This window comes from Larus michahellis, chromosome 2 (assembly GCF_964199755.1).
Source record: "Larus michahellis chromosome 2, bLarMic1.1, whole genome shotgun sequence".
NCBI classification, from domain to species: domain Eukaryota; kingdom Metazoa; phylum Chordata; class Aves; order Charadriiformes; family Laridae; genus Larus; species Larus michahellis.
The window spans coordinates 145,342,831-146,496,263 of NC_133897.1; the positions used below are offsets into that span (position 1 = coordinate 145,342,831).

Below are 1,153,433 nucleotides of genomic sequence, written 5' to 3' on the forward strand. Positions count from 1 at the left end.
CTGTCTTGGTTCCATGCTTTTTACATAAGGCTGACAAAATCACCAGTAACCGTTATTCACAAAAGCAGTATCTTCAGATTGTAGCCTTTATAATTTGAAGCATCCTTACAGAAAGCATGTGGCTCTACAATGAGACTTCTGTTAAGGCCAAGAGATCCAGATCTCATTCATAACAATCAGTATCTCCAGCATTACAGTGATACCCGTGAACAAAGCAACGAGAGGTCCATGATCTTTCTGCTTCCCCACTCAAGTGACAAGAACCAAACCACCCATGCATTCAATGGTACAAGGCAAGGTAAGAAAATTCTCTTTTTATTCATCTCCATGTATGGCATCCTTGCTAACATTCACAAAAACTGCTTCACAAAGTGACGAGTCCACCGTCTGTCCTCCTCACATGGCTACAGAGGAAGAGGCATAAAATCTGATGTACTAGACCTGTTCGCTGCTGACCTGACTGCCTAGCCACAGAGCAATGACAGAGGGTGAGAGTGCCAATGTCTGCTTCTCTCTTTTAAAATTATACCCTGGTCCCAACAATCCAGACATAAGGAAATTGTGTTGTTGGTTGTGGGTTAAGTAAGCCGAACACACCATGCTGGAGTTGAGACAGGCACTTCTGGTTTCACCCAGAAGCACTCAGTCAGTTGCTGATGCAGAGATGACTTCTAAATCACAACCTGTCTTGCCAACATGACTGCTAAACACCAAGCTTTCGGGGAGAGTCCAACGGACGACCTTTAATACCTCTTGGAAACCATCCTTCTGTCTTGGTCAGTACAGATCACCAGTAACTAGGCTTTGACTTTTTTGTAGGTTTTTGCATCCATATACTCCTTCACATTGTCCTGCTACTTTTTCAGTATTTTATTTCTAAAATGTGAGCTTTATCAGGGAATTCTGATGCTGCTTTATGCCTGTTAGGATTTGTTATCAGATAAACAGAGCCCCTGACCCAAACCTTCCAGGAGCTGTCACCAAGGCACGATCAGCTCCATGGGCCAGCGATGACACCTAGCAAGGTGAGTCAATGGAAAGACTCTCCAGAGCACATCCAAGCTGAAGAGGAGATACAGGACTTGTTATGGAATGATTAGAAGGACCACAGATGAGAAAGCGGATAGATTAAGATTGTTTTGGGGAACAAGCATGAGAAAAGAGAGAGATAAGGAAACAAAAGTGGCTGTATATAAACACGTGGCTGGTCAGTATGTTTGCTGAGCCATGTCCTGCACCTGACCAGTGCAGTCTGTCCCCTCTTCTCATTAAACTCCATCTCTATTTTCCTGGGGACTCTTTTCTGCATGCATGAGTGTGTATAGAGCCAGCAACTGGATTTGGACCACAAGTTATAAGGGCCCATGTTCCTGGGGTGCAACCCAAGAGAGTAAGGTTTCGTACATCAGTGTGTCATTGGTAGCAAATATCAAGACAGGCTAGCTGGTGGGTAGAAGTAGCCTTGGTGCCGAGTATCAAAGTGGCCATAAGCCTAGGCTGGGTATGTGCATGTCTGTGAGTGAGACCAGTGGAGGAACTGGCTACTGGAGGCACCAGGAGATCTAGGCCAACTCCTGGAGAGACCATGGGGAGACCCGTCTGTGTGTGTGTGTGTGTGTGTACAAGTGCACATGTGTGTGCATGTCTCCGTGCATGAGGCAGCTGGAGACAAGAGGATGCAAGGGCTAGTTGCTGGGTAGGCTCGGTTTCTGACCTTACTGGGGATCCATAGTGTGCCACAGGGGACAGGAGGGCACGTGTGTGTGTCCATGTGATGGAGTCCATAATAACCACAGGCTGCCCTTTCCTCCAAACCCTGGCCTACACTTTGTTTTGTCCCTTGCTGTGTATAAAGCATCATCTGAGCAAGCAAATTGAAAAGTACCAGAGACTGTTCCTGGACACTGAACTCAATCACAGTAACTGTAAGGTTGTAAGAACAACCCTTGTCGTGCCTTGGGTCTGTGCCAACAAACACTCCTAAACAGTTTGAAGGCATGATTTGAGATGTAGCTCAAGTTAGGGTTTGCATGCAGTCATCCTTTTTGGGAAACTAAGAGAATTTAAGGCCCCTCCTGTGCCAGTTATATTCAGCGCTAGAGATTCAGCCTGCACACATTTAATTTACTGACTGAGCTTTAGGCACAGAACCCTTCCTTAACTCCTGCACCTTCCACATGGTCACTGAACATGGTCTCCCTGCACCAAAAAATTCCAGATATCACCCTGCTTGGATTACTGTCACTGGCTTCCTACCCAGCTTTCGGCTGGATCAAACATTAGGTCATACCACCCACCTCCATGCTCAGCATTGGCCCATACCTTTGCTCACAGTGCTTTTTCTGAATCCCTCCATTGATTGCCCTGGTCTGGAAGTTCACGCTTTTGTCTGTACTACCTATCAGTTTTTCTTACTCAAGATCCATAACTGTCCATGTACCCTGCTCACTTTGAGAGCCCTCTTTGCAAATCCTCTCTCCCTAAGCCCACCCCGCAAATACTAATGGGCTGAGACTACCATGAAGCAGGTTAACCAGGACTGTTTTATTGTTTCTTTGTGATGAAAGGCTTGAACTCTGCCCCTAAGATAAGGGAGCAAGAAGAGAGTGGCAAGACAGTGAGATATATTTCTTATGGAAAGAAAAGATTTTTCCTCTCGATGCCTTCTCTGCACCAACCTGTATGGCTGAGCCATGGCAGCAGCATGCGGTGGCATGCCTACAATAGGTGGTGGGGTGTAAGAACTCCTGTTACCTGATCCTGCCTTCAGCGAGCAGGTTGCTGCGGTCATATTACAGGTCCTACTGCAATGTGGGAGGGATGCTGGCTCTGCTGAAGGTGATATTTTAACCACGTGAATCTCCCTCCTGCCTCCACCCTCCTAGATCAGTCACAATTTGTTTCTCAGAATTTGTCAATGGCAATCTCTTTCCTCTTGCTACAAATGTGAGACGTTCCTAAGCAGATGGATAAAGTATTTGCTGGTAGGAGGTAGATGAGAGCCAGCATGAAAGGAAAACCAGCTGGCCATCACGACCCATATCTTACATTGTTAAGGGACTGGATTAATAAATACAATGGGATTAATAAATTCAATAAGCAGTGAAACGCACAGGGAAATTTCATTGCTGGCGCAAAAGGGAGCACATCCCCCATCACCAATGATGGGTGCATTGAAAGTCTTCCCAGAGAGTCAATAAAGACTAAATCTTGCCAAAAAAACGTGATCACTCCTTCTTATTGATTTACAAAACCAGCAGATAAAGGGAATGAAGCAGCAGCCTACAGCCAGTCCTGAGAAAAGCCTCAGCTACAAAACATGACTTGAAAAATGAATGTAAGTTGGCTGGGAAATGAGCAGTGTCACAGAGATTGAACACAGGCTGAGAGTCCATAAACAAAGAGGAACAAAAGATAAACATGAACATAAAGAGCCGATGGGAGAATATCTGGGGCATGGATTGGGTGTGGGGAGGGGAGGAAAGGAGAGGTAGAAATCTGCTCTAAGTCTGGTTTTATTTAATGTCTATTAATGATCTGGAAGGAAGCAGTAAACACGACATTCATTCAATTTATATTTGATGTAACGACTCACATGAATTAGAGAGGTGGTGTGTAAACTAGTGGGGACAGACACAAAACATAAAGAAACCTAGACAGGCTGGAAATAACAAAACGACAGCCAAGTGGATGGGCACAAGGCAACAGCCTGCAGGAGGAAACACAACCTCAAATGCAGACATAAAGCGCAGAAATGTGCTAAAAGAAGGGAGACAGAAGGTCCTAATAACGACAGAGACCAACAAACTGGCTGTGAGCTTGTGGAGCAGACTCATCCCAAAGGAAGCAAGAGGGTAAGTATCTGGACCTATTGATTTATGAGGAATTAAGTCAATGAGATGAGTTTGGCTGCATGACAGCTGAGCAAAGAGAGAAGAGTGTGCTCAGGCGTTAATGTTGAGACAATCTGCTGGAGGTGAGGAACCACCCTGGGGACTTCTATCTATTTGGACAGCGTAAACACCACAAAGGAGGAGGAGGACTGATTTATGGAGTGGGGAGGAACAAGGGTCAGAAACAAGCTAAAAGAAATATAGGCTGGCTCAGTGTCAGGGTCAGCCGTATTGCCCTGTGGAACAGCTACCTGCAGAAGGGTCTGACATTTCTTTCTCTGAATCCCTTGAAACTAGATAAAAACACATGAGAGAATGGGCTCTAGGAAACAGGTTTTTGTCTTTGAGAGGATGCACTGAATGGATATAGAGGGTAACGCCAGCCAGGGTGACTGCAGTCCAGATAAAAGGGTTTGTCTGCCAATGCATCTCATTTATTGTAAAATCCTCAGAAGAGGTGAGGTTCTCTTTCCACTAAACTGACCTCACAGCACAGTTGTCTGGGAAAGAAGAAAAATCACAAAACCAGGGGACAGCTAATGAAAACACAATGATAAGAGAGAGGCCAAGGAACTAAAGGACCTGCCAGCAGGTACCACATAGGAAAAAGACAGATTCAGATCAGGGACCTTGGCACTTCACAGGTCAGGGGCTGCAGTATTCAGCAGAGACAAGGAAGACCTGAGCTCGCTGCCCCTTTCACCAGGCTGAATTTGTGCCCGTGTCTCCCAGCTCCCCAAAGACTGCCCTAACCACACAGCCTAGCAGAGGGAGCAGTGGTTACCAACCCTCCTGTTCATGCTTTTACTCCCCTCAAGGGTTTACTGGGTTACAGGATGAAGAATGTAGCGACAGGATGAGGGCTAATGGCTTTAAACTGAAAGAGGGGAAATTTAGATTAGTTATTAGGAATAAATTCTTTACTGTGAGGGTGGTGAGACACTGGAACAGGTTGCCCAGGGAAGCTGTGGATGCCCCATCCCTGGAAGTGTTCAAGGCCAGGCTGGATGGGGCTTTGAGCAGCCTGGTCTGGTGGGAGGTGTCTCTGCCCATGGCAGGGGGGTTGGAACAAATCATTCTATGATTGTATGAGGTCACAAGTCTGGCTTACAGTCCCGAGAGAAAAAGCTTCAGCGGTCAGAAGTGACTGCTCTAGCAGAAGAGTTACTGAGCAAGAGGAAGGCATCCACTCAGTGTCCAAGAGAAGGGAGGGGGCGCAAGAAATCTGAGAAACATTCATCAGAAAGGCAGGGTGGCAGAGTGGATTGTGAACTTCAAAACTGACTGCTGAGCACAATGCATATTCGAATGGCTCTGGACACAGGACCAGAAGTGATGATTAAGAGCAACTTGGCTGACAGATGTGCAGATGGCTCAGTTATTTAGGCAATCTGAGGGTGAAAAGAAAGGGCAAGGGAATTTTAAGGTCTAGTTTTGGTTATGGGGTAAGTTAATCTAGCACTAATATCTTACAGGATCATTGTTTCAAGGTGTTAAACCTCTTTTGTGCACCATGAGAATGTCCAGAATGTACTGGAAAATTACCCTTCATTTAGATAACTCCATTCCCCAGACAAGCAGCTATAATGCATTATAAAATGAGATCTCATGCTCTGGGCTGAAGGGAAGGAGAAAAGAAATCTATTGAAAATCATGTTTTCAAGCACAAGACACTGGGAACTGGCTTCCCAGCTGTCTGGAGAAGATAAGGACTAAAGTGAAAGTGAGGAGCATTTTAATATATCACTGGTGAGGGAAGCATTAGACTTGGCAACAAGCTGTATTTATTTACTTAGGCAATAGTCAATGCTTTTGAAAAATTACCCAAGGATGGAAACAAATTTCTAAAAAAACAATTATGCCTTACTGCAGAGAGTTGTGAAGGCACCCAAACTCCAGATCCTCATGAGCAAGGGAGAACTCTCACCAGATAGAACCATAAAAGGTGTTCAAACATTAAGTATTTCTACTTTGATTCCCCTTACTATACAGACAGCCCATGAACGAAACAGCCATCTCCAATTTCAGGGCAAAGAACAGTTGCACAATATCTTCAATATGCAGAAGGTAAATGCCAGGCTCACGCTTTCTACATACAGCTCCTAGAGGCTCCAAATCACAGAATAGCTGAGGCTGGCAGGCACCACTGGAGATCGTCTAGTCAATCCCCTGTCCAAAAGAGGGTCACGTTGCTCATGATTTTGTCCAGTAGAGTTTTGAATATCTCCAGGGACTGAGACTCCACAACCTCTCTGGACAGCCTGTTCTGGTGTTTGACCACCCTTACATTGAAGAAGTTGTTTTCTTCTGTTTTAAAGGAATTCCCTGTGTTTCAGTTTGTGCCCATTGCCTCTAGTCCTGTCAGTGGGCATCATGGAGGAGAGAGAGCCTGGCCTGGTCTTCTTTACACTCCCCTCCCTCAGGTATTTATACACATGATGAGACTCCTTCTCCAGGTTGTACAGCCCCAGCTCCCACAGTTCTCATCTGACAGATGCTTGGGTCTCTTAGACATCTTAATGGCCCTTCACTGGGCCAGCTCCATTATATCCATATCTCTCTTGTGCTGGGGGGTCCAAGACTGGACCCAGCACTCCAGACATGTCTCACCAGTGCTGAGCAGAGGGGATGGATCATCTCCCTCAACCTGCTGGCAATGCTCTACCTAATGCATCCCTGGAGGCTGCTGGCCTTCTCTGCTGCAGGGGCACACTGCTGGCTTATGGCCAGCCTACTGTCCACCATGACTAACAGGTCCTCTTCTGCCAAGCTGCTCTCCAGGCAGCCAATGCCCAGCCTGAGCTGTTGCAGACCATTGGTCTGGGGTAATTTTTAAATCTTTTCAGAAATAAAGGGATATTCTCGGTTCTGCACCCTTTACGTGTGGACTACGAGGCAGTCCCACAGATGAACCTTTCTCCCTCCCCCCCAAGGACTGTGCAAAGAGTGCAGCAAAGACGAGATTTCAGCTAGCTACTAGGAAAGACTTTTTAATGGTAAGGAAAGTAAAGCAATGGAAAATCATGCAATCATGAAGCTTCTGTCACTGGAGTTTGGACAAGTGCCTAACAGGAATATATTAGACCTAGCTGATCCTGCTTTCAGGCAGGGGAGTGGATTAAATGAACTTTCAAAGCCTTTGCTATGGTTCTCTGCTAATTCACTACACAAAAATAGTGGCATCAATATTTGAAAAATCACTCTGTCATTCTACGTATGGCACCTATCATCTGGCACAACACTGAAACACAGCTACTTTTTCCAAAAAAAGGCATTTTATGGTTTTGTCCTCTGCAGTATTCTGGTGTTCTACAAACATTGACAATTTATCTTCCCAGGGCCACTGAAGATGAGAAGGAAGTATTACCTTCTACGTTTACTCATGGTCATTGAGCCAAAATTGCCAAAAGAAACCTTAGACTTTGGTTTCTCATTTGAGATGCTTAAGAAAAGCTTTTTCAGCTTCTAAAACATATCTTCAAAGCACAGTTCCCATAATAGTGAGAATTCAGCATATCCCATATCAGATTCCAGTTTTCAAGGTTTCCAGAAAATCAGTTACCGTCTGTGAAAAGTTTTGAGTTAAGTGACTAGCCCAGTGTTTCATAGAAATGTTGTTCAGGAGAATAACAACAAAATCCATAACAGCAACGAAATCCAACACCGGGACAAACTCAGTTTCTCAAACCACAGTACAATCCTTTCCTATCTTGAAATCCTCTTCCACCACCCTCCAAATTCCACAGTTTCTGCAATGAGGTAACCATGATTCATCCCACAGCAGGTCCATCCTCTGCAGTGAGGAAAAATAAAAGCAAAAAAACCACCAGTCTGTGGTCACGCAATTAGAAATTGGAAGATAACGCACATAACAGACCTGAATTATGGCAACTTCAGTTCTGGCATTCCTTATCCTAGCTTGGCAGTTATTATGCTCTTTTATTATGGGTTTATTTTTTTTACTGTTTCAAGTAATTTCTTAGGTTTTTACAAAAGCAAGCTGGAAATACAAATTCCTCACATGGAACCAGCTGATCCACAGCTGTGTAAACATCAGAACTGGAACTTTTGTATCCTCAGCACGGTTCAGCGGGTGCGTGGAGAGACACTGGCAGAGCCACTAATACTGATACGCTGTTATCGTCAGATGGTTTTTGCATTTGCATATCTTCAGACATGACACGTGCATCCCACAGGAAAACAGTGGTACATCTTTTCTTGAAAAAGATACTCTTCAAACAAATTTGCATCTCTTTCTGTCACTCCAGCTTCCTTCCTTCAAGTTTGGTTAATTTTATAGGTATACCAGCATACTGGCTATCCTCCACATATAAAAAAACAAAGCCATACTGATAAAAGTGGCTCAGTTGGCTACATTTGTCTCCATAGATTTTAGGGACAAATAACACACCGTGGATCTCTAACTGGATAGGAAAGATAAGTACCTCTTCTTGTGTATAGTCCCTGTGCTGATTTCTGAATCTAAAATAAGACTGAAAGCATAAATGCCCATTCTGATCTTCCACAGGTTTTATATACTTCCAATTACACTGACTCCTGTAGAATCATTTTCAGACAAGTAACACCAGCAAGTAACAGTAGTGTTATACAAATACTTTTTATCATTTAAATATGGCTGTTTCCCCATGTTAAATATTCACAAATGATCTAATACATATGTCTATACATAAAGGCCCAATTCATTTCTTCTTCTTGGCAATGTAAACCTCTTGCCTTAATCAAAGTCAACACAGAGGCACTAATCAAGCAATTAGATCTGAAATACCTCTGGTTGTTTAATAACTTTAGACCTCTATAAAATTGGGTCTTGGCCCTCCAGCTCTAAATATCTAGAATAACTGAAGATGTCTACTGCATTTCCCTGCAGAAGAAAAAAAGCCAAGGCTGGAAGTATTGCATTTGGGATGTAGAAGCAGGAATCACAGAATAAATCATCCAAAATAAATGATATTATTATTAACATCACTCAGAAGCTGCGTGAAAGAAGACAAGCTGAAAGGATGTGTTTAAACATGCCAAACATGTTTGGGATATCTCAGATGCATTTCACTGTCCTCAGATACGAACTGATTGTTTTTCTGTTTAGGGCTAGATAACCTACAAAGCAAGTCTGAGAACCCAGAAGAAAGTATGAGAGGAAAAAAAGACACGTTTTTTCCCTGATCGTTGCTATTTACAACTCCAGTGACTTATGGCATAAATCCACGTAACATCAGATTTTTACGATTTCTTTGTTTCTAATGACTAGGCAAAATCCCTAAACAAGATAACTCTTAAGGCTTTGATCCAACTTCAGGGCTGATGTAGCCCGTGAAACAGCAACAATAAGCAAAGGGACCAAAATCTGACGCCACCGATCAAGCTCAGTGGTATGGCAGGAATGCCAGTCCTTGAATAGCAGCAAATAAAGCACATCAAATTGGTATTTGAATCACATCCCTACTTCTTCTTACACCCTCAACTGATATTCACACTACATACGGGCACATGTTTACTGCAACACATGCCCTAGTACTGTTGCTCCATTAATGGTGCTTGATCTCTAATTTATATCCATTGTTTGGCTGCTCACCAAAAGAACATCGTGTGCCTAAGAGTCAAGAGGGTTGACATCTATGTGATACACCGAAATGCTCTGCTCTGCTATCAATTGTCAGGAAGATCTGCACCAACAAATACTTGAGATTCTTTAATTTAATCTCATGGTATGGTAGAATGGCTGCAGCTGGCAGGCACCTCTGGGGAGGTCAATCCCCTGCCCAAAAGCAGGGTCAGTTACAGGTGGTTGCCCATAATCTTGTCCAGTCGGGTTTTGAATATCTGCAAGGATGAAGACTCTGCAATCTCTCTGGGCAGCCTGTGCCAGTGATCAATCACCCTTGTGTTGAAGACGTTTTTTTCTTGTTTTAGTGGAATTTCCTGTGTTTCAGTTTGTGCGCATTGCCTCTAATCCTGTCACTGGGCACCACTGAGAAGAGTCTGGCTCCATCTTCTTTGCACCCCTTTACACAATCAGGTATTTTATACCCTTATATAAGATCCCCTGGAGCCTTCTCTTCTCCAGGCTGAACAGACACAGCTCTTGCCGCCTCTCCTTACATGTCAGATGCTCTGGTTCCTTAAACATCTCAATGGCCCTCCGCTGGGCTCGCTTTAGTTATGTCCATACCTCTTATACTGGGAAGGCCAGACCTAGCAGACTGCACCCCTTTGGAAGAGAGGGGATTCTTTTTCTGCACCTGTGTGTATGGAAAATCAGCACCTTCCACGGTGGGAAATAGTTTGCCTCTTCCACACGTTTATTCTTTAATTCCTCCATGGGTAGAGAGTTGGAAGTCTTTCTGAAAATCACCTGATGAGATATATTCCCTTGGAAAAGAGAAGGCCAAAGCAAAGTACCTGCATTGAAGGTAGGCATACCAGCCTCTTGTAGCTGTTCTGAAGTTAGCTTTAGCAAGTAGCCACAGCAGTGTGATCATAGTGATACGGATCTCAGTAGAGAACAGCAACTCAAGTACAATTCTGGGAATGTACATAAATTGCCAACATATGCTGAGGTCCAGCCTGGCCTGGCTCATACTGTCATTATCCATAAAAGCCAGAGGACGGCTAGTGTGAGAATGCCTCTCTGCACAGTACTTGCATGTTAATTTGGCTGTGTAAGCAACCCCCTCGTCTTATTTCTTCTTGGGATGACCTATACTCTTGGGCCAGCCTCCAGGAAAGCCCCATGTCCTGCACAGAGAAACCTCACCACTGTTGTCCCTCCATCTTTGCCAGGTTTTGTCTCTGATAAAAATCTACCCAGGTTAATGCAGGAATTTAGTTGGGTAATTGGATCTGTAGATAAGAGACGTTTTCCTGGCTTGATTGTTTGGCTACATTGCAACAAGAATACCTATCTAGAGAGTGTTTCCTGTTACTAAAGGCATCATTGAGGAATGTTTAATTCTTAGCAGAACTGCAGTTCTTGTTCTACACAATCCAGATGATATAAATAAATAAACCATGAAATGTTCAGAGAAGACAAATCACCAGTCCATCAAAATGCCTGATAAATTAGTTCAACAGAGTGGACTACAGACATATTCAATGAATCATCATCACCAAGAGTAAATAAATTCAGATTAAGCAAAACTTGATTGGATCATGCTGAAGTTTGGCACCTAACAAAATAGATCAATCTGAAGTCTCACATTAGGAACACATAATCTCTTAAGATTTATGAGGGGTTTTGCTCACCACATATGTTTCTAGGTTACTGTTTGCTGTGTTGAGAACTAGATGCTCTGAGTGTACAAAGGTTTGCCGGCTAGTACACATTTTAATCTCTGAGAAACTCTTCTCCTTGCTCCCCGCTTTGGGGAACGGGACAAACTTTTACAGTAGTACACTTCCTGATTGCTTCCCCTCCCCCAAGAAAATTCCTGATTTCTCCCAGATTGTTTTCGATTCCATGGGATCATTCAATGCTGTTTGCTAAGATGTCTGCAGCATGTTGTGATATAGCCAAAATGCAGATGGACCGAAAGCTGAACTCAATCACTTTGGTTCAGCCATTGGAAAGAATCCTTGACTTTTTAAATTCAGTGACGCTATCCTCACAGACTGGGCATTGTATTAATCTAGTGGTAGTTGCATATTAGGAATAACACATGTCCATGGAAATCTTTTAAACCACAAATCAAGACAAGAAATAACCTTCCCACTTTTTATCAATAATTACATTTGTTTAATGTTTATGTTATGGCAACATCCAGAGGCCACAATCAGGGTGAAGATCCAGATGTGCTGACTGCTATGGAGATGGGAAGGTAAAGTTCTTTACAAAGCAAATTTTAAAATTATAACCACTGGAAAATCTGATGTCAAGTTCTCCTCTGGTGTAATAGCATAAAACCCTCAAATATCTTTGCATTTAAGGATTTCTTTGTGCTGTAAATATTGGCTGGGGATAGAGTTGGTATTATTAACCTTATTATACTAAGAGGTATAATATGCAGTACAAGTTCCAGGCTAATGCTGGCGGGGACTCTCCTTTCAGCCTTGGATGGCAATCATACTTCACAGAATGTTTAAAACAACAAACCCGCATTTACCAGCCAGCACCACAGATTGCGGGTCAACATTGTCAAAAGTTGATATTTATAACCTGAGTGTTATTACACAGGCAATAAGGCCTCATGCCTTTATCCAAGCAACTGGGTGTATTTTCTTCCAGAAATACTGATCTTCCCCCATCCCCCCCATTCCACATTTTCTGAAGGTAGTGCATAATCTTTGCAGGGCCTGAACAGCTATGTCCCAAATGGTTGCAATTAAGAGTTATGGCAGAATTTTAAGTACATTCGGTGCAAGTCAAGGTGTGCTTGATACAAATAGCCTCTACAGCTATAGAAACAGACAAACGAAAAAACTCATAAAAGATTAATTTTGTACCAAAGTCCTGTCCTAGAGGCTAAGAAGTGATGGTGGTTACCATATAAGCAGTGCCTACACACAAATATGTGGATGCACACCCACAAATAATATTTATCATGTTATGACACAGCTCTGAAATAAGCTTGTTCGGGGTCTCTTGTGATATACAAAAGTAATATTCACTGGAGCAAACATGCCCTTGGTGAACATGATGCTCCGTCCCATCTGTAGGGCAGACAGGACTGCTTTACAAGGCAGCTTCTTCTGCTGGCTGCAGGACATTGCTCAGTCGGATGTTCTCTGTCTATGGACGTGGTCCCTGTGATGCTAAGTTAACCCTTGAAACTGAACCCAACAATACTGAGAGCAGAGCTGCACAGCTGTTTTCCCCTGCTACACCTGGGAGAAAGCTGGCTGAGGTACATCTTAGCACATATTTTGTCCTAGGAACTGCAGAGAAACAATCCGCAAAGCGTGCATCTATGTCAAGCTCTCACCGGAAAATATGGCACAAGGTGGAACGTCCACAGGAAAGCAAGGCTAGTGTGTGCATTTGGCGGGGGGGACTGGGAAACAAGAATGGGAGAACAAGGGGCAGTGGAGCAGATCAGAAGGGATGAAGAACCCACGTACCAGTGGCACAAGCACCGCTGCATCTCAAACAGCTCTCAGTTCCAGACACAGCAGCAATACATCTGCTCTTTTTGTGGCAGATTGTGTGAGTCACAAATAGGATTTCACAGCCAACGGCAAACTTGTGAGCTATAAAACCCACTCCCTTCAATTACAAAGTGATCACCTCACAGGGATATTGTAAGGCTTGATCAACTGATATTTATAGAGCACTTTGAGATCCTGAGATGAAAGTCACTATAAAAGGCTACAGATTTTTCATAATGTTCATAGACCACCTGCTCAGACCAGAAGCATTCACTTTTAACATCCCTTGAGCCAGCTACCAATCTGATATCTCCACGGGAATTTCCTAAAACAGATGTGGCTGTCACATTTAATCTCTCTTTTACTGGGAACTCTGAGAAAAAGGAACTCCTGGAAAAGGAAATAAAACAAAATGCATTAAAACTGATGGTGAGAAGAAGCCCCACAATTCTGTTCCCACAGCTCATGGATTCCCCATCTGTACCTTTCAGAAAGCTGCCATAGTGACTAACTCTGCGAGCTTCACAAATTAGACCTGACCTAGATTCAGTGAAGTCTTTGTTCAGCAGCTGGTTAGTGTAATATTCTGACTGCGGCGAAGTTTAGAATTGCTCCACAAAGCGGCAGTTTGAAAAGAAAAGCAAATACAACGGAACTCAGGTTTTCCTGTGCTCACAACATGCTGGCCCTCACTCGACTTTATACCAAATGAATCAGTCAGCGAGCTGAACGGTGAAGTTTAAATTACAGCTGTATTCTCATAATTCCATGTATATGCTCTTGAAAAAAAAAATTCATTATTTCCTCTTACTCTTTATTATAGGAATAACAAACTCCAGGAGAGCAAAGACAAGTATGTTTCTGAAAACCAGAGGTGGTTATAATTAAGCGTATCGTTAAGTGCTTTGTTGAATTGAGGTTAAAAATTTTAAGTTTAAAATCATGTTAGCTAAGGATAAAACAGTTCAGAGGCTTTTTTTATAAACTGATCTGAACCATATGAAACTCTTCAGAGCATGGATCTGGACTGGCATCCCTTCAGAATAAGGTTTCCCATGATGTTTTGGACTTTCTGCATTGTGTATAGAAACTGAGCACAGATGTCCCAACATGTTTCAGAAACTTTAAAACCTTTTGTTCCACGATAGCAGTGGGAAACGTTAATTAGAATCTTATTCAGTGATCCTTTTTTTTTTTTAATTGGCTTGTTCTTCTTTTAAACATCATCCAAAAATATCAAAAGTGAATCAAATCCAAAGGAAATAGTTTCTTGATCCTTCATCCACTAATGAGAGATCTCTTAACAACCAGAATATATTTGGAGGCTTAGAAGAACGTGCATACTCTTGATCAGATCCTCAAATAGGCAAGTCTGACCGTTAGGATAAATTACAGACTAAACTGCCTTTGGACATTTCAGGAAAGGCATTACTATTGCAAAGTTACAGTGCATGACTCAGAGAGGGACTGTTGCTGCCAACAGTTCGTATTTTTGAAGGGGTGGGGGATGGTCTCCCATTCAAAAAATGGGACATAAGCATTACACAGGCTATGAAAAAGTTTTTAATTCTTTTTGCTGTGTGGACAGCTATTAAAGAATAAATGGTAGAAGTTGATTGTCTGTTTTCCACTAAGTGAATTTTTTAAAAAAAAAAAAACCTATAGTAATCACAACAAGGCTCTGTATGGCACAAAATCTTTCTCTTTGTGCTTTAGTTTGCTACAAAAAAAAAAAAAAACGGAGAAATTGCTGGAGACAATAACATTACAGAAACATACTTTGTTGGCTGTATGTAATGGTCGTGTATCTTACAGATAGTGCCCTTCCAGACAATTTGCTACAAGCATCTCAAAGAGAGATAGATTTACCTTAAATCCCCAGCTGGCAAGTTCTGCACATGGTGGTTTATGAGGCAATGGTGAATGATACACCCAAACTGGGAGACAGTATTCATAGAATCACAGAATCATAGAATAGTTTGCATTGGAAGGAACCTTTAAAGGTCATCTAGTCCAACCCCCTGCAATGAGCAGGGACATCTTCAACTAGATCAGGTTGCTCAGAGCCCCGTCCAACCTGACCTTGAATGTTTCCAGAGATGGGGCATCTACCACCTCTCTGGGCAACCTGTTCCAGTGTTTCAGCACCCTTATTGTAAAAAATTTCTTCCTTATATCTAGTCTAAATCTTTCCTCTTTAAAGCCATTACCCTTTGTCTTATTGCAACAGGCCCTGCTAAAAAGTTCATCCCCATCTTTTCTCTAGGGCTCCTTTAAGTACTGAAAGGTCGCAATAATAAGGTCTCCCTGGAGCCTTCTCTTCTCCAGACTGAACAACCTCAGCTCTCTCAGCCTTTCTTCATAGCAGAGGCACTCCAGCCCTCTGATCATTTTCGTTGCCCTCCTCTGGACCCGCTCCAACAGGTCCATGTCTTTCCTGTGCTGAGGATTCCACAGCTGGACGCAGCGCTCCAGGTGGGGTCTCACCAGAGCAGAGCAGAGGGGCAGAATCACCTCCTTTGACCTGATGGCCACACTTCTTTTGATGCAGCCCAGGATGCAGTTGGCCTCCTGGGCTGCAAGCGTATATTGCCAGCTCATGTCCAGCTTTTCATCTACCAGTACTCCTCAGTTCTTCTCATGCTTTCAATCCATTCATCCCCCAGCCTGTATTAATATCTGGGATTGCCCTGATACAGATGCAGGGCCCTGCACTTGTTGAGGCTTTTTTGAGGCCTCATGAGGTTCGCACGGGCCCACTTCTTGAGCCTGCCTGGGTCCCTCTAGATAGCATCCCACCCCTCAGGCGTGTCAACCACACCACTCAGCTTGCTGTCATCCACAAACCTGCTGAGGGTACACTCGATCCCACTGTCTATGTCATTGATGAAGATATTGAACAGTACTGGTCCCAATATGGACCTCTGAGGGACACCAGTTGTCATTGATCTCCATCTGGACATTGCTGCACCATTCACAGCACTTGTCTTGGGAAGCTTCAGGAAACTGGCCAGGTGTGATGTGCCTTTCACTTCCTCCCTTTTGGTGATGCTGGGCAGTGAGGATGTACCTGGGCTGCTAGCTTGGGACCATGCCTTTTCAGGTCCTATTCAATTCTGTGCTGCTGTTGCGTTAGCCATCAGGACCCTTAATCTTCTTCATATTCAGGCTGACTTCAGAGGCAAACTTTGCTTGTCTCTTGGTGGAGCAACTGGTGCAAATAAAGTGGAGACTGAAGAACTGTGAACATTGCAGCACCCAATGCAACAGCTAAATCCTTCACAAGCAATATGAGTATAAACCAAAGGACGTGATGTTGGATGGCTTCATAAAAAACAGACAAAGCTGGTATTTCATACTTAGGAAGCTGGGACCTATGTTTAGGAGGCAGGAACCATTAGCTTCTGAATCTGTGCCGTGCACAAATATTGGGAGGCAGAAAGGGCTGGAGCCCCTTATGGTCCTCTATGGTCAGAACTGGTTCTTAATATTTGTGTTAGCTCCCTGAAATCTTTCCACTCAAATCTCTGTGACCTCAGTCAAAGACCCGGTAGAGCTTTCTCTCATGCTACAATATGGCTGCAGGCACCAGATATTGCAGCATCAAGCTATTTGGGCAGCCAGCGAGGGGTGGCAATGGCAACTCAGGCCCTGGCAGCTCTTCTGCTCCCTCCATGAAGAAACACCTTTGGTAGGTGCAGGGAGCCTGCTGGTATGCCTGCCTTCCATTTCCTTTGCTTATTTTTTTATCTCAGTCACTGATCTAGTTGGCGTTAAGGTTTTCAGCTGTAAAATAAACACATTTGGACAGATGAAGTGTAACATTCTCTTACGGTCCCCTAATTTTTTTTAAGGCTAAGCAAAGATGCTTATGATTCCAAGCTCTACCTGTCCCACTGCAGACTAGCCTCACACTGTGCGGATGCTGGCCATGAAATGATCGGTCTGTCCTTGCCACTATCCCTAGTGACAAGGCTGGGCAACAAAAGGCAAGGGCAGGCTGCCTGGCTGGACCCTTCTGCAGAGCACTCTTAGGTTGCACCTGAGGCAGGCCAGGCAGAGCAGAGAGCGTGCTGGTGAGGTCTGTGCTAACAGGGTGTGAAGGGCAGTGGGGCAGGTCTCATGGCAGGGAATATGCTGTGTGGTGTGACTATATGGATGAGAAGAATTGGACACCCATCAGAAACTCATCCAAAGAGTTGGAAGGGTGAGTCACTGGATTAAGAAATTGTGTTTGGCAGCTGAGGCAGTCTCTTCTGGCTGCTTCCAGCACAATTTTAATGTTGTTACTAATTCCAAACTCCCCCAAAAAAGTCAGGAAGTGCCAATAAAGAAGAAGATAATACTGATCCACATGGCAGGCAATGGTGGCAACGCTGGAGCTGGCCCATCATCACCACACTGAACAGCCCTGACCTGAAGTTTGCTAATCTATGTAAAGAACTGTATGGCCCTTTGCTTCTCCAGGAAGTTAGGACACTCTGTGAGCTTGGGTCACCTAGCTGGAGAGGTTTCTCCCGGCCTTCTGCATGCTGGTTTCATAATCAAAAAACAGTTTTCCTCTCAGACTAAAACAGATGTAACTTAGGAGGGGGATTCTCATATTCCTGCTTTTTGAGTAAAATGTTTTCCAAGTAGGGACTGCTCTTCCTGCTTGTGTTCAACTTGTTTTCTTTATTTAAGATGGAAATTCCTGTGTCACAGAGATATATATCTCTCTCTCTATAGAAACAAGAAATTATCTCAATTATTCTTTTTAGAATAAAGGGCCCGGATAAGCTTTAGGTGAGCTTTTTCTCACTTGCTGAGAGCAAGCAGCATTTTCCCCATCTTCTTTAAAAGTGCACAGAAGAAAAATGGAGAGAAAACATGCTGCACATGCATGAGGCATGTTCTCAGCGAGAGCAAATCAGCTGAGAAAATATCAGCTCTGGGGATCTGCCCAGAGGAGCTATGCTGTAGCTGGATTTCCCATGGCTTTGTTTTCTAGATACACAGAAGCATGAGAAGTGTAAGGGAAGAAACACATGGGTAGGTTCCAAATGCAAGTGAAATAGCCTTCAAATGCTCCAAGTCAGATGACTGAGAGCCCAGAAATAGGCTTTTTAGTCACAATTTAAAACTAATAGCTATAATCTGGATCCAAGCAAGATCCTCCTTCTCCCCATCTCCGCTCAGGTAAATATCAAAGAAATCTTGTCCACTGCTGACTGCACCAGTGCCACTGGGAAAGTGACAACTGAACTTTATCAGGTCATCATCTTACATCCAAAATTGCACTCCTGAAAATCCTTCTTATTGCTACTGGCAATGCTTACTTGTGTGGCTCAGCTTTTGGGTTGTTTTTGTCCAAAAGGAATATAGTTCTCAGACTCCATGTAAATGAAACCAAGGTAGTGGAGCTGATCACGATGATCACTTCAAAAGCAAAATCCCAATCCCAAGTAACATGCTCATGTAAACATTCCCACTGCAGGCTCCTCTAATAGTCAGTGGGGTCAATAGGTGTGGTTCATTTAACCCATCTCAGACCTCAGTTTTCAGTAGGGTTGAAATTCTAGAATATGTACTAAAAGAAAGTCACAATTATCTAATGATCCTTTTTTGCTTTGCACTCCATGATTCTGGGATTTGATGATTTAATTAAGGAAAACAGCTCCCCACAGAGCTTGCAAAAACAAATATTATCACGTGTCCCTCATGGTCAAGAGTTCAGTGGAGTAGGCACACCGGTGACTAAGCAGGTCAACTCACAACAAAAGGCACGATACTTCAGAGTCATTGCAGTAAAACTTGCTCATGCAATCAGTGCACCACAAAAGATCAGTATTTGTCACTCTGTTGAGGCACTGGCAGCCGCAATGAAATGTTCAGTTCATGCTCAGTACATGGTTCAGTTTCTTTGGCTGCCACACGGCCTTTCTGTGGTCCCCTGGAGTTCCGCACCGTCACAGTGCAGGTCTGTTTTCAGGCATCACTGTCACTGCCTTGTAAACTTCTAGCTTAATAAAGCATTTTGACTCGCTCCCCTCCCCAGTTTTATGCTGCAAATGCCACAAGAGCTTGTGCAAAGCATTTGCCTCCTAAGAAAAGCGGGCACGTCAGTAAAGGCACTTGTGGGATGAGCAGATTCATAAACAAATGGTACTCCTTTTCTGCCTGTGGCTATGGAAAGGTTGACAGAGGTCTTTCTAAAACAGCCAAAAGACCATGCAGCGGGGCTCGTCTCAGCTCTCTTTAAACTTCCAGTTAGAAAAAGATGGCCGTAGATGGCCAGCAACCAAACGTCATGAGAACAGCTACCTTACAGATGTGAGGGGGTAAGAAAAAAGCATGTTTAGACAGGTCTCTCATCTGCAACATTTTCTGTGAATCAGGGGTTTTCTCAAATTCAGGCAGTACTCTCATCATTTGTATAACTATCCAGAGAGGGGTGTAGCTGTTATGAATTTGTTTAAATCCATTTTCAACTTATTCATTCTTTGAGACTTGGCAATATTCTGCAACAGTCCTTTTCCAGTATTCAAATGAGCATTATGTGCAAAACTATTTTGATTTCTTTTAAACATTCAAATTGGCTACAGTCAATAGTTGTGGCAGTAGGAATGCTGTCACAAAAGCATCTCAGCTTTGCTCCCAGCTGCCTGTGAGTCTTTGCAAAGAAAAACAGATTGTATCTATTGATCTTAAACTAATACATTAAGACTCCAGGATTTCCCAATCCATCTGGAGCAAAAGGAAATGGCCAACAAGAATGTACATTTGAATCTGGCTCTGGGGCCAAAGGGGGACCTTCCAGTAAGTATTAAGTTCAGACTGACCTTCCACCTTCAGCCTAATAGATGGCGTGTCCTCAAGTCCAAAGTGAATCTACGTTCCACTCAGTGGAAGTGCTGATAAAACCACTGACTTAGGTCCCATATCTTCACTTAGACCCTACTGAGCATTTAATTAACACTGTAGAAGCAGCAGTAGTCGTAGCAGTTTCACTTCTTCCAAAGCTGACAACGTATCTAAGATAGCAGTGTATTGAGCCTGCAGAACAGAGTGCCACATGTCCTCATCAGCATTAAACTCACGGCGGGGTAGCGCAGCTGCTGTAGTGGTGGGACAGCCAACAGGGGCCAGACAGGAGATGTTGTCCCGGGATGTGGCTTCTTAGGTGGCAGCTTCCTACACCCAGTCAGTCGCTAGCACAGCAACAATTCCACATGCCGTCACAGTTCAGGTCACCACAAGTCCAAAGCAGGGTGTGTAGTCAAACATATCGCAGTTAGCATGTCTCCAGACCCAGACCAGCCCTGGTGGGCACCGGTACATACCCCATGTCTTTGCAGAGCGCTGGCACCTTCTCATGTTCCTTAAATAACATGGTAGCATGTGTACTATTAAAACAAACCCTGTCTCTCTCACACAGTCTCAGTGTCAACAACTATAACCAGCAGAACCAAAGTTAGCTGAGATTTTGTAATATTGCCCTAGGGTGATATGAGTCACTCATTTATCTCCCCATTCCAACAGGCAATTTTTTCGCACTTCCTTCCCTTCCCAATACCAGCACTATCTTGGCACTCCTTTTTCATCCTCCCCAATCCAAGAAGCGTCCACAGGGCAGTGGAGACAAAGTGTTGTTTTATATTTACTTATTGTCAGTGCATCCCAAAATTTGCTCTTATCTGACACATCACAAGCTCATTTTGGGCAAACCCCTGACATCTCACATCCCTTTTGACATAATAAAGTGGATCTTTTGCCTTGGATTCCACCAGTGATAGTGCATCCGCAGCAACTTATCCTTACCCCTGGGAAAGGCAAAAGCACTAGGTCAGAAAGAGACCTGCTTGTGTGTCTGCGGAGCAGAGCGCACACCTTGCAGAATATTCAGATGAATTTTGGATTACTACCTTGGGTGCTGGAAGCACTTTAGCCTTATTAGCAAAATGCTCCGGCTGAGCCAATTAGCCCTAATTACAGCAGTAGTTATATCAGACTAGGGGGAGTTGTATGCTTACACAGTTATATTACTTTGCTGTTTATCTCCAGCATATCTGCATAAATTTCACTGTGCTTTTTAATGAGAAAATACTCATAAATACATTTCCCAAAATAAGTATGAGGTTGCCTATAATCCTTTTTCTTAGCCAAGTGGCTTAGAAGGTGAGAACAATGTATAAATGCTTGAAAATCCTCTAAACATATCTCCACTTAGTTTCTTCCAAAGCAGGGTTAGGCAAAAAATACCTAAGAATAAGAAAGAAGAGTAATGAAAAATACTTTTTTTACAAATTTGCTGGAGATGTTTCAATATGTTTAAAGCCCCCACTAGATATCTAGGGTAGCGCAGAGCTGGTGAAAATACACAGACAGCACTTGAATGCACTACCAGCAACAGCTCACTATTCCTTGCAACGTCACTAAGGAATAGGAGTTATTTTTGTTCTCCTAACAGTGAGTGGGAAATTACAGCAGATAAGTTTTGTGATCTATCCAAGCTCTGGGGAAGGCGGGGAACACACATCCAACTCAGAAGTCTCAGCGTGGTGGTTCACAGTCCTATGTCCTACTAACCCTTGCCCCAGGCATTAAAAGCCAGTATAAATAGAGCTCCCCAGTGAGCGGTTCACCAGCAGAGCCCGGCGAGGAGGCGGCTGTCACAAACTAACCCAACAACTGTGCTGCCACTGGGAAGCAGGAGAGCTGCCTCTCTGGAGATGAAAAGCCATTGTTATAGGGAAACATGCAGGTTGCCACTGCATTTGTGAAGCCTTCTCCCTGCTGTGTGCAGCCTGTGTCCCCTGTGTGCCCCTTCCCAGGAGGGGAAGAGCTGGGGGGACTGAACAGAGAGGCAGCAGCTCTTTCCCTGGCCAGGAGGGCAGCCTGGTGTGCATAATTCAGTGTGGATTGAACCTCCCATGAGATGCCACTGGAGTGGGACCCAGACCCCCGACCCTGGGCAAATGTAGCAAAGGGAGGGACATGCTGGAGGACAGTAGGGGGAAAGGGAGGCAGGAGGTTCTCACCATCAGGAGAGCATAGCAAGAGCAAGCAGCACCCAAGAAAAAGTGAGCAGCATCTGTAGCTCACCTGAAGCATGGATCTTCTGAAGCATCCCTGGGGGGCTGAGGGTGCTGTGGGTCCATGCACACCGCTGTGGGAGTGTCCACAGAGGTGTGAGGGCTCTGGCCACACAATGGACAAGCATTGGTGGGACATGGTGGAGTGATCACAACACCACACCTGTAGGAAAGCTGAGCAGGCTCTTGGAGACGCTGCCATTGGCATGCAGCACGACTTATGTGCCTCGCTCCATGTCTGCGCTCAGTTACCTGGGCTCTTATAGAGCTGCTCTTTAATACTGGGGGGTTCCTTGTAAATAGGGTTCACGTGCTGCTGGGAGCTGGGGCGTACAACCTCTCCACACCTCCAAGGGTTTGAGGACCAAGCAAAGGGCGATGCACAGGGCTGGAGTCCCTGGGGCTCTGCCAGGGCTGGGGAGAGCAAGCGAAGAGGGTTCTTCCCCCTGCACACCCTAATCCGGCAAAGCATTGACAGCAATCCATTTCCAGGAGACGGACTCCAGATATGTGGGGTCATGAGTGAGAGGGGGTCATGAGGCGGGTGGCAGGAGACGATGCAGGTTAGCCCAGTACAAAGCACCCGTCTCAGAGCATCTGTGCTCTGCACAGCCGATTACCCGGGCTCAGGGTGGGTCAGCTGCACAGCCGTCTCCCGCGCGCAGGAACTGCCACCGCTTCCCATGGCAGCCAGGACCAGCCTTCTCCCCGGGGAAAATCGGCCTCATGCCGGGCTCAGCAAGAGGAGGGAGATTTCTTCTGCATGGGCAGAGACGCTGCCACCGCTGACCAAGTAATGAGCCATTATTCCACATGCCAGCACTAAATCTCTGCCCCGCCAAGAGCAGCAGCGCAGCGAGGTCAGGCCCCTCCGCGGGAGGCGCAGACTTCCAGGATCGCTCCTCCCGAAATGGCTGGGCCGAGTTGTGCGGAGAGCTGGGGGCCTCCCAGCCGGCGCCTGGAGGGGGGGGGAGGCGGGCAGCCTCAACGGCCCCCCCCCCGATTTCCTCACATCAAAGTGCCCTGACGAGTGTCCCCATCTCTCGTCTTTCTCGCCCAGGCGCCACGTGGCTGCAGCGTGGGGGGGCGGCGGCAGGACCCGCTCGTGCCGTTGGCGGCGGGGGCGGGAGCACAGAGGCACCCCCTTCCCGGTCCCCTCCCGGGGCCTGCCGGGGGTCCCGCGGCGCCGGCCGGTGGGCTGAGGTGGCCGCGGGGAGCGGGGGGACGAGTGGCTCTGGGTGGACGTCCCGTCCCCCCCACCCGCGGGGAAGTTGTGCCGCTGGGAGCCGGCGTGAGGCAGGATCGTGGGGAGGGGAGGAACCCCGAGTTTGCGGCGCCGCTGCCGTCCCCGCGCAGCGCCGGTGCGCGGGGGCAGGAGCCACAGCGAGCGAGCGAGCGGCGGCACCGCCGCCACACCGGCTCCGCCGGGCCGCCCCTCCGCAGCCGACCAGCGCGGCCGCCCGCCCCCTGCCCGCCCACGGGGCGGCAGCCCCCGATCGCCCGGCGGGGCCGGGTCGGGTCGGGTCGGTCCCGGGGGGAGGAAAGGTGGGAGCGGGGCGGGGGCGCGCGGCAGCCGCGGGGGTCGTCGCCATGACGAGCGCGCGTGCCGCCGCCTCCCGCCGCTGAGCCGGGCGGCGCGCGGCCGCTGTCCCTTCAGCACCGCGCGCCCGGCGGGGCCCCCTCAGCGCCAACGGCTCCGCCAACGGCAGCGCCAACGGCAGCGCCAACGGCCCCGCCAACGGCAGCGCCAACGGCACCGGCATCCCCAGCGCCACCGGCAGCGGGGCGGCCCCGGCATCGGCAGCGAGGCGAGCCCTGGCGGCCCCCGAGGGCGGCGGCGATGGCGGGCCGGGGCCGGGGGCAGCAGGGCGCGGCGGCGGGGGGCCGCGGCCGCTGAGAGACCAGGTAGGGCGGGCGCGGCTCGGCGGGGCGCGGAGCGGGGCGGCTCCTCCGCGGCGGGGGCCCGAGCGGGGCGAGCGGGGGGGGGCGGCAGCGCCCCCGGGGCAGAGCGGGGCCCCGGGCGGGGGCGGCGGCGCGGGGCTCCGGAGGAGGCGCGGCTGGGCGAGAGGGGCCGCGGGAGCGGGGCCCCGGGCGGCGGCGGCCGGGGAGGGGTGTCCTCGTCTGGCGGGGCCGAGGCACGGCGGGAGGGAGGGGAAGGTCCGCGCGGAGCCGGTGGCACAAAGGCCGTGAGTAATGGGGGGTTCGTAGGAGCGACAGCCGCAGGGCAGGTGAAGGGTACGGGGAGGGACAGGAGGCTGCGGCGGGAACAAAGGAGCCACCACTGAAGGTGTCTTCGGTGGGAGAAAGGGAGGGGAAAGGGGGAAAAGGGGAAAGAAGACAAAAGCGGGGGAAAGGGGGAAGAGGGAAAAGAAAGAGAGAGAAAAAAGAGAGAAAGAAAGAAAGAGAGAAAGAGACAGAGAAAGAGAGAAAGAATGAAAGAAAGAGAGAGAAAGAAAGAAGGAAGGAAGGAAGGAAGGAAGGAAAGGAGCAAGTGTCGATAGATGAACATGCTGTAGACTTGGTCATTCTGGCAATTTTCTCTGCAATTGCATCCTAGGTTTTCAATCCCTTATACACATTTGGAAGAAGCTCACTATGACAGGGCAGAGCCTGAAGGCTTTATCTGAAGCAAATTTTGAAGACAATGAGATCAGCATCAACGTTGGAGGCTTTAAGAAAAAGATGAGATCCAACACATTATTAAGGTTCCCTGAGACCAGGCTGGGCAAACTGCTGAGCTGCCACTCAAAGGAGTCAATACTGGAGCTCTGTGACGACTATGATGACACCAAGAATGAGTTTTATTTTGACAGGAACCCTGAGCTCTTTCCTTATGTGCTACATTTTTATAACACTGGCAAGCTCCATGTAATGGGTGAACTCTGCGTGTTTTCTTTCAGCCAGGAGATTGAATACTGGGGAATCAATGAATTCTTTATAGACTCTTGCTGCAGTTACAGCTACCATGGGAGGAAAATGGAACCAGATCAAGAGAAATGGGAGGAACAAAGTGACCAGGAGAGTACGACATCTTCCTTTGATGAGATTTTGGCATTCTACAATGATGCCTCTAAATTTGACAAGCAACCCTTTGGAAACATCAGGAGGCAGCTCTGGCTCGCTTTGGATAATCCTGGGTACTCAGTCCTAAGCCGAATCTTCAGTGTCCTTTCAATAGTGGTGGTGCTAGGCTCCATCGTGACTATGTGCCTGAACAGCCTCCCAGACTTTCAGATTGTTGATAGCAACGGGAACCCCGAGGAAGACCCTCGCTTTGAAATCGTGGAACATTTTGGTATTGCATGGTTCACGTTTGAACTGGTGGCAAGATTTGCAGTAGCTCCTGACTTTTTAAAATTTTTCAAGCATGCCCTGAATTTGATTGACCTAATGTCTATCCTTCCATTTTATATTACCTTAATTGTCAACTTGGTAGTGGAAAGTAGTCCAACTTTAGCAAATTTAGGAAGGGTTGCACAAGTCCTGAGACTCATGAGGATCTTTCGCATCTTAAAGCTTGCTAGACACTCCACTGGTCTCAGGTCTCTTGGAGCCACCCTGAAGTATAGCTACAGAGAGGTGGGGCTTCTTTTACTCTACCTCTCTGTTGGCATTTCCATTTTCTCAGTAGTGGCATATACCATTGAGAAAGAAGAGAATGAGGGGTTAGCCACCATCCCTGCTTGTTGGTGGTGGGCTACCGTTAGCATGACCACAGTTGGCTACGGGGATGTTGTGCCAGGGAGCACTGCTGGCAAGTTGACAGCATCTGCATGCATCCTAGCTGGTATCCTAGTGGTAGTGCTTCCCATTACACTGATCTTCAATAAATTCTCCCACTTTTATAGGCGTCAGAAGCAGTTAGAGAGCGCCATGAGAAGCTGTGATTTTGGTGATGGCATGAAAGAAGTTCCATCAGTCAACTTAAGGGACTACTATGCTTATAAAGTTAAATCCCTTATGGCCAGTCTTACCAATATGAGCAGGAGTACCCCCAGTGAGCTGAGCCTGAATGATTCACTGCATTAGTGTACAAGTGTGACAGCAGTTTGCATGAGAGCTATCAAGAGCTATGTTTATAAATGTTTTCCTATTTGTCTTTTTCCTAAAGGATAGTGTTGCTGACACTGCACTAACTTTGCACTTGAGAAACTGAAGACATTTCTATTAGAAGTTGACAGTTTGCACATTTTCATCCTTGTTGCATAGGTACTAAATGCGGACTTTTCCATACAAATGTTACCACTTCCATGACATTAGTGCTAGCGGTATAGTGATGATCTGTTAATTTGTGCATTTCCTCTTCTGAGCAGAGAAATGAACGTAGCCAAGTGGAATAAAAATTCTCAGCTGTGACACGAGTAATGAAGAAATCACCTATCACCTACACCAGTATCTATACTAGTGTAGGACTTCCCACGTATTTTACAACAGTTTAAAACAATCACCTGTAAATCACTGACACGGGAACACTTTTCCCCATCTCCCCATCTTTCTGACTAGGAATTCTGATTGTCACATGTCTGAAAACACCTCTGAGCTTCACATTTCAGTGGAAATTTGCTTACTCTTGAGCACGTGTGTTAAAAACTGGGTGTTCTTGTTCTGAAATGTTATGTATGGTAATATATTTCAGAAGCTCCTAAGCATAGACCTACCTCTGTTTCCAAGATTAGATCAAATACTGAGCTCTCTGAAGAAGCCCACCCCTCATTTCCAGATAGCTACAGAATCACAGAGTCATGGGATGTTAGGGGTTGGAAGCGACCTCTGGAGATCATCTAGTCCAACCCCCCTGCCAGAGCAGGGTCACCCAGAGTAGGTTGTACAGGAACACGTCCAGGCGGGTTTTGAATGTCTCCAGAGACGGAGACTCCACCACCTCTCTGGGCAGCCTGTGCCAGTGCTCCGTCACCCTCAAAGTAAAGAAGATCCTTCTCATGTTTAGATGGAACTTCCTATTTTCAGGTTTGTGCCCATTACCTCTTGTCCTGTCATTGGGCACCACTGAAAAGAGCCTGGCCCCATCCTCCTGACACCCACCCTTTAAGTATTTATAAGCATTGATAAGATTCAAAGGCTACGTTTCCACAAGTGATTCTAGGTATGGAGGCCCATGAAGACATCTCTGGATCCCATTTCCAGAAGTGATTTGCATACAGCTCAGTTCCAGTGAAACTGAAGATATGCTGCTGTATTTCAGTCCATCAAAATGGTTCTGAGATAAGACACACAAAATCGTGGGTTTTCAGTAATTAGAAGCTCCAATGAAAAACTTGGATTTGTTTAATGAAGCGACATGAACAGTACAGGCAGCATTTTAGGAACTGACATTCATATACTGCAAAAAGACTAATTATAAAGATGCCATATGTGATGCTGAGATATAAAATCTAATTTTATCAGGAAAGCTTGAAAGCAGGTGTTGATGGCAGACAATTCCATTAAGCTTTCTGCCAAGGAAGCTCTAAGGAAAAAAAAACCCTGTAAGTCACATTTTCCCTCAGAAAGAAACTCACCACTTACAGCTAAGGAAGAGTGTAAGGGCCTAAGAAAGGAACAGATAAAGAAAAGAGCTTAATACTGCACACACTGTGGGCAGATCCTCCTACCTGCTTCTGTGACGTAATTGATTTAAATCTTTTTTAAAAAAAAAAAAAGACGTGAGAGAGCAGATCATCCCTTATCAACCCTTATGCACTTGTACGGAGATCAAACACTTGTAGTCACAGGCAGAAGCCACTGCTTCCCTTTCTTTATACTTCTAGGGATCTGTGCTATAAAACAAACTACTGGCACTCCGTGGGCAGAACAGCATTTCTTTTCAGATCCTGCTGCTTTTCCATCCCATTCATTACGTATAATGTTCCAATTAATTGCTTTTTAATTTTTTGTTTGTTTGTTTTACTTATGAAGACTAGAGAGGTTCAGAAAATAAATTCAAACTAGTTAGAAGAGAAATTAAAATACTAAAGACAAAATTGTCATGTTTGGAAGGCTGCGTTTGTATACGCTAACAAGGAGCGGCCCAACTGGCAAAATAAAGCAAATAAGTTACAAATAGGTAATTCCCTTTTTTAGGCTATTAAAGGCTGCTGTCTGGTCTGGATCTTTTGATGTTCTTGCTGTATCAGCTTCACCTAAAACCACAAAGCTGAACACCCAGGATCATATTCCTATATTTCCCATGATCTATCACAGAATATAGTGCGAAATAACTTACCTACCCACACCATTTCCTTTGAACACCCTCCCCTCACATCAGTCAGTAGTTGATTTAGGCCACGAAGTGTGAGGGAAACGGTTCTTTTCTAACCTTACCAAATAAAACTCTTGGAGATTTCAACATAGCCTGCACAAGTTATAAAGTCAATAGGCAAGATGTTGCTTCCTGTCCCTGAAAAAACAGAGTGCCATATACATGTCCCTGAAGGCAGACCTAGATAACCCAAATGAGCTGCCCAAACTTGAAACATTTTGCTAAGGTTTTCACTTCTGGAGGGCTGGTTCACGTTCTCTGCTGGTCAAGGGCATAAATTCAATAGTCCTGTCCCCGATTCATATTGCATGTGTGTAAACTATCATACACCTACAAATACCTACCCAAAACATGGCACAGCACTAGATTGCCTGTTGGATTGAAATATCATGAAAGAAATAAGGGAAGGAAGAGATGGGCTTGCGCAGCACGTAGACTCCTGTTGGGTTACATACTGCAAGGGTGGCAAAGTCCCCCACTGATGTCAAGGACACTGCAAGTTCTCACTACATCTGTTGGCTGGGGGACTTCAGAGAATCCAGCTCCAAGCAGTGGTTTTATCTCAATTTCACAAGCAGTAGATTCATGCAGTTGAAAACCAATGACTTTCGGGGCAGTTATTTGAAGAGACCTGTAAACTTGCCAAGGAGTCCCAAATTCCCTCAGCTGTTGCTAGTTTAGCATTGCAAAGGTTGGATCCCAACTTTGCAGCACATCATTTCAATAACCTCTAGCTTATCTTATGTTCTAGATTTATTATTCTTCATAGGGCTGATGCTCTGTCATTTCTGCAAATACCGAATGGAATGTGTCCAAATTGCGTTTTACTAAAGAAAATGAAATACCCCAAGGAATTATGACTTTTATTGTACTGGTTGAAAGGAATTTTCATTATTGCTTTTTTATATAAGTGCTTTGGATCAAAGACACTAAATAAATAAAGTACTGAAATTTAATATGTTCTTATTATCATGACAATGACTTTACACAGTACACAGGAATTCCCTTCATAAACTTAACTAACTCCACATTAAAAGTAGTCAGATTTTTGCTCCCCTCTCCTCTGGAAGAGCGTTCCAGAGCTGCACTGCTCTCCAGGGCTTGTGCAACGTTTAGCATAGTTTTATTAATGGCTGCTTTATATCTTTTTTTTTTTCCTCATGCCACCACTGTTCTTTAGCTTAAATATTTCATTTTCCTCTTACTGTTTGCATGCATGGTGCATTTATAGACAGCAACCATATGCCTTTACATGCTTATTTTCCCAGGATTATACCTGCTAAGCTTCCTTTTAGTTTTCTTCTTGCAAGTCATGTTCTCCTGATCATCCTAGGGGATGTAGCCTTTTTATTTGCATTACTTCTGCTTAGATTTAATCTGTTTGAGCTGGCATTGTGCAGTATTGTATCGCTTTGTACAGCAGTTTTAATATTTGCTCATGACTAACAGAATTTTTCACTGAAAAGGATAACAATTGTTCTGATTTCAGTAATGATGTTGTCTTGGCTCCCCCAAAATAAGGAAGAATGAGGCAAACCCTTCCTCCCATTTTATGAAGTAACGTCTATTCTAGGGCTCAGTCTAGTAAGTGCTGAGAATCCTCATCTCTCATGAAATAAAAATTAGAGAAAAATGTTTACACTTTGAAGGAAAAATACCATCTCTCCAAAGCCTCAATGAGGAGAAGAGGTGGTGGACTTTCTGAGTAGTCAGTACTTTTGCCACACGTCTTCAATCACTGTTTTGTAAGAGCGGGGCATCTTCACTTCTAGAAAACAGCAGATCAGAAATGACGGATGAGCGACCTAATTGGCCATTTTCTTCAGTGTTTGAAACTTGAAAATTATTGTGGTCAGAAATCTGCTTACTATGGATGTGCCGTTTAATGAAGAACACTGCACTTGGCATGTGCTCCTTCTGCCTTGTGATGGTCACCTTCCCAGCACCGGTGAAAACGCTGCTCCTACTCTCTTTCGGCTGAGAGCTTTGAATTGCTTAAATGAGGATTATGGTAATATTTCAAATGAGGCAGCTTACTTTATTGCCAGGAATAAACTGTTAGAGAATGTTGATTTCTAGTACAAATCTAGGCTATTGTGAGAGTTGGAGATGTCCTTGGGAAGCAATATGTTACATTATTTTCCTGAGATGTAAAATCTATATATAGACTGTGATTAAGCTTTTTATGTATGTTCAGATTTTGTATTATTGCCTGGTTTATTATTCACTTACTTTCATCAGTTGCTAATTCTCTCTTTCCCTGCAGACTACTTTATCTGTTTTGAAAGCAGTCTGGTTTTTTCCTCACATATTATATACAGCACGAGCTACTTCACATTGCAAACTTACAAACAAAGAACTTTGCATTTAATTTTCCAACTTTAATACCTCCAGTATTTCTACAGTTTTGTACAGAGCTTTATGCGACTGCAGGGAACTACTGTATCTGGTGCTCTTTGTACTGCATTTCTTGTCCTGGTAGTGTATAATACACTCAAGAACTCAGCTTTCTCCCACAAAATGGAAATTAAATGCATAAAAAAGTATATTTCACCAGGGATTACGAACTGATTTAAGTTTCAGGATATTCTCAGTATAAATTATAATCAAAGAGAAGCCTGGATCTCATTGTGAAGATAGGTTTCTCTTAAACATATACATCAGGCTAGATTTCTATTTTTAGAAATGCTCTTAATTGGTGGTTGTGGTGGGGAAACCACATTTTTCAGTTGCGCAAATAGTGAAAGCATCTTGTTCTCTACCTCACAGATTAGGGACTAAGCAACATACCAATAGCACTCGTAGGCACTAAATCAACTTGACGTGACCTTTCATCTCTTCCAAAACAACCCCCATCCTCAGAGGGCCCCAGCTGTGCACATATAAGCAGCAGAAAGCCCCTGGAGTAACTGCTCTTGCCGTGCTAGTTATCCATTTCCTCTCGCAATACTCCTGACTTTAATCTACCTTTGATGGTACTTTCAAACAACATTCAGCCCACAGTCACCACTCATATCCCTCGGTACTTTTCTCATCATGTTATTCTTTTTGCTTTTTTTTTTCCAATTTATGCACCTGGCTTCCCATGAAGTTACACCAGAAATTAATTCGATCTCCTGTATCTTATTTTCAAGTTGCCCGCTATTTAGGCAGGGCTAGAAGAATATTCCCAACCAGTTTCTGATACATCTTTTACTGATTCTGCCTTTTTCCTTAAAAAAAAATAAAAAAGAAAGAAAAAGAAAAAAAAAATTATGCTTCTCACCTGAGAATAATTTACTGGGTTAACAATGCAACCACAGGCAATACATTATTCAAAGCAACAGTTCTCTGTTTAGTTGATTCAGAGACAGCCATAATGTGTGCCTTCAGAGCAATTGTTGAAATTGTTAAGAAACATCACCCTCATTAAGGATTGTGGATCTCTTCACCTCTCATATATAAAATTATGGGTTGTCAACTGGAGGAGGCAACCTCCAAACAGTCTAGAAAGCGTTTCCCAAGATAGCATGACACTGCTGGCAAAGGTCTGGCTCTGGTATTTATTTCTCCTGCTAGTCCAGAGGCTGGAGAATCATCTCACAGGTGTTGAGACTCAAACTGACCTCCCACTGGACACTGTAGAAATTTGTTTGCCTGACATCACCTCACCCTTTATACACAACCCTAAATCATGTAAGTCCTCACTTGGATAAGTGCATGCATCTGGCTACAGGAGACAGTGGCACAAATCCAACACTTCGGCTTCACAGAAGTATAGAAGAAACATCAGCACTTCCCACTCTTTTTTTTTTCTCTCTTCCACAGTACCAATGAGGTTTGGCTTCTCACTGAACCCTATTCAGAAATGAACAGGGCTAAGTTTTTGGGGGATTGGACAAAGTCTGCTATAAATCAGCCAGTTTCTTCTATATATCTAAAGCAGCCTAAGAGAGCTGCCTGCTTTCAGACAGACAGTCCAACATCTGCTCGTGGTCATCACATGCACAGGCACCCTGCGTGGTGCACAAGTCTGTGCAGTTCTGAGCAGACTATTCCACCGATTACACTGTTGACCTTCAAAGAAAACTTTAATCACGTTTGGAAGATGAGGGGTACTCAGACATCACCGTTTGCTTACCAGCAGCCACTGCTCTGCCCATCGTAAGTCCTACACCTCTTGCTTCACCCTCTCGATCTGTTTGCCATCTCCGGATGTGACTATTCCTGCAGCCCCCACGACAAATGATGTGGTGGGGTCATAACACGGCAAAATGAGTGTCTGGAGTTCCTGCCTTAGGAATGTCAGTCCCACCAACTGTAGTGGAAATTGTCCTTTTAAATTACTATGCAATTTTTGAAATTCCTGTTCTGTCCCATTCTAGGAAATGTTCTGAACATTGACACCCTAGCATAACCCCTTTAATGACCAGCTGTTTAATTACCAAGTAAATTTTAATATATTTGTATTGTACCAGTGCCTAGGCACTCCAGATCATGGGCTAGCACCTCCGTATGCTAGGTTTTCCAAGCACGGCAAAAGATAACACATCAAAAACATGGTTGCTTTTGGGAAAAATCCGTTCTCTGTGTTGTTTCTTTATTTCTTCTTTCCATACCGAGGCACAGCTTCCTACTGTCACTGTCGGTATGATCTTTTTTTAACATTTTGATCCCTACCCTGAAAACCCGAAGGAAGAAGCCCTGGATGTATTTCTCTCTGGTGAAGCATCTCTCAGTATTCCCTGTGGGATCACGTTTTCAAGAAGACAGCTGAAACCTGGAAAGGGGCTGGTGCTGCTTGCAAGCGCCTGCAGGAGGAGTGGGTCATCCCCATCCAATTCTCCCCTGTGCACCTCCCCGCTCTTGCACGGCCAGTGGAGAGGCAAGGCAGGTCCCTATGACAGGAACATCTGGAAATGCCCAAGGCAGGACGCAGCTCCTTCACCCATCCTTTTGTGCTCAGCCGGGCAGGCCAGCTGTCACGTTTGATAGTTGGTTTTGTTCGGGATTTCTCAGCTGCGGTACTGGAAATGCTTTATAAATATAAGGCAATTTAGTGGCAAAAATGCACCAAGCCTTCCTTATACTTGTGTAAGCGAGGGCAGCCCCACTCCTGGCTCTCCCCAAGCGCAGTAAACTGGAACCATACTGGAGCTCTGACTGGTGCTACCAGGGCAGTGCTGGAGAACACAAAGGACATCTCTTTGTGTGAGTTGTTACACAGTACCGGCCCATCTACCAGCACAAAATAAGCGCAAATGTGCTTCCTCACACTTGGCAGGAGCCTCAAAGCACTGAAACCACTTAACATGCCGGGAGATGGGAGTCATGCTGGGAACAGGAGGTGGCAGGTGTTTCTAGGTGCATTTGATTTTCTTAAGAATCCCTTTAGATTCAGAGAGAGGTCAGTCTAGACATGCCAAGAATATAGAAGAAAAAGGCTACATGTTTTGACAGACGGTTAATGTTTCCTGAAACAAGATATCTGGTATATCTGAGTTTTCCTTCCTGAGAAAGCAAAATTAAAAAAGGAAAATGCATCTCTCCATCCTGCTAGAGAAGGTGAGAAAAAAGCCATGGTGAATAACAGATTCGTCTACTTGGGTTCTGGGCTTTTTAAATAAAACATTAATCCTATACAGTCCAGAAAAGAAGAATAAACCTGAATGGAAAGCAAAGCTGCAGCTGGAAGAGCATTCAGATTCTTTGCTTACAAAGCGCACAGGACAGCCGCGTCTTGCATGGTTTCAGTTAGAGACCCAGACCAAACAATGGAGGCCAGCTTCCCAAAATTCAGATTCCCAAATGTTTAAGCAGAGCCAGGGGCATTAGGCATACCCTCCCCTCTTGGGTCAGCAACATGGAGCTCTAAACATAAGGTTGGCAGCCTGATGGTATTTTGGGGCAGTGAGGCCATGCAGCTTCTGTCCCTTGCTGTGATGAGGGGACACAGCAGCTGTTTGGGTCTGTAGCACAGTGCCCATTCAGCCCTGAGCAGCCGCATTTCCATGGATCGGGACAGAAGCTGGAAGATGGCTCAGAAACGCAGCAGTATCTCTTCTTAAATATGACTGAAGTGTCGAGCAAAGACCTGAACTAAACATTTCAGTTCAGTATCTGTCTACAAAATAAAATATTAGTCAAACACTTTGCTAATAAGACTTCCTCCTACTTCATCTGCAAGATAGGACCCAACTGTCATGCTTTTTGTGGAGGCAGTAACTGAAGGTAAGAGCTATGAGATGTATAAAAATTATGTCAGTTGATGGGCTGAATAAATCAATGTTAACTACATTAAAAAGGCTTCAAACTTATACCCACTCTTGGAATAAATTTGCATAAATTGTTGGGATGTGGGGCTACTGTATTGCTGGTTCTATGATCCTAGAAATCCTCAATTCCTTATTTATCCCAATAATTACATATTTGGGGGCTGTTTAAACATCTGGGTGTCAACCAAAGAGTTACAATTACACTACCTAGGAGACATAGGTTTATCGAATCTAATACAACACTATTGCCATCAACTTCAGCCACATTATGTTGTGGATTAAAAACAGCCTGAAAAGCTAATGCATTTCCAGAAAAGCTGAGCAATCAGTGGTGGATGTGCTTCCTCAGCAGGAGAGGTTGCTGAAAAAATACAACAGGTATATAATCCATCAACATTTTGTAGCGCATACCCATAGTGAGTTATCAAATTACTTTTGGTTGTTTTAGAGTTCCTAACGGGGTAAGAGAGACTCTTGGAATGAGTCAGAACAGTATTTTCAGCTGTATTTACTGAAATACCGAACCAGTACTTTCTGCATTAGAGACTTCTGTTCACTTTTCAGAGGTAAATCAGATTTGGATTAAGCAATTATACATGTACATAAATCAGTGCAGTGATGAATATTAGTACAGTCACACCATTATTTTCTGGATGGTCTCAAGAACTTTATTCTGTAAAGATCAACTAACAGGAAAAACAAAACTTTTCCCAGATTTTAGGAGACTCAGAGAAGGTTATTTTATTAATTGTATTTATAAGTACAGAGTCTGATTTGCTTCTGCATTTTTTAATACAAAACACTTAGAAAAATTCTAGCCTTCTTCCATAGTTTCAGCAGGGAAAATGAGTGTATGACAAATAAATATGACTTAACTGCAGACTGAAATAAGGCCTGCATTTTAAAAAAGAATCTCATGCTCTTGGATATGGTTGCTAAGAAAAATGGTAACTCTACTTAATCCTTCTTCAAATAATCTCTGACCTCCATAATCTCTGGACTACGACACCTGTTTTCACGTGCGATGAGAGATCAAAAGGACACCCCTTGCTGTTAAGCCTGTATACCCCGTCGTACTGTAATAAAAATGAAATATCAATTGATGCATCACACTAAAGGCTTAGTGTCAGATAAATCAAATCAAATGCTTTTGGTCTCCCTCTTTGATGTATTGGCTGCGAGCTTCTCCTTAACAGTAACCATGCAGGCTTTGGAAGCCCAGGAGGAGTGCAAAGCAGCAGAAAGATCTGGAGAGGGTAAAAAGTAGCATTAGAAACACCTGAGGGCCACAGCCATCTTCTCAGTGACAGCCAGGGAATGAAAGGATGAATAGGAGGTAGAGGGGGGGTGTTTGTGTGTGTGTCTGCCCACACCTGTGTACAGAGAAAGAACAATTATACTGGTCAGCTCCAAATACTGTCCCTGAGGGGAGAAACAGGACTGGGAGGGCTGTTTCTCTCTGGGACTTGGCTAGGGAGAGACACCGTAATATAAAATACCCGTCTTCAGAAAAAATATCCACAGGGAGAAGAGCCCAGGTGTTTAGTAACAAACATACAGTTTAATTAATCTGACAGAGAAAAATATATTCAGATACAATAGTATGTGGCTGTGTATAGTACAAATTTGATTTCTGAAGTTGTGACACCTAAAGAGAAAAAATTTGAAGGTCACTGGGGTTTGCAGTGCACGAGTAAATATCATTAGCGTTTTCCCCCATTATGACAGACAGAAAACCAGCATTTGAGCCCAGAATCAGGTTTGTTTAATTCGTTCCACTTCTTTCCTCCTGGCTGGCTCCAGGCAGCTCCCTGCTCACTCTCCAGTTTATCCCCTCTGAATTTTCTGTGGCCTTTAGAAAGGCCTGTTTGCACTGAACACGTACCAGCACCCGGCAAGAACTCTTGCTGTTTGCCTACAGCACGCGCAACCCCCTGCTCCCGCCAACACTTCCACCAAAGCTACACCCAGTGCCTGCGGGAAGAACTTGGGAGGCTGAGGGATAGCGCTACTGGACTAAGAAGTGTCCTGACGTAGGGCACAATCTTTAGCTGATGTCATTACACAAACTCTTCCACTGCACTGCAATAATTTCCTAAGAGCCACTAAACATTTTTCGTATGTCATTATAAAAATGGATACAAGGAACTTCTTCCTTTCCAAGAGTTAAACATGATTTTCAGATACCTTGGTGTGGGCATGCCTCTATCTGCATCAGGGGCTCCGGCCATGCTGCACTCCTACCAACAAAGTAAAATTGCATCAAAAACCATTTGCCACCATGGTGTGGCCTTGTCCCTGAGGTAAGGGGCCGGCTCCTGCAAGCCTTCCTAGACCGCAGTCATTGGTTTGAGCATAGTGCCACCCTGATGCTGATCAACGGCTTCCAGATTCACGCTAAGTGGTGGCAAAGTGGTACCCACTGCTTCACATAGCTTCCTCACACTCCACAGGAGCCTCAGTGCCTCCACTACAGGAGAGGGACAGTGGCTCCCAGCAAGGCACAACACTGATGCGACATCCTGAGCAGCCGTACAGCTCTTTCAGAGCTCTTGATAAAACCACCTCCACCCACACGCGCCCAGGGTTAGAGCATGGAAAGTCTCTCCATGCAGAGACAAACATCATCTGCAGTCAAACCCCTCCATGAGCCCAGAAAGGAGTGGGGGAGGAAAGAACACCAACCTTTCAGTGATTTTGACTGTTGGGGTTTTTTTCCATTATTTACTTGGTGCTGTTATGGTATGTTTCCATCTATAAAATTTTAAAAAATTAAAATTTTAATTAAAATTAAAATAAAAATCTTTAAAAGTGGCAACTGAATAAATAAAGCACAAATATAAAAGACAATAAACATGAATGGAAGAAAATCAGATGTGGAACAGTGACGTAGAACAGTAAGTAGATGACTACCTGATTTGCTTCTGTCAGCCAACACTTTTTCCCCCCTCACATCCCTAGTTAGCCTTATAAGTAAGTGATCTGGCCAGGTGCAAACGCCATATGCTTTTTCTTTTCTCCCTGAGGAATTTTTTTTTAATGATCTCTTTCTTCCCATTTCTGTGACAAATACAGCTCTTCTCTAATCTGGAAGACTCTCTAAGGCCTAGTGAAACAGAATGAATCTATCCCGAGGAATTTGTGAGGAAAACAATGGAAGCAAGTACCTAGTATCTAGTCTGTCTGGGAGTAACAAATACTCTGAAAGAGAAAGATTTAGTTAGAATCTGAACATCCCATGTTTTCAGATGAAGGGAACACAGGACAGTCGAGGCTTTACTTCAGTGATCTCTGAACAGAAGAAAAGAATAAAAGCTGTTGCTGACATTTGCATTTGTGCACAGTATCCCAAGAACACTTGGCTCAGGGGGTGCTCTTAAAAGTAATGCCCACACTCATCTTCCTGAGCAGGGGGAAGAGAAGCAGCAAAATATGAGGAATTTTCAAGTATTCTTCAAAAACCATAACAAATTAAAACAGAACAAGAATGAGAGCACACCACGTAAATGGTAGCCCATTCCATAATGAATACACTAAAGAGACAGGAGAAAAGCAAACTTCACAGGGCAAGTCCCCAAGTGCAACTTAATGACTTCACACTGAACCATCAATGTAATTTTGCCAGATGTAATTTCCCCATAAAGATTAAGCCATTACTTCACCTGGCACAACACAATGGTGAGAAACACCACACGCTACCCAGGACTTGCCTTCTCCAAGGCTTTCATTGCCAATAGTGGGTGTAACGTTGCACCACAGCCTGGTACACAAATATCCCAAAGCCAATTTCCCAGCCAGCTGTACGACATTATAGAACATCCGTCATCGCCTTCGGAAGTACAGAAAGAAATGCCACAGTAAGCTGTAGCCCTTAATATTTATGAATGCAAAGAAATAAAGAGTTCCTCACATCATAAGGTCTTTTTAATTAGTTTTATAACCACGTATACACTTAACATGTAACCCTCATCACATCACATTGAGAAAACAGCGCGCGCACAAAGTGCTTTACAGAAGTCATACAGGATACATTCTGCTTGGAAGCACCAGTGCCTATTAATGGTGACTAAGGCTATCTCATGTACTTGTGCATGGATTCGCTTCTCCTGAGCCGTACTTATATAAGGAAGTTGAACACACTGGATGGAGAAGCAGCCTGAACCACTGCATGTTCTCACCTGAATATACCTGGGCAAACACAGGCAAGCTATTATTTACTGTAAATAAACAGTAAATAATTATATCATCCAATAATTGTCAGATTAATTCAGATTAGCACTAGAATTCTGTCATTTCAAACATACCATGGGTCGCTAAAGGAGTTTTGTTGATGAGTTCCTTTTACTAAAGTGTCTTTGTGGTCAAATTCTTAGAGAATAAGCTAAAAAACAGAAAAGAAATGGGCTATGGAATCAAATTTGAGACATTAAATACATTCGCTTTTCCTAGTTAAGTCTATTCCATTACCTGTTGTTGTTCTTATTACACTAGAAAATCAAAGGACCGCCTAAAGCTGCTAAGGTACCTCCACGTAAAGGACGTCTATAAAGACTTCCAAAATATTGGGGTGGCGGCTCAGCTCTCCCAGGATTAGGCTGTTAGCAACCTTACATTGCAGAAAGAGGGACTTCCACAAACTATTGAAGATGGCTGTCCTTAGACTGTCCTCATACTCAGACTTCTAGAGCTTGCAGAAATCTCTTGAGCTGGCAAAATCCAGAGCTGACTTTGAGATGTGGTTTTCTGCATTCACAGCTGGGCTCACAGCATTACAGAAAGGAAATAAAAGCATGAGAGATGACTATGGAAATGAACATTAATGGTTACTATTAACATAATTTAGCTTCAGTTAGAATGAACAACAAGACGACAATTATACATGAAAAATTAGCTTTTATTACAAACGTTTAGTAATAAGTAATGATTTTTCAAAATTTTTTTTTTTACTTACTAAACCTAAACATACAAAGTCAGAAGCAAACAAGAAACTGCTTGGTTAAAATCTTACTGGAGGTTAACTTGTCAGTAGTTCTATCAGATTTCCTGCAAGGCTTTCTTTTAAAATGTCTTATTTATTGTACTATCAGCTTTCCTTTACAGAGATGCTCATCCTCCAGTAGAGATACGTAGTCATCGACATGGATGATTTGATTCATTTATATAAACAGAAGAAAGAAAAAAAAAAGTTGTATCCATCTCTCAGTATAAAACCTATTTCTATGTGTTATGCTTGCACATAATTCCGAGCCTGATACAGTGGCTTCTGAAGCCAAAGACAGCTCTTACACTGACTGCGGCGTGCACCGTATCAAAAGGGCAACATCACTAATTTCATATTAATTGGTGAAAGTATTCTTTGGTCACAAATGTCCTGTATCTACACAGTTTACAGTATCTCAGAAACTATTTCTCACCCATTTTAAGTAGCTTGTTTACATTTTTATTTTATTCCATGGCTTTCAGATTTTCCCCCTGCATGCATAATCCATACCTGGATGCATGTCTGTGCACAAAATTTATTCAAGTCGTTTCTATGCAGACAGATCAGGAGTGAAGAAAGGATGTCCTTTATCTTCTCATACCTTTCAGATGTCAGACTGCAACAGCTCTAGTCTAAAATGGCCTTTTACTGGAGTCCCTCTGGATAGGCAATTCATATTTAGTGTGCTGCATTACTAAATGTCTTCAAATACATGAAATATGAAAATTGAAATATGAAAATGTAATAAAATATTACATTATCTATTACACTGTAAAGCCACATTTTTCAAAATCGAAGTCTTACTTTTGTTGGGAAGAGTTTCAGAGACTAAGGGAAAAGAAAGCTGCTGCTGATGCAAGCAAGAGTGTCTGGACAATGACACTTTGCTTGAAAGGCACACCAAGAAAAGGCAAGCTAGGTTCCTCTCCTGATGGTTTAAATCTGTTTTATATTTTTTCTTATATATATAGATATGCATATATACGTGCGTATACCTACACAAATATATGTACATACACACACCTTTGAATTTTTGAGAACAGAAAGTTCAAGAATTAGAAATTCAATTTAAATAAATTAGAACCATACTAATAGGGGGAGGTTGGTGCTGTTATTTTTTTGTTGCATTATGATTATAATCGAATGACATGGTGATATGATTATACCATTTTTTACTTTACATCATTTCATTGTATAAACGTGAGGCATACGACTACCAGGTGCATTTATCTTGCCTAAAGTAATTTTCATGGATCTTCTGTGTTCTTGCTTTTTCCATAAGGGTTGGTCATTACTTTAAGAAATATGAAGAGAGTTGAGGGTAAGGATGTTCTAACAATCACAATTAAAATTTATTTGACTCTAGGGTTTACATGGTAGAACGTGGCGTGCACGCAAACACACACACAGAATGACAATGACAACAATGGCTGTATACAGCTCAAACCCAAGCCTGGTCCCAGCACGGCTGTAGTGTGCTGATCTTGTAAAAACATTTGTTTTCCTTTTGCATAAGCTTTGTGATACAATGCACCGTTTTGCAAATCTGCACTGTTCCATCTAAATGGTCCACGCGTGAAGACAGTAAATGTTAAGAGGTATGAGATGATTACTAACTTCCAGAAAACATTTAACAGAAGATGCCCATACAGTAGTCACCATTAAAAGTTTAACAGCTGAAGGTTGAATGTAAAGATCTTTTCAGCTGTATAGTTTAAAGAAGTATGACTATCACAGTAAAGTTATTTACACAAAAGGCAACCATAGTAAAGATACCAATAGAGAACACAGTAGATTGTTCAGAAAGCGGATCACATTTTCTACTAAGTCTGAAACATTTCTTGCAAGGTTGTAAATTTTACCTACTAGATATCCCACAATATAAACCAGACAGAAGAACTTGTAAAAAGATATTAAGAGCTTGGTCCTGCATTTCTGATTCCCCAAAACCCACCACAGAAGACCACAGGAATTTTGAATGTTTAGTGATTGCAGGACAAAACCCTCAGAGGACTGCAAAACATACCTTCTTTTCAGTACTTATTATATATAAGTATTCAATTGATTTTCTTTGGCTTTTAAATTACTATCCCTTCGTATCTATAATGTGAAACCAAATCAAACCAAACCCAAACCACTAATAACTCCCCTCTCCCCTCAAAGCAGTGATAAAAAATTAAATGAACCAAAAAACGTATCTAGAAATTGTAGCTGTTACTTCATTATAAAACTACGGTGCAAAATAGAGGTTTATACTGGTCAGAATTGCAACAGCAATTGGAAATTTACACTGAAGGAGTGACTGCAAGTATTGCTTCTCCTGAATAACACAAAAATCAAAACTGATTAGGCACTTGTTTTCTTGTTTAATGAAAGATCATTCAGTGTGCGTAAAAGTGATAGAAATACTCTCTAAAAGAATGCTCTGTAGCTTAACAACTGTATTGCTCAACTGCAGCCACAGTCCCTGGTTCAGGAGAGCAGAAAAACACGTGCTTATTACTTATTTTATTCTTAAATCCTACTGCTATGAATGGGCTGGATACATGTTCAAATGCTGTCCTGAACTGGGATGCTTGCTGAAATTGGAGTTTTACAAGATAATATAGTGGTGAGCTTCTTTTCCTTATGCTACACAACAAATTTTATCTAATCTGGCTCTGCTCTCCACAATATTATCCTAGTACTTACTAATAAAAAAGAAAATCGGCATAAAATAAATAGGATAACCAAAGATTACATAATAAATATGCTACTAAGTGGGAGGCAAATATATTGCAACATAAGGCTCTGTAGTGTTGCACAATCAAGAAATCGTTCCAGGTGCTCCAAAACACAACTCCTAATGTACAACACCAAGTTACCACTCTACACCTGAAAAAGATTGGGAATTAATAGATTAAACTTCTATTACATTAAACATTTGAAAATATAAACAAGTGGTAATGTGTTTTGCTGCCTTTGCAGAACACTATATGCATGTTCTTTCACTGCTCCAATTGTCATTGCTTGTGAAGGAAAATTCGAAAGATTGGGGTTTTGAAAACTCTCATAATGGAATTCCTTCAGACTTACAAAGTTACCAGCGTCCACACTGACTCATAGTATTATCTCGGAAAGGAAAACAAACTCAGAAATTTTGTTGCCTCCGTTTCTTTGCATCCATCGCATCTAGGATAGGTTGCCTCTTTGCAGTGTACCTCTGACGAAGTTCCTCAATTTCTCTTTCCATCATAGGGTCCAAAGCTTTTAATCGCATCTGTAATTCTTCTAAACTCAGATTCTTTAACTGTAAAACAACCAAAGAAACAAACAATAAAAAAAGAAAACACAAAAGAGATTAAAAAATATTTACAACAAAAATGAAAACCACCACCTTTCATAATCCTTTAATTTACAATTGCAGTGTCAGGGTTTTTTTCCTACACACTTTGAGTGTATGTATGCATACACTCACTGTTTATAGAATTGAAAGCCTTAGTATGCTCCACAGTAAATAATTTAACTGTATATGAAAACACAAAGGCACATAGTACATTTAATTTAAAAAAAAAATAATTTCGCAAATGTTGCAGATAAATTGAAAATAAATATAGGGCTGGAGTTTAACTCATTAGGCTGGAAAAAAGCATGCCACAGGATACACAATTATATTCATGTATATAAATTATATTGCTTAATCAAATACTTCTTACTGAACTTCAGGCTCTTACAGAAGCCTGAAAAATATACAACTTCTGTAAGTAATAATCTGACAGACATTCAGAAGTACTTTCTGGTAAGAATCACAGGATGTTAGGGGTTGGAAGGGACCTCTGGAGATCATGTAGTCCAACCCCCCTGCCAGAGCAGGGTCACCCAGAGCAGGTGGCACAGGAACGCGTCCAGGCTGGTTTTGAATGTCTCCAGGGACGGAGACTCCACCACCTCTCTGGGCAGCCTCTTTCAGGGCTCTGCCACACTCAAAGTAAAGAAGTTCCTCCTCATGTTTAGGTGGAACTTCCTATGCTCAGATTTGTGCCCATTACCTCTTGTCCTGTCCCCGGGCACCGCTGAAAAGAGCTTGGCCCCATCCTCCCGACACCCACCCTTTAAGTATTTATAAGTGTTGATAAGATCCCCCCTCAGTCATCTTTTTTCCAGACTGAAGAGACCAAAATCCCTCAGTCTTTCTTCATGAGAGAGGTGTTCCAGTCCCCTAATCATCTTGGTAGCCCTTTGCTGCACCCTCTCCAGCAGTTCCCTGTCCCTCTTGAACCGGGGAGCCCAGAACTGGACACAGTACTCCAGGTGCAGCCTCACCAAGGCAGAGTAGAGGAGGAGGATGACCTCCCTCGACCTGCTGGCCACACTCTTCTTGATGCACCCCAGGATGCCATTGGCCTTCTTGGCCACAAGGGCACATTGCTGGCTCATGGTCACCCTGTTGCCCACCAGGACTCCCAGGTCTCTCTCTGCAGAGCTGCTCTCCAGCAGGTCAGCCCCCAACCTGTACTGGTGCATGGGGTTATTCCTCCCTAGGTTCAGGACCCTATGCTCGCCCTTGCTGAACTTCATTAGGTTCCTCTCTGCCTATGACAAAGCACCTGTCTTCCTCAACAGATTGCTGCCAGAACTAGTCAAAGCAAATTGCCAACAGGGTGTTTAAATAATACGTGAAATAATTTCCTGAATTCATGGGAGGGAGTTACCTTTGACCAAACTCTTTTCTTTCTAAAAATATTTTCTCACAAATGTTAAATAATTCATTACATTGCATTCATTAAGAGCAATGGGTCATATAACAAGTAAATCACTGGTTTGCTGGCTGCTGCAAATAAAGGTTAGAGTCTCCTGAGGTACTGGGGCACATCGGGCAGTACTGCCCCACCTGCTCTTGCAGAGAAGGATCTACATTGGAAATATGTTCATTTGGGTGGCCTATGTATTTTTTTTTCCTTGATGAAGTCTAGTGGCTCTCTGCATTCTCTCTCTTGTCAGAATTGCCTATGTGCCAATTACTCTTCACTGAGTGTGAAAAATATCAACAAATTTCAAATAGCACAAATAATTTCATCCTAGGAAAGCGATAATCTATATTTTGTTTGCAAATATTCTGACATTGCAAACAAGCACACCACCTAACTCAGAGGAAAAAAAAAGAAAACATTATCTGAATCAACCTAATGAGTCAATACTTCGTTCATGAATCTAGGGCAGTCTTCCATCAACGCAGTCTGATCTGTTTTCCCTGAGGAATGAAATACTACTTTTGATCTTTATTTTTATCAGCATCTGAGGCACATAAATTAGTAACACATATTGCTACATACAGTCCAAACCCCAGCATTATGACTTCTACTAATAGACTACATTGTACACAGTAAACAAATAACTTAAAGTCATAATAAAGAGGGAGTGCAGATCAGTAATTCATAGAACAGCATATGGAAAAAGGTGCACATTTTCATGCAACATCATTTTACCAATAAGATTCCTAATGAAGATGAGAATTAAAACCCAGATATCAAAGTACCTTCCAGGACCAAAGATCCTTAGACCTGTATGAGTTTCAAACACCTCAGATGTGCTCAGTAGCTCATCAGTAACATCTGTCTCTCCCAAGGACAAATGACACCTTTTGTTTCTTAGGAAGGAAAGAGTTGCCTCTCGCAAGGAATTAAATATCATCTAGTTTACTGTATTTGTCCCATTTGATATATGCAAGAAAGGATGGGGGAAAGGAGTCATAATTCCTCAGTCACCAAGACTTTTGCAGAAAAACACATTTCCATTTTCAGAGAAACAAAAGATTAAAAAAGAAAATTCTCTTCCATTTTTAGCCCATTGGTAAATGTAACTGGCACACGACAAAACACTGTTCAGTGAAGATACTCTTTTAGAGGACTGAGTGTCAGAGAGATTTGCAGTATAACGAGAAGAGATGACAGCGCTGATACCCCTGTTTAGCTGATCCCACTGCAGTACAGATGAGAGGAGCAATAAAACCACTTTTTTTAGCATGTGTGAGAGGAGAAACATATTTGGGGCTCCATGGACCAGCAAACGGACTACGGAAGGCACTATGAATAATCTCATGCGTGAGTGTTTTGTGAGAACTGCCACTGACGAAGTCTCCTACCCGCTCTGGGCCAGCCTAGGCGGCCATTTATTCCCTCTCAGTCGCCACTGTAGACACCAGGCTTGCACTGCACAGAATAGACTCCAACTCATGCAATCACATAATTATTCTGCACTGAAAAACATTTTTTTATAAATTGTCAGAGAAGAATGTGATAAGTGAGTTTTTATTTAAATTTCAATCAAGAAACAGAGCTAGCAAACAGAATTAAATATTCTTTAAAGATCACAGACAGCTGGGCTGGAAATTAAAATATTAAGAGAATGAATTTTTAAATCCAGAGAATAAGAATCGTTCAGAATGATCTCAGCCACATCACCCAGGGGGCCCAGGGAGCTGCAGTGCTCATCTGTATGAATGGTTGACGTTCTTGACATTCAAAGGAAGAAAATGACAGAAAACAGGGACATTAAGAAACTGAAAATGGAGTTATGAATGTCTCATCTATCTGACATCAAATGCTGCATTAGGCAGGAATAGTCAGAGTGCTCTATGTATTATAAAAAAAGACACTTAAGCACATCTAATAGCCACAGCTGATCTACGATGCGTGTGTGTGTGCGTGCGCGTGCACACAGTGTCCATGGAGATATATGTCTCCTTGGTAAATTTCAAAATATTTTTTCTTGACTTCTGTCCGTGCTATAGGTATTACCTTGTGAAGCCCGAAGCCTGCAGAAGCCTAAATGCTGAATGCAACAGGAAATATATCGTGAGATGCACAGAAATAACTCAAACAAGACATTTAATTATTCCTATACAATTCATTCCCCTGCGTGGTAAATATTTCGACTCAAATTCTTAAAGCAATACAGCTCAGCACTCTCACTTTCACTTGCAAACAGTTTGCAATTTAAACTGCCATAATTTCCCATGTAGTTTGTTGTTGTAACTAGTAGGGCTACCGGAGTTAATGGGAAAAGAGAGGAGAGAATTCACCACGTGCAAGCTACAGCAATTCCGAAGGGCTTTAAATTATATTTTGATAGTTTTTTATAAGCTGTAAGCTGTAGCAGTTCAGTAATCAGGATAGTATTTGTCTGACAATGATAGACAGTTCAATTTCTGCCACTTTAAATAAGAGAGTCAATCGTGTCCTTTCAGAGATCAAGCATGCACAAACACACAACAGACAGCAATCAGCGTCAAGATGGGCCACCTCCAAGACAGAGGTCTTCAGTGACTGGAGTTTCTGGTAAAAGCATTTGCCTTCACTGGGACCCTTCATATCACCAGGTAATCATGTGGGTTTGGGAAAGCACCAGTCCAAACACCAATTTATAATGCCATGAACCTACCAATTCCATACAATAATATATAATATTCAGAGTGCGTGCATCTGTTTTACACACACATATAGTCTTTTAGAATGGGTACGTATACTTAGTTTTCCCGCAGAAAAATTAGGTGTTTACAGGAAAAAAAAAAACCTTTTCTCCTGAAAGGTGTATTTCTTGACCTAATCACTGAAGAAAGTTACAATGTATAAGGGAAGCAAGGAAAGAAACAAGGCAAAACTGTATCCAGAGGCATATAACATTGAATAATTTCTTCTACAAGCTGATGGATTCTCAAGACACAGTGGCACCCAAAGAAGCTACACTGAAATTCTCTACTCTGCTTTGCTAGAGCAAAGGACGTTGACTTTGCCTACGAAGAGACCAGCTAAGAGTCATCCTTGTGGGGCGAGCTCCCAGTGCTGCAAGCTGAGTGCCAGCCGCTCTTGCTTCTGCCTCCTCCTCTCCCTGATGTGGGGGAAACACTGGCAGAAGAAAGCACCCATGCAGCTCCATCAACCCAAGCTTCCAGTGGCAGAAGGTCCTTTCAGCAGCACTACCTTGAGCTGGGACAATCAGCAGAGAATCAAAGCAGAACTAACATGTTAACTGAACTTACTCTGGTCAATACTAGTTTCAGGCCAATTGCATTTTTTACATGTTGTCCAAAAGTGGCACACAAGGAGTTCTTTCCTCACATACTGATGCGATTGTCTCTCAGAACCAAACTTCAGTATAGGAAGTGCAACAGTTTTTACTTTTTTGATCTTTCAGTCTAACTTCTTGCAACCCAGATGGACCAGCTTCATTTGGATCAGTATTTTCAGCAAACCAAAGAATGATTACTTGCAGCCAGTACTACTGCCTGCAGGAGGACCCACATTGTACCTTACGTATTTTGTTCACAACCCTGATCAAATTATACTGATGAAAATTCAGACCAGAATGGGCACTTGGAAAATATATATGTGTTCCTGTCTACAGACCTGAGTTCTGTAGCAATAAGCTGAGAAAGAAGGAGATAAAGTACAACCAAAAATGGACTCTCAAAAGTCATCAAGTCAAAGGGTGCAATGCAAATCCTGACTAATGACTTCCACCTGCATCCAGCACAGGAGTCAGGAGGAAGGACATGCATCTGAGATACTTAGTGGTGCTTGCAGTTCATGGATTTAGGCAAAGGGTTCTGGTAAGGAGTCTGCAACTCATTAGCCACACTTGGCCAGCACATATCCGTAGCCATCCAAACTTTTCAGGGGGCGAAAGCCAAAGTTTTGGTGGATATAGCACACTATAATCTTAATCCACCCTTGACAGCTAACAGAGGTAAATAAAATCTCTAGGCCTGTGATGTTTTCAATATGATAAAATTAGGTTTCATTAGTAATTCCATAATGCGTGAGTTACCATTGCAAACCTCCAGCCTATCAAACTAAATTATAGAATACTGCCATTAAGCTGGTGCAACAAAAACAAGCAAATGTATTTTTAGGGTTTAAATTGTTAAGAAAATAGATATTCAATCAAAAAATAATCTGTATCAAGTTTGTTGTGTTTACCTGAAAAAACAAAGTCTTCCTAGCAACTGCTTAAATGAATCTTACAGATGCAACATGCCTTATTAGGGGCCTTTGATTAAAAAAATATGGATTGTTAATACTGTATTCTGAGTCATCTATTTTCCCATCTGCTAGTAATTCATACAATATGAACTATCAACAGAATGGCTAACAACAATAATTTTCTATGGCAATTGCAAAAATGGGTTGCCTATAGCACTTTCTAAGATTTAACCAGTGCATGCCTTGGATTGTTTTGCGTTGTTAGTGGCCTCAGGTAAGAGAAACGCTTTCTCTCCAGCTGTTCCCTTCCCTCCACTGAGCGGAGTTTTCTTTTTCTCTTATAGAATGAGCTCCACTGATGATTTCAAACTCCTTTTTACTAGTATAAAAGTTACACCTGAGTCAGGATACAAAAGGTTCAAGGTGGGCTTTTCTGACCAATTTTTCTGGTCTATGAATTCATACCCAAAATCTGTGAATCTCACTTACATAGTAGTTGTCTCAGGCTTGTGTGCACGGAAATACTCCATGGTTACTTTTGTCTGTACAGCTGCTCCTGTGCAGCAATGCGGGGAGGACTGCTCTGTGTTTGCTTATACAGCAAATGACGCTGACCTCGTATAAGCAGTGTCAGGCAACGAGCTGTCCGAGACACACACTGGCCACACATCAGAGCTCTGACATGCTGTCATCCCCACCCCTGCTGTCACTACACTGGGCAAATCCGTCACAAGAAAACAAACTTGGATGGGGGATGGAGTGAGAGCATTTATTTCAGGATGTCTGAAGAGCAAATCTCCTTGTCGCAAAACACAAAACATTGAGTTATACAAATATGAAAAAGACTTCATTTACTATCATTATTTTTGAGAAGTTATGAGAGAGAAGGACTGACAGCCTAACTTTCAAAAGCTAAAGTTCATTCCACAGGACTGCAGTTATCTTAAATATTTTGGAGGGTAAAATAAGCACATAGCACTCAGAGAAAATTAAAGACGGACAACTTCATGTAATTTTAAGAAGTATTTTTAGGGATAAAATTGTATATAAATGTCCTGTGATTAATTCCTGTTTTCACTAGTAGAATTCTTTTTCTCAAACATTAAAACTGTACATCATTTTAACAACACAAAGCTAAATCTCAAGTCACTACCATCAAAACTTTTGCGCTCTAGAAGGCTTTTCTTAGCTTCGTACAAAGTAACATTGCAAAAGCAAACCACCAAGGGGAAAGAAAGTTTTCTATAGCATTAGTGCATACTATCATTTGCATACCTTTGTTGAATACTGCCCAGGGCTCTCCTTTGAGCACTTTAAGTACTGCCAATCGTAAAATTCAAAAATCATGAGCTGGGTCCTTCACATTCATTAAATTACCCTTAAAAATTAGATACCTAAAATAAGAATTTTTAGGAGGAGGGAAGTGTCTTTTTATTTTCCCCTTTCATTTCTGAGTCATGAGGAGGCAGCTAGAATCTAAGCATTTCTTTAATTAAAAGGGCTAAAAAGTTCAGAGAAAAAAAAATCTAGGAGCTTGTAACTTTAACAAGCAATCTTGACTACAAGAATTGAAACCTAGGGAAAAGCACAGACCATCATGAAATACAGTGTAAAATTAATGACATTGCTAACTCTTGCATGTTGCAATTTTTCATAGGTCCTGACAAAACCAGTCATGTTGTGTGTATAATGCTTTATCATATCCTAAGAAGTTCAAATATCATTTATACTGTTTTCACCTACCATAGCAGCTGATGTTCATGTAGTTGGGAGATTTATAATTTTCACTGAAAGGTATAAAACAACATAGAAGAATCCGAACGTGGGAAAATAAACTGCAAGCAACGTATCTCAAAAACCTGGTAGCTAGTAAACATCCATTACTAAGTGCTTCTGAGATAAATCTTCAGCATCTGCTAGGTAAGAAATTTAATAAATAAATTTAATTTTAAAAGCATACAGAAGGAAAAAATCTACCGTTCCCTCTTTCCTCTGTCATTTACAGAGAGTGTATTGTTACATTACATGCTTAGAATTGAGTCTACTGAAGCACGACACTTTAATTTGCTATCAACCTTTCCTTAGACTTGCATCATCCATCACAGACATTTTAAAAAATGACTTTTAAAGTACTGCAGGCAAAAATTCATGGTTTGAAACAGCTTAGAGAAGATCTTGATGTTTTTTAAATATTGTGATTTTCTATACCAGGCATCTCAAGCTTAATGGTACAGTTAGCCCTGAAGACTACCATAAATGTTTACTGGAGCCCCCAACAGAGTAAATAATCTAAAGCTTAGGAAAAACACTCCATCTGGATACTCACTATGCTATTTAAACTTGATTGCAAATATGCCCACGCAGTGCTGATAGCAAAGCAGCTATCACACCTGATCTAAAAATATGCAGGATTTTCCCCCAGTCCTTTCTGTTTTCGGAGAAAAAAAAGCATGGGAAGAAAAAAACAAACAAAGCCCCACCTTTTCAAATATTGTCCAGCAAAGATATAAAGCTTTAAAACTAAGAGGATTCATTAGCTAGAGTTCTTAGTGTATTAAGTAAGTAGTATCAAAAAGTCAGCATTTTATCTCTAGTAATCTGTAGCTCTCCGGGGCAAATGCTTTTTGTTGTGTTTTCAAAATGAGCTCAGCTATCAGCAGGTATGTTACCGTGCCCTTGAGTTCAAGGGATCACATTTCAGCAAACTGCAGTTATCATTCAACTGTATGAACCCAAATTGTTACTTTCATATTCAAAATTTTTCTCAAGTTAAGGCACTGCCTCCTTGACAACTGATTCTTCCTTGAGAGGATAATTTTTAAAATGTTCACAAAATAACAGTTTTACATATTTTTAAAGTTCTGCTAATCTACATGTAGATGTAAGCTATATTAAGTACTGAGATATTCAGGATCAGAACCGTTTTTAAAAATAAAACCATTCAGTTAAGACTCCCAAACATAAAATAATATAAAAAAGAAACACGCTCCCAGTTTTGCTAAAATACATTGTAAATGCAAATCCATACTGAGAACATGAAATAGAAGTCCTGAGGTTAAAAAGAAAACTGTATTAAAAGCTACAAATTCACTAAAATACATAATGATATCATTTAAAGCTATTTTTCTTCAATTGTTCAATTTAAGATTATTTTAAAAATAAAAACGGAAACTCATTGAATGAGTTATAACACAAGATACACGCATGCAGAGAGATAACCTTGAAGTTAAAACCAGACCCAGAAAAGTGTTTAATCTGAAGAGCAATGGAAGAGCTAGAAGAATTTTAAACCTTAAACCTCAAACCTCAGTACCCTAGTGAGGGGCAATACAAGTGAATCTCCAGTTTCTTAGAAGTACAAAATGTTAATATTCAAAACTAAAACAAAAATGGATACAGCAAAACTAAATTTTCCTAATAGGAAAAGTCTGTTGGCGGACAGCCGCACCCCCCCAACACAAAACACACACGCAAATTTATATCTTATTCGCTGGGCAACCTTGACTTAGTTACATGCTTTATAAGGAAGAAAATTCAGTTCAGTTTAAAACAGCCAATTTCGAAAGGATTTAGGAAAATAACACATCATCTTTAATAAATGCAAAAATGATAGACACACTGTTTGCTGGGTTTTATTTCATGCAGAAAGCATTCTGGTAGTCACGTACAACAGAGGATGGGTTTCAGCCACTTTTGGTACAAGATGGACAGGAAAAATCCTATAGTCCAGAAATTTAGGGCAACTTACAGACAACAAATGCCAGGTTTCTTAATCCCTGGGGAAAGGAAGAAAATACAGCAAAGGCAGCAAAAAGATAGTAAAACTGAGACTCTATCAACTCTATCAGTTGATAGGGGCCTGCCAAAACATCAGAATGAGCAGAATCTGAACGCGGCAACTGAACAAAGCCAGGGCTAAGCAGAGACATTTAGCCGAGCTGTTAGTCGCAGCGGGGAGCAGAGGAGATCCCTGCCTCAGGAAAGGCAGGCAGGTTATCCTCTTGGGAGAGGGACCAGGGAGAGAACGACAGCCAGGCTGACCTGAGCTTAAGCACCAGCACTGAGCATGTGGCCGCTGCACATAGAGACCTGCAGCCATCTGGGAGAGAAGAAGCAATTCCCCAAGCCCAGGGGTACCAGCATCTCTGCTAGACAGCACCAAGTTTCATTTTCTGTACAACATTAAGGATTTAACACAAGCACCGCTGACTTTTAAAGAATACGTCTCAGTCCACAGTTCCTCAAATTTTCTTTATTCCTTCCTCAATCATTTTTTGGAAATCTTTTTTTCCCCCACAAAACTGCTCAACTACCTATTCAGTTTGATGTGGCTCTCAGTTCTCCAAAGCACTGAAAGAACTCATCTTGATAAAACCTTTGGGCTCCCAATAGCAGCGGCACAGCCCACAGTCCCTGGATGAGAGGAGGGTACTGTTCCACTCCTGCACTGCATCCAGCAGCTTCCCAGACACAGGGGCTGGATATTTCATTTGCTTATGACAGCTTTGATGCTATGAAAACTGATTTAAATCATTTAGGAAACTTTCTTGTCATGCTCAAGAACGGAGCAGATTTTTTGAAAAATCTCTTTACACCTTAAGGAACAGTTTATTAACTCTTTTAATGCTGCCTTCTATTGAAGTCTTACCCACAAATCATACCGATACTGCAGAGTTTCAGAAGATTCATTAAAGCAGATTTAGTTTTTCTCTTGACAAAATGCACCAGCTCCACATTTGTGAAACACAGCTAAAATAAACACCATCAAATAATCTTTAATGAACCTGATAAAATCTACCGTATGATGGTCTAAATCTAGTGGACGTCTGATGTCTTGCTTCAATGAAATTAGATTTAAAATAGGTGAACAAATACAGAAATGGATAATCTATCAAACAGCACCACTTAGCTAGCAGGTTTTAAATAATATGTCCTTTACAGACATGCAATAGGCTACTCTCACGACATATAATATACTTAGAAATATCCCAAAAGTAGGAAAATACAGAAGATAATAATTGATAATCATTCATGTCAAAACACATTAATCAAGAAGCATACAACTAAAAGCAATAATAAATTAAAAAATTAGACCACTCTCATGTTAATGAGCAAGAAATACAGGCTATCTCAACACTGAACAGTACACTTAACCATAATCTAATTCTTTTCTTTCAAATCCATCCCGTGAAAAGTGTGATTTTCACTCTGTATTAGTCTAGAAACTCAATTTATTCATTGAACAAGATTCAATGAATCAGTGGCACATTCACTTACTGAGTCCAGAACTGCCAAAATCATTTGCCAAAGAAATATTTTATTACCAAATATTTTGTCTATGACTCAAACATTAATGTGATGAAGCCGAAAATTAGCATAGTTCTTTCCTACCTTCACAGTATTATCTCCTAGGAAGGTCTACAGCATTTGATCTATTTGTTTTGTCACAGAGTACAGAGAAACACTATTTTGTTTAATTAAGTTTTTCAGATTATAACATGCAGATACAGTTGTGATCATGTGAACAGGTACTGTGCAAGCTTTTCATAGACTCACAGAATCGTTTATGTTGGAAAAGACCTTTAAGATCATCAAGTCCAACTGTTAACCTAACACTGCCAAGACCACCATTAAACCATGTCCCCAGGCACCACATCTACCCGTCTTTTAAATACCTCCAGGGATGGTGACTCCACCGCTTCCCTGGGCAGCCTGTTCCAATGCTTGACAACCCTTTCCGTGAAGATTTTTTTCTTAATATCCAATGTAAATCTCCCCTGGTGCAACTTGAGGGCATTTCCTCTTGCCCTATCACTTATTACTTGAGAGAAGAGACTGACCCCAACGTGGCTACAACCTCCTTTGAGGTAGTTGTAGAGAGCGATAAGGTCTCCCCTCAGCCTCCTTTTCTCCAGACTAAACAACCCCAGTTCCCTCAGCCGCTCCTCATAAGGCTTGTGCTCCAGACCCCTCACCAGCTTCATTGCCCTTCCCTGGATACACTCCAGTTTTGTGCCAGCACTGTTCATTAATTCCAGTCCCAATTTAGAGTGTGTGCTATTCCACTGCTGCATCTCTGGAGTAAATTATGTCAATTGTACAGCCCACAACTAGGGAATGGTAAACCTTTGCTCTGCAAACCCTTATGATGTGACCCAAGTCTCAGTAGAACCTTTCTGGCCTCTCTGGTAGTTTTCCAATTCGTCTCTTGAGTGATTACCTAGGTTTCAGTTATGTTTCAGTTTTCTAGATTAAATTCCATAAAGAAAAGGAAATAATTAAAAAATCTTAGTCATTGCATAGTATATCAACAATTAAAATGCTACACATACTGCACTTGAACATCTGTAATGTTCAATGTCTGTAATTTCAAGTCTAAATCTTTCTCCAGAAAAACACTGTTGGGAATTTAATCTAGGTTTTAAAATTGATTTAGTATACATCATTTGGAAACTGAAGTAGAACCAAGGGCCTCATCTATATTACTTCCAACCCTAACTACCAGGGCAGGAAATCGTGAGAGCTCCCATCAAGCTCCAACTCATGCCAGACAATCCATCCAGCACATTCCTAGACCATATAAAAAGGATAAGGAAAATGTGAGACAGACAAACGCATTCCTCAAATGCAAGGTGTCAGTACTCAAAGAAAATCTGTGCTCAATGCAGTCAATGCTATACAGCTCACAGGCCCATCTTTAAATAGAATTATGTGTTTCACAACTGCACTTTCATAAGTAATTAAAAGCCAAAGAAAATTTGATTTCCATTTACAGTGCCTTGTAAAAGCAGTTTAATTGTTAAGACCATCTTCAGAGTGGTGCTTTTCCAAAGTAAAGACAAAAATATAAACGCAGAGGTTATTAAATGCTCTTGCAATTTATTTAAAATACATCACTGGGGTTTCTGCTTACAGAACATCTATTCCTCAGTTTGAATGGTATCCTGCATTCAAAGACATAACACTGAACAGAGATAAAGTACAAATTAATGGGACTGGTCACATATTAAGTGTCAGTGTTCAGGGTGTGAACAACTCCCTCATCACCAACGGATCTGATGCATACGCATGAGCACCAACAAATGCAGGGAAACATAGGCTTACTGTCAAAAAGGTTGCATATCTGTCCTGGACTTTCTGTATTAAATATGACTTTAGCAATGCACACATATTACTTCTTGATCCAGTTACTGCACATGTCTGGATGGGGGGACATTAGGACTTACGGTTGAAGAAAAACTACACTCAGAAAGGATTTACTGATAAAGAAAAACTACACTTACGCAAAAACATAGCATACATTCTTGCATTAATGCTAATGAAATTCACCTTGTGACAGAAGGATACAAGAAAAAAAAATGTGAGTATATTTATAATGTTTACATCCTGCCACAAGTAGAAAATAGCACGATAGCAAGTAGTTTTAAAACTGGTATTAACATACAGCAACAAATCCTGAAAACCACAGAAATGTAATAACTTAAAGTGTCCCCAATGCTGATCTCCTCTCCTCTTTCCACCCCAAAAAAAGAGATGTATTCTCATTTGGAAACTCAAATGATTTTCCGAGTAGATTCTACTGGTGACAGAGAAGTGGATCTTAGCTTTAAGCCACCATCTTCAGAAAATATTATGGTTCTGAATACAAAATGCCGTGTTGAACTACCACACATATTGAACAGCAGACCGACTAGCCAATTCTTTTCTCCCAGAAGAAAGAAGCTGCCAGCTCAGGTTTGGATGGGGGAAAAACTATACGTCTTTTTCTGCTTACTGTCTCTGAGACTTGCACCACTGCTGACACAGCTGGAGGGAGACCTTGCATTCTTATGGTCTGAAATCACAGTGTAATCAAAGACTAGATGTCCCAGCATCCTATCATAAGAAGAGTTACACTAACAATTTAAGAATGCTATAGTCATGAAGGTGGCAATGTTTTGTTGGGGGTTTTGATAGCACTGAAAAAGTAAGGTTTTCATTATAATATTCCTACTTAATCTCTCACACACACATATGCGCACACAGTCGAAATTTCAAATGCTGTGTATGTTATGAGACTTCACAATGCTGTAAAATCAAACATATTAGAGAAAATTATTTATTTTATCAATTTATTCTGTTACAGTGAATGTTAAATCCACCAAAGGCTCTATTAAAAGGCACAGTGAGTTCAAGTAATGACTTCAAAATATTTAAAAATCCCAAACATATGACAAGGCATTTTAAAGTAGTAACATAATCATGTTGTATACAAAAAAAAGAAAAGCGGACCTGGTCCATCAGTTCATTTTTTAACGTAAGTAATTTTGATTGCTTCGATTTTCTTTAGTGATTCTGACTTTAAACATTCAGAGCTATTGGCTTCTCACTGTCCTCACCCATTTCAATCTCAAACCACATTCCTCCTTCCTCCATCAGTATCTCCTCTTACTTTAAACACAATCCTAGATAAATATCTGAAATATCAGAATCTCAGTCTGTTGTTTTTGACACTAGTATCTCCAGACATCTTCCATTCTGGGAGCTTATACATATGCCATCTGATGGTCTGAATTGCACAGGGAACCCTAGTAACTATGAACTAAATGCCTACTAACCTGGTTGATGATGCCGCCGCTAGAATGCCAGTCATGTTTACCAGATCCTGGCCACTAGAATAACTATTGCAAAGGAGTAGTTGCAGTAATTTAACAATTTCTCCTACTTCCACAAATATATTCTATTTATACTTTCCCAAGTAGCATCACAGTACATAACAGTTTGCTTAGAAGCAGCAACCTTGCAAAAATACAAGGTAATTTAATTTAGTCACATTAATTAGCTTAACTATGCTGAAAATATTTACCTCTTGCTCAGAAATTTAATATCATGCAAAGTTTTGAAAGCAATATTGCTTGAAAATTGACAAATTTGCTACTTATTGTTGCCATAACAACCATAGAAAGTTGTGTAAGAAAATACCGAGCAATAAAGGATGAAACGCCATAGAAACAGATAAGAATAGAACAAGTTGTGTCAGCACTAGCCCTAAGGAAAATTTTAGGCACAAACAAGTTCATGGATAGAATTATAAAAAGGTGGGGAAATAGAAAAGGGCAGTTAAGGTGGGGAAATCAAAAAGATAGTTATGTGGCACACTGCCAATGTTCTCCAACAGAAATTACATGCAGATTAGTTGAAACCTCTAAGAAAACTAAAACATATTAGATAAAAATTAAGCACAGATTATGACAGAAACTTGTTTCGGGGTGTTTTTTTTTTTTTAAGTCTCTTGCTTGTAACAATACTGCTGCAGTGTTGCATGATATAAATAGTTAAAAGCCCTCAAAACCAGAATACAGTAATAGCTAAATTGCTGCCAGTTCTACATGGTTTTCTAAAATTCCCTCCAGCAGAAGGAACTAACAATTGACTTAGGAAGTTACGAAGGAATTCAAATTTAGGGATCTATTTTCCTGTAGGTCAACCCACTACTGCACTGTATAATAAATGTAAACATGAAATGATATCATTTCATCTCTGCTCCTCACCTTTCCAACGACCTTTCGGAGAAAACATCCTGGAGCCTGAATTTTGTTTGACATGGAAGTCATACAGGCTGGATAATATAACATTCCTACCTACGAGCAAAACACCTTTAATGCATTTATTTCTCCTAAAATAAAAATAAATGTTATACAGCTATCTCTATATCAAAGCTAAAATCAACATACAGACCAGTCAAAATGAAAGTTTTGTGTACGGTAGAAGAAATAATACATTCACAGCTCTTTGTTTAAAGAATTAACAAAGCCAAAAATTGAACCTCTCTCTAGTAAAACTCCTTTTTGGATGTTATCCACTGACTTGTATTGAGAGTATAATCAAGAAAAACCACTTTGGTTTCACTTCTCTCTTGTTTCAAAGAAGGATAAAAAAAGCAGATGAGATTAAAATGGAGCTCAAACCAAAGATGGTAAATTTAGATTTGATTAAGCAGACATATGGAAATCATTATATAAAGAAGGGAATTCTTGCATTAAAAAGTTAGTTCAGGTGAGATGCAACTAAACCAAAGACAAGAATCTTAACAGAAAGGACAGCCTTGATTTGTTGCTAATAAAACAGCAGTAGAACTTGGGAGTAGTCTAAAAAAAAGGACAGAGATTAGGGAAGCAACTTCCTTCTACACTTAATCTGATCTAATGACAAAGGTAGCCAAAAGGGTCAGTCCTGCCATGTGAAACCCCCGGGCTCCTGACCACTTCCTTGCACGAGATCTACCAATTCTGCAACTGCAGGGTGGGCTGGGAGGGCAGGGAAGACAAGGGGGTGCCAGATGTTTTTGAGCAGGTTGAATAGATTCAGCTCTTGGCTACCTGACTGCTACAATCAATACAAAGAGAGTAACAGAAATGAGAAGGTGCCCGCTTCTGCCATGCCTCTTTCTTTCCCCAACCCCCACTTCCTGAATAAGTCTGGGGTAAGATGCCACCCACCTGTCCCTGGTTCCAAGGTCAACCCACCAGAAGGCCAAAGACAACAGCTGACTACTGACCTCAGCCCACAACCCATACTTCAGCATAGGTATTGATATGGGTCCCTCTTCTCAGAGGCACGTTGTTGTTGTTATTATCAGTGGTAGTGGTAGTAGTATTGAAACTTGCATCAAATGAACTTCCTTTGAAACCTCCACTTTTGCCGAATTTGGACAACATGACTCGAAAGTTAATATGATAAACAGCACAATCAAGTTTCTTTTCCTCACAAAACAGGCCAAAAATAATATACAGCTAGAACGCACAAATCTTCTCTGTACAGGGTATTTAAAAATTGGAAACACCAATATGATTAAATGTTAACAGAAAACACAGTAAAACTGAGTATCCGTTTTGGATAAGGATGGGGGGAGGTGTCATAAAAAACTATGAAAGATAGCCATGCATCTATGACAAAGTGAATAAAATTGATTTTATACAGTACAACTACTAAAGAATTAATCATATAAAATATTTCCCCCAAAGCTCTGGCAACAGAATTAGTAGTTTCCTCAAATTCAGTCTGCAAGCAGAACCATAAACAAGTAATTCAAATACAACAGTAGCGGGTGGGTACAACAGCAGGGCTGGGGGTAAACCAACAGAGGCTTTTCTCTTTCTGGCATTCATAGCGCTTTAGAAGAAACACAGAGATGGTACATTTTAGGATTAATGTTGTATTTGACTGGAATAACAAGACTGCCCTACCTATAACAAAAATGGCAGGGGATCTCAAAATTCAATAAGCTGCAAGTGAAAACTTAATACCAGGAAGGAAAGCTTTTTTACCAGTTTTTTCTTGTGGGTTTGGGAATAGTAGGACTTAGAAAATTCAATTGTATTCAATTTTTTCTTACTTCACAAAGTGTTTTTTTCAATGCAAAATACACATAGTAAATGCTACGGTATGATCATCAGACATTATCAGTGGGCTACAGAAAACACGCTTTTGAAAACTTTTTTGTAACACTACCTTACAAAATAAAATATTTCAATAATTTCTTAAGTTTTTATATCTCTTCCTAATATCAACTAAAAATATCATGAGAAAAATGAAAAGGGAATAAATGCAACAGAATAAGAAGGTAACACCACAGATTTTTTTACTCTCTACCTAAATCTTCTCACATTACATAAAGAATGTGAATTATAATCCAATAGTGCATGCAGGTGAGAATCTACTCAAACGCTGCAGTCATACAACAATGAATTTTAAAACACAATCTAGCTTATCAGATGTATTTCCAAAAAGCCTTCACACCCTCGATGAGGAAGAAATACTGCCTTTGGAGAAAAAACTGAAGGTGTCACTGACAGTCCACCCTTCAGGTCGTTTCAGGGCTATGCTGAGGTGCTGCCCTGTGCCCAATTAACTGCTTAGGCAGCCCCTGGCTGAATTTGGAAGTGTTCAGTTCTCAGAAAAGCCTTCAGTGCCTTAGCATCACATCTTCTCACCACTGCGCCAAAAGCATCACTTTATTAAAACCATGACAAATTTAAAAGCAGTATATAAACAGCAGAGTCCACAATTGTTGTGATAGCTCTGATGAAAATGCAAAGACAATCTTTACACTTCAACAAAAGTGTTTTAATTAAAATATTTCAGTGAGGAAATTCCTATTTCCCTTTTTAACATATATTTTTATTACCATTAAAAACAACACAACTAATTATGATAGAAGTTTAAGCCACAGTCACAGTTTCATTAGGAACCATTTCATCAGGAAGTGAATGTTTATTAGGCAATTCTCTGTCCTACGAATTAAAAGGTGTCTGTGGACCTACTGAATATAAAAAACAGGGAAAAAAATTCTGCAAGTATTACAAAATAAGCTACCACACAGGCTACTAAAACTCTCCAAATGGTGAGATTCTACAACACTGCAAGAAAAATGTATCTTACTCCTGAAGTAATGACACCTTTTACTGATAAGGACCACAACAACTCATTCATTTTTACTTCATGCTATGCAACACGTAACACTGAGGTGAAAAGGTGTTACTAAAGCAATAGAATCATAGTATCATAAGGTTGGAAGGGACCTCTGGAGATCATCTAGTCCAACCCCCCTGCCAGAGCAGGGTCACCTGGAGCAGGTCGCACAGGAACACGTCCAGGAGGCTCTTGAATGTCTCCAGAGATGGACACTCCACCACCTCTCTGGGCAGCCTCTTTCAGGGCTCTGCCACACTCAAAGTAAAGAAGATCCTCCTCATGTTTAGGTGGAACTTCCTATGCTCAGATTTGTGCCCATTGCCTCTTGTCCTGTCCCAAGGCACCACTGAAAAGAACCTGGCCCCATCCTCCTGACACCCACCCTTTAAGTATTTATAAGCGTTGATAAGGTCCCCCCTCAGTCATCTTTTTTCCAGACTGAAGAGACCAAAATCCCTCAGTCTTTCTTCATAAGAGAGGGGTTCCAGTCCCCTAATCATCTTGGTAGCCCTTTGCTGCACCCTCTCCAGCAGTTCCCTGTCCCTCTTGAACCGGGGAGCCCAGAACTGGACACAGTACTCCAGGCCTCACCAAGGCAGAGTAGAGGAGGAGGATGACCTCCCTCAACCTGCTGGCCACACTCTTCTTGATGCACCCCAGGATGCCATTGGCCTTCTTGGCCACAAGGGCACATTGCTGGCTCATGGTCAACTTGTTGTCCACCAGGACTCCCAGGTCTCTCTCTGCAGAGCTGCTCTCCAGCAGGTCAGCCCCCAACCTGTACTGGTGCATGGGGTTATTCCTCCCCAGGGGCAGCACCCTACACTTGCCCTTGTTGATTTTCATAAGGTTCCTCTCTGCCCAACTCTCCAACCTGTCCAGGTCTCTGTGTATGGTGGCACAGCCTTCTGGTGTGTCAGCCACTCCCCCCCCCCCAGCTTTGTGTCATTGGCAAACTTGCTGAGGGTGCACTCCATCCCCTCATCCAGGTCATTGATGAATATATTGAAGAGTTCTGGACCCAGTACTGACCCCTGGGGAACACCACTCATCACTGACCTCCAACTAGACTCTGTGCCCCTAATCACTACCCTCTGAGCTCCGTCTTTCAACCAGTTATCTATCAACCTTACTGCCCATTTATCTAGCCCGCTCTTCCTAAGCTTCCCTATGAAGATGCTGTGGGAGACCATGTTAAATGCCTTGCTTAAGTCAAGGTAGACTACATCTACCGCCCTCCCCTCATCTATCCATCCAGTCATGCCATCATAGAAGGCTATCAGATTAGTCAGACATGATTTCCCCTTAGTGAATCCATGTTGAGTACTTCTGATAGCTTTCTTTTCCTCCACATGCCTTGAGATGACACCCAGAACGAGCTGTTCCATCATCTTTCCAGGGATGAGGTGAGGCTGACCAGCCTGTAATTCCCCGGCTCCTCCTTCTTGCCTTTTTTGAAGACAGGAGTGACATTGGCTTTCCTCCAGTCCTCAGGCACCTCGCCTGTTCTCCAGGACCTTTCAAAGATGATGGAGAGTGGCCCAGCAATGACTTCTGCCAGCTCCCTCAGCACTCTCGAGTGCATCCCATCAGGGCCCCTGGACTTGTGAATATATAAATGATCTAATTGATCCCTCACTCAATCCTCCTCAACCCAAGGGAATTCTTCTTTCCCTGTTACTTTCCCCAATGCCTGGGACTCCTGAGGGCTGGGACGAGCAGTAAAGACTGAAGCAAAGAAGGCATTCAGTAACCCCGCCTTCTCCGCATCCTCCGTCACCATGGCTCCTGTCTCATTCAACAGTGGGCCCACAACTTCTCTGGTCTTCCTTTTGCTTCCAATATACTTGTAGAAGCCCTTCCTGCTGAGCTTGACATCCCTAGCCAGGTTTAATTCCAATCTGATAGACTCAGATTATTCCAGCCTAAACAGGCAAACCAAAGGCAGTGGGGAAAGGGAGGTTTTCACTCACTGCCTTCCAGGGCAGGTCATGTTCCAGGACCATGTGATGAGCTATCGCAGTACCTAACCCGTAAGGCAGATAGATGGCTTTTCATGAAGCAAAGTTTGAAGTGCAGTCAAATTGTACTTAGATTCCCTGTATCACATCATCATGACATATGTGCTCATTTAAAGGATTCAACTAATTTCAGGTGATTGTTTTGAAAATTTCAAAATCAGAACAAGTCTGATATGGCCACCGTCAACAACAAAGCTCTGACTAAGCATGGTTCAGTCTAACCTTTAAATATGTATACCATAAAATATCACTTCTTAACATAAGCCTTACACAGACAAAAAGTAAAAGCCCTTCTGTACTCAAAATGTGAAGTCACCGAGTATATCCCACTCAAGAAGGAAGCAATAGAAAGGAATTCTGGCAAGCAACAGAGAAAGGAAACTCTCCATTAATGATTCCTATGATTGTCCAGATAGAGATGAACTTCTAAAGCACCAGTGTCAGCATGAGCCTGACATTTACCAAAACCAATCATAAGACATTTACCAACCTACAGAGATGTGTCCCGTAGATATCCCTGCATTGACACAGTCCTGCTGTATTTACAGCAAAATTCTCGCTCTTGCCTGCTTCACAAGTAGAAATGGCTGCTATTAACATAAGTAATAAAAAGCAGCATTTTTACTCTGTACTTTTTTCCCCATAAATCAACATATGCTTCTTTTTTATGTGCAACTATAGCAAGGATTCAACAGCAACCACCACAGCAAGCAGAAAAACTCCCTTAAAGAGTGTATCAAGTATGCAAGACATTACTTGTACATAAAAATATATATTCCATGTTCATGAATGCATCGAACACAGCAATTCTAGCTGAATTTCAGAAGAGGTTAGTTGTGATCCTGGACTGCCGGGCACTAAGTACCATGTATTTAGATGAGTAAGGTGAAACAAAGCATGAAGTTTGCTGGCACAATCGGCTAAAAACTAAAAATGATAATAAAAACCCCATATGGATAAGCCAGCCAGCTTTTACTTAATACCTGACACTTACTCAATTGATAACCACCTGCATATCCTTGGCAGCTTTAATATACCTTTTTTCTTTATTTTCTTTTTTTTAAGGAATAAAATATTCTTCAAGCTATTTCCTATCATATCAAGCACAAACATGCTTTCATTTAACTTCAGGAATGGAATGTGTCTTATTTTAATCTTTCACCTTTGTTCAGTTGAAGAAAGTTGTATTGCTGATAATGAGGCAAACCAGATCTTACTTAAAATGTGATTTATGCTCTGTGTTTATGTATTCTCAGGGACATTGCATTCCAAATTGATAACTACTTGGTTTTGTGGGTTTTTTTGTTTGGTTCTGGGGTTTTTTTTTGTTTTTATGTTTTGAATGTAGTTACTCCCGCAAAAGCAGCTGGCAGGATCTCCAGGCTCCTGAGTCAATAGTTTCATACATTAGGCACTCGTTTCAATTTTTAGCCAAAAAACTCCAGTATGCATTCCATAAATCACGGTCTGGTAATAGACAGGGGCATTCCCATGGCTCTGGCACCAACACCCGCTTTTGCGAAGCAGACTGCATATTCCCAAACAGGGACTGCTGTAGGAGCTGCACAGTCACAGACCCTGCATGTATAGCTGTAGGTATATGCATGTAGAACCTCGTGTATGTACGTGTCAAGATGGACACGTACAGGGCAGGTGCCAGCTTCACTGTCCAGTGCTATATAGCCGCTGGGCTACAGAGGAGTGTCGGCAGCTGGAGTATGTTGCTGTCAATTACGACAGCTCCAGTTTATGCTGCAGACTGCGCCAGCGCCACACAACCCAGGTACATTCCACCATCTTTGCTTGCTTTTTGAGATGGGCTTTACAATGCACAGCTCAGAGCAGTCGCTTTATTTTCCAAATTAAAAGTAGGATTATCATGTAATAAGAAACCAGTGCAATTGTCTGGCAGCAGGTTCCAAGAAACGAATACTTTTGTGGATCCAAGACTGTCAGGACAAACTGCAAAAATAATGAACTCATTTTACAGTAGAAAATAAGATTAAGGAAAAAAACCACAGACAATAGGAAACAGGATTAGTTATGCAGCAGTAAACATGGGGAAGACAAAACCATGAAAAGAAATAAGGATATCTTTAGAAAAATAAGAAGTAATCTGACATGAAAGTAATTCTCATAATTCCCACATAACCACAACTAAACCAGCTCAGCAACACCATGGTACTCCTTCCTGATCTGGGAATTTAACAAGCCTAAGTTCTAAAATAGATAATGAGATATAAACAGAAGATTAAGAATTATCCCCCCATACCCCATGACGAACCACTCATCACAGTTTCTGGGCTTGCTGAAAGCCCAGAGGTCCTACCTCTACAGAATACAAATGGCAAAAGGAATTGTCCAGCTATTCTGCGTAAGCATTCTGAAATTTCTCCCTCAGGAAACATGGCAGAAGCATGACTTGTTTCTGACGACTGCATTTGTACATGACTGGAGACTCCTCTCTTCAATTCCTGTCACTTTTAGACAGAGTGAAGATGTTGATACAAACTGTGAAGAACAGGGGCCCCTCACTGAAAAACATTTCCAAGTACATTGTAGTTCTAAAGAAAATGTGCAACTCTAAACAATCTAGTTCTTATAATTTCAACTGCACAGAAATATTCAAAATACCAAAGCCCATGAAAACAATGTATAGACTTTCCTTGTTTCACTTGAATTCAGTGAGGCCAATTTATGGTATTCCAAAGGAACTGATTGTAGAGCGTGGACTTAATATTCTTTTAAAAAAATAAAAATAAAAACAACAAAACAAAACACCACCACCAACAGCAACCCCCCCCCCAAATAAACTACCCAAGAAACCAAACTCCACGCAAACCCCCACAAAATCCCCAAGAGGTTGTAAGTACTAGCTTAAACTTTATGTACCCTTGCAGCTTTGGACTACTTCAATTCTTTAAGACAAATCTAAGGGATTTCACTTGCATATATGTAATCAAAACAGCACACTTTACTGTATTTGTCTTCAACTTAACTCCTCCCAAAGTACACATGGTACAAAAAAAAGGATGCTAACCCTGGGAGATGGAAGACTATGAAAGTCTTCCTGATTAAACCAACTTCCAGTGGCTGTGCCCTGGACCAGTCAGATCCGTAGTTTACACCCCACTCCAGCCCCACACTTTGGGAACCACAGGGCCCTCAGTTCATGTGGGTGAGGGGTGCAGAAGCAATGAGTATCATCACTGATAGACTAATTCTGCCTCCGTTAGGGTTTGATTACTGCGCAGTACAGTGGTGGAAATTTGCCACCACTGTACTACACAGAGTATTTACAGAGGAAGAAATTCAATGCACTAGTATAAAAGTAGTCCATTCCCTTTCAGGTATGATTTGTGATGTTTTGAACCAGTTGCTCGGTACCATGGCTGTCAGTGGAAGTTCACCTTAATAACATTTTGCAGAGTGCCTCAAAGGCTCTCTGACTACCCTTTTTTTCTTTTTTCCTTTTCTTTTTTAAATCTATGCCATAAAATTGTACATCATATATATTTTATTTCCATTCAAATTCAACACTAGGCATGGGAACATATTTATACGCTACAGGTACTTTTGTAAAAATCTGTGAGTAGTTTAATTTAAAAGGCATGGACAGCAACCTAAAGCAATTTTTGACCATGCATAAATAGTTCCATGTGCGCTGTTCATCTGGAGTCTCACTAGAGACGAATAATGACCTTGTATTTCATTCTCATTTACTCTGAATTAGCCAAACCTTGTGTTTTTAATTACATACTTAATACACCTGGCATGGTCTAATTACAGAAAACAAAACATCATTTAAACAAAAGGTGACCTTGAACTTAGTCTATCAAAATACTGGTTAACTTTAAGTTTTCAGTTTTTAACGAACTGCCAAGACATGCAATAGCAATTTTCCAAATGTGATCATATGCCTTTAGAGCAACAGACTTACTGCATTAGGAAACATCTGTAGACGCTCTTTATGGCTTTCCTCATTATTAATGCAAATCCCTCTTAGATTTCAATAGTGCTATAAACAGTTCTATAGGTAAACACTAAGTTCACACTACTGATACTTTTAATGTGTTAGACTATACTAAAACTAGATTTGACAAGCAGCAGCCTGTTGAAGGTGAAGCAACTTTTTTCAGAAACTAGTGATTTTGTATGAGTATCACTACTATGAACAAAAGGAACATGAAGCTATAGCAATGCCAATATGCTCCAAAAGAGGCAACAAAAGGGCTTTGGCACAAAAAACTTAAATAAATACATTCGTTACCCTACTGCTGGAATGTGGTTACTTACCTACTTGAAATTGAGTATGTACTTAAATTCCTTCTTCAGTTGTGTTGAAGGGTTTCACTGACAAATTGTTTTTACAAGAATGCTTCAATATATTAGTGAACGGTCTTCACATATTTGATAGAGGTTTTTTACTCCCATTTGTAACTAAATAATGCTAAAAAATTAGGCACAGCATATTTAATAAAGCATCTGAGATGTAAAGTCAACAGAATGTAATGGCTACACAAAATTCAATAAAGCCTAAAATTTCTGTAATATAAGCAGATCACATATCATTTTACATTATGTATTTTTTTGACATTGCAAATTCATTTTAGTACAGGAATAATTTAAGAACACATCCTCCTCAAAAGATTTCTAGTCATTTCCTTGTTCTTGTGATTTCGGTCATCATTACAGCCCTAGAGATTCCTGCCTCAACATGCCAGAACAGCAAACGTACAGTGCATTTGAGGTAAATTATGTCAGTAACAGTATTAAGGAAAGACAGGAATTAAAATTTGAGCATGCTCAGCAAAGACCTACCAAAGGACTGGCTAATTCATAAACAGCTGGCTTTCAAAGATGTATTCTCAGAATATTTGTCTATGGTCTGTATTGCTGACCAGTGCGTATTTCTAAAACGGAATACTCCAACGACAAGGGGCAGAGAAGGTGGCTATCGGAAATTCTGACAATGTTTCAGCATGAGAACAGATTACTATCACTGCTGGCACAGCCGTTTTGAACATAGATGACAAGAAAGTTAGAGTGGTTTGCATATATAGTAGGTCTGAATGGGTAGATACTAATTGAGAAAAATAATTCTTCTCCCATCATTAGGTTACACAAATTCATATGAAAGTCTCCTATATACATAAGCAAATATATTCAGGGTTATCATGACTGCTGACAAACATCCATCACTTAATTTACTTGGCTGGCAAAATAAGGATGACAGTGACGGTCCAAAGGAGAAAAGAATCCCAAACTTTTAATACCCAACAGATGGAATTCAATAAATACATAAAAAGAAATTAAATAGTAAGAAAAGTTTTACAACATAAGCCATATATGTAATAGATGTTGATTAAATAACGATATACATCACTTGTTATTTAACTGAACTACAATAGCATCCAAACCAAGACTCCATAGCCTGGCACGTTCCAAACTGCCCAGAAGGGGACACAATCTAAATGAGATAAGCTTGTCACAAAGTAGTAGATCATTTGAAAGTGAAGATGAGATATGGAAGTAAGCAGAATTTACACTTCACATGAGACCTGCTGGCAGGACTCCCGCATCTTATTCCAGCTCCGCTATGAACTCATTGTGGAATCACCCACTTTCTGTTTCTCTGCCACCATTCTCCTGATAACAGCATTTATTCATTTTTCTGTTACAAGGCTACAATTAAGAAAGTCTTTGAATAAATACTCAGATCTGAATCTTTCTCACTGTCGTCTCTCAACCCAAAGGTCTGTGCCAGTGCAATTACATTGCTTTAGCTATACCAGAAAATCCTGTTCTTACAACATAGGCTACGCCAAACACACAAATATGGCACCCTGTGAAAATCGCCTGTCATAGGTTCAAACAGTGTTTCGTTCCCTTCCGATCTGGCATGGCTATGCTAGTTTGAAATGAAAATAATCCTGTCTGTCAAACAATGCTAGTGACATAAACATAACCTGGAGCAAAATAGTCGTGTTACATTAGCACAGAGGAATAAAGTCAGCACTAGCAGTTAAAAAGGTAATCTGGAGAAAAAGTCCTTGAGACGATGCAGGGCAAAATGCTCTAATATAGCTGAGTTTTCATGAACTCTGAAATGAACAGGCAGAAAGACTTAAAATGCAGCTTATCTGCAAATCAAAAACAGTAATTGTTTTTTCCTGAAGAGTATTTCCCTAAATGGAGGGGGAAATACAATCCACCATTTCATGAGTACAACACAGGCAAACTAAGATAATCTTTTTGTTCAATTAAATCTGATCCAAACAAACTGTCATTATTTAGTCTCTGAAGTATTCAAAGCACACGGTTAATCACTTCTATAGTTAGAATTACAGCACAATAAATTTGTCAAAAACACTGCAAGAAGGCAAATCCATGGTGGAAATAAGAAAACAATCCTAAAAAAAAACAGTATAAGATCTTTTTTTTTTTTCTTTTGTTTTGGAATCAAGAGACAATCCTAAAAGTTTCAAGGTTTCTTTAAGTTGGCGTTCATATTTCTAGTAATGAACTTAATTAACCTATCTTAATATATGTACAGTGTAAGACACTTTCTTCTTTCGAGCCCTTAATACCAGCCATAAAACATCACAATATAGTCCAAGCAGAAAATAATTCACTCTAAAAAAGCATTCCTACAAACTGCTGGTTAACATGAAGGAAACACTGAGACTGAAGATAATGGCTCCATCTACGCTTCCTACACTACACAACTATTTTAATAACCCTGGCAGCATCCTTGAAGATAAATTCCTCGCTGTCTGCTAGTGGCTAGCCTCTTCCTTCTGTGAAACCAATAATTTATTTACATGGTATCTTAAAACAGTTCTCTCATGAAAAAACAGAGTGTTTTTATTTGTTTGTTTTTTAACTTGACAGTGTTTTGTCTTTGTGTCCAAAAGGAAAGACTCTGAGCTCAAAAACCATTTCTCCGAGTCTGTCTAGCATCCGTTCATTGTATAGGGAGAGAAAGTAGCTCCTTAGGGAAGATGGCACATGGACCGACTAATCTCCCCTGGCAGTTGTCAAGGGGTTGCAAGGCAGTTACTGTGTTTTTGTTCCTGTGCTGCGGTTCCAGAACCAAGGATGGCTTGTCGCAACTTAAAATTAGTGGCCTGATGACATATGTCCTATTCCTGGAGAACCAGCTATTCCCACCTGCGGATGCTCACGACACCAGTACAGAATTGGCACATGAGGGAACCGATCATATTCCTGGCAGCTACTGACAACTTGGTTAGGCTCCAGGGACTGTCAAACTAGAGATGAACTCCAAATCTTTATAACAATCTCTGATGTATATACACTCATGCATATATTGTTTTATTTGTGCAATATTCTCCCTAAGATAGACATGCAAGGGAAGATTTAATAACCTATATAACTTGAGTAGGTTAGTCCTCCTTGGAGGAATAAGAATTGTTGAAGATTGTTCAAAGAGCTATAACTAGACATAACATCATAAAATTTTAAACTGAAAATAAAAAAAATATTGTTTAGCTGTCAGATCTATAAAATTGTGACACAGGCCCCCAAGGAAAGTGATGGGAGTACTTTCAATTCAAACGTGTTAAGCTAGTCTGGAAAAAGCATTCGGTAGCAACTCTGCTTTAGTAGGGATAGAGAAAAGATCACAGAATGGTTCACTTAGTAAGTAATTTTAATCTCTAATTTTTCAGATTAATAGTAGTTTGGACAAGAACTACCTTACTGAATAAAAATAATAGGGTTGTACACAAGAAAAGAAAATGTTGGAATCATTATTTACTTGCTAATTTACTTTAAGATGACATCTACATGTACTCATACTCAAATTACCATGTCGACACATCACAAGTATAAGAAGCTCAGAAACCACTGAAAGAGTAAATCTTTGCTCTGATCATTTTGAGTTGTAATGGATATCACCAGTGGACTTGTGTGGTTTTGTGATTTAATGTTTTCTTTAAGTTAGGTGCTCACTTAAACACAAAGGGAATGTGAAACTCAAGTTTATCTGAAATAAAAATTTTGAAAGGCCACAAAAAAATCATGACAGTCTACACCTTTTTTACTCTTTGCAAGAAAACCATCTATTTACAATATTTTTGGGGCTATCTGCTTTTGATTTGAAGGAGAAAAATAACTTGTACAATTCTTTCCCAAGAAATTTAAGAGTCAATATTTCTCGATTGTTTAGGAAAACCTCAAAGAGCTAAGCTCAGAAATCTATGATCCTCAAAGTAGTAGTGTATTCAGGTACAACATGTCTTTGGAGAAATTTTGCCTGCCCACAAATTAATAGCAGAAGTAAGCTTTCCTCAAATATAACATGTCTTCAAGGTAACCCTGTCTACCCACAATTCAGTGGCAGATACAGACTAAAATAGAGACCCTGCAGATTTTTTACTGTAATTGAAGATAAACTCCTGACTGAAGAAGCGGTATTATAAACACAAGTTCTAAACTACAACTTAAATAACACAGGTAAGCCAAGCTAATGCCAGGGTGAATTAGAGGTAGAAACCTGATATTTGCAAAGAGGGATGAGGGGGTCAAAGAGGGTCAGCGTGAATTCTCAGAGGGGCAAACCAGAGATAGGCAGATATCTTACAGTGATAAGAAAGCTTAAGTACAAATTACTGGCCAGAAAATCTAACTAAATCAGAATGAAGTTTACACATCTTCAGAGTTCATACCAGAAGAGGTGGTAAATCACAGCTGAAAGAATCTATTGGCAATGTATAGCTAACATAAAGGGTGCTTCCAGTGCAACTTGTGATATGTCACATTTGAGATTAAAAATTATTTGATCTGGCCATTCATTCACTAACTGTTATCGCACAGTGTTGTGCTCAACATTCATAGGAAAGGGAAAGGTAGAAGGAAGAGACAGAATAAGGTGAATCTGTTTGTATACAAGCAAGTGGAAGCAATTTAAAAATGAGAAAAAGCATTTAAAACGAGGGTTGCAGATGCTATCATTAGTATTACACAGGAAAACATAAAACAGTTTTTGACTCAGTTTTTTACTTCTGTAGTTATCAGATGAGTGGGATTTTACACTTATTACAACAGAAACAAAGAGCAGCTCAAAAAAAACCTTCTAGACAATTTCAAGAGACATCTTCTTTCTATTCTCTCTTTCTTTTTGCATATTGTACGGATATCCAAAGAATTTCAGTTTTAACTGAAATACCAACAGCTGCTGGAATAAGAGAATGTGAATGTCTTTTATAGTCATATTCGCGTATAAAAGTATAACTCAATATCAACTATTTACCTCTACAACTCTGCTTCTCTAATACAGATACAATTAGACTGTATTGCCATGGAGAATAACCACAGTCCAAGCTTTCCTCTAATTTTGATTGCTGCTAAAGTTTTTCCCTTCGTCTTTGTCCCAGAATGCCTTACTACTGAAAAAAAATCCCAGTTCTTCTTAATGCCCAGATAGGAAATCAAAACCATAAACCTGGCAGTGAAAGAGAACAAGCATTACAGTTTCCAATGTTACCAGAAGACTTGCAGCCTCGTGGTGGTTTCATTATTTTCATTTCCTTGCAATAGTGTGTGAAGTTAACAACTCCAAAACTTAAATGAGTGGTTGTTATGTAAAGAACCACACATTCAGACATAGGATTCTTCAAGGAGAAAATTAAGTGAGCACAGTCCAAACTGCCATTATCTCATCTTAAAGTTATTTATCCTTTCTCCTCATAAACATACATAACTACAACCTTGCCTATTTATTAAATCATCCTCCAATTGTGTCCCAGTCTATATGCTCCGCATCAGAACTGCCATATTCAAAACCTGTTTGGCTCCTTTTTTCCCCCCAATTCTTTCCCACTTCCACTATTTTTTACCACTGTTTTCTGTACAATTTCTAACTAGTTTTGTATTTTAAAAAAGTTGTCTCAAGGAGCATCCAACAAAAAAGCAAAACAACTTCTAAACTTATGTTTTGTTCTCCCTTAACTCCACTTATTTCATAGAATCATAGCATGGTTAGAGTTGGAAGGGACCTTAAAGACGATCTAGTTCCAAGCCCCCTTGACGTGGACAGGGACACCTCCCAGTAGACCAGGCTGCTCAAAGCTCCATCCAGCCTGGGGAGGGACACTTCCAGGGATGGGGCATCCACAACTTCTCTGGGTTTAATTTTATTAAATTAGTGGATATTAAAGTATACTTCCTGAAATTCTCTGTTTAATTCCCAAAGGGCCTTTTTTTTGTTGTTTTATAAATAAGAATTCACACCACCACCTAAAATAAGTTATTGAGCAACAACTAGAACATCTTTGAAATGTGCTGCTCTATGCACAATCCTAGAAAAATTAAAAATTTTTTTGCGTTTGTAATATTCATAGGCATACATACTCAAGGCTCACATGTGAGGTACCAACTGGTAAATGTGCATCCTTGGTTCCTCACACCCATAATTCCGAGCAAGTTTTAATGGGAATTCACATAGAGCTAGGAATGTACACATGAATATAAGTTCTTGAAGAAGTTCCATTACAAGCTGAACCTACAGGTTGACTGATGAAGAAAAGTAAAGCCTTGAGGGAAACAATGACTGAAGAACCACTCTCAAGAGCTGCATGATGCCCAGAAGCCCTCCACGATGGCATCGTGTTTACAAAAATCACATATGGAATTCATTGGTGCAAATCTGCAAGTCTCAGGAATGGAGACATTTCTCAGATCTCAAAGCACACTTGTGCTCAAGTGGATGCACACGAATCCCACCCCTTGCCCTCTCACAGTAGATCCCGGCCCAGTATGCTGTTCTCACTACTCTACTTCCTTGTGGGGACATCATTACGCGTACAGGTGTGTTTGCCATCCATTTGAAAAGCTGAACAACCTTCCTAAACCTTCTTGTCCAAAGTTTAAAAAACAAAATACTAAAAATATCTGATGTCTCAGTCCTGGGGGTGTGTGACTTCAGTAAGAACAAAGCCAGGTTGATTTCCTGGCTTGAATCAAACTATGCAGGAACCACACGAAGTGCAACCTCATACAGATTTTTCCAACATAAAGAAAGCCAGTATGACTCAAGATATATTTTTCCAACTATGTAGTAATCACTAGAAAAAACTATTTTCACTAAAACAATTAGAAAAATGAAGAAGTGAACATGTTAGCCATAAACTCATAGAGATGATCCACAAGGGGAGGTAAAGACAACATTAAAGTCTCAATAACAAACTGGTTCAGTAGATCAACCAGAAAACTCCTATTAAGCTCTCGGGAAATTTCACTGAAGAAAATAATGAAAGCATTTCCAGGAGAGAGGTGCACTCCTAAAGAGTGCCTAAAGAACAACTGCTATTTTTGTTTTCAAAAAATGACCCAGATCAAGGATCAAGGGGAAGGAGACCTCTGCCTCAAAACATAGAGAATGAGTACAAAGCTGGCCACCACCCACATAAACTGGTCCGCTTGGTTGTGTATGTACATATAGCAAACTTACTAACACTTTTTGATAAAGATGTTCTCAGAGGATTGTGAGACTTCCAACAATCTGGCCTAAGATTTAAGGGGTCAGGCAATGCGAGTCCTGTGATAGTAAGCCTGACATCCCAAAACTAATTGTTATCATGGAGAGGTGGAAGAGATTCTAGAATAAAAACTGCCTTCATGAAGCTAGGGAAAACGTACGTCTTTCAACTATCATAATTTTCTGAGGGTCATCAGTAAAGATAAGTTGCAAGAAAACGACTAGTAAAATGACTGTGACTAGTAGATTAAAGAGGTATTCAAATGGGACCCTGAGGATAAACCAGACCAAGACCAAAAACATCTATTCACTTAGTCAAAAATATTTCTTCTTCATTATCAGGAAAAACAGGCCCATTGAAACATCTCAGATGCCAGAAAATTGGCTTGAGTATCTTTCTGAAGCCTACTCACTCACAATTCTCCAGTCTCCATTACCCAGTATTATCAGGGATCTCAAGAAATAGATAGCAAATATGAGCCAGCTACTAGATATATCAATTCCAAATACCACCATCTTTTCTGTAGACCATCAAAATCTCATGCCTCCTTGTTTGTTCACACAAATTATCGTCCTGCTATGTTCTTGGTGTTCTTGACATACAGAGGCTTAGATTGTTCCTAATACTCTATTGCCACAGTGGAGCACAAGATGGGACAGGCCAGGTAGGATCAATTTCTTCAACCACAACTGCCTTTTGGGGTGTATCTGAATAAAGCATGTGTCTGCCTGATGAAATTCACCAGCTGTAGGACTTAAACATTCACTAGTATACCTACTCGCCAACCATCTAGCTATTGCAAAATACCAAGAAGGCTCCAAGCCAGCTCTGACTTGATCGTGATTCTGAGGACAGCTAGTCACTCCAGTGAAAAGCCAAGAAATGCATTCAGGCCACCCTGAAACCCTTGTACTGCAGACAAGGCCTTCTTCTGAGAAGTCCCAGAGAAAGCTGCCGACTTTAATGAGTAGGAATTTGGAAGCAGTACGTCTGTACATGTGATATGGGGCAATTTGAGGACAGTTCTGTAAAAAGAAATGAAAAAGCAGCGAGACTGATTCTCTGTCTCTGGCAAGTGTGAGCAGTAATGTAGAAACTCACTGAAGTGATCTTAACTGTAGGACAGATGGTATTTGCGCTTTAGATCACTGAGGGGGAACCAGACCTGGCGCTCTTTCCAGTAAAGCAAGCATCTGCAATGGTGCTTCTTAGTTACTGAGCTATGGATGCATGGCAGAAGTGCTGTATCAGAAAAAGATAAAAGAAGAGCTGGTGCAGACCAAGAAAACCTATCTGTATGTCAAAGATGCAGATGAACTTCTAGCTATAGAAGACTGCTGAAATGAGTCTTACCAGGTGTGGTGCGTTAACCTTAGCTAACAGCCAAATACCCACCCAGCTGCTCACTCACTGCCCCTCATTAGCAGGACAGGGAGTGAAAACTGGATGAGAAAGCTCTTGTCTCAAGATAAAGACAGGAGGATTGCTCACCAATTAGCATCATGGGCAAAAGATATTCGACATAGGGAAAATTTAATTTATTTGCAATAAAAATTAAAGCAACACCTTGCCTACTTTTTTTCCCAGTCTCAACTTCACTCCTTTATTACATACTCTTCTAACAACCTCTACTGCCCCTCCCCTCAAGCAACACAGAGGGATGGAGGGTGAGCAGTTATGGTCAGTCCATAACAGTTCCTTGATGCCATTCCTTCCTCCTCATAGTTTTCATAGAATCATAGAATGGTTTGAGTTGGAAGGGACCTTTAAAGACCATCTAGTCCAACCCCCTTGTCATGGGCAGGGACATCTTTCACTAGATCAGATTACTCAAAGCCCTGTCCAACCTGGCCTTGAACACTTCCAGGGATGGGGCATCCACAACTTCTCTGGGCAACCTGTTCCAGTGTCTCACCAACCTTATCATAAAAAATTTCTTCTTATGTCCAATCTAAATCTACCCTCTTTCAGTTTAAAATTGTTGCCCCTTGTCCTATCACTACAGGACCTCATAAAAAGTCTCTCTCCATCTTTCTTAGAAGCCCCCTGTATATATTGAAAGGCCACAGCAAGGTCTCCCTGAAGCCTTCTCTTCTCCAGGATGAACAACCCTAACTCTCTCAGCCTCTCCTCACAGGAAAGGTGCTTCAGCCCTCTGATCATTTCTGTGGCCTTCCTCTGGAATCCTCTAACAGGTCCACATCTTTCTTGTACTGAGGACTCCAGAGCTAGACGCAGCGCTCCAGGTGGGGTCCCACAAGAGCAGAGTAGAGGGGAAGAATCACCTCCCTTGATCTGCTGACTGAGGGAGGTGCTTTTTTAAGCAGACAAGGATATGACTGGCTTTCTGAGCTGCAAGTGCACATTCATAGAATCATAGAATGGTTTGAGCTGGAAGGGATCTTTAAAGATCATCTAGTTCAACTCCCTTTTTAACAGCATTGTAAGGCTAATTCTACTTCTCATGGAAGCAGAAGTAATTGATACTTGAACTCTCAAGTCTTACTCACCTAATCAGTCCCCATTCTCATCTCCAATACAACACATCTACTGGGCAATTCTGTTACACATGCATTATTATATGAAGGCTGGGTTGGACTAACTCTGCCACAATGACTGGTGCTCAAAGCCAGAAAGAGTGTTCTTTCTTCTCATAGCTCCCACTCAGTAAGGCAGAGGCTTCGGGATTACTATAACTAAGGTGCTTCTCTGGGCTTCCAACTATTCCTGTGAATCCAAGGTGCAGTTACGACAAGGACTTCTCTTGACACTTGTGCTTGGCAAGAACATACTTTCCTTTCAGACATGGATCACATTATGACCACTCTTCTCACTCTGTAATAAAAAAGTTGCATGAAACTGAAAATTGGATTACACCTCTGCTAACCAAACATTTCTGCTACCATTCTATACTGTTGTCCACTTACTAAGTGACAGTTTTCACAATAAGCACAGTACACTCCAGATGCCAGGTGAAGTTCACTGCACTGATATTCAGTTTAAAGATGTAAAACAGTTTCTTGAATTGGCCATCTGCAAAATCCTCTCTCCCCCATATGTTATAATGGCAACTGCCAGCAGCAGAGGCATTTCAGACAGTAATTCGCCGATTAAAACTGTCAGGCTATTTTTCAATGAAAGCACCTCAGCTCTGGAATTAATTTCTCCCTAACCCATGGTCAAACATTTTATGTTTGCCTACTTCCATAACGTGGGATATGGAACTGCAGAACAAAATGATCATGGTGTTTGGTGACAGGACAGTTTGAGGACCAAAGGATATGGCAACTATTGTTCTTTGGAGGTGGTCTATTTTGGGAAGCTATAATAAGATGCAGAAGATGAATAAAGGAAGAACTCAGTTGAAGTCAAGCTAGATTAGTAAAATGCTCCATTAGGATTTAGGTAATATTTTTAGGTAATTTTTTTCTAAAGTATCTGTGCTAATTCTAGGGTAGCATAGATATCTGCAAAAAAAGGTGGGTGCAGGGAACACAGCTTGGTGTTGGAAGTGATACACCCCCTCCACACGCACATGACTGCTGAACCTCTGAAACTTAGCAGCACTCGGTCCTCAGCGAGCTGCTGTTGCCATAGCAACAGCTCTTTAAAACACCGAAAACAGGTCAGGTAGTTTCAAACTAACCACCGTTCTCAATGTTGCTGTTTTCACTTGTAGTTTTGAATTTGCCCACCTCTGAGATGATCAGTGGGCTGTTGCCATAGAGTCAACAGCTAGCATCGATGAGAAAACGAGACTCTTGAGTTTCCCAGGCCATGGGGATGCTGAAGTAACACCGAGTTTGGCCTCCCTCCCCCTATCGCTTTTTCCCCCAAATCCTTCAGAAATCCTCTTCAGAGGTATCGGTTCTTTTCCATCCCTTTTTCTCTGCAAATATCCTTTACTCTGAAAACTGTTTGGGGATTACACTTCTTGGGTTTTTGGTTTTGTTTTTTAAATAAAAGGGCACTGAGCAATTTGTGAGTTGAATCCTGCTAACTGCTAAGCGTAAGTGAAAGCTGCATTATTTGGCCATAACATAATTCCTTCAAAAGACTCTATGTTACAGTACCATTCAAAACATGCTAGCAGTTGTCGGACAACTTAATGTAGGGAAAAAACAGGTAAACCAGGTCTCTTTGAAATCCATGGCAAGGAAGTTAACCAGCTTAAGAGATAGCAAAAGAAACAGCCAAGCATGTACACACCAAGCTGCACTAGGATTAACACACTCCTACCAAGTCCTCCTCTGTTCCTCTGAAGTAGCACTGGAGGTGGGCTGCACGCAGGTGCTCATGTCTCAGTGAATCATTGGTCACAGTCAAAATCCCAAAGGACAGGCATCAGTTTCATTTTTTAATTTAATATCTTCGTTACTTTAATTGAATCTGTCTGAATGTAGGCTTACTTACAGCAGTCTCTTTATCTTGAGTCACAGTGGTATTCTGTTAGTTAATGGAAACTCTTTAGAAAGACAGAAATAGCAATAAAATTTCTAACTCTGCAAAAACAAAATAAAAAGCCCCTTCCACCCTATTCACACATCACAAGCACTGTGGAAATATCACATTTCTATCTCTATGAACATTATTGGGATAATAGTTCTCATCTTGAGGTGATTATCCATCTCTGTAGAGTGTGCCGCCTTCTGTGTGGATGGCATTTACAATATGTAACTATAATTAATGGCAATCTTAAAGTAACAATTAACTTCAACAAAAAATAAATGATCGTTCTGTGAAAGTGATAATCCAACTGACACTGCAGGCAGGGAAACAAAACAAAACAAACCCCAAATGTTTGCACTAGAAGCACACGAAGAACTACCTTCAAAAAATACAAGCACCTCCTCCAGATTCCAGTGGGACCAATGGCCAAGGAGCTCCCAGTAAGAAAGCCGCCTCTTCCATTCACACACTTTTTAAAGTAACTCCCTATGCCAAAAACTCAACCTTCAAAGAAGGCACAACAAAATAAAAGATTTTTGAGACAGCTCAGTTTAATTAAGAGAACTTTTTGGATCTAGAGAACTTTTTGAGGTGGGGAAGTTTGGTCGGCAAGTGTCTTTGAAGAATATTTTTTCCTCCACTCTTAATTGAAAGAAGAATATTCAAATATAAAAAAACCAACTAAATATATTGGGCTGTAGTGACACCATGAGGGAACAAAAATTCAAACATGTTTTTAGGAAGTTCCACCTAATTCACATCTACAAGCATGCTCATACAGTATCGTGCAGTCAAGGTTGCCTGGTTTGCAAAGTTCCTGCTTCTCAGCTGAAGACCTAACCTTGCCCATGACCTCTAGTCTGCTGCAATGCCAAGTGAAATAAGTTAAATTCTTCAAAATAGTTTAAGCTAACTTGTTTTAGTTCTCATTGTGGCACACTAAAAATTGTCAGGGAAATGCAGTCAGTGTTTTCAGCTAAGCATCAAGCAGCTTTTTGAAACAGCTATAACTATGCTACTGTACCTTTAGAGCTTTCCTACAGATCAGTTTTGTCCTGGTACGTCTTATTTAGGTTAAGAGAATAATTCTATTACTAGTATTCTTATATCTGTACAACTCTTACCGTTAACACAAACGTAAATGTAAGCAATACCAAGATCTTTAAGTACATGCTAAATAAGCATTAATTCTTCAGATATTTCTTTCCTAGGAGCTAGGCATACTTGCCCTAAACTGAGGAATAATGAAACAGTCTAAGATGTGAAATTTCTAATCCCAAACCTAAGTGCAGTTTCACATTTACGTACACAAATGAAAGTGGTTTCTTTATTAATCTAAGCAGCTAAACTTAACATTGCCATCAGCAGGCGCTTTGCCACTGAATTTAGCAAGTATGAGATTAACCCTTCTATAAGAGAGTTTGTCAATAGCTGCAGCTTTATATATTGGGCTTGCGTAACTTTATTTTTAAATTGTTACTCATATAACACTATAAAATACGTATAAAAACTTGCCAAATTAATTTTGTGGTTTTGTTGGGTTCATGCCCCCCCACCACCACCACCTCCCTGTGTGATTTTACATAGGGTTTTTTACCTTTTTAGGTACTGGTACTGTTCACGAGGCACACTTGTATTCAACACAACCATAAAAACAATGACTGAAAAAAAATCAAGTCTCCAGACAGTTAGCTTACAGCTTTGCACTGCACACATCTCTATAAAAAGCCTTTTTCACCAAAAATAAAATGGCTAGTGCATAGTAATGCTACAACGCCCAATGAACAAAAGTAAACGTGGGCTATAAGGCATCTATAGGCAGAGATCTAATGTAAAAAAATGACATTTAGATCATTTTAAAGTATACATTTCTGGTATTACTTAAATACAAGTAAATGACTCATAAGTGTATTCTTATAGAAATAAAGATTTTGCTTTCAAGTTTCATAGGAGTTCCCTTTTATCTCTGAGTTATGCAAGTTATAGGAAAAGGAAATAAAATTTACATGTAAACCAAAATATTCAGGGTAATCCCTGGCTTTGGTAAATGTGTACTAAGTCCAATCTAATCAGTTATCTGAAGATAGCGATTCCAAATAACAAAGAACTCCAAGTATTATGAACCTTCTGTTTGAAGTCAGTGCCTTAATGAAAAAGTCTCTTTCTTCAAATTCTACAAGCTATTTGCAAACAAAAACGGCACAGAATTTTTTCCGTCCTTCATAAAGCTCGGTAATATTAAATGTCAGCCATTTAACTTCCAGTATTTTGTTTATGAAATATGGTTAACATCTATGCTTAATATATATAACATATATATATATATGGTACTTGTTGGCTGCCGATCAAAACACAAGGCACAGAAATCTAATACAAGCTTTTTGATTACTAAGAGTTAGCCACATGGACACTGAAATCCAATAATTTTTTTCTGTTAAATTGCTAGAATCCTACCTGACAAGTTCTCATGCTCCTATTTGAGTTCAGTAAAAATAAAATAAAATTTAAAAAAAAATTTTTAAACGCAAAAAAAGCTAAACTGACAAAAAAATCCCATGTTCTTTACCAAACCACATAATGAGGAAATCCTCTTCAAAACTAAGGAGTTGCAAAAATTAACTTAAAACAGTCTTGCAAAATTCCAGTCGCCCACTCCCCTGAGGCAAGTTTTATTTTTACTTCTTTTCATTATCATTAATCATCATAGCAAAGTGTAGGAGAACAGATTTTGTTTCATGGTGGTAAATTTGCATGATACTATCATAGAGATGATTTCAAAGAATTCTGCTGAAACCCTGAAGTAGAACACGCACCCCCCAGTGTCAGCACTCAGTTTGGGGATCAGACATTACACACAAAGGTGTGGTACCCTGCCTTGACATTAACAGTGAATCATGCAATACGGAAACTATTTGGATTAAATATCTCCTCCCCCCCCCTTTTTTTTTTTTTCGGTAAGGGAAAACAGAGTAGAGACCTGAAACTGAATTGGTTTGATGAACAAAAAAGGATCGTCTAAAACTTGTCCAGCCACAACAGTTTTTTTCAAGTATTTCAAAGCTCTTTCTAGGCTATACACATTACTTAGCTATTACACAATGATCGCAAAGAGGTGTATTAGTACAGACAACTGGTTACTAAGGTAACAAGATGTTACTTTAAACGCACAGCACAGCCCCAGCTCATCAGCTTCACTCACTTCTTTCTTTTGTTCTCCTTAAACTATGCACAAATTACAGACCTGCTGTACAACTGAATACATACACTAGAGCTACACTTCAGCCTCTCCACTAGAACTAATGAGAAGAAAAAAAAAGGGGGGAGTTACATGATGCAAGCATTTCAAACTCTTTGTAGCGAAGTAGTTTCATTCTTAACACTAAGAATGTGAAAGTTGTCTGAAAAATGTTTTAAAATGTCTTCTCACTAGAAACTACTTTGTAATTAAAAAACACATTGCATGTTGAAACTATTTGACATGATAAAATAAGACGGCAGGGATGCTTTAAACTTTCGGGAGAGAAACATGGTTAAGTTTTATTGACCAAATCTTGGCTGAAATTTTCCAGAGGCAGACTCAGTTTGGAAATAATAGCTGACTGCTAATTGCAAAAATTGTGAAGGTTACCCAAGGTCTCGCTCCTCCAAAATACTGGCCCTCCTAATAAACAAATTAAGTATGTCGCTATTTTTGAGAGCTTGAGCTTGTAAGACCTATGTGTTCTCAACATCTTTTATGATTACAAACATCAGCCGTCAGCTGTAGCTTAAAAAGCCATAGGAAATCGGGCCTTCGGAAACATTTACAGGAGGAGGTCACCTACAACAATCCTCTGCTCCAAGCGGGATCAACCCCACCAAAACTATTCCTGACATGTTTATCTAACCAGGTCTTCAACACTCACAATAATGGCAACTTCTGCAACCCTCTGAGGCAATTTACTGTTGTACATTATTATCCTATTAGACATTCTTCTTCTTACTATCTAACTTCAAATAAACTGCTGCAATTCAAGGCTGAGTTCTTGTCTTATCTTCAGAGTACCATGTCAATGATAAGTAAAAATCTTTAATTCTGTTTTTTACATGTAAGAATGCAAAAAGCTTTTTTGGCCTAGAAGGGTGTTTTCTGTGCTCTTTTAGGATACAAAATTCATATAATCTTTGCCAGATGGCATGATCCACCTTCTAAAACTGCAAAAGTACAGCACTGGCACTTTGAAATGACTGACTTGGTGATCAGAGTATCAGTTTTAATATAATCCTACAATTTAAGATAAACAAACAGGATAGATTCTGTTTACAGCCTAAAAAATTTAGTTATATATGAAGACCAAATTACTGGGCTTGATTTTCAATTATTTACTTCTTTACTAATAGGGGAAGGGAGATATTCAAAGAGAAACGATCTTATGTTCAAAACCAGTTGGAGAAACACTCTGCTCAGGTAGCGTATTCCCCTACTCTGCAAGAAAAATAATTCTCCTTTTGTGGTCAGAATATACAAAAGGACTAAGTTAAATCAGTCAGTATTTGACTTACAGAGTTGAAAAAAAAAAAACAAAAAAGTGTAATAGGTTGGTCCGTTCTCTTTGCCTAATGGAAAAAAAAAAACAAACAACCAATTCTACCTTTTCAGTTTACATGTCAGGCTGGCACAACTTCCCCTACTGCCTGTCTCAACAGCTGCATGGTCAGTCTAACAAACCACGGCCGTGACCTGCAAACGATCCACGGTGGACACTTAATATGAGTATCTCTCCCACTGAATTACCACCACACTTTTCATTTTTTTAAATAACCACTCAACACACAAGAAGCTTCTGTACCAGCCGCCTATTATAAGAGGTACAGAAAGCTTCCACTGCTGAGGTTCACACTGTCCTCAAAAAATGAGCTAGATAAAGCATATTATATTCATTATATTCATTTTATAGTCTCCTCTGTTAGCTGTCTGAAGTCAATGAAATTCTGCATGCAGACTGCTGACACCAATAATACTTTTGTTTATCTCGTATGCATACGGCCCATGCAACCCAGAAACCTAAGTTTTATATTTGCTTAGTTAAGAAAACATTCTTCCTGTCAGCATCTGGAAATGCTTCATCATATTCAAGCAACTAATTAAAAACAAAGCAAAATGAATATATGCTAATACTTCATTTAAAATTTTCAAATTAATTAGAGGATAATCGGAAATGATTGAAAATAGATGAAATACATTCATTCCCATCAAATTGAAAGAAGACTGTAACAAACAAACTCATCTGCTGCTTGAATAAAATCAGAGGAAACCCTGCCAACATTTTGGACAAAGAAGTATTTCCAGTGAAACTAACTCAGCCTAGCCTTATTACTGAAGTTTTAATTAAATTCTATTTTGTCTTCAGCTATTTTATGGTATTTACTTTTTTAACAAAACAAGTGTTGCATTATACATTTATAAATGTTAACTAAAGCGCTCCGTATCTGTAATAATAATATTTCACAATCATTATACTCTAATGTATTTGTTCGGTTTGAAACCCAGGGAAATATTCTGCCTAGGGTAACAGATGGCTTTTTAAATTTTTGTTGCTATTCCAGAATCTTTAAGTCACCCAAAATGCATCTACTTAAACATGATACTGCAGTTATTGCAAAACATGATCTACATGTTCACTGTTTAATATTTAACAATCTGGATACCATTCCTGTTTGGAAATAATTCTACTGAAGACAGAAATCATTACCCGAGCATTGCTATAATAAATAGATTTGCCTTTTTACATTTTATCGTCTCGTAATAAAAAGCAAATGACTCATTTAAAATGGAATAATATATTCAGTCAGTACAAATGAAGTTTAGCAACTCATTCTGAGTAACGTTAATTAACAGGCTATCATCAATTAGATATCACTTCACTGCAGTTCATGTAATTCCTTTGTTAACGTTGTATCCCACACTAACACACATTACTAAGGGGCAGAAGGATGTACAGGGCAATTTTGCATCTTAATGAAATGTAAAATTTCATGATACAGTAAAATTCTAAGTAGCAGGTTATTTAACAACATGCACACATAGCACATCAGTCTAGCAAGCTAAGATTTACCTGTCTTCCCCCACATGATAAAAATGTTGAGCACTTTTGCTTATTAGAAGTTCACCTTCTTTGGTGAAAACTATCTTCTATAACGCCCATAAAAATGTGATAAATGCTACACAAAATACCACGAAATCTTCAACTGTAAAAGACAAAAGAAATTTGAGGAAGCTGCTTCAACACCACCTTGCAGTTATACCACTCATTTAATACACAGCTCCCTGCAGCATGTACATATCTCATGGAAAACATTCCCCATGGAAAGAACAAAGCTATCATAATAGCAACACGGTCAATACGAATATATATCTATAAAAAACAACTGTTCTTAAAAAGACTGGTCACTTAGATCGTCAAAACAAACACATCAGTTACTCTAATTTGGCACTCTGATCCAAAGTGCTGACTTGCGAGCTAAGACTAAAAGTTTAACATTAAACAGTTAAGCTTCGTTATGAAAAGCTGCTTATACCATGCATCATTAACATTTCTATGAATATCACACCCATACACCACACAGCTTTACTGCATCTTTACTTATTCAAAGACATTATGCCACTTTTCCCCACAATGAGTAGTATCTTGCTGATTACTTACCGGCATCAAGGTTTGCTGTGAATAAAACATCACTTAACCCCAAGTACAACTGACAGAATTAGCGTTAAAAATATTGCTTTCATTTTGCTATCTGCTGCATGCCGTTTAGAAATAATGAAAACGTGTAAAAGAATTGCCTATAGTCTGATAGTATTAATTGAAAACAACAAATCCACAATGATCCTTGAGTGTAAAATAGATACTAAAAGTTTAATATAAAGGCTGAAGTTTGAATAAACACTAGTTTGGTTTTTGAAAGATTTATATGCAATCAGAACTTCAGCACTTCCATTTCAAAGGCTGAAGTGGAAAACACCAAATGAAACCATTTACAAGTACTTCTCCAGAAATACATTTCCCTAAGATTCACTGATATAAAGGAGCCATACTTTTGCTTTTCAGAATTTATCATGAGACAACAAAAAGAGACAACAAAATAACTGAAAACAAAGATCAAAAAAAAGCAACCTTATACAAATTCCTAGTCAGTAAAAAGACAAGGTTCAAAAATGTTTAGGGTTGTTTAGTTTTGGTTTGTTGTTTTTTTTGGTTTTTTTTTTTAGAACAAGAACAAATGTACTATAAAAACCTCAAACACCTCTTATGCATAAAAAACAGCACCTTAGTTCTGAAGCATATGCAACAGGCTAAATTTGGAATAACATAATATTCAAGGTACCACAATTAAGTCTAGTTAAAAGACATTTGCAATATACCTAATTCAATACAATGTAAAACTTGAAGGTCTGCAGTGGCTATTTTTTCTCATCAATTCATGGAATATTACGTCAATAACCACCACAGACTGATCCCGGAGCTGAAGGCCCGCAGGACCAACAGTCATAGATAGATCTCAAATTCCCATATGGTATTAGTGAAAAAGAAATAAGATCAGCTTTTGAATTTCAAAACAGATGTACTTTAACAGTGAAAAAACAAAGCTTAAATATGTACTTATAGAAGAAAAAACGCTGCTAAAATTACTTTCTTTAAAGCTTAGATTGATGACCAAAGCATCTTATTTTCTTGGAAAAGTCCTCTATTTTCATTGGCAAGGAGTTTTTAAAACATTTACGTCAGGACAGAAAACTATGCCCACAAAAAAGCTTTCAAACCAGACCCAGCGCTAAGTTCATTTTGCATTTTTTTATACATTCACGTACCTATCTTACGAGAAAAATTTCCTGTATCATTTATTTACATCATCTAAAAACATCAGCAAGTGTGTAAGACTAACTGCTATATCTGCATTACATGTTTTTGTACATTTAAACAAATAAAACAACTATGTATTGTCTTATCAAACAGTAAAATATACTAGAAATATGATATCACCGTGACCTAAAGCAAATATACCATTTGGCCACAAGAATTAGCTTCCAGTTCTGCAGGTCTCACCTTATACACAGAAATAAGCAAATCGATCAGCTGCAGGGATTTATAAGATTTATTTTTCCTCCCTTTTCCCTTCTCCCTCCCACCTCAATGACATTTCTGTTCTCTAGTTTATACTGTAACAGACACATACACTAATAAACTTCTAAGTCTTTCCGTTCAGTACTCTTTGAGTATCAGTTCTTAGTATGGCACTGTCATTCTGCCCTGGCTCACAAGTAAAGCGTTCTCTGGCAGCCAGCACAGGTATGCCATGCACGGCTTACAGGGTATAGGGGTAAGTAAGAATAATGGTATCATTCAGCCTCCAACGACCTCCAACTTACAAAGCATCCCTCCTCTTCTACATAGAAAGCTGGAGTACTATTAGAATATACTAGCATTAAGTTAGATTTTGATCATTTATATTTTAGTTCTAGCTTATCAATCCCTTCTTTAAATAAAATTATGACTGTCAGCATTTATTGTTAGGATCCCTTTCTAGATCCCATTAAGAATAACTCCAAACAAAATAGAATGGAATTATTTAGTACAAAAAGTTTCCATTATTTATCCCTTTCATGAATCATTTAAAGACCTCATGTCAGCAACTGAAAACATTCATGTTGATCTCACAAAGAGTAGACAATATATTATGCATGCTGCCCACCAATTTATCCTTTCAGAAAGTCGCTTGCAGGCCACTTACCAATACTGCCACTCACTGTCTAAAATATAAATAGAAGTGCTTCTAGAATATATAAATAAATAATAATTGCCTATGATTAAAACCAGCAGGCTGTTAAAACCAATATCCTGTGTGACATGAGCCCGTACCAGATGCTTCAGAGAAAGGTATTCCTGAGAGGACTACTCTGAAGCAGTGCATCCATTATTGAAGAGTCTTCCTAAACTCTTTCTTAGGCTGGCTTATCTATGGAAGTATTTGGCTTTCATCATGCTTAAAACAAAATTCCACCCCCTCAAATACACACACTGCCCATGCAAAGAGCTATTCACTTTTTCTTTAAATCCTATTTGGTCTTCACTCAGAATCACTGTGTAGCAATAAGCCTTACAACACCGCCTTTTTAGGAAGTCAAGGACAAACTGCACATCATGTAACTTCCATGAGACACTGGAACAGGTTGCCCAGACAAGCTGTGGAAGTCCCATCCCTGAAAGCATTCAAGGTCAGGTTGGACAGGCCTTTGAGCAACTAGTGAAAGATGTCCCTGCCCATGGCAGGGAAGCTGGACTAGATGGATGACCTTTAGAGGTCCCTTCCAACCCAAAACATTCTATGATTCTGAAGTCCTTGACTTGCCAGTCTAACACCACTAGCAAGGTTTGGCTACAACACAGAGTAGTTAGTTTCTGAAGATCAGAACTCCTCAGGTTGGATTCTAGGAGAAATTCCTATTTCAAGAAGGCAACGTCATATGTATGAGCAATGTCAACAAGTTCCATAGCATTATCCATGTGCCAATTATTCATGAAGAAGCACTTACAGAATCAAGATCTTAGCATTTACAAGAATAATAATTTTTGCTTGCATTTCTTAACAACGTAAAACATAGGATGAGTTTTAAATTGTTCTAAGGGTAATTTTATTGCCACTATAATAGCCCCACTTAAATACGGGCCAGTTATTTTCCAATGAATAGTGCAAATAATTATTTTGTTAGTCAGTTATCAGGATGATGACTACTGCATTTTATGGTCAAAAAAAAAATCCAAAAAGCCTAAAAAAACCCCACCCAACCAAAAACCAACTTAAATCAAACCTCTCCAGCAGCAACAGCTTGTACTGTGCTATTTAACTGGCTTTACTCCAGTAGCTTAAATTTAAGAGTCAGCTTTATGTAGAAATGCAATAAGTGAAAACTAGGGAAAAAATCCCACACCTACAGCTGTCACCTAAAATTAAACACAACATTTTTCTTAAAATCCCAAGTGTTCTTTCAAAAGGTGCCATGTGATCATATTTAGCTACTGCACTGCAGTTAAGAACATGTTTAATCTACAACAGACAAACTGAATTCTTTCATTCAAACACGTTAAAAAAAATTAACAAAGGTGAAACCTAGGTATAATTATCTACAAGTCTCAAAACAGTAATTATTTATTTCACTTTAAGATTAACATATAACTTCGGAACATTTTGGTTTTGCTCCTGTTTTAATTTGCAACATAGGCCAAAAGAAATAAACTACACATATTTTGGAGGGGGAAAAACCCCACCCTAAAACAGACAGACTAGTGTTAGATAGAAGAATTCTATGTAGAGAGATGTGGGCTATTGGAATAGTACCAACAAACTGGCTTGTGCAAAACAGTAGGTGATCTTAACCATCTCCAAAGAGATTGATTAAATGGCTCTAATCCAGTTTAAAATGCTTATCATTTTACTGAGATACTCAGCAAACATGACAACAACATTCCATGCCTGTAACAATTTATTTATTTTTTTTTAAAATAGAACTGGGTCAAATTTTAAAGTTCTTATAACACATACATTATAAAAAACCAAAAATACTAAAAAATAAAAAAAAATTAAAAATCATTATTGCAAATAAGTATATTCATAGTGTCACATACCACTCCTCATAAAAAAGGTCCTGTGTTAAGCAAATGTACTTATTTCAACGACCAGGATAAGGCATTAAGGTAGATAATTGGATGGTATTCTTGAAAGTTTACTTATTTTACTTGTATTAACATCGTTACAGAAAGGGATTAACTATTTTTGGCACATATAAAATAAACAGCATGCAAGAAAATAAACAACAAAAATGCACTTACGAAATCAAAGTCTCCATCTTGAGGGACTTTCCAGTTATCAGGGAAAACATTTTTGGATATGTGGTAAGGTTCATGCATGTTCTGATTACAGTTTTCAGGGCTTTTATTCTTCGAATCTTGTTTATCAAAGTAGTCCATGAAAGAAGGTCTTTGAACTTGTGGTGATGTAGCATTTCCTTAGTTAAAAGAAAAAGAGAAAAAAAAGAAAGTTAAAACTATTTAAAAAAATCAAAGATTTACTGCACTATAAAATAAACTCTATTTATTAATTTTCTTGGATTTTACAGAAACTAATATAGTCATCTGTATCTGTGTGAAGGCTGTGCAAGCCTCCATTTGTCCCCTGAGGATCTTTGGCATAAAAGCTCATAGCCGAAGAATGATATTTTTGAAGCAAGATACAATGTGGAGAAATGTTCACGACATTTCAGAGTTGCACATACAAATAATATTAGAAGTTACTTCATGCAATATCTATTTGTTGTTATAGAGACTGAATAACACAAGGTGCTACGCATCCCTTTGGGTGCTGAATGCCCCTAATTTCAAGGCCTGGTCCACAGGCACTTGTAGGAAAGCAGCAGAATTCCATCAGTTTCACCAAAGGTGAGATTTAAAAATTATGTAGAAAAAGAACTTGCAAAAAACAACTGCACAAACTGTGTCTAGACACTCTTTAACTAAATTCATTGCCAATGAGGATTCTCAACAAATTATGGGATCAGACTCTGCAGATGGCTGCAAAGCACCCTATCTCCATGGTGTGGAAACCCTGGGGGATTTTCGTCATCATCTACGTGGCTGCGAAAGCTTTATGAAGCAGATTGAAATCAGCGTGAACTCCCGTTCTATCATGCTCTTCATGAAACTAAATGTAAAAAAAAAATTATCTACAACCCTAAATGACTGAAATTTGTATTCATTTGTGGGATTTCAAAGCAAGTTCATTACTAAATAGAAAAATAAATAAAACATAAGAAATGCTTTAGTAGTTCTACATAACTGTCACCTCAGAGACTATATCCTGTATAGCACTGACTCATGAAACGTGTACTTGCTTGCAGTATAACACATTCTACATAGCGAAACATGAAATACATTTCCACAAGTAAAATGTGAGTTGAGATGAGATATATAACCAAGCTAAAACAAAAACAAAACAAAACAACCCACCGATAGAACTACGCTTTTTTAATTGTAAGCATATAAAATAATTAAGAATTTTTATTTGAACTACTTGTTTTAACAAATGAAAAGGAAAACAACTGGAAAGATCTTTTGAGCTTGTGTTTATTACGACCACTAGGAGTTGCTGATTTTCATATCAAGCTTTACATTTGTTTCTATTAATTCACAACATGGTTTTTTTGTTCCCCTCCTCTTTCACCTCTTATTTCATCATCTCTTCCTGTGGTAACCTATTGACTCTGACTCAAGATTTTTTTAATTAATCCTAATTTTGCTGCGTGGTTAATAGCGGCCTATTTTTTTCATTAATGCTTATTTTTGTACCGCCATCTTTTATAGCATATTGACTTGTTCTTTTCTTTCTGCTTTTTCTACATCATTCTGTTCTAGTATGATTTCTTCTTCTGGATTTTTGTACGTGGTGTTCTACTGTCTTACTTATGGTCTAGGCTTCACTGCACTTGACTCCAGTTGCTTCACTTCAGCTCCACAATGACTCCTCCATTCAGTCTGCCTTGTTTCCAGACACACCTTCTCCTCCCCACATTTTTTTAGCCTGTTTTTCTCTCACTTGTTGCCATATCATTTTCTAATATTCTTTTCTAATACCAGATCATAGTCGTCTCTACTCACCACGTTTTAATTAATGACAACTACAACCATACAAAAACATTCAGTGAACTAAACTCCAGGTTGAATTTAACAGACCACATAGCAGACACCTCTTCTCCAGAATCTCCCAAGTTTGCCCCCACTGAACTCAAGATCACTTGAACGAGGTTTCTGGATCTCTTGAGCCTGGGGCTGAGGAAGGGATGAGAAGTAAACAGCAGGGATGCCAAATAACTACAGAAATAAGCACTAAAGGGCAAAAATAGAAGAATCTAAACTTTAGCAAAACATAAATTTAGAAAACAGATCCAAAAGAAGGTAGTAGTATGATGGGGCTGGAATTAAAAACAGAAATACAATGCATTTTCTTAATACCAACCTTTTATTACTTGCTGATTGCTGCCCAAAACCCCTGAAACTATTTGTACCAAAAAGATAGGACACCACATTGCCAGCCTTTCATAACCAATATTTCTCTTCTGCTGAGATGGTTGTACTTATGTTTCATCCTTGAGACATACTTACAAACAAGAAGACTACCCGTGTCTCTGTTAGAAACTCTGAGGTACCAAAATGTTGGCCCATTACAGGTAAGATAGTCTCCTTCATCTCACGTAACAGAAAATACTAAAAATTTTCCAAGCACTGCTCTTAAGTTTTAGACCTATTTATAAATATCTTCCTTACATATGTAATAGAAGATTGCTGACATACACAAAAGAAATCAACCCCTCCAAATTCGTTGCTCTCAGATGCATATTAAGGAAAGTGGGTCAACAGGCCTGAAGTGACACTGAAATGAGCAAAACACATATAGTTTATACTTTGAGGACTTATTCTATTTGTTTTGATAAATAAGAATTCAGAAACTCATTTCTGATTCCAATTTAGTATAGTTAGTTAACCCATTTAAAAGAACAAGAGCTCCTTTCCTTCACTGTAAAAGAAAAAAAAAAAAAAACACACATGAAACCAGAAATATTATGCCTGCAAAACAATGGGACCAGAGATGTTGCAAGGTTTGTTTTTCCACAATGTAAAAATGCAAGATTTATGTAAAGATTTATTTTTAAGGTTTTATTTTATTTTTACAGATAATTAAATGAAAAAAGATACTCTTTTTTAGATCTCTAGCTAACCTAACACAAACAAGTTTAGTTAATATTTCACGGAAAATGGGATAGGTTGACACATACTAGTTTAAAGGCCCTGTGAAGGCTCTTACCTATTTTGTGTTGACTTTACAAAACGCTTAGGCTCTTTATGCCAGAGTAAACTGATTAGGTTGCACTTTTTTGCAAAACGTAAGGTTATTAGAAGATCATTTTGGTCTGAAAGCACTTTTTCTAACTTTCATGAACAATAGAGGAACGGTATCTTGTCAACTGTCTTTCAAGAACCAAGAAATTTTAAAGTACTGTATATAAAGATTCCTTTAAGGACAATTAATTCACTCAAGTATCCAGTAAGTTACTTTTTATACAAACTATATATTTGCCACAAAAAATCAGCAGCACAATCAGTATCGCTCCACAATTACCCTGAAAATCTATTGTGCAATAGACTGTTCCATTCTAGGATTTGGATTTTCCAGTTCTTCTCATTTTAGTTTGCTCTTCAACAAGAGATGGTCATGTTTAAAAATGTTTGCCACAGTTTCAGCATTTAAGAATATCAGTCTCTTATCATCCCTATACTTGCCCACTCCAGGACTTCAAGATGGCTTTGGGAAGAAATTCACAATAAAAACAGCAGTCTGAGAAGCGAAGCTGTCAAGCTGCTGTCAAGCCATGAAACACAGAGACCACCACGGACACTGAAAACACAATTTCCACCTCAGCAATACCCCTGACCAGAATACGGCCAGGGGGAATGTCCCCCAAATACTTATGTAAGAGAACTTCTTTCCCAAAAGTGTGCTGAATAAAAAGAATAAGGCAGTGACATAACACCAACTCTATCACGCTGTTTCAAAAACATATCATAGCTAAAATAATTCTAAACACACATTTCAAAATAAGAAGGAACGCACATTCCATTCTAATGCATGTTTTGATCAAATTCAATTGATGTCATCTATAAAGAAAAATGCTTTTGTAGCGATGTATTTCCAACAGAAGAGTATTATATTAACATCAATTTGATTTTAAGTCAGTTTAAAAGTTCTGTTGACAGTTGCTAAGTTTCTATACTCTATGTTGGACTGAGCCACATATACATTCCCCCACAGTGGTCTGGCTAACTCAGGGCCAGCTTGTTGGCAATAAACATGCTTGTCTTACTTTGTCAGGTGGAACCCATCTCTCCACAGCAGTCCCTGATCCTCAGAGAGGCCCCATAGTCACAAAAGTCAAACCTCTACCAACAACACTAGAGGCACAACTAAGCATTGACCCATAGGACCCATCCACTCCTCCAAGGCTTTCCCTTCACCATCATGATCAAGAACATCCTCATGACCCTCATGTTACTCTTCAGGTCATTCTCAAGGTCTCCTCTAGCAGTGTCATTGGCACATATCCACACGGATGGACAGCAGGAGACAATCAAAGCAACAGACAAGCCTTGGCAATCTTTCAAGTTTGTGGAGCTGGGCCCTGGGCAAGAAATAATTTCTCCTAGATAGCAAGTAAGGTCAGCAGATAAAGGCGTCCAACTCTTACAGAAGGAAGCCTCCCACTGCAGTTTCCTGGGAGCAGGTGGGTGGTGCTGGTGGTATTTTATTTGTTGGTTTGCAATTTTTTTACAATTTCTTATAGGAAGCCTCTAATTCTTTCTCTCACTCCGTTACTACCAGGACACTGGACCTCCTCCACAGCTGCAAATCTGCAGAGGAAATCTGCAGGTCCCCCCCATCCTGGGGACCTCCATCTGCCACTCGACTGAGCAATATTTCCAGCTGCTGCCTCTTCAGTAAAGTTAGGGGATCAGGCTCTCCTGTCTGCAGTGCTTCTGTGAAGATCCTGTCAGTATCTTTACTCCTTCAAAATATATTGCTTTGTCACTATTAGAGTGAGAAGCCGTACTGCAATCAGCTTTAGCCTTCTTTGGACTATCACATCTACTACAAAGGCTAGAACAGCTTATACAACAACATATTCTACTTAGGCTTCATCTGTTTCCACTAACTTCTCACCACACAAGGTGGCCTACAACACAGTGGCAGTAATTCTCCTGGGAAATGGGAGACAGGAGCTTTGAATACAGTAAGGCTGAAGAGAGCCTGGCATTTTGACCTCAATCTCTGGGCAAGCACACTTAGTGAACTACCATGTAGAAAGCTGCCACAGCCACCTCCTTCAGCCGTATTTTAATCAGAAATTGTGATTGTATTTTATGAGTGGACGAGTTCTGCTACTAATACATGCCTATTAGACAACCACCTCAGTCTTACTTAATTTAGGAATTGCAAGGAAGCATCAGAAGAAACCAGATGACCAGTTCTCCTTCGGCCAGAGCAGCTGGGAGTATACCAAAGGATTCATCTAAGAAATGTTTGACTACAGAGAGCTGTGCAACAAAGTGGTTACTGAGTTTGCAGTTTTCACATCACAGTGACTTATGCACCCATGTCTTTATTCAAATTCAGGCTCATTCAGTATTTTGTTTGTTTTATAATATACCTATTTATCAGAAATAATTGCATCTGGCATTTAAATGGAAATTCCACATATTTTTTAACCAGCTGAAGCCTTCACAGGTTTTTTGAAGGACTACAAACTCAAGTTTAAAGGCCTTTTAATGTGGAAGAGTTTCCTGTACAAAACATTGCTTTGCTTCCTGAGAACGGGACTTGTAAAATGAGTTTAATAACTTCTGTTCTATTTTTCCACCTTCTGCGGAAGAAGGAAAAATACTCAATGCCACTACTATTATAAAGCCATTAGTATAACGCTGAGTTATATTTTATTTCAGCTTTCAACAAAACAAAGAAAATCCATGTTAAGTTAGCATTTTGCAACAGCTCTTGAAGCAAAATTGCCAATCTGATGTTTTCCTTCGAAAAAAATTCCCATTTGTAAAAGATACTACTACTAGTGGCATAAATGAACAACCTTATTACCAACCACAGGAGAGGGCTCGAGGACTGGAATAGGCTTGGAAATACCTATCATCTCTTTCTATAGATACAGGAGTAAAGTACTAGTACATATACATATGTTTGATGCATATGGCATCAAATAAAGTGTCTTAACGTGGGCACAGTAAAATGCTTGATGAAAACTACAGCCATGAAATATTAATGCCCATGTTACAGCACCACTGAAACCAGCCCATAATTAAGCTTCCTTGCTGAATTTATATAGGACCTAGGTCATAGGTTGTTATAAAACACATATCAATAGCTTTCGCTTTTCAATTGGAAAACCAGGTGTAGGAATTAGGCCTTCCTAAGAGTTATGAAGCATCACTCCAGAGCTACCCAAGCGTCCAACTCCTATTACAGAGGAGACTGACTAACAGTATGGCACAATCTCTTACACTGGATGGACTGAAATCACTGAAAAATAGTAAGTAAATAAAACCAACTCATGAATTTTCCTTTCAAAAATGTAGGTTCTACAGCGTGGTGCATGTCTTGCTGTTATCAAGGATCCCATAACACAATAATACAAAAAAGTTCATCGAGTACATGCTGGAACCAAACCTGTCACTTGCCAGCTGAATGATGAAACCATCATTTGCCTGCCATCAGGCTACCTCCAGGCTTTCCTTCGCTGGCATTACAGGTCTCAAGACAGCCACCTATGGAGGAGGAGGGAGGGGAAGGAAACCCGCTGTCCCAAAGATTATATTCTGTTTGATAAGAAGGAAGAATGTTTAAGAATTACGCAGACTAAATCTAAGATATTTCATGTCTTATAGGGCAAAAAGTAATAAAACAAAAACCTGAACTATCTAGAAGCTTCACTGAAGTCTGAAGCAACAGTTAGAAACCCAGAATAAGTCCAAATCGCAAGAAGAGGCAGCTTGTTTGCCAGCCCAAAGCAGATGGCAAATATAAATTTAACATAAGAAAAAAAAAGGAGGGTAGTGGCGTTAATGAAAAGGAGAAAGGAGAACAATCAGAAGGGCTCTTGGTGAACCAGAAAGCTCTAACACTAAGCCTTGCTGAAAAGCCACAACGGGCATATAGGGAAGCTGGTCTGAATACCAGTCTCAAAATTGAGATATGAAAAGCTTCTATGTGAAAATACGTACAATCCAAGCAGCTGAACAAAAGTAGTACTACCTTCCATCAATCCCACTCTTTCTTCCACTCCATGTTACACCTCCTAAAGTTAAGGTCTATCCTCCCATCTCTCTGTATTCTACATTTTCTTCCCTCCATCTAAGTACATACTGCATAGTCTCTGCTCAGAGCATGCACAGGCATACTAAGCAAGAAGGCATAAATGTTGTTTATTGCTAGGCTGTATATTGTATGTTGGGGTAGGATGACAGGCCTCTTTTTGTTCCAAATCCCAATTTTATCCGGGCACAATTCCCTATTTGTGAAAAAAATATGGTTTTAGTTATTTTCTGTCATGGCTCCCAGAGGCCTCTAAGCATGGGTACTTATAAATAAAAACCTATTATTGTTTCTTATTTTGTTCTTGAGCAGGGAAACAAAAGGCAGAAGGAAACAAAATGTGAAACTAAACACAAGAGCAATTAAAAAAAAAAAGAAGTTTGTCATAAATGTTTTGCATCTCTAGGAAGGAAATGACATCCCTCTTCCCTAGCTAACTAAGTTTATTTCTCCAAGCTTCTTGCTTGCAACGTTCTATTATTCAGAAGTATCGAAAAGTACTTTTAAGCCACTTGTTCTGATTTATTATAATCCAACCACACAAACACCTAGAAAGCGTCCACCTTCCCTGTAAAGGTACATTGGTAAAAGCAACCAGTCTCCAAAATGTTGTGTCTTTGTCAAGCACGAAGCAGCACAAAATCTATGTCTGCCCCTCAGGGAGAGCACGCATTTGTATGTCCCTTTCTGGTGACATTTACTTAGGACACTTGCTCTTGCTCTTGTTTCAGCCAATAGCACACGTATCACAGAATCACTCGCAGGAGGACCAGCTACAGTGGACATGATTTATATTTATTTTCAGCTGAGAGATGTTAGGTCCCATTCTTGAATTACTTCTAGTTTTTAATCAATGTGTGTAATGCAAAATACAAGAAAGTTCAGCAAGTAAGTGCTGGAACCAAACCTGTCGCTTGCCAGCTGAAAGATGAAACCATCACTTGCCATGAGGCTACCTCCAGTTTGCTGGCTTTGCTTCGCTGGTGTTACAGGTCTCAAGACAGTCCCCTGTCGGAGGGAGGGAGGGGAAGGAAACCTGCTGTCCCGAAGATTATATATTCTTGTTTGACAAGAGGGAAGAACGGGTTTAAGAGTTATACTGACTAAATGCCAAGGTGTAAAAAGGTAATTCCCTTTCCAACTACAGATTGTTATTGGAATCACTTAAAAATGGAAAATAACAGTACCTTTTAAAAACAGTGTCTCCAGGAACACAGCAGACAAATAGGACATGGGTAAGAGATTGCAGTGTAAACCTAATGACACTTTTTTGATCTATTTGGCATACTAACAGGTTTTTCCTCTCAGCACGTATAAAAACCACATGGACAGTTATTAAGCCTGAAGTGATCTGAAAGGCCACACAAAACCCTACTTCATAATACTTCCACCCTAAGAATTACTTTATTAACCTTTACTCCAAATTTGCTTGTAATACCTTTCTCTTTTTTCTCTTTTTTTTTTTTGCATCACTTATTTTTTCCTTAACTTGTTGAAATTGATGAGTTTGAGATCGCTTGTGCTAACTCTGTTAGCCTCACAATTTAATAGGCAAACACTCTGTTTCAGCATGAAAACACTTAGTACATGCTTTAATTTGTTTCCATGAAGTGAATCATCCTACTTAAACTAATCACTAATCAACAGGTATGTTTGCTATCTTATTGCTGAGAATACTACAAAAAAAAAAAAACCAAACCAACAAAACAAACAACAAAATAGCACCAAAGAAAAATCAACAAAACCCTTCCTTCCTTACAATTTGCTGTACATTAAACTGCAAAGAAAACATATTCCTGCTTTGCACTTCCAACTAATCTTGCACAAATTACGACAGGTGTATATGTGCAAACACAAATGCAACTTTATGTTTGCTATAAAGCATTCAACAAAGCTATTTATTTGGCACTGATTTCCACTCTTGAGACATTAGCTTTATTTATTACCTGTCTCCTCCACCCCCACCCCACCCCAAGCGATTGCCTGAAGTTAAACATTACATTGTACCTCATGAAATCAGGCACCTACAGCCTGAGCAAGATTCATCTATTGATGCTGCCCAGTCAAGCAGATAATTCTATTAAATTCAGCGGGCCTCATTCTGCAGTAGTCTTCAGCCAAATAATGAGCACATCAGTGTGTAGGTATGTAAGTTAACTACTTAACAAACACCTATTTCTGCATATTTTGGTATAACTTATAATTTTATACTTTAAAACATTTGCAAATTTTTCTTCCTCTTTGTTACATACTCCTTCACATGCTCCTGAAGTCAACATGTGTTCAAATAATAATATTCAGTTATAAAATAAAAATCTGCTAATTAATCATGAGTTACAAGACAATTTTGCAGCAAGATGTGTACCGACTGCTAAACCCATGGAGAGTCATGACAAGTTCCCAGGACCACTGACATTGAAGCAGCAGCTTCTCACATCATCACATCACTTTAGTTTAGCTCCAAGAAACTGGTCCAAATGTATGTAAGACAAGAGGCAAAAAAACAAGAGACAAGCAGCAGAAGGGAGAATTCACAGAAGGCTAATTTTAGAGTCCTCCAGAGAGACTTAGCAAAGCACCAAAACCAGGCTTCTGCTTTGAATCTCCCACCACAGCCACCACTTTATCCACAAAGTATATAAAGAGCATTTAGAGATATAAATACTCCTCTCCTCCTGTTTTAACCACAGAACTTGACACTAAAAAGCCACTGATGATATAACGTTCTCATGCAGTATGAGAAAACATATTACATCATTAAAAGAAAAGCAAATTAACAACATACTTTTCATGGTCCCATCTTCCTCTTCATCATCATCGCTATTTATTACCATGGTCCCCAAGTCCGATTCTAACATAGTACTGTTGTGTTCAATCATTGTCTGAGCACCTTCACTCATAGTGCTTGTGGCCCTCATGGTACTGGCACTCTCCGAACTGGTCTTCACCATGGTGTGAGAGTCCAGCTCATCTTCATCCTACGAAGAAACATTTGTGAGAATGCAGCACATCATTTAAAAAAAACAAAGCTAAGAAGCAATCGTTTAGATGCTTATTCATTAGTTTTATATCTTCATGTGACCTAGGTGTACTGCTAGACTTCCCAGTTTAAAACTTAAAAAAAATTACAAAATAAAAAATGTTCCATATTAAGGAAGAACAAAAACTTTCTTCCTTCTCACAGATGTACAGATGTTTCTGGATATACCAGAAACGTGGCACACTCACCCACTTTGCATCAGCAGCCAGTTTTGAGTAGCTCAGTGATTTTCGTGACCCATTATATTTTTATTCCAGTGTTTGGTTACCCATTTTTATTCCAGTGTTTGGTGAAACACTGGCCCAGGTTGCCCAGAGAGGTGGTAGATGCCTCATCCCTGGAAATATTCAGAGTCAGGTTGGATGGGGCTCTGATTATACGCACAACATCACAGCATTTCAGGAATAATGTGATGGACTATACACATTTTCTATAGGAGTAAAATCTATTACCCAAGGAGAAAAAAAACAAACAAACAAACAAACATTAACAAACAAAAAACAAACCACCACCAACAAAAAACCTAACCAAACCCCCCCAAAAGAATAAAATCTAAAAAATTCACCCATGCCCCAAAACCCTTTAAGGTCTTGCATTTTCTATTTCTTACTGAACTTTTTTTTCCTTTCCTGTTATTCCCTGACACAGCAGCAGACAATTTGCCTCTAGTACAGACGTAAGTGCAGGAGCCAGCTACATTGCCGGAGTGCCTGTTTCTCTAACTGTTGGTCTAAGTAGATACTGAGAATTGTAGTTAGTAGCAACACCAATACACCAGCTCCCAAAAATTATTCTATTACGTCTCAACTAAGAGACACAAAACCAGATCTAATTTTGATTCAGAGAGTCTGGCTAACAGCAAAACATACTGAAACCAGGCTACAGATCTAAATCTGTGATTAAAATTTTGAATGTCAAAAGAATCATTCTTTCCCAGATTATAATTTGTAAGAATATAAAAGTTCTTCACTTGTATTCCTTCTGGGTTTTCTAGTTGCATTCTAAAACACTACGTTTAGTACCCTACCCTTAAAAAAATTATATTTCCAAAGATACAGATAGTTTACAGCCACAGCACTAGAAGTCTGCGCCAGTAAATAAATGAGAATATTTTAGTACTGCTCCTCCTGGTGGCAACTTTAATTTTCTTTCCTTCCCCCCTTCCCCTCCAACATTCTTGCTAACCCTAGTGATTTTTACAAGTTATATTTTTCCCTTTCTAACATGGGCGATCAGAAAGTAAAGTCCCGAAGTGTCTTTTTGCATTGCATTTTAAAAGTGGCAGAACAATTAAGTTATTTCCAAGTGCTTCTCTCAGTACTGCAATACAACGCAAAACTGACTCACAACATACTGCTATTTCTCCTATTAAGCGCTACAAATGTGGTGTGCCTAACATACAGGCAGGCAAATCTCTGAGCTTAAGGCACAGTTACATTTTATTTACAGGTTTCCTTGACTAATTAATATCCACTTGCAGTGCCGATGGTCCTAAACTTACTAAAACTGAAATAAAAAATAAAACAAATATTTTCCTGAGGCTTAGAAGTTTTATTTTAGAAGTTAGTGAAAACAAGTGATGGCTAACAATAAGAGCAAATATGAAATGGAGTCCTAAGTGACCATTTTCATATCTTCTGCTTCATTAAAAACATTGATATTTTATTTATTCAGTCCAATCAAGCATTTGGATTTGTACCAAAGAATAGCACTTCATTTTCCAGTCTAGGAGCATCAAAAGTACTCTTGTCGTCCAGGAAAGAGAACGGTCATCTTCTATTACCTAGAAGACTAAGGATCGGAAAAGTCCACCTCTGTACTAATAGATTAGTTGTCCCAAAAAGGGAAGTACACGACAATTTTCATCAATAGTGTTCTCCCTCGATCAGGAATGATGCACTGAGAGAGACAGCAACACAAATTTTTTTTAGGGGCCTGTGCACACCCCAAAATAATTAATTTTGTGGGTTGAGCCAGATTGTTTCCAGAACTATCATTCCAGTATTTCTCACAAATATGTGATTTAGCTAATACAGCAGTAGACTATACTGGATCTGAAAAAGTAACTTTATAAAAATATGCAGTGGATCCACGTTATGTGCACATTTATACGAGAGATGAAAGCAATTCCTTCGTACAAACTCCGATTCATGCTTTACGGTTTGTAAATACTGATATAGAACCTTCTGATCTGTTGTTAACAAAGGTAAACTCACTGATCTCACTGATTAAATAAAAACAAACACAATCTCAATTTTAACCAGGAAAAAAATATAAGGTATTAAAGCTGAAGTGTCATGTTCTCATACTGTTTATGAAGACAGATCCAAGAATCAAGCAATAAAACCAGCTAACTCTGGAATTAAATTGTCTCCCATTCTCTTGTGTACAAAGTAGTAAGCACCAAACTTGTATTTGACAGGGTTTTCTGACACACCAGTAGACACCAACAGAAAGAGCGCACGAGCGAGAGCACTATTCTCTCTTGAAATGCTACAGAAAATACAATAAACTACAGGAACTCTGAACAACATTACAGCATGAGGTAAGCATAAGTAAAACACTGCCAGTACCCTGCAACTCTATGGAACAAACTGTTTGAATCTCCTTATTTACTAAAATAAGTTAGAAGATCAGCAAAATCAACCCTTAAAGCATGAAAATGCAATCATAGACACTTGATTATCAGGACAGCCAATTCAAAAAGACTTCAGCGTAAACAACATGCAAGACTTCACAATATGCTTCTAACATAAAAGATCTCATCACCGCATGAGAAGGTTTCTCAGAAAAGATGGCCTCGTACATCAAACCTTAGTCTACATCATTACAGAAGCGAATGAGCTGAGGTGGCAAAGATTAATGGATTTTTCTGTTGCATTTTTAACACCCATAGGAGAAAAAGGGATGAAGACTGACTGATAAAGAAAAAACTAAACAAGACATGCAAATACTGCAGCTTGTCTTCAGAAGTTCTGTAACTATGGTTTGTGCCTGTAAAAAGAACACTAGAGGGCACCAGAGACAGCTAACTAGGCTACTATACATTAAAGGAAGATTTACACGCTGGCAAAATTTAGTATCCTGTAAAATAATTTCATTTACTATTAACACCTCATCATCACCTTTGAAAAACGTGGCTGTAGTCACAGCTATCTTTTTGTAAAAGCACTGTAGTAGCTACATAAACACATAATATAGTTTGGTCGAGAACAAAGATTTTGTAAAAGTTCCTAACATGTACAAAGCCCAACTACAACCCAAGTATGGGCTTAATACTGAGCACACACTTAAGCTTAGACCCATCGGCAAAACAGGTAAAGGCTTAACTCAAATCCCATCAAATTCACCAGACATATGTCACGAAACAGTGTTTAAGCTTCTTCTCTACTTCCTTCTAATTGATATACCTAGTAACAACAACTTGCTGTTCACAATCACCTTCCTGTGTTTACTCTTCCTATAATCAGCTTCTGGCTCTAAACTGCTGTGGATTTTAACAATGTGCTCTTAAAAAGCTGTTTATGCCCCTTGGGTAGCTATATTTCACTCGACAAAGTCATCTTTACATATTTCTAACTTAAGGACACTTAAAAGGACTTCAATCAAATTTAATAAACACATATGTTAAGTGTTCTTTGGCTTAAAGGAAAAATGCTATGAAAACAAAGTTTTAACACTCTCATGCAAAGTTACATATATATACATACAGATACACAGATATATACATAAACACATGAAAGTAAATATAAAAACCTTCAGAAAAATACCGCCTCACGTATCAGATTTAAAATACAGAATAACTCAATGACCACTAGTTCTTTAAAGTAACTGCATAAATACTGTAAAAATATAAAGGAATACTTATAGCAGTTATTTCTTAAGGTCTCAAAAGACAGACACCAACTTCTCATAATTAATATACGATTAACCAAAGAAACTTTGGTATGAATGAATACATACACCGACATCTAGGAATAATTGATTATTGATGGTTGGCTAAGTTGTTGATAGTTGTCAACCACTAAGTGTCTAAGAAAAGCAAAAATGGAGCACTGAGGCAGTAACTCCTTGCTTGACTATTCTAAAATAATTAAGGATTCTTCACGTAATAGAGACATTAAAATGTAAAAGAAAACATACAGGAAGAGCTGCTTGTTAGCTCATTCCTGTAAAGATCCACAGAAATAAATATTTAGACATGTTTCCTGTAAGCTGCCAGGCAACGAGTTACTTTACGTTCCCATAATACAGCTGCCCAGCCTCAGCATCCAATTCACATCACACTTCAAAAAATGCACGAGAGAAGAGATTGGTCATGTTTAGTAATGCCTAAACCAACATTTAAACTTTGATATTGGGATTAACCTTCTGTAGAATACACCACTTGCAATTTTTGCTTAATTAAAGAAATCTGTACAATTACCTCAGCACCTATCAAAACCTGTCAGTTTGTCAGAAGGCATTCTCATCACACCAGCAGCTTTCATAACAGGGACAAAACCAGTTCAGAATGCACTATTTGTAATGATATTATGTCTCTCTGGAAGGATACAGACATGAAGACTGTATTCAACCTGAACTGATCCTGAAAATTAAGCACATAATTGTGAAATCTTTGCATCTGATTAATTCTCCAAATTCACCCACTCTTCTCCATTTTACTTGCAGTTGTGTAAGTCACTTACAACCTGAGTGCCCATCACAATACATATATGGCTTTCAGAGGGAACTGAGGCTATGAAAAACTTATTCAAATGTAATTGTTAGGGTTAAATCTGGTTTCCTTACAAAAGGAACAACACAGTTAGAACATTTTATACCTTTCTTCTTGATGGGTCCCAAAACATATACCAGTGAGTAACGAGCACAACTGCTCACACTTTACATAGGAAATTCTTGGGGGTTTACATGAATAAAATCCATGCCCCCAAAAAGGTTAACTGAAACCATTCTTTTTCAGTAGTATATGGATCTCAATTCACTGCCCATGAGAGACCTTTAACATTGATAGATTCTACTTAACACTAACACCAATATTTGCTCTTGCTTTTAGGTGTTATTAAACGTTCATTTTTCCAGGTACGACTGTGCCTTTGCACTTCTCTGGTGAAAACTTCACAGCAATGTCATTGGGAAAAATCCACTTCTAAGGTATTATTTTCTAAAATTTATGTGCTAGGTGGCTACTGCTTTCCAACTGAATAGTGACTCCAATTCCATATACAATCTGAAAACATTTATAGATACTAAAATGTGAAGAAATATATGCATGACACTGTCGCTGCTACTACACAAGGTATCATAGGGACTGTCGTTATCTCTTTACAGAACTTCTGCCATCATTGCACGTTATCAAAACCTGTATTATCATTTGAACTGCATGTTCACGGGGTCATGCAAACTACACACAAGCGGCCCTGTATTTCTTCAGGGTTCTGTGGAGATTGGTACATAAGAAAGAGGAATGTGCAATGGTTATTTATCTTTACACTTGAATTCTGGACTGCTGACTTCATCCACTACAGTATACCAAACTGGTACTCATATTATCTGTTTCCCTTTCCAGAAAGGAAAGAATAAATACTCAGTTCTAAGCGTAAAAAAGAATTGGTTAATTGTTTTCCTGTCAGTTCCCCAAACAAGTTCTAAATTAAATGAAAGACATAACCTTTGATCTTATTTTGAAATTAAGCATTATTTTATATATGGGGGTGGGGAGGTGGATGTTATTTGTTTGGGATGTTTTTAAATGACTAACACAATGCTTTAATTTTATTCTTCTGGTTTTTATCCTGCGTTCCTTTAAAAACTTGTGGGTCCATTGATCAATCTCTGCCTAGTACACTTTAAAAACTAAAATCTGTGCTGTCCATAATTTCACTTAATTCAGGCCTCAACCGCACCTACAGGTTGCTCAGGAGTCTTCTAGCACACAGTACATTAATAATACAAATTCAGGAAACACGGTACAGAAAACTTCTCTGATTAAATAAAAAGTAACAGTTTATCCTGCCGTTTCCTAGTTTGGCTGGCTTTGTGCTTTTAACTGATCAGAATCTTTAGTGACTACAACAGTACAAGATGCTGGTGTCATCCTTCAAATGAATCTGGAATTTCTTACAATGATGTACTGCATTGAAATTCAGTTGCAAAACATGGGAAGTCTGTATTATAACCAAACTATTATATTAAAACCAGTTCAGAACAAGATTAGTTCTGCATTGTGACAACACGAAAGCTATTCATAGGTCACTACCAAACATGGAGTTTTGACAAACTGCATTTGTCAGCAAGGAAATTCCTCCTCCTCACCTCACCATCAGTATTCTTCATTTCACTCACTTGTACCCTCACTCTTTCTATTGAAGCTATGTATTTCCATACTTTTTTCACTCAAGGCTTACCAAGCAATACAAAATTATTAAAGGCATGTATTTACCAGTAGCAAAAGTCATACTTACTACCAAATATCACATTAACAGCTTTAACAAAAGTAAAAATTTCAACCTAACTACAAACCTTATCACAGACTATTATTAGAATCATAAAACCATATGAAAATTTAGGGAATTGAAACATCTCAGCAGCATAAAAGAACATTAACAAAAATATTTTTTAAAATAGGAACAAAAATCCCTTTTTACTTAATCTTTTTATAACAGCAAACTTTTTCAAAAGTTTAACTATTCAATATAGTCCAAAATACCTGGACATCCTCTTGTCCATTACAAGATATTTTTGTAGTAGTAAATACATGGTAGCGTACAGTCTTCCTTCAATAAAGCTGAAAGAGCTAAAGGGAAAAAAGGCACAAAAGCTCTCCAGAATAATCTCCAGGAGTAATGAAATTTATCTATCCATGATCAGGATAAAAAATATGAAATTATCACACAGACAAGCACCACTTTCCACTTTGCCAGACGCACCAGCTAGTATTTCCCTTTTGTTTGCTCCACTTACAAGTGGCATATCTTCTTCTTATCTTTGGTCTTTCTCTACATTTGGAACTTTCCCCAAGCTCAAAGAGATCTATTCCTTCCTCCTACTGAAGTTTACAAGAATGACACAAACTATTTTTAAAAAATATCCATTTTCTCTGCCACAAGCAAAGCTGGCGTTTGCTGGAGAAGTACAGTTAAACTCTCTATCACCTTTCCACGGTATTACAAACACATCCTCTGAATTATTGTCACTTCAAGCACACACGTAGGTCAGTAGCAAATATAAGACAGTCTGACTTACCTTAGCTCGCAATGAATTTGACTACAGACTATTTGTGTAGCCTAGTCTGTTACTGGACCTCTCTCACAGCAAACAAAACAGACATAAGATTGTAAGGATTAACCTTTCTGTGTTTTCCCAAAGTAAAACAGTTATAATAATCTGTTAAGCAGAATTAGAATGTGTAGTTCAAGCAGGTACCACCCCTTAACAACATGCAGTAACTACCCAGTTGAACTCTTAAACTTGTCTTCTTATGCTCTAAAATATTAAGGGATAGTTTGCATTAATCTCTTTTGTGCTTTGTATTCAGCCTACCTTCAGTGTTACTTTAAGTCCATCCTTCAAAAAGTTTACTTTGTATTAAAATAGACCCAAAGAGGCAGCCAGGTTATCTTGTTGAGGAAGCACCTACTTAGCTCAAAAATGCAACTGCAAGGGCTTATCTAATTATATCCAAATGCAATATTTTATGCATTCTATGCTCAGGATCCATCTCTCTTAACATCTCCTGCAAACTTAATTTGGTATTATTTATTAATTTTAGTTGATCAATTATAGCCTGTAAGTCAGCATCACCATAGAAAACTAAAAAGGAGTATAAGACATCAAATTACTAAGGACGATAACACTATTTCTAAAAGCACTTCAATCATAAAATCATAGAGTTGTTAGGGCTGGAAGGGACCTTAAAGATCATCTAGTTCCAACCCCCCTGCCATGGGCAGGGACACCTCCCACTAGATCAGGTTGCTCAGAGCCCCATCCAGAGTGGCCTTAAAAACTTCCAGGGATGGGGCTTCCACCACCTCCCTGGGCAACCTGTTCCAGTGTCTCACCACCCTCATGGTGAAGAACTTCTTCCTAACGTCCAGTCTGAATCGTCCCATCTCTAGTTTTAATCCATTCCCTCTAGTCCTACCATTACCCGACATCCTAAAAAGTCCCTCACCAGCTTTCTTGTAGGCCCCCTTAAGATACTGGTAGGCCACTATAAGGTCTCCTCAGAGCCGCCTTTTCTCCAGGCTGAACAACCCCAACTCTCTCAGTCTGTCCTCACAGGAGAGGTGTTCCAGCCCTCTGATCATCCTCGCAGCCCTTCTCTGGACACATTCCAGCACGTCCATATCTTTCTTGTAGTAGGGGCTCCAGAATTGGACGTAGTACTCCAGGTGGGGTCTCTTGAGAGCAGAGTAGAGGGGGAGAATCACCTCCCTTGACCTGCTGGCCATGCTTCTCCTGATGCAGCCCAGGATACGATTGGCTTTCTGGGCTGCTAGTGCACACTGACAGCTCATGTTGAGCCTCTCTAGGATACTGTACAGTATAATGTGCATGTTCAATGTATTATTTTTTTTTTAAAATAATTCTGAAGTCTTTTACAAGTACAGCAGTACAAAGGGCTTGCCCTAACAAACACAGCCGCCTTTTCAAAATGTCCATATTGCTAAAGTTTTCATGCAGACTCTGTCATCCTTCTTGCCTATTTGTCATCTTAAGTCTCATCTAGTGGTCTCTCCACTCTAAGTAATACAACTACAAACGTTCATTTTCCAACTTCTCCCCTTCTGTCTTTCATTATGCTGAAGTCATACTCTAGTTTTCATTTTTCTACCTTTCCTTTCTGATCTGACTAATCTCATTGACAAGCTATCTGTCTATCTCTATCTGTCATTTCATTCTGTACTGAGAAGTCAGCTCCACCTCAAACTGGCCTCTTCTGTTACTCACCTGTTAAGTTTTCCAGCCCCTTTATTCTTTTGTCAGGTCCCCTGCTACTACCAGCAGGGCTGCTTCTAGCCATCTGCAAGACTGCCATTACTGTCCTTTAAAACTCCTCAGCATCATGATCCTGACAAAAAATTGAGCAAGGTATGCTAATGCCAGAGCTTCCCGTACTGACTAATCTTACGTCTCCTCTGACATCCACCCTGACCTTCTGCCTTATATTTAAGAGCAAAGTCTCACTGTCTTTTTAACTCATAACCTATTCCCCAACTGCACCACAGAAGTACACAGCAAAATTCCCCATCTACTGCAACGGTAACACAAATAACGGATTCGTGTCCCAGTCCTGGATTTGAGGTTCCCTTATATTAAACACTGAGTGATTTGGTGGGGAAGTGCAGCAGTACATTCTGACTTTTGTACCCATTCAAGAAGCATGAGGAGTTGCTAAATGCTTCTGCAGTTGAGGTGGATCAAACTTGTGTTGTACCCTTCCATGCAGCAGTGGGACAGGAAAGCTGTACAGCACATTCTGAGCTGGCATGGATTGTTTCATCCCTGCCTGGCAATTTGATTCCTCATCTGAATCTCAGACTAAGTAATTAGATGTCATACCCAATTTTGGGTTAATGCAAAAGACATCAACAACGCCCAACTGTTTGAGGTCTACAGTTCTGAAGGCAATAGTAGGGAGGAAAGCATGCTAGTAAAGACATTAGTTTTTTACGTAGGTAATAAATCAGTCTCTTCAGAGATCAACTATTCAATATATCAAGTCACAAACATCAACTCTGCATGTCAAGTCACACATCTCCACATAGGAAACGTTTCCTAAAATAATAAAAAAATAATCCCAACCTTCCCTGTCTGTTTTATTACTGACTAAGCAAATACAATCCAGAGTAAACCATCTATAAAGTAAACACAAGCTATCAATACTCTTAAAACATACTCCTAGAACAGAAAAACATCCAGCAAATGAAAGCCATACTGTCTGTTGGGATACAAAACACAGAATCTGCTTGAAAAGTATTCCTATATATAGATCATCACCTAAACACTCCGTAACTTATAACAACGGTTCTACAATTTGGGATAGGGCAGACTGCATTACTGCACTGCTCTTCTCTGTTTGCTCAAAGCTGTTAAGATTTCTACTAACATTCCAGTCTCCATCTTCTCTGTGTGTTATTCCTGAATGACCTTGGCTCCCATTGTAATGTGTGGCAACACACTTCTTTGAAGCACATACTGCTGTGTTGCACAAGACTGCCCTAAAACAAATCATGTAGGGAGAGTAATAACGCCAGGAACACTGACTTATTCCTAACATTGCCAAACAATTCTAAATACAACCTACTTAATCACACGACCTGCCTCTCTCCTCAAACACGCTGACAACATCATCTGAAGAATGAAATGCTGTCACCTTTTTCACTTCATAGGGATAACTTGATTCAAACCATACTGTAATCACTACTTACTGTGTTTTCTAACTATAAAAAAAAGGCTAAGTGCCCTGAACTGAAAATTAAACCACTTGTCTAGAGCCCATATGTGAAAGTGGAACCTTAACAGTTTTGAGTTGTTGGGCTTTTTTTATGTTCGTCTGAACAGCTGAAGTTGACATAGCTTCTTTTCCCACCTCCTAGAAAAACTTTTCACTAGGACACCTCATGGAATAGCGCTGAAAGCTGGCTCATACAGCACTACTCACAGCAGCGTTACTCATCATAAATAAGGGTGGAATACTCAGCCCTCATGGGCTAAAAACCAGGTAGAAACCTGTTAAAGAAAAGTATTTGAACACAAGTACAGGATATAGGGGAAAAAATGCAACTTACTTATAAAGTACAGATAGTTATAGGGAAAAAAAGGTACACACCGAATTTTCTTCCTCCTCCTCTAGTTCTCTCTGCTGTTCCTCATGTCGCTTTGCCTTTATCTCCATAGCTTCAGTGATCAGGTCCCTTAAAATTGAAACTGGCTTGGCGTTCTTAATAAATGTATGCTAGGAAAAAAAAAATAATTAAATTATATACCATCATTACAATAGTTATCCTTCAGATGAAATTAGAAGTATTATTCAAAACCACAATTTCAGTGATAAATAGTATTTTACATTACACAATAATGAAAATCTACACTAAAACAACATACAATATCTTTTAGCTGCTTCATAACTAAGATTTTACCAAGATTTTTTATTTCTAATAACAACAAGCCTTCAGAAATGTAATCATGTAACAACTGTTTTATAGTTAGAGACATAATTGTCCAAAGGAAGCATGCAGTAAGTAGTAAATAAATAGTGTGTTGATTGTCTGACATAGAAAAACAAACTTTTTCAGATATTCAGTTACAGAATTTAATTAATCTTAACAAACTGACAGCATAAATTAGTGGCTGTAAGCAGAGCAACTATGTCAGCCTGTACTTTATATACCATAAAACATTTCTTGATCTATGATGATGAAATGTGGAACAAGGAAAGAAATGTTACTTTTAGCAGGAAGACTAATTTTTAATTCAAGGCCATTTAAAATATCACTTCTTCCTTTAAGACAACATGTGCACGATACCATTTACGTTCATTTCGCTGTCTAGTAAACACCTGCTGTTAGAAAAATTCTGATTTTTGCATCATTGTATGCAAATATAATTTAGACAAAACATAACTCTAAGCACCTCAGAAATGTATCATTAGATATTAAACAATTGTTCCACAAAGAACAGAACTGATGAAGCCTACTGTCCTACACCTATTACCTTTCTTCTCCCTTGATATATTAATTCAATCACTGTCCTTTTTCCTCCATGATCTTTCCCCACAAGCAGTACTTTCATTCCCACTCAGACATACCAACAGCACCTCCAGCTCCATTACACATGCTCCCAAATCCAGCTAGGGGAAAAGGCAACATGTACTTGTGCTGGACACAGTTTTCTGGCCAGTAAGCATGTGGAAAGAAGAACACTGAAGCTTCTTTTTTTTTTCCCCCCTTCTTACTTGCATACATTAATGCAAGTCTTTTCTATCCAGCTGCTGGTCTTCAGCTAACCATACGAACTTCAATTCTTTAAGGTCTCAAGTACCGATTCATACATCATATGAAAATGTAAAACTTTCAATTTTACTCTTTTTGCGGCCTACATTTTGGTGTTTTCACACAAGTTGTGAATTTGATGATCTATTACTGGAAACTACATTGCAAAATTTTCATGTTCTCCTTGTAGTGGAGTTCACTGGAATTTAAATTTTAAAAGATGCTATTGCTAGCTTAGAGACTAGGATGAGTGTCTTACAGGTAAAATTTCAGAAGATCAGATTCTTACGTAGACTTAAGAACAAAGAAACTTAAGAATAGTATTTACCGATAGTAGTGAAAAGCATTAAAACAACAATAAATTATCCAAAAGTTTAATGAATTAGGAATCAGGAAAGTAAAAGGAGCAAAGGATCTAGCAAAATTGTTCACTTCTGTCTCATTATCAAGCAAGCTTATTTACAGGAAATGCTAGATTCCATTTCAATCATCATGGAACCTATTATAATTCTTCTAGAAATCATTTTTCCCCTCCTCTTTCACTACCTTTGTTCTTATTTTTTTTCCTTAGTTACTTGTAGGCTTATTATGACAACTCTGAAGGCAGTGGATAACACAAATACAAACTAAAATGTGCATCCCCTGTAAAATTATGTCCATTTCACAAAGATTAAATCTTTCTTGATGGATTAGCCCCTCCTGTTTCACTTTTTTTAGTTCTTTGAAATCTCCCTGCTTTATTTCTATCTCAGTACCAAAATGATGCAACTGTTAAATTTCTGCAACTACTAGAAGTTCAGGTCAGCGAGCCGGCAAGAGCCTGGCACACCCTGCCCTGGCTCAGGTTGCAGAGGGCATACCGTCAACTGCAGCTCAATTTAAAAGTGCCACTTGGTATAACTCGGCCCAAGAACAAACTCCTTATACTGTCCCTCTGCATCAGATCCTTCTAGGACAGTGAGCAACCTGTCTGCTTAATTTGACATAACCAGAAGGGCAGATCAAATATACCCCATGGGTGGTCCACACTGAGGGGTAACCTGGGCTCAGTTCCTTTATTTAATACTTGCCTAAACCCAGAGATCTATTGAGGGCTTCTAATCACAAAGCAAGGATCCTATTTTAACAGCAAGAACCAGCCCTGAACTACATAAAGAGCAATTAATTTTTAGAAGCGGCACAGGAGAAAAAAAATGGGGGTAGAGATACAGGAGCTGACAGAGAAAAGACCACAAAACGGAAAAGAAATAAGGCATGATAATAGTTAAAATGAACTTTGCCCTTAGAAATTTTCACAACAGTTCTGGTTTGAGACTAGAGGAAAAAAGCCGTAAAACTTGCATTTCCTCAGTAACTTAAAGACTGACCTGTAGCAGCTGTGTTGCTGTAGCTCTTTGTTCAGGATTTTTCACTAAGCATTTCTTCACAAAATCTGTGAATTCATCGGACCAGAGCTCTGGCTTCCGGAAGGTTGGAGGGGGATTTGTAGGAATCATAAAAATAGCCTAGATAAAAATCAAACAACAATAGCAAGTTTAAAACAAAACACATCATCATAGCACTGAAGCCAAGTAAATAAATCGCTTTATCCACCTTTCTTATCAGGCTAAGAATCTGGAAGACAAATCTTAAGTAAGCTAGGATTTCCACTCGGATCGAGATTCAGGAAGTAAATCCATCTGCTACTAATGTAGCTACTTCCCATTAGATTTTCTCTATTTAAACTGTACCCCATTGAGCACATCACTCTTTATTTTATCTATTGCTGTTTATCAGTCTCAAGAGAGGACTTTGTTCTTTTGGAAATTCTTAGTAGAAATGGCAGCACTACTTGTTTAAACAGACACATACAAAGTTGCTGTGAAAAGCTACATTCACCTTCTTTCTTAACTGCATTTAGTTTTATAGCAAAATTGCTTAGGAAATTTGGTAGGATTACTGTTTCCTTTTGCATTCATAATTCTTCAGATGTAGTTTTTAAAACTTGCTTTTCCTAATAAGACTCAGAAACATATGCTAAAAGACCGAAGACAACACTAAAAGATGACAAAAATAAAATAATCACATAACTTGCTTACTAGCAGCAAGAATTTGAAATTGAAGAGACAGCATTTTACCTATGCTATACCTACATTTCACACTGTCAAGAACCATATGCAGATATATTTTTCAATTAGGAAAAAAGATTCATACTATATTTAAAAAAAAACAACGTTTGTCCCACTTAAGATTATATATATATTGTGCCATTTTCTTTATGGTTTTTTACCAGGTTTTCCTCTAATTATATATTTACAGCTGTAGGGGGAAAAATAGCAGTATAATTCTGAGAGACTACTGTAAAATAATTGGGAATTTTGAACTTCTGTATGTCATATCATTGCTTAAGATTTACACATGACAGCAACACACTATTCAGAACTAGGTCTATTGACAGAAATAATAAGCTATTATTTTCTTCTAGAACCAGGTTCAATCAACCATATTTTCCAAAGTGAAAGGGAGTAAAAGCTCTTTGTCTGTTTTTCTACAAGGACAGGCAGAAATATGTACTCAGAAAAGAGGAAAATATTTAAATGAGAGCTTATGCACACTGTTAACGTAGTAGAGGCACCAGGAGCCTGTGTCTGAAACGTGGGGAGAAGGGAGAGGGAGGTTCCTGAGATTTTATCCGTAGCTTCTTAAGAAGTCTGACTGGCCTTGAAAATTGGGTTAACTTGTTCAAACCCTATTTCTAAAATTCTTGTCATACACTGAAGAAAAGCAGAATCCATTCAAAATGATGCAAAAAAACTGCAAAATTAAAGTTTGCTTTAATTCCAATACTTAACATTTACAAAACTCATTTCATTATTTGTCTAATACAAAAATTACAAGAAGAAACCTGGGCATTTTGTTTAATAAAGACATACACTATAATAGCTTTATATTTTCAGTGCGCAGCCATGCCGAACTAGTATATGAAGTCCGATAGGAAACATGGCACTCTATTACCCTGTAATTGGCCTTCCATACCTCACTTGTGAAACAAGATTAATTGCCAGTACAAGTGAAGTACTTCTACTATAAAGCAGTGGCTAACAAATTCAGCTGTTTCTGTCCTTGAAAGTAACGATCTCTTCCGAACTTTGAACTGATGACTTTTAATCTTATCTTTAGCTACTCTTAACAGCTAGTTCTGCAGTAGCTATTGAAAATACGCAGCTGTAACAGGAGACTAGTAACTTCTGTTTCTGTGGTACCAAAATGTATACCTCCTGCTTGATAATAAACATTGACCTGTCTCTCCGCAGGTAAGCAGAGCTTAGTTTCAGAGTCTTACTCAGCTCCAGTGTTCTAGGAAAACCATTTGCCTTTGACAATTATTTTCATCAACTACACAGCAGTTAAGAACCACAGCAAAGAAGTGACTTCTTTATAATTCACGAAGGACAATCAGAAGAAAAAGGGAATTCATGAATCATTCTTTTATGGCAGGCAATAAAAGTCACGAAAGGAGATATTCGAGCGCTAGAGTTAGGGCCCTAAATCCACATTTATGCTTTGTACGTTTGTTGAAAATACCTACTTCAAAGAACACGTGTATTTATTTAATGCTTAAACTGTAGGCTTTTCTAAATCTTGATATGTGTCATGAGCTATGTTAGCTGAAAAAAAGGAGAAACAAGATGTGGTTTTGTACTCCAAGAAAACATATAGAAACTACTTATTCCAAATGTCTAGTCCAACTTGTTAACTACGCCATGCACTTGTTAACGTGTACATCTCCCCCCAGCTCTCAGCACTCCCTTTCATTAACTAGCCTGAAATGCTGGTTTTCAATTCCATCTTGCCCCTCTACTTCCTCATTTTGACTTGCATAAAAGTTAAGCTCTTTCTCTCTTTCAAATCACTCTATGATTTAGCTTGCAACTACTTCTGTTTCCTTCCAAGAAGCTTGCAAAGCAATCACTGGAGAATTATAAAATTGGTCCCAAATCTCCAGGAATAAAAACAAAATGCTTATCGACAGGAACTTATTCCTCATTTTTGCTTCCATTTCTTGTCAAATACATCTTTTCTACCCTAAAAGAACTCTGTCCCATTTTAAAGCAAAACTGAGCTATTTCAGTCACTCTGTTCCATGAGTGTCAAGGGAAGCAGGAGACCTAAGAGACTTGGTTTTTTCATGCTTCTTTCATCTTACCCTATATTTCTCCAGTCCCTGTAGTAATTTTTTGCCTCCACTCCACTTGAAATTTTCTCTAGAAGTTTCCCACAGCTATTGCTATTAGTTCAGCTCTCGCAGTAGGACTGATGGCAATGCTCATACAGCCAGTGTTGGGCAACTGTTGCTTAAAAGAAAAACCAAATATCAGCTACCATCCACCCAATTACATCGGCTGAATTGGCAGTAACGTCTGCGGGAAACATTAGGAGGAAACTGTTCAGCAGAGCGGGCAGGCTCTGACATACTACTAAAGAGCTGGGGCTAACACCTCTCTCTCTCCCACCTTCAACATCACCTTCCATATTTCCCTACATACCTGAGAGAGACTGGCAAGTCTTACTCAAGTAACACATCAAACATACAGCCACGGTGTTAGATCATATGACTCAGTCTTCAGTTTTAACCAGTCATCCTTTACCAAAAAAAATAAATTAATCTCTTAAGCTGCAAGATGGCTCAACCAGTGTTTGTCTTCACCTGCCTGTAATAGAGAGCCCATTCCAAATTTGTTCTGAACTGGCCCTTCCACTCTGAAGCTTGAGCCCATCTCTACTTTGAATCATCTTTCATACAATGCTCTGAGGCAAGTCCTACACCCTGAAGTGAAACCAGGATCCAAGGCAGATTACAGTATATACGTGACAAAAGATGGAGTGGAAGATATCTCACCCAAGGCAGCTTTCAGCAGGCAGTTCTAAATTGGGCACTAGACAATCTAACACAGTTTCTAACATAACTGTTGCCTGGAAGCACTTACCTGCCCGATAACCAGGAGTTACGGTTAAGCTGAATACTGGACTAAGGACCAGGTCTTAAAGGAGAGCAGAACTGCACGAGTCAGCACATTACTTTCTTTTTATTATTCTTAAAGGGCCGAGCATTTAAAATGAAGTCCAGGCTGAAAACATATTTTTTGTGAAGGTTCCTTTATGGACAATTTTATTGGCGTGAAAATGTAATCAGATGAATTATGAAATGCCAAAAGAAAAATGAGACCCTCACATACTGCATTTGGGATTTCCTAATCAGAAAATCCTTGTAGCTCATTCTTTTTGTCAGTCAAGGTAATACATCTGTATTTCACACAGCCCACGAACACATTAAATGATCAACAGTAATATGGTACTATGTCTTTTGGGTTTTAACTCCTTGAATATCTTGCTTCTATTGCTTAGCTTAAATAAATGACTTTTAATAAATAGCAGGAAATCAAAAGAATAACTTTTACTGTTATTATTTGCCCAGTATCATGAATGCAACTGAGGGTGACAGCAAAGATTTTTATATTGTGGCAATTTTATAATTTTCATGCTGTGAAGCTCCATTGCTAGAATCTACAGAGCGAAACTTTTTTTAGAAAGAGAGTATGGATACAAGACACCCGCAGGCCCTTTGTGACTCCATAATTATGCTACGTAGTTTATCAACCTACTGCAGAAAACAAACTCCAAAATACATTTAAACTCAGTAACAGACTTTAGAATACAAAATCCTATGTAAGGTTGAGGGGGTTTAAGTACTGAATACTGTAACATTTTATTAGTTTTAGAGACAAAGAATCAGCTAAAAGACATATTTTCCTCTTTGTGACAGATGCCATAGAACTTCCCTCCCTTCTTGAATAGCCTTCAAAAAGGCTACTGAAACACCACTAATTATTCAATTACACAATTCAACAGCTGTCTAGAAATGAAACACCAGCATGGACAAGAAGGATGAGTATGAGATATTAACAGGTTCTACATTGATTTTGCTTTGTTGAGTTTGTTTTGTTTTGTTTTTTAAATTCAGAACTACAATATTGTTACAGCAAAGTTTTTTGCAAAACTTTGCAACAGTGAAAAAAAAAGTTACTGAACAACGCCTTATGTGTTTAAAGACAAGGAAGTCAATTTATGATCTGCTTTAGGGTAGATAATAAAATTAATTGTTAGAAGTACCCTAAAAATCACAAGCGTCCTCCTCCCATCTGCAAACACAGTAGTTCATGAAGATCTAGTACGCTCACACTTTTTGTGCAGAATTACAAACAAGTCTGGTTCTATCAGACATCTATCAGATACCTGATCCAAGGAGATTCTCAATACCCCCCAAGTTTGATAAAACCCCTAACTGGAATCTGGATGTGTGATTAAAAATACTTGAAAAGCTTCATTATCTTTCTGTTTGATATATTACTTCTGTTGAAGCAGCTAGTACCAATTTTTAGTCTTTTCAGAAAGAAAGATGTGGCTTCCCAGTCACACACCAATTCTTATTCATCCAATTTTATCTTTCTTTTCTTGGTGGTAAGTGCTGTTCTTTATTAATCTCAGTGACAAGAGCCATGTGAACTACAGCGACCAAGACTCACTCAAATCAAAACTCTGCATCCAATGGCCCATGCAGTGATATTTTCTTCTTTTTCAATGCCTGTCTCATACCTTATATATTTCTAACAGAAGTGACTTGAAGAAACGCACTAAAAGAGCACCTTCATTTCAGTTTCGCACAGGAAAAGCTGAACACTTTACTCTGAATTACAGATTAGAAAAATACAAAAGTTGTCAAATAAGTTTCATCCTCTTAATTTATCACTAACCCTTTTTTGAACCTGTGTGTCATAAGAAGCATTTACTGAAGATACGTTCAGTGAATAAACTCTCCAGACTGATCTAGCCACGCAATGGATAACTGCTTCTCCCATATCTTTGCTTGTCGTGGTTTAGCCTCAGATGGCAACAAAGAACCACGTGCCGCTCGCACGTGCCTTCCTAATACAGGAAGGATCGTAAGAAAAGGCAAGACTCTTGGGTTGGGACAAAGGCAGTTTAACAGAACAGCAAAGGGAACAGGCAAACAACAACAACACGGATAGGGGAATATACAAACGCGATTACGGAACCGCCGCTCCCCGCCGCTCGCCGACCGGCCGGACCCGGGACGCCCCAGCCCGCTTTTAAGCAGCAACTTCCTGCCCCCTCCCCCGGCAGCTCAGGGTGGGCGTGGCTCACATGGCATGGAATACCAGGAAAAGTTAACCCTATCCCCACCGGAACCAGGACATTGCTAAAACACATTTTTGGTTTAAGCTAAAATATTGAGGAAGCTGTTACCAATTTAGGGGGAAAATTGTCCATTGAAGTTACTTATTTTTCAGTCGACTTTAATAAGGAATTATCAAAAAAAAAATTTGGAAATGACATCTGAAGAAAAAAACAAAACAAAACAAAACAAAAACCCAAAGAAACAAAAAAAAACCCCACAAAACAACAACAACAAAAAAACCCCACACACAAAAAAACCCCAAAGCAGCAATTATATTATTTTGAAAGCTACATCATCAAAACAGGAAGGAAACACTTTTACCCTTTCAGTCCCTTACTGAAAAACACCTACTCCTAGCAATAAAATTACATTTCCAACATTAAGCAAAAACTTTAAGATTCCCATCCCTGTTCAACCAAAAAGGCACTTTCTTCACTGGGAGTCAGCAATGACTGTTCATCCAACTGAGTAACAGGATGGGAATGCCTTGCTGTTAACATCCATCTGCCTCACAAGCTCCCAGCGAAGCACAGCTAGATTTACCAACACAGGCCCAAGCGCAGGAAGGCAAAAGTGGAGATTTAGTCCAGAGAACTTCTGGACATACAATAATCGATACAGAATTTTTAATGCTAATGAAGGGAAATATACATAACATTTAACATGTAATTCTTTTGTGCTCACCTTGATAGTTCTTTAGTAGTGACCACTGATTAAATCACATATGCAATACTGCATACAGTAAAAATGACATTAAAATTATCTTAGGATAAAAGGACAGACACCTCACATATTAACACTAGGAGCACTTAAAAAAAAATACAAAAAAAACAAAACTCCAGAACAGGAAAAAAAAAACCCACCACAGAAATGTTACCAGTGGTTTAACAGCCATTCACTGTCACAAGCTTCCCTCTGGAATGACGACCTTTGCTGTTCAAAGCAAAGTATGATGCACTTAAGATGTAAAGTAATAAAGTAATAAACACAGAGAAAAGATACATAATGGAAAGAATAATCACATGATTAACAGCAAAGATGGGTTACTGAAAGATAAGCCATTTATATTGACCTGTATATTTATTATTCCTAGTAAGTTCATAACATTTTGACAGCGTTACAATAGGTCAAGAATGTAAAGATACCAATCTCAAACATTTTGCAATAGTAATGTGATTGTAAATCTGCTGAAAAGAATCAACCCTTGCCTTGTTAGCACCGTCACACAAGAGAACTGTGCCTCAAGATTCACCTCTGAACTTACTCTTCCTACTAAAGGTGGGAGTTGAACTTGATGATACTTATGGGTCCCTTCCAACTTGAGATATTCTATGATTTTATGATACTTCCTTTAAAAAAATTGCTTAAAGTTTCAAAAGAATATTACAGATCATGTGTTCTGTGACAACAGTTTGAAGAAATCGGCATTCTAAGGTCGTAATTTCCTTCAGTTTGGGTGGTTTTCTACTGGTTTTAAATAAGCCCACTTATACAACTGTTTTTTAAAACTCATCACTTACAATAACTTTAAAGCTCTACCATATCCTGAGACAAATCTGCACTGGTATATTTAAAAGGCAGAATTTATTGCACTGGCTGTTATCCAATTAACAAGACAAAGAGCAAGCTCCCCATGCTAACTCATCTAAAAGGCTCTTGTCATCTGCATATGTCTGTTCATTATCAAACCCTTTTTTTTGATGAGTAACAAAAATATTTATTACCACTATTTTTTTTTCCAGAAATATCACCTCAGCCTGCTGTCCTATGCCAGTTAGTTTACCAATTTATCCAGGGGGTTTTGTTTTGTTTTTGAAAGTTTCTTGATCTCTCATAAGTGATCACTTGTACTACCCAAAGAGATCTGGAAGCAACTCAACAAATGACTTGATGGAGTTGTATGAAAACAAACAACTCTGTTTATCTGCAGTGGCCTTCTTTTGTTTGCTTATTTCTTCTTCCTCTCCGTTCAAGTCCAGCAGACCTATCAATATTTCTCCAGGCTTTCTTCCAACATATTTAAATAATTCCCTATGATTTGGAGAACTTTTGATGGCTTTTGCCTGTAGGTTTTTTTTTCACCTTGTCCCAACTTTCCATCTTCTATTTTAAAATTTAATGATTTGAGATTTTCTATCCAATTCAGTAGGGCTATTTCAATTTCCTGAACCAAACTCTTCACCACAAATTATTATTGAATTCTGCCATTCAACTGAACGTTGTTCTCCTGCTTCCTTTTTGTTTAGAGACATAACATTCAAGTTCCCATTTCATCTGCAAGGTTACAAACTTATTTATGTCACTGAAGTTACAATAGAAGAGACAGCCAGCACTCTGATCCTCAAAATTCTCCCCTCCCTCAACTTAGATAGCAAGCCTTTAAAGAATGGCAACAAATGCCTTTCAAAAGTCCATAGAAATGAAAAATAAAGCATGGAAATACCTGCAATCTCATGAAGTTTTTTTAATTGTTCTTTGGCTTTGTTGGTTTTTTTTGTTGTTTCTTTGAGGGTTTTTTTGGGGACGGGAGAGTGTTTTTGATAAGTGAAATTACACAATTTTCAAAGCAAAGACATTCACTGAAAACAAAAATAATTTCAGGCTACTCAAGATTTTGTGCTTGAACTACCCCAGGCAGCTAAAAGTTCTGAGGACCTGTTGGGGCGAGTCCAGAGGAGGGCTACAAAGATGATCAGAGGGCTGGAGCACCTCTCCTATGAGGACAGGCTGAGAGAGCTGGGGTTGTTCAGCCTGGAGACGAGAAGGCTCCAGGGACACCTTACAATGGCCTTCCACTACCTAAAGGGGGTCTGCAGGAAATTTATCAGGGAGCATAGCAATAGGATGCGGGATACTGGTTTTAAACTGAAATGAGGGGAAATTTAGATTAGATATTAGGGAGAAATTCTTTACTGTGAGGGTGGTGAGCCACTAGAACAGGTTGCCCAGAGGAGCTGTGGATGTCCCACCCCTGGAAGTGTTCAAAGCCAGGTTGGATGGAGCTTTGAGCAACCTGTTCTAGTGGAGGGTGTCCCTGCACATGGCAGGGGGCTGAAACTCTATGACCACTAAGGTCCCTTCCAACTCCAACCATTCTATGATTATGATATTTTTTTTAATTGACATATACAGGAATTTTCAGAAAAAAAAACATAACTTGCAAATAATCCCATATAGGTACAAACCAAAATAATTACTTAACATTTTATTGACCGGTTATATTGAAAGTTACATCTGCAATAATTATAAGTCTCCAAATTTTTTACAGTGTCCAGGGACATACACCAAAAAAAAAAAAAAAAAAAAATGACTAAAACAGAAAACAAGACAATGAAAGTCAGCAAGTCTTACAAACACACACAAGAGTTTCAAACACCTGAAAGGAACTGCAGCACCATCTGGGACAGTATTTCCAACAATTTCATTCACCAAAAGGAAAACCTAAACGAGCCACAAATTAATTCATGATTGTTGTTCTGAGAAGTACCCTCAATCTCAGCATTGGGTGAGCAAGACACATTTAATGAGGAGGAGAAACAAGCATGCACGTATGTATGCACATGGTTTTTAAGATTTTTTTTTTCAGGGAGTAAGAGTTTTGTAGAGTTGTTGGTTTTTTACAGTAGAAAAAAAAATAGATATTAAGCTGTCTTTAGGCTGAAAGAAGTATCCGATGTAGTGGTTTAACATTCTAATTCAATTTTTACTTGACATAGACTTGGAAAAGAAGATATTGTTAAACATAGTTGTATAGGAGACCTTTTTTTTTTTTTTATAGCCATGGGCAACACCTCCTCTTTCCAACACCATAACACAGCGATGGGGCCATTCTGGACCACTAGCCAATTCGAGGTTCTACCATAGTCCTTAGGAAACTTCACCAATATTTAAGAGCCTCTCAGACCAAATTATATACTATGGCAGATCTTTGCTTAAGAGCCAGGCAACTCACTGCCTAAAGGGTATTTCCCGGCCACAGAGGTGTCCAGGAATCAAAAGAGGAAGAAGATGTCTTCATGAATGCTGTTACCTCTCTCAGATAGAAGCATCCTGCTATCACTTAAATCCACACTTTCACAGAATCCAAGAGATCTAGAACATAAGAGAAGAGTCCTGAACCTGAACAGCTTTTTCTTTTTTTCATTATTGAACTTGAACAACTAGTTCCTTAACAGTTACAAAACACGGAAATGGTTTTGATAGTGCACATTACGTGACTGAATCCAGGGAATAGTATTTTGATTAACTTAGTCTTTTTTCACCATAGTTACTTTTATTTCTGATTCAGTATTACCATGAAAATTCACAGACATAACGCCTTCAAGGTTCCAACTCTGTTGGCCAGACTAAGAAATTTACTTTCCCTCCAAGAAAACTACAACAATATAGCTTACTTTAATAATAAAATCTTTTCTCTTCTTCCCACAGTATTTTCTGCAGTTTATGAGAAAATGAGGCAGTGATTACATCCAGAAATATACTAAACATTTACTGAGACACGAAGTGGAAAAATTGCATTTGCAATTATACTTACTAATAAAAGAGTCAAGGAGTGAGTAACTTATATTTGTGAGAAAAAGCTGTAGTAAACTTGCTGGACATTAAATGTGAAACCTCTGCCATAACCACACACAGTAGTAAAGACAGAAGGCATTCAAGAAATATGCGGTACTTTGTCTTTATTCAGGATACGTTAGACCTCCAGCAGCAGTATTGAGTTCAGTTTTAGGTATCACACTTCAGAGACACGTGAACCAACCAAAGACGGTTCAAAAGAGAGCAACTATAATGCTTAGGTATTTAAAAAAGACAATCTGCAAGGAAAGATTGAATGAATCAAGATTGCTTAGTCTAAAGAGGAGGTGACTATAGTGAGAACATGGTAACAGTTTCCAACGTGTTAAATACCACTTCAAAGGGAGAGAAAATATTTTTTTCAAGTCTATGAAGTTTATAAATGAGTTAAAATTTCAACAAATATTCAGGTTACAGAGTAGGAAAGTTACCAAACTACCTGAGAAGTTCCAGACTTTGTCATTGTATTCTACCAGAAATTATAGACAAACACAGTTTCAGAATTGTATGATCAAAATGTGGGCATGTGTTTCAAAGATCTTTTCCACTATCACCACCTCCCCATTTGCCCTGTGTTCACGCAAAATCATGCGGTCTCAGAAGACACAGTATTTTCCCCATGTCTAACCTGAAAATTCAGTAGATGAGTACATTACAGAAAGACTAAATAAAATGAAACTCCATGTGTATCCTTCACAGGTTGCTCTCTCTCCCTGCAGCACCTCTTCTGCCTCTGATTTTACGTGGGTTATGTAAGGACTTACAATTAAGAGTCAATACTTCAAGAGATTACAGGTAGCACACAAGACAGCAGAAATTTAACCTAGTCATGTCACAACTAGAATAGCCTTGCTATAATAATCTCCACATTGTGAATTTAAAAACCTACGGGGGCTGACAGCCCACTGGGATGTCCAAAGGTGACTTTGGTAATAAAATAAAATAAATAAAATAAAATAAATAAAATAAAATAAGAGGATTATCATGTCTGGTCACCCCAGGTACAGAAACAGAATGAGCATGTTTAACGGAAGAAACAGGAAACACAATGGAAAAATGCTCACCACAATGTTTGCTGCTTCCTACTTCACCACTTAACAATAGCAACAGATGAATAGGTGATAGCAAAAGCCAACCGCCAGCACAAAGAAATATGACCCATTCACTTGCAGTGTTCAGACTAAGAACTAAAATTAAACTGATAGATTACAATATTCAAGATATTAAATGCCTACATCCCACTGAAATAATGGAAATTTCCAATTAATTACAGATTTTCTAGTCTATGAAAGAGTAACTATTAAGTTCTTACATCTTAAAGGTCCGTCTACTTTCAAGCAAGGAAGGAAAACAACTTCTCTTGTCTCTACTCCACTGACTGAGAATGTATTCTCCACTGAGAGAATACAAGACTCAACAGCGCTGCTTTCCCAGCTACCAGGTACATACAGAGAACAGTGTTACTGTCCTTGCCTAGCTAGTATTTCCAATATTCTCCCTAATAGCTTCATAAAAATATAATTTACACTGTAGCCCCTTACCCCTTAATTTCATTGCTAGATTAGTGTAAACATCTACATCCTTTCCTGTAAGGAAATGTAGTTGCTAGAACAAGTCCAACTTTTTTCACCTTGATAGGCCAAAGTAACAAGAGGCATCACAAAGTAAAATCTGGACATTTTAATGCTGAAATAAAAAGAGAAGTATAACCAATGCACAGTACTACTTACACAATGACACTAGTCTTACATTTTAAACAAGTAACACCCCTTTTAAACCAAAGTGAATAATACAACTACAACATCGAAGTCTGAGTTAAAATTAAAATATAACACTGGAACTGATACTTCAGTTCCTCGTGGCACTTTGTTACCTTGGTAGGTGAAACAATTGCTCCCTGAAACAGAAAGCAAAAAATATGAACTACGTAATGGTATTCAAAAGTAATCCTACCAAATGACAAAAGTAAAATAATATACCAAATTCTGGACAGGCTAGGTAGATTAAAAAGAAATTATCTTTCTGAATAACTGGCACAACATACATCCCAAGAAAGATCCTTCCAGAAGGGAAAAAGTTCCAAAGAGAAAACATACAGACAAAATTCAAATGCCAATTATTATTATTTTTTGAAAGAAGACAGTAAAAAGGTAAAATGAACTGTGAGCCAAAGTTGGCTCCCTGCATCTTCAGTTTTATTTATCAAACTGAAAAATCTCTCCAACTTTCTCTTTTCCTGTATAAGACCAAAACTATGAGATGTTCTGTTTGTATTACAATTACACTAATTCAATGCAGGTCACTTGCTTTTTACTGAGTCCAGATGACATTTAGTAAGCTAAACATGGGCCAATTACCTTTAAAAAAAAAAAAAAAAAAAAAGAAGGGGGGGAGGCCGACCGCCGCTGGGTAGGTCATACAGTGGCTACAGAATACAATTGCTTGAATTACATTTTGACTAACATCAAACACAGAACCAAAGCTAAAAACTACCTTTTTTTTTCTGCATGCCTTCTGGATTTCTCACATTGAAATATACTAATTTAAAAGCCACCTCTTTCCCACTCTGAGGTGATAGACAGGAACAGACTCACCAGAAGTTTTTGTTGTTTCCTCTTTCTCCATTCAAGTTTAAAAAAAAGCATTTTTAATATTCTAAGAAGTATAAACAATGTAGTTTCCACTTTATTTTTAATATCCCCAGTGGCTAACTAACCTTTTCAAGCTTGCTCATTTGAACTTGACACAGTAAAAAAGAAAAACATAGCGCTGGAGATTTAGTGAACACTAAAAATAATAATGGTCTAAGCCTCTTCTATTTCTGCAATAACATTTGTATTCCTAAATCAACCTGAACTGCCATGTAATTAGCCATACAATAACCTTTACTGATAATACAGAGAAACTAGTTCCAGAGGGGCAGGAAAATCCTCAAGCTTATCTCCAAGAAGCAAATAAACAATATGTCTTTGTTAATGTATTAGTCATGATCAAGGACTGAATCTTTTCTGACAAAAACACTAACTATAAAATGATAACTAGAATGTATGCTACTAAATGAAACACCAATCTAGTCTTAGTGTAACTGACTGCAAAGCTGCTAATGGTATTCTTTCTAACCACAGCTGTATTTAGCACCTTTTTTTTCTCAGAAGTTTTCCACTTCTCAAACAGTAGTAACAACTGCTAAAGTAAAATTTGATATGTATTATAAAACAGTAGCCCAGTTAGTCACTTATTCTATAAACACACTGAACTATGCAAGTTAGTTATTATTTGTATCATCTCAAGTTTTGTACCCATCTCTACTTCCTCACAACATGATCAGCTCAGCTTTTAACAAAGTTCACCCAATACAGGAAACAGGAGCATAACACAACACACACTAATTAGATCCCGTTATGCTAATGGCATCTAATGCTAATTAGGTGTCTTCCAGACTTAGTCATCATCTTCAAAATATTGCACACCCTAGAGGAAATAAACAGAAGTCATGCAGATAAACTACTTAGTTGAACGTACATGGTATCACTCTACAGGATCAAGGACAAATAAAAAAAAGAATTCTCCATGTAATGAAAAAAATCTCATAGTGTAAGATGTCACATTTTGAGGCCAGAAGATATACAGACACTGAGACAAAAGAATCCACAATAGTATGAATGGTCCTTACATCTAAATTACTTTGCTTAAACCAAGTTTTAAATAAACTTAAGGGACAATATAAATTAAAAAAAAAACCCAAACACAAAACAACAAATGAAAAAATAGCACGCATCTATCATGATTCCCAAATTATTTAGCCTGGAATATTTTATTGCAATGCTGACAAAATTTTATGGGTTTTGGTCTGATCTGTGGTCTCTGTTGTACTGCCCTGTCCAAACACTTACTTATTAATCACATTCTCTAAATTTTTGTTAGGGTCTCATTTAACCTATTGCATTTTGTTCCATTCAGACATATAACATAGCTTCCCTACAATGACTGACACCGCAGAGAAAAAAAAAAAAAAAATTGAAAGCAAAGCCCTGTTACTGTAGCTACACACAGGATTCCTTCACAAACAGTTTAGGGAACAAAAATTTACAGCCTATACTACTGGAAAAATTTAGCAGTTTAGCAATGTGGCTGCTGCAATCACTCAAGTATGCAAACAATATAGCAATGGTTGAAGCACTGAATAGAAATGTTCCTATCGTATAAATGGGCCATATCATACCCTTAACTCCTAGCAACTTGTCCCCAGTTTATACAAAAAGACCTCAAGGCAGACAGGGGGAAGGAATTTTGAATGCAAAGGTTCTTCAAGACATGGCAGCCATATACAGTTACGTGTAAACGGCCTTTCTCCTTCAACAGATATGTTAGCGTTCGTGCTCCTGGCTCTTCTAGCAATATGATACCAAATAAACTACATAGTTCACATGAAAAGCATCTCAAAGAGCATCTTACCAAGACTCACCTTGCTTGAACAGCTGCTGAATGGCAAAGTACTTTATAGTACATGTATGAAACTACCAAGTGAAGGCTTTACAGATCTCAGAAAGGTACACTGAAAATGCTGAAGATCTCACCTCTCTCTCTTGCTCTAATTGTTCATTCCACTCAAGCAGCTTCACAGAAATTCCTCTATCCAATACGGTGATCCCCAGCTTGAGATAACAGTATCTAAAGAGCTCCCTATAGCAGAGACAATAGAGGCAAGATACTCATAAGCAAATAGAAAAATAAAGCATGCCTGACGTCTATAATGTTAGAGAAGGGATACATGCAATTTTGAAAAAAGTATCATCTGGTTAGCTTCCAAACATAAGAAAATAATAACCTAATCCCAATAAAAATCTGCACAAAGACTGACAAAATTAATCAAACTGCTCCATTCCTCTGCAGATCCAAGGTCAACAAAAAGGAAGACTATTAAAAGGCGCAGATGGAAGCAAATGACTACAGACTTGAAAGAATTTCTGATGGATATCACAGAATCACAGAATGGTTGAGACTGGAAGGGACCTCTGGAGGTCATCTTGTCCAACATAGCCACTCAAACAGGGCCACCTAGAGGCAGTTACTCAGGACCATGTCCAAACAGCTTTTGATTACCTCAGGTATTCTCCAGGACACTTCCTAGCTGAACAGGGCTCCCAGCACTCAAATACAGTATGACTGAAGAAAAACAGTCCCTCGTGGAAACCAATAAATGGAGAAGTAACACAAGTGATAAAAATCCTAAAGAAAAAGCTTGATATGGAATAGGGAGAATTGTTACTTCCTGTAAATTTCCAAAGCAAAAAGACCTCCTTTGGAAGTCCCCATCTCAAAGGGTAAGTCTTGAAAGATTGCCCCAGATCCAAATTTTTCTGAAAACTGTCAGAAGCTGTTCCTGAGAAATATTATACTACTGTATATACCTGGAGTGAAAAGATAAAAATTGAGCATAATGAACAAACAGCTTCATAGGGACTTGAACTTCTCTTGCGTTCTTGCATCCTTCCTTTGCCAGTGTTCCTCAGGAGACCTACCCTAATCTGGGAGAAAGCAATCTCTCTTAGAAGATTGCTCCTTTTGGTCACATGTACATATAATGTCTTCAGGCCACAAAGGAGCTCTTATGTCCAGAGTTTCTGATGTGAATGATGAGAGGTGGATGATAGTGTCATCATCTTGTTAGAACAGGATGAAGACTGAAGCTATACCAGGCAACCTCAGTCTCAGAGACGCTGTCAAAGTTAGTTATGAGCTAGCACAGTGTGGATGCGAATTCCAGACGTACAGTCCAGTCATCAAGACCAAAGCAATACACTAATATAAAACAGAGCCACCATAAGTTTTTGCATTAAGAGTGCCATGACTGTACTTACAAAATCTACACCTCTACTAGTCCTTCAATTTCTCTGCAACGTTATTTCCTCTATCACTGTATTTAGAGCTGATATCTTCCCTCTGCAACCCTACACATTTAGCCCAACACCAGGCTGCAAAGTGCACCCGAACCCATTTCAAATCAGAAATGGGTGCAACTGAATTGGAAGACAGCAAGAGCTGGAAAGCTGTTGAAGACTACTGGCTCAAAATTCAGGCAGACAAAGGCTGGGCACTCTGCCTGAAGACACAGCGCTCCGCCTGAAAGCACTGAGTACAAGTGATAAAGCAAGGGCTTCTCTAGAACAGGCAGCAAGACCAGAAAGCACAGAGGGTGATATGCTGATTGTTCCTCCTGCTGTTTCTCTTGGCTCCTTACAAGGAATTATGTGGGGTGATGTTCTGAAACAATGACTCAAAAACAGCATAGCACACTCCAGAGGGCTTTTCCTGTAGCAAAGCCGAAGGCACTGCATAATCAAGGCCCCCAACAAGTACAGTATTCAATGAATTATCTTCTTTGTCCATAAATGGATATGCCCACTGAAGAAGGGAATAACCCTTCATAACTTAAAGGGAACATAAAAACATAGCTAGGAATGCCATAAAGATGATTAAACAAGCTATTCAAGCAGGATAAAGAGCATTCACTTGAAGAAAATTTCACTTATTTTAAGTGGGCCTTGATCTGGATGAGGGGATCGAGTGCACCCTCAGTAAGTTTGCAGCTGACACTAAGTTGGTTGGCAGTGTTGATCTGCTTGAGGGTAGGAAGGCTCTACAGAGGAATCTGGACAGGCTGAATTGATGGCCTGAGGCCAAAGGTATGAGGTTCAACAGGCCAAGTGCCAAGTCCTGCACTTGGGTCACAACAATCCCATGCAGCACTACGGGCTTGGGGAAGATTGGCTGGAAAGCTGTCTGGTGGAAAAGGACCTGGGGGCGTTGGTCGACAGCCAGCTGAATATGAGCCAGCAGTGTGCCCAGGTGGCCAAGAAGGCCAATAGCAGCCTGGTGTCTATCAAAAATAGTGTGGCCAGCAGGACTAGGGAAGTGATTGTCCCCTACACTCGGCACTGGTGAGGCCCCACCTCAAGTACTGTGTCCAGTTTTGGGCCCTGCACCACAAAAAAAAGACACTGAGGTGCTGGAGTGGGTCCAGAGAAGGACAACGAAGCTGGTGAGGGGTCTGGAGCACAAGTCTTCTGAGGAGCGGCTGAAGGAGCTGGGGTTGTTCAGCCTGGAGAAAAGGAGGCTGAGGGAGACCTTATCGCTCTCTACAACTACCTGAAAGGAGGCTGTAGCCAGGTGGGCGTTTGTCTCTCCTCCCAAGTAACAAGTGACAGGACAAGAGGAAATGGCCTCAAGTTGCACCAGGGGAGGCTTAGTTTGTGTATTAGGAAAAAATTCTTCACAGAAAGGGTTGTCAGGCATTGGAACAGGCTGCCCAGGGAAGTGGTGGAGTCACCATCCCTGGAGGTATTTAAAAGGCGAGTAGATGTGGCGCTGAGGGAAATGAAATGGTTTAGTGGTAACTTGGCAGTGTTAGGTTAACGGTTGGACTCGATGATCTTACATGTCTCTTCCAACCAAAATGACTCTACGATTTTAAGCAGCAGCAAACTCCATAGACAATCCTAAGTCAGCTGACTTAGAAAAGGAAAGGGAGATGCGTGATTTCTCAGCCCTTCCTTTATACGCGTGAAATGAAAAAGAGGGAGTGTGAGCATGCCTGCTACAGATTGCTGGGCTGTAGCATCTTGCTATGTTAGATACAAGCAATGATTTAGAAAGGAACCACGTAAAGAGAAAAGACAAACAAACAATTCAGTTGCTTGAGCTGAAATTCAAGCATAGACTAAACTAAAAAGTTGATCTTAAAGACAGCAGCAGAAGTGTTAGATAGAATAAGTTCAGGATAAATTCATTCAGATTCAATGCCTGTAATTATATTTTTCATACGATAATATCCAATGACTGGAAGTCAAAGTTAAAATGTTTTCATGTGAATCTGCCTACCAGTACAGACAAATACAGAAAGATTTACCAGGATCTCTGATGAACTCTGCTCCAAAGGATATATTTGACATCCACTTAATGGTGGGAATGTAAAACAAGACCCATGTAAGCAACAAACATTTTCTACACAGTAGTTTAGCATTCCCAAGGCATCCATTCTTAGCAATAAAACTGACAGAGCCTCAGTTTCATAACAGATGGAGATTTAAGTTCATGATAGCTCTTAGGCATAAACATTTCTTAAAGAGCTATATAGACACCAACAGTTCATGCTGGTGTGCTCAGCAAGAAGACATCATGCAAGTCACTGAACAAACAATGCCTTCTGAGTGTTGGTAAGCATAGAGATTAAAAAAAATAATTAAACAACAACAAATTAAATGCCCACCTTTTTGCCTGCCTGAAAATATGCAGCTGTAACAGGGTATTATTTGCAAATATTTATATAATCAACTCACACGTGTGCATGTGAATATATATGGAGTTCTTTGACATCTACCCATACGTATATATCCCTGTATACAAAAAACTAACTCCATAGATACACACACATGTGAGTTCTTTGATTATAGATATTGAGAGTTATATAGAGATTTGATATATACGCATATATCTCTCTCAAAGACCTAACTCCATACAGATATATATATAAAATATCAGTAAAAATAAAAATTCATTGTTTTCTTCACCTTCACTCAATGGAGGCAGGTTTCCAACATGTTTGGAAGTAGCCTGTAACCATGGGAAAGAAATTACGAAGAATACAATGCTCATTTTTGTCTGAAAATCCTGAGGCTCCTGACCATCTATTTCTCTTCTGAAGCAAGTTTTTTAAATTCATTGCTCTGCCTCTGAACAAGATTTGCATGTATTTCCCTATCAAGGCTGTCTCTACCGGAGATGAAGCGTAACTCTAAAGTACATGAGCACAAGGTACAGTAGTAAAGGAAGGGTGAGTTCTTACTATGTATCCATTACACCCCATTAGCTACTCACACGCACACTCTGACCTCACAGCCACCAGTTTTTTTTCCTTAGGAAGCTGGCACGCAGAGACAACGAAATACAACAGAAACAAGTACTACTAGAAACTCTGAAAGCAGAGGTTCCCACAGTGAGGAGATGACCATAGCTGGGTTCTCATCTTCACTAACGTTCCTAACACACTGCAGCTCAGTCAGTCATAAAAAATACCAAATTAGAGTCAGGTGCAGTATGTCTTCTTCCTCCAATATGCAAACTTCACACATATGAAGGCCAAAAATGTAATTCAAACAAAACCCCACACACAATTTTCACAGATGTGGAGAAAGAGCAGCTGTGTGAAACAGAACTGCAAACTCTCAAGAAGGAGACTTTGCCAAGCTTCACCCCTCTGGCTTTACTTGTCTTTTCTCTCCCGCCTGCTGGAGAGCTCACCTTTGCCAAGACAAAGCACGAGGCATAAGAGAGGAGGTGGAAGAGAGGAAAATTCATGTGGAAATCGGTGAAAACGACAACAGTTCTGAGCAGATCTTGCTTGACCTTAGCAACACAGACTGAGCATCAAAGTCTGGCCTCAAATTACGGTGGGAGACCAGCCAACCATTACTCTAGCTCAAAACAAGGCCATCTAACACCCTCCTCTTCCAGAACGCATCCCACACCTGCCAAAGAACAAAAAATCTTTTTTTGAGAACCACTGGTCTATGAATTAAAAGTACTGGTTAGAAACAAAAAAGCTAAGCATACATATTTTAATTGTCTATAACAAGTCACCTTCATTTTAGTAGTGAATACTCAACCAATTTCTTTAATTAAATTATAAATACACTTAAGGATAAATTGAAGAAATGAAAACATAGACCTTATCTCATAAATTTGCCAGAATTTCCGTGAAGAACAGCATTTAAAAACAACACACCTTACCTTTGCATGCCACCCAGCATTGGATTTCTCTGACATTTGGACTCAATAACACCTCATACATATAAATGACTCTCTCAAGGAAGGAAAAGCCACCTTTGGTAGACTATCATTGGAATGGTTATTTAAACCCAGTAATCAACAATTCTTTCAAATTCTTATCATATTACCGATTTTTTATCAGAAACAGATGTTAGCAGCACAACTTAGTCAGAATTATTGAACAACTTTTCTTTCAATTTCATAACAAATTAGGCAATGCTTAGTTGATGCATCTGAAAAAAGTTACAGAATCGCAAGCCCTAAGGCACTGCACTGGGTGTCATAATTTAAACCACCACAAGCTGAAATGCAAAGGTATTAGAAACATAACATTTTACTCTGTGGAACAAATTTCTATTGCAGATGATAATCTTTATTTGTTAATAAATTCTGCAGTCTCAGCAGCAACCAAAAGCTACCATTTCAATGTCAAAAGCCTAGCAGAATTCTTACAAACTTAATCCTAAAATTTCCTGAATGTTTACAAATAAGTACTGAAACATAAAAAAATAATTAATTTTATTTATTAAAAGCAATCTCGGGCATAGCGACCATGAAATGACAAAGCTTTCAATTTGTTACACGAAAGCAAAAGAACAGCCAGTGAAGGGAATAATGCAGAAGTCACCTCACCTTTTGAGTCTACTACAGCAGTTAAGCCTAGGTAACAATTCTCCAATTTAAATAGAATAGAAGATATTTTCAGTGGTTGTCTTTAGCTCCAGATTTTGTGTCTTGGTCCCCAATAATCCAGTTTACTGCCTTTAAATTCACTCTGCAAGGCTATTTATAAAAACGTAATTGTCAAAGGATACCAAAAGAAGTGGAGATTTTTGTCATTTTGTCAATGCTGAAATTCTGGAGTGTGAAATTGCTTATTTTAGTAACATGCACTGAGAGCATTTTGATCAAAGTAATGTTATAAAAGGAAAAAAAAGTTACTGTGTAATTGCCAGGGTTGCCAGTCTCCATGTGTCTTCTGAAAACTGTTATGAGTTAACTGTGCTACAAATATAATTACAACATTCACTGTAGACCGGTTTCTTCTGTTAACAGTAAAGGTTAATTTTATGGAAAACAAGTTCCCTTGAGGTCTGAAAGAAAGCCGAGCCAACCATGTTTTTATTTTCTGAATATAGGCAAGTAATCAAGGTAACATCCTAACTAGACTATTAAGCAGCAGTGGGAAAAGAATGTATTCAGTGTGTGAAACAATACCTGGAGGACACATCTGGCCCTTAATGGTTTATGAAAATGAACATTATACCCACTGACTTCATCCATAAGAAAAAGATAAAGTACTAAAGAGTTAAGAACAAACTCTACAAAAAGCCAGCCAATGAGCTCAAGTTGTCTCAGGAAGCCCAAATGTGCTACATCAAGATCTATACCTGTAAGGATTGTCAGAGATATGAAGTCCAAAATATAGAGTCCTAATGATTTTGTTGGTTTGTTTTTAAATCTGAAGTTAACACCACAGTTCAAGCACTATTATTTGGAAACATAATTTTACCCTCGCTCTGCAGTTATGTTAAAATATTTACAAAGCAAGAGGTGATAAAGAAAAGGAAACAAAAATGAAGGGGAAGACTGTTTTCATTAAAACTTTCTTTCCTGCCTATTCTGTTAGTATTAATAACCCCCAGGGGCACCAAATACTGATTTCCTTTTTTTCAAATATGTGGAAATTGACTTGTATGATACTGTTTGCTGAAAGCAAAGCATGCCTAAATACAGGCAAGTCTTTTTTAAATCACCTGTCAACCACAGATGTAAAAAAATAATTGCCACAGGGATCACTTAATCTACCAACAAAACACTTTTAAGAGGCAGAAGAATCAGAAACAGATATAGTTTTGATGCGAAAGAGATGCTTGTAACTGTATCATTTTTTCAAGAACACCACACATATACAATATAGAACAAATCTAATGTGAAAGGGCCTGCTTTGAGCCCTCCTGCATAAATCAAAGTCCACAAGCAAATGCGCAAAAGCAGGTCTAATGAGAATAGTTTTTGTGAACAGTGAAAAATGTGTTGTGAAGTAATTTACATGTTCTGCATGATTCAGAAATAAAGGTTGGGATTAAATCTAGACTACAAGAATGTCGTTAATCTCCTCCTAGTTTCTTTGGTGGGGCAAGGAACACCAGAGGCTTTTGATCAAAATGACTGATCTGTCTCGAAAGGAACTGAACTCATCATTTTGAGAGAAAATTACCCCCATCTCAAAAAAAAAAAAAAAAAAAAAGCTTTCTATCAAATCAGAAATTTGAATCAGCTCAGTGATAATACCAGACAACTTTGTCAGGTACGACAAGCCCAAGATATCATAAAACACTAGGTGCAAAAATCCTCACATACCTTAGGGGTGTTCCCTTCCATGGCAGCAAGATGAGTTGATTAAATTTTACACTTTTGTTAAGTTGGGAGAAAAACATAGCAAAGTTGTTTAAGTTTTGTGATTATTTTCTCAATTATTTTTCTGAAAGCTGCTTTTTTTTTTTACTTTAGGAAGTATTTTAAATTTCTCTTTACACAGTTCAAACTTGGAGAATTTTTGTCTTATGTTACAGCCATTTTGTCAAAGTTTTCAGAATAACCCTGCATAACAAAGGTTGCAATTGAAGGTGTGATTGTGCCATTCTGGTATAGCTGGAATGAATGGAGTCAAGTCATGGTAATACCAATAAGTACTGCGTTCATTAAGTTTGCCCAGGTCCCTTGGCCAGTTGTCCCACGCTGCTGTTGCACCACCTAATCATTGTTATTGAGACACATGCTAGATAAAACACATCCAGCATCGACGTGTTTGTTAGTACTACAGTCATGCTTGTGCTGTGTAGCCATATTATGGACGTGTTAATCCAACTGATTTTTATCAAGGCTCCTTTCAGACAACGCTAAATCAGCTTTAAGAATCTTAATGCCAAATCAGAAACACTGCAACAGAACACACTCTCGCCTCCAGTAAATTAATTGAAAAAAGAAATTTAATAGGTTAAACTTCGTATCAGCTAACTTTATGTTGAACCAAATCCTAATCTACCCTCAACTGGCATAAAGTCAACAAGCCAGCAGCAGAAATACCGCAGCGTATGCTTTAGCCACTTAGAGAAACACACTTCCGTGTCTACCTCAGTCCAGGCACTATGAATGAATCCAGTGTCAAAGATTATGAACTACAGCCTGAAACAGCAGGTATTTTTTACATAGAGAGAGGTAAACACGTAAACGAGCTCAGAGGCCGGGTGTGTTACTTTGGCTACAGACGCAGCTAGCACAGTGTAGGGCTTCTGAGCTGGAGCCAAGCCACACGTTGCCCTCTGAGGGCACTGCTGTCTGAGCACCCAGCAACTTTTCAACACCTAGACAGACAGACATGACCTTTGGCTTTGAGCCTATCCTACTGTTCATCCAGGGCTACGGCAGTAAGACCTTTCTCCAGTACCATCAGCTTGCTGTAGTATTTCCAGGCTAGCAAGAACCTTCTAGCTACTGCATACTCCACATATTTTCACACCAAGAAAGTGGCATTACATCCAGTTGCTCCAGAGTCACCATTTATACATAACAATTCACATGAATGCAAGAAGGATCAACTTTTAAAGAAACTTTGTACTGATTTCTCTACACAATTCAATCTGACTAACAACACTGCTGCATTCATTAAAGCTCCTCTTTTAGTTTGTTTTAAAAATTAGGAACTTACACATGCTAATTTTCACCCCCAAAAATCAAATGCTTACTGCATCTCAATATCAAAAAAATACAGTTTGCATAAATTAGTTGTATTGTTCAGAGAAATATACAAAAGGCAAGACAGAGTAACGTTCCTCTCTCATCTGACAAAAAAATCAAAAGTATTTAACGTGCACACACAGTTGCTCTGGAGAAATGTAAAAGGAGAAGAGAATGGGCAAAGCTCACTCATATCTGTGTGTACCTGCCCAATATAGACATTGTCCTCTGTCCCAAGGTCAGACTTCAGGATTACTACATTTCTTAAGGAACATCCCGGTTGAAACAGATGACTGGTTTTCAACACACACATGTCAGTTTGCCCATAAATCTTGTGCTACCTGTTTTACATTTACCTGTGTAAACATTCATAGCATGAAAAAAGGAACAGCAGCAGATAGAATACTGGGCTGCCACCTCTACTGCCAAGACTACAGTCATGGCACCAGGATGCTGGTAAGTACCACAGCGGCCATCATAAGTTCTCTTGAATTCCATCAGAGGTCCTCCCCACCAAAACAGTCTTTTCTGAGAACAGATCACTTCATTACCTCCCAAAACTATTCTAAATTTCTGGGGGAGAATGGAAAATATAACACACCTGAAACTTCCCAGACCCTTCAGTGTTTCTGTAATTCTCACTATAAATCAGAAGTTCTCATTAGCTCTGATTTGCTCCACCACACCAGAACACCAGCATTATTTTTTTGGTAGTCATCTGCTACATATCCATGTATAGCATGGAGTTCAGGAATATACTCCGCAGAAGAGGCTTTTGTTGGCAGAGTTTTTCCAAGTAGGCAGGTAACAATAAGCAGTATTTCCAAGAATCATGTCCATGCTTGCTTTTCTGAAACACAAACTAGAAACTAATAATGCGTTAAGATTTGAGATGACTGGAAAGCCAAACGTATAATCTTCATAATCAATGTGAATTCTCAGACATGGTAAAGAAGCACAGAAGAAAGTAGAAACCTGGAGGTGACATTTGTCTTGGCTTTATTTCTTTCCCATGGCAACGCCAATAATGAGAACTTACATCTGGAATAAAAATTTGGATCCAAGACCAGGTTATCTAAAAACTATGATCTTTTACTCTACTTCTCTGCAGGTAGACAGTACAGCTTTCAAACACAGCCTTTTCTGCCATGGGACATCAAAAGTACGTCCTATATAGTTTCTCAATACATTTTTTAAATAATGTAACAACACAAACTGGCATTAATACAGAAAATTCTAATACAAAAATCACCTACTGCGTTACCTCAATTATTCGAGTTAGTTCATAAACTACCGACTGTGTGTTAGAGCTTTGTTTAAGTATTTAGTCAGTAAAATAAAAGGCTGAAATGAAAAAAAGCCAGGCGGGTTTCATTCTTCTCTAAAACCAGGGTGGTCTATGGGCAATTTTTGATACCACTGGTGTTGCCAGGGAAACAAAATGAAAACAGGTGCCATCAAATACAAATTAAAGATTTAGTTTTCTTTTAAACCACCTTAAAACAAAGTTTCCATAAACTTTTTAACTGATACTACTACAAATTTGACAATACTTTATAACAAGAAAAGGATTATAAGTTGTCTTTAGACCATCAAATTTTAACTGAAACAAATTTAGACCGGTTGGCAACCCTTCCTTTAAATAAATTTCTTCCATTAAATACGCATCATCCTCTTTAAAAATGACCTAGTGTACATTTTAAGGCAATATAATACTAAGACAGACACAGGGTACATACAGCTTTAATAAGCTTTCTCCATTCCAAATTTTACCTTCCTTTTCAATCTAAGCAATCTTTTAAGATTTTTTTTTTTTTTTAAACGAAGTAAACAACCGGTACAGACTTAAAGCATTTAAAAATCTTACAGTAAGTACCAACAGAAGCTTAATATTTTCCTCCTAATCTGATCGCGATTTTCTCCCACGTGATTAAGAATCAAATAAATATCCCTTTAACTAAAATGCAAGTAAATATACTTTTGCCTTTAAAAAGTGTAATAACATGTTAAGAATTTGGCGATATAGTAGTCAAGTCCCTTTAAAGCACTTCATCCAAGTTAACTAGCTAAACTGACAGAAAACTTTGACATGTCAAAGTTTAAGAAAAAATGAACATATAATTCACTTCAATAAATAAGCGTTGATTCAAGCTTCCAAGAAACTCTTAAAATTATTTACTAAGTTCTTTTTTGGCTTAACAAGACACTAGTCACATACAAAAATCCAAACAGACCTACTTCGATTAAAAGCAATACACAAATTCCCTCCTCTTCAATAAAGCTAGCTGCCAGACCTCTGAATAAAAATTAACATTGTATATTTTGTGTTAATCCTGGAAATTGAAAGATTATAAAAATAAAAATAAATAGAAGCATCTATAGTAAATATATATAGCTCTTCACTTAAAAGTTTTGAAATCTGTGTTACGTTTTGCAATCTCCTGCAGGGTATTGTAGAATTTTTAGTAAAAGGATTTCTCCTACGTCTATGCATAAACACGTTGCTGAGTAATTTTCCAAGTCGATAGTGCAAGTTAAAAAGAAATGGAATACATTCAGTATACAATGATGTGTACAAATGATGGAAAAGCTTTTTCGAATAAGAATGTGTGTAAAGATAATTAGTAAAAAAGTTTTGTAACATTAAAATTGTGATTCTAGTTTTAACGCATCTTGATGATTTACTACCGATTGCCCATTTCAAATAAAATTTTCTTGAGATCTTCAAGTTGCAAAATAGCTTTGCTTTGCACTTTGAGCTATGTTTACAGTTTTGCTAAGGTCACAAATGAGCAGATCTACAGTGATTTAAAACTTCTGAATGAGCTTTTTGCTGGGCTTTTGTTTGCTTGTTTGTTTTTAACATTTGTCCAGGGCAAAAGCAGCCAGCTCAGCAGCAGAGAACAATGTTAACCTATGCTGCGCTAGGTTTTTTGAATACGTGCCTGGCTTGTCCCACATGAACAGTTCTATCAAATAATCTTTAACAATGCTTACAGATGTAGGGCTTGATGCAATGCTCACTAGGAGTCATCAAGAATCCTTCCATCAATTTCGTGGCTTCATTCAGCCTCCACTTACTGTTCCAGTGTCTTTGAAAAATAATATCCCCAGGTCAAACATTTCCCTATTAAAGTATCTTGCAAATAAATGGGTAGTATCTTGGTATGGTCCTTTTTTCAGATTAGCACTTCTAAAAATCTGAATCATACACAGAAGATACGCAGCGTTACATGAAACTAACCAACATCAAACTTCCTTTACAGTTATTTTAGTTAAAGTTTCAAGTTAACTCACTTGTGTGCAATTATGAAATTACTGTACTGATCCTCCACTTACTTTGAAAGTGATTAATCAAAGTCAGAGAAAACCAACCATCAACTGAAGTATGTTTCAAATTTCCTATTCAAGGGTAAGTCTAAGAAGATGAACTAATTTAATTTTAATTAAATCCTCATTTAGAAGCATGAAATAAATGTTTTCCATTTAATTCAAATTAAACTCCAGTTCCAGTCCAAATTTCAAATATTCTCCACTTCTGCTACTTTATTACACATGACAGATTAACATTTCCTTTTTGCACACATATGCAACCAACAAACCCAGTATCATTAAAAAAATTAAAGAAATTATAAATTATACTTTTAACAGTAATAAACATATTATTTATTTCACCCAAAAAAATTCTAGTGATACGAAGGACTGAAGATGCATTCTCGGAACCACAGTGAAACATTTATGCTAGATTCTGTAACCACGAGTACTTTCAACTGCACTTTATTTATATTGCAACAGTTTTACTACGTGAACTTTCAAGCCATCTCTTCACTGAAGGGAAAAACAAGTTAGAGAGATGCAAGAAAGAAGAGCAGATAAGAAAAGCAATACGTACAGGAAGAGAACAACTACATACATCAGACTGTAGACTTTTCAAAAGCTTTAATGTGGACAGGAATAGGGCCTTGTCATCTTCCGATTTAATCATCGTACACATCTCAACTAATCTAGTGTTTTCGTATTATGTGTATCGATGCTAGTATCATATCATTCTGCGCTGATTAGACAAACAAATGTGAATGAATGTGAACCTTTATAAGGCACTGATTTCCTCTCATTAGTGAACTCTTCTTCCAGACTTCACATAGCTTCCCCTGTCTTACCACAGTAGCATCTTCTGGATTTCTAAAGCTGGACTCAATCCAACTCTGCTTGCTGTTATCCCTATCTTTTACTTTCTTCTGTTCCTTACATCCTGCTCTATGTCATTTTTCCTCTCTATGAATAATCAGATACTACCTTGTCAGTATCTTGATTAAAAGAAAGTAGATTATCAAGCCAGTCCTGCACCCCTTTGTGAATCTCTAGGGAGAGAGAACTGAACTACTGTTTGTATCCAGCCTTTCATGTGGTTTGTACTCTCAAGAATACGATAAACCAGAAAGATCTGTCAGTCTTTTCTGTGGGAAGAAGAGAGTACAGGCTCTCGATAAAGCAATGTGGCAAAACCTCTTCAAAAAGTTCCTTGGAGTATCAAGGAGAAAATTTTTATCATCTGCAAGTTTTGCCAAAGGACAAATGGAATTCTTCCTGTCTTGCTTTCACCACAGTATTACAAAAACTCTCCTTTCCACATGAAATGGGCTGATGTTGAGTCCTGGAAACTGGATGCTGCCGTGCTAGCACATCACTCTCTAGGAGGCTCGATGCATGTAACTGAAACTGGTAAAGTCACACAATGAATTATCGATTGCAATTTAAGAAAATAAGTAAAATATCACAGGCTTTATTTCATATATTTTGCAACTGGACACCTCTAAACTTGTCTTCAGGGTCCGAGGACCACTCACATACTATTTCTTTTACTCTGTTTATCTCATTTGGGTAAACCATGCTTGGTACATAAAAGCCGTGCTTTCATTAAAAGTCTACGCTAGGCATGCTGAAAAACGGGAAGAAGTTATATTTCTATATCACAAGAAACTAGACTATACCCTGGGGGTGCTTGCCTGGGTTGACCTCCTCACTCATCAGAATATTCCCTGCTGCCTCCTCTACAGTGAGTCCATAGAAGGGCTGGTCACGAGCAAATAAGCAAATTAAATCCTTTTGAAATTTGCTTCCTCCATGAATCCTGCAGGCATTAAATACTTAAACAGAAGTTATGTTCAAAGGGTACTATGTCTGTATCTATGCCTAGCATTTCCACAAAGAATAGGAGCCTAAAGAGGAATGCACTTGAACCCTCCCTAGATTACCCTATATATAAGTGAACACCGAGCACATTTTAACTAAAATCATAACTTTAAGTTCGGAGATACATAAATATCTTGGGAGGAGGGGGTGCGAATCTATAGAACAGGATCTCTGCAGCTCTATGGGCAGTTTGCCCATGAGCCACAAATGCAGCTTTGACAAACAATGATTTTTCTGCAGGATCAGTTTGCACTTCATTTCATTTCAATCCACTGCTAAAAATAACTCAACCACAGTAAAAACTAATGTCAAATTGACAAAACTACCAAATACCTAAAAACTGGCTCCTTTCACTTAGTTAAAATGACGTTGCCACAATAGTTAACAGGTACCTTAATTGTATTCCAGAAAATTTATAAATTTATTTCCTCAAGTTAAGTTACATATAACAACACATAGAAAACTTGCTTTTGTGTACTTATTAAAGAATGCTGACAGAATAAGCAACCAAGTCCAAATCTCATTACAATTACAGCAAGCACTAACTGCCATCTTAACTTACAGAAAGAGCAACCTTCCTGGTGATATTAAGGTTCTATGCAAAGTCTACAAAAATATCTTATTTAGGTATGCACATCAGGTATTTTCTCACAAAAAAATGGAATATACACAGATGTGGAATTTCAAATGTACACAATTACTTATTTTAATTTGCCCAACATTTCTAAACCCTCAATTCCAGAAGCCTCATTGAAAGGAGTCAAATCATGAACAGGGTGTTAGGAACTGGCCTGCACCTCAACAATAACATAGCACACCAGAAGCAGTTCAGGTAAAGAGGTCTGTTCACTATAAACATTGATCATTCATCAAGGTTAAAAAAAAAAATAAATTTTAAATCTCTGTTTATTTTGACAAGTGAAATAAATCTTGAATGAAAAAGCATTTGGCACCTTATTTTTTAAATGTACTGCTGAAAGAAATGTCTCATCTGTTTTTTTTATTCATACAAAAATCACCATACAACGATTATTCATGTTTTGATCAGAGCAGGTGGACAGGTTGCTTACTGATTTGAAGTAGTAGCATTTTTAAATGAAAATGTAAAGCTTTCTTCTTTAAAATCCCTTAAGTAAAGCAAGTCACAGTTCCTTAGAGTTCAACCCTGAAAAGAAAGTTGTTGAACAAAAAAAGAAAACTACCAAAGATACAATACCCAGCACTGGTATTAGTATAGGTGCAACTAGTTTGAAGCACATAATACTATTACTATCTCAAAGAAAAAATGCTACATATCCTATTACTGTATGGAGTTGCATTTCTCGTGGTGATGTATGCAAGAAGCAACTCCTTTGACACTGGTTTATTTTTCTTTTTTTCCCAATCTATATAGAGAACATATTTTATTTTCTGCTAGACAAATACTGTCTGGTATTAACTGTGCTCATTTTTTTTCTTGAATTAAGTTATAACATCTCTTTGAAGTTCCAGCTATAAATAGTACCACAGAGGTAAATATAAAACAACACCTGCATCTGCATGCAAACAGAAGGCCACGGGAAGTTTAGCCCATGAAGTTCAGCTGTATCATGGCAACAGCATTTAAAGATGGAAGAACAAATGAGGTGCAGAAGGAGAGAGGCTTTTTGGGGGGACACTTACCCATGAAAGGTCTAGAACCCTGTCTCATTTTATTGATATGCTGAACTAGAAAAAGTCCAAAAGGACAGGCTACAAAAAAGTCAGTTTGTCCCTTACAACAGGCATTTGTAAGCGCCATCTCCAGAAAAGCTTTGCAGTCTGCAGACACTTACTAGTCTATCAGAAAAAGGAAGAGCAATCTCTCTCCTTCCCCTCGACTGCCTCTGAATTCAAAAGGTAAATTAAATCCACAGCAGCAAAACCAGCATGGCAGCACTGCATCTACAGCTATAGCTCCCAAGCACAACAGTACCTGGAAACATTAGTTTTAATCGTAATAAATTTACAAATGGACAACTGAGATTCTGGTTTTGCAATTACTTTAAGTCAGCCTCAGCACCAACTTTGCTGATAGCCAAAAAGGGATGACCCGATTCTCCTAACGATTCCAGCCACTTATGTTTGTCCCCACCTAGTCCAAGCACGATGTTAACAATATGAGTGAAAGCTACTTCTTGTTACTTGGTTAATTGTCAGATGGATCAATTTTCTGATCCAGCTTATCATGTGCCCACCTAAATGCTTGTTCCAACAGAAACAGGTGGTGAAAATGCATGGAAACAGGTAGGAATACCACCCCTTTGCAGCCATTGCCTGCATGTAGGTAAGTTTAAAGCAAACATAAAAATTCCATCTAAAGCCTAGAGAGATCCAAAGGTCTTCCAACAGCTCTTTGGGAAGCCTGCAGCAAGACACATATGCTTCTCCAGTTCTAGTCTACTGCCTCAACCATATCACATCAGTGTCTTAGGTCCTCACTATAAACATACATTTTACATTGTATATTCATTTATTACTTACAAATTTAGAATGAATATGACATTGTGCAAGACAACACACACTAAAATCCTGTCCTGAGAAATCAGATTTTTTAAGAAAGACCAGACAAGGTTAGACACAATGGAAGATCCAGAGGAAGGGGAAGTCACATTTTTTTGTTCCTTGAACTATCTGCATTGCTACCATTCAAAGAACTGGATGTGTTAGGGTCTCACATGCTTTTTCAAGACTTACTATTTTAAAATAACCTTAGTACATTAAGTTGCTTAAAAGCACATAGGATATTTAATTGTAAGGGACCTATCATAACACAGAATGCACAACAGAAATACTGAATTATGACCTCCCCGAGGAATCACATTCAGTGAGTCCTGCCATAGCTCACTGTCACTCTTCCACGAGATTTTGAAAAGGTAGTAAAATAAACAGTAATATACAATCAAAAATCCATATTTTAAATCTCTCTAAATAGTAGCTCACTCTATCTAGAAACAGCAGGCAAGATCTCAAGTTACAAATTAACAAAAAGTGTCTCACAGAAAGTTCTTAAAAGGAAGAAGACTTTTAGAATTAAACTCTTCTAAAGATAAGCAAAAACACTAAAATAAGAAAAGCATATAATACACTTTTACAAACCTTATCTAAATCAATAACAGTAATGCTGAGATAAGGTAGGTGAACTCTCAAAGAAAATAATAGAAACGAAGGGGACAATTCCATCTGTTGGAGAGATGAAATGCAAGAGTAACTATACAGAAAGACACCTGATATCACCAGAAGTAGATTTTCTTTTTCCCTCTCTTCAACTTCTGGCACAAAAGGCATAGAGGAAACCACTTGCTCAATGATTGAAAAACTGGTCGCAATCAGACAGTGATGCTCAACATGACACCCTCCTTAGTTGTTGCAGCTTTACACAGCAATAATTCTCACTTCAATCTCCAGTTTTAATGCAATATGTTGAGAATAAAAAACTGGGAAATGGTAGATTGTTATAAGATACATCAGAAATAAAAGGTTATTACAAACAGATTAGTCCAGGGTGGAAATTACACAGGCTAAGCAGGAGGCATGGATAATCTGGGTAAGTGCCATGGAAAAATAAATATCATGATTGGACTTAAGGCAAATGGAAGCAGTTCAAATTGGCTTCCTCCAATTCACTGCAGAACATGTGATGCCCACATGTCCATTTCCACCAAACCTCACTATAAAGAAACAAAGGCCAATACTGTAAAGTGTTGAAAAACACATCTACCACCAGCTTCTTCCATACCACAGCAACGTGAATTATTGCAGCTGCCTGATAAGCATGAAAGAAAAGAGTTTGGGGAGGGGGTGGGCTCTTCTGCTCTTTTTTTTTTTTTTTGAAAGAGAGTAACCAGGACTTATCTGAAGCACACCACCCGTCAGTAAGCACTGACCTTGCAAAGAGCAGTTGTAGCAGATTTCTGTAAGGTTAACTTTTCAGAACATCAGTTCCTTTATCTAACGCCATGTAAGGCCACAGAAATGCTAGTGTTCACTTAACAGAAAGATCAGGAACACTTGGCTAGGGATTGGTTGTCTCTATAATCAGCAGCCCACACTTAAATTGGCTTAAATTGATCATGAAAATCACAGCCTTGCAGAATAAGTGATCATGTCATTACGTGAATATAATGAAAATTTGTGGTAAGGGTGGCCCTAGAGAAAGGACCCCAAAAAAACAGCCATTCTTAAGTTTTAAAATTAGCTTTATGGCAAAGTGTTGTTAATCTACTTGTTAACAAAGCTAAATATCAGACGTAGTTGGGTTATGATCAAGTAAAAACTTTGCAGCTTAAAGGATCTTCCACCAGAAACAGTTCTTTTACAACACAAATTTGAGATCATGGCTTGATTAGCAAAAGCAGAAGGTATTTCAAAAGCACGTTACCAATTTTTACCAAAAAGCAAGATCACAACCACTATCGCAAAACAGTGCCATCTTTACACTTCCATTATAGATTAAAAAAAAAAAAAAGAGGAATTTAGAAACAAACAGAAATAATACAGACAGATACTGCACGAAGAGGAGAGACTGAACAAAGCAGTTAATGGTTTGAATTAAATTCAGACAGTGGTAGGACATAAATACTTCATCAGAACAGGACAGCATACATGCTGCAGTCAATGGGGGACACAGGAACGCAGCTGTTAAAACATATCACTGCAGCTTCAGAGCAGGAGCTTAAGTCTTGCTCTAGAACCACACTGAAGCCCCCTTTAATTAGCTCCACTATAAATCCATGACTGCTCATCCCTGCAGAGCAATCAAAGGCAGATGCAAACACTGTTAGCCACATTAACCCTGGCTGCTGCACTGACTACTGCAATCGACATGCTTTTAGCCCTGCTAGATGGGTTAAGTTATCTAGGTTTGAGTTTTTGACTTATCAGCAAATTCCTTGCTATTTCCAGTGGCTGTATCACCATGTTTTAGGCCAACCTTGAGGACGTCTGTATTTCTTCCTCCTTTAAAACTACTTGAAAACACTTCTTCTTTGATGAAAACTCAAGAGAAAATACAGAAGTTTCACTTCTCATCATTAGCGAAAGCACAAAGGACTCTGACATGGAATATGTGAGGCGTTCCATAATTCTTACATGAATAAAGCATTAGACTTACTGGGCTGGCAAATGGTCTTGACCTTTGAGCCTCAAATCAAGTATGACAACTGCAGGTTCTGCTGAACTCAGATTTGCAGCAGAAACAAGTGAAATAGCATTGATGACACAGAGTCAAATATACTAAAACTGGAATACTTAAACAGAAAAAAACTGCTGTTTTGTCCCCCTACATGGAATTCCATTTTGCCCTCCCCCCACTTCTCATTTTTTCCCAGCTGAAACTAGTACAATTCTTTGGAGTAGCTAGAGTGTGGTTAAGCAGAGGAAGCTATGCTTGTTTGCATGGAATCTGCTATTTCCTCTCTGCCAAAACACTTGTTTAACAAAGTCATGTAATATTTCTATTAAGCTGTAAATGCAGTTGACAAGGAAATGGCCTACTGGCAGTGCATTACCTTTGTGGCAGTGCCAACCAGCCTACAGCAAAATAGTGCACATGGTAATTTCAACATGCATTCCCAAGTAACAAAATTGTGCCTTACATAAATACCACAGAACTCCAGCAACATCTAGAAAAAGTAATGAAAATTTGCCCAAGCTTTCATGCTTGCCTGTATCAATTCTATGTCATAACTAAAACAAAGTAGGAAAGCATCTACATATGTCCAAAAGTCCTGTGAAGCTGTATCATATGACACTGGGAAAACTATTGCAACTTAAATCTGTGTATTTCTTGTTAACCACTGTAACAACTCACTAATAAAAATTAAGAAAAACTATAGGTATCAAATATACAAAAGAGTACTAACAGCACACAAGCCCTTAAAAACCATAATGTAATTTATTAACAAGAACACATGTTCTACGTAATCCAGAATTGTTGTGTTAAATTACTTTGGCCTTTGATAGCATTGATTACGAGAATTAAGCAGATTCACAAGCTTTCAAACTCAGAGACCTTTGATTTATAAGCTACTATTGTCAAGCATATAAAAATCCTCTCTGATAATGTAGTCATCACCTTTCAACAGCTACTGCAACTACATATAATACTGTTAAAATGAACTTAGATGTAATTAAGACATTTTCTTTAAAAGTACAACCAAAACCCGCAGCATGATCAAACGTATTTAATCTGAAATTAACAGTTCTTTGAAATATTTTTAAATATTATTTCATCTTAAATTAAATTTCCATTAAAAACAAGCTTCAGAGCTTATTTTGTTCTCAGCTTGCAGCTGAGTATTTTCAGTTTGAACAGGAAAATTACTAAGCTTTATTTCCAAAATTATGTAATGTTTACAATTGCAAAACACTCACTAGCTTTAACTGAGCTCCACGTTGCCATAAAACTTCAGGGAACATCTCTGTTCCAAAGCACACACAAACAAAAATCAAGAACCCAACAGCACTAAACACACTTGAACTCATATATGCGTCACCTTACAGTAATTATATATGAAAAGTAGCTTCTCTTTCAACTGTGGTGGCTCCCTTATATTTAGATCCTGATATATGAGACACCAGCAAAAGAAAACTGAATAAAACAATCTAGTATGCATGCCGTTTTTGCAGCAAAACACAAAGATTAAAAAAATATGCTTCTAGCAATATAAAGTGCCTTGTTAATACCAACGGGGCTTAGATATAAACAATTCAAGAACAGAGTATTTATTGATTCTCAGTGCTATCACTGTAGCGATTCTATAGCTCATTTCAAAAAAATAAAAGCATGACTAACAGTAGCAACAGTTATTCCTAGATAAATATTGTTCCCCATGAACTTCTCCAAACAATTTCTTCATAACTGCTACAACTCATAAAGCAACTAATTCTATTTACATTTAATTTTGCAAAAAGTAAACTAATTCAGTAACAGACTTTAAGAGCCAGTAATAAATAAAAACTGTCAGGGGTCACTAATATTAGCAATGCTCACATAGGCCAATTCTGAATCCTTCTTTACGTCGTCTTTACTCCAAAACTCCCTTTCAAAGGAGGATGGTCTCTTGGTTATGGAGCTCTCCAAGAGCAGGTACAGTACGCAATAGACTCTATATGTTGCCCTCAAGTCAATTAAGCACTTACTCCTTTAGTTCTCTCTCAAGTGGAGACAAAGACATTCTGAAACCTTGCAGAGTCGTGTTAAAACATAGGCAAACTGCAGTAAATAGGAAGCAAGACAGCGAGTAAAAATCCTTAGTCTTAAAATCTCTGTCCATAAACATAGTTTTATGATTCCAGTATATGGGTTTTTTCACTTTTTTGTTTTTTTTAATACAACAAAGAAAACACCACCACACAGTCTTACCCTCATTGGATGAATATCAGCATAGGGAGGCTTTCCTTCAGCCATTTCTATTGAAGTGATACCAAGGGACCAGATGTCTGCCACGCAGTTATAGCCAATCTCTTGTATTACTTCAGGAGCCATCCAAAACGGAGTTCCTATAACAGTATTACGTTTTGCCATTGTATCCTGTAATTATATTATTTATGCAATTAAAACAGAGATGCTTATTTTCAGATTCTTTTGATATGAAGTCTATATTTAAAAGTTAAATTAGCCACCCAAAGGTCAAATGGTAGTGACTTCCAATTAAGACCAAACAGATTCAGCCCATCCGCCCAGAGAGGCCAAACAGGTGCCAATGATCATAAACCTCAAAGAAAAGTTTAAGCAGAATCATCAGGCACTTGAAGTACACTGGGTTATAAAAATAAACAACTAAAAACCAAATAGCCCAGCAATAAATTAAATAGTCATCATGATAAAGAATGTTAGCTCTACCACTAGTCACTCCTCAGACACAAAATTCAAGCTATAAGGAAAAGACAAAAATAAAAGAACACGGTTAGGAGCACTAGAGCATTTTCAAAAGATCTTTCCACAGGTACTCACTGTTAACTGGCCAGCCACGCCAAAATCAGCTAATTTTGCGTGTCCCTCAGTGTTAAGAAGAATGTTTCCAGCCTTTATATCTCTATGTATTTTTCTCATAAAGTGCAAGTATTCAAGTCCTTTAAGAGTAGATTTCAGAATAGTTGCAATTTCATCTTCTGTTAGCTGTAAGAAACATAAAACCACTTTCAGGTATACACATAGAGTCTATATGTCTAGAACTATTTAAAACATGATCATTTCATAACTATTATTATAAATTATAGAGAGAATGCATATTAATGTATTTTATTTTAACACAGGAATATGCCCAATAGCATTTACAATTCAAAACGCTGATCTACTAACTTGATCCATATAGCTAGATTCTTACATGTCTAGAGTCCAGTTAGAGCAAACGAGCTGCAAAACTAGAGAAGGGCTGACTGATGCAGATCAGATGGCAGAATATGCAATATTCTCTTGCCTGTCAATCAAAAGTTACTATTCTTTACATGTTGACATCCTTCATAAAAACTGCTGCACAGTTTCTACAATATGCAACTAATAAATTTATCACTAGGATCATACATATTAATTGTCAAGTTATGCATTACCTTTGTCAAAACAAAGGTAATGGTGGTCACCACTGGACTAGATGGCACATACCAGAATACATCCCTGGAAAAAGAGAGTCCCTTTCACTACTGTGGAAAGCTAGAACTATTCCTCAAACATCCATGCCCTTAGGTTCTGCACACAGTTTGCCCAACAAACTAGCACAGTCCTACATTTGGAAAGAGATGAACAAAATGCCATGTTTTCTTTATTGCTCAAATTCCTACATATGAAATGCCTGCTAAGTCTACAATTAGTAGTACAAACTTTTGTCCCCTAGCTATTCCTAATTGCACTACTATTAGTTTCTCATTGCCAGCAAAATTTACATATTAGAGAGGATGAATTAAGAGCTTCTTTGCAAGAGCAAAAAACCACAAAACAAAAAGCAAGGGATAAACGTCTACAGAAAACAGCCAAATGATTATTTACCACAAAGCTTGTGAAAAATATATTCATCAGAGATAGCTTACTACATATTATCTGTAGGGAGAAATACAGAAATACAAACACCCCAGCAGTTCCCAACTAGTTTACCAGTTTACAGAGTTTTACCGAAGTCTGTCAAGTTAGCCATTCCTTCTAAGGCTAGTGCCTTCATTTGATATGGAATGTAAGTAAATGTTAACTTTTGTAAACAAATATTTCACCCTGCGTGTACTCCATACTGACACAAAGCTGCAGAACTACACCTATACACATGTGCCCCAACAGCCCTCCCAAAATCCTACTCAGCCCCGAAAAAGGACAACTAAGATGTCAGGGTACTCTTATGCTGGAAGTTGCCAGTATCTATTACCACTGGTTTCTTTAAACCGTAGACAATTACAGAAATGGTTGAGAACAGATGCCAATCAGATGCTATGGGCTTTTTCTTGCACCATTCTTTTCTTGTTGCCAACTGATGCAGAGAATGAACACTCACTGAACTTGTGGGTTCTTTTTAAATTACCTGCATCACTTGTCCATTGCAAGACGATATCCTCATAGGAAAATATAATCAGATTGAATATGGCTCTTCAATTTCAGCCACCAATACTGTATTTTTTAAAAGGTCTACCAAAAATTTTAATTTGCTGTCTATGCAAAGGTTTCCTGTTACTTCTTAATATTAAGTATAGATAATCCGCATGAGCTATGCTGTAATATATCATGTTATTATCACACTATAAAGTTGTACAACTGAACTAACAGAAATCTTAACGTAGCTGGCCCTGAATATATTTTGTAAGACAAACCACATTTTAGTAAGCAGAACTACCACTATGTGAAGATGATGCAACATGTCAGCCCATGACTTTCAAAGTAGTTGCAGCCTGTTGATATCTTCTGGTCTCTAAAAAACATACTCTTTTACACATTTACCAGTGCATAATACTATCTTCTACAGCCATGCTGAATTTTTAACAGGTTCCTTTACGTTCTTTAATAATAGCATGGCCTTCAGTTACTTCTAAGAATTAAGGTAGAGGAGTTGAGGCTCCTTAGAACTTCAGAGTTCCTCAAGTCAACAATACATTTTGCACAGTTATACCCAGCTCTCTTTCATAACATGTTTGCTGTTTATTTTTAAGTCAGGATGAATAGAAAGGTACTCTCAAATTAGTCAAGTAACTGAATACAAACTGAGAAACAAAATTGAAAATTTGAAGAGTAAGAAAAAAAAATTGCAACAGGGATATTTACTGAAATCTGTAAAAGCATCACAAAGAAAACACTAAGAACCCTTTTGCTTGATTTTTAAGCAGACCAGACAAACTTCAGTTTTACAGCCAAAAAAAAAATTATTATCCGTTATTAAATACCTATTATAAGTAAAGAGGTGGTGTAGTCTGGGCAGTCCAAAACACTTCTTTTATTTACTACTTTAATATGTTGCAGAATTCATGTACTATCACAAATATACAATAACCTGCAAGTATGAACTGGCAACAAGCTGACAGACATTTCATTACCAAAGAAAATACAATACAGTAAAAAAAAAAAAAAAGAGAGAGAGAGATTTTCATTTATCTGCTTCATAAACTACATGGACTACTAAATTATCAGCTAGCACAGTTGTTTATCTTCATTGCTTTAGTTCAACGTAAAGGAACACACAAGCTCCTGAACAAGTGTTATCAGAGAAACAGTAAGAGTGAACCTTTGGCAGGTACCAGACACCCCAAGAACACTTCTCAGATTTTGATCAACATATATTCTACAAAAAAAGCAAAAAACACATGCACAATTCATCCCATGTGATACAGCTTCTCAAGGTTATACAAAGAAACTATTCATGCAACTGAAATGCTGTTCAACTACAGTACTTTGATGCTTTAATATAAGAACTAAACAAATGAACTTGACACATTCTTAGAAATGCAAGAAACTACAAAACTGAAGATGAATACTCTAATTTGGCTGCAACACCGAATTGCATTTTTCCCTTTCTCTGCTTTTCCAATCCCATACAGAAATTAAATTAAGCAATAGCAATTCCTTCCAGTTTCAGTTTTGAAAGTGTTGGTACACATCCGCACCTCCCTCCAAAAAAAAACATGACCAAAAGCCCACAAGAAACAAAAAACACACTCATAATCACTCAAAGCCACCAGAATGACTCAACAGAAATGAAAAAATGATTAGTCAGCAAGATTACCTGCATTTGAGTTGCTCATAACAAGTTTTAATTATTTAACAAACAGAACCACTTCCCTATTCCAGCTTCTATCCAGTCTCATAAAACCTGGGCGCGGAGCCCAAGGGCACAGTTACACATATATTTATTTGAACAGCAGTGCCAAGCTCCAGTCCCTCCTTCCACAGCAACCTACAGCAGTCATTCCCACTGGGTGTCAGCCCTTCCACTCAACAACTGTAACTGACCCTAGTTAAAAATAAACCTGTCTGCCAAATTATTTGTCCAACAATTCAGTTCCCTGAGTCAATTCATGGCATAGTCAACAGGGATGTAGCAGAGCAGGAGCTGCACAAACTGGCATTGCTTTCCAAATAAGTACTTGTGTTGCCATACCCAAAGAGTCCTGGTAACTTTTTATAAACCTTTCCCTGTGCAAGTAGAGGATGAAATTGATGGTGGCGTTAGCTCCATGCTCCACAGCAAGCAGTTACCGCCTCTGCTCCACATTATGCATTCCCTGCCTGCCATTTATCTCTGAGATCTTTCAGTGCTTCTATTCAGTGGCACACTGCTCAAAGTCTTTATTTGTGCTGCTTCTTTATGGTGACTACTATGCTGCTTCAAAGGAGTGTATGCCAGGAGAACTGAAAACCCTGTTATACACAGCTCAAACAAGACAGCTTTCCTGGCATTGCACCAAAGGAGTGAAACCACCTGCCTGCTCTGGAGTCAGGAAAGAAGGGACTTTCAATCAACTGTAAGATAAACTAAACAATGGTCAGAAGAATATCTGGAGAAAGAGACAACTCTCATTATCTGAAGACTCACACTACGGGCAATTTAAGCTCTGGCTACTAACGTGTATCATGAATTGTTTATGACATGCTGAGTGTAACACTTTCTGCCAGAGCTTTGCCAAATCCACCCCACTTCAGAAACAATACAACGTCCTGAATCTCCAAAGACTACCATGCAGTTAATCCTGAACATGCACGAAAAAATGATGCTGAGCACTGACAAATGTACAGCATGATAGGCATACAACTTACTGCCCGCTTTCATCCAGAAGCAAGTATTACGAGAAACTCTGCTTAGAAGGCTCTGCAGAGAAGGTCTCTCTTCAATATGTGGCGTTTCTAAGAAGCTAAATCCCTAGCTTTAGTTCTTCAAAAATTAGTTGTTAAGCCACATGGAGATCTTTGGATCAACTCTAGATGAAGAAGTGCTTTTGCAGCTGCATGGCAAAATCCAGCTCTCAAAAGGAGAGGGTAACAGAACACCTGTACCAAAAGGCTGACAAAGAAGCTAAGGACTGAGAATCCGGCAAACCAGAAGAGAGTGAGTTTGAGAGTACTCCAGCCTGATACACCATCTGGGGACCATCTGTAAAGGAAAGCTCTAGCATAACTATGTGTTTCAAAAGTAAGAAGTCTTTAAGTAACATCAAAATACATACAGTGGTCAGAAAGGCCCACAGAAATGAATGGCACCTATAAGAAGTAAGCAGAGAGAATGAGTCGTGTTTATCGGGAACATCAGTAGCAGCAGTGAAGCACAGGTAAAAGGGAGAACAGGTTTACTCTGCCCTAAGTGATAAGACACATCAATCACAACGCCAGATGCCCTAGGTGCATCCACTTGTGCTTCATAAAGTGTGTGTGTATATATATACACACACACGCGTATATATTATCATCATCTATATAATGTGATGCAGTCACTAAAGTCATTCCTGCTTATATTATTGCTAAACATGGCCAAGTGTATGCATAACAATACTCAAGACAGAATGTTTAACTTTAATATCTTATAATATTTAGAAGGATGCAATGAATTTCCAGCCTTACTCAAAGTACACTCACCTTCCCTACGCAAAATTACCTTTTCAGAAAATAATGTACTGCCATATTAAACGTTACATGAAATCACAACCAAAAAAACCCTCTAAAAAGATCTTTTTAAATTATTAATTTCTTGATTTTTGTGCAATTTAAACTTTTTGCAGAACATACATTACCCATGCATACCACTGAAAATAATTACATAAATACAAAAATCTCCAAAAAAATATTTCTAAAACCACAATTGTTATTAATCAGCAGCATAGCAGCTGAGCCATACATACACCATTTCTTCCCTTACTGGACTTATAAAGCATTATACGAAAAGTTCTAGTTACGTTATTTCTGTAGACCAAAACTGTCTATTGCAGATGTTTTTGCACAACATTAATGGTATTTAAGTATTTTGTATGCAGCAAAGAAGGCAAATGGTATGCTGGGCTGCATTAGACAAAGCGTTGCCAGCAGGTGGAGGGAGGTGGTCCCTCCCCTCTGCTCAGCACTGTTGAGGCCACACCTGCAGTACTGGGTCCATTTCTGGGCTCCCCAGTACGAGAGAGACATGGACATACTGGAGACAGTCCACCAAAGGGCCATAAAGATGATTAAGGGAATGGAGCATCTTCCACATGAGGAAAGGCTGACAGAGCTGGGAGAAGAAAAAGCTCAAGGGGGACCTCGTCAATGTGTACAAATATCTGAAGGGAAGATGCAAAGAGGTCGGAGCCAGGCCCTTTTCAGTGGTGCCCTGTGACAGGACCAGAGGCAATGGGCACACGCTGAAACACAGGAGGTTCCCTCCAAATGTCAGGAAACACTTTTTTACTGTGAGGGCAATCAAGCACTGGAATAAGTTGCCAAGGAAGGTTGTGGCGTCTCCCTCCTTGAAGGCATTCAAAAGCCATGTGGACATGCTCCTGGGCAACCACCTCTAGATGTCCCTGCTTGAACAGGATAGTTGGATCAGGTGACCTCCAGAGGTCCTTTCCAACCTCAACCATTTTATAACTCCATATTAGTATCATTTACAACTAAATTATTCCATACAGCAGAATTAGATGTATTTATACCAATATGAATAAATCAGGGGTGCATGGTTGGTTGGTTTGTTTGAGTTGACTGGTCTACATTTAAAGCTTGCATATCACCCCAAAATAAAGGAAGTCCAAAATATTTAGCTACTAAGGAATATCCAGCAAGTTAGTTGACTGAACAAACGTAAGTTATGTAGAATCATAGAACCATTTTTGTTGGAAAAGACCTTTAAGATCATCAAGTCCAACTGTTAACCTAGCACTGCCAAGTCCACCACTAAACCACAATCCTAAACATCACATCTACACGTCTTTTAAATACCTTCAAGGATGGTGACACCACCACTTCCCTGGGCAGCCTGTTCCAATGCTTGACAACCCTTTCAGTAAAGAAATTTTCCTTAATATCCAATCTAAACTTCCCCTGGTGCAACTTCAGGCCACTTCCGCTCATCCTATCGCTTGTTACTTAGAATCATAGAATAGTTTGCATTAGAAGGGACCTTTAAAGATCATCTAGTCCAACCCCCTGCAATGAGCAGGGACATCTTCAACCTGCTTTTGAATGTTTACAGGGATGGCGCATCTATTACCTCTCTGGGCAACCTGTTCCAGTGTTTCACCACCACTGTTGCAAAAAAATTCATACTTTTATCTGGTCTAAATCCACCCTCTTTCAGTTTAAAACCATTACCCCTTGTCCTGTCACGACAGGCCCTGCTAAAACGTTTGTCCCCATCTTTCCTGTAGGCCTTCTTAAGTACTGAAAGGCCACAATAAAGTCCCCCCGGAGCCTGCTCTTCTCCAGGCTGAACAACTCCAACTCTTTCAGCCTGTCCTCATAGGAGAGGTGTTCCAGCCCTCTGATCATTTTTGTGGCCCTCCTCTGGACCCGCTCCAACAGGTCTATGTCTTTTCTGTGCTGAGGGCTCTACCTGGGAGAAGTGTGCTCCTAAGGAAGTAAATCCCTAGCTTTAGTTCTTGAAAAATTAGTCGTTGAGGTCCCTGCTGACAGGAAGATAGCCCATGTCATTCTAATTTACAAGAAGGGCATGAGGGAAGACCCAGAAAACCACAGACCTGTTAGTCTAACCTCAGTTCCTAGAAAAATTATGGAGATCATGCTGGATACTACTGAAGTACATTTGAAGAACAATGCAATCATCAGGCACAGTCAACATGGGTTCACAAAGGGAAAATGCTGTTTAAACTAAAGGGATATCCTTCTGTTGATAAGGTCACCCACCTAGTGGATGAAGGGAAGGCAGCAGATGTAGTCTTTTTGGGGTTTAGCAAGGCTTTTGATACTGTCCCTCACAGTATCCTTCTAGACAAGTTGTCCAGCTGTGGGATGAGTAGGTACATGGTGTGCTGGGTGAAGAACTGGCTAAAGGGCAGAGCTCAAAGGGTTGTCATGAATGGGGCTATATCTGGTTAGTGAATTGTCATCAGCAGTGTTCCTCAGAGCTCAATTCTAGGGCCAGCCCTGTTCAATGTATTTATCAATGATCTGGATGCAGAAGTTGAATGCTCCATTAGCAAGTTTGCTGATGATACCAAACTGGGGAGTGCTGTTGACTGTCGAGGGACAGATGGCCTTGCAAAGGGATCTAGATACATTGGAGCATTGAGCAATGGTCAATTGCAGGAAATTCAATAAGTCCAAATGCCAGAATCTTCTCCTGAGACAGAGTAACGTCAGACACAGGTATAATTTAGGAGACAAGTGGCTGGAGAGCAGCCCTGCAGAAAGGGATCTGGGGGTGCTGGTCAACAGCAGGCTCAATAGGAGTCAGCAGTGTGCCCTGGCAGCCAAGAGGGCAAACCTCATCCTGGGATGCATCAAACACTGTGTAACCAGCTGGTCAAAAGAGGTGATGATCCTGATGCGTTGAGCATTGGTGCAGTCTCAGCTTGAGCACTGCGTGCAGTTCTGGGCCCCACCATTTAAGAAGGATGTGAAGGTCCTTGAATGCCTCCAGAGGAGGGCAACAAAACCGGAGAAAGGGCTGGAAGAAATGCCCTATGAGGAGCAGCTGAGGACTTTGGGCTTGCCTAGTTTGGAGACAAGGAGGCTGAGGGGTGACTGTTATTACTCTCTACAGCTCCCTGAGGGGGCAAAGTGGAGAGGGACGTGCTGACTCCCTCTCCCTGGGATCCAGTGATAGGACAGGTGGGAAACATTCAAAGCTGTGCCAGGGAAGGTTTAGACCCGACATTAGGAAGCATTTATTTACCGAGAGGGTGGTCAATCACTGGAACAGGCTTCCTAGAGAGGTGGTCGATGCCCCAAGCTCAAGATGTTTTAAGAGGCATTTAGACAATGCCCTTAACAACATGCTTTAACTTTTGGTCATCCCTGAATTGGATTAGGTCAGCGTTATTGGTCCCTTCCAACAGAAATAGTCTATTCTATTTCTTCCACAGCCATGAGCGTAGCAGTTAACCCCACTTATATTTTACAATGCATTTCATCATTCTAAACTTGTTTTAAAAGGACACATCCTGAAGACACATTACCTAAATGCATTTAACGGCTTATATCTTCATATACACAAGATATGAAAAAAAATATCTAGTACTCTCTAGTTCTAACAGTAATTTGATGTTGACATACAAGCAATTACATTGATAACTACCACACAATACAATTAAAAGAAACAAAATATTTAATATTTTAATATAAGGCATATCACAGAATGGTAGGGAGTGGAAGGGACCTTCAGAGATCATCTAGTCCAACCCCTCTGCCAAAGCAGGTTCACCTAGAGTAGGTCGGATAGGAATGCATCCAGGCGGGTTTTGATTATCTCCAGAGAAGGACTGAAGTACAGAAGCTTTTCCTCATGTTCAGACGGAATTTCCTGTGTTCCAGTTTGTGCCCGTTGCTCCTTGTCCTGTTGCCGGGCACCACTGAAGAGAGTCTGGCCCCATCCTCTTGACACCCGCCCTTTAGATATTGATAAGCATTGATAAGATCCCCTCTCAGTCTTCTCTTCCCCAGGCTAAACAGACCCAGGTCCCTCAGCCTTCCCTCATAAGAGAAGTGCTCCATTCCCTTGATCATCTTTATAGCCCCCCACTGGACTCTCTCCAGTAGTTCCTTGTCTTTCTTGACCTGGGGAGCCCAGAACTGAACACAGTACTCCAGGTGCGGCCTCACCAGGGCAAAGTAGAGGGGGAGGATGACCTCCCTCGACCTGCTGGCCGTGCTCTTTTTAATGCGCCCCAGGATACCATTGGCCTTCTTGGCCACGAGGGCATGTTGCTGGCTCATGGTCAACTTGTTGTCCACCAGGACTCCCAAGTCCCCCTCTGCAGAGCCGCTCTCCAGCGGGTCAATCCCTAACCAGTACACAGGGTTATTCCTCCTTAGGTGCAGGACCCTAAAATTGCCCTTGTTGAACTTCATTAGGTTCCTCTCCGCCCAATTCTCTAGCCTTCTAGTGGTTCAGTCATCCCTCCCAGTTTTGTATTATCAGTAAAACTTGCTGAGGGTACACTCTGTCCCTTCATCCAGGTTGTTGATGAATATGTTGAACGTGACTGAGCCCAGTACTGACCCCTGGGAAACACTGCTAGTTACAGGCCTCCAACTGGACTCCGCGCTGCAGATCACAACCCTGAGCTCTGCCATTCAGCCAGTTCTCAATCCACCTCACTGTCCACTCACCTAACCCACACATCGGAAGCTTACCTATGAGGATGTTATCAGATACTGTGTCAGAAGCCTTGCTGAAGTCAAGGTAGACAACATCCATTGCCCTCCCTTCATCCACCCAGCCAGTCATTCCGTCACAGAAGGCTATAAGATTGGTCAAGCATGGTCTTTGAAGAGGCCAAAGTTAGCTGTCCTGAAGTCCAGGGTTGTAATTCTACTTTTTGCCCTGCTTCTTCCACACAGGATCCTGAACTCCACCATTTCATGGTCACCGCATGGCTACCCCAACCTTTACATGCCCAACTAGTCCTTCTTTGGTTGTCAGCATGAGGTCCAGCAGTGCACCTCACCTTCTTGGCTTCTCCACCACCTGTGTCAAAAAGTTATCATCAATGCTGTGCAGGAACCTCCTGGACCGTGCGTGTCTGTCCGTCTTTGCCTTTCCAGCAGACATCAGGGTGGTTGAAGTCCCCCATGAGAACCAGGGCCTGTGAGCGTGAGGCTATTTCCAGCTGTCTGCAGACTTCTTTCTAATCCAGTGGTCTGTAGTAAACACCCAAGACAGTGTCTCCCATATTAGCCTGCCCCTTAATTCTTATACATAAGCTCTCAACATGTTCTTCATCCACCCCTAGGCAGAGCTCAATACATTCCAGTTGCGCTCTCACGTACAGAACAACTCCACCACCTTGCCCTACTGGTCTGTCTTTCCTAAAAACTACATAGCCATATGTTACAGTCAGTGTTGCTATCCTGGTCTGGATGTATGGTTCTTATACCATACTATTCCTGATCAAGCCATATGGGTATTATATTTCCTGTTAAAGCAGTTAATGTATTTTATTCTGAGCTTTTAAACATACAGCACCCTTCTTCCATTAGCATAGCATGCTCTATACCTTGCACCTTAGCGTAATTTCACAGTCATTATCTTTCTACTTCATTTCTGATTTCTAATTGTGTCAAGATCCTCATTTAAAATCCTGTGGAACATTTATCTGCTTGGTATCTTTGGCTAGTTATAATTCTGTATGCTGTGTCCCTTTGATGGGTGGGTGCTACCCCCTAAATATGAATCAGCCATGAAGCAGTTTCAAATCCTTCACCATCAAAACCACATGCAAGTTATATATTAAAATGAATGTGAATGATAAAGGTGAACAACTTTACAGCCTACACAAAAACATTAACCATTAAGCCAATCTTTAAAATGGAAATTTGGAGCAAAGCAGATCGCAGAAAATTCAGGTGTTCCATATCTATTAGGAGACCAGCTAATCCACATATTTACATCTATGGATGCCACGCACAAGGGAGGCTTCAGGGTGCATTTATACAGTCTATCACACACTACCCAATCCATGCAGCTGTTGGGACAACTCATCTACAGGTTCTCTGCTCACAGTCAATCATTCTCCTTCCTGAGGGCCCCTCTGAAGGGGTCTGGGTCAGCTGAATTGCTTTAACTGCCTAAGTCCATTCCCAGCTGCTCTTTTTACACTAAGTAATACATGCACATTAAGCCTGATGCTTCCAGGAAGTATCAAATCACTGCATCTGAACAGTCTGATTAGGTCAAACACACTGGCTAAGTGCACTCTCATGGCAAATAAAGGCGCCATGGTATAATCGTTCTTCCACCAGAAGCTACGAAGCTTGAACATCACTGATCTTATCATAATCACATACCTCTCCTATTCTTCATTTATGTGAAGACAAGGCTGGGCTAACAAAGAGGCTGAGATGCAGCAGAGGTGAGCAAATGAGCAGGGGAGATGGCAGTTACTATGATACACTTCAAACATTACAAGTGGAAAGGGTAACATGAATTAAGGCAGAAAGCTTCAGAGAGAAAAAGTTGTTACGGTTGCAGCTCTAGCCTGAAGTCAACATTAGATTCTGGTTCCCATTGTCTGCTACAAAATTCAGTGAGACTACACTGTCCTTAAGTCACTTCCCTTGAGCTTCACTTTCAGAGCAATTACTTTTCAGACTTCTTGTTTTAAGCAGACCTGCATGCTCTGTGTGCTCCTCAAAACAAAAATCACAGCCTGTATTTTGAGTGAGATACCAAGTCATGACATCTAAATTACTTATGATGACACGGTTTGGCCTAAAACTTTCAGTAATTGTGCCATTCTTCTTACTGAGCCCAAGTCATGCTACATGTAAAATCATATGGAAAATATGCTGCAATAAACATAACAATGGCCATTCACTGCACAGGTGATGATCAGTGTTGGAATTTTTTCAGATGTGTGTTTTTGACTATGTAATCCCAGTAACGTAACTTTTTGTGACGTTTCTTGAATACAATATGCAACAGACCCCACCTTCTCCTTAAATTAGCATTTTTATACTGGATAATTCAAGATAGTGCTAAGAAATCAGAGTCTTCTACCTGTAGTTCAAAAAAATTAATATAGCCTAGCAGCAACAAAAAGTTATCTAAAACATATCATATGGAAAACTATTTCAGGATATCTCGGGTATCTCCCACAGTCACATGCTCAACATCAGCTAGCACTAATAAGTACACATAGGGAGATGAAGAACTGATTAGAATATGAAAGTCAGACTCCTTAGTCCTTATTCTTCACTACCAAGTGGCAGCTTGCTGTGACACCAATGAAGTATTTGCCAGACAAGGCCAAGGCTTCAATCAGAAGCAGATGCACCTGCAGATCACCACCTTCCAACAGGCCTGCTAACAGCAGCAAAGCATTAGCATTTCTATGAACACAGGATCCTCAGAGGAATGAAGGCTACTGGAGAGAAACAGGATCTACCTGACAAAGGCAGTCAAGAGTATCTTTGTTTGCTAACCTACAAGAGAGCTTTAAACTAGGTTCACCGGGGAACATAAACCAAAGCCTTCAGCTAAGTGGAGGAACACAGAATGGAGAAGCACATATAGGACAGAGTTTCCAGTGGAAGTTTTCTAACTCCCTTTCAGAGAAAGTAGGGCAAAACAGTACATCTGAAACCCTGCACACAGACGTATACAGCCTATGATCCAAAGAGGAAGAACTGCAAGCCTGTGCACAACTGCAGAGCTATGACGTCACTGGAATTAAAGACACAACAGACAGTTCACATAACTAGCATGCTGTCAGAGATGGATGCGGGCTCCTCACAAGCAACAAGCAGGAAGGATGGGCAGGGTTGAACTCTTCACAAACATGCAGCTCTGCTATGGAACACAAACTTGTTGAGAGTTTATAGGTCAAAAATCAGATGGGTAGCCCAAAAGATGCATGCCATCATGGCATCTACTATAAACCATACAATCAAAAAGATGAGGTAGATGAAGTCATCCTCAGCACTGGAAGAAGCCTCTGATCACAGGCCATTGATGGGGGGAGGCGAGGAAGGGGAGGGGAGGATGCAACCAGCTCAATACCTGTTGGGAGGGCAACACGTCAGGATACAAAAAAAAATACAGGTGTAAGCAGTAATAATTTTTACTGCAGGTGCTGTACAGGCCCACTACAGAAGACATTCCACTAGACCAGCTACTCATGAGTAGAACTTGTCAGTGATGGCAGAGGCAGCCTTGGGAGTGACTATGAGATGCTGGAGGTTAAGTTATGAGAGAAGTGACAAAAGCAAGTAGCAGAACCAGATTTCCAGACAGCAAACCTCAGCTGGTTAAAGGAAGTAGTGGGTGGGATCCCAGAGCATGCTGCCCTAAAGGGCAATGGAACCTTGAAGAGCTGGTTGAGCATCAAGGGCAACCTCCTTCAAGTACGAAAACAGTTGCTCCTGACATGCAAGATAACAAACAAGTACAGCAGGAGGCCATCTTGAATGAACTAGGAACTCCTGGCTGAGATAAAGTTCAAAAACTGAAGCATGAAAGAGACAGAAACAGAAATAGACTACTAAAGACAAATAAAGAAGCATTGCCTGAATACTAAGGAGCAGAATTAGGAAGGCCAAGACTAGGGTGGGTTTGAAATTGGACAGCAATACAGAGAATAGCAAGAAGAGATCATATTGGTCTATATGTAGAAGAAAAGAAAGAAAAGAAAAAAAATAAACACACACAAGAAAAATGTTGGCCTGATGCTAAATTGGGTGGTCAGTCTCTTCACAAATGATGCAGAAGTCTCCTAAACATCTTCTTTGTATCAGTCTTTAGTAGGGGCTTCTCTGTCTCTCAGTTGTCTCTGCCTAGTAGCAAAAGTGGAATAAGTTAGGAATGACTCATATTAAGTTGGATAAATACAAGTCCATGGGAGCAGAGGAGATGCATCCAAAGACGCCAAGGAGGTGGCTTGTGCCAGTTCAAGGCTGGTTCTTATCAGCTTTAAAAAGTTACAATCAGGGGATGTCCCTTATGATACCATGTTCAAAAAGGGAAAGAAGAATGATTCAAGGAATTACAAACTGGCCAGCTTATTCTCAATCCCTAGGATATTATGAGGCAAATCCTCACAGAAGCTAATTTCTAGACACACAAAGGGTAAAAAGGTGGTTGGAAACAGCCAGCACAAGTTTACTAGTATGAAATCATGCCAAATTTGGCCACTTTCTTATGGCGACGAAGAGAGCGCTGAGAATGTCACTTAGTTTGACTTTACAAAGGCTGTTGACAATCTACAATGGATTTTTTTAGCTAATCTGGGGAATCATGGAGAAAATATGGAAGAACAACTGGCTGGACTGCTGGGCTCAATGGTGGTTCAAAACATTACCAATAGCCAGCTGTAAACAATATTCCTCAGAGGTTAACACCAGGGTGAATACTCCAACATGTTCATCAACAACCTAGACAGGGAGCTAGAACACACACCCATCACATTTGTGGATAACATGAAACAGGTGGAAGCTGTCAGTACACTAAAAGGTAGGGCTGCCACTCAGAGGGACCTCAACAAGCTGGACGAATTAGGTTGACAACAAAATTGAAGTTCAACAAAAGCAAAAGTCCCACACCTAGGACAGAAGAACCCCATGCCATGAACAGCTAAGGATCAGTGGGGCAGGTAGCATTGCTGCAGGAAAGGTTCTGGAGTGGCTCCAGTAGACAAGCTGAACGTGAGTCAGCAATATACCCTCAAAACAGGGAAGGCTCACCATAATTTGGTCTTCATTAGGAAAGTACAGTCAGCAAGTCAGGTTAAGTAAATATTCCTCTTTATTTAGCACTTGTAAAGCCAAATCTGGAAGACTGTGCCCAGTTCCCGCCTACCGTAAAAGAAATGCTGACAAACTGGAGAGTCCAGCAGTGGCGGCTAGAGCACATAATGTACCAAGTTGACACAGCAAGGTTTGTCTTGTCTGAAGAAGAGTGGATATTTCAATGCAATTTTCAACAATTTAAATGGGGCACTAAAAAAAAAAAATCCTCATAGAGGCAGACACTTCTCAGAGTGGCAGAGAAAAAAGAGAATGGGCAAGTCACAAGTTGTCACAGAGGAAGTTCAGTTAGAAACAAGAAGAAAGAAGTTCACAGGGCTGCAGAGAGAGACTGTTGAAATCCTCCCCTCTTTAGATTTTCAAAACTCAGCTGAACACGGTCCTGATCAACCTAATTCAACTTCAAAGTTCACCTTCCTTGGAACAGGAGATTCCATTAGATGCCTTTCAGAGGTCCCTTATAAAATAAAATTATCACTTATTTCAAATCAGTGGCACACTGTTCACCTCCTTCCTCGACACCTCTAAAATAAACATCCAATTTCAACAAAGTAACATTTCTTTTACCTGCCTTTTCCTACATTTCTTCCACTTCCTCACCACAAGAATATACAACAATAAATCCATCCCAACTTTAAACACAGATTCTTTCACTATAGAAAAAAATGTATATGGAAGAAGGATGTGTTTTTCTGACCTTTACGAAACTTGGCTTAATTCCTTAGATTGAGACAAATTTTATTGCCTGGATTAGAATTTTATATGCAGAGAGATTGACTCAAACTGGAAAGACATTAACAATTCAGATGGTATTTCTAGCTCTCCAAGGCAAACAATGATGGGGTTCTTTGAGGGGAAAGAGCATTGTGGGGAGGCAGTAAGGTTAAACTTCCACCCTTTAGTGTAACAGGAATAAGACTTTGTAGCGTTTTGCTATGCGAGGTGTATGTGGGGTACCACTAGAGGACTGACCTGATTAAACATTCATTTAAACACCTACTTCTAATTGGAACACATTAGTATAAGTTTCTTTATATTCTGTGTTTACATGGTCATTTTATTGTTTCAGCAACTTAAAACTGACATTACCAAAAATTATATGGAAGAGGGGAAAAAAAGCTGTTGCTTACATCATGCAAGTCTAACAATCTTCTCTTCGAAAAATCTTGAGCAGCTCAAATTGAAAAATGAGTAACTGACTTCAAACCATGAATGCAACTTCTGCCATTCTCCGAAAATCTCCCCAAATTTGCCTTCTGATACTTGGGGGAAGGTGATGAGGAAACGGAGATCTGTTGAATATCCAACTAGACAAACTGTACAGATCAGAAAAACACATGAAAATTCTATCCCCCTTGAACATATTATAGCCTCTCTCAGATTTTAGCAGTGACCTGACAACAGAAAGAGATCAGTAGCAAACATGAGCACTGTGAAACCCAGCAAATACAGCCATTAGAACTGAAGTAGTACTTTATAAGCTTTCTTCCAAGCAGCACATTTTAAAAACAGAAGGTCAGTGAATTATATGACGCTAAGCATTTTAAGATTACATGGCTACCAACAGTTTTAAGACTGCCCACAAAATGGTCTCCAACATCTTATGCACCTGCCTTGGGTAATCTATGTGGGGAAACTACAGAAATCATCCAGGAAGCTAGTTCTCCTTAGAACTGACCTGTAGATGTTCATAGCAGTATCTGACTAATTAATAACAGTATTTATTTCAATGGAAATATGAAGATCAGACAAAGCTTGGGGAAAGATTATTCTGTCTTCAGAGAAACTCTTTTAGTATTTTGCAAATAAACACCAGACTTCAGATTATATGCTAATTTAATAACATATACAGCAATTCCTCACTGGGTGAGTAATATGCTAACATTGAGTCCTGTAGAAAAGGGGGAAGAGAGAACAATCTGTGTTTCACACTGCACATGTACCAGAGGATGCTGCATTGCCAGTCTTAGTTCTGAAGCTTCCTAACTTCTAAGTGCTTTTTTGGCAGCCTTATTTGCATTTAATATATACATAGTTATTTTGGAAACAGATTAATAACAGTGTATCTCTAACTTGCTCTTCTTTCATAAGAATTAACCAACGTATAACATGCATATTATTTCTGGCACACAAATAATAAATACTTTTTTCCTGAAATGAAACCTAATTTTCTCCTATGAGCTAGTTTCCAAGCCGATGGATAAGTTTTATTGCAAGGTTGCAAGAAAGGTCTATCATTTTGAGATCCAGACACCACAATCCATTTTTGAGGAACCTACGTGCTACTTTAAAGAACTACGGAAAAATAATTCCTAAAAATTGAGATAATGCCCCCCAACATTTATGTAACAGTCAACCATTCGTTGCCCTAATAAGGCTTTTTTTTTTTTTTTTTTTTTTTTTTTTTTTTTTTAAGACAAGCACTGAATAATCTCTGTGCTCCATTGCAGAAGCTAGTATAGACTACCTTGGTATGTAAGGCTAGACATGGAATAAGGCAACCAGGAATTTGGGATCAACTTCTTTCCTCTTCCTCAATCTGGCTGCATAGAAAAGTACTTGAAGAGTCTTGGCCTAAAGATCAGTTTCTGATCTGTAACATGACTGTCCAGCCCATGGATTCAATTCACCTCCCAGAAGACGGTCCATTCACCAACAGAACATGGTCAGCAGCATATCCAGGAAGGACTTGTCCACTGCCATAACTTCAGGCCACTGATATCAGTTAAACAAGTTAGCCAGCACAGAAGGAATTTCAGTCTTCATGTATGGACTGGCTGGCTACTAATTAATCCATGTGGGCTCAACTGAGGAAGTTATACTATGATAGATGCTAATATATACTGTGATAGAGGCCTTAAGATAACCAATTTACAGATGCAAATCACATGTACTTTAGTGCAAAGGCCTACAAATTAAAACTATTTTAACTGCAAAATTACTGAGAAACATGACTGCTTAAAACTGCAAAATAACATTCTTATGAGCAAAGTGCCTTTAGCCCAGAGAGGCTACAGCCAACTGAATTTGATCGCCAAAAGAGACAGGATTAGAATGACTCAGTTAACCGTGATCAGTGGATGAGCAAGTGCATCCTAAATTATCAGTAGAGGCAGGGTTGCTGGTGTGTCAATACTCCCCAATATATTAACAGCAGCCAGCAGGACTTAAAGTATTGCTTCACACTGTAATTACCTCACTCTATTGCAAGCTGCCACTGAAAAAGTCAGTCCCATTCCTTCATTTCCTTCCCTTTCCCCACTGCTCATTCTAACCCCTCTGTTGCATCAGATCAAGCCACTGCACTGCCACATAAGTCCTGATTTAGCTCACGAGGGGGTAGGGAGGACAGACTACAGAAGAAGTACCCCTATGAGGTCATCAAGCTTAGCCAAGATCACCCTGCAGCCACACAATCACAGCATCTGAGGCACAGAAAAGGTAGGAACACATCAGCCAGGTTGGATAATAACAACAGAACTGCCTTTTCTGGCAGCAACCTGCAGTTTGACTGTATAAGACACATGTACTTCCCAAATCAGTCTCTGAGAAAAGCAGACAAAACTAGATATACAGCTTTGCTGCCTTGAACTGACGAACACCACATCTCAGATGAGCTAACAGGCATCATAACCTCGCTCTAGTGCTGCTGATCTGCCTGGAACACTAGAAGACTCCAGGGCAGAATTCCAGGGGTCGATTTAACTTCAAAGTAGTATCCTGGGGCTCTTGGACAAGAAACCGCTCCTGTCAAGCTGTAAGCCTCTCTATATGAACAGGTTCCCAACAGTCACTAGAAGTTTCCTTAACCTTGAATTCTGCTTCCCTCATTTTCAGTCCATTAGAGCAAAGCCCAGTGTTGTTTTACTGCCTAGACAAATAACAAAACTTTTGAAAAAGTAGGGGAAACACAGACACAGAAAAAGAAGATCAGTAAATTCTTAGTTTTAGAGATGAACAACAAGGGCAAACGTACAGCAATGTTTCCTCCCCAAATATGAGGTGACATCCACCTTTTCCTATGACTTATTTTGATTTGATCATAGAAGCATTTAGGTTGGAAAAGACCTTTAATATCATCGAGTCCAAGTGGTGATCCTGATGACCATTCCATTAAAGCAAGGGTTCTTACTTCAACTCTCTCTTCCTCAGTTCATTTTCCATATGTATATGGAGAAGCAGGAAATAAACTTTTCCTTGGCCCAGCCACAGTCTTCATTTTACAACTTAGGGAAACTACAGTGTGTCCGGGCCTATTCAATAAACATTCTGACAAAATAAGAATCAATAGCCTCCTCACTTCCAAGTGAAGACATTTCTTTTTTTTCCCCCCTTGTGGAAAGAACAGTGAAACCACTTCTTGTTTCCATTTTAAAAATAAATACATAAATAAATAAATTCGTTAATTAATTCATGTCACCAACAGAATGCTGAAGTACTTTAAGCAGCCTCATTCCAGTAACACAGTCACAAGCTTTCCATCACACAGTAGTCTGGGTGATCAGGTCACTGTTCCACAAAGAGTAAGAGAATTCAAACAAGTCCAGAGCCTCTGCCTAAATATTTCAGAACTTGGAACATGTAGGCACAGCAAGTGAGAAAGGGAGAGGTTTGCTTTGCTTTTTTTGTTACATACACCAGAACACCCCCATCCTAACCCAGAATAAAAGCTCTATCGAGCCTGGTAGCCTGTCTGAAGGTGAGCACATGTCAACTAAAAGTGATAGTTGTCTGCTTCACCTTCCTGGAGATCTGAAGCACAAAGACTTCCTGCACCAGACATTAAATATTTGCATTCAGCCACAGTGATTTTTTCCTGGTCTTTTTCAAATGCTTTTTGAAAACAAACTCTTGGCATCTATAAGATCTTCTATAACTATAGAGTGGACCTTTATCATCACATGTAGAAAAAAAAAAAACATTTCGCTTTGGATCTACTAATATAAGTGATCTCTTGTTTTGTAATAAACACTAAGATATAGTCATATCTTAATCACTTTCTTCATGCTACTCATGGTTTTCAAAACCTTTACCATGTCTCTCCCTCCATGTACCTTTTCTCAACACAGCAGTATCCTAATCCATTTTGTATCTCCTTCTAGAGAAGTGTTCTTTACTTCTGATCACCCCTGTCACCTTCCTTTAACTGCCATAGTTCTGTTATGTCCTTGGTACTACTGTCATCTTTGGTAACTACTTTACTTGTTCAATTATTTCTAAACATTAAGTTGAAGTGCTCATGAATCTGTATATTAAAGACAATGCCTTCCCCATGAAGCCAAATGTATCTTTTCACATTTACTTCAGTTTATTTTTTCAGTCAGACACTCAGTACCACAAAGCCTTTCAAGTCTTTCCCTGTTTTTACTACTAAGAATACAACCTCTGTCATAAGTATTTCATAGAATGTGTTGGGTTGGAAGGGACCTTTAAAGGTCACCTAGTCCAACCCCCCTGCAGTAAGCAGGGACATCTTCAACTAGATCAGGTTGCTCAGAGCCTCATCCAGCCTGGCCTCGAATGTCTCCAGGGACGGGGCCTCCACTACCTCTCTGGGCAACCTGTTCCAGTGTCTCACCACCCTTCTTGTAAAGAACTTCACCCTAATGTCTAATCTAAACCTACCTTGCTCTAGTTTAAAACCATTGCCCCTCATCCTATCACTATTTCTTCCCTCTTTCCCAAAGGGGATAGAACAGACACACACAGTATTCCCAAAGTGACCATTTACTCACACCATCTTTTTTATGTTTAAGCCAACTACCCATCTATGACAGAACTCCCCGTTTACTCCACTACGGGTACATTTCTTGAAGAGCCTCTGATGTGGAAGTCTGTCCATAAGCCTTTCAGTATGAAGCAGATCTGGACCAACTTTATACCAACCAGCATTATTTGTGTGCCCAACAACTCCTTTATAGAACTCTACTAGCCACATGCTGCATGACTTGCCTTCAAAAAAGTTGTGTTAACTTTACCCTCAATACATATATCCTTGTATTTCTTGATTATTCTATTTCTTAGAACGTATGCTATTTAATCATATGAACTTTAACCACAGTTTGTCTGATCATTGGAGCAAATGCATACCGAGACTCAAACTTCTCTTTCCCTCAAATCTCTAATATCTCTGCTACGTCAATATCCTAAAATAGATATAAGAGAAACTAGATTGTCTGATTTATTTAATACACATGCACACTTTTTTTTAATAAAAAATTCTAGCATTTTCTATCTAAATACGCATAAGTTTGCTCCTTATTTTAATAAATCCTGGTTTAAATGGGACTTTTTTTTTTTTTAAATTCTGGACTAGTGTGCAGATAGTGGAGCTACTGACCCTTGGATAACACAACTGTAAGGACACCAGTTTTAAAGGTTGCAGGAACTCCAGCAACCTCCCGTTGGTTTTGGCTTTTCCCCAGTCCAGTCATCAGTTCAACACTACAGCAGCCCCGATACAAGCCACCTTCTCTAAAGGGGCTCTCTCTAGTCTGGACATCAACACCACTTCCTAATAAATGTAATTCCGTTTTCCATTTTGTCTTATTTTCTAAGCCTAAACACTGTTTTTCTCTCCTCCTCTTTCCCTCTGCTCCCAGGTATGCTACAAGGACCATTTCAGGGTGCACTTACAAAATGTGAAGAGCTAGCAAGTAGAGGGTCATCTCACAGTACTTGTTGGTAAAATGAATACCTTATGTTACAGCCCACTACTGAAGACAACAGACTCAAAGGAACTAAACATTATTTGACATCTACAACAAAACATTTTTCAGAGTATCTGTTTCTTAAGTAGAACTAACAAAGTCTGTTTCCTACAGGTTTGCATCCTCTTCTATATTACTGCTGTTATAAGCCCATTAGGACTCTTCCATACAACCCTCCCTTTGGTTCCCTCTCACATTCCTTAATTGGCATCTGTCCCCTTCTCATTCCTTGAGTAGTGCCAATTACTTCTCATGCTCCCTAATTACTGAGTGGGAGCAAGACAATTCTATGCCTGTTTCCAAACCATTCACATACTAAGCGGCCTGCTGACAAGACTGTGAGGTGGAAGGCGTAGGGGGAAGAAGCTGCACAGTTTTGCCTTGTACAAAGCAGTAATTTTCAAGAAACTTACAGGTCGTCCATATCTCAAAATGCATTTGCTTCTGCTGATGACTCCACAGAGGAATGGATAAACAGATAGTCAGAGCAACTGCACGAGCTTGTTTCCTGAGAAACTAAGGCACAGATATGCCCCTTGGCATCAGTCAAGATCTTTTCTCATAACTCTGATTTTCATTACAGCCTCTAGTCTTAATTTACATTTTAGTTTTAGTAAGTGTTACACGTTTTGAAAAAACTCACCGTTTTATTGCGGAGTCTAATTATGTCCGAAACAGAGCCAGCTCCACAATATTCCATAACAATCCATAGATCTGTGTTCTTAAAATAGCTGCCATAATACTTGACAACATAGGGACTAGATGGGGAAAAAAAAAGTTAGATAAATAGATGAATTCTTAGCAGGGAAAAAAAAAAATCATCATTACAAGTGTTGATAAAAATACAGTTTGACACACACTAACACAGCTAAAGAGCAAGTGTAATCAAATGCATTTTAAAATTGTATTTAGCTTAACCAATGCCTTGTTAGAATAAAGTCTAAGTGCTTAATAAAATTATAAAGGCAATACTACATGTATCACAGGCTTTCAGTAATCTTCAAGTACAGACATAGTTTTTACCAAACATTAGTCTTCTGATATAAAGCTTTGGTTTTCCCTCCTCTAAGGTCTCTCAATTTTTAACACTCCTCACAATGTCATTGGATGTTTCCCTTAAAAACATTGCCTTGTTTTCTTCTCTCCTGAGCAAAAAACCCATGGAAACTCATTCATGTTTTCCTGGTTTTGCAAGCATGAACTTATTTTAAGTACAGATCTAAACTTTCATATTTAACAGAATCTAGTGCTGGTTTGAACAAGAATTCTGGATTTGCAAATGCATTTTCATATTGAAGTGCCTCATGTGAAAAGATAGTACTGTCATAAACAGAACATACTGCTTTGCTACTCGTCAGTTTGTCACTTGACATTCCTTGCTTCCTCAGAGGCACTTGAAAAACAAAGACAGAAACAGATGTGGTAAACATAGCAAGGATTTTCCTTCAGAAAAGTGATTAGATGGTGTATTTATGGAAATAAAAGGTTTAAGGGTTTCTTTTGCAGGAACTTAAGCACAGGAGGTTACAGTTAGATTGCCGTCCATCTCCCACAAAGTCAGGAAGTAAGATACCAAGATCTCAGACAGGAGCTTCTGGTCAGAACATCTGCATTGCAGGATGGAATCAGGCATTATTTTGTTTTGGAGCAAGGAACTGTATTTTAGGATCAGGATGTTTGGCAGCAACATTTTTTGTTAGAAAACTGATGTAAGAAAGAGTTGCCTCCTGCAACATGGTGCTATCTTTATAAGAGATTGGTCAAAACTATCAGCAAACCACTTCATTAAAGAGCAACTGTTATTACTATAGGAACTTGTCTTTACAGAAGGCAAGGTGGGTCAATTCCCTCCTAACTAGTCAAAATGTCTACCAAACAAGTATGACACACTGATCTTGCCCCTTTTAAATTCCTGAAGTGAGAAAGGTCACCATTACTTCTCAAGAAAACCCACTGATTTCCATGACCATCTCTCGCCAGATTTACATTATGCTAATAATCTCATCAAAATTTGTGTGTATTATTAGAAGTGAGGACAAGATAATCTTTTCAAAACATCAAGTGCTGTTGAATCTCAAAACCCTGTTCACATTTGCTTAAAGCCCTTTCCGTATCAACTGTTTGTCTTAGAATCTACATTTTTTTCCCCTTGAAAGAGCTTCAGCACATACAGTGCAGCCAGTTCTAGAAAAAGGCATTGAGAAGAAAGAAAGGGTAAAGTGTTAAGCTTTAATCTTTTCTTTGAGGTGCTGCAAGAGCCCAGTGCTTTTCTGTAATGTCTGTGGAATCATCACATGTGATAATAAAGTACTAAAAAGTGCATCATCCCTCCCACCAGTACTGTACAGCGCGGCTATTCGCACAAAGGCACGTGACATATATACAAACACATAGTGCAGAGCTGCAGACCAACCCTTCTTTTCAGCCAGAGAACGGCTGCATCTCGTCCAGTGAAAGAAGAATTTGTATTCTAAAATTCTGAACTCTTACTCTTATAAAAAAAAAAAAAGAAATCATACAATAGTATATGTCCAGTAGATACTAAACACAACATGTTGTTCAAAGAAAAACAGGGAACAAAGAACACGGGCAGAGGGGACACAGGAATATGGTAGCGAGAAGACCCACCTAGAACAAGAATGAAAATGGCACGAGAAGCATAGTACAGAAGGAAAGGATTCTCAAGTATCACCACTTCTTTTTTCTGTCAGTATATTTCACAGACATTTGTTTTAAGTATCTATGTCAATCCCTGTACTAGCAGACATACACACACTACAATCTACACCACTGCTTCCATTCAGCTTACATGGCTCAAGCCTGTGCCACGACTAAGGGCTGTTATCCTATCATTGACCCCAGGAAGAACTCTCTGAGAATTCATAAGGTGCTAGTTTCCAACTTACTCAATGTCTTCCTTTATGTAAGAAGAAAGAAATGAAGCAGGGCAAATAAAAAGAATTAAGAACACAGCAACAAGAAGAATCGAAGTAAACATATTCTAACTCCTCTTCCAGTACACAAGAAGAGCTGAGGACCTACTCTGGGGATCAAATCTAGTTCCACAGTTAGTCAGACAAACAAGATGGCTGCTTCCTTTTTAATCTGTACTGTTACAAAACTCCAATTGGCCAGACAGACAAAAAATAGTCTTATAGGGACAATAAGGATCAAGAGGAACGCGCCCCCCCCCCCCCCCCCAAAAAAAAAAAAAAAAAATCAAGCGTCCCAAATCCTTTTAGTATCACTTGAAATAGCCTTATCACACATCTTCATGGAATGTGGGAAAAGAATATAAATCCTTCCTTTTCCTCCCATTCCCCTGTCTACACATTTAACAAGCTTCTAACATTCAGAGCAGTCAATTCCAGAAGAGAATAGATTACCAGGTCCAGTGTGTTCATAAACCAGATCAAGGCTTGCAGGCAGGGGTTCTAAGAAGTTTGAAGAACAGTTGCATTCTCATGTGCCAGATACAATGTACCCTAAAATCTCTATCCCTATATTTAAAGATAAATATTTGAACCTTCTCTCCTCCTTCATGACCTCATAGACAAGATGCTGTGGAGCAGTATGATCAAGCTCCATCTAACACCTGAGCAAAACATTCAGCAACAAACCTGAATGAATTCAGACTGCATTAAAAGGATTATCTTCAAATCTGGGATGAGTGCTGCTCATGCCAAACAAGAAGAGATTTTACGTTTAAAGACAGAACTCCAACACTGACAAACCACAAAAGCACAAACAAAACTGCCACAAAACAGACCACTTGCTACAATACAATTCATCAAGTTAATGACTACAGCAATCAGTATTTTAAAGAAAGTTTCACCTAACTAGAGTGCACAGCTTTCCTGTTTGCACTTCGAGTCACAAACAATAGATTCTTGTAATACTGATCAGACATGAATACTCACTCTAGCAAATCTGATTTTGAAGTTACAGCCAAAAACCCAAAAGATTATTCCCAAAAAAAAATACAAATAAAAAATTGATAACTCCATAGAAGAGAGGAAATTCAAAGTAATTTCTGCATCCTTGCAGACACTTGATGTTGAGGCTTCCATTCCTACAATGCTAGCAATCACAAGATACATCGTTTGTGAATAAGTGTAAGGTAACAGTCCTTCTTCAGAACTATTACAAGATCATTCACTTTTTAAAAGGTATGTTCCTGCATGAAAGAGGCAACAGATAGAATACTATTTTGGACGTTAACTGCTAGCCCTTAATCTTGAGCTAGAAACATCTTTATCAATTTTCTGAAACAGGTAACTCAGAATTCACAAGGCCTCAAGACATCTACAGGAAACATTAACTTCAGGATTGCCAGTGCAAGTAAAGTGAAGCAAGCATAGAGATTTCCAAGCAGAGGCAAGTACTTTTATTTTTCAACAGTTTCTGTGACATATACTATTTGTACTTCCTTCAATCCAAGCTAAGGCTAGGAAGGGGTCTACAAAGTGCTTCCTTTAAGTAAATCATCCAATACAGACTGCTTTAATTTTCCATATAAATAAAAGTTTGCAGCTGCATATATTTCAGCTATATTCACAAATACATTTTCACACAGACTTTTAGAAAGAGAGCAAAATTGTCATACTCACCTGTCACATTGTTGCATTATAGAGATTTCTTTAATTATTTCTTGAAGATCTGACTCCACAGGGACCTGTTTAATCGCTACAACTTGTCCAGACTCTTTGTGTATCGCTTTAAACACACTACCATAAGACCTAAAAATAAAAGAGGGATTTATTTTTTTTAAAACAAGATAAACTGCTTCTCATTTCCATTATGCAGAAACTTTAAAGTCACAAAAGCCATATGTTCACACAGAAGTGTGAAAGTTTTTTTCAGGCTAAAAAAAAAAAAAAAAAAAAATCAGCTCTATCGGGACCTCAGGAAAGATGTGCCTCTCAAGAATTAATCTTCGTCAAGATGTAGTGTATCGAACTCCAGTACAGGCACAAGCACTTTTTCTGCCTCAACAAGCAAGAGACATCAAAAATGCATAAATATATTTGGGGAAGCACGGAAGTCTACTGATGCACGCATTTGCTTTATTAGAACTTGTCTAGAGAAACGTTCCTGAGGACATTTGCAGTCACTCTCTCTGTATTTAATATTCAACACATGCTTGATATACAGTTTCCCCTCTGATCCAATCCCCTCGTAAATAGCTGCACTTACCCCTCACCAAGTTTCTCCAGAACATCAAAGACTTCTTCAGGCTGCTTAGTTAAACTATCTTCACTCAGCTTTTTCAGCTTGCTAGAAGACAGACAGAAGTTATTGTTTGGTTGGGGGGGGTGGGGAAAAGATACAGAACTTAAGCAAATTTTCACACAAGTGAGCAGACAGAAAAAATATTATAGAGAAAGATATATTCCAATGAAAATAAAATGCCTCATTAAAGTACAGTAATAAAATTTTAATCAACCATCACATAAGATGGAGAAATTCATGACAATTATTGTCATTATCACTTTCCCACTAACGTTTGCTCAATTCAAAGCAGCATGGGACCAATTCACTGTCCAAACCACTTGCTTTGCTAAAGTGGAAACAGCCAAAGAATAAAATAAAGCTTACCTTTCGTCAAAAAGCAGCCAGCATGCAAACACATGCTCATTACTGCCTAGAGTACGCCACATTGTTATCTAAGAAAGTATAAACCAATCCTTTACCCACATCAAGTATCCACTTTCTAAACTATACCACTCATAAGCCAGAGAATTACATCAAGTTAAAAGCAGAATCCAGAGTCAAGATGACTCTGGGAGAATACGGTAGCGCTTCACCTTCACAGGTGGTAGCACAACACTGGAATTCCAAGAGCTGAGTACTCAAAGAGTTGTTGGGGCAGCCCCTTTTACATCTTTGTGAAGGTACACAGGGACAGGTGCAACAAAATCTCTCACTACATATCACCACCGTATTTTGCTCTCCAGCTCTCTGTCACACAGTCTCAAATCAGTCAGTATCACCCTACTATTTCTCCCAGCACCTTCAACCCACTCTTACTGCTATCCTTTGTCATTTACAAGCAGTTCTAGCCTTTCCCTGGTCTCCAGCATTCCAATCCATCAAGGGCCCCAGACTCCTGTCAGATCTCAGGACACAACTTGGCTGCAAGCTTGTGATGGAGCTGACACTGAACATAGCCCAGGAAAATATAACCACACACATATTGCAGTGAGACCGGGTGGCTGCAACATGTAAATCCTTCAGTCTAAAAGTTACAGGAAATTTTGCTGCAAGACAAACAACAAGTTAACTCTATATGATAGCCAAGGGTACTATTAAAGTAGAAGATGAGCTGAAGAATAGCTGGTGCTGTCGTGTTAGATATAGACAATGTAATCCATATGCAGGAGGTGGAAAAAGGAAAAAAGAAAAATAAAGAAACCTGGAAGCACAGCAGATCATTCAGAACTTATGGAAAACATGTTACCCTGTGACGCTTCCCTAGAAATTAATATAAAATAGGAGAAGGGAGGGCATGAACAGAAAAGATTGTCAGATCTAACACTGGAAGAACAGTGTTCAAAAGAAACTCCTTCATATTAAGAGATGCAATTCTGTGATATACAGAACTAATAAAAAAAATAAAGTGAACTGACTGACAACAGAGTTCCCGAGTCGGAAGAAACTTGTTACTGCCAACCATTTGGGCAAAGACAAAAATTTATAGTAATTGTATAAGCACACAAGTCATACAGATTAGTGTTAAACAAGGAAAGCAAGTGGCAGGGCAGGTGGGTGTACACATTTATATATCAAAGATCTATTGACATAGATGTAGCTACAGATATAGCAGTTACTTGAATACAAAAAGCATCCACAATCAGTAAGGAAAGACACATGAACTGCTGTGAGCAACCATGCAGTTGCTACACTGAATAGGCAGGAAGCTGGAAAACGTGTGTTTAAGGCAGAATAAAAATCTCCACGGCAAAGGAAAGGCAGAACTCCTGAACACGAAGAAAAACAGCAGAAAACTCAAATGAGAGCAGCTAAGTAAAGTCTGCAAAAGTGGCCTACAAGTCAAACACGCATAACAACTCTATTTTCTTTTTCACCCTCTCTCTGCTTGTTAGAGACTAGAAAGCAGAAAGAATTTAAATTTTGCAGGGATGCACATGTTTCATTACTGAACAAGTGTAAGTTGAGACAAATAAAAAGAGGAGGGGAAAAAAGTATTTTGCAGGTAGGTATTAAAGAAACAAATCATTCATTTTGCTTCTTTTGTTTCAGATTCTTTTTTCCCCTCCTCTGATCAGGTTATCTGCAGCCTTAAAGGAGTGTCCAAAGAATAAGTTACTGCAATTATCCTCTGCTTGCCACCAACAAAAAGCATGCACAGCATGCATACAATACCAACAGAACCTCAGGGAAAAAAAAAAAAAAAAAAAAGCATGACCATTAGCCAAGTCTCTTACTTGACTGAAGAGCTGCATAACAGAAGACATACACAACTGAACAGTGGAGGAACTGAACTTTTTAATAACTGCAAGAAAAGGGAAAACATACAGTAACCTTAACCAAAGATGTCCAGGAAGTGAACACTTCCACCTGCTCATCAAAAGAGCAATACCTGGGGGGGGGGGGGGGGGAAACAACAACATATATCCATACCAAAAGGGTTCCAGCAGCACCATTAATGCCAAGGTATTGGGCTTGCTTGGGAAGAGGTAGGGAAACAGTCATAAACAGCCATAAACTGATCAAAAACAATGTCACTGTCAAATAACAGATTATCTGGAGTACTTAAAGACAACCTGGAGGCCAAAGAAATAAGCATTCTGTAGTTTTTAAACTATTTTCACATTATCCAACTCTGACAGACAGGTTACAAGACCAAATACTACTTAACATTTAGGCAGCTAAATACTAAACCTATTTACAGGAAGAAAAATATGTCAACCTCAGGAATTTCATCACCAAACACACTGCCCAAAGTGCTTCACACTCTTTCACAAATATATTGTAAGAGTCCAGTGTTCAAGTGACTAACACCACAGTTCTTTGAACCACAGAAAGATCCTAATGACTCCAACCGTTTAATGATTTCTATAGATTTAACAGAATTCCCAGCTCTTTAACTATAGAGCAGCATGTGATATACCCTGAAGGGGTTGCAATAAGGAAAGAGTTTTTTGAAAATGTCATGAAAAGCAACAAGGAGGAAGATGACTGTTGTAATTGGCTGTAAAGCACTAAGTAGAATACAAGAAGAAAAGACTAGAAATATTATCTTACTATATTGGTTAAAAACAAGCAACTGAAACTTGGGACAGAGAAACACATCTAAGACTTCAGAGTCAGCTTCTTAATCAGGAGTTTGTGTGCGTGTGTGTCCTACTACCCACACTTTGAAACGTGCAAGATAAGACATATAGAGCCAAACATTTCAAAAGGATCACTGCTTTTTTAAAAGCATTAAAGTGTTCTACATGGGAAGGGAATACTATGAGTACCCAGCAAAATACCTATCTGCAAAGGCATGACTAGAAATATGAAGGGCGTCGGGGAGGAGGCACAACTGAAGAGACAAAGCACTCAAAAACAATCATAGAGAAAGAAGGGGTCTCATTCCTCTCCCTCACGGGTTCTCTACTTTCACAAAACAAGCATATAAAAGAGAACAAAGAAATCAGTAAATGCAGGCACTGTTTTATTCTTGCCACAGAATGTAAGTGCCATATATACATATATAATCTGTGAGAAAGTCTAAGAGAGATGTGTAGAAGACAAGTATAAAACATGGGGAGAAAGTCATTCTGCTTTTGTTTCCTCTAGAACTATCATCTAAACTGATCATCATCAGTAGTGACTATGGGCTATTTCAGTAGTTTTCCACTAGAACTGTTCCTGAAAACAGGAGAAGTAACTAAACTACAATTCTGGGACAACAAGAGTCGTCAAAAGGATTTTCTTGTTCCAAGCAGGTTTGACTTTCTGCATAACACCTAGTCTTTTAAACAAGAAAAATACATCCTAGCAAAAATTGTACTTTTATAAATCCAGTTGATGTGAAAACATTCATACTTAGCATAACCATAATCTTACACATCACTGAGTAGGTCAGCAAAACTCCACATAACCAAGTGCAGAAAAATCTAGAAACAGTGAGAGGCACCCAAGACTATTACTATCATAAAGATTAGAAAAATCGGAATTGTGACCTGAAAGAGGAAGAGATACAGGGTTTTTTTCCCCCCACATTAAAAAACAAAGTACGAGTTTAGTGTCCTATGGTCAATATGTGCAGACTTTACAAAATAAATTGGTGATGTACTACAGTGGCAGGCATTAAAAAAAACCCTGAAAGCTAACAAAGAAAAATAAAGCAGGACTAGAGAATAGAACTCCATCAATTACTGTCATGAGTTATGGAAAACTGGACAGCTGCTCCATGAAACATGAATATATGAGGTTTATTTTGCAGAAGAACTGGCACATTGAAACATTTAAAAAGAATGGCTGGGATCAATTATACTGATACATTAAAAGAGAAGCTAGTAAGAGAAATCACTGCAGTCATCAGAAAAAGAGGTGGCATATAAAAGCCTTGAGACATTTATACTACTTTACACTGTTCATACAGGTAGAAACAAGTTTAAGACAGTTTACATTATTGTATACTTAAATTTAGCTTTCTACCAATAAAACACAAGAAAACTTACGCTTTTGTCCCATCATTTTCAGGAAGAACTTGACAATTGACATCCATGTGATCTTATATTCCCATTGACACAAAAATTAAAACCAGCATATATGTACAAGCTGCAAACATTTACACCTTATGAAAAATTGAGTTCAAATCTTCCCTCCAACTAAAGAATTAAATCCATTAAGTTCTCATCACCTTGAAATTTCCAGAAATAAGCTTCAAAAAACATGGAAAGTATAAAAACATGGCAGAGAGTTTGGAAGTTCTCTCATCAGCTTTCTAGTTCTTCTTAAATGAATCTAAGGATTTAAACACTCTCAATTAGGCCAGACACATACCTCCAGCTAAGCAATAGTTAGAGCAAATCCCAGATCTTCCAAAAACTCCTGAAGGTTACGTTAGCTTCAAGTTTCATTTTCAATCCTTTGATATCACCACATTCCAGGCTTTGCACTGGTGCTGGTAACAGTGATTAGTCCTCACACATTCCCATTTCTTCCCCTAAACCCTTGCTGGTGCCTCTCCTACTTCCTTTATTTGAGACACTAGTACTGTCAGTCTGAAACTACAGTGAAGGCCTGTCCCTCCTCCTACCATTGCCTGCTAAAAACACTCCATATAACAATTACTAATCAGTTCTTGGTCAAAGTTTTCAGTAGTAGATACTACTCCATTGCCTGCTAAAAACACCACGCATAACAACTACTAATCAATTCTTGGTCAAAGTTTTCAGTAGTAGATACTTTTAATTGATGTATTACTGGAGGGGAAAAGAAAAAACACACCAAAACAACAAAACAGTAGAAGATCAACCTCACGTTCTTCTCAAGTCCTGTCATCCCACAGGAAGCTGTTTTAAAGAATTTTAAAGGTTTCAAATGTTTTAAAGTAGAATGCAAAAGTTGATTTATCATCTTCTGCCACAAATTTATTTTGTGCAGTTCCTAGATTTTTCATTAAATTAACAGGAAGCAAGAGTAAACTACTTGGAGCTCTAAGACAATAAGCATGTAGGTAAATTATGTCAACTACGTTCCGTATACCACATTCTATGGTACACATTCTATACCACAACTACATTCTATGTAGTTTATAACTACATCCCCGAAATTATTGTTCCAATTTAAATATATACATACAATTAAAGAAAAATTGTTTTGTGCATTAAAATGACAGTGTCACATTTAAAGCAAAAGCTCATGGTTTCACATTACACATGCGCAAAAAAAAGAAGTCAAACCATAAATGCTCAAAAAACAACAACCCCGCCTAGTAATTAATATAACCAGATAGCATATATAATTCAGAAAATAAGTATACTGTGGGAATACTCCTGATTTTTGCCTCTTCCCACTCCCTGATTTGCAATGGCAACTATGCAACGCCTACCCCCACAAGCATCCCTCCGCCAGCAGGACACAAGGGCGCTTTAGAACGCGGAAAGATAAGAACAACTACTTAATGTCGCTTTCTTCCACAGACCTGAACTATAAAGTGCACAGACACACCCCCAGGCCACAAAGGACTCATCTCGGCGATAAAGTTTCCCTCATTTCGCATTAAAACGTTCCTCTTGTGACTCAAGCAGCCCCTAAGGGTTTACCGCCAGCTGGACGCTTACCCAGGACGGATATTTCGGGGACACCGCACAGAATATCCGCCCCCCCCCCCCCCCCCGCAACGCCACATAACCCCTCAGCCCGCTCAGTTGTCCCGCCGCCCCCCCTCACAGTGCCCAGCACCGGAGTCTCCCGAGGCCGGCGGGGAGCCGGGGGAGGAGCGGGCAGTCCCTCCCCCTCCGGCTCCCCGCCGGCCCAAGGCCTCATCCCGGCCCTGCCGCCCCCGGGGGATGGTTGTTACCTCTTGGGCGCTGCCTGCTCCATGCCGCTGCCGGCCCCGCCGTCCAGAGCGGGAGGGGGGGAGGGGCTCCCGGGCCGGGGCAGCACCGGGCCGGTAGCCGCTAAACTCCCTCACAACTTTTTGGTGCGAGCTCGCTGGCCCTTTAAACGAGGCTCGCGCCCTCCCTCGGCCGCCGCCGCTCCCGGCCTCTCTCAGGCAACCGCCACTACCGCTACCTATCCGGCTGCTGGCCGAGGCCCGCCCCCCCGCGCCTCTCAGTGGCTACCACCCGTGCCACCGCGGGCGCTGATTGGACGGCGTGGGAGTCGCTCAGCGGGAACGAGGCCCCACCCCTCCACGGGAAGAGCGGGCGGCGGCGGGAGGGGAAGAACATGGAGGCAGCGGTGCCGCCGGAGGGGAGCAAGGCGCCGCGCTCCCGGCATGCTCCGCGCGCACGTAGTCCGCGGGGCACGCCGGGAGTTGTAGTCCTCCTGAGGAACCAGCCCTACCCGTTGCCGGAGGAGGGGCCCGGCCCGGCGAGGCAAACCGGGCGGCGAAGAAACGGGAGACCCGGGGCCCTGAGACGCCGCCGGGGCGAAGGGCAGCCGTCCCGCCCCCACACGCTCACCTCAACCCCCGACTCTTGGAGCTTGGCCTTGGGGCAAGGGCAGGCCCGGGGCAGAGCCGCCGCCTGAGGCGGGGGCTGAGGGCGGCCCTTCCCCCCGCGATGCACCCCCGGGCCCCGTCGCCTCGGGGCGATGCCCGGCGCCTTTCATCCCCCTGTCTGCTCCAGCCAAAGGGCAGCCGCGCTGAGCTGCATCCAGCCCCGCCTGGAAACGCCAAGTCTTTTCATGGACAGCTGGCTCTGGGCACAGCAGAGAGGAAGGCTGAAGTTAGTCATGGCAGGACTGTGGGGCTGCGCGCCAACGCTGGCCCCGGTGACACAGTACAGCTTTGAGGTGAAGAACGCTGGCACTTGGCACTTGGCTTTTTAATGCCAAAGCATACAAGTTGCCCTGCGAACCCATAGGAAGCTGTCACGTAATTAGTCACACAGCAGATTTTAGGCCATCGAGTACTGTGGGACAGTTACCTGCAATTTCTCGTTACAACTTCTGACTTCCTGCCGTTTATGTAGCAATTTAAGATACTAACTGACAAAGCGTCCAAGTAGATCCAGCCAGGTCAACATAAGCTTAAATGTTCAAGCCAATTTCTGTATCCTTTCCTGAAAGTAGGTTTGTTTGCCTAACTAATGGAAGTTCAAGGTAGTAAAACACATAGGCAAGATCCATACAAATACTGAGATGCCAAAGTTCCACTTTAAACTGATTTTAGATGTAGAAGTATAACCACACTCCCCCTTAAAAAAATCCACATTCCATACCTAATTTCATCTCTTTGATGTGCATTAGCAAGGGAATTTTGAATGAATGAAGTTGTGCAAGTCCTCTACTTTGGCTGAGTCAATCCAATCCAGTTGACTCACTGTGGTCAGGCTAAATGCACAATGGCAATATCAAATGAACCCATAAAACAAATCACACACCACCATGTGACCTTTTGGGTTTCTTTGTTTTTCTGAGTCATGGAAAAACTGCAACAGAACATCTTCCTTTGCACAACAGATTAACGCAGAGTTATTCAAGTATCATCCCACAAGCCAGAGTGGCTCACCAGCAGAACTGCCAGATGTGTCCATACCGTAGACAACCATTTGTAAGAGATGCCAAAAAAAAAAAAACAACTCAGGAGAAGGAGCCAGCAGATACCTCAGATGCAGTGTGGTACCAGTGCATTAACAAAGTGGTGGGGAGGAACCCCACGAGACTTCCCATATCCCTGTTCTAGGACAAGTGAGGTCAGGCAGGCAGAAGACGCCACGTGGCTAGTGTCCAATTTTGCTTTACAGGGAATTTGGCTATACTCACTGACCAATTTTTATTTACATTTCACCAATTCCATCCAATGAAGGGAAGCCTGACATCCCAATTTGGCTGTGATACTCCTGGAATGTAGAAATTGTCTCCACATCCTTTAACACAAATCTTCAAGGAAATATTTTGTCCAGGTTATTTCAGAGAAGGCAGGTTTTTTCCAGCTCCCTCTCTCAAGTCAAAGCTGCGATAAACTATACATTCAAGCAAGGAAAAGCAGTCTTAGAAAAAATACAGGTACTATATTAGAGTTGTGACAGCAAGACAGAGAGCCAAGAAATGCTCCCTCTCCCCATTCAAATATATGTTTCTTTCTCTGGAAAATGTTAGGCTAAACAGCCTAATCTGCCACTCTTCCCTCCCCCTTTAACAACAATTGACAAGAACAAGTCTAAAGAAAATTTGTCCAAGAATAGCAGATTTAGATATTAGCTCTCTTCATTCAAAAAAATTTAATACCACAATCCCCACTCCCAGAAAGTACCCTGACCACCCAATAATTGAGGAAGGGGACAAGAATGCCCTTCATCTTTGCCACTGAAGAAAGAAGAGTGTGGAAAAACCCACGATGCCTGAAACAGAAAAAGTTAGGTTACCCGGCTTTATAACCTAGTGAGGCAGATGGTGCCAAAAAATATGGACTAATTCCATGCCTTTCTCACAGAAGTTTCAGTTGTGCCTTATTCAACTGCCAGAATGCTTTCTAAGTACATTTATGCTGAAAATAAAATATCAATAAGAAGACAACATATATACCGTAGTATTTTTCAAGATTACTTTATTAATCCCTTATCATTGCAAATGGTATTTTTAGTTGATGACATTGGAATAAATAACACCATCTCACCTTTCCCCTGCCCCAGGAATTTGGGATCCACGCTGTGAAATGCAACACTGATATGGTATTCATTGCAATGCTGTACATAGCCACCAGCAAAGAAGGAACTTTGAAAGGGAAAACAGACTCCTCTGTTCTACTGCCTCATTCAGGCTTTCCAATCAAGGGAAGTCTAGATTTTCTGGAGGCACGAATATACTATTGCTGGTGTCTAGACAACATGGAGATGAGGAAGTTGCAGACAACCTACATGGGTATTCCCATGATTTCTTCCAACAGTGGAACTATGTAACACTGCTATGAAGGCAGGTGAGTAAGAAAGGGCTTAATGTGGCCCAATCTTAAAAATATAGGAGAAAACTAACTGAATTACTATTTTTCTTCTGAAGTATTTCATCCAGTTCACCAATTTATGAGCCTGCATTAGGACTCCCTTCTCTGCAGTACTGGCATCAACATCAAATACAATTCCTTAGACCAAAGGATGGATGAAGACCATACTTAGTTTTTGAGTACTATAATTATTTTATATTATAATGTAGTTTTGTAAACAGATAAAATAATGTATATTGTAATTACTTATACTGCAATGGAATCAGGAATCTCGATGGCATGCACAAGTATTAGGTGCTGTATGACCACGAACTAAGACAGTCCCCAAGCCCCTAAATATATGAACCAAAAAGTTCCAAGATGTCAATCCTGCCTCAGTTGCATATAATTCATAATAAACCTGAGAAGGATAAAAATTACTTGAGAAGCTCATGTCTGAGTTTCTAACAGGTATTACTAATGGTAATATTTAAATTCCAAATATGTACTTCAAAGTCATTCATAAACATCATGCAAATAAATTATATATGTTATAGTAGGGACCTTATCTAGTTCCTTTGGTAGCAAATAAAAGCAGCATTTACTTCAGAAGGTATTCGATCAGGCTTACTTAAACAACTTGCATTTTAACTAATACGTGGCACTACTAGAAAACAGCAGAAGTAATAGTACATGTTTTCCATATGTCACAAACACCTTACGCTCTCCAGACAAAATACCCCTAGTCCTTCATCACGTCTGTGGTGCTTTTCACTGGCTGGCTCTTTTCCCCATGTGCTTTCTACCCTTTCACCACAGCAGCCCCCGAGTTCTTTCGCAGGGTCATCTGTGCTCTCTCCCTCAGTGTCCCCAGTATCATTCCACAGTACCTCCATTCACCCCTTCGACATGCCAAAACCCACAATGTCCTTATTGCTTGCATAGACCCTCAAGAACACCCCCAGCTCTGCGCTCCATACAAGCCCTCCACATGCCTGATATCTCACCGTGCCTTGACCCACCCCAGTGTTACCCCATGGAGTTACGAGTACCCTATTTAGCTCGCAGGAGAAGATGTTTAGGTAGGAGGAGAAGGGTGCAGGTCAGTCCACAGCGTGGTCCCAAACCCATCACCTAGGGACAGAGTTTCCTTTATGTTTCCCTTGCTGTGGGGTGGAGAGCCCCACAAACAGGGCATTCCCTCCTCTACCCATCACCTATGAGTTTTAGTAAAAATAGAAACTTACTATAATTACAGACATCCAGCTTTTCTTCAAATATGATTAGTATTGGCCAGCTAAGTCACAAATGATTGTGAAGGGGAGAAAGGCAAGGAATGGCAGCCAAGCACAAAGACAGAATGAATGCAGGAGCCTGATTTCCTTAGAAACCGATTCATAAATTCTGTAGACAAATAGTCAACAACAACATGTTTGCATGTCTCTCCCTGTGACTGCCTGATAGCAATCTGGTATGCTGAAAGTTAAGGAAAGGGCCTTGAATGAAATACCAGCTTGTTTATACAGAAGATAAGAAAAACTGACTTCTGCCTGTATTTTTTCCTACCTACCATGTCTAATGTGAAGTAACCTTGAAGGCTTATCTAAGAATTTGTTATACACTTTCCTAACCCTGTCAGTCATAAAATAGTCGTAAATAAAATATAAAAGAACAGCATATTCTCAAGTTTGGTCTAAAATTTAGATTTTTTTTACAGCGAGTTTTTAATCAAGCTTAGGAATAAAGAACATTTTTTAAATTTCTTTTACTATTCACAACTTAATGTTTAATTAATGGCACATAAAAGGAAATTGACTTTTTGCTAGCCCAGCAAAAGAAAGATGCAGAAAATAAATAGTCAGGAAATATAGGTGTGGATTCTGCCATCCATAGCCACTCTATTAAAATCAGTGCGATTCACAAAATTCCTACTTTACATTAAAAAGAGCAGTAAAAACCTGCAATAGTAAAATATTAGCTGCACTGCTGCAATTCTTCTCACTACCTAGTATACATCATTTTGGTATCCAAAATATTATTACTAGACCTAAAGACATTTGTTGATTAGGATAGAATTTTTCTGTTGACTAACCATTTAGCTCATAGTCTTAGTAACAGGCTATATATAGACCTACCATTTGCTATTTTTCCTATTTTAGCACACTATGGTAAAAATAAACCATGGATACAGAGTTGCTATTTACAATGAACCACAGAAGATATTCCAGCCTGTACTACAGCTGCATTGATTGTGCTCGTGGGATCTACAGATTACCATCAACCAGAAAAAAAAATCTCATTTTGGTTTGTAAAACAATTACTGTTGTTGTGGTAATACTCAGGGTTACTCTGGATTCCCTTCTACACAAAAATATTCCCCCGCTTTCTGGGGGCAACCATCTGTTCTTCAGTCTGCAAAGAAGTGTGCTCACACCCTGGAGAATAAATAAATAACATTTAACTAGCAAGGCTTGGTGCCTGCATTAGGAATGGAAACTAGTATCAATAACTAAAGGACGACTGGATCATCATTACTTTATGAAGCCAGTACTCCATGAAGCTGCCTAAATACATACAGCTTGATGCTCAAGGCTTACACCATCGTGGAGGCTGCATTTTTCTCCCATCTTCCCTTAGCTCCTGAGCTGAGATTTTGAGGAATACACAACAGAAATGCTTAGGGAAGATTAGGATTTTTTTTTTTATCTTTAGGGACAACGCTTTCAAGGGGCTAAAAAGACCCATTCTTTCAGCTCTAAGGAAGGGAAGCTTCCTTGCCCTTGTGGGCCCTTCAAAGAAGTGCTCAAAGAGAAGTATAAAAAGGTGGGATGCACAAGTAAAGTATTACAGATGACAAATAAGGAGAACCCATTGTAACAGGAAAGCACATCGTGAATACTGAGCACTACAAAAGCAATGCCATGAAATGCTTACAGCTTATTCAATTATAGGGCTTTTTTTTTTTTTTAAATCCTTCCTATTTATTTCTGAAATGCGTCTCCAGCTTGCTTCATAGACATTACAAGCAAGTGTTTTGTATGAGGAAGAATCACTCATTCTAAGTGCTTTAACATCCAGAAACCACAAAATTTCAGTTTCCTATTTTTTTCCAACCTTTCCCAATCAAAACATGCCAGAAGATCATAATTCAAGTCCAAATAAGCTACTCATATAACATGTACAGTCACACTTAAAAAAAAAAAAAAAGACCTGAGTACAATTCTAGTCTTAAAACTTCAAAACGTCACAAAAAAAGTTCAGTGGCGTAACAGCCATTTCATGACTGACTGTGAAGTAATGGTTCTGATTACAAGATAAGATCCCGTGGAAAGTAAAAATATATCCAAAACAAGGAGAAGATTAAGATTTGCACTTACATTCCCATTCTGCTCTTAAAAGCAGCAGGAAGCCTTCCCTACAGCAGCTTGTGTAGTAAAGAAACAGCGAAGCAGCAAATAATAAAGTTTCACGGAACTGGCTTTATATGATGCACTGATTTGAGCCTCCTCTAATCTAGTTCAGTTTGGTTCAATAAGGGACAGTTTTATGGTATCCTCGCTGCTCGCCAGAATGAGTACTTAAACTACTGTCACCACCGAGCAAGGGAACTTTCTGCTGAAAACAAAACTTTGAAGTGACTGAGTTTACATAGGTCAGGCTATAAAAACACAGCAAAACATAAAGCACATTACTATCTAGAGAGCTTATGAACCCCATTAAATTTGAGACCTAAGCTTTTTCCACTATTCCTTCACTGAAAATGAATTTTCTTAGTTGCAAACAGAAAACCAGTGGAAGAGTAATGGATTCCTTTCATAGAAAAAAAAAAAAAGTTTATCAACAGCCATTAACACTGCCCATTTTTACCTGGGCTGGGTTTAGCAAAAAAAAAATGTTCTTGTGGTATAATTTTCTCCGCAGAGCAGAGGAAAATAGAGCAATTCCATATGCTAGGAGCTTTCTTAATGGAAACAGTTAATTTACCACATGAGGAATATCACATGCATACCACTTCCACCTAAAATGAATCACTCCTTCCAGTTGAGAAAACTGAGGTCTTTTATCTTCCTCAGGGTGGAGTCCATCTCCTCCCATAGATCCCTACAGAGTAAAACTGCTAATCGTTTTAAGATTTAAAGACATTCCTTCTTTTGTGTTCATATATCACATTTCAATGTCTTCTAAACAAGAGAGAGCTTAATGTTTTTGTGTAACCTTGAACTGGCCGGTACACAACTTTTATTGCTTCATCCTTGAGCTCTTCTGTAGTTCCATGATCTAATTTGTTACACTGGTGGCATTAAGCTGCTCTTACTGGATTAACGATACACAGTTTAAATTCCCTAAAGTTAATTTTAAAATGAATGTGCTAATTTGAATACTAGGTAAAACAATGAAAAACCGAAACAGAAGAAGAAAGCCAAACAGCGTCTCTCCTTCAGTAAGATTAATAGATAGCAAATCCCCGCTCTATGCAGTTCAAACTAGGCAGAATGTCTCTAGGACCTGATCCAAAACCTGTTAACATCAACAGGGTCTTTCTTTCAAACATACTACTTTGGGGATCAGTTCTCAAAGGAGAGCCCTGTCTAATTTGCTCATGGGAATGTGAATATAAATGCAGATTTTTGCTTGACTGGTGTTTCCATCCTTGGCCCGATTCATCTCCCAGGAGGATGGAGGAAAGGTCAAAATTGGAGGCAAATCACATTAGATACTAGCATTTATTTGACATAACCTCTTAAGAATATGTCATAGGTTCATTTGATTAGAAACAACGCAGTCAGAAATGATAAACAGTGTAGAAGTGGTCCCCTTATCATGGGATAGATACTAAGCATCTGAAATTTCAGACAGTGGGAAAATTTGTGGTTCAGAGTCCTGGCAACACTTATGCAATGCTGTATAATATGCCTTGCATATTAATGTATAATGCATTACAATATCAACTTAAAACATGCATTGCATATTTTACAATATGCAATGGCATAGCAATTTTAAGTGAGAAAATGTGCAGGAAGATTAAAGTCACACAATTGTGGTAGAATATCCTCAAATATATACAGCAACAGATATACATAAAGTAACGGGAACAACACATTATATACACAAAAGCTTGATTCTATGCTGTATTATTGGCATTTATCTTGACCCTTCAAAATGGTCTTTCAAAAACAAGTACCTTATTTTGATGGGTGTGGGATACTCAACAGCTCTTAATTAAATGCCTCAAAAGCAAACTTTAAAACTGTGTTCTAAAGTATATCGAATTAGGCTCCACAAGACCAGTTTTTGGCACCTGTTCTTGAAATGAGAGGGAAAAAAAAAAGACACACTGAACCAAGATTATGCATTATTTTCCAGGAATTCAGCAATTTCTTGGAGAGATTAAATTTACCGCAGCTTTGAAATAACAGGGTTACTGCCCATTCTGAATGGTTGAGTGTCTCTGCAGGACTGGCTAACAGCTAGCACAGGGGTCTCAGGGGATTTTATTGCAGTTAACCCATCCTCCTGTTCTGTTCCTACTTTTCCACACAAAAGAAAATGTTTGTGCTTAATACAATATTTATAGCTATCAGTAACAGTCAGTTCCTTTCTGGTTTTACTGTACCAGCAAGTACAAGAAATACATAAAACTATATATATTATTGCTACTGCTTTGCAAGATGTTGTCTATATTGTAAAGCTGGCTCTCTAATAGAAGGCAGCTAAAGACCTCTGCACTTAAATCTGCCAAAGCTGATGCAGCAATCACAAACATGTGTTGTTACACTTCTCGTGGCTCATCTCCACATGGTGCAGCTGTTGTGTTGGCTAAAGAAAATGCAGGCCCAAGGGAAAGAAATTTAATTCAGCTGGGGTGACTTCCACTAAAAAAAAAAGTGTTTTAAGGAGAACAGGTGTCTTACAGTAAGGGGGATTGTTTGAGAGGTTTTCCCCAAACTTGCTTTGCTTCTAGGAAGTCTGTTCTAAAGTGGTGTGCTTGTGGTAATGATCTCTTGCAGTCTAATTTTTAAATAATACCCCTCAGAAATGCAATGGATTCCAGAAATTCTAGTTTTGTTTGTTTGTCTTAGTTCTAGGACAGGAAGGCTAGCACAGGACCTTATCGCACCAGTTAGAAGCTGGAGGGACCCTCATTGCTGTTAGTTGGATTCCTCAGCCTTAGGAAAGTTTATTTCATCAACAAATGACTGTGCAGAGGCAGAGCTGCAGCCGGTGTGAGTTACCAGTGGTCTCCTGTAGAGCTGTGCCACTTTATACCTATATATCTATTGTTTTAAGCTTAATTTTTTGACGAAAGTCACTTAAATATTGCTTCCTCCTCAATACGTTCTTACTTACTCAAAATAAATAAGCTAAGTTTTAATATAAAGTCCAATAAAACAGTATTAAGTGTATGACTTTTTTCTTTTCCGGAAAAGCATTTACCTTGCTACCTTCTCTGGTTTTGTCATGCGTTCCCACCTCTCTGCTTCCTGCGGCCTCTGGTCTATCAGAGTGGAAAGTGACTGATGCTCAGCGGCTGACTCAGCAGCCTTCCCACTGTGGTCAGTAGCAGATCCCACAACGCTGAGGCAGCGGGATCCCGGGAAGCTGGGAACTGCTGTTTTCCCAGCAGGCTCTCAGGAGGTCTCTCTCTTGGCGCTTGAACGAGCCCTTTGGACAGATGAAGCAGTGGCCAGCAGATCTTTCTCTTCCTGTTGTCAACCCTCTTTCAAAATAAGGTTACTCCAGAGGGTAGTGTCTTCTTGTGTAGGTGTATTCATACTGCAGTTTCCTGCTTTGGGCCTGTTTTTTCTATCTGCCACAAGGTCAGAATTCCTGCTCTTTGAGGAAAATAGAAGTCCAAACGACGGATGATTTTTTTTCCACACAAACCCCATTCCTACGGAGTTTGTTCTTTTATAGGACGTATAGGAGCTGCTCTCGGCTCTTCCTTCTCAGGTCTTAACTAAATAAATGTTATGATGACAATCTCATGTTTTTCTTTTTACAGGGTTAAGCTTGTCAGCTCTTAACATCAATCTTTATTGCTACGTGTTGTGTCGTCAGAGTGCAGACCTTGGGCAGTTTTTTAGTCTTCTTCTCGAGTTTCTAAATTGGAAACCCAGTACTCCTACTGAATTCCTCCTTTTGAATAAAATCCAGAATTCACTGAGGTCAATAGCAAAATCTATGAAATTTTTGTCCTCAATGTATGTCTGCACATAAAGACCTGCAACAAATCTTGCATTTTTGCGGACTTCCCCTTACCAAGAAAAAGAAAATTATTCTGCCCTTCCCACTTTTCTCAGCAGGAATTGTGACAAAGCCCCTAAGTCTCACTGATGATAAAAACTGCCATGGACATGCCTGATATCAAAAGCCAGGAGTAGGTCGACCTGGACTACACCCTGCCAGTGAGGGAGAAAAGGATCCCAATTAAGAAAATAAGGAGAAGCCAATTGTAGAATGAAACCTACATTCACAGTGAAGCCTTTAATTGTAGAACGAAACCTACGTTCACAGTGAAGCCTTTATGGGGACACTCACTCTCTATTGTCCGTATGTACAACCAATACCTTTTCCAAACACTGAAAAAAAGAATGTATTATTTGTAGAGTGAGATTTATTCAGCGGAGTGTCTGAGTGTCACCCAAGGAAGCTGGTTAAAGTGACAGCTGAATTTAAGAGTAACCTCTCACTTTCCACGGCATTGGAGTATGTGCTTATCAGGGAAGTTTTATGTTTGAGGTTCAGGGAGAAGGTGATGGCCATCTCCTCTGAATGCTTTCAGATGACTGATTTTGAGAATGCTGCTGGCATTCTTCCAGCCAGAGGCCTGGTCATTAGATAAGCTTAACATTATGGTGGCCATTTGCAAAACAGATGAGAGCAGAAATAGCAAAAGGAAATGAGAAACCGAAGAAACCTGCTGGAACTCCCCGCAAATAAAGACCCAACCTTGGAAGGAAAAGTCTTAGATCCTTCCACTGAAAGAAAAACTGGTGAGCATAAGTTTTCAGCTGCTAAAACTATAACTGCTATCCCAAGGGAGATAAAAGCACCAGCCGAAGAAAGACCACCACAAGTGCCAGCCTCAAGAAATCTAGGAAACATTACACTTGCTTCCTTTGTGAGAGTCTGCACAGAAGTTTGTAGGTAATACCAGATAGGATCCATTTGCTTCTTCTTTCAGGTTGCTTTTTTAATGAAGAAGCCCATGGCCATACTGGGCTAAGAATCCTGTTTAATAACCCTTCCTTTGCCAGTATTTAGATAGTGTCACATGGCATTGAGGCATTACGCTACCAGAAGATTTGACAGATAACATTTGGCAGAACCTGTGGTGGTGGCTGTTCACATCACCCTTCCAGCTGCCTCTTCCCCCTTTCTGCCAGAAATGGCTGTTTCTGCGAGTGACTTGGCAAAAGGGACCGTACCTATAGTTCAGCAATTCTAGTTCAGTCAGATGCTGCGATTCAAACTTGCAAGCAAATATAGGTGAGGGCCACTCGGTTTTGTTCTCCTTTTAGGACCTGAAGTCTCCTTTGCCCTGGCATTTGGAAATGTTGTAAGCAGTGATCCTTGGTGACCACGTTTTCACTATCAGGGTTTCACATGGAAATGGAACTGATGTGGTGGAAACGGGAATGGGGAGCTCTGATAATTTCCTGGCAGAGGGAAAATATTAAGTCATCTTTTTAAAATCAAATAGTCTCACCTGAGTAAATATTCTAGCAATTCCAATTTTTAATTTTATTATCATAGTCTATTGCTCAAGCTGTGTTTTCTGACTGTGCAGCAATAATAGTGCTACAAGCACAAGGAGATTTTTCAAACTGGCATTGTATTAGGTTCCTTTTACATTTCCACACATAATCTGCATAACATTATTAAATCTTTCCTGTACATTATTTAGCCTCTGGGATCAAATGAAATCATACATAACTGGAACTCTTTGGGCTTTGACAGATGTCCTCTGCCAGATTTTTTGCAGCGGTTTAAGTTGTTACTGCTCTCAGCTATTTTCTTGGCCTTTTCTTGGAATGGGACATGTCTCAGCTGCTCTGGTGGAACACACAAACCTCTAAGCTTTTAAAGAGGATAAAAGCGGGTTTGAGTTACTGCCCCAGACTTTGAACTGAAATGGCTGAAGCAAAGGTATGGTCCTTTTCACCAGCTCACCTACAGGAAGAGTAATCCTGCACAGCCAGGTGTCAGCGGGGCTGGGAGGGTAACGTGGACAACTCACTTGCAGGCTCCTGGAGGAGTATTTACAGCATCTTGCCTCTGGTCCGTTTTCCATGGGAGAGAACAGGGAAGCTGGGTATTCTCTTAAACAGGGAAGGTCATGATAAAAATACTTAACTTTTGCTTTTTGTAAGCATACAGATTGTTCTAAAATACATCTGCTTTGTGGGCTGTCTCCTACTGTGAGTCATGAAGTCGTCTGAAGTAATATGGTACCTCGACGGTGCAGGGTTTGTTTCCTTTCATCTGTACACCTGCAGAAGCCTTTTTATATGCAGGGGGGCTTTTTCTGCCTTGTGTATTTTGGAAACAAGCTCTTTGCTAAAGAGAACCCTGGGCTTATGATCTCTGCCTAAGTTACCACACTTTCGACAGACTTGGGCTGAATAAAAATAGTCATCCCGACATCCCTCATTTGTTTTTTAAAGTCTCTGTATCAGCCATTTAGTATGGCAAAAACCCCACACCATCGCATTTTAATGAGTTCGGGTGTTTTTGAACAACTGAGCATTTAAATCTGTGAATAAACTTAAGAATGTGTCACTGCCTTCAAGACGCGTACTTTAGTTTTAAGAAACCACAGCTGCAACAATAAGATGGAAATTTGACACACACTAGGTTGAAGGTGGCAAGGATTAAAGGTATGGAATTATTAAAAAAAAAAGCCCTTGTGCCGTTGAACAGAATACGGGACATAAATCAGTGACTAACTTTGGCTAAGCTTTGCGTTATGGAAGTATGCAGCGTTGCAGCTTCACAGTTATCAGTATTTGTCATCTTGAGTATCAGTACACATGCCAGATGCAAAAGAGGGGCCCAGAGAGAACATGGGGGATGAGGAAAAGAAAATTAATAATTTCAGTGACAATGTACACTATTTTGATGTGAAACAGAACTTCTGTAATATTTCAAGGGACTTACACACACACATATATATATGTATGGACAAAAGCTGTTGGAAATAAGCCTTGGACTTCAAAATGTGCCTGATTAAAAAGAATACTGATAAGAATTAAGACGAGAACAGCTGGAACTTTGATTGCAGTTATGTTTTCTTCTGGATGTTTATTTCTAGATCACTTTTGCAGCTGCTTTTATCTACTCCTTAGAAGTTCTTGTAGATTTGAGGAACCATTAGCTGTAAAAGTAAACATCAGCTCTGGTCTGGTTTTATATATCTTCTTGAAACCATTGAGGGGGGAAAAGATAACATTAGACTAATGCTGAGCTAGATCAGACTTAAGTGATGCTTTGAACAGCCTTTTAGCATTTCAGGCTCCACCTGTAACTCTAACAGAAAGTCGGGTATTTCTAATATTCTTCTTTACCAAGCACACAGGAATTACCAAGCTCTAGGACTGAAAATATTCTTTCTGAAAAAATTAAATTCATGTCTCACTGTGGTTCAAAAGACAGAATGCTTTCAAGTGTGCCTCCGCTATCTAGGTACAGGGACGGTCCTTAAAACCAGTTCTGCTGCTTTTCAGTATCTATCATCTATAAATATTATGCTTTGAATAAAACAGATCTGCAGTTTTGGCTCCACTCTATTTTGTTATTGTAGTTGTTTAAGAGTTCTTTAATAACTGTGGTTTTGTATTTGCTCAAGAGCTGTCTGCTTGGAGACTGGAGAAAGGTCAGGGTTAACCCCGCTTAACCTTAGCTAATGACCTTTATCGGTGGTCTCCTTTTCAGATCTCAGCAGTGTCAGCGATGCTGCTGTGGCCACAGACTGACTTTCATACCAGCTCCCCCTGAAATAAACACCCTGTATTTTATTTACTTGATGCTTCTTCCCAATAGAAATTCTTACCACACCACACTGGGCAAAGCCCTCTGGCCAAAGTCATGAAGACTTCTCTGTTTTCAGGTTTCACAAAGAGCTCAAGCACAAGATACGTTGTGCTCATGGATCCTTTCAGGTGGCTTCATGAGTCTTCTCATGGGGCCTTTCTTGGATTCAGAAAATATTTTTCACCTTCGCCAGCTTTCATTTCTCTGTCCTGAGCATTTCTGTTAATCATAGAATCACAGAATGGTTCGGGTTGGAAGGGACCTTAATGATCACCTAGTTCCAACCCCCTGCCATGGGCAGGGACGCCTCCCACTAGACCAGGCTGCTCAAAGCCCCATCCAGCCTGGCCTTGAACTCTCCATAGGCACTGTCCTAAGCTCCCTGAAAGCCCCTCGTCTTGCAGGCATCACTGATCCTTGCTTCCATCGTAGCTGGGAAGGCTGTAATTCCAAAGCGTGCCTTGTCCCAAGGTCTCTGCTGCTCCCCTCCATGCACACCCAGCCTCCTGAAACAGCAGTGCGCGGCACCCACACGGCACCCATGGTGGGTTCCATCCAGCAGTTCAGAGACAGGCAGACTCGCAACAACAGTGAAATTCAAAAGCTCCCAGTTGCATTTGAACAACCAGTAATCGTCAGGACAAATGAAGTGGAAAAAGGGAATACATATTACACTTGAAAGTTTGTAGTGTGGCTGACAGTACCTCTTTCCCCTCTCCACTGATCTGAAAAGCTGAAAACAAGAGGCCTCGAGGCAGCTCTGTTTGTGCTGCAGTGTAACGTCTTCGGCTTTCAGCACTTCTCGGGTGCTAAAATGAGTTTTGTTGTTGAAATGAACGGTGTTTGTATTTTTCTTAGAAGCAGTTCCCAAAGGGTCATTTGAAAGAATAGCATAACCAACTAATAATTTTCACCAGCCTATCATGGGTGAGCAGGTCAAATAAATGAAATAGTTGATGCAAACAAGGCAGATCTGCAATAGTCATTGATAGTCTTTGTGAGATGGAACGTGCCATCCAGTATGGATGAAAGAGGGGAAATAGCCATTCCCTGGTTTTCATCCTACCATTTTCCAGCCTGTGCAGTCCCTCAAATACTTCTGAAGGGTCTGTAAAAGGGAACTAAGGAGAGCAAGCGGAATTCCAGTCCTCTGAGCAGGGACCTGCATCACCACAGGAACAGAAAACAGGGATCTATAAGCAAAGAAGGTGGAAATCCACTGCTGGGTCTCAACTCCGAGTCATCCTGATCTTATGTGCTTTCTGTCTGCTGCTGGCTCATGATACCCAGAGACTGTCTGTCATGACACACTGGGTGTGCATGTTGTCATCTGAAGGGCTCAGCAGGAAAGGGAAAGGGGAAGGGGAGAGGAGGCAAGATAGAGTAATATTCTTTACCAGAAAGTCTTCTGACTGGCCTGTGCTCAGCTCAGATACATTATTGAACTGATCCATTCCCATTCTTACCCGTTGCTTTTACTGTGCAACCTTTCTGTACTCCACAGTGATCTTCTCCTGATCTGTCTCACAGTGGCTGTGGGGAGTTCATGGAGAAAAAGGGCTCTTTTTTCATGCCACAAGCTTGATCCAAACTGTTCTGCTCTGAAAAGTCTCCAAGGTGTATCAGCATCACATCCACAAGTTTCATGTTGGAGCAACCCAACAGGAGGTGCACACAGTTGTGCTGCTGTAGCAGCAGGAGAAGCTGAGGGGAACACCAGCATTTAAGGCAGAAACAAGGGGGTGGTAACAGACGAGCAAGTGGCAACAATTTAACTCATGGAACAGGACATGAAAGCAGGCGTGATGCAAAATCTTGCCTGGAATGGTAACTGCTCTTGGATTTTTAATAAGCTTTTATTCATTTGTTTATTTTTATAAGGCAATCTGAAAATAATGGCCCTGATTGAGGAGACCTTTTAAACCAGTGATAGAACACCCACTCAGCAGGTGACTTTGGCATATAGAGAAATTGAAGCACCTGTGTAGGTACTGCCCTGGGTAGTGAGGAACTTAAGCATGCGCTTAAGTTCTTTGTTGGATCGTTCCAAATAGAGACACAGCGTAATGTTCAGCCTTGGCAGTGTCTTTAAGAGATTTCAAATACCTTACTGTGGTAAGTTTCCCCTCTATTTCCTCATATTTCGGGAATCTTCAATATCTTAACTTTAAAAGACCCTGATTTTATTAAGAAGTGCAGGGTTTCATCAGTAAGGTTTGTCTGGACATCCTAGGGGTGAGTCTGCCTGGGAACAACTGGTACTTTTTCGTAATATTCATTGTTGTCCTCTTCTTTGAATTAGATGCCACAAACAACTGAAAAAACACGCAGAGATTAATACAGACATTGTGCACATCTGTAAGTGATGATTTGCATGTGCTTGCACCGTGCTTGTAATGCTCTGAAAATATCTGAAATGCTCTGTAGTATCCTGGTTTATAACATATCCTTCACCACAGTTTACACATCGAGAATGCATGCTGAAAACAGGAAACACACATGCGGAGGGTAGGTAAAAGGGGATTACAGTGTACATATATTCAACAGAATAGTCCCAGTTTAAGAGTATCATAAGCATCAGGCTTGCATAAACAAATCAGGGCTTAACCCACAGATGTATCTAATGACCATATGGATTCTGCATGTTTACAACTGGAAAAAACCCTCTGAGCTTTTCTATTGTTTGCTGACTTTCACCCTATAGTATTAATTTTATTTGTGAAAATCAAGTTATTCACTGGGATATAAAAAGTTCTTAAAAGGAAATGGAGTTATTTAGTATACGCCACAGGACAAGATGTATGGGCCCTGTTCTCTGCTGCCTTGGAGTTCTCATGTCCTAGGTGAGTTACGAGGCATGCAACCAAATGTACAACTGCATTTCTTAAACCAATTTATTGCTTTTATACAATATTTCTCTTAGATTTCCCCCCCTAACAGTTGGCTCGGAGATTGCAAACTTCAGGATCCTTCCAGCCTGAGGCAGCTGCAGAACTTCATCGCTGCCTGAAATCCCCCGTTCCCCAGGAGCGAAGCATATGATCCCACGTCTGTGCAGCAAGCATGTGGCCCTGAAGCCCCGCCGACCTCCACCTTGCGGGCTGTTACTTGGTACATCTGCCAAGCGAGGTAAAATGCCACCACCAGAGAGTAAGCCAAGCCTGACGGCCCTGGGGGCGACCTTCTGCGGTGCCCAGGCTCAGCTCAGAGGGGGGTGGCGAGGTATGGAGCGACAAGGAAGGGGCCCACTTTGTGTGCGGTGGGTGTCTGTGCTTCCAGCCGTGGCTGTAGGCAACAGCCCTGCTCAGTGTTTCAATGCTGACGGCAGGAAAGACTTTAGCCAAATGGTTGCTTAAAGCAAACTATACTAAGGTACGGCACCTTGTATTTCTTTATGTCTTGACAACTGCTCATTTCAGCCACTACAAAAACATCTCATTGCTGATGGCTGGGGAAGGAATGCTTTAGGCTGGAAAAGTCCATTTATCGAGGGCTTTTTCGCCCCTGTCCCCTGAGGAAATCAGCAGGCGGCAGGCTGGGATGAGCGGGAGAGAGCCGCCGGCTTTGGGCTGTGCTGGGTGGGCTCGCCTCCGGGCAGGACATCTGCAAGGAGAGCGGTTCTCCCGGCAGCAGAGGGGACACCCCCGTCCTCGGGGCCTGGGGCAGAGCATCCCCTCCTGTGCCAGCCTGTGCCCCCGCCACGGAGCCTTTGCTCCACGGAGACCCGCGGGGCCGCCCCGGCTGTGCGGGGCTCGGGGCCCGCCGCCGGGACAAGGCGGCAGCAGCGCAGCGGGCGGCGTCCTCGCCCCGGCCCCCGCGGTGCCGGCGGCCGCCTCCGCATCCTCCCTCGCCCCGTCCGCAGCGTGCAATTGCACCGCGGCACAGCGCTCAAGTTCCGCGGGGCGAGGGGTCTCCACCGCCGTGCACACACGGCAAAGCTGGCCTCGGCCAAGGGCGGTTTGGCACGTCTCTCGGTGTGCCGGGGAGCCCCGCGGTATCCCGAAGTGGGGCCGGGAGCCTCCGGGAGGGGGGAGTCGGGGCACGGCGGCGGCTGAAGAGCAGAAGTCCCCCCGGGGCTCGGAGCTCCCTAGCGAGGGGAAGGCGAGGAGAAGGCACCCGTCGGACTGGCTGCGGTGGCGATGCCCGTCGGGGAGGCGTCGGGGCGGGCAGCCGGCGGTGCCGCGGGCAAGGCGGCTGGCCCCGCTGCCTGCGGCCCGGGGGGAGCCCCGCGGCCGGGGACGGCGGGCAGGGGCCGCGGACGAGGGGGTGGCGGGGATTGCGCGCCCGTGGGAGAAACGGGCGAGATCCAGCCCGCTGAGGTCGTTGTGTGCTTAATTGCTTTCTTCTTTTATGGAAATTAATCGCGGCGGCGATGTTTCATGGGGATCCGAGTCTGAAGGGGGAAAAGGGAGATGCTGAGCGGGAGCTGCATCGGGGGTGTCCCCCGGAGCCTGCCCAGCTCTTCGCCGCCGGCCGCCTCCGCCTGTTTGTCAAGCCTTGGCATTTCCTGACGGGTACATTAAAAACAAAACAAAAAATCTCACCCCAATAAGTCGGAGTGAAGTAGGCGATGATTTAGTCACCAAGAAACACCAGCGGAATCAGATGCCAGATCGACGGGCAGACACTGTTTTCCTTAAGAATAAATAAAATTAAGTAAGCCCTCGGTGTGTAGCCCGACTCGTTCGCAGCACCGGCCTGTCTGTCGGCGGGCGGCTGCCCGGGGACAGGACCCGGCCCGCGGGTGCGGTCGCTGCCGAACGGCGCCTCTGCCCTGCGCGCACCGGCCGCGCTCCCCGAGCCTGCGGCGTCGGGAGCCATCGGGGCGCCTCCCGGGCCCGGGTGCGGGGGTGCCCTGCACCGGGAACCGTGCTCCCGGCCCCTTCTCTCGGCAGAGCCCCTGCCAGGAGCCGGAGCCGGCCCGGGTACCCCCGTGGGTCCGTGCTGGAGCAACACCGGCCGCGCCGACTCCGCTCCCGACCGTACCTTCTCCCTCAGGCCGGGGATCTGGGCGCAGCCTCGGCTACCACTGAAATTTCCCCCTCACCCCCCATTAATTTTAAGGGAGGGTTAGTCCCCCAGCGACCGCAGCCGTCCACCACTGACAGCTCCGGCTTGCAAAGGTCTGAGCCCCTTCGTGTGTGCGTCCCGCACCGCAGCCGCGCACGGAGTTCCGCGGGAGAGTCGGCAAACCCCGCAGCGCGGCCCGGCTGCCGCCGAGCCGACGGCCCGTGTCCCGTCCGTCCCCCCCGCCCCCCCGCCTCCCCGGGTGCATTTCTGTGCTCAGGACGGGGCGGGTGGTCAAGGCTTGCCCCGGGCTGCACTGCCAGCGGAGGAGCTGCTTTAATCTGTTCCTCGCAGCGAGAACAAACAGTGCCTATCTCCCTGCTCCCCTGGACGGAGTCCAGCGCTCCGGATGGATTTTGGGGGGGCGGGGGACAGAGCGGGGGGAGGCTGAGAAGACCGCGATGGTGTCGGCACCGGCGGGACGCGTGGATGGAAGCCGGCGGCGCGGGGTGCGCGTCCGGGCGCCCGCGGAGAGCGCCGCTGCCTCACACCCCCCCCCGCCCCCGTCGGGGCACCGCGGCCGCTGTCTCCTGCGCGGTGCGGGGAGAGCTCCGCACCGGCTGCCGCCCCAACGCGCCCCGCGGGTGCGGAGCGGGGCCGGAGCCGGCGGCGGGCGCAGCGGGCAGGGCGCCGCGCTGGCCTCCAGGGGGCGCTGCAGCACCGCGGGCCGCCGCCGCCGCCCGGCGCGGAGCTCCGCGCCCCCCCCGCCCCGCCGCACTCCCGGCCGGGCCCCGCGGCCGCCCAGGGCACAGCGGGGCGGCGGGCTCTGCCGAGGCGGAGCAGGGCACCTGCACCTGTGCCTCGCAGGCCGCAGGGTGACCGTCGGTGGCGGCCCCCGTGCACCGGGAAGGCCAGTGGGGGCAGGAGGGGCCCTCCCGAGGTGGACGCGAAAAGGTGACGCGGAAGCGCAGGGCTCTGGCGGGACCCCGCGGCCTGTGGCCCCGGGGGCGTCACCCCTGCTGGACGGGTGTCCGCTGCCGTGGAGCTCCCCCCGACGTCCGGGCGACCGCGGGCTGCGGCGGGAGCGGAGGCGCCGGGCGGCGCGGCGGTACCGGCCGGGTCTCGCCGCGCACCTGCTGGCCGGGCCGGGCGGCGGAGCGCCGGGGTCACCGGGCTTTGCCCGCCAGCACAGACGTGCGGGGCTGCCGCCGCGCAGCCGGTAGCGGGAGAGCGCGGTTTTCCTCGCTCACGGCGTAGCCGAAACGTACCACGAACGGCCGGGGAGCAAACAGCTCGGGCAGCGACCCTGCACCGCTCCGTTCCCCTCCCCGGTTCCCTCCGCTTTGAGGCTTTTTCGTTGCCTGGTCCATTTGGGTTTTGGGGAGGTTGTTGTTGTTTCGGGTTGGGTATTTTTTTTTGGTTTTGGGTTTGATTGTGGGTTTTCTTTTCTTTTCTTTTCTTTTCTTTTCTTTTCTTTTCTTTTCTTTTCTTTTCTTTTCTTTTCTTTTCTTTTCTTTTCTTTTCTTTTCTTATTCCCTAACAAGTGCGGGTTATTTTTTCTTGCTGCAAAGAGCAAAAAATGATGGTTCTCCCGAAACAGCCCCCTCCGATCCTTGTGTCCGGGAGAGAACTTCCTTGGCATCCGCAAGCCAGCAGTGCGGGGCGGAAAATGCGGCTGTAAAGCCCCCTTTCCACTTCGTTCCTGAAGCAACCGGCCTCGCTCGAGAAAGCACAACAACGAGGGCATGCGGGTGCCCCCCAGCGCAGTGCCGCAGCCCCCCAGCCCGCCCGCGGCCGGCGAGCCCTCGCCCCGCGCAGGCTCCCGCGGCCGCCCGCACCCACCTTGCACCCGGCCCGGGGGATCGCTCCTTCTCCCGGAACGGTGAACTTCGGTGTCCTCACTGCCCGGGAGACGAAATACTATTTATTTAGGGTGGCTGAGATGTAAAATAGGGCATTTTCGAAGCAGAGCTTTATGAAAAGAAACGAAAAACAGCCCGAGAGCCCGGCGGCCGGCAGCAGCCGCGGGCTGTAACGAGCGCCAGCCTCGGCTGCGCTGCCCTGCGAGGGGACACCTCAAACCTTCCTCTGCCGTCTCCTGTTCCCTCTCTTTGATTAATTTTTTTCCTACTGTGTACTAAAAAAACAAAAAAAAAATAATCCCGATGCAGGCGTCACTTGTGTCCTCTTTTCTTTCGCGGGCTTGAATTAAACGGCACAGAGTGTACCTCGAAAAATTTTCAAAGCTGTTTTTAGATGCCATTTCTTCCGACATCTTTTCATACTTCTCAAAGCCTACCTCCAATCTCCAGTCCAGATTATACAATAAATTCCCCATACATGTGATTTAAATAATGCACAAAACAAGGTAACGTTACAAATAAAAATTCAACCCAAAATCTCTATATGCAACCGACCATATTGCAGCTAACGACGAAAATCAATACAGTGCTTTAATCGAGAAATTTGAAAAGGGTCACAGAGGCCCCATTTAGCAGTAAATTCCCCGGTAATAAATCGAAACTGCTCTCGAAACTATTTGTCTGTTCCAGGCAGGGATTGTGTGCTTAGTCACCGCGCTTGGGGGTACCGCCGCTTCTCTTCTCCTTTTGAATCTGCCTTTAGGCGCCTAAACAGCAGTTAAAGGGCAGAGCCGAACCGCTGCAGTGTCGGGGCACGGGGCCACCCGGCCCGACGGCCGCCGAGCGTTACCTGCACCTACAGGTCCCCTCGGAGAAGTGGGCGCCCACAAAAAGCCCACGCTTTGGGTTTGGGGAGGGGGGTTATTTTAGGTGTTTAAGCAGTGTGTCACGCTGGCCGGCGCTCGACGGGCGGGCGAGGCGGGCGGTGCGGCGCAGGGAGCGCGCAAATTCCCGCGGCTGGCAGCGGGGCGGGGGGCGGCGGGCCGTTCTCGAAGGAAAAAGTCACCTTAGGTGACGCGGGGCGGGGGGGGGACAGGAGGGGGGGCGTCCTGCCCCTTTAAAACCCAGTTGCTACCCAAACACAAGTAAACAGTGGGGCCGGCGCGGCGGGGCGGGCCGGGGCCGGGGGCGGTCCCGTCCCGTCCCGTCGGGGCGGAGCAGAGCGGCGCGGCCCCGAGCACGGGGCTGTGCGCGCCGCGGGGTGGGCCGGCGGCGGCGGGCGGGCGGGGACAGCGCTCCACGCCACTCACCGCTGAAATGTGATGGACCGGGCAGGGGGCGGCTCAGACTCTCGCCGAGCCTCGCCGGGGTCGAAGGCGGGAGGCTGCGGGTGGGGTGGCGGCGGTCTATGCCGGGGCCCCGGGACCAGAGCTCCCAGCCGCCGCCTAGCCCTCCGCAACATGCCGGCCGCCGCCGGGCCCCGGCCCCGCTGAGCGCCCCCGCTGTGGATCTAATGTCTCCGTGAAGGTGCCGCGGCCGCCGCCTCGGCTTTTCCCCCGGAGGAGCAGCCGGCTGCGGTAGGTAAGCGGCTCCCCCGACCGCCCTGCCCGCTGCCGTCGGCGGTAGCGGGGCGGCGGCGTCCCGGGGAGGCGTGTGGGGGGGAGGATCGCGGGGTCGCCGGGTTTACTTTCAGTTTGCAGCTCCGCGGCGGTTCAGATGCGGGTCCCCCCCGCACGCCGCGGGCGCGTTGGTGCGGGGCCAGGCGGCGGGGGCCTCCCGGGGTGCGCGGTCGATGTCCTCCACGTGAAATTCCTGGCGGGGAGGAGCCGGTCCCTGCGTGGAGTGACCCGCGGGTCGCGCCGGACAAGTCCTCGGTCCGTGGAAATATACCTGGCTGCGCGGGCAGCGGCGGAGGCGAGTGAGGCGGGCGGGGAGCGGAGGCGGCCCGGAGCCCCCCATCAGCTCACCGGGAACGACCGCAGAGACCTCGGGGCACGGCTCCGGCCCCGGCCCCGCCGCGGGAGGCAGGGGAGCGCCGGCCGGGCCGGCGGCAGGGCAGGCAGGCAGGTAGAGAGGGGCGTACTGCCGAGGCACCGGGCTTAATTTAATTAAGCGCTCTGAATGGCAAGGGAAAAGGAAGTGCCAAGGTTTAAGTAACATCCGTTTTTGGTTGACTTTTCCCCCCGCACCTTATTATAACTGGCCTTAAAATCATGCAGGAAGACACTTCTTGGTCTTTTTTTTTTTTTGTATGCTTTAATGAAGTTACCGCCGAGTACAGATAGGAATAAATATACCGCGGTTCAGGCAACGGTTTTAAAACTTTCTGCGTTGAAATACCGATTTCGTGTTCCGCATAGTTTTTTCGGACTTGGTTCTTTGGCATGAAAACGAGCGCCCTGCAATGACACCACCACACACAGCCGCAAAACGCGGCTGGGAAGGACGAGGCTCTGCCCTACCGAAATCCTGTGTCCACCTCGGTCATAGCTCAGAGACGGTGGCTCCCAAATCCCTCCGCAACGAGCCGGGATGGAGGCAGGAGCCGCGGTAACAGCCAGGGAAAAGCGATTTTATTGCCGCTGTGTCTGTTCCTGGCGGAAAGCGAATAGGAACTCACACTACGACATCTTTAAAAATAAGTCTCTATATATAGCCAACCCCCACACCCCTCAAAAAAAAAAAAAAAGGGGGTCGCCATATATAATAGGTGGTATCGATAACACTGTCCCTGGTCTCGATAAAATCACAAACGAGAAAAACTGGGCAGCAACGGAGGAAATCCGGGAGAGCCACGATTCAAGGAAAACGAAAACAGGGGTGGGTAGCGCTGCTGTTCACACCCGACCTCGTTGCCGCATTTTTTTCCCGGAGGGGCAATTCAGTGCAGTGCCACAAACGGGGAGGAAAAGTATTTTAGGAAAAATATCCCAAAGCCTCTTCCCACCGTGAGGCTGCACGGTGCCCCCGGAGCGGCCCGAGCCGTGCGGCCGCTGTGAGGGCTTCGGGGCGGCGGCGGCCCGGAGGGGCAGGGCTCTTGCTTGGGGCGCGGGCTCCGCGCTCGGAGAGTTTCCTTTAGTTTTGAGGTCGTTTGGGGTTTTTTTGTTTAGTTGTTGTTTTTTTTCTGGGGGGTGTGGGAGTGTCTTTTTTATTTGAGGAATTACGCCCCACCAGTCCCGCCACCCAAATCCCAGGAGGTGCTGGGGCACCTTTGGCCCTACCTCTTGTTTACAGGCCCGGAGAGACCCCGGCGCTTGCTTTCGCTCCGTTGGGGAACAGCCGCCGCTTTTCTGGGTCGTAGCAGCCGCTTGGCTGCTGGAAGTGAACCCCCACCGAAAACAAAAAAAGGAGAGGGCAGGGGCTTGCCCCCCGCGCCGATATCCCCCGGCCCCGCGGGAGGGGAGCGTCTCCCCGGGGGCGCCGAGGGGTCCCCCCGGGAGGTGGGAGCAGCGGGCCCGGCGGTTTCGGTTGAATGGGCTGAGTGAAACCCTCTGACAGTCACACACCGCTCATTAGCTCACGGCCCCGCCGCTCCGGCGGATCTCCCGGCCGGGGGACGGCGGAGGGGGTGCGGGAGGCTCCGTCTCGCCGGGGCTGCCCTCGTCCTTCCCGGCCCTGCGTGACGGAGGGAGCCGGCTGCGGGGCAGCGCCGTGCCGGGCGCGCCGGGGAGGCCTCCGGGCCGGCCGCTTTCCTGGCCGCCGATGGGATCACCCGGGCCCGGGCGGGCTACGTGGGGCGGCCCCGGCCATCTGGAAGGGATCTCAGCGCAAAGTGGATTTATTTAGGACCTGCGGCGCGGGGGGCTGGGTAGGAGGTGTGCGTGCGGGGCAGGAGCTCCTTTTCTCTCCCTCGGTTATCTTGATAAATGAGTTGTTGTTGAAGGAAGAAAAATAAGCATCCGAGCTGGGATAAACGCGGGGTTTACCCCCCACTTCGTCCCCACCCGGGCCTGCCTCGGCTCTCCGTGAGCACCCTGCTCCCTCCCGGGGAGGCCCCAGCCAGGACGGGGTCGGGGTCGGGGCCTCCGCGCCCGCGGTGGCCGGGCGGAGGGTGGGAGCGACGCGGGGGGCAGGAGGGAGGGGGCCCCCGGGGGTCCCCGCGGCGGCCGCGGCCCGGGCTGGGCGCTGCGGGGGGACGGCGGCCCCGGGGAGCGGAGCGGAGCGTCCCCGGCTCCGGTCCCGGCTCTGTTCCGGGTGTATTTTTCCACGATTCGTTTAATTTGAATCTTCGGCGCCTTCGGTTGGCTCGGCGCTGGGTTTTCTCCTTTTTACTTTAATTTGGGGTGGGTGTTTCTGGGAGTGATATTTAAAAAAATTTTTTTTTACGCTGTAGCTTCACCGGTCGAAGCGATCGCGCCGGTGAGTCGGTGGCGGCCGCCGGCCCCGGCGGAGGACGGGAGCCGGGGCTGCGGCGGGGCGCTGGGGCCGCAAGAAGGCAGCGCACCGGGGCCGTGCCTAGCCCCTCCTGGCTCCGCCGCCGCGCTCTCTTCGGTAAGGGGGACCACGCTGCTCTCGGTAAAGCTCTCTTTCCCCTCCTTTCTCTCTCTTCCTAGGATCTTCTCCCCGTCTCGAAAGCCCAGCAGAGGCACCAGCCGCACCGCCGGCCTGCGCCCGCCCCGGGAAAATGGGAAGCAAGGCTCTGCCAGCCCCCATCCCGCTGCACCCGTCGCTCCAACTCACCAACTACTCCTTCCTCCAGGCTGTGAACACCTTCCCCGCAGCTGTGGACCAGTTGCAAGGTCTGTATGGACTCAGCGCCGTGCAAACCATGCACATGAATCACTGGACATTGGGCTACCCCAATGTGCATGAAATCACCCGCTCCACCATCACGGAGATGGCGGCTGCCCAGGGCTTGGTGGACTCTCGCTTCCCTTTCCCTGCGCTCCCCTTCGCCACACACCTCTTCCACCCCAAGCAAGGGGCCATCGCCCACGTCCTCCCCGCCTTGCACAAGGACAGGCCCCGCTTTGACTTTGCCAACCTGGCCGTGGCCGCCACGCAGGAGGACCCCCCCAAGGTGGGAGAGCTCGCCAAGCTGAGCCCCGGACTGGCCTCGCCCCTGTCGGGCATCAGCAAGCTGTCCCCGGACAGGAAGCCCTCCCGCGGCCGCCTGCCTTCCAAGACGAAAAAGGAGTTCATCTGCAAGTTCTGCGGCAGGCACTTCACCAAGTCCTACAACCTTCTCATCCACGAGCGGACCCACACGGACGAGCGGCCCTACACCTGCGACATCTGCCACAAGGCTTTCCGGAGGCAGGACCACCTGAGGGACCACCGGTGAGGGACCACCGCGACCGGGGCCGGGCGGAGCTGGGGTGGGGGGAACCACTCGGGGGTGGTGTGAAGCTGAGCCGCCCCGGGAGCTCTGGGCTGAGCCAGCAGGAGAAACCCCCGGCTCCAACTCCGCGGCCGCGGAACGGCCAGGAGAGCCAAAACCTGCGCTCTGCGTGGGGCGGGCACCAGCGCTGGGGGGGCTGGGGTGAAGCCCCCGGGGCTGTTGTGCTTCTGAAGCGCGGCCCTGGGGGGTGCAGGGAGGAGGACGGGGTGCAGGTGGGCGCTCCCCGGCTCGCCCCCCTCCACCTCCGCACCCCGCGGCCGGTGCCGAGCGACGCCCGCGGAGGATCTGCGTTGCCTCCAGTGGAGAACGGGCTCGGGTCCCGCTGGCGCAGCAGATGCTGTCCCGATCTGTCACCAGAGAGGGCAATCACTCCTCGATACGAATTATTGCAAATGTTTTGAACAGAGGCGTTTTACCATGATCAGAATTATACGGGAGAGGGAAAATGAAACGGGGAAGGGGAGGGGGAGCCGGGTTTGGGGGAGCGGGGCGCAGGGGCGGGTGGGCCCCGCGCTGCCGGCACCACCGCTCACCCCTCGGGTTGCTTTCCAGGTACATCCATTCCAAAGAGAAACCCTTCAAGTGCCAGGAGTGCGGGAAGGGCTTCTGCCAGTCCAGGACCCTGGCGGTCCACAAAACCCTACACATGCAGGTGAGCCCGGCGCTCCCCGGCCTCCTCTACGCGTGTGCCGCCGCCGCGGACCCGGTCCGGCCCGCCGCGGGGCGAGGGGCGACGGCTGCCAGGGGGACGGGGCTCCGGTGCGGAGGGGAGCGAGGGGGCTCCGGCACTTGACGGCTCCGTGCTTCCCCGGGAGAGGGAAGCGGCCGGCGGTTACCGCCGCGGCCGCGGGAGACCCGCGTAAAAACGGCGGCCGCGGGATAGGAGCTGAAAGCCGGCGGGGAGGCGGTTGGCGGCGGGCAGCGAGCCCCGGCTTTGGTTTTGTCCGCGCCGCCGCTTCGAGGCGTTTTTCGTTGAGGGCTCCAGTCCTGTTTGGGCGGCGGCAGGCGTAGGGCGGCGGGGGAGCCCGGCGGCGCGGTGCGGAGCGGTGCGGAGCGGTGCAGAGCGTCCTGCCCGCCCGCCGGGACCGCCGCGGCCGTCGGCGGGCAGCGGGAGCTCCGGAGCGGGAGGACGGCGCGGCGGCCGCTTTCCCTGCGCCCCAGGAGCGCGAAATGCCGCCAAATCGAGAACTAAAAAAATAACCCTTCTGGGGCAGGACGGGGCGAGTAGAGGCGGTCTGCCGTTCGCCCGGGGCTGCCCTCGCTTCGTGTCCAACCCCGATATTTCAAGTTGTGCGTTGCGATAAGAAAAAAAAAGTGCAGTAATACGTTAAACCAGGTAGTTTGTGAAGGATTAATCCTTTGCTTGCTTCAAATCTGAACAGGAATCTCCACACAAATGCCCCACATGTGGAAGAACCTTTAATCAAAGAAGTAATCTGAAAACTCACCTTCTTACCCATACAGACATCAAGCCCTACAACTGTGAGCAGTGCGGCAAAGTGTTCAGGCGAAACTGTGATCTACGGCGGCACAGTCTAACTCACACCCCGCGGCAGGACTTCTAGAGCAGCCAGGGACCTGCGCCCGCTCCGGCAGCTCCAACTTGCCCATTTTACTCAAGGACTGTGTTGTAGGAACTCACAGACACGCGCGCACACACACACACACACACACGGAGACCCACACGCAGACTCGGGGCCAAGCTTTCCTACCACACGTCTGCGAAACTCGTTTAGAGAGTGCGGACTGCAGGATCGGCCCCCTCTCCAACCCACACCCAGGCGTAAAGCTCATCTTGTAGATACTCGCGGCTCATTTTAGAGCTCTGTACAGAATGTGGTTTTCTTCGTTTGTTTGTTTCGTATCGTCGTGTCAGATGCACATCGATAACAAATCGGGGAGGGAAAGTGTATTTCAAAATAAATCCTTTTTTTTTTCCAAATACCTCCTGCCTTGTTGTATTATTCCCTGAACATTTGGCCTTTTTTTTTCCTGCTGTGTCAATGCAATGGTAAAGCATATTGAATAAATTTCCTAGCCGGGTAATTGTACTGTCACAACAATTTTGGTGATCGCTTTTGTTTGGCCTGTTTCACTGTCGCTGTTGTGTTATCTATTGTTAAGTAAAATGAAAGTGCCGTATTGGAGAGTTTATAGCTCTATTACTTAATAGTATGAATGTCTAAATATTAACTTCTGTACTTTTTTTTTATTTTCCCGAACGATTTTTTTTTTTTAAAGAAGAGAAAGAAAGAAATACTTGCAAATAAACAGATCTTAGGAAATAATGCATAGAGCCGTTCTTACGCCAAAGCGGCTTATTAGTAACTTATTTGCAATCAGCCCATATATTGTAAAAGTCATCCCTCTCGCGGAGATTGCCGTAGACAGCCTCCTGCCAGTAGACTTTGGACACGGGCAATTCACCCGCGTAGACAGGGACTTTATCCCGCAGAAGACGATTCCTTCCCGTCAGCTCTGGGAGCAAACAGCGAAGCGCAAATACCGCCCCCCCCCGCCCCGGGGCTCATCCGCGGGACCCTCGCAGGGCGGTGACGCTGGCGGCGGGGACCCCTCCCCATCTCCCCACCCTTCCCCTCCTCCAAGCCACCCCCCCCCGCCATCCGCGCCGCTCCCGCGGGAGCCACCCGCTGCAGAGCACAGGTCACGGCCGGGGGGGCGGATGGAGGGGCGCCGAGGAGAGGGGCTGTTCCCCCCTCCCGGGACACCCTCGCCCCGCCGTGAGGGCCCCCCCTTCTCCCTCCTTCCCTTGCCGTTCCTGTAAGCCCCCAGCCACCCCCCCTCGGCGGCCTGGCATGCCCATCCCACGGGCTGTGCACTCAGCACCTGTGCCCAGTAGGCAGGTAGCAGGGTGGTAGCATGGACACACAGCCTCCCCTCTCTTTTCACCCTTGCGAGCCCCTCACCAGTGCCTCACGTCCCCTCTGGGAAGGCCTGGTGACAATGCTGAGGCATTTTCCCTGAGGTGCTGTAGGGTGGCTTGGATGTGCATCCCCTCCTCTGCCACCCCACTGCTCTTGTCATTGCTGGCACCCTCCCTGCGGTGTCTTGGGTAATTTGGGGCCCCAAAAGTTCTTTTCCAGGGTGGGGACACCTGTCCTGCCCTACTACTGACAGGGTTAGAATGGCAGGGAGAAACCTTCCTCCTGGCTCAGGGAGCCCTGTCCAGGGAGGGGACAGTGGGGGGAACGATCCCCCTGCACCCAGCTCAGCAGGGAGGGCCTGCTTGGGTCCCACCTAGCAGGGTGCCAGGGCTCCAGGATGGTCCATCTGTGGGTGAGTCACAGGTCCCAGGAGGGCCATGGGAGCAGATACTGACAGGGTTTGGATGGCTGCAGCGTCCTCATCCCTGACCCTTGTTGGTCCTGCAGCAGGGAATCAAACTGCCTGAAACCTGTTAATGAGTAGCAAGTCAAAACCAGAAGCGCCTGAGCTGTGGTCAGGCCATCAGTGCAGAAAGGGCTGCATTGCTGCCTGTGGCTGCTTGTTTATCGCTGTCTGCTGCCTCCATAGAGGGCCACCATGTCCACCCCAGGGCCAGGGGCAGGGAGCCCCAAGCCAACCCTGCTCTGCCCCAGGCTGAGATAGCCAGGGGAGTTTCCATTGATGTGGCTGACATGGCAGTCTCAAATGTGGCCAAAATTTTTTAGGTGGTCAGGGCCTATCTCTCCATCTGCTCCTGTCCAGCAAGATGCAGAAGGAAAGAAAAGTTTCTGCAGCCAGAAATATTGGTCTGCTGGCTGAAGAACAGCCTCCCTAGTGAAAGTTTATTTAAGGACCATCTGCTCTCTTCCTCCTCACCCCCTGGGACTTGCACCCTCTCCCTTGCTGGGTGCTGCACCCCTGGGACTGCCTCCTCCCCAGCTGTGTTGGCAGCTCCTGTCCTCCCTTCGCAGCACACTGCTCCTTTCCAAACCTCTCTCCATGGGCATCTTTTGCTCCCTCTTCATGGGCATCTTCCCAGTATCTGATTTCTTCCTGTCTGACTGATTTTTCTATTCCCAGTGCATTCCCGTTCTCCCAGTAGGTTATTTCCTCTAAGTTTCTCTCCCCTTATTGTTCTCCGAGTTCCTGTCCCCAGGCCCTTTTGCATCCCTGGTTTCTTGTTCTCAGACCCAAGTACGCGCAGCAAGGCTGGGATAACTCCATTCGAGTAAACACCCCTGTCAGGATGCATATGGGCTTATTCCACTCCTCCTAGGCCAAGCACGATGTGCAGTTTGTTTAGAAGGAACTTAATCTGATGAACGATATCAAAGGACAAAATTAAAGCGATTGCATGTAGCTAAGGTTTTATTTAATTGTTTGGGTTTGCTTGTTTAATAACCTTCCCTGAGTCTGAGCAGCCACAGACTGTAAATTTATCTTCTGAGGATTTCAAAAGTTCAGCGGCCAGAACAAAGCCCAAAGAGCTGAAAAGGAGCAGGGAGAAGTATTTCTAATAGTTGGTCCCTGGACTGGTTTTTAAATTTAAACCAGTAGCTATCATCTTAAAATGTCAGAGGATGATTTAGTATTTCTCCTTAATATCAATACACTTGCCTATGGCACTGACACGCTCCATTCACTTTTTAAAAGATCATCTCTCCCTGGGAAACTTCAGAGACAGCTATAAAGAACATGTTACAATACACATACGGTTCATCTGTATTAGACCTGTTGGAAAATGAAACAGGTTCTGTAAAGCTATCTGTGGGGCAGGGCTAGGGTTTTTATAGCCATAAAGTGCCATCCTGACTTTCACAATGCAAACACTAAATACACCGATATCCCTGTGACTGCCATTTGTGTCTGCGCGAAGTATCCTCCTTCCCTCTGGAGCTCAGTCCCAGGACACGGCTCGCAGCTCTGCACTTCTGAAGTTTCCTGGAGCTTCCCAAACCATCGGCATCCCATTTCCCCACGTTCCTCTCTCTCCCATTGCCCCCATTTTTTTTTTGTCACTGCTTTTTTTCTTCTGCGCTGGCACCATTCGTTCTACAGCTTTTGCTGTGTTAGAGGCGGCAGCTGCAGTGGGGTAGCAGGGGGAAGGATAAGACATGCTATATACTGGGGAGAAAAAACAGCAGATAATAAGACATAATGTGGCCATAATCTCAATTTTGGGGGTGCAAATCAGATTAAAAAATTATAGTCCTTTAGGTTGCATCTGAAAACTGAGCTCTCAGTACATTAGCTGCTGAAATGGATGCTGTCCGCAGCCGATGGCGGAGCAGCTCAGCCCAGCTATGTGTGCATAATGCTTTTCTATGAGGTCATCTATTACATAGCAACAGCACGCCATGCCATTCCAGACCAGTGCAGACTATTCCCGATGCCAGTGCAGCTTTTCTGGCAAAGACCAACTTTGTACTGGTCCCACTTCAGGAGCAGGGACAGCCTGGATCTAAATGGGAAACAGCCCAGCAGCAATCCAGGAACATGCCACAGCCATGTCTGGCTGGGGATAAGGGCTGGTGCTGAGGGTCCCACTGTTTGAATAAATCCAAGCCTTTTGAGTAAAAGGCGAAAATCCATTATTTATTGAACTTCTCCCCCACCCCCCCTTCCTTTTTCCTCTTCCTTTCTTCTCACTGCTCTGCTTCTAGATGTTTGCTTCAGGAGCTGTTTCTCTCACCCCAGACTCATCCTGCATGACGCCCTGCCTCCTGCCCAGTCTCCCCTCCATCTCCTTCCATACTTTTTCCTCCTGATCCTTTTTTTCCTTCCCATGTCTCACCCTGTGTTTCAAACTCTTTTCCCAAATTAATTCCCTCACTCAGACCTCTTGGTTCCATCTTTTTGACCCATCCCAGCTGCCGCTCGTTGCCTTGATCTGTCCTGCACCCATCAGCTCATACAAGCTGTCCTCTCGTCGCCGACTCAGAGCTCTGCATTTTGCTTCTCACCCGCTGCTGCTCCTTCCTTGCCCTCTCTGCTACTCAATGCCACATCCATGCAGCACTCAGGAGGTGTCAGTGCAGGTGCACTAGACATCCTTAGATCATTTTAAGCACAGCTGGGGCTGGCACAAAGCCAGTAGCATGGTCCCAGGAGGACCTGGGTTGTTGGCACAGGCGGCCGGCAGCAGCCCCGGCTGCTCAGGGTGTGAGCTCCCTTGTCAGCAGTGCTGCAGCCTCCAGCCTCTGTGGCCCTTACAGGCATCAAGAGGAGCCAATGGTTTGAGGTGAATGAAAAAAGCAATGTTCCGGCCCCAAAATTTCAAGACGGAGTTTGCAGTTAGTCAGCTAAGCCGCACTGGTGGCTCAGAGCTTCTAATCGCTCCGTGCTCCTAATATTGTAACCGCAGATAGTCCTTTACGTGTGGAAGAATGACTTCATTTACTAAGCTACATTACACAAAGATTTAGGCATATAGTGCCTTTCTATCAATATTGTACTGTTTCCAGCATATCTTTGCCTCCTCACAGCATCTCTTTTCCTCCCTAATTATGGAAGCTTTTATTAGTTCTTTTTCCTACTTATAATGGTGTAATTATGGCAAAAATAGTGTAGCCGCTAGCCAAAATGTTATTTTTGTTGAAGTTATTAGAGAGGAATATTTAGATTTAAAAATGTTTATTTACATTCAAAATAAAGACATCTGTATAAAACATTAATTTTAATCACTATTTTCAAAAATCCAGATACAGCTGTTTGTGAAACTTTTTCTAGAAACTTCTAGTCTATAAAATGAGATGTAAAAATACTTATGCTGAGAACACTAAACATCTTCTCTAATCTGCAGAATTAAGGCAATGCGAAGTGTAGGCTGCTCCCCCTCCTCCGAGCCTCCCTTGTAAGCCTGAGCACCATTTCCCAGCCACGACTTTCAAATATGGCCTGGGAATTCATGCTAAGTGGGACCCCAAAAGCATTTACTCCCCGGTGTAGTGGCCTCACACCTTCGTCCCCACGTGGCCGACCCGGAGCTGTGCATGGCCACCTTCCCTGGGAAGGCTTCTTCCTCTGTCAGCACCAGGGCAAAACTTGGCCTTGCTGTTTGCCTTTAAAAAGTTATTTTAAAATTTACTGATATGGATAACATCGACCTCAGTCTGAAGCGAGTGGTCTATGCAGCAGGGCCCTGTCAACATGGCTGTACCAGCAGAGATTGCAAACAGGTTGTGCCCCCAGCCGACACACAAGCATGAGTACAGATGGGCACACAGGTGGCATTCCTCGGTGAAGACCCGGTGTGTTGTGCTGGGAGATGCGGTGGCCCCAGGGGATGGACAGACTCAGATCTGGCTGTGCTGGTTGAAGGGGGTGTCCCTCCTGGCTGTGGGCTACTGCCAGCCCCAGCAGCTGAGTCTGGTGGCTGTCATGGGGCTGGTTTGGATTTTGGGAGCTGGGGGAGCGCTCCCAGAAGCTGTCCTGCTGGCAGCTCCATTGGGACCACAGAGGAAAGGGGTCAAGGAGGGCACTGGGCAGTCCCTGGGCTGCTTGGGAGCGACCAAGTGAATCTCCAGGCCTTTGGGGTCCATCTGCCACCAGCCTCCTCTCAATCGGAGAAGGGGAGCAGCAGGACTTTTGCTTCCCTGAAATTCTCATAGGATCCAGAGAGTGGCTCCATCGCCTCACAGGGCTGAGGGCCGCGGCTGGGAGAAGCTTACAAACCACCGCTCTTTTCCGTCTCTGCAGAAATCCCCCAGACTTCTGGCTTTGCAAGGAGCAAACTTCACCTTCCCTGTGCAGATCGGCAGGAAACCTGCGGGCGTGGGCGGCACCGGTGGTGCCTTGCCGTAGGCAGCGCTGCCAGACTCCTGCGCCTCCTCTGGCAGCGCCTTGACCTGGGGCTCCCTTGCTGCACCATGGTGAGGCCTCTCCTATGAGCCGGGGCATTTTGGAGACCCGCTCATTTGTCTGGGGGAAGGTGATTGATTGATTGATTGCTCTTCTTTTTTTTTTTTTCAAGCGTAAGAGGAAGTAAAACCTTTTTTTCTTTTTTTTTCCTTGGAGATTGTTTACGAGGCATTGTCTCTGATACTGCCAGCTGACATCCTTTGGCGTCACTACCACTCAGTGCACTGAAGATGCCTCAAGGTGTGTCAGTTGTGCTTCACGTCAGTGTGCCTTGATGTATCTCTTTGGCTGGGATTGAAAGGTACAGTTTCTAAATCTCTCAGTGACCCATTTTGCATGGATCACTGGTGCGCTAGAATGTGGCTGCTCCTTCCCATCGTGTTAATGCAAGTTTGCCCGCGTTCAAAGCAGCCTGCACTCCATGTGCCATGCTGAGTACATGGGGAGAGCTCGCCCTTGAGCCTCTGCTCGAAACCAGCACGGCTGCTCCAGGCTCGATATCTTCCACGCAACTTACGTGCTTTTGGTGCTTTCCTTTTCACGGTCCTTTTATTTAAACCTTGTAAATTCTTTGGCTTGATAAACACAGGCAGACAGCTGGATTATGTTAATCTGGGGCTCGCCGTCAGCAAGCACAGTGAATGCTCCCCGGTGGCGGAGGCACCCTCTGCCCCCCGGCTCCCCTGGGCCCCACCAGGCCAAGCCGGCTGGTGATGCTCAGCAGTCGGTGCCCAGCGGGAAAAAGACCGAAGTGCCTGCGAGGTAGCAGCTCAGCACCACCTCTGGTCACAGGCTGGAGCACCCTTGAAGCCAGTCCTGGGGACGGCCCTAATTAATACTTAATTAATACTTCCAGCGCATCCCTGTGCCTCCCCATGCTGTGCTGGCTGCACGCTGCCCCCTCTGCCTGCGCGCTGGGCCAGCGAGGAGGCTGGCGGGGAGGCAAACCCTCAGGGGCCCTTCTAGAAGGCCCTGAGGCCTGGCTGCCATGGCAGATGGGATTGGTGGGCAGCTCCAGCTCCAGGCGAGCTCAGGCTGCCTGTGAGGGCAATACAAAGGCGGTGCACCTGCCTGCAGGGTGCCCTGGCCCTCAGAGCCCTTTCATGGCCGCCTGGCTGGGATACAACGGAAACCCAGCCCTGATTTAGTCCAGGAGCTGGTTCTGCTGGGATGAATCATTCAATCACACAGGCACCCCATGACTTTGCCTTTCATTTCCATGCTGTGGCCTCCTTTTCCCACTCCACAGTGGAAACGATGGCCTGATCCTGTCCTGGAGATGCATGGGCATGGACCGCAACAGAGAAATGCTAGGAAAACAAGGAAGCCTTCAAGGGGATTTCAGTTACATAGATGACAGAACAAATCTCTGTGAATGGGTCAAACCCTCCCTTGTCTTATTTTTTCATACGCCCATTATCCTCTAAGTTTCTTTCACAGAAAAGTGGGTCTTGAAATTAATGCTGCATTAAGAGGCATGTGGTAGCTCATACCATCACATGTCATGTTCTTGCCAAGCTACAGCCACATCTTTGTCATGATTCATGTTTTCAAACTCCCATTAAAAAAATGAAAAATTACGTAACAGTTTTTCAGTAGCTCAGCTGTGGGCAACTCACATGCTTCTGAGTCTTGTTTGCCTAGTTAAAACAAAAACCAAACTCTAAACACACAAAGTTTTTAATGAAAAATCAGACTGTGATGCAGTCGCATGGTCCTGTCCTTTCCTGGGGGCACAACAGGCCCCGTTCCCTAAAATGACCCAATACGTCCAAACGAGCTGGGATGATGGCGCAGGAGTGAGTGCTGTAGGCGGGGACCTCACTGCCTTCGCCCAGGTCTAGCCCTACAGAGGCAGCGTTTGTTTGTTTGCTTCGACAGGGTTTTCCAACTGGGAAGTGAGGATACAGGCAGATAGATGAACAAGTTACTGCAGGGAAAACAGGGGGTGTGAAAGTTCAGTGTCTCAGCTACTGCCAAGAAACTGCTCTTATGTATTCTTTAACCCCCTCATAAACACAAATTCATGTCGTCTCTCCCACAAGGGATGAGATACCTGGCTTTTGCTACAAGGTACCGCCGGGTAAGAGGGTGCGTGTGGACACTTGCCACCAAAGAGCAGCCAAACCGTAGGCCGACACTACCTCGTCCCGCAGTTAGCTGGTTGTCTCCCTAAACTCTGAGGCACAACAGGTTAATTTCCCTAAAAGCCCCATGGCAAAGTCCCAATTCAGGCGATGGAATGGCATGGGAGCTTCCCTGCTCGCAGGCCGTTGCCCCACAGCCACTTGCAGGCCGCAACCTGGTTTGAGTGAAATTCTTCAGGCTTCAGCAACAGGAAATTGCAGATGAGAGAACGCACTGTAAAGTGCACTTACGCAGTTTCAGGCGCAAGCTGTGAAAAGTAGCAGCTCCCCAAGCTCTCAACTTTAGCACTGCTATTAATACTGTTTTTTCTAATAGCATGGAGATCAATGGAGGATCAGGGCCTCGTTGTAGTAGACGATCTCCCAACGATGCTCAAGAAACCCTCCTCCTACCATCACACTGTTTGCTGTCTAAGGGCCCCAGAAACCCCTCAGCCACAATAAAGAGGGTTAGGAAGGTGACTTGATTTTAAAATCTAGTTTTCAGGGGTTTCCTATGCCAGGCAGCAGCAGAGACACCCTGAAATGCTTCTTATAGCAATGACAGATGCTGTTCGGGAGCCATGAGAAGAGAAATCGGGGTTTTGGCCAGTGCGTTATTCCTTCTCCTCGGGGAGTCCCAGGCACTTTTCCCATACAGGTGTGAGTTGGAGTGCTGGTGGGGAGAAGACCCTTGCCCCAGAATCGGGTGGGCTTTGTAAACTGCCCCTGAGGACTTAACACCGCTCTGGTTTTCACACTGCACTTGCCAGTAATTTAGATAGACTGTGTCAGCACAAGGGCTGGTCAAGATGATCAAATGAATTCCCAGGACTCCCTGCAGCACTGGAGCTCCCCCCAGAGCAGCCAGGAGAGGGGTGGGCGCATGGCTGGTACAAGCAAGGCTGGCTGGTTTCTGCCCTGTGGCGAGGCAGGGGCCCTTCCCGCTCCCCGGGGGCAATAGGCCCCATCCTGGGAGCAGACTGGTTTCAATATGGGGCTCTCCATCTTGATCCAGTTTGGATGGGTCAAGACATGTTGAGCCATGCCCTTTCAATATGCTGCATTTTATTAAAAACAAAGTAGCTGTGGGCCAGATTGTAAAACTAGGTGGGCCTCATTTGTCTGTCCCTACTGTAAGCCAATGAAACCTTCAACATATCCAAACTCTCACCTTTTTACCCATTTGAATGAAAAAGCATCACTAATAAAAGAAAATGACTCACCTAATGCTAAACCTGAGCTCTGTAGATCAGCTTTGATCAAATTCACTGACATTTGGATAACTGCATTATTATAACTAAAACATCTTTTAAAGTTTTTTTTTCCAGACGCTCATTCTTTAAACTTTGCTTTGATCACTGCACATATCCTTTTCAGCAGAAATTTGTCCACAGAGGGTGAATTTTTTTCATTTGTTTTTCATATGGATTCTCTTTCCTTTGTTCATATTTTAAATCAGTGAAGCTACCCTTCGAGCTAACCCTTATAATAAAAATGCAGCTACTGTGTGGCTTTTAACAACTCATTTAACCCATCTGTGTCTCAGTATTCTTGTTAGCAACCCAAGGAAACTAACACTTATTTATGCAATGAGGCTGATCATGAGGCTTAATTTGATATTTTTTTTCTAGGATAAAGTAAACATTTCAGAAGGGCAGAGCAGGGAAGTGGTAGTCTCTGTTACGGTGGTCTAACACCACCAATTTGTAATATGTTACAACAGTAGTGTTACAAAATGCTGCGTAAAAGATTTTTTCTTTCAGAAAGTACTTTTGAATTAGTCCAAGTGCTCCAGTTTCCAAATAAGAATCACAATCTGAAACGATTAAAATAAATGGAAGCAGGAATGTGTCAGGACAATTACAAAGGAAAAGATTGAAATCACTGGAGGTGGAAGGGCAAAAATCCGCTCGTGTATAAATATGTGTCTGTGTGTGAAGCTCAGCTTTAAATGCTGAGGAGGGTAAAGTCTGACTTTTCTTTTTCTATGGAAAAAAAGAATCACACATCTATGATGCAATAAAATTTAGTTTAGCATTAGAAAAATGCATTTATAACCAATTTTCCCCTTTCAAGCAAGCAGGAAGACTATTTAAGTTTTAATTTGTTAATTATCGTTTATTTTAATTTGACCATCCAGCTGGGGAAGGTGGACACCGATCGTTCATTCCCAAAGTGGGTGGCTATCAGCATCTAGAGTCAAGATAGATCTTATTAGTGTTTTTTTACAGCATGGGCAGAGTTCTTGTTATAGCTTGTAACAGCGGTGGATTAACCGCAAATAATCTTCAAAACTTTGAAGTCTAAAGCTGTAGCACCTTTTACTGTATTCTAGAAAAAAGTGAATGTGTTCAAATAACCTTTGCTGGCGAGATTCTTCCCCTGTCTCGTACCAAAGTGCAGTCTTTAAGACTCGTATGACTGCCTGCGCGGCCATTTTGCAAACATGTATGCGTGTCATCTGACAGAACGAGCCCTTAAACTCCGTACGGCTTCTGTCACGAATAAAACTATTTATGAGCGCACACGTTTGCAAAGATCAGGCCCCACGAATATTAGCTCCACATCAAGCTTCTTAGGCATGGCTTGTTTTCCCAAAACACTTTAGGCTGAGGATCCCTATTAATATAAATCTGCTTTAAACAGGAGATAGTCATTTTTTAACGCAGACATTCCCTAATATTTTCATGATGTGGCTCATACCTTAATAGATAGCAGTTGCGATGCAGATCTAGCTGTGCAGCCCACAGTTGCCTAACATATTTGCGGTAATGAGAATCCTTGCCGACATGGAAAATTAATATTAAGAAAATTAATGTAAGGAAAATCTTTAATGGGTTTTTGTCTGTGTCTAATGCAATTTAGCAGTTAGCAGAAGGAAGGAATTTAGTACCAGGTGAGTAGCCAGCTCTTCAGAAATCATGCTTCGTTGACCACATTTTAAGACCTGCTGTTTTGACTTAGCGCATCAGGAGGAATATCTGCTTCGTAAACAACAGCATGAAACATCTCACTCAGGATCCTGCCTGGCAATCTCAGCTGTCAGAACCTTGCCCACAAGAAAAAGTCCCTTGGCACAAATGCTTTTCATGTTGGTGCCCTTTCTGCCCGGGGAAGTATTTTGAAAGCTCAGAAACTTCAGCAGGGCAGGAGAGCAGATCTCAAACCCACCTACCAGTGACAGGCTGAAAAGAAATGTTATCTTTTCATTAGCGGCATCTGTCAAGTCCTCTGGCAAAACAGAAGTTGCAGTTATCCCAATAAGAAAGGCTGCTCTGCTTATTTATTGCATTTTCAAGAAGCGTAGTGTCACAGCAGCAGTGCAGCGTGCAGACACTGCTCAACACAGCAGGGGAAGAAATCCCGAACAGGGACCAACCTTCTCTACCTCCCACCCCAGCCTCTCGCGTCTGCTGTCCCCACAGCACACAACTGCCACCCCGCCAGAGAGCACCGATGTTGGTATTGGCTTTTGTTCAAGGTGATGTGTAAAAGGCAGAGTGGTTTACATGTTAGGGTCTTTTCGTCTGTTGCCTGGATTTCTCTTGAAACACGTATAGAGCAAGTCTGGCATATTTTCCCCTTTTTGCTGCTAGGAAGGTAGCTACTAACCCCCTTTATTTCCTGGGGACTGTGGATATTAGAGATGATGGAAGCACAAGATACCTGAGATGACATGACAGAAATAGAGGGAGAAAAGAATTCTTGGAAGAAAAGCTTTTTTTCAATTTGGACAGCTTGAAATTGTTTTGTTTTGTTTAGCCTCCTACCTAAATTCCTTGAAAACAATACTTGGCGTGAGGGAGGGATTTCTTGGTAAACATTGTGTATTGTCTGCTGTTTTTCCAGGACTGAGCAGACTCCTAACGGCCTTCTGAGTCCCCCCCAAGAGACACCAATTGCGAAGCGAAGGGTTGTATTTGATCAATAAGAAAAGCGTGTATGTGCGTGTGCACAAATAAAAGGAGCAGCAAATCCAGCTCCCTTATCCCCCTTCCTTCTTGCACGCAAGATCACCTTTAGCATCAGGTCCAGTCCTGCAGCTGCTGTTTTCCAGCAGGTCTCATTGACACCAGCCGTGGCTGCTGACCTGCTCTGGGTACAGAATCAGGCCCCATCTTTCCAAATCCCTTCCCTTCACCCTTTCATTCCCACAGCCCAAAGGAAGTGGAAAATGAAAGTCAATTGTTTTCTGCACTTGTTCAAAATAAAACTGAAACAGATGCCAGAAGTCCTCTGAAAGTGAAAGATAACAATTATTTTATAAAACACTGACATCTTTTTTTTGGAGAAAACCTCTGCTGCTCATCCTTTTGTTACTGAGAGTCCCGGTAGGCACAGAGGACAAGGCTTGTTTTATCACAGAACTGCCTATCTTCCTGGAAATCCCAATGGACACATCAAGAAATGTTGTTAAGATGAAGGATCTTTCAGGATTTGGATAGCTAGTTTTACCCAGATCAGAAATAATTTATTCTCCATAGCTAATTCAGAGAATCTTTAAACCAGATTGACTAGCAATGTGTTAATATACATAGTCATCCCAAATATTGGCAGTAGCTTGCTCATGTTGTTCAGAAACAATATATTTATAAAACATGCTTATAAAACAAATATTGGAGTCCATTCTGTGCTGTGCATGCCTATCTCATTTATTTACATCCCCAAATATTTAAGCAAACTTCATTTTGCAGCATGTGGATGATTAATTTATAATTACTTCGTATATGAAAAGAAAGAGTAATGCAAAATACTGTAATTTTTTTTCCCCTGGAAAACTGATATAATTTAAATCAACTTTTGTTAGTTGCTTATGGTTTTTTATATAGAGTAAATAACACATAACTATTTGGACACATATACATTATCCCCCCCCTCAAACATATATATTGTTTTGTGACAAAAACGGTTGCATTTGTCACCAACAACAGCAAAACCTAGACTCGATCCAATCGTTTTGCAGTTTTCTGTCACATAAATGCAGTAAAGAAATATTACAATCATATATGATTATACTCACCATGCTACAGTAGAAAGTTTTCCGTCTAGATTTTGAACTCTCTACTCATCTCCACTAGAAACCACTATTTTATCTTGCATTACCATGTTCTTTTCTCATCAGAAAAGTACTGCTTATATTCTCATAAAACATTCGGTAGACCCATGAAGATAAAAACGTGCACAAAGAATAGATAACAAAAGTTTATATCAAACAATGCATATCAAAGAGAAGAAACTTCAATTCCCTTTTGCTACCTCCACCCATATATTTTAACATTAATCAAATCATTACTACCTTATTGCTAGTAGCCACAAATGGCTCATATTAACTCATTTCTTCTCATTCAAACTGATTTTTATTAAATCCTTAACCATCATTATATCAAAATAATACGTTAATAAACATTTTAAAAAGTTGATAAAGTAGAACATTTGAAATTTTAGCTCTTGTTAGGTGGACCCAAAACCAAAAACATATCAGAAGAGAGGAAAATCTGAAATTTCAATCAATCTTAACCAGAAGTTCAAGCAACAAGAATATCGAAGAGACTTTGTAATATATAATATTCCCTGAAAATATTTAAAATCCAAATGTGAATATAAAATAACTTCTCGCTTGACTTCGTTGATCCAGAATTGTTGGTGGAATATAAAGCTCAGTAATTCCTAAAGGTAGCAAAGTGTGATTTGCTCTGATTTCAGTTTAAATTATGTATTTATCTATATCTGCCTTTTCTCTCTTTCAGAAAGCAGAGAGGATTTGTTCGTTCATGGTCTTTAAAAACACTGTCTTATTTTCATTAAGCTAAGCCCACTGCTGATGTAATTCTTGCATTACAAAGGTCTTAATTTAAACCATGACATAAATGCTTTTCATCAGTTGATTTTTTGTTCTTTGTGCCAAATTTCTTGCATTTTTAAAATAAAGAATATGGTGTATAATAACTGCTGCGGGACAGGCTGCTTTATTCTTCAATATGAAAGACAAATGGGGTGTGACATGCATACGTTTCAACATGCAGCACTTACTTCTTCAGGACCTTTACTTTTTCCACTGTTTTCTCAGTAGACTATTTCACTTCCTTTGAATCGGGCCTAACGATAACACTGGATTTGAAGTACGGTTCTCGGCGTTGAGCACACTGACGGGACCAAGAGGTGAAAAGTGCTTCTAATCTCTCTCCTCTCTCTCTGTCTCCCCCCTCTCCCGCTCCTGCTCCCTGCCTCCCTCTCCTTCCTTCCCCCCTCCACTAAAGGATTTGGGGTCTGCAGATGATAATTTACAGAGCGTTTTGGAAGAAGGGTGGGGATGCATTCCTAACACCCCAAATCCTGGTTTGCATTACACATTAGGGATTTCAAAGCACACCAAGATTTAATCATAATCAGAAAGTAGAGAAATCGTTTCTACAACATTCTGCTGCGTCGAGTTCTTCTTTTTTTTTTTTTTTTTTTTTGCTTTGGTATCACTGTAACTAATACAGCAAAATTGTATCATCATCGTGTTATACTATCACTGCAATGATCAATGAGCTATGCTAATGCATCTGGGAAAACAGCATAACTTGTTTAGTTTGGGTATTATTTCGAGTTTAAGAGCTTGGTTAATTTTCAGATGGAGTCAAAAGACACCAGCTGTTTCTCTACTTAAATGTGAAAGTACAGAAGAAATTTTTCTTGATTAACATTAGTAGAAATGAAGCAAGATTACAATGGGAAGGATGCAAGTATTTTATTTAAGCAGAAGTTTCACTGTGATCTATGCTGACGCCAAACTGCAGTGTTAGTTCATTGATGTCCACGAGACAGTGTTGTCAGATACAGACTAGATTTAGAAAATCTCAAGTGAATTTGCAGAAAGAATAAAATCTTTTCACAAACTCTACATCTGCTGCATTTTAGATGTTGACCTGATACTCCTATACTTGCCCTGACTTTATACTTTGTGCTTAAACAAATGCTCCTAAAAATTGCTGTAGATGGGATACAATGCTAGACTGACCTTTAGTCTGCCAACTTTCTTGTATTATGCGAGACATTAAATAAAATGGAAAAGGTATCTTTTTTAAAAAAATCAGATTAAGTATCTGTAATTAATTAATTTATCTTGATACAAAGTAATTTAAATAGATTAATTTTATTTCCTGAATATTGGACATCTCAATAAAATTGAAGCTGGGGAAATAAATATTTTTGCTATTAAATACTTAGGAATACAATTTTTTGCCTATTTCTGAATTGCAGGCTATATCCATAAGGTTGGATATTATTTGACTTGTTATTTTATCTTCTCTCCTTTATCCACATTATTGTCTGTGCAAAATTCTTTTGTATGGACCTGAGCAGAAGAGGAGAGCAGGGCTATTCTTTAAGGGTGTGTTCATCTTTACATTTTTTAAACCTTTTTTGATAGATTTATATCAAGGCTGAAGTAATTCAGTCTGGGACAAAACTTGGCATCAAAACTTTTAAATACAAGCACATTTGTCTTTTGATTTTTTTTTTTAAAGAAAATTTAAAAATCAGTCAGCATGTTCTTAAAGGCAAAGGTTTAAGTCCTGATCCATTTGAAATCAATGGGAGTTTTGCCATTGACTTCAGTGGAGCCAGGACTTCCTTCAAATGATGGAAAACAATTACATTTAGTATTTTCAGATGGAAAATTTGTGCTTATGTAAATTAAGATTGTCTCTTTTGAGGAGGGGGTGTTACATGTTGTATAATCCATAGCGTGAACTCATCTCTGGATATCTTTCTGTTAAGTGACTATCTTTTTTTCATTAAGATAAGTAACAGTTCAACATATGTGGTTACTTAAGAAATTCCTCAGGATCTTTAGCAGAGTCTTTTGGGATAAGATGTGAAATCAGCCGTTGTCATTCATGACAAAGATCCCACATAATTTTTCCAAAGAGTTCGGCATGCCAACGGGAGTGGATAAGCATGGGTGATTGTATTTTGCCCATGCACTTTCCATCTGAGGTTTGGGTCTGAGGTGGGACTTTTGCCTTTCCTGCCCTCAGCTGCTATCAGGTACCTCTTTGCATTTAGTAATTTACAGCTCCAGCCAGGCCAGGAGAGATGTGAACTTAATTAACTTGCTTTGCTTCACAGAAAAGTGAAGTGATCGTTGGTGAAATCCTGCTCGCCTTAACCAGAGGAGAAAGCCCGACCCTGGAGAAGTTAAAGACTGCTTGTGTGAGGTACCTGCTTGAGGTAGAGACTTGAAATCAAACATCTCTCTCTCTCTGAGGTAAAGCTTTTAAAAAGAGATTTATCACACCCCAGACATTTTCCTCCCCTTTTCACCTGGCAGTACGGCTCCAGTTGTGTTCAAATATCAGTTATACTAAAGCTATCTGAGGTAAACGATACAGTTTCTGTACGAGATGAGTAGTTCAACTAAGCCTACCCCAAGCTCCCTGCCACAAACCCTCTCACCCCCGATGCTCCCTTCCCTGGGGGTTTAACCCCACACTGGGGCCTCCGGGCCGAGCCAGGCTGCTGTAGAAATGGCAGCTCCTTCCTCATGCCGGCAGGGCAGGACGGTGTCCAGCTCTGCCAGTTAGTATTGGTATTCCTGCAAGTGTTTCAGGACATTAGAAACTGGACCAGCTGTATTGTCATAGTCTGGTCCGAGAGGTGAGCCAGCATTTAAGGCCTTTTTGGGTGTTTCCTTTGGAAGTGAGATTGATGATAATTCTCTGGTGCAATCCCGTTTATTTACAAAGAATAAACAGAGTCTGCTTTCCTGAACGCAAGGAGAGACCGGCAGCAGCACGCAACGCCTTTGCCCAGAATGCCTGGCCAGCCCTTCCAGAGAGTTTTCTGCTGAAAGGCAGCTCTGCTCTCTGCTTTCCTCCTGGCTCCACAGTCAGCACTCACGCAGCTTCGCCCCGGCTGCTGTCTCTCCTAACACACAGATTTTGTGGACCTTTCTCTCCATCGTCTGTACACCACACATCAGCTGCACCGAGGTAGGCAGGGCTCCCATGCGCCGCAGGTGCACGGGCCATGCAACCCAGGGACACCAGAGCTTCCACTTGTCTCTCTCCTCCACAAAAATGCTATGAACCTGAACAAATTGGGCCAGCGGCACTAAGGTATGGCCATGCCCTCCCATCCTGGGCACAGGTACGACACAGCTGCCCTTGGCGTGTGTACCCTGGCAGCCTGCCCTTCCCAAATGCTCAGCAGAAAGCTGAGTGACAAGTGTCACCTAATTGTCCAAATAAATATCTCCTTCTGCTAGATACACATGTACCATGGCCTTTTGAGCTCATGATGAACAGACAATATTGCAAAGGCTTCAGAATGCTGACAGTAAGCACCGAGGCGAGGCTGAACAGTAAGTTAGACTCGGCTGAAGTCAGCAATCGCTCTGTGAGCAAACATGGAACCAGAGCCAAGAGAGTGAAACGCTTGGCTTTTATTTCTTCCTCCACATATAATGTTCTCTCTCACCAAACGCTTTCTGCAAATGGAGTCCCTGTATGTCTTGGTCATTCTCTGTACATAAATGTACTATTGCAGTGTGTAGCTGTCTCCGCAAATACACTTCTGTCATTATATTCCCTTCATCCTTTTTTGGGGAATAACTGTATTACGTGTTACTATTGTCAATAGTTTTCACTTTCATAATTATATTCCTTTCACCCTTATTGGGGAATAACTACGTTATATGTTAACGCTACCAATAGTTTTCACTGTTAACATTCTATTATACCTCCCTGAAATCTAGTAATAATTTCATATTTATAATATACAGATCACCCCTGATCTGAATTTATGTATGTATGATCAAACACCATTTTTTTGCTGTCTAGATGAAGCATTTTCTAAGATTTTAGAAGGCCATTTTTGTTCTCTTATATCAGTATGCTGTACAAAGCCTAACAGGTCCTACAGCAGCTCGGTGTCACAGGGACTGCCAGGCAGCCCTATGGCAAGAGGATGTTGCCTAGTGCTGCTGTCTGTTGTGATCTAGCATTAATATTACCCAGTTCTTCATTGGCATAGTCCTTCCACGCCTGCCTTGGCAGAGGGCTATCTTCCCACCTTCTGTCTCCACATTTATGTTCTCTTGTGTCAGGGCTATGACTAAATGCATCTGGTTGATGTGTTTGCAGTTTCAGTTAAATAAGTAAGGTGTTTCAGAGTATGATGAAAACTTGTCATTTCAATTTGTGTAACTTTTAGCGTGTGCAGAAATAACAGGCTTCTGCATTGATCTCCTATTTTTTAAACATTGTAGCCTTTTTAGCTTGTTGCTCAGAGTAAACACTGGTCTCTGTATATCCATCCTGCTCTCCATCTGGTATTCTGAGACTGCAAGCAGTAGTAAAGGTGGGGCTACAGACATCAAAGATAGTCATACGTCTTGAAACTAAGCACTGTGCTAAACTCCCTTTAATGCTTCTGTGGGAAAGTGTCTCCATATGTCATCCCATGTATTTTCTTTGCTATTTAAAGTATTGCTTAATAGTACACTAAGCTGGTGGAAAACTATTTGCTTTGTTGGGTTAGTTCTACTCTGGCTTAATGCAGGGCTGGGTAAGCACCAGAGCCGGCACACGGGAGCAAGCGGGACCAGGAGCAGCTGGGGTGGGAGGAAGTGGGACTGGAGCACCCCTCAGGCAATGGGGCTTCCTTTGCTGGGAAGCAGTTATCAGCCCAGCTGAGGGGAGAAATCCTTGGCTGGCTGGGAGGTGTTGAGGTGGGGATGTAGCCAGACTTGCACTTCATCAATTGCATGAACTCTCCATGAGTAAGTGGGGTCTGTATCTGGGAAGTATTTTCAGATCTCTCCCACCCCCATCTCCTTAGCCTGAGTCCTACTCCTTTTGGACTGCTCTTCCCAACTTCAGGCTTTCTCTTTCTTCTCATCAGCAATTAGAGCATTTTCCTGCAATCCTGTCCTCTGGTTTCTTGTCTTCTCTCTGTCTTCTTGTGATTCTCCCAGCCCTGTAATCGCTCTTTCAACAAATCCCCTGGAAGCTCCTTCTTATGCTCCCCTATTGATTATCAAAGGGCTTTTTCAGGTTTTGACTTTGGTGTCCTTCCTCTGTTTCTCTACACTTCACCTCTGGACCACCTCCTCCAGAAACAGAAATGTAGAAGTCATTATTGTGCTAACAATTCACAGACTCACTGTGCATCTCCTGCCTCTTCCTCTTGCCTTTCATTTTCTTTGCCTACTTTCAAACAAAAAAAAGCCCATCCTTTCCCGTTTCTTAAATCTAGGCCACCACACAGCCAAGAAGGCGGAATTCACAAGACCAGAAGGACACTCACTCCTTTAGACTAGTTGTTTCTCTGGACTTTTAAGTCAACTTCGTTTAGAACCTTGATTTTTTTTAATTTTGGGTTAATCCCCCCCCCCGCCCATTTACAACTACAGATCAAATGTCTTGTAAGACTTTGTCCTTCTTAGAGCTCTTCTTTCTTTTCCACCGCAGCACATGGTGACATCTGTCGTGTTTTTCCAGCTTTGGCAGCTTTGGAGAGGCAGTGTCGGATAGATTCCCTACTGGCCATTCTTTGACACCATTTGGACTACTGTGCTTTCTTGGCTGCTGCCCTACACCTGCAAGACACCCCAAGCCAGAAACCTGGTTGACAGGTGGGTCCCTCAAAAAGAGTGTGATAAGACTGACAAGACTGCCTTTCAACTCACAGTCTAGCTGGCACCAGATTAGCTATTTCATCCGAGTTATTGCAGTGGACAGGAGCCCTACTTTTGCACTAGGACTTCTTTTGTACAAAGAGGGTTATATTAGTGAAAGTCTTTGTGGGCAAACTATTCAGCTCAGCCCTAAGTCTCTCCTCTGTGCTCTCCTCTCTGTCTTCCTGCAAGATGTGATCAGAGTACAGAAGCCTGTTTGCATGAATGCACTTGGTACCACCCTGCCTGTGTGTTGCAGTTATGCCCTTTACATCAGGGACTGCACTCAAACCCGGGTGCACTTTTTTATGACGGTATCCCAGGAGGAAAAGCTGGAAGCCTTCAAATAATTTTTTTTTATGGGAATAAAAGTGATTTTTTAAAGATGACTTTTAAAAAGAAGGTAGAAAATTTCAAGGGTTCTGCTAGTGTTTAACTGTAACATGGCATTGATAATGGAGGCTAAACTATCAAATAATAATGAACTCCAATTCCAAAGGATGTGTGGGGCCAGCAGTTACAGTAATTCTGAGGGGTTTTTCTAAATCTTCCTCTGCATGAACTGCACATGGCTCATGCTTGCCATATAGAAAAACTGTTTTTTCTCTGCCCCCAGTTATATTATTTATAATATAAAATATATATTATTCAATATTTTTAATATGGAAATATATAATTATCTTTTCCAAAGATCAGCACTTATGGCAAAATACTTTTGATCATACAGAAACCGAGTGCCCACTACTTGTATCCAAAGGATCTCATAGCAATTGAGTCCGAAAAAATCATGTCTCACACCTAGTAGTGTGCAGCCTGGTACTGCGGTAACAAGAACTGCTTTGCATTTGGGAAGGTTGAAGAAGAAGGAATCTAAGCAAGCTAACTCTGTACGTTCAGGGCTAGAAAAATGCTAGTCCATAAATTAAAACTTTTCAGAAAAATCAAGTTCTACTCACTTTGTTGGAAGTGCAACTTACCTTCTAGCCAAAGGAATGAGCATGGTCAATTCCTCTACATTTAGTTTTCTGGGTTTGAAAATTCAAATACAAAAGAAAGTATCTCTCTGACTCTTCTATTGAGGGACCTGCTTTCCTGCACTGATTTGAGTGGGGCTGTACCAGTATAAGTGAGTACAGCCCTTGACTTGACCCTGTATTCGTACTTACCTTATTGCCCCTGTTCACAGAGTGGAAACTTACCGGATTTTTTCCATTAGGAGGAGAAATCGATGATAGGAGTCAGGAATGTCTTTGGTTTATTTAGAAAGCATGTACTCAGAATCTTGTTTCTCTGAATGCAGTAGAAACAAACAACAGGCACTTTTCTTACTCAAAGTTTCCAAGCTTGCGTCTGTAGCGTGGCGTCTTCCCTGTAGAGCCGTGCCACTCCTGCTTGGGGCCCTCGCAGGACTGCTTCTCTGCCTGCTGTTTCTTATGGCCAGTGAGACACACACTCACACGCGCACCCCCCCATCTAACCAGCCAACTTCACCTCCACATTCTGGTCGAGCTCAGCCTACTTCTGATTGGGCTGTGGCACGATTCAGGTGGCATCTTCTGCTGTCTCCAGCCTCCTACTCCTGAAGGGACCAAATTACTCTTTTCATTTAGCTCGAAGAACAGACACCTGCATTAACTTTTCCGAGGTATGTGACCGCAAATTAAAAAAATCCACTGCAATGAAAATTTCATATAGATACAACCCACACATGCACACATATGCACGCACACACACGGCTTCTGAGCCTTTACAACTTGTATAACAGAATTACAAAATTGTTTCATAGTTGTCTAAATAATTTACATTTCTCAGTTCCTTTATTGTAGGCAAGCTTTCACACTAGTTTTACAACAGCACAGCTTATCTCAGATCTGTGGCACGAACTTTTGTCAAAGGAAAATAAATAAATGATGGGAAAAAAATCGTGACAGTTAAGTATCATTTCTGAATGCCTGCAACAAGACAACGTTCTCACATTTCAAACAAGTGCTAATTTTTACAGTATTGAGCCAGTCACTCTTTAGCTCTGCTAATCACATTTTGATGGGAAGGTGCAGTGTTTAATGTCAGAAGGGGATTTTTTCCTCCCATGAAAAAGATTCCTCAAGCATTTCAAACTAAAAAGGTGGAGGCTACGGGCAGGCAGTTACGCAGTTACACAGAAATGCAGTTACGCTGCACTGTATCTCTCAGCTCACAGTCTTAAAGCTCTTTTCCATCTCAAGTAGTATTTACTTGTGGCAAAGAATATTAGAATAGTTCTAACTGCAAGTGAAGCTAAAAGCAGTCTCTCATCAGAATCTGCTGTGTGAAAAGTGCAGAGCTGATGCAAGTAAAATTTTCTCATGGAGCTGTAGCTTTGCAGTGTTTCTACACTTTTCTCCCAGGCAAACTGCTTATAACATGAAGTGCACTTTTTCTCTGATCTCTACAATTCCCCGATCACTGTAATTTATGTACTTTAATACAGAAAATTGATCTGATTAATTCCATTTTAGGTGCATATACACTATTCTAAAACAATTCAAAAACTATTAGTAGGGTGTGATAAGCATTACATTTATCACATTTACATCAAATAAGAGAATAACTAATAGCTTACGAAATAGTTTCTTTGAACCTGATGTTGGGCCAATGAGAAAGAGATGTTTACAGTGATGCTTTTCATATGTTTATTGGATGCACATATTGCTTGTATTCGTCAATAGCATTGAAAGCTATGACTAGATAGGACAAAATAAACATTTTTAAACATGAACAGACTGCATTAGTAGCAGTGGAATGCATCTAGTTAACTAAAGACATTGTCCTCGGGCACTAAAGAGATCATAATTACAGTTGCAACTCCACCTTCTGGCTTATTTTGCTCTGAGGAGTCCAAGAGTTTGGATTCTTTATTTTGAATAAATGTGGATACTTCCTTCAGGGTCTGAAAAGGAAAAATTGACAGCTACATTCCAAAGAAAGCTTAGCTGGATGGAAAATGACTGCTTGCAATACTAATGTGCTCTTTGTTTAGTGGGGCAAATCAGTATCATCTCTTTAAAAGTGTGTAACTACGATAAATATTGGATATGACACCAAAGAGTTATCTTCATTTCACGAGTTAAAGATTTCCATATGAAAATAAGCATGTATGTGTGAAATCATTTTTTTGAACAACCTTCAACAAATTTGTGGGAAAAATACAGTGGAAAGCTCTTCTAGCCAGTGGCGTTTGGGCTACTTCAAAGAAACACTGTGGGAACACTAAGATAAATGAATCAGATGGAGATGAAGAATGAAAAAAAAAAAGCTACATCCTTGACTAATTTTGTTCTGTGATATCAAAGAGTCTCAAGTTTTCCATAGTTCTCTCCATATTTGTAAAGCTGGGGTACTGCCACAGACACTCTTTTATACTAAAGACCGTATTTTTAACGTTTAGTATTCCTCTTCGCCACACCTATCTGCAGCAATTAATTTTCCATTTGCTCTCAGTGGATTCAGAACAACATCCAAACTCTTGTGTTCTTGGTTAGAAGGATTTTAAGCATGTAGCTCTCTTTTTAAAAAGGAATCACACACAGATTTGGTTATAAACATCTTTCTGCATCCTTAGAAATCAATAGGGACTGAGAGTCAGACATGGGATTTAAACGGAAAAAGTTATAAAGACAAGCACCAGCAGTAGAACAGTGATAAATGAAGCTGTTCAGGCTCCCTGGCATGTTGATTCTGTGGAGTACATTTTACTGAAACAGTTTCCATATCATGTTTGGCCTCATGAATGTTCAGTGGTAGAGGCCAAATCCTGTCCTCAATCCAATCTCCGCAATTCCCTTCAACCACGTTGCAGCTTTCATCTGTTTTCTTGCATCAGACTCTTTCACGGGAGTTCAGCCGTGCCAAGCATCTTGAAGTTGTATTACCAAGAATGTTTCAAGCTCAAATCTCTTAGCCTCATCACCAAAGACAAGCGCCTTTGCCCAAATGCAGAAAGAGTTGCTTTGCCCTAAATCCAAGGAAGAAACCTGGCAGTTTTGCACCACTTTGTGCTGAGATCTTGGCCTTTAAAGCTATGGCATAAACGTAGGTGTTGAACCAAAGTAGGGTTTGGACTTTGGGAGAGGAATCAGTGTCAGTAGGAATCTGTGAAACATTTCCAGGTGAAGAGAACTTTCTCCAATGTGTCCCTAGACTGGCCTGTCTGCAGAGCTTGGGAAAAAAACCAGGATCTTAATTTTCTCCATTACAACCCACATTCACAGACTGAAATTACAGCTTTGCCTTGGTCTGATCGCTGTTTCCACCCCCTCCCTCCCTGGGGTGTCAACCCTTTCTCCCTTCCTTCTGAGCAGAAATGAATGGGAGAGCAGGGAAGCTTTTGTCGGTCTCGGCTCAGGGCTGGCTGGGGCCAACCAGAGTGTCAAGACCTCCCCAGAGGAGAAAGGACTAACCAAAAAAAACCCTGTGAGGAGCAAAGGCAAAAAAGGGGGAGCGAGGGTTGAGGGCTCACAGGAAGGTATCAGGGGACCATATCAAAGAGAGGACCACCAAAAATGCCCACCGAGCTGCAAGTATCTGGGTCACCACTCAGTCCTTCACATTTCCTTAGCTAGACTGCTGACAAAAAGCCTTTCCTGCCATCATCTCCCATGCTCCCCTACCTCACTGCGCCAGTCAGAACGTGTGTGCCCAAGGGACACCCCCTCTGCTCCTGTCCTGCTCCCCTGGCAAAGTGTCTGGATTGGCTCCGGGGAGGGCTGCTTTCCTCTCCCTGCTAGCCCCAGGGCGGCTTGGGTCTAAAAATGACCCTGGCTGAAAGCAAGAGGAGAGAAGATGTGTTTTCGTAATGATACCATGCTATAAATCCTACTGTAGACAAGCTGATGCAAGAACACTGCCCTGCCAGCGCTGGGATGTTTAGAGGGGCATGGATTGGCTTTTGGGGTGCTCAAGTACATTCCTAGCTGAAATTGCTTCTAAGAGAAGCTGCAGGCTAGAGATGGGAGTGGGGGGAGGAGGGAAGGAGGGAAGCCTAGGCGAAAAAGCAGCTGAAGGCCAACAGTGAGGAAATGATGAAGGTATTGTCTCTTTCTCTACTGAGAATGGAACCATTTCATTTGAAGAAGAAACATCTGAGAAATAATTTTAAAATACTGTCTCAAAACAGCTAGGACTAGCAGACATCAGTCAGGGGAAATCTGTCTTTAAATTCCAGGCATTGGAACTGTATTTCTATTGTGTTTGAACCAATTCGGTCAACCCCACTTAATTTCCATTGTTGAGGGAGTCTAAAAGAGGCAGGAAAGAAACGAAAAAACAAAGTCTACTGGAGAGATATGCTGAGAAAGAAAAGAACATTTTGAGAGGAGGGAAAAAAAGTGGAGAATTGACAGGAAGAATAGAAAATGTAGCTAGTGAAATAATTTTTTGGTAATTTTGTTTCTGTAGAGATTTTGTCCTCAGACTATTGTAACCATCCACCTGTATAGTAACTAAAAAATACACGCTGAACATAACAAGTTGATCTTCTGACTTTTCTTTGCGTCACCTCTATGGGGAAAATGCCACAAGAGAAATTTATCTGACATGTTGTCATATCTCTTTGTGCTTTAAACTTGTCTGAAATGAAAAAGCGAAGCCGTTTGTTTGAGTTGCAGAAGGGGTTTTGGCTTACTCCCCATGAAAATATGATTATAAATTCCTGCTGCATTTACTGTTGGCATATTATAAACAATTGAGTCCACTGATTACTGGGTTATATAAGAATTCTTGTGTTATTTGAGACTTAATACATCAGGCGCTGTATAAAAGTGACATACCTATTTTTTAACATCTAAAATCCAAACTAAAAGGAACTTTTTCTGTTCTGTGGGATTTTTATTGCTGGCTGGGGAAGGAGGAAAGAAAACTGTGGGAGTTCTTGCCTCATACTCCCAAGCTGATTGCTTTCAGTGCAATTTTTACCCATTTGCAGCTGGGCTGTTAGTATTCCTGCTCTGTGACAGTGATGTCCCCATCCAGATATTCAAAATGTCAGTGTCCTTATTTAAACCTCTGGGGTTCAGCCTCTGCATTTGATTCAAGATTTTGAAAGTCTTGGCACCTATCCTGATGCTTCTTGATGAATTGTAGGGCATGAAAGAAACTGCATTTTGACCATCCCATTTTACCTTAGTTGTGGCACGCCACATTATCTGTCACAGATGGGAAAAAAGCATGTGAATGAATGTAATCCGTTTATTGGTTTATGGTCACAAAGTCCTCAAGGGAGTGTTCCAAATCCAGAATGCTGGATTTGGTATTTCAGTGAGTTAGCAGAAAGACATATCTTCCTATTAACTATATTCTCAGCACTGCTTAAATTTTCAGTTAAGTCATCAAAGGTGCAGAGCAGTCACATATAAAAGTATTATCGGACATATTTACAAATAATTGATTTTTTGGGAAAAAACTTCTGAGGTCTTCAAAATGCGATCGTAGAAGAGATTATCTGTATGAGGATGACCCAGCTGAAGAACTTATTTTCAGAAAGCATTATTATCCCATACTATGGAATACAGAGCTCTGTGCATTCTATTGTATTTTATCCTATTGGTGCTCTATAGTATTTGTCCTATCCTGATGTATTCTTACAAACTGTACGTTTTTGCCTATTACTGACATACCAGGGCAAACCTGAACCATAGGTATTTGTGTAAGTGAGAGTGAGGGAGGGTATTGTAAATTTGCTTTTTCTGCAAGTTGCTCGTAGGTTAATAGTTTTCCTTAAAGAAAAAGTAAAGCATGGGCAGTTACAGCAGAATGGACTCACATTGTCCCTTAAGTTTGCCTCAGCTTGATCATGAAAGGAACTTCATATTAGCAAGAGACATAATCAGAGTGAACTAGCACTCTTTCTGTTTGGCTTGTCAGTTGTGGAACCAGTTTTTTCTGGGACGTTTTTCTAGGCAAAAAGCTGTGGAGGCAGATGATCATGTTCATTTGCTGAAGTCATGGAGCTGTATTTGGATCTCTCCAGGTCACACTGGATTCCCAACATACTCCAAGTGCATAAGGTGTTTAGAATGGACCATAGATCCCATTTGATAAATTGTGCAAGTGAGGCATAATGTGTAACTTATTAAGCTGATAGCTCAGGAATCGATTACCCATTGGTAAGAGGTTCATACAGCAAAATAAGAGCGTACGGAAGAAGAATGCTAATAAATGGATTTCTACAGGCAGGCTGTGTGGTCCACAATGTTAAAATAAGAAGCAGGAAATCCTGTGTTCCAACTTTGATTCCACTATCAGCTATTTAACAGCATTGTTTATTAATATAGTCATTATTTGTACAACAGTGCCACTTAGAAGCTTTAAATATGGGACCTCAGCTGAGTCATTTCATCTCCAGGGTTCAGTTTCTCTATCTCATAGTAATATTTTAGAGCCATGTTGTTAGGAAGACTTAGCAATGTTTGCTGAGCACTTTGAAGAAATGAAGCAATGTATTAAGGTATAAGGAGGATTGTTATTTAAAAAAATCTTCATTTTTTTTCAAAAGCAAACAATTTTGGCAAGATGATAAAAGGAAGAAAGAAAGAGGGAGTGTAGGACTGAAGACAGTATGCTCATTTTCCCCTCACTAAACAGTAAACTCTTTAAGGAACACTGTATTCTTTCATTCTCATTGTCCTGTCACCCAGCCTCTTGCACTCAAGAGCAGTCATTTCATATCTGTATTTACACTTCTCAAGCCATACTCTGCGCTCGTGCTTTTCAGCACATTATACATTTATTTAAGGATCAACTCGGAGCACTTACTCTTCTTATTAGGAAAACACATCACATTCACACATCACAGCCTGCAACTGCAAAGCTATTATAAATCATAAGATATCACTGACGCCCCCCTTTCATCTTCTCCGAGATCCAATGCTCTTTTCAGGGGTTTTGCTTTCATTTAGGTTGCTTTGCTACTTCTTCCTTGGGCTTGAAATAAATAGTCTTTCATTTCTTTTCTCAGACAATAGGTGTTTTTTTTCCTCCCGATAGTGCACAACAACGTGCTTGTTAGTTCTTGGTGTATGCAAGGTGAATCCATGCATCTTTGGCAATCAAAAGCTATACCGCAATGACAACTCCTTTACCAAAAGGCAATGCCCATATCAAAACCATTAATCTAATCTTCTTGTGCCCAAATCATTACTTTACATCTATCAGTAACGTATTTACTGTACATTTTGTTTGTCTAAGTACCTGTTTGGGAATGAAAAACAAGAAAGTACAACTCAAGTAATGACATTTTTGTGCTACGAAGGACAGGATAAAATGTTGACCTTTCTTTCAGTGGTTTTAAGCTGAATTCAAGTAGTATAAATTACGTAGATGTCCAGTGAGAGGAAAAAGTAATACAAGATAATGAAAAAGGTGACACATATGAGACAATGTCAGGAATGGAAGAAGGATGTCTAGAGGAGCAGGCAGTGGGAAAGTGTCACAGGCAGCCAGATGAGGGATAAGATTTGGAGGATGTGACTGTAGAGATGCAGTCAGGACGATTGAAAAATAACAAAACCAAAGATATTATCCCCTTGGAGCCCTGCTGGTAATTCTATTGCATACTTAAACTTCACCCACAAGTTGCTGCTTGTCATCTCATTAAGTCAATCCACTTGCTTTTTTAATCGCCTGTATTGCTGATGATAAGCATGTAAATGTTTTGTGGCAGTATTATGTGACACCTACATACCACCATTGAAAATATCTAGCTCTGAAGAAAAGGTGATCATTGAGACTCCACAGCTCTTTTGAAATTTCTTTTGTTACAATTATGAAAAATAGAATTATAATTTTTAAAGAGGTGCTAATTCCTCATGAACTTTAAACAAATAATCAACAAGCAGTCTGATCCGGACAGTTCAGGTAAATTTGCCTGGTGTGAATCGGTGGCTAACGTGACACAACTGGCTATGTGGTATTCCAATAAATTTCTTTCAATATTCTGCTTAAAGTCACCATTAAGTCCATTGCTCGTTCTTAGCTAATCTGATTTCTAAAAGTTGCACGTTAGTGAAAAAGATCTGTTCTGTGAATCTGGTCACAAGATAGTGCCTTGACTGTGCATGAAAAACATGCTGGAGATAAGCTGTTTGTCTTTCTGCCTAATAACGAAAGGTCCAACTCTGTAAATTTAGGTAAGCCAATCTATCTGGAATAGGAATTTAGCTTGTTTTAGAAGCCACTTTCTGAAAAGATTCATTTCCTAATCTATAAAGGGGAAATGGGCTCTTTTTGGATTAGAAAACATTATCTTCTTCAGGGTTTGCAAGATTATGTCTCCACTGCGTGAACCCAGTATTCACACAGGATTGTGTAATGGTAAAAGTATTTGGCTGGAAGAGCTGGCTTTATGATTGACTGATGATATTCTACTGAAGAAGATCTAAGTGAAGATAACATTTTCAAAAGAAAAATATTGCTGGCACTTGACTACCTGTTCTGTACAGCATTTATTCGCACTTGTCAACTAACCAAAATAAAACCTTTAATGCTGCCAATTTGTGACCTTCTTTGCTGTAAAATATTCTGTTACTAAATCAGCACTTCTCTGCTGTCTGTGTTTGTCTTAAACCTTTTTGTGAAACAGTATCTACCTCCTTAGAGCCATTTACTGCTCTTGCTGTGTACGCAATGAGAGTTCTGTGCAAAGATCAAGGGGACATTAGGTGTAGTTACATCCAGGTGATAGTGATGCAGGGTTTACTTTAGGGTTGCTGATTTATTAGGATACATTTTGTGTGTTCTTGCTGAAGGACAACTCAGCGGTATTGGAGCCTGAACTCATTGTTCTCAACATTTAAATGCTTTTTACGCTGAATAGTTAGGATGAGCCGGGTAAATGTTTTGAGGTTTTTTAAGGTAATGAGTTAAAGACACATGAAACTACAGTTATGTTTTACCAGCTTAATACAGCCTAAACTGTAATGCCTGATTTATCCTGATGAAATAATGAGAAGATGTTAACATTTCTCAGAATAATCTGTGATGAATAGGAAGTGTTTTTGCCTATGGCTATATTGTGCTAGGGTCTGATTATATCAGAGCTCATAAATTATAAAGTCAGAAGGGACCACTGTGATCATCTGGCTTGGCCTCTTTTATAATACAAGCCATGGGACTTCCCTGAATTAATTCCTGTTTGAACTGGAGCACAAAGTTTAGAGAAGCAGCCAATATCAATTAAAATATTTCCAGTGATGGAGAGCCCACAGCAACCCGTAGTGAATTGTTTCAAGGAACAACTATTCTTGCCCTTACATTTTTGCGCCTTATTTTTATTTTGAATTTGCCTTGATTCAGCTTCCAGCAATTAAATCTTATTATGCTTTTGTCTGCTAGACTAACTCTCATTTATCAAAATCATATCCCTGCCATAGATACTTATGGTCTGTGATCATCTCATCTCTTAGTCTCTTCTTTCTTAAAATAACAGATTAATCTCTTTGAGTGTATTGCTATAAAACATGTTTTCAGATTCTTTAATGGGTCCCATGGCTCTGCTCCCGAATATGTGTAATCTATCAGCATCCTCTATGGATTGTAAACATCAGGAATGGACTGTAGTCCACCATGAGTCCTAGCAATGCTAAGTGTTGCAGTCACACCATCTTCCTCACTCTTTGTCAGTGCTCCTGGCTGTACACCCTTAGGATCCCTTTTGGCTGCAGTGGCCATTGAGAGGTTACATTCAGCAGGTTACTGATCCTCAACACTCAGAGGTTAAGACAAATTTTTAAATATTATGAGTCATTTAGAAGTAGAAAAAATTTCTATCAGAAGAGATTTTAACTTTCTTTTGTAGGACTAAATTATATCCAGACTGAACATAGCTGGACATGGGCTCAGGGAAGAATTCCCATCACTGCCTCACTCTCTCTTACGTGTCTCTGTATGCGGTTGTGCGCGACAGCTTTAGTGCTTAGTGGAGCAAAAGGGTTGACCTTCAGGTGATCCACTCCGCGGCAAATCAACTGGAGAAGGGAAAAGAGAAGAGAGAAAGCAGTGGCTCCACTCAGCCACACACCAACAGCAGACCTGTCTCCCCACCTTTCCACAGTGCATCAGAGCTGGGCATCCCTTCTTTGGGCAGCGCCGGTTCCAAGAGATTGTAAGGAGAACATAGGGAGGCACGGGGGTGCCTGGAGGCAAATTTCTCCAAATTCACACGACAATGAACGTCTGGGATCATTCAGTTTTCAAGCATGGGTAGCGAGAGAGTCAAGACAATTCAATAGCCTGGCAGTATTCCTTCAGTCTTGCATGCTGTCTCCTCTGACCAAGTGCCTCCTCAAAGTCACTCTACGCTTCATTTTGAAGTCTGAGTAAGCATCCTCACACCACTTCAGACAACGTCATCAGTAATTTGTGACTTGCACGGGCACCTACGTAAACCAGCTGCTCCCTCACAGGGAGATTAGTGAAGCTTGTGCTAAACCTTGTTCCTGTGCATAGTCACTGTTGTTGCATGAACTATTTAGATTAAAGCTGATGTAGGTATCGCTGCTGATACTGTGGCAGCGTAGATGGGCTTTAAGCTTATAGAAATATCTATGATATCTATTGATATCAACCAACAGTACAGGGTAAGAATGGACAGGTTTTATACAGTAAATTACCCTGTGACTATGTCCCCATAGGGAATATATTTATACTAATGTCCCATTTACTACATTTATTTGAGATACCAAAATTAAGTGCAAATACCGTGGCCAATTTATGTGCTTAGCATTCTGCTACACACCCTTGAAGCCTTAAAGTCATTAGCATCATACATATTTTAACACACTCATCTCTCTCTTTCTCTTTTCTTAACTGCATGTGGGATCTAAGATATTTTCCCCAGGGCTTGGAGAGGTGTTGCTCCACACTGTGCTGCAGCACAGGGTCCTGGATATACCCCGTAGGAGTTTAATGAGTGTTTACCTTCTGACAGTGCCAAAAGGCTGTCTCGCACTCGGTCCTTCCGGTGACTGTAGTTTCTCAATGTAGTGCTGATCAAATCTCCATTGAGGTAGATTTTACTATCCCTCACAGCAATGCCAACGTCCCGGTGTTGTAATAACGTCCCAGAGAAACACACGCTTGCCCATTGCTGTATTATGTCAACAAGAATTTACTTCTTCAATGCCCTGAGTTTTTTTCAAGATCACAGTTTGGCCTGGGGAGATCCCTGGTTGCAACAAAGTCTCCTGGTTAGAGGGCAGTTAGTTTTTCGGTGGTAGCGAGTTCTCATCTTTTCATGTACACCATTCTTCCTCATCCTTTCACCACCACTAGTGACAGAGATGCTGGGGCTACGGAGGTAGAGATATGCAGACATTGTGTGCAGCCTCAGGATGCTGTTCAGGATGTTGGTACGTGTAATTTTTTTATTCAGGAATTCATTTAGACTGTATTTTTTCTTTGCTTTTTGCAGAGATACAGTGTCACACTGTGTTCATGTGATTGCAAGCACCCAAGTTAACACACTCCTAGGTTAAGTTACTGCCTCTCAGTTGGGAAACAGTCTCGATTCACAATATGCAGCACAAAACCAAACTTATATGGGCTAAGTTTACGCTCATCTGTGACAGTGCTTTAACTTTGCGTTTGCGTTTGCAAGAGATGCATGAATACCTACTGTGTAAGTAACTTCTAGCTCAAAATTGTAACTTCTTGTGGTGCATTTTCTCAGAAGGTCCATTCCTACTATGCTCCAAGGCCTGCTAGGGACGCTGCAGTTTTTCATATTCTCTTTTGCTGTTTGGACCACATTTCCCCACACGTCTCACATCTGCTCACCAGGTTCCTGGATATCCTTGATATAGTTTGGCCAGTTTGTTGTGCCTCCGGTTCTCCAGATACAGACTTCTCTTCCAAAATGGCTCTGCTTTACTCTCAAGAGTTTCTATTTTCAGTCATCCAGCTGCCCTTACATATACTATCTTCTATGCCCAATTCATCTTGATAGCTCCAATATTTTTGAGAGGCAAGCAAAGTTTTTCCCTGATGTCTGGCTACCCTATCAGAAAGCTAGACACAAGCACTTGTAAATCTTTTTCTTGCAAACTACTTTCAGATATTTTCCAAATCTCTGACTTGAAACCAGCTGTATAAAAATAAAAAAAAAAAAAAAGGAAAACTATCCATTTCACACATACATTGGGCAGAAGCTCACTTTTTTATCTCTGGTTAAAAATGATATATAGCTGGATTTTCTTTCCATCAGATTACATCTTGCGCTTTTTTCCGTATTTCCATGCTACAGGACTGCTCTGGCTAAAAATTAATTCTGTGTATACAGAAGTAGTCTAATTTTGCAGTGTCAGAAGCTGTTGTCAAAAGTTTTTTATGACTTCCTGCCCTTAAACATACACATGCAACTGTATTGTAAGACACACATCCCAGTGCATGGTTTTATCCTGTTGGTAAGAGTGACCTTGACACAAAAGCTATGGGATATTCCTGTTTTCAGTGCAATGGCTCAATCCTGTTTCAACGGCATCATATTATATGCTTGCCTATTGGTTATAGACAGTATATTTAAAGGTGTGAAATGTGTTCCCTGATATGTGTGATGGCAGCATCATGTTGAAGTTGTTTTCTTACTACAGCATCTTTCTCCAGTAGCTGCACCAAGGGTTTCCCACACGTTCAAGAGTCTTGGAAGAAATATCAATAGATACTTCTCATAATATAATAAGAGAAAGGAGAGAAAATAGTGTGGAAAAGAATAAACATAACTAATACAAATATATGTAAATAAGATGATGATAATATAAAATGTCATGGAAAAAGGCAGACAGCAGTCAGCCTTTCTTCCCTCTTCTGCATCTCCTTCTCCTGCCCACCACCACTCCCTGGGAATCAGATGCTTGTTAGTATTGTCTCCACATTGAGCCCAGCAGTGATCCCTGAGCTTGCAGTGAGCCACGTCAGCAAGCTGGCATGGCACAGATCACTGCTGTGCAAATGAGCTAGACAGGGTCTGGCAGCAGGATGGCGTAAGGCAGAACTCGTTCGTTCAGGCACATTTCTATTGCTTATCAACCCACACTGGCTCAGGCAGAAGTTTCTTCATCAGCAGTCTAGGCATGTCCTAGGCTCCTGCACATTATTTAACACATGAGACTAAACAATGTTACAGAACTTGCTGTAAGTTCAGACTTTAAGGACGTGTGTACCTGCTTTTTCACACACATAATACGGGAGGAAGCCACCACTATGTAGGTTTTAAACCAAAGCAGTATGAAGCCCTCAACGAAACCCACTGAACGAGAGTCTGTTCTGTGGCATAACTGGCATACAGGTGAACCAGCCTGGAAACTGCTTACCATAAGAGAAATTAGGTGACTGTAAAAAAGATGTGACATCATTTTATGCAAATAATAACTAGATGTTTAGAAGGTGGCTGGTATTTCATTCTGAAATGAAACAAACATGTAATTGACGGTTTAGTCCAATTGCTACCAAAGACTGGCCATAGTTGGCTGTAAGACAAGCACCGGGTCTCAGAGTTGCATGTCCAAGTCTGTCCTACTTCCTACTCCTACTTTATTTTAAGACAGAAAACTCTCTGAGGTTCCTGGGGCACAAGGATGTAAGTCTTTCAACATTGCTTGCTGACGGGCACTGACATCTTCCCTGACTGGCATGATGAGCTAAAGTTATCTCTAAACCGGTGGCCCTGGAAACATTTTGGAGTTCCTGAAATTAAGCAAGCAACATATCTGCATGGGAACCCCATATTAAGTTGACCTCTCATTGCATGTCACTTTCCTCCTCAGCTTCATTGTACCCCCATTTCTATCAGAAAGAAATTTAAGTACCCTGTCCAGAAAAGAGCAACTTTGTGTTTTAACTAGATACCCAGTTTTGTCTGAGGAACCAAAAGCCTGGGGTGCACCAAACACCCTCACACAAGGATGTCTAAACACAGTCTTAAGAACTGAATAGTTCTTTTTTTTTTTTTTTTTGTAAAAATTTTCCAGTGAAGCTGAGGAGCAAGCCAGATTGGTATTAGGTTGAGTGAAGAGCCAGAGAACAGTTTGGGGGCTGAAGGCATCATGTGTGGATTGGATTACATGGTTTTGCTGTGTGGTGGAGGCATCGAACAGAGAAGGCACAGGGTAGCAGACAGGCTCGATAAACTTCGGTCAAGATCTTGCTTTTAAGCGCATCAGTGATCAACAATGGAAAGTCTCTTGTTAACAAGGGGAACATTGCAGAGGCCAAGAGTCACAAATCTGAAGGGCTGTTGGCAAAGTACACTTTGAAACACTTACTCTGTCTTCACTGAGTAGCTGGTGTGTGCTTTATGCTACACGCTGAGGGTCTGGCTCACCAGTCATGTAAAATAAGGGCCCAGCCAGACTGAGAACCATGACCCCTGCAAGTGCTTGCCATGCCTTCCCAATGTAGGTTGGAGATGTAGCTGCAATGCCGAGTGCTCTGCTGACCTACCTTAGGTAGACTGTAAAAACCAGTTCCAGTGCAAAGGCTGGAAGTCATATCTCCGTACTCTCCTTAGCTGGGCGGGCAAGAGGAGGGGAAATTACCTGGAGAAAAATTGTAAAATATTTTTCCCCAAGTCCTGATAAAATCAGACTCTTTGAGGAATGTGCGAGACTTTCTGTGCCACTTTACCAGCCCAGAGAGGGGTTGGTAGCTTTGTACTATCCTCACCTCAGTCATTAGTCACATAAGAATTGATGGTTACAGTTGTCCTTCCTTGCACTGCTTTGGGGAACCTTGCTTCTGTCATGAAACTGTTCTTATCTTAGTTTTTAGTTTCTTCACTAACATGCCTGAGGGCAAGCACAAAAGCCTAAAAACAAGTGTAATAAAGCATGCTATAAATACTGTCCTATGAAAAAAACAAATGAGCTTTTTCGTAAGACCAAGTAAGGATACTGGTCCAGGCCGGTTGCTCAGCTAGCTGCTACCAAAATCTTAGTTTTCAAAGCAAAGATTTCCCTTGTTCCTTTCAGGAATAAAAACCTAAAAACCCCTTTCCTGAGAAAAGCAGGAGTGTTTTTCCAAAGTTGAGGAGCAAACCTTCTCCCCCACAACCCTCACCCAACTACTTGCAGTCTAGCTGATACCTTATCACTCAAAACCTGAACCTCATCTGAGGATGGATTGATTAGGAAAGGAGAAAACACATGAGAAGGAGGTTCTTTGCTTATGTGGAAAAATGATCTAGAAGAAAGTGGGGTACATGTGCTGAAGAGAGGTTGAACATGTGTTTCAGTAGGAGGTTGTATTACAATTCCCACATGAGTTGGGTCTGGCATAGAGCCTGCAAGCAGGCCTTGGATAGATTTGTGGAGCCTGCATGTACAAACACATATTGGGGAAATCTTCATGTATGCACATATTTGCTTTAGTTTTGAAGTGCTGGTGCAATGTGTGTGCACAGGAGAGAATGAGAGCGCATGCGAGTGAAGGGAGAGAGCGAGCCAGTTTCTGTGGCTATGCCAGCAGAGAGCATAAATACATAATTTATAGCGTGGGAAGAAGCTAGCACAGAAGACCTCTACGGTGATGAAAGTATGATGAAACATCTGGGTTAAAAGATGAACACAAAGAGAGTGCACGAAGAGTCAGACTGAGGAACACAAGAAGGAGAAAGAGCGATAGAAGGAATCCAGAGAGACAGGGAGGGACAGCACACAAAAGGCAGAGGAGAAAAGCAGGGGAACTGACTGTTGCACATCGTAAGAGGAAACATCTTAAAAGAGAAAAACATAAGAAAGTTAAAAGGGAAGAAATACTGTCAAGACAGTGAAGAAATACAAAGAACATAGAGCCAATTTTTAAAATTGCTTTTGGTAAGTTGGATTTTTCTAGGGTGAGGACTTTCTGTTTGTGGGTTATTGATCTTCTGGTGCAAAATGCACTGCGGAGCCAGAAAAGTGCTTGCAGTCAGTCCTGGTTGCTTGCTACCTCTCTCACGATTTTGTCTTTTTTTTTTTAATTTGAACAAAATTTTTCTCCACTACCTTGACAAGCCCCTTCAAAAAGCGGCTTTTTCTAGCTGTACCTATGCATCACTGCTACTGGCCAGGGCTCAAACTGTTTCATTTACTTACAAAAAAGATTCCCGTCTCTTAGAAGTTTCACAGATTGTGCCACGCTAACGGAAATCCTCTGCCATTCCTCACGCAGTTAAATCTCATCACACGCATTGCAGGGAAACATGGTAAGAGAAGCTTCCGTCCTGGGCTTGCCTGAGATATTTCCATACAGTACAGGTGGGATATAAACAAGTACAGGTGGGATATAAACGTAAAGGGTACAGTGAAGGGGAGCACCAGCTAGGAATGGGGAGAGCCAGGGAGAAGAAGGATGAGGAGGTGAATATAACAAAGCAAGGGCAGATAGGAAAGAGGCCACAAAAAGTGTAACAAACGAAAAGCAGAATATAGAATAAGACAGACTTGCTAGGTAGAGGAAACAAAGTGACCTGCAAATGGAAATAGAGTAAAAAAACAGAATTTAAAAGGAGAAAATCTGCAGGGAAATGAAAACACAACAAAATTTGTACAAGAAATCTAGAACAGTGGAAGAAACTAAAGGAAACTGTAGGGTAAGATAGAGAAAAGTAGAAACAATAAAATAAGTAGAAGAAAAGCATAATAATAAGCCAGTAAGTAATTTTTTAAAGAGTAAAACTTGACTGAAGTCAGTGTCCATTTATTTATAGGTATTGTTAGGGAAGAGACGCACTGTATTTTTATGTAAAACCTGGGAGGTTGGAAACAAATGTTTAGACAGGCACCCCTGCTGGAAGACAGTTTTTTTGTTTTCCTTAGGCCTTTTATGAACACACAGAGCTCTGTAGCTAATTACACTGCTGCATTACTGATCATGCTATGTAGAGTATATTGACATTGAGAGAGGGTGGACAGGAGGCACAATAGGTTCAGTGATGTGTGTATAAACATTTCTAGCTACACCCTCACTGGAAAAAGTTCCAACTCTCTCCACGCAGAAAACAAGTCAAGACCTTTGAGAAAGCAAGCAATAGAGATAGATCTAAGACCCAAGATTTTTAATCCTGCAACAAGATAGAAAGGGATGCTCTGAAAATTAGAAACCGGGCTCAGTTTCTCAAACCCAACTTCTATGTATACACCCTCCCATTTATTTCACTGCACTGGTTCAGATCTTTGGGCTTTTCTAGGATTAATTTCTAACCAGAACCATGCCTAGTTATTCTATATACTTTTGATCCCAGTTTTGCAGCATTATCTGCATTAGTAAGCACTTAATCATGTACGTACGGCCACTGACTTTGCTCGTGTGTGTAAGTGCTCACCATTGTTAATAAGGCCTTCTAAATGTTTTAATTCACAGAATAAGTTGTTCTTTTGGTGTGAAATCATACTTTGTATTGGTTAAACACAAGCAGCTGGACGGACTTTTTACGCGTTTTAATAAGGACAACAAAACTGCCCTTTTGTTTTACATTTTCGTGTGCTTAGATTGCACCCTCATTCCTTGTATTTCCTATTTACAGTATTTAATGTAGATAGTTTAAAATGCTTATAAGAGTGAGGCAGGGAACAGTTTAACCTCTGACAAGGGCAGCATTTTTAAATTCAACTGTAAGCAGTTAGTTAAGAAAAATCTGTTTCCACTTTCCTGATGGGATGCCTTTAAACAAAATGCAGGTTAACTACATACAGTAAAGCCATGATTTTGGCCTGGCCAGAAAAGGCCAAATCCTGCAGATCCCTATTCACATGAGCCGTCCTTCAAATCGTGAGTCTTTTTCAAGTAGAAAGAAATACTCGTGCGATTTTAGGATTTGCAGAATTTGGCCTCTAGCTAACCACTTGGCAAAACTTGTGCCTCCACAATATTTGTAGTCCCAAGCAAAACCCCCTAAGTGGTTTTTGATTCCCTTTCAGTATTAAGCTCCTCCAGAAAAAAAGACTGCCAGGTAATGAGCTTTCCTGAGATTCAAAATGTTTGCTAAAATGATAACTAAATAAGTCCCTAAAAGCTGAGTCATGGAATTTAGAAAAACAAAATTTTACAATAGTGTAACCTAGGGACTAATGACTTCATCTTACTTCCTCTATGGATTTACATGAATGTAAACAAGAAGAAGAATTTGGCTTGGAAAAGCTGATTGAAAATTGAAGGATAATCTATTAATTTTTAATGGGCCAAATTCTGTAGCCTTACTAGAGTGAAATTCCCAATGTTGTCATTTGACTTTGAAGGGGTGTTGCCTGACTCAGGGCTGCAGCTCTGTAAGGAGACGCACGTCCACTAGAGTTAGTCTTTTTATTCCCTCCGTAAAAATTTTCAGAAGTGAAGCAAAAGTTTTCTTTTCCTCTGTGGAAAGCAGAGGGGGTTCCTCTTTTCCATCCTATTTGGTAAGAAGTGCCGCACCACACCACTGTCTCTTCTTGCCTGGTGCAACGAGGATGCCTCCTTCTGTTCAGCCTACATGGCTCAGCGGGTATTTGAGCACCATACGTGTGCTAATCTCTCCAGTGATCCATCCTGCGGCCAGTAATGTCACTTCATGTGGCTCCATTACATTGCAAGCCAGCACAGAATCGCTAACCGTATGCAGTAAATCTACTGGGAAGGAGAAGATAAAATCCACAGAGCAGGCATTCCTCAAGTAGTGTTCACAGTGGAAAAAAAATAAAACAGAGCTACGGTAGGTTCACAGCAAAAATACAACTGTTCACAACTCCAAGGCATCTCTATCCGATTATCCAAAAGGATTTGGCAAATATCCAAGAGGAATGATATGGCTGTCTACTTTTGTGGGAAGAAACAAACAGGATAAAGTAAATTTCTTTCACTGACAGACATCTGTGATTTTTTACTGGGTTTGCCAATGAAACTGGTTCCAAAATGCTGGGAGTAACAATACAGTCCTGAAGAACCCTGCATCTGAATGTTAAATATTATTTTATTCTGAATATATTTTCACTGTCTTCTAAAACCAGGCTACTGATTTTGCCTGAGTGAAATTAGAAAACCTAGAAGAGAACATTTTATAATTTAAGAATCCTCTGAAATGACCCCAAAATAGCTGCTCCATGTTTCATAATGCCATAATTTTGCATTCTGCTATCTCTAGAGCTTGCCCTCTCCTGCACTGTTGCCTCCATCGAATCTATCCGAGATGCAACACTAAATACCACTTTATCCGAGCCCTGTGCTTGTTCAACCTCTGGAGAGGAAAGGAAACCTTTATCTGGCAATTTGTATTTTTGGTTATTTGGTTCTTAATGTATTTCAGGCTGCTTCACATTAGTCTCAGAGGCCTAGATGGCATACAGAGCAGAAGGCAGGTGAGACAGTTCGTGATAAATGAAATTTATCTCATGAATATCAGCACCTCATTTGTGTACGTGTGTGTTTTCCCCATTGCTGAGTTAATTATTCTTGGTAATAATACTGAGTCAGACACCCGAATGTATCATTGCAGACAAACCCATGTTATTTATGCATTTTCACTAAACTAATCCTTGCCACAGGCAAGATTTTAACCTTGTAAGGGGTTGCAAGCTGCTCATGCATGGAGTTGCTCTTCCCAAGGAACAGACTGTGAGCAAACTTAGACTCGTAGTCCCGGTTCGTGTTCTCCCTCTCTTGTGGGGAGCAATAAGAGACAGAGCCACAACCGTTTCAAAATCTCTGGAGATTTTTTGATACAGATGAAGTTTTCTGTGAAGATCCTTTAAGAAAAATAAATCCAGGGCGAGGAACATATCTGTCTTAAAGTGACTGTAATTTCTTTATTAGGGACAGGAAGAAAGAAAAATGCCAGCTCTCGTTCATCATGGAGATAATCTCAGCCGTCACACAGCTGCCCAGGAGAGTTGAGTCCTGTTTGCTCCAATGGAGCAGCGCACATCTTGTCTCCGCTGGTATTTCCATTTGAAGGACCTTACCGCCCGTAACCTGGTAGCTCTCTTTCTTTTTTTTCCTTTCCCTCCCGCAGAGGGGAGCCCAGCCTGGCGACGCTGGGGGCCGGGGGTGCACCTCTGCGGGCAGGCAGAGCCAGCTGCCTGTCCTGGAACGCAACCCTGCCCTGGCGCTGAGTGCTGCTGGCTTAAAGCAGAGTTACGGGCAGCAAAGCCGCTACATTAAGGCACACACTCCTCCTCAACAGAACTGTTCCCTGCGTACCCTGGAATTAGAGCTGCTTACTTTTCTGACCAAAAAGCCTGTTTTCACTATTGTTAGCACTGCAGAGCCATGGAGCTCTGGGAGGGTGAGCTGGCTTCTATTCTGTTTTGCACATCATCAACAAAATTGTCAGCTAATTTCCTATTGCAGAATCTTTATTATGAGCAATGACCTATGAGGCAGAATGAGTACTTTTTTACTTTCAAATCTCAGGTGGAAACTGCAGGTTGGCAGCTGGAAAAAACAGATTTTTGATCTGTAAACTCAGCAAATAAAATATGGAAGTCATCGAAAATGAAAAATAAGGGTCTTAATTTTGTCCCTGTTAAAGAATATCTGAATTACAAACACATTAAAAATAAGTCTGTTTCATGTTTCTTTTTTTTCTCTTTTTCTTTTTTTTTTTTTTTTTTTGTGTTAGCTCTTTAGGGGTCTGTTAAGTCCCTTGGTTTCAAAATTGTGTTGAAACATATAGTTTTGCTAACCCGAAAACTGGCATCCTACAGGCATCAAAAAATAATGAGACTGGCTTAAAAATCTTAAGTTCCAGAAAAAATAAGATGGAATTTTTAAACTTCTAACCTTTTATCAAATTTGTGTTTGTATTTTCAGATGTTACAAATGTGAGAGGTAGAAACACACTTAAAGCAAAAGAAGCTTAAAACGGTCATGGGTTCATTCACGTCCAAGAATGGCAGTTATAAAGGAAGAAGTAAATATTGAAACTCAAGATAAAATCTTGAGACTTTTCAAAACTGAACACCACCATCCCCCCAGACCGAAAGCAGCTCTTATTCTGGAGTTCAGACTGTAAATCTCCACTAAAAAGGTAGAGCAAAACTACATTTATTTCTTAAAAAAGAAATTAACTTTAAAATACCCTGAAAGTAAAGCCACTTAAAGCTCAGCAGCTGGAATGAAAAAAACCTGAGGCACTGGAGGACTTGCAAGTGCAAATTAAGGTATACTTCTCCTAGCCATTCCTAAAGTGAAGGAATTTTGCCTTCATTCCTCTTTTCCCGTGAATACCCTTTTTGAGGTGAAGACAGTTAAAACCAACTATCTCCTTATGGTTTGTTGAGGTCAACGGGAGTTTTAAATGTGAAAGGACTGCAGCACTTAGTCCTCGTCTAGTTAGCCATTATAGCAAGACCTGTTGACCTCGTAGCTCCTTACCCTTGGCTGATATTTTAGGAAGTCCACAAAACAGTTTAAATTACTCTGAGATTAAGAAAATCATAAAGAAGAAAACCATGTAAATGGAAAGCATCAGTCCTAGTGGAGAGTGGACTAAATCAAACTTATGCAGGGAAATTTTTCAACTAAATCAAACTTATGCAGGGAAATTTGTCAACTATGCTGTCAAAAAAAAAAGTGGGGGGGAGACATTTAGACAGTTTGTACCCTACAGTACCAAAAACTTGTCCAAGGCAAGGGTCCAGTGGCAGGAAATGTAGTGCAATTAGAATTTGGAAGGAGGAATAAACAGGAGTTGAATTCAGTTACTATTAGAAAGCCCATTGTAGCTCTAATTCTACAGAAACTACAACCACTTGACATAATAAACACCCTACAGGTGGAGAACCTGGTTCAACTTCAAAAAGAACAAGAAACGTGGAGATCGTATGAATGACCCCTCTACCCCCACAAAAAGAAGCACTGAAAATAAGTCACTGGTGTAATGTGGAGTAGGTGTTCACTCAAAGAAAACATGAAAAATTTATAGATCTACAGGGTGTAAGATTTTTCCTTATTATAACACTTCTCCAAGGTGTAAAATATGTTTTAAAGAACTACTTATCCTATTGTTCAAAAATGAGCTACTTTTGCTGATACAGAAGCTCATGACACACAATTTTATCAAAGGTTTGGCTGAAATCCAAATAAATTGTTCTGTGTGAACTTCTGTATTTTTATCAGCTTTGCAAAACTCTAAAAAGATAAAGTCAAGATAGAAGACTAATCAAACAAAGAGAGCTTTTTTTGCCATCCCTAAAGGCAGTGAACTAACAAAAGTTAGTAAAACTAACATGGGTGGAAGCGGTTTGCATGAAATTATTGTCAGCAACTTTGCTTAAAACACAAAGTAGAACTTTTCTGAGATTTGAAGCTCCTGTTACACTTCTGAGAATGATTTTATTCCTTTACTGTCCCATTTGCTCCACTTACTTTTGGCTGGGGCCTGAATGTACAGAATGTCTGATTTCTCATGTGCTGAGCGTAACCTTAAGCCAAACCAGTCGTAACCTTTTTTGACAGCTGTTCCCTTGAGTTTTCCAGCCCAGATTTTCATATTCATAACAACCTGAGATGTTGGAAAACTTTTAGATTGCTGAGTGTTCTTCCAGGCTGAACTCCTGAAAATCATTGCAGGGAAAAAAAAATTAACATACTGCGTTCATCTTACTTCAGAATACACAACTTTCCTGAAAAAGGTGAATAGAAAAAGCAAAAAATAGCCCGTATTTGAAAACTTTTGGATTTGTGATGCCTGTATTGCATACTGTACCTTCAACTTGATGAGAAACTATCTGTCTCATGAGACAGTGGCCATTTTGTTTGCAGTTGCTGTTAGGCAAGAGAGGTGCACTCCGTTTCCTCCAAGAGAAGAATTACTTTTATTTCTTCATTGTCATCTTAAAATTAAAAGAAAAACAAAGACTAAGAGAAAAGTGGAACGATTTTGTGTACATATATACATAAATATAAAGATATATATAAAATCAAATATATATATATATATATAAAGTAAATAAACATAATCTATAACCATGGATGGAGTTATTATTTGGTACTTGCTCCTTTTTCGTAGACATTTTTTTGAAGGGAAAATAAGAAGCCCTGCACTAACAGATGTTGCAGAGCTGCAGCGTGGTATCCACACCACCATTCTCCAGAAGCATTTGAATACACAGAAATTCCAGGCTTGATCCCTTGTAATCACACCAGGTGTTATCATCGGTTTGCAAATCATCAACATACATAATCTTAGTTTTAGTCAAACGTTCAGCTATAGACTTCACTAACAAAATGACTCAAACTTTGAATAAAAAATTGACACGTCAACTGCCAGTGCAAACCTACGTTTTCTGTGACAACTGCTGACTTCCACAAGTGCAACAAGGGAAACTCCAAAAGGCAGTAGAAAAGCCCCTTCCTCGGTATCCCTATCGAACGAGCCCATTTTGTCCTTTGGAATAATGCATTGTATGGTATTTTCTACCTTGTTTGGTATTTAGAGTTGGAATTTATTGCCAGGCTTCCTGGCAGCAAGCTGTGCAGGTTGCAGGCAGAGGCTGATGGAGGTGAGTGAATTAATGTGGTGGTTGTTTGGAATGTCGTCCAGCTGCCAGGGAGAATTATGTTTGTTTGCCTTTGGCACAAGTGCGAAAGGAACAGCCGTAGATTTCAGAAGTGTGAGTCTACATTTTTATATCTCACACTAATGAATACATTTTTTTGTATCCTATACATTTGGGGAAATAGTAGAATTTATTTGTAGATTTTATTTACCACTTGTGTGGTAGAGAGAGAATGTTTCCTTAGAGACCAAACTTGTACTTTAGAAAAGAAAAAGGAAAAAAGAAAAAAAAAATAAGGAAAGAAAAGACCTGACTAATCCAAAACGGTGTCAGTAAAAGTTACTCTTATTTCACTACTTTTGCAACTATATCTAAAGTCAGATCAAAGGATGGGGAATTTCAGCAAGGTTTGAGAAGTTCTTCATGTACCATTCTTTTTGGCGGGGGGTGGGGGAGAGTGTCACTGAAAGACATAATTTTGTATTTGGTTTCTGCTGGAATTTTATTTCTTCCAGTTGTATTTTTGCTTTACCTATAACCTGTCAGTTATCCTTACCCCAACCTCCCGTGCTATCAACAGAGGGGTGATAATGCTATTTGTAATGTGCTCTGATGTGAAAAGTGCTATAGCAGATTGAATTGTTGCTGCTGATAGGACCAGAAATTTCCCCAACTAGATCTGTCAATAGCTGACACTAAAACAACAAGGTACAAAGTGCATTTGAAGACTGTCAGACACCATTGCTTTTTTGTTTTCTCTAGCAAACTATTCCTTAGATAGCTGACTTGACCTAGCGCTGTTTAAAAAGATCAAGGGCTCAGTGGCTCAGAAAGAAAAAAAAGATGGAAAAGAATAATATTAGTTACTCTATGCTATGTAAAGCCTAATGGTCTCTAGTCCCATTATAGTATGTAAATAAAACTGTCACTTATATCTCTTCTGTTAGTCTTAATAATATAGAAAGGAAAAAAGCTTTCTGGTTTTGGGTCAGTAATGAACAAAAAATAATAATTTGCAGCATTATTTTTTAAAAAATTATTTGAAATAATTATTTACAAAAAGTCACATTATAGCACAGGTTTTAAGAAAGAAAATAATGAATACTTATACCTAGCTTCTCAGTTTTGGTGTTCAGACATGTAACTTGCACATATGATCAGGAAAACTCCAAATGAAAATAAGCTTTGCAATTTAATTTTAAGGATTCTAAAGTTATTGTTTATATGTTAATTGATTGCTGTTAAGATTGAAATATACTATAACATAATTCAATGACTATTAGAAGAGAAGCAAATATATTAAACATTCGTGAGAAAATAATTTGTTGAATTAATATTCCTCAAATCCTTGTTTCATTCTAACCATTAAAAAAAATATGTTTGCAACCTTGATTGGAGCGTATTCCATTCAAGGAAGGAAAAATGTACTAAGTGACATGACCTGAACGAGAAAGAAAAATAGATGTGAGTTTCTAAGCAGAACTATTTTCTGGTAGGATGAAGATGTGAGATAGCACTTTGGAGATGGGATAAGGGCTAAAGAGGCAGGGACAAGAACAAAGAAGGGGAAAGCAAAAGAAGGAAAGGGTGGGCAGCTAAAGGAAACAAGAATAAAAAGAACAATAGAAAATAAGGACTGGGGGGTAAAGAATGTGAGAGAGAAGAAGAACAAAAAGTAAGTGTCAGTGAGGACAGAGAAAGAACATAAGAAGCCAAGGGAAAAGAAAATAAGAAAGAACTACATAAAATAAGGACAGGGTGAAAAAGCTAAAAAGGGAGGAAAAGAAACCTCCCCAAATGAGTGCTAAACTGAAGGGAGAAGGGTAAGTCCCTCTTGGAGCACTTGGTGCTTCCCGATTAGCTGCATGCAACCACTCTGAGGCACCCTATAGTCATGGCTGTGCAGCCTTGATGCCAAGATAACTGCTTGGAGCTGTGGTCCAGCGTCAGAGGGAGCAGGAAAAGATGGCAGGAAGAGTCCTGTGGCAGCAAAACCTCACCTCTCCCCAGGCCAAGTGCTCCTGCCAGCAGACCCAGCTGCAGCCAGCTGTGCAGGAGTCACTTGGTACTTGCTCTGCGAGCAGGATGACCCCCCAAGAGCGGCAAGGGTGTCGCAGTCAGCCAGATCTCTACAGCTTCCCATCTTCTTTGTTCTCCAGTGCCTGAGGAGGTTAAGGTAGAAGGACAGCTGGAGAACAGAGCAGCAGGAGAAGTAAGGAAAAGCAAAACCTACTGTAAAAAGGTCACAAAAAAGGGCAAAAGAGGGAAGAGATTACAAAAGAAAAGTAATTAATGCTCATGGCCTCTTTACAGGAAGAAATTAGTTGTGCTACACACACAAGAGATCCCTACGTGAGCCGTAAGTAGGAGAGGCACAGCAAGGAGCCTGCTATTGCTCCCATGACCTGAGTGATGTACATGAAAGCACAAGAGTGACACACACGTAAGCACAAGAGTGACACACTCATTTCTGGCTCAAATCCAGCCACTTTTAAACGCGGAAATACTTCTGCTAGGGTGGTTCAATGGAGTATGTAAGTATCAGTTCCTTTCTGACCAGCTTTGACCTTTTCCAGAAGGCAAGCCCGGATTTATCTTCTTTATTTATTTTGCCAACATGGCTGTATTCGTCAGCAGAATGATCAGTTGAGTCAGTAGAGCTCTGGGAATAGACTTCCAGTTGACATGCACTCCCTCTTCTGGTTGGCATTTGCCTCTACACACCAAGACCAAAATAAAGCCAAATTTAGTTCCTCTAGCTTTTTAAAAGAAAGAGTTTTAAAACATTCTGCTTATTCTGTTTTCATACTGCTGCTCATGCCACCCTTGCTGGACCAATAGCACATGAAGATTGACATCTTATGTCTTTCAAACAAGAGGTTTTACAGTCCATGAAGTCTACTCACATATTTGTTTGTTAAAATGGTATTTCTATCATTTTACTGATTTGAGTGTGCATTAGCGTCACTGTTTTCTTCCCCGCAAGGACAGGTGGCTCATGCTCCCTCACACAGCCATTCCCAGCTGAGCTCTGGAACACAGGGCAACTAAAGCTACTGGTCGGGATTTTGGGGAGATCTGATACATGACCAGCTTGGCATTATTGCAGGTAGTCTTCCAGGTCCACTTTATCTGAATGCACAGAAAGCAAGGAAATGTAATGCTAAAAATACATCCTTGGTGAAACAGCTCATTTCAGTGAAAAGAATCCATTCTTGGTGTTGGCTGTGGCCTGTTACAGTGTAACCATGTGAGCAAGCACCCACTCTTGGTAACAGCAGATCAGTTCAGAGAGCCGAAAAATGCTGCGGTCAGAGCTATGGTTGTTAGGGCCAGGGGGCCTCTGGTGTGACCACCAGCCAGACAGATATCTAGTAGCGTGCCTTGCAGTTTGAGTTAATGAACTAAACTTGATAGCAATCAACTCCTGAATTCTAATCCTGTCTCTAACACCGAGTCCTGGTCTAAATCTAGTTACGGTCTTCCTGATTTGCTTCCACATCTACAAAGTGGGAATAATCCATACTTATAATACTTACCAGACACGCTGAAGCAGATCTTCAGCATTTACACTTCATATCATCTGTTAAGCTGCCTCTGCTTGACTAGGTCAGGCCTCTTTGGTGCTACCACATAAATGTTAAAACTTACCATCATCTGATCTTTGAAACAGGCAGCTCCAATTCCCTACCTTTTTTTTTTTTCTTTTTTTTTTAAGGAAAATTACCCTTTGAAATACTGTTTTAATAAAAAAGAACAGAAGAAAAGTCTACTTGGCCAATTCTTATGTCAAGATCTAGGACAGATTGCTGGATGGTGTTTTACATTCAGACTGAAATTATTACTTTGGCCCTTAGGCAAAATGTACCAGAAACTTGTCTTGGGTCATGCTAGCAACGAATGCTGAAGAAAGCAAACATTTTTGATTTTAAATATAGTCTGTGAGTTCTTTCAAACATAGAGATTAAATTTAGACAATTGTCTTGGAAACAATCTCAGAGAAAATTTGGATTTTGTTTCTGTTCATCAATTTTCTAACTGTTAAAATTTAAAATAAGCAGTATCAGTCAGTTGCCATTTCCTCTTTTAGAAAGTTTTCTTTACTGGTTTTAACTGTTTCCTATCATTATCACAGTTCACTGCTCACAGTGAAACAGCTGAACAAAACAGGCATCCACTAATATTTCCAAGTCTTTTTCAACCCACAGGCAAAGCTATATTCCATTTGTCCATAAGAATTTCACTCAAGGTTGTTGAGGTTTTTTTACGGTTTCTATTGCATGAAATAAATATTCAAATATATATAAAGTTAAATTAAACTATCAGCTAATGTTTGCTAGAGCTTATATATAGCCTGGAAAAGTTAATTTTTGTAGTATAATCCTCATGGAAATATAACTTGTGTGAGAATTGCTTTACTAACATTATGTACAACACCACCGCAGAAAAAGTCAGCACAATGCCATGGCATTATTTTTAGGATACAAAACGCTCCAAGTACACTTAAAAAAATTGCTGCTATTGCTATTGCAGTGATACAGATACGGCTCAAATGCATATGTATCTCAAAATCCTTTTATCAACACTGTATTCCTTTGAAGGAACAAATCAAATAATGTTAACTTTCATTTAGGAGTAAAACAAAGCAGAGCTGGTGGGGTTCATAATCATTCAGCATTTCTTTTCTAACCAAATGCCATTCATCAAACAGAACATTTGCTCCCTTGGATACCTGATTCCTTGTTAACCCAGAGAAAACCTTACACTTTAGAGACATACATCTTGGACAAACATTTTGCAGCTGTAACACACAAACAACTCCAGTGACAGGAATTCCCGTGGCACATTATAAAAAATTGAGATATAAAACCATCACACCCAGCCCTTTTGCTTACACCATTGGTCCCCAAACTCTGCTTCACGAGTGCCTGCTGAGTAGACGGTGGCTGCTCGGGGAATACCACTGGGCACAGGTTTAGAGGGTCCTGCAAGGTAGCAGAGTACAGCACCGCAGCCTGTCACCTGCCTTGTGATAAAACACACCACGTGACCCCTGGCACACAGTATATCTCATGGCTAGATGATGCTCCACAAGCAAAAAGCTTAGCAAACAGTCCTGCCTGTCCTGCTGAGGGAGGACCGGAGTCACTCACCTCAACATCAGAATGGTATTTCAGTCAAAATGAGGAGGAAAGCCTTCACTTACTTATGGACACCAAATAATGTGCTAGCGAGGAAATTCATCTTGCCCGGGGCACATCCAGGTTTAAATCACTGCTGTCAGATTTGAAGCAGTGTCTGAGCTGGTGATTCACCACGACAGGTAACTACTTAGCCCCAGTGGTGTGTGTGTCTGTCTGTCTCCTTCTTGGACTGTCTTGCTTTCAAAACACGTTGAAAAGTCTTCATTTCACCCTGCATCAGAATGAAAGCAAATGCCAAAACCTCAGAATTTTTCACGAAACAGAATCCTTGTTTCCTGGCCAGCCCTATTATTGAACCTTAATATGATACAACATGTGTCCATATTTGCACACATGGTCCACAGTCCTTACACATGTGTAAATCCTACTGAAGTCATGTATAAAGGATCAGGCTCTAAGGCTGTTATAGAAAAAGTTCATGTTTCACCGACTTCTTGGTATTCTTTGAAGATATTACATTAAGAGTAAATATAGAGGAGTACATGTTATATGCAAGATTTTCAGAGAACATTTAACTTCCACACCAGAAGGTCACATCTAAGGCAATATGGTCTTGGAACAAGTTCAAAGTTGTCACACTTGATAAAAATAGCTTAAAGGGCACATAACTGTGCTGGAATACGGGAAAACAGTGGAACATGAGAGGGAGAATGATTGAAGGTCCCATTACTAATTACGTACATACTTTGCTGCTATTGAAGGCTAGGTTTCCAAGCATGTACATGGTACTTAAGTTAAATAGAAGTGCAAGCAATTAAAAGAATATAAATGCTTTTGTATTGCTATATCTAAGGAAATAACATTTAATAAATATAATTTTCTAAAATAATGGGAAAATCCTTTGCCAATAAACAAATACAGGATAAATGATCTTTGTTCCTAGTTTCAACATTATGTTTATACGTTTGCATTAGTTATAAATTTTTTGTGATACTTTCTCGAAAAACAAACCCCATTGTTTATTTTGCTAATATGAGAAACTACATTCGCTTTTTTATGTTTCATTTGAAACTGTCGCAATTATTTAAGGAGGAAAAATAATTGATAGTTTCTTATAAAATCCTGAAAGAGAGACAGATGTACACAACAGGGAACTTTCCTAAAGTTCACTTTAGGAAAACTTGAATTATACCGGAAGTCCTGATGGGCTGTTATAGGACAATATGTGGTACCTTATGAACAAAAATTTACATTAAATTACCTCTTGAAATACACATCCTAGCAGGTTGGCAGCCATTAGCCCTTAGGATTGTGTTCATGTACTGGATACCTGTTAAGGCACAATCAAACCTCCTGGTGATACTTCAGCCATACATTTAAGTGAACATAGAATAAGATCCTATAGCCCTTCTGCAAACTGACTCACTTGCACAAAAGTCCTGCTTAAGGGAGGTTGTTTCAGAAATTTCAGGACACACAGTAAGTCATGGGTCATATGTGTCCTACATGGAAAACAACATCATACATCTTCCAGTTTAATGTTTTGATTTATTGTATTGTCATCTTAATTTTGTCTCTGTAAAGAGCGTGTCATGCAGAGGAATCTTTTGCTTTACTTTTACTTGAGACATTTGCTATACTTTGCACATAACTTTTAATGATTGATGGTATGGTGTAATCTTTGTGCCAAAACTTCAAAAAATTAATGTTTGATGATTTTGTAATGCAATACTTTTGACTCAGTTCTGCCCAGAATTACTACATGCAGGGCTCAGTCATGTCCTGATCCTATTTATCTCAGTGAGGCTCTTAATGATAAGAAAAAGAAATTGCTGTCTTCCCTGCTTGAAAAGAAATTATTTATTCATCCACATTCTTCCCTATAGAGAAACTGCCTCAGATGCAGGACTGTTTTTTTTTTTTTTTGACCAGGTTTCCTCTCATAGGAAACTTACTTAAATTACCATGTAAGGTAACTTATTTTATGGCATCAGTGTGCAAAAAGTATGCTTTGTGACAGAGATGCTTTTTTGCCATAGCAATGAAGTACTTAAGAATTGAAGGTATCCCTTCAACCAGAGAAAGATGTCCAAATGCAGAGGTATCTCATGCCTCCTATGAATACAAATAGCTAACAGGAAGATTTTATATCTTTGACGATTAGGAAGTAAATGACAGCAAAAGTGCCTGAAAGCCACTATAACTGGTGATAGAGAATAACCAAACTCCAGGAGGTGCACTGGATACACAAAACTCTCTATACAACCCCTGTAAAATATATAACCAAGGGAAACGGTTACATTATATTACAGCAGAGAAGCAACAATGTAATTTATGCTGCTCAGTTTAAAAGCATCACATTTTTATACAATAACAAAAAAGCAGAGAGTCTGAGTCATTAGAAAAATACTTGCACAGCTGGTAAATTGTATTTTCTATGGACCTTATACATGTGATTCTAAGCGCTAAGTATACACATTATTAGGGTCAATCCAAATCCAGGCTGTTGAAAAATCCAAAGTGTTGGAGGATTTAGGATCTTCCTGCGGATTTTGTTGTAGCCTCCACAATCTATGCTTTCATTAAAATAATATATGTTCTAACTTTCCAGGTTCTGAAAGGAGCCTTTACAATGTTAACCAGTGCACTGTCTCACAGACCATACAGCCAACAGATTGAAACAATACTATCAGGACATGTAGAATAATAACAATATTTATTCTGTATTTTTTGTCTTCTTAGAATGGATTGGCCACCGATTCCGATTCGGAAGCAAAGAACTACATGGCCCTGGCTTCTCACTCAATTGGAGACAGTAACGTTTTAGTGGTTTTAGTGCTAACCGTCTATGAAAGAGTACAAAAGGTATCATGCCCCTGGAAAGCAAGACGATCAGCGTCTGCGTGTCTGCTACCACCCTGTTAAGAGGAATTGTTCTACTCTGTTCTTTCTTCTTTGTAAAGTGAGAGTGAAACAGTCCATCAGAAGTTTGCTTAGCTGGGAAAAATGACACATCTGCTGTCCATTCTTTTTTTTGTCTCGGTGTCTGCAAAGAAGTGCTTCATTTCTTGTTGCATCTGGACAAAGACAGACCTACTGGAGGCGCTCCCAGCTCCCTGAAGTTTCTAGGACGTTTTGGTTTAAACTTCTGCTCTACTCAGACTTGGGTTCACCTACTTTCCCAGTCATATTTACACACCACATTTCTTTTGGCTATATTTCTCTGCGGTCACTATATCCGTCTCTTTATCTAGTGTACAGTTCTGAGAACTGCAGTGTTCAGGAAGGCTTTTAGTCCTCTTGCCGGTTCATATAGTCTACTGCTGGGAAGCCCTTGAGCTGGAAGAGATTAGAAGCCATATAATTCTTCATGAGCCAATGCCCATTGCTTTTAACTTAAGTGGGTTTAAAGGCCATCCAAGTAATGCAAACTGGATTTGCATGACTCCAATCCAATGGATTGGATCTCATTGAAAGGATTTTGCTACCAAAATTATTTGAATTGCAGCAGAGCTAAAAGCTGCAGTCAGGAATCAAAGTAATATTTTACAAGACACTGTACAAACCCAGAACAAAAAGGTAGTCCATGCCTGAAAAATATAAACATAAAGGTGTCATCTGGCTCTGTGCTTTCCCCAGATGTAACAGTTGGCATGTGTTTTGTACATAAGCTTTGCCACAGGAAAAAATGTTGCACCTAATTACATCCTAAGGTAACAGATAACATGGAGATGTGACTGATGGATGGGGAGCCCAAGGACATAATTGTATGACAGTGATCCACCAGACAGGGAGGGTATCGGTTCCCTTGCTCCTAGCTGTTGTCATTTTGGTAGACATCCTGGTGACAGGGAGTTTTAAGAAAGGAGAAGACAAAGTGTAGTGACAGTCTTTGTAGATGTTTAAAACATGTTGTATCCATGTATGAAAGACTGCTTAGGCAATAACATACACAGGGTGAAAAACTTTGTGTCGGGATGGTGATCTGCTTCCCCACCTGAGCAGAAGTGAGTATGGATCTGCTGCAACTGTAAAGCGGGAAGAGTAAGGGTAACGTGCTTGAAAGAAATGCAAAGCATTGAAAATTAAATCCTTTGTACCTGTTGTGAAAAACTCAGGCAACTTAATGGAGGGATGAAAAGGGGAGGTTGGTACTTTGTAGAGAAGAGAAATGGTGTATATTTGCAATTGTCAACTGCTTTAGGAAAGGATGCTGTGGTACCTCAGACATGAGATGATGAGAACATGAACTTTATCTTTGCTAATTAATAGCAGCTGCCCTGCTTTCAGAAGTTTTTCATGAGTGAAGTTTAGGTTACCTTGATAATTATTTTGTCCAGCTTCACTAAAACAAGTATTCATCCTTTCTCAGTATCAAATTTGTGTGTCTGAAAGAAGCAAATACACTCTCCTATGAAATACCCTTTTCACACAGATTTGCTTCTTGTTGAAGAAGAAACTGTGTGAAACATGAGATAAAGCAGAGGTACAAAGAGAAAATAGCCTAACATGGCTCAGTTTTTCCAGGTAATTTGTGACTAGAATTAAAATCAGCAGCTGTGTTCTGCTGGGAAGAAAACATCTTTTCAGTACACTAAATTGTTAGGCCTGATTTGCATTTCTAGAAATGTCTCATGTCTGTTTGAAAACACAATAAAGGTCATGACAAAACATCTGGACATAAGGGTATGAGATCCATTACCATAAGCCAGGTGATTCGTGTGGTGTCAACCTTTGAAATACAAACTAAGAATTCATTTTTGAGAGTTCTTTCCATCTCATAGACTCGTACATATTTGTTCTTAGCCACGAGGTATCTATGTAAAACTCCAACAAGTGATCAGAAACCCAATGTCCTGATGTCAGCAAGCTTTATTTTTGCAGTTGTGTCACAAATGTAAATTACTAATAGATTAGGTTAGTCATAATTCCTTTATTTCTCACATAGACCTTAAGAATTTCCAATACAGAGCAAGATTCAGAAAAGGGTGAGAGCCACCACTAATAAAATTCTTTGCAATATCTCATACAACATTATAATAACTTCTCACTTAAATCATGCTATGAATGTTTGGGTACTTTATGAAACAGTCTCTCAAATTCTGGCTACCATTAATAATCTGAGGTAAGTCAACACTCTTCCCATCCTTCCAGGTTTTAGGTTATACAGAGAAATAAGAGGTGCATGTCTTGTAATTGAAATGGCATCAAGAACACTGATTTGAACTAAAACTCAAAAAAGTGTAAATTGGGTGGTATAATTATTCATCTTTGGCCTAATGAATGATACTTATCTGCATATAAAGAACTGTTCACTGTATTGTGGCTGGATGATGTAAAAAGCATAACAAGAAGTATAACAAGAAGTTCTTGTGCATCACATCAATGTATGTTGGATATGGCACCCTGGAAATTAATAGCAATTGCTAGTGAGTGTGTTACAGAAAAGTATGGACTGAAAAAAAGTAATTCTAACCCAAAATTTCTAACAACAGATACGCAATGCTGTCTACTTAGTGAACGTAAGATTGAAAAGTTTCCACTTCATGCCTAGATTAATGTTGTTAGCCATGTTGAACCCAAAATGTGGACAGAAAATGACATGAATGAAAAGAAAAAAAAAACAGGACAGCAAGTAATTGATAGTGGCCACCTAGATACTAAGAAGCACTTGCTTAAAAGCAAGAACAAATCCACAGTGTCTCAAAACTTGTAACCGAACCAAAAATGCCTCAAAACTGCAACCTGATAATAGATAGTGTACCTACCTCCTAATCACCTTTTCCAGGTCTCTTCTACATCCTCTGTGTTGTATTCACCTCCTCTGTCTTCTCCTCAGTTTAAAATCCAACAGCACCATTAAGCTTCCAGCTTTAAGTGTTGGTGCAGTCTCCCTTCTGGTGTTAGCAGATAGTCACTCCTTGCCCATCTTTTCAGGCTTCCTCCAAACTTCCTGTGGTGTGCAGACAATTTTCCCAGACTCTACATCTTGTTTTTCAGGGGCAGAAGGAATCTTGAGCAGTCATTCCATCAGAAGTGGGATCCTTGCAGAGCTTTTACAGACATTGATTTTTGGAGAGGTGTGAAACAGCTACTTAATTTCATGACAAAATACGTCAGAAAATAATTTAATACTAATGTCTGTAAATTTTTGGAGAGAATAAAATAAGGCTACCTAAGGCCTGTAAGTCATATGCTAGGACAAAGAGCTAAAAAATTACCAAAAGTTCTGGAAATGGCAAAAAGCCTCCCTCACATAAAAGATCCAAGTATCCTAATTTTATATGCTTTACTTGTTCTCTCTTTGGTCCTTTGTCTCTTTCATGGTCTGATTTCAATTTATACAGACGATTTCAGCATTCGGACCCTTGTTTACTTATTTATAAAGTCCAAGAAAGCCCAGAGATCAGTGCTGAAATAATAAAGATTTTACTCACATGGAGCTGTGGCTGCCCATCAGGTTCCAAGGGAGGCTTTTTGGAACTGATGCACGTTTTCTTGGTTTTGCAGTTCTTGTAGCTGTTCAACATGTCTGATACTCATTAATATCAGCTCTACAACATGCACATCAAACCTAAGAGCATTTTCATTTAGAGTAAGAAGAAATTTTAGAACAGACTTCAGCTCCTGCAGAAATATTTGGGAGACAAGCTGTGGGACAGCTGCGGGACAAGCCAAGCAAAGGGCGTCACACGGTGTTACAAGTGTCACCAAGAAACTAATTTTGCAATAAACAATGAAGGCAACTGGACTTTAGCGTAATTCAAGTAAAAACATTACTGAGCTTTGCCATTTGTATCTTCATCCTGTGAAGAACCAACCGATGACACAGAAAGAAACTGTCAGTTACTTTTTGTCTTTTGATAACATATAATATTTTTAAAATCAGGAAAAATATAATAGCAGGGTAGTATTTATAAATATTTAATTAAAATATATTTATAGTATATGTATGCATTTTATATTTTTTGAAAATTATTTATAAATACAAATACATATAAAATGCCTATATTGGTAATTTTTTGTGAATGTAAATATATAAATATCAGAAAGCAGTGATCATTTAACTCTTGAAAATCAGGACTATTTTAAATGAATGCATTGTAGAAGTTGTCATTAGAAGTACATATGTTTTGCATGAACGGTACAGCAATAGTCAAGCGAAAACCGGTGTGAAACTTTTAGTGCATAAATCTCCTCATGCCTGGAGGCAGTAATAAATTACGTGTTTCTTTACAAATACATTTTAAAATTGTCAAACATACATTTCATGTACTGGAACCAGAAATAATGTCTTCTTGGCTGGTTTTCTTTTTTTTGATGTATTCCATAATTAGGTGTAGAAGTCAAAGATATCTCTTTATATCCAAAGGATCCATAAACCCTTTAAACATACCGGAACAGGTCAAATATCTTTATATACCCTAAAATTTCAGTACTGCAGGACAGGTAATTGTTCTCTTTTCTTACCAATTCAACAAAAATTTGGGAAACACTTTTAACTCTCCGGGTTTAGATAGGCATGCACGCTTCTCATGATTTACCTGGAAATTATACTCCAGGTAAATATAGAAGACCAAAAGTGCATTGCTTATACATTCCCGCTTTGTTCCATTCAGGTTTCCTATCTTGTCTTTCATTCATTCTGGTGATTGAATAAAAGTTCAGTAACGCAAGTACTCTGGAGAGGCAATACAGCCTCCATGTTGGAGGTGTAATCATTCCCAAAGCAATCTGAATGTATGTGAAAAGAATTTATGCATGCAGTCTACATTTTAAAACACCGGTTACTGTCATTAAGTTCTTACATTTGAGTTCACCCTGGGTGTCTGGACCAGACCCTTTCCAAGCCGACCCTGCTCATGCTGGTCAAGCAGGCTATTAGCCCATGCGCACTGTACGGATGAGGGAGCTCGTCAGATGCTTGCCCCGTTCGCCCAGAGGCAACACTCACTGACAGAGAAGATGCTGGGGGATGCTGGCAAAGCCCCCAGATTGGGTTAGCACCCAAATCTGCATAAATGTGCCTCACTCCCCAAAGCCCTGAGCATTCTGTCCCCAAGCTTCTACAGGGATTTATGTTTACCAGAGATTTAGAAAGTGTTGGGAGAAGTGGTTTCCCGAAAAGCCAGATGAGGCAGCAATGAGATGGGATTATATATCAAAAGCTACTTGCTTCCAGAACTTTGTGACCTTCATTCACTAAATTAATACTGTTTAGTTTTACTTAGCGTGGACTTACCCATTTCAACTTACTCTTGCTCATAATTATAGTTACTAATTCTAAATTTATTTTTTAAATATGTTTTTTTTTGAACTCTGATTTTCCATTCTGATGGTGCCACAATTCAGTCTATTTTCTTTAACTCTTGAAAAAAATTACTACCGCAAGCGTACAGATGAAAGTTTTTCAGTATGATTTTCAAGCAAAATTTAGGAAATGGAAGAACAAACAAAGCTTACAACAGATGCTTGTTCTTACCTTTATATCTGGAATACACCTAACATTCACATTACAATGAAAGCCTATGAGCAATTTTTTTAATTTGGTTTTGTTTTTTCCAAATTTCAAATCTGTGTGCATTTTGGTGAATTTGAAAATAACCCCCTTGTCATAAAAATGGGATTGCAATTTTTTGTTTCACGCTTTTAATAATTAGATACATGACATCACTAATAAGCTACATAATTCTAATAGCAAAAGTTCGATTTACATCACTTGCTTTTGCTGATGTAATTTTGAAATGTCTGAAAAATATTCAAAGATACTTAATTTTAGTCAGTCTAGTCATAACCTGAGTAAATTCCCAGTAAAACAGAGGGCAAAACTTAGTATCTTTACAATATATTTTATCTATTATATAATATAGACCAATATATACAACCAAAAAATGCCAATATATCCAATATATACCAATATATCCAATAATACCCAACCCCTCCTGCCATGGCAGGGGGGTTGGAACTACATGATCTTTAAGGTCCCTTCTAACCCGAACCAATCTATGATTCTACGATTCTATATGATATATACATTTATATACATTCTTTATATATTTATATACAGAGTATAATAGGAAAAAGGAATCACCAAGAAACATCACAAATTAACGAGTCCAAGTTTTAGCACCTAGAATAGGAGAGGAGGAAGAAGACCAAGCCATTTTTTATTTCCTTCACAGGTGTCACCAAAAGATCTCTGTTAGCATTGCTTATTTAGGGTCACCAACTCTTTTATGCTGTCAGTCTCATGCTGTCTATAGGGCACCTCAGTAGGCTATAAAGAATCACAAAATAACAAAGTCTTCTCCCAGATGGATAGACTGAAGGCTCCTGTGACCATCCGCCCACAACTATGCTGCTCTACTTGGAGGCATCAGAGCAGGACAGGCAGAAACGGTGCCAGACAGACACGGAAAGCAGTTTACCCAGTAAGTTAACCTGGTTAAAGTACCCAATGTTAGCTAAGGGACATAGCAAATGAGAAGGTTAGAGGGCTGGAAATCTTTTTGCATGAAAAGAGAAGTTCCTCACAGGTTGTCTCCCAACCATCCCTGTCAGTAACCTCAGATTCCCTTACTTCCTGCAAATAGCCTGGACCAACCATTTAAAAATCTAATAAATATCTGATTTCCTTGTTTTTCCCCTTGACTGCAGCCTCTGCTAGTGGGATATTCACTTAATCGCCCTCTAGCTTTCCTTATCTTTCCTCATTTTTATGAAATCTATTTTCCCCCTCCATTTTGCACTCCATTGATCCTACTTCTGTAGCAGAAAACGCACATCACCCATAGCAGTAACGACACCGAAGCTAGAAACACACCTACAGTCTCTTTTATCAAGATGCAGTCCTCTGTAAGTAGATTCATTTCCTGAGGACTTCTCTGAAGTCCTGTCCTCTTCACTTCTGGACAAATGTTACACAATCTTGTGTACACTGTCTCGGTCTCCAGGTTGAACTATATGTATTTTTGCTAGCTTTTAAGGGATTCAGAATTACTCAAGTTATATGAACGAACAAGATGTTCATTCATACCACTAGATCTGCAGTTTTTGGTTATATCTATCGGGCACGTTTCACTGAATTGCTGAAATATTGAATAAATTGGACTAGCTGAGGCAACTGATGTTTCCAGCAAACATGCTCTCTTTGTTGCTTTATTATGCTGAAGTTCATTACCGCACACAACCTGCCTCTTACTTGTAAATCCTGTGTACTCAGCTCTCACCTCTTTGTACATCAGGCACCTCTTGTAACCCTCTCCAGCTACTTTGTTTCATGCCACCCACTTCCTTTCTGTCAAAGACTGTTTCCCGCATGACGCCTTCCACGCGTTTTTTGTATTTTTTTTTCTTCTGTAGGAAATAAATTATTCAGGGTGTCAACATACTTGAACTGGAACCGAGATGGAGGTAGTTATAATGAAATGCTAATAACTGCCAGGAAAATTACAGAGTTGTTCTGAGCTGCTGGGTCTGCCAAGCAGCTGCCAGGAGCACTACGTGTCTCCCTTACTCTTCTTCTAGTTTACTGATTTTCACCAAAACAGGGCGTTGTTCTTCAATTCCAAACTTTCAGAAAACATTCCAGCGTTGATTGGATGTGTCATTCAAAAGTAATCACACAATGGACAAAGAAACAGAGGAATGTTTTTCTGTTGAAACGAGGGCTTTTGATGCATGCTTAGGGTGTGCTTCAACATTACACTTATCTGTTGGCACATCCCTCTGCTGTGTCAATGCAACTCTACAGGGAGCCTGCGCTATAAATGAGGTTGCTTCCATTAGCACAGATTATTTCACTGAGATGGCTTGCAGTGCAGACTCCCAAAAAGTTTTACCAGTAAAATTCACCACTCCCACAACTCCAGCAGAGGGACAGAAACATGTAGCTGTTGTGTGAGGGAACTCTTCAAAACGTTAGCACTAGAGAAATTGTAAATCAGAAGGGCATCCTTAGTTAAAGACCACTGATGCTGTAAAAATATTTCTGTCCCTCACCTGCCTGCTACTACCTCTTAGCCACAGGTTAACGTGCCACAGCTGCTGAAGAATGGTCAGACATACACTCGAGAATGAGTTGAGGGAGCGATGACCATCATCAGAGGAAAAGCAGTCCAAGCTGCTTCAACCCCTTGTGAGGTGAATACTGTCTTGCGGGCTGCGGTTCATGAATGAAGATGGCACAGCAAGTGAGGCGATGGCGTATGTAAAATAGGTGTAGATTCATGATTAACTCAGCGTGTGTAGACCAGAGGCAAAGTAGACAGCTAACCCACCAGGAGCTGGAGCCTTCAGACCCTGACCAACTCAGCCATGTTCCAATATAGGTACTGCTATGGGAGGCAGACTCCAACCCGAGCCTGAGCCCTTTGGGCCCCGCTTCGCACGAACCTGCCCCACGTGCCACATACTGCTTTCCTTTCTGTTTTCAGCCTTGTGACTACATTGTGCAGATTAAACACGTGGGATTTCATATTTCCAGGAGGAATATCTAACTCAACGGCCATCTCCCAGGCTTTTCTTTAAAACTCAAATCAGAAGCCTCTGTAAAAGGTTATTCATTATCTACATCAAAGCCGTGCCCGCAGGTGCTGCCTGCTGCACTCCAGCCTGGAAAAAATGGGCCCAGGCTCTTTTCCAGCTCACCCACATGCCAACCAGGGAGGAGGCTGTTTGCCCACAGCTCTCCAGGGCGTTTGCTCGCCGCCAGCAGCAACCCCAGAAGGACTCAGGGCTGTTGTGGGGGGGGCTTTCCTCCATGACTGGCACACTCAGTGGAGCTCTGGGCACACAGAAAATCACAGGTATTTCTGCGTAACTTGCTTCTCGCAGTTGTAATGGTGAAATTCAGAACCTGAGCTGAACCTCGCTCAAAAGCAAGGCTGAAAACGTCCATCTTTATTAAACACAAGGGAAACAACTGACACGTTCGTGGTCATTCATCGATATACCGACCTGAATCACAATTCGGAGCTGGTGTTGGCTGAAGACAGAGAGCCAACGGTAACCCATCTCAGGGATTCATAGCAGGTTAAAGCCCGCTCTCCTCGGCCTCTTTTCCCGAGGAATTTACACCCATGCGGAGGCAGGACCCCCTCTGCCGTGTGAGGAGACGGCACACAGGGGCCCTGGGCGCGGCGGGATTTTCCGCTTCGCCATTGACCAGCTCACGGGGACCTGACGCTGACGCTTCTCCCGGCTGTTCCCGCCTCCCCCTCACCTCCTCCTCACGGGGCCCCGCCCCGCCCCCGGCGCAAGCCCCGCCCCCGGCGCAAGCCCCGCCCGCCCACTCCTGGCAGCACGTGACCTCGCCGGCTTCAAAGCCGACTTCCGGTCCCTCCGGTAACCCCTTCCGGCGCGGGGTGGCGGAGGCGGTGGAGGCCGGAGGGAGAGCACACGCGCCGGGGAACCCGGAAGTGGCTGTGCGGTGGAGCCCGAGCTGCCTACGCGGGGCTCCCGCGGCCCGGCCGGCCCGGGGGCGCGGAGCCTCCGGAGGCGGTTGGAAGGGCAGGTAAAAGGGGTCATGAGGGGGTGTGGGTCTGTGGAAGGGAGGTGTCCCGAGGGTACGGGAGGGGGGTTCCCGGCTTCGTGGGGATGCCCCGGGAGGCTGCGGCGGTGATGGGGGCGGGAAAAGGTCCCCTCAGGGAGGGCGGGGGTGCTGGAAGGGGTGGGGAGTGTGAGGGGGGTGGTGGTAGGCATTAATGTAACCTCAGCCTGGGTTATGAGGGATGGTGGTTTGCTTAGAGTTAAGGGTGGCACGGAGCCGGTGTTTCTTCTATGTACACGGTATTGGAGGTATCAGGTTGGTCAGGTGTATCTAAAGTGATGTTTTAGTATGGACTTTTATCAGTTAAAAGTGACACGGTTTCTGTCACTTAAATTTCATATGAAGGCATGGTAGGCTGCTTGACCTCCTCCTTCTCCGTTTTTTTTGGTTTGTTTGGGTTGGCTTTTCTTTTGTCAGTGAGCAAGCCAGTTATTAGTTCCAGTATATATAAGCTCAGAATTTGTAAATGCAAATAGATGTGCTTTCATCTTGGTGTATATTTCACCTTTATGTGTAAGTATATCTATCTTTACATATGCTTAGAGATATAGTTTAGTGATGGTTTGTCAGAGTTAGGTTGGTGGTTGGACTAGATCTGAAAGGTCCCTTCCAACCTAGGCAATTCTATGATTCTATATAGACACAGATGTTTAGAAAGCAGAATTTGAAATGTAACTCTTCATATGTCCAAACAGTGTAACTGTTGTTTTATTGAAAATTAGGCTGACAGATTTATGAATAATATCTCATTGTCTTGTGTGTTTTTTTTTTTTTCCTAGTGCTTGACCCGTAATACGGAAATCTTTCAGGATGCTGGAGTCCTATGTAACTCCTATTTTGATGAGTTATGTGAATCGCTATATAAAGAACTTGAAGCCTTCGGATCTACAGTTGTCACTCTGGGGAGGAGATGTTGTACTTAGTAAACTTGAATTAAAGTTGGATGTACTTGAACAGGTATGTTATGTTTACAGTAGTTACAATCTTGTCTTTGATTTAAAACAGATTGACTAAATAGTTTAGATTGGTCTGTGCAGATGAATGTTCATTTGGTACTCACTGGTTTTTTTTTTTCCTTACGCAAGTCCTTTTCCCCCTGCATTTAGTTATTCTTGCATTAATTCCATGCCATTTATTTAGTAATGAATAATAATTCGTTGCACGTTCTATAAGTTATGGGATGTGAAGAGAAAGGCTTTTTTGTGGACTTGTTTCTTCTTTCAGTAACCATTGTTTTACAGTATGAACATTAACAAAATCGATTTTCCAGTCATATTTACTAATTGTATATAGTAACTAATTCAAAATATCAGAAAGTAAAGTAGGATCTCTTTGTAATTTTGCATAGTAAACATAAATTTGTTTTCTCTATATTGTTTTATGACTCCAGTTTTCATCATTCCAGTTGCATCTAAACTTAAGACTAATTGAGTGACAGATTTGATCAGCTGGTTTGTGTGGATTAGATATAGGCTCTGTAAAACTTAGTCTTAAAAAGACAAGCTTGACCAACTAAAACTCTTGATATTGAATGCCTGCTGTTAATATGAACTGGGTAAGTCTTAGTGGAGGGACTATTTCCTCCTATGCTTATCTTAGTTGGCAGCTTAAGGAATTGAGTGCAGGAGCCAGATAAAGTTGTTTTCTGTTGTGCGTGGTGTAGTGAGTCTTAGCTGGAGTCTTATGTCCAGATGTAGTCCAAGTGAAGGAGCTTAGAGAAATGCAGCAAAAAATAACGGGAGATTTGGACAACATGGCCATTGAAAGAAGAATAAAATGGACAGGGAAGATGGGTCTAATTTTGAATAAAATAAAGTGAGACAAGATAGAGCAAGAGTTATATGGATGAGACAAGAAAAAATGGAATGAATTGCTCAGGGAGGCTTAGATGGGATGTCAAGGACAATTTTCTCATGTTTTAATGGGATTCTGAGGCATTGGAGTAGACTGAGGAGACTGCATGGTCTCTATCAGGGAGACCTTTTAAAATGTGAATAATAATAATTAACCATAATATTTATGGTTAATTAAGTATCTTTGATCCTGTTTTGGAAGAGGAGACAGTCTTTCAAGAGGTTCTGTCCTATTTTCTGCAAAGAGCCTGATTTGTCTTCCTTCAAGTATTTGGTGGCCTTTGTGTTTTCTCTCAAGTCTTTTAGTTCCTGATTTTCTTGGTGCAGCTTGTCCATACAGCTGATGTGGATACTAGACTTCAGTTGTGTAGGATGTGTTTCTCCTGTGAATATTCAAAGCCTTTTTTACTGTATATATTATGGAATCAAAAAAGGGTTGATCAGAAAGGAATTCTAGAGGTCATCTAGTCCAACCTCCTGTTTGGAGCAGGGCTGTTTCCAGCATTATGTCAGATCAGCTTGTGGTTTTCTTCAGTTGAGTCTCTTTGGAGTGCTATATCGTGTAGAGAGAAAGATTGTCCTAATAACAAATCATGACATGGGATGGATATATCAAACTTGCTTATATTACCTGGGGCTATTATGATTTTGCTGCCATCATCTACGTAGTTGCTTTTCAAATAGTTGCAGTTTGCTGGTAGGTGATCGCTGGCTTCATCTTTGTCTGCCTATGTATCAGCTGGGTATCTAAATATCCAGTGCACTCTGCTAATGTCATGGCTCTTGTAGAGGCAAATGTTGCCATATACACCTGTAGTCATGTCTTATCAGCTTGAATGGTGATGTGAATATGCGATGAATACAAAATTTAGCTCAGATTCATTTTTTTACATTATTTGACTGTGTGCTTATGTGAAATGTAGTGATCTTAATTTGGCTCTTATTCTTTGAAACTTGCCTAGACCTACAGACTCTATTTAGGGTGTCTTTCTCTTTTTTTGTGGAGGGGATGTTGCTTTATGCCTGCTCAGTATGTGGTAATACAACATCCCCAGCCTTTGCAGCTGGCAGGGAGCTCCCTTGAAAAGCTAAAGTACTTAAAAATTACCAGTATGTATTGTTTTATTTGCGTTCTCCGCCTGCATGGCTTTGTAGTATCAAAAGTTAGTCAGCTGCTCTGGTCTTCTGACGTCCTTTCTGTGCTGGGCTGTTATCCCCAGCCTTGTTTCCTGCTCCTTATTTGGCACGAATGCAGCCTTAATTTCATGCTTTAGGCTTTGGATACAGATGGACCTACCCTGGATATCTTTGTCCAGAGCCTTAAGCATTTTCACAGAATTACGGCTTTTGTGGAATTATACACAATTATTTGGGAACACTAGCGTAGGTGCCAAACTACCTGGACAAAGCACCTTATAATGGATTTGAGAATAAGTCTGTGCTTTCTCCCCTCCCCCCCACCCCCCGCCCCTTTTTTTTTTGACAATATAAATTCTGTAGTGAAAGCTGAGTACTAGTTTGTACTTAGGTTCAGCCTTCTAGGTACAATGTAGCTTTGGTACATAATTATGGCACTCTTTGAATAGCCAGTTAATTTTATAATAATTATCATTAGTCGAAGATTAAATCTATTGAAATTTTGATATTATTTTTTTTCTTATCCTGGATGATTCAATTACTAGAAGACTGAGCATTCCAAGCAGTTTTCCATCTAGGCGTAATAACTGGTGCGTTCTACAAAACCTACTTCAAGAAAGTATTTTGTAATTAAACTTTAAAAATTAATATATAAATATTGTTTACGGAAAAGCTGCCAAAAGTGCTTAAAAGGCTCTTATGTGAAGTCACTATGGTACCAGAGGTAACAGAATTGCCTATGTACTTGGTAACCAGTTTGTGTGGAATATTTCTGGTGTCACAGTGGTAACAAAGAGGTAAGATACATGGTGAGTTTTTTTGCTGCTTGTGTGTATTTCCATCACACTGTACCTTATTATGTTAGCTGTTTTACAAATTCAGAAGGGAAAGATGAAGCGGACTTTGATTGGAAGACAAAGGGGAACTTGACCTAAAAATTATTTAGTTTAATTGTAGTGTGGACTTTTAATATCTGAAAGAATTTTAAAAGAAAGAAATATAAAAAAAGCTAAAGTACATGAAGTAATTTTAAGGAAATGAACACATTAAAATATCCTTACTGTAGGTGTTTGTGTTATGCGCCACTAGGTTATCTGTGAAATACAGCCTTGAATGTGAAGAAAAGGTATTTGATTTAATACGGTCCTAGAGGAAACAGTACTTGCCTACCACACTGAAGTTTGGAAGAGTCTTGTGTTTTAGGGCAAGGGCAGTTATGATCATTAGTCTGCAGTCTTGCATGATGTCGGCCAGTTATTTGTGTCAAGCCCAGGAGTTTGTTTTCAGGTGTATCATAATTTTTTGAAGGATTTATATGACATAAATGTAAAAACTAGAATATAAAGTCTAATTGGTTAAAAGTACAAAAGACATTAAGAATTTCATGCAGTACTTAAAGGGGTAAGATTGCACAGGAAAGGAGGAGGAATAAAAATGATCTTTGTTATGTTGTATTATGAACAAATTACTAAACTTGGCACACATTTGTTTTGTATTGTCTACTGAAATAGCACAACAAAGATTTCTCTGCATTGTTTTAAGGAAGCTTGCTTGTGTAATTAGGATAATGTCAGACAGCATTTGTATCTAAATCCCTTTGAAAAATAACTGTCTTCTAAATATGCTGTGCATTTGGTTGTATCACCTCATTTTGAAAGAATTCCTACTTCTGTTCTGTTTCTTTCAGTATCTTACAGTTAACCAGACAAAAATGAGAATGTGTTAAATCCATCCAGCAAATAGTGGAAAAAGATCTATTGTGGAATGCTTTTTGAAGTAAACTCGTAACATACACTTGTGAACACAAGTCAGGATCTAAATAGACATTACAGTGTTGATGATATAAAAATTATGTGTCTGGAAAGGGAATATATTTCTATTACTGTTAATAGTGATAGTTTGCTGTCTTAATTCATGAAAGCATTGTCTCCTAAGTTGTAATGTATTTTTAGATTGCATATTTTTCTTTACCACTTATTTCTGCACCCCCACCAAGCTGTGGGACATTTATTGTATGATCAGTGTAGCCAACATCTGTAGCTTAACTGCCCAGTAGTTATTTTTCAGTGGCTTAACTGAAACTGTTTGGACTAAAATTTTATTTGTGTTGATTGTAAGCCTGAGGCTGAATTTCTAGGAGAGAGGCTTTTAGCTAAAATCCTTCAGTATATTAGTGAATGAGATGAAGAAAAAAACACTTTGTAAAAACAAATTAACAATTTTCTTCAAACTGGTTTTATGAGAATGTCTGTAGCTGTCACGTTTTGGAATGGGGACTTGAAATTATAGGTGACTTTGTGTAAGTGTGGCTGAGGTGGGAGTCAAGAGTTTCCCTGATGTGAGATGGGTGTGGCTTTTTTTAAACTTTGTTAATGAAAGCTCATTAAACCTCAAAAACTAATTTGCAAAAAATTACAGCTATAACTTTGTGTAGTTGCCTTCTCTGAAGATTTTGTCAGTAGTGAATATACTTAATCTACTCTTAGCTCGTGGATGCAAGATGAACTTTTTTGTAGCACCAGTAGAAAGGCTGAGGAGGTATCAGCTGCAGAATGGATCTTAAAATTGCTCCTTTTAGCAGCTCTTTTTGCTGTGATGGTGCTAGGTATTTGTGTGTAGGAATAGTTGATTTCTCTTTTGGGTGACTAAATTAGATGCTATCTCAGGATGCTAACCTGTCACTGTTGTGGTAGTAGTTATTTGAACTCTGAACTTATGGCATGATAACTACTTAGAAAAATAAAAATTTTTAGTGGGCTATCAAAACATGTCACTGAGACTTGATTACAGTTTCAAGAAGTTAGGCTAATAATGACATCAACTAGCTTCACAGAAATAGTCTATGAGTAGGCTTTATATGTTAAGTACTAACAGCAAAATCCACTTGTCCTCAAATTTTACACATGTAGAACTTGTATACAGCAGGGACAGGTCTAGGGTCAAGCAGTGCAGGAAAACAGGCTTTCTGGATCCATTTCTAGATGTTCTGAAATTCCCTAGCAACTTGCCTGCTTGATGTCATGAGTTTCATGGACCTTCTCTATTTAACTTCTTCTCATTCTAGGAGTACTGAGTCAAAGTGTGTAAGTAGGTAAGCTAAGCTGAAGTGCAAAGGTGCTTAAGCCCCAGTTTGCCCAATTTTGCCAGGGAAATTCTGAAGTTCTGAACAAAGGTTTATGTCCCTGAGTTTACTAAGAAACACAACAGTTAAGAAGCTGGGGTCACTGGTTGACAGCAAGCTCAGTATGAGCCAGCAGTGAGCCTTGGCAGCCAAGAGAGCAAATGCCATCCTGGGGTGCATCACACACTGTATAACCAGCCGGTCAAAAGAAGTGATCATCCCGCTCTATTCAGCATTGGTGCAGCCTCACCTTGAGCACTGTGAGCAGTTCTGGGCCTCACAATTGAAGGAGGATGTGAAGATCCTTGAATGCCTCCAGAGGAGGGCAACAAAGCTGGAGAAAGGGCTGGAAGGAATGTCCTATGAAGAGTGCTTAAGGACTTTGGGCTAGTCTGGTTTGGAGAAAAGGGGGGGTGAATGTTTTTGCTCTCTACAGCTTCCTGAGGAGGCAAAGTGGAGAGGGATGTGTTGATCTCTTCTCCCTGGTATCCAGTGACGGGACAGGTGGGAAACATTCAAAGCTGCACCAGGGAAGGTTTAGGCTGGACATTAAGAAGCATTTCTTTACCGAGAGGGTGGTCAGTCACTGGAACAGGCTTCCTAGAGAGGTGGTCGATGCCCAAGCCTGTCAGTGTTTAAGAGGCATTTGGACAATGCCCTTAACAACATGCTTTAATTTGGTCAGCCCTGAATTGGTCAGGCAGTTGGACTAGATGATTGTTGTAGGTGTCTTCCCACTTGAACTATTCTATTCTAATGGCTAAAACTATTGCCCAGCATCTAGGAGACTTCACTTCTTTCTCAACCTGAGAAGACTCACCCCTGTAGTTCCCAGCACCTAAGATGAAGATGCAAACACCGGGCTATAAGCAATTCCAAGTGAAGGCATCTGTTGGTTCCGCTCCCCCCCCCCCGCCATTAAAACTTTAAACCTTGGTAGCCAAAAATGTCAGGATAGATGAGAAAGGTAATAAGATATATCATCATTGAAACCTCATCATTAGAATACTTAGTGTTGAAAAGGCTGACTTAAAATTCTGATGTATTAAATATTGTTTCTTTATTTTGCACTAAGCACTTATTTTCATTATTCTAAATCTTGATTTCTAGTCCTGGGACCAGCTCTCTAGCCTGACCCTTCTGTCTGATAAGCAATAAGCTCATGCTTCCCAGGAGAACCTCTGAAGTGACTGGGGAAATTTCAGTGCTTTATATCTGAAGAATTTATCTAAACCTTGCCACCTGGTTTCCTGCTGAATTGCTGTGTGCAGCAGCTGGCTCACTGGAGCTGTCCTATAGAGGTGTGGTCTATGCATTGACTGAGAGGAGTGCCAGGCATTTGTTAGGTGTTCTGGAGTGACTTGCACCATTTTTTAAAGCAGTGTGACATCCATGTTAGGCCTTGGAGAGGAGGAATCTGGTTTTGCCAGTGAAGAATTGAATAATTTTGTATTTACTGAGCAGTTTGTGAATGGGGCAACAATGGGCCAATCTTAAGAGCACTGAGCTCTTACAACTTAAAAATGTACTAAAATGTAAGTACTAAAATATTTTGGAAAAAATTGCCTTTCTGTGGCTTTGTCAATGTTTACTTAATTCCCAGTTTATGTTCTTCAGAATAATGCGGGTTGCATCTCAGTATTTACTTTCACCTGGTTCATTTCTGTTTGCCCCTTGAATAATGACACATTTTGCAGTAGCTTCATGTGAGGGAGGTGGTTTTAAACCGTTTCTTATTATTAGGCCATGGTAATCCAAATGTCTCCTTTGAACAGACTAATTGTAATGTAAGTATGTAAGTGATTATAAAGCCAGTTGCCAAGCCCCATAGTACACTGCTGATTTGGGACAGGAGAATAAATTTTGTCTTATGTTCTGTGCTAGAGCCATACTATTTTAAGTTACAAATGTGTCTTGAATTTTGATATGTTTCAGTAGTTAATTCACCATTCTTTTTGTTGTTAGGAGCTGAAACTACCATTTACTTTTTTAAGTGGGCATATTCATGAACTTCGGATTCATGTGCCATGGACAAAGTTGGGATCAGAACCAGTTGTCATCACTATCAATACAATGGAATGCATCTTGAAATTAAAGGATGGAGCTCAGGTAAGAAATGTGACGAATATTCTTCTAACACTGAGAGGCTGATGAGAATAATAGCTTATATAGGTCACTTTCTTTAAAGCCATCTGAAGAATATGGCATGTGAAGTTGCGGTCCCTGTTATTTTCCGAGAGGCTAATGTTGTTGTTCTCATATGGCTAGTATCTTCCTTTATGCTTATTTTTAATTCTTTATTACCTCTAGCTGTATTATTGCAGATGTAAAGGTGTGTTAATAGTGTTCTGCCAGAATTTTCCTATGATTGGGCAAGAAATGGATTTCAAGAGCAGTATAGCATCCTGGGTGCTTCCAGCTTCTGCCTCCCAAGAAGCAGTGCTGGTTGCTTGAAACAGCTCTGTGCGTCACCTCCGAGCTTTGGGCGTTTTTCAAAAGATGTGTTGTTACCGTTGAAGGAGTGCTTTAAAGCTCCTGGAGTGTAATTCTCTTTTCCCTTTGGATATTATAGTACTTGCTTGAATGTACTTGGAAGACTTCTTACATGTAAGGGTCTCAAAGGGCTTTTTGTTTAGTTGTTAGCAATAATTTGTCTGCTGTACCATTTCACAGGCTCAGGAAAGATTTCCTTCTGACACAATGAAGCTGAAATATGCTGTGGCTCGATTTTGTTATATGTCTAACTCGGATAACAAAAAGTACTTGTGTATGTTAATGTTGAACTTGGTTTTTTTAGTTAGTGTGGTGGTGTGGTGCTTTAGAGAGGTTTTGTGGTGTTTTTTTTTGTTTTTGTTTTTTTAAAGCCTTGTTCACATTTCAGTTTCAACATAGTCCTTCAGTTATATTAAGGATCATGCAAAAGAAAATTCCAATTTGTGCAAAGCTCTCAAGTGCTTGATGAACTGTTAACATTTAACATCAGTAATTAGATATAAGCCAGCAAGAATATTGGAGAACACTCTTCCATTATGTTTGATAGTTCCTGTAATATTCTTTTACAGTTCCAGATCTAAAAGGCTTTTGTTGCTGGAGTAGAAATCCCTAGTCCGAGGTATGCCACCCACAAAGCATATGCTTGTGTTCTGTAGTTACACTTCACCTATGTGCATATGCATATACACGTGTATGCACACCAATAGCCAAATGCTAAGTACATTTCCGATGTTAGGATTCCAAGGTAAGATTTCGAGGTCAGATGTTCCATGAGAAATGTGTTTTAGAAGCAGCAAGTTGCAACTAATTATTGAAGTTGCAGAAGAAGTTTTGTAGCCCATGACTTTGTGCAACCCAGAACTAATATTTGATATTGGACCATGCAGATGACTACTGCTGGAATGATCAGATTTCTTGCTTGTGTGGTATTTGAAACTTAAATTTTGTGGTACATACAGTAGAAGGTCAAGTGTCATGGATGTAAAGCACTCAAAACAAGTATTTCTTACCGATGTTTAAGATTCAGGGGGCAAGAAAGGATTTTTGAAAATTGCAACTGACATTTGAACAGATTATTCAGTGGTATGTAAACTCAGGGGGGTAAAATTTGGGTCTGTGCCATAGAAGGATTACCTTTGACTAACAAGAATGTAAATGAAAACACTTTTATGCTGTTTTCTGAGGATGTGGCTTAAAAAGTTGACAGCTTGAATTTTATTTCTTAAATTACTATTTGAAAGTGTTTACAAAAATAAAATTTTTTGACAAATTCTTGTGTTCTAACTTCCAGTGTGACAATTAGCTAAAACCAATTGTTATAAAAATATTTATGTTCTGTGAATAAATAAACCTGGAAGAAATAGAATATTTCTGTGGAAAATGGTAGTAAAGTGAACCTTGCAGTGAATTTAGCTCCAACTGGAACTGTTCTGCCAAGAACTTCATATAAGCAAAGAGCATAATTAGCAAGAAAGTTTAGTTTAGTTCTCAAAAATGTATTGGCTTGATGCTGCATTTTCTTCCTCAGGTGAAACCTCTAATGAGCGCATGCATAATTTCACCTGAGCAAAACCCAAAGTTTCTGACCTCAACTTAGTGTGATGTGTATTCTTTGGAAAGGGGCTATATCAAAGAGTGTTTTTTTGAAGATATTTGGGGATTAAAATACATGGCATTGTTTGAAGCTATTGTCCAATGGACCCTACAGGTTTTTGTGAGCAAAGTCTTCCCTCCCTTTGTATGTTTTTGAAGAGTGTTGGCCTCCTGGGAATGCTTTTGTATATACGCGCTGTACTTTTATGCTGTGTCATTGTTAATTCAGTTTCAGTGTTAGTTTGGTTTTATATGTTCATGTTGTTCATGCTATTGCAGCATCTCCTCACTAAGATAAAAGTTTGGAGTAGACAGTAATGTCTCAACTTCTAGTTTTAGGCTAATATCTTCATTTTCTAAGCAGAAATGTTGTATAAATGGTAAGTTCACCCAGTGATGTACAAAATCCACAGTGTAGAATTAGTGGTATTTTTAGTGAATTTTGAAGTTTGAGCATCTTGAAGGTTATTGCTTTTTCCCCTTCTTCTCTTCTTCCTTCCTTTCCTTCGCTACAGGTGATACTACCACTTCTAAAACTAGTTTAATAAATATGGCTATTTTATGAGAAAATGAAACTTAAGTGCATCAGAAGCAGAACTTAGCAGTGATTAAAGTGGTGATCTATTGAGCATGCTTTGTACGTGGTCTTTTGGCTATAAATTTATTTGTTGCCAGTAATTGAAGTAGAAATCGCGTGTGAGGCGTTTTGCTTTGCTTTTTGATATCTGTCAGCTTAATGCAACTGTGCCGGTTCTTTTGCTCCTGAATGTAATCTTCTGCTGCACTGAGTTTTATGTAAGACCATTTACAATGTTATCAAATTCATGAAATATGTCAGTAAGTACGATTTGAAATGTGTTCTTAAACACTTTAATGTTGTTCTGAAGTTCACTTGACTTTTATTGGTTAAGTTATAGTAATTTACTCCCATGAGACTGTTCTTCATGAATGTTATGTATTGTTTTAGAGAGTGGTTAAAGTTCCAGTATTATATTCTTCTCATTACTTATCTCTATATACTAACTCTCAGGACTTTTATCTAGAATTGAAATCCCCTTGCTAAACAGCTGTTGATGCTGTTATGTCTCCTAGAGACTTTCTCAGTTTTTGTTCTGTTAGGCCCTTCTTAACTTTTTTTTTACCCAATTTTTTTTCTTTTTTATTAAATAAAAGCTATTTGAAATTCTTTGCTCATTTTTCTTCCCCCCTTCACGCCACAATACCTCTGTGCCCAAACCAAAGGCTTTAAATTCAGATTGTGCAAATTGGGAAGGACAAGTGTGTTTCTGTTTTTCCTTCACCTTCCTGACATCATAACTAACAGCAAGACTAATCTTTATGTTCAACCTTGAATTCTGTGGTTTTCAGTCTTGGAACTGACGTATATGAGGAGATTCAAGGCGAAATGTATTATCTGTATTACTGCTTCACTTAGAGTCCTTGCCTTTCATCAGGACATAGTGCGTCAAGAACATGCTGATGTATATAAAGATGAAAACTCTCCCTACCCTAGGGATAACTAATTATGGAATCGGGGAGGACTGTTAGATACAAGCACTTACAGGGGCACAGGGAAACCAAGTAGTTGTTTGGATGAGCATACAATTAAGCACTGTTCCTTTTATGAGGCATTACGAAGAAGGTTTTGAAGGAATATAACAACTTGGTGGAAACAGTGGAGAACTGCCCACAAGCAGACTGTCAGAATAGCAGTCAAGTTCTTATCTAACAATCAGCAGAGACTGCCATCAAAGAATGCTGAAAGCAGAAATTGATCTTGACTGGGAAAGGATCGAGATGGTAGATAGGGTGTGCAGACAAGTTATGAAGGACTTTGAAAGTGAAGACAGGAGGCTTGTATTCGATGAGGGTATAGTTTATAAAGTTTTTGCTTAGGTTTTAAAGCTAGCTCCAGGTCTGAAGCAGTGCTTTGCTGTTTTTCTCCTCACCAGGGTTGTAGTAGTTCAGTTGAATGTGGCTGTATGTACAAGCAGTGCTGTTTTTTCTGAGTGTATACATACGCTGCTCAGAGACAGCAAAAATATGATAAGAGTTGAAGTCAGAGGACTAACAGTCTTCAGTAGCCCTCCTTTCTGCATGTCGAAGTTCAAGGTCTTTATTTTTTGAAATATTTTCATTTGGTAGTTATTTTCATGCTGATATCCTTAGTTCAGTAAGTCTGATACTGAGTTTTAACACTTGTATACAAAGTTTAAGAAGATTATATCATCAGCTAGTGTTGAATCATAATCTCATGTTAATGACAAATATGAAATTCATCATTAAGCAGACAGTTCATGCTGCTTTTATTTGTATTTTAATAGCTTAATATAACAAAGGGGATTTTATCTGTTTCTGGGCGTGCATGCGTACAAATAAGTATATATAAGTAACAGGAACAATTTTCTGTATTATTTTAATTAAAACAAAATCCTTTGTGTAAATTTGACTTTAAGTAGTTTAATCTTTTCCAAAGGTTCAGGAAGGTTTGGCAGAACCTTTGGTTAGGTTTTAAGCCATTTTTTGTCAAGAACTCCAGTCTGAAGAGTTCATGTGTTTTCTGTGAATTGTTGAATATGAAAAGAAGTGTTTTAGGTAGGAGATTCTCTTTCAGGGATATTATCTTTCTAAGGGAGAAATGCAAAGTCCCACAAATTTCTTGCACAACCACTTAGTAAACTTACTCTTTCAATAGAGGAAGCAGTAAAGGAAGGCTGTAACAGCTGCTAGAAAAGGCCTTACAGCTTTTGGTTGCACTTGTCTTTATATTTCCAGTGTTTTCAAATGAGTGGCTGAAGAGGAGATACTGAACAGCTTTGCTTAAAGCTGGATTAATATTCATGCATTCTGACTGGGCAAGCAAGAGTGACTATGTAATTTACCCATTTTTTTTCTACTAAGCACTTTCATATGAAAAGTCTTTAAAAGCAAGGCATCTGACATTTTAGATTGCAGTGATTCTACTTGCAACAGAAGAAATCGCCTTTGTGAATTTGTTCAAAGATGCACGCGGGTACACTTCTTAATAGTATAGCCGTAGAAGTCCTTCCACTGCCGTTGAGTTGCATCAGCCTGAATAGCTGGCCTGTTTACCTAAGAGCCTGTTACCACATTAGTGATTTTGCACAGTATTCGTGTGAATTCGTCAGCCTCTTTCAGGGCTAAATAATGGTGATTTCAAATGTCTGAAACAGATTACTATGAAAGGTATGAGTGGTCCCAATGAATTCCTTCTGTGCTTGTGCCTGGCCCCTAGGCCAATGTTGGTGTCCTGCCTACAGGGGCTATCCTGACCTAATCCTAATGCTTAGTCTGGTGAGTAAAGCCTTGCTTTTTGGTATTTCTGCTAAAGGACAAGACTTTGGATAGTAAGCACTCTTGCTTTCTGCTCCATGCAATACAGGGTGACATCTTCACCACCAGTGCTGTACCTAGCTCTTGAGAACGCTCACAGGGACAAGGCATGATAAACTGTCCCAGTATCTTGAGAATACATGTGACTGCCTACATGAGAAGGATCTGACTAGGACACTTTTCTGAGCTGCCAAACAGTGGATGACTGAGCAAGACAGGGAATGTATGAGTATGCACTGCAACCAAGCTTTCTGGTTGTTGAAGTGTTTTCCTATTTGTTTTATTTATTGTGACAATACACATATACCTGAAAGATGTAAACAAGATATGTTTTCCTTTCTTTCTGACAGCTTGTCTTCTGAACACTCTCTCCAGCTGGTTGAAAATTAAATGCTTATTAGAAAGATTTTAAAACTTGATAGTTTCATTCCTTGAAATATTTAGTCCTGCAAATGTCAACATCATACGTGTTTAAAAAGAGAAGCCAAGTATGCTGTGTCAGGCATGTTTACTGTCATAGCAGATTCAGGAACACAAATGCAGTCAAAAATATAGTTGGGGCTGTATTCTTACTAAGGAGCTCAGATTTTTGAATGCAGCTCATTTGAAGAGGGATGTTGCCAAAATGGTTAATGTTTGGACTTGGTCTTTGTCGTGATCTGGGCTGGATGGGCCACAGAATGAACTGAATGAAAATTCCTGTTGTCTTGTTCCTTCTGTTCCCTGAGCTACCTCTTTCTAAACTGATGGTTTGTGTCAGTTTGCAAAAAATGATTGAAAGACAGTCTTCGTAATGCAGCACTGGTAGCTGTAAAGCTAGTTTGACATGGCCAAATTTGTCTCATAGCTACTGTATTTCTGGAGGATCGCTGTTTAAAAACAAATTTCTTCCACAAGTAATAATGCCTGACAACTGTTGAGGTTCAAGATCTCAGGTTCCCTGGTTGCCTTGTCCTGATTGGTGGTACTTTGTATCTTTTAGTATACTCTTAGAGTCAATTTGTCTCAGGCATATAGGCAAGGCTTCTTGTGATCTATTCTAAGTTGCTTTTTTTCTTTTCTAAAATTTAAGTATTTAGAATTGAAGATTATTTGTTCTTCTGACTGTTTGACTATATTGGCTTAGACTGGCTCATTGTCTTTTTAAGATGTCTGTTGTGTATTTGGAAACATGGCCTTGGCAAAGAGGAAATAACACTTTTTAAGTTTTAAACAACCCATTGCCCTCCAAAAAAACAGTTTAATTGTCCTTTAAGTTCAAGAAGGACAAATATATTTGCTTATGGGTAAACATGGGTTATATACATGTTTTAATTCTTTATATGTATAAGTGCACATGGACTTAGTTTGAACTCCCAAATCAATGTCCTAGGTTTGGAGGCTGAGCTCTTCTTCAAATGCTTGCGTGGTACTAGCTCTATACCTCACTTAATGCATGAACTTTTTATAACCTTTTAAACAACCCTGCAGCTGCAGAGATGGCAACTCCAATTTTCTTCCTTCAGCAGGTAAAGTTTGAGTTAGCTGGATGGTTGCAGGATATGTACGTTTCCAAGAGAGACCTCTTCTGGAGTCCTCTCTGACTCGCTATAGAGTCCCGACCATATTTACAAAAGTAGGCACTTCACAATTTATATTAGGTTTATGGTAGTGTTAGCTTAGCGCAAGGAACGTGTTTGAAGCATGCCTTCTGAAGTTAGCTGGTCTTATGCAGAACACCAGTTGGAGATCTGTCTTTCTTAAGTAGCAAGAGGAGGAGATAATGCAGGCAGTAGTAGTACACAGAGGAAGCCTGGGGCAGCCAAGTGGACAAATTGGTGAGAAGGGATTAAAGCCATCTGATGGATGTGAAGGGGAGAGGTGGTTTTTTGGGGGTAGTGGTCCTTTAAGCTTTCATAGCTTTACAGGTAATTATAAATACATTGTTTAATCAAATGGGAGTGTCATGCTTACATGAAGAATTTAATTTGCCTTGGAACACCTGGCTAGCCAAGAAATCTCTCTCGTTTATTTTGGTGGAACCTTTTCAGGATGCTGTGTTTTGGAAAGATAATCCTAATTTTGGACACATTGGAGTAGTTTTCCATGTGTATAAATCTTTGGGGAATACTGTGTAGCGCTGAATTTCTCAGATCTGTCATATTTCATTCGTAGTAATTTAATGTATTATTATCTTCTCCGATGCTTTGAAAATTGTTTGGTTTTTTTTCTTTCTTCAGAGCAAATTACTAGAACAAGTTACTTAATGGGTTTGCTCTAAAATAGATGTGGATCTGTGGCTTGCTGTTTTCTGGATCAACTTGTATTTCAGCAGAAGTCAGTGCTTTGTGACATGTGCTTCTGATTTGTACTTTTTAAAAGCCTTTGGCTTTTAGGCAAACATTTTAAAACTAATTTTTTTATTTCTCCCCTTTATTTTTGTTTATTCCCTTATTTTTTTCTTATTCTGTTTTTTTATTATTATTTCTAAGTGTATTTTTCTTTTAAACACTGAAAATGCAGACGCTGACTTCCTAATTAACTTCCTCCTACTTAGAACTCCAGTTTAGCTGTAATTGCGCTTTGTTATTTGTCTGTAGAAGCTGATTCCCCTTCTTTTTGTAAGCTCTTCACTCTTCCATGTTAGGTCTCTTCTTCCTCTGTCAGTGTTCCCAAGTGCTGTAAAATACAAATTTGACAAAAGCTTGTGAAATAATATCTCAGCAGCTCTTCTCAGACTTGTGGGTATTTTGCCTTGATTCTTGTCATCTTTCTTTCAGTTTACTTTGCTGATGGAGCTCACTCAGTGCCTTCCATCTTGCTTCCATCTTTAGCCTACTTCTTCCCTGGCTGGGAAGAAGCCTATGTGTTGGCATATGTCTTACTGTGAGGTGAATCAGACAATTTGCTTATATCGCAAAAAAACAGAACCAGCCCCCAAAAAGTGATGAAGTTGCTTGATGTCTTTGATTGTTCTGGGTAGTTTGTTGAATTAGCTTGCTGGGTGATCCAGTGAGGGCCAAAAATGGCATACAGAGAAGACATCAAGTGTTAGAAAGGCTCAGCTCTGCTTTGCTGTGTTGTGTAAATGCATCCTTGTCTGATCGGTCTCATCCCACTAAATTACATATTGAGTGGTTACATAAATTACATATTGAGACCTTCTGAACTGACCATTCTGAATGATAACCAATGCTTTTATTCCCAAGAGTCATCTTCTGGGACTAGGGAATTTTTAATTTGTAATTGAATTTCAGTTCAATTGTAATGCCACATAAATGCACTTTACAATTTCAGTTCAACATAAAGAGTAAAGAAGCAGACCAGGTCCATTTTCAAAACTGAGTTGGTTGAGAAATAACATGGTGAGAATTCAGAATCTCAAAATTTAACATTAAATTAACAAATGTTCATAATATGTTAATGTAATTTTTTTCAGTACTATCATTGTTGATGGAAAATAATTACTTTCATTTGTTGAAAACTGAAGCGTTACAAGTTTGTTGCATGTGGGCTGCCGTTTCTGAAAGCAAGAGCTAGATATCAGTCTGTGAGACTTTCCCTGGAACTGGAATGTATTTTAGAGCTTCATTGGCATAGAACCATGCTGGGAGTATGTCCTGGTTGAAGCGTTTCACCATGTCTTAGTTGTGGAAACTCGCATATCGTTGAAGATATTTTAGTGTTATCAAATAGGGCACAAACAACAGTCATTTTAACCTGTTTCTCTCTCTGTGTCTTTCCCCCCTTCCTCTTCTATTTTTGCTTCCATAACATTCTCTAAAATTAATTCTAGTATTTGACTGTAACTTGCCACTGCAAATTATGTTCTATTTAAAAAAAATAAAATTGGAAATCAAATTATGTACACCAACAACCAGTAAAACTGCTTGACCTCCAAATATGCACATTTCTCTTCAGTCATGCGCATGAAAACTTATAAACCTATACCAGTATTAGCAAAATCTCTATTGTTTATTTTAACCAAAAGCAGGTGCTTCTCTTTTCTGCATGGGTACTCATGTTTCTGGGCTCATCTCTGTATGAGTTGTGTCTTGCAATACAATTTCACTTTAGTGAGCTGCCTCTTACACATTTCTTCGACACTTAACATCCATATGTTAATCCATATCCCACTTCTATTTTTATTCCCACTTTGCCTGTGAAGTAGTTCAAAAGTTGACAGTTCAGTAGTGTTGCCCCTGTAGGGGGAGAAGCGTTTTTGTCTCAGAAGAAGCTGATGTTGCTTCTTTTGGTCATTTAAAACTGTAGTTCCCTATTTCCTACTTTGTTGCTTTAGATTCCCTTGCTTGGGGGATCGTGATGTTACTTAAGTGAAGAAGCAGCAAACCTACTTACCTGTTTGTGTTGCATCGGTGTAGAAAGCTGGTTGTTTATACATATGTATGTGTGTATGTATGCACATTAAAGAGCTTTCCATCTGACTCTTTCATTTCATTATTTGATGGTAAGGAGGAACAGTTGGGACAGGAAATAAGAATAGCTTATAGTACATAGGTAAACAATTGCTTTACCATAGTCATAACTTTACTGTTCCACTTTTTAGTAAGACAGTGAGAGTGGTGAAGAGCTGTTTTCTGAGTTTTGTGGGCAGGCACTGTCATGTATGCCCAGCTGAATGGTAGGCAATGTATATTTAACTTCTTTCTTTCCTTCCCTCAAACCAAAACAACCTTTTATTCTGGAGTTCTTTCATAGACCGTTCTTCACATCTTCTGTAATCACTAGAAAACTACAGACCCCAGACTGAGTATTTATACTGTGTAGTACAGCTATATTTTAGAAAGTCTGCACTAAGGTTGTGAATGTTACGGTTATTTATAGATAAATCAGCTGAATTTGCTGTGTGGAGAGAGAAGGGGAAGAAGATATGTAAGGGATCTTTAGGCTAAAAGTGAACTTGGAAGTTAAATGTCAGGTTGAACTCTTGGCAAAGCACTGGTTAGAAAGTGCACTGTTGAAGTATAAAAGTTTTATTCTGTACCAGCTAGGATAGTATCCAGTACTTCCCTTTTTCTTTTTTTTTTTTTTCCTTTAAGGTGGCTGTGCTGCTAGGGAATTGAAGGGATTACATGTAGCAAACCAACATCATAGTAAGGAAACGGATGGCATAATAAGTTAAATATTAGAACTAACACAGCGATGACCGTTGTAACTTGCTTTTTAGAAGTTCAGGGTATGTTGTGGGTCTCAAAGTTGTGGTGGATTTGAATATGAATACACTTTTGGAAGTTCACTCCTGACATTGGTCCCCTTGAAGATAATTCTTCTCATACTTTTGGTATCCTGCCCTCCAAAGACTTTTAAGCTCCCAAACACAGCTGCTTTGGCAGGTTGTGCATGGAGGTAGTTTAACAAACTATTGCATTTTGAATAAACTTTAGAAAACTACTAATTGCACGAATTAGGAGTTGCTTCAGAGTGACTGTTTTGAATAAAATGATGCATGCTTCTGACCTTATTAACCTTTCTATGATGTACATACAGATATGTACAAGTATATCACATCAAAATTAGTAGAGAAAACAGCACAACATCTTGTCAGAAACTTGTGTGTTAATACATAATGATTATGGAAATGTGTAAGCATCCTGAATGCCAGCACTTAAAAACATAATACAAGTGTTATATCTGTAACTTTATATATTGGGAGACTGTGGAGACAGCTAAGAGGATGGTACAAAAGCTCATCTATTTGAGGAACTGCGCTACATCATAGTCCTGGGCAGGTAACTGACTGAATTGATCTGTGTTAGCCAGTCAGCAGACCCATTCCTCCCTGCCATGGTCCCTTTCCTCCCTTACGGTGTGGACTAAGGCATTTGGAGAGCGGAACCTGGCTTCTACGTCACTGAGGAAACTCAATTTCAAATTTAAGGCCAAGTTGCACTTGCTGTTACATAGCTCAGGGTTCAAACCTCCACGAGCTGCCTTCGGAAGAAGGTTGTCGCAGCATAAGTCTGAAGACTTATGTTCATGGTGGTGCACCAGCTAGAAAAGGTTGTGTGGTTTCTTTTTTGCTGTGATTCATTTGTGGTGAATTGGTAATGGGGGGTGATGTCACAGTTTGTATTCTTCAATTTTGGAAAAGAACCCATTTGCACAGGAACAGAGACAAACAGTGATCACTGCAGTACTATTCCTACAGAATCTCATTTCAGAGCAGATCTTTGGCTTTTTTCAAGTTTATAGGAAAAAAGCCTCCAATATTAGTCTTTTTGATACACTTGAATACTGAAAGTAGAAACCAACAAAAGTATTTATTTTAGTTCCGCAGGTGGGCAAGTAGATATGAGTTGAAACTCAGATACCACAACCTTGCTGATTTATATTCCATAAAATACGTTTGCTAATGCAAATACTAAGATGTAAGTGCTGTATTTCTCTTTATAAAAGTATGGAGGAACTTTCTGCTATGTATATACAGGTGTATAAAGTAGAAAGATTAAGAGTAATCCTTGTACCTTTACTGTTTTGACTTAGTTTTTTTCTGACCTACTTTCAGCAAGGAAGTGCAATGCCGATAGTCAGTGTCTTTGTTCCAAGGTATAGGGTGAAAGGATTTATATATCATCTTTGGCATAATTCCTAGAAGTCTAGGGTCAGATTCTGATTCGGCTTTCCCTGGCGTAGGTCTGGAACACCTCAATTGATTTACTTTGGAGTAGTTCCAGATTTGTCCCAATCCAGCTGACATCAAATCAGGACCCTACAATCCAGCTTTGTTTCATGTAGTCGGGTGAAGAGTTTGGATTGGTATGGTTTAACAGGGAATGAGGTGAGGTAATGCATTTAAAAATATTTCCTTGGAGAGGAAGTAGTTTTTCCTCGTTTGTTGATAGATTAAAGCATAGTTAAATTTGTTGGAATGTATTTTAGCTCCTCGTTATAGCAAACCCTACTATTTCAGAACGGGCATGATTACAGATTTTGTAGTGGAAAAAACCTGTAATTTATCCACCTTTGGTAAAAGCATCTTAAAATTCCAAAAGACAAAATACTCTTAATTCTTTCAAGTACAAAGTGTGCTCTGAAATTATAACTCTTTCCTTTTGGAAAGAGTGATATTTTCTCTGAAAGGGTGTGATTCAATTATAATTTATTAGATACAATTAGTGAACTTAAGCAGAAAAATTCCCTTTATTTACCTATTGCTTGTGACTTACCCCTTACAATACCTGCACTTAAAGAGTGATTCCTGCTAAATAATTTTGATGTGCAACTGATGTAGACTGTGTTTTATTTTGAATGCTTATGGGCAATAATAAACTCTATTCCAGGGGGCTGCATGTTTACCAAAAGAATGGGGAAATGTTCGGCTTTAAATGTCCACTTTCTTTTCTAAGGAAAAAATCACTGACTTACCTTTTTACAGGCCATAGAACCCCAGGGAAATTGTACTGTGCTGCTGGAAATATCCTGGACTATCCAGTGGTCTCATCCATCTTCTTAGTTCAAGTCCAACTGTTAAATAAATATGAACTTTAACTGTAAATATTTATTTCTTTGCCTCTGGAGAAGATGGAACAAACTTGATCCCTCTATTGGGAACTATGATTATTTTTTTCCCCTGCTCTCCTCTTTGGCATTTTTGTTTAGTGGTTCTGCCTCTGACTTGTGAAGAGACTGTCCTGAGGCCGTCACCTTGGCTTTCTGAGGATCCTCATTGGGTTTCCTTTACCCAGGCACCCTTCACCTTTGGACTAGTTGGTGTCTAGCAGAGCTATCTGTCAAAATGCAAAGGTCTTAAGAGCCCAGAATGCTGTAAGGTGTTGTCCTTCATTTTCAATAAAAGTCCTTATGCATTGCACTTAATTGGAAGATGAATAACACAAAGCTGCTTTACCCTTTTTTATTTTATATGCATGAATCATTCTTCTGCAAGATTTGTCATGTAAAGGGTTCTACTGATTTGATTTATTTAATTTGCAATATTTTTGGTTTAAGCTGAAAATGTATTTTGGTTTCATCATCTAGTGAAGCACTTCTTTTTTTCCCCCCTTATTTTTTTCCTGTTAGCTTGTCAGCATTATTCAACATTTCAGGTCAGTGTAGGATTCCCTGATATGAACTAACAGCTGCTGCAGCAGCAGTAATGTGTAATTACTTAGATTTAGGCCCAAAGATCATTAGTCCTGGCGTTTTAGAATTGTGTTGCTAATTAGGGACTACTTGTCAAAGAACCACAGTGGTTTTTCCGTGCAGTTCTGTGAGCTGAGTGGTCTCCTGATCAATGCAATCAATGCTGCTCTGCTATCTACTGTAGGGAGCAGTTGTGTTCCAGTTCTTTGGGTGGGTGGGCTGCTCTTAGGTTTGTTTTTTATTCCCAGTGGCAGAAGAGTGTCGTATTTCATGGCTTCTGGGATGTTTTCTGTAGGTGAATATCATCTGGACTGTGTTGTATATGTGTGTAGTTCTGCTGCCTTCTGAAAGCCTCTGCCTTCCTGCATCTCTACTGGATTCCAGGTGTTTAAACTTTCTACCCTGCAGTTTTTTCCCCAGCAGGGCCTGATGAAGACCTGAGAAAGAGGGCGGACAAGAGTGTGCTGCTGACTCCATACAACTCGTTCAGCCTGTTCCTGATGGTCCTCTTTCCCATATGTTCCTCAGATGTGGACAGTGACTGGGTTGTGGGGTAGATGCATTGTTCTGGCAGTGGGAAGTGGCCATCTTTCCTGGAAGCTCTTCAACCCTTTTCCCAGTGTACATTTAAATATGGGCTCATTATATGACGGGGGAGAGGCTACAAGCCTCCTAGATAAAATGGTTGTGGGGAGCAGGCTGCCTGCTCCAGTGTAGTCATCTGGTGTGCAGCTGAGGTTCTTAGCAGAGGAGGCCAAAGGGAACAGGCTAGATGAATTGTCCTGCCATACTGCATATGGCCTGTGGGCTATAGGTTGTTCATCCTAGATAGTTGCTTACAATTGTGAAGAACATTAAGATTTTGCAGTAAAACTTAAGAAAAATACTTAACAGCATGAGAAAAATCTGCTTAAGCCACAATGAACTCTCTAATTCTTTTACCAGCCATCCCAAGGAGGGAGCATCTGGTGGACAGAATAGATCAGAGCCCTAAGTGCATATGCTAGTGGTTTCATTGTCATCAACAGACATTACATTTTTGTTGATTTATTTTGTGCAATGAAAAAAAACTTCATTTCCTGCTCTGTTAAGGATGTTCTACTTTGCTTGACTTGTACAAAAATGAACTATGGTTGTATCCATATAAAAGTTGAAAGCAATTGGGTGGCATGGAGTTAATGGTGGACATCTTTTTTATCTACTTATGCATATACAACAGTTCTTTTTTCATCTGAATTACTCCAGTTGTTGATGATGCTAAATCTTCTGCAGTTAACTTTTCCTCCTCAGGACTGTTATCTAGAGGTCAAGATACTCTCATCTTTTCTTTGTTTATTATGTATCTAAGAGTATTCCACTCATAAATGTTACCTGTATACTGATTGTTTAAGCACTTCTTTCCTCAGTAAAGTAAACCCAAGTGAACTGTGCGTATAGATGTTGGAAAAGCTGAGATTCATTTTTTTCGGTGTTTGTGTAACCCAAATTAAGTTTAAAAAAGAGCATGCTATAGCTGCTCAGTCATTTTACTTTTGGCATTTTTGATGAAAGCATAATTCCTGCAAAATGATGTTTTCTTTCTAGTGAAACCCCGATGTTGTGTTTAGCCTTTCTTTCTCTCTTGTCTTGGAAAAAAAACCAAAACCGAAAAACAAGATGCTGAGTTTGGAAGAACACAGAGCAGTATTTTCCTGCCTGTCAAAGTAGGACCCTCACATTTTTGGGTCTATTCAGTACCGAGTTGTATGTAATTAAGCTGCTGCTCTGTTGTGTGTCACTTGTAGCTTGGATGTCTGGTTCTCCATTCTGGAGTGTGTTTCTGGCTGTGTTTGCTTGGAATCATTGCTGTCTTTTTCACTGAGAAGCCTAATGAAGTACATGAATCCTGTGGCTACAGGGACACCACCTGGGAGATATTCTTTGGAGGAAAGAACTGGACGCACCCAGAGCTAGTGTGTCTTGAGGCCACGTTTCAGTTCAAGTGGATGGTTTTTGGTGTGTGAAAACAGCATTTTGCTCAGACAAAGTAAAGTTGCGTTGCTTTCAGGAATGTTGGAAAACTTTATTTGAAACAGAAATACCAAATAGAGGTTTTTCAGAAATCTGAAAGTAAACTGGTGCTTTCAATTAAATGATTTTTTTTCCACTTGTTTTCATCTTGATCTAGTACTAAAAGCAAATATCAAGGTGATGAGACTACAGGAGCCTGACTGCAGCAAATCGGCCAGTGTTTTAGCATCTGGTGAGGAACAGACTTGCTTCAGAATTGGTGGCTGATCAGCATTCATCTTTCATCTGGCCATGCTGGACCTGGCTAGAGGCTGATGATTCTGGTCCACAGATTCTTAGTTTGGGATGCAATTATGTGATTCTGACTTTCAGGGTAAACTGCAGCTAATTTGAAACTAATGCTTCATGTCTTTTATCTATTCTTAAACCACTCCGATGATTATACTAATACCAAGATCCTATCCATTCCTTGGCACCAGTGGGACTGGTACAAGTCCGGTGTGCATTGCATGCTCATAGATGATGGATCCCAGCTCTTGACGTAATTTTTTTATGACCTGCTGACATAGGTGACTGACAGTCATGACTTCTGATTTAGTAGGCTTCTGAGCTCTCCTGACCAGAGAGCAATCTGATGTGCTCCTTCCATATTTTGTGGAAAAGAACTGTGAGGCAATTTGCCAGTTCCAGAACAAATGATGGGTAATGCCACAAAGAGAGGGAAACCTGTGGAGATTGCTGCTAGCAGTTCTGAAGAGATCCCCTGCTTGTAAGAAACCACTGTAACAGAAACATGAAGGACAAGTGCTCCAGTGGGATTGAGTTTTTTATGAGTGGTGGTGCCCTTCCTCTTTAAACTTTGTCCTGTCCTGTTCTTCTTGAAGATGGACAAAGAGTAGCACCACACACATAAGTGTTCCTTTCCTCCCATTCCCTTGTGCTTCATCACAAAATTACTCTAATTTTTAAGTTCTCTTTTTCTGTCTTTTCTAGTCTTTTTGACTCTTGCTCATTTTTGATGTCTGACCTGTGAGTTTTGCCCATCTAAAATGTCTGGTGTATGACATTTTACATTTTATGAATACATGATATTCTTGGATATCGTCACCCAATTAAAAATCTTAATAGTGATGATGCTTGCGTCTTTAACATGTAGCATGTTCATATTTTATACTATTTTTTTTATTTCTGCCTGCACTCCAGTTTCAATTCATGTTTTAGAAATGGTAAGAGGGCACGCAGGAAGATGGGGAAGGGAGGATGAGGATGCTTATTGGCATCATGGTCAACCCGCACATGGAAGAATTTGTTAGGCTTGAACATTTTCCGAATGATTCTTAAGCTTTACTGCCTGAGAGATTTCATATATTTCAGCTTTCTTCTCATTTACTTTGGATCACCACTTGCTGTGCTACTTGCTGTACAGTAAGATGCTGTTCTCCACCTGAGCTGTTTTCTGCCGCCTGAGCTTATGCTTTGCCTTTCTGAACGTCCCTTCCTTGCTCCAACCATCTCTTTCCCTTAACAAACCTATAGTGCTTCAACTGCTGCTTCATTTTGATTACTAATATAGATTTATTGTTGCAATTGCATAATTTCTTTTGCCTTAATTAAAGGAGTGCAAGACCTCAGTTTTGAAAAAGGTTCATCTTCTATTTTGAAGACAAGTAGCATATAAACACACTCCCCATCAGAAACCCAGGCTTTAAAAGCTTGTCCTCCAGTCCTGTACCTGCCATTTTATTCAGAGTCCTGATCTAAACTAGGCTGAAAACTAGAATAGCAACTAATTAGAAGACAAAGGTAGTTTTTATCAGTTTACAGTATTCAGTAACATTTGTTTCTTAAAGATTAATAAGTTTTAAAGATTAACAAGTGCCTATGACAAAACAAGTTATATAGGGTTGTCTTTTTGAGTTTAAATTTACACAATAAAAAAAGACATTTGGTTTCTATTGGAATAGCTCAATCCCTTTAATAGATTATTTGGATGAATCTCATAATTTAAAATATTGAACTCTTGCACAATTTCAGAGTTTCAAAGTATTTTCATTTGACTTGGTAAGCAGAGGTAGCGTGCAGAGAATTTTCTAATGTAGGGGTTTTTTTCTGACAGTAAAAATGCAAATAGTAGTCTTTATCACACTTCTGTTCATAAATTGAGCTGTTTATAAACTCTCGCTTGATGAAATTTTTAATGAAAACCAGTTTATTTTAGGAAAAATTGCCTTTTCTTTACCCTCTTGGGAATGCTACCCTTGTCCTGTTTTCTATTTGTTCTTTTGTGACCTTTCACTTCTAAAAAAAGTTATTCCATGAACTATTTAAATATTTGATGTTTTGTCCAAAGCTTCTCATATAATTCTATGATTCTGTAAAACCACTTATTTAACATTCTAGTGAAAATATATATTTAAGCCTAAAGTCAATTCATCACTGGAATGTCATGCCTCTTCTTATGATCCCTTTTCTTAATTAAGTCATTGCTTTTCCAATCTTTTCATTAAAATCACTGCTTTCATGGGAACGTAGCTCTGTACTTCATTTAACATATTAGAGAACAGTGATATGTAAGATGCATTTAAATATAAATGACAATAACAATATAAAATGTAAACACCTTTCTGTACTGTTATCTTTTTGCTATAATCTAAGACTTGGAGGAAAAAAATTAAGTTATTAGCAGTAATATACCTTGCCATTTAGTCAAAAAGGGTTCACAGTGTGGTTTTGAGTGTGTGGTTTGGTTTTTTTTTTGTGTGTGTGGCTGCAGATATTGTGTTCTCATGTGTTGTGGTTACATTATCTGCTCAGTATATCAGTTCTTTTGCTGCTGTGTAACAGCAGCTGTGACAAACTTCTAGCAACATGCAAGTTGTTTGGAAAAAAGTCCCTAATAAAACTTGTCAGTTTGAACTTCAAAACTAGTGTCTAGTACGTGTATATATTCAGAGACAATACTCACTGGAGCTTAGTCTCTGTTATGTTGAAACTAGCTGCCTGTTGGTGTTTGCTGGGTAGACAGCTGATTTTCTTTTTAGCTTGGGCCAAGCACTATGTTGGTTATGCAGAAGGCTTCTTGTTGCTACAGGGTGTCGCATTTAGGGTGCTGCAGGGGATGAGCTTGGGGACAGCAGTGTTGCTGCTTCACTGCTCTTATGGTACCTGCTGAGAAGTCTGCAAAGCCCCTGACTCCCAAGGTTGGCCATCTCATCCATTGCTGTCCACAACCCTTCCATCACCTTCTGTGTGGCCCAGCAGGTTCCCCAGTTATCAAAACTCATGTGGTTCAGTAGCTTTACCTGGTCTGTTTCATTACTGTGACATGTATTGTTCTTAATTAATGCAATTCTGAAACCAATAGTTCGGTTGCCCAAAGACTAATTTGCAAATACTTAGCCATTTTAATTTCCTGCCTAGCAGTGGCATCCGCACAAAATACCGTGCGAGTAGCAGATAGTTTCATGATTCTCTGGGGGGTATGGTTTGCTACAGCTGGTTTTGCTGTACTCCTATTCAATAAAATGTTTTACTGAATATCATAACAAGGTGCTGTTGTACAGTCATGGTGGTATTTTGTAATATACCTACAATAATCCACCTGCATGGATTTCAGCAAAAGGTTTAGTGAATTGAGTCTTCCCCCACTGCTGGCCGCCGCCTCCCTCCCCACCCTGAGCTGGAGAAAGTCCCAAACTCTGCTTGAAACGTAATCCTGGGGCAAAGTAACTTGGAAACTCAGGCTCCTTCCACCTGAGAAACACAGATCCTTCCTGCAGAAGGGGTGGGGGGGGGTGGAGGGGAAGGCCAAAACTCCAACCTTGCTAGCTATGTAGAGTTAACAAACATGCCTTTCTTTCCTTTATTTGAAATGCTTGAACACAGTATCTGTATTCTAACTATATTGTTTTATGTGGTCCTGTTTTACATCAGGAACAACTGGATGTATCTGAGGTGCATACTGGTACCTAGTTTCTGAACATTGTGCTGTGGGATATTCAGATGGTTTAAAAAGTAGTCATCTAAACAACTGTACATTAGCGTGAGGAAAAACCTGTTTCAAATAACTTTTATAGATCTTGCAGTATTTGATGTACATCTAGTAATAGCTGTGTATGTAATTGTCTCTATATGATCAAAATCAATTATTGGACATACTTTTACGTTCAGATGCCAAATTAAAATTTATTGTCAAATGTGAGTGAGGTTTCTTTTTCCATTTAATAATGCTGGAACTAAGATTTACAGCTCTGTGTGTAGTTCAATTTAGTATGTTGTAGTTGATTGAAGTATTGCTGTGAGATGCTTATGGGAATTTTCTCATGCTCTTTGGTTTGGCTGTTGTTCAGAGAGCCATTTTCATAACTTCTTCCAAACTGTTTTGGTAAGCTTACAGATCTTATGTATAATAAGCAATTTACTAAATTTTAGTCCCTTTAAAATCTTGGCTAGAGCCAATCAAATGTTTGAGTTTTATGTAGCAAAAGAGATACCTGTGACAGAGAATAAGGGCGGTGTCTGCTATTTAATAATAGATGGTAACTACTTAATAATAGACAGTAACGATTTTTTTTAACCTTGGATTAAGCCAGTAGGTGACTGGCCATGCTGTGACTCGCACTCTTTGAAGGTTGTATTTCTTGTGTACTAAAGATGCTGTATTTAAGGAGCACTTGGTTTTTTGTTTCTGCCACTCTGCTTTCTTTTTTTCTTTTGTCTTTTGTCATCGTTATCCTACTATCTGTCGCACCTCCATTTCTAATCATCTGCTAGTCTATCCTTTTTGGCACTATTCAGTAGCGAGTACTGGAGTAAGTAATTATTGAATAAACTTCCTACCATCCTGGATGAATAGGCTTTTAAGACCAACGGGAGTTTTTTGATCATCTAATCTGATTTTCGTATAAGAAGGTGTCTATAAATTGAACTAATTTCCCCTGATCTTTATCAGATTTCTTCCTTGGGCTAACATATGGCACCCAAAAAATCAGTTTGGTGGCTGGAAGTTTTTCTTGGGTAGACTTTTATGAAGGATTTTTTTAAACTTGATCATAGTGTTTGCAGGGCTACCTGCCCTGGGAAATTGAATATCTCTGGCCTTGTTACTGTACACTTGGAAGTACAAGAGAAAACTTCAACTTGCTGATTTAATGATTCTGCCTGATGCATATACTGACCCAGGGCTGGTAGTATCCCAGGTGCGTGCTCTGGGCTAATGGAGCTTCCAGCAGGGGAACAGCATGGGACTGTAGGGTGGAAGACAGAAATAAAGAGTACTTGCTCCCTTTTCCTTCCTGACATTAGGGAATGGAAGAGGATTTCACGTTCAGAACTTGTTACAGAGGTTGGGACTCTGTAACTTGACGATTTTAACAGTAGCAAACATAGGAGGGGACTCAACTGGACTAGTGGTCTGTGGTTCATGTATACTTTTTTAATGAGATATTTGGCAGAATTTGCTACGTCACCTTTTGGTTGCATGAATATGAGTGGGTGGATGAATGGACTTATGCATAATGGAGTGTATTAAGCCAAGTGTAACATTTTCATAGGAGCAGTGAGGGAGAGGATAAAGGGCAGAAAAGAAGTGCTGAGTGTGTTGGTGTTTCCTGAGTTCTCTGGGATGTGATGTGTACCATGTATTTCTGCACATTTGTTTCCTCAGCACTGTGTGGAACATGTGCAATTTTTAGACTGGATAAACAGCTCTTGTGTTTTTTTTTTTTAATTCAACTGAAAAGCCCCACTACTTTTCAGCACTTGCTTTTCCATTCCTGCAGTTTTCTGTCCTTCATGCTGCTGATGCAGCACTCAGCAAAAATTCCTTTTGGAGGCCCTCAGTTTGTGGTGCTTTCGAAGTTGAGGTTAGAGTTGGTTAAAATATATTTGTGAGAATTTAATCCTGTTCAAAAAACTTTAAATGTACAAATGTTCTGCATAAAAGAAATGTTCCCATTGACTTTGGTTATATTCCTTTGAAACAGAAATCAAAGCTACTGTGAGGACTTACTCTATACTGTTGCTTTCTACAGCTGTAAATCAGAATTGATAAGGAAGGACTAAGAAGGTTCAGTACCCTGAAACTTGTTAATTCCCAGCTTTTTTTATGTGTGAATCTTCATCAGCCTTGAATTGCTTTCCTGCTTTTAGGAGTGTTTAATCAAAGTGGTCACCATCCATAGAGGTCTTGATGCAGCCCCTTGAAAATGAGAGGTAACAAATACGATTTCATCAGTGATTTACATTAATCAAAGCCCTCTGAAAGTGAAAAGCTACTGTCTCGGTATGCTGACTCATCTTTAGTGCCTAATTACAGTGCAAAGCTTTTATTCTAGAGCAAATCCCAGTTGGCCCTGTCATGTAGAAATAAGAGAAATGTCTTTAGAGACTTCTGCTATCTCACATCATGCCTGTTGGGTTTTGAGACATTTAGGTTTTTGTTATGTTTGGAGCTTAAGAAGTCTTCAGTCTGATATCAGAAAAATGTAATAGTCCAAGTACATATAAGTAACTGTTTTTGTTGTGATTAATCTAAAATGATGTAGTGGTGAGGGTGGTTTGCATTTTGAAAGAACAATCTAAGCATCTGCTTGGTTTTCTAAACCAAGCATGTCTTTATGTAATAAATAAATATGGTTTTCATTGCATATTTTTAGCACTGTTGTTTTATAGAGTAAAAAAAGTCTATAAACTCTATACATCTTAAAAACCTGATCAGACAGGGAAATGCTTCACATTGAAGTGTAAACCTGAGTGGGAGGGGGAAAAACTAAACCAGGCAAAGATCTTTAATTTAAAAGGATAGTTATGAATAGTTATGGGTATTGTTACAAAAGTAACAGACAAAAAATATTCTCCCTGACCTACAACATATACTACATGCAAAATTTTTTATTAAATACAAGCATATTTTTCTAGTAAAATATAACATTGTGAATACCACAAGTGGTAGGGGTTGGCAGGGACCTTCGGAGATAATCTAGTCCAAGCCCCCTTCAGGTTCACCTGGAGCAGGCTGGACAGGAGAATGCATCCGGGCAGGTTTTGGGTATTTCCAGAGAAGGAGACTCCACAACCTCTCTGTGCAGCCTGTTCCAGTGCTCTGGCATCCTCAAAGTAAAGAAGTTTTTCCTCATGTTCTTACTTGATACTTCTCACCGAAAACATTTTCATATGTGGTTTTGCACAGCTGAGTACAGAAACACAGAATACTCATGGAAAGTGTGCTGTATTCAGGCCATCTGCATTTTTTTCCTTTAGTTATAAATATATCCACATACACTGTGTGTATATTAACCTATTTTTATATGCTACAATTGTGAGCATAGCCAAAATACCTTAATGAAGTAATCTTTTGTGGGAAGTAATTAAAGACTTTTAGTCTCTGCTCCTATGGGCAAATAGTACATTTGCACGTAGAAGCAAAGGGTATGTAACCATGCACACAATGTCATTATAATCCAGGCACAAAAGAAGAGCAGAGGTGGAAGCATCCTTGTTTTTTGAGATCTTATATGCGACACATTAATTTTTCTTCTGGAGATAACATTTTAGTAAGCTGCATCTATATATCTAGAAGTATTCGTAGCTTAAATTAGAGGATAAGTTTGGCATTGACGCTTGTGATGTAAAAACTTCTAAGGAGTTTAGATGACAGCACTGTGACTAGTGGTGTTTTTGTCATCACTTGTCATCTGACTAGTGATCTGTCATCAAAATCATCATAAAAATGATTTTTCATTTTTATGAAAAATCATACAAGTATATATACAATTAATAATTTTCCAATATTGTGTATTATGATTTGGCATGAAGTTTTGGCTTGATAATGTAGATGCTCTTTGTTCTTAATCTATATTGTTACTACTTCATTTTTGAGAGTTACTAAAATCCATAGGTTATTTATCTCCAGTTTTGCATCTCTTATTTTTTTAATGATTGCACTGAAGCTGCAACTCTTTAATCTTATATTAAATTAATTTTTATATTTTTTTTCTATTTAATTGTATTTGTTCATCCAAATTCTTGTAGAGTATGGGATAGTTAAAAAAAAAAAAAAAAAGACTGGACGTGGATAGAAAAAGGCTATTCATTTGTCACAAATGCTTACCTTCATGTAAGCGTGCCAATGTGCTTCCACAAAGGGAGCAGGGTTAGGATGAAGTTCTGACTGCCAGACCATGTTTCTAAAAATAATGAAAGTCACAATTTAGGAAACACAGTTCAGTATATTTAAAAAGGTGTGTATTTAAATACTGTGTGACTATGTTAAGAGACTCATATCGGCATGATGCACTGCCAGAGTCATGTCCTGTGGTAACTTTCTTTATCTGTAGTGTATTGTCTATTTGAACCTTGTATTACAGCTTAGAAACTGATTTTGAGGCTCACTTAGACGTGAAAAAGGACTATTGAAGCACTCAACAGTTCAAAACTTCCAGGAAATTTGGTAATAACAATGTGCCAGCCCACTAGCTATGTGAAAGCTAGATGCGTTTTTTTTCTTACCAAGTATAAAACAAATACTTAACCTCTTTGTCCAGTGAGTCACAAACTTGTGTTCCTCCCCCTACAGTAAATCTTGAGAAAGAGCAGCTCTCAGAACCAGTTGACCATGCTTTTTCAAGATTTCAGAAAAACACATTGCTCAAACTGACACATTTTAGAGTTTTATATTTACAGAGCACTTAAACAATATGTATCAATACTTTATATTGAACAAACATTATTTTAAGTATTTTATTTGTTTTAATGGTATATGGGACTCATTCATAAGTGATAGCTGGCAGTGTCCAACTTTGTAGGCGCAACTACGATATAGCTCAGCGTGCTCTGAGATGTGGTGTAAATATTTGGTCTCTGTAGGCTGTTTGAGGGGGAAGGAGGGGAAAGACAGTAGGGAGGAGACCTGCCTGGAAAGAGTAAATGGAGCGTGTCTGTGCATGGTGGATTCAGGAGTGGATGGACTGCATTCAGTGCAGTCAGTGGTGCCCGGGGACAGGACAAGAGGTAATGGGCACAAACTAGAGCATAGGAAGTTCCTCCTAAACATGAGGAGGAACTTCTTTACTTTGAGGGTGGCAGAGCCCTGGAAGAGGCTGCCCAGAGAGGTGGTGGAGTCTCTGTTTCTGGAGACATTCAAGACCCTCCTGGATGCGTTCCTGCGCAACCTGCTCTGGGTGACCCTGCTCTGGCAGGGGGGTTGGACTAGATGATCTCCAGAGGTCTCTTCAAACCCTATGATTGATTCTGTGATTCTGTGATTCTGTGATTCTGTGATTCTGTGATTCTGTGATTCTGTGATTCTGTGATTCTGTGATTCTGTGATTCTGTGATTCTGTGATTCTGTGATTCTGTGATTCTGTGATTCTGTGATTCTGTGATTCTGTGATTCTGTGATTCTGTGATTCTGTGATTCTGTGATTCTGTGATTCTGTGATTCTGTGCCACAGGAGGGTGCTAAAGCATGAGCCTGGTCCCTGGGTGATTGCCATGGGTGGACAATCCTGGATTGTCTTAGTCCTTAAATTATTGGTATTACCTAAAATTCCCCTCGAGATTTTTTTTGTAAAGTGAGGGATTTGCCTTCTGAATAATGAAATTATCTGTGAAACAGCTCTTCAGGAATGCAGGTAAAAAGCATCACTCAAGGAAAGCTCTTTTTTCATTTAGTATGAATGCAGTTGCACTGAAAGGAATTTATAGTATTGTGGCTAGTATGCTTTAAGTTTTTGAAGAAGCTAAAGCTCTCCACCATCCCAAGAAATATGTACCATGTAAAATGATAAATGTTAGAGAAACCTGAATGAGTTGGTAACTTAGTGGTGTGTTATTTGTGATTACTCATGTCAAACTTAAAATTTTTAGAAGAGATTTCTTAATGTAAGTGAATAGATAAAAAACTGATGAATTATAGATTTAAGAGAATGTTTTTGTGAGTTTAGCTTTAAATATATTTCTTGGCCACATTATTCAGTAGTTTTGTTATAGGTGATGTTCCATGTTTTGATTTGAAACAAGAGACATCATGATTTTCTTCCACACTAAATGCTCCCTGAGCTTTCCTGCTTGGTGTTATATGTAATGTCAGGATGTTTCCAGGCTTTTAACTTTCCCATATACATATTTTTCCCCAAGTTCTTTTGAATCTTATTTCTCCATCCTGTTGTACAGTTCTTAATCTCTTACTTTTGCATGTGGCTGGAGTGTGCAGTTGAGCACCAAACCTGTCCCCGTCTCCCCAGCTCCTTTCGGAATGTTTGTATGTTTAACTCCCTTGGGCACTTAACTTCATTTCTTGCTGACACTCACTTTCCTCCCTCCTTTTAAACCTGTACTTATTATTTTGTTGCAAATTAGACCAGGAATAAAAGAAAAAATATTTTCCAATCAAAACGAGTGGCACAGATTTGGGAGAAGGGGTTTGGCTCTTAATTTTATATTAAAAAAAATAAATCCCTTCTGATAAGTTTATACCAAGGAAGGTATATTCATTTGAAGAATTTTGTCAAAATATGTGTAGGGAAGGAAGTGGTGTGCACATTGTGATCACAAGAAAGAATAATAAATGTTGGATCCTCTTAAAAAAAGTCCCTACTGCCTCAGAGAAGGCACGTTTTATTTTAAACTAAATAGCGTGATACAAGCTTACATGTGATGTTACAATTACAGAGGTCTTTTGTAAAACTTTGTAACAGTTGTAATGTAGTGTTGACAGCTACACTTCCCAATATGTAGCATTCTGGTGGTTTTGTGTGGTAGATTGCTGACTATTTTAGAAGATAAATTATTGTTTGTTTAGGTTTAAGATAATGTTTCAAAAGCTTTCTTATTTAAAAAGCAGTGCATTATAAATAGCAATAAATTCCTTGAAGTGGTGTACACATCACAGACTGATAATTGCAAAAGAAATGACTGATTATAGGCAGAACATCTTTAATGTACGTTTTGAATAAGTTACACCTATGTGTACTTTTTTCATTAATTAACCAGGAAGTTTTTGCAGCTGTTCAGCCAGCTTTGTAGTTTAGTCCATTAGTTTTAACTAATGTTATTTAGATAAGATGTAATTGATTAATTACGTTTGGTGAAAATCTGTTCTTTCCCATAGCAGTGTCTGAAGTTAACTTAGAGTAAAAATAAAATCAAAAAATTAAAGTGAGTTCTAACAAACACAGTAGGGCTATTAATGTGTATACAGAAGTTTAAATGCAAGCATTTTGATAAAATTGTCATCTTGTTTTTCCAGAAGCTTTGCTTTAGACAGCTAAATAGCTGGAGATAACTGGGGCCTTGTACTAACTTGGCTTCTGTGTTTAGAATTTGGTCGGCTGAAAAGTTAGAAAACTATCTAAATTAGGACAAGTGATGTTTCTGCCAGGCGTATGGAAGTCTCCAAAACTTGACATACAGTTACACTCACCCAATAGGTTTTAATTTGTTAAAGGTATTTGATTCTCATTCATACATGGCATTAATAGTACAATTACATATTATTACATGTATGTGCATAGAATGCACAAAAAGTATGCTGCATGATAATAACTATCGGAAATAAGTTAGGAAGTGAAGTTTTATCTTAACATAGCAGTAAAAAGCCATTAATATTCTTTTTGTGAAGATTTTGCTTAGATCTTAAAAAGGGAAATTTTTTTTTTACAAATGTCGTGTCTGTGTTCCAGTCTCCTGCTGTAGATTGTATTGTATGCTGAGATGTTACTTTTTCTTTAATGAAGGTCCCCATGCTTTTGAATTTGCAGAATGCAGTGAAAACTGTAGTGAGTTTTAGTATTGCTGTGCCTGTGGCTGAGTAATCTTTTTTTTCCTACTTGAACCTCCCTGTTCTGGCAAAAATATCCTGAAAAGTACCATTCCCAGCTTGGGAAGAATTCCCCTGGTGTGTGTTCTGTGGAGAATGACCACAAGCTTGAATTTGGCTTTGCTCCATCTCAGACAGTAGCTGAGGAAGAAAGGACTGCTCGGCTAGAATCTATGACCCAGTGGTTTTTAGTTGTGTTGGGTTTTAAGGTTGGTATTTTAAGGAAACCAGACGTGCATCACTTTGTCTGTCATCAGTCTTCTCTTCCTCTTCTTTCGCATTGCTCCATTAAATTTTGAAACTGTTGACTAGTTTCAAGCAATTTTGATAGAGAATTAGTCACTTTAAGGATAATAACCTATAAATTTGTGAAAACCAGTGACAGCTGGGGAGACCCTAGTAGATATACTCCTCCTTCTGACATTGGCATGCCATTTCATTACCCCCTTTCCTCTCTTTCCAGCCCCAGCAGCTGCCAAAAACCAAACACTGCCCAAATGATGCTCAGCAATGAAAAGAGCTTGCTTGGATTGCAAGTTTTGCAGGCAAAGCTTTGTGCCTCGGGCCTTTCTCTGTCATGTGTCAGAGGTTTGTTGTGATGTTAGAAACTTGAGACCTGGGGATTACTCAATTTGCTGGGGCCCTGCTGTAGGTATGCTGCTCAGTAGTGTTTGGGATTAGGGGAAAATTTGGTCTGGACAGCATTCTACCTTCCTCTGAAGGAAGTGGGTGGCAAGGTTATGTTGTAATAAAAATTATTACTACATCCTTGGCAGGTGCTTGGTGGAGGGAATTCTTGCACATGGGATCTGGCTTTCTAATAAACTGCTGTAGGAAACGTGTTAGGGGAAAGTACCCCCTAAAGAAAATGTGAAATGGAGCTGCAGCTACAACGCTCTAGGACAGTGAGGGGAAACAAGTACCCTTAATAATCTGCCACCACAAAGGAAAGTGATGTCTTGGTGAAGACTCTGGTGCCAATTGAAATAGGGTTGGGGACTAGTGCTAGCCCTCTAGCAGGTGGAACAGATTATAATAGGAAGAGTGACCTGAATGGGCCAGGTTTTTGCTAATGGTTCCCAGGTGGTGTTTAATGAATCAGTGATGTGATTGAGCCATGCTCACAATGGTATTTTGATCTTCCTGCAGTGTTCAGGACAACATACTTGATAAATGCTAGAGAAATAGTGCTCAGCTATTCTTAATTAATATTTCAAGGGACCTGTAACAAGGACAGGAGTATGTTCAGTCTTTGGTACAGTAGCTTCCAAAATAGCACACAAGAAAGTAAACTGGCTTAAATATCATTACTGTACACAGAAGAAATGCAGTTGTGTAAGGGAAAAAAACGGTTGTTGTGGTGCTGACCAGTTCAGTGGCTGTACCTGTCTGTGGGTGAGATGGTCCTGTAACAGCCCCTGAATTGTGTGCTAGGCTGGATGACAGCAGAACAGTCAAACTCTTCTGGAGTTTGCATGTATGGAGATAAACTGTTTCAATGTGAAATGTATATTCTGTTTTGTTCAGACTTAATTTTCAAGAAAAAGTTGTGTTTTTTCTTTAATACGTATCAGTTCTTTTAGCATTCTAAATTTTATTAGATTTTTATTGTTTCTGAACACAAGTCAAAGAGAGTAAAAATGTTGTAGGTCACTTCTCATCTCTTTTCTTATGTTTTGCAGTCTGTTCTCCTGAGTGTGTTTCCTTTTGCTTTTTCTTCCCAGTCCTTCAGGGTAAACTGTTTCAGCCGCTCTTCCTTCTCATTTCCAGGCACAGAGAATATGTGGGGCAGAAGGATCTTTTTTGTCCCACATTCATCCTATATCAAGGATGCCCCACAGCATCAGTCTTGCTGAAGGAGCTCACCTACCACTAGTCTTTCTGATACATCTCTCCTCCTGACTTTTTTCTCACCCTGGTGTGAGAATTACCAAGTTAGAGTTCTGTGCACTGTGAGTTTTGTGGAACAAACATTTAGGACTTGCCTTTTTTCATCCCTTCCATCCTTCTTTATATAGTAATGCCAAATCTTGAGTATAGCTGCCAGTTGCTACTGTAATATTTCTTACTGTTTGTTGTTTTCTTCTTTGTAGCTTTGAGAGCTCTGATCATGGATCAGGACTCCACTGTTCTAGGTATTCAACAAACACAGAATAATGTTACAGAATTAAGACTCCCTCCACCCATATCCCCCTAAACCAAAGCACTGAAACTTCCTGTAACATGAGGAAGAAAGAAATCTGCAATTTCTCCCAGGATAAGCTTTTTAAAGAAAAGCCATTTTGAGATGTTTGTTTCTATTAAAAAGCACTTACATCATGGTAGGTGGCCTCATAATTTTTTAAAAACACAATAAATGTAGCAGAAACTTTACTCGATGATCAGTTAACAGTTTATGATATAACTTTCTTTCCAAAATAGAAAGAAGATATTTGTACAACTCACTTCCCTCTAAAAGACTTGCAGGCATTTTATTTGTTGCTCTGTCTTGGATGTTGAGAAATTGGGGTGTATTTCTGAGGATCACTTAGCGAGAATAGCCCGTTTTATTTATCTTTGGCCTTATCACCATAGGCTTTCAGACTCTGACAGCTCCCTTTCTTGTAAACAAAGGAATGTTCCTCTCATATCTTGGATGATCAGCTAATCAAAACAGTAGCAACATCACAGGGAGATGTGATTGCCCAGAAATCAAACAGCAGACATTCTGCAGTATCAGTGCAACAGGATTCCTACAGGCTTCTTGGCTTTCAGTTGGGGCTGCTGTGGCAGTGTTTTAGCCTGTCCCCAGCTTTCATGTGTATTTTTAACTCATACTTCTGTTTCACAGCACATTGTGCTATGCTAATATAGAATTAACAAAGCATGGTTTATGATAACAGACTGAGAGATGGATGTAACCTACTGATCTAGTACCATGTATCTTAGTGTGTTATCTTCCTAATCATTGCTACTATTTATTTCTCTTAATCTAACATCAGTTGAGATCAGATGCAACAAGGTGCAAATGCAGGCTAACACCTTGTTAAATTATTTCTTGATTGCTCCAGCTTGTCCATTATTCTTAACCATGTTGCCCTTCTTTATTCCCCCCCATCAAGGTGCTTTGCCACTGCATCTCTGCCCCAAATTCCTTGGTATTTCTCCTTCGTAGTCTGGTATGTAATTTAAAGAATCGATTTTTGACATCTTTCTACATGAAATAGTACTGAAAAAAGAATTAAGTAGACAGATAAAGACCTTCCATCGTGTTGTCACCTGCCATAGAGAAAGACAGAGCTTAATCTGCGAGTGCTCACTCTGAGGTGTGTGATTTCCCAGTTTGAAAAGATTTAAAATTGAGTTTTGTAATAGTGAAAAAAAATGGACTGACTTTGAAAGTACAACAAGTGTATATGTAGAAGCTGTATATAATTTCCATATATAATACAGAACTCCTTAATTATCCCACAAAACAGTAACCCAGTCTGATTTGTCTAAATCTTCAGTATTTCTTACTGTCATAATTTTAAAATATATATATGGATGTAATCTTAAAGTTAGCGTGCATTAGACTAATTTACACCTTCCAAATGATTTATAGATGTCATGTTTAGGTCAGTGATTTCTCTCTGTTTCAGTGTTGTTACACTTCTAGTTTGCTGTTCATTTGAAAATTAATAAAATTGATTTTCTGTTTCCGTATTTCAGTTTCTGTTTATTGTTAACTCTTAGTAAAATTTTCTTTGCAGGATAATTGTACGGTGAAATTATTGAGGCAGTATTAATGTTGATCACTTATTTGTTAGTAACGCTTGACCTGTGCTAGCTGGCAGAAATGTTGTTGCAAGGTGAGACAGAAGTGTATGAATGAATTTGTCTATTTATATATGTATATAATGCATATTGACAGTTGCATAGCAGTGCAGCATAATCAGATATCCTTTTGATAGCAAGATCTTGATAATGCCTACTATTTTAGTGAAATTTGTAGTGTATTTTTAAGATTATTTCATTTTTGCATGGAGAGGAATCATAGAGCAATTTGGGATGATCTCTGGAGATGATCTAGTCCAACCTCATGCTCAAAGCAAGTCCAGTTAGAGCAGGTTGCTCCAGGGCTTGGCCAGCCAAGTGTTGAATAGCTCCAGGGATTGAGACTCCACCACCTCCCTGGGCAGCCTGTTCCAATACTTGATCACCCTCCTGGTTCAAAAGCTTTCGCCCCACTTGGAATTGCCTGCATTTCAGATTTGTCAAAGGTGTACTGTGAGAGGATGAGTGGCAATGGACACAAAGCCTGGCTCCCTCTTCTCTGTATCCTCCCAGTAGGTAGCTGTGGACAGCAGTAGGACCTCTCTTCTCCAGGCTGAACAACCTCGGTTGTCTCGGTCTCCACTGAGGGAAAGCTTACGTGCTCCAGCCCTCTAACCACAATATTGGCTATCCATTGGACTTGGTTCTGGTATCTCCATATCCCTCCTGTATTGGAGAGCTGTGGACTGGGTGCAGTATTCCACATGACATCTCACAAGGGCCAAAGAGAGGGAAAGAATCATGCCCCTGGCTTCACTGTTGCTAATATAGTCCAGCACGCAGTTGGCCACCTTTGCAGCAAGGGCACACCACTGACTCATGTTCAACTTGCTGTCCACTGGGACCCTGAGATTCTCTTCTGCAAAGCTACTTTCTAGAAATTTCACTCTTAGTCTGTACAGTTACACAGGTCCCAGGTGCAGGACTTAGAGTTTGTGCCTGGACTTCGCAGAGTTCCTGACAGCCCGTTCCTTCAGCCTCTCAAGGACCCTATCAATAGCAGCCCTGCCCACCAGTACCATCGGCTCTTCCCCCTGGGTTGGTGCCATCCACAGCCTTGCTGAGGGTGCACTCTATCCTATTTTCTGTGTCTTTAATATGGATGTTAAACACAATGGGCTTGCAACTGATCCCTGAAGGATGCCACAAGTAACCAGACATCAGCTGGACTTTGTACCCCTGATCCCAACTCTTAGAGCCCAGTGGTCCAGATGCATTTTCACCCAACTTATCTCCCACTATCCAGTTGATATCTCACCAATTTGGGAATAAAGTCTGCTCAGGAGGCTGCGTCAAAGACCTTGCTAGAATGAGTATATGCTGACTATTACTTTCAGTCTTGCCATAGGCAACTCACTACTCAGCGGTATAAGCACAGTCCATTAGTGGAAAATGAGTTCCTCTCTTGCAGTTTTTACATCTTGCAATTTAAGATGTGCTTTACAGAAATAGAAATATGTATCTCTTACTGGCTTGTAAAGGATATTAAGCTCATTGTTTTAGAAATGACAAAGGATCAGAAAAACCAAAATTTTGTAGAGGAAGAGAGAAAAAGGGCAATGGAGAACTCTGTAAGTTTGTACAGTAGGTACTGGTCGGTTTGGGTTTTAAAATTGTAATTCATAATGGTTGTTTTTATGTATTTTCCTGTGTGTTCCTGTGTGTGGTTTGTTGTTTTTTTTTTTTTTGTAGAACTCAGTTTTATTTCTTTTTTACTTGATTTGATGAAAGCAGTGGAACAATATTTGCATAAATAGCTAAGTGATTCCCAAGAGAAGACATTATTTTCCCATAAAGCATGCTCATGAGGCATTTTATTTTGGAGGTCTTGCGCATTAAATAATAATTTTGTATTTTAAAATGAGAAAGCTCTTTTTAAAAGAGGAAAAGAACTGTGTTATAAATTTAGAAAACAGCATAATGAATGAAGACAATAAACTCCACTTATTGTGAAAGATCATAATAAACCTCCTCTAGTTTGTGTTCAGGTGTTGTCAATTGTAATTCGCTTTAAACCTTGTGATAACTGTTCTATATTGCAGAATAAAATTGACTGAGGAAATCACATATAAATTTAGTAGCCTAGGTGTCTTGAGCGTATTACTTATGACTTGCATAGTTTTAGGTGTAACCATAGTGCTCTATAAAAACATTTCAGCTGTGTACCTGGTCTGACACATTTGCCAAAAAGGAAAAAGGAGCCTGATTGTGCAAACTTCTATTTGTCCTGCGCCACAGTATATTTGTATAACGGCTCCCACAAGCAAGACCTCATGTTATATTTTTTAACTTTTCCAGGCTTTACTTATGATACAAGCTAGTGGGAAAAGATATTTTTGTAAATGAGTGTTATTTTCTTTAAAAATCACCTCTACGTCATGAATATTTTCAGGTTTCTGCTGTTGTGACGGTTGTTTGCAATCACTCTAATGCTAACACATTAATGCTAAAATGAATGGGCATTTATCAAATCTCATACTATAACTATAGTTATTAGAACTCTTGGAATGCAACTCCTTTCCCAACCTGGGTATAATTTTGACTTTAACTTTAAAATGTTTGTCATCTGGTGTGAGGTGGATTTATGGGAGCGCAGTAGTTTTAGTGCCTTTTGGCTGTGTGTTTCTGATGACATCACTGTGATCTAGACACAGTGTGTGACTCTAGTTGGTTCCAGTGTTAAATAGTTTCATAATTATGCTAGTTTTGGCAGTTTGCTTGGAACTTTCCCATCTCTTTAATGAACGTGTTTTACTTCTGGGCTTATGAGACAGCCACATGTTTGAGAAATTAATAGTGTGCTCTTAAAGTTAACATTGAGCAGAAGCGTGCAGATACAAAAAGCTTTTGGTTATACGTCTGCATAAGAATGTAGTTCCTATAAGGTCATGGCCACTGTTATCATCTTCCAGTAATTAAAGAATACAACATTTGCTTTATAAAGTATCAGTAGCTGTTGTGAAAAATGATGTGTTCATGCTTAAAAAAAACCCCATGCGGCTCTCAAACCTCTTTGATTATTGTGTAATGTAAGGAAATGAATGGATGTTATCCCAGATTAAAAAAAACTTTCAGATGTTTGGTCAGGTTGAATTCTTCTTAAACTTAGGAGGTATACTCTGTTAGTTCATGTGGATTAAGTCACATAGGTATATTTCTGAGATAAATTTTTGTATTGCATTTAGGCACCATCTTGGAACATGTACGTTTTTGTTTTGATTACTTTTAGGTCCAACTTGTTCTAAATACTTGCAACTGTTTTCCATCACAACAAACTTGTAGCTCAGAGAAATAGAAAAAGCTTATTGTTTTGAATTTATTTATAATTTAAGACTTGAGACTTTATTTCAAAATTAACACAATGTAAGGGTTCTCTGCCTTTTTTCTTTAAAACAAACAAAACCACCCGAATCCCCCTGTGCTAGTGTGTATTCCTTACTCTCTGAAAGTGGTAAAAGCTTAAAGCACTCCTATTTCATCATTAAATGTTAGTAATACTCTGTATGATTAAAACACTGCATAGATTTTGCATGAAGTTATGAAAAGATTCATTGAACATGGTTGTGTCAGTATGCAGATAGAAAAGTTTGACTTGAATGTAGTCAGGCTTCATACGGTTAACACTTCAAAAATAGAATGCCTTCCCCATGCCCTCAGCCCCCCTTTCTTTTTCTCGTAGCCAACATAAATATTAAAAGGCAAGCGTAATGTGATCCTATCAGATCAAATCATTAAATACTTGTACCACAGCATTCTGTACAATCCATAAGTGAGCTCAGGAAAGAAGGAAATGTGCTAATTGAGCTGTTTGGTCACTCTGACATCTTGGGGTTTTTTGCAAGTTCAACACAAAAATAGCAGTGTGGTGATTCATCTGAAAAAATATTTTCATGCTACATAAGAACTAGTTTCCAAGAAAGAGGGTATGGTTAAAAGTTATTTCAAAAATTTTAGCTTATAGGCCTGTGATCTAATTTTTCTCAGTAAGCTGGAGATGTGATGGAGAGGTGAGCTTTTCTGATTACAAAATATACATGCTGATGAAGAGACTTCTGTCACCCCAGGTTGAAAGGTAAAGCAAGAGCTTTAGTCGTCATTGCTCAGTATCATCAGTGTCAAAGTCATCATTGCTCAGGTGTGCCATGAAGAGAGCAGTGGCTTTCTAATGAAATTGCACCATAGTTAGACGTTCTGAGAGAGTCTTAAGGAGACTCACATTCCTCGATGAAAAGCATCAGAAGGTTGTCAGAGATAAGAAAGCAAACAAATGGCCTCCAAACAGAGTTGATGCTAAACACCCATTTTGGTTTCTTCATGCTTTGGAATGGGAAAGTCCTGTATGACTGAAATGGCCAAACAACCATAAATTAAAAAACAACAAAGAGCTTGTTTCAGTTCTGTATTCATGACTAGAAAATCTCAGATCCTTTATGGTAACTCATTGGGGTTTTTTTGGTTTTGTTTTTTTTTTGTAGAAGCTGTCTTCTACCCTTCAAATGTATGAATGGGTGAAACTCTCTCTTCAATTGTATTTGAAATTGTAGACTTCTATTCAAAATGTATCATTACATGTGACTTTTTTAATTTTTCAATCAAAAGACATTAAGAAGCAACTAATGTGAAGATTCCATTTCGTAATTTCTCTGAGATTATTGAAAATGCCAGGCAGCATGCAGGGAAACGCATGATCTATCCTGTACAAAAACCCAGCACAGTTTTAGCTGTTTGCTTTTTGGTGCTTAGAGGACTTAAGAATACTATAGCTTCATACTGGAGCACTTGACATTTGCTTCCCAAAACCTTTTTGTGAACACATTGTGTGATCTCAGTAGTGCCATGACCCAGAGGGCATTTCACTATTTTTTCTGCAAGAGACTATAGCTATCAAAGAGATAATTTCTTGGGTCAAAAGTTGTAAGAATTTGTTTCCTCTCTAACCTGTTCTTCTAATACACTTACAAGAATATTTGCATTACTTTTCTTGGCTTTCTTGCACTTGAGTCTTATAGTTAAACTGTCATTCTGGAATGTAATGGGAATACTCGTGGGGTATTTAAAACCCTAAATTCAGCTAATTAAAATTTCGTTCTGTCTGTGAATTTCATCTTGTAAGGCTTATATCATATTTTCTAATTATGTGCCATGTTTCCTGCTTCTGAATTCCTTAAGATGAATAAGCTATATAGAAGCTCAAGATAAGCAGGTGCCCTCAGTTCATTTATCTTTTCTGGGGCCATGTTTTACTATTTTAGAAGTCTGCAAAAATATTTTCATTGTGAATCAGCTTCAGTTAGCTGTATTAGGAAGGACATGACTCTGACATCTTGGAACCGTCTGAGGTGGTTTCATGAGCAGGTATGTAAGCTCATAAAATTCAGTAGTTTCTCATATTTGTTTTGGTAGTCTTACAGGCCTCTGTCTCTGAAGGAATGTTTCAGCAGAAATGCAGCTAGATGAAATGTGTTCAATTGAAATTAATTAAATGACTGAGTGGGGTTTTTTTTTAGTAAAAGTTGGAGTATTAATTGCAAATATTTTTTTGCTGTCCAGCTAGTTTTGTAATAATTTCTGTAGTTATATGCGTGTACAAGATTGAATTGGTGGAAAAACAGTAACAGAAGCTTAATTTACCAAATCTTTACTGAATCATTCTCCCCACGTGTGTTTTCTTTTTGTGTGGTTGACTCAGTTGCTCTCTTTTCCTCTCGCAGGAAGACCATGAAAGTTGTGGTTCCAGTTCTACAAACCGCAGTACCACAGAAAGCATGAAATCAGCAGTAAAACCACGACGAGTTCAGCAATCTGCTTCTCCTGACCCTGATTTACCTCCAGGTAATCCATAACTGGATTCCTCCTTTTCCTCCTCTCCTTGGAGAGAGAGGTAGGGGAGAACATCCGTTGTTCTCATTGGCTAATCTGGCCAAACCATGACATTTCAGAAGCCCGATTGCATTTGAGTGGTAGAAAATACCTAAATTTCATTCAGGTAGCCAGTCTAAGTTAGACTATGATATCTCTGTCCACCTACAAATCATGTAAAGGTGAGCAAATACTTGAATATTATAAAACAGAACCAAATGGCAGTAAAACGTAGTTAATCCTTATATCTTTTCCTTCCATTTTGTTGAATCTTTAAATTTACGGAACTCATTTATAGTGCAAGACAGATTAGTGTAAGAAACATACTGTAGGGGTAGCATGTTAGATGTTATCCTCTGCTGCTCTCGTTCTCATGTTTCAGATCACTCTCTTCTACAGCTCATTAACTGCTTAGCGGTTCACATTAGGTTCTCTTCTTGTATGTTTTCAGATTCTTATAGTAGTTTTAAAGCTAAGATTTTTCCCTTGACGGGAGTAGTAATTCTGAGAGATGTTTCTTATTGAGTCATGTATCTAGTGGTGGAGATGTTAAATTTTTTTTCTGACATGGAATTTGGCTCAGTTGTACTTGGAGATACTTAGATGATATGAAAAAGCCTAAGAAACCATATAGCTGATTACTATTGCCTCTGAAATTTGGAAGAATTGCACAGAAATTTGCAGTATGAGGTGGTATCTTGTACAGAAAAATGAAAAATTCTCCTGCTTGGAGTGTGTAATTTTAGATGGGTTAAAGACATGACAGTTTTGTTAGGCTTTTTTTTCTGTCTTAACAGAAAATTAATACTTGCCTCGAATCAAAAGACAGCATTGAAATTTAACACGTGGAATATTAAGTACTACAGAGTATCTTGCTTTGGAATGGGTATTTGAGGAGCCAGTTTGGGAGGCTCTCCTAAAGCTCTGAGATCCCGTAAACTCTGGTGGCTTGGAATTGCAGGACCCTTGGCATCCACCATTTCCTACCATGGACAGCGCTTCACCTCTAACAGTTCCTTGGTGTTTGGTGCTTTGGGTCTCACCTCTGAACAACAGGAGTCAAAGGCTTGCCAAAGAATTAGATTATTGTATTGCCTTCAGTGAGTTTTAGGATTTTGGTTCCTCAAGTTTGTTTCTGTCGGTGTTATCTGTGGACCTCACAGAAAGGTGCAGTCTTAGTGAAAGGCTGGAGGTCTGCTTATTGTAATGCTGACATCTGATGAAGTTAAAACATTCCAAAAGATGTGTTTCCACATATCCAGATGCAACATGTGCATTGAAAATTGGTTGCGTGTCATCTTTTATGAATATATTGTGGTCCTGAATAATTAGTGTGCTCATATGAATTGTACCTATTGTATTTGCAGTACCATAGTAAATTATTACATCTGCTGCCTTCTTATGTTCCTATTTGATAGATTCTATAGGTGTACTTTGTGCTTCTGTGAAACTGTAGGGCACCTGTCACCTCCTTCGTTGTCATCACATTCCTTCTACTGCATAGTGTATGTTGGTAGTAAAGTCTAATGATTCAGAGAGCATTAGTGAAATCCTACCTTACTGAATGGACTGTAAGTTACTTTCCATGTGTCAAAGTTCTCTAAATACAGTTGGGTTTGATTTTTTTTTTGATGCACAAATAATGTTTAATAGAGAGTTCCTATGTGGTAAACAGCCTCCATGAGGAGCAGAGGCCTCTTTACAGGAGGAGATTTTATTCTCTGTGGCACAGGATATGGCTTTGCTAAGCTTTAATTTGCACATCCTGGATTTTAGTAAGGTGTTGAGTCATCTATTTTGATTTGTTTCAGTCTTTGGAGGATATAGGTATCATACTACTGATGGTAACTTGTTGGAAGACCTGTTTGTCCTTTAGCTCTGCTGTGTTCTGAGAGATGGTGCTATACAGAGCTTAGCTGAAAAAGTAGCTTTGGTAATAGTGGAGCACTGCTAAACTTAAGATGTTTATAGGTGACCAGTCTGATGATATCAATTCTGTGGAATCAATAGACCACTTTTTGGACTATAATACTACAATACTTTGGAGGGTTGGATCTGAAACTGCATTTGTAGCTCTTACTGCACAGTGCAGCTTGCTGAGTTCTGGAGAATTTGGAAAAAGCATACGTGTGGATTTTGTGTTGCACCTCAGGAGAGAATTTACCCCTATGGATTTTCTAGTAAAAATGACTAAAAAGTCACTGCCTCATGGAGTACCAGAGTTTTAGTGGCAAAGATGGTCATAGTGTTATATTTAAAAATTACAGGAATAAGAAGCAACCCCCACCTGTTTTCTCCCACCTGTATTTAAAACATCCCCCCCTTTTTTTAAAAAAAATGTATTATACATGAACTTGCTGATGTTTGTTAGTTTTTTTTGAATAGTAAGAATTACAATTTAAATTAATTTTTTAAAAAGATTGATCCTCACTCATGAGAAACTGATTTTAGTATATTTGAAGCAAAACTTAATTAGAAAGCTGGTACCTGTATGGTACTTCTAACAATATACTGCACCACTAGTTTGGAAATGTCTTTGCAGAAATGTGAAACAGTTTTAATCAAATCTGTGACCCCTATTTCAGTTGGAAGCTATAATTCTGCTCACTCTTCTTATGCATTCAGGCAAAAAGACACACAGGTGAAAATGTTGTTGCACTTTTCCTGAATACTGCTGGAAGCTATCAGTAGAACTTGCTTTTCAATTTTTCTGCTATGATGCTGGATTTGTAATTTTTTTTTGTCATTCACAGCAGGAAAATGGAAATTAGATTGACTTTGAAAGACCTTTGAAAGCAAAATATTGAAAAACTTTGGACCTGAGGAGGGACAGCTTCACTTTCTTCAATGAATTAGTAGCTTGTTTTAAAATCATAATTAAATTACTGGTTATGATTTTGTAGTTGTTAGTTACATAGTCTGCAAAATATTTCTATGCTGAACTTAAGCAACTAAATGCTTTTTGCCGGCTTCTAGTTATATACAGGCCAGTTTACACCACTGTAGTGATGTAGATGACTCTCTTACGCTCCTTAATTATTGAAATAATACATATGGCTTCCTAAATCCATATAACCTAACAATATGTTACCATTTTCAAAAGTCAGTGAGAAAATTCTTAAAAACAAGTTATTCCATGTATTTTTCAGTAGTTTTTTTAGATTAATAGGCTAAAAAGGTGAACTTAGATTATGTTAGAAATGTAACAGTACTAAGCTGTCAGAATTTTCACTTTCCCTGCACTTCTGGATTTTCTGTTTCTGAACTGTGTTCTGAAACGTTTTCTAGATTTTGTTTTAATACAATTACAATCCTATTAAGGTGGCAGGAGATGTTTAAATGCTATTTCTGTCTTCCTGGAACTAGCTTTGATCAAAGGGTGACGTATGCTCAACAATAGTATAAAACGAAGCAGGCTGAGTTATGATAAGAAATGTGATATGTATTTTACAATTAAGACTTTAATATTGAAATACTTTTAAAACATAGAAATGTACCTGATCAGAATAAAAATATTCTGCTAATGGTAGCTGAAAGCATGTTTTGCATTTAATAAGAGGTAGTTGAAGGCTTTGAATGCTGGAAAAGGAAAAACATCTTATGTCAACTGTGTAAATTTGCAGTTGTGGAACTCAAGAAAGTCGCTTATGTAATGGTAAAACGTTCCATATATTGGAAGGTGAAAAGTAATATTTGAGTGTGAAAACGATGAATAGCTAGAAAAAGCAGAGTAGAATGGAAGTAGAAGTGTGAGTCTACCTCTACTGATCTCACAATGTTTTGATGTTCACTTTCAGTTTTATTTGAATTCAAATCGTTGATATCAATGTGTCTTATTTAATTCAAGTTTCAGAAACTACTCTTGAAGCCTGCGGACTTAAACCTGTATCATTACTGTCTTTTTTTCAGTATAGTTACCAAACTAGACCTCTATAGCATATATTAAATGTATTTTTAGATAGAAAGTGAGTAATGATATAAATTTTAAAACATAGAAATTTTAAGGCTTATTTTTTTTCCAGCACAAATGAGTTAGCTCCATAGTTACATGCAGTCTACGTAAGAGGCATGAATATGGGTAGTATTTGATTTCTTTACCATATTGGTAAAATATGAGTGTTTACTGCATACTGGGAATTCACAGACGAGTTCATTTTTCCAATCGTATTATGTCTGAAAAAATGTAAATGGATTTCTTCCCAAAGGCTTCAGTGCAGGTGCTTACTATTTGGGTTGTTGACAGAAATTGATTTTGTTATACCTCACAGGGGTCTTGCTGAGCATGATGTGGATATATTAGCTTTTAGAATGAAAAGAAGTACTAGGCATATTAATGCTTAGTTAACTTTTAAAAAAACTAGGTGAGGGGGCACATAGGTGTAATATGTGCATACTTGAAAAGTAACCTAGCAACTAGTGTTCACTTTTCCAAACCTATTTCTAAATAACTTTCAAGTAAAAAAGTCACTGCCATTAAAATTCTTTGTCTACAATAATCCAGAGTCTTCTGTTTTCTTAATTAGTTGGAAAGTTGATTCTTGCCACCAAAAATTAATCTTTTGCACTATATTACATTTCTAGTGTTTACAGGCTTTTTTCCTATAGCTTATTGCATTTCCAGAATGCAGATTGACTTAACTGCACTGAATGTTAGTGTGTCCCATGATTTTTTAGATAAATGAAGGACAATGATACTTGGTTTGTTTTAATTTTGATTTTAAAAAAGAATACGAGTTGGAAATAATGACTTCAGTAATAAATGAATTTGGCATCATGTCTTCCTTAACTCATAAGTATTTATTTTGTTTTATAGGTTATGTTCAGAGTTTGATTAGGCGTGTTGTGAACAATGTCAACATTGTGATCAACAATCTCATATTAAAATATGTGGAGGATGATATTGTTCTCTCAGTCAATATCACTTCTGCAGAATGCTATACAGTGGATGAGTTTTGGGATCGAGCTTTTATGGACATCTCTGGTGAGTAGATTTTTTTCATTTTAGGTATCACAGTGGAGGCACTCTTAAATTCATAAAGAAATTCACAAGTCTAATAAGAATGGCTCTTTATGTTGGAAGTGAGATACTTTCTGCCTGGTTTCATTTCTTACCAGGTTTTCCCCTCTTCATTTTGAAGAGCCAACTATAATAATATAGATTGATTCTTAACACATACTTGTATGATCACAGATAATTATATAACATGTTTTGAAGTCCCCTCTGCTCATACTTGCCATCCTTCTGTGATTGCATTTCACTTTTTCCTCGCTGCTATCAGTGAGTGCTTGGGCAATCTATTTCTATTTTTGTGAATGAGCAGTAGCATCGTAAGTTGTTCCGTTGCGGTTGTTTGTGATGATCTTAATATTCTGAACAAGCTGGCTAGAGAGTTAGTAAAACACGCTGTGCTGTAGTGAGCATAGCACACCAGTTGCATGACATGCTCCATCTTGCTTCACGTTTTCAGGAAAAAAGCACCCAAATTTTGATTTTTTATCTTGGTCTTCAGTATCTGAATGTCTTGGTCTTTGAATTACCAATGTTCACCTATAAGTCTAGGTGTTCTTACTGACATCTGGTAGAGGTGGAATCTGGGTGCAGTATTTTAAGATCACACAGAAGATCTCTGGTGGAACAGGAAATTTAATTAATGGATTCCTGACCACTGGACCCATTTCTTTGTTCTGGCTAAAATTATTACAAACTAATATAACAAAATTACAAAATACATTTCATGTTAAGATCACTATAATAGCTCTTGTTTGCTTTGGAAGATTCAAAAGAAAACTGGGGGAAAATATGCAAGGTTCTTTTTAGGAAAATAATGAGAATAATATTTATTGGTCTTAAGCTTGCACATGGAGCAGTAGTCTTATTTTATAAATAGATCTTAGGTACAGTAAAGGGATGCAAACTTGAATTGGATGTAACTTATTTGTCCTCACTTTTAAAGTATTCAGCTGAAAAAGTCTGTAACGTGTTAAATTATTCTCTAGTCAGAAAAGCAAGTACTTTAATGATTTAAATAATGACCACGCAACTATCTTATATTGTTTTCTTCTAGTTAAGAACATGTATGCATACCTTGTTTTTCTTATGCAATGTATTTTTTTTTTTAACCTATATACTTCTTTTAAAAGCCACCGATCTGGTACTGAGAAAGATGATCAACTTTTCTGACTGCACAGTCTGTCTCGATAAGAGAAATGCTAGTGGTAAAATTGAATTTTACCAGGAACCTCTGCTGTACAAATGTTCGTTCAAGACTCGTCTGCATTTTACTTATGATAACCTCAACTCCAAAATGCCATCTATTATTAAAGTAGGTATCGAAAATAATTTTTTTTGCTGTTAATTTGTGAAGTTTTGAGTTTTTTCAAAATATACTTTGAAATTTAAAGTAAAATGAAAAGTTAATTCGCTTGGCTTTTGCTAATGAGATTTTTTGATTGTGTTTTGTTCAAATGATGCAATTACTCTGTACAGTAAGAGCATGTAAGTAATGTTTTCTAATCTTTTCTGGTTTTCCTGAATTTTTAAAAAAGAAAAAAAAGGAAAAAAAATGTCTGCAGGTAATCTGTTAAATAAAAAAATACTGTATGCTTTAAAGTGCCTCCAATAAGATGGAAAGAATTTTTTACTTATGTTATTCTTTCAAGTGTAGCTCAAACTCTAATAAATAACAAGAAACTTTGGTGTATTAGCACTATTTAGTGAACCATGTGAAATGGATTAGCAAGCCAAGCCCAGTTCCTAGTGAGCAGGGGTGCAGTATTACTTGTGGTCACCTGGCACTGACCAAAGGTGACATCTTTACATTTTGCAGTGCAGAAGCAAAATACTGAGTTGATAGAGAGACCAAACTGCCTTTCTCTTTTTTTTTTGTTGTTGTTGTTTTTTCCCCTGCTCTGAGTCATCATACGTGTAAGCTTAGTCTTCCCTTCCTCTCTCAACAAATAGCAGTGGTGCCCCTTTAATTAATTGAGAACTGTTTTAAATTGAGACACAGACTTTATAGCAGGCTTTTCCCAAGTTTTAATAAAAAACAATCTTCAGGTGCATGCACTGCAAAATAGTCAATTTTGAGATAAATTTTGATGGACATTTCTCAAGAATATAATTCAGAAGTTTCACTCTTTCAGTTAGGATACTGCATTTGTTTGATGTGATTCAGGAAGTCCTAAGCTGTTGTGAACCTAAGGTTAGGAGTTAATAATCATAGAATCATACGGTTGGAAGGGACCTCTGGAGATCATGTAGTCCAACCCCCCTGCCAGAGCAGGGTCACCCAGAGCAGGTGGCACAGGAACGTGTCCAGGCAGGTTTTGAATGTCTCCAGAGTTGGAGACTCCACCACCTCTATGGGCAGCCTGTTCCAGGGCTCTGCCACCCTCAGGGTAAAGAAGTTCCTCCTCATGTTTAGGTGGAACTCCCTATGTTCAAGTTTGTGCCCATTACCTCTTGTCCTGTCCCCGGGCACCACTGAAAAGAACCTGGCCCCATCCTCCTGACACCCACCCTTTAAGTACTTATAAGTGTTGATAAGGTCCTCCCTCAGCTGCCTTTTTTCCAGACTGAAGAGACCCAAATCCCTCAGTCTTTCTTCATAAGAGAGGGGTTCCAGTCCCCTAGTCATCTTGGTAGCCCTTTGCTGTACCCTCGCCAGCAGTTCCCTGTCCCTCTTGAACCAGGGAGCCCAGAACTGGACACAGTACTCCAGATGCGGCCTCACCAGGGCAGAGTAGAGGGGGAGGATGACCTCCCTCGACCTGCTGGCCACACTCTTCTTGATGCACCCCAGGATGCCATTGGCCTTCTTGGCCACAAGGGCACATTGCTGGCTCATGGTCATCCTGTTGTCCACCAGGACTCCCAGGTCTCTTTCTGCAGAGCTGCTCTCCAGCAGGTCAGCCCCCAACCTGTACTGGTGCATGGGGTTATTCCTCCCCAGGTGCAGCACCCTACACTTGCCCCTGTTGAATTTCATAAGGTTCCTCTCTGCCCAACTCTCCAGCCTGTCCAGGTCTCTGTGTATGGTGGCACAGCCTTCCAGTGTGTCAGCCACCCCCCCCCCAGCTTTGTGTCATTGGCAAACTTGCTGAGGGTGCACTCCATCCCCTCATCCAGTCCAATTTGTCAAATGCCTGTGTTTTCTTCTGTGTGCTGTGCAGCTGTATACCTTTGATTACCTTGAGAAATTTGGAGATTTGTGGATATGTTGAGTATTTACCCAGATAAGAATTGCCACAAAATGCTGGATACTTGCACACAAATGTCTGGTAGCATGTATGTTTGCAGAAATTTCACAATTCTTGCAATTTGCTTATTTTAAGTTTTATAAACAAAAATTTATATATTCAGTGATATTGCAACTTCTAAACATGTGCGTTATAACTTCAGGATCTATATGAAGTCCAGTGATAATAAGGAATCATTATATGACTCTCTGTAGTTTACCAGTGATGGTCTTCATGTTCTGTGGTGACAGTATGATTCTGCATATAGACAGTAAATCTTAGTGTTAAAAAGCCCAAGTTTTAAGTTAGCCAAATAGTTCTGTAAATTTTGAGGAAGTAATCTCTACCTAGCTGAAGTCTAATATGCCAAGTTTTAATGCAGAGCAAAAGTTTATGGCCAAATTACAAGTCTCCAACAGCATGCTTTAATGGAAATGCTGACACAATCTTCTATATAATTTAAAATGTTACTGTTGTAAAAATGGAGATTACTTCTATATTATTACTTAGAATTTTTAGTGGATACTGGACTAAAATAAAACATGGATTAGAATGTACTGAGGTGGTAATAATTTAATAAAATTTGTATTAAATTTTTCCGGTTATCTTTGTTGGTGGCCATTCATCACCCCTGCCCTTTTTTAAGGCACATTCAGTTTGTTCAAAGATGTCTTTTATTTTTTTTCTGTATACTCTGATTTTTTTTTTGTTATGTTGCACATAGTTTACTTCTCTTTGTCTCGTTTTCTTTTTTAATTTGTTTCTTATTTTTTTCTCATTTTTTTGTTGCATCTTTAAACATAAAATACTGTTTATGAAGATGTTCAGAAATGTGCTCAATTAAATGAAAACATTTAGCTATGTGGTTCTGGATTAATATTTGAGTTGTTAATTGTTTTCTATGATCCAAAGAATAATGATCCGAATGTAACAGTATTTTTAATCTTTAATCTTTTCTAGTATTTCACTACCATACTATTATGCAAGGATTAGATCTACAAATCTGTTGACCCTCACAAATTTTACATTTGATAACTTTCTGATTTGTTGTATGCATGGAGATTGTGTGCTGTGGATCATCAGAATGTGGTTATTTAAAAAGATCATCTTTAAAATATTAGCTATTTGATAGACTTAGCTGTATCTTCTTACATTTGAATTAAAAGGAGCTGTTATCAGTAAACATAACTTCTTCATTAGCGGAATTATTGTAAGGATGATTAAAGCTTTTAAAAAGTGTGTGCTGCAAATGAAATTCCTGTAGCTTCAGTGTGTCTGAAGGGTAAATTACTGAATGCCAGCCATTTTTCTGCTGGTGTCTTGTTTCCCAGCTAGAGACAAAAGCCAGCAGCGTTCAATCTTTTTCTCCAGATCTATGAAGATCTTTATAACAAAAACTTTGATTTCTGTGTTGTTCACTTGGTGAAGCACATCTGTTTTTTAGTCTTGAGTGAAAGTTTCCAAGACTTCCACATTTGTAATAGCATCTGCTCTTTTGGTTTCTCTGCAGAGAATATTTTTATAACCTGTGTAATTTTGACTACGTCTATTGAAAAGTTTTGGCCAAACTAATCTTAATGAGTTCAATTGAAGTTGACTCTCCTCAAAGGAAGACAGTTCTGTAGTACTTGGATGTGTATTTGTACGCTTTTAAATTGGGAATGCTAGGCTCCTATTTTCAATTTTAGAATGAAAATAGTATATGTGGGGAGAGGTGGCAAAACACATGTAAAATGATTAGAGTTTAAGGTTTTCGTTGCTTTTCTTGTTGAAATCATCATGGGATGAGACAACGGTGAGACAGATGAGATGATTTGCACTGGGAATGTCAGTCCTGCCTCCCCCTATTTGGAGCAGCGCTGACATTTGTCTGACCTGCCAGTCATCTAAGTCAACTCTCTATGTTGACTGAAAGCTAACTGGACAAGAAGAAATAAATAGTTTTCTGCTGCTTTTAGTGAGATGAGTCAACTTAACTGAGGGGCAGGCGAGTTCCGCTGGCAATGTAAGAGCCAGGATCATGGTGGGAGGGTAGTACCATACAAGAAGTCCAAGAGTGTGTAACATAATTTCAGTTAGGCCACTGCATAATTATGTTCATTGCTTACAGCGCTACGTGGTATTCCTGTCCTCTACTATGACATATGCCCCTTGTGTGACTTTTAAAAAGGCTTCTGGCAAAATAATCTTTTTTCTTCCAAATCTTAAGACAGTTATTCGCTCCTTATCCTTCCTGTTGTTCATCTGCACAGAAAAGATTTATTATTGACAACTTTTTATTAACTAGCTGTGAAAAATTGGTATTGAAGTTTTAATTTCCAAAATGTATCTTAGGATTTTACATGCTGTTTTCCTTCAGAGAATTGTAAATAATAGCAGAATTTCAATACCTAAAATCTTGCCTATAGTCTACATAAATGGCTGATACTATGTTGTCACTTATTCTGTATAACTAAGGCTGTGGCTTTATTAATAAATTTACTGTATAAATTTATTAGTGAAGTATTATTGGTATATTAGCATATTTTTATACAAATATTTATTTACTACTCTATTTTTACCTGTCTATGGATGTACAGTACTGCTTACAAAGTCATTTTTAATGTTTCTTGAATTGGATTGCATTAAGGCCAATGCTGATGGGTAGTTACTTTCCATTTCCATTATTTTCACCCACAGCATTTAGAAACTGTACCTGAAGTTAGGAATATGTCTAATGTTAGAAACAGTAACTTTATTACAATAATTTTGTTTTGTGCAGCTGTTATTTTAATGAAAGATAGCTTTCTTATCAAGTCTGGTTTTGTCTTTATAGTATGATCACATAAAAATATCCTGAAGTGTTGAATAAATACTAAAATATTAAAGGAAGGATAAATATTCATCCTAGTAATTACAGTCTTTGTGAAGCTTTTCTCATTTAGAGAAAACTGCTTAATTGCAAATTTGAACTGAAATATCCAGAGGAGCTGGTTTTCTGCACTTCAATTGGAATGAGTCCTTTCCCCACCCCGTGACTTGTCCACTTGCAACAATGTTGGGAGTAGAAAATAATCAAAATGAAGAACCTTGTGTATTAAAATGAATATATCTAGGTTTTCTTTAGCATGTTTATGCTAAACACGTTTTTATGAAACTCTATAATGAAAATAAAAGGTTAATGAGATGCACTTGTGACTATGTTTTAGGAATTTCTTCAGCAACAATTATAAAAAAAAATGTTTTTTAAAATATCTATGCGATACATATTACAGTTGACTTCTTAACCTGAAGATCTCGTGTGTAGCAACCCAAAGAGTGTATGTTTTTTGACAGTCATTGTTTGTAGTCCTTTGCCTGGTGTTGTTTTGAAGCTTTTGTTTTCAGAAATGCGAATGCATGTACAAAATGAATATGAAGTTGTATCGTTTAAAAGTTGGCTTTAATGATGGCAGAGCTTTGTTATTACTTGCTTTTGTTCTCTTTTATGTTATAGGTTCACACATTAGTTGAAAGTTTGAAACTTTCAATCTCTGATCAGCAGCTTCCTATGTTTATACGTATAATGCAACTTGGAATTGCTCTTTATTATGGAGAAATAGGCAACTTCAAAGACGGGGAAAGCGAAGATTTGATTTGCCACACTAAAGATATGTTGGGAAATATCACAGGTAAATACAATTTTTACTGTTTAAAAAGAAATGTTAAAAACATTAATTTCCATTATTTTTACAAATATAAATGGCCAAGGCTAATCATTGCAAAGTATTTCGGCAGTCTGCAGTTCATTGGAGAGGCAGTTCATTGTGCTGGGTAAGTATGCAGTGCTCTAACATCCTTTTCATGTTATGTTCTGAAAAGCGTTCTGATAGTCTTGACTAAACTGAGGTTAAACTTTATGTAAAAGGACCTTTTTAGGAGTTGTGACACAGGAGGGTACTTTGGATTTATTCATCACTATGTGGTGCAACAAGGCACCTGTCCTTGTGCAACTTTGGCTATTTTATTTAGCTCAAATGTGGCTGCTGCCAGTTTAAGTGATGTGTTTTTCCATCTTTCTTTGAAACTTGTTACTGGCAATAGATATATCCGCATTTGTTCTAAATAGCAAAGCATTAATTTGCACTGTGTTTTCAGTAGTTCTGTCCTTTTACGTTGTCTGGTCTTCTCTGCTTTTTATTTTCATATAGCATGTATTCCCTCTTCTACATGATCTTTCGTAGTAACTTGCTGTGACGTGGTCTTTTGAGGAGCACTGCGCTGATTGAGGGGTGAATTCTCTTTACCTTTGTATGATGGTTTCCCATCTGCTGCTTCCCAAATATTGCTAGGGTTACAACAGCGATGCGTTTTGAGCTGTAAATCTTTCACTCCAGCCTCAATTTTATGTGGCTTTTCTAGGAGCTACCAACTTTGCTACTGTATCATTCTTTTTTTTCTAGTTGCATCATGTCATATATTTGAGTGTTGAGGTCTTATGTTAGGTGAATTGTTAGGAATTTGCAGCAACGTAAGAAATGCATATAGGTGCTTAGTTTATATTAAAATCTAAGGGAAATAAAATATCTGAGTAGACATTAGAACTTAAATACTCTTCTGTTCATTCACTTCTATATAAAATATAAACACAGAGTCAAGTAGTCATATTGACTCACATCATGCTGTCTTTTTTAGTAATTTAATCGGGAATGTCATGATCTTGAACATCCGAACTTGAATCTGAAGTTCATGTAATGTATCAGGCACTAAATAAAAGAGAAGAGGGAGGATGGACTGTCATTCTGAATTCTGAATTTTCTTGGTTTTATGCTTTTGTAGAGCAGAAGTTAATTTACTTGTCAAAACAGGGAAATTATTTAGAGATTTGTGTGTTAATTTTAATCTCTTCAAGACATAAGTTTTGGATATCTTTCCAAGGTTGAATTTAGATCTAGGGGAGTAGGAAGAGATATTTACCATACAGCCAAGAGTATGATAACATCTAGAAAATTCTTGGAATTATATGTGAAGGTGATGCAGCACTCTTAGGCTATGCTTATGTTTATAGTATTAACAACAGTTTGAAACTTTGTGTAAACTACTAAATTAATTCATTTTGTTCTGTTTAAGAGGTATGCAACTTCAATTTACATAAAAAGTTTATAATTTTTTTGACCTTGTGTTTTTGTCTTCTCTGATTTCAGAGAAATAAATACATTATTGGAAAAATGACAGCAGTGGAAATTTCTTTGCCAAAATATAGCCTTCAGTGTTGGTTGGCACAGATAACCGTTTCACTGTCTTGCCAGATGTAGAGTTTTCTGTCATGCTGCTGCTATGTGGAACTGAGCAAATAAATAAGAAGTCTGTAAATAGGTCTCTTGTATTTTCTCTAATGCTCAAGTAGTTTTCTGTACTAGGAACTATTTGCCTTACAAGAAATGTGGAGTTTGTTACACAAGACATGTGATTAGAAGTACTTAATTAATATTCTGAAAATATTAATTTTCTCCTGAGACTTAAAAAGCATACAGTTTTTAGAAAAATCATTGGTGTGCATTTTAAGATCTCCTTAAGATCTCCATCTAACCAATGTTTTAATTGTATGACTTGCAGGAGAAAGGGTGAAGAACTTTTCTATGAAGGGTTGTATTATCCTTGCTTTCAGAAAGGCGGTTGTCTTTGTACCATGAATATCTTTCAGTCCCATCAAAGTTCACCCAGATTTGGCCAAGTTTTCATGCCATAGAGTTATGATATATTTAGAGTTGTTTGAGCTTTGTAGCTGGATTCCTGGAGCTGCTGAGGTGAGCAGGACCATTTTAATATAGGAAAGACATTGAAAGGATAGAGAAATCATGTAAGTCAGTATGAGAATAGCTGGGACCTGGTAGACCTCTTAATCTGAAACTCACTGCCTAAGGATTGGAGACAAAGATTAGCTTGAGTAACAAGACGACTGGGATGAACAGTTGTAACTATGGAAGGGGATGGAAGTTGGATAGGAGAGGTATGTGGGTTTTGTTTGTTTGGCTGCTTTTGGTTAAGATGTGAGATGGGTGGTGAAATATAGTTCAAGCGAAGATTAAGGTTAAAACAAAAGGCATCTGTCTACAAGTCCTCAGTCTTTTCTGCACCTGGACTGCAATTTGAGATTATGTCCAAATACGAGTAAAATCTTAAGCAATATGTCTCTTGCCATCCTTATTTCTAATGTATGTCCTCAGGAAGGTTGAACTGCAATTGCTGTCTGTAAATACCATTTGTGTTCTTTTTTTTGAACAACTGAGTATCTCTTACTAGTTTTTCATAAAATAGCTATCTAAAAAATAAATAGTATCATGTAACTTCACACTGATCTATGCAAGAGTTGTCAAACTGTTCAGAAATTAGACTAAGGTTTCAATGACAAGAACCTACCAAGGAGGAAGACTCTGATTTCCTGTGCAATTTTTTTGTTCAACTATGCTGTGCTCAAACATTGTCATTGTATTTAATTATATCATCATATTTATTTGACAGAACTATCTCCTTCAGAATGCAAAAGAGATGGTAGTTATTGGGTGGCCAAGCCAGAGCCGTAGAAACAGTTCTAGAAGTCCATTTCTGTCTTCACTGCAAAGTATTTTGCCACATACAGGCTAAACCTGCCACCAACTGTTTCTTCATACCATTTATGCTTGTTTCCTGCGGAGTTTAGTATATGTGTGGGCATATGTAGACAGACGTGTGCACATGCATGTACACACACACAAATAAAACTTTTAAATAGCTCATGTTTTTTTCCTCTTATTCAGCGTAGTTAAGCGGGAGTGCCAAACTGACATTAACCAGGTTACCCATACTATCAGTTTGTGAGTTTACTTTTTACTTTTTTGTTCTTCTAGCTTCATATTTTATCTGTGTCTGAGTAGGAAAAAAACCAAACCCACTTTATTAGCACTTCATGATGCATTTGTCATCCAAATTTCCAACCACAGATTTGAACTTTTCTGAGGAAACTTCGAAGGTGCTACTATTTTCAGAAAAAAATATGTAATCAAGTGCAATAATAAATGGCATTTATTATCTGCTGAGCTATATTAGCCACACTTTTTTTTTCCAAGAGTAATGCTTCATGAAATCTAAGACTAATTCCACTGGAATTGTGCCTAAATTCTTTACAGTTTCATAATGTACAGGCCTTCTTTATAAATTATATTTTTATAACTCTTTGAAAGGATTCTGAAGATTCATTAAGCAGTTTAACCCAGTATTTATTAATAAGCAGTCCCAACCCCTTCAGTTTAAAGAATTTACTGGGTTCAGTTATTACTAATTCTTAGTCTTTTGTATGGAACTTATTTTTATTATGTCATTGTTGACATAATAAAATCAGTCACCTATCCAGTCTAAGACTGTTCCAGCAGTGGTTTGTTTGTTCCTGTATACTCAAATGTAAGACTTGCACAAATGTAGATTTGGCATCAGGGTTGCCTATGCCATGAACATATATTTTGCTGCCCGAGCAAAATCTGCTCCAATTCTGTTATGCTGAAAGCATTCAAAATACACAGGTAAAATTACAGGTGAGAAATACAGGTGGAAATTTGCTTTAGTTGATATGTAAATTCACTTAAAACCGCATGCATACTGGACCATGCTCTTGCTCAGGGCTGGACAGGGCTTTTGCTTCTGAGGGACTGAAGGCTGCCTGAATTGTGGGCTTGGATGTCTGTGCTGGTATCGCGAAGGAGAAAATTGATGTATTTCAGTGCAGAGAGACACTGAAGTGAGAAGGGTTTGGGCAAGAGCCTATGGCAAAACCACCAGTTGTAGTTGTGGTGGGCTGGGACTTGAGAACAGGCTTTTGGTTCGTGGTAGAAAAAATTGACCAATGTAACTAGAAATGAAAATTATTTAGGCATGAAAGAAGACAAGGAAACCAGGAGGCAAGAGAAAGCTGGAATTTAATTGGATGGGGTTGCTGAGGTTGATCTAAGGCTGAAATACTAGAACTGGTTAAGTAAAAAATGACCTGAGGGGTTTGAAGAACAGAAAAAGCACTCAAGCAGAGCAAGTCTAGCGCTCGCTGTGCAAAGAAATACGAACAGTGGACTAGAAATGAAAAGTCACATGGCTGAGGGAGAGTGCAGGGCATGGGGGCACAGACAGTGGAGATGGGTCCGCATGACCCATCGTGCAGGAGATGCTGAGCAAGAAGCTTGGGTCAGATGACAGAAGCTGGAATTATGAGCAGTATGAGCTACTGAGCTTCTGAGAGTGGTTTTAACAGTTCCTGGTGCTACCTCCTCTGAATGATTGTCTTGAGATTCTGTATTATGAAAGTGTTTTGTTTTTTATTTTTTCATGAAATTAAATCCATGGCAGATGTAATTCCAGCATAGGAAGCATGTTTGCCAGGTGTAAAATAGCAATATTTTTGGAACAGTACCATTCCATCCCAAAGGAGCATTGTGAAATTTTCTAATATTTGTAAAGCACACTGACTCTGTTGTGATCTTTACTCTCAAAAAACTGAGGGAAAATAAAGAAGGCCTTTGTGAATGTGAGTAGCTAACACTCTTACAACACTAAACAGAATAAAATGTTGCATGGATACTATGAAACTCAAATTTTTAATGGGCTGAAGTTCTCCTTATTGAAAACTTGCAGGTAAGAACACTAGCGTGGGGAATTTTTTGGGATACAAATGGAACAAAAAGCAGCTCAAGAGAATGAGTTAAATAATTGCCAGCTTTGGGCTGAATATGAGATTTGAGTTGACTGAGAAAACCAGATGCAAATAATTTGTGACACAAGAAATTCTATGTGAGCTTTAGATGTTGGAGAAGGAATTGATTCTGCAATATTCTATTGGGATAAAAATGGGAGAACTGAAATAGATTTATCTATCCATACTTGACTGAGGAGAAGTGGCTGTGCACTGTGTTAAAGAGCTTGGGTAGAGGTGAGCTATCCCTAAACAGTGGAGAAAATGATCCCCAGTTTGACTGAAATGATGTCAGGAAAAAAGGTTGTATGTGCCAAATCACACTTTCCTGTGTATTTTTCTTGTCCCTGCACTTTTGTCTGTCGTCTTTTGAGGGTTAAAGGGGTGGAGATATACATATGATCTTTGTACTGGAGAACATAATACTGTTTCACTTCTTCAAATTTTTGTGTTTTGTTGGGTAAATGATCTGTGCAGTAAACCCCACATTTGGTTGGGGTTTTTTTGTGGTTTTTTTTTTTCCCCCTCCAGTCATCTAGCTCCATTATTGGAGCTTCTTCCGTGCTTATATACTTTGGTATCCTCCCAAGGAACAGTAGGTAGACTTGCAAGTCGTATTTCAACAGACTAAAGATGCAGTGTAGACAGACACCTGTGAAACAGGGCTTGTGGGGTCAGTGCATTGTGCACCTGTCTAACAGCCAGTGACACTGAGTAATGGTGTTGTAGGCATCTCTAATAGGCATTGTAACTGGTTGCTGAGATCCTGTGTGCTGAGGATGGGTATCAAGCTCATTGTATGGAGATGGCCAAATTTTGTTAATTTGGAATAAATGTTTAGGCACGTAGAATTGCTTACATCTGTTAACATCAGTTAGATGAGCAGCAGTTAAAATAAGTAGCAAATTTTAAAAAGAAAAGAGGGAAAATTAAATCTTCCCAAATTTTCTTAAACTTTCTAAATTGGGAGGATTAAATTTGTTTATATTAAATATTTTTATTGGTTCATGCACTATAACCTTTTTGTGGAGACCTAGATTTTTATGAATGCCTTTTAAACATCTATTTTGTTGTCTTGCCATTTTCTTCTTTTCTTGAAAAACATTAATACTCCTTTTATAGTAGAGACACACACCCCCCCCCAAATGATTGAATCTTTGAAAGGTGAGTCACAGGTTGGCCTTCTGTATTTTTTCTTATTACATAAAAGCTTAAATATAAGCCATGTTTTCCTGCTGCTGATTTGGAAGTAGTTTAAGGTAGATGGCAGAATGCAAGCAATTTTTTTTTTAACGCTTCTAGTGAGCAAAGTATATTTCCAGTTGATCTGCTTGAACTTGTATGCAAGATATGAAGCAAAAATACTTTTTTTGATTGGATTGTCAGACAACTAACAGCTTCCTCTCCCTATTGGGTATCTGCACTTACATGTCACTTTGAGATTAATTGTCCTGTGATATGTACCTCAGCCCATAGGCACTTGTGCTTTTGTTGGGATATTTCATATTATTTAGTCTCCTTTGCCATTAAAATAGAAAATAGATCCCCTACCTCTTGTCCTGGTTCTGGTGTTCTAAAATCACTGCCACTTGTTTTGTAGCTCACCCTTAACTAACTTGTACGTTTGCTCCTCATTTTATTGAGATTGGGATATTGATAAATAACTGGAATTTTAAAATAATTGATTAGCAACCCAGGTAATACCATAGGGAGCACTTTAGAATAATTATTGGTGTTATTTCAGCACTTCAGAATTGTTGTGGCATTATTCTTTATTTGGAGTTTTCTTAACAAATTTGGAAGGTGATTCATTCTCTCCCTCCTTATCCATCAGTTCTTCACTAGGGTAGTGTTTCAATTTACAGTGAGACAAGATGGGAAGACTAGGAGTAGAAACTTGGGGAAGTTTGTTTAACAGGTGGAGGTATATACCATGAAAAAGCAGATTCTCCAGAGTTGAATCTGAAGCTTTTGTATGTTCTAGTCACATTCCATATCCAGTGGACCGTGCAATTCCAGCACTAAAAGGGAGCTATGATTTCTTCTCTTGTTTTACGTTTGTCTGTAAGGTGGGAAGATATTCTGCTCTAGTAGGATCCAGAGGTTTGAGTTTAAGGAAGATGCTGTTTTCAATGCAGAAATAAGAAGAAACCCTCAAGTCTTACTATTTTGCAGTACTGGTTCCTGGCTACTTGAGTCACTGTAGTGATAAGTATGATACCTCTTAAATGTGTAAAAGTACTGCCACCTGAGTGTGCGATTTTTGTGATGTTGTATTTGGGCTACAATTATGATGGCATCAGATTTTCAACTAGAAAGGCTTGGGGATACATTTGCTTTTAAAAGGAGATGGGGAATACCTTTCAGACTAGAGTTCGGTACATAGGATTTCAGTTTCTGCTGATGCTGGTATAATTTCCAGTTATGCGCAACCTCCTTCATCAATATTGCTGTGCTAGTGTAATGCATGTGTAATAGATCGTGAGCCGCTGTTTTTTAATATGTAGTGTGAAGTAAAACTAGTTAAACATCAAAAATTTAAGCTACTAGCATTGTAGATATTATGAGTTATCTGCTGTCAGTCAATTTATTGTATTTCTATGGTTTAGATCCAAAATGAACATCTTTAGAATAAAATTCTGTTTGGCAACACAGACACTGAATAGCATAAACATATTGGGGGAAACTTTTACAAACATTGAACTTGTGTTTTTATGTATGTTAGTAATTTCTCTGCATTCCTTACATAATAAATACATGCAAAGGAAAGTCATAAGAAAATATTTATTACTCTGAAAGCATGTGTACTATTACACTTGAGATTCTTCAAGAACAGTTCATGCTGCAAGGACAAATTTCAGAGCTATTGCATTCTCAAGGTCAGCACCACAACGGTTGTTATCAGCCAGATATCTCAGGTTCCTTGCAAATGTCTTTATTTTTTTAACATGATTTATTCCATAAGTTTTGTATTCATAATTAATGATAATGTCATCCTAGCTGTGAGTTTGCAGTAGCTGCTTTAGCTTATGGCAGGTAAAATATGGATGAGGAAATGAATTTTAATACCTGCATTATTTAGTGGTACAAGAATGGACATCTACAGCTGTGTTCTTGAAGTAATTATTAAGTTTCATTTATGCAGTTTCATGGTTGATTCAACCAGAAGAAAATTTCTGCTGTTGCTGGCAGGGATGGCGATGCATTCCCTCCCTCTTCCCCTAGTGCTAGCACTTGTATTTATGTAGCCACAGGTTAAGCTGCATCAGCCTTACCTGGCTGAAAACTAACACAGGCAGAAAAATAAACAAACACAAAGAGTAATTTTCTACTGGGTTAGTTCCGGACTTATGGTGAGAGATACCAGTTTCCAGACTCAGAGATAAGTATCTCGAACCCTTTAAACAAAAGGATAGTGAATTTCTGGAGATCAAACTTGATTTCAACATGGAAACAGTGAGATGCAATCACACTGTGATCTTGTAATTTATGTAAAATATATTTCTCATTAACTGGAATCACTGCCCTGCACTGTGAAGCAAGATTGTTCCCGCGTGATCTCAGCTGTGGGTAGCTAGCAAGAGTGCATTCAGAAACTTGCTGAGTAGGAGCATTTTGTCCTTTAACAAACTGCTGTATGTGAAATGTAGGGGTCTTATCATTATATTTCACTACCCTATATGTTTGCAGTTGATGTAGTGGTTAGCATAGTTAGTTAAAACCAGAGGCTTCGGGTTTCCAAAGTACATACTCCCCTTCATGCATTACTTGTTGTAAAGGTATTTACATTATTTGAAGTGTTTAGAGGATGTTGTGGGTTGCTTATGAGGCTAATGTGTATTTGTTCCAAAGTTTGACTATTGATTACATAATGGTTGTAATAGTTTTAATTTTCTGACGGAAGTTAGGTATATCTTCCTCTTTTTCTGTGTTCTGTCTCACAGCGTATAGATATCACTATTTTAGTCTAGCTGCTGTTCTGTCTTATTTTAATGGCTTCTGAAATACTAAGTTTATAAACCAAACTATTATTTGGCATCTTTTACAGTTGTCTCTGTGTACAAATGCTGCAGCAAAGAGGTATGCTAAATGATGGCTTAATTTTATGGCTATGTAGACCAAATGTTATGCATGACCGAGATCCTACACCTCCGGATTTTCTTGTCTTGGCAGACCTTCCACCATTTCTTCTGTCCTTGCCAGCAACAGTTTGGGCTAAACTACTCAAGTCATGCTCCATATGAATTCTTTTTCCTTCTACATCTGACAGTTCTGCCTCTTTGCCATTTCCAAGACTTTATGCACACCTCTTCTGTATTCCCTGTGTTTCAAGATTTACATTTGGATCAAAATCTGATCTCTGACAATCTTTTGTAAAGAGAGCAGGAAGGAAGCCTGCATTGCCCTTGTGGGAGGAGGTGTCCTCGCCTCCAAGCGTGTGCTGAGAGTTCTCACGAGTGTTTTTTCTTATGCTTTCTCCCATTGCGCAAGTGTATAAATAATTAGACTAAAAGACTAAAGGCTAATTAGACTAAAAGCTCTAAAACTTGTGAGAGTGGGTCCTCTGAGATAAAAAATAAGGAAATAGAAATGGAATATTTCCTATTTCCATTCTCAGTTAAGTAATGCATTCAGTATTGCATCCCTGTGGGAACAGTTCTGCATCCTGTACTACCTATGGTAACTCTCAAGCAGTTAATACTCCTCGGGAGTCCTCTAAGAGCGGTGATGAAGGCTAAGTTAGTTGTGCTTTTTGTACGTGCACAGTGTTACTCACTTGGAGCATGCATTTTTCACTTGTATCTTTGTGGAAATCCTTGTTTTGTTTCATTCTGTCTGCTATCTCTAATATTTTTTTCACAGAGGACCAACATTTGGGTTTTTTTGACACAGGTGGCATATCAACTCTTTTGAGCGTAGGTAAACCTGTATCTTTGATACTTGAAAACACGACTTTTAAATAAAGGAGGCTTTCAACCTTAATTTTTGAATGTGTTGTGTTTACGTTTTCCTTATTATGGCTTTTGCAATTGAAGTCCTTTTTTATTTAATTTTCAAATCGAAAACTATAAGATCATAATATATCTGGGTGGGTTTAATTTGCAACTTTGGAAGGCCTTTAATGAAAGAAGGCTTGAAAGCCTGTGATATAGATGACAAGTTCTGGTCTCGCTGCAAGTGTATGATAGTAAAACTATTGCAAAGATCCTTAATATTTTTGGGAGGAAAATGTTAATGAATCAAACAAGTGCTTAGAAACTTATATTCAGAATTTTTAAATTTCTACCTATTTTCTACCATTATAAATCTAATATCAGGGAATGATATGTGGAATATTGTCCTAGATAAATTTCGCGTGCTAGAATTTTGAGTACAATAAATTAGTTTTCAAGCATGGTTGATTTGAAATTTGACTTTTTGTTTTAAAAGGCACAGAAGATGAAACGAGCTCAGTAATGCAATATCCAACACAGTATATTAATCAAGATCCTTATTTGCATCAAGACGATGACCAGCAGCAAGGATGGGTTTCTTGGGCTTGGTCTCTTGTTCCTGCTATTGTGAGTTACGAAGATGAAGAGAATGATTCTAGTGGAATTGGTGATGGATCGACGCTACATCAGCAGAAATCTCCGTCCCTCAAGGATCCTATTATTTCAATTGGGTTTTACTGTACAAAGGCAACAGTGACTTTTAAGGTAAGTATTTCTCTGTCATATAGGATTTATTTGGCTTGTTGAGAAAGTGCTTAAAGACTATCTGCATGCTTGTCTGTTTGATTTGAGACAGAATATTACAGTAATGAATAACAAAAAATACGGATGTTGAAAGTTCTCGCCTCATAATGTATTGTTAATTACAGTGGTGGTTTTGCTATTTGAGGTGGAATTTGCATATGGACATGTTAATTTTAAAGAGAAACCACTTGATTTACTTAAATTAATATTTTTTGATGGGAGAAAAATGGATGGATGTTTATTGCAGTATTCTATCCATCCAACGTTTATATAAATATACTTCTTTATAAAAAACTTCTAGCTTCATATAGTTCGTGAACTGGAAGAATATTTTTTCTATTTTTAAACAATAATACGTGCAAATACGAATTTAAACTGATAAAGTTAAAACTATTTTCCATGGGTTGGAATTGAATTAAAGAAAGGATGAATTACACATAGACTTTGAGCTATAAACTAAGTATGTAGAGAAAGATTTGAGTATTTTCTGTAAAGAAATCTCAAAATAGTTGCTGTGTTTCTCTGTTCCTTTTATAAGCCTGCAGAAGGGAATATGGAGAGCTTGAATAAGATATTGAGATGTACTGACAGAAATTAAAAATAAAGGTTCTGAATTAGCAAAATACTTTTTACACGTGCCAAATTATATGCACATAGAATTGCTTGCATAACTATACTAGAAAGTGGCTCTTAGTTTTATAATTAAATCGATATTAAATCAAGGCCAGAACTTTTCAGAACAGGAGATAATACTATTTCTATGAGCAGCAGAATAACTAAGGTTGATTTTTTTTAATGACTTTGAGACTTTTGGATGAACTGCAGAACTTTTATAGAATCATAGAATAGTTTGGTTTGGAAGGGACCTTTAAAGATCATCTAATCCAACCCCCCTGCAGTATCTCCAGAGATGGAGACTCCACCACCTCTCTGGGCAGCCTGTTCCAGTGCTCTGCCACCCTCAAAGAAGTTTTTCCTCATGTTCAGGTGGAATTTCCTGTGTTCCTGTTTGTGCCTGTTGCCCCTTGTCCTGTCATTGGGCACCACATCTCTGGGAAATCTGTTCCAATGCTGATAGTAAAAAAAAAAAAATAATTCTTTCTTATATCTAGCCTATATATCTGTCTTGACCTAGGTGCAGGACCCCACACTTGGCCTTGTGGAACCTCATGAGGTTCACATGGGCCCAGTTCTCAAGCTTGTCCAGGTCCTCCGGATGGCATCCGGTCCCTCACCTGTGTCAACTGCCCCACTCAGCTTGGTGTCATCTGCAAACTTGCTGAGAGTGCACTCAATCCCACTGTCTGTCATTGATGAAGATATTGAACAGTACTGGTTCCAATATGGACCTCTGAGGGTCACCACTTGTCACTGATCTCCATCCGGACATTGAGCTGTTGACCCCTACCTTTTGGATATGATCATCCAACCAATTCCTCGTCCACCGAACAGTCTGCGCATCAAATCCATGTGTCTCCAATGCAGAGGGAGGGATGTTGTGGGGGGCTGTGTCAAAGGCCTTATGTGAGTCCAGATAGACGACAGTCATAGCTCTTTCCTTGTCCACTGATGTAGTCACTCCATCATAGAAGGCCACGAGGTTGGTCAGGCAGGACTTGCCTTCGGTGAAGCCATGCTGGCTGTCTTGAATCATCTCCCTGTCCACTGTGTGCCTTAGCATAGCTTCTGGGAGGATCTGTTCTATGATCTTCATAACCTTCATATGTTTACAGGCCTGATTATACACTCAATACCATCAGCAGCTCCCTTTTCTGCCTGTTTGGCTTCTCATTTGTGCACAAGGAGCGTTTTGAGTGGCTTCATGGTTACTTTCTCTTAGCTGTTTTTGTTTGGTGGCATAGCAGAGCATTTAGATGCTCAGCAAGTGCCAGGATGAGACAAGCGACTTTTGGAGCTGCAGACATTCTGTGGGGAGGTTAATGTTTTAAGTCTTCAGTCTCCTAGCTAGCAAGTTTAGTTGCAAAATTTGAGGAAATAAAGCATCAACAGACATTCGTTTGTGTCAGTCTGCTTCAGCCTTCACTTAAAAAAAAAAAAAAAAAAGAAAACAAACCAAAAAACCCAACAACAAAACCAACAACAAAAAAACCCAAACCAAAACAAAAAAAAAACCCAAACCCAAACCAAACCAAAAAACCAAACAAACAGGCTAAAAATAAATCAGGGAAATTCTTTTCTTCCTCCTTTAATTATACCCCTGGGGCACCATTTAAAAAAACTGAACAACCAACTGATACTCAAATTTCTCATTTATCATCGCGCAGCATCTTCTTTCTTTTGTGCTTTGTCATACAGTAGTAATTTTGTGTGCTTTTTCCTCACATGAGAAAACTCATTAAAAATAATACAAACTTCTCTTTTGAACAAGATTTGCTGGATTGGGCTTTCCTAATGTTTCCTTGGAAAGCTTGTGCATTTTATATTAGGAAGTGATAAAAACAACTTAAAATGTAATATCTTACATTCTATAAATTTTGAATTTGAAGTGATGTATGATACTAATATGGTGACAGTTAGGAGGAAAACAGAATTCATTGTTCTCCTTGCATGCAAAGAATGTATGGAATTAATTTTGTCGTTCATATTTTGGTTAAAAAATAAGGTCAAGTTTCTGCATTAGTATTCTGAACAGTTGATATCATTCCAGCTAAAAATCATGCCAAATCAAATGTAGCGTTTTATAATAATTGTGAAAATGATTCTTGTAATGTCTGAGTTCTTTTAATCAATTAATTGCTTTTCCTCTACAATAATTGCACACAGCTGAAGGGTGATCAGTGATTTTTTTAATCCAATTTTCTTGGACGTTTGGATAACAAAATTTTAATTTGAAACCACATCCATGTGTATCCACTCCTGGAAATAATGAGAGCTTGTGGATATTTTTATATAAAAATTAGAATTTGACCTGTTTAAGCTGCCTAACATAAACATAAATGGTTTTTTAATGCAAAACATAACACCTTCATTATTTTGTGATTCTTTTCTCCTTTTTCTTAGCTGCAGGTTATATGTTTTTTAACCTGAGTGTATGTGCTTTACCATTTTAAATTTTTATATTGAAATAATGCAAGAAATAGCATTTGTGAGAGAGATGCATTTCTGTAACAAGAAACAACGATGAGTATGGTTGTAATCAAAATGTTTCCTTAAGATTATTGTGCTATTTAATTATTTGCTGGGAAGAATAAATAATATATTTATGGATTTTTACAGCAATTTATAAGCTAATTTGAAACCATGTTAACAATGCAGCTGTGTATCTGTTTCATCTTTTCACATAGTTTCTCTTTAGATAAGCAAACTAAAAATACTATAGTGGTTTTAAAATTTCTGTTATGGCATACTTCAACCAGAAGTTCAATATGAGAAGTTCTTCTATGGATAATGTGTTACAGCTGTTTAACTGCACCTGTTTCCTGCTTGTTAATAAATTTTAGCCCATAATTTAATTTGTCTTCATCAGTTCTGTATATTAATGACATTACTGCTGTTTAATACTAATATTGACTTATATAAGGTGTTTATCCTGTTGTTTCATAGCTCACTGAAATGCAAGCTGAAAGCAGTTATTACAGCCCTCAGAAAGTTAAATCCAAAGAAGTTATATGCTGGGAACAAGAAGGAACCACAGTTGAGGTAATTTTCCATTGATGGTTTGTTTTTCTTATTCATTATAAATATTGTAGTAAATAGTTACTAATAAAATATTTTGAAATTAATTCATTACTGATTGTTCATATTCTGCTATATTGGATGTACTTATTGTAATAATCACATAGATAGACGTTCTCTAAACTTCTAGTGTTTTAGTGATCAGACTCTAAAGTAATCCCTTCCTTCTAAGTACACTGTTTGATTATCTTGCTATTTATTAAAGCTTCAAATATATAAATCTAAACATATTTCAGTTCACTTTTCTGTATCTTTTCTAATTTTCATGGAGTAGAATTCTTCAAAATATCACCTTTTTTTTTTTTCCCTCACTAGGTCCTTATGAAAGGTGAACTTTTCTTTGATTGCCAAATAGGTTTTGTTGGTTGCCAAGCTATGTGCCTTAAAGGAATTATGGGAATTAAAGACTTTGAAGAGAACATGAATAGGAGCGAAGAAGTGAGTATACGGAAATATCAGTTGACTTGCTGAATAAGCAATTCTGGTATGTTTTAGAATCATCATAGAATAACTTGCATTGGAAGGGACCTTTGAAGGTCATCCAGTCCAACCTCCCCTACAATGAGCAGGGACATCTTCAACTGGATCAGGTTGCTTGGAGCCCCATCCAACTTGACCTTGAATGTTTCTAGGGATGGAGCATCTACCACCTCTCCGGGCAACTGTGGTGGGTTGACCCTGGCTGGATGCCAGGTGCCCACCAAAGCCACTCTATCATGTCCCTCCTCAGCTGGACTAGGGAGAGAATATAATGAAAGGCTCATGGGTTGAGATAAAGACAGGGAGATCACTCAGCAATTATCATCATGGGCAAAACAGACTTGACTTGGGCAAAATTAATTGATTTCATTACCAATCAAATCAGAGTAGGATAATGAGGAATAAACCCAAATCTTAAAAACACCCTCACCCCTTCCTTCTTCCCAGGCTTAACTTTACTCCAAAATTTCTCTTTCTCCTCCCTTGCAGGGGCGCAGGGGGATGGGGAACAGCGGTTGCAATCAGTTCATCACATGTTATCTCTGCTGCTCCTTCCTCCTCAGTGAGAGGACACTTCACATTCTTCTCTTCCTCCAGCGTGGGGTTCCTCTCATGGGAGACAGTCCTCCACGAATTTCTCCAATGTCTTTCCCATGGGCTGCAGTTCTTCATGAACTGCTGCAGCATGGATCCTTTCCATGGGGTGCAGTCCTTCAGGAACAGACTGCTCCAGTGTGGTTCCCGCATGGGGTCACAAGTCCTGCCAGCAAAGCTGCTCCAGCGTGCCCCCCCTCCCCGTCCCCTTCTTAAATATGTTATCACAGAGGTGCTACCACCGATCTTGATTGGCACAGCCTTGGCCAGCAGCAGGTCTGTCCTGGAGCTGGCTGGCATTGGGTCTGTCAGATGTAGGGGTGGCTTCTACCAGCTTCTCGCAGAAGCCACCCCTGTAGCCCCCCTGCTACCGGAGCCTTGCCACACAAGCCCAATACAGCAACCTGTTCCAGTGTTTACCACAGTCATTGGAAAAAATTTCTTATATCTAGTCTGAATCTACCCTCTTTTAGTTTAAAACTATTACCCCTTTTCCTATCACAGCAGACCCTGCTAAAAAGTTTGTCCCTATCTTTCCTATAAGCTGCCTTTAAGCAAGGCTGCAATAAGGTCTCCTTGAAGCCTTTTCTTCCACAGGCTGAATAACCCCATCTCTCAGCCTTTCGTCATAGGAGAGGTGCTCCAGCATTCTGATCATTTTTGTGGCCCTACTCTGGAACCATTCCAACAGGTCCATGTCTTTCCTGTGCTGAGGGCTCTAGAGCTGGGCGCAGTACTCCAGGTTGGGTCTCACCAGAGTGGAGTAGAGGGGCAGAATCGCCTCCCTCAACCTGCTGGCCATACTTCTTTTGATACAGCCCAGGATATGGTTGGCTTTCTGGGCTGTGAGCACGCATTGCCAGCTCATGTCCAGCTTTTCATCCACCAGTGCCCCTAAGTCCTTCTCCTGAGGGCTGCTCTCAATCCCTTCATCCCCCAGCTTGTGTTGATACCAGGTGTTGTCCCAGCCCAGATGCAGAACCTTGCACTTGGTCTTATGGAACCTCATGAGGTTCACATGGGCCCAGTTCTCAAGCTTGTCCAGGTCCTCTGGATGGCATCCGGTCCCTCACCTGTGTCAACTGCCTCACTCAGCTTGGTGTCATCTGCAAACTTGCTGAGAGTGCACTCAATCCCACTGTCTATGTCATTGATGAAGATATTGAACAGTACTGGTTCCAATATGGACCTCTGAGGGTCACCACTTGTCACTGATCTCCATCTGGACATTGAGCTGTTGACCCCTACCTTTTGGATATGATCATCCAACCAATTCCTCGTCCACCGAACAGTCTGCGCATCAAATCCATGTGTCTCCAATGCAGAGGGAGGGATGTTGTGGGGGGCTGTGTCAAAGGCCTTATGTGAGTCCAGATAGATGACAGTCATAGCTCTTTCCTTGTCCACTGATGTAGTCACTCCATCACAGAAGGCCAATTTATTTATTAAAATATTTGATTACACGAATTTAAAAGGCTGCTGTTACCAATTGTGATTTAAGTTTTTTGAATGTGTCACTGGAATATAGAACTCAATGTCTGTTCCTTACAGTTGGAAAGACAAATACCTAAGGATGAGAAGATGCAAAACATAAGGCTCTTTTTTTTTGACAACACTGCTACATCATTATGTATGTCTGCATACTTTGATCTTGTATAAGAAATTAAAACACAGTTGAAAACCTTTGAAAGTACTTAAATGAACAGAAGATTGGAAGGGAAGATATGGGAACACTGTATGCTAAGGATAATACAAGTGTGGCTGGAATTTTGAATGAGTGTTTTACCTCATTTTTCAATGTGGTTGATGAGAGCAGTATCAAGTGCAGGAGTAAAACAGTGTTAATTTCGATATTTTAAGAAGAAGCAAAGCTTGGTTACTTAAGACAAAATCAGGTATCCATATGAACTACTCTTAAAATATTTGATGAAGTGGTGAATGAAATTCTAAGTTCAATAATGAGGATTTTTGGTTGTACTGTAGGTAGAATAGTGCCCTAAAGTACCAAAGAACAGCAATTATTGACTGTGTTTTAAATAAAAACAAGTAATGCAGCCAACAACAGATCTGTTAACTTGGTGTTAGTGCTCTGTGAAGTTTTAGAAAGTATTTTAAGGAGAAAAATTAAGAACGTGGAAGAGAATATTAAGTGACTGTATATTAATGTAAAATATCTCCTTATTTGGAAAATGATCATCACTGTACTATGGTATGTATGATGGGACAAGTTCTTATACTTCCACTGTGAGAGCAGCATTTCTTGTCATCTGTCTCAAGTGTTTGTATGCAAATGCGTGCAGACAGAAAACAAACAAGAACCATTAGATATCCTTACACAGCTACAGCGTGTGACATTATTGGGGTTACAGAGGTGCGGTGCGGCCCACTACGTGACGGGTGTGCTGCAATGGATAGACATAGACTGTTCCAGAAAGACAGGCTGGGGAGGCAGGCATGAGCCAACTGTAAAAGATGCTGTGCTGGCCTTGTTAGATAAGAGGGAGACATGCTTGGGGATGTGAGGGTGGATGGCAGCCTTGTCTGCAGCAACTGTGAGATTGAGACGTGTAAAACCATGAGAAGAGTGATTTTTTTGCACCGGTGTGGGTGAGTGAGTGAATGACTTTCCTGTAGATTAGTTGATAAGGGACACCTGGCGTTTTTTCATTTTTTTGCCACCTTGTAGGGTGTGAGTTTAAGAAAATATCTGCTTTCATGTGAATGGTGGTGATACTGCCTCACCTGTTGTCTTTCTGTACTGCTATAGTTGGGGCTGCGCCTTCCACAAAGGTTCCAGCTTTGTTGCATGTAATTGAGAATAGATGGTTGGAAAAAATCAGTCTCATAAGTAGCTGTTTTGGAAGGATAACTCTTGATGGAAAAGTTTCGTTGATTTCAGTAGGATAGAGGGTTTGGGATGTGGAGACAGCATGTAAAAATCTAGATGAATAAAGAGTGATAAGGTAGCAAGAAGGTCATACGCTGAAATGGCTGCTTATCATGAAGAGGATAGATAAAGCATCTGAAAGGCATTGGTCAGTCAGAGAAATGGGAGTATGTAGTGACAAGATTGTGTATAGTTAAGAGGTGGAACTCGGAGTAACAATGATCTCTGAGGTTGTTTTCTGTTAAAATGAAAGTAGTATGTTCTGTATTATGGCTTCTATAATATTCACTAGCTCAGGCTGTTTTTATTAACTTGAAAATGGGAAGGGAGTGGACTGGGACTTCAGCATTGTTTGAATAAAGTTATTTTAATTTTCTTATCTTCATTCATAATGAAATATGCTCTTGAGGGATGCTACCATGTCATTAGTGTGTTATGACAGAACTGAAACTGCTCTGTTAATTGACTGGTTTTTTTTTTTCTCCCTTGCTTTATTTTCTACTGCCTCATGAAGGAGGCCTACTTCTTTAATTGCGGAGAAAATTTGAGTGCAAAAGGGATGACGTACCTTACGAATTCACTATTTGATTACAGAAGTCCAGAAAATAATAGTATTCGTGCAGAATTTATTTTGGATGCAGCTCATCATAAGGTCAGAGAATTACATTTTTCTTAGAAAAAAAAATATTCTGATGCTCTCTAATGGATTTCTAATTATTGTTTAGATCTGTGTACTATTAGAGGACTGATTTTTATTACTTTGTCATGTTTAACTGAGTCTTACTTTGCAGGTGGCCAAAAAAAAGTAAACCTGTTTGTGTTTAAAAAAAAAACAACAAACAAAAAAACCCCCAAAACCCCCCAAAACATGTCCAAAAGAAACCTCAAACTCCCCTCCTGCCCCAAAAGCTGAGTTAGTGCCATAGTTTCCAAAAGCACTAACTACAGAATACCTGCAGAGAAAAACCAGAGATATAAGAGAATACTAGCAAAAGGTCAAGCTTTACCAACACATACTTCTTTAAACCCAACCAGTAAGTAGTTCATGGTCTTCAAACTAAGAAGTGGTCTCTTGGAAACCAGATCTTGGCCAATGTTAATTTTAGTGTCTAGTACTATATCTGTCTGCATAGAGGAAGTCTTGCTAATTCTGCCTTTGGTAGGGATAAATTTTCAGTTGCCAATAGTCTCTGTTTTGTAAATTATGGAGTAAAACTTTATTCCCTGGCTGTCTGCAATTATTAAAGAACGGATGTGGTGACCGAGGTGGTCTCTTCCGGGTGTGTTCATAGGTGGAGTTCGATGCTCTGTGTTATTCTACAGGTAAGCCATTTGCAATTTTGAACAGATCTGATTTCTTTTAAATTTAAATTTTACTATTTTCACCTTTTTAGTACTACTGCTGAAGTATCCATGAAGAATCCCATTAAAAAAAGAAATTAATTAGTGAAATCATGAGTACTTATACGTATTCAAACACTTCCCATAGCGTGTTTTAGTTTTAAGCTTTACTCTTTCCTTGGCCTGTCTTCGATGCTTTTATGATTTGCTTATTTTTTGGCAAGAGGGGAATTAAACTTGCTGTGTAATAAGGGATTATATTATGTATAAATTCCAATGAAGGCATAAAGTCTTAATAAATTTCCTACTGGTTAAAGATAAATCCGCAATATTCTTTAAATAAAAAAGCTAGGATGAATGAGCTTGAGTTTTCAGTATATTTAATTAGGCAGATCAGTTGGATGCAAGAGGTCAAGTGAAGAATATTTACTCCATTAAAGGTACTAATTAACTAGATGTTGTTGATGAATTGGTCAGCATGTCCACTGGAATTATGGATGTGCCTTTGTGTGGCCTCAAATAGAAGTTACATTACCTATCGGAAAGGTGAATTCTTTGGGATAACCTCTGTCCTTTGTTTTGATAAGCTTTTCCGTGTGTTGATGCACAAATCCAAACAAGAATATATCTCTCCATACTGACCTATCAGTTGGTAATCTCAAGATTCTTTCCTAATACAACGTTTTCTTTGCTTTGCTTTGTTGGTAGGAGACGTACACAGAGATAGCTGGAATGCAGAGGTTTGGGGCTTTCTACATGGATTACTTGTACACAATGGAAAGCACCAGTGGCAAAGGTACCTTTTTTTCTTTGTTTACCCTGTTAAATAATAGAAACAAAGACTTTTCATGCCCAGCTGTTCCACGACCAACTGTCCTCTAACTTACCTTAGATTTACCAGCCGGTTCATCGTTAAAATGGTTTCATCTTCATTGATGTGTTTGAGATTAGCTGTTTTGGTTAGCTGTTGTTTGTTGGTGTTCTTCCTTTTTTTTCCTGCATAAGTAATCACAATGATATTTTTTTATAGCCAGTTACTAAACTGAAAATAATTCTCTTGTAGCAGTGGTAAAGTTCATAAAGTATGATGTCTTTTTTTTTTTTAAATTGCTGTCATTATTGACTTTGGGGGGAAAAATAAAATCTTTTGAGAAACCTTAGTTGAAGAATGAAGTTGATGATCTACTTGCTGCAGAAGTTGAAAAGGATTGTCATTTTATCCTATGGGAAAAAAGTGCCAGGATGAGAGACAATGTGGAGAATTAATCTTTAAATATACATATCAGGACAATTTTGTAAGCAAATGTTAGCCTAAACTGTACATACATAGATAGTGGCTAATTCTAAGTAATTTTTGAGATTCCTATCAATTCTTTTCTAAATCCGAGAAAATACAGTGGATTCAGTGCAGTAAGTATACCTACTTTTGTAAGTGTCACAAAAGCCAGGATAAAGGAGTTAATGTCGTGGCAAGTAATATGTATATATTTTTATACAAATATTCTTAAGGTGAATTGCAATGTGATTTCCCGCCACCCTCAGTAAGATTGTCAACTACAGCTGCTGTTCTGCAGTTTTATTGCCTAAATAATGCTTTCTTCCCCACCTGTGTATTTGTTACCATGAACACTATTTTTGTGGACATCTGTTGGGAATATCTTGCTATTTTGTGACCTAATGTTTATCTGTCCTTGTTACCTAGTCCGACTCATCTGGGGTTTTTTGTACCTCTGTAAGAGAAGTCTAGACTCCTAGTGTTTTGTGGTTTTTTTTTTTTTTCTGGACTTGTTGGACATTTGAAGTATAAAAGGAGTAGGAAAGAAAAACTTCCAGTTTGGGTGGAGGATGGATCATGCAAAGCTTATAAAAAGAAATAAATGGTGCTATTTCCTTTGACAGTACAGCGATACTCTAGGTAATTTAACAGTTCTTTCCTGGTCCTGAGTCTTTCCTCTCTGTACCATGAGTGTGATGTGAAGCTGAGAAAATGAACATTAAGTCAAGCTTCCACTGCAGTCTACTTCCTCTTTAAATAAAGAGATAATTGTTTAATTGTATGCAGAACACTTATTTAGAGAAGTTGAAGACCTAGGGTAAGCCTTATCTCCTTTTTGAATTTTGGTATAGAAATTTGAATATGCACAGATTATGTGGAGTGTTTTGTCTTATTTCTCTACATGCACAAGGAATTTAATGACGTATTTTTTTCTGACTGTAAGTAACCCATTTCAGAAACTGCTGAACTCAAACACCTTGTTTGTTTTGTTTTCCTTAAGGCCAGGCTACTGATATTTTCTGACTACCTTTTCCCCTCCTCAGCTTCTCTTCTATTTCTTTCAGTTTGCTTTCTAAGGGCCTTGGTTGTTATTTTCTGCATCAGTCACCAGGAAAACATTTCACAAAATGTAGCTTGTGTGCTGTGTGCTTTTATTTCAGCATTACTCTTCTAATTTCAGCTACCTGAGTACCTAAAAGAATGAATAGAGTAATTAATTTTTAAGTTAACGGTTTAAATGGTTGTTCTAGAATCAAGAACTTAAAACCTTAAATTTTCAAATATTTTTTTTCGTTGGAAAAGCAAATGTGACATTTTCTGCTAGTTATTTTCTAGCTAATTTTTCCATATTGCGAGTCAAGTATGTAATTATTAAATAGAACGTGGTCAAATAGGTGTAAATTATAAATACCTCAAGATTTTGAAAACAATATAAATTTTGCTGCAGTTTAAATATGATGTTTATATAAAAGTAGTTATGTAAAAGTTTATGTTTTACTGTTTCTTGTTTTGACAATGTTAACTATGTTTTTAGTTACAGTCAGTGCACACCACCTTCCCCTAAAAAAATTAACCCAGCTTAAGCTATAGGAGGCAGTTACTGTGATTGTAAGATTTTTATCTGTCAAGGCAATTATGGTTTGGCACCTTCTTTGCCCCTTTAACCTTTTCCAAAGTATATGATTACTGATTAAACTGAAGTGGCTCATGGATAACATTAACCTCAGGAGTTTCATCTGTCACATATAGAAGTGCATTAATCAGTTTTAGTATTTTGAATGAAAACAAGATAGTCATGCGCAGTAGTCTTATTTAGAAGTTCTGCCTGTCGTTCCCTTCCAATTTTATTTTTCTATTTTTTGTTTTGTATATCAATACAAACTAGTAATTTCCCTGAAACATTGTGTAGCCTCGCAATGCAGCACCCTTATTTTAAGTTTTTTTTTTTTGTTAGAATTAAACATGTGGTTTATGGAGAACTGAATGCTCTGTGATCAAAAATTATTTGCCTTCATACATATTTAAAGTTTTCATTCTCGCTGCCCGTGCTTTATCTCACCAGTGAATGGAAGGAAGGGTCAATCAAGTGAGTGTGATTCTCATCACTGTTCTAGCCCATGTAGCAGCAGCTGGCATTTCAAGGGCCCATATCATAGAATGGTTCAGGTTGGAAGGGACCTTAAATCTGTAGTTTCCTTACAAGCACACCTTTTCCTTGATTATTTGGGATGGATATCTTTGTGATAAACTGTAGAAAGTTTGGAACAGCACGACTGTCATTGGCACCTGGGGTTAAGTTACCACAGAAGTTTGCAGACAGTTTGGACACCTTCAAAGAGTCCTAATCTTGAGATACAAAGTTAATGGAAAGGTTCCCGAGTTGTGCTATGCTTGAAGGCAAGGCAGAACCTTGCCCTGTTTGCTCGGCATTGAACACAGGAATAATGCATGCTTAAACCTGTTAAACTAGTCACGGTGTATTTGTGTTCAATTTGCGTTGCCGTATTTTCTGTATATTTATAAGTCTGTGATCACAGGATTTGAAACAAAAGTAGCTGATAAAATTTATTATGTCCAGTTGTTTGGGGTAATTTGTTGTTATTTATAAAACTTTTTGTAGTTTCTGGGAATCAGCAAGACCTTTCTTCAGTAAAGAGTGAAGATTTTGGAAGTGTTCAGGAGATGTCTACAAAAAGCCTGGTTGTGGGCCCACTCAATCTTCGATTGGATAGCAGCGCAGTACACCGGATAATGAAAATGATAGTTTGTGCTCTGGAACATGAATATGAGCCATACAGCAGAACTAAGCCAGGTTTGTTCCTATTGCATATATGCAAATATACAGAATTAAACCAGGCCAAATTTAGTGCTCTTGAAGGTGCAACTTCCAAATAGTTAAACTCCAAATCTGTCAGGGGATTTAGAGTCCAAAAAGCAAAATTTGAAATAAAGATAAAAATCAATCACGATATACCTCTGAGTTAATTTCAGACACTTTGGAGGCCATTTGTTTCAAGCACAAGCCTCTTGTTGAGTAAGGAGGGCAACTTGAGCTTAATTTTTGAGTCTTAGAGAAGAAAATATCCCTGTTGTTATGTATTTATTAGTTTTAAATAAATAATAGTCATACAGAATAAAAATGCATGGAAACAAGCTATGGTAAACTGTTAAGATAAGTTTCTGAGAAAGAACTATATAAATTTCAAAGTAAGGAAAATCCAGTTACAATTGCATTTAGCCTTAGGTAGAACCAGTGTGGAATAAAATTATTAACGATAAAGGGGAAATGCTTTCCAGCTTTTGCTAATCCCTAGCCATTTTTGAAACAGCAACTGTAGGGGTTATTTTATATATTTTAGTCAAACATATGTAATCTTGATTTATTGTAGATATTATGGATGGAAATAGAACTATGCCAAGCTCAGAAGAAGTAGCATCATTGGAGGAATACATTCCCACTCGACTTACAACATTAACTGTTCTTAAGTGTACGATTATAATCCCTGTGGCAGAATTCAATTTACTAGACCACTTGATGCCAATAATCATGGGTGAGAAGGTATGTATGCACAGATATTTATTCAGTTTTTTATATCAGTGTGTGCTATTTCATATAAATTTTCTCACTGGGCTGTTATTCCATATGCCAGATGTATTACTGGGTTACAAATGACTTTGGTGCGTGTGAGCCTTCCCTTCAGATACCTAAGACAAGTGGTGTATGCAGTGACAAGCTAGACTTGTAAACTGAAGGTGTCACGTACTGGTAGGAAGAAAGAATTTGGAAGAAATAAGATTTTAAATCATCAAGCAGATTAAAAAGAAGTAACTCTGACTCGAAGTTTTGATCAGAAGGGTATACTTGTTATCACTTTGTCACATGGGTTTTCCCAAACTTGTTTAAGTCTGAAATCTTTGCACACAGGCTCAGTAGAGACTTCATAGATGTTAACAGCCAGCTCTGTGTGTACTAGTTCCAGCCAGGACACCAGCAGGACTTCTGCTGTTACTGAGCCAAACTGCTGAGTGACTAGCTCAGAGAGCCAGAAATGACATTTCCTAACTGCCTTAATTTGTTTTATCTTCTGTATCTATGTAGTATAACTGCACCTAAAGAATCCTGTACCAGTTTTATTACTACAGGACTCCTTCCTCATTGCACAAAGCTGAGGTACTGTAGGGATGAATCAGTGTTTTGTAGTGAAGGCTTGCAGTGGGTTTACCTCTTGCAGCAGAGGCTGGAAGGTATTTTATGGGTGGGGGAAGGAATAATCAATTCTTGTTTGGCTTCAATTTCTAGGAATTTTGATGTGGTATTAAACACTTCCAATGTGTTTTTGACAAGTGGACACTACACGTTCCTTGTACTTGAGGACAGACTTTTTTTAGTGGGATATATTTTGTAGAAGTTCTCAGTATTAGTGAATTACTTTTGTATCAGCCTTTCTTTTCAGTGACAATTTTTTGTCTAAAATGGAGATGACGTTGTATATTCTGAAGGTGTTGCAGAAAATAATCTTACTAGTATTTGTGAAGCATTTATATGTAAGAAAGGTGAAAATGATTTGAAAAAGCTTATTAATTTTTCAGAGATGAATTTTAGTAGTATTACATGATGGAAGGCACAATGACATTAAATTATCTTGATAACGTAATAGATATTTGCTGAACAGAGGAGCACTGTCTAACTTGTGCTGCACGTTCTTACAGAATGTGCTTATTTACAGCACGTATGTGTATGCACAAGAGGACAAAGTATGGAAAATCTCAATTTATGACGTTTCTTATAGTGTGCTTGTATAACCGTTTTCATTGGTGAAGTAAAATACACACGATAATGTACACAGTAATACTTCACTCAGATTACTAGGCTATAGGCTGCAACATATATAAAATCTCAAGCATGTGCCCTTGTTGTGGTTTGGAGTGTGCTTAAGGAGTGTATATCTCTTTCTTAAATTTGGACTGCTTACCTTTTCAGTTAATGTGGCTGGAGTGAGTGAACTGGTGACAAATCTGTTATCTCTTGATGGTTTAAGATAGATTCAGAAGCTTCTAATTTTAGAAAATGGGACATTACCAGGTGCCTAATGGGAAGCGTTATTTCCTTTCAGCTTGGAACAACCCAATGGACTGTAGTGTTTTTCACCTTATGGGCAGATGATATTTTCATATTGTGAGAGCAGCCCCATATTTATTGTAGGTTTGAGGCAAACAAGTTGAATTCAAGTGAACTTTCCGGTTGTTTGTTTTTTTTTTTTTTTTTTTTATTTGGAGTTTCAATTAGTTTCCTGATCGAAGCCAAGCCTATTCAAAATAATAATAATAATAATTTTGAATTTTAGATCGAAAATGATCCATACATCACCTTATCGTCCTATTTTGATACAAGTTTAATAAAATTTTTAGATTCATTGAGTAATTGAGATCAGAAGAGATCTCTGGAGATGACCTCCAGGAGTCTGATATCCTGCTCAAAGCAAGCCCAAGTAGAGCAGGTTGCTCCAGTGGCTGTCCAGTCAAGTGCTGAATCAACTCCAAGGACAGAGATTCCATAAAAAGCAATTCCCTCATGGTACACCTTTGACAAGAGTCTGTCTCCCCCTTCTCTGTACCCTCCCAGTAGGTAGCTGTAGACAGCGGTAGGATGTCCCTTTGACCTTCTCCCGGCTGAATGACTCCAGTTGTCTCAGTCCCGAGAGAAAGCTCGTGTGCTCCAACCCTCTAATCACTTCGGTAGCCCTCCAGCAAACTTATTCTGATATGTCCATATCTATCTTGTACTGGATACAGTACTTCATTTTAATGGTTACTATGAAAAATGTAGTTGGCTGTGTAAAATTGTGATATTGATATTTTTTTTTGGAATGGTATCTTTTTTTACCATTCAAAAAAAATGGCGTGTTTTTTCTTGAATGGCAACTGGAAGAGGTTGCCCAGAGAAGTTGTGGATGTCCCATCCCTGGAAGTGTTCAAGGCCAGGCTGGATGGGGCTTTGGGCAACCTGATTTAGGAGGAGGTGTCCCTGCCCATGGCAGGGGGCCTGGATCTAGATGATCTTTAAGGCCCCTTCCAACCCAAACCATTCTATGATTATTTTATTTTATTTTTCTGAGATGTCTGGCATGACTGTGGATACATAATAATGACAGAGTAAAGGTTGGATCAGCATGTGTTTTGTATGGTGATAGTGCTTTGGAGTGATAAAAATGTAAGCAAATATTTTATAGAACAAAATATTTTGGCCTTGCATATTCTTATAGTGGGTTGACCTTGGACAGCTGTTGAATGCTCACCCAGCCACGCTCTCACTTCCATTTCTCAACAGGACAAGGGGGAGAGAATAGGATCTATCGAGATAAAGAGCAGGAGATCACTTAAGAATTACCACTGTGATCAAAACAGACTTGGGGAAAATGATTTTAATTTATTGCCAATTAAATTGTATTTGGATAGTGAGAACAAAGACAAGAATCAAAATAACACCTTTCCCCATTCCCCCTTTTTCCCAGACTTAACTTCAGTCCTTCATTCCCTGACTCTTCTACCTCCCACCACGCAACACAGGGCATGGGGAATGGGGGGTTGCAGTCAGGCTGTAACAGTTCATCTCTGCAGCTCCCTGTTCCTCACACTTTGCTGCAGTGTGAGTCCTTCCCACAGTCCTTGAAGAAAAAATCTGCTCCAGTGTGGGCTCTCCACAAGGCTGCAGTGTCCTTCAGGGCACATCCACCTGCTCCAGTGTGGGGTCCTGCACAAGCTGCCATGTAGATATCTGCTCTGGTGTGGTCTCTTCCGCAGCCTGCAGGGAAACTTCCACTGATGCAAAATGCTACAGGTACTAAACATGCTGTGTCCCTTCCTACAGAACAGCAGTTCTGGACGAGTGGCTTCTACATGCCTCCAGCACAAAATTAAAATCTTCACATTATGAAGCTGTATTCTGAGGGGTAGTTGAATAAATGGTCTGAGTGTCAGTTGATGGTGGAGAATAATTAAGCTCTTAACTCTTTCACAAGTGTACAGTAGAAAATCAGGAAGAGGTTGTCCCTTATTCTAGAACACGAAATATGTTCACTTAAATCAGGAAAAGCTTGTTGCTAAACTTGTTCTAGAAGCTTTTAACTTGAAATTGATAATTCACTAGTGAAGGGTCTACAGAAATATGTAGGAAAACTGAAGTAACTGGGTTTCTGGGTTCTTGGTGTTCTTATCACCGAGAGAGTAGCTCAGTTAAGACCTAGTGAAGTTTTCACTTTTGTCCTGCTTTGAAAATCTTTGCCAGTTTACATGAATATTGGCCAAGAAGGCCAATAGCATCCTGGCTTGTGCTGGGATTAGTGGATTAGTTGGGATTAGTTAGGACTAGGGAAGTACTTGGCACTGGTGAGGCCCCATCTCAAATACTGTGTTCAGTTTTGGGCCCCTCACTACAGGAAAGACATTGAGGTGCTGGAGCGGGTCCAGAGAAGGACAATGAAGCTGGTGAGGGGTCTGGAGAACAAGTCTTATGAGGAGTGGCTGAGGGAGCTGGGGCTGTTCAGCCTGGAGAAAAGGAGGTTTAGGGGAGACCTTATCGCTCTCTGCAACTACCTGAAAGGAGGTTGTAATGAGGTGAGGGTTGGTCTCTTCTCCCAAGTAACAAGTGATAGGGGCAAGAGAAAATGGTCTCTGGGAGAGGTTTAGATTGGATATTAGGAAAAAATTCTTTTCAGAAAGGGTTTTCAAGTGTTGGAACAGGCTGCCCAAGGAAGTGGTGGAGTCACCATCCCTGGAGGTATTTGAGACATGTAGATGTGGTGCTTAGGGACATGGTGTAGTGGTGGCTCCGTCAGTGTTAAGTTTACAATTGGACTAGGTGATCTTAAAGGTCTTTTCCAACTTAAACAATCTATGATTCTATGGGCTGCAGGTGAACACCTGCTCTGGTGCCTGGAGCAGCACCTCCTCCCCTTCCTTCTCTGACCTTGCTTTTCATCTTACTGTTTCTCACTCTTTTTTCCCTCAATCCTTTCATGCTGTGTGGTAGTTTTGCCCTTTCTTAAATGTGTTTCCACAGAGATGCTACCACTTGGCTGGTGGGCTCAGCTGAGGACTGCGGTGGGGCTGTTGCAGCGCTGGCTGGAACCGGCACCAGGCAGACCCTGATCTCCCCTCACAGAGGCCACCCTGCAGCCCCCTGCTGCCAGCACCTGGGCACTGACACCCAAGACAATTATGTATAAAAAGCTTATACATAAATTTTAAGCTTAGAAATAATTTTGGAAAGATTTGAGGATTTGTATTATAATGGCCATAGGCTGCTCTATCTGTAAACAGTTTATTATATGTAGATTTGCTTGTGTGTATGTAGAATTAAGAATATGTAAATAGGCTAGGTAATACATCTGTAGTGTGATATTTGCACTTTTTTTCCCCCCTCCCCTAGAACTTAAGCGGACTGTTAAATGCTGCAAGCTTCCAGCCCCTGCGGCCTTTACCTTCCATCCGAATTTTGGTGGATAAGGTTAACCTGGAGCACTCAGTGCCCATGTATGCCGAGCAACTGGTGCATGTGGTCAGCAGCCTCGGCCAGCCGTCGGACAACCTGCTTCATTACTGTTACTCACACTGCTATCTGAAGGTAAGTGAAGATCTGTTTCTTATTGTGGTGTGCTTAGAAAAAGTTAGTATAAGTGTAGGTAATCCTAAGTGTTAGCAGGTTTCTTTAGAGAAAGTTGTCAGCTTATCTAAAAGGACATAGAGTAAACACATTTCACAGAATGTCATCATTTAGGGTCACTGCTGCTGAGCTGAGCCAAATGTTTTGTAATATGGACAGAGAACTTCACATGAGGGAACTACACAGACTGAAGCCCCAAGATCTTTGTGGCAAGATTGAGTTAAAATAATTTGGGAAGAAACTTTTTCTGTTTTCTAGGATAATGCTCCTAGAATAGGTGGATCGTAGTGAATTACAGTTGATGGGATATTATGAGGAAAAAACATCACTTCTACTAGTATTGATAGAGCAAAAACATGGTAGTGAAGGTATGCAATCAAAAACTGTTGCCAAGTAATTTCGTTTGTTTTCACTATAAAAGGAAAAATTTCTGAATGTTCTTGGTTACAGATCCGTTATGTGAGAGGAGTTCTTATTGTGAGGTTGGGGGAAGTTTAAGAAGGTACTGAAAAATGGTTTTGAGATTATTCGGTTGCCATCTGCTGAGGTTTTAGTAGAATGAAAAAGTAAAATCTCAAGCAGAGTTTTAAAACAGGCCTTCCAGCCTTTTAGATTGTGCTCAGGCCGTCTGGAACCTTTTGGGTGCTACTAAAATGTAAATATGTACTGTTAATTTTGCTAAATTTTTCAGTTATCCATTCAGTTCCATGCTTATATCTTAATAGAGATTTAAATGATGAAATTCTTATCTGCATAAAACAAACTCTGCCAGAATTGTGTGGCAAGTTTTCAGTTTTACATGTGACTTGTTTACCTTCTGTCACATTTAAAGCAATTGGGATGGTGATATTGCAAGTCATTTGTATGTTTTTTCAATTTGAGGGAATTCCTTTCTATTCAAAAAGTTTTTAGCAGCTGTTTGATCAGCGTTTGCAAAATGTGGACTACAATTTTGATTTTTTTATAGGGTTCATTGGTTAGTGTTCATATAGACCAAAGTGTTCTGTTCTTATGTGAATGGTGGTGGAGCATGTTAATAAGTCAACTCTACAACCATTTGTTCTCCGTATTGAACAGGGAAAATCATAAAGAATAGTTGTGATGAACCTTTCTTTAGATGCTCTTATTAAGAAATAAAGCTTTGAAGGGAACCTTCTCATTTCCTTAAATACCACTTTTTTTAGGCCCAAGTTATTATAATTACATATCTTATACAAGGCAATGTGCAATCTGTAGATTTAAAGGGTATAGAATAATGTATTTCAGTTGATAAATTATAATTCAGCATTTTTTAAAAATTCAGCAGAGCATCATTAACATTTTTTTGGGATGTTATTTTACGTAGATTTTTCTAGGTTTTTTGTGTTTGGGGCAAAAGGAATTATTTAAAAATAATACACAATTTGTTTGATATTTATTGAGTATATTTTTAAAATGTGTACATTATGTTATAAAAGTAGCTTGAAAGTTATCTTATCATGTGATAGTATACACTTTGACCAAATTAATTTGTTTCAGATATTTGGTTTTCAAGCAGCACTGACTTCTTTGGACAGCAAAGGATTGTACTGCTTCCCTGTTCCAGTTATTCCTTCATTCAGTACTGCTGTTTATGGCAAGCTGATCAAGTTTCCAAAATATTGGTAAGCATTAAGCATGTACAGTGTACTTAAGTAACGTACCTAACTACTTTTGTGTTTCTAATGAATGGTTTAAAAATGCTAAGCTCTGCATATATCCCTAAACTTCTGTCTCTTCTATCATGCTCTGATATTAAGTCTGTTATCGCTAATAAGTTTCATAGTAAGGATAGCTGTTAATAAATACTTTAGACCCTAGTTTGGCTGAGAGAACAGGCTACGCAAGCCCTGTAGTAAATTACTTTCTTCTAGACCTTGTAGAATTCTGTGAACCAGTTTCTGTTCTTCCTTGAATGGGTGTAAAAGCTGAAGTTGTATACTGATGGCCTGGCAAGCTTGATGTGTTTAACTGAACAGGTCAGCCCTTTTTTAAACTCAACCAAATAAAAAGCAAGAAACAGGATGAGGGGGGGGAAAAACAAGCCAACCCAAAACACCCCAACACCACAAAAAGATTTATTTTTGTTTATTATTTACAGTTGGAACTGTTTTAACATGATCAGGTATTGAGATGATTGTAGTATTTCAGTTTTAAATGCAAACACTTTTGTTCTGAAAACAATTCCCTGCTTTAGTATAAAATGAGCTATATAATTATTTTTTTTTTTACTTTAATGCCATGGAAATTCAGTATTTAAATTTAGTTCTACAGGTTAAATCTTGTGATGATAAACATCAGTAAATTTTTATTAATAAATTATATTCATTAAAACTATTTTGGCAATACTTTAGACAGAATATTGGTTTTTGTTATCCCTCATTTTGAGCAGTAGCTGTCTATAATACTAACTTTATAGCTAAATCTGTACAAAAACCATCTTGCATAAAATGACAATATAGCAGGAGAACAGGTCAATGTGTTAACCTGTTTAATGGGGAGGGACTCTTTATGAGGGAGTGGAGTGATAGGATGAGGGGCAACGGTTTCAAACTGAAAGAGGGGAGATTTAGATTGGATATCAGGAAGAAATTCTTTACTGTGAGGGTGGTGAGGACTGGAACAGGTTGCCCAGAGAAGCTGTGGATGCCCCATCCCTGGAAGTGTTCAAGGCCAGGCTGGATGGGGCTTTGAGCAGCCTGGTCTAGTGGGAGGTGTCCCTGCCCATGGCAAGGGGGGTGGAACTAGATGATCTTCAAGGTCTCTTCCAACCCAAAGCATTCTGCGTTAAATACTTTGGCTTCAAATGTTCTGTGTTGTATAGGTAACTTGTAACAGTAATTTGTTTGTGAAAGTTTAATGGCTTAGAAAGAAAAAGAAAAAAGACTACGTATATGACTGTTCATAGTGCTAGTTTTTCTCTCATGAGCTGTGATACTATGTTAAATGAGAGAGGTTTTTAGCATAATCAGCACACCACCAGGTGGTAGCAGCCTAATTGACTTTCTCATATTTTCCATCAATAGTTTACAAAAGTACTAACCACTTCAAATGAATTGCTGCTCTGTTGCAGCATTTTGCTGAAAAATGATAAATGTTACCAGGATAACCCATAATCAGGACTAATCGGAGTACTTCAGTACTCTGGTAGGATTGACAGCCTTTCCTGACATTTAACGCTAAGTTCTCGTTAGTGATCCTTGTTAGTAAACTGTAGAAATAAAGTAGTATTTAATAGTAAACTTAAATTTATTCAGCACATTATAAAAACCTGTGGTTAGTTGTGAAAAACAAAAAAAATATTAGAGACGAAAAATGGTTGAAAAGAATCAGTCATCTGACAAGTTCATGGTATTCAAGTGCTAGTGCTTTCTCATGAATGCACTTGCTCTCTCTTTTGTGTGTGCTTGTGCTCGTTGTGCTCAATCTCTTGCTCGCTCATACTTGGTTCCTCGTGCTTTCCTGCATGCGCTGTTGCACGCTTGCCATCACGCTCTGTCTTGTGTCCGTGGTCTCGTGCTCACATTCTCTCTTAAGCATTCTCTGCTTCACTCTCATGCTTTTTGTCTTGCTAACTTTTCTTTCTCTCTCCCTCCCTCCCTCTCTCTCTCTCTCTCTTTTAAAAATACATCGTGTTACGATGTATGCCCAGCTGGAAAACAGAGTATGGTAGACTACTAATATAGAAAAATAAAAACGAGCAGTAGTTTTGGGGAGTGGAAGCAGGGGAATGGACCTGCCTTAAAATAGCAAATCATGTATCAGCATCTATTAGTAGATCTTGTAAGACCGATGCTTATTTTGGTCTAGTGTATTTTAAAATAATTTTAATAGCTTTCTCACTTTTTTCTGTGATATATCTTTCTAAAGCTTATTTATTTATTAACAGTGTGAAATAATTATATAAAATTAACTTATTCCAACAATTTATCTAAACTAAGCAACACCAATTTGCGGGTAATAAAGTAGAAAAACAAATGAGTAGAGCAGCAGCCTGGTTAAATGAAGTGTAGTTTGAAGTGAATAAAACTCCAGATGAAACGCATCAAATAGCACTTGAACTAAATCGAAATCAGCATGAGGACTGAGAGCTTCATTGAAGTCATGCAGTGAGTGAGAATTAGTCTGGTAGGATAACCTGGTAATGTCATTAAACTTAAATTCGGTCCTCCCCCTCAAATTATACCACCTGCTTTATTTGGGTTTTTAGATTTCACATTCCAGAGTTTCTTAAAGTACACACATCTGATGCTACATGTGTTCTTCTATTTCTTTGTAGAAAATATATACCACAGACCATACCTTTTAAAAACAAAGACATTTTATGAACTGTTATGGAATCCCTCAGGTAGTATGTTTTGAGTTAGCAGTGAAAATCTCAACTTTATTTCTGACATAAATCAGTAGAATAGCTTTCTTTTCTAGTTTCAATATAATAATCTCAAAACGTATATGGTGTATAAAGTGCTGTAGTAATATTTATTTTTTAAAACTAGTTGATAAACATTGGTAACCTGTTTTAACAGATAAAATTGCATCAGCCCCGTAAATTCCAGTAAATAACCATAAATGTTACAAAAAAGTGCTGTTTCATTTACCTACTACACTGATGTCTGTTTTAATTTCAGTTAATACACTTCTTATAAAAGAAATGCGCTCAAGCTTACTAGTTAACTAAGTCTTGGACATCTTTTAAATTGTATAGATAATATATTTTTATATGAAAGTAAAAACATGTGGTCTTTTGTTTTGGTCAAGCACAAGAAGATGCAAAATACAATGTTAATGTCAATATTTTACAACTACTTTGTGTAGTGTTGCATGCCAGATTGTAAAGCAGCTTTCAAAGCTTTCAGGATGTCTAAAAACAACTGAGAATTAGCAGAATATGGTTAAAAGCCTAGAATGAATGACAAGAATGTTTATTGACAAACAAAAATCATGAGAGGAATTAGCTGATTTTTTTTTTTTGGCTACAATGTTTGTGGTAACAGATGAGGTAATCTAGTGTAAAACACCTTAGTGTTTTGGACCTCTATCACTTATAAAATATCACTCTATTGCACTTCTGAAGAATATTGAAGTAACATTATTTAAAGAATATTGATTCTGAATAGCCTTCCTTTATTTTTCTGATATCTGGATTGATAGTGAAGTATGTTGTCTGTATATTTTGAGCTGGATATTGATCCAGTTATGTGTGGGTTTTTTATTGCTTTGCTTTTTCTTTTCTTGACCCGTCTTTAAATTCCCTTCCTGTGATAAGTGTTCCAGACTCTCATTTTCCTTTATCACATCTGTGGGAAGGTTCCCACTGTTGCCACCTGTGATGGTTTTTGAGACTCTAAAACAGTGGTAGAATAAGATTACAAATGGGGATGACACAGTCTATCCCTGCATTCTTTCTGTTCATCATCTTAATCCGGTAGTCTACTTTCAAGGGGTCTGTTGCCTTGATAATGAGTCTCTTCTTTCTCATTTTGAGAGCAGAGCCATATCTGCTGGTTTGCTGTCTGCAAGGAAGCACCAGAATGGACTTGACTAATAGCTAGTCATGTTAAATTTGAGTGTGTGAATGAACCTTTCATGAACAAGTTGAGGACCTGCTGGGTAAATTAGTATCTGGGATTTCATAGCCTGCACTTTAATTATTATAGAATACAGAGCAGTTAATTGATTGTCCTTGAATTGTTACTCTATCAGAACAAAAATCTGGAACAGAAACTTGCAAGTAGATCTAGATAATTACTGGTAAACAAACAAAAAAAAAATATCTTTGAGACTAAATGGATATAGTTTTTCCACAGATTGTTTCTTTTGAACTGTTCTCCGCAGATACTGTCTTAGGAAATACATTTCAGCTGAAACATAGGCAGTGTGCTAGTCTTAATCAAGCAGTTTCTTATGAGGAAGGATTCTTGAGAACATGAGATTTGATTTGTGTTGGCATTGTGTCTCTTTCCTTCAGTAATTGAAGGATTTCCAGTAATTTCTGGGATTCCAGCAACTGAAGAATTCCAATCAGTGTTGAAGAGCTAATCATTATTGACAAAAGCTGACAAAAGTTTAAAATTTGCTCTGCTGTTAGTCACATGTATCATATGCTGGGCACTTCTGCTGCCCAGAGATACGATGTCACTTGTTTCACTTGTGAAAGCTGTGGATTACAGTCCTGACATAGTTGTTTTATTAATATGTGCCCTTACAGTACTGAAAGATCACTACTGAAATCTCGATACAGAGGTCCTCACAGGGAATATATATGTGTAATTTCTCTAGGCTTTGTTTTTATCAACCTTTAAGAACACTTATGTAATATAACTGTTCTTAATATTCCAACACAGATTTAACTGTAAAGGTAAATATTTACTATGTCTCTAGAATCTGTTACATTTACATTAGATTGGCACTTTAGGTCATAACCTCCTCTTGGCTAACTATTATACGACGATATGGAGAAATATACTTTGTCAGCAGCCTGAATATCAGCTTTTTGTGTTTTCATACCTGACTTCCTAGCTTTTATTTTGACTTTGTCACCGTGTACACATAATTCAAACTTTTAAGATTTCCAACTTTAACATTACAAAAACTGAGGAGTCTAAAGACCTTGTGTTACTACTGTTTAGGTTTCTGACCAAAGTTTTGTTACTGTAAAGGTGTTTGTATTTTTATACAGCTTTACTTTAATTTTCTTCCATCATGTATCCCTTAAAGGCAATCGTCCCTCTCTTAATCAGAGCCATGTAGCGGTATGCCATACAACTGTATTCTTATTGACAGCATTCAGTGTTAGACTCCTTATACAATCCGGTAAGGTTATTATAAGCTCCAGTATGAGTCAGCACGTGCACCTGCTCATGCCTGCTTTATGAATCGTTGTGAAAATTCTGTGTGCATTTAATGGTATCACAATGAATTGACCAGAGTGAGACCAATTAATGTTGATCCACAAGCAGTTTCGTAGATGAAAATCTGGCTTCTTGCGCAGTAAGAAATTCCTAAGCAAGGAAACTAGCTCCTGCTGACATGGTCTTTACCAACAAGGTACTAGTGTGATGACAGTAGGAGATAGTAGGATTTGCTGCTCATTGAAAAGAGGAATAAAAATGTATAATGGGAGATCAGGTGAACTATCTGTCTGCGTTACTTTTTTGATTGAAACATCTTCACAGGTCATTTCCAGTGGAGTAATGCTGCTTAGAACTAGAAATCACAGTAGATTTGTGAACTTGAGTCATGAGACGTAGCTGTCGTGCCATTCGGTGCAGTTGTGCTAGTAAGAGGCAAATGGGCCCTCCTGTCAGGAAACACAGAGCCAGTTCCACAGACTGTGAACATTAGATCGTAAATCTAGGAGGTTTTCCAATAAATTGACACTTGGGTCTTGATTTTTGGCAGCCTGTTTTATTGACTAGTCACAGTAAATCAAGAGTAATGTCAATTTAGATTGGATGTGGATTGTGTTTCACATGGGCAGTTGAGGGGCATGCTTGGTTCCTGGGTCAGAAGCAGAAACAGGTTGAAAACACATGAAACTCATTTTGTAGCATTCAGTTGCGACTATTAGTTATGTCAGTAATTGGATATAACTGCCAGATGAAAATTCAGGGTATCCTTCGAAACAGAAAAGATCTGAGATTGCATGCCTGAACAGATGCCATCAGTGTATGGGACGGGAGAGAGTTGCAGCCACAGCAGCATCACATGAGTTAGAGCTAGCACATGTAAAAACCTGTTTGAACTATTGAGATATGCCAGTGATACGGGCTGTGCAAAACCAGACAGAAACAGTCATTCTCTTGGGTTCTGCAGAGGTGGTTGTGTAGAATTGCCTCAGATGTGAGCAATCAGTCTAGGGAGCATGCTGGATTGCTTTTGCATTGTGTGCTTCTCTGACATTGCCTAGAAAATGCATCAAAGAACATAATACTAAATCAGACTCTTTTTAAAAAATTTATTGGTAGCTGTTTTCGGTATCTGTTTTTGAACAATGTATTTGACACACTTCCAGAAGTTTGGTTTACTGAGTGTCTTTTTGTTAGAGAAGTAGGTATTCCAATATATCATAGCAAGTTATGAACAGTAATATAGGTTGATTTAACACTTGATTTTAACAGGAGAATGATTTTTCATTGGTAACGTCGTTTAACATATCTTTCATTATAAAAGTTAAAGTAGGCCATACTTCTGTAGAAGGATGAAGATGCTTAAGGAACTTGTGTGGAACATTTTCTAATCTGCAGTGATATTAACATATCAAGTTTCAACATGAATGTGTTGGGGAGCTTTTCAGCTGCACTCTTCTGGAAGGAGCTGTTGTCAGTTAGCAAGAACAACCCTCTGTGCAGGAGGGGTTTTGCATTCTGAGTACATGACTTGCAGCTTGATTAGTGTGATTATAAATTAACTTCAGTTGCAAACCTCTAGTTTATTATTTTTTTTAAATCTAGTCCAGATCTAATGTTACTGCTTCTCAGCAGATGTGGCAGACAGCATTCAGCAAATGTGTTAAAAGTGCACTTTTAATCAATGTAAATTGGAAGCAGTTGCATTTTTTTATTATTGTGCATGAGAAGGAAATTCAGCAGAGTTGACAGTAAAGGGTGGTCATCTGTAGTATTTCCAGTGTAGTTATTTAGACTAATTAATTGTCAAGGCTCTTCAATGAAAGTAAATTAGGCCTTGAAACTAATATCTATCCAGGGAAAGTGATTGCATATGGCGAATACTTTATCATGGCTGTTGTAACTGTTGCCATCAGTATTTGCTAGCAGTTATACTAGAAACAAGAAAATGGTATTTATTTCAAAATGTGTAGGATTTTCAGGGTTAAAGCCACATTTTCTTTACTTGAGACCGGTGAAAGGTATGAAAAGTTTACTGTCTTAAAGCTGAAGTGCTGTTACGCAGCATAAATACTAAAGAAAATTTAAATCCCTAACATATATACCTTTTGTGTTGGATATATTTAGAAATTCTGTTTCTCTTAGTGCTACCACTATTTGTAGAAAATACCTGGTGTTGTGGTTTAGGTTGTGTTGGACACTAAATGAGTGAGAGATGCTCTGGTTAGGATTTTCTCAGTTTATGAGGCTTTACCCATGTAAATTCTAGCCAGAAAGATCCACTGGTGGCAATTCTTTACACCTAGTGTTTGTCCTCTATTTCTCCAGAATTTTGCCTGTTGTGACACTCAGTTGAATTTTATAACCATGATAAATGGTGACTAAAAATGTTTTATTAAAAAAAAAGCTGCATTTATGTTCACTTGGAGCAACAAGTAAACTAAATATAAAGGCTTATGTGCAAGTTCACCTGTCCATAATACCTTAGCAGCTTTACTTTCTCTGTGTTCATCTCTAGGTAGGAGAAGCATACTGTCCTGTGTCCAGTATCATTTGTTTGATGTATTCTCCTCATGCTTCTTCCCTCTGGGACCTAGATTTGCTTTTTCTTTTCTGTGAAAATAGTCCTCATTGCTCAGGATCTGTCTTTGGTTCTAGGCTGTTTGTGTATTGTTTGCGTACAAGGAAACATCATCACCATTTTTCCTCAAGCTTTTTTATCCTAGTTGTTTATAGCTTTGTATTATTTTTTGTTATTATTTCTTTAGCAAAGCATTTTAAAATAAGTTAAAAAGTAACCTGTCAGCTGTACATACTGAGGGAACAGGTACTGCATTGAACACATGCTAATGTTTGGACCTCCATTGGGCCTGTATGTTCTCTAGGCATTGTCGGATTTTCATTGGGTTTTAGTTCTCTAAAGGACATTAGCTACTGGTTTCTGAACTAGATTTTTTAGTATGACATGTTATGGATGAGAACGTTAGAGGGCAATTTGAACAAAAAAGGAAAAATAAGAGAACAAATGTAGTCAGGCTCATGTGGGATGAGCCTGATTGCCCTTAAAAAGAAGCTGTGCGAATAAAATCTGTTTGTTGGAACAGATTTGGAAATTGGTTATACCTGTTGCAGGTGCTTCTGAAATTGATGCAAGAAATGGAAAGAATTACGTTGGTGAAGACACTAGTACAAGAATTGTGGATTAATTTTTCAGTTAATCAGAATTTTTATCTGTTATAACATGTAATGTTTTTTAACCAAAAGCTAAAAGATTTTAAAATAAATTTTAACGAGTTTTCTTTTTAACTGTTTAACTAACATATCCTTTGAGTTTAATAAATGATTCCAAAATGAACAATGGAATAGAAGGAAGTATATTTGGTAAGCGTGATTAAAATATTCCTTTGATAGTCAAGAAATGTGCGTATATACATGCAGAATGACAGAATTTAAGTCTGATTTTTGTATTTTTAAAAGAAGGGAAAATGGAAATGAAATCGTAATAATGCTGCCACTGATTTACACATACTTTCAGAGCAAGAGACAATTTGTTGTACTCTAGCTTTTATTTTGCATACGTCTTGGATTTGGCAGTTTACACATATTATAGCAAGGAAATGGTTTTCCAACTTTGTGTTTTACGGACAGTATCTTTTCTTCAGTGTTTGATGTGATAATTTTGATGGTCTTGAAAACTCACTAGGGCTTGTGGAGTTTTTAGGTAATGAAATAGATGACTCACAGTGAATAGACCAAAACTGAATACAAAAAACTATATCCATCGAATCTGCTTCAAAGTTTGTATTATTTTTGAGGAAAGAATGGTGTAAAGTCAATGCTGGAGTCGGTGTTTCAGATGGTACATTTGGATTTAAAAACAATTGCAGTCTTTGAAGTAAAAGGTATTATGCATTGACTGAGATTTAATGGTTTGCTGTAAATAGCTTCTGATATCTCTTAAAATCCTTTGAGGTTACTTAATTAATGAGGCTACAACAGAATCATTTTAACAGCCTTTATACTCTTTCTGCTGTTATGCAGTGTATGGATTTGAATCATTAGCACACTTTATTCACGTCCTTACTGTTGATGATGGCCTTGATCCATCCTTTGCTATCTTAAAGGTTTTTCTGGTAATGGCAAAACCAAAACACACCCCTCAACCCCCTTCCAACAACTTCCTTTTGATGCTGTAACTTCTATCTTAAAAGACCCTAGAATTGGCTTTTAGGGTACTTTCAGGGAAGGAAGAGTGGAATTTGGTGCTTTTATTTAGCTTTCTGGATTTAATGGTATGCAGTAGTTGCCTATGAATACAGAAATATGGCTTTGTATCTTTTAGTCTTGTGTACTTTCTCTTTGTGTCATTTCCATTCAGTCCAATATTTTAGATCAAATATTTATTTTGTTTTAGCTAATGCAGACATGTACCTTACCCCTGTGACCTTTATGGTCTGGCTATAAAAAAATTGCCAGAATTTCAAACAACCTTTTTTCTCTCACTGTGAATGTGTCTTTTTGTACCAAAAGATATTATCCATTTGTGAAAGAAAATAAGCAGTATGCAAAAGTATTTAGTAGAGAAATTCACAGAAAACTCCAATTCCTAAGCAACTTATCTTCTTGGACAAAGTTTTTTATTTAGATCGGTTGTTAGTGTTTACTTTAAGCTGGGGTTGTGTTCAGCTCTTGAATTTTAGCAGGGAATTTGAAACTGCTTTAGTTCGCAAGAAGGTCTTTGAACTCTTCAGAGACGAAACAGAATGGGAGTTTTGGTCCATCTTCTAACAACTTTGCAGCTGTTAATCTTCAAGAAAAAGAATACTTCGGCAAATTTATCTACATTTTGTCACTCTTTTGTTTTACACAATTTTCATGGGAGTACTTAAGGGTGAGTTAAGACTATGTATTTAAAAATTATGTACAGGAGAAATTTGCAAGGGAAGGCAGGAAAGGGTGTGTGTATATTAGTGTGTATGGGTTAGATGTATTTTCTTTCTGTTCCCATTGTCAGCATTTTATTCCACAACTATCTTTCTCTTAATGCTCTAAATATAACTTTATTTTTCCCAATCCCTACTTCCGGTTTCGAAGCACTTTCAAAGAAGATTCAGTCATACTGCTTGTTTTCTATACATGTGCTTTGAGTTTCTTTTATTCTCATGTTCTTCCAAACATTCTACTGAAAATACTCTAAAGATGCTTCTTCTCCTTTGCATTCTCTTATTTGTTTCTTTTTTTTTTCTTGGTCTATGTTCTCCATCCTTGTGCCTTAATCCCACCATATTGGTTTTTTTCTTTCTTTCTTTGTCCTCTTACCATCTAAAATCTGTGAGAGGAAGATAATTCTGTGGGCCTTTTTGTGCCTCTTTCCTTCTTAAATGTCACTGTCGTCTTCTCTCACTTTCTGTCTTGCAGTTTCTTTAAAGGTTGGGAGAATGCTCTACAAGTTCCATAGCTTTTTGTGAGACAACAAAGTTTATGGATCTGTCTTTGTGCCTGTTCCTGCTTGAAGCAGTTCCTCTTCCTTGCTCCCCAGACCAGAGGAACCATCTTCTGTCTCAAACTCTCACAAGCCGCTGTTTCTAGCTTGCAAAACTTGCTAATATCCTTACTTCAGGAGATGTCTTCAGATGAGAAGAAAACAAAACCTCTGTTCACCATATCTGCATTCTTGAGAGTTCTTCTCATCTGTGTTGTTTGGAGAAGGGTCATACTTCTGGGATAGCAACTTTTTCTCTGCATAAAATACAGCTTTACTCTCAAGTTTTTGAGAGTCATAAGGTCATGTCTGGTCAGCTGTGCTAGATCTGGCAAGTGCAAAGGTCGTCACCATAGATGGGGCCCGTGAGCTGGGCTGTTTTCTTGTAAATAATGTATATGTAATTTTTGAGTATGTTTGATAACTTCCGAAATGGTGTAAGAAATAGCAAAGAGGAAAGTCACAGTGCAAATTTGGTGTAGGAAAAGAGTTTGAAATTTGAAATCATTAATAGAATGGAACAGACTAAGAACTGAAATGTCTGCATGTTTTTAAATAATTTTATTAGGAGATAACTAATTTGTATTTAAGATGCCAAATTTTGCTGCTCTGCTGGGAATAAAAAAGGTAATCTGAAAGTGAATTAAAAACAAAATAGTGAGTGCAATTGAAAAAGATCACATTTGATAGATATCTACATGAAAAAAAATCCTTATTTGTGCTTCTAGTAATTAAAAAAAAATTCTATCCTACAAAATCGTATCTCCTATCCTACAAAAATACTTGTAAATGACTGTATTACTAGCTGCTGAATTGACTGTGTGAATTTCCCTCGGATTGAAGGGATGGTTTCTGGGAGCTGCTGCTCTTACTTCTGACAGCATGAAAGGGTGATGGAAGTAGTTGCTGTTCTCAGGTGTGACTCTTGCTCCCCTGATAACACCAGGTTAAGCACAGATCTCCTTGCCAAATGGCAGCAGCCTTTGTGTCCTGCTCCTGTTTTGTGGCATCGTGTTCAGCAGATGACTGTTTGTCTGTGCAGTTTTCTTCACTGAGCACCAGCATGTTCCTGAGCCCTCCTGGCTCCCTGTTTTACCTGCTAATGGCAACCAAATGGCTCTGTGTGGCAGATTTAGAGGACTGATTTACTGGCTGTTGCTGCTGCTTCTGGGAGTGTGTGAGGGGGGAAGGAGGAGAGGAAAAAGGAGAGGGAGGGGGAGCGGTTGCTTCTCTGGACAGTAAAGCAGGCTCCTCCGTGGAAAGGCAGTTCCCCAAGCCCTGTTCCACCCCTGTTGCTACTGAGATTGGATTTACAAAAGCTACCAAAAAATGTAGCGCATGATTTGTTTTAATAAACTGTCTGGAGGCTTAAGGACACTAGCAACTCTTACCTGGTTACCTTACCTCTGGTGGTTTAGGTGGTCTTGGTTATCTGCAGTTGTTTATTACAATGACTGCAAGTTCCAGCTGATTTCCACCCCTGTCAGGGAAACTGTCATTTACCAGTAGGTAAATGACAATTACTGCATTTATTTTAGCATTGCTGCTTTTCTGAGTAGGAACTAGTTCTCCTGAAAAGATATGAGGCACAAATCAAATAGCAGATGTAAAAGTGCTTTGCTTCTGGTCTGATTCCCTCTGTACTACCCTCATCGAGCCAGTGGTTCCCTATAGAAAGTCCTTGCTTCTTTCTGGACTTCTTTCTTTGTTTCTTTTTTTTAAAAATATGTTTCGAGCTTTGGTCACTGTAATGAGTACTGATTTCCCCCCCCCCCCCCCCCCCCCCCCCCCTCATGGTCCTTATATTTGAATCTTGGTGGATATAATGCAGCTAAATGTCATATCCCTTCCCTTGTCCCAAACAATAGCCACAATCAATGACAATAACATTCCTAAATTCACGTAAAAAAGTTACAGACCTTCTCACAGAAGTAAAGAAAGAATAGATGTTTAAAGTGTTAGTAAGAAAAAATGTCCTAAATTGGCATTAATTGCATTCCATGAGGAGAGTTTCTTATCCCTTTTCTGATTTCCCATACACACCTTGTGGAGTTCTGAAGGTGCAGTTTTTCTAAGATACAACTTTATGCACAAAATTCAGTTGGCTGATGTGTGTAAAGCTAACCATATAAAGGACATGAAGAAGACAGTAGGCTCATACTGTAATCACAGAGCAGAGAACTTCTTCTTTTCTAGATTGCTCATGTCACTTTAATGATTCTTTCTGGAGACAAGTATTAGCTAGTGATTAGAAAAGGAGGTGGGTTGTTTTTTTTCCAAAGGAAGAAATAGCAATTAGTGACTGACCTCCACTTGCATTTTGGTGAGAGTTCAAATCCCTAGCATCTGTCCTGTTGATGGGTTTTCCCAAAGCCAGTAAGATGAATTTGATCTAAACTTCCTAAATACATTTCTGTAATGCAGCTGTGGGTTTAATGTGTTCCTGCATTAGTTTCAGCAGCCTCCTTAGTTTATCATGTGTCCAAAATAAGACTGAAAACCCAACCACTTGTTGGGTTATCTCTTATTGATATCAGCAAATTTTTAGTTCAAATCTGTTGCATTTTGAGGCACGTAGGTAATAACTTAACTGGAAGTGGAGATAGATTGCTTTCTTCCTTGCTTTCTTAAACTTTTAATCCAGTGAGTGGAAAGACTCATCTGATGCTTAGTGTGGCTGGATTCAAGGTGAGGGAAATTAAGACTTTTCTACCCTCACATTCTAGGTCTTTGATTTTTTTTTGCAGCCTTTGACATTTTCTCTTGGTGTCTCACATCAGATAAAGTTATGAAATCCATCCTACTGAGGTCACTGCTTCTCCCTTCCTTGTTGCTTCAAAAAACAGTACTGTTGTTTGCATGTAATGATCATCACTTTTAATAATTACGATTTTTAATGTCCAGATGTAACAAAAGAAACTAAACTACTTTAAAAACAATACAAATCTAGAGCTTCTAACATGTGTGTCCAGAGTCTTGCTTTCTTTGCTTCAAAGGGTTTTTTTTTTTGGTAAAGTTTCTTCCTTTTAGACATTTGTTTGACTTCAGTAATTATTTTTATTCTTGTAATAATGCATTTATTTTTTCTTTGCTGTATAAAGCTAAATTTTATTGTTCCATTAAAACAGACACTGTACTAAGAATGGATATTTTCTGTTCATTTTCTAAGATGTAATGAGCTTGTACTTAGCCTTCATTGTTTTGGTTTCACAATAGTTTAAAGGAAATATGTCAATTTTTTTCTGAAGTTTGCATATGAATTAACACTTCACAAACATTTTTCATCACTAACAATTTTAGTTCCGTAACTGATGTTAAAAAAACTACTACACAGAAGTCAGTTTTGAAATAATTGTGTTGTTCCCTCCTAATTCCATATCTAAAATTTTCAGTAAGAGAAAGTTAATTTATAAATTCTGAAAAAGAAAAAAAAAAATTGGTGAATCGTGAAGTTCACTGCTTTCTCCCTTGTAATAAATTGAATGATTAGCCATGTTTCCTGCAAATAACAGGCAAAAGCAGCTGCAGCTGCTGAAAATTCACCTGTGTAAGAGATGATATAAGATGTCAGGTAGCCGTTAGTGAAGCCTACAGAAGAGCATTCATTTATGGAATGAAGTGTTCCAAAGTAGGCTTAATTTTTTTTTTTGATAATTAACTTGGTCCTCTAGCACAAATAACTGTATGTTGCTGTCTGAAAAACTGTGCTACTGTATGCAGACGTGTGATATGACTGGTTTTTTTTATAGTGAGTAGTAGTGACTTCAGCCTTGCATTTAAAAAAATTATAATTCCAAGACTGTAGTGTTTAACTTCCTTTCGCTTTTTTCTTCTCCCTGCATGCTCCCTTCGGAGTTTTGATATTTGTCATTAATTAGCTAGACATTGTTTCTCTTACCCAATGATAGTAGCTTAAATGTTGAGAAAGGATCAAAATTGTCATTTTCTTAAAGTTGATATGAAAGATCGGATTAAGTAGGTATGTAGATGAAGCCTTTGTTCATGTCAAATACAAAACCAGCATACATTTTCTGTTTGCCTAAGAGGAAGGGTGTGCAAATGCTGACTGAAATTATTTAGGCATTTAAATTACATTCAGGTTATTCTAAGGCACAGTTGCTGGGTTCTAGTAGCAGGTTACTGGTTTTGTTATTTTGGAAAAAATGAACTAACCGTATTTTACTGTACAGGATATGAGTAATAACAAAAATTAAATTTTTGGAAACATTTTGCGGGTTCCAGGTTTGCAGTTGGGGACTCTATATAAACCTCTGGAGCCAGCTGTTCACCACTATATTCTTTCAATCACTCTGAGGTGTTGATTTTAAAAGAATGAGCTGCTGTTCCTGAAGTCTACAGACTGAAAATATTTCATAGCAGGCCTGTGAACTTACATGGATTGGTTATATCGGTGCCGATGCATGGTGTATAATAAGGACCAATTCATGTTTTCATTCAAAAACAGCGAAGAAAACTATTTTCTTTAATGGTATGCCAGATCTATCCAAATATTTCAGCAAGTCTGTATTACAGTTTGTCAGCAAACTGGGTACAACCAAAGTGTATTTAAAAATCGTTTAATTAGGACAGATTCATTTTCACTCCATGCCACTACACAGCAAGACTTGCTTGTTCATATTTCCTTAAATTTATTCTGGAACTTGTCCAAGTTCAGCTTTAATGAGTAGCCTATCCTGCTAGTTACATTAGGATTTATTTTCCCCTAGAGTAGAGTGTTTGAATTGGTAGGTTTTTAACCTGTTCAGTTAAATGAACACATGTTCAGAACTGCATCTTAACTCTTGAGTGTAAAGATTTGAGAAATAATTATTTCTATTGTTGTTACAGTTTTAAAGTACAGCTTAAATAATGGTTTTAGACTCCAACTATGTGCCATAACCATTTTAATACGGTGATGAGTTTTGATATGAAGTCACGTTCAGTTGCTTAATACAAATTTAATGGTACAATATAGAAACACAGGTCTGACTTGGTTTACTGAAAAACGTATTTGTACTTGTATTTTCACTTATTGCTTGAATATATCTCTTGGGTCATAAAACTTGGTACCTTATTAATGATGGATTTTCTGTATTAACAGGTGCATTTTGGTAGCAAACTTGTATTTTAAGTTCTTTTAAATGCATTATTTGTGTTTCAAAACTATTATAATAAATCCTGAATTATAAATATACTTTCATCACTAGCCAGGTCTAGTTAAAATTTCCTTTAAGCAACACTTGCTGCACACATGGTACAATGCTTTCCCCACCCGCCTTGATTTTTTTTTCTATAAAAAAAGGATTTATTTTCCTCAACTTCCCATTCCTCCAAAGTTATCTGAAAAGGACCAGTAGACTTTATTCCTATGGGATTGCTAAAGTACAATAAGTGTAGAATTTGCATATTGTTAAAAAAATTTCATATACTGCTATTACCCATAAGGGACTACTTTATGTGAAAATTAAGTTTTGTATTTAGAACAGTTCAGTACAGTAGCTGTAATGTGTATTAAATGAATAGGCAAACTTTTTAAAGCAAAATCTTTTCCACTGTCATAATGTATGCTGTGATTGTCACAGCTCTTCACAGACCTCCCTCTAAAATACGTGAATTTAATACAAATGTGTTCTTTTAGATGAAATTATTGCGGAGTCATGTTTGCCCTGAATTTTTCTGAAAAAGGTTTGCTACCTTCTTTCGTCCTTCCTTCCCAATTTTACATTAGGGAACCCATCTTTTGAAATATTCAGGTACTTCTTTCTGAAATATCTGGTTTTGATCCTGCAAAATAATATTCAGATATAAGACGGAAAAGTCGAAAATATGAGTTATCTGAAAGGATAACAAAAGGAAAAAGAATAGAAATGAAGAGGACAGAAAGGAAAAATGTTGCAGTGCACTTCTGCAACGAGGTAAATAATAAAAGATCACAATACATGGCTTGAAAAAAAAAAAAAGGAATACTAGGAAACATTCTGATTGATATCACCATGCATTACGCTTCTTTCCATGTAATACCCGCAAAAGTTTTGGTCATGTCCATATCTAGTTTTCCAACTTTGTTTCTACATAAAAGTAAATGGTTTGCGCTGTCTGTTTAATCTTGAGTTTTAAAATAAATTTTTTATTTATTGCATATATATAGCATTTTGTTTTACAGGGATGGATTTTATGAAGTACAGAATGATCTTATATAGTCTTTTACTTATGTACACCTTTTCTGCTCAAATTGATAAATTACAGAACTTAGACTTACGCTCTAGGAAAGCAAGTTCAAATTCTAACTTGGGAACAGCATTAGAAAAGGCTGCAGTGTTGCAGTCTCCACCTGCGCTTTTCATGGAATCTGGAGCTTTTCTTCTAGTGACTGTATGGCTATATGTACATTTACACAGTGGAATGTATATCTACTTGAGGAGCTGAAATAGGAGATATTTTTTTTTATCTAATAGTGTCCACACAAGAGTGATTTTCATGTGTGTTGTGTGGTAGAAATTGTCAAGAGTATGTTCCAGGCTGTTAGTTCCTTTTGGTGCTCAGTCTGAGTCACTGTTGTGTGTTTTGGTTTTTGCTTTTTTTTTTAAACCAGGCAGCATCTTTCTTGATTTGCCTGACTTAATACTAATAGTATTTTCAGCTTTTGTTTTGTCTTTCCTTAAAGTAGTTCTCATTTGTTAACTAGCTTATTTTTTGAAGTTTAGACAAAAACGGTTTCTTTTAACAGGTTTGTTGCACCAACAGATTTCAGATGTATTTGGATGCATTCTTTTCTCAGATGGCCACATGGGGTGTTTGTACTTTTTGGGAGAAGAACATTTTCAGGAAAGGTGTGCGGTGTGTTTGAACTTCAAACTGAGAGACAGGAAGAGCTTCAGGAGTTTCGTACAGCTATTTCTTACCCCTTTGGTGACCTCCTGTGCTGCACAGGTCTTGTGTTCAGAACGCGTGTTTCCAAACCATGTTTCATATGTCACCCAGGCCTTATCTGCAGCTTATGGGCCAAAAGTGTTAGCAAATGTTTTGCTATTCTGCTTCCTCATCTAGATGATAATGATCAGGGGTCTGAGAAGTGATGATGTGCTGCTTTTTTCTTCAGTTTTCTTGGTAAAGGGCCACTTTCCAAATCGTGTGCAGAATGTGCCTAAGTCTACTTCTTATTGCCGGAATTCTGTGTCACTTCATGCTGTTACAGATTTTAGAGTCTGAGCATCAGGAATGGCCTGTTCCTGCATTCATGGAAGTCTTCTGCAGAGTCTCTACTGCTAGTGTGATCTCATGTATGTTAGGTCATACGGCTGCAAGCATTTTCTTGTGGAGATGCAGTGTATTGTGACTGCTTGTGACAGTTCCTTGGAAGGTTTTGATTTAGCTAATCTGAAGAGCCATTCAGTGTCCGTGAGAGAATGTCTTTACATTTTCAGTCCCTTGAACGTTTTGGTAATGGATGCTTTTTTTCTGGGCTAAGGGATTGTGTGAGCAGCTTCAGCAGCTTTCCCTCAGTTGAGGTTCTAATTCCCACATTACTGTGGGAATTACCCCGCGTTTAGTGTGGTTTTAGGCTTGTCCCTAAAATCTTCTAATGGAGGAGATTCTCCAGAATGAGCTAATCTGTGCATCAGTGGTTATATTTTGGGGACATGAGAGAAAATAATGCTAAATAGTGCAAAAAGTACATTTCAGTCATGTGGCAAGAATAATAATGTGGTAATTATGCTGCAGGAAAAGGCTCCAAAATGAGAATATTAAAGAACCTTTGCAGTTTTTGTTGAATGTAGCAAATCAATCTGTTGCTTAATTTCGGGTAATAGTGTATATATTAGGAAGAAAAAATTACTTACTGACTTTGCTGTAGTGGTGGTAGAGCCTTCTTGTTGATAGTGGATTGTATTGACACAGAAGAAGTTATTTCCAAACAAAAAGTCCTTTACCTTGCACTGCCCTCCTAATGCTTTTCCCTGTCTGTTCCTCTTCACCAATTATAAGATAAAAGGCATTGAAAAAATACTAGAATCACTTAATGAGCTCTATGTCAGCCGAATGTGAGGAGAAATATGGAATGTGGGGCTCTTTGTATTTTCTTGTATGTATATTGTCTGTGTGGGTTTTTTTGGATCACTGGACATATCTCATTTGGTGATACACTGTAAACTTTTAAATAAAAAATTTTCAGAAAATTCAATTTTTGAACAGATTTCTTCAGTGTTTTTAATAGCTGCACAATTTTATGAGTAGCTCCTATTTTGGAGGGAACACTTGGAATGGCTTTTATTAAATATTTAAACCAAGAGATAATTAGATAAAAATATGATTTTTTTTCTCCGATGTTTTGGAGGGAAATGTAGCTAAATCATGTAACGCAAGTCCTAGTTAGGGTAAAGTTCAGTATAAGTAGAATCAGCTCTTACAAGAAGAAATTTAACAGGCACACAGCTCCAGCCTTACAAACTAACAGCTTATAGTCTAGTATTCTGTGACTAAGATTTTAAATTGTTATTTTTATGCACCAAAGTAATGATTTCCCTTTTTTTTTTTCTTTTCCCATCTATTTTAAACAGGACCAAGCGAGCTCATGTCCCGCTAACAGAATGCATATTTGAGCTTCCTAATTTGACAGTTCAAGCAACTAGAGCTCAAACCCTTCTTCTTCAAACTATTTATCAGAGCTGGTGTCATCCTGCTGGAAATGTCAGTTCGGTGGTGGTAAATGAAGCTTTACTGAATGAGGTTTTCCAAACTTCAGGTAAATATGTGGTGCTTTTGGTTAAGTATTTATTATGGTACAGAGCACAGCTAGTGAATGTGCCTACAACGATATCCTTTAAATCCAGGTTTTTACTTATAGTAGTTAACAGACAGAATGTTATTTGTGTGTATATGGGTATTTATAGGTTATGCTTAAAATCCAGGATGTAAGCTAAGCCACCAAGCTTCACTCCTTGGCACCAATTTCTGGATGCATTTAATTTTCCTGTACAGGATAATTTTTCCATGCTTCCCTCATCTGAAACATCCACCCTTGCTTACCTTACATGGTGCAGTGTTGTAACTTAAGATCATTCAGAGGTGAAGCTGTTGGAGGAAATAAAAAATACTGGATTATTAAGGGCTTTATTCATCAATGGCATACATTGAATATTTTTAAAGGGCAGCAGGTGTTTCTCATCCAGTTTCATAAATAAATGTTACTTAACTGTTGTGAAACTGCTGCAGATATGCAAGTCTCAGTGGTGATGATATAAACAATGCAGTTGATGACCTGTCATCCTTTTGCAAAACACCCATGGATTTTGGGAGTAAATTAAGAATTTTGACTAGCTTACAGAGGAGACCACAGTCTTCAAGTGCATAAAGGTCATTCAGAAGAAGAGAATATATATTTTTTTTCTCCTTTATATTTCTGTGCAGGCTAGAATCATTTAGACCCAATATTGTTCATCTGTTGCAAATAAACACATAAGAATAATTGAGATATTTTGGAATTTCCATCATTATCAGTCTTGGAGAATGTGTTAGGAATGATTCAGATGTAGTAAGTCATGACTGGAAGCAGAAGGGTAAATTAGACTAGAATGGAAGCCTTTATCAGTGCTATTTTTCTTACTCCTATTTTCCTTTTTCAGTCCTGTTGTTTTTTAAAGCTAAATCTGTGTTGATCAGGTGCAAAAGGACTGTTGTATTTTCAGGTGTGTAACCCTTGGAATAACTGTTTTAAGGGCTTAGTTTTTCCATCTTTCCCAAAATTCACTGATTCCTTGATTCTGTGTGGGTCACCTAAGGATGAGGTTCTGAGGTTTTATTTTCGCCTACTGGTACTTCTGAAGGCAGCACGTTTACAGTCCACACCTCAAAAATGTGAAAATACAGTCATTTGATGATTTTAGTTGGCCTTAGGGTTTGCACAGTTGCAAACTAACCTGATGCATCATTTAACATGTTTCAGTCCTTCAGTTCAATGAACTATGATACAACCGTGCTAACAATGCAGAATACAAATTTGGGGCACACATTTTAAGTACTTACAATAAAGTAAATGAACAGTATAGTACACTTGTTTTGATCTTCTCTTGTTCATGGCTTATCGCTTGACCTGGTAAGTTTTATACTTCTGTAGTTGTACTTCGCGTTAACTAGATGAAGGCAGCTTTGAGTTCAAGGCTATGAAATGATTGCTGTCTACTCTTTTGCCTTAATTGCTGGTATTTTTTTTTTTACTAAGATTCAGCTTAGTTTTTCCAACATAAAACAACAGCTGATGAATGTTCCTTGGGAGTCCTTGATTTGGGTTCCCACCTGCTTTGCATGTCCCCATGCTGCTCTGGGCTTGTGCAGATTGGCATTTATGGGCTGATGCCTCCTGTGGTGGGCCTGGGGGTAGCCTGGCAGGGTATTATTTGGGCTCCGCGTACTGCCATTGTATCTCTGAGCATCTTTGTGGGTGTACAGGTGAGCTTTTATGGTATAACCTAACATACCACAGAAATATCAGCCTTTTTGTCAATGGTATTGTGTTTTACATCTGGTCACAGCTCATTTTTAGCTATGCATAGGAGTGCTACACAAGTACTTGAAGAAAATAGATTTCCATCCTTCTGGTGTTGTGGATAAATGTTTCTTTGATCAATTTTGTGTGAATAATGCAAGTATAAACACACTTGCTTTATTTTCTTTCATAGCTCTTTCCCATTATTCCTTGTCTTTTTCTGATTTTGTTTCTATGAAATTGTAGTGTTCTTGCAGGAAAAATTAACAATATGATTAAAGGTCTCCTTACCTTCACTTTATCCTATTTTCCAGCAGATCTCTTTCTTGAAATTCATTGCTTTCATTCTGCTGTTACAAGAATCATAAACTGAATTTCATGAGTACTGTTGCCCAAACTATCTTCTACCTTTACATTTTCAAACTTTTAAAAGACATCTTTCTAAATAATTAGAAATAGACACATAGCTTTTGTCCTGATATATCTAGATTCTTATCCCCCTGTTAAAAAGGAATAAAAAAGCCCTCCCAAGACATGACGTTATTCTCAAAAAAGAAGAAAGAGCTTATGTAGTTTATCTTCCTATTTTTAATGGTCTGATGAGATTTCCAGCAAATCTGCCTGCTTGCGGTCTGGATCACAGGATTTTACATGTTCTTGATACAAAACCATACCTTTTTGTCCTTCGAAAAACTGTGCCCTCCTCTAGAAATTACTCGAGGAATTTTGAAAATATACTGAGACTTCAAATTTTTCTTCTATATCTGAGACTAGCTATGTGCAAGTAGTAAGCTATGTTTCCCACTTATTTATATAGCCTGCATCTTTCTCAACTGCCTATATCTGTATTGCCACTTTTTGTGTGGTATTGAAGAGAGGGCTATTGGGCTGAAACAGTTGTTGCTGAGCTCCTTATGTCTTTACTTCAGTATTACTTGAACTCAAAAGTGATACCACGAGCCGTTGGATCCTCATAGATCTTTTTTTAGCAGGAATTATGGTCCCTAGTTGTATTGGACGCTTTTTCCAACACAGCCATCTCCTCCAGTTTTAAAAGTGCATCACTGAAATTGTGCTTCTGTGTGCTTCTGCTCCAAAACTTCCTTAAAAACTAATTTAGGCTGAAGGTGATGTAAGGATTCAGAACAAACTCTCAGGCTCTTTCCTGTACAAATTCTTTTTCGGAAATAGATTCATGGAATTACCAGGGAGGGAAAATTCCTTGAAGATTAACACTCTTATGTCCCCCACCTACCTTTGTCCCCCTGCTCTCCAGAAGCTTTTTCTACTAGGAGAAAAACAGTTTCCTCCAGTATTTCATAGTTTGTTGTGTATTAGACTTGCTGTCTTCATCAGATAGGTTGGGAGTTTCTCCTTTGATTAACTTGTCCAAAGGCAAGCCGTCTGGGGAAAAAAAAATTTTGAAGTCTTGAAAGCAAAGTTGTATGTGTTTGGTTTGTGACAGAATTTAAGAATGAGGTGCCTGTACTACTTAAAATTTGTGTTTTTCATACATATTATAAGGTCTGTTATCTTAAAACTACTGGTAAAAACCTGTGTACAGTACTGTGACTAGCTGATTGAGCTCAGAACTTGTGGAGGATGGGTAAAATGAGTATTTCAAGAAGGATATGTGGTTTTTACACTAGATATTTGTTGTAAATATGTTTAGATGATATGCCTTCCTTAGCTTGAGATTAATTCTGCCAAAAGCAGATTTTTAATTATAACCAATTTGGAATTTAAAGGTAGAGGGAATGGCTCAATGAGATTTTTGAAAGCACCTAACTCCCTTCATTGCAGTGACACCTTAGCGCTTTCGTAATCCATAGTTTTAAATGCCTACTTGGCAAAGGTTCTTCTCAAATGTCAACTGGTATTTTTGGGGTTCAGAGAAGCCAAGACAATTAAAAAAATTGAGATAAAGACAATGAAACTTATTTCTTGAATGAATAAGCTTTACCATTAACAATTATAAAAAAGATTCATACTGCCTAATATAGGAGTTGTGCAAGAACAAAAAGAATAGGAAACTTAAAATAATAGATGGGAATACAAAGTGACAATGCGAAATAAGAAATAGGTAAATAAAACAGCTGCAAACAACTGTTTGCTCTATTTCATGGGTCAAGAAAAAGACATTATTAACTTTTTGATAATGTATTACATCTAAAATAGGCAAAAAAAAGAACGAAAGCGATCTTCAACTCACACATAGCTCTTTGGAAATTTATGTTTGTGTTTTGGTTTTATTTTATAATCATTTTGGTATATAAGCACAATAGTATGTTTCATGTTAGTTAAATAATAAGTTGGTTCTTATGCTTGCACGTGCTTGTGTAACATCCCAATTTTGCATTTCATCCACTATAAATGTGGAAACAAACACGGATCTGAAATGCATCATGCTTTCTACGTTTTTGCAAGTAGATGTATTGATGTTAATAAAATTCTTTTACAGTTACTGTTATACAATATATTTTTTTTTAAAAAAATAAGGGTACCAAATACCAAAATTTTAGGAAAATAACGGCAGTTAAGATCTCTCAAATGTAGAGTGTAATTAATCCTGTGGAGTAATTTTACTGTGTATTTTTTCATTATTTGTAAGTAGGTACCTGAAGCACTCAGTTACTAACCATTTCAGCCTGCCAAGAAAACATACACAGTCACACATGGCTTTAGTTTACTCTGGAAAACTGGAACTTGCTACCACTTTTTCCTTGTCCTATTCAGGTAGTTCATTATTTTGTTGACAGTTCGGTCCCATTAATCTGGTATTTTTGGGAAAATTGCTTGCAGACCTTACGTTTCTCTGTTGAAGGTGATCAAATAGGCATTTGAATCCCTCATGTAAATGATGTTTTAAAGTTAAAATAAAATCTACTTTCCAGAAAGTAACTGTAAAACTATTTTATGCAAGATTTCATGTGGGATACCTTAATGGTTGAATAATAAATTTTACCTCATAAAAATGAAATTCAATAATACAGTAGCTTTCTCAGCGCGGTAGCATCTGGTTGAATCTCATGAGAGCCAATATTTTCCAACTCATTAGGATCATGTCGTTCTGTATGTCGTCAACATTGACTTAGCCAAGCTACCTTTACTTACATAACCGCCAAACTATTAAATAGGTCTCTTGTGGAGTGAAGTCAAATATTCCTCCTATTTTGCTTTTGCCTTGGAAGAAGAGAAGAAAATGTACATACTGTAACATTTAAACATCTGGTCTAAACCACATCAGGGTAACACTGAGGAAAGTAACAGGATTCAGTATTCTTCCCAGGTGTACGTATAAAAAAGGGTTGTGGAGCTGCTGCATAGTTCTTTTAACCACCTAGGAAAAAGACTGAAATGAGTGACTTGCCTTTCTAATACCTCTGCTTTTAAAACTACTTTTTTCCTCTTACCTGCTCCCCTGCCACCAAAACCCCAAATCACAAAACCCAGCGAAAGCCCAACATTTGGAAGTTTTGTGGTAATGCACATTGTTAAGCTCTAATCGCTTCCTTGCAGCATATTGGCATTTAATCTCGGTTCCACATAACATGGCCAGTTTTGGCGTACATTTTGAGGAGTATAACTTAAACTTTCTGTTTAAAATCGAAGTGTAAGAGTGTATTCTCTTAAGTAATTGCTTAGGAGTGGCAGGACACAGCTGTATGAAACTTGCACAGTATAAAACAGTTGCAGGGGTGATTGTACCCACTTGTGTCCTCATCCTTCATGTAGGCTTCTGAATGCAATGTGTAAATAGTATTATTTTTATACATTGTACATTTCTGTGAAAGTCTGGCAGATTATTGACTCTAATTTCAGATGGAAACGGAGTGTTGATAAGCAACCTGGGCGCAACTTGTTTTTTATCTTAATTATTTGAGCTTAATATAGTTGTGTATAATCTTTTATTTCCTCTTATTGTAGATATTTTCAGTGGTATTCTTAAATCATGAACTGACTTATATTGGACATGGGATAGGTGTGACATTTTATCACTGTAATATGTAATCGGTGGGGTTTAGCTTTTTGAATTTCTTCTTAATAAATACGCTGCCTGAAGAAATGATTCTGTAGTGGCCTGAAATGAGGAACTAATATATGATGTAAGCATGTAAACCAGTAATTATAATTGCCTTTTTATTTTTTCCAGTCTAATTAATATACACTAATAAGCTTTGCAATTGAAAAATACAGCATTCTGATGAAAGAATAGTGGTAGGCATACTTAAGGCATTCATACAAGCTTAACTCTGATTTATAATGTTGTGCTAAAGAATCTAATGTACTTAAAATCCACTTGAGACTTTTTAAACGTCTGTTGTGGTGAAAGTAAATATATATATATATATATAGTGTCAACAGCACAGTCAAGGAGGAAAAGAAAAGCTGAAAAAAATCAATTGTTTGTGAAATGAATTAAGTATAAACATGAAATCTATAGATACACTTAAATGTATATAAGCTGCTTCAGTTGAATTGTGTTTCAGAATTGCAGGAGAGCTCAGTTCAGCAGGTATTTTGAAATTAACAGCGAACTCTCATTGAGTATGTTGGTGGGCTACCAAAAACAAGACACCTAAGCTTAGAGCTATAAATAGTGCCCTTCCTCCAGAGCCTGTAGTTTATTTGCACAAATAGCAATGGAAGCTGTGACTGAGAGCACCTGTTTTGTTTGTTCAGCTGTTAGCTTTATGTTATTTCTTGTTCTATTAAGAAAGGTGTGTTTGGACAGCAGGGAGGTAGGCTGCCTTTTCGCCTTGTTTTAGCTGTCATGTTACTGCATCAGGTGAAAAACTCAACAGGGAGGCTGAGGTAGTAGCTTCTTTTCTAAGAGCAATAGAGCACGTTGAGACTAAGCTACTGGTGTTCAGCGTTATGACATGGGAAGATGACTGGGAAGAACATAAATTGTGAATTGGCCGCATAATAGGAACTGGAAAATTTATGAGAAGAGCTCAGAGCAGACACAATAAATCTCCAGAGATAAGAGAAGGAAAGATTTTTTTTTTTTTTTGGGGGGGGGGACAGGACGGGGGGAGACCTAGAGAAGTTGTTGTCAAATTTAGAGTGAATCAGGAAGCCATCAGTGGTTGCTGATACAAGAAAAAAGCATGAATGAGAAGGCCATGGTGGTCTTTTGGTGCTCGTGTTTCAAGAAAAAGGTGCAGGCGGAGGTCCTGCAACAGAAGTGCTACCATGCAACAGTCATGCTACCAGTTGCTGAACAGTGCTTTTCAGACGAGCAAAAGGAGACTATTTCTTTGCCCCTGGCAAAAAATAATAGGGTCATCAGAAAATTCAAGTTGGAAGGGACTGCAGGAAGTCTCTAGTCCAATCTTCTGCTATGGTTATGGTCGGTTATGGTCAGTTATGGGATTAGACCAAGTTCTCTTAGGGCTTTATCCAGTCAGGCCTTGGAAATATCCAAGGATAAGAACACTCTACCTCTCTATGCAACCTGTACCACTGCTTGATGGTTCTGACGGTGGGAGTTTTTCCTCCTATCGAAGCAGAATCTTTCTTGTTTCAATATATGACCATTGTCTTTCATCCTCCTGCTGTGCACTGCTATGAAGGGATGCCATTCAGAAGGACCTGGACAAGCTCGAGAAGTGGGCCCATGTGAACCTCATAAGGTTCAACAAGGCCAAGTGCAACATCCTGCATGTGGGTTGCGGCAATCCCAAGCACAAATACAGGTTGGGTGGAGAATAGATTGAGAGCAGCCTTGAGGAGAAGGACTAGGGGGTGTTGGCAAATGAGACGCTCAACATGACCCAGAAATGTCTGCTTGCCGCCTAGAAAGCCTTGACCACATCAAAAGAAATGTGGCCAGCAGGTTGAGGGAGGTGATTCTGCCCATCTGTTCCACTCTTGTGAGACCCTACTGGAGTACTACTACATCCTACTCTGGGGCCCCCAACATAGGAAGGATGCAGACCTGTTGGAGCAAGTCCGGAGGAGGGCCATGAAACAATCGGAGGGCTGGAGCACCTCTCCTGTGAGGACAGGCTGAGAGAGTTGGGGTTGTTCAGCCTGGAGAAGAGAAGGCTCCAGGGAGACTATATAGCACCCTTCCAGTACCTAAAGGGGGCCTACAGGAGAGATGGGGAGTGATAGGACAAAGGGTAATGGTTTTAGATTGAAAGAGGGGAGATTTAGATTAGATATTGGGAAGAAATTCCTTACTGTGAGGGTGGTGAGGCTCCGGAACAGGTTGCCCAGGGAGGCTGTGGATGCCGCATCCCTGGAAGTGTTCAAGGCCAGGCTGGATGGGGCTTTGAGCAGCCTGGTCTAGTGGGAGGTGTCCCTGCCCATGGTAGGGGGGGTGGAACTGCGTGATCTTTAAGGTTCCTTCCAACCCCAACCATTCTGTGATTCTGTGATATAGTGAGATATTCGGAGAAGGAAATGCAAATGCATACAGGTGATACAACACAAATGATCAATAATTTATGTCTACTAACTTTATAGTACTCTCTGTTTATGGTTTCGTGGGACATCCTTTTGTCTTAAAATGTAAACAGAGCTGTTGTGGGCTGCTAAAGCTGCCTGTTATAGGGTTTTGTTCATAAGTTTAATTTTTCAGGGTTTAGTAGTTGCTATTTAAAAATCTTAAATGTGTGCTATCACATTCTGTAGTGCTGCTTCAAAATGTCACCGTTGGATTGAACATAAAACAAACAAATACCGCCCCCCCAGTAAACAAATAATAGCAGATCCTTAACTTAGACTGTATAGGTGAGGTATAATATTTTCATACACACAATCTTCCCCCTTCTCATGGTTCTGTACCGTTCAAGTGAATGCCTTGTATGTGCATTAAAATAATACATCAGCTATTGAATTCCAGCATCCAGTTCGGTTTGGTGTAAGAATCCCTTTCTATGCCATTCATCTCTCCATAATACATCCATGTCTTCCCCTTTTTTTTCCTCCAGTTGATTAAATAAAAGTATTAAATTTCTGTATCAACATGGTTGAAAGATGTGTGGGGATCTTCCCCACTTTTTCATGTGTAAGTGCCAAATATTGTAAGCATTAAAAAAGAGCACAAAGGTAGTGACTAAATTAGGTAATTAACCCTTCTCCAAACTTACTGTAGATCCAGAAGAAAATGTTCCAGGTAGGTTTTCCCACACAAATTGTCACTTACAGATGTTATACTCTTACTGAAGATCTTTTCCTGGAAAAACAAACAACAGTATCTTCAGGTTTATGCATATAAGAAGAAAAAGGTAATGAGAAAAGATTGTATTGTATCACTGTGTTGCACATTTCATTCAGTCTGAAGTAGTTGGTTCTGTTTGTAATGCTGTGTGGGAAAGTAGTTTTGTTTATAACAAATAACAATGTGGCAATATTTTTTTTTGCTATTGTAGTGTTAAAGTTAATAAAAATGCTTTCTGATCCTGAAACAACTTGGATCACTTTAAAAGAAATTGGAACATCTTACAGCATATCTTCCTCCTTGATATTCAGAATGAGAAATTTTGCAGTTTGGAAAGTAGCAGGCTAATTAGATGTTTTGGTCTTGATGAAGCAAGAAATATCAGCAAGGAAATTTCGAATGGAATAGATTATTAGGGGTTGTGAATGAAATGAGTAAATAAGTACATAAAAAAAATTTCCTTGGCGGAACTTCTTGTAGTAAAAATGTGCTTGCTGTGTAGTAGTGATCTTTACTTTAGGGAAAAAAACACAAGGTATAATCAGAAGTAGATAGATTTAGGAATAAGCACCTTTATGAAATATTAAACGTGGTAGAAGGATTTTTTCTGTTTGCAAACATATAATATTAAAGGCTGATCTTGAGCAGTGAGTTTACGTCGTGTGTAGTCTTGATCAAATAAAAGTTGCACTAAATTGAATCATGTGGCAGATTCTGAATATCGGACTGCTGCTAACAACTTATTATAACAGTGCCTACAATACTAATAGTTTACAAAGTACTATTACGCTCCAAAATTACTTTTATTTAATGAGCTCTAAGGAATGACGTGGATAATTACTTTCCATTTGTGGGGGCATTTTAGTTCTTGCGACAAGGTAAGATGATAAAGACCAATGGTATTCTTGCCGTAGAAAGATACCAGAATATTACGCACTGCAATAGCGATTGCTAGTCTGATGCCACACATGATTTATTATTATATTAAATCAGGCTTTTTAAAAAAGCTACTTATGTTGTGATTATTTTAGACCTAGAGATTATAGATCCAAATCCCAGTTTGTAATTGCATGGATATTCAAGAAAAAGATATTATTCTCTAGGATGATATTTTGTGGTAGAGTTGTTAAGCTGTTGAAATGCAGACTGTATGAGGAGTGATGGTTGTGACCCTTGGAAAAACATTCTTTACTGCTAGTCCACCTCATAGTCATAGAATGAAATTAATGCAAGATACGTGTAACAAGGTAATGGTAAGGACAGGAAGTGTATTTTTACTGGAAATTACTAACCTACAATTAGAGCAGTGCTTTGACCATGAATTCTTTAGATTAGCATTATGTGTCTAATGGTGGGCAGTTCTTTTGGAGAAAAATTCTACCAATGGTAGTAATAGACAGTCACATAAAAAGGTAGTGACAATAGGGCAGACAGAGTTAGTGAAACATTGGATTCTCAGGAAACTATAATCAAGAAAAATTTACATTAACATTTTGCAGTGTCCAGAACACTTTTTGAGGGGAATTACTAATGAATAAATGAATAAGGGGAGGTGGTCTGTTATAGTGTTATTTAATGGTACCTAGTGAATGTCCCTTCTGTTTGTGTGAAGTGTAATAGGAGAACTAAATATGGCACAGCAGATGTAACTGCTTTGATCTTGCTTTGAAGTGTTGTACTATTGTAGGAAAGTATTCCTTACTTCGCAGTATTGTTGATGTACCTTTTTTTCCCATGAATAAAAGATTGAAGCTCTAAAGAGATGTCAGAGTTCTGTGTATTACTACAGCTTCTGAATTTTGGGAGCTCTGTTTTATACAAAATAAGAGCTCCTACATCTGCTTAACATCTTCCAAAACATACTTTGTAACTAATCAATTTGCTGCTGTCAATTCAGAGGAAGTAATCAGACCTATTTCCAGAAACACCTTTGTTTTAGTTGGAGATCATATAAATAAGCATAGTGCCCAGTCTGAGATTAGCTTCTTTCTGTTATGATTACATCATAAGGCTGGTATGGATACAGATCAAACCAAATGTGTGTTTTGCTTTTTCATCTTGTTTTTCTTTTTCACCCTCATTTTTTGGCTTTATTTTCTTTGTTTCAATGGCAACATGATGAATAAATCCAGATATAACACCTTCTCATGCTGATTTCTCCTGTATTACACCCTGACTTTGCTGCATCTCATTCATGATCTTTTCCTCCTTCTACTGTTTTTATGTTGGATCCCAGGATATTTGACCCTTTTCTTCTTTATTGGACAGCTTTGTTCTGATCTTTTTCCTTTCTCCTTTTGATTTGCCACTTTTTCAGCTTTTCTTTAGTGAACAGTTAGGTATGAAGGGATAAAACTGTCTCTTGCATGGTAACTTTAAATGTTTTTCTTGTTAAAGATGCTTTTTTCTGAACTGAGGATTCTTGTAACAATTTTTCATCCCCCTCATTACGGGGCATGGAGAGTGACTAGGTAGAAAATACAGAAATTAAGAAATGCAGCTCTCGGGTAGTGTTATAGAAATGTTTTAAATCTAGACTGATGCAAAGGGTTTTTTTTGAAGTATTCAGTAATTTTTCAAAGTTTCCAGTTTAAGTTTTTTCTGTTGGAAGAAGAAAAGCTTCATTACTCCAAGGAGTCTGATCTTGTTAAGAAACTACATTTAGTTCCTTTTCATATGAATTGTCACCTTAGCAGGAGTATGTTGTAGTCTCTCTGCTTTCTGAGAGAAGTGAGTACTAGATGATTCAGAGGAAGATGGAAGAATCCCAAGGCTACAGGAGCTTGCACCTCTGCAGAGGCTTTGAGTTCCCTTCTTACGCTAGATCTCTTGTTTTTACCTGGCTTGTGTGACACACCACAGCTGGATACAGCAATTCTTTTATGCCAACTACTTTATTCTTGTATTAGTTAGCATTTTTCATTCTCCTATATGTAATCTCACATTTGTAATAGAGGCAAGACATCTTTAGGTATTTTAGTAATTGGAATTAGAAAAATGTCTAAAGAAAATTAATAATAAGTAGAAATACTAATAAACTAGTCACAACTACAAGCTGACCAAGAGGAGCTTCTTGATGCTGACTTGAAGAGCTGTCTCAACTTCCTATTTTAAGAAGTCAAGGAGTCCTTTAGACTTCCATTTTCATCTGTCTTCCAAAATGTTTTTCTTATCTTTTTACTGTCTTAAAGAAAATATTTTCTGAATAATCCCTTCTCTGGTATCTCTGTATCAGCCAATGTAGTGTGAGCTCAGTGTACTTGGAAGCTATCTGTTGTCTTTTGGTTTCAGATTATATAGCAAAAAAAAAAAAAAAAAATTCCTCTAAATGTAGCTATACCCCACTGATAGCTGGGTCCATTCAGCTTTCTGACTTTGTATTTTCTGATATTTCGGCTGTCAAAGGGCTATGTTAAATTCTGTTCTCCCCTTTAACATATATATCAACACGTCATCTCAGAAATCCAGACCTCAATTAAATTTTGGGATGCAGAATTACACTCCTTCTGAGCACCTTCAGATTTGTTACCACTGTGAAGAATTAGCCATCCATCTGCAGCAAGTGTCAGCAAAAGGAGGAGTTAAATAAGAACTTAGTTCAGTTGTTTGCTTGGTAAAAAAGAAAGTTTCAGACTTTTACACTTCCAAGGGATGACTAGAGTTAAAAATAAAATAGGTGTTTTCATAGACACTTTGGGCATCCCATGAGTCTGTTGTGATTTGCTATCAGAGGGTGAGTCCATTTTTACTCAGTAGAACGGAGACAAGTGGCAGCCCTGCCTGCCAGAAGGGAGCAAAGTTTCCTCTTTCCTTCCATCCAAAATGTACCAGATCAAAAGGTTGGGTGTTTTTTTTTTTTTTATTATAGCCTGTTACAAACCAAGGAACTGTGAACAGAGAGGATGATTGATTATTTTATTGTTTTTTAAAGGAGTTGTACGGTCTTTCATGCTTCCCAGGATTTACATGCAATTTTTGTATGAGTGCTTGACAGTGAATGTTTGCTGTTGTAGGTAGTTATGACTGTGTGTTTGGTGTGCTCTTGGCAGTAAATGTTTGACAGGCAAGTTTAGAATTGGAGGGTATACAATGTAAAACACCTGTTAGATATCTCTTGTACTTAATATTTTTGCAGATTCTTCTGGAGTCCCGCTTAGCTTCTAAAGAACATAGTTTTTGCGTGTATTCAACAGCTTTTCAAAATGCTGTGAAATTGAGTTATAACAAAGATAATGTACAGCTCAGAAGGCTGAACTGCACTATTCTGGGCATGGTCTTAACAAATTGCATCTAAAAACATACTGTTTGTGCCAACAACCAGATCACTTCAGAAACATTAGGAGTCTATAGATATTTACGTCTACTCTTTTAAGACTGGCTATAAGCTTTAAAGCAAAGCTTTGAGGCACTGACATAACAGCATTTGCCGTTCTGTTGAAAGCTCATGTGATTGCGTCTTGCTATAGCGCTCATAGCTCCTGGTTTCATCAGTTAACTCTGTATTCCGTCCACTGGGCTTAGATGAGGTGGTTGTGATCAGCAAAGTGCTAAGCACTTGATCTTCTGTCTTTCAAGAGAGCTTTTTATAAAACTTGCTTTGATGTGTACTTCGTGTCCAGGCTACTTTCCCAGTGGGATCACTTTTATGCTGCTATCTATTCGTATGTTGCAGTATCCCATATGTTATCAATGAAACGCAGCTTGCCAGCAGATTTGTGCTTATTACCAAGATAGTACCTCTACCATATTCATCAATAAGAACAACTATTTCTTTAATTCATAAAATTTACCTTCTGTGAATTTGCACAAATGCTTGAAAAACTCTTTGCATGTGCAGAATATTCCCTAAATACAGGAAAAAAATCTAGCTGAAAAAGGGAATACTAATGGACTTAAACTATTGTTATGATCTCAGTCTTCCCATCTCATGCCCTCCCAGTTCCTTTGCTGCAAATTTGTCTAAGTTTGAATATAAACCTTTAGGGGAGCTTCTTTCTAACAATGTCAGTAAAAGCTGTTCTAACTTAAAAACTGGAGGGGAAAATGATCAACAGAAAAGAGTTGGTGACCAGTTTTTAGGGCATTGCAGGAAGCACTAAAAAGTCCACATGTATGGTTGTGAGATGAAACAAAAAAATACTGTTCAGAGCATTCACTGAAAAACATTTTTTTTCTGATGTTCATCTATCCAGCATTCAGTCAGATGCTGCATTTGCTATGGCAGCATTTGATGAGAAAATTGGGCTGCAGAAAAAGAAGCTGCAGACTTTATAGCAAAATACCTTGAAGCACACGTACAAGTAAATTGGATGATTTTCTAGAGAACTACACTTGTGTATGTCCCTCCCTGTTACATTCTGAAGCTGGTCTGAGTTATGAAGGTTGTCATTTAGGTTTCTATAATATTGCCCAGTCTTTTCTGGAACCCATCTAACTGTACAAATGCTTCCAGGGTGAACATGAGGCTATATTTTATTGCACCAGGTGGCTTTGTTTTTAGGCTTTCCAAATGGTATGAGTATCTGTATGTTAATTAGGTTTTTTGTGGGATTTTCTTTAATTTTCCCTTGGAATTCTTTTTTGGTGTAATGCAATAAGATTTCTCTGTGTGTAGAATAACAGTTTCTCGGTGTATATATCACATTCCTTGATCTCCTTTGCAGTCTGTTCTTTCAGTGTCTTACTTTTAGTTGTTTGAATATAATTGAATGCATTCTGATAACATGTTTGTTTCCTATGCGTTTATAGTACATGAAAAGTTTCTACCGCAAAGAATGAGTAAACTTGCAGCTTTAATAAGCCAGCCTGAGTATTACTTATTTGGAATTCCAGTACACACTTCATGTATGAAAGTATAAGCTTCTGATAGACACAGAAATACTGCAGAAGTCCATTTGAAAAACTTTACAAAAAATGTCAGGAAAAAGAAATTATTTGAAGGTGGCAGGATATTGAAAAGATCTAATGGTGCAAAGAGAAGATTTAGGTTTCTGGGTTTCTTCTGCCTGGGAAAGGAGCGGCAAAGGGGGATCTAACGCAGACACCCAGCACCTGCAACAGTGTGATTCACTCTTACAGGGCAGCTGCTGAGAAGCTTGGTGTGTCACCCCACTGTCACCCACTGTGATGGCGATGCAGTCAAGTGCCCCAGGGCAGGTAAAAGGGGCGTCTGTTTGGGCCCCCCTGCCAGACTGCTGGGGGATCCCAGCCAGGACAGAGCTGGCCCCAGTCCAGACTGATGTTATGGTCCCATAGCATGAAATATGGACAGTAATTAGGAGGAGAGCCTTAATATGTGAATGTTCTCTGCATCAGTGAGCAGGACTACAGCTGTTGGTAGACTGCTGTTCCTCTTGGAGCTAAGAATCTTGAATTTGATTACAGCGGTAGAATCAAGGGTAAGAGATGAATTTGCAGTGGCTGGTGACTTACATGCAGAAATGAATACTGGCTCTTCTCAAGCAGAGGTAGGTGCTCTTTGAAACCAGGATGAAATGGTGATTGTGTCAGACTTCTTCGTGTGGTGGTTTAAGATGTTGTATCAAAAAGGTCAGAGTTGCAATTTGTTTGTTAACCTTTCTGAAATTTGAGGAATAGTCTTTTAAGCAACTCTTCTTTAAGGCTCGCTTTCCTCTTTTCTGTCCTGCAGCGTGACTTGAAATTGCTGCCCAAAAGAGCAGTGAAAAATGAGCAGATACAATAGGTAAAATAGGGCCATGTGTAAAACTTTTTAACCAGCTCTGACTTTGATTTATTGCTGTTTTGAAATTTTATTCATTAATAATATCTTGTGTAATAAGTTGTAGAGGTCTTTCTAGCATCTCGTGATCTAAAGGGAAAAAGATACGCCCTTCACTTCTGTAAAACCCACTTCAATTTTCTTATACACTTACGAGTCACGTTCTATTTCACTGAGGTAGCACAGAGCTCTTTTTAGTCAATTAGAAAATTACTTCTTAGTGTGTTACACTTAAAATTACGGTTCAGAACCAAAGTACCCTTATGAGTGCTTCCCTGTTTGCACACAGCTTGCCACATGGAGCTCAGAAACTTGCTGGCCATAGCATCAGGATGCTTTCTTCTTTTTGTAAGCCCACGAATTATTATTTAAACAAAAAAAGCTAAAATATTTATGATTTCTATAACTCACTTTTTTCTTTTACCTATATTAAATACACATATAGCCTTTTGGCTAAGTCTTTGTATTCAAGCGGGGAATATCTTTTCATTCTTTGCCATTTTTTGTCTTTGCTTTCACTTAGTTTAAACATGTAAACCAAAAAAGCATAATGCTGAGAAATGGTTCCATGGTTGTCCTACATCAGATTAGTGCTGCACGTTGTCTTGTCCTCCCAGAAGCCTCGAAGAACAGTTTGATCTCTGAATGCTGTTCAAGTCAGCATTTTGGCATTCGAATAGCTGTTGATCTTCTTAAGGCTCATGTGGACTTTGGAGTGGGAGATGAAACTTGTAGCAGAAATTACTTGCATGCCTGGAAGAGTTGCTTTGTAAGAGGCAAATCTACCGGGTTTTGAGGCAACTGCATCATGTATTCAAAATGAAACTATCCTGTCTAGCAGATTGAGGTGTAACAAGTTCCAGTAACCAAAACAAATTCCAGTTAAAAGATGCTTTTTTACGTTGACAGTAGTTAAAGACTGCAACAACTTAGTGAGACTGCAGGGTTGTTGTTTTTGATAGATTCATGCTGCTGTTAGAATACAGGAGGGGAATCCTGGATGATCACAAGGCTTCCTTCTTTTCTTTTTTATTCTGTGTTATTTGATGCTTCACAAATTCTTTTCTGGTTGAAATGTTATTTCCCCCAGATCTCCTAACTGGAGCCAGCTGATTTCGGAACTATCCTCTTGATCAGGCTGTGTCTCTTTAATGCAGTTGACCCTTGTTAGCTTTTGGAGCTGGAGTTGTATATTTTGCTATTGGTTTATATTTAATTTGTGTCTTGTTGTGTATATGTTTTCTTTATATGAGGCTTCTGTTCATTCTGTTGCATATTAACTTCGTAGGTTTATCTGTAGTGAGTGGTGACTGAAAAATAAAATGTTCCATCAGTATTGTGAGAATCCAGGCTTACAATACCAAATCATAAGAAAAGCTTATGAAGCTTGCTGACTGTGACCTGTTATAGAAGTTGGCTCATCTTTCTTTTGCTTTACTAGTTGTTTTAAATACAAGTTACTAGATGCTGTTAGGATAAACCCTATGAAACTGACAGAAGTTAAATAAGTGTAATGTAATTTCCTGATGATTGCCATGTAATTCATCAGTGTAATATTGAGACTAAAAAACCCTCCAAAAATGACAAACATATTCTGTTTTATAGTGACTCAGCTATTTCATATGCTACTGGAAAAATTCTTTACCTTCTTAGGAAGTTATCGAGCAACAACTACTGAACAGTTATTTTTATATGTATTTCCAGTAATTCAGAGATATATTGTAATTCTAGACACTGGCAAGAATGAATCTCTCCTTGTAATTTAAGATAGTTGGTTTTCATTGTGAGGTTTTTATACTTAGCTGACTGCCTCCGATATTTTTTCTGTTTTGCACAATTTCTCTTTGGCAAAGGAAACTTCCTGATAATAATAATAACTTTGAAAAAATCTATAAATATAAAAATGTTTCAGCAGTGTTCTGCTTGCTGAAGCTGTTCTGTGGAGGAGATGGCTTGGTTTTGTATGATTTCAAAGATTTGTAACATGGTGGTTGGTACTTTTTCCTTGCTACAAAAGTTAATGGGTTTATGAACTGCCATATAATGTGGATTGAATCATAGAAAGGTTAGAGTTGGAACGGCTCTTAATAATCATCTAGTTCCAACCCCCCTGCCATGGGCAGGGACACCTCCCACTAGATGGGGTTGCTCAAAGCCCCATCCAGCCTGGCCTTGAACGCTTCCAGGGACGGGGCATCCACAGCTTCTCTGGGCAGCCTGGTCTAGTGCCTCACCACCCTCACATTACCACTGAGGAATGCCACTTGTCACTGGTCTCCACTTGGATATAGAGCCGTTGATCATGACCCGTTGAGTGTGACCATCAAACTCCAATTCCTTATGCACCAAGTAGTGCATATGTCAAATCCATGTCTCTCCAATTTAGAGACAAGGATGTCATGTGGGACAGTGTCAAGTGGTTTGCCCAAGTCCAGGTAGATGATGTCAGTTGCTCTTTCCTTATCCATCAACACTGTAACTCCATCATAGAAAGCAACCAAATTTGCCAGAGATTACTTGCCCCTAGTTAAGCTGTGTTGGCTGTCACCGATCACCTCCTTATTTTCCATGTGCTTTAGCATAGTTTCCAGGAGGATCTGTTGCTGGGCTCAGAGGTGAGAATGACTAGCCTGTAGTTTACCTTTTTAAAAAACGGGGGCTATGTTTCCCCTTTTTCCAGTCAGTGGGAACTTCACCAGACTGCCGTGGCTTCTCAGTTATGATGGATAGTGGCTTAGCAACTTCAGCTTCCAGTTTGAAGTTGGGAAGGTAAAATAACTTCTTCACTTTTGGTCCTTGATATGGGCAATCAACTTTATTAGCCTTGGCATTGAAATGTGTCAAATGAATTCCTTAAGCCTACTGTGAGTTGTCTGTGTTTTATCCTGCTTTACACAGTACAAAATAATGCTGTGCAGTGCTACTATTTTTATACTTTTATTTCCACACCTGTTTCTTTGTTAAAAAATACTCAAAACTTCCAGAATATATAAGTACAATAGAGTTGTCCTTCAGATCATTCTCATCTGTGTTAAGAAATGTTTGATATTTCAGTTGTAGGACTCTGTTTCCCAACAAAAGTCACGTGACATCAGCAGTGAGGTGCAATAAGAGCTCCCTTAGGATTACTTTAAATAGAATGGAAGACGTTGGGTATATAAGGTTGTGTGGCCTTGAATGTGATTTTTATTTGATATATGAGCTGTGACATAGCTATTGCATGACTGAGATGTGCCTGTAAGCGATGTAGTGTACAGATGGGGTTTCTCTGAAACAAAGCCAGCGACTAAATCTGAATGTGCTCATTTAAAGGGTAAAGAATACTTCATAAAACATATGGAAACATTTCTATGTTTTTTCATTAAATAGGCTTCTTACTCCTTATGCATTCTTTGTGATTGTTCATGCTAATATGTCATTTACCTGAATCAAGACTGCCTATGCATCTGTTTGGTTTAGTGACATTGGTATAACGTAATGAGTATTTTCTTTAGAAAATTTTCTATTTTATTATTTAAGAATTTTTCATCATTTCAAGCGTGAAATACTCCTTTTCACAGACCTGTTGGAAATAACCTTACTGTTAGGCATTGCAGAATACAAGATTTAGGAAGAATATCAAATGATAATAACTGGGCAGTTACACATTATGATTTGAGTGACATGGTTATTGGGATCCACCGAAATTAAAGCCAGGGTTATATACATTTGAACACGAGATGTAGACCAAATTTATCCAAAGAGGATCTCACTCTTCAAAAGGACAGATGCTGAAAATGTGCAGGAATCATAGCAGTCCGTGACTCAACAGGGACCTTGTGTCATGCTGTGTTAATAGGAGCTAGTGAGAATTTTGTGCATGCGGTAACAGAACGATAAGTAAAAATATGAATATATAAACATACATTTTGTATGCAAGGTTTGTAAGGTAGAAGATAATGTCGAATTTTTTGTAGCTTAAAAAGAAAATCAAAAACTAGAAGAGGGCACAGAGGAGATCTGTAAAGCTTATATGAGAATTAGAGAAAGAGACCTTCAGTTGAATAAGTAAAGAATGCATCTTTGTCCTCTGAGATTTGAAAAATGTACACAGGTGGCACAACTGGGACTCTTAAATGAACAGTAAATTGGGTAGCAAGGGATTCCTTCATCTTTTTTGCCTTTTCTTTGATAAAACCCGTCAGTTAAACCCATGGAAACTGGCATATTAAAAATAAAGGACACACTTTCAATAGTGAGAGTGGTTACATTTAGACCAGCCTACCAAGAGAAGCATAGAAGCTTCAAAAAAATTTTCTGACTTAAGGAATAACTGTTTCCTCCAGTATGAGCTAGATGTCATCAGACAAACCCAGTAGATACCAGGTTCCACAGGATGCCAAGCGAAAGGAGTCACGGGAAGGAGTCACACTGTAAAAACCACTCTGTTACAAGACAGTGTGGTTGCTGTTGGTTTACATTAAACAAACAAAACAACCTCTGGATAAATACAGAGAATAAAACAAAACGATGGAAAGGCTAGTGAAACAAAGACAACCCTTCTGGTTTAGGAGTCATATGCTCTTAATACTTGGAGGATTGTCTAGGAAATGTCATTCAGACGATCCCCTGCTCTGGTGCTGTTCCTTAGGAATCCAGCAGTTCCAGGTGGGATCTTCGTCTAGGTGGACCTTTGGTTTAACTGTTAAGTTCTTCAATGATATTTTGAATGCAAACTGTTTATGTGAAGGAAACGTTTTAGTCTTAACTGAACTGAAAATTCGGATGTTAGGCTAAAATGACATACAGAAAATGTATAATAATTTTTTTTATGCAGACTCAAATTATCCAGTACAAGGAGCTTCTTTCCCTCCTTTCTTTCTTTCTTTCTTAATTGATGTTTCCTTCTTAATGCTTAATGAAATTCTAAGAAAGTTAGTAATGACTTTTGACAATGTAGTGGCTTTTAATAGGAAACTATTATTTTCAGCAGGTGATAAGTATTTGACTTTTCGTTGACTTGTGTAACTCACCCTTGGGACAGGTGTCTGTCTTGGTTACGTGATACTGAAGATAGTCCTGCTGGATCATGTTATAGGAAGAATGATCTCTTGCTGTCTCTCTTGCACAAATGTTATATATATGTATTAATTTACATTGCTAGCACTGTTTTAGATGTTTGGACTTGTTCTGAGAAAATGAAGGATGCATTCAAATGTTGTTTATACAGTTTTACTCAAAGGTCTATTACTGAGCCTATTAGTTCTGTCTTTTTTTTTCTCTCTTACTGATTATGTAGAGGGACTTCCTATACAGTAATTACTTACAGGGACCCTGTGGAAGAAATACATGTTATTAATTTTTTCCATTTTATGGAGAAAAAAGAACCACACCAAAATTTCCGAACACTAATTGGTAATCTTCTAGTTAATTTACTTGCAGGGATGCGAGGTGGAAACAGCAAATCCCAAGTTTGTCAGTCCTACCCACTCATCCATCTCCTCATTTCCGTGATTCCAGATCCTTAGCTAGGCTCAAAATGCTTTAAATTTGAAACATGCTTTAGTAATATGTGTATAGTATCTTATATTATGGATCTAATTTGTTTTTTTACTATAATGCAAATCCATAGTGGGTTCTAACACTTAAATTTATTAAATTAATGTAGTGGTGACATTCATAGCTACTCTTCGGAATCATTAATCTAGCAGAACAGAGCCCTGATGCCTGAGGTTTCTAGGCAGTAGCTCAAAACGATACTTACCTTTACAAGTACATTACCCAGAAACAAATCAGTGGTTTGTGTTTTTTCTTTGTAATTATCATATCCCATTTATAATGGATTCAGAGTTTTGCGTTGTCCCCCTTCAGCCCCACGATTACAGTGTGTTTGAACCAAATCTTGGGGTTTGGTTTTCTTTAGAATATTTTATCAGTCTAATCATACCTGTAATGGAAGGATTTAAGGGTTCATGGAATGAAGACATAAAACTTGGATCTAGCTCTTGCGAAGACGTAGATAGTCTTTTTGAAACTTTTGGCACCTGTTTATTCTTGCATACACTATTGAAGTGTTTTGGTGCCAGATTTTGATTGCAGGCATTTTCATAAGGGTAAGAGGGTTTTAAAACCTCATCTGTTCTGTCTTGCAAAGGATGTTATTTCCTATTATTTTTAGCTGATGTAGGATCATACTACTGTGTAGAGGGGTGGTCCTCCCTTCCACTCCTGACAGCAGCTTTCCCACACCTTCTAATGATCAGGCAGATATGTGAGCAGTTAGTTCAGCTTATAGATCCAGCTGGAAATTGCTCCTTCTGAGGGTTATTTTTCAGTCAATTTAGCCATTTATCTGGCTTATAACATGCCCACATGAGCACTAGAGGCAACGTAAGACAGAGGGAATGATGGCATTGCCCCAAGGGAGAGCACCTCAGAGCTGCTGAATGAATTTATAAGCTGGTCTTGGTATCATGTGCTGCAGCAATCTTAAGCTCTTAGTTTAGTGCATTGGCTTTTACTTTCTGAAAGATGCACAGTCTTGCAGGTTAAGATTGTTTACATTCTTTGTGTGTTTAAAATAATTATTAATACTTATTGTTTACACTGGATTTCTATAAATTGACTAGGATTATTTGTGCCTCATCTACTAATGCTGAAATCCATACTGCCTTAATCGAAAGGATGTCAAAGTTGATGAAATTCCACATTCTGCTAGGCTCTAACATACTTGTAGTATCGTGTCGAAAGTACTTTGTGCCTTACTCTTAAGAGAGGTAAAACAGCTGAAATTTCTTTTAGTAAGATCCCTACATCGAAAATTTACAAAGCAGGTATCTGTAGTCAGTGTGTAGGTAGGATTGAGTCCCTCAGTTTTGAAGTGGTAACTTTATGTGAAGCAAAGTTTTTGTTTCTTTTATATACCACTACTATTTAGTGATCTTTTGAGAAGTTGTCACTGCATAGTCTCATATGGCAAGATTTCTACAATACACAGCCATAAAAAATTGAACTGTTTTTTTTTTTCTAGTCTTAAAGATGGGGGGAAAAGAAAGTCAACACTGAAAGGTTGCCATCTTATCTAGTTTGGGGATGTAGAGGAGAAATTTAAAGTAGGAGTTGAGAGAATAGAAATTTTTGATTATAGGAGGTACATATGAAGATTGTGTTTGCAAAGGGATCTTGCAGTTGTAGAGTTATAAAGCAGGCCTCTATACAGCTGCATGGGTGTGCTGTGCAAAGAAAACTACTATTTCTATCCAAAACTATTCTAAACATTAGTATTATCCATGGTATGAAACCAGTTACAATGTTTTTTGTAAGAGCTAGCACACCTGGCCTGTAATTCTTGATTAACGAGAAAGGTCCTTCTTGTGTGGTATTATTGAAACAAATGTGAATTTATTCTGTTTGTGATCTGGGGTTTTGGGGGATGGTGGTGGGGTTAGTTTGGTTTTCAATGTGTTCTATGCAAATAGGTAATATGCAATCTCCTTGAAATCTCTGTCACTTATATTTCCTTCTAATCATTGATTTTGGTATTTTGCTTTATTTGATATCTGTACAAAAATTCTCTGTACCTCAGACTGTATGTCTGTATTCTGTGCAGTTTCTTACTTAAATAAGTAACTGATGACCCAATACTTAGCGTAATGCTGCTGCTGTTGAAGCTCAGCCAGGCTCCAGGGACCTCTCTGCAATACATCGCTGTAGGCAATTGTTAGGGTGTAGAGCCAAATACCTTTTTCCCTTGGTTTCATTTCCACTTTCATTTCCTTTGGGGTTTTTATTTCCTAAGGAAGGTTGGCCTTTCCTTTAGTTGCTTCAATATGTAAATAATGTACCTGTTTTGTGATTGTTGGGTGCAGTTGAAGCAAGAGTGCGTGTTTTCCTTTGTTTTCATCTTTGTTTCTTTATATTTCCAGTGACTGTGTCATGCATAGGTGTGTGGGTTTTTTTTTTTTATACTAGCAACACAGATGAGTTTCCTTTAGGTGACATTCTTCTAAGATACTTATAATTATTTTTTTTTGGTTTTCAAATTAATCAGTTTATACAATTGCAGCAGAAATATTTTAGATTTCTGCAAATCTTTAGGGAATGTAACTGAGAATTGTCAGTTTATCTGCAACTGAAAAGCAGCTTAATGAATTGTAAAACTGCAGTGTTCCCTTTTTTAAAATGTAACAAATGCATTTTCTCTAAGGAACTTGGAGTAATTCTAAGTAAGTAGGTTTCTAAAACTGCCAGCAGCCTCCATTTTTAACACTAACAACTGTCTTCTGGAAAAACAAAATTTGATCATCAGCAAGATTGTTCTTAATCTTTCTTATTAAAACATCTGTATATTTTTGGCCTTACCCTACAGTGATGACATACTTAGCAGAGGAAATACAAAAAAGAATACATTCCTTATACAAGAAATGAGATCTGTCTTGCTTTCTTTTATTTTACACATTTCATTTATGTGTGTCCATATCAGTATAGGCATGTTTTCTTCTTGAAAAGGCATTTGGATCTTAAGTATTAGGGTAGCATGTTTATTTTAGCTTTGTCACCAGTATTAGGAATCTTTACTTTTTTTTTTTAATTTGGGTCACTGTTATGGGGCAAACTGACTTTCACAAATAATGTTAGCATCATCTTCTATTTCCTTGACTTCCTCTTGTAAATAGTTTGTGCCTTGTGTATGGTTTATCTCTTGTGTATCGTTTCCTGTTACAATGAATTACTTTGGGTTGGTGAGATAACAGCCCAGATCTTTCCACCTGTGAATGTATTGGCAGATGTACAGTTTCCCATAATAGGATGAAGCCTATTGAAAGTTAGTGTGTTTAACTTCAGTTGCCATTTCATATAGCTGGTCTACACATTGTTTGTGTACTCTGTGAAAAGGTTATTAGTTAACTCTTTCCCCTGGGAATTCATTTGGAACGTATGTCTGATTACTATTTACGCATTCTGGTCAGTGTGTTGGAAAAAAAAAAGTCTTTCCTGTATTTGTTGACATTGTCTCAAGTCTTGGGAGCTACACTGTCATGTGTCGTGTAACCACTACAAGAAGCAGTGACTGCATTGTCATGTAAATGGAGAAGCTTGATGGTAGAATATTTTATTTATATCATATAATTGAACTTAAAGAGGAGTTTTCCCTTGCTCCCCTGTTTAGATATGTGTTCTTCAAAGCACAGATGTAACTTGAAAAGTTTCATTATCGTAGTTTTTTATCCATTTGCAGAGTAGGGGGCTTCTTAAAACTGCGAAAGTAATTTTGATTCCCATATGCATAACTTCTGAATTTGTTGTAGTAGCATCATGAAAAGTCCTGAAAGAAAATGCAAGTTAAACTTAACATATCTTGGAGTGTGACCTTCAGGGAGAATGTCACTTAGCTCTACTTGCCTATTACAAATTCTTCAGTGACTTCTCACAAGTTATCCCGTTTGTCCAGAAGAGATAATCAAGTTCTTCACAGTGAAGTGTTTAATAGTTGAACTCAGTTTGCCATGATGAGAAGAACCATAGGCTTGTCTCTGGAAATAATAATTATGAATGAGCAACAATACCGCTGTTGCAGACGAAGTAATTTTAGTTTTATTCCGTAAACAATTGGCCTCAGTGAAGTTGACATGAGAATTAACTTGAGTGTGGATAACCCAGATACAGACTGTAAGGAAGAATTTGATTCTCTTCAAAGGTCAGCGTAAAGAGAAGCAATATTCAGAGCAACTTCTAATTACCATTCTTGCATGGAGCCCTTAGCTCTAACTTCTGCAATGCTAGCATATGTGGATTCAAGATTAAGTGTAGGCTTAAATTTTTGTTTGTGGGGAAGGAATCTGGTAAAAAGAAATGTTCTGTGATGTGTGTGTTCGTTTCTTCCCGGGAAGTGATTGGAGACTATTGAGATCAAAGTCTGTCCACAGGAGTAGTTAATGTGAGGTATATGGAAATGCATGGTAAGGAAGGTTCCATGTTAATTTTCTTTCTTTTTTTTTTTTTAAGGTTCTGTGTATGTTTATTTTCAGAGAAAGACTTATGGCTTACATTGTTAGAATACAGTGTTCTAGACATGAATGCCATCTTTCCACAACTGTAGTGTATGCTTGTGCCTGTAGGACAAAATTAAGGCAAATGAAATAATAAACATCCTTATAGTTATTTATTATGTTCCAATTCTTCTGCGTTATAAAAGGAGGAGAGCTTTTCTGAGTGTGACATGCTAAATATTGAATTAATTTCCAAAGGAATGTCTGCTTTTCATTTTTAAGATGGTACTCTATTTAATGCATTCTAGACATGTGAAAATGATTATGGAAATAAGGGTATGTGATCTGAGCTTCACTGCCACTTTGGTGTGCAGTGTAACTTGTGTTAAAGACCATGTTATTCAACGCTTTTGCTAATAAGGACAGTTTTCTGCTAAGCACAATAATTGTCTCATTTTGTTTCTCTTTAGGCAGCTTCTAGTTTAATATATACAGAAATTGTAGTCTCAATATTGGAAGTTGCATTGAGAGGTCCACTGACATTTTAATGTTTTTATCTGGAAAAAGTGATTTGTCTGAAAATATGTTCTGTTGATCGTAAGGTCCCATATCTTCATTCCCACCCCCACAGCAAAGAAAAGTTCTAATTTTTATATCGGTGTTTTTCCAAACACATAGCAAAATGTTTCTAAGTAGCAAACAGAAGACAGTAGCTCTTCTGATTTGGGGTAGTAGAAGGGCTCTTGCCATTTTCCTTTTCTCTTACAGATTGTTTTTGATGCCATTTCATGACTAATCTCTCACATACAAATCTTCTCACTTTGCTGATGACTGCAACTAGCAAAATTGTAGCTTGACAGTCCCTGGCTAAGAATAGTAGTGGCTTCTTACAGTGATGCAGTGTAAAAATTATCTGAACTATTGACCCTCCCGCAGTTTACTGTTAACTAATTATGGTAATTGCAAAAGTTTATTAGTTAACATTACTTCGTCATAAATTAACTTGTTAAGATCCCGTGTGTGAAGAACTTCATTTGGAAAGCTTGAAGGACTTAGGAGAATTGAGTCCTTAGCTTGAGACAACAGCTGATTGGACTGCTAGAAAGAAATACATTTTCACTTGTGAGCTCTCTGTCTTAAATTCTGAGGAAAAAATACTATGTTTTCATAGACTTATTGATGCGAATTGGAGAATATACAATGTATTGTTATATAATGGAGACATGTAGTCCTCTTTAAGGATTTAATTTAGCTAGGGCTTAACCACAGATGTATAATTAGTATGTAAATACTGAAAAATGCCAGAGAAGTAAATGGATTTTGAAGATTATTTATTTGGTACTTCAAGAATAATAGAGGACGAACAGTGTTTTATTTTAGTAAATAAGCCACTTCATTGCATTGTTGAAGAAATTGTACATGAAGACTGGAGTTGAAGCTTTAAAAGTCTACTTCACCAAAATATCTCCGAGGAGATTTTTTTTTTTTCTATCAAACTATGTAAAGAAAGCATTATATTAAATCCACATTTCACGGGCATATTATGGAAGGAAACTACTTATCAAAGCACATCTACCAAGTAGGTAGTATGCAAAGACTTTATCCTGTTTTCCTCACAGTAATCTTTTCCCTGGATCTTTGAATAAGGAACATAAAGTTAGAATTTCATTTTTATGTGGAAACAAAAAAGAACATGCAGTGTATTTATTGAGTTATTTTGCCTTAAACAGTATTATAAAATACAGAACAGTGGTTGTCGCTTACTGATTTAATTACCAGTAGATGTAAGAGATACAATTTACTACAGAAAAAAGTAAAATCTCAAAGATGAAGCAGTTGTGTAGTTTCCAAGCAAGTAATACAGGACACATTTAAAAAACATAAGAAATGGTTTAATTTCATTAACTGTGGTCTAATATGTTGTGCATCCCACTCTTGGTAAACCACAGTGGCATTTACTGGCTATTGCTTCAAAGCACTACTGTTTTTCATCCCTTTTCTTTGGCCAAATGTGTCATAAGAGCATTAACTAAAGTCTGGAAAACAGTTCTCATGGATTTTGCTTTAATGATAAATCTAGCATATAGTGCACTTGCTGATATAATCAAGTGATTGGAATTTCCAAAATCTTGACTTAATGTCTTTTAAGTATGAAGCAATAATGTTTTTATGAAGTAGCTTTTAAATGGCATTTGTTGAAGTGGAGAGCAGCTGGATTAGAAGGGTCTGTTTCTAACTGCAATCAGCAATGATCATAGTATCATATTACAGTCACCCTATAAAATAGCTTGTATTTTAAGAAAAATGGGGAAAAAGTGGGGGTAGGAATGGAGAGAGAAGTAAGCATGGTCTGTGTGATGCCCAAAGCGGTCTGGAATTGGTTACAGTTTGATAATGTTGCTTCAGCTGTTTGGGCAGCAGTGTAGTTCTCAGTATAGGAAGTTCTTCATCAATTTAGGGTTTATCAGGTTTTTAAAATATTGTAGAGATACAGTCAATATGCATTTCTCAAGCGTTTTATGATGTTGGGTGGCTTTTTAATTGTAATGTTTACCAGGATAAGATTTCTCTAGAATAAAGACCAAAATTACAGAACGTTTTGCAATTCTTCCCTCCCTTTCTCTGTACTACAAAACATTTTTTACTAATTTTGCATTTGCATACACTTGTATAAATTGAATTTATCTCTGCATATCCACCTTGGTTTTGTCCCTTTTTCAGCTGATAGGCTCTTTGCACAGGGACAATATTTTAATTTGTTTCTTACAGATCATTAAATATGTTAGTGATGGTGTGTTCTAAAATTTAAGTCGCTGCTGAGACACAAACTTTGATATAGGAAACCGTTGCATCCTTCCAGTAATTGTGTATGGATTCTCTTCTTTAATATGTTTTATCAATCAATTATCTGCAAGCCATTTTTTAGTTTCATCGGTAGCTTGTAGCTTTCCTGTGGTAGGCAAGATCTATCTACTTCATTAGGTCTACTGGTTTAACATTGTGCAGGAATGTCTTAAGTGTTAGGCTTCAATGAATAAATAAAAATTTTGGAGACCTTAAATGCTCTTATTCAGCAGTGCTCTTGTTCATCAGTATTCTCGAGTAGTTCCCAAGTGGTGTCTTATGCCTTAACTTTTATTAATTTGATAAAAAAAAATCATACTATCTGTAGCAGAAAATGTAGAAGTTCAGCAATGCCTTTACTCTCATGGATTTCTTCATTTGATTTATTCCAGAAGGGTTTGATACAGTCTTAGGCAGGATCTGATTAAGATATGTATAATATAGCTGTGCCTAACATCCCAGCTGGATAAGGCAGACAAATTGTTGAAATTGAGTTTTAAATTAAAAGAAAACAAAAGTGTAGATAACTTGATTGTGAAGAAATTTTCAATACTGTTTGACATCTATAGGCAAAAAAATGCATTCATCCCTGCCGTCTAGCTGTATATATCCTTCATCTGTAGAATAAGAACTGTGTTTCCTTATCAGTTAGCCTAAATAACTTTGTTTTTCTTCCTGGAGAGGACTTTCTGTTGAAAGCACTTCACTTGCCTGAGCTCTCTAGACAGAGAAGAGGGTCTATGGCTTGATTGAGTTGTACTGGAATGCTGTTCCTCAGAATAGGAGAATGGGTTAAGGGAAACTTGCATCATGATGTGCCTAGATTTTTTTTATTTTTTTATTTTTTTTTAAATGGAAAGGGTTGTATTAAAGAGCCCAGGCCAGATTCAGATCCATACCTACAACAAGGCCAAGCCAAGTTCCATATTGAGTCTGCTTGAAGAAGTAGGTCCTGTTGTTCTGCTGGCTTCTCTAGGACTTTCCCTTTTGAACTAGAACAGCGTTCAGGGCTCTCCTTGTGTTCTGTCTCTTATTACCCCCACCCCCGGTAATGGACACTTGAGCACCATGCATTTGTAGTACCAAAATATGATGATAGTCTTAATAGAATGTGTGATTGCATCCATCATTTTCTTAAGTGATAATGAAGCTTTGCTTCTGGAAAGTCTGAATCTGAGCGACTTGACCACAATGGGACTGATGTGTAACAGCAATTATTGTGCAGTTCAGTTAATCCAGAAGATTGTTTTATAACAGCAAAGTTGGGATTATTTCTGTGTACAAGTAGAAAACTTCTTTTAGATCTACATATATAACAGCAACACTGTAATGGTTCTGTGCTAATTTTCCAGTGATTATATAATATTAATAAAATTATTACAAAACATTAATCCTCCCCTATCTAATGAATAAATGCCCCTGTAAGACTTTGCCTTTCTCTAGAGAAAAATTAATGCCCAGAAGCTGTATGTTTTTCTTGAGGTCATGCAGGTAATACCTGCCAAAACCAGGATTAGAATGCGAGTTTCTGACTGATAGGTCCATGTATAATCTGTTGTATCGCTGTGATGTGCAGGGAAAGCCAATGCCTCTCACCCTTCTCCTCGCTCTCTTTTTCCCCCTCTCTGATTTCTAGTCTTTTATAGTTCACTGCATAGTATTGATTAACACTTATGACCACTAATTCCTCTTTTAGAATTTTTTGTAGTATTCGCAGAAACACTTCCTTAAAGATTTTCTGAAAACTCACATTTCTGCCAAGAGGACCAGAAGTTTGGAAAGACACAGTTTTACTTTATGAATATCACATTATTTTGCTCTATAATATCATGATCATCTTTAGTTGTTCATCAAGAAAGTTGTTATAGTTTTTTTCTGAAGTAGGGCCTACTGATTTCTCAGGAGTTCTCATATAGTGGTAGATCATTTTAATAAAAAAATTCTATTTTTCTTTTGAATATGGTTTGTTTGTCAGTGGTATAATATGCCATTAAATCATGATAACTTTGCCCTCAAACGATCAGTCTGTTCTGCGTTCCATTTATTCTTGTATCTTTGATATAGACTCCATCTCCAGCTTGCCAGAAAAGAGTAATTCCATGGTTAAAGTTTTATACATTTTCTTTTGTAGGGTGTAGATCAAGATAGGTGCAAAATATGTATCCCTGAAATTAGATGTTCTGTTTTGATTCAGAATGATAGAGTTGTTTGCATAAAAGGAATAATTAACGTTGCCATTTCCATTTTCCCTATATTGTAACTATCCATTTTTGGTTTGAAGTGTTTTAGTGGCTCTTATACTGAGTAAGGCTGAGTATTTTTCATCTCTCTGTCTAGTGCCACGTGTGCCTTTTCAGCATTTACTACAACATGTTGGGCTTAAAAGAACAGCTACCTTTGTACCACATGAGGAAATCACTATGTGATTGTTAGTTACCTATCAGTAATCCTAATGATTAGATCTTACGTTACCATAATGTTAACATAACCTTTAGGAACGTTACTGAGCCACCAATAGCGATATTCCTAGTGGATGACAGGTACATGGTCTTGAAACATCATTAGGCCGTGTTTAAGTAAGTGACCTTTAGGAAGCCCTTTCTCTTCTTTCTTGAAATCATGCAATTAACTTAATAAAGAGGGGGCAGTTGGGAATGGATTCCTGCTTACAGTGTTCCCAGGTGCTGCCAAGGACTGCTTTATTCAAGGAAAATGTGGTAACGTTCTCAGTGCTGGTTAACGTCCACCCTACTGATGGGTTGAATGAACAACCTCCCAGGGCTGTTACGAGTGTGTAAATATGCCATCTTCAGAAAAAGTAGCTATGGGTAAGAAAGATCTGGTGAATTTTCATGATTCTAAACAAATACCAAAGAGAAGCAAGCATGTGTCCCTGTATGTTATTCGAACTCAAAGTTTAATGAATAAAATGCATCTAGGATTTGTCCTGATAGTGTTCAGATTTTTTCATCTTTTCTGATGCAATTTTTAAATGCTAAAATACATACCATACACTGAACATTCTGGATAATTAGGTGGCAAATTGTTTTAAAAGTTTTGTTCAGTTTCTCACTGATTCATTTTATTCTTGCTTTTGACATATGAAGTTTCTTAAAGGAAACTTGCATAACATTAGGCTTACGGCTTTTTCTGGTTGATTAAAGTATTTTTAACATCTGTATGACCACCATGACATTCTCTAGATGCTGGTGTCTTCCAGACAGTTCTGAGAGTGTAAATTTTGTTGTGGCTTTTTTTAAAAAAAAAATAAATCATAATTTAAGCAAGTGAGCAAGTTACAGCAAATTGTTTATTCTGCACTACTTTTTCTCAAATGTTCAGTTAGATCACCTGTGATCTAAGCACTTAGCATTTTTCTATCTATGTTTTTTGCTTTATGGAGTTATAGTAAATGTGACAGAGTATAATATATAACTAGTAAGAAACTTTATGATATACTAACTATAATTAATTCCAGTGATTTGTCTGTTAAAGCCAATGCAAATAATTGTAACATCTGTCAAAAACCAAGCACTAGCATGAAAACCTTTTAACATTTTGCACTTAATAAACTATTTTATACATAAACTACCTTATTGTTTATATTAAAAACTAAAAAATATTCAGTCTGTTCCAGCCATTCTAACAAAAACTTTAATAAGTAGACATTGCATAAAAATGACACAATCCAGCAGTTATTTGGTAAGGCCAGCATAATCATAAATTTACCATCCATGCTTTTCCAAAAATACTAACCCATATTGTTCTCCCTGGACCTGTTGCAGGGATGACTAATCCAGCTGCTGAGGTCTCCCTTTATGTGTTTGATGGAACACTTGGCTTGCTAGACTACAGCTGTGTGTTTATGTGCAGTGCACACCTGCAGAGGCCTGACAAATAGCTGTAGTATGCGGAGTATACAAAATTACCCTGGCAGTGCTGCAAATAAGGAAGTTTCTGTTTTGAAGTCCATATGTGTGTGAGCTTGAGATGCCAGCTGGGGTATTTATGTTGCATTGCACAGATGTAAAACTGCCAACTGATTTTATACCAAATAAAGGCTAATCTTTTTATACATACTTGGTGTCAGAGTTATGAAGTGGTACATAAGAATGTTCTCACGACTTAGCTCTTTTAAAATAAAAGCTGACATTAAAAATGCTCGAACTTGCAATATGCATAGAGGGTAAAGATAAAAACATACTGTATTTACTTAGATATCTACTACAGCACAGTATCTTAAGGGTTTTATTATTAGTGAAGTATAGTTATTAGCTGCACATAATCAAGGCTTGATTTATTGTATGCATAGACACTATACTATATATCCTTTTTTCCAGGAGGTCACTTCGGCTCTGTATTGAATCCAGTTTATGGGTTCTGAAATGTGAAAGCCCAGTTTATATAGCTACTTAACTTGAAAGCTTTGCTTTCCTATTTTCAAATGTGTTTAAGCACAGTGATAATTTTTCATCAAATATCATGTGCCCTTTGAAAATTGTTATCATAGTTAGTAGACCTTGTTTGTGAAGATACCTTTAAAGGTAATATTTGCCTTCAAATACTTAAGAAATTAAAATGGAAGTCCTAATTTCACTTGCTAAAACTAAAAAATAGCACAGATTTAAGTCTTGATCATTTTAGTCAGTACCTTGACTTTTAGTATAAATTAGGTGCAAAGACAACAAGGTGAAATGAACAGTTTATGTTTTAATGATTCACTGCATATGTTTAAGTACTGCATACTTAATCCTTTTTAAATGGATAAAAGGAGGGCTTGGTGGAGAGAGGGTTAATATGCAGATGTGAAAGTGGACGATTTCTGTGCTTCTGAATACACGCTTTGGAAGTTCCTTAAGCACTTAGTTACATTTTTAGGCTTAACACACTTTCCCTTCAATTACTTTTTTTTCTCGTTACTGTATCAAGCAATTTTAGTGCTGTTTTTAATGTGTTGTTTATTCTGGGCTACTAAAACATTTGAAGATGTGTGCAATTCTGCTTTGGCTTACTGTGTCACTAGATATTCTTGAAACGTATTTATGCTAAATGTGTAAGAACAAAGAAAATGGGAGCAACATTGAAGTATATCACTATAGAATGTGTCCCAATGGACTTAAGAATTTATTTTGCAAAATGTAACGTACAGCCTGGAAATGACTAGCCGTCACACACAGCTCACCAGTCTGGTGGAGCCTTTTTAAACCAAAAGAATTTCATACATACACACATGTGCATGCACATGCTCACCCTGTGATAGCAGCCTTGGGCTTCCTGAGCTTAAAATTAACGTCTGCAAGTATCCCCCAGAACCTCAAACATTATCCAGATTCCCAAGGTTTGGAAATACGATGTCTTGATTACTAAGTTTTAGAGCAGAAATTTCAGGTGTTAATATTAGTTAGATGAAGAGGTAATGACATACTGCAAGTGGAAGGAAGAGTTGAGCTGTACCCCCATAATACTGCAAAGGCATGTCATCTTGGCTACCAAGTGTGCCTGTGAGTTGCTCGTACTACCGTTAACTTCTGAGAACTAGTCTATATAGCAGAGAAGGCTGTGAAACAATACAGGATGCCAAATCTGAGTGAAAAATGGAAACACTTCAAAAGAAGTTACTTATGCTAGATGAGTATAGGAAGTCTTAATTGCTGTTATATCCTCTATTTGGGAAGTATATGTAAGACCAAAAGAGCAGAATTCTGTTGGCGTGTGAGGAAATATGTTGCAAAGATGGTTTAGTTATTTTGTGTCAGGGCCAGCTCTCTTACAGAAGGATATCACTTCAAACAGATTGCCGCCACTGCAGGTTGCAAACACACAATTGAAGGCTTCTAGTTCTCAGCTCATGCACAGATGTCTTTCAATAAGTTTAGCCAGTAATTTCTTCAAATTGCTCAGTTTATCAGCAGCACATGTCATCAATCCTGGAGTGGTTGCTCAAGTCAAACTACAGAATCCTTAGCTTACAGACACAGCTGCAAACAGGTGAACAGGCAGAAAGTAATTTGTGCAGCTTGGTGGCTGTCAGACAAAAGACAGACAATCTGTGTTTAAAACAGATTGCAGGCCTTACATGAGCCAGACAAAAGGGATTTCCACAACTGCAAATAATTCCAAGGTTAACATATTTTCCTTTCTGCCATTAGGTGATTTGTTAAAATTGGAAACAATGAGCATTATAAATCTACACAGAAACTAGAGATAAGATGAAAGAGAAAAGCAGATCGCTAAATAAGTTTACATCCTTCTGTTGAAAAGCATACAACTGGCATTCATATAGGCCTCCTTTTTATAAGCTAAGCGGAGCTATAATACCTACGACATTCAGTACATGAAATTATGGTAAGGACATCTAATTGGCAAAAGAAACATTGTAGAAAGAGTAAGCTCATAGTGATATTCTGTATTAAAAAGTTGACTTGTTTTCTTTTCAAATTCTCCTTTGGGTATCATTCTAAGATACTGTGAAGATTTATCAGCATTTCATTTTAACTGTACTTAGACACTTTAATATTGGGTAGATTTATCAAGATTTACTGTACTTAAGTGTATCAGAGTTAGAATTTTTAACAAACAAGCTTGCTCTAGTGTTAACCTCATTACAGTAAGTTAGAAAACATGTACTTCCCCAGTCACAGATATTACATCCTTCAAATGTGTGACTATAGAGTATCTATTCCTTCCACTTTTCATGGGCTCTGTAAACTTGCCTTGACCTCAGAACTTCTTCTGCAGCGTTCCATGAGGTACTAATCAAGCTAATGTAATATAGCCCTTCTTCCTGTTTAGTTCAGTGAGTAAGTACTTATGTGCAATAATATTGACGGGTAATTCTATGCTTAGTTTAAGTTGTTCTGCCAAATTTATTTTCCATGTTATTTAAAACTTATCAATATAGAGATAAGTGAATGGAAGAAGATGCAGAGTTACTGTCTAAGGTAACATCTGGATTTGTGAAGATACAATTCTGTGCATAGAGGATAAATCAGTCTAAGCACACTGTTTGAAATATATTGAAATCAATGCTCTTTGTGTGCAATAGTAATACATATCACAATGAATTCATGAACACAGTTGTGTGATTATGGTTAATCATGCAGAAGTGTTCACAAAAATTATTTAAATTGTCCCACTAAAATTCACTGTTGCTTTTTAAATGAAAAACAGGAGCTTACTTAAAAGTAGTACGTGCTTTTTATTATGTCATATTATGTCATGCCTATATTACATACTTGTGTCCAGTATGAATGTTGTTGTAATCGAAGAACAGTATTGTTAGGCTATTGCAAGTTTATACTTTTATCAAAATACAGTACTAAATAATTATATAGGGAAACCTTATGCTGAGGTTGAGTTGAAGAATTCCTTAGATTTCTCAACTATAATGAAGTATGTCACAATTATGTGCTTTAATAAGCTATGGTATGGAAGTACCCTTTTTCATGCTTTTTTTTGGACAAAAAGCTAATTCCAAGATTAAATTGCATTCTTAATATGTGCTGTGTTACAGGACTATCCTTGCATTTGGATTTTCTTCTTTTTTGTTTCTTAATAGACAGTAAGATTTTTAACCTCTCAGAAATCAATCACGCCGATGGAGATTTTCTATTCTTTGGCCCACGAAGATTATATATTAGCTCTTTTTTTGTTATAATGCTGACAGCATGTGTCTTGCTTGTTGGTTGTGCAGGGTATAGCTGTAGATTGTAGCCTGACATTGTTACGGTGTTAGTCTGTATGGCCTTCATGTTATTTCACTGTGAAGGTGAGATCATCATCTTTAAAGGATGGTTTTAATTTGTGTTGGTGAATCAAGTGGATACTGTATTTAAGGAGGGGGAAAAAGTGTACTCATGCAGGTTGCTGTCTGCAGTCCAAATTGCTGATCAGAGAGTCTTTATACACATCGGTAATGTGCTGTGCAATATAAGCTGAAATATATTCCACCAGGGAGGAAAACGGAATAGGTTACATACGCTGTTCCTAAGTGCAATGAATATAAAACTCCATTACTCACTTTAAGCAGGTGCTTTTTATATGAGGCTTTAAAGAAATATAAAACTGCTGGTGAAATGATTGGTTTGTACAGACACGACTTAACTTCCAGTACTTTGACCAGATAAAGAGGTTAAAAATATTTCTACAAACATTTCTTTAATGATTTCAAGGATTAAAGGTTAATATCCTCCTGGTGTAAGAAACTGCCATTCCAGACACTAAATGTACTGTTTCGCTTTGAGTCCTGAGTGGTTGCATGGAGTATTTAAAAGAAAATATAAACATTTATAAAACATTTAAACATAAACACAGAGCATTATGTTTTTAAGTTTATATCCTAAAAAATGTATATTTAAATTGCTGGGAGAAGCACAGTGATGTCGTAAAGAAACTCAGTGCGATATAGAAAGCTGTGATTGAGTAAGAATGATACTCCAGTTAGAAACAAAAGTAATCTTTAAAGAACCTGATATCTTCTCATCTGTGCATGTGGAAAACTACATGTGAAAGGGTAGCCTCAGATCTTTCTATTCTTTAAAGCAGCATATACTATCTGAGAAGGAAAATCATGGGGAGACTGTTCAAGATAGTACTTATATACCGTATTTTAATTTTTTTCCATGTAATCACTATCCTGTTTTACTTACCCCCCCTGTCTGAATTACTGCTTCCTGCCATTTCCTACTCCTTTGCAGTCAGCGTGCCCAGCAGCAGCCTCTGTTGTATACCTTTTAACCACGTGACTGCTGGCTTTCAAAACCTCCCAACTGAAAGATGTTTGTGTTCTCTTTCACTTCCCCTACCATCCCCAGCAACTCAAGAAATTGAACTGTTAATGATTACACCTTAGATGTTAGTTATTATTTTTCTATAATAGTGTTACTAAACATATCTGCCCTTCTTTCAAATTTTTATGAACCTTTGCGGCTTCATTACTTCTTAAAGAATTACTGTGTCCATCCTCTAGAATCCTCAATTTGTTGATGTTTTTGCTAGTCCGTAACTGTTCTATATGCAATTATCTCAAATTGAGCCTGTGTGAGATTTCAGCCATTAGATATTCTGTTTGACAGCAAGCAGGTGACCAGGTGTCATGTTTGTTAAAGGGAAGCAGGTGAGACTTGTCGTTTTTGTCTCCTGCATAGTAGGTATGTTACATAGCACTTTAAAGTTTGCATCTGCTCTGGTGAATGAGGCTTTTTAAGGGCAAAGGAATACAAACTCGTAGGAATCCAGGCATTATTAGTTTCGTAATTGCCAAATAGCTTCTTTAAATATGTGTGGAGAAATGAGCTCCACAGTTGAAACAGAAGGTGATGAGATCTGAGATGAGCTCTAGTTCCTCTAAGACTTTGTTCTTTCATCTTACATTTTGCTGTCCTAGAAAGCTGCAGATGCCCTTTTTCTCTAGTTGCTACACACCTTTTCACTCATAGGAGTTGTAAAATTCAGGCTTTATTCCAGAGCCTGAGATCTACTGCAGGTTACGCTTAGAGTATTTGAAGATAAGGCATTTGAACTGGTATTGGATTGAACTTAGACTTAATAGTAACTCAGGCTAAAAAATGCAGTTCAGGTTTTTTTATGATCACCACAGAATCATTTAGGTTGGAAAAGACCTTTAAGATCATTGAGTCAACCTTTAACGTAGCACTGCCAATGCACCACTAAATACATTAGCGTATATTAGTGAGAAAAAGTGTTTTAATATACTTTTTTATTGACATTTTTGCATGAGCTATTGAAGTTATCCTCAGGTACAGCAAAAACTACTGTATTTGAAAGGTATAGAAGGCTTACACGACTAAGACAGAAGCAACCAATTACGAGTGCATGCTTGCAACCCAAGGGTATGTTACTAGGGGTGGACACTGTAAGCTCTTTCCTCTGTTCATCTGTCTGTCTTTGTCTTTTTCAGGATCTTGCTTCAAGTACTTTGTGGTGAAAGTTTCTCAAGTTCTTATTTATCTGTATCCTGGAGTTATTTGCATCTATGTCATTTTTAGCATTTGTCTACTGACAATGTATAGATATGAAGATTGATAGGACATGCTTTTTGAGAATTAGAAATTCAGATCCTAATAGTTTTTCTGTGTTTTCTTGGAAGACAAAAGTTATTTTAATGCATTAAATTGGGCTTCTACCATTTGTCTCAAATGATACGGTGGTATCTGAAGTGCAGCTTTTGAATTGTGCAGAAAGGAAAATCAATCCTTTTCTTTTTGAACCTCTGTTTACAATAGCAGGGACAGTGGCACTAGCACCACTTTAATCCTGTGTCCTGACCGGTGTCATGTTGCCAAATCTAAAATAATAGCTTCAATTTGATATGCTTATAATTGGTGAGGCCTAAGTAGATGCCCAAAACTACACTTATCACAGCAAGATTTTAGAGCTATTTGCAATACTATATATGTTTAAAGATGGAAGGTGGTGTTCCTTCTCTAAATGTTGGCTAATTAGATTAAAAGGAGCAGCAGTCAGACAATGCATGGGTGGTGTTTCTGTACCCTACACTGAGAATGCTTCATGATGGTCCTTGTCATTTTGATAGGTTGTGGTAGCAAGTCTGTGAAAGTTTGCTGGCCGGCCTTAGTACAGTGGGTAAAGGGAGTTCTGAAACTTGGTAACTGTTTGGCCCTTCTATGAGCATTCAAAATTGAAGCATTATTTTACCTGACTGGATAATCACTTAAAACAGATTATCAATAAGGAGTTATTCAAAGGTACTTCTGACCTAGAATGGCTTAAACATATTATTCCAAATGTTCTGTGACTTCTTCAGTATTGGTTTTCAGAGTCTTTGAATCACAGGTTTCTTATTTAACTCTCCATTTGAAGCAGGATTTTAGAAAAATCAAGAAGTTTGTGGATTAAAGGCAGATGGAGATCTGCATGAAGGCTGTTCTGCGGAGTCTTGAAATGGGAGTGTAGCAACAGGGATTGATGACTCTCCCTGTAGGTGAAATGATGTTGTTCTTTAGCAAGCTGGGAAGTTTTTTGCAATATGTAAATCTCCGTTACTAAATGATGGTCCTATGTCTGTTTTAGTGTTTAGGAAATGGAGAAGTCTTAATTAGTTTAGGATTAAAGTGGTTAGTTAGAGATTTTAATACTCATCTCCGAGGTGAAGAACAGCTTATGACTGGCTGTGTGCTTGGCCCTGAAATCTGTCTGAAAATACTGGAAGTATGTGAGGAGACTAATTTCTGTGTTGTATGTGTGCATACGTGTGGTTTTTGCAGCTTATGTGCTGATAAAGAGAATGGTAGAGACTTACATTGATAAGTGTTTTGTCATTGTTGCCCAAGAAGAAAGCACCTTCATCTTCTTTAGAGAGTACTTCAGCAACTGCTTTCACCCTTCCATACATTTACTTTTCCTTTGAGTACCATTGTTGAAGAGAAAATGAAAGCAGAGGGTTTTTTTAGGACAGGTGTCTTTAAGGTGTGGAACTGTGTCACAAGAAGCTCAAGACAGTAGAAAATCTGGCCAGCTCACCATACATTAGAGGCAAGACAAGTCTACCATAATCCTGTTGTTATTTCCTGTTAAGTCTTGGGAGTGGGTGGGAATGCAACCATAATTGAACAACAATAATTGAAAGAACATAGGAAGTTCCATCTAAATGTGAGGAGGAACTTCTTTACCCTGAGGGTGGCAGAGCACTGGCACAGGCTGCCCAGAGAGGTGGTGGAGTCTCCAACTCTGGAGACATTCAAAACCCGCCTGGACGCGTTCCTGTGCAACCTGCTCCAGGTGACCCTGCTCCGGCAGGGGGGTTGGACTAAATGATTTCCAGAGGTCCCTTCCAACCCCTACCATCCTGTGATTTCTTAGAATAGTGGTATGTAGACTGAAAACTGGTTGACACAGTTACAAGAATGTAAATAATTATGATAATCAGAATAGCAATAGAAATGCTAAATAAAGTTGAGTTAGAAAAAAAAAAATAGACCTGTCCCTTGACACCGCCTTTAAAATAAGTTGCCTGAATTACTGTTTTGAATAAGAAAGAAAATAGTAGCCTCTGAATGTCTATGTTAGGGCTGCAAAATGTGGTCTCCAGACTATGGTGACAGATTAAAAATGTGGAATTGTGAACACAGTAAAGATATTTGGGGAACTTTATCACAAAGATTTAGTTTTACTACAGAAAAAACGGAGAAAGTATCTATAACCTGGCTTCTACATTTTGGAAAATATCTCTCTTTTTCCAATTTAAAAAAAAACATAAACAAAAAAAAGGGAATTAAAAAACCCAAACCCCAGGTGTTGTGTGTGAGTGAGCACAGTGATCGAAAGAGATGTTGAAGTTCTGATGCTGCTGCTGTTTTACTGCAACGAAGAACATGAAAGCTCATGCTCCCCCAATGCTTTGAACGTGAGAAGTAGGACTGACGCCAGCTAGAACTGGTCTGTGTGGCTTCTGTTATGTTCATACTGCAAGGAGGAAGGAATTAAGTTTGGTTTTAGGTTCAAGTTCCTCAGAAGTGACATCTATCTAACCAAGTTCAGTACAGACTTTCAGAAGTTCTCGCTGAGGGCACTGCTTAAACAGGGACTGGACAGAAATATCTCTCATGAAACAAATGAGGTTTCTCTTAAGCTTCGATTAGTTTACTAGCTTTTCTCTGTTAGTCATGTAAAACTTAAATATACGTTTCTGTGAAAATAATTAGACATTTTTTCTTGATTCCAGTAATGTTATTTCATTTAGTTAATAACTCCTTGCTTTTATTCATGGATTGATCTTTTTACTGAGTTTGAAATCATTTTGACATGTATGTGACAGTCTTTTACTATATCATGATGCCAAACCGTAGTTTATTGGTACTTAATGCTTTAAATATTGAAATTTTTCCTTCTGAGGCCATAACCTAAATATGGGGGGAATTCATGTGGAGCTGCTTCTAGAAGTTTTAGTCATGCTTTACTCATTTCCTATTTCGTATTTTTGCAGTTCTCTTTTATGATCTTTCTAAAGAATTATTTATTGTATTTCAGGGATGTGGCGTCACACAGTCCTGACTTTTGTCCTCGGAATCAGTAACATACCTCTTTTGCTGGTTCCTGTCTTTTCTATTGACGGTTGAGATTTTGAATCTTGGTTTTCCATTAATCACTACAAATTCACCCTATTAGGAATGGCTTGGTAAAAGATGTATAGGCCATTGGTAAAATCACTAATTAGGTAACTTTTTTTAATGGGTCTTAAATGAAATGATTGCTCAGCATTAATAGGCTTGTTAGCAGAAATCCTGGGCTGATTTATAAAGACACAATTGTGACCACTATTGGTATTTGATTCCCTCCTGCTTGCACATAGAATGTCACTGAATGCAGGGACTTGGGACAAGCTGTCTAACTGGGTTATGTGCATGGAGATGAGAAAAGTTGGGGAGAGGATGTGAGTGCCTGCTTTAAAGTGTGGGAGAACCTTCCTCGATGGTGTGATACTTCTGTGCCTGTTCCTAGAACAGAATAGCTCTTTAGGCTTGGAGTTAAAGTGACTTAGTGTGCACAAGGTGTAAATTGTCAAGGCATAGTAGATTTTAAGTTAGACAACCTTTCTGCCTATTTTTGGGTTCTGCAGTATAGAAAGAACAACTTTTTAGGTCTTTGGTGATGTGTTATATTTTGTGTGAGATAGTCTGATTCAGCTAAAACAGATTAGGTTGATTACCAAGTATAAACATGGTTACATATTGCTTACATATTGGGTTACAATGGGCAAGTTGTTTTCAGTACTAAAATCACACAACAACTAGAAAATTGACATTTTTTCCTGTAAGTAGCCACAGGTTATATTTGGTAGAGACAGGTATATATATCTGTCTATCTCCGTAAAGTCTTTGATTACCATATTCCTGATGAAAATAGTAAATTAACTAAAGAAAATAGGAGAGGTACTCAAACAGGGTTGCTCTGTTCTCCAATTTTGACTACACTGAGCAATAAAGTCAAGTAAATCACGGTACTGCTTTTGAAAGTGTGTTTCCAGAAGAGCAACTACAGCACAAATTCTACTTTGTTGTCTTGCACCTTGGAAATAAGCCTTTCTCATGCTTCACTTGTAGGACATTGAATTTGGATAATGTTGCTGTTGGCAAGGATAGATTTGGTTTCCCTGGTTCCTCTTTGAATTCACGCTCAGTGTCTTAATTAAAATCTTGTGGAGTGTTTGTCTCCATACTAAATTTGAGTTAGTATTTGGAGGCATGGAGCATTTCTTATCTAGGAGTTTTAACATCCTCCTGCTCAACCAGTTCCTTGAGCAGGTACTACTAAAAAGTTTGTAAACATTGAGGGGAGGGAAGGGAGCCTCATTTTTCGCTTGCTTAAGTATTTGTTTGCTGAAATAGGTATTTAAGGAATATTTTAGGAATAATGCGTACAACTGTTGAGACTGTGATTTTTGTAATGAAAGAGATAATAAGGGAAAATATTTGGGAAGAACTAAAGTTACAGGGATGGAAACTACAGATAGTCAGAAGCATACATAGAAAACAAAGCTGCTTTCTTTTCTATAGAGTAGCTTGCCAATTTGACAAGTTTATGAGGGATGGTTCATAATTTCCAAAAAATTTGAGACTGAAGAAAACGTGCTGTTTCTCCGTATTAAACCTACTCATTATAAATGGTTCAGCAAAAGTCTGTCAACTTTCTGCACTTTGAAAAAGAGACTTGCATCTGGGCAAGGGGAATAAACTTAGGTTCAGGTGATTTTTGACTTAATGATGGAAGTCTAATTAGACATCCTAAGTTCCTTATTCCTTATTGTAGGCTCTGTATAGGATTTAAATATTTAATAAATGGGCTTTCTGAGTATCCTTCAGTCCAGAGCTGTGAATCCTGGGCAGAATTAATTTTTCTTGCAACTTCTCCTTGATTACTGTGGTGTGCTGTGGTTATCAGATGTTAAAACTGAGAGCGGGATGATGTCGCCATTTGATGTCACACCAACATAGAAAAGGAGGGGCATGATTACGCCATGTCTTCGTAATACTTTTCTATTTTCTTTTCAAGTAGTTAAAAACAACTGAGGTGTTCATCCTATCCCTCAAACAGGAGTTCCAGAAAGAAATAACTTAGTGCTATCGGTTTGTGAGTTTCTTCATGGCCACGCCATTCAGCTATTCTAGCTTCCCATCATGATCCGTAACGGCTGGCTGGGTGAAAAAGAGTGCACTGACTGGTTTGAGCAATGTGTTGCTGACTGTCACGCATATGCTGACCGGTCAGATCACAGGACAAATATACCCCCATTTTCATGAAGACTGTAGGAAATAAATGTCTTTGATGTTGCTATATCTTGCTGAAATTCAATGTGTTGGGAAGTTATTTGGTGAGGGAATAGAACTGAACAGAAACAAATAGGGAGCATGATCACATGAAACTTGGTTGCTTGTTCTCAACATGATACTAAAATAAAATTAATGTTATGTGTGTAAGTAACGTGGAAAGTTTTAGCCTTAGTGCAGAGAAGTTGTCCAGGGTAATGCATCTGAAAGTGGAAAATATTTAGTTTTAAAAGTACTTAATCTTCCGTAGTGAAGTGCAAGAAATGTATCGGACATCACACCTTGTATTTTGAGGCAAAAGAGAGTTGCTGAAAGATGGAAATAGCAAGAAGCTACCAGTTTTGAGAAGACTTGAAAGATGGGGGTCAAATTATGAAGTCAAATTTGTTTTGCTTTGACTGTAATCTTGGCTGCTACTAATGGTATTTTACAATCTTAGTTTTGGAATAGGCAGAAGGGAAAAACATACTTTTTTCCTCCTCCCCCAACACAATGGCCTCTATTTGCACAAGTTTATAGGAAGCCTGAGGAGGCAGAGCTAAGACTAGGAAATGCCTACAGATACCCTATCTGCTTTTGACAAATTCATGCATTGTGTCTGATACCGCACCTTAGATCAAAGGGGATTTTCAGCTTTAAAAGAGGCTTACCCTGGGCAAGCCTGGGAATGAGGGTGTATTCCCAAGACGAGAACCGGTAGCTGATCTTTCAGACTGGGAACTGATGGGGTGTTGTAGCAGCAGGCACACAAATGGGTTGCAGTGAGCATTCTTTGAGCCTGGAGCCTTCCTGAATCGCAAATTAAGAAGAGGCTTGGGTCTACCTCAAACACAGAAGATGGGTTAAATTATGTAAGAGAGTATGCATAGAACGTAAAACCTACTTTCACATGGCAGTCTGGGTTACTGAATGCCATGTGTCTCTTCGTATGCTGCTTCTCTCTTCTTACCTTGGAAAGCACTTACTCAAAAATTATTTTAATGGCTTACTAGAACAAAGATTAAATAAATATACGTCAAGAAGTCTGCTTGCTAAACGGTTTTATCCGCACTACCAAATATTCTTCAGTGTTTAAGAACTGGAATAGGCACAGTGAACTAAGGACAATTACCAGGTTTAATTTTTAATCTTCTGTTTCTTATAATTTCTTAGGAATCTTTCCTTACTACTATATATTATAGGTTGTTCTTTGGGTTAAGTCTTTGAGAGATTGTGCAAAAAGCTAATGAGTTAATTCTGAAGAGAACATACTAAGTTTCTTTGATGTGTGTAACTATGTTGAAATACATATCAAAATGCTTTTTAATTTTTTTACCTGATATTCCATAATACTTTCCTTGCATAATTATGGATTTTGGAACAAATTCTATGTTACGTATGTGAGGAAATGGTTCCATAATTATACTAATGTTTGCATAATTAACAAGCGGCTTGCCAATTTTAACTGACAAATTCCAAGTCACTTTTGCATGAGGGGGAAAAAAAACCATAAAAAATGGTAACTTCTGTTAGTTTTTCCTTTCATACTTCTTACAGGTGTTGAAACTATTTCTTTCTAATTTGCAAGTAAATTTATGTTTTGTTTTTTTTTTTTTGATAGGCAGCGCAGTACAGAATAGGAGGGCTGGCTTTCTCCACCCATGCTCTGGGGCTGTTTTGGGGGCTGCCCTCGAGCTCTGCCAATATATCTCAGTCCTGAGTTGTAAGATCCCCTGCTGCTGCCACCGCAGTTCTAGGCAGCTCTTCAGAAGTGTCTGCCAATAGCACCGATTTCTTCCAACTGGTGCGGTAGTTTTCTGGTGTGCACAAATAGGGGCTGAGGAAAGACCACCAAAACTCATTTCCACTTGTGACCTAAGGCAAGGTTTGAACTCCAGTTTCCGTTGAAAAATGGCAAGTGTGCCGTTGGCCTTCTGTGCCATTCAGCTGCATGGATTTAATGCGCTACATTGCTACTGAGTAAAATGTTGTCTAAATGTAAGCTTGAAAACACTTTGTGATTTTTAAGATCCTGAAATGAAAAGGTCATAATAAAAACATGAAAGAGAATAGTTCAGGTGACGCTTATAAAGTGAAAACAAAAGTGTATGTATGTGTATATATACATATTTATTATTCCAATTTCTAAGTGGCTTTGTGTGTTTTCCTCGTATCTATATATTTTATGCATAACGGTTTGTATTAAAATGCCTATATACAGCATTCTCTCACTTCCCTTTAAAAACTGTGAACCACGAAAAAAATGCTATAAGAACATCTAAAGTAGATAATTAAAGTATAATTAAGTTTAAATGCCTTGGTGAAGGAATATAAAAATATTTAAATTCAACAGGCTAGTACATTTGCAGTTTTCTTTTATTAGGTGTGAAATCTAAGAATCCCCTGCCAACTCTTGAGGGCTCGATCCAGAATGTTGAATTGAAGTACTGCGGCACATCATTGGTCAAATGTGCCTCTGGGACCGTGGGATCAATAAAAATTTGTGCCAAAGCCCCAGGTATGTGCAGCTGGACCATGTAAAACTTTATTGCCTGTATAGGAGAATTGGCCTTGCTTTTTACAAGGAGAGTTACTGAAACAAGAATTTACTCATTGTTCCTATGAATCAGAGAGGGTTTTTTGTATTCTTTCTGTTTTGGGGTTTTTTATTATTATTGTTAAGTGTGCCAGGATGATCCAGTCTGGCCCCAGTATAGTCAGTTTTTACACCGAATAAAAAATAAAGATGTTGGGTTTTTTTCTGCTGAGACAAATATTAATCTAAAAGCACTGAAGAAACTGGAATAACTCTGCATTTTCATGTTACGCAGAATATTTGCACTTTGTTTTATTTGTGGCAAATTTTGATGTATTCTGTTTATTGTTTAATATCTCATTTTCCATCAATGTTGCAAGTATGTGTTTTGCTTCTGAAGTTTTTGAGGGCTCTGTGATAAATAATTTTTAAATTTCTTACAATTTTTCTTGAAGAGCATGCAGGAACTTTTCCGATCAATGCTTATGATCTCGTCATACGTAAAGGCAGCTAATGTCAAGAATATTAAAAATGTAGTGTATTTAAATCTAAATAGAGTTCCTGGTGATTTTAAAAGATATTATTTTGTAAACTTGAGATGGAAATTACTATTTTAAAGAGAATGGATTACTTTATTTGAAATCCTCCTGGATGTAAAGACATTTACGAGATAACACTGAGGAAGTTGTTTAATAGTTTATAGGAGATTGCTCTTTCTGTTTCCTCTTTTAATTCTTACAATGTTAATAGCTGTTCTCTTTGGACTAGTGAATGTTTATGTGTTGAAAATTTATCTTGTTACCTTTATTTTAGGTGATGGAAAAGAGAAGCTGATTCCTTTAATTCAAGGCCCTTCTGACACCAGAGACTTACATAGCAGTAAATGGCTCAATGAGAGTAGAAAGCCAGAATCTCTCTTAGCTCCAGATTTGGTAGCCTTTACAATCCAAATTCCACAGTATATGGACTACTGCCATAATTCTGGTAAGTGCAAAACTCTTGTTAAGCTGGTATCGCATTACATTTTTCCTATCCAATGTAATTTTCAAAAGAGGGGCTTGATATAAAATGTGCCAAATGCCGAAGTATCTTTTTCACATACTGCACACATTATAACTTTACTTTAGCTCACTGTGAGACACAAAAACTAAAAGCAGCATTTTGATGTGTGTCGTCTTCAATAAGGAATGCTTCACTGACTTTGGTTGCCTTTAAAATTATTTATACAGAACTTTTTGTAGACTTCTCTTTTGGGGGCAGGATCCATGTTGAAAATATTAGTTCTATCCTTTCTTCCCTGTTGGGTCGAGCTTCTTATACAGAGTTGACATACTGAATTCAAGATGGTTCATATCAATTTGAAGCGTAATTTATAATAAATTAAGAATTTGCTTGTCAAAATTTGTTAATAATAAAAAGATAATTTTTAAAATGCTACAGAGCATACATTTAGTGTCATCAAACTTGGTGGTGTGGTGGTTTTAAATGAGAAACAAGTTGATATATTCAGGGAGTGGCTTGGATAAATTTAAGGGTGTTGTTGAGTTTGTGGGCATAAATACTCTTACCTTACGTTCTTATGGTTTCTGTGGGCTTTAAACAAAACATTGGTGTGTTTTAAGCAACACTGCCAATTTTGAAATGTATCTATCTAGTTTAAAGTAACTGTAATATAGTTTGTGAAATATACATGGATCTAGGTTTTGCTGTCAGTATGGTGCATTTTAAAAAAAAGAAATCATTCTTTTGTGTTTTTAAAAGTTTATCCTGTTGCAATGCTAAGAGTGGAATCAAATAAGGGAAAAAAACCAATCCCAAAAGAGCATCTAGTTTAAGGAAAGCAAAAGAATTAGCTGACTCCAATATTATGAAACACAAAAATAAAATGAAAAGTGTGCTTTTTTCTCTAACTTTTTCACGTGTAATGGTTGTTGAATGTCATTAGTCTGAAAAGTAACAGTGAATTTATTACCGTCTTTGTAATTTTTATATGCATATGTAAGCAACCTTTGATTCTTATGCAAAGTAAATATTTGTGAGCACTGTGCACTCCAGCAGTTGTTAGGTTATTTTTTCAGTAACTGTACTTGTATGTTTCTTGGAGAGCATCATGTTGAAAATGTTTATGGCAGTGGTTTTATAACAATTGTTTTAAGTTCCTGCCCCTAAAACATTGCTGAAAAGCAATTAATGATTCAACAGTCTCCAAATTATTCAGATCTGTTTTTTAAAAAAAGTAAAAATCTGTTGCACCTGTTGTCTCACTTATGTAGCTTTTAAGTGTTCATAATAATTATATTTATTACTATTACTGCATTTTCTGCCATTTTTGATGATCTTTTCAGTTTGTCTGATTTTTGTCTTAGAATATTAATTACATTTTAAAGGAGCTATGCATACTTACCTATATTATAGAATTATTGCTTTTGTTACAGGTCACAGTGTTCACCTACATTTCAGCTCATCAGTATTATGACAGTCCAATTAGATAGTAGAGAGCACTTGATAGGTTGTGACAGGAGACGCCTATGAGAATTAAGGTACTGACAAATGAAGTGCTGGCCAGACTCATATGCAGGGACTTTAAAAGGCAGAAAATTGGTTTGTAACAGACGAGTGTCTGTGGTACCTTTTTTGTAGATGAATGGAGATTCATTTAAAATGCTAGGATTTTTAGAACTGAAAGTTTACTGGACACTTCACCCATGCCCCCAGAGCCTCAGGAAAGTTGTATTGGTTCGGTGTACTCAGTGGCAGTCGCTGCCCTGCGTGCTCAGGCTCTGCCTCTGCTTCTCTAGGTCTGTAAGGTGGCACCTGGGATTGATGACAAACGAGAGGGAGAAGCTGGCTAGTGTGTTAAAGCTTTGGTCCTGGTAAACATGAAGAATAGTGTACTACAAATGATTTGGGGTGTTTTGGTTTTTTTTAATATAAATTAAACTAGGAAACAACAACGTTTGTCATCTCAGGTTCTATACAAAGGATGGTGGAGTTAATTAAAGCCTTTGCTTTCAAATACTTGCTGAAGGAGCTGAGGCAATTTAATACAGGAGATATGGCTATCCTTTTCATTACCACTGTGAAAGCTACATGGAGAGAAAACATGAAGTGATTTGAGAGCATAAAAATACTTTTGCTGTCAGCTGCAGTCACTTCTGGGAATTAAGGAAGCTATACTGGATAATTTGACAGCAAATTCAACTTATGCCTCAGGGGAATGAAAGGGTTGTTTAAAGCTGTACCACTGGAGATGATTGTGTAGTACTGAAGTTGTGCTGTTTGAGGCATTTGTCCTCATAATGTTAGATACAATGTTCTGGAATAGGAATTTGGACTACAGAGAATAGTGAAGAGAGTAGTGCAACCTGCATGTAGAAAGAATGAAAAATGCTATCCAGGAGAGATGAGAAAAATCATCTAGAATTGTTCAGTGTTATCAGACTGCTGGAGATAAGGCCAGGATTGGCCAAGTCTTCTAACTCTGCAAAGTGCATATACAAATAGCTCTCAAAATACACACATGATTACTCGAAAGAGCTAAGGGGGCAGCAGTTCCAGCTTGGTGGGATTGGATAAGTCATCACCCAGCAGTCGGGTAAATTCAGTTTACTTCTCCCCGTGTACGAGGATTCAGAAAACGTTGCAAACTCAATGTCAGCGGAGCTGCTGGTCACAGTGTGCAGCAGGGCAGGGCGTGCACTGGAGCTGTACAAAGCTAGCGAGCTGCAAGTTAGCCACCTCCATTAAGAATGGGATGATATAATATCTTTTTGTGTGTAAAACCAAGAGAAGCAGTTGCAGGGGAATTTCTATGTACTCTGGAAGAATCTTGGAATACAACACAATGCTGATGTAAGTGTCCTAAAATTTTTTTGTTTACATAAAAATTAGTAAAGGAAGAATAACTTATTAATTCATTATGCTCCTGTGAAGTTGAATGGAAAACAACTTGGTCTAAAATCAAAGCAGTTGTTTGGATACATAATGCCAAGGAGGAGACTGTGAAAATTGCATGAGATTCTTGAATAAATCAGGGTGTATTTACCTGGAGAACAAGTAGGGCGTCTTTCCTCCTCCTCTCCTTCTCAAGTCAGCAACTGTCTACTGTCTCTGCCACTCGAATCATATGATCCGGGGTGACCAGGATGGTTGTGCATTTGCTTTTACTGCTGGTCTGTAGGTGGCCCTACAGTGATTGACTGCATAGTTACAATTTGAGTGATAAAAGTATTTTACACTAGTATTTTATTTCTTGCTATTTCACTTGTTGCTGCTGAGAGGAAGGGGGGAAAAAAAACGGTTCTAGGAGGTCCATACTGCATTGAGTATAACCAGGACACCAGCAAAGGAAAAAACTCTATAAAATGTAATTTCACGAAGGGCAACGTTAAAGGGTGTGACATATAGCATATACAGGCAAAGTAAGTATTATGTGTAACAAGTGCATATCCTGGTGTTTACTTAGCAAGAGTATTTTACTGTTTGGTGCACAAAGTGTCGTTAGCACAGTGGAAAACCGATCCACCTATGGCGAAGGAAGTATTTAGGGACACAGAACATGATTTTGCTTAGTCCTTAAATACAAGTCTGCATGCGGGTGCTTTTAGTTTTGGACACACTTGTTGTATGAAAAACTGCCCCAGGTATCTTGGTGCGTAGTTGTAAAAATCAGTGGATATTTTCCCCAGTCGTTATCTAAACTGCAGCATACATAATAAATACAAGAGAGGAGATTATTCCATTACCCCAGGGCTTGGGAAGGTCGTCTTAATGCTTCTCTGAACTAACCCTGGCTTTATTAGCCCTCGGAGCAAGCTGCAGACCTTGTTTGTTTCACCTGGCCTTCGAGAGAAATAGGGAGATTTCAGAATGAATGCTGGTGTTAGTATTTAATTATGAGCAGCTGTTGAATAGATGAGGTGGGCTGATTAAGCTCTATTTGGTTTGCCATATTGAATAATTGGGAGTGCCTGCACAGCTGGTGTATGGGGAAATTTATTACATATAAATCAAGAGGAACTAAAACAAAAAAATACAATTACTAAAGTTTTCTTTGAGGTTAGCTTAAATATTCAGTAATGCAGCAGTGAAATAGGGAGTCAACAAAAGTACCTGTATTAATATCATGCTCCTATATGGTAAATTGATACACCCAGTGGGGCAAAGTAAGAGTGAGAAGGCTTCTCTAGTTTGTGAAAGCTACGTGAAGGCTGAAGAGCAAGTATTCAGCATTGTAAAAGTTGGTAATTTCTCCTTTGTTATTTTCCTTAAACTTCCAAAGATTTTCGGATTTTTTTCTCTGCTGCCAATGTTTTCTAAGTTTAGATAAGATCACTCTATTCTCTCCCACTCCCCTCAGCAAAGGAAAAATAATTTGTGAAGTGAAAATATTTTTAAGACTGAAGAAATCCTATCTTCAGACCTGACAAAAGTGCTGTAAATGTTGTAACCAGGAGGAATTTTTTTTGCTATCATAAAGGAACTGATTTTAACTATTAGAACTTATTTGAAAGGAGTTGAGATATTTTACATATGTTTGTTTTTATGCGTACACACTATGCACGTTATATATGCCCCCAACTCCCCCTTTCTTGCAGTTAAAAAAGCCTGGCATTGAAATATTTTTTACTTAATTTTGACTACTTAGCCTGGGGATACTGCAAAGTCTGGATTTTAAAGCTGGAACAATGACAATTTTTATGTTTTCAGTTCTAATTTGAGTGAGTAAATAAAAAAACCCAAACCTTGTAAAAGAGAATTTGTAAACTAATTTGAAGTATTTTGGAAAGATTTGACACAGTGGATGAGTAAAAACGCTTAATATATTGTAGTAATTAAAGACAATTCACATTTGTGGTTTGGGCATAAATGTGTAAAAATTATACCCATCTATCTTATTACATTTCCTTTTCTCTCCCTGAGGATTTCACTATGTACTTTATCTGTAATTGTTGCCAGTTTTCTATCAAGTTCCCACTGGGCTTCTGGTGCAAAAAATCTTATCCTCTCGATGACAGAGCTTGCCTGAATGATTTCATGCTCTTAGCATTTTTGTTCACGGGAATTAGGGGCAGAATGTAACTGCAGCTGAACATAGCATCTATTTTTGTAATTTTGAAGTTTAGACTCTGTTATTGGAACTAAATGAAGAGATGCAGGTGTTCTCCAGTTCAAGTCCTTTGGGATTTTTTGATGGTAGATGCTTGAAAAGAAAATGCATGTGTTTCCAGAGTCAAACAGCAGCTGTGGACAAGGATTTATGTTTTTCTCAGAACTTTGGGATTTCAAAATGTTACATTTAATCACATGCACAGAAAGGAGAGCAAATGTTAAAGATGTTACATATAAAACTAGGGGACTGATCTTTTTACCATACCAACTAGTTGTGGGAATAGAGGAACAAAGTGATCTTTAATCTTAATATGAACAATTTCAAAAGGATTATGATAGTTGCCAGGACTCTGGTCTTTTGAGAACTGTGCTCTTGCAGCGCACAACATTTATATCCTCTTAATTGCTTTTAAAATCTGGCTTATTCTCATATTTTGCCTTGGAAAAATAGGAATGTTAATAGTATAAGTTACTGAAAACACAGTATTCATGTAGTACTTATGTTGGAGTGAAACGTTGGAGTGAAACGTTGGAGTGAATTTAAATTCACATAAGTATACATTTTTAGAAGTTGTTTTCTAGTAATGTCCTGAAGTTTCCAAATTGGGTTAAAAATAGTAGCTCAACTGCCTGAACTGCGACGCTAGATTTAAAATTTTTTCAAGTTGCAAAACTTGTGGGCAGAAGTATTTTGTGGTAATGGAGTTTTCTCCCTCCCTTTTTCTCTCTCTTATGACTTTGAAATTAGTTTATTGTAGTAAGCAAAATGTCTGGTGTCTTTGAATTTCATCACAAATTCAAGTGGGGGCAGCAGATGGTGGTACTACTCAGCCGTTCAGGACCGGAGGATGGTGTGGGGAAGAGCAAGTTGGTAACAGTGGTAAATGTGAGTTAGTTAATATCTATCTGAGAAAGTAAACGCGTCTTTTTAAATGCATTTAATTTTGGACATTTTACCAGCTTGTGTGTGCTCCATCCTCCCCCGTTACCCTCACAGCTCAATGTTTTGTGCGCTATAGCCATGTGAAGTATCAAATATTTTTCCAGACCTGAATCACCTCTCTGTCTACTGTCTTATGTATTACTTAGCACTTATTACTTTTTCCAAGAGGGAAGTAAACTTGTGCTCAAGCACAGTCTGTTACTCTACTGGCTCCAATTATAAATGTCATGTCCATGGGAGTAGCATCAGGGAGGGACATACTATACAACGCTAACCAGATTAACATTATTTACAGTGGGTTCCATAATGCTGGCAACTGGCAGTAAGTTCTGGTTATAGAAAGGTAATTGTGCAATGCGGGAATAGGGCATTTTGTTCAACTTCCCATCAAGTAATTCTGCAAATCCTCTTGGGGGAAGAGGTGTTTTCATCTCTGCATACATTGCATTCAGTTTCTCTCAATATGCCATCGACCTTTCATCAATACACGCAGCCTAGAATTTTGAAACTGGAACTAAATAGGATTCTGAGTTTTGTAAAATGATATTTGAAAAACTGATATAAAAAAAAAGCTACACTCAACAACTGAAGATTTGAGCTCTTGAGTGGTGGGTAATATGGGGTATGCAGGCTTTAAAGTGCATAAAGGAAATCTCCCCGCTTTCTCTTTAAACAGAGCATAACCTAGAAAAATCTATAAAATTAACTAAAGAAAATGAGTTGTTAAAAAAGCCTTTTTTAAAATTTTTAACCTTTTAACTCATTAAATGTGTAAAAGTTAGGGAATGGCAGATATGAGATTATTTCCGCTACCTTTATTTTGTGTGTATGCCATGTGTGTTCCATAGGATTTCTATTTACTTACAATCTGGTGTTATCAAAGTGTTTCATTTGGCCACCAAAGTCATGTTTAACACTTCTGGGATGAAAAAAAAAAATCTACATGTGCATTCGAATGATGACTTCTATTTCCATAACAGTATAGGATAATGTATCTGTGCTTCATATATTTATGAAAATGCATGCACGTTTTCCGCTTGTGGCATCTGGAAAAGCATTATTCAGCAAGGTGACTAGATACTGATGGTGCAGAGAGTTTTGGAAACGTGACAGGCATATGCTCTCAGCAATTGCTGACACATAGCTTTGGACATTGAAATCTGTTTTTAATTGAGAAAATATATGTTGGCCAACATATTGGGATAGCTCCTACTCACTTTGAAAAAATGCCATGGGATCTTTAACTTCCATTTGGACGCTTCCCAGACATGGGCATAAGGGACTGTAACTGTTTACTTTCAAATGGTGTTTAAACTGTTTCCAGGTTTTATAATTGAATTATATTGCTCTCACTACTGCTACGGTGATATAAACGTTTCTTATAAAATGGCTATTTCTTGTAATGAAATGCTAAGTAGATATCACTAAAAATCAGTAGACTTTTGGCGGTAAAATATAAATGCACTTTGAGCGGGTCAATTTTTGTTTTTCAAATTTTAGTAAGAAGTGTTTAAATAACATCTTACTGGACGGAAATGTAGCACATTTGGTGAAAAACAGCATTAAATGAAGTATTTCCTTTATTTTTAATGCAGAAATTATGATCTAAATCTATATTTGTGTGCAAACCTAAATTATTTTTTCTCAGTAATTTTCACACTTCAACTCCGTAGTAGGTTAAAAAGAAGCTCCCAAGATTCCAATGTTCTGGTTATAATACACACAAAAATACACACAAATTGTACTAACAGTCTCATTTATATGGTTTAGGATGCAGTCGTAAATGTGCAGAGTGAGTATTTAACCATGTTATCCCCTTCCACCCAAACTGTCCTGAAGTTCCCACGGAAGTTCCTTTCCATGAGGTAACAAATAGCCATTTGTGGTCACAAAATAAAGTTACGCCATTACCAAGTGACTGAATACTTAGTTTTATGTAGAAAACAACATTTCACAGCCAGTATTAGACAAATGAGGTTAGAATCTTAGCAGAATATTGATTTTTTTTTTTTTTAAATTCAACCAGATAACCCTGGTGATAAGTCCCAAGCTAAGACATACTCCTGTAGTTGACCAAACTGAAAATGATTTTGGACAGATTATTTTTAAGGTGTCCAACTTTAGAAACATTTAAATTAGTTTAGTTTCCTTCGTGGGCTGTGAAGCTTCTCAAGATCAGTTTATATTTTTATCAAAAATCTTCAAACTGTACAGACATTAGTACTGCGGGAACAATTAGTCACTTTTAACCTTTAGACCAGTTAATCACTTCTGTGCTGTATGAGCTGATTTCATTTGCCTTTTACCTGTGCACTGAAATAGAAGTAATATGTGCAAGATACTCATGTGTGTACTTATTGTGTACAGTAGCAGAAATACTTAAAACTGATACGAGGAAAACAGTGCACTGTGTAATTTTTCAGTTCCATTTAATAGCTAAAATTACCATACTTATATAGGATGTGAGCATTTAATATTGAGTATCTCTATCTAACAGATTTCTAAGTACACCAGCTTCAAACACAAGTACTGTATGTTTGAGATCTTGACATTCTCAGTATCACATGGAGTACTAAATCTGTTTGAGAAATGCAGTGATAGGATTATAGTGGATATATAGTTTAATTAAATAGCTAAATATTTTTAATTCTTAATTTTAATCTGATTTACACTCTCCAGTAGGTGAAAAGGCATTTTGAAAAGGAAAAAACAATTTATTTTTTTTCTGAAGTCGTGTCTGAAAGAGTATTCTAGGTGTTGCCCTAATCTTGCAGCTGGTTCAGTTAAGGCACAAACATTTGCTGGAGCAAAGTACTTTGCTGACATGAGTCCTGAGTTCCAATTCAAACACTCTTCTGCTGCTAATTGTTGATGTTGAGGTCCATTTACAGCACAGCAAATTAATGCAAAGTCCGGTTTTCCCAATTCCTGATGTATTTTTAAGATGAAGTAGAAGGATCTGGAAAAAAATGAAATTGTCATTTTCCCCCAAGAGATTTAGAAAATTGATTCTTTCTGTCTGTAAGCAGAACAGCAAATCATTTTGAGGTCGTACTATCTGAACTTAATGAGAACGTTGCATGGCTGTGCACAGGAGAATGGGTGCCCTGACAATGAGAACTGAAGGGATGGGGAGTCGTGAACAAACATGTCAGCTCTTACAGTTGGCGCAAGAAGAGTCTGCCTGCATCTGCCAGCTCTTCCACTCTGAGCCCGTGAGTGTCATCTGTCACTGTACAGCTTCTTGGGCCGTTTGCCTGGGATCGGTGCCAAGCTGGAGAAGTAGCTTTGACTATGATGCCTCATATCCAGAAATCTTGGAAAAATAGCCCACTGCCTGTGTGGAAGGTGGACGTGAAAGGAGTCAGACCGATTGGAGTTTGAGTCACATCTCTCTGAATTTCAGTGTTAATAACTAACTGTCAGGCTAGAGGGGAAAAAAGACCATGTTCTAATAATATGATACAAACCATAAATGAAAATAAATTATAACCTGAAAATTAATGTTAGATACCAGAATAATAATCTGAATAAATCAGAAGCTGACTGCCTCTTTCCATCTCCCCCCTGCCCTAAAAAGTGCCTATGCTTGTTTTATTTCTGGAATAAAACTACTTAAACCATACAGAAACACTGCTTAAATACAATATAAAGTAAAATATTAGAACTGGCTATCATAGGGAATCCCCCCACCCCCCAACCACCCCACCCCCCAAAAAAGGGCAGAAAATAATGGAAATTTTGTAAATAGAAACCGGAAAAATAAGAGAAGATATGATTGAATCTAGGGAAGCATTAAATGCAGTGTCTGGCTCAACATTAGTGAGCAGGGTTATGGAGCACATGTGGTGGATCATCGCCTCTGGATAGTATTCTTCTCTTCTGTATTAGTCCATGGCAGAGAGGGTAATCAGTAAGATGTAATTAATCATCTTTTAAATAAACTGGACATCTTTTCCTCACTGGGCTTTGCCTAAATTATGTATACAGTATATTTCTTATATTTAGTGTAACTATGTTCATGTTTAGTTGTCTTTTCAATGGAAATAAATTCATGAAAGGGGAATTTGCATTCTCTTCTCCCTCTAATTTTGAGCTCTATTATAATGTCCCTGCTGTGATAAGAGAAAGAGGGATTCTGTATTTAGCAAATCTTCCAAGTCGTGACCTGAAAATTCATGCAAGAAAATTAAAGATGTTCAATATATCTTAGTATTATTTGAAAGATATTTTAGCCCAAGCCCTGTATTAATATTTTTCAGGCATTAAAATTATTGCAAAATGGTTGCTTTGTACGTGTTTGATAGATTCTTTATTAAAGGATAAGCTTAAAATTTATCTGTTATCTTAAATTTGTGTTTTTAAACCAACTTTTGGAAAAGTTGATGGATACAAAGTGATCAGGGTAATAGAATTTCCTGAAAACAGATGTGTGTATTTTAAAGTGCACAGCAGTGCTTTAAGCCATTACATGTCTAAACTAACGAAATAAAACTTTGATGCAGATTGCAGTCAGTTGATAAAATTGTTTTTAGTTAAAAACCAGGAAATAATTAAGGTATACTTGACTATTTTGGAGTTTTCAAAACAGGTGTAATAAAAACATAACAATAATCTTCGTAATACTAATTATATTTAGTGTAAAGACTTTTATATTCATTTGAAGCCAGTAATACTTTTTTATTTCTTCACTGGTAACATACCACACAATAAGTACAAGCCTGTGAAAGGGATGACTTAACACAACTGTTGATGCACTTCGAATGAAACATCTTTATCAAGTTAATACAACAAGCAGTCATGCCCTACTTGAATTACTCATTTATAATGGCTGAGCAGCAGCCTGGACGTGGACTTTGAAATCCTGGGAAAATAAGATGCATGCATGCATTCAAGTGTCTGAAGTCTTTGCTTAGAGCAGCTGTAAAATGTTGAAGTGAGATGTCAGCTACTAGCTGTTGTCCACAGTTTTAGTCCTAAGGGAGATGTGATCATTTAATTGCTAACTAAGGTTAGTATTATTTTAATCATTGCATCCTCAGTTCAAGACTTTCTATTTTCAAGAGCCCTTTGAACATTTACCTCAGTTCAAGACTTTCTATTTTCAAGAGCCCTTTGAACATTTAGGACCTAAGAGTCAGAATATTTATCTGCTTTTTGCACACTTCTAATGCACAGATTATTCCAACTTTATTTTAAGACCTTATTTGTTTTGTTATAATGCATAGACTTTAATTTATATTGTGCTTGTGATAAGGGAGTAGTGATACTATAGATAAGTAAATTATCAAAATAAAGCACATGTATGGGTAGCACTTACGAAAATGCTACCTGCGTGCTCACTAAAGATATAAGAGTGTTAATAGCTGGTAAAAGCCATGTATTAAAAGGACGCCTGTCTCTTTGCACTGTTGGGATGTTGCAGCTTGCACAATCTTTTGCAGATGACTACATTGCCAGGTTCCTTGTCTTCACAGCTTGATACCATGTTTCCTTTGATAAGATAGACATGTAGGAAATGAACTGTTCAACTTTAATTTTTCTTCAAATGCTTGCACAATACCAAAGAGAGTGCATCCCATTACACTTGAATTGGAGATTTTTGATAAGAAGTGCCAGATGTTGTATATCAAGTATCCTCACACTTCCCAAGTCAACAGTACAGAAGTAACCACTCTTCTGTGACTGCAGGACTTGTACAAGCTGCCGTGACACAAGGTGAGTGAGAGCAGGAACTCCCGCTTTTGCTTGTTGGAATAGCTGTAAGGGCAGTGTGAACTTTGTGTGTCACTTTGGAGGCAGACAACAATGGCCGTGTTGTATCTATCCAGGGATACTCATAGTCATCTTACAGCAGTCGGTGAGACTGCAGGAGTGCTTACTTAAAGATGTTTAGAAACTCATCAAGTAGTTTTTTCCTCCTCCTTTCTGTTACGAGTAAAATTAAGATTCCTTGTACTTCGTTTCAGCCTGTTTCCTGGAACAGGGTGTCTCTAACATGCACCATACAAACTTGCTTTTTGCTCTGAAAAATCACTATCTCAAAATCGTGATGGAAGGAGCAGGTGTTTTCTACACAATGGCACCAAATCAATCCACAAACTCAAGAGACTGTGCCTGCCTTCCCGTTAACCAGAAAACTGAGAGGCAAGAGTAATCCACCTTAAAGGTGGAAGTATGATAGTTAAAATCTTCATTAATATTTGTCAAAGGCAGCACTACTAGAGGTATTGGAGATGTAGCCAGGGAGGACAGTATTTATCTTACACTGTTGGGCAAAATGGAACATTTTGGAATGGTTTGCATTGCTCTTCCCCACTGAGGTACTCTAATAGGCTGTTCCGAGAGGATGATGGAGGGATATTTGCCAGAAGGATTCACTAACTCTTGTAGCCTTTACTGTGGCTTGGCTCCATTTGGCTTTAGCTGTAAGTTTGTCACTTCTCAAATGGCAGCAGCTCAGCTAGCTCAATGGTTTCTGGGTATAGAGGTGTGAATATACTTGAGCAAGTGACTCCAGAATATTTGTTTTTGAGAGCATAGATATTAGTAATTAAGAAGCATACTTGTACAGAAGTGGCATGAGGTAATGCTAAGGGAACGAGATGTTTTTCGTTCACTTTCTGTGAGGTCCCATAGTGAAACACTTGCAAGTGAACGCTGTTATATGGGGAGCCGCTGTACCTTAGGATCAGTTACAGCAGCATTTTGGTCCTGGCTGTGAGGAAATAAAGTAACACCGGAGTTCCTGCCATGCTTTCCAACATGAGGAGACCATTATGACATAATAGTTTCTTCATACTTATTTTACAAATTTTTACATGACTCCACCTGGCCTTGGCCTGTCATGAATATATGATACCTGCAACACTTTTAAATGAAGTTTGCATGCCACGTTATACATAATAAATGTTTTAGATTATATAAATCTGTATCAATGCTATCAACGTAACTTTTGAGAAAATCAGTATTTTGAGCTTCATATGGCTTCTTTACTAAATTTTTAGTGTGCTCTTAGAAATTAAATTATCTTCCAAAAAAATAGGCTGTACCTAATAAAGCTCTGCGTCACAGCCCTTACCCCCATAGAAATCCTAGACAAAAGCTATTAAGTATGGCAGCTTGAAATATGTAAAAGGAGGTTACCGTCACTGGTTTTAGTGCAGTAGTTTAAGAATAACATTACACTTGCTTAGAACAGTAGATGTGTCTTGCATGTCAGTTTGCCAATGTAAATAATATTCAGACTTTTCTAAGACTTTTTAATATGCTTCTTCTGTGAAGTGCCGTTTAATATTTAGTTACTGATAGCATCCATTATTATTGTTATGCTTTGGATCAAAGAAAAGATAAAATAGTCTGAATTACAAAGCATTCTATAGCTGAAATTTTCTGCCTAAGGAATAACAAAAAGTAGCAGACTGAAGTTCAAATTTATATGGTGAATAAGTTTGAGTAGTTTTCTGTGCCATTAGCGGAACAAATTAAACTTTTGCTGGTTGAGTGCATATACCTAAACAGTGTAGTGTGGGAGGATTATCAGCCAGTTAGTCTTATTGGTTTATTGGCAGCAAAGCAGATTTAAACCAAATTTTCCCATGGCAGAGGTACTGTATCAGCGATCCCAGAAGTTCTCCGAAGAAATTTATGAAGTGGTATGAAAGTAAATTACTGAAGAGCCATCAAAGCAAGTATGTTATTAATTGACAATTTATTGACTTCACCCTTACTGCTAGTTAAAAAGAAAAAAAAAAAAAGAGGATTAGGATTCAGCCTACACTTTGAAAGCTGCGTGAGGTCTTTTGTACAATATTTTAGTTAAGCTGTAATTAATTAACTTAATTAAACAAATATTAGTAAAAGAGTAAAAGCACACTTACTCTGATGGATCTATAAAAATAGTCATAAGATCAATGTAAATAAGTAATGGAAAGTGTGAATCTGGGTCTGGTTAGGGCAGAGTGTAACACCAGTTATCTTTGATCTTCTGAGAAACTTAGTCCTTGCTCAAGCGAATCTTTCATAGACCTCACTGACTAATTGCTGAAGAACTGCTGGGTCTTTACCCTTTGGGTTAAGGTCAAAAATATATTGCTTTTTATTATACTGGACCATTTCTTTGTGCCTAGGTTTAACGTGTTTAATTCAACCAGCATTGCAACTTGCTTTTGTTGTTTATTATTTTACTTATATTAAAAGAATGGGCTAGTGATTACAGTAGATAGAAGCTACCTTGTGTTCATTCTTTTTTCTTCTATTAACTTACTGGTCCTGGCTAATTATTTAACTTCTCTGTGTATTAGCTCGTCTGTAAACATGGATGTTACCATCCATGCAAAATGCGTTGGGGAATTGCCCTAAGAATATTTTCAGACTCTCGCTTGGAAGGTATTATATGAAGCCTGGAATTTTATAGTGACAGTAGTTATATATTAAGTATTAGTGAGCATGCTGTAGAGTTATTAAGCATGTAATATTTGAGATAGGAATTTAATTCCTGCTAATATTATGTGGAAGTGGAGGTCTCCTTAAGCACTAAAAAAAAAAACCCCAAAGCTGTTTTTCCCAGATTAATCATGTATAATTTAAATTTATAGTTTTTTGTGTCAGTCTTGATTAAGACACGTAGATTTAATGAGAGGAATATTTTTCCTATTACTAATAGGAAAGCCTACTGCATGTATAAAACACATGAACTCTCTCCCTTTCTGCCTTTTTCTGATGCCTGTGAACTTTTTCTGTTGCTTTGAACGGCTGATAAATTGTTTGCCAGGTAGGAGGGAGAATGCTTGACTTTGACTCAGAGAGGAATTTCTTGAGGAAATATCATTCTGAACAGTGTGTCCACAATGGCAGCTGTTACAGAATTGTTTACTTCGCTATCAAGTTTTTTTGGCCAATTTACCCATGAAAGCACTCTCCTAGAAATCTGCTTAATCAGTAATACTGTTTTGAAAATAAACATTGTGTAAGGATCTGTCCTTTTCTATTAACAGCTCCAAACACTCAAAATAAATCGAAGTAATTTTTTTTCAGTCACCCATGATATACTTCCCTTCTTTGATATTGTCAGTTTTACCTACTTTGTTCATGGTACTTCAACTTTGATCTCAGCTAATTGCCATTAAATTCACACCGCTTACTGACTTGGCAAGCCAGAGCAAGTTAATGCTATTCATCATAAGGAGACCAGTTACTTTATTCTGTCCCCTCTAGGCATGTGCTTGTTTGTTTAACAGCAAAATGATTTGAGCAGTTTTACATATGCTGCTCATACATTTTCCATATGAAAATCAATAACATGGCAGAATTCTACGGCTGAAGGTTTTTAAATGTGTTTATTGCTTAAGACTTAGGTATATTTAAAGATATTTTTTCATGCTGTTTCAAATACTGCTTCTATCCCACAATGAGATTTCACACAAGGTATTTGGAGCTCGTCCTTGGGTCGAAGAAGGATTTTTGTCTGTGTGGTGGTACTTCGCTTTTCAAATAAACATGGCTTTTTCCTACTCAAGTTATTAAAATGCATTTAAATGAAACAAATGCAGGCTTTTTTCTAGGGTTATTTTTACTCCCCTCAAATGCCAGAGACTGCCCAATCTTGGGTTAAGAAAAGAGAGAATCCCCCAATTCAGTGTCTGTCCTGGGGCATGCCCACTGTACTTGCCCAGCTGATGTTGTGGTAACTTCTGGGTACTGCATAATTTACCAGCATTAATACTGATAGGGAGGAATTAGTTTATTAAATTTATTTATTTTTTTAAATTAAATTTTATTTTAATTTTAATTAAATAAATTATATTTATTAATTTTAAATATTTTTAAATCTTAAAATCATATTTTAAATATTAAATAGTTCTGATGAAGCAGGTATGTTGTAAAAAATTTCATATATATTAAGATTTTTTTTTTCCCCAAAAGGAGAAGGACTGCATTCACTGGGAAATTTGATAGGGGTTATTTTTAACCCCCCCAATCCGATATTGCCCTTCAGAAAGATAAGAAAAATCCGTTTACCAATAATAGTTCCTTTTTCCAGAAGATGTAATGACAATGTCCATTTGAGGCCAGGTGTAACATCTAATGCATTAATACAAAGTTAAGAATAAGCAAAAACCATTAAGTAGATTTTTATAATCTGTGTTGTGAAATTGACTCTTAATTTGAAACTGAGGAAAAACTTCAAACGCATTGAGCAAATTTATTACTAAATCCTCCTGAAGGCAGGCTGGGAGATGGTAATAGTACGTCACACATTTGCCAGTGTGTTTGTTGAATCCTTCAAAACTTCTTGGTCGTAGTTAATAATAAATTTTCTGCATTGTGAGAAGAATCTTTTTTTTAATATAATCATCTGTCTTTAGGGGAAAAAAGAAGGGGGAAGTACATTTGAAAAATTAGAACATGTATTTGTAAAAAAAAAAAAAACCAAACCCCAAAAAAACCCAAAAAACATAGACATGCTGCTGCTTCAGGCCTTACCCCCCCACAGTTGGATTTTCTGATTTGATCAAAATTATTTGTGATTTTTTTTGTTTTTAAGTGGGCAGCTGTTCTTTGAGGGTTTTTTTGGTTTTGTCACTTACTGTTCTTTATTTCCACTTACCGGTACCATCCAGTGTATTTCAGTGTCTGCCTTAAGTCTGCAAAATTAATCTTACTGGAATACTCTTTGAATTTTAATCTGCCTGGACTTTTAAATGAATGTTTATATCACTGCATGGAAGAGTTGAGTTGTCTACTGCAAAGTTTTATGCATTTTGATAACTGAGACAGTGTAGTTATCTTTAATTTTTCGTGTCCGATATATGTAATGAATAAGAACATGGAGGGGGAAAAAATGTAACACCAGTACGAAGGAAAAAATAGAGGATAAAGCTGAACTTGCACTAGAGCTCAGCAAAAGCTATTGAACAGTACTTCTCAAGAAGTGCTGAAAAACTACAGTATGGTGAACTGCATCCAGATGCAATGTTATTATTCTTCATTACTTAGTTAAATGCTAGGGTTCAGTAATTAGTGCGCTTCTGTGCTTGCTGCTGTTTTTTCTGGATACTAACATGTCTTAAGAATCAGTTTTAAAAGAACCATCGTTGTTCAAACAATTTCACGCCATAACAGATTGTGTGTAAAGTGTACACAGTGGAAATCAAAGCAGAGCTCAGCCAGGTGCCCTAAGTGACGTAGACAACTGTGGAAGTAGAAGCCTCACCTGAGCTGGCTGGCTGTCTTCCTTCTTACATCCCACACTGATAAGAAAAAAAATGATGCTCACCACAGTTCTGTCGCATGGATCTGCTAGAAATTGTGGTATGAGGATGTTAATAGTAGCCTCAACGTTAAAGATTTCAAACTACTGTGTGGACGATTGTTTTGGGTCCTTAGGGTCCTTCATTTTGGAATGATGTAGTGTAAAAGCTTTTTGTTTGTTTGCTTTGGTTATGTGATACAGTTTTCTCATAAGACTTATGTTAATAATCAGGAAGCAAGATTTAAATAAGAGACTTGTTCTTGTTTCTTGTTTTAGTGAAGTTTGAGTTCTTTCTCCAGAAGAATAAAATGTGATGTGGGACAGTTAAATACAGTAAAAACTGAAATAAGCTGTCCAAGCTAAAATCACTAGACCACCCAGGTCTTGGACCACCCAAGGGACCAACAACAGGCAATTGCCTGAAAGAGGTGCCCTTTTTACTAGAGGTCGAAGAAGTCGTACTACAGATCTTGGGAATATTTGGTAGTGATTTCTTAATACAGTTGGCTGCCTGCTGGAGGTGGTCCTTATTCTAACTTCCCACTGTGTAAGTGGTGTCCCTGTGAAAATGGCCCTCCTTATTTACTTATGACCTTAACCTTACAATTTTTTGCTCTTTTTAGGGCAAAAATAGAATTAGTAGTTTAGCGATGTGTTGCTACTGAGCAGAGATTTCAAGTTACTACAGAGTTTGTGTAGCGTCACATGTCAATGAGATTTTTGAAAGGGGGACATTTGATTGATGCCACTTCTAGGATTTGCAGTGAGAATCAAATCGGAAACACTCATGTAAATAATTCTTCCTTGAACTGCCTTAACTGTATTTCTGTTTGTGAGAAATGGTACGATATGAAACCAGCTAATTCAGCATTAGAATTGCTCTGTTCCCAAGCTTAAACAGCCTTTAGAAAATGTAGAAAATCTCTTCTTTGGAAATTATTGAAAGTAGTAGTTTTTGCCCTTAAAAACAGAGTGAAGTGATGTATATGAACTGTGTCGATATTTTCTGTGATTAAAAATAGACAGTGCTGGGAAACTCCCTTGAATTATGGTGTTTCCTGTGGCAACCATCATTTCAAGATGGTTTCCCATTCTGTTCTTTTTTTAATTTGTTAGATAAAGTGTAAGTCACATAACTTAATCCAAACTAACATTTCTATGTACATGCTTTTCTAGCAATAGTATTACTGTAATGATGACAACTTAAAGATATAAAGAAGTCTTGCTGAGAGGTTGTACCTTATATTACGTTAACTGTTATTTGTTAACCTTATGTTAAATTAACCTTATGTTACGTTAACTGTTCAGAATCCCTCCATCATGCCTCAGTAAAATCTTGTATTTCTATAACCGTCTTATTTCAGTAGCTAGAGAAAATAGTTAATAGTAAAAAGTGGCGTGTTATGCACAACTTCACTAAAGCATATTGCTTTATTTCTTTAGTGTTCTTTTCCATTATAGGTTTTATTTAATGTCTAGTTTTCTGATTTTTCTTTTCATCCTTTCTTAAAACTAAAATAAAGGTAGCATCTAATTTCTCCCTTCTTGCAAGCTGGGTAGAGCACTGGCTAACTAATTAATTAACTAATTTTATAGATACAAATCTGGGTACTTTCGTGTTTGTTTTTTTTTTTATTCAGTCAGTTTTATTCAATCTAAAATGAAGACAAGTGTTCTTATGGCCCTGTTGAAAGATACAGAAAATTCCTGTTTCTTAAAATAGGAGGAAACTTTTGAATAAAGAGGATATCAGTTAAAGCCCTGTAAGCACCGGAGGTGCTCCTAGAGGCATGGCAGGTCAGGTGATGGGGATGGTATGGAGGAACTAACTGATGGGATACAGTGTAAATATGTGAATGAATGCTGTGCCTGTGTATTATTGTGGATATATGTTTAAGTGTATATGTTAATTTTGATCTGTGCATTAGTAATAGTTTAATTATCAAATTAATGTTATTCATACATAAATTCCACAACTACTACTTTCTTCATTTAATTATGTTAAATACTGATGAGGCAGAGCCCAGAATAACAGACCTAGCCTGTTTTTTTAAATTATTATTTTATTTATATGGAGTATAAAAATATAGATTTGTGTCATCTACATCAGATGAATTGCAGGTACCAATGTAGTAATAATTTTAAGTCAGAACAGGTCACAAAACACCCAGTCCGCATGTCCTTCAAGCCATAAAGCCTTTCTGTTTTACCACCCTATAACAAACGAAGTAAAAAAGAAAAAAAAAAATTCCAGAGATAAAGTAGTAGAGAGCATACTAATTACGGTTTTAATTTCTTTTAATAAACAAAGAGATGATGAAATAATATCAGTGATGAAGAAAGTAGTCAGCATTATTTGTAGGTATAGAGATAAATTTTGAATTTTTATTACCAACCTTTCTAATTTTTCTCTGGTTCCATAATGCTAATAATTCCTCGCAAATCTATATAAACAGACTCCCGATGAACAGTTTTACTGAGGGGAATGTTCTCGGCAGGGCTTTGTTAACCTGACATTCTGTGGTTTCGCCTCATAAAACTAGCAAAGGGCTCTCTGCATGGAATGTTAATGGGGTGAAGTAATGAATGCAGGATGGGATGTAAGATTCGAGCATGCATAAAGCCCTTACTTGGGGGTTTTGGAGGAGATCCTTGCAGACGGTAGCTAAGAGATAAAAGCATTGGGAATTTTTTTTTTTAAGCTAACAGTTGGATCTCTTTGCTGGAAAACGGGCTTTGAAGTTTAGTGGCGGTATGAATGTAAGAAAGTAATTAAAAATTAAGCTACATTTCTTTTAACTTCGTCTTGGTGAAAGAGGGGTCATCCCCTTGGTTTTAACACAATTTTAAAAATTGTTCCTATTTCAAAACATTCGTATAAATTATGTGCTTTTTAGTTGTGCAGTAATATACTGTAATGAGATTTTCTTTAAGAGGAAGGTTGCTTGTGCTGTATCTTTGCTTTCTTTTCAAAAGTAGCACTTTGGGAAACATTTGACTAAACTAATTTAAATTCCTGTAATTTGTAATTGCTTTTCTGGGGAAAATATATTCAATATTTTCCTTCATAGTTCCCAAGGAACCAAGCAGTGATATTTTTATACGAGTTCAGTGCTAATTAGTTACATTGTTCAGGCATGACCTTTTCCTGAATTTTGTGTAAAGAGGATGACAACATGCACATATGACTTGTTCTTTGGTCTGTGTAAGAGTGCTATTTGTTAGTTGAGGGCCCATATCAGGGCCAGTGAAGCAGGTGTGTTTATTTGTATTACAGTAAAGCCTGTCTATAGCTGTCAATCTGAGGATTTTGATCAGATGCCCCCTCCATAAAGACTTGGTCACTTCATGCTCTCAGTACTCGGTGTGAAGTGCTGCTCCATCAGAATGGCTAACCTTGAAGGGCTTTAAGCTCTCCCTGTGACATTATTAGTTACACGATAGTGATAAGGGATGGCTAATTGTGATTTGAAACAGAAAATCCTTGGTTTGGAGTGGGGGGTGTCTTTTTTTTCCCTACAAGGTAGAAGATTTTTGTATTTCTTGCTGAAGTACAAACAGGCAGTTGCATTAGAATAAAGTTTCAATTACAAGTACTTATACTACAGAGAAAGGATACAGCGTGTTTTGAGAAAAAATACTGATTCAGATTCAAGGAAAAAGAAATGACCACTAAACAGTGGTGGTATGATAAACTAAACATTGGGAAAGTTGCTTACTAGGTAATTTTAAAAGTAGATAGTCTTAACTGTCTGATACGAGATAGGGGCAGGGGGCAGACATGGACAAACTCCAGTTTGCCAACTTACTGGTGTTTTTGTTTATCTACGTGTTTGCGTCTAAGACTGATGAAAAAATAGGGTGAGCATCAGTCTAGATCATTACTTTCAATTTTCACGAAGTTATGAGAAAACAAGTTTGTAGCACTGGAAGAATACAGATGTTGGGGGTTTTGGGTGTAGGGAGTGAAGAAGAGGAGGGGTTTAAAGAGAAAGAGGATAACCTTTGTACTACTAGCATTACTGGCTGATACCAGTTCTAGATAAATTATGGAATATCCATATGGAATTTGATATGCATGTGGAGTAGTGCCAGTAAATTATAATGCCAGTAAAAATGGTCATGAGGGAAAGTGGAATGTGAGATGCTTACTTCTATCAGCCAAATGTTGTTAAAATGAACAGTAGCACAATAAATACCACACTGTAATGGTGATGCAATATACGTGGGCTCATGTAATTTACTTGTTTTAAATAATGAAGAGTGTTAGTTTATTAAGATTATTAAAAAGGCAGTTAAAAGAGAGCTTTATAATCTATGAATATTGGTAAGGAGACATTTTTTTGAAGCTCTTCAAAATCTTAACAAGATTGAACGATTCTAGAACAATTTAAATTCAGAGGGCTGTATTTAATGAAGATAATGATTGGAACAATTTATGAAGGACGATCAATGTATCCTTTATTACTGGAAATAACCAAGTGTGGGCTTTTTCAGAAGATATGTTCAAGTACAGCTATAAGTTTGAAGGCAAATTCAGGGAAGTTCTGACACCTGCTTTTCAGTAGAATGAATAGGTGAATGGATCTTGACTTACTGCTGTCTCTCACTTAATACATGGTACTGATAGTCTTTGATTATTATAGAAATGCTATCTGGTAAGTTAGAAAATACAGAGCCATTACTAGTCTTCCTCGGAGCTTTTTTCCTAAATTCTTAGGCTGTAGAATTCTGCAGTACTTACTCTTCCTTTTAAATTCTACAAATCAAAACTATATGATGAAAAAACGTTAAAAGAGTAATATGCAACTTAATGCCAGTAATCGTGTTGGACATTAAGCTTGATATATTAAATACAAGGAAGATATGTGGTGAAGGCTAAGATTGCAGCTGGCCCCTCTCTTGTAGGCATTCAGGTGTGCTCTCAAGTAAGATACAATCAAGTGTCTCACTTCATTTATGCTTGTTTCTGGTTATTCAGATTACTTCAAAAGTCTGGGTTTGTTTGGTTTTTTTTGCTTCTTTTTTTTTTCTGTTTGATAGCAGAAGTTAGAAGCTGGTTTTAAAATGCAGGCTTGAAATATTTGAATTTTAACAACCTGTTGAGTACGCTATACCATTCCCTGGAACAGGGATTGCATTGCACTGATAGCACCCAGCTGCATTTGTCCCCTTTGGATAGTGCCTTTGTCAGTGCCTAATGAAGATACAAGGTTTGGATGAGAGCAAGCTGGCTGAAAGCCAGATAAGATGAGGTGATGGCAGTGGTTTGAGAGAAGCAGCTGGAGGAACCCTCAGAGGTCATGTTATTCTTTGCAGGAATGTAACCAGTATTAAGTCTTGGAGCACAAAAAGTGTACTGACTAGGTGTTCATCAAGCCAAACAGGGTTAGTTTTTGTTTTTTCTTCCCCCCAAAAAAGGTAGGTGGGCTTAATGGGGCAACTTTTGCTGTCAGTGATATAACAGAGCATTATAGTCTCGGAAACTAAAGAGAGTGTAATGGCAACTCCAAGTATTGTACAATCAGGTCTTAGAATCATAAGATTAAAAAAATTAGAGTCTTCTTTTGGTTTTTCAGTTCACTTTTAATTTATTACCTTTTTATGTACTCATGTATTTAAGTCTGTCTTTAATATAAACAAATTCTGAATCACTAAAATATGGGAATGGGTCTTTAATCAAGTGTTCACTTTTACTTCATGATTATAAAATGTGGGGCACTGAACCTTTTTTTAACTTCCAATATAATGGTGCATCAAGTTTCTGTTAAGGCTCTTAATTTGCTGTTCAATTACAATATTTTTATTACTAAGGACAAACTGGCTGGATGGCCATGCCCAGCGAGTTGTGATTAATGGAGCAAAATCTGGTTGGCGGCCAGTCACCAGTGGTGTCCCTCAGGGCTCAGTTTTGGGGCCAGTCTTGTTCAATATCTTTATTGATGATCTAGACAAGGGGATTGAATGCACCCTCAGTAAGTTTGCAGATGACACCAAACTAGGTGGGAGTGTTGATCTGCTTGAGGGTAGGAAGGCTCTACAGAGGGACCTGGACAGGCTGGATCAATGGGCCAAGGCCAATGGGATGAGGTTTAATAAGGCCAAGTGCCGGGTCCTTCATTTTGGTCACAACAACCCCGGGCAACGCTACAGGCTTGGGTAAGAGTGGCTGGAAAGCTGCCCGGCAGAAAAGGACCTGGGGGTGTTAGTGGACAGCCGGCTTAACATGAGCCAGCAGTGTGCCCAGGTGGCCAAGAGGGCCAATGGCATCCTGGCTTGTATCAGGAATAGTGTGACCAGCAGGAGTAGGGAAGTCATCGTGCCTCTGTACTCGGCACTGGTGAGGCCTCACCTCGAGTGCTGTGTTCAGTTTTGGACCCCTCACTACAGGAAAGACATTGAAGTGCTGGAGCATGTCCAGAGGAGAGCTGGGCGTGTTTAGTTTGGAGAAGAGGAGGCTGAGGGGAGACCTCATTGCCCTCTACAACTACCTGAAAGGAAACTGTAGAGAGGCAGGGGTTGGTCTCTTCTCCCAAGGGAATAACGACAGGACCAGAGGAAATGGTCTGAAGCTGCGGCAGGGGAGGTTTAGATTAGATATTAGGAAGAATTTCTTTACTGAAAGAGTGGTCAGGCACTGGAACAGCCTGCCCAGGGAGGTGGTGGAGTCACCATCCCTGGAGGTATTTAAGAAACGTGTAGACATGGCTCTTCAGGGCATGCTCTAGTGCCCAAGATTATTGTTTGTGGTGGGGTGTTGTGTGTGGGGTTGTGGGTGTGGAGTTTAGTAGGTGGGTGTTGGTTGTTTTTTTTTGTTTGTTTGTTTTTTTTTTTGTGGTTGGACTCGATGATCTCAGAGGTCCCTTCCAACCACTAAGATTCTGTGATTCTGTGACAATTTATCTGTATAATTTGCTTTTAAGGTAGTTTTTAAAGTAAAACATTAGCTAGTTACTCTTAAATGACAGTTAAGAATGGAGTAAAAAGATTTTGATAATGTATTTTGTCATCTCTTTTTGAAGAATTACTCCAGACACTGCTTCAGAAAAAGCACAGAATGATGATTACAGTTGGAAAATTTTAGAGATTGTGTTTCACGTTTCTTTTAAAAAGGTATATTTATTGCTTGGATGATGACAACACATAAGAAAATGCGTACCTTAAATCTTTTTACCAAAGGATCAGTGATATTTCAGTTTATAAACTGTTGTTATTTCAAAACAGAATTTTAGTTAGAACGTAAGACCCTGCATGAGTAAGACACAAGCTGACAGTATTTACTTATGTATTTACTCCCGCTGCACTAGAATGAAAGAAGCAGCATTGGCTTTCACTGGTAAAACATATAAACCTTCAGCTAGTATGACTTTTTAATGTCTCCATGATTGACAGTTGTGTAGTCTGGTTCGAAACTGGATGACAGAGCTTGTTGTGAGAGTAGAAGCCTGCAAACAGAAATCAGCCAAAAGGGGATTAATGCCCAATCTCTAGCCACATTTAATGCACTTGAAAGTGTAGCATTTACTAATAAACCTACTTTGTTGGCAATTTTTCAATGATTTGAGGAAAAAGTTGCCCTCACATGGAATTTAATAGGTGATTTGAATAGTGTTCCATCATTTGTGAAAAAGCATTGTATAGATCTGTTCCATTTGGAAAAAAATAAAAACCTAAATAAATTGTACACACAATTTGATTCTTAAGCAGTGTAACAATAGCTCTACTCCATCTATCAAGTTTAGGGTTTTTGGGTCACAGTCCCCGTTGTCATCGGTGTATGTGTTTGGCCCTCAGCAAAGTCTTAGGGACCTTTTAGAAATCTTAGAGCTCCTGCACTCTCCTGAGCACTAGCACTTGGGGAAGACCCAGAGGGTCCCTGCATGTGCATTCCCAAGGCTCAGGAATGAGTTATTTCCTGAGAAACTAAAGATGGTTCTTCAGCTGTTCATAGCAAGAGCCTTTCTTTAATCCTTTTTAGCTTTTCAACAGGGTTTTTTTTATGCCAATACCAGTAAAACTTGTATTTGTTTGCTGAAAAGGTCGTGAACCTGGTAAGATTTGGGGCCAGAAGAGAACATAGGAAGTCTCCTAATGATAGTAGGGGTTGGAGAGCTAGCCCAACAAAAGCCAGATTAGTCTGCATGTAATGCAGGGAACCTCATAAAAGGAATGTTTCCAGTATTTTTTTCTTTACCTCTTTCTACTGTGCTGTCCCCTTCTGCTCCTTTAAGCCCAGTGATCACCATATTTTTACCTCATGAGTGTCACATGTACCTTTTAAAATAAAATAAGCACGTTAGAAGGTCTTAAAAAGAGCAGTCAGGGGCTAGTAAGAAACTTGCAGAAACTGTGAAGTTATATCACTTCTCAAATGCGGGAAGCAAACCTTTAAAATTAATCACCTGAATCCTCAGGTGTGGGGAGTTAGAATAAAGTTGTGACAAATATTTTATATTGTAGTTGACATTTAAAAAGTGTTTAATTAATGTTTAGGTTATTTACACAGTTCTGTTCCAATGTTTTGTTTAAGAGAACATGAATTTCTGGAAGGCATTTGATGCTTAATCACAGGAACTATGACTGTGGTATCATAGGAGCAAAATTACCATTCTACCGTAAATATTTAATCTTAAAATGTGGATTAAAATTGCTCATCTGCTTTTCTTTATCCTTTTAGTGAAGCAGAGATTCCATAAAATTTGTTTGTTTCCTTTGCTTTTATTTTTCTTAATACACTGCAAAAGGAAAAGATGTAGGAAACTGAGCTATAACAATTGTTTTGTTTTGTTTTTTTAGATTGTCAGAATTTAGGGGCACTTCTCATATACTTCACATTCGACAGAGAATTCAAGTTAAAGCTTACACCTAATGTACCAATTTGTAGGTTCCTTTTTTCTTGTGTTTATTGGAAATAACCCTAAATGTCACTTAAGATAGAGGGTACTTTTCTACCACGATCCCATAATTCAAGTATTGAGTAAGTAGAAATAGTTGTATTCTGTGAACCTTTTATCTCTGTTAATAGTAAGTGGCTGATGCTGAAAAGATCAGCTAGCTGCTGGTTGGTTCGCTCTTTCTGGCTTCTTGGTTTGATAACCCAAATCAGTAATAATTCTACTTCATTAAAATGTCGAAGACCTTGATCTGTCTTCGCCTGATAAAGAACAGGCATTAAGGCTTTAGAGCTGTCACTATAGTCTCATTGGATTATGCAGCTAATTTATAGATTTGTCTGTGTCACAGCTCTTTGACAGCAATGTCCTTTGTTAACACCTTTCCTATCAAGCTTTTCTTTCTCTGCTGCTTATTTATTTGTTTCCTCTTCTGTGAGGTCTGCTAAGGAGAAAGTAACAGACTTTCTGCTGCTGTGGTGAGGAGTGTAACCAGTAGCTGCAGTGATAGCATTAGCAGGGTTAGGGCAGCGCTTTAAATTGGTGACGTGAGAGTGAGTTTGTTTTTATTGGGATAGAGTGAGAACTTTGCCATACTTCACCAAAAATAGAAAGCGATCACACCCTCGTAAGCACAACACTAGACAGTATTGTCTTGACAGGTCTCCTCAAGGGTTTTTTAGTTTGTTAGTTTGTGCATTTGTTTGTTTAGACTGCTTGTGCTCTTACAGGACTGTAATGGAGAGAATCCTAAGCACATATGGTAAACAAGACAGAGAAACGGAGAATGATCTAAAAATAAGGGAAGTTCTCTAGTAATAGTCTTTTTGTGGTAAGGAGAAATGTTATATGTAATTGAAATATTCATTTCGGGGTGGGGGAAGTATATCTGACTAGTTGTGAATCCACTAGTGAAATTACTGTGCATACTAGAATTGTAGACTGCAGGGCAGGCTCCTTCCATTTGCAATACTGGTAAATGACAATACTAGTATAATTATTTATATGCTTCTGTTTATTAGACTGATAAGAAAAGAAACTACATATATATAAAGACTTATAAGAAAAGAAACTTGATTACATGAATGCTACAGGCTACTTTTCCTAACCACAGCTTCTACTGGAAAAGATTGGGGATGCTGAACACAACTTACTTCCTGGAAAAGAGCTTTGATTTTAATAACTGAAAGTATAAACCCTCGCACTCCTTTGTCTTAAGTAGCAATGATGACAGATTCTTAATTATAACAGTATTATGGAAAGCACTGTTACAACCTGCAAAGGGATTTCACACTTGCCATCTATTATTTTGCTGAATTATTAATAAATCCTTGGCCATATTTTATTGCTCTGAAAGTTAATTCATTGTGATGATAGGAAACTCAACAATTATTAACTCTCCATATATGTCTAAACCCATACACGCTTTCAACCAACAAATGTTTCATGATATTTCAACTAGTGGATATTTTTTTAATGGTAATATTGTATAGAAGTTGTATTTTGTAGTATGGAAAACATATAAGGGTAAAACATTTGTTTCATCTGTTGCTGACAAGATGCTCAAATCACAAAAAAGTTAGTTTTGTTTGAAGTGGCAAAGATTGGCCAATCTCCCAAGTGCCTTTTGTTTTCATTAATTTGTTTATTCTTGTTATGTTTTTGTTGTGCATTACATTTTCCCATCTCCATTGAATTTCCTCCTCAAAAAACACAGAAGCAAGAGATGGGAAAGGCATCACCCAGTCAGCCTTGCTGCCAATGAAGCGAGGAGAGGTCAGCAAAGAGGGGAGGAATGGTTTTGAGTTTCCTCTGGTATGTTTTCAAGCAACTACTGGCACATCCAAAGTAAAGCGCAGCAGTTACCTGTGTTTTCTGCTGAGTACTAATGGTACTCAGTACCATAATAGTATATTTTTCAAACATCATATTATGAATAAAACTTTGGGTTTTAATACTCAATCTGAGATCTGTGAAAGAAAGTAAATGCTGATAGTAAGAAGCAAGTGCCTGTGTGTGGAGGATGTAGAGAATGCATATGTTCCTGTTTATAAGGTGGGAAAGCTTCTTGTCCATGTGTGGTATCTGAAGGGGCTGGAACAGTGTCTTTGATCTGCATGAGACTTAAGATGATAGCCTCCCTGACTGCCAAATTAAAAAAAAAAAAAGTCAATCTGAGGTGCCCAGAAAGAAGATCAAGCTTAAAGAAATGATTTTGTACATAATTCTCTCACAAGAATAATGAATTTCATCATTCCATCATCCTGTAAAGGCTCTGCAGTACAGAGAAAAGGTAATGCAATCTGAACTGGTAGTTTGATGCAAGTGAAATATTTTCATGTCTTTTGAGATGTATGTAATGAAAACCAGGTGGATGCTAGACTGATTTAAAGGGGCATGATGAGAAAGTAGTTTATAATAATCCTATCTTTACTAGGAGAGACAAAAAGTTTGACCAAGTGCATACATACCCATACGTATCCATGTATGTAAGTGTGTGTATACATGTATGTATATACAAATGCTCTTTTCTCTCTACCCTTAATTTTGTATTGGACGCTTCATTGTAAGAGAATAGGCAGGTCAGTCCCGTAGTTTTGTTGTTGGGTTTAGCTGGTATAATTAGTTGTCAGTGAAAGGGTGATGCTCAGATTACTCTTAGCATATTGCAGGTGTTGTGGTTAGGAGTGCATGGTATCCTGCTGTCAGTGTCAGAGCGGTCCTAGGTTGGCTTAAATGCATATGTGACCTGATTGGATAATTAATGAAATTAAAGATACCGGATAGTTTGATCCTGTCCTTTTAACAGAGCAGGATGCCTCCATGTCTTTTGAAATAAATAAAATGCCTGACAAGGATCAGAGGAAAAAGAAATCACTCCACATTCCACTCAACTTGGGCAGTAAATTTTATAATAGCCTGACTTACAAGCTCTGGAGTTCAGGATTGATTTATTTATTGTGATGTGTTTACAATTGTTTTTAAACAATTGTATATGCTGTCTTTTAGGTAACAGCAAGCTTTTTAACCCAATAAATAAAACTGGGTAATGTGTTTTGGTTCCTCATGGTAAGGGAACTAGAGTCAATAACTTGTATATTCAGACAAATTTCTTCACCAAAAGGGTTATAAAGCATTGGAACAGGCTGCCCAGGGTTGAGTCACCATCCCTGGAGGAATTTAAAAGATGTGTAGATGTGGCACTTAAGGGGACGTGGTTTAGTGGTGGACTTGGCAGTGTTAGTTTAGTGGTTGGACTCGGTGATCTTAAAGGTCTTTTCCAACCTAAATGATTCTATGATTCTATATGACAAAGTTGTTGGTTTTTTTCTTTTTTTCCTCCTTTTTCTGTTTTACCCTCTTTCTCCTCCCTTTACCACATTTGCCCTCCCCCCCGTATTTTTTCCTTTTTAGTCAGGCAACTGTTGCTAACAGAAACTCAGTAATGCCTGGAACCTGTTGTGACATTGCTCTGCTAGTTGAGGACAACACAGTATCTTCTTGATTTAGGTGGACAAGTTAGTGCACCTGAGTTTTTACCAGGAACCCCATATGCACGCAAGGATTAATGTATAGTGAGATTTCTTTCTTTCAAGGTGAACTTGGGCACCAGGGATGTTTCATGTTTGCTTTTCAAAACCAAAACCTTTCAGCACGTCTTTTCCTGAGCAAAATTTAAATCTGCTAGTGCCAAATCCAAAATGTTTATCTGAGAAATCCTGATTGAATAGGACAAACAAATGTCTGGGGAAAGAATTTTATCTGATACAGTAGCTCTGCTGGTCTACATCTCTGTGGGTATTCTGGTCAGAAGTGCAATTAAGGCAGTTGTTAGCATTCTCTGTCTTTGTACAGGTTCTTAGCATTAACAACCAAGATCCTTCTCAAATGGCCAGAAAAAATCCATCTGCCTTAAGAGGAAACTCCCAGTTAGTTCCAAATTATGAAGAAAGCTGATATCTTTGCAGCCATAAAGTCAACTTCATGTGTAATGCACCCCACAATTCCCCCAGCTGTCGGCTGGCATGATAGCTATCAACATAATCACTAGACATGCTCTGTGGCTCTGACCCTTTTCTGCCCTTTATATAGGAAAGTGTCTGTTCCGTGAGCTAATGATCAGACACAGATAATAAGGCTTTCCTTTCCTTGCCCCGGAAATCTACTTCAAGCTTGTCATTCCCTTCTAAGTAAGGGTGCTGCTTAGTCCTAATGCAGTCCCTGCTTGCCTCGAAAGTAACAGAGCTTATTGCTGCTGCTTTGAAAACTGCGAGTCAAGCTTTGGGTTTGACCAGATCCTTCAGAAGTGACATCGGGCTATTGCATCTTCAAAATGACTAGATGGTATTTATAATTACGTTCAAAGTCTTCTCCCATCCTGTTATCCATTTTCATTCCTTCTAACTCTCAAAATGGTTGTGCATGGCAATTGTTGGGTAACCTTGCCGGTCATAGTTATTTGTGTAGTACAGTAAGAAATTAGGAAGTTTTCTGCTCATTTTCCTTTTATTTTTTTACAGAAGTCACAGACATTCTGATAACTATTTAGCAAAAAAAAAAAAGTAAACAAATACAAGCTATCGTCATCAAATAAGAATTCCTTTTCTGTGGGGATTGAATTCCATCTAATGAGTTGTGGTACTTCATGTCATTTTGCAGACCTCATTAGAATTTTTCAAATCTAGTTTTTAAAGTTTGACTTCTATATTCTTGTATAGAGAACTAAGTTATTTTTCTTGTTTTCAAAGTGTCTTGGAGCTCAGCAAGCACATCTTGTTTATATCAAAACATTTGGTGAAATTGTTCCAGATCTGTATTAACTACTGTATTGCTTTGCAGAATGTGTCTGCATATTCCCAGTGTAGTGGGACCTCAGCGGTATTTGGGATTTGAGTCCTGAGATGAAATGAGTATTTACAAATAACTGTGATTTTGTTTGAAGTATCATTCCTGGACTCTGATTTTTTTATTATTATTATTTTTTACAGTTCAAAGTAGTCTTATTTCCAGTTACTTTCCTATTTCCCTCTGCTTTATGATTTTTTGAGAATAAAGAAAAGAAATATCTGTAAATAATTGAATGAATGGTTGTGAGATGTTATGAATAGTGTCTGGATGAGCTGCAGGAAGGGGACGGAGGAGACTGCAAGGTGAATAGACAAGATTTGGCCTTGGGAAATGCCGAATGAGGGAGAAATAGGTTAAGCTTCATTGAAGAGTAATGGGAATGGCTGTTTTCATCCTGAAACAGGTGGAGGCAAGGAGGCTCCCACTCATTTTTTCCAAATTAGATGCAAATGCCATACCCTTTGCACCTGAAATAATGCAGGTTTTAGGATATTTTGATTTGTAAGGCAATCATATGTTTCTTATTGAGTCGGCTGAAGATCTTATAGGTTGTCTCTAGGTTGATTGTATTTAGAGCCAATGAAGCGTTGTATCATTTTAGAAGATAACCTTGTTATATAATTTCCATCTCCAAGTAGCACAGCTATAATAGTGGTTTGGAGTTTTGTTGATATGGCTAACTTCACTTTTGAATGACTTTTTTTTTTCTTCATAAGTTAAGTAGTTGTCATTGAATTGTGAACACAGAAGCAGCTTTCTATTTATTTGTTGGTTCGTTCATGACATGGTAGTAGGCTGCAACTTTTGTTAAGCTAGTGGGTTTTCAAAGATGCAGTGGTACAAAGACTGCAACTTAGAGGGCCTGTTTTCACGCAGGCACAACCCCCCAGCCCTTTTTACCCCCAAAGATTGTAAACTGTTGTGCTAGGAAAGTCAGAAGGCTGTTTGGGGGACTGTGGTGGTAATGATCACTGTATGTTTGGCATGCTTTCTTGGTTTTGATTTTTGTTGGGCAATTTTCTGTGAAACATAGCAAACATTTATGCTTCCGTAGCTCATGTTCCTGGTGTGTCTCTTTTCTAAAAGTCGTAGAGCTGGCTGCTGTGTTCCTACAGCTTTTCACCTAACAATAAATGACTTCTTCCCTGTAGATTACCAGTACATTCAGGGAGCCATTTAATAATTGGTGGTGACTTAATCATCTAGTTTTGTGCAAACGTTTTGGAAGGACTGGTTTTTTTCAGAGGTATGTGTGATGGTGGCTTTTTGCAGCTAGTTTGGGAAAGCGTGCCTGAGGGGTACAGGATGAAGGCTGAAAGAACATTCATCTGTGAGTATAACAGGGCTGCTGATTCAGGCCAGCTTCGATTCAAGGGAGAAGCTGCTGCTCTCAATGTCCAGGTTGAGGTTATCCAACTGAGATTCCAGCTACTCCATGGAGGGGGAAGGCAGCTGACCTGATAGAATAATTTACATTGAGATAAAGTTCTCCTAATCCAGGAAGTGTTACTCTGGTGACAATCCATAATAGCAGTTTCAGCACCTTGTTTCTTCAGACATTATGGACAAACCAGTTCCTCCCCATCTGCTACCTGTCTTAGGACAGTGCTGCATTGCAGATATTGCTTTAGATTTAGTAAGTACAATGCAAAAATAATGGTAGATTATTCATAGTGATGATTAAATACACCAAGGAATAGATCTAGCCTTTGGATGATGAAAAGAGTGATTACTCTGTGGCAGCCCTTTAAACAGTTCTGAGGAGCAGTAACCTTCAATTTTTTTTTTTGAGTATTGTATTGAGAACCTTGTATTTTATGAAAATGTTTGAACAAATTAATTAAGGTGACTGCTTTAGGGTGTTTTATTTTCTTTAACATTACTGCCCCCATATGGATATAGTCAGAACGTACAGTGGATATAGGGAAGGCATTTTGTGTATAAAGCAGTTTTAAAAATATTTTTTTGCTCAACTGTGAGCTCTTAGATTTCCCCTTGCTTTTATTTGCTTGTTATTCAAACAAAACAGGGTATGGGAAGGTAGGTGCTGATGCTCTTAAACAGATAACTTTAAAAGAAATGCACTTTTAAAGTAATTATAACTGGTAATTTTGCAAATGCACCTGTAGCCCACAAGTCTTCTAGAAAATCATCTTAACGCTAAATAGAGATTCAAGCACTAAACCTTCTTTGTAAATTAATTTTACATAAGTGTAGCTGCAAACTCTTAAAATTCATTTCAGGATAAAATTTCACAGGTCACCTCTAACAACTTTTGAACAAAGTCATGTCACTGGTACCAAGTTAAAGATGATATTTGTTAAAGCTAAACATGGTAGTAAGATGGAAGAAATGTATCTTCTCATCTAGATTATGTGACTATCACTTAAGCTAATTTTACTGCCAGAATTAACTGGTTTCTGTGAATAAGTAAAAAAAAAAAAAAAAAAAAAAAAAACCAAAAAACCCCAAAAAACCAACCCCCAAAAACCAACATAATTTTTCAGTACTTTTGTGTGGTTCACTGTATAGTACTAAATTTTCAGTCCTGAACTGGTTGGATTGAAAGATTATTTTTAACAAGCCCCACGCAGGAAAATCCAAAAATGAGGAATTAATAAAGATTTACTATTGCCACAGCAGCATTTTTTTAAATGGCCATTTCCAGGCAACTAGGGGAACAGTTAAAACTTTTTTTTTTAATCAGTTAAAGTGTTACAGGCCAAGTTGAGTGTTCTTACAGGCCAAGTCGAGTGTTCTTTATTTATTCCAAGTAGCTCATTCAGTAAATTCTTTGAATGTCCCAAAGGGCTCTGTGTGGAAAGGATGTTTACAAGTACAAAGTCAGTGTTATACTATATGCCTGCTTAACTCCAGTTTGTTTTAAACATGCTGAAATACATTACTACTTGCAACATTAAATTTGTTCTGCAAAGAGTGACAACAATTTGTAATCTATTAGATGTAGTCAATAATGACTTTTTTTTGCTGAAAGTACCCTTTTTGGTTTCTTCCACATTTTGAGACCATTAAAATGGTACCAAAGAACAACTTTTGCTGCAGACAGCAATATTTTTTTCCCCGGTTTGGTATCTAGGAAATCTTTCATTCTCTTCAGCTGTATGGAATCCCTTATTTTACGTTCATCCTGTCTGTAATTAGATAAAACTCATTTTTCAAATGAAAAGGCATTAACTTGCCTCTGAAGTGTGAATGTATTTTGGAAAACAGGCGATAGTGTTCATTGTCTGTAGGAGAAGGAATGTGGGATATGTAGTCATTTACAACAACTTTTATATCTACAGTAAACCTTTGTAAATACTAGTAAGTTATCTTTGCAGTAGCTCATTTACTTTTCAGATTTGTTTTAAGATGGAGGCGTTCATTTGCAGTATTGAAGTTAAACTAGCACAGAATGATATAAATAAAGACAAAATGAAAAAAGAAATTAGAAATGTCCCCCTAATGTAAGGGTAGCAAGCTCTGCCTGATTATCTGTTAGCAACAACAGTTTTTGCTGTAATTTTTAGCAATTTGTCTTCCAAACAAGCAGTGCTGCAAAGTGGTAGAGATCAGCAAATCGTGTGCCTGACAGCATGCGCTGCGTTTTACTGTGATGAACAGAAAAGGAATGGAAACATTTATTTGAGCTATGGAAAATGAAACAGTAGCTTGGCAACATATTACTCATGTCCCTAATTACCTACTGATAATGAAGATATAATATGGATTATCAGGGGTAATAGTATTTTAGGAAAGAAGTCAGGTTAAAAGAATGTTTACTTCTGAACGCACTGTGTAGACAGATAAGAATTAAAGTCATGCTCAGTGGTAATGAATCTGCTGTTCTTCTCTGCCATTTTAGGGCAGACGCAAAAGCCAATTGCACAGGAGATAGCAATAAAGTGACTACAGAGAAAAATTAGCTGACACAGAATGGAGTTGAAGAACAGCTGTTGAAGTGGAGCTGAGTGACATGCTCCTTGTCTGTGCTTTATTTTCCTTAAGAGAAAAAACTTGAGATCCACGTGGTCTGAGTTAACTGATTCTTCTGCAACACCATTCCAGTGAATCTATGTGAAGTGAGAATCCAAAATATGTGGAAGTTTCTTGTCCCATTACCATAGCTTTTATTGAAAAAAGAACAAAATACCATCTAAAGTTTCACTCGCTTTCCCCATTTCTGAATTTGTATTCCTTTTCGTTTATGGTCCAGTTAAATCTATTCAACTAAAGAATATATTTGAAAGTCTATTTTCAGGTTTGGCTTACAGCATCAAAATATATGGCAGGCAGCAAATCTGCTTTCTTGATTATTTTTGTTTAAATTTCAAAGAGAAATAATACAGACCTAGTAGGAACCTTATAGATGATAATTATTTGCTATATGAGACCTATATATAATGATTGTCATAAAACTTTAGTTACCATAATTGAGTTTCAAATCAGATTACAGTAAATTATTTGTCACACTGTAAAAGTAAATGGTACATTCAAAAAATAAAGTATACTACAGGTTCAGAAAACTTAACATAGTTAAGAAGCAGAACCAAAAGGGTAGGTTTAGGACATGTCTGTAAGAGTATGGGGTATGCTAATGGGTTGAAAGTGAAAGCATTAAATGTACTTGAGGGGTTACATTTGAAGAAATGAGGAAAGGTGCTGATGAGAATAAAGATATTTGTGTTGGTAATAATATAACGTGAGAATTGCAAAAGATGAGGCAGATGGAAGGAGCTGTCGGATAACAGAGTGGATATAAGAAAGATTAGAACTCAATGAGAGTAACTGTAGTTGGAGATCATAAAACGTGAGTAATGATATCAGTATATTAAGAACCTAAAGTAATTATGCCTTAAAAATATAATTTTTAAGCTTTCTTTTGGGAATCCAACCTGGTAGATCTTGCTATACAGTTAAATACTTTGGGTGGATTTGGAATACTGGTTTTCCACTGAGACCGGCAACACTGGCAGAATTTCCAATGCTACCATTTTCCATTGTTTCTCCCAGACTTATCAAAGGACCAAAAGGTAATGCCAGTCTGCTGCACTTAGTTGATTTAAATCATATTAGCCTGCCATGTTCTTGTGGGAACCTGCCATGTTCTTGTGACAATCTCGTACATAACTTTAAAAAAAATAATCACCCAAGCAAACAGGAAAACAAACACCTCCTTTGTTGTCTGATCCTCTCTAAAACTACTCTCCCTACCACTGTCATCTTCAGTGTTAGCAAAGCACTGACAACTTCCAACAACTGTATTGGATGCAATGCATATTGGTGCCTTTTTGCCCCAATGTAATTTTTATTCATTCCAACAAAGTAAATTTTGTAGCAGAAATGTTACAGATCAGTACAAATATATGCAAATGAGATGTGCTTCTTTGGATTCCCCAGCAGAGGTGACAGAATTCTCCTGCTTTATCTGCAGCTTCTGTAGAGGCCTTGGTCCGTTTTTCTGCCATGTAACACAGCCAAATTTGACCCGGATCACCAGAGGGCACTGCTGGGTCTCTTTAGGGGGCCATACTGTTAGTCTATGTCTGGGAGATAGTCCCTGACTATAGAGGAAACTATATTTTTTTTTTCATAAGTTATTCTCTGATAATACCTTTTTTTTTCCTCTTGATCCAATAAGCGATCTGGAAATAAAATGATAGAAGATACATTTCCCAGGATTTGGTGTAGGGGTGGGGTTTTTTTGGGTTTGGTGTCTCCCCTGGCCCTTCCTTTCCCTCTTAGCATGGAAGCCTGACTCACGTATTCCTACTTCAGGCAGCTAAGATGTGATTCATGGGCTGACATTTAGGATCCACAGTTTCCTGGTAATCAAAAAAACCATGCACTTCTGTGTGGTAACTCAGTGCTTCTGTTGGACAATATGAAAATTGCATTGCCTCTGAATAAATAATGTTTCAGTAAACAGATACAATATTTTTAATCCACGTAATTATGTTACACTGTACGCTCATTTCATAATAAAAGAATGATGAGGAAAAGTTTTTTCACAAAAGACTATCTGAGTCTTCAGCTTTCAGAACACTTACAAACATTTTGCACTAATGGAAAATACTTAAAAGATATTCAGAACTGTAGGTTGCTTCCAAATGTGGCAGTAGTGACAGGAAAGTAAACTTCTATGTAATAATAATTTAGATTACATTTGAGCTTTACTGTTTATCTTATGCTATAATGAAGCTTGAGTATCATGAAGTTTGTGGCTAGAATAAAGGACTTCTTATTTTTCCCAGTGAGATGTCTAACTTGATAGAATCCTCACATATACTGTGAAAAGTTACTTTTGTAGCTTCACTTCAGCCAGCTTCTTGGAGGTAGTGCTGGTTTTGGTGTTATCTGCCATGGGCACTTCACAAGCAATGTATCTGCTATGTATTTGATGGCACGAGATTGCTGCCAGTACTTGAGAGTGAAGGAATGTGCAGGATTAGCGTGTGCCAGCCGGCGTGCCCCGACTGGGCTGGGGGCTTCCGAGTTGGGGGCGTAGCTAGGAGGATGGGCTGGTTCTGCTGGAAGGCGCTGGGAGCCGGGTGTATTTGTTCTTCAAGTGGTGTTCGTGGAGGATTCTTGTCCCTTTCCCACATGTGGCAGTCTCTTGTGACAGGAGTCTTTGTAAGGGCTGAAGGAGTCAGTCTGCATATCTTGTGACAGTGGGAATAAATATGGTATATAATTTTTGACGAGTGTTTTAAATAGAATGTTATCTCTTCACTTTAAAAAAAATAATAATTCTACATCTCAACATTTCTAGGTATTACAGTAACAGTGGTATCTCTTAGATTAAAACTCTCTCTGTAGAATATGTTAGAGGAATTAATGCTAAGTGGTTTTCTGACATCGGGAAGAATGGTTATTCTTCTATAAAATAATACAAGGCTGAATTTATTTGCGATTTTTTTATCAGTAAATGATTATTTATTTTTAAATACTGTATGGATTACCCCCGTAGTGTTCTCCTTACAATAGTAATGTTTCAGGGTATAAAATGTGCTGCACATCAAATATATGATGTTCAAAACCTTTTTTTGGTGTCTGTAACTGCTTCACTAGCCACTACAGCTGAAGAGTATAAGATATGGGCACAACTACAAAAATTCAGATTAGATCCACAGATGATCTATTCATTAATATGCTTTATTCCGCTTAAGTGAAAAAGTCATGTCTAATAAAGAAATGTACAGTAGGTTCTTTGATGTTAAAAATGCTCATCTTTCATGTCCAAGAACCCTTTTTTTCTTTTTGCCTTGATTTTTAAGCACAATTAGTATTCACTAAGTTGTGGTCTGACACAAAATAGATGTTTAAGACAGATTGTTTTTAACTGATACATTACCTTTAAACCAGACATCTGAGTAGGCGACTTACAAGTTTCATACATTATCATGCATTATATTTAAATAACATCTGATCTGATTGTACTGTCTGAATACGTGACCTAGGACAGATATGTAAAAGTCAAAGTTTAAGTAAGGTTAATCTTGCCATCCATGTTCACCTTACATTGTGAACTCCAGCATCTTTTGACGTTGGATACATTTGTTTATTGTGTTTCTCACAATTGATTTTCATTTAAATTTAAATAATACTTTTGTGTTTTCTTTCACTCTTACTATGCTACTGTGATTGAATTACAAATATTGTAGTATTTCTTTTTAATCGTTATTAGAATTATTTCAAAGATGGAACATCTTTTTCTTAGTGGCTGGGTGTTTTAATAAAATTCAGTTTTACCCTGTTTTAATTAAAACCGTCCATTAATCATCCATTGAAATCTGTTATTCGTGCTTTTGTGTAGCTGACCATATTGACAAATGAGGAGAACCAGTCAATCCATGTATTCAAAAATATAAATCCTTTAGACTGTTAGATAATATTTATTGTAAATTTGTAAATATGCTACAGGTTGTTAAAACTGAAAATCATAATGCGGCTTGTGATAAAGATTTGCTGCTGTGCAGGAAGATGTTCTGAGTTGTGTGGTCGTGTGAAAAGGATTAATGTAGAATTCGGCATATAATCATCTGAGTTACAAAGAATATGTAAGAGTACTAGGGACAGTTGTATTTAATGAAATAACTTACGATGCTGTCAGGTCTTCTGAGATTTGACAGATGCAGACACCGATATAAACATGCTCTCGTAACCAGCAAACAGTACAAGCAGCCCAACAAGGTGCTTGCTCACTCGGTGTACCTTGCTATTTTTATAGCTATCCATGCAGGAGATTTCCGACTGAGGGTACAAGAATTTAGAGCAGATTCTATTAAATAATGTTCTTCCAATATATCTTATTACTATAGCAGACTGCTCTTGTGAATCTCCCTGTTTCTTTCTCCAAGGCACGCCACAAGCACGATCGGGTTGATATGAATAGAAGTTATTTTCCTTAAGTTAAGGAGGTACTCGTTAGTTACTGAGCAAAACCAACTTGGATATTCCTAGCTATTGACAACATGAAATTATTTTCTGGCAAATTCTCTGGATTTTAAGTGAAGACAAAGATTCTTTTCTTTACGTATATCTGTAAAATAAGAACATGAAATTGAAAACTTCCAAGGCAGTCATATTAAGTATTCATCTGCTTTTGCCTTAGACTGAAAACAGCTAAGTAAACAGAGTTATTTTGAACTATCTTGTCGCATTCTTCAGTTGGACGCTGTTTAGCATCTAGCTTGTCACTCTGGAGATAGCTGAACGTAGATTAATATTTACAGAGAATTTATGTGATTTTAATAACCTTTGGAATTGGTATAAACTTACATAAAAGGAGAAACCAGCTACACAGCAATAGTAATAGTAACAAAGCAGATAAAGCTTATTCCGTGTAAAATTAATGATGTGGTAAGGAGCAGGAAGCAACTGAAACGCAGCATATATGGTACTGCTTCTTTTGTTAACAGTGTATATCAACTGGTTTTCTCTTAAACCTGTGACTTAATGAAACTTTAAAATTACTAGGTCCATGATCCAAGATGGAGTTTTGTTAAAATGACAACTGCATGCTTGAAATGCTTCTGCATCAGTTATTTTTTTTAAAACAGTTTTAAAATGTTCTCACCAGTTAAAGAAAAACACCATCCCACCCCCCCACCTCCCCAAAAAAACTACTCCTAAGGCTAAGTATCCGCTAAGTATCCACTAAGTATCGCAAAACATAAAGCTATAAACAGGCACAAGACTCTTTATAAACATCTGCATTTTATTCCAGAAATCTGTTTTCTACACGCAGTGTTATAATTGTAATAAAGGACTATGAGGTTAATGAGCTGGGGAAGAAGCAGCTGGTCAGAATTATTTCCCTTAATATCAAGAAAACGAAGATGAGGTAAAATCTTCTAGCTTTTTTCCTCTTACAGGTACAGGAATTACATGGTATGCTTGCTGTTATGTTCACCTCCTGGTTGTAGAACTGGCACCTCTCCAGCCCCAGCGCAGAAATACAGCGCTGAGATGTCTGGATTAGCAAACAATTTGTGTAGGTAGAGCTATGGTTACATGGTAGGGACCATATAGAGCCTGCAGCTTGTGGTGTCAGGCAGAACATTTAAAATTGCGTTGGAGTACCTAGAGCATGGTTATAAGTAAACATTCCTTTTAATGTTTGATCGCTTAGAATTCTCTTTGATTATTTTCTTATTGTCTTTACCGGATTGGATTTTTTTTAAATTATAATTTTAATAGTCTGACGTGTGCGCTAACAAATGCAGGAAAACTTGATCTAAATAGTTTGAAGCAGGTACGTTTTTTGCTGATCTGTAAAATATGATGCAAAAGCACATAGCACTCTCCTGGAGCACACCCCCAGAAGATTTGCTCAAAAGATTAGTATTCTGAAGACATCATGATATATCGTTAGCTATCTGCAGGAATATTTGCTTTGTAAATAAACTGAGTGTTCTTATAATGCTTGTGCAGATGTTTTATACAGTTTACTTAACACTTTTTTTGCTAAAAATCTTAAATGAGGTTTGTAAAATCATAAAGCTGCAGTGTTCAGCTTACTGCCAAAATAATACTAAAGGTTACATGTTTCTGTTTATTTGTAACATTTCTCTCAGAAGACACTGTAAAAATGTGAAAGCTGGTTTCACTTAAAAATCAGTTTTTCAAGGCAACATTTAAAAACTCCCACTGTGGCCTAAATGTGTGACAGCAGCTTTCTGCACTTCTAGTTAAGAGGTGCAGTTTGGTAATTTACCTTACCTGTGATTTGCCAGTGCTCATATTGGAGAGGTTTATGTGCTTTTAAAAATAACAAAAAAAAATATTTTAAATAATAGCCAACTAGACAGTGTTGTTGCTATTTTTAATGAAGAGAACCATTCACTCAAGCCCAAAAGTGAAAGTAAAATTTCTGCTCTCAGTTTAGCTTGGAAGTGATTTAAAACACTGACTAAACTAAACAACATTTGGGTTTATTAGTCAAACAATCAAATTAATTAAATTTTACCTTATTTCAAGTTTTTAAAAACGTTTAACAGTGATGGAAGAGGTTAGAAAACAGATTTGAAAATAGATATGTTTACATAATAGTATAACTAATGCTTAATATATAAGTGTACTTAATCTAATACAGATTTCCTATAATTCAGAAATATTAGTCATGAGATTTAGCAAGCTTGTCCCTAATAAATTCTTGATTAGATCCCCATGAGTGAGAAGATATTGATCCTAAGTCTTGACACCACTCACGAATGCGTATTTCTGTGTAAAAGAAGATGCGTTTAATATATTAGATGTTTCAGTTTTGAATGCATTGCGTCTAGCTCTTCTGACTCTTTAGAATAATTTATCTTAACAGCTGACCTTAATTGTATGTTTGAAGCTTACAAGTGTGTTGTGATTTAGAAGAATAACTTAGTTCTACATCAACTAAATGATGCAGTAATTTTGAAACAACTAGTAAACGTTAAACAACCATCCCCTGTTCTCTGCAGGTAGAAATGAACTGCACAAACTTTGACTTTGTCGTTTTGTGCATTAATTTCTGATGTGAAAAGTCTAACAGTTACTTTTTCTGCTTGCTGCGTTGTAGGCTCGCAGCTTTGTTTCAGGCAGAAGAATAAAGCAACTTTTATAAGAAGCTAGTTTGGCAATCTGAATATCTTTAAGGATATTCTGAATGCTATCTTTTATTGATTTTTTTATAATACTTTATGAAAACTGTACTGTGCCATAAAGATTTAAACATCACCTTTAACTTCATACTTCAATTTTTTTGCCCTCTATACGACCTGTAGAGACGTGGTTTTATTATTTGTCTGTTGGTGATCGTGGTAACATTCATTATAGTATTGAGAAAAATTATTTCAATAATTGAGAATTTTTGTTAAATTTACCTGTGAACACTTATGAATTAGAAGATTATTTCAGTTTTTAAAAATACTTTAAAAATATTCAAAATTACCCTCAGTAATAACGGCAGGATTATCAACAGACTCCTCCAGTATTACTCGTGTTGGTGCTTTGTTTTATGGCATTTTTAAGATTAATTGCTTCATCTCTCTAAAAGAATTGTGGTGGGCTTTCCCTTGCCCAGATAAGATTCTTCTTTAATCTATAGCTGTAACATTCATAGTGACAGTAACCATTTATAGAGTCTGAATTACTGTACCTTTCTAGTAGCATAAATGCTAGTTTAGGAAGTTACCAAAAGAATTAGAGGACATTTCATATCAATTCCCCTTTGTAACAGTGAATATGAAGCTATTCTAGAAGGGGATAAAATCGATACCAGTAAAGGTGCAATTTTACATTTCATATAGAGATGACTCAATCTGTGATTAATAATTGTTTATTTCTAGGTTTTGTGGGTTTTTACAAGAAGATTATACAAAGGAAAAAATATTCATTCTGCTGAGTTTACCAGCATCCCAGATGAAAGTTAGAGAAGTAACAGACAAAACTGCAGGCAAGGAATCCAGATTGCACTATATGTGTTCAATATGCTGAATGTAAATTCAATCAGAATTTTAGGCAATTTCACACTATGCAGCAACAGGGCGTTTTTCCTTGGCATTTGTGCTATGTGGGAGTTTTTCAGTTGTAGTACATGGTATAGCTTGAATAAGCCCTCCAATACGTAGTGTAGTTAATCTTTCTAGAATCTCTTGAAACTACAGCACATTCCCGAGACTCTTTGAAGCTGGATTCCCTTCTTTAGGTGTGAATAGAGTTATTTCCACATTTGAGATGTCAGTTAGTCCATGCCTGTTTGTGTCTTGGTACAAACATTTCAGTATATGCGAAGATGCTTATTTGTTCTCCCTCCTTTCTTACATGTAGGTTTTATAAGTTGAGAAAGGCTTTTTGGTTTTGTATGACAGGTGTAAGTCTATCAAAATGGTACTGGAAAGCTCAAAATCAAATTATCTTTAATGGACTTGTGGAATTAAGTTAATATGATGTTATTAAGTTTACCTCTAAAATATAATTTTCCTTGTTTGTGTAAATTTGGCACAGATTCAGTGGAGTTTTTATGTGTGTGTACTGTCATTCACGAATACAAGCCCCTTTTGAAATTCTTGACAATGCAGATATCAGCTGCAAAAAGGGCTGGGATTCACTGTCCGTTAGAAAACCTGCCCATTTTATGTTTGTAGTATCTAAAGCTTGTATTTCTTTCCCACTAAGTAACCAAGCACTACAAATTTCATATTTTTCAAAGTTGTTCGTTGTTGTTTTTGTTTTTTTTTTTTTTTAAAGAAAACATTTGCTTTCAACTTGAGCCCTATGTATCAAGTTTCTGTTGGAGGAAAAAAAAGTTTATGGTAGTAAAGTTTAGGAAAAAAAAAAAGTTTATGGTAGTAGAACTGTTCAAGTAACTTTACCTATCTTGTAATGTCACAACTTTGACATTGTAACATACTGTGGCTATTTCTATTCTGACTCATTGTTTGGCAACTCATATGTTATTTATTGCAATCTTGAATCACTGGTGTAGAGCATGAAGTATTCTTAAGCAATATAAAGGAATATATGATTTTCTATTTATAAGACGCATAGTTTGCTTTTCTTACGCTGCTTACATTTCTGCTGTAGAAAAGCATAATCTTACGTGGAGCTTCTACTGTAAAGCTTGCTTGCCTTCCTAAGTTATTTTCTTATTCCTCAGCCTCTGTGTCTGTGAGTGTATTCTTTTAATTTAGCACCTAAGAAAGTGTGTGAAATCTTCTGTGTGTTTTCTGTTGCCTCTAAGAAGTTGTAATGTTTAAGAAAAAAGGAAACAGAAACCACAGCTGTATATTATTCAAATTACTCTTAAGAGGAGGCACATGAGGCATCTGCTGCTGAAAATATTTCAGTTTTATAACTTAACGTTCAAGACCAGTTGGTATCCATAGTCACAACGCTACAAATGTTCAACTGCTGAAGGAGGAACGAAAATAGTGCCCTTGGTGCTCTGTTGCCATAGGGGAAGAATCCTGTTGCAATTCCCAGAGGAATACTGCTGTAAGAAATTGCAAAATAGCGTTTTGGCGGACAACACTGAGGTGTTTATAAATACAGAAGCTGAACTGTGTTAAGAAACTTCTTGGCAGTTTTCAGAGCATTTGCTGGTTTTAGTTTAAAACCCATATTATAAAACTAACAAACTGGAGATTGTATTGAAAATCACTTAAAAGGAAATATATTGACGGATTCCTCATTTTAACTACATCATTAGTTCACAATCTTCTTATAATGTTATTTTGCAATAGAAGAAGAGGTGTGGTAGCACTCTGCCGCCTGGTCATAGAGAAAGGGAGGATACAATCCTGATGTCAGTGTGCTTATGTATATTGACACTGGCCCAGGTTGCCCAGGGAAGCTGTGGATGCCCCATCCCTGGAAGTGTTCAAGGCCAGGCTGGATGGGGCTTTGAGCAGCCTGGTCTAGTGGGAGATGTCCCTGCCCATGGCAGGGGGGTTGGAACTAGATGATCTTTAAGGTCCCTTCCAACCCTAACAATTCTATGATTGCGATGCACAGTTAACTGTCTACAGATCATAGAAATCATGGTTTGTAAACTGAATATAGTAAAGTTTTACTCTGCTGTTTTTCATAGTATAAAAGTCAAGAGAGCTTGTTAGGCACCCTGATAGCTTAGTTAAGGGTAATACACTTGGATCATGGATTAATACTTATTCTCTACATTAAGAGAGATGATGGCATGTGGTTCTTGCTTCCTTGCTGGGACATGAATGAAACCAAGTATTCTAACAAAGGTCTGTTTCCTATGATTTCAGAGCCTTGGAGCAGACCTCTGCTATTTTCTGCTTTTTTTTTTTTTATGCTAAGTGAGATATTGATAATTCTGTCATCTTCCTGTGTGTTTTTCTGGGCTGAGAATTGCCCAGTATAGATGTCTTTTGTTATGAAGTAAAGAGGAAGTCTGACCTTTAAAGATAAATGTAAATCTGTGCTTCTTTTCTGATGCTATTCTGCCATATCTCTGGCTTTACAGGTGCTCCCCAAGTCTAGGAATGGTTCTGTATGACTAGTCCTTTCAAACCCAGCCTATTTAAAGTAGTTTTGAGACTTCTTCTCTCATTTTCTCCAGTGTTTTCTTGCTCCATGCGAGCAATTCACTTATAACCCTGGGATTTTGCACCCTGATCAGCCTTGCACTAAACAATCTCACAATAGGTCATACAGTTTTTCAGCCTTGTGTACCCCTTACTGAAAACATCCTCATTCACAGCAAGAAAGATCACAGGATAGATTGCTTATCCAAGTCAACTATGGTCCTCAACCTGCGGTTGTGCAAGCTTTCAGCTGGAGTATGTAGGCTGTGTTTTAGACCTTGAAGGTAAGTCATTTGTCCATCAGGATGGTTTAGTTTCAGTATCAGTTCACTATCTGGCTGGTGCAGAGTTGTATGATTCTCACTGTTCTTGCAGTCCTGATCTTCTGCAAGGAATAAAAAGTTCAGTAGGCAGTTTGAGGTTTTCCCTTTCCAAGAAAACAGTCTTCCTGACAGTCAGCATTCCCTCAAAGAGGGTTGAAAATACCCAGTCACAGGTAGAAGTTTTTGGATAAAACTTCTCCGTACACAACTGCTACATTTTACTCAGCAATCACTCTGTCAAAACATTATTTCTCTCACTCACTTGCAGGAGGTCTTCGTCCATTGACACATGTTTTCTCAGCGTCTTGCCTCTCCATGGCCTTTTGGCCTTCAGCTGAAGCTCTCTGTGCAGCAGTTTCTGTGTGAAATATAGAGGGTTTTTAAATCAAACTGTGTGCTGCAGGATTGTCTACAGCGATAAGAACTCATTTGTTGCATATCTGGAGACTCTGGTATCTTAATCTATTACTGAACAGTATGTAAAGTGCAGCTACTGGTGGTACCTACACATTTGTATACATACTTACCAAGAACAGCACAGTCATAAAAATCTACAAATAATATTGCATTTGGAAAAGAGGGTCTGCCATTGCAGTTTGTCTAAAGCTCTGAGGTCCATATCCAGGTGTTTTGGACCTGGCGTTATTCAAAACCCATTTGCTTTGGAGTTGACTATAGTAAATAGGCAATCATTTAAAAATGAAGAAAAGAAAATTACTTAACCAGTAAGCGAAATTCAAGATACACATGTGTATACATTTTTATTTCTGTGCTCTCTGCCCTGGGATTTGGAGAATGTATAATGCTTTTGGCATGGAGCATAGAGTGAATCAGGGAGCATAAATACTGAATGAATGGTATTGTGAAGCAGAAGTTTCCAGGTTTGAATGCTTAAAACTGACCCTTTTGACTGACCGGAGCTGCATGCAGGGTCATCTGTATCTGTGTACACAATGGATTTATGCAGTGGTATAGATGACGTTTTCTGTTCCCTCCTTCCTGCTGAACATTGAGCTAACGCTTTTCTAGAATAAACAGAAATCTTGTTTTCTGAGTCAAAGCAGTCAGCTCAGTTATCGTTTTACATGTAAAGTTAAGATATGAAGCGGCGATACCAGTAGGAAAAGTATGTTTATCCATATTGAATTAGATGGGATACTTTGGGAGTTCTTCGGCCAGCCCTCTTCTTGGTTACTCTGTATAGCTCAGCAGAGTTGGTCACCACATTAATCACCTGGAACGTCTTGGGCAGCATAGGTCCCTGCAGAGCTCTGCCTTCTTCCATAGAGCAAGTTAACATGTTTTCCTGTTAGTGTTTCTTTTCTCCTAAATAATTTATCCAATCTCAAAGTGTTTATCTATTTATCTTCCTCTCCTATCCATTATAGGTAGCATAGTTTCTTTAAAAGCTTTGATGAAATGCTTGTGGAATTTGCGTAGGGAATTCCAGTAGACTATGTAATTAAAACTGCTTTGTCCTTACGCTTGTCGATTCCTTAGGAGAACACTAGGTTTGAGCCATAGCATTTCTTAGTTTATAATTAAGTTTGTTCGTATTTTAGTTGCAGAATAGAATATGATCCAAAAGTAGTCCTAGACTCCTGAGATCAAATGAAAGATTGCTGCCCTACTCCTCTGATTTCTAATCTCAGACCATTAAATAGAGGAATTGGCAAAATTCTTGTTTGAGAAAAAATATCCATATAAATGTTTTATTTCTAGTCTGCTTGAGAAGATGTCTGTTTTCAGTAGTTCACCAGAAATCCATTCCATGGAATAAATAAATTTTACAAGTGAGACTAAAAGTCCTTGTAACATGAAATATAGCCACCACCACCTTTAAAATATGGTTGAGAAGGTCTCAGCCAAGTAGAGCAAACAAAAAATTAGGAAAATTGCCTCATTGTTTCTTCAGGGCACCAAGCAACTTTTTACTTTAATGGAATGCGCAGTCTCCTCTTGATCCATGAGAGTGCATAACTGTAAGTTGTACGGGTTCCATACGGAAAATAGAAAAGGAAGAGTCTTGACATTACAGCTGCATTTGAGTTCTTTTGTTGCAGAACTAAACAAGCTAAAATTCTCAAACCTTTGTTAGCATTTTGAAAACCTGGTCAGGTAGGATCAATTTAATGTAGTTTATGGCATTAGTTAGAGGTCTAAGTAATCCTTGTCATACACGGTTGTATCAGATACAGAGGCAGAACTGTTGGTTGCCTGAGAGCTATCGGTCTTATACGCGAAAGTATCGTGATGCTAGCAGAGCAGATCTTATCCACGACGTTTTGGAATAAACACAGTCTAAGGACGTAGAGTCAGATTGATGATCAGATTTATAACATCAAATGTTAGATAGCCTTCTAGTGGGACTTTGGGTGAGAAAAAAAGACAAAGGGACTAGACTTTAGTAGATACCTTTATAATCTGGTTAGTTGTAAGCACTGCTGGGTTTCTGAATACCCACTTGCATAATGCTGTCTCCAGTAACAACCTCTGCTTGGAGGCAGTTTGGGACACCCTGCGTTTTCTGAGTGGAAATGTAACTCTCTGGGCAACTCGAACATTGTATTTCTCCACATTTTTTTTGATGAATAAAACAAACCAAGTGTTCTAAACATGTTGTGTTTTAGAAAATGTTCATATAATTTCATTCACTCACTGACAATATGGCTTTGAAGTCATAATATATCCTTGCTTCCTTGCTTTCTGTCTGTATAGTCCTTCCTCTCCGTGGAATGCAGAGCTCCTCATTCTCCTTATATTGACAGAATAGTAAGTGTGACGGGTAAATATATAAACAGTGAACATGAGGAAATGATACTTGAATGAGACGTTCTTCCATTAAAAACGTAGAAATTAGAGAAGAGGTGCTGTGGAGCTTAGCATAGGAATATTACTGTTATGTTTTCATAGAGACCATTCAGTAATCATCCAAACATAGTGGACATTTCTGTGTTCTACAGCTGCCTACACATTTCCTATTTTTCTTGATTGTTATTGCCTACTAAACTGTTTCCGTGAACCCACATCAGCGTATTCTCTAAAGGATATCAAAGTTTTGCTCAAATGAATTTTGGAAAACAAAGCATCCTTTCAAGATACTTTTTTTCAAGAACATGTAGCGAACAGTTGAATATGAATATTGTAGCATTTTTGTGAAAACTTGCATCAGCATGCCATAACATTTTCCTCAGTAAAAAAGACAAAATACTAAATGGACTCAACTGCATTCTTAACATCAAAGGACAGCGGTGATATGAAGTAACTGAGGTTTGTTCTCCACACCTTGATTTGATATACCTTGCTTCAGATTGATTTGCAGAAATGTGGCTCCTTGTACTTTAGAAAAATGATGCTCAATGTACAGCCCAATGTTATAATTCTGTAATTCAGCATTTGTGAGTATTTCGGTATGTATATTGATGGAGATAGGATGTGTCTTTTCTTTAACCCTAACAATGGCTTATCAGCACATTCAGTTGAAGTTAGGCTCATGTGATTTAGACTTATGATTAACACAAGTTGCATCCCTACATGTATTTTTGCTACTAGTTACAGGAGGTACTTAGCTGTGTCACATAACTTTAACATCTGAATTCTATCCCTGGGTCCTGCTGTCCTGCTGTGTGATTTAATAACTTCATTTCTCTGCCTCACTTTCTCTATTTTTGAAATAAAAATAATGATGCTGACCTCTTTTGTTTCAGCACTTAATTCTTTTCTGCTGTAAACCTCAGTAGGAGAGTTACAAGGTCATGATAGCAGTAGACGTACATTCTTACTCTTACTGAATGTTTCCAAAGATCAAAAGCTTTTTTTTTTTTTAAAAAAAAGGAATAGTGTTAAAATGTTATGGGGTATGTATGCTTGAGCAAAGACTGACTGTTGTATGAAGGAACTATGTTTAATATTACAGACCAAAGTCCTTAGTTCATGGGAAAATGTTGCCCCACTACTTCTGTTTTAATAAAATATTCTAATATTGGTATAAGCAACTAAACTAATTGATCTTAGAGTTATTTTAAGCACTTGGGGACCATAAAACTGCATGAAAGTACAGTAGACTTGGCGATTTTTCTCTGAGATAAAATTGGTGTAATGTTTACATGAAAGGCCATCTGTAATCATTCAAGTCAACCTTGAATAGGGGGACATGCAGACATATATTTCAGTAGTTAGACAAAATTTATTAGTTTATTGTAGCTGATATAATGTAAAAATAATTTTTCACAATCACATAAACTTTGATGTAGTTTGAAATATCTGTTTCCCGTGTCTGACTCGGCAATTCAGGATGAAATGCAGGACTCCATCTCTTAGATAAGCTGATTATTTTACAAGACAATCATATTGGCTTGTCATTGATATTCCAAAGTGAACAAAAAAGTTGCATGTTTAATTTTTGTGCTGTGTAACTGCAATTTCTAACTCCTACTTCAGCGCTCATTCTTCAGCTTGAGATGTGACTGGAACTGGCTGTGGTGCCATAGGATAGCTAATTGGTAAAGCCTGTTTGGAATGTGGGTAAGCGAGCCATTTTGGCAGTAAGCGGAGTAGTAAAGAGCACTCTTTTTCCCTTAGTTGACTCCCAGGCTAAAATTAAACAGAGTTCGATATTTCCACATTTAGTGATTTACAGTGCATCTGTTCTGAGTCAACTAGCAGAAAGAACTAATTACCTATATACTTTTATAAAAACGAACTCTTCATTTGGGTGTAGTATGCAGATCTGCATTTTTATAGTATGCCTTAGTGGAAGCGCCCTTCAAAACAGTAAGACAGTAAGTAAAAAAGATAACTTCTTCTTTCTGTTATCCTTTAAAGTAATTGGATAATGAATTAATGATGCTAACTCAACCTGTATCAGCATCCTGCTTATCATTCACATGTCCTGAGACACGTAGGAGTCATGAGCTCAATGCTAAAATAATTCATGGTGTAGTTTACATAGCAAGATGGTGTAATGTTTTCTTTAGTTACTTAGTTACTAAAAATAAACAAAACTTGTCAGAATTAGTTTTTATTGTAGATCATTCCCTTTGTTCATATTTGTGATCCCTCCCCAATAGAAAGTGTACATTTAACTATAATATACAGTTTCCTGTAGAGGTTTTTCAGTTCATTTTATATTTAAAATGTTTTACTGAAAGTTTTTTACTGGAAATGGCAATACAGATGTGTTTGGATACTGTGTACACACAGAGCAGAATTTAGAAAGAATTCTACCAGGGTGATCCTTTGTTGTTGCACAGATAAAATACATTTTTCTGCACATAAATAGCAAGGTTGCTTCTCAATGTCTAGTGCCTCATAGTATGTTATTGTTAAGTGTTTAGTTTCAAGAAGTAAATTTATGACCGAACTATTATTGTCTACTCTTCTTAGTAAATTTTTTTCCACCAAAATATTGGGAGCGACTCAGTAATGCAGTTTGCTCTTTCACAAGGCACTTACATCTCCAGAGCACAGCCGGTTTTGACAAATGTTGTCACCGCTCTTCTCCTTCCTGAAGCGCTCGTTCACCTCTGCATTCCTCTTTCACCATCCTGCTGCCTTCATCCTTTTCTTCTGTCTCTGTGACATTCAAAGCCCTTTCCCATTCTCTCATCACTGCTGAGCGTCCCTCAGCACCACCGCTCTGCTGCTCGACTCTGCCCTCTTTCACCTATCCTGCCTTTGCCTCTGGCTTCTTTGCAGCTGCCTGCCCCAGGTGTCCTCTTCTGCCTTGCCAGAAGTGTACCATATTCTCTTTTTGTCCCACTTATTATATGCTTGAGTTTCCCTTTTGAAGGAGAGGGTAGGGCTAGAGCCCCAGGCTAGTGACCCCTCTTCTCCCTGCTCCTCCAGCAGCCTTTGCTCGGTGCTCAAGGTGGGAGGAGGTGGTGGCAGAGCCAACCCAAACGCAGGAGGCCCCAGGTTATCCTCCGCGGGCCTCCTGGTCCCGTGGGAAGACGAGTGCTGTTGCTGCAGCTGTCATCATCCAAGGAAGCTTGTTAAGACGGATGAGAGTGCCAAGCGCAGCTGTGCTCTGCTGCCTCCTGTTTGTCCTCCTCCGCTGCTGCCTGCAGCCTCCCCTTGGTTCGTTCCTTCAGGAGAGAGCTGAAAGTTGGGGAGATAGGAAGTTATTTGCCCAAACTGTGCCACGCAAATGACATCAGGACTTTGAGGAAATTCTCAAAGATTACGTAGTGTTGGGCTTGATTCTTATTTTTTCAAATCATTTACTAGATAGATGTAACAGATAACTCTGGCAAGAACTGGGATCTGGAAACAAAACCCAGTATGGTGTGGGACTAAGGTCTGTTTTTTCTGAAATGTAAATTTAATTAAAAGGAGAAAAGGGGAGGGGAGAAAAGAAAGTTCACCACAATCTTAATGAAATCCAGGAAACTCGAGCATTGCGTTTTGACAGAGACAAAATAGCAATTAATTTTTTTTCTTAGACGTGTAAGGAGTCTGCTGCCAAGTTACAGCTTGGTCCTCACACAGCTTGGTCCTCACATCAGTGAGATCTTCCTTGACAACTGAGGGGGGGATTCTTATTTCTTGGCATGAGCATGAGAACACAAGTTTAAGAGGTTGTTTGGTTTTTGGTTTTGGTCTTTTTTTTTTTTGGTGGGGGGGTGGGGTGGGGCAAATCTGAGAAACTTTTCTTTGACTCCATAGTTATTTATTTTGAAGAAAGCTGTTACACAGAAAACTTTACATTGGTGATTAAGCTCCTCTTTGAATACAGTGGCTGAGTAGCAAATACAGCAGTAAATTTCAGTAATTCAGTGTGACAGAAGCAGCTTGGTAGGAGGCCAAAGTTACCTGACAGTCAAACTGAAAGGGGAATAATGTAATTGCTTATCTGACTACTTGTACTGCTTTTTTCGTTTCTTTTCCTCCCTGACACAAGCTATCAAGGACAAAAGACAACTGGAAAATTAAACTCTTTTGCTCTCTGTTCTACCTTACTTAAAAGTTCTATGGGACTGTGCTAGTGTGACTTCACGGAAGTGAAAAGGTAGTTTCAGTTCAAAGCATGTATTGTATTGAACTTCTTACCTTTAGCTAATTTTTTGCAGTAAACAAGAAACTAAATTGAGTAACTAGCATCATGTGCTACAGTAATACTTTTTTTTTTTCCTCCCCTTTCAGGAGTGTGTTATAAATGTGGGATTTTTTTGTTGACTTTGCCTGTAGGCTGACTTTATTCCTCACTCTTTGGGAGGTCTCTGACTCCCACTTGTCATATCACATATATATTAAACCTTTCATTAAGTATTGCTGACAACAGGCCGTATCTCTTAAAGATGCAGGATTCTCTTATTTTGGCTTCCAAGTATCTTATAAAAGCTAATGATCGTAGCATGTACTTTATCAGTCCTCTGTTACCTTCTGCTTCCTTTTTCTAGTCTCCTCCAGATCCTGTCGCAAGGCATATTCACTGCTCTTACTTCTGTGTTACCCATTTACTTTGTGCTTGACATCAGCTTTGCCTTAAACTGCAGATTTATTTCTGAGGTTTATTACTGACATTTAAAGCCATCAGATCACATAGACTAGTCTGTGTATAGGAGTTCCTCACAGTGTGTGTTCCGACTCCAAGCCTGAGCTAGGCGGATGATTTATCTTTGTGTATTTCTTGACTGCCATTTTCCCATTGTACTGATCAGGCTTTGCTTTGCTGAAGCCCGAGGTTGATGGGTCTTCTGCCATTTAGAATTCAGCTGGGTTTGAAACACTGTTATATACAATAAACTCATAACTTAACTTCCCCCCCACCCCCCTTTACAATTTTGGTGATGTGTTACTTGTTTTGAGGCGTATGTTTTTGCTGGTTTTTGGAAAGTACATGGAATTCTGTGACAAGCTTTCTGAGTTTCTATGAATTTATTATTAAATTCAGATTGCTGCATAATTACATTGTATACTACAGAGTAAATATAGGAACTATGATTCTTTGAATTATAGAACTACTGTAATTCTCTAGAACTTGGTGCTGGAGTCTTCCAGTAATCAGGATTTCTCTTTTGAATTTATTTTGTTATTTATTTCATAATTTAATTTATTTATTTGTTGTAGAATTGTAAAACTTATGTGAAAAGATAACTGGCTATTACTACTTGCCACACTTTTTCAATATAATTGATACCTTTGTATTATATTAATCCATTTGTTTCTGAATTTTACAGCTTTGTGATTAAGTTCTGCTGCAATAGGTATCGGTACTATTAAAACAAAAGCTTCACTAATATATCATCAGATTTTTAGTGCAGGTTATAGTGCTTCATAAATTGGGTTTAGTGTGCTTGGCTTGAAGTATACGCTCAGGTTTCTGGATACTGAGAACAGTTTTTCTCTTACTGGGAAGCCTTAATGCTTCCCATGGAAGTTTTTCTTCACAAGCATAAGAAAACTAACAAGTTTACTTTTAAGAAATTAAGATAAAGTGGCCCTATCTTGTAATCCTAGAACTTTAAAAGTAAGATTTAAAGAAAATAAGATATATTGTAAAACAGGATAAAATCCTAAGAGCTTACAGTACAGTACTGAGACTGCCGATGTTAGCAGAGTTCAAAAATTTGTCTGATTTTACCTAACTAGTCCACTAAAGAATATTTGTGACCACATCTACACAAAAAATGTTGTCCTGCATAGCTTTGGGCAGATCAGGCACCTAAATTAGACCTGTCTTTATTAAAAGAACCCACTGTCCTAGATAAGTTTTTCTTTATTGAGGTTGGGGAGAGTCATGCATTATATTCTTCTTTCTGTCAAGGGTCTCATTGACTCATTTCTTGCATAACGTTATTGTTGGCTGAGAATCTGAGGAAAGGTGTTGTGTTTATTCAGTTACGCACACAACTTTGTGAAAACAAGCATTTTTCTTGGAAAAAAGTAGTAATATGCAAAATCAAAATGCAATTCTCTGCATCTGTTTTTTGCGTGTGTCAATAACACTGGCAGTGCTGGCAAGTTTCTCACTTTGAAGAAGTTATTGAGGTTTATATTTTAATTATTACTCTTGACTGGAATTTAAAATAAATATATATGTAAGTTCAATCCAAACAAAAGTCTGCATCAAAGTTGATTTGTGTGCAAGAAAAATGAATACATATATGGAGATAGTTTACATTTTCCTTTCTTTTCTTTTTTAGGTGCAGTACTCTTGTCCAGCGTACAAGGATTAGCAATTAATGTTGATCCAGTCCTATATACTTGGCTTATCTACCAACCTCAGAAACGAGCTAGTAGACACGTTCAGCAGGTATGTATTTTTGGAGGGAAAGGAGTTGGGGAGAGGGGAAAAGTTTTTCTTCCATATCTGCCAGTAGTGCATTCTTATTGCACATATTTGTTTTTGATCACTCTGTTCTTTGTAGTTTGCTGCACATATTGTTGATCTTATTTTGAATTATTTAAAATGTTAAGTTTTGCATATTAGAATTTTAATTTCACAACACTTTCATTTATAACCTTTAATTAAAAGAATAGAGTGGTTTTTTGTGGTCACTGTTTAGGATCAGTATTTTGCAACTAGATTTTAACAACGGAGACCTCATAAGCCTCCTGAGTCTGAATGGTGAAACATGTCGTAACCATCTGGGATGGTCTATGAAATAATTGTATAACTTGTTATAAAATCACTTCTCTTATTAATACCCATTTTAACAGGAGATCAACCATACAGTTCAGAACTTGACATAAGTGAATGCTGTAACATATTGTGTATATAATGTCAAAAAACATATTTGCATATGAAGTGCTTGGAAACGATACAAGGAGTTAAGGCTGTGGGTATGTGTGGCACAGTGTTTTCTTTGACTTATTCTTGACCTTAACTTTCGTGCCCCGTACTCCTGACCTGGAAAAAAGACAGGTTTTGCCTGATTTTAAACTTATTTTTAACTGCTGTTTGTCAGAGCAGAAGAATGTCATAATTGATCAAACTAGTGGTCTGTGTAGTCTGATGTTCCGTCTCAGTTATAAGCGGTTAATTATTAAGTGGCCAAGAAAGAATCCTTTGATATTTGTCTCATATATATGTCTTATAGAACACTGTGCGCAGCAGAGAAGTTTCATACTGGGCGCTTGAAGTGGGAGGATTAATGTGAACTGTAAACATGCCTGTTTCTTGTGTGTAAATGATCTTGTTAGGTAGTAATTGTCAAACATTAATTTGAGTCCCATTAAGCTCATTCTGCACCAGAACCATCTGAAAAACTTCCAATGTGTGAATTGCTGCTTTATTGTTTTAATAACTTTATGCTGTTTTTAAATGTGTTGAATTGTTCTTCATTCCTGAATCATAACTGGAGCAGCACAACATTTCCTGCTATATCTCTTTTTAAAAACAGACCATTTATTTACTTTTGCAATACTGTTATGTATCCTTCCAAAATGTAATTGAGCCTGGTTATTTCAAATGTTCATATAAAAGTCTTTCCTTAACATTAATTGTATATAATCAGCTCTTAGTGCCTCCTCTTTTGATTGCCCTTGTATACTGAGTGACTAAAAAGGTTTAGCAACTACATTAGGAAACGTATTCGTCCATGGTTTTGATCACCAGTAGCAAAAATTTTAACCAAATTTTGACTACGTGGTTATTTTGTAATTTGTGTCATTACCTTATACAGCCTTCTAATATTTTTTGTGATCTATTTCTGATTAAAATTACTGTATCACATTTCTAATGTTATTAGCATTTAGAGTTGCTTAGTCACTTGAAGTGATTTTAATTAATTAACTTATAAACCTAGCTGTCAACATCATACTAGTTTCACTGTTAACATAACTGTGATAGACTGCACATAATAATAAAAATTACAGTGTCTGTAGTAGTTGTGAAGAAATTTTATTTGAAAAGTATACCTTAACCAAAGACTTCTTTATGTAACTGTAATTGTCCTAGGATAAGGGTTCTAGTCAAAGTTATAGCCTTTTATATTACTTACTGGGAAAAGTTTAGCTTGTTTCCGTAGTCTAATTTGTATAACAAAACACACATGCGCTGTACAACCTTCATAATTTTTGAACGCTTAATGGAACAACTCTAAGACATGATGCTTTCAACCAAGTTATGGCCAAAATGTTATTGCTTGATAAAGGTCTTTTCTTCTTGCAACAGAAGAAAAGAAAGCACATCACTTCAGAAGTTCCTGGTGTCATTCAAAAATCTTAAATGTTAAGATATTTTACATTTTAATGTCTACTCAATGCAATTTTTTGCTCTGCCGTTTTAAGTAAGTCAAAATTGTGAGTTTTATCTGAAAACAGAGTCAGAAAATCTTCCAGTACATTTGTTTCTGTGTATGCATTCAATCAAGTAATAACATTGAGTTCAATAAGTTAAATGAAATTATTAATTTACTTGGGACCACAACTATAGCCATACAAACTTCTGATTGCATAAAGGATAGGGCTGGGATAGTCTGTCTCCCCTCAGAGACAGGTATGCCTTTATGTACCAGAACTCCGTCACATTTGTTTGTCTCTTAACTATTACTGTGGGATTCTTAGGTTCACGACGACAATTTGGTGTACATGTATTTTACATCTTTACTGAAATACTCACTATGTGTAATGTAACTGTGTTGGTGTGGTTTACTCTGAAAGCATGAAAAGTTAGAAATATCAAAACATACTTAACTTTGTAAGCTGGAAATGGCATAGGGCAGAATTAAACATAAAAGTAAATGTGTTTTAACAAAACACATAAATTTTTCCTGATTTTTCCATAAAGCCACACTGTGTTATCTTTAAGATTAACGTGATGAGCCACTAAGAAATGTTAATTCTCTTTGGCCTTACTGAGATTTTATTCAGCTGTCAACAGGACAATGAACGACTGCTGTGTTGGGGTGTGGGGGTACACACAGCCCAGTGAGATCAACCCCTTTTCATTTATTACTGTTACACTCCTGCTGAACCTGCCTCTGTTTGTGCCTTGCTTACCCAGTACCTGATAATTGCAGAACTAGTGTGACAGCCGAGGCCAATATGGTACTTGGTTTGTACAGATGTTACTTCTTTATAGTTTCTCCTCTCCTTTACCCAGCGTGTCCATTTTGTGCAATTAGGTTATAAACTCTTTAACCGTGTTTATGTATTATCTAGTATACTATGCCATATGTCCTGATATGTTCTTAGATGCTGTCTGAAAAATGCGATGAATGATAAATGAGGATTTTAAGTCTGACTAAGGGTAAACACCAAAAGGAGAGAGAAGCTATTTAAATGAAGAGTTACATTTGTCACAATAAACAGTGGATATAAACAGGTTCTTCACATATTTAGGCTAGAAGTAAAAGATTTTAAAATCTTGAGTGTTAAGACTGCAATAAAGTATTTTTGCTGCTTCTGTTAGAAGCAGCAAATTAGAAGAAAACTTTCTAACTTGTTCTTATATGGAATTTTATGTCTTTAGGAACAATACGTATAACAACTGTTTGCAGGAGAAGGGGACTGGACTTAGTGTTTATCTAAAGAAAATATTAGAATTTGGAAATTCACTTAATGTGCAACCCTTCTACATAAGTTATGTTTCTGTGTGGTGTTTAAGTTACAGACATCATTTACCCTCATGTTTATTTTATACTAACTTAAAAAAATGTGAAAATTTGGAAATAGAGCTATCCTTTAAGGCTTCTGCATAATTTTTTTAATACAATGGAATATTCGGTGCCAAATGCTTTCAGTGAATGGCATTGTAGCGTATTATCTTTTTGTTACAAAGTGACGGTGCGTGCCAAAATGTGTCTGCTATTACGTATTGAATAATGATCTGTGGGGTTGGTGTTCTGGCTATACGGTCAGTGCTCTAGGGTAAATGGATGCAAATAGAACTTGTTTTTCTCTGTCCATTTTGAATTTCAGCATGCATCTATAAGTTTTCCATTGTCCCCTTTGAAGCACAGAAACAATCCATGAGGCGCGCTCTCAGTGCTTGAACAAATCTGCAGGTTGCTTTTGAATTTCTCTCATGGCTACTAGAAATACGTGGGGTAGTTCTTAAGTTTCTTTGCTGGAGTGAAAGCATTGTGTAAAAGGAGCCTCTTCTGTATCTGTAGTCTTGTCCATTATTGCCTCTTATCTAATTGGTGATATTGGACATAGGTCAGTATAATGCCATTCTGAGGGACGTAACTGGATTTTAATCATGAGTAGTAACGCTTCTTGTAAACATCATTTGGCAGAAATGAAATAAGAAGTCTATATATACAAAACACAAACAAGCACAGAGCTTTTGTTGCATGCCTTTAATGTCCTTATAGCAATGTTTGTTGCAAGTTTATAGTTTGTAAATTTTCCCAGTAATAATAGAGGAAACTACTGAAACAGTTTGTAGTAAGAAGTATCTATATACTGTATGGTATAATGTGCAGCATGTTTTCTTTAAAAGGTGATACGGCACAGAGACTGCTGCTTATGTTTATAATAGAAATAAAATTAACATCTTTCTTTGAACTGAATTTGAGGTAGACTCTCTAGTTTTCTTATGTGTGAAGTCTGCGAAATTGTATTAGCTGTTACAGTAAGTTGTATGAGGTCTTGCTCAATAAAGAGCCTGTTCCAGTGCTCAGTCACCCTCACGGTAAAAACATGTTTCCCTTCACTCAGAGGGAAGCTCCTGTGTTTCAGTGTGTGCTCATTGCCTCTGGTCCTGTCACTGGGCACCAGTGAAAAAGGGTCTGGATCCATCTTCTTTGCACCCTCCCTGCAGGTATTTTTGTAGATTGATGAGGCCCCCCATGAGCCTTCTCTTCTCCAGGCTGAACAATCCCAGCTCTCTCAGCCTTTCCTCTTGTGGAAGATGCTCTAGTCCCTTAATCATCTTCGTGGCCCTTTGTCACACTCTCTCCAGTATGTCCATGTCTTTCTTGTACTGGGGAGTCCAGAATTAGACCCAGTGCTGAGCAGAGGGGAAGGAACACCTCCCTTGACTTGCTGGCAGTACTTTGTCCAGTGCAGCCCAGTATACCATTCACCTTCTTTGCAGCAAGGCTGCTTTGCTGGCTCTTGTTCAACCTGGTGTCCACCAGGACCTTTTCTGCAAAGCTGCTTTCCAGCTGAGCAGCCCCCAGCATATACTGACACATGAGGTGGCTCCTACCCAGGTGCAGGACTTTGCACTTCTTATTGTTGAACTTCATGAGGTTCCTGTCAGCCCATTTCTCCAGCCTGTCACAGTCCCTCTGGATGGCAGCACAACCTTTTGGTGTATCAGCCACTCCTCTCATTAATGAAGATATTCAACAGGATTGGACTCATTATTGACCCCTGGAGTACATTGCTACTTACTGGAGTTCAACTACATGCTGCTGATGACCACCCTCTGGGCCCAGCCATTCAGCCAGTTTTCAGTCCACTGCCTACTCATCCAGCCCCTGCTTCACAAGCTTCTCCGTGAAGATCTGATGGGAAATAGTGTCAAAGGCCTTACTGAGGTCAAGGTGGATAACATCCACTGCTCTCCCTTCATCTACCAAGTTAGACATTTAATCATAAAATGTTATCAAATTGGTCAACATTGACTTCCACTTGGTGAAACTATGCTGATTACTCCCAGTCATCTTCTTGTTCTTCATATGCCTGGAAGTGGTTTCCAGGATTAGTTCTTCCATCACCTTCGCAAGGACTGAGGTGAGGCCAACTGGAATGTAGTTCCCTGTGTCTTCCTTCTTGAAGATAGAAGTGATATTTGCTTTCTTCCAGTCTTCTGGTACCTCTCCCAATTGCCATGATTGTTCAAAGAACATCAAAAGTGACCTTGAGATGACATCTGCCAGCTCTCTCAGCACTTGTGGGTGCATTCCATCAGGGTCAGTGGACTTACATATGTCTAGTTTGCTTGAGTATTCCCTAACCTGATCCTCTTCCACTGAGGGTATGTCGTCTTGCTCCATCCTTTCCCCCTGGTGTCTGGGAGCTGGCATTCAAGGCTGGGCTTGCTAGTAAAGACTGAGGTGACGAAGGCATTCAGTACTTCAGCCTTTTCCAATAGGAAAAGAAGCTCATGAGTTTTCTGACTTGATATCAATGTGTATGAATGATATATGTGTATCAATGAAATATTTTAGCTCCTTTTGTTAATCTCTTTTGCCCTCCTGCTCCTTTCCTTTTCTCAACTCAAGTGAATGCAATAAGGTAGTTAAGATTGTCTAATACTTACACAATTTATACACATTTTTCAAAAATGTTTTATGTTGATTTAATATCTAACAGTTCTGAATAATATACAAACAGAAGAAAATACAGTTTTTTAGTGTCAGAAAAGGAAGAAAAAACTGTGGATTCGTAACAGGGGACAGGAAGAGGTAAGGAAAAGGTATTTGTTATCATGAGAGTATATTCACCTCATCATCATCTGATGATCCTTCCAGATAATCAGTATAGCAAGTATTACATGCTGCTTTGTCTAGAAAAAGACACTATTGGTAGATCACCTTTCCTGTTGGGAGCACCGTACTGTGCGTAGAGTGTGTAGTAATCAACACCAGAAACCTTTGCCAGCTACTAGGTTAAGAAATAAAAAACCCAGTACACGCAAGACACAGCATATATTATAGGGGCAACAATTGTAGGAATTGATTTTGTTAAGTTAAATTAGTTTATTTTTCAATAATACTGAGCTGAAATAACTTGAGTCTTAGTGCAAAGCAAGGAATAAACTTTACAAATCAAAGTACTGTAGCTTAAAGTTCAAAACATTTTCAAAATCCTCAGTTTTTGACTCGTAAGCTACAGACATCTTAGAGATGTTTTAATTCAGCACCTTCTGAACATCGTGCCTATTAAGATACCTGTTAGTTTAATAAAAAACAAACACAACAACGAGAACTTCCAATGTAATGAAATATATTTTTATTACCACCATTTTTTCAGGAGCTGGTAATAATCCACGAAGTTGGAGCAGCAGATTAAAAAGACATCTTACATTCCCTGGTTGATGATTGATGAACCTATGCTGGAGTTTAAGCAGGGTTTAAAGTGGCACAGAAGTTTGAGTTGATTTTTAAAAAAAAAAATGTTCCTGTATGTGTCAGACAAAATTGGTGTTCATTTTTCAAAAGTAATTTAGTCTGTGTGGATTGCTTTTGTAAAGTGAGCTATGTGTGTAGCAGCAGTAGATGTGTTAGTGTAATACCTGTACCAGTTGCTTACTTGCTGCTTTTTAACAGTTCTTTGACTCAGCATATCTATAATATATGCTTAAACCCCTTGTGGTTTTTTGGTCTGAAAGCCCTGTTGAAAAGATAGGCTCTTTAATGCTTTATGAAAGGTTAATTTGAACAGAATTTGGAAAAGATACCACTATAGAAAGTGACTTCTTATACGTATGCTGTTTACTGCTTGTTAACATTGCCTCCCTATTAAAAAGCAAAACAAAGCTACACTTAGAAGCCTTGTTTCCCGTAATATTTTATTTTGACTATTTTTTGAAGATTTTATCAGATGTGGCTTGTGGCATCGAGGCCTTGTTTCTAGTAATTTTAAAAATATTTTTTTATTATTTTATTTTGACTATTTTTTGAAGATTTTTTTCAGATGTGGCTTATTTTATTGTTGTAATCCAGTAGTGGCTTTCATCTATTTTCTCTTATAAAAGCCCATACACAGATAAGTATTTGAATGGTTTGTTTTCCTTGGTAAAAAAAGTCTTAGCTATACTTTGATATGACACAATCAGGTATGTGGTACTTTTTGCAGTGAATATATAAATGAGTGCATGTAATCTTTTTTTATTTCTCAAATGCACATTACTGTAAAGCCTTCATTGCTTGTCAATACTTCTCTTAGATTACTAATTTCTATGATGAAAATGACTAATTTTCGTGAAGACTAAACTATCAAAAATGTGTACCTACACATATATGTAGATCTATAATATGGCATAATATGTATGGCTGCATATTTCTGTCATTTTCTTTGGCTGTTCTGTACGTATGTGTGTGTTAGTACCTAGGTTAATGAGTATTTCAGTAACAGAGTAGTTAAAAAAACAGCAGTGCAGGGAGAACATCCTTAGTCGTATACAGGAACAGCTAAGGAAAAGATGTTGCACCTCTTCTAGATTCATCATGCTTTAAAGCACTGGAATGTAATACACCTACACGATTCCAGAATCCAAATTTCTCCCTTTTTTTTCATGAATGCGTACACCACAGAAGATTGTGTATCCCAATTCAAAACCAAGAATTTTTCATCAGCTGGGTAGGTAGATTACAGAATTCGTCATTAGCAATTCCATTTTTTCCCTTCAACTTTTTTCTCTACTCATCTTCTCATTTCTCTACCATTACCTTAGGAATTTTACTGTTACAGAATCCTTTGACTGCTTTATGGAAAAAATTGTGAGCTGAGGATATTATCAACTCTTGATGGTATGCTTTGGGCAGTTCTTCATTTGGAGGTCTGCACCAGTGGTCTCTGAAATGTTTGCCTAAGATGAAATGATTTTGCCATCATGACTTGGTCAGTAGACTCATGTAGAACAAGTAATTCCTCTAGTTTGATCGGTCCTGGGATGACTTTTGGAACATTGCAGATCTTTGTATCTTTAAGAGACAAACATTTCTGATAATGAATGGCAATGAATGAATAACACAATGTAAGGGCAAGTTTCAGTACCCAAACTTAAGATTTTTCCATGTTATAGCAAAATTGGCCATTGAGGGTAGAGTAGTGTTGCCCTTTTTTAGTTCCAGTTTTTCTCTTCTACCTTGATAAATAGCAGGAAAGGCTTTGATAAAACAAATGTGCTTCTATGGTAAACATAATTATTTTCTTGGTATGCAAAGATTTCTCAAATTATAATAGGTTTTGATTTCGATATAGTTTGCAGGCCAAAAGCACTGTGTTTATCCCTATGAGGATCTGTCACCTCTTACCCCAAAGAACACAAGTTTTTGAAGGATGTAGGAATAAAGTTACTGCTTACTTACAGAACTAAAGCTACATGGGACTCGAATCTTATGTCTTCTACTTTAAGAGACTCCTTAAAACTGCTGATAGAATGCGTTCATCAGTTCATGAAAATATGGAGGTTCTTGGCTGGCATCAGTTCATCACATAAGTTTGGAAAGATTACAGCTAATCGGTGATTGGTCTTTTATCCCAGCAGAGCACTTTTCTGAGCATAGCTGAAATCCTACCTAAACCAGTCACAGAATTTAATTTGAATTAGCAAGTTCATCTGCCAGGAAAGAAGGTGCTTTTGTGAACCCCAGGGGTTAGGCATGCCTAATACTTTTAATTAGGAATCAATTTAATTTTAGTTCATGTAATTTTATTAATTAATTAGCCTTAATTGAGAACTAGGCCTAATGCCTAGTTTTGTTTGAGCTCTCTGAAGCAATTTAGGTGTGTGCTATTATTAATCTCAGATATCAAAGCAATGAAATGTAACTCTGTAGTCAAGCAGCGATTGTGATTTCCTGATATTAGAACTTGTTGCAAGGTGGGCAAAGTAGATCCTCCTCACTGTTGGAGCTCATTCGGGCACAGATTGGGACAGTCTTGCAGCATAAGGAAATATTCTTCTATCTGGGTTTGGTATCATTTCAAAGATGGCAACCCACGTCTGGGCCGAGGCTTCCGAAGTCATCATTTCACAAGCTAGTGCTTCATTTTTTCTTTCAGTAGTGCTATTTAAATTCCTATCTTGGAATATTCTTTTGCCTTCGGTTTGTTATCAGGGAGGTGACTGTATAGGCATCCCACAAATGAAGGTTATGGGTCTGCTCAGGTGGTCCAATTTTCTTTAGAACACATTTCTCATGTTCAAAGATCTGCCTATGTCTTCTTCAGCCTCACACTCATGGGAAGTTATAATTCAGAAGTAAAGTATTTAATTACCAAAAATTCCAAGTAAAATAAATTATTAATTTATTCTACCTGGGACAAATTTCCACTAGCCCTCTTTACAGGATATTTTAGCTTCAGTTAGTTGGCATATCTCCACATAAATCAGGAATTACTTGGGGCTTGGTATTTTTGGCAGGTTGGTTTTTAGCTATTACTGTTCTGTGCCTTTCGCTGATTTTAGGTCTTTATCATTTCCAAAGTCATTTTGACCGCACAGTATGAAGTAAAATAAAAAATATAATCTGTATCTGTTGATCCATTTACATGCATAAATAGCATATATGTGTATGTCTGTGTTGTGTACACACTTAACTTGGTGTCTAACGTGTTAGATTATTTGTGTTAATAAAACTTAAATTTGGAAAAGGATAGCGTTCCTGTAGGTTTTTTTAGCCACCACTTTAAAAGTTAATTGTAATAATTATACTGGAAAACAAGTAAATTGTATTATTTTGAGTACCATGAATCATTATTAATCTAGAATTCATTACATAATAGCCGCAAAATATTATTGAGTTGATAAAACTGTGGCCAGTATTCTAGAACAGAATCTGATTTTGACTTTTTGTCAACATAACAACCTCATATAATTGTTGCCATAGTTCCACAACTTTATTAAATGTTCTTTTTTTGTCTTCTTCATAACACTACCAGTTAGTAACCATAAAGCTTACATCCCAAGTAAGTGTGTTAAACTTTACTACATATTACTTTATAGCTAGCTTTTTGGATTCTTGTGATGAAATGCTTATGATAACACTTGCCTGCAATGTCTCCTTTCCCATCAGATTCATCTTCTCATACAGCTGTGGGGCTCTTGTCATCTGCTATTTCCCAAGCCACAATTTCCTCATCAGTTTGTGGCTAAAACCCAAATCTTGATGATCCTTTTCCATCTAGTTCAATGTTGATCTTTCATCTTCTGCATTCTTTTAACCAGAAATCTTTTGCCAAAAACCTGACAAGATTGTACTGGGCGTCATCAACAGCAACATCAGGCTTGATTTCAGTGAGCAAAGATGAAACAGCTGTTTCATTGTCCAGATCAGCACTCAAGCACTCAATATTTGGTCATAATTTTTTCCAGCTTTGTCTGGCTGTGATAGCCTTGATGTTTTTCACTATATGACTAGTGGTGTAACTTCTTATTATATTTTGCTGATCCATTTCTTCAGTGGTTCAGAAATAGATGCTGCTTCTTCAGACAGTATTTCTATCCTATTGTCTTCTGTACTGTTTTGTATTGTCTGTGTTCATTTTTCAGAAACTCTTGCTTCACTTTGGCATGCCAATGTTCTTGCAATGTTATGTCCAGAATTGCCAAATCATGGCTCAACAGTTGCTGTGATGGGAAAGCTGCAGATGGCTTTGCCTTCTGAAAGCTTGTATCAGATAAACTGCTAAATTTTGAAAATAAGTGATGTAAACTGTCGGACGAAAGTTTACAAAACCTCAGACTCTCTCTGTGTCCAGCTCTGGAGTCCTCAGCACAGGAAGGACATGGACCTGTTGGAGTGGGTCCAGAGGAGGGCCACAAAGATGATCCGAGGGCTGGAGCACCTCTCCTCTGAAGGCAGGCTGAGAGGGTTGGGGTTGTTCAGCCTGGAGAAGAGAAGGCTCTGGGGAGACCTTATAGCGGCCTTCCAGTACCTGAAGGGGGCCTACAGGAAAGCTGGGGAGGGGCTGTTTGCAAGGGCATGTAGCGATAGGACGAGGGGCAATGGTTTTAAACTAGAGCAGGGTAGGTTTAGATTAGACATTAGGAAGAAGTTCTTTACAATGCAGGTGGTGAGACACTGGAACAGGTTGCCCGTTGCCCAGAGAGGTGGTGGAGGCCCCATCCCTGGAGACATTCAAGGCCAGGCTGGATGAGGCTCTGAGCAACCTGATCTAGTTGAAGATGTCCCTGCTTACTGCAGGGGGCTTGGACTAGGTGACCTTTAAAGGTCCCTTCCAACCCAACACATTCTATGATTCTGTGCATGCAGATAGTATTTCTGTGGTGTAAAACTTGTCTTTTCAAAGCTGATGGGTTTTTTTTTGTTGTTGTTATGGTTAGAGGACACTGAAGTAGCATGTTACTGTATTCCAGGATGACTTTTTAGGGCTTTTGGAGACAAAGCTGATGACTGTATGTTCAGAGGGAGGAGGAGATGAGAGTTCTGTTTGTCATTGACATTAGTATTTTCCTATTAACTTTGCATACCACCGTATATATAAGTTGATTGTTTTCACTGGAGTAGGATTAAATAGTTGATTGTCTTTCACATTTTAATTTACTTTTATAGTGGAAAATAGCGAAGGCGTTTGGAAGTCATTCTCCTTCAATTAAATGATTTTTCTGTTTGTTTTGGGGTTTTGTATGTGTGCACGTGTTGCACGCTGCTTGATTCAGTGATCTGTTTTCTATTGGAGAAAATTTACAAGCACATTGCCTGCCTCACACGAATTTGTTTCCCACAGAGATTCCTAATGCAACGTGTGAGGTTTCTCATTACCCAGCTATATGGATTACATTTTCGCTCCAATACCAACAAAATTAAATTACACAAAAAATGATTAAGATGCAAATAATCCTAATGTCTGATCTTTAGAAAAAAACTTATGTCATCTTTAAATGATAACCCTCTGCAAAATCAATGTTAGAAATATTCTGCTTTTGTCAACTGGGATACATCTACAATGTACGTAGCAGCTAATGCTACAGCAAAATGTTAACAGCCAACTGTACAGCAAAGTTGAGGATCCAATTTTTTTAAATGATTTTGTCTTTTCTAGCTTGTGGAGCCATTTTTGGACCTCCAGTTCCAGAACCCGTGTGGATTAATACATGTCACTCTTTTCTGATCTTAAAATAAGGATGCAGTCCTTCAAACTAGATTTTAATGCCTTCAGTTTTGCTTAACAGTGTCATATTTTGAGCAATTTGTCATTTATTGATATGCTTGAAAGATAAAACAATTCGAAATCCTTAGTGGTCAGAATTAAACTTTATATTTAAAATGTGAGGAACAAATATAATAATGTGTAAATAACAATGCATCTTTTCTTTCGAAGCTTAATGAAGGTTAATAAGTTTCTTTGCAAAAAATTTGGGATCTTCATATCTGGCTAAAATTGTCCAGTTTCCATTAAACATTTAGATAATTATTTTGCTTTGGGGTGATCATCCAGGTTTATTCATATGCATTTTGATTGGTATTGATTTTGATTCATACGCATATTGATTGGTATTGATTTGGTGGTATTTTTAAGTTAATAAGTTAGATTTCACTTTTTTGTAATCATAGAGCTTTTCTTCAGACTAACAGGCCTAACAAAGAATTCCAAGTGCAAGTCTGAATGTAGTGTTACAGAATTTGTTTACAAAATATATATGCTCCAATCATTGTTTCAAGTTGTCTTCCATACTTTTCAAAATATGTAGTTTAAGACATGCTTCTCGTGAGAATTTCATAATTCAATATTAACATGTTTTCGTTGTGAGTGGTTCACGAGGCGCTTCTTTTTCTAGCAGTCTGTAGGAACTGTTCCGCTTGGTGTGTCAGTAACTCGCAAGAAAGAGGATGAAGCATCAGTTGGAAGTGCCCCTTTGGCAAGGCAGCAGTCAAATCAAGCCTCTGAGTATGCCAGCAGTCCTGTCAAAACCAAAACAGTAACAGGTACGTATCAGGACTTAATTGAAGCAAGCCATTCTGCCTTTGCAACTTCCCTCAATAACATGCATCCACAATTGAACATTGTGCAAATACTGGGGAACAACTTCCAGTTTTAAAGAAATAGTCTCCCAGGAAATCACAACTTTTTAAATTAACCATAATCAAATTTGCAATTTTGAAATGTATGTTCAATTTTCTTTTCATTTTTGTTTAGGTACTATCTTTGGGGCCCTGATAGTTTCATGTAACACATTTTCTAAAACAAGATAAAGGAGATGTTTTCAATCGAACATCTGCCATTTGCCTTGATATTTAATATTTTAGTACATAATTTTATCAGACTTTATACACTGTGGTTAATCTCTCTGATTTCAGTCAGTCTGTTCATATTGCTTAGTCTGGCATGTACAGAAGTCAAGATTTGTGCATAAACAGTTAAAATTCACTGTTTTCAAAATCACTTTCCCATAGAAAATGCATTTATTGGCACTTCTGTTTCTGGAGCTCAAGAAATTATTAAATTTAGGAATATATTCTGGCCACTTAAGGGTGCAAAACTTAAACTTTGTAATCACTAATCAAGATGATATGGCTTTCTGGGATTTTCTAGGCTATATATTCTTATAGTACTGTCTGCAAGTAGTAAAGTAGGAGATCTTCCAAAAAAAGCGACTATCCAGCTGAGACTTCTAGTAATCCTTCTGAAATACAGTGAACAAATTCTCTTTTCCTTTGCATTGATGTTTATTTCAAGATAATCATGAAGTACTTCAAGATGTTGTCTGCTGAAACTGAGATTACAACCTTGTCTGTTAGTGGTAGGGTTAATTGTTATTTTGAGGTTAAAAAGGACTAAGCCCAGAAAATCTGTTTGCTGATTATGATGTGGGTTGCCATGTTATCATTGGTAGTAAAATAATTGATTCATTTCAAAGGCTTCTTTCTATTTCACTTGTGAATATCCTTTATTTTTAACGTTTATCCTTTTATATTTACCATTCATTTATGAATTTCCTTTATTTTTGCCTGTAATCAAATCACTGTACTAAGTATATTCTTTTTAACTGTACTTATCACCTGTTCTGCTATATCAACATCGTAAATGATACGTTTTGTTTCTTCTTGAGTTTAATTCTACCTGTGCCTGTCAACAAAGCACAAAGGCGTAATTAATTAGAGAAACTTTTGTGATTTTGAATATTTGATGTTCAAAACCAGCTATTTGCATGAACAGGTGCTAGATTGGTTTGTGTTAATTACCAATTTATAAAAGTATGCATGTAGTTTGCAGAAGTAGCTTTGTACTTTAGTTTTGAAAATTGGTGTCCTAGTCTGGTACGTGCTCAGCTTGGTAGCCAGTTTTGATCTGCAGCCTTTGTTATTCTTCATCTTGAGTATTATTTTTTGTGCAGTAACAGTCACACCAGAATAGTCTACTAAAAGAAAATGTTATTGTTCAAAATCTAGAAATGCCATGAATGTCAGGTTTGCTTTTGTTTTGGGTTTTGTGTGTGAGAGCAGAACTGATAAAACAAAATGATAAATTATAAAGAAGTCCTAAAAGCAAATGAAGGATTTCTGTGCATCTCAACTTCTTCCACTTTTCAATTTGAAGTCAATATCAAGATGTGTTTTCAGTTACTTAGTACAATACACATTGCTGCAAGAATGAAAAGTTCAATTTTAAGTTTCATTAACGTTAGCTACCATTTACTTATTCACTTTATCCAGTAAGTTTAGCCTAAATGCGGTGGTTTTTTGTGACTAAGCAGATTTTTACTTCTCTATAAAACAATTTCATGGCAGAGTTTGATACTAATAAATGAAAGGTGATAGCACTAATTTTCTCAAGAGAACATTGACTAAGCATTTTCTTTTTCGAATGAGAAGCAGTCTTTTGAAGAAATTACTAAATTTGGTTTCTTTAATTATCAACTGTTTAAATTTGTTGAAAAAATGTTACTATTTTTTTAAGTGAAGCTGCATACGTATAGCAGAAGGGTCTATTTTGTTTGTTTTTAAGATGCAGTGTGCCTGACTGCTGGCTTGAAGGCTAGCCGGTGTTTAAAAATATCTACCTATTTGTTACACTCTGGAGATAAAATGCTAGGTGTAAAATGCCTGAAGTATTTGAGATTTGTGTGCAAAAAATGGCGAATAAAAATATAAAATGAATGCCAAAGAGCCAAAGCCTTGTATATTAATGAAATTATTTAAAGGGATGCTATCAGTCTGCTTCAGTAGACCATACAGATTTCCCTTAATTAAAGAAAGAAAGAAGAGCCATGTGCCACTACAGTGCCATGCAGGCTTGTTCTCTGTGTAGCCTCCTGAAACGTCATGCCATGTTAGAAGCTTTTCCTGTAGAGTTCATCTTGTGCCCTGTTTGACGGAATTGGCTTTGCACTGGAAGATTCAGGGGACAACAAAAACTAACACGTATGTCGTGTCACAAAAAAAATAATCTCTGATTACAAAGCCATCAGTTACAGTGGTTAGAAAAGGTTGGATGGATACAAGTGTGAAAGGTGAGATCTTATTCTCAGAGAAGTTTCAGTGGATCCTTCCTTTCACAATTCGTTTCTTTACAGGTATATAACGTGCTGGGATATGGTGAATTGAGTAACCAGTGCCTGTGATTCTTCTCCTTTCTAATTTTTCTGGGTCCTTGCTCCCACAATTTTTTGCTTTGTTTCCTTTCTTTTAATTTCACCTACTTTCTGTCTGAGTTTTCTTTCATTATTTGCCTCACCTTTTTAAACCAGGAATATCACAATGATTATAGGTCTAGGATGTATAATGCTGCAAAGCATTCTAGGTAAAAGGGGCAATGATCCTTGTAAGCCTCACGTTTCTTAATCATCAAGGCTCTAGCTACAGATGCATTAAGTTATCAGACAACTGAGATTCCTACATTGATAAAACCGAGATTCCAACACTGATAGCAAGCACGTATGCATAGTCTTTGCAGATTGAAAGAGCTTGTATCTTAAAATCATGCTATTCAGGTGGTGATTTTGAATTTATCCTTTTCAAGCCTAGCATGGTCTCAGCAGTCGCTCCCTTGAGAACTGCTAGAAACCAACCCTATGTAGTAAATGAGAGCAGTTTGTAATCACAGCTGTAAAATGATTTAAAACATTGATCTTGAGTTCACTTTATTAGTTAATGGCTGCTGAGACCTTGCCAAAAATGAAGCATGGGAAAAGAGCAAAACTACTATTTATATGGTATCTGTCTGTGAAAATCCAAGGTTTCTGTTCTTAAGTCTCAAATTGTAGTTATTTCTAAATCTCCTTAACCACAGAGGCTTCAAAAACAGAGTGAGATAATAGAATATGTAGTTTGAAGTTTGTATGATGTGGCTGTGAACAAGCAAGGTGATAAAGAATATTAAAAAAAAGTATTTACCTCAATTCCTTCATCCACCCACTTCTCCCATTCTCAGCAATTCAGCAGTTCCGTGTTAGTTCAATGAAAAGTGATCTGCAGACCCATAGCTATACATAGAAGTAGCTCTTTTGTGTAGCTCTTATGTCTACATAGCTCTTATGTCTGCATAGTGGCAAAATGATTGCTATATGTGTATGCTGAATTATATGTAGCATACCTATAAAGGAAGATGCGACGGGCTGCAGTAGATGGATAAGGCATTCTTTGAAAGCTGTCCTGTGCACACTATTGAACAACGATTAAAGCCAAAGTGTCTGTTTTCACACATTTAAGATGGTCGCTCATTCATTACTAAAGTAACTTGTAGATTTCTTTCATATCAAGTTACTAAATTATTATAATTATTTTCACTTTCTTTGAAAAATATATTAACATCTTCCATGCATAAAGATGAAATTATTTTGGGGTTGTTCACTTCTTTTTGTACTGCCTCCTAGTGAGGTCTTTTTGCAGCCATTACACTGACATTTAATTTCACCAACATCTACCGTGACATCCAACATTTAGCAGTGCTTGGAAGTAACAATGATATCCCAGGCACAAATTTGATACTGTTTTGTGAGGTATAACCCAGTGCCTGTGGCATCTAAGTTTTCAGCAACAGTAGAAAAGTAGCCTCACACGTGCTCTTTAGTATGAGGAGCGCTTTTAACAGAAGAAGCTACTTTAGAGAGGCCGAAAAGGTTATTGATTTTTTTCTTGCTCAGAATCCTGAAAGTTGACTTTTCTTATAGCCACAGGATAGGTAGGTAAGTAGAATTCAGTGTGTCATGTAGGAAGTCATGAACCTTTCAGCTGGAGTAGGCCCTATAGCCTCTTACAAAGGCACCTTAAAACTAAATGCCTTGTCCTGTAACTGAAACTCCGCTTGTCACATAAAATGTTGCTGATCCCCGTTATGCAACAGCCAGGTATTTGATCATGGTACCGGGGGTGACTGCATTTCAGCCACGTCATCAGTGTACGTTCGGGCATATGACAGCAGGCAAGTGGTTTTCATCACTAGGTCTAGCGCCTGTGACCAGAGATTGCTCCATTTTGTTGTCTGGTGGACAGATGGCGAGGGCATTTGCAAAAGAGAATTAAACAATGGTGGGTTTTGGACAGCGCTTTTCCATAGGCCAGGTTGATCGGGTCCACAGGTCAGAGAGGGCACTGGTCATGTAATTCCACTACAATTTCAGTATTACCATGGAATATCAGTTCCAAATTCAAAGCCAAGAAGAGAATCCGGCATTGTTTCATTCTGCAGGAAGTGTTTAAGTTGTGGGTAAGAGTATGTGCATATGGAGAGAAAGATAGGACACGAAATCATTCCAGTTTGGAAAAATCTCTTGTCTTTTGGAAACACAGACATTTTGTTCTGTGGAACGATTGTTCTTACAGAGAAATAATTGAAGAGTTTTAAAATTTCATAAGTGCTAAGTTACACCTGGTCTACTACTTGTTTCTATTTCAAGCAGATGGAGGATGGTGTCATAACAAGAAAGTTCAAAACTCAGTCTTAGATGGCACTTATATTTTCTGTCCTCTATAAGTGGTCTGATTTCTAATAAGGACAGAGCTCCTGTTGCCAGTTTCTACCTTCTTTACCCTGCTTATTTCTTTTCCCAAAGCTTAGAATCATAGAATCATAGAGTTATTAGGGTTGGAAGGGACCTTAAAGATCATCTAGTTCCAACCTCCCTGCCATGGTCAGGGACATCTCCCACTAGATCAGGTTGCTCAGAGCCCCGTCCAGCCTGGCCTTAAAAACTTCCAGGGATGGGGCTTCCACCACCTCTCTGGGCAACCTGTTCCAGTGTCTCACCACCCTCATGGTGAAGAACTTCTTCCTCACGTCCAGTCTGAATCGTCCCATCTCTAGTTTTAATCCATTCCCTCTAGTCCTACCATTACCCGACATCCTAAAAAGTCCCTCACCAGCTTTCTTGTAGGCCCCCTTAAGATACTGGTAGGCCGCTATAAGGTCTCCTCGGAGCCTTCTTTTCTCCAGGCTGAACAACCCCAACTCTCTCAGACTGTCCTCATAGGAGAGGTGCTCCAGCCCTCTGATCATCCTCGTGGCCCTTCTCTGGACACGTTCCAGCACATCCATATCTCTCTTGTAGTAGGGGCTCCAGAATTGGATGCAATGCTCCAGGTGGGGTCCCACGAGAGTGGAGTAGAGGAGGAGAATCACCTCCCTCGACCTGCTGGCCACGCTTCTCCTGATGCAGCCCAAGATACGGTTGGCTTTCTGGGCTGCTAGTGCACACTGATGGCTCATGTTGAGCCTCTCGTCTACCAGCACCCCCAAGTCCTTTTCTTCAGGGCCGCTCTCAAGCCAGTCACTGCCCAGCCTATATCGGTGCTTGGGATTGCCCAAACCCAGATGGAGGACCTTGCACTTGGTCTTGTTGAACTTCATGATGTTGGCATGGGCCCACCTCTCCAGCCTGTCAAGGTCCCTCTGGATGGCATCCCTTCCCTCCAGCGTGTCAGCCGCCCCACACAGCTTGGTGTTGTTGGCAAACTTGCTGAGGGTGCACTCTGTGCCACTGGCCACGTCGCTGATGAAGATGTTAAACAAGGTCAGTCCCAGTACTGATCCTTGAGGGACTCCACTTGTCACTGGCCTCCACTTGGACATGGACCCATTGACAGCCACTCTTTGGGTGCGGCCGTCAAGCTAGTTCTTTATCCACTGAATTGTCAGTCCATCAAAGCCATATTTTATCAGCTTGGAGACCAGGATGTCATGCGGGACAGTGTCAAAGGCTTTGCTCAGGTCCAGGTAAATGACATCAGTTGCTCTCCCCTTGTCTATTGATGTTGTGACCTTCTCATAGAAGGCCACCAGGTTTGTCAGGCATGATTTGCCCTTGGTGAAGCCATGTTGATTGTACCCAGTCACCTCTTCATTGTTTTTCTGCCTCAGCAGTGCCTCCAGGAGGATCTGCTCCATAATCTTACCAGGCACGGAGGTGAGACTGAATGGCCTATAGTTTCCTGGTTCCTCCTTCTTTCCCTTTTTGAAAATGGCGGTTATGTTTCCCCTTTTCCAGTCAGTGGGGACTTCACCAGACTGCCATGACTTGTAGAAATGTAGTATCATCTTTGAAATATGTATCCTGTCAAATTTGATTTATATTGACCAGCAAATGCAAAAGGAATTAGATGACAAGGAACTAGTTGCATGTATATGCATAGAGTACAGGATTGCATAAGCCTTCTTTCCGTAGGAAAACAGGCAAAGAAAGATCCCCACCTTTCCTTTCAGTCACTTCCTGATATTTGATAGTGTAGATATAGTAACACACTTATAAGTTGGTCTTTACATACTCACTTTAGATGGGAAGTGTTAGTAATTTGATTTTGAAAGCTTTAGTCAAGTAATTCTTTAAATTCCTTCAAAGTATACGCATGAGATACTTCTGAACCACTATTAAGTACTTCTTCATAAAAGTGGAGAAAAGAGGAAGCTTTACATGTAGATATGTCTCTCTTATTTACACCAACTGATGCTGAGTTAATGTTTTCATTTGAGATTTCATCTTAAGTTAATAAACTTTCTATTGAGTATAGTGTGGCAGAATATCACCTGTACTTAGTGAAACTGGATGCAGTTACTGATTTATTTTTTTTTTTCTAAAGTACAACTAGAATGCCAAACTATATTCCTGCTAAAATGAGCTGTTGGAATGCAAAAAACTGGCAAATGTGAGAGAAGTCTGGCTGGTGAGAAATCAATGGATTATCTGAAGTATTTGAATTAGTAGGTTGCTATTTCTGCTCAATGAACTGAATGATTATCGTTTATTCATGCCTGCTATGAAATTTATGACTGATGATTTATTTGGGAGGATGAATGAAATTCAATAGATGCTAAATAGGGATAGTAAAATATAGGAATTTAAATCTCATGCTCATTTACCTAGGGTGCCTGAAAGTACTAGGATTTTTATATTTTTATAAATGGGATTTAGTTCTTGGAAGGATTATTTGAAAGGAATGTCTCCAGGCACAGATGACTTATAGTAACTTTTAAACGGCTGGACAGTCACATACCTATATTGAAAATTAATTACTGTGAGTTTTCATAGCTAGTAAAATGTTTGACTTTTGTGTTATGATGGTGTCATTTCCTCAGTTCAGTGTGTGGATTTTAAAAACATTAGTAACACAAAGGCAATGTAGTATATCAAACCTGCTTTCTGTAGGGAGAAATTCAAAGTTGAGAGAGAGAAAATGGGGTTTTATTTTTAGATTCTATTTAAAAGACTAATGAATGTTCAGTATATTTTTAAAAAAGCAGAAAACTAGGCAGAATTTCTCCTGCATTTACCAGAAAAATTCTTGCAAATCCAAAGGCTGAAATTCTTGCTTCATAGTATAAAATTTCTTTGCAGTGGTAAGTGAGATAAAGATAAATTCAGGCCTGGTCTTTAGATATGAACACACATAGAACATGTTTTTGTAATTACTAATATAGTAGCTCAGTTTTGCCTGTGAAAGGCTGTTACTGATTTGTACGAAAGTGTCAGTCCTTTTTAAATTTTTGTTCCCAGAACTAAATTGGTATTTTTTGCCAGAAATAATGCTGCAATCGTTAAGAATTTGGTGGGAGAAAATGCTGACCATAGCCATTCCCTAGCCAGCCCCCACTTTCACACAGAAAGATCCTTTTAACTTGCACAATAATGTTAATAGCACATTTGTCTTTGTTTACTGACATATGTTTACTCTAGAAAAAGGCATGTTGGGTAAAAAGTCAAAAGCGTCTGTATTTTAACGCTTATTTTGCTGCTAATTCATTGAATGACCATTCTAATTTAGTCACTACACCTCTCTGCTGCCATTTCCCTGGGTGTAAAGGACTTGCTCTGGCTCTGGAGACATTCCAAACCCGCCCGGACGCGTTCCTGTTCAACCTGCTCTGGGTGACCCTGCTCTGGCAGGGGGGTTGGACTAGATGATCTCCAGAGGTCCCTTCCAACACTACCATTCTGTGATTCTGTGACTGTGGCTCAATTATCATCTTGATTGATAAAAGTAATGTTTTATCTGCACTGTTAGTAAAGTAGAATGCAAAACCACTCAAAGTCCAGTAAACAAATTATTTATGAAAGACAGTGCAGTAAGTGGGCAAAGACATTGCGTATTTTTATAAGTGTAAAAGGACTTCCTGCTGTTATTTAAGTTAGTTTTTTATTCTCAAGCATCCTGATGAAGAGTGTAAACTTTTTTTTTACATACAGATCGTCATAGTCTGTCCTTAGAAAAAAAATATCTGTTAAATGAATAATTCAGATACCAGTCATACAGGAATGTGGGCATAGGGAATAGCTTCTCTTATGATAGAGCAAAAATAAAATGTGAATATTTCTGAAACACTTCCGATGGATACCAATGGTTCAGAAAATATTGGTAAATACAGCTTTGAGCTTCACCTAATGCTTTCAGTGACCCTGCTACTTGCATTAACTTTTAATTCTTTTAATTGGTTTGTGGGAAAAAATAGCACATTAAGATAGAAAGTATTTTTAACAAGCTATTCCTCTGTGGTTTTGCAATTTGTTATATATATAATGTTTTAATATCAAATAACGGAACAAAATTATTTTATGGAAATGCATTCTATTCCGAACATAATTTGTTTCTTTGGCTGTCATATATCTATACACAGAAGTGTATATATAACAAATTTCACTGAATTTTTACTTTTGCGCAATATTATACATAGAAACCAAAACCTGGTGGTTTACAGAAAAAAACAAATAAGTTTTAAGTAGGTGGTGGCTTTTTTTCGGGGGTTGGGGGGTGTGTGTGGGTGGGAGTGTTTTTGTTTTGGTTTACATATGAAAAAAACAATTAATCTTCCCACAAAAAAAATCTGTAGGCCATTTAGATTTTTTTCAGAGTTGTTTGAAGTTTGAATTTTCTCCTCCACTGCATTTTAATCTCATTTCTAATCCCTTCGACCCCTTGATCAGTTCCTTAACGGCTTGCATTTCTTGCAAACATCTTGGTATTTTTGTTTTTATTTCTGCTAAAAAACCATATTTAATGCATGAAAATGTGCGTAGATATTAAGAAATCCCAATGAGTTCTTTGACACTATGGAGACTACTTCTAATTTTAGCAGAGGAGCAACCTTTCCAGAAAAAGCCATGTAATAACTGTATGCTTTCCTTTGATTTATTTCTTCTTTTAAACACTATTAATGTTCATGTGTCTTGCTGTCACGGCCTCTTAGTAACTATGATTAGTTTGTGATAGGATTTTTCTCAGCTGAACTTAGCTCTGATGTGTGAGAAGCTGTATGAGAGATGATGTGGCGTGGGAAGGAAAGCGTGCCCGGCTTGTTGAGGTCATACGACAGATGCGTTTTGGGTACTGTCATACAATAGGATGGTGGAGAGGCTGTCCTGCTGCAGGCTGCTGCATCGCATGGGTGTCTGTCCATGGACCTTGTCTTTCAGTAGGAGCTCTCTGAGCTTTTGGGGATCACTGAAAGTATGGGTTCGCCTGAAGCAGAATAACCTTTTCCAACCAGAAAGAACTCGCTGTCCTCTTAATGCATGAGGTATCTGAGGCGCGGAATATTAATAGCACAGAACAGCACCATTTTCCCCAAAGATCTTTTTATTTTTAAAACTTCTAGTATTTTGTGGATCAGACTTCTAAAGCAACCAGTTCCCAGCATGCTAAAAAGCATAAAGAAGGAGGCATATGTCTATATAAGAAAGACACCTCTATCTGGAATTTATACCTATAAGTTTTGCTTAGTGGCATCTCCTACAAAGACAGTATGTTTATGATTAATTTTGCAGGATTGCAACTTGGAACTCCCTCTATACTTTAACCATAAATTGTGAAATGAATTGTGAAAACTACTGCGTCTGGTAGCTCAATCCTGATTGATCTGATCAGTCCTTTTAAAAAAAAAATCTGTTTGTTACCAGTGTGTGTTCTGAAATTGATGATGAGTGTGGTAGCCTCTGAGTGATCGGTAGTTGATTGAAATAGTTGTAGTGTATATTTTTACAAAAATACCAGTTACACAATATGAGACTAGAAGATGAGAGGAGGAACATTTTATGTTTCTGTACACTGGTTTTCTTAAAAATGCAACTTGTACGACTGGAAGCACCCCCCCCCCTTTTTTTTTTTTCTCCTCAGTTTGTAAGTGTTTCATACAAATCATATTTTCTATCTAGCTATTGCTGGATGGCTCCTGGCTTCAACACAAGGCTGATTACAGTGCCAGGAAACGTTCCTAGGTTTTTAGTTCAGTAGTAGCTGAGTAGCATAGTTATTTTAGGAGATTAACCTTCATACTGAGACAGATGGAGCTGATCCAGTCTACATGTCTACTATAGAGGACTAGCCAAACACACACAGTAGCCACACCAGACTACGACAGTCTCTTAGCAACTGTCACCTACTGACGGCCTTGCCTGACAGGGAGTGAAGACGCTGTTCTGTCTGAGCATCCCTCCAGACAAAACTTAGGTACTTACCAGTACAGGAAAAAAATCAACAGAGGACTTCTTCTCTTCTCAGGAGTTACTTCTGTAGTTGGTTCTTCTTTCCACTCTGCAACACTTCTTTTTGCTTCTCTATTTTTATTTTTACTTTGTCTATTTTCCATGATTTCTGGTTGAATGGTTCCTTATCAGTTTGTTGGGTTTTAAGGCTTTTGGTTTTTTGGTCTTCTGGTTGAGTATGGGGTATTACAGTGAAGCTGTTGTCTACCATGGATATTCCTGGAATTTGAATCAGCTTTGAGGTTTGAATTGCACATATACGGAGAGAAACAAGTGGTGCTTCAGCCAGCTAATTTTATTTTTAATGCACAGGTAGCTGTTTCTGGCATTAGAAAGTTGATTCCTCTAAGTGAGAGAGAATTAGCCAAGTGTGTGCATCCCAGTGAACAAAACGTGGGAGGCTGGAACAAAACCTAGCTTTAGGTCCCACTCATGAGGAATGCACTTGTTCAGTGACATAGGATGTTGATATTGCCTGCTGGTTGTGCTGTAAAATATATAATTTTACATTGTATTTATCTGTTCATCCTGACCTGAAATATTCCTGCCTATGAGATTTCCAGAATCTTGCAGTGACTTTGTATACCGTTCTCACCTTTATCCACACTTGTATTCTGGAGTTCTACGCTCCAGTAACTCTTCTATTCTAATATTTCTTGATACAGAAGCTGTTCCTAATTCTTACTTTGTAATATGTGTAGTGTAGGGCCTGACTACACAGAGAAGATGGTGTGAACTGAGGTAGGGTAAGAAGTTAAAGCAGAACAGCTATTCCTCACTGAGTGTCTTTGTTTTAACTTAAACCATTCATAAAGTGGATGGAATACTCACTGCATGGCATAAAAGCGTCCACATGAGAAAAAGTTATGAAATAGCTACTTCACGCTGCTTCTCCATATGAACAATTTACTTGTTTGTCTCTCCAGCACAGCTGACAGCAAACAATCCTGAAGTGTCACGCTTTTTACATTCTCATGATCCAATTTTCATTCTTTATCATTCTAATAGATCTATAATTGGAGCCAGGAATATCTGAGAGGACTAATTATAGTGCAGCCATAAACATTCTCTTTCACTCTGGAACACCTCTGGTTTTGAATTTTTTGATTCCCCATCAGTTTAATAAAGTTAACACTTCTCTTTCAGATCATTAAAAATTCTATTTGTTGAAGGATTTTGTCTAGAATATTAATCAACACTGGTACTTTCCAGCCTCGAGGGGGAAAAAATGTCACAAATTAATTCCTCAAGTGGCATTAACATTGCATGCTCTTGGCAGATATTCACCTCTCAGATGTTTCATTTTTAATTCCTTGCATGTTTCCTTGCATGATCAAAAAAGTGTCTGAAGACCCAGTGATGCATATCAAGGGGTATATACTTTTGCTCACCTGAGTTCACTTGATAGCATAATTCTGTTTTAAGACTTTTTCTGTAGTTTGTCTGCCACAGATTTCTCCTAGCTGTATAATTGGGAGCCGTAAATTGTCCCACTTGTGCTGATTTCAATTTAGTTTAAAATGAAGTCATGAAGACTTCATAATTTATTCCTGCAATTTTGTCAGCTCAACAACATGTAGGGCAAAACTGGAAATATTGAAGAAGCTGACAATAATTTGGTGGGTATCTCAAAACATAAGAAGGAGGATATTCTGTAAGAGATGACAGGAGGAACTACGTACCACTCATACAGTCTTTAATGAATTTGTAGTTACTACTTGCTCTCCTCACTAGTCCTCTTTTGAAGTTCTAAAGTGCTCATAATCAATTAAATGCTGCTTTTATATAAAATCTTTCCATATTGATGTTATTAAATAACTAGCAATTTAAGGCAATTTCTCTTTTTACTGGAATACATTGAATTTTCCTGATATGTTTCATACTTTAACACCTTTAAGCTTGACAAATTAAGAAAATGGTTTAATTTTTATGCCTTTTTGGCGGGGGGGGGAAGCATATGCAAGTTTTTGCTAAGCGAATTTTTCAAAGAAAACAAACCAAGGGCTGTAATTTAATATGGGCTGTCTTTCATTTCTTGCAACAAGTTTAGAAAACTAAAACCTTTTTTAGATTACACTAGCAGCAATGCATGTGAAAACCTCTTGGATTGCTATTCCGTCGCCAAATAGGTTATCACACTTTGAAAACTGCCTTAATTTGCTTAGGTCATGCATTCATCATGATATTTTCTTAGCAGTTTAATGTTAAAAAAGTTTAAGCATTTCATTTCATTGCATTTCTCATCAGGCTGATTCAGTTGCCAAATTTAAAACTAAGACACAATATTATTGCGTCCATGGTGAGATAAATAGTGAGAGGACATCTCTTTTAAAATAAGTAATCCTTTTTTTTGCTACCAGTAAATATATTACTTAGTTATATGTTCTTTGTGTAACTGATTTTTTTTGTTTGCATTAGAATCTCGTCCTTTGTCACTTCCTGTGAAAACCATGCTGAACTCATCTGAAAGCTGCAGAAGTCCTGAAGAAAGAATGAAGGAATTTATTGGAATAGTGTGGAATGCAGTTAAACGCCTTACACTTCAGGTAAGATGAAAAGGAAGTGAAAAAAACCCTGTGTCTTTCCAAACTTTATGATACTTTTTATGCATCCTAGTGCTTTTTATTAGAGGGTTTTTAGAGGAGCTTCCAAGTTTTATTGTCTTATTTCAGTAGTTTCAAAGTCTTAGAGAATGAAAAATAAAATAAAGATTTTTGGTAAATTAGGCAAAGAATGCTTTGGGTTTAGAATATTAGTTTTCAAAACACTTTTTTATATCTAAAGGGAAGATCCTTAAAAAAAACTATATGAAGAAAAAATGTTTGTCGCACTTTTCTGTATTATAAACATAGCTATACACCTTTTTATCCATAGTTAGATTTGCATGATACCTTCTTTTCTAAAAATATTTGAGGAACGTGTGTATGACAAATACTTTCTTGGGGTGTATGATACAATATGATGTTATACAGTGATGGCTCAGCTGTTCACTTGTCTACTTTTTCATACAGGACAAGTAGATGACCACTCAGATTAAACCATTTCATCCTACACTGCTCTAGATTGTGATTGCGGATCAGTAAAAGCAGAATTTTCATGTAGCAGTATATATGCATGCTATATACAAAAAAGACCATGTTTAAAGTCTAGTGTTAAGATTGCATGGTCAAATACTAGATGGCTTAGAAATGCTGGAATTAGGATTCTGTTCTTCCAAGTATATACGAAGTTCCTGCTTAGGAAGTACCCTAATTTAGAATTATTATAATCTGTGCCTCTTGAACAGGACATTCTGCGAGATCGGTATTTTATGGTACACCAGCATATAGTAGCAAAACTGGTTTTGGTTAAAATAAAATTTAAAAAATGCAAAAAAAACCTATTTCACAGAATCACAGAATGGTTCAGGTTGGAAGGGACCTTAAAGATCATCTAGTTCCAAACCCACTGCCCTGGGCAGGGACACCTCACACTAGACCAGGCTGCTCAAAGCCTCATCCAGCCTGGCCTTGAACACTTCCAGGGATGGGGCATCCACAGCTTCCCTGGGCAACCTGTTCCCGTGTCTCACCACCCTTACTGTAAAGAATTTCTTCCTGATATCCAATCTAAATCTACTCTTTTTCAGTTTGAGGACGTTACCCCGTGTCCTATCGTTACAGTCCCTGATCAAGAGTCCCTCCCCATCCTTCCTGTAGGCCCCCTTCAGGTACTGGAAGGCCACTATAAGGTCGTCTTGGAGCCTTCTCTTCTGCAGGCTGAACAACCTGCAACTCTCTCAGCCTGTCCTCATAGCAGAGGTGCTCCAGCCCTCGAACCATCTTTGTGGCCCTCCGCTGGACCCGTTCCAAGAGGTCCATGTCCATCTTGTGTTGAGGACTCCAGAGCTGGACGCAGTGCTCCAGGTGGGATCTCACCAGAGCAGAGTAGAGGGGCAGAATCACCTCCCTCGACCTGCTGGTCATGCTTCTTTTGATGCAGCCCAGGATACGGTTGGCTTTCTGGGCTGCAAGTGCGCATTGCCGGCTCATGTTGAGCTTCTCGTCTACCAGCATCCCCAAGTCCTTCTCCTCAGGGCTGCTCTCAAGCCATTCTCTGCCCAACCCAGTATTTGTGCCTGGGATTCCCATGACCCAGGTGCAGGACCTTGCACTTGGCCTTGTCGAACTTCATGATGTTCGCATGGGCCCACCTCTCAAGCCTGTCAAGGTCTCTCTGGATGGCATCCCTTCCCTCCAGTGTGTCAACTGTGCCACACAGCTTGGTGTCATCGGCAAACTTGCTGAGGGTGCACTCAATCTCAGTGTCCATGTCACCGTCAAAGATGTTAAACAGCACTGGTCCCAGTACTGACCCCTGAGGAACGCTACTCGTCACTGGTTTCCTTGTGGACTTTCAGCCATTGACTGCAACCCTTTGAGTGCGACCATCTAGCCAGTTCCTTATCCACTGAGTGGTCCATCCATCAAATCCATGCTTTTCCAATTTAGAGACCAGGATGTTGTGTGGGACAGTGTCAAATGGTTTGCATGATTCCAGGTAGATGACGTTAGTTGCTCTCCCCTTACCTACCAATGCTGTGGCAACATCATAGAAGGCCACCAAATTTGTCGGGCACGAATTGCCTTTGGTGAAGCCATGCTGGCCATCACCAATCACCTCTTTATTTTCCGTGTACCCTAGCAGAGTTTCCAGGAGGATCTGCTCCATGACCTTGCCAGGCACAGGGGTGAGACTGACCAGCCTGTAGTTCCCCAGATCTTCCTTTTTTCCCTTTTTGAAAATGGGGATTATGTTTCCCCTTTTCCAATCAGCGGAAACTTCACCAGACTGCCACGACTTTTCAAATATAATGGAAAGTGGCTTGGCGACTTCATCTGCCAGCTCCCTCAGGATCCATGGATGGATTTCATACGGTCCCATGGACTTATGCACCTTCAGGTTCCTCAGATGGTCCCAAACCTAATCTTCTCTTACAGTGGGCGGTTCTTCATTCTCATAGACCCTGCCTTTGCATCCTGCAACTTGGGTGGTGTGGTTGGAGCCCTTGCTGGTGAAGACCGAGGCGAAAAAGTCATTCAGCACCTCAGCCTTCTCCATATCCTGGGTGACCAGGTCTCCTGTCTCCTTCCTGAGAGGGCCCACACCTTCCCTAGTCTTGTCTTTACCCCTGACGTACTTATAGAAGTTTTTGTTGTTATATTTGATGCCCCTAGCCAGATTTAATTCTATCTGGGCTTTAGCTTGCCTAATCTGGTTCCTGGTCGCTTGGACAGTTTCTCTGTATTCCATCCAGTCAACCCGTCCTTGCTTCCACCCTCCATAGGCCTTCTTTTTGCTTTTGAGCTTGTCCAGGAGCTCTTTGTTAATCCATGCAGGCCTCCTGGCATTTTTGCCTGACTTCCTCATTCTTGGGATGCACCGCTCCTGAGCTTGGAGAAAGTGATTCTTGAATACTAACCAGATCTCTTGGGCCACTCTTCCCTCCAGTACTTTTTCCCATGTTACCCTGTCAAGCAGGTCCCTCAAGAGGCCAAAGTCTGCTCTCTTGAAGTCCAGGGTAGTGAGTTTGCTGCATGCTCTTCTCGCTGCCCAAAGGATCTTGAATTCTACCATTTCATGATCACTTCAGCCGAGGCTACCCTTGAGCTTGACACTCACCACCAGCCCCTCCTTGTTAGTAAGGACAAGGTCCAGCATAGTTCCCCTCCTTGTTGGTAAGGACAAGGTCCAGCATAGTTCCCCTCCTTGTTGGCTCCTCTACCATTTGAAGAAGAAAGTTGTCATTGACGCATTCCAAGAACTTCCTGGATTGCTTGTGCCCTGCTATGTTGTCCTTCCTGTATTTCTGACAGAAGGTAATCTTTGAATGCCTGTTCCTTCTTCCTAACAAGAAATGTATTTATTTATATACAGACTCATCCCAGAACCTGTGTCTGCTTTACTCCTCGTTCATGCAGAAAGTAGTTTGGGTTCAAAATATTAGAAAGCTCTTGTGAGACCCCTCCTGGAGTACTGCATCCATCTCTGTGGCCCCCAACATAAGAAGGACATGGACCTGGTCCAGAGGGGGGCCACAAGGATGATCAGAGGGCTGGAGCACCTCTCCAGTGAGAACAGGCTGAGAGAGCTGGAGTGGTTCAGCCTGGAGAAGAGAAGGCTCCAGGGAGACCTTATAGTGGCCTTCCAGTACTTAAAAGGAGCCTACAGTAAAGGTAGAGAAGAACACTTTATAAGGGAGTATAGCGATAGGATGAGGGGTTTTAAACTGAAAGATATTAGGAAGATATTGGATATTAGGAAGAAGTTCTTTGCTGTGAGGGTGGCGAGACACTGGCACAGGTTGTCCAGTTTGATTGCCCTGGAAGTGTTCAAGGCCAGGCTGGATGGGGCTTTGAGCAGCCTGGTCTAAGTGAGAGGTGCCCTTGCCCCATGGCAGGGGGTTTGGAACTAGATGATCTTTAAGTTCCCTTCCAAGTCCAACCATTCTATGGTTTTGTGATTCTGTAACTCTGTTTAGTTTTCAGCCATCTCTTTCATCATTGTTTAATGAGTATTTTGCTTGTTTTTCTTTCTCTTTTAGTGTTGTCACCACTGGAGATTAAAATGGCTAGATAAGGGGAGTCAAGAGAGATAATTTGTAATCTGTTTGAAGGAAGCAGTGTATTTGTGTTATGTGTCTGGGTGGTACATACCACAGTGAGACTCCATATAGAATCATAGGGTTGGAAGGGACCTCTGGAGATCATCTAGTCCAACCTCCCTGCCAGAGCAGGGTCACCTAGAGCAGGTTGCACAGGAACGCGTCCAGGCGGGTTTTGAATGTCTCCAGAGATGGACACTCCACCACCTCTCTGGACAGCCTCTTTCAGGGCTCTGCCACCCTCAGGGTAAAGTAGTTCCTCCTCATGTTTAGGTGGCACTCCCTATGTTCAAGTTTGTGCCCATTACCTCTTGTCCTGTCCCCGGGCACCACTGAAAAGAGCCTGGCCCCATCCTCCTGACACCCACCCTTTAAGTATTTATAAGCGTTGATAAGGTCCCCCCTCAGCCGTCTTTTTTCCAGACTGAAGAGACCCAAATCCCTCAGTCTTTCTTCATAAGAGAGGGGTTCCAGTCCCCTAATCATCTTGGTAGCCCTTTGCTGCACCCTCTCCAGCAGTTCCCTGTCCCTCTTGAACCGGGGAGCCCAGAACTGGACACAGTACTCCAGGTGCAGCCTCACCAGGGCAGAGTAGAGGGGGAGGATGACCTCCCTCGACCTGCTGGCCACACTCTTCTTGATGCACCCCAGGATGCCATTGGCCTTCTTGGCCACAAGGGCACATTGCTGGCTCATGGTCATCCTGTTGTCCACCAGGACTCCCAGGTCTCTCTCTGCAGAGCTGCTCTCCAGCAGGTCAGCCCCCAACCTGTACTGGTGCATGGGGTTATTCCTCCCCAGGGGCAGCACCCTACACTTGCCCTTGTTGAATTTCATAAGGTTCCTCATATAAATGAGGCTTGCAGTTTGAGTCATAATAAAAATAATAATATAATAATCAGAATGATGAAAAGCTGGATCCTTTATAAATGGGAAAATTTAATCGGGACTAAGATATTCTGCTTGTCCATTTTTCAAGGTACGCTTTGTTATGTGAGCAACCAGCAAAGTGAATTTGTTTCAAAGAATGGTTAAGACACTGACCAGCTAAAAATAATGTTTGCCTGTTACCAAAGAGAAGGAAAAAAAAAAAAGGTTGTATTAAAACTAGTTCTTTGTGGAGATGAAAGCTGATGACAGTGACAGGCACACGTTTTCTCAGACAGTCAATTGTAAATATATTACTGCTCTGACATAATACAATCACAGATTAGAGCTAATACTGGCAGAGGATTTTTTTTGTTTTAGATATTCTTTCTGGTGTTTGAAGTTCTAGATCTGTTTACTCTTTACAGGTTTTTTTTTTTGGTAATGTACACATGCTCTCAATTTTTATCATTATGAATATGAAATTATAATTTTAGATTTTATTGATAGTAAAATTAAATGGACATATGAATTCATACAACAGCTTACACACTTCTAATGTTTCGTCCTTGTGCTTTGATCGTACTTGGTAGAGGGATGTTACATGTTATCAGCAAAAAGTTTCAACAGGCCCCAAGGACACACCACAGAAGTCCAAGAACATGCTTCCATACCAATATGCAGTAGTCCTTCTTAATGAAATATGAAGGAGTTATAGATATGCTTGCTGTTCTTTTTATTATTGCTAGTAGTCCCTGTGTCTACTTCATTTAAATATATTTGTCAAGACACAAATGCATATGTATAGCTTTTTTCCTTCAATACCAGCCTAAATGGAAAAGCTGAAATTTGTGGAAGGCAATGTGTAGAGGATGAGAAGATGAGGGTTGGGACCCTGTTTTTCAGTTCAAGTACATTATGATTTTTTTTATTAAATGTAATACACATTTTATTAAACACATAAGTATATTAATATGTTAGATTCATACATATTTTCTGAATTTTATTGTCATTTGGCATGAAAAAGGCTAATTTCTAGAATATTTTGTCTGGTTAAATGCTGAAGCACTTAGAGTGTAAGGTTTTTTCTAAAGCTGTTTTCATGTTACTGGATCTTTTATTAACATGATTGTAGAACAGAGAAGTCTGTAGTTGTCATCAGATAAAACAGAACTTCATAACTTAAAATCATCAAAGGATTATTCTTTTAGTGGAAGTTTGAGTAAGTAAATGCGTTTGGAACTGAAGTGACTGGAACGTTTATTTTGGATCCAAAGCTGGTACTTGCTTAGCCTTAGACCTGGCTTGCTCATGATAGAATATTGCATGAAGATTTTGTGCATAGGAGTTGTGGTAAGCTATTAGTATTTAAGTGAAAAGACTTTCATACTTAACTATAAAAAGTTGTTTTTATTATTTACTTGTTGTAGGATTTTATATGCAGCCTTGAAGTCTTTTTGGCAGTTACACTCTGTAGGAGAGTAATACTTGCTTTTCATGTGTTCTTCGTACTAATAGTTGCTAAAATAGTGGAGCAGTATAAACACAATTATTTTTAATTGGTTGTTAATGCTGAATTCCAGTGAGAATAATGAAGGATCTGTATTAAAAGCAAATGAATTAATGAGTAATGTTGCAGTGAATGCCAACTAAATAAGACTGTAATTATTACCTATAAAACTTAGCCAGATATTCCACATACCTTTAAATATCCCTGAAATTATTTGAAAAAATGAGCCTGTTTCCTGAAATTATTGAAAATAATATTTTCTTTAAAGCATATAACTTGTACAGGATTTTAGTCAAAGTGAAACACTGATTGAAAGAACAGAAACGTAAGGATGAGATTGACTCGAGTTCCTGTTCTTTGAACAGTGGTCTCTATTCATGGGCCAGGAAGAGATGCTGTGACTTGTAGCTTCGCAGTTACAGCTATCAGCAGTTATTCAGCAGTTATGAGATAGGATGATTTCTTAAGTTTGTTACTTACTACAGACTGACAAAAAATTAATTTTTCCATAACTAAATAAAAATTTTCTAAAATCAAGCTTTCTTAGCAAAGAATAGGAATACTGTGTAGTGCTAAGACACTGTTTTAAGTGGCAAAGAAAATGTAGCTGATCCTTATTATACTCGCTATATGTACAAGTTGTGTGCTCTCTTAGTTCACTTACTCATGTGCTCTGCTTTCCTTTTTACTTCCCTTTTACTTTTTGTCTAACTTCAAAACATGAATTTCTGGCCTGCCTTTTTAAATTCTAACAAACAGTGCGTGTCTGGTTCAACTGCAGATGGTCTAATTGGGTAGAGCGAATTTGAGTGTCAGAGGCTGAGATACAGCTTTATAATAGTGACTGCAGCAGAACCCCTACATGAGATGTGTAATGGAGGTTCTTTGCAGTTCTGGGAGTCATTGCAAGATTATATTCTGTATCTGAAATTCACAGAAAAACGCATTAGCCTTTCTGCTGAGAGCATATGATGGATGTTGATTAGTGCAGAGAAAGGCCATTTCCCAGGAGACACCTTTATGTGAGTGTCACCTTGTGGGTCATCTTCACTGCCTCTAATTGGTTTATATAACTATAAAATGTGGGTTAGGGAAGGGAATCTCCTTATGATATCACTATCATGAAAGGCTGTAAAAATCTCCTGTACAACCTGTCCCTTTTCATTGTGCTTGTGCAGGTTAACTATGGTGCGTCACTTGCTTTGTTTCACTCCCACCCACCCTCCTTAGTTAGGAAGACCTAATTCTTCTGCAGTATATATTGCACTGTTCTCTTTATCAAGCAACATTCTCTTTTTATAGACTAAGAAGTAAAGACACCCCATTTATTCTAGTAACTTAATACTTTCCTTTTTATACAACAGAGATCTTAAAGTCATTGCACTTTTTTAGTCTTATATATTAGTAAAAGCTTAGAGCAACATGTTTTGCGTAACGTTTTAGCAGTAGAAGGGAAAATACTGCTTATTTCATTGGTTTATCATTAGTGTACGTTACTTAGCGTGTATAGGCCTTGACATAATAGAAATGAAAATAGGAGGTGATTCTGTTTCAAGAATTTGTAATAATTCCTTCTCTTTAACGCATGAATGTGTTCAGTATTGGCAAAAGAACACGTTGCTACCAAAACTGAAATAAGATCCTTGAAACAGAAAGGATGTTGCCATGGAAAAATGAAGTAACACTCAGTGCAGCTGCGAAGCATTAATGAATAGGATATTTTTTTAAAAGATCATTTGTGTTTGGTGTGGCTTGGAGGGTCCCAACCAGATGGTTTCCATGAACAAGATCTGACCCCCAGCTTGAGGACTTCTTACTGGCAGATTACTTCATTTTCTTTCCCTTGGATTGTCAGATCCTTACATTAATGCAAGATTTACTGCTGCAGATTTATATTCAGTTACATAAATCAGTCACATTTTACATTAAATTCACAATTTTAGACACACAGTTTAACAGTTATTTAAAAAGTGTAAAAAGATTTATATGATAGCTTTAATATATGCTATTGATGTAGTCTAATTTTAAGATATTTGGATTACATATATTTTAAAGCACTTCCCGATTGGTGAAGCAATCTGTAGCACGCGTTCTCACTTTTGTCCAACATATAGTGCCATCGTTTTAGGTGTGCTCTTCCATTCCTTCACTGGAACTTGTTAGATAGATCTCCAGATTCTGTCCGATAAATGTACACAGATTCTGTTGAAACTGATAGTTGTGTATAAGCAGTATCTGCCTCTGAGAAATTCAACAGGTGCAATTCAATTTTGCATTAATTGGGCCCTTGTGCATCCAAGTTGGCAATTTCTTACGTAATTACAATAATTGCATGATTTGCCCTAAAATGTGGAATTTTGCCATATGTTCATTGGGTTGGCCTTTGAAATCCTGCGGTAATGTTTTGCAAAATTCATTTGTTCATATAAAACTTTAAATGAAATGCAAGTAAGCAAACCATATCTATAAGCAAATCTGTAATATTACATATGGAGAGCCTGATGTTGTCATGTAAATGCCACCAAAATTCATGGTCCAGCTCCCATTCGGTTGTTTGAAAATGAATGGCAAAATAATGCTTACGTAAACAGGAATTTCCCTCAGGCATTTGAAGGAGTGAAGCTGTTGTGATTCCACTTCAATATTCTCAATACAGCAAAGTAAAATGAAACAAAGATGATCTGAAGAACTTGTCTTCAGTACAAAGCTGTACAGAACTGTAAATTATGTGTAAAAACTCTACTGAGTATTGAAGTCTCTTCTCGAGAGTACTTTATAAAACATCTCCTGTAGATCCTGCCGCTCGTAATGTGATGAAGTATAGTATCTCTCCAAGCTGGTGGAATTTTTGGATTATTATTACCACATGGTTTGTATATCCAGGCAGCATTTGATGTTAATCATCATGGATACATATATGAAGAATGGATGATTTGTTATAAACTGTTTACTCAGCAAATGCACTGATAAAATAGAAGTTATACTGATCATAAGTTCTTTTGTCATCTATTTATCATTATCCCACAATGGCTTGACCTGCAACCTATTACTAATAGACCAGAAAACGATCTAATGTGTCACTGTAAAAATCTTTGCAAATTGACACAATGACTAATTTACCAGTTAAAAAAAATTCCAAATCTATTACATCTGTAACAATACACTGTTGCTTTTCATCCAGTATAAATAAAGTACACTCTGCAACCTTGGATCAATAAACTACTTATCAAAGATGTAATTAACTTCATTTTACAACTCAAACAGTTCTAAAACTAGAAACAAACACAGACTTCATGTAACAATGTATTTATTTTTGCAAAATTCTACTTTTATTTTTCTGCAGTGAATTCTTGTCAGTTTGTTTAAGCAAAAAGGCACAAAAATGCTGAAATGAAGATGAATATCTGTGTTCTCCTTACTAGGCTGGCAAAGTACTTACAGTGCTGAGGAATTCCAGCTCAAGTGCAAATCACTATTGCGGTCTTGAGGGACTATTAGCCTTCAAGGGAGGGTATGGAGTACAAACCTTTGTTATCAGTTTTAAGTTGTGATGTCTTTAATGATGTCAAATGAAAAGACTGTTACATAAGTTTACAGCAAACAAACATTCTTCTATCACAACTACAAATAACAGCTTGTGTCCAACATTTTGTACACTAGACTCTTCCAAACTATTATGAGGAAATGATCTGAATCATAGTTTGTACTCGCTTAACACTTGTTCAAGTGTGCAGGCTGTTAGGGCTATTTGATATCCAGGTGCAGAATATTACTTGTAAGAGCCAAGAAAGTCTAACAGTCTGCAGCTTACACCACCTCCGAGTCAACAAGTCGTGATGAGTTCAGTTCTTGGTTTGGGCTCACTCAGCTTTGCTAGAAACTCATAAGGAGATAGCAGAATGGTCAGAAATGTTTTAGGGTAGCAGCACTGCTTGAAAATAAAGAATAAAAAAGTTCTATTTCAAATGAGACCATATGTACTACTTCTGATTTGCAATGAAAACAGGAAAAAAGCTGTATAAACTTCGTGAACTTTATTCATTTCTCTTTCTCTTTGTGTATGTATGCACCTATCCATTTGTTTTAAAGTCAGTTTTTCACTAAAGTTTATATTTTTCCTAGTTTATCTGATGACCAGACTTTTTGTACATACTCATTACTGTTGATGATAAAGCAAAGACAGTATTTTGCTTGAAATAGGTCTTTATAGAAGTCTTTATAAAAATTAACAGCATATAAAATGTTGGTTAGTTCTAGAGGCATAGCTATTGCTAACAAAAGCTAATGAACTGCAAAAAGAGGTCTTTCTTGGCTTTATTGCGAGAACATTTTCTGACTCAATTACACTTCTTGTAAAAAGCTGTTGAAATGTAGATAGATGTATGTTCAGTTTATATGGCAACACCTTTCTGATCAAATTTACAGACCAAAATCACACTTTTTCTTCCCTCCCCTCCCATAGTCATAATTTAAAAGAATACATTAGTTTCCAACATTTTGTGTCATCTTTCCTCTGAATTCAACTGAAAGCTAAGACTATTTTCAATCAACTATGACGGATGAGTAACTTGAGATTTTGTACCAAGATGAATACTCCACATCGGGGGAAAAAAATGATAATCTGTTTCTGAGAAATCTTTCTTCGCTTTGTTTTTTCAGCTTGAAGTGCAATCTTGTTGTGTATTCCTTCCGAACGACAGCCTGCCTTCCCCAAGTACTATTGTATCGGGCGACATTCCTGGGACTGTGCGGAGCTGGTACCATGGGCAGGCCAGTATGCCTGGCACACTTGTCGTCTGCTTGCCCCAGATAAAGATCATGAGTGCTGGACACAAACACATGGAACCATTGCAGGAAATCCCATTTGTTGTGCTGAGACCCATCCTGGAAGAAGGTAGGGTGATAAACTCAAAAAAACCCCTTACTCTTTAATTCACATTTTTAACTGTTATGAAAACTGTCTTCATTTATTTTGAAAACTTCTGATGTTGTGCTGCTTTTTTAGCAGTGTGTTATGTATTATTGATGGCCAGACATACTAATGACAAGGTTTGCCCCACGGAGATCAAAGTGAAACTCATCATCAGAGAGCTAGTTCTCTGATATGTTTTGTATGTTTGTTGAAGCCAAAAGAATTCAGAATTGTGATTTTTACCTTCATTGGTTTTGTCATTCGAGTTACAGTGTAGCCACTAACAGTTGGTTTGACACAGCAGGAGGGGGCAGTGAGTTGTGAATTCCAAGACAGAATGGAGGCAGGTTAGGAAAAACTGCTCATGTGCCATTGCTGGGGGGAGTAGGAATAAAAAAGTCTTGGGTCTAACATTCAGACTGGACATTAGGAAAAGGTTCTTCACTGGAACAGACTGCCCAGGGAAGTGGTCACGGCACGAAGCCTGTCAGAGTGCAAGGAGCACCTGGATGAAGCTCTTAGTCATACGGTATAATTTTAGGTAGTCCTGCAAGGAGCAGGAAGTTAGACTCAATGTTCCTTGTGGGTCCCTTCCAACTTGAGGTATTCTATGATTCTATGTAAGACAAGAAAAGAAATTCATAAATACAGCAGCCTATCAAAAGAAAACAAGGCAACTTTATTGGTCACTGTGATAGGCAACAACTGTGTTCTGTCTTGTGTCTGTAGGGGTTGTAGCAAGGTTTTTGTAGAGATTTGAAGAAAAAAAATTGAGAAGATTTCTATGAGTATTTATGGGGGGATGCTCTTGTGCATGGGCTAAAGTTGAGAAAAAGTACAGTAGCTGTTATTTGAAAAGCTAATATTTGATAAAGGTTTGAGTTGTAGACCAATTTGAGGCAAGAATAAGTTTTTAACATTCCACAACTGATTGAGAAATGAAAGGAGGGTATAAGCTGTAAAGGACCTGGCAAAATACTTTTTTTTTTTTTTAAAAAACCAGAGCCTTAGAAATAATCAAAGTAAGTATTAGGTGGATTTGCAGCAGTATTCTGAAGGAATACTGATGTAAAAATCTTGTTCTACAGATATTCATATGAAAAATTGTGTATGGGAAATAGGTGAGGCAAGTATCTCTAACAGTCTTGGGGTTTGGGTTTATTTTAATGTCATCCAGGAGATCTAGCCTTATATCTAAGTTTAACATTTCATGGAAAAGCCAGTTGTTGTGGTTTAACCCCAGTAGGCAGCTCAGCCCCACACAGCCACCTCCTCGCTCCCCCTTAGCAGGATGGGGAGAGAATCGGAAGGGTAAAAGTGAGAAAACTCATGGTTGAGATAAAGACAGTTTAATAGGTAAAGCACAAGCTGCATGTGCAAGCAAAGCAAAATATGAAATTAATTCACTGCTTCCCATGGGCAGGCAGGTGTTTAACCGTCTCCAGGAAAGCAGGGCTCCATCACGTGTAATGGTTACTTGGGAAGACAAATGCCATAACTGCAAATGTCCTCCCCCTTCCTCCCTCCCCCAGCTTTTATTGCTGAGCATGACGTCACATGGTATGGGATACCCCTTTGGTCAGTTGGGGTCAGCTGTCCCAGCTGTGTCCCCTCCCATCTTCTTGTGCACCCCCAGCCTGCTCGCTGAAACATCCTAACATGGGGTAAGCACTGCCCAGCAATAACTAAAACATCCCTGCATTATCTACACTGTTTTCAGCACAAATCCAAAACATACTCCCATACCAGCTACTGTGAAGAAAATGAAGTCTGTCTCAGCCCAAATCAGTACATCGGTGTACAGTTAGTTCATTGTTTTATTCTTGAAGTATATTTGAAGAATTGTTGCTGTTTTGTGTATTTGTTCTAAGATGAAGAGAGGGAGATGCAGCAACTGTTCATTGCTTTTGTGACAGCATTTTCTGGGAAAACTATTGTCTTCTGCATACTTGCTGCTGAAACATAACTATGAAAAATTAAGTCAAAAGGATGTTCAAAAGCTATTCCTGCTATCTGAAATTCGTTTGGATTTGTGTTTTCCCTCTCCCTTTGTTCTGCCACTTACATTGGATGCTTTTCCTCCTTCCCGTATTTTGGATGCTTTTCCTCCTTCCTGTATTTTACCTTAACTCACAGCAACAAAAATAAAATTGCAGTTTTTAATAATGAAGGTCATATTAGAGATCCTGACACCTAATAGGGGGGAAAAAAAAGAAAGAAAAAAGAGAGAGAGGTATGTGTTTTTCCTAATAACTTTCAGTAGGAATGATCTAATTCGTTAATCATAGAGACAGTTAAAAGATAAATTTAACCAAATCTGTTGTTTGTTTTAAACTGATGATGTAATTTAATCCATTTATGAAAGTAAGAAGTCATTTGAATTTTGTCAAACCCAGATTTGAAAGCAAGATCCTAGTGAAAGAAAAGAATCCCCCTGGTTGGGATAAAGCCTATGGTAAGGAATTTATTTGTGTGTGGCTTTGTGCACTGGGAATAATGCCAAACAGAAGTTCTCACAATCTCGATATTTTTGATTCTCAAGTGGAGCTGTTGCCTTCTCCCATGCCAAAAGTCCCCCCTTGAACAGACTATTAAAAAGTTTTTTCAAAGCTTTTAAGTCACCTTCTTTCTTTCTTCCCATATAGAGGTAAATGTTTTTTATGGGCTTTCATTGGGAGAGTCTCTTAATTTCCATTCTGTCTTTGAACAAGACTTGAGGGACATACTATCATTCTTAAGATGTGTTACCATATCTCTGAAATTATATTTATTCAACCTTGCTTTTTCTGGAAACTATTTTTTGAATCATTCCTTCTTTTATAAAGAAGATTTGAGTAAAAGGCTTTCTTACAAAGATGCATTGTTACTTTTAAGAAAGCTGTGTTCTCAGTCATATATTTTTCTTATTACATGAAAAACTAAAAGAGGAGGAAAAGGGAGCACAGTCATACTGTCATTTGGGGATATTGCAGCCTACTCACAGAGGCTTATTGACCTCAAGATGTCAACATAGTAAAAATAGCTTATACAATATTTCCACAATTGGGTCTTTCCATTTGTTTTCAGAGTTCTGATACGTTTATTTCCTGAGGTAATTGTAGTTTGTAGGAATACTTAAAAGAATATTTAAAGTACAGCACTTTGATTCAGAAACTTAATTTACCTTTGTCACACTAAGTAACTTACAAAAGAAATGGATTTATCTGTGTAAAGCAGACAGTCTGTTGAACTGCTGTTGAATAACAAATGCAACTAAGTTCATAAAAAGGTATTAAATTGCATTAAGTATTATATTTATGGTTCAAATCAATCAGGTGATTGATCCATGAGGTAGTATTCACAGAGGATATTAAAAGAGAATCGCAGAATCATAGAGCAGCTCAGGTTGGAAGGGACCTTGAGTGATCATCTGGTCCAAACTTTTGTTTGGTGATGAGATTATCCAGCATCCTGTCCAGTCGCATCTTGAAAACCTCCATATCCCTGCGAAGGTTGTTCCAGTGAATGATATCTCTTACAGTAAAAAAATTTTCTTTCTTATACCAAGATGAAAGCTCTCCTGGTGCAACTTCTACCTGTTGTCCCTTGTCTTCTCCATTTTGGACCCTTGTGAAGAGGGCGACCCCTGTCCTATTTATCGCTACCCTTTAAGTAAAATAGTTGCAAAGAAGAAATTAAATAGTTAGAAACTCAGCTTGATCAGAACTGAAATGTTTAGAGAACTGCTGAGGGTGAGTCGTGGCTTTCTGTGCATGCTTGTGTACATTCAGCTTCAAATACTTGACAGTTCATCTATATACTCTCTAAGTCCCAACCTACAACGATAGGATAAATTGTGATAAATTTTCAGTTGGACAAAATATTTTGTTATGGTAGGACTTCTGGACTGCTAAGTGGCTTACAAAAATTTAAAATGCTATAATAGGAAAATAAATTCAAGACATGAAGGGAACTAAAATTTTGCTTTGGATAAAGCACTAAGTTTTAAAGTAATTATGAGAATGTTTTTGGCATCTATGAAATCTTCCTGTGTTTAGAAGTTTACATTTTTAATTATTTTAATTTAGAATCTTTTCCTGGCTCCCACTCACATTTTAAACTAGTTACTCTGTTTTGGTCTGTTCCCCCTGCTTCAATCCTGTTGTCATCACCTTTTTTTTTTTTTAACAATCCTTAGCTGGCGCGTGTAAAATGTTCCTCTTTGGGTTCATACCAGTAACTTTTATGAATTCATCTTTGTAGAAATGTTTGGTTAGGTCAGAGTAAGATACAGATATTTAGCTGAGACAGAGTAAAAGTACATTTTAGAAACCAGTGTTTAAAGTATCTTAAAATTGTTGTTGATATTGCTAGATATCATATTCATATTCTCATATGCATAGCACTATACTGACAGTCTTGTAAATCACTGTATTCCAAGCATTTAAATCTGAGGGGTGGCTTTTAGTTGTGAAATATGACAAAGTATATAACCTCACAGTGTTTTTTTAAGCATATGTTTAAACTCAATAAGTTGTGGAGTGACTCATAGGGAAATAGAAAATTAGGGCTTGTAATACTACCGTGTGAATTAATTGTAATGAAATGTAGTAGTTTATGACCTATACAATATAATAGAAGCATATATATTTCAACCTGCAAAAGGCAGTAAAATGTTTAAAGTGGAGCAGCAATATGTTCCTCGTTCTTACAAGTTATCATCTTGCATTAGATTTTTAAAAAAATGTTCATCTTCAATATAAGAACTGAAAAATGATTTCTGTAAATTGTAAGGTGAATATCTGACCTGTAAGGTCACCTGTAAGGTGAATATTCAAATAGTGTGCTATCTGAGTTTATATTCAATGTCACCATCTGTTAAACATGGTAATTATTGTATTTAACTTACCTGTTATGGTTAATGACCATGTAAAATTAGTTCTCACATTTTAGTGATGTTCTTCAGTATCTGAATAGCAATGAAGATCTCCATAAATAACTTGTTAATGTCATATTCAGCTGTTAGAGGTCTCTAGGAGCTGGGTTTAAGTTAGAAAAGCCTGGGTGTTAGTGCTTGCATTTGAAGTCTGTGGAACTAAATCTTACCTGCTGAAAAGTGAGCTCTGACTTGGGCAAGACCCTTAGGGCTTTTGACCGGGTGCACCTGGGATATGCTGCCATACCACTGCTTCCCTGTTGCATGACTGGGAGGAAGTACAATAGTGACCTAACGTGTAATGGTTGCAATGTCTTTTAAACATTGCGTGTCACGCAAGAATGTGAGCGCATTGGAAATCCATGTAAAGACCCTGCAATGGGGGTACAGAAAGGGAAATGAAGACAGAATAGTCAAGATGCTTTTTGAAGATTGTAAAGGACACCTCTAGCGAGTCTGGGAATAGATCTCAGATCGTATACATGATAAAGCTTTCATGATCTCTCTCCTACCATTACTAATGTTAAACAAACAAAATTTCTCCTTTATACAACTGTCAACATTGTGTACGCAACATTGCCTACAACTGCCATTTCTGCACTCTGTTTTTTAAAATAAAGAGCAAAGAGCAAACATATAACAATTATTAGTATTTAAGTACATTTATCAATATTGTATGTTATGCATATGGAAAGGCTTATGATGAACATTAACTCTAGCTAAGAAACAAAGTGCATCAAGTAACTACCAGAGAAAGTGCCTGCACATAGCAAAAATTTGTAATTATATATATTGGAAAAATAACTCAAAGACTCTGTAGGAAAGAAGTCTTGCTAAACTATTGCAAATAGCAGATAAATTATGAATGCCAGTTCTTTGAAAATTATTGGGTCTGGTTATTGGGTCAGTCAACTGCCCAAGATTCATAAATTTAAGAAGTTACCAAAGCAGTTGAAATATCTGAATGAACGGATTTTCAAGTTTTTTAAATTGGTAGTGATGTTTGAAGAAATTAAAAATAAAGATTTAGAGAGCGGTAAATCAGGAATTAAACAGAATCTTCAAACATACTAGGAGTTTTTCAGGTGTATCTTTTATAATCTTGCCCATAAGAGATGTGGAGTGAGTTCTAGTTCCACTGAAAGCAATGCTAGGTTTACTTGTGATATTTCAGTGTAAAAGAATCTCAGCAATTGAGTGACAAAACAATAGTATATGCATGAATGGGAAGGTTAGATGTAGAGAAAATATCTGCCAAGTGTGGCACTGGCTTTTTCTTCCTTCCTACTAATAAATAATTTTTGAAATAAATCCTATAAACAATGCTGCTTTTGATGTTTAGACATTTTGAATTAATTATTTAAATAGTTTCATAACACCAATCTGCAAATGAATGTAGGTAAAGTTTTTTAAAAAAACCAAAATAATAAAGCAAACATATGTACAAGAACAAAACAAGGATTTATCGGGTGGACAGTTCCAGTATAATGTTAGAATGGTCACATAATGTGTGTGGACCTGAAGAAGAGGTAACTGATGATGTTAGGGGGAATTTCATAGCTGTAAATTTGCCATATCTTTACTACAGTGTTTGTTTAGCATACTGTGGTTTCTGTACATTGATAAAATTTGATTGGTATTTTCCTTTTAAGGTAGATAATGTATGCAGCACAGTAAAGTTAACATTCAGTATTTTCTTTGGAGATTCTTTCTTTCTAATCCATGAAATACAAGCTATGTTAATTTACTGTGGTGGTCACAGAGAAAAACAAAGTTAATGCATAGTAATTAGAAACATGTCATTAGAGTTGACTTTGCATTTTAATTTTTTTCCATCTATTACAATTAATATTTTGTATTCCTTGTCTCACTGAGCTTGGAAAAAATACAGATTGCTAACTACTTTTAAATTTCTAATCTTAAACCTTTCCAAAATATTTTCAAATAACTTTGAGCTGAATTCTTCAGTATGCAATAGCTTCAAAATAAACTTCTGAAGTTTTAAGTTCTTACTTTGGATGAGACGCACAGACTCCTCTGATATATACTCTTGACCATGTAAAGTTATTGCTGGTTCCACCTGTGGAGGAAACAATAGAACTCTTATTAAAATAATATGGTAAAAAGTTTGGATAAGGTTTAATGTTCAAGATTTGAGCCTGGAGTCATGGGTAAGAAGAGTCCAAGTTAATCTATTACCTCAGAAGTATGGGAGCCAGGCTTGAGAATCAGAACAGAAGATGGCAGACAAATGCAAGTGTACATTGAGATGGGCCCTTGGAGTCTCAAAAGGCAATAAAAATTCAAACTAGTGTATTTAAACAACACATGGGCAGTTTGTTTGCTGCCTAGTGTGGCCTACAGTCAACACTGTCCTGCTGAGAAATCACATCCCTAAGATGTCTGACAGAGCCACTTCCAGCTGGCTTCAAGGCGGACCTGCCGTTGGCCAAGGCCAAGTCCATCAGCAGTGTTGGTAGCACCTCCATGTGTGGGATCCCATGCTGGAGCAGGGAAAGAGTGTGAGGAGGAAGGAGCAGCAGAGACAACGTATGATGAACTGACCACAGCCCCCATTCCCTGTCCCCCTGGGCTGCTCAGGGCAGAGGAGGTTGAGAATTTGGGAGTGCAGTTGAGCCTGGAAAGAAGGGAGGGGTGGGGGGAAGGTGGTTTTAGATTTGTTCTTGTTTCCCATTATCTGGGTAGGCTCCCTCCTAAATATAAGAAATGAAGTGCTCAGTGTATGTCTATAGTTTATTTTTACAAAATCCATCATCATTCTGTTCCTAGGAAGGTAAGTGGAGGCAGTGTGATAAAGGAAGGAGCTGCAGTGTGATAAAGGTCTTGCCTGAGCAGTGCGTTGGGATAGGCTTTACTCTGTGGCACCACTCTGTTGAGATGCAAGCTGTAAATATTTGGGAGAGATAATTCTCCTTTTTACTATTGAAACTTGTAAACACATATGAGTATATAATGTAAGGAACTGCCTTTGCCATCCATATGCTAAAATAATTGGGGAGTGGTTTCAGGATAGTCCTCAGTTCGAGGAAAATTCTATAAAGCAAAAAGAATGTTCTATAAAGACTACGTTGTATAGTTTGGGGTTAAAATTCCCAATGAATTTCAATTTTTTTAAAAGTTGTAAAAAATTTCTTACTGTTGTTTAAATTTCGAGGTATAGAATGGAATTGATGGTTGAATTGTAGATTGAGATTGTAGGTTGAGGTTGTAGGTTGTTTGGTTGGACTCGATGATCTTAAGGGTCATTTCCAACCATGAAGATTCTGTGACTCTGATTCTGTGAATTATGTTTGTGAGTTTGGAATCAATTTAATGGTTGTTGATTGTACTTTCTGACTCCTAAGGGGGTTTAGGATAAGGCCTTTACTGAGTTTTGAGAAAATAATTGTCTAGTTCTTATTATGCAATCATTTAACTGTTTTTCCTTCTTTTTAGGTGATGCTTTTCCGTGGACTATTAGTCTGCATCATTTCAGTATATATACTCTCCTTGGACAACAGATGACACTTAATTTAGTGGAGCCAATGGGCTGCACTTCTACTTTAGCTGTTACTTCACAGAAACTGCTTGCTTCGGGGCCAGAATCCAGACACTCATTTGTTGTCTGCCTCCATGTCGACCTTGAGTCCCTTGAAATAAAATGCTCCAACCCCCAGGTTGGTACATTTAATTGATTTATGAAAGGAAATTAAAAATAACTCGATTTAAGTACAGTTGTTCTGCATGTTGTTGAAGTGGGTCTCTTCTATCTTAATTTTTTTTTAACTGGGCCATCAAGATCAAGGTGGTTAGATTAAGATTTGCTTTGAAGCTCTCTCAAGTTTTGTAATTTAAACTCTTCTCAAAATGTAATAGCTACAGTATAAATGCATCTCTTAGCTGATGGAGTGAAATGAATTGCAGATGTACCATTAAATGCTATAGTGTTGTTCTGCTGTCACCATGGCTTCATATATTGAAGTGGTTTAATGTAATTTTTTACCATAGAACCAACATTTCTTCAAACAAAAGATGTTTTTTAGGCAATGGTATCCTTTAGTAAAGGAAAAAAACCCAGATGAATGTGTGTAAACAGAAGTTACCACCTCACTTATGTTTATTAAAAGGCAAAGATGTTGCTAGATTTGCAGAAAGTGCACCCTGTATTTTACTGACCTGGATCAAGTTTGCTGTAGTTCCAAATAGAGTAGGGGTTTTTATGCCAAATTTTGAGCAATCTTGACTGCGACTTGAATAACGCTTTCTTGACAGTTGCAACATTTCCAGTGGTACTGGAAAGAACGCTCTTGTTCAAGAACACTCTTGTGCTTGGGAATCACAAAGCTGTTGAGGTCTGAGTAGGGCTCTGCATTCATACACTCTCTGCTCCAAAGTTTTAGCCATATGCAAGATTTTTCAAAGGATGTCATGGACCAAATGGGCTGCTTATTGCTTCATTTAACAGAAAGAAAGGGAAAGAACACAAAGTATTATAATTTTGATCTGATACACAACACATCACATTTGTAAAGATTTATGGACCTATGGCCTAAGTCTAGGAGGTGTAATTTTAATGTTATCCCTTGTGTGTACTCGTTACAATATGTTTCTCAGTCGCACGCAATTTTTCCCTTGCCTCATTCCATGTTATGTGAATGAAACAAGTGTTTTAAACTATGTATTTATTTTAGCCTCAATGTGTGGTCTCCTGCCCAATTCACTACCTTTCATCCAAGTTATTTCCGACTCATTTGCTATATGCCGTTGTCTTCTGTACTTGGGTAGGCTCGTGCTTACCAGGAGGAGGGTTGGTAGAGTGAGATTGCGCACTGGACATGGCAAATTAAAATGGAGCAGCCTCAACAAGGCCTACTCGGACTTGTAAAGCTGTATGACAGTTGCGTTTGCACATATAAAGGATTGTCACTGTGCTACAAATGTGTAAATGGGAAAAGATAAAATTATGGTTTTGCTGAAAAATTTCATTTTATATTTAAAGACTTCTGAAAGCTTTACTTAGCAACTTTGTAGTATTTCCATAGCATTTAATGAATTAATATGTGATTATTTTACAGCCTATGGAAACCTGCCTTACTCTGTATTAATTTTAACAGAACTGTATAAAATTCGTCTTGATATTGCAGTTATTCAGAAAATTGGCAAATATTTTGAGATGCTCATGTAGCAAAAATAGTTTGCTACATTTGATCGGTACGTTCTCAGTGAAATTCCAGCAAATTGCCTCATCAACTGTGGGGTTTTTTTAAATCTCCAGTTAATCTCATGATTAATATACATAATACATTAATAGTATTAATTTATAAGCGGAATGGCATTGTTATAAGTGAAAGCCTTAAGTAAATTGGACTTGCAAATTAAAAAGAAAAATGGGTTAAGTAAAACGCATTTTCCAGCTTTCCTGCCAAAGCATGATCGAATAATCTGTTTTGCAAGCTGTAAGAAAATATTTGCACTAAAAATTTTAAATTGCAAGCTCCATGTAAATCATATTACAAGTATAGTGAAAAGTTACAAGGAAGTTGTACAGTTGGATATCAGACCAAATATTATTGTCTTAAAGGATGTCCTTCTATACTGTGTTATTTATTTACTGAAGTATTGTAATGACCAAAAGGATCCAGACAAATTATTTGAGATTAGTGAAGATTCTTGAGCTGTACGATCTCCCTTACTCATCCTTTCTGCTTTACTTATGCAAAAGGGGGAAAAAAAAAACATCAGTCATCTTTAACCAGATGTTCAAGAACAGAAGATGGAAAATACAGTTACATAAACAGCATTTGATAGTTATAAATTCACATTAGAGTAACGATGCAATTTGATTCGTTAGAATGGCGGGCTGTATTTTTTTCTATAGATGACAGCCTTTAAGTAGATGATACTTAGTGCATTTGTTAAATGGTAGCAAAGCTGAAATATTTTATTGTATGACTATTATGATTTAATATGAAACCATGATCTGATGGTTTTATCCCTTTAAAGTCAATAGATACTTCCAGTGTGTAAAATTGCCAGGATATTGCCTTTTGGTGTAGTTTTCAATTTTGTAGTAATGTGTGATTTATTTATTTTTTTAAGTATAAAATGCTGTAATATATTGAACATTACAGATTTTGCCAAGTAGTCAGTGGGGTCTTACTGAGTTATGTGTGGTTTTGCTGGGGAGGGTGTGGAAGCAGTGAGAGAGGGGAAACTTTTCTTAACAAATACTGGCAGAGTTATTCCTATTTTTGTCATACCATTTTTCTTCTCTTTGAATAGAGTGTACTAAAAATAATTATTATATATTAAACTGTTATGCTCAAAAATTCTTATAAAGGAGAGAGGCCTTACACTTACATTAGCTCTTCTAATAGAATCAGACATAGATTTTCAAAATGTCATGATTTATTCCCATCCAGCAACTAAGCACCACACAGTTGTACGCTCACTCTCTCCTCCCTGATGAAATGAGGGAGAGAATCGAAAAAGTAAAAGTGAGAAAACTCATGTGTTGAGATAAAGACAGTTTAATCAGTAAAGCAAAAGCTACATGCGCAAGCAAAGCAAAATATGAAATTAATTCACTGTTCCCATGGGCAGGCAGGTGTTCAGCCATCTCCGGGAAAGCAGGGCTCCATTATGCGTAACCGTTACTTGGGAAAACAAATGCCATCACTGCAAAGTCCCTCCTTCCTCCTTCCCCCAGCTTTATACACTGAGCGTGTTGTCATATGATACGGAATATCCCTTTGGTCAGTTGGGGTCAGCTGTCCCAGCGGTGTCCCCTCCCAACTTCTTGTGCCCTCCCAGCCTGCGCGTTGGTGGGTTGATGAGAGAGGCAGAAAAGGCCTTGAGGCTGTGTAAGCACTGCTCAGCAATAACAAAAACATCCCCGTGTTATCAACGCTGTTCTCTGCACAAATCCAAAACATAGCCCCATACTAGCCACTATGAAGAAAATTAACTCTATCCCAGCCAAAACCAGCACACAAAATTTTAAGATTACTCACTTGAAAAGGTGCAACCAACAAAAGCAGTAGAAATCTTTCCATTTTAATGAGTAACAACCATGGAATAAAATTAAGTGTATTAAAAATAAAGACATTAGCTCCTAATTTGAAGTTTTAAAATTTTATTTACCTGTAGACGTGTGCTGCCCTTTTTTTTTTTTGATGAGATTTTATTGTGAGGCTTTTTGGTATTTTCTACTTTTTAATTCCATGAAAATCATCTCCTTCTAGTCAAAACGTGCCTCTTGGTGAACTTGCTGTTTTGTCTCTGGTTTCAGAGCAGGGTCATATGACTTGGCTGGCTGGTTGCTGGCCATGTTCAGAGAGATAGCTACTGCTGTCTGAAACAAGACACTCTTTCAGAGTTGCTGCAAAGATTCTAGGCTGAGCAATTTAAAAAAAAAAATCTCCCTGATAACAAGTAACTAATAGGTTTAATGATTATGACTGATTAAATTCTTCAGTGTTGGATTAGCTGATGACAAACCTCTTCACTTTGTGTGTGAGCATGTATGTAAACACAGAAGTTGCGTCATTCCTTCATTTGGGTTATTTTGTGCCTTTATAAATAGTAGCATAATTAAATTTCTGGAAGCCTTGCTTCATTAAGACAAGTACGGCTTAAATTATCTTTAGGTTTCTTGACCAAAAAATATTTTGAGGGAGGGGAGGTTGAAAGCACGTATGATTTGGATATGTGCCTGTATCCTATTAATTTTCTAGATACTCTTTTGCCAGCTTAAGTGTCAACACCAGTTAATGTTCTATTACTCAATCAATCAGATGGACGTTATTAGTTGATCTTCCTGAGTTTGATGGAAGAAACTTGGGAAAACTTAGAAATCTGTAATTACTAATTTAAAGCCTGCCAGTGCATATCAGAGTGCTATGGACACTAAATATTTTCAAGCATAACTTTTTGCCACAGCCAGAGTTGTTATTTGTCTGTAGGTTGTTCTGTATACAAAGGCAAAAAAAGTACTGAAAAGTTTATCTCCTTTAAGGAAAAATTCTGTCTAGAGCATATATGACCTGCTCAGTGTAAGCCTTGAAACTTCAAAAGAAAATCCAAGATGAATTAAGAAGGTTTTTATAAAATTCCAGCACATCACCTCTTAAGAAAGGACTGTAGAGTGTTCTTTGAGACTTCATCACACACTCTCATGCACAAAATCAAGTACTGTTTTATATCAAATGTAGATTGACAGCAGTGTTTTTCTGCATCTGTTCTGCCCACATAAGAAGCCAGCTTCATAGAGTAGATGTGTCCTGAGGCTTAAAGTTCTTATAAATATGAGAATTTCCATTTTTTATAATGGCAAGTTGGGTATGGTATCCAGCTGTGGATCTGCTTATATATTGTTTGCAGTTTTCTCTGAGCATGTTTTATACCGTATATTGCAGTATGTTGTCATACAACTTCTGTGATTAATGCTTATTTACAAAAACTTGTGTAAATATCTTAGAACTGAGTCAAACAATGTGCAAGTTAAACAGTGTGTTTCTGAATATTGGAATGACATATGCCAGGAAACTGTTGAGTTCGATAGTAGATAGTCTTCCTAAAACATAAAATGGTTTCATACACTGTGTGAGATCATTATTTTAATACCATTTAAATGAATCATTTTTGCATTTTTAATATTTAATAAAGTTAATGTTTGCCTTTTTCTAGAGGCAGTATCTACACATATGAAATATACCACAAATTACCTTTGTTTAATTTGATATTAGTAAAAGTTTTACAAGTCTATGTTCTTGGTTATGTTTTTATGAGCTATGTACCATATGTTTAGACAAAGCACGGAATAATTTTATCAAAATCACTATATTGTAACTGTTGTTAATTATTTTAATTGCAATATAGTTGCTTATCAGAACATTATAAATGGTGAGAAGTTCGGTTTTGCTACATTCTAAGTCTCGGTGGAGGACTTCGATTTTTTTCCTTCACCTCATTAAGGAAAGTTTCATCTTAAAAAAGGCTTTTTTTCCTTTTAGGTGCAGCTTCTGTATGAACTGGCTGAGATCACAAGTAAAGTTTGGAATAAAATTCAGAGGAAAGGAATTCTATATCAATCTTCTGTCTACACTGAAACCACGTCAGGACCAGTTCCTCCCAGCTCTCCAGTTAAAAGTAGCGTTGGTACTGCTCCACCAGATACCAGCACATACAGCCCATCCGCTGACATTGGGACTACTACAGAGGTAGGCTTTCTTAAAAAAAAAATGTCCTGTGAGTTCTGACTTACAAGGCGTGGTCAAGTAAGAATCAGAAGGATCAGAAAGAGTAGTGGTGTCCCTATGGAAAGTAGCTTTGCCCTGATAAACTAAGGAAGAATACTTCATCACTCAGTTTGGTGGAACCAAGGAGAAAGTGGCGGGGTGGGGGGAAGAAATCGCTGCGTTGCTCCTATGTTTATTATTTGTCTGGACTGCTTCTCTTTGAAGTGAATGAATATTAACTCTTCTCAGAAAATTGTGGTTAGTGTTTTCAGGTCAAGAAGCATAAGGCATTTTTCAAGTCCAGAATTATTAGAATAGTAACTGCTGTTTTGAAGTACCCGTGATACCTGTGCTGCTTGTGAGTCATCCCACGTAGTTTCAGCAGTCAGCCTGTGACGTTACAGCCGGTCACTGCGATGCCTGAGTCAGGAGAACTGCATGTGTGGACCGTATTGACAACTGGGAGAGGCACTGCTCACCCCAGGTCCATCCTGCCATTGTCACCCTTCATCTATGAACTACTTTGGGAGCTCAATTCCTTCCCCTTTCCCAGCTGTCCTATGTCTCAGGAGTGCTTTTTTGTAACTCGTGAGGATTTGGGTATGCAGCTTCAAATATAAGGAGAACTGGCCACTTGTTTTTATGTATTTCTGCTTTCTTAATTTACAGCACTGTGTAACTACCTGGAGCAATCTGGTACCTGATCTTAATCTCTGTGTGTACCTAAGACTGTAAAATACGGGAAGGAGTTCTGCTTCTCTGCCATGCTGAAGAAAAAAGGCTAATTCTTTTACCAGTGTGAAGACAGTGTTAAACTTCATCTGCGAGTATCATTAGCTATGAGGCACCAGGTAGCTGATGCAGTAGCATGGGAGGTCACAGGAGGCTGTGCAACTGAACAGGCCTAGTATTTGTGATTTTTCTTAGGCCTCTGTCAGGCTTATTAGTTAGAATAGTGAGTTGGCTTCATTTGTGATAAAGGAGAGAGCCAAAAATGCATAAGATAAGGTATACGGATGGTATATCACGCATATGCAGTGCTTCATTCTTAACATAAAGCTATTAGAATATGGGGAGACTGTTCCGAGAGACTGAGTTTCATTCTCAGGATAGCGGAAGCAATTTGGGGGGCACCTCGTAGAACAGTTCTGGAGCACAGGCAAATGCACAGCAGTTTGAACGCTAAGTGCAATTACATATTCAATAACATTTGGCCAGGATTGCTTTAACCCTGTGTATGGTTTATATTAATTCCTGGTATGATTTAGAGAAAATGAAATAGTGATTGCTAGTGATTACTTTTTATATGCATCACACATACAGAGCGAGGTAACTGTCATTAAAAGGTGTTTGAGCTAGAGTTTCAGTTCTTAAATTGTTTAAGTAACATGTTTCTAGATTATTTGAATAGCCTCAGTTTTGGTGTATTTCTCTGTGTGTGAGATCTCAGTTGTGAAAAAATTTGCCATGGATATAGAACTGAAGGTAAGCAATAATAGTAAGAAAACAATACAGTCACAAAAATAGTATTTTTTCACCTACTCGCATCAAATCCCTTCCTCTCAGAAACCACCAGCTTTATAAATAACAATTTGTTTTTGACCCTCTATATAAACAGCCGTATTTGGAGTACATGCTGTACTTGGAGCATTACTTGAAACTGATTCAGTAATTGTTTTAATCCATATGTTACCAAGATTATTTTGGTAATATGGGTCCAAGTTCAGCATTCATATCCTACCCTTTTGAAAAATGTTGTTCATCATGTATTTAATTTTTTTCCTATTCTCAATAAGTGTTATGTGCTAGCTAAATACATTTTCTCCTGATCTAAATGAAGTTTGGTGAATTAGCCCACAAAGGACAACGTTAGAATTTCTGTTTGGTCTTTTCCACTCTGAAGCTAAGACCATAATTTCAATCTTGTTAGAATGCAAAGTTCTATTAAAACACATGGCATTAATGTTGGATTATTTTTTTTCACAATAGGGGACTTACAGTTTGCATAGCACTTTACAATTAAGATTTTAAAACTGCTTTGAAAGGAATGTATCGTTGTGCTTAGGATAAATAAATTTAAAAATTGACCAAATACATAAAAAAATTTATTAAAGATATGGAAGAGGAAAGAAAGCTATGAACAGGCGAAAATGTTTGCATGAAGCCATAGTTCATATGACTGAAAGACTGGGCAGTAGAGCTCCTGTCCATCGTCTCCATTCGGAGCTCTCAGCCCGAGGTATTCTGGGGTAGGAAGGCAGCTCAGAAGAAAGAGCCAGCACAAGGGATGTATAAGTGCACAAACAGAAAAGCATACTGAGGGAGGGCAGGTGTCATTTGTTTAACAGAGGCACTGACATGGGAGAATGGATACATGGCCAGATATTTGAGATTGCAAATTCTTTGTCAGAAATGGAAAATGAGAATTAGAAGGCTAATTTTTATATTGTCAGGAAAAGATTCACAGAGTTGTTTAAGTAGGAGGGTAATATTTTTTACTAAGTGGCTGAGGAAAATCTTATTCCATTTCTGATTAACTGGTGGGGATATTAGGTGTATTAAGGTGATTAAAATCAAAAAAGTATGTAGGCTGTACAAGGGTTTTAATTAACAGTAAAAAAAAAAAAAAAGAGAAAGGCAAAGGTTTTGAATTACTGTGGTTGAAAAAATGGCTTGAAGAGAATCTTTGTAATGGGCATTCAAGATAGAGTTTAGATTCCTAAAAGACTAGTAGCTACAAAAATGCTGTTTTGAGTATGTGGGTACTCTCATTTTTATGAATATGGGAGTCAATGTTTATACTTGAAGACCACCTTTGATATCAGTCTTGTCATTTCTTGAAAAAAGTTAGCAGTGTTGTAAGGTGAAAAGGAACGGATAGCCAGTGGAGGATTCATCTAAATGATTTGGTTGTTATGGGATGTAACGTCAAAGGTTGACTTGACCTAGTGCTTTCTTCTATTTAAAGACTGATGTTTAAACCAAAACAAACCTCAAAAAACAAATTATCCCTTCACTCTTAGGACTAATTTATGTCAAGCTACCAGTTGGAGTGAGGTGAATCACCTAGTAGGATGACCGACCAAGTTAATGCATTCTAGACGGTGTAAACAAAGTAAAATTTTCCAAACAGATTTTTAAGCCTTTAGAAAAATGATCTTAAGCACTCTACCACCATTTTAAATCAATGTAATCATTACTTTACCTGAATCTTTTTTCTTTTTAATCTTTTGATGGCCATCAATAAAAATAAATCTCAAAGTGTTTTGAAGCCGTACATGGAACTTCTGCAGATCATGATGTGTAAAGTAGCTAAGAACATTGTTCCTGAGACTATGCGTAGTCCTGATGTGAGTTGTGTAGTACTGTTGGGAATGGGAAGGGAAAGAGGTAGGAATCACAGAATGGTTCAGGTTGGAAGGGACCTTAAAGATTGTCTAGTTCCAGGCCCCCTGCCATAGGCAGGGGCACCTCCCACTAGACCAGGCTGCTCAAAGCCTCATCCAGCCTGGTCTTGAACACTTCCAGGGATGGGGCATCCACAGCTTCCCTGGGCAGCCTGTTACAGTGCCTCACCACCCTTAGCGTAAAGAATTTCTTCCTGATATCCAATCTAAATCTACCCTTTTTCAGTTTGAGGACATTACCCTGTGTCTTATCATTACAGTCCCTGATCAAGAGTCCCTCCCCATCTTTCCTGTAGGCCCATATTCCTGTAGGAGAGTCATACTTGGCTAACCAATGAGAAATAATAAAAGGAACCATATTTTCTTCTCACATTCCTAATAGACTATTTTAGACAATATAAATTAAATAATTTGTAACATAATGGTTGGCAGTATCTCTATAACACATTCTCTTCTGCGGTTGGTGGCTGTGTCTGAACTTATTCAACATATTTCCTAGTATCAAAGCATGAGCTAGGTTTTCATTATAATGACGTGGTTGCTGTCTTGTTCTTTGAGGTAAGGATTGTTGAGAATTTAAAAACATAAGTATTGAAAAATTAGCTAAGGAATGTTCTCCATCATTCTTTTGACCAGTGAAAGCTGTTTGTCCTTTGAGAGTAATCACTTAGTTTCCCTGTTTCCTCTTGCTAACTTAATCACTATCACTATACCTAGGTATAGATAGTGTGATCATGAAATTGTGCTTCTCCTTTATTTGAAGAGGGTAAAATGTGACGATGAGAGAGAGAATCTGGTCACTTCTGCTGTCTCCAGCTGCTACTTTGAACTACTTCAGTCTGCGGAGTGCCTCAGCTGTAGTCCATATAACATAGACTTTATATGAAGAAAAATAACCACCTTAGTATGCTCAAATATGCAGAGAACCCTGTTATAGGTGCATCTGAGTCGCATCTGTATGGAGAGCTGTACAGCTATTCCTCTGCCCCCAAAGCAGGCAAAGTCGACAGGCCTTGTAGACAAGAAATGTAAACAGATTATTTTTTTTTTATTGTTTTGTCTCCTGTGAAGTAGAGCAGCTAATTCTACCTGTCAAATTGCCTAATGGGCTGCAGATGTCAGTCTGGTATACCATGCTATTTTCAATGGGGCCAGGTTTTTCTTCTGGGTGAAGATGTAGTTCTCCACAGTCTATCCAAGTATGGATCATTGTATATAAGATCTATATTAGACATAAGACCTTTTATCTGGAGACCCTGTTTGTTCACAAGAGCTTACCTAGTGAAATCCAAACAAATATTTTAAAACCCAATTGCATTTTCTTGCACTAAGTACAGTTGAGGGCTGAATATTTTTCCAGGTACCTTATGAAGAAGTAATTTTAATTTCAGAAAGTGCAGAAGCAGGGTGGGGAATGTCAGAGTAACCTAACGCTTGTCAGCTTCATATGTTGTGGTATTCTTCAAGTACTCTTCAGGGACTGGTATAGAAAATCTGAGCGATGGGGAGGGATTTGTGGTGTTTGGAGACAGCAAGGCAAAAGTTATCTTTAATACCTCACAGAAATGGTGATTGTAGGAACCTAGAATGTCAGAAAAGTTAACTAACCAAGAATAAGTGGTACTGCGTGGAAGCAGAGGATGACTGAAAAAGGCATGCTTTCAGTGAATGGTAGAGGGAAAAGGGAAGGTGGAGGCAACTTTGGGGAGGCAGCTGAGAAGACTGGAGCAGTATTCCACCATTTTCTCTGGTCTGATTTATCCCTGTCTGTGGTTTTGCTGCTGGTTGGAACTGGACCACTCCTTTCCCTTCCCACAGAGTCTGAATTCCATCAAGGGAGCAATAAAAGCAGATGAGGCAGTTATAGTGCAGGCACTCACTGGCCAGGAGACTAACAGCAACAAAACCTTGCTTGATTGCTGTCTTGATACTGGCAGGTCTGAAAACAACTCGCAAATACTCAGAGAAGTAGAAAAATACTTTTATTTTAATCTCTTTAAATACTGTGTATGTAATGTCTTTACATTCTCTAAAATGCTAGTAATGATTACTTACAGATGCATATTTTGGTCCTCAGAGATTTGAAGGTACTTAGTATTGGCCTACTGTTACTCACAAAGAAGTCAGTGGGAGCAAATCTAGGTCCATGTTGTTTGATTTGGAAAATACCATCCTGTATTTGTAAATTATAACTTGTTTTCAGACTATTGTAGCAGTAATGTTTTTAATGAAAGAAATGGAGGTGGTAATATATAAAAATCAATTGCATCAGCCACAAATTCACCTTGTAGCTATATATTTTATGCTCATTATTGCTGATCAGCAGCAATGAATTATATAGAGTAATTAAACAATAATATTTATTTCTACAGTTTTGACTTAAGGACATTTTCCAGAAGTTCGTGTTTTATCAGAGTCTGTATTTTGTTTATATGTTCCTGTATTTTTAAAACATGAAATCCTGAAGTTTGTCGAACAAAAATACTTTGCTGTGATAGGTATGGTTTTTTTAAGTTTAGAGATTTTACAGTTAATGTGTTATTTTGTTCTGTGGGAGACAAATGATTATTTTCAAAGCTTCTTTCTGCTGCAATGGACTTGCTATAAATGAGTCAGAAGAAAGCAAACTCTCACAACTGTTTATATTAAATAGCAAAAGAAGTAATTTGTTTATGTGATCTGTGGATGATTTATATTTTGAGCTGTGTGTAATTCTTTTCATGCTGACAAGTTGATAGTGAGCACCACAGACTGATGTGGATAAAGCTACCTAGCTTACTGAATTTTAGTCTGGGTGGTAGTAAGAGAGGGAAACATGAGTGAGAGGCTTAAGTACCGGAGGGCTGGAAACAGTTAATCATTTTTACCATCCCTGCTTTGGAACAGCAAAAGCAAAGGTAGTACAGGATACAACAGGCCACTTGTTACTGTTTACTTAAGTACAAACAGTGGTAGAAGTGTTTAGTCCTTGGGGAAACTCAGTGATTGAGCAAGAACGCAGAAGTTATTTTGATAAGGCATAGCAATAGTGTGGCCAAACTGTGATCATCCCTGAGCTTTAGGCAGGCCAAGGATGAAGGCCTCATATGTTTGGATCTTCCTGATGAACAAAGATAAATTCTGCTAAGAAAATAAACTCAGTATATTGGTCAATTTGCAACAATTGGTGAAAGAATTAAATTGTATATTTTAGGACTTGGCATGCGAAGTTGTGGGAAAATAGTTCAGGGTTTCTGACTCTGGCTTGATTTTTCTGTAGATCTGGAAACAGAGCAGAAAATTAGTGCATAAACATTTAACAATACCACGCTGGGTGCTGAAAATCCAAAATGAAAATTGAAACTTCATGAGAAACAAGAGCACAGACTCTCTTTTCACTCCAGTTTCTCACTGCAAAAAATTTCTAAGAATTTGAGCTTATTGGGGAAAAAAAACCACAACACCAACATGTCAGCTACTGAAGACTATCAGTTTTTCAGCCCCTGTGACTCTGCCCAATGGTTCTGGTTACAGTACCATTAACAGAAGGCTAAGAAGAGATGCAGTCTCTTCATTTTTCACTCCCCAAAGGGTAGTCATATGGCAACGTCTGCCTTCACAGGAGCATCTGCAGTGCGTCTGCCATGGAGAAAGAGAATGGGCCAATTCAACTGTTTACTTATGTATGAATGGCAGAAAAAAAATTCAGGTAGCATGTTCACTTTGAACTGCTGAAGTGGGGGATGAGTGGAGCTGTAACCCAGTCACCTCTGACAGGGGCGTGGTGCTGAGCAGCTGGGGGTGTCTGTTGATAAAGCTCTGCAGCTGGCACAGCTGCAAACAGGAGAGGTTATCCCCGAAAGCCTCAGCTTAACGCAGTTTTAGCTATACTGTCAAGCTAGCTAGTCCAAGCCATAGTACGTACGCACAAGTGACCTGGAACACTGGGTGGGAACGTGGTAACCCGAGTACAGGATTGCAGCGCTAAGCTGAGCACAAGCGAGTTGAGGCCCTGGTTAGGACTTACAGGCCCCGTGGTAGAACAAGTTCCAAAACCCTGGCAACTGCAGGTCCAGGTATCTGACCCCCAGCTTACTCTGCCTCTGGCTGTGTTCAGAGGTTCACAATTCCTTTATTTCTGATAAGGTCTCATCAACCTCCATTTGACTCCTAGAAATTCAAGGACTGGTTTCCTTTTTCAAGTTCACTTCAGAAATATATGCATGTGTAGGCCTTACTTGTGTATTGACTAAATAAAGTTTTGTTCTACAGCTATGCAATTGTGCGCTACACAATTTGAATAGCATTTAATAAAGCCACCTCACAGCCTACTGAAATTACAGTGTGAGAAACATCTGCAAATAAGACAAGCATAAGCACAAACAACATTGGAATGATGCCAGCAAAAGCTTAGCTCCAGGGATAGTAATGGAAACTGTGAGCACCTTGGCCTCTTTTCCTCACCTGTGTATTTTTTGGTTATAGCATATCAGATATATGGCCTATTCCATTATGTATGTAGAAAAGGAAGAAGCAGTTTTGAATGATACATCTGGGCCTGTACCTGTAAATCTGTTTTTTTGTAAACTTCATAAATATAATAGGCTTGGAAGTTGGTAGGGGCCAAATTTCCTAAAATTCAGGGTTTCCTGCTTTTAAATTTAATTGCACATTCCTGGGTTGATTTGCTTTTTATATATGTCTGGGGTTATGGTAGATAAGTGCAGTTCTTCAAGAATCTCAGAAATACTATTGTAAGTAACCTTGTGCCAAAATTGTCAACTGGCTGATTCTCTGAGAGGCGAAGTACAACATCTAATATCTTCAGAAAAACAAGGTTAAAGAAAAGTGTGGGAAAATGATAGCCTCAGTTTTCTACAGAACAAAGTTGTCTATATGCTCAAACCACTAAACAAAAACAGTTGTCTGGAAAAAAAACCCAACAAAACAACAAAATTCATGAAACATCTGAACACATTAAATTATGAAAATAAAAGAATCCAATTATAAAATTCAAAACTTGCCATGGTGGCAGTATGTATTTGCTGTTAACTGTACCCCTTTAAGTTTAATCTGCTATTGTTTTCTTCTTATTTTAACTATCAGAAATGTAGAGACCTGCCAGAATTTTAGAACAAAGTTGATTTTCATACAGGAAGCATTTTGGAACATGTTCAGTGGGAGAGTGAGGTTGTGTATGGAGGGTGGGGAGGAGATGGTCTCTCATTCCCACCCCCTCCATCATGGTTTGTAAGTTACAGTTTGGCAAATTAAGTGTGCCTACAGCACAAAAATAACTTAAAAAATGTTCCAGCTCTAAAAAAAAAAAGAAATAAAAAAGAGAAAATTATTTTTATAGAATGAAAAGAAGAGAGAGCAGCAAATTGGTCCGCAGAATATCAACATTGGCTTGAACTTTGACTTGAACTGTAAATAAACATATTATGAGGTTTAAATGAGTATTGTTTCTGTCTTTCCTTAACCTTTAATTGGCTTCATTTCTTGATACCCTGTAAAATCCATCTGAGGATCTCAGCTAAGGGAAATGGTCTTTGGCTGGCTCCTTCCTTCAGAGCTGCCCTGCTCAAGGGATCCCCCCCATTCCAAAGTACCGTTGACTCCAGCATCTCTAGAACATGTGAAGTTTGATGAGAGCAGTCATCCCAGACACAACAAAACTCCCACAGAGGAGCATCATCTCTTAGGGGTATCATTCAAAGGCAAATTATGAAGGTGTGGGAAGTTACTGGAGAGCAGAGTGTCAAAGAACCATGTGGATGAGTTATATGAAAGAAACAAGAAGAAGAAAGGAATTGGCAGAAATTTAAAGGTCCATAACCAATGCCATGCTGATGGCATGAAATTGCAAGCCATGAATAGGATGAGGCTTCTCTGAAGTCAGAATGAGGACTTTGCAAATAAAGACTCATTAAGAAGGGAAACAGGATTCTCAAAGTATTGTGTTCTTTCTAGCTCTGGAAGGATACGTTTTTTGCTCCCGCTTTTTATGGCTTTACAAGTAGGAAGAGTTGGAGAGGATAGTTCGCGGGGAGGCAGGCTAGTATTTTAAGAGGGTGGACAGGGATCATCAGAGGATGGCAATATGGCTGGGGGGTTGTTGCCTCCTGGTTTATGCCACTGTCCTATCAGTGGAGCTTGCCATTTCAGGAGAAGCACTAAGGACTAGCATTGGTTAGTACTGGAGAAGTGGCTGTTCTACCTACATGATTTCAGGTGCTGGGGGACTTCCAGGCCTGGCACTCTCCAAGACTGTTTCCCAGTTTTCATTCCTTCCCCATACTTTTGCATTCCTAGGACAGTTTCTTCCTTGAAGAAACAAAACTGAGTTTTCCTTACAGTGCTGAAAAGGTATGTACTTCCATGTTGCTGTCAGTGCTGCCTTGTAAGACAATTAAGTGGCACTGGAGAGAGCAGAGTTCTTTGCGAAGACAGTAGGAAATGTCTTGCAAAGGCATGGTTAGTAAATAGTGCTCAGAGATAGGGGTCTTTGGAGAAAAAGGTCCAACAAGAGGCAGGAAGGTTGCTGGGGAAGCAAATAGGAAATATGAGTCACAGTTTGACAGAAAAGAGTTAATCTCTTCACTAAACATGTTATTTAACAGGTTCTACCACCCCTTTATTTTTTCATCTTGTTGGGTGCCCGATATCCACTGTGCCACACTTGCTTTGAAGTTGGATGCATCTTTCTTTGTGAAGTGAGGTATTTGAGGTTTCTCCAATTGGGTGTCTTACTGTGGTAGACATTAAATATTAGATACGCAGCAGGAGGGAGGCCATGCTATGTTTAATAATCTAAATTTGCAGACAGCATAAGAAAAAAATGGAAGAAGGAACAGTAAACAAATTATAAAAGGAAGAGAGTCATGTTAAGTCCATGTCTTGGAGAGGAATTTCAGGTGGTTTTATGTAGGGAAGTTTGCTCAATGAGAACACAATGGAGAAGAAATGCTCAACAGGGAAAGGATGGGGAAGGAGGCAGGAAGGGAGAGAAGGCGTAGTGTGTGGCTGAATTTTAAAAAAAAATAAAGTCAAGTAGCCTTGAGTAGGTCCAAAGGAGTAGGTCCAATTGTCCACTTGGTGACAATTACGAACCTTTCAGGGAAGAAAGGATTTTAAAAGAGAGAAGTTATTATAAAAATGGGTGGATAAAATGGTATAGGGAAGTTTCCCTCTGGGAGGTCTGTTTGAAGGGAACCAGATGAATCTCCTTCAACGTTGGTTGTCTGCTTGTTCTCTTCTGTGCTCTGTTACCAGCTCTCTCGCCAATGCACTTGCCCATTCTTACCTTGTTTCTGTAACCTGTCTGCTGTAAGTACATTCAGAATATTTTTTCACAAATTTATTTCCTTAGCTCCCATTATTACAACCCCCTGCTCTTTCCACCACACATGCAAATAAATACGCGCGTAAAACAGACAAGGGTTCTTTCTCTTTTTCTGATTAATCTTGCTCATACCCTTCTGGTCCTTCTCCAGCTATATCAGACTGATTTTTCTTCAAACTGAACTTATGAGAGTAAATCTCCTTTTCTTTTCTCTCTGAATTGTGTAACTTAACCATGGAATGAGGATTACAGTGCTATTTAGCATCTCCCTCCATCAGTACTTAGCCTGAAGGTTTGCCTTAATTGAACTGGGACCTGATTCTTTTTTCCCTTTCATTTGTTTTCAAAAGTGAGATGAGAAGACTGAAATATACATATACTCTACTAAGAAACCTCATACTAATAGCAGCTAATGTTTTGCACCTCTGGAGTCTAACAGTTATTCAATAGGTGCTCTACAGGTAGTCTGTTCAGAGGTGTAAGCAATAATGCCTTACATAAGAAATATAAAAATAAATAGAAATAGACCTGTTTTCTTTCATGCATTTTGATTAATGCAAGATACACCATCACCATAGATAATTGAAGGTGAATTGAATCTTAATTTTCATTTCAACACTTCGTAATATATCTGTTGAACTGGTCCAGGTATTATAGTCTCGTGTTTAGGTTTTATTTTCCAGTAACATACCTTAGTTGGACAAGCTCTCCCTTCCTCACATGAATGAATATCTGGAGCGGTAAGTTCTCTATGTCAGCTACTGACAACATAGATGGTTTCTTGCTAACTGTAGTAGGTATCACTGAGTTTTTCAAGGGTAAAGGTTACTGCACACAGATAAAGTAACTTTGCTGTTTCTGTCTGTGTCCTCTAAGAGCTTCACTGGGACAAAAAAAAAAATCAGTAAATGTTAATTTGAGTGACATAGAGCTGCAAGCATGAAGCAGAAGCTGTGTTTTAGTGTTTCTCTGAAAAAGAAAGTGGTAAAGGTAATCATATTCTTCATTATGCAATAAATTCTAAAAGCACAATGTCAGCTGCTCCATTTGGTATATATCAGATAGCCCAAAGTCATAACGGATTGCGTGCAAAACTTCTGTAGGATTTTGACCTACCTTCTTGTCTTCTGTTACAGTTAGGTGGGTGATAAGCGAACATGTATACATGGTAGAAATCCTAGAATTAAACTGTAGGCCTCAGTTGATTGAAAATGTGATTTATCAATGTAAATGCTTCCATATGAGCTATGTCATTTGGTTTGGGATAAATTCTACCCACCCAGAAAAATAGATTGCTAACAGAATTTCCATACTCATTCTCCAGTCTTGGACTGAAGAATGAGTCAAGTACTGTCAGATTTTAAATTTTGCTACTGAAAGTAAGTTTTTCTGGGACATCTGAAGCTGAAGTGAGTGCATCATCACTTCTTGCCTGACAGGTTAAAATGAATTCACTCACAAAACCTTCATTGAAAGTTAAGACTGTTGGTCTGTAAATCTTAGAAACATCTCGGTCCTTTCCTTTTGTGCTTGAATAATGAAGACAACTTGCAACACTTAGTGTAGCTGCAAGTGAAGATACTGGTGAATTTTAGTGTCTTCTGGTTGACATTAGTGACTTCTGTGTCTATTGCATTCAGTTTAAAGGCTGTAAACACTATAGGCTGATGAGCAATTGTATGTTTGCATCTTTCTTTTCCTATTGGGAGGCAGTATGTTCCAGCAAAGGAGCGGGATGGTTACTACGGCTGGTAAATATTTCAGTTGTGCTATCAAGAATTATCAGAACATGCCCGCAGGGCTCTGATAAGCCCTTGTAACAGGATTTTCAGAATAGCTTTCCTTTGTCATGTTCTCTTCCTAAAAACACTAACCTTTGTGTCTTTTTTGTTGAGCCCTTAATGTTTTAGAGAATGAACGGAGATTATTGATGCCATAGAAGCTCATTTGTCAACAGATCATATATTTTAGAATATTGCAAGTGACAATCACTTTTTTTAAATAATGAAAATATTTTAAAATTGGCAACTAAAATCTTTCCAATTCTTAGAAAAAGCTATTGTTTTGTGAAATCGTTTTACTCAAGCAGTTACAGAGAAATACATAGAAGGAGGGGAAAAAAAAACCAACGCCAAAGCCAGAGTGTATGTAGTATAGAAGTGTTATGGCCATACTAGGTGGCTCTTCATTTGACACCTCCAACGACTCGTTCTTCCTTTGCCTTTCAGATATACGCAAGCCTGCTTGTCCCCTTTCCTATTGCATCTCAGAATACTCATATCAGCCTATGTTTTTTCATTGATGAAAGTATTTCATTAGTGTAGAGTTAATGAAAGCTTACTGTGCCAAGTGGAACTAGGTCATGGAACCTGACAATTTTACCATATAATCTTTGCCAAATCTGTTATCTCTACCTAAGAAAAGGGGAATATATTTTGTTTCTTTTTTTTTCCTGTTGTTAAATGGTTTAATTCAAATATGTTATCAGTGGGTCTGTACTTATATGTATATAGTTTGGGCATCTGCATCAGTCTAGACAGAATAAAAAAGAGGAGTGGTGAAAAGCAATGTGGTTTTTTTCTCAGCTATTACATCTGTTTCATAGGGTGATTCTCTTCAGGGTGGTGATGATTCTCCCTTCTCAGACTCAATTACATTGGAACAAACAACAAGTAATATCGGAGTCTCAAGTGGACGTGTCAGCCTATGGATGCAGTGGATGTTGCCAAAAATTACTGTAAAATTGTTTGCTCCTGATCCTAGAAATAATGGCACAGGTATTCAGCATTTTTCCCCCTCACCTACTATTTTAAATTCCATCCATTATTTTACAGCATGGTATTAGCTACTCAGGGCATTTATTGACAATATTAAACACTGTAATGCAGAAATAATGGGGTGGATCTATATTTTAAATTAGAGTGACAAGGTTTCATTAGGTTGGTGCATGTCATCAGCATTCAGTGTTGTTCTTTGGCATAAACGTCCCCTCTGTGTCGAAAGATTATTATATTAAATTTGAAATAAGTTGATTATTTTATTTAATAGAGTGCTGCATGTATTGCCTTAGAAGCCATAATTTTTCATTTTGATATGATTTAGTAGTATGTTTTGTGTATGTCCATGTGTAGACATGTAGTTTTGTATTGATAATTTCAAATTTAAATTTAACATAATCATCATAGTATAATTCTAAAAGTCATAGAAAGTTTAATAGGGAGTGCAACTTCCGTGTTGAAAAGATAAATATGTGTGGTACCCAGCTTCGCTTTTTTTCTTTGAGATTAAAGTTGGATTGTCATCCGGACAGGAATTGTTTGAAAGGAACTCAGATTCAATAAATGTACTGCAGGACTTCAAATATTTTTTTTTTGTTAGCAAACACTGCAGCATTGCAATTGATGTTACTCATAGAAATGTGAAAAAATAAGGGGACTAATGATTAAAGCTAATTTTCAGGGAGATGTACTTGAACCTTTGATTTAAAAAAAAATAATTACATGAGAGAAAGAAATGTCATGTATTGTTAGAGTGAATATATTGGTAACTACTTTTTTACCTTTTTTTCAGGAATTATACTATGAACAACTGAACTAGAACCTCTCTACATATCTGTATAAAAAAGTTTGGATTCTAGGATTTTTTTTCTGGTTCCTGTCTGTATAACGCTTGAATCAAAAAGTGCTTTATGAAAAAACTCTGAGTAGAAGTAGCATCATCCTATTTACAAAATGTAGTGTCTCAGATACGCTTCTTGCTTAAAAATTTGCAAGTTTCAGATTCATAACTAATAACTTTTATTTTCTTCAACTCTCGTAGAAGTTTGTGTTGTCAGTGAATTAGAAGATCTCAGTGCCTCAGTGGATGTGCAAGATGTCTATACCAAAATCAAATGTAAAATAGAAAGCTTCAATATTGATCATTACAGAAACAGGTAATTGGAATCATGGAATGGTTTGGGTTGGAAGGGACCTTAAAGATCATGTAGTTCCAACCCCACTGCCATGGGAATTATTCTGCTTTAATTTCAGGCTGAAAGAAGGCGGCATTTTTTCAGAATTATATCTGATTCCAAAAAAAAACATTATAAATTGGGAGAGCATTTTTTCACACTTGCTGCTCTGTTGGTCCATTAGACAAAAATCATTCATTTTAGCTGAACGTTTGAATGGTAAATTCCTTAAGTATTGCCTCATGTTGTGATAGCAAGTGCCAATATTTAATGATTTATGGTACCATACTCTTTAGATATTAAAAAGAAGCTTCAAAAAAATGCAGCTAGTATGCTGCAGCAATGTGACTGCATTCATTTGGCACCCGGATGCACGGTTCTGTAGAGCAATTGCATGTGCCACCTTCTAGCTTGTAGCGGCCATGAACACACTAGTCTTGACAAAATAAGAGCGAGCCTATGTAGTATTTGATCAACTGGATTGGTGTTTGCCATTACAGACCAACAGACTCCGTTATTGGAGACAGATTATTAAGAGAAAATAGTTGTTGTGTTACTCCCTGAAAGGAAAAAAATAGTTAAAAGCTTCAGAACTTTTTTTGGCATTGAAAATGACTAAAATATTTAGAAGCACACATCATTTTGACTTAGGAGCCAATGTCTGCAAGGTCTTATTGGACACTTATTGTTTTCTATGTACAAGAGTAAGCAGAGTTAGTATCGATTTCGCAAAGTTACCACCATTTCTGAGACTTTTTTTCTGAGCAGTCTAAAAAAAAAAATTGAATTCCTGTTCTCATGCTGAAGTTACAAATGCAGTTATTGTTTGTACATATTTTAATATTTTATAATCAAAATTTGTACCTTATTTAAAAAAAAAAAATCTTTTAAAATCAAGTCGTCATGCTTTAAATGCTTTGGAATCCTAGTAGCTATTGCTCTTAACAAGTTGCTTTGTCCACAGATTCTGTGGAAAGCTTGAGAGAAAGTACTTTATTCCCAGGACCCTAATGTTCCGTTAGAAATGTTTTCAACTTCAGGGTGTTCTTGTTTGCTAAAGTTACATTGAGGCTTTAAAAAAAAAGAAAAAATTTTTTAATTTGACAAAATTGTTATTGTTCTTATTTATATTTCGTATTCTCTTCAGAGTACCTTTCTCTGTCTTTAAATCTCTGTGGACTAAAAACAAAAGCAGAGAATAGATAAGGTGAACGTTCTGTCTTCCAGGCCAGGGGGAGACTGGCAGTCAGGAAATTTTGAAGGAGTATTTCTACAATGCAGAGAAAAGCTTTTGGTGAGACTTCTTCAGTAAACTAAGGCGATTACCTGAATCACTCTTCTTAAATAACATATTTTTCTTTATTCTTACATATGTTAAAAAGAATGATTACAAAAACTGTAGTAAAAAGCACATTTTAATACTTGATAGCTCATTTTTTTCTAAATAATATTATAACTTTGTAACATATATGAGTACAGCTTTTCACTCGCAGTTTCCTAGTTCTTGTAATCATTCTTTTCCTCATTCCAATAAAGCTGTCTGCTGAAAATCCAGGGGAAGTCCCTTTTCTTTATGCAGGATTTTACTGTACTTTTATTCTCATGTGTCTTGACCTCTTGCTGTAGGTTGTCCTTTCACATAAAATTTTACAAAGCGCTTTTTTTTTCTTACCATTTTTATGCTTGATTTGATTGAATTTCAGCTTTTTAGGAAAAGGTATGGCATAGGCTTTATCTTGCGGTTACATAGAATCGTTCAAGTTTAATGTAACTTTTTTTTTTGCTTATAGCAATTATTATTTTTTTTTGCTTTTTGTTTTCTCCTCTTCCATGCCTTGTGCATTACCTCAAGCCTTGGGGAAGATTCTTGGTCTCTGGGGCAATACGGAGGTGTGTTCCTTTCCTGTACTGACAAGCTGAACAGACGTACCTTGTTGGTTCGACCCATCAGCAAGCAGGACCCTTTCAGTAGTTTCTCTGGCTTCTTCCCCTCTGTAAGAATCTTTATTTAAAAAAAAAATAAAAAATTACTACAGAACTTCCACTAATAAATACCAGTTGCAGTAAAAAAAAAAAAACTCAAATGGCTTTAGTTGCTTATCTTCTAAATATTTTTTTTTTTACTGAATATATTTATTGCTTGTATTTATTATATTCATTGTGTTATTTCTCTCTTATCCTTTAGTAATAGTTGTCAGTCATTTTTTAGTCGATATGGGAATGAGGGTTGATGGTTCACAACCTGGTACATAACAGTCCACTGAAGTCAATGGGATTTCATTTATATTAAAAATGAGCATGTACAGTAATGTTTGGAGACCAAATACGTAAAAGCCATTACTGAACACTGCATTTTGTTCAGGCAGTTCTGATATCTCCTTAAGGATTTAAGTACTTTATATTACTACTATATACCTTTATGCAATTTTTTAAAATTACTTCTCATGATAATGGAACAATTAACGATTTCATATTTGAGTCTTTCTTTTGAATGCGTGGAACATTACTCGTTGATTCAGAGTATCTCAGTGTGAGATATTTAATCCTTTTTTTTTCCTTGCCTGTTTGTCCTTGAAAGACTTTATATCTTATGACATTGGGCTCTATCTTCACAAATGTGTGACTGTATAGAGTCTTTTTATGTTAGTGGAAGTTCTGTGTGGTCTGATTTATTTTCATCGTGAATATTGATTGGTAATACTTTCTCTTATTCTGTTTGTTTCAGTTCTTACAGGAAATTAACTTACTAATTTTTTTAATTCACTTAATCATAAAAGCTTCTGCTTTTTCAGCATTTAAGCTATCCTGTAAATTTAAGAAAGAGATTTTGTTCTTCTATTAACAAGGTTTAACTTACATTAAATTATTTTAAATCAAATTTAAGATGCTGAAAGAAGCAACTACTTCCAAAATGTAGTTGCTTTCATTTGTGTTCACATGATTAAAGCTAATATTTAAACAATCATAGAATTCTCTCAAATTGTTTATTAAACTGTTAAAGGAATGGTTCTAGAAGTTATTATTTTTACATTTTTCACTCACTAACAATGTATGACTAAAAGACTTTCAAAGATAATATGGAAACTGTAATATTCATCTGGGAGCTAAGCATTTAATGGTCATCTTTACCAGGAAATCTGTCTAAGTGAAGAAATCTGCTAGTTCTAAAGTACAGTGTAGTATATCTTTATTGAAGTGATGCGGTTTTGGCACGTGGTACAGCTATTCTCTTTAAATACTCAGAGGTGATGAGGGGAAAAAACAGTTCAATTCTTAAGAGTATGTAGTTGGCTATGGGAGTTTTATACGCCCATGCTTAGATGGAGTGAAGCTATCTCAGCACCCAAGTGTTATTTTAGCACCTATGGTATTTGCACATACAGAAGGAACAATGCAAGGGAGTACGATCTACTTCTAAAATGTCTAAAGTGAAGGAGAAATCAAAATATTTAACTGTGTGAAAAGTTACCTGAAAAATGTGGGTAAATTTAGACTCTTGAATATATGGGGTTTTGTTGGCCAATCGGATTTGAATTTCATACAACGTAAATAATCAGGAAAGAAAAAATCTTCAGCAATTCATAGTTTTAGCAAAAACAGTACAGTGAAGAGTGGACACACTGTGGACAAATTGTCCATTCAAAAAAAGGAAAGAAATTTTCTTTACTATTCAGAGGCAGCTGAAAGCTATTAGAAAATATAGAACTCTAAACATCCTAACTAACAGAGAATATGGCAGTTGATGGGTGTTATATCTGTACATTTTTGCAGCAGTTTTTTTTAATCTTTTTTTTTTTTCCTTGAAATAGACAACGGCAAAACTTTTAGATGGCTCACACCAACAACATGGATTTCTTTCTCTCACTTACACCAAAGCTGTGACAAAAAATGTCCGGCACAAACTGATATCAAGAAATGAACGAAGAACATTTCACACGCTATCAGAAGGTCACACTGATGGTTCTCCTCACTTTCTTCATGAGATCCTTCTCTCTGCTCAGGCCTTTGATGTGGTCCTCTGTTTTCCATTGCTTAATGCAATTGCAAGCATTTTTCAAGCCAGGTTGCCAAGGAGTCAAAAGGAGAAAAGAAAATCACCAGGCCAACCTATGAGGACTCATGCTCTAACTTCCCGCAACTTACCTCTGATTTATATCAACACCGGTGTAATAAGAGTCTTCTTTCCCAAAAATGAGGAAGATCATCATACTGCTGAAGGTATGTTAGAGGTTTTTTTGCTGTTCAGTAGTGTAAACAAGTATTTTAACTTGTGACTTGCTGACCTTTGCTAGGACCTTCAGTTTTAAGGGTCAGAGTTAGGAAACATCTGACATTCATGCTAATTCTCTGCAGATTTGCTGAAATTTTGCGGGGTTTTTAGGCATTTATTTGAGCTTCGCTTTCCCAGCGCCTATACAGTTTGCATTTAAAATGTGATTGTAAGAAAAACATAAATGATCAAGAATTGTGAAAAGAGAACTTAGCCCAATTCTGCAGTGGTGAGTCTTGTGTCAGTTCTCATTATGTGCTACGAGTTCAGTCTTCCATAGACGCCTGTTCTGGCACTGGAGCGTAAGCATTGAGCCTTAGCTCTTGTGGAATTGGCACCTAGAAAACCATGCAATAGTGAAGGAGGTAGAAATTCTAGTTCAGTTTGGAGAAAGTTATTAAAATGTACCTTGTGATTGATTCCCAACAGATGATAGACTTCATAATTTATTTAGTAAGTCTTAGTTGAAGGTATTCAGCCTCCCTTATGTAAGAGGCTTTCGGGTGTTTAGGGAGGTGTGGATGGTGTCAGCTGTTCTTTCAAACAACTGTAAGTAGCCATTTGATGTATGGATAATACTAATTTTGTGTAAGAAATTGTTTTCCCTTCATACATAAAATACATTTACAACCCCATTACAATCTTTATATATAAATAAAGAGATGCTGACATTAAAATTACACATTGTAACAGCTAGCGGGAATGTGATCACTTCCATTACCAACAATTCTTCTAGACATTTAAAAAAAAAACAACACAGTGTTTTACTGCTATCATATGTTTACATAAGTCCTATAGGTATGGGGGTTTTTTACCATTATATGCGATAGCACACAATATAATCCTAAGAGTATAGTCTTTAGATTTTTCTCATAACCTAATTGCAAGAAGTGCAGACAGTGAGAATTTGCATCGATCATTTTTTTGCCAGCATGCTCTATAATTTTCCAACTGGGAATGTTGAAAACACAGGAAGATAAAATTAGACTGGCTGTGTTGGCAAGAAAGAGTTATGATTCTGGTTGGAAGGGAGTTCTAGGGCATGCTGTCAAGGAAATCTTTTTTCAAAAGTATGTTTTCGTAGCTCTGTATCTGTATACATCACGAAAAAGAAATTATAAAAAACCTTGTCTAATTGCTATCCCTTCCTTGAAAATGCATGCAAAGAACAGAATTTACATGGTTAACCGTGGATTTAGGAAGAAAAATTATGTAAGCTTTTAAAGAATAATATTAAAGATTAGCTTTACTAAATTAATAGGGAAGTCAGCTAACCTCTTCCACTGGAAAATTTTGAAATATCATCACTATGAAAATCCTTTCATTTCTTCTTTCACCCCAGATTTTCCAAAACTCTCATCTGTTTCTGAATGTGAAATAAATTGCTTCTGTCTTCTACTGCTTATTGTCTTCAAGAACAATAGAAATTAGAAACAATAGTAAGGAGTAAGAGTTGAATACGACCGATGTTACTGGTATGCTAGGTCAGAAAAGTGATAGATATTGTGGATATATGCCCCCATAAGAACTCATTCATCATTTTTTGATTAAGAGAGATTTTTAATCCAATAAGATTTGCGTGTTTTAAGTTGTGATCGCTGCAGTTAAAGCAGAAAAAAATCACCTTAGTTTCTCTTCTAGTCAATCGTTTGCTGTTCATACCTAGTGATAGCTACCAAAACTATCCTCCCCACAGAAAACACATTGCAATTGTGACTTTACATATAGAGTTTAAAAAAAAAAACAAAACAAAACAAACAAACAAAAAAAAAAAAAAAACCCAAAACAACCCAAACTTGCACCCTGAACTCTGGTACACAAATGCTATGAAATAATCAAAATAATGATTTTTCTCCTGAGGAATTTCAATACACGCACGCATGAATACGCCCACACAATTTTATAACACTTCGGTTTCATGGCTTTTGCAGCAGCACTAGATTAACGTTTCTCTTTGTGGTGGACTTGAGGGCACATTCTGTCCTAGGCAATAAGCAATGCTGCTTTCTCTCAGTTTGATTTGTGAATACATCAGGTAGTGTTTCAAGCTCTGGCCAGCAGCCCACACTTACTTAGTGTTGAAGTAAAGACAACTAAATATCTAAAAGCAAAATATAAAAAATAGAAACAAGACATATTGTGTAGCAGAACACTGTAAGTAAAAATTGTAAATTGCAAAAAAACTGGTAAGTGGTAAAGACAGGGAAAATCCACATCTGGCTGGTTTGAGGACAATAGGAACTTTTTTTAATATGTAGTAGGAGCAAAATATCAGGAATCGCTAGAAAGGGCATGACAAATTTGTTGATAGTGAAAAAGAAAAGGCGGCATACTGAATAAACGTATGTCCTGCATTTGTAGAAGTGATATATTCTTGTCACATGAGCATGACTCCCTACTTTGAAGTCTGTCATAACATATGGTCTGTAACATCCTCTTTGCTTACTATTAAAGAGTTTCAAGTCAGCCAGACTGAGTAACTTGTGCTCAGGGATCTTAGTCTTCTGAGGCTAATTTTTAACACACCTTGGAAGAGCAGGTTTTAGACATCTGAAGGTATATCTGTGATGGTGATGCTCGAATAAGGTTAAGACAGGTAGTTTTATTGCTCTCCCTCAGCGAACATAAAGGAAAAAAATATCTATTACAGGATTCAGTTAATAATGAGTTACATACTTGTTACATGATAATAAATATAGTTTTATGGAGAATTAGTCTTGTTAAACACATCTGATTTCCATTATTGATTATGGTTACAATTCTTAGTTGATAAAATGTTGCAAAGATTTTATTTGCTTAGACTTTTGTAAGGACTTTGACATTGTGTCTCATGGTATTCTAACTTAAATACATCCCCTTACAATATCTGTGGAAATTAATTTAAAATGGCTAACTAAAAGTCTAAAAAAAAAAAAAAAAAAAAACCCAAAAAAAAAACCAACAACAACAACAAAAAACAAACAAAAAACCACAACTAAATTGTCAGTTGGGAATAATAAGTGAAATTGGTATTTAATAATCTGAAAGTAGACATAAAACCATTGCTGCTAGCATCAACGTCGCAAAGAATTTACTGGGGAAAATAATATTAAGGACTCTATAGGCCATGCACCTGGATCACTGTGCTCACATCGCTGCTTGTAGAAAATATACTAAACCTTCTAAAGCGGAAGTTCTGTATCAAGGAAAATGTTTATGCAGGCTGTATCTTCAGGACTGGAGAGACTATCCTGGGAAACAGTGGCTCAAAACACCTTAAGGGTCACAGGGGATTTAGTGAAAAGAAATAAGGACAGTAGCTGTGCTTCTGCATATGATGGAATATCATGTCTAACTTGCTTTCTATTATAAAAATGGGAATTGATAAAACTGGGGAGGGTGCTGAAAAGCGCCACAAATGTTAATCAGCTGCTGGAGAAGAAGCCTTACAAAGAAAGATTAAAAGACCATAATGTGTTTGGCTCGGCAAAAAGAGTACTGAGGTGAATGGGTAAAACTAATTGAGGTTGTGAACAAAGTTGTTATACTTGGGTAAGTAGATTTTTCCTAGATTATACTTACATTGCGTAGTGTAGACTCTCTTCCCTCTCATTTTTTTTTAATATTTATAATGACTGTGGTCCTCAAACCAGGACAGTTTACTGCATTATTCCCATATTTCGAAAAGCTGGGAGAATTTTGAAAATGGGAGAATTCATGGGTTAATGAATGGAGATATGAATTCATCATCCTAAATCATGACTCAGATTACCACTCATTAGAAACCAGCTGAAAATATTAATGCCTGTAATTCTTTCTGTGTTAAGATTGACTTAATTCTTTAACCTACAGGAAGCTGTACATAAAAGAACCATGCTCAGCCTTGAAAAAAAGTCTTAAAGCACTTGCATAATAGAGACTATGATGAGTAGCCCTGTGTTTATTTTGCTTTGCTAAGTGTCAGAGACAAATTAAAATTCTTAGCCTAAGATGTATTTTATTAAGAACCGCTTCTCAGAATAAGGCATTTGCCACCTAATTAAGTTGCAGTTACAATCTGAAGTATATTTAATACCTTCACTCCTTTTTCTTATGTGAGTGTCAGAAAAAAATAATCTGACATGTTAAGTATACAGTGGCAGGAATTGTAATACTTTGTACAATGCCTTACTCATTTTTTGATCTAAAAGTTGAAAATATCGTTTCTGATTTAGTCACGAACAGGATTTTGTTGTCAGCTTAACTTTTCTACCTTAGTTCTGGCAACCAAACCATCTGTATACGGTTTTGCTCTGCTTTGGGGACTAAAGGATTTGACTTTGCTTTTTAAGTAGATGAGATTTTTTTAAGTAAATCCCTGGTGTCCTGGTTTAGTCATGTGTCAGAACTTGTATTGCCACTCTGCTGCATGTATACTTTGGTATTCCCTACAATTGTTTCAAAATATCATATTAGAATTTCTGTGAATTCTGTGATTTCTTATATCCATTTAAAAATATACATATGTGAATGTTTATAGCTGCAAAGCATGGTGTTTTACTCACTAAGACACTGGAGAAGCCATTTTTTAGGCGCATGGATTTCACCAGTTCTTTCCACACCAAGCATTTAATTCTTCAGTAAAATATTTAAACTGTGCTCCATTACTATAATTTTGTTTTCAGAACTCATATATGAGCATCTTGCAGAATTTCCTTGTTAAGTATCATGATGGTTTTGAAGTCAACCATTTCACTTCAGATGATGAACTCTTTGGGCTTGCGTCACGTGTTCTCAGGAGCTTCCTAGCCACTATGAAGTCTTCTGAGCACAAGCTTATCCGAGTATTTTGTGTATGGCTGTGTCTGCTGAGAAGGAGATGCAGTAGACTCAGTCTTTTTCTGTAAGGAAACTTCGCAGAGTTTGTTTACTACAAGAAATGTGCTACTATTTTTTTCTGGGCAGGACTTTGGTTTTCCATCTAATATGACCGCTGCTTTTAAAACTAAGAATTTGTACATATGGCTGAAATTTGAATATGATGGAGATGAAGTGGAAAGCAGAGATTTTTCTTCTTGGAGTAATTTTGTTATTGATGTGGAATTTACTGTCCAGTACTGCATCTTGTTCTTTGTATACGTGTCAGATTTCAGATTCTCTTGTTTCAGCCCCTGTGTTTGAACTTTTTGTGTGTGTTGCAACCCATACCAAATGCTACTTAGGATGGTTACATTGTAATATCCTGCAGTGTTTTAAATCTAAAGGACTTAGGCCTGTATTAAAAAGGGGGCATGATTCAGATATTTCAGCAGATAATTATTGGAGAAACAGACAGATCACAAGGAAGTCTGTGGGATCAACATAATTTTGGACCAAAAAAAAACACCAAACCTGAAATGAAAAAGCATCAGAAAAAATGAGAAGTCACGGACCAGGATTTAGTTGTGTCATAAAACTCTGTGGGGAAATTAAATTACAATAGTTTTGTCTTTTATGTATCACAACAGTGCTATTGATTTTACGGTTGGTTGGTTGTTTTTGTTGGGTTTTTTTGCGTTGGTTGTTGCTCCTGAGCAGAACCGAGCCCTTAGCAGACATTCTTATTTAGATTATTTTTTTTTTTTAAGAAATAGTTCTTCAGTGTTTCTGCTATGTGCATTTGAATTTTAATCAAACACATATTTTCTCTTCTCCTAACTACAGTTAATCCAGCAATTAAAGAAGACACTTTGGTTCTCAAGATTGGATCTGTCTCTATGGCTCCTCAGGCTGACAACCCTCTTAGTAGAGCTGTGCTCAGAAAAGACATTTATCAGTAAGTGTTGGGGGAAGGGTTTTGGTTTTTCATATATGGTCTCAGAAAAATTCATTTTGGGAGAAGTTAATTGATCAATAAAATGGGTACGTGCAGCCTGTAAAAATACTTTTCAGATACAATCTTTTGATATTCAAAACCAGGTTTTTCTGATTTTCTTCACTTGTGGGCTTTCAAATCCATTTAGACAAATCAAGTTCTTCTGTGAAGTGCTGATGAATAACAGAATTTAAATGTCAAGTCATTACGAAGCTTAAGCTCACAGATGAGAACATTTTAAGAGGCTTTCTTTTATTCAGCTACTACTAAGTTCACCTAAGAGAAAAGGAATTTTTTTGTGACTACCAAAGTGCTCAGTAGCCATATAGTGCGAAGGAGATAGATCTTAATAATATAAATGGTAAACATATATTCAAACTGTAGGATTCTTCATGTCATGTAGATCAAAGCTGAAAGGAATGCAAACTTCTAAGGAGCTCTTTCCCAGTAAACACATTTTCTGTGAAAATGTCATGCTCTGGATTGTGTCACTAAGTATGTGCAAACCACACTAATCATATATAGGCAGCAAAACTGGTGAACATATGTAATCAACATGATAAAAGTAATATATGATCCTTAGTAGAGTTGGCACTGTTGCCAGACATGAAAGTATGGTTGCAAATAATACCAAGTGAGAAAAGTCACAGAAATACAGATGAACAAGTGTCTTATACTTCCCGTTGGTCTGTTTTTCAGATGTGGCAATATTTTTAACTACTTCATAGTGCTCTTCAATAGAAATTACAAACATCAAAATCTTTTCCCAGCAGTAAAACATTTACTGCCTAGAAAATGACAGCAAGTTTTACTTTTTGTCAAGGCTAGGATTTTTAGGAGACCATGAAATATCTCCAGTTACTCTTCTGATCACTTAGAAGTTGTAAGAGAGTCTTTTTCTTCATATTTCCATGTGGAAATATTTAAATTAGTGTTTTCTGCTTGTATGTTTTGTTTTATAGTAGGGTCTTTTTCATTTGTTTGGTTTGGGTTTTTTAAATGAGCGTTGTATCTATTGTATTATGGAACTTTCATGGAAGAAATCTTACAGCCTGGCACTAGCAATGGCTTTGGGTGGCAGGCCCTGACCCAACTCTCAATGTGCCCATAGTTAAAAGAGACCTTCCTGACATTTGTACATGCTCTACCTGCTTCTGCCCTCTCTGTCTGAGGAGACTCCCATCTGATAGCTGCTTTGAGAGTTACAGAACCGAATGTAGGTTCCACTCTTCTTCTCACAGCAACCAAAAATTTATCAGAAAATTCTGCTACCGTAGAGGGGAATCTGCAAGTTCCAGCTTCTGTAAGGTCATTTCTGTCCCCTGGGGGAACTGTCGAATGTTCCCTGTATGCGCATTACAAATCAGTGAGTACGCAACAGGAGGGATGTGATTTGCATCTAAAATCAATGAAGGCATGCTAGTTTAAATTTTTGACTCTGATATCTTTGCATCTGTGGTTTTACGTGAAATGCAGAAATTCCATGCTTTTCAAACCAAAAGTCACTCAGTTGCCCTTTTGCGCTATGGGTCTCTGGCTCTTATATACATTTGTGCAGTGTATATTTGGTTTTCATAGTTTTATACAGTTACAATGTGCTCCAGTCCTCCCTTAGAAGTTGAGACACCAAATGGGTAAGGCAGAAGTAAGCACTGGGCCACAGACACCTCTCATCTCACTGTTACTGGCTTCTTTGTGACCAGTCTCACAATATCATATGGGAGAAATGTCTGCCATTTTCAGGAATTTCCTCTAACTTCAGTGACCATTCTTCTAACTTCTCAGCAGCTGTCAAATGACTCAGTCTTATCTTTGTTCCTTTAATCATCTAATTATACTAGCTTTCGTGTTTTTAAAATACGTCAGGGCAGAGTGTCAAGTTACTTTGCAGAGTTTTATGAGACAATATTGGAAGTTGGTAGTGGGTGGTCTTTTGATTTTGGGAAGAGAGTTACTATTTTGATCTCTTTAAACAAGCGTCAACCCTTTTGAGCAATATGAATTAATATATTTTAATTAAAAATATTAAGATTCCAGTTTGGAGGCAAAGTTGATGCATTTTCTAATTACATATTCTTTGATCCAGAACATACGGTAGTTACAGAAGCATCGTTGAAGATTAGCCATAAATTTTCTTACATGACAGTCATGGCTGTTAGACCAGTGGAGTTGTGAGTGGAGTTAATTTCACCATTTGTCAGTTTCTTTAGAAAATAAAATAATACTAAGGTTTTTGTATTGTTAAGGCAGGCCACACAGCCTGTATTCAAGGAAAAAAACAAACAGTGGCATATTTTTAACACATAGGCCTGATGTTGATATTATGAGATTTCTTAACGTACACAGTATTTGCCCTTTTTAACCTGCGCATGGTAGATGGTACTAGATAACAAAAATGTGTAGCTGGAGCTAATACAGAGTGCTTAAAAATCAAGTAGTAAAATGAGCAATCCCACACAATGTGTAACTTATATATTTTGGTGAAAGATTTCTTACTAAATGTGAACAGAGGTACAAGTAGTACAACATCCAGCTTAAGAGACTCTAAAAAAAGACTGGAATTACAGCAGCCTGTTGATTACTGAAGAATTAGCTGCTACAGCATTCTAATAATCCCAACATGTCATCTTCTGTCTTTTTCCAACCTCTCTTCTCCTCTAATTTGCTGCTGCTGCTTTTAATAGAATAAAAGAAAATAAATCATTGTCTGAACCACTGTCTTTACAGTGTTTCTGGAGTGGGGATACAAACTTAATTTGTGGTGTCACTTTGGTTTAAACAGTCTTCTGTTTAGGTCTGAACTACAACCACATGCAATTAATGTCACTTTTGTAGTGTTTCATGAGAAAAAAGAATTTTTGCTTCTCATTTAGAAAGTGTTCTTTTAGAAAAGGACGAGAAGCTTTTTCATGGCTAAAGGCTGAATTGAATTTCTAAATATCTTTGAATTTGTCCCATAAATTAATACATGAAAAAATGAATACGCTTATTTATCGTCAACAGAATGCCAGCGCGTGAAGGGTAAATCTGGTATGGCTGCAGGTAATATTAAATAAACCAGAACACCTTCTGCCCTGTAAGCTGAAGTGACTCCATCTATGTATTAGGAAAAATAGCTTACTTGCTTAACTTAGAGCAAGAACTAAATTGAAAATCGAATGTTGGGAAAATAATGTGCCCCAAAAGTTTGGGCACACGTATTTTTTCAGGTGATTATTGGAAGTTGGAAAGAAACGTATTGACACAGTAACTTCAGTTTTCTTATACCATATAAAAATTATTCTAAAATAACTATTTCCTTCAGTAGAAAATGGACTAATTTAGACTATTAATACACGTGGTAAAACAAAGATGCATGTACTGTAACAGTAAATGCAGGGCTCCTGAAAGAAGTACAGTGACACGTTTTTAGCTGGTGACAGTAGGAGACAATTTATCCTCTTCAAATTATTCTTTTTTTCCTACTAAATCCTAGGAGTTGTTTTGTTTATTTTAATGATTTCTCATGAATTTCTGATTCTTAAACCCCAGCTAAGGTGTGTTTGTCTTAAACAAATATGACCACAATTTTATGTTCCCATCAAGAAACTGCCAGTTCTGTGGAACAGAACCCTTGTAGATACCAGAAGCCCTTGGGTCCGAGCCAGAGAGCAGAATAAAGGAGATTTTGGATAAGGATTCAAGTGAGGCAGCAGCCTAGCCTGGCTTAGGAGAGGGAAGAGCAGTAAATTAAAACTGTGGAGGAGTCAGATAGTCAGAGTTAATGAAGTTTCAGTTAAGCAGTGAAGGAGAGAACCACATTTTATTGGTTTTAATTACCTGATCATATTAAACTTGGGATTGGGGGGGCTGCTGCTTGGAGACGACTCAGCGTGCTGCAGAAATACAAGATGATGTGGTTGTTTCTTGGCTTGTGTGATCGTGCTGCGTTTTTGAAGCATGATCTTTTGAAGTAGCCAAATGAATGGTCGAAACAGAGAAAAGTCCAGCAGTCTGGGGAGGAAGGTGTTGAGATAGGAAAATCATGTTAATGCCGTGATGGAGTGAAAGTCAGCCAGTTATTTGATATCGGAGAAATTAGATCGGAAGGAAATTTTATAAATGCTGTAACTACAAGAAAAAACAACCATCTCTTTGGAGGCAAAAAATTGCATTTCTCAGTCCTGGGCTCGCTCTTGTTGGCTCTCTGGTGCCTAGTAAGATAAAAATTCCAACTGCTTTTTTTTTTTCCCTCAAGATCTTCATAAATATCTCTTATCTTTTGTATTTTTTGGTACCTAACATCAAAGGTATGCTTCTGCTACAGTGTCAGTGTAATGAAATTAAGAACTTAACTGTATGCCAGCTACACAGAGACTTGTAGCAGTTGTGGTGTTTGTAACGTACTTTGTTTGCTTTCAAGGACATCAGTTAAGATTTCATATTAGCAGTGAGCACTTCTCTAAAAACTTAAATATATGTTTTCATGTGGAGAGTGCTAAAAGAAGTTATGTGGCAGATTCTGTTACCATGAAATCCAAGGGAAGCATAGAATCATGGAATAATTTCAGTTGGAAGGGACTTCTCCAGTTCCTCTAGTCCAGCCTTGCACTCAAAGCAATTTAGATCAAGTTGCTCAAGTCTTTCTCCAGACAACAAACCTAGGAGTTTATTTAGATCTGCTTGATAATCGTTTGTCAAAAGAACAGACTTTTGATGGGTATAAAGAATTCTCAGGGCACCAGGCCAGATTATCCTTTTCCATGTATGGAGATGGCTGCAGCAAACAGAGAAGCATCTCCTGGGGTAGCTCAAAAAGCCACATTTCCTTCTTTGTGTGTCTTCATATGTTTTCCCTTTGTCGTCATTTCTTTAGTTCTTTCTCTTTTAATAAAAATGGCTAATGTAGAATATCGGCATGAATAAATTATAATGCTTTAAAGAAGTGGAACTAATCAAATGTGTCTGTAGTCATCTTAGCCAGTTTTCTGCCCAATTATCTCACGTTCTGTGAGATAAATCTGTCACCTTTTTAGATTACAACAGTATTTTCCTGTTATATACAAATGGTGGTTATTGCAATTAAGCTGAGCATAGTTGGAATCCTTGAACACATTTAGTCAGTGGAAACATGACATAAAAAGGACTGAATTAAAAAAATAAATAAATGTGTATGTTAGGGGTTTATAACAACGAATGGCACTAGTTGTGCTAAACTAGCAGCAGAACTGGACAATGTCAGTAGGAAAATGGCTGAGAAATCTTCATCACAAGACCTAGCAATTCTTTTTCTCTGACTGAAAAATATTTGGAAGTAGTCACATGGCTATACTTAAATATGAAGCAGCACAGAGTTGAAATTGAGATGACATTTAGTTCTACTTCTGTATTGGGATAAAGGCCCTATTATACCAAATACTGTGCAAATTGCCTGCTCCATTATATAGATAATTGCCAGTCCTCCCCAACGTGGGTATATTTAGCAAAATGTGATGTGAAACATTAATTAATAGAATTTTAGGGCGTATCCCTGAACAGATAGGCTAAAATAATTTTGAGGTAAAATATTGTTAGGACAAAAATGAAATGGCTGACAAATCACAGAGAACATGGGCTGTTTGGAGGCTATTCTGAAAAGGCCTTACTTATAAAGTCCAGAATAAACATTACTAAACTGTCAAGTTCTGGAAGTTTAGGTGAACAGAGTCACAAGCTTTCTTCAGCTTGGCCAATAAAGAATTTAATTGTTCTCTGTGCTCTGGATTCATCATTATTGAGATCCAAGGATTTCATTCATGTCATACATCAAAGCTTAATAGTCCAGGTCTGAATGTTCCATGGTCATTTTCACGTGTAGATCTTTCATAGATCAAAGCATAAAGCTGTCCTTAGACTGTTTTCAATTTGTGAATGTAAATGGAAATTCTTTAAAGACCACCACCCCCACCCCCCAAAAAAAATTACATGTGAAGAGTTTAATCATGAAAAGATAAATGTAAATTATTTCATATTCTTTCTTAAAAATTTTCATCAATACAAGTCTATTTTATTATAAATTTATCTAATCTACTATGTTTTTAATTTTTGTAGTTTACAGTTTTCCACTGGTTTTTAACTTTCAAACATTTACAAATAACAACACAATGTTGTTTTTCTTATAAAATATCTATATTATTTACAATAATATTCTTATAAAATATTTATCTTTATTTCAAGGAGCTTTATCTAGAACATGCTTGCAATAATCATGTAATACATGTAATTGGTTAACAAAGTCCTTCAGTTTAAAAAAAGGAGTAATAAACAATTTTTTGTGTCTGTGCTGATAGAGCTGGAGTGAGGGGAAGGAAAGAATGATGGAAGGAGTTTATGCAAGAAGCACATACATAGCCAGCAGCCTCTGTGGAAATCTGTTTTTTCTTTCAAATGTGGTTTGGAAAATCAAATGCTTTTCAAAACTTTTCAACAGTACCCACATCTATAAGCATCTTCTCTTCAGAAATGTTTTTTGTTCAGTATTAAGTTGCCGAGGGACACATTTATATTCCAAAAACTACACCTTTAAATTATTGTTACAAAAAGCCTGGATTTTCTATAATTGTAGCAAAGAGGTTTTCCTTTTCAAACCAATTACCAGTTAAAAAAAAAAAAAAAAAAAAAATCTTCTTTTCACCATAGAAGTTTAGTATTCAGACAACTAAATGTTTCCTAGAATATGCACCTAATATGAAAAATTTCCTTTTAACAGTTGATTATTTTGTAAAGGTTCTAGTAAAACTTATTTTCCGTTTTATGGGTTTTTTTAATACTTCATTGAAGCTTACTTGGTAGGAAAACAAGGAATTAGCTAATGCTGACCTGAGTTACAAAGCTAATCAGTGAAATCAGTTTTTGATGGAAATGTGAGTGGCTTATTAAAGTATGCAAATGTACCATAGGGAATAAGAAAAAGTAAAAGTTACAGCGCATCATAAAATCTCTATTGCAATTTTTCTTTAATTTCAAAATTTTTAAAAAATCATAGCATTTCAAGGAGAGGTATTTCTTTTATTGCATAGAGGTTGTGAAACAGGGTTACGCTACCACCATTTTCAGTTCTTTTCTTCCTGTGTCAAGACAAAAAAAAATTGTAACAGTAAATATTTTTAGCTTGTTCCTATAATTTATTTTCTAATTTTTCGTATTTCAGATCAGGATATCTTTTTCTTAACAAGATTCTCTCTCCACTCAATTTGGATATGCAATATTTTTATTTTTTTTTAATTTAATAATCTTTAGCTTTACTGTTTATGTTGAATTGGGGTTTAAATCAAAATATTCATATTAAATAGCAAGTTCTAAATATTGTCCTTCGTTATTGTACTTGAACCCATGCTTTTTTCAGCATAAGGACCTTAGGAAAGTCATCTTTATCTTCCTTAAGAATCCTATATCTCTCTCTGCAATAGGGCTTGGAAGTAAAGTCTTTTCCTGCTTTACATTTCTCTCGTCTTCTATCTTTAGTAGAGAGGCAAAAAAAAAAAGTCTACTTAGACCTTTTGCCCAGTAAAATATTCATATATATGGATAGCATTACATGGAAACAGCACTCCTAATTAACATTGGCGTGTTTGAGGCTATTGCAGCAGTTATTAATTTAAAAACCTCAGTGGAAACTAATTGTAAAATAACAGCTGGAACTGCCCATTTAGTTTCAGAAATGTAGCTTGTTAATTATCTAATACCAAAAGCTATTCAAAGCTAAATTTATATTTGGAATTCAACTTTAAAAATGTTCAGCTTTAACTATCAATCTGATTTTTACTTGAAACTTATTTAACTGTGAATTTTACTGGAATCTGCAATAATACGTAACTAATTTGCCTAAATACATATATTTAAAAATACATTTCCTTATAATGTGCTAGTCAAAATAAAATAAATATCATAATAAGAAAAACATTTCTACAACTTTTCTTTTTAATTCATTAGTTTAACCACTGTGTGCTCAGTACACATACCCACTTTACATTTTCTTTTTCACTTAGTAGCACTGAATTTTTTATCTGATTCTTAGAATAACTTTTAATTTCTTTGTGCAGAAAACAAATAGAGATCAAATTGAAATACGCTTTATAGAAACATTTCTATCAAAGATCACTGCCATTATTGTGTCATTTAAGCACCCGTTTGTTGTTAATCAGGGCAGCTCTTTTGGAAACCTTATTAAATATGTCAGCGAAAACCACCTGTCAAGTAAATGTTGATAAAAGACAAATTCAAAGGAATAACCAATTCATTCAAACAAAGCAAAGGTGAAATCTGTAAATTTGTTAAAGATATAATTTGAGGTCTCCTAGTAGCTCTCAAACAATGCATGTATTAAAAAAAAGATCTTTGTATTAAAAATAACATCACTCCTCAATGATTTATTTCTACTTTCAATTTTGTTTTGAGAACTTAATATGCATTCTATCTGCAAAGTTTGTCTTTCCTTTCAGTTGGGTGCCCTGCTTCTGACTTGGCTGAGGCATTTGTGCAAATTTGTTCTTCGCCCTAGCAACATCCCAGCCCTTTATAGGGAGTATTGGGGAGAAGGAATGAAATTAATTTTATGGACATTCACAGAGATGTGTTTTTGCGTGCCTAATAGTTCTGCTCTAGAGGCAGGCAGAGATTTCAAAGAGCATCTTCATAGATCTCTCAAATTCTTTCAAGTTTGACCTGGAATATCATAGGAACTTGCTCACGTGTTTGGGAGGGACTCCAGTGGTGAGGCATGGTGAGGAGAACCACTCTGAGCTTGGGTGCCTTGTGGGGGTGCCCATTCTTTAGCAGTGCAGGGCAGGCCAGTGGTCTCCCCTGGCCTCGTGTACCAGTTCCACATCAATGCCTGGCTAGCCATCACTGTCTTGCTCACACACTTCAGTGGACAAATATGGTGATAACAACCTCATGTTCCATATTCAACAGCCTTGTTTTGGCTGTTGACCTCAGTCTAGTCTATTTGCTAAGCGGTGAAGGAGTTGCAGTAGAGTGAAGATCTTGGTTTTAGTGCTTAGGGCAACCACACTGAGATTTTTCTGGGAAAGCTTTTGAGTTTACAGTGTGGTTATGATTGTTTCATTATTCAGGTATAGCTCATTCTCACTAACACCTGTGTGTGATTTAGAACTAAATTGGGAATAGGTTTTCAGACTCCCTTTAAACTGGCTTGTGGGTTCAGGTTGTGAAATTCTTGGGTCAGACAGTTTAGCTGTGAACTTTGAAGACAGGCATGAGAGAAGCATCTCTTCAAAAACGGAGCCTACAAAGTGTTCAATAACATATTTTTATCTAATTTCTTGTAGCATGTACTCCATTTCTTTGACTATTTATTCAAGATGCCATCATTTAACAGCTTAAGGTCAGAAGTAAATAGCAGTTGTAAAGTAAAACTTTCACAAGGGCGTTGCTTTCTCTGTTACGCCAGCGCGCTACACTTTGTTCTATAAAAAGGTTTCTCAGCTGTGGGTGATCTTAACTACTGTATGTTCTACAAAGTCAAGGCTAAATTAAAACTCCTTGGTCTTCTGATATTTCTTGCCATCTCAAATACTGTTTTAACACAGTCAATTAGTATTTGCTGTGTGGTATATATGGAGCTTGACACGTGAAGTTCATACAACGTCAGTTTTGGAATCTGTAATATGTTTATGGTGACTGAGTGGAGGAGAGATGAGGATTTCCTTTGTTTGTACTGGTTTGAGGTGCTGTTTAACATAGGGGTTTTTTCCATTTCCTTTTTTTCCAAAAAACTGCAATTCTGCTGTGATGAAGCCTATTATAGTGAAGCCACTCAGATTGGTATTTCCTAATCTTTTGATAACAAATACTTGTTGTGCATAGTTTGGTGCTTTTATTGAGACATTCAGGTTATTGCAGTTCTTGTTGTGTTCTTCCTGAAGAAGAGTCACTTCTTCTCCTTTTTGCTTCATAACCTTTTGTTCATTTTAAATGAACCTCTCAGAAATCTCCTATCTTTGTTTCTCCTCAACTAACACACCTCCTTCACTGAAATCAGGTTGTGTAATTTTTTGCCTTCCCTCAACTCTAATAATGGCCCTTCCTGCCATTTGAAAATATTTTTCAAACTTTTAATTCTTGAGTTACTACGATGGAGACAAAACATTTCAGATGTTTGAAGAGCTGTTTGGGTAGAGAAGTCTCTCAGTCTCCCACAGAAGCCAGTGATGTGTAGGCTAGCCATGCCCAGTGAAGGGGCTAAAGGAGTAAAGCCTGGCCCTGGGCTTCCTTTGGGCAGCCCAGAGTGGGGTGACATAATGTTGATTTTTAACATTACTTTAGCCACAGTCGTCTTTGGGCAGTGAGTTTTGTGCACACCTAGGTTGCAAATCTAAACTCGAGCTGTTCTAAGACGTGCTTCTCTTTGCAGCTCCGTGGTGTTGCTGGTTCTACTTGGGCATAGTGAGCTGGGTGAGGGAGCTGAAGGAGCTCAAAAAATTTGAGGGTCATTAGGCAATTTTTTTCAGTTAGGTCATTACCCTGAGCCTATTTATTCTATAGGCACACAAGGATCAGCCCTAGCAAAAAAGGTATATTGCAGCAGCCTGGGCTTGGATCAACTTAATCTGCCATCATGCTTCAGGCTTTTGAAACACAGCACAGAATCTGACACTATGAACTAAGAATTTTAATAAAATTCTCAGATTCAGCATTAACATTATTAGACATACTGTAACAGTTTAAAAAGGTAAACAAGAAAAGGCACAGAGACAAAGAAAAAAGACGTTAAATACCAGTTAAAAATCCCAGGATACCTTTCACAGTTTACATACTCAGCAACATGAATGCAATGAAAAATTTTGCAGATAAGCTGTAAAACTGGAAAATAAAAGGAAATCTGAAAGCTAGAGTTATTTTTTATGTGAGTTGTGTTGTATGTTTTATGTTATAAAGCAACATTATTGAAGTTTTTACATTTCTTTTTCTTCTTTCAAGTTACCTCCCTTTAATCTCTCTTTTTCTCTAACCAAGTAGCTTTATATTTTGCCTGTTATTGTAAAATACTGGGGGGAATGAGGAAGGGTGTTCAGGTTTCTGTTAATACAGGAGAAAATAATTAGTTGGTCCTTATGAATTAGTGCCATTTTAAGACCTGGAGTGGTTCCCCTATGCAAGTTCCATAAATAAAGTTCAGTTACTTTACACAAAACTCCTTCCAGTTTTTTCCCTGAGTCTCCTTTGCTGATTCTTAACATATATGATTGAATCCACATATCAGGGTTACTCTTTCATATTATAACGAAAATTATCATCCTTAAATCTTGGCTGCGATAATTTATTGTAAAATAATTCAGGAAAGCTTTTAAAAACTTATTATTCTATACAGTTTTCTTCATAACTGTCTGTAAGTAAATATAATTTCCATCCGATTTGGTTTCAGCAAATGTTTTGTTTGTTGAAAAGTATTTTCCAGTAATATATAAAGCAGACTTTTTTTTTTTCTTTGTAGTATTTTTAATTATAACAGGATCTCAAGTTAAATATAATGCAAGTTGTGTGCTTCTGTTACTGGGAAAACCATATCCCATTTGTAATGAGACATTTGTTAACTTCTGTATACGGATTGCGGTTCATTCCACAAATATTTGTGGGTTCTCTGATGTCCCTCACAGGGTTTTATCTATGACACATTCATACCACAGTTCTTAAACTACTTTTTGGATAGAAGATTTCTTTCTTTTGCAAAACCGTTTGCCAATGTCTTCCTTTTCCATTTAATGTTTTTAAGTATTCCTACTTTAGTTTTTGATTATTTGACAAAAAGGATTATCAGAAATATACAGAATGATTGCATGTTATTTGAGCATATTTCTCTATGGGATACTATTCAAACATCCCCTGTCAAAATTAAATCCCTGTTGCTTGTATCCTGAATAACTCAAAGTGTATTGTTTAAGTGAGTGTCGTTCCTTGCCCATACTGATTTTCCAAGATAGCTTAGTGCTCAACCACCTTAAGTACAGTCAAAAGTCATGCTTAATGTTTCTTATGTTTAAGCTCTTACTGTGCACACTACTTTGTCTTCCATTATTGCTATTAAACCTGATTACATTGCAGTAAAAACAGATTTAAAGGTTATATACAGTGGGTTTTGTTGCATTTCAGAAGTTATTCTTTCTTTTTTTTTTTCTCCCTTAAAGATATAAATCCACCCCCACCCCCCTTTTTTTATTTTTTTTAGGACTGGTTCATGTTCTTATGGGGTTTATTAGTTGTAGGACACAAAGATAAATGTAGCCGCCTTCAGTGTCTCAAAACATTTTTCATGCCTTCTGATGCTTTTGGTTATTAGGGTGGGTGGGTTTTTTTCTGTGAAATGGCAATGGCTAACACTGGTATGTTAATGGCTAACACAAGTGCATGTTGAGAGTAATAAAATACAGAGATAGTATCAGGCATCTCCACTGAGTTCAATGATTGGCATAAATCACAGATACTCCATTTTTCTGGAATGATAGTGTGTGTTCTCCAGCAATAAAAAATTAACAGGTGTGGAGGTGATACAAATAGAACGTAGGAGTATCTCTACATAGATATATCCTGTACTTGCAGGATAGGAACAGAACAGATTTGAACTCTTCCTGATTACCAAAGTTATTTAACTATTCAGTAGTATTATTTAATGTTTGAGTGTGACAGTTTTTCAAGGAACAGGAAGAAACTTGCAGGTTAGCAAATCCAGCTCCAAAGAAAATCTGAAAATTTTCTTTTCTCCAGTTAGGGTTGGATGTTTATATATATGTGTGTGTATAGATATTAGAGAAAAATTCAGAGGAATGCAATTCTCTGGTAGGTGTTGATTCAGACTCTCTTTTGATACACCTAATTCTTCAGACAGCTTGCAATGGTTGATTTTCCATGTTCTTCACATAATAAAAACGTCCGATACATTATGTAACTGAAAGTGTTGTAGTAGTTGCTTTCTAAAAATAATTTTGAAAATCTGCTATTGTATTCTTCATACATTGCAGCTCTTAAAAAAAAAAAAAAATATTTAGGCAACTGTATTTACTAAACTGGACACAAACTGACTACAGATGATAGAATTTGCTGTTTCCCAAATGGGCAATGTAGTGAGCTGGGTATTTGTTTGTGTGTGTGTTTGTATCTGTGTCATAAAACTCTGAGTTTTCTTCATTACCACCACCATTTATATGTTTTGGGTGCCTCATGGAGTTAGTTGAATTACCTGACATTGGAATCTGTAGTCTTCATGGTCAATGCTGTGAATATACAGGGAAATTTTGAGTAGAAGAGGATGACTCTTGCCTGGTATTACCCTGTTTAAGTGGAGGTTACTTGAAACCTCTGTTAAAAACCATCTCTAACAAGCTTTGTGTACGTGCTGAACAGTAGGTTTTAACCAATTTAGTGTGAAGGCTTTATATTAAATGTTTACAAAAGCAATGGTATAATCTGTGGCTTCCTATGGCAGGATGTAGGTTTCTAAGAATAAGTTGTCTCCTGCTGCCAAAAGCTACCTCAGCAACAGTTTATAATGGATGAGAATCATCTTGAGTTTGGGCTCTGCTTGTTTTATGTCATGTCCTTTACCTGGTCTTTCTGGTTCTCTAAGATTTTTAGATATTTTGTACTTTTGTCCTAAAGATGAGTTTTGAGGTCAATTTCCTAATACGTTTCATTTGTTCTGTTTTTCATCTTTTAAAGCATGTGCTAAATATGTTAAAAAGCCTTTACATAGATAACCCTTTTAAAGTAGTGCATCTGTGTGCATATAAATGTTTACTTTCAAAAAGTTCAATATATTGGTATCACAGTTTAAGCTTTAGCAGTAGTTTGCTTTTAAGAACAAAGCTACCAATTTATTTTTCATCGTAGAAGAAACAAGAAGCTACAGTCACTTCAGTCTGAAATAACTATTTGTAAATTTAAGTTGCAGTAATTGTATTTAATGACACGGAGGAATTAGTGGGTTTAAAATTGACTGTAAGAATGGGACTCAAAATGTGTGGCTTATAGTTGTGGCTTTGTTACAGATTTTGAGGTGAGAATCTATGTATGATAATTTCATTTGTAAACTGACCTTTCAGGCAGATCTCTCTTGAAGTTTTGCTGCATCCTTCCACATCTTCTGGATGTTTCACTGAATTAATTAAAGGTATTTGGAAAAAAATTAGTCCTTTCAGTGATGTGCAAAATACTTCTCAATAGCTTTAGACTCTTGTTTCTTTTAGAAAACCTTCCTACATTTCTCTGTGGAAGTTTACACCCTTTGTCAAAGTTGTTAGTTCTCGAAAACTTTTTCTAATGGTTGTAAGTCAAGGAGACCGTGCTTGACCTTTAGGTGTGATTCCATTAGTCATACTTTGAGAAAGAATAGAAACGATAGTAAAGAGGAGATGAGGTCTCTGGTAATAACATACTTAAAAGCTTTACCTTAAGTCCCTAAAAGAACTGCTGAAATACCGTCAAAAGGTGTATTGTAATCTCCATAATCAAAAGATGTTGTAGTGGAGCACTTCTTTCCTCTGCTTCATTCCTCCTGCAAACCCAGAACAAACTGGAAAATGCTGGTGGCAAATCTGATTAGGAGAAACTTGAAAATATGCTGCCTCTGTAGTCAAATCATAATCTTTTCTGGAGAAACGTGAAATACACATTATTCAATAAATCTCTTATATTGATATTATTATGAATAATTTCTGCCTTTTTAGGTCCTAAGAATCACTGAGAATAAATTAAGAAATTTATTTGCATATCTTTTCTTTTTCCACCCCTCCCCCCCCCCCTTCAAAAGTGTATTTATAAGTAAACTCCCTTTCAATATATTTTGTTAGGCATAGATTCATATTGAATTTGGAAGTGTCATTAACAATAGTTTAATGGGGTTTTAAGGAAGACAAAATAGTGGTTTTAACGTTAAAGGTAATATATTTCATAACGAATATGGAATTAGTTTTCTACCAGGATAGTTTCCCAATGATATTTAAATGGAAAAAACGGTGCAAGGACTTCAGAAAAGAAGACTTAAAGGAGGTAATTTTGAAGACTTTGTTATTGACATATTTTACGATATCATATACAGTATTTAAAAAGTAGTTCCAGCTTGCCATAATGAATACAATGATTCTGCAAAAAGAAAAAGAAAATACAAGTGGCATCTGGAGAAACTAATTTAATCAGTGCCAAAGATAAATGTGAATTGACTTGAAAAGTTAAATATTCGTGTTTTAGAATGGTTTCTTGTTGTATTATCTATGCTATAAACTTCATCTATTACAATATACACGTGCTAAAAATATGGATTAGTACACATTTTTTAATATAAAGGGAAATCTGGTATTTATTTATTTCTAATGTTCCGTACTACTTTGTATGGAATTTGTTTGACGTCCAGGTATGAGTTTGATATACTGACACAACAGCGAGAAGAAATCCTGTCCCATGTCAGCTTATCAAACACACTGTGGACAGTATGTCTTCTAGCTTGTACCGTGGTACCAGGTCGCACTGCACCATTTAAAGAAATTCCATGCATCAAATACGAAGACTGTGTTCAGTGAAACTCAACCTCGGTATTTCCAGGTGAATTTCTAGAACATCTGAAAAGACTGAGGTATTGTACCACTAAACTGGGTGACAGTTTAAACAAAGTAAAATACAGGATGAAAGCAATGGGAAAATCACAAGATTATTTACCTTAGCCCTGTGGTAACCGAGCACACATTAAATATTTGAAAAATCAAAATTAAAGATCTTTTTACTTCCAAGCAGCATTAGGTTTTGAGATAAGATTATTTGTACCATGAAACAAAAGCATTAAAGGATTTCGGTTATATTGTATTTTGGCATTTTTGTTAACTGCCACCCCAGACTTCCACTCCACCCTCTTAAACTCTTCAAGCTCTTTCCCCACTGATTCTATTTAGAGAGACTCTATTCCACTTGTTTTTTCTAGAAACATTTGGCATCCAAAAATATCATACAGACCTTCCTTTGGAATTGTGCATACTTATCATTTATACAGTCTGTCAACTGTATATTTATCCTATGCTCCCTGAATTTTGGTGAATGCCTCAAAACTATAACGAGATTCCTCAAACTGTCTAAACATTGAACAGTATAAAAATGAAAAACTGATCTTTAGAAGTTCACTTGCTCATGCTGTTATTTTTGCTGAGGAATTTAAACAATAAAATTACAAAAGCAATTAAATAGATGACATCTAAATCCACAGCTGCAAACTTCAGCTTTGTTTCGTTTTACGCTTTTTTTGAGAGAGACTGCAATTGCCTTATAGTTTACCATACCATACCTTATCGTCACAGGATCATTCGTATTGTGTTCCAGATATGACTTTAGAAAGCAACTGTACTGCAGAAGTTCTTCATCTTCTTTGCAGGCAATTACTGTACCAGAGCCTTTGGAACAAGGGGCTACTTTTAAATGCGTGGTCACCTCACAGGATATGTAGAGCATTTCCTGCCTGTAGGACTAAAGGAAGGAAGCATAGGGCCAAAATGTTTGATGTGTGATCTACTGTAATGCCTTTCATGTGTTTGGTGGCTTTTATATAATCAATGCACTGCTACCAATCCTGACCTTGGTGTAGTCCTGTTCACTAATATCTGACCTTCCTAAATGGATCGCAAATGGAATTATAGTCACACCCACTTGGCACCACCACTGTAATTAATGGGCGTGAGGGGGTGGTGTTATTTTTCCCTCTGAATATTTACATACTGGGTTTTTAAATTAAAATATTTAAGTAGTTACCTAAATAGTATCTTGATAAAAAATTGCAGTAGTTAATTTTTATACATATTTTTATATGTTTGCATTCTTATAGCACTGTATATCCGATGATCTCAAAATGTTTTCTGTGCAATTAATTATAGTCACAAAATCATTTTGGCATTAAGCCCACAATATAGATGAGTAGACTGTTGAAGAGGTTAATTTTGTTGCTTAGAGTCACATAATAAGCAAGTTTAGAGAGAATAGGAATGAAATCTGCCTCTCCTGTTTTCCTTTGGCATGTTCTGGCCTGGCAAAGAGGTAAATGTGTCCTGCAGGAGGCCTGGCCAGGCAGTCTCCCTAGTCGTAGACCTTCTTGTGCACAACACGTGGAGACCTGGCAGACTTAGCTCTTCCACGTGTCCACGTGTCTAGTTAGGTTTGTCACCTCAAGCTGTAACCACAACAGCATCTTCCCTTCCTTTTGACAGGGTATCAGTCAGACGTGCAAAATAGGCACAAACCATTGAATTCAGTTCTCAAGATTTCTTCTTCTGTATGTTCAAAACCAAATCTCTTCTTTCTTGCATTATGATAGCTCAATGAAAATCAATCCTTTTTATAATGGTTTTGGGTGAAAGTAAATATCTGTATAACTCAATTGTTGCAGTTGATGAAACTGGTCAAGTAAAGGGTGCAAAGTAGTTAGCCAAAAGAAAGTGATTGTAATATTTCAGTCTTTCATTTCTGAGCTGTTTGTTTAAGAACTGAGATTTTTGTCTGTGTTGTCTATTGTTAAGAAAAAGCTTACAAAGTAATTGTAAGGGAAGGCCTGTCTACTTTGTCTCGGCAAGAAAAAGCTCTGCTGAAAAGTATTAGTAAAAATAAAATGGGATATTTTGGTGAGATTTTTTGGAAAAAATTAAGTAGTTTTATTATTACTATTATTATTTTCTGTAGAAGACTTATTACTGCACAACTGGGAAAGTCTAGAAGCAGAGAGAGGGAGAGTCTGTGTTTCAGTCTGTCCCATCTACATTTGTTTCAAATGTGACTGATTAATACCTAGCTCAGAGATACTTAAACAGTTGTAGGTAGAGTAGCATGATGGCTTTGCTGAAAATCTTGAATACTTTCTCTTAATGTCATTCTCTGTTTGCCAGGAACTGAGATCTTAATAGTAGTAGCTTCTGTGCTGTGCTTAAGTGTCTAGAAGCTCACAGTGTCTTGAAACAGCAATAGATTAAACTCCTTTTCAAGGCTGAATTAACAAAACCTGTATCTCACATGTCTTTATGTACTGCAGACTCTGCAACTGGGGAGACTGAAAGACATGTAATGACACTCAACTGAGTCTTAGTACTCTTTCATTTGATAGTCTGTTCTGGATGATCAGGAGGTAGATGATTTGTTCTGTACATCCAGTTGTCTTTTGGGTTTTTTTTTCCACCAGGCACTTGGACGTTCATGTTTTGAATGATGTCTTAGTGTACACTAATCCATAGTTGAGTCATCTTTTTTTTTTTTGTTTTTATGACTTCAAAATACTGAGTTCCATAATTTCTCCACTATGCTTATCCTTGTGTTACCCAAAGATTTTTATAGCTTCTTGGTGGCTCATCCTTTTCTTTAGCTTTTTTGCACTTAAACCATTTCCTCTCTTTGCCATGATACTCATCTGTAGGAATACAGAATGAAAAAGGAACCAGTGCCCAAGAGACGCAAGTCAGATATTTGTCCAACATTAGTTTAAAATAGAGGAAAATTACCCGTTATACTTGTACTTTTGCTTCACTGTACCAATTGTTTGAAGCAGTCTAGCATAATCAAAATAAATTTTTGTATATGTTTCAGTCACTGCTTGTCTTTTTTTTTCAACATACTAATTGCGCAAGTAATCTACCTCCAAGTTGATTTATGTCTATTCACAAAAGTTCTAAACACTGCAAGGCGTTTTAGAGTTAGAAGTATGACTGTTGATGACTACAAAAAATATTCAGTTAGAATTCAATTAATAACTTCTTCCTCTGCATTAGTAATGTGATGTATCTGTCCACTATGTAAATGTTTAGGAGTGGTCAGTCATTTTTATTTTGCTCATGGAGCTAGCATTGATGTTTTCTTTTTATAAGGGTCTTCCACATCTGAAGATGAACCCAGGTACCTTAACTTACAGGACACCCGCCATGTAGCGTCTTCCATAGATAATGCTGTACAGAACACAACACAAGAGCTAATCAGGGGGAATGTAGTTGTCATTGTTAAACAGATTCTTGTAAAGATTAAATGTAACATTAAAAAGTGAAGTGAATATAGACATATGAACAAAATAGTATCACTTGCTAGTCCGTAAAGCATTAAACAAAGGACCCTTACTGTACTTGGTTTATATTTTTATTTGACCAAAATTTGCTGGTATCCCATCCAGAGTATGCTGCCAGCAAGTGTGGAGATGGGGCAGTAGTTGAGTTCTTCTGAGGCTGAACTGGAGAGGGAGAAGGAGCAGCTGCCAAGAAAGCCAGTCATATGTGGCATAGTTCCTGGGGAAAAGAGGCAGAAATGGTGAGAATTGGAGTTTATTGCTGACAGCATTTGACAGCCTGCTGTACTGACCCAGACTAAAATAAACTGTTTCCAACATCCCAGCAGTCATAAAACACTGCGTTTGTTAAACCACAAATAAGTCTTCCTATGGACAGATGGCGGGGTGGGGAAGCAAAGCTGAGGTTACCCTTCTAGGGATATACAGAGCTCACTCAGTATGGCAGAATGTGTATCCAGGATCGTGTACAAAATTTTAGAAATTTATCAGGATCTTTACTTCTTGTCTAAGGATGTCTCCTCCTCTCTTGTAAGAACAGAATTTTCTTACCTGCTGCTTTTCTTTAACTTCAGTATTAGTGCCCTGATCCCATCTTTCTTCTCCCTCCTGCCCACTTCTGTGCCCTCCTTTTTTTCTCCTTAACTTCTCATTCTTCTTTTGGTCTTCCTCACAGATAATGTTTTTAATTTCTTCAAATTTAGGCAAATCCAAGTCTTCCATCATAAACTGTCATGCTACAGGATTTCTTTTATTCCTGTTCTAAGATCATGTCTACATATGTTCTGTGATGTCGGGGAAGTTCTGTTTCTCTCCCAGTGGCACAAGCGTTAGCTTCTTTCCTGTGGCAAAGAGGCATCTACTTGCTATAATTTAAAAAAGAAAAAAAGAAAAACAAAAAAACAAAAAAGAAAAAAAAAATTTGCCTTTCTTTGGAAAGCTGATTCCTGTCTGGAGTTTTACTGATAGAAGGTCAGCATTTTCAAAAGCCAGTACTGTTATCATAGATGCTCTAGGTATACCCCATTTTTCTCTGTGCCCTTCTTAACATCTATGGCATCTCACTCCAAATGGAACTGTGGTCCATTGCTTCCCTAAGAAACAGTTGTTTCAGTTTCCCCTGTTTGGTATAATGCATTCGATGGAGAATGTTAGGAAACTTTATTGAATTGAATTGGGGAGAAAGGCAGCTAAGGAGCATTAGGTCAGTGATAAATGTTGTTGTGATTTCTACACTAGTTCAGTCAAGTCTCATTTATAGGTGATGGGCTTTCAGAATACATTTGGGCTGGGACTCCACAAGATTGAGCGTAAGAGGAAGTGGTCCTCTTGCATAGCATCTATATCCAGGTCCAACAAGGTGTTACTGGTTTTACCCCTATAAAGTAGAAGGTATATATTGATGTAAACTTTTAAATTAGAATAGGAAGAATTTTTACCACCAGACAGAACCCTTAATAATTGAAATTTGGATGGATAGGTTTGTCACCTCTGTACCTGGAAGCAGAAATCAGTGCACACAGAGATCTGGTAACTGCTAACAAAAATTAGCTGTAGTGTATAAAGTCTGTGAATGTTTCTTATTCATTACATAATGTATAGTCTTTAAATGCCATTTTCCTGGCTTGTTTAGCTTTTCGTAGGTCTCAGATGAGCTATAAGTGAATAGATTTAACTTCTTTACAGTGGGTCTCAGAATTACGCCTATTCAGCAGCATGTAGTAACTGGTTCAACATGAGCTGTTTCTTATATAAACATACAAAAAGCGTGACCCAGACTAAATCAATTTAAAAAAGAAAAACATTAAAGCTGTGTTTCCTGTTACATGCTTATGGACGTCTTTGGTTGCTTATGATCTTACTGTATTATTGACCAACTGTTGTATTCTTCACCACCTGCCAAAAGGTTCAGATGGGACAGTGAAGTTGTTTTCAGAAGAGGGAAGCAATTAAAATCATAACCCCTACAGTACATTTCAGCCGGTGTTTATGCTAGGGGTAGAGAATCAAGTCATGAATACGGCTTAATCCGTTTCCCTGATTTTATTTGCTACAAGGATTTAGAAAGCTGCAGAATCAAAAAGCCTGTAGAGTTCATACATAGCCTGTATGTTTAAGATTAGGCCAATTCTGTTGCGGTTTAACTTATTCTCATCCTTCTAAAAAGCGTACAACTAATAAATTGGGGGTGACCTTAGGAAAATAGTTGATATGGGAAATCAGAAATGAGTGCTTGTGTAAATGCCTGTATGTATATTATTTATTTGGGAAAAGGCTATATTTTGGTCCTTGTATAAAACCAGCAGGATGTACTTTCTGAAGGCAATAATCGGCTTAGTCGAAACATCAAGGCATTAATAACTAATCGTCATATTTTACATATATGTGTAAAATACATGTTTCTTGAAATGGGTAATCTATAGAAACACAATTTGTTTGTTTGGATTTCAAAAGTGTATCTAAAGGACCAGAGGAAGAGTTTTGTACTATATATAGCAGATTATTAATAGTAGGAGCAGAATGAAAATGCAGTTTTTACATCAGTGTGAAAGTATTAGGCTGTGATATCCCAAAGCAGTACAAATATTATCCAGTCCTTGAAATTTTGCAAAATTAATTGGATCAAATAATGAAAGATCCAATGGACAAATCTTATACCAGCAACACAATGTGCAAGTACCTTGTGTCTGAACAGTACCTCTGTATTTTGCTGCACCTAAAAATGTGTGCCAGAGTGATTTCATTGGGGTTTATATTTAAATAAGTAAAGCTATGAGAGGAAAAAAACCATTGTCACAACGGGGAATTTCAGATTGGCACATACAGCCACATTTTGCGCTAGGAATTCTGTTCACAAGGTCATGATTGTGCTGAACAAGCCAAAGGAATATAGAGCTATGTGCAGCTTAATGGAAGTTGTCAAGCTGGTCATAAAAGAACTAATGAAAAATATTCTTTACTGTTAAGTAGAGGAGAGAAGAATTCATTATGCAAGTGAAATTAGTATCATATTCTGCATTTTTAAACTTAAGCATATTTCATAAAATATGTAATTTCCTTTATTTTCAGTAATATTTCACAAAACATATTCCAATATTTACTTGCATTAGACAAAGTATATAAATAGACACTGAGTCATACAATAATCTACCATGGGTTTTTTTCATAAAAAAACCCAACAACAACAAACAGAACTGCTTTCATACTGATGAAATAATGCCTAGAAAGAATAATAAATCTCTTATATTTGAGATTTGAACAGGGGGTAATGGAAGCTAGCTGTCAGTTGCCAAAAGGAGCTGCTCTGGAGCTGGCCCAATGCGCAGCAGAGCAGCAAATCTCGGTGCACGGGGGCTTTTCCTGAGGCAGGAAAATGCTGGGGCAATGGAGAGACCCACCAGGAGCTGGCAGCTCTGGTGACAGATGCTGACGAGGCCAGGCCATTGCCAGAGCAGCCGCGACCCCCCATGCCTATAAAAAGCAGCCTGGGGAGTGCAAGTGACCGGGAGTGCTGCCATCAGAGAGGTGGTAGATGCCTCATCCCTGGGAACATTCAAGCTCAGGTTGGACGGGGCTCTGAGCAACCTGATCTAGTTGAAGATGTCCCTGCTCATTGCAGGGAGTTGGACTACGTGACCTTTGAAGGTCCCTTCCAACCCAAACTATTTTGTGATTCTAATAAGACACAATTGTTGTGGAAAGTTGACAGATACATTCTTGAGTTTTTAGAAACCACATTTAATTTTGAAATACCACTACTGACATAACAGATTTTCAGTGTGTATCTGCTAAGCATTTAAGAAAGTTCTAGGGCTACTGAACAATGCCGTCACACTTCCTCACCAGGAATGACTTGATCAAAACGGCTTTCCTGACATTCACATGCCTCTGTGGGTAGATACAATTAATTACTTAATTTTATTAATTGCTAGCGTACCGTATTGGTGACAGTGGCAATGGTATTAGCAGTTTCAACTGTGTTTTCATTTGGGCAGCATTGGAATTGCAGTTTGAAATAGGTTGCATACCTATACTTACAGACTGCATGCAGTACGTGCATTATAGGTTGAAATGTACTGCTTTAATTCTTATTAATTTTTAGATTGTTAGCATTAATGATTAAACAAATTGCAGAATTATTAAGTTCTCTGTGGAGACAGTGGTTAGATACTAAATAACGACTCTGGCATAAGACAACAGCCTAGAATGGAACAGTAGATTGGATGGCATATGCAAATAAGAAGCTAAGCTTAAGCTCTGATATATGAAATCAATAAAAATAGAATACCATTTGACACGATCATAGATTCAAAGCAGAAAAGATCCCCTTGCTCCCTTTTGCTTGTTTTGAAAAACAGTGATAAGTTCAATTGTGCATTAGTATTGTAATATCAAGTGAGTGGTGTGCATAAAGCTATATTGTTCCTAGTGTTGAAAGGGCAAGATAATTTTTTGGAAGATTTACTAGTGCTTATTAGCAGAAGACAAATGATAGTTGGAGACTTCTCTGATACTGGTCACTGGTAAAACCAAATGGTCTCAGCAGCCTCCCGTCATCCAGTAGCTCTTGAATGTTCTGTTGAAATTGGGTGTGACTGTTTCCCAAACTCAGCTCAAGATTGAAATACTTTGTAAAATCTAATGTAGTAGAATTTACCAGAATCCACAGGTAATGTGGTTCACTCAAAAATGCTTATTTCTCACTTGTCAGAAGAATTGTAATAACAAAGCACTGTAATGAAGTTCCATGTTAAAAAGATCGAATTGTTTTACCAGCATTTTGGAACATTCTGTCGAAGTTTTATTCTTTGATAAATTTGAACGGTGGAACAATTGTCTCACAATAAAGCAGTTCATAATACTGATATGTAGCTGTTCTTTTTGAGGACGTGAACGTGACATCCTTTACCTATTCAGCAGATATGAGTTTGTCCCGCTTCCCCATAAAGCTGCTCGTATGAAGCCGACTGAAAGTGCAGTGAAGTCAATGGATTGATCTCATATTGACTTTGGTGGATCTGGCTAAATTTTGGAATATATTTATTTGCATATGTCCCGTTGAATTCCATAGGAAAGAGGCAGCTGGATACTTCTGAAGATCTGGACTTACAATAATGCTTAGATGTAGTCAAGAATCGCAAAATTCAATATCTTAATTGTCTTAATTTTTTATCTTAATCAATACCCGATTGATCTGATTTTGACCTTTGTTGCTGTTGTCTTTTTTTCTTTTCCTTTTTTTTCTTTTTTCTTTTCCTTTTTCCTTTGGCATTGCAGGAGAGCACTGAATCTAGGAATACTTCGAGACCCTGGATCAGAGGTTGAAGACAGACAATATCAAGTAGATCTTCAATCTATAAACATTGGTACTGCTCATTGGAATCAGTTGAAACCAGAGAAGGAAAATGGAAAAGGAGGCGTTTTGACAGAGAGTGAAAGAAATTCTCAAAATCCAGCGCTTGAATGGAACATGGCCAGTAGGTAGGAAATTTTTTTTAACTTATTCTTTTCTAGAATTACATAGCACAAGCGCTGCAGATATCATTCACAGTATATCAGAATCAAGTAATTCTGTATTGGTTTTGCTTTCTATTACAAGGATATTTACATGGAGTTTTGGATTATACATTTGAAATGCGTATTACTATTATTGTTACACTCTAGTTGCTGTCTAGTTATTGTGTGCCTTTGGTTCCATTATAAGCTCTTTTCTGTGTGGCTTACTGTATGTCCATAAAAATAACTCCAGGGCTCAGCCTTCAGCTTCTCGGTCTACAAGCAATGGGAGGTTTGGGGTTTTCTCTTTTTTTTTTTTTTTTAAACTTCTTTTGTTTGTCTTTTTACAAAGCTTGAGTAAAACCAGCTTAGATATTTCTAAGTTAGAGAAGGATAAAGAAGAACATTTCCTATTGGTTCTGAGCTGTTTTTTTGCACTTCCGTAAGTAAAACCAGATGAATTTTGAGAATGAGGTATTTCCACTGAGTCTCCCTTATTGTGTATTGTATGATACGCGCACGCAAAGCCCCGCCCTCTGGTTAAACAGAGTTGAAAGATAAAGCATGCATACACTTGCATGGTATTTTCAATTTTAAAGTTTTCACATATAAAATGGGGTGGTTAATTGGTAATTTGTGAAAATTTGAAAATCTTATTTTAGTTTTAGTGTACTTTTCTATACTTACAAATTCATACAGGTGGTTTGAAACTAAATTTTTATAGACTGTGTAGCAGTCAAAGGTCTCTTTTCAAAGTGACAGGAATAAGGTCTCATGGCCAAAATCAAGCTTTCAAAAGTCATTTTATGGATTTACACGCATTTCTGCTAGAAGATGCCTGTTTGCCCACACGTTTATTTAATTATTTTCATTTAAAAGTCCTTTATATCTAATTCATGCAGAAAAATTCCAATTTTTATGAAATGTGTGCATAATTTTATGGTTCCTAAGATTCCTATCTGAATTGAGGGATGAGTTCCAAAAAGTGATCTAGAAAAACAGGAAGAATCATAAGGGAAGATAAAAATTGAACTATAGCTAGTTTGATATTCAAAAAAAGGGGAGATGAAGCCTCTCAGAGGTTTTTCTGAAAGTGAGACAAGCTGTAGCAAAAGATGCTACAAGAAGAGGATGGCCCGTAGACTGAGGTTTCTAAGTAATGAATTGACGAAAGACTGAGAGCAAATAAGCTCCTTCTGGAGGAGTGTGTGCAGGAAAAAATTGTGATCAAGAATAAATTCAGTTTATCATTGAAAAATAGAGGGCAGGAAAAGCAAATCTAGCCAAAGTAATGATAAAACCACAAGGAGTGACAGGAATACAGGCAAAAATTTAAGCACGGTAACAGTATCTGTTCTTCATTTATAAGATCACCTGGTTCTTTCCTGTCTTTTAACAATTTTTGTTCTTTAACTAATATAATTCCATAGACAATTTTTCTTTTAGAGTCTTAGTATTGAAAAAATGTGTATGACCTTCTAGTTGGGCCTTGGTGTTGGGCAAGTTGCCCGTGAAGTTCTTTCTCACAAAACAACACAGGGCCACTGGCATTTCTTGAAAGATAAGATGACGTGAATCTCCAAAGGACTGCCGGACAATTTGCAAGTTAAGCTAACACAGCAAAAACAGCCCCTGAGGAATTGGCTTTCCTTTTCCTTCCCATTGGTGACTGAAATCCTATTGCCAGCACACTTTGGTCTGAGCTTTGTGGTTATAGATTTGGATAGGAAATCTGGTGGGATTCCTGAAAAGCTATCAAGACAAGAATAAGGGAAGCAGCTATTACAGATATTCCGAGTTATCTTTTTTTAATAATTGCTTGGACGTTCTTCTTTTCCTCAGCAGACTTCCAAAATAAAATTTTATTAGAATATATTTGACAAAGAAATATGTTTGTTTTGAGGTTGCTTTTGAATGAATCTTCTACTTGGGTTTTTATTTAGATCAGTTGTAATTAAATACATTAGCATTTCCTTTCTGTTATACAATTCAGTATTTTAATTCCAGCTTAACTTTGTTTAAAGAGAAAGTTGGTATGAGTGTTTTCTTGTCCTTTTGACTTAAAATTTTACACATTTACTACAGTTCTTTTTCAGGATGTTAGCATTTTTGCTTTTTAGTTGGCAGTCAGTTTTGCTGCATCTGGGTTTATTTTATGATCTGTGAAAGTGGTGTGTTGCGAACTGGAAGAACCTGCATTGAACTCTGCCATCCACTGAGATATTTCCAGCATGCACCAAGAGGGTGGCTGCATGGTGTTTTACATGGTGCTTAGTGTTTTCAGGATGAAGTTTATCTTAAGATTTCCTGCAACTACCACAGAAGTTTTATTCTTTGACCTATTTGTGATACTGTTTTCTTTTTTAATTCTTTAAGTTTCTTAGACATGTTTAACCTGGAACATAATGAATTATTTTTACTGAGTTATTTTAGGGTTCATTTCTTTGTTTGGTTTTAATATGCTTCTATTTGTTTTTACTTATCATTTAGACCCAGTGTTCTGGTTTATTATGTTCACTGGGTTTTAAGATTACTTTTGAGATCCATTTCCCTCATTTTTTAATTCTTAGGTACTATGTGGTGCAGTACAGAATCAAACCTATGTCCAAGTATTTCATACAGTTACTTTATAGAAATATTCAGCGTAGATACCAGCCATTCATTTTCTATTCCCATTTATAAAAACATTACTGTATTTTTTTAAAATAAATTAAATAGTTGTAAAAGTTCTGAAATAGATTATATTGTAATTTAGTCTACTGAGTTGAAATTTGGTCTTGTCTTAAAAAAAATTAGCATGAAAACCAATCAAGAAAACCAACCAAAACTAGATATAAGATTTATGGATATCATAGAAACAAATATTTGCAAGGCTTTTGACATAATTTATCATTTAAATGCTTTAACAATCTTTACACAGAAAGTAAATCCTTCAGATTTTCCTGCTGTTTATTCTGGAGTTCAATATTTCTAGTACTTAATATCTCATGGATTTGAATTTTTTTTAAACTTTTACATTATGATTTGGAAGGCAAGCAGCCTTGCTTTGAGACTAAGTGTTGAATATTTCAAGTGTTTAGTGTAAAATTATTCAGGAGGGCTGTTGTGAAGTGCTGGTGTGATGCCTTCTGGGCCTCCTCAGGTCACCCCAAGAAGAATGGGGGAACTGGAGCACTCTGGCAGGGTGGATGCCCCCTCTTGGAAATAAACATCCAAATGCTGTGCTGTACTGAGGATCAGGGATCATAACTCTTCCCATTATGAAATGTTTATACTTCACTGTAGATGTTATAAAAAGCTCCCTAATGGTGTAATATATAAAAAGAATACTGGAAACAGTCGGACAGTTCTAATAAGGTTATGTACAAATGAAACCTGTCCACATTTATTCCCTTTACCAAACAGCATGTGGGGAACTGGGAGTACTTAACCAAAAGAAGTTTTCTTGATTGAAAACTGCTTTTTCAGCTTGCAGATCTCCTCCTCCCTCTCCCTCCTCTCAATGGAAAAAACAACAGCCTTGAAGGAAATAAAGAAATATATCCTCTCTTGAGGCCTCGCCCCCATCCCTGTGAAATCCTTCTACAGCTCCCAGCAGCAACTTCTGCTTCCTGCAGCCTGAATAAACTCTGTTTAAAAAAAAATAATTAATTGAGCTTAAAAGCATTACTTCTCTGTGTGGTAATGAATTGAGTGTGGCAATATACTGCATTACAGTTTTGTCCTTGGCATACCACCATCTGGAACAGCTCTCTGCGGCTCTCATTGAGTACGTCAGGGAGCCAATGATCTGTTGTACAAAACTGAACAAAATACCACTCTTGCTTTGCAAGGATCCTCAGAAAGGTTTCCTGCAGATTGTTCTTTGAATAGTTTTCATTCTCATGCTTTTTTTTGAAAGTTGAAGTGCAGCTTGCCAAGTTCTAACAAGGAAGACCAGAAAAAAGTGATCAGTAGATCCATGTGTAGGGAAGTAGGGGCATTCCCTGTGAATCTTTTGGAATAAAATGCAGTATATTTGTATTCAGTCCTGTATTTCAGTTGCTGTGTTTATTTTACCTGGGGTCATGCTTGTCTTCATACTGTACAAAGCCGTCCTCAGTGAGATGGAGTATGTTATTTTCTTTATTAATCCACAGCGAAGAAATGTTGTGTGGTATTCTTAACAAGATGAAAATCAGTTTTACCAAGGCGTAATTATATTACAGTCATTCTGTACAGCTAGATGGTGTATGTTTGTGCATTGTCTAATTTTGGTCATTAGGCCTCAAAGTGTTGCTATGCTATTTCACTGACTCAGAGTGTGCTTTGCAACACCTCAGAGAGCTGGCAGGACATGAACTGTTCTGCCTGCTGGGAGAAGGAGGCCTGAGGCATGATGATATTGTTAGTAGTTAGATAGCCTAATACATCTGTGAATAAGGCATTAATTGATTTATACAACTACATGGGAAACCTGCAAGAGAAAAATCTTTCATAAGTCCTAAGTTAGCATGCTAACCAACATAGTGTCTTTGGTTTTGCGTGCCTCGCGCTACTGGAGAACACTATTAGAGTATGTGGCCTATTCCATGCTGATACTTGTTTTTTTCTTTTTTCAAGTCACAGAATTCTTTGTGAGGATTCATCTCGCTGTAGATAGTAAACTTACGCGACATAAATGAGCTCTTGGTTGTCATTCATGTATTGAATGTATATGAGTTTCTCCCTGAGTATATAAAGGCTCAAACTCTAGATCCTGTAAGGTATTATTAAGAAAAAAAAATTAATTAAAAATAAGGCAAACATTGCCAAGTTTCACACTTACATTATGTTTTAGCTAGCTGTGTTACATTAGCTATCTATGTTATACTAGCTTTGGCCAGTATTTTCTGTTTGTTTCATTTAGTTTTTTCCACATGAAGCATCCAAATTATAGTCCCTGTGCATTTTCACAGCTTATCCAGTCTCACATCTTCACACCTCCTTGATAAGTGGAACATCATCTCTTTGGCAGTCCTTCCTCCTCCTCATACAAATTCAGCGTGCTTCTGAGTGGATATCATCAAATACTGATGGTTTGATTTGATGTAATGAAATATTGTTGCTTTGATTGCAAAATCTTGTTTTTCACTTTTTTTTTCTTCCCACAACATTTTTTGTCATATTAATCACTAGATATGTCTTTGCTTTCAAGGTACTTCTAGACTTCTGTGTCTGTCCATTTCCACTTATGTGTCTTCTTTCATTTGCTTTGACACATCTACATTCACTGCTCATCAGATCTCATCATACCAGTTACCAGGGCTGTGGCATTGAATTTTCGAAACAGCGCTTTCTTGCTCGCTCCTAGGCTAACCTATATCTTATGAAGGCATTTCCTGTGAACATTCACAAAGTTATTGCAATGTCTTTTTTCAAATCCTTCCAAAAAAATTCATTTCTACTATACCGTAATATAAAAACTCATACGACAGCTTTCAGGTTGCCACTGTATGGATATCATTACCTACAGTGCTCTTAGTTGTTCCCTTTTACTTCCCTGTTTGCGTGTGGGTATGTTTTTTTTTATACTTAAATTGTAAGCCTTTGAGAACAGAGACCATTTTTGTCCATTGCTCTTACAATGTGGATCTGTGGTCCGTAACCAGAACTCATATTATCGTGCAGGTACAGCCCAAAGTCAGCACTGAGTAAAAGGCACCTTCAGGCCTTCTCACGAATGCTTTGCTGCCTTGTTTCTTTGCGTTAGCATATGGTCTTTCAGATGTGCTGTACTTTTAAGTGTAGATGATCAACTGCTTTAACATCTCTAAAAGTACTAGCTTTTCCTTTTTTTTTCCAAGACAAATATATAACAGATGCATAAATGAACCATGGAATGAATGTGCTGCAGACATAGAGCCATCATTACGCTCTTCACAATCAAGTTTTTTCATAAGCTCATGTGGCGTACACCTGTGTTAAGTTAACGGTGCACTTAGGTGCAGTGTGGAAGACTTAATAATTCAAAGTGGAATTTGTTTCTTTGTTCCTTTTGTGCTCTTTCTCATATCCTCTCCCGTCATTATTTACTGTGCTCTGTTTGCCTTCTGTTTGTACTTACAATTATTTTGCTAATACTTGATTTGGCTGAGGTTCAAATTCACCAACTAGAAATGCAGAAAGTAGTAACGAGAGCAGGACAGGGATACCACATAAGGATGATTTTAAAATAAAATTGTAAAAAATCAGCAATCAATCTGTATTACCAAAAAAGTCCTTAAAGCTGCATTGTGCTGGGTATCTACTGGAATAACATTTGAAAATTAAGAAATGGGAATATGTATAAACTGAAAGATAATTTGAACAACAATTGAAGAGAACTGGTTGTGAGTTTGGGGTCAACAAATAACTTGCCTTTGGAGCTCTGTTTCATACATTAGAATCATACTTACTAGCAGTTTTATGCCCCTTCAAGTGGAAGTGTTCTAATATACAGCTGTGTGTTTTTTCATAGACTTGTTCTACTATTTAGCTCTTTCATTTTCCTCAGAAACAAAGGCATTTCTTTCTCATCCTATTGTGAAGGCGAAATAGAAATTGGGTAGAAAGCCATCTGGTTTAAATTTAAAATGAAGGTGATGGCAGGGAGAGAGGCATTTGTAGATCTGGCAAAATCTAAGACCATTTTCTCAGTTAAAGATGTACACTAACCACTAACAGGTCTTCTTTCTAATTTGGAGATCTAATTAGACTAATCTTGCTTTAAAAACCATCCTCACAGACCAGCAGAGCTACAGCTGACCAAAATGTTAAATCTTTGTATGTAAGATGGTAGTTTTCTCACGATCGCTACCTGGCTTGCTCCTAAGCATACTGCATACTACTTACAGTAGTGTGCAGCCTGCTCAGCAGTGTTTATGGAGATCATTTGAAGCAAAAGTTTATTAGACTCGTGCTCAGTAAATACTAGCTCTGTGGTCTTGTAGCATCTGCTGTCAACTTCTGTATACTGTTGTCCTAAGTAAATTTAAAAGCTTTAAGGCCTGCCTGCATCTGACAGTTTATATTTCCTTATAGATCGCCATGCTTTCTACATGTTTTGAGGACATTAGCAAATAGTTAGTAGAATCTGAAGCATCAAAATCAAAATAGTCTGAGCAGTAAATCTATGGATTTTGAATCTTTTGAACTTGACTGAATTACAGTCATGTTATGATATCTATTTAATTTCTTTTCGGCCTAACTCTTGGACTACAAACCATCAGCATTTGAGACTGCATACTTTTCAACAGAATGCATTTCAGAACCAGTACATTTACTAGACTATATATCTCAATACCTATTCTTAATCAAGAGATTTAATTACCTATTCCATATGCTTTCCAGAGATTTCTGCATAGACAGGCATATAACCATATTGTTTAATGATGTCAACATGGATAACTAGCTGACGGTAAGGGCTTATTGTCTAATGGCAAAGTTAATGTTCTCACTTAATGGCTCACTTGTGCAATTTATGATGATGTCTGAACTGCCACATCTCGATTACTGGAGATGGCGAGATCACAGAATCATAGAATGGTTTAGGTTGGAAGGGACCTCTAAAGCTTATCTAGTTCCAAGCTCTCTGCCATGGGCAGGGACACCTCCCACTAGACCAAGTTGCTCAAAGCCCCATCCAGCCTGGCCTTGAACACTTCCAGGGATGGGGCATTCACAGCTGCTCTGGGCAACCTGTTCCAGTGCCTCACCACCCTCATAGTGAAGATTTTTTTCCTAATATCTAATCTAAATCTGCCTTCTTCCAGTTTGAAGCCATTACCCCTCATCTTATCACTATGTAAAAAGTCTCTCTTTGGCTTTCTTGTAGGCCCCCTTCAGATACCTAACTGGCATGCAGATATATCTGAAGAGTCCTGCATAGATCTATTCTCTTCTTTTATATGGTTGTGTAGTTCTGTCTTTTATGTCCTGATAGATAGTTGCATAACTTAGTGTATACTTTTAACTCACATAGTTTCACAGTTCATAATTTTTTATTTTGTAAGTATAGGAAAATTTACCTTGATCCAACTTCTTGTTGATTTTTTTTAGAGTTCTCCTTGGTGAAATGCAGGTATCTAGCATTTCTATACATGATGACAGGTAAAAAGAATTTTGAAAAAAGCATCTTGATGGAAGGGTTCTCCCAAGAATTTAAACTGTATCCTCTTTTAGGGGCTGAGTACCATCTTGATCTCATTACATATTTTTTTTCACTGATCAGAGGCTCTCAGATGGCATTTTGTGGCAGTAGTTTATTTGACCTGACCCAGAAGATTCTGGCTATTTGGAATGTGTTGTCATAAGCTATTAGTGATCCAAATACAACAGGGTTGTGCCTCTAGGCTTAGTATTTTGTTAGAGGGGAAAAAAAAAAGGCAAAAAACACCCAGCTGGAAAACAAATGTAATTTTCAAGTTTAATGGCACAAATATTCTTGGCAAGCAAACCCTGATATTTAGATGAAAAACTACCAACTAAGAACAACCAGTGACAGGAGGAGTGGAGGAAGTCTGACACCCCTCTGCTTTCAAGGCATTTTAAACATCTTCGGCAATAGTTATTAGAAATTTAATGTACGAGCCCTAGAGTTTCATGGGGTTTGCTAGTTTAATTTTTCATGGTTTTCATTTTTATGTCAGTTATTGGTTTGTGTACAGAATTTTTTCACCAAAGAGTTTTAACGTATGAATTGAAATATTATGCAGGCTTCAGGACAGCTATCATAAAGTGAAGGGCATCCACAGGTAAGTTTGAAAAATACTGTTAATAAAGTTTGTATCTTTGTTCAAATGGTTTTCTGTAGTTCATTAAACAGTAGAAGCAATCACAAATGTCAAACTTGTCTACCTGGAAATGGGTTGAAGAGTCAAATATTTAGATATACTTTTTCTGAGAAATTAAGGTAGAAGTCTGCCTTTAGGACTGTAAATAACATGATGGATAATGATGATATTTAATGCTTACTGAGGTAGCAGTCATATGCCAAACTAGTATTGGAGCAGTTTTGTGCTACGTGCTGGATGTAAAGAAGAATATGAGTTTTTGCCACTCAACAATTTATGATGTGATTTAATCTCTGCTTTTTTTCTTTTTTTTTCCTTTTTTTTTTTTTTTAGCATAAGGCGTCATCAGGAGAGGAGAGCAATTTTAACTCCAATTTTAACAGATTTCACAGTTCGAATAACTGCAGCTCCTGCAATTATTTTTACAAAAATTGATGCTGCAGAGAATTTGCACACAGAGGTTAGTACAAAATGTGAACAGAAACAGCATCACTTTTAATATGTTGATAATCTTAATAGTTTACTGTTCCACTATTTTAAGTGTCCGGGTGTTTTCAAATACAGAGATCGCCCACTGGGGGGGTGGGGGGGAAGTCTTAATCACTAGCTGAAATTCTCTTTCTCTGCTGGAGAAAGAATTTGTGTGTAGCATTTGATATTAAAGGCAGGCAGGCTGTCCAGAGGTAGATAAGCCTGTTTGCAATTCAGAGAATAGGAATTCTTTAATGATTTCCAGCAATATTTTTAAAATATTTGTGATGGAAAGGTGTTGAGAAGAGGTGCTATACTACAACATTACAAAACATTGTATTCACAAGCTTCTCATAAAGCAGCTTGAAAATGCAATCTATACACTATCTATAAGAAGAAAGTTGAGCCGAGTTCTTGTAGTCAGATTTCCAAGCCCACAAATTTCCACAAAGCATCCACTCCGCAACCATTACTGTGGGTACTTCAAGGTATTACAGATTTAACAATCACTTTTACCAGTCTGTGGATTAGCTTGTTAATGATTAGTCTGTGAAGAATGTTACACACAAAAGGTATTGTCTCCCTGTTTGGCATTAGTTTGTAGCTCAAGAATTTAAAATGTTTTATGTAGGGGAAATATCAGAAAGTTTTTGTCAGCTCACAAGGAGTATTTCTCATAACAGCTGCCTCCTGGGAAGAGTAAAACTGGTACAGGAGCATAAAGGGTATTAGATGTGTGTACAATGTACAATAGGTGTAGATTGTTGGAAAATAATGGCTAATGGATATACAAAGGAAAAATTGACAACTTCATATTTTGTGTAAAGCATTATAACAAGGTCAGATGGAAAACTATTTAATGTAAAAAAGAAGTAGAAAGCTTAGGGGGTGGCTAGAATGCATAGAAGTTACTCAATTTAAAAAAAAAATCTCTGAGCTTTGCTAATGCTCATGTTCAAGAATTGCAGTGTTTTCTGTGCATACGTTCCTGTTATCTGTTCCCTGGGTGACATTGACTGATTAAGGGAGAGGTCTAGTTTAGATTGTGAAGATCTTGAACATTGTGCAACCTTCTCATGAGAACGGGCAGTATTTCTACTTATTAAGCAACCCTTCTGCATTGGTTCTAGTTTTCATCTCTTTATTGCTTGCCAGCAGCGGTGAAGAGCTTTTTTTGTGCTAGGTAATACCAGTAAAACACTGGCCATCCAGCTAGCTTTGCCAAGGTATTAACAATGGTTTACAGGCAAAAAGAAATCAATTAGGTTGGTTATCAGTGAGTTCCAACACATAATTTCATTAGAAATCAAGTTGAGTTTATGTTTTAAAAAAAAAAAAAAAGTACATCCTTTTCTTGGAAGGAAAGGAGAATTGTATTCCTTGCCAGGAAAAAGAAAACAAAATATGACAGTCCACTGTTTGATACTACCAAGAGATGGAAACAAGACCTTACACACGAGATGCTTTTCTTGCAAAATCTGTTTTAATAGTTATGCTGTTGCACGCAAAGCAAAGAATAAGCCACATCCTTTTTTAGAAGGCTGAGACACCACTTCCTCCTAGGAAGACCTAATTAACACTACATACAATGTTGAAGCATTGACTACACCAGAGAATCACAATCCAGTTCGATAGAAGCTGAAAATTCCCCAGTAGCTGTTATCTAGTATTTTCCTTTAATTTCTCTACAGGAAATTCTGGTGTGTGGTCATTCTTTGGAAGTGAATGTGACAACAAACCTGGATTTCTTCCTTAATGTTGCTCAAGTACAACTTCTTCAGCAGCTGATACAAGCCAATATGGTTGGACTGGAACCTTCTAGTAGCACCACTGAGGTAGGTTTTCCCTGTTTTGCAGATGTTTTTTTTAGAGTACCGTAACTCTGATCAGGTGTTTGCATCATCTAGATAAAATTATATAGGTAAATGAAATACATGTATTATTATTGCTTTTTGGTCAGCTTTAAAATGCATTCTGATTTTGTTCTAACAATAGGATGTGTTATTTTAGCAAGAATATTATTCAGTAAATTAGACTAAGGTGATTGTGCAGTATCTTGTGTACAAGGAGAATTATGTAAACAATGAAGGAAATAAATTTTGAAGTAGTTTTTTCAGGTTATTTGGTATTTAATTTTAACTTTTATTGAAGCTTTGGCATCTTCTTATGAGTTCACATACTATACTGTGTGCTTCACTAAAGTCAGTAAACTATAAAATTTTCACTGTGCCTGGTAAGCACTATTCACATTAACTATCTTCACTCAGGTCCCTAAGATTCAATCCACCTCTGAATATTCTCATACTTCTTCAGTAAGAAAGGTGGTGGGTGCATCATGAATGGTCCATTGTCTTCGCAACAACTAATCTTTCCTTTTTTTCCGGAATTTTACAGTGTTCAGCTACTATCTCTTGAATTTGTCATTCTTTATTTCTGCAAGTTGATACCTCAGTTTGCATTAAAGGCCAGTCACTAACTGTGACAGACTTTTAAGTTTTAATTATTAAACTTGTGGGCTGATACAAAAAAAGTTAGGAGAAAAGAAAGTGAAAACTTTGCTGTAAGAAAAAAATATGTATTTCCTATCTTCAAAATCAGGAATCTAGTCAGGCTGACAGCGTCTTTTAAAGACTGTAGAAGTTGATATGTGACAAGATACAAATTCCACTGGAATGGTTGTTGAAGTCATTGAGACATCTTCACAAATAAGAACAAGAGTTAGGGAGAGAGTTAAAGAACAAGACACAAGCAACTTTTCCTTTCCAAGAATCTAGCTAATGGGAGAGCTGAAGAAACTTTTCTCCTTCCTTTTCTGAATCTCGCAGATTCAGCATGCATGTGAGTTTGGATGGAAGTGGAGAACGCTCTAGAGCAGCCAAACTACTTATATTCTTCTCTCCTCACCCTGTCAAAACCCCAGAAGTTGTTTGTATCCTGCTAATCCAGGCATCACGTCATCCCCTCCACCTTTTATCCCTTCCCAAGGATAGAGGGAAATAAGGGCATTGTTTCATTACTATATTGAAACGTGAAAGACGTAGACAAGAAATGCAGTGTATCTTTCTTTTTCTTGGATACTTTGTAGACACAGGGCCTCTTTTGGAGATGAACATTATGAATAAGTATATATTGGGAATATCTTCAATAAATAATTTGTGGAGTACTGTTTTCCCATTGTCAGTGGAATGGACAGAATCAGAAGATTTGAATGGGTGCCAAGAGTTTTAATTTTGAGTTGGTGCTGTGCAGAAGTGCTGCATGACTGATGTGGATTGTACAAACTTAAAAGCAATTTACTACATAATTTCAGAAAACTTTTTGTTGACTACATCCCAAGATACCAATTTGTTCTTCATTGATATCTCCCTTGCATGTTGAGGTCTCCTGTAATGAGTAATAGGAGGATTTCTGATTCAAGGTGGTGGTGGTCTTATTAATAAGTTTTAGAACTATGTCTTGATTCACTATACTGAAAATGTAAAATCCAATACTTGGTTACTTTTTGTCCATTTCTTTCTTCAGTCTTTTGTAGTCTCATGTGCCCATATGAAGCTACCGCACCCTCTAATATATGCACACTTACTATTATCCTCCTGTTTCTACTTTAGTCAGCAGAGAGAAACATAAATACACATTGTATACTGGTATGCTGCTGTTTTCATCTCAATGAATGAAGTCTGGAGCCTGCACATGGCTATTCATCCTTCACACCTGCTAATTATTTCATTGCAAGAATCAAAACATAATTTCTCTAGGTTCCCTGGATCTTCCTCGTTGCTCTTTTTGAAGATGGGCATGACATTTACTATTTTCCAGACATCAAAGACTCACCAACAACGTGTCTTTTCACATAAGATAAGGAGAATCCCAGCAGTGGCACTGGCCAATTCCTTAAACACCTTTGGATATATTCTGTCTGATATTTTAAGAGAAAAATTGACCCGAAGTTATCCATCCTCCAAAGGCTTTCCTAAAGTACTGCAAATTGTCTAGGCTGTTACGCAGATCCTAGTGATACACAGAACCTGTGCTCTCTTTCCCCTGCTGCATTGTTTCTCTTGCATTTTCATTCAACACCATCTTGTTCAGCAAGATGATTCATAGAAAACAGCTTTAAGATGTTTTTTTTCCCACAGTGCCTATTTGCTTTGCAGATTTAGAGCTTTGGGTTCATAGCATTTGAGGATTTTCTACAATATTTCTACTAGATGCTTAAGCATGATTAACAGAAGAGTAGGAAGAAACAGAAGAATTATATTCCCCGTGGGAAAGTACAAAATGAAATGGAGAAACCAAGAAAATTTGCATTTCAAAATCAGAACGTATGAAACCTGGTCCAAGATAGCATGGCAGTGATTTTTTTTTTTTGAAGTTGAAAGGAATAGAACATCTTTTTGTAGAAGAGACATTTTTACACATTCTTGAATAAATATTATTTTGGTATTTGTACATGAATTTACACCACTGAACTGTTTGCATTAATTACTTGTTATTTTCAAGGGTATTCAGAACCTATGCACATACAACGCCTCTCTTCAGGGACTCATGAATGAATGAGCAGCCACACAATAAACAAAAGTATGTAAAAACAGTGCACACAAGCATTCTCTGAATAGGAAAGGGGATAAAGGAATGCCTTGAATTTCTTGAGATAACCGACTGTAAATGAAATTTGTTTTATTGATTGTCCTTTTTTCTGCTAGAATAATGAAAAGATTGACAGAAGTTCTTGTCAAAGATTTTGTTATCTGTCAAAAAGTATACTTCAATACTGAAAAATGAACTGTAACAAAAGCTGTAGGATTCAAGAGTTACCTAAAAGTAGGAAAAGAACAAGAATGGTAAATTCTTCATGGTTTTTTTATGTGTTGGTGCCACTTTAAAGGCACTGATGATGAAATATTGAAAGAATTCATAGAAATGTATTTGAATTTTTACACATCTGATCATGGATTACTGAAAGTTGCAAATTTTCTGTTTCTGAAGGTGTCCACCTGATTGAAAATTCTGCATTGCTAGTAGGGATTTAGTCCTTTTAAAGAAAAAGCAACCCAGCATATAGAATGCACAGAATCATTGTTCAGGTTTAGTGAAAAGGTTTAGGGAAATTTTAAGGTTTGAAGGGACTTTTTGAGCACTGTGGTTGAGAGACTAAAGGAAAGTTAGATTGGAACTCAGATTATGAATGGTATTTTGTATGACAGTGACTTAAGGGAATGAGTGTATTTGGTTGGCTTTTCTTTGGGCACTCCCATTATTACTAATTAAGATAATAATCTTGATTGTGTATCTTTCCTCAGGCAAGCTGTTCAACCACATTTAAAGAGGTGGTGTTTAACCTGTTTTTAGGAAGCCATTTTTACAGCACGAGGTCTTATTTAAAGGAAAAGTCAGTAGTCAGTAATTGGATATCCATTTCTTCGTATTTGTTCCCTGTTAGCATCTGCTCAGAGTTATGCATGTGTGTATAGTTATGGTAGATTTGCTTTTTAGCATACAAAGCTTAAGGTAGGATAGAATTGTGGAATAATTTAGGTTGGAAGGGTCCTACAATGTTCATAGAGTCCAGATCCCTGCTCACAGAAGGCCTAATTAGATCAGGTTGCTCTAGGGTTTCAATCAAGTCCTGAATACCTCCAAAGACAGAAATTACACAAGCTTTCTGGGCAGCCTAGTTGGACACCCAAATAGTTAAAAAAAAAATAATCCTAATACCTAATTGGAGTTTCTTGTGTTCCCACTTGTGTTCATTGCTTATCATCCTATCACTGGGCATCTCTGAGAAGAGTCTGGCACCATCTTCTCTATGGACAATCAGGTAGTTGTACACATACCCATGGATGTCATCTGATTAAATTTTTTGTCATCTTCTGCTATTGCTGTCTTGATTTTGCAACCGTCTTGGTTGCCTTCTGTTGAACTCAGTTGATATTTCTCTTATATTGTGAGGACCAAAACTGGACGCAGTGTTTCAGAGTACTGAGTAAAAGGCAATAATTGCTTTCCCTCAATCTACTGACTGTCCTTCTGCCAATACAGTCCAAGATGCTGCTGGCCACCTTTGCTGCCCAGAAACATCACTGCCTCGTGTTCACCAGGACTGCTTTGCAACCAGCTTGTATTATTGCTAAGGTTCTTCCTTCCCAGATACAGGACTTCCCGTTTCTCCTTGTTTAACATCTTAACATTCTTCTTTGGCTCATTCGTCTACCCCGTCAAGGTCCCTGTGGAGAGCAGCTGTGTCCTTGCACATGTTCACTGCCTCCCATTAATCAGTACCCTCTGAGCTCAATCATTCAACTAAATTTTTATCCATCTGGTAATTCACCCATCCAAACCGTACTGTCCCAACTTGGATACAAGAATATTGTGGAGGTGTTAAAAGCCTTGACAAAGTTGAGGTAAATGACATCCACTGCTCTACCCTTGTCCACAGATCCAGCCATTTTATCATAGAGGGTAATCTGGTAGATACCTGCTTTGTGGATTCTGAGGAAGGGCAAAACATGTCCGTCAGAAGCTTTGCTTTGTTCATCTTAGCTTTGTCACTTAGCTGTGTTCATCTTTTTTGATGCTTAGCAACGCTTTGCGGTTTTTCAGAGGCAATAGTTTCTACTGCTTGCGGTAAATGTCCAAGTAAAAACTATGAATATATAGAGCTTATGTCTTTCTCTGCTTCTCTCTAGCACTGTTTCTGTAGGCCTCCCTGCTGATTCTTTCTCCAGCAAGGTGAGCACTCAGGGGTACCAGCTATGTGGGCTGATGACAGCTCTTCCAGCAAGCAGCCCTTTGAAGCTAACCAGTATTCCAAAGAAAGCCAACAGAATATTTGCGATTCTGGGTATGATTTATGGGGCGGGGAGTGGGTTGTAGGAGTCAGATGCTTACACCTTGGCTGCAAGATGAATGCTTTGGAGCTGTGAAGCCACAAATATTTGAGAAGTGCAAACATCAAGGCTGAAGTAGAATCATCTAGAGTTGTACAAAGAATTATAGAGATATGCAAGGAGTTATATAATTAAAAATGAAAGGAAACATTATTCAAGTTTAGATGTTAGGAAAAATCTTATTTGGTGTAGAACACTGCCAAGGGACGTGACAAAAAGATGTTGAGCTGGGGTCTTTTCACTGATTTTTTTTTTTTTTTTATATCAGGAGACTACCTGCTGTGGTTTTAGGATTGAACTGGTTCTAATGTTATAATCTCTAATTGATCATAACAGCCCCCTGTCAATTTCTTATTTATGTGATTTTGAAGTCAGCAAATTCTATTCATCAGCCCTGTATTTCAAAAAATAACCCACATTTAGTTACAATGGCAAAAATTGGTGAAATGCATTCTCTAAAGCCTAAAAATCATTAAGCAGGTAAATTTCTTTATTAGATAAGGACTGTAGTAAGACTGCCTGGTGCGTGTGGATTTACCAACTGTAATTAGTTTTGTTATTCATTAATATCAAGTAATCATCATATTAAGTCCACTTTAAAAACAACCATGCATAAAGAATAACACATGACTATTTTTGAAACCAGTGTTTTCAAGCAGGTCAAATATTTATACTTTTTAACAAAAACAACCAAATGTATTTTAAGGGTGCAGGGATGAACCACATCATTAAGAAAGGCAGAGATGGGGATGCTCTTTGATCTATGCATGTATTCTGCCCAGTATCCCACAGAAAAAAAAACCCACCCTTAAGTCATAAAGCTAATAGAACATTCTTTCCCTTTCCCAGTCTCCTGACTCTACTCTTTCTTTTTGGTCTCCTGCAGTCTACTTTGTTCCAGAAATCCACTTGTAAGTGTCTTAGCTTCCAGTAGTCTTGACCTGACTCACTCATGATATTCATAAGCAATTCTCCATTTTTTTTCATTGTGCAGAGTTGCTGTTTTGGAAATTAAATAATAAAATCAAGGATAAATGTGGCTTTGTCTCTTCAGAAATTAGGACAAGAAGACTTGTCCTGTTTGTCACACGGGAATTAAAATTCCTCAGAATATCATGACACCTTCTGCAGGTTGTTTTTTGTTTCTTGACTTAAAAAGCTAAAAGAGAAGAAACAGGTCTGAAATTTTCTTTGGTGCCTGATAGTTTCACTGGCATCAGTATAAATTTCTATCTTGGTCTTTCTGTTTTTCTAAATACCCTAAATTTTCACAAGTACTTCCTGTGATACATTCATCAATATTTTTGAGCTTACTGCACAGAATGTAGAAAGGAATAAATACAAAGATTTCAGACCTATTACCAGATAAAGATGATTGACATGACTAGATACATATAGTTGATATGTGAGGCATGTGATATAGAAAAGGTCCTAGTCGCTTAAACTGCGGCTTATTTATTTAGCCCTACATTAGCATATGACTTGGAAACAATAGAAATCATAGATCATAGAATCATAGGGTTGGAAGGGACCTCTGGAGATCATCTAGTCCAACCCCCCTGCCAGAGCAGGGTCACCTGGAGCAGGTTGCACAGGAATGCGTCCAGGTGGGTTTTGAATGTCTCCAGAGTTGGACACTCCACCACCTCTATGGGCAGCCTGTTCCAGGGCTCTGCCACCCTCAGGGTAAAGAAGTTCCTCCTCATGTTTAGGTGGAACTTCCTATGTTCAAGTTTGTGCCCATTACCTCTTGTCCTGTCCCCAGGCACCACTGAAAAGAACCTGGCCCCATCCTCCTGACACCCACCCTTTAAGTATTTATAAGTGTTGATAAGATCCCCCCTCAGTCATGTTTTTTCCAGGCTGAAGAGACCCAAAACCCTTAGTCTTTCTTCATAAGAGAGGGGTTCCAGTCCCCTAATCATCTTGGTAGCCCTTTGCTGCACCCTCTCCAGCAGTTCCCTGTCCCTCTTGAACCGGGTAGCCCAGAACTGGACACAGTACTCCAGGCGCAGCCTCACCAGGGCAGAGTAGAGGGGGAGGATGACCTCCCTCGACCTGCTGGCCACACTCTTCTTGATGCACCCCAGGATGCTATTGGCCTTCTTGGCCACAAGGGCACATTGCTGGCTCATGGTCATCCTGTTGTCCACCAGGACTCCCAGGTCTCTTTCCACCGAGCTGCTCTCCAGCAGGTCATCCCCCAACCTGTACTGGTGCATGGGGTTATTCCTCCCCAGGGGCAGCACCCTACACTTGCCCTTGTTGATTTTCATAAGGTTCCTCTCTGCCCAACTCTCCAGCCTGTCCAGGTCTCTGTGTATGGTGGCACAGCCTTCCAGTGTGTCAGCCACCCCCCCCAGCTTTGTGTCATTGGCAAACTTGCTGAGGGTGCACTCCATCCCCTCATCCAGGTCATTGATGAATATATTGAAGAGGACTGGACCCAGTACTGACCCCTGGGGAACACCACTCATCACTGACCTCCAACTAGACTCTGTGCCCCTAATCGCTACCCTCTGAGCTCTGTCTTTCAACCAGTTATCTATCCACCTTACTGTCCACTCTTCCTAAGCTTCCCTATGAGGATGCTGTGGGAGACCATGTCAAATGCCTTGCTTAAGTCAAGGTAGACCACATCTACCGCCCTCTCCTCATCTGTCCATCCAGTCATGCCATCATAGAAGGCTATCAGATTAGTCAGACATGGGTTAGAACAGATACATTAATTATGTATCCCTACAATATTTTCCCACCTATTTGCAGCTCAGGCACTTACAGAGATAGTGGTGATGTCTATGTACTTGATAATCTTCAGTGATTTTTTTTATTCTCATGGATTTGTCCAGTGGCCTTTGAAATTCATCTAAACTTTCATCATCTGCAATAACCTGTGGGAAGGAGTTACACGGCTAACTATATGCAGTGGGAACAACACGCAACCCCTCCCCCCCTTTTTTTTTTAATTTTCTTTTTACTTATCTTGCATCAAGTTCTTGTGTTAGGAAAAAAAAAATACTACTCAGTCACCATCTCTGGGCCATTTTGTCTTACATACTTGAATCATGCCCTGTTTTCAGTGCCTCTTCCAGGTTGAAGAATCCTTGTGGCTTTTTTCAACTAGGATTGTTCCCTACAAACTGTTTCATTCCATTAGTTATTTTTGTAAACCTGTTCTGGCTCTTTTTCAGTTTTACAGTGTCCGTTGTGGGGCATGGTCCAGACCAGAATTGCACCCAGTATTAAAGGTACAGACAGGCACACATGGATTTCTGTGTTGGCACAGTGTTGTTCTCCCATTTGTTCCATCTCCCTTTCCTGTAATTCTTGGTAAGAGACGTGGGATTTTGTCTGCTACTGAGCTTTTTTGCTTTTTTATTCTATCTGAGCCTTTCACAGAACTGTATGTAATAAGGTTAAGAACTTGGTTTTAGGTGACAATAATCAACTTGGAATCCTTTTATGTTTTGTTTGTTTTTTTTCCTGCTTGCATCACTTTACGTTTACTTACATTGTATTTAATCTGCTATTTTATTGCCCTGTCATTCAGCATTCGAGGGTCTTCAGTTCTTCACAGTTGGCCCCTGAATAAGTTAATATACTTAGAAAAATTTCTCACATTTCTCTTCATTCCTTTTTCCATTTATGAATACATTTAATGTGATCAGCCCCAGCATAGGTCACTAAGAGAGTACACTGATAACCATGAATCATTAACTTGGCCTTGTACTCTTAGTTAATTCATCTAGACTAATTGATCAATTAATTATCTAGGTTAGAGTCTTTCTTATTCCATGGAAACTTAGCTGAATAGACACACACACTGAATTGAGCTCGTTTCCAGCTTGCATGTTGTTTGTCAATAGTGGGAATCTTTTATCTGCAGAACAGACTTCTTCTCTTAATTACCTAAAGCCACAATCTTAAAATATATTCTCTGTGTACGATATTCCAAGTCTGATGAGAGAACCCATCAAAATGGGGAGCAGGTTTGAAATCAGAGACATGCTTATCTGTAGTAAGCTTGTTGCCTGATACAGTTCTGATTTTCCACATCTTGCTCTTAAGTCACTGTCCAAAATAGTCAGAATTTAAAATAAACAACCCCAACACTTCAAAATTTCAGTTGAAGTTCAGCTCGGTCAGCTGACAATATGGCTATTCCACCTCTTCTCCTTCCATATAATCATGGAATGGTTTAGGTTGGTAAGGACCTTAAAGATGGACTCTATGATCTCAAAGGTCCTTTCCAACCATGAAGATTCTATCATCTAGTTCCAACCCCCCTGCCATGGGCAGGGACACCTCCCACTAGACCAGGCTGCTCTGCTCAAAGCCCCATCCAGCCTGGCCTGGAATACTTCCGGGGATGGGGCATCCACAGCTTCCCTGGGCAACCTGGGCCAGTGCCTCACCACCCTCACAGTAAAGAATTTCTTCCTGATATCTAATCTAAATCTACCCTCTCAGTTTGAAACCATCACCCCTCATCCTATCACTACACTCCCTGATAAAAAGTCGCTCCCCATCACTCCCCTCTGAAATTAATCTTAGCAATGACACAGCCGTTCCTGTTTCCATGATGATTTTTCAGGTGGGGTTTTTTTTAGATTGTCAGTTATTATTTTTTTTTTGTTAGTTACAGACTTTTCAGTTTTGAGTTAAATTTGAAGAATTTTCACTATAACTTAGAAACGTGGATTTGCATTCTATGTTTTATTTAGTTTGTTTTACCCTGGATAAACAGTGAGAGATTATCAATAGTTAATGAATTATCTTGTAATAATACTTCCCACAATTACAATTATCTTGTAATTACTTCTATTATCTTGTAATTACTTCTCACCAGTAATATGATTACTTGTCAGTACTACAATTATTTGTGAGAAGAGAGCCTACTGCTGATATATTTTTTCAGTGGTCCCTGAGGCCTCAGCTGTTGAACGAACTTCAGAGAACTGTCAGGTTTCTCAGCACCTTTTCTCTCTGTTGCACCTGACTAGGGCTCATGCTAGAGAGCTTTTTCATAAGTATTTAACCTGTTTTATTGGAACAAAAGCAGTCTTTCATTGTCTGAGTTGAATAGGCTTTTGTAGCTTTCCAGCAGCAGGAGTTGAAGAGCTTGTTTGTTCTTTATTTTTAAATGAAAAAAGTGAAGTAGCCTTTATGCAAGCAAATTTAGCGTATTTAAAAATAAAATAAAGTTGCAGTGACAAAACTGTGACATTCCTGAATATTCCTGTCTGTATTATTCAAAGTTGAATTTTTGCTGTTTTATAATTAATATTTCATTCCCTTTTTTAATGTGTAAATGAGGATATACTGAGGAAAGAGATGGAAAGTTTTCCAAGGGACTGGGTTTAAGCAGATTGAAAGCAGCTGGCTATCCATATTGTATCACAATTTTGGCACATCGCTCATTAAGAAAACCTATGCCACTGAAATTAATTCACGCCCAACAGATGTTTAGTACCATAAAGGTATATGACCTGCTTGACACCAGTCACTGGAAGGAAAACTTTTTTTCTTTTGATGTTTTGCATTAGGTACCATGGATATTACACATGTGTCTCACACACTGAAAATAGAACTGATTTTCTTATATAAATTTTACATAAACATACACTCATCCCTGCTGTTCAGCCAACATAATTAATGTTTTATAGAGAAATTTGGAGTTCTCCAAGTGCGTGGGTTCATTTAGTAGTGGACGTGGCATTGAAAAACTAAGTCATTTCTGTTTCTAAGTCAAATTGAAAAAATCTTAAAACTATGTAATTAAAAACTTTGTCTAAATGTACTAGTAGTAAAAATTTAGCAGTAGTCTAATGGGATACAACTAATTTATCTTTTTAAAATATCATTGTTATAGTAAATAGATTTTTTTTTGATTCCTGCCTTTAGCTCAGGACTTTATGTACATATATGAATTTGAAGTGTAAAATTTACAGATTAGAAATTATAATAGTAATAATCCATAGTTTCTTATGATAAAGGGGTGTTAAGCAGCCAAGTAATTAAGACTGGAAATACCCTGAGTTTGCAGCTGCCTGTTTTGAAGTGTTAATAAACACTTGACCTTGAGGGAAGCAATTGTGGTGGGTCTTTTAAGGTTTTAGACAAACAGGAAAGTTGTATTTGTGCTTTTCCTCCCCCAGCCTCGTGTGGCAGCATGATGGTCTAAATCTGGGTCTCAGATAAAATTAAGAACTTTAGGTTCAAGTGTTAGAAAGGCAATAATCCACTTAGCGTTCAGTCCAACACCAAAAAAAAAAGTATGTGCATCTTATTTTTATAGGAATAAATAACAGTACTTAGGAGCTTATTACATGCTATTTGCAAAGATATCTGAAGAGTTTGAAAATTCGGTATAATTAATGAAATGTTATAAAGCACATTTAATAGTACAGGAAATAATACTCTACCTTTGTCTGTAAGTATTTAGGTAAAAGTAGGCTCTTTGCTGCCAGCTTCTCTCAGTTGTTAGAGTTATAATATCTGTGAGTATATGTATATATCTGTGAGTATGTGTCAGTTTTCCTTTAAATAGGTTTGTAATTGGGAACAATCTGTATATGGGTCTCAAAACCCACTGACATACCTTAATCCAGTACACTGCAATTAATCAGTAAGACTATGACTTCTCAGAGGATGTTTTTTCTTCTCGATGTGAGTTCAACTACATGGATTAATCTCTGATTCTACTGGCATAAAAAAATTAGTCAGTAAGGCTAGAAGACATAATCCAGATGGTTGTTAGTTTTTATCAGAACATTACAATTAGAAATAGAATTATGTTTGTATGCCTTGAACATAAATCAAAATGTAGTTGTAAATTGTAGTTGCTCTATTAGTGAAACCAAAAGAGTTGCAGTTTTGGCATTGCTGAATTTCTGGAATATTTTATTATGACTATATGAGCAAAATAATAAGGATTTTTAGAGTTCTGTTTAAATTACTGATTACCCTACTATAATCTTCCAAGTGCCAAGAGCTGTTCTTCACTTCCTCCTTTCAACAGTTTAGAATTGGAGGTTAGAATGATATTAGATCATAGCAGGTGTCTATTCAATAAATAACCAATAATTAATTCAATAACTTAAGCCGATGCACTTGCTTTTAATTTTTTCCAAGCATGGGCACATTGAATGACACTGTTTCATCAATCGCAGTGAGTCTAACTTCATTAAGGGATTATCTAATCATCGGTGCACGTGGCGCTTGTTGGAGGCATGAAGTGGCTTTGAAGGATTGGTAGTGAATACTGGCTATCTTCGATTTTAGTCACTATTTAAGGTAGAACTAAAGACTGGAATTTTTACTGATTTATGAACTTAATTAAGAGATTTAACAAACTTTAATGAAAACAGATAAATTGCCAAAATGAAATTAAAAGTATTAATTGGAAAATAGATAGGGGTGCAATTTCAGACAAATAAGCCGTATCATTAGCCTGAATGAAACATGTAGTTAGTGTCAAGGCTGAAAGAAATAGCATTAAAACTGATTTGGGCAAATAAGAAGGATGTCCTTTGGAGGAGTTGTCTAACATTGGAAGCAAAGCTGGCAGGTATGCTAGCTTTTCAGTCATTAGGGTTTTTGGATAATTCAGAGTTCTATAGAATCTTTGATTAAGGTGACAGTGGAGATCACTGTGAGTGGAATTACCTCAGACTGTAAGATTTCTTTCAATTAATTCATCTTTAGATGAGAGTTTTTCAATTAGAGAGATTTTTAAATGATTGTCTGTTCCATAAATAATTTTTCTAAAAATGATAAAATAATTCAGTGATAGAGAATCCACTATAGTCATTCATCAACTTTTCCAGTACGTAATTATTTCCCACTTAAGAAGTGCACCTTATTTCTTGTTTTAAAATGATAATCCATGACTTCAATAATTCAATAATTGCTGTTAATGTCCAAGTGTCAGAGGTGGCAGTCTGTTACCTCTTTTCCCTTTTATCTGGAAACCATATTTGAAATAGCTAACTATATTTTAAAGCTGGAAGAATAAAGAGAAAATATACTGGATATATACTGGCTTTGAATCACATTGGAAAAATGTTTTTCATGTGTATCGAAAAAGAATGGGGAAAAAAAGCAGCATTTAAGATGTGAAAAAACTTCACTCTCTTCCAAATATTTGACTAGATCAAATCCTGAGGATTGTTGAGCAACTATAAACATCATTAATCTTAGTTAGGAAGCTTGATTCCACTGCAAGGTCTTGTTAAATAGAAGGATTAAATAATTGTCTCCTGCCTCAAAAATAAAATACGTTGTGGTTCTTTGTTTTATGCTTTGGTTATATAAATATAGACAGTCATCAAAGTAGCAACCCCTTGTTAAAGGTGTGATTTCCAAATGGACTATATTTGGTGGTTTATAGGACAATGTTGTAAAGATTAGTGTAGACAAAAATAATAAAGAAACAATGATTTATGGGTAATTTTTTTTCTTTAAGTGTTTTAATATTCTGTAAAGAGTTTCATGCCAGGTCTCTAGTGCTGTGTTTTTACTTATTATAAGCCCTAGCTTTATACTCTTTTATAAATTCATCTTTGATGTACAGTAGACCTATTGTACTGACTTCTTCATAAAGTATAGTCTATTATTGCAAAGAATATAGCTTTGATCTGCTTGACAGGTTTAAAGTATGGACACATATGTGGTATTTGATAAATTACCTGAGGGGCAAAGAATGTTGCTGCCTTTTCATAATTATTCACTTTTTTAGAATTAATATATGCCAAATTCTTACAAGAAGAAGATATAATACCTGCACATGGAGAACAGAAATGGAAGTGCGAGGAAAAGAAATACAAAAATAAAAGTAAAGTGCAGTTAATGTCCTCATTTTGTTCAGTGATGCACCTAAGATTATAGGTGCAATATTAATAAAAGGACCGTATTTCCTCATTCTTAAAAGAATTTTTAATATTCTGGTAAAAGTCTTTCCAGTATAAATGATAACTAGTTTTACTGCTGATCAGTGATAGAACAGGTGAGTTCTCAAGGAGTTTATTTCTTAGTCTGGCAAATCCATTTCCTGGTGTCTATCACTTACCACCTGGAGATTTTTGGCAAGAGAGCATCTATTTGTCATACTAGCATTTAGAAGTGGAAAATACAAGAACTCCTCTTTGAAAAAGAAATGAAATACAGACCAACACTCATCTTGGTCTGCTGCTGTCCATGTAGGCATGCATGGATAACATTTCTTACTGCAAGTCAGTAAATCTTATATTCCTCAATCAAGTATGGTCATTGAGATCATTACCAACTATTAAGCTTCAGGGTAAGGCTAGACTTTGGGAAAATATTAATTTCTAAATAAGTAATAATTTTGCTTAAATTTACCCTAAAGAATGTTCCTGTCTAATAACAATGTACATTGGAGATAATTATTAATACAAAGTGCAGTTATTTTGTATTTTCCCTGAAGTAAGAACTTAGAAGGTTCTTTCAAATGCGTACTTTTTCTTCACAAAATCTCTGTGAGGATTGTGGCTCTAGGAGAGAAAGCAGTTACACTAGTGAACACAAGATGCTTGCTTTTAAAATTAAAGGCAAGTTAAACGTCTGAAGTATTTTCCAGAGGATGTCATCTAGGGCCTTCACCCGTTTTCTGTCTCCTGCTGGTGTATTTCTCCCTGTCCCTCCATCCCTGTTTGTCAGGTTACTTAGTCTCGTTTCTTTTTTGTCAGCCCAAATGCACACTTCAGTAGGCTACAAGTCCATACCTATCCCATACAATCTGAAATTTAGATAGGTAGCTAATATAGCAATAAAAAACCAGCATAGCTATTTCTTGAAAGAATCATAGCCAAATTCATCATATTTTGCATTGATCGTTCTTTCCTATTCACAAGTTTTTAATTGCAGTGATGAATGCAGCATTCAACAATCAGTTGTTGCAAATATGGAAATATTTCCTCACAGTAGAAGTAGAAAGCAAAAAATTGTCCCTGTTTTGGATCCCTCTCAGACCTCCCCTGCCACTTTCTGGCATTCTATTCTTTCTGCCTGAGCAATGAACAAAGATTCCAAAATTCTTCAATGCACTTGCTGTTACTGTATCTACATGTTGCTAACAGTTAGAATACAGTAGATCCTGCACAAATTTAATGCTTAAAAAATTATTTCTTCCCCCAAAACACATGAAAAAAAATGTTATTGTTGAATTTGAGGAGAAACTGTATTTAATAATTGAGGTGGCGAAGGATGGACTCAGATGTGCTGCTAAATGGTCACACAAAGAATGACCTGGGACTGAAGCGTCTGGTTGGAATTTTTATTCACAACTGATCTATGCTTGAAGCATAATTTGCAGTCAGAGCCAATAGCCAATGGACACAAGCTGTCATTCACCTGGGGGCAGTGTTGAGCAAAAAGGGGGGAAACCTGGTGTGGGCAGATCTTTGTTTTCTTTCACAAATTCAAGGCACGACCTGCTGGCTAATGTTTTCTGCTTTTGTAATACCTGCTTCTAGGTATTTGCCTTTTGAGCACTCCGTCTAGGCTACCCAAGCACTGGCCTCCGCAGTGCTCGTCAGCCTGCCAGATGATATTTTGCATCTAGACCTGGCTCTTGGCCAATCACTTTGAGTAAACCCCACCAGCAGATGTGACATGTTCCATAAGGCCAGCCCCCACGTTCTGATAAATTGCAAAGACAACCCACCAGCTTCCTGAATAAATGATATTAAGACTGGGGCAGGGGGGAGGAAGCAAAAGTTGTTTCAACTTTGGCATTTTGTTCTTTTACCACAAAAATTATTTTTAGAGTCCAACTCTAATGTAAAGATCGGATATTTCATAGTGAGCAGAATGTTACTTGTTATCATTCCAGTAATGGGGAAGGCTGGGGGAAGTACAGCTCCTATCTGCTCAGATACACAAACAAAATCAGCAAACGCTTCAGTGAGTAATAGGAAACACACTAATTACAGCAAATTAATTGTTAACTGAGAGGTCTCCAAAAGGGAGAAGGCGTAGAAAACACATCTGTAGCAGCTGATTCCTTTCTAGCCTTGTTGAATCAAACTATATACTTATTTGTCACATTAGAGACATTGCAGAAGATATAAGTCACTCTCTATCACTGCAGATTAGGCTTAAGAAAGCATTTCTGGTAAGTTATAATACCCTGTAATATGCTATCTCAGGAAGTCTGGAAGAGTATTCTGAAAAAGTATTTCTCTGTGCTGGCATTATTTATGCTTTTTCCCTAAGCATCCACTTATGGCTGCTGTCAGAGAACAGGAGTCCAGAAGGACCTTTGGTCTGACCCAGTAGGACCATTCTTATGTTCTCTTGTAGTTTATTTCTGCTTATGGCGATCTCGTCAACCTTCTGTTGTTGCTATAACTTCACTGTAAGATAAAGAGCATGATCAGCAGGAGGTATGTACAAAAGTGCTATTACAATTGTATCACACATAAAATTTGAAGGAATGATAGCTAATGGAGTTTATAGCAGTCTTTCTGGCCTATGGTACTTTAACAGAGCAAGCTCTTGAGTGAAGAGCAATTTAATTAAACTTTAGTCAAGGTTATCAACCTCTGTGGAGAATGAAAAAAAATAGAATACCACCATATTTTTTGTTGAAAACAAACATAACTTTGTTTTCCATTTGTATTTTGTTTAAAAATAATAACAATCAGAAAGCTGGTAAAACAAGTTCCAGATAATACTACTTAAGAAGCCAGACAGCCAAAGTGTGAAGTGGCAGATGCACATGTTGCACAGATGTTGTATTGACTGGTTACTGTCCTTATGGAAAGCTTGTGTAATTGGAAGTATTTTTAGTATGTTGAAACTTTGAGAAATTGGCATCCTCATTTACAAGTTTCTTTTGAAGAAGCTGTTTATCTTTTGTCTTTTGATTCCTGAAGTCTAAGGTAATCGTCGTTAGAGAGCCAGAACAGTCTTGGTTTCTGTATTTTATATAGATCACAGGAATTTAGGTATGTCTTGATATCAGAAAGCGTGTTGGCACATAAAAAAGGTAATGTTGTGTGAAGATAGCTTCCTGGGGGTTTAAAGACTTTTTTCATTATGCAGTTGAAATTTGTTGCAATGACTAGAAGCAGAACAAACAAACCTAGTGTATGGTAACAGTAATGTCCCAGAAACAGTAGGTATTGAAATGTGAACCAATAAAATGCTTCTGAGAGAATTTTGTCTTTCTTGTGGTTTGCACAATTACCAATCAGATCTTGCATATCTGCTCAGTTTTGGCCCATGTTTTAAAGCTCCAAATTTTCATTTCAGGCAATAGCAGATCCCACAGCATGTAGTACCGTATCTTTGGTATCCTGGGCTATGAGATACTTTGTGCTGGGTTAGCGCTATAGTAATTGGAGAATCACGAATTTATTGCAGCTGGTTAATATGCTTAATAACATTGTGAGCAGCAAGCTCACTACCTGGGATGTGTGGACTGCATTTTTGCATGAATAATCAGTAAATGTAGCTTCCTTTTTTGGTTTTGTTTTTTTTTTTTTTTTCTTTTCATGATTGTATGTTTAAAAGCATGAGGTATTATAAAACTTCTAATTAGGTTACCAAGTGTAAAGTTTAAGATAATAGCCCTGCGAAACAAGGTGAAGAAAAAGTAAAAAAATTTGGATTAATTAGGTTTGAAGTAGTTTAACAGAGGTTCTCAAGCAGCTTGACAAGGGTTAGCTTAAAATTGGGCTTGGTTATTCTGTGTTTATTTTATGGCTTTGGAAATAAAGGAATATTTCCAGAGAAATGTTTTTTCAGATGAGAAGGATTGCAGAGAGTTGTGGTTCTAAGCACACACCACAACTAAATCTCCAAAGTAGCTCGAATTTGTGTCATTGGCATTAAGAGATGTCGTATGCTTCCATTCACGTATTCTGTGTGCTTTAAATCCAGAGTATGCATTTTAAACCCCACATGAATTTGTAAGAGAATGACTTTCATAACCTAAAAGCTCACTAAGTTTTGATAAGGAGGAATGGCATTTCATATAAATGTGATTAATTTCCTTAGAATGTGAAAAAGGAAAATTAAGAACTAGGAAACAAAGGAAAATCTGTTTTCCTGTAAATATATGTGATCTTTAGCTTCTGTCCTAGAATTATTGGAAAAAACCAAATGTTCTTGCAACCAAAATGGCTGCATTGAAGAGATCTTCATGCTCAGATTCTGCAAATATAAAATTAAAGTGAAAAAGTAGGGTATATGGTCTCTTTTTGAGATACAAGGCTAAGAAAAATTTTTATTTTACAATGAAGTGTCTGTTCATTAAGCATTCAGACTTATGTAGTTCAGACAGATAAATAACCATATGAAGTAAGTTTAGTATCTAAACTTACAAGGTAAAGAATTCTCAGTATAGTAAAATCAAATGTGAAATTATAGATTCAAAGTGTATTTCCTTTTTGTTAGGAAGAAACTGGGTTTTCCTGCTAGTTTTTGATGTCCAAGCACACAAACTATGATGAAAAAAGGTGGGAAGTTGTATCGCATAGCCGTTTAAACACTGGGATTGATTCAGGACCAATTTCCCTGACATTTTTCTTAACATTTTCTGTGACCACTTAAAGTAAGGTGGTAAGAAGTTCGTGCATGTCAAGATTTCACATAAAATATAGTTGAGGAGGAATTTACCTGAAACAATAATCTGCAAAAAACTTTGTGAATTATAGGCATGCTTCCAAATCTTCCTTGCGTGGACACTCTAAAAAATATTGCTTCAACATAAAAAGATATTTTCTATTGTTAATGAAAGGAAAAATACAGGAACTTCATCAGAATACTGTGAAGCCTCATATCCATCATGTTTAAAGACGTCCCACTTTAAGAAAGTGTAATGAAACTGCTGCATAACTAATGGGAAAATACCTCATAGGGACTGTTGTTATTTTCTGGAAAAAATAAATTACAACAACAAAATAAAAAACTTACAATAAGAAAGAAAGAAAGAAACAAACAAAAAAAACCAAAGGGCTGATTTTCCTCTCTCAGGTTTTCTCTTTTGGCATTTTTCTAAGCGTTTTAAGATGGAGCCTCATAGGATAGAATAATTTTTACCTGAGTTTTAAGTGCAATTTAGGGTTCAGTCCACTTCCCCTCCCTTCACCTACAGTACTTCGTTATCTGAACCAGACCTTCTTGTCTTTGCTCTATGAATTTTATTTCTTTTGTCTCATACTACCCTTAGTGGAATAGTCTAAAAGACATAAGTGTTCCGTCCAATCACTTAATTACATAGTCTGCCTAGCAATATTTTGAACATAACCTGTGGATATTATTTTTGTTATCAGTAACTTAAATGTTATTGTGCTTTCTTATCAAAAGTATTAATAACTAAATGGTGTGTAAAGTTAATTTAAAACTTTGCCATTTCAGATCATTTAAGGTATCAACCAGAGAATCTGAAGTATTCATTACAGAGATAATAAAAATATTGTCATGAAATAGGTCCAAATTTCAAACTGTTCTTTAAATTATAGAACGCATGCAAGAAATCATATTGGTTCATTTTGCAAAAAAGGATTAGAAAAATAGAAACTGTGTAAGAACTATTATGGTTATGCCATAAATAGCAAATATAGTTGGTTGTTGAAATGTAGACAGGACAAAATCAATGAAGACAATGCAGTGGCTCAAACTCACCCTAAATAGAAGTGCGAGAGCACAAGCGCTTGGACTTTCTCACACTGTGGACATTGAATGTGTCGTAGTGATGATTTGCTTAATCGCCTGATGAGGAGACGAAAGTTTGAGCGTTAGGTCACACGATGTATGACTGAGGGTTCCGCGTTCTTTGATCTTGACTAATCTTCTCCTTTGAGTCATCTAACACTTGTATACAGTAGAGTTTGATGCTGTGGCAACATTACCTTGAGACAGCACCAGTTACAATTTCTTCCCCATATGGAACATCACCTGCTTGGTAGTGCGGAAAACTTGATTCTTGACAGTAATTATAAACACATGGATTCTGTAATTCTCTTCATTTTAAACTGAAATAATATGTTTTTTCTTAAAGGGAAAGCTGAGGAATAAAAGCAGAAAGGATAGTTGAAGCCAGTAAAGAGTTAACTGAAGTTATAGTCGGTGGGCCCTGAGCAATTTTGATTTTGAACTTCACTGTTTTCTTTGCAGGAAGGATCCTCACCCTTTTTTTCTGGCATTCCCTCATGAGAAACAGTCTTTTTCAGGCATTTTAACCTGCTTTTGGAAGTATTTAAAGCTAATATGATTACTCTGTATGTCAGTCTTCCTCAAATAATATGTAATAACTTGTGTGTTCAGACAAATTAAAAAGCAGAATAGAAGTTTCAGTGTTAATTATCTGTTTGTGAAAATCAGGAAATGGATGGTGAGAAACCAAAAGAAGTGTTGCCACTGAGGGAAAGCTTTTATTCAATAGCTGGCAGTAGACACTGTTTGGCCACTTGTGTGGCTTGTATGGACTGGGTGGTCAGCTAGGGATAAATATGCTGCTTAATTGATTTTCTGAAGGCCAGAATTTCACTTTAGTACCACCCTGTTGCTTAAGCAATGAGGCATAATTTTTCAGAGTGTACTGCTGTTAATCATATCAGCTGCCTTCCTACTTTTTCAGTTTTTCTGGCCAGCTGTAGTCTGTTTTCAAATTCAGGTAGTGCTGCATCATCTGAGACTGCCTAATAGAATGATACATCCACTAACTCATGCCAGAGATTTTGGCAGGAAACAAATACAGGTATTTTCTCAAAAACTCATTTGCCTGTTCTAGCAGATATACAAGAGCTTTTCATAATGTTTTAAGAGTGACAAGAATACTTGTATGAGTAAATTTTCTTTTTATCGGTGGTGAGTTTAAACATTACAAGAGAATAGCCGTCTGTATATATAAAATCAAATGGATGCAAAGATGTTTAAGAGGTCAAGGTTATTTTATTGGACAGAATTAAGTGGTGTTTACTGTTTCCTTTCACATGAATTTGCATGACCCTGAGCTGCAATAGTATCCTTGGGCTATTTACAACCAGTTGTATGCTAAGCAGGATTAACTATAGTCATATTATAGTTTAATAACTTTTATAATGTTTTAAACTAAAAACAATTCTAATCTATGACCATAATTCTTTATTCATTAGATGTTAGTAAAAGGGATGGCATCTGAATTAGTGTGACCTAAATCTGAAAATCTATGTTCTGCATCACCGTTGTAAGATGGTGAATGTTTAATTGTAAGGTGACATACATTTCCTATTTCTGTTCACGTTAAAGACCTGAAACCCTGACATGTGAAAGGAAGCTCTATGAGTTAATTTGATGTCTGTGTGGTTTTTTCCCAAATACAAAATAACATGAAGATGTGTGTAAAAGTTAGCAGATTTGAGACATACGTGTGCATAGAATTGATGGACAAAATTTGCACCACGTATAACTTCATTTTCTTAGTATAGGTTGTTCTACAGATTAATCTTATCCATTTGGGTAGTAAGCAGACTTACTAGATTTAATCCTTTAAAGTGCACAAGAGTTCTTTTATAACAAGAAAGATTCTAACAAAATTAAAATCCAAGTATCTTGATGTCTAACAAATGCTTTGTTTTCCTTGAGGTAGAAAAATTATTGCCCTCCTAGTTTTTTTCCTTGTGGTTGCCTAATGTTTGATATGTTGCGCAATAAGTTAAAATTAATCTTTGTTTGCTGAAGTCTAATAGCGTGCAATACAGTAGAATCTTATTTCAGCATTGCTAGAATTCACTATTCTAGCAATGCTGAAATTGTACCTCATATAGAGCATTCACATCTGAATGACAGTAACAGGCCAAAGAGAAACTAATCTTGAAAATCTGTAAATAATGGTCTTGCTGCATAAAGAGAGTTTCTGAGACTGGTGAATCTGAAATGGGGTTTCATTTGAATTGAGAAAAATTTAGTGAAAACTTGGGAAGGCAAAGAAATGTTTCCCCATCTTTGTTAAAAGTAGATGTAAGTTTTTGCATTAGATTCTTGCTTTACAGTTTCCATTGAGCCAAGTTGTCTTCATTTCTTTGGCATGTTGACGTGTTAGTAGTTCAGATGAAGACAAATAGACTATTTGTATTATTTGGGACTAATAGGCTATGTATTATTTTGGTTTGTCTGGTGGTCTGGACATTATTTTGGTTTCTGTGGAGTCTTGCTTTTAATGCAGTACTTAAAATTTGTGAAATGGCTAAATCTTTTGAAATACAAATGACATTAATTGTCATCTTATAATTTTTACCATTGGGCTATTATGTTCATACAGTTTTAAACGTAGAGTAAACTTGTAGCTGGATAGTGTCAGAGAGAGTGCCAAAAGTGTAACTTCTTGAGAACGCCAATAAAAACCCTTAGCTGGAATAGCTGAATAATACTTGCATCATTTTCCTGGTAGTTTTACCAGTACTTGGATTCCCACATTGCCACTTGTCGGATGTTTTCCTGAAAATAAAATGATCTTTGGTTAGTTCAAGGACACTATCAAAATAAAGTCCTTGCCAGTATCTTGAGTCATCACCATACCATGTTTCCATTGGTAGGAAGCTTCGTCTCATCATTTGATTTTGTTGCCAAAAACAGCGGGGAGATATCCTTTTGAAGAGCTGTGCAGTACTTTTGATACTTCCTATGGGCAAACATTTTCATTCCAGTAGAAACCTAGATGCAATTCTTGTATGGAGAAAATGGCTGTGATTTTACTAAGACACTTCCAAGCAGAAATCTTACTTCTCAATAAAGCAAAAAAGAGGTGAGGGCCCAAAGTAAATTCATACTAAAATAGGAAGCCTTAAGAGAAAGGGTCCATTTTACAGATATGAAGGCAAAACACATGAGGATTACTCAAAAGGACATACACATGCATGTGAATGTGCATGTATGCACAGAGGTTTCACACAGTGGCGACCTCTCATGACAAATGCTTTGAGTTGTGTGTCTACCTGGAATTTGTAGAAATGCACAATTTAGTTTTGATCTTCAAATCTAAGCATTTTTTTTAACTTATTTTAAGTTGCTTTGGAGAGTTTCATTGATCCCCCTGCAATGCTGCACAAGTTGCATCCAGTCACACCATCAAAATTTTGAGGTGGCTGAATTTAAACTAGGTATTTTGGATGGAAGAATGTAGTTTGAACTTTACACTTCAGTTCAGGTTTCGAAAAGTAGACAATAATTCTCTGATATTAGTATTCTCACTGTGATTAGCGACATTAATTTCTGGGATTATGTGGGCTTCCGAGCCTCTCTGAATCCCAACAATTTATTTTTGTTCCATGTCCTTCTTGCAGGGAACTTCAATTGTCTCAGTAATAATAATTTTCCAGTTGTCTTGAACATTTGAATGTTGCACTGGATTTTTGTTGAATGGAGCAGTGAATGCAATAGTGTTTCTTCCTGGACAGTGTTCAGGTGGAAGGATAATAAGGACCCTAGCTGTATTTCATTCAGTTCTAATATGTTTGATGTATTCTGCCATCTACCATAAAAGCCAATATAGTAAGATTACAGTGAACTGCATTTTAGTACATTGTCACCCTTTGGTGACAAGGCCCACAAAGTACATGCATAGGTTCTGTGGCTTTGATAAGTATGATAAAATCCAGTACTGTTCGAATTCCCATTTAGATAGTAGAGGAGGTAGTCACCCTGACTTCCGTTGCAGAGTGTTTCTGGTGGGTATGGAGCAGATTAAAGAGCAGGACAATACTTACATTTTTACGTTTTTACAGCTAGCTTCACTCTGATTGAGTTACTGGTTGCTATATCAATGGTGAAATCATAGATTATGATTGTGATAAGACACTGACATGAGTCATGCATATGATACTAATAACATTTACTGAATCAAATTCAGGTTTGCAGCCATTTCCAATTACCCTGGACTTATTTCTGCAGATAATTGGCCACCAGTACCTGTGTAGAGAGAAGAAATTGTAAAGCTCTCGCTTGTTTGTACGTAGTGTGCAACTTTGGTGTTCTGCTATGCTAGTTAATGGTTTCGCTTAATAACCTTGCATGTTAGCAATTTTTTTCCTCAGTACATGTTTCTGGGCAGTATTTCCAACTCTTTTCATTTCACTGAAACGGTACCTTCCCTCCAAATTACCTGTGACTCATTACATGAATCAAGACTGCAAACTTAATTCTTGACCCCTCCTAAGTAAAGATTTCCACTAATTTTAGCTTTCTTCATCAAAGCACAGGAGTCATAGTGAGTCAGAAATCAACAGTGACAACTATTTCAAATTATTGGAAAGTTGGTTAAAATAGAGAATACATAAAACTGAAAATCTGTTAGCTTTACTGAGTAGGGGTCCTGCCTAGAGGTTTTGTGAAACTTATATTTGAAGAACAGTGAGTTAAGACAGTATTTTAGGAAGTCGGACTTTTTTTTCTTCACGTAGGTACAGGAATAATTGGGTCTGTGTGTTTGCATTAATACACCTGTATTCTTGCAGTAATTTGTATGGGTTTTTTTACTTTCCCTCTAAAACATGCGATCTAGTCTCTAAAATTTTGTTGATATAAATCAGGCACTTTTGATGATTCATTGCCTTCCAAAACAGGGACAGAAGAGAGTAGGAGAGATTCAGAATCACGAATAAGTTGTCTGCCAAACTCTTAATGGATCTACATGCTCTTGAAAATCTCCCCATTTTTCATAAAATTCATTCTATCTGGCAGTAAGGCATTTTCCCCAGATAAATGTTAATTACATATTGAATATCTGGGGGTTTTACCCATTGTGTCTATTGGATCCTTGGTGTTTGTACCAAGCAATTTCTCAGTAGACTGGTCTGGGTTGGGTGCCTCATTGGGTCTTTGTCCAGATTTGTCCATGATGAAGCCCGCCATAGCAAATGGATTTATGCCTAGGATCAGTATGTCCCAGCTACCAAAATAATAAAAGTCAGAAAGTTGGCACTAAGTTGTGCATCCTGGCTGTTTGGATAAGGTCTCATGTATCTCTCAGCAGCTGACCCCAAATTCAGGAGCAAGTTTCCCAGATTCTTATATGCTGCATTCTGACAGACTGGGAATCTTCCAAGTAGGTACGATAAAATTGGAAACTAATTAAAAAAACAAACCAATAGATTTTTTTGTACTATATACTTGTATGTATGATTGTACATATACGTACATAATAATGATCATCACTCTAAACAGTTAAAACTTGTTAGTATTTATGTAATAATTCAAGCAGAATTTTAGTCCCTTATGTGGAGGGGTTTTTTTGTCCCATTCATTAATTTTATTCTTCTCCCTAACTTCTATTTTGCTGTAGATCAAAGACGTGGTTAAAAGTAGTTCATAGCTGTGTCATACCACTGCACGTGCTGGAGGTTTGGTATCTTAAGAAGGCTTTAGAGACAAATAGAAAATGCTAAGATACCTCCTCAAAGATTGTTTTTGATATAATATTCTACAGCAGTACACTAAAGGATGCTCATTTCAGATGACATTTGTAAATACTATGTTTTACCACATGTGAAATAGATAAGGCAGTTCTGTCCATCTCTTGTTTGGGCTGTCTGGAGATTCTAGAAGGTGGACCATCCTGAGCTTGCTTTTCAAAGGTTATTAAGGTTATTTTTTCAGTACTAGGAATGAGAACCAACATTTTTAAATGGGTGTGCAGAAAGGAATACCTTGCACAGCATATATAGCTGAATTAGAAACTATTTTGAACACTACCTTTAAGGCAGCACCTCACAAATATTTTGAAAGTATGGACCACAGACATACTGTTCTTATGCCGTGTGCATTTCCATTTACAAGTGTATATTTGCCGCATGGCCACTGCAGCAGTTGCATAATTTAATAAATTATACTTAGAATAATATTTAAGAAAGTATTTTAATAACATTCAATAAATAGGAAAAAAAAAACACAGAAAAAAACCAGCAGTTGTTAGTGAACCAAAAGGAACTGCATTGCCCAAAATTGATAAAAACGTTATTTTTATGCAAAAACAGTATATGTAAATAATATTCAGTAATATCTGCAATCTTTTTGCATCTTTAAGATAATACACTGTAATAATGCCATATAGAAGCACGTAAAGGCCAAAAGTGTTTTTCATTAAGAGAAAATTTGTCTTTGTATCTAGGCCTTCTAATTGTCTCTAATGTCGTTATCAGCCCACAGTTAGATGGCTCCAGTGAAATCTTAATGCTGCAGTTAGAAGCTTTGAAAATGGCAGACTGCTGCAGGATGTGTTTCATAATAATTCTCCATTGATTTTTCCAGTAAGGTATAAAGTCAAATCTCAGCATGGTTTGAGTGCTGGGTGCTTTGAAGCAGCCTCCTGGCACTGAGAGACTAAGGCGGTTGGAAGACTGCCAGGCTTGATCAGTCAGAAGAGCCTGAAGATGCGGCTCCATGTGTCATCTGCTCCTGACGTGGGCTTACAAAGGTCCTGTTTCTGACCTTTTGTTCCTGCTCCAATACCACAATTCTTTTCTTTATTTTAATCATTTTTAAACAAGTTCAGAGGGCACAATTTAGGAGGCAATTTTGAGGCTCATTAAGCTAATCCAAGCTGGCCTGCCACAGTCTGCCCTTTTCCTTCTCTGCTTTGTAGTACTACAATGAGCCAGTGCAGGAAACAGAACAGGCCAAAAAAACAAGTACATTTTTTCTCAAGTTTTGGGGTATTTTTTGTTTTGGGGTTTTTGGTTGTTTTGGTTTGGTTTGGTTTTTTTCTGGGATTACTTTTTGGATGCTTCAAGACTGTGAACTGTCTGTTTTACACAATCACACAAGGCACAAATGAGGAGACACAAACTGTCTGACGTGGAATTGCACACCAAGGCTGTGACAAACAACTTGCTAAAAATGGGGATATTTTGTGATGGCCTTGTTACCAAAAAAACGTATTCTGGAATTCTTAATTTCCTAGTCTTCAGTTCACATGCCACTCGCAATGTGCTTTATTTCCTCATGTAGTCTTTTTGTAAGATACTCTGGACAAATGGAAACATGATTTAGTTAAACACTAGGCTAGATACATGTTTATTTGGCTTGATACAGGTGAGATGTAACTTAAAGAAAAATGAAAAAAAAAGAAAAAAGCAGTAAGTCAGGAAAGATAATTTTCCAGACATCTGGAAGCTTTAAAACGTGAGGCACTTGACATCCCAGCACACGTTTCAGTGAGCAATAGTGTGCCAGCAGTTGGACATTTCTCACTGGAGACTCCTGTACCGTGGATTTTTCTGTTTGTGGCATATAGTCTGACTCAGTCGGACTTACGTTACTGGAAATAATGTAGAGCGAAGCTTATTTAGTTGGGCAACATTTGTACATGACATCTTCTAATCTGCTGTGGATTTAGTTATTTTAATGCTCAAAACAGATAAAGGCTCTAATATATATTAAGGAAAAGATCATAGCATTTGATTTTGGGGATAGTTCATTTAACTTTACACTTAATTCAGTCAAGAGGCTGAATACAAATAATTCTGTATCATGAAAGTCAAGTACCAAGTTACTTTACAGTACTACAATAATTACTCTTTTCATTGTTCATACATTCGTTCATCCTATCCTAGAAAATGCATTCTGAGGCTCTGTTGAATCGTGCTTTGAATCACTGCCAGGGTATTTGGCATTTGCTTCTCCATCATTTAATTTATTTTACAGAACACTGAATATTAGTCAATGGGAGAATATTCCAATTTACGCCAATGGGAGTAAATAACGTTGTTAAATTTCTCATGTCGTAACAGTGAATCATCTGGTATTTCCATATTTAATATTATTACATTATTTAAACTCTTGAATCTAAGAATTGTTCAGTGAATTCTTAATTTAAACATACTCATCACACGAGAAAGATTGAACACCTGGTCAAGAAAACATCAATGTGTGGGACCCAGGGATTTTTTGCACCAAAGCCCAATATTGTGATAGGTGCCACCCAGTAGCTCTGTGATTTCCCGGTCCTGGACAGTGGCAACACTGCTTAAAATATTGCCACTGCAGGCTGTGACATGCCAATTCCAACGGCACATGTGGTTATACAGCCATACTGGGGGATGAATTAGAGAGAGTTGGTCTCTCTCTAGTGACTGAGAGCAAGCTTTCTGTTGTGAAATCACAGCCTTAATGACTTACAATTGTAAGTCCTTGAATGTTTTTGTTGTGTTTTCGTTTTTCTTTTTCCTCAATGTACTGAGGGACACCAGTGAATGAGAGTTAATTCAGCCTCCCGAAAGGTTCAGCTAGCTTGATGAGACAAAGTTGCTTTCGATAAGATCAGTTCAACTCTAAACCACCATTTAGTTCAGTATATCTGTGTGTAAATGTGACCTAAAACTGATACTGTGTCATGGTTTTGGCCAAATCAGCCAATGGCCGGCGACAGATGCTCCCCCCCAACCTCTCGTACACGGAGAGGAGGAGGAGAGATAGAGATTTACGAGTTTGTAAGAAACTAAACTAATGAAATATTAATAATAAGATAAAAAAGAAAATAATGAAATAGATACAGTATATACAAAACTGTATTAAGCTCCCAGGATGACGTCACCATCAGGCACTGGGGAAGTCCCAGGCTGGACTCGGCAACGAGTGGGAAACAGGTTCCAGAGTCAGAGTCAGGAACACACGGATCGGGATCAAAGGCAGATAACAGACAGGGTCCTCCTCAGACATCAGCCATTGAAGGAGGAGAGTTGACCCTTTGATCCCTCAGCTTTTATACTGAGCATGGGGCAGATGGGATGGAATACCCCTGTTGGTCAATTTTTGGTCACCTGTCCTGTCCGCTTCTCCCCACAGGTGGGACCCCTCTATGCTTTTCCGCTTCTGACCCTCCAATGGGGCAAATAATGAAATTAGCTGACCTTGGTTGTTGTAGCAATAAGTATAAGCAAGAGCCTCGCTGCGTACCATTCCTTGGCAGAAACTGTCTTACCACTCTGAACGAACCGCTTTAGACACAACATGCTGTTAATCTCAGAGTTAGAAGAGGCCTAGCTAAGAAGTCAAATTACTGAACAGGAAGTTGGTTCTGTTTTACCTCAAACCAGGATATACTGGTAAAACTGCAGTCTTCTACTGAAACGTTAACACTGAAATGTTAAATGTCATGCAAAATCAAGCTGCATTTTCAGCTACTTCTTTTAAAGTGTCCAAGTGAAATATACAAGCAGACTCCCATGGAAAAATGCTGTGTCGTGGCTTTAACAAAAAAAAAAAATGTGCAAAATTGAAAAAACCCTCACCTTGTCTAAAGTAAATATGTATATTTATTTTAATTCAGATTTTTTCATATAAAAGCAAAGATGTGGACTTCAAATTCTGAAATCAAATTTGAAAAATATCACAAGAAAGCTAATACTTTTAGCAAAAATATGAATGAAAAATTACTGTTGCACAAAGTACTCCGTCAGATTTCAGCCTTGTCTTTTTAAATTGAAAGCGTTTCTTTAGAAAGAAAAAAAAAGAACACAAAAGTTTCTTACTGGCCTTTCATAGGGTAGCAAAATAAATAAACTGTATGTATTAAGATTAAAAAACCGATTATGTTGGCATTAGAAAGGATTTAGCATTTGCATATGCCCATTTTACAATTGGAGCATTTAGCACAGCTTTGATTTATGAATATTTGGATCAGTGTTTAACAGAATGTAGCCTCTTATTCTACTTTTTAAGAGCTGGAAATACATTGAACAAAAAAGCTGGATTTGTATTGCTCCTTGCCATCACATCTTTCACGTAATTCCTGCAGTATTGTGAAAAGTACAATTGAATTCCTGTCAGGAATATTTCTGTAGGCCTGGGAGCTCTTATACACTATTACACTTCAAACTAGCATAATTTCTTTTGCAGCAAGTTCTGGTTAAAAAGAAAATTCCTTAGTAGAAAAAAATACATTTGACTTTTATATGAAATAAACTGTTTCAAACATTTCTGATATTTTGTTGCCTCATTTTGGCTTGATTTAGTAGTTCCCTTTTTGGAGGAAAGTGTAGAATTCATGTTATACCATCTGATTGATACACGTAGAAGCATATCTGTCTAGATTAAATTGTAGGACTGAAGTTTTAATTAAAACTTAAAGTAGAAAATTTTTTAGAATGGAAGACATAATTTAGCAGTCTAATATGCTTGTTTGTGTGTCTTTCGTCATACTTTCCAGTGAGATTACTATGTCAATTTACAAAATAATTTTATAATGGTCAGGATTGAAGTTGATAGTATAACTCTCATGCAAAACAAAATAAAATTTGTTTAGTTGAAGTGTTCAGTAGAACAATGTAGCAAACTTTGGTTAACCAAAAAATGGTTCTTTAGATAACAATGATTTGTCAAATACATTTCTAAACTGTTGGAGACTCTTTGATGGAGTAGATGAAGTACTTAGAACAAAGCCAGACAGAAACTCTGCAGTGCGTTCTTCATACTTCCAGTTCAAGCATAACAGGAGAAAAAAAAAACAACAACAACAACGAAAAAACCCCAAAAACAAACCCAAACTGGAACTTATGCCTTTTCTGTAGCTCAGTTTGTGTGCTAGGCAAGATATTTATTTCCATGAAAATATTACTACTTTTTAGCAAAAGAAATAAAACTAGGTCACACGCCACAGTGAGAGAGCAGATGTGATTGGCACTTTGATTCTGTGGTTTCACACTTGTGACTCTTTCCGTAATTTATGTAATGTGAAGAGTGATCTCATGATTGGCTGAAGGGGTTTGATCAGTGTTAAGGAATGGCTATGCAGAAGGCTGGAAATTTTCCTTCAATAGTGTCATTATATAACCATAATTAATATGAGAAGCTGGAAAAATTATGCAGATGTAGATGCTTTTGATCTAGAGCAGTTGCGCTTCCAAAGATTGTTGTTTACAGTTATTCTATTAATTAAAGAATTAACCAGTAAAAGAAAATAAAACTGGTAGAAATGTTTATAGCAAAATTTGCACACGCTTACATTTGTTATTGTTGAAAACTCTTGATAGATTAAGACAGTGAAAATGTAATGAAAAAACGCTGCTAATTGTTGTTAAGCACCTATCTCTGATTTGGAAAATGTGTTAACTAGTGGTCTAAAGCATTAGGTTGTGTGTTTACCTTGATGGTTTTATTGCCTCTCTTTATAGAGTGAAAACTTTGAAGACATGTCTCTAACATCTTGGTACTTTTATCAGGAATGGAAAATAAATAAGAGTTACCTGGTTAAGATTGCAGTGAGCTCAGATGGGATTGCTTGCCAATTTTGAAAAGCAAATATATTTATTTACCCTTGATTTTATGATGTACTTCTCTGTGTGTGTTCTGCCGGACGTGCTATTTCCATGCCCTTTCACTAAATAGATATATGTGTCATATGCCCTGTTGAACTCAAGGGGTTAAGCTAGTAAAGTTACCTATCTCAACACATGAAAAGGAAGAATTAGCCACAGTTCCCTAGCTACTAGTGTAGCTTTCAACACCTTTTCTATGGTGTCTAGTATTGATAGGATATATAACTGTGAAAGGACGAGAAAATGCACTGAAGTGATCTAAGAAGTAAACTATCATCTTGACATGTTTTTTCTAGCTATTGAAAACCTTTCCATATTGCAACTCATTCTGACAGTGAAACTGTAGAATTCCTCTGATTTAAGTACCATCTGGTTATGCTCAAAGCTTTAAAGCTATTATCTCAGCATAAAATTTCAGCGTCCTATACTTTTTTCTTCGCCAAACTATCCATTTTTAAGCCACAAATATTTTTCCAGTCCTTTCAGATTTTATCTAAAAGTATATTTTAACAGTACTTAAATAGTTCTTAAACAATAACAATTTATCTTGATAGATGACATGCTGTGTTTTTTCATTTTATTTTAATTAGCCATTGTGGAACCAAATTCCCTTTTGTTTTATTCCTTTGAATACTGTTTAATTATAGTTATCATGCCAAGTATCTTAAAGGTTATTTTACCAATACAGTTTCATTTAACATAAGCCATGTGGAATCAATAGTCCTGTTTCCTAAAGTGAATGCTTGGAAAATCTTACATTCATATGTTAAGAGTACACATCCTTTCCTCATTAGTTGGAAAGTACAGGGATTTTGGCACAGGTTCTGTGTGGAAGCATTGTGCAGCTTTTATATGGATTTTGTTTTTAGCCTTTGATGACACTGTTTAGAATAGGAAGTATCTAATAAGTAAAGCATTTTGTCTAATGTGCTGCCAGTGTGTTTAATATATGCCTGGAGGTCTGAAACATTATCTTCTCCACTACAGTAATATGCATTTAATTCTCTGAAAGCAGAAGGTCGAACTTTTAAAAGGGACTCAAAGTACATTTTCAACTAAAATAATGTAAAACACATGGGATAGGGGACCAGAGTAATGTACAGTTGGTTTTTATGGTTTAATCATGATCATGTTAATGCACACCAGTAGCTAATTAAAGAAAACTTTTATTGTTCATTTTAAATGGGTTATGTAAAGAGTAAGAGAATTGATATAATACGGCCCAATGATAAATGTTACCATTACATTTGCTAACAGCAAGCTGATACGCTGTTCTTGACATCTTTAAAGTATTGGCCCATTTATTCCATAATAAAGCAAAGAATCTTTTAAGAGTTGTTATACTGAGAGTCATTCCCTCTCATATCCTTATCCCATTAGAGGAGTACCTAAATGATTCCCAAGTTTATTACTAGGTGTATTTTCAGGTTAACTGTGGAACTTGGTTGGAAGGCTTGATGCTTAGTGAGCTGAAATTGATGCAAGAAGTTCCAGGGGTACTTCTGCACCTTTATTTTGTACCCAGTTGTTATATAAAGCTGTCTTGCAAATCATTACTCACTTGTTCCAGCCTTTATAATATATGTGGTAAGAGCATATGTAAGTCAAAGTTTCATTGTGGAACCGGGTGGCATAGAAAACCGTAATAGGATACGGTGTCTTTCACCTTTTGGGCACTGGTTCATATTCCGTGCTGCTTAGTACTGAGCAGAAGTTACCATCTGACTGCTATTCAGTGACCTGCGTGAATTGATTTGGGGTCCCGGTAAAGTTTCTGTAGTCGAATGTCCGCAAAACAGGAAACTCAGCAGTTGGGACCAATTAGCACCCTTGCAGTAGTCTTCACAGAGAAACTATAGTCTGAATAGAGATGGAAGCAGAGCTACTTTCTTCCCTTCCTTGAGGTGCTTTACATAGACCAGCACAGTTAATAAATACTTAATTATAAAAAGAGGAGGAGAAAAGAAGTAGGCCTCAAGTCAAATCAATTTTTGTGTGAGAATCTATTGTGTGAGAAGACAGGATCTGTTTGGAAACCAGAAGTACTATGCTTTCTCCCTTCCCTCAGTCATACGCATGCAATGCTTTTCTCCCGGGAAGATTGTAATTTAGTGGATGACATTGTATTTTAAATCCCTCTAGCCAAGTCAAGCATAACCTAAATGTCAGGTAGCTGTAGAAATTTCTGCTGCATAGCGGAGAACAAGAGAATACCATGTAGGTACCCGAAAGAGCGTCGTTCACTACAGAACCATGCTTTCTAAAAAGATTTTTCATCAGACTTAGCTGATGGCTATGGAGCAATTAAAAATTGCTGGGATACGCGGCATATGCCCTCCACTTTTGTTTCAGGCAGTGTTTTCATGAAGTGATATGGCAAGATTGTTTCGCAGCTCCATCCCTTCTATCTTCTGCTTGCCCTCAATACATGAGCAGTAAAACCATTTCTACCATTTCCGAAGGTGCCATCAGTACAGTATATGGGTGAAGCACTTTGTAATTTACCAGACAGAAAGGCTGAGGTGCAAATAGCCTAACTTTGCTAGGATATCAGGAGGAGTCAGGATTTCTTGGCTCACAATGTAGTAATTCATTAAAATGGTCTCTAGTTATTTTTACAGAGGCTGCATTAAAAGTGGTATCACATTTACAAGTCAGTGATACGAGTCTGCCATAGAAATCAGCCGCAAGGAATTTTATTGGTTATTTGAAAAATATGTACATGAGTGAATCTGAAAAGATTGTAACCAGAGCTGGCAAAAGCCTTTTCAAAGAAAATCTCAGCTAGTTAATGGTTCCGTTTTAGGATTTCCTCTGTAATACTTTTTTTTCTAGTATGTTCGTTCCTTTAAAGAAAAGGAGAGGGGCTTGCTCCCTTTGTTTCATAAAGCACAATATAAAGGAACACTTTAAAAAAACTGCTTTAGCTCCCCCACAACCCAATTTCTGCAGTGTATGTAGAATCTATTCATATTGCTGCATAAAGACAAAAGCTTGAAGAAATTCAGTAATTCACTGTCCTTCGTTCCTGTAGTTAAGTTGATGATAAATTTTTTAAGTACTTGTTATTCATGATTATATTTTTCAAAAGGAAGTTAAGATATGGCTTGCCTTAGTTTGTATCTCCCTTTTGAATGATTCACTATGGTGGAGAAGATGAAAAGAAACTATTGAAGTAGGTTCTAGAACAAAGAAATGAAATCATTGAGTCAATGTGCAGTGGCAGCCAAAAGAACCCCAACAAAATATTGGACATCATCAGGATGGAGATTGAGAACAAGACAGAAGGCATTGTTTTACTGCTATATAAAACCATAGTGATCCCGATTCTTGAATACTGTGTAGAGTACTCAAGAAGTGCATAGTGGAGTTCCGGAAATAGAGGAGGGAAGCTAAAATGATTAAAGGTGCTGGAGCAGCTGTTTTGTGAGGAGAGACCAAAAAGGCTGCGATTTCCCTGTCTGGAGAGGAGAAGGCCGAGGGGCACTATGATCAAGGTTTACAAAGTCACAGCAGCAGTGATAAAGCTGTTCAAATCTTGCACTACAGAAGATGGTGAAATGCAATGAGTAGGAGATTGGTTAACACCAGAGAAAAGAAATAAATTGGAACTTGCCACCCCAGAAGGATGTGGTAGCCAGACACTGTCAGCATCTTCAAAAAGCAAGTGGACAAATTCATAGGCAAGAAGTCCATGAATGGTTACTAAACCGACTACACAAGTGTGTACCACTGGCATCCTAAATGCAACAGCTACGGATGCCTGGGGAGTAGGAGAGGAAGACTGCAGGAAGTGGCCAGGGTCCATCGTCTCTCTTGACAGAGTCTCCTCCTAGTGCTGTCAGAAACAGCATACTGGGCTGGATTGGTCACAAATCTGATTGACTTGGGCATTTATGTTAGTTCTTGTATGGAGCAGAGCAGAAATAAACACTTTGACTGGGCAGCACAGATGGAAGTGTTAGTTATGCTGTGGAAGTTGTACAGGCTGAATGCATGACTCTCAATTCCGTATGAATCAGAGGAGTTGGCCATACATCATTATTATTATTGTTATTGAATTTCTGCAGGGTTTTTTTCCAAATATTTTAGCATATGCCCCCAATCTTGTCCTCAAGCTCTTTGTAAGATTTCTACTTGTTTCACGAGCAGTATTGGAAGTGTTTTCTTCCTGAAGTCTCTCCTTGACTTGGATATCTGTCTCTTGACCTGGTACTATGTAGTCCCTGGACACAGCCTTGCAACTTTTTGTTTCACTCTTGCAGTTCCCATGATAGAAGGAAAGTACTTTTTACTGTTTATTGGTGGTGTATGTTTTCTTTTTGAAATATTTCTATATGCAATGATTTCTCATGTGAAAACCTGTGAATGTCACAGCCAAGACCATATGTAGCCTTGGTGAGCCTTGGTAAGCTGAGAGGCAGATAGTGCTGATGTTTCCTCCAACTTTGGTGTTTTATGTAAGGCAGCTGTCATTTCCATGACACTTAAGAAAAATATTTTTTTCTACAGCATAGTATTTATACATTTCAGCTTGCGATTTCTGTTTAGTCTTTTTGTGATTTTGTAGATTAATATTACATTCTATTTCATCTGATCATGGTAAAATATTTTAGTGACAAAGAGGACTTTTTGAGCATCAGTGCTCAAAACTGGAAAACACTTCTAACTAGGCTTTTTATTTACATTGCTTATTTCAGAGATATGGTTTTATATTAAGCTATAAATTTCTTGTAGATTCTTTAGAGTTTAAAAAGTTTAAATTTATAAAAAAAAAAAAGTCATTTAAGCCTAGAAATCATTACTCTTTTTTCCTTCACATGTTCTTTTGGCACGTCATCTGTTGTGAGTCATCATTTCATTGTAACAGACACCTGCTGTGTTTTCATGAGTGATTACTGTGTTAAAGTTAACTTGGCAGATAATTTTTTATAATTCTCTTTTTTGACATCATGTTTATGTAGTGATTATTTGCTGCCACTGAAATGGAAACAGTTGGGGTATGGATATCATAAGTTAATATAATATTTTCCTTTGCAGATTTCCAAACAAGAGCGGAAAAAAGTGGATGTGTCTGATGGAGGAACAGTTGAGACTTCATCCCGTTATAGTGGGGCACAGGACAGTGGGATTGGCAGCGACAGCGTTAAGATCAGAATCGTTCAGATCGAGCAGCACAGTGGTACCAGCCAGCACCGCATTGCCCGTCCTTCCCGCCAGTCTTCCATCGTGAAGAATCTCAATTTCATTCCCTTTGACATTTTTGTTACAGCAAGTCGAATCTCCTTGATGACTTACTCATGCAGTGCCTTACCTAAATCAAAATCAGTACAAGATCAGAAAGATGGTGAGAAAATAAGCAAAAGCTCCTTGAACCTTCCAGAAGTGGGCTCTGGTGGCAGCCATGATACCAAGAAGCCCAGTCAGCCATGCATCTCATCCGTCACAGCAGATGATCTTCTGAACAGTAATGTTCCCCTGTCTACTGGGAGAAAAACGGGTCTTTTGTCACTGGAAAGTCTGCATGCTTCCACAAGATCGTCTGCTCGACAAGCCCTGGGTGTAACTATTGTTCGTCAGCCTGGTCGCAGGGGAACTGGGGACATAGAGCTACAGCCATTTCTCTACCTCATTGTATCGCAGCCCTCTGTGCTCCTGAGCTGCCACCACAGGAAGCAAAAAGTAGAAATATCAGTTTTCGATGCTGGTCTTAAAGGAGTAGCCTCAGACTACAAGTGTACAGGTAAGGGCATTTAACATTCTCTCCAGGTTATAACTGCCAAAATAATTGCACTTCTCAAAGTTACTGGAGTGGTGGAAAACAGCTGAGAGACTTCTAGGACGTCTTTGAAAATCAAACGGTAAATATACATATTTTTAGGATTATACTCCACAGCTGAATCAAGTTAAGTGTGTAAAATGTTTGAAATTAATTAAGATCTAACCTTTTAGCAAACAGTTCTTCCTGTTCCTTGATATTACTTTCTCATTACCAGATTGCAATACAAATTGTGGCATTACTCTTAACTTCTCAATGTTTTCTAAGGAAGTAAGAGTTATAAGCCAAGCTGATTTCATAAAAAGCATTTTTTATGACCGAATATCACAATATTTTTCTATGTTAGCCTACTGATAAAATTTTAAGGTAAACATTGTAGAAGCACCTGGTGTTTTGATCATAAACTGTAAGAAAATTGTAGTGATCTTCCAAATGACATCTAATGATGTCATGTATTTAAAGTTTTCGTTCAGCTGAGTAACAGGGTTTTGCAAGTATTTCCTTCTCTTAATGAATGGCTTTTCTTTTTTTTTTCCTATATGCAAAGCTTATAATAAGAAATATTAGAATAACTGTTCAGAAGAAAATAATCTGAAAATGTCTTTTTTTGTCGTACCTGTACTACTGAATAGAGAAATCAAGTGATTGTAATTCATTTGTCTGACAGCCAGTACTGGGTGTAAGAATTTAATGAGATACATCTTTACAGACTATTACCCCAAAAAATGTAAATGAGGATGCAGAGATCTACTGAACATGCAGCCAGAAGAGTGAGGTTTTGAATTGTTTGTAGAAAGAGAGCTGTAGGTGAATAAACACTGCTAGTTTTTTGTTGCCATCGTTCATACATCACACTAGTTGCGACAAGCAGTATACATTTTTTCTGCATCTATACTGCATCTGTGCTGAATGACATGGTATCTTTTGAAAATTGGTATTAAAATAATGTGCTCATGCAAAAGACTAAAAATTCTATTTTTAGTAGACCTTAACTTTTTTCAGAAATCTGAATTATAGTGGAATTTTTATGAGGGATTAAACAGTGAGGAAGATTAGACAGCTGGAAAGAAGATACTTAAAACAGGGGGAAGATTTGTTCTCTGCCATGTTTTCTTTTATTATTTTTCTATTTTCATCTTTCTCTGCCATTGCTGTCCTATCTTGAAAGAAACACAACCGTGTCCTGAATTTTATTTACTCCAGATTCACATGTGCATTTGTTAAATACTATGTAACAGGTGGTTATTGTAGCAATTAATATGAAAAGAATTAACAAATCAATTAACAAAGCAAAGCTTGAAGAAAAGTTGGAGTAGTTGTAAGTTAAAGATCACCACTTCATTAACTTAGCGTTTTGGAAAGATGCGATAGGACTTCTTCATTTCTCATATCTGAGGCATTCAAGTATGTCCTTGTACAAGCTGCCACCACATTACCAATAAACTTGGCAAAGTTCTCTCCATTCTGCTCCTACAATTAACTTCTGAAAACTTTCACCATCTTCATATCTATGGGAGCAATTCTAGAAAACACAAGCTGTAATAAGGTCTTCCTACAAATTGAAGATGGATCAGAGAGCGCAGAAGCATAGCAAGAAGTTTTAATAATAAAGATAGGAGGAACACACAGCCCGAGAGCTGTATGTCGGTTGCCAGCAGTTATTCAGTGAGACCCGTAGAGGTCATCTTGGAGGACCAGAGACTATCCCTACATGGATCTTACTGCTTTCTTTGGCTTTTTGTCTCCGTGTCAGGCAAAGATAAAAAGAGTGCGGAGGCAGGAGTCAGGCATTATGTGAAGGCAGAAGTTCTGGTCTCATCCTGCTGCCTTTATGGGCAGTAGTAAGTACCTTACTCATGTATCAAACAGAATCCTGTGCTTGCTACTGAAGCACTAGGGCTCTTTTCAAAAGAGTTTGAGAGGTGGGCGCCAAAGTTCTAGTGCCTAAAAACACCATCCTAAATGTATAAATAAGTTAATAAAACTAATCCACACTTCAAGTCACGCACTAACTCACACATCAAAATAGATAGCATAAAGTTTTTATTGCCTCTTTTTTAGGAAGACCTGCTGTGCTTGTAATTGCGTTGTTCAGGATTAATGTTTTCATACCACTGTAGTAACATGTTAGTTTTGAAAATTTTTATTTTTCATTTCTAGCACGCGTATTTGAGGGAAAATCGCCATGAAATACGTGTTGTGTTACGTGTGTGTATATATACACACACTCTCTACATATTGCATACCATATAATACAGCATCAGGAGCTTTGCATGGCATTTTATGCGTTTCTGCAGTGAGTTTCATCCATCATGCCAATTTTTTTTTGACATCGTGACTATTTGCTGACAGTTTTATCTGAAAGAGGTGTGTCATCCAAATTAAGAACAATATAAAGTTTATTTGAAAGAAATAAGTTAGCTTCTCTCCCTCTGTACAGCAGGTATGCATTATATTCCCGTATTTCTCTGTATGTCAAGGACTGAAGGATAAGAAGAGGGCATAAATGATGTTTTATTTACAGTGGATATTGCTAAAGCATATTTACAGTTAGACTCTCTAGAAGACTGCTCTTCTTAAGTCTATATGTATGCAACTATCTCATCATTGTTTAAGGTAGGATGGGGAAAAGGACACAACATAAACATAAAATATATATATTTTAACTAGATTATAAGAACTGATGGAGCATATTCCCCCTTAGAAAAAAAAATAAAAAGTGGGACTAGGCAAGCAGGCCTGATGAAAACGTGTGCATTACATTGCACGATGGAATTAGGCAAGAGCACAGTAGCAGCTCAGAAGGTTGGGCCTATAACATAGCAAATTTCATCACAACCTAGAAAATTGAGACTTGTCTGAGCAAATGTTTGTTATAAAGTTTTATTGATACTCCTAAGGGGGTGGTTTCTCATTACTTATACTAATATGGTTAAGTTTACATAGTTAAGCTATATATGAAATACGTAGATTAGATCCAAAACATGCTAATAAAAACTCTGCCATTTCAAATCATCATTCTGCATGTGTGTGTGTATATATATATGTATGTATACACACACACACACACCCCAAATATGCGCATAATAATATTTTGGAATGTTTTAAAGCACATGGAAAAATTGTTTTGGATCAATTTTGTGTAATTATGAAAACCTGACTTCTGTTAGTTCAGTAGCAGTAGATCAGATCTTATGAAATACTGTGTTGTTTCTTATGGCTTTTCTAAAAGAAAAAATCTACAGTTCTGAAACAACTCTCAAATCTTGCAAGGCAGATGCAAATACAAAATTCTATCGTAAAATTAGGAAGGTCTTATTTTTTGATGGACATTACTTCCAGTAAATACTTCAGGGTAAAGAAAAGCTGGTAGTGGTTTAGACCTAGTTATGTTTTCCATCCCTCATGTCCCATTAGCGTATTTCTAAGAAATGTTCAGCTGTGAATTAACAAAGAATACTCTAGAATTTAGAACAGCTTCTAACAGGTAGTTTGTTGAGAGTCTGTTTTATGAAGCTTTGAATAAAATAGGGAAATTATCCTGTAAAACTGCACCAGCGTGAATTTTAAAGACAAAATTAAGCTCACTACCTTATGATGGTTTACTGCTTTGAGCATGTGTAGAAATTATGTTTTTAATACTGTTATGGAGCCACGTATATTTCATTTGTTCTTACTTTTGAAAGTTTTCCAGTTAATAGAGCTTAAAATTCAGGATCTTGCACATTAAGCTATCACTTCTTTTGTGAGAGTATTACATGGTGGCCGAAACACCAAACTCTGTCACTAGCTGTGTTATTTTTTTGCGTGCTTTCTGAAACATGAAAGAAATAAGAACTTCAGAATAGAATAGGAGGAAATAGGCAATTTAAAAGTCAAATACTGTTAGTGTGTTAATTAGCAGTTAGTAGCAGCACATTTCCATCAGGGCAGTGTCTGTCCGTGGGAGCGTTTGCCTGCCTTGGAGCTACAGACCTGATGGTTGTGCTTTCAATTTCCTCAGTCCTTCTCTCCAACCAAGTCCACTGGCAAGTCAGTTTGTAGCAGGAGGAGACTTAGTAGGTTATTAAAATGTTAGCTCAGTTTTATTATGGTTGTCCTAAACTGCCTTTTTTGTGTTTTAAATTATTTTTGTAATTGCACGGCTTGATTGCAATTATGATACCACCAGGTATAGGAACTTCAAATCAAAGTAAAAAAATTAATGGAATAAATATTAACTGCTTAATAAGCACCATTAAAAAGACTAGTTGCTCCCTGACTTTACTTGTAAGATTCTGTATAAATAGCCTGGAAGATACTATAAAACAACCTTTTTTTATTGAATGCTCATCCTATATTTAACAAAAAGGCATCTGCTAACCGTTAGTTTTTTTGCAAACAGAGCATTGGCCATTTCCACTTAAATAAAAGTGGGTGCAATTGTTTTTAATGTAATCTCGTAACCCGCTTTTATAAATATTTTTTTAAAATCTTTATTTGCTTTGTTTCAGGTAATGTAATCCAGATACAAAATTGCCTCATTTCCTGAGCATTGTGCTCTGGGCATTCTTGAAAAATCTTTTTTCTATTTGTTTGTTTGTTTACTTTCAAAGAGGAGGTTGTGGTGCTTGGTTTTTTTAAGGGAGAGAAATTTCTCAATAAATACTTGTTATGCATGGAATTTCTTCAGCTTCCGCCAAAGAACCATTTGCAAAAAAACAGGCATTGTGAGGCCATCCAGAATTATTCTTGATTTTTATTTTACTTATTATTTTTTTTACACCCACGCCTTTGATGGCAGGGGGTCCATGAAGAGCAGACGCAGTAGCGAAGACCACATGTAACCTCTGATCCAGTGGGAAGGCGAGGCTGCGTGGAGGGCAGTGCCGGCTGGCGCTGGCAGGAGCTCTGATTCACTGCCTCTGTCAGCCTGCGCTTCCTACGAGGCTGAGAGAGGATTTAAGGCTCTTTCCTAGCACAGCATTGAGGGAGTTCTGCTGGAGTGTCACCTGTTCCCCTCTGAGTATATTTATTGTCCGGTACATCTGCATCCATGGAGGGGAGGAGGGGTGGGGGGTGCAGCCCCGACCCGTAAAGACAAGCTGGCCTGGGAATGTGCATTCCTCAGGTTACTGTAAGTGCTCATTTTTGAACTTCCTGACACAGCACTTGTGAGTACGCTAGTAGAAATGTTTTCCCACTTGTGTTCTTTAAATTCCAATGGAAACCATTTTTAAAACAAGACCAAACGTTCCACTTCAGAGTTTGAAATGCAGAGATGATTGCAGCATCGTACTGGCTTTTAAAATTGACTGCAGACCAAAATATGATTCATCCATTGAAATAAAAGTGTGTTGCAGAGCTCATTTGGTCTGGGTAAAGTTCCAGCTGAACAGGCCAAGCTGCCGTCCCGCGCACACGCTCGGTAGCCCTGTCCCCTGCCTGCCGGCTGCTGGGGTGCTGCGGATCCCTGAGCCCCCCCGTTAAAGCCTCCCACAGGCTATGCCCCCTGAGCCGCCCCTGGCTCTCAGCTGCAAACGGGAACAAAAACACATTTTGAAGAATGAAAATCTTCAAGATGTGAATTTTCTCCTGCCTCCCTCCTTTCCTTTCTCCTCCTTCCCTTTTCTCTTTGGAATTTTGGAGCTTGCTGTCTGCTGTTAACATGAGAATGAGGGGATAGCAGGTGAAATCAAAAGCTTGTAAATTCAAGTCAAGTTTAGGAAGGTACTTCATAAATGGTGAAGTTTGGAGCTGAGGTCTGGACTTTAGCAAGACTAAAAGTGGCTTTGGATGTTTGGGTGGATTCAAAAATAGCCAGAGATTATTTTTTTCAAAAAAAAAAAAAAAAGTGTGGGGGGAGAATGTGTACTATTGAAGGCCTCACAGCTTCTCAGTCTTCCAGATTTTAAATTCTATTCTTGATTGTCAATCTGTGATAGTTGTCTCACGATTTTCCTTTTGCTGCCACAGACAAATTTTTCACATGGTGTAGAGGATAGAATTTCTGGCCGTCTTCACCGCTCTTCCCTTCTCAGGCCTTTCTTTTCTCTCCCTTGGCTTGCTGTGGAGTAATTCTAGCCTCTCCTTTTACTTATATATGCATCCCTTGGGTGTTCTCCAGCATTTTCTTTATACAAATAACTGTAAATTTAAGTGTTGATTTTTGGGAGAATCATAGAAAATGGAAATGGAAATGACCTATTATAATAGATTATTCAGACCAGTTCCCTGCTGATGCATAATTGCTCCCTATTGTATATTTTATAGTGTTCTGTCAAGTGTATTTTTAAACATTCTGAACGTTTCCATCATTTCCTTGAGGGAGAAGAGTCCTTTTTCTAACAGCTCTCCCCATCAGGAATTCCTCACTTTTCAGCCTAAATTTTCTCATTTTCATTTGATTGCTTCTGTGGCATAGGGATTGATTGATACTGTTTTATTCCTTTCCGGATCCTTAATTGTTTGAAAATGCATATGATTTTTTCTACCTTAGAAAGTATTTTAATCAAGACACACATATTTCAGCCTTTTGACCTTAAAAATACATGAATTCATCCTACACAGATATGTTTTAGAGCTCCTATATGGAAGTCCCTTGAAGTTTTTGAGAAATACAGCAGCACAGTCAGTTTTTAAACCTCTGGATTTTATCATTATTTTCATTATGTAAAAACTTACTTATTGATCCGTATGTGGCATATTTGGATTTACGGTCAAGTCTGTAACCCAGGTTCCAAATGAACCATATGCCATGGGCTTGGAAGCATTCAAACTAGTTCTGTGCATGGCCCTTTGGGATTATTACCTCCGATGCAAAATTGTGTCAATGCAACTATCCTGCTTCCAGAATTAGCTCAGATCCAAAGCAACACAGTTTCGCTTCAACCTGTTGGAGCGGGTGCCCAGGAGGGCCGCAACAATGATGAGAGGGGCTGGAGCACCTCGCCTTTGAGGACAGGCTGAAAGAGTTGGGGTGGTTTAGCCTGGAGAGGAGAAGACTCCAGGGAGACCTTATGGCAGCCTTACAAGTACTTAAAGGGGGCTTATAAGAAAGATGGGGGCAAACTTTTTAGCAGGGCCTGTTGCAATAGGACAAGGGGCAATAGTTTTAAAATAAAAAAGAGTAGATTTAGACTAGATAGAAGAATTTTTTTCCAATTAGTGTAGTGAAACACTGGTCCAGGTTGTTTCCAGGTGGTAGATCCCTGGAAACATTCAAGCTCAGGTTGGACGGGGCTCTGAGCAACCTGATCTATTTGAAGATGTCCCTGCTCATTGCAGGGGGGTTGGACTAGATGATCTTTAAAGGTCCTTTCCAACCCAAACTATTCTATGATTCTATAACTAAAAAAAAAAAAGTGCTTGAAATCAGTAAGGCCAGTGCTAGGTCAAAAGTAGTATATTTTGTTGGACTCAGGCTAATTTTATGCACGGAGACTTCTTTGTGTTGTTTTCCCAACGTGTAAATTCTGGAGTCCTCCTCATTATTCATGTATCCCAGTCCTGCGGCACCCCACGTAATGGAGAGGTGATGGTGCTGCACTCCTAGGAGACATGACAGAGCAAAATAATGTCCTGAGAGCCGCATCGTTCCTTTATTTTTTTGATTCTGTGCTTACGTGCTGCAATTCCCATTGCCCTGAGGGCAGTGTTTGTATAGATAATGTGTTATGTCACGCAAGGATTTTCTGCTATGTAAGTTCTTTCCATAGAGATATTTTCGTCTTTAAACAGCTACAACTTTAAAATAATTATATAGGTGTTTTATAACATAAACACATCTTAGGATATTAGGAATACCTGCAAATGTATTCCGCACAAGGAATGTTTGACTAAATTTACTGGATTTTCTGAAAAGTTAGTGGATGATCTAGGTTGCCATACACAGTATGTGATTATTATCTTTCAGAAATGAGACAAAATAATGGCATATTGCAACATTTTGCCCTATATTGATACACCTAAATGTTTATACTAATACTTCTGAAGGCACAATAACTTAGAAATCAATTTAATTGATTCAGTGATGTTCATTGCACAATATTCGGTGATTTTTAGAATGCTTTACACCATATATTCTGAAAAACGTTAGCATATTACTTATTTATGATGAGCTACTAGCACAAAACAAGATATAATTGTATAGATCCAAGTCAGAGATAACATTCTTGTTCAGAACAACTACAAAAGTATATTTTGGAAAAAAATGTGTACTTTGGTGATAAAGATTTTTTTATTATTATGATTTTCAGTATACTAGGCAAACTCCAGACAAAGGAAACAAGATATTCCCTAAAGCAGTTACTATAGAAAAGGGAGTGTGCCACACCATTCTGGTTAGTGTAATTAAAGGAAAGGGCTAAGAACCATAAAAATGTAGAAATTCACATGGAAAATATACAAATCTGTTGCATGCAGTGACAGCCCTTAAATAACTGTTGAGAGCTGACTTTATAAATGTATAGCAGGAATAAAGGGAAGGAAAGGCTGTAATGTATATGCCATGCAGTACAAATACTGCTGTAAAGTCATTGCCTGAAAATTGATCAAATAAAAACAGAAGAATGTGCTAACTTTTGATCTTTTCCATATAGATCTGAAGTCATGATCAATTGGTTTCAGTAGGTTCTTTGAAATCACATAAGGGTTCATATGTGCCAAGTTTTATATGAATCACATGATAAGGTCAAGAAATACGAATTCCAAAGCTGACTTTATATACCCAGTCCACATATGACTGTGATACCACGATACCATATGTTGACTATAATAGTGGGTATGTAAATGCTGTTCTTGAAAGGAATCCATTCACTAAAACTCAAATAAAGCAATTATAGCAGTTTTTAATTGACTGAAATGGGAAATAATAACATCAAGAAAATCTCCTTAAATTATTAACAATGAGGCAGACATTCAATGATTAACGTAGCAGTCTTGATAATAAAGAATAATTGATTATTTAGAATTTAAGACCTGTAGTGCCAGAATTGAGGACTATTATAATGAAGGTCATGAGTTTCTAAAGATTAAAAAGCCTTTTTACACTGCTAGTTTTGCCATTTGTAATACGTGGAAAATAGACTAGGAGGAAGTTAATTTTACTGTACAATTGTAATATTATAAATGGATCAAAAGAATACAGTTCAAGGTGGTGTGCAAGAATAGCTACTGATTAGTTACTGAGTGAAAATCCAAAGCGAATGATAGAACCACGTTGTCCTTATACTCTATCTGGTCTTTTAGCCTTTATCATTTGTCTTTCCATTATTATTTTCTCTGCCTGACAATGGAAATACAATGTAGAAGTAGCAGATTTTGAGCACGGATTCTCTTGTAAGGACTCCATAAGCATGATCATGCTAAAGCTAAAAGCTAAAGCTAAAATTGTGTGCTATTTAAAGTTATCTGGTAGTAACTGATACCTTTTGCTCATATTTTACCTGGTATTTTTGCGGGTTTTCTACGTTTTGTGTAATTGCTCTTGCCTGTGTTCGCATGCGTTGTTATACACATGCATCTGTCTATAGGCACAAATGCTGTGTATAAAAGTAGTATGAGGAATATTATTTACTGTGCTACATTTTAAACTTTTTTATTTATTCAATTTTATTTAATGCACTGCTTGACACATGAGTTGATTAATCAATTTTGTACGTAGCGTTTTATTATGCATCATATGATGATATAATGGAATATCATTACTATTAATGACTGTGATCATTATCACCTGTAGATCCTGGGAAGACTCTACCAGAAGCTCTGGATTATTGCAAGATTTGGTTGCAGACGGTAGCAGGAGAGGTAGATGCGAAGAGTGGTATTCCACCTCCTCTTATCACTGTGCAAATTAAAGACTTCCTTAATGGACCAGGTAAACATTGCACTTTAATCTCTATTTTCTAATGTAATCTATTTGTAGATATGGACATATGGACATGTACATATGGACAACACATGCGTTAGATTATCACAAAAATGTTGTATTCCTTGCTAATGAATGTGAAACTTTCCTCCAGCAATTACTCTGAACTGAAATGAAATTTGAGGTCCAAATTTGGTCAGTCCTGGATCAGTCACAGGTTTAAGGTTTAACTATTTATTTTCTTCCCAAGGTAAATATAGAAATTTTACTTCTCAAGAAGGCTGAGGTTGGCAAATTTCCAACAGAATGAAACCTACTGAACAACTGAAATTTTATTACAGTTATGTTTGTAAGAGGTGACTTTTGAAACATTTATGAAGAACTCTAACCGTTCTGTGATCTTTATAAGCTGTCTTCTCTTGGGTTCTTTGGAATCTGGATACCTGACATTGCAAATTCCTATCATCTAAAGTGTTGATACTGTAAAAATAAAAAAAATAATAATTCTTTAATTAACACGGAATATAAGTGGTGTAGTATGAAGGTTTGTTAGCATTTACTTAAAATAATGTGACTTGAAGTTTCACTCCTAGAGTGTCAGAAACTTCTGCAAATTGAAGTATGTCATCCATTCTCTGTTTTGTGAATTATGTATTTATAACTACATTAATATGTAGAATATAATTGAGGGTATATTAGAAGTTAGAAAATACATTTACGTTTACCTGTGCCATCATAATTCATGTCTGTCATGCATATTTATTGAATTGTGTAACGTGGGTTTTTTCCCCTGAATATCCTTACTTCACTCAGCACACGGAATGTTATCAGTCATTTAGTGAGCAGCTCTTCAGTACTGGCTTTTCCTATTCATAGAGTCTTACAGCACACTATCTAAACCTGGCTCTACAACAGAATTACTTATTTCCTCTGTGTTGCTTACTGCTTTAGGATCTGAGCACTACAGCAATTCCAATTTACTTGCACAACCTTCCCATGGGTGATGGAATAGTATGCCCTCGCCATTTCATGGAAGGCAAATGAGTCACAGCGAAGTTAAAGATTTTCTCATTATATTAAGGTTACCAATTTAAAACACAGGATTTAGTTTTCCAAGGTACTTAAAAATACAGAAATTTAGACATTGGAAACACAGTTCACGTTGTCTTTGGGTGAAGCAGTAACCACTTCTGTGTATCGGACCCCAGGATTTCAAATTGAACAACTGGGGACTGAGACATACATATTTACCCGCTGACTATAAATACTGTGGTTAAGTAACTTGAAAATCCAGGTTTTGCACACAGGTAGGCTGGAATCTCAAGGAAAGAATAAAGTATGTAAACAGCCTCATCATTGCCCCTTTTTTGGTTTTCTGTGCTTCCTTAAAGGCATTGTTTAAAGAGAGGATTTTAAAACCATGTGACGGTGCAGAGCTTCTGTTACATTGATCCCTATTTGGCTTCATTAATAGGACTTTGAACCTTCTGACCTACTGCATGTTCTACTGCCATTTGAACTAAAGGATTAATTGATAATAATAGTAGATTTTCATTCTAATCATGACGAGCACAAGAGAGGTAGAGACGCCTACTGTCAGTGGCCTTTACAGATAGCTGATGAAAGCAGAGGAATATCAATAGTCAGTATTTTTGAGTTCCATTGGAAAGCCAAAAGGAAAATGTATTCTCTCGAGGCTACGATCTTCTGGTCACTGCTGCCAGATTGGTTTTTTTTTATCCTTTTATTTACTTATTTATTCTTTCCAATTATTTGGTGTCCTCTCTCCCCACATCTGGCATATTCCCATATTCCCAGACCCTTTGTCTGTGTATTCCCCTTCTCTCAAAGTTCTCACTGTATTTTCCTGGCACAGCCTTTATATTTAATTTATTGCACACCTGAAGGTGTTTCCCTGACACTCTCCTGTCAGTAGGACGGACTTCTGACTAAAATTAGCAAACATGGAAGTTGGTACCAGCATGCAAAGTGTGTATTCCTAAGTATACCCCATTCTCAACAGTTTAGTCAGATCCTGAACCAGTGTTACATCTCTCCCCTCCATGGTATTTGGCTAAATAGGGAACTGAAAAACCATAAATTATTGCATCATAAACTTCAGTCTGTTTATTCTTGCAAAGCCTGTAAAACTTCAGAGATTTCCTCCAGGATCTCTTCTTAGCCAAAAGGCAATTTTTTATCATCTTTTTGCTGCTAATTGGAATTATCATTACACATGACTCAACGGTAATTACTCTGAATTTTAATCAAGTGTTTTGCCAGTGTAATATAGCAAAACAGCTCTGCATTCCTTTGCAGATTTTTCTAACCTCAGCTGCTGCCGCTATGAGATCCTCTTCAAATAAACTAACCTTTACCAAGAAGCCTTCCGTGGGGGCTGGAGGTTTCATTGGATGAGTAATGGAAGGCGCTTTCCGCATGTGATTGCGTCAGAACAGCACATGCAAAGAGTTATGAAAGCTTGACAGCTCCTCAGCAGGCTACTGGAAAACAAGTTACTAACTCTCCTGGGGGGAAAGTCCTCTAACCACAACTTCTTCCAGGGTGAGGTAGCTTGGCCGTCAGCACGCCTGGAGAAAGTGTCTACATCACCAGATCCTAACTAAGCTGGCAGTTGTTTATTGAGAACAAGAACCTCAGCAAAACTCCTGAGAGCTCTTGTAAGGTCACCAGACAACGGCTATTTGTGATGGGAAGGCATCACAGTTAATAAATTGCATAAATAAATGCACTGCTAGCGTATGCTTAAGTTGTAGGGCTCAGAGACCTACTCTTTTTCGGTGAACATTCGGCAAATAATGCTGCTACTAACTGGCATATTTTCTAAGGACATGCTGTGTGTTTCCATAGTCATTTATGTATATGCATTTTGTAACTACAGTACGTAAATTATTAAAATGCATCAGATGCACTAGTAGGTGCTACCTGTTGGGTACAGCTGATCTGCTGTTCTGAAAAGGCAGCACATTTTTAAAAGCTGTGCCTATGCAGACAAAAATCTGGATGTAGCAGTTGTGATAAGTAGCCAATTTTCTGTATAGATTTTAAGTGTTCAAAGTTCAGTGATTTAATTGTAATGTCATTTTTCTTACAAAATACATTGTTGGTGTGCTGAGGTTAAATTTCAAATGTAACAACCAAACATGCCTGTGTTTTATGATGCAAACTACTATGCAAGCAGTTAAAAGAAAAAATCTGCAAGTGGTTCCCAGTGTTTGCTGTGTTAGATAAAACCAGTACTCCTTGTAAATAGTTTGTCAGCTGAAGTAGATAAGTGGATAGTGTTCCATAGAAAAATCGTATGGTTTCACCACACAGGAAACCAGGTTGTCAGTCCATATTAGCTCGGAGATCAAAAAACTACAGCAAGTAGCTAAACTTGGAAACCACTAATTAAATGAGAATAACAGGATACATTAATGCACTTCTTGCCACATGAGTTGATTATTTTGTACATTTTTGGCAACTAAAGAAAAATGATATTTCTTCCAGATTTAAGGTAATAGGATCCTAGGAGAAATAAGCATTCATCATCAGGCCTGTGGGAACAGACCTCAACTTTAACCCCACAATGTATTAAAGGACTATTCTTTCTCTTTCTACAGTAACTAATTATTTAAAATTTTTTAAATTCCATCTACATCAGTTTACATGACCCTCTCTCTTTTATATTCAGTCTGTTACTGGATTGTACATCTAATTCTTGTCTAATGCATATAAGTAAGTGAACTATTTATTGCTTCAGCATTAGATATTATTCAGTAGGTGAGGAACAAATATGACCATCTTGTTTCAATAATTTTTCAAAATTTATTATCTTGACCGTCTAGTCCATCCTTTGGATTTTTTTTTTTAAATCAACTACGCTTTCTTAGCCATAAAAGCTGTCTTTTTGATGTATTCTTTCTGCATGCAAATGATACAAAACATGTTTATGAATTACAACTTCTTACAAATTGCCTTAAAATACCTATACATACAGGTGGTTTATGCCAAAGTCCTTTTCCCCCAGCAGTTTCTTGGGAAGGTGTTAGACTAGGTGAGAAATAACCGCGGTCCTTGATAACTTCGCCTTTCGAAGTAATTTCTACAGAAGAAACTATCCAGACAAACTACGGAATACCGTGTCCCACCGAAAAATAAAGTGAGAACGGGGGGGCTGGGGAGGGGGGGCTCTTTTCTGCCAGTCCCTCCCTGGCGTGGTTTGGACGCCGCGAGGGGCACAGGCCTGTGTCCGGGGTGGCGCAGGAAGAGCAGCGCGCGAAACTGCACCACGGCCCTCTCTCCCCGGGCTTTTCCCCCGTCCGCAAAGGCAACAATTGTATCCATTAGCAAGGTCAGTGGCTGGGAGAAACCTGGAAAATAGCAGCTACCAGAAACCCGCTAGAATAATATCTCCAGCAGGTGATAGATTAGTTGGAACAAATTGGAACCATTGCACTTCAGCAATCCTGGTTTCTTTCAAGCTGTTTTAAAAATGTCGTCATTTTAATACACAATATCAGCCCTGCGGAACAGTCCACAGCAGGTTAATTTGAATCATATGATGTATCACTGCCCTCAGCTGACATGAGCCCCGTTCCATGTGTGAAGCCATAATAAATCCATTCCCAACCGAGGCAAATTCCCTGTGAGAAGGTGAACTAATCCAGGCCTCACACTGGCATGTTAGCCCTCCGTAATTGAAAGCAGGGCCACCTGTTCCCAGCACAGTTAGCCTATAGAGAGAAAATTAGCATTAGATCAGATACTTAATATATTGAAAAATCATTCATACTACTTGCAAGTTCAGCTGTGGGCTGCTTAGCATGACATCATATATAAACCTAGGAATGTGCCCACTTGATCCCAGTTTAACAGTTTTGTTAACCATGGTGTTTGTTAACTTTGAAATGAGAATTTTTTGATTTAATGAGAGCTGACACGTGAGAAGGGGAACTAGCCAGGGTGCAGACTTTTCTAATTAACTCTGGGTCATTTGCAAAACTTTTGAGCTTTCTAGTAGGTTTTTTTTTCCCTTTGCTCTTTTACAAACAAGTTTTTTAAAGCACTGACACTGTAGCCATGAAATGATATTTATTTGATTAAGAGGGCAAAGGGAAATATTCCAAACAGGTGTACCAGCCTGTAGGTACTGCTTTGGTTTTGACACATCTATTGTCTGTAATACCAGTGTAATAATGTGTAAAATTATCAAAGTTTCTTACTAAAAGCAATGTCTACAACAGTTTAAATGCTATTTAGTTTCTCAAATGTCTAAGTACTGAAAATGAAGACTGCACACTGAAGCCACGTGGATAAGTTTGAAAATATTTTCTCGGTATCTTTTTCAGTGTAATAGCATTCTTTTTAAAACTTATTTAAAACATTTGCCCAATTTTCTGAAATCCTCTTTTTCTTCTTTTTTCTTTTTTCCCCCTTTCTTCATGTATGTCTTAATATAGATGTATTATTCAGCAGCCACAGCAGATAATAGAGAGTTAGTATTTATGGGTTCTTTTCTTTTCCACAGACCTGCTCCATGACCTGGAACAATTTATTTCATCTCACTGTGTTGTGTTTCAGCTTCCCTGATTCTGTTGAGAGAGTTAGCATTTCCCTTAGCTAGGATTCTCTTTTCATGATAGTGCCTCCCAATGCTCACATTATAGTTTTTTGGCCTCACCACCCAACCCTTGACACAATTCTGTAGTATATTTGGTAGTTGCACAGTTCCTTTCTTTCAGTCAACATCCTATGAACAGCAGTCAACCTCCATCCTTTATAAGTGGTATCTTTGGTCTTCTTGACCAACAATTTATTTTGGTTCGATTGTGACAATTTAAGAAAAATAATAGAATTACATCACCGAGCCTTGTTTGAGATCTCAAGCCCTGGCACTGGCAAGGAAGACCTGCTAATGTCTTTGTGTCACCTTTGTATAACGTCAATGACATACTAGGTCATGGAAGTAGCAGTTGTTACCGCTGGGGAACACCCCGCATGGCTCGAGTTGATTGAGCTGCCTGAAGGCTGTAGTTTGCCATATTGGCCTTAGAGAGCTGTTTCTGTGGGGCTGGAGCACACAGATGGCAGTAGGTAGAAATACCGAGCAGGGACTACCAGCCTCTTCCAGACTAATTGGCATCTGTCTCACAGAAGCAGAACACAAGATGGACTGCAGATGGCCTCTGAAGCCTTGTCTCAAGTTTCTTCCTTCTTTTCCCTTGATCCAAATTGAGAATGATGAATTAGAGGATAAAAACAAGTCGTTTGTATTCTTCTTGCTTTTCAATTTCTTTTAATTTGTCTCTCTTTTGATGCCTGACCAGGGACAATTGAGAACAGTACAGCTAGTCTTTTCTTTACATGTCTCTCTCTTTTGTATTTTTATAAATTTAATTTTTGCAATTCAGCTATTTCCCTGGTACCAAAGGGCCACCCTGACTCCAAATCAGAATCAGGGCTCGAGATTACCTTTACCTTCCTCAGATTTCCTCTGTTAGACTACTTGCATCAGGATGGGTGGCTCCTGGAGAAAGAATATTACTGGTGGTAAAATCTTTCGTGCCTGTTGTCTGCGTCTTTCCTTTTAGGACTAGGAAATTCAATCCTCCTAAGAGTATAGAGCAAATAGTAGTTTCTTCTATATCAGTACTCTTAAGAAGTTTAATATTTTACAGCCTTCTTGGGGTAGGGGAGAGCGAGACCCATGTCCAACCTGAGAAAGAAAGACCCGGCCTTTTCTGTATTACCTATGAGGAATAGAAGATCCACTGCAGAATGAGGGGTATGAAAAGTGAAAAAAATCTTGGATAATGCCATATTTTTCTCTCTCACAGTTCAATATTTCTCATAGTCTATGAAAAGACCCCAGTCTTATAAATAAAGTTTATAAATAATTTTCATGGAGTTTACTTTCTGGTTTTTCAGAACACTATGGTAGTTTATTAGTCATAGAAATAGTGACCTGGTGTACATTAAGTTATGGCATATATTAGAATAAGCCCGCTGACTTCAGTAAGAGCTGGGATTGACCTAAAGCAACTTGCTAGGAGCTCTGTTATTATTGCGTTGCTTATTCATCCTTAGCCCACCAAATAAAAAGTCCTTTTGAGTAATATCATTATCCCAAGTTCACAGAATAAAATTATATCTTCGCAGTCCAAATCTGAATGTTATGGAGAACAAGGGTAAAATATTCATAACGCTGAAATTTTTTATCTGAAGTTCTAAGTAATAAAATGACAAAGAAAGAAATTGTTTCAGACAGAAATTTCAGAGCGCTGCTTATAGGTTTTCTTTTATAGATGTTATGATTTTGTTCAAACAGGCCATATTGAATCCATTGGGTTTTTTGTAATAGATTTCAAAATACATAATAAATGTAAGTAATATGATGACTAATGGGTCAAGTGAAGTTGGAACTTTTAAAATGAGAAAATAGCTGGAAACAGTTTTCAGGAAACTATTCCAGTTGATTTTTGGTCCCCCACAAGGTGTACATTAACATAAACTCCGTAGAATCGCCTCTGGGACCTGAATTCCCTCTCTGATTTCATTATTGCAACGTGATTCTTTTCCTTTCGCTGTTAAGTCATCTCCTGGTGTGGTGGGAGCATATAATAAGCGTAATTTATTTATATTTATCTAATCTCCTTTTAACTCAATAGTTATTTCATCATTCTGTTTCCTAGTAGCTGTTCAGAAAGTTGTGAAGCGTAATTAGTAACTAATAATCGACAGACGTAGACTTATTGGGTTAGCTAAAGGGATGTAGTGAAGAAATTGAGAGAGAGAAAGAAAAAATCAAATTCAAGACTCAAATGCTACACTGTAATAAAAAAATTAAAAGATCATCTAGTTCAGTCTGATTTAAACATAACCAGAAATGACTCAGTTGAATGCAATCTATGTACAGGCACAGTAATTCCTTTGTATTTGTTTGTCAGAAATAGAGAAAAACTGGCAAAATAAGTTATTGCTATTATGTCTTAAATCTAACGAAAGCATTGGGGTATAATTATGGTAGCCAGTCGCTAGTAGGCAGAGAGACTGATGTAATTGAGGAGTTAACAGTGGCTTTGAGCTACCTTTTGCCCTGTCCGGAGTCTGGTGTAATTTTGGACAATTCAAAGACTTGTTTGGATTATAGGAACCTGTGTTTTCCTACTCGTACAGAATCTGCACAGTGTTGTGTGGTGTGCTTCCCAAGGTGTTTAAAATCATCTAAAAAGACTATTACCTTTGGATTTTGCACCCTAGAAATTTTATTCCATCTGCATCTAGGTGACCCTTTACATTGTAACGTCTCTTTTTAGCCCATTTTGCGTGACTGGAGAAGCTGCTGAACATCTATCTTCATCAACTGCTATAAATAGCTCTTCATATTTCATCAGTTTTCACTGTTTCTGTCCATCACTTAAATATGTTTTTCTTAGAAGGAATGTTAAAGCTTCTTTTACTAAGTGCTAAGTGTAAAACAGGACAAAGACTAGAAACATGTTGATTGCTCAATTGGTTTTTTATTTTTTGAACGTTTTACTTAAAATGCCAAAGAATCTCCTTACATAATATTTCCCCCATTGTAAAAATAACCTATGTCATTACGAGATAGTTGAAGTATTTGCAGTGAAGGTTCCAGAGTTACATTTTCTGCAATTATGCTTTTGGCTGCCACCACCTTCTGTCAGGACTGATTCACTGGATAATAGTAACTTAATACAACCGTTCGTAAAGTTATCAGTCATGAAAACATTTTTCTGGGTGACGTGCTCTTTCCAGAGAGAAAACAAGGAAGTCATTTGTCCTACTGTCTTTTTATTGCTTTCTTGGATGAGTACAGTGTTTGTGAAAACAATTTGATACTGTCCCATGTGACATCGTTGTCTCTAAATTGGAGAAGCATGGATTTGAAGGACGGACCACTTGGTGGATAAGGTATTGGGGATGGTTGCACTCAGAGAGTCATGGTCAATGGCTTGATGTCCAAGTGGAGACCAGTGCAAGTGGCATTCCTCAGGGGTCAGTACCAGAATCAGTGCTGTTTAACATCTTTGTCGGTGACATAGACAGTGGGATTGAGTGCACCCTAAGCAAGTTTGCCGACGACATCAGACTCTGTGGTGCAGTCAACACACCTGAGGGACAGGAAGCCATCTGGAGGGACCTGGAGAGGCCCAAGAGGTGGGCCCATGCAAACCTCATGAAGTTCAACAAGGCCAAGTGCAAGGTCCTGCATGTGGGTGGGGAAATCCCAAGCACAAACACAGGCTGGGCAGAGAATGGATTGAGAGCAGCCCTGAGGAGAAGGACTTGGGGGTGTTGGTTGATGAGAAGCTCAAACATGACCTGTCAATGTGCACTCGCAGCCCAGAAATCCAGCCATATCCTGGACTGCATCAAAAGAAGCATGGCCAGCAGGTCAAGGGAGGTGATTCTGCCCCTCTACTCTGCTCTGGTGAGACCCCACCTGGAGTACTGCATCCAGCTCTGGGGCCCCCAGCGTAAGGAGGACATGGACCTGTTGGAGCGAGTCCAAAGAAGGGCCACGAAGATGATCCGAGGGCTGGAGTACCTCTCCTCTGAAGGCAGGCTGAGAGAGTTGGGGTTGTTCAGCCTGGAGAAGAGAAGGGTCCAGGGGAGACCTTATAGCAGCCTTCCAGTACCCAAAGGGGACCTAAACGAAAGATGGGGAGGGACTGTTTATCAGGGAGTATAGCAACAGGACGAGGGGTAACGGTTTTAAACTGAAAGAGGGGAGATTTAGATTAGATATAAGGAAGAAATTCTTTACTGTGAGGGTGGTGAGACACTGGAACAGGTTGCCCAGAGAGGTTGTGAATGCCCCATCCCTGGAAGTGTTCAAGGCCAGGCTAGGTGGGTCTCTGGCAGCCTGGTCTAGTGGGAGGTGTCCCTGCCCATGGCAAGGGGCTTGGAACTAAATGACCTTCGATGTCCTGTCCAACCCGAACCACTGTATGATTCTGTGACTAGCAGCAGTGATGAAACACGGGACCAGGATCACAGGTGGTATGCGTATTCCACCACTGAGTTTCACCAGTGCCCTATGTCTTCTCTACCCTGGCCTGAGGAACCCCACGAGAGAATTATTGCTCTCATATTAATCTCCTTTTAAATCTTTCTCAATCAGTTAACTCTCTGGCTTTAGCTTGACACATGCTCCGTCAACTTTTGTCTAAGCAGTTTTAGGGTTGTAGGGTTTTGTGCTGTTTTTTCCTCTTCTGGGCTACACTACCATAGGAAAGTGTTGGCAATAAAATGTGCCTTTGACAAAGCAGTTAGATGTGAAAGCTGTCACAGCAAGCAATAGGGGTCCTTTCCTCATTTAGTAACTTACAAGCTTAATTATGTAGCAAAATCATGAGCATCTATTCTATTTTACTCCTTTATTGCTAGATCAATATTGGAGACGATTAAGTCGATAAAGGACTTGTTTTGAAAGTGTCTAAATGGTTCTGAAACCCAAATCCTAGTGTGAGTTGGATTTCAAACTTGTACCATTTTAAAGATGCTGCTCATTTGTTTGTTGGGGTTTTTTTAACATTTCATTAGAATAACACTCCTTTCCATTTGAGTATCATAAGTAAATTAATATCGTAATGTCCCATGGGTCTCTACTTTATTTGTAAGTCTCTTTTCTCCATTCAGACGGAGGAGTGGACCAATGATGCGTGCAAAGAGGCAGGCAAGTCTTGGGGTATTCTTTAGTGCCAAGAAGGGTGGAGAGATTTTTCAAAAGTATTTTGACATTTTGCTTCCCTTGCTTTTAATTAAAAATATCGGTACATAAGTATTTTGAAAAATCTTGATCATGTTGATCAAGTGTGATTTTGGATGCCTAAAAATCTTGCTTTCTTCTTATGTCCAGCTTCCAAGCTTCAATACTTGCCTTTCTACTAGGCCCGTGTGTTAGCTAGTGTTTTGCCACAGTTTCTAGTTCAGTGTGGAAGGCTTTAACACAAGAGGAGGTGGTGGTGGGGAGGTGGTGGAGTCACCATCCCTGGATGTGTTTAAGACTCGTTTAGACGTGGTGTCGGGGGATATGGTGTAAGGGAGTACTTCATAGAGTGGAGTTGATGGTTGGACTCAATCATCCCAAGGGTCTTTTCCAACTTAAATGATTCTGTGATTCTAAGAGAAAGCATTTTCAGAAAACCCATTGATTAAAATTGTGTGTTACAATAAAAATAGTTTTTCAGTCTTAAATTTCAGTTAGCTGTGGCTTGTAGAATACTACAGAGTTTTTTCTAAGATTGTGTGGATTTTTTTAATTCAGGTATAACAAACCTTACATGGCCATTAATAAGTTTCTTGTATCTTTGTAGAAAAAGTGCTAGTTTATAATTAGCGAGAGACTTATCTTTTCAGATACCAAAGCATCTAACTGAAATTTATAACCCCTGGATATTTTGGGGGGTTAGAAATGTGCTTTGTTGTGTGCCTGGGACTCTCTGAAGTCAGTATAAACCTATGCTTAAGAGCAGCTCCGAAGTTTTGCTCTTGCAGCCCTTCACTGTTGTGGTAAAAACTTTCAATTTACCTAAAGAGTGGGAGAATCGAGCTCGTTTAGTTTGCATCAGTGTTAAGAGTAGAACGTGATCCTGAACAACTTTGAAAGTAGGTCCTAATTTTGGTGAAATACTCATTAATCTGTGTAAAACCTTGAACAAACAGTGTTTCCTATACGTATTTATAGTGAAACTCGAAACTAAGTAGCGCTGCTTTCTCTGAACATTTAATCTAGTTTAGATATATGCACAGGATTTTAATCATTGTTGGTTCTTGGGGGTGGGGCGGTGGAAATCAAACAGCAGAGTGAAAAGCGAACTTTTCCCCCTGCCCAGGGTGGCTGTCTCATTACTGACTGAAAGCTGAATTTGAAAAGAAAAAATTTTAAAAATAAGTTAAAGCTGGATTTCTCTAACGATGTGTAATGTACCGATTAAAAAGGCAGATAGCGGCACAGAAATAAGTTTCAGCCATTGTAAAATCCTGCTTCCCATCTGTGAAATAATCTTGGTAATTATAACATCTCAGCTATTAGTGATGTTGTTCATATCAGTTGTGATTTCTAAAATTCTGTGAGACTTTTAGCAGTCTGGGAAGTACCAAAATCCTTTAGTAAGGAGCAAAGAACATTTTTAAAATATTATGTTATTCCAGTCTCCCTGGAAAACAAAGAAATCTAAACATACCTCAGTTTTTATATTTTCTTTTTATTTCACATTTTATTGTGAAAATGCGTTGCAGAATACTGCATATTAGCTGCATAGGAAACAAGAAAATATACATGTTATTCACTTATCTAAATGTGTTGATAATGTTCATTGTTGGCTTTGGAGTTTAGTCAAATAGTTCTACTGGATGTAAAACTCAAGAGAATGTGAAGTATATTTTCATTCTGACACAAAAGGACTAATGTATTTACCCTTCTACAGGCTCAAATAAAGTGTGTGTCTTTCAGATAGCTGTGATGATCCCTGGGAAGAAACAAGGAAATAAGATCAACATTGCAACATGTCTCTTCCTTTAAAACTGTAGATAGTGAAGATTGCTTACAGTATTTTTCATTATGTTTTAATTCAGATTTATTCCTAAATTGTTTCTTTATATTCCTTTTATTCAGTTTATTCAATTCAGTTCCTTTATATTCAGTTATTTCTATTGTTTCATTATATTTTACCATTGATTCAGTCTTTTTAATGAAACATGGTAGAAATAATGTTATCTCCACTAAATGTCTAATATTTTTACATTACTTGAATAACTGCACTATAGCTTCTCATATTTCTTTCTCCAATTCTCTCCTACAGCTGACGTAAATGTGGACATATCAAAACCTGTGAAAGCAAATTTCAGTTTTGTCAGACTTGATCAAATAAACCAGTTTTTGAAGAAAATCATAACCAGAAATGGTGATGAGCCCAAGAAGGAGGCTGCTCCGTCGGCTGGCGTTAATCCAGATGAGGATGTCACTTCAATAACCAAACACCCCAGTACAAAGGATTTGCTATCTGCAGTGCACACCAACACCGCGCAAAAGGCTACAGCACAAGAAAACTTGTGGCAAGCGCTTTCCTGCTTCCAGAAAATTTCCATTCACACCGTTCAAATGGTCGTTTCAATGGAAACCGTCCCACATCCCAATAAACCTTGTTTGTTAGTCTCTTTATCAAACCTCACCGGGAGCCTGAATATTAAAAGTGGACATAAAACTGCAGGTAAGAGTTTTTGAAAGTTGGAAGTGCTACTGATTTGTTCAAGTGGTGGCCTGGTAACCGTATTAAAGCGTGGGGCATTGAGGGGAACCTTCTCTAGCTAACATAATAAATCTACAACAGAAAATAGAAAATCCCTGATAGAGTCCGTTACCTGAGTTTTCCTTTCAGTGAGGCAGCACCCAAGAGTGCTTAATTTTGTAGTTAATATCCCCTAGCTTGTAATTACTAATTTATTGACAGAATTCTGGCTGGAATAGTGGTTATAAGAACCACTATTCTGGTATTCTGATAATTCAGTACATACTTCAAAGGGCAAAATTTTGACAGTTTTCACTCTATAACCACATTTTCTTGTTAGGACCCTATATTTCTGTTTAAAAAAAAAAAAAACCAAAATAATTATTCAGAGCCCTGACACATGTTACTATGTAAATATTGGGTCATACCATTATTCTCCTCCGGGCTTATGAAGTTTTAAATTTTTACATGCTTCCTCTGCACAGCTGAGAGTCACCCAGGGAAAACGGGTGCTCCAGCCTCATTACTGCAGAGCTGCAAGGAAATGTTACACCTTGGGTACAATTAACAGGATACCAGAGACTCATTTAAAATGGAGACATTTTCAGTGTCTTTGTAAATTGCTTTATTAGTCTTTCAATAAAATTAATAAGATGGTACATTTACATGATGTGGAGGTGAGCCAGATGTAGGTAGTTGGCAGAGTAGCTTGCGAGGTAGAAATGGTCTGTAGCTGCGAGGAGCAAGTTGTATGCCAAGTGAGGTGGTGATTTATTTCTTTTTCGTCTGAAATATTTCTCCTCAGGCCAGCAAGTTTCAGTGCTTCTTTATTGTTTTAAAAGTTAAAAATGAAAAATTTAAGGTTCGTAGTACATGAAAGCCTTTGAAAGTGCTGGAGCCTGAAACTCTTGATTTATCCATAAATAAACACCAGTACAGGCAGGAACAGTGCCTGCGTTCCCACGCTTTTCCAGTCAGACTGCAACCCTAGCACAGAAAGCACTGCAACGGAGTAAAAGGCCTTTCTGATGTCCTTTAAATAGTTCTAGTTTTCTTTCTGTATAATAATCCTCTTTCCTTCCATCACTTTCCCTCTATCATTTATACGTTATCAGTCCCATGGTACGTTATGGTGTTCACAGCAAGCTTCGATATATCAAAGCCGAGTCCACTCCGTCAGTGTACTCGAAAGCAATTTGGCAAACTCAGCAGTGTGTATCACTTACCCTGGAGTTTTTCGTCTTCCCAGGAGGATGTACCTCGCCTTGCACGTTAAACCTCAGAAACATTCTGTTACGAAGTTCTGTTTCTTAATTCTTCTGGCAGCCGGAGGAAGCCAATCTTTCTTTTTCCTGTCACAAGCTATACGTGAATCTTCAGTGTGTTTGTAGTCTGGCAAGCAATGTTAAGTAAAGCAATGCTGATGCTGAATCTAATGAAAATGGAAATTAGTTCTATATGAAGAACTTTCATAACCAGACAATAAATAGACATCAGCTGACTCTTTTCACTTTTTTTCCCAGTTAAGGTTGCTTTATCTTTGCTTATAAAAAGACAAATACATGCGATGAGATTTTGCATGCTGTTGTGGTGGTGCAATAAATTGTTTTAAGTTTCAAGAAGTGCAAAAGACACGCTTCTACAAAACTGATTGAAACGGTCAAAAACTATTTTATTAATTTTTTTTATTATTTTTATTTAAAATTATTAATTTAAAATTAAAGTACCGGTAGAAACCAAAGTGGAAATTATAACTTCAGGAAAGAAGATAAATTACTCGGTGCAGGGGAAATGGTATTATAATCTTGTGTTCAAAATACTTTAGAATAATACCACAGTTGCTAACTAGATTTGGTTTAGTATTGCAAAGAGATTAGACAAGCTAACTCAATTAAAAAGAAGTGTAGTAGCTGTGTCTTGGGAGCAAGAAGAATTTAAATATGTCGGTTCTTCACTACTTTCCTTTTTACAAAAGGTTTTATAGATCTACCTTTTGAGCTGAACAGGGTTAATGTCGAATTTTTTTTTTTTATAGAATGAAACTAATACGCAAATACTTCACTGTGTCTTTGATTTTACAGTCAAATAACTATTGTGACCATCTGCAGCAGCTGCATTTTACGAATTATTTGCTGAACCAAACTAAGCACAATGACAAAAGTAGTCATCTCAGATGTACTGTTAAAACAGAGGAAGAAAAAGGAGCATTGCTTGCCTTTTGTACAGTATGACCATCTGCTGTACAGATGTTATTATATAGAATGACTTCAGATACAATAATTGTAGAAAATTTTTATTAAAACCTCAACAATTTGCACTTGTTTACTTGAATCTGCATAACTCCCCAGTGAGACAACACAATACGCTTGGGGTTTCTTTGGTTCTCACTAGCTTTCTCTTTGATCCTTTTTGATGTGCTGACTTTAATAAACATAGTTAAAAACACTGTTCAAAAACATCATGGAAAAAACTACAAAGGAACAATTATAGCAGTAGAAACTACTCTAATCCCTTACTTACGCAAGCTATTTTTAGTGAAATATGTTTTTTTACACATTTTATGTGGCAGTGTTTTATAAACAGTGTAAACGACCCCTTTTCCAGATGAGTTTTAATGTAGGAGATGAAGTTGGTTTGTAAGGAATCCTATTTGCTAGGAATTATTTAACAAAAAAACCTCGCAAGAATGTATTGTCGGCATTTTTCCTCCCTTATAGGGGAAAACAAAAGTGCGTGACCTTGTCTAATGCTTTGATTTTTTTTTTTTTAGCTGAAATTAAGGAAGAAGCTTGCCATATAACTTTTTTTTTTTTAATTATGAGTTTTCCCTCTAGGCTTCCCGGATTTAATCATGGAAGCTAAAGGCCTTCTGTTTTAATTTTTCTTCTTAATTTCTTGTGAAAGTAAAAAGATGTAGCTTCTGAAAAACAGAGGAGCTAATTAGTTGAATTATTTCACTTCTAACAAAATAAATTGTAAGTGTTGAACACTCACATTGCAGTTGGATCAAATTAAAACACCTCAGTTTCTACATGTCCCGCTGCACTGTTACACAACCCCAAACCCTTAGTGTGTCAGGGGACTTCATTTTTTGGACATTTTTCATGTTTTAATACAACAGTTACTTATAACAACATGGTTACTATTTCTGCTAGAATACTTATGTTCACCTCTGTACTTATGGTGAAATCCTGAGTATTTGGTTTTAGTAAAATAATACTGTTGTAGAATGTGATGCAGTGTATTGGCAAAAAAATCAAACCATAATAAAATCCATTTTTCAAAAAAAAAAAATATTAATTTTACTTTAGAAGAGGCTACCAATATAGTTTGTCTGATACCCTTAAGGGCAGGCGTTTAAGTCATACTGATGTTAAATAAAATAATTACCTGTACTAATTTTGTATTTTGTGTCTTAGAGTTACAAGTTAAAACTTGTAGTTTTATGAAATGAATGCTTATTTGTACTGTTGACAAAAACTCCAGGTTCAAGAACTGTCGTTAGACCTGGTTCAGTGATTTTTGTCCTGCGAAGTGCGTGGCACCTTCTGCAAAGTGGCTGGAGCTCTGGAGTGCCACGTACCCAGGCAGATGTGAGGTAGCTTGGTGTCACACCTGCGGTATGTAGCTCTCTCCAGAACAGTCACATGCCGTTAAAGCTGAAATAATTTTCAGCAACAAATACTAGGAAATAGAATGCAGTTCTAAACATACGGCTTTCAGTTAATTTAGGTTTGGTGTTGAAATTAGCACTACCTACCTGCCAAAAGAGCAGATAAATGAGAGAGGTTGAGGACTGCACTCTCCCCAGAGTGAAAGACAGCAAGAAGCCTGTAGCCTGTCGGCGGAGCTTTATTTTGCTCGGGCTGGACACAGGAGGGAAGTCTTGCTGTTCAGTGTCTGGACTGAGAGAGTTACAGACATAAAATATTCCAAAGATCATAGACAGAATTCCCCAGTCCTTCGTCCCGTATACAGAGATGATTACTTTAGCATATAAATAAGGGGGAAAAAAATAAACACTAGTTGAGCGTATGATAATTGCAAGAATTTTTACTAAGCCTGAAAGAAACTATATACTTAAGATACTTTATAGAAATATTAAAAATTAAATGCAGCTATTAATTGGTGTAGCGCAAAGACCAAACTTAATTTTGGAGTTAACTGACTCTCCTGAGAAAACTCCGCTAAGGCGTTGTCATAGCCTTTGGATGCTGCAGATATGCAAGTTAGCCCGTGGGGAAATAAAGCATTAAATTAGATATGACTACCTAAAATAATATGCAGCAGTAACAAGCCATTTACAACACCCAGAAGACCTTTGTTACTTTTAGAAAGAAATATAAACTCTTTCCAACACTTGAACAATAGGAAATTAATTCTTTGTCAGTAAAAGCCAGAGGACAAACTAAATATTTAAATGGCCACTGAGGATTGAGGTGGAAGTGCAGCTTGTAGACAGCTATACAAATCACTAACAAACCTTAATGAATATTGGGTGTGGGCATCAGGGTCCTGTCAGATTTGACACCATGTCCCAAGTAGCTTAAACCCAACACTCAAGAAAAGGTGGAGACCTCATCAGGTCTCTAACATCTGGGATTTTATTTGTCATTTTGGCATACCCTGCAAGCGCAAAAGAAAGAGTAAAAGGGGATTATCCTGACAATGAAATGAGTTACTGAATCTTGTGATAATGAAAAGCAGAAGAATTCTAATTCCTTTCTATAGTCCCTGAGGTGGAGGTGCGTTTATAGTTCTGCAGGAGTATAATGTAGGAGGAAAGAACAGATGGCCTAAAATCCATGAAACAAGACACCACCTAATCCCAGGACTGAGTACCACTATTAATCCTGGTCAGAATCCCTACTGGTGCTTTGTAACGGGGTTCAGAATTGCTACTGATGAACTAGCACATTAACTTGGGGCGGGGGGGAGGGGAGGGGGAGAAAAAAGAAAAAAAAAAAAAAGGTAGTTGTAGGTTGTTGATTCAAGACAGGGTGCACTGATTTTGTAGGACTGTATTTACAGTTTAAATAACTTTAAAAAGTAGATTCCAGATGAAATTCGATTCAGAACAAATATGGTTGTTTTTGTAATCTCTGCAGCTTTTATCGTGAAAGTAATTGCATATTTTATTGAGACTGGAATTCCTTTTATTATGCAGATCCCAGTGCTATACATGGCGGTAGTAGGTGATACAGCATTTTCATGGTAGTCAATTCTATAGAATATTTACATTCATGAGGAAATACAGATAACAGTGAAAGCTGAATGTTTTCTTCGTACATTTTATGCTTTCTGTGCAATTCCTCTAGTTCAATCTACGTTTTGCAGTGTGAGGTACAGAACAGAGATTAGGCATTATTGCCCAGTCTTAAGGACCAGGTCCTTAAGTTGTTTAAATTGTTAACATACTGGTAACACGTTTCTTCTTTTTCTATGACAAGAGTATTTTTTATGGGATGAGATCACCAGCTTGCTGCCCAAACAAAAGGTGTAATTCCACAGGAAGTTTGGGTTACTGTAGCTGCATATTTCCACACTCTGCCTTGCGCTACCTCTGTTACTTGGGCAGCTGTTCACTGCGTTGAGTCAGGCCACTGATCTATCTCAAAACTAACCCACAGGAAAAAAAAGTTGCCAGCAAGATCGTCTCCTTCAGTCGGCTCATTGGACGGGTGCACTTTAATGAACCATGCTGGTATAAAAGGGAATTCAGAGAACTATACAAAGGAGGGGGAGGAAGGATCGAAGGGAGCAGACAATTGGAACAAAGGAACCTGGGACAGGAGTGGCCTTTATCCTGGGGAACCACATCCCAAGAGTGCAGGGAAACCTATTCAGTTTGAGTGGCCAGGGTCTATCTGTCAAGACTTGGACTTCCACAAGCATAATTCACTGGGTTATAGAGGCTCAAACAGCTCAGGTGCTGCCAGGCACTATCTTCAGGATGGTTTATGTGTAAAGAAAAATTACCCTCTAGTTCATGGACTACTTAGTTTATTAAAGCAGTTGAAATCCAGTGAATCAAGCATAGAGCAGAGGAGCAGAATTACTCCAAAGCTGTAATTGTAATTCAGCCTTGTGCAGTTCTATAGTTCTGCTATGTTGTAATGCTTCATTTACTGTGCAACCATTCAGTATTTGACTTTTCAGTAGTGCTAAATATCTACAACTTGATAAATCAGTGGCAGTTGTAGGTACCAGCTGTCTCCTGAAAAGAAACCAAAGGTTTCAACCAACCACCTAAAATTAAGATGTGAAAATACATAGATTTTTTTTTTTTTTTCAAATTGAAGGACCTCTCCATGGCCATCTGTAAAGATGGACTGAGAATGTTTTCTTTTTCTGAAAACTGCTGATATTTAAAAATAAAATGTTTATGATACCAGAAACAAGTATTATGCATGTATTATAGCACTCAGTCAATTTTGAAAGCTGGACTCATGGATGCAAAATGAACACTGTTTTTCTTGTTTTCCATTATGCATTTTTCTACACTTAATAAGTTAGAGCAATATAGAGCTTTACAAATACATTCTAAATTATTGTATACCCAAGACAGCCTTGACCAAAAATGAAAATCCCTTTAGATCTTAACTTTAGTATGCCCTCCCTGATCAGGTGTCACAAAATCCAAAATTAACGAATCAATAAGTGAATTGTCATTTTTCAGCTCCTTAGTACGCAGTGGTGTAATGAACATGATGTACCTGCCCAGTTATTCTTTAAGGAGATGAGCTCATTTCAAATAGATAACCATCTTTGACTTCTCTTCTGATTCATCACTGACCTGAACTCCATTTGAACCTTGTTAGACACAAAACAAGCAGGATTCCTGGCCTGAGCTATAAAATATAATTAAGCCCTTTTGAAATGATGTGTAAAAGAACATAGCTTTACCCCCACTATAACTACTACCACCACCACAACCAATAAAGTTAAATCAAGCACTGCCTGTAATGGATTAAAATAATAAATGTTCCTGGGTTTTAAGTGTTTGAAGTATTTGAAGAAAACAGGCTCCCAGCAGCCAGGACTGCTGAATGCATGGGGACATTTATTAGTGACGAATTCAAGGGTTTGGCCTGTTTAAGATCATTACTTTCTGTTTACCGTGTGTTACACATCTCATGTTTTTACAGAGCCCACATGTGTCCCCATGTAATGCTGAAAAACTCTCTTTCACTAAAGAATAGTTAATTGGTAACGTGTAAGTATTGTTCTCGTGGGGAGAATGAACTATCATAAGATTCAGCTTGACACTAATGAGAAATACAGTGCGGTCAACGGACTGTTAACTAAATCTCTCCTTGAAAATTGTCCTTTACTACGCCTCACCACTTCTTTGCTACTGCTCTTTCAGACTTGAATAAATTGGCCGACTTTTAAATTAACTGCAGTATTTCCCCTGTAATTATTTTCATAGCTTTCTTACGCTTTCTTCTCAGGAGCTGTTTGGTAGAAGATACCTGTCAACAGAGCAGTGTAACTGTAGTATAACTACTCATTACATGATGTATCTTAAGTTTTCTTAAGAGGAAAAAAATCCTGTAGATAATTATCAATGTATTAGAGATTATAACATATTTATGTATTCAAAACTGTCTTAGTATCTTTGGCAACTTTAAACTAGCTACTGAAGTGGCAGATATGAAGAATGAATGCTCAAAAGCATATCACAGATTATCACCTTAGTAACATGTGACATTAACGCAGAAGGTAGTAAGGAAAACCATTCACTAATTAACCTTTGTCAGCCAGATTGTAGCTCTGCTGCCCAGGCAGGGAGGGCCCATGGGAGAGCCTGGACTTTTTCCTTCAGAGTGCACCGCAGCCCTTTGGGTGGGATGCAGTCTGCCAGCTGCTGCGGTCGGTGCAGACCACATCACTCCCGTGCACCTTGCCCAGTCCAAACCAGCGTGGCGAGCTCTGTGCTCTGGGACACAGTCTTGCTTCTGAGCTGCCCCAAACTCAGAAAAGCATTTTTCTTCTTATCGCTACAGTCTGTAGCAAAGCTACTAGCTTCCAAGAGGCTTTTCAAAAGATGTCTCGACTATAGTCCAGTGCCATTTGCTGTATTTATTATAATACATGTGTTTCCACGTTCTTAAAACTCTTTTCCCATATAGAAGTTTGCCAATTAAAATTGTTCTGGATGTTGTGTTGGGTGACAGTGCAGTGAACCAAACAGGATTTGCAGCTAAGAAAGAGCAAATGCACAGAGCATAATAGAAGGAAAAAAAAACCTCCTGCTACATTTCTACTTGTTTCATTTGGAGTTGATTCAAATATCAGTATTTTAAAATGTTTTCGAAAACAGAAAGTCTGTAGTTAATGTCAAAACATTGTCTCTTCCTTTGTCTGTGAACCAGGAAAAATAACAGAACTCTTTCTTAACACCTGTTTTGCCTAAACACTAAGTGATTGTTACTGTAAGGCAAGCGTTGTTTTAATGTATTTGCTGCATCTATTAAAACAGGCCAGCTCTTTTTTTTTCTATATACACAAATGGGAGCCTCCTATTATTGGTAAATGCTAATATAACTATATGATAGTTACATATAAAACCTAATACAGCTGTATTTATAACTCAGGGTACTCAGATTCTATGAAATGTCGTTGTCAATGTTAGTGTATATCAAGTCTCTACTGACTAAAAAACAAAAGGCGTTCGAATATCAAAGTAAATATTGTCTTTTAGTAAATTTTCTTCGTTATTCTGTTGTAATCAAGTTAATTTCTTGACATTACCAAGCAAGTGTTAGCTTTTTTTTTTTCCAAACCCTCCTGTGTTATTTCCAACTGCATAAAAATACCTGGATATTCCTTTTGAGCATGTGTCATCATAAAGGTAATCCTTCCAATGGCATGCAGAAGCCTGGTGTAGGTTGTATTTTGCTCAGTTAACATGGCAGCATATTGCGGTGCTATTGTGGGTTTGGGTGGAGTCTGACAATGGAGGGCTGGCAGCATTTTTTAAACACTGTCGAAAGCCAGTGCTTCATGTTTATTAGTCTCTTGGAGGAGTATTTTAAAAGTCATGAAACTATTTGTTCCTGGAAGTAAATTATTGCACGTACTGAAAAGTGTGTTGGTGTTCATGAGCAATAATCCAAACAGAACAAGTTAACTTCTACATATCACAACAATCGTTTACGTAGATATATTACTTCTGTGTGGTGCCATCTCAAGTTCACTTCAAACGGAGACTTTGATTTAATCTGTTTAAACTGACGTTAGTATTCTACAATAGAAGTTTGTGAGAGATGCATGAAAGGACTGACTGAAAATAGTGTGTGGGAGGGAAAAAAACAGAGGAGAATTATTTTGCGTCTTTACCTTTCTGGTTGCCTTAGTCATAGGAAAACAACTTCACTAACTGAGCCTTTACTTTGAATGTTAGTATGACATTTAGAAATCTTAAATTAAGGTCCCTTCTAGTGCATGCTGGTATTTCTTCACTCCCTTCCCTTAGGATGTGAGATTATTTCTTTTCTAATGTCATCCTTTTAGGATTTACATAGTAGTGGTACCCCATTGAAGCTTCCCTCAGGCCCAGAGATCTCTCTATTTACTATCGCTTTTTAGCATTTGTGCATACTTCTTGTTCTTCATTTGTTTTCTTTAAGCTTCCTCAAAACATCACTTTGTGCAAGTTTGTCTGAATGCTCTCTGCATTATTTCTTTTTATTAAGAGCACAGTGTTTTTTATACTAAAAGTCACTTCATCCCCAAAAGGGCATGTAGATATAACTGCTAAGAAGGACAAGGATGTAATTCTTGCGTACACAAGAGCAATCTGGGTTGCAGCAAGAAAAAGAAAAACCTCTCATTGAGTCCCTGGACTTTTCCTGGTATTGCAGAGCACAATCCATGGATGTGTCTTTTAATATTTCTTTTATTTAAAATTTACCAACACTTCCTTATTCTTAGTTGTGTCTTAATTTCTCATTGTTTACATAGCATTTGAGAAAGGCACTGATGATTTTGAACCAGCAGTATTATGTGCTGAATGCTCAGTTCTTTTTCTAAGCCATTGGATATTGTGTTTTCTTTGTACTTTGTGGAGCTGAGAGGACAACAGAAAAAGACTGCAAAGCATAATCCTTCCAAGTGTAATCCCAGTGAAAGAAAACATAAATAAAACCACTTGTATTCTGGCATTCCTTTTTCCCTTTTGTTATTTCTGCAACTTGGCACATATTCCTATGAAACTATAGAACGTTTCTGTATATTGCGGAATTGTGCAATAGTTACTGAGAATTTCTCCTCTTTAAAATCAAACTTCCATGTATAGTATAAAAAAATTGAACTTCCAAATATTGTCGTGCCTCTTAAAATAACAGGACAGAGCCATAGCAGGGTGAGGGTGAGCCCTTCCCATAAAAATACCTCTTTTTCTTGGTTTAAGACTGTATGTAAAGCTGCTTCATTCCACAGTTTACAGAATCAAGTCTGAACCAGTACCAAAAGGAGAGGCATCAGGGTGTGTTGATGTTAGTTTTCTTGATTATCACTGAAGTTCAAAAAAACACTGAACAGTTTCTGTCATATAAAACTGTTACACATGAGACCAGACGCAGGGGTTCAGAAGCCAGTATAAATAACCCAGAGCTGAAACCCCTTTCCCAGTCAGTGCCAACAGTCCCATTGGTTGGCATGGGACAAAGGTTTGCTCGAGCCCTTGATGATTCTTACTAAACTTCAAACTGCGCAAGGGAGAGATTCTTCTTGTGGTTCCTGCTTGGCTTGAATACAATTCAACGCCATTATTGCTATGGGGGCTGTTGGACCACCTTCCTAGTGGATGCTCGATTGGAAAAAAAAAAAAATCCAATATACTTCCTTCCATTGTGTAAAATTTTTCGCGGTATTATGAAGTCATAACTCCTAGGATGCAGACAGACTGACTTCTTTCTGGATGCTAAGAGAGATTCATAGGAGAAGTTTGATTGCGTGTATTCAAAACAGTGAGTTGTATATTTGTGGGATTTTTCTACCAGCAAAAGTATGAAAATATAAAATGGAACTGTATGTTGAAACATCTGTGTGTAAGCCTTAGATGTTTTTTAATCTTTTGCCTTTGGTAAATATCTAGTTTCATTAGAAAAATAATCTGTGGGCATAACAAAGTATGGTGACATTCAGTATTCAGTGTGGAGTCCAAGTAAGAGCACCAGAAGAGAAAGAAGTTGACCCAACCTCAGATGTAATACTTTTCATGTAAATACACTAAAGAAATACAGAGATATTAAGTATGATTTGTTTTATTAAACAGAGATTTGCTGTAAGCTAAATTCACAAGAGATGTGACATTTCTAGATAGTGTTTCTTTCCTGAAAATGTTTGGGTCTTTAATGAGAGTATGTGAAGTTCTGTCATAAATCTAACCTGGCATTATCATTTTTGTGTTTTATAAAGCTATGTAAATTGCAAATGGTTGTGACGTGAATAGTTTAGATTAAACTGTTTTTTAGGTAAACACATGTTATATATTTTGAGTTACAGTAATTGTTTTGAATTATTTGAATTCAAACATTACCCTTATTCTCCTGCTAAGCACTCCAAAGTCTAGCAAGGCAATATTTTATAGTAACTAACCTGAACAAAAGCAGAGAGAAGCGTTCAAAATAGCTATTTCCTATCAGTTTAAAATATAATCAAGTGAAGCAGCTGTTCTTGTTCTTAATGGACTCTTTTGAAAAAAAATTTCATAGTTTAATGAAAAATGTCTCTTCTCATAAACCTTAAAATACTCACATATGTAAAAAATCATAATGTTTTGGCAAATAGTTCTTTGTAAGGAATGTGTGTGAGACATACCTGCACCGTAACTGCAACGCTGTCTAAAGCCTGCTCAATGGTGTCAGAGAGCAAGCCGGAAAAAAAAAAAAGTCTTCTGGCCCAACTGTGGTGCTCTTGCTTGGTGAGGAGAGCGATTGTCCACACAAGCGTTTCCATGAAAGTCAGTGGGACTACTTGTGTGAGTAATTGCTTGCAGGCAGGGATTCCCAGGCTCGTGGTAAAGTGAATTTGGGAAATAAGCGCATAAATTTGGGGCAAATAACAATGAGCGGGATTAATTTTCTGTCTCTCTTTTTAGGAATCCATGGATCATCTTTTGTCCTTGACATAAAAGATTTCCTACTTAAAACAAGTCTCAGAGAAAAAGCCAGGTCTCTGATGGGCCCTTTTTGCTGCTCTGTTAATGTGGAAGCCAAGTGGTGTAAGCACAGCGGTGATCCTGGCCCAGAGCAATCTGTTCCAAAAATATACATCGATTTGAGAGGAGGACTGCTGCAGGTCTGTATAAGATACTTATGGTTCTATTATTGAGCTGGACTGGATTTGGGTGATTGAGATTTCATAAATAAATTGCATAAAAGCCCATAAAGCTTTGCAGCCTACAACAGTTCGTTGAGTTGGGGAGTTTTGCTTGTTTGTTTTGGGTGGTTTTTATTTTACCTTTCAAAATAAGTATCTAGTTTTTCACGTAAAACTGTTGATTGAAAAATTGTGTAGTGTTTTGTTTTGTGGTTTTTTTTAATACTGCTTAAGCCATGTATTATAGCTGTATGTGTGTGTTCCCTTAAAACTAGTGGATCAAATTACTAACGCTTAATATCTAGGACCCTGTTCTGATGTGTGCGTGTTTGTCCATGAGCTATGTGTCTGTAATGCCTAGGGGTAGCTTTAAGAAATACATATCCTTTCTTTTTAAACTTACACCAATTTCTCAGGGGAGTAATTATAAACTGTTGTTTGTAGCAATTAATACTCAGTTTTCCATGCTATCCTCTCCTTTTTGGAAGTGCCCACAACTTGAAACCAGTCCAAGACGCATGGGAGTTCTTGAAATGAAAAATAGATTCTGTGCGGCTTAAACAAGTGGGCTTTAAGATATGTCTTGTTTTAATTATTTTTATTGTAGTATCTATACACACCAAATGTTCTCAAATAAATATATAAATCAAGCATATAAAACACAAAAAGGAAATTTTGACATTTAGTCATGTCATTAGGTCTTTTCCCAGAATCGGCATTAGAAGTTCTTAAAACCACAGCACTGGGAATAGGGCTAATTGGATAATATGAATTTTAAAGAATTATATCTTAATGAATAAATACAGTCAGTTTGTTTCTCTGCTTCTTTTTTAGTTGTTATTCACAGGTACTTGGCTAACTACCTCTACATGTTGTTAATAAAAAGGGGGGGAGGGGATTTCCCCAAAATTTTGGGGTTTTGACAAGGACCAGGAAAATATCCATAAATCTGAGAAAGCCATTTATTATTAGAGTATATACTGGGATAATTCACTTTTGCAGAAGACAATTAAGTATTTGGTCTGGCAGAATAGATTTTAGAATGCTGACAGAAGCATTAGCAATTCTGTTTCAAATTAATTTATTTATGGCTAATGATTTTACCAGCTCTAAACATGACCTCCTCTTACACCACTGTTAATTTGTGTTGCAGCAGAGTCTAGAGAGCTTGTGTGAAATTGGTGCATCTGTGAATATTGTAGTAGGAGTTCTGTGCTCTGAAGTTCCAGCTGCCTTAAAATAAAACTAATAGAAGTTGGGGGGTAAAAGCATTTCTCCCTCCTCCATCAATGGGGGACCGAGGCCTCTGGGATCAGCTTAGGTGACACAGAGCTCCTTTGAGCTTGTGCTAGACCAAGGGTGGGACCCTGAGGCCAGAGGTACTCTAGAAACTGCAGTAGAGATGCACTGAATTAGGGAGATGACCTGGGTAGCAGCTCAGGACTGGCTGTAGCTGTGTTTCAAGAGGGTCTTGGCTTATTCCATGGGCTTACATGTAGATGCAGGGGAAGGAAAAGCTTCCTTCGTGAAAGCTGTACTACACACCCTTTGGGCATCTTCTGATGTTTTTTCATATTTGAAAATCAGTATTCCCCAGTGAAAAAAATCGCACTGATTTTATGTGCACACCTGACTTATTTACTCCTACCCTTACCATGGACTTTTAAGTTATCATCTGGTGATTTTGATTTCATCCCACACTGGTTCTAGGTCTTGTTTCTTTATTAATTGCTAGTTGCTTCCTTGCAATACGTACTGCACTCAGATGTTAGTTCTTGTGTATCGCTTTTAAGTTCTGTGCTATTGCAGGCAGCATCAGTATCGATTGTAAATGGTAAGAATTAATGCTTTCCTTCAAACGATGAGAAGAACAAATTTGCCAAATGGTTTTGTAGAGATTTCTTGTTGTTCCTGTTCTTCATTTTCACATTATGGATGCTTGCAAGCAATTAAGGTATAAGTAGAGCAGCCTGAAAGCTGTATAAAGTTCCTGTTGTTTTGGGGGAGGTTTTTCCCTTCAAAAGCAACTAAGTATTTGTAATTGTTTTGTCTTTTCCCTTTCTTTTCTTCTCTCTTTTTTTTTTTTTTTTTTTTTTGAAAAAAAGGTTTTCTGGGGTCAAGAGCATTTGAACTGTTTAGTTCTTCTCCAGGAGCTTCTGTGGCAGTACCTCACTAAAAAGGGCAGTGTAGCGACATTGATATCTGAACGTCCACACCACGCTTGTTTTTCTACGGAAAGGAATCAAGCCTTCAAAACTGAGCATACCTCAGATGATCTGAGAACAGGCCTGTTCCAATATATACAGGATGCAGGTACAAATGTTATTGCGCTCTTCTTTTTTATTAATTATACAGTAAATACAGTAGTAACCTATTAAAGATTACTTGCCTCTTACAGTGAATACTTGACTTTTTTTGGAAAAGCAGTTGAAAAGACATCTGCTAGAATAAAAAAAAAAATACTTTTTTGATTTCTTTCCATTAAGCTGTAATCTTTTAAAAGTCGGGGAAATTGCTTTTTTATTTTCTCTCCTTTTGATGCGGAGGGGTTTATTTTTAACTACTTTGGTCTCATAAACCAGCATGTTTCTTTCTAGAAATTATATAACAGATTATAGCTTTCTTTCATTTGACAGAAGCACAGAAACTGCCCAGTGCCTATGAAGTTGTGTTTTACAATGAAACTGAGGATAGTCCGGGCATGATGTTGTGGAGATATCCAGAACCCAGAGTGCTCACTCTTGTAAGGATTAACCCCGTTCCTTTTAATACCACTGAAGACCCAGATATTAGCACTGCTGACCTTGGAGATGTTCTTCAGGTGGGTAATGAGAGTTTCTACTTTTGTTAACAAAAGAAAACATTACTTCGGTGAAGCAAATGTTTTTAAACTTAGGGTTATTAAAAATGGGCACAAAACAAATGTCAGGAGCTCTATAAAATCAATAGGAGGTAAATTCCACAGCTTGAACACATCTTTAGTTTTAAAACTACTTGTGTACACGTTTTAACCACTTACCTGCGAAGTTTTTCCGTGACATAATAAGCTATAGCTGAATTTATCAGTTCTGGTTTGCAAGCATGCAGGATTTTTATTCTGTCTTCCTATGATTTCATCCATCAATGTTTACCTAAAGACTTCGTTTGATTTGAAACTGAGACACAGGAGAAAACACCTCACGTCTGAAATTTTCTGGTCTGAAATTGCCAAAACTCAGGGGAATCATTGATCTAAAATCTCTAATCTGGCCATCGTCTCCTGTGTCTGTGGTGGCAGGTGGCTGTGCTTCTTCTAGTAAGACCTACAGGATAGAGAGGATCTATTTTCTCTCGTTTTGATTTGAGAGGGTTGAAGTGGGCTGTCCAGTTTGACTGTGTGAGAACATGGAACTGCCCTTCAAAGGAGGGCTGAGCGCTGCAGCTGTGGGACTCTGTGCCCCAGAAATAGACCATACCTCACCATTACACTGATCCCTAACTCTGAGAATTTTTGCTTTCTCAAATACACAATCAGGTAGTTACATTCTCTCCTGTCTAGTGTAATTCATCTCCATAAATTCACTTATTCCTTGCATAACTATTTCGACTTTTGCTCAGTTTTAATTTTCTTAATATCATTTTCATTATCATTGGATCTGTCGTTATTTTTTTTAATCTGAATCTGCTTGTTAATCAGAATGGTGGTGTGAGTCCAGGGAAATAAATATCTCCCAATTCTTCCTATTTGTTCAGAAATGTTGAATTATATTTCATTATTGCTATAACTTTAAAAATTGCTTTTAAAATTGAATTATGCACCAATATGCTTTGAGTTATAGATAAGTAGGGTAATCTTCCTCAGATAAATGGTATAATGTTATTACCATGCACATACTGTTAGTGAGATCATATAAGCGTCCTGCCAATTTCTTTACCCTCTAGACAGCCAAATGTCAGCTCCTTTCAGTTATATGAAAATTAAAATTAAATAGAAAAAAATCAGCCCCCCTTGGCATGAGGTTTGAATCAAAGATCAAAATTGTGTTATTGTATGCTGTCTTGGTGACCCTATTAGGTTGCTATGAAAGGCAGCAGTTCACCTTCTTTCAGGATGGCATTTTCAGAGCACAGCACACCAAGTTTTCAGTATAATTACATTAAGCTCCCATTATAGATAACAGACATCGTGAACATAATGTATGTGCTTGTGTAATAATATGATGCTGTACAGGGGGAATATCGGTGGTTCTTCAAGTGGGCATGCGCAGCTGGACTTCTAGTAACACACACATTCTGCTGCTTTGTGCTTCCATGCTACGGTCTAGAGAAAAGAAGGTAGTTGCAATCCTCTTTCATTTCTCCTGAGATTGCCTCAGGCAGCAAGGTAGAAACTGGGAAGCACTCAGCTACCACTGTTCAGGTTCTGTCAACTTCTACTGGTCTTCACATAATTCTTCTGATTTGCATTTAATCTTATACGTTGACTGCAAAACTGTTTCCATCAGTCTTGGTTTAAGTTTGTGGTCAAGCGTCCCTGTATAGCTTCCTTCCATGGTGCTTTTTACTGTGGCACACTCTCTTCTTAAGGTCTGTCAACTTTATGATTAATTAATTCTTAGTGAGTCTTATATTACTACCTTGGGCTTTCAATTACAAGGGAAGAGATGAAAGATATAAGTCAAATTAGAGGACATCTATTCAAAAACTGTGCTCTTGGGCACATGGAGTGCAGAAATGCCTACCCGGAGGATCCAAATTTTGGTACGGCCATTAATTATGGCAGGAACTGTTGCCTGGCTCTAGGTGGTGAGTTGTTGCATTTTCCAGAAATGGCCATGCACCTACACAGAGCAGCTCTGCACAATGTAGATAAACAGCCATTTTAATCATGGACAATATGCCTTTTTTTATTAGTCTAACATAGATATGTGGGTGGAATAAGTAATAAAGAGTAACTTTTCAAATTCTTTAGGTAAACTGCATTTACCGAATACTCATCTCAAACTTTAGGTTCTCATTTAAATTAATCATGATGCGTTTCATCAGGTCCGTTTTTTTCCCTGTATGGATATATGTCTGTTTCTTAATATACTGTGTATTTAGTGCATATGGAAAATTCACAAAATATAAAGAGAAGAAAAGACAAAACAACATGTCTATTTTATTCACTTCTTGACTTGAAACATTAGAGGAACATCTGCAAGCCAAAGACTTCAGCTTTTTTGAAAAAAGGATGTAAAATTGAAGACAATAATGATATCAGAGTATATGAAAAGTATATTTTAAAAAAATCTCCCAGGATTGTGTATATCTTCAAATGCTAATAAGACCCATAATGTCACCAGCTGTGTTACCAGTCTCCCTTAATCCTTTACTTCACATAAACCCAGGCAAAGGTGCACTTCTATAGTTTGGCTTGAATTAAAAGTTTGCCAGTTGCATGTTCTTTCTTTTCAAGTAAGCTGGTGTGACATTTCATCTAGCTTTCTATCTTTGCTAAACTTCTTTTGGCATATCGTTTTAATCATAGGTAAGTTTTAGAAATCTTTTTGTTTTTATAGCTATTCTTCAAATTCCTGGAACTTGCAAAAGGTTCACCATAAAGAGCGTTTTTCTAGATATTGAAGTTGCGTGTCATCTGCTGCGGCCAAAGGATAAGCAAACAGCTTCAGATTAGAAGAGTTGACATCAACTGTATTGTTTCTGTAAAACCTTATCTTGCTGCTATTTCTAATCTTCCCAAGGGCTTATTTTCTTGTGCTTTTACTCATATTGTTGCAAAAGTAAGCATTTTCACTGCTAAAGTTTCTAATCCTTTACTTTTTTACAATCCCAACATTAGTGCTTTTATTCGTGGAGGGAAAAGGAAGAACTGACGTTTCTGCCATGTTGCGTTTTCTTTAGCAATTTGAAATAGAAGTTTGATCCATTTGTGTGAAGGAAGTGAGAGAGAATCCTAGATGCACTTGCAAGAAATTGCATCAGGATGTATTTCTTTTGTGAGATTGAGAGTATCTGAACTTCTTGTTCTTCCTTTTTACCAGACATTGCAACCCCTTTCTATTTGATTTTTAATCCCTCGTTTGTCCCATTTTCACATGCTACAAATGTTGTTTGGCACGGTGTGATTTACTGTTCTTTCAGAAAACTAGTATTTGGTGAAACACCTTTAGACTTCCCTGGCACCCCTTCTTAATTTTTTAAGGAGTTCCTGTTCAGCGACATAAGGTGTTTCTTATCCTCAGGTGCTAAAGCTGCTGTCTGGCATCACTTCTAGCCCTTTTTGACTTGGAGACCTTTTCTTATTTTCCTCCAGTTGTGTCTACATCACTGCCAAGATCTTTTGTGAATATACCTTCTCAAGACTGCTTTAAAGTTTATATAGTAGTATTTGCAAGTTGTTACTAATGAAGAAAGTACATACATGGGTATTATTTTTGGAACACAAAATCAATGAAGTGAAGCAAAAACCCATTTGCCACATTGCTTACAAGTGTTTTGGGTACAACCTTGTACAGCTAACTGAAAAAAAAGTTAATACTGAGTTCTGTATCAAGACAAAGATGTGCTATGGATCTAGAATATTCCTCAGTCTTCTATAGTGAACATCTTCCTAGTTCCTTGAATAAAACTGTTAATTCTTGACTGTTCTGTCAGCTTCTGTTTCTTTTCTACTAATGGTTATCTGTTTTCAAGTTGTGAGATTTTTTTGGATTGATGTTTAGAAAGCTCTAGACACAGCTAAATTATCTTCATAAATGTCAGTGTGGGATAAAGGAATATACACACATGAGCAGTAGTTTCATGGTCTCGTAAGAGGAAAAAGTAAATAGGCTGTGTCTTGTTAAGTAATGTGATAAATATTGCTCTAAGCCACCACTAATGCACCCCTTGTATAAAGGGTATCTCCAGAAAAGACCTTCAGGCAGCAACTCAAATGTTGGTAAAGGCATACCCTTTTGATCTTCGCTATTGCTAAGATTATATTTAAAATACATGGGGAAGAAAAAGCATATTCCACTGATAACTTCACTTAAGACAGCACACGTTTCCTAAGAGTGGAGTTAATCCTAGTGCTGACTCCATCTAATGTCATGTAAACCAGAGTAATCCACAGAGTAATCCCAAATCAGCAAGGGCAAAGGGTAGAATGGTGTTGATGCGAGAATCATATTCACACCTCAGGAGCAGAGGAAAGTCCAAATTTGGAAAAATTTCACAAAATGAATTCAAAAGATAATGAGCAAGATGAACTAGCAATGCCATTACTTTAAAATATTGAAGATTGGTATTGGTACATCAAACAGGATGCTGAGACTTCCTCAGTCGTGACAGGTGAAACTTTTAAATCATTCAAGTAGATTGCTGATAAGAGAAAGTCTTGTGGTTGAAGATATGTGGACACGCAACTTTAAAAGCCTGTGTTATTATGTACTTAAAGAAAATACGTACACAAAAACAGAGAAACAAAGCCTACTGTTCTTTCTCCACAACAGTTAATCTTACATTTAGGACACTTTCTTGTGCAGATAATTTCTATAGTAAAACTTGTGCAGATATTTATGGATTTGTCTCAGCAAGTATTCATGTGTGAAGACTTAAAGTATGCCTTAGTTTCACAGTTTAACATTAAACTGTGTTCTACAAGGTAACCAGCTTGCCGTTATAGGACAACAGGTCTTTGCCCTATGACATTCTTGTTTCGTAGTAGTTAAAGTTGGAATCTATTGGTGATGATTCTCATTCTTGTGAATCTATCCATAGTATGTCTTCCAATGAGGACTTTGAAGCATGGAAATAGACTTCAAGCAGAATATGTTTTATAAGGTATATAGAAAGGTCTCCTGCAGGGATATCAGAGTTGTAGAAGATACATGAGCAACTCAAGAACAAAAGTGTACCAGACAGTCTAAACTGCACAGGAAGGACTTCATAGTCCCTCTCCTCATCTACCAAATGATGAGAGCTGGTTACAAGGACAGCTGAAAGAGAATTTGTGGTTATATCCTCCATCCTGATTGTTCTGCTTGCTTTGGAAATATGGCATCAGGAAGAAGGGAGTAAGAGCAATTTCTAATACCAGACAATATTTTATGGTTGTGCAGATAATGCCACTGTCCCAGAACATAAAGAATAATTGAAGAAGAATAGATTCCAATCTGGAACAAGGGGCTGTATTTCAGAGCTGTTATGTAATGCTAAATTCAGCCCTGCTGCCAGCTTGCAGCAGTTGAGAAAGGAGAAGTGTTCTGTTGTGTTTTTACAATTTGAAGGCGGGAGTTGCAGGGGAAAAAAAAAAACCTGTTAGTGATTCAGTAGTGACTCTCAGATTGTGCAGATACAACGGGAGTTCACTACGTTTAGGCGTTTAAGCTCAAAGAAAGCAATGCTGGATATCTGTGCTGTGAGACTTAAAACTGTGCTTGCACTATGCTTCTGGTTTTCCAAAGTCTTCCTGTGTCTTCCTGCAGTCTTGCGAGTCTCTGATTAACCTGTGTTGTTTTACTTTTCTGATTTCATCTGGGCCACGTGTCTATATCATTTATCTTTACCAAGAACAAGGTTGACAGGTTTGGGTTGGCAGGGGAGAGAGCAAAGACCGTGAGGGGCTCACCAAGATAGGGAGGCAATATGTGTGCCATCAAGGAAGTAGTATGCTTTTCTGTCCAAGCAGGTGAACAAGACATACAGATGATTTCCTCTGCAGCTGGAGGCCTGTTTTAGCTAGTGAGCTTTTTACAGAGGTGCTCAGTGTTTGCCCTTCCATTGTAGAGTTGTCTTTCCAATAAGGGATATTGCTGGCACTGCCCTATATCTCAAACAAAAGCTATGTATTTTCACGAGAGCATTTACACAAGTGGCCATGGATTTAAAAGGTGGAGAAAACCAGATTTGTCTAATCAAAGTGGTCATATGATGTGTAATGCTCCAAATTCTGAACTCTCTGATTTATTTAAGCTGCATCACCAACACAGACTTAAAATTCTTTCTCCTGGATTGTCAACCAGTGAGAGACACAAGCTGTTAAAGCTTAGAAGACAAAAGGAAGACAATCTGTGGCATTTGCTCGTTTCTCCATATGAAGTTAAAATAAAATATCCGCTGAGCTATAACCCTGACAGGTTTTTGTATTTGAGGATGTTTCCCTTGTGTACCTGCCAGGATTCCTATTGCATGCAAGTGCAGTCAGCATTATAACAGCTGATGAAAAGATGAATGTGTGCTGAGGTCTCCTTTTTTGGCCTTTCTTCTTTATATAGTCTGCTAATAAACAGAGCACTTATTCCTGGTTTAGAAAAAGTGGTGATTAAATTAACCAGATCTCAAGGTCTACTGGAGAAAATTAGGTCCATGAGTATAGTTCTGAGGTTCCAAGGGCTTAACCGAGTTTTAATAAAGACCAGGTAAATAAAACCACTCTGGTAAAATTCACTCAGAACATTTGCTGAGATGGTGAGGTCTCTTTTAGGAGGACGTAAAATATTTCCAACTTCAAAAGGCGAGGATTCAAAAAATTGTCTGTTGCATTGCCTTATGTACTCACAATATTTAAATAAAGCATTTGCAAACTCTGCAGTCTGAAATCTGATTTTTTCAACACTGTCAGCCAAAAAACGGTCATTTTCTAACACCTTGTGGTTGTTTAAACAGTGGCTTAAGGAAGCATGAGCTTAAGAATGACTGACATTAGACCTACTGTAAGTCATTATTCCAGGAAAGATTTGACGTGACAGTCAACAGGAAAAGAATTATGATCAATGTCAAAGACATTCATTTTTCCTTTTAACAGAGAATACCTCATTTTTGGCTGGCTCTCCTTCCTTTTTACTTTTCATTCCCTGTTGGGGCTACAGTGTTCAGCTGGGCATTTGAGAGTCTGGGAAAAGAGCTTTTTGGGAAACCACAAATTTTATTCATGTTTGATTTATTTCCTACATTCCCAAAGCAACAACTATTTTGGAAATCCAGATGATTTGTGTGTGACAGGTTAGTGATTTAAGTTCATAGTGTTATTAGATAATAAACTGTAAAGTTCAACCATGCTTATCGATAAACCTGTCGGTTTGCAGATTTTTGAATCTACTGCCATGCATTTTAGTACTGTCTTCTAATAATCGGGCTTTTTAGATGGATGGTGAAATAATTTATCTAGCTCTTGTGAATTGGTCAGAAGGCAAATTTGGTGCTTTGTCCGGGATTCTGCTTTTTAAAACTTACATTTCTTATTAATTCTACCTTTTGATGTTATGCAAAATGACAGTACTAGTCATGCTTCTACTATACATAGACTGTATATGGTGCTTTTGTGATCTCTCTACTGTGTGAAGGGTAGGAACAAGCTTGAAATGAAACAGCATAAGTATTGAGTATATGTGATCATAAACTAGAACTGTAAGGAATGCCTTTTATTTTAATGTAAGAAACTGCTTTCCCGTCGGTAGAAGCAGTGTTGACATCCACCCCTGTGTACAAAAGTGGATACAGGTCATCACGTGAACAACAGGTCTGTTAAGAGGGCTGAAGGCTTGCTTTTAGCCTGAGCCTCTTACACTTCAGGTGATACGGAAGTGAGCAAGTTTTGTGATGCTGGGAAAAGTTTTGCACGTGTGTTTGAAAATTGAGACTCTGACTATTAATTGTAAGTATTGTCTTCATTTTCTTGCAAAGAAGGAAGTAGGGGCTAAAGGAGTGGAAGTGTTACACAGTGAGTCTTAAGCCGATGTAGAAACAGAGCCTGCTCTCTTTAGGAATTCCAGCTTTAAACATTATTTGTGAACTTCCTTGACTGAGAGTAGGATTATCTCAGACTTTCCTATTTCGTTACTGTATTTTGTGTATATAATCTTAACTATTTTGCTGTGTGATCTTAGCGTTCACTGCATTGAGATGAGACTGTATCGTTTGACCTACAGTTTCAGTGCAGTCTGCAGGGAGTTAAGCGTAACTAGTTGGGAATGTTAATGGAAGTTGTGCGTAATTTGCCTGTGCATTGCACTGAAATTTACCCTTTGGGGTTACTGAGCCAGTGAAAATTCTACTGACGAAACCATCAGATTATCTTAATGACAGATTTACACTCTCCTCGTGTTCTGTACTTTCAGATTTTGTAACTCTGATTTATGAAACTTTACAAACCAAAGCCCTTCCTGCTGTACGCTGATCTTGTGGCACTTCTTGTAGGAATCAGGCTTTATTGTGGTGTGAATATGTGGTCAAAATAGCCCATATACTGAAAATTTCACAGTACTTTATGTATTAATAGACTGCTACCATCGATCCCAGGGGTGAATACATTTCAACAGCATAGTGCTTATATTATTAATAAATACTGAAGCTTAGAAAATGAAATGTCTTAAATAAAATGTGAAAGATTGTTCCTGCATCAGAAAAAGATAGTAGGTATTGCAAGTACGTAAGTCCCTAATATAATATCTCCTATCTATATACTTTTGTTTCTCAATACTCACAGCAATACATTAAGACCCTAATAAATTAAATGAAATACTGTTGCTTTTGCTATTAGAAGAGCGAGTGATCTTCACATAAACTCAGTCTAAAAATGAATGACAGTTAGTAGAAAAAAATGGGTTTGACACTTAATAGTACGTATATTTTCCTGTTTAAAAAGTCCTGTAGAAATCTTCTCAGTTATAGCATAGTGCTATTCTGTGTTTTCTTAACAAAAGCTGGTAGTGTGTTTAGAGTAATTTTTCCATAATGAAAAAAGCCAGTATCTGTGACAGATTACATTACTATACACACCTGCGTTCACTCTGAACCTGCTAGCCTGATAAATTGATAAGATAAGTTGGTCACATGGTGTTTTAAAAAGGCAAAGAACATAGTTCCTAATAAAAGAATGCTACATATTTCTTCTAAAAGGTTAAAAAGCATTTCTCAGGGCTCTTAAATTACCATATTCTGATACCAAGGGAAAATAAAACCTGGGCTTAGAGTCTTGTTTGTACTTAGAGGGCTTTCCGGACAGGAAGGCAATCTTGATGCAATTCAGTAAGCCACAATACCAGTGGGGCATTACAGGTGAAAAATTTGCAGCTGTACCCCTCACCACAATGTATTACAACTGTACAGTGGAATATTTCCTGTACAGAAATAGGGCTTGGTTAACTTTGTTTCCCAAGAGTAGATCACATTAAAATGTTATAAAATCATGATTTCCTGCATTTGAATACTTGTGGTTTCTCAACTGGTTCCAATATTACAAAGGGTTTTTTATAGCTTCTATTAGTTGAAGATGTATAGAAGCTTTTTTCCAAAGTCAGCTAAAAGGCAGTTATGTGTTTTTAAGGAACAATTTCTCTCGGAAGACAGTAGTTTTCTTTCACATCTCTTTATTATAACTCTATTTAATATTTATTTTATAAACTGCAGTGCAGATGTAAACTTAAATAAAATGAAATAAATATGCTAATAGGACCATAAATAAATTTGTTAAATGGAGTTGAAAGAGCTGAGGTATATGTTATTACTCAGAAAGCAAAATAGTAGTTATTTTCGTTATTCAGCCAAAGACCTCAGGACGGATAGGGGAAAAAATTAAATTAAGCAGATACTGCATATTCAATTTTAAAGTGAGTATTTATGATTTAAATGTTCCAGCTTTAGGACAAAATTTGTTAAACCAAGTTCAAAAGAAGTAAAACAAATTCAGTGAAGAAATTATATGGGCTAATTTTGAAAAACTTCTCCAGTTGTGGTATCTGATTATTCCTGAGTGTTGAAAATTGAGAGTGCACCATAGTGGAATAACTCTTACTGCCCAAAATATACAGGAGCGTAATACATCAAAATGGTGTCAATGTATGGAAAAAACATAATAAAAATACAAAGGAGATTGAGCTGGGGGACAGCAAATACTTTGTACAGATAGAATGTTTTTAATCTGAGTACAACTGCTGATCCAAATACAACTACTACTAGGCTATATTTTTACCTGACTGTAAACCACCACATCTTTTTTTTTTTTTTTTTTTTTTTTTAATTTGGATCTTCATGAAAAAGGAAAATCGGTGGTCTGGAGTTGTTGCAGGAGCAGCTGTTTTCCACACTGATATGGTACAATCTTAGCCCTGAGGAAGGCTAAAAAAATGTTATCCAACGGGCAGTTTTGTTTGTAGCACGATTTCACAATGTCAATCACGTAAGATAAACAGGACTGTGGATGTTGAGGTGTCTGACATTTGTCCAAAATGTTGTTCCACTGGTCAGATTGGATTGTGTGTGTCATGCGAACAGGCATATTACAGAGGTTTTACGCTGTTAAATATTAATTTTCTTTTCAGTATATTTTCTACGTAATATATTTTTCTGCAAGGCTTTTTTTGCTATTTTTGTATAAATAATACTTCAAAATCAAATTTAAAAGTAATGCACTTGGTATTTATTGCCAAGAATTTTTCCCTAATAAAAATCCGAATAAAGCTTTTTATTTCCTACTACTGTGACTTGTGTTCACCTAATGGGAAAATTGTATTTTTAAGGCAGTTGGCCCTAAAACAGTAAAATATCCTAATAACAGAATAGCTTGATTACAGAGCAATCAGTTTATTCATGCTCAGGAAGCTGGAGTTAAAATCTCAGCATGGGTTGGCGTCTGACACAAAGTGCTAGTTTGTATTGTATTCTGCTTCTGCTTCACTTAGGTGGCCCTGCTCGGAGAAGATAAAACACACACACGCTTCCTGTCTTCTGTGTGCATTTTCTTGTACAGTAGTTGTTTCTGGAACAAGCATAACTTCATTTCCAAAAGGAAGCGCCCACCATCTGAGGGACTGAGATTCAAGAAATGAACTTTTATTCTGTAGAAGCCTATTTTCTAGCAAAAACATGAATCAAAAGGAAGCGTCGCTGAAAGCAACATTAGCACATTCTTCTGTAACCCAGCTGTTAATACCTTTCTTTCTTTCTCATCTGAACAAGATGTATTTTGCAGCCTAAGAGATCTACATGTGGATAGTTAAAGGTCTATTTTTTGTATTGAGTTTAAAAATTATATGTTCCATTATTTAAGTAATACAACAATAATACTTTTATACACCCTTCATTCGGCAACCTCAAAGCAGAAAAAGGTGGCTGTAGCTTTTTCCTACAGACAGAAAAAGGTGTCTGTGAAAAAGATGAGATTCGCTAAGAAATTGAGATATTTTAATTATTTCTGCCCTAAATAGCAATGACGTCTGCGTCTGAGACCTGTCGGCATTATGACAATATGTACAGTGAACAATAGGTCTGATCATTTATGGTAACGTGACAGCTTGTGGAAGTGCATCGGTGGTGGCCCTCTGCTCAGCTGGAGAGCTCAGCTATAGAACGTACCTAGAGATAAGTGGTGTGCACTCAAGGCTTTTCAAGTCCAAATTAGAAAAGTAGTCTAAAGCGGGGAGGATAACATCAGGTCACAGGAACATCTAGAAGCATGTGATCATGAAAGCCTTTTAAAAGCACATATGGATCAACAGTCATTTCTCTCCCGTTGTTTCTTATTATTTCACATAACTTTAAGTGGGAATAAGGAGTATCCATGTGGTCAATAGGGTGCACAACACATGGGTGAAAATATTAATGTGTAACGCAGCGTTAACAGATTCTGTAGCATTTCTTGACCCCTAGTTTCTAAATGGGAATTAAATGATTCTGGTGCAGATAAGGTGGGACACAATATATGATGAATAAGAAAAAACATGATCTCTCACATTGTAGTACATTAGTGGGAATACTTCATGTTGGTTATTAATACTGTCTTGCTGATAGGTTAACAAGCCTGCAGGAAATGAATTGAAGGATGCAGCTTTTAAGGGGGGTTTCGAGTTTCTTTTTGTTTGCCGTTTTTCTTTTTTGGGGAAAAGTATTATGATAGAGGTTTCATCTCTGCTCAAATTGAGACAAGGTATTTGTAAGGAGTTGATAATATGTTCACAGAGGTGATTCTTATAATGTGTATCTTAGTGTAATATATGTGAAGATTTTTTCTTAAAATAGAGCGAAACAAGAGGTTCAGAGAACTTGAATCCGCACGTTCCTAATTCAAAAGATTTCTGCTCCAAGGCAACTATTTTGGCTGAGTTGTTTCTTTGTGTCCTGTACTTGCAGGGGGCAGGACTGGAACTGTCACTCAGAGGCAGCTGCTTTCTTTCCTATCAGAATTTGTTAATACACCATTGTCATTCTTCATCAGAACAGTGCCACACAATTTTCAGGTCTCCCGTGTCTATAGTCCATAGCAGTAAGGAGAAAAAGAAGGAAGCTTCAAATTAGCTGCTTTTGTTTTAAACTTATTTATCTTACTAACAGTTTTCGTTATAAGTACTTAGAGTTTAGGCTCTTTTCATTAAGCTTTTTCACTTCTGCTTCTGATCTGTGTTGTTAATACTGCTGAAAGAAAACGATTTGACTGCTGGTTTGCTCTCTATTGCCATAATCATCCTTCTAAATAGGTCTTTGTGCCACAGTACGTGGTTTTCTTGCAAAACAGAACTTGGAGATTCTTGGATGAATCTGAGCCCACAGTTAAATCATAGTTAAATCACTAAGTGACAAGGGCTGTATTGGTACTTTTTGCATTTTACAGGTGAATAAAATCAATGCAATTAAAACTTTCTTTGAGAGCTAGGAAAAAAGACAAAAAGCTATGGAGAAGTGTCTGTTGAAGAAACATGCTTGTTGTTAGCAAAGAAGTTTGTGGTTAGATATGCTTCATTACTGTTTAGTTTTATAGAGACAGCACTAGCGGTCACATTTTCTGAGAGGTAACAATTATCTGAATTACGGCTTAGGTTTTATTCAAATATTTTAAGGTAAAAGTACCATATTTAATTCTACATATGGGGAATTTTTTGTTGCAGCTAATTCACTTATTCCCACTGCCTATGACTCAATTCTGGCATTATAGCCCATTTCCAGGCTTTCACAACTATTATTTTTGGCAGCTAACATTGCCCAAAGCTACCATCTTTCCTTAAACTTATCCAGATCACGCATTAGTAATAAACCCCCTAGAACAAATAAAGCTAGATATGTAGGAATCAAAGATTCTAAGTCAACTAAGTCTTTTGCAAGCTTCAAACTAGAAAGCTTACAGTTTGGGCAGTCTCAAAGCATGAGCTGTATTTCGTATAGGCAATCACATAAAGTATGTCCTTGACTTTTTACTTCTAATGTGCCGGTGGCGTCTTGAAACATAGTGTCTCTTGCTCTGGTAGATTTCTTGACATATTAAAACACAGTTAGGAGAAAAATCCTGAGCAAAAATAAAGAGGAATAATCTTTAATGTGCTTACCAGCCTGCTTTAATTGTTAGGTGATATGTTCTTTCTGGCTACTCATACTGCTGAGTCCAGTGTACCTACTCTTTTTTGTTTGTTTGTTTCTTTGTTTTTAAACAATACATATGAAATCTGTTTTGGCTTTCTCTCAAGTTTCACTCTGCCCTTTTTTTCAGTCTTTATTTTCAGTCTCTCCATATTACTTTCTTCTAGCCTTAGTGATAGTCGTACGGTTTTTGTATTGTAGTGCCACTTAGGAAATTCTTTTATTGTGCTCTTTAACTTGTTCTTCCAGCTCATTAATCACAATGGAAATAGAATTCATCACCTTGCTCAGACTCTTAAAATGCCCACTACAAGCCATTCTGATCCAATTTTATAAGATTCTCATTAGGGAGACTTGCATATTAAAAAAAAGTTTTGTTGTGAGATGTAATCTAAAAGAAATATCTATAAATAGTAGGATAGCTTTACGAGACTTTTGGTGCTCATGTGTTACTCAGCAACATTGACAGGAAAAGATAATTTAGGTGTTGATAGGCAATAGGAAGCACAGGACGAAACCAAGAATTCAAACATATTGAGTCAGGTTCCTAAAAAATCTCAAGGTTTTTTAAGGACTGAGATTTAAAAATATGCAGAAATAAATACTGCTGTAGGTAGAAGTACATGTCCAACCATGAAAGTCTGCAACCTTTTTTCAGAAATGATACAGATCCTTTTGTAATTATATAATTCCAAGACTTTGTGCTGTAGGAAATATGTCAAATGTTGCAATATTTTTAATAAAATCAAATGTTTATGGAGACTGTGGAGGTTTAGAAAAGAAGTTCGTGAGCATGAATGACTCCACAATGTAGTATGAAAGATGGTGAATTGTGGAAGTTGCTGTTTATGTGTTCATCGTTAACATAGGGGATTTCCTTGAATATAGCCATAATTGAAGGGTAGGAACATTGCTGTGGTATTGTAATTTTGAGTGTTTGTCCACAGGCAGTAAAGGTTAAAATAATTCAGCACTGAGAAGGTTTGAAGAAATCTAAAACTCCATAGTGACACTAAGAGCAAAAAGAGTAAATATAGTGTGACTTTGAAATATGGCTACAAACACCATAATGTAATATTTTATATTGCTGCTGTTGTGCACAGCACCATTGGAGAGTAAACGACACAGAACAAAGAAAGATGTCTCCTGGGTCATCAAGCCCAGCTTGCTCCCACCGAGGCAATGCTTGTTACTATCTCCATTTTATTAGCAAATCAAGCTGTCCTTAACCACCCTACCTTTTTCTGTTCGGGTTTCTAGCCTTACACTTTATTCACAGAGCAACTCAGTTTTGACCCATAGTTTCCATAGTCCATTTCCTCTCTGTTTCTCTAACTGTTGCTCTCCTGAAGTGTCTGGGTAGAGCAATCATGTTCCTTTTGTTTTCCTTCTTTTGGTCCTCAACTCTGCACGATCCCAGTGTGAGTTAATACAGTTTTAACATGAACAATTGGAAATGTGTGCCATGCTCCAGATGAGGCCCCACTGGTGTCCTATACAAGTTGATTAATATTTGTCCCTCGCTTTTGGAAATATCTCACCTGATGTCTCTCAGGATGGCATTTACTTTTTCCAGGCATCATCATACCTCATCATAATTTTCCAGCTGACATTTACATACCTTCACCATTTCTAATTGAATTGTAGCTTATAAATAAATGTATTGCTATCTTTATGTATATGATGTGTGCATTTTGATGTTAAATCAATCAATTTTTCTCAGAATCTAGTCTTTGAAATTAAATCCGCACTCCTGTTCGATATTGCTATCCTACTCTGTGATATACGTTAGTGGCATCAGAGTTTTGCTGGAAGTTATCAGATACTTTTTTCGTTTTCTTTTTTTTTTTTTTCCCCCCTCCATCCTGACCTAAAAAAAATTTAGTGATTGTGGTTGCTTTTTTCAACCTTCAGGTATCATTGTGACTTGACAAATGTAGTAAAAATCCATGTTTCAGGTGGTTCCACATGTTAATTTTTCCAGAATTCTTTGGTGATTATTTACATTCCCTTCCCCTCCCAAGACCGAACTACTGAGCTCCCTGAATTTTCCTTCTTAACCTTCATTCCTGTGAATTAATCCGCCTGCTGTCACCTGCACGTGCATCGTAGTCCTTACCGAGTAAAAAGGAGGAGTACTTACGGAGCTTTTTCTAGCTGTCCCTAGATCTACTTGCATCTCTGCCACATTCTTACTTTTTTCCTGGTTATTTATATGTGTACGTCTATACACAGACACACAGGGATAAAAAAGGTAGTAGCACATACACACCTGGTTTTTTACTATTTGCTTTATGTCAACTTGACTTTTAGTATTTCTTGAGCATGTACAAGTACCATAACTGTGGATTTCTGTATTTTAATTCTAAAATTTTCATATCTTACTGAGTTTTCGTTTGTTTTAAATTCATATTCTCATTCACTTTCATGCTATTATCCAAAAAAAAATAAAAGGAGGCCTAAGACACACTCCTTTAAAATCTATGCTTTTATTAAAAATTTGTTTTCTGTTGTCTTTAGAAACATCTTTAATAACATTCTCTCCAATTCAGTGATGCATCCAGGAATAATCCAAGTGGGTTATTTACAGACTTAAAATTAGGATGTGATTAAACAAAAGCTATTATGTATTTATTGGGTTTGGGTTCTCAGAATCAGAGTTGCCTGAATTGATCCTGTGTTTACAAGTACTTCATGATTTGTACCAGGATTTTTAGTCATGTGTTGGCCCACCGCAAGACATTATGCTGCCCATAATCATTTTTACTTTGCATCTTTGATCATTTTACTATGACCATAAAATAATTAATAAAATGATATTTTGTTATGTAATAAAATTAAAAGAGCTAGTTCAAGCCAAAAAAAAATTTAATGATGATTAGCATGTCCTTGATACCATGGTGTGATGACATCTGGTGGATTTTTTGGCTGTTGGCTTTTGGCTATACAAATAACAATTAGTTGAATTGTCATTGTTATTCTTGGGTACTGTGGAACAAGTAGCTATTTCTGAACCTAGTAAGAGAAAGTTTGAAGTGTTATACTGCAATGACTTTCTAAAAACATTTTAACTTAAATCAAGACAGCACGCAACCTGAGTAACAGTTACAATTCTGATTTTCTGTATGACAGCTCACTTTTATTTAGCTTAGTTAGTTTTGCACTTTCGGCATGTACAGTATATCCCATTATATTTGCAATCAAGCATAAAGTAATTATGCCTTCTCCCTTTTATCACAGATTCCTTGCAGCTTGGAGTACTGGGATGAGCTTCAGAAATCATTTGTTGCATTCCGGGAATTCAGTCTCTCAGAAAGCAAAGTCTGTGAACTACAGCTGCCCAGTATCAACCTTGTGAAGGATCAGAAAGAGCTCATAGCCTCCGATCTGTGGAGGATAGTCCTGAACAGCAATCAGAATGTGGCTGATGACCAAAGGTAATTTTAAAGGAGGAGGGAAAAACAGAAATCTAACGCTACACTCTTGAGAGATCTTTTTCAAGAGATTTAGGAAATAAGTTACTGTTTTCATAAGCGGTAAGAGTCGCTGGTCTTAAATGAGCTTCACACTGTAGTTCACCTTCATGCAAGAGCATGGAGTGTGCACAAAAAGAGCTCTATCTTAGATTTACAGGGAGCCTGGCAGCATCATATTCATCAATTTTCTGAACGCAAGGATTACTGAAAAGTGAAGACAAACAGGCTGCATCCTGAAACCTCTTAGCTGCACAAGGCAGTAAAATTAGCTAATGAACAAAAGAAGACTGAGGTGCAATCCATCGTATAACATAGTGGTAAATATTCTTCTTCCGTGCGCCCCCCGTACATCGCCTTTATTCTGTCCTGGGTGCAAGTCAATGACTAAAAGAAGCCAAGTGAAGTGTCTATTTTAAATATATTAAACAAAACTTTAGCACTTCAAGAGCATTACTTTATTATTCACACAGCTTGCTTACTATGCTAACAGTAAAAAAATTTAATCGGCATTTTCAAACACTGGGGATACATTTTTCATTATGTTTACAGCTGGAAACAATGTGCAATGACAGATATCCACTCTATTTGTACTCATTCGGTTTTGGTTAATATGTAGAGTCAAAAGAAATGAGCACAAGTTCTCTCCACAAACAGCAGTGGAGCTGCTTTCAAAGACCTTCTTAACATTTTATAGTTAGGGCTGAAAACCCAGAATGACTCTGTTGGATCAATGGTATTTTCTGATTGTTGCTGCCTTTGTATGAACAAATGCTTGAACGAGTCTGTGGCATCCACATATATGTTACGTGAAGCTACAGAATTCAGAGAAATCAGGAAATACGAACATGGCTAACAAAATCAATGAAGAAAATTAAACATCTGGTTTCCATTAATAGTATCAGGTTGGAAATGATTTCTTGATGTTAATTGTGAAAGAATGCATTTTCATCATTGAGAAGTTAAGTGTTTTAGACAAGGTTAATTCCTCTGAATGTGGGACCTTGGCAAAATTGCCTTCCTGGTCAGCTTAACACCACAGAAATGTGAACTCGGTGGGAACTGAAAATGAAGCAGTGAAATTTAGTAGATTTTTTTCATCAAGGCATTTGGCACTGTAACCATGTTTATTGTTTTCTGCTCAAATAGGGCTCATCACTATATGCAGTGTTTCATTCAGGGAGCCCCGGTAAGCTAATGAGTAGTAATCAATCAGAAGGAGGCTGGGGTTAAAATGAAATACAAATACTGAAAAAAGAATATAAAACCAGTTTGGACTGTGATTAACATCAGAAACATTTTAAAGCATGACATGTATTCACCTGCCTAGAAGGTCTAAACTCATGAGTTTTCACCTGGGAGGCTGCAGGCCTGCTCCACAATAGTGACCATCCTCAGTGGTATCAGTGTGCCAAGTTATAAAGGGATAGAAATATCCTAATGGCCTTGAGGTACCAGAAGATTCCAAGAAAGACAATTGCTCTGTCAATAGCAATGGTATTAGAAGCACTACGTCCTCCAGATTGTGTGTGTACGCCTACAGCTAAACCAGAAACTACAACCGAAAGAACAGGAATTAAACCAAAGCGTTAGTAGTTCACGGAATAGGGATAGCAGGAAAGGAAAGAAGGCAGCAAAAAATATGCACCACACTACTGAAGTATTTTGAAGGTTAATAAACAGAAGAGAAAGAGGGAAGTCGAGGGGAGGTGTTATGAACTGCCAGCTCCTTAGGCACATGCATGGAGACTGCAGTCACTAGTCCTGGTACTTTTGGTGGCCTAAGGAATTTATAATAGTTTTAAGAGGTGTAGTTTACACCGACGTGAACAGTAGGCTGGAAAGTTAAAGATTCATGTACGTCAGGGTGAACTCCAGCCAGAAGCCTGAGGGATACATGAGGAAAACCTCTGATTTCAATCAGAGAAGGGAAAAGATTATATTCACAGCCACAGTTTCAGATAGAAATTCAAACTGATCTCTCTTTACACTGGCTTCAAACAAGGCTGTACTGCAATCTTTCTTAAGGATGACTGCAGGAAGGACTGGTGTGGAAGAAGTAGTCCTGACCATCCTGGGGTGATCCTTCACAGGGAAATTTAATGGGTGGGAAAAAGAGCAGCTGTTCCTCAGAGATGAGGCTTTGACCTCAACATCAGGTGTTTGAGGCACGCGGTCGTCTTCTTTGAGACAGGGCAAATCATGCCAGTCACATGTTACTCTCCTGGAGGTTTTGAGACAGTTCACCAGTACTGAAATACATATAGTTACAGCTGCAGAACAATTCAGAGGTAACAGTTAAGCCCTAAAGGATCATGTTCTGTTAAAGGGAAGTCTGGTTTAGGAGATGGTGACAGATATGGTGAACCTGCAGAGAAAGCCAACCTTTCTAGATCCCTAGTAGGATAGGAAGTCCATATTGGCAGTAACTTTGCTGAAACTGGCTTTATCTTCATCAAACAAACATATTGCTAGTAGTATGGGTATTTTCTTGTGACCGAGCACCCTAAAATATATTCTGGATTCCACTTGACCAAAAAATCCCGAACTATTTTGGGTTTTGAGAGAGAGACTGCCTTGCCGTGGTAAATTTCAATGTTAGGCTTGTTCCTAAAGCAAGTGTTTACCATGGGATTTTAGACTTGTGAGAAGAGCCAGAAGGAGCTGTGCTTAAAGCTGGTGCCAAGTGTTAGACCAGGGAACTTCAAGGTTGAGGGTATCTGCGAACGAGAGCAAGAAGTGAAGACAGTATAAAAGTTGAATCTTGGTTTTCCTGGAGACTCGTGGTGATTTGACATTATAGCATTGACATGCTGTAACTGTATGACTGATTAGCAAATTTAATTCACTATTAATTGTAAAGTATAAAACCGCTTAGTCTTGTTGAAGTTTATTTTCTTAGTTTGATCTTGTATTTTGGGTCAGACTCTAACAGCTGCCATTTGCATGCAGCTGCTGCTCAATGATAATATTTTTTCCTTCAAATTCTGCGGGGGGAGAGGGGGGTTGTGGTAACCTCTATGATATGCTAATCATTAACACCAGAGAGCTGATCCCGTAAGTACTTTATTACTGATTCCTAATACTAGTTTTAAAGTATAAAACTTAGGTGGCTCATGTGACATGAAAACAAAAATGTTTGTGAGATGATGTGTGATGTGTTGAGCAGTGGCCGGCAGGCTGAAGCGTATCAACAGATAATGAATATGGGAATATGCAAAGATGTCATGATCCAAATCCCGTGATATGCAAGCTCTTTCTGACATTGATCAGGAAATATTTAGAAATGTAAACATCAAGGGGCTGTCTGGTTAAGGACATAGTATATATGTGTATGTTGTTTGTTTTTAAGAATTTTGTGGACCATTCATTATTCAATGAATGAATAAGGTTTGAATGAACATTTATGAATGTTTATTCAATGAATGAACAAATCTGAAGTCCTAAGTGAAATGCTTTAGGATCCCCTTCAGTGTTATGGAACAAATCATATATGGCAAAAATGACTGTTTACAGAAAACCTTAAAATGGGGGATTAAAAGGAAATTATCCTAGAACAAGTTATTTTTATAGGTTGCATTTTCATGTTGCAGGACTAGCAAATTATAATCAAAATTACTTTTCTTTAAAGCTCTGTTTGGGTGGTAAGACACTAACCCCCCTCCCTGGTCTGCTTGGGAGGGTTCATCATTCTCTGTTTAAATGGGTTACGTTACAAGATGTTTTATATATTTGTGCATCTCCTGTGTAATGTAAACAGTATTTTTATAATTACTGACATACTAATGCGAAATAGTAATTGAAAATGCCTTAAGATACAAACCATGAAACAAGTACAAAAACTTTTAAATAAGCCTTAAATTGCTACTTTTTAAAAATTAAAGCGAGGAATCATGATCATGTTTCTTGCTAATTGTTTTAGCTTTTATTCAAAGTAGATGATGTACTGGATTTTGACCTCTAACAATTTGGGTTCAGACCAGCATTTGAGTCATAAATTAAATGAGTTAAGTGGTCTCTTTCTTCTTCCCAGTGGATATTTTCCCATGTTGCAGTTTCATCACAAATGGCAGTTTTGGTTTAAATATTCCACTCTTAAAATAACAAGAATAATGCAGGTCACTGTTAAGTCATTGTTCCCAGTTGCCGTGTATTTAACTTGAACTGCTTTGCATGATGTGAAACTATCACGCTTTATAATATATAATGACTTAGAACGTAGGTATTTTCCATTTTAAAAATTCTCATATTTCACAGAGTTTAAAAAGAAAAAAAAAGAAAAAAAGAAATTTCTGGTATTAAAGTCGGGTCAGTTTTATTTAGAATTTCCTCTGGTTTTGCTACACCCATCCCTCAGCATGTTGTGCCAAACACAAAGCAGTAGAAGCTAGTGATTCCTTTTCTCCCTGGCTGAAGAGTTTTGGAGAGTCCACACTGCATTGTGTAGCTCCAAAGCAGCCAAGAGAATGTGGGATTTTTTGATATTGTATTCATTTGATGCACAAGTTTTGATTTCATAATCATATCTACCTCTACGATATTACTGCTTCTACTATTGTTCACCAAGACTTAATAGAAAGTTTCCTGGGTTTCCAGCTAACACTGCGTTGTGTTCTGTTTGTGCACAGCATGTGATGAAGGACCGTGTCTTTTATTTCTGTGCTCTATGCAAGGTAAAAGGAGAAAGTAGCAGTGCTAAAGGTCTGACGGAAGTCTGCCTAGGCAAAAAGTTTTAGTGGGATTTAATTTAAAATCGGAGGGTCATGGTAGTGATTGTAAGGACTACAAGTCCCCCTTTAAAAACTGTTCACTCGATATTATGATCTCTTATTACAGTTCTTTTTTAAGATAATACTATAGTAATTTGGATGCTGCTCTTAGTATATTTTGTACTGTAACTGATTTATACTGTTACTGTATTTGTATTTTCATAACAACATGGGGGCTATAATTCTGGATAGGGTTTCTAGTTGAGAAAAATCAAATGGATCCCTTCACAGATAAAACAACACTTGAACAAAGTCTGATCAGACAGTAAAACAGTGATGAAAGAATCCGTGTTGCATTTCTTTTCAGATTATTTCTAGAAGGTGATCTTCTCTCTGTAGAGTGACTTTCCCTTCTAAAACGTGGTTTAGCCCACACTGTCCTGCTCCTTTCAGTCCTCCCCTGCCAGCCCTTGTCCCTCCCTGCCATGGGAGAGGTTGCAAGGCCAGTTCTGTCCCAGGGAGCAACATTGTCCCACCCTCATTTGCCATTTCTCTCTGGTTAGTATTTTAAGCATGTGGTTGGACTCTGAAGTTTGCTAGGGAATCCTTTCAGCCTTTTTGGTTTCTAAGGTGACTCTCCATGAGGAAACAAAAGGTAGTTTTCAGTCTTTTTGTTCCCAACATCTTGAGTTCCAGAATATTACCTCCACTTGATCTGCTGCTTGTGGGGCAGAAATATCAGAGCAAAGTACGGCTAAATGCTTTATTTCCCTGATGTGAAGCCCCTGCCGCGTTTCCTCCTGCATCAAGCATGTCACGTTGCCCCGTAACCATTGTGGTTAGGAATGAGAAATGACTAAGGTCCCATCACACTAAATGCTCAATAAATAAAAAGCAGATATATAAAATTTGACTAAATAATAACTTGGAGGGGGTATTTTGTTTTTTTTATTTTATGAAAACATCTATCTCAAACAAAACATATCTAAGGAAATGAAAATGCTGAGTCACTGATAGGTGACTCAAGGAATAGGTTTCTGAGGAAAATAAATTTATAATTTCCAAATAAACCTCAAATTTCAGAAATAAATGTCCTTTCTTTTTACTGCAGTTAGTGTTATGGTTGTTTGTACAAACTAAGTCTTAATTCAGAATATCAAAGTGTAATTATTTTTTTTTAAAGTTTCTCATAGTTTGGTTAATATTTATTTACACCCCTCTACCCTTTTTCTATTTTAATTCCATATGTCCGTGAAATTCTGTTTCTAATCAAAATGCGATAAGAAAAAAAAAAAATCTTAAAATATTGACAGTTATTCTGAGAGAAGTAATCAGTTTCACAAATTCAGAAGTATTTAGTGGTCTAAATCAGCATATGAATTTTGGTGGCTTTTGGATTTACTTCCATGCTTTGTTCCAACAGTCTAAGGAATATCCGTGGCAGAACAAAGAAAAGCCACCCATTTCTCTGACTCTAGTCTACTCCCATAGATGTTCTATCCTGTGAATACAAATTTTATTTCCAAAGTTCTCAAAAGACCTACAAGACCATTTTTGAAATGTAAACAGGCAATTTGAAGAGGCAAATCACAGGAAAGCAGCTAAAAATCTGATTTAAGTGATCTGTCTTTCATGCTTCACTGACCTAATCCATTCTTGATATCCTGTCTTGACTCTTTGATAATTAGCTAATTTTAGTGGGATTTTACTGCTACACAAGTATTTTGATTTATGTCCACAAATCTAAAGTTGGATTTAAGCTCCATAAATAAATACCATACTAGCTAGTTGCTGTAACACAAAATAATACTGATAAATTTACCTATCCATGGAATTCTACACATTTGCAGCTGAAAATTTAGAGTACCTACTATATTTGTGCATAATTTTTCAGTAACACACATGGAGCGATGAAAAACTTGATTCTAAAGGCATGAGACATGTTGCTTTGAAAGCCAATATTTGAATTTAAACTTGTGTTTGAATTTAAAATATCTTTAAAATGTCAATGAAAATCTATTCACAGTGCTTTATAAAAGCTAATTACTTTCTGACAAAAACAGTAAGTTGGCATTAGTTAATCCTTCGTTAAATTTTATTTTAAAAATAAAAGCAGTATTGGACTGAGGACGTGGACTTAGTTTTCTTGAATCAAATCTATGTTTTTAAACTAGAACTCTTCAGTGCCAAACTGCAAAGGGAGTGAGAATAAGGAACATAAAGGGTAGATTTGGATTAAATTAGAAAGTTTATTTGTACTAAAGTGGTGTCTTAGCAACCTATAGAATTGTGATGTAGTGTTAGTTTCTCTCAAGAGACTGAAAGATAATGCTTGGAAATTCATGGCATCAGGAGTATGGCTAGCAAAAAAACAATATCAGTGGGGTGGCATCTTAAATGTACAGTTAAAATGTTGTAATAGGTGCTAGTAAAAGGCTCCAGGCTGAGCTTGTAACACTTGGAGATTCTTATGAAATGATGGCTGTAGAATGCGAAGGACGAAGGAAAGAAAGCTTAAATGGACAGGGTTTGTGCGTAGTAGTTTGATGGTTGTGTGTTGGTTTCCGTAAAAATAAAATGAAAAAAAATCATTATCTTGACCAGATAAACTTTCAACTCATTCTTATCATTTTAATAATGGTAATGTACTCTGTTTAGCTATTTCAACAATTAAAGATACCTGATATATTTAGGTTTTATTTCTGTAAATGTGGTTTGCATCTGTGGTTCAGGTGTTTCAGTTTGTAAATTGAAAGCGCAGTGCGGTAAAAGCGTTGTTGGATTGCAATCTTGTCTGGTATGTTCTGCTTGGAAAAAGTACATACGCTAACATTAACAGTTAAAAGAAAACAATGGCATTGACCGTGCCAGAAAACCAACGTGGCACATGGTCATGTCTTACTATTAAGGGATAAAATCCTGGAACTGATGAACTACCGCTTTGTTATCTACCTTCTGCAGCTCGGAAAGTGAATCTGGCTCACAAAGTGCGTGCGATCAGCTTGTAACGCCCACCGCATTAGCAGCCTGTACCAGGGTTGACTCCTGTTTTACTCCTTGGTTTGTGCCATCGCTAAGTGTGTTGATCCAAGTTACTTATTTGGAAGTCCACCTCTGCCATCATCTCGATCAACTAGGCACAGGTATGTACTCCTTTATGTAGAATAATGAAAGCATGTATAGTTCATACATGCTGATTAATTGCTGGTTTGGCTGTCTGTAGTCCCCATTTCCTTATTCAACCAGGCATTCTTGAAATAAATTATCACCAACAGCCACTGGTGGTACAGACTTCAGGGTAAAACTGATGACTTCTGTGTGTTGAGAAAGTACATACGGTAGGCAGTGGGGCTGGCTGATCCCCCCCTTCCTCCCTCCGGAATGGGTAACTGTAGAAGCCATCCGGTTTTCGGAGTCTGATTAGTGACAGCAGGTGCCACTTCAGTTTTGAGCCATCTTAGTGAATGAATTTGATCTTTTAAATTTTCCAGCATATTAACAGTACTATTAAAATATTTGGAGATTTTGCAACCCCCTTAGTAAGAATTCCTTGGAAGAGCTCTGAGAACTGCAGATTTAACTGCTATTTCAATTATGATCACTTTTGGAGCTACATCTGTTTTTGTTCAGTGCTCTCTGTCATTGCATTAATGGCAAATACATTCCAAGAGATCTTTAGATTATTGTCTGATTTTCAAATGCCAGGAATGCTTTCCATGGAAGATGAGCAAATATCTTAGATAATTTTGACAGGGACAGCTCTTTTTGTGAGTAGTTTTTATGTTTCTGCAAGTATTATAATATATTTATTATCAAATCATACTAAGACTGACACTCAACATCTAGTAAATTTCTTGTCTATCGGCTACCTCTATCAGTACACAATCTTCCTCACTATTACACTCCAATTCCAGATGCTCGATCTTTAAAATTACACATACTGGAAAAAGCAAAAATGGGATTAAAATCAAACCCAGCTGTTTCATTTTTCAACAGCGACTGAGTTTATGCTGATGCTGCTGTTGCTCTTTTTACAGCACCTAAAGGCCTTAAGTTTTGGGGCTCCATTGTGCGATGTTGTACGCGAAGGAAGCACAAAACTTATTGTATCCATTATGCTTTTGTAGCGTAATAGGGCTTGATCCTGGAAAGTGATGAGTGTTTTGGTTCCAAAGCTGTAGAGCACTTGAGCATATGCTAATTTTAAGCATGTGAGTAGTTCCAGCAACATAAATAATAACATCAATGGAAATACTCGCATGCTTAATGTTACACAAGTGGTGTACGTGCCTTGCAGTGTCTGCTGCCACAGTGCTCAGCGCTTTGCAGGGCTGAGACTTCAGCGAACGCGATAAAATCTTTTTTGTGATCTATTTCTCATGCTTTAGTCTCATGATACTGTTTTGTTTAATTTCTAGTATTATGGGGCAATATGCCGCATCTCAGTGGGTTTGTGGTCTTGAACCCTCTGTAACTGCAGCAAAGACAATTTTCATTGTGGAGCCTGTTAGCCTGCACAGTCACATGTCAGCAAATATTATATTGCTAATTTTTATTGTATTTGTAATGTGCTATGCCTGGAATATCATATACTTATACTGTAGCAAAAATTCTCACAGAAATATGGTTTCTGCTCCAAATAGGTGGCAACCTGAAGTATTGTGCAGTGTGTAGGCAGAGCAGTTTGGCCGGCTGGTCTATTTACCGTGAAAAGATTTTGGTTTGCAGATACTTCTTGTTTGCAGCTGCTACTAATTACAGTTCTATTTTACATCTAATAAACAGTGTGAACAGGATTAATTTCAGATTTCAGAAATGTCAGCTCTTTTATGAATTTTACTTGTTTTCATCATATGTACAAGCAGTTAAAACACAATTTACAAAAACATACAGAATGTGGCAATGGTGATGTTCTAGTCTTGTTCTTTTACTTTTCAGCACCACCAAAATTTCTTCAACCATTTTTATCTGATAAGAACATGCCATCTGAACTAGAATACATGATAATTTCCTTTGATGAGCCTCATGTATATCTTCGTCAATGGAACGATGAGTCAATGTTCCAGGAGATCCAGTTCTCAACTCAAGCCGACTGTAAACTGTTGGAGTGCCGAAACGTGACTATGCAGAGTGTTGTGAGACCTTTCAAAGTCTGGGGACAGATTGCTATTTCCAGCAGCACAGTAGGAAGGCTATTGGACTGCACGATAATGGTGGATCCCATTTTCATCAACTTTGGCCAATATGCCCTTCATTCTCTAAATACAGCAATTCAAGCTTGGCAGCAGGTATGCAAATACAATACGGAGAAAAAAATGTAGCTATTGTGATTCATTTAATAGCAAATTAGAATACCAACTGCATTCATTACAAATATTCCAAGATACAAAAGCTAATTTACACTAAAAGTGTATTTACTAATGAACATTAATTCCATGATAGCAATGAAAATTAGGAGAGAATGAATGCTATATGTAAAGGTAACTATAGTCAGAACTGCTTGAGTTTCAGTGAAACTACATGGATTTATATTAGAATAATCGGAATCTTGGTCTTGAAATGCGTGATGTTCCGTTAATATATGAAAAGGTGAGTGATGCATGATATGTAAGTACAGCTCAGTCTGAGCAGTAGAGCATATTGCTTCCAGCTACTACTTCTGTCCTTATTGAAGTTCAACACTAGTTTCACATTACAATTCTGTGCAAGCAGCATTAATGGTTGAAGCCAGTCCCGGCGTAAGGAACCTTGCTTCTGCAATGACCCCTCGAAGGCCTGTAATTCCCTTACTCCACTATAGCCTTGAAATCAAATCATTCTCTTCATCTGCCTGAAGACCTATGTGGAGCCTGGGAATTAATTACCTATCATGGCACTACAATAACAAAGCCCCCAAAAAAGGATAAAACATCTGTTTTATATCAAAAAATTCTTTTTTAAGGGCATTCCATGGTTTTCTTGTTGCAAAAGGACATTCATAAAACAAGATCTAGTGTGATTTAAATCTTTACAGCTGGCTCAAATATCAATGTGAACAAAAATCTTTGTAGCTCCAATTTCTGTTTTTTGTCATATTTTGAACAATGCTTTTAATAAAAAACAAACATAGAAAGTACAAGAGAGCCCTTGGTAGGCTGTTTAAACCCAAAATATTTCTGACTTAGTACTAGTCCCTCATCTAAGACATGTGTGGCAACTACTGCAAAATGGGCTTCAGAAAGGTCAGTTTCCTCTTAGGATGGAAAGAAAAAAAAAGATCTCTCAGACATAGCTATACATATAAATAAAATATGGTGCATAAATATTTAAATGTTTTAAACCACATCACAGTGTGAATGACTGACTGACTACTCTGTGCCTTGAAGGAATATTCTGAGTTGAAAAAATGGAATTGTATATTTGATTAAGTAGAGCCATATGTCGCATAGTATATTGCTGACAGGTACATTCTATGAATAGTTGGTACTGATTTATACATGGATTTGGCAATGTTAACATGAGCCACAGGAGGATATACTTCTGTAATTGTTGCTGTAATTTTCTCGTTTCCTCTCATGTCAAGGGTACTTGCCACCATGTTCTGATGTGGTGGGTATCTAGCCCTGAGTATTTGAGATTAAAAACTTGCACCGCTTTGAAATTAGGGGAAAGTTAACACACAAGTGGGTTCAAAACGGCTTATTAAATTAATTGTTACCAAGATGTTTTGTATGTGGCTTTACCTCCAGACTGGGGAGGTGGCACGCACTGCATGGGGAGGGAATGAATTTCCCAACGATGAGCATTGTTTGATGTTTTGTGTTCACACGAAATATAAAATAAATGCTGCCAACTAGAAGCATGAATTTAATAAGCAGGAAAGGTTATTTGAATTCTCCACATATTTTTTTACTGGATTACTATCTGAAACAAGTGATGTTGTAGTCAGTGGACAGACAGATGAAGCATGAAACAATTTGGCCCTGCACCTTTAGGTCAAGAGTTCAGGATTAACAGAAGCCTCTGTCGGTGTCTTTCTTTCCTAGATTTGGACTGATTATTTTTTTTTGTTTAAGTAATGATGAACATTTTGAAAGTAGATTAAGCCTAAAAAACACTAGGCCTACAACTTGCTTTATACTTCTAAATCACATGCTGAAAATCTGAGAGGATTAGCACTTTTTAAAGAGAGTTTCCCCTTTTGACATATTTCACTGTCTAATCTGAAATCCCTGTTAAAATACAAGCAGTAACAGCCTAGTGCACATCTAAATGCAAAGCTGAAGTAATGGTTTTGGTAATCAAATAACTGGGCAGGGAACTTCAAGATTGTTATTAATTTAGTTTTATTATTTAATAATAGCACAGAGAGTATCAGGTGAGATAGAAAATGCATGTCTCCTGTGAGTATACCAGAGGGGTGGTAGTGGTGCCCTTTATTTGGGCGTTTAGACCTTCACAAATTGTTTTATTGCATTAGTGCTTTGTGATACCTAGAGACACGGGGTCAGCTGAGAAAACAGCTCCCCAGGTATGGTACTAAGTGAGTATTCCTGGGAAAAAAAACTATTCCTTTGTGGTCTCACACTGCAAATGTTTTCCTAAACCCCTCAGAAGTTACAAAAAGCTGCTCCTGTTTTAAACCTGTTTTAAACTATTAGAACTTCTTTTCCTCAAGGTCCGTGTGGTGCTTAACCTTTCTGTTGGCAATTGCATGAGTTTTGTTAATGAGCTGGGATCAGTCAAAATGACATCTGTGGTCACAGTAGTTTCCCCATCTTTCTACCACAAGCATGAAGAACAAAGGAAAAGGGTACAGAAAATTTGCACGTAACTTCAGTTTAACTTTCTAGCTCATCATGTCAGGATACTGCCATGAGAATGAAGTTTAAACAATCAGAAGGAAAATATTCTTTTCTGTTAGAGGAACTTTAGCATTTTCTTATCTCCCTCAAAGACTTTTTGTCCAAAAAACATTAAGCAGTACTAGAGAGAGAGTATGTACGTGTGTGTGTGTGAGAGAGAGGAGGTTTGCAGAGGTCTTCGGTAGCTTGTGCAGCACACAGAAAATAACTTTGTGCATATAAAGAGGCCTAGGCTTTTATGAGTTTTTTTTTCCAGATCTTTGCTTTGAAATAGCTGTGAGCTGAGATGTGAGCAGAAAGTCCTGAAACAGGGAAAGCCTGGTGACTAGTATTATGTGGGATGTTTTTCCCCTCTCTGAATAGAATTCACAAAATATTTGAAAGCCCAATAAAGGAGAAACACTTTCCAGGCCTCTCTGAGAGAAAAGAACAGCTGAAAAATGATCTAAAGAGGGGCAGGAAATTGTCCCCCAGGAACTGACCCTAATCTGTATCTGATTCAGGCTGTTGATCTTTTGCTGATTCTTTGATTTGCTGTTTTAATTCAGAGAGGGAATTTTTTCCTAATCCACACTTAGGTGTTTTCAGCTCCTAGAGTCATCATTCAGCCCTTCATCATCGCTGCCACACAAATGGCCTGGTTCTGTTTGTTTTTATTATGTCTGGTTTCTCTACACTCTCTTTTATCAATCAAGATTTCCTCACTCCGTCCTTTTGCTGATTTTTTTTATTTCTTTTGGTCCCTTTCTGCTTGGCTTAGAAGCTTCTATTTTCAGACTTCAGCAGGAAATTTGGGATCCAGTTCCCTGTGAAGGGTGCAGGGAGCTGCTGCTGCTCCCCAGGGACCAAGAAGCATGGGTGGTACTCTGGGAAAAATCTCCTGCATTTACTGCAAGGAGCGTAAGAGTCACCTAGAATATTGGCCATACAGTGCGTAGTTGCCATACTGAGCTAAAGCATCCCTAAGCTTCCTTGATGATCCTTCAGTCAGTTGTTATTATCAAGACTTGAGGCATCAGTAGCTCTCTCCTAAGCCTGGCAGCATGGAGCAACTCCTTATTTTGCAAATCTTGGTGTTCCCTTGGTTAAAACTTTGGAACTGTTCTGAAATTGAGCTTAAAATACCTCTTTTGCTTAGCTGAAGCTTGCTGTTAAAAGCGGTGTATTCTAGTAGCAAATCTAGCATGTAAGACTAATGATTGATGGTAGTCATTCATCAGTACCAAAATGTGTGCAAGGCTATTAATAATTCCCGATGGGATAATATTCCCCCAGTACAATTTAGGAGTTCTATGAATGCCAAAAACTCAAGACAAAAAAAATTGAAGGTTGCTAGATTCCCGTTTCCCTTCAGAAAATGCAAGAATCTACAGTCTGTGTTACAGTCTGAGTTTGACAGTAATAGCCAGGTAAAAAGAAGGAAGTTCGTCATCTTCTGGTCAGCAAGAAAATGTATTGGAGTAAAAAATTTTCTTAAAGTCCCCTGGGGTTATGTCTAGGTTTGACTATAACAACATGCTGAGCTCTATGGATAGTAAATCCTCCCTTTTTTTAAAAAAAAAAAAAAAAAGCCAACATTTTGCAAAGCTGTAACAGGAAAATATATATATTTGTGGTAGACTTATGGGTATGTGGGTATGGCAGCTTGACAGTAAAAAGTCATAGATCCACCACTAGAAAATGCCAAAATAAACTCTGCACTCTGAAGTGACGCTGTAAATGTCAGCCTTTAGCATACCCAGATCTGCTACTGAATGTGATACAGACATATTGCTCTGTAATGAGTTTTACGACTTTCAAAAAGTGAGATTTGATTATGCTCACCTGACTCTTGTTTCACAGAAGATACCTCGTCTTTTGCAGAAGAATTTGTGAGATTTCAAGAGAAGCTTTAATCTAAATATTCCCATGCTTAAATATTCCTAGGGTGAATAACTTTTTGCACAAACATTCTGACAGTGAGACACAAAAGGAATTGCAACCTGCACCTCAGGTTCTTCTGAAGTGAATAAACAGTAGTGAACACGCATTCAAGGATGCTAAATTGGACATACCTTGCACACTTCGCTTTTCGGAAAATCTGTTCCAGGTGTATCACCCAGCAGTGTGCTACAAGCAATGTACTAAAAGGTTTTTCACGTATAACTAAGGATCCATAAGGATCTATGAAGAAATATTTTTCTCTCTCTTGTTTGATCTCTGAATTTCTGCAGGCTTCCAGGCACATTGTTATCAAACTAGAGACCCATATGATCTTAGACAGAAGAGGTGCTAGCTTTGTTATGTCTGTTTAAAAGGTCCTCTGAGAAAGCAGGGAGGGGAAACAGAATCAGCTCCAAAGACCATGGAGGTCCCATAAGTTTGAGAAAACGTCATGGGAAGAAAGGATGAGAAAAGAGCAGCTGGACTATATTGTAGAGAGAAGGGAACCAACCAACAATAAAGCATTGTCAGAAGTGTGTGCGCTAGGAAAGATGGGTCAAAAAGAGGTAACGAAAAGCACAAGAAGATAAATTTTTTGTTATACCCATTAAATTGCATGAAGACTATCCAAATGTTGCTTTCTTGGAGTAATCGTTATGGTTGCTAGATAGTTGCTTGTAAGTGGAAGGTGCCAGCCCAGTGATGACTAGGACAGAAATATATGAGAGATGATCTCCAAATCAAATTCTCAGTCACACTTTGACCTCTCCCGTATAGGGGATTATAGTTCGTGCCTTCAGGGGCGGAAGACCTGTAGCTCTGGTAATTTTTATGACTATCGTATAGTCTCATCGTGTCAACAGAGTGACAAGCAGTCAGATGAAAAGCAGAAAGAGAGGATAGAAGGATGCTGCAACCAGGAGAAAAAATATTGTAAAATCTAAAATATTTTTAAAACCCATGATAGTTTTTGATTTTTCCTGTTTTCCTGTGAAATGGCATGATGCATTTTCAAACTATCCTTGTGGAGCTGTGGAAATACTCTCCTCGTGTCTCCTGCTTTTTCTTTAGTTGTTTTTTAAGTGTTGTGGTATCAGGAGAGAGAGAGTCTTCTGGTGCTGACCCACAGCAACATTTCAAAGTAGAAGCAGCAGCTGGGGAAGAGGAATTGCAGCCTGTGGGCCTGAGAGATCAGCTGTCAACCATGCAGAAGCCTCTCCATGCCTTTTCGCTCAGCCTGTATTGCCCCACCTGTCCTATGTGACGTGTCGTTTCTAACTGAATTTAATTTTGTTGAAGTCTTTTATGAAAGTTAGTTTTAAATCTTTAAGATTTGCATTACAGAAACAAAAATTAAAATATGTCAAGTCTTAGGATATATTTTGTCAACCCAAACACTAGTTTTTGCAGAGAGTAGAGTACTATGAGACCAAAGCTAATGGCAAGAGATCTTGAAGCATTTCTGTCTTGTAACAGTCGCCACTAGGCAGGCAGCTGCCAAATGTCTTGCAATTAATCTGACGCTTACTGGCTTTCATATCCCTTTCCTTTCAGAACCAATGCCCTGGGGCAGAGGAGTTGGTCTTCAGCCATTTTGTGATCTGTAATGACACACAAGAGACACTGCGGTTTGGCCAGGTGGATACTGATGAAAATATTTTGCTGGCTAGTCTCCACAGTCACCAGTACAGCTGGCGCTCTCACAAGTCCCCACAGGTACGTCAGAAACAGCCCTTCGAATGCAGCAAGTGCTAAAGCTGACTGGTGGCTTTCTGCATTGGTTCTTCAATTTTCTCTATGGGCTCAACTGTCTCTAATGCTCCAGTTCCTTCAGGAGCCACACGCTGGGGCTGCATCAGAGAGAAAAGGTAAACAAAGAGTGAGGAAAGCCAGAAGTGTTTAGAAAATTACTCGAGGGTAGAACTGGATGTGCACGATCGCTTTCTGTAAAACCAAGTGGTTGTGGAAACCAAAGCTTCTGAAAAAAGGCAAAAGAAGATCGCTTGCCAGGTTTTTATAACTAAGCGATCAGTGTCTGTTTTTTGTGATGTACATTAGAGGTTTGGGGAATTTTTTTAATGAATTGTTTTTACCAGAAGCATCTGTTCACTGAAATTGTTTGCAGAACAGGGTCAAACTGGACAAATCTCTCAACTCAGCATGTGCTTGCATTAGGAAAGATTTGAAATTGTCAGAAACACCCCACTTATATAGTTTAAATAATGCAGTTTCTGTTTCTTGGGTGGTTTTTTTAAGGATAAACACTGAAACTGAAATAAAATATTTTAAAATTATCAACAGGAAGTATTTCAATGAAACCATGTTGTTGCTTTTCTTGAGTGGTGGTGAAAAATGGACTTTGCATCTTGATTCAAGATAGGACAAGAATTTAAATCTAAAAAAAAAAGAGTGGTTATGACACAGCAAAGCCATTTCTTCTCTCTTTTTGATATATACCCAGCTCCTACTGAGCGGGAGACTGGAGACCTGTGCCACCCCACTTGCTGGGCAGCAGTTCTGTGCTGAACAGTTACTAAAATTTTTACAGATCCTAGGAGAAGTGTAGTGAATAGGGGTTCCTAACTTGGAAAATACCGGCATTAGCATGTCAAGGTGAACTTCGGATGGTAATTCTGAATGGGAGCTGGGCTCGCTTTCACTGCTGACAAGTTTCAAGTTTTCACTGGGAAGCAGAGATGGCAAATTTACTGTGTTTTTCATTCATATGTCAGTTGGTGGATATGCAAAACGACTGAATTTTACATGAATGCTGTAATATATGCAGAGCAAATTTAACCAGAGTAAACAGTTGCAGTTGGCACTGAAGTCAAGCCATAAGTTAAGAGGAACGCAGGCTAATAAAGGACCATCTCACCCCAGTGACAGAGGAGTTGTTATAAACGGTGTATGCTGGTGTAATAGTGCACAGGGGGGACTTTTGGAGACTTAGAGACGCTGAAATACTGTACCTCCCTTGTCACATTTCCCAAAAAGACATATGTTTTCTCATAAAACCAAAACGCCTGTGATGCCTGAGCCCATGGGCCAGCAGCCCAAATGGGTGACTGCTCTGTGTGGTTGGGCAAGTGTCAGATTGCAAGACAGGATCCCCACTCATCAGGTGACAGTACTCGCACTTGGGTTACGATTGACATAAGGAGATGTGCGGGAGAAAGAACAACCAGGCTTGTAGAAAGCTAGCAAAATGTCACACATATTTCATAACCAATTATCACTTGCTTTTGTAGCAACCACCCAAAAAATAATTTAAACCTCTTCATAAACACATGGAAAAAGAAGGAAATGCTTAAAGCAAATATAAATAAAACCAGAACTAGCTTTCCTCCTAACAACCTTTCTCATCCATTTTCTGCTTACTTATATAAAATCACTCAGTTGAGAGAATCCTCTTTTTGACCATCTTTCTAGATAGTTCTGCTAATGGTGTATTTCTGATAATTGCGTACTTCTGATAATGGTGCAAACTGGAAAGAGTTTTGCAAATGAGTGTTATTTCAAGCAAAGTGAAAAGTAGAAGAGTTAAAATTGCAGCATGTTACTGATACTTTCTGTCAGTTGCAGCCAAGCTACTGAAGACCACCAGCACAATATATGGCATTGGCCATTGGACACCCGGAGAACTTAAATATTAAAATTGATCGTTAGCTTGTCCTTTCGGTCACAGACTTGAGCTGTGCAAAACATTCCATTTTTGCAGCCACTATGTAAGTTTCTTATTAAATGAAAAATAAAAGTGCAGGATGGAAAAGTCCAGCAGAAAACCAAATCACACATTAGGAAGTGGATGAGGTGACAGTAGGAACTTCAGATTCATTTTTCAGATATTCGTTCTTCAGCTGAAAGTTGGTGATGTCAAAGGGTTTCCCCATTCTGTTTTGCTCTGATCAGATTCAGATTCTCTGAAGAATTGGGCTGATAAACAGTCAGAAGTGTCATGTTGGATTCCCATGTCCCAGGAGATGGGGAAGCTAACAGCTCCTCCTGACTCAACCATGTTGCTGGCCAACAGGCTCTTCTAGTAGGGGGGTTATACCTCCCTTGTCCCAGCCCTTGGAATAATTTCAAGAATATTTCTGTTCTTTCACTGTTTTTCAACAGCCATGTCTTGCTGGGAAATTTAGAGACAAAAAAATAGCACTGAGGTAATTTCACTGAAAACATATGGAAGCACAGGCTTTCCACACACTGTTGAGATAGAAGCAAATTTTTTTTAAAAAGGTCAGAGAATCTTGGCATCCATCTACAAGCCTTGTTCATTTGGTTAATGTTAAATACAAATCACTAAGTTTAGCATGCTTCAGAAAGGCATCTAAACAGTCTAAACAGCACAATCCTTTGTCGTTTTAGATCAAACGAAATGTTTGTTCAAATATTATTACAAATGTAGTTGTGTAAATTTTTTCAGTGATGAATACAAATCCTTGAAATGAAAATGACGACTCAATTAAGACATCAGGTTGTCCCTGTTATGCTATGGCACTTTTCTAATTGTTTCCATGCAAATCTATCTAACAGCTTATTATCCAAAGGTCAGAATAATGCCCAAGCATGGACAAACCCTCCAAGTGTCATATTCATGGAATGCTAGATGACTTCATAGTTATGAAATTATTTCATTTCTCATGATAATTCCCAACTTGCCAAGTTAGTGAATTTTAAGAACTCTGAGAGCAGATTGTAAGATAAATGTGAAATAATCCATACTTCTGGAGTCAGGGACTTCCCTCCAGGCATTAGTTCATACTTGACTTACTTGACTTACTCTTGGGGATAAAATGAGTTAGGACAAGGTCTTAGATACCACATTCTCTTACTGGGAAAGAAAACCAACTTGCACAACTTCGCCTGGCTCATGTTTCTTGTTACACAGGCACTAAGAAGCAGCGGTTGCCATGAAATACTTTATTTAACCTCTGCAAAATGTTTTTTTAGTATGGCAAGGCAGTTCAGTTAAATGAAAATAAATAGTTTTAAAAGGATTGTATTTCTTTCACATTCACATCAATAAAATTCTCCATTTTTCTTTTGCTAATTAAGTATAGTGAGAGATGCAGTAATTGCCCATTTGAATTATTTAACACAATTAAATATATATATATACCTAAAAGAAATTATTTTTGTAATAGCAGATAGTTATATAATGCTTATTTCCATTTAGAAAGAATTTTAATATTAATTAAGCTACTACAGGCTATAATTAAAAATTGTTCAACTTTTTCATGTTATGAAAACAGCTATAGTACACCAAGGATTTGGATTTATCAGCTATTGATGGTGTCCCTCCAACTGTTCGGCTTAACTTAAAGCTCCTTCCTTCCTTCGTTTTTTCCCAGCCCGGATCTTCTACATTTCAGGGAACCTAACCTTTCCCTTTTAACTTTCACTCTGATTCCTCCAAGTCTCGCTAGTTTGGCTAATATTTCAGTAATAAGTCTGAGGTCTGATGCTCACTTTTCTACTCTACTGCATCCCCCGTGTTTTCCTCAGATTTCATGAGGTTTTGACCTTCCTTAGGGATAAAACACCCCCAACTATATAGTCCCTTTCAGAGCTGGGGTAAGTCCAAAACTGATGATATTTGAGGCTTTAAGCAATTCTAGCAGAAGTTGCCAGACATCGTGAGTTCCTTTTGCAGATTTTAATGAAAGTTAGAGGTCTGTTAGATATCATTAAAAGGGAAGAGAAGCTACATCACTCCTGTGCTCTACAGACACCACTGGCTCCTACATTATTATTGGATCCAGTCTGTGCTCCTTATCTTGATCTTCAAGTTGCTTTGTGGGATGGGCCCCAGTTATGTCAAAAGTCATGATTGTCTCCAAGACAGCTGTGTTTTTTAGGAGAAGAACTGGAGCATATGATACATAGGGTGAAACTCTGAAGTTAGAAGAGATCAGATCTTCCTAGCAATGTACTCAGAGTTAAGGAATTCTTTCTTGCAAGACAGTAGGCAGCCGGAGGGTCCCACTAGGAATCCACGGTAAATGTAAAAAACAGCTATTCATGTGAGAGTCCCCTGAATGTATTCTGCAGAGATTGTTTGCTTGTGAATAAACAGTAAAAATCTGCTATAACGTGCTAGTTATTACTAGTTATTTTCCCCATGCTCAAACTTCGTCAGAGTCCTCTGAGGAGGCAAGGAATAGTGGATCTAAAATCATTATCTTGCTTTCTATGCAAAACATAATGTTGCATAGGGGAAGTCTGCATTTAAAGTAGCTCCCAGCCTTTCTCCAGAGTCTTCTCCCAGGGTTATATTAAAGGCCCATTTTCACTTTGCACTGTCCTTAATTCGAAGCAGCAGGTGCAGTGGATGAAGAACAGTTCCTAGGTTGATTTGGGCAATGACTTCAATGAGAATGTGGACAAGTTACTGGCTATAAACAAATAGATTTATTTCTTGTCAAAGTAGGTAAATATGCCTGAAAAAGCTATGTGGCACTTCATTGCTATAGAGAATTTGAGAGGAAATACCTCTGTCACTTGCTTTTCTGTTCTTCTGAATGTACACTTATAACTTCTTGAATAGATATTAGTAGCGTTTAGTATGTTAGTAATACCTTCACTGGAACCTGTTTAAAGTGTTTCTTCTCTTATTCTAAATAGTGCTGCGAAGGACAACTTCTGCTAGAATTTTATAATCATAATTTTTAAAGGCAGTTGTAGATTTGGAAATAGTTTTAAGAACCTCCTCCTCGTTCTCCTACAAAAAAAGACTGAACCCAAATTTTAATTTATGTTGCATCTCCAGCAGGATCATAATTCATCGTTACTTATTTCCAAGTTGCCATTCTTTCAGGTATTGGGTTATAGAGTGTAAGCTGATATACGGTACTCTGTGGATTCAAACTTAGAAACTGTGACTTATGTATCAGTTATTATTGGGATATTTTTCCTGTTTTATTGTTTAGGGATGTTACAGATTCTCTGCACAACCTTTTGTACTTTACACAATCCTCCCGAGGTCATTTACAGAACAACATCAGGCAAAAAATAAAAAAGGTTTATGTTATTTTACACTGCTCAAGTAGTAAGAAATATATTGTTGCTTTCCTTTGGGTTCCTGCATTTGAAATTGATGGTTATATTATATTGTATTACATGTAATTGTCTTTCTAGATAATACCTGGGGCAGATAAGGATTGATATTATCCATGAATCACATGAACCCTCATAATTTGGTTACTGTTCCTTAACGAAAAGAGTCTTTGTTTCCGCAATGTGTAGAGCTAGTTTGTACCTGCGAGGGTCAGGCCTGCTTTGCAGGTTGTGGTGAGGCTCGCAACACCTCCAGGAGCCCCCAAGGGTCCGAGTTTGTCTGCTGAGTGCGACCTTTTGTCTACTAGCCAGCGTGGGGGTGATGAAAGTTACTTTCTCCCATGTTCCATACCGGCCTTCTGTCTTACAAGGGACGATGGTGTAGAACTGATCAGATCTCCCAGGTCCTATGGGAAAATGAAGCAAAACTGAAATTCAAACTTTTTCAGTGGCTGCTGCGGCTGACAATGTGCAAAATGAACATTTCATTAACTGTTTTTGCAAATGCTAATAGGTTTTATTGTTGTAAGTCCTAATCCTGGTCAAGGGCGGCCTTGTATCCTGAAAACACAACCAAAAAATACCGATCATCCTTCTCCTTTAATTTTTCAATTAAAAAATGCTTTAGCTTCAACTCTTAGAATTCAGCTCCCGTTTCCAGGTCTCCATTTCCTCTGTGCCTCATCACAGCTTTTACTTTACTATCTCATATCTTTTAAAATTACCAACTGCTTCCACACTGTTAACCAGGTGCTCACTTGATTCCTCCCAGTCTCTCAGAGTTGAGAGCAGTAACCCTTATTCTTCCCAAAAATCATTTTCTAGTTTCACCTAGAAGACAGATATAATCTAACTACAGTGAAACCAAGTTAACTTTGGTGGATCTACAAGCAAAGTTGAAATCAAATTTGTATCACTAAGCATTTTGAGGGCGCAAGCTTTAAATTACTTATACAGCTGGAAAATGCTGCCTTTTCTGGACAGGCTCCATTCTTAGTCTCATTTTTAATCCCCCATTTTAGTCTTCATGCCTTGTCATATGACACTTAACTTTATTTACTCAGATCGTATCCTTCACTCAAGCATCTAGCTGAAAATAAGTCAATTTTGAGGAGTGTATAGAAGCATTCTGTGAAGAGATGTGATAAAGAATACAGCTTTTCTAGCCATTCGCTCCAGCAGAAGCAGCAGCTTCTTCAATTTCTTTCCCTCTCAAAACGGAAATCCATCATGGCTCAGAATTACAAATCTGAACGCCAGCAAAATCTAGTCAAAATAAAAAACTCTGTGTTATCTGTTGATGGTTCCCTAACAGAAAATGCAGAAATCGAATGGTTACACAAATGAGTGCCTATCTTCACATATACAATAGTCTCTTTTAAATTCTCTCTAAACTATAAATTGCCACTTATCACTGGATTATATTTATTGGAATGCTTTTGAAGTCCATTTAATATTTTTTGTAGCTTTTTGCAATGACTTCTCTTTTGTCCTAATATATATCCCATACTTAGCTATACAAGTTGAACTTTTTTGAAGCAGATGGTCTAATAAATACTTAGAATTTACTTAAAGCTTGATAAGTGAAAGGAAGTTACATGGCAATTACCATGAATCTGTAGTATTAGGTCAGTTTTATAACATTAGAGCTGTGCCTTGTTGAGTATCTAACACCATCTAATATGACGTTTTCTGCTAAAATAAAGTTAACACCTGATTACTTAATTTTCTAAAATTACTTCAGTTTTTATTTCCTGCCATATATCTCTGTATCACTTAATGTCATTTGCTAATTACTTGTAGCCATGTTTTCCAGAAATCTCACATTTAAATAGCTGATACACCCAGAGATCCCTTTGCATTTTCGAGGAATTCAGTTTCTTGTCTCAAAAGTAAACTTACGCAGTACCCAATTCTTATATTGTTATGTCATTAATACAAATATATATCTTTAAAATAACGTATGAAGGCTCTTCCCTTTGTATGTAGCATTTACCAGTATACAAATAGTACGTTTATAAAATAAGGAATTACCAATATATGATAATAGCTCTTTTTTATTTTTCTTTCTGAAACGGGAAGTTAAATGCAGACTAATCATTGTGCTACAAAGAAAAATAGTAAGGCAGCATTTGGGAGCTAATGACCGCTCAGGGAAAGCTGACAGCGTGTTCCTTGGGAACATTCGACTCGTGAGCAAAGCTGTTTACACAGGGTGGAAGACATCCTAATGTTGGAGCTACATACAATTACTAATCATTAGTTATGGCATTTATATGACATCTATCTTTGGAGCGCACTGTATTTTGTGTGCTTTCTAGCTAAGACTGACCACTTAGTACCTTTTCTCATTATTTGGCTGTCATTTCCAGCTACCAGTCTCTCCAAAGTAAACAGTTTTCTTGCTTCTCTTAGTTTTCATATGTGGTGAGATTTATTCCCAGCTGCCTCTGTAAGAAACTGAACCGATTCCAGCCACTGCAGTTGGATTTTTTTTTTGTCTTGTTTTGTTTTTCCTTTTCTGTAACGAATACTTAAGAATCAAAGCGACGTGTTTGTTTATGAGTTTGAGTGTCCTAGTACACAGCTTCCATCAACGTCGTCTTGAATATAAAGCTGTGCCCACGCATGTGCACATCCAGATGCATGCCCATGTGCACACTGGCACATATTAGCCTTTGTGCTTCTAGCATAAAACTAATTTGAATCTGAATGCAACAGTCATCACCCTTGCAAATTCAAAAGCCACCCACTGGATGGATGTTATTGTTCTGCGTGTAACTTGTGCTGAGGATACCACAAATTGCAAACAGGCTACTGAGTTGTAATATCTTTGAAAGTTGTTGCTGCGGTTGTTTCTTAAAACAATGAAAAAACCCCAACATCCAGCAATTCAGCAAGTCCAACTGGCCAGATCTATGGTCAGTGCTATCTCTTTTTGGAAACGAATAATGGGAGAACATAATATTTACAAGTTTCAATTTTTCCTCGTGTAAATAATCAAACTTTGGGCCTGATCCTGTTCTCAATTACTTAAATTAATTAATGACAGATGTCCGAAATCAGAGTGAAATTCAACCCTCAAGAGAGAATTCCCACAAGGCCTTTATATAACTGTTTTAAAGGACTTAAGTGATGCTTAGGCTCTATGCTGGCCCTCTGCAAAGAATAAATTTTACCCAGAATGCTTACTGCTTTGATCCCTTATATATAACTCACATTCTTAAGTTTGCACAGCCACAAAAGATCTATACAGAGCTAAATAGCCAGATCTTCAGCTGGCGTAAATTTATGTAACTTCATTGACCTACATGGAACAGTACCAATTTTCACTACTCTGGCTTAAAGAATCTCCATGGGATAGAGGTAAGTGCGTATGGTGGGTAAATGGATGAAAGGCTCTTCAAATGATGAAAGACTATATTGCTCTGGAAGTGATTTAAGTTAAACTGGAAAAAAGCCACTCCTTTTCCGGAATAAATCACACAGGGAGTATAATTATGCAGTTAAATTTCTTCTCATGCAGTCAAGCTTGAACTTGCCACCACATTTGTGTAAGAAATGAAATGTTTCCCATCTCTCAGCAATATGCTAAGTTCTACATTTAACAGACATATGTATGTGAGCTGTACAAGGATACATACGAATAGGTTTGCATCCTTCTTTATTTTGAAGGGAAGGGTATTTGTAATTTTCTGTCTTATTCTGAAGGCCAAAAATCTGGTCTGAACCTGCATTCCGTATCACCTTGCTGGTACTAAAGAGGATGGATTTCTAGAATAATTTCAAGGGCAGTTAAAAAAAAATCTCTTATTTCCTGTTTTATACTCTCTAGTCTACATACCCTTTTTTTCTGAACAGTTGTGTGCTGGATTTTTACCATCCTAAATACACTGTTAAAGCAGGTAATTTATAGAAATGCGTGATGCAGAGCCATCTTACGGTATTGCTGATTCTTCTGTTTGTATCCGGAATCACAGAATCACTGAATGATCAGATCATTCGGAGAACTGGTGTGCTTAGCACTGCAGAGTTTTAAAACTGAGAACATTTCTCTGTCATGGGAATTCCTATCCTGCTGCAAGGCTTTTTTTTTTTTTTTCACAGTTATGTATTGAAGTAGTAATTGCTTTCTTTCCAGCTGTTACACATCTGTATTGAAGGCTGGGGGAACTGGCGGTGGTCTGAACCATTTAGTGTGGACAATACAGGGACCTTTATTCGTACCATTCAGTACAAAGGCCGGACAGCATCACTTATTATCAAGGTTCAGCAGCTCAGTGGAGTGCAAAAGCAAGTAAGTTTTTGATCCAGTTTGGAAAAAATAACATAAGTAATTTAAACTCTTATCTGTTCACGGATTAGTCACCTTATTATTTATTCTCTTCTACTGGGATATGCAAAAAAACAAGTATAACAGTCTTCTGGGGGCATTTTCATGAGTTTTTACATTTAAAAACTCAATTACCGCGACACATTATTTGACATGTTCCAGTAAACATCCCTTTGCGTGGTTTGTGAATTCTGACAGTGCTAAGTTACACAATGTCTTGAATGTTTTAAGCTCTTGAGAAGCAGAATTTATTCTTTTTTTTAAATAAACTGCTCATATCTTATTCTGGGTTGTACTTCAGGCCTTTGTATTGTTAAAAGAGAAAAAAGCAATGACCAAATTAACATCTGAAAATGGGCTGCTGTGCAGTAACTTTTCACATACAATCTTTGTAAAGAGATCTGTAATAACACTGCCTGCGTTGGCAGAAGCCAGAGCATGTGGTGGACATGTTCAGCTCATGGATATGGCAGAGCGCCGTATGTTGCGCAACAGAAATAACAGCTGATCAGACAAGAACAGTGCCTGGCGTCACTGAGAGCCCTGCTGAGATTTTGCTTGGTAGGTTGTGGCTATCATGTGCGCCCTCATTGATGAAAAGCAAATGAAGATGGTTGTAGCAGGGATACACATGGAATGCTGTTCCTTGGTATAGCTTAGAGGAAGTCAGATATATGTTCTATGATAAACAATACATCTATGACGGACAGCAACAACTCTAATTTGCTCTTTTTCTAGGGGGGTGCAATTAAATACAGAAATATGGTACAGCCATTTAATGGAATTATAAGCTTTAAAACAGCAAACATACTGAAAGGTCTGGATCTCTGGGTTGTGATGGGGATGTGAGGTGTCAGTAGAAACCTTTCTTCTGAAGCATATCACTGTGTCTGCTCAGAAAGGGCTCAGCATTCAAGGACCATCACAGTATTCTCAAAATCCAAACCAGAGCTATGTCAGCCGCGGGCAGTACTGCTGAGTTCACTGGGAACAAAAGTGGATATATTACATGTTTCTTTCAAGCCCAGATATTGTCTTAACAATATTTCAAGCGTTTTAATGCCTACATTTCTATGAAATTGCACATACATTTGGCCAATAAAAATAATGTTTTACTGTTCACTGCCTTCAGCAGTGCTTAGGAAAACCTAAAATAGGGAGGTTATTCTTGTACAGGTTTTCACTCTATAATTCAATTTTTACCTTTCTTTTTCACAGTCGTTTATATATGAACTGCATATTTTTGTGTGTTTTAGATCCTAATCTGTGGAAGACAGACAGTCTGTAGTTACCTTTCCGAAAGTATTGAACTGAAAGTGGTTCAGCATTACATTAGTCAGGATGGACAGGCTGTTGTTAAAGAACACATGAACTGCCTTGCAGCCAAGCAGAAGTTGCCTTCATATGTCCTAGAAAACAATGAGCTCACCGAGCTGAGTGTGAAAGCGACAGGAGATGAAGACTGGTCCCAAGACGTATGTCTAAGTTCTAAACACACAGAACACAGCACTGTTATTCAGGTATGACTAGAAGTAGTTGTATGGAATATAGCATAAAAAACGTCTGAGAAAACTGGGGACTTTGTGGTTAGACTTCTATTTGATATGTTGAAATGTTGAACGTTATCATTCTGAAATAATTCTAGTGTAATGCTGCTGATATCTCTGCATACAGGTGCCATCTTCAAAGAGTTCAATTACATATGTGTGGTGCACAATTTTGACTTTAGAGCCCAACTCTCACGTGCAGCAGCGATTAGTAAGTATATTTAATATCTCTGAAATCTAAATGTTTATGCCTTACATGTCGTATAATAGGGGCAGAATGACCCACTTTAAAGATTAATTAATGTCTTGTTTCAACAGTTGTAATACTGGAGTAAAATTAGCCTTAAGTTGGTATATTCTTTCCTTTTTTTTAGATTGTTTTCAGCCCTCTTTTCATTGTAAGGAGCCATCTTCCGGACCCAATTATCATACATTTAGAGAAAAGAAGTCTGGGACTGAATGAAACACAAGTGACTCCAGGAAAAGGACAGGAGAAAGAACTGCAAAATATAGAACCCGATCTTACGCACCACCTGACGTTTCAAGCCAGGTGAAATACTCTCTTTCCTTGAAAATGGTTCATTTGTATGGAAAAGAAGGAATAACTTACACTTTAACTTCTGGTGCATTTTTTCCAAGAATAGGGCATATCCAGAGGAGATATAACAGAACAAGCATATGTGGCCTGAAATTATATGATAGGAAATATTAAATTTGATATAACTATCCTAAGCATATTGGTATTTGTTTGCATAGGCAGCCCACATTTTTGTGTTTTGAAAAATAAATCCCTAAATGATCTTGAAATGTTTTTTGAGAATACTGAAGGGTTTCTAAGGTCTCAGACACAAAGGTCATTACAGTGTCGTAACAAATTCACGCATGTCAGATAAATGCTCAGGAACTTGTTAGGCATCATAACTTGATTCATCCATGATTACCTTGAGAGCATTGCTCTGCAGAGTACTCTTGGAAAGCTTCATTAAAGAAAATGTTAGCGCTACTAATACTTGATCTTGTTGTGTAAGTGACTGAATCTGCTTTCATTGACAGGGAGGAAGATGATCCATCAGAGTGCGCAGTCCCTATCTCAACCGCGCTAATTAAACAGATAGCGACTAAATCCCATCCAGGTGGCAATGTCAACCAAATACTGTCCGAGTTCTATGGCACCGCTAATCCTCCCCAGCCTGCATGGCCATATAATAGGAAGGATTCAGACAGGTAATTCTTTGCTAAACCGTCTTCATGGTTGTTGCATTGCCTTTTCAAATGAACTGAAATCACGTCCAGGAAGACTATATGTGATTGACATCGAATATTTTTCAGTAATTACATGATTCCTGCATGTAAGCTGCAGAATCTGTTGCAGGTGGGAAAAAATTGAGGTCAGGCTAGGGGCTGCCCTTGATTACACTGAGAAGATTGCATCAGCAAGGATTAAAAGAATTGAAGTATTTTTTTTGTGAATGCACCATCTTTACTGCAGCTCTGGAGGCTGTTGTTTGTTCAGTAACTGTTTCAGTGCAGAAACGTGGAGTTGCTGTAGGAGGAGTTGCTGGGAAAAAAAAAGGAAATGTGATTTTATGACTACAAAAGTCACAGGTTTAGTTCTGAAGGATAATGGTAATTCTGTTACAGCGTTTCTTTAATTGGCTAAATTTAGGTTGAGCTTATGCAGTTAAAAATATGTCTTTATAGCCTATATGTGGCTAGATCTGTCTGACAGCATCTCAGTGTTTTCCAGAATGATAAGGCAAGACAAGATATTTTTTCTATTTCAAAACCAGAAAAGCCTTGCAAACTTCTGAAAATGACACCTTATATTTTGTAATCGTGCATTCATTATTCCTTTGACTATTTCTTTTTGTTTATTTGTTCTTGAACAGCAATGAACAACTCTCCCAATGGGATAGCCCAATGCGGGTAAAGCTGTCGGTGTGGAAACCATGTGTTAAAACTCTGCTGATAGAGCTCCTGCCCTGGGCTTTGCTTATCAATCAGTCCAAGTGGGACCTCTGGCTGTTTGAAGGAGAGAAGATCGTTCTTCAAGTACCTACTGGGAAAGTAATTATACCTCCCAATTTCAAGGTAACTTTGCCATTCACGTTAACAGGCATAGTTGTGCTACACATTCTGATTCTGAAGAATGGTTATTAATCCAGATGATTCCCGCTTCCCAGTCACTGTGTCTGTTAGTCATGTGATGAGGAGTAGAAATAACAATTGAAATTTTCCACGCTGACTGAGCCACCAGTTGGGTAGAGGAACATACTTGATAGCAATGTTTGAAGAGCAACATGTTGGTTGGGTAGAGGAACATACTTGATAGCAATGTTTGAAGAACAACATGTCTTAAAGATGCATGGTTAAAAACTGACAGTAAGATGCTGTAGGAAGAAGACCTGCCTGCCATCTGATTCAGCAGACTTCTCTCCTTCCTCCCAACTCAGCCAATGAATCCTCAACATGGGCATAAGGTAGCAGCCCAAGAAAATTGCTATAAAGGCCAAATATAGACTTTGGCCCCTGCTGTGCCAGCCTGTCACTTGGGAATTGTGTTGACCACAGTAGCAAAGGTCACAGCCTGCAAGGAATGTTTGGTTTGAGAGTGTTTTAGGTTGAGTTGTTTCATAGCTCATATGCTGTCAAGAAAGGTGTGATAATGACATAGGGTAAATTACAAAAGAGGAAGATTCTTTGAGATGTCTGCCTTCCTGAATTCAGAGTTTTGTGTAGTGGATCTTCTCACATACCTTAGCTTGGCCACGCGCATGCTTTTTTATTACGACCCCAATATTCTTTATTTTTGAAAGAATTAAAATAATTTGACACAGCATCTTGTTAATTCCAATTGGACAATCTGATACTTCCTGTTCAGTTTGCCATCTTTTTTTCCCCTCTGTACGTCTGTTAATAAACAAAAGGTCTGCCTGTTAACACGTCTCCGTGCAGACTATGGTCTTGATTCCACCATGAAGGATCCGTTCCGTATCCACATTGTGGTTTCATCTATCCTTGTACCACATAGAAAGAATCAGAGAGAGAAAGGAAGGAAATGATATGGACTTCCTACTGGAAACTACATTTAACTCTAATAGAAGTGTATCAAATTGTCAACAAGTGATAAATGGTCATTTTTCACTTGCAGGAAGCTTTTCAGGTTGGAATATACTGGGCAAACACTAATACTGTGCACAAATCAGTGGCAATTAAACTGGTTCATAATGTGACCTCCCCGAAATGGAAGGATGCCGATAATGGAGAAGTGGTAACATTGGACGAAGAAGGTTTTGTTGAAGCTGAAATAAAACTTGGTGCTTTTCCAGGTCATCAAAAGGTTAGAAGAAAATTATCATGATTTATAACTTTATCATTTAAAAACGAAGTGACGTAGCAGATGAAAGTAATCAAATGTATGCAGTGTGAAAGCTCCTCCCTAATTATGTTAATACATGTAAAACAATGAGAGAATAAACAGTGTATGAAGCATAATTTAAAAAATTAGATTGCCAAAAATGTTCTACCCCACTCATCAAGATAATACAGTATCTCCTGGAAAAAGAATTAATGAATTCTCAATCTTGTTCGGAAAACATTGACAGATGCAACTTCAAAAATATGTGATGTGGCTCCAGTTACGAAGTGCATGACTATAGACAGGATTTCCACAGTTGAAAAGAAAATGGCAGTTCTGTCACTGTATTTCAATACCTTTTGTGGTTTTGTGTGTGACATCATCATTTTTATTATCTTACAGTTGTGTCAATTCTGCATTTCTTCGATGGTTCGACAAGGTATACAAATTCTGCAGATAGAAGATAAGACAACAATAATCAATGATACCTCATACCAAATCTATTATAGGCCACAGCTTTCTATTTCCAAACCACATTCAGGAGAAGAGGTAAAGCACTCGCGATTCTGCTGTTGTTTGTCATCTGCAGTACATGGGTGTTTAGATTTGTATGGTCTCAGCTGCAGATAGCAGAGCTTGAACAGAAATTTTTATACATAATAACGATAAAGTATTTTATATCATTTTAATTTAAAATACAGAATCCTGGGTAGTAAATTCAACTCCAGTAATTAACTGTGATCAGAAATCTGTGCAAAGCAGGAGATTCTTGCACATTGCAGAATTAGTTCTGCCTGTTCTCCATCTGTTCAGGCACTAATGGCCATTTCTGTAAAATAGGCAGCATAATCCGTAGTAGCTGTTGAAATTGTTCTTAGAATTTTTACTGAGTTCGCGTGTAAAAGAGGTATATTGGCCTGGCAGGCTGAAAACTTTTTGTTATCCTTTTGGGAAGATTCCAGTTGTCTGAACAATGCTGCAGAACTAGAGACATGCCCAGAGTTTATGTATTTCAGTGAACTGCATCAAATCGTGAATATCAGTTTTCTAATAATTGCACAGTATATTTAAGGACTAGCTTACAGGAACCAAAATGTATGCATGGTCAATATATTTTAATCAACCATTTATACATATTTATTGAAGATTACATTAATAGTAAAATATGTGGAAAGAATTCTCAGGGCTCAACTTGCTAGAGGAGCTGGCAGATAAACAAATTTTTTAAGTCCCCTATTTCTGTATTGTTTTCCTTCTGCATTAGTTCTCTTCCCGTCGATATCTACATTTGCGCATCGCGCATTTTGTGGCAGTCTTATGGGATGGGGAATTGGAAGAATGTTGAGGCTAAAATCTATTCTTAGTTTTATACCTATAAATGGGTTTTCTTCTCACAGTTATGTTACAGTAATGTAACTGATGGTTTTGGTAGTTATGTTGTGCAACTGAGTGTGGACTGTAGATAACTGTGCTCAATTAGTTGCATAAATATACCTGGAGACAGAATTTGGCCAAATGGCTTTCAATGCGATGGACTTAGCACGACCTTTAGTTAGTTGTGGTCAGTTTGCTACTTGAGACTGTTCTGTGCAAGATCGACGTGAATAAACTTTCAGTTAGGAGTCACCATGTTGTGCTACCCCCATCTTTTTTCCTTTCCAGGACTTCCACTCACCAGACAGTACGGTGTTCAGCGTCAGCCCAGCCGGGGCACCACCCAACGAGATGCTGAACGCCGTGCCCTGCTGGGACCTGATGTCAGACACCAGTCCCTTAGCGGCGGGGGAGCCCCTCACTGAAAAGCGCGTGCTGCTGAGCTTCAGTCCAGGCGGCTGCGCGGGCAGTGGCGAGCTGTGGAGCCTACCGGCTGTCATTAAACAGGAGTTTCCTAGACAGAGTGTGGCGGTGCCCACAGGGGTTTGTGGTGAAAGTGGATTTTGTACCAGGTACCGTACGCCGAACAATCATGAATTGTTGCCATAAAGCCTCAGCTAGTAACAAACCATAAGCGATTAATACAAAAGTCAGAGTAACACATGCCCCCCATATGTAAAGGCAAGTCTTACTTTAATTTAAAAATTGTTATCTTTTGATGGTTTCGATGCTTTTATTATAAATGGTTTAATGTTATGACCATGTACAAGTTGTACAATTTTTATAATGTATGAGCTGCTATTTTTTTACATGCATACAAAATAAGAGCTTTAAAAGTTTATATTCGAGATTATGGTCTTTTTTAATTTGCGAGTAACAATTTAAGAGTTCGAAGACAGTGTAAAAGAATACAATACAAAAATTTAGGGTTTGTTTATAAAAGGTAAAAATATATTTTAGTAAGAATAATAAGATGATAAATAGGAAAGCCAAAAAAGGGATGAAACTATTTTAAGGCTGCAACAAGGAAAGATTTCCAAGTTTTAAAGCTTGAAATATCCAAATGTGCACTCCACTTACAAACAAATGCATCCAGATAGTTAAAAATAACAGTCCAATGACTTCTCAGGTATGGCCAGCTTTAATTCTCAGACCTGATATCTGAATCTATTCATGCTTATGCTGGTATAAACAAGAAACAATCTGCTGAAATTAGAGAAGCTACATCAGTATATATTACCAGCCATGTGATCTTTCTCTTGCTTGAAGTGCATGACACCCTCCAGACCCTCATACGGTTCCTCTGCAGAGTCTAAGAGGGTGTCATTGTGGAAACTAAAGATTCTCACGTGGACTTCAGATTAAAAAAAAATGTAAAATGCAAAGAACCAGGAAAGAATTCCTTATAATTCAGAGACAGGCATAGAGGATCTCAAGTTCCTAATCAAAATTTCAGACTGTTTGGATTTTTAAAATCACAATGAGGTGAAGTTTTTTAGAAATAGCTAACAAATTTGCACAAGAAAAAAAAAAGAATTTGTGTTTATGTGTGAAGGCATTTTATGTAGCTAATGAATAGAACTCAATTAATTTATTTTAATTTTGGAAATTTATGTAGTGAGGATCCATAACATTAACGTTTGAAAGGGTGATGGCATTGTGGATCGTTCCAGGGGAGCAGTCAGTTACAAATTTATGTATTTGTTAAAAATACCTTTCATGTGTATCAGAGAAGTATGCGTGCAAATTCTTCTGGAAAATTTTAAAGATTTATGTTGAAAATTTGGGCCTACGATCTCATGTTTTTAATTTAATATAAATCTCTGTTGGCTAGGGCTCTCATCTTGCAAACACACATGCTCAATTTAACTCATGAGTGGTCTCTATGAAGTGATTTCTTCTCTAATGTTGTTTTTCGTGCCATTTCCACGTGTTCCTGTGTTTAAATATAATACTCAGTGGAGGTATGTGCTTGCCTAAATGTATATAAATATCTGTGGAATTGGAACTTGATCATAAAGAACCTAACTGGTGCTAGTTTTGAATGTTTTTAATTGCCCAGAGTAATAGTATGTAAAGATTTAATCCAAAACACGCATAATCAAATATATCTGCTTCTGTTTTAGAGCTATAGCACTGACTTATCAAGAGCATCTTGGCGTGACGTACCTAACACTTACAGAAGATCCTAGTCCTCGTATAATTATTCACAATAGGTGCTCCGTTCCACTGCTTGTAAAAGAGAACTTCAAAGGTAGGTAGTATGCAGTAATGAAAAACAGTGCACTGTTGTAGTATACATTATTTTACTGTATCTCTAATACAAAGTTGAGTTCAATATGTCTTTTGGTTACAAGACCTTGATGCCCTCATAAAGGTCTGTCTCAAAGTGAGAGACTCTGGAAGATACTGAAGCCTGGAAGCTATTGGAGCTGATCGTGAGGTCAGGAGTATGAACTTACAGGCTCCAGGCTTTTTGGTCTCCCTGGTTCCAGCTGTCAAGGTGACTTGGCTGTAGGAGACTAGTAGGTAGTGGAGTTTTGTTGACATCGGTTCAGTCCCATGGAACATTTAAATCTCAGATTTGCAAATGTTACACAAAACATACTGCCAAAATTCCAGTTACAGTGTGTTAATGTAATGATCAGTGGAACGTTATTTATGTAAATCATAATGACATAAAAAAGAAAAGGAAGAAAACCCAAACACATAAAATTCCAACCAATAGAAAAGTAATGTTTTTATTTATTAGTAATATTTCAGACAGAAACTTCCTCGTTTGTGTAAGCACAGGCGAATTTTGATTTAATATGGGTTTTAGAAAGCCCTAATCTTGTATATTTTATAAAATTTCAGATACACCAAAGTTTGAAGTTTATTGTAGAAAGGTTCCAGCTCAATGTTCGGTTCATCATGAACTTTACCATCAAGTCTCCAGCTATCCAGATTGCAAAACAAGAGATTTGTTGCCCAGCATTCTTCTGAAAGTGATGTCGTCCGATGAATTAGTAAATGAATGGAGTGATATTGTGGACATCAACAATCAAGGAACACAAGTAAATCATTATAAACTATTTCCTAGTTCACAGCATAAATGGTTGTCTTACTGACCTGCACAGTATATTGTTCCTCTGCAATAAGCATATCCTTTCTGTTGGTTTGGGGTTCTTTTTTATTTAAGTCTTGGGAGTTCTTCTTCCTAAGCCCCTTCCTGTGGAAGTTTTAGAATACAGATTACCTTCTTCAGTGGCTGTTCTTAAAAAATACAGATCAAAAATACGGGTTTTTAGTGATGAGTTTTTTCACTTCTTATTAATCAACCTGGTGTTCCACGGAAAAATCAGCCCTGAAAATTTCTGGCCCCTGTAAGCAAAGAATCCCAGAGGATCCAGGAAAATCCTTCAGTTTGGTAACATAATTTACCACAGGATTTTTATCTTTACATCTTGTAGGAATCGTCACTGTCATTCTCCCTCTGTTGCTTCACAGAAGCTATGCATGTCTTTCTAAAACCAAACAAAAAACCCCTTTTCTTTTCTTCTGTTATTTTTCTCCTGTTTTGAGGTAAATGAAAACTTCCTTGACTGGAGTAATTCTTTTTGATGGGAATTTTTTCCATCTTTGAAGTCATTAGTTTACATGGAATCAACATAAACTGCTTGGCTCTTTGAAAGAAATACTAGTTTCAGATGTTTTCCCTGGGGACCAATCACAAAATGCTCTTGATTATTGAGTGTTATGTTATATAGCAAGTAGTTCAGTTTCATTCAGCAAGCCAGTCAGGCAGCGCAAGGTTTCAAATTTCAGTCATTAATGTTATGCCAGACCAGGCTTCTTTATAAGTATCTGGCTCCTAGAAGGAATCAGATGCTAAGACAACATTTGGGGATCATTGTCTACTTGAAGAACTCACCAAATAAAAAGTGCAGCCTTCTGTTATTGAAGTTTTAGGGTTTACACGTAGAGAATTTCCCCAGGATTTCTCAGTCAGTCTCTCTCTTAGAAAACTCTAAGTATAAATAAATGAGGAATATGCTAATAGCTTCACATACAACTGGGTTCAGATTGTGAAATAACTGGGATTTAGAGGATCTTAAGTAATTTTTACTCTTTCTACCTAGTCACAGATAAGTACTTCTTATTCTATTAGAAAGAAAGTTTTATTTACTAAAATTAAAGTATTTATCATCAGATTCACCCGAAATTAGAATTAAAATTACCGATCTTTAAGGTCAATTAGGGTTTTTTTAGAACAATGAGGGTGTACTGAAAATTCAGTAAATGTCCTTCTTTGTCCAATTCCATCATGCAGGATTGCAGATCTTTTTCAGATAAGCAAAGGATTAAAACTGACATATCAAAATTAGAAATTCTCTTATATGTAATTCTCAGAAGAATAGGACATAATTTGATGAAGAAAATTTAATTATCTGTACATGTGTACACTCTGTACACTATAAATAGTGTAACGAGAATCACTTAAAGTGCTGATCCTACTAAACTTCCAAGTGCTTTTCCTTCTGGTGACTTGTTAATAGCAGTAAGGATTCTTCAAGACAAACAACTGTTTATTTTACCTGTGCTAGCCCATTATCTTTGTGTTATTTCTTGAGCTTGCATTCCTTTAAATTACAGCTTCTGTCATTACAATCTAGTAAACAATTGTGTTGGTAGTAGCGCAACAAGAAAACAAGGACTGCTGTGAGTTTTCCAAACCTGAAAAGCCTTAATCTTTTATATTCTTGAAAAACGCAAAACCTGCAGAGACATATTGCAGAATTAAGCTCCAAAACCAATACATCATTTATTTAAGTAGAATATTTATTCCTAAGGACAATTTGTTCAGCATGAAAGTTTGCACATCTGTAAGCAAGACACAAACCTGTTGTCGAGTTCCCATTTTCCTGCCTTTTTAGACATTTTACACATTCCAGTAGACTTTTGCTATTTCTTTGTGGCAGCACCTTCCTTGTGAAGGTGTTCTCACCAAACCAGTATAGATGGCTTAAAAATGTGTTCAGTGTTGAGTTGTTAAACAATTCTTCATGAATCCAAAATGTTACTTATTTTTTAGTCTTCATATGTTTTGGATCATCCTATCAGCCGTTCATCTAACTGGCTCTGAGCTAGGCCATAGCAACATAATGTTAATTTAGGGTTTGTTTTCCAGAGGAGAAGGTGGGATTTTGCAGAGCTCCAGGAATATGCCCTTCTCCTTAATCCAAAATCACAAATCAAAATTTCCTATTTATTCTTCTCATATAACTTCCCCCCTCCCCAGCACATGTTGCTTATTTCTGGAGAAGTTGTTTCTTATTAGAATGTATTCAGTTATACAGTTTAAGGATGAGGTGCAAATTTCATCATGCTGTACAACTGAAATACTTTAAGTATCAGAGCTGTTATTTTCTGAAGTATTGAAAACTGTTTCTGTTTTTTCTGAACAGTATCATGATTCGAGTAGATCGTCTCAACCAGAGGGCATTTAATAGCATTGATTCAAATTATGACATTAAAAATAGTAATTTCAGTAGCATTCCATGTGTTTCTAACTCTCTCCACTAGATCGTGTTCTTAACGGGCTTTGGCTATGTTTATGTGGACATTGCTCATCAGTGTGGAACAATAGTTATAACCTTGGCCCCAGAAGGAAGAGCAGGACCCGTCGAGATCAACCTCAACAGGTACATAAAGCACATAAAAGATGATAAAAAGCATTGCAAAACAGTGCTGAGAAGTCAGTCAACTTTCTAAGTGTTAACAGACTTATGAGCTTTGGCTTAACTGTTTGTTTTGTTTAATACTGCTGCATGCGCTATGGCATATGTTTAGACCATACGTTGTGCTTTGTATATCACAGCTAAAAGAGGACAATCTAACATCAAAAGTTATGTCACTTTAGGGTAAAACTAAATGTCTGATACAAAAAGAAGTCCTGAGTTGTTCATTAAAAAAAGACATTTTCCATCATAATTAATTTTGATCGTGTTCATTCAGTTTAAAATGTATTTTGTTAGGTCCCGCCATCTGTATTTGTACAACCTCCCACTAAAATTGGTAGGAAGCTTGATGTGCAAGAGCTGTAGAAATAATCTTACAGTCAGTGATTAGCTGTACTTTATTATAGTACTCTTCTTTAAAAGACTTCCCCACTTCCATAACACACCACAACCTGGTCCTCAGTTCCATTCAAGTGCAGTTATAATGCTGTTTCCAATACCTGTTTCCAAGATGCAGGATGCCTGGCCTCCAGCAATGCTGTTACAATTAGAGTGCAATTCGTTGTACTGTTTTTATTTGCACTGTAATTAAGTATTAATCCCTGAGGAACTGGTCATTGGCAGTACATAATAGCCTACTTGCTAGTTAAACTTGGCAATGGGCAGTTAACACTGGAGGGGAGGAGGCCCTCAATGCCATGGGTATGAAAATGCTGTCGCAGCTTTGTTGGGGGGCACTCGCTGCGTGTGATGTGCAATGAATTATCCATAATAGTAATCTTCAGTAGTGGCTCCCAGAAAATATTGTAGCAGCTGAGGCTGTATGCGAATTACCAGCAAGTTGTGTCTGCTGTTGTCTGCTTTAATACCTGGCTCTGTTGCAAATCCAATAGGGAATTGCTGTGTACGTAGAGATGTTCCTGTCCAAACTATCCTGTTAATTGATAAGAAAGAAAGAGGAAACCTGGCATAAACGTATAATATCCCATTTCTTAGAAGGCCCCCGGCTGGTACCCACTGTGGTGATTAAGGCTGACAGATCCCATTATCATTAACAGGACTTGCACAATGAGTTTCCCATGTATTATAGGGAACGTCCCTCCTGATAGTTTTTTGAGAAAGCAAGATGCCAGGTGAACTCAAAATACATGAAGTAACAAAACTTCTTTTCCCTCCTGTCTAGAAGTCAAGAGCAGACCCTGTCACTGAAAATGTTCATCAGTCAGTTAAGTCTTGCTGCATTTGATGATATTACAAACCACAAAGTATCATCTGAACTTCTGCGTCTCACAGCAGACAATGTTTTCCTCCACATGGCTCCAGCCAACAGCTACCTGAGATCCTTGTCACAGGAGTTCCAGCGGGATGCCATGGAAGGCCTCCCACAATTTCATAGTCTCCAAGTGTATTGTGAAGACTTGCAACTGGACAATCAGTTGTACAGCAAATCCAATTTCCACTTTGCAGTCCTGCTGTGCCAAGGAGAGAAAAATGAGACCGTGCAGTGGTCCAGAGTGAACAACCTCATTGTTTGTAATAAAGATTTGGAAAGCTATAAGGAAAACTGCTTTATAAAACTCTGCATTGCTTTTTCCGAGGAAGAGAATTTCGTGTTTCACGTGAATGACCTCAGCTTTGAGCTCAAACCAGCTAGGCTGTATGTGGAAGACACCTTTGTTTACTACATTAAGACTCTGTTTGATACATATCTTCCAGAAAACAAAACTGCCTGTCGATCCATGAATACTTCAGATACTACCCTGATACTGCCTGAACAAGTGAGAGAGCATGCAAGAGCTTTAGTCAAGCCCGTGAAGTTAAGAAAATTAACAATACAACCTGTTAATCTTCTTGTCAGTATTCATGCTTCGTTGAAACTGTATATAGCCTCAGATCACACCCCTCTCTCCTTCTCTGTGTTTGAACGAGGACCCATCTTCACCACTGGCAGGCAACTTGTCCATGCCTTGGCCATGCATTATGCTGCTGGAGCACTTTTCAGAGCAGGTCAGTACTTTTCCATTACATGTAGCATTTTTATTAGGTATCAGGATTCTGTGATTGTCTCTCAAGCTGAATAACCTAGATGTTAGCCATACAATTATTGTTTTCCTCAAACACTGTTTGATAATGATATTTTCAGACACCTTTCATGTCCTGCCATATGACAAAAGGGAAATAAAATGGCTGAGCAGACACCAGTGAAGATTTGTAAAGTTGTGCTAAACATTAGCCAGCCGCCTGAAGGCTTTACAAAACTCTGAACGCAGCATAAAAATGTATTCTAGCTGGCTTAGGTTTTGTCATTTTATATTATAGCACTAGTCAGAATCAACCCACATTCCTCACATAAACTCCCCAAAACTACATTTAATCAAATTATTCAGCATGTTGCTCTGCATTCAGGAGTAAATTACAGCCGCGAATGTTGTTTTGTTGTTAAAACTCCTTTTGGCTGCAGTTTATGATTAGGAATCTGTCTTTCTTCATGCAGCCTTCATGCTAAACTGGCACACAGATGTTTGTTGTCCTTTGATCCAAGAACTATGAAGTTTGCTGTTACTAACTTTTTTCCATATAGGATCAATAGTGAGCAATTATTAAGCTATTAGGTTAGAAGGTACATTCTCTTTCCCATAAATATTAATTTAGAAATAACGAAATTTGCTCTCTGCTGTCTTAGTGTGGAATGGAATTTGTACGTGAGATAGCAGGAAGCTCCTCCATGATCACACACAAGTAATATACTCCACACTGAACCATGGAATTTATTTTCCTGCAATACTAACGGTCAGATTTTCCGAAATCCTGATGCTTCCATTTGTGCTGCAAGCATGGCTGTGACCTGATTTCTATGCACAGTTTCCAAAATTGTACATATGCATTTCAGGTATTTTTAAATAGAGAGATGCTGATCTGGTCTTTGGCTGTGTGCGTACCTGCCGTGCATAGCTGATTATGGCAACTGCGTACGCCATTGCGCACCGGAACATTGTGCACCGATTCATTATTTTCTTGCATTATTTTGCTTGTAAAATTTTCAGGTTTTTCTGTTTACCACTTGTTTGGATTTGTTTTACAGTCAAATCCCATAGTACAAAAGGGCAGATGTAGTTTCTTCCTAATTAAGAGTGAAACTGTGGCCAAATGTGGTCCACGGTGTGAACGTTTCTCCCCACAAGTGGCTAGGAGTGGTGATACAAGTGGTGATAGACTGCAGCAGGAAATTGGGGTTATACTGGCTTTTCATCTGCAGCATCCCAGGTGAGGCACAGCTGCTAGTGAGGGATTCCTGAGCCTGCTCTCGGGCTTTCCTCCTGTGCTACCCTTGCGGCGCACAGCAGTGCACAGGCCGCTCCTTGCTCTTCTTGGGCTTATGATGTAGCTGCAATCAAGCAGGTTTAAATATTAAGAAATTAGGTTTGCTTCAGTGGAACTGCTCGTCAGGAAAACACGTAGGCGTGTATTTAGTTACTACTTAAATCCTACTCAAAGCGCTGAAACTGAAATGTATTTTTTGAAGGGGGTTACCACGATTAAAATGGGGAATTGGGTTGATTAATGTTGACCAATGTTAATGTTGATTAATAAGATGCTTCATTTTAAAGAGTTTGTGACACTTGTCAAAAGGCTGAGTGTGTCAACAAAGTTAAAGAGGAGGAAAAAATCAAGCAAAAAGCTTTATATGGACTGCAAACTCTGAGTCCTTTCCTCACCATCATGTGAGTTACACTTCTTGGACTGGTCTCTTATGGAAGAGGACCTCACTCTCTTGCATTTTAACGACATTAATGTGCAAAATGAGGGGTTATTTGACCCCCCCTTCTGCTCACCATTGCCATATGCGTAAATCGTTGTAGAGTCTGCACAAAGAACATTCCCACACAGCTTTGCTTTATATTTCAAGTGGGATATAGTCTTATTTTGCCCTTAGCTGTGTGCAAGACCATGGCTGCCCTGTGGGAGGGAGCAGGATTTGCCCCAAAGCCTGCTAAAGGCGGTGTATCAGGCTGCACCATGTGTTGCAAAGGAGCATCCAGAATCCATGTCTTGTAAGTAGTGAATGGGGCTGGAGACCTCTGCTCAAATATGCTGATTAGCATTGCTTGTCTCAAATTAGCAAAATTTGCAATGGAAAACTCCCATCCTTTTCTAGTTAAGTAGGCTTCTATTTAAAAGTTAATAAAATCCTATTTAAAAATATTACTAGTATCAGCCAGATCTAACACTATAGTTTCATGTAAAGAGAATGCGGTGGCTCTCTGCTGATACAGTCATAATTATTTCATATTGGTGGATATAATTACTAAGCATACTTTGGGAAATGGTAACCTGACATAATACTATATTCCTGCAAAGTAAAATGCAGCACAGAGTTTGTGAATTTGAGGGATTATTCCTGATTCATCATTTTCCTATTCCTGACTGACTTACTCCCACACCTTCCTCCTTGGGTTGGGTGATCCATACCGGCAGTGAGGAGCCATGACTTTTGCTCTGAGCGTTGGCCAGGGAGAGTCAACCTTCCTGGAGGTTGCACGTTCCTCCTGGGTGCTCTCCAAGGGTGAGCATGCTCCTTCCAAAAAGTGACAGCCCACAGACCAGAGCCAGACTGCAACAGCCCATCCCTGGGATACCAGGCAACCCCTCAGCTTTGTGTTTAACCAGTTTCATTCCTGGTTTTACTCCAGTTTTCATTCCTGAACCTACTGTCTGGCCAAACAGGTGAGTGGAGTTGGAGTCTCCAGTGTCCCAGCCTGGCGGTGCCTGCCTGGGGTGCTGCAGGGCAGCAAGGCACTAACCCGCAGTGTCATGCAGCCCCTTGCCGTCACATAACTGTCTCGGGACAAGGAATGCCAAGAACATTTAAGAAGAAAAAAAAAAAAAAAAAGGCTGGTTGTAAGGGATTATTGCAACGTTATTGATCAGAAAAAGCAGAAAGAGCATCTCTTCCATCTGTACACGCTTCCCCGCCACTCCAGCTTTTCATCACTTCACACAGTGGCAAGGATAATTTGTTAAAAATACTACAGCGAGGGAGTCGCAGGCCCAGCCTGGAGTGCTGGCTTCCCCTGGTCCCCAGCAGGGAAGGACTGCCAGGGGGATGCTCCTCTCCAGGGCAGGCACCGCGGGGCCACAGTGCTCGTTCAGCTCTGCTTGTCGTGTTGCCAGTAGTACTTGTTTTTTGTTTTCATAGTCCATTCCACCCTCTCCCTTATGTCCACTGCGGTTCCCGCTTTTTATACTACGTATACTGGAGTTCTCAACCTGCCAGGGCTGAAATGTGGGACAGATTCAACAAGAATAATAGATTTTCCGGGAGCTTAGAATGATAGTATGAGATTAATTCATTTCATATGAGTAACATTTTCTCTTCTGTTCAGTTTCATGATTCAGCCTTCCACAGGAGTGACTGGGAGGGGTTACTAGAAAACAAGAAAAGCATCTGGATAGCAGGAGTTCGCGGTGACGAGATGGGAATGAGGAGGGCAGCGCAGATCAAGGGCCCTCGGTGGGAGAGCAGGAGGCCAGTCTGTCCATCTTTCAGTCTCCTGGCCCCGTGGCGCCTTGTGTCGCTCAGACAGTGCCAGTTGAAATCCGTGGTCCCAGGGCTCAAAGACCAGGCAGTTCCCGTTTAACGTTTATTGCCATTTCTGAATAGCTCTCTCCGGGCTGCCGAAAAAAAAGTTATGCAGCACTATTTCCCTAATAAATCTGCTGCCAACCAGCCTGAGAAAGACAAGACCTGCAAACAGCCTTCCAGCAGCAGATTGCTGCGCGCTCAGCCGTCCAGCAAGCTGCTGGCAACCCCGCATTTATATAGGAAACCAGATCCGCAGATACCTCTCCTGGGATATGCATAAGGAATACTCCCCTATGAGTAACCTAATCAGCATGTAGATGTCATTGCTGTTTACACAACTGTACTAAGCAAAAGACATTTGTCTGGCTTTCACTGCACTCTAAAAGAAAATGATCAGCTTAGAAGGGTTGGGGTGGATTTAAAATAACTTCTTAAGCACTTGTCAAAAATCTGCATCCCCTTTCCTAACACTCCATCAAGCAATTGACCTCCACACTCCGGTAAAGCAGTACATTGTATCAGTGTAAACTCCCTGTCACAATTCTATCACATAGGGATGTGAAATCACAACGCTGCCTTATAGCCTCTAAAACCGACCCCGCGATCTGGACTTGCAGTCCCGTTCCTCCATAGCTGTGAGGCTCTAGCATCCGCCTCTCTAGGACACTTTTAGCAGAAATACGGGAAGCTCCTGGAAGGAAGTCATTCTAAAGCTATTTGTGAGTTTGCCAAAAGGATTTCTTTGATTTACGAAGTATGAAAGATTGCCATTTCTGAATTCATAGTGGATGAGTTATTTCCCGTGTTTTGCTCAAAGGAAGTTCATAATGCGATGAATTCTAGTGTGAAAAAAAGAATTAAGAAATAACCTTTTCACAACTGCTGCTTCTGCAGTTTTTGCAGCCGTAACATGTGTCTTGTTTCTCCACACAGGCTGGGTTGTCGGATCGTTGGAAATTCTCGGAAGTCCGGCTAGTCTGGTGAGAAGCATAGGGAACGGCATAGCCGATTTCTTTAGGCTCCCTTATGAAGGGCTGACCAGAGGCCCAGGAGCATTTGTCAGTGGAGTTTCCAGAGGAACAACATCATTTGTAAAACACATTTCCAAAGGTAGAGCTTTCACTTTGTTGCTCCAACTACTGCTTTGTTGTTGTGCGTTGTTAAAGGATGTGTTAAGGTTTTAAACAATATTGCTTGCAGCTTTATTTGGCATGCTAGGCTGCAGCAAAATGCTGGGAGGGTAACAAAGCTCATATATAACATCTTATGTATTAAACAGATCACCACTTAACTACAGTGTGTAAGAATGTTTCAGAAACTTCAGAATTTTAAACCTCCCAGTGGGAAGCAGAGATTGGCTCAGCCGGTATTTCATGTGATAACTGCAGAAATATTAAAGGTGTTCTGTACTTCTGCTAACCATCAGAAATTCTACACTGTGTCGCCTCATCATATTTATTATTTCTTTTTTTTCCAAGGAAAAAAAAAAGAAAAGTAGATACAGTTGTCATAACTGTGTGAGTAGGTGGATAGGTTTTGACAGCAGGGCTGGGCTGGCCTGAGAACAGGAGCAGCTTTTGTTTTGCGAAGTCTGTACACACAGTGCCATCGCGTGGCTCCAGCCGCCCGGAGAGACGGCGGCGCAGCTGGCCCAGCCGCTCGCTGCTGCTCCAGGCTCCCTCAGGACACGTCCTCCCGGGCTCCTTCTGTAAATATTTGTTGATCTTTCCATCACCCCCCACCCCAGCCCACCCCCCCGCTTTAGGTTAGCCTTACAGAAGTTCGGGAACTAGAGAGGGATGTTCGGATGAGCTGCTGTTCCCACCGGCCAGGCAAACCTGGTGCAGGCTAATGTAAAAGGCGTGACGTGGACCGTAGGAGCAGTGTGGTATAGTAAAGCGTGTTACACATGGGCGACTTTTCAATTGACTTGCTGCTCTGCTCGTAAGCTTAGTATTTCAGTGAGGCATAGAATGTCTCCATGTTTTAAATTAAAGCATTTTGATCCAGACCCAAATGTATATCTCCATGTATTTAGGTACACTGACGTCAATTACCAATCTGGCAACAAGTCTTGCTCGGAATATGGATAGGCTGTCACTGGATGAGGAGCATTACAACAGACAAGAAGAATGGAGGAGGCAGCTTCCAGAGAGCCTGGGAGAAGGACTGAGACAGGGGCTGTCTCGTTTAGGCATTAGCCTTCTAGGTAACGTACTATTAAATATCAAGTTGAGCAATAATGCTGTTTTCTGATCTTCTCACCAGCCGTTTCTCCATGTGAGTTATAACTGCAAAATCTGTTTGTTTTAGTGTTTTCTTGTGAAATAGCCTCACAGTATGTATATGAAATAGTTTCTTTTCATCAAGGTTCAGTAACTTTTGTTTTCATCAAGGTTCAGTAACTTTTGTTTTCATCAAGGTTTAGTAACTTTTGTATAGGCTTTTTGCTGATAAAATAATTGCAGTTATAGAACAAGTTTACACTGTCTTTGTGAAATAGTATTTTCGTTGGTACGTGATGTATATCTGAGAAGAAAAGAATAATTCTGCGTTGGGCAGGGTGACTTGTAACTAAGTCAGCACGAAGACGTCATCAGGCTGATGTTTACTTTCCAATGAGTTATAGGAATGCCTTACGAACCTGCTTGGTTTTGCTGCACTGCAGATATCGGGGATTCTTGGTTTTTTTTGAAAACCACTTGAACTTAGTGCAGATGTTAAGTAAGCTTTGATGAGGAATTCTGCTTTAACAAAAAACCCCAGATCATCCTGATTCAGTGTAATTGTATTCATCAAGCAGCCAAGTGGTTCGGTTAGAAGTGAAGATTACTCTGGCCATTTCAAAACAGTACCTAAAAATTTGAAAACTAACCCATACTGGAAAAAATCTCCGCGAGAAGTTTTGCAGTGAGGGGCTGGATTTTCTAGGTTACTTCTACTTGTCACACAGCAGAGGAATGCAGAGCTGTATTGTTTGGCAGAGTTCCTCAGTACGTATTAAAGAGTATGAATCCCTTAGAGATCAAAGTGACCAAAAGCAGTCCAGTGCAAAAGGTTAGAAGAGCTGAAGCTTGAAAGGATTTGTCCTCTTTCCTAATCTTCAGTAGTGTACACAACTCCTAAATTTGCAACCGCAACCCTGAAAGCCCCAAAGAGGAAGTGGTAAAAATGTTACAAGTTTGGGTTAAGTTACTGGAAATTATTTTAAGCAATAACATTAGATGATGTGAAGCACTGTCATTTGATAATGCCTGTAAACCGGCAAGCGAGTGTCCTGGGAGAAATGTGCATAAAGGAGAAATTTCATATATTAGTAGCTACTATCCCAATAGTAAGCTGTTACTGGTGTTGCAAATCAAAGGCAGTTCGGGGAAGGTTTTATTTTTCCTTCTTGTTTTATTGGGCTAAGGGCAGGCAGGTTGAGTAGCTGGAGGAAAGATTATACTTTTAGAAGCACGGTGTCAGCCTGGTGTGTGTGTGCTGGTGGAATGATTTGGTGAGCTTGGCTCAGTTATTAATGAGACAGCAAGATAAGGTGGTGGCTATCCCCTTCACCGGCACACCGGAGCCCTCAGAGTTAAAAGCATCAGCTGTACAGCCTGAACTAAGAGCAAAACTTTGCAGCTTTGGCTGTAACAAGGCAAGGTTTCTGCTGTTTGGGAAAGCCGGGAACTTGTAACATGCATGCACAAGTACGCCATGCCTGTACCTCCCTGCGCACAAGGCTTCAGCTGTTCATGGGAGTACGCCTGAATTAAAAACAAAACCAAAAAAAAAAAAAAACAAAACAAAGGAGTTAGAATTTCGGTATGCCTGATTTCCTAAGAAATCAGACTTCGTGTTAAAAACTGAGAGCTTCATACTAGCATTTAAACAGAGCTCCTCCACAAGCTGGGATCTTGTTCTTAGTCCTGCTGTTATTATTTAGATTTTCCTCCCTGCTAAATACCTCTGTGCTTAGCAGTGGAGGCAACAAAGCACTCAGATAAATAGCTACGGTTACTCTATAGATGGACTTCACAAGTATGGGATCTCTCACTAACGGAGGAATCAGAAATGTTCCAGTGAATTTGTATCAGGCGTATTTTTTTTTTATTTAAACCTGATTTTTAAAAAGCTTTTAAAAAAGCTTTTTAAAATTTTTAAAAGTCTATATACACAGCAGCATTCACGTAAATTGTGATGAGACCTAAATTATGAATAGACCTGCATTTCAGTTTTTACAAATGCATCAGAAAGCTGTTTCTGTTCTGACCATTTAGTTCAAAGAATATTGTGGCTTCCCAAAAAAAAAACCAGTCGTACTTGAAGAGAGGTTCCACTGTGCTGCTTGCTTTCACCGGCTCGTTCAGAGTAAACATGAACATGCTTACTCTAAAAATAACCCCAGGTTCCTCATACATAACGAAACAAAGCGGAGCTGCTATGTTATTTTCCTTCACAGGGATGAAGAGTTCAGATGAGCCCAGGAATGCAGAGAGCAACACCCTTTGGAGCCATAATTTCTATGACTTTCTAATTGTAAAATTGAGAAGTGTGAAAAAGATTTCTAGGATAGTCAAAGTACTGTCACGTTTGTAGAAGCTATCTGACGCATGCGAGCAGCTTAAATAATTGCAAATGCAGATGTTGTGCCTAGGCACAGGCATGTAAGAGCCCTCAGTTCACCGATACGTTGCGGTATCTACGCAGAAAGAAGAGTTTCATTTCTGATTTTTCTGAAAATCTGGCTCATGGTGGCCCTGATTCAGCAAAGCACTTAAGCATGTGCTTAAGAGCTTTGCTGAATTAGGGCCAAAATCATGTACTCTTGTCTCCTCCTCAGTGCAAGTTGTTCCCTGTGGTACATTCTTAAGTGCTTTGTCCTGTCTCATTTTAAATGACTCAAGTACTGTCAGGGTGTTGTTTGATTTGATTGTTATCTTTGGCCGGCTGTCACCTTCTTTTCTCGTTTGGGAGAGACTTCTGGGTCATTTTAGTAGCATTTGTGCATGAAAAGAAGCAAAAGATTATGATAGGTGTGGTTTTTCTTCTATACGATTAGAAGAAAATGCAGTGAAATTTTATTTAAAACATTTAGATGATTGTCACTCCCCACCAAAGAACTATCTTTTGAATTTTGCATGACGGAGTCAAGCTTAAAATAATAATTTATAACGGTGTAAAAGAGGATATTGAAACTACAGGATTTATTTTCAACTGCTAGTGAAAAATAATGTATTTAAGTAGCTCCCTTTACGAAGTTTTCTTCTATTTCTGAATAACCAGAAAGCTGACAACTATTAGAAAAGCTATTTTTCACGATGGCAAAAGTGCTCAACGCTTCAGTTACTCCTTCCTGCTTTTGGTGAAAATGAATTGATAGTAATACTGACTGACAGTGTAGCTGTGCTGCTAGAGAAGGTAAAGCCTGGATTTCAGAAGCTCAAATTTTTGTTATTAAGGGTGGTGGTTGTTGTTTTTGCTGTGCAACTATCACTTAATCGAGACCAGTCTACGTTTGCCTATCTACAAGCGAGATACTAAGAGCTAACCCTGAAGGTGTGTGCTATTCCACACACTAATTCTGCAAATATATTAAAGCACACCAACAGGTACTCTTTTCTTTTAGCTGCATTTTTATGTGATCTTTGCTGTGATGAGACTATGCTTCAGCATAGTTGTGGTGTGAAACACTTGCGGCAATCCTGAAGGAAAACAGAGGAAAGAAAAGGAAGCAAAATGGTTTCAGCGTGGCTAGCTTCCAGCCTCATGGCAAAGCATGGCCAGTTTCTCCTGGTGGGGGATTTTTTCCAATTATTTCTTGGTCTGAAAGAGTTTTTCACAAGCAACCCGAAGCTTTTCTAAGTTCTGTAGGCGCTGCATTCACCAAACATTGTCAGTCTGTGCGTGAATCAGTTGCTGCCCGTAATCAAATTCTCCTTGAAGTAATACAGTGATATACTCTGAACTGTCTGAATTTTGTAGTTATCAAAGTATCTTTTTTATGGTTACTGAGCAACATGTATTAACCAGAGTGCACCCCAGCTGATGTTCAGCAGATGTTATGGTGTTGCTGGAACCTCTTTGGTCCAGTAATGCAAGAATATGTTTTTGTTTTGTTGCTTTGGTGTTTAATTTTATTGAGGTTTTCTTTATACATACATAATCTGTGTGTACATATGCGGACATGCATATAAAATTGAATGCCTAGGGTAAGGAAGGAAAGAAAAATGGAGAATGGTTTCATTTAAAAAAAAAAAAAAAGAAGGATGGGCAAGGGACATTACAGTGAAGGGACAGGGACAGCAGGAGGACACCATAGCTGTCTCTAGACTGTGCATGGGAGTGGGAAGGGAGGAACCACAACATGTGGTTTCATGCTCTACCTTCCTGATACCCTACTGAAATATGGGGAGAGAGACCTTCTGGGGTGTCCTGCTTTGAGCTAAAACAGAACCAACTTTCTGTTCAGTAATTTTATCTCTTAGCTAGGCCTCTTCTAACTCCACGACATGGGGTAAATCCAGCCAGCATGGTGCTCCTAGCACCACATGGACACCAGGGGACATCTGCTTCGCAGTTTCTGGTGCTAGGGGATGCAGTGAACCTCACGTGGGTGTCACCGTTCTCTCACCGCTGTTGGGTTTTGAGGTTGCTCAGCCTTTGGCCTATTTTTTTTTTCCTTTGCCCGCAAATGATGCACATGGGAAAGGAGCTGCACAGATCTGGCTTCCCCATGCAAAGGTGTAGGACCAGCCACTCCTTAATGAAAGGAGTTAGGTTCGAGTTTTATTATGTGATTTGTGGGCATGACCACAACAACGAGTAATGTCAGTGAGTTGCAAATCAAGATATGAGATTACAAAGGGTGAGCAGAGAGGGAAGAGAAATTCATTGTTTATATTTTTTGCAGGTAGAAAGACAGGATTTGCAAAAGGATTTGAGGTACAAAAGAACAATGGCTTCACAGACAAGTTCAGAGCATACATAAAATGGCAGAACAACAGAAAGTGTGGAAGTACTAAACAACTGGCTAATTAAGCTATATATTATTTGTGGTACTATATAAATAATCTTATATAACACAGTCACAGCAGTTTCCATTCTGTTTCCTTGTCCTCTGGGCCTAATTCCAGCTGAGAAGTGCCTGGAGCATACCACAGGTCCTTTGGAGTAGGCTTTTATTTATTATTACCTTATAACATTGCTCAAGTGTATTGCAGTAAATAATTTACTAGTGCTAGGACTTAGGTGGATTACATTTAATAAGGCAATAACTTCTGTTCTGAAAGTGCAGTTGCTGTGGATGACCTCGATAGATAGGGTGAAGGAGGTCACAGGGTAACATAATACTGTAACTTAGCAGAACACCAAGTATTGTTTCGTGCCTTCAAATGCATCACAATTGTACAAAAGAAAAGACTGGACGAACAATCCCAATTGTGTAATGCGGTGTTGGGGTATTATTTTAGTCAAGCAGCAGGAGCAGCTGGTAAGTACTAATGAAACAGAATTGAATTGAAAATTGTATCATTTCCATGGCATGGCATTAAGGACGCTTCGTGGCCTTTGTGGTACAAAGGGTGAACGTTCCGCTGCACGCTCAGCTTCAGTGACTGAGACCAATAAAAACTGGGGAGCATGTTAAAAATAGACCAGTATTTTCTGGGGAAATCCTATATGTTTACCAGTAAAGGGTACACATTTAGAAGTTGGAAGCAATCGCTCTAAGAGGAGAGGAAGGCATTTATGGGGGAGGCGAGTTTCTTGAATTGCTGATAGATAGTATCCCAGGGACAAAGATCTGGGAAAATCTGTGCTGCTTCTCATCCTCGTCTTTTCTTTGGACAGAATACCAGTGTGCAATATTAGTTCTTGTTGTTCAAAGTCAGCAACTTCTCTGTTTATCCAGTAACGGTAACTAAAACCATCTGAAAAACGGTTAGCAGCTAGCTGACTAGTGCATGTCACGCTGGTAAACACATAGGGCCAAATACCTCGGCTGTGATTGTCCGAATCTGCGGAATTCTGCCTGGATTTGCTTCCACATACAAAGCAGAATCTTCAAAGATGTCTGGGTTGCAATAAAAATGCCTGGTTACCAAGGTGACACTGGATCCTACTCCTAAATAATTGTTTTATCTTGATATTTGCAGCTGAAGGTGCAAACTGAGAGCTAGCCGAGGAGCCTGCAAACTTGCGTTTCACTGAGCAAAGAACCTCGGATCAGGCAGACCGTTTTCTAACTGATGTCACTTTGTCCAGTCCTTGTACTCTTAGCGATTTCCAAATAGCTTATCTATCAAAATTACAATAACTAGAGACACGTCTGTGGTTAAGTGGCTAGAGTAAACTCGAGATCAAGGAAATGTACCACCTCACATACCTGTTTACATTTAGGAAGATTTAAGTCAGAGCTCTCTGTTGATACTAAAAGCTGGGAAGGTCACTGTGTCACTTGTAAAAGTTTGACCCATTCGCATTAAAGTAAAATATGATTGTTTTCACAAAAAAGTAACAAAAAGTCTCAAAGTCTAATTCTGCTAATCTTAGTGATATATCAAAAGTTGCATTAGCTTATGAACATTTCTGGCAGTGGAAGAGGATATAAAAATGATCTATTGAATACAGGCAGTTTTTATTTTCATGAAGTCAATCTCAGGCTTACGTGAAAATCTCATTTCCATAACAGCTCAGGTCTTCTAACAAGGGGGGATTTTATTCCGAGACCAACATTTTCATAATTGCTACACAGAATGAGCTAAATTAAACTCAGCAAAAGTATTTAGTGAAAATAGTTGAAAGATGAAAGCGTGCTGTCAAGTTAAGTGATCTGAATGTTTAAAAAAGTAAAATACATTTAAAAAGAGGAAGTTGAGATTTAACTTAAACTGAAGCTAAGGTATTCTCTAGCTAATTGGTCGCATGATAAATAGCTGTGTAAGAAGGGTGGGGTACAGTCTGCGATCCAAGCAACATTCAGGTCCAGTAGTAAGATTTCCTCTTATTCTGAGATACTAATCTTTGCTAATTACTGGGGACTCTTGTTTTTTCAGGTGCAATCGCTGGGATTGTGGATCAGCCAATGCAGAATTTTCAGCGAGTGTCCGAGGCCCAAGCTTCAGCTGGGCATAAAGCCAGAGGGGTCATCTCGGGTGTGGGGAAGGGAATCATGGGCGTCTTCACAAAGCCCATCGGAGGGGCAGCTGAGCTCGTCTCCCAGACAGGTTACGGTGAGTTTCTCCATTTCCAACAGCCCCATTTAAATTTTAAAATGCTCTGCAGATACAACCTGCTATCTCTTACTTATCCCGCTTAGTAGGTGTGTGACTTAGAAAAAGATTTAGAAATGCCAGCACTGAATAGCTATAAACGTTGTGCTCGTTTTCTTAAAAACCATCATGTTGTGCTTCTCTCTTGTGTTACCGATCAGCGTTGTACGGCCACAGAAACACAGAATGCAGAAAGCATGAAGTAATTCTTGGAATACAGTAGAATTAGTTACAGAAACATATGTGCTTACAAAAGAGTTTTTGACATAAAAGTATTAGAGCAACACTATATCCAATTAGAGCGTTATTTTGAGATCGCTTTGTTACAGCAAGGAAGGAGTTGTGCTATCTCTACACAAAGAGAGAGTTAAGTTCCTGGGATAAAGAAGTGAGTCATGTAGTGGGACCATCCCCTTTGAACTGGAGAGTTGTGAGAGGAGAGTCCTGGTTTTGGACACACGAGTAACCTTTTAATGACCAGAGGTGGGTTTTCCAGCTGGACTGAGCATTTAGTGGCAGTGGTGGCGAATCCTTTCAGATTGATGTGAATACTTCTGGACAGCCAAAAACTGTAAAAGATAAAAATCAAACATACACTAATTTCTTTGTTTCCGGTATCAATAAATCAAAGCAGTTGGTCTGGATATTTAAAGGGTGGGGGGAGTCAGGGAAGAAAAATCAGGGAAACATGTTGCTACAAGGACAAATGTGTCAGTAATTTTGCTTCACTTATTACACCGGACAAACCTTGAAGATTTAAGCCTTTAATCGCAGGCAATATTTATGTTTGTGATCTGTTCATTAGAATACGAGGAATTCTCCTAGGACTTCAGTTTAGGATATTGTTTCCATGCTTCCCATTACATTCAGAACTCATTCCTTGAAGCAATCTATTTAAAGAAATAATGAAACATTTAATTATTGCAGTTCTTTCAAATTAAATTTATGTTGTTTGTGTGAGTGCAGATAATAACTGTTCTCCTGAACTATGCATCCCGTAGGTGTAAAAACCATATCAGTAAAATCAGAAACTTTTGTATGTTGTCGGCTGGCTGGGTGGTGGTTTTGCTACCCATGGCATTATTCTTTCTAGATTTAATTCCGCTGCAGCCTTTATCAAGAAACTTGTAACAGTAGAGGAACACTTTTCATTGCAGATATGGTATACAAGACATCATGTTTTCCATGAGCATGTGACAAAAAGAGTTAGCCAGGAAAAAACATAAAAACTGTATCAATAATAGCTGACAGTGCGTGAGAGGAAAACACACAAGAGTTCAAGTAACTCTTACCCACAACTGGATTGGAAGTGGGACCGTGCCTCTTGGGGGGGACCGAGGGGTGGGGGACCACACAGAAATAAACACATGTTCTCTCTTTCTCCATCTGTAAATAACATTTTCACTCACATAATGCTGAGAACCTCGGTAAGCCAACTGTTACAACTGGGATGCTGCTTTTAAGTATTACCATCAACATGTGTGCTAAAAATTAAAGGGTTTTTTTTCAGCGCTGATGTTTTGTTTAAATTATTATCCATTGTGTAAAAAGGAATCTAAGTTATTGACACCCTTATGCAAAAATGCCTCTTGCTTCAATGGAATGCTTAATTAGACAAAAGAAAATTTCTTTGTTTATTTAAAGAGTAACTTTGCACTAAACTGTATAACACTAGTGCTTGCTGCTTAACCTACTTCCTGTCTGTCTTGTAAAAATTTTTAAAACTACTAAATTTGTGAATTTTTTTGCAACCCACTCATTCTTCCTGGTGACCGTACCTCATCTTTAGAAGTTTACAAGCCATGTGAAAGCTTCCATACTGTATCATCTTCAGCTTTGGATAGTCTATTTAGAAACCTGTTTAACTGCTTCTTGTAGTCTCCATTCTGCGCTGGCACTAAGAAGAATTCACAATAAACCAGATGCCCCGGGAGATCTCATAAATATATATGGATCTGTGTTTAACAGCTGGATTAAGTAACTGAACATTTAAATACAGTATCTAGGCAAATTTGCCTTCTAATTTGTACCGATCGTGACACGTATGTGGAAGTAGTTTAATATTAAGCAAGAAAGTTAACAACGGTCTTGGTTTTTTTACATAAATCTGAAGTGATGTGTCCGATCCTACTCTGAAATGATGGCTCTCAGGAGCATTATGTTTCTCTTGATTGCAAGTGTATGGCTGAGTTTTAGAACACACAGTGGGGTTTTTTTGTTCCTTGCTAATGCAAGATCACTGGGGTTAAGTGCATAACTCTTGCATTGTAATATTTAATGAATTATCTTGACTATAGCTTCCAAAGTTGTGACATCATTTCGGATCTGCACTATTTTATGAACTGCTCTAAACAGATGACATCACTACAACTTGTAACTGTTTTCTAGAAAACAACTACTAAAAAACTTAAATTCTCTTACCGCAGGTATTTTGCATGGAGCTGGACTTTCTCAGCTTCCCAAGCAGCGCTCTCATCCAAATGATCAACATGTTGAGCAGGCTCCAAATAGCCACGTCAAATATGTCTGGTAAAATTATTTAGACACTTGCTCATTTTTACATCCACATTGTTTATTAATAGGTTCTGGCCTGTGGTCAAGTTAAGAGGCTGCTTCCCTAGGAAGGGCTGAGTTATGGCAGTTTGTTTGGGAACATTAAACACAAAGGTAGTGCATAGAAACCCAATCTGCAAATGATGGGCTGCTGATCTGCTTCCAGCTTTGGAACTGCAGAGCTGATCTTTATTTAATGGCATTCAGTGAGTTCTTACTTATTTATCATTGCACCGAGCCCAAGAAAAATACTGCACATCTCCAGAAACAGCTGTTAGTGAAGATAGCTTTATTTTCCGCACTGAATTTCTAAGCCACTTCTCAGAGTAATTTTTCTATTACGATGGGAAATAGGCTGATCTAGCATGGTTATTAGGCCAATTTTGCAGTGAATGATTAAGGAGTTTTGATAAGTAACAGTTTCACATTTATTCTCTAAATCTTAAGTCTTCTATCTTTCAGTAATGGAGATTTGGAGTATACTCCCTGGCTTATTTTATATTTGTAGGTTATAGCTACAGACTGAAGCAAAAACATTAGTGATCAAAAGAAGTCCTGGAGCATCCAGTGCATAACACTGACTACTTCTTTTTTTTTTTTCTTCTTTTTTTTTTCCTTCTTCGCCCTCCCATTCCCCCGCCCTTGACAATGCAGGAAAATGCTGCAATCCCTAGGAAGGCCGGAGGTCCATATGGCCTTAGACGTCATGATTGTGAGTGGCTCAGGGCAGCAGCATGAAGGCTGCTTACTGCTCACCTCGGAGGTGCTTTTCGTGGTCAGTATCAGTGAAGACACGCAGCAGCAGGCATTCCCCGTGACTGAAATCGACTGTCTGGAAGATGATCAGCAAAAAGACCTGCTGAAGGTGCAGCTAAAACAACAGAGAGTGCCTTCTGATTTGGAGGTAAAGACTTAAGTATGATTTTCATTTGAAGATAAAGTTACACAGGTAGACATAGTGCTTAGAGATACGGTTTAGTGATGGTTTTTGTCAGAGTTAGGTTCATGGTTGGACTAGATGATCTGAAATGTCCCTTCCAACCTAGGCGATTCTATCATTCTGTGACGCTTTTAGCAATGGGCATACTCACCTTTGGGTCGGGAGGCCAGAGTGCCAAACCAGGGGACCTGCTGTTCTCCCGCACCTCATAGGTGACTGTGTTGCCCTTTGGATGAAAGGGATGCGCCTCCTCCCTTCTGTCCTCTTATTCAACATGACGTATCTGTGACAGCAGTTTTCTGAGGGAAAAAGTAGAGGCAGTCCGGGTTCTTGGTAAGCACCACCCCTTTTCTGAAGAGGTTCTCGTGACTACATGTGGGTGAGGTGTTTATTGTTCGGCAAGTTAGTGTTGCTGCCTCTACCTACAAAGTCCCAGTGAGAACAGTTCCTTTTATTCTTCTGTGAATTCTGTTTTAACAGTTCAGTGATGCTGCTGCATACTCCTTTCAGCATGTTTCTTATCTTGCCACTTCCAGTGCAGTGGTCTTACTTGGCTGCGAGCTGTATTTACTTCCTTAGATCTTCCTTCTCCTGCAAATGCTAACTTTAAAAGGATTGCTTCCTTTGCTGAGGTTGGATGCACTAAATGTTTGGCAGTAAGAGCATAAATCCTTCATCTTCATATTGAAAGATTTCTAAGCCATTTGAATACTGAGGTTTTGGATGAATTATCTTCTTTTAATGGTAGAAGAATGTTATATTTTTACACTTTCGGGAAACAATGTTTATTGTATTAAATCCTCAAGTGGAATCATATGAGTGATCATTTCAAAAACAAACACGCATGTCCCAGTTGTTGTTTTTATAAAAGTGTGTCAGGTAGCTCCTAGATTGCTATACCAAAAGTTTCTCTGTTTCAAATGTAAGAACAGAACATATGTAAAACCCTGTATGATGTGTGCCAAAAAGTAGGGGAGGCTTCATCACCTTCAATAAAACCCTAACTTTGCTGAAGTCACTAAAGAGTTTTGCCATCGATTCCAGCACAGCAAGAATTTCATCTGTGTCATGACAGCGCTTGGATTTTTTCGTCAAAGCTTTTTTTAGTGATGAATTCTCTATTTACATTTATTGTCTTTCCACTAACCTCAGTCTCACAGAGTGCTGTTGACTGAAGTTGCCTTCTCTCACCACAAAGCTACATGAGGCATTACTTAAATTTCGATGCAAGCGGGCAAAACTCAGCTTTTTTTTATCCCTGAATGCTGTGTGGTTGCTGGAGGCACACATCAGACTGAATCCAGACTATCCTGCTCAGTCCAGAGCTACTGTCCTGGAGGGAAGAGGAAGATCATTTGTTCTCCCTAAGTTATTTGATGCACTCAACCCATCCTGACCCTAACTTTAGCACCAGCACAGATTTTTTTTATTAGGCTATAGTGCGATGTCTCTTGTCTTTGTATCTGGTTATCCAAGGGGTGAGGAGTAGGCTGCTGCTCTGGGGGAAGGGCTGCCTGCCCAAAGGTTACTGCAAGAGGGTGATGAGACAGAGGGGCTGCCTGTCTAGGAGAAGGGAAGGTGAGGGACAGGGAGCCTAATTCTAGTCCCAACAGCTGCTGCAGCTGGGAACGTATAGGAGTCTTGGGCAAGTGGCTCCTGTACATGCACAACACAACCCTATACAGTATGTGCAGAGTCCAAAGTTCCCACATACACGTGCCTAGTACACGCAGTAAATGTGACCTGCCTTGGAGGTACTGGACCAAATATGTGGTTTTTTCTGAAGTTCTGGATAGCCATATGGGACTCGTACTCCAGTGGCATAGCAACACCAGGAGCCGTAAGCCTTGAGCCACCCAGCCTCGGTACACAATCTCTTCTGGTGACACAGGCTCTTGAGAATGCAGTGAAAATGTATGGCATGATATAAGCCGTGAAGAGTGCCTGTGCCCCAGGTGGAGCAAAGTCAGTGATGGCAAGACAGCGAAAGCTGAGTGATGCTGTACAAAACAGACCTGCATAAGCATTCTTTCACAATGCAGAAGCTGATGCCGAAATCTGTGTGAAAATTTAAAGAAATAGGCTATAAGGAGGAGAAGTTGAAAGTAAGGCAGAAAAGAATAAGCAAGTTGGTTCGTTTTTTTATGCTAAGGCAGCTACACAATAAAAGATTCCAAAAGCTTCGTAAAGTTTTAGTAATCACTTAGAGTTATGTAATATTATTTTGTAATTAATATTATTATAGTTTTTTGCCTTAGTGGATTGGGAAATTTCATAATTAGTAATTTCCTTTCTGCAGCTGCGCCTGTCAGCTCTGTGGTGCTCGGGGTGTCGTGTGCGGCGCTGGTGGCGGTGGCAGCCAGGGCCTCCCCTTCAGCTCCCCCACAAGAGCTTCCATAAAAACTCTTTCAGTGTGATTAGGAAGAGGAACCTTAGGAGCAGCAAGCTGTGACGTGCAGGTGAGCAGCCTCAGAGCTGCAGATCTACACGCAAATAGACACGACTCCTAAATATTAATGGCAGGCCGTCTTGCCTGCACTAAAGGTGTCCTCAGCTGAAGTACAGACACATCTGCACATGAGGACATTAGTAAAGATGGCCAGAATTTTTAGCTGGAAAATGCCACAGTCAGGTCAACCAAAATATTATTATGAGTGTAGCAAAATAGAAGTGATGTTACCAAATGTAAATGATGTCTGTTTTTCTGATCCTAGAAATAATACAACAAAATGAAACATTTTATTTCAACATTATATAAATCCACTTTTTTGTTGTATTGCTCACAAAAATAATTGCCAAAAGTTTTGTTTCAGGTCTGCCCAAAAACGGTTTCTCCTTCCCTCTCCTCAGCTTCTTGGAAATATTAGGAAACAAAACATGAGTTATTCTACAGCTGTAATCACCAGAGATGTCATAGAGCTTATTTTGACTCCTTCAGCAATAGGTTTGCCTGGTGGTGGCTTGTTCGCTTCCACAATATATAAGTTAATCCATCTGGCTAGGAATGGCCTGGATGGATTCTTAAAAACTCTGGCACCGACAAGATTGTTATTGAAAGGGAAGCATTAATTGTACCTGGATTATCTTCCAAAGTAATTGAGACACTGCTTGCTTCCAGACAGACGTCAAACTCAACAGGCCTGCTCTTCCAGCTGCTCTTGGGATAGCTCATAACATCAAGAAGACAGCAAAAAAACTGAAGGGCCCTGGAATTTCAGATATTCCAGAATTTCTTTGTGATGATCTGCAACAGGGTTTTCATGATAGTGCTACATGTGCTACGTTTCTGGAGCTGAAAACCAGTCTCTGGATTTTTCAAAGCAGTGAAAAAAAAAAAAAACCAAAAACCTAAGGAACCGGACCTCCTTCCTCGGTCCATGTGCACAAAGCAGACCATCGGTGCTACGTACACGTCCTGTCTGTGCAAGAGGCTGTAGCTACTGTAGAGTTAGTTAAAATTGCTGAAGGCTTATTCTTTTTCAGCCATAATGGGAGGAATTTTAGAAAAATTCTGGAGTTCTTAGCCCAAAATTGTGGCCTTCTAGCATGAAAGGACATGGTATCTTTAGGACTCCTCTAGCAGGTGCATTAAGCAATCCTTGACTTAAGTTTGAATTCATTGAATGATTGGGCTATTAACATTGTAGCTGGTCAAAGTAGTGGGCTAAGGCACTTAGTGACAATGTTAGGTCCCATTTAGGAAAAAATGTAGAATAACAGTGATTCCAAGTTTCTGTTGTTGTCCTGACAATATAAACTAAACTGAAACTGGCTGGAGAAGCAGATGGTTGCAGATGAAGTCATCTGGAAGCAAGTAGGGTCCCAGTTACTTTGGAAAACCATCCAAGTCTAGTTAATATTTCCTCCTGAATAATTGTGTTGTATCTGTGGGATATAGCCTGGCGCTGACTGAGGAATGGGTTCACGAGAGTAGGTGAGTGGGATGCCAACACCGTTTCCATCTTTCATAACTTGGGTCTTTTGGTCAGTGTGGCAGCAGAACTGTAATGCAGCTTCCCCAAGGCTTTACTCCTCTAGAAGTAGAAATCAAGAAAAAATGTGGAGCCACTGACTTGCAAGATTTACCCCATAACTTACTTAAAATCTAGTTTATGTAGGTGCTACTTTAACACATTTCTCTCCTTTCAACTGGTAAAATGGACTGACTGTGAGATACCTTTTCTGTGCCACCAGACTGAAGACTTGGTTCAGACCGTTCTCCACTGTTAGCCGTGTGACTGCTGCAGCAGTCTGCCTTCTGATTTTTCCATCCCTTTAAGGTCATTCATGGAAAGCACACTCTCCTCTGCCCATTTCGCCGTTTCTAGGCATAGGCTCCAACCTTGAGCTTCTGAGCTTGTTCACGAGCCTGCTTCCTTCAGCATTTTTGTGGTGATGATTGAAAACAGGAGGGTTTCTACTTGCTGAGCAGCAAATCCGTCTCCAAAGGCATAGTAAAAAAAAACAGAGGGCGACTGTTTTGATTTGGATGTGACATCTGTCACTATCTATCAATCATAATAATTCTTTCTTCAAATAAGCAATGGTTTGTTTAAAATGAGCCTTGTAGTCCAGAGTTGTGATCCAAGGTATTGATCCTGGATGTTAAATTGAATCCAGTGGCACCGTTTGAAAATATCATCACATCTAGCGAGCCATGTGTGAAACTCCCTGAAAGACAGTCAGAAGATAGCAGTCTTTGAATCCTTAGTGTGACATCCAACAAACAAGGACATTTTAAACCCTACAAAAATGAAACTGGTCAGCAGTTCTCCAAGTGTATATAAGGAAGCATCAAAGCCTAGCCCTGGGACAGCTTCTGCCTTTTTTTTCATTGTCCATATTTTGGAAATAACTTCTATTCTGAATGACTTTGCTATCGATACCACTATTGCATCCATGGTGGCATTTCTGAAATACGTATTTTTGAAATGATGTGACTAGCATGACGCCTGCTTGCATGCTTTCCCTTCTCAAGCTAGTCGTAGTCATCTTCAATTTCTTCTTCAAAAAAAAATAGGGGCACAGCAGATGATTGCTTTTGCAAAGCCAGGTTTACCCATGGCTTGTCATCTAATGTTTTATCTGGTTAGAACCATATGGTAGGTGCTACCTTTCTGTTGACAGTCTTTGTTTTACTGTATTTTTTCCACTAGAGGTAGGTTACTTGCATCCCTCTTGTTAGAGCCTTGAACCTCTACATATTTCAGCCTGCAAAAAGGGATTTCTTCAGAGGAGTCCTTCCAGCTCATGGTGGTGGAAAAGGCAGTTTGCACAGACACCTTAATTTCTTCTCCAGAAATAACACACCCAAACCATCTTTAGTAAAACCCTTTTGTTTCAAAAAATGTAATTCTGTGGATCCTCTGACCCAGAATGGCTTTTTTAATGACCAGAAGCAGACGGATATATCCCATCATAGAACATTCACCTGGAAGGTAGCTTCCAGTCTTTATTTTAAATCAAGTAAGTTAAAGACTTAAATTTTAACTTCCCAGGTATAGCTGTGGGCTGTCTTTAATTGTACTTTGCGAGGAAAAGGTTTTGCTAATTAGGATTGCTATCTGGTAAGCACTGCCAGGAGCTACTGGCATTTCTCTAAAAGGGGTTCAGATGGTTTTCCTGTCTACAAAGAGTTGTTCTATTGTAAAGATGTGTTCTTGAGCAAGGTGTATAGAGTCCACCCCTGAAATTCTCAAAAGATACTGCTTGAATCTCCTATGGCAGAGTTAAGAGCTTCTCAGAAGTGTCCAAATCCACCAAGCACTAAACTATGGGAAAACAATGTTGATTAAAATATCCACTAAACTATTGTAGAAAAGATCCCAGGGAGGAAGATTTTTAACTACAGAAAGTAATGTGGAAGTTATTGTCCTTACTACTAAGTTCAGTTACTGCCAATCACTCAGTAATCATTTTATCTTATCTGATTTCAGGCAGATGGAGCTAGAGAGAGACTATCAGAACAACAATACAACCGCCTTGTGGAGTACATCACAAAGACATCTTGTCACCTCCCTCCCAGCACCGCCCCAGTGCCAGCTTTGCAACCTGTAGCTACCGAACACCTTCCAACTATAATGAAAACATATCAATATGTAGTTGATCCAAATTTTGCCCAAGTATTCATTAGCAAATTCACCATGGTGAAAAATAAAGCCTTGAGGAAAGGATTTAATTAGTAATTATTTGTGGTGAGTATAGTAACACCTTACGGGTTTGAAAGTAATGTTTTCTCTGCAGTAACCTACTTCAAGTGGAGATGCGTGTAATTTTTGAGGAGGTAGGAGATAATAACAAAGCCCAATAGCTTTTCTAATCTTGACAACATTCCTGCTCCCTCACCACGATACTAGTGCTGGAAGGAAAGTGTTCTAGCAAACGAATAAAGTGAAAAGGAACAGCCTTGGACTATAGCTCAATCAAAATCCTTTTTCTTTTCAATAACCAAAAATCAGAGAATAAGGAAAAATTGCGTGCGTACAGACATCTTTGCCAGACACACAAAATGTGTATCAATACCTACTCTATCATATTTTAGGGTCTGCCAGTTTCTGTTATAAACCAGGTTTATAACTCAGCTGTAAAAACTTGCTCAAGGCCGAGCCTACACACACACTTCCCCCAGCATCTACGTCCTGAGGCAAAACATTTTCCCCCACTAAATCTGAAAAACCCGGTGTGGCTGGTTTAAGTTACTAGTGACAGCTGGGTTTTAGCACCACTTTAACCTTAAAATAGCTTCCTTTATTTGACTGAAGTTTTGCAGGACATTAGTCCTTAATGTAAACTAGTGCCTTTGTGTGGTTTGGAGAACAAAACATGAACTACAACATGAATTTATTTTTCAAACTCTCTGTATACAGAAACTTTATTTTATCCACCATCAAATTTTCAGAAGGACTTTAAATGTATATATGACATTGTGCATTGTCTGGTCGTTAGCTGGAAGCCAGTAACATGCAGTTCAAAAATTTAAGCAGAGCTCCGTCTCCTTAAAATCTACCAAAAAGCTGTAAGCTCAATGTAACATAGATGTGCAGGTGTTAAGTACGACTTCGTTGGGTCTCGCTTACTTCTGATCTGCCACCACTACACAGTATGTACTCACTTAAGCCCTAATTCAGTTTACTTTCATCATCTTTGAACAGCTAAAAGCAGGGATATTTAGAAACATGACTTCGCAAATATGTTTGTGCCAAGCAAAGTGAGATCATTTTTTTTCAAGTTGGTCGAAAAGTATGGACCTACAGGCTTCAATTACATCAATAGTTAATGACGCCATCACGATATACTTACGAATATGATGTTAAACACATCAAGACAAATGAGCTTTCCAAGTGTCTTATTTTTCAGCTATTTTACAGTTTGTAGTAGACAAGAAATCACTGTCTCTGGGTACAGTTAAGATTACTTTGTACAACAAATCTGGCTATGGCAGCTTTAAAAATCAAAAGCTTACTTGGTTTTCAACTATGTATGTTACTTTTCTCTCCTTTTCTGTGTACTTACGGAAATGAATTTTGTATGGGGATTCCTAAACATGGTCGGAATTGGAGACGAGAACTGGAATAAAATCTGATCATCATTTGGAGCAGATACATATGCTTTATAGTTAATAACTTCTATGCATACTTGATATGACCAAATGCACAGTAAATAAGAATGTAGTAACTGCAATGTTTTTCTCGTGAGTTCTGTTTTGTTAATAGCTATTTCTAAAAGCCGTGTCTTTTGTGTACTGAAAATACAGAAGCCTGGGATCTGCATTGTCTTTCCTGAATGTGAAACAAGCCCGTCCGTTATCAACATTTCATACAGTGATTTAATAATTTAGTCATTGTTTAAATAACACTATTTAAATAATGTATATGTATATACACATACGCTTCATTCCTGAATATTTTATGGAAATAGTTTAATACTTCTAATTTTGCATATTGGTGGATAAATTGTAATATAATGAGATTGTTTAAAGATAATAAAGCTATTCCTATAATACTTGGGTTTGTGAGCTGTTTGGTCATTCAGTTACAAGGGAAAGAAGAGGTCACTGTGTAGAGCAGTGACAAGACAGACATACAAGCTTCACGTAGACCCCATTAGATTCCAGTTGTTCACTGGACTCTGTCACGTACCAGAAAATGCAACCGATCATGACAATAGTTTGGAAGTAGAAACTGATGATTTGCTTGCCAAAAAGCATGTGCTGAAAAGTTTTATGCTTTTGTGACTAACTGAATCAAACCAGCACTGTAGTCACCGTTTGAATTAGACTAATCTGTTCATTAATTATGTATTATGCAAACCAGCCAAGAGGATGCCAACACACCTGTAAAAGATCAGGGAAGGCAGCAGTTTAATTTCTAAAAGTTTGTAGATCGCAGCCATTGTTTAAGATACATTTGTGTTTTTCCTGAATTATGCTCTCCTGGAATAAACACTTGCTTAAATTACACTCCTCTTCATCGAATTAAGCTAGTGCCTTTACTGCATTAGGCAGGTTCTTTCTCCCCCTTCTGACCACATGTATGGAAACGTGTGGAGACAGCGTATAAATCAGCCTCTCCTACATATGAGCTGTGTGAACTATGAAAACAAAGTTGTCCAAAGAGCAGCTGCCTGTACTTAGCTGGTAAAGCACTCCAATGTGTACTCTTAAAACATGCCTACTCTCATCATGCTCTTTAGACCTGGAGAGCTCACAACTTCAAATCTATCTTTTTAGTTTGCTTCCAGAACAATCAATCATTCCTCAAACACTGGAGAATAAAGTAAGCCAGCCAAAAATTGGAAGGCATGGTCAGGCTTATACACAGCAAGTCCTTTCCCAAAGTAGTTTAGGTCAAACAATTCCCTTTTATATATTATTTCATACATAAATATAGCAAAAACCTTTACAGACTGCTGGGATGGCCTCAGCGCAGACAAGCATGTTTTTCCAGCTTTGCATCTCCTAGGAACAGCATGCTAGACCCTGTAACAACCAGCTGATGAGGGTCTAACTCACACAGGTCTTTCTTGTCCTGTGCTAAGTCCCACTCCTGATTGTGTGTGACAGGATTAGCTGAACTCTTGCTGGCAAAGAGCTGGGGGGAAAAAAAAAAGGAAAATGGATGGGTTGGTGCTGATTTCAGAAAGGGAGGTTAGCCCTTCTGCCAACTCCTCTGTGAGGTACTCAGTTTTGCCCTCCCTTCCCACTCCAGAGGCCCGCGAGCCATGGGCTGGTTGGCATTCCCTGCTGAAAGTATGTACTTGCTTTGCAGCCATTCTGAAACTGTAATATCATTATACAGCAAGCAACAATTCTCAGCTGCAGGCTCTCAAAGCACAGACATAGAAGTTCGTGCTCAGCTTTTGTCATTGTTGTTGAATACGTTTAGCAAGGAACATCTTTGAGCTAGTATGGTCTAGCTGTATGGTCAAAAAACTACCTTCAGTCACAAAAAAAAAAAAAAAAAAAAAAAAAAAATATCTCTCTCAATCCTTTAACTCAATGCATGCTGGTAACCAAAGGAACAGACCTCAAGAATAAATGTTGTTGGCTGTAACAGTTTAAAAGAAACTTAGACTTTAAAAATTAATTCATAGCAACTGGGAAGAATAGGGGGGCTAGTGCTGCAAGGGAAGTCAGGTCTATTAGCCTGCACACCGGGCAGTAGCAAGTTTCTTTCTTTGCCTCTGAAGCTGTCAGTATGACTGAAGACCCCTGGCTATTTAAACCTGCAGACATGCCTGAGAAAATGCCAGTCAGTACTTAATGGCATACACTGTTTATACTCTACATTGGGAAGATAAATGGGTATCATTTGCTATTGTTAAGCTTTGGTTTACATTCATAGGAACAGGGGTATTTTGATTACTAGACGGTTTCCCCTGCACCACTGTCAAATTCTTTCTTTGCTTAAAGGAAGCATTGCCTGCGCAGAAAGTTTAAAGGAAATCCGATGTTGCTCTGTAATAGTGTTCTGGATCAAATACATTAGTTACTTGCTTTCATTAGTCCAAATGCTGCTCATGGATACCTATTAAGTGTTAAGTAGTTAATGATCCATTTAAAATAATGAGAGTTACTCCAAACAGGATTTGAGCTGAAGACCTTCAAATACAACACAGATGGCTTAATATGTCTTGCTGCTTCATACAAAGCCTTCCCTCCTTTCACACAGTCCGCTTTGACGCCTCGCCTTGTACCCACATTCAGCAACCAAGCGCTACAGTCCTAGTACCGTCTTCAACCGCAGCATCAGGCAACGCACAAAGCATGTTCCAAATGATGAGTGTCGTGGCAAAAGATAAAGGATCAGGTCTTGGACTGCACAGAATGTAGCAGAGATCAAAACTATGCTTAGCAGACTACTTCCAGATATTAAAAAGGAGATGAATCGTATCTAGAAGCAGCCCGCAAAGATTTTCATTGCCGTGAAATCCTAAAGTATTTCTTATTTTGTCTGCTTTTATCCTCCTTCCCCTTGTACATCAAATAGATGTGACCATACTTGCAGCTCAGAGTCATTTTCCAATCAGTAACATACCATGTGTAAGGGTGGGAATTTTGCACAGTTTTTAAGTCTTGATGAAACAGTTTGCTGCTGGAAGGAAGGCAACACAGTGATGGCAGCAGAAAAAGATAGGACAGTTGGCTAGTATGTTTCCAGAATTCCTGTCCAAATTATTTCATCTCAAGGTCAATTCACTTTGTGAAGCCAGAGGTAACACAGACCCTTTCAGAAATCCAGCCTGTAACAACTATCCTCTCCCATATTCCCTTCAGCAACTGGGACAACTTAGCTGTAACTGCTTAGGGATATACTTTGTTACCAAATGCGGAATTTGACCAAAACAGAGATGCAAGTAATTCCTGGGGGAAAGAAAACTAAACTTAGTCATCTTGAGCAATTTATGAAGACTTTCCACCACTCTTCCCAGCCTCTGAGCATTTAAGCATTTCGACATTAATGAAGACAACCAAGCGCCACTGACATATGTATTTTATTTATTGAGTTACATTAGAACGTGCCATGCATTGAAGTGCACTGCACTTTACAGTTCAGTGAACAAATAAGGTTCGGTCATCAAGTCTCCTTAGACTGAAGGGGATCTGCAAGATAAAAAAAATATTAAGTTATGCTGGACAAACTTTGTGCTCCAAGGAAAACATATTAGTATGTACGAATACAAAGCAATAGAGAGAAATGTTTATGTGGTGGTTTAGTCTAGAGGAATTCCCCCTGTTATTTCCTGATGGTTTAAGATTCACACACCCTTCATGTGGCAAACAGAAGTGAAACATGGAACAAATCAAGAGCTGGAACAATACTGCACAGCACGTCAGATTCACTATACATGCTGCACTGATAACTGAATCAATCTTGCTAAGGGCCTGAAAGAGAAAGGAATGCAGCTTTCAGATAGGAGCCAGAGAGGAAACAAGTGGTGTAGGCAACCTACCAAGGAAGGAAGAAAACCTAATTCAAACTGCTTCTCCACATTTTATTGAACGCAATCCAAGACCAGCTGCGCTCCATGACACGAGTCATGCAAGAGGTTAGCACCAAACTCTTGAGCTTGCCCCTTTATTCTATTACTTAGTACACTGTAGAGGTAGGAGACTCCTCAAATATATACTTGCGCTTGGTTTCCATTATCAGTATCACCACACAACGTCCGTGCCAAGTAGGCAAAACTGTAAATTCACACATTGGTACCAAGTTGCCTACATGCCCAGCAGGAAAAAACTTGGTGCAGAGTTCCAGGCTAACACCGCAACTCAGGAATTCTCCTACCCCACCCTTCCCTCAATTCTGGGGCTAAGTACCCATTCCAGAGTGAGTACTCCATGAGCTTAAACCACTGCATTTACTGACACATAGAGAATATATTCCAATAAAACAGGAGATGTAGATCCTGCATGACCACTGTACCCTTTAGGTAACTATTCCAAAAACGGCATCAAATTCAGCCTCCATACAACTTCCATAGCTAAGATTTAAGCCACTGAGGCAAATGAAAATGTCTTCCAGCTGTTCTGTGTATTTGTTCTTTTCAGAACATTTTAAATACTGGCATTGTTTTCCCCTTCCTCTCCTTATGTACTCATGTGCAGGCACACAAAAAAAACCCCCTCTTTCTAGAGGGTGAGTGAAAGAGAGTGAAAAATCTAAGTTCTTATCTAAATAGGCTAAGGAATAAGAAGCATCAGCACTTCAAACAAAATCACATATAAAGATTTGTCTTTCACATTTTTCGTTTGAGTTGGTGCAATTAGGGAATGGAAGACATGTTTAGGAAACATTTAATTTTAACAGGTGCACACAATGTGCAACTTTTTTTTTTTAACTGCAAATGGGAACATAAGCTGCTCAGAGTGGAGCTCTATTTGCACTGAAAAAAATCCTGCTCATGATTCCAATTAAATATTCAACATGCATCCTTGTTGACAGTGTTTGTTTCAAATGATTTTACCACCAGATGGCCTTTCAGAATACTCTGATGAAGGCCACCTGACTAAAGAATGCAATTCTAGTGTCTAAGAAAAGTTTAAAAGTGCCTATATATTAGCATTGGATTGAACCAGAGGCAGAATTTACCAGGATTAAAGCCAGGTAAATTTATCATTTCATTATTTATCTTTGCTGCAGTCACAGCTAAAAATCGAAGTTTCCCCCTCACAAAAAAAAAAGAAAAAACAAAAAACACACCAAGGGGACTGCCACCTTTTTTTTTTAAAGTTCTTAGAAGAGCTGGAGCTCTGCTTTTTTATGTAATTGTGTTATGCAGAAACCAGACAGTTGTAGATTGTGACACAACAGAATTTAGTATTAATAGTGTTAAGTACAAATCTTTTATTCAATCTTGCTCCTTTAAGCAAACAGGCTGAGAAAATCCAGCTGGCCAGGATAATTAGAGCCACAGATTATCATGTAATGATCACAATATGAAAACATTCCAAAAGAATGAAAAAGCTATCATTCTCGATTAGTTTGAAGTCATTTTAAGAGAAGCAGAGAACTCAATGTAAGAAATCTGGATCAAGAAAGGGGGAGGAATTCTTTATTGAGTTGTCACATCATGAGTTCGTGTAGCTTAGCGAGTGTGCTTATTAATAACTATGACAAGGTTGAAATCAAGACTTTTTTTTCCCTGATGTTACAACAAGAAGTAAGGGAGAATAAAGTTTGGTAGTCTCCAAACAAAAGGTGCTAGGAAAATACTATTGTAACAAAGTTGTATTCAAGTTTAATTCAGTACGGCAAAAATCTGAATATTAGTCCTGTATGCTTTTGTGATTTTTTAATATATTTTTATATATATGTATATGTATTTAAATATATTTCCCCTCATGACTAGTTAGCTTCCCCCTCTCACCAACTTCAAAAGACAAAAGGATATGTAGAAGCTCTCTCTGTTTCTTACATTAAGATGGATGCTATGAGAGAGAAACAGCCTCTCCCTTTTCTCATTCACTGTTCTACCACAAGTACGTAAGTAGCAGACAGAGGCAGCCAGAAGCCAAGCAGCTCAAGATGCGACAGCATCAACAAAACAGTGATATCGGGCAAATCTTACAGCTTCATACAAAAGTTTTGTCTCCTCTCCACTGCTGTGTGAGGAGGGAAAGGCCTGGCATCACTCTGTCCAAGTCTTCTATATCACACCAGTTAAACACAATACCCAAAAGGTATTCAGGAGCTTTCTATTCTGCCCTTACCCCTCGCTCCCCAGTTCCTGTATTTCTTCATGTTTTTATTACCCAAAGGTCTCTCGAGTGCAATTTGTATCCTTTCTCTTGGACAGCACCTTTCTATTTGATCAAAAAGGAAGAACCTCCAAATAGCACAACGTTTCACTGAAACAATCTACCTTCCTCTTGTTCTAATGCAGAGTAGCTTATTACCTGTAAATGCAGGTTATGATCATTTGGGTGGTGCAGACTCAAACACACCAGCTGCTCTCATGGCTTCAAAGTCCTTCATGGGATCATAGTTTTTATAGAACTCTGCATAAGCTCGTTTTCTGGGTTCAGCAATTCCAAACTGGAAGGTAACACAAAAAATTAAAGCTTGCAAAGCTTTACGAACAGATTTTTTTTTTCTATTAGTGCTATGATTTGTATCAGTGGACATCAGTCTAAAGAGCCTTTAGTTCAAATTCGTAAAATATTACTTTGTTCCTGTTCAAATCCACAGTACAGGCTACCTGATCATTGGTCAGAAAAACAAATGTCTGAAGTGAAACCTTAAAAAGAAAGTCTGCTACAAGATAGCAGCACATTACAGATGTGTACAGATACAGGAACACTCTTATGTTGATGCTCGTGTCCAATGCCCTCCCTGCTAATAGTTTTATACATAAAACATGCCATTATGGCAAGTTTTGTGCCTGTGGGCAGCTGCAAAACTATAACTCCAGATAAAATGGCTTCCAAAACCATTGTATTACATTTGAGCTACACTGTAAGTCAACTACAGAAGCCTGGTAAAATTTTACAAGGCTGCCAAGCCACTCTTACAGCTCATTGACATAAAAAGACACAATCCTGACTCCTTGGATGCTCATTCACCTGAATCACATGGATATGCTCAAAAAGCCCCCAAAAATGTGAAGAGAAGTCCAAGGTGGGTTTTTCAACAGTATCTAACATGTAACCAAGTAAATCACTACTGCGATCACATGCTACTTGTTCTAAATATCGTCTGCTGCCTTACTAGTCCCAAATAAGGTATAAAACCAAATAAGTTATAAAATTATATTGTAAGTCTGACCACAAACAAGCCTGCCTACCTCTTAAGAGATGTGTTAAGTAGATGCTGAGCTTTAACTGTGCAAGCTTATTGTTTCTGATAGAGATTCGTTGATCTCTGAGTCTAAGTTCACTGTGATATTTTAGTGATGAACACACTGAAATTAACTTCTAGTCACTTTTATCAATGGTTTCCCAAGTACTCAAATGCTGCAAATAGTATATGAATGAGTTCAACGGGCAAAGCAAGATCCATTTCTTCCACAGGAATTCAAACTGTATTACTTTGTGTATGAGATCTGAGAATTATTTAGTAAAAGGCACTCAAGAAACACCACCAATCTTATCTTTGTCAGAAGTCTCTTAAGGACCACAAAAATGAAACTCCAATTCATAAATAGGGGGTTTTTTTGCTCTATTTCCCCACGATGCTTCAAAAGAAAGGCTAAAGGGACCATACTAGACTACCCCACACTGCTGTCTTCAGCGTGAAGGATGGGTTTTCCAAATTTGCTTATGTGCAAGTTTTCTGAAATCAGTCTAGAGATAAAATAAGACTTTGACGACTCTAGCGTCTTGGATACCATGACAGAGAGAGACACAGACTATCTAGAGTTAATGGGCATCAATCGTGCAAATGATTAAGAGTCATCTGGGACTAGGAGACTCAAGGTTAAATTGTCACGAATTGCATGATCTTGATCACACAGCTTAAGGCATCAGGTTATTCATATCACTTCTTCAAATGAAGATTAGGAAGATTTATTTATGTTCTGGAAATGTGCTTACAAAAACATATTACTAAAGCTTCCTGATGAGCAGCTCAACCAAATCTCAACAAAAAAATATTATGAATTCTTAAAACACTCTAATGAGTCCAGTTTGTAATTGAATGATTACAGATCTCACCTTGTACAAAGCCGCACATCCCACAGATACAAAAAATGCCCCAAATAGGTGAAACTTCATCCGCCTGGCCAAAAGGCGCCGCATTTGTGGCTTAGGCAACAGTGCAGACGACATGGTGATTGTATTTCCTAAAAGAAAACAAAGAAAAACAAAAAAAAGAGAGAATTATGGGACAAGAAGCTCTACTTAAACTTCTGTATTGCGCTTTTCCTATTGTGTGATAATCACCTTCACAACGTAAGCAACAGCTCTCCTCTATTTGACTTCTCAATGGGAATATATAAGGGACAAAATTCAAGGACAACCTATTTATGACATGAATCTAAGTAAGTTTTTACACTCCTTACACCAAGTACTCATGGAATCAAAACTGGCCTTTGCTATTCATACTAAACCCTTTCCTTCCTGCATGGTCTACCACTTTAGGCCTGCTGTCCTGGTGTTTACATCAGAAAACATTCAGAACATTGACTATATTTTATCAATTTCTAAGGAAAAGCTCATGCCTCTGGAATTAGTTTGTGGTTTGTGGGATTTTTTTTTTTTTAAATCACTGCAGACCTTATTGCATTAAAGGATTTTTTTCTATTCGGGAAGATTTTACTAAAAATCTACCAGGCCTGAAGCAGGCGGTTCTCTTTTAACACCAGTTAAAGCTGGGCAGGGAGCGGCTCCCAGGCCGTGCTGCCCGCAGGGTGCTGCCTTCTGTGCGGCCTCCGGAGCTCACAGGGCCCGGGAAGGAAAACCAGATGGTGGCCCAGCTGCCCCCAGGGCGTTTGGTGCTGCCACAGCCCTGCACAACCGCTCTCCTCTCACCCTGAAGAGAAATCACCACAGACCCCTCTCCGGCCCAGCCGCAGCGCCGTGGCCAGGCTGTGACAAGCCCCGCACCGGTTTTCCCCCTCACAGAAGGCGCTCCGGCCCCTCGCTGCCCTCCAGCAGGGCGCCCGCCGCCGCAGGGCCCGTCCCCGCCACCCTCAGGGACGCGCAGAGGTCACGGGCTGCCGCGACGGGCCCCGGCCGAGGGGAGAGCGGTGGCTGGCGGCCGTTGGGGCGTTGTGGCGGGGGGAAGAGAGGGGACCCGGCGGCGGGGAGGTGGGGGGAGACGGGATAGGGGACGGAAGCGCGGCCTCACCTCAGCACGGCCCCACCAACGTCCTTCCGCCCCGCCGGCCGGGCACCTCTGCGGCCGCGCTACCCCGCATGCGCCGGAGGCGGTGGCCTGGCTACGGCGAGCGGCGGGGCTCAAACCCGGCAACGCGCGCGCGCCCTCGGTGGCGGAGGGTGAGGGGAGGGGACGGTGTGGTACGAAGGGGCAGCGGGGAGGAGGGCGATCGGTCTCACCCTGTCGGGCCGCATCAAGGAGGAAGGGCGGGTCGCCCACCCGAAGGGCGACCCGGACGACGCTGCAGTGCCGAGGGGCTCTGTGGGGACCCTTCCAGCACTTCAGGCCTCCGGGGCACCCAACACCCCCGTCAGGCGCAGCGGGCGCCATGCGGCCTGGCCTGGCCTGGCCGCCGCCGGGGCCCCTGGTCTCTCCCGACGGTGCGCTCAGGCTGCACCCAAGTGCTGTGCCGAGCAGAGGCCTTATGAGTTCTTGTCAAGATAGGGCAATAAGCAATTAAAAAAACAACAATAAACCAAGAAAAATCTCAGTAAAAATGCCTTCCTCCTCTCTTATTTGTTACTTCGGCGACTGCATCTGGACTCCCCTGTCCCCTCCTGGTCTCCCCAGTCCCACTGGTGTGTGGGGTGTGGGCCTGGATGGTGAGGGGCAAGGGCACACGAGGGCAGGCTGAGGGAGCTGCCTCTGGTCATGGGGGTGGTGAGACACTGGAACAGGTTGCCCAGGGAAGTTGTGGATGCCCCATCCCTGGAAGTGTTCAAGGCCAGGCTGGATAGGGCTTTGAGCAACCATCTAGCGAAAGATGCCCCTACCCATGGCAGGGGAGTTGGACTAGATGGTCTTTAAAGGTCCCTTCCAACCCAAACCATGCCGTGAGTCTATGGAGTGCCCTCAGCCCTCACGCCAGCAAAGAGCCCTCACAACGCTATGTGCTCGCCGCCCCACCACTTCCCCAACAAAACCGTGTCTTCTGTACACATCAGTCGCTTTTCCAGATCTCCAGTGGCCACCAAACCCAAACAGAATACACAAATTAATAATCTTTGTAGAGTTTGCTAAGAATGATTGGCCAAGCCTAGAAACAAAGTAAGCAGTTTGTAATCCTTTCTAGATATTCCTTAGCCAGTTTTTGTACCTTTCTTGGGAATGAGGCACGCATGTGCTCTGCCCAGGGTTTCCACCTAATCACCACCTGCATATGGTATTGTCGTTGTTTTCATTCTATGGGATTTACACTAAATGCTATAAATTCCTGCCTTGAAAAAATTGAAGCCACTCCTGTGCAGCAAGGTATCCATTCAAGCCTTGCATTCCCTTGCCAAAGCCAGCAGATCCGGACATCAAATGACGAGAGGAGACAGGCCCTTAAAACTGAAGAGAAGTTGCTTTCCTTGATGGGATTAAAGAAGAAGAAAGTGTGAGTAGAAAATTGCGGAGAGAAATCATACAGCCGCGACTACAAGCTGTGAGAACGGTCCTTGCAACAGCAGTCTGAATAGATGGAATTTGGACAATGTTCCTTGAACTGAAGAAAAGTTTGTTACAATAGTTGAGACCGAAATGAAGAATGTCTGTCCAAGAGTTTTTCCCGTGTGGATTTACACGAAAAGCCAAATGTTAATGTCATGCAGAAAGAATGACAAGATGTATCTATAACCTGATTGGGGGGGTCTAAGGAAATACTCGGGTCCAGAAGGGTGCTGCTGTTCCCGAGGCGAGCTCATGCAGTCATTTGGTGAGACCAGGAAAGAAATGGCAGGGAGAGTTGTCTAGGGAATCTTAAAAGCTCCACTCAGCTTGCCCTAGTATTACGCAATGTCAGAAAAAGAGGATACGAAATTAATTGGAATAAAAGCGTAGCAGGTTTCATGGCTACTATCACTATAAATGATATATGAGGAATTTTCCTATAAACATCAGTCTTGGTGAGACAGAGTAATTTGGTGGATGGACCTAGGTCTGCAAATAAAAAAATCTTGATTGCTGTTTTCAATAGCTTACTTCATGGCTGGCCAGGTCATTAAATTCTTTTCTATGTGATCAGTTTCCCCATGTGCCTGAGATATTGCTGGCTAGGCATCTTTGTGTTATAGTTAAGATGCTAAATGAAGTGCTAATTGTTATTATTCTTTGACGTCATTACTGTGGAATATACAGCCAGCTCCTTATTGTTCTGTATAAAGGGCAGTTTGGGACTGTGCAAATAAGGGATAAAAAAAGGACAGAGGATACACTGGAGGAAGAGCCATGGAAGGAGGGCAGAGACAATCAGCTCCGTTACGTTAGTGCACGGAGTTGCTTCCTATCACTCCAGTTTCTGAATGGATTATAAGGCTGAATGAGGTTTTGGATCCATGCATCCAAATGCATCAAAGCAAATAAACCTTCTGAAAACACCAAGGCATACAATACAGAAACAACAGCAGTTACTTTCTTCCGAGTCCACCCGGCCCCGGGGGTGTCTGGCACCTGCTTCAGTTGTCTTTTGGACATGAATATCAGGACTATTTGCTCAAAAGGTGCCACGGTTACCAAACTAGAATCCACAGTCCTCTTTCCCTCTCCAAAATGCTGTAGTGCCAGCAACAGTTGACGCTTCTTCATGGTGTCCTCGAAAGGGATCATCTTTTCAGGAGTGAAGGCAGGCATTAATGCTAAATCATTTCTTGCTTGTGCTCCATTGAAATTTAAAATAAAATTTACCTCTGACTTTAGCGAGAGAAAATTTAGGCACTGAATCCTTGTCTTTTCCACAAAGAGTGCCAGCTGTGATACTTAGCACTGTGCTTTCTGTGGTGTGGACTGGAGCCGACTAGGAACAGGACTGTGACAAGCAAGTGATTTTGCATGTGCCACAAAAAGTCTTTAGATAGTCATAATCTGGATCAAATTAGAACCAAAAATCTACTGGAAAAAGATCACATGGGACATCAGCAATCCCCTGAGCCAGCTGCATGCCTAAATAGTTTAGTTTATTATAAAATCTACCTCTCTATCACAAAAGAAAAGAAGTTAAACAATGTTATGTGCCACATATGAAGATGCATACATTTGTGCTCCTCCTCCCCTTTCTGTGCCAGAAATTAACTAAGCGAGTACCGTCTTACCACGGCTGTGTCGACATCAGTCAATGGTGCTGTGGAACAAACAAAGATACTGTGGCACAAGAAGTTATTTAACAGAATTGGAATGGCAGCTGTACAAAAAAAATGAGGGTGAATCAATGATTCCTAAATGGAAAAAGTCAAAATTAGTAGGGGGAAGAAAAATATTTTTGTACTTCCAAAAGGGCATTATAAACAAAGGAGGAAAAAAAAAGCAAAAGTTCAAATCAGAATAAATGGAGCGGACAGGGATTTCACAAGCCTTTGTTGATTTTATGCATGCTTCTAAAATAGAAAGACGTCAAAAAAAGAAATTTCTTAAGTTTTGCTTAAAGAGACAGATTTTTAGTATTTCTTTACACATTTAATAGTGCTATAATTACATGAATGATCCTGTGTTTGGTACCGCCATGAGCTACATTGTTAAAAAAAGACTCAGCTATTGCCCAAGTTCCCAACTTGTGGTCAAGACATGGCTAATGTGTGTGTTCAGGACCAAGAACTAGAAAACAAACCAAGTTCCACATCTGAGACATTAACATTCACGTGACACTTTTCCCCCCACTTTCTTTTCTGGCCTATGCTTCCGTATTAATTGTTCTCACTCCAGAGTCCTTCAGGTTCGGAGGGCCTATCTGAAACAAATGCACCGCTTATTTTAGCAACAGGAAAACCTTTTTTAGATAAACTCCGTTTTTAAACAAGTAATACTCTATATATTTGTCATTCTTGCCTAAAAGTTTAACTTAGACAAGTCTAACTTCATCATTCATTGCCAGAAACATTCTACATTATCATCCGATTTCTTAGAAAAACACAAAACCACACCCTCAGGAACACCTCCTTCCAGTCCCTGTGCCTTGCTCAAAGCCCTTTAAATGATGCTAGTATTTTTCTGTCGTTTGTGATTTCAAATGTTATGTAGCCTGTGTGCAATGGAAGTAAGGTCATCAAAGACGATGTTTTTATGCTGTTCCTTTACTCCTCTGTATTTTCATAGTGGTACCTTACTCTGAGAAAGTTTTTCCATTCCCCATCCTTGTTTTCTCATGAACCAGCAGAGTTAAACCACCTTTACAGACAAATACTCCAATCTACAGTTTAACCAGTCAACACATTAAATTGTTACATGTAACTCGGTCTCTACAGTCCCATCTCAGCAACTGACAGCCCATCAGATGTTGGCCACAAGCATTCCTAGCCTGGGTTGAGATCCAGAGTGTCCATGTAAGAACAGCACGGGAGCAGAGTTCCTCCTTTTGAAAATGAAAGCAAGGACCACAACAGGAGGACAAAAGGCCGAGCTTTTCACACTCCTTTTCAAAGCACAGTTTGGTTGATGTGCTGTGAGATGGTTTAGTTTCATACAAGGTGAAATTCTCTAGCTCCAAACATCACCTGCCATATGGAAACAACGGCTGCGTGGCCTGCCCAGCAGACCTCCTGAGTCTGTACACACAAGCACCTGGTACGTTGACCAGTGCTCTCCTCCTTGGTCATGGATGCGTTGCAGTAAGTCTGAGCAGAAGATTCATGGGTACCCTTCAGTAGCCCAAAGACATTGAAAAAAGCAGTGTTCTTCATACCTTGATAGGGTTTAGACCAGACCTTTTATTAGCTTCTGGTTTTCCTAGATATGACCGGTGATCATCTGACCTCCAAGAAAGTGGAAAGTGGCCAAGTGCTGCTGCTCGTACAGCTATCATTTTGTTCAAGGAATTAATTCTGACAGAAAATGACAGACCGACTTACCCGTGGGTGTAAGACAGTTGCTGTGAAGTGGGAAAGCCTCCTTCAAATGGAAGATTGGACTCACTGTCCACAAGTCACTACATTTGGCCCCTTCCTTGGTTAGGTTCAAGGTGCTTGCTCTGGGCAGCTCTTGGCTCAGTGTGCTCCTCTCAGAGGAGTGAGCTGCGTGGAGGGAAGAGGCCTTGCTCAGGTTAGGGACTGCACCCCGAGAGAGCGACACCTAAAAATTTGCAGCTGTAGGATTTTACCTAGAGACATCTATGCCCTTTATTTGATTTAACGCAGTACAGTACAGAGCACATCCTGACAAAAAAAGACTGTCCCAGGTCACGTGTAAAGTGCCACTTTTGCAAGTGTTTCCTGTGGCAAGTTTTTAGTCCTTTTCTTATAGGTTTCTAAACCTCTCATTTTAGTCTGTTTTGATTCACGTTGAGGTGATGACATGGTAAGTGTTAGGAGATGTTGGCAAGTTTTCCTTTCTGGGTCTGAAATGGCAGTCTAGAAGGAGTTGGGGGGTGCCTCTTTCAGATTTGTTGGGACTCGTATCATACTGCAGTAATGTCAACCAAATTGCGTCCATTTATGAAAAGAGAGTTCATGAACACAATTAAAAACAAAAATAAAATAACAAGAACCCCAGAGATTATGTATTTCTTGACCTCTTTATGACCTGGTGAACAAATTGTGAGCCTGAAAGCTTGTCCGTTGTTTCCAATTACATCACCTGGTCTAAGAAAAGATATCCCCTCTTCCTAAAAAATGCCATTGCTTTTGTTTATTTTGGTGTTGGAAGAACCTATGATTTAGGATTGCTATGTTGTGTAAAGGCTTTATAGCTTTTATTTGATATTTGATGGTACTGAAAACATAATAGATTTTCTTTATAACCATAACTTTGGCAACACTTGAAGTCCCAGCAGCCAGGGGGTCCCTGACTGCAAAATCCCCAGTGGAGCTAAAATCCATTTCAGATTGTGGTCCCAGGTTTGAAAGGTGAGGCACAGTCAGACGTGTGAGGCTTCCAGAAAGTAGTCAAATCATCTTTTCATGTTTTTTTTTTTTTTTAACAAACTTGTTATTGGCATAAACTTTAAAAAATATGTATACTTAAACCAGCCTGTTTTAACTTTACTGTTTTGTTTGAAATAATCTAATTAGGAAATTGTGGATCTCAGGTTTCTACTGCATTGAAATTTTTGAGCTTCATGATTAACAAAACTGGCAATAGATAACAGCATAAGCAACCTTAGTTAAATATATTTTGATTAAATGAGTTCAGGATACATTTTCCTAAGACAAATTTGGCCATGTTCAATACAGCATTACATGTAAATGTCTGGAAAAACTGCAATGTTTTTCCAAGCAGGAGGCATGAGATTACTATAATCCATAGCCTCCACCGCAGTATTAATTAGCATGGCTCACTAACCAGGGACGTAATATTTGTAAATGAAACTCTAGAAGGGCATCAGTAAGGAACAGGATGCTGAAGCCAAATGGAAAACACGAACCAATAAAAAGGCTGAACTAGCTAGAAGTGCAAGCTCAGCCTTTGAAGTTAGTTCAAGTACTGCATGCTTTAATTTTGGTGTAATCTTATGATGGGGGTACAAACAAGAACTCAGAAACAGATTTTGTAACATTTGGCCCAATTGTAGATGAATCAGTTTGTTGATGGTTACCAACAGTTGCACAGCCAGAGAAGCTGTGGTCTTTGTTAAAGTAGATTGAATAATTGGCTTCAGTGGGAGTTTCGGGTGCAGAGCAAATGAAGTGTCATGGCCCTTGACTGTCGTAAGATTCTTTAGCAGAGGCTAAGCTTTTGCATTCAGAACAACCTGGATATGGATTCAGAGAAAATAACTCCCTCAAGGGTTCAGCTACTCGCTCCCCTGCCCCAATATGGGTCTGAAAATACGTAGTCATTCCTGGCAGATGTGCGTATCTTATCTGTTTTTAGAACCCCTCTGATGACAATAAGGATACCAATGGCTCTCTGGGCAGTTTGTTTCCAGTGCTTAACTCTTAACTTAGTCTCAGAATACAATCTGTGATTAGTACTACATTACCTTGGCAAGCCCAACTAAACCTATGCATTTCTGTGTTTTGATTTTGTTTTGCTTTAGGTTTGGTTTGGTTTTGTGGGTTTTTTTCAATACCCTGTCATGTGGAGCTGCAGTGACAAAGCCACGTTTTCCTGGCGTTTCACTCAGAAAAAAAAACCCAAAAGACCACTGTTTTCATCCTTTGGACAGCTTTCTGAAGGCCTGCTACTGTCGGGTGCTGAGCACCTCTGGAGACGTGAATTAAGAGGGCAAGTTTCAATATATTCAGCAAATTTCAGGATCAGGCAGCCAGGAGTTGAGATGATCTTTGAACTGGAAGGTCATAACTGGAAGATGAACACAATCATACATACTCTCCTTTTTTAGATCAAGTGTTCAGTTCATTAGCTTGAAAATAGTAAATCATTCATCATAGTCTTTAGTGAATGGCCCAACACGTGCTGTTAATTACTTTCTCGTTTGGGAGAAAAAACACAGGGAAAGTGAATTTTTTTTTCTTGCATATGCTTTCTAGAGGAAAAAGGACTCCCAATAATTGCATTTATTTTCTCTTTCCAGCATCTGCACAGACCTCTGTAAAGAGCCATATTCCTCAACAAAGCAAGTGTAATGGCTCTGACCTCTCAAATGCAAGTGAGTACAAATGCAAACATTTTAATGAAACATGAAGACCTTCATTTAAAAAAAAAATACACGGAAGAAAATGGTTGGAATATTGTATTAGGAAAAAGATGATATACACCAAACTTAAGCCCTAGGTGATTAGGACAGTAAAACAGTTTACCAAACAAGGTAATTTTAGGCATATATGTGTTTAGTGTATATATGCATGCATACAAGCACAGACAAATCCATGAAGTATAGATTTTATAGACATGTATACGTGCCTGCACACACATCTACAAATACAGAACTGTAAAGGTGTAAATTACTCTAGAGACATGACAGATTCGATTCCCAAAATACCTTTTTCTGGAATGAGTGATGTTCAAACCAGTCAGGGGCTGGGGCTTACAAAGCTAATACTGATCAGTTGAGTCTCTCACCTGGGATGAAATTAATTTAGCTGCCTATAGGTGAAAGCTACTAAGAATGCTAAAAGCTTGTTGATTGCATTTACCAAGGCATAGGTACCGCAGCCTATTATAATGAATATTTCCGATGAAATCTCTGTATTTACTGACTTTGACAGATGGGGAATATTGCATAAGCTATTGTGTGCCCGTGCATTCCTTGAGTGTGATGCTGTGTTTTTTTCTTGCTTGCCTTGTCATTTGTTTCATTTAACTTTCTCATTAATGGCACAGTTGCTTTGCTTTGTTCAAAAATCCTTTTCTGAGAAGCAAGTATTACTTTCTTTTTAAACTTCTTGCCAACAAAAGATTTTTCAAACGCATATGGTACAGAGCTTACTACATTTCCACTTTTCCTTTGACATGAAATGAAAACTTAACATGAGAAACGCACACAGTTCATCAGCATACTCTGAACAAATACATAATTAACATGTGGAATAAGCAATGCTGTTGTCAACGCTTTCACATATGTTACCATGAAACTAAAATATTTTAATTAGTAGAGAAATAGAGGAAAATCCAAGTAAAGGCAGCCTGCGCTTGACATATAAGTTAGCTTGGCTCAATTAATATTAAAAATAAGAGAATCTCCTCTATACCTTGTCTACCCTTACGATACTAGGACAGCTTAATGGGTCCTCCATAATTCCAACCTGCTCCAGCACTCTAGTAAATTATTACTTGGAAGAGAAGTATCCATTGTGGCCATTGTGCAAATGCTTTACTAAATCACTGGTAGAAATCAAAATGTGTGAGTTCATTAGCAGGTAGGTAGAAAGTGTAGACTTTGGTGTTTTGTTTTAATCCGATGTGCTGGACTGACAGAACCTTATTTGAAGTCTACGTAATAAGAGGAAAAATAAAAAACTATATAGCAATACCATGTGGCTTATGATTTGGGAACTACAATTTAGCCTATTAGACATGGACCTGTTCCAAATGTGCACATTCAAACAATCATGCATGAAGGAGTTAGAAACACAGATGTGAATTATAACTCTCTGAAATCCTGGGAATGCTCCAAATCAGACCATTAGAGGTAGGTTTGAACTGTGAGTACAGATCCAGATCTAAAATTTGTGTTCAAATTTGTCTTTCCCTAACATTCTTACAGCAACTACTGAATGTATTAAAACCAGCAATGTTCCATAAGCTTAAAAAAATACCAGTTAACCCCATCTTAGCTGTATTCAGGCATGATTCACAATGACAGACTAAAGGCATTCCTTTAGAAAAGCAGTAACAAAAATCATTGGTTGAATGTAACGGGACAGTTTAAACAGGTCAAATTCAAGCTGGATTACTGCAGCTCCATTGGCCACATACCGCTGCACAGTGATCAGTCTGGCCAGTATTGAACGTTAGAAACATAAATAATTTAAGGATTTTCTTTTCCAAGTTTGGGACAGAACTTTGAAACATGTCTTTTCAACCATTTTTACACACACACAAGCTGGAGTCAACAGTTTTGATCAGTAGTGTTGGGTGGGATTGAGGCTGGCCATTTCACAAGCGTACAAGTGGTAGAGGATAGAAAATGTCCCCAAGTCTGTAATACAGGATAGGGCTAAAGGCACAGAAGGAGCAATGAAGGGACATCTGCCATTTTATAGTGTTCTTAACAGCAGGGAACAGAAGGTCTCACATTTATGAAAATAACCATTTCATTGATGCTTTTATGTGTACACTTCATTAATTCAGGTTTCTCTTTTTTTTTTTTTTTTCAGTAAAACATGTTTGCAAAGTGAGTCACAATGATTCTTCTCATGTAAAAGATGTAGAAGGCCTGGCACAAACTGGTCTGGCACAAACCAGTCTGGCCTTGGCCACCCAATACTGTATGATAAGAAAACCAATAATTGAAAGTGGGTCTGCTGAATCTGGTTTACTGCTGTGTCTGCAAAGCACTTCTCTTCCTTGCTGATTTCAACGCCTGATGATTAAACACTAGATTTCCACACCTTGAAAGGGACAAACAAATCCACAGCTCAGGGCCTAAGACCATTCCCCATTAACAGTACTTTAAGAAGCAGCCACTAAAAAGAGATCATGAGGAGTATGGAGGCAATGACAGAGCAGCATTGTACAGACACAAATGAGAAAGCATTTTCCCCCTTTTTAAACGGCCCGGTGACCACCACTACCACCCTTCTAAACCTTTGTAAGTGTCCACCTTAATAACATAAGCTGGCACTACATATTTTCAGGAAATAGTCTCATAGTCTGATACTACATGTCACACAGTAGCAGGAGAGAAGTCAAAGCAAAGCGTATAAAGCCCCTTCGTGAAGTGCGTAGTTACAGCTTGTGTTGTTATCAAAAGTATTTGAACGAGCAACTTCAGGACTGTACCCTCAAAGATTATAAAATGTTTTAATAAACGTGCCAGGTCTGATGAGAAAAGTGAAATATACAGTAATAGCATCTAAGTGTAAATATTTATGAATACAAATGATGGCTTAAAAAAATTCCAAAATAGTTCCAATATGTTGCATTACTTGGGAGTAAACAAGAAAAGTAAGTCTGAATGACTATGATTAGATTGTGTATTTTGAATGCCACTAGAGCATAAATCCATCCAGAAGAGTTTCTAGGTTTGCAGGTTTTTGAAAAGATAATTGTTTTTATTGTCTGTAGCAGCAAGCTCCACAGACAACTGTTGTTCTGCTGTAGGCTTATGAAAGTCACAAGGTATACGTAGTTAAAATAAACGAGAAATGAAGTTTTAGTTTTCTAAAGGGAGAGGTGCTAGGCTTGTTGGGTAAAACTTTTCTAGCCCTTTAAAACTGCTGAGCTCACATGAGTGGTATATCAGCCTGAGAGAGAACAGAGCTCAAGAACAAGATAAAAACACAATAGCAGTGCAAGCAGAAAGTGCTATATCACAGAAGTGATATAGAGTCATCATTTAGAACAATAACTATTAGTTAGTCTCTATACCTGTTCAGTTCTCAGGCTCGCTGCTGTAACTGGTAAAAGTCATTACTTGGTCCCTTGGGACGAGACTAAAACCACTATTCCATTTCAGATGTATCACCGAATAGCAGTTATGGGGTATCTGCCATTGCATCAGATTAGATTCAGTAACCCAGAAATGAAAGGGTCCCTCTCTCTTAGTGTATCCCCTGTCCCCAATTGCTCAATATTGCTTTTAAATTAACATATAAAATGGGCATAATGATATGACATGTATTCCTAGCACTACTAATACATGTGATCCTCCTCAGTTGCATGTTAAAGACGTGGCCTATAAACAACTGTGCATGTGTGTGTATATACGCAGATAGACATATATATATACACACATATATATTTCAGTTAACATGGAGACAGAACTGCAAACTGGATTGAGGGTTATGATTGGTTTGCGGAACTTTGAGTGGATACAGCCAATTTGCAAAATTATATTCACTCATTGAAGTACATGAAGTACTTTTTTTGTTTGTTTTCTAAGTTTGATAGACATGTATGGTATTAATCACAGTAACTGTCTGGGACAGTAGTTTTTGCGTAGGCGCTGGTACATTTTTGTTAACAATTTGGCAAGGCTGGAACATATTCACAAGGAGTTTTATCATCTGTGACAGATATCTGGATAATATTTTTCATTTTAGAAGTAATCCAAGTATGATTCAGGTCAAAGCTACCACCATGAGATAAGCATTGCCTACATGTTATTTAACTGACTCAAAATACCATGAAGGCAAGAATACAACAAAACAGAAACTGACTGCCACGCTCGAACATTTGTTTGCGTGCACTGTACTGACTACAGCAGTAGAAGGTGGCCTTTCACGTGTTCTTTAGACTGGCATACATCACTGCATTTATTGCATTCCGTGATTCTTCTTTGCCTTTCACATGAATGAGTGGTAGACCACACAGTACCACATGTACTCTGATGTAGCATCACTACAAGATGCTATATTCAACCCTCCTCAGATGTACTGAGCATTAAAGTTTACTGCATCTGTGAAATTTGGGAAAACAAGAAATACAGGGACAAGAATTTTATGTTTTACTCCCTTGTGGCTTCCACCCAAGACATCTTTCTCAGGTAATGTCACACAAGCAAATGACCCAAACACAGAAGGAATGGAAATAAGCATAAAGCAAACTCTGCCTCTGAACTGTGGGGAAAGCAGGAACTGAACCAACGATCTCCCTTGCTCCTTCTGTGAGGATATATGAGCAGGGCAGCTATATCCATAAAAGAGAGTGTCTATCTTCCCTGCCAGCTTGTCTGAAGCAGTTCCCGATGGATCCCATACAATTTTTGGTCATTGTGTCAAGAGTGAAAAAGAAAAAAGACTATTAGTTGTCCTTAGCTGCTACTCCACACTGAGGAGGAAAGCACTCATGAATGGTCCTTAGCAGTAAGATTTAAGAGCTCCAAGTGAAGAACCTTTACTTCTGACAACTGAGACAAGGCTGCATGGCTTGTTCTCCTTGTCCAAGAGGTTGGGAGGGGTGGTGGAAGACAATCCCATCCCTAACGCAGGGGTAGTCCTTGGGAACTCAGCAAGCTGGAGCTCGCTGATCTGCCTTTCGCTTACATGCGTTACACACATGTAGAGAAGAATGGAGACAACAATTTTGTGGCTGGGGACTGGTGTTTAAAGCGGTCTGAAAAATGTGGAGAGGTCTGTCATTATCCCATCCCCTGCCTAGCAGTTAATTCTGCCCCTGCCCCCTCTTAATTACCCAATTAATCCTTTGGCCCTAGTCCCAATATCAACTCTGCCCAAATTCGTTTTAAAACTGTTAAAGTTGTAAAAAGAAGGAAGAAAGTAGGGACAGCTACACAAGAGCTATGAGCTCCTGCAACCTTCCATTGACTAATGCTGTGGGAGGAATGATGTTTTACAAAAGTTCTCAATCACATCTGTGTCCGGATATATTTTAAGCCTTTCATGTAGATCAAAACTCAGAAATGAGGCAGAAGGTGTACTTCGGGTCAGGAATCAGACTGGACTGGGAGCAAACCACAACAGGGTTTGATTTTATGATAGCTCAGACACCACATGAGTTAACCTTGACAAACAGAAGTTGTGTGAATTGCAGTACTGAGAACATGTTGTGCCAAGACACACCGCTTCAGGTCTGTCAGTTCAATGCAGTGTTTTACTTATTAGATCAGGCACTGAAGAACTGGGTTTGATCATAACATCTTTAGGACCAAGACCACCTAATTGTTTGCGCCATGCATACGTCGGTGGAATCTTACTCTGATTTGAGCCTCAAGGTGTACTACTAAACAGATGAGTAACACAAGAGTCAGTATCACAATCATGTTGATGTGGAACACATTGGAAGATGTTTATTTTCTACCCCTGACTAATGTCCCATAGTTCTTAATAATATTCCAAGTCATCATCCTTGCTCTGGAAACATAAGGACAAACCTTGCATCCACATTATTTTTGTGTCTCCTGCCCACCTACATTAAATGTCTCTTCATTCCCTTCCTCAGAGAGATTTTAATCTGCCTGCAAAAAGTAACAGAATGTCATTGCTGTGCTGCAGCCAGTTGAAACAGTCAGAACAATTCTTCAATAAATGCATCAAAAAAAGAGAAACAAGATCTGGTTGGGTCTTCTCTCACTAGCAGCCAGTCTCCCACCCAGCTGCCTGCTCACTCCCTCCCTCTCCACCCTCCCCCCAGCAGGACAAGGGGAGAAAAGAGGAAAAACAGGAAAGAGAAAGCTTGTGGGTCAAGATGAAGACAAGGAGATTGCTTACCAATTACTGTTGCAGGCAAAATAGACTCAAATTGGGAAAATTAATTTATTGCCAATTAGAAGAAATCATTACTGATTCAGGTAGTGGGAACCAAAACCAAGAAAAACAAACATTTACACACTTAGAGAAAACACTTTTCCTCCAGTTTTCCCAGGTTCAAGTTCACTCCAAGCACCTCTCTTTCCCTCCTTGTTATTGCCACAGGTTACGCTCGGTCCCTTTGGTGAGTGAGGCATTGGGCATCCCCTTCTCCCTTCTCACTCCTTTCCTCTTCTGTGGCATGGGTCCTCCATGGGCTGCAGGGAATATCTACTCCACCACAGAGCACCTCCTCCTCCTCAACCGTCTCCACCTCCTCCTCTTCCTCTGGCCTTGGTGTTCCTTCTTGTTGTTTTTCACTCTTTTTATTCCCTCCTCCTCCTCTCTGGCTTCTTTGCTCGTTCTTAAACATATTTGCCTGAGGTGCCACCATCGTGGCTGCAGGGCTCAGCTGTGCCCTGCCATGGATCGGTTGGAGCTGCCTGTGTCCAGCACAGGGCAACCCCAGCCCTCCTCAAAAAGCCCACCACTACAGCATATCCCCCTCCCTGCTGCCTGCACCTTGCCATTTATACCTGATAAATAAGGTGTGACCTCCTCTGTAACAAAGTGGAGAGAATATGTCCCATCGAGAGCAGCAGTGATCTTTTGTAGATATCTCACCCGACCAGCAGAGAATGTGGTTGAGGAGAACCACCAGAGGGTCATGATGGAAGAAGAGGAAATCACTCAAAAGCAGTGGGAACACTTGAGCTATTGGGAGGGAAGGGGCAGGGTAGGCAAATTTCCAGTGGTATTGGAGAGTGGGTTGCAACTGAAGCTGGTGGGAGAGGCATCTCAAACTGCTCAAGACTTCTACCGTCTCATTGGGTTAGCCCACACCACAGCCTGATGCCTGGCAGGAACGCAACTCTCAGGTTTTGAATAACAGGGTGGGCCAGGGACTGCTGGCTTGCAATCACTGCAGCTACCTTGTAGACCCTCTTTGAGCACTGGGACCAGCTGGAGGTTTCTCAGCTACAGAGCAGGTCCAAAGCCTCTGTGCAAGGCCTCCCAACACTGATATAGCTGTGTGTGAAGCAGAACTGCAGTACATAAAGGCATAAATGTATGAAATATAGTAACACCTGCAGAGGTGCATAAGGTCCAAGGTGACTGGGTGAATAACTGCAACTAGAGGAAGTAATAAGAGGATAGAAAGAGAACATTAGGGAAGACCAAGGAATGCTGAAGTTTTCTCTGAAGTCACATACAGAAAATGCTGCCACAGGAAGAGTGTGTTTAGGAGGACCTGCAAGGGCAGGACACCAACTTGCCTAAAATAGTAGTGCTGAAGTACAGAATTAGAAGATGAAAGAGGAGCAGACAAGGAAGGGAAGCAATAGTCCAAGTGCTATTAATTTCTATTAAGTTCCAAGTTCTATTAATTTTTTCAGGCATGATTTGAGCATAGGCTTAAAAAAAAAACAAAACAAAACCTCCAGGGGATTCTTCCATCTAGGAATTCAAGCTTTGAAGCAAAATCTGCTTTTCTGCCTTTAGCAGATCTCTTTGCTGTCCCACTTCTTTCTCCCATTCTAATGTTTAATTGGCTTCAGCAGAGATGATCTATTGCTAGTTCTGTGTCAGGCCCTTGCCAGTAACTCCATGGGGTCTGAGCTTCCTCCAGTCATCTCGTGCTCTTATTTAAAATATTTTAAGTGGAAAGCTTAGATAACCACATTTCAGAGACTACCATTTTGCAATGAAATTCCATCTGGTCAACATTAGGTCCACTAACCATGGTTGGAGTGAAAAATAATCTTGCCTTCATGTTGAGGCTGTACAGCTTCAGTTAAACGTGATTTGGAGTGGGATAACTTGCTACTAATGAGCATCAGCACTGACAGCAGGAACACTAGCTTTTAAGAGTCCAAATTTCAAAGCACACTTGTTGGCAGTCTGGTACTCACTTTCTGTTTCTTGGGAAGATTTGAGTGTTTCTCCAAAATCACACTACCCTTTGGAGAAATGGTGTATTTTTCAGAGTTTCCAGGGTTTGGGAAGGACATAGATGAAGCACCTGTGTATGGAATGAAAATTAAAATTATGGGAAACTGAATGGTTTTAACATTACATAGTGTTATTGCTAGCCCTACTTCTAAACTGAGTTATTTAATGAACAAACAGGTCATAATATCCTCAGGGGAGACCTAAGAGGATATACCTGGCTAACTCAAGGATGAGACAATGCCACTTACATCCCCCCAAAATAGGATTGCCATGCTACTGTGCAGAACGAAGAAATGGCCATATTTCTCTCTGCAGTAGGACCTGTGCAGTAAAGACAATGCCCTGCAACTTTAATTTTCCCTTTTTTAGAAAGTTTATCATTCATGAGTAAAGTGCAGAGAGCAACTCCTCTGCAGCATAAAAGAGGCAGTGGTTTATCATGTAGCTCCAAAGGAGAGCAAACAAAGCCCTTATACTGAGAGGATTTCATCTAAGCTATAAGCTTGTCTTCCTAAACTACAGAGCTTGGTTAACAACCTGTAAGGAATGATGATGAGTTTTTCTCCAGATCTTCTTGCATTTTAAGGAGTATTCTCTCTTGCTCCAAGGCTTCTATGTACTTGGAGTAGGACCAGGAAGCCTGCAAGAACCATTAAAAACCATCAGCCTCCAGACCATATCACTGGTCCACTTCAACAGTGAGACAAAAAAATTTGTTTATGTTATATCCCTGTTACTGAATAGTCACAATTATTAAGAAGAGGAGTTTTGTCGTGACAGTACTGGAATCGTGGGAAAAAAAGTATTGCTGCAAATAAGCAAATCTCAAAACACCATGAAATGCAATTTAAGCAAGTTTGACAGATATGATGTTTACATTCGTTTGTTCTCCATTCCTGGTCTGAATCCTATTCTCTCTTCTCTCATTTTCAAAACCTAAATACAGCAGACCTTCCCCTCCCAAAATATCAGTCTTTTGTGCTGCTGAGGACTTGATTTTATCTCCCTGCGGTATCCTTCCAGCGTGTCCTTTTTGAAATCATTGAAGGTTTCATTAACCTCATGGTTCTTTCTGCCAACGCCCTCCCACAGAATGCTGCTGCCATTAGAGGCAGATCGACTGGAGATGTCTTCCTTTCCTTTTCCAAGGAACAAATGCTGCTCTTTACATTGCAACAACACAGTTCAGGTTCCATGTAAATTTTAGGTCACTCTCCCAAATCAGTATGGGAACCATACTTTTATATGGCCTTTTTTTTCCTTACAGCATGAGAAGTTTGGGGCAAATTTGTCATGTCATGACTCAGGAAGAAGAACGTCTAGCATAGTCCTATAGCAGAATGTGGCTTGGAGAAGAAACTGCTCTATAAAAGATTATTGCTCTTTTTGCAGTTACCTGCCTCTTCTCGAGGGCTTGGGCATATGATATTGATATACTGGCTCACTCAACACTCTTTTTTTTTTTTTTAATAGGTATGAGCAAAAGTAAAAAGGTCCATTTAAGGCATAAGAGTGTGAGCTTACCTATGCAGTTTGCACTGTGGTTTTCAGATTTTGGAGGTATTTCAGACTGTCTATTTTTATATTCTGCTCATCGCTAACATAATGCCACAGGAAGAGCTCTATGGAATACAAGCAGTGGCCGAAGTGCAATTTACTCCTGCATAGCATGACATAGCTGTGATTATGTGGTTGCACAGATACCACATTATTTTATGACAGTGTCAACTCAGCTATGAATGATCCCTGATATGCCCATGGTGGCATGTCTATTTGTCCTGTTTCTCCAATGACTGTTACATTTCCACTACAGATCTGATGCATCGTGGGAGTTGTTCTGGAAGACGTACTAAAGAGATTTTTCTATCCAAATACCTAGATGTCCTAAATGAGTTCAGCTCCAGTTTTTGACATATGAACAGAACAGAACTCAAGCCTAAACCGAATTCTTTCAGGATATGGATTTCACAAGCTTCTTATTCTAGAATTGAACTTCCTTTTCTTCAGTTTATCTTTACATAAAGATTCTTTTTAAATCTACATACCTAAAGGGCTTAATATGTTGTTTGAGATTAATACTATTCAGAACCTAAATCTTAAAAAAATTAACAAAGAAAGACAAAAACCCACCACCTGTCAGGTAGATAAACTTATAACAGAAGAAAGAACAGTAATTGAAGACCCATGTGACAGCAGTATTCAAAACCAAACTCAAACTTCCCATTCTCCCAAGATCATTTTATCTCTCTTGAATGATGATATCTGTAGCAACATGTTTATTATTCACCTGCCACCCATATCCATCTGAAAATGATGCTGGTCTTCTCTCCACATCAGTCTCATCTACCAAAGCACCGCTGATGAGTTTTGTCCCCACTTCTTTACCCTGCCAATAAGAAGAACTCATAATTAGATGTCAACAATAGTTACTGAGCTAAAGTAAAAAGCAAAGTCTGAGGAAGCAAAAATTGTCATTGGAAATGAGGTAGTGTCATATGCAGTAATGTTTTGTAATGTCCAGTTTCATAAGTCATCATGTTGGTCATAATAAAAAATAGCAGAAGATAATGCTTTTTTAAATTATTTCTGTGTCCTAATTGGAGTTTCCTGACCTCTACACTCCTGATGAATATCTCCCTTTCAGATTCAATACCTACTCCAAAATATAGCTAAGTGAGAGGGCAGATCTGCAACACAGCATGTTTTAAGGACAGAGAGGCCTTTGTGATCCTCTAACTTGGCCTCAGGTATAAACATAGAATGTAGGATTTGTCATGATTAATTCCAGCTTGGTCCAGTAGCTGTGAATGAACTACAGTATACATCTTAGGAAAACAGTCAATATCTGATTTTAAAAAATTGCAGTGAAGGACAAGGCATTGTAACCCTTAGTAAACTGCTCTGGCGATTAACGACTTGTCATTTTCATGTTGGTTTAGTGTTTTACTAAGGCTGCACCTTTGCACGTTCTGTCTGATGATCCCAAAACTCTTTATGAACATTTCTCAATTGTCATATTTAACCTCACATAATTAACCCCACAACATCCCTATGAGGCAAGTAATATAGCCCTCCCACGTTGCAAATAAGAAAGTGAGAAAAAAAGAGGTCAAATGTTCTGAAAGTCACTCAGAAAGCCCTTGAAAGAGTGCTTCGACTTCCTTGCTCCCAAGGTGCCTTTTCTTTCCTCATCATCCTCACTGTCCTATGAACCCATCATCTATAAAGGTGACTTTTGGGTATAGAACTGGCGAGGCAGCGTGATGTTTATCTTCTCTCCAGAAGCAGGCTTACTAACTTCTGTGGCACACTCAATTGATGCAACAGGGATGCCAAAGCAAATACAGAAGTAGTGTGTATATTAATATACTACAGTTTATGTTTGCTAGCTTTCACAATGAGAATGGTGAAGTAAGTGAGGTCTTTGATAATGTCTTCTCATAATAAATTAGGCAATGTTATGGCAATATCATATCCCATGGCATTACACCGCTTACTAACAAATAAACTTACTGCTAAGAAGCTGAAAGAGAGATGAGGGAAACGTAGAAAAGGAAAATTAATGCTTATTTTTGTTTTCCCAAAATAGGTTTTACTTTTCTCTGCTAAGGGCATGGAAAGAGCAAGTAGAGATTTACAGTGTAAGTTAAAACTATTTTGTACACTTGAAAGCAAAACATCCAAAATCTATTGTGGAGGTAAAATGCGACTGTGTGTACAACAAATTACAAATACTGGCATCAAGGCAATCTGCAAAAAGTGACTAATGATATTTTTAAAGTGAGTGGCATGTGCATCTAGCAGTTAACAAAGGAACATATCCAGAGATGAGCCTATATAGCTGTGCCACACTAAGGGCAAATACGTGAAAACAGAGAAGCAAACCATACTCTACTAAGGCATTATCATTTAAAACAACAGTTTCAGCTCAGTACTGAAGCAATCAGTATATTGAACATTATATTGAATATTCGAGCTTACTTCACCCTGTACCTACCAATCCCTGCCTTCCAGGCACTAAGCTTAAAAGAGGTGTCTGTATTGTACAGTGCTTGCATGGCGCCCTTTGCAGTCGGCCACCCTTCCCCTGCGCTGAGTCCATTGCCAGGAAGCCTTCATAGCATTTGCCCCATAAATAACAAATGTGCATACACAAAACATATTGAGATAGTCAAATAATACCAAGTCATGCATCATGGTCCAGTGAAAACCTCCTTGTCTGCCCGTTTTTTCCATCGTACTACATAAAAGTCCAACTCTTATCCAGTCGGTTCAAAATGTGAGGTGAGCCCAGGTAGATTGGGCACCCCAGGGACAAATTTGTGAGAAGGGAAAAAGTAAATTCCTCCCCCAAGACCATGATTGTTCCATTTGACATAAATCCAAAATGGCAACTGATTTGTTGGGGAAAAGAAAAAAAATATATATAAGAAAAAAATATCATTTCTAACTCTTGCCAGAGTTTTCTCTCCTTCAACAAGAGCCTGGTGGGGCAGAGGAGCATAGACATTATTTTAAATGCCAAGAAATCATCACCTTCTACAAGCTGCCAAGTGAACCTGCTATCGCTTATGTTGGATGAATCTTATCAGTATCCTTCAGGGATACCGAATAATTTGAATAGTTATGTTGTCACTGAGGCGACAGAAGTCTCAGTCAAGAGAACAGGGAATGGCAAATTCTTTAAACAATAATAGAGGGATAAAAGGGTTTCAAAAACTTATCTGTTCCACCTATTCTTTCAAGAGATTTTAAAAGGTAACTGGTTTACTGATAGGTTTTTGTGAGAATAGTCTGCAAAGTGTTTACCGAACTGCATTCTCTGCCTGTCACTTTCTAAAATTTCTTACCCTATTTCCCAGCTTAGAAGGGTAATTCACCTTTCCCATTTGTTCCCCATAAAAGCTAGGCTTTTGCCCTCCTGGCCAAGATTTGCTCTTTACTTCCTTGATCTTAATCAGAAATCTTATAGACAGGCAACAAACAGATGGAAAAAATAAGTCTGTGAAAACGCAAAAGTGCATTACTTTGAAATATTGCATTCTTGCACTATAAGTATTGCCAATGGCTTTGCCAGACATATCTATATGAAGGCAACGTGCTTTGGAGAAAGGAACATGAGTTCTTGGATTTTAGACCTCACTTGACACTGGTGTGTGGCCTTCACACATGCTTCACTGGTCCTCAGTTTTCATGTGTCTAAAAGAGGATAACAATGTGTACATGTTCTTAGAGGCATATATGTCTTTATCTGTCCAGGTACTCATGTGGTTCTCATCACGGGTAACATCTCAACACATGTGTACGTGGTATTTAAAATATGTGAAGGCCTTTTAATGCTACTTATGATAGTTTGCAAGTCCAATAATTTCTCTGCCCTTAAAGGAATGTTCTCTCCTCAAAGCTAGCCAAACAATTACATTTCGTAAAAAATAAACTTTTGCAAAGCCTATAATCAATAGAAAAAAAAAAAAGCCATTATATTTTAATAATAAAATTCTAAGAAAAACAATTTTACAAGCAAGCATTCCACTGTAGAGGTCACAGTTCTGTTAATGCACTGAAACCGTCTGGAAACTCATTGTGAACAGTCTAACGATTTCACGGTCAAAGCTGAGAAACATTCAAGAAAAGACAAAGACTATAGAAAGCAATTAGCACATAAATATTTTTTTAAAATAATGTGGAGAATTTTCAAATGCTCCTTCTGAAAAATAGGTATGAAATCTGGTTTAGTTTGTTTTTCTTTCAATAGTGACCCAGGACTGTAAATTCTAAAAGAGGACAGTACATAATGAAAGTGCAAACAAGTCTGCAATTACCCATTCTACACATGGACCATACAAAGATTTATTTCTTTTTTAATTCAGTCCTCTTTTTCACTCTTCTCTAGGCACAAATGATGACTAAAATACATTTTTCCCTTTGCTTAATGAAAGAGGAGTATTCCATTGACTCATCTGCTTCAAGTTAAACATACGTATATGCATTGGCAGGGTTGGGAACTAATCGTCCTACGACCGAGTCGCATGTAAAGCTTGAATTCTAACAAAAAGATTTCGGTAGCTTTGGATCAGGCTGAGAAAGGGATGTTTGAATTCATGTATGTTTGCTCATGACAGAGTTTTTATGCAGTTTGTCAGCTGTCACCTGAAACTTTGTGAGCCTTACCTCTGCTGTTCTGCCTGCCTTCTTTTGCATCTTTTTTCCCTTTTTTCTCTCCAAGGCAAGTAGAATTTTGTCACTAGCCAAATTGCTTCGAAACTTACAAAATTTTGGCCAAAATTTAAACAGAAGAGCAAAAATAGTCATCTGCACAGAAAGAAAAGTAAGTCAATCTCGACCATATTAAGAAAACAGAGTTTACTGTAAAATAAAAGGTAGTTTACCGTGAGAATGAAATAACTATTTCTTTTTGAATACACAGCCTTGTTCCTCCCACGTACTGTGTCCTGACATTTCAGCCCAGCTTTGCTCGGCACATGCTTTTCATCAGTGTGTTTATTACTGGTGAGAAATCTTCCTAAAACACAGTTAAAAGGCACTTTCTTTTTTTATATTTCCCTAAACAATTGTTTGCATTAATGAAAACATCCATCATTTTTTACAAGTATTCCTGATAAAATATACACCAGTAGAATTGCTTTTGCACCACTGTTCTGCTCAAGTATTTCAAATATTCAGTTCATTAGGGAGAGGGGCTTTTTTTCCCCTCCTTAAGAGAAAGGAAATACTTTTTTTGCCTCTGGAAAGGCTCTTAAACCACATTACAGATCTATGAGCAAATCTTGGATAATTTTTAAATGATATAATCTCTCACAGGGTCTTTTTTGAACTAGAATAAGAAAAACAATTTTAGAAAAGCAAACAGAGGGGCTCAGTGAATTCTGTTGCTGCACGTACTAAGGCTCACATTTTTCGATTTAGATGTTTAATTCTCATTGAGAAACTTGGCTTCAAAGGAGGCGAGCATGCTTAGCACCTCACTGCTTCTGGCTCAACAGACCTGAAAGTGACACGTGAGTCACTGTCGTGTTCCAGTCACAGCTTTTTGGCCAAGTTCTTCCCTTGGTTTTGTGCCACATTTCTGGAGTTCACTGGTTTTTACAGAGGCTGAAATGAGACTTCATGTTTCTCTTAGGACCTATATGAACACTTTTCTCTGACAAAACCATTCATCTTTTGTGATCTGAACACTTTACAGACTCACAGTTGATGTTTAAAGGTGTTGGTGGCAATTTTATAGGAAAAGAAGATAAACTAGTTTTCTTGGGTTTAGAAGATAAGTCAGAGAAGACAGTGTGAGGAATAAAAAACAGTAAGTCTGTAGTAAAGGTTCACAAATTGCTGTTCAGTCTGATGACTACAAAGGTGAGGGAGAAAATTGCCTACAACCACTTAGTACATATTTTCTGTAATAAAGAAGGGAAAGACATTCGGTAAGTTAAGCTGTCTTTGTGCTTTACTCATGTGCATTTTTTTCATGAACCACAAAACCTACAAACTTTCTAACTATGAATTACTTCTCTGACATTAGCCAAGTGGTAAAGAACAAGCAATTAAAAACATAGAATTCATTTCTACTGCCAGAATTCCTAACACAGACCTAGATAACACCTTTCCAGGATCAGCTAGCTGTCAGACATTGTCCAGTTTATTGAGCAGTAAATATCTGAAGCCTCCCTGTCATCTCCACCGTACAATCTTCATTGAAATGCATGACTACAGTGTTCTCCTTCATGCCCAGGCTTATGTATGGAGTCCAAATTCTCACATAAGCAACAAAGACTCTCCTTAAAATCAAGTACAGAGACTCTAGTCAGATCTGTTACAGAGATTCTCCCAAATTCTTACCTGTGCTTCTCTAAAAATGTAGGGTCCTAGTTCTTTCCTGTGCTCCAGAATCTTCTTTGCTTGTTCAGTTGGGATGTCAATCTGCAAAGCTGGGGGTACAGCGGAATTAATAAAGCAGTCGATAATAGCTGTGATCTTTTTCTGGACTGTGGCATCATCACAATGAGAATGGCACAAGTCCTGAAAGATGAAAAAGAGCATTTTCAGTCAATGGAGAGAGAGAGATGCAGACCCTTTACTGGGGCCCAGTGATCAAAGAGTAATAGTCATACAAAAATAATTATACAATAGATTTCTTCAGTATGCAGGATAAAATTCTTACAGCAAATGTGCACAGTCAAAGACATAGTTAAGACATGGGTAGGACTTCTTGTTTGCAAATGCAGATATACAGCGATCATTGCTTTGAGGTGATAATTTCTGCCTGCACGTTCTGATGGAGTAGGATAGTTTTTGTCCTGCATTCAGTCTAAGTACATTACTGGCAAATAGGAGGCATTTCTGACAAGAGAAACACACCTACAGGTGTGAAATACACTGATTTTCACAATGAGCCTGCTATGACTTGCATAGCCATGGTAACTAAAACACAAAGAAATGCTCTAAGTACTCCAAGAAAAGAGGGGAATTATTTAGGAGGTACAAGGTGTTATAACCAGGAATGTTGGCACAAGAGGGGACAATTTCAGCTACCATCTTTTTAGCTATTCATCTATTTGTAGCTTTTTAGCTACAATCTTCTATTCATTGAAATCTAGTCTCCCCATTCATTAAGATTTTCTAGTTTCCCAAAAGCTCAGTGTTTGAAATAACTCCGTGCAGAACAAAATACAAAACAAACCTGAACTTACAAGGGTGAGATCTCAAGGAAACGTTGGGGGTTTTCTACTTTTTTTAATGTGATCCCATTGTTCTTGTAAAACCTGTTATTACTTTGTTTTCACAGTCTGGCAATGCTACTATTGGACTTTGACAAGAAGGAAAAATAATTCGAAGAACTTTCTTCAAACACTTTGAAACGACAAACTTTCCATCTATCCATAAACATCAAGAATTTTTTATAACACTAAGAGATTATCACATACATCTACTAAAGACACAATGAGGACTCTGGAGGATTTTCAGGAAGAATGTGCTCTAAATGAAGAATTTGCATTTAGTTTTGATATAGGAGGCTAGATATTTACTTTGCAAAGAAATTAAAAACAGGGCTTTTAACCAGAAATGTGGTACGTGAAAGAGCTGGCTTGTTTTATTATGAATACTTTTTAGTTTCATGAAGGAAAAAAAGAATGATAACAGCTACAATGAGGAAAGTACGGCAATACAAAAACTTATTCAATATATCCTAAGAATATATTATGGCTTCCTTCGCTCATCTAGCATAGAAGAAAAGGCAGAGAGCTTAAATGGGGGAAGACAAACAAGCCATATGATATCAAGAGGGATGAGACATGAGCATAGAGGAACAGATGGAAATGATCCACAGAGTTATATTTCTTCATATTTGTTTTAAAAAAAATAATTTGTTTTTTGATTGTCCCAAGATGTGCCGTCAGCCTGATGGGTTACGAGGAGCAATGCAGTCATTGACTCGTAAGGGGATTTCTGTCTAAACTGATGGCATGATAGGGCTCAGACAATACAAGTATGCACTGTGCAAAGCGCTGCCCACGTCTTTGGCAATATTCTTCCAGTTCAGCCTGGCCCCAACACTCCTACTACTCCAGCCCTTTGCTTCTATAAAGAGCAACAACTGACAACTATGACAAATCACGTGCATGTAGAAATACGGTCAGATTGTACTTTTTCTTGATAAGAAGACAAATAAAATTAACATACATGAAGGAGAGCGGGTGGGGCGTAAAACAATGAAGGTATTTTTCAGAGACCAGATCCACAAAGAAAACAGTCTAAACTACACTCCACATTAATTTTCAGAAAGTTTTAATTTCCTCCACAATGTAGCAATGAAGAGTCACAAATCTGAAAAAGCATCAAATATTTTGAGAAGGATTTATGTCAGAGAACGTCAGGTGCCTTCATGTCAAGTTTCTAGTCTAGGATAGTCACTCTATAACCAAGAGAGAGACAGCAGCAGCCCCAGAGAGCATTTCAGCCGATGATTCCTCGCTTGGCGATCAGAGACTGTGAGGAAGAGAAATTGCCCCCTGGGAACAGAGAGGCTTCAGCTACTAAAGCAGACCCCAGATTCAAATGTGTAAAATTAAACAGTGAAAATACACCCGCATGCCTGCAGCAGGATCTCCAAGTGCCACTGCACCATCAACTGTGTTTACCTCCTAATTTCTGAGCATGTTAGCTAACCTCGTGCTCCCTGCCTGCCATGTGCTCACAGGCTATGTTCAGGAGCCCAATCTCCAGGCTCCGGACTCCGGTAGCACTTTTGCATCAGCAATGTCCCAGAGGCAAAAGGAACAAGTGAAAGATCTGTGGTGCTCCTGCATTCAGTCCAGGGTGCTACCGGGAGGCTGCAGTGTGATTTAAAGCCTCACTCCATAGTTCTCCCATTGTGTTTCATTCCACACAGCAGCAATTTCATGAAGGGAAAAAATTCTCCTAATTGGGAGAGAGGCAATCCCTGCTGAACTTCCCCATCACCTTTCACCTTGGCCACATCCTCAGCTGCAGTCAAATGTGGCTGTAGAGAGTGCAAGGGAGCTGGGAGCTGCATTGTACATATAAGCTTTTGGGGTAAATGTTATCTTTACATCTGTACATTTGATTGAATTTAAAAGTTTTCTCTGATTTTTGAGGGATTACCAAATTCAGCAATAATCCCATTATTTAACAGTATGTAACTATAAAAACAGAATGAACATTTTAATGCTTGCATGTTTCCTACTGCTCAACAGATGTATACCAAAATCTGGGAATTAGCAAATTAGTAGAGTCCTTTAGAGACTCGGAAGAATGTTACAGTTTGAAGCATATAGAAATATAGGGATAATACATTCAAGTCATTAAAAATAGCTACCCTTAAGAAGTGAGGATTTTTATCGAAGAAAAAACAGTTTAAAAAGTGAAAGAGGTTTTACCATGAACAAGAAAATGCCTAGTGATATTCTTGTTAAAATTCTCCTAATATGCAGAAATGGATGCATTTGCTTATTCGCCTTGCTCCATTTTACCACCGTACCTTATACTTCTGTACCTCTTGCCAAAAGAGCACTCCATTCTCCAGTAGGTCTCCTTTCAGTGACACAAAACGCTGAAACTGATTTGCTGTCACTGGATTCAACAGCGCTTTGCGGAAAGCAATTATTTCACTAGATGAAGAAACACACTTATTGTCCACATGCTGTCAAAAGAAGAAATAAATGCACCAAATAAACGTTGTTTCAAAAAGCAATAACAAAGGCATTAGTTAGCGTAAACTGTCTGATTCTTATCTTTGCACTGACCCTAACTTTCAGTAGTTTATGAGTTTATGACATGGATACAATAGAATGTGGCAAGGTTTCATTTCTTTCTTTCTTTCTTTTTCTTTTTTTTTTTTTTTTTCCAGTTTGGTTTGGGCAACATTTTTTGGAAGACGTGAAGGGAGAGGAAATGACTGACAATGATTTAGACCATATGACTACATACTATAAAGTATGGAAACAGCTATTGTTATTGATTATGGCAACAGGCTACTTTTCTAGAGAACAGTTTGAGTTTTGTGCAAACAAACAACAAAGAAAAAGGAACAGACAAACCACATAGCTTAGAGTTGTAAAATGCTTCTGACAGGGATCTCACCAACAAAATGAGCTTTGAAATGTGTTGCCATGATCACCAACAGAAGCTGGAGCATTTGCTCTCTGTGGAATAAAGCTACCGATAGTAAAATAGAATTTAAAGTCATCGAGACATTTTGGAAATCCTCATGCTGCGAAGCACAGAGCGGTAGGCAGCCAGGAAAGGGTGGAGAAAGAAAGATGGCTTATGCAGGGACGGTTTGTTTGAAATGAAGTTCAGGCTGGCCTGCCTTCCTGAACAAACAGTTCTTGTGCTGTCACTGAGGAACAAGCCAAACAACCCCCTGCTTTGTTATCAGATGGATGAATGAAAACTATCTTCTGACAGTGGTATAAAATTCTTGAAGTCCTGGAGGGATGGAGTGCTGTTCAATGGTCAGCATGGGACAGAAACATTTTTAGTTGCTGTGGTCAGTCCTGGAAATCTAACTTGATTCTAAGCTGAAAGTCTTTCTGCAGCTTCTCTTAAAAACAGGGGTTATGCTTAGTGTCCTGCCACAGAGCCTGCCAGGGATGAGAGCCTACCCTTGAGAGGGGGTGGGTGGTGGCTGTCCAAAGCGTCCTTTGGTTAAAAGAAAGTTGGGTCAACTTAGTGGCACCTTCCCAGCCCTCCTCCAATTCTCCAAACATGTTCTATCCCCTGTGACCAGGATTTAGGCAACTTCTGGGAAAAATTATTTCCTGGGCATATTTGTGAAGGGAAGAACAAAACATTGCTCCCATCCCTATACTAACATATGAGCACTACTTATTTTATGGGTCAACAACTTTGAAGCAGAAACATGGAAAATAACCATCTTCCTGACAAACAGACAAAGGGAAGACTCAGTTAACAGAACCCACATGCACTTTGGATCTCTTTTGAGCTAATGGTTTGCGTGGATAATTGGTGACCAGGTCGCCAGTTTGATTTCAACAGACAATAAAAGTTCAACTGAATAAATGTACACAACTTGTATGTTGGCAATCACAAAGAGTTCACTGCTCTTCAAGAGGAAAAAAATGGCAAACATCTGATGAAATGTATTATTACAAAGGTTTAAGATGTTTAAAACTGATATTATCTCAGTGCTGTAAGATTAAAATACAATTCTAAATGAAACAGATACTGTGAGATATGATTAAACCTGCCCACTCCACTGCATACTTCACATTCTCTTTTGTGTCTGCACGTAATCCACTCGCAATAATAAATAAACTACCAGATGCTGGAATGAACAGCTTGTCCCAATAAGTCCACTGCATGAAAAATGCAGATGAATGTGAATTAAAGGGACGATACCAGCTTGAGGAGGGTTAAGAGTGCTCCAAAGCCCAGGACAAGAGGCATGTTTTTTTCAAATATGACCTCTCCAGCCAGGAAGGGAGAGAAATTTACCGTGAACATCCAGCAGGGAGCTAAATTCACCAGTAATGTGAGTAATCAGTCCACTGTAGCCAATACAATCATGCCCGCTTTTGACAGCATTACATTTGGGCCTCACACTGTCAGCAGGGAAATTGTGAAAGACGTGCAAGGTCCAAACAGAAAAGACAGTAAAACTGCAGATACGAGAGACACAGTAAACTTCACTTGCCTTCCACATCCTAGTTGTCTTCTCCTGTTTTGGGCGTGGAAGATCTTCAGTTATGTCCCTTATCTATGGTTGAACAAAGGATTATAACTGTATTTTTAAATCTTCTTGTTTCATGTTCAGCCCTTTAATGATTGAAACCACAGTGGCAGAATGGCTGATATATTGTCATTTGGATCTTTAAATCTGAAACTTGCTGTGGACCCACACTGAACGCCATCCCTTGTTCAGCTGTAAATGAGCATGTGCTCATTAAGACTGGGGAGTTAGAGAAAACTAACTCTTCCACTGGTTTACCTTACCCATAATGTTCTGAGTGACCACTTATGTTGGGAACAGATATAGGGCTATAGCTTTTTTTTGTATGAAATGTTTTTAGTTCCTTTGGACAGCTGTATCAGAAACACAGGCTTGATCCTGAAGCTTCTTTGTAGCAAAAATACACCTCAAATCAAGGGCAGATTTTCTGAATAAGGACTACGTAGCATGCCCACAGTGTTTGGTCACTGTGAAATATGAAGCCAAGTAGAGAATGTCATCTGGTTTCGTTTCTTGTAAAATACATTCTTCAAAGGACCTTTTCATCCTCTGAATTTGCAGTAAGAAATAGAAAAGAGCAGTCAGACATAAATGGAGTTAGGAAAAGACTAAAAGCTCATTAGAAGTATGTATTTCCTGTAAACTGTTTATTAGAGTTGAATACAGCATTTTCCAATCTGCATGGGCTACTCTCCCTGCCAGCACAGTGCAGCAGGTGCAAGAAGAGGCATGAGCTGGCTTCCAGACCTGGAAGCAACTTAGCCTCATCACATGGTTTTGTGCCACAGCTCGTAAATGAAACAGAGTTCAGGTAAAAAAGGGCAGAGGGTTACGAAATTTTATTTTACCATAATCATCATTAAAATTACAATTTGCCTTATCAGAACCTACAGTTTTCAGATTGATCAGTGCTCTTAATCAATGAAAAGAATCCAGTTCAAATGCAGTTCTGACAACCTTCTTGATGTTAAAAAGATCATTGAAAACAAGTTTTAGGAATCAATGCAGTCTGCCTGTGTGTCTGCTTGGTAGAACTGTGAAGTTCCCTTCTGCTATGACATTCGCATTTCAGAGCTTTTGTGGAAGTGCAAAAAACCAAGTCTTTTTGCATCTGTCACCAACAAGATGATCTCCCTACACAGATCCCAGCCACACAGGCACCCTTATAAAAGGCATGTGTTAGCTCTGTCCGTTCTCCAGTCTTTCTAATTAGCCAGCAGGAGGTGAAAGACTTCTCATTCCCAATTTTCTGGCAACTTTCTGAAGTAACCAATTGGAAACAAGGCTTGTAGCAGTTAACCTCCCCACTCAGCAGAATTTCACAAGTTCTGGAGTAATTTCTGCAGGCACTGCAGCTCCAGATGGGAGAATATGGACAGTGTAAGAGAGAGAGAGAATACAGCATGGGAAGCCCACTCATTTGCTTGTGTTTGTGTCTCCTTGGGCAAATCCTTTACACAAAGCAGCATTTCTTCCATTTGCAGGTGTATGGCTAGGGTAGAATGGCATATGGAGAGTGCAGCACTACAGCAAAGATTAGCTTACTGACCTGGCAGCCTGGCTGGCAGCAGAGCTAACGCCAGCTCCTTCAGATTTAGGGTCTAACAATAATACTGTCAGCCAGACTAAGCCTTCAGAGGAACTGCCTTCACAATTATCAAGCTAAATGCTTCAACCTGTACATGCTAGAGCATCTCTTTCAATGTAAACTGAATGTGAATTGTGGGATTCTTTTCCTCTGAAGCATTTTATCCTAATGGTAAATTATGAGCCAAACAAAAAACAATGCCTGGATGTGTTGCTGTTGTTAAAAAATTACCTTTGCTTGTCCCTCCACCCCGTAGTGCTCATCTGCCAGGAACAACGGCAGCCATTGTTTTTCTAATCTCTTCTGGACGCATTGCTGAATTTCTAGCAGAACCGCTGCTGAAAGTCGATCATGAAGGATTTGTCCCCATCCTCCACCTGAATGCATTAGCTAAGCAATCCAAATACAATAACACATGACATAAACTTTTGTGTATACCAAAAGTCCTTTATCTCTCTACATCCTTGATTTAGCAAAGCGTGAGCTTAACTGTAAGCAAAGCATTTAATGCATGCTTACCCAAGGCTCACATGTACTTTTCATAAAAGGGTACAGATTACATTTGTCCCTACCTATAATAGGATACAGACTCTGGCAAATAATACCCCAGCTTGACCGAGTAAATTTCCTAAGTATCAAGATATATCAGAGTACCACAGCTCAGACTCGCTGTCTGTGGCTTTACTGACATACTAAAATAGAAAGCTGAACAAGTCGCTCTGCCTGATTTTCACACTTTTTCTGAGATGTGTTGTGCATGGTCTGGCGGTGGCCTCAGATCAGGGTTTGAGGGAGATGTTCTGTAAGCATGGGGGAGGAAGAGTCTGAACAAGAAGGAGGGGATCCCCACAACCAGAATAGATAGAGGTTTCTGGGCAAAAATATAGGTAAGATTTGAGGAGATAGCAGGGGGAAAAGCTGGAGTAAAGCTGCTTATGGACTTTTATCTCAGTCACATTCAGCGTGATTGTTCTTTATGAACAGTTTTGTAACTGGTACCTGTTCTTGTTGTTCTCTGGTAGCTGGGCTGTTGGGTCCAAAGAAGTATTTTTTGTTTAAGTACTTGTTTTTAATGTCCTTAGATTTTTCCTCCCTTTCTTCTTTATCCTTGTGGTGCATCTTTCTGAACTGTTCGATATCTAGCCAGCACATGAGATCCATGCTACAAACAAATTTAAACAGAATGTTATTACAATGTTGAGTTAATTTCATCAACATTCTAAGGAGTTATTAGTTTAACCACAAGCCACCAAAGTGTTCAAGTCCTAAATACCAGGTCAGATTGGACTGAAATTTTATGTCATTTTTTCTTTGCTAGTACCATCTGGTGAGACCATGGCACTTACCAAACAGGCAGATCAAACACATATCTTCAGGATCTAATTTAGGGTCCCTTCTGGGGTACCCTGGAAGGAGTAACCTCCTCAATGTGCAGCTGCTAAATCCAACAGGGACTGTGAACCAGAGCCATAGTGCAGAGCTCGCAGAGGGAATGAAAAATGAAACAGATGAGAATTTGAAGCAGTACAGAGGCTGTGAGCCACCAAGAGACAAGTCGACACCCCCTGTTCTGCCTCCTCGTTGTATTGCCTGAGAAAGGAGCAGGGATGACAGCTGGGAACATCAGCCCCAGAAATCACCCCCTTCCTACCCTGTGTGAAGTGCTAGAGCTTAAGTCAGTCTGCAGTCAATCAGACAAAAACAATTTATGATAAATTTTGTTTCTGGGGCTTTTTGTGGGCTGCCTTTTCATAAATTACTGATTCTACTACTTATTTCATTATTCATAGTAGGTGACAAATAATCTCCATATGCAATTCTTGATCTATATATTGTTCATAATCATTTGAGTGTATGCTTTCAATTTAAGTTTTCTTTAATGGAACATTATCGGGTTTGTGCTTTAAACCAGAGGACAGAATAAGTGACATATCTACAATTTCAGTTTAATTCATATGACTGTTTTCTGATAGTATCTTATTAGCTGGAGTTCTGTGAGCAGTTTAACAATGACATTAACTGTATTTGCAGCAGGAAATATGAAACATTAAATTCAGACAAATCTATTTCACTTTTCCATTCAGTTAATAACTGGCTTTTTCAAAGCGTTAGTCTATGTGTAAAACTTTCAAAAGCTTCTGACTGATTTAAGAACAGATGTCCCTCTTTCTAAAATCTTTTGAGACCCTTACAGACCTAAGTTCTATTGAGACTGAAGTTCTTTCATTTGCTAGTTCATCACGACATGAATAAGTTCACCCAAATGCAAGCGATCCAAGTTAACTGTGGTTAATGGAGTTACTCCTTGGTATCTGCCTATGACAACTGATCAAATATGTCTCCATCTTATATAAAAAGCAAAATATATAATCTTAAAGTGTGTTAGCTTAAACCATTTGCAGTGGTGGCTTATCCTAGCACACTCTTCTTTTTCATTTCAACGGATCAGGAGTATGTGCATAGTCAGTCTGGCAAGACTAACGAGTGGTAACCCATTAACCCAAAGTAACACAAATTGTCCTGCAATTGTGTGAATATATACTATATATTTAACAAAATATTAATTAATGGAATTTTGTTTAGTTTCTTACCAGAATTTCTGCCGAGGTACTCAGCAGTCTGTCCTTCCTGAAACTTGGATCATTTGCAATTGGACAATAACGGAACCATAAATTTTGATGAAGAGGCAAATGACATATTTGTTGGTTTTTGATGAAGTTTTCCAGACTGCATTAGTTCTAGGATCCCTGCAGCTTATAGGACCATTAAGCATTTTTATTTATCATGCCAGCTGGACTTCAGAGTTACTAGGTCTGGACCCAGCTCTGTTTTCTGAGACTTATTTAAATGTTTTTCTTCATTATGAATTTTTACAAAAGAAAATTTCTCCATTTCGCCTGGCTCTATCACTTAAGATGGGACTTGTCTGTGATTAACAGAGAGGCAGCAAGTCCCAGAGGCAATTCAGCGTACCTCTCCAGGACCCCATCCAAGCCAGTGACCTGTTCTCTGACAATTCCTACCATTTCCCCAGATAGAGAGGAACTCTACACCAGTGGTCTCCAACGTGGGGTGTGAGCACCCCAGGGTTTGTGCGAGACAATTCATTGGGGGCAGGAAGAAAATATTAGAACTTCAGTAGCACAAGCATATAATTTATAAAAAAATAAATATACATATATTGAGGGTGCATGCTCAAAAATTTTTTACCGAGGGGGTACATTATCAAAAAAGTTTGGAGACCACTGGTCTAGACAACTAACTCAGAAGTCACTTGACCATAGGCACCCACAGCATAAGAATCTCCATCTGAACTCATTACCTACGGTTTTTTTGTAGTCAGTGAACAGAAATAGCCATCTTTAGGAATGATCCATCCACACTGGTTTTAGATGTTACGTTCAGAATTAGAAGAATTGTGTCCAGAAGTGTGTATTTCTCTCTCTGACTACAAAGGGAACCTGTGATGATAACCAGGCATTGAGTCTTGGCCAGAAAAATCCTGTGCTAGGTGTCCATCTCTGGACACTTTTGAAAAAGCTGACCAATATCCAATCTAAAATGATAGCAGTGCCTGACTAGAAGCAATAGGCAATATGCAAAGCATCAGCTCATGGGAACCCAGTTTAAAGGAAGTGATAATTTAAGGACTTGATAACAGTTACTTTAAAAGTATATTTGCCTCTTCCAAAAACACAATAGAAATTAGTGTGGGGCTTGGGGGGGGGGGGCGGGGTGTGGGGGAAAGTGGCAAACTCACATTTACTTCTGCTAGAGCTTCTGTTTAGATTTTCATTTTTAAACAAATGGGCTTACTTTTTCAAAAACCCTGCATAAACTGTATTACTGTGAGCTGGTACTTAATTCTGTTCAGATCAGTGCAAATGCAAAACTGTGGTTATTCTCACACTGTGAGAATAACGTGGCTGAATTCTATTTGTACATTTTTATAACTTCCAGCTTTAATTTTTAAAATGTACTAAATTGAATCTGTACTAAAAAAAAGAAACTTTTACTCATTATAGGCTAAGTGCTCTACTCAGGGGTTTGCCACTAATCAAAGCAGAAAATGAAAGCAGAAATGTAATACCATCATGTTATAACAAGAGAATTTTTACCCCAAAATTTTAAGACAATTCAGTTTTCTGACCAATGTGCCTGTGTATTTCATAAATATATAAACACATTTTTTAAAAAGACTAAAATCTGTGAACACTGAGATAGCCAGCAGAGATTTATTCTGAACTTATAAATGGGTAAAATAATAATAACAAAGAAACATACCCAGCAGAATGCTCATTAAGAAAAGCCCAGAACTGTTCTAACTTCTCTGTGTTGTGGATCAGGTCAGACAGATTAGGACCTGCCAATTCTTTGGGAACTTGACGCGAGTGCTGCTCCTCTTTGAGAGAATCAGGGCAGGGTGACAGGCCCGTGTCAGCAACAGTACTCTGAGGGAAGAAATTATTTGACTTGCAGAACTACTTTTTTCATGTCTGTATTTTGCTTAGTCTAATAATCCTTGCATTAGATAAATTCTGTCTCTATATAACACTTTTTTGATCGCTAAGAAAATATATTGAGTTAAGTCTCCAGCTCTTAATCACCTTTATTTTTATGTTTGCTTTAAACATACCAGTGTGCGCAGGTTCCATGATCAAATAAACCAATATATACCTGTAATTTACTTGAAATTGAGGTATTCTCTCCAGATTAAGAGCCCAAAATACATTTAGTGGGAACTATCTCATTGACTCCAATCATACAGTGGTCTGATGTTGAGGTAAATGACAGAAGACCTGTATTTGTAATTAACACAATGGCTGTCAATCATTCCTCAAAATGAATGTCAGAAATCGAACTACTTGCTTCTCCAAACTGGTGTGTAGTCAGTCTTTCATTGCTGATACTCAAAGTGTTAACCCTCTCTGATAGAAAAAGAGTTTGTTTTTGTTAGTAGGTACTTGTCTTACCTCATCCTTCTTGGAACCACTCTCTTGATGCAAAGCCTGGAGCTTTCTAAAGTACACGGAGTCCAGCTGTCGAGTTTCTTCCACCAACTCCACCTAATAAAAATAATATCTTATGTCATCCCTACAGTACACATTATAGAAAGATGGAGAACTGGACAGGCACCTCGCCAGTGACAGTGGATAGGAAAGAATACATTTGCCAGTAATAAGACTGATCTTTAGAAGACACTAAAAGTCACATCCTTGTGACAAAAAATTCAATTAAAAGCTCTGGTAGAACAAAATTTTCAGATCTGTGTAGGATCACATGGAGATTTCTACAGAACACCACTAAATAACCTAACTGTATCTTTAAGAAAAGAACTTTGTATTTAAAAAATTGCTAAATTATATTGTGTATATAATATAGTGTGTATATTGTGTCAGACTTACCTGATTGCCTAAAGCAGCAAATTGTATGTCAAAGCGTCACTGAGAAGCAGAAAAACAGCTCTTAAAGCTGTGACTCTCAGTGTCAAAAGAGAGAGTGCCACAGATTTCCAGAAACGGAAATTTAACACAAGAAAGATGCCATAACATCTAAACAATAAAGGTGAAAACTTTCAGGCTTTCAGTCTTGTCCCCTTCCTTAGTTTTATACCAGGTAATGCCTTAAAATAATAAATTCTGCACAATTAGAACTCATAAAGTATTGGTATTTTTTAACTTAATTAGAAGCCTTATGTATATAACTAGAGCAGTTCTCCTTGTTATGTGCAGGCGATCGGTAACTGCATAAGGAATAGTTTGGTGACCCTCTTGGCTGACTAAAACATTCAAATGCAGGGTTTAGGATATTTAGCAAAATTGAGCCAATGCTTGTACTGATTAACACACCCGTTACAAAGATTAGAAAGCTGTGGTCTTATTGTACCAGAGTTTGTGTGCAAGAAAGAGGAGAGTTTTTAGGGTAATATTCATCACGCTTTTGTCTAAATGTGAATACCACACTAATCAGCGTGTTATCTGAATGCCTTCAGGCTCAGCGTAACTCTATTCCACTGTTATAGAGTGCTTTTGGGTACTTTTTCCTTTAAAAGAAAACGTAGTTTAAAAGTAAATAGGAAAATAATTCAGAACATTTTTCATAAAGTTTAAACAGAAAGCAGATAGAGGCAGGATGAGAGTCAACAACAAAAAGGAACTCTCCTGTTTTCATGTTTCGTTTAAAGATAAAAATGTAGATACATACTGACCATGTCCCAAATAAACAATTTTGGACTCACCTAATTCTTGATAAAATATCTTGTTTTCGTTATGGGCCAAATATATCCTGCTGTATGGTGGAACAAAGGGGAAAAGTAGAGCCAGGGACTGAACAAAATACAAAGCAGACCTTGTCTTTGTGCTGGGAAGGAGTGTGCCTAAGCATCAGCCTGCGCCTAATACAAAGAGACTCTAGTGCCTCCTAGAACAGGTTAGTTTATGTCTGTGTATTATAACTCCTCACGAGTGCATGTATTGTGCACTCAAAAGGATTCAGTTCTGGTTTTTCGTGCTCTGATTAAGATGTTTGTGTTATTAGGCACTGAGAAGTCTGCACGTAACTACGCTTGCAAAGAAAAGCATCATCTAAACCGAAAGGGCAATAGATTATGCCTCAGTTAACTCAAGGAGGTATAAAAGGGACACACACAGTAACTTAAAGCAAAACTATATTTTCAGTTCTTACTTTGGAGGAATTCTTCCATCACTAGAAGCAATGAAAACACTGTATTCAGGGAGCATTCAAAAGCAGAGTCCTTTTTATAGAAAAATGATGTATAATACTCGGCTGAGTCAATGACTTGTCTCAGTGAGGGCTGTCTATAGATACAAGACAACTAGTATCGATAATACACGTGGAAAATACACATTTATGAAAGACTGTACAATTAGTTTGATAGAAGGTAAATAAAATTTTAGATTAATGAAAACATCGATCAGTTACATGGCGTTTTGCAGCTCATAAATAATTATAGCTGAAATAGCTTAGAAAAAATAATTTAAATGAAAGCTTAGAAAAGATACTGAAAAGTGAAGAGAATATCTTGCAGATGTGTTTGGATTAGTATATTTCATTTCAGTAAGTTTTTTTCAATGTTCAAACTTTCAAAGTTTCTTAAGGAAAGTAAGTTATCAGAGGATGAGAAGGAAGGTCCCCTTGTGAATTAATTAGAAGGTAGAAAATAAGAAATAAAGAAATAAATAACTTTCATTATGGGGTGGGGTTCCTATTGGAGTCTCAGAGGGATCTGCGCTGAGGTTGTTTTTTTAAACATTCAGAAATTATCTGGAAAAGGAGGTGAGAGAGGAGACAACAAAGTTTGCAAAAGGATTCCACAGAGCAAAAAATTAAATTGACTATGAAAAGCTGCAGGATTTCAGGACACTTTACCATCTGCATGATAAAAGGGCAGCTGAATTCAATGACAATAAACATTAAGTCATTCCAGTGAGCTCCAAATTAGGGCTTTCCATTAGTTGTTATTACTTAGTAAAGAGATCTTGGAATCATTGCAATGGCTATTAGCTTACATTTTGCACATCCACTCAAAGTTCACCAGGAGTCAAAAGGCAATTAGAATCATAGGAACAATTAGAAAAGGAGCAAAGAGCAGAACAGAGAACATGATTCTGCCACTGAATAATCTTTAGTGCATCCAGATCTTGAGTACTGCTTGCATCTCGTTAAAAGAATATGAAATAACAGATACAGATGGGGTCATAAGTGTAACAAAGGTATGGAACGCCTTTTCTAAGAGGAGAGGTCAAATAGCCTAGGATTCTTGAGTTTCAAGGAGATATAATTGAAGTGGGATACAACAGAAACATGTAAAAGCTTAACAACATCAAGAATATGACAAGATAACAATTGTTCACTGTTCCTCATGACATACAAAACTAGGGCACCAGGTGAAATTTTCAGGGAGGGGTTTGCAAACAAACCAAGATAAGCATATTTTTCTCCTATTGCATGATTAAACCGTGGAACCCTCTACTGCAGTGAGGCTGAAGATATAAAATGACTCAAGACATGTTTACATAAACCCATGGGGAAAAAAAACCTCATCAAAGACCCTTAAACACAAAAACATGGATGAGACCTCTGCTTCATGAACCTCCTCAGTTGCAAAGTGCTGTAGCTGGCAGTACTGCTGTATGGTTTTTCTCTATTCTCGTACTCTGTTCTTAAGTGTTTAATACTGGCCACCACTTAATAGGCTTAGATCATTCTCAACTTTGATTTTAGGTATCAGTTCTCCTAATTGTTCATACATGCATATGGTAACAAAAATACACTGTATTACAAAACTTCTGCAAAAGAGTTTCAAAATGTTTTGCAGGGGGCAATGCATACATGCATACTGTATCAGCAGTAAGTGATGGTATTTCCTGTAAAAATGGAGGTGCTTCATCTAAGGTCATAGTGGAGAAAAACAGGAACAAGAACTAACTTCCTGCCCTTCAACTCCTGATTCCTCACTGCCAGTTTCTCCTTCCATATCCAAGAGAGAGATGTTAAAGACTTGGCATTAGAAGTTTGAGCTACAGCTGGTAACATGTAGGTAAGTTTACAAAGAGCAGAGAGCCACAGCATCCACCACTGCCTCCACCATTTCTTGTTCTTATTTGTCGAAAGGAGAGTCAGGATTGCAGCCATCTCCTCTGACCTGCCTGAGCCTGCTCAATTCAAGCCTTCAGAGGCTTTCTGGGAGTATATCACTGAGCCCCCTACTTCAGGAAGCCTGCAGGACGCAGTTAGACCTTACACAGCAGGGCAGCTATTTAAAAAGTGTTTTGGGGAAATACAGCTGTATCACCATATCACATTTCCTCTTATGCTAATCAGTAGCTACACTTGAATTCTAAACACCAAGAAGTACTTGATACAATTAATATGGACCTAGCATCACTGTACTGACACTCTAGAAACCCAGCTTATTTTGTGCTTACCATTAAAAGCATAGAAGGCTTGTGGGCAATCCGTCATAAGAAAATTACTTTTGATCAATGGTAAGATTGCAGAAACGTGACACCTCCTGAGTGCAAAGGGAAATTTTGCCATAGCAAGATGCATTCTTCCCTAATTCACAGAGAAAGGGGTCTATGAAGGCTGAACCTTCCTTTCAGATGGGAAGTCTGCTCTCCACAGGAAGATCAGCCTACTCCACCCATCAGCATAGAAAAGAGTGGGTGAACAAAACATCCCATAATACTTCTCACGTCCTGCCTATAAATGTAAAATTGGTTGCATATGAAGGCTCTTGTGATTTTTTTCCCTGACATAAGAATTTTTCAGAGTGTCATCCAGATCAGTTACCTTTCCGTATGTGTGTTTGTCTGCTTCCACCATCTTCATCCATGGTTCTAGCAGAACAGTGAGAATATATTCTTCTGCTGGGTCAAAAAGATCCTCAAAAGCTGGGTCAATTTTCTGATAAATAATGTTTTTCTTACTCTGATGAAGTCCAATGTCCATACTGGCAGATGGGGCAATGTAGGTTGCATAAAGGAACTACAAAAAACCAGAAGAAAACTGTTTCTTAGCCATCATCCATTCCAACGGCGACAATACATTGAAGGAGAGAATTGATGCATGTTTGTCTCCCACTGCCTTGCTGTGTATTCTGAACATATATCTAGTTACACCTGCCTTTTTTTTACCAATATTACTATTTTGTCCAAAATTCAGTTATTGCCATAACTGACCTCCCTGCCATTTATACTCTTATTTGTTAAAATGGTTAGATCACAAAATAATGCTTAATGTAGTTTTTGCTTGGAGATACATGGCTGATTCTTAGTTAGATTCAGATAACCACAGTCATTACGGCAACTGCATTCCTCATGAAGTTGCATTGCTGTTTTGCAGAATATGCGCTGGGCCAACTTGTGAAGGAGTCTTACTTCTGAATAGAAGAGAATTTGTAAATTTAGGGTTAAAATTAATGAAAAATTACAAGATTTCGTTCTGTGTGGAGGTTCTCTTGCACAGTTCTTTCACATTGGTGAGACTCCATCATGGTGCAGAGTCCATAACAGGAGATACCACTGCACAATTGAGGTCTAAATCCTTACCAAAGCAAGGATTACAATATTCTTCTTTATGAAGCCCAGAGTTTGCCATTCAACATCTACAAAAAGAAGAAAGTTGAACCTGGAGAATGTTTCCTTCTCCCTTGCAGCTCATTCTTGAAGCATAGAGTAATATTTTTATTTATTTCAAAGGATTTTTTTTCCAAATAGTCCCTTAAGTCGAATTCTTGTTTTTCAAATGTTTCATAAATTGCTATGAAAAAGAACATTGAAAACTCAGAAAAAAAAAAAAAACAAACACTTTCTTCCAGCAATATCTTGGAAGAAGAATCTATCTTTCTAATACATCATGATGCTGCCATAATAAATTTCATATATTTATAAATGTTTTCTCTTCTACATATTGTCAAAGTCTAACTAATTTTCAAACATGTGGTCAGGGGATAAGATTAGTAGCATAAATCAGAATTCCTCTCTAAGATGGCACTGAGGAGCCCATCTTCACTATTTATTATCACACAGTTTTGACAACGAAGAATGCAGGTTTCTGATAATTCTCATTTTCCTTAAGTTGCTAAAATCCAGCTGTAACTATCAGATGTACAAAGCAGTAGAAAAGAAAAAAATAATACATTTACTCTGTGTTCAATCAGTAATAAAACACTGTTGTGTTTAGATTTCAAGCACAGTGGGAGAATGTTTGTGTATATTAATTAATTACGTTTCTGTGTGTTTTAAATGAAATTCTGATTTATTAGACTCTTTCTTTCAAACAGCAACAGTACCAGACTACATCCCCATTATTTTGGACCTTAACAATTTGAAACAGACCTTTTAGACTCTTCTGATATCAGGTCACTGAGGAATACAGGGCTATGATGGCTGACGTCAATCCCCCAGTTAGAACTTGTTATGATTACTATATTTGCTGTCTATGCAGGATTCCAGCCACTTTCTACCTAGATCTAATCACTGAAAGCAAAGACAGTTTGTGGCTATTGTGGCCCATGTTATTAGTGCAATAAAGAACCCCAAGTGTAAGGGTAAGGTCAAAGAATGAGGACATGCACAGGAAGAGTCCTGGCTGAAGAACAAGACCTCACTTATCCTAAATTATGCCCTTTCAGCAAATCACCAAATACATTTAAATTTAAAAGAGACAGCATTAATTAGATTCATAGTGTTTTCGAAAGTTGGAAGTTATTTCGAAGAACCCTAACACTAGTAAAGTTTCAGTTACCTCATGTTCCAGTCTGATCCAAAACGTTTAACATACAAAATAGCCAAATTAGTAGGGAGCAGTCCAATGATATAAAGATGTGGTATCTTTAAAAATAGGCTTTTAAAGAGGGGTTAACCATTTTATTTGTCATTAGGGCTACATTGCTCCACCTGTTATGACTCATGAAACCACACAAGGGATCTGTAAATTGATGAAAAAAAAGTCCGAAGTAGGTCCTTGATATTTTAACACACATTTAACCGATTTCCTTAAAAGGCTGATCATTTTTAGCATATTTTTATGAATAAAATCAAAACAAACACTCCACAAGTTTCCTGGGAGGAACTCTTCTTTCGCCTATGATTTTGTATGAAATGGGTTAACTTGAGTATATTTGCTACTCTTCTTTAGAGATGACAAAAAAAGGCAGCCTATAGAGTCAGAAATTGCACAGACTAAGGAAGCTTTGTCCAAAAACTATTTACAATCTGCTCACACAAACACTGTCATAATATACTGCCATACTAGGGACTGCCTTTGCAAGCTGCTCTACCTGCAGAACTGCCCCCAGTCCTGTATGATTTCATGTGCAAGACTGGATTATAGTAACTGACATTTTTGTGCAGAAAAAATAGTTAGGGCTGGTAATACATTTGAAGCAGAAATTTAGAGGTGTTTAAGACAGCTGTAAGAGTGCACTTTCCCAAACTCAAAGGACCAGACCCTCAGTGCTGTAATCAGGATGGCGTCTTCACTTTTGAAGGATGCAGATTTACGGTGTCTGAGGATTTGGGATGATGCCATCTTTTTGCCTAAATTCTTGTAAGAATCCATTGCTATGGGATTTAACCCACCAAGTAAAAAGATAGCATCACAAAGCGACAAAGTGAATGCATGCACTTGTGGATAGGGGAGAAATGAGAGGGAGCTTTCATCCCTGTGTCCCTTCCTGAGGGTTCAGGTGCATCTGCAGGTCTGCACTGATCTCAATGCAAGGGCTGCAGGAAAACCAACTGCAGAGAGTTCTAGACATGCCAAAAGAGAGGAAAAGTGTCTGTGTTCGCAGCTTTCAATATTGGGCAATGAGGTCAGCGAGATATAAGGGGAAAATACATTGTGTCCTTTAAAAAGAAATGTTCATAGCCTTTTCTGACTGCCATGTCGTGGAAGTCTTGTGGTTTTCTGAATCTCAGCGAAATAGTGAAACTGTTGTATTGGCCAGCCTTCTAAAGGATCAACAGGAAATCAACGAACTTAAAGGTTATCAAATTAATACAAAAATCTTAAGCATGTGACATCAAGTGCACATCATACTTCATTTATTCAGTGTTTTGTTCCTTTTGTAAAAGGCAAAGAATTTTCCTAGTGATCGATTTCCAAGTGATGGATTGAACACAAAACCCTATCTGGAAATTTGGTCAAAGGTTGCATCTTGAAATTACTTATAATGGCACAAATCTGAAGATAGGAACTGCTTAGGAAATTCAGATTAAGACTTTTGCCTCATTTATGACTTTCCAAATCAGGGATTGTCCAGGCCTTGGGTTTTGGTGTGAATTCATCTCCAGATGAGAAGGCTTTGGTAAGCATTCTCAGAATGACTAGAGTGAAGCAAGAAACGTGAAAAAGATTTAAGTCCAGGTGCTTTGTATCGTTGCCCAAAGGCATGGATACTGCTCTGATCTAAATGAGCAGCTTGTGCAGCTGCTTGACAGAATCGTATGATGGAAGAGTACAATGCACTGGCTGGCCTTAAATGGAAAGGCTAAACTGCCTTAACCCCCATCATCACTTTCCACTAACATAAATCTTGTGTCTGACCCTGAAAGTTCACAGTAATGATAACTCCCTAAATCCCTAAATTGATTCCTGTGTTAAAATATTGTACTTCCCATGACTGTATTAAATTTTCTAACTCTAAATAACTATTTTTTCAGAAAATATAATATTTGTTTCTTTATTGCTTTTCTTTCCCAATTTATTTTACACTCCTGTGTAAAATATGTTTATAGTGAATAACCATATATGTTCCTGGATCATTACCGGTACTTATCGTTTTTCTTAGCCATCAGACTTCATTCTCACTGTAGTTTGTTTCCCTGGATGAATGAATATACACCTTGGAATGCATTTTCTTACTATCCTAAAGCTGAGATAAAAATGCCTAACAAATGAAACAATGACTAGCAGATAGACAGCAATCCAGGTTTGCTCTTTTTTCTAACAGGAAGCAAGCAGAACACATACAGAATACTTTGGATGTCTCCTTCTGTAATAAATAGCAAAATATATATGACAATGTGTTGTGCGAATCTGATCCACATTCTCTTAGGAGTATTTGGAATTACTATCTTATTGTGCCAAAGGTGAGCGCAGAATTTGGGAAGGCATCTCTTCCATAAGCAAACCTTGTAGATTGGATGCAGATTGACTCTTTACCATGTTCCAATGAAAACAAGAATAATTTTTGTGCAGCCTTAAAAGGCAAGCTTGAGAATGATACCAAATGTTGCAGCACATGTGTTGATTTGTTATGTTACATTTCAGCTGTTAGTTGTGCTAATGGAACAGTCTCACATATTTCGTTTTGATGTATTTACTTTAATGGCTATGTGTGTGTAGCACACTGCAATTGCCTGGTAACACTGATTGCACGATGTTCTGCTGTCACCACCAGGCCAGCACTGGAAATAAGATACGTAAAAAATGACCTGGGCCTTAATTTTCAGCCATGCAATCGCTGCAGAAAGAGTGTGAACTGGTGTGAAATGAAACCAAATTGAAAACCACCATGGACCATAACCTAAGATTTGGCCTGCAACAAAACATATGGGAGAATAAAGACACAGTCTAGATACAGTTAACTTACACGCCTGTTGCGAGCAGGGTCCCTGGCCACAAACAGGCTTGGGCAGATACAGGAGACAGTCAGCCTGAGGGGTGCAGTCGGTTGCCCTCAGCCTCTGGCTTTAAGTAGAGGTGGAGGGGAAAACAACTAAATAGGGCAGCAGTTCAAGTCAGTCAATGCATGACAGGAGAGAGGGAGGAATCCGTCCCTCAGCCTCTGCTTGGAGTTTCTGTACAAATAACACAATTCAGGTGAGAATTCTGGACAAATATGCAAAATTCTGTCATTTGCCCCAGTAAAATCTCCAAGTAGGAAAACAAGACAAATTCAAGGAAATCCAGATGCTCAGTAACAAAAGCCATACAAAGAGATTATTCTCCACTGCTCTCTACAGCTATTTGTTCCAGTGACATGTGAAGTAGCTTTGCTCTATTACAGCATATATTGAAATATGCAGATAGGATATACTCCTACACAAGGTTTACAGAGGAAAAACAGACTGAAGTCTCACAAAGTGATTCTAAAAGTTGCTTGGTGTTCTTCTAATTATATACCACTGCTGCAGCCTCCTTCCCTGGCAATATCAGACTGTTCTGCAGTTGGTGACAGCCATCAGCACCCATGTGGTGACCCAGTTCACTTTTGTTTTATTCCCTGACTTAAACTGCATGCTCAATTAAGAATGCTCATTTATAGGAAATATCCATTCCAATTGACAGTAAATGAAGGTCTAAAGATCAAATGGTGGGGGCGGGGCGGGGGAGGGGAAGACAACTGCGAAAAGTGCATAATCAGAAAAAATAAAACAGGACTGACAACCGAAGGATCCATTTTCATGACTCATTATTTGGGGTCTGGACTGTGAGACCTGAAATTCTAACCCACACAAGAGATGGAAGGGAAGGTACAGCACAATTAGGTGATTTGGAAAAAATATTATCTCTGATGTTAATACTACGCGGTTTCCAAATATGACACAGAGTAGCAAAGGGGAGATTAGGCAAACTGAGTATAATAGATAAAACTGGGAACAGGCAGCACAGCCTAAAAATCAAACTATGCATGATTAACATTTAAATAAAGAACTTCCATGGAAAAAATCCAAACAGCTTCTTTTATTGTCCACAACCCAGATTTACTTTGGTGTGGGTTGTCAAGATTTGGAAACTTTTCTACTTTCTATCTACTTTTCAGTCTTTACAAAGAACAAATGTATTTATGAAAATAAATGAACAAATGTACTTGTGAAGGGAAAACACATTATTTACAACTTACTTGAGCTTGCTTGCGTATTTTAAAAGGATGGAGAGTTTCTTGGTAGAAAAGCTGATGATAAGCCTGTAGGTCAAACCAAAAGTACGCACTGTTCTTCCACAACTAGAGATTAAAAATACTGTAAGTAATTGCTACCCAAATATCACAGCTTTATAAAAGGTTGACTTTCCAATTCAAGTAATTGTTTAGCTCCTTGGGGTCATCATAAATCAAGCTCAATTTAAGACGGATTTAATCTTCTCTTACATACTGGCAGAAGGACAACATATTTAATGGCATCGTCACTGTGATACTGTATCTTTTATTGTATCCTTTATGCATAATTGGCCATTAAAATTGTTAACATTGTAGTTAACATTTGAAGAGTAACCACATCTCAGTGGCATAAAGCCAGCACTGAAGAAGAAATGCTGATAATGGACGCGCAGAATTTGTGCCATGGTGAAATAGCATTTTGCTGCAATAACCAAAACAATTAAATATTGTGTACTTGACATATGTTACTGGGACTATGATTACATTTTTATTACATGCATTTCTGAGGCACAGAGTATTGGTGTCATTTCATAAATTCAAACAAACATCAAAAAGATCTTTCAGAAGAAGGAGTCTAGGTCTTTCCCCAAGTCCTCTGGTTTAGTCTTGTGCTTATGGAGTTTGTATCTTAAATGTACCCTGAAACCCACATCACTGGAGACTAAAGTGTTCCAAAAAGACAGGGACAGGGAACTTTATTCCACAAATTGTAGCCTGCCAGAGCTGGTGTATGAGTGAAATAGGCTCCACAGTTGTAGATAAAACCTTAGGCAAATAATTTTCAAAGGAGTCCGGCACCTGAAAAGGTGGGTGCATATCTCCAATGAAAAAATAAGTTACTTTTATTTAGATTTCTATCTGTACACATTTAGCGTTTTTAGCTGAAGGCGTTCAGCTTTGAAAACATTGGCTCTTGACTTCTGGTAGCCAAAGGCATTTCTAGCTACTGCTGCTGGATTCTGGGTTGTGCCAGCGGTGAAACAGATGTCCATCTTGATTGCATTCAAATCGCCCCTAAAGACTCAATTTTTCTGCAAAGCCACTAAACACTGACTCAGATTCATAACTTGTTCCAACCAATCCTCAATTTACACCCAGCAATGAATGATGGATCTGCTGACTGCAGACAAGAAATAGTGTTATGTTTCTCAGAAATCCAAGAAGCTTCGTGGAAGCAGAAGAACGTTTTTAAAACATTGGAGATTTTGGACATCGCTAACCCAACAAGTACGAAGGAGGCAGATTATCATGAGTAATAGCATAGCAGATTTTCCATCTTTTTAAAAAATGTTTTTGTGGGTTAAGACCTCATTTTTTCTGCCAAGTTAAGGCTAGTTTTTTAAAATGATTAGTCTTTTTTTATCCCTGATGGTACAATCAGATTTCCGATAGGTTTGAGACAGTTAGGATCTGACAGCTTGGTTAAGACCTGTCATTAGTTTGAATATACACATGAACAGTTTATTGTTGTTGAGGGATCAGAGTCTCACCAGTAATAATTCATCCAGTCATCAATCTTTCTTTCTCCATTTTTTTTTCAGTCTGGCTGCCCTCTATAACTTGGCATTCAGTCAATTGTGGACTAAATTATCACAGGGTAGGAAAATGCTCATACCTTATTCCCTGACTTCTCACAGAAGTGTGTGAAGTAGTAGCCTGCTCTGTTCTCCAAATAAAGAGACTGCAGCATGCTTTCCATTCTTGATCCCCCTAAGACAACACTGCCAGCAGCACTTTTCCCCTGGACAAATTAAATATAGTTATACAGCAAGGAATAACAGGCTTTCATTATTTTCAAATGTCAGTACATTGCAATGGAGGGCCATGCAGTGTATTCAATTAGTATCTTCGTCCCAAGAAACTACACTCCATTTTCTACTACATATGCAATTGATCATAGCTCTCCATACCATTTTCCCACTAACTATTCACATCCAGTGGAATAAGTCTGATGACTGAAGGCATGCAGCGTAGCAAAATGACCATAGCATCCCTTACGTGGTTCCTCGATACTTGAAACAGAAAAACAAACCTGGCCTTAATTCTGTCATTAATTCCTTATCTCCAAATCCAGGGAATTCCAATGATACTAAACCATATCACTTAGCTGTCAAAAGTTGTCTCAGCTTAGGCTACTGTGTTTTGCACCAACAGAAGTTAACAGGTGGTTATTTGGTCAAGCCTCAAAATGCTTAGCTATTGTGGAACAAAAGATATGTCTCCTGGGGTTACAGCACTGACATCAGCATCAAAATCGTGAGCATTTTAGGGGAGAGGGGACCCATGCCCTTTACTGTGGCTAGCTCCTGGAGCATTTGAGGAAGAATACATCCATTTTGACAATGGTCACGGAGAAACCAGAGGAGAGTACAAACCAGTTAATTAGCTTCTGGTGATCACAAGAGAGGAACTTTGGCTGACTTGCTGTCTCTGATAGCAGAAGTAGGAGCACATGAGCGTGGTGGCTGACAACCAGCTTCTTTCCAAGCAATCACAGGGATGGAGAAGGGCAGGAGGAAGCCAGAATTCTGAATCAGAGCAGGAAGATCCCACTCCGCAGTATGAAGTTAAACTATGGATCCCTGCACTCCCTTTGCACTGTATTTGTGATGGCAAAATTTGGTGTCCTGACTGTAAGTTCCAGTCTAGCCTTGTAAGTGTAAATGGATAGTATTTTCCTCCCTCAGCCAGAGGGAAACTGCATGGTGAAGGTGTACAAAAACTAATAGTTCATGATGTGAACATTGCCTTAATGTAAGTTTCTAACTGCAAATGTCCCCTAATTGCAAAGACTAGCTTTTTCTTATGTCAAAACTAACAAAGAAGTAAAATGATCCTAATGAAGTAATAAACAAATTATAATTTTGATGTGAAAAACAAAACAAACAATCACGTGCTCAAGTGATCAGCAAACTCCATGCATATGCAAACAGGCCCAGATTTCATAATATGTCAGGTTTTTTTCAGTTGGGAGTCCATGGTTATCAATACATTGGTGAAACTGCAGGCTGTTTCGAGAACACAAGTGTGAAAAGTTTTGTATACATTTTAAATTGCCAAATCTTGACACCTCGTGTGCTCAATTTGTCAGCATTTTAACAGCTTGAGAAAAGGCTCTTCTGTGCAGCCTGTCCCTCCTGAGGTTTGCAGGATTGAGGGCCTGCCTAGCAGGCAATAATTCAACAAAGAAAAGAAAGAAATACACAAGCAATAAAGAAGAGTTGTACAAGTGAAGCGTTTTCCTCTTTTGAATTTTGCTATTTTAATGACTTTATAGGGCAGATTCAGTTTTCACTGTAAGTCTGGTATACTTTCCTAGGCAACGATTCCACTGAAGCATTTATGCAGTGAGTTTTCCATAATAGCCTACTGAACACACGGTCACCATGGAAAAGATCAACACTTTCTAGTGAAAACAAACCTCTGTATGTGCCATGATTTCCTATCGAATAGGTGACAGATACCACACAGAAAATGCTGACATTTTGATTATACCTCTGCATATAGCATTGACATTCACATAATCAAACAAATTTCTCCCCTTTGTTGCCTACTTCCCCTTTAATACTACAGAATAAAGTGTTTTAACCCATGATTCAAGACAACTAACGTTTTCAAGCGCTACTTACTGGGAGCAGCTCAGCATAGGTGTACTTTCTATGACCCTGGTATTTTGAGTCCTTGGTGGCATCCAAAGCCAAGCAATGAATCATGTCTCTGCTCACTGGCTTTGGCCTAGATCCACAAACAAACAAAATTTTCAATACCTATTTAAGAAAAAACTAGGACTGCTTATAAAATAAACAGCTAAGAAGGGGCATGAGAGGTAAAATGACATAGCGAATAATAGAGGAAAAAGTACATGGAGTTCAAATTTATAATAAAAGTAAAAAATATAGAGCGATACTTTTTCATGTGGCCCTGTGGAAATCACTGACAGGGCATATCTTTTAGGACAAGTGCTTGAGACAGGTTAAAAGAATAGAAATGCATGCAGGTATGTAAATAATATCAACAATTATACAAGAGAAGGTAAAACACCTGTATTTGGAGAAATTAACCCTTTTGTCTTGTGGCACAAACAAATGAGAAACTAATCAGGCAGGGAGGAATTCTCCATGCACACAATCTGTACCATAACTGTGCCTCAATAAGCAGATTATTGTATTAAAGAAAATTATTCATGAAAACAGTAGGATCTAAAAGCCTTTCATAAATATTTGAAGTATATTGGTGTCCAGAAAGACGTACAACGGACTTTGGTACTTACCACTTTCTACTGCTAGAAATGTCATCATTTCGGGGGCTCTGACTTGGTGGCAGGGTAGGTGGTAATCTTGATGATCTCTTCAAAGAGAAATTTGGCGTAGCTCGTTTTGATGAAGTTGATGGTGAGCTTGTTCTACTTTTCTAAAAGACATAACAGAAAAAATAAGGCAATTCAGATTATTTTTCTAGCTTTGTGTTTTCTTAAGATGTTCTCAACAACTACTTAAAAACATTCAAGGGTTTTCAGGTCTCATTTTCCTTGTCAATCACAATATGTAAAACTGCAAATTGCAAAAAAGCTTCTCTGAATATCTTGCAAGAGTTTTCAGCACACTTTTATAACCCCTATAGTTTAAAAATTACATTTTTAACAGGTAGAAATGTTACATGCACTTTGTACAGAATTAAAGAGGATGTGAACATATTTTGTGAATCTTTACTAATATTACCTTAAGTAGCTCACTGTAAGACAGATACAATCACTCAGACTAGGAGAGAAAGGGGGCATTCTGCTACACATCACTGACTTATTTTGAACAAAATCACGCTATGACTTTTTGGAGACACCAGTTGCATTCAGAGTGCCCTCAGAAATTCAAAGTTGCTGCTTTTTCTGAGGTCTTGCAAGCACAGTGAAACTGGAAGATTCAAAAGCACAGATTTCTCACAGAAAAAAAAAAAAGGAAAAGAAAAAGAAAAGAAGAAAAGCAGCAAGAAATGGTCCATCAGATGATTGTGTGAGGTTCATGGGTGCCAGATCACAGTTTTCTTCAAGTGCTGAACTCCACAGGGTCTGGAAAACCTGCAGAGTTAGGATCCTGTCTGCCTGACCTATAGCAAGTCCTGGGTCATTAGCGCACCTTGTGAAGCCAGAACAGGTCTCTGTTAGAGGCAGCTGCTTCTGGCTCCCATTCCTGCTGTGATCAGCGGGAATCTGGCTCCTGAACCCAGCTTTTTTTGAACGGGAAATCTTTCCCACTGTTTTTCCTCCATTATCTCCAGGAATTAGCTTTTTAAAAAATATAATTGTACTCTAAAACTATCCAACTGAAAGTAATAGAGGTGTGTGTGAACAGATCTGTGGCATAGACCATCCAGTTCTTGATACTGGAACCACAGTCTTGATTCACATTCTCCAAGTACCTTCTGTCCTGAGACTTAACACTGTGTTGCTGAAAACCTGCAGCTTTCATTGCAGTTACCTCTCAAAATCAGGCTTTTAAGGAACAAAAGACTCAAAACTGATTGGCAAGCTACAAGCTCTGAAAAGGTCTGTGTTGTGTGGCTCATGGCCCTCTGTAGCTGATTGAAGGGCTGTAGTGATAGAAAATGAATAGAACTCTACACGTTTTACAAACATGACAGGTAGATTCAGGGTAACTGCAGTGAAGTTGAAAGAATTACTCTGGATTTAAAAAAGGCTGGTTGAAGAGCAGAATCTATGCTGCTAGATCCATAATTTTGCAGTTCTGAGAATTTTGAGCTAAAATATCTATCCAAAAAACTTCTGAAATAGCCAGAATATAACTGGGAAGATAATTTGACTCAATTTGTAGCAACTTGTTGCACAAAGTGTAGTAAAAATTTGATGCATTTTTATACATAACCATTTGCAACAGACCACATTGCTAAAACTTGACTTCCTAACAACGAAGTACCATATTCTTGTTCCATTGAATTCAAGGAGCTTTATCATTGTTTTTGATGGGGCAAGGCTTTGTTTTTTCAATGTTGTGATCCTACCTACCTGAGGAAGGGAAGGTGGTGTCCTAGGCATGCAAGACTTAGGTGTCAATGGTAGCAATGATACCATTTGTGGAAAAGGATCAATGTCCACCCTTGGTCTCTCTTGGCATGTGTGCCAGAGCTTCAGTTTTGCACTGGCAGTTTCTATTGCTGTTGAATGAGTCACACAAAATCTGGGACCCCTAGGGATAAAAAAGCTAGTAAGTACAACTTTCCCAGAACATGAAATATTAGACTATTTTGTTTCTTTTTTTTTCCCTTGGTGGTTTTTACTGTATTAAGATATGGTGCTGGATGCACCTAGAATTAAAAATCAGTTAGTGTTAAAGATATGTTTAGACATTGCAGTCTTGCAAATCTAAAACCAAGAGACACATAAATAAACTTAGGTTGCAAATTCTGCACCATTACATAGTTGCCTTTGTATGAGTTTGCAGTAGGATATGCTCCGTCCATCCTACAGCAAAGAATAGAAAAGGATTGTAGGTCACAGGACATAGATAGATCACACCTCTCATGAGGTCCCACAGCAAAGTTCACAACTGCAGTTATTTTTTTATGCCTGCAATTTATTGATTCCCCTTAGGGAGGAGAGACCTTCAAAAATCTAGCTTATGTTTTGGAAACAGGTTGTAATTTGTATCCTCGCTTAAACTGTCAATATGTAAAAGGTATTTTGTATGACAGACATTGAACAGTAAAGTCTCAGGGTCAAATTCCACATAGAGGTATACACAGAGCATCCTCAGAAACTTGAGAAGGGCAATATGGGGAATAGGTTAGGGCAGAATTAACCTTCTGTGCCAGAAGGGATTTCTCTACAGTGAAACTTAGTTGAATGGTATCCAAGGCAGCTGTACACAAAGTAGCTCAGATGCTCTGGCAGTAAAATAACAAAGGCTCAGTAAGACAGATCTACCTGACTTCTCAGCAGATCACAGTGTAGTTTAGGTTCAACTAAAAATTCAGAGGCAACATCTGCTAGTATTTACAATGACACTGCTTCCCATAATTGCAATGGGATAAGTGAGATGAAATAAACCTAATAGGCTTATCAAAGAAAAGGGAAATTTGTTAAACAATAGAATCTTAGTTCATGTTCATTTTTTTCATACCAGTAAAGAAGTAGAGGTTTCAATACTTCAGGCTGAATCTGTCTTAAATGTTGTATATTCCACTGATCTCCATGCAGTAGATCAAGTCGGAGTAACACTTCTGGACTGAGGAAATAGTCTCCACTGCTCAGCAGATAGAGTTTTTTCATCTTACTTAGTTGCCTCGAGTCAACAAAAATAGTCACATAAGCATGTATCAGACGCTATACAGAACTAAGTACAGTTCATCCTGCTGGTTAAACTGCTGTCATGCAACATGTTTTCAATTGCAAGTGACAGAAGCCAAAACAATTTTTCTGCGAATTAGAGCCAGGTTGTGTATCAGATAAAATATACAGTGCCCTAGAATAGACAACCTGAATCCAGCAGAGCCTTACACTAAAGCAGTTTGTTATACTGAATGCCCTACTTGTGAATTCAAGTTCTTTTATTCTTTTTTCTAATTTCTGTTGCCATCTGTTTTCCAACTCTCATTCTAACAAAGCATTAATATTAAGGTGACTCTGATTTCATGTAAGCTTTGCAAACATGACTCTGTGAAAAGAGTTTTATCAGCTTCAGCAGAGTCATTCCTGACTTACCTTGTCAGAACACTCATGATTACTTTAATTGTGTCTGTTCTAATCAAACACTACAATTTATTCTGAAATCTCAAAACCTGCATTGATCTAGCTGGGTTACAAGTATTAAAATGATGGGAATAACTGTTAAATAATGGGAAGTACCTTTGCTGCCTCGTAGAGTCCTTAAGAACCTTTAGTCTTTCAATATCCATCCAGAGCCACCAGTACCTCTCCCCAAGTGTTCCTTTAATGAACTTCTTGAATCTTTCAAACTCATGTCTGTTGCCAGTGTCATAAGTCCTGTGACTAATACACCAGGCAGTCCTACTGTCTGCCCCATCACTTTCAGAACTTGATCTCAAGCTTACTTCTTCAGTATCTCGTTCTCTTATATCTCCCTTGGCGTCCAAAACAATAAATGGAGAAGAACTTTGGGAAACAAACGACTCTGCAGTACCACGAGCAAATTCATTATCTGCTAAATCATGTATAAACACTTCAGGTTGTTTGTGGAAATCCACATCACTCTCAAGGTCAGCAGCTGGCTGGTGGGTCAGTTCTGAAATGGATTCCTTCATTACAAATTGAGTATAAGCTGGTATGAATTCTTGCGCTGTCTGAAAAGTTGCACTTTCCTGGCCATTTTCTTCTTGTGCTGCACTGTCCCATTTCAGGTCTAGATAAACTCTTAACTGAGTGTGGGAAGGAGGTTCAGCAGTGGCCACAGAAGAACCCTTCTCAGCCTCTCTGGATGTCTCCCTAATAATGTCATTTTTTTCTGACGCTGTCCTTGGAGGGGAAAGGAAAGTCTGTTGGTGGTATTCCTTAGACAGAGATCGTGATTCTGCATTAAATAAGAAAATATCTTTGAACACCCTTTTGATTTAGGACTGTTCTCTTGCATATCAACATTTGCAAGTTTAAAAATGCAACATATTTATATTGTGCTGCTGCAGAACTATCAGACCGTGTCACGCTGGAGAGCAGGGAATAGCAGAGATGGTTCTGCTGTTGCTATCTGGCTAGAAACTCATCCCCATGACACAGAAACTCATTGTCTGTGGAATTCCAGCAGACCAGCAGAGTTCAGGAACAGCCCTCTCTGGAGTCAGTTGCCTTGTTTACTCAGCTGAGTATCCCAGCTCCTCAGCACTTGTTAAACCACCTTGTTGTGCTGCAAGGCCTGGTTTCTTCCTGAGCATTTGGTCATCATTTGATCAAAGTCACAGTATGTAGCAGCATTGGTTTTTGTTCAGGCAAGCTAGTAAGTGATAATTCTTTGTCTGCTTATGTTGATTATTGCAAAAGACTAAAACATCAAACAGGCCTCTGTCAGTTGAGTAAAATCTTGACATACATAGAAGAATGACAAAACAAATGATTATGTCAAAGGCTCTGGAAACATTTAACAATCCTGCAGTCCAGTCTGCCACCCAGAAATGGCTCCTTTCCATTTAGAGATTTTCATAACTAACAAGTCAGTCTTGTAAAACTGAGCAGAATAACTACAGATATTCTGTAGTGAACAGCAGCAGAATCTAAGTGAAAGTAAGAATAAACAAAGTCATAATTCAGTTGTGGCTCTAGAATATCTTCATATCAACCCAGTGTTTAAGTGATAGAATAAACTGAATCTTCAGTATTTCCCTAAAGCTAAGATGTAGGCTTTCATACTCTATTGTATCACTAAGGCAAAACATTGTCACTGAGGAGACTGCTACAAACTCTGAGCACGTGCACTACATCAGGCTGTAATAGAAAAGGGCTAAATCTCTCAGATCCACTAAATTCGCCTTTATAATGTTATCAGGCGTGTAACATGATAACCTCTGGTGCAACCCTCTACGGTGGCCTAGTCAATAAATGGCAATGGCAGTTAGACATTCCTTCCATCTTCCTCTGAAAATAAGTCACATCTAACCAGTGCTGGCCACTGTCACAGACAGACACTTGGATTAAGAATGTGGCATAGAGATTCCCTGCTCTGCACTTACATACTTTCTTGTGTAAGCACATATGGCACAATAAGTTGACATTAATAAAAACATCATGTGATTTAAAATATCTTTTCTTATTTCTAAACTATTTCAAATGTTTTCACTTGACAAAAATTATAGCTTCTCAACACTGTTCTGTGAAATTGAAACATGAAGAATGGTTTCAGAGGACCTGCAGGAATTAGAGAGAGAGATACACAGCTCTTGAGTAATCAAAAGCCAAGTGGCTCAGGGTTTTGCTCAAGACAATAACTGACAACCCTGATCCAACTGAAGTGGTGAGCAAGGAATTCAAACTGGATTGTCCAAGGAAATACCTTCAGCTATTGAACTCTTTCTAATTGCAGGCTAGCTCTGAGAAACTTAGCTGATGCCCTTTATTGCTTCCAGTGTCTGACACCTACACCAGGTGAATACTGTGCCTAAAAACATTTTCTGAACAAAAGAATGTTGTATTTCCCATGAAATAACCATAAAGAAGAGTAATGAGCACTGTAAAATGAAGATCTATGTTATAAAATAAAGTTTTCAATGAGAAGATGTAAAATATTCAATGAGGCAAAATGCTGTTGACTGCAGGACAACCGCAGCAAAGGGAGAGACAGAGAGGCTTTCCATAGGCCTATGCCCAGCCCACTGCAATACAGAGCGATGGTAAGTTATGATGCTCTGCAAAAATGGTGCACTTGTGACCTATCTGCTCAAAGCACTGCAAAAATTAATGAGTTGCAAACAAGTGCAACTTGAATAACTTCATTAATAATCAATGAATCAGCAATGGATTTCATGAGGTGGTCCTCATGGGTTACAGAGAGACCTGGACAGGCTGGAGAGTTGGGCAGAGAGGAATCTTATGAAATTCAACAAGGGCAAGTGTAGGGTGCTGCCCCTGGGGAGGAATAACCCCATGCACCAGTACAGGTTGGGGGCTGATCTGCTGGAGAGCAGATCGATGGAAAGAGACCTGGGAGTCCTGGTGGACAACGGGATGACCATGAGCCAGCAATGTGCCCTTGTGGCCAAGAAGGCCAATGGCATCCTGGGGTGCATCAAGAAGAGTGTGGCCAGCAGGTCGAGGGAGGTCATCCTCCCCCTCTACTCTGCCCTGGTGAGGCCGCACCTGGAGTACTGTGTCCAGTTCTGGGCTCCCCGGTTCAAGAGGGACAGGGAACTGCTGGAGAGGGTACAGCAAAGGGCTACCAAGATGATTAGGGGACTGGAACCCCTCTCTTATGAAGAAAGACTGAGGGATTTGGGTCTCTTCAGTCTGGAAAAAAGACGGCTGAGGGGGGACCTTATCAACACTTATAAATACTTAAAGGGTGGGTGTCAGGAGGATGGGGCCAGGCTCTTTTCAGTGGTGCCTGGGGACAGGACAAGAGGCAATGGGCACAAATCTGAGCATAGGAAGTTCCACCTAAACATGAGGAGGAACTTCTTTACTTTGAGGGTGGCAGAGCCCTGGAACAGGCTGCCCAGGGAGTTGGTGGAGTCTCCAACTCTGGAGACATTCGAAACCCACCTGGACACGTTCCTGTGCAACCTGCTCTAGGTGACCCTACTCTGGCAGGGAGGTTGGACTAGATGATCTCCAGAGGTCCCTTCCAACACTACAATTCTGTGATTCTGTGGTTTGGGGAAGACGACACACTTCTGGAGTTACCGTGTCTTCCAATTTTCCATTCAGCCATTGGACCCCGAGGTCCCAGCAGTACAAGTATCAAAGCGGAATGGCTGCTTTTTCCTCTGAGAATAAGAGCGAGAGAACCCCTTAACATATAAGCTGAGACTTCTCTGTTCATCTTGCTACTGCCTACACAGCAGAAGCAAGGCTATTCGATCAGGTATGTCCATATGTGCACCTGTATGTTCTCTCCCAATACCTTTGAAACCTGCTGAAGAGTTTCAGTTAAATTTGACAGATAGGAGTGTCACAAATGATTACATTCTATAAGATTCCTAAAAATTGGCAGCCAAAAGGCACTTAAGTACCTAACATAAATACCCTAAGAAGATGGCTGCAACACAAATCATACATTATCAAATACCCAAAGAATCCAGACAAGAAAGTCTTTCAAAACATATCGAATGAAAAAAAAAGCCCCTTAGCTGAAACTTACAGACGTCTATGAGACAGAAATATGTAAGAAAAGAGACTTCTATTATTACAAAATTACTTGTCTACTAGCTCAAATTTTAATTTAAAGTTGTGGATATGGAAAGGAACAAACCCCCATCTGAAGCCTAAGATACCATGAGAATAAGTTAGCAGAAATTCCTTGAAATACCTTTTCTTTCCACCTAGTCAGACTTATGTTATAAACACTATGGCTGAGCACCTGCTACTTACCCAGAAGGCTATCTTTTTCGCTTAATGAATCGTCTCTTTCATGCTGCTCAGGTAAACACTGAATATCTTGAATTTGACTAGAAGCTACAGGATGCATAAATGAATCTGTAGTTTTCATGGATTCACTTTGTTTTGCTAATGTAAACCAATCCTTTGTCTGAGAAACCGTGGCCTAGGAAAAGAGATGTCATAGAATAATTCAAATTTCTCTATTTATTGCAGTGTTTCTGAGAGCAGAGGGCTTACTGTCTGTAGTCATTTTGTGCACTCCATTTGTATAGATTTCTATAATGATAGTCCCCAGTTCTGTTTAAGCTGTATTAGAACCCATCAACCTTCTTCTATAGTACAAAGAGCTTTGAAAAGAAGGGATATTCAGAGAATCAGTTGTCCAGTTAGGTTGTGACCTCAGTTGCAATAATTTAACCCAATGCATTCAATCTAGCTTGATGTTACACCCACTAAACATATTTATTTTACCTGGCCAAGTGATACGTAGAATTTCTTCATAGTCAACGAAGTGTCATCCTCCTCAGGAGAGGGAGAATTTGTGTGTCTCTTTATCCAGGGATAATAGTCACTATCTATAATGAAATTAATGCCAGTCTTGCTCCATTCTACCTGTGATATCAATTTAGCTAGCCTGAAATTAAATGTTGAGACAGGAAAATAGTTGATTTTAGCTTTTGGTCAGAGAAACAGTTGTTTTTTCCTTAGAATAAACTCTAAAAATAAATTGCTACAAGGAACTTCATGATCCGTTTGATTATTTTACCCCTCACCTGATATCACATATATAAACGCCAGTACTGCCATTTCACAGTCCACCAGCTTTACAGTTGGTGGCCTGCTTTGCTTTATCAAGCTTTACCAGTAAAATTGATTTCTGTCAGGATGACCTTGCATGTGTCTATGGAGTCTCAAGCCCTGCCAAGAATCCCTTGATTGCTAAAGTGGAAATGTTCTCCCAAATTGCAGAAGCCCTTGGTCATTACCAGACATTACATTTCCTGGTCCTGATACAAGCAATCTTCCATGAGCAATGCCACAGCAGTGATCATACTAATTGAACTTTCAGCTGATAACAAGGCAGCTGGCACTACCATGTTCACCTGGCTGCTGTATGAGGACTTCGTAGTACTGAACAGCACTCCAGTGCTACCTTGTGCGTGTGTGAACCTTGTGATGTTCAAGACAAGCAATCTTAGAACCACATGATGATAACAAGGATGCTCTGAGCTCAAGAACTGGGACAGTTAGAAAGGAGTACAAAACCAATCAAGGTGCACCTGAAGGGAAGAAGCAGCCGATGTCTGAGCCTATGTCCATGAGCTGAATGCCCAATTTTGTTTGTCCCTGCTATTTGAAGGCAAATAGGATTTCATTCTAATGTTGGGGTATCTTCGCCTTTAAACACCAGTTTCTCTTCTAGCATCTCAGCTTTTCTTGATCCTGATTCAGGAAAGCAACTTAAAATATTGATATCAGTGGAAATTAGGCACATGCTTATGGTTAGGTTTATGTAATTCTCTTAGGTAACTCTGCTTGATCAAGGAAATACTTTGCTATAGCAGAAGATCAAATTTTTAGTGTTTCACAAGGCCCAGATACCTGTAAAGCAGGATGCTACTACAGGTAAAATGGAGCAGTCTTTCATGGTTTACTTATTCTTTGCACAGTTTTCCCCTTGAATTTAAGTGCAGTCTTCAGAATATTGAAAGTTAAAAATATTTTGAAAATTTTCATATAGAAGTCTATACCCCAGTAACTAGTCTGTCATTACAATCAACAAACATGAGTTTTGTGAACCCTAATGCCAGGCTGGCTCTCCTTTTAGGACCCCTAAAACACACTACAATTATCAGCATCTAGACACAACCTTAAGGGATGTAGAGGAAGACCTTTCCAAAAAGCACACTAAACCTCCTGAACGTTTGCTGAAAGGACATCTGGAAAAATATAGCAAGTGTATAACAGTAAATCATCCAACTATGCCACGGCATCCCATAGAGAACCTTGCAAAAGGAAGTCTGACAGTAGACCCAAAGGCACAAAATTATTAATTGAAATAAAAGGGACTGGCTGTTTTTTCCAAATAGATTTCATGGGCTCATATCTTCCATTTATATGGCCTCCATATTGATTAGAGGGAAATGCATTGCTCCCATGATATCTCTGTGGAACAGAGATTCAGAAATCAATAAATCCCACTCTTACTCTCTTTGTAATGGTATAATATAGTCTGTAATTCATGGTCAAGGAAAACTACAAAATGATGAGTGAAAGAAGCCACTGATTTTACTTTATCCAGCTCACTAAAATGCTAAAATTAAACAAACGGGACTAGAGGTGGGAGAAAACATATTAAGGGTACTGTTAAGATGAATTAAACAGAAGATAACGATGGACAAATTTAAAACCAAGAGACATCATATAAGATTGCAATACCTGTATTCAAAGTAACAGTCACTTTGTAGAAATGCTGGGAGTCGTTCTTTCTTAATCCACTCAATTGCTTGTTCTCGATCAAGACACTATTAAAAAAGAAATGCCAAAGACTTGCAGTATTCTTGATTTTCTCATTTTGTTTGCCATGTAACTGATTCTCTCCATTCACCTTCTACAAAAACATTGTCTCAGGAAGACAAATATACAATTCATATCAACCTTGGTATTCAGTTTAACCTTAATTGTGATAGGACAATTGTGTTAATTTACTTTCATATAAACAGCTACTAAGTCTAAATCTGATTTCACCTATAAGAATACAACTTTTTTAACAAAACATGTGTGGCTTTTCTTCAGAAATAATGTGTGTATGAATCATGCTTTTACAGTATAATTCCAAATGCAAATTAGATGCTCATAATTTTTCTGCAATAGGAAACTGCTAATTTTTCTGACTTTATCACATTTTACAAATAACCACTATTTCATTTTTCCTCAAGAATTTGAGGAATAAGGAACTCCTAATTTAAATTGTACTCCCAGAATGGGAGAGCTGTAGATATTAAAAAAAAAAAAAATCAAACAAATAAAAAGCCAATCAGTTATCATCTTTCCTGCTTTTATGTTGGAGCATTGCATAACTGCATTGCACACAGTAACTTTTATAGTGGAAACCTAAGTGTGTTATGAATGTGGCCCATAACAGTTTTCTGCTCAGGCAGTCTAAGTCTCGGTGTCTCATCAAAGCAGAAAGGAAGGTGACTCCAATAAGTGGCTTGGGGGTTAAAGGGAGGTGTTGAGCAGCAAGCTACACAGAGCCAGCTAACCAAAAAAACTATGCCGGGGTCTTACACAGAGAGCAAGCCCTCGGCCTACTGGCCACAGTAATCTATAGCTGTTTCCCTTAGAAATTACACACAGCACACTTTTTAACCTTTTTTTTTTTAAGAGTGTACTTTTTCCAGTTTTAGGAGATGACCTGTTTTGTTTATCTGAGGTGCATTTTTCCTTTTGGTGACTGTGATGCTGATGATCTGGAAGAATGCGGGAACTCCCCTTGTCCATAAAACAGGTGAAGTTTGGGCAAGGATAGATGCTACTTGCTATATCAAATAATAGGTTCACGTAGATTACATTTCAAATTTTCTTTCCATGAGCTAATATTCCATTAGGGACAAGGGTTATTTCTGCCACATATATATCTGTAGGGGATTAAAAAAAATCTGAATTACTTAGAAAGTGGGTGGTTTCATTTAGAGCGAAGAAAATATTTCAAAATATGGAAAGCTTATGTTGGCAGTGGCTCATACAATGTAATTTGTGGAGATGGAGACTAATTACTCCCAACCACACAGTGTATGCCTCCTTTTGGTAACCGACAAGCTTTTTTGGAGTACAGAAGATTGTCTCTTTATTTTGGCATTTAATATTTATGTATTTACTGACTCACAGCCCAGTTTTTTATCTGAGTAATTCATAACATGTTCATGTCTGTACATGGCTGGTACACAAAATTATGTATACTATCAGAAGGAAAGAAACTCTACTCTTTCCCCTTCCCCAGAGAAAGATGCTACATTTAATCTGATGGGGTTTGTTACGTTGGTTATCTTCCTTACCCAGTCAGCCTTAGGCCTTGCTGGGACCCAATCCAGTAAAGCTTTTAGCACGTGTTTAAGTTTAAGCATGTGTTTAACTTCCCTTGATTAAAGTTAAACACATACTTAAGTGCTTTGCTGAACTGGGGTTTCTCTGAAGTAAGGTATGTGGGATGCCAGCCAGTTTCTTTCCATAGCTGTGATCAGTTCTACCCAACTCCACAGGTTTTTTTCTTAACATATTTTACGCCAAGTTGATTTTGACTACTGATAAGAAGATACTTACCTCCATATCAATAATTTGCAAGCGTGCATGCACACGTACTGATAACTTTTGCTTATCTGTAAATTTCTGACAGTTTGAGAGGGAAGTAAAACACTGAGAAAAATACCACTGGGTGTATTTCTTAGGCAGGATGTCTTTAAATTCAGGCTGCAGTCTGAAAGGCCTACTAGGATTCTCTAATCGTAGCTCATTTTCTTTACCAATGTGCCAACGATGGCCACTCAAGGTGACTTTTTGTAGCAATGTAACATTCAAACAATGGTCAGTCTCTCCAGTCAGTGTGAAGAAAGCAGTCAAAGCAAAGGAGGCTGCATCACCCGATGCCTGAAAGATCAAATCCTATTTGATTTTAACTGAACTACTTGATGGAGTTGGCCTGGGGTGACTTCTTCTGGCTCAGTCCTAGTGTAGTACCATGGACGAAGCTGACTTCTTTCATCTTGTGTAGTTGCAGCAACAACTTTTTGGCATGATGTTTTGTAGGCCATTTTGTTTCAGCTCAGCCTTGAGATGCCAAGCTGAACTAGGTTACCTGTCCAGTAAAGGAGGAGTCAAAAATAAGAAGAAATATGACCCTTTTCCCCCAAAAGGAGAAGAAAATATATTGAGGCATACTGCTCCTCAAAAAGCCATAATGCTTCCCATCTATGGAAAATGGCCCAGAGAAAGAAATGCATTCTTAAATAATACAGGACCCCTGTTGCTCCAAACCACATGAGAGATGGCAGTACTAGTGAAATGGCTTTGAGTTTGTCAAGAAAGGCCATCCAGAGTTGCAATGATGGGAGGTTATCCCAGAGAGCGTTACCCACACTTGCACGAGCACATAACGTTTCCTCAGTTGAATCCTGAGAGCAAATAAGATATCAATAATAGCTCTTCTGCTTTTGTGCTCTCAAGCAAGGTATTTGTGAAAATGATCATTTAACATGGTAGGGATATCTGTGAGCCTTGTCGTATTTTAGCATTTGTCCAGTTTAGGTGCAAGTAATTGCAATCTCACATTACTATCATTTTGTTAAACAGCATTGCCTTTTGACCTCTCTCAAAACTGTTTTCTTTTCTGAAAATCATTAAGCTAATAGTGGGTAAAGCAGCAGTCTGTCATAACTCCCTGCTTTTCTCTCACATTTCCAGCTATGACATAATTTAGAGCAGCCGCCTCTAAAAATGTAGCAAGACCTTAGGCTGGCCTTGAATGAAATGCACTAAAGTCACATCAGTCACACCAATGCAAAGTAAGCAAGAAAGGAATAAACCAAGTATCCCAGGGAAATTTTTTTTCTCCTCCAGAGCTATTGTTTAAAGGTAAACTCCCACAACTGATTATGCTGTCTTGTAGTCCCTCAGGTATATATGGTGCATCAATTCCCAATGTTAACCTACTTAATTTGGTGCTGAAGAAATTGCTGAAAGTAACCAGGTAAGAATACCAAAATGGATAGTGTCTGAGCAAGTCTGAAACAGGAATTTTTTTCTAAAATCCAACCTATATTTCCACTAATTTAGCTTTTTTGTGGCCAAAGATTATTTTCTCTGGCCATTTCAGTTGATGCTAACCATGTAAATCCTTTGGGAATTAATGGAAGACTTATGTGTTGCCAGACCACAGATGAGCTCATAGCCACACAAAGAAATTAATTAGTAAGGAAAGACTGAGATGCATTAGTTTCAGTCAATTTGCACATTCCAGGGATCACTAGTAAAGTAACTGTTGTCATAATATTTTTTCTTTTAATATTAAAAAGTATTCAGACCACACAACTGAATCCTGCTCTACAAAATCTTCAAAATTTTGTGCTACAGGATGTATAAGTGTAATTCCCTTCACTTGTCTGGTTGACACATGTGCATTGCAGGGCATAATTTGGCCCATCATTATGTTTTCCTAACATAAATTAACATTTTTCCCAAGCTACCAAGCCAAACACAACAATAACTACTGCCAGTATCTCTACAGTGAGATCTAAATATAAACTCAAGGGCTATAAGATGCTTACCATAGTGTTGTAATTTGGATCAATATTGAAAGTTGGAGAATCGCTGTGCACTTTGGAGAGCTGCCCATCATTCTTTGCTTTCCTTAGAACATCATAAATGGGGTTTGGAGGTTTCTGATCATGTAGAATTTTTTTCGGCTGGCTTTCCAGGCATTGTGGGGCATCATTAACTACTTCAAAAACCCCAAAGTCAGAGTTAAACTTAATTGGCTGGGCAAAAGTCTGCAAAAGAAGTTTGGAAAGTTTATAACATTGTACTAAGGGACCTCCTTCATTTAAGAAAGTTACTTTTTATAGTATAGAAGCATCCTACAGAATGCAAGCTGGTATTTTGAGGCTTCTTTCTCTTGCCTGTTGTAGTTTGTCTTTAGGGCCCGGAATAGTAATTTTTTCTGCATTCTTTTTCTTTAGTCTCTCACTGTACAGCTTTCCAAAGCATTCCTACTTTTTGCCTCAGCTATGCTTAATTTTCAAGAATTTAACTCATTCTAGATCACAGACCTTTTTCACATCTAAATAATAGATCCAGTACACAGATGTCTAGAATATATAATTCGCAGTGACTTTAAAATCTGTTCTGCAGGAGGCTGCTTACCTATAGGATCAGATCTCCAGTGTTACTCTCCCATTCATTACCACAAAAAAATCAAGGCTTGAAAAAATTAGCAATGAAGCAGACCTGTTAAATGTGAGATGCATTTGAGGAGGGTGAATGTGAAGATTTCCATATATAGGAAAGGCTTTTCACCATATTGTTACTTGTAAGTCAAACACCTACCAAAACCTGTGGTTCTGTAGTAAGTTTTATTGTACATCACTAGTTTGGTGAGATATTTTATAATACATGAGGTAGACCAAACTTCGTCTCCAGCTATGTAATTGTAACTTCTGTCAACTCCAAAATACCCACTGCATGTGTACACATTAAAACAGAGACATCTTTCATCTTTTGAGCTCTGGTATTAGGTATTTCCCTGGCTTTTCTTCTAAAAGACTATCTTTCAAGTTCTCTTACTTGAGATGAAGAGGAAAAGTATGGATGGATTTTACAGAAGTAATGGGGGATACCCAAGACAGTTATGATTATGAGATTATATACAACCAGTGCATATAAGCATCTCCGCACTGAGCTGGAGGACAAGGTGGCATGTTGTATTTAAGAACTGAAGAAAATCCTGGCCATATCCAGACCCAGTGCCAGAATTCTTTTTGGCTTCATTCCAGGCAGGATCCCACCTGGTGTTTGTACAGTTATCATTCCCCTGCACTTAATAAGATTATTTTATTTTTTCGAGCACTGTATTTTTCATTTCCTTGAACATTTTCATATATCACATATATACATGCATAGGCATAACTCATATACATACTACATATGCTGAATATATGCTATGTATAATATAGAAATATATTACAGACCAATTTTATTCTTCTTCACATCTGTATAAGTCCAAAGTAACCATGTCAGTGTCAACTATTTTGTTGCTTCTATTTGAAGCCCCCTTGTTATCAATGACTTGTAGAGCAATGCCCAGGATTGAACCATGTGGCTGCAACATGTGGTTACAACATTCCCTACTTATCCTATAATGTCTCACTGTGGAGGCTCAGCCTGGCAAAGCACATAGCATGTGAGAGCTTTAAGTGTACAGTTACTGCCTATGACATCAGACTGTCACTGCTCAGAGCCATGCATTGAATTGCATTAGTCTCTTTAGTTACCTAACTTTATTTGAAAATCATGGTTTGGTTTTTGTTCTCTGACACCTTGTGCCTCTTTTGGCATTAATTTTCTCCGGGGTACTCTGCAGGTTTTAGTGCTTTTTCTCCAGATGTACTCAACAGCATTTTAAAGAGGCTTTTATGTGTAGTAAGTAGATTTCTCTATACTTCATTTAGACCCCATCCCAATTCTCTGTGTGTACATTTCATTTACTTTCAAACCTAATTTGGGCTGCTACCAGCTTTTAAGTGACTAATTGTGCAACCTTAATAATCTCCAAATGTATTCTGCCTTATTTATTTTTTCATGTTTTTAAAAAGGAAACAGAAGAAAATACACTAAGGAACAAGGTGTTTAAGTCTCTCAAGATTTTAAATGCTCTTGTTTGCAGAAAAAGAACAAAAAAATTGCAAATTCCATAATATAGGGCTACGTAACTAGACATGACCAGATTATTTTAGTTCCATGTTGTTCAGCTTGAAAACCAAGCAAAGACAACATTAGTTTATCACACATCTACTTTTACTTAGTCCTTTGTAACTTACTCTAGATCTAGGTTTTTCAATACTCAGTCTAATTAACTGAATAGAAAACATACGGCAACTTTAATGTAGTGAAACAGATGCTGGTGACAATTTTTAAAATGTAAAGTGTATTGCTATTTTGTGTGTCTGACTACAAATCATTTGTAAGACACATATACTAATGGAGCAAAAGAACATACACTGATGGGATAAGAAGATTAAGACTTCATACACTACATACTTGACTGAAGAAGGTGGTTCTGGTCCAAAATTTTGTGTTTTGGGCCAAGATATAGTTACCTATCCCTAGGCGTGTTAAGAGGCATGCATACTTCTTGTATCAGTCACAGAGTAGCCAGCAGATCACCTCTACTTGACACTAGTAAGACTGCATCTGGAATACTGCATCTGCTTTTGGGTCCCCAGTACATGTACGTAGTATATGTTCATATATTTGAGTAAGTCCAGCAGGAGACCACTCAGATGGTCAGAGCCTGAGCACTTGCCCTGTGAGGCTGAGGGAAGTGGGCTTCTTTAGCCTGAAGAAGACACAGCTGTGGTATGACCTAGCAGCAGTCTTACAGTACTTACAAGGAGGTTACTGAGAAGGTAGACCAAGGCTTTTCATACAGAGGTGCATAGTGGGAGGACAAGAGACCATGGTCATACACTGAAACAACAGAGGTCTCAACTGGATGTAAGAAAAAAGGTAACTGTGGGATGATTAGTATTGGAACAGGCTGTCCAGACAGACTATGAAATCAGTTGCTGGAGGTTTTCAAGACCAGCTGGAGAAAGCGCCAAGCAACCTGGTCTCAACACTAAAGCATTGACCCTGCTTTGAGCAGGAAGCCAGACTACAGACTTCCCCAAAACCCCGTACAGCCTGAGTGATCTATGATTCTGTAAAAATGACAAATTCCACCAGAGAGAGCATCTCGTCAAACTATCATATAAAAGCATTTTAGAATAGTTAAAACCTTTCTGGAGAAGAGTATTTCATTTGCTTACTTAAGAAAACTGAAATGATAAATCAGAATGGTTTTTATAAGCATAATAAAATAAGAGGTAAGTCCTGACCTTCTTAACTCATCCCCACCACAAAAATAAAAGTGATAATACTATGACAAAAATCAATTTGTGACAACACACAAAAAAAAGTAACCCAATTCCTTGTTGGAAACCTTTTCCCAGTTACAGTACAGGACAGAGAGGATCAGTCAATCCACTTCCCTCTCAGTACTCTCAGTACATGAAATACTTTCGAGCAAAACACGCAATCTAACCATTCCCATACATTACAAGCCACAAAAAAAACCCCAAACAACCCTGTTCAATACCCTGTAGCAAACATTAAACCTTTTCCACAGAAGCCAAGTGCTGTAAAATCCTACAATATTTCACAGGACAATAATGAGAGAGGTTTATGGCACCACCAATATACTAGGTCATTGCAATAACGAGGAATATCTTCAATGAAGATGCCTTTGTTAAGGAGTGGATGATAGCCTACGCTATAAAGGAGGGAAAAAAATTATCCATGCCAATCTAATATACTAGGAAATCTTTCTTACCCTACATTTGGCAAGTGCTTTGGCTTTTTACAGACAAGTAAAATACACTAACCAAAGACTAAGTGTATCAATGCATTCTTCCCTACATTCTCTCTCTAGTTTGGGCCAATTTTTGATCCTTTGAAGATACAGAGGGAAAACTCCAGAGCCAAATTATACCTCAAGATGTTAAGAAAAAATAAATCTGTTTTGGCAGGAGCCTTGAAGCTTGGGATTCATACATCATCGATTTAGCACAATAAATAGTATCAACAAAGACATGAGAATACCAATAAATAAGAAGTCTACAGACTTTGCAAATTGTTTCACTCACAGGCAATTCTCCCTTTGAACCCAGTATAATCAATGTAACAGTGTAGTAATCTCAGCTTCAGAAAAAAAATCTCCAAGCAAACAAAAAGCTGCTTTCACACTGTGGTATAGCAATACTATTAATGAAATAATCGCATGTACATTTTTGACAGCAATAAAATTTCTTAGCTGTCAAGTGCACATTGACTATGGTTTCAGCTGAAGAATAAACAGAATAAATAATTCTGAAACCTAAAGTTACACACTTAACTGAAGAGAAGGCAAATTTCCCTCAGTCCTCCCAAAACAGAAACCAAAACAGCATCCATCACCATGTTGCCAGGATATCAGACATATAAATCTCACTGTTCTCTGCTTTAATAGTTTTCAGATATACTTAACTCCAGATACACTTAACAAATGCGTAAATATGCTCGCCACATCCCACCCCGAGTAATGTAGTTTGATCCCAAGAGAAACAGAATGACCACAGCTTGGCCGCCTCTTAGGTTAAGGCCCTGAAAGGGTGGGAATGAATAGAGTCCTCATCCAGGAGCATTGCCAAAACTTCCTTAAGATGGGTATGTGTGTATCATAAATAAAAGCCAGTGAAAGTCCAGACCAGAAGGGAATTTGAGCAGCCCTAGGAAGTGCCTGGAAAATTCACACTGCATGTGGTCAATGGCAAATCTCCCATTGACTATAATGAATCCAGGATTTCCCTTCTGTTGATAAGACACAAGTCACAATCACATACCACGATCTAATTAAGAGAGAAGAGGAGAGCATTTTGGGTAAACCCACTATCAATAAGAAAAGAAGTCAGGAGGGATTTTTTTGCTTCCTTGAATGTCAAAGATACCAAGCAAGACATCTTGTTGAATCTTGTCTTGCAAGACTCAACATGCATGTAGGGCCTTATTGATGTAAAAGCCTTTTTAAGGGAGGTTGTATTGGCACGTGCAGCCTCCCTCCACACACCTGGAAAAGACAAGAGAAAACTAATGAGCATGAATCGATGTCTTGAATTGATGCTTTGAATTATTCACAACCATCTTCAAAGCAGAGAAGGACCTGAACCGTACAGCAGAGTGGATTGCTTTTTGCTTTTTGCCCTTTCCATCATCTGCTACTCATAGATCAGGCCTAATTTTACTCTTGACAGCACCAGATTTTCAGGACCACACTGGTTTCAGAAAGACCGATTGGCCCAAACTTTATTACATGAGCTTTAATTATTTTCAGAATCATCACCTGTATCAAATCCTGGATCCTAGACTACTGAGCAGAGAGTTTTTATAGTGAGAATGACTTTCAAAAGTAGTCGTCTTCAAACCTGAAGTTCATAAAATTGTGGTCACTTGGTAGCTTTCTACTGCGAGGGAAGCCCACAGACAGGGACTTGCCAACAAGAGTGCCATCTCTTGAATGCTTCAACTGAGGTGCTGTCAGCTCTTTTGTCTCTAGTGCAGTTCCTCAAGGTTCCAAATGGGAGGGGTGTATCTTCATCAGGACCTGTTCCACTGGTAACTGGAAAATGAGGGGTAAGACCCCAGCATGGGCTTGGGGTGGAAGGAGCAGCAGGCAGCTTGTAGAGCAGAGGAGAAACAAGTTGACATTATTGCGCTTTCTTGCTGAGGCCTCCAACACTGAGCTGGAAGGCTATTTCTGATTTCTGAATTTTCATTGATGGATAAATATGTTCTTGGATGCTTTAAATACATGGATCAAAGACTCAAATTCTAGGGATGCCTGACAGGCTAGAAATGGAAATGTATCCAGGCCAATGTTTCTCTTAAATCTTTCATTTTAGGTTAGTTACTAAGGAAGGTATAACTCATTTGTATGTCATGTAATTTGTTTCTGCTACTGTGAAATCACTATGATACTGGCAAGAAGTGCCCTCATGAGGGTTTTTGTATTATTTTATCTTTCAGATATATTTTCTGTACAAACTACCCTTCATTACAGTAGGTAGATCTTTGGAGTACCTAGATATTCGTGTCAGATTGTATTGAATATTATTATGACAACGTGATCACTTAAAGGATATACTGTAAATCAAAGTGAAAAAAAAATCTGCTGCTGCTATAGCAAGTCCCCAGTGATACAATTTTCCATACGCTAGTGGTGCATAATAAATCAACGCAGAGGCTGTCTCTTAAAATAAGCATATGCTACCCCTGATTTCTTGTATCAAGTCACACAGTATTTTCAGTTTAACTTGTTGCCTAACTACTAGCACACCTGGGTAATACTGTTTCTAGGCAACAGCGTATAAGCACAACAAGAATAAAGCAATGGAAATTTCAATGTGGCATTTTAGTAGAAGGCTTCTGAGAAGGAGAGGGAAATTGGGAATATAAGGTATTCAAACCACAGAACTCAAGGCATTAATAGAACTTAATCCTGAAGAGGGTAAATCCTCAGGAAAAAAAAATCAAAGAGAAAATAAAACCAATTATGAGAACATTACGGATAAAAATAGCTAATAGAGCATCTGTTTTCATGAAGATATGTAAATATGTAGAAGAGAGACCGTGTGTCATCATAGAAACCTACCAAGATTACCAACATAAAACATTGTTTACTGAGGAGCGTCTGTGAACTCTGTTCTGTGGGCTTCCAGAGCCGTGAGGAGTGCCTGGACAATTGCTGCAGTTCAGAGCTGCTGAGCTGCGCCAGGACTGTGGGCTGAGGAGCCCTGTGAGGCCAAGGAGAATTTTGGCCTCTAATAGATGTCTTGAAATCTGTGCATGTCCAAGGAGACCCAGAAACTAAGCCGGCTGAACTTCTTACCCGCTCCATCCTCTGTGATTTGGGGAAAACTTGAAGCATAGTTTCCAAATAAGTAGCAAAGGCATGGAAGATGGTATTCCTGTGCTAAGAACAATCTGGCACACAAAAGGAGGCCTGGGTTTAAAAACTATGTACTTAGGCTTCGATTTAGGGAGATATCCTAAAGCAGCTGCAAGGGGGGAGGGGTGGGCAAGAAAGAGGAAAAAACACAGCCCTCTCACCACACATTTTCTTCCATCTGTGTCTCCCTAGCTTTGTAAAAATTATTCTTAGGAATCTTGAAGTGTGGTGACTGTAAAGGCTGAGCTCCTGAGAGAAGTCAGTATCGCTGCTGTGCACAAAACCCACACTCTGATATAGAGTTAATACCTCCAGATTCTCTTTTAAGATAAAAAATTGGCATGGGGAGCCCATTGTACCACCCTTAGTTCTGCAACTCCTATCATGGGTACTTTTACTCGAATCTGTAATATGGCTTAGAGAGAACATCTATGTCAAATTCAGTTTGGTAAACCCGAATCATAACTGAATTTATTTCAATAGTGGCTGCACCATAGTCTTAGTTCCAAGGAGCATCAAGAAATATTCTGTCCCTTCCTAACGCTGGTGGTGATTCCTACCAAGCAAGTTGCAGAAATGTGTCTATGTTCTCATAGTGCAGCCAGTTAGGCTGTAATGCTTTAGGAGGGGGAGAGGGTGTGGGGCAGCTCTGGGGTAAATAGTCTGGGGGCCCCATGGGAGCTATGAGCTTTTCTCTCTCACTGTGGGAAGGTCTGTGCTGCCTTGCAAGAGAGTATGGACATGAGGTGTGGGGATGGAGAGAAAGGGGATAGTCAGGGCAGAGACTACTAAGATGAAGTTGTGTGAGGTTGCTGCTTTGAGGGAGCAGGACAATACATATGACTCCCATGAGAGTGTGGGGAGGCAGGGTAGTTGATGGGGAATAGGAGCAAAATATAGGGCAACTGGTTAAATGTAGGGCACTGGGTATGGTGATTTGACTGCAATCAGATCAGCAGACAGAACAGAGCGTAAGGCTGCATCCTCCTAGCTGCAGATGAGAGGGAAAGAGAAGTGGAGCACCAACTTTGAGGTCTTCACAGCCATGAAGAGAAACAGAGTTTGTTCCTGAGGTAAAGTTGTTATTAATCACTGAGTGCATGGCCAGAAGACTGTCAAAGGACAAACATTTGTTATGTCAGCATGTTGTGATACTGGAATAAAAGTGTTTTGCAAGGAGTTTCTGTAAGGTACTTACCGGAAGACTCAAAAATTCATTAAAGTAGTCCACAAGTGTATAATCTGTGGCTAAACATTCTTCCTATAGAGAGAAAAAAACACAAAGCAAGGCTTGTACTAATCTGTGATAACATGGTTTGAATGCACTGTTGCCTCAAACAATGACTTTTCCATGAGATATGACACGCAAACTTTTGCAAAATGTTATGTCCCACTTTTGAGAATATAATCATTGCAACTTTGTTATATTCTAGCCATTGCACATTACTGAGGTCCTTAGCAATTTAAAAAACACACATGAAGGTAAATCCTTTGCCAAGAAATTTACAGATAAAGCCTTCATAAACCCAGCGGCTTCAATGTGCATAAGCTAACAGTTTAGAAATTCCCCACATTATACTTTTCTCTCTCACATCTGGGAAGAAGGGGAGAATAAAAGTTCAGCAGAGCCTGCTTCTTCTCCCACACTGCTGCTTGGGGATGTTTGGGGGGATGTTTGGCATAAAAGGGAGTTCACTGATCTGTAATGCGGCTTACCAAGCAAGCACTATATGCCGTACTTGAAATCTGACAGAACTTGGATGCATCCTGTTGATCTCATTAGAAATGAAGACTGCATCTGCAGGTGGCTTTGTACCCTTTCTGACCCCTGCATTTTAAATCCTGTTGATAAGACTCAAAAACTTCAGAATAAAAATTTTTTTGCTATTGACAAATCAATAAATGTGGATCCCAATCTTACTTCCATTGCACTAAATACCACCACCACTCCCATTTCAATTCAAGAGAAGGTAAAAGTAGGACATTATTCCATTGTTCTTCAGAAATCTGTCTTCGGTATAATGAAGACTCCTGAACAGTTTTTAATAGTGTCAGTTTCTTGAATATTCTTTTATTTCTGCCTTGCAACACAAGGAGAATGCACCTAAATCAAATGCATTTGCTGATATCAGTAAAGGTCTTCCGACACAAATCTTTTTTCTCTTTCTTCAGTTCATTGCATTGAAATGTTTTAGGGAGGAACAGTGTGTTAAAGAGAGATTATGCACAGTGTACATAGTATCACTTGTAGGCAGGCAGTATCTTGATACAAACTCCACAGAGTCTAACCTAATTAGAGACGGCTTGTATTTAGGTAAGGAAGAAATCTTGAGCTAACCTATTTAATATGAGCTGAGGAAGGCCCCTGTGCGCTGCATGACAAGACAGAACCAGACATGATGGTGTTTGTCCAGCCATAGTCTGCCAACATTTATTCCTTAGCACTTGTGGTTGCTGCTATGACCAATACAGGACAGGCAAGTTATCTCATGCTCATTCCTGGAAAACGCTGACAACACCGAAAGCAAGGCTTTCTGCATCACACAGATTGTGCTTTATTTGAATCACAGGGCCATGGTCCAATGCAGTTGCAGTGTCATGGACCTAGAGATGTTACGGCACTGATTAAATAGGAGAATTTACCAAAGTGTCTAACCCAAAGCATTCTGAAGTCAACAGAAAATCCTCTCGCTAATGTCGCTAAGCAATCAATCAGATCCAGAAATCTCAATTCAGCATGTGTTAACACAATGAACAAAAAAAGTCATTAGAAACAAGCTGCAGTCTGCCTCACATTTGGTTTGGGTAATGCACAACTGGATTTGGCACTGAATGAATCTGAAGATGGCTAGATATAATACCCCATGTGAATATTTTATTGTTTTAAATAACTTACTCAAAACAATTCATTTATTACTGGCTGAAGTATAAGCTCTTGAAGAATATGCAGGTAACATACGTTTTTAATTTGCCAAGCATATAATTCTCTGAAGTCCCATATAACAGCAAGAAATGTAAACACAGTGGTTGATTAATCAATAAAATGTTTATGATATTATTAATGCAAGCTTTACTACTTACTAATCTTACTGCATCTATACACAATATACTTTCCTCTGGGTTTTGGAGGGTTTTTTGTGGTCAGTCATTTTCATTTGAAAGCATAGTTGCACTTTCATATTTGCACATTGTATGTTACGGAGTTATATGTACAATACTATAGCTTAGGTTTTCATGTCAGGAAGCATTTTGTTTCATATCTTCCCATGCCATCTTTCCTGCTGCACAGTCCAAACTACGAATAGAAGAAGCTGCCTCTGGAGATAGATGATGAGGGAATTAAGGATGCTGATAAAGCCCCATCCAGGGAGTTGCCAAAGTAGCCAGCTCCACGCATTAAAACTGCTTCTGCAAAGAGCAGGAGGAGGGCAATAGTCATAAGGGGGTCCATTCTGAGGGGAACTGAGGGTCCCGTATGCAGGCCGGACCCTTCCCACAGGGAGGTCTGCTGCTTCCCTGGGGTCTGTGTTAGGGATATAACCAGGAAGCTTCCTGGCCTGATGTGGCCCTCAGATTATTACCCTCTTTTGATCTTACAGGTAGACAATGATGAGCTGGAGAGTAGAAGTCTGAGGGCAATGAAGAAAGATTTCAGGTCCTTGGGACATCTTGTCAAGGGTTCGGGAGCACAAATTGTGTTCTCCTCTGTGCCTCCAGTTTTGGGGACTGACGAATGGGTAAACAAGAAAATCGGACAGATCAACACCTGGCTCCAAAACTGGTGCTACCATCAGGGCTTTAGGTTCTATGATCATAGTTTGATCTACAGGACACTGAGCCTGCTTGCTAAGAATAGGAAAACCCTATCCCAAAAGGGGAAAAGGGTACTAGGCCAAGAGTTAGCAAGGCTCATGGACTTAAAGGCTTTAAACTAGAATCAAAGGAGGAAGGGGATAAAACCAGGCCCACTAGTGATGAGCCTAGGGATAAAGGGCCAAGGATAGGGGTGAAATCGGTATCCCAGCTCAAGTGGATCTACACGAATGCACGTAGCATGGGCAACAAATGGGATGAGCTGGAAGCCATTGTGCAGCAGGACAGCTATGATGTAGTCACCATCACGGAAATGTGGTGGGATGACTGTCATGAATGGAATGCTGCGATGAATGGCTATAAGCTCTTCAGAAGGGATAGGCAAGGAAGAAGAGGCAGGGGTGTGGCTCTGTGCATTAGGGAATGTTTTGATTGTATAGAGCTAGATTCCAGTGATGATAAAGTCAAGTGTTTATGGGTAAGGATGAAGGGGAAGGCAAATAAGGGAGATCTTGTGCTGGGAGTATGCTATAGACCGCCCAACGAGGATGAGGAGACAGATGAAGTATTCTATAAGCAGCTGGCTGAAGTCTTGCAATCGCCAACCCTTGTTCTGGTTGGAGTCTTCAACCTGCCAGATATCTGCTGGAAATATAACACAGCAGAGAGCAGGCAGGCTAGGAGGTTCCTCGAGTGCATGGAGGATAACTTCCTGACACAACTGGTAGGTGAGCCTACCAGGGGAGGTGCCTCGCTAGACCTACTGTTGACAAACAGAGAAGGACTAGTGGGAGATGTGGTGGTCAGAGGTCGTCTTGGGTTTAGTGATCATGAAATGGTCAAGTATTCAATTTGTAGTGATGTAAGGAGGGGGGTTAGCAAAACCTCCACCTTGGACTTCCGGAGGGCGGACTTTGGCCTGTTCAGAACACTGGTTGAGAGAGTCCCTTGGGAGATAGTCCTGAAGGGAAAGGGGTCCAGGAAGGCTGGACGCTCTTCAAGAAGGAAATCTTAAAGGCCCAGGAGCAGGCTGTCCCCAGGTGTCGCAAGTTTAAAGGGCGGGGGAAATGGCCAGTCTGGATGAACAAGGAGCTTTTGATGGGACTTAGGAATAAAAGGACGGTTTACCACCTTTGGAAGAAGGGACAGGCAACTCAGGAGGAGTACAGAGATCTCGTTAGGTTATACAGAGAGAAAATTAGGAAGGCAAAAGCCCAGCTGGAGCTCAACTTGGCCACTAACATTAAGGACAACAAAAAAAGTTTTTATAAATACATCAACAAAAAGAGAGCCAGGGAGAATCTCCATCCCTTACTGGTTCAGGGGGGGAAAGCTGCAACCAAGGACGAGGAGAAGGCTGAGATACTTAATGCCTACTCTGCCTCTGTCTTCAATAGTCAGACCATCTATCCCCAGGGTGTTCAGCCTCCTGAGCTGGAAGATAAGGATGGAGAGCAGAACAACCCACCCATAATCCAGGAGGAAGTAGTCAATGATCTGCTTCTGCACCTAGACACACATAAGTGTATGGGGTCGGACGGGATTCACCCAAGAGTACTCAGGGAGCTGGCAAGAGAGCTCACCAAGCCTCTCTCCATCATTTATCAACAATCTTGGTCAACAGGGGAGGTACCAGATGACTGGAGGGTGGCTAATGTGATGCCCATCTGCAAGAAGGGTCAGAAGGAGGATCCGGGGAACTACAGGCCTGTCAGCCTGACCTTGGTACCAGGAAAGATCATGGAGAGGATCATCTTGAGTGAGCTCTCACAGCAAGTGCAGGGCAGCCAAGGGATCAGGGCCAGCCAGCATGGGTTTAGGAAAGGGAGGTCCTGCTTAACCAACCTGATCTCTTTCTATGACCATGTGACCCACCTTCTGGATGCAGCGAAGGCTGTGGACATTGTCTATCTGGACTTTGGTAAGGCCTTTGACACCGTCCCCCACAGCATTCTCCTGGAGAAGCTGCCGAATCATGGCATAGACGAGTGTACTCTTCGCTGGGTAAAAAACTGGCTGTATGGCCATGCCCAGAGAGTTGTGATTAATGGGGTGAAATCCTCTTGGTGGCCAGTCACCAGTGGTGTCCCTCAGGGCTCAGTTTTGGGGCCAGTTCTGTTTAATGTCTTTATCAATGATCTGAATGAGGGGATTGAGTGCACCCTCACTAAGTCTGCAGACGACGCCAAACTAGGTGGGAGTGTTGATCTGCTTGAGGGTAGGAAGGCTCTACAGAGGGACCTGGACAGGCTGGATCGATGGGCCAAGGCCAACTGTATGAGGTTTAATAAGGCCAAGTGCCGGGTCCTGCATTTCGGTCACAACAACCCCAAGCAACGCTACAGGCCTGGGGAAGAGTGGCTGGAAAGCTGCCCAGCAGAAAAGGACCTGGGGGTGCTGGTGGACGGCCAGCTTGACAGGAGCCAGCAGTGTGCCCAGGTGGCCAAGATGGCCAACAGCATTCTGGCTTGTATCAGGAATAGCGTGGCCAGCAGGAGTAGGGAAGTGATCGTGCCTCTGTACTCGGCACTGGTGAGGCCTCACCTCGAGTGCTGTGTTCAGTTCTGGGCCCCTCTGTACAAGAGGGACATTGAAGTGCTGGAGCAGGTCCAGAGGAGAGCTACCAGGCTGGTGAGGGGTCTGGAGACCAGGTCATATGAGGAGAGGCTGAGGGAGCTGGGCACGTTTAGCTTGAAGAAGGGGAGGTTGAGGGGAGACCTCATTGCCCTCTACAACTACCTGAAAGGAGGTTGTAGAGAGATGGGTGTTGGCCTCTTCTCCCAAGTAAATAAGGACAGGACCAGAGGAAATGGTCTGAAGTTGCGGCAGGGGAGGTTTAGATTAGATATTAGGAAGAATTACTTTACTGAAAGAGTGGTCAGGCACTGGAACAGCCTGCCCAGGGAGGTGGTTGAGTCACCATCCGTGGAGGTATTTAAGAAATGCGTAGATTTGGCACTTCAGGGCATGCTCTAGTGGCAGAGATTGTAGGGGTTTTTTTTTGTGTGTGCATGGTTGGACTCGATGATCTCAAAGGTCCTTTCCAACCATGAAGATTCTATGATTCTATAATTGCAGCTGGACATCAAGGTGTGCTAAAAATTGGTCCAAAACTGCAGTTTTGCCTTCATGCAATTTGTGTGCAAATAGGAATATCCTGGTGTGATTTCTGTCACTCGTTTATAATTGAAAGGGATTTTTAAATCATTTTGGCAATGGTATGCAACCATTTCTCAGATATTTTGTGGAAACAAACCTAATTTCTATTTATAGCATTTGATAGCTTTCTCTATTACTGCCATCATGAAAAGGTACAGAAACACAGAATTATTATTAGCCACCAAAGGAGAAGCTGAATGTGGGTAAAAGTGGCACCATCTTGAAATGCTTGCATTTCACATTTCAGTACTCACTAAAACAATAAATACCTCTCCACTCTTGAAAAATACATAATAAATGGTATCTTTAAATGTCAAAAGTTGAAGTTAGTATAAAACCCAAATCCTGCATAGACAGCTTCGTGTCCTGGAGTCAGACATATCTAGTCACATTAAGTAGCCTGCAGAATCAAGGTTTAATGCGATGTAAATATGCAGTTGAGAGATGTTCTCACATACGTATTTACGCATGCTAAATATCTGCTATATATATCGTTTACGTCTACCTGAATTCATGTTGATTCTGTTTATGATAATAAACAGTATAAATAAAATAATATCTAGAGGCTCCCAAAAGGAATAGCAATACTTTAAAATACACAGTTACGAAAGCATTCAAAATGGGAAGAGGTAAACGTTACCTAAGCTGCAAGATTTAAGGTGTCATTTCAAACATATCTACCCTTCAAATGAGAAGACAAACATCAGTGAAATCTACAATAAGCTATGAGCAAAGGGCAGAAAAGGTAAAGTATGAAGATGGTTAAACCTGTCATGTTGAACCTTCCAGTTGATTGTTTCCTTCCTTCATCCTATTTCACTTTCCTTTCCATTTCCATCCTTATTCTATCTACATAGTTTCCTGTTACCTTTTTTTTCCTAATTATTTCCAAACTAAGTATTTTTTTGTCTTAGAAAATTGTAAGAAATTACTCAGTACTCCATACTTACACAGAGGAAAGAAATGAGAAACCAGACAACAGTTTGCAAACTTTTTTTTTGCTCTACAGTTGTATGACAAAATGAATGATCAAGCCTTATAAAGCATACTTACAAACACTTCTTCTGTTATACATGGAGGCTCTGAAATACAAAAATGAAATATCATATGTTATCCAAGCAATACAATCAAGCTTGTTCAACTGTGATTACTGAATAGAAACAAAAAGTAGTGAGGCATGACAACCTTCCTGGATATTCTGAAATAAAATGACTCAGTCTGAGGAAACAAAATAAACTCTAACAAAATGCAGTAATGTTGACCCAGGCGTAAAAAGGTTGAGTATCACAAGAATGATTTAAATATAATTAAAGTATTATTTAACTAAATTATTTCACATACATATCAGTTAACTTCTTGTCAGCTTTTCTCTGCAAAATTAATTACTAGGAGGTTGCTGTTTTTAATGAAAACTCAGATTTGTACAAGACTGGGAGCCTCGAACAGCAATTATTACAAATTATATAATAAATTTAAAAAAAAATGTAATTGTGGGTGTTCCCAGATAACCAAATCTCACTCATTCTAGGAGAATATTTCATCTTTTGTGACGCCATTTGAAAGGACTAAAGTTCTCTCTTCAGATTGATAAATTTTGCTGGGCCAGTTTAAACCTAGCAGTTCAAAATCTCCCTCTTTTGTATCACCATCTCTCCACCTGAGACAATCACCCTGGCATGACACAGAGCCGGTCCACCACCTTGCCTGGAAAGCACTACCTACCAGTGGTAAGCCTCTTCGACTGCATCCCGGATCTACACACGTAATAGCCAGCATCCACACCTGCATGCTTACGACCTCATTTGCAAAGGTGAAATCCTTGACCGCAGACCAGAAAGAGAAGCTGCAGAGTTCCCGGGCCTGCCTGGGGACTGCTGGTCTGCAACAGGGCGGGCTGGCTCTGCTGCTGTGGCTCACAGCAAGCGGGGTTGCTATGGCACTGCAAACAATGCACGGGATGAGCCAAGTGGTAGGCAAATACTTCCACTGCTGGTGCAAAGCAGATTCAGATATCAGGCACACTGCAGATATAGTCCCAAAAGAGATGCCTGTGAACTAGGAGTTTGAGGATATTTGCAGCAAAAAATAAAATTAAATGCTCTTTTCTTAACTGGCCTAGGCAGTTCTTAGTCCAAAATGATATTCTACCTTCTCCAACATTAGCAAAACCACATGAGATTTTGCCTTAAAAAAACAAATAGATCTCAAAACATACAACCAATGGATTTACATCATGTATCAAATAATTCTGCACCTGTAAGCAGATTGTGAGGCTTGATCCCAAGTAACAAAATCAGTCCTACCTATGGTAGAGAACTTCCACTGCAACTAAGTAAGAAAAGACAAGGAGCTTCATATTGACAAGGCCAAGATGAAACCTGTGCTGTTTCCTCACAGGTACAAATGGCTCCATTGCGATGTACCAGAAACACAACCTGCAGCCTTGGTAACAGCCTTCTTCCTGCTGCTGTGGCCCAGACCTAGCAAAAATCCAAAGGCAGCTGCATTTTCCTTCAGTTAGGGAGTTTATAGACAGAGTATGTGGAAGGCAAAAAGACATTAAGAGACAGAGAAGCGAGTCTACTCCCAGAACGTGTCTTCCTCAGCTCAAGGGGGTATCCCAGGATATGAGAGAAAGTCACATTTCTGGTCATCTGAAGCTGTGTACAAAGAAGGAATTCAGGCTCCTGTCTAATGTTTTTGGTGGACTTCAGGTATTCCACAACTGGGATCTGAAAACATACTACCTAGTATGTATCTGATCCTAGAACTGCTTAAATTCTTCAGGCACCTTCAGGTTTTTTGGCATGAAAGTTCCCTCAAAGGTTCTACTGCTGCTTATTTCCAGAACAACACTGATTTCAGTGGCTTGGCATAAATCCCACTGGCATCAGTTGTACAAAACGTCATGTGTGCAAGTTACATGAAGGGCTCCTTTGAGAAGCCTGATCCATCAGTTGTGCTCAGGAAGTGCACAAAAAATGCACCAAGATCTTCCCAATAAATTCCGTCATTTGTGCCCTCTTTCACAGAACTGTTTAGTATCTGCAGTCATGCTCTTCTACTGTGAAAAAGTTTTATTTTATTTCATACATGACTTTGGTGGAATCCATGATCAAGTAACAACATAATAAATGCATGTTCTCAGGGACTACAGCTTACAGTCCAGGAAACGATGACTCTCAAAAATGAATAAGCAGCAAATCAAATATCATAGAGGCAGGGAAAACTGCTTCATCTCCTAGAAAGACATGACGTTTTGCACCCTCTGCTCTAGAGGTACTTTCCCACTCCTGGGGCTGCCTGCCCAAATCACCACTCTAATTACTAAATGCCAGGATGACGTCTCTTCTGATTATCTTGGTGGAATGCTGTTAGGTGTCTGATTAGCTTTTCAGGATGAACTGTTTTGTGAGATTTTTTTCACTTGAGGGAAGAACAGTATTTCCAAAGACCTAAGAGACAAGCTGAATATTATCATAGCCAAGATACACATTTCAGCCAAAAGTTTGATATATATGAAGAGCATATTCAACAGAAGCAAAGAATAAAATATAAAGATTAAACTTAAGTGAGCAATGGACAATTTAAATAGCATTATCAGTATTCTGATGAAGTATTAACTACCCTAAAGTTTTCTGTATGCAAATTCTGTTCAATAAGACATGACAAACAATAGGTTAAAACTGAATGGCATACATTTAAACACATGATTTCTTAGTGCCATGTATCAGGATACGTTCTATTGTGCTTATGAAGTATTTCAAATACGTATACCTTATGTATATATAAGAGAAATACATAGAACAAGATAGCCCATAAAATGTAAAGTGAAACCTTTACAACAGGTAGAATTGCACTGCATTGTACGTGAAAATGCATTGTCTCATCACCAAACTATTTAATATGATTTCAAATATTTAAGCTAATACTCATTCCGCTCCTTTTCCCCCTGCCCCTTTTTCTTTCTTGGTGTATAACGTTCTCCTAAGCTTCCTTAGTTGCTTGTAATTTTTGAAGAAAAAACAACAGAAACATGACAAATGTGTCTCTTTTAAAATTAGAAATGGAAGCCACAAGTCAGTTTAGCTAGAATTGAAGTTTGCAAATAAGTTAATAAAATAAAAAAATGTCCTTTTTCTCTCCTTCCGCCATCTGGTATATTTTGATATAAAATTCAGGTCTTTATTCTCTTTATAATGTGCTTCAAAGATTGCATTTTAGATTAAGCTCATCAGGAAATACCCACTGTATTCTCTAACAGAAAATCTATTAGCAGTTGTCATCACTTTCTCATTATCTTAGTTAACAACACAAATTTAGGTCAAATATTTTGTGTGTGTGTGCTGATTTTATATTGCCAGCTAAATGTTCACCAGCTGATGAAGCTGAGATATAAAGATTAGTCTCATTTTCCTCTTCTTCTCTTTCCATGCTCTTCTCTCATTTTCATTTTGATAATTATTTATCTTAGCAGAACTGCAGACCTATAGAATGCTTCATAAATATAGTCAAAGCCATGATCTCTCCCAAAAAGCATCTGATCTTGTAGAAAAGATGAATGGCTAGACAGGATGGAGAATAAGTTCTCAAAAAGGTGATACCAGCAAAACTCTAGAAAAGAGAATGCAAAAAGACTAGAAGTAGGTTTCAAGTTATTAGCGTTTTGAGAAATGGTAATCTAGCAGAAGGCCAGCACAGGAAGATATCTGCACTGCAAGACAAATGGGAGGAAAAAAACATAGATTGGTCCTCTCCATCCCTACTGGCATCTCCCTCCTCTGCTCATTACTGAAGAGCCATTTGGAAAGGTGAACTTTCAGTCAAGACTTTAATCTGGCATTGTTCCTTTCCTCCACACTTCTCAGAAATTTATGCTTTCAAACATTTACCAGGGAGTGTTTCAGAGCATCAGTCAGGCAAATCAGACCAAAACTGCTGAGACAACTTTGCATTCAAAGAAACAAATGTATAAGCTATGCCAGCTTGATGAGTGAACAAGTCTCCTCCTTGCGACTTGCTCAAGACAAGACATAAATTGCTTTCCTTTATTAAATCCAAATGTGCACTTGTGTTTTTAGGTGCGAACCTGTGTTTGATTCCTGGCAGTAGTCACAGTGAAGTCATGAACATCCCTATAACTAATTACTCATTTCAAAAGTAGCAAATACTATTAAAAAAAAAAAACAAACCAAAAACAACCAAATAAATGCAGATAGGCATCTAAAGGGATCTCCAAGGGCACCTATGAACTAATTCCCATGGATTTTCAATAGGAAGTCCCTATCTGAGATATAGACGGTCATTTCATCTTGTGATATCTTTAGTACCTAAATATCTTTATAGAAATCCAACTTCACTTAAATGTAACTACTCTTTCTTCTTTGGATGATTGCCACATACATTTTAGCTTTTGCTGCTTTCAGATGCAATCTCATAAACTGGAAACAGGTGCTAGGAAACCTATTTAAATATTGACTGCAGAACTGCCAAGATGGGAGTCAGATCCTGAGAGGAAAGCACAAATTGATCATCAGATAGCTGGCCCTTAAGTGCCTTAAATTTTTTCTGTTGGCAAAATGGCAGAAGCTGCCTGTTGTGGTAGTACAGCCTCTGTATGTTGAATCCGATAGTTCTAGTTTACAGCACAGTTTAATGCAATTCTGTGGCTGTCAGAAAAAGTTAATGCAGACACCCAAGGAAACAGTTATTGCACATATGAGACCTCAAGCAAATTCTGAAAGGAGGAAAAAAAACCAAACAAACACCCAAACATTCTTAAGATAGTCTAGGTGAAGAGAAAAAAAGAAGGTACTTAAAAGTAAGATAGGAAGGGCTAAGTAGTAAAGGAAGAGATGTGACACAGCTTTAGTCTATCAACGTTAGGAACCTTTTACTAGTGGAGGAGACTGTCAGAGGGAATGCAGGTCCAAAGAGCTTGACCTCTACAAAAGTCCTATTGGGTTAGTCACTGGAGAATATTCCTTCACTTGTCCATGTCACCAATGGCCCGAGGATTCCTATAACAATCTTATTCTACCAGGACAAAGTAGAGGTGTTCTATCAAGTTTAAAGGTTTTAAACAAAGTTTAATTTCCCTTTGCTTAGTATGGGTCTTGGGAAAGATAAAGGGAATACAGAGGCATACCTGGAAAGTGAATCAGAATTTGGAAGGACCACTTACCAATTTGTGATACACATTTGTACACTTGCTAACGCATACATGCCAGCTTCATACTTCATACCTGCAGTCATCTGATACCTTCAGAAATTTGTACTAGTGTCTTAAGAGATAACTGCTAGAACTTTAGGAGAGCACCACACTATCTTTTCTGATTTTTGAAAGGAGCATTAAAACTTAATTGAAAAAACTATTCAGCAAGATTGTGGCAGTTTGAAGAAGTGTATTAGAAATAAAGTCATTCTGTGAAGACAATATGAAAATCGGGAAAGAACTACTAGACCCATATCTATCAAACCACATACAAGATAAAAAAATTGGCATGGTGCCTAAGTTTACAGCAAGGCAGAGAGAGTTTATTGCTAGCAGCCCTACTACAGTTAACGTAGCATAGCTTTCACCTGAAACATAAGATACAGATCAGAAGAAACTATGACAGTTATATCTCACAGAGATTTCACTATCGGGGATGTATCAAATTTTGGCACTATGTACAAAAGCTTGCATTGTCACTGTCTATTCTCCACTTTTCACGTAGATAAAATGGAGTCATGTTTTGTAATACATTTTGGCTGTGCTAATTTAAGCTTTGCAAATTTGCTTGCGCAACTAGAAGTAAGAAGTGATGGTAAATTTCATGATAGTTTTTTTTTCTGGGGTTACTTGTCCCTTGGTGTAAGTCAGGCCAATTCCTTGATCCAGGCTTAACAGGTGTTCTACCCAATTAAAGGGCCAATGCAAGACGTATATGAAGAAGCTTCAGCAGATAGGAATCACATATGCCAATAATGCCAAACACATCCTTTAAGATCAACTCCTGGCAGTACGTGGCATATACCCAACAAGAAACACAAAATGCATGCAAGTCTTTCCAGTCACGCTGCTACAATCAAACAGACATCAACAACAAACCCCAGACCCAGGATTCCCCATCTAGGAGCTAAGTTATCCATGTAAGATATTAGTGATGCATTGAGCCTGTGGATAGCAGCAGTGTTGTTTGAGACAGCACAACCTGCTGACCACCAGTTCCCAACTTCTTGTGTTTTATTGCCGTGGCTGCTTGTGTAGCTGTATAATGAAGCAGACTGGGAGAGTGATCCAGCTAAAAAAAAACAAAAAAAATATCAGGAGGAAAGTCGAAAAAGGTTTCATGTACATCCGCTTCCAGAACACAGTGGTGTCAACACAACAGGTGTGAAGAATGGTATAAGAATCCATAACTAATAGATGCTCCTTAAGATTTCAGTAATGCTTAAGAAAAGCACACAAAATTAGAGCCTTCTTATTTTGTAGGTATTCTACTTTCCTACCTATTGCTCTCCAGGACTCCAGAAGTACCTAGTTAAAGAATAAAGAACACATTAAGTGCTCAAATTCTCATCCGGTCTCCATTTAACAAACTAACACCACCCCACCCCCCCCAAAAATAAACACTGTCTTTCTGATATTGTTTAGAATATCTTATGTGGGAATACTTAGCCCCTTCCCAATTTTGAGTTTAAAAAAGTTAATGTTTTTTCTTGTTCACTAAAGGCACCAGAACATCAATGATGTATGAACAAAATGCATACAATAAATTTTCCTGTGATCATTTTAAATCGTGATTGACTGAGGAGGCATTTGTAGATTATCTGTACTTTGCAAAATTATATTTGATTTTGTTATCAAATACATTTTCTGTAGTTGGGAAATAAAAGTCCAGGCTGTGCAGCTCCTGAAACTATCAATTCTCAAATACTTCAACTGTAACACTTCCATGAGAGAGTTAGGTTTTGTAGGCCACACCAGGCCGGCATGGAGACTGCCATCCATGGCTGAGGGAGGAACTGAACCAGCAGGCACTCTTTAGGCCAATCTTGCCCAGTTGCTGTAGGACCTGGCTGTGCGCCCAGCACAGCTTCACCCTGGAAAGGAGGCTCTGGAGAAGGAATACCATCTGAATTGCTTCCCAGGATGCCAATCTTCACTTGAAGATTTTGGTATGCAGCTCCTGGGGGTAGGAATTATGGTCAGCCTTGCTTTAAGCAATTCAAAACATTTTGCATTTGTAACATTGAGTTAGTGGGTAAGGGTTAAAGCAAGAAGAAAAACAACTAACATTCTGTCAGTAACAAAAATCTTTGGTGCCCCCTTGTGATAAAATATTTTTATCAACAGGATGTAAGAAATAAAGGACTATTTTCAGTGAGAAAAGCAGTTCAACACTTAAGCTAGTTAATTGAGCAAAGTATTTCTAGAATTAATTAGTTTTCTTGTTATCCATTCTGTGTTGTATGACATTCTCCCTGGAATACTTTATGACAATTATTTAAACTACAGAAAAAGTCCAGAACATGAACTTAAGCAGTGCACAAGTGAGCAGAAAACAGGACCCATATCTTGCCCTTCACAAAAAAAAAATCATGCTCTCTCTTAATATGCCCATTTGGGATACAGAGTCTTGGAACAAATTCTTGACAGAAACACTTCCAACAGCAAGGCTGGAGAATAACTGCATCCCAATAATAGTTTTTGTACGCCATAGAGTACACAATGGGAAAAGTGTAAAGGAAAATTGAACCTGAAATTTCAATATTTTGTGGGAGTGCTTCTTTTGTACAAGATTTTTTCCAAAACCAGGAGAATGTTCTCAACACAACCAAAATTCATGTTTAAAAGCCAAAAATGTTGCTATTGCCACAATCTGTATAGCATGCGGTCTATAGAAACATGCACCAGGAAAATGTGATGGATTCATACCAGAGGAAAACTTCATTTTGTATCCCAACTGTCTACTTCCAGGCTAGGTACTAAGCTACCTAGTCCTGGCAGAACAAGGCATTTCCAGGAGATGTGTTCTTCAGGCCCCAAACAGTATATAACAATTAATTCAGTACTTAGGGAACTTTAACGTCTGCTCAGTGAACATAAGATAGTAGGAATCCTCCATTTAGGCAACAGCAGCACTTTAGGATGATAATTAACATTTTTGCTAAAGTGGAAGACCACTGCACAACTGCTGTCTCATTCTGCAATAGCCTTGCAGCTCCTAATGATAACTTTTAGCAAGCGTTAATATGTTTATCTAGGGAACTATCACTTCCCATCTAGCTGCCCCTCTTTTGACAGAGGTTACAATCCTTCTACCACTTCAGCTGGTTCTAGTCACGACACAATGTCTAAGCTTAAACAGCTTACAGAAATAGGTTTTTCACTATGATTCAGGACTGAAAAGAACCAGTCAAAATACAGGCACAGTTTCCACATCCCATTTGCCAAAGATTGAAGGTGCCTACAGAATTAAGACACAACAGTTCAGTAACCCTTGCAAAACTGTTTTCAGAATGAGCTTTAGAACACAGAGGGGAAAGATTAGAGGGGCTTTTAATGCATGAACTCCAGTATCCAAGTCAGAGATCTACTTTTATATGAAGCTTCTAGTTTGAGTTCATTCAGAACTCCATGCCATCCTTATTTTCAGCTGAAGAGATGGTTTCTTTACTACTCATCCATTAACAACCAGGTCAATAAGGCCTTACAGTTTAGGCTTCCAACAAGTTTAGGCAAGTTCTAACACTGTACTTGCCTAAGTACAGCCTAAGAGGCTTGTCAAAGTTAAGAGGAAAAAAAAATATGTGTTAACTCTTTTTGTAATGAGAATTTTTTTTAATGAGAATTTCAACTAATCAGATCTCAGAAAGTCAGAAAGTAAAAGCAAGCTTTGTTTTTGTTTAACTAAAACTAAATACATCATTCTCAAGAAGCAGTCAGATTTTGTTGGTGCATCTGACAAGTGATAACAGAATCTGCTAGATGTTTTGCATCAAAAAATCCTTTTAAGATTCACTACAGACGAAAAAAAATGGACTTATAGAAGTGTAATATAATCACATCAAATACTAAATTACAACAAGACTGAAGTAGAGAAAGAAAAGAGGCCTGAAGCTTAGTAGTACAAAATATGACATTATACACTTAAGGTTCAGTAAGAATTTGTGGAAAAAACTGGGATCTTTTTAAAATCTGTGAGAGAAGAATGTGGGAGTACTACACCTAGTTACTAAACTGCGAGTGTGTGAAAGACATAAAAAATGCTAATCTTTGACCAAATGCATTGGTCAAAGTATTTCTGGTAGAGAAAAGAAAGCTTTAATATTATTCAAGGTCTTGAGGAGGTTTAACCTGGAATACTGGTTGCATAGATTCAAAGAATAGATTCATATGGAAGCAGTGAAGAGTCATTAAGACAATCCAAGAGACAGAGGTTGTATTTAAGAAACAAGACTAAGTTCAGAGTTTTTTTGCCAATGAAATAAAGAGTGAGGGGGTATACTACACAACCATAACATCGGGGGGAAAAGTCTAAGGGGAGGAACAAGATGTATAGAACAGCTATTTTAATAGCAATGCTATGGAAAAAAAAGGCAACTGATGAAGTGAATAGTACAGAAATCTGGAATAGGTCTCCAACATAAAGGTCATGAGACAGTATTCTATCCAGTCTTAAGATACAACTTGATGAGTTCACATAAGAGTTTGACACCACACTCCAGGAGTCCCTAATCTGGCACTCCTGTATTTCCTCATATGCCTATGAAAACAGAAAGAAAAGGAATTATATCTTGTATTAAAATTAACCTACACGACCTAAATTGCTTAAGGTCAATGAATAACCAATATATGGAATAGGAAAATAATCTAACAGATGTTGATGAGTTCCTTAATTCAAACAAAATTTTATATCATTTTTTGCTAGTTAGTGATAGAACACACTAACATTCTCTATCCTATAAACAATTCTAAAGATTTATAACATTTTTTTGCCTAAGCTCTTCCATACTTGTCACCAAGGAAAGAACGATCAGAGACTTAAGTAATTTCAATTTCCTTCTCACAGACCACTTGAGGTTTATGGCTGCTGCTCCAAAATAAAAAAAATAAAAAAAAAAGATTTATGAAGTACAATTCTTGCAGCAACATCTGTCAGCAGCAAATGGTTACTTCTAAAAATTCTTTTTTAGAATCTAAACCCACAGCCCTGTCTCAAACCATCACCTTCAGAAATCTAAACACATTCCCCGGGCATCTTTTGTAGGCAATATGACTCCTCCCACTACAGATCATGTCTGTCTGAAGGGAAATAAGGATTGCAAAAATAAGGTTTTCAGCAGCAAATAAACCCAATATTACCTTGAACATTAATCTCATTATCCCCATCTTCCAGAGCAAAAGACAATTCACTCTTCCCTTTCCAACAATGTGTTGGCAATTGCAAGAAAAATTTTTGAGCTGGAGAATAATTATGGGCAGGATATTTTAGGAAACTCTTCACCATTATAATTTCTACCCAAGGACCACTTTTGCATCCTTCTTCTCTGTACTAGCTAGAAGTTTTAGTACCTGACCTCAGTTCTCTGAGAATTAATTCAGCCATAGGGACATGAATCCCTAGACTCCCTGACACTCAGGGACTGTTTTTGTGTTTTTTGTTTTGTGGGGGATTTTTTTTTTTTTTTTTTTTAAAAAGTAGGAGCCTATGTTCTGCTTTGTTGTTTCATTCAAGTCCAGGCTCATATAACTTAGTGGTATCCGATGGAGACTAATTGAGGAATAGAGTATACAGAAAAAGCTTACTAACAGGGACCCAAAAAAGAATTATTCTACTCTCCTATCCAAAAGACTTTGTTTCTGTCAATAAAGCAATCAAATATCCGGAAAAAACATTGATTCCTTTCACCCAAACTATTAGAGGCTATTAGATAACTATAACATACTTTGTGTTCCATCATGATATGTTATCCTTTACCCACACATTAAGTATATCACGATTTTATTTCTCCCTTATGTCAAGGCATAAAACTTGTTTGTTTGTTCTTTTTTTAAAAAAAAAAAAATCCACTGTCAGAGAGGACCATTACCTATAGACGAGAAGTCTGGCTTTCTCGCTTCCCCCCACCTCTGGAGTAGCAGTGGACAATAACAGAGAACTCGCATCACCCGAACACCAGAGCATAGTTGCATTCATGATAGACCTAACTGAACAAGAGACATTTGATTCAAGAGGTTTTTTGGGGCAGACTTAGAAGGGAAAAAAAGTTTTAAACATGCCAAAACAGAGACAAAAATACTTTAAGTTGTGACATAAGATTCAAGTATTTTTTCCTCCAAAACTACTCCTTGTTGTATGGACACTGTACCAGAATTTTTTCCTCAAAGGGAAACAATACTGATTCTTAAACTGGCTTTCCATCCAAAGGAGCACCTGTTTCAGAAATACTTTCAGAACTATTGCTAAAGTTTTCAAAACAAGGCTTGCACCTCATGAATTTCTGGAGTGGACTGCAATTCCACACATCAGAAAGTTGGCTAAATCCTCTCACTGCCTGTCCTAACTCTCCCATCAATTTCAAGGATGCATTTAAAGCTTCGTTTTTTCTTTTTTTTTTTTGTTTTAATATTTGAGACAAAATACATTGATATTTAGCAAAGGTAAAATGCAGTGATGCCAATAGCAGTCTCACATGCTATAACATGCTGTACTTAGTCTGCATTGCAGTTACTACCATCCCCTATTTTATTTGATAGTTCAGTGGCAAGAAACAAAAACTAATCTAAAATTAAGTTATCAAAGTTACAAACTATGTACCTTCAGATTCTTGTATAATACAACTTCCTGCCTAGAAAGTTGTTCATTATGTCAGTTTAACTTTTAATAGAAACTATTAAGCATTTCTGAAAATGTATAGTTAGTTACTTTATACCTAAGAATAAAAGAACCAATCCAATAGTTCTCTGAAAGAAATTAACTTTTAAGTAGACTTTGAACACTTAAAGTTCCAAACAATTAGAGAAATGTAAATATTAAACAAATTATAATTTAGCAATTTTAGCTATTTTCCTGCGTGCAGTCTCCTCCTCTGAATTGCGTCCTCTATGAATTTTCATTCTTCCTAAACAAAAACTATGTACACACATACCTCTATATTCCCTAGATTGCCCCAAAATTCTTCCCCTCAATTTTTCCTTCAGAATAGACTCTATATAAACTTCTTTTTCAGTCTTCCAGTTCAAGTTCTACCAGTTTAACCCTAGACAAGAATAATGCAAAGGCTTAGCAAATGCAAATAATATGGAATGAATGCATTGATTATTTTATTCATGAAATAAACACATTTTTCTGGCAGATACATTGGGTTGATCCCTTCTTTAATGATACCATGATTGGTTAACTTAAATTTCTATGGTTTTTTATTAACCATGTTGTTCCTCCTCCTTCAAAATGCTATGTGGAGCTACTGTCACAGAAATCAAGTATGCTAAAAGTACTGACCAAATTACAAACCACAACAGTTAGAGATTACAAATAGGAAGTGATGTTTCTAGAACATTATGAAGTGAATTATCCTTGTCCATTTGTCTTAAACATCTACAGATTGTGTGGAAAGAAAAAAAAATCTCAGAAGTTATTTTTATTGTCTAAAAATTACAAATAAAGGCATATGTGAATACGTATTAACAGAGGCAAATACAAAGCTTATTGCTTAGTTGAAAGCTTTTTTTTTTTTCTTTAGTCAGACTACTTTTTAAATAGCCCAGTGATAAGGCTTACCTACAAATACACACAGTAAAATTGCAACAAATATAACACATAGGACAAAATCAGAGGGAGAGTGGGGAAGAAACACCAGGTGACTACCGGTGTTCTGCAAGATACTTGAGACAAGTGAACTCCTTGAATTGGAGAAGTAATTTGTTATTGTATCTTCATAGAGCAAGTACTGTGTCCACTTCTGTTGCCTGTATTTCAAACTGTTTACAATTGCTAGGAGGTTTCTTAAAAAAACAACACAAAACAAACTACAAAAATAATTTGAGGTCTGAGAGGCAGATTGAGTTCTTTTCCTGTAAAGGATCAGCATACTTAGTTCAAATGAAAATCAGTGAATGCCCTTAATGAAATCTACAGATAGAGAAAGGATGATTCCTAGCAGTAGGTAATCCTTTACATCAAGCAGAAATATGAAGATAATCCAGTATCTGAAAGCTGAAGTAAAGTCAGACTAAGTATAAAGGTAAGTTCACAACAGCAAGGGTAATGCAACAGCATATCTAGGTATGTGAATATATTCTATATCACCTGAAGTTTTCAAGTAAAGACAAAAAACTCTGTAAAAAAAAAGTACAATGGAATATCCACACAGTATCTTCTTGATTTAGAAATTACTATTCTATTGTCTTGCATTACAGAGGCTAAGAGAACAACAAAATAATTATTTGATATAAAATTCAGACAACTAATATATTGCTTTTGAGGTATCATAATTTATATAGGTAGAATTATTTCTTTACATATGTACCTAGTGCCCCACTTTAAGCTATTTTAAAAACATTTACTGTAATTTAAAGTGAATAATAAATAAATCCCACTAAAAAGTTTTTTTAAAAATAATTTTCTTTAATTTGTCATTAAGACAGGAATCACATTTTTAAACATTTATGAGGTGGTGTAAGCTAGATATTGAAGACTACATTTAAGATACTTTATTTAAATATTAAGATGTTAGTAAATGCCTAGCTACAACACGACAGGTAAAACAAGACAAAGTGTTTTAAAATCTTCACTTTTTTCAAAAACAAAAATATTCTAAATTGATTAAGATATATACATAAGAAGTTATCTTGATAAGTCAGCAAAAACACATTGACTGAGACTTTCAAAATGCATATAATTAGGAAGAATATGAACAAGATCAGGAATCTAGGAGAAGGGGAAAAGGATTTAGATGTGAGGACTTACATGCCTTACAAGTTTAGAGTCTTTTTAAATTTCTTTTGCTTTGGGCACTTCCTGGAGGAGCATCTTTTTTGTTCTTCCATTTTGCAGACAAACTGCTACATTCTTTTGACCCATGGAAAGCATGCAGACATAAAATACAGAACTCAAATGCACATGCCCCTCTGCTACATAGTCCCCGTTTCTTTACCAATTGGTATTTAGCAGGATATTGACATCTTGGACAGGGTTTTAGAGCTTCATCAGTGAACAGAGTTTTAGCAACCTGTAGCAAGAGGAGGGAGAGAAGAGCTACTTAGTTCTTGTAAATGAAAATTTCCTAAAAACTGAAAGTGAAGAATTTCTTAGCTACCTACTTTTACGTATTCTTCCTGTCTACAAGTTGAATGGGGAACAGAACGGCATCTCCTGGGTGCAAGTTCAGTGTATGAAGCTGGTGTTTGCACTACAGAAGTTCTGGCTTGAGCTTGAACAGGCCTTAGAGCAGATCTATTGAGAACATTAAGTCTTGTGGCAGCATCTTCAGCTTTCAATAAATATTCCTGTTAAAGTTTATAATTATAAAGAAAAGGAAAAAAATGCACAAAAGAAAGCAAATCAGGGTTGCATTTCATTTGGGATTTGTAGCTTGGTGGGGGTTTTTTTGTTTGTTTTTTTTTTGTTTTGTTTTTTTGCTTTTTTTGTTTTCCCTCTGCAACAGCACATTAGAAAAGGAAATTGTGTATAGGTCATGTATTTCCCATTAGAAGTTTATGTTTAACAAGGGAACAAGAGATGGAAACCATTAAAAACAAAATCCCATGAGCAAGGTAAAAAGCCAACTCTCCTTTAGCACTCTCTGCTGGTCCTCATATTTCTCAATTAGGACACATCTCAATAGCAAGCATGGAAATAGCAAACAAGTTTTGTCACAATTAAACCACAGTTATACTGAAATGTGCATGTATACACAAGTGGAGGATATGAAAAAAATAGACTGCTATTAATATGGTTACTTTCCTAGATACCCTTTAAAAAACTTCTGTATATCCTTCTGATGGTCACAAATACACCATGAAGAAGCTTAGCCACAAGCAGTCCTGAAAAGAATCAGGAATTAGCCTAGAGTGGGTCCTACAGCACTGCAGGCTAGAGTGAAATGGAAAACGAGGAACAGCATGGTACAAAGGTATGAACAGGGTTTAAGATCTAAAGCCAGAATCAGTTGAGGAAGGGATCCTACAGGATTCCCAAGGCAGGGGCTGGAGGGGTGGAGAAAATGAAAAAGAAAGTCTCCCATAATTGAAAGACTAGTGCTCAAATTGTGGAAAGTTGGAGTGGGGGAGGGTGGGATCAATAAAAGCTGTTACATTCTCCTGTTAGAATCCTTCATGTACTCATGTTGGAACTGCCTCTATTATAGAATAGTTTTGGTTGGAAGAGACCTTTAAGATCATCAAATCCAACTGTTAACCATCAACTACCTTTCTGTAGCTTTACAAGATGTTTCCTCTTTCCTCTGACCTGTCTTTCACACTTGGAAAAAAAATACTACCTATGAAACAAACCTTACCCCAGCTTCTTCTTTCAGTTGTTTTATGTACAACTTTCTCCTCTTATCTGCACTTTTATCTTGCACAATGATTTCACGCCAGTTTTTGCTCACTTTCCAAATGCTGCAATAAATGAATGAATGAAGTTATCCACTTCTGCATTTTTGCCAAGTAGTACAGAAGTCACGATAGTAAGACTACCTTTTAAAGATTTTTGCATGATTTCATATATTATTGGTCATTTTACAGATTACTGCTATATACTACGAAAGTTCAACATATTGTTATGAAACATAGATCTCGTACTCTTATGCACCACTGCATAGAATAATAGAAGAGTCTAGAGAATTGCAATATAAATAACACAACATAGCTTTGACTTAGAAGATTAAGTAAGTTTCTTCCTTCCACATAAGCCGTTTACCAAGTTTGTTTCTAAAGTCACGTTTTTGTGTGTTAAGTGTTCTAAAAACATCCATGCCCTTATACTTTCATCCATTCTTCCATTCCCTTTATAACTAACACCCACAGCACTCTTAATTTCTTTGAAATAAATGACAGTTTCTATTGATTAAAAATTAATCTAGAACTTTACTCACAAAGTCAAATTCTTTCAGCATCTTTGTGCTTAGAAATAACAGAATACTAAATATGCAAGAAAAAAATCTAGAAAGTGTGTTTTGAGTACTATGTATTATTGGGGCACTTTTAATGGGAAGAAGTTACTTTCTATGCTTAAAGACATTTTAATATATTTAAAAACAGACAAATACTGTGATTTGGTTTTAAGTTTACTACTTCCCATATTTGGCACTTTGTTTGTTTAGTTTGTCAGGTTTTTTTGGTTTTGTTTTTGTTTTTTTTTTTTAAATTCCCCCCATACAATATATTTTTAGAACTACATAGAAATAGCCACTTGGTTAACGGTGACAAAACTTTTCAATTTCCCCAGAAACAAATTCTATTGAGAACATCCGCTATTCCAGAAGTTATTATAATTTATTTTTATGCAGAAATACAGATTTTCACCTTTTCTGGTGAAAAAATAAAAAGCAGTAGTACTTACCTGCACAGACTTTCCACTGTTAAAGCATCTAAAACTATAGCAAGAACATGTGTTAAGTTTCTGTATTTTAATTCTGTTAAAATATCTAATTTTTCAAGGCCCATTTTCTTGCCAATAAGTCCAGCAAGAACATGTTCTAATGCAAATATTTCTGTTCCACCAATATTCTGTGATATTTGAGTTTGGTCTGATCTTTGTCTTTGCAAGCAAATTTCATGAACTATTTTCAGAGCTGGAGTTCTTGAGAGATCTCCATGACTTACAACTAGGTCACCACTAGGATGTTCTTCTAAAACTAATGCAGGGTCTTCACTGTCAAAGTTTCTTTCTTCTGTTAACATACATGCTGAAGTAGAAGGACTGCTGTGATGATCTTCTGTCTCTGACTGTGAGCCTTGTTCCTGAAGAGTGGATAACTTTCTAACTTTTTCAAGTTTTCTTGTCTGTCTTTTACTATCCAGAATTTTGGAACCTTCTTTATGTTTTTGGAAGAACTCTCGGAAAGATCCCTCATGATCAGATGAGTCTCCTGATTTGTCCAGATGAAGTGAATTATATCCACTGTCCTCAGGTATTGAAAGATCTGGGTAACTTGCCAGCTTGACAGGGGGAGAGTTTATTTCGCTTAGTTCAAAGTTAAAGCTCTCTACAAGACTGTTGACAGAAGTCAGGAACTTACCCTCATTGGTCTCAGGTAACACATTGTAACTAGAAGTCCTAAGCAACCCATCACTCGCAAGGACACTTCCATTTAATTCATTAGCGTTACTAGCAATAACGTTCTTACACTGAATTGGAGATAAACATTCTGGTTCTAGCAATAAGGAGTCCTTACATTTGGACTCATCTAGTGTAGAAGTCCTTTGTTGTGAAAAGGAAAGTCTCCGTTTTGGGCAATCAGGATTGGAGTCCTCGGTTTTTGAAGCGCTAGCTGTCAGAGGTTTGTGACTTTTATCTCTTGGAGAATCTGAAGCAGCTTGTGAAACTCTTTCTTCAGAGCTCAAAATGCAAGAGAATATTTTTTTTCTGATGCTTCCTGAAGAACCAGGTTGTCTTTCACAGCATCCTGCAGTTGTGCCAGCTGGAACAGTCTTAGATAAAAGCAGCCTCCTGCGTAGTGAGGAGCCTTTTCTACTCACTTTAGGAGTTTCAAAAAAATCTGCACTTCTATTTGCCTCTCTTCTTTCTGATAAGGAGATAGAATTCATTTCATTTTCAACAGACGACAACACAGGAAAGAGGGCACTTGGATGAATGTGCTCAGAATGCTCTTGTAGCAATGATAAACTCGTTACACTCAGTGCTGCTTTATGTTCTACATCAGGATCTTTTACTGACTCATTGCATCTGCTATGCAGAAATATTGGAGTGCAACATGTGTCTTTAAAATTTGAATATTTCAAATTGCTGCTGGGAGATGTTAATCTATTTCTTTTAAGAGTATTGAACATTAGTGAATGACTGTCTGACATCTTCTGCTTGGCACTTTGACTTTGTAAGTGAAGATACCAGTGTTATTTCTGAAACAAATGATAAAAGCAGTCACCAAAACACCTTCAGATTAGTGAGAAAGCCTTGTGTAAGTCTACCAAGATGGCAGCCATGGCAAAAGTATTTTCATTAGTCTTAGTATCAACAGTGCTTATACATGAACACAAAGATAAGTTATAATCAAGTAGATGGTTAGAATGAGTGATTAAAATGCGTAGTACACCATAAGTGAGGCAACTTAAAACATACATCCAGTTAGCTAATTGATCTGCTAATCTTCATCCAAGGAAAAACACTTCAAATAAGCGACACAGCAACTAGAGTCTCATTTGTGTTGAAATCTGTGACAGAACTCCCTCTCATTCCAATAGGACCTAGTTTTTCCATTAGCACTGTGTTATTAGTTCATTCAACCCTAACAGTTCAGTCCTCAGGAACTAGCAGCAGCTCAGGCAATAGATGAGTTTAGACAAAAGGCATTTTCTCCTTAAGGAAAACGAGAGGACTAATCATGAAGTCACAAGTCTACAGGTCTCACTATTATTTGGATCCCTACAGTCCCTGGAGAGAATAAAACTTGACCTCTATTTCCAAAGTGAACAGTGCATTCTTATCTACCTTAATATTTAAATATTATTTTGTAAAGGAGCTCTCTGCTTTTGCTCAGGTCTGCGTGTAAACTGAATGTTCTGAAGCTTTAAAGTGTAAAGAAATTGATGGACTGATTATACATCCTCTCAACACGTACACAGAAAGAAAGTTCCTTTTAAACGTAGTAAGCATAAAAGCTTTTAAGATCTTCTATATATTTTCCTAGAAGAGTTACAAGTGGCTGATGCACCCATTTAAATTAGAGATGTAAGAATACAGACTTACTTTTCTTCCCCACTCATACATAGCAGTTTCTACACCCTAACCAGAGTAACAATAGGTTACTGCTTTCTACACACAAGACATAGTAACCATGTAAAAGATATCATGAATAATGACAGCATGAGGGCTGTTCTCACAGAAATCATAGTAGTTCACATCAGTGTTACAAGACTTTCAAAGCTGGAATCAGCACCTTTTACTGGGGTATGTTACTGGCCTCTAGAACTGGCATTTTGGAACATAAGCCTGGAAATCACAGAATCACAGAACGGTAGGGGTTGGAAGGGACCTTCGGAGATCATCTAGTCCAACACCCTGGCTGGACAGGAACGCATCCAGGCAGGTTTTTAATATCTCCAGTCATTGACTTTTCAGAACAGACAAAAATAGGAATTGTTAAAAGGTGGCTTAAACACCAAATATTAAGACATTGCTAATATCCCAGCAGTCCTGACGTTGTCAAGCCCTAAGCCACCAAATACAAGCAGTGGGAACACAATTTGTGGGGGAATGAGGTGGAGGAGAGGGAACAACACACTATTCTTTGATGATCTTGGGTCATTTAATTAGCATTTTTTGCCATGCTGAAGGCACTTTATATGATCTTTTCAGTATAGAAAGTGCTTTGGGTTATTTTCTACTGTGAAGAGACAGCAACATATAGAAGTTCAAAAGGAACAAGGTATTAAAGAGCAGACTGTGAGAGCTTCACATAAAGGTCTACAGAATCATGCTAATATCAGTATGAAAACAAGTATATATGAAACAAACAAAAAAATTCATCCACATTAATTGAGAAAAATTCTTCCAGGAAAGAAAGGTATGTGAAAATAATTCCAAGACAACAACAAACCCTGCTTCCTTTCCCTCTCCCATTTACCTCTACAAATGCTGTGTCATGAACTGGGAAATAACATTTAAAAGACAGGAAAAAGGTATAAAGACTCTATGTAGTACATTGCTGCTCTTCAGTTGATTGTTCACACTATGAGCGGAGGACCACACCAAAGCGCCTCTTTTTGTAAAGGGAAGAAGACCTATAAGAGACCTGTAGTAACAAAAGGGCGTTATCTTTGTGTAATCTACAAAAAGAATAGAGGTTTCATTTTCTATGATGAATTTTGGTGAACTGCAGTTAGGTAGCAAACATTACCAGGAGATATTCCTACCAAAAATGCTGATGGTCAGAGATTTAAATTTTGAATGCTGTTTAGAGACAGCTATTCAAAATCTCAATCCCACCAAAAGAACACCAACTAACCACATGCCCACACTTACCTTTAGAAAAAATAATATTTTCCCTAAACACAGTCAAACTAACCACACAATTAACGAAAACGCACAGGCAGGTGAAGAAACATAATGTTCAGGCAGCACACTGAAGAAACAACAAAAGGAAAATTCACGTTTGCAGTTTCATTTTCAGATATTCCATGGAAGAAATTATCTAATCTTATTAACAACTAGAGTAAAGGAAATTTAAAATAATACAGTATAAAAGAATTTTAGCAAATTGATGTTTCAAGTAACACAAAATCACAGAAATGCAAGTTTTTGCATGTAGGGGAGAACAGAATAGCAGAGCTGTTGATTACTCAAGTAAACGCCAAAAACATGCTGTAGGTACGCCAAAAACATGCTGTAGATACGCCAACGTCCAGCAGGAGGAGCCTGTGGGCTTACTATTCTGACAGAGAACAATTTTGAAAAAAATTGTAGGGAAGGCACTGCAAATACAGTGAGCAATGTCCATTATACTTCTTTACAGGAAATCCCAGTATACACCTCAGGTATACACATTCTTTTTTTTTTTTTTCCCCAAAACGTATTACTTGTACAAATTAAGATTTAATTTAACACAAGGTCTCATTTTACAAATACACTACAGAAAGAAAAGCCTTTCAAGCCTTTCTCATAGTAGAATGAGATGCTACTTATATTCATAAGAATTGCCTAGTAAAACCTCTTATGACTTGTCTAGTGTTTTATGAGCACTTCCTTTTTTATCAGGAGAAAAGTTTTATCTACTAGATTTGACACATAATATTAAGCCCTTTTCATTTAGGAATCTTGAAATAATTTCTGAAAGCACTGTTAACCTTGTTTTAGACATCATGAAACAGATGTGCAGGGAAGAAAAGAGTGGTCACATTGCAAGTCAGTTACAGAGGAAGGAATAAAATCCATATCTGCTAAGTGTAGTTTCATGTACTCTATACATTTCTTGTATCTAATTATTATATGTATATTACTAATAATATATCTATCGTTACTAATTTTGTAGTTTTCAAATTGATCTACAAGCCAACTGCAAACTTTCTGGCAGTTTACAGAATAAAATATTTCATATTCAGAGACCCAAACTAAATTAAGAACAGGATTCAAATATTTAGACAAGAAATAATTTCTAACAAGCTTAATCTTATAAAGTGTTCTAAAGAGGTAAAAATGTTGGTTACTAGAAGGCAATGTAAATGGTGCCTGTAACTTTGACATGAGTTCTAGGGTGGAGTCACACCTGTTCCTGATACTAATTTACATTCCCCAGTAACACACACTGAACATTTATGCCTCAAACAAGATGTTTTCTGTCCTTGTTTGTCACTGCTCACCATTGTTAACAAAACAGATAAAGGCAAAGTTTTGGTGATACAAGGATATTTTCTTCGTTATTTAAACAGATACCTTATTTGCAGTAAAACTGACTATCTGAAGACTCTGCTCTTTGAGCACCCAGATGTAAAGACACATAAGTCATTCATACCTTCACAGGTATTAACATGACATACGGTGGCATAGCTAAGTCCTATCTGTAAAATATGGGTCACTTACCCTAATTTGTGAAGCAACTCGAGATCTTCCAAAGCAAAGATGCTGTACTCAAAGGAATGTTTACCCTTACTGATAACCTAGAGTGAGAAGGGATGCAGAGAGAAGACAGAGAGGTGCAAGAGAGACATTACCCAGGTGAGACACGGTTTTCAGGCAGTCTATATAGGCATTCACTGCAAATTCTAATTACCCAGCGATGAAGGTTATTGGTGGCTACCTAGGGACCAGCATCGGAGGGTCTCTCAGTCACCTGGGACGCCAGACACGAGCAAAGCAACAGCTTCACCTCCTCATCTGGCAAATCCAGCCCAGAGAACAGAGCCCGGAGGCCCCGCACCACCGACCACAGCTGAGGCGGCCGGCGGGGCTCCCTAAGAGCCGGAGAGGAGTCCTGCCGCCTCAGCAGCTCGCCTCCCGCTCTGGGGCCCGTTGCCCTTAGCGAGGAGCCGCTTCGCTTCTCTCCACCCACACCGGCTCCTCGCGTGCGGCCGCCGCTGCTTTCCCTCGCTTGGATTTGAACTACCCGCCCTTACCAACCGCTGCCTCCCCCGCCCCCTCCGCGCTGCGGGCCCCGGGAGAACGGCGGCGCCGCCCTGGGACGAGGGACGGGAGCCCAAGGAGAACGGCCCCGTCGAACGGGAGAGCCCGCTCTTCAGGAATGTGGAGAGGTACCGGCGAGGCTTGTCTCTCTCCTCACACTTTATACCCCTGCTCTGCGGCCCCCTCCCGGCCCACCATTAAAAGCACCCCAGCAGCCCGCCCTGCTGCTTCTCAGGTGCCTGAGGAGGGTGAGGTTTTCCCGCCTCTCCGGGAGCCCCCTCAGCTCCCTGCCGGTAGGCGCTAGCGCCTGGGGGCGGCTTCAGGGGCAATGGGCGATCACGGCTAGCCGAAGGCTTTCACAGATGACGAACCTTATCAGCACCGCAACCTTTAAGCTTGAGTTAATTAATTCGAGTTAATTAGTGCATTTGTACCCGACGGCCCAGGATCACAGAGGGTTTGTCAAGTGCCGTCTCCTTTCAGTCAGCTGTCAGCCGGGTGGGAGATGCCCAGTGATGGCGCCTAGTTTTTGCCGTGTTTTAGTTAAACTGTATTAAAAAAAAAAAAAAGAACCCAACACCTAATACTTGGGTGCCTGTTTCTCCAGGGCTTGGTACAGCTACGGAGGCCACCTGCGGGCCCGGGCAGGCGGGGGCGCTGCCGCCGGCGGGAAGCGGCCGCCACGGGCGGGGAGCGGGATTGGATGTAAGGAATAAATTGTTTTACTCTGAGGGCGGGGAGACGCTGGCACGGCTTGTCCAGAGAAGCTGTGGATACCCCATCCCTGGAAGTGTTCAAGGTCAGGTTGGAGGGGCTTTGAGCAGCCTGGTCTAGTGGGAGGTGTCCCTGCTGATGGGATGGTGGGAGTAGATGATCTTTGAAGGTCCCTTCCAGCCCAAACCCTTCTGTGAGTCTGTGTGACAGAGGAACGGACAAATAAATCATCGTTTTGTTCTCCTTCCGCTGGGTGTTACTCTCCTTCACCTCACTAATAAAACATTTAACCCGGGTTATCCCTATTTTTTCTGCGTCTTTCACTGTTTACACTTCCAGTTTTCTCCCTCCACCCGGACAACGTCCGATCTGAACGAGAGATTTCAAAACGTCGTGTGCGACTCTAAAAGCAGCACCTACGTCCAAAGAAGCAAAGTAGAAGGTTTCCAAAGAAAAGCCGAAATTAGGTAACATAATTCCTATAGGTGAGGTTCGGCATGTGCAGCCTTCCCCTGCGGCACCCTGCAGCCTGCCACAGCCAAGCCGGCGGCCCGAGGGGAACTGGAGTTAAAAGTTACCTACCCAGAGCCGAGGGAAACCCTGACATCTCTAGATAAAGAATATTATTTTACGTGACTAGAAGGTAACCGTTACGGCTAAAAAGAGAAAGGCTCTTGGGATATCTCCCCCCTTCCTTTTCAGAAGAAGAAATCATTAGAAACTTTCAGAAAAGTAACATAAGTTTTCTGAAAGTGCTTTCTATAGTATCATCTATTTCACGTGAACTGGAAGAAATTCTTTTCCAGAACGTTGTATTTACTTATAAAATAAATTGCCTTTTCTGTGAAACTGACAACTTGTTAGCTCCTTAAAGCGGGACACAGCAGCTGCAAGTTCTTTCTCTGTCACTCAAACACGGTTGGATTTATGTGACTTGGATCAAAATTACACAAGAAGTGTAACAAGTTGTAGCTATGGCATTTAATGCAATACACTCCAAAAACGCGATTTAACAAAAAGCGTCACAAAACCAGAAAACAAACAAACAAACAAAACCCACCAAACAAACAAACCCGTAACCCAAACCTGACAACGCTGCTTCTAAACAAACAAAACGAGGTGAAACAGTCCGCATCCCGCTCGGGCTGCGCTCGGCTACGGCCGCGTTCCCCTCCCACCTCAAAAGCCCCCCTGCGGCTCCCACCTGCCCCGCAAGCCCTTCCTCACGCTGTCCTGCCAGTTACCCGGGAGCTGTTTCACTTGGCGGGGCAGTGAAGGTGTCCCACACCGTCCCGACACTTTCTGCGACTCCAAATCGCAGGAGCATCTTTAGGGCTGGTGTTTATCGGCCCATCAGAATGGGAGTTTTACTGTTAAAGCGCTCTGCTGAAAGGAGGCGGACTTTGTCAGAAACGGCTAAAGTAACCGAAGATCTGGTAAAACATCCTATTTTTCCAAGGGAACAGTTAAAGGACGCCAATAATCAAGCAATTACATGATTTCTTTCTTAATAGTGGAGACCTTATTTTCACAGAATTAACTTTAAATGACTTTTTCACGGTTGTATTATTACTGAGTCCTTTTAAAATTATCTATTTGTCAAACGCATTTTTAAATACAAAACGAGCCTGTAGAAATAATACCAATTGGTTGGGGCTTTTTGTTTTGTTGTTGTTTATTCATGAGATGATAATTACTTAGTGTGCCTTTACCAGGTTTCAGGCTATTTTCCCCCCTCTCCTTCAAACTCTTGGTGCACATCCACCCCTACGAGGAGCGGGAAGACAAGAGGAGGCGAGTAGTGATGGCATGATGAGGTCAGAATCGAGATGAATAACTCTGCTTTTCACATGTCGTTTTTCTCGCTTGTGCTTTATTCTGGCACTCCAAGAGTTATATTTAACTTTATCCACACATAGTGGATAGTATGGAGAAGCAGGTGAGCTGCCTAAAATCATTACTGTATTTTCATTGTCTAACTTAAATACAAAATTAGGGAAAATGCAACTATTTATTATTCCTTAAGTTTACTTTAGATAAGCTATAGGTCATGCATGAAGGTGAATTGCTACCATGAGAACAACACCAATAGTTAACAACTGGTAAGACCTCGTAGATATCAATGCATTTGGGTACCTAGGAAATTATTTTTATTCAGTATTCAGAAACAGAAAGACCTTTCCTTTAAGTGGGGAACCTTTTAAATGCTGAAGTAATTTAAATCGGCGTATTCACAAAACACAATATTTGCTGAACATTTTTTCCCAGGAATGAAGCAAAGATAGTTAATTCTACAAAATGCCTATCGAAGATTCCGAATTCACACCACCAGTGAGGTTGAGCCGGTGACTGAGAGCAGCCGGCACCGTGTCAGACTAGTGAAACTAACCTGAGCTAACTAACTAGTCGTCTGCACTACTTCGGTTCCGTACATGCGAGAATCGCCGTGAGTTAAACTCCTTTTGTGATACGACCTTGCACACTTAAAACACACAGTATCGCGGCTTGTCACTTTGGTTTAATATGGGTACATACAATGCCGCCCACCAGATTAAAATACCGAGATGTGTTTTTTATCCGCGGATTTTAGGTAAAACGCTTCTGAAAACGGACCGGACGGTGGAGTCGAACACCTATGCGGTTTGGAACCCCGCCGCCGTACGGCCAGGCCCGGCACGGGGCGTCCTCTTCCCCGAGGCCGGTACGGCCAAACAAAAACACCGGCAACGGCGGTTCTTATTTTATTTCTCTCTTTCCTCCCAGGGGACCGGCGCCGCTGTTCACACGAAAGCTTCTCCGTTAACAAACGCCACCAAATGCTCTGTGTTTTTCCCCAAAGTGGGTAACGCCGGTAGCGGAGTCTTTATTACTCTCCCCGCGGGGAAGAGGCCGGAGCCGACGGAGCAGGACCCCAGCCGGCGACACAGCGGCGCGCACCGACAGACGCGGCGCCACCGGCCCCGCCTTCGCCGGCGCCCGATGTGTCGTCATCAGGCGACGTCCGGTGTGTCGTCATCAGGCGGCGGCAAGGAGACGGCGAGGCCGGTGGCGGTGCTTGCGCAGGTGAGCGCGGGTCGGGGCTCCCCCGGGGCTTCTGGGCTTCTCCCTTTGGAGTCGGTAGCCCCCTTCCCTCCTGCGTAAAAGCCCTGCGGGGCGGTAGGGGAGGCCCCGGTGTGGAATTGGGGCGGGATGGGGTGTCTGGAGCCGAGGGGCCGCCGAGGAAGGTGGCGCATCATAGGATCATAGAATTGTTAAGGTTGGAAGGGACCTTAAAGATCATCTAGTTCCAACCCGACTGCCATAGGCAGGGACATCTCCCACTAGATCAGGTTGCTCAGAGCCCCGTCCAGCCTGGCCTTAAAAACTTCCAGGGATGGGGCTTCCACCACCTCTCTGGGCAGCCTGTTCCAGTGTCTCACCACCCTCATGGTGAAGAACTTCTTCCTAACGTCCAGTCTGAAACGTCCCATCTCTAGTTTTAATCCATTGCCTCTAGTCCTACCGTTACCCAACATCCTAAAAAGTCCCTCACCAGCTTTCTTGTAGGCCCCCTTAAGATACTGGTAGGCCACTATAAGGTCTCCTCCCAGCCTTCTTTTCTCCAGACTGAACAACCCCAACTCTCTCTGTCCTCACAGGAGAGGTGCTCCAGCCCTCTGATCATCCTCGTGGCCCTTCTCTGGACACATTCCAGCACGTCCATATCTTTCTTGTAGTAGGGGCTCCAGAATTGGACGCAGTACTCCAGGTGGGGTCTCCCGAGAGCAGAGTAGAGGGGGAGAATCACCTGCCTCGACCTGCTGGCCATGCTTCTCCTGATGCAGCCCGGGATACGATTGGCTTTCTGGGCTGCTAGTGCACACTGACGGCTCATGTTGAGCCTCTAGTCCACCAGCAACTCCAAGTCCTTTTCTTCAGGGCTGCTCTCAAGCCAGTCACTGCCCAGCCTATATCAGTGCTCGGGATTGCCCTGACCCAGATGGAGGACCTTGCATTTGGTCTTGTTGAACTAGACCTCTTTCGTAGGCTCTGAGGGGGCCGTGGAGGAGCTCAGTAACTCAAGTTATGTAGCTGTAACCGTGGTCCTCCTTCATTCAGCGTTCTGTTTTAGAGATGCTGCTGTTTTCCAGTGCTAATGAATGACTGCTTATATTCTACTATAATGTACCGATAAAAAGACTACAACACACGTGGATTAAGGTTCTCTTAAATGGAGTGGCATAGTGGGTGTTTTAACAAAGTGGTTTGTCAAGTGCTGATCAGACTCTCCTAAACAAAAGAATGATTTTTTTCTGTCAAGCTTGTCCTTCTGTTTTCAAGACCCTACTTTTCCCAGTTGAATTTATACTGAAACAAACTGTGAAGATTAGGGAAATAATCCTTACTGTAATATTAAGCGAAAGCATCGGAAAGTCATGCTCATGAAGAAGTATCATGAAGGCTATTCACTGGACATAAGGGTTGGCTTCTATGTCAGGCAGAACAGCGACACAGAAAGCAGCAACCTCCAAAAAACCTACAAGGAGATATTCACGTTCTAGTATAGACTGGCATTGGGCGGAAAAAAAGGGTTTACTATATCTAGTGGTTACAGCAACAACATTAAAATTTATGTTTGTGATCCTATTTACGTATTAGGAAAGGATTACTGTGAGCTTGACAGAATGTTTGTGGAGTATATGTAACTATTTAGTCTGATACTGTGAAGGAATATTTGTATCCAAATAAGTCTGAACAATCAAAACCATTATGGGGCATTAAGAGGTGACTGAAGGGTACCACTGAGTTACCAAACTCTTGATCTGTTTGATAATGATACACGCCTATGCTAGGATTTTTAGGCTGGAATTTCTTCTCTCTGGCCCTTCATTTTGTTTGTTTGGGGTTTTTTAAATTCCTATTACTCTTCTGCCTACAGTGTGTTCCCAGGATTTCTAATCCCATTGTTCAATGAAAAGGTAGATTAGGTTAATAGTGTTGTATCGGGGGAGAGGGGGGATATAACAAGGCTTATCTTGTTTATGATAGCATTGTTGTTATATGAGTGATATATAAGAAATTATTTATGTTTCCAGCAAGGAAATTCTTACCATTGGCAGGAGGGAGGAAATAAAATATTCATTGGGCTTTAATGTTTAAAATCCTGGTTTGTGCCATCTCCATCTTTGGAGGTTTTCTATACCAGATTGTCAAAGCTCTGAGAAACCTGATATTACTCTGCTTTTGAGAAATTGAACGAGATGACTTTCTGAAGTCTCTTCCGACATTAATTATCCAGTGTCCTGTGTATCAAATACAGATGGAATTTGTTTATATTTACTTTTAAGGAAGTTTTTCATCTTCAGTTAGCTTTAGATTGAGATATTCATAGAATCGTGGACTAGTTTGTGTTGGAAGGGAGCTTTAAAGGTCACTAGTCCAACCCTCCCCTGCAATGAGCAGGCACATCTTCAACTAGATCAGGTTGCTCAAAGCCCCGTCCAACCTGACCTTGAATGTTTCCAGGGATGGGGCATCTACCACCTCTCTGCGCAACCTGGGCCAGTGTTTCACGACCGTTATTGTAAAAAATTTCTTCCTTATGTCTAGTCTAAATCTCCCCTCTTTCAGTTTAAAGCCATTACCACTTGCCCTATTGCAACAGGCCCTGCCAAAAAGTTTGTCTCCATTTTTACTGTAGGCCCCCAATATTGAAATGGTTGTGGTAGGCCTTGAAAAAATAATTAAAAAGACCAAAACAAAACACTGGTGTGCATGTTGTGGTTTTTTTTTTTTTTTTGTTTAGAACATGGATTCACAGAAGGATGTTCAACCTCCAAAGCAGCAGCCAATGATTTACATTTGTGGAGGTAAAGACCTCGTCACTGCATTTTTTTAATCTGTTTTACTTGCGTGTTTTAATAATCAAGAATGCATAATCATTATAGTGAAGAGTACCTAAATACAAGTAGTTGCAGTGTGGATCCTGATGTTCTTTAAAGCTTTACACACTGATGGTACCACATATATGGGGTATATATGGATAGCGATCTGGAAGTAATTCACTAGAGCTTGTGTTGCTCTGTGGAAGTCCTCCATCTTCAGAGGACGCATTCTCCAGGTGTCTGCTTGTGGTGCAGATAGTGGACCTTCTATTTAGTACATCTCGGAGAGTTTTTTTGAAAATGTTGTGTGGTCACTCAGCTTGTATCGAAGTGCAGTAGTCAGATTCTCTCTTATCTATATATAAGCAAACAACTTAAAAATTGGTGAATTTGAGTTGTCACTTCAGGAATCTCTGAAATATTTTGTCTTTTAAGAAAATAAACTTGGGGCTTTGGGGGGCTGAGCTGAAGTTTTCATTAGTATACAGTCTAGTTGAATCAAGAGTGGAATGTATTCTGTGCAGCAATAATTTAGTGATTTCTAGCAAGGTCCTCTTTGATCTTAATTTAAGTGAAGTTTGCTAATTTTTTTTGCACAGTATCTTGATATCATTCAACTCTTGATACAAATTCACTACAATTACTTTTGTATTATGTTTTGTTTGCCACAAACAGGAATTTGACTGTTACAACTTTTGAAAGTTATCTATGCATTAACAATGCTGTTTTTTTTACCTGCTCCCTTTCTTTTCTTTCATCACATCAGAATGTCATACAGAAAATGAAATAAAGGCAAGAGATCCTATCAGATGCAGAGAATGTGGCTACAGAATAATGTACAAGAAAAGAACAAAAAGATGTATCCTTTTACACGGACGCTTGAATACATTTGGGAATCTCTGGATAGAGACAAGGTCTATAAGGGAAACCAAATGGAAGATTTGAGTAATTCTGTAAGAATCCTTCAAAGTCAAAAATCAGTACAGCAGAGCAGAGTACCATAGAGAAATCTCTGCAGTGTGATTGGGGATCTTGTTTTCTGTCCTGTCACTTTCTCTGTTTTTTTCAATTTTTTATGCAAAATATAGTAAGTTGTGATAGTCTGCTGGGTGATGTACTATGAACAGTTGATATGAGTCAGCCTTTTAACAAAAGGAAAGTGTTGTGGGATTAATTAAAGATGAGTTTTGAAATGCTTTTAAATAGTTAGTTGTGACGTTAGATTTAGGCAGTCTCTCTTGTTTTTTTCTCCCCTTTCCTCCCCTCCTTCTTCTCCCTAATCTTTTTTCAACCATTTCAATAATTTTTTTTTCCTTTAACTGCACTATTCCAGTGGTTGTTTTTGATGCCCGATGATTTTTGCCAAAGATGTAGTGACTTTATGCTGCAGTTTAGTCTTTCTGATAACTTTGCTCTGTAAATCCATTGGTGTACAAATGCACACTATTATTTGTGTTTTAAGATATTGAAATATTAAAGTTTACTGTGATGCTAAATTTTGTCTATACTGTCTTCCAGCAATATATTTCTAAAGCTGTTGGTTAAATTGTAAGAATATATAGCAGTATTGTATTCTTCTTGACTTAACCTTGCCTTCATTACTCTCATCTAAACTTTATTTGCATTTTAACTTTGTTAAATGTTCTTTGGACCCCTATGAACTGCATAACTATGGTTTGAATAAATTTGACTGAAAATGAAGGCTACACAAAGCTACGTCTGAAACCCATACCTGGATTTCAAAAGAGCAAATTTCAAAAGACTTGAGAGCACCCAATTGAGGCACCCAGCTGTGGAGGAAGTGTCAAAAAAAAATCATCTCTCAGAAAAGAAGAGGTGAGAGAGGCAAGGTAAATATTAAGAAACAATGTGTAAACAGAAGTTCCCAAAGTGCTTCTTGACTTGGTTGTACTCAAGGAAGGAATTAGGTTTGTGCTATAAAGGTAATTTGGTTAGTGTCCCAAAATTAAAACAGTGTCTTGTTTTGCTTTTCAGATGACTTCTTGGGGGTCTGTATTAAAAAGGTCGAAGTGCTTACTTTGTATTGATAAGCCAAAACTTTTCGCATCTGTCTATTTGGAGTATGTGTTAAGTAATACTAAAATATCCATATCACTAAGATGTACTGCAGAATACTGCTGGATTGTGCCTGATGATAATTTAGCCTCCTTAAATGCTTCCAAATATCAATTTTGGTGGTGCTAATGATGCTTTTGATGTTGAGCTAATGTGTTTAACTCTTATCAGTGTAGTAAGGTGTCTTTGTTACAGACTGCGTGACCATGTACTGGCTCACAAATGAAATACAGTGGGTCATTTTAGGGGATAAAAAAGCATTCTTGAAGGGTTTTTTGGGAGCTGTTTGGTTTAGATTTTATCTGATCTTAGCTGTTATGACATTCCTTATCTGTGTTTTTCTTTGGAAGCCAGATACACTTGAGTATAAACATAACACTTCTACTACACAGTTGCTATCAGTTTGTTGACCAGATGGGCATGTATAGTGTGCACCACGTGCCTGCACAACAGAAGCAAGTTGATGACATGGCGTCAGCTGTTGATGTGACTGATGGGAGGGTGAGCTCGAGGGCTGCCCATGAAGAGAGGGCAGTACCAGTGCTACAGAAGGCCTGGTGGGAGCAGGGGATGGGTTTGGCTGGGTTGTGGGCTGACTGGGCTTTACTAGATGGTGAATCCAACCAGGGAAGTGGTGGAATCACCATCCCTGGAGGTATTTAAAAGATGGGTAGACGTGTTGCTTAGGGACATGGTTTAGTGGTGCTTTTGGCAGTGTCAGGCTGATGTTTGGACTCAATGATCTTCGAGGTCCCTTCCTGATTCCATGACTGCGGACAGGCTGGGTGCCTCTTTCTGCCAGACCCCTGGGAAGGGGTGCAGACCTGCTTCAGAAACCAGCGCTGGGCCCGTTGGGCTAACGGGCAATGGCGGTGTAGGCAACTGGGGCGACAGGCAGTGGAGGGGGACCGCCTGTTCTACTAGAAATAAAATACTACATTGGAAACAAGCAGGTGATGTTTTATTAAAGCTGTATTTCTGTCCCCCGCCAGGCCTAGGCGGAGGGCGGGGATCGCCGCCGCGGCCCGTCCCGGCGCTCCCTCAGCTCGGTCCGCGGTCCCGCTCCCCCACACGGTCCCTCCGCCACAGCCCGGCCGCGCGTGCGCAGTGGCGGGTGAGGCGCCGGCGTCCCCCGCCTCAGGCGCGGACCGGGCCGTGTCCGTCTCACGGAGACATCTCGCACCGGGCAGGTGGGTGTTGAGGTCCGCCACACGACGCTGGAGCTGGGCGGGGCTCTGTGGGAGCCTGGCAAGGGAATCACTGGGGAGGGCAGCCCGGAGCCCGCTTCCCGGCCGCTCGCCTGCACGCGCCGCCGGCCGCCATGTTGTACATAACAACAGTTGCTAGGCACGGGCTGGCCGCGCTGCCACGGCTCCGGCTGTGGTGTGAGGGGAGCCCAGTTTTGTGGGATTTTAAGGTAAATTCCTGACTCTGGGTGGTGAAAGTTGTGTTGTCAGCGGGCGCGAAGGAGGGCTCGGCGCTGCGGCCTCGGGGAGCTGCCGGCAGCCGGCGGGAGGAGGGGAGGGCCTGGGGCTGAGGCGGTGCTGTGCCGCCGTGCGACCGAGGTCTCCTCTCCCTGTTACCGCGTCGCCCAAGAGCTGTTCTGGCACTCGAAGAAACGAGCAGTTTTATTCCCTGTTCCTAACGTTTATGAAAATACGAGAGAAAATATTGCAGTTTTGTGATGAGTGGTTCTCTTGCTTTTTACTCCTGTCCCATAATTTCCTGCATTTGTCTGTCTCTCCCTGCATGTTGTTTCTTTTCCTGTACTGAAACTGTAAATTTTTGGGCCAGAATCCTGTCTTTATGCAATACCTGATTATGACCGGTTATTATTTAAGTGATACTGTACTGGAAACGTTTTTGTGCAACTACAAATTAATATGTGTAATGATGCTAGACATTAGAACACAATTATTTAAATTTGGTTTATATCCATACACAGTTGTTATCACATTCTAGCTAGCTGCCCTAATCTACTTGTTAAAAATAACTGATCACTTTAAGCACTATATAACATGTTGAGGAAAAAAAAAAAATCTGCTCTATAGAGCTTGGAACCGAAATAGGAAAAGATGCAAATAAGCATATCAAAGGTACAGGGAGACAGGAAGTGTCCAATTTGAACACCTCAGTCCATCAGTTACAGACTTACTGGAAAAGATTCAGATTAGTACAGTAATATAATAAGAGGCCCAGAAAATGCAGTTAGTGAGGAAAGACAAACAATTGGTTTTATTTTGGCCACAGAGAAGGTAAAAGTTTTCATTCCATTAGATACACAGAGTTGGTTGACATCTTCCCTCTGAAAATAGTAGAGTCCTGCACCATCTTCTCCTTCATCCTGACTACACTTGCTTAAAATAGGTAATACCATAGCATGCTTAAAGAAAAATAGAGAATGTGGTAGGCAAAAATTGGCAATTTTTCTTTAAGCAGTCTTTTTGACTTGTTCTGCCTTGCAGAAGCAGTAGAGTTGTACATATACTTTGTACAAAACATATCTCTTATATAGCCATACTTCTGTCAGTAAACGTCTGTCAAGAACAGTTTGTGTGATCAGGTCTTCAAATTTGAAATTTTTCTTTTGTGGCAATAGGTCTGCTTGCGAAACAGTAGTGCTTTGAAGCATGAGCAGTGTTATTCCTTAAATTAGCATTGCTTCAAAATATAACCAAGTTCCTACAAAACCACCAATTTTTTTCCTTTTAATATTTAGCTATGGGCGATGAGTCAGTACCATTTTTGCTGGACCAAGGAACCACTAAAACATATCAAATACCTATTGGTCATCTGGACTACAAGTTCATTGAAAAATGCACAGATGTTAAACACCTGGAAAAGATTCTCAGGGTATTAAGGTAAACATTATATTTTCTTAACTTTATTACTAATCATATTCCTGTTCTGTAAAATTTGAAGGAACCTGTACCTAAATACTCTATTTGTCTTGAACCTCTTTGTGACTTTCTAATTTAAAAATTAAAATACAAAGTTAAAGTAATAATTTTAAAAGTGTCCAAATGATAATGCTAGAAATCGAAGTCCTGTTTTAACCAACTAAAAGGTCTGAGTAACTCAATGCCAGGTTTTTCTCAAATGCTGCTGCTGGGGTTTTGTTCTGTTGTGAAGCCATCATGCCTGCCTGTTTGTGGTAATTTCAGATGCCATGCCTATTTAACTTTTGATGAATAAGACGCAAGCATTTTTTTATGAGCACTGTGAGGATAATTTTGAACTGTGAATGTCTGTCCATTGGAAAGTGGTTGAAGGTTAACTCACTGGAATTTTCTGATCAAAATGTTATTAGATGATAGCAGAATTCAGTCGTAACAGGAAAATAGTCCTCTGCAGTGACTGTGGTGGCTCCACAGAGACTACACATGGGGAGAAATATGGAGGACACAGTGCAGTTGAGTTCTTTTTTTGTAACTTTTATATCTTTGCATTTTAAAGGTCTGGTGAAGAGGGATGTTATCCTGAACTTACGTTGTTTTGTGAAAAGCGTATTGAGCATTTAGATCCAAGGAGTAGAGCTTTGAGAAAAGATAAGGCTGCAGCCACACCTTCTGATTTCACAGCTGAAGAATGGGAGACAATTAATAGTGAACTGATGGTACAGTATAACTCTAATTTATAATGGTCAGTAATATAATCACTTTGATATATCAATCCTCCTCTTCTCGTGCCTAAGTAGAATGTAATTATTTCATTAAATGAGGAAATGATCAAAGGATTATGTTGGGGTTTTTTTATTATTTTCTTGAATTAATGTCACTAAATCTTTTATGCCCATTTTAGCTCAACAGTTTATAGTTTTTTTGTAGATTAATTTTGTTCAAAGAAGCACAATTGCTCTTTGTCTTAATTGCTTTTCCCCATTAAAAGCAGCAATAAGGATAGTTGTTAGGGTCTTTCTAGACTATGAAGTATATCTGCCCTACTGCTTTATGGTACAGATATATTATTTATTTATTTTTAGAGCTGGGTGACAGAAATGAATGAAGATGATAGGAAACCACAGTTCCTGAGAACAGACACACTGCATGAAAGACAAGATAACTTGCCTCCTATTCGTTGTTCCAGCAGCTGTCTTTCTGATAATCAGGTATCTCGTTTTTTAATGTATGTTAATTATATGTCATTCTAAAATCAGGAAATTTTATATGTACAAACTTCTAGTCATTGAGTCTTTCTTACTAGATTTATTTTGTAAAGCAGAAAATAAAAACCTTTACATTCCTTTGCAAAAGACCAATGCTCAAACAAAAGTGCTTTGTTAGTACTAGCATGTGTCTTGTAATAATGTTTTAATTCTGATCAAGAATTCACTTCTGGAGCAAATCTCCTTAAACACCCTTTTATGTTCTTTGAATCACATTTCAAAGTGGTGTTTAAGCATAGGAACTAGGTTCCTTTTGGATGAAATTATGCCAGGAAATTTTCTCCAGCTGTCAGTAGGCTTTTGTTCCATGAGACCAGACAGAAGCTAGTCTAAAACAAATACCCTGAAACACATACAGTGTGGATGTTGGACCCTCTGCACCAACTGTTTCACTCTATAGCCGTTTTTATATTGGGTGGCAACGGTGTATGTGTAGCCTGTGATTCCCCTTATTTTATACCTTGAGTTGGTATTCCAGCTTTAGCCATAAAGTGTAGCCATAAAGTGTACTTAACAAATCTTCAGAACTACAGAATAAGCATTTTCATTTTTTCCTAGGTATTAGTTTCCTCATTTTTTTCCCTTTATTTATCTGCCTGAAATCTGTTTTATCTGTGACCAGCGTTTCTCACTAATACTAAATGAAGTGCAGTTGGAGGGATTGTCAGAAAAGTAGCTTTGGGATGGGATTTTTTTGAATTGTCAGATGTTATCATGGATGGCTTCAGCCTGATTCCCACTGTTTTCTTTAGAATTTTGGGACGCTGTTACAACAAACTCATGGAAGGATTTTTCTTTGTGGAAGTGAGAAATGTTATGAAAGGATCCTTACAGGTTGTGATATTTCCTATTAATTGTTAATTTCACAAATTTTATTGGAATAATTATGTATTAGTAAATGCCTGATTTGTGTTCCTGTGTTGTCAGAAGCTGCTTCTTACTGTCAGCTGGTACTCAGGCATCAGACCAAGACATTTGTAATAACTAGGCACTCTCCGTTATGTGTTATACAAAGAGGCTGGGAATTACAGCGTAATGCTTTATAAGTGGTTAGTATTGAGACTAAGGTGTGCATTTGTTTTGTTGTTTTGGGTGTTTTTTTCATTAATCTGTCCTCTTTCACATTTTGCAATGTATGTTGCTCGACTGTCCTATTTTGTTGAGATGAAGCGTGTCACTGTAACTTTACTCTTGATTTATGTCCTGTATAAGTGTTTCCTAGAACAGAAAATGGTAAATAAAATATCACGTGAACTCAGTGAATCCAGATTAGAATATAAGCATAAAATGGTGTAAAGTGGATTGAAATGTAAGATATACAGATTCACTAAAGAGGATGCATTCTCCATTCAAAGACAAAATATTTATTCAGATTTTTTTCTCCTACTTTAAACCATGCAGCAGTCTTCAGGTCAAGTTTTTATCACTTTTGTTCTCCACACAAGGTTTAGGTGTTACCGTTGTTACCCAGGAAACCTAGATAACCTAGATACAGCTTTATGCTTTATCTGTGTTATGTGATTTCCATTCCTTTTGTCCAAGCAAATGGCCTCTGAAGTAATTGCAACCTGTCCTGGAAAAGAGAAGGGAGGCCTGAAATTAGAATTCAGTTTTAGAATTCAGTCTTTTTATGTAGCAGTGCAGTTATACCACTACTAGATCACTACTGAATAAAAAGAAGCTGTTTCTGTAGTATACACTAAATTTATACCTGTAATATGAAATCTCAAAAAAAAATCAATTAATATACTTAATCAGTTTTTTCTTTTCTTTCTTGCTGATAAAACTATGTGTAATCTTATAGTTTTTAAACATGTTTTGCTAATCAGTTACGACTGTAATTATTTTTTTACACTGGCGTCACATAATTTTGTAATGTGGTATTAAGTATAAAGTTGGCATCATAAATTTCTCCCCTCTGCTAGAAAGAAATCCATAAACCCTTCCATAATTTTATGGTGTTATTTGATTGTTCAACTGATCTGATGCACAAAAAGTTCATTATCTTCAATTAAGACAATTCTGGAAATCCTTATTGACCCTGAAACAGTGGATTGCACCAGTGGGTACAAGTTTTGTAAATGGAAGCATCTTGTGTCTGTAACCCCGTTTTCTTGCTGATATTAAATGTAGGTAGAGTTTCAGTTCTCTACTAAGAGCTTATAACTCTATATGGTGTTTTCTTTTTATTCCTGTGAAGTCATGGGGAATATTTTCCAAAAATGAATAGAAAAACAGTGAACTTTATGCAACATTTCCCTCTTTAACACAATGTGGAAATTTCTGTCTTACACCCCTGTTTTTCTTTCACACTGCCCAGGACTTCGAGGTTACATCTATATGTAAAAGAGGTCCGGAGAGACAGCTTGAGTTTTTCTGTTCTTAACTGTCCACATTGCTTAATTATTATTTTTTCTGCCTCACTTTTTCCAGGAAAAAACTAAAGCGTAGATTTAAAGATACTCATTTCCAAAAGACTGTATGGGATTTCAGCAGACTTAGGTTCCTTTGCCAAACACGGTTTCCTGATACTCTTTGAGAAAGAATTCTGTCCTCAGATACCTCTTTGTGCTACAGTCCAGGGCATGCAACACACATTCCAAGTTTTTTGTTATAAAAATCCACTGTGATGGCATCTCTATAGCCTTCATATTATTTTGGATACTCTGAACTGAAAAAGAATACTGGTTATCTGACACACAATGGCAATCTTAGGCCATCACACAGGGCCCAGAGGAGAATGAAGGGCAAATTCAAAATTTGCAGGTCAAAATTACAAGGACAGAGATCCTTTATTTTTTTTTTAGTTCCACAGCATGCAAACGTATATTTTTCATCAAAGTCTCTTGGATGCGATGCTCTGAAATAATTACTGATTGAGAAATTCCTGACTCTGCTGGAGCCGCAACTTGTTTACAATGGTCCCAAGAATATGAGACCTAGAATTTTAAAAATTGTGCTTTTCTGAGTCAACATTTCTGCCTTATTCCTTAAAAGGATGTGCTGTAGTTCTCTCCCTAAATTACAGTTGCATTAGTGTAAATACCTTAGGAGTTTTATTCTGACATTTTCACTATTTTTGTGCTCATTTAAGTTAAGGACTTACAGTTTGAAAACCAGATTTGATATTTATTACATTAGCAAGTTTTAATATACACCAGGATGCATACATAATGATAACTCATGTTTCTGGGAGCCATGTTTAGGAGTTACCTCCTCCAAACATGCACTGATCACTAAATATATTTGTCATTTTGTCTAGCTTCTTGAAAGACTGGGAACATTAAGAGTAATTCTGAAGTTATATACTGTAAAAGTTTGTGTAACCTAACATTATAGATAGTTAGAAGTGTTTACAGGAAGGGTCACATTTGCATTATATAAATTAGGTGTTTACATCCAAGTGCAGAAGTATTTCCTTGTTTCAGCGTCACCACTGGCAAAGCTAGTTTAAGAAGTTGCTGCTTGTTTCTTTCGTCCAGTTTATCACATACTCAGTTGAACTGGTACAGATATTTAGGGATTGTACTGTAATCTCTATCAAATTGTTTATTTTAACCACGATAATTGTAAATCTGCAACTCCACGAAAAATTACATTGGTCTAACTCAGTGAATGATGGATTGCAAGGTAAGAGGAGGGCTGAATGGCTAGGACAGAGGAGGTGGGAATATTTTGAACTGGCTGTTCCACTGTGGAATACCTGTTTGAAACCACACCTTGCTATTAAGTTTTGTTGAAGTCAACAAGCAGGGAGGGACATATCAGAAATACAGTCTCATGATAGAGGTAGAAGAGATGCCAAAGGTGCCAGCTGTGGAAATAGGTTCCATTAGTGTAGGAAGACGGGTTGCAATACAAGTCAGTCAAATCTGTTATTGTGACTGATTGTTGCATGAAGGTCCTAAGGATAAATTTTAAGTAAGGCAAACCTCAATGATGGAGCCTGTCTAAAAGCTAGAAGGAGTGTAAATCATCTTGGGAATTAGCTTGAGTGGAGTGTGTAAAACAGTCAAAAGAAGTCCAGACGCTATTTTGAAGTCAAACATTTGTAAGTTTGTTGTGAGGGTTCCAGGGACTATAAAAATCTGTGCTCTTGGGAATGGCAAGCCCAAACTAAGGTTACTGATTAAATCTCAAACTCATCACAAGGCTGGGTTTTCCCAAGACTGAGTTTTCCCTTGCTGTGTTGAAAGGATGGTTTGGAACATGGCAGCACAAGATACTAATTAAGAAGAGCAGTCTCCTATCTAAAAGTTTTATTCAGTGCCTCTGTGACATGTAACAGGGCAGTGGAGAGAAAGTGTGAGCTCCTCAGATTACAATAATATGTAAAATACATGAAGATTTTCTTTAAGGCAAGACAAGTTTTCAAGACTATGCTGAGATTAGTTATGAATAGTGTTAGTTTCTAGGAATATGTATTGCAGAAACAAAACAAAACAAAAAGGCTGTGAATTTTCACTTTAATAAAATGTCTTACAGGCTGGTTTTTTCTCTTTCAGAACAAAAAATTACAAAACAAACAAAGAAACAAGAAAAACATACCACGGGATTACAGTGAATGGGACAAGTATGTTAAATCCTTTATATTTAAGTTTTTATTGAATCTCATTTATATGTTTAATAACGGAACATGGTTGTTGTTTTTCAAAGTATTTTCCAGAAATATAGTATTAAGGTCAACATTTCAGGGAATTATAACACTGTTGGTGAAACAGATTTTTCATAATAAGTGTTCTGTTAAAATGCAAATAATGCATCGTCATGCTAACAGCTGCGAACAATTTAGTCTATACTTTTGTACAAGCTGCGTGGAATAGAGCAAGTCAGCAGAAAATACAAATAAGTGATTTTGTTTCAGATTTCATTTTTCCTTTCAACATCTAAGATATAAAACCTATGTAGGTATGTAAAAGCAAGGAATTACCATTAGCTTAATTTATCATTTTGAAAGCACTTATATCTCTGTTTTAGATAGAAATTATTCATATTGTCAAGATTATTGTGGAAAGCAAAGGCTATTTTTCATTAAATCCTAAACAGAAAAGCAGTGAGTGTAGTGTTTCTAGATAGTGTAGGAATTGGTTATTACTGTATTTGTTTTATAAGATTATGGCAGTAATATTTATTTGAAATAAATTCCTAAACACTGTTTTCAAAAACTGCTTCTCAGTAGCCTTGGAAGTGGCTGAGACTATTTTGAAATCTCTCTCGTGTTTATAGTATAAATTGCTTTGAGGCTGTTTCTTAGGTACTTTGGCAAAGGTTAATAGAAAAGTTTGATAGGGCTGGAATTGAGGCTGGTGATACTGTTTCTTAAATTTTACCTGTCTTTTTTGGGAGGATGGCGAGGAGGTGAGATGGACATTTTCTTCATTTGGTTTGTTTGTTTTTAACCAGAAGGGAGGAGGAAGAGGGGAGGTAATGTATAAGGAAGAGAAGCACAGAAAAAAAGCCACAACACAAGGAAAGGAGATAAGACTAAACATCTGTTTCCTAACTAGTCGTAGATAGTTGAACACAGCCTTTATGTCTCTTTTCCTTTGGTTTATAATAGAAATATAGTATGCCTTTCTATTAGTAGAGGAGTCCTGCTATGCAGCATTATTGAATTTTATTTTTTTTTAATTAATTTAAGGTTTGATGTGGAAAAGGAGTGTTCTAAAATCGATGAAGGCTGTGAAGAAAATAACTCAAAAGCAAGATTCTTTAGTAGACCAAGTATCCCTGTAATCGAAAAGAAAATAGACACAACTGGTAATGTCTTAGAAACATATAATTTTTCTTTAATTGTAATACTGTGTTGTAGAGTGTGAATGCAAATTGAAGCAGCATATTATAGAGTTAAAAATGTCTTTATCTATTTTTTAGCCCCTAGAGATGGTAAAAGTTGTTAGGAAGTTAACTGAGCCTGAAGCCGTATTTGGAAATAATCTAGTCTTGGTGTTAATAATCAGTTAAAACATTTATGTTTTGTTTAGGTCGAGTGCTAGGTAAAGAAGTAAAGCATACTTCTGCTATTATAAAGCAATGGTAGAAGTTTGCCAACCACTTCTGTCTTGCATTCTGAATTGTATGGCTATCAGAAGAATTAGGTTTTTATTATAGAAAATAAAATACAAATCTATCTTTTAGTAAGCCATGTTATTTTAAAAAAATAATATACGGATTATGACATTCAAAGTATTTTAGCTGACAGTGTTTTGATTGCATCAATGCAAGTTGTTAGTTGTTGTTATGTATAAATATTTTTTTCTAGGCATGACAAAGAAAGAGAAGATTTTTATCGCTACTCGTGAAAAAGAAAAGGGCAATGAAGCCTTTGCCACTGGCGATTATGTGGAAGCAGTAACTTATTACACTCGGTGAGTCAATACTGTTGTGTTCTTTTATTTTAATAAAATAAAATAATAAAAATAATAAAATAATATTCACTGTTACTTTTGAATATTATTTTTAAAGCAGTGCAATTAAAGCAACTTCTTACTGAAGCAACTAGCGACAATTAGATTATTTTCAAAAGGGCAAAAATATTTGACAGAAGAATACTTAAAGCACTTGTATCATGGTATAAATTTTTATTTATCAGGAAGAGAAGTGGATAGTGATGAGCTGCAATCACAAACTTTTTCAGATTTTTCAAAACCATTGAGATTCAAGGGAAAGTTTACAAAAATAAAATGATAAGCAGTATCAGTAGGATAGTCTCAATTGTTAATAAAATTGATTTAATGACCTCCTCTTAGCAGAAAGAAAAATAATTGTGTGCAGCTTCATCACAACACTGTCTGTAATTAGTAGCAGTCCAGAAAAAAGGTATATAAACACAGGATTAAAAAAAAAAAGAGACTTTTACAGGTTGCTTGCCTTATTTAGTGCACAGTGGAGTACATTCAAACTTTCTCTTTGCTTATATAAACAGAGGTTGTTGCTACAGGACCTCTGTTGTATTTGTTTCAAAAGTAGAAAAGTTCAAGGTAAAAGGAACTGACTATGACAGGAAGAGAAGGATAGTGTTTCAGTTAAGGTATTTGAATGGTGCCTCGGGAGAACTAATTTTTTTCTCTGCCCTTTTCACAGTGTTCAAATATGATGCCATTTATACAAACCAGGATTTTCACATGAGACAAACATTTGTTTCCCGTTTGCAGATTACCTATCTTGAGACACTAGAGGTCTGACTTGCAAAAGTGCTGATGCTCCCACATAAAACTAATGTTAAAGGAAACTCAATTTCATGTTTAATTCTGCGCTTTAAAATGATAAGGACTTTAAAAAAACCCACAAGCCCTAGAAGTGTCAAAGTTGTCACTTAAAAATTGAGACCAAATGGGGATCCTGATGTATTAATTGCTAGTGTAAACTGAGGGTAATGATACAGCACTTCTGTGAGATGAAGTGTTAAGATAATTCGTGGGCTGTGATATTATAGTGGGATATTCTCAAAAAACACGAGGAAGTTAATATGTCTGTGGTCAGTGCAGACAAGTATGGAGAAAATAGTGAATAGGAATAAATTGTTTGCAACAGCAATAAAAAAAATATTGAACAGATTTATGTTTAGGAAGCGCTATTCATACTATCACTGAAGGAGGCAAGGCTTTGTAGAACAGCTTATGAAAATTTACCTGGAGATTGTTGATGTATATATGTGCACAAAGGTTGTTGATATTCATAGTGTACAGGCTGTTTAAACTGAGGCATTTGATGTGTATTATTTTTGTTCTTGACTTGCAGGCTTAACATCTTCCTTGTTTTTTTTTTTTAATACATCAACATGAATATAAAAAACATCCATAGCTTATTTCATATACAATAAATAAAACACAAATCCATAATATAAAAATAAGTACCTGCTTTGGGGGCATAAATAAAGGTATTAATTAATAAGGATGGACAGAATTCTCCCTAATGGAAAGTCTTTCCATATTCGACCCCCATGGGGCATTGTACACCTTTTGTAATATATATGCTATTGACACTGCATACTGTTCAAACTGGGCACTTTTCTAATAATACCATCTGAAAATTCCTATTTTCTTACATTTAGAAATATTTAAATAAAACGTATTTTGGAGTAAATTCATAGTAGTCTGAAGGGGTTATTTGTGTATGGCTAAAAAGGGAAAAAGAGTACAGTTCTATATAAAAATAATTAGGGTACAGTTATTCATTCTGTTTCTCTTGTTATAAGGCCTGCTATTCTAAGCTGAACATAGGGAGTACTTTCTATTTTACAAAAAACCTTAAACCTCTCTCTCATTTCTGAGGAGATTCAAAACTTTTGCAGAGGACATGCTCTGACATAGTTCTGTTATGCTGATGTCATTTTAAAATAAATGGATCTTGCCTATTTTTCTGCATACCTCTAGTGAAATCACTCTGCTTAGTCATTACGGTTATACTGCAGTCGTAGAATAATTCAGGTTGGAAGCGACCTCTGAATTATATTTTCTGCAAACCACCTCTCAAAGCAGGGCCTAGTTAGATGAGGTTACTCAGGGCTTTGTGCAGTTAAGTTTTGAATATCTTCAAGGATGGAGATTTAACAACCTCTCTGGGCAGCCCGTTGCAGTGCTTAACTGCCCTTACAGTAAATATTTTTTCCTAAAATGGCATCAGAAATTCCATTTTTGCAGCTTGTGTCTGTTGCCTTTTTGTCCTATCAGTGTGTACTTCTGAGAAGGATGTGGCTCAGTCTTCTCCATACCTCCCCATTAAGTAATTGAAAACAGCTACAAGACCTCTCCTGAGCCTTCGCTTCTGGCTGAACAAACCTAGTTATCTCAGACTCTCCTCATAAGTTTTGCATGTAATACAGCCCCTTTAACTATCCTCATGACATGCTGGACTCACTCCAGTCTTTTGGTGCCTTTTGCGTACAGGAGAGCCCCAGATTGAACACAAGTACTCCACCTGTTGTCTCATAGGTGCTGAAGAGAGGGGAAGAATCACTTCTGTCAAGCACCTGGCTGTGATCTTGTAATATGGTCCAGCACGTGGTACACCACCTTTGCCTTGAGAGCACACTGTTAACTCCTGTTCAATTTGCTGTCCACCAGAGCCCTCTGGTCCTTTCCTGCAGAGCTATTTTCTAGCTAGTTGGCACCCAGCCTGTACTGTTGCCAGTTATTCTGTTTCAGGTGCAGGATTTTGCACTTGCCTTTTTTGAACTTCCTGAGAAGTCTGCCAGCACATTCCTCTGGCCTGTTAAGGTCCCTTTGACTGGAGTTTTGCTGACTGTTTGCCCCCCAGCATTGTATCATTGACAAACTAACCGGGGGTGCCTTCTGTTCCATCTTATACCCTCCTGATAAAGATGTTAAAAACTATTGATCCCAAAGGGAGGCCATGAGTAACTGGTCACCAGTTGGACTGCTCAATTCTTTGAGCCCAGCAGTTCAATCAGTTTTCTGTCTACCTTATTGTTCACTTACCTAGTCCATGTTTTACCTCTTTGGCTATAAGAATGCTATGGGAGATCATGTTGAAGGCTTTGCTACAGTCAAGGTAAGCACCATCCTCAGTTCTTCCTTCCTTCACTGAGCCACTCGGCAAAGCAAGCTATCAGGTTGGTCTTGGCATGATTTGCCTTTGGTAAATCTATGCTAGCTGTTGCCAGTCACCTTCTTATCCTTCTTGTGCCTGGACAGGAATTTGGGAAGACTTGCTCCATAATCTTTCTGACCAGCCTGTAGTTTCCCAGGTCCTCCACCTTGCTATTCTTGAAGATGTATGTGATATTAGCCTTTACCAGGAACCTCTCACAATCACCGTGACTTTCCAAAGATGATATAGAGCAGTTTCGTAGTGACATTGGCTGGCTTCCTGAACATGCTATCTGGAACTCATGTATATCCAATTTTCTTAAGTGTTTCCTAGCTTTATCTTCCTCTGTTGTGGGGTACTGCTTCACTCCTACAGAATCTAGCTCTAGATTCAGAGACCTAGGAAGCCTGAGGGCAAACCTTACTGATGAAGACCAAGGCGAAGAAGCCACTGAGTACCTCAAACTTTTCCACGTCCTTTGTCACTAGGTCCTCTGCTGTATTGACCAGTGGGTTCACAGTTTCCTTAATCTTTATTTTGCTGCTGATAGACCTTTAAAAAAAAAAAAAAAAAAAAAACCAAAACAACTTTTCTTGTTGCTCCTCACATCCCTTTTCTAGTTTCAACTTCAGCTGAGCTTTTACTTTCCTAATTCCATCGCTTGCACTTAGCCAGTGTCTCTATATTCCTCCTGAGTAGGCCATCACCATTGCCACCTGCTGTGTATTTAATTTTTTTGTTTCAGCCCAGTCAGGAGTTCTCTGTTCATCCCTTCTATGCTTGCTTGACTTCCTGCATATTGGAAAGGATCATTCTTGTGCTTTGAGGCAGCTGGCCTTGAAGATCAACCAGCTCTCCTGGCACCCTTTGCCCTACAGGGCATTATCGCTGTAATCCTGCCAAGCAGATTCCTGAACAGGCCAAAATCTTGCCTTCTGAAGTCCAGGGCTATAATTCTTGCTCATTTCTTGCTCATTGCATCTTGCTTATTTCCCTCAGAATCTTAAGCTCTATGATCTCATGGTTGCTGCAGCCAAAGCTGTCATCCACTTTTGCATTCCCAACCAGTTCTTGATTGTGAGTAACAATTCCAGCAGAGCATTTCCCCTCATCACCTTGTTGATTGTGTCAAGAATTTGTCTTCAATACGTTCCAGAAATCTCATATTGGGCAGAAATCTTGTCATTTTGCGCTTCCAGCAGATACCACAGTAGTTCAGGTCCCCCATGGAAACCAGAGCCTGTCTGTAATTGTGAGGTTTCCTCTAATTGCCTGAAGAAGACTTCATCTGCTGGCTCTTCTTCATCAGGCAGTCTGAAGCAGGTGCTTACCATGATGTCACCATGTCAGTCTGACCTCTTACCCATCAGCTCTCTTGATGGGCTTGTCAGTCTCTTGCCTGTTCAAGACAAACCTTCACACATTTAATTGCCACTTAGATTAGAATGCATCTCCTCCTCCTTACCTTCCTAGTCTTTCTAAAGAGCCTGCATGCCCCCGTCACAGCACTCCAGCCACACAGATTATCGCATCACATTTCTGTTATCCCATGAGATCATAGCTGCAAGACCTTATATTCTTTGTTGGTTCCCATGCTTTGTGCATTTGCGCACAAGCACTTGAGATTGTCCTCCAGTCATGCTTTTTTCACAAGGGAAGTGTGAGTCTCTTCCAGTATGCTGTCCCCCTGGCACTTCTCTATTGTCCCCTCTTCCCAGTGAACATAGTTTAGAGTCCTTCTTGCCAGGTTAGACAGAGTGTTGGCAAAGATCATCTTGCACCACTTTGTCATATGCATGCCAGTTGTCCTTATTGCTCAGAGATGATTCTGTTATAGAAGCTAAAGCCCTGCCTACAATACCATCCACACAGCCAGATGTTGACCTGGATGATTCAACCACTGCTACCTGAGTCTTCCCCTTTTACATGCGAGATCAAGGAGAAGCCCATGTGGCCCTCCATGCTCTTCATCATAGCCTCCAGAGCTCTGCAGTAGCTCTTGATATTCTAAAAGGTTTAATTTGGCAGTTTCATTTGAGTCTACATGGATGGCAGCAGGAATTAATAGTTTAAGGGACAGATGAGCCATGGCATCTTCTCTGCAACATCTCAGTTCTAAATCCTGGCAAGCAACAGACCTCTGAACATGGTAAATCTAGTTGGTGGGTGGTTGTCTCTGGTCTCGCAGGAAGGAGCTTCTAACCACTATTGTGTTTAGAATATCAGTATTAATATTGTTATAATACTGTTTTCAGCTTCCAATAGTGAAGTGATTCTACATTCAGGTTTTCTAATTATGAGCTTACTATAGTCAATATTCCCTTTTTTCAGGAGTATATCAGTAATACCCACTGCAGCTGCATATAACAACAAAGCTCAAGCGGAAATCAAACTTCAGGACTGGTACAGTGCTTTGCAGGATTGTGAGAAGGTACTAGATATGGAACCTGGCAATGTAAAAGGTACAGTAGAACATAAACTCGCCCTTCTATGTATTATTTTCTTTCTAGCAAATCAAATGGTACATGTCCATTCATGTTGTTAGTTGACTTCAGTGAGCTTTAGATTGAGTGCAAGTACAAAGAAGGAAACAGAGCAGCTCCCCAAAGTAATTTTAACAGTATTTTCGGGGTCGGGGAAGTTTTCTGCAGTCCATCCTGTTGATCAGTAATGGGAATTCTTATGCAGTAGCATGGGGCTGACTCTTGTTTTTTGTGTGATGACTGTGAGCCCTCTTGTACTTGTGCAGAGCATTGTTTCCATAATACCCACACTGAAGTATTTAATTACCTTAAAAGTGACATGAAAAAAATGAAAGTTGCTGATTTAATCCTCTTTGAAGACAAGGGCTTGAATGTAGCTAACTATGTTTGTATGGGAAGAGGGGGAAAATTGGAAAAATATTAAAAGATGCTTCTCAATTAATGATTGCTATCTCAAAAGGTGTCATGTGAAATTGCATCTTTGAAAATGATCAGAAGAACAGTTATTACTAATACAGTCATTATGAAGTAAAACAGGATTTTAAAAACTGTTTTACACTTAATATGTCTAGAAAAAATAGAGTATTGTTATCCGCTTTATGCTTTAAATACATAAATAATACACTTTGTTCTTTTCTAGCTCTGGTGCGCCGTGCCACTGTACACAATCAGCTGCAGAATTACCAGACAGCTATAGAGGATCTGAACAAAGTATTATGCATTGAACCAGAAAACGCTATAGCTAAGGTAAAGATAAATGAGTTGACTATGACTAGAAAAAGGTTGTATGCAGTTGTAACACAAAGTGAGTACAGTTTATATTGTTTGATTTGAACATGAGTTTTGAGGACACACTCAGTCTACTGTGCCAATGATCAGTTTTGCAAGACCACGTAGATGCCTGTGGTAGAACTTAGGTACTTGAATGTGACCAGATCTTCTGCTCACTACTTAATTGTGAGAACCCGTAGGTACTCAAGTCTTCTCTATCAACATAATTTTGGTGCCTAAAAGTATGCTGTTAAACTTGCTTACAGCATTAGTGTCTTAGCTGATGAAAGTTATTTGGAAATTTCTCTCAAAAAGATCCACTGGGATACGTGTATCTAAGTTTGACACATAATTCACAAGAAAAATTCAAAAGAGATGCCAAGCTTTTGTTGTTGTAGTGACCCAAAAGGAGAGGATCTGTGTTCTGTCCTCACTTCAGCATGATGTTATTATCCTCATTTCTCACCTCCAGGCTAGAATGAAAAACCTTTCATACCCCTGATGAATCTGTACCCTTCTTAGGCAATTATGGATCTAAGAAAGCTGTATGCTTTCTTTGGAAACTCAAGGTCAGAATGAGTCCTTGTACTACTATTACTTAAGCTATTTAGGGGAGGACTGGTCCATGTCATTTCATTGGTATGTTCTTTGGGTGTTTTGTGGGTTAGAACCCAGTCCTTGGATTTGGACTCTACGTGTCCTGAGAATCTTCAGTATTAGGCAGTTCTGATACTAAATTGCTCTTTTCCTGTTAATTAGGAGTCCATCATACTGCTACCTTCCCAATTTCTTTATGTATGACTTTTGGATGCTGTGCAAATGCCTCATCTCCTGAATTCTGTTCAGCTCTTATTGTTGGCACATTTTGAGCCACCGGCAGCTTCTTTCCATGGACTTATTTGATCATTGCTATTGCGTGCACCAGTAAGACAAGCCTAAGCCTGTTATTTCAAATTCACTACCTACATACAGCGTTTATCCCTTTTAGGGTGTTCTTGGAGCTAGATTTCTGTCCAGAATAGTTGCTGAGTTTCACATCAACCAAGGAATCAATCTGCCTGTTGGTTTGGGTTTTTCTTCCTTTCTTTTTAAACACCTGTCTCTCTAGATTTGAGTTCTAAAGGAGCTTTTGTGGTTTTGTTTTTTTTTTTCTGTTTACAAGACTGAAACACTAAATAGCCTGTGAGTCTGTGTTGACAAATTCTGCAACAGTCTTTGTGAAAAGATTATCAAGTATGCTGTGCTGAGACTTCTTATAGTACCAGACATAAGATACTTACTCGTTTTGAGCACACTCATCCAGAGATCCAAATACATTAGTAGCTTTGCTGAGCAATGCTTCTGTAGCTGAAAGCAGATGTCTGTACTTTGTCCTTATCTGTAACAGCTATTGCGCCTTGGCTGAGACATCTAGAGGTGACAGAGTGCTTGGCAGGACATTTTTTGAATTGCTCTTTGCTTGGAGAATCCTCAAAACCCTCTTGAGCTAAATATGAATGTATGGTACACATGCAGAGTGAATGTTTATGTGCGGAGTCACTAAAATAAAGGTAAATTGCTTGTCAGTAACTGGAATTCTTCAAGGTACTTTGTCTACATGAATCTTGCTTGTTTCTGTCCTCGTTTTATCTTTTTTTGAGGAAGTCAGTACTGAATGTCACTTCCTTGTACAGCATTGGATTAAATTCAGAATAGTGCATAATGTTGGGTGTGTCTTACTCTGCTCTCAAAGTGTAAGGTGCAGTTGGAGGGTTTTTTGGAATAATCAAAAATGTTTATGGAATGAGAAGCTGTTTGATCATCTAATTTGCAGTTCTTACAAGAGGAGCAAACCTTTTCATTATTCAAGAGTGTCCTTCTGCTACACTGCTAGTCCTAGTTCTATCAGTTACACACCTCCATCAGATATCCATCGGACACCAAATTCTCCATGGCATAAAGTTTGATAAACTGATTTTAGGCTTTTTTGGAGAGTCTGGAAAGACGCTGTTTTCCACGTGTCTCTTCTGAGTAGACCATGCCAGATACCACACTAGTACAATCTACTTTTTTTCCTTTAACTTTTTTTTTGCTTAAGCAGTTCATTCGAGAAAGGTACTTATTTATTTGTGTAATATCTTCTGAGTTTCTAAGAGAGAGAAATTGAGTGTTTTGGTACTGACTTTTGGAAAAAGTCACGTTTAATTCTCTGTTTTTATATTGGTAACATTTATCTCAATAGTTCTTCAGCATCTTATGTGGATTATTTAACAGAATGTATTTTCTTTATATAAAGTACCATTTGTATACCTATAAAAAAAAGGCTTCTGCTATTGCTCATTTTTCTCTGTTGCAGAAAAATCTGCTAGAGATTGAAAAGAAACTGAAAGGTTTAAAGCCTGTATCTGAGACTCAACGCAAAGGAAAAAGAATACTTATTCAAGATATAGAGGATTCAGAAGGTGATGAAGAAAGAGGGGAAAATACAGAAGAATGTGAAAGATGCAGCAGAGATAAAAGTAATGTCATGTCATTTCCTACTTAATTTTAACCAGAGGAAAAAAACATTTCTTTGATATTGCAGTGTTTATTCACACAATTCATCTATATTTGCTTGCAAAGAATTTTGCCTGTTTGAAGACTAAAATTACATTCACTACTTAAAGTTGATCTGAGTGTGAAATGTAGAATCCAGTTTTATTACACATTTGGAATTATTTCTATAACGGGTATAACAGAGACAGATGGAAAATGTTGCTATAAATCTCCTACTTTCCTGTGTAATTTTATACCTGTCCTTTGTGGACCCAGTTGGGAATTTCTTCTGGTGTTAGAGAACATTTTGTGTTCCTTAGCTCTTTTTCTCACACAGCTCTTCTGCCTTCCCACCATCACATTTTTCTTCTGCATTTTTTCTCCCTTGATTGGATCAAAGGGTGTGAAGTGGGACAGCAGGGGCTACTGAGGCTTGCAATGGCAGGTTGCTTTTAGATTCAACTGCATGTCTGGGCTCCAGCCTGCAACACAATAACATCACTGGGTTGATTTTCACCCTTTCTGTTGGCTCTTTAAGGTAATGTGGCGTGAAAACTGTGGGTTTTGTGTTTCCCATGGCCTACATAGTTCTTTATCTTGAATTTAAATCAGTCTGTGGGTTTTCCAACTTAATTGTGAATATTAGACTGTATATGCCTGATTTAATAATGCATTATTTGCACACGTTTAAGGAAAATACATTTTTCAAAATCAGTAGGTATCCAATAAGTCTTCTCAGCTAAAACCCTGGAAGAAAAGATGGATCATGTCCCTAGCCTTAAATATTAGTTAATTTGGGGTTGCTTTCCGTTGGGAGCATTCAGATGACTAATTGCCTTCTAGCTCCATAGGAAGACTCCCATTCCATTGATGAAAGGTTAGGCTTTTAAACATAGGGAAGACTGCCAACTGACGTCAATGTCACGTGTGTTCCTGTGATATACATAAGTATTTTTGAGATGTAGAAGGCAAGCATCTTCATAGATTACTCTGTGTTTTAATGTACAACTGGAAACAAATATGAAATCAGTTATTGAATAAATCTGATACATTCTGTCAACGTAACAGCAATAAGTAGACTAAGCATCCTATACATCTTTTCTGTACATCTAGACATGTAGTCACAGTCAGTCCAGTAGTCCATGCAGTCCAGTCATGTAGTTACATTTATTTCACATCCTAGTTGGCAAGCCTCATGCATTCCTACTAAACTTATAATTTAGAGACTGGAAGAAAACAACAAATTCATTTTTTTTCCTTTAGCTCTGAAGAGTTGATTTCTCATCTTTGAACAAAACAGTCTAAATCAAGAGTGTAGTGTCTCTTCATCTTCTATGTATCTGAAAGCAAAAGTAAATAAAATCCTTTTTGTACAACAGAAATGGAAAACTGCTTATGTCCTAGAGACTGTAAAAACTAGTATAAAGGTACTGTAAAAACTAAAAATCATGTATGTACTTGACAAAGTGCCTGATATTTTGACATGTTTAGAGAAGTGATAATCTCAAGTGATAAATATGGTTTAAAGATAAATAAAATAAATATATTTTTAAATAGCCCCTTTTAATTAATAAAAGTTTGATTAATTGTGTTCGATTTACTTGATCTATTACAATAATTTAAAAAAAATTGTAGTAAACAATTCTGAAATTTAGTAAATATTTATTTGTAAAAAGGAAAGTGCATTAAAAAAAAAAGCCTAAGTTAGCTTTAAAATTAGTATTTCTCAACCTGTTACAAAGTTGATAACAGATCTCTCTTTAAAAGATGTACTTTGAGCGCATACAAGAAACCTCTTAACAGATGAAGATATGTTTTGTGAGTTGACCATGGGAAAAGTTGTTGTGTAGTGTTTTCTTTGTGCATGGTTTATTTATTACATTTTAGAGGTGAAGAGAATACTCTTCTTCTGAATGAAACCTTTTTCCCAATTCAGGAGATGTATTTTTTTAATTTTTGTATGTGTCCTCCTGTTTTCTACACCTTGAGATTGCTGGTTTGGTACACTGACACTTGATACTGAATTATCAGAGAGCCTCTTCTTCCTTTGTATTAAATCCTTCATCTGACTTCTAGTTTTGCTGCCTATGTGGTGTTATATTTACTTGATGTCACAGCAGTTGGCTACAGAGAATTATTTTTTTCCAGTCTTTTTTTTTTCCCCACAGAGAACAGTAAGGTTTTAGAATTGCATTTTGATGTTCCTGATTTGTTGAGAAGCAAAGTTTATTGGGTAGGAGGCAATTAGAGCTCTTTCCTACTCAAGCGATCAGTTGTGGTTGCTGTTGTATTGTCGGCATTCCTGGTATTGCTTTCTGCTCTTCTCTACCGCTGAGGCTCTAAGATAATTGAGATGTTATCTCTTGATTAATGCTTACTGGCTGCTCTTTATCCTCACTCACTTGGCCTTTATGCCATATATGAATTTGCACCTACCCAAATCTTAATTTGTAGTAATCTCTATGACTAGAATGTGACTGTAATACGAAGTTTCTTTTCCATAGTAGCCTTGAATAATTGACAGTGTCTGTTCTCCTTATGGTTAGAAGCCTTATTGATGAGGTCTTGTATGAGGACATGTGGCCACCTTGTTATCCAATATAATAGTTATTCTGTATTCCTTGATCCTCTTTCTAGTATGCTTGTTCATTTGCTTTTTTTGAATTTTAGAATTGTAAACTCTCTGAAGAAGGAGCTGTCATTTATAATTAATTTGTATAATGTCCAGCACAATAGGGCCCAACCTACTGTGGCTTTTAGGCTCTATTGCAAGCTAGCAATATGAGAATTTAGATCATGTTAAAAGAAACTGCATTGAAAATTAAATCTAGAATTGCATGTGTAGTGCATATCCTGAAGTTAAGAAAAACCCTCAATTACCGTGTCAGTATAAATGTTAACCAGTAAATCTTTTTTCATTCTATATGAACAAAGACTGCTCCTAAGCAGTCAGAGACCAGAGTTATTTCAGAAATCTGCTCATTATATGTTTTGGCTCAGAACAAGCCAGATACAATCTCAATCAGCTAAACCAAGAACATGTAATACAAAACAGATATTTGGTGACAGTGTGTGGAGCAAAAGCAAAAAAATATTTAAAATTATGAAAAATTAATCTGTGGAGATTTGGACCATTCCAGTTGCCTTCATATGTAGTTAGTCCAGAGCAGATTAAAGACTTGGTAATGTTTCCTGGCTTCTCTATGATTATATGAAATTCATTGTGAACTACACTTAGATATGTTGCTTTTCACTCTGCCACCACTATTTTTGTGCCATGCTTCTGGAGGATAAATCCTTTTTAATTAATTTTAAATGAAAGGTGATGTCATCCATTATAAAAAAAAAAAAAAACACTTCAAATATTCCTTTTGGAGTATTCAATGGCTTTTGTTTTACGACAGTCCTTCCATTTTAAGTTCGTTAGTTTAGTACTAACATGAATTCTTTCTAGTTTGTATTTGTTGTCATTCTGGTCAAAATCGTATCCATGCTTTTCAGTACCTTTCTTTAAGTTGTCTTTGGAATTTATGATGTACCTAGCTTTTTTTTTTTTTTGGAAAAGCTCATAAGCAATGTTTTATTTTTTTTAAAGCAAAGCCCAGAATATGGCTTTCATGCATACATTTCTCTGTAGAGACAATACAGGAATATTGTTTATGTTATAAACACTGAAACTGAAAGACAGAATTATTTTTGAGAAATATATCTGTACAATTTTGTGTACAATTCTGTGTGTTTACTCACTGCAGAAATATTTAGGCAATTAGCATAACCTGACAGCTAAACAAGTTAATTACAAGTATTCTTATTTTCAGTGGGACTCCAAATGCTATAAATGTTTCCTGTTTAATCCAGGGTTGGTTCTGTGCACTTCGTCTTCAGCAAATTTTCTCTTGTAATCAGGAAATGTTGACATTCACATTCGCATCACACGTTATCTGCCTTTCTTGCTTTTTCTTTGTCTCTCGCAGTTGGGACGCTTTTCAAGAGTTTTGCTGTTTTGATGAATTTTTTCTAAAAACTTGTCCTATGACCTGTTTGTCTGTGACGTTTAAAATTGTGTTTTCTTTTTTTCCTTTTTTTTTTCTTTTTTTTTCCCCCCATAGAGGGTATACATAATATTCTCTGTTTTGGTGTATGTAACGTAAAAGTATTTTAGTATGTATCCTGAGGAAGTTCCCACTGTGGACTTTGAACTTATTATTAAACGTAGTATTTCAAAAACAGAGACCACAACTAGGAAGGATGCAGTTGAAGCTTTTGTCTATTAGGCACTAGAGAATCTATTGTTTATAAAATCTCATTCTTTCCCAACCTGTTCAGTTTGATTTCAGTAACATTTTGTGCATTAAAAAATAGTTTCTGTAATTTGGAACGACCTGGAGTTCATCTGTATTCAGATAACTTCAGAAGTTTACTTTGAGTCAACTGGAGGTACCACTCCAATATATAAGGGCATGGAAAAATTCTGTTGGACAGATGAGCCCATCAACTTAAGGGAAGGTGAAACACCAGCATCATAATTGATAGTACAAAAACACGGAGTTGCCTTTGTGCGACTGGTACAATCAGGAGTCAGGCTTTCTGCTGAAATAGATGCTTGAATATTGTGGTGGTAATCTGTTGGTAATTCAGGTGAATAAGGGAATTATATAGGTTAATATCTGATACTCTTATTGTATGGGTTTTTTTCCCTAATTAAATTAATAATAGTGAAAATTGAATGATCTGAACTCTCTATAAAGGCTTTTTGACGTTATGTTTAAATGAAACCCTTTTGAGAATGATTTGTAAGATTTTATCCCTCCTATTCTATGTTATATTTGAGGAGAGTTTTGAAGTGTGCACTGCCACTGGTTTGTTAGCTGTGTGTTCTAATTTTAATATGCAAGCATTTTGATTTGGTCAGGGAAAATCAAAGTATCAGTATTGTAACAGCCAGTATTGAAAGAGTTAATTTCAAGGTGAGCTCTGTACCATTCTGACACTACGAACGGGGGTTCACAATGTGCCAGGCAAGGAGGAATGAGATTTCATTAGTTCCATGTTCTCAGTGATAATTCCAAGTTACATTAAGGAGGATTTTTTCTGTGTTCTTGGAAGTGTTTTCTGAGGAAAATAGATCTTTGTAACATTAAGATGACTGGAGGATTTGGTACCGTGTTCTTTGGCTGTACACCCCTCTTTTGCCAGGACGATAGTTTCTTCTGATGATGCAAGCTCTAACTCAGCTCATTAACTTCCTTGCAGAAATTGGCGTGCCAGTTCCAGGAGGGGCGGCTGCTGGGGAGGCTGCCATGGGGAACGCGCAGAGAAAGTTTCACAGCAAAGGAGGTGCTAGTAAGGCGGAAGGCAGAGAGACACAGAAGCAGAGGGAGTCCACTGAGAGCGGATTAAAAAAAGGCACATCGGAGAAAAAAACACAAGAGCGTTTATCCGACCATGAAGGTGAAGTTAATGGTTATTTACAGAGTGATCAAAAGAGTGAAAGCTCTGAAGCTGAGAAGATCTCCGGATCTCAGGGAGCAGGGTCTCAGTCGGCTGGTGGTGGCAGTTCTACTTCACTTCCTCCTACTGCAGCAAAACTAAAAAGTGAAGGAAATGAGCTGTTTAAGAGTGGACAGTTTGGAGAAGCTGTGCTGAAATACTCGGAAGCAATTGAATATGTCATCGATTTAGGTGAGTGCAATACTTGATACTTAAATCTAGGATTATTGTTTAGATTATTTAAAGGAATTACAAATGAACTAGCCTGTCCCTGGATTTTTGGCAGGAGTTGCTGTGCAGTAAATTCTTTGTCATCAGTAGAGGATAATTCACATGGTACAAAATATAGGAAGATGAGTAAAATAATCTGTTAACTTCCTTGGGGCAGAGCTGTTAGTTTTTATTTTAAGTGTTGAATAATTACGTATTCTAGGTGACATGATAAAGGAAAGCTCCTTACAGCTTTGCATTGTCAGCAAACTGCATCACTGCAGTGCACCTTACAGCATGCAAGTGTTTAATTCTTGAATGTCATTTTAGTAATGGTCTTTGATTTTAATTGTGACTTCTTTTAGGAGAACAAAGTCCAGCTGATTTAAGTGTCTTGTACTCAAACAGAGCAGCATGTTATCTCAAAGAAGGCAACTGCAGTGACTGCATCCAGGATTGTAACAGGTAAATTGCAACTTCCCATGTAGAGCAGCAACATTCCTGATGATGATTAAACATTTTAATTGATACATTGTTATTGCAGTTTGACTTAGAACAATCCAGTAAAGTCTGTTTCCCTGTCTAAATGACAGGTATCTCTGTCAGTTATGTAAACAACCACATGGAACCTAGGAAAGGAGTAACTTTTAAATTATTGTCTTACTGTGTGAGGGCAGTTATTGAGTTTCTTGAGTACACAGAAATGGATAGCAGGGTTAAAATTTTTAATATAAAAGCAGGCTTCCTTCAGTGATGTTCTGTAGTAACTCATATGTAAAAGCTTTGTAAAGCCAGATGCTTATCACAATGTTGGAAATTGCTTTCAGGCATGTGTACGGTGTATGTTTGTGTGTTCTCTGTGTTTGGTTTGTTGTCTTGTTTCATTGTTGGTTTGTTTTTTTTAAATATACACATGACATAGTTATAAACAGTAATTACAGCTGTTCAGGAATTGAGCTAAAATCCTTTCTGCTTATTGTGGCTTTTAAGGATACAGGAGTTAGAGAGGATCAGACACTTTGAATAACTTCCAAAACACTGCCTTCCACTACAGTATTACTGTATTTCTAGATATCCTTTTTTTATATTTTCATAGATAGTGTTAGTAAGACTGAGGCTTAAGGTGCAAAAAAGGATCCCAAGACAGTTAGAAATCATATTAATGAATCAGTTGGGTTTTTTACAGCACAACCCAACTGTTAACCCCACAAAACTAAAAATAAAGTACGCATATAACTTTGTGTTAACCAAATATTTGACTTACTGTATATATTCCACCTGATAGAAAAGTTTTATGAAAATGTCATCTGAAAAAATTTACTTGTTAACAGTATTTTGTTAAAACAGATGTAGAACCAGAGGCAGCTGGTTGATAAAACAAGATGGCATACTTAACAGCCATCACATTTTTCTGTTCAGTAGGTCTGAAGTATGTAAGATTTCAACTCAAATCAGTAATACAAAGGATTTGGGTTTTGTATTCTTACCAACTGGAAGCTTATTTTCTTACTATTTAATGATAGTGTCCTTAATGTCGTACATATTTTTTGGATACACAAGGACCCATGATTCTTAGTGAGCACAACAGAGGTAGAAATAATTTAGAGACTGGGAAACAGAACTGCAAAACCGCAAACACAAATGAATTAGGCAATGTCAATTAAATCTTCTCTAGGCAACATGACATAAAGGATCACCCATGAATAGGTTACCTGATTTCAAAGTAAAAATGGTGTAGTGCTTTTATTTGTGATATAAAAGTAAGTATTGAACATTTATCTCTTAAGAAGTTTTAGCTATTTAGGGCTTAGAAGTGTATCAAAAACTCTTTGCTGGATCTCTCTTTGTCTCAAGACTCTGATTTAGAGTCTTTGATTCTTGTTACAGAGAGTGAAATAGGACCCCTATGCACTAATGTTATTTTATTTAGTACTGTGTTGTGGTTTGGTCCCTGGCTGTATTATATTTGCATTCTACCCTGGAAATGTCGTTTTCCATTCCCACTGATGCTATTCTTCAAGTAGTCTTGTCTTCCCCTGAATTTATTTATGGTTGTTTTTTTCTTCATTCTTGATGTTAGGAACCTGAAATTGCATTAATATTCTTCTAAGTTACAGAATGTCAAGCATTTAGGAGGAGTAATGCTGCAACCGCCTCCTGGGCTCATAAACAGGAGCACAGCCAGTGGATTGAGGGAAGTGATTATCCTGTTAGACTCAGCACCTGTTAGACAACATCTGTGATAAATGTGTTGGTTTTTTGGCTTCCCAGTACAAGAAAGATAGTGATCAACTGGAATGAGTTCAGTGAAGTGTCACTGAGGTGGTTGTGAACTCCAGAGCACTTGCCTGGAGATGAGAGGCCAAGGGAGCTGGGTTTGTTCAGCTTAGAGCAGAAGGGCTTCCAGGGGTCTAAACAGCAGCCTTCCAGTACCTATGAGGAGATTATCCAGAGATCCTGGCTCTTTCTGGTGCAGTGCATTGTGGGAGGACACAAGACAACAGCCAAAATCGACCCACACAAGGTTTGGACTGTGTATTAGGAGAAACCTTTGCCCCATGAACAGTGGTGGGCATTGCAACAGGTTGCCCAAAAATGTTGTGCAGAGATTCCCTTGGAGGTTTTCAAGGCCCAACTGGATAAAGCCCTGAGCAACCTTGTGTGATCGCAAAGCTGACTCTTACCTGTAGCAGAAGGTTGGACTAGGGACCTCTCAGCCTGAATTACTTCATGATTCCATGAAATCTGACTAGACGCATCTTAATTTCAGTACTTCAAAGTTTGTCTCTCTTTTTCTTTAGCAAGAATCATTGATTAATAAAAGGTAATCTCAAATAAATAAAACCTTTGTCGCCTGCTTCTTAATATTGCTGGAAAAGCGCATGGTGTTTGGAAGGAGTTCTGATTGCATAGTGTCAGGGATTGAGCTCAGTGCTGACCAGGCACGCAATCAGAAAACAGGCAAGACAAGCAAAAACCTAAAAGCCAAAAAAAGACAGGTGTATATTCATGTCTCACTAAATGTATTTTTTACATGCATACATTAGGAAGAAGAACTGAAAATCATGTAGGCAAAAATACCATATACTTCAAATCCCCATAGATCTAGGCATGACTTAAGAAAAATAGCTTTTGCTCTTAAACAGCTGACATTACATAGATCTTCTTTCTTGGTGATGAAAGCAGCTTTCCAGATAGGGATTTGAGTAGCGTAAGTTGTAGTAAAAGCACTGACAGTATCATAACTGCATGTCATTCAGGGTATTAATATAAACCACTTAGTCCCATTTTCCTTGATTATGTTACTATAAGGCCCATCTGAAATCACAAAGTGGTTATGTATAGTTGTGTATATCATAAAACAGTTTTATTAATATTATTTCAATTACTCTGTTTCAATTCTGCGTTTTTCTTTTGTTTTCTCCAGAGCTCTGGAGCTTCAGCCATTTTCCCTTAAGCCTCTCCTGCGACGAGCAATGGCAAATGAATCCATGGAGCGGTATCGACAGGCATACATTGATTATAAAACAGTCCTACAAATAGACAGCAGCATCCAAGCAGCAAATGATAGTGCTAATAGGTAACTCCACTTACAAATTTTCTGATACTCATCCAAGTAGAAAAATAGAATTCAATTTTGTTTGTTTTATATGCTCCCTCTGTTCTGTATCCCTCAGAGGCAGGGTTGTCACAACTAGTGCGTTATAACTAGAGACTGACTGTTTCATTTAGTTGTTTCCCCGTAGCTTCACAGTTTTCCTCTGCCAGCAGTAGGTCACTTTCTGTTTTAAAAATGTAATATTTTAAAGGCTTTTTTTACTGGCTCTTCAGCTTGTTTTCTTTCCTAACTTGTATTTGTTGCCATGTAAAGTAATACTTTAAGGTCCATACCTTTTCTCTGACATGTCTGTTTCCTTTTCATATCAGCAGTCTTCCTGTGTCAGTTGGAGATTTATGTTAAGTGTGAAACCTTCTGTATGCTGCAGTTGTGTAAACACTGAAGTAGCTTGATACAGTGGTTAGCTACAAAGCTTAGAGGTGTAAAAAATATATAAATGTCATTTTTAAATTACGTGTTAATACATCCAACATTAATTCTTGATGCCAAGACAGACATCTCAATTTCTATAATTTTATTTTAATAGTGTAAAATTGAGTGTATACACACTATTGTAAGTGCGTTCTCATTAACATACTGCAAATACTTAAATGTGTGAATGATAGGATTTTCCACTTCCTTTTCATTCCTTTTTTCTTTTAATGGGCAAAAAAAAGTATTTATGAAAGCAGACCAGCCATTAATCGTGGAGCAGGAACCCACATGCATGCAACTTTTAACAATGGAATCTAGTAACTTTTTTTCTTTTTAAGGCAAGGCCGTGAGCGCTTACATTATTACTTCATTAAAAAGTCCGTAATATCTTCTGCTTATTTGACCAGAGGTGGACAAAGGAGATCACAACACTTTACTATCTCCTCTTAGGAGTCTTATTTTTGATAACACAACAAATTGTTACTGATCTCCTGTATCTACGCAGATAATAGAGCGCTTGGATTGGTGGGATAACTGCTTATCCTGGTATCTGTGTGATTAATATACTTTTTTTTAATCATCTTGGCTTATTTTATCTGCAGATACTCTTTTCATATTTCTCCTTGACTTGTAACTTGCCTAGTAATAAGCTTATTTCCTTTTTTTCCCTTAACACTCTTCCTTTTCTCCTCTCTAGGCCTTCCTTATGTTTTTAGCTTCACTGCTCATTACTCTTTCCTCCCTGGCAACCCATCACCTTATTTCAGCTGCTTCTTCCTTCTTCTCTTCTGCTGGTAATTCATTTTTGCTTGCAAATTCTTAGTTTCTAAAGCATAGACCTCCCACGTAATTGAAATTTTACTGTAATTTATTTTTTAATATTTTATCATTTATGAATTAAACTGAAATTGTTTGCCAAAGTATTCATTTTCATTTCCAAAGTAATAGACTTTTTAAAAAAATAATTTTAACAAAAAATGTTAGTTCCCTTACTGCCTTTTAACTGAAAGGGACAACCCCAAAATGTAATTTAAATTTTTTTTTATACTGCGAATATCGTGTCTTAACAACCTGCTTTTATTGGAGGATTTCTTTGGTTTTAAGTTCCTGTGGGAAACTGGATGGTGATGCTGTATGAAGCTGACAGGAAAAACTCATCATCCTACTCGTGTCTAAGGGTTTGACAAATTGTGTTAAGGCTTGTCTTTCTGTACTTACCTAACTAAGCAGGCTTTCCAAAAATCTTAGAATCAAATGAGTGTTCAGTCTAATATTTCTAATAATTCTCATGTAAAAAACAAGTAGAATTTTTAATATAAAGCCTTTACCTGATCAGTTTGCAATCAAAAGGAAATAATTAAGAATGTAAGTACATACTTTTATGAAAAGTGAACTGAAAACAAGTATAAAGAGTTATTTGAGTGTTTATCATGTTGATTAGATGATACTGGTTATTGGTGTTACTGGTTACCCTGAGGTGATTTTTAGATAAATTGAAAGGACTGTTTCTTGTAATGGTCTGTGACAAGTTGCAGGAGAATTCATTTCAAGCACACTTTTAATTAGCGTCAGTTTCCTACCTTTGTGAACATCAATGAATTCCTACTTTGTGTATTTTAATTTCTTCTTGAGTGAGTATTTTATTATTTGCTGTTAGAAATACAAAAGCTCTGTGTGGGACAATGTGTTTATGCATTTCCCTTTACTAAATTGGAGTTTCATTCCAGTTGTCTCAACTCCCTTAATAGAAGCTTGCAAATTGCGTTAGATAGGTTGGAAGCTTTTATCACAAAGTCCAATATGAGTATTGTACTGTACAAAGAAATTTGTGATAAACTTCAAAACTGCAGGATTGTTGGGTCAAGTTTGGGTGTTGGTGTATTTGTCCCACCTCTTTCATAAGATAACTGTGCTTTTTAAACTAACCATGGCATACAGGTATGAATTTTTGCAAAAGACTATGCTTAGGTTATTATATTACAAGTTGATTGATCATCAAATACTGCAGGATCCTTTCTGTTTATATTGATGAATTAGATCTGTTTTTTTCTCCAACTTTTAAAGCCCATTATGATAAATGGCGAAAAATTAAATGGAGTCAGTGGGACCATGGTTTATTGTAGAATTATTCTGCTACTTTCTATGGGAAATACAAAATGTAATGAATCGACTTTTTAACATGAAGTGTACAGTTCTGTTCTCTAATAAAATAAGCTGAGTAAATTTTAGGGCTGTTTAATTTATGATGGTGTGCCACATTTTTCTTAACAATTTAATTCAGACTATCATTAAATCCCAGAAGTTTTAGAAGTTTTAGTACAATTAGAGCAAAACAGCACTTGAATAAGCCACTTCATTGGTATGTCCTACAAAAATACTGCTTAGGACTGATACAGGTAGAGGAGAGCCCCTGGAAGGGCATACGCAGCTTACACACAGAAAAATATTATTCTTGTTCATTTAGAAAACAAGTAAAGCAACTAGATCGTACTATGAAATGTGATATTCTGTGTATGAAGAAACTTCCTTTCAATTCAAAAATACAAGAAATGGTATGTTTCATGCAGCATTATGTAATACATAAAATCACACATTATATAGCTCTACAAACAGCCTTTTTAGACTGTATCATTATTTAAACTATTCTGGTAATTTCTGTTTTAGAATAAAGAAGATTAGAATAGGTGCTGCTTCTTGTATTTTTTTTTTCCTATCAGTCCCTACTGGGAAAAGAATTTGTTCCTGAATGCTCTGACTCTGTTGCCATAGTATTATACTGAGGCCGTTTGTTTGTTTGTTTTACAGCTGTTATTCAAATATTTAAAAAGAACAAAACTAAGAAGGAACACTTGATTGGATAATTTATGCTCATTCTGTCTCATTCTTCATGTCACATTCAAGGTTCTTAATTTTTTTTTTTTTGGATGTGTATTCATCTAGTATGTTTTTTACACCCATGTTAGGTGGAAATGCACCTAAAATACAAACTTTTATTGGTTTTTATTGGTGTTTATTGGTGATAGCATCAATGTGGCTTCCTTTACTACTCAATTCAGAATTTTCATTTGTTAAAGTAGATATTAGACTTATCATCAGTTGAACTTGACTCTTGAGTTCATTTTGAGACTACAAGATGTTTATCTCACTATTATTCTCAAAATTGATTAATATTTGTTTGTTTTTTTAAAAAAAACACACTAGAAAAATTGTAATGGAACCATGAAATCTTGTATGGCTTTGCTCATTATGTTTGCTTAGGTCTTTCTCCAAAATGTATCACAGCAATGAGAAACTCCCACTTGGATGGATTTTTGGATTGAACCTCTCATGTACGAAATAGTTCACCTATATATATATATGTGTTGGTTTAGGAAAGACTAAGCAGTTTTTATATATTTTCTTAGTATTTTTTAATGGGGATAAAGAATGATTGACGCATTTCTGACTGTTCCATAAAATGCAACTTAATACCTACTTTATGACCTGCATTGGTTATTTAGAGAATTGTTGTGTAAGAGGTTTCATTTGACATTGGCAAATTTAGGTACCACACTGTCTGATATTGTAATCTACGCTTGTTACAAATAACACCTATGAACAGCTGAGAAAAGTAAACAAAATAATTTTTTTTTCCTATTTTTTTACTGCATGTAGTAGGCAGCATTTAGAGCTTAGTTGCAAAATCAGTCATTTAAGTATTTACAGATCATGCTGAAGTCAGCTGCTTGTTTTCTAAATGCTAGCATAAATACTCTAAAAAGTTGAAAAAGTCTAAATCTCAAGTGAGTGCAATACCATTGACTGATGCGACAATCCTTTTTTAAATTAGTCCTAAGGATAATGGTTCAGTTGTTTTTTGAACAGTTGGAACATTGCATTATTTAATTTGGGTGTAAGTTATTAAAGCATGAGTTAAAGATATGAAAGTCATGTTGGTGCGGCTTTTCTCTTTCAGAATAACAAAGACTTTAATAGATCAGGATGGTTCCAGTTGGAGGGAGAAACTGCCACCAATTCCAGTTGTCCCAGTTGCTGCCCAGCTACACAGGTGGGATGGAGGAAACTTTACTTCAGAGGATAAGCCAAAAAGTACTACAGATATCACCAGAGAAGAACAGTTGCAGATGGATCGTATGTATAGCTAATGCAAATATGTAGACAAAAAAGAAAATGGTTTTAGTTGAAAAATGGAATACTATTTAATGATGTCAAAGAAGCTGCTTTAGAAAGTATTTATCAGAGGCCCTTGTGAAAAGCTGTTAGCTTATGGTCATTTACATGATTGGGTTTTACGTGCTTTATGGAGCTACAGTTATGGTAAATGTTTTTAAGCCAAGTGGTGTGGTTTGCAGCATATAATTTCTGAAATTATATAAAATAAAAGAAAATACAGCAGAAATACTCATCAGCAGTATATTGAGTCCTATCACGAGTATCAGTAGTTTCCCTGACATCATACTACAGTTGTAACAGTTTTCTCCAAAAAAACCACCACCCAAACAAACACCCATCCTCAGTAACATAATCAGATGCATAATCTGTAGTTGTCACTTAATTTTTTATGAAAGCACTCCTGATTTTTAATTTTTTTTTTTACGCTGGATTCTAACTTTGACAGTGGCCTTTTAGTAGTCACCTTTCACAGATGTTAGTTCTGGACTTGTTTACACATAAGCACCGAGTGCTTAACTCCTTTAGGACGCTTTCTTCTTCATGACCTTTTTTCCCTTCATTGCAGTTTCCATTTTTCTCCTCTAGTAAATCAGGTGCAAGAATGTTTCTGAGTTTTTATTGAGATTAAACATTCTCTTTGGAAAGGCCTTAATTGTATGATTTTTTTTTACTCAACTATTAATTGGTTCCCCTTTGAGTTTATTTCAATATAAAGAAACGTAGTGCTGAAGATAATCCCTTGATTAAAACAGGGAAGGCTGCAATACATAACTGGGTTGCTGGCCAAATATGCAGCAGTGATGGGTTATCTGTCCGTAATGCATTACTGCAATAATGCATGTCCTCAAATAATCTGCACTCTGGGGCACTACAGATTTAATGACTTTACAGTGATCTTTCAGATAGCATTGAATTTATTTGTACCTGATGTAAAACCACAGACAACTTGCAAACGTGTGTTGATGAGAATTGGACGTTTTTCTCGAGAATACGACATAGTTCTAGAAACTTGTAATGTATGATTTGAATAGTAGTACATACTAGATTTCAGTAATGCTGCAGAAAATTATTTTTCATTTAAGAAACATGAGGCATGTTGATGTATAATTTAAGCTGAATTAAATTGATAAAAATCTTTCTCTACTTTTAAAAACGTCCAGTTGCAAGTATTTTCATTATAGTTGTTGTCAGTATGTGTCATTACTGAATCATCAGTCTTAAGGATTGGGCAGCCATTGGGTTTAACTTTTGTTTTTTTTTCAAATGAAGTAGAAAACTGGTATCTTGCACAACTGTTGCTATTAAACATAAATGCTTTGCTTGAAAAGTGCTTTTTGTTGATTGTACTCCAGGCTTTTTCTGTTATTATGGAATACAACGTGTTGGGTTTTTATTTCAATATGTAAGCAACCTATTTAACCTTTTAAGTAGTAAATTTGGATCCATATAACCTTGGGTAACTTTGTTAAGAGAGAGAATTTGAAGATCGTTGTAGTGAAAAGTGCATAGATAAGTGGGTCCTGAGAACACTAGTGATCATGTTTTAGCCGGTTAGAAAAGTTAACAAAACTGGCCATCGCGGTCTTCATGAAGTGCACTCCTGCGCAGACCAATAAAGATACTCCAGTTGTCAGGCATTCATTCTTAGTCTGGGTAGATTATTCAGCTACCCTTAATGAACTGACCTTCTTACATAACACTGTGATCCTTTCGTAATGCAGGTGAGAAAGCTGAGGAGAAGTTCAAGACATTAAAAAATGAAGGGAACGATTTTGTAAAAAAGGGTAAATATGAAGAAGCTGTAAATAAATACAGCGAATGCATGAAGTTAAATACCGAGGAATGTACGATCTACACTAACAGGTAAAGATGTAAAATCTAACCCTGCTTTGTGGGATCACAATAGTTGTATTTTCTCACTGCAAATAGAGATATCGCATCCCTTCAGTCACTGTTGTAAAAAAAGGATTATTTTTTTTCCTACTTGGTGAGTGTTTCTAATAACAAAATCAATTTTTTGTTAAGCCACATTACTTTCCAAGGGGAGTAAGTATTAATGTCACCGATATATATCTAAAAATCTTTATATAAATAGAGTAAGCAATAGTAAAAGTTACAATTAGCGTAGCATTTTGCAGCATTTTTTCAGAATACTGGTATGATTTTAATTTAAAACTAACGGGCAGTAGCAGTATGTCAAATATGAAGAGAAAATGTACATTATGAGAGAATTAAAGTAAGAACACGGTCATACAACAGCATTATTTTAAAGGTTGACCTAATTCTGCAGCATAATTCTTTATTCTGTAATCTTATCAGCTTTCACAAACTAAGAAGGATTTGAGTAGGCCAGTACTTGAATAGGAGACTTCCAAGTAATAATTAGGTGCAGAAAGCAGTATTGCTTATTTAATCTAGAGCACTTTTTTTACCCAGAATGGCTGTATAAAATCCAGTACTACATCAACTACTCTGCTATCATATTATACTAACATAGGTTGTGCTTTTAAAATACTTACATATCTGCCTAACTTGGAATTTTGACTTTTATTGCAGGAATTGGCACTCTCTAAATCCATCCAATGATGTTATTAATACTTACTGGTTTTGATGTACTTTAAAAAATACCACATTGAGACTGAATTGTGTGAAGTATTGTAATTAACATTGATGAGTCAGGTGCTGTTGGCACTACAGCACTGTAGAATTTACTTATATTGCAGTGTATTCTGTTTTTCTGTGTTAGAGCTCTCTGTTACTTGAAACTGTATAAATATGAAGAGGCTAAGCAAGATTGTGATCATGTTCTTCAGATAGAAGATTCTAATATTAAAGCTTTTTATAGAAGAGCGCTAGCATACAAAGGATTACAGGTGAGGAAAAAGAACATGGCAGGTATTAAGCACTTCTAAACTTGCTTATCCTCTTCAAAGGCAATCAGGTAGTTGCAGTCAATGAGTGAATACAAAAAAAGTGTGCAGTGCTGATGATTTATTACTTTGTAGAGTATTAGACATACATAAAATATTACATAAATATTTTTGCAACATAAAAACCTGCATGTTGACTTGTAATAATTTGAGAAAATACAAGAATATTGGAATAAATTAGGTTTGACTGGAGATTGGTTAAGCAAGTTTCAATTCTGTTCTAATGATCTAATATTCTTCTGGGTATCCCAGTCTGTTTTTTCTGTCAGGGTTTTTACTATATCTTTACTGATGACAAATGGATTCTCTCCAAGTCTGTCTTCATCTGTCCAAACTACAGTCTGAAGCTGTCTTTTGGCATCTGCTCATATTTGAGTGCTTGTCATATTAAACCAGGGTTTTAATTATTTTTGTTGTCTCTCTCTTCCTTCCCCAAACACGTTATGAACCTTTGTAAGTAATCTACTTTCTCACTCTCTCGACAGTATTGGTAATTAACCTTTCCCTTTCTATCTGCACGGTGGTGGTGGTGTCTCTACTGCACTCATCTTACACACTGGTTTTTGAGTATCCTTTTACCTGATCGTCATTAATGCAGACTTACATTGCTCACATCCATTCTGAATGTGACTGCAAATCTCATGTTCCATCACTTAAACCATGTCATTCTTTTTGTCCATCCCTCTGTTTGTTCCTCTTCTTCAGTGATGTTAATTAGCCTCTACTCTTCATAATTCTTTCAAAGCAATCCTTACCCTACCTGTCATCTCTTACCTGCTGTTGAATTATGAGCTTTACACTTCTGTTGGCTCATGATGGCAGCTATCATAATCTATTTTGTAATAAATTTTACCGGTGTCTTCAAACAAGCATCCTAAGTACTTTCTCCCATGTTGCTCTTTGTAACTGGAGGTGATCACTCCAAACATCTACCAAATATCAGCAGTGCCCATCAAATGAATACTTTCCTCAGACCTCCATTATGCTTCATGCCTCAATAAAAAATTACCTGGCTGTCTCTCGGCTTCTCGGCTTATAAATCACCTGAGGACAACCTGTCTGTGCTTAGCCTGTTCTCATCCAATGTTACATTTCCAAGTGAAAGTTGTAGGAACCATGGGATCTCTCGTTAGGGATAATTTTGTTCCTCTGTTATAGTAGCTATGAAATTTTAAAAGTTTGCTTTAATTAATTTTGAAAGCAGGTGAAAAGTCTTTATTTCGTGTAAAATCTTTTCTGTAACTGTACCAAACTACCTGGTGTTAATCATCTGTAACCTTATGTTGTTGAAGCTGATAACAAAAAAAAGTATAAATATGAGCAAAGGTACATAGTGATTCTACCAGTCAAAAAAAGGGAATTACACACTAGTAAAAAATGTCAAGAATTGGAGAAATAACTTCTGCTTTTTTGAATATCCTAGAAAAAAATGTTATTTTTGTATTATTGAAGACATAACCTGAAACACATTTTTCATGGATTCCTCCAGAACAGTCTGATCTGGAGACTCCCAAAATGTTTTGTTGTGGTTGGATTTAATGCCTTCATTATTGCTAATTTCAGGGATGTGAGTGATGCATAAAACCAGATGAAGCAACAAAAGTGATTTGAGGTTGACAAATGACTCTGTAATGAAAAATTTTAAGAGCTAAAAGCGTGTAGTTTGGCAAAGTCCTAACTAAGCCGGGAAGTGGTATTTTTATATAACTATCCAGATATTTAACCACAAAAGCTGCAGTGGAATTTAATGTAGTAAATGAAGAGGTTTTTATAGATTTACTGAGATGTAGTTAAGGGAAGATCAGGAAAAAATCATGCTTGTGTGATGAATTAGGCCTGTAACATAGGACACAGGACCCCAGATGGCATCTCCTACAGCTGATAGTCCAGTCTCTTGCTTTGGGTGCAACCATCTTGTATGATTTTTGTTGAGAAGTCTGTCAGGCTGCAGTTTCAAATCCAGGAGGGTTGTTTGTTTGCTGACCCTTGTGCTTGTTTTCAGAAGTCTGTTCCAGAATTTCATTTCTCTGTAGTTGTGAATCTTCACAGCTGTAATTCAAATGGTTTAGCCTTATTAGCTGTTTTCTGATGAAAGCAGTCTGCCCCCTTTCTGCATTCATTTGATAGGTCTAAATAATTCTGGTTCTCTTGTTCTTCCTTCATGATATAGCAGACTTCACTTACAGGCTTATTGCAATGTCACTGCACCTTGAATACTGGTCATCAGTATTGAACAAAAGATTCCGTGTAGGAAAGAGAATATGAGTGACTTGTACACTGGTGCTTTTATTACAGCTGAGGTGCTGAGGAAGTACCTCAAATGGCACATGAGAATTTTTTTCATGATAATACGAGTGACTTACAGTAACACTATGATACTGCTTGAGAACAGAAGAAATACTGGGTCCCTCACACAAAGAAATTGTGTTGATCTTTTACTGTGTGCATGGTCTTCTACTATTTACTGCTAGATTTCATCCTTATTTTTGATACTCCAGCCCTCAAGGTGTCTTGATTTTTCTATGTGATAGTCCAGTCTTCCTCAGAATTGATGCTACTAACTTTATCTCTCCAGAAAATTTAGTCTAAAAAATCGTGATTCCTAATGTCAAAATTTGAAATAAAACCATTAAACAAATGATAAGTCTGATTATCGAGGAACTTTGACCTAATGCCACTCTCTCGCTGTGTTTGTCTTTCTAATCCTGTTTATCCCAGAGTTCGTAACATAATCCAAATCTTCTCATGTATTACCAAAAATTTCAATTCTCAAACTTTAAGAGATGGTCTGTGGGATTGAAGCCCACGAAGATTAGATATATTTTTAATCTAAGCGTGATTTAACTCTCTCTTATTGGCAAAGCAAGTATGCAAATTGTTGATTGGCTCACATTGTATTAATCTTGAGGAAGTTTTGCACTGTAAGCAATTATGCTTAAAAGCAGCAATCTTCAATAATCTATCCTCTGATACAGAATTCTGTTTCTCGGAATAAATTATTTCACATTACATATTTAATAGGGAAGTATTTAGTTGCAAAATAGTAACTCAAACTCATCTTCAGTTTCCTTTATTCCCTCTAATGAAATTACACCGTATGTATTTAGATTATTTTTGTGTGCTTAATGTCAAGATCCTAGCATTTTTATTTTTCTAATGATGTGCCTATGAAAAAAATAATTTTCCCATCTATTTACAGAATTATCAAGCCAGTGTTGATGATTTCAACAGAGTACTTCTAATAGATCCGAATGTTCTTGAAGCAAAAAATGAACTAGAGGAGGTAACCCAACTGCTTAACCTTCACAGCAGTGCTCTACCGGGCAGTCAACAAAAGCAAAGGAAGAAAATAACCATACAAGAGGTATACCTGTTCATTTTTTAAAGCAGGCAGCACAGAAGCCACACATTTTAAGAGACAGTACTAAAGCTTTTCTTTTGCATTTCTTAACTCTGTATTTTTTGGGGATGGGGTTGTATTTTTCCTGTTATTTTGAGGGCATATTGGAGGAATCTTCCATATGATGTGTTCAGTGTCCATTACGTTCTGTAGTAAAGCCTGGACTGCTTTGAAGAGTATTCAGAACCACAGCAGAAATAAGAAAAAAGTGCATTTAGACTGCTCTAAACTTGAGGATATGCTCCTTGTAAACAAAAACTACCTGTTTTATGAAATGTGGCTGTTAAATAGCAATTTTGCTTTTAAAGTCTGTGCTACTTGGGAAGCCTCCAGGGCTATGCTGGCAAAGGTTCGTTGTCAGCAGGCGTGCTGGCTGTTCCTGTGCTAGTAGTAAAGTTACTGGTCTGAAGGATGAAACCCTGCCTTAAAGAGCAAGAGTATGGGTAAAACATCTGTAGGATCTTATAAAAGAAATATGTGATATGTTATGTACTGGATCAAAATGTTAGCCTTGCAGAGATCTGGGTAGAATTAGGCGATGAAAGGATTTTCTCAGTCATCAGATATTTTTGGATTGTAGCTTTGCTGGTCCTTTAAGAACGGGGTTTTTTTTTCCTTTTCATTTTAAAATATATAGTTAAAACACATAGTTACGACTCCATAGAGTGATACTGTAATTTGATAATGTACTTTCAAAATGGTGATATAACAGAAACTGCAATTATTAATACAGAAACAATTTGTTTTATTGAAACACTTCACATTGTCACGAGTTCATGGGATTTTATGTAACTAGTGTAAGCCGGGTACAGTGTTGGTTAAGCTCTGAGTTGCGACAAACAAAGGGACCTGGGGAGCGTTTGGAGGAGGTTTGGGAAGTGACTGCATTGTTCAGAGACCAGCTAACTACATTACTGGCAGCGGTAATTTTTCCAGGGGTGGGGCAGGAAGCATTTGTTTGCTGTCATAATTACAGCTGCCCCCTTAGAGAGCCTTCCCTGTCTTATCTGCTGTAGTTACAAGGTAGTTCTGTGAAAACAGACTGCAAAGAAGAGCAAGGAAAATTTGATTAGAAGCTGGGATTTATGAATATTATTGCATTTTAATCGTTATATATAAGACAGTCAAGATTTCTCTCTTGATACTAAGGATTGTTTTAAAAATAGAACAAAATGTCTATAAGCCCAATGCAGTATTTCCCAAAAATGACTAGTCTAGTTCACAGCACAACACTGTACTATGCAGTACAGTATCTTCAGACTTTTCAAAAACCTTCGCCTCTGTTGAAAAGACCACGTTCAGTAAGAATTTAGTCAGTTTGTACTAATTCCACAATGCTTGATAGCTTGAAAAGGATTTTAGCAAATGTAGTTGAACCCATGGTTAATTTTCTAGCAACCGATTCATGAAACTCGGTACAGGCTGCAAACTTGGGAGAAGTTAAGTGGGTATTCAGGCAGTTAGACCATGCTGAGCTTTCTCCTTCCGCAGCAAGACTCCCAACAGCAACCTGATATAGCTGCTGCGTTACCCGTACTATTCTGAAGGCACAGCAGTGAAATGAAACATGGGTATCTGGTGACTTGGCTTCAGTTCCGCTTGTCTTCTGCAGCGTCACGTTTAATACATCATCCTTAGCTTTCTCCCAGTGGTCCTCAGTTGTCTTTCTACAGTGGAGTGCCAAGCAGTGAAAGGAAATGTAAACTACAAACCTTTAAAGATGAATTAGAGAGGTACTATTCTGGGGGGAAGCAGGACATAAAAGAACATAGGTGCCTTTCTTTTACAAAGAGTAAAATGGTAACTTTAATTTGGTGACATTATTGATGGATATAAGCATGCAGTTTATGAAGGTTCAGGTTATCTGTATGTCCACATTAAAATGATTTGTTGCCATTTTCTTTGTGAAGGTGACTGATGAACAGGAAGAGTTTGCTACATCAGATGTTGTGACCGATCATGTTGCTTCTAACGAAGCAGTTCAAAAGAGTGTGCCACCGAAGACCTCTGAGAAACTGCATATTTCTGAACCAGCTAATGCTTATGATTTTGGTCAGATTATAAATGCAGTGAATACCAATAAGGATAAAGCTGCTTGTGCAGATCTTTTAACCATTACTGATCCAAAAAAATTGCCAGTGCTGCTAAGTAACAAACTTGAAGGAGAAACCTTTTTGATTTTTATCCAGTCGTTGGAATATTACGTAGTTGGAAAAGATCCTGGCCTTGTATATCAGCACCTTTTCTACTTGAGCAAAGCAGAAAGATTTAAGGTAAGAACCTAGATTGAATGCATACTTAAATTAAAGAGAAATCTAAAGGACATTTTCATATCTTAAAAGGAAACAATGCCCTGATTTTTTATCTCTGCGAAATTTTCAGTCAACCTGTGCTAATTATAAAATAATCTGTTTTTTCAGGTGGTGCTGGCCCTTCTTAGCAAAAATGAAAAAGAACAAGTTCAGCAGCTGTTTGATTTACTTTCAGAAAACCGGAATAATCAGTACTCTTTGGAGGATCTTGAGAGCCTTAAAACGGTTTATGAACTTTAAGAAGTTAAAATTCATTGGTTGCATGCATACAGTTCATGTTTATGAGGTGGATATATGAATTCTGCAGACTTGCATGGGTTGAAATTGGTCTTTACCCAGACTGTATGAACTCTATTTTGTTTCGACAGCATATGCACATTTAATACTTGCTGCTCTCTTTTTCTTGTGGTTGTATACATTTTTAATCTCTCAAATTTAATGCATGTCTTTATGTTCGGTAACAGAGTTCATGTTATTTGGCGTACTGATTTTATTTAGACTGTGTTAACTATATATATATATAAAAAAATATATTTTACATTATAAATATATAATGTGAAATATCTTGATGGTACGATAGATAATAACACTTTTAGTCATCACTTGTTATACCATTTTGTGAGTTGTATGTTCTTGTGATAAAGAAGTGTCTTCAAGATAAACGGGTCAGTTAGCAATAGCTTTGCTAAAATGAGTTTACAAAAAGTATTAACGTTTTTTAGATGAACTACTAGAGGCCATCTGTTTCTCCACTATCCCTGCTCTATACAAAACAGATTTAAATATTTTTGGTGCAATACAGCTTCGCAGCAAAGGTGAATGGATAATGCATTAGTTTGTCCTGGAACACTTTGAATCAAAATAATTAATTGTTAAATAAATGGGTATGTTTTTAAAATTATTAACAAGTGAGTAATTTTAGTGCACAGAGAATTATTTTTTTTCTGTGGTTTGCGTGGCTTTTGGAGTGACAGTGGTAAACAGGAGAAGTGACTGCACTTAGCAATAAAAATATTTAACTCTTGAGTTTTGTAATCAGATTATTTAAAACACCAGCTATTTCTGTTTACAGATGTATGCATAAAGCTAAAAGTAAAACCATTTTGTGGACCAGTATGATTATTTTTTTTTTATTTCAGGCAGTACTTATGTTTTGTATTTGATTCTGACAAAGCTCCTTTTTTCAAGATGAAGCTTTTAAATTTTTCAAGTACCCAAATGCCTTCTTTGCACATGTGATATAAATGTATATCAAACTCACTAGCACTGCAGAAATATTAAGAATGTTGTTTTAATGAAAATTTTTCTCAGGTATATATTAATTAAAAAAATAAATTTTTTTTCTTGAAAAGTACAAGTATGGAATTCTCTTTTCTGGTTCTGCACTCTTTAAGCTTATAATTCTGACACGTGCATTATGAGTTTTGTCTTGGAGTATGGAGAATGAGGCTTTTAATTCCTAAAGCACTGTCAGTACAACTGATGGTTACTTTTTTTTAAATGCCCCCTTCTTATGAGATTGTCATGTGTTCAGGAGAGATCTATCGCTCGTCTAACTTGTGCCTAACCCGTTACACTTAACCGACACAGGGACAACTTCATTCTCCAATTGTGGGGGAAAGGTATTCACATCCACTAACTTCGGTGTTCGTGATTTCAGTCTTTTTATTTTTTCCACGGCAGTTTAGCATGTTCAGAGCAGATACATTGTATGCGTGCAACTTACTGACATGGTGTAGAAAACTTAATCAATTTTGATTTAGTAGAGTTTAGAGTGGTTTTAATAACAATAAGTTGGAGGATTGTATTAATAATACATGGATTAGGAAAAAGTTATTTTGGTAAAAGAAAGCCTAAAAAACAGCTGTGTAATTTTAAAATAGTCTTAGTTGCTTGAAAACTGTAGTTGAGTAAGAGCCAATGTCAAAAGCCACCACATCACAAAAGCTCTTGATGAAGTTAAATCTTTCTCTGTGCCACCCAAAACCCCAAGGGTTAAAAGCTCTTTAGAGATCTAAGCAGCAGTCTTGACTGCTAACATTTTTATCTCGTTTGTGTAGTTTGTTTTGACAATGAAGATAAAAATCAGAATCGTTGCAGCAGTAAACCATAATAAAAATATAATTTAGTAAATTTAAGAGACAATCAGACATTATTGAAAAGACAAAAAGGCTTTGAAAGACCAGAGATTGTTGGAGCGTTCTTGACAAATCATTTATCTATGAAGAAATAGACAAATGGTTTTTCATAGCTGGGTATACAGTCTCACAGGTAGGATTAGGACAGTATTAATCAATCCCTAGCGGTTAAACTAGAAACCGAGAAGTAGTGCAGGGGAAAGGAGTCCAGTAGTCCAGGAAGGTGCCTTTTCTTGTAATACCTTCCAGCTTGAATGTCAGCTGAAACAGAGGTTAACTCAGTTTGAGGTAAAAATGACAGAGACCAGCAGATCAGGAAGCTAAAATTACCCTTCGTTAAGATGTTCTAAATGGAGAACTGCAGCAATGTTTGTGAGTGAAGCTGTTACCCAGCCGGGGGCAGGGAGCCGAGCTCCGTACCCTCATGTGTTAATGCAGCCAGCCAGGTAACAAACATCCCCATTTGAAAAACCCGCACTTTGCCGTGAAGTCACCCATCTTCTAAAGCGAAGAGCTGCTGCTGAGTCTGTTCTCTGTTCGGGGGACAGTAATAAGAGGGCAAGTTTGGCTAGAAAGCTTAAACTCAGTCCTAACGAAACGCTGGGCAGCAAGTGGGTTTTCGCTTTCCCTGTGATGAGTTTGACCCCCTTTGGTTTAAGGCGGATTGAAGGTTTGGCTGGTTGAGTATTTAGACACCCCTCAACCTACCCCAAACGCTCGTTAGGAGGCAGCTCCTCTGGTATAGCTTGACACTGATCTCAAATGATGATCCAGTATATTCCCAGCACTTGTTTTCAAAATTTTTTTAAGCTCATTCACTTTCATGAAGTCCTGCATTCCTGGGACTGCCCCCCAGGTTGGGCCTACGCTCCCAGCAGATCCTGGGCACCAGCCCCACTCTGGGAGATGTCCCAGTTTCCTCCAGCACCTGAACCTTGTTAGGGACACTGCTGCTGATTTGGCCTGAACAGCTCAAGCCAAGGCCACCAGGCTCCAAAACCTGCACCTTTTGTGGTGCAGCATTACACCACTGAAAATCATTTTAGAGGTGTGAAAGGGAATATTTATTTCAGGTGTTGATTTCCTAAAACCACTCTGCTGGCAGGTAAGGGCTGCCTGAAGGTGTCCCTCTTGTCTTAGTCTGGGGAACATCCTCAGGGCCAGAGGGAGAAACCTCTGAGCCCTCAATAGTTGCAGCATAACAGCAAAGGCAGGATCACCTCACTCAACAATAGCGTGGACAAGGCGGGGGGGGGATCTGTTTTGTTTTATTGGTATTGGTTCTTACATCCTTTTAAGAATAAAGTTGTTGTGTTTTTTTTGTAGACAAGGGCAAGAGAATCTCAACTAGCACACCTAGCTTTGTGGCGGGGAGACCCAAATGGCAGCTCAGTGCTTCTCTCTGGGACTTGTCACTCACCCCCTCAGCAGTAACATCCACCTTTTTAATAAAAAAAAAACAACAACAAAAAACCCCCCCACAAAACTACGAACAAACCAAAACCCACAATGATACCTGCTTTAGGAGGAGAATGTTGGTTACTCAGGTGATGGGCACAGGCCAGTGAAATGTGGTCCCGAAGTGGCCGTCAGCTGGCCAGCCCCAACACAGCAAGTGGCAGAGCGACACTAACCCGTGCAGCCGAGCTGACCAGGCGTGCAGGGACACGTTTGCTCATGGACACAAATCCCTGTTTTTAACGCAAATGGAGAGATGGGGAGTGTCTTTCTGTTACCGCTGAGAAGGCGGCTAGTGGGTAGGGAATAGAGCATGCCAGGGAATGGGGGTTGCCGCTGGTGTCATTTTGCTCCTTTCATCACATCTTTGAAGTTTTTAGTCGAAGCCAGCTCCAGGTAGAAGAGAGCAACAGTAAGAGGTGCTACCAGGGATGAATATCATCGTGGGGCGGTTGCTTCTCTGGCCAAAAAGCTGCTTTAATGCAGAATCCTCACCAGCGCTCGTTTTGCTCTCCCTGCGCAGTGGCACAGGCAGCGGAAGCCGGCGGGAGCCCAGCTACAGGCAACCACGCTCTGCACTCATCTTACTTGAGAAGGTTTTTCCACTCATCGCACACCGCTCTGCTCTGTATAACCCAGTTGCACAAATACAGGGCTACTCTTTGTGGCTGCCGGGCTGAAGGATTTTAGACTTGTTCTTCGCAATAAACAAATACATGTATTTTTGAACAGCAGGGAGCAAGACGCCTTCCCCACTTGTAAATCAAGATTTATGACCTGAGTCAGTGTAACTCCGCTCACCGCCCGCAAGCTGCAGCCACCCAGGAGACAAAGGGCAGGCGGCCGGAGCTGGGTATCAAACCCCAGTGGGGTATTACATGTCACTTACCCATGAGTGGCCATCATTCCCTGGGTCCCTGTTTGCCTCCCGCTGGGATGTAACATGTTTCAGCACGAGACGCAGCCTCCAGCCGCGGCAGGCAGGGCACCGGTGTCACTTCCTTGCAGCCGGGTGCTATTTCTCAGGTCCTGCTTTCTAAATGCCACCCTCGTAAATAAATTCAGCAACACGAGAGTATTTTTGCTAGTAAATGAGAGGGATTATAGAGGGATAAAGTGCCCAGGGCACAGCATGCGTTCAGAAACGTTGAGCACACAGCCTGTGAGGAATGGGCAGCTCGAGCCACACAAACCCCCCCAGCACTCACTGGTCTGGTGTCTAAACCCAACTGCTCTAACTGCAGTTGGTGTGAGTTTTAATGTCCTTATTGTGGGGATGGTGAGCAATAATAGTCCTTTTGTCAAGCCGGCTCACCAGGAGCTGGCGAAGGGAGAGCTGTGTCTTGTCAGCCTGCTGGCTTTGCCCGGCACTGCGATTTCTGCAGGTTCCCGTGCGCCAGCAGCGGTCACGTCTCGAAGACACCCGGTTGCCTGGCCTGGCGCACGAGCGAGGTGCCACAGCAGGTTCACGGTTGTGGTTGAGCTTCCAGCTGCTGCGAGGAGGCTGGATTTTGTGCAGGTGGATATCTGTTCCCTCTGCTGCCTCAGCTGAACCTGAAACTTCCAGGGAAGCCCAGTGCAGCTGTTTGATCTCATTTCAGGGATCAGCCAGAGGCTGGCAAGGGGATGCTCCTACCCTGCAGCGCTCCCAGGCACCTCACCTCCTTCGCCTGCCCCGCGGGTCCCTGGCAGCTTTGGTAGTGAGGGCAGCATTCACACAGGAGAGCAGGACAGTGCACGACCATGTCTCCTCCTGGGGGAGATGTGGAAGCTCTTCATTCGACATCACATTCACCCATCCACAGTTTCTGCTCGGCTGCCTCAATTCCACCTGAATCAGACGGAATATTAATATTTGTATCTTTTCCTCCCAAAGCAACACTCGAGGAAAGAGGGTGTCATGTAGCTTTTATCCCTTTACACTCAAAGAAACAAGAGTTTTAGATGATGTGACTGCCAGAAAACAAGACGGCAGTAGGCACAGGCAAATAGTATTATTCCCAAGGGAGGGCTGCCTCTGGTTAGCGGGATCCACACCAGATCCCAGGCTGTGGCAGTGGATCCACTAAGAATTTCTGCCATTTTAAAAATAATAATAATAAAAATAATCTTTAGAAAGACCACTTAAGGCTCTAGTTGCACTTTGATCAGTCCCCACCCAAGGCAGAGGCATCCAAAGATGTTGGTGCCTTTTACAGTGATGTGCTGCCACCGCTCATCTGCCAGGACACGTGGAAGGTGATCTCCTGCCTCCTTCAGCTCCCTGCACCTGTCCACCTCCTGCCCCTCTCCCCGTGTTCGGCACCTTTTCATTTCTTGAAACCTCCAGTGCAACGTCAGCAAAGGATCTAAAATCTCTCCCCGAAACACCTAAATCAAGCAAAGTATTATTAGGAAGTTATTTTTAAGTTCACTAAATCCAGTTAATATTTTTCAACCATCTGCTTGGTTATCCTTACAAAGCCTTGCTACCCTTTCCAGGGTACACTATGTTTCACTCCTCCCATTTCTTCTGCCATTGGAAATGGTATAAACAATGCTCCAATTGTAGCTTTAGAGTTGACCCAGCGTAACAATTACCCTCCTGTTATTCACTCCGATATAAGTGTAGCTTACGTATGGGTTTGGGATGAAGCAGATCCAGCTATTTCGTCTGTACTGCATCCCAATCAGCCTTAGTTTCTTACTTCGAGCCTGTCACGATGCAGGTGAGGAACTGAGCCTAATGACCGGGCAGCTCAGCCAAGCACAAAATACCGGTTGTTACCCAGAAACTCCACAGTGTTTCTGAACGAACTTCTTACAGAGCACGTAAGTCGAGAAAAGCATCGCTTCACACGGAGAAAGCGGAGTTTGCGTTCAGCTCAGCAATGTGAGCCTGTCCGCTCGGACCAAGGTGGTGCGATTTTGTTTACAGAGTAATATGCTTATGCCTGAGCCACATCCTCATTTACTGTCCTCCTGCCATGGAGGCAGCTTGGATTGCTGTTCTGTCAGATGGAATCAGGCTGAAGTCCTGTACAAAATGCAACTAACGTTAGATCTTCTATTTCAAAGTAGCAGAGCATTCAACTTCCAAAGCAGACCTAACAAAGTGAAAGTGCTTAAAGGCAACAAGGGATGACAGCAGCCAGCACCTTACTGAAAAAAAAAAAAAAAAAAAAAAAGCACCTTCCGGGAACATATGCCATTTTTTTTTTAAGGCTAATCAGCACACTAAAAGGACCACTAGAAGTCAGTATTTAGACATTTATTTCAGATACGCAGTTTACACGCATATTATTGAGCAAAACTGAATTGCAAATATACAAATACTGTAACAAGCATTACCAAATAACATAACTGGCACTAGTGTTATAAGCATATTACCAAAACTGGTGAGGATAAGTCATGGAAGAGGACTGCAGCTCATGGCATTTTCTTTTTACCCAACCAAACTTCCAGTAGCACCATAATGGCAATACATGAAACACAAGACAGAACATCGTTAACTGTTATTCTGATATTCACAATTTTTTTTTTTTTTTTCATTTTAGTGAATTACATTGCAAAAAAATGGTAACAGCGCAGGCGCTTTGGCCAACTTCAGCTTGTGTTCAGCTGTACATCTTCCATACGCAAAAGAAAAAGAAAAAAGCCAGCATATTTGGAACCCATCTTTGCACTTGGGCAGTCATTGCACTGCACTTTGATTCTGGGACTGAAGATATGCATGTCTTGCAAAGAGATGTCGTGTCCACTAAAGCCTGAGTGAGTCTTTGGTAGGCTAATACTTCAGTATTATGATACATTTATCTACCACAGTCATTTTATTCACTAGGATTTTCTTTTGCGATCCAAGGTGGCCAAAGAGGACATTCTGGAAAACATTACAGTAAAATCCTCAAACGACCAGGCACTTCAAACCCAGTCTTTTCCAAAGGCACCAAGAATTGATGGGGCACCATTTTTCCCCCCTAATGAAAGGTGACTGCATCTGCTTTTCTACGATGCTTATAAATCACTGGATTGTTATTTTACAGTTTTTATACACTATATAGTAGCCTTGTCTGCTGCATGGTTGGTTGCATGAATAAATAAGTAACCCCACTGTTCTTCACAGGTGACGCCTCCACTCCACCATATATTAAGTACCAATTTCTTCTGTTTCAAAATTACGTAAAATGCCATAACCTTGCTCAAAGTGTACACACATACAAACGCTTCTGACACAGGCTACATCCCTCGGAAGATAATGCGGTTCATTCTACATGCATTCTAAATACAGCGCGTCCAGTTACCAAACAAAGTTATCATTACCAACATTCACTGTTGAAATATGTTTGTACAGGTCTCTGCAAAACTTTTGCTTCCCTTAAATAGAGTTCACACAAGAATGGTTTTAAGTCACTAACGCTCAGCTAACACCCATTTATCCGAAAACCCATGTTTTCCAAGTGAACAGTGCAGCACGTATTATTCATTTCAGCATTTAACATATTAAGAATTTACCAATTTTTATCTAAATACATCAAGAATATGCTTTCAAGCAAAGTTGTGGCAAAAATACAAAACATGGACGTATTTGTACTGCTGTAATGCACTTGGTTAAAGCCTTCATGTCTCTTCACACAGGTCTAAGATCCACATGAAGTATTTCGCCTTATCAGACAAGTATATATAAAATGCAGTTGTATCAAAACCTTGCTTCTGCTGGTCACCTGAAACTTAGGGAAGTCGCATGTAATTCAACCAGCTTTCAGACAGGGTTCTTTAGTGGTAAGTATATTTTTGCAGCACTTATAGGCTTAAATTTCAGTCTGAATAGCAGTGCTTAATTCCACAGCATGTTGTGAATGGTTGTTGTTTGTTTCTTTCAGTGCTTCACCAACACCTAAATCTACATCTGTCGAAGATCCATTATTAATGCTTTCCTCAGCAATGTAACTCAGCTGTGGAACATCAGTGCTTGGGGCTGTTGGAACAGGCACAGGGATTCCACTTGGCTGTGGAGAGTTTTCCAAGCGATCATTTTCCACCTCTGGGAGAACACTGACTGTGGTGAAGCGAGTATGATAGTCGCTGGAACCGTGGCTACAGGAAGTTTTCATACTTTCCATATCCGAGCAACTAAACTCAGAAAAATGACTTGAGTGAGAATCCGCTACAGATGGAATGCTATCGCTAAGAGAGGGAGAGTCAAATTCACTGGAGTTTGTGCTTTGTTGTTCCAACAGCTGAGCATCCATGTCCTCTCTTGTCTCGTTTATCTTCATGCTACTCTTCTTTCTCAGTTTACCTTTACATTTTTTTCCTGCTGTTGTTTCTTTGGACCACTTGGTGGCACTAGATTTGCTTTCTGGCAAGCAGGCTGAGGAACAACAGGCATTACTACGACCTGCAGCGCTGCCGTCATCAACACTACTGCTTCCGCTGTTGTGTCTGAATTTGGCTGGCTTTGATTCAATATCCACTTGCACTTCCATACTGTTGCCTTCCCTACAAGAAGAAAGAATCCGTGAGTGTAAGTGGTCATCTAAGACAAGCCAGCTAACCCAGCAAACCAAACTCTGGCTGCTTTCCAAGATACACAGCAAAGAAAGTTAGAGATTTAAATTTTTTTAGAGAAGTTTGGTGTTTAACCAAAAAAAACAGCCCAAAGAAAAACACAAAGTCTGAATGACCAAACGCTTCACTGAGCTACAGCGAATTGTGGTGTTCTTTGGAAATAACCTTGGCAAAATCTAAGTAGTCACATGTAATTCAATTTGTAACAAAATCTGCAGTTTCAAAGGGTAGTCATTAAAGTAGAACAGCTGAGGCATGCTTAGAATATTTTTTAAGGCAAGGCTTATTAATCTTCTATTTTCACCACATTTCTCTTACCTGTCCAAAGGGATGTAGGAGTTCAGAATGGATCCTGCCATTGCTTTGGTACTGGCATTGTCACTAACCGTTCCCAAGCTAACTGTGCCAGATTCTCCACTCAGACTGTACCGTTCCTTCTGGACATCTGCTTGTACTTCCAGTCTTGGGAGAGAAAGTAAAGAGTTGCATGTACTGCTACTACAGTTAAAGCACACTAGTTGAAAATTGGTGTCACCTTGTAGAGTTTCACCACCACTCAGTAGTAAGTTTGTCACTCCCGTACAGATGTGCGTATTTACCCTACTGAAACAGGTTCTCTCTTGCCCCTGTCAAAAATGACTTTTTTAATAAAAAGCCAAGAACACCCCGAAGCAAAGCCACATTAATTTCCCAACAAAGCAAAATGTTGCATGTTAACCAGAGCTTCTGGATTCTTTCCTCCCTGAGATTTACAAGAACAATTTCCAGGCTTAGCTACAATTCTTCTGCAGATAGTGTACTGTACTCTAAAAATAGAAAAAGCAATCAGAAGGGTACGTCAATTCAAGACATATTTCCCATGTTTCTCCAGATGCAAAATTATTACTGGTGAAACAACAGGCAGAAAGCTGTGTTCTGTACTCTGCTTTATATTGTATTGTTATCAACTGCAACAGGAATAATAGAAACCTGAGCAATCCTAAATTGGGCTGAACAGGTAAGCTAGAAATTGAATTATACGCTTTTTTCCAAATGCCTTGTTTATCGATGTTCTGACAGTGAATTAGAAGGGTTTGTTTTGTTTTGTTTTCCACTCTCAGCTCTTTAAAGAGGATAAGTATTCCTCACTTAGCAGCCGCAACTTGAAACACCTGTCCCAGCATAAGGGAACCCTTGATGCTGCCCTGCACTCCTTATTTTATATAGCCTGGACTTCCAAATTACAAGAGAAAATGAATAGTGTTAGCACTTGATTTAAGGAGCAAATTCCATCCTGAACCCTAGATGTTAACAATCCTTTCCAGACATTCCCTTCTCTTCAGGGTGCAGGACAGCTAACCAACAGCAAGGCCCTAATTCACAGGAGGCACTGAGCACTAAGTGACAAGAAGTTGCCACCTCGGCAAGGCCAGGTGCCCAGCTGCCTCCCCTCCTGCCTGAGTCCATTTTGAAACCACCCTAAGGCGCCTCCCTCTGACTCCTGGGTCACAGGACAACAAGATCTCAGGCCCCATTCAGCCTAAAAAAAAATTAAAAAAAAAAATCAAACTCTTCTTTGAGGATTGTAGTCTGGCAGAATCTCTTGGAAATCAGCAAGTGTGTCAGAGATGAACTGTGTCTATCTCCCAGAGACAATTCCTTTTAATAGGGACCAATTTAAAAAAATAAAAATCAAAAAACCTAGTTAATACCACTTCCTCTGCTTACACGTAGAGCAGGATACTGTGCAGTAGGAAGCAGCTCTTACCTGTTAAAGCAGTTAACCATCGCACTTCCTGAGAGACTCCCTGTTATACTAGCCCCAGCCAGGGCCATGGTACTAGCAGTTTCACTTAGGTTGTCTCGAATGGCTCCTATTCTGTCCATGTGGCTACCACTTGCACTCAAGCTGCCAGTCAGTCCTCCGACGCTTCCTTCGCCTATGCTGGGGTTATGACGTGCCTCTGCTACTGAAGTGGTATCTAGACAGAAATAAAGACGGCTTGTCAGTCATGGAAGCAAAACTTCATAGTTTCTAGAATGTGACCATGGAAACTGTTCCTGAAATTATGCTGAGAAAAAGAATTTATGAAACATACTGTGACAAAAAGATAACTTTGTCCAAAAAAAAAAAGGGACTGTTGAGTTGCTATAATGGTTATACCTGATATCACATACTTAAGATACCAAAAAGTTAACTATAAACAGGACAGGTAACATGGAGCCAAGGAAAACAGAGAGACCTTACCACAAAGGATACTGCCGTGTAATTAAAATAAAAATAGCACCAGATGAGCATTTAGTTCCCCCTATTATAGATAAGAAGAAGAAAGCCAGCAAACTTCCACAAACCAGTATTCTGAAAAAGCAGCATTAATTTTATCTTAAAACTTTTACCTATGGAAAAGGCTTTACTGGAGTCTGGCTTTGATTAAAATGGGCAAGAAAGGCTTTAATGCTTGTATCACAGCACAGCACAACTCAAACACAGAGAAGCTGTCATCATCTGAGAGCTGGTCTTTCAGCAGCAACTGGAGGTAATCCTAACTGTATTGTACCTCTTCTGCAAACAAGTAGTCTAGTATCTAAGGCCATCAAATATAAGCCACGAAGCCCAAATTTATAGAAAATGAAACACACAATTTTCTTACCTACAGCTGCATTTGTTCCACCAACATTTATATCATTTTCATCATCAAATTCTATCCGGACACCTTTTCCATTGCCTGCTGACACACCGCAGCCCCCACTTCGGCAGAGGGAAATTGGAACAACTCCATACACATAAGCCAGCATAATAGGAACACCAATACCTACAGAGGAAAGTACAGTATTTCATTAAATGTGACTTATATTTTTGGAGCCTCTCATAAAAGCAATTTCATTTTCCATGATTAACTTAGTATTTCGCACTTGAAAGAAAATCCGGAGGGAGCAAAATTAAGAAATACTGGTAAATCACTATGGTGAAACAACAGGAAAGTACTTTCATCAGGCAGAACATCCTCTATTAACGTTGGTACGCAGAGAAGCTTAATGCTTGATTAATTAATATTTCCAGTATGTCCATAACATCTTTTACAAACAAAATGAAAATACTTTAAAGGTTCATATAAGCTCCATTGGGGACTGTAATAATGTTCCACCTGAGAAGCAGAAATAGCAGAGATCTATTTCAAATGTTATTCAATTAAAAATGAATTCTACTAATTTAATAAGGGGCTTAATTTTTGCATCCACTCAAGTCAGACAGGGCTTTGCTATCAATTTAATAGGACTTTACATTATTATTACCGTGGGATCTTTCATACTTATTGTATCACACTGATTCAAGTTAAAAAATTTTTGTTATACAAGTTTTCCTTGAAAGTAAATAATTCTGTGGAGCAGGGCAGCAAGAGTTAAGGGAAACCAGTGAAAGGAACTATGGACTAAAGCACACGCAGATATACACACATCTACCCCACCACTTCTAGTGGACTATGAAACTTACTCCTTTGGCACATGAATTAAACCTTTGCTGATGGAAGTACACAGGAGGTACAGAGACACAGCAGACTGAAAAGTGGCAAACTGGCACGTCCTGAAAAAGCCAGGACAGAGGCAGACCCAATGCAAAGGCTCCTCAGCCTAACCTAAAAGAAGGGTTCCAGTTACAGGAAGTTCCTTTCACTAGAAATTTCTCCGCATCCAAGGAAGAAATCCATATTCTTGAGGTCATTATTTTGGAAGCCATATAATGCCTTGAGACTGGAGGCCGTGTGTTAATGGCAATGGGGCAAGAGCAAGAACTCCACAAAATAAAATCCAACCCCTTTCCCTAAAAAGCCAAGTTATCTCTGGTCAGAAATAAGAAACAGCTCGAAAGAAAGAGGTAAAACAGACCTATAAATACATCTGTGAGACTGTGTGTCCCACTACCTCTTTAGCAGGGATCTGGCACCACAGCTACATGAGAACAATGCAATGCAGACACACACCGGAGGCAGTTTCATGACTCGCATATCTGGCTTTGCACAGTGGTCCACCATTATTAACAAGCAGTTTTAAGCCACAGCTTCATGCCCAATTTAAACCATCGCTTACTAAAAGCGGCCCTGTCTTCCTGAGCTCACAAATTCCTCTCTGAGCATTACTTCTAGCACAAGGGGGACAACTGCACGCACAACTGCGTGATGAATCGGATCAGGGGACTGATCCGGCCTAAAACTAAATGATGGGTCTTAACGTGAATCAGTTATCCACGGCAGCTTACTCCGCAACTGTAAAGATTCCTGTGCTGCAACAAAGGAGAAGCAAGGCAGCGCTGGGCATGTCCACTCCTTTCAAAGAAAACCCAGGGTTTGTTTACAGTGATCTTGAAGTTACATGGTAAGATGACAAGTATTTTGTAACGTACAGCCAGATTTTCCTCAACTGCTATCCTCAACAATCCCTGTGAGAAAGAATGTGATAGAATTCAAACTGACTCCCAGAGCATAACAAATAGCTTGACAATGACTGTCATGCTAGGTGTAAGAGACTGTTTTTCTTGTGCGGAGAAAAGTTTGATATGAAGTTATTCAAATACAAACAGACTCTGTGGCAACAGTTTTTTCTTGGTCAGTCATTTAAAAGGGCTTTCAGTACTTCAGTTTTAAAAGTCAGATACGACAATGAAACTTCAATTTGCAAGATAAAAATTATTTAATTCATTTTAATGCAGCATTTCCTGAAGTACTGTATTCTCCTTTCTACCCCAATAAATGTATAACCTCAGATTCCTCATTGTCTCTGTTCCTTCACCTACAAAAAGAAACTATAGGACTTTTCTCTGCTGTTTTATTCATGCGTGTTTATAGAGTTCTGGTGGCAAGGTGCTACCAATACACAAAACAGTAGCATTTACTTACCTACAGTTACTGCAGCTACAACCGGAGAAACAATTACAGATAAGGTTACACCACCTGCTATAGCCAAGTTTCGCTTGTGCTTTGAAATGTCTTTGCCTTCATATCGATTGTGAATCTTGAGAGAAGAAAAGAAGAAAAGGTTTTTAGAGTATTATCATCATCAATAATACATTGCTGCAAGGATGGAAGAACTGACATATAGTACTTTGGAATCTGTACCCCATTCTCTTCCAGAGAGACCCACGTTCTATAATCACAGTTTACTCCTTATAAAGAAAATTTACACATTCCCCAATTTTAGGAAAATTCTTAAAAGTCTGAAATCCTCCCATCCAGCAAGTAAGCATTTACTTTCAGCCTCAAGTTAAAAGAGCTAAATCATTAAACAAATAAACAAAAGAAGCCTGTTCAATCATTACTCCAGCTTACATGGTTAGGAAAGATAGACAATTTTGAGGATCAAAGAATTACCGCATCTGATCAAATTGACACTTCTTATTCCCAGCCATCTTTCCCCTGAACAACACTGAGTGAAACTTCCACAGATTATTAGATCTATGGAAACAGAGGCTGACATAACAGAGCCATGAAAACCTTGTAGAAAGGCAGCCTTCACCAAACATAGCCTGGCAGGGGGGCAGAGCAAGAGCTTCGTTGCTCTGGCACCCTCTCGTGACAAGCTGTCGAGACAGGAAATATTTTAGCAAACCTGAGTTTTAGCTGTGCTACTGTTTACCGAGGAATCTGCTAACCAAAACCTTTACTGATGGTTCAACTCTGCAATAACTCTGAAATGTGACTGCCTCAAATTTATCTGCTGCAAATCCTGCGTGAACCTGAAAGACCTCTGAAGATCACTGTTTCACAGAGATTTCCCACTTCATGAATTTCATTTACTCTCTCTAGGAACACGGCTTTTCAGGGATATATGCTTCATCTGTCATCGCATTTGGTTAAGATGTAATTACAAAGGAACAATAGGTCACTATCTTAATGGTTGTCATAAGGCTAAGTTAATCCTCACTACATCTAAGGGGGAACACAAAGGAGTCTTCAGAGGATAATCGCAATATTTTTATATCAATATGCTACTGCAAAAAAAGCCAAACCCAAAAAAACCTAAAAAACGAGCTGGAATTTTTAGTAAATGTTGTGCTTTCTAAATTGTAATTTCAGGAAGAGATTTAGTAGGATAGCTCTCATTTTGGAATAAACTTAAAGCATTTGTATGTGTTCAGGCAAGACAGGCAGGGAAAGGGCAGAGAAGGCACTGCACTTCGTTTGAAGAGAATACATTTACTTGCTCTGAGGTACATTATACAAAAAGCAACACAGACTAAGGGAGCACTTGAATACAGAATATACCTATGGATTAAAAAGGAAAAATCAAACATGAACACTCTCATAGTACAAGCATGTAAGAATTACAAACCCAGGAAGATCAGGTTTCATATGGCTCTGAGCAATTAGTAGGATCATCTCAGGTACTGAATTTTACTGTTATCGGCAATTTTAACTACCAAAAAAAAAAAGGCACATGACACACAAAGAGATCTATAAAGGCTACTGGATTCCTTAAAGATAAAGCAACAAAAAGGAACGGAAGGAAGTGATTACAGAGAAGAAAATTATTGAAAACATCAAGATAGAAGGTTACATTGGAAGGAATGACAATGAAATAAGAGACTTCAGAATATTGAGTAAAGAACAAAGAATATCCAAATAAAAATACTGGTCCAGAAGAAGAGGGATTTCAATAAATGCAGAAAAACTGTTAGGTTAACAAGACTTGTATCTGTAAGAAGGGAGGACTAGCACTTCCTTAAGGAAACTATCAGAGCACAAGCACAAACTCTTCCAATGCAGAAGACAGACAGAATGTTGTAAAAGAACAACGAAGCTTCCTTTACAGAAGCAGCAGCATTAAGAAAATAGAAAGTAGGTCAGATTACTATGAACGGGTACAAAGGAACAGCATGAGGACGTCAGGACAAAATCAGAAAGGTTAAAATAGAGGAGACAAAAAGCAAAGGACATCAAAGTCAACAAGAAATTATTCTACAAGTACACTGCTAGTAAGAGGAGGACCAAAATGGATCATTCTGCTATTTAACAAAAAGGAAAGACAGCCAGCGGATGAAACTGGAGGCCTGTTCATTTTTTTTTTTTTTTCCTTTCAGTTGCCACTAAAGATCAACTGTGAGCCCTGTGACTGGTGACAAAGGAGTAAGATCTGTAGGAAAACAGCAGGTTAGAGTGTTCTTACATGAGCTGATCTGAAAAAAAAAATCTCAGCAGGCCCTATTTCAGAGCTACTAACAATAATTTTTGAAATTTATTATTCACTGAAGATGTCTAAAAAAAACCATAAGGAAAACTGAGGAATTTAAGACCAAAGAACTGAACCTTAGTTTCCTGAAAACTGTGAACTTATAGATACCAGAGCAAATGCAGGAAATAAAGAGGCCACACTGATCTTTTTCAAGTAGAAGTCACATTGATTGAATTTTCTTCTGTGACAAGATAACTAGCCTTGAGGATGAGGAGAAACAGATGTCACACGCTGACTTGAACAAAATTTTGGTATTTTCTTGTATGACACTCAAAAAGTTGTAATAGTCCATCTGGGCTAGAGTCTGTCTGAAAACAGACTAGAGAAATCTACTATTAACTTAACATAAAACTGACGGAAAACATCTGAGTTGACATTAGGTTTTTTCAGTCCCCAAATTGCAACTCTTTACCCTATACTTTTTCCAACAGATATGCCCTAGATCCAAGAGTACTCAACATTGTCATTAACCTGGAAAACGGAAGGAAAAGAATGTGTGTGCTGAATTTCAGGCCAATAAATACAATCTGGCAGGGTTGCAAGAATGCCAGAACTCATACTCTTCTTGAGAAGTTGACAAAGTGGCCTGAAATGACTAAGGTGCAGCACAATGGTAATGAGTTCAAGACTACTCTTAGGAAGAGACCAATTGCCTAATTACCGATACGGTGGAGAACACTATGTGTTTTAGAGCACACAAAATGAAAATAGCACATTGTTGAGAAAGAGGTAACTGGCAGTTATATGCACAGGATGACCCTTTCATTTAACTCACCAGTACTAATGCTTCAGCTTCACTGCTATATTGAAAATGGACAAAATCAAAGGCAGTATGAACAAACAGAAGGAAGTCCAGAAAAGAGGATGAGAATTGGAGGTCTAAACCAGTGTGTTTTCTTGACAATTTGTCAAGAAAAACTGGAAACGCTAGGTTCATTTAGAGATAAGAATGAAAGTGGACTTAAAAATCATCAAATATGTAATGGGATATGGCAAAGCAAAAGGATTCTTTATGTCCGCTGAAGACAGGGCAATAAGAATTTAGTGTAGAAAGAGCAATGGATATTCTCATGGGGCTGCCCTCACAGTCTAACCTTCTGAGACTTTACCATGAATACATGGGGACCAATCCCAAAATCTAATGAGAAAGGCAGAACATGCAATAGTAATTCAAAGCAGGTAACTGCTGCCTTCTTCCTCTTATCATTTATAAGGCTGCAATGACTGTACGGACTAAGACAAAACAGAATAGAAAGGTCAAAAAATAACTGTAGTAGAAGGCAGGAGTACTTGCTTGAAAGAAAAGGATGAAGAATAATACAGTGGAAGAGCTACATCCCTGGACTTTTTGTCTAGCAGCAACAGCCCATAAAACACTCCCCCCTCCCTTTTATCCTAAATTACAAATAGGAGATGTAATTATCTTTTGTTTTCCTTGCAATTTGTCACTTTATATTAAAAGATATCTGTTATATTTTTGAAAGGAAATACATCAACTGCCTTGTGATTAACATGGTCGTTTGTAGTCGATTCCCACAAACACTAAAATAGACAGATGCTGCGCTACCTGCACTGAACTGCTCCACATCCTAGACTGGCCTAAGGCAGTTAACAAGCTGCTGAGTATAAATGCTTAAATGTGTGCATGCACAAACCTATACTAGCAGAATTTTATACTAAAATACTGGTAACTATCTGCTTCTAAGAAAAATAAGGATTTTCATTTTGCCTTCCTCTCCTCTGAATATTGTTTAATTCTAAGGGAAAGTAGAAGTTAAAAAAAAAAGAGCGATTTTGAAAAAGTATGCAAGAACTTCCATTGCAAGATGTAGAAATTGGAAATTGTTTGGTGTTTTGCTCTGCCTGTTTTAAGAAGAACTACATTCTTAAAAACACTGCTTCTCCTTCCTGTACAATTGAAACAAACATCCTTAAACAATTCAGGGGCTGCTTTGTTTGCTTCTTGGTTTTTTTGTTTTTTGGTTTTTTTTAAGGGCTGGTGAAGATAGCCAACTGAATGTAGTATTGCCCAAGACGTACAACGAAGAAGGTAAAACCTGAAGCATGTTAGGAGCTGTAGCACATTTTACCTTACGTCCCACATACACGGGAATTCCAATAATCATAGCAGGAATAGCAATACCAGCGATTAAGGCAATTCCTACAGGAGCTCCAACAAGTGTCCCTAGTTGCCACAATATTTTCTTCTTACGGCTCCATGGTTTCTTTCCCCAAAATGTGCAACCTGATGGGCTAATAGAAAGAAGTAAGAAAATTGTAAAGAACTTGTAAATACATCAACATAACTATACACTACTGAACTGTTCTCTAGTTACAAAATTATTGTTCTTAGGTTCAAGTTACAGATGTTTTGGATATCAAATCATCAGTTATTTCTTCGGATTTTTTGTTTGCCTTTACAGCATGTTTTGCAATATAAAAAGCAGCATATTGTATATGACCACATGCCAACCTGTGATTCACAGGTTGTATTGCTTACTACAAAGACAATACAGCAGTATTAAGACATCAATAAAAATAGTGGGTATGTTCATCTAAAGCAGTTCATTTATTGTGCTAAATACACATTGCATGCATGAAACTTAGAAAAATATTTTAAAGTAAAAAATAACAAAGCACTGATTTAAATACACACATTGAAAATTAACTTCATTCTCAGATACAGACACTTCAACTGTGATTCTCTACTCCAACAGGAAGAAAGCCAAACTTACAGCACCCAGGAATCTACTTCGAGATACTTTAGACAACAAGTTACCAACCACATAGATCTTTTTTCTTAAATGTACCTTAAATAATGTAAATCTGAGATCTCTTTCATACACAGCCAACAGAATTCACAGCCACAGACAGCACAAGTCATATGATTGCAGCTTCCATCATTCATTTTTATTATATAAGCAGCACAGCGTGGGCATGGCTTTATGTCATCAGCTGTTTAAAAATGAATATTAAGATCATATCAGTTCTTCAGACAAGCAGATTCAATCAAAATATAGACATACGTTTGGGAAAACTGATTGAGCCATTATCTGAAAAAATGAAGAAGTGTATTATAAGTTTGCTTTACGAATCTTGATTTGGCAATGACTTTATAGCTGTTTGCATTTGTAAACCTTGGACCAAGTAAAACTAATGAAAACAAGGCATATTAGATCACATTCAAGTAATTGAATAGTTAATGCATACACTCTGTTCAAGGTTTTTCTAAATTTAATGCAATATATATTAGTCAGACATTAAAAATGTATGTTAATACAGGACTGATAATATGGTCTCTTTAAATATAATCCTCTTCTACATATCATGCTGTTATGAATCTTTTAGTCAAATATTCAGTCTCCACCCTGTTATTTCTTCTTATCTTAAATCCATCTCCCCTTCCACATTAAGTGCATTTCTTTGGTATCACCAACCTCCTCAAGTCCTTTTCACAGCCCTAATTACTTAATCCCTAGGAAAAAATACTGCGGTAAAAAGAAAATTCTGAGGGCTCTCCTTGTTCCCAAGTCAAATATTGAGAAATGCAGTTAAGTGACTAGCTCTATCATTAACAAATAAGGGGTCATCGAGCAACTGCGAAATACTTGTAAATTGACACAACACAGTTGTGATCTTCATTCCTTCACATTGCTGCTTAGCATCTGCGCTTTGGGACAAGCTATTGACTCAGAGCAGCAGAAATAACTTGCAGCTCCTAGGGCAGAAGTCCCAGTTTACTGCCTCTGTGCTACTAGGTAGGACAAAGGGAAAAGAAGGGTTATACTTGGTATAAAGAGTACCCAAAGAGGTGCAGAACCAGCAGAAAACAGTACCTCTACGAACTCCAGCGCACAGGGACGCTGAGCAGCCAAACAGATGCACTAGCTATTCCAAGATGGGAACCGATGCACAACCTACAGGGCAGTAACTAAACTGAGCAAGTTCCTACAGCACAGGTATGGTGGAGCTACTGCTGTTCATGCTGGGAAGGACTGAAAAGGAAAGGAGCTAGCATGCGCATTTATTTAAAGTTTATTTTTAAATGTGTTTGAAAAACTAGAGCAAGATGCCAATTCTTAAGGCAATGTGGGGTGCCTTGTTAAAATAAGCCAGCGCAAACAACAAATTAGAGACTCCCGAGTGTAGGGGTGGATTGGAGGACAACAGCTCTAACAAGGTGCAAGAGTGACTCTTTCCCTCAAGTATCTACCTTGTTTGGTCAGGCAGACAAAAAAGCTGCCAAATAGATCAGAGTTTAGAGCAATTCAGAGCCAGTTCTTATCAACAGCAAATTGGACTCTTGCTCTGCAAAGTACTACTCTCAATAGTTTATCCTCTTTTTTTGGTGGGTTACAAACAAGCTCAATTTTAAAAGAGGGAATTGGTTGCTTTCTGGTAGACTAGAAAGACGAGTATTTTATTGCAAAAACAGAAATTAGTACTAACAAACACAGATGTCAAACATCAGAGCTGGCATCGGACTAACAGTCTATTTTGAAAGGAGAAAAACAGTGGTTTTGAGTTTTATGTTTAAGGGCTTTTATTATTAGCAACCCTGGGAAATTTCACCTACAGTGGAGAAAATAAGTGTTCCCAGTGTGTAAGTGAAACAACTAATGGAGTCAGCATGCCAAACACAGAGAATGCTTTGCAGCAAGTTTCTTTGACTTCATACTTTTCAGCTACAAAGTAAGAATTTAAAATGCTGACATGCCTCTAAGATTGAATTCAGGTGCTCTGGTCACAGAGTACTTGACATTATAACACTTAAAATTTGAATTCAAACTTAAAATTGTACATTTTATGTTTCTGAAACACAAAGTAGCTAGTATCTACCATGCTACTGTTCAGTTCTTTCACTTTTAGAGTTAATTGTGCAAATGTACTAAAAAGATATTTTACAGACACGGTATCCCAATCCCAATAAATACCTGCTGCTCCAGATTCCTGGCTGTAACTAATAGATGAAGAACGAATTGTTCTCAGGCGCAGACTTTGAGCTCTCTCCTGGCGAGCAGCATCGCAGGTCTGGTTGGGATGCCAAATCTGCTTACAGTGGTAGCAAAACTCTGTTCCACAGCCTTCTCGTCCACACGTAAGTTTGGGACAGCTGGCACATCCAAAAGCGATCACAGCATATCTTGAATAATCAAGAGGGGCAAGACAAAAGTTTGTTAATAAAACCAGTCCGATCTATAGACTGAAGGGGACAAGACAGCTGCCAGAGATGAAGCAGGTACAACGGCAGTGGACATGAGGAGCTGATGTTAGATGGCCATCACAGGTTCCTTACCACCTCCCTCCACAACTCTATCGATATTGCATGAGATTAAGACTGTTTAGAAATACTACAGTGTAACACTTTGCTCTACCCATCTTAATAATTTAGTGCAGTGCTGAAATATACTGTATTTATGGCTGAATGCAGTACTGTATGGTGTACAGTCACAGAACAACCACAGTTTAGAAGAGCGGGACAATAAAACCAAAAAATGTATCTGAGCAACTAGAAAAGGTTAGAGTTTCAAAAGTCACTATGGGCATGTCTAAGCGTGACCCTTTCTATAATCTGGGAGGATCCCTGCTAAGTGATCTGTAGTGTAATCTATTACTGTAAAAGCATGACTTGATACTGCACAACGTTTTAGTCTTTTACTGTTTGTCTTTTATTACAAACACCACTATCTAAATAGTTTACTCTTTATATTTTAAAATGTAAAAACAACAAAGCAATTACTTCATAAATAAGGGCTTTGGTTTCTCAATTAAGACAATTTCATTTTTTTGACCATTTTTTAAAAATATATTTCAAACTGTAAATGCAGAAATTGAGAAGAGTTCAGGGCCTCATTGCCACCTTTACTCTGAAATACTACAGAATGAAAAGCTCCAAAACCACTGAGATTTTCAAAACTGTGTTACACTATTTTGTAATCAGACACTACGTGAACAATTCTATACAATGACAGAGTTGTCGCCACAACTCAATTCTATCAGGTTTGCATTTTAAAGTTCAGATGATAAAAATACAATGTGTAATATAGTTCATATTAATACTAAATATAAATACATATACACACATGCACCTTCATTCCTACCCACTGTAAGGTTTTTTTCAATGGTTTTATGCAATAGCTTTCTTTTAAATAGAAAACAACACAAGGTCCACCGATGAACATTTAAAACAGATCTACAGTTTTACTCATGTGAAGAGTCCCCCTGCATAGACTGCAACAGATTTATAAATGCAGCAGGGCTTAAATTTATGGCTGTTCAAATGAAGGCAATTTTGTTTTAAAAGACCAAATTGTTTATTTTTTACACCCTACCCAATTTACATCCATTGCATAAAATTAACTAAAACCACTGACATATCTATCTGAAAATTTAGCTGTTTTAATTTTAGAGTAAGCTCTGTAAAAAGTTAATGCAAGTCCTGCCCTTCTCATTGTTTTAAAATAGCATGTTTGAGGGTTCCCTCCCCCACCCTAGAAGATCCACAAACAAACAGGAGCATTCTACCTTTAATTTACAGATAATGCAGTTACAAACAAAACTGATTTATATGCTTATTTTCAAATATTTCTTACTTTCCAAATAAAAATGCATTTCAATAATCGCTAGACTCTTCTACGTCGTTGCCAAGTTAATCAGCTCTATTTTCGCACATACAGCAACTGAACAGATAATTGCTTTGTATGTACACAAAGAGATTCTGATCCAAACGCTTCTGCAATATACAGGGATACATCCAAGACTCACTAACATTGTATCAAAGAATCTCAAGCATAGACCAGCGAATGAAGCATCAATTTATGTCCTGCCTCCTATTGCTAATAAAGATCGGGCACATCCCTGGAAGCACTCCCCATTTGGGATTCATGTATTGGCATACCTTTAGAAAGCAACTTTATAGACTAGAGCAAATCTCAGTTCAAACTGTGCAAGATTACAGGTTTAATTTGAACATTTCGTATTCATTTCACAGGTGATGCGAAAGCCAAAAAAGTTCCTGTTAGGCTGAGAGAAGGGACAATCAACCAAATTCAAAGTAATAACAAGTAAAACAAAAACCAGAGGCAAAGAGCAGTTAATAGAAGAAAGGATGTACAGTAAGAAGAGGAATGAAGAATTTGTACTGTTTTGCCAAATCTGCTTTTTGCTTGATGAAGATAAGAGAAATCTAGGAATCGCCACTCTCTTCTAATAATGCCAGCAATACAATCTCAGAGCAAAACCATTAAATAATTCAGACAGAAGAAAAATCAGAACATATTCAGAATACTGATTTACTAAGGTTTCTTAAAATGACATCAGAAAACTGATATGAAGAAACATAATCTCCAAAAATTAGCCTGTAACACAGCCCAAGAGGTTTCCTTACCCATGGCTCCTTCCCCAGGGAAAGATCACCTATTTGCCAGCATCCCCCACCAGCTGGACCAGACTACCACAGTATTTCAGGTAACAGCAGCAGTCAGGATGCATTTGAGCTTGCAACAAAAGCCAAGGATGAAGTGGCCTGGGGTCAGAAGGACCATGGTGCCAGCAGTATGGACCATTTGTGGCATTAGACTGCTTTAGTGGCAGAGGCCCCACAGCTCCCAGGCAGCTCGTCCAGAGCTACTGCACCAGAGGTTCTCCTCCAAACTAATCCATAGTTCCTTTGATGGGAAGATCATAAGAAGTTCTCCACTGGGACAGGAGAAGTAGTAATACACTTAATACTGCGGTTAACTTTGTTTCAAGATCTGTTTGGTTCCGGTTTTGCCATCTCTAGGACCCAAATAGAGTGAAAGACAGCTGAAAAACAGATATTTACTTCTTAACTATTCTTTGTTGTTTTCCGGTAACACAGGCACTGATGATGTACAAAACCCATATTATAACAGACTATAACTTCCCTCCTTTTTTTCCCTCCTCATTCCTTCTTGGGGATCAAAGTTTTTAATAACTATTTGCTCTTTATATGGTCCAGATCTTTGTCCAAATGTGATGCCCAAAACCTGAAACAGTATTACATGGGATGTTTGATCAGTGCTGAGGAGAGCTGAAGCACTGTCATGCACCAGCCACTCAGTTCCTTCTTGCACCTATTTGTGCAGTAAGTTTTTTCTACCAAAATGCTCACTTTGCACTTATTTCCTACTTATTACAGTACCTGCTTCTAACTTTAAAGACAACTTCAGGAAATAATGCTACCCTCTGAAGTTACTGCACCTCTCCTGCTTTGGGATTAATTGCAAATTTAGTAAATGCATTCCATGAAATATTTGATCCACGCTAAAAATCTGGTCAACTACCATCACAATCCTAATGCATTCTGCCAGTACTACACATCAAAAACTGTTCTGAAAAAAAAAAAAGCCCTCAGTTGTAATTGCATATTACAGTTGCCAAAGCAATTAGAAACTGTGACTACTGTTGTACCATGTAATTGTTAAAGCAAGTGTCTGCTGATGTGAAGTTTGTGCATCTGTATGTGATACCTCATCTTTAAACACTGCTAGCATAGGCTGTTCAGTGAAAGTCTGAATAGTGATTGCTTCTCTAGACCTCATGCCTGAACAATTCCTTCCTCCATCCTCCTCCTATGCCCCACAACAATATTAAATCCCCATTATTACTTTCTATACCGCTCTCACTTCTCCCTCCCACCTCTCTGGGTGCTTCTCCCAGCTCCCCTGGCGAACAGCGAGACGAGAGACCAGTGCTGCAGCAGGCTCCCAGTGAGCCACATCCCACTTGCCAGGTGGTGCTGCAGTGGCTGCCTGGAAGGCCAAATTTAAAAAGGTAATGGAGGATTCATACGCAGGTATTTCTCTTGCTGGAGGCATTATTGATGGTCTCTCTTTTGCTCAAGTATGATAGGGTTTTTTTCCCCACAAAACTTCTTAGATTAGCTTATGCTGAACACTCAACCCCCTCCACCCGACATATTTGAAGGTGCTAAAGGTTTCAAAAGCAATCAGCAGAAGGATCGCAGGAGCTCTTGTTTCGTTATGATGACAACCATAAAGAACGATCTTGCTGAGAAGTATCCAAGTAACCATCTTGATCCGATTTCAAACTAGTAACGAGAATTCAGTGAGGGGGTACTATCTGTGCATTAAAAACAGAATCCATCTATCACCGAAAAGCATTTCCCCATCACATAAAATGTATTAGGAAAAAGTCATGCCATCAAAGGTACAGTTAAGGTCACCCATACAGCACTAGTTTGTTCCCCTCACACACAAACATTGACGTAATTTACCTGCCTGGCAATATACTGTGTTTTCCACAGGATTCCACACTCAGAGTTAGGAGCACACAGTAGGCAGTTCTGGAACAATGATTTAAATATTTGCTATATACTAATGGATTGCTGTGGTCCCACACGATTGCATGGACCTCTAACCTTGCTCTGAAGACCCACTTTTTATTTTTATAATGGTATTACCTATAGCAATTATCATTGCAGTTTCTGACCATTTAATTAGGATTTTTTTTAAAACAGATGAGGAAAGCGAGGCACAAGAAATAAGCAAGGTGAAAAGTCTCCATTAAACAAATGTGCCTTAGTCTACTTACTGAAGTACTAAAAAAGTACCTGAATCACTGAAATATGGTTTAACAGTTCCTACATGCTTCCCCTTACCTTGAGTAACAACAGTTTGTTCAGAACACAAAAACTCAGGGAAACTTGAGCAAAGCATACTCCTGCCTATGAAATAATGCCTTCTAGTGGTTGTTTTCTTTTGTAGCATCGAAATATTAAGAGCAAGCTGTACTGGTTTTGTCCACATGACTTTGTTACAAGCTCATGCAACCAATCCATTTTTCCTTCAGAAGTCATTTTTCCTCCTCTGCTCCAACTATGCCACAGCCATGCCATTCACTTTGGACCAAACGATTTGTAGAAACAACCACCTTTCCAGTCCCTACTGTTCACCCACATTAGCAAATTCTGTTTCATTTAAAGGACGAAAGCAAAATTGTATTTCAAGTATGTTTCTTAACATACCATTTAAATTTGAAAGCCTCCTAAACATTAATATTGGAATAGTCTTATTTTGCTTGTTCTCTTCATCATTCTTCCTTCTCTTCTTTCTACTTATTGCTCATCTGTGAGGCTTTGAAACAGAGATGTCATCTTCCATGAGTTTTTAGTGTGTACTGCACATCCGGATCTCAGTCATGGCTATAACCTTTAGACATTATGATAACGTAAACAATCTCTAAAAAAGCAACTTCATGAAGAATGGCATTATGAGACACCAACAGCAAAAAAGCGTGATGAGCTGCTCAGTAGTACTCAGCCTACTCATGTCAGAATTCAGAATGGTTTCAGAACTGTTGAAGTATTAAAGCAATGTTAAAACATTACATTCCTCAGATAATAAGCAGGAACAAACTGATTATTATCTTACATCAGAATCCTGCTGACGGGCAACAAGTGGTTGGTTGAGACACCACAAGATGGAAGATATCTGAAGCTGGAGAGGCCTTTTCATTGAAAGAAAACCTTCAATCATTTTTCACAGTTAAAAAAACAAAACCAAATACCCAATGTGCTTTAATAAATGGACTAAGTCATCAAATTTTCAATTCTGTATAGTCTGAGCTTTGCATTGTTGCCTTGGCAGTGCAACATCTAATTATTTTTGCCTGCAGTAGATACATAGCAACCACCTACCAATAAGTTTCATGACATTGCTGAAGTTCCCTCTATGCCGGGTGGGGGGGTGGGGGAATCCTACTTGAAGGGTTTTATTTTGGAAGGTGGGTTGAGGCTTGGTTGTTTGGCATTTCTTGTTCTGGTTTTCATTTGTTTTGGTGAGGGTTTTTTGGTGTTTGGTTTTGTTTGGTTTTTTTTTTTTTTTAAGAGAATTCTGCCTGCTACCTACTCATACAACACATAACAAAATGCTGAAGTAAAGCAATTAACTTTTCAAAAATCATAAAGCTATGAACATTATCTATTTATGCTGTCACTTTTTTACAGATATTACGGAAAAATACATACCCACAATCTGGAGCTGGGCACCACCTACAATCAGGATCTGCGACCAGCCATCGCCTAAGCATAAACTCTTCGTATTTTTCCATCAAGATGTCATCGTTTAATATCAAACGAATGTCATGAGGATTAAATCGTTCTGAGCATTCTGGACAGCTAATATTAACTCTGCTCTCGGAGATTTCTATCCGGAGATACTGACGCAAGCAATCCACACAAGATCTATGGTGACAAGTCATTATCTCCGGGAACCTGTCCTTGGAGTGCCGCAAAAGGCACAAGGGGCATTCCATGAAGTCTCCACTTGGTTTGCTGCTAGAGGTTGTTCCGTTATCAGAAGAGGTACATGTGGAGAAAATTGAGTTCTTGTCCATACACATTTCTGAATGAATACTTTCAATACTTGCAATTCCATCAACACCTCCATTTAAATCCCTAGACTTCCGTTTTGTGTCTTTTTTTCTCCGAAAGAGAGAGCCCAATGAAATTCTTCTTTTCTTTGGTGCCTTTTTAACTGATGGCAAGCTCACAGAGGAAGCAGAAGACTGGAGGTCCCGATCAGAGCCCATTTGCCGATGTAAACTCATGTCTAGGTCACTCATCAGAAATGGGTTAAATTTCATATACAACCCTAAGCACTTGTAAGGATCACAATAATAGAGTCAGAGGACACAGGCATATTATTACGTAATCCAGTTTGAGAGTCTTCATGCAGAAAATTCACTTGTATCCGCTTCCAGCAAATTCTTCAGAGAAATTCCCTATATTAGGAGGGAAGATGAAAAAAAGGTAGATTAGAATCACATCCATCACTTTTGGTTCTGAAAGATCACAGCACTCTAATGACCTGTTATTCATATTACTACCATCTTCTCCACACCATCTAACCAAATACTTATTTCTGTCAGCTTTTTCTATCCTTTACATCCTTCTCATCTTAACAAGCCTGAAATTTCCCTGTGGCCAAGTAATATCTTTGTTACACTTAAGCAATGCTGAGAACAGCATCTTCACTCCACTGCTCCCTAAGGCGGTGGGGGGTGTGTGTGTGTGTGTGTGTGTGTGTGTGTGTACACACATGTGGAAATTACCATAACCCAAGGTGACAACTAAGGAAACATATAACAAGTTCTTCTATAAAGCACAGTAACAGGCTTACAGCATTGGAAACTTTTCTGTTTTCTCCACCTTACATTTTCCACACATGTGACAAGGTCATGTACAAACCCAACATAGTTAATTAAAAGAAATGAGAGATTTTTGTGTGTGTTTTGAATCCATTTACACTGCCAGCAGAATTTAAGTCACTGTAGCTAAACAGCTCGAGATAATCTCAAAACCTAAGGGTTCTCAGAGAAGTACGCAGATGCATATTTATAATGTAAGGTACCTGAATATCTCAGGAAGCAGAGCTGCAGAGTGAGTGACAGCCAACACTGTCTTGCTCTTCAACTTCGATATTACAATTCAAGCAAAGACTAAAGTTAAGGTGGTGATATTTTAATTTTTCTTCATACTGATTTTTATTTAAAAAAAAGCTCCAAAAAACTGATTCCCATCACATATCAAGCTTCGATTATTCCCTATGTGCAAGATGATGGCAAGGATTTCCTTCTGTTCCCTGCTGCTTAACAGACTGGCTCCAAGAGCAGAGAAAAAGAAAGGTGTCTTCCTATTTTCCTCTGACAGAGAAGACTACTATAAGAAGTTGTAGATCACCTCCAACGAAAACCACTAACTTCCCCCAAACATGCAAATATTCCCACTTCTCGCAAGCCTGATTGTACAAGAGGAATTTTTCTAACTCTCAGTGAACTGCTGCTGTAACAGAAGAATGAGAAGCATTTCTTATGAGACACCAGTGTTGCATATCTGGATGCAACTACTGCTGGCACCGCTTCTTTCCTCAGTGTTTCCCAACTTACCTCCCAGAAATGGGCACACTGGGTTTTTATGATTTTACCATAGAATGATAAAATCAGAAACTGGATACTAAAAATAAGTCAAAAGATAGAAACAAAGGAATGTAGAGGGCCACTGATGATGATACAAAAATATAATTTCTAACTTACACATCTTGTTACGGAGAAGATGAAGGGAGGTGAAAAACCTAACACTGCTTGAGGTGAATGTCTCTATTTACCAGAGCCCAGGCAGCCTGCACACCAGCTAGAGACCAGCCGAAGAACAACCACGTGCAGTATGTCTCTGGGACAGGATCACCCAGATGACTGGGTCAAGAGTAGGAAGTTTCAGAGGAAGACTGACCAGCAGCGGAAACAGGAATCCCTCTCCAAAGAGGAAACACAGAAATAGCCCACGGGCTGTCCAGCTCACCACAGAGATGCGTGCAAACCCACTGCTGGGGCCTCTTGAGGCTACTGTAGCTTGATAATATATACGTACTCGCAGATAGCCAAGTCAACAATACTCTATTTTTACTACCATGCAGTCCAGTAGCACCTCAGAAGATATTACCTTCCTCAAGAGAAAGAATTTAAAAGGAAAAAAAAAAACACAACAAAAAACACAACCAAAAACCCTCTCACATCCCCTGGTTTTGCTAAAGAGAAGTCTTACATTTTTGGGTCTTACATTATCATTTTTTTTTTAAAGAAAAAATTTATAGCCACTTTATTTTTTCAAATGCTGAATTATTACTACTTTTTCCTCTTCTCTCCCTCCCCCTGGGAAAATCTTACCTCTGTAGAACACTATGCAAAAATTCTTACTTTATTCCCAGGGTCTGTCTCAAACAAAGCATATTTCAAGAACATAACATACTTTGCCTTCCCTCCTAAGGGAACGTTTTCAGCCTAAAGTGTACTCAAAAGGAATCTTGGATGCTTTAATCTGCTTCTGTTCCCAAAACAAATTTAATCATTTCACAGCCGCTGTTTCTCATTAAATGAACTAAAACATTCCCTTTATCTAAAGAAAAAAGGGGAAACTGAAAAGACTGCTCAGCAATCACAACAGAAGGGAACATCCTCTCTAGGATCTTGGCATGATGTTGTATCATATATACATGCAGTTGGTAGGTGGTATCTGAAATATAATACAGATACACAAATCCTATAGCCCGTGTCTGACAATAAATTAAGTTTATATATGTCTACAAGTGCAAGAATAACCTTGAAAGCATTATTATAACTACATACTTACTAATATTTGTATGCACAGATGCTACCGGGACAGTGGAACATGCCATCCTCCCCAAGCCACACACAACATGAACGGGAATCAAAGCACTCATTTCAGGCAATAAGGTAGTGTTTTTTTTTTTTTTTTTTTTTAAATATATAAAAAAGTGGGAAGTAAACACAGTAACACAGCCAAGCCTATGACTACAATCCTTCCCCTCCTCCCTTTCTCTGGAGAGGAAAGAATGCGTATTACAGCATTTTTGCCAGTTCCAACAGATGTAGAAAATCAAGAAATAGCAGCTCTGGTGATGAACCAGTTTACTTTTTTTTTTTTAAATAAACAAAGATTCTCCGTGCTCTAAAGAAAGAGACCAGTATGTCCTATAGTTCTCTTTGCGTAATGGGATCTGATAAGCAGTCTCTCAGAAATAGCAGATTGCTCTTCTAAAGAAAATGGTTAAGCTTTGACAGGATTTTTGAATAGAGAAGTTGCCAGTTATTTCAGACAATCATCAATTATGGTCTCTAGATTTAAATGCATAAAGCTAGTTTTAAAAGCCATACTCTTCCTTATATAGTGATTTTGGATTGCCATTTTAGTGACATTCAAAGATGACTTTGCTGAAGTGAAAAGATTCAGCAGATCATTTATTACAGGAAAAAATGAAGACAAATGTTACAAAGCTAATAACGATCAGAGCTGTATAAAATCATAAAAGCCTTACTAGCGCAATCTGGAGCACTGGCCAGTTCTCATATTGCCCAACCCAACACTGCATCTGTATGTTTTTGCTGACAAAGAGAAGGAAAAAATATCTTATTCTGTACAGCCAGAGAACACAACGTCTGTATTATTCCAGTAACAATGAATTCACATGAAGGAGATATGCTGTGTGAAAAATGAAGCTCTGAAATCAGAAGACTAGAAATGAGCTGAGACACACAATTATGGTAATAATAACAAACAATCTGATTTTGAGAGGCAACATTCATTGCAAGTCCTGCACCACTCTCACCAACCAGTATAAACTCTGTCAACATACAGAAGAAACTAGTATGGGCGACAGTGAAGGGACAGAAAAACCACACGCAGAGCATAACTCCTGAAAATGTGAGTTCACCACTGTCCTCAACATTTCCTCAAAAGCACTTACCGACCATGTTTCTGGCTTCCCGCCATACCTAAAGCCCTACCACAAACCCAAATTCCAGCCGTGCTTTGCATTCTGCTCGTGCCACAGACTACCACAAAACACCGGTTACCACAGCACAAACACACCTTGTCATCTGAAGATTTCCAAAAGCACAAATGACATTTACAAATGTAATTCACGTAAAGCTCAGTACTTAACTGCTATCTATTCCTTCAGTAATCCTTCCTAAACTGTTTGCTGGGGAAACTTAACTAACACGCAGTGAAGTTCCTTCTACAATTCTTTTCGACCGTGCTGCTTTAAGTAAATGCTATCACTGACCATATAATGGAGGGTGAGAGAAAGGAAATAGGAATAATCTTGCAAAGGGAGAAGTTTTCAACTCAGAGATGACTGGAGTGAAAAATATCTTTGCTTCTCTCATCTTACCAATTTCAAAACTTTTAGGAAACACACTAGGGCAGCTGAGTGGAACTCTTGATTTTGCAGGAAAAGAGCAATATGAAAGTTACAAGAGTTGCTTCTACTAGTAGTAAGTCTTTTTCAGTGAAAATTACTTGATCATTTAGTTAATTAGGCTCTCATTTCTTTATGCTTACAATAGACTACTGATAGCTGCAGGAGTCATTATTTCAAAAATAGGACTCCCAAATCCACAACCAAGCAAAGACAAGTTTTTCAAAATCTTTAGAAATCTGCCATGTCAAGTCTCAAACTTTACACATCATCTTTAAACAACAGAAGAACAGCTTCAGTGAAATAATTTCATTTTTTTAATTTATGCAAATTCAAAAGACTGGGAGTTGAGTTGCCAACAAGTACCATACCAAGCATTCAGTCACTAATTTCACACTGGAGCTTGCAGCAGGCTCAGTGAAGGCACTGACAAGACCTGGGACATGCCCGTATCGGCAAAGAACTGATAAGGAAAACAGAGTAGGGCCCTTATCCCTAAATTGTAAGGAACTTAAACCCTCTGGGAGGAGCCAGCTTGACACAGAAGGCCATTAGACCAATGCTGAATGGGAAACCAGGGATCTTCCAGGAGCAAAAGGACTTGCTTTAACATACAGGAGTGTCTATAATGCAGAGTCAGTTTACTTCAGGAAAGTCTTCAATAATTAGGATTAGTTTAGAGATGCTATGTAATGCCTTGTAAAAATTAAACAAAAGACTAGATAGCACAAGCAGACAAAAGGTAAGAGCAATTCCCTCATCACATGCAAGCCTTTCTTTTCAGCTGTTTATCTGCTACTTCAACTGGGATGTTCACTAAAGCAAGACCAAGACTGCTATTTATTTGTAAAGCATCTTTCAACAAACATGAAAGTAAAACACTATGGTTTCTCTAATCAACTTTATGTCCAGATTATTACTCCATATTCTAAATAATTTTATTAAAAAAACCCTGATATTCACAGAGACTATTATATAAGAACACACCTGTGAGGCAGATACTTTAACTCTTAAAAATCTACATACAGCACTATTACCATGGCCAAGTTTAAGGACAAATAAAGTGCAATCAGAATTAAGTGCTGTGTCAATTATCTGGAAATACTATTTTCACTTACAGAACAAAGAAATATTGTTTGTAAAACAATGAAGCAAACAGACAAACTATGAACCTGCTTGGGCTCAAAGCCTGAGACAGTCAGACTGACCACGCATCAAAATCTAAAGACTGACAGTATTTAAAATACACAGAAGCCTGCAGAGTACACACTGCAGAAATGCCAAAAGTTAACTGATATACAACGTTCTGTTTTAAAATTCACAACAGAATGTAGCACATGACAAACCAACCCTGACAGCTAGAAAAATCTTTAACAGCTTATTAAAAAAAGAAAAAAAAAAAAGAGTTATGCTTCTTCCTTAGAAATGTATGTGCAATACATCCTGTGTCATGTGTCCATGACAGCTGGTATTAGGAAAGGAAGTCTCGCAAGCTGCTCAGCTCATTCTGAAAGTCTCTGAACAACTGACTGACAACTCCAGCAAAGCTGTTCCTCCTGCAGATAACACCTGTCAAGAAGGGAGTGCACTTACAAAGTGCCTCCCCTCAGCCTGGTTAGGTTTTGGTTTTTTTTCAATCACCATCCTTTCAAATGCTAAAGAAACATGCCATAATCAAAACTGCTTAGAAGAGAAACATCTTTTCCTTTATGATTGAAATGTTTAGTAAAAGACTTCATGAGCGCTTTCATAAGGAAGGTTGGCCATGGTAAAATGGAGCTCCTCTTAAGGGCCCACATTGTACTCTTGCTAACAAATGGCAAACAGGCAAGAATTCCTTAAATTCTAAAAAGTTAATTTTCCAAACCAGCACCACTAAATCTAAGTATATTGAGTGTAACAGTTTACCAAAGCTAAGAACTCAGTGGAGAGATGCTTTCTATTCATGAATCTCCAGGCCTACATCTGCTGCAAATGAGACTAACGGGATCAATTTTCCCTTATCTAACTGAGCAGAGCAGTCTTAGTTCAACCACGCTCTTGCTCACTGTGTCAAAAGCTTATCCTCTATGCACTGTACTGCAAGCAAATGTACACCAGACTCAGCCAACAGAAACCAAAGTCTTGGAAACACTAAGGGGGGGGGGAAGGAAGGAAAAACAAAGCATCATCAGAACATTTAACTATTTTAATCCTTTAATCATCAAAATCCTCACGCCAGTACAATTTTTTTTCTTGCATACGTGACGGGAATGTATACTCTTTGTGCAAAAATGGGGATGAATTTTCACTTCTGAATATTGTGGAGGTATTTATTTATATATATACATCAAAGTAATGTTCTAAAACATCTGACTAGATGGTCATCTGGAAAGCAGAAGAAACACTAAGGGATTAAAAACTGCACAAGCTGCCTATGCACAAAAGTGTTAATACAGTTAGAGTAAAACTTTCATTTAAACTAAGCACTCTTTCTGACCACCAGCTGAAAATTAGCCTGTACGAACGGATCATTCACAGATTGACAAATGACTGTTTAACCTGCCCGAGATAAGAATTCCCATAAACCTAAAATATTTCCCATCCCTAAAGTAAAATATACTGTAAATTCTGCCTTTAAAAATCCTTATCATCTTGCACCTCTCCTATGAGGACAGGCTGAGAGAGCTGGGGTTGTTCAGCCTGGAGAAGAGAAGGCTCCAGGGAGACCTTATAGCAGCCTTCCAGTACCTGAAGGGGGCTTCCAGGAAAGCTGGGGAGGGGCTGTTTGCAAGGGCATGTAGCGATAGGACGAGGGGCAATGGTTTTAAACTAGAGCAGGGTGGGTTTAGGTTAGACATTAGGAAGAAGTTCTTTACAATGAGGGTGGTGAGACACTGGAACAGGTTGCCCAGAGAGGTGGTGAAGGCCCCATCCCTGGAGACATTCGAGGCCAGGCTGGATGAGGCTCTGAGCAACCTGATCTAGTTGAAGATGTCCCTGCTTACTGCAGGGGGGTTGGACTAGATGACCTTTAAAGGTCCCTTCCAAGCCAACACATTCTGTGACTCTATGATCTCTAAGAGCAGTCAATATAAAAAGAGCTAAGGAACTTAATTCTGAATTTTGTTTTCTGAGAGTGCTTATACAGTATGAACAGATGCAGATACTTCATCAATGCAGTCTTAACAAAAGCATAAGTGAAACAAAGGAAATTATCTGGCAACAGCAAAATAATCCCAAAGAAAAATTTCATTTTTTTTAAATTTAGCTCTACATTTCAGTTGAAAGCAAGTATTCCCCCCACTTCTGGTTTTACTCTTTTTAAAAAAACTACTGCTGAATGACACCTCAGAATTTCCTGCTGCTGCTTTTTATTATAAACTTTACATTGCAAAATAATCAGAGTAAATACATACACCAGTAAAATAATATCAGAAAATTTTGTTTCCTGCAGTGTCACCAATCCTGCAAGTGGAAAACATTCCAACACTCCTGAATGCTGAGATCATTCCTACAGAAGAACTGCTCCAAAATGAAAATAACCAAGACTCACAAATTTCCAGAATACACAGATGTAACTTCAAGTCTGTAATTTTACCCAATCAAACAGTAATGGCTACATACCGAATTCCAACGAGCTTTGCTTTCAAGCAGGCTTTAAAGTTTGCCCTACTATAAAAATAAACCAAATAATACGTACCAAGATAAAAGGTGGGACAAGTATTGTAGTAGAGGGATATGAAACTAAGAGCAGGAGTTCCAGAGAGAGCACACAGACAGAGCGTAGAAACAGGAGCTTGAGGGGGATATAACAAATCTCAGTTCCTATTGATTTTAAAATTCAGCAAGAGCCAGGGGGTTGTCTTGCACTGAGGAAAGATATTATTGACCAGCTGACTGGCAGCATTTTCCATCTCTTTTTTTCCTCTGGTGTAACTAACCTCTATTTTCAGGGCAGGGGAGGGAAAAAACACCCAAACCAAAACAACAACAAAAATGCATACTCATCTAGCTTTGCCTCAAGATAAGAAGTGCTGGAAACCATTAATGGATTACTTTTTAATCCTCTGGTGTTATTTTACCAGTTTTATTAACCAAACTGATACACAGATATACTTTGGATAAAACTTATAAAGCAAACTGACTAAAGCAACTAAAAGAGAGGAAGTTAATAAGAGTTTTGAATTCTTACAGTGAGATCAAGTTAGACTGTGTTACCTTACCACGGAATGGGATAAGAACTTGGTCACAGTTTCTGGAATCCACTGCGACAACTCACAGCAACTTACTAAGCCACTATAAAATGACAGTATCTCAGCCCTTGAGAGCTGAGTAGCTACTGTGCACGGGTCTCGTTTGATCGAAGTCTCTTCATAGAGAAACTAATGATTTTGGTAGATAAAATTCAATATAAAACTTTCAGAAAAACTCGGGTGACCGAGTGAATAATCCAAGCCAGTCTATTCCAGCAGCAGCAAGACGAGGATAGAGCAAGGGAACTATGACAGGGTTTTCTGAATTCTGTTATGGCTGATGCTGTAACTGCTGAAACTGCCCTTGGGTCAGGCACAAAGTTACACCAGCGTAACTAACCACTCCTGTTTGCTCAAAAAACAAGATTAGTGCAAAACCTAGTATAAGGTGTCCAATTCTACTGCTGCCTGGCCTATGAATTTATTCTGCCAGTATGTTAACTGAAAAAATCCTGCATGGATGTATGTCAAATCACCAACTCCATTTTTGTTTAATGATAGCTCTAGTTAAATTGGTGCAATTTCAAATACAGATCAAGACCAAAAAAAAAAAAAAGGATGAAAAACTGAGAGAAAGAGACAAAAACAAAGACAGGGAAAGGTCTAGCCAGGGAAACAAAAATACTCCATCCTGCCAGGAACACTGCCTCTAGCTTCCAGACAGGAAACGCTCACTCCCTCCAGAAAAACCATTGGCGTCAGGAAATGGCAGCAGTACCACAAAACTTATCTCACAGCTGAACCTAATGTAGAACGAAAGGAGAACATTAGAAAAGGAAGGTAAAGACAAACTGACTTGCCACCAAACACACAGATCTTTGCTTACAAATACATGAGGTGAAAAGTTCAATCCTACTGATGTTTCTCTGAGGGAAAGAATTAGCGGAAAGGATTCTTCCAGTACCACTGAAAATAAATAAATAAATAAAAAATGGCTGAAAAGACAGCCCATTCGGTATAGACAGGGCAAGAGAAGTGGAATGATCTAGCAGCCTTTACAGACAGACTCCACTGGCATTATAACTAGCGTAAATACTAGTTAAAAGGCATAAAGCAAGAAAAAGCTGAATACTTGTCATTAAAAGTACAACCCATGCTGTACCTATGCTGGAAATACAACATATGCCAACAGGAGGAGTTATTCTACCGGCAGAGTTATTCTACCTACAACAACATCATATACTATGCCAAAAAATATGCTATGTCAGCACACAGCAGGATTTAGGCAGGCTGATGCGAGTTTTTTTTCCAAACATTTTTCACTGACAGCGATGCAGTGTAACAGTAGCACAGACCAAGGACTAGGCAGAGTTTCTCTATGCAAAAAACCTGTATTTCAAACTGCTAGAAAAGTTAGTGCAAGAACACCGACTCATGGCTTTCAAGACTTACTCTTGTGAAACTTTCTTCGTCCTCATTGCCTCGTTAATGACATCCAAGCAAGAAGCAACACGGGGAGTTTGTGAATCTGTGCATCAGCCAGTAGCCCTACAGTCCTGCACATCAGGCAATATAACTCCAGGTCACACGGTGCTGATGAAACCTTGGCAATGCTGTGACATTCTGGATTGTCAGAATGTTTCACAACAAACAAAAAAAAATACTGAAAGGTTTCCTGCTGTGCTTAATAGGTTTAACAGCAGAATACAAGAGTCAGGCAAAAATGCACGGGACCTACAGTGATTTTCCCCTGCCAGCTGAGGAGTGCTGCAGCAGTGCTTAGTGACACACTCGGGGAGCAACTGCTGGAAAGGAGAAAAATAAGTGCGGGTCAAGATGTATTTGCACTGTTTCATTTACTCCACGGCTTTTAAATTAGCAAGTGACACCTCCATTGCCAGGCCGCACAACACAGGGAGTATTGCTGAAATACAAATCCCCTTTTCCCCCGCTAACGCTTTCCCCCTCCACTCCTCCCCCCCCATTTACACATGCAAACTCACATATTCTAACACATCTTTAAATACACTTTGTTGGATGTTATTTTTTTCCTCCACACAACATCTTAAAAGCTCTTTATACACAATTATGGAAACATCATTAGTTAAGCCCCTTTGTGCGACAGACTGTGACACATCATCCATTTCAAACAATTACAGGCACAAAAGAAAAAAATGAAGCAAAAATGCAATTCCTAGAAAAGCTACTGTGCTTATTTTCTCCATTATTTAGAACAGCTAAACACTTTCTAATTATAGTCTCTAAACAAACCTGTGTTATTTCAGGTTCTGAGGTAAAAACGTACTTCGTGGTTTTTAAATAGTAACACTAGTATATGCCTTCAACTATACCCTTTTTAGTAGAACTTTTAAAAAACTCCAACACCTTAAGTCAGATTTAAAAGCTTCCTAGACCACAGAAACAGTGAATTAGTACAGAAGACACTGCCTCAGGCCAAGAGTACTTGTTAGGCTAAACCTGAGACACAGTCTTCAAATGTCAGGATGACTTCTTCCTTTAAAAAGCAGAGTAAATAATTTGTAAACACTACAAAAGCTTCTTATTTTTTAAATCAGCTGCAGTCCTCCAGCTTCACTTTGAATCCTGTCACAGTGACACCCACAGTTCTGCTCTGATGGCCTTAAATATAGCTCTCCTGAGCTGTTTGCATCCAGAAAAATCTTAGATGAAGGAAGTATCTTAAATTGAATCTAACACACAGGCTTTCATATTTATTTCCAAGTCAAAGACATTTGTTTAATTAGCAATAACAAAAGTCAATCCTCTGTAAAATAAAATACCACTTTCTCTGTCAGATCATGAATTCACACAGTGACTTTAAGTCCCTGCTTTCTTTCTACTTGCAAGTTAACCATTATGAATTTCAAATTGCAGTAGATGATTACTGATTTCTTTTCCTTTTGCTTAACTAAACCTAGCGTAAACACTGGAAAAAAATTCCTTGAGCAATACGTGTAGTTTGCTTCTGAAAAATACCTTCTCTTAGAACACTAGCAAAGAACTGTTAACTGTAATCCCAGTTTAAAGAGCCAAAAGCAATCTCCTGCAAGCCAGAAGCACAAATATTTACAAAATAATCTGAAATGTCTGTAACAAACAAACAGGACAATACATAGTTTGTCAAGTACATTTTCTACCCACAGAAATTATACACTGAGTGGCAGGCTGCAAACACCACTCACAATGATCCCCATTGCCCCCCTCCACCCTGCTCCAAACTCTGAATTCCAGCATGCCGTTATCCGCACCAACCGGAGCGATTGAACGTGCGCAATGCAAAACCTCACCCCAACGTTGCTGACGTCAAAGTTTTCTTGCCAACACATGCTTTGGAAGTAGTTACATAGCACAATGGAGAAACTTAATGTAACTCAGAGGTTAGATTCCTGAATCGGAAAACAAATGCAGAAGAGCAGGAAGAGAGGGAGGGCAAATTAAATTTTTCAGTCCAAGACTACGGCTGTATCAGGCACAGTCTCCCCGTGTGACTGGCTCGTTTTCCAGGCTTCAGGTGAATTCTCTGTATCAGCCAGAGCCAGGAAGAAAACAAAGCAGCGGTGGGGAGAGCCGAAGAGGTCAGCTAGAGCAAGCAGGCAGAGGGACAGCCTGCTGCCCTGCCTGTGTGCTCCCGGCCGGGCAGAGTGGCTTGGCAGGGAAGCAGCACAAACCCTCAGCACACCTTGTCCCTTCGGGCCAGGCAGCCTGACCCAGACAGAGTAAGGGCAGACTGCAGTGCATTTGTCTTTTTTTCCATCTTCAAAAACAAAACAGATGCCTCGAGTAAGAAACAGTCATTTGAATTATTCTAAAAGCAGAAACTGGAGCCAAAGCTAACAGTTTGTATACTCTGCAGATCACTTAAGACTAAGGGATTCCTGAAACCGCCTGCAGTCCATGATGGTGGCAGAATACCTCACACTGGCTATCTGGGAACGAAAAATAACACTAAAAAGATCTCAAAAAATTAACTCAAAAGCCTCCTCCATTCACTCAGCTTTTTACAGCTACAGGGACCACCTCTGCTCCAACCCAACACCAATAACATTCTGAATTTTTACTCAGAAAGGTAGCATTCACTCTCAGCAAGCCACACACAGACATGAAGGCACGTTCACGAGCATGACAGCTCATATCCTCAAACTCAATCCTGTATGCAAAAGGACACTCGCAGTCACCTCACTGCACAAGGACCTTGTGAGCTGTCTTTATGCCTTACTCTCAGCTACCCCCATACATTTGTAATAAAAGGCTCCTCACTTCTACCAGAGCTTCTGCCTGACATATAGCGAGCACCACGTGAAAGAGAAGAACCCTCACAGAGGACAGCAGTAGCTGAAACAGATTTAAAACATGGATTTTACAAACCTGCACACGAACATTCAAGGATAATGACATTTAGCTTCTGCAGCTACTGACAACATCATTCTGTTCTTGAATGAAAATCAGCTCCTGAGAGAAAAATGAGCATTTGACAGAGAAACCAGACAAACCAGAGATGATGTTGACATTTGAACGAAAACCTAACCCAAAGAACTTCAAGTTTCATACTCACAAAGGTCCATGTCTGCCTCTAGATAACCTGGTGACACTATCAAACATTACCTGGAGTTAACTGAGTTTACTAAGAGATCCTGTTCCAACTCAGTGGACTGTGATCTGGACAATCCCAGCAAGATCAATACAAAAATACCTGGACACGATGCCAGCTGCTCTCTGGGAAGTCCAGCTACCACAGCTTCCTCCCCCTCAGCTGTAGGGATCACTACACAGGTATAAACCCTAGGCTCTAGTCTCAACCCAGACCTTTCCGCTGGCTATTCAAACAAATTCAAAAAATGCAGTATGTTTTCTCAGGGGGGAGAGGGGGAGGAAACAGCCAGGGTAAACAAACACCAAAACTATTTAAGGTTTCAAGAATGGAGTATTATCACCAGCTCCATTCTTCAGGCAGCACAGAACTGCCTACAGCAAAGGTGAAACACATCTGTGAGAGAGATTAGTTTTTTCCCCAAGTCTGCTTTATAATACAGGGCAAAACTTCTACAGAATGAAAAAATAGCCTTGTTGACTGTTCTGTATGTGATTTGAAATGTACTTCTCTACCCTTATTACGTTGCAATACGCGTGTGGTTTCCTTGCTACAGCTAGCATGAGACAAATGAATCATACGCTGTAACAGTGCCAAAACAGGGAATAAAACAGGCCCGATCAGTGTTATTAAGGAATGAAAGTCCCCTGCAAAAACCTCAGCTGCACATCTGTTTCCAGTGTGGGATCAACTTTTTCAATGATTTTGAAGTTTAACAACTTTACCCAAAAAAGAAGGCATATAAAGTGTCAAAAAAGTTCTAGGAGTTTAGAATTGAGACATTCTAATCAGATCATTTTAACATAGAGAAGTTGTGAAAATGGGAATTTGTACGATTTGATAGTTATTTAGAAACTTCAAGTCTGTGATTCAAAACAGTAGATACTGACACAATTTACAAAAACTGTAACTGAAAAATTATTCAAATTAATTCTGAAGTTCTTTTAGCTGCTCTTTCCTTCATTTTTCCTCAAGTCTTTCTCCTGCACCTATCTTTTAAGTAGGATCACCATTATCAATAAAAGTATTCATGACAATTCCCTTTCTGTCCTTATTGATCCTTCTGATTTGCAATCCCACTGTCAAGCGTCCATCTTCAAATCATTCTACCAATTGAAAGCTATCAAATATTGGACTGAAAGAACATAAACGATTCCTCACTCTTTTAAAGTTGTGTTCAACTACAGAAGTGCTCTGCTGCAAACTTTTAGCCAGCATTATTAAAGAATCCTCCTTGGAAGAACAAAACTGTTGTCACCCAGCAAAAGAAAATCATCACGTTGTAGCTATCACAGTTGTATAACCAAGAGCTGTGCAATGGAATGTAAGGAAGCAGAACGGCCTAGGCACACTAAAGGATTCTAACATCAAAACAGGTAGGGAATATGAATAATAAATGCAAATAAATTAGAAAAACAATCTGTCAAGTCAACTCGCATGTTACAACACTATGTCCAAAAAGGAATTGTTCCGTGTCGCATCACAAGGCTGTCATTATTTACTTACACTAGCAGGCTTTAACTCAAACTGAAGTGTATGCTGAGTGCAGCCCTTTTAAATAACTGCTGGTCAGGCTGACATTGTTCCATACTAGGAAGATAACAGCCACATTCAAGAAGATACTGCTTTGTTTAAATTTTGATATAGAGTAGTTTATATCCGCCCGCACTTCCCCTTTAGAGAGGTTACAGCAGCTTCAGCTACATTTGTGGCTTTTCAATGGAACAGGAAAGAGTTTGTGTCCGAAACAACTAGCAAGTTATTAAAACTTAACAGCTTTCCCTGTCTGGGTACAATCCCTCTCCTTTCTATTTAATGCCCTCCAAATGTCCAGCTACAGAGTAACCTCTGGAACCACAAACCTAGAGAGCACTGTGCTGCTGAGACAGAAGCGGGGAGAGGAAACAAGAGAGACAGAAGAAATATGAAATGGGTGGAGCAAAAGATAAGCTACCAGAGAAGTCAGAACTCTCTCCAACCGGCACATTGATGCAATATTGATTATTCACTAATTTCACCTCACCATTAACACTGTGGCACACAAATTACTGAGAGGAGGGAAAGAAGGGGAAGATGGGACACAAATTGTTCCCAGGACCATAAGAAAAACAAAAGTAATCATTTTTTAGAAGTTGCCCTTCTTTCATTAGGTACTCTCTTAGCCTGGTGTAAAATAATTGTGTAAGTGACATCATCTACTCCCTCCTTAAGTTTGGCTGGATAACAAAGGAGGAAATTAATATACAAGGATCACGCCTGTGTTTCAGTATTTGTGACAACTAGGGCTCCTACTTTAACTTTCTATTGCAATAAGGACACCTTTTCTAATCCTTTTACATTTGTCTAGAGTATCAAGATACACCAAGAAAGCAGAGACCAAGTCTTTCTCTAGCAACCAGGACAATAAAATTTTTGTATTAAGAAGATTTTTTTCATGTAGAATCAAGTATTTCCCACTATGGGAACTATAACTATACCACATAAAAGTCCAATACAGCCATGCCACACCTGGCAGGAATTGCACAGCAATAGTAACTCATGGCAATAGTAATGACATCACATGTGCTAATGTGGTTACAGGAGACACAATTCTTATCCTCCTTCTGCCTCCCAGAAAGCCCTTGCCCCAAAAATATGTTATCTGCATCTGACATACATTAACAAATACTCTATGGAAAATACAGGCACACAAAACTACACTAAGAACTGCTTGGAACATTGCACAAATGAGTGCTCAAAAGTTAAGGATATCAGAATGCAAGCTGTCCACACAAAATAAATTCAGCATCCCCGTCCATCCACTGGATTGTGTAGGTGACGCACTGGAAGGCGATTAAAATGCTGGTTCAATCTCAGCATGTATGATGGCTGGATGCGAGTATTTGATCCTTGCCACCACTTTCAGGGACATTGGGACATCCCTTCCCCTGTCCACAACAGAGATCCAACCATCAGGGTGCTATAGGCTCACGTGTAATTTAAGTGGGGCCAGTTGCTTCCCACCCGAGGAGCTGGCTGCTTACTACAGGGACAAGCACGAGGTACGTGAACTCTAGCAAGAGAAGATGGAAGAACTGCTGCTGTTTGGATGCCACTCGGTGCTCTAGCAACCACTTCTAGGTCTTGGGGAGAAGGGCACCAAGCCAGATGGAAGTATCCTATAGGCTGGATCTCGTATCTGAAATTCCTGGTGGTTCACACAGACATACTGATTTTTCTGGAGCGGACCTCATTCCATGGATGGCTATTTCTCATTTCCCTATTAAATGAGACCCCATACCTTATGTATTATACATTTTTTGCTTTACAACAACATTATAAAACACTGAATTCACAAATACCACACAAATCTATAAGCCATTTTTCCCAGACTAATGGCAGACTAATGGCTTCAAAAACATTAACAAATCAATCTTCAGAATACTCCTGTGAAATCTTCACAGTAATTCTACAATGGAAGATTATTTTTCAAAACAGACGCCAAGGCTAAAACTGCCATGTGAAATACGATTAAGATGTTGCAAGCTGCCGAAGTTGTAAGGCTGTTTTGGGTCAGTATAGACCTGTATAGATTCAAAACTCATGCTCAGCACTGACAGCAGCAGCTACCTGCAGCTCAACATCCACACATCTAAAGATGGGCATACAGGAAAACACCTAACTACTCCATAAGGCCCTTGCCCAAAAACACATAAACATTCTACAATTCACACTACCAAGACTCCTCATTCTAGTATTTCCCATCCTAAGTTTATATCCCAGCACTCTCCAAAAAATGTAGCTGTTCTCTATAATGATTTAAATATCAACAATATTTTTTCCTGTGCTTAGGGCATGAAAAAGTTGTCTTCTACAAATTTTATACAATTTTGTAGTGTGCAGACACCAAATGAGAGGACTTTGCTAGCATTAGCTAGAGTTAGTTTCTTTTTGAGCCTTCTATTCCCATAATAGATTTGATGAATATAGGCTAACGGGTTTCTAAAGAGGAAAACAAACCTAGAAGAATACCTTCCCTCAAGGAGACTACAGTCTGCTGCAGTGCTTTTTGAACTAGATCTCAGGGGAGGAAGACAAGAAACTGCAATAAATCCACGCTCCTGTAACAACTCACATGGGGTGACAGCTTAGAGGGCTATCTAGGGCTAAGTTTCATTTAGCCTTCCCATCCCTCCCTCCCCAGGAACCAAACCCACATGACACTGTGCTGGCCCAGATGTTGGCCAATACTTAGCAGGGGTTAAGGATCATGCCTGTGAACAGTCCCCTCTTTCCTTCTATCATTTTCTTTTGCAGATGCTCAAGTTTGAGAGCTACAAAAATACATGTATGGCAGGAGGGGAACAATAATGGAAAAGCTGAGGAAAGCTATCAGATCAAATCTCTCTTCTTTTTATGAAAAAGTTTTAAAGCAGCTGTTGCAGTAGTTTCAGCCTTCACCACCCTCAATTCCTGTATCCCAGCATGCAGCCTTTTCTTCCTACTCTTCCTCGAGGCATACACTTCACCCTCCTCTGTTATCTCCTTCCACCAGCTTTTCCTATACCTCCTCTGAACTGGAGGTAGGCATCTCCACTTTATCTCAAGCCTCTCAACCCATCAGAGAGCCAAAAGCAGGGGAAGTATTTCCCCATTTTCACTTGAGTCTCTCATTACTGACTTGATGCCTGGCAGCTGGGCAACAACATTTAAGTATCTCACCAATAGCTACAAGGACTGAAAAAAGTCTGGTTGTATGTGAAATATTCAGGAATTTAGGTGCCACACCAACCAGTCTTTAAAGAAAATGCTCAAAACAATTTTCTAAAACATTGCCATTCTTTGCACATTTTCACAGGGACAGAATAAAAACTGAGCAAGGCTTCTCTTGAAGGAAAAAAAGAGACAACCACCTCTGGTTGTCACTACAGCTTCCTCAAAGCAGTTGCAACAGATTATATGTTTAAACAACAAGAAACCTTTCCTTTGTGTTTTCATAAACAGTATTTGGTGAGGAACAAAACATAAGTGTTTCAGACCAACAACATTTTGAATTAAAAATAATAAACCCATGAATGCTTGATTTCATAATGTGAAGTATTAAACAATCTTATTTACAGAAGATACACTAAGTTCCAAGCATTGTATACACATACACCCATACACTCCCTAAAAAGATGAATTCTTTGTTGCTTACTTGATGATAGCGGCCCCAGTCAAAATGAATAGCTAACAGGACCATTTCAACTACATCATATATTTAGCATATGTGTGTGTTTTTCCATATATGGTGTAAATTCTAAAAACAAAGCACGGAGAGAAAGGATGCATTGCTCTTATTTTACAGATAGGAGCTGGAGGCAGACAGATACTATACGACTTGCCAAACTCACACAGACAATGCACAGAACAGAGGAGAACGTTTCTTATCTCACAGTCATCCTGGGATTGCATGAACTGTCAGCCTGCTACATCTGGGCTACTAAGCATTAAGCCACAATAACTTCACAACTTGCACTCATTTGCCTGTACTCTAACATAAATAGCACACCAGTCCAGTCTCTCATCACCATGGCTATCCTTCAAAGCATTTATAAATCCCACTACCATTTGGAGTAGAAATAAAGCATGTTTTTTTCCTCTATCACAGTATTCCCGTAGTCTCTCTCAAATATCCATAGACTATGTCAGTACAAAACGATTATGTTTCTCCCCTTTATTCACTGCTCATTTTGCACTAGAGTATCCTCCATATGACAGACATCACTGAAGAAAAAGCCCTTAAATTTTAGTTTGCTCAGCAAAATACAGTCTGTAATGGTAGCCTGGAGGTATTTAACACCATTCAAGAGTATGCTTTTCTCATCCTTGAAGGACCCACATATCTAGAAGGAAAGACAAGTACTTGATAAAGAAAAAAAAAAAAAGGACAAACACAATCACAAAGAACTCAATGACGCTTCCAGTACTAACTTCATTAACTGTAACAGAAAGGCTGATACTTTTAGATGAAATTTTCTATAGTTAAACACCTAGTAAAACTTAATCTACACATAGAAAAGCTCACTATAAAAAGAATTTAAATGAAGGCCTTGCTTTTGCTTCTCCAAAGTCTTCCTTAACTGAGAAAACAAACACGTACAAGACCAAGCCTACTATCACTCATACAAACTCTGAAATACAAGTTCAAAAAGGATTTAAAGACTAGACTACTGTAATCCCAAATTTAATTAAAAAGCTATTTAAGCAATTACTTTATTTGATTACGTTTTGTAAAAGAAACTGCAAACTTCCAACTGTCTCCTCATTCATAAATTTGTGAATTACGGCATGAACTACATACATCAGCATTAAAAAAAATACACCGTTGGAAGTGCTTTCTTTTTCCAGGCATTTGCTTGAAAGGAACAGGTTTTAGCTTTTATGCAAGACATACCCTTTCAATATACCTTTAATATATATCGTATAAAGACCAATCTATACGTAACTAAAACATCATGAATTTTATAAGAGTGTATTAAAGTGTTACAATTTTAATACATTTCAAAATATCAGTAACCATGAAAAAACCACACTGTCATTTGAATAATCATCGACATTCCTAACTACCCTCAAAGTTCACCAGAATGTAAGAACAGTTCCACTGGATTCCACAAGTACAGGATCCTGTGTCCAGAGCATGTAAGACTCCATGGTGCAGAGAGGGTGAAAGAAATCTGCCACTGGGTCCACGTCCTAAACGTGAATTCTTAACTTGTCAGACTGCTTTCAAATCCAAAAAAGTAAGTTTATCTCCCTGCCAGTATATTCTAGCACTTTGTATATTGCCATCCATAGAAATATCAAATCTCTTCCCTCTCAATGCTGTGAATCCCCAAGAAAGTCTATGGTAATAAGCTCAACAGCCTAACAAAACACAGCTCAAAAATATCACTCCTTTAAAATCAGTATTTAATTTGCTACTAATCTCACTGATTATCTCCTTGTTCTCACGTTATGATATGAGAACAGAAGTTTAACTTATCTTCATCTGCCTCGTATCAGAGGAGAATTGCCATCGAGAGATACAAAGCCTTGGAGCATCGGGGTTAGCCAGGGAAGCAAGTGCATGACCAGGGACTGACAGAGGGAAGTACTGTATAAATCTCTGCATCATTTACAGTTACACACAGTCACTTTAATACAGTAAATTACATATTTTCTAGATTTACAAACAGTTGAAGCATACTTATTTCTGCTTTTGTCAGTGCATTAGCAGAAAAACAGGAAATGAATCAGACTGAAACAATAAACCTTGAGAAGAAACACCATGAAATTTTTTGGTCTTACATAAGATTCATTCTTTTTTAAAGTGACAGGAACTTCAACAGACAAACTGATTAAAAAAAAAATCACGACTTTAATAGATAGTAGAGTAACTGTGGATTGTTCAGAAAAGGAAAACAAATTTGGGTGTTTTTCTTTATTATAACATATCACAGGTCTCTTCCATAGTCTTTCGGATGCATCACATTTTCAGCTGGCTACTGAAAAAATGGAATTTAAGCGATCCATATATAAGTGCACTGACTGATGGAACACCAGCCAAGACAGCAAAAGACGGGAAGGCTGCCAAATAAGCATTAGAGCCAAATTACAGTGAACCCTTCATTTTCTTTCCAGCTTTGCCACACGACTGGCTTTATTTCGAACAACTCCGGGCCTCCGTTTTACAGATACACTGTTGATAGTGGAATGGAAATGCAGTAAGACTTCCTTCAAAGAAAATGAAAAAATAAGATACAATGACAGCAACAACAAAAAATTAACCTCAAGTTCTGAAATAACCTTCTCGTGCAACTGCAAAATCCTGTCATCCTTGAGCACCGTTTCCTCCGGACCATGCCATCTCTTATTTAAGAGGAATAAAAAAATAACCACATAAAAAAAAAGAAGATAGAGAAACCAACTATTCAGGAGAATGTCTTTCCACAAAAAATTAAAATGACAGTAAAAAACCAAATTATTTTGACTAAGGATGTCACAGGACATTAAGACAGTTGTCTAATGCATATACAGAAGAACAAAACCAGGCTATAACCCCAACTAGATACTGTAGTAATCACTTGAATTTCAACTTTGGACTAAAATATAAAATATTTTTACCCCATAATCAAAATTAGTCTACAGGGAAAAAAACAAATAGAAATGCATCCTGACCAGGTACAGTTTTTGTCTTAAAAATAAATTTTACAGCAAACTGACAGCACATTTTTTTCTCATTTGTGAAGCATTATTAAACTTGTGATAAGATCCCCTTGGAGCATGCTGAATGCGTTTCAGCTGACACTGGTATCTGTTTCAGTGATTTAATCCCAGGCTGCAAAGTTCTCACCGGCCACCTGCAGGGGTCAGAAATGAACATGCCTCCCTAACCCAATGGTAACTTCCGTACAAATCCAAGACTGAGCTGCAGAAGGGACTCGATTTGGTTTGGTTTTGTTTTAAAGGTAAAGGGGAAGTTTGACCTCCTGCCAGTCGTGATTATCTGATACGAAAACAACAAAAAAAAGGACACAGGAGTATTCTGGTACAGTTTGTATTACTCAGATTTCTTAGATACCTGACCAGGTACACACAGTTAAACCAGGTACCACACTTTGACTCAGAGGTGAATTCCCTTTGTTTTCCTTTACAGCACAGGGTGAAGTAACTCCCTACTATTTCCATATTCCCCTCTGATTACACAGAATCATAGAACAGTTAGAGTTGGAAGGGACCTTAAAGATCATCTAGTTCCAACTCCCCTGCCATGGGCAGGGACACTTCCCACTAGACCAGGCTGCTCAAAGCCCCATCCAGCCTGGCCTTGAACACCTCCAGGGATGGGCATCCACAACTTCTCTGGGCAACCCGGGCCAGTGTCTCATCACCCTCACAGTAAACAATTTCTTCTTAATATCTAATCCAAATCTCCCCTCTTCCAGTTTGACGCCATTACTCCTCATCCTATCACTAGATGCCTTTGTAAGAAGTCCCTCTCCAGCTTTCTTGCAGGCCCCCTTCAGATACTGGAAGGCCACTATAAGGTCTCCCTGGAGCCTTCTCTTCTCCAGGCTGAACAACACCAACTCTCTCAGCCTGTCCTCAGAGGAGAGGTGCTCCAGCCCTCTGATCATTTTCGTGGCCCTCCTCTGGACTCATTTCAACAGGTCCATGTCCTTCTTGTGTTGGGGGCCCCAGAGCACAGTATTCCAGTTGGGGTCTCACCAGAGCAGAGGGGCAGAATCCCCTCCCTCGACCTGCTGGCCACACTTCTTTTGATGCGGCCCAGGATGCAGTTGGCTTCCTGGACTGTGATAAACCATTGTGGGCTCACGTTGAGCTTCTCATTCACCAACAACCCCAAGTCCCTGTCCTCAGGGCTGCTCTCGGTCCATTCTCCCCCCAGTCTGTACTTGTGCTTGGGATTGCCCTGACCCATGCACAGAACCTTACACTTGGACATTGAGCCATTACTGCAACTCTTCGAGTGCAACCATTCAGCCAGCTCCTTATCCACAAAGTGGTCCACCCATCACATCCATGTCTCTCCAATTTAGAGACAAGGATGTCATGTGGGACAGTGTCAAATTTAGATATAACATCTAAAATAGCCCACACTTTTTATCAAAATCGTTGAATTAAAGAAAAAGTTATGTAATATTGTAATAGCAACCTGATTATTCAAAAGAATTATTTTTACTCTAAATCTTAATTTTTCCTCACTATTTTAACAACTGGCAAGAGGGAAGTTTTTTAAGCTGATGCCTTGGATGTCAGATGCTCCAGTAATTCAAATCTGCCTTTTAAAGTGTTTTAGTATATAATTTTTGGTGAGGAATGCAAACTTCTTCATATCTAGAACAAGCTTGTTAGTAGTGTTAAACCAAACATATAACCCTGAAGCTAAAATTTTCTGGCCACATCAATATACATTAGAATTTCAGTTTTCTAACAAATACTTTCTTAAAAAAAAATCATTCCCAAAATACCAGATACAGGATGGAAAGCAATGTACTTTATTACAATGTAAGCATACTAACCCTATTCTAAATAATAAAGAAGCTTGTGAAGAAAACCTTCCTTAAAAAAAGAATTAAAGTAACTTTATTCTAATGAAACAAAGTACATTCTTGTCTAGCTGCAACAGGGTTGGGTTTTTTTCCCCAATAAATTAGCGATTTTGATGCTATAACATTTAATAATATGCCCTGATTAAAAGCAAGAGGAAGTCACACCTAGGGAGAGCATTTGGTATATAAAACACAGTCCTTGTATTCATATGTAATTCACACCTGGTCTGGCTTGTCAATAAGAGTAAAATATTTCACTAATCATGGACTTGGAAAATGTTTCTCTGAACCTACCAAAAAATGCTGTGAAGTATACCTGAACCAATATAAATCTTCGAAATGCTGGTATTTCCAGGAAGTTGCTGAAAGCATTGTATTACAGAGCATAATATTAAAATGAGCACACTTTAATAAAAAGTTTTGGTAACAGACCAAAGCAAACCAAGTTTTTGAAAATACTAAACATACACTTACACACACAACAAGAGCACACACGCTCGGCATCCTAAGAGGATGGGGAAAAGCCATCCTCACAGGTCAGATTTGCAGAAGAAATGAACTGCCAGTGAAATCTAAACAAGACAGAATTTCAGGAGCATTCAATATTGTAGTTATAATGAGAACAATGAAAACAAATGGGTGTCCAACACTTTTGAACATTTGATCTGTGTGTATATATAAGCTTATTTGAAGATCAGATATCTGCAGGCATCCTAATTAAGCAGCCTTTGCCAGTAAAAACTATTATATTTTAATTATATTCCTTAAGTAATGTCCTGGTTAAGCAGAGCATGAGAACAGATACTATCTAGTCTATTTTTGGGATTCTCTAGGTAAGCAGTCATTGAAGAAGAAAAGACACTGCCCTGCAGCATCACTGCAGAAAAATTTAGCTGTATTGCCTCTTCTCATCCAGGGAGTTCATCTGCAAGGGGAACTTTTCTTTTTACATCACCGTAATAGTGATATGCAACGGATGAGAATAAATCCAGTAAATCTTTTCCAACACTAATTCACAGAATTGTAGAATCATTTAGGTTGGAAAAAACCCTTAAGATCATCGAGTCCAGCTATTAGCCTAACATTACCAAGTCCACCACTAAACTATGTTCCTTATGTAACCTAATTCAAGGTATCCTACACTAATAATTCTTTTTCTACAGAAGACCCAAGATGAAAGTCTCCGTAGATTTATACACATGGATAAGAAAATGTAACAAGGCAAGGTATGTTTGTTTTTTATCCATTTGAGAAAGGAAAGTGAAGTTATTTCACTTTTGAAGGAAGTTCTTTGAAGTCAGGAGCTTCACTGTTTATTTGGAGCCATTTATTTCCTCCTACAATTCCAAAGAAAACAGTTACACAAATACATTAGAGGAAGCAGGTGTATAATTTCATTGACAAGCTATTTAAGATTCTTAAAAAGGAACTTTATGTCAGCACAGTGATCCTTCAAACATTTCCCTAAGTTACTTGCTGGAAGACACACTTTAATATTTATCTTACTACTCTACAAAAGGAAAGCAACCATAGTGTATTATTCCACAGTACTAGCAAGCACTGCTCTACGGCCCTAAGCACAAAATTAAATATCACAGTGCCAGGAAAATAGCAACGTCACTTCAAATTGTAAATATATGAAGAAAACATCACTAGAATTAAATGGTAATATGCCAAGGGACATGACAGTTAAAGAAAAAAAAGAAACTTTGAGCTAGACTGCAGAATTCCATAAGATACTATGCCATTTGTTTTCATTGTGCCCTCAGTTTTAGTTCAAATTTACTTATTTTATAAATCATTTATCACTTCAGGTACAATAATACCGGGAGTTGTTTAAGACTAATTAAGCTATATATATAACTAAAAATCTATTTCTGCAGGGGAAAAAAAATACACTTACAAAATTTTATTAATGTGCAATTAGGCAGCTTGCAGGTTTTTTTTATATTTTAACAAAATTTCCTACAACAACGCACAAAGCAACTTGATGCCAAAAGAAACATGGCAGATAAGTTCTACAGGGATGTAGATAGATACAAAGTTATTTTAAAATTATGAATACTAAAGGGAATGTAATCCAATATCCAGAGCAAGAGGCTCTCGTACAGAGGGGCTCTGCTCAGTAAGCTTCACTATGTAGTTTGAGAGTCCTACAGATGAAGGTCCCGCTGAACTAGCTTAAAAGGTTTACATTAGTACAAGTAATTGTCCATGCTGTTTCTGTTGCGAGCTAACCTACCCTGCAGCAGAAATGCCACCTTGCCCTCTCCAGAGCAAGGTCAGATGTTCAGTTTAAACTGCCTATAAGATAGTTTTAAACTGCATCTCCAGATCTGAATGGAAGCAAGGGCATTCATTTAATTATATTGATGGCTATAGGTTAGCAAATTCCAAGAGGAGGACATTAATAAATAGGAGGTGATAACAGCTTTAACATTTTAAACCACTGCTAAGTGAACAATGTCCTTACAATAGCAGCTAAGCTTCCAAAGTAGCCTGGTACACTATTCTGTGGGACAAATTCCCAAAAGGCAATCATCTACCAGACCTTACTCTACAGTCCAGATACGAGCAGTGCATAAAAGAGTACTAAAGTCCTACAGAAGGCAGCATCAGGCTTAAAGCAACCATGGATATAGCACCTCATAGTTAAACAACAGATGTTATGGGGGAGGAGAATGTAAGCAGACAGTCAGATTAAGTCAAATTGGAAAAATATAAGCGTGCTATTGAAAACAGAAACCAAAGTAATAAGAAGTTAAATGCATTGTGACTCACCTCATTTTTACAGTTTAGTAAGTCATTTATTTCAGGAGACAATGATTTATCGTTAAAAGAAAGCCTAGTAACACTATTATTGCCTAACGCTTCCCATTATGACATCCTATATCAAATCTGCGTAGAATCTTCTCAAGCAAACTGGGCTGAAAAGTTACATACTAAAATCTTCTTCAGGGCTTTTATTTCAACCAAACTACTTAAGCCAGTAACAAATAAAAAAAAAAACAAATCCCAGAAAACCACAACACTTTAATGAAGAAAATTATCTTATAAAAGAAAATAAATGTAAAACTTGCAGTATTCTCTCTGGAAAGATTCAGCACTTTGAGGCTGGAATTCTGATCTGTGTATCTACGATGTACATGTTATTGGCCTTTCAGCAATATGAATATAGCCATGCTTGCAAGTTTTGGGGAATGGGAGAATAATACATGATTTTCAGCAAAGAGCATATATTTTATCTGCTAAAATCTCTCCCAAACTCGATCCAGCCTGGAATCGAACAGGATCTCCCTTTCTCTTCCAGATACACAATATGCTGGGTCAAAGTACCAGAAAATAAAGCTAGGAAACTGCCTTATCATTTCCAAGATCCCACTACTAAGTAATAGCAATGTAGAAGATACTCTAACCAAATGTGGAGGGGGCAGGATTAAACTCATGGAGAGAAGGGGCTTGAGTGGCAACGGTAGAAGAAAACAGAACGGATACAGTCCTAACTTGCCTAGACATGGTCCTGGAACAACCTGACCTATGAGCAGCCCTGCTTTGAGCAGGGGTGGACTCCATGCCCTCTGAAAGTCTCTTTCAACCCAAACCATGCTGTAGTGCTAACAACAGTGGAAGTGGTGGCTGTCAGAAGGGTGACTGAAGTCTGCACCAAAACAGCAACTGGACAGCTGAACATAGACTCCATCAGAGAGTGCCAGAGAGAAAAATCTAAGAAAAAACAGGGACTAGCAGAGTAAGGAGGCCAACAGGAGTTGTTCAGGAAAGTAATCTGGGGACTCTAGGCACAAGTAATAGAGACAATCTATCTCATGAGAAACGCAGTGAGGCAGGAGAACTGACTGGCTGGCCACAAACACTAGAGGAAAACGAGCTAACAAGCACAGGGCAAGGACAACAAAGAGACCCTACAAAAGAGCAGCTGAGCTGGGAAGAGAAAGAGGGAGCATCTCCAAACCACGGAGAGAAAGACAAAGACATCAGATTAGGTATTGAAAAGGGTATGAATTTAGATTGGCTAAGATATCTGCCTAACAAAAATCATGACTGACTAAACGTGAATAGGAGGATTTGGATAAAACACTGCTAACTATGCAGAAAGTGAAAGGTACACTGCTGATGACAAATACAAAAGCAGCAAAAGCAGCTTGTACTGTCAAAGCATGCCTTCCTCTAGAGCTCATCCTCCACAGTCCAAAGACATCCACAAAACCCTCTGCATAAGCACATGGATCATACTGTCTAGGGTTGATCCCTGTAAAGCATGACAGAGTATTATTAGATACCACTAGCTCAAATAGCAGCGGCCTGCCTGGTGAGTAGCTTCCAGACTTGCTGATATGATTGCAATTATTATTTTTAACAGCTAGGAAACAGCAGACAAACTACATTAGAAATAACTTAATCCAGTAAACAAAATTAAGCCCTGGAGTTTGGAAATGAGTGCTGAAATACGTTATGATGGTTTAATTGCACGGCTTTTATCCCTTTCCCCATAATGGAGTCTTTGCCAGGTTTTCACTTATCAGGTCAGTACTCAGTATTTTGTTTGTTCTTATTCATTGTTACCTGTAACTTAAAAAAAAAAAAGAATACTGCATATAATGCTACATCGAAAGCAAGAATTGATTTTATCATAGGTCATTGCAGAGCACTGATATGTTAGAATAATATTGCTGAAATAGTCAAATACTATATTCAACCCACTGAAGTAGCATGGTTATTATCCCTATTAACAGCTACAATGTTAAAGCATATGATTAAGGATGGATTTATTTACCAACCTCAGGAGCCTGATCTGAGATACCCAAGAAGTTAATTTCTTTCAGGCTATTATTACACAGCAGATTATATGTTCAAAGATAACTGCAGTACCAACTGCATACACATACACCAAACCTCCGCCCCCCCAACAAAGAAATACCACTGATAATACACAGCCAGGATTCAGATACTTTCATCAGGCAGGAAGAAAATATTTTCAGTCTTCTGCTTTATTTGCATTATATCTCCAAACTTATTCAAAGGGAACAATTACCCCCAAAACTAGATTTATTGCTGGCCCAAGCTAGACAGACTCCCCAGTGGACAGGGCAAATGTATTCTCATGAATGCTTCTCTGGGGAACAAAAACAAACCAAAAAACCAGAGCTGTATAATTAAGGACTATAACTTAATAAAGGTAGGCACAAAAGGTGATAAAACTATAGTTGTTTCTTCAACCTTAATTCTGGCATTTCTTAACATCTGAGAATTTGACCTGAAACCTTGAAATGACAGTAAACTGCATGCAATGGCAGAATCAATTTCACTTTATTGACATGTACAATCCTTCACCATTACAAACACAGGGCGAGTAAGTCATCTAATTGCTGCAGAAGCCATACCTACCTGATTCTAGTATTTTAGTACACTCATTATCATGGTTTCTGGGAGAAAAAAAACCAAACCAAAACCAAAAACACAAAACCAAACCTACCAGCATCCTAAAGGCATCTTCCTTGACTTTACAACAGACTTTTTGCATTCTACACAACTATTAATACCTGAGCCATCCTTCACCTACAAAATGCACTGTTTTGCAGAATGCCCACCAAACAAGTTACTGCAAGTACAGATCGAGTTAGACAATACTTACTCTAAGTCATACTCCAGTCACTACTTTGATGACTTAACAGTTATGTCATAATGAAAGTAAATCTAATAACCTCCTTTTTTGAAGGAAATCAAATCACCAAAACAAGGTTTTATCTTCATCACAAAATATTCTAGAACCACCCATATTCAGTTACTAGTCTACAGTAACACTGTGCAAAGCACACATTTCAGAGAGCTGAACTTTAAAGGTGAGTAGTTCTAACTTCAGAAGGACTACATTTTACAGAGAGCTTCAGTACCTACATTGCTTTTCTGCAGATAAAAGCAACAATCTACCGAGGCTTTCTAGAAAGTATTTTTGTTCACTGTACTGCCAACTGGAAGCTCCCTTCTTTCAGAGTTCTTAATTTGTCCTCTTACTGAATGACTTTTTGCACAATAAAACTATTCTGCCTACTCTTAGAGGTGTGTTTTCATGCATTTCAGGAGGAACACAAACCATATCAAAATACATTCTTCTTTATTTTTTACTTTTAACCACCAGAGATGAACAAAAACAAATTTACAAAAGGTTCAAGAGAATCCATACCATAAATGCTGTATGCTGTGGCTTTACATTAATTGGGCATATGCCATTTTCTGTATAATGGCTTTAAAAGGCACAGAGTACAAAGATCCCCACAGCTTGTAGAAAATAATTTAGGTTGAAACTGAGACTTAGAAATTATTTGTTACCTGGAAAACAGAAAGGTTTGACCTTTGAGATAAGAAAAAGGATATGATTATATAGCCCTAAAAAAAAAAAATACAGCAATATCTCACACCTCAGAAACAAAACAGAAAAAAGCTACAATAAAAACAAAACCATGTCACTTGTCTTCATATGTTACTCAAACAACACTGCTTGGTCTAGATCCAGCCATGATATTATGTTGATTAGGGCAGGGTGTAGGAGGTGGGAAGAAACCGTTTTCACTGCTTACTGTTTCAGTGAAAAAGCTGAAAAGCTGCTGGGCAGGACTAAACAGGATGCTTTTATTTCTTAACCCATTCCCCAGTAAACAACACCTCCTTGCAAAGCTTCAATTCAGCAGCAAAAGATAAGTTTATCTGGCACATCATATACTTTATCTGCTAACTAAATTAACAACTAACGCAAGGGAGCTTGTTCGTCCTTTCCCAGACAGGCAGGCAGCATGTAATCCAAATAATCTGAATTCTTGCAAGGCAGGATCTTTCTCTTTGTTTATCCTTGTTCTCTTTTCATTAGTTAGTTAATCCATTACCTAACTCATCTTGGAATCATCTTTAATTGTTAATAATGGAAAGACTCGGGACTCCTGTGCTGAGCTTACAGGCCTCTCTTCTATTCTTACCCTGGCTGAATTTCTGCCTGGTGTCAGGTCACAGAAGGCAAAGTCTACTTTTATGCAGCTACGCACCACCACCACAGACAAAGTGAACAAAAGTGTACTGACACATTAGGGGGGGAAGGAAAAAAAAAAGCAACAGCAAATAGGAACAGGAAGGGGAAGGAAGAAAGGGGGGGGAAAAAGTAACTAGTCAGGTAGGAACTTAAGGAGGAAAGTATTTTTCGTCCCCAGATACAAAAATCCCTCAGTCCAAGTGGAGATGGCTTAAAACCAGGGCGTTGTGAAATTAAGAGAAACAGTGAGGACAGTAGCTTTGCAGGTTTCTTCTCTCTGTTGTCCCACAGATGTACTTGCATTGACTGCAAAATGCTACATTTCAGGAAAGCAACAGCCTGTCTTCACAGGCTATAGGCACTAGAGATCTCTTTGCTTAAAAAGGACCTAGAAGTTTGATACCTCTATCTCTGACCCTGAGTAAAAGGGCTCCTGGTCTCCCAAGATGTATTTTTAGCAGTGTCGTATAAAGAAAAGCTTGACTCCTTTTTTTGAAAATGCAAAGTCAACCAAAAAGTAAGTATCAGATGCAGCTTTACAGGTAAAATGAAACTGAGAAGGTAAGTGCTCTTCTCAGGAAACTGTAGCAAGGTCTTCAACTCAGCAAAAAATGAGTAATTTTAAGTATAAACAGAATAAAGCCTTTAAGATAGAGGAACACAAAGTCAGAGTACCTCCATCAGGACACACAGAAGAGAAATCTTTGATAGAAATTATTTTTCCAGTATATATAGTCCTTACCTTGAACATAAAGTCCTTAACCTTGAACACATTTCATCTTACAGCCACGTTTCTTTGCATTGATCGCCATGTTAGACTGCTTATTACAGATACACAAAAAGCAGACCCAAAGTAAGATACTTCCCAATGTCTGATCAGAAAGAAGAGTTTCTCAGCAGACTTCACCTTTGCTAGTTGGGTGGTCTCACTACAGCCACTATTTATTCCCATCCAAATCTTCTTCCACTATTAGATGTCTGAGGGACAATTGGGTGCTCCCTACATAAAACATTCTGATATGAAGGAGAAAAGCCAAACAGTATGTTGCAACGACCACCCTCTATCAGCATCTCCACTTTATATACAGTTCCTCTACAGATGTTCAGTTAATAGTTACTAAAACATTTACTGTCAAGGTACAATTAGATCTTGATACAAGGAAGAGCTCCAGCACTGAATATGAGCTGAGCATATGGCCCCAATTTTCAGGTCATAAAAAGCCCAAAGCACTCATCAACTATCTAATTTAGAGATAATAAAAGCCTTTCATTTCCTGAAAAAGGTATAAATGTTTCTTCCCAAGACTTTCTGAATGACAATACTGCAGAAGATCTACCAAAACATCCCTCCCTTTCTCCAGCTTCACTGAAATACACTGTAAATTCTGTGCACCATGTACCTTCAGCAAAGGAAATAGATGAATGGAGGCATTTAGGCATGGCACCACCAATAGTCTTCCTCTGGAACGCAACCATGATGGTGCTAAGACAGACTCTCATTTGCCCAAGAGCAGACAGGTAACAAGGGTATTTTATATAAATATTTAAAAATAAAAACAAGGTGCAGCAACACTAGTGCCGTGATGTCATCATATCCAAACCGCTAGCCAGGTAGCACTGTAAAATCCCCATGCCTCAACCAAAATCTTCAGTCCCACGTGAACCTCCACTTTGCACTCCCTACAAACCATTTCTTGAAAACATACACGAGGTAAATCTGTCTCACCCAAGGCCTTACACAGTGCGCTAAACAGTATAGCTGGAACTGTCTTACAGATGAAGCATTTTCAGATAAAAACAGAACTTCATTAACGCAATGTGGCTCACGGAGTTCGGTTTTACATGAAAAATCTGTTTGTTAACTGAGAAACTTAAAACTGATGCTTGTATTTATTAGGGATATGCAGCATCACTGAAACACAATGAGAACAAAGCAACATGATTCTTACTGCAGACAGTTTCTCCAGAGTTAGTCCTCTTGCTGAAGCAGTTCTTCATTCACTAACTGGAACAATTGAAGGGGACAGCCAGGGCCTCCAATTTAGAACAAGAGCTCTAATCTGCCTTATGGGAGCAGCTAAAGGACCTATAGAAAAACGTTTGTTTAACAGTCATTTGTCTCAACTATAAATAGAAACAGAACAGAACTGACATAGTCCCACAATGACAGTTTGTGCTGAACAATAACAGGATACTTGCACTAAGAGAGTTGTGCTCTACTTCGGAAGCAAACACAAGTGGCTATACCAAACTGAATTGGTACAAACATTTATTTCAGCAAGATGTTTGAAGGGCATCTTGCAGAAGACATCATATGGGGATATGCTAGCCTCTTAGAGAGGAAGTTTTAATGCCTAAGGAAACACCTGTGTATATGTAACTTTTATTTAAGCTCATTTCTTTAGGTCTCTTCACTAAGTTGCTTTAAATTAAAGCAACTCTTTTATCAGCTTTTCAGACTGGTGCAGTATATCTAGATGTGAAGTGAACCTGTTGGAAACACGCCCTTCAGAAAAGAAAAAAATATGTTTTCTACAGCTATTCTCATCTTGTAAATGGCAATTACAGTTGCAGTGTTCTGGCTGCCTGTCCAACAAGATACTAAGAGTAACCCAGCAGGTGACTGACTTCAAGCCACAGTTTAAGAGTGGAAAAGCCTACAGTAATCTTTCCATCACAAAAAGGTAATGGAAGCACTCCTGTTTTATCTTATATCATGGATAAATCTCGAGATGAGGTTATTTCTTCACAGAGGTGTGCCACGACTTCCATGAACAGTGAAGCAAAACAGACAGTCGAGACCCTCCTCACTTGCCTTAATGAGGAGAGACCTAAGGGTGATATCACAAATGAGATCTCACAACTTGGCTACGGGGCTTTCCTTCCTTCTCTGAATTCTACTGTCTTTGAAGAACTCAAAGACTATTCTAAAGCTGTTATAAGCCATGCTCACAACAGGAAGAAAACCGCTAGTAGAGGCCTGTAAGACTGTAGTCCTACATACCATTTACAGTTCTCTTTAGATAACCATTGCTTTGTTTTGTGTCCTTGAGTCAGTACGTGCACTAAGAGGAAAAAAAAGAAAAAACAAGCAACGCATGCCAGAGAAGGACCAAGCAAGCAAAACCATGGTAAACCACTGTTCTGCAGTGCCTGAGAATTGCCCTAAATGTACATGGAACAACCGGAGATCACTGAAGAAAGAAGACTAAATCGCCTGATGACTCAGATGAGCAAAGTCTCTTCTCATCAACTAAAAAATAACCTTACAAGAAAATCTGGGATAATGAGGTGAACATTAGTTTAAAGAAGTTTGGAAGAAAACTGTCAATCCATAAATATCAGCAATAGACCAAATACCTACTTATATAATGACTTATCACTAAGAAATAAAATAAATTTAAAAAGTGCCTGAAGAAATTTTCTGAAGTAACCTTCAAGTGAATACTTGAGAGGGAAGACTGAAATTCTACTCTTTAGTTCAAAGTCACACTTGTTTATTTGGACTTTTATTTCTTTCTGAGTTAAAGCAGAACACACAATATCTGAAATCTAATCTATACACAACACAAAAAGGCTTTAATTTTTCCATAAAGACAAATTCACTAGAGATTTAAAAGACTAACTACAAGAAATTAACTAAATTTAGACTAAATCACAAATAAAACTTCCACTTCGTAGAATAAGAAATAAAAGGAAGTTTCCTCTTGTGAAAAAAACGTGAACATTTAAAAAAAAAAACCACACCCAACTGTTTTCTAGGTACTCCTGATACAGCCTCCTCCATATTCTTCCTTCAGGGGGAGAAGGAAATCATACACTGCAACACTATAAAAGCAACCAGTTCTCTAGGACTCAACATAACTTTTTACCTTTTTGGTGGAAGTCTACCTCTAGGTGCAATTCAGATGCTTTTAGCAATTTAAGATCCAACACCGTTCTCAGTATCTTGAAGCTGTGTTACGTAAACCGATTCATTCAGCTACACATCTTCCATCAGTTAACACAGAAGGGACGATAGAAATTTACGAGCTAAGACAAATGCAAAAAGAGAAAAATCTGAAATCAACTTCTTTATGCATAAGCTAGTGTTAGAGTGAATATCTTTATTAGTCCTTCCAAAAGCACTCACTGACCCTAAAAAAGAATCAGACTGACTTGCAACTCAGCCGCAAGCCCGAAACCACACTAAGAAGAGCAGAGCCTAAAACATGTATCCATCAACTCATGCTAGTCAGGTATTAAAATTTATTCTACAAGGCTGGTATGTGGTGTTTACGTACAATTCAGAAAACAAATCACAAAGCTAATTATGGATGCCTGACCACAGGCCAGAGTAAACTGACCCCATAATGGAGACCACAAGCTTGGCTAAAGGCCATCAGAGGACAGTGGTACAGAACAGTATAGCTGTACTTCAGAATTCAAAGATCTTTCTCAGTGCTTCCAAACCAGGATTCACAAGTCCTGTGAAAAGATGTAGGCATCCTACTTTATTTGCCAGGAAGAGAGAGGTGCGGGTGGGAAATCTTAGTAAGAAATACTTTAGTAAGACTAAGTAAGCATCATAAAGGCGCAAGCAAACAGGAAAAAAAGAAAACCAAACTGGACCAGTTCAGAAGAATCACCTACCCACTGAACAAATTCAGTCTGAAGTTTCTGCCATGGGGAATAGTAGCTAAATGATGGTAATTAATAACAGAAAAAAAACTATACGCATTTTCCATCACAAAAGGCTCTACCCAACTGCTAAACGAATTTGAGGGCTTGTGTCCTTTCACAGGTTGATAATGTTAACATAAAACAAGTCTTCCTAATGCATATATTAATGATAACGGGGAATTCCATTGCTAAGGGAGTTTAAATGATTCATTTACTAATAGAGACACCAGGACTGTACACACTGTGAAGGTAAACAAATACACCTGTCAAGCATCTTCCTTCCTCCTGAGCCTCAGCTAGCATAACTAATCAAAATCTGATGATTGCTCTATATAAGAAATGTCATTTGTCTGGTAGATTTAAAGGGAAGGGGAGAGAAGAAAACTACAAATAAACATTTCTCCCTCTTTTAGAAACGATGATCTGATATCCTCAAACAGAAAAAGCTGACAACATAAACATAACAGCTAGAATTCAGCATTTTATAAATGCTGAATTGTATAAAGCACAGTTAAAATTGTGTCATACTTCAAGAAATGCACATATAGAAGAGTTACGCATATTCAAAAAAAAAAAATCAGCCTTTTACCAAACCAGTTTTTAAGAGGAGCATTATTGCCATTATGCAAAAGTGAAACTTTCATTTTTACTTTCTGGACCAAATACAACTAGTTCACGTGAAATCTAAAAAAAAAAAAAAAAGTGCTTTATCAGCTTTCTCAAAGATTTAAGTACAAGCATTTAAATGTTCACAGTTAAATAATGGTAAGATTTTGGAAATCGTTAAGTAATGTTACACAGCCATCATTTCTAAGCATACAAATGAATTGTGTCAGCTGGGCAATTCAGAATTTGTACTTCAGTCTGGCCTGAATATTAAACTGAAAGCCGCCTTGTCCAATGAACTTCGTAAAAAACATTTCATCAGGCACTGAAATATGATTCTTTGGCTGACAAAAAGGGCATTATTTAAAAAAAAAAAGCTTTGAAGGAAAAAATTTAATTTTTAAAACTGAATTTATGGTTAGTTTTGTCCACAGAATTAAATCCTGCAAGGCCCATTTCCCAAACTGCCCTTTGCTTTTTAAAAATAATGGCGTCCTTGATGACAATTGAGATAAAGCACCAATGCCAACTACAGTATTTTAACAGAAACAAGATTTGTTGTGCTCCTCACAGGGAAACACAGGCACATTTCCAATAAGCGACCACAAGGGCATGAAGGCTTCAAATTTTGATTTCTCTGCTCAGCAATAACTACATTCTACTACTGTCCCTTTGGCACATCCCCATAAATCTACACTACTATCCCTTTGGCAAAGCCCCCATTTCTTTCCATCAGAGAGTACTGGAGCAGGAGGGGGAAAAGCAGGAGGACACCTTGCCAACCATCCCCTCTTCAGCTCACTTACACGCACGCTGGCTTTCAGATTGTTTGTTACCCATTTTTCCCTATCCTTCCAAGATGCGCCTGCAATAGTTGCTGTGAGTATAGTTCACTGCCAGGTGGAAGACTCCCAGCTCTGCAGAAGGACCTGTGCAAGGAAAACACTCGGCAAGGTGCCGGCTATCACCACTGCTTGTCCCCCCACCGCCTTTACAGCCGAGATGCAACATCCCCGGTCACTCCAGGTCCCTCCGCTTCTCCCGTTCACCGGATCCGGGCTGGACAACAGAGGACCGAGAGGTAAAAGAGAAACTCTCGGGGGGCGGGGAGCTGTGCCAACCCTGCCCCCGGACTGCGCTGAAGGCCCGGGAGTTGCCTGCACCGCTCTCCCCGTGCCCTAAGAGTTCAAGTGCAAGAGTTTCCAGGGCCCCGGCGGTGCTGCTGCCGGGCGGCGGGAGCCAGGCGCCCGCCGAGGGGCCCCCCGCGGCGTCGCGGCCCACCCGTGCGGGCGGCAGCTCCACCCGCACACCCCCGCCCGCCCCGCTGAGGCCAAGCGAAACCCACCCGGCGGCTCCCCCAGTCCCTCGGGCGGGGGGCGGCCCAGGCCGGCCGTGCCCCGCTCCTCCGCCGCGGCTCGGGGCGGGACGAGCCCCTCGCTCCGCCCGGGGGGAGCCGAGGGGGAGACAATGGGCACAATGACTTCACCCTCCAGCAATGTGACGAGCAGCGGCGGACGCCGCCGACTCCCCCCCCGGGACACCCCCTGGGCCGCGTCTCCCCCGGCCGCAGCAGGGACCTGCCCGGGCCCTCTCCCACCCGGGCTCGGGCCCCCGCCCAGAGGCGGCTCCGGCACGACGGCTCCGCTCCACCCCCCCACCCTCCGCCACGCTCAGGGCGGCGGCTGCCGGCCGCCGCCGGAGGCCTGAGGTGGGGGACGCCCCGCGCCGCCGCCGGGCCCCTTCGAAGCCCCCGCCCTACCGCCGGCTCACCTACCCCCAGCACCTGCGAGTCGGAGGGAAGAAGCGCCACCGTTCCGCCGGCCCGGGCCCGGCCTCGCGCAGGAAGCGACTCCCTGTGTGCGTGTGTGTGTGGGGAACAGCGGGGGCGGCGCTGCCGGGGCCGGGGCGGGGCGAGGCGGGGCGAGGCGGGGCGAGGCGGGGCGAGGCGGGGCGAGGCGGGGCGAGGCGGGCCGGGTCCTGCCCGCCGCTGGGGGGGGCGGCACCCGGGCCGTTGGTTTCCGCGACGCGCTGAGCTCACGCGTACGGCGGTGGAGGCACCGTCCCCGCGGCCTCCCCCCACGGGCGGTGGGGTGGGGCGGGCACCGCGCTGTCCTCGGGGCACTGCCGACCACCGGCCGCGGTGGGAACGGGGGGTGACCACCCCCTCCCCCCCCGTGACCTTCTCCCGCTCGCTCGGGCGCGGGGGTGGCCTGGCCCGGCGCGGGGAGTGCGGTGTATCCGCGCCCCGGTGGCGGTCAGCGCGCTGAGAGCCCGCAGCGCTGACAAGAGCGGCGGCGGCAGCGCAGAGCAATTATTTACTGTTCCCTGGACTTCACGCCCGTTAAAACGTAAACGTGCAGGGCGGAGAACGCGCTGTTTCAGTAGGCGTTGCGGTAGGGTCACGTCGCTGGCTGCTGATTCACTGGCCGAAACGGCAAAGCCCCGATTTCGTGCTGTAAAACACAGACGTTTCTGCGTTCCGCCCCGCTTCGTGCCGGTTGAAACGCGCCCTCTCTCAGAACTTGCCCAGAAGCCCCCAACTTTTCTCCCGCGGCGTGACCCTGCTCTCCGTGGGCAGCCGCGGCCGCCCTCGGCTCCCCGGGCGCCGCCGTCCCGCAGCTGAAGTCCCGCCGTGCCGCCCGGCGTCCCCCCCGCCCTGCTCACTGCTCCGGCTGCTGTCGCCACCGACCTGCACCCCGCCTTTCCCGGGATTCCCTCTGCAGGGACAGCCGTCCTGCCCCGGCTGCTGCCCTCTCCTGCAGCCTGCCCGCTGCTCCCCACCTCCCCTTCTGGGCCAGCTGCGAATCCTTCGCCCCTGTCCTCTGGCATATTTTAAGAATTATTTGCATGCATTTATACTGCATTGGTTTTAAATTGTGTGCTTTTTATTTTTTTCCGTCTCTACTTAATCGTTCATATTGTCTCATGTCATCTCTGAGTTCTCTGGAACTGAAGTTTATCCTGTGCTTCCGTTTACACTGGTCTTACTCTGGAAAAAGTTACTAATTACCCAACCTGTATTTAACATGTGCAAATATTGTAAAATGAATAAAAAGTACCATGCTTACCCTGCTGGATTTGCAATGTAGGGTCTGGTAAAGGCCTGCACGTACACTTACCTTTATTTACGTGCATAGTTCCATTTAAGTCAATAGGAGTACCTCCAGGACATCAAATTAAGAGTGAATACAAGTTCATTCCATGGTGAGATGCTTCATCTGAAATGACAGAATAGGCAATTGCAACAAACAGGGAGGGGAAGTGGAAAATGAGGGTAACAGCAACGAGATTATACTGGAATTTTGGTATGTATGTTGTGTACAAACCATGGCAGCTTCTTCTTTGCTTGTCAAAGCCGGTAGCTAGGTGAGTTGCTTAGGCTCCAGCACTGCAAACATGTACATGTCACTTAAGGCATGTAAGCAGTGCCATTGCAGTCAGCTGTACAAGCTATGCAAGAAAATATTACATATAACTGTTTACAGGGTAAAGTCTTGGGCACTTTCTGATGTGAGATTTGGTACCGAGAAATGGAATTGGAGAACTAAAGTTCATAAAATGAGGGGAGAAAAAGGGACAGCAAGAGCAGAGATGAATGAGAGAAAGAAAACGAAGGGGGAACAGACAGACTAGTGTATAGAATAGCACGATAGGATAAGTGAACAAATTTTGCCTGGAAAAGGAACAGTAAACCATTTTACCAACTCAAATGTGCAACCACCAATAAACAAAAAAACAGCAACAAGAAACACAAAGCAATGCAGTAATGTATTACTTTTTGAATGTCCTGAGGGATCCAGCAAATCAGTACAAATGTTCTGAACTCTCTCAGCTAATGGTGGAGAACCGGAGGGCTACGGAGCCCAGGTGTTTTAAAATTCTGCACTGGGAGATTGAGCGGACACTGCGGTGGTCAGATGGTTTCTCCGAAGCTGATGAGGGACAAAGGAAACCTCCAGCCAGCCGCCCTTCTGAGAGCTCTGCAGCAGGGAGCCTGCAGCCAAGTAGGTGCTTTTCATCAGAAGCATTCAAAATAGTCGATTAACAAAATGCAGAAAGCACAGGGAGGAAAGAGAATCTTTTCTGCGCAAGCTATACACAAAAACTGACAGTGGTTTGTTTTGATATGTAGGGAAGATATGTTTGCTTGCTTGCTTGCTTATTGTTATAGAACAGGATGTCAAAGAGGTATTAAGGAAAAGTAGGGGCTGCCCAAACCCTTTAACAAAGACGAAATACCTCATGCATGCTGCATTTTGTGAAGCATACAAGATTTATGAAAACAAACAAGCCTGCCTTTCCAAAACACTTTCTGGACAACATCTAGGATTGAAACATTCTGGCTATTTAATTCAGCTGCTGGCAGAAAAGTACAAAGTATCATATCAGAATACAAAAATACTGGCCTCCAAGCAAAGCATCTGGTACGTTCTAAGCACACAACAACATGCTGTCAAACCTGGAAGGGGGAAAATCACATCAGCATGAAGAAAGGTGAGCAGACAGGAACGAGGAAGAAAGGTGCTTTTTCTCTCAGTGGGAGGGAATGGAGAAAGGGTATGACATGGACACCCTTATCTTAATTTAGTGTATCCTTCTTATAATCTATGCTTGTATGGACTGCTGGCCTCAGTATAGTTTTGGTATTTACATATGCAACACTGCTATCTCATGGGAAAGGGTACTGTAAAATCCGGTGCCTTGGGCCAGAATTTGATGTGTTTATGGTCTTTTCTTTAAACTTACATTGGAAAAATATGAAATATGACGGGTAAATGTTTCCATCTCTCTCATCCCAGATCTCAGTCTCTCTTAGAAATCTTTATTTGAAATTTCAACCATCATCTTCAGCATAAAATTGGCAAAGCCAACCTTTTTTTCTATAGATAAGTTTATATTTCCTGCAGCCTCTGCCATCATCTGGTCTCCAGTCCATCCTCTTCAGGGGAAAAAGAGACATCCTCAACCTTTCCCCTTTTGACACACACATTTGTGTCCCTGACCTTTCTTTCATCTTGTTCTGAAGAGCACCCTTTGTTTGGGGATTCACAACGCTCCTACATTTTCCAGCTCAACTGTCTTGCCAATTTCTTTTTTTTTCTGGAGAGTTTATTTTTAGCACCCCTGATTTTACTGATCTGTCTTACAGTGTTGCCCCACAGATGGCTGCATTTGCACAAAAAGCATAGCAGAAGATTGATGTGGCAGCAGGAAGAAGTGGCATAGGGAAGGAAGAGAGCTGTCTAGATCAATTTTGCCAGTGGAGAAAATATAATATGGAAATGCATTTTGACTTGCAATTAAAGAAAGAAGGATAAAAGCCTTTGATGAACTAAAATATCTGCAATATCCATTGATAGCAAAACATGTCTTTAGACTGGGCACACAAAAATTGGTAACGCTAATACTATCAGCATATAACTGATAAATATCTTATTATATATGACTATAGCTAAGATAAAAATCACATGGGACAGGAATAGGTGTTGAATTCTGTCAGGGTTCTGTTTACCCTTTGTGAAAGATTATTTGCCATGCACGGATTTTCATCAATTTTATTGAGCGCAGTAGATTAAAAAATACATACTCTGGAAGAAATCCAGATTAGGATTTTCTCAAAAGGCATCATTAACCTGAAGATAAAATGACAGGATATTTAAATACAAGGGTACCACGATGAGAAGCCTAGGGTAACGGATTAGTGTCAGATAGAGCTATCTAATGTAGATGAAACCTCACTGATAAAAGTTACAAAGCAGCAAGACACCAGTAAACAAAGTGCAGACTGAGAACTTTTCAAATTGTTGGCATATCATAAAACATTAAAGATGAAGGCTTCCATAGCCGTTTCAAACATCCCAGATATCTTAGAGTTACATCATCTCATCTAATCAGTTTCTGTAGTAGTCAACAAAGAAAAAGCAAGGGTAGAAAATTTAAGATATCTAGAACTACAGGCCCCAGAACATGCCTACTGCAAGAATGAAAATCTGTTTAAATCAATTAAATAGGTTTATTTCCAACCCCAACCTTGTGTAGCTGAGTTCAAAAAGTTGCTCCTGAACATGTATCGGATGTCACACAACTTGTAAGGCTCCGAAAGTCTGCAGTAGACTTGTTTATGAGCTTAACATTTCTTGAATATCTAAAACTCCATTCCTGGATGTAATATTTAAGATCTGGAGACTATTCTGGAAATCAGGTGCCTAAAGGTGAGGAGTTGCAAGACACACGTGCGATACCTGTGTATTTTCTTGGAGCTAGCCCTTTTTAAAGGTCAGTTGCTATCACTGTCTGTATCTTTAGGTAGCTTCCATTTGTTAGAAAAAGAAATGAAAATCAAATAAGAGTTAGTTATACTGTGAAAAGCAGCAGACTCTCATTTCTATTGTACAACACTGTTTCCATTCTAGTCCCCTGGGCTTTCCTCCTCTGTTACTCAGAACAGCCTGAAACTTCTGTTTTTCTGGGTTGAGAAGTTACGTGCTTTGTCTCTGCTCAAAGGTGAAAATGTTTCTGGGAAGCTTGAGCAAGAATGTTTTTGCTGTTTTAAGTGTGAGAACAGCGGGGTAGGGGGAAAAGTTGCATAAAGGTAAAAGTGCTTGAGGGTTTTCCAAATAACATTTTCATCAACATGACTAAATGTGGAAAGATTAAAGTCCTGGTGGAAATAACCCTGCTCAGGAAAGGCCTATACTTTTTCTAAAGTTGGTCTCAAATCAGTCAGAGGGTCCTTCAGGCAGCACGTACGGTCCATCTTTGGCAGAGCCAGAGAACATTTAGACTTACCCTTCCGTAAGGAGCTAATATCTGGTCAGATTTATCTGTCCTTTGAGTCACAAATAGTGCCTCCATATTTTCATGGTGACACGCTGACTGTACCCCAAAGTCCTAGTCCACCAGTTGTCCCATTACCGCATAATCCTTCCTGGGGTGCCTCATCTGCAGTGTACCTACAGGTTCCTTCACGAATAAACTTGGATGGGGGAGGCTGGTGAGGGAGGTGCTTGGTGCCCATGGGGGTTCCCACCTCAGTGAACACAATGGCCATAGTCTGCTACTGACAGTACAGGACCTCCAAAAGTGTCAGGAGGCGTTGTCTCTCTGCATATCCTTATGCCACAGTTAAGTATCATCAGTTACTCACAGGCATTTAAAAGAATGTGCCATCTGTGTGACAACGAGGGGCCAAAGGGAGCCTCTGTCACCGTGTCCATGGGGTATACATGGGGTATGCAGAAGGAGAGTGTTTCTCCCCACGAGCACCTGACAATGTCTGGTGAGATGCCTCAGGTCAACTGGAAGGAGGTCAGTGGACCTGAAGGCAGCATGTGTTTGCACCCAGGGTGACAACTGCCAGCCTGGAGTGTGTGAGGAGATTCTAGGCAGGCATGACACCACACAACCCATTGTCACACGCTATCACCTGTGGTTGTGCCAGGCGTTGGATGTCCGGCATGAGCATGTGTTGGATAAAGACAGTGAGGGAGGTGTCCTCCTCGTCAGAGGACCTGTAGTGTACAACCTCTGACTCTCCTATGGCCACAAAACCATCTTGTCAGTGAGGAAAGGCCAGAGGCTCCCCACGGCAGCAGGCAGGGCCTGGCAGCCAGGGCCTGTCCCACCACCCCAGCCCTGAGACAGGCAGCTGGGGGGGCACCAGGGCAGCCCCAGCCCTGGGCATCGGACACCTCCCTGGGGACAGGCTGAGGCCAGGCCGGGACATGAGCCCACAGGTGGGCCTGTCTCGGTGGGGCCCATGGCCCGGCCGGACAGGGCCGAGGGAGCTGGAGACTGTCCCTGCTTCAGCGTCGCCAGGGCAGAGGCTGAAATAAGGTCCCTGGGCAGGGACAGTCAGGGCTGTGGCTGCCCTCAGGGCCCCAACACACCCTTCTGCAGAGACTCCACATCTCTTTGACCATCCCTGACTTCAAGAAGAGCTCACACAAGCAGGGCTCTGGTGGGAGCATTGATGTGTGCAGTCACATTGGTGGTGGAAAAGGACAGAGGTGGGGGTCAGTGAGGAGTGGTTGCCTTTAGCCCCTGCATAGAGGGCACGAGATTTCTGATACAATGGCTAAGTCTGTGAGAGCCAACTGACACAGGACCTCTGTACAGGGAGAGCTTTCCAGAACTGCGTCATCCTTCCTGGCCTCACCAGGGCAGACGGGTCATTTGTGGGGGAGAGTTGCCTGCTCTGCGTGGGGAGCTGCACACACAGCTCTACCAGGTTGTCTGGCGATTCCCGCTTGCAATAAAACATCCTGCAGCCCCAGCCACTGCCCAAGGGCAGAGGAGATGACCAGGGCACTCTGAGGCAGCCTGGTCCTCCCCAGCATCAGCGGGTGAATTCTCCATGCCATGTACAGCCGCTCTCCTCTACATGCTGAGCCACTGCCAGGGTGGCAGTTTCGCCATGAGCATTGCACTTGTGACCATGGCTGCCTTCCTGCCAATGTCTCTGGCAAGTTTGCTGTTTACTGTGATTACTCTCAGTGTGACCCTCATGAAGCAGTAATTGTGGCTTTTACCTCTTGCCCAGAAGTCTCCTCTGTTGCCTCTTCTTCCTCAGGCTGGCTGGGAGCAGGCCACCCAGAGTAGCTATAGAGTGAGGTGGGAACCTCTTGCTTCCTTACATGAAGCTGACTCAAGACACAAGTTAGTAACAGCAATTTCCCATGGTCAGGAGCGTCCAAGTCTAATAATCTCTACAATAGTTCCCAAGATTTCAAGCCCCTTTTGGTGCAGTCATTGCATAGAGAGAGGGCAGTGACTGCAGGGCCATGAGATTACCCAGGAAAAGTACATAGTTAAATCTTTGACGGAGAGCTCTAAATAGTTTTGATTCATGGCAGGCAGCATACCAGGAAGTGCCTAGTTTGGCCATGAGGCAACGTGACTGGAAGATAACTGGTGGTCTCAAATGTCCTTTCCACATGCAAGGGAAATATCTGAAGCAGCCAAAGGTTTTCAGTCTCTAGTCACCACTCAGACCAGGTTACAGAGAAATATCAATGAAGACCATTAATGTAATGCCCCAAACCTTTGACAGGGACCTTCTGTCTACCAAGCTTCTTTATCCTCCAGACCAAGCTGGTGCTCACAGAAATGTGCATTGTCTAGGGCTGAGTCTCAGTTCCTTACACCTCTCCCAGATACCTGGGCAGTTAGCTTTGAAGAACGACTCCAAGTAATGCTCCTGTGATGCAATCTGCAAAGCCAAATCCCTGCATCCATATGCAAGGTTGCAGTGCTGGCCCTGAGGGTACAGGTATCTTCAGGAGACATGCTCCAGTGGGGACCTGAAGGAAATCCCAGCAGAGGAGTGGCAACAGAGCTATCTCCAGCAGTATTACCATCAGCTGCGGATCCATCCCCAATGGGAATCTTTTCTCCTACATGTGCAAGAAAGGAATCTGAACCAGCAGATGATCTACGAAGTGTTTGGTATGGGACTTCAAGGGCAGCTTTTGCAAGTTCCAGGCCTGGAGAGAGAGGAAGGGAGCACGTCCCACAATCTGCTTCCTTCTAGGTCCATAGCAGTCAGACTGCACACCGAGAGGGTTTGTGAGGCGTGAGAAGGCCACAGGAACGCTATGGATGTCCTTTCTTCTTTTAGTTTGCTTAAAGACCAACCTACTTCATGGGTAAAAGGGTATTTTAAATAGCTTTTTTTCAAACTATTAATATTTGTTTTGGAATTTGAAGTACTTCTGTCTACTTTCTAGCTCCTTTCTGCATTCTAGAAGCCTTTGACAGCTCAGTTTCTTGTCTGCACAGGGATGAACGAGCCACCTTTACTCAGTGAAAGAACCGATGTGCTCTGGATCCATGAAAGGCAAGATGTGAATCCCACTGGGTTCATTGAGAAGGTCTAGATTTTGCTATCCATTAGCCATTTAACTACATAGTTGGCAGAACATTCCTGGGAATATCTCAGATTGTCTGCTGACCATGGTATCTGGGAGAGAATCAGCTGTGCATGGTTCGAGAATGGACAGTGGGTCTTTATCCACAACAGCTTCCGTGCTAACAACCTTCTGAATCAGCTGTGGGATAATCCTCTGAACCAGATCTTGCGGAGTCTTTTCCAGTTCAGTCTCTTTATCATGCTCAAAACCATAGAACTAGAACACATATTATGCAGTTTGTACACAGGGGACTTTATGTGCACTTGCGTTGATGGCAAGGTGAGGAAAATGCTGTGATACGTTTTCTTCTCCCTGCTGTCCAACAAGGTCCCCAGGAGCCGGCCCTCTATCTGGCTTCACCTCTGCCATTCTGCCATACAGCTCTTGGGTGGTGTGCCCACTTTGCCTGTCCTTCTTGAAAAAACAAACAATCAACTGAATTGATTTAAAACATATTTAACATATAGTTTAGGCCACAGTTGTTAATTTCTAAAACCAAGTGTTTTGAGTTAGCCTCTTACTTTCTTTCATGCTAGAATTTGCCTACTATCCCAAAGTAACCAAGGCAGGAATCAGTGGATTTGCCTTCTCTGAGGACTGTGTCTGCTCAAGTTCTGCAGAAGGTACTGTGTATGTTGGTGTTGCTTCCTTTTTTTTTTTTTTCTTGGCTTGTCTTCACAGGGTTTCTTTCCCTTTGATTCCTTTCTATTTTTGCATTAGATCAGCTAAACACATGACACCTAAAACTTCACTCACTGCCCCCCCTCCACCCTCTGCACTCAATTCTGGCCAAGATATACGGACGGAGATTTCCTCTCACCCAAGGGTAACAAGTCACAAAGTCTGGATGATTAGAAGGAAGGGTTAGGGTTTCACCTGCCTTTTGGGAGATCATTTTCTCCTTAAGATACCATTCCTAATCCTATACTCACTGCAGATGCAGTCTACCACAAGATCTGCAGAAGTGAGTCCTCTCTGGAGACTGCAGTGCTACTCATTGCTTTCTGGAAAGTGTTTCTGTACCACATTTATCCCTAAAGGTTAGAACTGACACTTGACACTGAAACTTGTTCAATGCTTTTTCTGTTTCAAGCTTCTATAAAGTTTAACCACTGAGATAGTCCAGGTTTCTATTAGAAGCAACAAAAGGGCAGCCATACCCTGCAGTAAGCAGTCTCTCTGACGTTGTTGTGGGGTTTATCTATAATGCAAGGTAAGTAAATGCACTTGAGCTAGCTCTACAAGGGTTCAGCCAGCTCTGCGACCACAGAGCACAGAGCCCAGGGAAGAAAAACAGCTCACCAGCCTTCCAGGCTGCGAAGTGTTCTGTGCTGTTGCAGCATTAACACTGGCAGTAACTGAGTCGGTTGAGACCTTGAGATTCTAGTCTTGCCATTTCTGCTTCAGTAGGGAATGCTGACTTAGAAAAAAGCAAAGATTATGAGATTTGGTGCAAAATTATTCCCTGGAACAGTAACTGGCAACACATGTCTCTGCTCATGCGGAGGTTTTAAGCTTGAGGTCGCCTCAGTTCACCACCTATTTATCTGTCAGATCTGGGCCAGGCAATATAGCATCTGATGTTATTGGTGACTGGAATTCATTATTACACCCAGATACTTAGCTGACATTCACAAAAGGCTGGATGATGTTATGATCGATAAGAAATTCACATAACAACAGAACTGAAGGAGACAATAAGCAAATGATGCAATCTATTAACCACTGACCAGGGAAGAGTTTGCACCTCTGTGCGTGCATTCAGTCTTCATAGTAGAGCAGCTCCTTTGAAGCCTCTGATATTGCCCACTGCTAGAGACAAGGCTCAATGGAGTAATTACCTGAGTCATAATGACAGATACTCCAATGCCATCAATTTAAATCCTTTTCATAGGGCTGAATTACAGCTTGACAGCAGAGATCTCATGACACACTCCTGCTTCTGACTCCCCACCTGCCTCGTGACAACTCTCTTGCGTGGTTACCTGAAAAAAACAACATCACTGCCTAAGAGGAAGACAAAATGACAATAAACTTATTTTTCATGAAATCTTTGGATTCTTTGCAATCTCCTCGTTGCTTTCTGTATTTTTTATTCTTCCTTTTTGCAGGATTTTACGTTTATTTGGGCTCAATCTTTTCATTGCTTGTAACTTCCCATTGCTCTGATGTGATCGCTTTCCAGTTTGCAATTTCTTTCTGTGTGCTGCTAGAAGTTAGAATCCAGTGCCACCATTAACATTTTACTAGGTTGCAATTTACACCAGTGAAACACCTCCCCACCCCAAAAGTGAGTTTAAGGTAGTTGTCAAAGATATGGAGGGATGCTTGCTTATTTTAGTTTTGTTGACAAAAAAGGAAAAAAAAAATCCAGCTCACAAATTGTGTTTCTATCATCTGTTAATAGGAATGCACGAAGACTGATTTTTTTAATATCTTTTTTTACTTACCATGGTAAGACAAAACACTTGGAGACTGAGCACCTGCAATTAGGATATGAGGGGCGTACCATACTGTTCTGAACGCTCGAGATAGATACTTAAACAGTTTAGATTCTGACACTGAAGTCATAGGTTGATGTAAACATTTTATCATATATCTGAGGCATGCCATTTTCCCATGACGTACTGTAGCCTCACATCAACTAGTTGTCTATGAAGAAGCTGTATGAATCACCTTCTGGCTGTGTCTGTCTTTCTTCTTTCAGTGTAGAGAAAGCACAGATTATGATCTTAGATTCATGCTTACCATTTGAACAGTTAAGGTTAGGTAAGCTGAATTCTGCCCTCAGATTAGTCAAGTATCAGAAAAGATATCAAATGTTTGTTTCTTCCTTCCTCTACGGCATTACTAAAAATCTAGATAGTGGTTCTTGCAGAATTATTTGGTATAATAAATGCTCATACTTAAAAGCAAAGTGCTATAATTAGTCAGTGATGATAGCTTATGTAGTTTAATTTGCAAATAAACTCTTATCCCATTTCTAAGACCCTTAAACCAATTTTTCCCCAGCTGGAGGATCCTGTCAGCCAGATCACAGCAGGCAACTGGAGAGAAGCAGTAAGGGCTCTTTGCAAGGATCTTTTTTTTTTTCTTCTGTGCAAAGATGTGAGCTAGCTGGTTGGTAGCTTTTATCATAGAATCATAGAATTGTTTGGATTGGAAGGGACCTTAAACATCATCTAGTTCCAACCCCCCTGCCATGGGCAAGGACACCTCCCACTAGATCAGGTTGCTCAGAGCCCCGTCCAGCCTGGCCTTAAAAACTTCCAGGGATGGGGCATCCACCACCTCTCTGGGCAACTTGTTCCAGTGTCTCACCACCCTCATGGTGAAGAACTTCTTCCTAACGTCCAATCTGAATTGACCCATCTCTAGTTTTAATCTATTCCCTCTAGTCTTTTATTCCTCTTTATCGCACGTGAAACCTTGATTTAGTGCTTGTGCAGTACCAGAGATGTGTAAGAGGCACTACAGCCAAGTAAAGGCGTTGAGAGGGCCACATGTGGGATTAAAGCACGTCAGGACTAATGGAGGATTAGAATGAGTAGAAGGAGAAAGTACAAGATCACAGGTCTCCACACCATGCTGAACTAATTTTTATCCTTTTCAGAATCCCTTTTTCCTGAAGGGTCCAGGCTGAGCTATAAAGCTAACTAAGGGAGGTACAGCTCCCCAAAAGACCATTTGTGTCTCCTTCTTGGAGAGAGGGAAGGGGCTGGCGTGTGTGGGATGCAGCTGGCACGGGCACCCAGACCCAACAGCTCCCAGGCATTGGCTCTGCTGTGTAGTTGTTGAGGGGCTCCAAGCCAGCCTCAGAGAGAAGTGCTAGGGCTGTTCAGCAGCAAATAAACTGTCAGTAAGAGGTTTTCCATGATTCCCTTCAGTTATAGCTGAGGCTTCGAGCAAGTGAATGATATAAAAACAGAAGACAGAAGGCTATTCAGGAGCATCTGCTCTTGAGACTCATCGCTGTTCTCAGTCCAAGCCCACGTTCCCCACACAGAAGCCAGAAAAGCATAATTCTAAACATATTGCTAAAAACAAGAATCACCCTCAATACAGATAGGTTAGGAAGACTCTGGAGAGGAGAGTGTTAACATCCTCATAATGCTATGCCCATGTCGGCCTGCTTTCTTTTTGTCTTACTGCTAAGCAAAATACAGGATGCATAAATAGAAACACTGAATATAGACTGCAGGAGATTATTTTAGCGCAGTATGAAGACATGATGCCAGTAAACCTGTAATTTGAATATATATTTTTGTTGCAAGGTCTAGTGTTCTGTTTTACACATAGACACACATACATAACGAGGGCAATGAGGCTATCATTTCTGGCCATCTCAGTAGTATTGCAGAATTCTGGAGAAGATGACAAAATGCTGCATTCAGTTGAGAAATCAATTTAAGCAAAATGCTTAGAGAAAAAAGATTGTTATCTACAGAAAAGGGGAAATGAAGCGCAAGTGGAACTTCACTAAAGTATACCCTGTTTTGGAGAAAACAGAAGTTCTAAGCCACAAATGGAATTGAGCTTAAACAAGTTGAGCAATTAAACTTGTTGAGATAGTTCAATTGCAAGAAGAATAATCCATAATATCTAAGCAATTATGTTTCCTGAAACTGAAGTTGACAATAGCAGAATATAAGGTACTTCTACACCAACTGTCAAAGAAATATTCACAATAATTAATGTATGGAATGAATTAGAAGGACAAGAAGAAAACCATATGCAATGTTTTAACAGGATTTAGGCAAATCTTTGGGCATCCAAACTGCCTAGTGCTCCTGTTGCTAAGGAAAAGCACCTAGATGTACCTTCTGGGCATTTTCCATTTCAAAGTTCCTTCATCCATATTGCCTAAAGATGTCTTCACATTAGAATGTATCACGGCAATTTTTTTGATCAATAAATAAAACCAATCATTTGGTATGTATCTAATCCTAGTGACATTCTCTAGAGCCAGGTAAAATGAAAGACAGTTTGAAAATATCTGTATGAAAAGAAGACCCTTCCCTTTCTTTCACATGCACAAATAGGCTTCGAGGAGAGTGTTGATGGCATTTACTTTCCTTTGGAAAACATGGGGAGCTATTCCAACTGGCTTGGGCAGAGTTTGCCAGAGCACAGCCCTGCCATGCACCCCCAGTTCTCTGCAGCTTGGTCACTTCCCCAAGTCTTATATCCCTTCCAATTTAATTAGATTATTTTCCCTTGGTGATTTGCAGGATTTTTCTGTCCCTTCTTGTTTTTCAAATGAATAGTCGTGCTTACTAACATCTTATCCAAAAGGCCAAGACTTCAGTACAGCTTTGTAAATACTGCATGCTGCGAACTTTCATTTGCCTGTTGTTTGTGCCTGCCTTTAGATGATTAACAGAAAAATTCAGAAAAAAAACATAACAACCCATATAATACTCTACTAAATATCCTTCCTGGCATGACTAAAGATAGTGTCTCTGTCAGTGCAGAGAGCAAGAGTGAGACCAATTCTTTTCAATCTGTCTAGAAATATCCAACTGCGATCTATGGAGAGCTGCCTGGTGGTCCCCACAGACTGGTTTAATCACATGTTGCTGGCTCCTCATCTTTTCCAGCTGCTAGCTTCTAATAAAAGCAGGGGAAAAATGGTATTCCACAGAAATAACGAATATGGCTGCCCCAGGGGTATTATGTGAATGTGTACTGGAGAAAAGATGATCTCCACAACCCTGAAAGCAGGGGAGACAGACTTTGCAAGACAGTCTCTCTGTTGACCTGTGATCTACCATATGGGAAAGTTGGACATTTGAGTGGCCTTTTAAGTCCTACTTCAATTAACCTCTTCGGGGCCATTCTTTACCCTCATCTTCCTCCCTACAATTGCAACACACTGTTATAAAACACTTTTCCTGTAAATCTAGATCCCTGGAAACTACATGTAGAATAAGATCCTTAGCTCCTGACTCAGGGCCATTTCTCTGCCGATGCAGGACTTTTTAATAGTCTTACTCTTAATCTAGTTACCTCTCCAGTCTAGTTTAAAATTTTCTCAGTCAATGCAGAATTCAAACAAAACTGTAGGCTGTATGAATAAGCCTAGCCAAATGGGAATTTTATCTGACTAAAGGTCAGGTTTGGCCCCTAAAGAACAGCCTGTGTAGTAATGAGTGTTTGATTCCCTTGGAAATTGCAATTGTATGGAAATGTCACAAGAATACATGTATCTTTATTTAAAGAACTGGGATTTCTCTGTATGGGTTGCTTAAAACCACATGACTGAGGTATTTTACAATGCAGCTGTTACAGATGACTCCAACATAACCTCTTTTACAATCAAAGGGAGGCATGGAAAATAACAGATCTTCAGATAAGAGAAAATTTACTTGTAGCTGTGCTTAGGCTCGTCACTTTCTTTTTTTTTTCAGAAGAAGAGGTGCCCTTGCACCCATGGGACAGCTCTGCAGGCTGAAGAGTGGAGGGGCTCAGCCTCCTGACACACCCCTTGCCTCCAAGCACTGAAGCTGGGGAGAGCCCCTTTCACGGTGCTCAGACAGCACCCCACATCAAATTCAAGGTACTATTTAATACTATTCTCTCTGTATCTCTCTTCCTCTCCTGTTTCGTGCCTTCCTCTCTAGAACAAATCCTTACCCTGGCATGTCCTTGGCGCTACAAGTGATTTATTTTAGCTAAAATAAAACAGAGAAGAGAGACTCAAGTGGCTACTACTGATGAGCAAATAACTTTTATTCCAAAAGAAAACATGACGCGAAAAAGTACCCTTCAGACAGAGGATTGCGGAGGCGTATCAGTGGATGTTCACACTCAGCATGGCACTTAGTGCTACCCTTTCAACAATTATCACCTCCTGGCGTAACCCAGGGCTGCTGAGCTGATACAGAGCTGGCTCTCCCACCATGGAGGGTGCCAGTGAGGTTAAATGTACCACTGAAGGGCCAACGTCTTTCTGATGTGCTGCTGGAGCAGAGCTGTGGCCAGCCTCAGCCTTCTCTCAGGCAGCTCCGCAGCACCGCTCTTCCCTCTCACCCCAGCACCATTCTCTTCCCAGAGCACAAGCCCCACTTCTCATTAGTTCTGAGCAGCAGGTGCTTATGATGCCAGCCAAAATGCTTGCTAACAGCCCGAGCAGGTCCTATGAAACAGTGCTAGCTGCAGTCAAGGACACGTAGGGCACCCTACTGCAGTTACAGCTTCTCCTTGGAAATAAATAAGTAGAGAGAGGGAACTTCTTAGAAAGGAAATGAAAGCAGCAAGGTGGATGGCCAGGCAGAGATGCTGCAGGTAGGGACAGGCAGTGTATTATATCCTAGGAAAACACAATCGATACCACTGAGAGAGAGCATGATTCTGGTATATTGCTCTCTTCCTCCCAAATGTGGTTATGTGGTTGTAGCAGGAGTCAGGGAACAGTTCTGCTTATTATGTCACTATTCATAATAATGAATACCCAGCCCACCGCAGACTCAGGGTAGAATTACCTAAATGCTCAATATTCACATTTTGAAATATTCTTTTAATTCCACAGCCATAAATACAGTAGATTTTACAGTTTTGAAAATGAAAGAGAACCATACAATAACTTGCAGACACACATAATAGCTTTTTACAGGAGGTTATAGACAATTTTCTGACTACAGTTAAGCTGTAATGAATGTAAAAAACCTCACACCGGCACACAAAAAAGGGAGGAGGAAGACAAAAGAAAACCTATTTACTTTTAAAGGCCTGTTGGCAGCTAACATAACATCAAAATTTAGGTTTTGAAAAACAGTATATTTTACCAGGCAAAATCTAATGAGGCTGATTTTTAAACAACTTAGCACAATTACACTGATTGCAAGAGCAATTTGGGTAATTACATGGGGAAATGACCATAATTAGCCAGAAATGAGCAAGAATTTTGCAAATGTTCCCATATACAAGATTTTCTTCATCTTTCTATGACATCTTCAGTGCTTACTACAAGCTCCTTTCTTTAAGCCAATAAAAAGGTGTGGTTAGATCAAAGAGTCTGTCGTATGTTAACAAATGATGTGTCATAATCCAGATACCCAAACCCCCCAAACTCTGGGGACAGTCCTGAATTGTTACAGATGACCACTGGGATTTTGGGGGGAAGACTGCGTGTCCGTTGTTACAGTAGCAGTGCCCAGTGACACATGGAGTGGCATTTCGGTATGCAAATGTGGAGGGGGAGGAATCGTGCATTTTGCATTGAAGTTCTGCCTGGCGTCATGTCAAAAAGTTAATTTCAGTGCGGTAAGAAGAACAAAGAACAATTTTAGGAAGGGTTTGATATTTTATTCATATTTAGATTAGGTCCAGAGAGATGATGAGAATGTTAATTGGTGTCTCTGAAGAGACAGACGTTCTCACCAAGAAGAAAAATCATCTCAAGCAATTGGGTCTTTTTTCTTCGTTATTCTTTTTTCTCTTTTTATTCCCTCTGTGCAAAGCCAAAGAGAAGCTGAAGAAAGCCAGGCCAAATGGCAAGAAAATGAGCACAGGAACAGAAGAGACTTCAACTGATGAAGGGAATTGTGGACAACAGGGACAATAGTCAAAGCAAGTCCTATCTTTCTGGATAGAAATGAGTTGGCTAGGACCTTTCATAGTTTTTTGTAATCTATTATTATTGTTGCTATCATTATAGATCTCTAAAGAGAGAGGAAAGTAGCTGATGTAAATTTATGGCAACTTTAGAGATAAAACAGTGAGTCTGTAGAAACTTTCCCTGTTAAAAAGCCACTTTGGGTGGTTGTAAGAATCTTCTCTGTTTAAACAACAGGTCCTGGTGATAAAGGCTTCACAGTACAATGCTGAAAACAACAGTCCAAAATGACTATCACTATAAAACTCAACATACTGCCAGCAGAGTTGTGTTTTTGGCAAAACTCACCACGTTGTTGATCAACGCAGTGAACTTCCTCTGTAAAAGTCATCCATGGCCCAGCTGGACAAGGTTCGTAAAATAAATACACCAAAGTAGATTAGCTTTAAAGCTCTAACAAAGAGGTGGTAAAATCAGGGGGGACTCTGCTGAAGCCCTGTTGTTCAGCTCTGATAGGCTGTCTCTTAGATTAATATCATTTTTCCAATGTTCAGTGTTATTTCAGTTGGCTACAGTACTCTTGTTTCCTGGTGTTGTTCCATCTGTGTTAACGTTTTATATCTGTCTTTTGACTACTTTTTCCACAGAGGTTTCCTGCTTCCTTAGCATTGCTACTAAACATGACGCAGGAGCTTGGTAGATGTTCTTGGGGACTGTTGACTTTGCTAGGACCTGATGCCCAGCTCTGTTCCAGCATGTCTGGCTTGACCTAGCCCTGGAGGCCTGAGGAAGAAGAGCAGCCACATCATAACCTAATGTGAAATACATCCTTTTGTTATGATATCAGAGGGCAAACCAACTCCACATGAGTAGGGTGAGTAGTAACACTAACTGCTGTTGTAGCTTCTCATCTTGAGGTAAAACAAATTATGGACAAGGAGTGAAAGTGACACCATTTAGCAAGCCTTCCTCCCGGGCAGGGGACTCACTGCTCTCCCTGCACACCGCCAAATTGTTGCAGAACAGCTGCAGTCAAAGTGGAGCAGTTTGCAGGGCGCTGAGGAGAAGGACATCTCTGCTCAGCCTGCCCTATGCAGTGAGGGATAGTGGCCATCTGGCCTAACAGGCCTCCACCAAGAGGCAAGACCTTACTCATCTGGGGCTGTGGGATGATTGCTTATCTTTGGGGAGCTTTTTCTGCTCTTCAGCTCTCCTGCCCAATAAATTCCTGTTTGGTCAAGTCCATCTGTTTGATTTTCCTTTGGAGATGTGACATGCTGGGCATTTGGATAAGAAGAGGATGGTTTTCCTCAGAGGCTGTCTGGAGGCTTGAGCTGATGTTTCCTTGATGGCCCCTGAGAATGAGCCTGGCAGATGGGTAACATGATGCTAGTCTCCTAGCTGGAAACATTTCCGGAAAGAATTATATGTGGTGGGAGACAGGACTTGATGGCCTCACAAGCTCAAACCAGTCAGGTACACTTGTCCTGTCCTGTATTCTCCTTTCCCACTCTACCCTGCTTCTTATGTTGTAGCTAATGCTATAGTTTCTGAAGAGGCAGAAAATGCAGCGTTGTTGCTAATGAGGTAGCAGTAAATGCCCTTGTGAAGGTCTTGGGTTGTGATGATCCACAGACCAGCATAAATTTGGGTTGAATTGGGTTGTGGCTTCTGCTGTTATAGGAAAGAGCTCAACTAAATTTTTCCACCTGGGTAGGATATGATGCCTGATGAGAGTTGTCTGTCTATGGATACTACTTAAAGATATAGTAACCTGGAGTATAGTACTCTGATTTATGTTAAAAATGTTAATTTAATGGAAAATGCTTAGTTTGCCATTTCAGGGAGTGAGTGGATCAGAGCTTCAGCTGGCCCATGACTGTGTAACTCCATCAAAGAGCTATTGTGGTACATACCAACAAAGGGACTGGCTTCAGGGCTATGATCACTTTTGACCCATATTATCTATCCTTACTTTGCAAATGAAGTGAGTCTGCTCATAAAGTAAACATCCAGCATGCACCATGAAAGACTCAGGAAGCAGCAATGCCTGCCTGAAACATGCTCCCATGTAGCTCAGTTTCACATGTAGGTGTCAATAGCTCTTTTATGGGCTGCTTGGGATACATCAGATGTGTATTATATCCTCTTTTGTTAAAGTGACACTGAGTCTGTCCCAGCTGTTTAAAACTCAGCCCCTGCATCGTCTATGGTGATCATTTTCACCACTCGCTTTGGCAAACTTTCATAACCTGGAGAGGTTCAACTGCAGTTAGCTTCGGTAGTGAAAAATTAATTTCTTTTGTATATTCCTGTGCTGTAAGCACTGGGTGCAGCTACTGTGCTGTAATATTAGATTAAACCGAGTACATTATTAGCTTTATCAATGATTCATTACAATCTTAATGCCAACCGAAAGGACACAGAGTACCCATTTACTGGTGTGCCTCTAGCAAACACTGCAACGCACACAGGTGCTTTTTTTGGAAATGCCTTTATCAAGGAATATAAAGTAGCAGAAATTTCCTGAGTCGAGTACATGTGTTTCAAGTAGATTATATCAGAAATAGGTAAAAAAACCCTGCGTTTAACCTCAGACTTGAGGTAAGGTGCTCGAGATGGGACTCAGCCATATGTTCCAGGCAGCCAGGATTAATACAAAATCTGTGTGACGGCAGACAACTGCAGACTGAGAGCTAGACCATTTGTGGCACCGATTGACAACTGTGCTCGTGGAAGTCTGTGCGAAGGCTAGAGCAACTGAATGCAGCTGTGAAATAAGGCTGAATGAAAAAATGAGACTCACAAAGACTCTCGGAAGCAAGTGGCATGTGAGTGATTGCCTCCTCTCAGCCATCCCCTCCTTGTCTTCCCCACATGTTTTGGAAGGATTCATCGGTCCATCCATTTCCTCCACTGAAAAATTATTCTTCATTCACTCACCCCTTCACAGCAGGCCCTGAAGGAATGGTGGGCACTTTGAGTGCTATTAATATGTAGAGAAATGCTAACTGATAACAGAATGAAGAAAACAGGGGGATTTTTCTCTTCCTTTCCCTTTCGGGTCAGGGTGAGAAGGGTATTTCAAAGAGCAGGCTTTAGTCGGTACAGATGCAATACACAATTTCAAAGCTTCCCAGTCTTCTTGAAAGCTGAGGCCTGTCATATGCGCACTTGTCAACAACTGTATTTTCATCTCCGTGGGCTTGGATCAGATCCTACTACATCCCAGTTTGTCACTGGTATAACCACTGATTTCAGTTGAATTAGTCTTTATTTACACTGGTGAGTATGAGGAAAGGCAGGTTTGCTAAGTACAGCAGATCACACGAAACCAGTCTTTTTCTTCAAGGGAGGCATTAGTCACCACTGCAGGTGCTTTGATTTGTTAGCTGTACACAGCACAATCAGGCTTTCAAGAAAGCAAGAGAGTGTTTACGTGGGTTTCCTGGGACGTTCAGTGCTCTTGTAAACCCTTGTGTTGATTTTGATAAGGTTGGTTAAAATAGCTAATTGTCCGCTTCAAATATGAATCAATGAAACTCCAGAAACAAACTACACTGGAGGTTAGAAGCAAGGGTTGCTGTGTGCGAGACTGACGAGGAAATACATGCGTCCCAAGAATAGCCCACAGCTGTTTACAGGGCATCTCTGTTCGGACCCGAAAGATGGGAGTAGTGCCATGTGCCTCAATACATACGTACGATAAATATTACTTACTGGGAGATACTTGAATGTGCCTGGTAGAGCTCAAAGCCCCTCTAAGAAAATAAGTAGTTATTAATGATAACAATTACATTACTGGGGTCTTTGGAGCCCTGCTGGGCTCCTCTGACCCAGGACCAGGAGATTCAGTAAACCATGAGTAAGAAAATTAAACTTCCTGTGATTAGGTTTCATTTCACTGAAGATGAATCTGTATTTCTACTGGAAAACATTTAGGGTTTAATGATTTGAAAAGAACTGAAAACTACTGAGTACCACTTTTGCCATTTGCAGATGAGAGTAAATGACGTTATATAAATGAGAAATCTAAATCATCAGAGTTAGATGAACAGAATCACAGAATCACTGAGTGGTTGAGGTGGGAAGGGACCTCTGGAGGTCATCTGGTCCAAACCCCCTGCTCAAGCAGGGCCACTTAGAGCTGGTTGCAGACGGCTTTTGAATGTCTCCAGGGAAGGCGACTCTGCAACCTCCCTAGGCAACCTGCGCCAGTGCTTGGTCAGCCTCACAGTGAAAAAGTGGGTTTTTATGTTAAAATTCATACATTAAGTCTCAATTTTCAGGCAATGCACACTCAAGTCATTTGGAAAATAAAAATTGGGTTTTGTTTTGCCTCCTTTAAAACAGAGTAAGCAAAATGGACAATTTCTACAGAAGACAAGTAAATAGAAGAAATTTAAAAATCATTTCCCATTGAAATGCTTCTTCAAAACATTTTCAGCCAAAGCTAATTAGAAAGGTAATTTCCTAGAAGCTTTCAGAAAATTTGCGCATTCCTTTCACGTACATTTTTGCAATATTACTGCACTTCACCTTATGCATGGAGCATCTCCCTGAAGAAATCTGGAAGGCCTTGTCTTTGACATGCCTCTCGCAGCTTGTTGATACTACAATGCCAGCAGGAAAACCAGCCATTGTATGTTTGCTGGGCTACAAGGCAGCTAGGGAAAGGCAGTGCTTCATTAAATAGTGAAGACATATAGATATATATATATAAAATTCTGCAGATACTCCATGCATATACATACATATTTAAAATGCTGAGTATTTAAATCAGTACATATGTAACATATGTATATATAAATTCATTTTTGTGTCTGTGCGTGTGCGCATATATATATATACACACACAGAGAGCCATATGCATTTAAGCTTATTTTATTTCTCTTTCCTCCTCTTCCTTCTATGCTAGTCTTCTTGTATTGTAAGCTTGCTGGATCAGATGCTGTGCCTGTACTGGTGCATCTTGCCTTCAGGAGGAAATGAGGATATTCCTGTAATATAAATACTGATTTATAACCCAAAATCTGTGTTCAAAGAACACTAAGGCTGCAAAGTCAAGCAGGCAAAGACAGGAAAGACCAAGATTAGGGAGTCCTGTGCCACTTTAATTCAGTCTCCTTTGCATATTTCTAATTACCTGATCATATATTCTGCTTTTCCCTTTTCATTGCCTCATTCAGTGTATGAAATGTGCAGTACTAACTTATTGAGCAACGATGCAAGATTGGTTTTCCCCTGACTGTTCCACATATGAATTTACATCCTTTTCACTGATTGCTGTTCAAACCCCGCTGCCAAGAAGAAATTGTTGTTTCCTCATTTCTTTATTATCATTGGTGCTCATCTCTATTGCCTTGGAGTGCCTCATGAGTTTCTGTTCAGAACATCCTCTCTTCGGTGGGAGCAATGTCCATCACTGATGGCAAACTGAGCTAGATTAAGGTAATGTAGATTTGATTTGGTGAAATTGAGATAGATTAAGGTGAAAAATTAAAAAACTTGGAGGACACAGTTTGAGATATGACTAATTTTTCACAGTATCCATCACGAAATAATACTTATAATTTCAAAGATCAAATCTCGAAGACTTCAGTTTGGTGCTCAGCCCTTCTGAAAAATAAGCCCAAGGAGCACCAAGACAGACCTTAAACCCCAGATCACAGGCCCAAGTGCTGAGCCATGGGAACCCAGGCGTGTGCCACGGAGTTATGCTCAAGACACCCAAGAAGTAGAAGAAGGCTCCCCGAGTTCTCTCCATCCTGTGCTGTGTGTCCCCATATGTCCCGTGGTGAGAAACCTTGATTCTGTGCTGCTCCAGCTTAACACATGTCACGGGATCCACAAACAGAGTTTTGGAATGAATTAAATATGAAAATGAATAATGCACCTTGTACAGCGCTCCTGAGGAGACCTAGTTTGAGATCATATTTAATTTCATCCTCCTCTTAAATATTACATTGTCACTGCACTATAGAATGCTAAAGCGAAAATGTTGGGCTACATCCTGGGAGCGGCGGTGGAGGTTTTGGCATCCAGGCAGGGAGAATCGGAGCTGCTGGCCCTTGGGAAGGTAGCAGGGGCCCTGTGAGCTGTGGGATGGCTGAGCTGTCTGCATACTTCATGAAACTCATCCCCCTTGACACCATTCCTGGTGTTCAGGTCAGACTTATCGTCATAAGGTTTCAAAGTCAATCTTGAGTGTATTTCTGTGGGGCTGCCATTTCCCATAAAGATTCTCCATCTTTTCACAGCCTCTGACATACTCGCATCTGTTTGCGCTCACTTTGGGCTTGGAAACATTTCTTGAGAGAAGGAGCAAGTTGGGTGAATTTTTCTAAAAGAGGTGGATTTCTTGAACGCAATTTGTTAGCATTGCAGAGAAAGTGTGGTTTGTAAGAAATTTATTTCCTTTGAAGTTTTTGGGCTGATTTTTTTTTTCACAGGCTCTTTGGCTCTGCTGTCTGCTCTCTGCGAGCTGTTCCCGGCTCAGCTGGCACAGCCAGGCTTTGTGCGTGACTGCAAGAGCCTCTGCATTTCTTGTGACCTTTGAATTCATGCCCACGCGCAGAGCGGGCCCCAAGCTGCTGCATGCTGCCTCAGCTCCAGCCTTTAAAGACTACCTGAGGTGCAGCACCAGCTGAACAAGGTCACGGAGGCTGGTTTTGGAAACTACCCACAACCACCCCAGAAATTTTTCCTCCTTGCAATTCACAGAAGAGAAGTGACCTGTGTCTGGATGGTGCCCCATGCCTGCACCTTTCTGCTACCCTTCTGTCCCATATTGTACATGTCCCATTGTACATGCAAAGAGAGGGAGATGTAGGCTTTGGTGTAACAGGGCTTGGTCTCTTCTCACCTCCTTTGGATCACCTGTGGGCCATGGAGCTGGGACCACAGCCAAATGCTCACCAGGTGATGGGGAAGGCAGAAGGCTGAAAGTGCAGAAGATCGCTGGGGAAGGAGTGTGCAGGGTGACAGTGTGAGTGACTGGAGACATGAGGGACGGAGAGGCTCGGGTGTGCAGCAGAGAGGAGATGAGGGAGGACAGAGCCCTTGGTGTGGGGCAGGCTGTGAAGGATGTCAAGTGGGGGTCCACTGCAGGACAGTGGCAGTTGAGGATTTCAAGAGGGGTAGGAGGGGAGGCCAGTATGACAGGCCTGGCTGCAGGAGCAACAACGTGTACAGCCTTCTTCCCTTATGTAGCTTAATGCTGACGGCTGGGGAATGAGACTGCCAGGACATTCAGAGGCTTTTCAGGAACACACAAAAACCCCAGGCACATTTCAGAGGGGCTCTGACAAGTGGGTGCATGGTGAGAGTCCAGCTGCCATGCACACGGAAGGGCTGAGCAGCCAGGCCACCGTGTGATGTGTGGTGCCATGGGGCTGGGGTGCAAGGGGAAGGGGGGTATATCCCCTCTTCATACTGGGAATTAAATGCAGTGCTTGTGGCAGTCAGCTTGATGATCCCAGGAGCGCCTTCTAGCCCTTTCTCTAGCTTGGGAAATTGTATCACTGCCCAACACCTCCTCTGGGTGCATTTGGTTCATACAGCAAACAAAGCAGCCCCACTGAGCTGAGAAGCAGGATGGACCTCTACATATGCCCTTTCCATGCCTTTTGCTAAAGCAGAGATGTGTTGGAGGGAGGCACGCAGTTTTCCAGTGCACATAGAATAGAACAGAACAGAACAGAACAGAACTGACCTGACTCAGTTGGAAGGGACCTACAATAATCGTCTAGTCCAACTGCCTGACCAATTCAGGGCTGACCAAAAGCTAAAGCATGTTGTTAATGGCATTGTCCAAATGCCTCTTAAACACTGACAGGCTTGGGGCATCGACCACCTCTCTAGGAAGCCTGTACCAGTGTTTCACCACCCTCTTGGTAAAGTAATGCTTCCTAATGTCCAGTCTAAACCTTCCCTGGCACACCCTTGAACCATTCCCATGCGTCCTGTCACTGGATCCCAAGGAGAAGAGACCAGCACCTCCTTTTCCATGTCTCCTCCTCAGGAAGCTGTACAGAGCAATGAGGTCACCCCTCAGCCTCCTTTTCTCCAAACTAGACGAGCCCCATGTCCTTAGCCACTCCTCATGGGACATTCCTTCCAGCCCTTTCTCCAGCTTTGTTGCCCTCCTCTGGAGGCATTCAAGGACCTTCACATCCTTCTTCAATGTTGGGGCCTGAAACTGCTCACAGTGCTCAAGGTGAGGCCGCACCAACACTGAATACAGTGGGTCTTCACCTCTCTGATGCCTATACGTTGGATCTCATGATCAGGGTCTGCACTAGAACTAGTTCTCGTACTAACCATCAACAAAATTTCTGTTGGTTTTAAGAAGAGCAGGATTGGATCAAGGAATCTGTGAAATTTAATTTTGGGTATGTAATTTACCACCAGTTAGAAATAATTAAACTAAACCTGAAAATTAAAACATATTCAAGAAAACAATAGGAGGGAAGCAGCTGACTTTTTTTCTGTATTTGCATAGATGCAGGGAACGTTATTTCATTTTTCTATGGATCAGAGAAAATAAACCCTCATAGTAGAGTTATCTAACTCCACAGCCACTGCAGTAAATCACTGCACAATTTGTTTTCTACTGTGTCTGGTAAGGAACTGGAAATCTGTTACTTGGGCTTCAGAAACAAGCATGGAGCATGACATTTAGGCCCCTGCTTCTCCAGTTTGTGTGCGTTAAATCAGTGGTGTGGACCACTGTGAATTGATTGCTATTGCCTTTTATGTACTTTATCTGGCTACAGCTGCTCGAGACCCTTTTAAATATCCCAACAACTCCAGTATTGTTTGCTGACACATTCTAAATGCTCTGCTCGGCATTTGGTTGTCTTGATCGCATTGAAGTCCTGTTTCACTTGGAGGCAGGCAGAGGCTTTGGTTAAGAGCCTGTACAGGTGTTGCGGAAATAATCCAGGGCAATTCTAAAAGCTGTAATGTTTATTTTTCTGTACACATGGGCTGCTTATCACAACCACCTGGAAAATTCCACACATGCAGTCGCCCCAGAATGGGGCTTTGTGACACTGCAAGAAAAATGTTTTTTTCATCTGTTTCACTGGCAGTGACTCTCCAGTAGGTAAAAGCATGATTGGTTTAGAGTAGGAAGGCAGAAAGACGAGAGAGCGCTCTAAATTAAACAGAAGCTTTGTTGGCATAAAAATTAACCTAAATTTCTGCTGCTGGTAGCCAGAAACCTACTTCCTTGTCATAACCCCAGCTCCCACCATCAACTTAATGCTTGTCTGGAGTTACGTTGTGTGCAGGTTACGGCTGCGTGTGTTTGTGCCAGGGTTGGGCATCAGTACAACTCGCTATACTGACCACTGACATAGAAACACCCTCTCATGGGTGCAAAGCTCTTGCTTTCTCCGCTGCTGACTCCTCAGCTCAGCCAAGGTGGTGGCGCTGGCTCAGTGGAGACCCACAGGTCTCAGGGCACAGGAGCGATGGGGAAGAGGAGGGGCTTGGGATGGGAAAGGCAGAGCTCACAGAGAGTGCCTGGGGCAGGGCGTACCTCTGGACGGGCACAGTACCCAAAGGGCCCAAGGGTGTGCCAGGCTGAGCTGCCAGGGTCTGCCCTCTCCAACTCTTTCACAATAGTGTTACCTTGATCCCAAGCAATAAATGCGGCTGAGACTGGGGTGAAGTGGCCTGGTCTGTGCCTGAAGCATTGTGTAGGGCCACTGTCTCAGAAGCAGCATAAGCAAGAAATCATGAGCCAGGAAAGTAAGAGCTCTTCCCGGTGCCTTGCTTTCTTCTGATGTACAGGTGATGTGCTCTTTTCACCCCTTGGTTCTGCTGAGAGGTGCTTTGGGATGGCTGAAAGGGCACTGTAAAACCTGTCCTGCTCTTCACCTACTCGCTTAGCTGGAGCAGTGCAGCACTCAGTGCCCAGCCTTTCTCTTCCTCCTCCACCTCAGCCTCCAGCCCTTTCTTGTGCAAACATGTGTAGGGTTGGAAACGAGAGTAACTGAGTGACAGGAGCCAAATGGCCATTCTTGGGTGACCTGGAGCATGTATGCTGCAGCAGCTGATGCTGGTAAGGACTGGGGAAGCTGTGGCCTGTGTCGTTGCCCTTGTAATCTTGCAAGTGGTGTATGTGTGGGGATTTCCACTCCACCCTACGTCCCTAGTCACAGTGTTAAAGAATTAATCTCTTGAAGGACACATCCCACTGCCACTCAGAGATAGTTCAGGTAGATAGATGTCCAGGGTGAATATCACTATACCAAGGAACGCCATGCAACACATTAAGGCAATGAAATCACAGGTGTCTCTGGAAGTTATCCCAAAACCATTCGGATGTTATAAGAGGGTGAGTTTCCTGCAGATGCTCCAAGCCCTCCCATAGTCACCGGTGAGCTTATACTAAAGTTTCCTGTGCCAGCACCCAGATTTGACTTTTGCTCTGCAGTGTAAACCCCTTCACTCTGACTTGGCTCTTCTACCTTCTTTAATGTATTAATACAACTGGTTTAGCAGTCTCCTCCCCATGACCTATCACATCACTGTTATCTTCCTTATTAATCATATCTGACATTCAATTGGCATGTTTTGACAGCCTTATCAGCGAGATTTGTGTTCTCATTTGACCTCAGCCCGTTGGGGAGGGGAGGACAGGGAGTCCTTGAACAAGCCTCAGCCCTAATGATAAATATTGAACAGAAGAGTCATCTTTGCGACCTCTTGCTATGTTCTGTAAGAAATGATGGGGGAGCCTATTATTAGCCTAAGTGCCTGCGCCGAGTGCTACAGGACCCCCTGCCTTCCCTGGGTTCAGCAGGCACTGCCGGAACACGCACAGTTCTACACCAAATAGTACCGAAATTGTCTGTTTTAATGCAAGGAATGACATGCCTGTTCTTTCCCAGCTCTCTCTCCATCCTGCTGGTAAGGTTGAAAAATGTATCCCCAGTCAGCGCCTGCCATCGCTTTATGAACTCCAGAGCACGAGCTCCTCCAAACTCCCCTCCCATCGTTCCTGTCAAGTCTCTCCAGCAAACATGCAAGAATGGGCTGCTACCTTAGGTTTCCAAAGGGATTCACAACAACACTGGATTTATTTATTTTTTGTTTCAAAAAATGGCAAAATGTGAAAGATCTAAAGATTAATGGAGACTAATCTGCTACAAGACTAAGAGACTGCCCACCCTCATATTGACACCTCCTAGACTGTGAATTCCTCAGGGCAGAGGATCCCTATCTCTTCTGTGCTTTGTAAAGCAAGGCAGGCTTTTGTGGTGCTAGATACCTGCTGAGGGAAAGCAGGACACCTGGTCTCAAAGCATTTAGCCAGGTAAGCTTCCACAAGTGCTTTTCAATTCCAGAAAAAATACTGAGCAAGGTCTTCAGGATGTAGCCTGTTAATTGTGATTCTCATGGCACATGTGGATCCTGAGATGACTGAACGAAAATCGTTTCAGGGAGATGTCTCCTCCTGCTTGTGTTCCTGGTGGGGCAATAGTCTTAATGTCTGTAGCTCCCATATGATTGCAACTTGCTGCACAGGAAGCAATTATGGATGAGAGCTGAGCTGCCCGGCTTCATGGCTGCCTTCCTGGGTCTCGTTAGGCATCTGTGGGCAATTGGATGGACGGAATGTGCTAACAAACATACTCTCCTGCACCAAGCTTGTCCTACCGCTTACATCAGTCACATGCTGAAGCCATGGCAAATCATGTGAGTCAGATAAAGGTGTAAAGTGGGATCGTCTCCAAGCAGCTAATGCTGAGGTGCATCTGTACCTCACCTCTGCACAGAAGTACTTGGGGAGGGAGGGCTGGAATATAAGTTTTCCTGTAGCTGTCCTGTGCAAGGTTACCTTGCAAGGGAAGCTCCTGGAAAGCTGAGGCTACGTCTCCTTCATTTTCTTAAATCACCATAAGACACTAGAGAAGATGCGAGACCAGGCAAAATTGTCCAGGTGCCCTGGAAGGGGGAATTCAGCTGAACTAGCTGCGATGTGGTGTAGCCTACAAACCTAGCCCATGCACACAAGCTTGTTTTTGGTGTGGGGCACACTGTACTCTCTTTTGCCAAACCCATTGGTGATTTGCCAGGCTGTCAGTGAGGGCTATAATCTCACATGGGGAGTCTCTACCAAGCAGGTTATCCCTTAGTAACTTACTGCTAGGCTGTCCTGGAAGAGGTTCCCATTAATTTTTTTCCCCTCCCTCTGATGACACATTTTCTAAACCACAAAGCTGCTTTGATCTGGACAACATCAAGAGTCATGCTGTGCTGTGGGTTTTCCCTTTAAAACTCTTGGCAATTATGCACACTGGCAGCTATGCCTTCCCTGGGGGCCACTGCTCAGAGGTCCTCCAAATGGGCTGGCTGCTTTCGTACAGCTCTGGACCTTTTTTTCTTCCCGTGACCTTCATCCACAGAGGTTTTGCTTGTCCTTGAGTCTTGGCTGCCTTGGGCGGCTGCAGCTGGTAGCATACTTCAGTCCAAACCTTCCATGTATATAGGAACTTGACCTGACGTGAGCCTCGAACCGCTGACTCCTTACTCACGTTCCTCCTCTGCAGCCAGGCCAGCACATGGAGCTTTTGCAATGTGGTGCTCCTGTTTCGTGACCCACATGGGTCAGACACAACTGGACAAACCGATACATGATTCATTGAAAAGTTGCCTCTGACTTAGGGTTTAGGGCAGGAGAAAGGCTGGTTTCATCTTGCGCACAATGATCAAGCGTGGTGCTACCACGTGTGTCAAAGAAGTAATATTTGGAGGTCTGCATATTTAAATGGAGACTTTGGCTTCAGCTGACCTGGGTTTAGTCACGTTGCTGACTGAACGGCTGCTGCTTAGGGGTTTTTGGAGCAGATGGTGTATGAGACGTTGTTTGTTAGCTTCCTGCCTGTTTCTGCCTGCAGCTGGATGTGGTCCTGGAATATCATTTTGGTGATAACCATGAGGCACCAGCCTCACGAGGCACCAAACCATTGTGTCTGGCTGCCTGTCTGGGAAGGCTGTCCCTGCTGTGCAGCAAGGACTTCGGAGTGGCTTAAGACAGCAGAAATAATCTGTTCCAGGCTGCCCATGGGACAGCATTGCAGGAGCCCGAACAGGTTTCAGGCACAGAAAACACAGCTTTTCATGGTTTTGTTCTTGACCTCCCTGGAAAGGAGGGAAAGTTTTCATCTGCCGGGTGCTTTGCAAGAGTGTAATTGCTGGTTTCCATCCATTTGCCAATGGGCTGTCATCCATGCAAAAGCTGCCACCAGCCACCTCCACAACCAGGCTACGTGACAGCTGTCCCGGGGCTCAGGAGGCTGCCTGAGCAGCACGGGGTGCTGTGTGCCTCACCGCCTCTTCTGGGGGCACGCCTGGGCCCTCTGTGCTGATCAGAGGGCTCCGTGCCAGGGAGCCCTGGGCTGGTAGTCAAGAAACCTGCCTGACCCCTTACCTTTATCATAGGCCATCAAGTGTCAATCAAAGAACACTACAGCAAAGACTTCAGCTCGCTCTGATAGTGTGCAGATGCTTCAAGTGTTGTTATCCTGCAGGACTTCCCACCTGTGCCTCTCCATGCATCACTTGCTCTTCGCTGCAGCACTGCGTAGAGGCAAAGTGAGCAAGTTTTCTTTCTTTCTCCCACACATTGAGTGCCTGCTCACACTCCAAAACATGCTTCCCTCTTCACATTTTTCTGATTTCTAAAGGGCTCCAGTTTCTCCAAGCTCAGTTGCTTTCCCAGCTCCTCCTCCCCTGCCTTTCTCTCCCAGCAAAGGGGCTGTGCTCCGCAACAAGTGTGAGCTATGCAAAATGCTTCGTCTCCCATCAGGTGTACCAGATATTACCGTCATTTCTTCCCAGCTCCTCTGCCAGTAATAAGGCTGTAAATAATGCATGAGCTGATGCTAGATGAAGATCTAATATGCGCAGCTGTGAGTTATTATGTGGTACTGTGCTTTAAGGTTGGTGAAAAGAGCCACTTTACAGCTACTTAGGATTTTTGTATTCTCTTCCCAGGAACTTTCATCTGAATGTGCTCACAAGATAACATCTTAATTAGTCACAGTCCCTTATTTGAGTTTCTGCTTTGCTGGACTTTGTTGGTTAAACAGCTGAGGACTCCCTGGACCAGGGTCACAGCAAAGCCAGTGGAGGTGGGTGATAATGGCGGTGGAGATTTTTTCACCGCAGGAGGGCAAGCAGAAATGTTTCAGGTAAAAGGGGAGGATTGTTGCCATCTCTTTGTCTCTCCCCTGTCTCAGAAGTGCCCTGAATAATACAGCCTAAACTGTCCCCATCTTGAATCCTACGGACACCTCCCTCCTTTGACTGCAGAATGGACCAAGTTCACCCCAGGCAGGATGTCAGCACTGGGGAAACAAATCAGCCATTTACCTCTCCAGAACATTTTGTCTATGCCTTATTTTCAAGTTTTCTTATTATGTGAAATGACAGGCCAATCAGGCACAACACAAAGCAAACTGTCTCCGAAGTTGTCAAAATTGCCACTTTTGGATGCTTTTGTGTTCAGTTATTAACAAGTACTCCTTTCTAAATCTTTCCCTGTCTTTGTTGCCGTCACTGCTCACTCTCTGGGACACATCAAAAGGCTTGCCATGCTCTTTTTTCCTCCTTGCAAGAGGCACCTGTGCCTCTCGCTGCCGCACGCTGATCTGTCTCCAGCACACTTGACACACGGCGTCTAATGCTTTTTCTGCTGTTTCTGAGATTGTGCATCACAAACCAACTTACGCGTGTGAGTGCTCTTTTCACCGCCCGGGGGCCAGGCAGTGTGGTGAGGCCAAAAACCTCAATGAGCTCCAGTCAGGAAGGCTTTGCTTTGCAAATCATCTCACCAGGGATGACTCAACCCCAAGGCAGGCAAGGGCTTAAGTGGAGGGGCACTGTCATGAAATTTCCATCCTTCCCAGGTTGGAAACTGCAGGCAGCCAGAGTGAATGTCAGATGATCAAAGACAGTGGAGATGCCAAGTTCCCAGGCTGTTTTAAGATTATAAATAAGGTATTTCGGGCACAGAGGAGGCTGAAAGGTCCGTCCTTCTTCTGGCTGGTTCCTGTTCTCCTCAGAACTGGGGGGACAAAGTATGGGGGACAAAGCAGAGGTCCTTGCCTGAGGGCATTGCTTCTCGGGGTCAGAGCAGAGGGGGTCGGAGCAGAGAGCGAGGTTGGGGCTGCCCGTGGGGCAGGGAACCAGGCCTTGAACTGTGGGGTGAAGCTTGGGCACAGCCCCTGTCTCACTCACAGCCCATCACCGCGTGCCCGTGCCTTGGTGAAGGCATCGTGGGTGATAGTGTGAGGAGGCTATTGTAACGCACAAAATTAAGCTGAGGTGGTTCAGCATTTACTTTAGGTTTCTGGGGTATGTCACTTTGCAGTTTCTAACAATTTTTCATCTCATCTTCATGTACATGGAATATGATTTCTGTCCTCCACTGAGTTGTTGCTTTGTTCCTAGCAGTAGCTCCAGGATGTTGTTCTCTCTGGAGCCATAACTAAATGCAGTGTTTTCTTTTAAGTTAACCTTCCTTTAGGTGGACCGAGTTGTTGGTACTCACGTTATGCTGCTCCTTGCTGGAGCATCAAGTGCAGGCTAACACAGGCACCGACTTGGGGCTCAGAAGGGACAGTCTCCCCGATGGAGGGCAGGGGGGAAGTAGCCCAGCAGCACTTCTCTCCCCACACAAGGGCACCATCTTTTCCCAGTGTGAGGGCAGGGGTGGGCAGAAGGGACCTGCACATCTCTCGCGATGGCTCTGCCGAGGGGGAGACACTTCTGGCCTGGCCATCTGCGCCCAGGCTGCCTCTCACCTGGGGAGAGGCTTTGGAGGGCACTGCCTGGGGAAAAAAAGAATCAAAATCAAGACCAATAAAAGAAAAACAGTTGGAAATATTATGACTTGTCAGTGCCCAGAGCCCAGGCAGGAGCAGAGCACGCCAGTGAGCAGAGCTCTGACAGGCCCTGGGGGAGGTAACTGAGAAGCCCCGCAGCTTGGGGAGCCTGGAAATGCCCCTGTGGCTCCGAGCCGGGCACACGCCACAGGAGAGAGATTTCAGAAAGACATGAGAACTACAGGGAGTGCTGCTGGCTGTTTGTTTGGCCTATTTTCTTCTGTGTCCCTTAGGGGACACCCTGTTATGCCATCTCAGCAGTAAGAGGCATTACCTGGATCCTATTTATCTGCTGTCATTAAAAAGCTCTTTTTAACTTTGCTGAGAAAAACAGTGGTCTATCCAGCGCCCTGCAGTTACAGTTATTTCGTGACACACTTTTGGCCGATGGATTGTCAAAGGTGTTTAAAATCATTGAATGTCCAGCATTCCCACAGCTTTCCTGGGTGATGCGCACCAGATTATTGAATTGTGAATATTTGGAAATCCCAGCAGGGATCCTTTCTAGGTTTCCTCTGCTCCGCAGTGCTGCGGTAAGCGTTCCCAGCTGCACCCGTGGACACGGTCACATCCCTCTCCTGTTCACTGACATATGGAACTAATGGCTAACAGATTTATTGGCATTTCTATACAGGGTGCAACTGTCATAACAAAAAGATACACAGGCATCCAATTTAGCTGCAAATTTACCTCTGTCATACAGACCCTAGACCTGCAATTACGAAATGTGCTGCCATAACAAATACCAGATTTTTCCAGTATGGATACTAAGAACTTCAAGTATTCCCACAGACTTCTCTGTCATCCTTTTCAGATCTTTCTTGTCTATTATAGCACATTTTCGATCTAAAGTGATATAACCAATCAGTAGTAAAGCACTTGGATAGCTTCTACGTTAATGCTCAGGAAAACACTGTCAAAATTGGGGAATAAGGGAGGGGAGAAGAAAGAGGCATCATTTAATGATGTCTACTAATACTTGCAATGTCAGAAGATGAAGCAACATCATCTACATCTGGAAGAGAAAAGGAAATAGTTGTAGTTCCATTTTCAAATTCTAAAGCTTATGAAGTGACAAATGGTGTTTATCCTATTTGGAAAAAAATGTTATTTTTAATTGTAATACTGTCACTGCTGCCAGCTCTCACAGCTTCAGTGTGTGGCTCATGACAAATGGTGTCTTTTCAAGCCCTGTTTTGATTAGATAGGAATCTCAACAATGCTTTTTTTTTTAAGCTTGACAGTATATCTCAGAACAAAACCTGAAGGTTGAAAAAGTGGAAGACAGAGGATTCACTTTGTATTGACTTTTTAAAAATCTCATCATTTTTAAAGAAATGTAATATTTTCTTGTTGTTTTTTGGTTTTCCAAGTTAGTAATACCGCAATCCAGAACAGGAAGGCACAAATATACACGTACACATACGTACAGGTCACTGCAGTGTCTCTCTACAGAGAATATCCTTTGGTTTTGCATTTATCATATTTATACATGCAAGCCTTGTATTTTTACATACCTATTGGACCCTTACATGTATAGAAGGTGCAGGAATATGTAATTATACTTCTGTTTGCTCACCCGGTTACATTTCCTGGACTAGTCTGGGAAGATGCATGCCATAATACCCTGAAGAGTATTCATACCATAAGATCATGAGGAGGAACTTTCTGGGAAACATCTATTAATGTGGTTAAAAAAGCCAAAAAGAGCCTGAAAAAACCAGTTCTCATATCTCATCAGACACTAGTTTTTCACAACAAGATACAAAGAAAATAGAAAATATATGGTAAAATATAGGATACAGGGAAACTAGAAAATATATAGTAAAATATATTTTACTATATATGTTTTCACTGGACATCAAAGGGAATTAAAAAGGGGAACTGCCCATCTCGTAGTTTCCTGGAAGTGCTGGGCACTCATTCGTGTGCAGAGCAGCAATGTTTCTTAGGTACTGAGCGACCAAAGCCCTGACTGTCACTGTGCATCACTTCTCAGAAACAAGGGGACGGTGCATGGGCAGGAGAGGACCGTCCTCTGGGCACCTACAGTCGGCTTTGCCTTGTCACGGTCACCTTGAGGGAATGCTGTTGTAGGATGCAGGAATGTCTGACTGTGGGGTTTTGACTTGAGATAGACCCTGGTCCAGTCTGAATAAACATTTTAATGCTTAGCCACAGAAAGTTGTTGTCAAGACGATGGTTTCACACGCTGGAATTAGAATATTTCTTGTAAATATCAGCCTAACTTCGTTCCTTTGAATGTGGACGAGTCTCGCCACAGGGGAACGCAGGGTTTAGGGTCACGCTGGTGCTTTTCCTGTGACAAACAGAAAGTGCAGCAAAAGCAACAAACCCGGGAAGATAAAGCCAGGCAGAGAGGAGGTGAGCTATGGGAGCAGCTGGGGGAGTGGGACAGCGGACGGACTGTTTCTGTCACCTGAGCCCCCTGATAGCGGCTCCTTCAGAGGAGTGACGGGTATCTGCAGGTGCTGAGGTTTCTCTGTGGACACCTTTGCAAGAGTATAACTGTGGGATGCTCTTGACAGGCTGGCTGCTTTTTGCCCTTTGTTTTCTCCCTGCCAAGCTGGGAGCCCATACTGCCAGTGTGCCAAATGTCCTCAGCTCTTTCTGCCACTGGCTGTAGCTGGGGGTGTCCTGCCATTGATGGGAGGTAGAGTGGTGCACCCTTGGACCCCCCAAGATAAACAGCTCCCTTACTACAGCTCCAAGCTGAGGCTTTGGATGCTTCCCCACCTTGGAAGGTCACTGCTGAGATGGAGATCATTTCCACCTGTAAAGAGCTTTGAGAACTTTGTTTGCACCATTCCATGGAAGCACAACACCTTATAGCTAATGGTGTCCTGAACAGAAAATTCAGAAGCAGCCTGGCTGGAGGAAGCTTTTGGAGTGACTGTAAAGGGGTCCCTCAAACACACTGCCCAGTGCTCAGCGTCAGGCAGCACGTGAGCGAACACTCGGCTGCTCACGCTCCGTGCACTGGAGACTGCTAGGGCAGGTATTCATCTGGGCTATCCCTCACCTTCTTGGGTCAAAAGGAGCCAAATTATCAAGGTGACAGATGATTTAAACTGCCTGGTCTCAGCCAGCTCATTGCGACAGGACATTCGGGAGTGGTCTCACCAGCAGCTCAGCATGTTGAAGGGACAGCATTCTCCACCAGAAACGAACAGCAGGAACCATTAATTGGTTTGAGGATGGCAGACGTACCACAACCTTTCTAGAAACAATCACAGGATAGGTAGAGGCTGGGGCAGCTAGTTCCCTTCTGGGATTTCAAGCAAAGGCTTGGTGGCGGCTGTGTTTACTAGGCAGCTGCTTACTATGAACTAGATGACACCAGTTCTGCAAAGACCATAGAGCTCCTGTCAAAGTGCGAGGGTGCTGGGACACTGCTGATGTGTGGGATTCAGACCAACACCCTTCGTGGCATTGCCAGTCCCTCGATCTGCACAAAAAATGCCACACATCCCCCTGCCAAGCCAACTAGCTCTTGATAGTCCTCTTTGCTGCCCATGTTGGCAAGTGTGGGAGGTGTGGAAGGGCAAACGGCACAACTAGTCAGAAGGGGCAAGAAAGGAAGGCTGTGCAAAGCAGCAACGTAAGGGCAAGGCACGGCCCTACTGCCAGCGGCACTGTGCTCCCAGCCCCTGCCCAAGGAGAGTAGCTCCTTTTCTCCACACATTCGGGATAACACAGTGGAAGAAGCTGAGGCCATGGTCCCATAATGTCTCTGGGTACACATTTGTCCCTGCTCAGCCCTGGGCCTTTGTTCTGGAGTGATGCCTTCCCATGTACACATACATGGATCTGCAGCATGTAGAAAAAAGGCAGGTCTACAGACAGAATAGGTGTAAGAGCTTGGGATGTACCTCAGGTTCCCAGCAGAGCTCATCCGTATCTAGAGCAGTTCATAGAAATCAGTAGATTCCCTTCGGATTTACACCAGAATAGGAAAGCAGAAGAAGCTCCTGAGAAGTTCATGTTCCCAGAAGAGTTATGTACTTTTGTACAAAGCACACCCACCCTTTTCTCTGGCCTCTTTCTTTAGGGTGACTCACGCAGATTTCTGTTTGCAGTTCCTTCGATCACTCCAGTGAGTCTGCTGTGATTCAGCCGTGCTCATTTTGAACTCCCTCAGAGCATTCAGTCAATCCCAGCTGACCAAGGTTGGAAACTAATGAAAACAACATGATACAATTTGCAGAGATGCTCGATACACTTGATACTCAGCCACCTTTCTTTGCTGAATTGTCATGTAGCTTCTCTGGAGGAACGTGATTAACACTTGGTGGGACAGCAGGCATGGAGATGTTTGTCACCATCTCCAGTGAATAGTTCACGTTCCAACCAAGTGTTTTTTACCACGTGTTATGAAGAAAATATGACATATTACACAGACATAGAAATAGTTGGGAATATTATTTTACCAGGGCAGATGGCATAGGGCTGTCACTGTTGGCCGAGAGAGTCATGACTGTCTGCTAAAAAGAGGATGTCCTGTCTGAAACAGGAAGATGCAAAATTAGGAAAGGTAAAAGGTTCAGCATCTCCAAAGATGCTCAGTATGTGAAGCAGATGTGGCAGAAACTCTGCTTAGACCTGGAAAGTTGAGAGAGACTCATGTCTGGGAGCTCAAGTCCAAGCTTGAAAGGAGAAACAGATATGAAGGGGGTCCTGAGAAGAACAGCTGACAGGGAGAACCAGGGAAATGTGTCTACAAATCATCCTGGCTTTTTGCAGTAAACAGCATAAAGAGATACTTGAGCTGGGCAACAACCTGCTTTAAATGGGAAGAGATGAAGGGAAAAGAAAAGAAAAAAAACCAGGTTTTGTTGATTAGAAAGTTCCACTGCGTTTACCAAAGGTCTGAAGAAAGTATGGGATGAGGAAAGATGTGTTTAGGGGAAAGCTGCCAACTGAGCTGTGATGTTATTGTAAAAAACCTATTTTGGGTCTTGCGCAAGTATTGGGAAGCAGTTTTTAAAAATTCCAGGGAAAAGGGAAACCAAAGCAGCAAGATCTAGTGAAATCTCTTTTCTGTCTGCTTTTGTGAGCAATAACAAGTCAAGTTACCAACAAAGATTATTTGTGTTCAAGATTCAGCATGGTACCTTTTATTTCCAGTGAGAGAATTTCCAGTGCACATCTGTGAACCATCTAAGAAGTCCTACAGCAAAAACAGGAAAGATGAATGATGACATTCACCAGTAAAACAAAACAAGGCAAAAAAATCCAAAGACAACCAAAAAAATCCTGTTTGGAAGGAAACTCAAAACAAAGGGGTCCCCCCCCCCCCTTTTTTTTTTAATATACTGTGAAGAGCATAAAGGGCACGCATATAATTTCTTGGCCTTTGGGACAAAACTGCAAACCACATAATGGCAAAAGACACTCAAAACAAGTTGGCCAGAAGACTAGAGCAAATGCCTGGCTCTAATGGAAATGCCTCAGCCCTGTTGCTGATCCCAGGGCCTCTGCTTCTTCTCAAGGAAAAGCTCCGGCACTACTGCACACCCACGGACGGGATCAGTCCTTGGCTCAAGAGTGACAGAGCAAAATCTTGACTTCCTGCAGAACAGAGGACGTTCCTTAGCCATCTGCAGAGTCTCCTGGGCACAGGGTGTGATGAGGTCACAGGAGCAATCCTGGTCCCTGTGACAACAAGTTCCTCTGGGGGACTACCTACACCATCAACAAAGCCTTTGGCTTCCTGGAAACAATTGCTTTTCTTTTTAGCGAGTTACCCCCTCACAGCCAGGAGACCAGATTTCGCACCCACCTCTGTTCTTTGAAAAATAAATTCACAAAAAAGTCTTGGCCATGCCCCAGCCATCTCCTCTCTAATGTGAGCAACTCTGGCTTTACAGTCCCTCCTCATAAGGAAACTGATCCCCATGGCCCTTTTGGTTGCCCTTCTCTAACCACCTGTATCATTCTTCAGATGCAGAGACCAAAACCCCACATGCCGCTCCACATGTGGGTGCACCAAACTGGAGCAGCAAAATGGTGCTCTCTTTCTTCTTCTCAGTAGCCCCACTGAGGATAGTCACCATTTTCCTGGCTTTCTGGATGCCACGGCACACTGAGATGGGGTTTTCAGGGAACTGTCAATGGTGACTCCAAGAGCTTTTTCTTGAGTGGTGGCTACTAGTTGTGAGTTCAGTGCCATGTCAACATGGTTCAGATTATTCTACCCAAGACATCATAGAATAGAATCACAGAATGTGTTGGGTTGGAAGGGACCTTTAAAGGTCACCTAGTCCAACCCCCCTGCAGTAAGCAGGGACATCTTCAACTAGATCAGGTTGCTCAGAGCCTCATCCAGCCTGGCCTTGAACATCTCCAGGGACGGGGCCTCCACCACCTCTCTGGGCAACCTGTTCCAGTGTCTCACCACCCTCATTGTAAAGAACTTCTTCCTAATGTCTAACCTAAACCCACCCTGCTCTAGTTTAAAACCATTGCCCCTCATCCTATCGCTACGTGCCCTTGCAAACAGCCCCTCCCCAGCTTTCCTGTAGGCCCCCTTCAGGTACTGGAAGGCCGCTATAAGGTCTCCCTGGAGCCTTCTCTTCTCCAAGCTGAACAACCCCAGCTCTCTCAGCCTATCTTCATAGGAGAGGTGCTTCAGCCCTTTGATAATCTTTGTGGCCCTCCTCTGGATCCACACCAACAGGTCCATGTCCTTCTTGCGCTGAGGGTTCCAGAGCTGGACACAGTACTCCAGGTGGGGTCTCACGAGAGCAGGGCAGAATCACCTCTCTGGATCTGCTGGCCATGGTTCTTTTGATGCAGCCCAGAATGCAATTGGCCTTCTGGGCTGCAAGCACGCATTGTTGGCTCATGTCCAGCTTTTCATCCAGCAGTATCCCCAAGTACATCGTCTTGCTTTTTTGTACACCAAAGCTCCTGTGCCACTTTTCTGCCCCCTCACTTGGTTTTGCTAAGTCCTCCTGAAGTTCTTCACCAACAGCTCAGCATTTCAGCAGGCAAATGAGCTTCCTATTGACTGCAAACCTGGGCACGCCATGGCACACACCTTTACTCCAGGCTGCTGGAAAAGATGTTGAATAATTCCAGACCCAGAACTGATTCCTAGGCATTCTGTTGCTGCATTTTCTCCATCCTAAAAAGTCACTGTTGATCCCTAAGCTTTTCTTTCCACCTTCAAATCACAAAAGAACCTTCTCTACAGTCCATGGTCGCTTGGTATCTTCATAGCCTTTGTTGAGAAACTGTCAAAAGCTTTCTGAAAATCCAAATATTTTATCTCGAATTTAGATATCTACTTGTTACCACCTCCATGGACTTCCAGCACACTGTTGAGGCAGGATTGTCCCTTACAGAATTTGTTTTGCCTGCTCCCCTCGACATCACATTTCCCCATATATGCAGTGATCCTATGGCTCTGCTGTCATAGGAGGGCTGGAATTCAGACTCACCCGTCTGTTGTTCCCCAAGACTCCTCTAAGTGGGAGCTACGCTGGCAACTCTGCCCTCCTCCAGCACAGAAGACATTTGCAATGACAGTTTACACACCTTGGCCAGCAGTTCTGGCATTCTTCATACATGAACTATCATGTAAATGGTGCCTGGTCCTGCTGGTTTACTGACCTCCAGCTTATCTCTTTGGTCTGGTATGTCTGTGAATTCAATTGAGATTGCTCTAGCTCTTTTTATGAATTGCTATCAAGAATATGTTGGGTTTGGGGCATTCCCTTATGTCTTCAGCAGGAAAGACGGGTACATAAAACTCACAGAGCATTTCTGCTGTTTCCTTGTCTTCCCCAAGTGCCCTTTTACATATTTGTCATTAAACTAGTTGGCTTCCTGCCTTTGCTATATAAAGAATTATTTACTATGAGTCTTTGCAAGGCTCAACTCACATTCTTTTTTAGCCCTTTGAATTTCTGGTATAAGGTTGACTTGCCATATTTTGTGGGCTTTCCTGTTCTCCTAATTTGGGTGAGCTTCCCATTTTTTAAACATTAACTTCTTGCCTGCAATAGCATCCTTAATGTTGCTATTGAGCTGTGAAATGGCCTTTTCGGACCACATCATTATTTTCTTTTTAAATTGTGGCATAACTTTTACCTGGGATTTTAATTTAGTATTTTTTAACAGCATCTAGGCTGTTGGTTCCTTTCTTGCTTTTTGGACTGCTCTTTTTAAGGTTTTACTTATTTTATTTATTTATTTTTCCTTTAAATCTCATTTTGATATACCTCTCTTGAAACTGAATATCCATGGGTTGAATATGCTGGGGTTGTTCTCTCCCATTGCAATACTGATGTAACTATACCATGATTATTATCACAGAACTGCTCTCCCATTAGCACCTGAAGTAGGTTCTGTGCACCACCCCACACCAAATCCAGAATAGCATCTTTTTGTGGGTTCAATGGCTAGTTTTTTTAAGAAATAATCATTTATTGTGTCTCTGCATTTTATGTTGATGAGGCATTGATCCAAATGTGGGTAACTGAAATTCCTTCCTCCTATAACCTGTCCTAAACGTATAGCTTCTTCAGCCTCACTTAGCAGTTCACATAATCATAGAACAGTTGAGGTTGGAAGGCACTTCTTGAGACCCACTCATCAACCCACCCCTGCTCAAAGGAGGGTCAGCCACAGCAGGTTGCCAAGGGCCATGTTCAGTTGGGTTTTGAGTATCTCCAAGGATGAAGGCTTCGCAACCCGTCTGGCAAACTGTTCCAGTGTTGGACCACCTGCACAGTAAGACATTTTTTTCTTATGTTTAAATGGAATTTCCTGTATTTCAGTTTGCACCCGTTGTCTCTTGTCCTTTCACTGAATATCACTGAGAAGAGTCTGGCTCCATCTTCTTTTCTTTGGCTTGCTCAGAAAGCATTCAGGTAACAGAAAGGTTAGCAACATGCTAATTGAATCATAGAATCATAGAATCATAGAATGTGTTGGGTTGGAAGGGACCTTTAAAGGTCATCTAGTCCAACCCTCCCCTGCAATGAGGGACATCTTCAACTAGATCAGGTTGCTCAAAGCCCCGTCCAACCTGGCCTTGAATGTTTCCAGGGATGGGGCATCTACCACCTCTCTGGGAAACCTGTTGCAGTGTTTCACCACCCCCATTGTAAAAAAATTTCTTCCTTGTATCTAGTCTAAATCTTCCCTCTTTTACTTTTAAACCATTACCCCTTGTCTTATTGCAAGCAGCCTTACTAAAACGTCTGTCCCCATCTTTCCTATAAGCCCCCTTTAAATAATTACAGTGATGGAGCTCTCAGAGAGCTCAGCACAGCCTGGTCTGGTTTTTAATTCATGACAGCCCCTTTCCTTGTAAGGATCCATGTAAGGATCCCCTCCGTTTAGTACTCACTGGACTGCCTTTGGTCTAGCGAGGGGCTCCTAGTAAAACATTGACAAATTGGAGGGGGTCCAGTGGAGGGTCACCAAGATGGTCATGGTGTTGCAGCACATGGTGCAGGAGGAGGGACTGAGAGGACTGGATTCGTTTAACCCTGGTGAAGGCAAGGCTGAGGGAGGGTCTTACTGCTGCCTACGCCCACCTAAGAAGGAGTTCCAGCAAAGACTGAGTTACATGCTTCTTGGAAGTGCATAGCAAAAGCACAGTAGACATTGTTACAAGTTGCAAGAGAAATTCCACCCGGACATAAGGAAAAAAATTTCATTGGAGAACGTAACCAGTGGGACAGATTGCCCAGAAAGGTGGTGGAATCTCCATACTTGGAGATACTTAAAACCTGACTGAACTAGGCCCTGAGAAACTCTGAAATTAGTCATGCTTCGAGCAGTAATTCTTCTTCCACCCTTAGCTTTTGGCATACCTTTCCCTGAAAGCTCACCTGTAACTTAGGCAAGGTAATTGCCTTCTCTGGGCATAAGCATTTGCGAATGCCAGGCTTCATTACCGGTCAGCGCAGAGAGCACATTTAATGATGCGGCTCTCTGGTAATAGAACAAGTTTGGCATCTTGTAGTGCCTCACAGTGCCGGGAAACATACAGCTCAGTGCCCTCCAGGGCAGCGAGAGCAAGTCCAAGAGGAATAACTCTTCCACTGCAAGACAAGATGGAAAAGGCTCCAGAACAAACATGAAGAGATTGCTCCTTTGCAGGCAAACTAATCCCTGCTTTTCCATCCTTTCATGTAACCCGCCCACCACAGAAAGTTGCTAACTAGGACTTGGAAAGTAAAATGTGCATTAAATGAATGGGTTTGGCAGAGGGAACATCTGTTTGTGAGTAACTTCTTGTTCTCTACATATGATAATGGTTATGGATTAGTGTACAGAATACTGAACTTGTTTACAGCTCCTAGGAACTGTATGTTTTGAATCATTAATAAGGAACGTTTTTAAATGCAGAATTTCTCATCAATATGAGCGTTGCTGTTTTTCCCCTCTCTAAATAGGTGCAATACAGTTTGCAAATTAAATATCAGAGAGGTTCACTTAATGTCGCTCTTTCAGCGGCCGCAGAGATCAACATTTTTATTATCACAGTCTGTTGATATTCATGACAGTTACCAGCCAAAAATAGAACCATTTTCGCATGATCTCTAAAAGATATTCCAGGTTTAATCTGACATGACACCAAAGGAAGTAGGAAACATTTACTGCGAGGGGGTGGGTCTGCTTGTTTAAAATAATCCTGGGAAACAAAGAACCTAAATTGAAATTATCCCTAGCTCAGAATATTTACATTTACACTTCTTTCTCAGCAGGGTAGTCAGTTTTAGGAGAGATGGGCTAACCAGAAGATGAATGAAGAGGACTCTACATCTAATGCTTTGCCCTAAAGAATTTTCCATGACCTAATTCTCACCTTACTCAGCTCAGGTGTTTCCTTCTCTCCTTGCTTTTCACTGTACTCTTTAGGCAGCCCATTATACTCTGGGGATATTGCCTTTTAAAGCAATAAAAATAACTTTTTAGTAGAAGTACGTATGTGTAAATTCCAGCTAATCATTCCACTGACTTAAGCTCTGGCTAGCGTTAAATGCAGATTTGTAGAGCCGTGGATTTGCTGAGCTCCCTACACACAGCACATGGCATTTGCTTATTTCTCCCTGTCATCTTCATGCGAAATTGCCCCTGCCTTGGTGCTTATTTTCTCCAGGTTGCAACGGGAGCCCCCCGAATGCCGCCACTCCTGTGTGCGAGTGGGAAGTCTGCATTCCAGCTCCCCGTCTGAAGCCCGTCAGAGCTGGGAGCGGGAATAGTCCGTGACATATTCCAGAAGGAATGCCTTTTAAAAGAGTTTTTTTGGCAATGCTCCAAGCACAGCAAGTGCGGGACGGGGATCTGATTTCACCTCTAATGCAAGAAGTATTCATGTGAAAACTTCTCTTCCACAGCAGAGATTGCAACGACAGTTAAAAGTTGTAATTAGTTTTCTGGTGTTATCTGATGTTGATAAGCGTACGCATGCACCACGCCCACACATAACCACACTCACGCCCTCTCATAGCTAAACTAACCTGAAGGGAATCGGTAGCGTGTGTTTTTTTCATCTGTGCCAGAAATGATACTCAAAATTACTTGGGGATGGCTGGACAAGTTTATCAGACAAGACAAGACAAGAAAAAAAAAAAATTAAAATCTCTAGAAAATTCACATGACTGTATTTTGGATTCCTTTTTTACTACTCTCCCCAGTGCAGAATTTGAGGGAGAAGACTCTAGCTGCGATGTGCCGCGGTCTCTGAAGACGCGAGCCCAGGACCACTGCCCAGCGGGATGACCTCTCCAAGACAACCTTTAACCCAGCTTCCCGTGAGACAACATTTTTTGCAAAACAGCTACCCCATCTCTACTCGCCAGGTCGCAAGAAAGATGTACCAAAAATAAGGCTAGGAAATAATATTCACCTCTACTAGCTACTAGAAATCAGCAGATCAGCGGAGACGTTTGCTCCACATCATCCTGCAACGTTTCACACCTCCCACACGCGCTAATCCCTCTCAGTCCTCAAGTGCTCCCTACCTGTCACCATCTCCCCCAAGCATAACACCCTCTGTGGTCCACGGGTGTCATTACCTTAGTCTATTAAAATTATTTTATTGAAAGTAAACTGATCTCAAAGCGATCGTTACCAACCAGTACCACGAAAATTTGCAGCTTCTGTCTCAGACCTATCAAAAAAACTTGGTTGCCCAAAGGTCTATGTATAGTTTTGAGTGTGTGGTTTCATGAAAAACTAGATCTGCAGTCCTTTCCTTGTCTGTGTCCTTAGACTTTCAGAGCTATTACAACGCTAAAAAACATCAGGGGCCGGACGTAGCCACATCCCATCGCTACAGAAAGGCTTAGGCTCCCTTCTGGAACCAAATCACTCAAACAACAAAGATTTTGCTTCATAACAAAGGCAGAGCGGCTCCTTTGCTATCTCTGGTGGTTTGTGTGATGTGAAAGACATGCAGACACAGCAGAGAAAAAAAGATAGCAACCAAGTGCAGACAAACATACACGTCTTCATGGCAGGAAAAATCCCCCCACCCTACCACAGACTTTTGGCTGAAAGATAATGTCTTTGTTCCCAGCTCCAAGACGCTGTCACTCCTATTTGATTTTTTTCTGCTCTAAAAGAAACAGACTTTTGCACATGCTTTGTAAATGAAAGGGATTGCATTAAAAAAACCTGTTTATTGTTGTTTTTTCTTCTTAACAGAAACTGCCTGCAGGGTCCCTCCTTTCAGCCAACAGCTTGTCAGACAGCAGCAATAGTCCGCTGAAGGAGCCTGATGTGTTACTTTCATCCTTATTAGCCATTATTGATCCAAACGAAGGAGAAGCAAGTTGTACTGGGTGGACACTGGAGCATCTGAGCAGAGGCTGTCTCTATTGGAACTGATCAGATATTTGAGCTTGATAAGTTTGCAGGTCCAAGACACTGTCAAAGGGTCCCCATATAGGATACAGCCTGTGGTGGTTAGGAGCGTGAGGGAACCTCTTAAAAAGATTAAATCTGCCTTCTCCTCTAGGGAGATTTGCACAGTAAGGAAAATCATACGCTTAAAAACATTCCAACCTATCTTCCAAAAAAAAGACCACATACCAAAATGTTATAATCCAGTCATGAATATTTTAAAAAGCTCAAGATTTCCATCCAAAAGCTCGAGAAGAATAATCTCTCCAGCTGAGCCTCAGATTGTTACATAGGTATATCCACCTACAGGTACAAAACGTAAAAAACATGATAGGGTTGTTTTGCAAAGGAGAAATTCTGAAACTTCAGAAGTTAAACACCTTTAATAAGACCACCTTCTCCAATGCTGAACACTGGATAATCCAGAAACTCAAATATCTCAAACCCTGCCTTGCTCCTCGCTGTATCACATCGATTTTTTCCCTGGCGAAGACCCTAGGGTTACAGAGACATGAAACGAGGCCACAGGAGAGAATAACTGTGTCTAACATCAGCCCCTGGTGACAACTACCCCGGTGGCATAGCTGACTGTTAAAATGTAAGGTGCCGTGGCAGTTGGGTGCCTCACCCTGTCCCCTGGCTCTGAGCTCTAAGAAGTTCTTGTTATTTAACTGTGGTTATGAGATTTCTTATGTCCGTTGCCATAGGCTTATCAGAAATACTGCTCTTATCACCGTGAGGCAAAACTATTTATTAAGGCTAATAGCTTAACAACTAACACTCTCTGCCAAATCGTGCATAACCTCTCACACACAACGTCTCTCGAAACTTGAAGATTTATTAAAAGTGAAAGAAGAAATGAAAACACTGGGGCGACGGAAAGCAAACGAAACCCCTTTGACTTAGTGACCCCTCTGAAGGCATCGGGCAGCACGTTTTCTGTCGCCAGGCACAGCAGGCAGATCTGGAGCAGGCTTCTCTTGCGACCGGGCACTGTACGCCGAGAGCATAAACACGAGATAAGAACTGCTCCAAAGCCGTGTGGCTGCATCACTGCGCGCTGCCGGCATCTTTCCCTTTCAGCAGGCAGCGGAGAGCAGAGGGACGAGGGATGGGAGCCTGCTGGTGAGCTGGGCAGCGCAGCCAGGACCGGGCCATGTTGAACTCGTGAAGACAAAAGGCTTTCCTGTATATGAAAAGCATTTTAAAAGCTCCCTCTCATGGCCTGACAGTTCACAGGCTTGGTAAACAGGCTTTGCTAAAGCTATTTAAAAACTTTCCCTGCCTGATTTGAGCACAGTGGCCCCGTTCAGGAAAGCGATGTTTTTCTCTGGAGTTACATCCTGGCTTTGGATGTGGTGAAGCTTTTTCTGAGCAAACCTTTGTCAGGGGTCTGGCAGGGCCATCTGCCTCCTCGGCACCGCGGGAGGGTGCGGGGTGGGCTGCAGGGGTGGGCTGCAGGGGGCGGGCTGCAAGGCCAGCGCAAAGGGCTGGGGCAGGAGCCAGAGAACCGGGGAGGGGAGTGGGATCCGCGGGTCAAAGCAAGGATCCAGGATCTGCGATTGAGCAGAACCAGAATCAAGACAGCAAACATGTTGTAACAAAAGGTTTCCTGGGATTCCCAGGGTGGCTGTGGGAAGCCAAGTGCTCTTTAGGTTCCTTGGGAACTCCAAAATGTGCTTGTGGTGGCAAAGGGCAGCTTTCGGCCTCCTTGGGACTCACCCAAGCTACACGCTACAAGTTACGATGGTCAATTTTTGACCATCAAATCCATTCAGCATAACCTTCCCTATATTCACCAAGCAATTGGGAACTGGAAAAAAAGTCTTCATAACATTCAAGACAGCATAGTATAACACTGATAGCTAACACACAGCATGGCAGCATGGATTTTCCTGTTCCAGATGCTCTCCCCAAATGCCCTGTGTCACCTGCAGCATAAAAATAATTTCCTCCTGGTTCTTACTTTGCTATCACCACTACCCACAGTACAACTGTGCCCACATCTGGGTGGCTGGGGATGAGTATTACTCCATTGCAGTAGTGCCCAGAGGCCAGGAACGGGCTGTGATAGGCACTGGTCAGCCAGGCAGAGGCAATGCCCACCCAGAAGAGCTCATGACTGCAATGGCAGATTAAAATGGAAAGCTAAAATATCAAATTTTCGGCTGAATGCAGTCTGTATTCAACTGAAAGAGAGGCAATAAGAATCACAACAGCAATAAGAATTCATGTTCACCTCCTCAGACTTGGCCAACAGGATGATGTCCAGGACACTATCATGCAGATGGGAGCACTTTCCAGTTGTAACTAACCATCTCTGGCAAAAGAGGTGGTGAAGACGCAGCCAACAAAGATTTGATGTGATATTTAGGATAGATTCATGTCTCTTTGCACTGTTTGAATGATGCAAGGAAGATAACACCACAGTCTTTATCACTGAAAGCATTCTAATCTTGGTCACAAAATCTGCTCCAAAACTGCAGTTACCACTGCCCCTCTTGCCACACACAAATGCGCCACTGTCACAAGACGCCTGATGACCACATGAGCTGAAAGCCTGAAGTCTCATTCTTGCTTTTTTTTTCTGTGGGAAGTCCCTGCTCAGATCAAATACATAACTACTGCATGAGACACAAAAGCAAAGCTCTATCATTTATGACTATACTCTGTCTTGGGACATATTTCACGTTTCAGAGGTGCTAATCCCAAAATACTGGCCAACTTCTTTGTCTTCACAATTTCCTTCTATTTCAGAAATACAGGAGTTGCAATCTGAATGAGGTTTTTCTTTACTTTTTGTTCTACGGTTGCTGTGTGGTCCTGCACTGCAGGGGCCACGTAGACCTGGTCAGAAATTTCTAACTAAATTATTTTTCCCGCAAAAATGCCTCACTTACCCTTTTCAGAGCTACTTTTCCTGATAAAGTATATGAGTATATGCTGTGCTAGGGAAAGAGGAGGGAGGCCAGCCTGGAGATCAGGGCACCTTTCTTGGATTAAAGAGCTCCAGGTTCAGGTTCAATTGCTATTTGATTACACAAATCACCAATCCTTTCTCATGTCCTTTTAGAGAAAGAAAAAACAAACCAGACAAAACCTAGAAAGGCGTTGGTGTTCACCTATGAAAAGAATTTGAAAATTCTAAAATCTCAACTGTTTTCGTGGGATGGCATGAAAAGCATTTCACATGCCCTTCAACCAGTAGGTTTCATATTGGAAGCAATAGCTTCTAGTGGGACTGAACTTCCCCTCAGCGGCCCTTCCCCTTACAACTGGGGTCATTTAAGTTGGAAGAGACTTTGAGAAGTCATCTTGTCCCTCTTCCCATGCAAAGTTAGTCCAGCAAGATCAAATGCTTCAGGATCTTGTCCAGTTGAGTTCTGAATGTCTCCTGGGATGGAAATGACACATCTTCTCTGGGCAGCCTGTTCTAGTGCTGAACTACCCTCACGGTCAAAATTACCTTCCAAACATCTGAATGAATTTCCCTTGCTGCGGTTTGTGCCCATTGCCTTCCATCCTATCAGCGTGCACCACACAGGAGCGTCTGACTCCCGAGTTCTGGAGAGAAAAAATATCTCCCCTTGGCCTTCTCATCATGGGACTGGACAAACCCAGCTCTGACTGCCTCTCTTCAAACAGCACGTGCTCCTGCCCCCTCACCATCCTGGTGACCCTCCGCTGGTCTTGCTCCAGTTTGTCAATGAATGTCTTGAACTGGGGTACCCCAGAGTGGGTTACAATTGTTAATAAATGCATTAAACAGTCTTGGCCCCGGTATTGGTCCCAGAGGGACACCACTAGTAGTCACCTGCCACCAGATGGATTTGTACTGCTGATCCCAACCTTCTGAGTCAGGCAGTCCAGCCAATTTTCCAGCCACTTTATTGCCACTTATCCAGTCCATATCTCACCTTGTTAGAGAGGCATACTGAAGAGTTTTGGGTGTTTGTAAGATGCTTTGAGAGATGCAGCGCCTGTGTAAAAAAAACCCACAGTAACTTTGTACAGAAATATATTTATAACATTTTCCAAGTGCTTGACTTTGCAAATTAACTCAGTTTTTGTTTATACCATTTTATTTATATTTATACCAAAAGTGGGAAGTGTTGATTTGGGGCTCAAAACCTTTTAAATGTTGGGTGTTTTTAGTGGTTTGGGTTTTGGTTTGTTTTTTTCCTGGTAGATGCTTTGAAATACCATGGTTAAAAGATGCTGCAGGAATAACTGTGAGTGGTTGTTCCTAAGGAATCTCACTATAGTGACCCATACTCTTAATGTACTTATTTTCCAGAAGACTCCTGTCTGCTGTAATGGATTATGTGTTTTTTCAGGTTTCTCTCCCTTTGCCTGTGGAGTTCCATGCCAGTTGTTCCTCTCCGCGCTACCTGTGGTTGATGAAGACAGCCCACCCAGCTGCAGCAGGCACTACCCTCCCCTCTTCCCACTGCACTGGCAATGGCAGAAGCAGCAAATCTGACTTCAGGACCACCCCAATCTTTCCCTCTGTTCCTTCCCTTCTCACACTAGGGCCAGGCCATCCTTGCGACAGCAAAAATTAGTTTCATTTACAGTGCTGAGAAACTTTGATGAACAGATGACAAAGTTACTTCGCAGCCATGATTCATTCCTAACACTGAATGGGATGGCGGGGGGGATGGAAAAATTGCACTGGAAGAGGGAAGGCTTTTTGCAAAGAAACTGAAGAAAACTTACTGAGAAAGCTCAGGGGATCTTTACTGTGCCAAAAGGGCAGGCATGGCTTTTAGTGACACAGTTACTTGTTGTCTTCCAAGGATAAAACATCCATTTCTGGAGAAAAGGCTTTTGTGCTAGAGGACTAGCTGTAGGCATTTGGGGCAGGTTTGGGTGGTGGAAAGCCCTGCATGTGACAGCAGACACACATAAAGAAGCTCACTTGCCGAATGGGTCAGACACAGTGGCGTCAATGCACCTCGACAACTATCATTGCCCATCAGGATTGAGTCTCACCATCAGAAGAGCTATCCCAGAGCTGTAGGCCCATAGCAGGCGCTGGATTTGAGATGGCCATGCATACTGAAATTTCTGTTTTGTTTCTGCTTAGGCTATGAGAGAAGCTTAGCGACAGCTTTCCAACAACCAAAATTAGGGAACTATTGAAGGTCTTAGGAGGCAGGAAAGGGAAATAGCACACAAGTTCACAGAAGAGCTATTTTGAGAAAAAAAGTTTGCATCTTCCCACACAGCGACTGCAACTGCTGAAGCTACTCAGTAGCCAGCTAAGTTGCTGTGGATATCTGGAAGAAGATGGGCGTTACCTGAGGAAGGGAAGTTTGAGCAAAAATAGAAGGAAGCAGAGTCTAGAGAGACTGATGCTTTTTTGTTGAAAAGATCAATTGGAAAGCATGGACACATGGCGACAGCGAGAGAACAAACCCCACTGGACAGATGTTAGGCACAGTGCTTAAGGCATTACTGGAATGCACTCAAAGATGTGGCTAGTCATAAAGGCCCATACAGAATGAAAGCTTTGTAAAATTTGCCTTTGCTGTAAATTCACATGGGTGTATTTTAGGGTGGAAAATAGTTTCTCGCTTTTGTCATTGAGTTTACAACGCACATTGGGACTGAGAGACCCAAGAAAGCCATGACTTACTGTGTTCTTCCTCTGCGAGGACCATCCTCATAACAAGCCACGTATCTAATGGCTGGATAGCATAAGTGATGATAATTACTTGATGCTGATGCAAAAGTTTTTGTGATATTTAAAAAACACAAATTAAAAATGAATGGCTTGCTTTAGAAGAAACCCCAAAGTTGATTGCACATTAATACCAGAGCCAGAAAAAAGACTGAAGTAACTTTTGGGGTGGAAAATTACAATTGTACACACAGCATAATGATGTATGCACATGCTTGTCAGAGAATGAGGAATACTAAGTTCAACTCAAATGGCCTGTGTTTTTCATTCTGTTTAGCATGAAAAGTGGCAGCTCTGGTCAGGAACACTGCTATCTGCAGAAAATGTCTTGCTGACTCCTGCAGACTATGGCTCAACCTCCTATAATGCGATGTTCAGAGGGCTGGAGCACCTCTCCTGTGAAGACAGGCTGAGAGAGTTGGGGTTGTTCAGCCTGGAGAAGAGAAGGCTCCGGGGAGACCTTATAGCGGCCTTCCAGTATTTAAAGGGGGCCTACAGGAAAGCTGGGGAGGGACTCTTGATCAGGGAGTGCAGCAACAGGACAAGGGGTAATGATTTTAAACTGAAACAGGGGAGATTTAGATTAGATATTAGGAAGAAATTTTTCACTATGAGGGTGGTGAGACACTGGCACAGGTTGCCCAGAGAGGCTGTGGATGCCCCACCCTTGGAAGTGTTCAAGGCCAGGCTGGACAGGCTTTGAGGGAGGTGTCGCTGCCCATGGCAGGGGATTGGAACTAGATGGTCTTTAAGGTTCCTTCCAACTCAAACCATGATTCTATGAATGTCAGTTGGTCTCTCTCAAAAAAAATTACTTCCTGATGCACTTCTTGAAGATATAAACCACACATTATTACTACCAAGCCTTGCCACCAGCAGTCTCAGCTCTAGGGTACCGTGATAATTAATATTTGGGGAATGTCTGAACAGGGTTTGCATGCTGTGGAGGAACAAAATGCTTGTGCCATGCCTAACACAAACTGTCCCTGCTCTCAGCTGAGGAACACTAAGCTACACATCATAAAGAACATGGATACTCTTTGTAAAATGGTGAATCACGTTATACTGGTAGAAATAGGTTGTTCCGGGGCAATAACTGGAAGACTATGGAGAAGCATGAAGTCAGTGCTTAAGGTCAGGTACAGCTTTCACTTAAACGAGTATTTAAATCCAGAGTAAATCCATCAAAATTGAATCTATTTACTTCATACTTGCCCAATTTCAGTTTGATAGAATTGGCCCCTGATTTCCCAGGCTATACTTTCTTTTTCTTTGTCCTTGTATTTTTTTTTGGTATCCTTTCTCAGCACCCACCAGCCAGGCACACTATAAGCACCTTTTTAGCTATTTTTCTTAAAAGTGCTTAGGAAAGGATTAAGATCATTTGGCTGTAAAACCACGTCTTCCATAACGTAAGCTTTTTTTAGTGTTGTGAAGAGCTGAATGGACTTAAACTGAAAGAGCTTTTGGAAAGCCTCAGCCTGCTCGTCAGTTCAGTTCAACCAAAGGATCAGCTCTATCACCTAGACTCGCAAAAGCAGGCAAGCATCTCATTGTCAAGCTGGTTCATTAAAAAAACCCAACAAAACAACAACCCAGCTTTGGCAGAATAAAAGGGGTGCATCTTCAACACGGACAGTGCAGCAGGGTGACGAGGGGACACACTGACTAAAATCTGCCTAAGCTGGTGGTTTCTAATGGCAAAGACATTTATTTGTTTACAAATTGTAACAGCTCCTTGAAGAGTATTTGGCAATAGAAAACCGTTAATCTTGTCTTTAGGAGAGGAATCTACATTTTTCACCGGGTTTTAAAGATGCTTATGGTCTGCCAGCGACAGCATTTAAGCAATGTAACTCAGCTTATCCATCTCTTCCCCATTCCCAGAGTAACTGTCAATCAGTATTCCCACCCTTTTGTGTTTCTATCATAAATTATTAACCAGATAGATAGTTACATTCACAGAACTGCTAAGACAAAATCCACTGAATAAGTTACTTGTCCTAAGTTAGCTGCCCTGCTAAGGCGTAGCAATATCTCTGATGAACTGATGAGCTGCCCATATCCAAAAATACTTTTCTGGGCTGTGAATGGTTGGAGAGTTGCCTGCAATTCACACAACTGGACAGTTTTGTTTATTAATCTCTACCGGATATCTCTATGACAATGAAGATGGGCAATTCCATAGTCGAAAGCTGGAGTAACAGCATTGCTTCAGTAGAGTTACTCTGGATTTGCAGTGGGGAAAGTGACTGCACAACTAATAAGGGCTCAATAAGTCCTTTTCTTGCCTTTTTTTCCCCCGAGAAAGACAATGAAGCTAATAAAAATTATACTGGACTGAAAGTAAAGTGTAGTGGCTGTTGCACAGTTAATGCTGCACAGCGTTCTCATAAAGAACCGGGAGTTTCCACCTGGGAAATTCCCTCAAACTCTATGTTTATCCTCATGAAAGATGAGCAAGCAGCCAAGTAAGGGAATGCAAAGGATGCAACTGCTCTAAAGACAGACATTTGACTGCAGAGGGAGAAAGATTTTTCTAGAATCAGGATTACTATTATTTTTAAATTTAACAATGTGACAGATCCCTTAGTGGTCAATGTGGCCAATGCAGGCTAAGACATAAACACCCAACGAGAGAGGTTCACACCTGATCTTTCCCCAGCCCAGTGCAATAAAATCTGTGGTAAAGGACATTTTATAAAGCACAACACAATAGAAAAGACAAACAACAAAGCTTACACAGGAGTTCTAAGACTTCCTAACTTATACCTCTTGTAGCCCTAAGAATGCTCTTTAGTCTGGCTGTTTCCATACTAGATAGGTGTCTCTGGTGTTAGCTACGTTGCACCAAGAGCCCCATCAAAATCAAGGTGACATTTCTAGGCAGGTTTTTGCAATGCAGCAGCCCAAACACCAGCATTTTGCTCCCCAAGGCCAACACTGTGCACAGTGGTGGTGAAAGCGATGAGTTTTGGAGACAAAATAAACCCTCATAAAGTACTACCTGCAATCAGGACCTTGAGTTCCTTTTACTCTTCCTCCCTCCTCTCAGTGGATTCTTGATTTCTTTTAATTATTTTTTTTTTCCCCTTGATGTTTCCTGAACTTCTTCCTTCTGGATACCAGGAGACATGTTGGGCCACCAGCCCCTCTCTGCTCTGACAACAGCCTCCTCTGTGGCTGTGAGGGGTTTTGGCATTAACATCTACTGCACAGAACCAGGAGCTGTCAAGGGCCATACAAAAGCTGAATAAGACCTTTAAGATATCATCCTTTGCGAGTGCCTGGACTAGCAGCCCAGGGAGCAGAATGGGAAATGCTATGGAAAAGAAAGAAGCCCCATTGTAAAAACACATCTTCATCCTCTGAAAGTTAGAGTAACTGTGGGATTGGAGCAGTCTAAGCAAAGTAGCTCCACAGCTAGTCCAAGACATGGCTGGAGAGCACTCCCCTAGCTTCCCGCACACAAACATGCACTGTCTGGCCTGACTTCTGAGACTGGGTGCTGGATTTAGGACCTGGCCATCAAGTGCTGTCGTCAAATGACGTGCTAAGAATGGAGAAATGTCACTGAAGACCTTCCAAAGCTCTGATTCCATAGCTCATACATCTCCTTACTGCCAAACTTGTTTCCAGAATGAAAACTGATCCCCTGCTCAACAGGGAAATGTGAGAGCCCCTACATCCACCAGCAAGAAGAAAGGGAAGTGCTTTGCTCACAATCCTTCCTACTCTGCCTACACTGAACCTCAGCCAGAGGCACTGACCCTGGGAATGGGTTTCTTAAAAACTTTAGGAAATGGCAGACACCTGGCTCAGCTTCTGTATTTTAGTTGTCTTCTGTTTCCATTATGCCTAGCTGAAAACAGGCAGGTCTTCCACACTTCCACACAGATGATTCTGGAGCTAAATCATCTCTGGACACCAACTGCTCTTGCCCACGGCCACTGAAATCAATGGGACTTCACATACTGGTGCAGGGGTCTCAGCTGGAGAGCGATGATGTACGATCCGAGCTTCTGTCTGCAATTCACGCGTGCCTACGCGTGCTGAAGAAATTATAGGAAACAACAAGATTAATAATTGACATACCAAGGAATATATATTCCCTCGTCATGAGACTATGCTTAGAATATATTGGGTAAAATGTATAAGATTACTTTGAGTAAAAAAGTCTACGGGCTATCAGTACCGGTATTTATTTTTAAAGTCTTTGTATGCATATTAATGACAACATTGCCCAAAGACTGGTAAGTTATACTGATTTTACTGGTGGGTAAGCAGAGGTTAAGTAAGTCTTTTAAGGCCACACAGCACGTAAGTGCTTGTATTTGTAACTCCCAAATCTGCTGCCTTCTGCTCAGTCCAGCAGGCCATGCTGACTCACTGTGGAATGCATGTTTCCAGCAAACTCCTAAGGGACAAGAGGAATCCAAAGGAACAAAAGGTACAGATAAAGTAAGCATTAATTCTAAAAAATAAATGGCTTCTGCTATTCAAAAAACATGAGCCAACTTCTGTTTAAGTTGTCACACCTCACCAATGTGACAGCCAGAAACAGGAGCACTAGAATAACACGAGGGAGATTGTTCTGGCAGTGTTTTTAACAAAACTGAAAGTCAGATACAACAGCCTTATGTCATGAGATTTCCAGCACAAAGAAAATTTAATATGTGTCTGAGATTTCAAATGAAGCTTATGGAGATTTATCCCAAGGTGGCTTTACAGTTCAGAGAAGCCAGAACTGTCCTCTTCCATGCAGATCCTGGCATCCACAAGACTGTAAGAAACCAGCAGTGACACTGTTATTCCAGTTTCTGGAAGACTATTTCTATGCTACTGCTCTATATTATATGTCTGCTCCTCAGTGTTGGACATATCTGTATGTACCGGAACATTTTAAAAAAACAAACATGTTTTAAGCAAATTAAGAATTTAAATATTAATTTACTCCTCTTAAAGATGAAATATTTTTGGAAAACTAAATGGAACTGACCCTGTGATTTCAGAGACCTTTTGTCAGACATTAACCAAGACGAGTGTGAAAGGAAGCGCTGATTATGTGACAATACTATAACCAGGCCGCCTGGAATCTGGCTCTGGAGTGGGAATAAAGAATTCATTTCCATTCCACTAAGACTCTCCATAAAAAGTTCATTTCCTTTTACAGGTAAACAGACAGGAGATGCCCAACCTGACATATCTCCCTGAATAATCAGACGGGACTTGCAAAGGCCCCAATGCACAGAGCAGTTCGAGTTGCAAAGGGCCTGCTCCACGTACCCTCTTCTGACTGCTCCTCATTTATGTTTACACAACTTATGCCATGGATAAATCCCAACCTATTGCTGGCAGATTCAAATTTAAATACCTACAACAATCTTATTTGTGCATGGAAAGAGAGGTGGAGACTGAGATTCAAGCGACAAAGCAAGCATCAACCCCCCCCCCCCGAAAGTAGAGAATAAAGAACCGCACGGCCCTGTTTGAACTTGGCTTTGGTTAAAGTCAAGCAGCTGAAAGAGCTCCTGATCCAATACCCACATGTAAAAAATAGACAGGGAAATCACATATTCTGATACTTAATTTAGAACCTGACATTCTAAACTTACTCTGCGGGTAGTTAAGTCAGAACCAGAGACCACTCCTGCTATGCATTGTCGTTTCAGAGACACAGCCTTCCGAGTCCCAGTATACAGAAACATCTCAAGTGATGTTACAAATAAAATTCACAATAAAAATCTTACCAGTTTTAGTCAAGACAAAAACCTCCAATTCCGCTTATGTTTCCTGTTACAAAACTGGGAATATTTTGGTCATTTTGAGAGCTCCAGTAAAATGACACTTAGATATCTATAACTGGAAGAACAAAAATGAAAAGATTTTCCCCAAACTGTTCTTTTTGCCAGAGGCACATCTGCATCTGCCCAGTTTTTCCTCAGAAACAGACGCAGTTTCTAAGGAAGTTGTTAATCTCTCTCTGAGTCTTTCTCCTCGCTCTTTTTGATCCATTACTTTCAGCATTCTTCCTTCACATGCCAAAAAGTCACACTGAAGCTCAGATCCTAATGCTTGCTTGCCTACAAAAAATACCCCCAAACTGGGGGAAGTTACCTGCAAAAAATATTTTTTGTTAAGAAAATAAGCCCTCTGTTGTGCATCAGAGGCTCTCATATGGTTTGTGACTTCCAAACTGCTTGCTAACTGGCCATGCAGAGATAAGAGACTACGCAGCACTGTCCCCACTTCCTCTCCCCCCTGGCTGCCGCTGCCACAGGTGTGCATCCTCATCTCCTCTGTGACGTGTCAGCACAGCTGAAAAAGCCGAGGTACGTTCATAAACCACAGTAGATGTGCAGCTGGTCCTACCAGCTCACTGACACTTGGTGGTAACTAGGAACCACGCTGGGCTCATCTCTTCACATCTGCTTTGGCCTCAGTGGACTAAATCTGTCCTACGGCAAAAGTCTTGCAAGAGAACGGAGTATCTCCAGTGGTGTATGTCCACTCTAGAGGCTATTTCGGCATCCTCTATATGCCCAGCACAAGCCTATTATGGAGCCACAGCCAAAAGAAGGGCGGTAAACCTGGGGCATCCCTGTATGCTGTTCTTGTGATCTTGCTGCTGTACACTTCAAGAGTCCAGAGGCTGCAATACCCTGTTCCATGGAGCAGAGACTGGTCTCCATCCAGTGCCACTACCCAGAGTCTCTCACAAGCGGTGCACAGATCCCTCATACCCACTGACCTTATCCAAGCTCACATTGTTCACAAGTCAGATTCTGGACATTTTCTACTGAAAGCTGAAGCAACCCACACAATACTTAGTTTGATTTAATGAAGGTACCAAAAGAATCAACTACAACGTTAGAGAAAGGAAGTAAAACTGAAAACAAGGCTTATACAACAAGGTTAGCTTTTTCTGTCATTATTAAAGTAAAGTGTAGATTAAAAAGATGACTACTTCTGCTAGTGAACTGGTGAATTGGAGCCAACCAATAATCCTCTCTTCACAATATGGTATCTTCCATCCCATAAGGAGCTTTCAGCATGGGCTAGGCTAGGCAAACAAAGATACCTGGTAAAGAACAATGACTCATGTAAGATCGGGGATAGTGTGCTGTAAGCAATGAAGATGGAAAAATGGAAAGAAGTTACAGGGAAGAAATATGTTTTATGAAGAGGATCCTTGGAGCATAAGAAATGGGGTAAATCTCAAGCCTAGGTGAAACGTGATAGAGGCATGGAGCAGGAGGCCAGAGTTAGGAAGAATGCAGTGGGAACAAGAGCAAATTTCTGGTAGGGCTACCCGGCACAGCTCCCCAGTTCGGGTCCTTGGGGTCAGAGGCGTGCTAGCACTACTGCCAGGGCAGGGAAGCACATTGGGAATAAAGTAGCAGGTACCTGGGTGTGGGCAGGAGGTGAAGCCTGTGGCCTCGTACCCTTACTTTAGTTAAGATTTAAAAAATGACTTGCAGTGAGATTGCCTTCTTGGCTTAAAAATACATATAAAGCATTCCTAACTGCTCTCTTGGAGCACAGCTTGTTGTCTGGAGGAAGACAAGAGCTTTCAAAACTGTACACCTTTGAATTTCAGAACATACATAAAGGCCAAAAGTTTCTACAAAGTTATTGTCCTTCTGTCAGAGTGACTCCAAATGCCCAGTATGAAATTCCCAGGGTCCTGGAAAGCCTGAAAATGCAGGGAATAGACACCTCTCCAGCTTTATTGTCAGACTGCCTTTTAATCCTCGAAATGTTTGCTCCATCTGCAGAAGCTTTCTGGAGGATCGGGTAAAGCCAAGGCCAACAGTTCCCCTAAACATTGTTACATTTCACATGAAAAATGGACAAAACAACCAAGCCCTTAACTAAACAAACTGTACCATACTAGCAAAAGAATTGCTCACTTTGCAAAGCAGACAGTGTAACCCTAAAAAACAAAGAGAACTAACTAATATTTTGAAACTCAAGAATTCAGTTCTTATCAAAATAATGCTGCTCAGTGGGGGAAGCACACCTTGGTGAGGTAGGCGATGCGGTCTACACTTCCCAAACTGCACACGGAGACCAAGAAAATATGTCAGTAAGTCAGTGCAATGAATAAAAACAGAGCTGGCGGTATATTAAATACCAATCTGATGACAAATGACAAAAACCAGAATTCCTTAAACCAGACTTATTTCAAACTGATCTCCCTGGAGGCCTTGCTGCTATTCCTAAACCTCCTTTTGGCATCGGAGTGCACAGATTAAGGACACACACGCTCCTTATCTGTGCACATTTGCAGGCTGTAATTCTAGTAAACATTAGATAATAAAAAAAAAGTTCCTTGAACTTTGAAATAAAGAATAAAGCTTTGACTTCTATTATAATTAAGATTTTTGAAAACAGCCTTCAGTTCAACCCTGATGTTAACCGCTGGTGTTCATCGACTGACACAAGGATTCAAACCAATACCATAAATGGGAAAAACACCAGTTCTGTAAGGAACAGGTCTGGCAGGATTGAGCAGTCCACATACCAGCTTTCAGTGGGGTACTCCGTTATTCTTTATGTCCACTACAGAAACTGTGCTTGCCAGCTTAAACCTGTGGATGTCTACATACTTCATTTTTTGTCTGAAAATATCTGTACCAAAACAAACCAAGCCAGATGTTCAGCCTGCAATAAGACAACAATATAAGGATGAGCATATGGCATTTCAATTCTTACACCCTAGCGGAAATCCACTACCTTTATTAACTATTTTTTGTCAATATGCACACTTCATTAAGCCAGCACAACCTTTAAACATTACTACCTTCACATCACTGCAAGGTTATGCCAGCCTTTCTACTAGAAAACTTACCTACCAGAGATTGTTATCTGAAAAATTCCTCATACTACTGAATTCATATTCTACAGCTGAAAACAAATCTACTATGATTTTCTTCTTGCTTTGCATTAAGAGAACGTTATCTGTTCTTTTTTCTTTGGCAAAGGAAAATGAGATATTATTGCATATACTTGATCCTTCATCTGGATTTCTGCCTTCTGATATTTAGATAAACATAATTTAATACACTAGAAATAGTTAATGTTTTACAAAGAGCTCCTGTTCACATTTGGTAAAACTTCTCTTGCTACCCTATGTGCAGAAGGATTCCTGTATAAGAGGAACCAGTTCAGCTTCCACATGAGCAGCTGTTAATGTAGGCACACATTCAAACACGCAGTTGTCTGAAATAGCAGCGCTCTAGACACTGAAAGTCAAGAAGGGCCAGCTCAGGTTGCAGGCCACCCCTGTGAGATGGTGTAATCACAAGCCAGTGAAATCCTTCTCCTGCTAGGAGGCTATTACTGGTCACTCCTCGCACTTTTTACAAGCATTGGGATTGGCCTTTGAGCGGTGATTCATGAAGGTATCACACTGTTCTGCCTCCCCGGCTGCTGTCTCAGCTCACTGCATTCATTTCCCTCCTATTTTCTGCAAACCATACATACCACACAACAACTTCTGTTCCAAACGTCTCCTCATTTTTCCTTATCCAGGAGGTAGTTTAAAATCACAAGTGGAAAGAACGTGTCGCTTGAAGCCACGGTTGTGACTTGTTCACACTTTGACTTCAAAAGAAATTCTGATTTGTTGCTTTTTAGTTATAGCAATTTCCAGTAGATTTCCAATTCCCTTGGCAGTAATGAAGAACAATAGTTTAGTCTCCTCATAGTCATTAGGAAATATTGGTTGCTTAATGCTTAGTTACAACAGTGATTTACAGACTATAAATGCCTACAGCAGAGACACATTTTTCAGGGCTCTGTGCACAGACTGCTTCAGCTGCAACATCAGAGCGTTAGCTCTGCTTGGCGTAAGAGCACAGACTACACCAGAACACCGTCAGTCGGAGACATCTAGTTTTCATCTCAGATTTCTCTGGCGGTGTGACCCTGGGAACGCTTCACTTCCTGGCAATAAATAGCAAAGAACTACCAATTAGTTGCATTTGTTGCCTAATACTGTATATTTTTAAAGTGTTTCTCCTCCAAGGCATTTGTAAGAGCAGTATAAAATATGCCAGGCAACACAAAATTCAGCTGAAGTACTTAAATATGTTGAAGATAACAGGTGCATCATACTACCCTGCAAGTGCAGGTACAGAATTATCTCCACTGTCACCAGAGATCAATTTCATAATATTAATAGAGATTCGAGATTCAAGATTCAACCGTATTTCAGCATTTACAAAGCTTACAGAGAACTGCAGGTCACGAAACTGCAAATGATGTTTGAACTCTTCCAGAAAACCGCAACACCGGGGATGAGAAATGTAGTAACAACTGGCAACAACAAATTCTGTAACATCTTGGATCACTTAAGAAATTTTCCAAAGTGTAGCCCAAATAACCATTCTACAAGGATTAATGTTGAAATGCAAGAAAAGAACACTGAACGAAGGAAAAGCATTCTGACCTAATTCTCACATCATTTAAGACTTATTTTAATTACCAATTCAAATATGAATCAAGTGACAATTTAACAAAGAGCTGGCTTCAGAAACAGGAACAACTTCAGAAACAAGATAACTTGTGTGTCAGCCGAAGAAGAAATCAGCTCTGTTAAAAGTCAGCTTCAGGTAATGTTTAAATCTAGGCTGGACTTTTCAAAATTCGGAATATGAAAACAGCCAATATTAACTTTTGGTGGTTTTTTTTTAGTTTGCAGGAGAGTTTTCATTTGCAATTTGCACTTTCTAGTACTATGTCAAAATGATGCTATTGAATTTCTGAATAAAGTACTTAATTTGCATTTTTCTAATGCATTATGACCAAACATATTGATTAGAAAAAGAGCTACCTAGCTAACTAGCCCATCTACAATACACTGGCGAGTTGATTATTTTTACTTGCTTAAGATACTAAAACCAGCCAGAGACATTAGTTGACTCATGCTAAAACCAAACTCCAGATCAGCTGCAGATCCAGAAACCGCCTAGATCTTCTGTGTTAATACTTTAAAGTGAAACCATGTTCTTCCTCTCACAGGAGCTTTTCGTGATGATACACTGCACAGTGCCAGATCACGTCCAGTAATGAAATACCCGTTGTGGCAACCAGAAACACCACCTACCCGTGATAGTCACGCAACAGATCATCCCCTTCTGCAGAGCAAACTACCAATATGAGTGAAAACAGAAGCCCTGAAGATAAAAAGATATGGTACATGAACAAGTTATTATGAGGTAAGACAGGTGTCATCTTGCCACAGAATAAATGTGAGCACAGGGACAGGCCGCTGCAGAGCAGCCTCTGTGCACCCATGTTACACGCCGGTTTACCTTGCACTATCTTGTTCACCAAGTCGTTTTATTACACTGGAGAAAATCATGTCATCCTTCCATGATTGTTTTCTCTCTCAATTCCTTATTCTGGTTTAGCTCATTAGTCTGAGAACAGAATGAGATAAGAATCTGTCTTGGATTTGAAGAGCGTCTAGCAAAATGGAGTCCCTGGGTCAAGGTATCTAGACACCACCGCAATAATAAATAAAAGAAATCTTATTGACCTACAGATAATCTAAACTGATCTATGTCATTATGCTGAAACAGTGAAACTCCCTATGACAACAGCTTCAAGAGGAAGCAGGCTCAAGTCCTCTTTCTGTTCCTGTAAGACACACTGTATTCCTTGAAACCTACTGTACAGGAGGTAAATCCATTCTTTAGAATCAACCTTTGAAAAGGAAGCCGTTCATGTTTATAGATATATCGAAAGACACAGCTGTTCTTTTCCAATAACAGAGGTATATACAGAACAACCCCCCCTTTTACTCAGACATTTATCACATCCTTATTTCAAAGAGTAACAGTCATTACACAGTGAAGTTCTAACAGTGGGTTTCAAAAGCGACATACGTTAATTTGGAGTGCACACACGATTTTTCAAACCTTTTCAATGCACAGTTCTGAAACTGCTTATGCATAAGCAAAGTACAGCAAAGTACAGCAAAGCAGGAAAGGCTACTTAAGGCTCAAGCTCGGTCTTGTTGGTTATATTTTGTACCCCCTCATAGGTAATCTTAAATCTCGAGGGGCCTCTAGATCAACAGCTGAAATGCTTTCAATACCTGAAATCTTAGATAAGAGAGAGAGAGACAAACAGCAACTTCGATTCACTGACAATGCTGAAAATAAAACTGGCAAATCTAAAGAAACCGTGCTCTACACCAACAGCGTGGGTTCCATTTCTCAGGGAGGGAACCTCCCCGCTTCTGAAAAGCTCATTAGCAATGCACAACAAACTCAGTAAGATGGGTCAGTATCATTATCGCTGCACTAATGTAATAATAAAACAAAACATATTTACTACACATATTTATTTGTGGCATTCACCCATACTGAGAATACAATTACAAATTATGCAGACAATACATACGGAAAGACAACATCATTATTCAAAATACAGAGTATTATTAACAGAAATGTATTTCTTTAGAGAAGTAAATGTAATTTAGCTATACTATGAGTTTATATTTCTCTGTTCATGAACAGACGTACAATAATTGAAATATTCAGAGGAGGAGTATGCTCTGGTTTTTTGTTTTAGTTTTTTTAAGAGGCTTTCCTTTCTGTGGCATTGTGGATGCCAGAAAAGTATCATTTCATTAACTTCTAACTTAAGAAATGAGATCAGAATTATTCAGATGCAATTTAGAACGGGGCCCAGCTCAGTGAAGCCCATGTCACGCATCAAAACAAAGACAACGACCCTCCTCACTCAAATCCATGAACAAGAAAGAAGAATATACACGATACCAGAACAGTATGTAGTTACTTCTATCAATACTTACTGTAATTTATAATTTTATAAATGTTTGATGTTATTTAGTAACAATTTAGGAGTGGCTAAGTAAAAAAAAAAAGATTCATTAGGTTTGCAGAATTAATTTTGTTTGGGATTTTCAAGGCAATGGCAACTAAGGGACTTAGATGTCTAATCAGCACGGAAGGAGAGAATCTGCTTTCTCTGAAAACTTCCAACTTAATATGTAGTACCTTTCTAGCCTTTGTAAGAGATTATTTTAACCGATTTATATCCCTAGGTTATTTACAAACAACGGATTTCACAGCTAAGTACCGAATGGGTCAAAATTTCATTTCGTACAATGTTTCTAAATATTAACATTTTAACTACCTTTATTCTGCATACTCAGGAAATAATTCATAAGCCTGTAAGTGCTGTCTGAAAACATGTGAAATGGAAAACAATTCTAGCAAGGAATTCTATTCAATCAAGTCCTCTCCACAAACACGAAAACAATACAATTATATGGTTCAGTCTGGTCCTTGTGGGAGGAAGGAAAAGTTATCCTTCATGACATATTTCATAACGACAACGGCCTTACAGAACTGCTATATACAAAGCAGAACACCTCAATCACTTTTTAACCATCCTTACAAAGAAAGGTTTGCTTAGTAACATTTCAACAAAAAGGCAAAATTTTCAGCCTAAGGCTGAAACAAATTTACTTCAACAAAAAACAAACAGCTTTGTTCTACAGAATTTACATCAGGCAGGTATTAACAACACCAAATTCATCTGGGGAAGAAACACGGCATTAACCAAATAAATAAAGGAATGATCTACACATTAAAGATACTGTCAAACTTGAACTATTTATCATTCTTTTTATAAACCAGCAGATAGGAAACTATGGGGAGGCACTAAAAGAACTATGAAGTTGCAGCTTATTACTGTCTATATTTCAGAATGCATTATTACATCATTCAGATTTCTTGAGGAGGACTTTTCAAATAATGTTTTTCTTTCAACTGAAGCACACACAAAAATGCAACAATAGATTCACCTCTCTTCATAGGGAAAATAAGTCCAGCTTGGTTCTGTACTAGGATATATTTTTCATGCCCAGGAATTTAATATTCATTATGAAAGGTGTTTTCTAATCATAGTGTGTTATCAGCAGAGAGGACTATCTTCACATCTTGCTTGCAAGTCAAGATAAGTCAGAGGTAGCTTAGGAATGCTTTAGAATTTAGTGTTTTACTTGAAATGAATTAATCCCTCTTTCAAAGGGGTTAATAATTAAGTACAAAAGGCAAACAGTATATACAGCTGCCACTGCCTGCACCAAGAGAATAATTCCAAGAAGCTCAAAATAAAATTAGAATATGGGAAAGCACGGTGCACTTCTTTGCATTTGCTTCAGTGCACCAGTTCAGGCTGGTTTTCTACAAAAGGAAGGACCCCGCTAACATAGTACGCGATTCCAAGTGACAGAAGAGCAATGACAATGATGAGGAGCAGCACCCTCCAGAAGCCCAGGTCTTCCACAAACTCTTGCCATGTCGTGCGGAAGCTGGAAAGAACTCCTTCACCTTGCTGTAGGTTTGGATTAAGGAGGGAATGGCTTTCCATCGCACTACAAAGCATTAAAGTTAAAAATACATCAGAGCAAAAGAATGCATCTTTAATTACGACAGTAATCCTACTAAGAGCCGCTGAAACATTCTAAATTAAAAACTAAACCTACTTGCAGATTTATAGCATTGCCTCCACTAAATCAAGACAAAGCAGATCAGGAAAAGACTCCTAACTCTAAACTTAAGTTAGTTGAAAGGATGCGTTATTAACCTGTGTAAAGAGAATGATATTTGTATCTGTACAACTGCACCTTCTTTGCAGGCTTGCTACCTATTAGCCTTCAAAAGTCAGTCCCCATAATTCCTACTAAATATGGCTTAGTAAAATTTGACGGATCATAAGCTGAAACCTCAAGGGGCACAGCTCTTCTAAATAAAACAAAAAATTATGATTTAAAAATAAACTCTGATAAATAAAATGGAAAATTTAATCAATATAATTTAGATTCTGAACTCTGTAATGCTTTTTACTACTCTCCGGTGTGTCTTTGTTACAGAGGCCTCTTCTCTAGCACAAAAATATCACAGAAAACAATAAATTTGGATAACAAGAACTTCAGAAACTTTCTGATCTTCAAGACAAGTTGGCATCGCTATGTTTTGTGCCATATGGTGTTCAGCAGCTGCTTTGATGTTTTAGCATTCCACTACCAATCCATCAGGCCCCCTTAAATTGTCAGACTATAAATTAGGGACTGGAACTCTCACTTTTAAATGAGAAACAAATATAAAGTTAGAATGATGCAGTCATCTTGATGATGAATCACCTTTAGAAAAAATGTAAGTTGTTTCAAATACTGCATGGCTTCTTCTGTTATTCTCCCTATTATGCTGGTTTCACAATTGGTTTATAACAGGAAACTTTCTCTGTTGCTATATGAAAAACCTCATGAAGAATAGGAAAACTTCTGCATTACTTGATTTCACTTATGTAAAATTTTAGCCATCTGCACGGTCCTACTACTTCTCACTTGGGTAAAATTACAGACACAGGTGTTTACAGGATCAGGCTCTGACAAGCACGAACCAACCTCGTGCACAATGATGTCAATAGCAGAAGGTAAGCAGAGAAAAAACAATTTGTTTCCTCCCTTCTAATTGCTTCCCATTACCATATTCCTAGTTCTCTCTTATAGAAATAAAAAAGAAAGCATTTCAGCGAAAAGTAATTTCCAAGACAAAACTAATTGTAGAAATGCTATTGTTCTTGGTGAAAATAACAAACTGACAAATGATTGTTATCAGAAAAAGGTCTCATTTATGAATATCTCTTCTCAGACTACACCACAGAAAACCTTCACACTATTCATGTGGTATTTTTTCTTAGGAAGTACAGACACTGAAGAATAATTACCCTAAATTCCCATAGCTTGCTCAAGTATTGCAGTGTCACACGCAGAAGATTTAAGCGATTGCCTATTAAACGGCTTGACTTTTTTGTTTTTTAAATATTTACCTTACTGTAAAGCTATTTTTGCTTGCCCATAGCTGCAGGATTTAGTCATCTTCCTTGCTTATTATGATTTCCAAAGCAAAACAAAGGCTTTAATAAAAGATGGCCATTGGTGTAGGACAGAACTACTTATTAAGTACTAACTAGTTAATACATAACCACAGAGAGGTTAAATAAAAGTGGAATGTAATTTAAGTGCTCATTAAAATGCAAAGGGTACATAGAAAGCACTTTTGCTATTTTATATATCAGCCTGGAAAAGCGAAGCCTCTGGGGAGACCTTATAGCAGCCTTCCAGTACCTAAAGGGGGCCTACGGGAAGGATGGGGAGGGACTCTGGATCAGGGAGTGGAGTGATAGGATGAGGGGCAACGGTTTCAAACTGAAAGAGGGGAGATTTAGATTGGATATCAGGAAGAAATTCTTTACTGTGAGGGTGGTGAGACACTGGCCCAGGTTGCCCAGGGAAGCTGTGGCTGCCGCATTCCTGGAAGTGTTCAAGGCCAGGCTGGATGGGGCTTGAGCAGCCTGGTCTAGTGGGAGGTGTCCCTGCCCATGGCAGGGGGGGTGGAACTAGATGATCTTTAAGGTCCCTTCCAACCCAAACCATTCTGTGATTCTATGATTCTATATTACAACCCAATTAAAATCAATGTTATCCAAGATATTTTTTCTTATTACCGATTACATCTGCCTAAGAAATGGCAATGCAGCAAATGCGTCCCACAGAAGAGCTTGTGTCACACAGCCCAGACAGATATGCTCTTCTGTTTCCAGCACAACGTGGAAGTTCACACGTGGACGTGTTTGTGGGTGCCGTCGCAGGTCATGCTGGGCTGTGCAGACGGACAGATCAACTGTGCTGAAAGAGGGGCAGAGCGAGCACAGGGCTGCTCCTCACAGGGAGGATGGCAAACAAGAGACAATAAATTTGAGTCGGGAACCTAGCTTTGGCCTCTACTTCCAGAGCAGCAGCAACTGCATGTAATAAGGAGCAGAAAACTGAAGCCAGAGACTGTTTGTAGAAAGAGCAATCATTATTTCTCCATAGGTTCATACATAATGTAAGGGAGTTGGGGAGGGAGAGGACAGAAGACATTCATCTAAGTGTCTCTGAAATGTGAAAATAATACTAAGAGGGAGGAGTGAAACTGTGGAGGTCTGAAAAGCCAACTGTTACAAAGACATTATTTATTTACAAAGCAAACAGCATACAAGCTCACTTGCTTTTGCTGCTGTAGGCATCTGTTATTTGTTATTTTAAAAATAATGTATTTCAGACATTTTAAACACATTCACAAACAAGCCGGGTAATGCACTGTTTATGTCTCTGTGCCTCTCCCCAAGGACAGTTGCTCACTTCCTTGCCAAAGCAAACAATATAACATTTATGAAGGTCAAATAACAGAAAGGAAGCTATGTTCATTAAAGGGACACTATCAAATCAAAAATAGGAATTTAAATGGGGCTGAGCTGTTGGTCCGTAAGTTTAAACAAAACCAACATGAACGCATTTCTAAGTGACAAGGAACTTTCAATAAAATTTAGTTAAGTCAGAAAGGTAATATGCACTAATCCTAATAACTTATACACAAGTCATTTTGAGAATAATATTAAATTTTCTATTTCAGGGCTTAACACAGTCTCCTGATGAGTTTTTCTTAATGTATACGAAAGAGCTTCCAATCTGCTCACTGGGAGTATTTTGCACTAATTTTGTTGGTTTCACCTTTTCTGTTTACTCAACTTAGATAACAACTCCATTTACACAGTTTAATTTTCACTTACAGTGAAGGCTGTGTACATTTTGACACAAACTCAACAATTATGTGACAAAACTCCCTGTCTTTTGTGATATAATGTTCCAGCAGTCACAGCTCATGATCATTATTAGACAATATAAAAAATTACAAATTTGAATAAATATACTAAAAGAGCAAGTATTCCAAACGACCTTGATATCCTGTTTCCAATATAAATTAAAAAACAAAACAAAACAGTACTGGAAAGATCTCTTGCATTATTAATCTCAGTCCCATGTTCTGTCATGTTTACTGGCAATTCAATGATTTCTGCAAGAGAATTAGCCTCCTTTGAAACCTGCAAGGCTTCTTGCCTCATCGAAATCCTACAAGAAGGCTGTCTTCAAAGCTCATCGTAAAAAAACACTCCCAATTTTCAATCACAAAAGTATTTGTGGTTTATCTGTATGCTTTGGCTCTTGTGCTATCATCAGCTTTTGTCTTAAATGGTTATTCCACATTGTTCAAAATCAGTATTTCTTGTCAGCAACGACACATCTCAGCCTTCACTTTGACAGGCGAAAACGAGCTCTAGTTGCCTCCTTTTGCAAGGAGACACTCTGTTCCCTGGAGTGCTGCAGTAATGCTTCTCCATGCTTCGTAAAGGATAAATTAAACTTCTTTGAATGGGGCTAAACAGCATTATAAAACGTACTACACAGCAGATGTTACCATTGCTTTTTACAATGGCACTGTTTCCTTTATGTAGTGGAAACTTTTTGATTTGCACATTCTAGGGCTTCATTGCCTTTTTCAGAGTAGCATCAGCTCCTGGAAATGACTAATACATCAAGTCTTTTCTCCTGTACTCTCATTTTCCACCGAGAAACTTCCATTTTACAGCATACAGCTTTAGGTAAATGAAGTTGCATTTTGTGCTATTGAATCACAATTTATTCCTATTAATTTCCTCTCCCTTGTCATCCCAGATTTATGTCTATGCCATTCCAATTTTCTTCTGGGTTGCCTGTATCTCACTTCTTAGAATCACCAACATGCTACTATTTCCTATGCCAGTATCATTTATGAAAATTTTAAATAAGCCCAGTCCCACAACCAGACCTTTAGGAATTCATTAGTAACTTCTTCTAATCCAATACTTTCCCTGAAATTGTCAGCAACATTCCTGAAATCTTCTATTCTCCTTTAAGCATCTCTTTAGCCACCATGAAATTCTTATTTTATTCTCCATGTTTTCCATGACTACTACCGATAAAAGTTTCATATATGGCACCATATCAAATCTTTAATTCAAGTTCAGATAGATAAAAAGTCTGCTATCCCTTCTTAGTATATACAATCCATCTTAATGAGAGGATGTTAGGTTAGCCTGTGATACTGCATTTTGCATTTCACTCCATTTTCCCTTTGGCTTTGTGATAAGTGGTAGAATATTTATTTTTGGGAGTCTGTAGTGGAAAATTAGTAATTATTTCTAAAAATTTCCACCATAAAATGAAAATATCAATAGAAAAAGATATCTTTTTCTTACATTTGATCTGTTTAAAGAGATTTCTCCAAAATTTAAAATTTTATTCTGATTTGGTCTGATAATACCAGGTGAAATGTGATATCTGTTCTGAGGAACAATCAAGTCAATCGCAAAAATGTAAAAGCCATAAATATTATTTCTCCTAGTAATTATTTTTGTTTTGTAAATACCTTTCGCTTTCAGCAGTTTGCATGGTTTCCAGCTTTGAGTGAGCTCCTCTGTTAAATCCTTTCACCTCTTGCTCCTCTAAAGATTCCAGCAGTCTAATCACATCTTTATTCACACCCCTTCGTTTTGCAAGGACAAGCGGTGTTGCACCTTGGTGATTGCTAAAATAACCCCACAAAAGGACATGGGAAGAAAAGAAACTTTTAATATAGAAATTTTGTAACAAGACAACTCAGCACAACACATTACAATTTAGTAAGTCCTCAGAACTATTTTCTGTCATATCAGACAGTAAGAAATTCCTGTCTACACAAGTTATAGCGTAACTGACTACAGAAGAAAATCAGTATATTTAGGTTTGAAACTGCATAACGCTTTTTCCTCTCAAGAAAATCAAAATCCCTAGTACTCTAATTCAATTGGAATCTCTGTGTGTTATAACAAACAATAGATTTATGTCAATGTTCAAGATTAAGCCTAATTTCAAGAAAGGATTGTGCAATCTGGTTCCTCATAGTTCCTTTTTCCATGTGGGTATTAGGACATCAGGCAAAAATGAAATAAAATACACATGGTCCCTCCGCTACTATTAAAATAATATTGAATAGGACCAGAGCTGCCTTCAGACTAGGGATTTTCACCAGAGTTGTTTGAAATGAGAAACAAACAAAAAAAACCGCCTACAAATCACAACCCATAAAGAATCTGCTCTGCCTTATAACTAGTTTTGCTGAGTTGAAAACATTAATGAGGGACAGGTGAAAAAAGGACAGATTTAAAAACTCAAAGGTTTTGAAGTTACTACGTGTTTTTGAAATGTGTTGTGACTATGCAGAAAGTTCCACAAACAAAATAATTCAGTTACTGCAGTGAAACAGCTAGTTATTTTGCAGCTTGAGAGCTTGCATCTGAGCACTGGCATCTGACAGCTGCTGGAAGCCAGAAGGAAAGAATACACAATATTTAAAAGAAGGGCTGAGTCACAGACTTTGAGGGAGGGGGGAAAACCCTGAAAGGCAGCATTGTTACCAAAGGAGTATGGGAATGAACTGACACACACTTACACTGTATTTTCTTTGTCTTATACAGTACAACAACTACAACAATAGAACTGTGGTGGAGAAAATTCTTTTTAAGTAGTCAATGTGATTTTTCTCTGGTGCCAACCACCCACACCTGGCTGTCTGGCCAAACCAGGATCGCAATGTCATCAGTGAGGCAGAATTAGATACAGCAGCCCTCACCAGCAGCTGCTATTTTTATTTGCTTTGCTTGTTGCACAGGCTAGCAGAAGCGGCCTCCTATTGTTTTCCTGCCTTCTAACTTTGTGTTTTCATTAAGCGATACCTAAAAAAAGTTGAATTGCAACAAATATAGCATTTCAGAAACAGCAGATTTATATGCAAGGCTCTGGCGACAGAAGAGTAATATATTATAAAATATGTGTTGTAAAAAAACCACAAAAGTGACTTACCAAATATCAATTTTAAGTCCATTAGAAACCAGGAACTGGATGGTATCCACATGCCCACAGAGGTGAAGGGCTGTGTTACCTTGGTAATCAGTGGCTAGTAGGTCAGCACCAAATTTATGCAAGAGCTGACAGATGTCTACGTTTCCTCTGGCTGCAGCGAGGTGAAGGCCAGTTCGGCCTCGGCTGTCACGAATATTTGGGTCGAAACCGCTCTCTAACAGTCGTTTGGAATAGTTAAAATCTCCATCAATGCAAGCCTGCAGCAGCGGCACATTTGTCTGGGAAGAGTCGTTCACAAACACGTAGGACATTGTTCTGATTCTCTCTGGAGTAGGTGACTAACCTGCAAGTAGAAGTGGGAAGAAATTATGGTGAAACCAGGTAACACAGTACAAATATTCAGTAGGCTGCTCAGGTTCCCAAACAAGAATGCAAACTAGCTCATAAACCAACTCTGAAATCTTCCCGTCTTATGTATTAACTTTGTGTTCTGCATTCCCTTCTGGTAATATGGAAAGAGCTCCTTTTAGTCGCGCTCACACCTCTGGAAACAGCAGCAAAGCTTTATCATTACATAAAACTGGTAAGATCAATGCCACAAACGCCAAACAGGTGATTAGCTTTCACCTACTAAGAGATCACATGTACCAGTACTGATATTAAAGGGCAAAACACTAGATCAGAAATGAAAAGGAGAAGAACCACCTTTCATAAATTGGGAAACTATAAACAATTCAGTTGACAGATACAGTGACGCTAACTGCAGTTCTTGCTAGCTATAAGCAAAGCTACTCCAGTGGGATTAGCACCATCTGAATTTGAACTTTGATGCACAAAGTACAGTCAGTTGCTGAAATTGCTTGATTACTGTAAATACTAATTCCTTCATTCTGCAAGAAATAAATTTTTCAATACTCTCTGCAGAACATTATTTTATAGTGGCACAGATACACAAACTACTGAACATAGAAGAATAGCAATACGGACCATAGAAAACGAGTGCATTATGTGAAATTGCCCACCTGCAAGTGAAAACTGGAAGTGGGGCCAAGAAGGACAATGGTAAAATCAAGTACAGAGCTATTCTGGGTTCAACTAGAACCCCAATATGGAGAAGCACAAATGTAGTTTCCACGGCTTAATACTAAATAAAGGATTTTCTATATCAGGACCTAAAGGAGGAAGACAAATGTTGTTTTACCCTATATTTCTTGATATAGAACATTTCATGAACTATGATTTACTTTTTGCAGAAGAATATTTTAAGGATGAGTCAAATAACGAGCATATGATGACACTGTGTGCTTACGGGACACAGAAAAGATGACTTGAAAACAATAAGGAATAAAAGAGAATGACTATGCAAGAGGACGGTAAAATGTGTGTGAGGCAATGGTAAGAAGAAATGAAAACATCTAGGAGACTGGACAGCAAAGCATTGCACTGCCTCAGAGAGGAGGTAAAAAAGAAAAAAAATAATCACATAAACCAGTAAAAATCCTCACAAGAAATCTCAATACAGACATGACACAGTTCAAGTGACAGGAAGGAAAAGTGATTTTACTAGATAAGCTTTGAATGGAAACTGAACTGAAACTTCACTTGAAACAGTATATTTCACTTGCCCAGGGTTTGTGTTTTGGGCTCATGACGTAGCAGTGTTCTGACTAACTATGTGAACCTCTCATTAAGACTGCTATACGCAGATTTAAATTTTCTCATCTATATAAGGTATCCTTCCACACCAGTGCACTCATTCAGCCGGGAGAATGGAAACATGGCCAGTAGCCAAAGAACTTGATTTAAAACCTCTCCTTTTTTTGAGAGTTTATAATGCCTGTATTTTATAGCTCTTTCCCCACGTTTTAGATCAAATTCAAGATCAAAGTACCTACAGAAGTAATTTCAAAATGTTTACACACTGGTCTGATTAACAGCTGTAGCATTTGGGGCTGTTGAGGTTAATAAATCATATTCAAACTTCACTAGTTTGTATTTCCTATCTGGACAAATCCTGCTACATGTACCAACACTGCCTAGTTTCCCAGTGCAGGAATGCACAACTTTTTTTCTTTCTTGGACCCAGAAGAGAAAGAGATCGGAATAACTTCTAGTCCTGGTATCTGTACAAGGAATGATTTTAAGCAGAGTACATTCCCCTCGGCTGCGAGGACGTCTTCGAGCACGTGATGGTCTATCACTGGCTCAAGCACCCTCTTCCACAATCATTCCAATAGCAAAAGGCCAGTTCAGTGATGTACAGTAAAACTTTTCATGCAAGACTGGTGTCGTTTAGGGCACTAACAGATTTCCTATAACCCTACACAAAAAGAAAGGACAATGTACTTATTCACATTTCCAATGAATATGTTACAAAACCCCCGGATGTTGCAAAGCTATGATTCCCACTGACAGCAGTTTCAGTTTTCTTGCCCATTTCCCACCCAAATCATAAATGATGCAAGAATGTTTCTTTAACTCTGCTAGTCCAACCTTTGCTGAGAAAAATAAAAAATACAGAAACTGGGCCCAGTTTCTGTACAATGTGATTGTGACCTTTACATTATGCACTAAATCTTCCCTAAAGCAAGATCATAAATCATTTAAAAACCTCCAATTATCAGCCATAGTAACAGCGTATTAACAGCACAAAACCCTACTTGTACTTGATAAAAAGATCATGGTTCGCTTGTAAAATAATATTTGAGTGTTTAAACCTCTTTAATAAAACAAGGCCTAACATAAATCAACAACAAAAAACTATACTGGAAGAGACATACGCTATTTGAGAAACAGTATGGCATACTCTGTTAAATGTAAACTAAAGTTTATATTTTCATTCCAGACGTGAAAGTCTGGTAAAGCCTTACAGAATTCCCCCTCACTTCACATACAACTCTGATGAAACATCAGCTAATCATACCAGAGAAAAATCCCTCACCACTTTATCTTCTGAGGAAAGGAAGCACAAAGATCAGCAGTTATCAGAAAATGTAACTGGAAGTAATTCTGATTCAGAATTTATTATTGCTAGAATCTTTTAGAATTGATCTCTGAAGTGCAGAAAACTAAAGTGAAACCTTAGTATTTCACAGTAAGAAAGAAATAAACCCCAACAAATCCTTCTTCCCAACACTTGAAAATTGTGGCCCACGCAAATGCATTCAAACACGAAAAAAATCTGGACCATCTGGTTTGATTTATCTTTGTGATTAAAAAGATTTTTTTCTACAAACACAAATTTATTTCACATATGGCTACCTAACCTATGTCAGATATGAGCTGCATACAAAGCTGAACTATATGCCATCTTTAAAATGCCAGTCCCCAAATGATATGTTCTTGTCTCAAATTTAACCCAATTTAGCAAAATTCCCTGTCTAACAAAGCTCAGGAAAAAAACTACAATAGTCGACTTAATTAGATATTTTTGAATAAACAAACTGTGGTTACATTTCTGTCCACAGTATGTATCAAAAAGCTTATTGCTGTAATGAATATCTACTGCAGTGGATTTAGAAACAAAACTCCAAAGCATTACGGCATTCTCTTTCAATAGCTTCTGGAAGGTGAATAAAAACTCTGAACCTGCCTAAAAGCTGGTACACCTACCATTAAGCATTAATTTCACAGGCACAAATTAGGACAAACGGACTTGCATTAGTAACAAGACACAGAAGTATTGCAAAATGAGCATTCTGAATATCCCTATAAATTACTACTACTGGAGTTAAATAAATCTAATTTGGTTCAGTAAGTGAGTGTTTCTAAAAATGCCTCACCATCTACTGAAAATGTATCTTATAAATTACACTTTTGTTAAAAAAAAAAAAGTTTCACTGTTAAATAACTTGGTACTTTGATAGAAAATTAGTTTTGTGAAAAAAAATAAATTCAAAGACGTCCTCCCAAGCAAGGAGGATTCCCATTAAAAGGCATAATATAAGAATATATTTTCCCTGAATTTATACAACACGGATATCGCCTGAGCACAGTGTACTTTTACTAATAATTTTAGAAATTATGGTGTAAGCCCCTTCTTCAATGACACACGTGGGCTAGTACAGGATAAGAAAATCTAATTGAACTGTTCTGTTTTCAAAAGAAATGCTTATATTAAGTGATTCTGTAAGAAGCATTTACTTTTATTTATTAGAAGACAGTTGTCTCCCAGTGTACTGTGTACAATGGTAATTCAGTGCCACAGGCTGATCTGTTGTATAACACGTTCACACCTGCAGAAGCCAGGAGCGATCTTGAATAATTCAAACCATAAGGCCAGTTGCCACTTCTGTTGCTTCGTACCGAATCACAGAACCACAGAATGGTTCGGGTTGGAAGGGACCTTAAAGACCATCTAGTTCCAACCCCCCTGCCATGGGCAGGGACACCTCCCACCAGACCAGGCTGCTCAAAGCCCCATCCAGTCTGGCCTTGAACACTTCCAGGGATGGGGCACCCACAGCTTCCCTGGGCAACCTGGGCCAGTGTCTCAGCACTCCCACAATAAAGAATTTCTTCCTGATATCCAATCTAAATCTACCCTCTTTCAGTTTGAAGCTGTTACCCTGTGTCCTGTCATTACACTCCCTGATCAGGAATCCCTCCCCATCCTTCCTGTAGACCCCCTTTAGGTACTGGAAGGCCGCTGTAAGGTCTCCCCGCAGCCTTCTCTTCTCCAGGCTGAACAACCCCAACTCTCTCAGCCTGTCCTCATAGCAGAGGTGCTCCAACCCTCTGATGATCTTCGTGGCCCTCTGCTGGACCCGTTCCAACAGATCCATGTCCTTCTTCTGCTGAGGACTCCAGAACTGGACACAGTACTCCAGGTGGGGTCTCACCAGAGCAGAGCAGGTGGGCAGAATCACCTCCCTTGACCTGCTGGTCATGCTTCTTTTGATGCAGCCCAGGATGCGGTTGGCTTTCCGGGCTGCAAGTGCACACTGACGGCTCATGTTGAGCTTCTCGTCTACCAGTACCCCCAAGTCCTTCTCCTCAGGGCTGCTCTCAAGCCATTCTTAAATGAGTCCTAAATTTGCACTAACTGTGGGCAGTTTTATGTTACAGTAAATATGTGCTTCTGTCTCTGCCTTCTCAGAGACAAGTAACAATAGACACCAATACCAAATACCAAGACGAAATAGCTCCAGAAAAAGGAGAGAACACCTAGATTGTGAGACGGAATCACTAACGGGATCCATCTCTCCACTACAAAAATCTTCATGAACTTGACAAGTTGTAATTAATCACCCAGCACTGCTACGTAGGATATACCAGTTCTGCAAAACTACAGTATTTCCAAGAACATTCAGAAAAACTGAAGTAATTGTCCCTATTTTAAAACAACACGTCAGGACAACGGAACAATATCAAATTGCTCAGTACTTGATATTTCTCAATATTAATACACACTTTGACATTTAAAACCTAACCTTCAGTAAGACTACCACTAGAGAAACTGCCAGCAACAAGAACTGGAAACTAAAACAAAACCAAGAAACAGCAACATCCCTCACCCTGCGCCAGCAAAACACACAACATGCATCACTTGTAAAATCTACATTTGCCAACTCCCTCATGGCAAACAGCTTCCTCTCTCAGTAACACACTTTGAGAGTGGCAGCGGGTTGCAGAGCTCTTCCTCCTCAGTCTTTGAATTAAAATACGTTCCAGTACTTTGCTTAAACTGTAGGCCCATGATCTCCGAAGGCAAAGTTTTCCTGGTCAAATGGGATTGTTCCCTTAAAAACACTATGCTCTCTTTGGATATACAAGATGAAATTTTTAAAAAGGTATACTTTAATAATTAAAATAAGAAAACCAAACCACATTACCTTGCTTGTGTATCCTCTGAACACTGATCAGATGCTGAAATGCAAACCCAGCAATATTATTCTCTTTCCCTTTCTAGATAGGCTGAGGGAGAAATTCCTCGGTAAGTTTTCATGCACACTTGTATTCATGTGTAAGTTACTAAGTCATTTAACTGAATAAATGTTATATTTAGTAATAAATCACACAATCAATTATCCTTTCTGTTTACCAACTGGAACAGAATTTTATTGCTCCACTAACATGGATCCGCTGCTAAAAGCAGCAGCTCAGATTCAGTACAGCACAACAGCTGTTTTACACACAGCTGCATTTTGCAGCATTTTCCCTTCCTAACTGTAGTTATTTTTTCAACAGTTCCTGGATCCAAGGTATCACAGCAGGTTCCTCTGACCTGCCTGTCCTTTCATGTCTCCAGCCAGACACATGGGTTAGTGGCAATACAAGAACATCACTGATGCCATTCGTTTTTGGTCATTCCCATTCCCTTCTGCATACATGAGACATAGATATATATTCTTCTGATGTCAGGACCATCCTGTAAGTAGAAACTTTGGTGCACTGCATATACATAGTGCTTTGCACATACAGGCTACAAGGTGCTTTATGAAAAAAAAATAGAATAATTATTGCTGCTCTTTTATGGATCAGCAGATAATGGCATTGAACAACAGGGTGCTCTGCTCATCATTGTACAGTATGTCAACATTACAAGATAAAAAATAAAAAAGATCTCAAATGCTAATCCAGGGTTGCAGAATACTTCCCCAGATAATATAGTACATTCATTGTGTATTTATGTACACAAAATAAAGTAATGATAGGAAATAAATCATTCTTTTAAGACACCTTTATTGACAAGCAGATTCACGAATATTTTATCCTCACTACACTTAACTGTTAATCCAGTTGCATTACGTGTTTCACTGCACTTCTATTAAATATAGATTTAAGTATTTTTGAACCTTGCTTGTTTTCCATCTTCCGTGAAAGAACTATTTCAGAAGAAAGGCAATTTACGGATTTCTTCAAATCATCTGTAACTTTAATTCCCCACAACTGGCTCAGGTATATCAGTAAGTAACTGCAGTATTTCCCTGATCATTGTGGTCAGTTGGAATACATCTGCTTTTATGCAAAGTTATCAAATCACTTACATCAGTCATAATTATCAACCTCTTCACAAACCTTTACTCAAACTCCTTTTGTTTCTCCTAGGAACCTGTATGTTGGCCAAGAAACTATTAAGGGTTGTTTTGTTGGTGGTTTATTTGTTTTTCAACAGACTAGAGAGAATTTATTCCACTCCTAATGAAGTGTTTGTGTTTGAATTTGCTGCAGACCTTGAAGCAGTCTTCTGGAAAAGCCGACAAGGGTACCTGAGGAGCAAGGGATGGCTGATCGCCTGCGGTTGTCAGCTGCCGCAGCAGGTACCGCACTGGTGTCTGGACGCACAGTGCCACCGCGTGGAACGACAAACCCCTGTCCGGCTGAAGGGAAGGGACGGTGAGGTGGGTAACCCTGGACTCACACAGACTGCTTTGTCTACATTTTGTGGTGTTTTCCTATTTTCCTGGGAAGGAAATGTTGGAAGGCCTGAAAATAAGATTTTATAAAACTTGATAAAAAAGAATTCTGATATCCAAACTGCTATTCCCTTGTGGCATAAGCAGCAATCTCATCCTGTATTAATGAAATGAGGACTTTGATATGTGTTTGAGTTCTGAAGACTAAGGTGTTTCCTTTAAAAAAGTAGGCATTCATGCCTGTTTCTTAAAAAAACCCAAAACCTAAAACTGGAACACCACCCCACACCCCCGCCGGCCAAAGTCTAGTCCTTCCCTAGACAACCAAGAAGTCTGAGATGACAAGTTTACTAAAATGGGAAAAACTTTCTGCATGCAGCAGGAATCATCAGAAGTCAGAGATTAGTCGGCTTTATTCCAGCAATAAAGCAAATGTAAAAGTAACCATAGCAGATCCCTGCAAAGGTCAGTTTAAGCCTAGTATCATTTTTCAAATGGTGGCCAAAAGCCAGGAAAAAAAAGTAGAATAGGGCAAGCATTCCTAATAGTGTTTTTCCCATTCAAAATCTTTCTCAGCTGGATGTGGTTCCTCGGTATTTAGCATCCCTCAGTGTAACCCCCCTGTGAGTTTGCCTATTCTCCTCTCCAACGCATATACTTTTAATATTCACATCATACTTTGGCAAGTTCTCCAACTCAATTACCTGTGAAGAATCCCATCTTTTGATCTTGCTGAAATGGGGCTTTGTTAGCTTCACTTGCGGACCCCCAGCTCTCCTGCCAGAAGAATGGACAGTTGACCCCTGGCCATTCTTTGCATGCCACTCATGATTCCATGGGCCTTCCTCACATCCTCCTCAGACATCCCTTTCCAGGACAAATTTTGGGTCCCAGCTTTCCTGATCATTCCTCATATGGAAGGGGCTCTGTGTCTTTGACACTGTTTTGCTTCTCTGAATCTCGCTCATGCTTACTATATGCTTTCTGAGCTGGGGGATGGAGCGGGAGAACCACACAGGGTGTTTGAGGTGAACCATGGATTAACACAGCGCCCTGACAAGATTCTTTGGTTTGTTCTTTATTTGTTTCCCAATAATATTTACTATCTGATTTACCTTTTTGACTGCTGTTGAGCATTGTGGTTACATTTTCATGGAACCATTTATCATAGCTACAAAATACCACCCATTACTGAGAGCCCAGTATTTGACATGGTACGTTAGGATTCTTTTTACGCTTTCTGAATCACTCTACCTACAGTGAATTCATGAGCCATTACGTTACATTATCCAGTTACTCAGTCTTACAGGATCCTTCTGCAGCTTTTCATAGCTGACGTTATTGTTGGACTCAATGATCCGTATGGGTCCCTTCCAACTTGAGCTATTCTATGATTCTATGCCACTGGTGAACACTATCACCTTCTTGCTCGCTGCCTTTTCTAGGCTGTTCATGGAAATTCTAACAGTTCGGAATCCAGAACCAAACCCTGCAGAACTAGAATTCTTCCACTGAAAGGACTGACCTTAGGTTCACAGAAACTGCTGTCCTGGATCAGACTGATTCAGCTTGCCCAGCACTCTGCTTTCAACAGTGGCAATCAGAGATCGTACTTTGGGAAAGCACATGAGCTGGGCTGCTTTCTGCAGCCTGTTCTCCAAACACACCACAGCAGCCGCTGCTGTTACATCGGGGACCTCCCTGATCAGGCCTTTAACAGCCCCTCAACAGTCTTCTTCATGAGTTTTTCTAATCCCTTCCTGAACCTGCCTGTGCTCTCTGCCTCCACAGGTTCCCCTGTCACCCCTGCTGAAGTCCTTCCCTATATCCATCTGAAACCGCCCTCCCACCAGCCCCAGCAAGCAACCCCCATTCTAGTGCTGCAAGACTGGACAAATAACTCTCACCTTATCCACTGCCTTCATTTCATAAATCTCAATCACATCCCAGGCATCTCCTCTCTAATGTGAGCAACTCTGGCTTTCCTGTCATAAGGAAGGTCATCCCCATGGCTCTTTTGGTTGCCCTTCTCTAACCACCTATATCCTTCATAAGCAGAAACCAGAACCACACACTCTGCTCCAGATATGGGTGCACCAAACTGGAGCAGCAAAATGGTGCTGTCTTCTACTCAGTAGCCCCACTGAGGACAGTCCCCATTTTCCTGGCTTTCTGGCTGCCACGGCAAACTGAGCCAAGGTTTTCAGGGAACTGTCGATGGTGACTCCATGAGCTTTTCTTGAGTGGTGGCTACTAGTTGTGAGTTCAGCGCCATGTAAACATGGTTCAGATTATTCTACCCAAGCCATCATCTTATCTTTGTGTACACTGAAGTTCATGTGCCACCTTTCTGCCCCCTTCCTTTTTTTGGCAATTTATTTCTGCCTTCTTTTTAATTTTTCAATGCAACTATTTCTGCATGTAAGAAATCACTTTTACGCTATAAGCACCCAGCCTCCTCAAAAGCCTCCGGCAGTATACTTTTTTTTAATGCTTCCTGAAAATCCAAGTAGACTGTATAAATTGCATCACCTGTATCTACAATCCTACTCAGTAAACTTCAGGAAAAGCTGGTAAGCCTTAGATGTAGCAAACCTCTAAAAATTTATCCAAACTCAGACAGAACCAGTCCCTAACATACTAACACACAGCAAGGACAGGCATATGCTTCTCTGCACAAAAAAATGTCGAGCTGAAGAAGACAGACAAGCATTCTACGCCATCCATGGGAAACCCATACACTAGAAGCCTCCCCTGAAACAGGCTGCTGCCCTCTCTCTGTCACCACCTGTTATGCTGATCTGACACTGTAAGAGGTCTTGAGCATGCTGAAGAATATAACCCCATCAATGAACATTAAAAGATTTATTCCTTTAAGTTTATGTTATAAAATTCAGCAGACGTAGCTGCGTTACTTGGATGTGAGAAATTTGCTGAGTGACAAAAGTGGCATTTAAGTAGCTTGTTCCACTTAGTCAATTGAAATTTTATTGATAGAGTAAAAGAAAGAAATGTTGATACATGAACTAAAGCCAGAATCTAAGTTCTGTAAGTATAGATATGGCTTCAGTCGAGATAAGACATTTTCCCACATATTTAGTAAGTATTGTATTTAAATAGTAAAGCAAACCACAACGAATGTGAACATTTCAGTATTTGTGCTCTTGACTTAGGTGACGGCAGAATCTCAGTAAACACCAACAAGTGAAATTGGGTGGAACAGTCCCAGGCACTCAAGACAGGCCCATCAGCCTGTTACCTACAGTAACAGCATGCTATGAATGGTCTCTACAGAGAGCTGAATGCACCAGGGATCATGTACTTCACATAATGTGTATAAACAAATGCCCTCAAATATTTTATGTGCTTATTAACCGACCCAACTGGAAGTGGAGCATGGGCAACTGAGATCACGTGAAAGGCAACCGACAGACTCATCAAAAGAATAGAGAAACAGCCCTCAAAATTCCAGCATACCCAAATCCCTAGAAGAGCGATCCAAGGAGTTCGCTCCTTGGATGATCAGGTATCTCAGGTCCTGGGCTGCAGATATGGACTTCAAGGACACATATACTCAGAAATTAGCTGCACAACAATATGGGGTGGGATAACACAGTCAACTGAAGGCACCGCATGGAATCCCTCCCTCTTGCTGATGAGATAACTCTAAATGAAGGATACCAAAACGTGCTGAGAGGAAACCTATCATTAAGCTCAGATCAGAGCCGATTTTTACAGTCCCCTCTTGAAGGGGCAAACTAACATTGCTCTAGTAAGAAGACAGCAGATGCACATGGAATCACAGAACCACAGAATGGTTTGGGCTGGAAGGGACCTTAAAGATCATCTAGTTCCAACCCCCCTGCCATGGGCAGGGACACCTCCCACTAGACCAGGCTGCTCAAAGCCCCATCCAGCCTGGCCTTGAACACTTCCAGGGATGGGGCATCCACAGCTTCCCTGGGCAACCTGGGCCAGTGTTTCACCGCCCTGACAGTAAAGAATTTCTTCCTAACATCTAGTCTAAATCTCCCTTCTTCCAGTTTGAAGCCATTACGCCTAGTTCTATTACTACATGCCCCTGTATAAAGCCCCTCTCCAGCTTTCCTGTAGGCCTCCTTTAGGTACTGGAAAGCTGTTATAAGGTCTCCCCGGAGCCTTCTCTTCTCCAGGCTGAAGAACCCCAACTCTCTCAGCCTGTCTTCAGAGGAGAGGTACTCCAGCCTGCTAATCAATCATCTTTGTGGCCCTCCTCTGGACTCACCAAAACAGGTCCATGTCCTTCTTGTGGTGGGGCCCCCAGAGCTGGATGCAGTACTCTAGCTGGGGTCTGACCAGAGCAGAGCAGAGGGGCAGAGACACCTCTCTCGACCTGCTGGCCACGCTTCTTTTGATGCAGGCCAGGATGCTGTTGGCTTTCTGGGCCACGAGCGCCCATTACCAGCTCACGTTGATCTTCTCTTCCACCAACACCCTTAAGTCCTTTTCCTCAGGGCATTCTCCGTCATACTACACTTCAGCCTTCAACTCATCTCAGCTTACTCTCCAATACTTTCTCTTCAACTCAAAAAGAGATCAATTAGCCAGTGTCATTTTCTGATTGTTGTCAATCCAACTATTCAGACTGCAAACGTTACTATAAACATTTTTCTTCTAAAAAGCACGTTTAACAAGTTCTTGTTAATAATCTATTTTACAAACAAACAAAAAAGAGATCTAAAATCTCCAGATAACACTACACTTAGTAGTCCTCTGTTGCAGCAAACAAAAGCATTACTTTCACAAACCAGTCACATTCCATCTAAAAAGTGACAGGTTTTTCCTCCTACTTGACCTTTTATAAGGCTGCTCCTGAGCATCAGTGCTTTCTCATGGTTAGAATTTTTCATATATTATCTTAAAATCAATGTTAAATTATTCATGTATCAACATAATTCTTTAGCTCAATTTATTCCCTTCACAGTGTTTACCTTCACAGTTCAACAGAAAGCAAACAAGGCCTTTACTCTGCAAAACTAAAAAAGCCAAAAGCTTCTTTCAACAGACTCTTAATTTCCTCACCTTTCCTAGGCACATCTTCCGGCATCTGTTCCACTTTACCTTTTTACATGAGACGATTAATGTTATACAAAATATTCTAGAGTTTTGTTCATGGATAACAAAGGTTCATAGGTTGGCATTCACTTTTTCCGTAATTGCCTATCTTGTAAGTACCTAACATATATTTTGGTTTTGTGGTGCGTTTAACCAGTAAGAATTTCTTCTGTAAATTGTGTGCTTACAAGTTTGCAACAGCAAGCTTTTGTTCTTTAAGTTCTTATTGTACTTATTTCATTCTCTAGTTCTCAGGATCATCCAATTCTTTCCACGTAGTACTATAACCCTCTTCTGTGTTGCCAATGCTTCCCAGCTCTTCATCACTACCAAATTAGAACAGTAAAGTTTTAATTGTTATATCTTTATTACATATTTAATAACATTGGTCTCAAGATGGATCTTCAAAGAACTCACTTTATAATCTTTTATACTCAGATTTGATGGGTTTTCCTTTCAATATCACTCACCATAGTTTGTCTCTAGTTACTTCACATACTCTTTACAAGTCTGGTGTTATCCCTATCTTTTCAGCACAGTAACAATTTCCTTTGCAGCTGCTGATCAAAAACATTACCGTTGCCTAGAAAACAATTACAACTATTCCATTTCCTTTAAAAACAGTAATTGCTTGATCAAAGACAGTTCTGAGGACAGGTTAAAAGAAGGTCTTCTGGCAAAAATATGTATTGCCTTTTAGCTTCACTTATCTTCACTGTTTTCCTCCTAAAGAGTACGTTCCAAGGCAGCACCCACAGGGGCTGCACACTTATTAAGGTCCTACCCGGAGGGCAGCCCCTCTCCCGTCCTTCTTTCCCTCCCTTCCCGCGGTGAAGGCTGGCGGGGCTCTTCCTCTTCTCCCACCAAAGCTCTCCAAGACGGAGCAGCATCGCCTGCGCTCCCCCCCCACCCGCTCTCGGGCCGGGCAATGCCCAGGCCCCGCGTCACTTCGGTCGCAGCTTGCGGTGCCTGTCGCGGCCGGGCCCTCCTCCCCTCGTCTCCCTGCCGCGGCCCCGGCCCCACGCCCTCCGGCCCCGCTCCGGGGTGGCGCTGAGGCCGCTGCGCTCCGCTCCCCGCCGCCGCTCCGCCGGGGCTGTCAGGGCCTCGGGGCGGGCTGGGCCGGGCCGGGCCGCTCCTCACCCCCCGGCCGGCAGGGCCCGGGCCCGCCACACGCACCGGCGGGCGGGCAGCGCCCTGCCCTCCCCTCACAGACCGATCGACAGACCGCGTCCCTACCCCCACGGACAGACGGACGCCGCCCCTGTACCTGAGGACGGACCGACGGACAGATACCGCCCCCCCTCCCCGCGGACGGACCCGGTCCCCCCTCTCCCGCCGGCGCTACCTGCCCCTCGGCGGCGGCGGCTGGACACGCAGAGCGCGCACGGACGGGGGAGGCCGAGGCGCGGCGGGGAGGCAGCGCGCGCCCCCTGCTGGGCGGAGGCCGCCGCCGCGCCGCCCGGCCGCCGCCATGGCCGAAGCGGAGCGGAGCCGCCTCCCCCACCGCCAGCACCCGCCGCCTCAGGCGCTCCGCTCGCACCGGGGCCTGGCCGCAGGTGGAGACGCGGTACCGACCGCCCGGCGCTCCCCTGGGCCGCAGGCCGGTGCGGGCGACGCCGCTCCTTACAGGGCTGCCGCCTTCCCGGAGCCAGGCTGGGTGAGGCACGGCCTCCTCCAGCTCCACAAGGATGGTGTTTACAACGCTGCTTTTGTGTCAGTATCATGGTTCAGGCACTTTAATCTTCTAGCAGTAAGAAGTAACTTAGTGATGTGGTTAACAATGTGTCTGCCTTTATCCAGCGACACGAGGGACCTGCTTACCCCAGCGGCACTAGGGTAAGGCTGCTCCATGTCTGATGCACAGTCACATGCGTTCAGCTGGTAGCCCTCCCCGTTCAGCTGGTAGCCCTCCCCACGTTAACACCAGCTTTGAAGTCAACATTGATGGCATCTCAGGAGGTCGATAAAGGCACCACACCAGTCTGTTCCGCTTGAGAGGAAGGACTGGTCCTGGTAAGGGGAACAACCGTGTGAAATATGCACCTTTTCCAGTGTCTAGGTAGCAAGAGGCTGCTTAGCTACATCAATATCATTATATGATAACAAAAATACTTTTTCCTCCTCTAATATCATAGCACCTTTTCTATTTAACCCTCCCCTTCTGCCCCAACAATTTCAGTGCGGGGGGGTGGGGGGTGGGAAACAAACTGAAAAAAAACCAAACCAAAAAAAAAGCGTGCATATAACATGTTTCCAGATCCTCAGCACCCATTTGAACTGGTTCACTAGAGTTGTAAATACTATAGAGAACACTGCAAAGGCAAGGAATTACATTGAAGATTTTTTTTTTTTTTACCCTTATAATTCAGAGTTCCAACAATGGCTTTATTATTTCCAGACAATTCATTTTGAAAGACAGAATCTAAAATAAATTATCACAGGTCCTCTTCTCTTATTTTCTCAAATACACAGTCCTCTTCATTTGGCCTAACCAAAAATCTTTTCCTTGATATAAAACCCGAATGAACTACCTGCAGTGAAACAAATGAACAGTTAAAAGAGTATATTCATTTCAATAATTATAAATACAAACATAAGGTAGAAAGTCTGAGATGATACCGTTCAGGTGCAATGGTTAATCTCTTTATGTTGGCATTTCAGAGAGAACAGATTTATTTTTTTTTAATTTTTTTTTCCTGCTGGAATAGGACACAAGAACAGTTGTTTCTGCTTTTAAGGTTTATTGCAGTGTACTAAGTGCAGTGCAGATTGAGTGGCAGTTCTAAATGTGCTAACACCGAGGTCTTTATGGCCGCTATAATGCCAAAGAACATATGTACAGGTACTTTAACTACCTACTGCCTTCTGAATTAGGTTGACTACTGTTAATCACACACTCTTAACTTTAACCATAATGCCTGCATAAATGATACTTTTCAACTGTACTTTTCCTGAAGGTTAACGTGTACTGTCTGAAACTTCCTAACACCACATCACCTGGCAGGTATAAGCAGGCACACTATAAGCACCCAAGGTATATGCAGGCAAACTATACCCTTACATTGCACCTATCTGCAGTTTTCTGTTGTATTAGGACAATCTATGGCACGGATTTTTTTTTCTGCCTCTTGCAACATGGTATTTTGGTGTATCTGTAAAGTAAATGTCCTGAGAACCCCTACTAAAAGTGTCCATCACAAAGCTATGGCAACCATGCTGCAATAACTAACATCAAGGCATTAGCAAAATAGAGCCAAATTTTGCATCTATTATCTCTGTAGAAGTTATTTCATACCTCTTTTTTCAAGATTGCTACAAGACATAACAGCAAAATTGCCTAGATGCAGGTACATTCTACAGCACAGCCTATCTGCAAAGTCCACCTACCACATATAGTTAAATAATTTTAATCTCAATTCAAAAGATTGTTCTTGATTTTCCTACTAAATTTTACTGCTGTACTAGATTGTCTATTCAAACAAGAACTTACAGGCTGTTATGCTGATCCAGTAGTATCAGCATACTGCTACAGGATCACAAAGAAAACCAAAATTAAGTTTTTCTTCTCATGATTCAGCAGAAAATATTTGGCGTAAGTTTTCAGTCTTTGGACAGCAGTCAATTAAACTTCCCCCCAACTTGGAGTAAAGACTTGCAAGACTCCTGGGGATAACTAATGGCAAAATTATAGAGAACCAACTCAAACAACGCTTTTTCAAATGAGAATATGCAAAGATACCCTTCTAATACATTTTTCAAATGTTTTGCAAAGAGTAATAGAGCAATAGGAAAGGGAAGCCTTAAGAACCTTAATACTGCAATCACAGCTTTTAGAAGTTAGCTAAGCATGGTTTGAGATTGTGTATTGTCTAATAACACAGCTTGGTGCACGAACATCTAAACCAGTTTAAACTTGCGGTATAAAATGAGGCATGACATGCCATACTATCATGGTTTAACGCAACAACATACCTTGACTTTCTTTAACAAATAAGTTCATTCTAATTATCAGCTGTAATTTTGTTAGTTCACTGAGTTTTATAGTAGCAGCCAGACACTGCACCATCAAGACACAGCTGGAGAGCTCACTGGTTTTACGTTGTCCTGTCCAAGGCTGCTTTCATCACAAAAATTCAGAAGGAGCATTCAGAGTCCATCAAGGAGGTATTGTAAAGTATGTTCATCTCAGAACAATTGCCTCAAGCCCAGAGTGCCACACAACTTAGTCCTTACTAAAGCTGTACCACAGTGAAGCCACTGAACTGCATCCTTCAGCCTTCATCACAGATCTAAGTCTATTCAGAAGATGTTGTCTCCCTTATTATCATTTGCAACTTATTTGTGAATACTGAAGGTGACACCTAACCTAGAAACTTGTCTCTAGCAGTGACAAGTACAGAGCACTTCAAAGAAAGGGGCAAGAAAACCCACCACACAGGTTAACCGATTTGCTTATTGAAGAGCAGTTAGTGATTGGTTTTATGCTGTTTCTGAAGAAACATTTATTTTTTTCTGAGTTCAGATTAGATTTTGGGTTTCTCTTTTAGAAATATTCCCCCTTTGGCCAGTCACATGCTGTAATAGAGGTATTTATTTTTATTTGCTTTACATTATTCCCTTTCCATTTATTTATTATCTCACATTCACCAAATGACTTGGAAAAGCAACACCTTTTAGCCATTTAGCTATTTAGGAACTATTAGCTATGAATATCAATTCCAGCAAATGAAGTTGTAATTACATCTTTTACATGATAGGAATATATATGTATAGATACGTAACATGTCAAATTTCCCAAGTGGGTATAAATCCCAACTACAGGGAAAAATGAATGCATGAACAATCCCAGTACGTAATCCAAGTACAATTCTGTAAAACTACATCAGCAGCTGCATGTGGATATACACGCTTGATCTCTGTGTATATTCTGGCTTTCTGGAATTGAATCATAGGGTTGGAAGGGACCTCTGGAGGTCATCTAGTCGATGATCTTCCTAGACATAGGAAGGAAACTTCCTATGTCTCATTCAGAAACACTTGCAAAAAGCAAATAAGATGAAGTTGTCATTAAACCCATGAAACTGAAATAGAAGTTTTATTCAGACAAGTTTCTTGCCCTGTTCTCCCTCCCAAAATTCAAGTTTACCTCCTTTTCCTACCCAAACAAGTTCCCATTAAATTTACTAGGAATCTCCCTAACCAGAAAAACAGAGGTTGGGCTAAACACCACTAGGAAGCAAGGCACACTACACTTACATTTTGGAGAGACTTTCTCATTCACTAACCTGCTTTTGTTGGATGCTGGATTTCTTACTATTTTTTGTGGATCCAGGCATCTTGATGTCCTAAATAGATAGAAAAATTTAAACTTAGAATAAGCTTAAATGCTCCCCCAAATACTCTAATAAAATATACTGAGGAAATCAGCATTCAGTTAAACCCAGCAGAAACAGTGTAGGAAGTGAACTGGTATATTTATCTTTCTCTCATAATTCTGTTTTAGTCCGAGCTACCTGAGTACTATCAACAGCTTAACAGTTAAGTAATGAATGCTCATCTTCATAATTAAAGGTTTACTCTACTTCCATTACAAATAAACTTAGTATGAAAGAGATCAAATCTTTTCCAAAATTAAAATTGGTCTTTTCTTCTGAATTGCTTACAGTTTAAAGCTATGAAATAACACATGCTGTTCTTTGCTCACTGTAATCAGCACGGGTCTAGAAGATCACATATGTTCCTTTCCTTTTTTCTCTTCGTAGGTTTTCAGTTAACAGACAGTCATAGTCTTTAGATATCACAAGGTTAAACAAAGGCATTATTAATGCTGGAAATTACTTTTAAAAATAACAAGTCTTTAAACATTTTCATCCTTAAAGGCCTACACAAAAGACATCAGAAGTATTTTAGCTACAAATCAGGTTTTTATTTTATTAACGCTTCTATTTAAAACCAAAAAGTTTCTCAGTGTGAATGTCACAGATCTCAAATTGGCCTAACATTGCAGCAGATGGAGCAAGCAAGTGAAGTGGTGAAAAAGTGGAAGCCAGAAATGGATACAACAGGGTAGTTGCAGAACACACAAAAATTATGCCATAGATATCCTTTATCATATGCAGCAAAAATTAGAGTCAAGGGGACAGAATGCAAAACAGATTATTAAAACTGTGATGATAAACCATCTTTAACATTTAGAATATTATTTCAGTAAAAATTTACTTTTTAGTCAATTAATTCTTTACTGAAATGTTGGAATATGCAAGATCCTTTTCCTCAACGGGACTTCTCTCCGCATATTTGAAAGAATGATAGAGTAGCAGGCTTATTTCTTTTAAATACAAATTCAGATACCAACATATACACACAACTCACCATTTCTTGGCCCTCTTTGGCTGCCTTCATCATCTGTTCTGATATCATTTTCTTCAGGCAGCTACTGAGCAAAAAGGCCTAGAGGACAAACCAGAGAGCATTCTGATTTCTTCTATTAAAAGCATACTTGACTCTTCCATTCCTCCTCCACCTGAAAATTACAGTCCATAACTACTGAACAGCTATTACTTCCTTAATGCAGTTAATTTTACTCTGTGCTTAACATCCTTACAGTGCACCAAACTAGCTGCAGCTGCTTAAAGCCCAGCCTCAGCACGACTAACCCTCATGGCACCGCTCAGAGTGGAGAATAAGGATTTTTATGACTGGTTTTGTGAGGTAAGTTATCCTCTCTAGGTGTCCATGGCTCCTACCTTAAAGGTTGCCAAATTACCCCAAAGAGTAAGTAAGGTTAATCAAATGTGGCACTATCAGCACCAAAACCACTTCAACAAATGAAGCAAGCTAGAGTTCATAGGCACTCAGCACTGCCAAAAAATCAAAGCCCTGGTGGTTACATGAGATGGCTCAAGTGTTTGTAGACCAGCTGAGAGTCACATCTTGCACTGATAGCATGAACTGAGCAGTACGCGTTCATCCCACATATTAGGTATTGAGCAGAGGCACCTCAGAGCAGTGGGCTGGAATTGCCTTTAGTTCCTTATGCTGCCTGATGACCATGTACAACTCTTTGGGATGATGCAGACCAAGTTAAGGTCTGAATTGCACCCTAGAGATGCACCTCACTGCTTACTCTACAAAAAGAAGCATCTCAGGTAGGGCATCAAGCACAGAGAGTGAATCAAAGACAGAATATCCTACAGGATCAGTGATGGAGGCGGGGAGCCATCTCTGACTAAGCTCCAAGTCATCCGGTCTTTCCATTTTCTGCAGTGGGCTCTTGGATCAAGCCCTTTTTTCTTCCACACAGCAGCACATTTCAGGCTTTTAGCTCTTCCTCACACTTCTGAGGAAAGTGGGACATTGGTTTTTCTAATCAACAAGTCACTACATCAGGCACAACCCTAACAGATTTCACAGGAGAATTAATACTGAGATAATCATAGGGGTTTTGTTCTCCAACAGCGAAGAAACTGGAAACCTTGCTGCTTATGTTCTCATAAAACTTAAGCATGGCAGGAAATTAACACTTACTAAATAGCTGTGTGAACTGCATCGTCACCCCAGAATTCAGAAGTAATGTGTGAGAAATTAAGCATTTTGATTTTACTTGAAAAATCCTGTCTGCTGCTGGGTGGTTCTCAGAGGCAAGAGAAGCAGTTTAGTTGAATAACAGGCTCCATACTTTTTATAGAAGCTCCATACCTAAACCAAGACTGGTGCTGCCTTTGATACTGCAGAGCCTAGGTTATTTGCTAGGCAGCATAACCACAGATGGATGACTTGAATTCCTGAATACCTTTCTCTTTAAAGAGCTGCCTGAAAATAGTGGGAGGAATGGCACCCTATAAAGTCATACTTAAGAATTATTTATATGTAAAAAAATACTTACGATGTCACATATTCACACGTTCCATTAACATGTGTTAATATGACACATTTCTATTTGAACAACAGGATTCATTGTGGAAAAGGAGAGCCCTTGACCTTAGGTGGGTCTGACCTATTGATGATTTTGGATACTTACTGAGTCCAGTAAATGACACCTCTCCACACTCCATCCCAGGCTTGCTGCTGAGTGCTAGGCATTTCTCTTCAACAGGAGAAAAAAAATAAGTCTCTTCCCCTTATGCTAGAAATTCAAATGCTTTTCCCCAGATAACTGTCCCTAGGCTAACCTGCTTGAAAGCACAGCTGCTGCACTCTGGTAAAGACGGACTAACTGCTTTTGAAAATCCCCTGTGGCTGTAAGATTATATTTCACACTGACCCTTTCCTCAAAGGGCTGACAACTAACCTGTTTTGTGTACAAAACTATCCACTGCCATGTGCCTGAATCATTGTACTCAAATCTGAGCTCCAGAGTGTCATCTTCACCATCCTTTGCAGCACCCTGAGAAAAAAAAAAACCACCACAAACCCAATTACCAATGAACAGAAGAATCAGATAGAAACAGCATTAAGGTGTTCAGCCTTAAATCAGAGTTAGTCAATCAGGTTAATTTTAAACAATATATAAATAAAACAGGTGACAATCTGTACCAGAACACTTCTCCTGGGGGAGGGAGCAAGTGGGAGGTATGAAGGGGGAGTCTTTACAAGCATAAAGCTGGCTAAAGCAGTTCTTTTGCTCCCACACAAAACTACCTCCAACAGGAAAGAAAAGGGGCAGGTAAAGTACGACAGGGAATGCCAGGGAAGGGATAAAACATAGCAGAGTAAGATGAGATGGTTTACTGCTGCAAAGGGGAAGTTTACTGCCAAGGGAATATGTTTCAGGATAGGTTTGGATGGGAATATGGGCAGATGGGAGGGATTTAAAAGAGCCCATCCCCTTCTCCCTAGACCTGCCCTTGCCTGACAGCCTTTTCATGAAGAGAAAGTGAATTCAGATACAAAGTCAGTGAAGTACTTACAAGAAAAGTAACCTGCCAACTTCTTAGCCTGTTGATTTTAAAGCTGACCTCTTTGGTTTGTTTAGTAGGCAGTTTTATGCAGCAGTTAATCTCATTATTGCCAAGACAGATGTCAGCTGAGCAGCCTTCTTCTGGATAGTCACAAATGCAAGGATCAAGCCGCATGTATCCATAGAACTGCATTTTTTGAATCAGCTCCAGGAACTGCACCAAAAAGGCATAATTAATGCAATTTGCTGTAAAGGCAAGTGAAATCTAGTGATTGGGGGCAGGGGGTGTAGGGGGCCTATAACGCAAGTCTTTCAGATTCCTAATACTCTTTCTCCTGGGAGGACACAGATTCACCACACTATGTCAACACTTGATTCAGAGAATAGCACTCACAGTCCAGACTTAGAAACTTGATTTTTCCCCCCCACACACACTGGATATGATAAGCTGGGTCTTTTGGATGCTCATCAGATATGATAGGAAGAGACAAAACTAACCACTAAGAAATACTGAGAACAGCAGTCCCAGCAGTCTGAATTTCCATCTGATTTCCTGAACTGCATGACAAACACTTGCACCTGAGTTTAACAAATAGAGAAGACTAGGACCCACAGTCAAAAACTTCTTGCTAGCCCTTGGCATCCAAGTCATTCTGTTGGGATATTTTAAAATGCTGGGCACCTCCTTTTCTATTCAGTGGCTCGGTATCTGACCAGATGCAAGACCTGGTTCTCTAGCTCAAACAACTTCACAAAATCAGACTCTATTTTTAAAGTCACAGCCTCTAGTATCATTGCTTCAAAAACCACTCCCTTGATCTGTTTATATTGTTTTAAAAATACCATTTTACCTTTGCTTTGTTCACATTTTTTTGTGAAAATTCAAGTTCCTGCATCTGCCCTTCTGTTGGTTTAACCCAGTTCTTCTTAACTTCCTGGACTGCCTTAAAAGAATTTGTAAAAATAGCAAAAAAGTCAGCAAAGATGTATTTCCTTTCACACACAAACACTCAGAAACACACACATAGAAAGCTTTTTTTTTTTTAAACAAGGCCTTTGATTTTGGCACAAGTTCACTCTACACTGTTCTTTCCTTCTGAATTAATAGTTTCCAAAGCTAGTACAACTCAACACACCTACAGTTCAGAAATCAAATGCTCTCATATCATGGCAGAGCACCTACATGTAACGACATACAAACACACACTTGAAAATAAGAGTGGACAGATACCTAAATATGTCCTTTTTGTGCAATACTTTTCCCCATGCACAAAACATAAATGAGTTACATTCTCTACTACATGAGCTTGAAGGAAAAAAAAAAAAGAAAGAACATGATCAATAACAGCTATAATCAGAAAAGTGCAACAAAGCAGTGTTAAACAGGAACCATTTAGCAAACACTTTAAGAATTTGTATAAAAGATTAATTTAATGTGGGTAAGTTAACCTTTCAAATTCTAAAGGCCTTTCAGTTTTACCTGTATATATAGCAAATTCAGTGAAGCTCTACAATCCATCAGCAGTATATCAAGAGAAGGATCCATATACCTTTTCCATGACAAGGGAGAAAAGTAATAAAATATGAAGATATGCTTCTAAATATGGCATTTTGGTTTTTTAGCTAAATATGATGGGAGTACAACCCAGAAAGACCCAATTACTTCCAAGATTAAAAAAACCCAAACCCAATTAAAAAAAAAAAAAGTTGTGCCTTCAAAGTGTGTACTGTATTCATTCTTTACACATTGTAGCAGAATGGAAATAAGCTGAAGTCAGAATCTTTCCACTTTGATTTTGGTGGTACCAAACATAACAGTTACAATTTAGAACTAAAACTTTCCTTCTCCTTTTTTGAAGAACTCGGGCTTTGTCTACATAAATGTTGGTAAGATTCTCAGGAGCACCCACTGCCATGCTGCAGTGCTGACGCACAAGAGCTAGTCTTGCGCTATCTGCCATACCAACTACTGTAGAACTGCTGCAGGATCAGATCCGTAGAGCAGCAGAGCAAGTTAAATATTCGGTTATCCAAGTGCCATGCTGCAACAGCTACCGTGAGCCATTGTATTTAAAAGCAGCTTGGGCAAGTCTACATGACAGTACGAACACAGCAGCGCAGGCTCCACAGCTGGTACAGGTGTATTAGTCACACTGCACAGGTGATATGCCTCCTGAAGCACAGAACAACCCCAGGACTGCCATTTCCTACCTCTGTGCTTCTAGCTGTGCTAGATGGAGAAGTATCTACTCAGACAGTGACTTTGTCATGGCTTAGAACTACACAGTGCTTTCATTAGGCTGGTAGGTTGTCCAGTTTATAAAGGCACATACAGGGAAATAGAGAAAGCTTTGTAGAGGCCAAGGTCTAGCCCAATAAATTTAAACCATACAAGTTACAAGCATCAAACAGGTTTCTGTGTAGCTTCAAGCCAAGCAACCTTGCTTGCTGCCACCAAAAGGTATGGTCTGTTCTTCCTCTTCTGCTCCAAACCACGCTCCTTGCTCTAGCATTCGTCTGATGCAGCCAATGTAACTCACTAAGCATGTAAATTCCCTTTTTTCTTTTTCATTGCAGGGAGAAGCAGACCAGACCACAACAACGAGCCACTAGACTGGCTCAGCTATACTGCCTGACTGCACCCTCAGGGTGCAGTTTGACAAGCGGGATTTTGGCACTAGACTCCCTGTCCCCAGGGTTTATCCTCACCCACAAGTCAGCACAACTGTTTGCCATGCAGACTGGGGGACTGACCCAGGCCAAAAATAGGCCAGCAAAACCAAATAAAGAGTAAACAGCCAACAACTTATTTTTAGGCCAGATTAGCTTGCCAGTCCAGTTCACCATGTCTGCCCACACAGTTCTACCAGCATAACTGAGGAGGAGCCCAAGGTGCAAGCAAATGAAAGGGGAAAGAGCGCTCTGCTGCCTAAGCCAGGCTACTTAACAAAATAAATGCTCAAGCTATGGCCTCAGGTATTTCGTGTATTACTACATAGAAATGAGCACTTTAGATAAAAAGTAATCCATCTCTGCCCAGAGTTGCAGCTTGCAACTCAGAACTGAAAGTTCTCCTGTATCTTGTTTACAAGCATATTCCCATTTGTGGTCACTGCAGTATGCAGGTATAAAAATTAGGAGGCAAGCAACCACAAAGCACCTCTCTATAGATTCTGAAAGAGAGAAGGAATAAATAGCTAGCTGCAGTCAAGGACACTTCAGGAATACTACGGTGATAAAATTTAAGACACACAGGACCACAGAAACCAGTAAATTCCAATAACAAATTGGCCTCAGAAAAGAGCAGTCAAGCTGCTGAGGCTTGAAGACTTTGTAACTATGTTATTCAAGGGATTTCTTTCTCTGTTTATAGCAGTTGTCATACACCTTGGTAGTTTCTCTTAAGCTTCTTGCTCACCACTTTCTGATCCCAAGCTTACAGTGCAACTCTTTCATGCTCTGAAGACTCACATAAGGAAGTTCAAAGTCTGCCACTTTTTTCACCACTGGGAAAAGAAGAAAAAACAGAGAGACAGTTGGTGAAATCCAATGAAATAGCCCAGCTACTTTCACATATCAGTTAGTGCTGGGTAGCAACGTGCTTTTGGAGAAGAAAAAGAACTTAACAAATATAAATTCTGGGATAAAGTAAGGTGACAGGTTAGCTACCTTCCTCACTTCTCCAACTTTGAATTTACATAGCTCTATTACTTACAGAGTATCTCTACTCTCTTAGACTATGCTCTTATAGAATATCATTCTCTCAAAACACAGCTAGGCAGGAGAGATGTTTCTGCACTTAAAGGACACGTGGCTGCAAGCTTCCAGGACTGGTGCTTTTCCTGAACAGAACACCAGACGAGCACTGTAATTAACGTACAGCAAGAAAAGCATGTCACACTTCAGAGTTTACTACCTTCCTGTGCACTTTTTAAAAATTGTATGTCTAAAGGCCCAAACCTGTAAACATTTATTTCTAAGCCAATAATGCAATTCAGCAGAGCACTTAAACGTGATTTTAAGCATGTGAGCATCTAAATATTTTTTTTTTGGCAGTGGACTGTGGGTTACACTTGATTTATTTGTGAGGAATATCAAAGATGCATAGAAATGTAATCAATTGAAAAACTTCTCTATTCTCCTGTGTACCTAATTCTATCACAATGCAAGGCAAAAATAAATCCATCTGCAACTGCAGTAGAAGTGTATATAAGGTGTTATATCCAGACACATTTGAGACATAGTAACAACCTGTGTACTCAGAGATACCTTTCACAGACAGAGAGAAGTGGGCAGCAAACAATAAATAAAATAGACACAGACATTAAAGTTCCTACCCCACCAAGACTGAGTTTACTACTGGACCTTTGTCTGGAAAAGCTTCAGAAGAGCATTGACACCTTTATGCCAATGAGAAGGCTGAAAAAAGATGAGTGACTCAAGGCCACAGAGAGAGGCTGCAGTGCACAGCTTCACTCCAGTCAACAGCAGACACTGCGTTCACTTCCCCGATGCGGCCCACTATACCAGTCCCAGTCCCAGATCCAGCATCACCCACACACCCACTGAGATGGAAAACAGGACATTAGTAGACCAATGAGGACATAAAAGCCCCTTCCCATTTTATGGTCATAAAGACACTCCCAACCCTGATTTACAGCTTGCTCAGTACCACTATGGTTAAACTTAAGCTTCTATCAGTTAAAAAAGGAAACATGTCATGATATAAAGGAAAGTAAGCCAGACATTGTTTATAAATATAACAAAAGAGTTTCCTGTCCCATTGTTAAACTCAGCACGTGACCTGCAAATTAAGAACTGTTTTCTATAGGTATGGCCATCTGACTAAATGCCTACCCAGCAGATAGACCCAGTAGTTCCCATGCGGTAAAGTTGCTACATGTCTTGCAAACTGAAAGGAACACAATATTCATGCATGAAAGTCTCACCCCTGCACCACACTATTGCCATACTTTATTCCCCTCTACCACTCTTTCCAAGCCATGTGGGGAGAGGGCTTGAGGGGGTTTATCAGACAGGATGGGTCTTTCAGCCTGAGACCAAGAAGGCTCATGCAAGCTCTGTTCAGACTCCAGGTTCCGTCACTGCAGCAGACCAAAAAAAAAAAAAAAAAATTCCAAAGTATGGCTAAAACTTACCAGAGAGTGCTCCATCATCATCATCTTGAAAGAAAAATAAGCTAAAATATTTTATTAATTCTCTTGGTAGCCCCACCTTGCATGATGCAACCTTTAAAAACAAAGAAGGTCAGATGCTTAGCTATCCATTAGCACGAATAAGGAAGAAGTGTTCAATCCCTATTAATGTAACTTAATTGTTTTTCAAGTTTCCCTTATTCCCCACTTAAAAGCAAATACAACCATTCCCATATTGCAGCATTTGAGTTTGTGAGGAGTTATTCATAAGTTTCAAAGGAACATAAAAATGTAATAAAACAGAAAACATTTACTACTCTGACATGCATTTAAGTATCCTCTAATGCAAAGGCATCTACCATGTTATTCCAGATCTTTACTACTAAATCCTCAAATCCTGTTGTAGTGAGCACCGTGTGTTTTAAGCTAACAACATTGTTCATGAGCATCACAAATGTGCATATTTTTTTTATTTTTTTTTTTATTTTTTTATTTTTTTTTTTTTACAGGATCTGTGTATTTTCCAAGCTGATAGAGTCCTCTTGTTTCTCTTGGAAATATCTAGAAGTCTTGCCCCTTTACTGAAAGAGGTAATCTTACTTGTAGGATTCTATAATTCTGTGTCACTGCTTCTGACAAGAGCAGACTTGAGTTCTGTTGAGCTTTCGTTATTGATAGTGCATAAGGAGGAAAAAAAAAATCCAATCCAGCTTGACATTTGGATTGCTTTTAGCTTGCTGTGACCCCTCTACACCTTTTCTGAAAGAGGGCAGAAATAGCACCAACAGAAAATGAAGAAATTATTTGTAGGACCAGCTGCAAAATGGGATAGTGAGGACAGAAAAATCAGGCAGAGGTGAGCACAGAAACCGCTGAATCAGATTGAAGCAATTGTCTTGTTCTGTTTTAGGTCCTGAAAAATCAAAGCATAAGTTAAAGCAGCCATAACCTAAAAGAGCACAGTGCCTTCCTAAATTCTGCAGTGACCATAATCTCCTGAATTTGCTCAGGAAAGTGGTGTGGCAACCGTAAGAAAACTCTCCACCCCTGAGAACACTCCTGTCACAGCTGATCTGTCAGATTGTGCAACCTGATAGAGGAGTCATGCTTTGGTCAGAGAAGCTGGACTTTCTTTGAGCATAAGGTGGAAGTACCGGTTTTCAGTCTTCTTCCAAAGTGTGCCAATCCCAAAACACCTCCAGCTCTGTGTCACAGTGACAAGCATTGTAAATTCACTCATCTCCACAGTTCAGAAGGGTTTTCTCCAGCTGTATCAGCTGATTTAAAAAGCAGACTTTTTTTGTGCATAGAAAAAAAGTAGACATCAAGCTAAATATAGGTTGGGAAGAATCGTTCCAAGTTAAAATTAAAGAACATATTCATGAAGTTTTCCTTATACTTGTTAGTATCAGGGCTGTTACCGGAGAGGGCAGCAGAGCATAAAAATCACTTGCCTCACGCTCAGTTCAGACACCAGGAAGAAAGTTTTAGAAATCCAAACACAAAAGACAAAAAAGTTAATATTAGCAGCACCATCCTTCATTCCGTCTGCCTCTGTGCTAAGAGGTACCCAGAAATTACTTTAAGAAATTAGCCACAGTGCTTCAATGTGTTATCCCTTAGTAGCATAATACTAAGTGTACTAATGGCATTTCCCAGTAATGACAAACACAGATCTCTGATTCAGTAGGATTTCTACTTATTTTATTTCTTGGATCAAAGCACAAGCTGGTATATATTGCCCAAGCACCAGGATGTTAGGGAGTGATGGTTACAAAGTCTACCTCCACTGCAAAAGAACAGTGAATGTGGTAGCACATTTACAATGACGAAAGCTAAATAATTCCTAAAAATACTATCTCATCTTTAAGACCACAAGAGAAGAAATGGTGCCTGCAACATTTCAAATGTCATTGTTTCTTTAAAGTACCACATAAACATTAAAGATCTACAAATGCAATACACAAAGCATCATACAACACCACTGTCTGGCTTGGAAATTACCTTTACCACTGCAAAAAGATAAGTTTATCAAGCCTAAATTATTAGTGTTTTTTAAAGTATATTAGCAATTCCTTTCCTTACACGATGCCCCTATGTAAGTCTCCTATCTAAAAATGTCTCCTTTCTTCCTCCACCCTATTAGACTTACTTGCCTCTCCGCAAATCAAAATTCCTATCTCCCTGCCACCCCCAACACTTTTTGCCTTCAGCATCTCCCACCCCACAAGTCTCCTGTTGCAGGGTCTAAGGCCAACTCTGACACTTACCTTCCCTGGAAAAACCGGTCCTGGCATTGCCTCAGGTAATGCAAACCCCATGGGAGAACAAATGCAGCAAGGAGTTACCCTGTGTTATCCAACTCGTGGTAACTGTGCACAGAAACTGTGTTGTGGAGTCAGACTAACACACATCAGCTTGACGGAGGAGAGCGAATACATGTTCACTTGTACCTATGGCCAGCTGAGAACCACCTCAAACTCAGATTGCAAACAAACAACAGGAATATAGTACACAATTTTCTTTATTATAAAAGGAATTTTCAGATTCCCATGACAAAGACGATTACCCATCTGGCAGGCGTATGGTTTGTTATTGTTGTTAAGATTAGGAAATGGGAGCAACTGAGGAAGAGGTTTCAGCCTTGCTCACAAACACACACGTACAAATACAGAAATACACAGAGCCATCGCTGCTCCTCCTCTCCTGGCATGAGGAGGGAACCCCAGCTGAAAGCTTCAAACACAAGCCAGCCAGTTGCGTAAACATTTGGTTGCTAGTGGTTTCAAAGTGTAACTAGCAATTGTTTATGTATTACAACAGCTGTTACGGACATCCCAGAGCCACGGTGCTAGAACTGCACCAATGCTGCAAACGAAGTCCCACAGTTTCCCAGCAAACACGAAGGGACACAAAACAAGCAAAGGAGAAGCATGCAGAAAACCAAGACATATCAGTTGCACACTAAGTTTTAACAGCAGTGTACCAGCTAAGACATAAGTCAACACTAGACCATCATTTCTGACTACAGTGTTCAAGCATTTGCACACACACTATGCTAAATAAAGGGGGTTATTTAAGAATGTTTCCTCATAAGGAATAGTATATATTTTCTGATTCTATCATAAATGACAGAAACCTAAACTTGACAGCCAAATCCCACAGAAGCAGAGGGCGCACAACATAAATTATGGACAAATGTAAGAACCAAAAAAAGCTCATCTGCAAGATCAGCAATGTTCCCCAACCCCTCACCCCTGGTACAATAAACCCCTCAAAAAACACAGAAGATATTCTTGTACGTCTTCAAACAGGGAGTTTTATCCTTTCCTGACTGAAATTATCTTAGTTTTTGCCCACTTCTCACAGATGAAAAATTTCAACCCATTTCTAGAAACCCATTACCTCTAATATTCTTTCTGCAGTGTCCGATGTCTGGATATCAAGTCTAACATTGCTGCCATCAGCGAGGTAAACATCCAAAAAGACTCTCTGGGTTTGGATCTTAAATGTATCCTGTTAGATAGAAACAGAACACTTTTATTGCTTTCCATATTGCTGGAGCCCTTCTGAAGATGCTGATGCTCCATTTCCCTATTTACTGCAGTAAAATAAACAACTGAGATTACTGTTTACTAAACAGTAAGTAACAAAAATTACTGTTAAAGCTCACAGATGACAAAAACCCCATATACAGAACAGCAAGTGGGAAAATACTGCAGTATGAGAGGAAGGTCACTTCAATGTTAAGCTGAGCACAGGTTTACCTAGTGTCTCAGTGCCTGTAGGAACAACACACTCACTGTCCTAGGAAGCAGAGACTCCAAAAAGAGGAGGTGGATAAACAGCTGCTCATCAATATTCAAAAGCCATTATCTTGCCAAAAGGAAAAAAATGCATCCCTGTATCTATAAAGTAGGAAAATTTTCAGTAAGAATAATGAAGTTATGGTATCTCCAGTACACTAGAGCCACTGCGACTGGAATACTGTGTAGTGCCGGTGCCCAAGGTTCAAAACCACTGCAAATGGAGAGGGGATGTAAAGAAGAAACCTGAAAGCATTTAGGCCATGAGAAAACAGCCTTCATGGTAAGTGACCTCAGAGAACTGTCTTATGTCTAGACATAATAAAGGGGTGATTTGTAATCTGGTAAACTAGAGTACAGAAGCCAGATCCATCGGCTGTCAGCTGATGATAGATGTGGTCAGACTCAAAGTAAAGCACATGTTTCCAACAGTGAGGTAGCGCACAGGAATGGGGTGTTCTCCACTGGTTTTGTATCAAGACTTTTTATTTCCCTAAAAGACTTCGCCAAGCTCAAACTTAGAAAGCCCCATGCCCTGCTACGCATGAAAAGTCAGTTACTTGTTTCAAGAGGATGGACACTAGTTTGAGAACTCTCCTGGGGATGCATCTGGATGAGGTGGCAGAAACTCATCATGCAGCTCCTCTTCCCAACGACTGCCTTGTACCATAGGACAGCAGTGGTCCTTCTGACATTTTGATTAATTAAGGAGAAGTACTCCCCTTGAGCTTCGCAGTGGAGGAAAATGCTGTAATTGTACATACTGCATGCAACACTAAATTTAATTTCTCGTATCCACCTTTGCTAGACTAGTGGAAGATACGGAAGACTCCCTGGGAGCCCTTAGGTTTTGAATACTCTCAGTATCTTGCTGCAGAGTCTTCATGGTACCTGTATACAGGAGTATCTCCTGACCCCTGCGATGTCAGCAAGAGCAGGGTGGCAGGGCTGACATTTATGTTGTGTCCTCTACTACCCTGGAGAACATGCCAGGATATGTGACTCCAATTAACTAACTCATCTCCGATTGGTACCTCTTGAGTTAGAAAGACCACATATTCCAGTAAATTTGGCTTAATTAAGTTATTTCAAGGTAAGATCAAATGCAAACCAAGAAATGTTTTCTTCCACAACATCTAAAAATTAAGAACACACTGTCAAAAGTTTATAGAATGATATGTGGGGAAAAAGGGTCTTGAGGAAAACCAAACAAAAACAATCTTTCTTACTTAAACAGACTTCCCAAAGATTTTCCTGACACCCAGTATTTCACCTAGCTGCATGTCTAGACATCATCTAGAAGTGAACCTCTTCTTAAGGCATTAGTCAATGTCCTGTCTGAAGTCCTTCTGGGGATCCACACATTTAATCTTTATCTCCAAACTAATTTCTTTCTTAGCCACAAGACAGGTCTAGTCATTCCTCTTAAAAAAAAGCATTACTTTGCTTCTGTGGAGATACAAAAGCCCCTCTCTCTCTCACATCGAGGATCATCTGTGCTTACCTGAGTACTTTACTATTTTTCTCAAATGGGAAAGGACAGACACTTCCTTACTAATGCCTTTGGCACACATATTTTGGTGTGAAATGTTTCACTTGTGATAAAAATGCATGTGAAACATGGAAAAACACGGGATGCAAACATCAGAACAAGATAAAGATGTGTAACTCTTGACGAAGAGCAAGCAGGTCACCATATAGCCAGTTTACTACCCAAGACTCAGCAGTGCCGGGGAGTGAAGATGAGTGCAAAAGCTCACACACTGCAGTAAGTGCTTCTGGGTGTGGGCTGCTAATGCTGAAGCTCCCGTAGGGAACGGGCATGGAGGACTTTATGCACCTACTTCTGCCAGATCCTCACTGTTGCTCCTGCAGCTTTCACAGCCTGACTACAGGCCACCTTGTCCACTGTGGCAATCCAGGGTCAACAACACAAAGGTCACTTTACCCTTCTGCCACTTAAAGGGAGTCTCACCTCACAGCACCCTACCCCTACTTGCCACCTCACTACTTGGCAATCACAAGGGACAGAAAAGAAGCATGATCCAAACTTTCAGCTACTTCCAAGCAGTTTGAGTTCTCCAAGAACACCATGCAACATATTAGTAGGCAGATTAATTTGAAGATCTACAAGAAAGGCTGTATTAGAGAAGAGAAAATCTCAGACCTATCTAGAATGGTCACATGAACTATTATGGTTTAATACTTAAACTGGTATTTTCAGTCTTCTTTTAAAAACTGCTTTAATTTCCTCTTATTTAACTTTACCGAACTACAGACGCAGCTTCATTTCATGGTATTGGGGGCAAATTCCCTACTTCCTTATCTCCAGCTTTTGACTACTGTTCTTTTAATATGGCTATGACACAGCAAACCAAAAAATAAGGATTATCTTAAACTGTTTGGTTTGGTGATTTTCCCCCCCTTATCACATGCTTTTACCCTAGAAGGCGGACCTGTCCATGCCAGAAACACCATGCATTGTTCAGTGTTCTAAATATTTGTGTTTAGCCTCTTGTCAGCAAAGTATTGTTGAAACCAAAAAAATTTACTTACATAAAAACAAAAGGAGGAAACAGTGCAGTCTAAGGCAGGAGAAGACAGTGTTAAGTGAAGAAATACAAATACAGACATGTCCCTAAAACAACACAAGAGAATCCAGCATAAGTTTAATACAAATACAAAGGGAAGAGCATTTATTAGTGTTAGCGATAATCCTTTTAGTGAGTACACATGGCAATCCCAACCACTTCCAAAATGGAGAGAAAAACACTTTTCAAAGAAGTTTGTATCAGTGAGTCAGAAAAGCTCAGATGTTCCCAAGTTCCTTTTTCATTTTTGGAAAAAGCAGTAGAGTCATTGTCTCACCTACTCAAAACAGGCACCAACATCAAAAAACCCTGTATTTTGGCTACAGTACATGTGCAGTAGTACTTTTCACGTTTCCTATACTTTTGCTCCTGAAATTCAGAGAACATGCCATGTAGCTAGAATTGGACACTTTCTTGTATCCCTTAATACTGCTTATTTGAATCTCCCCATAACACTGTCACTATTACTTATAGAAAAATCTCCTGAAACATCTAGAACTGCTGCCTACTCCCCACTTGCCTGTCCCAGTAGCTTGAAGCTCGTCTCAGTCGTTAATAGAAGAATACAAGAAAACACAGAGCTGGTGAAGGATTGTCTTTGGTTTTTGGTTTTGATGAAAAGAACAGATTTGCAACAAGAACCACAGAACCAAACAAAAGAAACCCATAAAACCAACAAAAAGCCCAAACAAACAAAAATCCCCATACCTATTATATAGTTCCCCCACAAGGGAGGGGGGAAGAGATATCTAAAGTATCTTTTTTTTTTCCCCCTCCCAGTTTTCCATTAGAAAACTTAATTTTAAGTGATTTTGTTTTAACAGAAGTCAACACTAATCTGAACCCTTGGCAAGCTCAACAGATTTGTTGCTCAGCTAAGAAGCATGCACCATAAAAGGAGAAAGGGCGAGAACAGGGGCCCTTATTACAACATATTGACAAAACCAGCAGGTCGGGGTACTGAATTGCATCTTAACATTGAAACAAAAAAACAGAACAGACATCCTTGAATTAAAATTCTTCAGAACTTTCTATGCCAGAAACTTTCCCCCTGGCCAGCACACAATGAAAGTCTGAAAGTATGGGAACTCCCCACATGAAATTCAGATTTCTGGCCAACTGCAGTTTTGAAATAAAAGTTCATAAATAAGAAACCCAACCTGGTTTGATATGAAAGAAATGACATTTCTACAGCAGTGATGAAATCATAGCTACTCAGCCTGACTTCTGTTTGTTGACACACACATCCAAACACACTTGTGAGTTACTGCAAGTACAGAGGAATGTTACAAACATGCATTCTTCCACCGCATGCACAAATGCTAAGTGTGTTGCAAGTGCACAGAGAAGAACAGGCTGCATGGTCAGAGACAGGCGCTCTATCCAAGAAAATGCAACCTATAATCAAACCAGCTCTGATTCCTGGTAACATCTGCAGGTTTCTGGGGTACGTTTTACCTACACTCTCAATAGCATACACACCACAGCTCTCTTATGGCACCCAATCCTTGGTCTCAAGCTTTGCTCCTCAGAAGGAAAACTGCCTTACATCAGAGTCCTTTGATGAAGGACCACATAAGAACACTGCTCTTTGCCTGTTATCAAGCACTGATTTGCTCTGTTTGCTCAAGTATACAGAAACTTTTCATCTGTCCTTTTGCCAACACCTGAATCCTTTTGCTCACACTAAAGGCTTTTGTTTACCAGCAACGCAGACTAGAAAAGGTCAGCCTCCTAGACCAACTCCAAATCTCTGCTGCTGCAAGGGAATGGGTCTCAATTTTATTCATAAATGCATGAGTAGCTGTCCTCACAGCTGCATCCTGAATACACCACATTACGCCATGGGTGCCCAATACAGTGACAGACCATTATCTCAGATTACATTCAAGGATACAGATGAGTTGCATTAAAATGAAACTGACAGGGATGTATGTACCCACTCAGACCACCTTCCTGATGAAAAAGGAGAAGACACAACACAGCCACAACCGTCATCTTTTAACGACTTCTTGCAAGACCTGTGCCATTTGTCTTTAGGGGCTGGAAGGAGTGAGGCATATACAGGAGTACTGGGAGAGTGGAGGGGCAGGGAAGTTATGGGTTAAGTTGTTCAACTCCGCTACACAACAGTGTTGGTAAGTGTTTCAGCAATGTTCTTTTTGAGCAAAGCATCCATTGTGCCGAGCTGCTTCCCCATGTGTCAGGAGCCCTGCTGTCCCCTGACAACTTCTCCTATGCAATTAGGTTGCTGGGGAAACAGCCAGAGCCTGCCTGCTATAAGGAGCAAACTGTAACAGCATAAGCAACTGGTAACGGTGCTGCTGGGCAAAAACAGGGGCCTGGAAAGCAGGGTTCACCTGCATGGGCTTGTCCTCTCTTGAAAAGTTTGCCCTGTTAGATATGATCAGAGGGATATAGCTGGTTGGTGTGATGCTGAGTGCAGATACAGATGAGTCATGTTCAATAATGTCAGGCAGCTGCGGTAAAGCCATGGTCCTCATACAGCACTCCCACTCCAGGGACTGCTAGTCTCGGCACACCCTTCACAACCCCATTCAGAAGCAAAACACAGGACAAGGACAAAAAAAGGTCTTAAATTCAGTTTGATTTTTCCTTTGCATCTTCTAGTTTAGTCAGTGACATATACAAATATCTTCAGCCAGAACCTTAAAGTTTTAAGGCAAGCCAAGAAAATGAAGCAAGCACTGGCAGACTACCTGAGAGGACCGGTCTGTTCTCTCTCATAACGAAAGATATAAGTGAACGTGAAAAAAGTCAGCAGTGGAATTTTTAAGAAAAAAACCTAGCCTAGCAATTTCACTCACCTCTGGTTTCCTATCTTCTCATTTTATTAAACCTAAAGTTTCTATTATAAAAGCTACAGTGGTTTTACCTGCAGACAGATAAGTGCTCACTAAACAGCTGTGGTGGCAGAAAAGTGGCTGACTGCTTCCCATTCATCACAGCCTGCAGTGCAGTCCCACTGCCATTTCTCCCATGTTTGCCGGCAGGTTCCTTGTACAGCTGTGCACTAACTGGTTTCAGGTAGCCAAGACTGACTAGTCAAAGCCAGTTCATGTCACTGACAGAAAGGAGCATGCTATTTCATCATTTTAATGGTTTTATTCTTGAATCATTCATTAATCATCCCGCTTGCAACGTAACATGAGCAAGTTTAGAGGAATGCCTGGTTTTAACACTAAGTAGCAGCAACGCTGAACTATGTTTTCACTCCTAAGCAACATGTAGGATGCTAAGTGCTGCCTACACATCAACAATGGAGATGGAAAGAACAGTACAGAGGTGCTTTAAACATTAACTTTACTCCATGTCTTTCAGTGCTGTTACAGAAATCTTATCACTCTGCTATAAAGCACCTCACAAGTCACAGTATACTAACAAAATTTGGAACATGCACAAAGCCAGTTTGTTGAGCAAGATTCTTTAATTGCCAAAATGAATACTTAATGGGTGTAACTAACAGCTGAATGAAGGCACTGTGCACAGCTAATGACAGTGGATGCACTCTTGTCTTTCACAAAGCTATTTGATCTCTCTTGGGAGTTTTTTCTTTACCATAATGAAAGAATACATAAAGCACTACCACGATTTGTATTATGAAGCAGTAATTTATATAAGCACAATCATTATAAGTTGAAACTGTAAAGAAGAGCTGGAGAACTACTGTCTTCACCAAGCAGGAAGTCTAAACATCATGTATGAAAATCCATTGTACTGTGGAACAGAAATGTGGGTTAATTTTATGTCTTGAGAATGTACTGACCTTGCATTAACATTTAAGGTATAATTCAGTGCCTACCTTCAACTCTACAAAATAATTGACTGGTTTTGCCAGCACAGCCATCGCATGCCTTAATAAGCACACACACATATGTACATAACCCGTAAATCAAGTGAGTATTACACATGTACTTATCAAGTCACCCCTCTTCAACAAAAGGAGCCTGCAGTAAAGAAAAAGCTAAACTAAATAACATCATTTCTGATGGAATGTTATGAGAAATCCACAATACTGGCATGCCAAAAGACTTCTTTAGACACTGCAAATATGCACTTTAAGAGAGTTATTTCCTGCCAGGACTTCATCAAAAAAGTCAGTTGGCAGGGTTTGAGGGCAAATTGCAAGCATTCCTGATGGTTTTAACCTTCTTCAGCAGACCTGTTATCAGTCTCATCAAGACTAATTAAGACTCAGCAGTAATTGCTGGGAGTTAACTGTAGGGCTATAACAGGCACTGGATCAGAACTAAAGAGAGACTGCTTCTCACAAAAGAAATCCCTAATCAGAAAGGGGCTTTTCATTCACTGTCTTGAGCACTTCAGTAGGTCTGAATTTAAGAGACTGTAAACAAACTGTATCTTTTTATTTACAAAGTATATTGGAAAAACCTTTCTAGAATTTGTTAGGAATACTTCTTCACACCATTTTCTATAGCCTTTCTGAACTCCCTTTACATACCTTAATCACACATAGCAAGTGAAGAGCTCTCAAGTCACAAAACTCTTACTCGGTCCTTCAAAAGATCCCCTCTCTCCAGAACAACTCACTGCAAGTGAGGTTACAGCAGCAGCATGTGAAGCACTTCTCAGAAAACTAAAGCAGCAGCCCCTCCCTGAAAATGCTGTTGGCGTCATACTGCACCCACCTGCTCCAAAACACTACTATCCTCATAAGAGCCACAGCAGCTGGAGAGAAGGTAAGGGAAGAAATGGGACATATGGCACCTTGCAGCAGTCAGACACAAGCAAGAGCTATCCAGGCTCCAAGCCTGCCAAAGAACAATCATACCTGTCATGGACCGCATTAAAATGGATTTCAAAAGTCATCTAGGTTGCAACAACCCAAATACATGCCCATTCCACCCATCACTACAGTTGCAAGATAAGAGAACATGACATTTTCACAGCAGTCATCAATACACTTATCAGTCCAAAGCACTGACACTACCAAAAAGCATTTACAGTTGCAAAATCCAAGAGTGTGTGTAATCCTTCTATTGAGCTTTCACAAAGACTCTTCTGGGAACTGTTTAGAGGCAAAAGATTCATCAGATATGCCACAGGATAAAAAAACAAAGCAAATAGTTCTTTCCATGTGAGAAACAAGTTCGTACACGGACAAAACAATAGCAATATTTTCATTATTGACACCCAGGCTTCACAGAGAGCATGCTCATCGGAACTCGCTGCTTTACAGGACAGACCAATACACTGAGAACACAAGGAAAGGAAGATAGCAAAGGAAGCCTTGAACTCAGGAGGTAGGATAATAATTCTACTCTTTCATTGAACAAACTATTTGGCTGAAAAATTCAAAACTTACCTGCTGTAGCTTTCGGAAAAAACCTATGAAGACATCACTATTGGTAATATTTGAATCCAAAGTAACTGAAAAACAAGAGGAAAATGGGGAGGGAGGAAATCAAACTTAGCCAAAAGATGAAAAACATGACTAGTGTCTAAAAACAAGATGTATACCACATGACTGTTGGTTAAAGTGCTACTTTACTCATCCTTTGGTTTCTGCACAGCTACCTTCACTAGCCTGTTAAATTCACTGAAGCTGTGAACTGTGCAAAACACATGTAGTGTTGCAATTCTCCCAAAGCAAGACTACAGCAAGGTTCTTGGCCATGTAACTCCATGGTCACTCATGGCCAGTAACTCTAAAAGGAACTGTTGAATACTCAAGTGAGAAAGATAAAATAATCACTAAGTAAGATTTTAAAGACCTATCTAGAGTTTCTCTTTTGTAAGTCTTGGCACAAAGTATCTGAAGCTACAGGCTACAAAACTTTAAGCTCATCCCCTAACACACCATTCTTTTTGGGTAGTTGAAATGTTGTTGGTGTTTTGTGTTTGTTTTACTTTTGTTTGGTTGGTTTTTTTATTTCTTGGCTTACGTGAAACTCTCTAGATGCATTCCAGGGATCCTGCAGACCTGGTTTATAACACAACACATTGCACCTGAGATTTAATTTTTCTCCAAACTCTTACCTTGTTATAATTCTCACAAGTCTGTCAGAAAATCCTTGGAGGGAATAAGTTTATGCAGAGTCCAGTTCCATATTACACTTCTACCAGTCCAAGTGCCTGTATTTTCTGCCTCTATCTTTTACCCACCAGCCATGAGTTCTCACACCCAAGCCCATGGCAGGTCTGGCGGTTGTGATGCGGCAGGGATGGGTAGCTCACCTCACTGGTCTGGAAGAACTGACTATGGCCAGACCACAGGCTGCCACCTGGACAAGATGGGTTAAGTTTAGCGTGAAAATGAACCCTTGCATTTTGGGAAAGCTGCAGAAAGGCAGCTGCTTCAGAAATAAGAGGAGAGAGATGATATGCTGCTGTTCTAGAGCCAGTGAATCAACAGAGAGGACAGGGCTAGCCCTAGCCTTTTAGGTACACCCATACTCAGCTCAGTATATAAGGTAGGGTAACCCGCAGTTACAATTGTTGACACATACACAAAGATTTAAGCCATACGTATGAAAGCTGATCAGGTTGTTACAGTCAGGCTTACCATTCTGAAGGTACTGTTCCAGTTGCAACCGTCTTTCATCTGCCATTGACTTGGTCATTGCCAGGTAAAACTTTGGAGGGAAAGCAGGCACAGCACTCCCAAAAAGCTGCCTCAGCTGCAAAACAGCAAAAGGAAAGCTCAGCATCAGTGAAGAAGCATTCAGAATTTCCAAGGAGTCCTCAGTGTTCTTTTGTTCTGACAGCAAGACATGATGACATGTAAAGGGCATGGGGATACCCACCCAGCACTTCCCTGATGGCCCTCAGGGCCCACAGCAAGGCCAAAGCCTTTGCCCAGGCAGCCACCAGAAGACAGACCAAGTGAGCAGCCTCTTTTGATGGGCTTCTCATTTTTATGGTCTTTCTTCTGAGTAGTCTTCACTTCTGAGCTCCTCTTCCAAGACAGAAAAGTAGCACTGTATTAACCTTACCAGCTGGGTCTTATACACCTCACGGACAAACAAGATATGGTTACATGTCTTCTCTTCCCAATACGCCCATATGGGAGTTTTTCAATCTATACACACAGAACTACTTTTTAATAGCTGGTGACTTCTGCCCTTGACTTGTGCTACCTCAGAGGCTTTTATTATTTCATCTGTGAGAGGTAGTAACTTTTATCAGATCATCTACTATCGTCAAAGAAAAGAAAACCACAAACAGAGATTCTTTCAGGAACACAAGCTATCTGAAAGTTTGACTCTTCCTCCAGCTATATCAGCTAGCCAATAAGAACATAATGTCTCTGTACAAACCTGACCTTATTTATAAACAGAAAGGACCAGAGAACCACAATTACATTATCTTGTGTTATCATAAGTCCATTATAGGTTTGGGCAGTGTTTTGTCACTTGGAAGTGTAAAAATTCTCTGCTATAGGCAAATTATTTCAAGAGAAGGATGAGCTAATGTTTACCTTCCCAAATAAGCCCATTACCAAACACAGCAAAATACAAGTTTTCCTGGAAATATTCCTTCACCTAAACCAAAAGAATATGACTTGTGATCAGTAAAATGAGATTCCTATAGTACACTGAGACATTACTGCTAATTAAATTTTAAGTACCAGTATTGAACTTGGCAATTAGTGCCACTAAATGCTGTGAAAGATGACATTTTCCCTCAGGCCCCAGCTGCCCAAGTCTTTCACATGACTCCAGCAGCTGAAACTTGAAGAAAAAAAAAAAATGTCACTGCTGCAAGAATTAGCAATACCTTTTTCTGCCTGTTGGCTAAAATGTTCTCACAGCTTCACTTTCCTTACATTGGCAACACACTGCTATTTCTAAGTTCTTGATTATTAGACATGCGTGAGTTGCTCCAACATACACAGCATAAAAGAGTTAGATAATACTGCATGCTTTGGTTTTATGTAAAGCTAACAGTAATAGCTAGTATAGAGTGCTTTTTATCTTCAAAGTCCTTCACATATGTGATCTTCCCTTAGAGACTGAAAAAACTTTATCTCTGCTCTACAAGCAGGCAAACTGAGGAGATAAAACCCAAAATTTGCCAGAAGTCAGAAAGCCAGAGCCACAATGCCAACAAGGATGTCCTCTCTCCTCCCTCTGCATTCAGGCTGAACCTCACCTACACAAAGCTGCGCCGTCTGTTATCATCAGTTTGCACAAGCAAAGACTCTGGCCTACTTTAAAAAATAATTAATTCATCTCAGTACCAGCTGCTTGGAAGCTTCTTGAAATACAATTGTGTGTCCTCAGGATTTGGGCTACCAAGAAGAGAAACTTCTCCCAGCCGATTAGACTTTTTCACATCTCAAAGAATTTAAGAAAAATGCCCATAAACTTATAGTGTGTATTTCTGTACAGTACTGAAAACCCACCAGACTATCAGCCACCAGCACAAAATTTCATTCTAGCCAAATGAAACTAGCCAATATTTGTCTTCACAAACCCAACAGCCTAGGCGAGGTTTTAAGTGCAAGTCAACAACAACATTGCACCTGGTGGTGTCAGGTGGTGCCAACTGCCTGCTGTCCTGCCAAGCCAACACCACTGTAAGAGATGGGTCCTCTACCCAAAATCTGCTTCTGACCATTTTTTTTTCCAAGGCTCTGGGTTTGTTTCTGCAGCCTAAAGCTACTCCACAGTAGACACGTGTCTCAGCCCCAAGCCAGGGTGCCCTGTGAACTGCCATTTTGTCCTGACTAGACCTACTTGACCTGACAGGTACTTCCAAGCCGTCCAGCTCCACAAGCTGTCCAAGGGAAGGACTCCCATCCTGTGGCCTCTCTGCATGCCTGACCAAGCAGCTTCTTTGCTGACACTATGTGCAGCTCCTGTCAACAACACACAGCAGCCGCTTGGGCCAGTCCTGCCTCACAGCCCAGCACCAAGGCTAAGCACAGCTCCACTTCCAGCTCCCCACCCCAGAGGCAGCTTCACAAGCAAGTGTCAGGAAAGCCCACAGGAGACTGGATCATGAAAACAAGCTTAAACCTGACTGTGCTGTCAGCCCAGACAGGATGTTCCAACCTGGCGGGAGAGGTACTAATTCTTCCTCCAAGATTTCCACCTAAGAGAGACAGAGCAGCTTCCCTAAATATGACAGTTTTAAGCTCTAAATGCTAATGCTTCCAAGAAGGGGAGTAAAGACACCTGCCATAGTTGGTACTGTTTCTTCTTCACCTTTCTGCAACAAATATTCTCCACCTTGGCAGGGGACATCATCAGTTTAAAGTGTAGTTGACCAGAATCAATCATCTCCTACTTAGTCTAATCCCATAGGTCTGCTTTTCGGTGTCAGGTTCCTGCCCATGCTGTCTAGACAAGCCATTTCACCTAGGGCCATGCTCCATCACAGGTGTGCAGATACCAAAGTCAGACAGAGCACCAGAAACAAAACTGCTAACCTGAAAAAAAATAGAGCAGCATTATAACTAGAAAGCTATTATGTATGGATTATATACAGAATGAACAGGCCTCTGGGCATTTCCTTCTCAGTCACCTGATTAAATGTTAAGAAGAAGAGGAGACACCATTCTAAGATTAAAAATGCTTAAACATGTTTCATGTGAAAATTAAAATACAGGTATGCAGAAACTGTCCAAGCAATCAAAGGTATGAGACTATTCCGGTACGTGACTGTCTAAATGAAGTTTTAAAAAACATTTTCTATATTTAATTCCTTTTTACCAATTGTTTTATTGTGATTAACAGATTTTTTTAGAATTATTTTCCCAACAGCTGTTTACACCAATCACAGACTCTGCTAACTGACTCAATAGAGGCTGACATCATGACCAGAATCCATCAGTGTTGCGTTTCACTCTTTACCCTACAGACGACACTTTCTATTTACTCCCTTCCTTGAAGTAAACCAGTGAATACCCCAAGAACTGCAAGAAATAATCTGTGCCTTTCAGTCCTACAACAGAACATAGATTCGTTATTATGATACTTCTTTAGAGAGGGACATGCTAAGCAGCTGCCAAACTGAAAAGCCAGATGTAAACATCACAACGGTGGAAACAAAGGACAGCCTGTGTCTTTAGCAACTGCTCAATTTTGAGGAAATCCAGTAACATTTTCAGTGCACAAACCACTGCCCAGGTAATCTCTAGCTCCACTCTAGAAGTTCCTGTCAGTTGTACATTTTTGCAAGAGAGACTTACCTCTCCATAAGCAGAATAAACACCCACAACTCTGGTCAGTGCGTGGTCCCCACAGAACTAAAGCCAGAGGAGAACACAGCTACAGTACAGAGCACTGCCTAACTGTTCTTGTATAAATCTAAGGCCAAAGCTTAGATCCTTAAAATGCACATCCATCTGCCATTGAGACTCCTACTGAAGCGGTTCAGTCATTTGCAGAGAATGGCTACATAAGTCTTAGTTCTGCAAGTGCAAACAATAAGGACTATTGCCCAAAGCATATGGCGTTCATCCCAAGCAAAGGGAGATTGGTCCTCCAGCTGTCCTTCTTTCTGCTAATACTTAATGTCTAAATACTCCAGACAAAGGCAGGAATGAAAACTGGATTTCCTACAATTAAATGCTCTAGCTCCTAAAAGAAGAGGCAAAAGGAGAGAAGGCAGAGCCACCTCTGGACCCTCTTACAGCCAACACAAAGCCCCATCTCCCAGAGGAAGGTCAAGGGAGTAAATCCTCAGATCAAGACAGGCACCTTCTAGCAATCCACAGCCAAGTACCTATCTCCACAAGAGGAGAAGGACTAAAGCTTCACTGCCCTCCTCAGTACTTCTGCCAGCCCTGCCTAAACAACTTCTAAGCAAGTTCTCTTTTAGGATATCATTCTTGCTTGTTCACACCTCCCTCTATACCATTTGCCTTGGGTACTCAGCTTCAGTTGTGAATCCCGATTGGAGGTAAGGCACCCAGAGGTAAGGAAATGTTCCTTAGTGTTAGTATACGTGCACCTCCCCATTCAACAGTGTATCCGAAGCCTCATATGCTCCGTTACGCTACATTGCCTACTACTAACTTCTGAACAGACGGTCATTTTGTAGAGAACAACTGCTCTAGAGACGCAAGGAATGGAGTTTGGGAGTGTCAAACAACAGAAGAACTCTCAGAATATAAAGTGATGGAGAGCAGGAAAACGCACAGCAAGAGAAAAGGGGCAGGTAAGGCACAGCATCACAAACAAAAGTTATGTGTCCTGATTTTGTAACACAACTCAGGAGAGGAGCTAGTAGAGGTGGAATAGCAGTGTTTTAGAAATCACTACCCTGAAGGAGATCAGAAGCACAACTAGTCCAGCATCACATCCAACAGAGCCAGAAACAGATCCTCTGGAGCAGTGTTCAAGAAATACCGTCAAATATAATCATACAGAAATCTGTCCATGGGGAAGCTTATTTCTAATTCATGTCCTGCATCTATCACAGAATTGTTAGATCTGTGGGACTTTGTGGACACCATGTGTGATCTGGTCAAGAGAGTGAAATTACTGTATGCTGGAACTTAAGACTTCTTGTATGTGTGCATTTTTCTACCTTAACAGAGTATTTCAAGTAAAATAAACAGAACAGGATATAATAATTATAGATGAGCAACCTCACATAAGTACAGGGAAGACAACTAAGGGACAGCAGTGTAGCTGTAAGCTTCAAGACCAAGTATGGCAGCTACCAACAGCAGGAATGAAGGAATTGAAAATAAAAATCAGATGATGAGTTGTAAAGCCCAGCAAGAGGCAAACAGTTACAGAGGATGCAGAGAAGGGAAAGATTTTGCTGAGGGCATTAATGAAGTTAAAGCCTCTTGAGCAAGAAACAGTAAGCCTTAAAGAAAAAGCAAGCAAATACATAAGCTGGTTTACGAGTTCAGATATATTATCCAAAATGCCCCATTAACTAAAGCAAAATATTACTGTGAGAGCCCCCACAGGGAAAAGAATTGCAGAGCTGGGGCACAAGAGCACACCTCAGCAAACACTGCTTCCCATGGCAGCCCTGCTGCTGACTCAGCTGCCTTTTAGCTGTGCTACTCCAACTGCTCGTGCAGTCACACAGAGTTGGGAAAGATTGGCTGATCCTCACCCAGGGTTACCTGGCTGAAAAACTGCTCCAGAGTGGTGCTATCAATGCAACTGAGAGCACAGCAAGGAAGCTACCAAAAGGAGCACCTACCTAACCCACTACCACAAGAAGCATTCATCAAACAGGGCCCTAAAATAGCGTTGTCAAGGTAAATTAAGGTTGCTCAGCAGGGAGGACAGTGTGCACCCAGACTGACAGAAGAGTTGGGAGAGATTTCACTTGGATCCAAAGACTGGCAAAGGTCAGAAAGATCAGGCTAGCCAAGAGAAAGCTGGCAGCCACCCTGCCTCCACAGAAAAGCTCAACATCACATGCTCCCTTTTATCTTTATAAGAAAACCAGAGGAATGCTAGAGGCTAAAGGGACAGAGGCAACTTGGACAAGAAACAAAACAAAAGCAGTGACATAAACAGGCAGATTCACCCTGAAATAATCCACTTTAGTTATCTGGGGCCATGTATCATTCCCTGATGCCCTCTAATTCTTGGAATACTCCAAGACTGTGTTCCAGCTGTTTTGCAATTGCCTAGTAATTGCCTGCGTGTAAAGGGTCACTCCTGAGGTATGCACTTAGGCAATTTGGGCCAAAGGATCCAACACTCGATTAACCCCTGGCTTGTCCAAAAAAACCCTGCAATTTACCTGGACTGACCTCTGTACACTTTCTTGAGTTGTTCATAGGATTAATGACCCCAGTAAAGCAGTTGCACCTCTCTCCCAGAGGCCAAGGAAAAAAGGCACCTGGAAGCCACAGCTGCTGCTGCTTGGCCAACATTTCCCATTAAGCCAGCTTACCATACCCTTCTGCTACATCCCTTAGTGTGTTGGTTGTTTTTGGTTTTTGTTTTTTTTTTTTTTTTTTTTTGGATTTGCCTCTCAGCTGCTGTCAGATTCACCCTGCAAACACGGGCGCCCCTCCAACAGCACAGCATCGCGGGGACCAGGCCGGGCGCCGGGAGGGCAGGGCACGGGTCGGGACAAGGCGCCTCCTCCCCGTGCTGTTAGCACGAAGGCAGGCTTTAATAACGCAGATTTGGGCAGAAACAACTCGCTACCCCCATTCCACGCTGGGCCTGTGAGGGCCAGGAGAGCCCCTCTGTCTCCGCAGCCCCTCACAGGGGACCGGCCTGGCTGCGGGGCCCGACGGCCGCCCGCACCCCGCCGGGCTGCCCCCCCACCCCGCCACCCCCCGCCCGGCCCTCACCTGCGCATCCCAGCGGCGGAGCTGGCTGTACCGCGCCTTGCCGAGCAGGAAGCCCTCCAGGCACACCGAGTACAGCTGCAAGCACACCGCCGTCAGACCCGCGCCCGGCCCGCTCCCCGCCGGCCCCCGCCGCCCTCTCCCTGCCCCGCGCCCACCACGTAGCTCCCCCCGCGCCTCTCCCGCAGCTCCTCGGCGGCGGTGATACTGAAGTGCAGCTTCATGGCGAGACCGGGCCGGGCCATCCCCTCACGGCAGCGGCGGGGCTGAGGGAAGGAGGGAGGCGCCGGGCGGTGCAGGTGGGCGCGGCGCCAGGGGGCGCTGTGGCGGGTACTGAGGCAGGAGCGTCCCTCAGGCGCAGTCGCCGCGGCGGCTTTTATTTGAAATTCCTCCAGAAAAGGGGCCTGTGCGGGGGTGGTCCTGTCTCGGAGGCCACGTTAGGGCGAGGGGCAACGTAGGGGTGAAATTAAGCGCCAAGCGGCGCCCGCAGGGGGAGGGGTCTGTCTGGGAAGGGCCGCAGGGGTCACCCGGGGCACTGGGGAGCTGGTGCTGAGGAGGGAAGGAGGCACGAACAGTGTGGGGAAGGGGACTACTAAGTGATAACTCACTATGAAGTGACGGTAATTCGCTATTTTTCAAGGAACAACAACCAGGGACCATCTAGTGAAAGGGGTACACAGCAGGTTTATAGGAAAAGAAAGTCCTTTTTTTTTACACAGTGCCTCACTGAAGGTGAAATACGCTTAAAATGGCAAGCCTATCTCTGGTGTGGGACTTTTGTTTATCGCTAATTGCCAGATAATAAAGATGAGTTACACTTGCTGTATTTCCTAGCTTCCTTTAAGATATTTCTGGTACCCCTGAGGGAAAGGCGCTGCGGGAGCTGGGCCTTCTCGTGTGAATGGATCGCTGTGGAAGTCCCTGTAGTCTTAACACAAAGCAGTGCTGCTGGAGATGTGAAATGAGTTCATCGGCATGGAAATAATGCAGCTGAAATGCCTCCCCCGCAAACGGGAGCCTGAGGTCAGCGCAGTACTCTGGCCTCACCAAAGGGCCCTTCGTCAGAGGAAGAAAATAGTTTTGGGAGGGCTGTGATTCACTAACTGACCTGGGGAAAACCCCTTCCCAGCGGAGCAAGGTTTGTACGTATTTTTCAACACAGGATTAATTGTGGGAATTCTGGAGCAAACGGAGAAGAGTAAGTAAAACAACATTGTGTAACATGTTTGATAACTTGATTTGTTTTTCTTCTTCATCCGTGCAGCCAAATATAACCAGTCTGACGACTTCTGGAGCACCCATGCAACCTTTATAGCTCCCGGTGTCATGGCTGCCCTGTTGTACCTGGGAGATGAGGCACCTGCGCCACGGGGAGCTCCAGAAGTTTTCCGTCCCCTCCTGAGCAAGGCCCCTGTGTGCATCATTGTTTACATCCCAAGCTACTTTGCAAGTCCACATCTCTGCTGGTAACCTGGGAAGCAAGGAGGCTGCATGGTGAGTTTGATGGAAAAATGTGAGGTACAGGCAGACAGAGGAAAGATCTATGCTTTAGGCCATGGGCAGAAATTTTCCACTTCTGCTGTCATTCTAGGTTGGTGGTCTCTTTTCGTCTGCCTGAATCTGATTCCCATATGGAAAACTAGAGGAGGGGAAACTGAGCTACCTTTGGTGGAAAAATCTCTCTAACAGTTGCAAGAGACAGGATTAAGCAAGCTTCCACTTGCAGATGTGACAATGCGACGTTTGGGGCCCACTTTTGGAACTGTAATCTCTGTTTTATGTCATTTGCTGACTTCAAGTTTAACCTAGACCATGTGTAACCCAAGGTCGCAGTCACTGCAATGTGACGCAACCAGTTAGCCTGCCGAGGGCATAATTCTTGTTTTCTGAATGCTTAGATATCATATGGAACATTTAAAAGTGTGCTCAGAGCTATAAAAAAGTACATACCTCTGGACAGCTATAGCCAGCTGGAACATGACTTGATTAGGGATGTTTCTTTAGCAGGTTACGTGGGAAGTAGGGAGACTATTTGGCATAGATAAACTGCTCTTAGTACTTAATGTGTAACAGGCCCATTATGTTGGCCCAGCTTGTTATTTCTTTTTTTTCTTAATGGTTACATTCAATCCCAATACACCAAGTGAGAAATCTAGGTCTCAAATTATTTTTTGAAAATATTCTTCCTTTGTTCTTGTTGCCCAAGCCCTTCAAAGAGAACCACAGGTGCACCTTGTGGTCTCACCGTAGCTGAAAACGTTTGTTTCAAATTTGTATTCACTTCAAATGCCATCTCCTAAGGATTTGTAACCTGCCCGCTGCATTTTCATTTGGATACAGCTACTATCCATCATTATTGACCACATCCAACAGAAGGTTAGTGGGACTAAAAGCTTTCCTTTGCAGAGGTAGTCTTACCACATGAGCTCACAGTTGCCAAAGGAACAGCAGTTAGGCTGCTGGTGTGCTGAAATCTCTATCTACCTTGTTAAGGAACTATATCTTGGGGGGTTTTTGTGTGCTCCTCCTGGCTCGTTAATTGAGGAAAAACCTGTGAAGGTGGGAGGCAGTGAGCGAGGTGCTGACCTGTGGCTCAGAAGAGACAGGAACCCAAATGCAAATTGTCACCCAGTGGGAGTAAGGCACGCAAGGATTCCCCAGGTTTCAAGTCTTCACATGAGAATAGGGAGGTCCTAGACTCGCCTCCTTCGCTAGCAGTTGAGCTGCAGATCCTCTTTAAGTCAGCATGCTGCCATTGCCACTCTGTCAGAGAAGACCTGCAGCATTTCCACACCAGACCTTGCAGCCTTCCTGTGGCTTTTCATTGCAAAGGTGGTGTGAAGCTCTTAGTATCACTTGCCATGATGTTAATGATCTAATGGGACATAGGATGTGGTATTTCTCTTTGTAAGGGAAGGACTAGTTGATCAAAGGGAAAACGGGAAGGAGGCAAGGGAAACAGGGCAGTTTAATTCAAAGTACCCACTTACATCATAAAGTAATCTGAGAGAAGAACCAAGATATTTTTGAGTAGCCTCTAATTCCAGTAAATCCAGGCCTGTGATGGATTTACTCAGGAGGCATTTCTAACCTCGAATTGCTCCTCTGGGACAACTCATGTACATGGGAAGCTATGAAGAATTCACTAGTAGTTTAAAGTACTCCAGCAGGGAGTGAAAATGTTTCTTGTGTTCAGGGAGCAACTCCAATGGAAGGATCAATCCCAGAAATGGAGCTTCCTACTTAATCCCAAGTAGGATTGCCAAAACTGCCATGCTACATACCTGAAACATGTAACTATGAAAGCCTAGTGAATTGTGGTCCCAAGGACAGGACTGTGGCACTCTCTAGCATGTCAGTTTCGACCACAATTCCTGGACTTACTGAGGATAAATATAAATCCTGGCTGTTTTTTGGGGAGGTTGTTTTTGCAGTTATTCTAAGCAGAAATATGTCTAAGACACAGAATTCTTTTTGCCAAGAATCCTAATCCAAAATGGCAAGTAGCTGTTTTTCAACATCCAGTTGTCCATAGCAATCATTAACAATGCTCCTGAGAAATGTATTTAGCTGGAAGGACTTGGTTTAGCTTGAGGGACATGGTTTAGAAGTGGCTCTTGTCAGGGTAGGCTAAAGGTTGGACTCGATGATCTTAAAGGTCCCTTCCAACCTCAACAATTCTATGATTCTATGACTGAAGATATAATATATTTATTTATTTATTCAAGGGTAGACACCTAATTAGTGTAAATTGGCAACTGTAATGACATTGCCTGACTCAGGAACATCTTGATTTCTACCACCTTGCTCCCTCTTCCCCCAACACCCAGTGAAATCCAAATTTCCTGGACTTCTGCAGAGCAGTGAAGAGAATGCATGCAATCCAGATTACCTCTGCACCAAACCTTTGATTTAGTTGCCCATAAAGCCACATTCTGCTTGGCAAAGTGGATCGTGAATATAGTACCATTCATTCATTCAAATCACCATTCATTTCAGGAGCAGGCTTTTGGCTGCTGCTAAACTCTGAAGCGTTTGCTGTGGTTAGAACGGAAGACAGGGGAGGACTGAAGGAATGAAATACCAGAGAATCCAGCAAAATCAGCTTATCGCTGGGTGGCTGCAGGGCGGTGGAGGATCAGCATAAGCCTCTGACACACGCTAGAGGGAACATGTGGCAGAAGGAAGTGACTGCCAGTTAGACTGCCTATTAACACACGGGAACAATTTTCTACCTCTATTGAATAAATTGATTTTTCTGTGTGGTGCATTGTTTTACAGCAGTACTCTAAAGATACATTGATAGAGGTACTAACACACACATTGTTTGCTATCTCTAAGATTTAAAAAAAAAACAAACAAGCAACAAACAGAAGACATTGATTAACTAGGCTTCTGCAGTATACAGTGGGGAATTACCATGTAATTAAGAGTGGGAAGAAATAAACCCAACCAACCCAGGGTTTTGTTTTCTTAAGCTGTCATGATCGCCTCAGCAGAATTGCCTCACTGTTTCCTTTCACCACAAAAATTAACCTAGTATTTCAGGCTGGTACAGATGCTAGTGCTTGACACACCCACATAAGCCTTATACAAAGCAGGAAGAACCCCTCTTTTCCTCCTTTTTCAGTTTCCCTGCATGCAAGAGGTTAAGTCACTTGCACATTCTTACAAAACATAAAAATTAGCTTTGTTAACTCCAGCAGACTCTCCAAAGACCTATTACCTCTTATCTGGGGAAAAAAGCAGAAGTAAGGTGACCTCTTGTTTTCCTGTTAGGGCCCTAAAACTCCTGCAAATAGTTAGGTCTTTATATTATCCTTTAGACCTTAAAGGTATTAAACCTTTAATGTCATCTGATTCATCAACATTTCTGTTATGGTGCTTTAAGGTCTTTAAAACTGCCTCCAAAGCTTTAATGTTTTTCTAGTTGACATTACATAAAATTAAGCTTGTACATTCAACCTCTTATCCTGTACATATCTTGTTTGAATCACCTCCTGTAAGAATTTTTGAAATTGGATGGTAAGTCCTACATAATTGTACACTTAAGCAAGATTGCAAATTAAAGGCTAACCTACTCTGCTCTCCAACAAGACTGAACATAAGAATGGTACAAGCTTAACCTAATGCTTTTATAGCAAAGTGAGAGATTTTAAATAGGATTCATTTATGGCCTACCAGTTTCACCTCTCTATGCTAGGCTTATTTCTCAAATTCACTTAACAGAAAAAATCTGAAGATCTTTGGACAAGGGGAAAAATAAGGCCACTCTTGAATTGTCTTTTGTGGGACTTCAGAAAGCATACTATAGGGATTTAAGACTGCAGCAATAGGTTCAGAGAACACTGGCATTCCCCCCATACAGCATGGATTTCAGAGAGCCTTCCAGAAAGAACTCACTAACCCCTTCCTGTGATTCTGTAGGAATTGTATCCTTTAAATACAGCAATTAGAGCCCAATGGATTGCGTTCCTCCATGACGAGCAGATCTTCAATCCTTTCCCCCATCCTAGCCTGCCAGGTTTTTCTTCTCTGCAAAAGGAGGACATGCCATCTTCACTGCTTCCTTTCTCTCCCTGCATTATCAATTTTGATTAAGCAGCTTACAGAGCCAATTATGGGCTAAACTGGGTAGAAAATGCCTCTCATATTCTGCAAGTCTGCAGAAAATACTCCCCTAAAGGAAGGAGGCAAAAAAGCAAGGCAGCAACTGCAGGATAACCCATCTGTAGATGGACAACTTCAATGTATCTGCTAACTTACACAGTGCAAGTTTGTTTTACAACAAAAGCTCTTGTTATTCTGTCTCTCTTGATTATGCATTTAACAGTTTTCATCCTGCAAAACTCTCAGCCTCAGTAAGGACCTGTAGCAAATTACACAGCTGATATGCTGGTGTTGGCTCTTCTCACTTTTGCCGCCGTCGGTCATTTGCTTGGATGCCCCTTTTAAGTGACTAAGACACAAGCTGAGCTAAAGGTCCTATTAGCCCCAAGTGAAGACAGGATTATTTCTATGGTATTGTACACCAGATCAGATTTAGATCAAGCAGCAATTTGTTTTAAAAAGGCACAGCCTCCCTTTCAGTTCTATTTTTCAAATGACAGTCAAGCATAAGGATGAACCAGGAAGGTCACCTTTTGCAGGAAGAAGCAGATTCCTGGAGCCAGTAAAACTGCTGTAATTATTTCACCATTCACAAATTTAAGAAAGAAAACAACCACCAAGTTTCACATAAGCTCACTGTATGCAGAGCTCTGTTAACACATTACAGCTGGAAGTTACTGAAAAGAGCTTGGTAGTTTTAATATTAAGTAATAAGGATTAAATTTCAGATCACTTTCTTAGTTTTCAAATCTGCTGATTAAAGCATCCTAACCGTATTCTTTTTCAGCAATAATTCAGTAATTTAGTTACCAAAGAGGCTAGCTGAGGCTTCCAAAGCTGCCTCTGACAAGAAGGATTTGTTCAGCACATTAAAACCCCCAAAATATAATAGTTACAACTAAACCAATTGCTCTCTAACTACCAGGGGTGGGGTGGGGAGCAGTAGGAAGAAAAGCTAACAGCCATTCGCTTGTTAGGGAACACAGCATTAGAAATATCTGACTTGGGGGATTAAGCAGTCCTGTCCACAGGATTTTTACTATGTAAAAAGCATGATCTTTTGGTTACTATGCATTCAATTTTTAATGCGTTACCACCTGAAGCCTCACTTGTTTTGTTCTAGGAATGCCTTGCGTTCATACCTTGACAGTAAGGGAATTTTGCAACACTGTCTATTGCAGCCAATCTTTGCTTATTCACCTATATCCATATGATTACCTCCACCTCACAGTTCATTAGCCATCTAAAGACACAGCCTGAGACCTGTGTAGATTGGTCCTTCCACCAAAACCTGTGAAAACGAACACCACATGCAGGTGGTCAAAGGGGATCATGTGTTGGTATGTTACACAATTCCAACGCAGGCCTTTTATAATAACATTTTTTACTGATCATCTGAAAGTAGAGTATTTAAAAGTCCACTTCTAATTAGACAATGACAAAAACTCAGACATCATGCTACTAAGGATTTAAAACCCAGATATGGATTTATCAGCTCTTTTCATTTGTTTTAATGCCTAAGTTTATATTCTCAGTAACAGGTGGCTGTGTGTGCTAATCTTCTCTAGAAACTGCTAAAACATACTATAGAGTGGGATTCTAACCTGGTGTTCTGAATGACAACCTGATCAGAAGTACACCGTACAAAATAAAACTATCACAAGTAAATCAGTGTTTAAGGAATTTTTATTAAACCAAGAATTTTATAATCCAAATTACGTTTCTTTGCTCAGCTATCAATTCTCACTGTCAACTAAAACAGTGGTGATATTCTGAGCTTTTCCACAGTAAAGAATTACAAAATTAAAGAAAGGAATGCTTTAAATTTTTGTACTGTGCTGAAAATTCTTTTCCCCCGGGTTTATAAAACATTAATTTGTATTTTTTATTTTACTATTTTTTTTTTAAATTTTTAAATCAATAAGTAATCTAGGACTAGCACTTGTTTTGCTAGCCCCGGCGTTGCTCTGTACATAAGCTTCAAAGTTTCCTTTCCTTTTTTTATTTATTTTATATTTTGCAATGTTTTTCTCAATATTTAATAGTTTTTCCATGTTTAGATTTTTTTTTTCTTCGGTGAAGCGAAGTTCTAGATTGTAGTCCCGGATCTTTCTGCAAACAAAAACAATGCTGTTAGGTTTTAAAAACAAAGCAGCACCTTATGATTTCTGACATGCTTTCTGCAACTGTAAGCCAACAGTACTTTGGGCTTTCACAGTATCAATCATACCAAAGTTCTTTACAAGTGTATCAGAGGTATCCCCCACTTTTTAGAGTCATTTGAGTAAAGTAGCAAGTATCACAGACTTGGGATAAGACAAAACCAAGTCTAGAACTAAACAGTGCTCTGCACAGCATGGCCTTGGATAACAGCTACGCACAATAATTTGTTACTATAACTAATTTGACTGAATGTCACCTCCATTCGTAAGGCCAGCATACGAAGGCTCATCAAATAACTACACTAGCAGTGTAGTTATTTGATGAAACAAAATTTCCAGTTTTCAGTATTTTCATGGAGCATACAGAGTAATGGTCTCAAAGTCTGGTCATCTTAGTTTAGGACAGGCAACTTATTCAGCACTTTATCTCTGGCATGAAAGCGTCACTAGCATAAAAAAAATACGGAAAAAGAAAGAAGGGTGGAAAAACCAAGACTCAAATTCTGCCTCCAAAAGGAAAGTTGCAGAAATGAAAAGACCAAGAAAAAAAAGAAAATTTTAAGTGATCAAATATTGAAGCAGGCATCTTCAGCGTATAGCTATAGATGTGGAAAGTTCATAGACAGGCAAAACCTAACTGGACTGAATAGAGAACAGATTCCTCTATCACCCTTTGAAAATTGTAAAGATACCACTTTTTACCTCTTCCTGTCATGCAAAATTAAAATACTAACGCCACAGAGGGCAATAAAGAAAAATCAATATTTTAATTGACATTGAAGTTAAATTCACCAAAACATGAAGTCAAGACAATACATAACTTAGTTTTTAATTACTGTATAATTTTAGATTTTGGCAAGTATATACAAATTATAGTGCAAATAAGCTATTTAATTTCTAAAGAAAAATAGGATTGGATTATTGTTTCAAGCTTATTTCAACTCTGCAAGTTCCTCTTGAACAACGGTATGAACAGTAGCATTTGACAGAGCTGCCTATTTTTGTACACATGCCTAGAGCTAATCTCAGCTAAATACATTGTTAAAACAATCATAGAATCACCTAGGTTGAAAGGGACCTTTCAGATAATCTAGTCCAACCATCAACCCAACTCTGACAAAAACCATCGCTAAACCATATCTCTAAGCACTATGTCTACCCACCTTTTAAACACCTCCAGGGATGGTGCCTCAACCACTTCCCTGGGCAGCCTGTTCCAATGCTTTATAACCCTCTCAGTGTAAAAACTTTTCCTAATATCCAGTCTAAACCTCCCCTGGCGCAACTTGAAGCCGTTTCTCATAGTTGCAGAGAGCGATAAGGTCTCCCCTCAGCCTCCTTTTCTCCAGGCTGAACAATCCCAGCTCCCTCAGCTGCTCCTCATAAGGCTTTTTCTCCAGACCCCTCACCAGCTTCATTACCCTTCTCTGGACCTGCTCCAGCACCTCAATGTCTGTCTTGCGGTGAGGGGCCCAAAACTGAACACAGTACTCGAGGTGGTGCCCCACCAGTGCCAAGTACAGGGGGACGATCACTTCCCTAGTCCTACCCACCACACTGTTCCTAATACAGTCCAGGATGCTGTTGTCCTTCTTGGCCACCTGGGCACACTGCTGGCTCATATTCAGCCAACAGTCGATCAACACCCCCAGGTCCTTTTCTGCCGGGCAGCTCTCCAGCCACTCCTACCCAGGCATTAATGCATTAATTCCAGCTAAATATGCAAGACAAAATGTCAGTAGCATTTGCTAACCAAGAGCTACAGAACTGGACAACAGGCTTGAGCACAAAATCTGTTTACAACTGTGACCACAGCTGGTACTCTCTTTGGCTGCAAACGATCCACAGCCTGGAAGGACACTGCTTATAAGGCCATGGACTGAGGACTATTGCCCTACTCAATCTATAAAACTACAGTGCACAGAAAACTTACTTATTAAACACTTGGAACCCCAGTGGGATTGTTAACTGCTTTTTGAGCAGCCTCTTTAGCTTGGTGGGCTTGTAGTACGGCTACAGCTTCATCAACCTGTAAAGTAAAAACCAAAAATTAATAAAGGGAAGCTTAGTAATTTCTATGTATTTAAGTTAATGAAACAGTTTAAATTATACATACAAACAGTGCCTGCATTGTTAAAAAAGAAAGGGCAACATTACAGTTTCAGTTCATGCTAACTGAAGTCACTGTCACCCTCTGAAAGAGGGTATTCTAACTTCTCACCCTGGGCCACTGCTGCATTGCTGCTACTCCACTGTGCCAGCATGAACACCTGTTACATCAGTGTAGAGTTAATTGCTGGTAAGACTAGTGTAAAGGAAAAGTCCACCTACCTTCGAACGAAGAGACTCAGGAGACTCGAGCATGTGGAGGAGTTCGGAGTTGTCAATCTCCAACAACATACCAGTGATCTTACCCGCCAGAGTTGGGTGCATGCTTTGAATGAGAGGAAATAGACGTTCACCTAGAGAGAAAAAAGTTCAGAGTGACAAATGTCATCTGCCAAACAGCCTAGATTTAAGGGAAATGGGAAACAAACACCTTGTTCTACTGCTAAAACCATCTATTCCGCATTTTAAGATTGATAAAAAGAGGACTTTGGCTGTCCTTCTGCTACAAGGCATGGAGAAAGATCTCGTGTACATACCTAACATCTGCTTTTGTTCTTGTGGAGGGGCAGAAGCCAACATGGAAGCAGTCAAGGGTTCCTGACCTTGCACATGGACAGCAGGCTGCAAATTAATTTAACACCATTTCAATATTAAATTCTAGTTCATAAATTAGGTGCAGCTTCAAATATTCAGTGTTCCACAACTCAGCACAAACAATGCCTGCACTGTCAGAAACATGGAAGAAATTACAACTAAGTCAATTTAATCAAATAGTGCTGGTTAGAGCTGAGTGATGCTGGAGATTAGTTAATCAACCACTCCATTGTGGAGTGAACACAAGGAGAATTCAGGCTAAGGTATCAAGCAACTGGAAAATATGAAGTAACACAGGATCACATCCTGTCACAGGGAAACTTGAAATATACTTAAAACCCCAAGGCTGTAACTCTGCTGCCACAATGCAGAGCCTGAATTCTAGAGTAAGAAAGACAACTCTTACTCATAAGCGCCCCCTCCCCCTTCCTCTGCAAAAAACAGCAGCATGGACCAGTTCCTAAAATTACATACCTGCTGCATAGCAACTTGCGGCTGTGTATTAAGATGCTGCTGAGGATTACGAACACCTGCAGCGTATTTGTATTGTGGTACTGTGCGTACAGCAGGAGTAGCTGCAGTAGCTGCTGCTGCAGGACGTGGACCCATTGTTTGTGTTGATGTATTAGCTGAAAAGACAACATAACTCCATATGTGAATAGTTAATTTTTTTATTTAGCCTACACTGTACAAGTTTAAAAAAAATCCAGCCTAAACTGAACACCTAATTTAGGTATTATATTACAGTTTCATCTCAGTAGTATTGTAAACTGTCACATCGCTGGTCGTATCTGAAGGTTCAAAGCTCAAAGTTTACTGGATGTTACTTTCTAGTCACTTCACCAATGAATTGCTTTTCTTACATGCTACTGAAAAAAGATCTGTGACAAAACATTCACTTTGGTTGAGTATTAATTTAATTTCATTCTAACCTCAAAGGACACTTGATTTCCTGAGCACATTAACACCAACAGTAATCCTAAAAAAAGATACTTTCATGAAGTAGATAGCTAAAGAATGCTACTGCCTAATACATTCTGAGAGAATTAAGACTCCATTACAATCAATTCCAGTTCATTCAGTGATGTGCAGATTCTGTGTACCTGACACTGGCTCACAGTATTCTGTGACAAAATAGTAAGAGCTAAAATTCTATCATCTCAGTATTTCTACATGCAACCTATTACTACAATTGCCACAACGATGTTTACAAGTGGCAGAAGCTGTCATACCCTATTATTAAAATGCACACTAAAAGAAGAAATGCTTCATGCTGAAGAAATGGAACCACAGCAGGATTCTTTGCTGGGACAATATTTAAAGCAACTACAAGAAGGTCATACTAGCTTACTCATTTAGTAAGGACCCAGAAAAGGGGGGGGAAGTGTTACCACATGCGATACTGAACTTACAAATGCTTTTGAGAGATCATTCTGAATCAGAAAAATTAAAAGTCTAATACTTAAAGTTTGCAGAAATGAAACTCACCAACACGTTGTGTTGACATGACTCGTGGAACTTGTGAAGAAGCTGGTCTCATGGTACTAAACGGTGGTCTGGGTGCTGCTGGGCGGATAGCACCAGGCATGTTTTGGAATGCTATGTTTTAGAGAAAATATATTCAGTTACATGCTGAAACACTGAATGGTGAGAAGAGTTCAGAAGTAATATCTCTAACATGACAAAGAGAAGACTGATACTGCAATGCCATTAAAATGCATTTAAAAATGCAAAGGTAAATGCTATCGAGTTTACCACAATCACTGGGAAGAGGTAAAGTGACTTACGATGAGGTCTGGCACCCTGAGCAGTCCAGCGAGGACTAGGTCTAGCAAGTTGAGCGAGCTGATTAGTAGGATAGTATGCAGCACGGTTCTGAGTCTGTCAAATACAAAAACATGTGTAACTTTATTATCTTGGAAGGGCATGCTGAAGTCCATCACCTTTCTGCTCTGAAATCAGAATGCTGAAATTATGGACACATGCCAATAGTTGTATTTACTATTAAATCTAAACAGATTTTATACACAGTACAAAACATTCAGTTATCATCTCTACACATACCTGTGGGATAGCTGCCATGAAGTAACCTGAAGGAGGTGCTGGTTGGTAAGGGTTGATTACAGGATTGGGTACTGCTCTTACACTTGCCATTCTCTGCATATACTGGTTGGTGAGATGAGCTTGGCGCTCTTCTTTACGCTGGGCTAGAGCTACATATAATGGTTTAGTAGCCACAATTCTACCATTCATTTCTGTGACAGCTTTGGTGGCTTCTTCTGGTGATGAAAAGCATACAAATCCAAATCCTTTGCTGCGGCCACCTTCCATCATGACCTGTCAGTATAAATTAAAACAAGAAAATGTCATATCTACTCAACTTGCATGAGTTTCTTTTTTCAGATTACTAGAAGTGAGACCACAGGTTTGTTTTACTGAATTGATTTATAAAAAGAAATATAATTGCTTAATTAATAGCTGCTTATTAATACAGATGACAATCTCAGTGAAGTAATAATGAGCACATTACTGCACTGAAAAGATGTCATTTTTCTCTTCAGTTTATTTCAAGAAAGGATGATCATATGCATTCAACCTGAGAGGTACAGTAATCAAGAAAGATGTCCACAAATATGGTATATAGTAGCAGCAGTAGGTGACTGGGTCACATCTATTAGTCAATGAAAAAAAAGACTTTTCCTTGGTGAAGGACACTGTTCATTTTCAGAGAAAGGACAAGCACAGTTTATAAGCTTTACTTTACCTTTGCACTTGTGATTGTACCAAATGGGGAGAATTCTTTTCGAAGACGCTCATCGTCAATCCCGTCATCAAGATTTTTCACGTAAAGGTTGACACCCTAAACAAAGGCAAGTTATCATTGAAAGCAAACAGTCTGTGTAAATCTAAAAATATCATAGAATAAATTTAGTCCTCTTGAATTAAAACGGAACCTGGTATCTGGTGATCCTGTCCTGCTTCATTTGTTCGAACTTGCGCTTCAGCTCCGTCTGTCTTTCCACCTTTTTCTGAGCCCGGCCAACATAGATTTGTTTCCCATTGAGCTCTTTCCCATTCATCTCATCTACAGCCTTCATTAATAAACAAGAGGTTAGCAGTGCTTTGTATTCCAGTGTTTTTCAGGCAAACAAAAACAACAGTAATGCAAATATAAAAAGTTCCATAAGGATTCCAGAAAAAGATCCAATCCATGTACAATATCACTAGCTGAAACAAAATACCCCAAGACTTCCCTGCTTAAAGTCAAACAGAAATTGCTTTGAGTGTGCTTCTCTCCAGTTAAAGAAAAGTCAGAAGGGATCAAAAAACTTTTCTTACATGAAGTTGGAAAAAAAAAATAATTTCAACTCACACAATGAAGAACTATTTCTCCAGCCTTACTGTACTAAAGGCAGAGAAAATAAAGTAAATTAAGCTGAAAAGCTCTAATTCACATACCTGAATTCTGTTTTTAAAAGTACCATCTGAAACCATGGTATCTAGCAGATTTTCTTTACTGTATGTTAAGCTACAGCTGGCATAGATGGCTTTTTTTTTAAATTTTATATCTTTTATTAAGGAAATACTTAAAGAGGATGAAAATACGAACTTTTTTCCTTTAAGCCATTTTGAGTTACAACTACTAAGGTGTGAAAACTGTCACAGATTTATTCAATTAATTTAAAACAAGAAGTCACAGAAGGGATTGTATACCTTCATAATCAAAGCGATTAAAAACATATCTACTGAGATATTAGAATTTATTATTTAAAACACTGTACATCTGATTCTGACTACTATAAGAGAAACAATTCGTCAATGAATGTAAGCAAGACTGAACAAAGTAGATGCAAGACAGACAGGATTTGTTCTCATCTCTTGTTTGTATACTTGCACTACTGACAAATCACAGAACCACCTTCTGAAAAGCAAACTTCATTTGTTGCCATGATTTGTTCCATGCTGAGTTTTTCTCCTGATGCTATGTCCCTACTGCCAGAGTCAACTGACACATCAAAGCAAACCAGCTGACAAAGAATGAAGTTATACAGCATACCGGCATGTTATAGACATATACCTGAATTAAAAGGACCCTTCTTCCCGAGTTACTCTTCAGAGTAAAAGCAACATCACAGGGCTCTATGACTATTTTCTTATAGTTATGCCAAACATGCTCCATAAAACTAACAGCTTTCCTGCTGACTTTGCAGTGCTGAAGTTCAAAAACACAATCCTTTCTGCCTTGCACAAATCTTTTGTGCAACCAAATTGCATCCAATGATTCATCTGGGTTTTGCACAGATGGAATAATTTACCATGCTTTAATTTACCATGCGTGTATGTTGCCCAGCACAAGGGACTCCAAATTTCATTGAGACAGCCCAACTACAACAGGTTATTAAATTATTCAAGATTCCCCATTTCTACACTAGTTCCAGCTGTCTCAGAGTATCTTGACTTAATAGGCTCCTCAAATCAACTGAAAGCACTCTAAATGGTAGAAACCACGCTAAGTCATTTACGAAGAAGACACCTGTTTTTGCAGTGTCCTTGGACCAATTAAAACCCCTTAATGAATTCACAGGGTCTCAGTTACAGAATTCCTAAAATTAAGTTCAAAAGCTTACTTTTTGGGCATCTTCGTGTCTTTCAAAACTAACGAAGCCAAAGCCTTTGGATTTTCCACTCTCATCAGTCATAACTTTGACACTTAGGGCAGGACCTAAAAGGAGAATTAAATACTTATGCATTGTATACAGCAAATATTCTCTTCATGTTTTGAACATCCTCTTTAGAAGTCTTAGTATTTAGTTTGCTTCACTGGTATTACAAAGGACTTCTGCACCAATTATAGTACCTAAAGCATCATCCATTAATACAAAATTGCTAGTTTGCCCTGATGCTGAACTTCAGCCATTATGGCTGAAGTCTGACATGTTGAATTTCGTTCCTACTGTATTTTCAACCAAAATGGGGTAAGAATTTCACCTCAACATGAATGAAGTTGGTTTTCTCATTAAAAATTACAGCATTTAAAAAGCATTAGTGCTTCCATCCTTTGAAACAGGTACTGAAAGCCGGAGAGGAGGCCCTTCTATTTTGAACATGCCTTACCATCTATCCTAGTAAAAGACCATCACAGTTCAGCAATTCCAAACCCTTGAAAAATTGCAGTTGACAGACTCAGTTGAGACAGATATTGGCAGCTAAATTCACTACTGTTTTCAACCACAGATACTTGAATAGTAGAAAGGAGTTTCCTGTAAATGCTGTTTAGGGGTGCTATAGAATGTATCATCTACAAGACTTTGTCTCACTTTACAAGATATCCACTGGAGAACAGCAAAAGCACGGAGGAAAGGAAATACAAAAAGAAAAAACCACCCTGAGGCTGAAAATAAGAGATATGTGCCCTATAAACAAGTATAAGAATATGTAGTAGAATTAAGGAGTTTGCCATTTCCTGTTTTGATGGTGACTCACCATATACATTACTAGATCATGATGATATGCCTGCCATAATTTTTCCCCGTGCAGAGCCGAGGATCAAGACAGAACCAAATATCTCACCAACAGAAGAGTTCCTTATAATTTCCTATTAGGTCACCCACCACAATGCAACTGAATAATGAAAGCAGAGATACTCAGAGTAAAGGCAAGTCTGCAGGTCAATGAAAGCAACAGCAAATTAATTTGTCATGTATCCTGTAATGAATTCATAACATCAGTCTGTACTAAACCAGAAAACACTTCTATTTGCAACTTAAAATAATTGCAAAACCCATTCAAAAGACTATTTAGACATATTATTTTCAGATTATTGGAAACAATTCTGATGGCAGGATTATATATGCTATTCTGCCTATTTAAAACTTTGCAGTACCTTTTTTCATTTTTTTAAATCAACATCAGACAGCCAGCTGATTCCTTATATTATAAGGCTCTGTACAGATAAGATGCAAGAAGTAAGCTCAAGTTCACTTGTGCTTATATAAACTTAAGCTTTAAGACATTACCAAACTTGCCAAAGAGTTCCTTAAGTCTCTCATCATCCATGTCTTCTCCAAAATTCTTGATGTAAACATTGGTGAATTCCTTTGCTCTGGCTCCAAGCTCTGCCTCGCGTTCCTTGCGGGATTTAAACCTTCCAACAAATCTAGTTGCAGGAGAAGAGAACAGTGCAGATTAAAGCAAGTCTGTCAAGCTTTAAAAATTTACTTTAATCCTCTGGCTTCACATTTTATTCTTAATCAGTCTCATTATTCACTATAGGCATGAAATTCTTTAGATAAAATATTTACAATAAAACTCCACCAGAAAAACAATTTCACTGTCCTTTGCTACATCACTGCACTTAGCACAGTTACTAGCACAAAAATGCTTTCAAGCCATTGGCGAGATTGTTCACAGTTACAAAACAGCCTTTGACAATAGGAGCTGGACAATGGCACACAGTACTAGGTAAAGTGGCTGAAGAGAAATTCTAGACATCAGCTTAATCCTTCTGCCATACTAAAAACTTGGCAGCCTTAAAGCAGTTACCATTCTCCCATCCAATTTTTAAGCAAGATATTTAACTAACCTCCACAACTAACTCCCTTACACACCTTTCCAACCTTTCCAGCCTATTTCAAAGCAAGACTTTTGTTTATTTTGGCTTGGGTTTTTTTTTTTGTTGTTGTTTTTTTTTTTTTTAATAAGCATAGAGAAATAAATAGTTCAGCTTGCTCTTTAGTCAAATACCATTGTGAATTGGCTGGGAACACGAAAGATCAGTTCATACTGTCAAAGAAAGAACAGAAGCTGAACACAACGCTCTGCAACCCAAGGAACTGCTCTAGTACAGATGTTACATGGCTAACACTGACTTCTGTTTACAGTAGACTTTTCCTCTCAAATTTTAGTGTATTGTACAACTTATTGTTCCAAATCTGACAAATCCAATAAAGTAGCATACAGTAACTCAACATTTTCTTAAACTTTGACAACATCATCCAATTTATAGTAACCAAGGATGGTAAGAATGATAGCGCAATGTGTTCAGCAGATTTTGATATGAGTGAAGTACTTTAATTCACTTTTAAAAGCCTAGCCCGAAGAGAAATTCAAAGCAAAGTTAACTCTCATGATGCATTTTACTAAACAAAGTTTACATAAATCATGTGCTTTTATGAATACACACTATCCTTTTCTTACTAATTTAAAAGGTGGTATATAGATGGAAGCTGAGTAAAAACATTCACAGTATGCCAGTCAAGCACAGAACAAGCAGGAAAGCAAAAAGTCTCAAAAATGGATGTTCTCCCTGTATGTGGCTTGATCCATTCATCTCTACATGTAAAAATAATCCATGATGGTAAGTTGATGCTGATTTCTGATATACTTTTTCCAAAGCCTCTCAAGTATTTAGAGAGCTATTCTTTTGTAACTACACCAAATACCACAATGATCCCTTAGGCATAGCTGTGAGGCACACAAGCTCTCACCCCAGACATAGACATCACTAACAAAGTAGCCAAATAACATTTTCCATACAGAACAGTGACAATGTTTAAAACATTATGTTTCTGTAAGTTTTATTTTCTGCTCCTATTTCCTAGATATACCTATTAACAGACATTCATATAAAAACATTAATGACTGCTGTTCAGAACCGAGTAACCCTAGACCTTTAAGTTTCATCCAAAAAATGGACGACATACCTATCCCACAACTCTTATAAAGGAAGTATTATTCAGAATACCCAATGGATTGTATTTTATCTCAGACCAGTAAGATCAGAAAACCAGGTAAGTTCCCAAATCCTCATTACAGCGTTGACTTGTAAGACAACTAATACAACAATTTTTGCCCTAGTGTCCGTTATTAGTCTTTTCTGAACTTATTCTGCCTTTAGAATAGGCAGGTGATACATTCCATAGTATTCCTAGCACTAAAATTCTAAATATTCTTTAAAATTAGAAAATGTTAGAACAACCTGTCTCTTCTAGGTAAGCTTTAAATATTTGTCCACTATAAAATGAATTTCAGTCTGTTGACCCCCAACTACGTATTTATGTACTTACACTTTGCGGTCATTAAGCAGCATACCATTCATTTTTTCAATAGCTCTTTCTGCAGCTTCTTGTGTCTCAAAATGTACAAATCCATAACCCTTGGATCCATTTTCATCACATACCACCTATTAAAGAAAAACTCCACTGTAATACCTATGGAATGTTTCCAGAGTAAATTGAGTTTTTTTGTGTCAAACCATTAAATGTACCAATAATTTTCCACTAACCTTACAAGACAGGATGTTTCCAAAAGCAGAAAATGTGTCATAGAGAGCTTTGTTATCAATTGATTTGTCCAAGTTTTTGATGAAGATGTTTCCCACACCACTTTTGCGTAGAGATGGATCGCGCTGAGACCACATGATGCGCACTGGTTTGCCTTTAATGACATCAAAGTTCATGGTATCCAAAGCTCGTTCAGCTGGAAAAACATAATGCAATTAGTAGGAAACACCGGTTACCTTAATAAGCAACACAAACAGCATCTGAAATACAATTCTTCATTAAATTTTTACTGTTTTAAGTCCAGCACCACCACCAAGATGCAAACCCAAACCTCCAATGTAAATAGCCCCCACTCTGTTTTATGCAAGTAAAAACCGGCAAAAACTCCTCAGCAAAAGTTGCAGTAAGGAGACAGGAAGGAGCACAAGTCAGATGAACAAGCTGCAGAAATCCCAGTAGCCTAAAGGATTGGACCCCGCTATGAAAAGGTGGTACGGTGGCAGGAGAAACTGTACCCAGTGATGGCAATTACAACCTATTCCACAGGAGGAAAAAAGTTTTAACATTTGTGAAGTCAGCTGGCCACTCCCACATCACATAGATGCATATTGTACCAATAAAAATGCTTTTAAGCATACAGCCTGTGCCTATATGAGGCCTTTTGCAGACATTAACATAACTCCTAAATCACCAAGACCCCTAAACTGACAAAATTTCCTTGCTAGGTGGAGTTCAAGCCTGGTTCAGGCAGCTATTCCACACAACTTCCTTAGTGGCAAGAGATCTGTGATGGACTTCCAGGCAAGGGACAGCACAATGAGACTTAAAACTAGTACTTAACTTTGAAAATCAGAAATTATATATATTAAAAGCTCATGATGAAATACATACAAGCTCAATGAAGGAGCAAGCAAACAGCAAATTAAAACAGCAAAATGAAGTAATGTAAACCAGGTTTTGTTACTCCAATGTAGCAGTTTTTCCAGTAGAGCTCCATAACTAACTTTTCAAAGCCTGAGTTTAAGTTCTCAATGTATTTAGGTAGGGAAGTATCAAGACTTCAGTTTTTACCTGTCCCTTCAAAGCAACAAGACATGTCTGTCATGTTTTAAGTCAACAAGGTATTTAAGCAAGAAAGAGCAGCAGTTCTCAAGTATCACATATTTTATCATCTACATTAGCTCCTTTTCATCGTCATTCCTGTACATCTGGAAGAACACTGAAAAAAGTCCCAATAAATACCTGAAGTCACACCCATTGGTACTAATTCACATCACTGCAATTTGCACACAGCAAAGCAATGTCATGTTAACAAGACTGAAATCGACTTAGTACTAGTTTAAAAACAGCAACCATGTCAGTTAATTGTTCTTCTTCAGAGAAGGAACAAGGGCCAATCACATTGTGAAAACCATTATTTTTTGTTCTTTAAGTGATGCTTTTATCTTTAGCTATGTTGATAGGTATCGTGGCCAAAGAAAATTTGCAAGCAGACTCTGTTCAGCCAGGACGCCATGTTTTACATCCTTTCTTCCCACATTTTCAGATAAGTGAATTTGAAGATTATATTCTCTGGAAGACATCTGTAGAAATTAAGGAGACAGACTTCTAACATTTTCTTATAAAAACCAAATCTACTGATAATATTACACATTCACATGGCAGTAGCAGTCAACAACTGATGTAAGCTGAAGCCACAAAAAAAAAAGCACTGGCAGTCTTAAGTTAATGAACCTTTCACAAACTTTAATATAAATTAAGCAGGAGAGAAAAGACAACCTAGATACTGATAATGAGAAATAAAAAGCATTGGGAGGCTTTACATGCCAAAAAAAAAAAAAAAGAATTGTGGATATCAGACTTGCCACAGTAGAAACTTCTAACACTTCAGTATTGCCCTGGAAGTCATTAGAATTATTACTGCCAGCACCAGCAAAAGTGCCAGCAACAAACAGTTCATTATTTCCAGAAGTAGTAACAGGGCTTCCTTTACTAGAAAAGAGGCTTTTCTAATTCATGCTAATTGCTTCTAGAATAATCCTGACACTCCTCAAGAATGTGTGTTCCTGGACACATTTCCCAAACATCTGACTCAAAGTGGGTCCGTGCTAGCCCTCGCAAGCATTACTGCTCTGCACTAGCACTGAGCACGTATCTTAGACTGACGCAATTTCTCCACAGACACAGAGCACGGAAGCTCTCAGCAGCTCTCCTCATCTCTTCTACGGAGTAGAAATACAAGAAATTTAACGATTTCTGCTTAACCAACACCATGTTGTCATTACACAATAGATTTTTTAAAACATTACTAGACTACATCCGCAGCCAGCTACAAGCTTCTCTCATTAAAATTCACAACTAGTAAAACTGGCTTACTTTCGTTACATTTCAGCCATAAAAGGAGGCAATTCCATTCAGCAGTTAACTTGTTACCAAGTGGACACACCTACCCATGCTGTACTTTTGCTGATTCTGCTGGAGCTTTTATTGAATGAGTCACCAGTTCCCATTTTAGTTGTGAGCAACTGGACAGTCCACTCTAGTAACAATTTCAAAATCACAGGGAATATACACTTAATGCTCAACTGTGCTAAATGTACATAGCAATAGTTACAGAACAACAAACCTCTGGAAACCTAACCATTCAAAAAAATCTGAAGGGCAAAGTGCGGTTTCAGCTTACTTAAGAATATTTCCAGTTTAGTGATTAAACAAAATTGCCTGGGTTTTACTCGGGACTATGACTCAAATTCAGCAAAGTCACAACTACGAAATGGGTGCATACCTCACAAATGTGTCATCAGGCCTAATTAGTTTTTGGAAGAGCTTTGAGATCCCTACTTTACAGACAGCTGGTAATGTCAAACACACCTTCAAAGAGGTTTTCCAAAACCCGAGGTAGTTGTTACTACTATCTGTTTAATAAGCATAACCCAAGACAAAGCTAAGAATTAGGCTAAACCAAGAAAAGCTAGCTGGACTAGAATCAAAATGAAACCAGTAGTACTGGAAGAATAACCATTCATCCTCGGAGCTCCAAGTTCAAGGTTTCAGTAAACAGACAGAATGATCTCTGAAAAAAGATAATCAGCAAATGCTTTCTAGGCATTTTACATGAATATCAAATTCTAAAAACGTTGCAAAAGTATAATCACACAGTATCATTTAAGTATATTTTAAGCAAGTGCTTCCAGATACGTGCCAGATGCAAGTTTGATACAGATGAGAAATGGACTAGATGTAGAATAAAATACGTGTGCTTCCGGAAGTCTGAAAAATACTTGTAACATTTGGAGTAACAGCATTTCTGTAAGAGGCACATTCTTAAACTCTAAAAGCAAGCACTGCTCAGGTGAAAAAGCTGTACTTGTTCCCACATTTGACAAATTACAAACTAAGTCAGAAAACATAGGGTTGAACAGGTTGCTCAACTAATGACGAGGATGAAGTCGGCCCTTACAGAATTCTGCCATTACTAAGGAGGAGAAGCATCTGAATCACCTTCAACTTCTGCCTTGACATTATCATATCACAGTACTGAGCTATGCTAACCCCTTATTTCTCTTTTTGAGAGTAAACTGTACCATAGTTTTTTATCAAATGAAAGCAAAGTATTATAAGCATTCAAATCGTCTCATCATAAACAATGGCTGAATAAATTAAAAGCTCTCTGAAGTGAGAGAGCTGATAACAGGTGAAATATCTGCCTATTAAATAGATGAGACAGTAACTTTTACTACTTGCATACAGATATCATCGGTACACTAAAGCCTGATCTGATAATGGCTAAATACTAAAGCAAATTTTGAAAGCCAGCTAATGTAATTGCTTGAAAAGTTTGTAATTCAAATCTCTTGCTTTCATATGCTTGAAAATAAAGCCATTACAATAGAAAGCTGTTTACTTAACTGTACTTGAAACCAAGTATGTTTTAGCTGGGACTGCAGAATGTAGAATAAAATTAGTTTTTCTTTAAACTAGACTCCACAGAACTTAGAAGGGGTCACGTTTGGATCCTCTATTGAAACACCCTCCAAACAAACAAGTTGCTTTGCCAAACTTTGCACAAACATGACCAGAACTACACGGGAAGTTTCTTTACTGATGTAACTTCAGAGAACCAGCAACACGTCAGGTAAAGCAAGTTTAATGAACACGCAACTCGGGAAACAGAGTGTCGGAAGAGTTTACTGTGGAGAGAAATGGATCAGTACACAGCTCATCACACAAAGAGCAGGGAAGGGAGGCCCAAGTGGATTCGTCCCCTCCCTACCCGTGACAGACCTGCCGTGGTTGGTGTTTTAACGTTATTATGGCCTGGGCTTTGACTGGACGCCTGTGAAACTACCAAACCACCCCGGCACGTCCTACTTCCTTCTTCAGGCCTCTTAATCACGCACACACACACCCAGCTCCTGCGTAGTTATTAACAGGCGCTAATGACCATGATGCTGTCTCCGAGCAAGCCGCCTTCTTCTCGGGTCCCTGCTGGCGGGGCCAGACGGTGGAAAAGCCGCCCGTCCCCCTTCCCCCATCCCGCCGTACCGGTGCCGCTCCGCCAGGCCCCGGCCTTTCGGGCCCTTCCCCTTTCGGTTCCCGGCGGCGGAAGCGCCTCCCCCCGCCCCCCCCCCCCCCCCCGCCCCGCTTCCCTCCCGCCTCTCCCCGCCACGAGGCGGCCCCGTCAAGGCCCCACCGCCAACTTCCCCCCGCCAAGCTCGCCCGCGTCCCGGCAACACCGGCAGCGCCCGGGCGGGGAAAATGGATACGGGGCGGCGGTGAAGGGGGGGGGGGGGGGGGGGAGAAGTGGGGGCGGCCGCGCCAAGCCCTAGTGGGGGCGGGGGAGAAACATGGCTCCTCCGGCGGCGGCCGCTCCGGCGTTGCCCTCACGCCGCCGCTCCCCCCACCTCCCTCGCCCCCTCCCTTCCCCTCCGCCGGCCACTCACTCACCGTCGGCGGGCTGCTGGAAGTTGACATAGGCGTAGCCGAGCGACCGGCGGGTGATCATGTCCCTGCAGACGCGGATGGAAAGGATGGGCCCGGCGGGGCTGAACTTCTCGTAGAGCATGGCCTCCGTCACGTCGGGGTGCAAGTCCCCCACGTAGAGGGAGGCCATGGGGTAGCTGGGGGCGCTGGGGTTCATCCTGCCGCCGTCTCCCGGCGCGGGAGGGCAAGGGGGGGGCGCTGACGAGGCGAGGAGGCCGCGGCGGCCCGGCGGTCCGTGAGGGCAGGGGCCGGCGGTGTCGGCGCGGCGGCGGAGGGGGGCACGACGCTCCGGAGAAGGATTCGAAACTTAACGGCTGCGGGAGGCGGATGCGCGGCGGCAGCGGCGGGTGGAAGGGGCGGGGGGGGTTTGGCTCACTCCGTGCCGGGCCTGGCGAAGGTGGCGGCGGCTGGTGGTGGCGGTGGTGGCCTCGGCGGAGGGTCGGGCTCGCTCTGTGTCTCCTCTCGGCTGCGCCGGGTCCGGGGGCTTCGCTTCACCGGGTTATTTTATATCAAACCGGCCGGTTGTTGCAGAAGGTTGACGGGAGATGGAAGAGGGAAGGATTAATTTTTTTTTTTAAGTTTTTTTTTTTTATGATTTTTTTTGGCTTTTTTTATATTTTTAGTAATAAATGGTGCGGCGGGGCCGGGCCGGCGTGTCCGGGTGTCCGGAGCACACGCACTGCGCACACAGCTCCGACGGCGGCCGGGGGACAAGGGGGAGGCCGCCGCCCCGGCCGCGCACTATATATACCCGCCCCGCCCCCACCCGCCCCCACCGCGCCGCACGCCACGCACCGGCCGCGCGCACTGCGCAGGCGCCGCCGGCGCTGGGGGGCGGGGCCACGTGCGGCGCCGGCGCCCGGACGGGGACGGGGGCGGGAGGGAGGCTCCGGCGCATGCGCCGCCGCCGGCGGGGAGGGGGTGGAGCTGAGGGGGGCGGCCGGGGGAGAGCGCGCCTGCGCCTGACGACGTCACCGGGGCCTCGGCGCTAGGGCGCGTGCGCTGAGGTGAGAGCACGTGCGCGGCGCGGGGGGGGGGGGGGGGAAGGCGGGGGTCAAAGGGCGCGTGCGCACAGGCAGCGGATCAACGGCGGGAGGGGGGAGGCTGTGCGCGTGCGCTCCGCCCCGCCCCCGCGCCAGTGGCGGCGCCGTCACTGACGCGCGAGCGAGGAAGGTCGCGTGCCGGCCGGAAAGGGCTGGGCCCGGCCGTCCCCCCGCGGCGCGTGGGCGGGAGGGCCGCTTCCGGTCGGGCGGGCGTCGTGAGGGGTTGATGGTGGCGGGTGCGGCGTGGGCGGGCCGCCGGGAAAGGGGCGGCTTCCCAGCGCCGTGCCTCTGGTGGGGGAGTGGAAGGCTTGGTCCTGGGGGCCGCAGCCGCGCTGTGGACGGTCAGTGGGAGCATCCTCCTGCCGGTGCGCGGGCTCGGGCCTCGCTCGGGAGTTTGGGGATTTATTGGGGTTTTATTTGCTTTTTCAAGGTTGTCCTGAGCGCTGGGTGACGTCCCCTGGCGGGATTGGTGTGCTTGCACCAGCCTTTGAAAGGTTTTCGAGCGCAGCTCAGCTGGCTGGTGAGGAGTGCCAGCCAGAACTGTCCGGGACTGTGGAATTTGCTCAAGAAACAGTAGAAGACTGAAGGAAAATGTGAAGCTGCCTCACCAGGAGGAGGATTGTCAGTAGACGGAGAGCTGGGTTTAGCGGGTGCAGCGTTTAGGTTCTCCGCTGGTTGTTCCCTAAGTTTAGTGTACTTCATTGCTGTACTTTGCGTTAAAACATTAAAATTTTGTAGATAGAGTAGTATCAGGCATTACCTGAGTGTCTTTTCATAGTTTCAGTGTGTATGTAAGGCATCTGCCATTATTCTAGGCAATTGGGGAGAGTGTTAGAAGGCAACAATGTCCCATTAGAAGCTTGTGGAATGAGTATCGTCGCTTGTGCCACATAAAGAAGTTTTTAGAGAGAAGCAGCAGTCCTGTGGATTTTAGAAAAGCTGTGACAAGTGTACTGCTCGTTTATTTTTAGCTAGCTTCTCCAGTCCTAAAAAAAAAGAAGTCTTTCACAAAATAGGAAAGTATTTCCCTATCTTTTAGAATTCTGTGCTTTTTTTATTACCAACTAATTAAATCTCACAAAAGGATAGAACCAAATTGAATGTGCTTCATTCCTGCTGAACAAATTAGTACAAATGTAAGGCAAGGAGCCAGATCTTAGGTTTGCCCAAGTCTTGGAGATAACAGCTCTTTAATGTAGTTTTTCTTCTGTGTATGGTGGGTTTTGGTGTGGTTTTTTTTTAACATAGTTTCAACAGAAAGAGGAAGAATTCTCTGTGGTTTTGTATCTTGTTTTATTTTTCTTTACCGGCATTTGCCATCTCGGGTTTAAATAGAGCCGTAGGAGGGAGTACTTGTGGAATTTTGCTGTCACATGCGAAGGATTCCACTTGCATTTGGCAGCTGCTGCAGTTTTACTGCTGCTTGTTGGAGGTCACCAAACCCACAGCAGAACTGGCATGTTCCCATCTGTCTCATGGCAAAGTATGACATCTTCGTTCAACCCCCACCCTGCGCTGGCCTTTCAGACTGAGGTACTGGCTTTGCATTTGAAGCAGCTGACAAAGGAACATGCCGTCTTCTGCTGGCCGTGCTATAGCAATGGTTACTTCTGTCGGATGAGCAAAGCAAACAGCCAGAGACAGCAGTATTTTATAGTGAGGTTTGATGTGTTTCTAAAAGTCACAGTTTAAATTTTAACAAGGAAAAAAAATAAAAGTCTCTAGTTTAAATACTGGTTCATAATGCCCTCCCTAGGATGTAGTATGTACTGTTCCTGCTCTCTCCCTTCCTTATCCAGTTCTGCATCACATCTCCTTTTCTCACGCTGTCCTTTTTCATACTGCTGTTTCGTTTGCGCTTCTCTGTCATTGGCACCTGGGCATGTTCTTGCATGTGTCGTCTTGCCTAGGAGTGTTCTTCCTCTTTCAGGTGAGTTAGGTCACTCTGTTTCTGTCCGCGCTCCTGGATGATGGCAATAAAGAGCCCAGAGCGTGGTAGGGCATTTCTTTTCTCCAGCAGAATTTAAAAAAAAAAAATTAAAAAATGCAAGTTTTGTTCAGCACAGAGGGACTTTTCGGTGATCTTGCACTTAGCCTCTTAACAACATATGACTTCAGAGTTTTATAACGCTAAATGCTACTAGGACGGTAAAAATGCACTCGTAACCGTAGATGGATAGCCAGTAAAGTTCAAATTATTGTTCAAAAGCACTAGAGCTTTCTAATTAAACATTTCTAGTGCTGCTTCTTTTTGCAAAATAATATGTTTCTTGGGTCTTGTCCTCATGGATTGCACTCCTTTTGTTTTGACTTGAACCAAGGATGTAGCGGTTAGTAAAAGTTTTTCTGTCCTCTCCCCCCACACCCCCGTAGAAAGTGTTAAACAGGAAATTTGGATATCCCTTAGAAGACAAAAAAGCTTTACAGTTAGGAGGTTGGTCTAGTTAGCTGATGGTGCCCCAAACAATTCTCTTGTCCTCCTCCTGTAATGAACATATTGAACTTATTTTTCAAGATGTGGCCCGAAGTGTTTTAAGGCAACAGGAAAGGATGGCTTTGTGGTTCAGGCACAAGATTTGCATTAAGCTTTAGATTCTGGTGCTGGCAAATTCTGCTAGTTGTTTAGGTTTAAATCTCATAAAGGACTTGCATGCTTGGTTCTGCTGATTGCCCACCCAGAGCTGCAGCCCAGAGCCCCAGGTGAGGCTTGGGGCCTTGAAGGGATCCTGGCAGAAGAGCCCTTGTTGAGTGTTACCTGATATTCTCATCTGGGTCTCTCCAAGACCCATTTTAGCTCTGCTGCTCTCAAGTTCTACAAGGTGGCTGATAAAAGTTGCTGTAGCACGCTTGTCTCGTCAGCTGGGCTCATTGCCCAGACCCAGTCTATGCCCTGTCATTGCAGGTGTTACCCATGTGTGGCTGGGCCTGGAAGTTGGCCCTTGTAACAGAAACTGCTTTTTTTTGAAACCCCAGGCTTGAGATTTAGCTGGAAGACCTAACTCGGTGTTTCCTTTGTCAGCTTTGGGGAGTCTAAGCCAAACAGGAATTGAATGAGGGGTAATAATTCTTTATTTATAAATCTTTGAAGTATTTCACAATCCAGATATGATGATTTACCTGATGGGTGCATTGCCTCCTTTCAACTAAATAGTAATAGAACTACCAAATAGGAAAAAGAGTGAAGTTTACAGAGCATTTTTCACTCACAGCAATCGGTGAGTATTTTACGTTATACAGATAGGTGTTTTCTAAACATAGGTTCTACCAAAGTTAAATGCAACTTAAAGCTCTAAGCAGATACAGCATTTTTCTTTTGTGCCAGTGGTATTATGATTTGTGAATGCAATTGGTTTTTTATTCCAGGCTATCATGGAAATAGGGAAGTTACTGAAATGGGTTCAGACTTCAATACATTTCTTCTCTGTTGCCTAGGAATTATGACTTTTTGATACACGATGGATTGCACCAAACTGTTGGAAATGATGCAAACCCAGCTTTGTTAGGTAGCCACAGGAAGCATTTTTAAATTGTATCTGAAAAGTGCTAATATTGAAGTATTTTTTTTCCCTTAGATTTAAAAAAGGAAGCTTTATTGTTCAGGATATGCATGCTGTGTTTCTGGGTTCAGGAACTGCATGATCTCTTCGCATCTCAGCATTTTCCTTTTCTGTTTAGCTACAGAGCAATGCCATGTACTAAAATGGCATTGTGAAAGCTAAAACCTTGATGGTCTGTGTGAAAAGATAAGGAAGAACATGTACCTTTTGAAGGGGAGTGCCGGTTTCTTTAAACTGAGTGCCTAGCTGATAAGGTTGTTTGCTCTTGGTAGCCTACTTAGCCCAGATAGGCTTTTCAGTGTGAGATAATCTTTTGAACAGAGCCAATCCCAAATTCAGAGTAATTTGTGTAATAAAAAAATAAAAAGAAGGGGGGGAAAAAAGCCTACATCAAGACCTCAGGGCTCTGTATTTTGAATCTTCTTGGGCATAGGCAAGAGCAGGTTTGCTTTTTTTATTTTCCGTTTCATGAGTATTCTTCACTCATACAAAGAACTGTATGTCTGTTTACTGAATTTGTGAAGAAGTTATTTTGGCAGTGAACAGGGAAAAAAGCGTCATTCTTAGGCAGTCATGACATGGGAAATGTAACAGTTACTTACTTTATAATGTGCCTGAAGCAAACAAAGCAACAGGTTTGTGTGGTGGGATTGTTTTCTCTGATGCCAAGTGCAGATGGGGGAATGGGAAGGTACTGAGCTGAGTTTGGTCAGGAATACTGCGGCATTTTTCCCCTCCTATCTCCTCAAAAATATACTCCGTCTCCCCCTCCTCGCCCTAAGAACTGGTTAAGCATTAAGCCTTGGGAGATGCTGTCGGGGTCCTAAAGCGGGGTCTGAGGCTGTGCACGGAGCTGCTCTGGGAAGGCTCTGAAGGAGAGGGACAGTGCAACGTGGGAGCAGGGGAGGTCCCTGCCTGGCTGTCACACGCTGCCCTGCGGGACAGGCTTAGGTGCTCCGGGTCTCCTGCTGGTTCTTGTCTCGCACCCCTTCTTCCTTCCCTGGGAGTGAGCTTCGTGCTGCTCCATCCCTGTCCCCAGTGCAGCCACATCCTCTGCTCTGTTTCCCTGTCTTCTTCGGCCAGATACAGTCCACCCTCCTCACTTAGAAACCACCAAATTAAGCTATTGTGAAAAACAGATTTGTGTTTCTTTCTCCCTCTGCCCTTTACTAGCTAGAATTGGAATTGCTTAACTTTGAGGCTTGCTCCCTTCATCAATAGCTACAGTATTACTTCCTTAAGAACCAAAGTACTTGAAGCAAAAACATTTGAGTATCATGCTGCTGTTCCTGAGTGTCCTCGAAGTGCCACACAGGGACTGGTAAGTGTTGTATACCTGGGGAAACAGAGTTATTGTCATATTTCTATGCAAACACCTAGAGTCTGACAGATTGTAGACTGTTAAAGATGCAGAATTAGGGGGGTGGGGGGAAGATACAGGAAGTGGTAAGTGTCCTAGTCCATTTTCTCCCTAAGTGAGAACACTGTGTCATCCCGACAGAGACTTTTCAAGCTTTTTCATAAAAATCCTCTAAGGATGGCAATTAAGTAATCCCTAAGGCAGTCTATTCCGGAGCCTTACTCTCCTTAACTTGGAAAATATTTTCTGACCCAAGTTCCCATTTTTGCAGTTCCTTCTCGTTCTATCTCCAGTGGAAGCGCAGAATATTGTTCACCTGTTTTTGATGGGCATTGCTAAATTAGCATGAATACGTGAGAGGGATTTTTGTGCCAGCGTGTGCCAGTCTGCCATTCCCTGTTCCAGAGCAAGCTGCTATTGCTCTGCCACGTGCGCACAGTCCTTTTGTGTTGTGGGGATTTTGTGTGTAATTCCCTTTGCTAAAGGTGGATGGTAATAGCGTAAGAGTATGTTGCTGCAGAGAAAACATGGGCCTTCACTGGACCAGCTGCAGTTCATTCATTTGCCATGAGAACCCGAAGGACCAAATCACAAAGGATGCGCTGGACGATTTATCTACATTATACATTATCTACTTTAGCTGTTCACCATGATGTTAGATTGCCTGCATGTGGGACATATTTCTGTGTTTCTTACTCCAAGGATGATGTTTTCCCTTAAACTTTTCTCACAGTTCTCAGTCCAGGCCCTTTAACTGTTTTATTGTAGTCCTGCCACCTTTGAATCACTAGCCTGGTGTCTTCTAACCGGGTGCCGAAACCCTGCTGGCTCTGAAATGTCAGCCTGCAGCTCCTCTCGCGCAGCCCTACATGCCCTGGCAGCCTGTGACTAATTATCTCCATTCACATGGGGAGCCAAAGAAAAGCGCAAGGACTGTTTGAAAACGAAGTACAAAGAGAAAAAACAAAAGGCATAAACGAAACTGGAGTAGAGTATGATTCACAGACCTGCATGAAACTGAGCCGTGGAGAGGACAGGGAGAGGCAGGGTGGCTGCCAGGGTGGTGGGGCTGGAGCAGTCCCTGTGCGTGGCCACACAGTGCCTCCTCCAGCCTGGGGCTGCTGCGCTGGTGGTGGGTGTGCGGCAGCAGTGTGGCATGGGAAGGGTGCCCACTGAGGAAGGGGTGCACAGGGCATGGAGACACTGCTCATGCATAGCATGAGGAGTTGGCCAGTGACGATAAGCCCTTATGGGACCCTCAAAATGAGGGTGGTACTTGAATGAGCTCCCATTGATTGTACTCTCATTCCTCACCGTGGTCCATGCCCGTGGGGTCCACAATTGCTGGACCCACCTCAGGACCTTGCAGATCCACTTGCCAGGCTCCCCTCTCCCACTGCCAGCACAGTTTTCTGTGCTGTGCTCACCTTTCCAGGGTGACTTGAAACCATTACATCAGTTGCGGGAGGTTCTGGGCAAACATTTTCTGGAGGAGTCAGACACAAGGCCTGAGATCTGAGGCAGGAAAAGACCTGCGTATAGAGAAGGTGCTAATGGGATTGAAAGGCTCTGCAGTTGGAGGAATTTGGTGACACCGAGGATAAAGGGCCAGGTGTAAAGCAAGAAGGAACAGATGACAAAACCTCCAAGGTGCCATGAAACCCTGGCCTGGACATGATGACAGAACCTGCATAAAGCGTGATGGTGTGAAGTTAAACCACTGTGATTGTTTGGACAAATCCGATCCACCATGAGGAGTTTGTATCAATGAGAATTTCATGTCAAACACTGCTTTTAGCCCAATTTTAGAACATTACAGCCCAATTTTTTGTCAAACTGTGCTTCTTTCTTGTGAAAGGAGTCACACAGCTTGCCCATAGCATGACATGGGCTTCTGGCCAAAGCTGACCCTGTTCCACTCTCCACAATTGACATCACAGCAGAGTTTTTCTCTCGGTTCAAAGGAATCTTACTGGCAATTGATAACTGCCTTATAATATGCTCTTACCTGTAAGAGGTGGGAAGTGGGGTATTGGCATTGTTAGGTTGCACTCGATGATCTTAAAGGTCTTTTCCAACCTAAACGATTCTATGATTTTATATATCATAATAGCTGTTTGGTTCAGGTGCGTTTTGTGGTGTCTGTGGCTTCCAATACATTTTCGTTACAGTTGGGACCGAACATGGCCAAACCCGGTGTTTTGGAGAAGACTGGGAGCGTGGCCCTGCCCGGCGATCCTTTAGAGGGCACTGACTGACCAATTGTGGTTCCACCGGCGGCTGAACATACCCAGTGACTTGTTGCCGTTGAAAGAAGGACCATTCCCCTTTCCTGCTCCCTTCTTCCCTTGCCCTCACGGCTTTCTCCCCTTCTCCAGCCCATGCAGTCCTGACCACTTCCCTCTTAAGAGTCGGTTGGTTGTAGGGTTGGTTTTTATTTTTGCAGTGAGGGAGTTTGGGAAGTTTTAGTGGCTTAAATCTGCTCACAGAGTCAGAGCTGACACAAGATAAGCAGCAGGGTTGTGCTCAGGGACAAAGAGACTGTTCCAGTGCTGATAAAATGCTAATTGGCCTCATGGCCTCCTGTGAAACTCTCCTTTGCAGCACAATTCTGGCGGAATAATTAGCACTAATTGTTTGGTCACCCTGTTTTACCCAAAAAAGGGGGAGAGTGCAAGGACAGGAGAGAGATGAAAGGGCTGATGGGTGGTGAAAGGACTGAAGAGAGAGATGATGTGTCAAGAGGGACTTCGGGGACTGGGAAGTGATCTGGTGGGGAGAGGATTCCAATGACTGCCAGGAGAAGCGGGAGCAGACCCTCCTCTGGAGCAAGGGGAATTTGACCCAGAGCCCTAAGAGGTGCCTGGGGCAGGATTTAACATCTAACATGTTTCTCCCAACAAACGGGCAGGGCTCAACTAGTGTGGAAAATAGATGGTGGGTCTCTGGCTAAGCACCTCGTTCTCTGAAAGCCCAAATCCATGTTATCAGCATTGGATAAAACACACTGCATTTTTGTGTCTTGTAAGGGCATCAATTTAGATTCCTAGAGCTGCCTCTGTCCCTCTTGCCAGGTTAGCTTCTTTCCCCTTGGGCTTTGTATGAGTCTGCGTAGAAACAAAGTTAGGGAGCAGAGGAAGAGGACAGTTGGGCTGGAAATGCAGCAGGAGCTCTCCTACCCGTTGAGATGACCACAGGAGTGGTCCTTGGCCCCTCAACAGCTTCTCCTCCTGCTGAGAGGGACACTCCTTCCCCTGGTATGGGAGTCGAACCTGCAGTCCCAAAGGGCAGGTAGCAAAATGGCAGGTAATGCACAAATTATCTAATGACGTAACACTGTACAAATTGCCCACCCTTGCTAGGAAAGATGACAACTCACAGCCTTACTTTGACACTGGCAAATAGGCTGTTATTTTGAAGCATGTGCTGAACTGGGACTGCTTGAGTCCCAGACATCCCTGCAGAGGAGCGGAGTGAAAGCACTGGCTGCTGGAGCCTGCGGAGATGCTGCTTGTAGGTGACTTAGAGGCATCTGAACATTCCGGTGCTTTTCTGATTTCTAGAAATGTTCACCCTGCTCTGAGCATCCATTCCTCAGTGTCCATCCACGCCTTCCATGCGCCTGGCCAGCTTATGGCTGTTTTAGTGAGAAATATCAAACCCTTAGTCGTAATGGCAATTGGTCGCACTCCGTCTCACTCGAGAGCTTCCAGATGAATGCTTGGTGAGCTTACATGTTCGGTGAATGTAGTGAGGGAGCCAGACACAGGTGACTCGACCCAGAGAAGCGAGTTATCAGCAGTCTGTTGCAATGTCAGCCTTGCTTAGCTTTGGCCAGGACTGGGTGATGTGCAGCACGAGCTCTGCTCCACACTGTGCCGAGGGCTGGGAGGAGAAGGGGAGGGCAAAGCACGACATCGGGGCTGTGTATAACACAGCCAAAATGGGACAGGAGGAAAGGGAGCAAGGAGGGGATTACACCTAGCCCAGCACTGCAGGCTTAGCTCAAAACAAGGACTTTCAAAACAGCTTTGCTGGGCCTGTGTAGTCTGGGGAGCATCATCGGCTGCATCATTCCTGGTTCCTGCTGCCCTCACATGCAGCCTTCTCCCCAGACCTGTACTCGGCTCTATCTGTACAAGTCACAGAGCCCCCTGAACAAGCATGAGACTCCAGCTGTCAGCCATCGAGGATGTCGACAAGCCCTATGGACAAGCGATACTCTAAACATGACTGCTTAAAATGAAAGGTGAACCATTAAATGGCCAGTGATTCTTAACTGCAGTAGCAGGAGTACAGGGAAACCCAAAGAGAGAGGAAAATGAAATAGAAACAGCTACCAAAAATGTCACTGCAAAAACAATACAAAGAAATACCATATGAACACAGGAAAAGGAACTGTCTTTTCATGCACTGCAAGCTGCCGATTTTTGAAAGCATCAGGAAACAAGCTGTTGAACGGTGGAATGGATAAAACCGGGCTCCTGACCTTCCCTGAGCTGCCCAGACCACTGAATCTCGCTGCCAGCGGTGCCGCTGCTGGGCCAGAGGCAGGCGGTGATGTGGCCACCCCAGCTGGCTCTGGCTGTTGCAGGGTGCCAGAGACTGAGCCACATAGATGCACTCTGTGGCACAGAGGCACCTTTGCCAAATGTGACACAGAGCTGGGCACGCAGCACCGGAGGGGATGCCCAGCCGGTGCAGGGACGGCCACCCCGTGCAGATCTTCGCCTGGTGGGAATCTGCTGCTGGCATCTTCCCCTGCTATCGGCCTGGGCTGTGCCTCTTGCAAGGTGTGAAGATCTTCCACGGGTCAGCTGCCCCAGTGCCGAGAGCAGGGATGCTCAGGTACTTCAGAGGACTTGAGTGTGAAAGTCTTTGGGAACGTGCACTTTGATTTGGATAGGCAGAAATGCGGAGTCAAACATCAGGGCTTTGATAGTCACTAGGATCTGGTTTACACATGGATATGGACTGGTTTCTACTAGATATTTTTTTTTGTGCCAGGTATTTTTCTCCATAAGAGCAAGCCTGTTTCATCCAGCTGCACCTTCCAGCTCTGCTGCTGAGGTTTTCATGCTCTTTGCCTATGGTGCACGCTGCATGGGCATGAATAAGCAGGTATCAGTACGGCGTGCTGGCAGGTTCCCAAGGGATTTGCAGTAAACAGTGAGCACAGTGATCCAAAATCATCTTCCATATCATGTTAGCAAAGTGTAAAGCCCAAGGGCGCTGATGCTAGCATAGCAGAACAGGGAGGACTGGGCAAGCTCTAACTCCTCCGTGTTTTATCTGACTGTGCTGCCCCGTGGGGCTCACACTGGGTTTTGTTCAGCAGACCCTGTGCTCCCAACAGCCTCCCTGGAGTGAAAAGGTGGATAACAACAACCTCTGCCTCCTGCAACAGTGCCACTGCAGCCAGCTTACTGATCTTCAAAACCAAGTTATTGCTTGCTTAGCTATTTTGCATAAAAGCAATCCCCCTCTCCATCTTCATAAAACCTGGCTGGGTAGCTCAGAATTAACAGCTCGATTTCTCCATAGGGGCACTGCCAGGATGTTGCCAGATTATAATCCAAAACCTCTCCAAATCCAGGTGGAAGTCATCACCAAAATCACCACAGAAACTAAGGAGAAAAACTCCTTAGGAGAAGTATCTGCAGCTACCCTTGGGCTATGGGAATGTGGATCTGAAAATCAGGGATGGCTTCCCAGGGCTCTTCATTCTCACTTTCTGAGTAATCCTGTTGATTTTGAGAATGAAAACAATCCTGTATTCTGCTCCAGAAGGACCAACCCCAGTAAGGCATGGGTGTCCCAACACAGGCTACTCAACAGGAAGCTCTGCTGCTAATTAGCTTTGGCTTTCCTGATTTGCTGTATAATTCTGTGTGTTTGCCCCACCTTCACTTCTTCAGGACAGATGAAGCCGCCTGCCACTGTGGCCAAATGGTGGCTATCTGGGGCTGGAGCACCCTGATGAAAGGCTTTCTCTTCTGCATTTTGTTATCTTGTAAAGGGATTTACCTCCACGTTGTACCTGATATCCAATTACCCGTACCTGTCACCCATCTCAGCACTTTGATTTTCCTGCCTATCCCCTTCCCACCTTTGATCTTATCGCAGGGCCCCCATGAAACCCAGCATTTCTATAGCCAGGATTTACCCACTAATTCCTGCTGCTGGGAAGCAAACAGGGGCCCTGACATGCATCGCTTGGTTTATCAGAAAGCAGGGTTGTACGGTGAGAAACCGCAGAAGGCAGGAATACACAACCGGTTGTGCAACTCCCTTCCCTGAAGGGAAGAGTTTGCCGTTACCCTAAACAGAGCAAGTTGGAGCAGCCAGGCGCCCTGTGCTCCTTCCACGCTGCTGTCCCCTGGCTGCACCGCGGGGGAAGAAAACATGGTGGAAGGAGATTTCCTGGAGATACTGAGTCCTGGCTAAGGCAACAGGCTGCTGGCACATAGTGCAGGCAGGGCACTGCCTGGGGCCATCTCCGACCACCTCTGAGCAACCTGCAGAAGGTACTTGATGCCAGCCAAAGGGCCATGGGAAGAGTTGATCCCAGCTGCTGGGGTGGGTGAAACCCCTCGCTCAGCTCCCGGCCACCGCTGCTCTCGGCGGTGGGACTCTCTGCAGCCTCCCCTTCCACTGCAGGCATCTGCAAATCGCTTCTCTTCATCCTCCTTTTCCCCTTTGCAAGATGGTCAGAAGATATGCCCCACCCAAGAGTTTCCTGTTCTCAGAGTTACTCTTTTTGGTTTTTTTTTAATTTCATTGTTGGGTTGTCTCTCGTTCAGCTTCTGACAGATCCCTGGCTGTTCGCTCAGGCTGTTTGGAGCCCCTCGGTCGCTGACCCACTCTGCTGTCACAGAGGTTTGTGGCCAGCACATGGTTGCAGAATGTGAACCACCAGCTCTCAGAGCCCGGCACGGCTTCCTGTGCCCCAGCCCTCCACCTGCAAGCAGCTGCCAGGCCAGTGGTTTTGAGCCACAGCCTGTTTTGTAAGTGTTTCCTAATGTCATTGTGGAGATTCTGTGTGATTGCTTTCTCAGTTGCTGAGGAATTCAGCTTTGAAGACAAAATGGGAGCAGAGGGGTCCAAGCTTGGTCATATATTTGGTGCAGAATGTCCCATGTCCATGGGGCTGGAGCACACGCTGCCTCCTTGTGCCAGTCACGAAACGGAGAGTGCCGTGCATCCGCACCCAAGGATGATTTCCATTCTGAACATCAGGAGGTGTCACAACTAACATGTCAGCGAGGGCATCTGTTGGAAATAAGCTGTGCCTACATTTTTGTCCCAGTTACCCTTTCTTTTCTGGAGTGTTGGGCAACCAGCCAGTGCTGTGATGGCCAGGCTCTGCTGGAAGTGGGGGGACACTCTTGGAGTCCTTCTGGGATGTGCGACCACTCTGTATGCCCACAGCTGTAGTGGACTGGAGGAGATGTGCTCATCGCTTTTCATTTGATCAATGAGATTAGGTCCTTATGCCCTGTGCAAAGACCTTCACATAGGTAGCAGGCAGGGAAGTTTGCCTCAGTTTTGGAGCCAGGAATGAGTATCTTGGCAAAATACAGATCTTAGGCTAGGGACACAGGATTTGAAGCACTGAACCGAGTTAAGTGTCATGGTTTAACCCCAGCCAGCAACTAGGACCGTGAAGCCACTCGCTTACTCCACCTCACCCCCTGAGAAGGGTAGGGAGGAGAGGGAGAAAAGGAGGGGAAAGTGGAAAAAAACCCTTGAGGGTTGAGATAAAGGCAATTTAATAGAACAATAATGGAAAAGGAAAATAATAATAATAATGGTAAAAGAATATACAAGACACAAGTCACTCTCATCGCCCGGTGAATTGGTTGCCCATCTTGACCCAAGCAGTGACTGTGGATTCCTGCCCCCCGGCCAACCCTCATTTATATACTGAGCATGACGTCTACGGTACGGAATATTTCATTGGCCATTCCGTCGTTGTCTATGCCCCTTCTCAGCTTCTATGGGAAGCTGAAAAAAGTCCTTGAATGCTATAAACATTGCCTAGCAACAACTAAAACAATATGCATTATTGACATTCCTTTCATACCAAATCTGAAACACGGGGGTCACTTAGAAAGCAAATTAACTCCATCCCAGCTGAATCCAGGACATTATGTCGGCAAGTTCCTATCCATCTGCTGAGCTTGGCCTGACCCTGAACAAGGTAAGATGTTTCAGATTACCAAAGCTCCCAAGTTACTGTCCATCAGCTGAACCATCAGTGGGGACTGATCTGCTGTGCGTGACCCCAGTGATGTGTGCTGGTCTGAAACCCAAAAGAAAGTAGGAGCCCATTGCAGCCACCCTGGAATACCAGGATGGGTCTGGGGGTCCACGTCTGTCCCGTATTGCGAGGGTCTTGCAACGAAATGCTCAGTAGACATCCGTGTCTCCAACGTCTTTGAAAAAAATGGGCAGCAGCAGAATGGTGCACCGGCTGTTTCCTTCACTATAAACATAGTTACACTCTTAAAGAAGCCTTCCCAACAGAAATGAATAAATGATACCTGCCATTCCCACCTTTGGTGTGAGAGACAGCCCATAGAGACTCTCCTGGCTCTCCTCCTGCCTTTCTTTCGTCCAATATCATAGTAATGACTCAAAGCCTTTCTCCCTGCTGTGAACAGGGATTATCGTAGCCAAGGCTGCATTGTACACCATCATCTCAAGTGTCAGGACAATCAGTTAAAACCAATTACCTTCTCCATCTCCCGGCTCTTCCCCTTGTGCCTTTCAGCTAGTTGCACCAAGAAAATCTGTGTATCCTAACAAAAAAGCCTTGTTCTCCACTGCTGTTCCGACGGGGATCGAGTGTCAGTGGTACGCCTGCCTGCTGTGTCCCCCGCGAGCGCTCGGCTCGGGGCCTGCCTGGCCGGAGCAGGGGCTCAGGGAGCTGACAGGGATTTTCTGTCTGTCTGCTGTCCCTGCCCTTGTATGTCATCGAGAACGGGAGCCAGAAAGAGGTGGCCAGAGGCAGCGGTGCCAAGATGCAACTCCCAGGCATTACCACTGCTGCTATTTATAATTTCTCTTCTCTGTGCTGTGTTGATGAGATAATAGGATAGCTGTTTTGCTAGGCAAGCTCTATTTTTTTTTTACTACCAGTATCTCTTGCTTTGTCATTATTTCCTTGCTTTAATAGGAAACCCTTTTTTTTTTTTTTTTGCATGAAATGCCTCACTAATTCCTGTAAATAAGAAGGGTGAGGCACATACTGGAGCAACTTAAAATGTTTGCAGTGGAAACCAGTGTTATAGACCAGAGGTGTACGGACCGGGAACTGACCATGACTCACCACTTCATCCCTCTGAAGAACCATATCCAGCAATGGCAGTATTTGCCACTTGATGGCTCCTCCCTCATGAATTGCTGGTGGCCTCATCCAGAAGGTGCTGGCCCCTTACGCTGACTTCTGCAAGAACCTTCATGTGCTTTATATGGAGCACGTCATCATTTTTCTGGACCGAGGCTGAAGCGCTCACTGCACCGTACCACAGAGCCTGTCAGGTAGACCTCTCTGGTCATTAGTTTCTCTGGCAGCGACAAGAATCGAAACATTTCTCTAAAATCCGGTAACAATCCAGAAGGGAACAAGATCCTGTCCACAAGAGCTTGCCTGGAGAGCCGAATGGAGAATTATAGCCCTATGATGCCATTTACAGAAGGTTGGCTCAAGAGCTTTATAGCTAATTAGCACTCCCTGCAGTTTCATAGGCTTTGCTACAGCAATATGTTCTTTCAGGTGGTGTATGTAACCGATGCTTCGGATTCAAAATCTTAAGAATAGAGGTGCAAACAGTGGATATTCAAAAGAGGACCATCCACTGAGGACAAGGAGAGAGGGCAGCCCTTCCAAGCAAGGAGGTCACTGGAAACGTGCCCATGTTCATGCAAGGTCTGTTGCTGAGCCCAAAGCTGTTCCAGTTCGGCACTCTGCTCAAAAACACTGCCTGCTCTTCTGAAAAGCTGAACTATGAATTACAGGTGGGTTTGAACCAGAAGCCGGGATCTCAAAAATGGCATATGTTTCTGGAAACATGTGATTCATGTCCAGAATTTGCTGCTGGTCTCTGCTTCGCTACATCTCAGTACTGAACGTGTGAGGATGGACTCAGCTTCCCTGGAGTTCCAGCTGTGTGGATCTGGAGACCTCTCTTATTTCACCTGTACAACTAGTGGTTTAGCCTGACTCTAACCCAGGTTTACTTGCCAGGCTGAATTCAAGCTGATGGTTACAAACCTACAACCTGAGAGGTCCTTTCTCCTCTGCAGAGTTCTCCCTGCAGACCTGGGCAGCTCATCCCCCCAAAACCAATGTGAGGTGGAAAGTCACATTTGGGGTATGCGACCTCAAAGGGAGTTTAAGAAAGTTGCCTCTCCCAACTTTTTTTCTGGTGATGTCTTTTGCCGTGTAGGTGACCACAGCAATTCAGGACGGCTTATTTTATGTGAAAAAGCTGTTTGCTCCTTCCTTGAGCTCTCCTTCATGCTCCACTTTTTAGATGGTTAATTGCCATCTCCGTTCTGTGAGCAATGAATCGATGGCACACAGATCTCAGATCACAGCCTTTACCGCTTCTCTGCCTTCCTCCCTGCTGCTTTACGCCCTTAAGTTTTAAAAAGAAGGTAAGAGGAGGACAGGGAAGGTTGTCCAGAACCGCTGATCTCCTTCTGCTGACCCCCAAATGGTCATGTCCTGCAGCCCCCGGGGAGCAAGGGGGGATGCTGCTGCACCTTCTTACTCACTTTATTTTCCTGGTAGCGCTGCCCCTCTCCTCAGGGGTCTGAGGACTCCTGGGGTCCTGCCATCCCCTTTCTTGTGGCACAGGGTGGGGGGGTGCTCTTCTTCCTGTGTTAAAATGTGCAAAAGGATGGCACCTGAGGACAGCCTCACCTCAAAACCACGCAGCGCCCTGGAGGGATGTCCAAGATCCCTCCTAGTTGGATGGGAGAAACTGAATTAAAAAGCCTCAGCCTCCTCCCACCGGCTCAGTCGTTCGTTCCCCCAGGCATGTCCCTCAGGCATGTCCCCTCTCTCTGCAGGCTGCCAGTGGCACTGGGGGTGGCCGTGGCGCTGAGCCGGGGCTGGGCTCAGCTGCTGCCGTGGCAGGCGAGGGGAGCACGGTGAGGGGTTTCTGGCTGGCTGGAGCTGCCTTTCCAAGGCCACCAGTAGTACATCCCCTTACCACACTGCTGGGGACAAGAGGGGACAAGGTGCGCAGCCGCAAAGGCAGCCTGTCCCCGGGCGCCGCGCTGCGGGTGCTGGGGGGGCACCATGTTCACGCCTGTAATCCCACTACCTGCTCATGGCCAGTGACTAAATAACCCCGAGTCCATTTTTAGCTTTCCCAGCACATGAGTTCCTTCTTCAGCAAGATGACGTGGCCTCCCGGGAGGCTCGGGCCCTGATGAAGCAGCCGTCTTGCTGGATTTCCCCTCCTGCCGCTGACGAAAACCGCCGCTTCCTTCCCCAGCAGTGGGGGGAGCCTCTGTCCCCCTGCCTGCCACATTCCCCGGGGCAGCCGGGCGCCCGCCGTCCTCCCCAGTGCCCCTTCGGACCCTGGTAGAAATGCCAGGTCCCCATGCCGGTTTTGTGCTCCCGATCCCTCACGCTCCGCAGGGGAAGGATGATGGAAAAATCTGTCGCAGGTGGTTCCCACTGAACACCTCAGTGTTTAGGCCTCAGCACGGCAGGGCGTCGGGGAAGAGGGTTTCAAGGCTCTTGACAGCGTGTGGCCATCACACCTGAGTGGCACTTGGGCACCGTCACTGTCAGTCCCACTCCGGGCAGAGGTGTCAGTGTAATCAGTAGGCACATGACTGCCCTCCATCTCACTTAAATGCTGATTTCGTGTTATAGCTGGGGAGAATAACCAGCTGCTTTTGAAAGGATGCTAACAGCTTTCCGAAAGCAAACGTGTTACATGTGCTCTGCCGAGACAGAGCGGTGCTGCCTCTCTTCTTCTGAGTCGGGGGGTGAGTCCCGATCAACCGATTAGCGCTGATTAACCAGGAGGAAGAAGAAAACTGGCTCAGGTAGCGTAACACTGCTCCCTGAGTACTGGGGCAGACAGCTTCAGGTCGCACGCTCCTCAACCACGGCCTTGGGCACACAGGTACAACCATTCCTGGCTGCTTTTAAGTATGGAATAAGCGTTGAGAGCATCAGGGCTGGGCAGAGGGTGCCCTGAGGGAGGGAGGGATGGGGGGACTGGGTTGGTCAGTAGGACACGGTAGGTGAGGTGCGGCAAGCTGGCCCTCAGGGCTGCCTTTGGGATGTACCTTATTTCAGACGTTGGCACTTTATCACTTTAATTCCTCGTTTCCTGGTGTTCACCAATCCCACCTGCACAGCGGCGCAGGCAGTGCTGCGGCAGCCCCAGGTCTGCTGGGCTGCTGCAAACAGACCCCAGAGGTGCCAGGCTGCAGGGCAAAACCACGGGGGCTCCTCTGACCTCCAGCACTCATCCCGGCTCCTAGAAATCAGACTTGCCTCTGCAGGTCCAGACTTGTCTGTTCAGAGGCATCGGATCTGCTTTGTGATAGACTGAGGGCTGTGGTTTTGTTCATCAGGGAGCTCTGGTGTGTTTTGTGCGGTTGAAGTTGATGGCATTGCTGGTGGGAAGCACCAGCTGCGTGGGCGAGCGGGACTTGTAGGCGCTCTAAAGAGGGTCATGAAGGAACACAGGAAAATCTGCCTGCCCAGACTTTGAGAGCCTAATTTTCACGCTTCTTGTTCCAGGACTAGAGTTTTTAATAGAGTATTTTGTCACTTCGTTATTAGTAGGAGCGAGACTCAAGGGTACTCTTGAACTCAGAGAGACTTTTAAGCCCTACCTGCAGGAGAGGCCACCAGTACCCGGCACCTCAGCAGAGGCAGCCCGAGACAACCCAGCGTGGCCCTTCCCAGCATGCCGGGAGCAAGGCTGCTTGGGGAGAGATGGGAAGTACAACATGGAGTATATGCTGCAGTATTTTAAGCGTGAAGAGCTACCAGGCTACGATTATCTTCCACGAGGATGTGAGCAGATGAAACATGGTGGTGTAATCGGTAATTCCGATGTTAAAATTGCAATGCATGAGCTGTGAAGGTGGCTGAGGATTGAGCGTCAGCAGCAGCCTACAGGTCGGATTGCAGCAGGCATCGAAGTTTGAGGGATGCTCAAGGGCAGGTTCCTCTTGTTCCTCAGATCTGCACGACCTTTGGTGAGGCTTACCTGGAGATGAACGTCTCGCCCTCCGTTTTCAGTGGGAGAATTTGCCCTGGGCTTCCCTGGGAGCACTGTGGGGAGGTGTCAGTGGGGTCCAAGAGCAGGTCACAAGAACAGTACTTGCAGTGCTTTGTGGGCCTCTGTCAGCCTCATTAAAGCCTAATAATTAGGATTGCCATCCTCTTTATTTTTAATTATGAGGTAGCACTTTATTTTAGAGGGCAAAAGTAACCCTGTAATTACCTTGTAGGATTACTCAGTTATTAGCCAGTCTCTGACACTGCAGACGCCCAGGAGAGCCCTTGGCAGGCTGTCACGGGGCTGCGTGGGCTGGAGGGGACCCCTAGCAAACCGTCCTGTCCCTCTTATCCAGATCATGCACAGACTCTGTGGGGGACAGGGACAGCAGGAGGCCCCAAGCACAAGTAGATGACCCCTGGCAGCGAGGCACAGCTGTTCAGGAGCCTTTGGCTCAGCTTCTTTGGGCTTCCAAAGCCTCGCCATCTCACGCCCCCGGAGCGCCCAGCTGGGGCTGCCAGCTTCAAACGCTGACCATGCTGATGTCCCATGCTGATGTCCCAGGCTCACCGGGAGCAGCATGGTCCACAGCAATATGCCAACTGTTGAGCAGCATCAGCTAAGAAACTACTGTGATTTAAACAAAGCAAAGAAAGAAAGAGCGGAGGAGTGCAGAAGGCAGCTGTGAGCAGCCCTGGGCCTCTCAGCCATCCGGCCCTAGTGCTGGTGCAGCGGGTTGTTCCTCCCCAGGGGCAGGAGGTGGCATTGCCTCTGCCCAGGCAGGTCCCAGCCCTGCCTGATTCTCTCCCATCTGAAGGACCAAAAAGTTTATGTGGTCGCTGCAGCTTCACTGGGCACGAGGGAGGAGAGCGGGGTCCATTGGTACAGGGAGCAGCTTGGTGTTGACCCAGCTGCCTGGCGCCCCACGGGCTCACAGCTGTGCTTAAAACATGCTGGATGGGTTCCTTTGTCCTTCTGCTGACAAGCCCTGGGCAGGTGGAAACCCTGTTCTCAGCTCAGCCTCCATCACTGCCTGCTGCCTGCACCCCACGCTCTGCCGGGCTCGCGGGGAGGTCTCTTGTCTTCCCTCTCTCCCCCGCCGGGTTTGCTTCTTTGGCTGAGCCATTCCGGGGGCTGTCTGGTATTTCAGTCGCTGAAGAAATTAGTAACTGGTTTATGTAACGTCTCGTGTGACTGCAGGGTCTTCAGAGATGCAACTGCAAATAAGTACGCTATTGGCAGAATAAGAAAAAGCTGCCGAAAAACCACCCCGTGGTTAACTGTGGGAATCACATTGCTAGGCCAGATGCCACTCCGCTGTCCCGCAGTGGCCTCCATACCCGTGTGCTGTGGCTGCGTCCCATTTTGCTGCAGCCCAGCTCTGCAGGCGAGACCCCAGCAGCCACCTTAGGTCATCCTTCCCAGGGCCGGAGCAAGCTCCTGCCTTGAAAAGGACCTTCTGGTCTCCCCTATTTCTACAGGCGCCGAGTCAGGCCCTGGCCCAGCGCTCAGCACCAAGGTGTCTTCTCACCCAGGGCCCCTTCACACGGGCATTGCCCACCAGCGCTAGCAGCACCTCTCCATCAGCCCCTGGGTACATCGATGGTCGATGCCCAGCAGATGCAGAAGGCTGTGTGTCACCAGGCCCGCTTGTGTTTCAGCAGAAGCTGGGTGCTGCCTGCTCTTCGTTCTCCTCCTGGCTCTCTGATGAGACCTTGGTGGTCATCTCCCACCCCCAGTCATCGTCACTTGTGGTGAGGCAGGAAGGACGGTCTCCCTGCGCATGCAATGGGCAAATGTGGACACTGCATCCCACATTGCTCCCCGACTCTCCCGGAACTGAAGCTCTGAGCTTGGACGGTCCAGAGGTTATTTTGAGCATGTGCATGTCCATGGGCCACCGGCAGCAGACCTGACATCCCCAAGCAGGAATGGACCCCCCACCAGTTCAGCAGTGGGAAGTGGGAAGGCTGAGCATCAGGGCCAGCTCCCCTCTCAGCAGCTGTGATTTAACAGCAAAGTTTAAGTAGGAAATAACAAAGAAATGCTTGCAAAATAAAAATGCTTTTGATGTGAATAGGAATGTTTATAATAATCTGGATTTTTTTCATGTAGATAAGGCTCAGAAAATGTATTTTGTCAAGGTGACACGCAGCGAGCTCTAGTAGGTGTACCCATTTCAGGATAAAAGGAACAGAAGCTGCTCACTTGATGAACCTGAAAGCTTTCTTAGAATTACAAAAGGAATAAATGATCTTAATCATATTAACTCCTGGGTGGTCCCCTGAATCTTTGTGAGAACTGTTCATCCCATCCCTAACGGTGTAGCTTTAAGCCCGCACAAAAGACAACTTCAGATGATCTCGTGATCTCTTTTTCAGCAGTGTAAGTTATTGCAAACACCCAAAAGGCACTTTGGATTTAATTTTCAATATAAGCATGTCCGGTTCAGTAGACCTCGGTGCAGGAAGACAGTGGCTGGTCCCGATGCTCTCAGCTCTGCATGGCTCTTGCTGGCAAAGGAGTGCCCTGTGGCAGTGGCACATCCCAGCAGCCTCTGCCATGGCCTTGGCAAGCAGAGCGTCCTCCCACTGGTGTCCCAGAGAGTGCTTGGCAGCTGATGGCTGTCGGGAGGACAGAAGAGGCTTCTGGATCCGTGGTGGCCTCTCCTGCCTTCCGCGGGTACCGGTTGCGACCGCAATCCTTAACGCAGTTCTCGCCTAAAGCCACAGCAGCTTAGCATGGCATCTTCCAAGCAGCTGCAACCAGGAGGACATCAACGGTTGAAGCTGCTATATGGTTATGTTTATAAAGAACGAAAAAACAATGTCTAGATTGTACCTGTCCCTCCAGGACCTTGTTTTTAAAGGCTGTTTCTCAGCCTGGCTTTTGATCTCAGGTGAGCAGGGCCACTCAATTTTGCCGTACTTACATGGGTTCAGCAGTTGTTGCCAGTCATCTTGATTCAGGAAATCAAAGTTCTTCGCCAAAGAACTTATTCAAATGCAAAATGAATTAGGCTTTTTTATCTTACTGCACACGTACTTCAGGAATTTTGGAATATTAAGAACCCCCAGAGACTCCTTTCTTCTCTCCAGTTGCCATGGTTCATTTGACAAGCAGCGATACCCCCCTCGCAGGCAGCCGCCGGCAACACCACAAGCTTTGGGGAGCAATTAGGGCAAGCGGGAACAGTCCTGTGCTGTTTCTGGAAGAGGTGGCGGAGTCTGGGCACCGCAGTGGGGCTGTGGCGGGTTGAGTGTTTTAAGAAAAAACATTACGGGGCAATGGAGACTGAATTAACTCCCTGCTCTCCCTTTCACTGTCCCCCCTCCTCCAACGGAGCTGGTAGGAGACAGCAAACACTAGAAACCGTGAAATTCAATCTATTCACCCTGGATCCTGACCACACGTGATGATGAAGAGATTCTCAAGTGAGAATGCGCTGAGAAATGCTGTGCCCAACATTTACCATGTAAACTTGGTCTGATACAACACATTGGTATCTCCCCGGCCTCTATCTCCGGCTCATCATGGTTACAGCAGCATACTACTGAAACCATAATCTCGCAGCAAATGTTAAGAGATCTCATCTGCACATTGTTTACTGTCAAGTAACTACGCAGCATGAGGATGAGATAAACTCACTGATGAAAATTACGTGTATTGTCTATAAACAGAAAGTTCTCCTTCTTCTCTCCTTAGGGGAACAAGAGATGAAGCAATGTGCTTTTTTACTGCCTGACCTAGTTTCTTCTCAGGTATAAAAAAAAAATTGTAAACATTTTTAGGCTCAATAACTATTTATATCTTACACAGGAGTAGCGAGCGGGCAGGGCAGGATTCGGCACTGCATGACCTCTGTTTCAGGCAGGAGCGGCTCCATGGATGAATCAGCCCGGTTCAGGTCACGGATGCTCACAAAAGCCCCACACCTCTGCTCCACGGGATGGAAAAGCAGAGTACTGCATGCGGCTCTTGTGAGCTCGCACGCTCCAGCTCTAGGTGCAGGCTGCCCTTTCCTAACGGGCGGTGATAAGAAAGGGGGGTCCCGCACCCTCCCGGAGTTGACACTGCTATCTCTGTGCCCTTGCGATCAGGGACCCCCATCCGTTAGAAAATAAAGATTAGTTTTCAGCTGCAATTATCTTCTGGTTGCGAAACCACACGGAGAGATGTGTAGGATAGCCCGGTCCCCCTGGGAAAGAAACAGCAGAACTGTAAATCTTTCCCTGCCGTGTAAACTACAACTGCTTGCCATGATGCTTTTCAATTGCAACACGTGCTTTCTGCCTTGTTGAGCTTCCAACCCAGCTTCTCTGAAAGGCGGCAGCAAGGCCCCAACTGATTTCAGAAACAGCCAATTCCCCAGCGGGTCCGGGGCACAGCGCAGCAGCAAGGACCAGCCTCCGAAGCGGGAGAGATTCCTGCTCCGATGGGTGGCTCCGTGCAGGGACGGCGGCTCCTCTCCTTCGCTTAGCAGTGAAGGGCAGGTCAGTGTCCTGACGTGCACCGCTCCCCGCAGATAGCGTCAACGTGCTGCAGACAGCTTTGAATTAATGATAAGAAAAACACGCCCAGGTCCCACTTGCAGGTTTCCTGAATGCCATTTCTGCTCAAATACTTACTCTCGGCAGCTTTGCGTGTTGTTTCGCTTTAGAGCTCTGCTTCGTGTGTGCGACGGGCTGAAACACCAAGGGTTTATTATCCGCACAGCTCCTCTGTTTTATTCAGAGATTGTGATTTTGGCAAGAAATAGCTTCTTGAAGGCCCGGGGTGCCTGCAGGCAGGGGGGTCACTGCAGACAGGGTCCACGGAGAGGCACCAGCCCCCCCCGGGGGGTGGCTGCCCCGCTACACTGCCCTCCTGCCCCGGACACAGGAGCGAGAGAAACCTGGAGGGTTTTGCAGGAGCCGCCTGCTCCTGGGGACACCGGCTTGTAAACACAGGCAGCCTGGCATCGGTGTGGCGGGGAAAGGGCAGCAGACAAGGCTGCACACACGAAACAGGGTGGGCACGAGTCGGCACACGGAGGGGCAGCTCCTCTGACTTCAGCCGCCAAAAGCTCGCTCATCCATCAAAGGAGAGAGGGGCATCTCCAGGAGATCCAGCTTATCCTGTGTCTGTTAGAGAGGATCAGTCACCCGTGTAAAAGGGTCCCTTTCTTCTGTTGGCTTTAGAGGGGGCCACAGGGGTGACCACGACTCTGCAGGTTGAAGCCTGCTCCTGGAGGCAGGTGGAGGGGGCAATCCCACTCTGCCTCCTCCACCTACGGTACCAAGTCCAAGGGTTAGATGCTTTTTAATCCGGCACCTGGGCCTCTTCTATTCTACGGCCTGATGCTGAGGAATAGTGTCCAGGGATCTTCGTGCTCAGAAATGCTCCATTAGGCTGGATGCGGTGTTGAATACGGGGAGCCTGACATCTTTCTCCTACTACGCGACCTGGCACACCAGATGTTTGCTGATAATGATGCTGTCCTATGGGCTAGGCAAAAAGAAAGATTACAGGTATCTCTGGACAGAAATCGTGCACGTCGCCGCTCTGCTAAGAGAGCTCCAGTTCATTATTTACTACAGAAAATGGAGTTTCAGCGTGGATTGCCAAGAGCACTTAGTTGCAGGCGCCAAGGCTTTAGTACGTAGGTCTCTGGACAATTCCCCGCTGAGGTTACATAGCAGATGGAGCTACCAGGCAGTCACGGACAGAGACGTGAACTCCAGCATCGCGTCTGGCCTCTGGAGGAATTCTGCAGATGCACTGAGGAATTCTGCAGATGCACTGAACAACGGCTGAGAGCATAAGCTCCCCCAGGGCATGTGTTTTGTGTGCCTCTGTAGAGCCCAGCAACTGCATTTGCTGCCGTTACCAACAGCACAAACATCTCCTAAGAGATTTCCCTCTTCTCTCAGATGATTCTGCATCTTCTGGCAATTCTGAGAAGCAACAAACCTTTCTCTCGGTGCTCCTTCCTCAGCTACAGAACAGCCAGACTTCTGCACAGCATCCGCAGGCTCTCCATCAGAGATGCAGCTAAAGGTGGGTGTCAGGCACTTTCAGCAGTAGCTCTTAAGTAACTATAAAAGTACTTGATTTTTTTATCAACAACATAAGCGATGCTTTCATTTTTCGAAAGGTCGGTTTTACTTCTTGCTGCAATATGCCACTGAAATTGCCTTAGAGTACCTGATCGCTTCTCGATCTGTTGTGGTTTTTTTTAATTTTTATCTTCAGCTGCGTATGGTCTTAGCATAAGGAGTTTAAGTCCATGACACGACCGGAACCTTAGCACATGCCACATGAAAGAAAAGACATAATTAAAAAGAATCTAGTACCGCAAAAAATAATATTACCATCCATTCTGTAGGGCTAACAACCAAATGAAAAATGTATCATCAGAGTGTAACGGACGTTTCTTGAATCAAGAAAAGGTCATCTGGCTCATCGCTCTTCAACATCTTAGTTCCTTGTGAAAGGTACTTAATTGATTCTTTAATTTGTCCCAGGAACCTTGTTAGGGAGAGCATGATGTAGCTTTTGCTCAGTGTGTGGCATGAAGTCTGCTCCAAATTCAGCTTACATTTCCTCAAAATTAATGCGATTTTCTACAAGGTTTAAATTCCATCTTGAAGTTTGTTGTTTGAGTAATAAATGTTTTAGTCAAACATTTCAATTAAAACATCTCTTATATGAATTTAAGTCGAACCTGGCAGCCGTGCAGACTGAAGTCCACTCATTAGCCAGGGAACAGGAGCAGGAGCAAGGTAGGCAGCCATCTCCAATTTCTCTGCCAATGTCTCAGCTGTCACCTTTAGGGACAGCTTTTAGGGGCAGAGAAGAGTTTAGGCTTCCTCATGATGAACGAAGCCCCTGTAATCCAAAGGGAAATGGTGAGGGACCTGCTTCAGCACCTGGAGGTGCACAAATCTATGGGGCCGGATGGGATCCACCCAAGGGTAGTGAAGGAGCTGGCAGAAGTGCTCTCCAGGCCATTTTGCATCATTTATGAGCAGTCCTGGATAACTGGGAAGGTCCCAGCTGACTGGAGGTTGGCAAATGTGACACCCATCCACAAGAAGGGCCAGAAGGAGGATCCAGGGAACTACAGGCCAGTCAGTCTGACCTCGGTGCCTGGGAAGGTCATGGAACAGATCCTCCTCAGTGCCGTTACACGGCACATGCAGGAGAACAGGGTGATCAGGCCCAGTCAGCATGGGTTTGTGAAGGGCAGGTCATGCCTATCAAACCTAATATCCGTCTATGATAAGGTGACCCACTTAGTGGATGAGGGAAAAGCTGTGGATGTCATCTACCTGAATTTTTGCAAAGCTTTTGACACTGTTTCCCACAGCATTCTCCTGGAGAAACTGGCTGCTCATGGCCTGGACAGGTGTACTCTTGGCTGGGTGAAAAACTGGCTGGATGGCCGTGCTCAGAGAGTGGTGGTAAATGGAGCTAAATCCAGTTGGTGTCCGGTCACAAGTGGTGTCCCCCAGGGCTCGGTGCTGGGGCCGGTTCTCTTTAATATCTTTATCAATGATCTGGATGAGGGGATCGAATGCACCCTCAGTAAGTTCGCAGATGACACTAAACTGGGTGGGCGTGTTGATCTGCTTGAGGTTAGGTTGGGTCTGCAGAGGGCCCTGGACAGGCTGGACCGATGGGCTGAGACCAATGGTATGAGGTTCAACAAGGCCAAGTGCCGGGTCCTGCACTTGGGTCACAACAACCCCATGCAGCGCTACAGGATTGGGGTGGAGTGGCTTGAAAGCTGCCCATCAGAAAAGGACCTGGGGGTGTTGGTCGACTGACGGCTGAGTATGAGCCAGCAGTGTGCCCAGGTGGCCAAGAAGGCCAACAGCATTCTGGCTTGTATCAGGAATAGCGTGGCCAGCAGGAGTAGGGAAGTGATCGTGCCTCTGTACTCGGCACTGGTGAGGCCCCACCTCGAGTACTGCGTTCAGTTTTGGGCCCCTTGCTACAAGAGGGACATTGAGGTGTTGGAGCGTGTCCAGAGAAGGGCTACAAAGCTGGTGAGGGGTCTGGAGGACAAACCTTATGAGGAATGACTGAGGGAGCTGGGGTTGTTTAGCTTGGAGAAGAGGAGGCTGAGGGGAGACCTTATCACCCTCTACAACTACCTGAAAGGAGGCTGTAGGGAGATGGGGGCTGACCTCTCCTCCCTGGTGACAAGTGACAGGACGAGGGGAAACGGGTTCAAGTTACGTCAGGGGAGGTTTAGATTGCATATTAGGAAACATTTTTTCACTGAAAGGGTTATTAAACATTGGAATAGGCTGCCCAGGGAGGTGGTGGATTCACCATCCCTGGAGGTGTTTAAAAAAAGGGTAGATGTGGCACTTAGGGACATGGTTTAGAAGTGGCTTTTGTCAGGGTAGGTTAAAGGTTGGACTCGATGATCTTAAAGGTCCCTTCCAACCTCAGCAATTCTATGATTCTATGATTCTACGATTATCCTTCCAAGAAAATGTAATTTCCTGTGATGATACCACAAAACCTAGAGAGCGCCAATGACAGATGCTGTGATTGCAGCAGAGAAAGAGCTGCCCTGTTCGGCCGGCTTTTGGTGGATGAACTTCCAGCCGGCACTGGATGCCTGCAGGGAAGCCATCCAGCTCCTTGGAGGTTTATCACTCGCACCACCTTCTCCATTGCAGGTGAAGGAGGTTGGTCACGTCATCTTCCCAGGTTCAAATCAATCCATCAGTCCATTTCCAGGGAACCATTTTGGAATATTGCATAGGTGATGACAGCCATAAACACATGCTCTCCTGAAGGCTCAGAATCGAGTCTCCGTTTCACTGGCGGACTTGTCATTCATACCGTCAGCCTCAGATGGGATTTTCATGTTCCGAAGCTTTAATGACTATAATGCATTAACGGACTAATCTGCAAAAATGACTCAGGCGTCCATTGTATCAGCCTGCGGGGAGGAGATCTTCATGGCTTTGTCTCTGAAGTGAGTTTGTTCAGTGTTTTGGAGAAGCAAGTCACAGATGGGGATTCAGCCCTTAGAGCACTCCTCCGTTCAGCAACCGTTGCTAAACAATCGCAGCGCACAATCAAGGTGCTCACGCAGACAGGAAAGCAGCGCAGCTTGAAAGTCAGGGGCAGCACAGGACACAGACACTGAGCTCTTGAACTTCTTCAGGGAAGAAAAAGACTCCTTTTCATTTTGCAACAAAATACCATATATGCGGTATTCCCAGAAGAAAGTAAACAGACAATTCAGTAATTAGCTACCTTGTTTCATCCACTTGATAGGGAAAAAGAAAATAAAGAAAGAATATTGAAATTCAAAGACAGAAAATCCAGACTTCTTTAGTCTGAGTAAAGTTTCTTCATAAGAAAACTTGTTAGCTGAAACCAGCACAGCAACTTCTTTTTTACTTCCCGTCGTTACCAATCCCCAGGTATTAGTAGGATAAAGGAGAAGGTGACTCATGTATCACTGTGGGTCTTTAGAGGTACAAGGCACAACCTGGTGAGGCTGCAAACTCATCACACGCTTCATGACCGTGACCATTGAGAGTCACTCTCCCCCTCCACACATACATCTCCTGCCACCACCAAATGTTCATCTGGGCATCAATTTTAGCCTTTCACTTGATTTTCAAGTTGTATTCCTAATTAAGCCCATTTTGACTGGAAGGCATCTTGGATCCATCCTTTACATTTCCATGGATTTGGAACATAGCGTACTACCAAAATATTTAACAAGGGACTTCTGTTGATATTTTTTCCCCATTATTACTATGCTTATCCCACCATAAAAAGACTCTCCACTGCATCCTGACCATCAGAGCTATTTCCTTTCCCTCCTTGAAAAACCATCAATCATTTCATTTTCTGCTTGCCAACTCCACCCCTCTCTCCCAGTCTGCTTAACACCCCTGGGAAGGCTCCAGGCCTTCCTTAGGCAGTTTGTCTCTCCTGGCAGTTACTGCTGATGGCAGCCAGGATGGGCTGCACAGGTGGAGGGCAGGCAGGTATCATCTCCTGCACGATGGCTGAGATTGTCCTTGGCTTGTACACGCTACAGTTGGGAATGTCAAGGCTGATTTCGATTTTGCTTTCCCAGCGTATTCAAAGCCTTGTGCCTCGTATATACGGCAGATTCAAGAGCAGGGAAGAATTATTTCTGGTGTGTATTATGTCACTGAAACAATCACCGAAGCAGAAACCTTCTTTGCTGACCAACCCCTCCGGATAATCGTGTTGAGCTCCTGCAGTAATTGAAAAGGAGAGCCTGTTGAGTCTGTGCTGACATGCCCCAGCGCTCATCAGGCACTGGCAGGTTTTTTAGTTAAGAAAAATCAAAATCAATTAGGCACTTCCTTTCAAACCCTTATCTGTGCAGCTCGGTATCTTCACTCTGATGATGTTATTCTACGTGTTCCTCTACGACCTTAACTGTGACCTGAACTTCTACTGGGGATAGCAGTAAAACCAAAACCAAATATTAATCAAAGTCTCATCACAGTTTGGTAAGTAGCATAGGCCTGACATATGCTTAACATATAAATTCTTAATTTAGGAAAAGGTGGCGGGGGAGGGGGTGGGTGGAGGGGGGAATACAAGCGTAACTCTGCTCCTCTCTGAAGGTCACATTTAATGAACATGATCCCATTTTGCAAAAGCCCAGACCATTTCGGTAGGTCACATTCTGTCTAAAAATTCTCATTTAGCAAGCCCAGGTTTTTAAAACACTTCTCAGTCCTACAAAATGGCAGGGTCCCGCCGAACGTGCTCCTCTAATCGTCCTCACTGAAGTGCTCCGCGGCTGGCTCGGAAGTCGGGTCATGTAATCTATGTGCTTTGAGGTTCGATTCTTGCTGCCTTACTTCCCTATCCCTCTCAGCACATCTTCTTACTTCCTTTTGTTGTAACCTTGTCATTAGCATTTTCTTTGCTCACCTCACCAAAATATCTGTTTGCAGTCTTTGTAAAAGAACTATTTATCTTCCAGAATACATAACACCACAGACTTATCTTCCCTGATGTTTAAAAGTAAGCTATTTCTATAGCCCCAGCTGTGCAATCTGCTGTTTTGTTGAGGGTTTAGCACACAATGGATTTCAAGCCTGACAAAACAGACTGGGAAAAGATGGATAGTACACAAAACTGGCTATGCAAAAGTTGGACTTCTTTAATGCTACTGACGGGCAGCAGGAAGTAAAACCCATCCTGATGCCTTGGCAGGTCAGGACTATAGTTCAAGCTATGCTGGAACTGCAGACTGACCACCGAACTGCTTCATCTTGGAGGAAATCACTCATTGCTGATGTTCACTGCTTTAGGTAATAGACTAACACTTCTGTTTCCCTGCAATTAAAAGGAAAGCACTTCGCTTCAGTAACTGAGGAACTTTTTGCTGTAGCATAAGAGCCTGCCACCCCTTCATGGCCATTGCTCATGGACACGTGGCAGGATGAGAACGTAGGAGGTGGATGGTCTGGGTTCACACTGAAGTGCCTTACACCATCTAGCTTGGGTGAAATGTCAGCTATAAGCATGAAGGAGTTAACAGAGCACAGGAACGCTGTCAGATCTTGAAACACGCGTACAGATGTTTTGCTGAAGTCTCATATTTCCTCTACAGAGCCTACAGCCCAGGTTCTCTGGTTGCCCCAGGACACATTAAGCAACGGTACATCCTTATCTTTGGTCAGAAAAACCCTAATTCATGAAATGTCGCTTGCTAGCAATCCAGAGACAATCTCACTGACCTAGAAGGGTTCTCCAGTTCCTTTTGACAGTAGGAGTTAGGATTAGATATGCTGATGCTAAATGGCTTAGCATTAACAGCAAAACAGCTTAACTACCCTGTCCCAGAAGGTTAAACTATAATGAGCCTCTTAAAAAACGCTCAGAGCGACGGACAAGCACTGGCTTTGCGGCACAAGGCTGGGGATCAGGCTTCCGCTCCACTCGGTGCGTGGCTGTACAGCAGCAGAAAGAGTCAATCCAGACCAGAGCATACTAAAGTATTACTTTTCAAATGTAAATAAATAAAACGAACAAATTTAGATGCAAAGAAATAGCCCAAAGGAATTAAATTTTACATTCATCTACGAATGCCCATGGCAGGGGGGTTGGAACTAGATGATCTTTAAGGTCTCTTCCAACCCGAACCATTCTGTGATTCTGTGAATAAGGGTATTTTACCATGATAAGGATTTATATTTAAATAATTCTTTCCTCTTTAGGGATCTTAAAAAAAAAAAAATCAGCAGCTTGGGACTTGGCTTTGCAAATTCGCACGTGTTGACAAGCGGTTATGTCTGCCCTGTGAGTCACCTGGGGTCCACGCTGGCTTGCCAGTCTGCCTGGGATGGTCTGCTGCGACGGCAGCTCAAGTGTACGATATTTAGATTTTACGTAGACGGCACTCTAATCTACAGCAATAGCGGCGTTGTAAATGAATGCTTCCAACACGCAGATGTCACTTTACTCACCAGAAATACGTAGATTCCTGATGAAATGCTCCAGCCTTAAAGCGCTACAGCACGCCTTATACAATGGACCATGATTAAAACCAAGAAGAAATACCATGCAGCAAGCAGAGGCACTAAGGGAGTAACTCCTCCCACCAAAACCAATGTTCCTTGTCAGGCAAGAAATGGCTGGTCAACAGAAATCGTTTGCTAAATTGCTTCTGGGAAGCACATCTCTAGTAAGAAAGAAAACATAAAAAACCACCTGCCCTAAGAAAGAAAAAAAAAAAAACAAAAACACAAAAGAAAGGTAGCCTACGGTTAAAAATACTTATTTTCTTCGACTGCTTTCCAAGCCCCAGACATGTAAACCAGGGCATGACATATTTGAAGCTCCGTCCCTGAAACCTTTTCTTTTTGCCCTCTTCCTCCCAGTCGGGAGTCACATAAAGTAACGGCTCTGTGATGAATTACAGCATTCCAGACCTGCATTGTAGTTGAGTTGGGGGCCCCCGTATGTTTCAGCTTCCT

General features: G+C 39.5%; 13 protein-coding genes and 2 long non-coding RNA genes across 42 annotated transcripts; 7 read left to right on the top strand and 8 right to left on the bottom strand.

The window, feature by feature from the left end:
- Window positions 1-23,388: 23,388 nt before the first annotated feature.
- Window positions 23,389-28,385, top strand: KCNS2 (potassium voltage-gated channel modifier subfamily S member 2). The gene is made up of 2 exons (XM_074577509.1): window positions 23,389-23,974; window positions 24,627-28,385. The coding sequence occupies exon 2, from the start codon at window positions 24,665-24,667 to the stop codon at window positions 26,096-26,098; it is 1,434 nt and encodes a 477-aa protein (XP_074433610.1). The 5' UTR covers window positions 23,389-23,974; window positions 24,627-24,664; the 3' UTR covers window positions 26,099-28,385.
- A 12,302-nt stretch (window positions 28,386-40,687) lies between these two features.
- STK3 (serine/threonine kinase 3) lies at window positions 40,688-183,895 on the bottom strand. The gene is made up of 11 exons (XM_074577510.1): window positions 183,647-183,895; window positions 177,301-177,381; window positions 176,715-176,843; window positions 172,748-172,862; window positions 150,494-150,658; window positions 149,903-150,070; window positions 113,312-113,449; window positions 110,783-110,908; window positions 99,691-99,883; window positions 89,813-89,988; window positions 40,688-42,852 (listed from the first exon to the last, which is right to left on the bottom strand). The coding sequence occupies exons 1-11, from the start codon at window positions 183,667-183,669 to the stop codon at window positions 42,694-42,696; spliced, it is 1,473 nt and encodes a 490-aa protein (XP_074433611.1). The 5' UTR covers window positions 183,670-183,895; the 3' UTR covers window positions 40,688-42,693.
- Window positions 183,896-205,850: 21,955 nt separating this feature from the next.
- OSR2 (odd-skipped related transciption factor 2) lies at window positions 205,851-212,238 on the top strand. Of its 6 annotated transcripts, none has more exons than XM_074573648.1 (4): window positions 205,851-206,192; window positions 209,169-209,895; window positions 210,509-210,608; window positions 211,339-212,238. In XM_074573648.1, the coding sequence occupies exons 2-4, from the start codon at window positions 209,240-209,242 to the stop codon at window positions 211,519-211,521; spliced, it is 939 nt and encodes a 312-aa protein (XP_074429749.1). In that variant the 5' UTR covers window positions 205,851-206,192; window positions 209,169-209,239; the 3' UTR covers window positions 211,522-212,238. The 6 variants fall into 6 exon arrangements, with proteins under 6 accessions (XP_074429749.1, XP_074429752.1, XP_074429748.1 ...); XM_074573651.1 differs by having other exon boundaries at window positions 205,865-206,192; window positions 211,421-211,895; XM_074573647.1 differs by having other exon boundaries at window positions 205,959-206,196; window positions 211,339-211,895.
- A 61,297-nt stretch (window positions 212,239-273,535) lies between these two features.
- VPS13B (vacuolar protein sorting 13 homolog B) lies at window positions 273,536-753,451 on the top strand. Of its 8 annotated transcripts, none has more exons than XM_074577514.1 (63): window positions 273,536-273,693; window positions 274,509-274,686; window positions 281,806-281,949; window positions 318,697-318,817; window positions 323,658-323,825; window positions 324,986-325,167; window positions 330,558-330,732; window positions 341,184-341,452; window positions 345,056-345,151; window positions 345,503-345,625; window positions 349,663-349,800; window positions 350,396-350,471; window positions 351,198-351,285; window positions 354,386-354,577; window positions 355,155-355,324; window positions 360,194-360,388; window positions 361,946-362,070; window positions 381,334-381,518; window positions 427,651-427,785; window positions 428,617-428,787; window positions 483,848-483,957; window positions 497,074-497,221; window positions 510,622-510,749; window positions 521,883-522,117; window positions 530,507-530,727; window positions 536,065-536,271; window positions 549,626-549,797; window positions 550,840-550,954; window positions 552,825-552,966; window positions 554,782-555,190; window positions 560,904-561,015; window positions 585,374-585,577; window positions 594,718-594,844; window positions 596,547-596,690; window positions 633,044-633,746; window positions 643,501-643,638; window positions 656,466-656,873; window positions 669,001-669,200; window positions 671,327-671,534; window positions 671,858-672,042; window positions 688,770-688,966; window positions 696,673-696,854; window positions 698,650-698,999; window positions 705,033-705,194; window positions 714,679-714,834; window positions 716,127-716,390; window positions 716,545-716,628; window positions 716,792-716,967; window positions 717,471-717,641; window positions 718,307-718,508; window positions 719,569-719,757; window positions 720,178-720,324; window positions 721,438-721,721; window positions 723,276-723,403; window positions 724,006-724,205; window positions 726,715-726,833; window positions 728,053-728,876; window positions 733,387-733,563; window positions 734,492-734,662; window positions 741,495-741,671; window positions 744,137-744,239; window positions 744,918-745,167; window positions 751,140-753,451. In XM_074577514.1, exons 11-63 carry the CDS (start codon window positions 349,784-349,786, stop codon window positions 751,383-751,385), a joined length of 10,629 nt encoding a protein of 3,542 aa, XP_074433615.1. In that variant the 5' UTR covers window positions 273,536-273,693; window positions 274,509-274,686; window positions 281,806-281,949; window positions 318,697-318,817; window positions 323,658-323,825; window positions 324,986-325,167; window positions 330,558-330,732; window positions 341,184-341,452; window positions 345,056-345,151; window positions 345,503-345,625; window positions 349,663-349,783; the 3' UTR covers window positions 751,386-753,451. The 8 variants fall into 8 exon arrangements, with proteins under 8 accessions (XP_074433615.1, XP_074433617.1, XP_074433612.1 ...); XM_074577516.1 differs by having other exon boundaries at window positions 350,441-350,471; XM_074577511.1 differs by lacking the exon at window positions 350,396-350,471.
- A 2,726-nt stretch (window positions 753,452-756,177) lies between these two features.
- On the bottom strand, window positions 756,178-762,129 carry COX6C (cytochrome c oxidase subunit 6C). Its single transcript, XM_074577520.1, has 4 exons — window positions 761,991-762,129; window positions 760,856-760,983; window positions 759,101-759,239; window positions 756,178-756,304 (listed from the first exon to the last, which is right to left on the bottom strand). The coding sequence occupies exons 2-3, from the start codon at window positions 760,967-760,969 to the stop codon at window positions 759,120-759,122; spliced, it is 234 nt and encodes a 77-aa protein (XP_074433621.1). The 5' UTR covers window positions 760,970-760,983; window positions 761,991-762,129; the 3' UTR covers window positions 756,178-756,304; window positions 759,101-759,119.
- A 15,549-nt stretch (window positions 762,130-777,678) lies between these two features.
- Window positions 777,679-842,185, bottom strand: RGS22 (regulator of G protein signaling 22). Its single transcript, XM_074573559.1, has 26 exons — window positions 842,017-842,185; window positions 841,348-841,376; window positions 834,521-834,583; window positions 826,352-826,573; window positions 822,468-822,553; window positions 820,500-820,662; window positions 820,020-820,191; window positions 815,835-816,516; window positions 815,110-815,271; window positions 813,996-814,176; window positions 812,250-812,389; window positions 811,609-811,714; window positions 809,595-809,720; window positions 807,944-808,045; window positions 801,883-802,077; window positions 797,541-797,633; window positions 796,852-797,018; window positions 793,567-793,729; window positions 792,799-792,957; window positions 790,944-791,006; window positions 788,766-788,927; window positions 785,606-785,785; window positions 783,902-784,063; window positions 780,039-780,137; window positions 778,289-778,391; window positions 777,679-777,821 (listed from the first exon to the last, which is right to left on the bottom strand). Exons 1-26 carry the CDS (start codon window positions 842,039-842,041, stop codon window positions 777,679-777,681), a joined length of 3,948 nt encoding a protein of 1,315 aa, XP_074429660.1. The 5' UTR covers window positions 842,042-842,185.
- A 12,839-nt stretch (window positions 842,186-855,024) lies between these two features.
- FBXO43 (F-box protein 43) lies at window positions 855,025-864,473 on the bottom strand. Of its 3 annotated transcripts, none has more exons than XM_074573656.1 (6): window positions 863,579-864,473; window positions 863,046-863,122; window positions 857,850-859,369; window positions 856,804-856,906; window positions 855,608-855,793; window positions 855,025-855,516 (listed from the first exon to the last, which is right to left on the bottom strand). In XM_074573656.1, exons 3-6 carry the CDS (start codon window positions 859,319-859,321, stop codon window positions 855,268-855,270), a joined length of 2,010 nt encoding a protein of 669 aa, XP_074429757.1. In that variant the 5' UTR covers window positions 859,322-859,369; window positions 863,046-863,122; window positions 863,579-864,473; the 3' UTR covers window positions 855,025-855,267. The 3 variants fall into 3 exon arrangements, with proteins under 3 accessions (XP_074429757.1, XP_074429756.1, XP_074429755.1); XM_074573655.1 differs by having other exon boundaries at window positions 863,263-864,473; XM_074573654.1 differs by having other exon boundaries at window positions 863,236-864,473.
- Window positions 864,474-867,278: 2,805 nt separating this feature from the next.
- POLR2K (RNA polymerase II, I and III subunit K) lies at window positions 867,279-871,659 on the top strand. 2 transcript variants are annotated; one of them, XM_074577525.1, is made up of 5 exons: window positions 867,298-867,362; window positions 867,938-868,047; window positions 870,085-870,148; window positions 870,930-871,022; window positions 871,497-871,659. In XM_074577525.1, the coding sequence occupies exons 3-5, from the start codon at window positions 870,088-870,090 to the stop codon at window positions 871,517-871,519; spliced, it is 177 nt and encodes a 58-aa protein (XP_074433626.1). In that variant the 5' UTR covers window positions 867,298-867,362; window positions 867,938-868,047; window positions 870,085-870,087; the 3' UTR covers window positions 871,520-871,659. The 2 variants fall into 2 exon arrangements, with proteins under 2 accessions (XP_074433625.1, XP_074433626.1); XM_074577524.1 differs by lacking the exon at window positions 867,938-868,047 and having other exon boundaries at window positions 867,279-867,362.
- SPAG1 (sperm associated antigen 1) lies at window positions 871,028-915,584 on the top strand. Of its 3 annotated transcripts, XM_074577521.1 has the most exons (21): window positions 871,028-871,116; window positions 871,866-872,013; window positions 873,232-873,429; window positions 874,959-875,100; window positions 875,696-875,855; window positions 876,222-876,347; window positions 880,910-880,977; window positions 882,046-882,164; window positions 882,667-882,772; window positions 888,288-888,418; window positions 889,080-889,186; window positions 891,546-891,708; window positions 896,978-897,406; window positions 897,790-897,889; window positions 900,852-901,004; window positions 905,413-905,588; window positions 907,352-907,493; window positions 908,377-908,503; window positions 911,760-911,924; window positions 913,871-914,233; window positions 914,381-915,584. In XM_074577521.1, exons 4-21 carry the CDS (start codon window positions 874,961-874,963, stop codon window positions 914,510-914,512), a joined length of 2,907 nt encoding a protein of 968 aa, XP_074433622.1. In that variant the 5' UTR covers window positions 871,028-871,116; window positions 871,866-872,013; window positions 873,232-873,429; window positions 874,959-874,960; the 3' UTR covers window positions 914,513-915,584. The 3 variants fall into 3 exon arrangements, with proteins under 3 accessions (XP_074433622.1, XP_074433623.1, XP_074433624.1); XM_074577522.1 differs by lacking the exon at window positions 871,028-871,116 and having other exon boundaries at window positions 871,812-872,013; window positions 914,150-914,233; XM_074577523.1 differs by lacking the exons at window positions 871,028-871,116; window positions 882,046-882,164 and having other exon boundaries at window positions 871,812-872,013.
- Window positions 915,585-921,103: 5,519 nt separating this feature from the next.
- On the bottom strand, window positions 921,104-979,444 carry RNF19A (ring finger protein 19A, RBR E3 ubiquitin protein ligase). 5 transcript variants are annotated; one of them, XM_074577526.1, is made up of 10 exons: window positions 979,315-979,444; window positions 941,630-942,384; window positions 935,553-935,761; window positions 933,429-933,573; window positions 932,709-932,871; window positions 928,287-928,401; window positions 926,046-926,207; window positions 925,163-925,376; window positions 923,734-923,877; window positions 921,104-923,346 (listed from the first exon to the last, which is right to left on the bottom strand). In XM_074577526.1, the coding sequence occupies exons 2-10, from the start codon at window positions 942,244-942,246 to the stop codon at window positions 922,656-922,658; spliced, it is 2,460 nt and encodes an 819-aa protein (XP_074433627.1). In that variant the 5' UTR covers window positions 942,247-942,384; window positions 979,315-979,444; the 3' UTR covers window positions 921,104-922,655. The 5 variants fall into 5 exon arrangements, with proteins under 5 accessions (XP_074433627.1, XP_074433631.1, XP_074433628.1 ...); XM_074577530.1 differs by having other exon boundaries at window positions 979,324-979,421; XM_074577527.1 differs by having other exon boundaries at window positions 979,311-979,404.
- Window positions 979,445-1,042,833: 63,389 nt separating this feature from the next.
- ANKRD46 (ankyrin repeat domain 46) lies at window positions 1,042,834-1,051,613 on the bottom strand. Its single transcript, XM_074577536.1, has 3 exons — window positions 1,051,303-1,051,613; window positions 1,049,831-1,049,989; window positions 1,042,834-1,044,912 (listed from the first exon to the last, which is right to left on the bottom strand). The coding sequence occupies exons 1-3, from the start codon at window positions 1,051,611-1,051,613 to the stop codon at window positions 1,044,696-1,044,698; spliced, it is 687 nt and encodes a 228-aa protein (XP_074433637.1). The 3' UTR covers window positions 1,042,834-1,044,695.
- SNX31 (sorting nexin 31) lies at window positions 1,042,834-1,097,952 on the bottom strand. Of its 5 annotated transcripts, XR_012585777.1 has the most exons (16): window positions 1,097,635-1,097,950; window positions 1,097,480-1,097,554; window positions 1,090,754-1,090,868; window positions 1,089,554-1,089,618; window positions 1,081,215-1,081,325; window positions 1,077,813-1,077,903; window positions 1,076,072-1,076,159; window positions 1,074,134-1,074,203; window positions 1,073,505-1,073,597; window positions 1,072,664-1,072,867; window positions 1,072,045-1,072,140; window positions 1,070,127-1,070,204; window positions 1,069,040-1,069,099; window positions 1,051,303-1,051,645; window positions 1,049,831-1,049,989; window positions 1,042,834-1,044,912 (listed from the first exon to the last, which is right to left on the bottom strand). XR_012585777.1 is itself a non-coding variant. In XM_074577535.1 (15 exons), exons 5-15 carry the CDS (start codon window positions 1,084,247-1,084,249, stop codon window positions 1,066,190-1,066,192), a joined length of 1,065 nt encoding a protein of 354 aa, XP_074433636.1. In that variant the 5' UTR covers window positions 1,084,250-1,084,253; window positions 1,089,554-1,089,618; window positions 1,090,754-1,090,868; window positions 1,097,480-1,097,554; window positions 1,097,635-1,097,950; the 3' UTR covers window positions 1,065,924-1,066,189. The 5 variants fall into 5 exon arrangements, 4 of the variants coding, with proteins under 4 accessions (XP_074433634.1, XP_074433635.1, XP_074433636.1 ...); XM_074577535.1 differs by lacking the exons at window positions 1,042,834-1,044,912; window positions 1,049,831-1,049,989; window positions 1,051,303-1,051,645 and adding exons at window positions 1,065,924-1,066,285; window positions 1,084,172-1,084,253; XM_074577533.1 differs by lacking the exons at window positions 1,042,834-1,044,912; window positions 1,049,831-1,049,989; window positions 1,051,303-1,051,645 and adding an exon at window positions 1,065,842-1,066,285 and having other exon boundaries at window positions 1,097,638-1,097,952.
- A 367-nt stretch (window positions 1,097,953-1,098,319) lies between these two features.
- Window positions 1,098,320-1,099,339, top strand: LOC141739731 (uncharacterized). The gene is made up of 3 exons (XR_012585778.1): window positions 1,098,320-1,098,614; window positions 1,098,741-1,098,970; window positions 1,099,068-1,099,339. It is a non-coding gene; the product is annotated as an uncharacterized LOC141739731 (long non-coding RNA).
- Window positions 1,099,340-1,104,754: 5,415 nt separating this feature from the next.
- PABPC1 (poly(A) binding protein cytoplasmic 1) lies at window positions 1,104,755-1,122,045 on the bottom strand. 3 transcript variants are annotated; one of them, XM_074577538.1, is made up of 15 exons: window positions 1,121,181-1,122,045; window positions 1,116,236-1,116,429; window positions 1,116,018-1,116,133; window positions 1,113,969-1,114,108; window positions 1,112,580-1,112,674; window positions 1,110,906-1,111,043; window positions 1,110,716-1,110,811; window positions 1,110,016-1,110,288; window positions 1,109,739-1,109,832; window positions 1,109,440-1,109,550; window positions 1,108,426-1,108,580; window positions 1,107,894-1,107,978; window positions 1,107,580-1,107,710; window positions 1,107,182-1,107,277; window positions 1,104,755-1,105,198 (listed from the first exon to the last, which is right to left on the bottom strand). In XM_074577538.1, the coding sequence occupies exons 1-14, from the start codon at window positions 1,121,371-1,121,373 to the stop codon at window positions 1,107,185-1,107,187; spliced, it is 1,914 nt and encodes a 637-aa protein (XP_074433639.1). In that variant the 5' UTR covers window positions 1,121,374-1,122,045; the 3' UTR covers window positions 1,104,755-1,105,198; window positions 1,107,182-1,107,184. The 3 variants fall into 3 exon arrangements, 2 of the variants coding, with proteins under 2 accessions (XP_074433639.1, XP_074433640.1); XM_074577539.1 differs by having other exon boundaries at window positions 1,113,978-1,114,108; window positions 1,121,181-1,121,980; XR_012585779.1 differs by lacking the exon at window positions 1,112,580-1,112,674 and having other exon boundaries at window positions 1,121,181-1,121,956.
- Window positions 1,122,046-1,122,348: 303 nt separating this feature from the next.
- Window positions 1,122,349-1,123,008, top strand: LOC141739733 (uncharacterized). Its single transcript, XR_012585780.1, has 2 exons — window positions 1,122,349-1,122,600; window positions 1,122,690-1,123,008. It is a non-coding gene; the product is annotated as an uncharacterized LOC141739733 (long non-coding RNA).
- Window positions 1,123,009-1,153,433: the final 30,425 nt, after the last annotated feature.

Excerpts from the sequence above, each read along its gene's own strand:
- SNX31 (XM_074577532.1), bottom strand. The coding sequence starts at position 1,097,721 with ATGGCCCGGCCCGGTCTCGCCATGAAGCTGCACTTCAGTATCACCGCC. Across the intron at positions 1,081,326-1,089,553 it reads TTTTCCGAAAGCTACAGCAG|GATACATTTAAGATCCAAAC; the intron begins GTAAGTTTTGAA and ends TCTATCTAACAG. Across the intron at positions 1,073,598-1,074,133 it reads TGAATTTGCTATATATACAG|GCAGTCCAGGAAGTTAAGAA; the intron begins GTAAAACTGAAA and ends AATTCTTTTAAG.
- VPS13B (XM_074577511.1), top strand. The coding sequence starts at position 274,540 with ATGCTGGAGTCCTATGTAACTCCTATTTTGATGAGTTATGTGAATCGC. Across the intron at positions 561,016-585,373 it reads CTCAGAAAAGACATTTATCA|GAGAGCACTGAATCTAGGAA; the intron begins GTAAGTGTTGGG and ends TTGGCATTGCAG. Across the intron at positions 744,240-744,917 it reads AGCCACGTCAAATATGTCTG|GAAAATGCTGCAATCCCTAG; the intron begins GTAAAATTATTT and ends TTGACAATGCAG.
- RGS22 (XM_074573559.1), bottom strand. The coding sequence starts at position 842,041 with ATGCAGTCGAAGAGGCTTACCACTG. Across the intron at positions 834,584-841,347 it reads GTATAACAGAAGAAGTGTTT|GAAGAATGTTTAGCCACAGA; the intron begins GTAAGTATGCTT and ends TTCTCTCTATAG. Across the intron at positions 826,574-834,520 it reads ATGAATTTTTGAGTCTTCCG|ACTTTTGCCCAGCCAATTAA; the intron begins GTAAGTACCTTA and ends CTTCTTTTGCAG.
- OSR2 (XM_074573648.1), top strand. The coding sequence starts at position 209,240 with ATGGGAAGCAAGGCTCTGCCAGCCCCCATCCCGCTGCACCCGTCGCTC. Across the intron at positions 209,896-210,508 it reads GACCACCTGAGGGACCACCG|GTACATCCATTCCAAAGAGA; the intron begins GTGAGGGACCAC and ends GTTGCTTTCCAG. Across the intron at positions 210,609-211,338 it reads ACAAAACCCTACACATGCAG|GAATCTCCACACAAATGCCC; the intron begins GTGAGCCCGGCG and ends AAATCTGAACAG.
- PABPC1 (XM_074577538.1), bottom strand. The coding sequence starts at position 1,121,373 with ATGAACCCCAGCGCCCCCAGCTACCCCATGGCCTCCCTCTACGTGGGG. Across the intron at positions 1,111,044-1,112,579 it reads GACACGAAGATGCCCAAAAA|GCTGTAGATGAGATGAATGG; the intron begins GTAAGCTTTTGA and ends TTATTAATGAAG. Across the intron at positions 1,109,551-1,109,738 it reads TCAGGGTGCCAGACCTCATC|CATTCCAAAACATGCCTGGT; the intron begins GTAAGTCACTTT and ends TCTAAAACATAG.
- SPAG1 (XM_074577521.1), top strand. The coding sequence starts at position 874,961 with ATGGGCGATGAGTCAGTACCATTTTTGCTGGACCAAGGAACCACTAAA. Across the intron at positions 907,494-908,376 it reads TGTACGATCTACACTAACAG|AGCTCTCTGTTACTTGAAAC; the intron begins GTAAAGATGTAA and ends TTTCTGTGTTAG. Across the intron at positions 908,504-911,759 it reads TAGCATACAAAGGATTACAG|AATTATCAAGCCAGTGTTGA; the intron begins GTGAGGAAAAAG and ends ATCTATTTACAG.
- FBXO43 (XM_074573656.1), bottom strand. The coding sequence starts at position 859,321 with ATGTCAGACAGTCATTCACTAATGTTCAATACTCTTAAAAGAAATAGA. Across the intron at positions 855,794-856,803 it reads AACTGAAAGAAGAAGCTGGG|GAATATTTATTGAAAGCTGA; the intron begins GTAAGGTTTGTT and ends AAACTTTAACAG. Across the intron at positions 855,517-855,607 it reads GACAGGAAGAATACGTAAAA|GTTGCTAAAACTCTGTTCAC; the intron begins GTAGGTAGCTAA and ends CTCTTGCTACAG.
- COX6C (XM_074577520.1), bottom strand. The coding sequence starts at position 760,969 with ATGTCGTCTGCACTGTTGCCTAAGCCACAAATGCGGCGCCTTTTGGCC. Across the intron at positions 759,240-760,855 it reads GATGTGCGGCTTTGTACAAG|TTTGGAATTGCTGAACCCAG; the intron begins GTGAGATCTGTA and ends GTTACCTTCCAG.
- POLR2K (XM_074577524.1), top strand. The coding sequence starts at position 867,279 with ATGTGTCGTCATCAGGCGACGTCCGGTGTGTCGTCATCAGGCGGCGGC. Across the intron at positions 870,149-870,929 it reads AATGATTTACATTTGTGGAG|AATGTCATACAGAAAATGAA; the intron begins GTAAAGACCTCG and ends TCATCACATCAG. Across the intron at positions 871,023-871,496 it reads CAAGAAAAGAACAAAAAGAT|TGGTTGTTTTTGATGCCCGA; the intron begins GTATCCTTTTAC and ends GCACTATTCCAG.
- RNF19A (XM_074577526.1), bottom strand. The coding sequence starts at position 942,246 with ATGAAATTTAACCCATTTCTGATGAGTGACCTAGACATGAGTTTACAT. Across the intron at positions 935,762-941,629 it reads TGCCCAGCTCCAGATTGTGG|ATATGCTGTGATCGCTTTTG; the intron begins GTATGTATTTTT and ends TGATTATTCAAG. Across the intron at positions 933,574-935,552 it reads CCAGGAATCTGGAGCAGCAG|CTGATGACATAAAGCCATGC; the intron begins GTATTTATTGGG and ends ATTTTTAAACAG.
- ANKRD46 (XM_074577536.1), bottom strand. The coding sequence starts at position 1,051,613 with ATGTCCTACGTGTTTGTGAACGACTCTTCCCAGACAAATGTGCCGCTG. Across the intron at positions 1,049,990-1,051,302 it reads GGACTTAAAATTGATATTTG|CAATCACCAAGGTGCAACAC; the intron begins GTAAGTCACTTT and ends GGGTTATTTTAG. Across the intron at positions 1,044,913-1,049,830 it reads CAAACTGCTGAAAGCGAAAG|TGCGATGGAAAGCCATTCCC; the intron begins GTATTTACAAAA and ends AATGCTTTGTAG.
- KCNS2 (XM_074577509.1), top strand. The coding sequence starts at position 24,665 with ATGACAGGGCAGAGCCTGAAGGCTTTATCTGAAGCAAATTTTGAAGAC.
- STK3 (XM_074577510.1), bottom strand. The coding sequence starts at position 183,669 with ATGGAGCAGGCAGCGCCCAAGAG. Across the intron at positions 113,450-149,902 it reads CTGATATTCATCCAATGAGG|GCTATTTTTATGATTCCTAC; the intron begins GTAAGACTGTGT and ends ATTTTTATCTAG. Across the intron at positions 110,909-113,311 it reads CAGCAACACAGCTGCTACAG|CATACATTTATTAAGAACGC; the intron begins GTCAGTCTTTAA and ends TTTTTTTCCTAG.